This window comes from Chiloscyllium punctatum, chromosome 19 (assembly GCF_047496795.1).
Source record: "Chiloscyllium punctatum isolate Juve2018m chromosome 19, sChiPun1.3, whole genome shotgun sequence".
NCBI classification, from domain to species: Eukaryota; Metazoa; Chordata; class Chondrichthyes; order Orectolobiformes; family Hemiscylliidae; genus Chiloscyllium; species Chiloscyllium punctatum.
In genome coordinates this window covers 73,519,804-74,673,236 of record NC_092757.1, presented here as the reverse complement: position 1 = coordinate 74,673,236, position 1,153,433 = coordinate 73,519,804, and the positions used below count along the sequence as shown (strand labels likewise).

The 1,153,433-nt window shown below is 40.4% G+C and overlaps 7 protein-coding genes and 2 long non-coding RNA genes across 24 annotated transcripts in view; 6 read left to right on the top strand and 3 right to left on the bottom strand.

Moving 5' to 3' along the window:
* Positions 1 to 327,437, top strand: part of sez6b (seizure related 6 homolog b) — a 904,580-nt gene extending 577,143 nt beyond the window's left edge. For 3 of the 5 annotated variants that reach the window (XM_072589686.1, XM_072589690.1, XM_072589688.1), the window contains exons 5-16: positions 141,856 to 142,041; positions 158,464 to 158,632; positions 160,492 to 160,658; positions 179,534 to 179,728; positions 189,520 to 189,658; positions 244,466 to 244,662; positions 262,485 to 262,679; positions 271,728 to 271,919; positions 282,721 to 282,915; positions 283,610 to 283,648; positions 290,463 to 290,580; positions 293,980 to 297,786. In XM_072589686.1, coding sequence (XP_072445787.1) covers positions 141,856 to 142,041; positions 158,464 to 158,632; positions 160,492 to 160,658; positions 179,534 to 179,728; positions 189,520 to 189,658; positions 244,466 to 244,662; positions 262,485 to 262,679; positions 271,728 to 271,919; positions 282,721 to 282,915; positions 283,610 to 283,648; positions 290,463 to 290,580; positions 293,980 to 294,145 — 1,958 coding nt within the window. In that variant the 3' untranslated portion in view covers positions 294,146 to 297,786. Of the gene's footprint in view, positions 1 to 141,855; positions 142,042 to 158,463; positions 158,633 to 160,491; positions 160,659 to 179,533; positions 179,729 to 189,519; positions 189,659 to 244,465; positions 244,663 to 262,484; positions 262,680 to 271,727; positions 271,920 to 282,720; positions 282,916 to 283,609; positions 283,649 to 290,462; positions 290,581 to 293,979; positions 297,787 to 324,862 lie in introns of those variants that run through there. The other 2 variants (XM_072589687.1, XM_072589689.1) reach the window with 2 other exon arrangements.
* Positions 327,438 to 366,374: 38,937 nt separating this feature from the next.
* Positions 366,375 to 454,611, top strand: phf12b (PHD finger protein 12b). Of its 2 annotated transcripts, XM_072589678.1 has the most exons (15): positions 366,377 to 367,429; positions 367,763 to 367,944; positions 397,649 to 397,721; positions 400,300 to 400,717; positions 406,224 to 406,344; positions 425,649 to 425,781; positions 426,979 to 427,143; positions 429,554 to 429,712; positions 429,938 to 430,802; positions 432,108 to 432,242; positions 432,844 to 432,993; positions 433,494 to 433,592; positions 442,373 to 442,455; positions 447,332 to 447,470; positions 453,435 to 454,611. In XM_072589678.1, exons 1-15 carry the CDS (start codon positions 367,364 to 367,366, stop codon positions 453,761 to 453,763), a joined length of 3,117 nt encoding a protein of 1,038 aa, XP_072445779.1. In that variant the 5' UTR covers positions 366,377 to 367,363; the 3' UTR covers positions 453,764 to 454,611. The 2 variants fall into 2 exon arrangements, with proteins under 2 accessions (XP_072445780.1, XP_072445779.1); XM_072589679.1 differs by lacking the exon at positions 432,108 to 432,242 and having other exon boundaries at positions 366,375 to 367,429.
* A 3,651-nt stretch (positions 454,612 to 458,262) lies between these two features.
* On the top strand, positions 458,263 to 479,940 carry LOC140491478 (dehydrogenase/reductase SDR family member 13-like). Its single transcript, XM_072589685.1, has 5 exons — positions 458,263 to 458,544; positions 458,802 to 458,920; positions 463,982 to 464,105; positions 476,381 to 476,692; positions 478,324 to 479,940. Exons 1-5 carry the CDS (start codon positions 458,418 to 458,420, stop codon positions 478,587 to 478,589), a joined length of 948 nt encoding a protein of 315 aa, XP_072445786.1. The 5' UTR covers positions 458,263 to 458,417; the 3' UTR covers positions 478,590 to 479,940.
* On the bottom strand, positions 476,735 to 497,663 carry LOC140491479 (uncharacterized). Its single transcript, XR_011963321.1, has 3 exons — positions 497,569 to 497,663; positions 495,557 to 495,604; positions 476,735 to 477,093 (listed from the first exon to the last, which is right to left on the bottom strand). It is a non-coding gene; the product is annotated as an uncharacterized lncRNA (long non-coding RNA).
* Positions 497,653 to 539,802, top strand: LOC140491477 (zinc finger and BTB domain-containing protein 11-like). 5 transcript variants are annotated; one of them, XM_072589682.1, is made up of 10 exons: positions 497,653 to 498,052; positions 503,200 to 503,435; positions 503,944 to 504,175; positions 516,695 to 517,344; positions 518,484 to 518,660; positions 521,650 to 521,856; positions 527,115 to 527,259; positions 532,823 to 532,934; positions 536,181 to 536,295; positions 536,662 to 539,802. In XM_072589682.1, the coding sequence occupies exons 1-10, from the start codon at positions 497,743 to 497,745 to the stop codon at positions 536,704 to 536,706; spliced, it is 2,229 nt and encodes a 742-aa protein (XP_072445783.1). In that variant the 5' UTR covers positions 497,653 to 497,742; the 3' UTR covers positions 536,707 to 539,802. The 5 variants fall into 5 exon arrangements, 4 of the variants coding, with proteins under 4 accessions (XP_072445783.1, XP_072445782.1, XP_072445784.1 ...); XM_072589681.1 differs by having other exon boundaries at positions 536,181 to 536,344; XM_072589684.1 differs by lacking the exon at positions 497,653 to 498,052 and adding an exon at positions 502,053 to 502,241 and having other exon boundaries at positions 536,181 to 536,344.
* Positions 539,803 to 549,477: 9,675 nt separating this feature from the next.
* acaca (acetyl-CoA carboxylase alpha) lies at positions 549,478 to 821,285 on the top strand. Its single transcript, XM_072589677.1, has 55 exons — positions 549,478 to 549,655; positions 551,757 to 552,031; positions 574,267 to 574,399; positions 577,223 to 577,361; positions 578,985 to 579,094; positions 582,055 to 582,136; positions 583,423 to 583,521; positions 585,886 to 585,992; positions 592,966 to 593,076; positions 594,474 to 594,683; positions 597,300 to 597,470; positions 597,622 to 597,783; positions 598,621 to 598,784; positions 600,685 to 600,835; positions 602,251 to 602,354; positions 603,238 to 603,319; positions 608,494 to 608,639; positions 608,744 to 608,894; positions 609,347 to 609,481; positions 612,450 to 612,596; positions 614,275 to 614,463; positions 615,396 to 615,496; positions 617,902 to 617,990; positions 632,648 to 632,772; positions 635,996 to 636,109; positions 643,691 to 643,804; positions 646,040 to 646,129; positions 648,280 to 648,398; positions 652,572 to 652,595; positions 657,925 to 658,068; positions 659,078 to 659,180; positions 660,552 to 660,659; positions 664,979 to 665,035; positions 666,062 to 666,106; positions 670,690 to 670,731; positions 674,768 to 674,983; positions 682,916 to 683,071; positions 684,313 to 684,516; positions 688,593 to 688,748; positions 691,051 to 691,191; positions 716,553 to 716,822; positions 719,163 to 719,260; positions 721,468 to 721,588; positions 723,530 to 723,640; positions 750,236 to 750,379; positions 751,352 to 751,472; positions 755,697 to 755,793; positions 770,664 to 770,760; positions 772,233 to 772,368; positions 773,858 to 774,035; positions 780,863 to 780,975; positions 800,764 to 800,918; positions 803,370 to 803,540; positions 815,075 to 815,211; positions 816,754 to 821,285. Exons 2-55 carry the CDS (start codon positions 551,799 to 551,801, stop codon positions 816,878 to 816,880), a joined length of 7,050 nt encoding a protein of 2,349 aa, XP_072445778.1. The 5' UTR covers positions 549,478 to 549,655; positions 551,757 to 551,798; the 3' UTR covers positions 816,881 to 821,285.
* A 5,617-nt stretch (positions 821,286 to 826,902) lies between these two features.
* On the bottom strand, positions 826,903 to 942,493 carry aatf (apoptosis antagonizing transcription factor). Of its 4 annotated transcripts, none has more exons than XM_072589675.1 (12): positions 942,369 to 942,493; positions 930,428 to 930,610; positions 929,043 to 929,333; positions 920,590 to 920,727; positions 883,960 to 884,074; positions 882,935 to 883,124; positions 878,426 to 878,590; positions 876,824 to 876,907; positions 869,895 to 869,962; positions 859,631 to 859,711; positions 856,758 to 856,829; positions 826,903 to 827,656 (listed from the first exon to the last, which is right to left on the bottom strand). In XM_072589675.1, exons 1-12 carry the CDS (start codon positions 942,451 to 942,453, stop codon positions 827,572 to 827,574), a joined length of 1,557 nt encoding a protein of 518 aa, XP_072445776.1. In that variant the 5' UTR covers positions 942,454 to 942,493; the 3' UTR covers positions 826,903 to 827,571. The 4 variants fall into 4 exon arrangements, with proteins under 4 accessions (XP_072445776.1, XP_072445777.1, XP_072445774.1 ...); XM_072589676.1 differs by having other exon boundaries at positions 878,429 to 878,590; XM_072589673.1 differs by having other exon boundaries at positions 942,267 to 942,486.
* A 2,864-nt stretch (positions 942,494 to 945,357) lies between these two features.
* LOC140491472 (LIM/homeobox protein Lhx1-like) lies at positions 945,358 to 957,414 on the bottom strand. Of its 2 annotated transcripts, XM_072589670.1 has the most exons (7): positions 957,167 to 957,414; positions 956,395 to 956,524; positions 955,342 to 955,750; positions 953,043 to 953,266; positions 952,059 to 952,336; positions 950,129 to 950,294; positions 945,358 to 946,764 (listed from the first exon to the last, which is right to left on the bottom strand). In XM_072589670.1, exons 3-7 carry the CDS (start codon positions 955,509 to 955,511, stop codon positions 946,370 to 946,372), a joined length of 1,233 nt encoding a protein of 410 aa, XP_072445771.1. In that variant the 5' UTR covers positions 955,512 to 955,750; positions 956,395 to 956,524; positions 957,167 to 957,414; the 3' UTR covers positions 945,358 to 946,369. The 2 variants fall into 2 exon arrangements, with proteins under 2 accessions (XP_072445771.1, XP_072445772.1); XM_072589671.1 differs by having other exon boundaries at positions 955,342 to 955,681; positions 956,395 to 957,414.
* LOC140491473 (uncharacterized) lies at positions 956,290 to 972,778 on the top strand. 3 transcript variants are annotated; one of them, XR_011963318.1, is made up of 4 exons: positions 956,316 to 956,372; positions 960,763 to 960,908; positions 968,410 to 968,467; positions 970,131 to 972,778. It is a non-coding gene; the product is annotated as an uncharacterized lncRNA (long non-coding RNA). The 3 variants fall into 3 exon arrangements; XR_011963319.1 differs by lacking the exon at positions 960,763 to 960,908 and having other exon boundaries at positions 956,290 to 956,372; XR_011963317.1 differs by having other exon boundaries at positions 968,410 to 972,778.
* The last annotated feature ends 180,655 nt before the right edge of the window (positions 972,779 to 1,153,433 follow it).

Here is a 1,153,433-nt window from a genome sequence, read left to right as displayed (position 1 = left end):
ATAGTAATCTTAGTCTGATACTGCACATTGGTGTTGTTCAGGGAGAGTGTCTCAGAGTATTCTCAATCTGGTACTGCACTTGGGTGTAGTTCAGGGACAGTGTCTCAGGGTAATTTCAGTCTGATACCGCACCTGGGTGTAGTTCAGGGACAGTGCCTCAGGGTAATCCCAGTCTGATACTGCACCTTGATGTAGTTCAGGGACAATGTCTCAGAGTAATCTCAGTCTGATACTGCACCTTGATTTATTTCACTGACTGTGTCTCTAGGTAATCTCACTCTGATACTGTACCTTGATGTCATTTCGGGACTGTGTATCAGGGTAAACTCAGTCTGATACTGCACCTTGGTGTAGTTCAGGGACAGTGTCTCAGGGTAATCTCAATCTGGTGCATTGAGAGCTGTAGACTCCGGTCCTCCTGTTACTTCTACACATCTTGAGGAGTCTTTCAGCTGCAACCTGTTAGTGTGGAGGCCATTGTGTGGATGTTGTTACTGCTCTGGTCTTGCTGGGGCACTTGTTTTTTTCCCCACTTCTCTGTCCTTTCATTGCATCACAGCTGCAGCAATGATATCCCTAGCTGTGATAGGACCCATCAGTCACATTTCCAATAAAGCTGGGTGGGGAGTGTATGGCGCATAACAGGTCCTTATCATTGTCAGCAATCAGTATTCACATCACTCACAAATGACAGTTTAGTATACTCCTCCATTTTATGGGACATGGAGCACTCTGACAAGATGGGGCATGGTATAACACCTTCACAGTGGACTTCATTCCAATGAATACTTCACCAGTCATGTTGCAAAGAGACAGTAAGAGAGTGTAAGTGCTCTGTGCGTACTGAACTCTTCTCCTTTTAGCCCATATCATCCCGGAAGGGCATTATTGTTGAAAGGATCATGTTGTACTCTCACTTCAGGTTGAGAAGGAATCCGTTCCGTGCCTCTATGAATCCCCTGATGTCTTGTGTTAGCTTTGTGGATTGTGGCCCATACATTAGATTACTTACAGTGTGGAAACAGGCCCTTCTGCCCAACAAGTCCACACCGACCCGCCGAAGCACAACCCACCCATACCCCTACATTTACTCCTTCACCTAACACTACATGCAATTTAGCATGACCAATTCACCTGACCTGTGGGAGAAAACCGGAGCACCCGGAGGAAACCCACACAGACACGGGGAGAATGTGCAAACTCCACATAGACAGTTGCCTGAGGCGGGAATTGAACCGGGGTCTCTGGCACTGTGAGGCAGCAGTGCTAACCACTGTGCCACCATGTCGCCCATGTGTCTTTTAAGGTCACCTGAGGTTACTGTTGCATCACAGCGATAACTATCTTCACTCTACAAGCACTAGTGACATGATCAGGGTTAGCAGGGACTAACATTTTTACCCCACACGGTTGGACACTGTATGTGTTTCAGAAACACAAAGGATTTCAGCCTGTACTCTGCAAGTGCGTGGCTGATGCAATTGGCCATGAAGGGTCTCCTGTTGCTCAGGGGTGGAGGCTATGTATTGGGACAAAAGAGAAAACTGACTCCATTCACTCTGGGTGAAGTCATTGCCGTTATTAATTTCTACATTGTCTTTAGGAATTGCGAGATTGTGAAAGACAAAGCAGGTCACATTCTCACTGTGCCTTCCAGACATAGCCTAGTCATCAGCACCACACTCCCCCATCCCTGAATCTTCTCAGTCCCTTCCCACTTGGCACCCTACAACCATGCAGCCTTTCGCAACTTTTCCCCTACATGTTACACATTCACCACTTTAAATTATGACTCCCACTTGGCACTCCACTTGGTCAACAGGGACCTAGAGGATTGGTGAATGGGGTGATGCTGCGCATCTTCCTTCAGGACTGGCAGAAGAGATCCTGCCACCAGACCCTGCCCGTCTGGTCTATTGTCTTTTCCATAGGATGGGGAATTTCAAGACTAGGGGCACATTTTTAAGGTGAGAGGAGAGAGATATAAAAAAGACATGAAATAAATTTTTTGCACGGAGTGTGGTTCATGTGTGGAGTGAACTTCCTGAAGTAGTAGTGGATGTGAGTACAATTACAATATTTAGAAGACATTTGGATCGAAACATGAATAGGAAAGGTTTGGAGGGATATGGGCCAGGAGCAGGCAAATGGGACTAGTTTGGTTTGGGATTATGTTCAGCTTGGACTGGTTGGACCAAAGGATCTGTTTCCATGTTGTATGACTCCATCTCTCTATGTGCATAAGAAATATAAGCATTCTTATTCAACCTAACATGTAATATTATTTTTTAATATTTTTGGCCTATTTTTCTCTGATGTTAGAATGTCTGGTGGTTCAGAGGTTTTCTACACTGCAGAAGATGGTCGTGACTTTGTCATGTTTCTGTGTTGTATTTGGTGACGTAACTGTTACAGATGAGGCATGACGGGACTCCAGATTTATTTTCTTGTTTTTCAGTCTTGATTGTAAAATACTTTCTCTAGAATACAAAATTCACAATAGCAGTGTATAGTTAATAAAATTATTTTTTTTGATCAAAACCAACATTAGAACTGTAATGGAAATCCAGGTGCCTGAAATCTATTCTGATTTTAATAAATTGTGCTCCATATCATGATCTGGTGTGGTACAGTTCACTCAGGGAGTTGAGCTGCTAATGCAACATACACCTTTACTTGCCCTTTCTAGTCTGGAACAATGAATAGTGATAGTAGAGGATCTGTTTTTTTTTCATCACATGACTGACTTGGAATCTCTCCCACTCTTCCTCCCTGCCACTGACATGTTTCGGAAGGATTTACAGATGATAACCAGGCAGTTTGACCATGTTATGTCTTTAGCCATTAGGTTCAGGATGGGATTTGAATCTGGACCTTCCAACTCAGAGGCAGGGGCATTATCTACTATGCCTCAAGACCTCTTCTGAAGAAATGATCTACTTATTCAGAATGCTGACAACTGATGTTGGCTTAAGTAGGACAGGAGAAAAAAATAGGTGCCCAAGACATGCATTATGATAAATTTGTTCGGTGGCTGCATGTTTGCTCTTTACCCTTTGCTCTGCTGCAAATGATTGATTTTCTCCTGTCACTGAGCGGCATTTGTTTATGAGCTTAATACTTTTTTATGTCTGACTATACATTCTAAATATGATTGTGTTATTTGCTGAAGTTCAGTTCCTAGCTATGTGCTATTGACAGTTTCTGGTACCAGTTGTGTGGTTGAGGAAGATATTAATATTTATAAAGGGATTTCTGGTGTTTGTATTTTAAACTAGATGCTCGCATTGCTGCCTCCTACTTTCAGTGGTCCTTCAATATATTGATGGGTCAGGATCATCTAATACAAATTGTATTGATATTTTAAAGTTGACATTTTGTTCTGCTTACATTGAAGGGGTTATGCTTTGCTTGTATATTGAAAAATAATTTTGAACATGGATGAATAAATGTGTGTTGAGACAAACCAGTTGTTCAGTACCCCAGGAAATATATATTGTAATGGTTTAAAATGTTAGTGTACAGGCAGCAATCTATATTTCGGTGGGGTTCAGTCAAGGATGTAGGATGCATGCTCAGAACTTGTTTAGTTTTCCTGATTGTGGCAACTGCAGGGGTCCCTAAACAATCTCCCTCGGCCTACTCTTCCCAATAAACATTGATTTTCAAAACTGTCATTTGTGGATTTTTTAAACATGTTTTTCTTCATAATTTCTGGAGGTTGGTCATTTGTCACATTTGAGGGCTGAATTCAGATTCGCAAATTTTTCTGTATTAAATAATCTTTCAAGGGTAACTTATGTACTTAGAAAATCAGCTTTAGTAACTTTTGTTCCTTTGGGAGCCATGACAAACAATTGAAAGAGACAACCTGTCAGACAGCGGCAACAGCTTCCCAAAGTTGGTCCTGGAAAGGGGAGACAAAATCTAACGTTTCAGATGCAACAATTACATTTATGCCATTTCCGCTCTACCAGTCTAAGTGACACTTGCAACAGGAAGTATATTGTTGACAAATATTTCATTGGGCTGATTGAGAGACTCCTTCCATGATTCTTTTGTAAGTATATTATTGTCAAGCAGTCATACTGATAAAGAGGCTAGAATATTTGAAAAGGCTTATTGGTTCTTTGGGAAGTCCGTAACTGAGATCATTCACTTGAAGGAAACATTGCCACAGGCATATTCCAACATTCCAACTAGGCATCATTCCCAGAAGTGTAATACAGGTCATTCTGCTATGACATGCATTTGGTCAACACAAATTCACTGTAACGCAAACGACAAATTGGGGAACACTGTTTCTAAAGCGCGCACTTTTAAAATGTGTGATGGCTATAGTGCAATCACATCGTCAACACTTTTAAGTGTTATTTGTGTTGCATGATTCTTGTCCAACGCGGGGTTGCACAGGAACACGATGTTGCACTATGAGAAATGATTGTACAGTAAAAACAACTGCGCCTCCCTTAGGCCATTGTTGGCACATTGAAAAGTTACTTAAAGCACCACATCAATCCTTCTGAGCTAATAAAAAACCTTCAATATTTGTTTTTAGCAGAGTTATACTGTGTCTGTACATCAGTAGCAGTTGGACAATATTTCTGCTCCAAAAACAATTAGACACATGCTCAGCCTAAATGAAGAAGAGCCAAACACCTCAACTATGAAAATCTAAAAGGCACCAATATCTTTGATATCTATGTTCACAGTCACAAACACCAGCTCTTGGTTAGTTTGCTGATTTCATGAAAACACTGAAATTGGTAATATATTCACAGAAGGTGTTTTGAAGAAGGTGCAGGTCCACCAAATTCAAATCAATTGAGATTACATTGAGTTTTCATTTGTCCTTAATAACAGCAATGCTTCAGGCAATGTATATTTACTGTGACTGCTGTCAATGCATTTTGTAATCTGAGCATGAACTTCACAAAATGCCTCTTGCTCAAGGCTGGAACCCAAACTCTGACCCAGAAAGTGCGGAGAAATCTCTCAACCACAAAGCATGCCCTTTTTGAGCTAATGCCATGATCCTTTTACTTTGAATACAATGCAATCTGAAGAGGTTTCAAAGAACCCCTTTTAAATTCCTGAATTACAGTTGGTATGAGCAGAAGTTACCCTGCTAACCATTGTTCATCTATAATGGGCACTAAACCACTATAAATGAAATTGATTTGGAAGTCTGATGCTGAAGGCTTCCATTGATTTGAATTCTGATGGCAATGTACATTTGTTACAAATACCAACATGAAATAAAATCTGTCAGAATGAATGTTGTGTAATCCAAAATGGTCATCGTGATATTATACAGAAGCTTTAGTGAGGTAGAGAACTTTATGGGGCATCCCAGAACCATTATCAAACTGAATTTGGCACCAGGCCACATTAGAATCTCAGGTAACTGGTGACCTAAACCTGACCAAAGAGGTATCTTAAAAGAAGAGAGAAAAATCCAGAGGCAGAGGGTTTCAAGAAGAGAAATCTGAAGAGTTGAGCCTAGTTAGCTAAAGGTATAGCGATCAATGGTGAAGCAACTGAAGCCAAGAATGTGTTAAAGGTAGATTGAAGGAGCACAATGATCCGCGGCAAGGTGCTTGTGGTGGGTTAGTTTCGAGTCTGAAGGTACTCCAACCTAGTGGTGCCACTGCGGAGCAAGGGAAGTGGGAGCTGTCCTGCTGGATCTATCGATGAGCTCGGCAGTTGGGGTGGACATCATTTGGAGGTCACGGTAGGTTACATTGATCACAAACCGCACCTCCAATTAATCACTGAGCCTGTTTATATTCACTGTTGCAACTGCCCACCTCAAGCTTATCTTCCATCAGTGAGAGCAGCAACAAGTTAAAAGCACAATGAGATCATTTGGCCCTTGGAGTCCGCTTCACCTTTTCATTATGCCCAGATTTCCCTTCTCCAACGCCGTTCTCACCTGCCTATCAAATCCTACCCGCACAACTGGCAATAACTGGCAACTTATCTCACACCACACTCAAAACTGCTTGATCCTCATTGCCATTTTCACAAATCACCTCTGGTCTCAAAGGCCTGGCCATCACCTATGAGCTGTGACCTGGCTTTACCTATTTATTCCTGCAAGCTCCTTCAAACCTGGCCTGCAGCATGAGCTCTGTCCAGCTTCCCTTCCCTGTGTACCAGTACCAGTTCCATCTGCTGTCTTGGCCTGACTCTCTGAAACCTTTTCCCTGATCCTTTCCAGCTTGCCACCTACTTTTCTTCCATTCACAAGTCTGATGCAAACCTATTTATTCCTAAGCTTGCCATCATTCTTTTCTCACTCTCTTAACACTGTTTGACATCTGTTTCTCCTCTGTGAAATGCCTAGGGACATTTACTGCAATAAAGATGGGTTATTAATGCCAGTAGCAGGGCTTCAAACAGTAAAGAGAGGGCCTGCTGGATGATTTTGGATTTTAATAGGTTGTAATTTTTTTAATGAGATACAAATAGGAAACACATACTTCATTAATAAAGTTTGTGCAGTTGAATAATAATTTTGTACAAGCATCAAATAAACACAACCTAGGGTCAACAGCTACACTGTATTAATTCTCCCAGAGTCATAATAAATTGTAATCACATGCCATCTGGTATACAAGATGATTTATTCTATCATTCAGCAACTCCCCAAACATCATTGAACTGAAGGGTCTCACATTCTGTCAAGAAGATGCATTTGCAGTTTCAAGCCATGCAAATTATTCCATTTCCTTGTGGCCAGGTATTGCACTGCAGACTCTGTCACATTTTGATCTAAGTAACCTGCTGTAAGTAGGATTTATGCAATCACGAGCCAATTCCAAAAGGGGATGTTGGCACGTTTTAGAAATGCACAGCATGTGTGAAAAAGCTCCATGTAAGCCGGTATCCTGTCACCAAGTTACCCTTCATTTACATGTGTACAACACATGGACTCTGACCAGCTAGCTCGGAGCCAGTTCCTCGAATCTAGAGAATCCCAGAGATTCCTGTTTATATCTGTCAGCCAGGACTCCCTGATTAGGGCTGTAAACCTGGTCCAATCAGCGAACTCATTCAATGAGATCCATTTAGCTCTTGCTCCAATCACTACATGTGGAACATTCAAAATACTTGGGTGTGGGGCACAATGTTTAAGTGAATGGTGGGTGTCACCATCATTGTCCAAATTATTAATTGAATTACCCTACATAACCTTATCCAAAAGTGAATGTCTCACTGTTACTAAGGTAGATATGTGTCCAATGAACCCCATCAGCATTCTTTAGACATGAGTTTGAACCTTATAAAATTAATCTACTTGAAAAATAGAATGCACCTTTTTCTGCAGGTTTTTTGAACAAAAGTGTGTTGACAGGAATCTTATTTCAAAGTCTTATATTCCAGTATTTATTTTAATGGGATCTTTATTCGTGAGGAAAAGAACACTGTATGCAATACTTCTTTGTCCTCTATGGTGAATTGTTCATCTTCTCCACAATCCCCTTCTTTGCTTCTTGTGTCTAGTATCCAATAATAAACTGCTCCTTGGGACTTAGTAATAGTTAAGTTCAAGGCAGTAGCCTGGTATTCATATGTACGCCAAGTGAATGCTATTTATTTATTCTTACCAGTTGTGTTAGACAAGTGAAGCTATGTTATTTTAACAGTGTGGATGCAAAATGCTTTTTGCTTTGTGTAATAAAGCCATAAATATATGTTTTGGCTGCATTTGACATAGTGCTCAAAAATGTGTGACCAGAGTCTTCTGAATTCTTCCACCATTAAGGGGAAGGTTATTGTACCATATTCCAATCATTAACTCTGATCAGAATGAAACAATCGCTCTGGCTTAATGGATGTTGTATGTGTCTTAATAAATAAAACAACAGCACCGAACAGGGATATTCGGTCCATCTAGTCTGTCCCAATGCTAGTTCTCCAACTGGACCTATCTTTTCTATTTGTTTTCTCAAATTGATCTTTCTCAAATTCGAATCTACTTTCTTTTGAATTGCTATTCTTGTTTTTTTTCCTGAATAACTAATTGTAGTAATGTATCAATAATCCAATTCAGGAGAAAATAAATCATCTAAAGTCGTCATACTTCGTAGACAAATTGATTTGTTGGGAATTCAAATATATTATTTTTAAATAGTTTTGTTGTTAAGTTAATACGAGCCAAGGGCTGATATTTAAATCAACGGCATATTAATAAACGTCTTGTTCCTGTGGCTCTGTTAGCATTGATTCAGAGATCAGTCCTATTCGTTTTGCTGCTACCCAAATATCTTGTCTTTCCTCTCAGCACATTTCAGATTCTCGTGCTTATCTCTTTCTTCAGCTTATATTTAGATTAATGCAGTCTGGAAGGGAATTACAAGCTGTAACACAATTGAGGGATTTAGATGACCTCTTTAAGGAAGCGATTTCAGCTCAATAAGTTTATTAATGTCATCGGAACTGTAATTTGCTTTTTTTAATGCTGCACCTTTGGCCGTGCCAGTACCATTTTGAGATTTCTAGTGCATTGGTGCTGTAAACCTTGCGTGGGTATTGGTTAATTGCCGAGATTTTAAAAACAATTAGTCTAAAATCTTCTCAAAAAACATGTTTAAAATGGCAGCAGCTGGTTGTACTTTCCCTTCAGCTATTTTCAACCAAAAATGTCTCATTGTGATCAATAATCAACACTTCATGCATATACATTGAGATTTGTCATTCCCTGTTAAAATGATATGATTACATAGCATTGTCAATGCACTGTAATGAGAAGTAAAACTGTGTTTGGGTGAAACTGACTTCTGGCTATTATTAAATTGTTTTGAATGTCCTACACCTCTTATTTGGTGATTGTGTCTCCAGGTGGTGTTCCAGTAGGAATTGGTCTTTTTTTAAAAAAAAAGTGAATGTTCAAAGAATTCAGATCTGGCAGCATCTGTGAGGAGAGAAACAGGGTTAATGTTTCAGGTCCATTACGTTATTAAAACGACTGGTTAAATAGTCACATCTTCAAGCTGCACATTCCTGCCAATATTGGTGGCATTCCAGAAACTTTATACCTAGAAAATCAGCAATGCATTGAGGAAAATTTCCTGACTTGGCAGTACCATGCACAAGTCCACAAGTGTTGATTTTTCAGAGCAGATTTTAAATAGCGTGGTGCTGAAACCATAGATTGGAATGCTGTTCGTTAAATAGAATTTTTACTTTCTTTGTCATTTAAAATTTCCTGACAAAACCTGTTGGAAGTTGTTTCACTGTTACATATTCTGTTCAAGGGAAGATAATGACACATTGAGGTTGTTTGTGTGGTTAAGAGGAAGTAGGAAATCTTTTGGAAATCCGAGCTCCAAGGTAATTCAGTTTCCATCAGGCTCTTTGACCTTCATGTTGGAAACATACGCAGGAAAATTCTTGAAAGCATCTGACCATGTTTCAAATTAACCCATTCTTAAATGATAATTGTAGTTGTCTATTTTTCTGAAATTCTCCTTTCTTGTTCAATGGCAATGTCAATTTATTACTTTCGCACAACTTAATAACTCCACCAAATCAAACGACTGGCCATGATGATCTCAGTTGGCCTGGTTTGGATTGATTAGTCGAAAGTTCAAATTTGGACATTTCTCCTGTATTTCTTTTGTTAAGAAACACACAATGTGCTAATAGACAAAATAGGTTAGAAATCTTGCAACAATTTTGGGGAATTTGGAATCGGGGCAGTTAAGCAAATTGGTAGAGGAACTTAGAAATTTGACTGGTTTCATATCAAGTAGCTTTCTTAAGTTCAAAATGGCTTCTCAAACAGTGTTCGTGTTCACCCTGACTCTCAGTTGAAGAAACTACTTTGCTCAATCTACGAGCTAACCAGAATGTTCAGTCCGTTTATGCTGCTAAACTTATAAACTAGGCTGATGAGCCAAATGAGATGATGGATTTTTAAGCCATTAACAGATGTGTTTATATGGACGGAGAAAATCGGAAAAGAAATGTTACATTGGGTCTCCTTTTTTTCTGCAATCAGTGCGTTTCTAGAAAGTTGGCAGGGTTGGATGCAGGAAACTGAGAACGCTCATGCCAAAGCTTTATGGAGCAATTATATGGTCAGGAGGCAGGATGTGATTGCATTGGAAGGGGTGTAGAGAATATTCACCAGGATGATATTTTTACATTTGAGAAAAGTTTTGTTTTGCATGCAGTACGGGCAGATCATACCATGCAACGTGCATTAAGGTAATAGGACAGAGTAAGGAATACACTGTTGCAGCTGCAGAGAAGGCGCACAAAGAGCGAGGTGAACACTAAATTTAAGAGGTCCATTCAGAATTCTAATAACAGTAGGGAAGAAGATGTTCTTAAATCTGTTGGCATGTGTGTTTAAGCTTTTCTACCTTCTGTCTGATGAAAGAGGTCGGAAGAGATTTTAACTGGAGTAGGAAGGGTCTTTGATGATGTTGGCTGTCTTCCCAAGACAGCGAGAAGTGTACATGGAGTCAGAGAATGGAAAGGGTGATGACTGGGATGGAGCAGTTTGGCTTTGGAGATAGGTGGTTAGGTTTGGGTTGTTTTGTTTAGAGCAGAGAAGGTTGAGAGGGGACCTGACTGAGGTGTATAAGGAGTATGGACAGGGTCAATCGAAAGCAGCTCTACCCTTTAGTTGAATGGTCAATAACAAGGGACATAATTTTGAGGTGAAAGGAAAAAGGTTCAGATGAGATTTGATGCATAGGAGGTTGAGTGGTGACCTTATAGTGGTTTATAAAATCATGAGGGGTATAGATAAGGTGAATGACAGGTGTCTTTTCCCTGGGGTTGTGAATTTGAAGACTTGGGGGCCTATCTTTAAGATAAGAGGAGAAAGATTTCAAAAGAGAAGAGGTGCAACTTCTTTACAAATAGAGAGTTTGTGTGTGAAATGATCTTTCAGAGGAAGTGACGGATGCAGGTACAGTTACAATGGTTAAAGGACATTTGGGTAAGTTCATGAATAGGAAAGGTTTGGATGGATATGGGCCAAGCACAGGGATATGGGACTAGTTGCGTTTTGGGTTGGCATGGACCGGTTGAACCAAAGGGTTTGTTTCTGTGCTGTGTGAGTCTGTAAAAGAGTGAATTTATTAGTCCATAAATATAAGTAGATGTAACAACACAACACAACTACTCGCAGGTTAAAAAAGTGAAATGAGCCCAGGAGAAAAAGAGAAAAGTTAAATGATAAAACAGTTCGGCATCTGAGTTGTTTGTAGGCAGTAGATAGTGAATGTTGATAGTTGGGCAGTTGATTTCAGGATACTTGTTTTTACAGATTAGTTGAATTATTTTGTTTATTTTGGATGTCTCCTCTTTAAAGTGACTCTCTTTAAAGCTTTTTTTGACACTTTGTCAGGTGTAACATTCCAGGGACCCTCAGTCCTGACAGCCAGGGAGTTTGCATCATGTCTGTTCGGGGTGTAGCAGTCTTCTCTGAAAAAGATACATTTTGGAATTAAAATTTCAGTATGACCATAGGTGATCCAGATTTATAATCTGTGATCATCACTGATCATAACATGTTATTGCAAAGCTGTGCACAGCACAATCAAAAGTAAATGATAAATAAAGCAGGCAGTTGGCCACAGATGTGGTAAAATGAACAGAAATGGAAAAGTTCTTCTGGACCATACGAAACAGAAAATTCTGACAGCACCCAGCACATTTAACATTATCTGAGAAGAGATAAGAGCAAAAGTTTACATTTATAACCTAGCCAGAACCTACTTGATGAAGGGTCCACACTGCAAAGGCCAGTGATTTTCTCTTTTTGAACTCTGACAACCCTGCTGTGTGTTTTACTTCAGCTTTCCAGCATTTGGTGACATTTTCTTTCAATTTACGAATGACACAACTCTGAAATTGTACCATTGTTGTAGCAGGCTGCTCTTCAATCACTTCTCAACACTCAGGAAATCTTTGGAAAATCTGTCACAGACTTGTCTTCCTATAGCATAGCGGTACTGATGATCAGTCCTGTCCTGTTCAAGTCTGCCTCCTATCAATTAACCCCTAGGGTGGCACTGATGTTAGAAAGCTGCAACTGCCAATTCTTGCTCATTGTCTTCACTGTTTGATGATAGTGTAGAGCTAAGCAGTGAATATAACAGCAACAACTGAGTCATAGTAGGACATTTGTGAATCTGGCATTCAGGGATGTATCATGCTGAGAAGTTTGATGGGCCAAAGCTATAATCAATTTTACTTAAATTAATTGATGTTTCAACTATGTAGGGATTCTAATGCTTTATTCTTTATAGTGGAACTGTGAAGTGTGTTTTCAAATTTAGATTTTAATCACATTTATGACTTGTTGAGATGGCAAGAGCATTTTCTGCTCATACTTTATTAATCCTCCAGTTGTTATTCAGGGCAGTGAAACTTCCAGCAAAGAAAAGTCTTTTGCAGATTAAGTGGCAATTGTAATTTTTCCAGGTCTATCCCGTAAGTAATATGACATTGTTTGGCTTCACTGTAACAGGATTTACTGTGCATTTCATGAAATGATGGTATAATTTCCCAGAAGGACGGGAGGTAGTTCTCTGTTTAATATGTGAGTGATTTGAGACTCTGTCCCCACGATTTGTTCAAAATTGAGAGGAAAGCAGAAGGTGAGAATATTGAACCAAAAGATGTTTGTTGTTAAGGTGCTGATATTAAGAGAATGTTATCACTAGTGGGGAAATCTTGAAATAGTGGTTGTAGTTACAGAATAAGGAGACAGTGATTTTAAAACTGAAATGTGAAGGAATTTCTTCTCTGAGGATGGTGAATGGTTGGTATTCTGTGACCCAGAGAATGTATGAAAGCTAGATCACTGGTGGTATTTAAATAGGGGGTAGATCGTCTTTTGAAATATCAGGGCCTTGAGCATTTAAGGAGCTGGCATGAAAGAAGAGCTGAGGCCTAGGGCAGACCAGCCATGATCTTGTTGAATGGTGGAACAGGCTTGAAGGAACAGAATGGCCTACTCTGGTTCCTGCTCTGGTTAGGGGTGGCACAGTAGCTCAGTGGTTAGTACTGCTGCCTCACGTCGCCAGGGATATGGGTTCGATTCCACCCTGGGGTGACTGTGTGGAGTTTGCACATTCTCCCTGTGTCTGTATGGGTTTCCTCCAGGTGCTCCTGTTTCCTCCCACAGTCCAAAGATGCGCAGGTCAGGTAGATTGGCCATGCTAAATTCCCTGCAGTATCCAGGGATGTGTAGGTTAGATGGATTAGCTTTTGGAAATGCAAGGTTACAGGGATAGGGTAGGGGTGTGTTTCGTGGTACGCTCTTTGAAGGTCTGGTGTGGATTTGATGGGCCGAATGGCCTGTTTCCACATGGTAGCAATTAGATAAAAAAACATTCTACTTTTTATGTTGAAGCTAGCTAAATGGTGTAAAATGTAAAATATATTGAGAGATCGCTCATCCTTCTTACTGTTTTCAAGATTATTTCCACAATTTTATGATAAGATATGATGAACAAGCAGGGAACTTACCTGAAACAAACAGTGGGAATGCTGGAGAAACTCTTATCTGACTGCTAAAGAAGTTGTGTAAATTTAGAGCGTCCAACAGGGGACATATTGGCATGAAAATTCCTGGAATTTTCTGTAAGGAGTACACACGAGTTGAAGCTGTCTTTTTCTGAGAAAATCACCAATGCAACTTTCCTCAATGCTTTGCAGAACCAGGTTACATCTATCAAACTCCCATTTGGATCATGTCTTTATTCATTCACAGGATGAGGGCATTGCACAGAGGACAGTTAAGAGTCAACCACGTTGCTGTGGGTCTGGAGTCACATGTAGGCCTGACCAAGTAACGATAGTAGTTTCCTCCTCTAAAGGACATTAGTGAACCATGAACACAACTCCGCCCATGCAAAAGACATGAGAATGGGAGTTTCCTGCCCTTGCTTAAATGGGCATCAGATGCATCAGGATCTGATGTTTTATATGTTTTTTTGTTTCTACTGAGACCCCCTACTGTATGTTTGGTATCTATGAACGCTTTTTAATGGCATCAGAATATGTTCCATTCAGAAGAAAAAATTCTGCAATTGTATTTTCTTAGTCATGCTGTGCTTAATGTGTATAAATAATTGTTTGTTGGATTTCAATTCTTATTTTTCTTAATATCAATAAGATAGAGAGACTTTAAGAAGGAAGATGGCAAGTGTTGCTTTTCTCCGACCCTGAGCATTTTCACTGAGAGACATTCTTTAAAATAATGCTATTGGTGATTCTCAGGAAAGGGAGGGTCCAGCATAATTTCCAGAAAAATTCTGGGAACTTTCAGCAACCCAGGAAGTTGTGGAGTCTGTGTTGGCATGTTTTAGAAATGTTTAGGTAGATGCTACTTTCCATCTGATCTAACTTTAGCAGCCATCCAGTGAGTGAACCAAGCAGTTGCCTCCCAGTTGCTATGCTCAATGGGATACCTCATCCATTTTGAGGGCTGCACTTTTTGGAATTTGCCGAGTTGGTCTTGGGTAAGAAAGGAATCCCTAGGTTTTGGGAGAAGGGGCAGCCTGCAAGGTATCAGACAATCCGGGGAGGGAGGTGGTATCTCTTCTCACCTTTTGGAGGTCCCAAAGTGTCAGTGGCCTAAGCATGCATTGTGGGACCTGGAGGAGGTGGTGGAGTGGTGTGGGGGGTGGGGGGGGGGTGGTGTGGTGGGGGAGTTTGAAAGGAAATAGCGCCTTGTCTATCTGGAGCCCATTTGCCAACATAGGTCACTATGGAACTGTATATGTCATTGAAACCTACTATCAGACTCTAATAAGGGTTCCATAGGCTTTGAGGAAGATGACAGCAGCCACAAGAACTACATGGGTTAATAATTCATTCCCCACCACCTTCAAGGCAGTGAAGCCCCAGGATTGCAGCAATCTGCTCATGCAGCTCAGGAGGGAGTGTCCCGGATGCTTGTGTTCTTATTCAAGTGGGGGATCAGGGTGCTAACCCAAGGCATTCCCTCTGTCCCTGGAAACAGTGAGGGGAAAGCCACAGGGTCTGTTGGATGCGGAGGTGAGCTGCAGTGATTCTGGACTCATCAGTAAAAAAACAAAACATAATACAGTTCACTCTCCTGCGTCCTTCAAACTGTTTCAATGGCAGGAAGCCTCCAACTCTCTTCTGTATTTATTGGAACCTCTGACAGGTTGAGAATCGTGGTGGATACACTTTCATTACAAATTCAGCAAGTTTAATGCCAAATAATACTTAAAACCTGAAATGTATGAAGAGTGAATTAAAAATTATCCCCTATTTAGTCAGACTAAGTTGACTGCAGGCCAATTGTATCCAATGTGACTGGGGCCAACCTGCTTCCAGCAGGGCTTCTCCCAGTCAGGGTCTTGTTTCTGACCTTCCATGAGAGTTTTGAGCCTGATTTTAGACTTTGTCCTGACTCCTCTTGTTCCTAATCCCTCGCTTGGCATCTCCGGTTCTGAAGCGCATGTTAACGTATTCCAAGATTTGTCAAGTCATTGCCACAGCTAATGTCAGCAAACCTCAAACCCCATATACTTACGCCACACTTAGGCACATATCAGCAGTTTATTCCAAAGGCCAGTGACTCTGATGGAAGATACTTAGAGATATATAAAGTTAAAAATCACACAACACCAGGTTATAGTCCAAAAGGTTTAATTGGAAGCACACTAGCTTTCGGAGCGACGCTCCTTCATCAGGTGATGAAGGAGCGTCGCTCCGAAAGCTAGTGTGCTTCCAATTAAACCTGTTGGACTATAACCTGGTGTTGTGTGATTTTTAACTTTGTACACCCCAGTCCAACACCGGCATCTCCGAATCATTACTAGAGATATATAGGAATGTAGAATTGAGGTTAAAATCAGATCAGCCATGACCACCTTAAATGACAGAGTAGGCACAGAGGGTCGAGTGGTCTGCATGTGTTTCTTGTTTGTTTGACAAAACCTATGTGCTTCTTTGCCTCAAAAAAATGTCCCCATGTCCCCCCTTGACCCATCTGGCTCAAAGATCTTATCCACCAGGGCCGAGTCTAATGCAGTAACTGTTTTAAGACACTCCATCAAATCTTCTTAATATGTGTTTTTATTTCCAGAATGAAAAGTATTCGTAAGCTTACTAAGCCAAGTGTAATAACAAAGAGGCATTATACAAGGGAATTGTTCCGGTCTCCCGCTACTGAACCTTTTCCAGGACATTAATAATCCCCCATTTTACTAGGGGTTCCAATCTGGAATGCAGTATCAGTGCACAGCAGCGATACACGCATGCATTTTAAAAAACAAATTTTTGAGACTCAATCTGCAGCTCAATGTCGATGAGTAGATGACGAATAGCCGGTCAATCAATCAGCATTCATTTTCAGTACACAAGTTGAAAATGCTCAGTAGAGCAATTGCACTGTGCTTCCTCACATTAAAAGCTGTTGCGCAGCAGGACCCCAGTTATGAATTGAAAGAATGTTTCACAAAGAGTTTAAGCCTGATTGATTTGTTTTCAGGGAATTGAAGGGGATTCCAGTTCCCATGCCTGTTGTCCTGTAGGCTCTTATTGATGCTAAAGTGCCAGTGGAGTTCCAGTCCTTCACTTTAAGTTGCTGTCTATGTCAGGCAGTGAATACCAGGAGACTGTTCAACAGGGACGGACATCAGAGCTGGATCTTCCTCTGTGCATCCTCCTCACCCTCATCTGTTCACCATCCAGTGGAAAGCAAACAGAATAATTGACTTAGCATACCTTTCCTTAACTTAGTATAATGTACCCCCACTTTTCTTGTTGAGATCATTTAGATGGGCACATAAGTTATAAGTACGACCCAATAATATTTTTGCTTAATATTATGCTAAATATTAATGATTGTAGTATTTATGAGGAACTTATACTTTTATTAATGTGGGACTGTATCTATCTGGAATATATATAAAACCTGCTGTGTCACAGCCTTGTTAGTTATTTTCCACATGCTAAAATGCTTCGTTTTAAACTGTTATGGACCAGCCCAAACCCCCTTCAAATATATCAAGGAGATAGCCTCGATCCGAACTTTTATCTTTTTAAAGGCAAGTAAAAGGTGGTGTTCCAGATGGAATTTGATAAGTTACACCACTCGGCTTTAAGCAAAACACAATTTATTCTTACTCTACATTAAAATGTACACAAAATAAAGCAGAATTGGTCCAACTTTAACTCTATTGGAAAACTTAATAATAGATTATTTAACTATGAAACAATAACTGTTCCAGTGTAGTAACATCCTATAAACAGTTGGCAAAAGGCAAATTCAGTAAAATAGATTGTCTCACATGCAATGTTTCTCCAGTCCAGGAGGAAAGAACATCAAGAGAAAATTCTGGCAGAGAGAGAGAGAGATCTCAAGCATTTGGTGTAGCAGAGAGAGATATATGGCAGCTTCAAAACCCCAACAAATTACTGAAAGCTAAACTAAAACCCTGGTTCCACGAGGACCTAACTCCACTCATTTATGCTGCTTCTATTGTTCCAACTTCAAAAATACCTCAAGGCTTCACAAGCTATTTACTTTATTGGCCTGGAACAGACAGCTTCATACCTCTATATCAACCTCTCTTCATAAAAATACCAGGACCTCTTAAAGCTGTAGAATTGTGATAAAACGTCTGTGCTATTCATAAGTCATGTCCTATAGGCAACATTTTGTATGGACGGTACCTGGGGGATATTATTGGATCTCTGTTTGGGATGCCACTGGTCATCTTCCTCTGCAATTTGCAGGCTCGGGTGGTCCTGCCAGTATGCCAGGAGTAGTCTGCTCTATACTGGGAGCTACATGCTCTCGAAGGCTTCTGTATCACTTGTTCTGTGGGAAGTGCTGGCAAGTTACTGGCTGTAATGTAAGATATTATCTGCTGTTGAAACCCTGTTGATGCTCTTCTTTGAATTCCAATATCAGAGGACAGGTCTTGACAGTGATCACTGATTTCTGTGTGGACATGTCAATGCATATTTGGTGAAACTTAAGAGACCCTGTTTGGTGGCTGTTTCCTGTCATAGCATGTGGACCTCGCTGCCTTTCAACATTGTCAATGCCTTTAAAGTTAGAATTACTAACATGATTATAAAAATTGCCTCAATTCATAAAAGCAAATTTCGTGTGTGATTTTGTACCAATGAAGCTCATTCACCTTATAAATAGCCAAATCTCCCTGACTGGGTCCTGGTATCAATCCAGAAAAGATTCCATTATCTCACACTTAAGCAGATCACAAATTGTATTGCTTATCGCTATCACCACTCAGCAGTTTTGGGCCCCAAGAGTTTGTGCCTTCAGCTGTTTTCAATCCAACAATAACAACAACAAAAAATTGGATTTAGGCTAACAGAGTGTTATCTGTCACTGATTTCATCCTTGTTCTGATGTATTATATCAGATAGATTGTCAGTGGCAATAAAAAAATGAACTTTCTTGTTTTTTGACTGAATCTGATAAAATCAATTTTGTTATGTTCAAATTGAATCTTTAAATGAGTAAGGGCTTTTGGAGAAGCCTGAAGGAGTTACCCAAGGTGCATTGTACATACTTGATTATTGATGGTTTAGCCTGTCAATAAAATGAACCATTGTTATGAGGACAGTAAATGAGAAAAACTTAACCCTTGAAAGAAAAGATATAAATGTCTGTGAGTCATGTGTTTGATGAAGTGTCTAACTTGTTCCAAATAATTAAATAGTTTTGTGATACTGGACTGTTAAATAAATTCTTCTAATTGTTGTCATCACCATCTCTGTGTGTGTCTCTCTCTCACACACATACGCAGATTCTACTTGTCTCTCTCTCTGTGTCAGACATACACACACACACACACACACACACACACATTCCACTTGTCTCTCTCTCTCTGTCACACACACACACAGATTCCACTTGTCTCTCTCTCTCTCTGTCACACACACATACACACATGCATTGATTCCACTTGTCTCTCTCTCTCTCTCTCTGTCTTACACACGCACACAGATTCCACTTGTCTCTCTCTGTGTCATACACACACACACAGAGATTCAACTTGTCTCTCTGTGTCACACACGCACAGACAGATTCCACTTGTCTCTCTCTCTCTCTGTGTCACACACAGAGATTCCACTTGTCTCTCTCTTTCTCTCTCTCACTCACTCACACACACACAGATTGCACTTGTCTCTCTCTGTGTCATACACACACACACACACACACACACAGATTCAACTTGTCTCTTTGTGTCACACACGCACAGACAGATTCCACTTGTTTCTCTCTCTCTGTGTCATACATACACACACACTCACACACAGATTCCACTTGTCTCTCTCTCTGTCTCTCTCTCTCACACACACACAGATTCCACTTGTCTCTCTGTCTGTCTCTCTCTCTCTCTCTCTCTCTCTCTCTCTCTCTCTCTCACACACACACACACACACACAGATTCCACTTGTCTCTCTCTCTCTCACACACACAGATTCCACTTGTCTCTCTCTCTCTCTCTCACTCACACACACACTCACTCTCACACACAGATTCCACTTGTCTCTCTCTCTCTGTCTTACACACACACACACACATTCCACTTGTCTCTCTCTCTCTCTGTCTTACACACACACAGAGATTCCACTTGTCTCTCTCTCTCTCTGTCTTACGCACACACACAGATTCAACTTGTCTCTCTCTATGTCATACACACACACAGATTCCATTTGTCTCTCTCTCTGTCTGAGACACACACACACGTAGATTCCACGTGTCTCTCTGTCTCTCTCTCTCACACACACACAGATTCCACGTGTCTCTCTCTCTCTTTCTCTCTCTCACACACACACACACACACACACACACACACAGATTCAACTTGTCTCTCTCTCTCTCTCTCTCTGACACACAAACACACTACCATCTTTGATGGTGTATCTTTGACGCAATGCCTCTAATTCATTGAATTCCTAATTTTTCAATGGTTGCAATAAATTAAGGTTTACATCTAGCTAATATAGATTCAGATGTTGATGTGGCTCTGAGGTTTCTTTCTATTGGAATGATTGAATCTGAAGAAATATTAGTCCAAATCTGAAGCAGTACATTTAATTGTTTTCTTAAAAAGTTGCTTTGTAGAAGATCGGTCCAGTATTTTTGTTTAGTCAGTCCTGACTTGTAACTTGTTAACAATTCTGAATGATTCCTGGGGTGAATGATTTCATCTAACATGCAAAAGGGACTAGGCAATTTGTGGTAATTGTTTTCTACTAAAAGAAGCAAAATCTTTGAAGGGTTTTGGCTCATTTTGCAAAGCTCTTCGATGTACATCAGAGGTATCAGCAAAATAGAATAAATTGAGATGAGCTCAGCTCCTCTGAATTCTTCTTCCATGACCCTGTTATCTCTAAGCTGGACTATTCTAATGATTTCCTGGTTAGCTTCCCACCTGGTACCTCTGTCAGCTCTCCCATGACCTTGTTGCCCATAACAAACTCACACTAAATCTATTAACTAATTTGAACTGTGCTCCTCAGCACATATCTGGTAATGCGTCAGTTTGAAGCTGGTCTCCTTGATTTCCAATCTCTCCTGGGTCTTTTGAGTCGTTATCTTTGTAACTTCCTCCAGCCCTCCCCATTATTCTACCATCGAACAGTGGTGGTGCAGTGATTGTGTTCCTTGACTAGCAATCTAGAACCTCAGGCTACTGTTCAGTAATTCAGTATGCAGTAATAATGTAGGATTATAAGAATGATTGTGTAACCAATGTCGATTGTTATAAAGGCACATCTGGTTCACTACTGTCCTCAGGGAAAGGTAATTTGTCAATTTATAAATGATCTGGCCTACACAGTTGTGTGGTTGTCTTGTAACTGTCCTCTGGGCAGTTATGGATGAACAATCAATGCTGGCCTAGCCATTGATTCCTGTTAATAAATAAGAAGAAAATTGGCAGCCGTGCCTGCAGCTACCCAGAGCCTTCGCTCTGAATTCTGTCCCTAAAGCTTTCCACATCTTGAGCTCACTTCTCTTTTCAGGGGAAGGGGATATATTTCCCTCCCCACCCCTATCAGCGTTCCAGAAAGACCACTCCCTCCACGACTCCCTCATCAGATCCACACCCCCCCCCACCAACCTAACTTCCACTCCCGGCACCTTCCCCTGCAACTGCAAGAAATGCAAAACTTGCACCCACACCTCCCCCCCTCACTTCCCTCCAAGGCCCCAAGGGATCCTTCCATATTTGTCAGAAATTCACCTGCACCTCCACACACATCATTTACTGCATCCGCTGCACCCAATGTGGCCTCCTATACATTGGGGAGACAGGCCGCCTACTTGCGGAACATTTCAGAGAACACCTCTGGGACACCTGCACCAACCAACCCAACCATCCCATGGCTGAACACTTTAACTCCCCCTCCCACTCCGCCAAGGACATGCAGGTCCTTGGCCTCCTCCATCACCAGACCATAGCAACACGACGCCTGGAGGAAGAGCGCCTCATCTTCCGCCTAGGAACCCTCCTAGGGATGAATGCAGATTTCTCCAGCTTCTTCATTTCCCCTCCCCCCACCTTTTCTCAGTCCCAACCCTCAGACTCAGCACCGCCTTCTTGACCTGCAATCTTCTTCCCGACCTCTCCGCCCCCCCACCCCCTCTCCAGCCTATCACCCTCACCTCAACCTCCTTCCACCTATCGTGTTCCCAACACCCCTCCCCCAAGTCCCTCCTCCCTACCTTTTATCTTAGCCTGTTTGGCACACCCTCCTTATTCTTGAAGAAGGGCTTATGCCCGAAACGTCGATTCTCCTGCTCCTTTGATGCTGCCTGACCTGCTGTACTTTTCCAGCAACACATTTTTAAGCTCTGATCTCCAGCCTCTGTAGTCCTCACTTTCTCCAGGTTTATTTGGAAGCACTAGCTTTTAGAGCCCTGCTCCTTCATCAGGTGGTTGTGGAGTATAAGTTTTTTTGCAAAAGTTTGCAGTGTGATGTAACTGAAATTATATATTGAAAAAGATCTGGATTGTATGTTAAGTCTCTCATCTTTTAAAATAACCACGTTGGTTTCAGTTCTTCCATATGTAAATCGCAGAACTTTTTTAAAATTACATTCTCAAGTGAACTTTAACAATAGGTGTCATGTTGGCCCAGATAAAGCATTGAAGGTGTGGGATGCCCTGTGTGAGGCGTCTCTGCCCCAGTGTTCAGACTGATTCTGTTTATAAAAATTTCTATTTCTTAGAAATAGAATCAATCTGAACATTGGAGCACAGACAGCCTCCCACATGGTGATTTTAAACGATGAGAGACTTAACAAACAATCCAGGTCTTTTTCATTGTATAATTTCAGTTACATTCTGTGTCATATGGTCTTATTCTCCACAACCACCTGATGAATGAGCAGTGCTCCAAAAGCTAGTGTTTACAAATAAACCTGTTGGACTATAACCTGGTGTTGTGTGATTTTTAACTTTGTCCACCCCAGGCTAACACTGGCACCTCCAAATCACATCAATGTAAATGGCTATATTAGAGAAGGTCCACCCTGGCCACCAACAGCTGAATGGTTCCAGAACGGTGAAAGATCAAATGTTTGCTAACCTAAATGCCTCTCTATGGATTGAGTCTGTTATGTGATGGGTACTCACTTCGTGATACAAGAAAAATGCAAATTAGTAATTTACCATCACTATCTTTGCTTTTGCATTATTTCTGCCTCTGTAGACTTTCATAAGGCCGATCTGTTCATTTTTCAAGTCAATGGTTTCCTCAGCAGCGAGTTGTTTCGGCTCCCTACTGCCAGTGTTGGCATATTTAGGCCATCCGGATAGATTCCTCCTGCATTTGTGCAGTCAACATCTAATCCAAAAACTGGTTAACTCTTCTGAAACCAAGATCAGTTACTTTTAAAGTAAACGATAAATCTTAATCAATGTAACATTGCGTGTATTTTGTTATAATGAACAGAAGTAACGGATTCTGAATAAACTTCCCTGGAAATCTGTTCATGTTACCGGCTTGTTATCTAATCCTGACAGAGGTTCCTTTGTACTTTCAGCTCCAGTAAGAGCTACGTCTCTGGGCATCACAAATTTTGTAACATGGACATCTGGCTATGAATAGTGGATTCAGGAGGCAGGATGTGTGCTTCATGTTAGCGCTGGATAGTCGGCTATATAATTTTCCAGAACTTATGAAGAATTAATAATGCATGTAATGAAGTGTCAGTTGAGTAATAAATTTTCATCTTCCTCACCTATGCAAAATAATCCTTATTTACCCAACATTGTTACTGAGAGAGGGAAAATATAAACTTTCACTTTGCTTAATGCGTGTTATTTTCAATAATGCTAGAGCTAAAGTACACAGCAAAGGAAATCCCAAAGTCTGGGCAAATATCACTATTGAGTCTTTACAAGAGAAAAGACTTGGATCCCATTGTCTATCCCCAAATAGAAGGTACTGTGTATACTGAGGGTTCCTTAGGACATTGAATGTTTTTTGTTTATATTTGCAATGATTTATTGCATTTTTACTTTATCACTATGTAATTGTTTTGCTCTGACTCAGTTTATGACTTGGTTTTAAGAAACAGTTGGGTTGAGTTCCCCATATAAATGTCTCATTCTGAACATTGACTACCAGGATCTGATGAGATGCTGGTTTCCATCTGGGATCTGATTTTTATTGTGTATGCGGTGAATTACAAAAGAGCAACCTACTTTGTGTCAATTGAATTGTGACAAATTTGATCTGTTCTTATGATTTTAAAAGACATAATGTAGTTTGTTTGTTGAATTGCTCCCAAGTTCAGTTTGCATTTACTGTGCTGATTTATGATGGTTACCCCAAACAACTTCCTGAATTTCAATGGTCATGAAGATTGTTGACATTACATCTGAACTTTGAAATCCAAGCATATACGTGAAGGGTATTTAGTTACATTTCAAAACAATTGTTAACTCAAGGCAAATCACCAGTCTTTACTCCCCCCTCCCTTTCTGGCAAGCAAGTGTGCTCCTCTACTTTGTTCTTGGGAGGTGAAACACAGAAGACTGTATTCATACTGCACCTTGTGTGATTTATAATTTGGCTCTCACACCACCATTTTTATCAGTGGGGGGAGAGGTCCCACTTGTTCATAGGACATAGGCAAAACTGAGAATCCTGAAACCCCATGCTAATAGCACTGTATGTGACCCTACATTCAAAGGACTGCAGCTGTTTAAGAAGGCAGCTCACCACCACCAGCTCCAGGGCAGCTAGGGATGAGCAATAAATGTTGGCCTCACAATGGCCCAATCACCTGTGCTGATGCCTTTGCCTGCTCACCGTACAGCAGCCGTTTTCTCCCTGGTCCAGTCTGTGTGTCAGGTACCTGTTCCTGTGCTCCGATGGGTGTGCACTATGTTGCTACAAATCAGTACTGCAAAGGCCTGCAACCATTGTAGAAGTACTGCTGCCAGGACACTGCCTAGCAACAGGCACCTAACACATGGATTAGACCAGGGAACAAATAGAGCTGCTCAATTCCTTACCATGTATCTGGATGCTTGCAGCACCCCTTACCTTACCTTGTAACACTTTGCCCCCTCAGCCAGGCTTTAAAAGTTTACATTATTGTTGCATCGCTCTGTTTAACCCTGACACAAAGCCATTCTGCTGTCATGGTTGTTAGCAGTCAGCAGTCAAGGATGTGTCAAATGGCCTGTACTGTAATATTCTACAATTCTAAGGAGATGGACATGGTGTTGCACTCTACAACACCACAACAATCTCACACCTACACCATGTGATGCACAACACTGCACACATTTCAATTGAACAGCCATTTCTCAGCGTCTTGGGGAAGTAGTCCTCGCTGACGTCCCGGAGGCACCCATCAATCCGTGGGTCAGAGGCCACCTCTGATATCATTGGGCACAGTTAAAGGTGCAGTCAGGGTGCTATCAGCCAGGGGTCCTTACATGTTCAGTCAGCAGATATTCAACCCTGTTAGTAGTGAGACCAGTGTGGGGAGTTACAGGAATGCAGTTGGGGGGAGCTTTACAGATATCAGTCGGGGATCTGGCCATATTGTTTGGCGCTGTTTGACTAAGTTACTCAAGGAGTGAGCCATGGTCAATCCAGGGGTCCTATACAATAAACATCAAGGGAGCAGAGGATTATCAGGGTGCCAGTGCTATTGTTGGCTTCCATATTGCTGTATATCACAAGTACACAATGGAAATGAAAATGGCTGTTTGCAAAGCCAGAACACTGCCATTTGTGAGGGAGAAAGGTCTGCAAGTTATAGCTATGTTGGGCCCTTGCAAGGACAAACCCAGACAGTGAAGGTGAAATGCAATGCAAGCTTAGCATTCCTTCGGCATCAATCTACTGAGTGCAGTCCAACGTCTCAACCTATGCCCACCTGACTATGTCAGGTATGATTACAACTGAACTCCACTGATGTCTGTGATGCCAAAGCACTGACTGTGCCTGTGGAAACATGGTGCCAAGCTGACAATGGCCCAGTCACCTGTGCTTCTGCCATGGCCTGCTCACCCTGCAGCAACTGCTGACTCCACATCTTGGTCCGTGTAACATCACCCAGGGATAAGGATCAGTGCCCTCAATACCTTCAAAGTTGCATTTATGACTACTGAGAGACTCAGACAAAGTGATGATAGTCAGAAGTAAACTTTTATATTTACAGCCATGAGATCTCATTGACAATCAAAGGTCACCCATGCCACCAGTGTGCCCTCCAACAAAGAAAGGTGTCCTTTCTTTACCTTCAACAATGCCCAAGTGCTGTCCCTGCTGGACTGCTGGGAACCTGCCTTACAGTGGAGCCCTTGGCTCTGGAGGGTCCGGGTCAGGTGACCCAACTCATGTATGTGTTTAGAAGAGCCACGCATGGTGAGTGTGACCTTGCCAGATATCCAGGTGGAGGGCCTAGCCACCTCTGGAGAATCTTGAGAGGAGACTTTTGGGAAGGTGGAGAACTTGTCTAAGGTTCCTCCTCTGACTGGGTGCCCTTAGCACCTTCCAGTCTCCTTGTGATGAAGCGACAGCTGGAATGAGGCCTAGTTCCCCTGTCATCTTGCAATTGGTGTGCGATAGTGGCTGGGGCAGTGACGTGCAGGTCCATCTCCATGACCAGCAGACTCTGAGTGTGCTGGGCCTGTCACTCCACGGCACTCACCGGCCTGACCGTAGAGACAGTTAGGCAATTGCAGCCTGAAGCAGCAAGGTCCCTGTGGTGTTACTGCATTCCTGTGGCTGTATTGGCCTTTACGCTCCACAGACAGCTGTTCCCGTGCCTGCTTCTGAAGAGAGAATACAGAGGGTTAGGCAGAAATTTAAAAAGGAGATCCTCAAGAGTAGTAATATCTGGATTACTCCCAGTGCTACGAGCTAGTGATGGCAGGAATAGGAGGATAGAGCAGATGAATGCATGGCTGAGGAGCTGGTGTATGGGAGAAGGATTCACATTTTTGGATCATTGGAATCTCTTTTGGGGAAGAAGTGATCTGTACAAGAAGGATGGATGCACCTAACTTGGAAGGGGACTAATATACTGGCAGGGAAATTTGCGAGAGCTGCTCGGGAGGATTTAAACTAGTAAGGTGGCGGGGGGGGATCCCAGGGAAACAGTGAGGAAAGAGATCGATCTGGGACTGGTACAGTTGAGAACAGAAGTGAGTCAAACTGTCCGGGCAGGCAGGGACAAGGTAGGACTAATAAATTAAACTGCATTTATTTCAATGCAAGGGGCCTAGCAGGGAAGGCAGATGAACTCAGGGCATGGTTAGGAACATGGGACTGGGATACCATAGCAATTACAGAAACATGGCTCAGGGATGGGCAGGACTGGCAGCTTAATGTTCCAGGATACAAATGCTACAGGAAGGATAGAAAGGGAGGCCAGAGAGGAGGGGGAGAGGCATTTTTGATAAGGGATAGCATTTCAGCTGTACTGAGGGAGGATATTCCTGGAAATACATCCAGGCAAGTTATTTGGGAGGAACTGAGAAATAAGAAAGGGATGATCACCTTATTGGGATTGTATTATAGACCCCCCCCCCCCCCCTCTCCGCCAGTAGTCAGAGGGAAATTGAGAAACAAAGTTGTAAGGAGATCTCGGCTATCGGTAAGAATAATAGGGAATGGTATGGTAGGGGATTTTAACTTTCCAAACATAGATGGAGAGGAATTTGTTAAGTGCGTACAAGACAATTTTCTGATTCAGTATGTGGATGTACCTACTGGAGAAAGTGCAAAACTTGACCTACTCTTGGGAAATAAGGCTGGGCAGGTGACTGAGATGTCAGTGGGGGAGCACTTTGGGGCCAGTGACCATAATTCTATTAGTTTTAAAATAGTGATGGAAAAGGATAGACCAGATCTAAAGGTTGAAGTTCTAAATTGGAGAAAGGCCAATTTTGACGGTATTAGGCAAGAACTTTCGAAAGCTGATTAGAGGCAGATGTTCGCAGGTAAAGGGATGGCTGGAAAATGGGAAGCCTTCAGAAATGAGATAACGAGAATCCAGAGAAAGTATATTCCTGTCAGGGTGAAAGGAAAGGCTGGTAGGTATAGGGAATGCTGAATGACGAAAGAAATTGAGAGTTTGGTTAAGAAAAAGAAGGAAGCATATGTCAGGTCTAGACAGGATAGATCGAGTGAATCCTATGAAGAGTATAAAGGAAGTAGGAGTATATTTAAGAGGGAAATCAGGACGGCAAAAAGGGGACATGAGATAGCTTTGGCAAATAGAATTAAGGAGAATCCAAAGGGTATTTACAAATACATTAAGGACAAACGGGTAACTAGGGAGAGAATAGGGCCCCTCAAAGATCAGCAAGGCGGTCTTTGTGTGGAGCTGCAGAAGATGGGGAAGATACTAAATGCATCAGTATTTACTGTGGAAAAGGATATGGAAGATATAGACTGTAGGGAATTAGATGGTGACATCTTGCAAAATGTCCAGATTACAGAGGAAGAAGTGCTGGATGTTTTGAAATGGATAAAGGTGGATAATCCCCGGGATGTGATCAGGTGTACCCAAGAACTCTGTGGGAAGCTAGAGAAGTGATTGCTGGGCCTTTGCTGAGATATTTGTATCATTGATAGTCACAGTTGACGTGCCAGAAGACTGGGGGATGACAAACGTGGTGCCACTGTTTAAGAAGGATGGTAACGACAAGCCAGGGAACTATAGACCAGTGAGCCTGACCTTCGTGGTAGGCAAGTTGTTGGAGGGAATCCTGAGGGACAGGATGTACATATATTTGGAAAGGCAAGGACTGATTAGGGATAGTCAACATGGCTTTGTGCGTGGGAAATCATGTCTCACAAACTCGATTGAGGTTTTTGAAGAAATAACAAAGAGGATTGATGAGGGCAGAGCGGTAGATGTGATCTATATGGACTTCACTAAGGCATTCGACAAGGTTCCCCATGGGAGACTGATTAGCAAGGTTAGATCTCATGGAATACTGGGAGAACTAGCCATTTGGCTCAAAGGTAGAAGACAGAGGGTGGTGGTGGAGGGTTGTTTCTCAGACTAGAGGCCTGTGACCAGTGGAGTGCCACAAGGATCGGTGCTGGGCCCTCTACTTTTTGTCATTTACATAAATGATTGGGATGCGAGCATAAGAGGTACAGTTAGTAAGTTTGCAGATGACAACAAAATTGGAGATGCAGTGGACAACAAAGAGGGTTACTTCAGATTATAACAGAATCTTGACCAGATGAGCCAATGGGCTGAGAAGTGGCAGATGGAGTTTAATTTAGATAAATGCGGGGTGTTGCATTTTGAGAAAGTAAATCTTAGCAGGATTTACACACTTAATGGTAAGGTCCTAGGGAGTGTTGCTGAATAAAGAGACCTTGGAGTGCAGGTTCATAGCTCCTTGAAAGTGGAGTCTCAGGTAGATAGGATAGTGAAGAAGGCGTTTGGTATGCTTTCCTTTATTGGTCAGAGTATTGAGTACAGGAGTTGGGAGGTCATGTTGTAGCTGTACAGGACATTGGTTAGGCCACTGTTGGAATATTGCATGCAATTCTGGCCTCCTTCTTATCGGAAAGATGTTGTGAAACTTGAAAGGGTTCAGAAAAGATTTACAAGGATGTTGCCAGGATTGGAGGATCTGAGCTACAGGGAGAGGCTGAACAGGCTGGAGCTGTTTTCCCTGGAGGGCAGAGGCTGAAGGGAGACCTTATAGAGGTTTACAAAATTGAGGGGCATGGATAGGATAAATAGGCAAAGTCTTTTCCCTGGAGTTGGCGAGTTCAGAACTAGAGGGCATGGGTTTTAGGGTGAGAGGGGAAAGATATAAAAGAGACCTAAGGGGCAACCTTTTCACACAGAGGTTGGTACATGTATGGAATGAGATGCCAGAATATGTGGTGGAGGCTGGTACAATTGCAAAATTTAAAAGGCATTTGGATGGGTATACGAATATGATGGGTTTGGAGGGATATGGGCTGGGTGCTGGCAGGTGGGACTAGATTGGGTTGGGATATCTGGTTGGCATGGTGGGGTTGGACCGAAGGGTCTGTTTCCATGCTGTACATCTCTCTGACTCTATTTGTGGGGTATCCCAAATGGTCAAAACCATGAGGCCTCAGTGCCTACTGGGGCTGAGCTTGCACCTGGTATGTGGCAATCCTCCAAGTGCTAGTGAAGTGGGGCATCTCTTCCTCCACCAGCTGCTGAGACGTGGCAGTAAAGTGCTCACCAACTCTAAGGTGGCAAAAATATCCTGCTGTCTGGAGGTGCCAGTATATATGAGCTCGTTGGAAGCAATGCACGAGCAATAATGGGTACATCCTCTGAGGGGTCTGAGCCTCCCTCCTCAGAGGTGCTCGTAGAGATATCAGGGAGGGACCGTCTCTTACCCGCCAAGACCATGGGCATGCTGCTGGCACCTGCAAAATATAAACAAACGAAGGTGCCATGTTTACCAGCTGTGGCAATTGCAATCTACATTAACAGTGAGGTTCGGATGATGACGCAACGTGATGAGTGTGGCTTCTTACTTGGTTGGCAGACATGGACATTTAGGCATCTCTGTTAGAGCAGGCCCAGCATTCTACAGCCTGTGCCAGGATCTTCATTGCGGGGGGTGGAGGTTGAGGAGATGGATATCAGGCACCCCACCACCCATGCTGAGACTTTTCGGGCTTGTTTTCTCCTGGAATGCAAGGATGGAGTGCGATGAAAATGTCTGTCATCCATTAGTGCTGGTGTAGCTGGGGGGCAAGGTGTTCAGGTATCCCAAGATAGTGAGTGGGCAGCACCGAGAGCATACTGGGTTAGCAGTTAGGGGAATTGGCATGGGTGAAGGTCAAGGTGGAAAGATATTGCATGTGAAAGTGAGAGTTGTGGCCAAAGTGGGAGGTTTGTGAAGCATAGAGTGAGATTGAGTGTGAGCAGCAGAGGAAAGGATGGGACACTTACCCTGGCAGAGCGGAGAAGGTCATTGGCAGGCAAAACTGGAAGGTCGTTGCACTGGATGGTTGAGACCACTCTGAGCCGTGCGGTGACCTCAGTCCAGGTTAGTAGGTGCTAGTCTCATAGCTCTCTATAATGGTCCTTAGGGAAGAGGACATCCCTGTTCAATGCCAGCCTGTTCACCAGGACATTGCACTCCCTGTCAGCAAACTTATGGTGCCAGTTTCCACTTAACCAGCTCTTGTCCAGATGCACAGTGGTATTTGAAAAATGGCACTGTTGGCCAGGGTTGTTGGTGCATTCCAGAACATCGCGCTAATGGCAGGTTCCTCTGATTATGGTGAATCATGCCAGTATCAGACATGGGGGCGCCATAGAGGGTGAGATGGGTCATTAATGAAGAGATTTTGGGTCAGTAGAGTGAGCAAGCTCACTGAGCCTCACCTAGAGAAGCCACATATTAAGCTCAGTAAGAATAACACTTAGCCAAAAAATGTTAAGATTCAGCCTTTGATTCTGCCTCTGGCTTAGTGTGTATTTCCCACTCACTTTGTACCTCGCACAGTGATACCTTCAACCATCAACTTTCTAAGATTTCTCCCTAAATGTATTTTGTCTGCAGCAGTCTCTCCTCATTTAGGACCATCCTTAAAACCCACCTCTTTGGTTAATCTTTTAAAGACCATGCCTAATGCCTCCTTTTTGATGTTTTGCCACAATTTATTGTCCTGTGGCACTTCCACCCTTGAATCCCACCCCTCCTGATACAACACAGACAGAACCCCCGGTCCTCACCTTCCATGCCACCAAAGTCCGTATATATACTTTGCCTCTTCTGCCACCTACAAACAGACCACACGACTAGGGATTTTTTTTTCGATTCCCTACAGTGTGAAAATAGGCTCTTCGCCCAACTGGTCCATACCGACCCTCCAAAGAGCAAACCACCCAGACCCATTCCCCTACATTTACCCCTGACTAATGCACCTAACACCACGAGCTATTTAGCATGGCCAATTCACCTAACCTGCACATCTTTGGACTGTGGGAGGAAACCGGAGCACCCGGAGGAAACCCACGCAGACACAGGGAGAATGTGCAAACTCCCCACAGACAATTGCCCGACACAGGATTTGAACTCAGGTCCCCCAGCAGTGCTAACCACTGAGCCACCGTGCCACCCTCTCCACCCTAATCAGCATTTTGGAGATACCATCCCTCCACAGCTCCTTCACCAGGTCCTCAGCCCCCCATCAGCCCACTCCCCACACCTGGTGCCTTCCCCTGCCATTGCAAGGTACAAAATGTGTGCCCACACCTCCCTCACCCTCCCCTCCCCTCCATCCAAGGCCCCAAAGGATCCTTTCACATCCGACAGAAATTCACCTATACTTCCATACACATCATCTCCTGGATCCGTTGTACCCGATGTAGTTTCCTGTACACTGGGGAGACAGGATGCCAACTTGTGGATTGTTTCAGAGAACGTCTCTGGGATAGCCGCATTGACCAACCTCACCGCCCTGTGGCTATATATTTCAACTCTCCCTCCCACTCCACTAAGGACATGCAGGTCCTGGGCCTCCTGCATCGTCACACCCTAACCGCACGATGCCTCATCTTTTACCTTGGAACCCTGCAACCACATGGGATTAATGTGGATTTAATCAGTTTCCTCATTTTCCTCTCCACACCTTATCCCAGTCCCAAGCCTCCAACTCGGCACTGGCCTCTTGACCTGTCCATCGTCTTTCCCATCTATCTACTCCACCTTCCTTTCTGACCTGTCACCTTCTCTCCCATATTCATCTACCTATTGCATTCCCAGTTGCCTTCCACCCAGCACCACCACCCCCTTCCCATTTATCTCACAGTCTCCCAGCCCACAAGCCTCATTCCTGATGAAGGGCTTATGCCGAATTCTCCTGCTCCTCAGATGCTGCCTGACCTGCTGTGTTTTTCCAGCACCACAATCCTGACTCTGATCTCCAGCATCTGCAGTCCTCACTTTCTCCTCTGACACTTCTGCCTCATTTAATGCACAACACCATCTCGCAGTGTAGTATGGTGTTAGATACAGTTCTTCACCAGAATTATTTCCTATTGTGATAATCAGCACCCCTGGAATCCTTAAGAGGTGCAGTTTTGCTGCTTGGAAGTCCTGGCTGAAAATGGGTGTGATGACCTCTACCCTGCATAAATAAGATGCTAATGTTCTAGATTCTTTTTTGCAAAGATAGTGTCCCCATCTCTGATGCACGAAACCAGGATTCAAGACCCTCCTGCTCCAGAAGTGTGCACCATAATCTCTGAACAGATTTATTCAAAACTCTGTGGTGATGGTGACTTGTGAATGCAATCTGGCCATTTTCTGTGCTGGTTATGTTGATTGTGCAGACCTCTACATCTGTGGCACTGCTTTGAAAAGGGCAGTGCATGCACCTCCCTGTCTCCATCTTCAATATGACCCCAATGGCAATTTTGAGGTACAAATGTATAATGTCCATTTACAGATGTGTTGACCTGCTCAACCACTGGAAGAGACCGTTCAAAAAGAAACCTGGCTGGAGGATGTTTTGAACATTTTACTTATTAATGAGACCAGGAGAACATTGCTCCATCACACCCGACAGAAATATACTTGCCTACTGCCAACCTCTATGTGTTGCATTCACCATCCACCTTGCCTCACCTTATCAAGGCTTTCCCTCTGAACTGATCAGCCTCTCTCTCCTTCAAAATCGGTGATTGGCCTCTCACCACTGCCATGAGTGCCCAGGTGAACAAAGGCATACCTGAAAATGGCCACTCAGCAGTTACGATGAGCAAATGTTCCAAGTATCCTATCCCACAGCAAGTCCTGGTGCATCATCACTCCTTTCTATGTTCTCTCGCACTGCCCACTGACTGTCCACTGAGGCTGATTTTCAGTAAACTGCACAGTGAGACTTGATCATTGAATTGTAGTAATGCAGGAAAAAGATTCGGAGACATGACTTTTGGTGAAATCAAATTTCTCTTGAATTTAAATACATCGATGTCCAACTTGTTTTGACTGCGTCCAAATTCAAACCTGACATAACTAATGTTATGATAGTGCCCGAGCATTACTTGTAAGTAGAAATTGTTCCTGTTCATAACTTTGGTGGAAAAGTACATTGAAAGGCAAAATTGGATCCTATTTTGGCTTGTATTAAAGCCATAGCTATTGGTGAAGAGTTTCTTCACTTCACTCCTTACATTATACATATATAGGAAAAGACAATCCAGTTTTGTGCAAAGTTCTCTGCCTGCCTACACTCTGTGTTTGTCCAAGATCTGTTGCAAATGACAGAATCCCACAGTGCACCACAGATTTCAAATATCTAATTTAAAAGGAAATGTGTGTTTTTAATTTATCTCCAATTATGCTCAAATACAAAAGGAAGCCAATTTCCCTCTGAATCCCTCATGGAAATCATTCCAACTGGCAGAATGTTAATTAGTTGCTTGCCACCAAACAAAGTATATACACATGAAATGATGGTGCTTGGTTGAGAGTTCACTATCATGTTAGATGTTGCTGAAGGATCCACTAATTTCTCCAAACATACAAAAACATGTGATTGACCTGGAGGACAAATAGAAAAGTGTTAAAATAAAAGCAACAGAGATTTGTAACAAAGGGTTAAGAGGACAAATCATTCAAATTAGCTGGATACAGTACGTGGCTTCAGCATTTCACAATACAGAAAAGCATTTTCTCTCATCTATAATCTAAAGAGCACCAAATCAGAAGGGATTAGTTAACTAGTCTAAACTGGATTTACTCGAATTTATTCAGTCCTTGTTGAAATTGGGTCAGATTGTACCATGCAAACAACACGGTTGTGAACATTGTGCATGACATTTGATAATTTGACCATCCCTCGGGGCCAAAAGTAATTTGAATTAATTTGTTCATTTTATCCAGCTTCTGGAAATTTTTTCACACATATTTGTTGATGGACTGTGCTAGTTGTTTTTCTGGAATTCTTGTGTTCAATTTAGGGAAGTGGAAGGGTGATGGTGCTTCCATTAAAGGATGAATATTTGAACCCAGACCAAGGAAGGTCTCTGCCAGACTGATCCAGCTACAGTACTGAATTAAGATTCCAATCCATTTCCCCACAACAGAATTGAATGTTCAAATTAATGACATTGAAAATAACAGAGCCTTGTGATCAAATCTGTTATCTGTTCAAATAGATTTCAAATAGAGCCAGACAATGGCCTCAGTGTGTGTTCCAGAGATAGGCGCACTGAGGCAGGAGAATTCCCAGCCCCACCGAACCGATCTTTAAAAATGGCCACTTGCAATGAATATTTAAGGCCAACTGGATTGGACAACCCAGGAAGAGCTGAGGAAACTGAGAGCTCACATGGTTGACTGGATGGAAAGCCTGCCCTAGGGCTTCAGCATTGTTTCCAAAAATTAAAGAAGAAGAATGTAGTATAGCTTTAATGGTCAGAGTATTGAGTACAGGAGTTAGGGGGTCGTGTTGTGGCTGTACAGGACATGAGTTAGGCCACTTTTGGAATATTGCGTGTAATTCTAGTCTCCTTCCTATCAGAAGGATGTTGTGAAACTTGAAAGCATTCAGAAAAGATTTACAAAGATGTCGCCAGGGTTGGAGGATTTGAGCTATAGGGAGAGGCTGAATAGGCTGGGGCTGTTTTCCCTGGAGTGTCGGAGGCTGAGGGGTGACCTTATAGAGGTTTATAAAATCATGAGGGGCATGGATAGGATAAATAGACAAGGTCTTTTCCCTGGGGTGGGGGAGTCCAGAACTAGAGGGCATTGGTTTAGGGTGAAAGGGGAAAGATAGAAAAGAGACCTAAAGGGCAACTTTTTCACACAGAGGGTGGTACGTGAATGGAATGAACTGCTAGAGGAAGTGGTGGAGGCTGGTACAATTGCAACATTTAAAAGGCATATGGATGGGTATATGAATAGGAAGGGTTTGGAGGAATATGGGCCAAGTTTTGGCAAATGGGGCTAGATTAGGTTGGGATATCTGGTTGGCATGGACAGGTTGGACGGAAGGGTCTGTTTCCGTGCTGTACATCTCTATGACTCAAGTATTGCTGCAGAAAAAAGTATATACTTTGTTGAAGCTTTTCATCTTGAACTCATCAGGATATTTCACAAGAATACCAATTCAAGAGAAAACCAATGTTTATACTGCATGAGAGAAGAGTGCTGATTCGTTGACAAGTGGGCTGTAATTAGTCGAGGCATCCCAAATGTACCTGTTACTTTTGATTGACAATTAACAGACAGGTTTTGTTTAAGCTATTAAATCCAGAAAGTTGTCTCTGATTGATTAGGTCATTGCTATGAGAAATGAACCAGTCTCCTATTTTGTTGTGTTGAACTAGGCACAGTGTGTGTACATGGTTTTTCTGTGAACATGCCATATATTTTAATGTGCACAGCTTTCAACACTGACATGTATGCCATGCTGCAAGACCAACTGGCAACTCTAAATAAGTTGCTGTTGTAATTGACATGTCTGACACTTTCTGACAGGTCTTTTCAAGTCAATACTTCTTGAAAGGTCTTGACACTTTTTGCAGATGCTTCACTTCTTAAAATATAATGACAGGTGTACAAGTGATAAATTTGGCAGGTCATGACACCTCCTAATTTTTCTAGAGCTGAAAAATGTGTTGCTGGAAAAGTGCAGCAAGTCTGGCAGCATCCAAGGAGCAGGAGAATCGACGTTTCAGGCATAAGCCCTTCTTCAGGAATGGGGAAGGTATGCCAAGCAGGCTGAGATAAAAGGTAGAGAGGAGGGACTTGGGGGAAGGGGTGTTGGGAATGCAATAGGTGGAAGGAGGTTAAGGTGGGGGTGATAGGCCGGAGAGGGGGTGGGGGCAGAGAGGTCGGGAAGAAGATTGCAGGTCAAGAAGGCAGTGCTGAGTCCGAGGGTTGGGACTGAGATAAGGTGGAGGGAGGGGAAATGAGGAAGCTGAAGAAATCTGTATTCATCCCTTGTGGTTGGAGGGTTCCTAGGTGGAAGGTGAGGCGCTCTTCCTCCAGGCGTCATGTTGCCATGGTCTGGCGATGGAGGAGGCCAAGGACCTGCATGTCATTGGCCGAGTGGGAGGGGGAGTTAAAGTGTTCAGCCAAGGGGCGGTTGGGTTGGTTGGTGTGGGTGTCCCAGAGGTGTCTCTGAAACATTCCGCAAGTAGGCGGAATGTAGAGGAAGCCACATCAGGTGCAGCGGATGCAGTAAATGATGTGTGTGGAGGTGCAGGTGAGCTTGTGGCGGATATGGAAGGATCCCTTGGGGCCTTGGAGGGAAGTAAGGTGGGGGGGGGGGGGGGGTGGGGGGGAGGTGTGGGCGCAAGTTTTGCATTTCTTGAGGTTGCAGGGGAAGGTGCCGGGAGTGGAGGTTGGGTTGGTTGGGGGTATGGACCTGACGAGGGAGTCGCAGAGGGAGTGGTCTTTCTGGAACGCTGATAGGGGAGGGGAGGGAAATATATCCTTGATGGTGGGGTCTCTTTGGAGGTGGTGGAAATGACGAAGGATGGTACGATGTATCTGGAGGTTGGTGGGGTGGTAGGTGAGGACCAGTGGGGTTCTGTCCTGGTGGCGATTAGAGGAGCGGGGTTCAAGGGTGGAGGAGCGGGAAGTGGAGGAGATGCGGTGGAGAGTATCGTCAACCCCGTCTGAGGGGAAATTGCAGTCTTTGAAGAAGAAGGCCATCTGGGTTGTTCGGTATTGGAATTGGTCCTCCTGGGAGCAGATGCGGCGGAGGCGAAGGAATTGGGAATATGGGATGGCGTTTTTACAGGGGGCAGGTTGGAAGGAGGTATAATCTAGGTAGCTGTGGGAGTCGGTCGGTTGATTTTTCTAGACACTCACAACTCTTCTCAACAGTATTCAACATGTTTTAACATATCTTGGCACTTCTTGTCACCTCTTAATTGATCTTGAGAGGTCTTTACGGCTCTTGAGAGCTTTTCACAGATGGACATTTCTTATCATGTCTTGATGCTTCTGGACATCTTTTAACAGGCCTTAATGCTTCTTAAATGATCTTTACACTTATTGTCTGGTCTAGACAGATCTTGAAAACACTTATGGGTTTTGATTGTTTCTGGCAGAGGCCAATTCTTTGCTGGTAGACAGCCCTTGACAAGTCTGAATGCTTTGTGACGGGTGTGGACACTTTGTGACATGTCTTTCCATATCTTCACTGGTCTTGAACTTCTTCATATGTCTTTACAGGTCTTGATAGATCTTGATGGATTCTGACAGGTATTGAAAGGTCTGTCGATTGCTTGCTAGATGTTGACTCTATCTGACACATGTTGACAGGTATTGATATTTTTTGACAAGTCTTGACACTTTTTGATAGACCTCAGCGATTCTAATGGGGTTTTTTTGTCCATCACACATGATTTATCCATAACTAATCATAAATTCCTGACAGCAAGCTAATTGGCCCATTGAAGAGCATCCCACCCAGATCCACCCCATCCATCCCATCCCTGCAACCCTGCACTTCCCAAGGCTAATCTACCTATCATGCACATTCCTGGACACTATGGGCAATTTAGCACAGCTAATCCACCTTTGGACCTTTGGAGGAAGCAGGAGCACTCGGAGGAAGCCTATGCAGACACACGGATAATGTGCACACTCCACATAGACAGTCACCTGAGGCTGAAATTGAACCCAGGTCTCTGGCACTGGAAGGCAACAGTGCGAACCACTGAATCACCGTACCACCCATAAATAGTCAATCATCCCAAATCGTACCTCATTTACAACTCCCATTGTGGCCTGGGACCATTTTAATAGGAGCATCCAGTTCTCCAAAAGGAATACACCATGAACAACCTGTTTTTACATGGATTAATTTCTAGAAGGGCCTTTTCCCAAAATATCAATTTTACTGCTGCTCAGATGCTGCCTGACCTGCTGTGCTTTTCCAGTACCACTCTAATCATGACTCTAATCTCCAGCATCTGCAGTACCCACCTCCGTCTAATCTACAGATATCCAGAGTTGTAGACATCATGGACACCAAAGGTAGATTATCGTGTAATTGCGCCCAGTGCCCTAGTCCTGTCAGCTTCACCTCTTGTTCCTCTCAGTCTCCTTACCTCCAGCCTCAGTGCCTTCCCATCCATTTTTGTTCACTGCTGCCACACACATTCCTGCTGCTCCTCTGATGACAACCTCCCTCTCTTCTGTCTCTGGTGCTGATATAAGCCCATCAGCCACAAGTCCGAGAGACAAGTAGCCAACGATTGGAGAAGCAACCAATGTTATCCATTGTACTCTTGGGGGGTGAATTTCCTGTGGTCACCCCATTGTTAAAATTTTCAGGCATTTTAGACTGTTTCAGAAGTGAATTTGAATGCCAAACCCATGCATCTTAAGCTTTGTCTTTGAGATGAAGGGCATTGGGCAGGGTATAAAATCTCTCCATGCTTCAGGCTCACTGCCTTTATTCCTGATGAAGGGCTTTTGCCCGAAACGTTGATTTCGCTGCTCGTTGGATGCTGCCTGAACTGCTGTGCTCTTCCAGCACCACTAATCCAGTATTTGATTTTCAGCATCTGCAGTCATTGTTTTTACCCTATAAAATGTGCAGCTGATTCAAGCCTCTATTGCAATGAGAATTAATTTTAAATGATCTCAGTTGTATTTTGGAAGACTAGCAAAAAGCTACAGCTATTGCTGACTGTACCATCATTCTGTGTTTTATAATGAAGTTTGGACAGGACTGAGTGTGCTGCTGGTGGATCTATGAGCAGCCTAAATATACCTGCGCACTATAGGACTAAGTTCTATTGTGATTTCATATTTTCACCATGTTTTCCTTTGCCCCCTCTACCAAATATGGTCATTGGTGGAAACCCCTCCCAAAATATCTGTCAAATATCTGCAAGTAAAATTGGTCATATTAGAGATTGCAACGTGCACTGAACACTCAATGCCAATTAGCATAAGTACCATTTTATTTTCAAAATATTGCTATTTTAACAAATCTGTGGGGACACAAGACAGAATGAAATTTCTGTAAATACAGCACATCAGCCTACAACATTCAGATGCCATGGAGTTGTGACACTGATGTGTTAACTTTAAAAGAATCATTTTCATAAGATATAATTCACAAATCATTCAAATAGAGTGAAGTTGTTGCTGTTTTTGAGTAATGTATAATGGAACAGTTCAAACATTTTGGCTTTTTCCTCAGTGTAATTCTCGGCTGGGGATTGGGTCAATTGCTTTATTATTGGCCAAACAGCAGGAATGCAAAAATGCAACAGCTCATTTCCTCTTTCTGCATAAATTCAGTAATTTCAAACAGATCCATGATGATTTCCTACTGCCCCATTGGCTTCCTGCGGCTAGTGGAGTTCCTAATTCTCTGTGAGGAAACTATAAAAATGGCTTGTCAAAGTAGCTTGTGCATCTTTGGAATTTGTTCTTGTTCTACGCAGTAATGTTCTTGAAATTCTTCAAAGGAAATCCTGTTCCATAGGGGCCAATGACTGGGGATTGCTCATCTGGATCCACTGCCTTTAGATTGGTTGCCTTTTAAGGAATGGTCTGAGGCTCCATTTGACAAAGAAGCATCTGTTTTTCCATCTGACTCATACAAGGACAGTCAGTTCAAATCATTCAGTGTCCCATCTGTACAGCTGTAGAATAAATTGCAGCAGACTTCATTACAAGTAGATCTTCTATTGTATAGGTAAATAGAAATCATATAACAATGTAGGTAGAGCAAAAGGTACAGTATAGACATCACTGAAATTTACTGAAGCAAGACGTTCAATAGTGACTGAACACAGGTAAACTCATCAGTGAAATAATTAGGCTATTAGATACTACCCTGATTAAAAATAACTTTTCATGCAGCAAATTTTAAAAATATTCATTTTAAAATCTAATGCTGAGTTTATAATAGAGTATAGTTCAAGAAGTGCATAGAATGAATCACATTAAGACTCAATAGAACCTTTCCTGTTTTTATCTTGACAAATTCTATTGCATCTTCAGAGGACTAAAATGTGGCTTAAAAGGTCAACACACGATTCAGAAGGTTGGACTGTATACAATGTACCTTTGATAGGGAAAGAAAATCTGCTTTTGATGGAAGCACTTGCTTGCAGGCAAATGACACTCAGTTTTGCCTGCATTCACCTCATTCAAGTAATTGAACTTCAGTAAAAAGATTTGCCTTTGTTGGAAAATGGGTATTCTTATGTAAAAATTGTTAAGTAATCCCTTAAGATAATTGGATGTCAAGACATTGAATGGCTTGCCTAGGAATTAAGCATACAATGACAATTATTATGTTTAATTATACAAATAATATTCTACATATTAATTATAAACTGGCATAAGATCATATTTACTGTACACATACTGGAGATTTTGTACAATACAGCTTTTGAGCTTGGGAATAGCTGGCCAGTCCTTTCTTAGATTCTGATATATTTCTTTGTACATTTGCCTTTTTAAAGCATTGCTTTCCATCCCTGCTACATGTCACATGCCCCATAGCATTGTCTCATTCAATTAGCTGCAAGAGCTGGCGTTTTAACAAGAATCACTTTCCAAGCCCTGACGTTGGTGGAATTCTTAATCATGTCATCCAACTGGAGAAGTTACAGGGGCCTGTGACTCTCCTGCAGGCAGGTTATTTCTTGCCAGTTTTAATGACCCCAGTTTTAGTTTCCAAAGCGTTTACACTGACAGACCCAAACTACAAAAGACAATTGAGTGTGGCATTGTGGAGCTCATGTGGAGCCCTTTAAGGCAAATAAACTCATCCAGGTGTAAGTATCATTAACTGTGCAGGAAGTATAGCCAGTGAGGTTTTCACAATCCTGTGTCCTAACCCAGAGTGATATCAGGAGAGTGCAAAAATAGGCAAAAGAAACATATCCCCACTTCCTATAACTTTTCTGGGAGCCAATAAGGGGCAAAAACTGACTAGAAATGGATTAGGCTTCAGTTTCTTATCCTCAAGCAAAAATAAAAGGAAAATCTAGCTTGCACAGTTGGGAAATAAAACTTTTTTTAAAAAATGTTTTCTTGCCTATATTATTTCAAACACAAAGTTATTTTTATTACTGCAATCATTATTACACTGACAGTTAATTAATCTTGTGCAGTACTATTTTCACTTCACTCTGGATTGCAGAACGTGTTTTATATAGAAATAGAGAGTGATAGAATGGAAACAGACCCTTCAGTCCAACTTGTATGCGCCAACTCGACATCCCAATCCGTTCTCATCCCATTTGTCCCAAATCCCTCTAAATCATTCCCATTCATGTACTGTCTAAATACTTCTTAAATGTTGTAATTGTACCTGCCGCCACCATTATTTCTGGCAGCTCATTCCATACACGGAACACCCTCTACTTGAAAAAGTTACCCATTGGTCCTTTTTATATCTTTCTCCCTCACCTTAAACCTAGCAGCATTCAGTCTTTCTACCCTGCACCGCTATTCAATAAGATGGTCAAACTGGTTGTGGTGTCAACTCTGCTTTCCTGTCTGTCCCATAGTAAATCAAAAATCTGTTCAATTCAGCCTTGAATAAATTCAGTGATCCAATCTTTCAGGAGAAGACATTTCCATTTGTAAATCTCCCTCGAAGAGGAGAAAAATTCCTGCTTTTAGTCTCAAAAGGGAGACCTTTGTTGCTTAGTTCTCATCTTCACCACAAGTAATGTTCTTCTGGCATCCAGCCTATTAAGTCCCTTCAGGATCTTGTATAGAGTCATAGAGATGTACAGCATGGAAACAGACCCTTCGGTCCAACCCGTCCATGCCGACCAGATATCCCAACCCAATCTAGTTCCACCTGCCAGCACCCAGCCCATATCCCTCCAAACCCTTCCTATTCATATACCCATCCAAATGCCTCTTAAATGTTGCAATTGTACCAGCCTCCACCAGTTCCTCTGGCAACTCATTCCATACACGTACCACCCTCTGCGTGAAAAAGTTGCCCCTTAGGTCTCTGTTATATCTTTCCCCTCTCACCCCAAAACCTATGCCCTCCAGTTCTGGACTCCCAACCCCAGGGAAAAGACTTTGCCTATTTATCCTATCCACACCCCTCATAATTTTATAAACCTCTATAAGGTCACCCCTCAGCCTCCGACGGTCCAGGGAAAACAGCCCCTGCCTGTTCAGCCTCTCTCTGTAGCTCAGATCCTCCAACCCTGGTAACATCCTTGTAAATCTTTTCTGAACCCTTTCAAGCTTCACAACATCTTTCCAATAGGAAGGAGACCAGAATTGCATGCAATATTCCAACAGTGGCCTAACCAATGTCCCGTACAGTCGTAATATGACTTCCCAACTCCTGTGCTCAATACTCTTCTATTTTTAGCTTTCTATTTTTTTTTAAGTTCAGCCCCTTGAGCATTAAACTCGAAAGCCTGGTTCAATTTTAGAGGTAATTTCACACCAGCTTGCCATTCAATTATGTTCTATCAGGAACCATCCTCGAAAAGTTTTGGAGAAGTACAAAGCAGTGTCAGCACAAATCAATCCCTATTCAGCAATCTCAATGTATCATTGCTGGTTCATAAATACACCCTTGCTTCATACTGAAGGCTTAATGCTGGGTTACAATGATTATGTTCACTTAAGGCAGGGGTAAACAGTTCTCCTTAGCTGTAATTTTTGAAGGTCAGAGCATCATATAGCCCTTCGATCAAACCTGTCCATCCCAACCAAGCTTCCTAAACTAAATCAGTCCCACTTTCCTGCATTTGGCCCATACCATTCTAAACCTTTCATACACATGTACCTATCCAAATGTCTTTTAGATGTTGTAACCACATCTGCATCTACCATTTCTTCTGGCAGTTCATTCCACAAAATAATTGCCAAGTGTGTGAAAACGTTGTCCCTCTCATCTCTTTTAAATCTTTCTCCTCTCACCTTAAAAATGTGCCCTGTAGTTTTGAAGTCTCCAATGTTCGGAAAACAACCTTTGCTATTCACCTTATCTATGCCCCTCATGATTTTATAAACCTTTATAAGGTCACCCCTCAACCTTTCACACTCCAGTGAAAAAGTCTTGGTCCTTCCTGCCTCGCCTAAAAACTCAAAGCCGTCAGTCCCAGCAACATCCAAGTAAATCATTTCTGCACCCTCTCCAATTTAATAATATATAATAAAACATACAATCCTATAGCAGGGTGACCAGAACTGTACACTGAAAGTGGCCTCACCAATATCCTGTACAACCTCAACATGATGTCCCAACTCCTATACTCAATGGTTAGAGCAATGAAGGCAAGCTTGCTAAACACCTTCTTAACTACTCTGTCTACCTGCAACATCACTTTCGAAGACTATGTACCTGAACTTCTGGATCTCTCTGTTTGACAATCCCCAAAGCCCTACCATGCATGTGGGAGCATATTCTGAATGATTGTGCATTCATATCTTCAGTAATTGTTTGGTACCAATAGAGGCCCTGAACCTTTTCCAACATTTGCCATGTAAGTTTGCAATATGTTATTAGCATTTGAGAATATGGATTTCAAAACAGAGACAAATGGGTTATTTGTTTTAGTTCTGTGACAGTTTTTTAAAGTAGTCAGAAAGACATCATTCAATAGTGAGTTCAAACATCATTTCCAAGAAAGCGTGTGACTTAATTTTAATGGCTAGAAGTCTGACTGGGGAATTCATTGATGAACATTTATTTAGTGGCCTTTTACAAAACACGAGAAAACTAATATCTGGGGCTAATAGAAAGCTATGTTCAGAAGAAAAGATGGCAATAGAAGGTCAATTTTGTTTATGGTCATTCAGTTTATCAGAGTTGGAAAGAACTCTCAAAACTACTTTAGCAGTCCAAATTGATGGGACGTTTTGAAGATTCAGCAAGATAATTTTGGGAATTGGCCAGAAAGTATGTATCTCAGGGAAAGGTAATCAAATCTGATGAACATGCAGAAAGTCTGAAATGAAATGCTTGCAAATGTGTCATTTGAAGAAGAATTAAAGCATTATGATAGGAATGATACAGATGTTATGTTTCACAAAGAATATTCTTAGCAAAACAAAAGGACTTTTTGGGTTTAAGGCAAGACATACTTAATTGTCCTACACCTATATTTATATACCTTTGTTTTTCTCTGATGCAATACATTTACGTTCTTTATCTAAAAGTATATTGGCAGCCTCTTGTGAATATTTAGTGACTGAGCACTTCACTAAACGAACTGCACACTATAACTTTTGATCTATTAAGCCTGGTTTCAGTCTGGAATTGGACTTGTCTATTTTTACCATCAGCTGGAATCATGATTCATTGAATGAATGAACTGATCTGCAAAGTCAGAGTGGGGAGGTTTAATTATTCCTAATGTGTTCAGGAAAGCAGCTGTAGCATTAACAAAGCACATTCAAAGCCATTCCCTTGTTGTTAATTAGACCTGTACTTGTAAAAGAATACACAGCAGAGAATTATAAAGGAACACTCTTCAAAATCTGACACTAGAGATTATCCTTGATGAACTCCTATGGAGTATCATTTCTGATAAACCTGTAACTGCATGAAATATCTGATTGCAATTGTAATCAGCATTTCTTTAAGGATCAAGCAGAGACTGTAACTAGGAGACTGCAGCCTATATCAGGGGTAGGCTTAAGCTCATTTCAAATGGTGGTTATATCACAGAATATGTCGGTGCACCTCTACTTTTCCACACATTGTGATTACAGTATAAACTCATATTTTAATATTCCTTGATGACTGATTGCCCTTGTGCTGTTCTATTCTATTGGAATGTGCTTGAGCAGAGTGAAATGGTTTTATATTACAGTCTGCAAGAAGTTACCTTACTTCAAATTTTAAAATACAATGATGAAAAGCTCAAGTTCCATTGACCTCTTTTACTGCCATTACTTTTTAAAGTGCTTTCTTCAACAATGTTTTAATTAGCATGTTGAAATGATAGGTGCTGAGGTCGGCTCACTCGATTGACTTAAAGGCTAAAGTGTATTGCAGAATAATGACCACGCACAGGTTCAACTCCTGTACTGACTGATGTAATTCCTGCGGGATGCCTCCTCATCTTGCAACTTTGCAATATCAAGGCATAAGCCATAATTAGCCATGCTCAGACAACGAGGATGTCACCTGAAGAGAGTGAGAATTGATAAGGGCTTCCACATTCTTGTCAAAGCAGCCCTGTAATGGGCAAGAACCTCCTCTGTTGCATCAATTTCTAATGGTCCATGCTAGGCTGAGATTCCTGTGCTCTGGAAAAGTGTACACATTGAAAAATAGCACAGTACTTTAGCAGCAGCAGGTGGCTGTCGGTTCTCATCTAGCAGCTTCTTAAGCAGCTAATCAGGGTCATGCTGCTGTTAGCATTTTACCAATGGCAAGTACATGTTTGCCAGATGCAAAGATTTCCAGGCAAATGCTGGATCCCTGTAATGCTTGGCGGGAGAGAGTCCTCCTACTTGGCCAGACTGTAGTCCATGGAGGAGTCATTGGTAATGGGTGCCCCCTAACAAACTCACCATCCCTCTATCTCTGGGGCCTGTCTGACTGACACTGGTTCCCCATGACATCATTTCCTTGATAGGAGATGGTAACCTGCTCCAGCAGTGGGGCAGCTCTCCTGGCCTCTTCATCTCAGTCTTAAATGATTGGTCCCTGATCCTTGGACTATGCTTCTATATTTGTGATTACCCGATCAGTAGATACAATCATTTAAGTGTCTATCCCGTCAAGCTGCTGAAGAACCTTTGTGTCTCAATCCAGTCATCTCACAGTTTTCTAAACTCTAAAGAATTTAGACCCAGTTTTCTTGCCTGTCATCATTACTCTAATATCCCAAGAATCAATTTAGAAAACGTCTATTGCACTGCTTTCCGGAAGTGCATTGAAACACTTGGCACAAGTGTTATTTGTATCTTAATTAGAATTTACAGTTCAAAAAAGATCACTTGACACATTTGAAGGATGAACAAAGGTTGCACAGTTTGGGCCTGTACCCACTGAAGCTTAGAAGGATGAGAGGCGATCTATTTGAAACTATGGGATAGGGAAATCATGTCTCACAAAATTGATTGAGTTTTTGAAGAAGTAACAAAGGAGATTGATGAGGGCAGAGCAGTAGATGTGATCTATATGGACTTCACTAAGGCATTCGACAAGGTTCCCCATGGGAGACTGATTAGCAAGGTTAGATCTCATGGAATGCAGGGAGAACTAGCCATTTGGATACAGAACTGGCTCAAAGGTAGAAGACAGAGGGTGATGGTGGAGGGTTGTTTTTCAGACTAGAGGCCTGTGACCAGTGGAGTGCCACAAGGATCGGTACTGGGCCCTCTACTTTTTGTCATTTACATAAATGATTTGGATACGAGCATAAGAGGTACAGTTAGTAAGTTAGTAAGTTTGCAGATGACACCAAAATTGGAGGTGTAGTGGACAGCAAATAGGGTTACCTCAGATTAAAACAGGATCTTGACCAGATGGGCCAATGGGCTGAGAAGTGGCAGATGGAGTTTAATTCAGATAAATGCAAGGTGCTGCATTTTTGGGAAAGCAAATCTTAGCAGGACTTATACACTTAATGGTAACGTCCTAGGGAGTGTTGCTGAACAAAGAGACCTTGGAGTACAGGTTCATAGCTCCTTGAAAGTGGATTCACAGGTAGATAAGATAGTCGGAAAGATGTTGTGAAACTTGAAAGGGTTCCGAAATGATTTACAAGGATGTTGCCAGGGTTGGAGGATTTGAGCTACAGGGAGAGACTGAACAAGCTGGAGCGTCGGAGGCTGAGGTGTGACCTTATAGAGGTCTACAAAATTATGAGGGGCATAGATAGGGTAAATAGGCAATTTCCCTGGGGTCAGAGAGTCCAGAACTATAGGGCATAGGTTTAGGGTGAGAGGGGAAAGATATAAAAGCGACCTAAGGGGCAACGTTTTCAAGCAGAGGATGGTGCGTGTGTGGAATGGGCTGCCAGAGAAAGTGGTGGAGGCTGGTACAATGGCAACATTTAAAAGGCATTTGGATAAGTATATGAATAGAAAGGGTTTGGAGGGATATGGGCCGGGTGCTCGCAGATGGGACTAGATTCGTTTGGGGTATTTGGTCGGCATGGACGGGTTGGACCGAAGGGTCTGGTTCCGTGCTGTAGATCTCTATGACTCTATGCTAAACCTGTGTCAAGACTTTGTATGACCACATTTGGCATGCTGCAAGTTCTGTTTACAATATTATATAAGGGACAAAAGCTGTGGTGAGGGTAGAGAGGAGAAATATATGAGAAAAAAATATAAAGTAAGAATCAAAAGACTGGGTTTCTTTTCTCTTGGGGTTTCTTTTCTGTTGCAAGGAGAAGGCATGCTCAGACTGAATAGACTCTGTAAAATTGTGAAAGATGTTGATCGAGCATATAAATAATGTTCCTGTTTTTGGGGAAGAGCAGAAACAGAGGCCATTAGTGCAAGATAGTTGCCAACAAATCAAAAGGGGAATTCTGATCTTTGGTACTAACATATTCCTATTTGGCCCCTCAAGCCTTTAAATGACCAGAGCTGATCTAACTGTAAGTCAGCAACTATCCCAATAACCTTTGACTCCCTTGTTGGTCAAAAATCTAACTACATCTGTCTTAAAAATATCTAATGATCCTAACTCCACTGCTGTCTGTGGGAAGAGTTACAAAACACACAACCTCCTGAGAAAGCAGAATCTCATCTCTGTCTTAAATAGGAGACTCCCTCATGATTTTTATTCTGTGTCCCGATAGTTCTAGTGTTGACCACAATAGGAAACATCCCTTCAGAGTCTACCCTTTCAAGTCCCATCAGGATGTTTTCATAAGATCATCTGTCATTATCTTCTAAACTCCAATGAATACCGGCATAGTCTGTTTAACCTCATTCTAAGTATCAAACAAGTGAATTTCTCTGAATGAATTCTAATGAATTTTTCTTTCCTTAAGTAAGGAATGTTCCAGGTGTAGTCTCATCGAAACCTATACAACTCTAGCAAACATGTCTACTTTTATATTCCATTCCCCTCACAAAAATTCCAGTTATTTTCTGAACCATCTACTGTCCCTGCATTCTACCGTTTTATGATTCATGTACCAATACAGCTAGATCCCTCTATGTCTCAAAGTTCTTCAATCTCTCCCTATTTAAATAATATACTGTTTTTCTATTCTTTTTGCCAAAGTATATATCTTCCCATGTCATAGTTTATCTGCCACTTTCCCACTCACTTAATCTCGCTATATCTCTTTGCAGACGTCTTATGTCCCTGTTTACAATTTGTTTTCCTATTTATTTTTGTCTCATCAACTAGTATAGCTGTGCAGGGGTAAGGAGACTGGTGTTAAATCATGCTGATGATGTTCATTTGGAGTTCCACTACAAAGATGATAGGCTCATTCTACACCATAACACTTCCATGACCCTTCTGTTCCTTTCGTCAAAGCCTTTGATATAAAGTGTAAATAGTTGAGGCCCTGACATGATCCCAATGGCCACCACCACTTGCCAGCCTGAAAATAATCCAGTTATGCATATACTCTGTTTCCTTTTGGCTAACAAATCCTTTATTCATCTTAATAGGTTAACATTTACACAATAAGCTCTTATTTTATGTGATATCCTTTTATGTGGCACATTGTCAAATAAATTTAGGATTTGCTCCCATAGGGAGTGGTTGAAGTGAGCGGCACAGATGTATTTAAGGGGAATCCAGACCAGCTCATAAGGGAGAAATAAGTAGATGATTACAACAGTAGAGTTAGATGAGAAAAGATGGGAGAAACCTGGAATGGAGTATGGACTGGTTGAGCCAAATGGTCTGTATTCCTTGTATAGTATATGCAAGTTGTTGAGATACAGAATGATAAAGTGGAGGTATTATCTATGATTTCTTATTCGGTGAGATGGAGAGGGACTAGTCAGAGGACAAGCATCTCATTATAGGAGAAAATCAATCATGGGGAGTGTCATTTCCCAGTTTGATTACTCCTCCATGCTTACCTTAAATTTAGTCAAGACTAAAGATGTGGGGTTTTTCAGACCCTGCAGGAACTGGAAACAAAGTTCAAAGTGCTAAGACCAACCTTGCCAACCAAAATGCCACCTCTCCCAGAGTGGGTAGGGAGTTTGTGCAGTGCTACCTACCCACAGGCAGCAGATAGCCATTTAGAGTCATAGAGATGTACAGCATGGAAACAGACCCTTCGGTCCAACCCGTCCATGCCGACCAGATATCCCAACCCAATCTAGTCCCACCTGCCAGCACCGGCCCATATCCCTCCAAACCCTCCCTATTCATATACCCATCCAAATGCCTCTTAAATGTTGCAATTGTACCAGCCTCCACCAGTTCCTCTGGCAGCTCATTCCATACACATACCACCCACTGCCTGAAAATGTTGCCCCTTAGGTCTCTTTTCTATCTTTCCCCTCTCATCCTAAACCTATGCCCTCTAGTTCTGGGCTCCCCAACCCCAGGGAAAAGACTTTGCCCATTTATCTTATCCATGCCCTTCATAATTTTGTAAACCACTATAAGGTCACCCCTCAGCCTCTGACGCTCCAGGGAAAATAGCCTCAGCCTGTTCAGCCTCTCCCTGTAGCTCAGATCCTCCAACCCTGGTAACATCCTTGTAAATCTTTTCTGAACCCCTTCAACTTTCACAACATCTTTCCAAGAGGAAGGAGACCAGAATTGCACGCAATATTCCAACAGTGGCCTAACCAATGTCCTGTACAGCCGCAACATGACCTCCCAACTCCTGTACTCAATACTCTGACCAATAAAGGAAAGCATACCAAACGCCTTCTTCACTATCCTATCTACCTGAGACTCCACTTTCAACCTGCACTCCAAGGTCTCTTTGTTCAGCAACACTCCCTAGGACCTTACCATTAAGTGTATAAGTCCTGCTAAGATTTGCTTTCCCAAAATGCAGCACCTCGCATTTATCTGAATTAAACTCCATCTGCCACTTCTCAGCCCATTGACCCATCTGGTCAAGATCCTGTTGTAATCTGAGGTAACCCTCTTCGCTGTCCACTGCACCTCCAATTTTGGTGTCATCCGCAAACTTACTAACTGTACCTCTTATGCTCGCATCCAAATCATTTTTGTAAATGACAAAAAGTAGAGGGCCCAGCACCGATCCTTGTGGCACTCCACTGGTCACAGGCTTCCAGTCTGAAAAACAACCCTCTACCACCACCCTCTGTCTTCTACCTTTGAGTCAGTTCTGTATCCAATGGCTAGTTCTCCCTGCATTCCATGAGATCTAACCTTGCTGATCATTCTCCCATGGGGAACCTTGTCAAAAAGCCTGTTAAGACCACCAGTGACCTTCCTGGGTTCTGCAGCAGCTGTAAGCCATCCTGTGAGACTCCCTGCTTTGTGAGGACAGTTGCATTCCCTGACAAGGCCTTTCCCTCACTGACCTGCCCTAACATCCTGTTGTTGCCTTCAAGCTTTGAGAGACCTATTGGGATAGAGGGCCAACCTTTCCTGTCAATAATTTGCCAAATCAGGGGAAAATCACAGGTGAGTGAGTGCATCCCACGTAGGGCAAGTATCTGACCCCCTTTGAGCCTGAGGGTGGCATTTGAGATCTCACAAGGAAAATCCAAAGCTTCATCTCACCTTTTATCCATTCTGTTCCAGTGCCTCGCGAGTCTTAAGCTGTAAAATGTAGTCTATGCATTTTGTAAAATGTAACTACTGTCAATCGAAAGCGTTTCCAATAAATAGATCTGTAAGATATTGCACAGTACTTCCAGCAGCATTGTCATTGCCACGGAAACCACCTCGGTAACTGGAATAACAATATGATTACACTTCATTTGAAAGGTTAACATGAACTTTGATACTTATTAAGAATTCCATTTTGGTGCTGCAGTTATTTGTTTGCTGGTGGAAGGGAGCCAAGAGAATTAGAAAGGCAATATTGTCCATTTTAACTCATTTTGAATAGAACTTTTGTAATCCAGCTGAAGTCACGTCATGTCAGAGCTAACGTTCTGCGACATTATTATTAAAAGCGAAAATTTTGTCTCCTAGCTAACAGCAAAACTGCCCCTGTTCAAACAGGCAGCCATTGGTGAATATCAACACGAACTTCTCACACACCACAATTCAACAACGTTCACAATTTCCAGCAAATTATGCATCTTAGTTTTTGCTATTCATAAAATAACTCATTTGAAATAAATTATGCGCAATTACTGCCACTCCTGACTATGAAAGGTGACAAGTTCACATGTTGTAATGTGAATAGTTAAATTATTTTCTCACCTTTGCTTCATGTGAATTAAATCATATCATGGTATAGTACAGTCATACAATAATTTTTCCCCAGTTTTTTTTCCCAAAGTGATCTACTTTTGGGCAAAGAACGGAAACTAAAGTCTTGCCTTTTTATGGTCACCAATTTATCAAAGCACTTTCTGGTCAGTGTGGTACTGTACTGCTTTTTTGAAGGGTCTGTTGTCCTGTAAGAAATGTGACAGTCAAATTAAGCTTAGAAAATTCCAAAAAAGCAGCAATACCAAAAGGAGCCGATAATGTGTTTTTCTGATATTATTTGAAGGATAAATTTTGGCCAAGAGATCAGAAGTTAACTCCATAGTTAAGCTTCAAATTATTCTTGTCATAGTTTTTTACTGTGCACCTGATCAGTCAGACAAGTCTTCATTTTAACATAAGATAGCATCTCTGACAGTACAGCACTCTCTCTGTTCTGCAATGGAGTGTCAGTGTAGATTTCTGGACACAAGCCTTGAGTGAGACTTGAACTCTCAACCTTGTGATTCAGCCGAGAGTGCTATAGCCACAATTGAGATGAGAGAATTGAAAAGAAGTGTTGAATAGTCAAATATTGCAGGGTGATTCACCTCAAATCTCTCTCTCTCTTCACCCATATGTTCCACCCAAGATGTTGAGACTGGGAACTCAATATAGGGAATAGGATCAATGGCAAGACTACTGGAATGTCAATTCTGCAAAGAAAAATATGTAGAATAATACATTTGCTTTGAAGAAAAAGGAATATATGTATCCCAGAATCATATATTAATGTGTAAGTTAATGTGTTCAGTCTCCAACAACAAGCAGAGCTGGTCTGCTCCCCCATGGTATTGTACTCCTCGGTCAACAAGCTGCCTCAAGAATATTTACTTTTATTTCCCTAAATTCCTACCTTGTCTTTATCCTTCCTCACATTGAGAAATAGTCCTATGATACCAACAAAATCAGTCCAATATCCATTGCAAGAAAATTCTAATTGTTCTCACAACCCCAAGTGTAATGTAAAAGAGGCACAAAGTAACAAGTCCAACTGTTGAAAGGCGAATGTAAAAAAGTTATGTTTGATAGTCAAATTATTTCAACTAAGCCCTTCATTAAAAATTTATTTTGTAAGAACTAGAACCTAATAATCTGGAACCATGGATTTGAAATCTGATGTCCCATGTGCCATACAAAGTTGTTGAACTGTTTGAGCTCTCAGTCAGTGATATGTCTTGACAAATAACATTTAATCTAATGAGATTGACAATCAGCCCACTGCACACAAACGTCTGAAATAGATATGCATGGAATTGCAATCAGCTTACATCTGGGATAAATGTGAAAGGCAATTTGGACATTATTGTCAAGTAATAGAGTAGTTATGGACAAGGGACCATTGTTACCAGTGATGAATGCATGTTGCAAACGCTCACATCCTTTCATAAAATAAACTCAGTTATAATGCATCTCTAGGATGTAGCTAAACTTTGTTGAAGTAATATTTGATAATCAGTGTTTCACTTTTAGAGAGTTGCTTCCACCATTTTTAGATCACTATTTGTTGTTCAATTGTGACCAACTGAGATGAAGTTATTTATTCTGTTAGAATTTCAGAGCAAACGCCATTTGTTTCCTCTGGACTATTTCCCCATTTATCCCTCAGTGACCTTTCCACGGTTTAGCACAGAGGGATTCAACTTTCTATTGCCAAATGCTGCACCTGTGCTCTTATTCGGGCTGCTTTATATCTGCAGTTGACAAACTAATCAAACTTAGCTGTCATTAATAGGAGACATGGTTTTTTTGAGCCCAGTGAAGCTCTGGTCTGAAACACCAGAAATGGCACGGGCTGAAAAACCTCTTTTGGCCTCAGAAAATTTACATAATAAGCTGATGACTAATCATGACCAATTCTCTCTGGGCAACATGAAGAATTTATTCAGCTCATTACCTATGATGGTATCAGTTATTCTCTCTGGCAACCAATTCTTAGGCAAATTTAATGAAGTCTCATATAAGGTGTTTCGCCACAGAAGAGGGTTTTGTTTTGTCACAACATAAGATTGTGGGGTTGAAAGTAGCAAATTGCTGTTCAAAAGTAACTTGCTCCTTTCCGCCATTTTTTCTTTCCCTTTCTGGAATGCAATGATTCAGTCCGGCTGTGTTAGCCCTGTAATATCACCCTCTAATAAAACATTTCTCCTGCTGGAGTAGAGTGCATGAGTGAGATGACTGTGACATCATTACAATGGAATCTGTGTCTCTCCTCACCTGAGGACTTTATGCACGATCATATTTCTCCATAAAATTCCTGATTAAGGCCATTTTGTTTTGTGATGACACTATGCCTTTAAGCGGTATACTTTGTCCTGGTGTTTTTATGAAGAGAGGTTGAGATAGAGGTGCTGAGTCATCTGTACCAAGCCAATAAAGTAACCAGCTTGTGAGGTATTGGAATTTTTAAAAATGTTGGAACAATAAAAGCAACATGATGAGGCAGGCGCAAGCTCCCAAAGAACCAGGATTTTAGTTTAACTTTCAGCAGTTGCTGGGGTCTTGAAGCTGGATGTAGAAGCTATTATTCCCCTCTCTGTTACAGCTAAAAGCTGGGGTTCTCTCCCTGCAGCTAGTATTACATGTGAAACAATCTATTTTACTGAATTTGCCATTGCTAAAGGTGTGCTATTGGACATTACTATACTGGAACAATTAATTTTGTAATTAAATAATGTATTATTCTGTTAAGTTTTCCAGTAGAGATAAGTTATTCCAATTCTTCTTTATTTTGTTCATATTTTAACTATAGTTAAGAATAAAGTATGTTTTGCTTCAAGCCTGGTGGTTTGACTGAACAAATTGTATCCAGAATACAATGCTTTACACTTGCCTTTAAAAATAAGAAAACCTCGGGGTCTAGGTTATCATCTTGATGTATTTTGAGGGGGTTTGATTTGGTCCAAAACATTTTAAGCATTTCGACATTAATTATGAAGGGTTATTGGACCCGAAACATCAACTCTGTTTTCTCACAGGTGCTGCCAGACTTCCTAAGTTTCTCCAAACATTTCTGTTCAGGTTTAATTCAAATCTCCAGTGTCCCCACAATTCTTTATTTTATTTCAGCTTTAGTTACATTTCACACTGTGGCCCTTGGATTTTCAACATGGCTTTTCAATCCATTTTTAAAGAAAATATTCATGGTATGTAGGTGTCACGGGCAAAGCTACTCGTTATTTCCCATTCCTAATAGTCTTTGGGAAAATGTTAATGAGCCACCTTTTTGAAATGTTGCAGTCTAGGTGGCACACCCTCAATGCTGCTATGGGGAAATCTCCAGGATTTTCACCCAGCAATGATGAAGGCTGGGTGATGTATTTCCAGATCCAGCTGGTATGTGACAGGGAGAGAAACCAATAGGGAATGGTCTTCTCAGGCACTGGCCACTCCTAATTGCTTTGTTGCTGGAGATCAAGGGTTGGGAAGATAATGTCAAAGGAGCCTTGGTGAGTTATAGCAGTGCATTTTGCATGTAGTAGGCACTGTAGCTATGATGCGCTGGCGGTGGAGTCAGTGGAACTTTAAAAGTGACATAGGACAGAGCTCGGCGATAAAAGCTTTATCTGATTTACGTTTCCTGGAGAAACAGAGGCTAATTGTGTCCGTATCACAATCCTGGCTGAGGTCTGTTAACACCACATGATTGGGGGGCTGTAGAGAAAACAAAACAGTGGATCCTCATTTCTAGCCCATCCGCCTCACGGGCCCACAGACTCTGGCCATAACAATTCATGGCTAAATGCCTCAATTTTCACAGTGCATGGAACTCTACAACACAGGGGGCTAAAAATGAAAATTTTTCTTGTGAATGCATTGAAGAGCATACCTGTTGATTCAGACAAAAGGGATTGTTTAGCGACAATCTCACTGTAATGAAAATATCCTGCAGTTCACAAGTAATTTTTCCATTTTGGAAAGGTGGATTGGATAAGATTTGAAGGTCCAGCCATTCACAGCAGGAAATTCTATAAAAAAGCGATAACAATTAGTGTGCTTTGAAGCAGCCTTGGAGTTATTATGTACAGTTAAAGTGTCACGCGTCTTCTATATTGTGTCGTGCATTTGACTGAAAATTACTGCCTCAAGACAGTGGAGATGAGGTATTCTTGGAATTATTCCTGAATTAATAGGTGCAGCATAGCAGTACAATTAAGAAAGCCAGTTGAAAGAAAGAGGGAAGAAATGGTCATTTTCAAATCTATAAGTTTTCATGGTAAACCTGATGAGTGCAGTTTTCCCCTCCCTGGAATTGGCAAGTTAGAGAAATAATGGACAAATTCTCCTGGAGTGAAACTCATCCTCTTTGTGCAACTCCCGCATTTAAAGATCCACTGGGGCTGTCTTAATTCACCAGTAGTTAAGGCCAGCAATTCAGGTTCAGGCAATCATGTGAGATTCTGAAGGGGCTTGGCAAGGGTGAATGCTGAAATAAATGCTGAATGCCTGACAGAAAGACTTGATGTAGGAGACCCGATTTGAAAAGTGAGCAGTCTCTCATTTAAGGTGTAGATGAGTAGGAATTCACTCTCTGTCTTTGGGCTGAATGTCTTTGGAACCCTATTCACCAGACAGTAGTGGAGATGAGTCATTAAGTACTTCTTTGAGCTAGATTTTTGTCCAAAAGGAATTCAGTAATTTTTAGGGGCAGGCAAGAAAGTGCTGTTGAGACCAAAATCAAAGCAGCCATGATCTAACGCATGACAGACTGAGTGGTCTACTCTTGCTCCTAATTCATATGTTTGTAGTTGTCCCCTGGTTCTCGACCAGGTCTCAAAACATGTAGATGAATTTCACCCCAAAAGCCAACAAAATGCATGGGAAAACTTAATCATGGGGCATGTAACTAGAATTTTTAAAAAAATCTCTGAGGAGCTGCTTCCCCAATCACAGACTGGTTATTACAAGTGAACCAATCATCAGCAAACATGGGAGAGTAACTGCCAGTGATTGGAGGAACATTGGGGAAAGTATATGACAGCAATAGTGTATGTTTGGTTAGTCTAGCCAGAAGAGATTACCAAATTTTGGATGAATGACCAGTTTATGAAATGTTAAGGGTTGTATACAGTTTTACTGAAACATAAATAATTTTGGAGATACTATGATGCTTCTCTGTCAAGTGTCCTTCATATTATCACAGTGGGAGGTGTTACACCGTTTCAGAAATTAACATTTTCAAACCCTTCTGTTATACTTATTTAAGATAGAGATAGACAGTCTATTTATGACAGAGTTAGATAGGTTCTTGATTAGTTTCATAGAGTCATGGAGATATACAGCATGGAAACAGACCCTTTGGTCCAACTCATTCATGCATACCAGATATTCCAATTCAATCTAGCCCCACCTGCCAGCCTCAGGCCTATATCCCTCCAAACCCTTCCTATTCATATACCCATCCAAATGCCTATTAAATGTTGCAATCTTACTAGCCTCCACCACTTCCTCTGGCAGCTCATTCCATACCTGTACCACACCCTGTGTGAAAAATTTGCCCCTTTGGACACTTTTACATTTTTCCCCTCTCTCCCTAAATCTATGCCCTCTAGTTCTGGATTCCCCCACACCAGGGAAAAGACCTTGTCTATTTATCCTATCCATGCCTCTTATGGTTTTATAAACCTCAATAAGGTCACCCCTTAGCCTCTGATGCTCCAGGGAAAACAGCCCTCGCCTATTCAGCCTCTCCCTATAGCTCAAATCCTCCAACCCTGGCAACATCTTTGTAAATCTTTTCTGAGCCCTTTCAAGTTTCACAACATCCTTCCAATAGGAAGGAGACCAGAATTGCATGCAATATTCCAAAAGTGGCCTAACTAATGTCCTGTACAACCACAACATGACCTACCAACTCCTATACTCAATACTCTGACCAATAAAGGAAAGCATACCAAACACCGCCTTCACTATCCTATCTACCTGTGACTCCAGTTTCAAGGAGCTATGAACCTGCATTCCAAGGTCTCTTTGTTCAGCAACACTCCCTAGGACCTTACCATTAAGTGTATAAGTCCTGCTAAGATTTGCTTTCCCAAAATGCAGCACCTCGCATTTATCTAAATTAAACTCCACCTGCCACTGCTCAGCCCATTGGCCCATCTGACTAGTAACGAGATCAAGGGTTACAGAGAGAAGGCAGGAGAATGGCAAGAACCATACCAGCCATGGTCAAAAAGTGGAGCAGACTTGATTGTCCAAATGGCCTCTAAGACCTTGTGGTCTTTTGGAGTGGCGGGTGGTTCTCTGCTTCACCTGCAATAAGAATAATCAGAGTTACAGGTATGAGAGTTGGATTTAGGAGTATTGTTGACATTTATGGTGTGTGTGTGTGAGAGAAGCATGAATATAAGAGGGTAATAGAAGGGGGTGAGTGCCAATGTTGGCTGTTCAGATGATGAAAAGAGAGGAAGGAGAGGCACTGCAAACTATGTGGTTTGGAGAACTGTTGTGCAAGAAAATGCAGGGCATATTACCCTGCAGGTCAGCCCTAAATGTGTTATGCCAGTCAGCTTCCCTGCCTCCATGAAGTTAGCAAACCTCTTGGGCACTGTATCCAGGTTCCCAAAGGCATTGGTATACCCAGTCCTCCAACCACATCATTCCATACCTGCTCCATTTGAAAGGTGATCTTCTTCCTCCTAGTTTAGAAAATACTCCTATTTTCACCAGTTTGCCTTGCTCTTAAATGTCAATCTCACGAGTAAAGTCAACATGGAGTATTTCAGTTTACAGCTTTCATATATCACTTGAAAGAAATGAATTATAAATGGGATTTTCTTCCCTTTTTTATTTGTTTCATGGAATGAGGGCTTCACCAACAATACTAGCATTTGTTGCCCATCCCTTGAACCAAGCAACATGCCAGAATAGATAAGAGGGCAGGTCAGAGTCAAATGTAGGTCAGACCAGGTACAGATGGCAAATTTCTCCCCTATCAAACAGGAACAAGTCAGATGTGTTATAGTGACAATCAATAATGGTTTCACAGTCTCTATAAACTGAAACAGATTTCTAACTCCCAACTTGGTTCATCGAATTTAAATTTCACCACTAGCTGAGGTGGGCTTTGAATCCAATTCCCCAGAGCTTGCACCTGGGTCTCTGGAATACTAGTTCCGTGACTTCACTACTCTGTCACTGCCTTGTCTACATTAACCTTTGGTAACCTATTATAACCTTTCATTGAGCCTTTCAACTGTTTAATTATCCAGCTTTGCTGTTGAGGACAAAACCTGTCAGATTTCCATATTGCCCACAAGCTAACTGTCGTGTAACCAGAGCTTTGCTGATGCTACAGCCTTCAAGAAGAGTGTGAAATCTTACTCATACCTCTACCCTCATTTTGAATAATTCCCCTATCTTCAGGAATTTCAATGCACTCTTGGCCATCTACCACCTTCAATAAGCTTTAGTTCAGTCAGACCTTAGCTGCCCATATCCCAACTCACACCAAATCCCATTAGCCCATCCCTCCTGTTGCTTGCTGACATGCATTAACTCCTGGCTGAGGAACATGTCAATTTTAAAATTCTCATTACTGTTTTCAAATTTCTCCCCAGGTCTTGGCTTTTACTACTTCTGTAATTTCCAACCAAGATATCAATATTCACTCAATTCTCGGGGCTTGCATCGCTTTGATTTCAGCTTTTCCACTTTTGGCAGTCATGCCATAGCCTTCAGCTATGGAGGTACTGAGCGCAGATATAATCTTACTACCAGTTCTTTTACTCATGAACAGCATTGATAAATAGTTTCTCTTCAGTTTCTGGTATGCGTTCTGCAGCAGTGAAGGATTTTCTAAAGTGTAAATGTTTTGTGCTGTTATTACTTCTAACATGCTTTGCTTAAGTTTGATAGATTATAGCAATATAAATCCTAGGGCTTGATATGGTGAAGTTAACCATGTGAAATAGTGCTGTTAGCTTACATAAATTTGCAGCTTGGACAAAAGTATCTACTAAACGGAAATTTACAGCTAAAATTATCAGGTGACAGCAGTGAATATCCTGCACGCAAGAGACAGACTGCTTTGGAACTCTTAGTTTCAAGCCTTCTGAAAGACTATTAATTTTTTATTGATAAAACATGTGAGTTGAAATTGCAGCTTTAATGGAACATTTACAGTTTTATATCACAGAATTGTTACAGCACAGAAGGGGAGGCCACTTGGTCAATTGGGTCTGCACAGTTCCATTACCTATTACTGATCTCCTGCCTTTTCCCCATCTCCATCTCCCTGAACACCTTCTCTTTCCAAATAATTATCCAATATCCTCTTGAGTGAAAACTGGAAAAATCTGCAGATGCTATAAACCAGAAACAAAAACAAATATTCCTGGAAAAGCTCAGCAAGTCCGGCAGCATCTGCGGACAGGAAGCCAAGTTAACATTTCAGGTCGAGTGGCCCTTCCTCAGAACCCTCCTGTTCAGCTTTCTCTCCACAGATGTCACCAGGCCTGCTGAGCTTTACCAGCAGTTTCTGTTTTTGTACCTTCGTGAATGCCTCAATTGAACCTGCTGCTACCACTTTTCCAGACGCAGTGCTTTCTATACCTTAAATACTCACTGTGTGAAAGTGTTTTTTATTCCTCACATCACTCTTGCTTCATTTGCACATAACCTTAAATCTATGCCCTCTCATTTTTTGTCCTTAGAAATAAAAATAGAAATTGCTAGAAAAGCTAGGGAAAGAATGTTTTGAAGGGTCTCTGGACGCAAATCATTAACTCTGTCCAAGATGTTGCCAGACCTGCTGAGCTTTTCTAGCAATATCCATATTATAGAGGAGGAAGTGTTGGATGTCTTGAAACAGGCAAAAGGTGCATAAATCCCCAAGCCTTGATCAGGTGTACCCTAGAACTCTGTGGGAAGCTAGAGAAGTGATTGCTGGGCCTCTTGCTGAGATATTTGTATCATCGATAGTCGCAGGTAAGGTACCAGAAGACTGGAGATTGGCAAATGTGGTGCCACTATTTCAGAAGGGCGGTAAAGACAAGCCAGGGATCTATAAAGCAGTGAGCCTGACCTTGGTGGTGGGCAAGTTGTTGGAGGGAATCCTGAGGGACAGGATGTACATGTATTTGGAAAGGCAAGGACTGATTAGGGATAGTAAACATGGCTTTATACGTGAGAAACCATGTCTCACAAACTTGATTGAGTTTTTTGAAAATGTGGGCAGAGCAGTAGATGTGATCTATATGGACTTCACTAAGGTGTTTGACAAGGTTCCCCATGGGAGAATGATTAGCAAGGTTAGATCTCATGGAATAGAGGGAGAACTAGCCATTTGGATACAGAACTGGCTCAAAGGTAGAAGGCAGAGGGTGGTGGTGGAGGGTTGTTTTTCAGACTGGAGCCTGTGACCAGTGGAGTGCCACAAGGATCGGTGCTGGGTCCTCTACTATTTGTCATTTACATAAATGATTTGGATGCGAGCATAAGAGATACAGTTAGTAAGTTTGCAGTTGACACCAAAATTGGAGGTGTAGTGGACACCGAAAGGGTTACCTCAGATTACAACAGGATCTTGACCAGATGGGCCAATGGACTGAGAGGTGGCAGATGGAGTTTAATTCAGATAAATGCGAGATGCTGCATTTTGGGAAAGCAAATCTTAGCAGGACTTATACACTTAATGGTAAGGTCCTCGGGAGTGTTGCTCAACAAAGAGACCTTGGAGTGCATGTTCATAGCTCCTTGATATGGAGTCGCAGGTAGATAGGATAGTGAAGGTGGCGTTTGGTATGCTTTCCTTTATTTGTCAGAGTATTGAGAACAGGAGTTGGAATATTGCATGCAATTCTGGTCTCTTTCCTATCGGAAAGATGTTGTGAAACATGAAAGGGTTCAGAAAAGATTCACAAGGATGTTGCCAGGGTTGGAGGATCTGAGCTATAGGGAGAGGCTGAACAGGCTGGGGCTGTTTTCGCTGAATCGTCAGAGGCTGAGGGGTGACCTTATAGAAGTTTACAAAATTATGAGGGGCATGGATAGGGTAAATAGGCAAAGCCTTTTCCCTGGGGTTGGGAGTCCAGAACAAGAGGCATAGGTTTTGGGGTGAGAGGGGAAAGATATAGAAGAGACCTAAGGGGCAACTTTTTCACGCAGAGGGTGGTACGTGTTTGGAATGAGCTGCCAGAGAATGTAGTGGAGGCTGGTACAATTGCAACATTTAAGAGGCATTTGGATGGATATATGCATAGGAAGGGTTTGGAGGGATATGGGCCCGTTGCTGGCTGGTGGGACTAAATTGGGTTGGGATATCTAGTCGGCATGGATGGGTTGAACTGAAGGGTCTGTTTCCATGCTGTACATCTCTATGACTCTATGTCTGTTATTCTGATTTATGACATCCACAGGTCATTTGGTTTTTTTATTCAAGAGGATAATGGATGATTATTTGGATAGAGAAGGTGTTCAGGGATATGGGGAGAAGGCAGGAGATAGGTAGTAGGTAATGGAACTGTGGACACAATGGCCAAATAGTCTCCTTCTGTGTTGTAACAGTTCTGTGATATAAACCTATAAATGCAGATTAAAGTTTCAACTCCCATGTTTTATCAGTATGAAAATAACAGTCTTTCAGAAGGCCTGAAACTAACTGTCCAAAGCAGACACTCTCTTGCTTGTAGACTATCCACTGTGGTCACCTAATAGTCACTTTAAATCTATGCCTTCTCATTCTTTTCATTAGAAACAAAAATAGAAATTGCCAGAAAATCTCTGAGAACTAACGCTGTGATGAAAGCTCTCTGAATCCAAATGTTAACTCTGATTTCTCTCCACAGGTGCTGAATTTTTTCAGCATTGTCTGTTTTTGTTTCTCCTTATCTATTCTGGCCAGTCTGCTCCTGAGTTTGAAAACCTTTCTCAAACCTTCTCTCAGTTTTCTTCTGTCCAAAGAGAACAGTCCCAACTTCTTCAGCCTCTCCTCCTAACTGAAACTTATCATTAGAATAGAGTCCCTATAGTGCGGAAACAGGCCCTTCAGCCCAACAAGTCCACATCGACCCTCCGAAGAGTAACCCACCCAATCCATTCCTCTTCCCTATTACTCTACATTTACTCCTGAATAAAACACCTAACCTATCTATCCCTGAACACTTTGGGCAATTTAGCATGGCCAATTACCTGACCTGCACATCTTTGGACTTGAGAGGAAACCAGAGCACCCAGAGGAAACCCACACAGACACGGGGAAAATGTGCAAACTCCACATAGACAGTTGCCCGAGGCAGGAATCAAACTTGGGTCCCTGGTGCTATGCGGCAGCAGTGCTAACCACTGAGCCACCGTGCCATCCCACATTTCTGGAACCATTATAGTAAACAGTTGCTGTGCTTTCTGTGATGAATTTATATGTTTCCTATAATATGGTACCCATAACTGGACACAATACTTCAGCTGAGGTCTAACAAGTGCCTTATATAAGATCAACATCCACTTCCTTGCTCCTGTACACTTTTGCCCCTGTTAATAAAGCTGAGAACAATATCTGCTTTATTAACTGCTGCCACCTTTACTCAGCCATCTTCAGTGCCTATGCACCCACGTCCCTCCACTCCCTTTGGAATTGTACCCCCTATTTCATATTGTTTTTCAATGTTCTTCTGAAACAAAATATGAAATAAATTTCAGGCATACCTCCCCTCACTGATCATCAATGACTCACAGTTCCCCAACATATGAAAATATGTGAATTTCTCATCTTTCCGTGGACTTGTCCAACACTATCCCTGCAGCATCCTGTAAATTTATGTTTCCATACATACCTTTTGATTCTCTGATTCCAACCAATTGATCATCCGGACCTGTTTCCATCGGGAAGGAGGTACATGAGGTAGGTTGCTTTCACAACACTGTTAAGGTCAGCTCTGAATTAAGTTTGATTACTGACTGGCATTAATGAAGAATTTCCCAGATTTTCTTCACTCCCTGCATCCATCACAGGTTTGTTACATCTCTCAAAAGATCATATTGTTTGGGTGGATGCAGAGTCTACATATATTGATACATAACCCATTGCAACTGTGCAGGCTGTATTACATGGACCAGAAATTCTTTTCGTATCTACCTTTGACCATCAGCTGATATGTCCTTCTCCTTCACATCACCACTGTTGGCAGAGGCTTCTGCCACTTTAGTCTTAGCCTCAGGAGTTTCTCTCTTTAACTCTCACTGCTTCCTTTTCTCATTGCGCCAACAAAAAACAATTCAAGACTCCGGTTTTGAATGAGATTTTGTCCTTCTGAATCTATCGATCTATGGTTCAGTACCTGTTCCCTTGTTTTATTTCATTTGCTTTGTAAAAATACCTTGGGATGTTTTGACATTAAAAGCATTGCATAAGTGCACCTTGCATTAATAACTTACTGTTGCCATGCAGCATTGTTTCAAAGGCTTTTATTAGAACAATGGACAGGATAATTACATAACAAAACACTTACTCATATGTGACTAGTCACATAGTGTAATTTCAAACAATTAAAGAACTAATACTCCAAAGGTTAGACTCGTATGATACTGGGCCCATGCTGGATTAGGAATTGCCTTTATTTGAAAGTGAGGTCCTGTATCCTGAATTATATTTGAATTGTCAATTGTCCAATAGTAGTCTTTGCGGATAGTTATCGAATAATTAAAGGGATTAGTTCTGCCTGTATTATCAGTTACCATGGGAAGCTCATAGTAATTTGTTTGCAAAACCTGCAATGATTTCTACCACCTTAAAAGGAAGAGACAGTCAGTTAATCCATTGTGTTATCCTGAAGGATAAGATGTTGACAGTAACAGAGTTATTACATATCTTTTCATACTGTTCACCACCCTATTTCTTCACAAATCCATCAGTATTGAAGCTGAGTTCCTCCTTCATTTGTCAGTATTTATTGAAGAGATGGTTAGAGGTAAATTTAGCTATTCCTTAAGTACGTACATGCTGTTGGTGATGTCTTTGACGTCTGACGACCTACTTCAGAGTACATGAAGGCTGGTGAGATGTAGTATTCAGAGCATATTGCAAAAATTTCAGGATGGTATTACTGTGTGATCTCAAGGTACATATGGGAAGTAAACCTTACTTCTAATAAATTGTTTTGTATTCTCATTTGGAATGTTCCTCACAGATTTCCTATTTGCTGTTCTCTAAACCATAAGCTTCAGGTTTTATCAATTGAAATTATCACTCTGTTTTGAGTTCAAAAACTAACAAATTAACTTGCTAGGCTATCTCTATTACTGTTAAATTAGTTTGCTCTCAAATATCAGCCCGGCAGGTACAGTGACATGCTTCAGTTCTTCAGTTTACAGCTTATATAAATAAGTAGAAACAAATTAATTAAAGGGAATTAATTCTAACTTTTCAACCAGTTTTCTCACTGTATAATTAGTTACATTTTTTTCATTTCCGCTTGAGGACAAGAAACTGCTTGAAAAACTGGCTTTGGCGTACAGCCCAATTATCCAGCGCCCAATGTTTGTACCCTTCATTTTTCTCCAAGCCATCCTCACCTCACGGACATAATGTGTGCAAAGGTTAAATAAGATGGTAAGATAAAGGAGCAGAATTAGGGCTATTTGGCCCACTGAGTCTGCTCTGCCAACTGATCATGTCTAATGTTTCTCAAGCCCATTCTCCTACCATCTCCCTGTCACTCTTGATCCTCTTATTAATCAAGAACCTCTTTCTGTCTTAAATACACTCAGTGACTTGGCATCCACAGCCTTCTGCAGCAATAAGTTCCATAGATTCACTACCCTCTGGCTGAAGAAATTCTTCCTCATGTCAGTTCTAAACGGCTATCCCTTCACTCTGAGGCTGTGTCTTCAGATTCTAGTGGAAACATTTTCTCTACACTATCCAACCCTCTCAATATTCTGTAAGTTTCGATCAGATTCCCCCGTCAACCTTCTCAATTCCAACATGTACAGACTCGAAATCTCAGCTGCTCCTCATGTGACAAGACCGTCATACCCAGGATCATTCTTGTAAACATTCAGAACCCCTCACACTGATAGTTCTTTTTCCACAAGTAAAGTAAAGGATTCGATGTACATAGATTCTAGTCTACTCAGCAGCCAGATGCATTTCTGCAATGAATCGTCATAGAATTATTCGAGCAGAGGAGGATACCATGAGACTGTTGGTGTCTATGTCATCTCTATGCAGGAGCAACTCAGCTAGTCCTGCTTCCCCGTCCTTTCCCTGTGTTCCTGCAAATTGTGGGAATGTGCGAAAGAGAAGTGACTAGCTTCTCTATTATCAGGAATTCCAGTGCACTCCTTGCCGGTCTCCCATTTCTGTAAGCTTTAGTTCAGTTAAACCTTTGCTGCCCTATCCTAACTCACACCAAAGTCCCATCTCCCCCAACTGTCTAATGTCCATTGGCATCCATAAGTTCCTGATTGAAGAATATTTTGATTTTAAAGTTCCAGTCCTTCTTTTCAGATCTCTCCTGGCCTTGCTCAGCCATCGCTCTAATCTCCCCCAGGTTGGCACCCTCCGGGATATCTGTGCCATCTTAAAAAAGCAACCCACTCTGTTCCACCATTGGATGCGTGAGCATGCATGCAGATTCCCACTCAGCCACACACAGATACTGAACGTAGAAGATCCTCAACCATTTTATTGGTTTCCTCTTTCATCCCATGTGGCATTTCATGGTAAAATAAAAGCAAAGTACTGCAGATGCTGAAAATCTGAAGCAAACATAGAGAATGCTGGAAAAACTCAACAAGTCTGGCAGCATCTGTGCAGAGAGAAATGGAGTTAACAGTATGAGTCGTCTTCAGAGCTTGAAATCCATACTTGACCTCATTCATCAAATTCCTGCCGCAGGTGCATCTGTCCAAGTCAGCACTGATAAAAGTGACCGCTGCACAGTACTTGCTGACTCAAAAGCCCGTCTTCATAGCGAGAATACCTTCCATCATGATGTGTAGCACTGTCACCATACTGAGTAAAATAGATCTCTAACAGATCGAGCAACTCAAGACTTGGCATCCGTGAGCCACTGTAGTAGTCTATCAGCAGCAACCAAATTGTACTGTAATACAATCTGAAATGTTATGGCCCATTATGTCCCCTATTCCACCATTACCAACGCACCAGGGATCAACCCTAGTTCATGAAGATACCAGGAACAGTATAGGCTGAGCTAAAAATGAGGTATCAACCTGGTGCAGCTATAAAACCGGACAAATTGTATTCCACACAACATAAGCTGCATATGATATACAGGGCCAAATGATGACACAACCATGGGATAAGATCTGAGTACTGCAGTCCTCCCACATCCAGTCATGGATAGTGGTGGACATTGAGCACATGATTAGAGAAGAAGACTCCAGAAATATCCCTCTCCTCACAAGTGTTAGGCAATGACCATTTCTAACATGAAAGAATCTAACTATTGCCCTTTGATTTTCAATGGAATTACTATCACTGAGTCATGCATTGTCAATGTGTTGGAGGTTAGCCTTGATCTGGAACTGAACTGGACTTGTCATATAATCATAATGCTTACAAGAGCAGATCAGAGGCTAGGAATACTGTGGCAAGTAACCCACATCCTATCACATTCCTGATGAAGGGCTTATGCCCGAAATGTCAACTCTCTTGCTCCTCGAATGTTGCCTGACTTGCTGTGCTTTTCCAACACTATTCAACTCTGATCTGCAGCATCTGCAGTCCCCACTTTCTTCTTCTCTGCATCCTGCCCCCCCAAAACATGTCCACCATTTTTCAGGCACAACTCAGGAGTGTGATGGAATGCTCCCTACATGTCTGGGTGCGTGCAGCAATAACAACACTCAAGAAGCTTGACAACATCTCAGAGAAAGCAGGCAGTTTGATTGGCACCAGATCCACAAACATTCTCTCCCTCCTTCAGTGACACTCAGTAGCAGCTGTATGTACCATCTACAAAATGCGCTGGAGAAATTCACCAAGGCTTCCGAGACATTACTTTCCAAACCCATGACCACTTCCACCTTGAAGAAGAAAGGCAACAGATACACAGGAGCACTGCCACCAGCAAGTTCCCCTCCAAATGATTCAACACCTGACTTGGAAAAAATCAGCATCATTGGGTTAAGGTCCAGGAGCTCTATCCCTAACAGCACTTTTGGATTTACTACACCAAATGGATATCAGTGGTTCAATAAGACAGCTGTTTGGGATGAGCAATAAATGATGATGCCAGTGATGCCCACAATGCATCAATGAGGAAAGAAAAAGGCAATTCAGCTCTACGGGTCTATACCAGTGATTATATTTGCACCTTTCTTCATCTAAACATCCCATAACATCTGTTCATGAGTTTACCCAGCTTCCCATTAATTGCATCTATTCCTTTCACTTCAAACGTTCCATGTCCAGGAATTTTTGCAATTATATGTGCACTGGATTTGAGCCAGCCATCTTAATGTGTGCTTAAAGCAGCTGCATTTGTTCATTCCCCATTTTGTTCCATGTTTTGTGATGCTGGCCTATTTTCAATACTGTATCCTGTACCCTTCTAATTATCCTCAGTGGCTAGAGTTCCTCTGCAGTATATAATGGATATACAGCCATGATGAGTTTGACTATGACAGTCCACTACAGTACTGCTGCCCCAGGTTGAGCTCAGCTATCCGAGACCACAGTAGAGATTGAAACTGGAAACATTGCTATTTTTATAGCCCAGTGCCACAGAACCCAGTGAATGAAATTTCTCCTTATTTTGCAGTTTGGAGAATTTGGCTTGGCTTTTCTTTTATTTATCAGCTATGGACAAAACCAGCATTTATTGCACATCCCGAATCACCCAGAGGGTAGCCCATGAGAGTCAGCCACATTGCTATGGATCTGGAGACCTGGCAAGGTCAGCAGAATTCCTTCTCACGTCAGTGAATCAGAAGAATTTTTATTTTGGCAATCGACCTAGTCAATGTTAGACTCTTGATGCCAGATTTTTGTTGAATTCATATTCCACAATCTGCCATGGCAGGATTCGAACCTGGGTCCCCAGAACATTACCTGGCTCTCTGGATTAATAGTCAAGCGATAATACCCCTTGGCCATCACCTCCCCTGGTCACAGGGCCTGAGGTGTACAAAGAAAGAAGAGCGCCACCTGTAAAATAGCTGGGTTTTCAGACTTTGTCAGACTGAGGTAGATGTTGATTGGTTATCATATGTTCAGTGAAGTTCTTCCTCAAGTTAGCAAAATAAACGTTAGTATCACACCAAATGTTTAGAAAAAAAAATGTACTAAGTTGGCTTTATATACAGTTCAATATGCTTGAGTAAATCTTACATCAAAATCAATACATGTAATGTTCCTTTCTTTAAAAAAAAGCCTCTTTCTTCATAAATGTGCCATTTTGCTGAGCTTACTGTAATTCACTTTGCTATATGCAAAATCTATTAGCCTTTACTCAGAAGTTGGAAACTGTTTATAAGCAATTCATGTAGGCCAGGCAGTGTCAATGAAATCTAAATAGTTGCTTGATTGCTCTCGATTAAGACTCTTGTAAATGCGTTGTCACTTGTCTGCCTTTTTTATGCTGTTGAAAGTAGATGTGAAAGTTTTCTTTCATAAAATAGTCAATTATATTTCTGGCATGAAAACATCTAAATTACTTTGAGTTCTTATTTCATTTTCTCTTGACAAAAATGGCATGTAATTATTAATTCAATAAGTATTTAACACCAGTTTCTGCTTATCGTACATGCTTTTTTAAATTAATTATAAATTGTGAGAAAAAATTTTCTAACTACTTTCCTTGTGGCTTTGAATGCTGCATAATTTTGTTATAATTTTGCGAAAGAACTTCTAAAGAAATTAAACTGGTAGCTAATCTTAAGCAGGTTTTTTTATTAACGTTTAATCATTGAGCTGAAGTTTACCAGCCATTTGGAGATGGGCTGGGAAACCTCATAAAATGGCAGCAGAAGGCATAGAAAAGGAAACTACCTTCTCCCCATCATCATGGGATATTCTGATCAATGTAGTTGTCAACAGTGCATCTGTTGGCCAGATGAGCATGGGCAATGAAGCCAGATAATTAACGAATTAATGGCCATTTTACTGCCATGGTGATGGTTTCTCAACATGAGAGGAGACCTCCTGGTAAACCATGATAGCTTCCCAGGAGGTGGTGGTTCCCTCTAAGACCAATCCGTGGCCCAGGAGTGACCTAACTGCCAGTAGGAAAAGCCACCCAATGGCTCCAGTATTATAATTGGAGAGTTCAACCCCTCCGCTACCAGGGCCTGGCCACAAGTACTGCACAGGAAAAAGAACTGGTCTCAACATAGAGTTGTCCTCTTCCCTCCCCTGCAGTGGCCTTTTCTATCAGGCATGGCATAAAGCTGCCAGTCTCCTGATTAGGCCGAGGACCCTGCAAAGTGGTGGTGGGTTTTACACTGGCAACCAGTGGTAAAGTGCTATCTGGGCCCCAGCTATCTGTCCTTACAGGTCAGGGCTGCTTTGGTCTGATGGTGAGTTCACATGGCATTTGGAAAGACCCACTCCATTGTATATAGATTAGTCAGTGGCTACCTCAGTGAGTTCTTTGTCAAAGTTAGCTTATTGCATAAACTCCATTTCTGTACACAGCCAGTAAATCCTGTGTGAAATAGGTTTAGCAATCTTAACTCAGTTCTGAGTGGATTTTGGTCATAATCACAAAACTGTCCTTAATTCAGCCTGAAATCAATAGCAGAAAATGAATTGTGTACCTTTCTGATTCTGTTGGGAGTTTTGAATCTGACTGTGGAGTTGATGCACAGAAATGAAAGAAAGAAAGCAAACCATATTATTGTAGTGAATAGTGTTACACCTGACCTAACCTGGGATTGGTTTATAAAATTAACAAACCTTTAGCAATTTAGCAAGTTCAACATTTGCAAAAAATACTTAGGTTTCATATTTGGGCACTGCCCATACATGTGCAACAAACACAAAGCAGAAGTGCTGAGTGGGTGATCCATCTTAGACTCCTCCAGAAGACCCCAGTTCAGCAAATTTGGCTCATTCCCCATGATATCAAGAAACAGCTGGAGACAGGCGGCACTGAGCACTGCAAAGGCTATGGGCTTTGACAAGTTCTGGGCAACAGTATTGAAAAGGTGTGTTCCAGAACTTGCTGCAGATCTAAACAAATTGCTCCAGTAAAGTTAGAACACAAGCCGACAATGTGGAAAATTGCCCAGGTATATCCTGTACACAAAAAGCAGCACAAATCCAACCTGACCAATTACCGTCCCATCAATCTATTCTCGATCATCAGTAAAGCGATAGAAGGTGTCATCAACAGTGTTATCAAGCAGAACTTAGTTATAAATTACTCACTGCCGCCCAGTTTGGTCTCTGCCTGGGCCACTCAGTTCCTAGCCTCACTGTAGTTTTACTTCAAACGTGGATAAAAGAGGTGAGGTGAAAGTGACTGTTCTTGACACCAAGGAAGCATTTGACCGGGTGTGAAATCAATGGGCACTGGGGGAAAACTGTCCGATGATTTGAGTCTTACCCAACACAAAGGAAGATGTATTTAGAACAAAAGAACAAAAGAGAAGTACAACTCAGCAATAGGCCTGTCAGCCCTTCAAGCCTGTGCTGATCATCATGCCCCGACTAAAAACCTAAATACTTTTTGGAGGTCAGTCATTTCAGCTGTATAACATCTCTGCAGGAGTTCCTCAGGGTGGTGTCCTAGACCCAACCATCTTCAGTTATTTCATCATAAGGTCAGAAGTAGGGATGTTGACTGATTACACAATGTTCAAAACTATTTACGTTGCCTTAGATTCTGAAGATTTGGGCTGACAATTGGCAAGTAACATTCATGCCCATAAAAGTCAGGCAGTAGCCATCGCAAGTATTTGGGAAATTAACCAGCAATCCTTGATATTCAATGACAAGAGCAACAGAAATTTCTGGAAAAGCTGAGGAGGTCTGGCAGCATCTGTGGAAGCCTTATTTGGCCCGAAACATTAAGTCTGGTTTCTCTCCATAGATGCTGCCAGTTCTGCTGAGCTTTGCCAGCAATTCCTGTTTTTGTTTCTGATTTACAGCATCTGCAGTTCTTTGTTTTTTTTATTTGGTATTCAAAGAGATTACCATCACTGAATCCCTTGCTATCAAGATCCTGGGAGTTATCATTGATCAGAAACTGAACTGGACAAACCATGTTAATACTGCAGCTACAACAGCAAGTCATAGGGATATTTTGTAATGAGTAGTTCATCTCCTTTCTTCTCAAAACCTGTCCACCAACTACGAGGCATACGTCAAGAGTATGATGGAATACTCTGCAGATGTGTGCATTTTCAACAGTACTCAAAGAGCTCAACACCATCCACAGCAAAGCAGCCCTATTGATTGGCGCTACCTTAAGTATTCTCTTCATTTTCCAAAGAGACACAGTAGCAGCAGTGTGTACCATCTACAAAATGCACTGCAGTAACTCACCCAGGCTCCTTTGACAGCACTTGCCAAACCTGCATCCTGCACAAGAGTAGCATATTCTCTGTGACACCACTGTCAGTATGTTCCCCAGCAAAAAGCGTACTATGTTGACTTGGAATTATAACACACTTTCTTCATTGAACCTGTGTCAAAATCCTGGAATTCCCTCCTTAGCATTACTGAGAGTGTGTACCAAGATCCGATTGATGCCTTGAATGAGGGAAGTGTATGTACTAGAATCAAGTTTGCGAATGACACAAACATTGGAAGGAAGGTGAACGGTGAAGATGACTCAGAGACTACAGAGCGATATCAATGGGTTAAGTGAGTGGACAAAAACTTGTCAGATGGAACATAATGTGGGGATGTGTGAGGCATTTTTTGGGAAGAATAGAGGACCTGAAATATTTAAACAAACAAAGTAATATTATTTACATGGAGAAAGACTGCGTAATGCTTTAACAAAGAGGGATTTGGGTGTCCACATGCATAAATCAGGAAAAACGAGTGTATAAGTTCAAAAAGTAATAGGGAAGACAAATGGAATGTCGACTTTTATTTCAAATGGAATAGAATATGAATATAGGGAGGTTTTGTTGGAAAATTATGTAAGTAATTAGTCAGACCACAACTGGGATACTGTGAACAGTTTTATTCCCTTTATCTAAGAAAGGATATACTGGCATTGGAGGCAGCCCAGAGAAAGTTCACTGATTCTGGGAATTGAGGGACTGTATTATGAGGAGAGGTTGAGTAGGTTGGGCCTGTTCACATCAGCATTTAGAAAAATAAAAGGCGACCCTATTGAAACATAAACTCTTAGGGGACTTGACTAGGTAGATGCTGAAAGATTGTTTTTCCTTGTGGCATAATCTTAGGGTAAAGGGGTGCCTCTTAAGCCAAAGACAAGGAGGAATTTCTTCTCTCATAGGGTAATGAATTTATGGAATTCCTTACTGTAGAGGATACTTGCGGCGGGTCGTTTAATATATTCAAGGCTCAGATACAGATAATTATTCAAACAGGAATCGAGGGTTTTGTGGAAAAGGCATTGAAGTGGTGTTAAGGATTATTCAATCTCATTGAATCATGGAGAGCACTCAATGGGCTGAATGGCCTGCTATACTCCTACTTGTGACTGCAGCTGTTCAAGAAATTGGCTCATCTCCACCTTCTCAAGGGTAATTAGAGATGTGCAATAATTGTTGGAAGAGGAAGAAGCTAGATGTGGGATGAATAGCTGTACAAAAGAACTTGACTTTGGACATGAAGCCACTGAGTTTACTTTCAGATGTTAATCAAATTCAGCACCAGTGGAGGGAGGTCAGAGGAGACGGCTGGTGGTCGTGACTAGGAAAAGAAATTAATCCTGCTGCCAACATAAAGTTCTAAGTAGACTTGACTGTGGAATAAAAGTAGGAATATCCTTAATGTGGCCAAGCTAAATCCATTGTTGAGCAGCATGCTAGTTGATGTCACGTGTACTTAAATAACAATGGAAAATTGCTATTGCCCTTTTCACAGGCATCGACTATACGTGCATGCATATATAAGCCTCTTTATTCCCTGTTAGGTACACACTGTGTCATACTTCCATGAAATTGAAATACTGCCAGGGTATCTATTACCAGGATTTGATTACAATCATAATTTTGTAGCCGTTCAGGCACATTTTCATCAAGTCCCATTTTCATGTGTTTTTTTTGTCATTCCAATATCCATTAAATTCTGAGTGATTAAATTGGCAGCAAATACTTTAGAGAACACAGGGGTGATATCACACAAGATTATGTTCTTTGTAACTGGATTAATATTGGAAACTAGCAAGAAATAGCAGGCAAAAAGGGAATGATTATAAAAACTTCATCAGGCATCAAAAGCAAGCGTGTAACTGAAAAGACAGCTTCCCCTTGGGAAGGCAACATCAGTCAACTCTGTTTAAAAGGAAATCTGCATACCACGCACTTCATTAACTTCAGCACAATGGGGTAGAGTTTTCTATCAGTGAGTAATCAAGAAGTTGCACACAAAATTGTGGCCCTTTTGCTATTTTCTATTTTGGGTCAAATTCGTGCTAACTCATCAGCGTGCACTGGAATGTAAAAGCTGTGGAACACAGGGGCAAAATAGCATAAATAGCATGAATACAGATCACATATTCCTCCTTGACATACGAAAATCAAAAGTTTCGAGCCATCAAACACTCAATTCAAGCAGAATTAGCACAAAAAGCTGTTTAAAAACATGCAATCATGGAAACCTTTCCTTTGCTGGAGTGACATACTGGTGTCACAAATTGCATACAAATGAAAAATGATTACAGTGCTGGTCCCAACAAGGGTCAATTTTAAAACTAGCTCACAAAGCCAGAAAACTGAAAAGCAGATACAAAAGCTCAAAGAAATTCAAATATAGATTATTAACTTCTAAAATACTGTTACAAAATCTTTCTTCGATCTTTAAGTTGGGTATTAATTTAACATGGCTGAAAATGTGTTGCTGGAAAAGCGCAGCAGGTCAGGCAGATTCCAAGGAACAGGAGAATCGACGTTTCGGGCATTCCTGAAGAAGGGCTGATGCCCGAAACGTCGATTCTCCCGTTCCTTGGATGCTGCCTGACCTGTTGTGCTTTTCCAGCAACACATTTTCAGCTCTGATACTCCAGCATCTGCAGTCCTCACTTTCTCCTCCTCTTAATTTAACATGACATGCCTCACAAATGTACACTTCCTGCAATAACATTCCAGAAATGATTGGGAAGCAAGGGACAATTGAGAAGAAAAGATTGAACAAATTTAGTATAAGTTTAAAACTGTACAAAAATGTTCTTAAAAGATTCAATTTTTTGCTCAAGCACCAGGGCATTCAGGAGCAGCCTGTATTTTCCTGTTAGACACATTTGTTTTAGCAGGAGTTCGAGGGAAATTCAGTAGGGAGCAATTAGTTTGGAGATTTGAAAAAGACTTCCAAAAATCTTTCTGTCTTGTCAAAACCAGCCATTTGTGGCCATTTCCTTGATTTCTCTCTAAAGCTACAGAAACTTGCTGAGGTTGGGTCAAAGCACAAACCAGAGAAATGCACGGTGGGTTCCAGTGGGTTTTTTTTGTACCATCATGAAAGTTTGCAGTCTGATTGTATGTGTTCCACATTCAATTGAAGCTGTTTTAGTTCAGAAACTATTTCAATCTCCATGCTTATCTGTTTAATGTCACACAACACCAGGTTATAGTCCAACAGATTTATTTGGGAATTTTTTTCTGTTGGACTATAGCCTGGTGTCATGTGATTTTTAACTTTGTCCAACATCAGCTCCTTCACATGATGTCTATTTAATGTGAAAATGGTGTCTGTTCACGTGATTTTTTTGTCTCCTCACTTCTGATATATTTGTATTCCAAGAATGTTTTTTTAATTAACAAGTAGTTGAAGTTGAACTAAAATTTTGTCAGTGATTAAGTTCCTCTCACCAACTCTCCAACTGACAGCAGGAGTACTCGATTTCTGCACTCCAATTAATGGCTGCAAATTCACATTGGGGTGCTTTGTTTTGAAAGAAATACTTGCAAAAACAGAAGTCTCAATTTTGAATTAATTGTAATGCTTTCTGCCTGGTCCATTGTTCACCAAGTTTTCTCACTGTTGAAACATGAAAGGAATCCGTAGGAGGATCTCCGTTTTATCTAAGATGATATATAGGCTGTTTTGAAGAACAGTGTGAGGGTTTGATTTAAACAGCGTTCTAACAGGAGGAATCAAGACTAATATGCAGCAGAACCTACTTATTTGATCCTTCTAATTATGTATTGCCTTTTTAGTTTCCATGGTGATTGTTTGACCTATTCTGTAATTATTATTTAGTCAGCAGTAGTATTCAGCTTCATTTGACTTGTTGGGCGCATCTAAAGCTGACATAAAGTAACAGTTGGGCGCAAGGTCCTGGTGTCCATGATCTCTCTATGGTAAAGTCACACAATGAGAACCTTCGCTACCCTGCAGATATTGAATCCACTCCAAAGCTAGATTAGGAACCTGAACTCAATATGTGACACAAGATACCCACTGAGCCAAGTGGAGATTATCTAGATTCTCAATAATCATATTTATGAAGATGAATGAAAAGCAAAATTATAAGCTGCAAATGCTGGATATTTGAAATAAAAACAGAGAATTTTGGAACGAGTCAACATGTTAAGAGATGAATCACATTAGATAAAAGAGGACTTTGCTAAAAAAAAAAGGAAAAATTAAAAATAGCAAGCCTACGGACCGGGAGTAGTTTAGAATTCAGCAAAGAAGGACTGACAGTTTGAGGATGGGAGGAAAAATAGAGTTCAAGAGGAACCTTGCAAGGAACACAAAAGCACACTGCAAAATCTTCAATAGATTAGATTCCCTACAGTGTGGAGACAGGCCCTTCGGCCCTACCAGTCCACATTTACCCTCCAAAGAGTAAACCACCCAGCCCCATTTCCTTCTAACTAATGCACCTAACACTATGGGCAATTTAGCATGGCCAATTCACCTGACCTGCAAATTTTTGGACTGTAGGAGGAAACCGGAGCACCGGGAGGAAACCCACGCAGACACGAGAAGAATGTGCAAACTCCACACAGACAGTCGCCCAAGGCTAGAATCGAACCTGGAACTCTGGTGCTGTGAGGCAGCAGTGCGAACCACTGAGCCACCACACCACCCCAACAAGTCCACACCCCAACCCTCCAAAGAGCAACCCACCCAGACCCATTCCCCTACATTCACCCCTGACTAATGCACCTAACACTACAGGCAATTTAGCATGGCCAATTCACCTAACCTGCACATCTAACTGGAGGAAACCCATGCAGACACTGGAAGAATGTGCAAACTCCACACAGACAGTTGCCTGAGGCAGGAATTGAGCCTGGGTCCCTGGCACTGTGAGGCAGTAGTGCTAACCACTGAGCCACCATGCCACCCAAAGTATGCCGCAATAAGAATGTAAAAAAAATAGTGAAGGCAAATGTTGGTTCTTTTCAGACTGAAATGGAAAAATTGGTCATGGTGAACCAGGAAATGGTTGAGCCCAGAGAATTAAAGAACGACTTTAGTTCTGTCTTCACAGAAGGCACAAATAATTTTCCAGAAGTGATAGGGAGGTAAGGGTCGATTGAGAAAAAAGAATTGAACAAAATTAGTAATCTTTTGCAAAGATTAATGTGACTGAAAGCAAATAAAATCCCAGGGACTGATAAATAATCGAGTCTATTGTCAAAGGGTGTCATAACAGACTTAGAAAATATTAAGAGACCTAAACAAAGTCACCATGTATTTCTGAAAGGCAAATGATCTTTGACAAACCTACTGGCGGTTTTATTTCAGGATGCTGATAGATTAAGTAAGGGACAACAAGTGAATGTAGTGTATGTAAGATTTTTAGAATGCTTTTGATTCAATCTAACATAAGAGGTAAGTGTGCATGGGGATCCGTGCTTGGTCCCTGGCTATTTATAATATATCAATGATTTGGATGAAAAAGTTCAAATTCTTCCAGGTTTGCTGACAACCCAAAACTAGATGGAATTGTGAGTGGTGGGAAGGAAGTAAAGAGACTTCAAGGCAATTTAGACCAGTTGAATGAGTGAGCAAAAACATGGTCAATGAATAAGTGTAAAACATTCCACTTTGGTAGGCAAAACAGAATTGACAAGTTTTAGTTAAATGGAGATAGAGTCGGAAAAGTTGATGTATAAAGGGACCTGGATGTTTTTATATACCAGTCACTCAAAGCAGGTGCAGCAAGCAGTTAGGAGGGTAAATGATACACTGTCTTCATTGCAAAAAAATTGATCAAGGATGCCTAGCTGCAGTTGCACAGAGTTTGGTGACATTACATCTGGACTGTGTGTGCAGTTTTGGTTTCATACTTAAGAAGAGAATTACTTGCTGTAGAGTGAGTCCAGTGACTGTGCACTAGGCTCATTTCTGGGATGGCAGGCTTGTTGTGTGAGAAGACATTGGGTTGACAGGGCCTGTCTGTACTGAACGTTGGAAGAATAGGAGGAAATCTCATTGAAATTTCGAATAGGGATTGGATGGACAGGCTGGATATAAGGATGATGTTCCACCTGGCTCAGGGAAGGGGCGTAACCTAGAACAAAGGGTCATGGTCTCAGGATATGGGGTAGATCATTTGATTAAGAAATGGAGAGATTTCTTCAGTTAGAGGGCGAACCTGTGAAATTCTCTACCATATGAGGTAGTGGAGACCAGACCAGTCAACACGTAAGAAAGAGATAGATACTATAAGTTTTAAGGGGCATGATGGAGAGCGTGAGTAAGGCATTTAGATAGAGGATCAGCTCAGTAGCCCAAAATGGCCTATGTTTGCTCAGTGGTTAGCACTGCTGTCTCACAGCACCAGGGACATCGGTTTGATTCCAATCTTGGATGACTGTCAGTATGAAGTTTGCACATTCTCCCCATGTCTGCATGGGTTTCCTCCTGGTGCTGCAGTTTCTTCCCACAGTCCAAAGACATGCAGGTTGGGTGGATTGGCCATGCTAAATTGCCCATAGTATCTAGGGATGTACCAACTAGATGTGTTAGCCATGGGGAATCAAGGTAAAGGGATATGGTAAGGGTCTGAGTGGGATGCTCTTCAGAGGGTTAGTGTGGACTCGATGGGCTGAATGGACTGTTTCCCCACTGTACAGACTCCATGATACTCGATGCTTCTACATGTCTGGAGCAGGCAAAATAGAAATTATGGACAAATTCAAACTTTTTGACTTATTGCAAGTGAGTGAAGCTGGTAAAAAATAAGAAATCATTAGTGGCCTCAGGACAATGGGGAGATCAGAGGCTTCTATTGGAAATCACAATGACCGGGAGTATCCAATCCTTGAAGTTTGTGAAAGACAGGTGGATAGACACTTATCTCTTAGATTGCGGCTACTCTATTGTTGCCACTTGTCCTGAGATGTGGAGGATCAAACATTCCAGAGTTAGAGTATGTGGCTTTATTATGATATTTAAATTGCCAACCAGCTATAAAGGAATGAGTTGGTCACATAGCCCCAGTAAGCTTCTGTCAAAACTAGAAGTGGATGGGTTATGGATAGGATACAGGTATGTGATGCCCCAACTTCCCATGTTACTCAAACCCACCCAATCTTTAGGTGAACTTTTCATACCCAGTCTTTCAATTTTTTTCAGAAATGTTATGACAATGGGCAACCCTCCTGTTTAATCTAAAACTGGCAGCACAGAAAAGATTATCTGTAAAACTTCGAGTCGCCAAGTACTATTTAAAGTAAAAATTGATAACTTTATTTCTTAAAGTATAACAGAGAATAATTAACTAACAGCTATTTACAATTCCTTACTCAAACGTTTTTGATACCTTCCCTTTTATAATACTAATCTGATAAAACTCCCAATTAAGATTTACAAAACAGGACTTATTATCTCAAAACCAGGCAGCTTTTATTCTTCTATTTGGATCTTCCTGTGTCGTCATTTCTTCTTCTGAGGGATTCTGCTTCACAGGTTACTGATTTAAAAAGGTACTTTTAAGAGAGCAATTTTCAGGCATTCTTTTACCTGCTGGGCTTGGCAGTTTTCCTCCCAACTGTTCAATTTTCCCCAGTCTTACACCCCAGATCATCGGATTGTGTCATTGGCCTTTAAGATTGTCAATATACTTAATTCAGACTTGATTGGAATTTGGTGCTTTAGGGGTATAATTTAAACTGATTGGCCTAATTCAAATCTATTGTTCTGTTGTTGCCAGGCAACCAGCTATTCCAGTAGCTGGAGCACATGTTACATTGTGTCCTACTGAGAACACTTTTTGCTGTCACTGCTAGCTTTTAACTCTCTTAAAAGGCATAGTTCACTCCATCTTCATAAGAGAAGACATTTTTATCTTGAGGGGAGTGGGGGAGATTTTGTAAAACCTTACAGAGCCATTTCACCAGCATTCGGGAAGATGGTTTTTAAAACAGGGTTTTAATCATCCATGGCACATGTCATTGCAGGAATGGCACCCTGTTTAAGATATCTCGAATTCAACATTGTTGATGCAGCCTTTCTCCTCAAAAAAAATCGTTAAAACAGTGTTACTTTGTTCACCAATTTACTGCAGTTTGCCATGAGCAATGTGCAACAGAACTCTTCTGCGAACAGTAGACCATTGAACAGATGTGAAAATCAAATGCAATGGAGTGGGAACATTATAGAATGCAACATCTTTGGCAGAGAAACATCTGCTTAAACAATTTTGTAAATAACAAACCTGCCAGAGTACAGACCTCTGGGGCTAACAGTGTTGGAATCTACTCCTGTTTTTGGATAGCTGTCTTTCAAAAGGAGACAGGGGTGCAGTTGTAATATCACCAGTCTAGTAATGTAGATACATCATCAAAAGTTGAGGGTGCCTGGGTTCAACTCCCATCAAAGCAGCAGCGTCCCCTTTTGTGATTTATTTTGCCCAATTAAAAAGCCCCTTGCCACCTAAGTTGCCGCAGAGGAGGGCATAACATTGAGTTTAAAAACTAGCTCATGCTCATATTTGGAACTACTGCACATATTATTCACTGGTGGTTAACTGAAGCTGCCTAAACTGATCAACAAATAAATGAAACTAGAGATACTTGAATGACTTTAGGCATCTCAGTCAAAGTCCAATAGGTGTTACATTATTAATGCATTTGAAGAGTGTAATGCATTTCAAATGAGGAGAATTGGAATTTGTTAATTCTATTATTCGATTTATTCTTCAGCAGTGAAATGAAGTTATTTTCACCAAAGTCTACAGCTATACTACTTAGTAATTTCTTGTTTCAAAAATGCAGTTTGACAGAGAAATGCAATTAAATATGTATGTGCTAAATGGATTTCTACTCTTCCAAATGAGTGACAACAGACCGTGTGGTGACTGAAATTTTAATTGTATTTAAGCTCTACAAAGCCATCTTCAGATGAATTTATGTTTTGCTGCTACGGTTGTTATAGATTCAGAAAGGAATCGAGTATATTAATCCAGGACACTTGCAAGATTTCCACATGATGCTCCTACAGAAGGATTGAGAGGGCTGAGGAAGAAAGGTTTTGCAAGCATAAAGATTCAATGGCAGCTCCCGCAAAAGAAATTGTTATTGCAATGCGAAATAACAAACTGAATTAGTGTGGATTGTAATCAGGCCTTCAGTCTATTACTAAAACAATGCATTTGAATCTGAAAATGATGAATTGGTTCCAAAATGAAACTGTTAATTACTTCTACATGCTACCTAAACAGGATCAATAGCCGACTTGTTGTAAGTGAAAAGCAAATGCGATGTGCTAAGTGATGTATTAAAAAATACATGCAAGTCGATTATTATTTTCCTTATTTGCTTATGCATTACTATTAAGTGTTTTGAGTTACTATTAAGTGTTTTAGTTTTATCTTCTTCCAAGCTTGGCTTACTTATTTTGCTCCCCGTGGGCCCTATCACTCTGTACCATACATTTAATATCTGTGTCCAGGCCAGAACCTTTTCCACAAATTAAATCACCTTGCTAAGTGAGTTAATGGCTATTTTTTCCCCTTCCTTCCCTGTGGAGACCTGGTCAAGTGTTTATCAGTGTCTTACTCAACATGACATTAAAAACTCACAAAATGAGAACATGGTAGCACTAATGTGATGTCTAAGGGGGATGTAAGATGCCAATTGTACATGATAAGAACCCAAATAAAATTCTCCATACTATAAACATGGCTTTTGAGGGCAATCCATTTATAGATGCAATGTGCACTGTGATCTGCCAAAGGCCTGTGACTGTTCTCAGTTGGTTGAGGTTAGAAAGAAAAGCCATGAAAGTCAACATCTAAAACATAGTGTGAGGAGCTAAAATTGTGTACATTTTGAGAGCTGTAAGTGAGTAGACTGTACCAAGAAACAGCAAGGAACAGTTAGAACTGAAGCCTGCAACTCCATACCACTGGGTGAGTCAGGATGACTTTGAATTGATCAGACCCTGCTACTGTGGAGATGTAAGAAATGTGACACAGAATTAAAGTTTCTTCCTGTTGCAATGGCAAAAAATTGTCAGATAACCACAGGGTTAGAATACCTGAACAAATAAGAGTTGCAATTCTGTGAAAGTGCTGGAGCGCCAGTGCTCCAAGCTATACTGAACACTAGACCTCAGCAGAAAAATCCGATGGAGAAACATTGAAGATCCGGTTTGAACCCTCAACTAATGTTACTCGTTAATGAGAGGCATTCAGCATCAGAGCTCAGGAAAAAAAGGAGAAGCATGATCAGTATATGACTATGGTGAGACAGCTTGTGGGTTTGGACCACTGAAAGTAGGTCTCAACAGAGACAGGGTTCTCTTTTTAATAAGAGGTTCCACCATGAGATCACATCTCTTGAGCAAATAAAAACTTAATCTCAAGTCTGTCAAGTGCCAATAGAGTTTAAAAATGAGAGAGCTGACACGGCACTATACTGAGAGACAGCTTTGGACTGATGGGTGGCACGGTGGCTGAGTGGTTCGCCCTGCTGCCTCATAGCCCCAGGGGCCTGGGTTCAATTCCACCCTCAGCTGATTGTCTGTGTGGAGTTTGCACATTATCCCATGTCTGTGGAAGTTTCCTTCCATCATCCAGAGGTGTGTAAATTAGATGATTGGCCATGCTAAATTGGCTATAATGTCCAGGTAGGGATAGACTAGGTGGATTAGCTATAGCAAATGCAAGGTTACCGTGATAGGGAGGGTATGGTTTGGAATGGTTCTCAGAGGGTCTGTGTGGACTGTTTGAACTGAATGGCCTGCTTCCACACTGCAGGGATTCTATGATTCTAACAAGAGCTACATAATGGAAGAAATATTTCTAGAAGAGATAGCAAACAGATCAAGTGCAGATGTAAATGTTGTGGAAGATAAAATGTGAAAGGAAAAGAAACTTGTTCCGACTGTTTGAACTGCAAGAAGCTGAATCAAGGAGCACACAAGCATTTTACTGGAAAAGGGCATAGCAAAATATAAAGAAGCCTGCTGGAGAGATGTTGAACTATGATTCTGCCAAATCATTCTAAACCTTAGAATACAAAAGTACTATCAAGACTAAAGGTGTCTCTATTAGAATGATGATTGCAAAAGGATGAGCATCAAGCGAATGTGAAATGTCAGGTAGACACTGGTGCGATGTCAATATCATGAGTGTTGTTGATCTGTGTGGCTCATGGGTTGGCCCAAAACTGAAGTTAAAACTATATGCTGAACTGATGCTCATTCCCAAAGGACGAATTAAGCTCAATGCTAAAGGAAGAATGAAGATCTGGAATTCCAGGTAGAAAATGTTAAGCAAACCCCACTCAGCTCAGCTACAACAAATCCAAAGCTTGGACTCATAACCCTAGGTGTGCTCAAAGAGATTTATGTGTTATTTTTCAGCCACAAAACCACTGACTGCTGAACAGATCCTAACAAATTACAAAGATATTTTGACAATTGTTGAATGTCTTCCTGGTGGCTATCATTTCAAAGTAGATGAGAGTGTGAGATCAATTTAACATTTGCCAAGGAGACTTTGAGCTGCCCTCAAGTCCACCCTGAAAGATGAGTGCGGAGTTGGAAAGAAGGGAGTAATTAAGGAAGTGACACCTCCGACAGATTGGAATAACAGCATGGTGACAGTGAAAACCTGGAAAATGAAGAGTGTGCCAGTACTCCATGCCAACCATTGAATAAATTGTGCTACAACTCACAAAGCTAAGGCGTTTACTATCCTAGAAGCAAAGAATGCATACTGGCAAGTGAATTTGGTTGAAAGTGGTCTTCTGACTACATTCGGAATGCCATTTGGAAGGTACAGATGATTGCACATGATGTTGCAAGTTTCCATTGGTCTAGAAGAGTATCGACATAGATAGCATGAGATAGTCAGTTATCTTCTGAGAGTGTTAAAATTGAGAATGATCTGCTTGTCTATGGCCGTGCAGATACAATGGTAGAAGCCATCACACGCCATGATCAGAATCTAATGCAACTGTCAACCAGATGAAACTGACGCTGAGGAAAAAGAGATACAAGTGACAATGCCTGAAGTCAAATACACGAGTCATACATGGACAGCGACTTTCCCAGATTTTGAGAAAATGTGAAAGCAAGGTAACAGTTGTTCAATTAGTAAAGTATTTAGCAAAATTCTTGCAAATTCATGATCAGCGAGTGAACCTTGATGCAAATTCTGCAAAGAATGTGCAAAGGTTTTGGGGCATAGAACAAGAACAAAATTACAGTCAAATCGAACAACTGGTGTTGACAATGCTTATACTGGAATGCAATGATGTTAACAATGAAGTCACCTTACAGTATGATGCTGGGACATGGTGTTAACCTCCTGCAACAAGGGCAAGCAGGTGCATTTGTACCCAGGTGTAAATGCAAACTGAGTGATGCGATGCATAGTTTGAGGAACAGTGCCTGGCTATTCTTTTTTTTGTGAGTATTTTCATTAATATCTGCTTGGGAGAGACAAAGTGACAGTCGATTCTGAACACAAATCTTTTCAAAGCATCATTTTCATAACATTTCAATCTGCTCCGACAAATGTTACTTTATTTGCAATGATATTATTTGGAAGCGACTTCAAAGCAAAAAAAGCAGGCACTTATTGCTGTCAAGAGTTGCACTCGCTACGAAGAAGGTTGAGGATGCCAATACACAGCAGACATCTTGAAGATTCACTGAGAAGCAACAGCACAACATGGTTTGAAGTCATCAGCCGAGTCAAGGCATTGAATCTGGAAGCCAAGTGTTTTGGTCTGATCAAATGCTCACATTAAGTATAACACTCCCTGGAAAAGGAGCATCATCACGTGAATAAGCAGATTCTATTCAGGGAGCCAACAATAATGTATACAATTAGAAGATCTGAACACTTTAAACATTATCAATGCAATGTGTGTGCAAAGACTGGCAAAAGTGGGACAGACTGGAATGAGCAAGTTCTGGTCAATGCACGGTCTCAACTTGTAGCTTAAATGTGCAAACAGCAAAAGGTCTGGATGGGAAAATAGTTAAGGTTAGATATCCTCAAACAGAATAATTGTTTTCAATTTAAACCCAATTAGAAAGAAGAACGCCTCTTTTCATAAGACTTGCTATTTATTATTTTGATCTGTGCTTTGAACACATTCGAATGAGATGGGAGAGGGTAAACTGGTATTTTTATTATTTTCCTTATACAAACATGCAATAGATTGATGAGAACACCTGGTAGATTATTGACCTGTTCTGCTACCTTTGCAAACCATGCAGGATCTAGCTCTTAAAATCCAGTTCTCTGCCCTACCTTCATATAGTATGGAGAAAACAGCTCATCACAAAATATCTTCAATAAAAATATCCAAACAATGAAAAAGTTCTGAAGGAGAGATAAAAATGTGGTCTTGAAGACTAAAAAAATTTGATCAGTTGTCTTGTTTCACTGTTGGTAAGCTGTCAATCCTGTCTTTTAGCAGTTTACCCCAGGAGCTGGTTGTCATGACAAAACAGGATCAATGCCAATTTGCCAATTACTTTCAAAATACAGTATATATTCAACAATTTGAACTTTTGAGCATCACAAATTTAATAAAGGACCCTTCATTTGTCAGAGTTGGAAACAGGGGGTGGCATGCAGCTCCAATTTATGCTCTGTGGAATGTGGTTAGGACAGTACCAAATTGAAATAGTTGTTGCGCAGTCTATTTAATGTGATTGGGGTCAAATAGGTGATTGAAAAATGTAATAAAATTCTACTCCTGTGCAGCACATCCCGAATGCAATGAAGATGTTTGACCCAATGACAAAAGAGAATGTAATTGGAAGTCTGTGTCGTATCAAATAAAAAAAAACATACAATTACAGTTAATCATTGTGAACAGTGTCTCTACTTCCCAGTTGTTCTGTTTATTCAAGGTTTAATGAACAGCATCTTGGTGGCCATTGTACTGAATGGGCATTGTTTAAGAGTATGCTACATTAGGTAACTAAAGATGATAAAACTGTTATAATTCTTTGCTCTAATCAATGGAAAGTTTCTTTTTCATTTTGTATAGTATTTCTGCAGATTGATTAGCTCCTTTCCTGCTGCCTCAGAATGAGAGTACTGCTACACCCACATATTATCATATATTAGAAAGAGTAGATTTGATGGGGGGTTGATTAAAATCAATTATACTGTCATCTTTGTGATATCAGTTAATGGCTTTGAAAGCGTTAATGCTGACATTGCATTAAACTGCTCTGCCCAACCTGCTGACATCTCTCATCTTGGGGAGATGGAAGAGCTTTGCAAGAGGTTTTGATAGAGACAAACATGGCATGCCTGGCTCCTGTAACTTGTAATTCTACCTAATTAGTTAATATTAATTGTGTTCATTGTTATTGTTATTTAATAAATTAAACCTTGTTATGTCGGTTAAATGCTTCTTCTTGTTCATACTCTTTAACGGTCTATCCTTTACCAATAAGAATAGATGGATCAACAGACTTTCTACAGGAAAGTGGATTGAATTGAATTAGATTTATTGTCACATGTACTCACATGAGTGCAGTGAAAAGTTTACAAGTCACCTCTTAGATGCAAAGGTACATCTATGTACAGGTTCTTAGGAATAAATTAGAAAAATAACAAAGTGAAAAGTTCAGCATTACAGTCCTTAACTCAGACCACCCTGGGCCTCACCACCAGACCACCCTGGGCCTCACCACCAGACCACATTGGACCTCACCACCAGCCCACTCTGGGCCTCGCTACCAGCCCACTTTGGGCCTCACCACTAGACCACTCTGAGCCTCACCACCAGACCACTCTGGGGCTCACCACCAGCCCACATTGGGCCTCACCACTAGACCACTCTGAGCCTCACCACCAGCCCACTCTGGGCCTCGCTACCAGCCCACTTTGGGCCTCACCACTAGACCACTCTGAGCCTCACCACCAGACCACGCTGGGCCTCACCACCAGACCACTCTGGGGCTCACCACCAGACCTTGCTGGGCCTCACCACCAGACCATGCTGGGCCTCACCACTAGCCCACTCTGGGCCTCACCACCAGACCACTCTGAGCCTTACCACCAGACCACGCTGGGCCTCACCACCAGACCACGGTGGACCTCACCACCAGACCACTCTGGGCCTCACCACCAGACCACTCTGGGCCTCACCACCAGACCACGCTGGGCCTCACCACCAGACCATGCTGGGCCTCACCACCAGATTACGCTGGGATTCTTCTCCAGTCAATGCCAAAGACAACCTTACTCTGTATAAAAGCAGCTCCCACTCCCTGAGCACAAAACTTTACTACAGTCAGTGACTGATTGGTCCCCACTGTGGGCCTCCACATCCCCACTTCAGGCACCACATTCCAGTTCAGCCGATGGCTCACCAGGTCCCAGAGTCTAGCTTCTGGCTGACCAAATCCAGAAGACCTTGATCTGGGCACCACAGCTGCTGTTGACGATGACCCTCCAATACCACCCCAGTTTCCCGCCTCAGGCGACTGACTGTGTGGAGTTTGCACGTTCTCCCCGTGTCTGCATGGGTTTCCTCCGGGTGCTCCGGTTTCCTCCCACAGTCCAAAGATGTGCAGGTCAGGTGAATTGGCCGTGCTAAATTGCCCGTAGTGTTAGGTAAGGGGTAGATGTAGATGTAGGGGAATGGGTGGGTTGCGCTTCGGCGGGGCGGTGTGGACTTGTTGGGCCGAAGGGCCTGTTTCCACACTGTAAGTAATCTAATCTAATCTAATCTAATGTCAGAAGATGAAAGAAAATAATACAGAAAGAAAAAGACAGAAAAGGAGAGAGAGAGAAGGATGAGGTCAGCCTGGAGCTAAGGATTCAGGAGCCCTGAAACTCCCTACCATGCCAACACCACCATCTTGGATTGGTAGCAGCACACTACACCAGACGCAAGTCACCAGTTGTTGGTGACTGGAAGGTGCAATATGCTGGCAGTGCTGGCATCTGAGAATATGGCACAAGTCATTGTAGAATAGTACTGGACACTCCTCTCCTGTATATTCTCCCATGTACATGTTCCATCTATAGATTCTGGGATTCAAAACACTTCTGTTTGACAGTGCTTCGGTGTGTGCAAATGCAGAAGCTGTAACTCTCTAGTTCACTGTGACCACTGGGTTAGTGAAGAAGAATAGTGAGGGGTTAGGCTGTGTGTTCATGTTCCATTGTTTGAGTAGGTAAACAGTTTGAAGGATTGAATCCCCTCACACCAGGGAGGTTAATCTTATTTCAAATTTACCTCACAACAAACCACTTTATTCCTGAATCAGTTTTCTTCCAAAAAATTGATAGCGGTATCTGTCTGCCTCATCAAATTCCAGAGTTTCCAAAGAACAGATCGTATCATTGATCTACATCGATCACCTTCTACTTTTTAGTTAATGTTCTATTCTCATTTATCCAGCCCAGACCATGTCAGAAGCCCTACTGCCATGTTTGAGTTTTTTTAAGTAAACCACCTTTTCAAATCAGAATTTAATTGAGTCACTTACTTATTTTATTTTTGAATGTCAACACTTACTTGTAAAGGACAAGAAGGGACTTGCCATCAATTACTATTTCAATTAAATTAATCACCATATTTACCATCAACTTTGTTCATCTTTTTCTCATTCTTTAATTCTGTTATTTCTTTGAATATGTTTTGGAGGCCAGGAAACTGATTTAGAGTTGAAAGTGAATCTGTCAGCGTTAACCTCGGTATTCCTTTTAATTTATGCTCTATTCTTCGGTTCCCTAGTTTTATGCAGTAAGCTGTTTACCAGCAAACCTAGAGCTGATTAACACCTGCTTTGTTTAAAACTTTTCAAACGATGCCCAGTGCCTTTTCTCTAACTCATTGTGTGACGAGATGTGTCTTTAAGAGGGATTTCTCTTGTCATGGTTCTCTTGAAGAGGGGTGCTGTAAATGTAGTCCTCAGGTATCTGCTTCCATGGAAGGCAGAATAAACAGCTTTGGATTTTAAAAGAAAATTAGATAGAAGAAGCATAAGTGGGTGGAATCAGGCTCTCACAGACCAAGCATTTTAGTTTTGTTCTCAATTGTTGAAGTTGGAGTTTTAGAGTTTAAGCTGCTAGATACAGCTTTCTCTCCACTGCAAAAAAAAACTTGACTCCTTTCTCTGCTGCTAGTCTCATTCTGCCAGTATTCCTTCTCCTGGACTGGAGAAGACATAAAAGTGATTTGCTAAATTTGCTTTTGCCAAGAGTGTGTTTATTGGATGCTGTTATACTGTAACAGTTGATGAGTCATAGTTAAATAATATATTATTTTGTTCAGTATTTGGATCGAGTTAATGTAACGTCAATTTTTTTTTTGTTTGTACTTTAACTGTGGTGGTAGAATTAAGTGTGGTTTGCTTAAGGTCTACTAAAAAGACCAATCGAATCCCATCTGAAACACAGCACCTTACCTTGCTTCCAATTAAGATAAAAGTTATCATTTAGGCTACCTGCTTGATATGTTTTGAGGGTCTGGTTCATAACAATTGGTTGAGGAGTAAAATTCAAAAGAGTAGAATGATACTAGGTGAACATTAGTGCTGTTGTGGCTCTTCCATGCTGTACATGCCAACTGTCACATTTAAGGTTTCCCAGTGACAATCATATTTGAAGCAGTAGATCGGTCAGCATATCATTGCAATAAACATTCACTCAATATCATCAGAAATTTTAACTATTATGTTATAAGGTTTTGAAAGTGAAAATAATTGAAATCCACAGTGGATTGTTGTAGTGTTGGACTTAAGAAATGATACTCCAAAACCTGCATGGTAAGGGTTTATCATTAAAGGCTAACTGGGCATGACAATGGGTAGTTGAAGAAAGTAGAAAATTACATGAAAGGTAAGGCTCGTGCAAGACGAGCTTGCTTTGGCTGGGAGTTAATAGAACATTGTGCAGATAACATGGGGCCATCTGGAAATAATATTCAACTTGTTTTTGGCACATTGGAGAGGGCTGTTGTGGTGCGATGCAAGGGGAGTGTCCCCACCTTTGAACCAGGAAGCCCAGGTTTAAGCCCCACTTGCTCCAGGGATGTGTCATCACATCTCTCAACAGGTTGATTAGAAAATATCCGCACAATAGAATGCCTGGAAAAGGACTGAAAGAATTACAAAATTGTAGATTCAGAACAATATTAATGTCAGGGACTTTATTCCACTTGCATCGGGCTGGAGTTTGTGAGACACGGACCATGGAATGTGAGATAGTGCCAGTCTTTGTCAGTGAAGACATGGCATTGAGACTCATTAGTTTGCTTATGTTTGAAGTAGTTTAACCTAATCGATTAACTCATTAGTTTGTATATATATATATATTAAGTAGATTAAGCTAATAAGCTTGCAATGTATTGAAGCACACATGTCTTCTTGTAGTCATTTTGATCAGACATTAAAGATCCTGGTTAGGTAGTTTCAGCATAACAATACAATTATCCAATTAAAATTCTGTTTGAGGTGCTTCCCCCTGCTGAAATCAGCCAAAGTTCAGCTCCCATGTGTATGTTTACAACACCCAGATCTGCCTCTCCACTGTCTGTCTTGTCTAATTCAGTCTCTTGATTCTGTCTGACCATTTGTCCAATGTCCAATCAGTAGACCTTACCCTCCAACCCCAGTTAAACTTTAGAAAGGCCAAAATCATGTCCTTTCAATCTTTCAACTGATTCCAGCCTCTCTTTAATCCCAGGTTGAACTAGGCTGCTTGTAAGCTTGGCCTTGTTTTTGACCCAACATCCAGATTCCTTCACAACTCAATGACAGCATACCTCTGGAATATAATTTGTCTTGCACATCTGGGTTCTATTCCCAAAAGGAGAAAGTGAGGACTGCAGATGCTAGAGAGTCAGTCGAAAGGTGTGGCACTGGAAAAGCACAGCAGGTCAGGCAGCATCCGAGGAGCAGGAGAGTCAGCATTTTGGGCATAAGCCCTTCATCAGGAATAGATTCCTAGGATGCTGCCTGACCTGCTGTGCTTTTCCAGCGCCACACCTTTCAACCCGACATCGATTCCCAAAACCCTCTTTCATTGCTTTATTTCTTCTAGCTCAAATATTCAATAGTATCCTTAATAATGCAAGCATTTAATTCCTATTTCTAATTGCACTTGAAAATGTGGTGAACCACCATCTTGAACTAATGCAGTACTTGTAGATAAACATGCAATATTGGGAAGATAGACCCAGGAGTTTGACCTAGCAACTGTAAAGGAATGACAATATTATTCCAAGTCCAAATTGTATCTGATACTGTCCATCTTGTCAAGAGGGTTTGTGGATTTAGAAGGTGCTGCCAAAGAATGCTTGATGAGTTGCTGTTGTGAATCTTGTCGTTGGTGTGTACTGATGGTATAGAGTTAGCTATGGCCATTGAACCAACGTTGACCTGTGAATGTGAAACTTATTGCCAGTTAGGACTAGTGGAAGTGTATATTGTAGAATGTTTCAGTTCACTGATCAATCCAATAGATTCAGATGAGTTTCCCAGTCAAAGACATGGACCCTTGTAAAATATAATTGCATCATCAGAATAGTAGTGACCCTTTCAGGAGTCAAGGGCTCTAATCTTCATGTTCATACCTATTCTATATGAAAGTTGGAACTTTCATGCATGCATGTTTTGCTTCGGTATTGTGTTAACATTGGAGAGAAAGAAGAATTTTACCTCATCAGCCTCAACAAGGTTCGAAGCCAAATATTGTTAGTATTTTTGAACAATTGGAGATGATTTTCTGTTATAGTGGTATCATGTGTGTTGATACAGAACTGCAATTTGCTGAAGATAAACATCGCATGATGTGTCCAGTAAGACATTTATATAGTACATTGAAGGAATCAAATTGGGTATTTTAACATCTTCAGCAGCGATTCAAAATTGAAAGATTGAGACCTCATATGTTTACGAGAAGATGAGTGGTAGTTATTAGCAATTATTGTGTTGCTGAAAGGCTTCCTACACTACTGATTGTCAGACTTAACTTTCTGTGCAACATTAGGATCAATTCATGTGCAAATGCAGAAACTCCATGAAACTCACAGAGAGAGTAAAATGCAAGAACCTGTTTTGCAAAGCTGGCAGAGGAACAGTAGATCCTTGGGGTGCAATGATAGTGTCCCTGCCTCTGAGCCAGAAGGCCCAGGTCAAGTCCCACTTGCTCCAGAGATATGTCATAGCATATCTAAATAAGTTGATTAAAAATGTCTACAACACAACAGGACACATCATCCACCAATATAATGAAACAAAGAGTTGCAGATGCTGGTGATCTGAAACAAAAACAGAAGGTGCTGGAGAAACTCAACAGGTCTGGGGATGTCCATGAAGAGAGAGACAGAGTTAACATTTTGAGTCCGGTGACCCTTCACCAGAAATGTTAACTCTGTTTTTCTCTCCAGAAATGCTCCCAGATCTGCTATGTTTCTCTAGCACATTCTGTTTTTAACTTACATCATTGTCAACTTATGGTGAGTCAGAGAATATTTATTCTGCATCACAAATTGAGAGCCAATTTGCACTTTGAAAGCCATTCCTTTTTTTAAAAGCCACCTTCTTGCCCAATTTTTAAAAATGCACTTGCAGTACAGTTTGATGTCTCGGGATGCTCTGAGTCTGGAAAACTCTCAGTTTGTACTGAAATTGTGTAAAGTAAAAATAAAACTGAGAACATTTTTTGCAGGTGATGCATTTATAATATGAATTATTTGTGGATACTATAAATGAAAAACAAGTTTTCTGATTTTAACCTCTTTAAAAATTTAGAGAAAAGCTTCTTGAAATCAACTTGAACACATCAAAGTTGATTCTGGATTTTGCCAAACAGAGAGTAAAGTGTGCACGCAGCATATCCACAAGGAATTCCATATTTAAAAAATGATGTTAATGTTTGCATTTTTAAAATATATCTAAATATATTGAACCCCAACTGTAGAATTAAAGTAGGAAGCCAAAAAGAGAGAATGAGTAAACTTGCATTTATAAAAAGTACCTTGTCCCATTTCTCAGCAAGGTCTCAAACTGTCTCATTAATTTCTTTGAAATGCAGGATCTGTCAGTGGATGTGGTGGCCATTTTGTGCACAGTGAAGTCACCCACCCAAAAACAAACATAAGTAACCTTGGCAACACTTGTTGAAGTTGGTCAAGGGTGACTGTTGGGCAGGGTAAGAAATAATGCCATGGCATCCAAGCTGTGCACAGTCAGATTCCCATCTTAATTTACACACCAGTTGCACAGAATGACACCACTCACACACAATGACATGAGTGCATCAAGGGGTCTGAAGTGGCAATGAACCTATAGCAAGTAGAAAGCTGGTCAAGAAAAGTAATGATATATGACAGTTGTACTCAAAGTTTAAACTTATCCCTAATTAATATTGGGCTCTCAGTCTGACTTACACATGAAAATGTGCTGTATGTGAAAGTGGTATAAATTCACAGGACTGAACCAGTTGCAGCAATACAGTATTGGTCACTGGCACTTCCTTTTACATTTACGCATTTAGTTTCTTATCTGTACCTAACACACTCCTAGGTATTAAATTTGAAGCTGGATCACACAGCCATTTAAGGAAGCAATGCAATCAAAGCAGGAACAATTTGTTTTGCTGCAGTTATGTTTGGGTCTCTTTTCATCTTTCTTTCTTTCTCTCTCTCTCACTCTGTCTGTGTGTATGTATCCTGTTGGGATGCTCATTTGGTCTGTCCATCATTTTTGCACTCTGCTTTTCTTAATTGGTCTCAATGCTTCTGGTGTTATCTTTTCATTCTTGGCAGCCTCATTCTCTCTGATGGACACAAAGCAGTTTTTGGCAAGGATCCTGATTTTGCTTCAGTCAGTAGTAAAGCTCATACTTGTGAAATATTGCAGAGCTCCAGACCTATTTTTGGTTGCTGATGCAAACTTCTTAAATACTTGAAAAGGCTAAAAATGTGGCCAGGCTGTTTCAGAGCTTGTGGATAATCCTTATTCATCTGCAATACAACTTTTGTTAGATATCCAAATGCCTACCTTTATTTGGAATTTCGAAATCATCTCTCTAATTTTATAATACCGTATTGTAGGGAACTCATTCTGTCAACACATGGTCAACAGTTTATTTATGATATTAAATGCACTTTCTAAAACCATCTCTTTAGCAGTAGATATTCACTTAGAGCCTCCATTTTCATGTATGTTCTTTTACTGGTTTTCAATCTTATACAAACATATGCAAAATCATCCATGGTCATTGTGTATTGGAAGATGAAAGACATACACATGTTCATTAAATCTATACAAGATAATTTAGGATTAGGATAATTTAGTCTATGATGCATCTTTTGGCATATTCCCTGTCCCACAGTAGAATAGAAAATAAGCCCTTTAGCAAGAATTAAGCATTTGATTACACACTGCACCTTTAATGGCTTCTAGACATCACAAAGCATTTTGCAGACAATCAAGTTTTCTTTAAATGTGTCATTTTTTTATAACTTAAGGAATGCAGCAGTCTGGTAAGCTACCTCAAACAGCAATGTGATGATAAGCAGATAATCAGTTTTTATGTTATCTATTGAGGGATAAATGTTGACCAGGACAATGAGCAGAACTCTCCTGGTCAGCTTCAAGTCATTTGCTAAATCTTTTATGCCCATCTGGGACAGCGTATAGGGCCTTGGCTCAATGACAGAACCAAAATGATAACTCCATCTCTGCAATAATCTCTCATGACTGCACTGAACTGTCAGCGTACAGTATATAGTTGTACATTTGGAGTTGAGCTTGAATCTACCCCCTTTGGATCCAAAATAAGAAAACTATTATTGCATGAGAGCTGACGTCTTGATTGTAGTTAATGCATTTCAGTTACTTTTTGAGCTTCAAGTGGTTTTACTGTGCAGTTTGCAATGATCATTACTTGGCATTGCCTAGATGTTGTTCAGAAAGATTTTGCAGAGTCAATTGTATTGTAGTTGCCATGCCACACCCTAGATCGCAGGTACATCATAAGTTTTATATCATTTTTTTGTTGCTTTTTTGGGATTTTATACAATAGAGTGGGTTGCTTGCCCACGACTGAGGACCATGATGTGGAGGTGCCAGTGTTGGACTGAAGTGGACAAAGTTAAAAATCACACGACACCAGGTTATAGTTCAACAGGTTTATTTGGAAGTACAAGCCTTTTGAGAGCTGCTCTTTCATCAGGTAGCAAGCCGGTTTATTTGGAACTATAAACCTGTTGGACTATAACCCCGTGTTGTGTTACATTTCTGAGGGCAAAAAAGAGTCCTCTAGTTTGGTATTGGACCAGGATTAATTTAGGATAATTGGAATAAGGATATCAAAGTCTTCATAAGGGTACGTTTGTGACTCAATTGGGCTTTTACAGTAATTCCACAAATTCTTGACTTGGTGATTTGTCTGGTATCAACTCACTAATTTATCTTTTAGCCCCATGGACAGAGGTGGAGTTCCTTTCTATATTACCTTGAGCACTTGAATCATTTCCCCAGCTATTCCCCAATTACACCTACAAAAAAAGGTGACAAAATGAACGCAAAAATATTTTCAATGCCACGCACCACCCCCGCTCACGAAGTCCTCCAAATCATCTGTCTCATCGTGAATGTTCAATCCTTCCATGTCCTATTCAAAACCCTAGCTTATGTTCCCACTGCCTGCCTGCTCAGATAGTTTAGTGTTCTTTCCAGGAATACACCAACAAGAACTACCCCTGGCACATAGAGAAGACAAATGCCTCTGAAATCCTGCCTCATTTTGCATCAAGTTAATGCAGCAGAATTATCCCTTGCTTTTTGCAAACCTGAGATGCTCTAATGTGGTTTTGTTTTGGTTCCTCACCTGTTTCCATGACTTGAAGTTCTTTCAGCACCTCAAACCTTCTCATCTTTTACATTTCAGTGAAAACACCATGCATGCCTGAGGCAGGCTTTCCTCTTTGCTGCCTAATGCAGAAACACAAAATGCATGCGTCTCCCTAGCGATCCCATGTTCCAACATCTCTCTGTTCTCTCTGAGCACAAAGGGTGGATAAGTGAGTAGCGCAGCACCTTGTCCACACCTCTGGTAATGAGATACTCAATTCAACTGGCAGGAGGTACACTAGTTGCAAAATTCAAGCTGTCAGATATTTCTTTTCTTCTTACGGGAGATGTTTCACATCTGCCACAAATTGCAAGTGCTGCCCTGAAGAGAATTTTATGAAACAGCAAGGTTATCAGGCACAGCAGAAAAGGGCAGCCCCTTCAAAAGTTCAAGTCTTTAGTCCTGCAATGCCTGGAACATTGAAGGAAGCCTTGTATTAAAGCTAAGCTTCATTGTCCCTGACACTAGAGTGCTCAGCATGATATGAAGGGCACTGTGAAAAATCATTTCAGTCCTAATCTGTTCTCTCTGTCTCGATGGAAAGAGGGAATGTATTTATGAAATGAACTATATCTTTTCAGATAATATCCAAGGATTTTGTCCGGGATTTCAAAGTATTTGCCAAATGCACCACAGAAGTCATCTGCTCATTATAATTGTTGTTCCCAAGATTTTGGAACAGCAAGTCTTCCAGCAGCTTTAGTATTTCCCACTCGGGCTGTCCTGTCACAGTATCAAATAATATGACAGGCAACCAAGTGTCTGATTTCCGACAGAAGAAGTCACAAAGTCAGCTTCAGAACACAACAGTCCCAGCCAATTGATTTTGTGAATCCTTGAAGAAGGTCAGTTATTTCCAAGACCTTAAGAATATTCCCTCTGCTGACAAGGAAGCTTTGGCAAGGATTCCCTGCATATTATGTGATGCTTGATTTAATATTTGTATGACTGTTATTGTGTAATAATTCTACAACAAAGACATCTTTATAAGAAATGCATAATATCTGTTATACACTTCATAAGCAGGCTTGACATTGTGAACAATGTAAGGAACAATAACACAAAGAGGAACATATGGTATTTTTCTACTCTAGGTTTTGGTCACAGAAGTGGACATTTCAGTGTCAGGCCATCACAATTCTATGCAAAAGTATTTGTTTCAGCTCCTTTCATTCATAAATGTTTCAGAAGTTCAATGTTGCTGATCCTTTCAATATTAAATGACTGTCCTCCACGTGAGAGACTTGCTTCAGTTTAGTAGTGAGGTAGTGATTACAATTTAGAACTTATGAGGAACTCCTGTATACAACGCACACAGAAACTTCAGCTGATTTGCACCACGGCTCTTACAGTGCAGTGGTAGTGTCCCTACCCCTGATCCAGGAGGCCCACATTCAGGTCCTAACTGCCCCAGAGTTGTGAAAAAAACATGTTTGAACAGAACATTTAGAAAATACCAGCAGATTTGCACAACTGAACAGGTACCATAATCTCTAACTATACTTGGACATCTATGATTACGAGTAGGTATTGCAGCAAATTTTCAAAGGATGTGGCTTTTGCTTAGGTTTCACCAGGCAGCTTATCAAACCATAATCTGACTCAGGCTTGCTTGAACCCTCATTCACAAATTAAACAAGCTTTGTCATCCTGCTCAGAAAAAAAAAAGAAACAAAGCAATTGTCTACCGGTAAATTAAAATCATGCAGAAATGTAGGGAAAACTACAGCATTTGTAATGTACATTAGGAATGAACTGAACCAGAGGTGACTAGGTTTTTAGAAGGAGCCTTTATCTTGATGTGTGTACAATCAATGTACATGTCCAGTTATTGTGAACAATCTGCCAGTACGGTAATATAGAACGTTTGTTGACTTGCAACTGCGATCCTTCTTAAAGATTCGCTTTCTCATTCATGGAATGTGGGTGTCATTTATTGAAGACATCAGAGAAGGAGTTTCCACAGTGACCACATGTTATTGCTTGAAGGCCTAGTTTTTGGATGCAGTGAATCATACGTTTCTCCTCAGAGAGAACAGCCACAAATTATTGCAACTAAAAAATTCTTTGTTTTTAAATGGTCAAAACAAAAGTAGTGACTTTATGTTGTTCTTAACCTGAGTGTGCCTGAACTTTCTAAAAAGTAGAATACTAAAGTTAGAGCAAACAAACGTGGTGTAAATAGTCCAAAGACTGAAGCAACTGGGTTTGTATACCCTTGAGTTTAGAAGACTGAGAGGGGATCTGATTGAAACGTATAGGATTATGAAAGGACTGGACACTCTGGCAGGAGGGAACATATTTCCGTTGATGGGGGAATGCCGAACCAGAGGACACAACTTAAAAATACGGGGTAGACCATTTAGGACAGAGATGAGGAGAAACTACTTCACCCAGAGAGTGGTGGCTGTGTGGAATGCTCTGCCCCAGAGGGCAGTGGAGGCCCAGTCTCTGGATTCATTTAAGAAAGAATTGGATAGAGCTCTTAAAGATAGTGGAGTCAAGGGGTATGGAGATAAGGCTGGAACAGGATACTGATTAGGAATGATCAGCCATGATCATATTGAATGGCGGTGCAGGCTCGAAGGGCAGAATGGCCTACTCCTGCATCTATTGTCTATTGTCTATTGTCTAAAGAGTGGATAATTAATCATTTTAAACACTCTGCAGAAATTCTTGTTCCTTCAGATAAATGGTGTCTTATGATTCAGTGGTCTGCAGACGTACAGTCCAGAGAAGGACTGATCCCATCTTTCTGAAACTCAAAAGGCTAACATGGTTACAAATTGTGACCTTGAAGAGGGACTAATTGTGCAATTTTATTTTGGTCATAATTGAATAATGTAATTTCATAATTTGTGTCCCCTCACACCCCCCACCCCATGATGACACAATTACAATCACACCCTTATCTGTCACAGCAATGTAATGATGTGACAAAGTTGAATGCATAGTGAAACATTGCTGCCTGTCAGTGTTTATGGGATACAAACTGATTTTAGTAAATTTTGCAAATTACCTTGGTAAAGCCTTTTGCAGTGTACATTTTACTGGCTCAGTGCCAGCTAGGTCAGGAATTTTCAGAGAGTTTTCATCACAAAATACAAGAAGTTTTCTAACCCCTGGACTGCTGCAAAGGCTGCTCTTGACTCATTGTGTCAGGACATCCCAATTGTAGGCTATATTCCTTTTACCTGACTAAATGACTGCAGGCAACCATGACAAGCTTTCTGGCTTTGTGTCTACACTAAATAACAGAGCAGTACAGTGAACCTGGTGTCTCTGACTGAGGAAGCAAAGTGTAAAAACAAGGCATGGATGCTGTCGGCATCTGGGTAGACACCAAGAGAATGAATGCAATGAGAGCAAGCAACCTGGAGATGCAGATTTGACCAGCCCAGGACCTGGGTGCATGAACCTGAGTGCATAATATCCTTGCTGCAACTTTACAATTATAGCTAGTGGGAGTGCAGCACTGGAAGTGCAGAAGCGTCCTATAAATGGATGGGAGGGTTCTTCGATGCTGGCACATGTTGGATGCCAATGTTCATGGACTTGGAGTCCATATAGTTTGGGCCCATGGACCATGCCCTGGGATGTTGGTACTTGCTGTCCAAGACTGATGTCCTTTAAAGCAAGCAGTGAGCTGAAGTCGCCGGGTGCCCATTGTGACATTCACATTGAGACATCTAGCTTGTTCAGTGCATTTGATAAGATAGGAAGCTGAATACTAATGAGGTGAGTTGTGACATTAAGAAGACATTTTAAAGCCATAATCCCCCTTAATTGGCAACTCATTTTGAAGAACTGTGCCTCCCCAATCAGCAAATACATAAAAGATGTAGCGAGTCATTCCTAACTTCAAAATAGGCCTCTCCAGACTTCTGGTGTGATTATGCCACAAATGTCTCCATAGCCCACATCACTTAGGCCCCAAGGAGATTCTGCCCATAGTAACTGATGCTGTAGATTGGCATGAATACCAAGAAAAGTTGCTTCATTTTAATTATGCTTTTAGTAGCCGCTGCTGATTTTACCCAGTGATTACATTCCAGTGTATTGTTTGCTGCCTCATGTACTATCATTAAAAATAATCAATTTGACTTCCTCAAAGCAGAAATTAAGTCACGGATTCAATAATCACTCCAGAGCCTTTGTGATACAATTTTATTAATATAACTAGTTTAAATAATTCAAAAATCAATTAAAATGACAGCAGATTCAATAGCATCATTAGCAAAATGACTAGCAGTACCTTAATGTACTGTATATAAAATATTTTATCAGGTTAATGCAGCAAATACAGTAATAACCTACATGTCACTAAGTACTCTGTTGAATTATTTCCCTCCTTTGTCTTTCATTATCTTACATTTACATTAAAGATCATTATCATTTAAATTATTCATGCTTACAGACTGAAGTAGAAATTGATTTTAAAAGGCAAATTGTTACTCTCTTTTCTGAGAAACAAACAAAGCAAACATCAGCAAGTCTATATAGCTAAAGTTTTCATCTGTCAGGTGTCATCCAGATTTGTGCTGGATATTTTTCTATGAGGTTTCCCATTAAAGTCAACCTTTTTTTGAACCGTGGATTTAGACCAAAAATGGAAGCTCCTACTTTTGCCTTTGGCAGGAGATGAGGCAAACAGCAAATAAGTAATTTCTGACAGGAATTGCATTTAAGAGGAAAGGTTAAGGACTTTGAGTTTATTTTTCATGGTGTCGATGAGGCTTTAAGGTGACCCAACTGAGAGTTTCTGACACTTATAATACGTTTGTATTATAATTGCATTGTGTTATAGGAATCAAAAATTCTGTTGGGTCAACTTAAATCCTCATCTACACCATGCAAAATAAACCCAATATCCCTAACATTGCAGGAAGGTGATATACAAAACCGTACCGGACAATATTTTATACGCTGAACAGTTAAGTGAGGGAGGGTCGAAATTAAGTTGGAAGGAGCTTTTCACCTGAAGGGTGATGGAGTAAGTTGCCCTAGCACTATGGTCAAAAAGGAGATGAATTGCAGAAAATCAGCAGGTAATGATCCACAAAGTAAAAACTGAATTTTACAAGTTTGAGTATTGGAAGAGGGAGAAAAAGAGGCAAACAGTTTTAACTGCTCAGATCTCAGGAGTCAGGGACAGTTATTTTGATTTCTTAGTTTTCTTCTTTAAAGTATAAAGCTTTGCAAGCAGGAGCCTAATAATGTTCATTTAGCAGTTAAGCATGTCATTCCTGCCACAATTTGTGGTTTTTTTAATGTCGCTATGAGTGGCCATTCCAACTTTCTCTGTGCCCGGTATGCATGCAATAGCTCGGAGGCAAATTTCAAAAGTGCCTTCTTTCTTTCTGGCTTTAGCCCTGTTCTTCACAGGAGTTCACAGAAGTAATCAGCACAAGTGTTTTAAGGCAGCAACAGATCACTACCTGCAGTCACTGCTATTTCATGATGATTGATGCAAGGACCTGGTCCAGTTGTCACAGGAAAGACTGTGTTGCTAAGCTTCACACAATCTCCTTCAAATTGTTGTAAACTGAAAAAGCAAAGTGCTTAATGTACATCACCCCAGGTTTTGGTAAATGCTTTTCCACCACAGTATTAGCTGTGCAGTTTTCATTGCTTGAGGAATATGTGACTCCAAGTTGGACTTACATTTTGCATTCTCTTCCATTAAGAGCTGACTGAACAATTATTGTTGTATATTCTCATACAATGCACTTCATTGGGACATTAAGAGACTTAATGAGTTGTTTGTTGAAACTGCTCAAATTTGCAACTCTATGTGCGGCTTGGTAGGATTCATGCTTGACCCGCATAGATGATGTCTCACCCATTACCTCAGATTTCAGTCTGTATAATATTCTCTCTAATCGGTTAGTTAGTTTTTTTTGGTCCCCTCTTGATTGTGGTTGTCTTTATTAAAATTAGTCACTATTCATTTTAGTTTATTTTTCCCACTCATTTCACATGTATATTGAGCAATGAACAAGGGCTGCTATATCACTGCAGATAATGCGAAGATTTCTGTTATTTATTATAAATATTTTTGATTTATTTGACTAAAACAAATAACATAGTAGAATTAATTACATACCATTGTTTTAAGGTAATACAAGATATCTGCCATTCATTTAATCAAGAAATTAATTTTGATCATTCTACATCAATGCATTCTCCCATTTGTCATTCCCAATGCAGGCACAGTGTGGAAGTCTGCAGCATACTGACCATTCTGTGCTACAGATCTGTGTCAGAAATCTTCAGTAAAACGTAACTCCCTTGTTATTCGGTGGCGCTGCTTGTTTTATTTAGAACCTCAAATGTGTCAGCATTGGAAATGTAGTCACATTTTGCTTTTGTATAAGCACTTGAAATCATATGGGAGCATTAAATATAGCTTTTCACATGTTTGCATTTCCCACATGCCTCGTGAGATTCAACAAAGCTCTCAAATTTCAGGACTCATAAATGAATCACAACCATTTTTTTAAAGAGCTTAAATTGGGGTCTACAGGTCAGAAGTGCAATCTGAATGTAAAAGTCATGAATGTATATTGAACTTGCAGCATAGAAACAGGGTATTTGGCATATGCTGGTCATGCACCACAATGGAGTCTTTACTGAGACTATGGAATGAAAATGATGCCAAAATTTCAGTACACAAAATATAACCATTTGGAAATCCCTGGGCAGAGGAATAAGACACAGATAACGTACCAGTGCAACCCATTCAGTGGCAGATCTGAAAGCTACTCCATAATACTGATGTCTGCCTTCTAAAACATTAGAATACAGCATAGTTTAACTTAATTAGATCCACTCCTTATTAATTGGCCCAGTTGGTGTTTAAGTTCCACAGCAGTAATCATTGACTGCTCTGTATCTATTGTGTTGGATAATGTGGGCTGGAGTGCTATTCACGATGCTCAGTGTTCCCTCAGCACAGAGACTGACAGTCTGAATGTTTCATTACTAACCAACTCATCTGGAGATAGGCAAAAGTGAGGACTGCAGATGCTGGAGATTAGAGGCGAGAGTGTGGTGCTGGGAAAGCACAGCAGGTCAGGCAGCATCCGAGGAGCAAGAGGGCGATGTTCCATGATGAAGAGCTTTTGTCCAAAACGTTGACTGTCATGCTCCTTAGATGCTATCGGACCTACTGTGCTTTTCCAGCACCACACTCTTATCTCATATGGAGATGTTCTATTGCCCTTTCTTACCTGCTGAAGTGTACAGTCTTATAACATAGAGAACTGTTTTTTTATGTCAAGCCAAAACTTTCTGCTACAATCCCTTGCACATAATTTTCCATCTCTGCAACACAAAGAGTCATGGAGATGTACAGCATGGAAACAGACCCTTCAGTCCAACCCATCCATGCTGACCAGATATCCCAACCCAATCTAGTCCACTTGCCAGCACCCGACCCATATCCTTCTAAGCCCTTCCTATTCATATACCCATCCAGATGCTTTTTAAATGTTGCAGTTGTACCAGTCTCCGCCACTGGCAGCTCTGCATGAACAAGTTGCCGATTAAGTCTCTTTTATATCTTTCCCCTCTCACCCTAAAGTTATGCCCTCTAGTTCTGGACTCCTCCACCCCAGGAAAAGACTTTGTCTATTTATCCTATCCATACCTGTGGGCAGCTCTTGAGGTCTTCCCAATGGCTATTGTTTGTTTTTTAGAGTCTCCTTTTTCATTCTCACTCACTCATTTATTAGGTCAGCAGTTTCATAGTAATAATGCCTACTCTATTCGTGTTAACATATGTGGTATATAGATTCTCTAAGAAGCAGAATTAGAAGAATTCATCAATATCTTCAAGTTCATTAAACCTAAGGCCACAACACACAAGGAAACATTAATTTTCTGGATGTCCCAGAATTTGAATTTGCATCAGATTACAGGCACAAGTTAACAACAATTTTATTCTTTTTGGTATAATTGACACATGCTATTGCACAAAAAGACTTACCTCTAATCTCCAGCATCTGCAGTCCTCACTTTTGCCTATCTCCAGATGAGTTGGTTAGTAATGAAACATTCAGACTGTCAGTCTCTGTGCTGAGGGAACACTGATATCAACAAGCACATCGACCTGGACCCAATATACCGGCCACTGCAGCGGACAGCTGGAACTGACAACCGGAAGTGGCAGAGACAGGCCACTATAAATGCAGGAGGAAACATCACAGAAGCGCTTCACAGGAGGCTCCCAAGCACTGAGGACGTCACCTAGACAGGGGACAAAACATTTGCAAGACAAATTCCCAGCTCGGCGAACAGAACCACAACAACTTACCTTCCATAGACTGGTGAAATCATCGGTGACATGTTTCAATCATACTTGTACAAAGTTGAAATATTTAACCAGATCATTGCTGCTGTTCGTACTGCATCTCAGATCTCAAACTCTGATTTAAATTTAACAATTGATTCAATGCCTATTACAATGGCATCTACTATATAATCCCCTAAATAGTGATTCCTAAACTTATGCAGCCTTAAGCTAGAGTTTCCGAAGTTATTTTCAAGTATTCATTACTTCAATGACTTGAGGTTTTCCTGGCTTCCAGATAGCTGAACATTTCTTTGTTCGCAGGTTTACAAATGTTAAGTCCCCTTTGGAGCCTCCTTCTCCACCGGCCCCAAACACTTACAACTCATCTTCCGCCTGAGACCTCCTCAGTCCATTCCCCCTGTTGTTTGCTTTCTTCGCTGCCTTCCTCCTTCCTAGTTTACAGCCTCCACCTCTTTGCAACTTTGCAATTACCACTCTCCCCTGCAGCCTTCTCTTTTCCCCTCAAGCAGTCTGCAACAGCCTGCACCCTCCAGATGACCTGAACAGCTCCCCCCACTTCCCAACTCAGCTGACATCACTGCCCCAACACACCTCACAAAGGCCATTTTCCTTCCCATCTTATCTCCAACAGAGCTGGTTCTCACCCACATTTGCCATTGGTGATTGTGGGAGAAGTACCTCACAGATTCTGTTTTTCGATTGATCCTTGCCCTTTGTTTTTGGGGGGACTTTTGGGGATGGATTTGCTTGTAGCCCCCCAGGTACTTTGAGCTTAGCAACATGTATACATTTTCTATTCTGGCACTGAAATCCTAAGCCATGCTGCCATCACCTCAAGAGCTGTCTCCTGGGATGTTTTTCTCATTGACCTTCCCTTCACTGCTTTTCACTAACACCATTCAATGCAGAACCTTACAGTCCATACCTTTCTCACACATAATCCAAGGAATTCATTGCATTTGTGTCTGCCAACTCCTTAGAATGGGGATGGGGAGGGAAAGGGTTGAATGGCAAAGTGAGTCCCCACAATGAGGCCATTTGGCCCATTGAGTCCATACTGATCTTCCAAAGAGCATCCCACCCAATCCCAACCCCCTGTCCTATCCCTGTAACCCTGCATTTCCCAGGGCTAATCCACCTAGCCTACCCATCCCTGGACACTTTGGATAATTTAGCATGGCCAATCCACCTAATGTGTACATCTTTGGACTATGGGAGGAAACTGGAGCAGCTGGTCGAAACGCGCGCAGAAACAGGGAGAATGTGCAAACTCCACAGAGACGGTTGCCAGAGACTGGAATTGAACCCGGGTCACTGGCACTGTGAGGTAGCAGTGCTAACCACTGAGCCACCATGGTCCCCAACATTGCCTGAAGTTGCCTGCCTTGTTACCTGAGCATCTTGAGATTGCGTTGTGACTTTGTGACCCAGCAGCAATTGGGGTGTTAGGTGAAATTATATGTGTGTTTGAACCAAAGATTTTGACAACAAAACCATTCCTGAACCTATCCTGAGACCCAACTCTCTGTTTGCCATGATCATGTTGACAATGATGATCCTCTAATTTTGTTTAAGATTTGTTGCCAATTGGGACCAGAATGTGGCCCACAATCCTGACATCCCACCTACATTGTCTTTCCACCAGCCCATCACCACTAATTGGGGTGAAAATCAGAGATTCATTAAGGCACTAAACAATGTGAAAACACTGTGTTCTTCCTTGTGTCTGGTGTCAGGGTGAGTTTGCAACCCAGAAGCGGGTAGTCAAATTTGCTTCAATACATTCCTAGATGTTTAATCACATGACCTCTCATCACCATCTGCACTACACTTTAAAGCTGTTCCAACATTTCTAAATGTAAGTTTTATGAGTAACTGTAAAGAGAACTCGATCTGTGTAGTACTACTGTGATTTTTCCTCTGGGGTTTCATTCTCCATAGTGCCATGGAAATTAATCTGCAATTCCTGGAGATTTCAGGGCAATCCTGGAAGATTATCAACTCTCATTCCCATCTTGAATAGGAAAATCCAGCCCCTGGTCTTCTCCCATTCTCTTTGCAAAGTTAGGGCTCCTTTCAGTCCACTGGAAAATATTCGCTTTGAAATGAACTCAGATTTCTGGCAAGGAAATAATGTTTGATAAGCTTATTGGAATTCTTTGCAAGTGTTACTTGTGGCATAGACAGAAGGGAACCAATGGATATTTTGCATTTTGATTTTCAGAAAGCTCCTGCAATCGCCCCACACACAAGGTTGATAACTAAGATGAGAATAAAAGAAGATTTTTCTTTTTCTCTGAGAAGGTTGTGAATCTTTTGACCTTCCTTTCTCCAAAAGCACTACAATGCAGAATCTTAAAGTATTTTTAAGGTAGAAGTTTCTTGATTGCCAAGGGTATGAAAGGTATGTCAGAATGTAGGTTAAAATTAGATCAACCATGATCTTGTTGAATGGTGGAGCAGGCTTTAAGGACTGAGTAGCCTACTCTTGTTCATTGTTCATGTGAGATTGGAGGTAATATGAGAGTAAAAGTTAAGCGTTGATTAACAGACAGAAAATGGAGAGGAGGAATAAATGGGCTGTCCTTAGGATGGCAAGCTATTTCTGATGGGTGACCATGACGATGGATCAGAACCTCAAAGTGCTTCAGGACTTCTAATTCCAATGTCTGTGTGTTTTAAAATAATCCTGCTAAAGCAGAAGAGATGACTTTGGGTCTAAAGTGATTGCCTGGCAGAGTCCTTCGTCAACCCATAGAATGTCATACCTGCAGAGTGTCATGGAGACTTTAAACAGAAATATTAAAATGTCAGAAATAAGGGGATGATTACCTACCCACCTCTCTACACATGGAGCTTCCTCCTACAGACGTATTTGTGTTTTTTCTTTCCAGGGATGTATAAAATAGGGGTTAAAACCTGATTGCAATTGTCTGTGTGTTAGTGGTCTGAACTGCTAGTCTGTGGTATAGTGAAGGTCACAATGTGAGGATAGTCATTTAAATACCTCTGCACTGCAGGTAAATGAGGAGAATTTTTTACTTGCTTGGAATCAAAAACAGAAATTGCTGGCAAAAAAAAAACCCAGCAGGTTTCTCCGTATCTGTGCACAGAATGTACATTTCAGGTCTAGTGATCCTTTGTCAGAACTCACTCTAGATATTACTAGACAGTGACTGTCCAAAGGACCCAGGACAAAAGAATTTCAACATTGACCTCACCCCCAATTTCCAAATCTCCCCTCCCCACACCTCATGCCAAATCCAACCCTCCAACTCAGCACTGCCCTCTTGACCTGTCCTATTTGTCCATCTTCCTTCCCACCTATCTGCTCCACCCTCCCCACCAATCTATCACAATTACTTCCCATCTGCATCCATCTATCATCGTCCCAGCTGCCTTCCCCACAGTCCCACCCCAACACTCCTGTTTGTCTCTCAGTCCCCTTCCCACCGCAACATTCCTGATGAAGGGCTTATGCCAAAAACGTTGATTCTTTTGCTCCTCGGATGCTGCCTGACCTGCTGTGTTTCCAGTGCCATACTTTTCAACTCTGATGGGATCCCTTTTATATCTTTACCTGGTTGTGACCAACAAAAGGGGTTAGGTGAATAAAGAAAGGGAGGTAATTCATGCTTCCTTCACCTGGGAGCTTAACAATTTGAGGTATCCTGTTTGGAGTCATAACCTAATGCGGAACAATGCTCAGGGACTGTGATAACAATAGTGTATTGCAAGAGTCAGTGCTAGGTCCATGATGTTCCACAATCTCCATAAATGATTTGGATGAGGCAAATTCTTTCTGAATTTGGTGACAGCACCAAATTGGATGGGAACTTAAGTCACGAAGAGGAGGCAAGGAGACTTTGAGAGGATTTGGATAGGGCAAGTGAATGGGCTAAAAGATGGCAGATGGAATAAACTGTGAATTAGTGTGAGGATATTGAGAGATTGCTGGTCAATAGGTATTGCATGAGTGTACTCTTTTGAAGGAACTTCTGAGCCATGAATCATAAATAAATGCAAATAAATCTGCGTTTGTTTGGGCAAAGGCCAAAAGAGATCAAACTAAAATACACTTTCTCTCCAGACATCTAACAATTGAATCTGTTAAAAGAAGTTAAGTCTTGCTATTCCCAGATTTGTGACGAATGTGATAATCATTAGTTAAACAATACAATTTACATAAATAAAAACCGAAAGAACTGCGGATGCTGTAAATCAGAAACAAAAATAGAAGTTGCTAGAAACGATCAGCCGGTCTGGCAGCAACTGTAGACAGAACTCAAGAGTTAATGTTTTGGATCGTGAGAACCCTTCCACCATTGTATGGAAGGGTCACTCGTCCTGAAGCATTAACTCTGAGTTCTGTCCACAGATGCTGCCAGACTTGCTGAGCTTTTCCAGCAATTTCTGTTTTTGTTTCTGATTTACATACCTGAAAACCTCAGGTCAGAAGATATGCAACACCAGGTTTGTATACTTATTCAAAAGAAAACTATTTATTATAGATAAATAGTTTTTAACTGATGGTAACAAATAAATATGAATTGCCAACGTAAAACTCAATTACTTTGCCCTTCTTAAATACCCAGGTGTATGTATAGCCACACACACACACAAAGACTTGGATTTTAAGGGTAGAGAAAAAGGGGTAATGCAGTTCGATAGTGCCAATCTCGAGTATAGGGTGCAATGCATCGTTTTAGTTTGATATCTTCAAGTTTTCTTCAATATCTTTTCAGTGCTTTGCTGACAATAGGAAATCCAGTCTTTATGATTGAGAACTGTTCCTTTGAACTCCATCAAAGGATTTAGTGTGCTTTCCTTTGGCAGAGGTATGAAATAAATGGTTTACAGCAGAATGTAGGTGAGGGCAGCAGGGAGCTGAATGTTCTGGTACCTTTCACACACCGGAGGGAGAGTAGCTATATCTTGATGCTCTTCCTTCGGAAGTCACATTCCCTCTTCTGCTGTTGTGTATGCACAGAACTGCCTGTTCCTCAGAGTGAATCCCAGTGTTGTTGTTAAGTGGAGTTCTCTCACATTGACTCTTAGCCAACTAACCAGTGTCACTGGATGTCTGATTTGATCACAAAGAAGTGGAAACCATTCGTGTGGCTTTGATGTCCCTGTACAGTAACATTGTTTCTTATGCAATTGTTAGCTCAGCTTCCTTTACAATCAGCAATTAGCTCCGGTAAACATGATTTTTGAAGCTGCAACCATCTTTGATTCAGAGCAATATTTTTCCAGTTTAGTCGACAGTCAAAAATAAAGAATAAAAACAATATGGCTTTTACCAATGCCATTGATTAGACATACAATTTTAATTCTTTGCTGAGACTTCTACTGGCGCCAAACAGTTGGCAGAAGTGGGCATTCATTGTCCAGGTGACAAGAGTCTTGGTCGGTTTTGCATTTTCATGTAATGCATTCTTCAATCCCTGCAGCTCCTCTGTCTGATTTGCTATTCTGTTCATAGGCCTCTCTGTGTATGCTTCACTTAACACTTGCTATTCAATGGCAAGCAGTGCACTGCAGTTGTCCGGAAAGAGTACTGATATGGAAACAATGAAAAGACATCTCTGGGAATAGGAGGCAATGTCAGAGAATGTTTACACGGAAACAAGTTAGGTTTGTCTGGTTCCTCACAAGCTTTCTGTGAAAAGTGTCTAGACATTCTGTCACTGACGTGACAGTTTGTTTTCATCAATGTAGCATTTGTTTGGATAGTCTTCTAGTGCGATACCAGGGGCTTTCTTTATCATACCGACATAAATGTTTTGTTTGAGTCTCCTTGAACACTTGAGGATTTGTTAAGTGAGATGTGAACAAGGTGTAAAGAATCATTGCAGGGGTGCTGTTGTCTAAAATGGTTCTGATAATTCTCAATGATATTTCAGTGATCTGTGGATGCCTTTCTGTTAAAGAGTATCCAGGCGCATGTTTGTTTCCTAGACGTGCCAGTCAATATAATTTCAATGTTGTTTCAATCTCCAAGCCCAAGGAGAAAGTAACTCACATTTCAGTCAATGCATGGCCTGGACATCTGATGGCATCGTGCTCATTTTGTTGGTGTGAGGTATTCTTTTAAGTATCAAAATAGTGTATGCACTGTTTCTGCAACCATGTTAGTTGTGTAAGCATCACTAACTCATATCTGAGCTCTGCCAACATTTACAGCTAGCTAACCAAGCATTATCTGCTGAGATGGTCATCTGGATAATGCAAACTTTACACTGGAAGCTGGTTCTTGAAGGTTTCAAGTGATGGGGCTGTAACTATTTCCTTTGACAGCTTGTTCCATTGTGGATTGGCCTTGGAGAAAAAGTTGGCTAAGATTCTGTCTTGGAAACAAATAGCCTTTGTAGTTTGTATGGATGACAACCTTATGTTTTGTCATTGTGAGAGGTACTCGTTTTTATTAATTCCCACAAGTTCATTCCATCATGAAAATGGTCAGACTGTATTTTTCTATCCATCGCTGTAGTGATTCCCCTTGCAAACCTTTTTATTATGGAATAGAGACCTGGTTTATCTTCCTAACTAATTTGTGCAAAATTGTGTAGCCGATCTGAGCAACACTTCAATTTTATTCATTTCTAACACTGTATAAAGGTCCCACACACAACTGGCGCACACAATAATTGGACCAAATGTCTGCTAAGCCAGACCGTAGATATATATGTTATTGCAGTACCAAACATTGCTCCACAGAAATTTGTTTGCTTTGGATGTTATCTGCAGAATAGAGCTCTCCATTCAATGTTGGGAAACCCTCAGGATGTGGAGAATTTTCAAGAAGGATCAGGAGACTGAAGTGTTAAAGAACAGCAGGAGCTTCACTTGGGATGTGTTCTCTCTGCAGGCAGCAAGGTTCGAGAGAGTTGCTTCCGGCCCAAAATCAATGATGCTTCATCATAATGTCATGTGATCTGACTCTTAAAGTGACAGTCCACTATGTCCAACAAATGCACAACAATTGCAGAACATAAAGCCATCTGCTGGGAATCATTTTTGTTGGTGACACACACACATGGCATTTTTTGGGCATTGAATACCATCTTTCCTTGGTCCTGTCATTTCTGCAATTATCTGACAGTGAATTGATGTGACCTGGATATTTTGCTGATGTGCAAACTGTGCAGTCAGCTCCAATAGTTGCAGTAATATGGTGGATATGATACGCATCATCACAATCGAGAAGTGAGCCTCCCTCTGCATTGGTAATTTTCTGTAAGGCAGAATAAAGAGGCATCAAGGTCTGCGCTTGAATCGGGTATCTTTGTACGTGCACATCTGAAATCAAAAATGTGGCTGAAGCCAGAATTAGGCAGCCCATACCACATCCAGACACTGAGAACATGCTGGCTGCATTCTGGAAAAAGTGGTCTGCATGTGAATTGAGCAATAGTCTTTTTAGGAATTGCTGCAAGCTGACATCAACCAGTCATTCTTTTTTTAACCTGAGTTGGAGCAAACAACTACTGAAATGTTGTGCTCAGCATCATTGTGATGTTGAAGGCAGTCACCAATCTCTGGTTGTTAGTATAATGTTGGGAAGTTACAGATTACCCTAAACCGACAGTCAAAAACTCATTTGACTATAAGGTAGTTTATTAAGAAGCTATAGCTTAGAAATGATGCATAGCTAAATAGGTAGAAAAAGCATACAACTGTGAAAGGTCAGAGGAGTTTGCTTATTCTGGAGGATAAAAGGATGGATGGTATAGAGTGTTTATCTCTGTACCCTGTAGCAACAGCTGTCTGCTCTGAAGCCCAAGTATTGGGAAAGTCTGAATCCTATCTTCCTCTCTGTCTTTCCAGTTCCATTTTCCATCTGACTGTTTGTTTTTGTTGTTTATGTGAAGTGGGCATCATTGGCCAGACCTGATTGCACAGATGACAGGTAAGAGTCAGCCACATTGCAGAGGGTCTGGAGTCACAGGGACTCACATATGGGCCAGATTAGGTACAGACAGCAGTTTTCATTCTCTAAAGGGCATTAGTAAACTAGGTAGGTTTTTACAACAATTGACAAGGGTTTCATGGTCACCATTCGACACTTAATTCCAGTTCTTCTTTATTGTATTTGAATTCCACCATCTGCCATGGCAGGATTTGAACCTGGGTCCCAGAATATTGCCTGGATCTCTGGATTAATAGTCGCGTGATAATATCAGTAGGCCATCACCTCCGCAACTGTCTGATAAGGACTGGCCCCAGTCTCTGGGCACCCGCTAATGTGCTTTACTTCTAGGGGCTGGTAGCTTACCCTGTGTCAGTCATTGTCAGGGTTTCCAAGGTAGAGAAGGTCACCTTTTCCTTGTCCATCTTGAGGTCAGCTTTTATTTGGCCTCATGCTGAGAGACATTTGTGTTAGCCTTTACTAGATGTTTGGATAAGTAAGAGGATACACAAGGCTTCCGGTGACTCCCTGCTACCAAGTCAGAACTTTGTGATTATCTTTGTTTTGCCTCAGCCTCCCTGTCTGTTGAAAATGCAGTTTCTGAAGACAGAGATCAAAGGGAGTGTAAGACTGTGGGAGTTCACAATGCTATGTGCATAATTTATCATATTCTTGAAGATACCATTTCTTCTACAATTGCCACTACCTGTCAATACTTTGTGTCTCATCCTTCCTCCTCAGTTGTCAATGCTTGCTCCTTGATTACTTGACCCAAAGGCCAAAGTCAATAGCACAGTTAACTCCATATTGTGATTGTCTTTACTGGCACACTGCCTTCAGCCATTATCTACTGCTCAGTAGCTTGTTATGAATAAGGCATGGAGGGGCAATATACTGTGTACCTCAGACCTATCCATTCCAGCACATGAATTGCTCCAGCATGCCAATGTGAAGGTCCACTTTTTAGGCCCAAATCTTTATCCTCATGGTCATAAAATTCTATGAAGACTTTCAGTGTAGAGATGAAGGTTGGATTGTCTCTGGGAATTTCAGATTTACAAGCTGTAGATTCCTAACAGAAAATGCCAATATGCACCACAGTCTGAAAGCTTTGGCAAACATTTCAATTGAATTAAGAAAGCAAAGGCTTCCCATCAAATCCTCATGATAATCCAACACAACAGAAGTCAATTTGCACACAGCTTTATCCCACATACAGCACATTGATGACTTGCAGTCTTAACAATAGCAAAATTTGGAAATATCTTGGCATTCTCAGTGAAAAAATGTTCTCTCCAATTCATTTTGTCTGGGTGTTGTCTTCTAAGAGGCCAGGAGGAAACACAAGAAGAGACAAAGAGAGAGAGACCTCTAGTTCTGCATTTAGAAATCCATGCTCTGCCAAAATCTGTTGCTAAAATACAGTTCATCTGTGTATTCCCACATCTAGCCAGTCCAAATATACTTCTGTGCTGTTGATGGGCGGCACGGTGGCTCAGTGGTTAGCATTGCTACCTCACAGTACTAGGGATTTGGGTTTGATTCCAGCCTTGGGTGATTGACTATATGGAGTATTCAAGTGTTCCCAAGTCTTCTTGGGTTTCCACTGGATGGCCCAGTTTCCTCTCTCAATTGGCCATGCTAAATTGTTCTGTAGTGTCCAGGGATGTGCAGCTTAGGTGGAATAACCATTAGGTGTGTGGGAGCTGGGTCTGGGTGGGATACTATTTGGAAGGTCAGTGTGGACTCTTTAGGCCAAATGGCCTCTTTCCACGTAGTAGGGATTTTATGACTGTTATTTATGATGGTAATTCTATGGAGTCTATGGTAATAGGACAGTCAACCATAACTCTTGTATTTGTATTATGTTAGATGGTGATAAAAATGGACTGTCAATTTTCAACTTCCATCATCTGATTATTAATACCTGAGATCTTTTCTGAACTAAAATGGTTTTAAATAAAAGTAAAAACACTGACTTGAGGTAGCTGCCATGATCACCTGACCACAGCTTGAACCAAGCTTCACGAAACTATCAGCAAGCAAGGCCCAGTCTGAACTCAAATTAACGTGTCATCAAAATGACAAACCAGTCACTCTAATTTGTATCTCCTGTTTGATATACACCTATCCAGATAAAAACCTTTATTGGAGCCATCCAAGGAGGTTTGATTAGAGGGGAGCTGATTCACCTCTCCCTCTCTGTTGGTAACAATGAAGCCAGTATTTTTAGACTTCGATGTAGATTGCAATAAACTCAGTGGTCACACTGATCACTTCAATTATTCTGAATTGGCGCCGAAGAGGGCTGGGCCTTGCCATGTGGAAGCTTTGTCTTACAAGATCATGTAATCTCTCTCAGCTAATATTTAAGATCATTCAGTTTTGAAACGTTGCTGCAGAACTTCACTCTATATTCACATGGGATTATGACAACATTTAACAATATAGATCACTGTAAAGTGTGCAATAAGTGTGCAAACCCTGCGGGAACTTATGATAGCCTCTTAATGTAAAATTATGGATCTTTTGCCTGGTTATCACTGAAAGTTTCATTGATGCTTATTAACATAGATCTTTGTTGAATGTACTTAAGAACAGATCTAAATCCAATTCAGCATTGTTTGTGTAAGGCTGATTAACTGATGGAATCACATGGATATTTTATACGGCTGAAAGATGGCATCAGGCCTGGGAGTTACAACTAGCCTGTGTGGACCATGTCAACTGCAGTTCTGCTGTCCAGTTATAGGATGACTGTGGGCAGAATATTCCCACTAGAAGTATTTCCTGCAGTAAATAAAGATGAAGTGTGGTTATTTCCTTCATTGATTTTCCCCTGGTACTTACTGATGCAGTCATTCATGAAAAGTGAGTCAAGCATCAAGGGGATCTACAGCTTTGATTACAACGAGAATGTCACAGGGAAATTGAGAGAAATTTTTTTTCAAATGTTCCTTGACAAGCTTTTGTATATATGATCCAGACAATGGCCTGCAATTTATCTCCTGAGGGTAAGGTGAGAGGGGAAGTCTTAGTTCTAACTTTTCATGCAAAGACAGGTTCATCTGTCGACTTATTAATCGTTTCTTCAAAATTTGTTGTTGGGATGTAAGCATCACTGGAAAAATGGACATTTCCACCTCAAATTGCCTGAAAGGTGATGGTGGGATGTCTTTTTTGGTAAATGGAGTCTATCATGGAGAAGATGGCCACTCGGCCCAGTCCATGGATGTCACTAATTCTGCTCCATGTGAATCTTTTCCTGTGCTTTTTTATCTTATCCTCAATACCTTCCTCCCTCATTTGCATGTACAGCTCATCCTCAAGTGATTCAATGCTGTTTGCCGCAAACCAGGGTCTGAATGAGGCAGTTGCTTATGGTGCTAATTACCTGGGAACGTGCCTTCATGCAAGTTTGGGCTTGGGTACCAACGCCCTCTCTCACTGGTTTAATCTTCTCACAAACAAGTATATGCTGCACTGCAGGTCAAAGTTCCAGTGCTTGAGATCTGATCATCCTGGAGCTGGAGCATAACTCTATGTGGTCAGTGCTCCTGGCATTTGTGGGAATCCACTTCCCATCCTTGCCATGTGGACAAGCTAACATTGATCCCTGGGGCTGGACGTCCATCAAAGAGGCAAGAACTCGGAATTTTCCTGACATAATGATTCCTCTTCTGTCCCAGCAGTGCCTTTGGCAAGATTTTCATCCAGCAGAGGTAGGAAGCGAAATAACTCTGCAAAAGCCAGCATCCAATCACCTGTTAATTACAAATGCGTAGCCTTTGACAGGAGTACTGCCTTTCACTGAGTCAGGTATGAGGAGGACCCAATATCCCTGACATTCATCCTGTTACGTCAGCCAGCTCTTCCTGATTCGGGCTGTTAATCTGATCCAATCAGGGAACTCACACTCTATGAGGACCAGTTGGCTGACCTCATTACAGTCACTACAGGGAGGACCTAGATTCAGGCCTGGTATCCGAAATGGAGGCATACGCTAATGCCAAAGTAGCCAGCTTGACATGCCCATCTCCATTTACTCGATTCTATAGAACACTGTTAAGTACAACTCAACCTCATCCCTCATCCTCTTTCAGCCCCTCACTCCCATTCACTCTTTCTCACTCCTCCAGCCCGACTTTCACTCCTTCACCCTTTGCCATTCCTTCAGACTTTGCTCTCCCCATCACCCTTCCTTTCACTACCCACTTCACTTCTCCATGTCCCCCCCACTCAATTGTGTGTGTGTGTGTGTGTGTGTGTGTGAGAGAGAGAGAGTGAATAAACCTTGTTCGAAGACACTCTCAATAAACATGGAGTCTTGAGTTTCAAGTCCAAATCTCCCCCTGACTCTATTAGGATTACTTCGCTCTGCTTTATCAGCATCACTCTTCCAGTGTCCTTTGAAACAAAATCCACTTCACTCAATCCTTTGGACTTATTGCCCTCTGGTGATACTGTCACCTTTAACATTGCACATTGTGTCTCCTCACACAGGGGTTCTGTCCACACCAGCCCTTTGCTTCATGTTTACCTCGAAGTCAGCCCTTTTCGTCTTGCTGGTATTATCACATCTATTGTGGATTTTTTTCCTCAACACAGCTTGACTCTCTCTGAAAATCTGTAAGCCTGAGAGTCTGGCAGCAGTAAGACCAGCTGTCTCCTCCTTTGTGTCCAGGTTTTAATTCTTGCGCCTACTTTCGAACGGTTTGATCTGAGCCCTTGGCCTCATGGGACGATATGGGCTGCTCACCAGGCAGAGTTCATACCTCTTTACAAGAGCCCCCACACCAGGGCATTCTAAATTAAAATTAAAAGAGCACTTCTAAACAAAACCACCTTATAAAATCCAGCATTCCTATCATAAATATGATTATATTTATTCTAGTCTATACTTTTAATGTTATACCCACTAGATTTGTTCTTTATTAACATAGAAGAAAGTCAATTAGTTAATATTAATTAGTTAATTAGTTAATATTTCTGCTGCTTCTACACACTACTTGCGATTTTAACCTATCCATCATTTCCACACTGTAGGGAATCTAATCTAATCTAATCTTAGTGGGGTAATTCTTATTCTGTATTCCATTTTTATATGCCTGTAATAAATCACACTTTTGTTTATAGTACTATATAATTTAATTCCTAAGTTCTTCTTTGCTTTCGTAATTGAATTTTGATTTATCCCCCAATCACTTTGCATTCTTACTTGACATACTCTCACCTTCTGGCCACATATTAGTACATGCCTCCTTACACTCCTATCTTTCTCTCTATCTTTATTCATCCATAATTCAATTTGATCTATTTACTCAGTGGAATCTTTTTCAGGATTCTATTGACCTCTATTTTAAATATTTCCAATTGCTCATCTACTTCATTGTTTGCCAATATTGTTGTTCATTTTCTTTTCCAAATTCTGCTCTCAAGTCAGTCTTTTTTTTTCCCCAATCTATGTCCTGGTCTTTATCCATAGTAATATCCTCTCAGTTATAATCTTAAAGTATATGAAAATAATGTTACTTTTTAAAACTTTGTTCATGGGATGAGGGTGTAAGTGGCTAGGCCAGCATTTATTGCCCATCCCTAATTGCCCAGAGGGCAGTTAAGAGTCACCCAGTTTGCTGTGGGTCTGGAGTCACGTGTCAGCCAGACCAGGTAAGAATGGCAGTTTCACTCCCTAAATGGCATTAGTGAATCAGATGGGTTTTTCTGACAGTCAACAATGGATTAATAGTCATCATTAAACTCTTAATTCCAGATTACTGTCACCTAGATCTTACCCTACTTTACTTTATTTCCCTACCCATTTGGGACTGCAACAGTAAATTCTTCCTGTAGACCTTCCTTGGAACTGGGTAGAAAGTGCAAGTGCAAGTGCACACTACAAGAATTCTATTCCCCTTCTGAACAATATTTGGGTAGTTAGAATTGTCCATGATGATTACTCTAATTTCTTTCACTCTTTTCTCTTAATTTGTTTTATTTCTTATACTTGTATTCCACTTGCCTGTAGAGGATATTGGTTTAATTGATCTTTGTTCTCTTTATCACTTGGCTCTGTTCATCATTGAACGATTATAATCCATAGTTTGTTGCCTTGTTTTGACACGTGTGAGTAATTGCTTGAGTTCATTTAAAAGTCAACCATACTGTTGTGGTACTGGAACCACCTTATAGGATGTTGGGAATGATGACAAGTTCATTTCTCTAAAGAGCATTAACTAACCAGCTGGAATTTTACAACAATGTAACAAGTCACTTCTTTTTATTAATACTGACTTTTATTATCACTAAACTTAATTTTAAAGAAAAATTCAAGTTCTCAAATAGCTGTGATGGCATTTGAAACCTCATTCCCTGGATTATTTTCCTCGGCTTCTGAATTTTAATCCAGTTGCATGGCCAATACTACTTCATGCGTTGTACATTTAACAATCTAACTCTATACAATTTGAGTATTGCTAAATAAAATACACATTTGGAGGAAGCATTTCATTCTGCACTCATCAGGATAATTTGCAAGAATATCAATTTAAGAGGAAACCTAACAACTGGAAGATATTACCCTTGAAATAGAGAAAAACAATGAACTGAAGCTAATTTAATGCAAGAAGCAGCAATCTAATTTCCACTGCGCTGTAAGACAGAATGACAATCCATAAGCCTCCACCCATGGGTTGTCATACAGTGATTTCTCAATCTTGTGTGATATCATCAAAAGCCACTGTGGACAGAGGCCAGGAAGCTGCTCGCAGAGAGACAGAGAAGGAAAACTGCTCTCATCCATCTCTCAACAGACAACCGTGGTTACAGCAAGTAAGTTAGCAGTCTGTGACAAATGCTACGGATTCCTATGATCGCCAGACATAGTGTGATTGGCTGCCTGTGTACCACAGTTCTGTATAAGTATTCCCAGGGGCTGTGAAAACGCTTGTTACTGAGTGTACCTGAGCACTAGTAAATCACTTGTTATCACAGATCCCCTGACAAACTGAACCTCTAGCAGAGGCTAAGACCAGGTCTAGGGAGAGTATATCTACTATTTCATATGTACCCATGCAGTTCAAGGAACTGCAAGACATGGACCAACTCCAATTGGAAGCTAAAATGTCACTCCTACTGTTATAGTAGAGACAGAGAATCAAATCAAATCAGCCTGTGTTCACACCACAGAAACATTCAATCATTCAATAACCCTCAAAAATTCCCAATGGTTCTTAATCAGACTTTTTCAATAACCATTACCAGGCCCCAAGCTTAAGCAAAAGAATTAAGAATTTATTAATGATACAGTGACTTTAGCAGGGCAAAGTTAAACAACAGAGTATTCTAATTAATGTGTATGATTTAGACCTAATCTTCTTTGATGCTAGCCCCCATTCAACAAAGGCAGACTGACAAACAGACATAATTGAGATGTATATCAAAAGAAAAATAAAAGAGATGTAACCGGTCAGTTCATTTAAATAATTTCCACAATCCATAATATCTAAGGCCACATAGAATTGTGTCTTGCTTGGTTTTCAAAGGCATGGTCAATGCAAATAGCTTCAGGGAGATTCCAAGGAGCATTCACTTAATATTTATAACTGAGACAGCGGCATGATAGCTCAGTGATTAGTTCTGCTGCCTCACAGTACCAAGGACCAGCTTCAATTCCACTCTCGGGTGACTGTCTCTGTGGACTGTGTCTGCGCAAGTTTCCTCCGGGTGCTCCAGTTTTCGCCCATAGTCCAAAGATGTGCAAATTAGGTGAATTGGCCATGCTAAATTGTCCATTGTGTTCAGCGATATGTAGGTAGGTGCATTAGTCAGGGGTAAATGTAGAATAATAGTGTAGCTGTATGGGTCTGGGTGGGTTGCTCTTCGGAGGGTCGGTGTGGACTTGTTGAGCCTAATGGCCTGTTTCCACACTGTAGGGATTCTATGAGATTCTATTCTCTAAACTTTCAAGAAGTTGATAATGGGAAGATAACCTGTCAGTAATCAGATCTCCTCCCTATGGATTTGGCAGGCAGAACTATTCTGATTTTTAAAAAAATGTTCAAAACTAGTTCAGGCTTTGGTTTCTATTTCTGTTTTTTTATATATATATTATTCTGTTGGTTACACTGCTTGGCAATAGCCTTCCTGTAATGGCCCGAGTTAACATTCAAAAATCTGCCATCTGAGCAAAATATATCTCTGGAACCAAAATGTTTACAGCAATCTTTGAACAAGAATCAGCCTACAATTACTTCCAGGCCTAACTCATAAACAAATGTCAATTTGTTTGATTTCCTTTTTTTACAAAACAAGCTGCAACTCCAAAGGTCAGTACCAACTCTTAGCACACAGTTCATTGCTACAAATCAAAAATGATAAAACAAAGAAAAACAGCAAGGAGTCTGACACCTACAAATAGTTAAGACCAAAATATAAGCTTGTTTTATCTTCTAGTATTTGTTGACCATGAGAAATTTTATTATTTATGCAAATGCTAAATTAAACTGGAGCTGCACACATGCAAATAGCTTATCACACCAATTACCCTATAAATCCCACTGCCTAGAGACAGTACATTGAGTAAATCTACTTAACTACATGTAGACGCTTTGAAAATAATCCTAATTACTGTGCTGTTCCAAAGTATTTCTTTGCAGATAACCCATACATTCACTACAGCGATTAAAAACTACATATTACTGATTTTGCAGACTTGGTGTTTTTCTTTATTCTGTTACGTAGGGCTGCATGTGTTTTTTTTTTGCAATTCAGCTTCTCCAGTCAGGGAGACTTAATAGAAGTGTCTTATTTATATTTAATGCAATGGAGAGTACATACTGCCCAATATCTTCCAAGCCAATTCAATAATTCAAAAGCCTGGTGTAACAATTCAGCGAATGAGAGTTTAACTCCCATCTTGATGGTTGACAGGATTTCTGTTTGGTTTTAAAGAGATAACAAGTTCACATAAGTAAACAGCAATCGCCATGAATCACATTGATGTAAAATTCAGACTTCCACACTCATATCTTTGGGATACCCAAGAAAGGCCCCACACAAATGTTGTAGTGGAAGCCATGCCTGTGCAAATTGGACACACGTCGTTCCACTGTTAAATCAGTCTGCTTTGCATGTGTCCCAAAACTGGAAAAAGCCACAACGCATGAAATTCCTTTGGTCAGCACCCAGTTGTGGAGGTCTAGGAGCTTAGGAAAGTAAATGCATTACAATAGAAATGTGTGGTGGTATTGGCCAGAAAATTCGAATCTCAGTTGTCTATTAGGAAGGCAAGTCATTGCTGGAGACATCTGACTTTTGAACAAAAGAGGAATTTCACTGGAGAAAACCTATTCGTGACTTGTGACTAAGCCAACATTCCCTTTCATGTTTAACTAAAGAAAATTCAATTGGAACAAAATTTAGGCAATGGCTGGGAGATATTTGAGCTTTTCAATCATCCAAATCCAGATTGGACATAGTGACCTTATTCACCCCAATTATGGAAAGGCTTATGGCTTCTATTTCAACGTTCTCAGTAGGAGAGTATGCCTTAAGAGTGCACTGTGCACTTAATTTACCTTCATGGTTTTTAATGAAAGACCTAGCAAAACATTATATGGTGTATTTTCAGATGGTGAAGGCAACTATCTGCAAAAGCTGCTTAACCAACATGCTGTGTTTGGTCATTTACCATTGAGTCATTAATCATGATGAATGGTTTCAATGCCCATGGTTTGCAGCAAGTAAATGTAACCTTGCAACTTAACACGAACACATTGCAATCTAAGCAAAGGTATAGCTCGAAGACATATTATGCTAAACGGAGCAGAGACGTTTCTGATGCTGGTTGAATTAGTGCTTTTTATTTCCCCAGTATGGCCAAGTTAGCTTCTCTGGTATTGCATTTTTTTCCATCTACCTCTCACTGACTTATTTCTCAGATTCTGCCAAACGTCTTAATGAGCTGCAAATAATGATGTAAAAGTGTCCTAGAAATCTACATTTGCAAATTGGCTTTAAAGGAAGGGAAATAACTTCGAACTAGAGGCCAGGTGAAAGGGCACAAGCAAATGGAACTCATGTCTATGCACTAGGGCAGTGCAAATATTAGGTAATCTCAACTCTGAAAGTAAACAATTATATAGAGTCCAAGGATTTGCATACCGAATCTAGGTTGATAATTTGGAGCCTAAGAAGGATTGCTGTGTTGTGTTCACATTGCCATTTTCTAAATGACATATTAAGCTAAGGATTGTCTACCTGTCATATGGACACAAACAACAACTTGTCACTGTTGGAAGAAGGACAAAAAAAATTATTATCACTGGGATAACACCAACAAACTTATTGTCAGTTACTATGACATTTTGTGCTTGTGAGATCTTTTTATGTGTGTATTGACACGTGTCAATTTTATGTGTGTATTGAAAACAACAGTGACGGTATTTCAAAATTGTATCAAATGAATGTCCTGAAGATGTGAACGTTATCTTGCAAATGCTTTCTTCTAGTTTTTATTGTTCCAGAACACTGTGAAGATCTGTAGCATTTACTTTGTCTTACTGCTGCACACACATAGGCACGTTTGTTCACGAGTGTAGGTAGATTCACTTCCCTTTGATGTTTGCTCACTTCCTCAATTAAATACTCACTCGCTGTCATTCAATTGCTCATAGACACATACCCTTTCTGCAAGTACTGTAATTGATCGCAAAGGATATTTTATGCAACATTAGTTTTATGAAAGGTAGTCGTTTATGAATGAACTGTCAAAAAGAATTAGTTGCCAGAAATGTTGATGGTTATGGAATTCTCTTGGTTGATACTCATTTTGAATGCAGTGAACCAGAGCATTTGGACACACACTTAAAATGTTTCATATATCCATGGATGAGTGTTCCTTTAAGGTTTGTGAGCAGGGAAACTATTACTGATTAAATGATTTCTTTGCCTTGGGAATTTGCCATGATGCAATATATGTTCAACCACACTTCATTTTATTCTCTTTAGAATTATCTTTTTCCAGCCCTCACATTATCTAACAGATAATTACAACTGGACCTGAGAGATTATATCAGTCTTTCTTCTACAGTAATAAAACAACATTAGTTATGAACAATTCCATCAGCTGGGAGGTTGGGAAAAGCAGACATGTTAGCCTCAGACAGCTTTGAAATTTTCATGGTACTTTTGTTTCAAAGCTGTGCTTTTGGTTAAACTGTGTTGTTGTTTCTGTCCTTCATGATTGGGCCTCATTGCGTATCCATTGGCAAGCTGCTCATACATTTGGAGCAATTTGCCACTAAACAAGCGAGGCAAGAAAACCATGGTACCCACCTCAGGCATCAATCCTGAGGGAGGGCATTGCAAATGTTGATTAGTCCAGAGGCAGGAAGTCTCCTGGTGACCCAGTGATTAAACACAAACCCATCATATTGCCCAGTCTGTTCCATTTGCTGCACTGTACAACAGTTGAAAGTTTCTGAAGTTGCAAGCTCAAAAGTAATGGTCCAGGATCAGAACACCGCAACAACATACACATCTTCACTATAAACCAACGGGATTCTATGAATAAAGCCATGCAGTTTGAAAGAATAATTCATAATTTTGGTCTAAATCCCAGTCTGATAAGTTTCAACCCTCTGATATAATTGGAATCATCCTCAAGTAAGTGGGGAGAATGTCTCGATGCTGAGGGTGGATACAGATCTGGGTGGATACTGGTTTCATGACAGACGTAGAGTTCGATTCTCTAAGAAAGCATTCAAAATGGCAAATTCATGTCATCCTGGGCAGGTTTTGGTTAAATTTAAATGTCATATCCTATCAGTAAATAGACACAGCAAAAATAATTGCTTCAAAATTTACCACTTTCCTATCAGCTATGCTTAAGAATGGTTTTAGGAATAATATTCTGAAAAATACTGCATTATAATGATTATATTGGGCAGATAGATCCTAGTTGGAGTCTAGTAAATAGCAGCCCTCAAAGCACCCAAATGAAAAGAAGCTCTGCTGGTCAAAGATGATAAAGCAACATTATACCAACAATCTAAATTGCTTTGGGTTTTCATTATTTTGCATGTCACAATTGCAGCACACTGTTATGAATTTTCAATTTCTGCCAACTTTATTCAATTGAAAGCATGGGAATTTATTGTTTGGAATGACTGTTTCATATACTTTTGTGAATACAACACACACTGACATGGTTCTTTGGTGCCAGCAGCAGGTAGCTAGATACAGTACAGATTGACTGTATTATGTACGCTAACCAACTGAAGTTTGAACTTGAAGCCACAATTTGAATGATTCTTGCCTTCAAACCATCAAAGAAATAATGTTATTAATTCTGACAATGGGGATAAAAGTTGCAAAATATGTTTCTATTAAAAAGTTTTTGTCTGTTAACAACAATTATTATCAGTAAGAAGCAGAGATTGAAAATAATAAGCAGAACCTGCCTTTTACCATCCATTTACTGTACTTGATGGAACTGACACTGTGATCGCATCCTTGTTCAGTGGAGATTCAGAATAATGCAGTAGATTTGATAATCTAATACCAGGCAGTTCTGAGGTATTGTTAATGATTCACCAGGCAGAGTGGTTCATAACTGGAACCTCAAGGATCAGCTAGCAATGTGGAAATTTCTGCTTAACTCTGGATAACCATGAAGATCAGTGCCCCAAAAAAGGAGTTGGCCTAGTCGGATGAACAGCAGGGAGTTTCCAGTTAAACAGTACTCCTGTAGATCTTTTAGGATTTCACCAGACCTGAGTACTATACTGCCCTTAACTTGCCTGGACTTAAGTAAATCAATGTATCTTAAAGAAATAACTTGCATTTATACATTACTTTCATGTTAAAGAATATTTTACAGCACCTTTGATTTTGATTATTTAATTTTGAGATGTAGTCATATTTGTCATTACAAGCAGACAACAAATGTTACCCAATGCACAATCTCAGAAACTCCAGTGGATTGAATAATCATCAGTTTTTGGTGTTTCTGATCTGGAGATTGTAAGGTGAAAGCTGTGCTATTTGGGAACATTATTATCTTGCTTTATTCAGGTTTGGATTTTGATCAAGCATCATGTGGGTATTGGTGTGTTTCTATGCAGGAGATTGAAGCTTAACTAGGGCAATCTTTGCAAAAGCATGATTTTAAGCCAGTCTGTATCAGAGAGCAGGGGACTGCAAGGACCCCTGTAGTGTTAATGAAAGTTTGGTTGTATATATTGTGAGGGTTATGATAGAAGAGAGAGAAATTATTCAGCCATTACCTTTAGCAGAATATAGGATGAATAAGATCTTTTTAGATTTAATCTTTCTGTTTGAAGGAGAGCTGACTGGGGTCAGAAGTAAGCATGATTCTTCCTAGAAAAGGAAATTTCTCAGAGCACTTAAGAGAATATGTTAATTCAATACAAGGATTTCAGTTTGTGAAAACTTCAAGAGTATTTGGTTAGAAACCTCCATTGGTTATTCAAAGCTGAGAAAATTGAAGATACCAGTTGTGTAACCATTCAAGGAAAAGGCTTCACAGCTCACTGAGCAGGAACTGAGATAAAGCAATTCAGTTAAGGCTACAGATTGCACAGGGAGGGAAAATGTTTCTGGAGTTTGATTTCCTGTAAAGTGATAGTTTTGGGACAGTAGATGTGATCTTGTTCTGCCATGTGTCTTGAAATCTTTAAAGCTGCGTTATATGTTAATAGCTTTGTTTGTTTTTCTTTCCTCTATAATAAACTTCCATTGTCCTATTAAAACCTAATCCACAACCTCGCATGTTTATGTTTCAATGAAAGATCATCGCATTAATTTTTTTTCATGATCTCTCAAGTCAGATTTGATTTTGAGATTTGAATTCCCTAGTGGTAACATCAGCAAGGGATCATAACAATCAGGAACAATGTCAATGGGTCAGCAGCTGAACTCTTTGCTCTTTCATTAAAATTAAAAATAAACATCACACAACACCACGTTATAGTCAAACATATTTATTTGAAATTTCAAGCAGCGCTCCAAAAACATGTACTTTCAAATAAACCTGTTGGTTTATAACCTGGTGTTGTGTGATTTTTAATTTTGTCCACCCCAGTCCAACACTAGCACCTCCACGTCATGAATACAGGAAGTGTTTAACGTCACTTCAAAGGATGTCCAATAATTTTCATTCTTCAATCTTGGCGTTGGTCTTAATTTTACCTCAGGGCCTGTTGAAGCAGGGTGTTGAGTTTAGCTCACATGGCTTGCCATTTAGTTTATGGTTCAGAATGATAGCAGCAGTGTAGATTTGATTCCCACATCAGTGAGAATAGGCTTAGTGTCAAACCCCTCTGTGCCTCTGAGAGATAAAGGCAGTGTCAAGCTACCATTGACAAAAGCCATCAAGAAGATCAGGATGAAGCCCAACAGAAAATAAGCCAATGATCATCTGCCAGACAGATACTCTTGATGACAATGATGTTCAAGAGATTGGGAGCTCACTTACTTACCTCTTCCTTTTCTATACCTACGCCACACACTGACATTGTTCTCTTTTCACATATGATCACCCCACCTCATTTCCCACTCCTCCCAATTTTGTTTCACTTTAAATTAATCAACCCCGCCCCCCATTCCCTATGTTTCGTCTTCCCTTCTCAATATATCCATTGTATGTATACACTCCAAGTTTTATCCACTTACCTTGTCAATAGCTAGTCACTAACTCTCAGCTCTGCGGGTCAGAAGGCAGGAACAAAAATGGATAGGGAGGTTTCAGTCATCAACACACAAATTGCGACAGTGTGGGTAAAAACAAAAGGGAGAATTTGTATTTATATAGCAATGTTCACATCCTTAGGATGTTCCAGAGGAGGTTCACAGCCATGAAATACATTTGAACTTCAGTTGGTGTTGTTATGCATTGTGTATCTGGTTTCAAAAGCTACATGTGTTTAAAACTCTGAGTTGATAGGAAAATTATTCACTTTTCCGGGACCCCTGGAGAGTGTCATGCTGTGATGTTGCTGAGCCATTAAGGGGTAATCTGTTGTACTGATAATGAAATATAGCGTCTTTAAATAAATTCTGCAAAATAAAATCCTACAATTTGAGTTATTTTTTAATACCTCTCCAAAGGAAACCTAAGAGTTGATATACTCCTTTTAAACAGAGTAAACAGGACATTAATTCCTTTCATTCAGTATTGGTAATTGCTGCAGAAAATAAATCTGCAGTGGTCAAATGCTGGAGCCCACAATATGCCACAGTTTATGGAATAGAAAGGTCATTACCATTCATCAAATAGTCATTCAATTTAAAGAAGAGCTTTGCAAGCAGATGCACTTAGCTGCGGCATGTACTTGCTTCAATGCATTTCATTTAATTCCTTGAGGAAAGAAAAACATTACACACAGAAGCTGTTTGAAGAAAACGGGTCTGTTGAAACTGAAAACCTAAGAAGCTAAGAAACAATGTTTTAGCATACGATCATGAAGCCCAGAAAGAGGCCCTACATTCTCTTCTGCTTTTTCTGCTGGCTCTTCGAAAGAGTTATCTATTTCTATTTGCCACCTCTTTCCGTATAGGTCTGCAAATTTTCCTTTGCAGATTATTTTCCATTTCCCCTTTGAAAGTTAATGTTAAATCAACATCCCAATACCCTTTCAAACTGAGCATTGCAACTCCAAAACAGTCCGCTTTGTGAAAAAAGGTTCGCAACTCGTTTCTGCTTATTTTGTCAATTATCAGTTTCGCGAACGCTGTGCTGTGGTTACTGACTCCTCTGCCAGTGGAAGCAGTTTTCATTATTCGCTGTATTTATGCACTTCACAAGTTTTGATGCTTCTTTAAAACACCCCTTTATCTTCTCTGCTCAGAAGAGAATAATCGTAGCTTCTCCAATTTTCCACGTAGTTGCCATCCATCATCCTTAATGTTAAATCATGATAAGTCTCCCCTACACTGTCTGCCTTCACATCCCTCCTAAAGTGCATTTTCCAAAATTAGACCCAAGACCTGGCTGAGGTCTGACTTGCATTTTATAAATGTTCAACATGGCGCCTGTGTTTTTTTGTGTATTTGTAAAGCCAAATAACCCAAATGTTTCTTTAACAGCTTTCTTAATTTGTTCTACCACTTTTCAAGACTTATATATGTGAACCTCAAGACTCTGTTCCTGTATCCCCTTTGAACTTGGGTAATTTAGCTCAAATGGACTTGTTCCTCCTTCACTGAATACATAATCGAAAAGTATGGCACTAGAAAAAGCACAGCAGGTCAGGCAGCATCTGAGAGCAGGAGAATTAACGTTTCAGGCATAAGCCTTCCTGAAGCAGAATGCATAATGTCACACTTGGTTACATTAAATTTCATCTACCAGGCCTCTGCCTATCTCACCAATCCATGTTTTTCTGAATTGGAGACATATCCTCCTCACCAAATAAATACATTTTCAAAGTTATGTCATCTGAACATGTTGAAGTTGTTCTCCCTTTACACTGGCCCAGGTTATTAACATAAAAACAAAAAGCTGTGATCCTAATGCTTAAAGAGCATCTCTACATACTGTTTTCCAGTGCCACACTTTTTGACTTACATAAAACATTCCCTTTGTGATTTTACAAAGTATGCATATTGATCTTGGTAATTGGTAACTTGTCTGTAACTCTGAAAAGCTAGTGAATCCAGTAAAAGTGGTAGATTTGCCAAAGATGACAAAAAAAGGAATTAAACTTGCCCTCTGACTTCTGTACCACTGCACATTTCAGGAGATTTGATGCTGGAACGAATATGTCAGAATAATATAAAAACTGAAATTGCTGGAAAAGCTCAGCAAGTCTGGCAGCATCTGTGAAGAGAAATTGGAGTTAATGTTTCATTCCAGTGACGCTTCCTCAATTTTTAGTTGCCTATGTGACCTCAATTCTATGGAAATGTCACTTGAACTTGAACCAAAACATTAACTCTGATTTCTCTCCACAGATGCTGCCAGACCTGTTGAGCTTTTCCAGCAATTTGTGTTTATTTTTCTGATTCCCAGCATCCACAGTTGTTTCTGTTATGTTAGATTTTGCATTAGTAATCTTGTAAAACTGTCAGAGATCGACTTCACTACTCCTATTATTATGACCACTCTCTGAGCTAAGTCTCTAAACCTGTCACAGTTGCAGGCAGATACCCCAAGCTGTCAAGTGCTCAGGTAAAGAGGGATAAACAGTCTGCCCTTCTTTATTCACTTCATTCTTTACTGGCTGCAGCAAGGTTAATTAATAAGGATCTCCCTCCCTGGTGGAAATCTTATGTTTTAAGAGGAACCAATTTAACCAGGTTCTTTTGAATTAACAGAAGAGTGATTTTATTTCTAAAATTCAGAACAAATCATGACAACACACATCCATGCAGATTAAAAATTAGAAGGAGAGTTCAAAAAGAGAGAAAAGTTAAAAGATGTACAGAGCAGTCTGCAGGTCATATGTGATGATGCTATAACATTGAGTGTTTTGTCCTGTTTTATTTTAAAGAGCAGTTTTAAGACAGAGGAGTTGGAGTTGTCTACATGGAAAGCCAGCAAACAGCTTGTCAGGCAGGCCTTGTTTTATTTTAAAAGTTAGAACAATAGATGCAGACTGGCTGGGTGTGGCCAACTCTGACAGCCCAGGATTTCTAGGTTTTTTTTAAGTTTTAGGGTTGCTGTTGGAATCTCAAAGGGGCAGAAGCTGTTGGAGTTTTAAAGAAGCAGAAGCTATCTATTCTCTCTCAGTTCCAGCTAGAAGCTGGGGTGTCTTTCTGTTGCAGGGTTATTTGTGAGACAAATCTATTTTCTGAACTCTGTCAAGGGTATGTTTATGGGATGTTACTGTATCAGAAGAGTTAATTAGTCATAGTTACTGTATCTAATATTCTGTTAAGTTTACTAATAGAGTTAAATTATCCTAAATTCCTTTCTTTTGTTGTATTTTAACTATAGTGTTCAAATGAATTGTGTTTTTTCTTAACATCAAGTAGTTTAACCAGTTGCATTTCATCTGGAAAATGGCACTTTATATTTGCCTTTAAAATAAGAAAATGTTAGGATCTAGGCTACCTCCTTAAAACACCCCCTTTTGAGAGGGCATGCTCTGGTCTGTAACACATGCATACTCTTAAAAGCAGAGGCGACACAAACATGTCTGTTGCCCGAACTGCTCTCTTTTTTTGCCATCTTGTTCAAAGTTTGAAGTATTCACAGGAGACTACACTTCAGTTTGTACTGTATTTCTTCCAATTAATTCCTTGTCACTGTCAGGTGTGAATTCCAGAATTCATCTCCAGTCAGCCACTGGATTTACATTTGTTCTCTTTTAGGGAACAACACGTGTTGAAATGAGAAATTCAGTGTGTCCTCAGATGATCTGAGGTTATGATCCATAGTCATGATAATATGAAGCAGGCAGTAACTTCTAGAGTCTGCATTTGTATAATTAAATATTTAAATTTAGAAGTTGATGTCAATGATTCCATTCTTGCCCATGGGATGCACTGTTGAACACCCTGCAATCAAAATCACCGAATGATGAATATTTGTACATTTACTCTGTACCCTTACTGTAAAAACCTTGGCAAAAAATGCATCTTTTTGAATGAACTGTAATTTTTTTAAAGCTGCGTATGACATCCATAATTAGTGTTGGAAAACGTTTCTACATTTGAAAATACAATTTTATATTTGTGGTTCGTCAAATTTCTCCAATGCAATAAAATTCTTATTTTATCTTTTTCTTGAAAGAATTATTATGGCATTTTATTTCTCCCTAATCCTACATATATATCTAATACATATATATGCGAATATTAGGATTTTTTTTTAGATTAGTAGGAGCGTGGAACAGCCTGCCTGTAACAATAGTAGACTTGCCGATGTTAAGGGCATTTAAATGGGCATTGGACATACATATGGATAATAATGGAATGGTGAAGGTTAGATGAGCATCAGAATATTTTCACAGGTCAGCTCCACTTTGGGGGCCGAAGGGCCTGTACTGCGCTGTAACGTTCTATGTCTTGATTAGATTAGATTACTTACAGTGTGGAAACAGGCCCTTCGGCCCAACAAGTCCACACCGCCCCGCCGAAGCGTAACCCACCCATACCCCTACATCTACATCTACCCCTTACCTAACACTACGGGCAATTTAGCATGGCCAATTCACATCTTTGAACTGTGGGAGGAAACCGGAGCACCTGGAGGAAACCCACGCAGACACAGGGAGAATGTGCAAACTCCACACAGTCGCCTGAGGTGGGAATTGAACCCGGGTCTCTGGCGCTGTGAGGCAGCAGTGCTAACCACTGTGCCACCGTGCCGCCCACTAATAATTGGCTGTTTGCACTACTTGATCATATCACTGTTATTGGGTGCATGTAGATCTTGTAATCAGACTTAACCTGACTTCAGGAAAGGGTTAATCCATGCAAAAGCAATCATTACATCCATGTGAGCAACTTTCTTAGCAATCATCAGTGAGCATCATGTGGGCTCACATGTCAAATATAGATAACAAGAACAGATCAATGAATACAATGGGAATACTCGACCAAAGGGATCCAACAATGAAAGGCAATGGAAAAGAGAGCAATTAAAACAAAGCTGTTTGGATTACATGCCAGCATTTGAAATTGAGATCTCCGAACCTATTGAACTAACATTTGTTGCTATCAATGGGTTAACTCGCCCCGGTAATTTGCAATGCCTTCCATTGTCACTGCTCTGCATTTTGTTTAATAGGAAAGATGAGCTAAATTACTTCAATTGTAGCATGGTCGGGAGTTGGGTGCCCTTGAGGATGGTAGGCAATCAGATTGATTGTTTTTGCCTTTTGTTCCCTCTCGGTGTGTATGAGGTGGTTTACTCGGAGAAAGGAAGATAATTGCAGGCGTATTCAGCACGTTTTAGAATGAGTTCTTCGCTCTCAATCAGGTATTAGCCTTGTTGTCCTGTCATACCTATCATCACTGAAATAGTACAGTGCCCCGTCAATAGTCAGTTTACTTTTATTTCAAAGATCCAGCTTTTTCAGGAATTGCATTTAGACAAATTATTGATAATAGCTTTTGGGTTTTTTGTTTGACAGCCACCATTTGGCACATCACTGCACTCCCTGTTCTTTGAATCATTGTTTATTAGAGTAATTAAGTGGAAAGCAATGATTTCTGATTTTGTAAAAAACAGGCATTGACTCAGTCAGGGCAAACTTTTCACATTTCAACAGGCATTCCAGTTACCTATTGTATGAAGTGGTACAAAGGAAAAGTTGGATTGTTCAATTTCCTATTTAATTACAACACACATAAGCATTATGCCTGTCTTAACTCTTGAGATGACAATTGGTCTGCTTCAAGTCATTTCAATACAAAGAACAAAGAGAACAAAGAAAATTTACAGCCCAGGAACAGGCCCTTCGGCCCTCCAAGCCTGAGCCGATCCAAATGTACTGTCTAAACCTGTCGGTCAATTCCTAAGCATCTGTATCCCTCTGCTCCCCACCTACTCATGCATTTGTCCAGATGCATCTTAAATGAATCTACCATGCCTGCCTCTACCACCTCTGCTGGCAACGCGTTCCAAATGCCCACCACCCTCTGTGTGAAGTACTTGCCGCATGTATCCCCCTTAAACCTTCCACCTCTCACCTTGAAAGCATGACCTCTGGTTATTGAATCCTTCACCTTGGGAAAAAGCTTGCCTCTATCCACCCACTCTATACCCCTCATGATTTTGTAAACCTCGATCAGGTCCCCCCTCAATCTCCTTTTTTCTAGTGAAAATAAGCCTAACCTATTCAACCTCTCTTCATAGCTAGCATCTTCCATACCAGGCAACATCCTCGTAAACCTTCTCTGCACCCTCTCCAAAGCGTCTACATCCTTTTGGTAATGTGGCGACCAGAACTGTACACAGTATTCTAAAAGCGGCCGAACCAATATCTTGTACGATTTTAACATGACTTGCCAGCTATTATACTCAATGCTCCATCCAGTGAAGGCAAGTATACTATATGCCTTCTTGACCACTCTATCCACCTGTGCAGCAACCTTCAGGGTGCAATGGACCTGCACTCCCAGATCTCTCTGCCCATCAACATTTCCCAAGGCTCTTCCATTCATTGTATAAGTCACTCTAGAATTAGACTTGCCTAAATGCATCACCTCACATTTGTCTGGATTGAAAGCCATCTGCCACTTTTCCGCCCAACTCTCCAGTCTATCTATATCCTGTTGCTGTTATTTTTGTTATCTACATGGCAATTATGAGAATGCATTTCCTGCCCAATTCAAATCAAACTTTTCAATGGTAGTAGAACATTTGTCACGTTAGTTATAAGAACAGGGGTAGGATGAGGTGGGCATTTTGGCAAATACTGTCACTGTGCCCACTTGAGAGATCGTCCTGTGATGTAGAAGTCTTGGTGCAGGCATAGGAGCATTCATTGGATCTATTGGTAGTTTAACAGTGGGTGGAGGCAGGGAGGCATATGTTACTCAAGGAGATTGGGGAGAGTTTGTGGAAAGGATGGCTTTTATTGGAGATTTGAGATTTTGGGAATACCAGGGAGATGCTAACAATCAAAATCAGAGGGAGAGGGTGTTTGAGAGCATTGGGCATGGAGGAATGTGGTCTGGGTGTTATGGAGGTGAGTCAGTGATCAGTGGGCATATGTTCTGGGCAATTTTTTCAAGTCTTTCCAAGAAATAAAGTGGATTGAAACGTGGAAACAGGGCCATAGATCTAACACAAATGGCATGAGGTTTCACAGCCTGAGTGGTGGGCTGCAGTCTTAATGAATTGGACATTGGTTAGAACTTGGCAGTGTAGTTAGAAAGGATTGGGGTGGGGGCCTAGTGGAATGAACAGCCAGGAGATTGGAAACTGAACTGCCCTTACCTTCTTCTGAAACATCAATTCCCAAATCCCAAATGTGTGTCTGCCTGTCTGTTTGCTTCAGCCCACAACCTTACAGTCACTTACACCCTCAGATACCTTCTGTCCGATTGTTAGAAAGTTTGGGCCTTTATATTCCTACCTTAAATGTATTTAAGGATAAAATCTCTACTTCCAAAAATAAATAGTTCAAAACCCAAGGCTGAAGCTGTGCAGTCATTACATTCTCCCAGCATGGAGCAGAATTGCAGAAATGGAAAGCATGTCCTTCAGTGCACTGGAAGTTTGTCGATGTATGCAGTTTTTATGAAGTGTAATGTTTAATATTTTTATAACCAAGCCAAACATCCCTTAAAAACACTAAAAGAAAATCAATGTTGATGTAGTTTCCTCAAGAGAAATTTCTTCACAGACTTTTCAACAAAATGAAGAGAGGCAAGCAGTGAGACGAGAAAGCAGTTGCCAATAAATGTTTATGAAAGCAAACAGTCTGCAGATCTGGAGATCTGAAATAAAACCAGAAAGCACTGGAGAAACTCAGGAAGTTCGGCCATATTATCCAACATTAGTTGAGGCCTTGGGCAGGTCAGTCATGCTCTTGGAAAATGGTGGAGTAGGATTAATCTACTGAATGGCCAACTCCTGCTCCTATTCCTTTGTAACATTTGGCAGTTCTGAAGAAGAGGCATGCTAGTGTCAAAATGTTAAAATAAAACTGTTTACTTGACTATGCAAAGAAACCATAATCTAATCTGAGGTGTTCAATGTCTCTATTTGTATACAAAGGTTAGTCTGCATTCTGCCTTGTAGTTCTGAATTCTGAAATCTAGAAAACCTTCCAAATTTCACTGGCATGGTTTGGCTCAAATGAAAATTATTTGAACTTCCCAAGTGTGCCTACTATATGATTACACATTTGTACATTGTCACTGCTAGATTCCAATATCCAAAAAACCTAGTTTGAGTCATAGCCCAAGTGGGTGGCATGTTGGCTCAGTGCTGCTGGTTCACAGTGCCAAGAACCCGGGTTGACATCAGCCTTGGAAAACCGTCTGTGTAGAGTTTGCACATTCTCCCATGTCTACGTCTGCCTGAACCAGATGTCAGTGTATCCACATGCTGATCAGCATGGACAGACCCTCCAAATGCTGCATAGCTTAGAGCAAACTTTATTGCTGAGATGGCCTTTCATTAAAAAGGAATGTGCAATGCTGCAGAAACCAGTTTAACAACAAAACAGAAGTTTGATTTGCAAAAGTAATGAAGATATAATAAAATAAACTAAACAATTTACATATAACACACACTTAAAGATTTTGATACACAGAACACAATAAGTAGATAATTCTGTCAATCCCAAAATAACCCTTTTATAGCACACACACCAAACAATTTCCTTCTCTATCACCTCTATAGGGTTTAATTTAACTGGGGCTTCAACTCCTACTTCTGAGGATCTGGTCGCTTCTCCTTGAAACCTTTCTACAATTGAGCTTAAACTCTCTCAGATTCAAATAACCTCTTCAGGGTTTTAACCAAATATTTCTGGTTTGGAACTTTTACTAAACTTCTTTTCTGAAATAACCTTTCATAAAAATTCTAAACTATCTTCTCTGTTTTACAACAGCAACAGATTTGCACATCTATGTTCATCTAACAACCTTGACAGAACTTCCCAAACTGAAACTAATAAAATGATTTTTCCAAGTTGTATGTGTGTCCCCTGAAGAAAAGAAACCAATCCCTGACTTTCTAAACTAGCGCCTAATGCACAACTATTCACCTTGTTTGCTTGTAAAATTCTCCCAATGTAAAGGAAAAAAATTCTGTCCAGGAAATCTTTCTCTTAACACTGTTTTAAAATAAATCAGCACAACTACAGAATTGCTTAGAAGTTAATTATTAAACACCTTCAGAGTCACAGAAAAGCCCATATGCCACCAGTTCAAAATTCAACAAATCAAACTCAAAATAAATAATAATGAAATATCCATCAATCATACAATGAAATGTTCTAAGGTGCTTCACAGGAGCACTACAAAACTAAAAAGACACTGAGTCACATAAGGATAATGAGATCAAATAACAAAAAGCTTAGTCAAAGAGAACCATCATAAGTGTTAAAGGAGGAAAGTGAGGTAGAGAGGCATAAAGGTGAAGGAACAGTATATCAGAGCTTTGTCCTTACAAAATTGAAGGCATAGCCATCACTGATGGAGTAATTAAAATTGAGGATGCTAAGGAGAGCAGAGTTACAGTAGTTTCACTATCATGGAAGGTAATGGGGGTTGAGGAGATTTCAGAGATGATGCATTGGAGGGATCTGAAAATGTACATGAGAATTTTAAAAACAAGACTCTCCTGTCACTAATTTGCTCGGTTGTTTTTCTGACATTCAGTATTAGATGTACACAAATTTTCTCCAATTAAATGTTAGGAAGATTGAAGTCAATGTTTTTAGTCCCCACTGCAAATTCCATTCCAAGTTACCAACTCCCATCCCTCTCCCTGACATTAGTGTGAAAAGTCTATCTATTGGAAATGTTGCGGTCATATTTAATCCAAAAACAAGCTTCTGACCTCACACGTATGCCCTCATTAAAACTGTCTATTTCTATCTCTGTGGCATTGCCCGACTTCATTCCTCGTTCAGCCTCATCTGCTGCTAAAACCCTCATCCGTGTCTTGATGACTTTGAGACTTGATTACTCCTGGCTGATCTTGTACATTTTGCTGAGATTCTTATAATCTTCACTGTCTGTGTCTTAACTCAGGGCTAATCTACATTGGCTCCTGGCCAATCAATACCTTGATTTTAAAATTCTCATGTGCATTTTCAACTCCCTCCATGGCCTCGTCTCTTCAAAACATTCTAACTCTCTTTTCAATTGAGATTGATTCCTCTATTTTAAATCTCAGTCTAAAGCTTGGAGTTTGTTCGTTCATCTATTTTCCTCTTGTTTCCCTCTGCCAGCCTGCGATCCTCCCATTAATGAGTGCTTTGTAACATTCTCTACATAAATGCTACGATTGGGATAGTTTTATTGCACTTTCCTTTGGTGTCTTGAGGGTTGCCAACTCAGTCAATGTCAACCTGTATTTTCAAAATGAATTCAATCAGTAGCTTGTTGGAAATTAGACTGGATGGCACAGCAATAAATATAAGGTGAATAGCTCTTGTTTAGAATGTGATAATTCATGTGATCTTGTCTCTTTGCCTTATCATCACCAATCTTTGGACACCTGCTGTCACTGATTGGGCATGCTATTTAACTGATGTAGAGTACACTACTTAAAGTGTCCTCAAACAAAATGGTTTGAATGCTGAAGTCACTATCTTCTGTTTCCATCATAGGTTTGTTTTCTAAGCACCAATCCTTACCCTTTCTCTCCCTCTCTCTCTATCTCTATCTCTATGGTCACAGCAAAGTAGGACTCTGCAGCTGGACCTCATCCACTCCATCCATTCGTTTTTTTTCTTTTCTCTCCTTTCTCTCTCTTTTGTCTTTTATTGTCAACCTTTTCTCAGGCTTTCACCTCCCACCTCCCAGCCCTTGACCTCACAGTCTCCCAACCTCCCACATCCTGACCTCACAGTCTCCTAACCTCCCACATCCTGACCTCACAGTGTCAGATCTCCTGGCCTCAGGCCTTGCAGCCTTCAGCATCTGACTTAATGGCCTCAGACATCGTGGCCTCAGCACAGACCTGACTAGGCGTCCTTTCGGCCTTACTTGGTGGCCTCTTGGCCCAGTGTGGCAGTCTGCCAGCCCAGTGTGGAGTCTGCTCGGCTTGGCATTTTAATCTCCCAGCAGCCAGCACAATGGTCTTCAGGCAGTACTTGATGGTCTCTTGGCCTGGTGGTGCCAGAGCAATCTCCCGGCCTTGTGAACCCTGAGGTGAAGCCAGGTGTGGTCTGGAGTCAGGGTCTGGTGCAGAATGGAGATGAGGTGCCAGCAAGGACTAGGTCAGAAGACTGCTGATCTGAATTTTTTTTTGCCTTTTTATAATTTATTCTTAAAATCTGCAATGCTGGGCAGTCACCAGTTAGCCCCTCTAACTTTCATGTTGGGGATTGTGAATATCCAGTTTCCTTGCAATGAGTGGTAAAATAGGAAGCTGCATATTACTGAGATGAGATTTGCAGTTAATGAAGCTGTTAATAAGCAACCATCCCCATTAAAGGCATCTCGTCTCTCCCTAGCAAGGATTTAGCCTAGATGTCTGGAACTCTGTAGAAAAATGCAATTGATTTGTCCTTGACACTAAGAAAGGCTTGACCTGATACTCCCAGATTTCGCACCATGACCCATGTCATTCAGGCCCCTATAAGACTCTGCCTGAGGAAGTGGATAAATGGTTCAGTCAGTTTGAGAATTGAGAAGCATCATGACAGGAGGAGATAAGGGGTAAGATTGTACATGTGTGGGAGGCGTTTGCTTAATGGGATTTGCAAGCTATTTCCTTCTATGTATTTTTCCATTCCTATTTTGTTGATGGGATATTATGGCTGAAAGCAATAAATGAAGAGACACTTTCAATTGTGTAAATTGAACAGTAATGCGATTGCAGCATGGGATTTATGTAAAAGATGGTAATATTTATTTCACTACAAACTGTATCCTGAGGGAAACTTCTCATTTATATTGAGAACAACTTGTTTTACAGTATAAACTGATATGATGCCATAATTTTAATTGCACTGCTTTGTGTTTTGTATGGATCCAGTGTGCATGTAGTCTCTGATGGAGGAATTTAAGAGTTCAAAATCTGAAATATCTTTATCAATAGGAATGAATGCAACACAATCTAAATTTGGGAAAATATGCTCAGCTGCTGCTCAAGTCAACTCCTATTGATTGCTTTACAAAATATCTTCCTGTTTAATCAGGATTTCTATAAACATACAGATAAAAATAACCAGTTTTTATAACATACTTCAACTTATCATCATTCCCTGATGTTTTCATTGTTAGTAAAATTCCACAGAAAAGAGACTGGAAAAATTACGTTCATGTGGATTATATTTATGTGATTCAAAATCCGTTGTTATTTTTAGGTGAAATCGGCAATACATTTGTTATATTTAGTCTGATGACACAGGCAACGTCCTGTGCTTTGACTTTGAAAATTTATATTTAATATTATTATGAATCAGGAGTCATCAATGTCTCGGCAAGTTTATTGAGTCACAAATTTCAACACTCCAAAATCTTGTATTGATTCAATCTGGGCATCTACTAATTGACTTAATCTCAGTCAGGACAAACTCAGGTTAGGAAAGGAGGAAAAGGGTCAGGATTCCACTGCTTTTTGCTACCATATGACTTGTGTGGGCTATCAATATTGGACCAGACCCAAAATGGATAAATCAGCCTGATCAAATATCCCCTGCCGACCACCACCCCACCTTGTGCAAGGCTGATAATCACTTGACTGAGGTATCAAGAAGACAATGTCTTGTGAAGAGGCAAGATAGGGGAAAGGCCAAATTTAGCAAGAGATAGAAAGTGAATCAGCATGATTGATTTATGGGTCATACCGAGTTATTTTGAGTTGACACATGCAGTTACCCTTTGGGATGGTTATAAATATGCACAAAATAATTTCTGTCAAGAAACACAATACAAACTCTGAACAGTTTGAAAGCTGCTAAGAGGATTCTAAATGCTATTTACAGCTCCTCAAAGATTACATTGGATTTTAGAAAGAGAAGGAGCATTATTGAACTGATTTTATTTTTACAAGCTTGGCTCACTTTCAAGTTATGTTCTTCTTGCTAGTCTCCATCCACCTTCCTAACAAAACTTATTTGTAAATTGTAAACACTAAAAAAAATCCCATTGATTACTGGTACACTAGCATGCTGCATTGTGTACTGTTATTAAGCATCTTTTGATTGTGCTTATCTTATTTTAAGATCCCAAAGTTGATTTTGCAACTGTTATATTTTTGGGAATAAATTTAGAGTAATTTTTCTGATTGGGCCATTCTGATTTCACTGGAATGAGAAAATATTTTGGCTGCAGCACAGTCCCTCTTCTCATTATTGATTTTCAAGCCTCGATAATCTCCACAACATTACAGTTCACTCAGTTGGTACCTTTCTTGTCTCAGAGTCAGAAGGTTGAGCTTCAGACAAGGATTTATACTGTGCCCTGATTATTCCAATGTAGTCCTCAGGGATTACTATAGGAACATAACAATATATAAAGTAAGAGCTAAAGTAGGCTAGTTGGTTCTTCAGGACTGCACTGATGTTCAACAAGATCATGGGTGATTTTCTTGTTTAACTCCTGGGGATGTTTTCCGTGGAGCATCGGAGAATGAGGGGTGACCTGATAGAGGTTTATAAAATTATGAGGGGCATGGACAGGATAAATAAACAAAGTCTTTTCCCTGGGGTGGGGGAGACCAGAACTAGAGGGCATCGGTTTAGGGTGAGAGGGGTAAGATATAAAAGAGACCTAAGGGACTTTTTCACACAGAGGGTGGTACATGTATGGAATGAGCTGCCAGAGGAAGTGGTGGAGGCTGGTACAATTGCAACATTTAAAAGGCATTTGGTTAGGTATATGAATAGGAAGGGTTTGGAAGGATATTGGTCAAGTGCTGGCAGGTGGGACTAGATTGGGTTGGGATATCTGGTCAACATGGACGGGCTGGACCGAAGGGTCTGTTTCCATGCTGTACATCTCTATGACTCTATGACTCTCCACATCCCATAATTCCTTTGGCAGAGAGTTCCAAAGATTTGAGATCCTTTGAGTGAAAAACCTCTTCCTCATTTCAGCCTGATGTCATTGCAGAAACTCTGACCCCAGTGTCCTAACGATGCACTTTTCAGGTTGCACTTATCAAATATGATTATCAATTGCTTATTCTGTTTCGAGTTAGCTCAGTCAGGTAGATACCCAATGTGTGGATCTGACTAATGCCAATAGGTTCAATCCCCGCTGTGTCTGAGGTGGGCTGTAGGTTTGCTACCATGCTGTACCTACAGCAGAGGAAAATCACAACATTACGACATGTTTTCAAAAATAATCACCAAGACTCCACATTCAAGCAGAGAATGCGAGATGAAAGCAGTCCTTGAAGAGCCAAAAACATGAAAATCAGTTTCACTTGAATATTAACAAGAGTTGGAGATGGCTGTTGCCCACAGAATTTATTAGTGCAGAGTAGAAACTATTTCTGCACGTTAGCAATGACACAAAAGACTGTAAAATTCAGAAACAAGAAAACAGCATACTGGAAATACTCAACAGGGCACAGATGTCACCTGAATATTTGCAGTATTCTTTTGTTCTTATTTAATTCACTGTAGACTTTGATTTCATTTGAATTCACCTCTGTTTCTCCTTCAAAGGGAATGGCATCCAGATGCTGCCAGTGAGAGAAGGATGCCAGTGAGAGATGGAATGTTATTAAAGCACTGCCTGTAATTTTCTTTCCCAAATGGATTTTATTGGATTTTTTTATTTCGTTCTAAAATTGTCCTCTTGTCTTTCTGCAGCTTATTTGCTTAGCTGTGGATTTCCACAGAAGCCTTCCTCTGGCGATGTGTCTGTCACCAGCCTCCATCCCGGTGGAGTGGCGCATTTCTACTGCAACACAGGTTACCGTCTGCAAGGTTTCCCTTCCCTCACCTGCGTCAATGGCAGCAAACCTCGCTGGAGTGATAATGAGCCGGAATGCATTGGTAAGTACAGCAGGAGCATGCTGCTTCTTCGGCAAAAGAATATGTAAAAAGTACTTTTTAAAAGCAAGATAGATTGTCTGTGGACTTTGTGCCTTCGGAAGAAACGAGCTTTTACAGTGATGTTCCCTCCTTGACAACTGTTCTTCCAACCTCCCTTTTTAACCAGGTTTCCATCCAGATATCTCCTGAAGTAACTTTGTCAGCACAAAGTGATTCAGCATATTTCACCACATTAAAGATGCTATATAAGTACACGTTGTTTTTGCACATCTCACTTAGCTCAATTCTGGGGGAAAAAAACTAGGAAAATAACAAATCCCTTCATGTTAAGAGCATGTGGGTGCCTATAAAGTAACTGGTGAAATGTGAAGTTAATCACTGTGGACTTTTAAGTGCTTAATTTTTCAAATTAATAATGTATGAGTCTTTCCTTTGTAAACTTCATTGTTTAATTATCATGGAATCCCTACAGTGTGGAAACAGGCCATTTGGCCCAACAAGTCCATAGCCACCCTCCCAAGAGCAACCCACCCAGACCCATTCCCTTGCCCTATTGCTCTACATTTGCCCTAACTAATGCACCTACACATCTCTGAACACTATGGGTGATTTAGCATGGTCAATTCAGCTAACCTACACATCTTTGGACTGTGGGAAGAAACCGGAGCAAACCCACCCAGACATAGGGAGAATGTGCAAACTCCACACAGGCAGTCGCCCAAGGATGGAATTAAACCCAGATCCCTGGCACTGAGAGGCAGCAGCGCTAACCACCAAGCCACCAAGCCACCTATAAAGAAGACAGGAAGCAACCTCTCTGCCTATTTGATGACATTTCTTAACTGCAGTTGGCAGTTATGGCTGCTGTTCAGTATAGTGCTTTCTTCTAACCTAGTTTAAGTCAGTATAAAACTTTAGCACTCTCATATTTTATTTTAAGCTTGTCCGATCTACTTTCTACTACTTCATTTCCTCTTTAGTGTTCGCTCTATTTTGATTCCAGATTTTTACTAATTCTGGTAGAATGTGTTCATACAAAAAAAGTGGCAATGGAATTCAGCCTGGAGGGAAGTGAGCTGAGGCATTTGGGCAGGACAAGTAAAGCAAGAGGATACACAATAAATGGGAGGATATTGAGAGGGGTAGAGCAAGTGAGACACCTTGAATTTCATGTCCGCAGGTCCCTGAATGTGACAAGATGGGTAGATAAGGGAGCAAAGAGAGAAAATGAGATGATTTCCTTCATTGGGCAAGGTATTGTATACAACAGCAACTGCTAATGTTAACAGAACTTGTTCATGCTCCGTTGCAGACAAGATGGGGTGAAGGATCTTTTTCCATGCTGTAAAATCCCTCTGACTCTATTACTAACTCGCTATCTTTGCAATACATAAATGCATAGCGGAGCCATAGGCCTCCTTAGTATCTTTGCTTCATTTCTGCTGACTATGGGGAGGTGATGGCTTAGTGATATTGTCACTAGGCTATTAATCCAGAGACCCATGTAATGCCCTGGGGAATTGGGTTTGAATCCCACCATTGCAGATGGTGGAATTTGAATTCAATATAAATAATCTGGAATTAAGAGTCGAACAGTGACTATGTCTTTGCCAATTGTCAATCTGCTTCATGAAGGTCCTATAGGAAAGGAAACTGCAGTTCTTACCACATGGGGTCTACATGTGAGTCTAGCAATGTAGTTGACTCTTAAGTACCCTCTGGGCAATTAGGGATGGGCAATAAATCCCTAATTGCCCAGAGGGTAATTCCCAAGAAAAACTTTCCAAAGCAATTGCCTCAATTCTACCACCTCCTGCAATCTGTATTACAAAGTATTTCTGCAGTGAACACACAGCCAGTCCTGTCATCTCTGGCGTATGTGTCTGAATCCAGTTTGGACTAATCTGTCAGTTCTAAGAATACTCGACCCTGATCAATATAACTGCAGGCCCACAGCAATCCACAGCTTGACATAAATGAGCAATATGCCCAGGCAGCTATAATCATGTTGAAAGTGGAATCATTCACAACTGATGCAACAGAAGGTACTGCTCTGAAGTTCACGTTAAAATGAGTTTTTGAGCCAAAGTATGGTGAGTTTTACAGTCTCACCGACCATGCAGTTCCGAACCTAAGAGAATTTTATACTATCCCTGAGGTCAAAATGGGAAAAAAATCCATTTTTCATCAACAGAAATCAATTTTGTATAATTCATATTTATATAAAACATTTATACATATGTGTACACGGATTTCTAAACTAAAACTAATGTGATACAGATGGAACATTATCACTAACAGTAATAGAATGGACTAACTGGTAATGATTTCTGATGATTCTTTCAATATATTTTAAACGTACATTCTCAGATATTGGATGTGATGGCATCAGTATTCTATCAAATAGAATAAGCTGTGTTTGATACTTCTGGAGTCTCTGGGAATGGGTTCTACATCCTACTTTACTCAAAGCCAAAGTGAATAGGCACTTTGCTCTTGACAGGTTTTATACCACAGGGGACAGAAAAGTTTTATTATTGCTGACTTCATTTAATTATGTCTTGTCAATTCCCTTTCTCCTAGCCCATTTGAGCAGGACCACTGGGAGGTATGGTAGGATACTGTTTGATGAATTAAAATTAAAATTCAGCATTTCCTTTGGATGAATGATTCATTCCCAGCTTCATAAACTGTCATCTCAGTAACAGATAAAACTCATCCTTTCTGTAATATTTAAGTAAGCAATATTATCAGAATAACACTCTCTTGGTGTGTTTTATCTGGACATTTAAGAGGAATTACAATGAGAAATCTACCCAAAGATGATTGCAAGTGATAAAACTAGTTGAACCATAGAAGCATAGAAAAGTATGGCACAGAAATTATCCATTCAGCCCATTGTGTCTGCATTGGCTGAACAAACTAGCCATCCTTTCTAATCCCACTTTCCAATACCTTATGTGTAACCCTGTTGATTACAAGCCTTCAGGTGCTGACCCAGGTTCCTTTTAAATGAGATGAGGGTTTTCACCCCAGTCACCAAACGGAGCAACAAATTCCACACACCCACCACTCTTTGAGTGCTTTTCTCATGTTCCTTCTGATCTGTCTGACCTGGCAATTGACCTTTTCCTAGAAGAAACCAGGTCTTCCTTCTCTATTCAATCTAAGGCCTTTTTTATTTTATTGTTTTGAGGGATATGGGTGTCACTGGTTGGTCAGCATTATTGCCCATCTATAGTTATGTCTCAATTAAATCAACCCTCGGCCTCTTCTGTTCTAAGGAAAACAATGCTGACCTTTCCAACCTTGCCTCATAGGTGTAATTTTCAAGTCCTGCAGCATTCTTGTTAATCTCCTTTGTCTTTTCTCTCGAGCAGTTATGTCCTTCCTGTAGTTTGGTAACCAGAACTATTCACAAAACTCCAGCTGGCTAACCAATATCTTCCATAATTCCAAGATTACATGTTAGTGTTCAATACTTTGCCCAATAAGGAAAACATCCCATATGCTTTCTTTACCACCTGTCCTGCCACTTTCAGGTTCTTATGAACATGCACTCCAAGGTCTCTCACTTCCTCCACCTCTCTTAATATTCTCCTGTTTATTGGTTTCCTTTTGCTTTTTTTGACTTCCCTAAATGCATCACCTCCACTTCTTCTTTTGGATTCCATTTGCCACTTCTCTTTCCACTCAAAACAAAAGCATTGACATCTTCCTGCAGTCCACCAGCCATCCTCCTTACTAACACCTCTTGACCAATTTGTGAGTTGTCTGCAAAATTCCTGATAATGCCTCCCACATTTAAGTTTAAGTCCTCAATACATGCCACAGACATCAAGCAGCCCAAAACTGAGCCCTATGGTGATCACTGGAAAGTATTTTCCATTTTCAAAAACAGTACAACATGATGGTGGGTACCCTCAGTGTGAGTATGGAAGTTCATCTCCACAACGACTGTGTGGTGGTCTCCTCTACAGTGCTGTCATGGAGAATTTGTGAAAGGCAAATTGGTGAGAACAAGGTCAAGTAAGTATTTTCCTCCTGTCAGTTCCCTCACCACCTGGCCACAGACGGAGACTAGCAGCTATGTCCTATAGGACTCACCCAGCTCAATCAGTTGTGGTGCTGCTAAGCCATTGTTGGTGATGGACATTCAATTCCCCATACAGAATATATTCTGTGCCATTACCACCCTCAGTACTTCCTCTAATTGTGGTTCAAGGTGGAGGAGTACTGATTCATCAGCCAGGTGGGTATGGCGTTGCCTTGCCCATGTTTCACTTAATGAGGCTGAAGTTATTGCTGAGGACTCCATGTGCAATTCTCTTCCCGACCGCACATCGCTAACCTGACATCACCTCTTGTAGTGTGTCTTGCTGGTAGGACAGGACATAGGTATGGGACAGTAATGTCTAGTACACTGTCAGCAATGTATGATTCCCTGAGTCTGACTATGCCAGGTTGATAATTGATTAGTGTGTAGCACACCACTCCCAGTATTGACACAAGCTCCCAAATGTTAGTTGGGTGGATTGATAGAACTGAGATTCTCACTGGCAATGCTGGTTTGTCCATCCAATATTTTATCTTTCTTTAGGCTTTCAGTACAACAGAGTCAACCACAATGCCGTCTAGGTTACATATAGGTCAGACAAAGTAAGGATGACAGTTTTCTTTCTCTAAAAGACATTTAGTGAGCCAGATGGGGTTTTGCAATTATCAACAATATCACCATGGTTGATATCAGACTAGTTTTTAATTCCAGATTTCAATTCTAACACTAATATTAATTTGACCATCTGTCCTGTGGAGATTCCAGCTCATTTTCTCCCCGTGGGGCTCGGATTTACTAGTCAAGTGACCTTAGCACTACCCACCTTGCTCCATAACAGAGAATGTAGGGCAGGACACCCCCATCTGCAGCAACAAGATGCTCTCTATGGTAACCACAAAGACACTACAAATTCAGGTACCAGCCAGAAAAAGAAACTCTGCAACCGACAAGCTCTTGTTAACTTCCTGCGGTCAACAACCATTCTCTTCTCTATTAATTAACCTGGCCAATTTTTGCGTAATTTGCTCATTTTCGAATAATGCCTCCCATGTTTGATTCTAAATCATTAGTATGTGTTATAAAGGCATGAGACCCAAACTGAGCCCAGTGGAACATCTTTGGAATCCACTTTTCATTCACAAAAGCATTTGTTGACCTTTATTCTTTATTTTGCGACTCTGAGCCAGTTTTGGATCCAAGACACTGCATTCTTCATGGGCTTAAACCTTTCTGGCCATCCTTTCATGTAAACCTTGTCAAATGCCTTATTAAAGATGCAGACAGCATCTATTGCATTACCCTAAACAGATAGCACTTATTAGTTCTTCAGAAAGTCAATGCAGGTAGCAAGACGTGACCTTCCCTTAACAAAAACATGCTGACTATCCCCAATTAATTCATGATTTGGAGATGCTGGTGTCGGACTGGGGTGTACAAAGTTAAAAATCACACAACACCAGATTATAGTCCAACAGGTGCTTTCAATTAAACCTGTTGGACTATAACCTGATGTTGTGTGATTTTTAACCAATTAATCCATGTCTTCTTAAGTAAGAGTTTATTCCAACTCTCAGTATTGTTTCTAGTCATTAAAATCAGACTAACCAGTCTTATAAGTAATTGGCTATCCCTTGGGGTCGGGTACGTTTTGGCGCCGCCCTTTAGGCGCCGATCATTTGGCACCGCCATTTTGGCTCTAACTTGTTTTGGCGCTCTTTACTTTGGCGCCGAGTTGTTTTGGCGCCTTTGTCATATCTTGAATAAATTGATAAGATTGTAATGAATAGGTTAAAAATAATGAATAAAAAAGATTTATATTGATTTCTTGCAATGCAATAAAAACGAGTTTCTTACAAAGCTTCTAAAATAATTCAACAAATAAAATGATTATAAATAATTTCATGCATTTCGTAATTGTAGGCCAAACCACACAAATATTCCAGTGTTTCCCATGAATCAAACTGTTGTAAAATATTCAAAATGCATTCTAATGTATTTCAGACATTTTCGATTTGGAGTATTCCCGGCAATCTACTGTTCGTAATACGCATCACGCCCTTTTTGAATTCTCTTCATACCATCGATGAATTTCCATATAACAGGATGGTTAATTCCTAATTCTGCATATATTTTTCTATGTGCAGCTTCAGCGTGATTGTTTGTTCGGACCTCACCAGCTATGGTTCGACTGTACAGATTCCACATATCTGTAGGAAAAGGTGGCAAACATCGCCCTTTGCCTCATCTCATTGGCCTCCCAACATAATTATTAGGTAATAATGCATTTAATACAGAAAAAACTCCTCCATGCTTTCTTGCCATAATAACATAAACCTGAGAAAATAACGGAGGAGACATCTTAAATGTCCCATCCGCATACCAGACTTCCGAATCACATAAAATTACTACCCAGCTCTTTCTACCTAAAATTAAAATTCTCTCATCTTCTTGATCACTATCGCCAATTAAAAAGTCTTCATATTGACCATTGCTCGTCACATAAAATTTGTACTCATCACAGATCACTAACTCTTTTGAACTAACAGGATTTGGAGGAGCAGAATTGATTTGATTTTGTTTTCTTGGTATGATATTTTTCATAACGTCTGAAGTTGGGAGTGCTGCCTGAGCAGCTTGAGAACTATTTTCAATGCAAACATTTATAACTGATGACGGTACTTCAAAAGTTTCCTCAGCTTTACGTTTTACACTTGTTTTGATGGTAGCAGCTTCCACACTTACTGCTGAAGCACCATTCACTGCATTCGCCCGTTCACTTCTTTTACTACTTCATGGTTTTTAGTGTGAATACGACCTTTGCACCCGTTCTTTAATTCACATCTCCAAAACTTTAAAGATGGGTCACTTTTACTACATTTATCAAACACATATAGATAACCATCGTGTGGAAATTTTGATTTGTCTTTCTTGCTTAGAATGTTTTCAGCCATTTCTGGTATGGGCTCTGCAAGAAAATAGAAAGAAAATTGTATTAAAGCTTTCCAATGTGAAGACAGAAGAGCTTGAGTATCATCAAGGCAGTAGATGACTATTAACAATTGTTAAATGAGAAAATGATAACAAAATGAGTGGGTCGTTAGTCATCCTCTCTTCTTTAACCAAACAAGACTTTTTTTTTATTCTGAATTGGTGCCAAAACAGCTCAGCGCCAAAGTAATGAGCAGCAAAACAGTTTAGAGCCCAAAACGGTGTGGCCAAATGATCAGCGCCCAAAGGGCGGCGCCAGATAGTCCCATTCATATCCCTTGTGCCTTTTTTCAACAATGGTCCTACATTCAGAGACCTCCAATCTTCCAGGACCTGTATCCAGTAAGGACTGGAAAATTATCCTCAGCGCATCTTTTATGACCTTGTTGGCTCCTCTAACAACCTGATTTACAACTCATCTGGCCTTAGTGATTTGTCCACATCAAGTACACCAATCCCTGTAGCATTTTCCATCTGATTATGCTTATTGTACTTAATATTTTGCACGTCTCCTCTGTAACTAGAATGACTGCATCATCCTATTCCTTTGTGGAAATAGAGACAAAGTTCTCAGTCAGAACTCTGCCCTCATTATCTGTGTCTATGCACAAGATCCCATGTACATCTCTGATAGGCCCTACCCTTAACTTTGTCATCCTGTTGCTCTCAAAGTAGTGTTAAAACATCTTCGGATTTTCATTGATTTTCCAGCTAATATTTTTCACTTTTGCTCCTCATTTTCTGTTTTCCATTTTCCGTTCACCCTTGTACTTTTTACACTCCTCTGCATTTTCTGAAGTAAGAAATTTCCAAAGGCTAAATCTAAAATTGCACTCCATTGGGCTCGTTATGTGCTGTCTGCAAAAAGTTCTTTTGAATGTAGTTCAAGAATTTTGCGTCATGTCTGCCTTTCATTGTTTATATCCCAGTTGGGGCAGTATGGTGACTCAGGGGTGGCACAGTGGCACAGTGGTTACCACAATTGCCTCACAGGACCAGGGTCCCAGGTTTGATTTCAGTCTTGGGTGACTGTCTGTGTGGAGTTTGCACATTCTCCCTGTGTCTGTGTGGGTTTCCTCCCACAATCCGAAGATGTGCAGGTCAGGTGAATTGGCCATGCCAAATTGCCCATAGTGTTTGGTGCATTAGTCAGAGGAAAATGGGTGGGCGTGGACTTGTTGGGCCGAAGGGCCAGTTGCCACAGTGTGGGGAATCTAATCTTGATATTAGGGTGGTTGAAGTCCCCCAACTATTTATTGCTTTTGTACTCAGAAATTTGCCAACATATTTGCTCCTCTATCAGTCTCCCGCGACTTTGGGGTCAATATTACATAACTAACAGTGTGGCTAGATGTTTCATTCAGTATGTCATCCCTCCTCACAGCTGTACTTGATTATTTAGCTAATAATGCTGCAGCTTCACTTTTTGAAAATCCTCTTGCTTATTCGGCCTAAAATACCTATATTCAGGAATGTTGACCTGCCCAAAATATCGACTCGCCTGATCCTCAGATGTTGACTGACCTGCTGTGTTTTTTCCAGCGCCACACTATATCTACTTGTCCCTCTTTAAGCCAAATTCCTATTATCGCAATGATGAAGCTCAATGCTAGTATAATTTCCCTTAACTGAACTTCCCAAGCAATTTAAAGTTTGACATTTCTTTGGGATTTGGGAGTGCAACTGACTTTTGAAAATAAGAAGTGATGCTTCTTTGGAATTAAGGTGCCCCTGAAAGAAGAACCGGAGGAAGGAAGAGAGGCAAAGGAATCTATGGAGGGAATTACATAGCTTAGGGCCCAGGAAACTGAGGACACGGCCATGAAACAGTGGTGATTAAAGTCAGGAAGGCTCAGTATTGTAGGCCAGGAGGTTACAAAGATAGGCAATTGTGGAGTCATAGAATCATAGAGTTGTACAGCACAGAAACAGACCCTTTGGTCCAACTTGTCCATGCTGGTCAGATATGCTCATATAATCTAGTCCCCATTTGCCAGAACTTGGCCCATATCCCTCTAAACTTTCCTATTCATATACCCATCCAGATGCCTTTTAAATATTGTAATTGTACCAGCCTCCACCACCTCCTCCAGCAGCTCATTCTGTACATGCACCACCCTTTGTGAGAAAAAGTTGCCCTTAGGTCCCTTTTAAATCTATCCCCTCTCACTCTAAACCTATGCCCACTAGTTCTGGACTCCCCCACCCCAGGGAAAAGACCTTGTCTATTTACTCTATCCATGTCCCTCATGATTTTATAAACCTCTATAATGTCACCCCTCGCCTCCAATGTTCCAGGAAAAACAGCCCCAACCTATTTAACGTCTCCCTATAGCTCAAATCCTCCAATCCTGGCAACAATCTGAAAAACTTTTTCTGAACCCTTTCAAGTTTCACAACATCCTTCTGATAGGAGGGAGACCAGAATTGCATGCAATGTTCCAAAAGTGATCTAACCAATGTCCTGTACAGCTGCAACATGACTTCCTAAGTCCTATACGCAGTGCTCTGACCAATACCAAATGCCTCATGGAAGATTTTGAAAATAAAGATGAGAATTTTTAAAATCAAGTCTCCATTTGACCAGGAATCAGTACAGACCAGAGAATTCCCTCCGTAGTGGCATTATGGGTCTACAAAACAGTAAATGCAGCAATTCAATGAGGCAGCTCACCACTACCTTCTCAAGGGCAATAAGTGCTGGCCCAGCCAGCGACACCCATATCCCATGAATGGATTCTATAAAATACTGGAAAGGTGAGTGAAGTGAACTTAGTGAAAGTTAAGACATGGCTGCAGAGATTTGAAGTTCACAGGCAGAGGAAAGTTTGCCTGGACAGATGTGCACTGAAACAATCAAGTCTGAAGATAACAATGGCATAGATGAGGGTGCAACCCATGGTCAGCCATGACCAAGAGGGGCCTCAACTCAACAGATGAGGGTTTCTGCAACAGGTAAACAGAGGCAAGGTCAAAGTTAGGCAAAGGTGCAAACAGTTGGTTTCAATTATGGCTGCAGTAAGAGCGTGAGACAATATTCTTACCCATACGTAGCTCCATTCAATCCTAATTGGGACACTTCACTTCCTCGGAGATTCCTGAAGAAGGGCTCATGCCCGAAACATCGATTCTCCTGCTCCTTGGATGCTGCCTGACCTGCTGCGCTTTTCCACCAACACATTTTCAACACTTCACTTCCTCCCCAAGTTTTCCCTTTTCAGCTCGAGCTGCATTGACCTCTTCTGTCTGGGACCACAAAATTCACAGGCTGCAGGTCAGTAACTCTATGTAAAACCATGTAACGTAATCAATGAAATAGCTACACAGATTAAAATTTAATGAATCATTGCTCCATTCCTAGAGAAAAAGAAATCAATGTAATGTTTTTCAACTAAAACTGACCTCAGCAACACTGAAAAATCAACTTGAAGATTTTCCCTGTAGATACAGTCATGTCTGAAAGGTTTTCTCTAGCTTTTAAATCTAATTAGTATTCTGGTAAAAAATATCTTTGCGTTTTTTAAAGCATGTCCTTTGGCTCTAAAGAATTATTTGTGTCTATGTGTATGCAAGGTTAATACATGGACAGATTTCCTGTGCTGGGTTTGTCCTCCTGCAGTGACCTTTGAAGCCTCAAGTTTCCAACCCAGAAAGTCAGAGCTTTCAGCAAAGGCAGAGCTGGCATTTCAATCCGAGGCAGGCCTGATCACTGCAGTACAAAGCATTTGTCTGTCTAGACACATTTTTACATGACCTTTTTGCCCTTGAAAACAGGCTTTCTTAGGTTTAGAAAATGCACCAATTTGCTTCTAGGCACGAGTAACAAATTCCTACAATTAAGCCAGTGAGCACATGTAGTCAGCTTTCATTGATGAGTCTTAAATGTTCATCCCCTGTTCTTGCTCAGCAGCAACAGCTGGAATCAGACAGACAATTTGCCACTGGAGCAAGTTGCTTTGAGAGCTTGAATTGTAAACTGCTTGTAGATTGTGCAAGACTCGCATTAAGCTCCTCGATGAAATTCTCACAGTATTAACTGAAAATAGAAGACCCAGTAAAATGGGAATCAAGGCTAGCTTTTAGAAAACCTGCCAACTCTGCTTTTAGATTGTGACATCTCAGTCTTAAAAGCTGGTGGCCCGTGCACAGGTCCAACGTAGTGCAAAGCCAGCTTTATACTAGGGGAACATTCACCTTATATTCTGTTGTTAGATTCCAACTTGAGGGATGTAGCCTTCCCTTCAGTTGATGCATTGAAAGTACAGTACTGAAATATTTTCAATATTTGTACAAGTCTATAGGGTTACGATTTCTTCGTGTTTGAGAGAGCCAAGATCAATACTTGCCAGGGGCATGAACACTGACCTTTAGCAAGTGGTAATATAGCTCCATGTTTCAATTGAAAGATACATTTATTGCTTTCAGTGTATGCATTAGAGAATTGAATCCCTCTCCATGTGTATGAATGCTGAATGAAAACACAAGTGGCTTATTGCTGAGAAAATGAGACATGATGTTGTTGAAGCTTTTTATCTCATTATCATTGAGATCAGCCATAATCTATTCAAATGGGTGGTGTAAGCTTGAGGGGCCAAATGGTTTACTCCTGTTCCTATTTCCTACTGGTTTGTAATGTTATGGGGACACATAAGAATACCAAAGCTCAAACTAAGCAGCAACTTATACTGCATGATAAAAGGATGCTGACTGGCAGGTAGACCCTGATTAGTCAAGATTTGCCAATGAGAATGCGTCAGTGAACAGTTATTTCCCAGGCTGGTGTTGCATTGGAAAAATTGCAATGACTGGACATATTCTTTCAGTTTGTAGAAAGCAAGACCTAGCATATTAGTAAAGGTAGTTTTTAGCAAACATAATTGAGCCATGCTTTGTTTCCAATTGTGGATCTTAAGTTAGTTGTTAGTGTTTGTGTGATTGTCCCTTGGAACATGCCAATGCATGACAAGAATTTGTGTATGGTGTCTTTAACATGAGAGTAGGGGTACTGTTGCATTGCAACTACAACATGGTTCTTGCCGACCAGGAAACTGCTCTTGCCATAGGTAGTTTGGAAGGAATTGCAGATTAATAATCCACCAAAGTCTCTCACAGCTGCTACCCACCAATTCTGTCCATTCTACTCACAAGGCATCACCCAAAGTTGAATTCTTCTGAAACGCACAAGAACAGAAATTGCTGGAGAAACCCAGCAGATCTGGCACCATCTGAAGAGAAAACAGAGTCAGTGTTTTGAGTCTAGTGACTCTAGGGAAAGAATGACAAATCGAAGATGGTTTCCAAGTGGATCAGTTACTTTGTACTCCTTACAAACCAGTTAAAACATCCAGAGAAACACATCTGAACGTGTCGCTGAAGGAGGATTATTTAAACATTGGAACCAGAAAGCAAAAACCACTGAACTCACTTTCTTGTACCTCTGCCAATAATTTATTTTCTGTATATGTGTGTGAGTGTAAGAGGGAGTTAACAAGAGGATTAGAGTTTTAGTTAGTAATGTTATATACCAATGGTTTATATCTGTTTACCCTGTAATGAGTCTAATTCCATGTCATAAATAATAAATCTTGGTTCGTACAGAAACCTGGCTCATGCTTTCTACCTACCTTGATCTGGAAGTATGGTACACTGCACGTTTTAAGCAAAACTTTACTAATTGATATGACTCCAGGAAAAGCAGAACTTGATTTATGGCCCATTGCCTCCAGTGGGTCATCACAGGCTGAGAGAAACAGATTTCTGGAGTCTCAGGGAATCAAAAGGTATAGGGGAGGTAGGTGGGAAAGTCAGTTGCAGCCCAAGATCATACACGATCATATTGGAAGCAGAAGCGGAGCAGGCTTGATGGGCCTACCTGTCCTCCTTTTCCTTGTGTTCTTAGATAAGTCGAGGATCCTATGGCCAACCTGCTGCCCGGCTGGTGTGGTCTGTAAGTGGGCGGTGTGCAGTAAAAGAGTCTGTCATGACATCGTCCCTCGAGGAACTGCATTACCTTCATTCAATGACATGCCAGACTGAAATATGAAGCATACTCCTTGGGAAGACACCTGTTCCTGGATATTCTCCCAGGCAATAGGTTAATAAAATATCCCAGGGCAGCAAGTCACTAAATTTGTTGGCTGTGTTCATGATTAAGGCATTTCTCCTTCAATTAAATTTTCTTTATCATTTTAAACATTTTCTTTTCTCCCGATACCTCACCACAGAAGCCTCAGGTACCCAAGGCACATCTGTGTTTCCGGCTTGTGTCTTCTGCAATTGTCACATGCTTATTGAACCTCCAGGTGAGAACACTGGCTCACTTGCACTCATCAACTAAATTCACAGCAGCAAAGGTCGTGTTGAGCGGTTCTGATCTTTCATCAGCTGCAACCCAAGATGGAAAAACGTTCAACGCCCAAACCTCACTATTCAAAAGAGCTCATGCTTCATTTTGTAGATTCAGACCTCAGTCAAAGTTTCAACTTTGGCAGAGTCATACAAAATCCACTTGATCCTACACTGGCTAAGTTAGGCTTCAAATTTACATTGAAATTTACTTGCACAATCACAAGCTTAAAACCTGCTGTGAGCCAATACAGCCAGGCAGTATGATCATAACTAATTATGTCTTTCAGCATTACAATGTATTTGTTTGATGTATTTAAGCATACTATTAATACTGCTGGAAACAGGTTTAGCAACAAAAATAAGAACTTCTGTAAGGGCATTCAGACGTTCTTTGATTTCTTATGACATAAAATTAATGAAAATAGTTTTTAAAAATAAGATGCTGAGCCATTAAATGGTCTTTTGATGCTTATTGGTCAGCTTCATGGTAAATTACATATGTTTTGATGTGAAGAACTTTCAAGCAGCCAACAAAGAACTTGAATACAATTTGAAGATCCTTCCTGAACCGACAGAGTTTTACCATTTTACCCTAAGAGCTAGGAGGAGAAAAGGATGGCTGATGAAATTTATAGGCAAGGTTTCATTCAGGCAAATTGAATCCTGACCTGATCTCAGGCATAACTTCCTAAATGTTTAAAGATCCCTTGTCTTCTCCATCAGTTCAGCCAATTCTACCCAGAGATGGCACTGACTCGAACTAATATTAATGAACAGAAACTTGATCCTAAAACAATCATCCTGACAGGAGAACTGATGAGTTCTGAAAATCTTAATGGGGTGATCTTTTAATATTTATTCATTCCACAAGTATATCAACAAATGTTTTAACTTTTGCATCTTTCAAGTCTCTAATTTGTTTTTTTTAATTTGCAAATTTTGGAAAATATTTCTGCTCATGGGAGGATATTGCCTTAATGAATGTTCTGGAATAATCAGGAAAAATCATTCCTCCTTACAGCTCTTTCCATATCACCTCAAGTGTCAGTTCAGGCATGGATTTCAAAAGAGAAACATATTTTGACAGAAGATCTTTGAGAAAGTGGTAGATATCTTGGATGTAGAAAATGCAATAGAAGAAATGTACGCAGTATAGACTTTCAGAAATCCTTTTTCAATGTTTCAGTCAGTGACTGAAAGGGAAAGGATCAATGAGAGTTAACAATCTGAATGAGAAACCAGAATCGAGAGTATAGACTGCAGGAATTAGAAGCACATTTTGGTCTTGTGGGCTGACACTCACAGGAGGTGAAGCTAATTCAAACTTATCGTGCAGAAGAGCATCAGAAACATGGAATAGGGATGACCAATCAAGCCCGTCAAGCTTGGTTTTTCGAATGAAAGGTTAAGCAATTAATGCATAGTTATTGTCACGTAATAATCAGTGGTTGATTATATTAGGAAAACAAAATCCATTAATTGAAGCCCAGAAACCATGCAGTGTATTATTAGATAATGCATAACGTTATTAATGTGGTTTATTTTCTCCATTGTTGTAAATAATACATCAACAACAAATTACATTTAAACAACATCTTTGCAGAAACCATTTAAAAATGTTTTGCAAGGAAAAGCACTGCGTACAAATTGTAATTTACGGAAGGTTGAGGCAAACAGCCTGACCCCAGAAGACTATCACAGTTGTCTATCCCCAAGGGGACAAAGGCTGTGGATGAGGTTGTTTCCAATATTTAGTGGGTGGTGAATAAAACAGGCAATGAGGTGATGATGGAAGAAAGTAGTCATAAGAATGAGTACTGAGGATAAAGCTCAGCTCAACTTACGGGTGAGGAAATATATAAATGTATTCAGGAAAACGTAGAAATCATATTTAAGGTCATGTCACAGAGGATATAAAGCTAGGCACATCTGGTACTATTTACAATTTACTTTTAGGAGAGGAGTTGAGATAGGTGTTATCTCAAATGCTGTCAAACTCTGTAACCTTATTAAATAGCTTATGTCTGCTCTCTGTGATGGATTAAATTAGTAAAACATGTGAAATGCACTTGATGGGAGGGACAATTTGCTGTGTTTTATATTATTTATATTTGTTATTGCTGTACAGGTAGCCATTGTGCTTAAATTTTTTTTTATTTATTGTAATAATTCTCTTCATTGAATTTAATTTTAATCATTGTTTCAAACTTGAATCATGAATTTCAGAACAGATGCCACACAGTATGATAAAAAACAGTTTTCAAGGAGTATCAAAAAGCTTATTCTCCATCCTTATCTCCTCATTCGCTAAAATAAGGATTAAATTTGTTTAAATCTATCAATTTGGGTACAAATCTTAATTATTCTTTTTCAAGAAATGCAAAGAAACATCCGTTATTTCAATACGAATAGAGATCCAACGCAGTGCAGTGCTAGAACCACTGGAAGGCAGGACAATTAACTTGGTTGTGAAATAACCTATCCACCCCTGATGAAAAAGTAGCTGACTGCAGCAAGACTGTTTTATTGTATTAATGTGACCCCGGCATTTGCAATCTCACAAATGTTTCACGTATCATCAGGCACCCGTGTCACCAAGCCTGACTTCCAGTAACACATCCATTTCTGTGAGACAACTGTTAAATACGACAACAGCTCTAGCATTGCCCAATATCTGTAAAATATTTACATATAAATATAATATGTGTGCATGAGTGGTGTTCCAATTTACATCTACGTGTATGTATTTGACAATGCTAGCACTGTCACAGAATGTAACTTTATGTAAACAGTAACTAGACGAACATTGTGAAACCATAACAACACAATTGTCTGAGAAGAAACTCCAAAGATGCAACTTATGTTTTTGTGCAACTCAGCACTGTCTTACCACCAGCTTTCTTAAAGCTGTGTTAACATTCCATTGCAAATGGAGCAAAGAGCCAAGAAGTAATTGTTTTAGATGTTCTTCCTGTGATTCTTTCAGCTGAGGAATGGGCGCTGAATAAACTGCAATTTTTCTCCTACAGCTACCTGTGGGGGATTAATTCGAAATGCAACTGTAGGCCGCATCACGTCGCCCAACTTTCCGGGTAACTATAGCAACAACCTGACCTGTTACTGGTTGATTGAAGCTCCAGAAGGACAGAAGTTACATTTGCACTTTGAGAAAGTTGCATTGGCTGAAGACGATGACAGGTAAATGTAACTTCTTATTCTGTTCTGTACTGTAAGCTGCATTGTTCTGGCCGTATGAACTTGGGCTATTTGGGATTATCCTGTGAACTGAAGTTTAATCATGACTGGAATCTATCCTCGTGACTGCAGCACTTTTCAAGAAGTAAGTGGACAAATTAGGTGTTAAGCCATGCACAAAACTGTATTTTAAAGAACCTTATATGTTCCCGGGCTCTGAACTTCCAAATTGTCTTGTCAAAGATAACTTACAACTGAATTGGTCGGCTGGAAGAAAAGATTTGAGGCTTGGGGAAACATAGGCCTTCAGACTGTGCAACCAACAAGAATTCTCCAGATGTTCAGTTTCTGGGAAAGCATAATCAAAGCACTTGAATGAAATAATTTACGTTGTCCCTTACTTGCATTCAAGAAGAAAGTAGATACACAGTTGAAAGAAATGCTTAGTTCTTCAATAAGAACATAAGATGTAGGAACAGAGTAGACCATTCAGTCTATCAAGTCTGCTCCACTATTCAAGAAGATCATGGTGGGTCTGATAATACTCAACCCACTTTCCTGCCTCCCCATAACCTTCAATTCCCTTCCTGATTATAAATCTATCCACCTCAACTTTGGATTTACTCATTGACTCAGGCTTGACCGCCTTCTAAACTAAAGCATCCCTCAGTTGGAGTACCCACTGAGAGAAGAACTTCCTTCTCATCTTCATCTTAACTGCATGACCTGTTAATCTGAGAATATACCCTCTAGTCCTAGACTGTTCCACAAGGGGAAACAACCTGTCCGCAAACACTCTGTCAAGCTCTAAGAATCTTTTATGTTTCAAAAAGGCAAATATGTAAAGTAAATGCTTGCAGATTTTGGGTGATTATATAAACAAGGATCAAAAATTGGTTAACGATAAGGAAGGAAAGAATAGGGATATGTATTTTTGGTGTTTTTGTACAGGCTGTATGTAATGGAGCAGCATGAGAATCAATGCTGATAATGTCGCTGTTTATAATCTATTTTAATAATTTGGATGAAGAGCCTTTAGGTAATAACTCTAGGCTAATTCAGAATGTTAGACGGAGATGAGGACTGCATTTGCTGGAGATTTGAGTCAAGATTAGTGTGGTGCTGGAAAAGCACAGCAGGTCAGGCAGCATCCAAGGAGCTGGAAAATCGATGTTTTGGGCAAAAGCCCTTCAACAGGAAGGGTTTCATTCCTGATGAAGGGGTTTTGCACAAAACATTGATTTTCCTGCTCCTCGGATACTGCCTAACATGCAGTGCTTTTCCAGCGCCACTCTAATCTTGACTGGAATTCAGAATGTTAGTTAGGAGGAGGATTCAGAGAGGCTGCAAGGAGATATAGGCAGGTTAATTGAGTGGGAAACCCGGGAAAATAATCTGAAGAAGTATGAGTTTATTCACTGTGGTGGTAATAATAGGAATGCAGATTTTGTTGAAAAATAATGTAAAACTTGTAAATTTTGATATTCAGAGTACATTTGGAATGTACTCATACAAGGAACATTGAGAATTAACACTCAGGTGCATCAAACAATTGGGAAGGTAAATGGCATGTTGAGGTTTATTGCAAAAGGATTGGAAAACAAGAATAGAAATGTCTTGCTACAATTGACAGAGCTTTGAGGAGGCCACACCTGGAATAGTGTCCATAGGACTAGTATCTATATTCCAAGGATGGTTACCTCAGTATCTAAGGAGCAAGTGGGAAAGTGACTGAAGATCAAACATGATTGGATTGAATGGCAGAACAGATTTGAGGGCATGTATGCCTACTTGGCCAACTGTGTAAACTTTAACTTGACATAACTTTTCAAATAAGCACTCAAGTTTCTCTTCTTTGCCAGGCTCATAATTCGAAATGGGAACAGTATTGACGCTCCTTCAGTTTATGACTCCTATGAAGTGGAGTATCTGCCCATCGAAGGCATTGTCAGTGATTCACAGCATTTCTTCATTGAATTGACTACTGACAGTTCTGGTATATCTACTGGAGTAGCTTTAAGATATGAAGGTAATTATTCAAAACATGGACGATCATTTGTTTAGTTTTATTTGAAAAATGTAAGAAAAGCAATGAAAACTTGTGATTTTTGTTTCTGAGGAAGCTCAGGGCCCAAAGTTTGCTGTGACAAAGTATTGTTCATCTCTCAACGTGGTTGCCCACAGACATTTAGTATATCAATATTGGGTTTCCACTCTCCTGGCATCTATTTGAATTTAGCTCCCTCTACAGGTGAAACTGTGGCATCTATGAGTAGGGCAAGGGAGAAAGAAGCTCAGATTGAAGAATTCTCAAGCAGACAGCAAAGCAGGAAATAGATGTTATATTTAAATCATTTTATAGGAGGCAAAATAATTATTTGGATGTGCACATGGGAGGAAATTAAAGTTGTAAAGGAGCAAATTAGGAAAATGAAGGATAAATGTAAAAAAACTGTGACATTAATTTTTCTGAACGTATGAGAGTCCACAGTTGTCAAGTTAATCTTTCAGGGCCAGAGAGGTTGTTCAGCATTGATTTACTACTCAGTAAAATCAATTCAGATATTTCTGCATGAACTTATTTTAATTTTCAAAAATATATTTTATTCATATGTACAGTCACTAAAGCAATTCGGTTCTGTACAGGAGCAGTAGGAAGAAATAAACAAACATTGGAGTTTGACTCTACCCAACAAACAAACCAAAGGCTTTTCTTTCTTGTACAAGACTATATTTGCATATATTTGAGGCACTGGGAGGGTCTGATAACTGAATGGGTTTCCAGCATCTGCAATCCTTGTTTTTTCCTCGTTGATTTTAACCCTACTGCGAATCCTCTTGCGAGGATGCCTGCCTTGAAGAAGTTTTCCTCCTCTCTCTACAAGAATCTCAGTGAGTTTCTCTCTCACTGCAACCTCCAGGTCATCTCTACTTTCTCCCCACCCCCACCCCTCTCTCATTTATCTCTCCACTCTGCAGGCACCCTGCCTCTATTCCTGATGAAGGGCTTTTGCCCAAAACGTCGATTTTCCTGCTCCTCGGATGCTGCCTGACCTGCTGTGCTTTTCCAGCACCACTCTAATGTAGACCCCAATGTAACTTTGGTAGGAAGACACCAGACAGTGGTCTTTCCCAGGTTTTACTGCGTCCCTCAGCACATGGTCCTGGATCTTGGAATATGTCAGTTTGTAACACTGTGTCAAGATCAACTCCTTGCTCTGGAAGACCAGCAAATTTCAAGCAGACCAAAGAGCGTCTTTCACTGAGTTGATGGTACTCCAGGTGCAGTAGATGATTGTGTTTGTGTGCGTTCTGTGGAACAGACCGTGGAGCACTGGGTCATGTATCATGCAGCTGCACGGGATGAACCTCAACAAGAACCAAGACATCTCTCTCCAGACTTCCTTCATAAAGACACATTCCAGCAGGAGATGTGTGATAGTCTTAACCACCCACCTCTGCCCTCGCAGCTGCTTCAAGGGCAGCGTGCGGTGGCACGCAGAATTCGGGTATACATGAAGGATCTCACAGGTCACCGTGAGCCAAGGAATATCTTGGTGCTCATTGTAAAGTTCAGGTGATGAGGTATTCTGCCAAATGATACCGACAACCTGCTCAAAGAATGACCCAATAGGATCCATCCTCATCTATGCCTGCCAGGTCTTTATCAAGCATTTTTAGAATGAGAATAGTGAACAATTAGCCCACATTTCTGATCTGACATTGATCATTATGCACATGTGTGGACAGTAAGGAGCAGCCTCAACTTTATAAAGATGATAAAACCCAACCCATTGGAGGGAGATTTACTCAAAACTCTGCATTGGTACTTTCGGTACGATACTGATACTACAAACCCTATCAGTGACTTTTACTGCCAGCCAGTATTTGCAAAAGTCATGAACCCATAGTTCCATCATAATGAGCATTATGTGGTTTCAGAAGTCTGAGTGCCTTTGTACTTGTTTCCGGGATCTAGATGCCATCTTGAATAGCTTCCACAATAAGGTATTACCAGTTGTCCCACCACAACAGGCTCCAGAAGGACTCTAATTTCACACTGACCTTCAATTCCTTTGAATGCAAGGGATTCTATAGGTAAGGCTGATGAACTCAGGGCATGTATGGGTTCATGGGACTGGGATGCCATAGCTATTAAAACTTGGCTGAAGGAATGACAAGACTGCCAGCTCAATGTTCCTAGTTTTAGATGCATTAGGAAAGATGGAGAGAGAGGCAAGAGAGGAGGGAGTGTAGTGTTTTTGATTAAGGAAAACATTACTGCTGTAATTAGGGAGGATACTCCTGAGGGATCATCCATTGAAACAATATGGGTAGAAATATGGGTCCCTGCTGATTACACTTGCAGGAAGTGCACCCATCTCCAGCTCCTCCAAGACCGTGTTAGGGAACTGGAGCTGGAGTTGGATGAACTTCGGATCATTCGGGAGGCAGAGGGGGTCATAGATCGGAGCTATAGGGAAGTAGTAACTCCAAAGATGGCAGATAGATGGGTGACAGTGAGGGGGACTGGGAGGAAGCAGCCAGTGCAGGGACCCCCTGCGGTCGTTCCCCTCAAGAACAAGTATACCGTTTTGGATACTTGTGGGGGGGACAACTTACCAGGGGTAAGTGACGGGGCTCAGGCCTCTGGCACGGAGCCTGTCCCCGTTACTCAGAAGGGAAGGGTGGAGAAGAGCAGAGCAATAATAATTGGGGACTCGATAGTTCGGGGCACAGATAGGCGGTTTTGTGGGAACGAGAGAGACTCACGTTTGGTATGTTGCCTCCCAGGTGCAAGGGTACGTGATGTCTCTGATCGTGTTTTCCGGGTCCTTAAGGGGGAGGGGGAGCAGCCTGAAGTCGTGGTCCATATTGGCACCAATGACATAGGTAGGAGGAGTGCTGAGGATGTTAGACAGGCTTTTAGGGAGCTAGGTTGGAAGCTCAGAGTTAGAACGAACAGAGTTGTTGTCTCTGGTTTGTTACCCGTGCCACATGATAGAGAGTCGAGGAATAGGGAGAGAGAACAGTTAAATACGTGGCTACAGGGATGGTGCAGGAGGGAGGGATTTCGGTACTTGGATAACTGGGGTTCTTTCTGGGGAAGGTGGGACCTCTATAAACAGGATGGTCTGCACCTGAACCTGAGGGGCACCAGTATCCTTGGGGGGAGGTTTGCTAGTGCTCTTGGGGGGGGTTTAAACTAACTCTGCAGGGACATGGGAACCCAGACTGTAGCTTTAGGGTGCAGGACGTGGAGTGTAGGGAGGTCAGGAATATGGCATCAATCTTAAAGGAGGGTGCCTGTAAACAGAAGAGTGGCTTGAAGTGTGTATACTTTAATGCCAGAAGTATACGAAATAAGGTAGGTGAACTTGCAGCGTGGGTTGGTACCTGGGACTTCAATGTTGTGGCTATTACGGAGACATGGCTAGATCAGGGACAGGATTGGCTGTTGCAGGTTCCAGGGTTTAAATGTTTTAGTAGGGTCAGAGGTGGGGGTAAAAGAGGGGGGGGTGTGGCTTTGCTTGTCAAAGATAGTATTACAGCGGTGGAAAGGAAGATGGACGAAGATTTGCCATCTGAGGTAGTTTGGGTTGAGGTTAGGAATAGGAGAGGTGAGGTCACCCTGTTAGGAGTCTTTTACAGGCCTCCTAATAGTCCTAGAATCGTTGAAGAAAGGATTGCGAAGATGATTCAGGAGAAAAGTGACAGTAATAGGGTGATTGTTATGGGAGACTTTAACTTTCCTGATATTGATTGGGAAAGCTATAGCTCAAGTTCGTTAGATGGGTCAGTGTTTGTGCAATGTGTGCAGGAGAGTTTCCTGACACAATATGTAGATAAGCCAACAAGAGGTGAGGCCATACTGGATTTGGTTCTGGGTAACGAACCAGGCCAGGTATTAGAACTAGAGGTAGGTGAGCACTTTGGGGACAGTGACCACAATTCGGTGATTTTTACTCTAGTGATGGAGAGGGATAAGTGTGTACTACAGGGCAAGAGTTATAGCTGGGGGCAGGGAAATTATGATGCGTTGAGGCATGACTTAGGATGTGTGGATTGGAAAAGTAGATTCCAAGGCAAGAGCGTAATTGATATGTGGAACTTGTTCAAGGAGCAACTATTGAGTGTCCTTGATAAGTGTGTACCTATCAGGCAGGGAGGAAAGGGTCGTGTGAGGGAGCAGTGGTTTAATAAGGAGTTGGAATCCCTTGTTAAATGGAAGAGGGCGGCCTTTGTAAAGATGAGGCGTGAAGGTTCAATAGGGGCGATTGAGAGTTATAAGGTAGCCCGGAAGGACCTGAAGAGAGAGCTAAGAGCAGCAAGGAGGGGACATGAAAGGTCCTTAGTTGGTAGGATTAGGGAAAACCCTAAGGCTTTCTATAGGTATGTTAGGAATAAAAGAATGACTAGGGAAGGAATAGGTCCAATCAAGGATAGTAATGGGAAGTTGCGTGTGGAGGCTGAAGAGATTGGGGAGGCACTGAATGAATACTTTTCGTCAGTATTCACTCAGGAACAGGACATTGTTGTCGATATGAATACTGAGGCACGAATAAGTAGAATGGATGGCTTTGAGATATGTAGAGAAGAGGTGTTGGAAATTCTGGCAAGGGTGAAAATAGATAAGTCCCCTGGGCCTGATGGCATTTATCCTAGGATTCTCTGGGAAGCAAGGGAGGAGATTGCAGAGCCATTGGCCTTGATTTTTGTGTCCTCTTTGTCTACAGGAGTAGTGCCAGAGGACTGGAGGCTAGCAAACGTGGTTCCCTTGTTCAAGAAGGGGAGTAGGGATAATCCTAGTAACTATAGGCCAGTGAGTCTCACTTCTGTTGTGGGCAAAGTCTTAGAGAGAATTGTAAGGGATAGGATTTATGCACATCTGGATAAGAATAATGTGATCAAGGATAGTCAGCATGGTTTTGTGAAGGGCAGGTCGTGCCTCACAAACCTTATTGAATTCTTTGAGAAGGTGACTAAGGAGGTAGATGAGGGGAAAGCGGTAGATGTGGTATATATGGATTTTAGTAAGGCGTTTGATAAGGTCCCCCATGGTAGGCTACTGCAGAAAATACAGAGATATGGCGTTGAGGGGGAGTTGGAGGTTTGGATTAGGAATTGGCTGGCTGAAAGAAGACAGAGGGTAGTAGTTGATGGCAAAGGTTCATCTTGGAGTGCCGTCACTAGCGGTGTTCCACAAGGATATGTTTTGGGACCATTGCTGTTTGTCATTTTTATAAATGACCTGGAGGAAGGGTTAGAAGGTTGGGTGAGCAAGTTTGCGGATGATACGAAAGTCGGAGGAGTTGTAGACAGTGAGGAAGGATGTGGCAGGTTACAGCGGGATATAGAGAAGCTGCAGAGCTGGGCAGAAAGGTGGCAAATGGAGTTCAATGTAGCTAGTGTGAGGTGATTCACTTTGGTAAGAGTAATAAAAAGATGGGGTACTGGGCTAATGGTTGGATACTTGGTAGTGTGGAAGAGCAGAGGGATCTTGGTGTCCATGTACACAGATCTCTGAAAGTTGCCACCTAGGTAAATAGTGCGGTGAAGAAGGCATATGGCGTACTGGCTTTTATTGGTAGAGGAATTGAGTTCCGGAGTCCTGAGGTCATGCTGCAGTTGTATAAGACTCTGGTGCGGCCGCATCTGGAATATTGTGTGCAGTTTTGGTCGCCATACTATAGGAAGGATGTGGAGGCACTGGAACGGGTGCAGAGGAAGTTTACCAGGATGTTGCCTGGTATGGTAGGAAGATCGTATGAGGAAAGGCTGAGGCACTTGGGGTTGTTTTCATTGGAGAAAAGAAGGTTTAGGGATGACTTGATAGAGGTGTACAAGATGATTAGGGGGTTAGATAGGGTTGACAGTGAGAACCTTTTTCCACGTATGGAGTCAACTATTACAAGGGGGCATAGCTTTAAATTAAGGGGGGGTAGATATAGGACTGATGTTAGGGGTAGGTTCTTCACTCAGCGAGTCGTAAGCTCATGGAATGCCCTGCCAGTAGCAGTAGTGGACTCTCCCTCTTTATGGGTATTTAAGCGGGCATTGGATAGGTATATGGAGGATAGTGGGTTAGTGTAGGTTAGGTGGGCTTTGATCGGCGCAACATCGAGGACCGAAGGGCCTGTACTGCGCTGTATTCTTCTATGTTCTATGTTCTAAATAAGAAAGCGATGATCACCATAAGGGGATTGTACTATAAGACCCCTAATAACCAGAGGGTAATTGGGGAACAAATATGTGGAAATATATCAGGTATATGTAAGAATAATAGGGTTGGAATAGTAGGGGATTTTAATTTTCTAAACATTGACTGGGACTGCCATAGTGCTAAAGGCTTGGATGGTGAGGGAATTGTTAAATGTGTTCAAGAAAATTTTCATTATCAATATGTAAATTACCTATTAGACAAGGAGCAAAACTTGACCTTCTCTTGGGAAATAAGACAGGAGAAGTGATAATAAGGGAACACTTTGGGATTAGTGATCATAATTCTATTAGATTCAAAATAATTGTAGTAAAGGATAAGCCTTCCATAAAAGTTAAAGTTCTTAATCAGAGTAAGGCAAATTGTAATGGTATGAGAGAAAAACTTTCAAAAGTTGATTGGAGCAAACTGTTCGCAGGTAGAGGGACATTTGATAAATGGGAGGCTTTCAAACATGTGATTAAAAAGTTCAGACTCATTATGTTTTTGTTAGAGTGAAAAGTAAAGCTGTTAGGAACAACAGGTGAATAAAATTATTGAGGGTCTAGTCAAGGATAATAGAGAATCAGATATTAGATATAAACAAATGGGTTCAAATGAATCCCGTAAAGAGTATAGAGAATGTAGGGCACTGTAAAGAGGGAAATCAGGAGGGCTAAGATGGGATATGAGATGGCCTTGGCCAATAAGGTTAAGAATAATCCAAAAAGATTCCGCAAGTACTTTAAGAGCAAAAGAACAACTAGAGAGAAAGTAGGGCCTCTTAAAGATCAATGAGATCATCTATGTGTTGAACCTCAGGAGACGGGAGAGATACTAAATGAATATTTCAGGCCAGTTTTTGCTGTGGATAAAGGAATGGAGGCTAGAGAACTTGAGGAAAACAGTTCACATTACAGAAGAGGAAGTGCTGAAAACATGAAGGTGGATAAATCTCCAGGACCTGATCAAGTATATCCCAGGATGTTGTGGGAAATTAGGGAAGCAATTGTGGGCCCCTTGCAGAAATATTTGTATCATCTATAAACATGGGGGAGGTGCTAGAGGACTGGAGGGTAACTAACGTAGTGTTTTTATTCTATAAAGGTTGTAAAGAGAAGCCTGTGACCTGTAGAACTGAGAGTCTGACATTGGTGGTGGGTAGGTTGTTGGAGGTGATTCTGAAAGATAGGATTTCCATTCACTTGGAGAGGTAGGACATGATTAGGGATAGTCAGAATGATTTTGTGCGAGGGAAATCATGTCTCACAAACTTGATTGAGTTTTTTGAATAACCTAAAAGATTGATGAGGGCAGAGCAGTAGATGTTATTTACATGGACTTTACAAGGTTCTGCATGGTAGACTAATTAAAGTTAAATCACATGAGATTCAAGATGAGCTTGCCAGTTGGTTTGATGGTAGGAGACAGAGGGAGGTGATAGAGGGTTTTTTTTGGACTGGAGTTCTGTGACCAGTCGTTTTCCATATGGATCGATACTGTGTCTGCTTTTGTTTGTCATTTATATAAATAATTTTAATGAGAACTTAGGAGGTATGGTTAGTAAGTTTGTCGATGACCCAAAATTGTGGTAGAGTGGACAGTGAAGATTATCTATCATTACAAAAAAGATCTTGAGCAATTATGTCAATACACTGAGGATTGGCAGATAGAGTTTAAATTGAATAAATGACATATTGCATTTTGGTAAAACAAACAAAGGGAGGACTTGTACAATTAATGGTCACGCCCTGGATAGTGTTGTAGAACAGGGAGACATTGGGGTTCAGGTACATAATTTTTTGAAATTTGCATCACAGGTCGATAAGGTAGTTAAGAAGGTGCTTAACACACTTGCCTTCATTGCTCAGACCATTGAGTATAGGAGTTGGGGCATCATGTTGACTTTGTACAGGATGTTGATCAGGCCTCTTCTGGAGTACTGTGTAGAGTTCTGGTTGCCCTGCTGTAGGAAGGATGTTTTAAATTGGATGGAGTTCAGAGAAGAGTTACCAGGATTGTGCTAGAAATGGAGGGTTTGAGGTATAAAGGTCCGCTGGATGGACTGGGACTTAGGAGGCTGATGGATGATGTTATAGAAGTTTATAAAGTTATGAAAGGCATAGATAAAGTGAATAGGGAGGATATTTTTCTTAGGGTGGGGAGATTTAAAAACGTCATGAAGGGCAACATTTTTACTCAGAGAGTGGCTCGTATGTGGAATGAACTACCAGAGGAAGTAGTGGATGCAGGTACAGTTCCAATGGTTAAAAACCATTTGGAAAATTACACGAGTAGGAAAGGTTTGGAGGGATGTGGGTCAAATGCAAGCAAGTGGGAACTAGTTTAGTTTGGGAACACAGTCAACATGATCCAGTTGGAGAGAAGGGTCTGTTTCCATGCTGTAAGACTCCTCCCATCATCAAGGCTCCAGGTTTTCCCACATCTCCAAACCACACTTCCCCCCTCCCACCCCATAGCCATTGTACTCTGTTTGAGAACCAACCGTTGGTGGCTTATGACTGGGAATGTTCTCTGCCACCAATCCTCCTGTCTGTGCTCAGTCTAATTATCAATGGTAGAAGACAGAGGGTTTGTATGGGTCACAGAGTCATACAGCATGGAAACAGATCTTTCAGTCCTTAAAAAGAGAAGGCAGTTTTCTGATATAAGGATTAATTTACTGAACAATCATAGTGGGGGCCATCTACACTAGCTAGTTAGGCATGACTACCACTGTGATGAGCTGGTCATATCTCAGAAGTTTTCACTGCAGCGTTGTGCAATGCTATCTGTTTCTCCACCTAAGACTGTGTTATATGGTCAGATTGTATTCGGCGAATGCAATTTCTATACTGCACCTTTAAGAACGATTTGTCTGATACAAGGTCCTCAACAACAACAGTTCCAATTATCACCATCACTCATAATACTTTAGATGATGTGTTTTGTCCTGGGGTGTTGACCTAACATAGATGTTCTTCAAATCTACTCTTCCCTTATCGCAGTCTGGTTAGTGGTGGTGTATTTGTAGTGGATGATGCGTGAAATGCTAAAAATAAGTGCTGAACTGAACTCCAAACCCACCCAGCTTCTCCGGGTTTCACTCAACAGAGGCTTCTGAGCTTTTGACGGTTCAATTTGATTTGGGTCACTACAGTGGAAATGCATTTATTCACTCACTGTACTGAAGAAATTGGAATGTTTTAAAATGATTTCCAGCTGCTCGCTTAAAGTTCAGATCTTGAACTTTGTGTCAGTAACAAAATAATCCATTAAAAAGTTTCCACGGACTTCCCCAAGGGGAACCTATCACAGGTTTCTCTGGATTTAAAGTGGCAACACTGTCATTCTGTTTCACTGAAGTTGTCGTTTCAGGAATGGAAATGGGAACTTTTTAAATTACTGAATTCATGTTGTAAATCTAAATTTCAGACCAGGAGCTGAACAGAGTGTGACTTTTGTTCTTCCTTCTCATCAGCATTGCTTCTTTCATTGATCCCTTTTTATTCTCACGCTTGGTGACCTCGGTCTCATCTGAGTTCAAATGCATTGTGCACCAATTGAATCCAGTGTGATAAAGCACTCTACTATAATCTCTTTTTCCACTGTACTAACTGCCTTTTCTACATCTGTTCTTGCTGTTACTAAAAGGGATTTTGTGAATTTTCCACCTTGACTTCGATCCCATTCTCAACTCTTCAATATGACAGTAGTGTTAGAGAGGGCATGGATCAGGTATCTAAGGACCTCAGGGCCTGCTGAGTAGAAGTCAAGTTCAGTCAGACCAATGTAGAAATGTTGGCTGTGAAATTGAGGATAATGAAATCAAGCACAATATCTGTGTGGGATCGGGCTCTTACAGGATGTCCCTCAGCCCTTTATGTATGAAGTTATCACAGAATTATATCGCACAGTATAAAGGTGGCCACTGCTGGAGGTTACCAATACTGGACATTGTACCAATGCACAGAAGGTAATGTCATTGTAAATGCAGAGATTCAGTGCAGTTAGAAAGACAGCAAGACCTAAGGGAAAGAAATGAAAAGATCCTGTTTTCTTCTTGTCTGTCATATCAAGGCTTCTGCAGACAAACAAAGCAACAAGCACTATGCTTCTCTAAGCTAAGTGTTTAAAATACCTGTTATAAAATCCCTGTTACTGACAGTAGTCAGACCAGTGTTAACCGGGCTGTCCTGTGCAAAACTGGATGACTGGCTACTTTAACAGTTGTACCAGTCTGTGCCACCCAACTGTCCATACTGCTGTTTATTCTTCACACGAGCCTCCATCCCTCCCTCGAGTCCCATCAAAATGCCCTCCAGCATCCTCATAAATATCCTTTTGTTATTTATATCCTTCCATACAGTGGAGAGTTCCTGATTCTGACAGTCTTCTGGGGAGAGGTGTGGGTCCTGAATTTCCTGGTATGACTATCTAATGTTTATGGCCACCACTTTGGTCACCCACAGAAGTGATACATCGTTTTTCTGAGAACATCAGTTTTAGGAACCCAGTAAGACTGCAAGTTGGATCATTTTTCATAGATCAATGCAACCATTCTTACTATTTCCCTCAATCCTTTCTATTTCCAAAAATACATTAAATTCCCTCTTGCTCCCATTAATACATGCTGTTTCAATGACTTTGCTTGATTTATCCTGTGGCTATAATCATTTTGGATGAAGAAATTCAAGCTGATGCTCCTTTTTAAACTTGCCTCCTTATTTTTAACTCTTATCTCTAGCCAGGATCAGCTTTTATTCATTCGTTTCATAATTTTGAGGGTTGCAATTTGTGCATCTCTAGGTTCCTCATAAATTTATACCCCAATAACCAGGAGAATTATCTTGATGTCATGGCAGTCCTATTGAGTGACTACAACATTCATTGAGAACTTGTACACACTTCAGCTCAGTTGTTAATACTGTGGCTATGTCACTGTATAATCCAAAACCTATACAAGAAAAAAACCCACTGTGAATCACACCAGTACGGTAAACTACTACAATGGTTTCTGCATGAGAGATTGTTTGTGCACAAGCCATGCATGTAATAATGAATGACTAATCAATGCTGACAGAATGTGCTGCACTTTTTCATTAGCACAGTTTGCGTTCTCTGATGTGTGATCTTTTATTATATATAAAAAAAATTGCAGGTATGAAAAGAAGAAAGATTTACATTTATGTTAAGCTTTTTACAAAGTGACCATTTCCAATCACTCTGCAGTCAATGAAGATCTCTTGAAGTGCAGTCACTGTTGTAATGGAGCAACATGGCAACACTTGCACAAGCAAATGCCCCACAAACAACAAGGTGATAATGAGCAGAAAGTCTGTTTGTGTGGTGATGATCAGTGGATGAGTATTGGACTGGGAGAACAGGAATAACATGCCCCCCACCACCTCGTGTTTATTTAAAATAGTGCCACATGATCCTTTCCATCATGCAGGCAGGCAGGCAGGTCAGCCCTTGACTTGATGTCTCATCTGCAAGATGGTAGTTGCTCAGTTCCACTCTGGCACATTCAACTTTGTTATTGTGCTCTAACCCTGGAGTGGGAGTAATCAAACCTAGAGGTTTGTGACATAGAGATAATCATTTCATGTTTGTGGCTACACTTCAAAAAGTAGCTCATTAACTGTAAAGCGCTTGGAGATGACTGATGCAAATCTTTCCATTTTCTCACCCGAAAGACCAACTTCTGCCAATGCAGCACTTTGTGAGTACCGCACAGGAGATCCAGCCTTCTCTTTAATGAAAAAGCACTTTTTTTTTTAATAGAATCCCTACAGTGTAGCAACAGGCCCTTCTGCCCATCAAGTCCACACCAACCCTCTGAAGAGTATCCCACCCAAAGCCACTCCCCTACATTTACCCCTGACTAATGCACCTACACATCTCTGAACACAGTGGGCAATTTAGCATGGTCAACTCACCAAACCTGCACATCTTTGGACTGTAGGAGGAAACCAGAGCACCCAGAGGAAACCCACACAGACATGGGGAGAATGTGCAAACTCCACACAGACAGTTGCCGAGGCTAGGTTTGAACCCAGGTCCGGGTGCTTTGAGGCAGCAGTACTAACCACTGAGCCACTGTGTCACCCACCCTTGATGCCATAATATTTGCATTCTTCTCTTAACTTGCTCGTCAGTTAATGGCACATTCAGAAACTCATGACAAACACCGTAGATTCCTGTGATTTCATTGGTGAATTATTAAAGAAAAGCACTTACGTAAAAACATAGATCTAAGAACAGGGTAGGCCGTGGGCTCTTTGAGTCTGCCCCACCATACAGTAAAATCATGGCTGATTATAGATCTCATCTAAACTCCACTTTCCTGTCTGTTTCCTACCATGAACCTTGATTTCCTGTCTATCAAAACGTCTATCGAACCCAACCTTGAATAAAACCAGTGACCCAGCTTCTATTCCCCTCCTCTCCTCTGTCTTAAAAAGGTGACCTCTTATTCTTAAACTGTACCCCATTGTTCTGGTCTCCCCTGAGAGAGGATACATCCTCCAGGTATCTCCCTATCAAGTTCCTTCAAAATGTAATATATTCCAATAAGATCACATTGCATTATTCTAAATTCCAATAGGTTTAAGCCCAACATGATCAACCTTTCTTCATAAGGAGAGTCCTTCATTCCATGAATAAGTCAAGTGAAATTTCTCTGAATTGCTTTTCTACCTTTTTCAAATAAGAATACCAAGACTGTACTTTAGATCCAGTCTCAAAATCTCTGTACAGATGCAGTAAAACCTTTCTACCTTTATGTTCTATTTCCCTTGCAATAAATACCAACATTACATCTGCCATCCTAATTATTTGCGATACTGCATGCAAGTTGTGTGATGATTCTGTTCGCTGAGCTGGGAATTTGTGTTGTAGATGTTTCGTCTCCTGTCTGGGTGACATCCTCAGTGCTTGGGAGCCTCCTGTGAAGCACTTCTGTGATCTTTCCTCCAGCATTTGTAGTGGTTTGAATCTGCCGCTTCCGGTTGTCAGTTCCAGCTGTCTGTTGCAGTGGTCGGTATATTGGGTCCAGGTCGATGTGCTTATTGACTGAATCTGTGGATGAATGCCATGCCTCTAGGAATTCCCTGGAGAACAGCCAGGGAATTCCTACAGGCATGGCACCTAGACATGGGACGAAACGTCTGCCACACAAATTCCCAGCTCGGCGAACAGAACCACAACAACGAGCACCCGAGCTACAAATCCTCTCACAAGCTTTGTGTTGTGTGATGATTCATGTACCAGGACACCAAGATCGCTGTGCACTTCGTGTTCCGCAATCACACGAGCACTGATCTATACAGTAATCCTAGAAGCAGCAGTGCTAACCACTGAGCCACCTTGCTGTCCCATCTTCTGAAGTAACCTTTAATGTGGTACCATAACAAATGCCTTATGGAAATCCAATAAGGCCACAACAACAGGTTCCCCTTTATCCACTTTGTTTGATATTTCCTTAAAGTACACTAAATATTTAGTTAAACATCATTTCTCTTTCAGAAAATCATGTTATCTCTACATGCCACCATTTTGTCTTGCTAACTGTCCTTGTATAATCTCTATAATAATGGATTCTAACAATTTCTCGGTCACAGATATAAGGCTAATTAACCTGCTTCCAGCCAGGCTCCTTTCTTGAAAATGGTATTAGATTTGCAATTTCCAAATTCACTGGCACTATTCTAGAAAGTATTTTGGGGAATTCTCGCCAGGAAAATACATTGCTTTGAAGACATTGGCTTGCATTGTGGAGGATATAGAATTATAGCACATGCATTAAATAAAAGATGTCAAGCAAGCTTGTTTCATTCCAATAATTTAATTTCCAAATGTAATACACTCAAAGTAACTTGAACTAACAATGGGGAATTCTGGATCACTAATTGTCAGGAATTTATTTGAATTGAGTACTGAGTTGTGAGTTCACAGGTCACTGGACCCAAAATGTTAACTCTGATTTCTCTCCACAGATGCTGCCAGACCTGCTGAGCTTTTCCAGCAATTTGTTTTTGTTGTGTGTACTTGAACTGCTTTAGATTACAGAGGTGAAGCCAACATCTTTGAAAGTAGATTTTTCTCAAATTCATTATTTTTCTGCTATAATACATGCTGAAAATAATCCAATATAGCCATTGCAAAAGTATAAGAAAACTGTTACCAAATGAGGTACAAATGTTGTATTAATTTACCAGGCAGGGAATGGGTTTGGTGTGTGAGCAGAATTATTAATCGTTAAGGTTGTAACTATTTCCCAGGGAATCTCAAAAAGAAAAAGAGCTATTAGATGAGGTTTGAAATTAAAATTACTTGGCTCAAATTTAAGCTCCAAGCAGGAATATTAGTGAAAATGTTTTCTGACTGATGATGGCTTCTGGTTTTATCTTTAAATTTTTGTAGGTTGGCGTACTGGTGGAATCTTATCATGCCATTCTCTTTCACAAGAGAGTGGTTTGTACAAAATTCATAGTGCAGACCCTTTTCCACAACAGGTTCACAGATGGCAGCATGGATGAGCTGTCAGTATCTCTTCTTCCAAAGAATCTTAATTAAAGAGTTCAAGATTTATACTAGCACCTCCAGAACTAAATGTTCAAAGGATTTTCTTTGAGATGCACAAAGACTGATTCACAGACATGTAAATTAATCAAATAAAAGGAAATGGAGCAGTACATCTCTAGTTCTGAAGCACGTAAGAACAAGGACAACAGTTCCAAAAAGAGCAGGCAAGTGTGTGTGGAGAGCATAGAATCATAGAATCCTGACAGCGTGGAAGCAGGCCATTCGGTCCATCAAGACCATACCGACACTCTGAAAAGCAACCCACCCAGAACCATACCCTACCCACCCATGTAACCCTGCATTTCCCATGGCTAATTCACCTGACCTGCACTCCATTGAACAGTGGGAGGAAACTGGAGCACCTAGCGGAAACCCGCACAGACACGGGGAGAATGTGCAAACTCCACACAGACAGTTGCCCAAAGGTAGAATCGAACCCTGGTCCCTCATGCTGTGAGGCAGCAGTGTGGTAACTATTGAGCTGGCTTGAAAGGGTAGATATTGAGAAGGTCTTTCCACTGGTGGGAAAATCTCAAATGATGTGACTTAGTCACAGAATAAGAGAACACTCATTTAAAGCTGAGAGGCAAGGGTATTTCTTCATCCAGTGGGTATGGAATGTCGGGAGCTCTTTACCCCAGAGAGTTGTGGTGGCTAGTTCACTGGAAGTATTTAAAGTGGAGGTAGATGTATTTTTGAAATATTGAGTTGCTGAGAGCTATGATGAACTGACCTGAAAGAAGAGATGAGGCTTAGGGCAGGTCAGTCATGATCTTGTTGATTGGCAGGGGAGGCTTGAGAGGCCAAATAGTCTCTTCAGATTCCAAATCTTTCTGTTGTTATGAAGAGAAAATTATATGTTTCTGCACCCGAGTGAATGTGAGTAATGTGAATTTAGTTTCGAAGTGCTCTGGCTACATTTATTGATAAAGAATATCTGGGGTCATTTCCATTCTTCCCCACTATATACACACACACACACACACACCTATTTTGCCTTTTCATTAAATCTGATCTATATTCTTTACATTTCGCAACCCATATAATGTATACCTTCATCAACTGTAAAGTTGCGAGCATTGAGGCAAGTCTATAAGTAATAGTTTATTTATAATTATAAACAATGTAATTCAACAGTTCAATTTACACTGCATATAAATTAGCACACTGATGATACTAGAGAGTTTTGCCTGGCGATATTAGTCATTTCTCCTGTGAACTTGTAGCAATCGGTTTTTTAAACAATGGATCAAACACAATTGGAAGATATGAAGGTCCCCAAAAGTGTTGCAAATACACTAACCCATTTCCATCAAACTGAAGAAACATGCATCCACCACTCAGACAGAGCTGCAAACAATACCCCATACAAAAGATTGTGGTGCGTTGCTGAGTACAAGGGAGCTGCGTCATTCACTAAAACAATTATCTTGCATTGTGAATACCTTAGATTAATAGACATGTTTTACTTCAGTAAATTATCCACACAATATAATATGTGCATTGTTAATTAAGGTAATTTGGAGTCAATTACAATAGAAAATAAAATTGTAGAAAGCAAATAAATCTTTTATTTAATCCATGTGCTCTCATTCTGCAAGCTTTGTATTGTACACTATGACAATTGTAAATGTTTTTGTAAATAGTATATATTACAGGATAGGAAATCTTTTTTTTATACATACCTGCATGACTATTCACAATTTGGTAAGGAAAATCTTCTTCCGTGTGTGCTAGTTTGACTCTGTTTCTGTGACTCATGTTCCTGAATCAAAGGTTGTTGATTCAAGTCCCATTTCAGAACATTTGTATCTAACCTATTCCATTCCCCCCAGAGTGCAATATTGTTCAAGGAACAAGTTTTAAATGGTATCATAACCAATATGCATCCCTTAGCCAACAGCACTGAAACAGATTTGTTCACCTCATTGCAGCTAGTGCGATCCTGCTGAGCAAAAATTGGCTCTGTTTTTCCTCCACAACAATAATATTAGTCTTTCTTTAAAAGAAAAAAAAAGTAATTGTCTATGTATTACTTCTTATGTAAAGAATTGCCATATAAATGTAACTTTTTTCGTTATCTCTTATGGAATTGCTCAGGAGGTTGTGATTAAAGCCCATACATCTTTGGTTCTTCTTTTCCAAGGAATGAGAAATGGTTAACAAATGCTATGTCAGAAGGAAAAGGAATTAATAACTGTTTCAGTGTCATAAAGAGATGCACAAGTAATGAATTGTAGTATAAAATATGATTGCTGAAAAAAAGATACATGCTGTCAAATGTTTTTGTCTTGTACTCATCAGGATAGAATAGCAAAAATGCCAAATCCCAAAAGAAACAATAATTTATACTGCATGAGAAGAGGGTTCTAAATGGTAGCACGTCTTAGCATTCTGGCTATGTCATATCAAGGAAGGAAGCCAGCCTAGGGCATTGTAGGATGCAAGATTAGCTGGGTGTTATGGCTATGCCTATTTTTATAGACAGGAAGTATGTGCCAAAGTAAGCTTTTGAATTTATTATATCTGGTTTGTTGGAGTTCATTTTATATAAAAGACTCAAACCCATACATATGAGCCAGATCTATTTAATTGAGAGTCGGGGCATATAGAAGTGGAATGACATCTGTTCATCATGACCTATCAGGCGACCTTTTTAATGTTAAACAAAAGAATAACACAACCTTCCAAAGCACTAGAATTATCCAAGATTGCCATGCTACCATGTTGTGTAGAGAACCTTCAAACTAAACTACAGTGCACTTGTGCATATTGGTGATTTGTTTCCTACGATGCAAATTTCTTTGCAATGCAGTTATTTCAGCAAGCTAAAAGAGCTGAAATAATAGATTAAGGGTCAACTTTATGAATAAGCACAAATCCAAATCACTCAGCATGTCTTCCAAAAACCACACACAACCTGTTTTGAATGCAGCTAGATAGTGAGGCAACTTTTAACCAGCCTTTAAGTTGAATTGTTACACCGAGATTAGAACTCTGTGCCTGACCATAAATGGACAAATGCAGAATGCTGCGACCAGCAGATTAAATTTGACAGAGTTGGAGTGCCTCTGTAAATCTAAATGTGGGAATGTCACTGACCTAGTAATTTACTCTTTTCAAGGGGCTACATAAATGCAAATTGTTGTTAAACTTGTGAGTGAAAAAGTATTGCATTCTGATCAAAACTTCCCACCCACTGGAGGTGCTGAAACACCTTCATTTTGTGTCACCAGATCCTCCGTGTCTGTCACAGTTTGTTTAATTCAGGGAGTTAGTAGCTTCAGGCCACAGGGTCTTTCACCCTTCCATCACCTTTTCTTCGAGAGCTGAAGCCAACAGTGTTGAAGGAAAGTTCAGAGTTGCCAATTTACTCTGTTCACAAGTAAACCTTAAATACTACTTGTGTGCTTCCCAAATTTCCTTAGAAATGATATTGTACGATTGATTCAAATGCAAACCAAAAATGTCAGTGTATATGACAACTGAATTATATTGGAACAATTAGGTAAAGGTGAAGTTGCCATAGTCCCAGAGGACCATAAGGCTGCTCTCCCATTAGAGAGGGGTGGTTGATGATGTGGGCCACCAAGGTACAGGAAAGCAGAAAGCTTAAGAAAGTGGGATCTTCATTGTAATCTTATCCGCCATCTCTAACTCAGCTTTGCATTAGTTTTTATTTTCCATGTGCAATACTGTGGGAGATTGACTACAGAGTCATAGAGATGTACAGCACAGAAACAAACTCTTCGGTCCAACTCTTCCATGCCGACCAGATATCCTAACCTAGTCTAGTCCCATTTCCCAGCACTTGGCCCATATCCTTCTAAACCCTTCTTATTCATATAAATGACATTTTGTAGACTCTGTAATTTTGAATTGAATTTACTGTTGTAAATTAGGTGCAATAACTTATTAACAATTTTGTAGAGTGTGCACTTCCTATAGATGTTACCTCGTGTCACAATTTCTGATATATTTTTCTAAAGTCCTAATGCTATAAAACATCTCATCATGAGCAATGCCATGGAAGACCAACTGGTGTTTGAAAATATGAGGAATTATGTGCATAGTTTGTTTTTTTGTTCTGAATATATCTTTTGTTTCTGTTTCAGCCTTTGAACAGGGCCATTGCTATGAGCCATTCATTAAGTATGGAAATTTCACAACGGGTGATGCATCATATCAAGTGGGAACTGTGGCTGAGTTTTCATGTGATCCGGGGTACACCCTGGAACAAGGGTCCATGATTATAGAATGTGTGGACATCCGGGACCCCCAGTGGAATGAGACTGAGCCAGCCTGCAGAGGTAAGGGAACATAAATGTGGGAACACGTTTTCCATCAACCAGCAGAAAGCAAAGCAAAGAGCAAGCTAAGACTTTATCTATTTGAAGAATCTATGGTTTCTAGCAGATTGTTGACACCACATGATTTAACTCTATCATTTATTCAGAAGTGGTGATCAGGATATGTACAAGCATTATAAAATCTTCTGCCCACCATATTAGTTAAAGACAAGCAATTGGTGTGCAATGCCTGGAACTTAAAATTCATTTAAATTGGTCACTCTTGTTGCAACTTTCCCAGCCCCCATTGAAACTAAATACCTAAACAAGGGGGTCCCTTGGCAGGTGTTAAAGGGCCTGACAGAAGGTTAACAAGGCATGAGCACTGTGTTGGGTGAGTAGTTTTACCAATGCTCAGCATTCTCCATGTGAATTCATTGTGTTCAATAGCTATTCAATTTTTCTGTTAAGAAAAGTAGTCTTGTTGGTGAAAACCTAATAAAATAATATTGAATGACTGAAAGGCACGCTGACATATTGGCCGTAAGACATAGCACAACAACAGCCAATGTTATAAAAGAAGATTATAAATAAAATCTCTCAATGTTTTGACGGTCCTTGCACAATCTTCATTGCTACCTTTGGCAGTTGGTAGGATTTCCTGTGTGTGAACCCTTCATATTCATCAGTAAGAGACATGAGATTGATAGTTTCACTACATCATAGGATGTGACCTAAGGGTATAGAAATTTCATTCTCTATCTTAACTCAAATTACTAGAAATGTACTCCTTTGTTATAATATTAGCCCAGATATTTGTATGCCTGAGGAATATAATGTTTATACAGAATGGCTGGCTATGATAAATGTCTGTTAGTTTCTTCAATAGCACAATGTCCACACCCAGTTTCTTATGTTGCAGGAAATAACATCCAAACTCATGCCAGATGTATTTACTCCTGAAGGATCTTTTACATTGCCTCACCTCCATATCCAGTGTCATATTGTTAAGTTTTACTTATAATAGTAAATATGAGCCCAACTCATTAGCCAACTCTTCTAGCGCTTCAAGTAATCTAGCTATTCCTCTGGCTGGTGAAATGTTTCTGTCTGACCAGCAAAGTCTTATTGGCCATCCATAGCGTATCAGGATGATTAACAGGTTAACAATCAACTCATTAGTCATGCTATAAATACAGGGTACGCTATCTGTGATGGTCAAGTCCTGGAGGAGGACTTAAACTCCAAACTTTTGGGGAAGTGTATATGTTGTACTGGGAAGAGAATGTTCCTTCCATTGTTTTGTGACATCAGTAAATCACCCGTCAAACTGCAAAAAATTAATAATAATTCAGTTGGAGAGCTTTTAATCTGTTAAGCAGACAAGGAACAAATAGCCTGACTGTGTATTTCTAATATGCACTGAATATTGTAGAACTTTAGAGTCTGGGTGTGTATTATTAACTCTTGTAAGCAGATATGCTCAAGCATTTTTTGAACAGCCTCACGTCGTGATATATTTAATGCAAAGCAATGCATAGGTGGGAAGCTAAGATAGAGGCACTCGATCCATTAAATTGTGAGGTATGGTCAGCTAGCATTGATATTACACAAAGATAAACATCCAAATGATGAACAATACATCAACTTTCTTCTAACAGAGGCACTCAGTTGCTAATTTAAATTTTCAAATGGTCTAAATTCAAAGCTAGTGGTTTTCTCTACAATTTTCAAAGCTAAGTAAAAGGGGCTAATACTCAGTGCTATTGTAGTGCCACAGTGTATTGGAACTCCAATGGTCCTTGCCTTGGAATGACAAAAATATAGACTGATTAAACCTTCAGGAGATGAGCAATGATAGAATAAAATGTGAAGGGGGAATATCTAACACTTCCATCTAGTTAACAGTGAAGCTGAGAGCAAGATCAGAGTTAGAAGGTCATACTTGTTAACCTAGAAAGCACTGCTCTACTCAAAACTCCATCATGGCAGGAAGTTCACAGGAGGACATGAGAAATGCTTTAGGGATGACCTCAAGACGTCCAGGAATAGGTCAAATATCCTGACTGACTCATGGGCTGGTTTGTGACCAACCAGAATAGAGAAGGCTCATTTGGAAAGAGCTGATTGAGAAATGTTATCAGGATCACACAGGCAAAGTCACCGTGTCAGAGTGAGGTTACAACAACTCAAAACCCGACCCTTCAGGTGGCAAAGTCTGCTGGTTGTACATAGAATTTATTGACCATATCAGAACCTCTTGAACCAGAGGGGAAATAAATCATCCTCAATCCCCAGGGGCTGCCGAAGAAGAGAATAATCCAATTGTCTGGTAGTATGCAGCTAGACAAAGTGCAAAAGGGATTTGAAAGATTATATAGAAAAATTTGAAGGAAGAGGGAAATCAACATTTTGTTTTCATTTCATAGAAAAAATTGAAGTAATTTGTAGCTGCAACTGATAAAGTGTTCCCATAGCGACACAAAGACAATGTTCTTTCATCCTGCCCCTCCATTTAACAGATATATTTATCTTCTCTCCTTCTTCCCCCTACTCTTCACCACACCACCGAATGCCACCATCACCTCCCAGTGGAAATAATGTTTAGCAGTAGGTATGTGTTCAGACCAGTAGCATACACAGTAATGGAAACCCAGCTGAGACAGAGATCAGGGATCTGCAGCAACTGATTCTATTCAACGAATGTAATACACTTGCTGCCCAGGAGAATGAGAATAAAAACTGTTTAAGGAGATCCAGAATACTGCCAATAGCATGATGGAACATGACGGGGTATTCAAAGGAAAAACAGAAAGCGTCATGTTGTACTTGTAGGGGATTGAATAATTAGTTAGGATGGGGAGATGGCCAGATCATATTCTTTATAAACTGAGTGAGAGTCCCATATGTTTTGTTGCATATCTGGCACCATAGTGAAGGACAGAGACTGGGGAACAAGCTATTTTCGATGTTATATTATGCAATCAGAGGAAACTAATTAATAATCTCATTCTAAAAGAACTTTCAGGGAAGTGCAACCATAAAATGCTGGAATTTTTAATTAAGTTTGGAAGCTATGTCGTTCAAAATGAGGGTCTTAAATCTGAAGGAAGAAAACGATATAGGCCTGAGGACCAAGTTGGCCGGTGGTGGATTGAGAAATGAAAAGATGCAATAAAAGACAGACTATGGCTAGTACTTAAAGAATTAGTACACTGTTTAAAATAAGCATACGTTGCTTCAGAACACAAATGAAAGGAAAAGTGTTTTAACCCTGGTTAGAAAATGAAGAGATAAATTGTTTTCGATCAAAGAAGCAAGCTGAATAATTTACCAAAAAAGTAGCAAGCCTGAGGATTGAGAGCATTTAGAGGTTAACTCATGAGAACCATGAAACTGAAAAAAAAGGGAAAATAAAATGTGAATGTAAGCTAGCAAGAAACATTTAAAATTGGACTGTACAAGCTTCTACAGGATGTAACAGAAAGAAATTAACAAAGACAAATGTGGGTCCATTACAGGAGAATTTATAATGGTCACAGGGAAATGGTGGAAAATGTAAATAATTACTTTGTGCCTGTCTTTATGGAGGTAGGAACAAGAAATCTTTCAGAAATAATAGATATCCAAGGGACTAGTGAGAATGGGGAACTGAAATAAATTAGTATTCATATGAAATGTAGTATTAGATTAATTAATGGGACTGAACATTGAGAAATCCCCAGGATAGGTAATCTGCAGCCCGGAATATGTTGCTATAGAGATGGTGGATACATTGGTGGTCATCTTTCAAAATTCTATAGATGTTGAAGTGGTATGTGCAGGAGAAAGCTGGGAAGGAGAAACTCGGAAACTACAGTCTTGATTGATGGCAGTAGTAGGGTAATACTAGCATGGATTATGAAGGATGTGATAACTCAGAACATAGAAAGAAACAATCCAATTATGTGGAGCCAACATGGATTTATAAAGGGGAAATCATTTTTAACAGTTTCTGAGTACGTTACTAACAGAGTAGCTAAGGGGAACCAGAATACTGGATTTTCAGAAGGCTCTGAGCAAGGTCCCACACAGGAGGCTAGTAATCAAAATTGGAGTGCATTAGATTAGGAGTAACATAGAATAGGAACGAATGGGTTATTTTAAAGTTGTCAGGCTATAAGTAGGAGGGTCCTGCAAGGATCAGTGCTTGAGCCCTAAATATTCATAGGCAAAAGAGAGGTCTGCAGATGTTGGCAACCAGAGTTTAGATCAGAGTGGTGCTGGAAAAGCACAGCAGGTCAGGCAGCATCCGAGGAGCAGGAAAATCGATGTTTCGGGCAAAAGCCCTTCATCAGGAATAGAGGCAGGAAGCCTCCAGGCTGGAGAGAGACCTGCCAGACCTGCTGTGCTTTTCCAGCACCACTCTGATCTAAACCCTACATATTTCAATGATCAACAAATGTGATACTTCCAAATTTGTGGATGGCATAAAATGAGATGGAAGTATGTTTTATGAGGATGGTACAAGGAGGCTTCAAGGGGATTTAGAACATTACAACGCAGTGGAGGCCCTTCGGCCCTCAATGTTGCGCCGGGACTTGGCGCATGGGATTTGAACATGGCAGATGGAATAAAATGTGGATAGCTGTGAGATTGTGAGATTATCCACTTTGATAGGAAAAACAAAGGTGCAGAGTATTCCTTAAATTGTAAAAAGAAATTGGAAAGTGTAGATGTTCAAAGAGAGCAGGGTTTCCTTTTTTATAAGTACTTAAGTCTAGCGTGCAGATGCAATAAGCAATTAGGAAGGCAAATGATATGCTGGAAATTATTGCAAGAAGGTCTGCATGCAGGAGCAATGATTGATTGCATCAAGTCTGTAAGTCTTAGTGAGACTGGAATATTGTGTACAGTTTTAGTCTCCTTACATGAAGAAGGATAAAGTTTCCACAGGGGAAATGCATTGGAGGTTCATCAGACTAATTCTTGGCTTGGAAGGACTGTCCTGAGAGAAGAAATTGGGAAGACTGGGCCTGTAATCTCTAGATTTCAGCAGAACGAGAGATGATCTCACTGAAATTAACAAAATTCTTAAAGTGGTTGACGGCATAAATGCAGAAAGGATGTTTTCCCTGGCTAGGGGCAAGAACAATGGTTAGAACCAAGAAAAATAATTTCAGAATGAGGAACAAGTCATTTAGAAAGAGGAAGAGCAATATTGTCACTCAGAGAGTGGTGAATCTTTAGAATTCTATTCCCCAGAGGACGCTGGAAGCTCAGGCATTGAGTATGGTCAAGATAGTGATTGATTGATCTCTGGATACCGTTGGCATCAAAGGGATAAGGGGATGGCCTGGGAAAATGTTCTTGAGATCAATGATCAACCATGATTTGGAAGATGGAGCAGGATTGAAGGGTTGAATGGTGTAGTCTTGCCCCTATTTTCTTGCTCCTATCTCGAACTGGCTTGAAAGGATATTGGAGAGAAGATAAGTGTTCAGTCTGTATGGTCCACATTGGGAGCAACAGTGTAGACAAGAGATCCTGCCTGTCCTGTTTGAACTTGGAGCTAAGTTAAAAGCAGAAACTCAAGGGTTTTAATCTCTGGATTATCAGCCCTGTTCAAGTTGTCAAAGGGATAAGAACCTTATCGTTATGACTGTGTAGTTGAAGGATTGGTGTAAGAAAGGAGTTCCACTTCATGGGACACTGGCACCTGTAATGAACAGGAAGAAGCTTTACCATTGGAATGGTTTCTTCCTGGCCAGGCTTCTTTCTGAAAGGATAAATAGGACATTCTGACTTTAAACTGATATACAGAGGTTAGGGAGGAAAGATAACACAAATGAATAGTCTAAAACCAATGAGGAGTTATAGAAAAGGAGAGAATCAAGCTGGCGAGGGTTCAGAAGAGATTTACCAGGATGTTGCTGGGTATGGAAGATTTGAGTTATAAAGAAAGGATAGATAGACTGGAACTGTTTTTACTGGAGTGTAGGAGGTTGGGAGGCAATCTGATAGAAGTTCATAAAATAATCAGAAGTATCGATACTGTTAATGATAGTTGTCTTTTCCCCACAATGTTTAATCTCAAGTCTAGGGGATACATTTTTAAGGTGAGAGGAGACAGATTTTAAAAAGACATAAGAGACAAGTGTTTTACATTTGTTCCCAGGTGAAATGAACTTCCTGAGAAAGTAGTGGATGAGGGTATAATTACAACATTTAAAAGACATTTGGATAGATACATGAATTGGAAAGGTTTGGAGGGATATGGGCCAGGAGCAGGCAAGTGGGGCTAGTTTAGTTTGGGATTATGTTTGGCATAGACTGGTTAGACTGAAGAGTGTGTTTCCATGCTGTGTGGCTCTAAAACACACATTAGTTTGACAAAGACAGTTTTCAAACTTTGGTATCATATTCCCTAACTGATACAATTACAACACTTAAAAGGCACCTGGATGGATGTATGAATAGACTGGCAAATGGGACTAGATTTAGTTTGGATATCAGGTCGACAAGGACAAGTTGGACCGAAGGGTCTGTTTCTGTGCTGTACATCTGTACGACTCCAAGTGAGAATACATTAATATTCATAAGTTGTGCATTAGACACTACAACTAAAGGGAAAATGAAAAATATAAAATAAACTCAGAAGGATCGATTCAGATCGAGACGTGTGGTGCTGGAAAAGCACAGCCAGTCAGGCAGCAGCGAGGAGCAGGAGAGACGACGTTTTGAGCATGAAGAGCTTATACTCGAAACGTCGACTCTCCTGCTCCTCCCATGCTGCCTGACTGGCTGTGCTTTTCCAGCACCACACTGTTTGACTCTGATCTCCAGTATCTGCAGTCCTCACTTTCTCCCGGATAGATTCGGATGTGTGACCTAAGCAAGTGTTCTTTGCGTAAATACACAAAGTATGATGTAGAATTTGAAACAATCCTGATGACAAATTCAGTTTGGAACCTTCAAGTGTTCTCATTTCTAGATTCTGCTTCCTCTCCTCCTGCTGATTTTTAAGAGCTCTGTTGGGTAGGTGATTGCAGCAAAGTGAATGCCAGTATTTTCACAAGCCAAAACAATTTCTTCAATAATTTTCAAATGATAAACTGTTAACACTACTCTTCCTATTTCTCCACTGATAACAATTCTTTCTGTCTAAAAGTTGCAGAGACATCACAGAGGCTGGGATCCAGTCACCAAGTCACCTTTAGTAACATGTGCACAATACCTGACACTGACCCAGCTTCCTCAGAGTGAACAGAACCTCTGACACTCCTGTTTTTATCTATCAGCCAAGGCTCACTGAATGGACCAGGTTGACAGCCCCAATCAGTGAACTCATATTCTGTGAAGAGCACCTTGTTGTGTTTGTTGCAATCACTACATTTTTCTTATGACAACAGAAAATATACCCACCCCACCTCTGCAGCTCACAAGAATGTTATTTTCCTTGTTCTCCATTTAGTGCACTCTTTTCCACTCTCACCCTATTCAGAGAGTCTCATCACAGTTTACTCATTCACTATAGCTCCAGACATCCAGCCTTGTTTCACAATTAGAATGGTAACGCATCCCCAACATAGATCCAGGATGAAATGCTGATCTGCAACATACGCTCACCAACTGTAAAATCTCAAGATGGTTAGATGGAGTAGTTTCTTGCAGCTCAGGGAATTGTAGCCATCATTGTTGATTAACTTGTCAATCAACCTGCAGTTGGATTATGGGAATAGGAGTTGGAAATCATGTACTGAAACCTCCTGTAATACAGTTGTAGCCAAGTTGTGGGAAATTGTAGTTGTTTAAAATTGAGATCAATAATGCCCACAATGTCAAGAATGTTTGTTATAATCATCGAGGACAGAAAGCTGCATTCAAAGTTAATGGGATGTCATTTTTTTGTCATCACCTTTGTCTCCTTCAAGAGTTCTATCCCAAGTATCAAATAGAAGCCTGCAGAGAAGTGGTGACGTTAAAATAAGCAGAATGATCCCTAGGTAACCAAACAACAGCACAGGAAGTTTAAATCACTGCTGTGTTTTGCTTACAGGTATGGGGACTGGCTGTAAAATGGTGACGGCACAGACACTGTTTGAATGGTTGACTGATCAGCACAGGTGGATGCTGGAACATATAAGGTTTTAGGTATATGTATTAATTCAGAAGTGAGAAATTAGAAGGTGGTTTAAGTAGAAGGTTGCTTAGGAGCAGAGAGTGCTTTTTCATGGCTGGGTAGAAAGCACCCACAAGGCTAAAGTTGAGCTTGTGGATTTGTCATGGGCAGACCTGGAGAATAAATTCACATTTTACACTCACCATTGACTTTTCCTGGAAAATTATTGACAGAAGAGATGTTATTCACTTGGGATGGGAGGTAACAAAAAGGAAAGAGTGTGTGGCTTTTATCACCAATTGTCTTTTAACATATGGTTTCCCATAATATTTGACATTGGCTGTGCAGAAAAAAGACACAAATAAAGGTTAAGTTGTTCTTGTAACAGGGGAAACCTAAAAGTCAATGTGCAGGCCCCTCTTGTACAATTAAATAAAGGAGGAGGGAGATCAGAATTTGAAGAGTTGTATATTATGGTAAAGCAACAATGAACATAAATCAGACAAAACAACAAGAGTCTTTTTGCTAGATGTCTTCTTCCCCTCCTCTGTTTAATTGTAACAGCTATTTATTCTGTATGCTGTTCCTTGGACCTAGGTTTACAGTCAAATATATTGTAAACTTTGTTGCTGAATAGTCCTTTTATTGATTCAATGTTTTATTGAAATTCACGTGTCAAAAAGAATTAAGTCAGAATAAATGATTAGTGATCAGACTTCTACTTCATGCTAAAAATAAGACTTGAATAAGAAACAACTCTTTTGAGTTCCCTAGGTCACTTTATCGCTAGTAGATTGTGTGTGAGAGAGAATTTAAAAACACACTGTGCATGAACCCCAAAGCTTACAAAACAGTTTACTGTGTCCATACTGTTTTGAATCCTCTTTATCAAGTGTAACAGTCCTTCTCTCTCCATCCAGTGAATTCCCTGTGATTTTCTGCCTGACCTGACCTGGGCTGTCCCCACGTTAATGTTCCTGAGACACAAAAAACCAGGAAAATGAAGACTGGACCTAAGAATTAGCATTCAAATGGTGCAGCTATGCCATGTTCTTTCTATCCAATAAATCCCACTCTACCCCTAAATGTTTCCCTAAAGAAATGGACTAGGGAAGGTGCTCCAAGAGTTGTGTTGTTCTTTAACTGATTACCTACAGACGGTTGAGACTACCTTGTCCACCCTGAACAGTTTCAGTTTTGTTAGTGCATTCCACCAACAAAATCCCACATCAGAATCTCATGCTGCAGTTGTGCATTGACTTCCAACTATTCTCTATGAAGACCTGGATTGGCTTTGACTGAAGCGATCTGACTTACCATTCTGGTAACTGTCAAATTTAGCATAGGTAGTCAGTGTAAAACGTAATGCCTTTTGTTCACAAATGGTTGTTGCAACATTTTGAGCTAAGTGGTTAGCAAAGCATTTAGACTGTCACTTCCGTATCTGATTACAGACAAGAGAAACCAATTAAAAGAGGAATAAGAATATAGCCAAATAGATTTTTAAAATTATGGTTAAGAGTTTCTAAATTTCCATTCTGAAGATCATTTCAAATAATTGACAGTGAGGAGATGCAAGTCATTTTGGTAATGGTACCAAATAGTTAAGGAGTGGCTTCATGGTTTTACCTTGTTAAGAGAGTGTCTAATGTCAGGAATTTATTTTATAGTTGCTTAAAGATACTTGACAGTGTTTTGTTTCAACTCACAGCTGTCTGCAGTGGGGAGATTACAGACTCTGCCGGAGTTGTGCTGTCTCCCAATTGGCCTGAAGCCTATGACAAGGGTCAGGACTGCATTTGGGGAATACACGTGGAGGAAGACAAACGAATCATGCTGGACCTCCAGGTGTAAGTGCAAAATAGAGCAAAATTCAGTGTGCACTGAGCGTCCCATACTTATAATCTACATAATTTTCTATTAGATTTCTTTTTTTACTTCCTTGTTTCTGTTTTCCTGAAAGTATTGGCAGGATTTTCGCACATCACCTCAGTCAAATGAACCTTTTATTGTGAACCATGACATGACTGTGACTGAAACAAGTGGCTTGGGAATTGCAAATTCAGCTTCATCAGATCTAGATGGAGCCTACACAAGCTGAATGCTAATGGAAGCTGTTAACTATTGAGATTTGTGAGCACTTTGAATATAGACAAACTTGTTAACCTGTGCTATGCTGTGGACTTCAGAATTTTACAGCCCTGTCCACCTCCCCTTCCTGTTACAACAACAAGAAGTTGCACTTGTGCAGTGCCTTTAATGTAGTGAAATGCTCCACTGTGTTGAACAGGATCAAGCAAACAGATTTTGACACTGAGGTATTCAGGATGTACAATAATAGGCCATCTGACTGGAAGTTTTGGCAAAGAGGTATATTTCAAAAATGTGATATAAGAGGGAGGTGGAGAGCTGACCTCTGGCGTAGGCCCAAGGAGCAGTACCATGATGCAGTTAAGATGCCCAAATTCAGCTGCTTCTCGCATTATTGATTTATTTCTTCGGCAGCTTTCTTTTAGCAACCTTTCCACCAAATCTTCCTGTGATGTTCATTCATTGGATCAAAATGATCAGATCTTCTTGAATTTTCGAGTTAACAGAAGACTCTGCACAAATTTTACGCACTATCACACTTGTCAAATTGATGAGTCAGAAAATTGAACAAGTAATACAGACAGCGATGAAATCACTGTTAACCTGGGAATCCAGTAAAAAGCCAGTGGTCATAGAGAAAAGCTAGGTCTAAATTGGACAGAGCCAGCACATATTTGATGGGTTAAATGGCTATACTGTGCACTGTAAGATGCTGCAAGTCTCACCTTTTCTCAGTGTCCTGTGTATAAAGTACTCACCCTCATTACAGGAAGGTCATGAAGGTGTTTTTACTGGTGAGCAATACATCAGTGACTTGATTGAGGCAATGGTCCATTGTCAGTTTCCCAATCTTGCTGAAGTCCTTGTAAATTGAAATTAGCCTGAGACATAACACTCTAAGGTTAGAGTGAAAGCATGCATGTTCTGGCTGTTGCCCAAACAGCTATCTCTGTCATAGCAGCGACGTGGAACCTTTGAAGACTTTGACCTGAGACATGTCCCAGTCAATATGTCTACCTTTGTACAAATGGATGGATGAATCAGAGGAAGTATAGACTGTGTGCCTATGGTGGAGATCTCCTCCTGTTCCCTCAGAAAACATATATAGCAAAGTATACTTCAATAGATTTCCACTTTTGATTAGGAACAAAATGTCTGTTCAATAAAAAGATGTTGTAATCAGAAATAAAATCCAAAGGAAAATTACACAGTGTAAATTCCAGTCATTGAGCAATCTGAGATAACAAGGCTTGTTTTTATTGCATTTTTTGATGTGAACAGAATTAGCACACAGCACTTTTCACATTGTGAAATCCATGAAGTTGTACAACTTCCTTCAATATAATTCCCAATCATTTTAATACCTTTTTTGAAGGCTGGCAGTAAAATTAAGTTCTACCCAATGCAGGCAGGAAAAGCAAGATAGGCCTCGGCCCAATTTTCAAGCCTTTGTTTTGGTCATTCCTGAAACAATTCCACTGCTCTGAAAACAGATCTTTATTAAACACCTGTCAGGTCTGTATTGACTTGGAGTTGACTGCGAGAGAGCTTCCATCCTGTGGCAAGGTTACCAGAAACAGAACCTATAGTTTTATCTGACAGTTGAAATTAATGGGCTGGATTTCTATTATGCAACTATTAATAGCGATGCTGGGTCATTGAAAGATGTCCGATCAATTTACTGATTGCCAGCAGCATAGGAAAGTGGGAAGAAGAGGTTTGTGATTGCACACGTTACAGAAATGACACAAGAAATGTGCTACAAGGTGAAGTTATTAAGAGGTAAAGCAGGTCAGCTTTCCCTCCACTCAATTTCATGTTCCAATCTTTTAAACCCAGAATGTTTTAATTCTGCAGAGACTAAAAGTAAGACTTATTCATTTCAAGCAGAGGTGTGATTTTTTTCTTCTCTCTCTCTCAGGTTGTGAATCTTTGGAGCTCTCAACCTGAAAAGTCAGGGAGAGACGAGGTACCTTTGAATTTATTTTAAGGCAGAGTTGGATAGATTCCTGCTAGGCAAGGAGGAGAAAACTTACTGGCATAGGCAGGAGTGTGGATTTGAGGTTACAATCCGTTCAGTTACCACTCTACTGAATGGTAGACCACCTTAAAGGTCCAAATACCTTACTCCTCATCAGAATATCCTACCCTCCTCTGAATACCCTAAAGTTTAAAAACTCGCCTTTAGCATCAGGGTCTGCTGTTGTTCCAGCAGCAGGAAGTGCGGGAGTGCGAGCAGGAGGCTGTTGGACGGAACATGAGGTCACATATTTGGGGCGGTTGCTTTACCCGAAACACTACTCGGATAGTGTCTCCCACCCATCCTCCTCCTCCTCTAACAAAAAAAGTTCTGAGCGTCGGTTGGTAAAGTGGTAAGTGTTTTCTTTCGTGTTTCATTTTTTCAGTGGTCTCTTTGGGAATTTAGAATAGTGGGAATGGGGGCTAGGGGGTTGGCTGTTCCTCCTACAGTATGTGAGAGGTAAGGGTCACCTCTAGTGTCCCTGGTGACTTCATTTGTGGGAAGTGTACCCAACTTCAGCTCCTCGAGAACCGTGTTAGGTACTGGAGCTGGAGCTGGATGAACTTCGGATCATTCGGGAGGCAGAGGTGGTTAATGAGAGGAGTTACAGGGAGGTAGTTACTCCACAGCCATATGAAGAAGGTAGATGGGTTACAGTTAGGGGTAGGAAAGGGAACTGGCAGGCAGTACAGGGATCTCCTGTGGTGGTTCCTGTAAACAACAAGTATACCATTTTGGATACTGTTGGGGGGGGAGGGGAAACGACCTACCAAGGGTAAGCAATGGGGCACAGGTGTCTGGCACAGAGGCAGCCCCTGTTGCTCAGAGGGGAAGGGGAAGACAAGCAGAGCTTTAGTCAGTGGGGATTCCAGAGTTAGGGGGACACATAGGAGGTTTTGTGGGAACGAGAGAGACTCACGATTAGTGTGTTGCCTCACAGGTGCCAGAGTTCTTGATGTCTCTGATTGTGTTTTCAGGATCCTTGAGGAGAAGAGAGAGGGAGAGCAGCCCCCAAGTCGTGGTCCACATAGGCACCAACGACGTAGGTAGGAAGAAAGGTGGGGATCTAAGACAGAAATTCAGGGAGCTAGGGTGGAAGCTTAGAGCTAGAACAAACAGAGTTGTTATCTCTAGTTTGTTGCCCGTGCCATGTGCTGGTGAAGTGACAAACTGGGGGAGAGCAGAGCTGAACAAGTGGCTGCAGGGATGGTGCAGGAGGGAGAGTTTTGGATTCTTGGATAATTGGAGCTCCTTTTGGGGAAAGTGGGACCTCTACAAACAGGATGGTCTTCACCTGAACCAGAAGGGTACCAATTTCCTGGGGGGCAGACTTGCTAATTCACTTCGGGGGGTTTAAACTAATGCAGCAGGGGGATGGGAACCTGAATTATAGTTCCATGTACAGGAGGTTGAGGATAGTGAAGTCAGGGTTCGGTTTACAAGGTCATGAGAGGGCACCAGCGACCAGGATGCTTGTTTGAAATGTGCGTACTTCAATACTCCGATGCGGAATAAGGTGGGTGAACTTACAGTATGGGTTGGTGCCTAGTACCCTGAGAGGAACAGGAATGGTTGTTGCAGATTCTGGGATTTAGATGTTTCAGCAAGAACAGAGAAGATTGTAAAAGAAGGGGAGCATTATTAATCAAGGGTAGTATTACAGCAGCTGAGAGAATATTTGAGGACTCATCCACTGAGATAGTTTGGGCTGAGGTTAGAAACAGGAAAGGAGAGGTTACCCTGTTGGGAGTTCTCTATCAGCCTCCGAATTGTTTCAGGGATGTAGAGGAAAGGATAGTAAAGGTGATTATCGATAGGAGCAAGAGTAACAGGATAGTTATGGGGTCTTTAACTTCCCCAATATTGACTGGGAATACTATGGTTCAAGTAGTTTAGATGGGTCAGTTTTTATTCAATGTGTGCAGGAGGATTTTCTGACACAATAGGTAGACAGGCCAACAAGGGGTGATGCCATATTAGATTTGGTATTGGGGAATAAACCCAGCCAGGTGTTAAATTTGGAGGTAGGTGAGCATTTTGGCGATAGTGACCATAATTCGGTAACATTTACAATAGCAATGGACAGGGATAGGTATATAGCGCAAGGAAAGAGGTGTAACGGGGGAAGGGCAATTATGATGCGATTAGGCAAGATTTAGGATGCATAGGATGGAGAAGGAAACTGCAGGGGATGGACACACTTGAAATGTGGATCTCATTCAAGGAACAGCCAATGTGGGTCCTTGATAAGTATATACCTATCAGGCAGGGAGGTAGTTGTCAAGAGAAGGAGCCATGGTTTACTGAAGAAATTGAAGCTCTCATCAAGTGGAAGAAGGGGGCTTATGTGAGGATGAGGTGTGAAAGCTCAGTTAGGGGGCTTGAGTGTTAGCCAGAAAAAGATCTAAAGAGAGGGCTAAGAAGAGCCAGTAGGGGACATGAGAAGTTATTGGTGGATAGGATCAAGGAAAACCCTAAGGTTTTCTATCGGTATATCAGGGATAAAAGAATGACGAGAGTAAGATTAGGGCCAATTAAAGATAGTAGTGCAAAGTTTTGTGTGGCACCTCAGGACATAGGGGAAGCGCTTAATGAATACTTTTCGTCATTATTCACATTGGAATAAGGCAATGTTAGTGAGAATACAGAGATACAGGCTACAAGATTAGATGGGATTGAGGTTGACAAAGAGGAGATTTTAGCAATTTTGGAAGATCTGAAAACATATAAGACCCCTGGGCCGGATGGGATTTATCCTAGGACTTTCTGGAAAGCAGGGAGGAGATTGCAGATCCTTTGGCTTTGATCTTTATGTCATCATTGGTGACAGGAGTAGTGCCAGGAGATTGGAAGATAGCAAATGTTGTTCCCTTGTTTAAGAAGGGGATTCGGGACAACCCTGGTAATTATAAGCCAGTGGGTTTACTTTACTTCGGTTGTGGGTAAGGTGTTGGAAAAGGTTATAAGAGACAGGATTTGTAATAATCTGGAAAGGAATAATTTGATTAGGGATAGTCAACACGGTTTTGTGAGGGGTGGGTCGTGCCTCACTAACCTTATTGAGTTCTTCGAGAAGGTGACAAAACAGGTAGATGAAGGTAAAGCGGTTGATGTGGTGTATTTGGACTTCAGTACGGCATTTGGTAAGGTTCCACATGGGGTAAGCTATTGGACAGAATACAGAGTTTCGGGTTGAAGGTGATTTAGCAGTTTGAATCAGAAATTGGCTAACTGAAAGAAGACAGAGGGTGTTGGTTGATGGGAAATGTTCATCCTGGAGCTCAGTTACCAGTGGTGTGCTGCAAGGATCTGTTTTGGGGCCACTGTTTTGGATGTGGGCATAGAAGGATGGGTTAGTAAATTTGTGGATGACACTAAGGAAGGGAAAGTTGTGTATAGTGCTGAAGGATGTTGTGGGTTACAGTGGTACATAGCTAAGACGCAGAGCTGGGCTGAGAAGTGGCAAATGGAGTTTAATGTGGAAAAGTGTGAAGTTGTTCACTTCACAGAAGTAACAGGAATGCTGAGTATTGGGCTAATGGTAAAATTCTTGGCAGTGTAGATGAACAGAGAGATCTCGGTGTCCAGGTGCATAAATCCCTGAAAGTTGCCACCCAGGTTGATAGGGTTGTTAAGAAGGCATATGGTGTGTTGCCATTTATTGGGAGGGGGAATTAAGTTTTGGAGCCACGAGGTCATGCTTCAGCTGCACAAGACACTGGTAAGGACACACCTGGAGTATTGCGTGCAGTTCTGATGACCGCATTATAAGAAGGATGTGGAAGCTTTGGAAAGGGTTCAGAGGAGATTTACTAGGATGTTTCCTGCTATAGAAAGGAGGTCTTATGAGGAAAGGCTGAGGGAATTGAGGCTGTTTTCGTTGGAGAGAAGAAGGTTGAGAGGTGACTTAATCGAGACGTATAAGATAATCAGAGGGTTAGATAGGCTGTCCAATGAGAGCCTTTTTCCTCAGATGGTGAAGACTAGCACGAGGGGACATAGCTTTAAATTGAGGGGTGATAGATTTAGGACAGATATCAGGGATAGTTTCTTCACTCAGAGAGTAGTAGGAGCATGGAATAGCCTGCCTGCAACAATAGTAGACTTGCCGATGTTAAGGGCATTTAAATGGGCATTGGACATACATATGGATAATAATGGAATGGTGTAGGTTAGATGAGCATCAGAATATTTTCACAGGTCAGCTCAACTTTGGGGGCCAAAGGGCCTGTACTGCGCTGTAACATTCTATGTCTTATTCACCTTGTTTACATATTATGTTCCCTCGTGCCTCAGTCCATCTGCTGGGGTTTTCTCCGACTCGTACAGAGATTCTGTTTAGTGTTTTAAAATGTTTTAAAACTCCACAATCCCTGAAGACACTACAACTCTGCCTAGTGACTGTTTGAGGCATACAGAAGAAGGAGACTGAACTACCTTCACTGATCACACCACTGGCAGTCGTAATGATGACACTGCAGTTTGTTATACCACCCCCCCTGATTTCAGGAAGGAGAAAGTTGGACAAGGTTCCCACTCCCCACTGTAGTCCAGAGGGGCAGTAATGGAAAATTATGTATGTGAGATGAGAAAATGACCACGTTCATGTAATGTACCAGAGAGCTGAAAGAAAGATCAGCATCAAGACTAACATGTGAAGCGTTGTAGCCACAAAATAACTTTGAAAACTTAAGGGAAATTGCACCTTTGGGGGGAGATGCATCATAAAACAATCGAAAGATTGACCTCTTCAGGCTGATTGCCCATAAAGACCTAACTGGCTGTAGATACTTTCCGAATCCACCTGTTTAGAGGTGTTACTGACACCCCTGTCAAGCAGGTGGAACTTGAGTCTGTGTTGCTGGTCCAGAGCTATGAACACTACCACCATGTTACTAGAGCCCTCCTACTGGCTAAAGCATACTTGCAATGTTTCAGCCCATTCAAAACCAGCTTATTTTCATGTGGTGCCCACCTTTAAATCATGTGATTGGTTCCGTGAGATCAAAGGAATGGTTAAATGAGGAGCTTAAATTTTAATGACTGTAAAATATCAGGTCTAATGCAGATATAGATTTGAAGATAAAATAGTAAAAATAGAGGTATTTAAGAATGAGAAAAAGGATTTAAATTTGTGCACTGAATTCTTCATTCCAGATGTTCAGGCAAAATATGTAAAGCTTAACATGTGAGGAACGTTTGAGGACTCTGGGGCTATACTCAATGGAGTTTAGAAGGATGAGAGGGGATCTGACTGAAACGTATAGAGTACTGAAAAGCCTGGACAGAGTAGATGTTGGGAAGATGTTTCCATTGATAGAAGAGATGAGGACCCAAGGCACAGCCTTAAAGTAAAGGGAAGACCTTTTGGAACAGAGGTAAGGAGAAATACTTTCAGCCAGAAATTGGTGAACGTATGGAATTCAATGCCACAGAAGGTTGTGGAAGCCAGGCCAATGCGTATATTTAAGGTGGAGACAGATAGGTTCTTGATTATCAACGGGATTAAGAGTTATGGGATGGAAGTGGGAGAATGGGGTTGAGAAACTTATCAGCCATGATTGAATGGTGGATCAGACTGGATGGGCTGAATGGCCTAATTGCTTCTCCTGTGTCTTATGATCTTATGGTTAATAATGTTATTTCTGACATATGAACTGCTTCATCACTGTCATTAATTAAATTTGCTGAGCAAGCTGAAAGCCATGGGAATGTAAAGACCTTGTGAGGAATGGATAAAAGTTACAGAAGATCACATTGCTCAGAAAAGTGAGGTGTTTGATTGCAAGAGGTGAAGAATGGAGTCCAACAATGCTTACATTTGCGGTTCGGATTCTGAGACTAAATATATGAACAGTGCTGAGAGAGAGGAAACAAACACTATTATTGCACTTAGAAGTTTCCAGAGGAGTTTTGATCACTTCTGCAGACAGGCAAGCAACCGCAGCTAACAATTTCTGATTATGTGCCGGTGGTGAAGCTCCTGACTGACCAGGATTGATCCGTGAGGAAAGTAGTGACTGTACAGTGGCATTTTACTGCAATGTGAATCCACGAGGATCATCTCCACCATCCTGACAGGGGTTTACATCCATGCAGTAGTGAATTGTGCACTTGACAAAGTATACAATGCTACAAGCAGTCAGGAGATAGAATACCCTGAGGCCTTGTTCATTGTAGCCGGTGACGTCAGCAGGCCAACCTCAAGAATGTATTACCAGATATCGTCAACACATCTCCTGCCCCACTAGAGTCCCAAATGTCCTTGGCCATTGCTATACAAACATAAAAGATGCTTAACCGCTGCAATCCCATCCACATTTTGGAAAATCAGATAATGACACTGTGCTCCTCCTCCTAGCTCACAGAAATTGAACAATGAGGACACAGTACAGGATGTGTTTGTCTGAGACAGCGAAAGGGCTGTGGGACTGCTTAGAGCAGGTGAACTGTTCCATATTCGTGAACTCAGCAGCCAACCTAAACAAGTTTGTCACTACTGTTACAGACATTATTAGTAAGTGTGTGCCGAAGAAGTAAGTCCGAATGCTCCCCTAATGGAAACCAGGGATGAGGCAGGAATGAAGTCCAGATCTGAGGTGTACATGTCGGGTAACTCTGACCTTTACAAGAAATCAAGGTACGACCTTTGTAAGGCCATCAGAGACGCCAAGGGGCAATACCAAACTAAGCTGAAGACTCAGACCAAAAACACAGACACCTGTCGTTTGTGGAAAGGCTTATACAACGTGATGGGATACAAAGCCAAATCGAACAGAATTGCAGGCAAAAGTACATCCCTACAAAATGAGCTGAATGCAATCTACGCTTGCTTTGAACAGAAGGTCAGTGAAACGATGTTACCTATCCCATCAGCCTCGGCTGCACCTGTACCCACGGTCAACACCACAGACGTTAGATCAGCCTTCTTGTGGATGAGCTCAGTAAAAGTGACTGGCCCAAATGGAGACCCCAGATCCTGTGTATTCCAGCTGCTTGGAGTATTCGCAGAAATTTTTAATCTCTTCTTACTACGATCTGAAGTCCCCATCTACCATCATCCCAGTGCCAAAGTAAAATCATGCCTCAATGACTACTGCCTGATGGCTCAGACCTCCATAATTAGGAAATGCTGCGAGAGGTTAGTCATGGCTCACACCAACTCCACCCTACCAAATGGCCTTGATATTTTGCAAATCGCCTACTGGTGTAACAGATCATGGCAGATGCCATTTCCCTGGCTACACCCATCCCTGGAATGTCTGACTAACCTGCACCAAGCTCCGCCTAAATGACAGTACCATCAACACCATAATTCCAAACAAACCCACCTCTAAACTTTAAGACCTAGATCATCCCCCCCCCCTCAGTAACTGAATCCTTGACTTCCTGACCCATAAAATGCAATCAGTAGGAATGGGTCAGAAGTCGCACAACACCAGATTATAATCCACCAGGGTTTATTTGAAATCACAAGCTTTTGGAGCGCTGCTGCTTCGTCAGGTACAGTGAAGAGAAGCAGAAGGCACATAATTTATAGGCAGAGAGATAAAAAAAAACATCGTTCAAATGTTGTGAGTGGAGTATCAACAGGCTGAATAATACGTCTCTGCAAGTGATCAAAAGTGTCAGACGGTGTGAGTAAAGTGTCAACAGCTGAAAAGCAAGTGAAGGCATAACCTAGAATTAAGATGGTGCTGGAAACAAACCAAATGGCTGGAATAACATGATAGATACAAGAGTCACATGCTAAGGGTCTAACCAAAGTAACAAGTAATCCAAAGCCATACAAACTAATTAAGGTGGAGAGATCATAACAAGTAATAGATTGAATATAGAACATAGAACATAGAAAAATACAGCGCAGTACCGGCCCTTTGGCCCTCGATGTTGCGCCGATCAAAGCCCACCTAACCTACACTAGCCCACTATCCTCCATATGCCTATCCAATGCCCGTTTAAATGCCCATAAAGAGGGAGAGTTCACCACTGCTACTGGCAGGGCATTCCATGAACTCACGACTCGCTGAGTAAAGAATCTACCCCTAACATCTGTCCTATACCTACCACCCCTTAATTTAAAGCTATGCCCCCTCGTAATAGCTGACCCCATACGCGGAAAAAGGTTCTCATGGTCAACCCTATCTAAACCCCTAATCATCTTGTACACCTCTATCAAGTCACCCCTAAACCTTCTTTACTCCAATGAAAACAGCCCCAAGTGCTTCAGCCTTTCCTCATACGATCTTCCTACCATGCCAGGCAACATCCTGGTAAACCTCCTCTGCACCCGTTCCAGTGCCTCCACATCCTTCCTATAGTATGGCGACCAAAACTGCACACAATACTCCAGATGCGGCCGCACCAGAGTCTTATACAACTGCAACATGACCTCAGGACTCCGGAACTCAATTCCTCTACCAATAAAAGCCAGTACGCCATATGCCTTCTTCACCGCACTATTTACCTGGATGGCAACTTTCAGAGATCTGTGTACATGGACACCAAGATCCCTCTGCTCATTCACACTACCAAGTATCCAACCATTAGCCCAGTACCCATCTTTTTGTTACTCATACCAAAGTGAATCACCTCACACTTACCCACATTGAACTCCATTTGCCACCTTTCTGCCCAGCTCTGCAGCTTATCTATATCCAGCTGTAAACTGACACATCCTTCCTCACTGTCAACAACTCCACCGACTTTCGTATCATCCGCAAACTTGCTCACCCAACCTTCTCGCCCCTCCTCCAGGTCATTTATAAAAATGACAAACAGCAATGGTCCCAAAACAGATCCTTGCGGAACACCACTAGTAACTGCACTCCAAGATGAACCTTTACCATCAACTACCACCCTCTGTCTTCTTCCAGCCAGCCAATTCCTAATCCAAACCCCCAACTCACCCTCAATGCCACACCTCTGTATTCTTTGCAGTAGCCTACCATGGGGAACCTTATCAAATGCCTTACTAAAATCCATATACACCATATCGACCGCTTTACCCTCGTCCACCTCCTTAGTCACCTTCTCAAAGAATTCAATAAGGTTTGTGAGGCACGATCTGCCCTTCACAAAACCATTTCTGACTGTCCTTGATCACATTATTCCTATCCAGATGTTTGTAATTCCTATCCCTTACAATTCTCTTTAAGACTTTGCCCACAACAGAAGTGAGACTCACCCGCCTATAGTTACTAGGGTTATCCCTACTCCCCTTCTTAAACAAGGGAACCACATTTGCTATCCTCCAGTCTTCTGGCACTATTCCAGTAGACAACGAGGACTTAAAAATCAAGGCCAATGCCTCTGCAATCTCCTCCCTTGCTTCCCAGAGAATCCTATGATAAATGCCATCAGGCCCAGGGGACTTAGCTATTTTCACCCTTTCCAGAATTTCCAACACCTCTTCCCTACATACCTCAAAGCCGTCCGTTCTAATTAATTGTGAATCAGTATTCACATCGGCAACAATGTCCTGTTCCTGAGTGAATATTGACGAAAAGTATTCATTCAGTGTCTCTCCAATCTCTTCAGCCTCCACACGCAACTTCCCACTACTATCCTTGACTGGACCTATTCCTACCCTAGTCATTCTTTTATTCCTGACATACCTAAAGAAAGCCTTTGGGTTTTCCCTAATCCTACCAACTAAGGACTTTTCATGTCCCCTCCTTGCTGCTCTTAGCTCTCTCTTCAGATCCTTCCGGGCTACCTTATAACTCTAAATCGCCCCAATTGAACCTTCACGCCTCATCTTTACATAGGTTGCCCTCTTCCCTTTAACAAGGGATTCCAATTCCTTATTAAACCACGACTCCCTCACACGACCCTTTCCTCCCTGCCTGACAGGTACATACATATCAAGGTCACTCAATAGTTGCTCCTTGAATTGCACCCTTGCCTTGAAGCCTACTTTTCCAATCCACACATCCTAAGTCGTGCCTCACCACATCATAATTTCCCTGCCCCCAGTTATAACTCTTGCCCTGCAGTGCACACTTATCCCTCTCCATCACTAGAGTAAAAGTCACTGAATTGTGGTCACTGTCCCCAAAGTGCTCACCTACCTCCAATTCTAACATCTGGTTCGTTACCCAGAACCAAATCCAGTATGGCCTCACCTCTTGTTGGCCTGCCTACATATTGTGTCAGGAAACCCTCCTGCACACATTGGACAAACACCGACCCATCTAACGAACTCGAGCTATAGCTTTCCCAGTCAATATCAGGAAAGTTAAACTCCCCCATAACAACCAGCCTATTACTTTCACTCTTCTCCTGAATCATTCTCACAATCCTTTCTTCTACATTTCTCGGACTATTAGGAGGCCTGTAGAAAACTCCTAACAGGGTGACCTCACCTTTCCTATTCCTAACCTCAGCCCAAATTACCTCAGATGGTGAGTCTTCATCCATCGTCCTTTCCACCGTTGTAATACTATCTTTGACAAGCAATGCCACACCACCCCCTCTTTTACCCCCACCTCTGACCCTACTAAAACATTTAAACCCTGGAACCTGCAACAGCCAATCCTGTCCCTGTTCTACCCATGTCTCCATGTGATGATGTCAACACAGACAGTAAGGAAGATTTTACAAATTCAGAACAGTGTGGCGAGGTTACATGTAGCACAACATGAACCCAAGATCACGGTTGAGTCCATCTTCACCGGCAGCATATTACAACTTTTAGAGAGTCAGGGGGCAGAGGTGGGCATAGTGGCCATCACTAAGGAGACGATGCTGGGGAAGCCAAGAGGTCTAAAGGTGGATAAATCATACAGACCAAGTGAACTACCTCCAGGGATCTGAAGGAGGTAGCTGAGAAGACTGTAGAGGCATTTGTGGTGATCTTTCAAGAGGAATTAGAGTCTGGGAGGATCCCAAAAGATTGGAAAACGGCTAATGTTATGACCCTTATCAAGAAGGGAGGAAGGTAGAAGACAGGAAGCTGCAGGCTGGTTAGTCTGACCTCTGTCGTTGGTAAGATTTTGTAGTCCATTATTAAGGATGACATCGTGGAGTACTTATAAGTGCTTGGTAAAATAGAGCTGAGTCAGAACAGTTTTGTCAAGGAGAGGACATGCCTGACAAATCTGTTAGAATTCTTTGAGGAGGTAACAAGCAAATTAGACAAAGGAGAGCCAGTGGACATGATTCTATTTGAATTTCAGAAGGCCTTTGACAAGATGCTCCACAGGAGGCTGCTAAATAAGAGCTCATGGTATTAGGGGCAAGGTACTGGCAGGGATAGAGGATTGGCTGACTGGCAGAAGACAGAGAGTAGCGATAAAGGGGTCTTTCACAGCTGGTTACAATTGGAGTTGTGCAGGGGTCCATGTTGGGACCACAATTATTCACATTATATATTAACGATCTGGACAAACGAACTGAGGGCGTTGTTGCTAAGTTTGCAGTTGATGCAAAAACAAGTGGAGGGACAGGTAGTGTTGAGGAAGTGGGGAGGCTGCAGAATGACTTGGACAGGCTCAGAGAGTGGACAAGGAAGTAGCAGATGTGAGGTTATGCACTTTGGTAAGAACAATACAAGATTAGATTAGATTCCCTACAGTATGGAAACAGACCCTTTGGCCCAACAAGTCCACACCGATCCTCTGAAGAGTAACCCACCCAGAGCCTTTCCCCTATCCTATGTTTACCCCTGACTAACGCACCTATGGGCAATTTAGCATGGCCAATTCACCTGACTAGCACATCTTTGGATAAGTGTAGATTATTTTCCAAATGGGGAAAGGCTTTGGAAATCAAAAATACAAAAGGAGTTGGCACTTCTCATTCAGCATTCTCTTTAAGTTAGGATGTAGTTGGCAATTAGGAAAGCAAATGCAATGCTAGCATTCATTTCAAGAGGGCGAGCATACAAGAGCAAGGTTATATTGCTGAGGTTGTATAAGGCATTTAGAATATTGACAGTAGTTTTGTGCCCCATATCTAAGGGATGTGCTGGCATTGAATGAGGCTCAGAGGAGGTTCACAAGGAAGGTCCTAGTGATGAAGAGCTTGTCATATGAAGAGTGGCTGAGGTCTCTGCATCTACACTTGATGGAGTTTAAAAGGATGAGGGGGATCCGATTGTAACTTACAGAATACTGAAAAGTGGGCGTGAAGAAGATGTTTCCACTAGCAGGAGATACCAGTACCTCAGGGCACAGCATGAGAGCAAAGAGAGAACTCTTTACAACTAAGATGGGAGAAATTTCTTTGACCAGAGGGTGGTGAATCTGTGGAACTCATAGCTGCTGTTAGAGGGTCAAGGGTTACAGGCAGAAAGCAGAAGAATGGGGTTGAGGAACATATTAACCATGATTGATTGGTGGAGCACACTTAATGGACCAAATAGCTTAATTCTGCTCCAATATCTTATACTTTTATGAAGTAGAGTCAGACAATTCTTGTCAATATATTGTTGGCATTGGCTGGAGATTGTCGACATTAAAATGAGATAGAGCAATTGGAAAGTTAATAAAATCGTGAGATTCTTAGGCAGTGCTTATATAGAGTACTTCAACTGCAGCAATTCTAAGCTAATAAAATTACACTGTTCAGATCACACTTTTAAGTGCAGTTGTGCAAACACTAAAGAAGATGCAGAGACACTTTCAAGGGAAATGTGTAAGGTAAATCAAATGCTGACTTCAAAGCCTGGAAAGAAGATGATTAAATTATTTAACACAATAAATAGCTTGCGTGTGTTAAATCCTCAACATTACTTCAGATCAAAATGGGCTGTAGGTTCAGAGAAAATAAGAGTGAAACAGTGAATAATAAAGTTATAGCTGGACGTCAGAAAGAATTTCTTCTCATACTTAGACGATAAAATGTCTAAAATTACCTTCCAGACAGAATAGAAATGGGAGGTAGAATTAAAATATTCGTGGGAGAACATTTCTGCAGCTTACAAAGCCAGGGTTTGGTCTTAACCTTTGTTGTTTAATGGAGTGAAACATCCATTTTACGGACGTATGATGCAAAGTTCCCAGGTTTTGATGCTGTGTATTTGGTGCAAAAATATGTTGAGTGTGAATGAAAGCAATTACAAAGTTAATGTTTAAAAAAAAAGTGTAGCCTTGGAAATAATCTTAGAAACACATGGCCGGTGAGTCAGCCCTTACAGAAACAATTGATGTCTGAAGTATCGTCAGAATTGGAAAGAATATGTAACAGAAATATTAATATGTTCAGAAAAAGAAGACATAGACAGAAACAGCCATAAGCAGAGAGGTGCTGTTAGTAGAGGTACTGCTCCATGAGATAACAAATAATAGGAAGTGGTAATAAAGAAACAAAGAGCCTGCAGATAGCTAGGGTGGTGTCTGGCCAAAGGAAAATGGGAGAAACTAATAAAGAAAATGTGCAAAGAAGGTCACAGACTGAGGGAACATCTTAACTATTCTGCCAGAGAAGGTGACCCGAAGTTCCACTTGGCTTGCCACTTTTGTACCCTCTCCTATTCTCAGTCTGACTTCTGGATCTTTGCTCAGATTGTTCTATTAAAGCTTCAGTAATAGCACCTGCATTTTCTCCAAGACACCTATCTTTCTCTAATCTGAAAAACAGAATAAATATTCAATCTGTCATTTCCTTTACAAACAGAAGCTGTGGTGAGGTAAAGGTGCAGCTCTTAATGTCCTGGAGAGCAGGTGCATATGCAAGAAGAGACCATCCCTTTCCCATGACACTAACCTACTGCAGTGTGAGCACGTTACACTATATGTAAAACTTTTCCTTCAGCATCTACCATCAGAAAAGGGGTCCATTTTAGGGTCTGTTTTGAGTCTAAAGAGGCACACAGCTACCTCTTCATCTGTTTTATGAAATATTAAAGAAAATGTAACTCCTTTGTGCACAAATTATCTGCCAGATTTCCTACATTACAGTTATGTATATGCTCCAAGAGTATTTCATTGATTCTATAACACTGCACGTGATCCAGAAATGATGAAAAACTGTATAAAAATGTAAAACCGTCTTCATCTGCCTCTTCTCCGGTTAGGTATTGCTTTGGAACTGATGGTTCCCCTGTATGTTGGCAGAATCTTCTTTTTAAATGTCAAGTTTGAGACATAGTTTTTTTTTATATTTCCAATCTTTCTTACTTAGATTTCTTAGCCTTGTTCACCTAGATCACTCCCATTTCTCTTGGATCTTTTAACGTCTTTAATTTCTACATTATCCTTTGTATCACCTGACTGATACAACTAGTTTCACTTCAAAGCAAGAAATCTGAAATAAAAATAAATAACAGTGACGTACAAAAGGTCTGGCAGAAGAGAGAAACAGAGTTAACATTTCGATTTTGAAAGGATCCTTCTTCAGACTGTCTACTAATTGTTTAACTAATAACTCTTCTCTGTATTTGTTTCTTTTTTAGATTTTCCCTCCTCTCACCTTTTTTTTAATCATATCCTCCTGATGTCATATCCATCTTTGAAGAATTATAAAATCAAATTGTTGACTTCACCTCACAGACAATGACAAGCCTATTCTATGTGGAGCCAATTTGCTCTCTTCTTATTTGCAGCACTTGCAGTATTTTACTTTTCATTAACCTTTCTTGGGTTGTGAATGTGCTTGATATCGAACTGAAGGAGATTGTTGTCAATAGGCTGTGCAGAGAGTTGATAGGATTTTTTGCCTGCAGATAATTGAGTTCCCACCATTTTAGGATTTATTTTAGCAGCATTATCATTCAGCTGAATATGGTTAGCCATGTCTGACTACGGGTCCCGATTTTAACCCATGCTCTGTCAGGAATCCTGATTTCAATTTAATAGTTGATCAAATACCTTGACTTTATCCAATGGTTGACCAGGGATCTTGGTGCTCTAAGAATTCAGAATGAACAGAAATGAATCTATACTGTGAGCAGTGAAAGAATTGCTCCGTGTTATTAACCCTGTGTACGAAGGACAATTTCACCTCCAGCATTGTCAATGGTGACGTTGTGGCGAATAATCACCGATATATGATTCTAGGAGACTCCCAACAAAAATCCAGAATGGTTGGGTACCATAATTGAGTAATCAATTCACATATATTCATTCAAAAATCTAAACACTTGACTTCACAATTGGCCTGGCACACATATAAAGGAAGACTTGTGTGTCCAACTACCCGGACAGTAATTCTGCTGTCCCCTTCCCTGGTAAAAAGAAAGTTTGTGCTCATGTAAAATGCGTGATGTGCAAACTGCCTGATGCAAGAATTTAAATCTGTGTGGTATAAAACCTTCAAGATTGGATTCAGTTTGAGCGTTTCTGATTGACTGTAGTTTCTGGAGTTAGCATATACTGGTAAATGCAATTTTTAGTCTCTCTATTGAAGATTTAAACTAAATAACTATGAACTGCATTGATGAGTGTGGACAATATTGTATAAAGTAACAATTATGAAAGTTTTACTGCTGTAGACTGCTAGTGATACTATACAGTCTTGAGTGGAGAAAGAACAATGTCACTCTAGCTCCCAGTAGTGCTAGACCTATCATCTTTGAATCCAGATAGTCTTGCAAATTATCTTTAACTAGTCAATATAATTTGTTATCATACAGCAAACTAATATTTATTATGGTAAGTGTTTCTTTTTGTGTTAAGACTCACTAGTGGTTCATTCTCCACCAATGTTTAATGGTCCCTTACACTCAAAACAGGGAGGATATTGGTGTTCGCACTTAAGATAACTACAAGATGTGAGTTGTTGGTTCCACAAAGTTGTAGTGATTGTAATAAGGTCATCCAAATTTGAGTTCTCTGACTAGGGCTGTTAATCTGGTCCATTTAAGGAGCCCTGGATGACAGATAAGAACAGGAGTGTCAGACATCCCATTCACTCTGAGAGCTGGCTCTGAGGGTGCTGGATCAGTGACAAGGACTCTCCATGTGTAAATAAAGGGTGACTTAGCGAAGGGATACCAACCTTTATCGAGTTATTTTAAAGTTAGGTGAAATAATTGTTGAAATTGAATTATGTGTGAGCCTTGAGATGTCAGAAAGTATCTTGAGTAAGACTTGTGCATAGTTAGAGCCAGCTTGGCTACGGTACTGAATTATAGCCAGCATTAGTGAGTTTTGAGAAGATTTGTAGCTCAGGTTGGGGTTCTGGATGTAGGTTTCTTTGCTGAACTAGAAGGTTCATATTCAGATATTTTGTCACCATACTAGGTAACGTCATCAGTGAGCCTCCAGATGAAGCCCTGGTGTATGGCCTGCTTTCTATTTATGTACTTAGGTTTCTTTGGATTGGTGATGTCATTTCTGGTGGTGACATCATTTTCTGTGGTGATGTCAATTCCTGTCCTTTTTCTCAGGGGATGGTAAATGGGATCCAAGTCAATGTGTTTGTTGATAGAATTCCGGTTGGAATGCCATGCTTCTTGGAATTCTCATGCAAGTCTCTGTTTGGCTTGTCCTAGTATAGATGTGCTGTCCCAGTCGAAGTGGTATCCTTCCTCATCTGTACGTAAGGATACTAGTGAGTGGGCGTTGTGTCTTTTTGTGGCTAGTTGATTTTCATGTATCCTGGTGGCAAGTTTTCTCCCTGTTTGTCCAATGTCGTGATTGTTACAGGTCTTAAAAGATATTTTATAAATAACATTAGTTTTGCTTGATGTCTGTATGGGGTCTTTCAATTCATTAGCTGCTGTTTTAGTGTGTTGGTGGGTTTGTGGGCTACCATGATGTCAAGAGGTCTGAGTAGTCTGGCAGTCATTTCTGAGATGTCTTTGATGTAGGGGAGAGTGGCTAGGGTTTCTGGATGTGTTTTGTCTGCTTGTTTGGTTTTGTGCTGGGAAATCTGTGGGGGACTGTGTTCACTGGGTAGCTGTTCTTTTTGAATACGCTGTATAGTTGCTTTACCTCTGCTCTTCATAGTTTCTCTGTGCAGCAGGTGGCTCTTTGAAATAATCTTCTAATGCAGCTTAATTTATAGGTCTTGGGATGATTGCTTCTGTAGTTCAGTATTTGGTCCGTACGTGTTGTTTTCCTGTAGACACTGGTTTGAAGTTCCCCATTGGCTGTTTGCTCTACTGTGACATCTAGGTTTGGAAGTTTGTTGTTGTTTTCCTCCTCGTTAGTGAATTTTAGTGAAGTATTCCACAAACCCACCAACACACTAAAACAGCAGCTAATGAACTTGAAAGAACCTATTTAGACGACAAGCAAAACTATTGTCATTTACAAAACAGCTTGTAAGACCTGTAACAATCACTACATTGGACAAACAGGCAGAAAACTAGCCACCAGGATACATGAACACCAACTAGCCACAAAAAGGCATGATCCATTCTCACTAGTATCCTTACATACAGCTGAGGAAGGACACCACTTCGACTGGGACAACACATCCATCCTAGGACAAGTCAAACAGAGACACGCACGAGAATTCCAAGAGGCACGGTATTCCAACTGGAACTCTATCAACAAACATGGATCCCATTTACCATCCCCTTAGAAATAGAACAGGAAATGAAATCACGACAGGAAATGACATCACCAACCCAAGGTAATCTAAACACGTAAATAAAAAGTGGATCGTACCACCAGTGCTTCATTTGGAGGCTCAATAATGATGTTACCAAATATGGTAACGAAACATCTGAAAACAAACCTTCTAGCTCAGTGTGCAAACCTACATTCATAGCCAGTACTGCGTACTCTAAGACAAAGACAGGTGGTCCTAGAGAAATGCAGCTAGTCTGGCAGCATATGTAGAGAGAAAAACGGAGGTAATATTTTGAGTCCTGTGACCCTTTGTCAGAACTGTTCTGAAGAAGGGTCACTGGACTTGAAACATTAACTCTGTTTTTTCTGTCTATAGGTGCTGCTAAGGCTCTTCATCATTTTTTGCTTTGTTTTAGATTTCCAGCATCATTTCTTTGTTTTGCTAATATAATCTAAAATGGACATTAATGTTTTAGAATCAAGGAAATATACATCAGAGCGTTTTCTCAATTCATTGCTAAGTATAGATTTGGCAATAGATGAAGAAAATTGTCGGTTTGAATATAGCCAGTTATGCAAAGTAGTCAAAATGAATGGTCTATATAATTTTCAGCTCATGTGACAACTATAGATGCGTGACCTACAAAATCTAAACTGATAGATTATTCATGCCAACTAATTTGTTCAGTGTTTTAATTAGGACTTACTCATTTACATATTGCAGTGGAAAGTGTGTTCTAAAGCCTGCGTATAATAAATAGCATCTGAAGTGAGCCATCAACTTAATTAATATGCCATTGTTTTTAGAAGCAAACATCTCCATTAAGTGGAAGTGAACTGGCAATTTATGGCATGTTTTCAATCAAACTGACTCAAGCTATCTGTAAATTACATCACACATACGATCACATTGATGCAGTTTTACTAAAAGAATATCTTCTCCTCATAGCACAATGCCTCATCTGAGAAGGGCACATATTGTCGCCTTTGCCCACGACGCTCACTCAGCCATAGCCTACCGGACAGCCAAGAATACGAGTACCACTGCAGCAGTGCGCTGTAATAGGAAAACCCCATAGCACTCCGCAGAACCAGCCACTATCTCTGATCCTTGGTGCCAGTCCCAGTGGGAAATGGAAATAGCTGAATAACTGGGAACTGTGCAATGTGGGCTTAAATGGAGAGTGTAGCAATAACCAACTCATAGGAATGCATGAGGTATATCATGAATATTAAAAGAAATATGGGGCATAAACAAAATGAAATGCTGGAAACACTGCTCCCGCTTGGAGAGAGATAGCCTTAACAGGAAACATTTTGCCATGAAATACGGGCAAGTTTGGGAGCGCTCCAGTCTTAAAACCTAGGTTTTCAAATTTAGCTGATAACAACAATGAGCCAGGTAATTATCACTCTCCAAGGAGATGGATTTTTGCCACTGTAAAAATTCTCAGCTTTTAAACTTTCACACTGGTCGGAGTTCCTAAATGTTGGAGAAACCAGCAGTTGTGTTCAAGTAGGAACTTTGAGATTCCAGGGGATGAGTGTTGTTACCTCCAGCTTTCTGCCTGAGGCATCCCCATACCTGAAGACCAGGGTCCAGCACCATTCTCTAGGAACCCAGATGCTAGCAGCTTCTGGTGAGGCAGCTCTTTAACATCGAGACCTGTAATTCATTAGACAGCTCTTAACAAGTTGACTGGTGCTTGATCTGCCAAGCTTTCTCAGTGGAGAATGTAGACAGATGGTCATCACTGAACGTGCCGCACCCTCGGCACATAGAATCAAAAATAGAAAATCCCAGCTTTTGTTCTAAGCTCTGTCTCTCACCTGTTACTCCACTTTTGACCACTAGAAGGGATATTTTGGAAATTTGTTTTACCAGAAAATGAAATGAAATGAAGAGGCTAGTACTTACACACTGAATTTCAAAGCATTTTTTGTCATTCAGTGGATGTGGGCATTTCTATCAGGGCCAAAATTATTGACCATCCCTAGTTGTCCAGAAGGAGGCAGTGCTGAGCTGCCTTCTTGAACCGCTGCTGTCCATAAGGGCTGGTATACTTCTACTGCTGTTAGAAGGGGAGTTCCAGGGTTAGGACCCAGCAAAATTGATATAGTTCTAAATTGGGATGGTATGTGTTTTGGAGGAGAACTTCCAAGTGGTAGAGCTGGCACATACCTGGTTTCCATATACAGGTTTGGATGATACTGTTAAAGGAGCTTTTGCGAGTTACTGGTAAGAATCTTAAAAAATTGTGTCACTGTTCACTGGGGGGGTGAGGGAGTGGATGTTGCATCAGGTAAGGTGTATTAATATCACTTATTTAAGCCTTTGAAATTGGAACTGGTGTCATTTTGATCAATTGGTTTGAGGCGGTTTAATTATTAACTTGTCAGGTATTTCTAGAGCAATGCTTTTTAAAACCAGTATAAGAGTGGGAATCCCTGGGATAATACTCAGAATTTGTTTATATTCAGTGAGCTTTTGAGAAATTGAGAAGCATTAGCTTGCTTTCCGTTTAGAAAGACCAGGATTTTGGTTGGGGGCGCGGGGGAGGATGTGGGGGTGAGCATATCTCACGGCTCGATCAGTTTATTTTTCAGTTTGCAGATGCACTGGTTGAAGTTGAATGTATGAAACAGTTTGTCCTCGAGAATGGAGTTAGTTCAGAATAATTCAAAAATAGATTATTTCATGTTAGAAATTTAGTTTGTAAGTTTCAGACCAAAATTGTTTGGTTAGAACTGTCAAAGGGTTATTCAAAATTGAGAAAGCTCAACTCAGTTGTTTCTGTAATCAAGGAAGAATGTACCAAACCTTTAAGACCAGAAGTTGAAAAAAACAGTTAAGTGAAACTTATGGATGCGATAGCGAACCAAATTCTCTCTGATGTTTGAGTGCTATAACATGATGGTGTTGAGACAGATGGGATCGTATTTTGTACTGCCTGCTTCAAAGCCTTTCAAAATGTATTATATGTAAATAGCCAGGATTATTTTATTACATCTTTTCTTTCATGTAATAATATGTTGTTTTGTTTAAACCAAATCAGCAGCATTGAGTGCTTGTGCTTCACTGAAAGACCAGCTCATTAAATAAAGTAAATAAAAAATAAAATCTATCACAGCAGATATCAGTCTGTAATCTAACTTATCTCATAATAATATCAGTTAGGATCGTAATAGTTGAAGACGGTCGATAAAGTGCCAATCAAGTAGGCCACTTTGTCCATTCTTGTTAAAGTTGCACTCCTGCAGGAAAATGAACAGCATTTCATTGCATTCCTGATTTGTGCTTTGTAGGTAGTGGTCAAGTTTTCAGGAGTTAGATGATAAGTTACATATGGTGCAGTTCCTAACTTCTGACCTCCTCTTGTAACCACGGTACTTATTTGTCTGGTACAGTCAGTTTCTGGTCAATGGTAACCCTCAGAACGTTGATGCTCGGGGATTCAACAATGGTAATGCCACTGAATGTCAAGGGGTAATGGGTGGATTCTCTCTTTTTAGAGATTGTCGTTGGGATTATTGCTTTTTAATTACCTTATTAATGGCAACTCTCACCTCATCAATGTAAAGATTCCAATACAAGAAAACTTGACAAAGGTTGTGGATCCAAGGTTACAGGAAGAAAGTGGGAAATGAGGTTGAAAAACATTTCAGCCATGATTGAATGGTGGAGCAGATTTGATGGGTTGAATGGCCTAACTTCTGCTCCTATGTCTTATGGTTTTATGGACACCAATAACTCTCAACAAGGATATCAGAGCAAGTTCCTGGTGACTTTCGCTCACTACATTACACTTCTGCTCTTCGTACAATCCCTACTGTGTGGAGGGAGGTCATTCAGCCCATCAAATCTCACAGTACCTCTGAAGAGCATCCCACCCAGACCCAGCCCCCAGCCTATCCCATGGCTAATCCATCCAGATTACACATGCCTGGCACTGCAGACAATTTTAGCATGGCCAATCCAGCTAAACTACAAGTCTTTGGGCTGTTGGAGGAAACTGGAGCACATAGAATAAACCCATACAGATGTGGGGAGAACGTGCAAACTCCACACAGATAGTCGCAGAAGGCTGGAAATGAACCTGGAGCCCTAGCGCTGTGAGGCAGCAGTGCTAAGCACTGAGCCACCATGCCCCAATACTGTCTCAGGGCACAACAATGGCTATCATTGTAATGCTGCAGCAAAGTCTTTTTGTGCTGAGGAATATGGTCTAGACCAGGCTGTGTCTCTGGTCTTCTTTGCTTGCTGCCATTGTGTTCAGTCACTTTTAGTCTACCTGGATACTCACAGAAACCTACTCCATTATCCTTCATTGAATGGTGATCCCACAGCACACAATCAGCGGGCTCACTTCAAGAATATCAGCCAGGCTCTGTCCCAGCCAGTGGAGAAATCAAAGAGTCATAGACTCATCGAGGCGTACAGCATGGAAACAGACCTTTTGGTCCAACTCATCTGCGCTGGCCAGACATCCCAATGTGATCTTGTCTTACTTGCCAACATTTGGCCCATATCCTTCTAAACCCTTCCTTTTCATATACCCATTCAGATTCCTTTTAAATGGTGTAACTGTTCCCACCTCCAAGCAAGGTGTAATATTTTTGAAGGACATGTTTGAGAGGTTTTCTGGTTCTCGAAGAGGGAACAGCAACGGATTTGTAGAGTGTTCTTCACAAGAGCATGACACACAATTCATGCAATGATATGTTTCACCTTGAATTGCATCAGGATGTTCAATATTTCTGAATGCATGGAAAGCAAGGTTTGATCAAGCATGCATTACTGAGGACAATCTCTTCCCAAATGTCATCTGCAGCTCATCTTTTTTATTAAATGGGTCTCCTACCTGTCAGCCTTTGCAAACCTGGTAAGCTTACTTAGGATTTGGCACTGATTGTTCAAGACCTGCGTCAGGCACCACTTAAGTAGCATAACTATAATATAAAAGCAGTGTATATCTCTCATTAGCAGCAGAGAAAAATAACTTACTGAATCAGAACTTCATCATGTCATTAAGAAGGATAAGTTCACATTCAATTTGAGGAAAGTTTGATAACTTCATTGAAAAACATTATTCTTGGCTTTGAACTGGTCACTGCACTGTGGGAAGTCTTAAACAGACCGTTCTGTGCAAACAGAATGCTGTGCTGAAGGATATATATTTCTCTTGTAACTGAAGTTTGCAAAATGCGGAGAAAATTCAGGTTGTGCAGTAGAGCAGCATTTATGGAGTGTGCTTTTATCTAAAAAAGGAGGGAATCCTGCAGATAATGAATATGTCATCAGAAAGCATGTCAAATGATCATTGTTTATTGAGATGGGGAAGAGAATGTAAATACTTTGTTATTCTGACAATCATTGGGTTGTGATGCGCAATTAGAAGTTCGCACTCATACAGTTCCCACATGAGGGGTGGTGGTTGGGAGTGTTTGGCGGAGAAGAAGGAAGAGAGGTGTTCCCCAAAGTTGAACACAACAAGCAAAAACATCCATTACATTGAGTAGGACTATGTTAACATTGCACCATGTAAACATTACTCCTTAAAGAGCAGTTGTTAACTTAAAAGAGTTCTCAGAAGAGCTGATGGACCTTAACATTTGGGATAGCATACTCTGAATACGCAGGCATTTTCCAGTAGACTGCCCTACACCTTTCCCCCTTTGGCTTGAATGAGATCTTATAAAAGCACTGGAAAGAGGCAATCAGGATAAGGTTGCCTAGACTACATGTCCTAAGATGCCCTCCCTAAATATCTTGGCTTTTCTCCTCCTTTTAAAGAAATCCTTCAGGCCACATTATTTAAAATCTCCTCATGTGCCTTGAAGCACCGTGGGAGGATTAATTAAGTTGAAAGTGCTATGCAAAATGTAACTTATTTTTGGTGGCAAGAGTAAGTAAGGTAGTAGCAGTTGAGTGGAGCTCAGTACAACAGCAGGGGGTCATATCGTGCCTGTGAGTGTGAAAGAAACTCCAGTGTGAAGAAATGGAACAGACTATAAACACACCCAGGCTTTACTGACACCAGACAACAGGAACGTGTCAGCAGAGACACATGATCAAGCAGCAAACAAATGAATACCATAATATCCTTCAGCCTCATTATGTGTCCTGACCTAACGTCTGCCCACTTCAGCCATGGCAGTCTCCACCATTGGGATGAGGATTTAGGTTAATTGTGGCTTTCCTACAATCTGGCATCTTCCCTGGTGTTCTGCGTGCCAACTTGTATATCCAATAGAGAGGTAGAGTGTGGTCTGTTAGAATGTTGTGAAATGTGTCTATGTTAGTGTAGCATAGTTTACAAGTGTAGATGGTGTATTAAAGAGGGATTAGGTAGTTTTTATTCATTCATGAATTGCATGCATTAGCAATAAAATCAACATTATAATCTAATTGTCCACAAGAAGTGGCCTTCTTAAACACATACATGGATATTGGCTATAAGGGAGACAGTTCCACAATTTTGCTCCCAGTGACAGAGAAGGAACAGTGAATATATTTCCAAATAACAGTGATGTGATTTACAGATGATAGTATTCCCATGCATCTGCCATCCTTTGTTTACCTGGGCAGTAGTCGTTGCAGGTTTAGGAGATGCTGTTGAGAAAAAGCCTTGATGAGACAAACTGCAGCCAGTATTTGGGAACGGAGGTACTAACTATGGTGGCAGTAGCAATCAAGGAATGAAAGTTAACAGCTGAAGGCAGTTCATGCCAGGATTCCAGCTGAGGGATGGGAAATGGTTGGAAGTTGTGAGAATGCTGAGGTCATTTGGATCAAGCAAACAGCACATTTGGAAAGGTGGGGGTCTAAATGTTAATGAGGAGTTTAATAAGAAGTAATTCTCCCTTAGCTTGTCTCTGTCTAGTGAGAAACTTGCCTTCCTACTTAGCAAAAGCATAAAAAATGCAGCGGGATGCACTCAGTGTCCAGATGGGTCTCACTATGCTTCTCATTCAACTTCCGACAAATCTCACATTGCTCAGTCCCCTATGAGATTCAACCCAGTAGTTTAACACAAGGCGCGCGCACACACACACACATGCACGCATGCACGCACGCACATTCCTTGGTTTTTGTCATTTCAGGTTGAAGGGAGACACATGCACATTACCCATCAGGCATATTGGAAAGAATGGTTGGGGAAAGCGAGTTAGAAAAGGAAAACAAATCAGAAAACACAGGCTCAGATCATAGGGTAATCAGTTCCAGTTGAGACTCCCCTGCAGGTCTTGCGATAACTGCACTTGAAACTTATGGTACAATCTGCTTGTATAGCAGGCAAAACAGCACTTTTCACTATATTACGATACATATGGCCACAATAAATTAAACTCAAACTGATAAAACACTTCCAATTATTCCTCAGTTACATGGTTAAAAGTCACACACACCAAGTTACAGTCTCAGTTACATGGTTTGCAGTGGAAAACCTTGTCTAATGTTGACAGTGACTATAGATCATTTGGGCTTAAAATTGACTTGTGTTTTCCCTGCCCTTGTGATAGCTAAAAGAGAAAAGCTTGTTGTAAGGTGTGAATTAGGAATTCTGGAAACATAGGCTGTAAATTATTCTGAACAAAAGTAGTCAAACAGATGTTGACAACTTAATTGAGAAAGTCAGTATAATATGATTCATATGTACAATTGGCCTATGGTAATGGTGACAATTTGAAATTGCAATGGCATATTCAGCGAGCTTCATTAGATAAATGTAACTGTAGCTTCCTTAGGTTTTGCAGTTGTCACTCTGTATAATCATTTTTCAGCATTACCCACCATGGTGTGTTCAGTCCAAAGATGTGCACATTGGGTGGATTGGCCATGCCAAATTGGCCCTTAGTATCCAGGGATGTGTAGGCTCGTTGGATTACATATGGGAAATGTGGGGTTACAGGGATAGGGTAGGAGGGGCAGGTCTGGCTGGGATGCTGTTCGGAGTGTTGGTATGGACTTGATGGGCTGGATGGCCTGCTTCTACATTGCAGGGATTCTATGATTCTGTGAAGTTACTTTGACCAAAATGTTCAATGACAGTGATCGATTAGTACAGAGAAAACTCATTCCTCTAGTAGCTGGTACAGTGGCTTTCTGCCTGCAGTCAGGTGATGGGCCTGTGCATGTGGTGACACCTACCTCAGTGCTCACTAATCACTGTGATATTGTTTATTTATTCTGAATGGAGTTGCCGTTGAAACTTGACCCCAGGTCAAATTCTTTTATTTTATTGTCTTCCTCGAACTGTAATTCCTCTGTGACCTTCCCACCACCCCTGTCCCCAGCTACCTCCACAACCTCACCCTCCACTCCAGTCTGGAAATTCTAAATCCGTTCCCTCTGACCTCCCCACCTTACTTACACCATGTCATTGATAGCCCTGCCTTCTGCTCTTTAGGCTCCACAGTCTGGAATTCCATCTGCGAACCCCCCCCCCCCCACACCTCTCATCCCGAACTTCCACTTGAGGGGAGGCAATGGCTTTGTGGTATTATTGCCAGACTATTAATCCAGAGACCCAGAAAATGTTCCATGACCTGGGGTTCAAATCTGGAGTTAGAAGTCTTATGATAATCATTAAACTGTTGTCAATTGTCAAGAAAAAACTATCTGGTTCACTAATGCCCTTTAGCGAAGGAATCTCCTGTCCTTACCTGGTCTGGCCTCCATGTGACTCCAGATGTACAGTGATGTGATTAATTCTTAACTGCTCTCTGGGCAATTAGGGATGGACAATCAATGCTGACCTGGCCAGTGACAGCCACATCCCATGAATGAACAAAAAACATCATCAGTGTTGGTAAGGTTTTAGGGATTGAATAGACAGAGTCAAAAAGCAGTAGTTAGATGATGCAGAATACAAAGAGAGCAGTCTGTAGAAATTGCTCCACAAATTAGCAAAGCCATAAGATAAGCACAAATAAGCTTTATGTCTGGAAAGATAGAACTGAAAAGTGGTGACAAAAAGTGAAACAAAAATTGATCCTTGATAAGACTTATAATATGTGGCTGTTTTGGTTGTCACATTGGTTGTAAAGAATTTAAGATGTGGTGAAGGTTTACAAAGATGATACCAGAAATGTCCATAATGACATGCAAAACAACAGCCCCCTCATGTTATAAGATCCAATGTACAAGCATCATCCTCTTTCCAATGGACTACCCCACACACAATTAGCTGAGTCAAGCACAGATTTTGAGACCGAGGTATTATGCACTGTGACAGGGTAAACTGGATAGCTTCAGGGACAATACCAAGGGGGTTATTCAAGGCCTCACACCCCACCCAATCTACATGGTCAGAACAGTGCAGGGCATGTGTCAGAATTGAGAAAGGTTAGCTTTAATGTAGGTTTATTAGCAATCAGATGATTAACATGTTCTCAAGTGGTAAGTCAGTTCTTTAAATATGATCTTAAGAATGTATGTCTCAAATACTAGATTAGATTCCCTACACTGTGGAAGCAAGCCCTTCAGACCAACAAGTCCATATCAACCCTCCAAAAAGTAACCCACCCAGACCCATTTCACTCTGATTATTGCACCTAACACTACGGGCAATTTAGCATGGCCAATTCACCTGACCTGCACATCTTTGGACTGTGGGAGGAAACCAGAGCACCCAGAGGAAACCCACACAGACACAGGGAGAATGTCCAAACTCCACACAGCCAGTCACCTGAGGTAGGAATCAAACCCAGGTCCCTGGCACTGTGAGGTAACAGTGCTAACCACTGAGCCACCGTGCCACCCAAAAACTGACTGTTAGAATTGATATCCTGTAACATGGATAGGATCAGGGCCAGAATGCTGCTAAATAATATTCCAGCACTGTGTGTGGAACCAAAATGGACAAGAGGATGAGGAATGCTTTACCTAGGTCCCATGCAACAAACACTGTTCCTTCCTTCTCTTGGCCTGAAATTCCTGACAGGTTTTCAAAATACCACCTTATTATTCTCTGTCTCTGATCCAAAATTTCTAACAACCCACATACTCGCCTATTCCCAGATTGATGGTCATCCCTTTCCTCACTGATTTGAAATTTCAACAACAACTATTCTGCTCAACTGGTGATCTATTAAATATCCACCACACCCCCACCCAACAGGCAACCCAAACACTGATCTCTTCAAATCCCATATCACTGCGATCTCCAGTCACTCACCTTCAACCTCAACAACAGCATGCATTTGTGTAGCACCTCTAATGATGAAAACCGTACCTAGGCAGATGACCTCTTTGTCATTAGCAGACCCACCCCTAACAGCCCTTCTTTCATCCTCCTGTAAATTTCACCCCATTTATTACAGCAGAACCAATGAGCTGTCAGATCAGGAATGACCCAGGAATCAATTGGATCATTTCCTGTGTTCAAAACCAAGATCGGTTTATACAGTGAAATTATTCTTGAACAGCTTCCAAGATGCTGCCTGCAAAGGAGCCTTTCATTTCTTTATGTCTGTTGAAGTTTACATCATTGAAAATGCCTCAGAGTGTTTCTGTCAAGCACAAATGCAAATGATCTTGCTGTGCTGCTTATATTTCTGTGTACATTCGAAATGATCATGATTGACCTAACTTATGGCCTCAACTCCACTTTCATGCCTAACCCCAATAACCTTTGTTTCCTTTGTTAGCCGCAGATCTATCTACCTCTGCCTTAAAAATATTCATTGGCATTGCCCCCACTGACCTCTGGAAAAAGAAAGTGTTCCAAAACCTCGCAACCCTCAGAGAAAAACATATTCTCCTCATCTCAATCCTAAATGGGAGACTCCTTAATTTTACATTGTGGTTCCCAGTTCTAGTTGTTGCCACAAGGAGGAGCACTCTTTCAGCATCAATACTGTCAAGTCCCCTCCAGATCTTATATATTTTCACAAGATGACCTCTCATGGTTTTAAACTTCAATGCACACAGGTCCAGGCTTAGCCACATCTCTTTACAAGATAACCTTTCATCCCATGAATCAGGCAAGTGGCTCTCTCTAAACTATTTCTCATGCAATGCTGTTCCTTTCTTTAAAAGGTAGGCCAAAACTGTACTCTAGAGGTCATCTCACCAGTGCATCTGTATAAAAACAACCACTGCTTTTGTTTGTTGAAAAAAAACATTGTTTCTAAGATTTTCAGCTTTCACTCATCAGGACTGATCAGCAGTGCCAATTTTAAGGGGAAAATCAACTATTTCAACTCAACAAAATAGTTGACAATAACAGCCTTTTGCTTGTTAATTTCTCAGGGCAATGCCTTGATCAATCAGAATCAATCTGCTTGATTTAAATAAAAATAAAGTTTGGCAATTAGCTGTCAACCATTACTAACTGCTGCAATTTCTATGCCAACACTTTTACCAATCAATCAATCAATCTTACCAACCAATCTGCACTCACCTGTCAGGTGGAATAAATTGTTAGTTTTCCTCCTAAGTTGGCCTGATGAGTTCAAGATGAAAAGCTTTGTCAAAGATTGTCTCTTTTTTTTAACAGAAATACTTGCATTCTGTACTATCAAGTGGCTGTTCCTTCTTTTGTAACTTCAGGCAACAGAAAATCCCAGAGACAGGTCTGAATAGATGAGAACGACAAGTCCCAGATTGACAGCAACCCACAGTCATTTTGTAGAGCTTGTCTGGCATAAGCAGAAGATTTAATTTTCTCCTTAGGACCAATATTTGAGTGGACAGCTTCTGTTCCTTAAAAGACAACTGGTTAAGCAAATCAAAGGCCAGAATTGAATATTGCCAACTTTGGTAAAAACAATAACTGCAGATGCTGAAAACCAAATTCTGGATTAGTGGTGCTGGAAGAGCACAGCAGTTCAGGCAGCATCCAAGGAGCAGCGATATCGACATTTCGGGCAAAAGCCCTTCTTTGTCTGGTTTAAACTTGGCCAAGTGGAAAATGGACATTGGAGCTCATTTTAGGTTTGCCTAAAGGGAAAAACAATGTATTTTAGGAGTGTGATTCTCACACAGACCAGGCAAAGGGCAATGCATTGTGAACTGGTTATCACTGTTTCTCATCCATATCAATAAAACACTGCAGTAATGTTAAAACTAGGCAATTTGTTCCTCTGCACCTCCCCCATCCAATCAACCCCTGCATTAGAATTGACATCTTAATTCTGAGAAGACAGTTCAATACTGCTTCTACCCTGACCTGGATTCAAGGATAAATGAAGATGTCTGCATTTTGCTGCATTCAATAATGGAATGGTCATCCACTTTTGCAATTGGTTTGTTTCTCACCAGCCTCATGCACCTCTCCTTACCGTGTTTCAACCCACAGATTAACACATTCCACAACAGTGAGAGTCTTTCTATTTGGCTACCACACCAGCCGTCCTTGAGTTGTGGAGATTTGCATACTATGCACGCATGCACACCCACTGGCAGCTGAGCTGAAATTTATTCTGGGCAAGTTTCTGTCAACTGACAGATGTGAGGTGGCTTTGATTTGCAGAATACAAACTAGAGTCAAGATTTTGTCTCAGGAGCCTGAAGAGGCCATTCAAATTCCGCAATTCTCTTTCGCTGTGGTTCCCAATTCTCCAAAAATAACCTTTTCTCCAGATTTACTGCAAAACATAAGCCCTTAAACTTTGAAGTTCATTGGTAGGGCATCTATGCAATTGTACTACACTTAAGCAGCCCAGCAGCATGCACATATTAACGCAGATCCAGAAACTTTGGAAAGCTGAAAGAAAATAGAACAAGGACAAAGAAGCTTTTCACTTTTATAAGGGAATTTCCTTCAAGGTGAAGATTTGGAAAGTCAGGCTTTATTTGATTGCTGCACAAATCATATTTAGTAAATAATATCAAGCCAACCAGTTACATATCAAACAACTCCTTCTTGTTAAACAAACATATAATCATCAATTTAAGTCCTCTTTTTAATAAATAAACAAATTATTGAACAGTTTAAAGGTGATAATTAAAGCAGAAGGAGAGGTTTGGGGTGGTTAAACCAAATGCAAGTTCACAGTGAAGTATTTTCTCATTTCCCTATTTATAACAACACTAAAGTTTCCAACTTGTAGAAACTAATCCTATCTTCATTTCTAGTGATTTACATAAGTCTGAGACATCAATCAAGTTTGATGAAGGGAAAAGGGTTTGACAGATCTTTGAGTTATTTGGGACATCTTACTCCATGGGGGAGCATGAGAGGCAGCTTTGTAATAAATCAATTATTTTTGTGTTATCACATCCAAATGTCTGTTTCCCTGTTGTCTCTGTGGATAGCGGGTACATATACTGTGGAGTCATGTTTATATTAGGCTTTATAGCAATCGCAGGAAGGAGCTGAAATGGACTGCCTCATGTTGTGCCCAAGCAAAGTGCCAAGTGACTTGCTCATATTTTGCAGCCGGTGACAAGTGTATGTGATGTCAAAGTGAGTTGGAAAGATCCAGAATGAAGTTAGTGTCATCAGAATTAAAGCTGTTACCTATTTTGTCAACCTTGAAGCTCTATGATATTTCCTGAAACATTATTTTTGATACAGTATCCTCCTTCTTACCTTCTTCACCTTTTTTTTTCCATTTCTAAGTTCAGGATTTATCCTCATTGGGCTTTTCCAGACTTGTGCTAACTGCATTCACTGTCACCAGGGACCCTTGCCATGTGGTTTTGTATCAAGCACAGGAAAAATTTAAAATACTAAGACTCTTATGGCACCTTGCTAATCTTGAAAGAGTATACAAAGTTAAAAATCACACAACACCAGGTTATAGTCCAACAGGTTGGACTATAACCTGGTGTTGTGTGATTTTTACCTTTCTACACCCCAGTCCAACACCGGCATCTCCAAATCTTGAAAGTATGACTGTGAAGCCTCCTTAGTCAAACTGTCCCCCATTGACCAACTTGTTGACTTATAGTTAAGAATGCTGAAATATTTTTATTTCAAAAATATATTTTATTCATAAAATATGTCTAACATTGTTCAGTTCTGTACAGAAGCATGTGACAAAACAAGCAAACATTGAAGTTTGACTGAATCCAAGAATCAAACCAATTGCATCTCTTCCTTGTACAGGACCAGTAAAGAATAATGCAAGTATTTGAGAGTTGGTCTACCGAAGACTGTTGGCCTAATCATAGCCATAATCATTGTCTTCAATGGTGAAATTAGGAAGCACTTCACACAAAGAGAGGTAGAAATTTAGAACTCTCTTTCACTAACAGCAGCTGATACAAGATCAATTATTAATTTCAAACATGTTTTTTGACAGTCGAGGCCAGTACTCTGTGTGCTGTACTGGAAGTCCTGTCTTTTGCTTGGGACATTAAACTAAGGCCCATCTGCTCATTCCAGGGGCTGAGAAAGATCTTATAACACAATATGGAAGAAGAGGCGGTGAGATATCACCAGTGTGCTGGTCAATATTTATCCCTCAATCAACATCACAAAAACAGGTTAACTGGTCATTATTGTATACTTTTTCGGAGTTTTTTGTGCACAAGTTAGCTGCTGTGTTTTCTTCATTACAACAATGACTGCACTTGGAAAAAAAGAACTTCATTGTCTGTGAAGCACTTTGAGATGCTCATCAGTTGTGAAAGGTGCTTTCTAAATGCAAATCTTTCTTTGTTCTATTTTAAATCTGAAATTAAAAGACTTTTGTTAGCCATAGGAATTAGGGATATAAGGCAAACATGCATATGTGGAATTAGATTGCAGATTGGCCATGGTCTCACCAGGTGACAAAACAGACTCAGGGGGCAAAATGGCCACCTCCTATTCCTATGTACCTCAATAGGTTCCTTCTTATGCTAGTGCAACATTTAATACATTCTCATAATGTTGCTTTCTGCATTATTAAAACATGGTCTTCCAACTGAAAATAAGCTGTAACGCTACAAAATATATTTGTTAAAGCAATCTTGTTGAATTATGTCAGTATGTTAGATCATGAGCTACCACAACAAATTAAACCTACTGTGCATAGGGAATCAAGTTTTCAGAAATCTATAATCTATCTATAAATGAGTAAATCTATTTAGCACTGTACAATGTTACAAATGTTACTCGTTTTTGAGGGAGAAGACATAGTTACAGTGCAGCAAGGTGACTCAGTGGTTAGCACTGCTGCCTCACAGCACCAAGGACGTAAGTTTAATCTCCGCCTTGGGTCACTGTCTTTGAGGAGTTTGCACGTTCTCCCCATGTCTGCATGGGTTCACGTTGAGCGTTTCGGTTTCCTCGCACAATCTAAAGATGTGCAGGTTAGGTGGATTGGCCATGCTAAAGTGCCTCATAGCATCCAGGGGTGTGACAGGCTAGGTGGACTAACCAAGCTAAATGTGGGGTTATGGAGTTAATGTAGGGGCTAGGTCTGGGTTGGTTGTTCTTTGGAGGGTCACTGCAAACTCAATGGGGCCAAATGCACTGTAGGGTTTCTATGATTCAACAGTGAAATAAAGAACTGAACTTCATTGTATCATTCTCAATAGCCTGTTATGTAAACTTCCAGCATCATTTTGGTGATGATATAATTGTCAGGATACCACGTCATTTATAATTGGTTATCTCAGAACTGCACAAGCTCCTTATAACATGATCACATGGTCCAGCCATTCAAAGGAAAATGCTAACTATTAATGCAGGATTTTACCAAGGGAATGGGGAAACATTAAATTGCTGCCTTCCTTATGTATTGTGGTACGTGACTGAGTGGGCAAAGTTCCCAGTGAAACCGTCAAACTGTTCCATGTTTTCGTGATGTTTTTAGGATGATGAATCACTGCATTAAAAAGAAGTGTCTCTACTTACAGTTTAGCATCTAATAGTGACATTTGAAGATGTCAAAATGTTTCACAATTACCTATCAGAATGTATCTGACACTTCAGCAGGTTTTTCTGGTGGTGAGGAAATCTCCAAGAAGATGCGAATTCTATTTTAGAGGTGGGTGGGTTCCTAACTCTTCACCAGCGCACAAAAATTGTGGAAATACTGAACCTCTGTGATCCTCACAGTGGGAAGTTTGAGCTCAGAAAGAGGTAATGTGAGGTTTGCATGAAGGCCTTCCCAACCCAGTGAAGGTCTCGAGAGAGAGAGAGGCCAGGAAGGCACAGGAAAATTTATTATTGCTGCAAAATAGAAATTCTGTGTTTTATGAGCCAATGCTTGTCTCTGTGAGAAGATGAAAATCTGGTCCTTTATGTTGACTTGAGAGGGAGGTCAACACCTTGGTTTAAAGTTTCATCTTAGTTATGGGCTGGGTCTAAAATCTATTATCTTTCCAGATGAGATGCCTAAATTGTTAACCTCCAGAATCCGGAGAGATGAGCTGGCTCCCCTTCTTTATTCATTGTCCTCTCCTGTGCAGATGTATGAAATGCAATTGTGTTCCTGCTCACAAAGTGACCTGGCAGAAGCACACAAGTTATAAGTATGACTGGGCTCCAAACTAAAGATTTGAAGAGCTGAAGTGGTGCGAATGTTGGTCCAGGAGCAGACATGAGCATGTGCTAAGGATGCCAATGCCAATTTGTGTGGCTGAAGGGGCAAGGAAGATCCTGGGGTGGGCAGTGACGCTGTTGTCATGACGCAGTTGAGTGACAGTCGACTTAAGCATCGAACAAGCTTCAGCTGCCAGGCACCTGCTTTGATCTGCATGTTGGGAATTTGAGCTGTTTAGTTTCTCAGGGAAGGAGAGATTTGGGACTGGCACATAAATCGGATAAGTTAGAGCTTTAAAGAGATACAAATGCATGGATACAAAGGAATTGGCCCTCAATGACAAGATTCTGAGTTCAGGTTGAAGGAAAAATCAGGAACGCTTTTCTCAAAAGTCGAAAATCTGATGTTGTTTTGCATTTTGACCCTTTTTTTCCCAACTTGCTCACCATTACTCAAACCTCAAGGAGGAGAATAGTTCAACTGGAGTGTCAGTCTGATGATACACACAAGTATCTGGAATGGGACTCCAATTCACAATCATTAGTTTTGGGGACAAGAGCACTATCCATCAAGGCCAGGGCCTCACATGCAATATATTCTTCTGCTGCTGCACAAGAATAACCCACAGGAAAACTCTAGTCATTATCTGAAATGGGGAGAGATCCCATTTGAGAGTCTCAGTTGATCCATGTGGAACTTGGCAGTCACACAATGTCCTTGCAACTGTTAAGAAGTCCCTAATGAAGCAATAATAGTACAAGAAACTCTCTATGACAACGCCAGCCAAGAATTTGCTTTTCCAATGATTGTGGTTGGTCAAAACCCTGTCTGTTTTAAAAAAGAAACTTACGGTCTGCACATCTTTCCTGGGAAGATAGCCAATGATTAAACTAATCAAAGGAGAATGTCTAAAATTAATGGGTTTTTTTGCTGCGGGCAGTTTGCTGCTTTCCTAATGTATTCTGTAGTCAATGTCTAGTAAGTGGGCCTCCCACAAAAGCTGTCAAATTGTTTCCTGCTTTGGCAATATGTAAGTGAGACAGTGATGAAACTGTAATTGTATCAATTGCTCCCTTGTATCTTGAAGGAAAGCTGTGAACAAGCCTCCCTCCACAAGAATCAAGGAGCCATTTTACCAAAAGGCTGGGGAAAAAAGGTGTTATAAGAGATGCAGTGATATTTGGTGGTGATGTTTTTTTTTCCATCAGTCCCCACTGAACATGCAGGTATAAGCTTTTATTGCCAGCATTAATTTATTGATTTTCACCAGCATTCGCAAATGCTGTTTGTTTTACAGATTTTATCAGCTATTTATATGATTTGTAACACTGGAAATATGTAAGGCAACATTAAACGGGACTGTCAGGATTAATTTATCATTCAAAATAGCTTCTGCAACTAAACCACATAGAAGAAGCTATTATTTGAAAATCTGTTTATTATTTGATTTTGTTTTCAAATTTTCTCATTGTTCTGGTATCCAAAGTGTCATAGAACTTCCAAGGTTAAGGATTTGCATTTACCTCAACTTTTATGTTCACTGTTCAGCTTTCAGTTACCTGATAGACTATGCAAGATGCTTAAAAATCATTCCTTTGCTTTCCACCTGCTGGTATTATAGGGAGACGAGGTAATTTCCTAAGAATAGTTTGATTACAATGGCCTGTTGTTTGGCTACTGCATACACAGCTAACTGTGAGAAGAACAAAAACAGCAAAAGTTTCAATTTGTCGTGTCATTTTGGACTTTATTTGAGTGAAAGAATAAGTTGTTTGAAGAAAGTGGAAATAACAATAGCACTGAGCAATTTCCAGTGCATGGATCAACAGGACCACTAAAATTGCTGGCACAAAAGCCGCTTAAAGAGTCACGTCAAAAGCTGACCTTCTCTCTCTGTTCATCCCCAAAGTGGCTGCTTCCAAATGCACTCGAAAACTAACCAGTTTGACAAGAAATCGTTTGCAACCAACCAATAGTAAGATGAATGAAATTCTCTCTGTCTGTGAAGAAAGAGGTCTTTTCACAATCAAAGACAATCGAAACTACATTATTTAGCCTCTCCAGTGGACAAGAGGAAACAAAAATGGAGACAAAAGCTCAGTTGGGATTCCCACAGTCTCCAAGGGCAGTTTTTAAAACATACGCTCTGTTCTCCTGTAGATATTCACCCAGGATTCTGAATTTGGCCTATCTCAAGGTGATGGGGTGCTTGGGGCAGGTTGGGGTGGGTTGGGTGAGTGGGTCACGTCTGGAGGATATGGGTTCGTTGAAGGAGGGTGGGCTCCTGCATGGGGGTGTACTGCATCCAGAAGTGGGATGGTTGTTGGGACCAGGGTTTCAGGTTGCGGATTTTCATCAGAAAGTTCAGATTCTCACAGTGTGTGCTGCACAGGGATTCCAAATGGTCCCTATGCACATCTCCAGTTTACCCTGTTCCTAGAACTCTGACAATCAGAAAAACTTGGTGAAGAACTTAATCGACACTGGGAAGGTGAAGTGTCTAAATGCTTTTCTGTTGAAGGTTGTCAAAGGCAAAGCAGTTGTCTGCTATCAGGAAGACTCAGATATAAATTAGCCTGTGCTTCCACGGGCTGTGAAGACCTATTTCTCCATGGAACTTGTCAAAGCCACTGGCTACCCTTTGGGCACATTGAAAACTAGCCAGCTTTGTGGCCTTATTGGGATCTCACAGCAATAAAATCCCCTTAATTGGAATACTGAGATGGAAACTGAGATTACATTGCATCCACCACACCTTCTGATATCCTCTGGACTCACAGGAAGCAGCACCAGTATATTAGTATATAATTAGTATAATGGGTGCAAGTTCACAGCTGATGTCCTGTAATCTGACTTTAATTTCTAGCAAGGTTTTTTTTGATTTTTGATTTGAGGATAGGAACATCTTATGCTCTTTTAGGTATTAATTCTTCAGCTCAGCCCTATCCAATTTAGCCTTTGATCAATCCTTGGGTGATCTTTTACAACCTGGTTGCAGTCTATTTATGAAACTTGACAAGGTTCAAATGCCACCCAGATTGGGCATGAAGTTGTGCACAGACTCACTGCTCACCAAAGCCAGCATTAGGAGCACAGAATTATTTTCATATTCTGGCCCGACCAGCATAGCTTAGAATCCAAAAAGTGTGGAAGTAGGCCATTCGGCCCATTGAGTCACACTGACCCTCCAAAGAGCATACCCTATTCCTGTAACCCTACATTTCCCATGGCTAATCCATCTAGCCTGGACATCCCTCGACACTACGGGGCAATATAGCATGGCCAATCTACTTAACCTGCACGTCCTTAGACCGTGGGAGGAAACCAGAGCATCGGGAGGAAACCCACACAGACACTGGGAGAAGGTTCACACAGTCATCAGATGGTGGAATCAAACCTGGGTCCCTGGCACTGTGAGGTAGCAGTGCTAACCAATGAGCCACTGTACCAGGGAACAGGTCTGCATGCTTTCTATCCAGTGAATCCAGCTTGAAAGGATCCATATGGGAATCAGATGAAAATGGATTAGATCAGCTCGAGTGAGCACTGTGGTTGGTCTGCTCTGTATCGACTCTCACAACTGAGTGAGGTACCAGAAATAACTGTTCTAACTGTGTCCCAGAGAAACAGTGGAATAGGAGAGTGCTTGCAATCTATTCTGTAGCAGAGAAAGAAAATGTGAATGCATTATATCAATGCACATTAGTTTGTAAAATAGAAGACCATTGGCTGAAGCCTGAGAGCAAGTTATAACAGGAGTTAAGAAGCAATTCCTGCGATGGGAAGGGGAAGGATGAACCAAGGAGGACAAATACAATAAGAAGACTGAAATTTGAAAATAATAGTTCAGAAATTTTCATTCTGGAGCTGGAGGGAGGATGAAAAGCTAAAGTTCGTGCCCTCCAATAAGCAATAGCTCATTAAAGGAATTAATGAAATTTTGAAACTGGCTATGTATGACTGATTTTTGAGTGTGAGCCCACATCCTGTTTACTCAATGGTACACTGATAAAGGATTCCAGAGAGTGACTCAAACATAAAAGATGACCTGAGTTAGAGCTCTTGACAAAAATTAGTGACAATGCTGCTTTAGATCACGGCCATATTGATCTTGAAGTAACATTGATCCTGAGCTGCTACGACCTGTCTGCTAGTGGTACAGTTCCTTCAGCAATGCTTTGGAATATATATTAACAGAACCTGTCTAATATTTTAGCTACAATAGCTCAGAAGAATGCAAGCTTCTGAAACTCGCTTATGTGCCTCTGGCATCAAGCAGATATCTTTTCTTTGGTTGATAAGGTTTTATAGAAACGAAATGTCACCATTACAAAAACATGTACTTATTGCAGCCTACTGCCATACATTAGCCCCCTAATGAATTCTGTGAGACACATTTTCAATATCGAAGACATAGTGGTTTGTGATGCTGAATATCTCATTTGGTTTGTGGGCAGCCACAAGAATCCGAAAAGTAGACAGTGGTGTTTATGGAATGTGTGTTATGACATGCTGTCAGGGTAATTAATATCCTGGGGCTTTTTTATGATATAAGTGAAACAGTGGTAACAGGCCACAGAGTTGGCTGATATACGATGGTTTTTCATTAATTTTGAAGGGAGGGATTTTGACATTACATTCGGCATCTAATCAAAAGTATGCAGTGTTTCCTGACATCTTGTTCTTGGTAGGCATCAAGCCGAGGTAAATTATAGGAACAAAGCAGGCGTGCGTTGATAGCATAGGCAATTTTTCATCACAAAATGGAGCTGAAGATTATAGTATGAAAATTTATTTTTGTTCAAATTGGTGACACCCTCTGTTCTTGACAGGATTTGTTGCTGCTGATATTATAATGTTGTCAAGGTGACATTCAGTCGGTATGAGGCAGTTGTGCACAGAAGTGCCTTCCAGCGTCACTTTATATCAGAAATTTGTTCAACAAGGTCCAGGCTTGGCGGTCCCAGGATTGTAGGTAAAAACAATGACTGCAGATGCTGAAAACCAAATACTGGATTAGTGGTGCTGGAAGAGCACAGCAGTTCAGGCAGCATCCAACGAGCAGCGAAATCGACGTTTCGGGATTGTGTCTATGCTGAGCAAACTGAAGGTGCATTTAGCCTCTTGTGCAGCTGCCCCTATTGCACTAGGTGCTGATGCAAAATGCCATCTGCATGATGCAGTTACAGTTAGATACCTTGTACCAGCTTGCCATGCAGGAACCTGCTTAAGGTTAACTGTTCCGTAATAGCTAGCCGTGAGCATGTTCCAAAGTAGATGGACAGAGTAGACGATGAGAAACTTGTAACAGGATTGATTATCAAAACACACAGATTCAAAGGAAGCATGTGCAAGATAAGAAAGACAGCATTTTCATACAGTGAGCAGTCAGGGTCTGCAATGTACTGCCTAGAAGTGTGGTGGAGACAGTTTCATCGTTCAAGAGAGCATTGGATGATTATTTAACTAGAAATAATGTTACAGGAAAAAATAATGGGATTGGGAGTTGGGTCAGACACAATAGACCAAATGGCCTCCTTCTACACCATAACAACGGTGTGATTCTGGAATGATGTGAAGGTGCTGGTGCTGGTGTTGGACTGGGCGTGGACTATGTTAAAAATCACACAACACCAGGTTATAGTCCAACAGGTTTATTTGAAAGCACTAGCTTTCAGAGTGCTGCTCCTTCGTCAGGTAGCTGGTGGGGCAGGATCATCTGACACAGAATTTATTGTAAAAGGTCATACAACTGATGCAATGTACTGAACAAACCCAGATTGCTGTTAAGTCTTTAATCACCTCGTATGGGGATGCAGGTTTCAATTGACTAATATGTAAATCCCAGAACTTCTTTAAAGTCACATTCCTGAGATAACTTAAGGTTTTATAAAAAGTGACATCTCAGCTGAGACAATGCATTAAAGGAGTGAGGTTAGAGTCTGTCTGTATCCTAATCTTGAGTCAGACTGGTTCGATTTCCAAAGTAGGAATTCATAAAATGTTATATGGATCGACTGCCTGCAGATTGTGTGCTTTTTGAACAAAATAGAATGTATCTGCAAATACAAATCAGCAAATGCAAATTCACCTTATAAACGTATATGTGTGTGTGTGTGAGGGAGAGAGAGAGAGGGTGTGTCTATGTGTGTGTGCACAAATACAATGGAGTATAAGTCTGTGTGAGAGAGTGTGTGTGTGTGTGTGTGTATGAGAGGGAACATTTGTATGAGAGAGGGTCTGTGTGTGTGAGAGTGTAGAGTGTAGTGGAGTCACCTGTAGTCTGACATGAACTCAAGATCCTGATTAAGACCATCCTCATGTGTACTGAACTTGGCAATTTGCCTCTGCTCGGTGACTCTGCATTGTTGCATATCCCGAAGTCTGCCTTGGAGGACAGTCACCCAATGACCCGAGGCTGAGTGTGCTTGACCACTGAAGTGCTTCCTGATTGGGAGTGTATTTTGTAATTCTATCTTACCCTTTATTCAGCAACAGATCTCACTCTCAAAAAGGTTTCAAGCTCAGAAGAAACCAGAATCTAAAAAAGTATTTTGTAAGGTGAGCAATTTTAAGGGCTAGTCTCATATCTTTCATGATGTTATCAAATCCTAGCTCTTAGCTTTGTCGATGTGTATCTGCACCACATTGGACCTGCAGCATCTCAATGAAAAAAAAAGTTCTATTCAATGGTATTGGCACCTTGTTAAATCCAATAATTCTAAAAATGTCTGCTGATAAATAGCACTGAGTTTTGTGGTGTAGCTGATTATAGAGCCTGCTAATACTGTACAACTGCAGCACATATATTAATTCATGTGAATTTGCAGCTAGGTTTCAATATGTAAGCAATGAGAGGTTGTCCACGTTAACTAGTAAAGAGCTGAGATCTTAACAGATTTATATTTGGTTGGATATATATCTCCTACTATTTCAGTTAAAATGTGTCAGTGAGTGTGTATCAAGCTAGTAATTTGATTCCAATTATAAAACAAGAGGGATTTCATTAGGTTATGTTATCCTTATTTGAACAGTTGTAAGTGAAGTGTAATTTGACTTTAAGACAGTACCTATGATTATTCTCAGGAATCCAAGCTCATTTTGAACATTTTGTTCATTTATTATTAATGTATTTCATTTTAATTAAAACTCCTAGAGCAAGCACTGTAAAGCATGGAGATGGAGGATATTACAGTGATACATGGTATTCCACTTACATCGAGCAATAGGTCACAAGAATTCATCAACTAACTACTCAGCAGCATCAGTGAGAGAAAAATTGTCTTCGGCGAGTTGCTTTCAACAGTCAATTGGTGCTGCATGATGCTGAGCACCACTTCAAGAATGCTGGCTGAGAAATTGTGGATGGCATGACAATGTATCAAGACATGAGGCTTTACAAAAGTCGAAGTAATTTAAAAATGGAGCATACTTTACAAAAAAGTGTCTTATTCTCTCAAACAAAAGACACAAATCTTCCATTTGCTATTTCACTCCATTAATTTGCAAAATGATGAGGAGCCAGTAGGAAATGGGATAAGCAGAAACTTGTCAAACTGAAAATTTATGTTATATAAAGAAGACTTTGTTCCAGAGAGCTTTTATGAAGCTGTTTTCTCAGCACAGATGTTCCAAAGGAGGTCCGATAACCGAGATCTTATCAGCTTCTGTCTATCCATCACCAAATTGATTGGCACAGCTACTGTGTGCTAATAATAAACTGCTGTGCAGTTTGTTTTTATCTGATGTTCATTTTTGGAAGGAAGAAAAGGAGTTCCCTGGATTGTGCAAATATTTGCATCAGAATCTCCCACTCAGAAATATGTGTTGTGTCTATATTATGTTATGCCTCATTTGGGTAACCCACTGGAAATCAAGTCCTACTATTCCTGTCACAAAAGCTGAATGTTTTACAGAGGTATGCAAAATTCCTAATTTTCAGACCCGGGTTGACAGAAAACTTGGCCCAGGTTCCTGTACTTAACAACAATTATGATTTATTACAAGTAAATAGGTTCGAGCCACAGGTAAATAATATTAACCATCTCTTGTGGACTTGTTGGGCTGAAGGGCCTGTTTCCACACTATAAGTAATCTAATCTGCATGTTATACAATTGGTTAACACTCTAATCTCCTTATAAACTCCCCCTTACACACACACACAGACAGTGCAGCCAGGAATAAAAACATGGGTGTTATGGATGAAGGAAAAGACTAGGAAAGCAGTTCAGTGGTCTCTGTTCATAAGATATGCTGAGATAACTCTTGTATTGAACAGAACGCTGCTTCTCCAAATGCTTTCACTGGTTTGCAGGAGGTAAAGGCTGGCTGGTCCACCCTTATAACAGACCTTTAAATTATAAGTTTAAAGTCATATCTTAAAGCAACTGCTGAAAGAAAAATAAACTGGTTTCTTCAGGCTTATTGTGGTTTTTACTGTAGAGAGCTTCTGGAGATCAGATGGCTTCTCACTATTTGGTCCACACCTCCAAGCTATTCTGTTACCTGAGATTCAATCACAGGCAGGAGGCCTTTGTCATCAACAATTAGTCATTAGTCACAGAGCAGTTATTGGCTGAATCTCCATTTGTACACACCTGCTCATCTGCAAACTACACTTCAGCTACTGCTTCCACAACTTGCTGTGTAAATGGCACTTAAAATGAGTTTCAGGTTGCTTCCTTTTAAAAACTGCATTAATCCTTTGACAATATTTGATTTTTAGAACAGTTTATTTTTCCCCATTTCAGTCCACAATTTAGGACAGAATGATAAAAATACCCTGTCTTTACAATTCCCAATCCACCATTTACCTGATGACACTGCATCTCTGTAACTATCACCTGGATTTGAAGACCTAGCCATGAAAACACTCTTTTTTTTTGTCATTAGTTTTTTGATTGATCTTATGTACCTAATAAAGACAGGGCATATTTAGAAACACAGACTGGTCATAGCTCATCTCGTCTATGCTGGCTACAAAAGGAGCAATTCAGCTGATGCCATTTCCCTGCCATTTTTGCTGTATCATTGCAATGTTTTTTCTTCTAAGATTGTGATTCAGTTTCCTTTAGAATTCAATGATTAAACATGCTTCCACCACACTCTTCAAGTTTTTAATTCTGATAATGAAGGATGTTGGTCCTACTGTAATGTCTTGTATGCTTCCAGCAGTTGTTGTATAATGTTGCCAACATGCAGGATTAAAGATGGGGCTATAGTCCTTGGATTTCTATTGAAGTATGTATTATGATTGTTTCTTGGGGATTAACAGTGACGTGAGCACTATGCTATAGGTACTCACTGCCATATCTCTGCCTGCTGCATTACTCATAAGCCTAGATGACCAGCTTTCGTTGAATAAAGAGTGTAGGAGAGAATACAGAGACAACAGTAGGTATACTTGAAAATGAGGGGCTAACCTGGTGGACTTTTACACAGCAAGGCTAAATGTGTGGCAAACAGCAGAAGCACAGTGCCATACAGACAGAGCTAAGTGGTCTCTTAACCAACAACTCAAGCATTAAGTGCTCAATCCTGTCATGCACAGCAGTGGACTAATGGGAGGAGGAGAAGACTCTGAATATACCCACCTTCTACAATGGCAGAGCCCAACAAATATCTGCAAAAGCACAGGGTGAAGTGTTGGCAACCGTCTTCAGCCTGAAGTGCTGAGTACAAACTCCTTCACAGCCTCTTCAGGACCACTTCACCACTGCTCAAGGACACTTAGGACTGAAAAACAAAGGGTGGCCTTTCCAGTGACCAGCACAGCTTATGAATGAATAATAAAGAAAGCATTGATACGAGTCTATAGCCAAATCATTTCACTCCATATGACATCAGGAAAGGGATAAGCGTATTGGAGATGACAAAGGCTACATGTCTCAACCTCGATTATAAAACTGTTTTCCGTCCCCCAATTTAAATTGAACTAGTAAAGCTAAAAAGAACAGTCAATATAATTACATGAATTATTTGCTGTCTTCCCTCTACTTCCTATCAACTGTTCTGACTTAAGTTCTAATCAAGTATGAGAGAGTTTCTGATGTATTGAGAATAATTGTACCATTTAATTCACCTATAAGTGTTTTCTTAGCCTCAGAGTGTATGAGGTGATTATATAAGATTCTCACCACAACCATAAAAATGTTTTACACCAATTGTTAATGAAGTCATTTCGATGCTGTCAAGGAGATATGAAAAACTGTTTTCAGGCTGGGTCTGAGTAGTTAATGCTTAAGTCAGAAGGTTGCTGTGGAGACATGGTGTGTCCCACCAAAGATTTCATACTCCAGCCTACACTCAACTGACTGGTAGCATTTTCTGATAATATGGGCAAATACTGGTGTTTGATCAGAAAAGCCATACCAATTGTTTTATAAAAACCTTTCATTGTTTTGTTTCATTACTGAACATAAACATTTATTCTGTGATTCTACTGTGATAAAATTCAATTACATATTGTCATGCTCACCTTCATTGGCTGGGGCATTGAATATGAAAGTTGGCAAGTTCGATTACAAACATATAAAATTTCACTTGTACCATGTTTGGAATATTGCATGCAGTTCTGGTCACTACACTATCAGGAGGACATGGATGCTTTGGAGAGGGGCAGAGAAGGTTGACCAGGATGTTGCCTAGTCTGGATGGTTTTAGTTATGAGGAGAGTATGGATAAACTCAGATTGTTTTCACTGGAAAGACCAGCACTGAGGGGCAATCTGATAGAGGTCTATGAATAATGAGAGTGGTAGGTAAGGTGGATAGTCAGAAGCTTTTTCCCAGGATGGAAAGGTCAACTGTAAAGGGCACAGGTTCAGTGAGAGGGTTAAAGTTTAAGGGAGAAGTGGGGGGAAGATTTTTCACCCAGAGGGTGGTGGGTGCTTGGAATGCACTGCCAGTGAAGATAGTGGAAGCAGGACATTAGCAAAATTTGAGACATATCTTGATAGACACTTGAATGGGAGGCAAACAGAGGGATAGATATTGTGCATGGGCAATAAGGAGCAGGTCTAAATAAGGAGTAGGAATCAGCACAGGCTTGGTGGGCCAAAAGGCCTGATCCTGTGCTGTATTATATACTATAATGGAAAAGTACTTGGGCTTAATTTAGGTTTATATGTCTGCCATTTTGTTGGGTGTTTAACACGTGGTGCAGTGAAACCCTTGTATTGGACCAGACCAAACCCCCTCAAAATATATGTAAGGTGTTGAAATCCAGATGCAATTCAATTGGTCAAACTATCGATTTTAATCAAAACACACTTTATTTTTGCACTACAGTTAAAATACAGTCAAAGTAAAAAATAAAATAATTAGCTAAACTGTAACTTTATCAAAATGCTTAATAAGATAACAGATATATTAACTACTACTAATTAACTGTTCCAATACAGTAACATCCTGTAAATACACCCTGGGCAAATGTGAATTCAGTAGAACATCTCACATGCAATTCCAGCAGCAGGAATAGAAATCTACCTTTTAGCTGTAATAGAGAGAGAAATAAGAGCTTCCATTTCAAGTTTCATGATGCCAGCAACTGCTGAAAGTTAAAACTAAAAACCTGATTGTGTGAAAGTTTGACCCCACCCAGTCAGGCTGCTTTTATTGTTCCAACTTTAAAACAAACCCAGGCCTCACAAGCAGTTTACCTTATTGGCTTTGGAGGAGACTGCTCATCACCTCTGTCTCAATCTTTCTTCACAAGAAAAATGATATAATACACTTCTTTAAGCTGAGTATCATCACACCTTGGACTGCAAAAGGAAGCAATGGGCTATAAAATCTTGGAGTCATTGTGTTGTTTTATCAATTGAGTTCCCAGTTAAAGTGAATAGTTTTGTTATTACTGTGTCATTGATTATGTATATGGGTTAATGGTAATTCCTCACTAAATGTGTTAGCTTATTTAAAACAATGGAACACACTGCAAGTTATGAAGCAAGCATTATAGCAACTACGTGGGCAGTTTGCAAACTCACAGCCGATCAACTAGCATGCAGAGCCGCAACATTGTATACACACAATATGTGATATCTTTAAAGGTAAACTCTGTTGAAAGAAAGGTACACATTCCCTCTCCTTTCCAAGTGAAAGGTTGACAATGTAAAATAACAAGTGAACCTGTAAGTCTCTGTAATGTGCAGGTAATTTGCTGATACATCCAGATATGATGATGATGAATTTTTCCAGAGAAACTGTTAAGTTTTCTCACATGGACTCCAGTCACTGTTCCAGAATCTGCTCATCCTGTAGCATTATAGCCGAACTTTGTTCCAAATTAGCCATTGATCACTTTCATTTCAGGCTGTTTCAAGTGGTCAAATCTTAGCTTTATTGCTTTATTCTTTAAAAGTTTCTAGCTCTTTTTAAACTTATGGCTTTTCACCTTGGATTTTTAAAAAATCCACCTGAGTTTTAATTTGTGTTGTTCCAATATACTTTGGTGGCTGGCTCAACAAAACTATCCAGACCTTGAATTTTCTTTTCATTTTTACTGTCTTGGGATCCAAAACCTCTTCCATTTGTTGCTTTTGTGGTTGTTCAGTTTCCACTGGTCCTGCTTGGTATCTTCCCCTCGATTGCTCCTCTATCATTGCTGGCATTTATACCTGAAAGGACTGTCTTAAACACGATTAGCAGCTCTTTGTTGTGTGTGCTGCATATTTCCATCCGATTTTGCTGGTCTACCATTTTCTTCAGCTTTGCTTTGAACTCAAGCTGCTGTTTATTTTTGTAGCTGCTTCTGCTGAGCCTGAGCAGTATTACGTGCAAATTGTTATGGAGTTGCCTGTGAATGGGGAATCTTTCCATAGGTTTGATGATACAGAGTAGTTCATCTTGTGTCCTTTGTTTCCTTTTCAGCTCTTCATTGTACTTTGTGAGCTAAGTGGAGAAATCCTCGAAAAGGTTTATTATCTCGGAGATTATACTGTCAAGGTGGATTTATCCCAAGCTAATAGTTCATCCTTTGAGAGTCAAAGAGATGTACGGCATGGAAACAGACCTTTCAGTCCAGCTCATCATGCTGACAAGATATACCATATCCCTCTGAACCCTTCCTCATCCAGATGCCTTTCATAGAGTCGTACAATTGTACAACATGGAAACTGACTTCTTGAATTTCACCTCTTAATAACAGAGAGCTGAGGTTTTAGCCAAACTAATTCAGAAGAAAGTGCAATGTTGTATTCTTCTTTCATATTCAGTTCTGCAGGTATGAGGAACTTCAGTTATGCAGATAGCTTAGTACAGTTGACACTGATTTCTTTGGAAAAGGGAAGACTGAGTGACTTGATAACAGTGTTCAAAACCATGAGAAACCTAGACAGAATAAATGGAGTAAAACTGTTTCCACTGATGGAAGGATCAAGAACTAATGGGCACAGCTTTCGGGTAATTGGAAAAAGAACGAATGGAGATATGAAAGAAAGACTTTTCACACTTTGGTCTGCCTGAGAGTGTGGTAGAGAAATAGATTGTTATCTGAAAGGAAGAGTCCATAAATGCTAACATGGGGCTAGATAAAGATTGGAGCTGGAAAAAGCACAGCAGGTCAAACAGCATCAAAGGAGAAGGGGAATCTATGTTTCATGTCAGAAGTAATATGGAGAAGGGAAGGTATATTACTAAATAAATTGCTTATTAATTGAGTGTAGACATAATGAGCTGAATGGCCTACATCTGTGCTGCTCCCATTCTGTTTAAGCAGGAGAAAGACAACCCCAGTGGTTAGCTGTTTAAAAATCTTTTTGTTTCTGATTTAGACATTTAAAAATCTGTAACCAAGGAAGAAAATGAAAATGTTAGTACTTGCACTAACTGTTTCAGATTGAATCTAAAGGAAGATAAAAGGAAACACTAATTCCAGGGGCTAAAAAGCAATATGATCGTGAATTAACACTTCCTGGTATGTAGAAGCCAGCGGCACTATTCGAAGTCAGTAGCGTTGTTTTTGACAAGTTTAATCAAACTGGACGAAGTATAAAAATTGTCACACTTCTCTGAGGTGCACACTGGGAATCAAGACCTGGGCGGCACGGTGGCACAGTGGTTAGCACTGCTGCCTCACAGCGCCGGAGACCCGGGTTCAATTCCCGCCTCAGGCGACTGACTGTGTGGAGTTTGCACATTCTCCCCGTGTCTGCGTGGGTTTCCTCCGGGTGCTCCGGTTTCCTCCCACAGTCCAAAGATGTGCAGGTCAGGTGAATTGGCCATGCTAAATTGCCCGTAGTGTTAGGTAAGGGGTAGATGTAGATGTAGGGGTATGGGTGGGTTGCGCTTCGGCGGGGCGGTGTGGACTTGTTGGGCCGAAGGGCCTGTTTCCACACTGTAAGTAATCTAAAAAAAAAAAAAACCTGCTATTTCCGGAATCATCCCAGAAGTTAGAAATGTTATCAAAACTCAAAATTCCCCAAAGTGCCTGTCTTTTAGCCCCAGGTTAACAGAAAGCACAGACCAGGTTTCAGAAATGCATTCTAGCTTGAGGAAAGAACTCTGAACTATCAAAGTATGACATTACTTGTTAAAATTGTAACCTCCTTATATAGCTCTGCCAATGCGCACACACAGAAGGACATTAAAAAATTGGTTTTGTGGAGGGAAAACAGGGAACGCAGTTCCACGATCCCTGTCCACAGGGTTCACTGAGATGATCCTTTTGTTTGTCTGGACTTTCTATTCATCAGTCTCTCTCTCACTCACCCCCAAGTGTTTTCTAGTTCCTTGCAGGAGGCACAGGGTCACAAATTATAATGTCTCTGATTTATTAATTCAAAGCCACAGCTTACAGCAACTGGTGAGAGAAAATAAACTGGCTGTCCTCAGACTTTGGGTACTTTTTAATGCAGAAAAAAAGATATCACCTCCCCTTCCAAAAGTCCAAAAGCTTCTGGCCATATCATCCACATACACAAGATGTTCAGCTGCCTGCAAGACAATCACACAGTTAATGGCAGGTAGTAGACTTTTGTTATTAACCACATGGTCACTACTCCACAGAGCAATCAGGTACTTGCTGCCAAATGAATCTCACTTTGTTCAGACCCATTGGTGCCAGTTTGAATGCAATGAACTTCCACCACTGGTTGAACAAACAAAGTGTAAGCAACATTCACAATAAGTGCTCATGGTTTGCTTTTAAAGAGTCCAGCCATTCCATCCACAATCCTTGGTTTTTAAAACTGTCCTTTTTTCACTTCAGGCCACAATCAAAAACACAGAAAAATTTGACAAGGATGTGAACAATGTCAATCTTTAACATCATGGGCAAGAGGGTTTGCTATGAAGCATTTCAAAAAAGGAGGCTGCTAACAATGAGAAGCAATTGTCAATTCTCTGAAACTGAGCTGCTTCATGTATTTCACTTTGTTCAGAAAAAGCATTGTGATGCTGCCAAGATGTTTAATTTAAGATATGGCTGCACAGACAGTGGAATATCTTATTGCTCAACACTATCATGATGACTTTTCATTTTTTATGTTCATAAAATTGTTACGTTTTGGGACAGTGTCTTTAACTGAGAGTAAATTAAAGGGGATCATGAGTCCTGTTTTTCAGTTTGTCTGATTTTAAACCCAGATGGTTTGATTGTTGGATTTTAAAAAGGTCCAGGATTGTTTTATGAGTAGGAAAGCGCATTATGTTCACACTTGGAGACAATGGCAACAGCCTCTGTGCCAACGATGTGCTCTGAGCCTCCAAAGTCGCAGAAAAGTGTTCAGAATGTCAACTTGTAAATAGTTATGCTTTTAACTGTCCATTTGACTCTAAAAAGAAAGAAAATTGGGTTTGTATGGGTGACTAATCAGCAATTCTACATGGACAAAGAGCCCATGGGATTCACATTGCCATGGAAATGGGCTTTGAGATGGGAAGGATTTCCAAGATGCTGCCGAGATCTCTCAGACACTGTTAGTGGTGCTAGGATTCAGGACAGGAAAAAAGTAACTAGAAGCTAAAATTCTCAGTGGTTCGCCATTTTGGATACAGTTGGAAGCACAGGCTCGGATTGAGAAGACCAAATTTTTGGAGAATTAGAATGAGGCAAGAAGTTTTGTCTTGCTGTAGCTCAAGGAGGAATCTCCTGGAAAACTTTCGCAATAAAAGAACTTCTGGAATTAAAAATTTTCCAGGCTGGGAATGGAAAAGATCTCAAGTAAACCAGTGAGAGATAAGAAATGTCTTGGAGTGAATATCTACCTGAAGGACAATATAATAAATATCTGATACTGAGTAGGTTGTATCAAAAATTTGTTTTGTAGTTTGATGCATTAGTTACCTATGAATATAAAGTTTAATAAGTAGACCGTTGTTACAGTAAATGTCTTTAAACATAATGAATATTCTTTCTTAGACAAGAGTGTGATGCTGGTAAAGCACAGCAGGAACGTCCTCCCACCCAGCCTCCTGTAAAAATGCTATCCCTTATTCCCAATTCCTCTGCATCTGCTCCCAGGAAGTCCACTTCTACCAAAGAACACACCAGGTGGCTTTCTTCTTCAAATACTGCAATTTCCCCTCCCACATGGTCGATGATTCCCTCCAGCACATCTCATCCACTTCCTCCACCTCTGCCCTTGAACCCCACCCCTCCAACTGCAACAAGGACAGAACCCCCCCCCCCCCACCCCCATCCTCACCTTCCACCCCATCAACCTCCATATATATCGTATCATCCTCCGCCATTTCTGCCACCTACAAACGGGCCCCGCCACCAGAAATATATTTTCCTCCCCACCTCTATCTGCTTTCCATAAAGACCATTCCCTCCATGACTCTCTTGTCAGATCCATGCCCCCAACCAACCCACCCTTCCCTCCTGGCACCTTTTCCTGCCACCACAGAAATTGCAAAACCTGTGCCCACACCTCCCCCTCACCTCTGTCCAAATCCCAAAGGAGCCTTCCACATCCATCAGAGTTTTACCTGCACTTCCACACATGTCATTTACTATATCTGTTGCTCCCAATGCAGTCTCCTCTATACTGGGTAGACAGGGCACCTACTTGCAGAGTGCTTCAGAGAACATCTTTGGGACACCTGCACCAACCAACCCCACCACCTAATGGCCGAACACTTCAACTCCCCCTCCCACTCCGCCAAGGACATGCAAGTCCTGGGCCTCCTCCATCACCACACCCTAACCACCCAATGCCTGGAGGAAGAATGCCTCATCTTCCGCCTTGGGATCCTCAAACCACACATCAATGTGGATTTCACCGATTTCCTCATTTCCCTTCCCCCCCCCCACCTTATGTCAGTTCTGACCTTCCAACTCAGCACAGCCCTCATGACCTGTCCTACCTGTCCATCTTCCTTCCCACCTATCCACTCTTCCCTTCTCTCTGACCTATCACCATTACCCCCACCTCCATCTACCTAACGCACTGTCAGCTACCGTACCCCCAGCCCCACCCACCCCATTTATATCTCTACCCGCTCGGCTCACAAGCCTCATTCCTGATGAAGTACTCTTTTCTGAAAAGTCGATTCTCCTGTTCCTCAGATGCTGCCTGACCTACCGTCCTTTCCCAGCACCCCACTCTCTACTCTGATCTCCAGCATTTATAGCCCTCATTTTCTCCTAGTATTTTTTCTTAGGACCTGGTGCAGAGGAGTGAATTGGCTGTCCTCCTTTTAACCTCCCCGGTTGACTACAGCAAAGATTTAATGTTCTTTGTTAACACAGAGCTAAATCTCACTCCAACTGTTTCAACAGAAAAAGAGTAAGGAGCTAATTACAAGTCTCTCTTGAGTGAAAGAGAAGAGGAATTTTTTAAGACACAACGTAAGACTCAAACAGGCAGATGTTGATACTAGGTTAAAAGGGGTTGTGTCCAGTACAAAAGGGAAGAAAGAAGAATACTTAATTTGAAGTCCTTAGGGTTTGCTTAAGGTGTAATGTGTTAAACTGAGACCAGAATTTGACAGGCTATCCTGGATCATTCACCAGTGTGATATTGTAGATATCATTGAGTTCCTTATGTTTGCATACTTCACAAATTTATGTTGTCAGCAGTTGATTTATTTATCCTGAGCTAAAGATAGAGAACGCTTCTTCTGGTTCTCTGGTAAAAATGTATTTCTTGTGCTTTGCCAAAGTATAGGTTTGAAATAGGGGTTGTTTATGTCTTCCATGTGTGGGCCATCGCTTCCAAGCTGGATAATTATGGATTTTTTTCATTTCCACTACATGAAACTCATCCATAAATTGTAAATTAAACATTGGACATACAGGTCCCTTCATATCTACCTAGTTTTGGTCTCTTGTCTTGTTACTTTCCGTTCAGACAATTTTGCTTATTATTCCACATTGATTTCCTGGAGCTTATTGCAACAAGTGTTGACCATATTGTCAGTTTTTCCCCCCTTTTTAGTACCATTTCTAGTCATGAAAGTCTGAGGCATTAAAATCAGATAATGGAAGTCAAAGGTTGATTGTCCATAGTTCCTCATTATTATGATCATTATGTAATGCCCACAAAGCCATGGTCATAATCTATTGAATCTTCAACTCATAACTTCATTCCTGCCTCAGACCATTTGTTTTGGGATCACACTGAACAATGCCTGTATTTGGTATTCATTTGTCTCAGGAAGTAATGACTTCACATCTGACTAACAAACTGTGTATGCCTTTACAGGTTAAACATGGGACAGAATGACGTTCTTACCTTTTACGATGGTGATGATCTAACAGCAAGAATATTGGGCCAGTACACAGGCACTCATCATCCGTTCAAACTGTACACAACCATGGCTGATGTCACCATTCAGTTCCAATCTGATCCGGCAACCAATGTGTTTGGATATCAGCAGGGATTTGTCATTCATTTCTATGGTGAGCCAAAGATTTTGCTTGTCCAATTAAACTCAACAATTTATTTCGCTGACTGAAAACAAGCAGATCCTGCTTAGAAACTGCACTCAAGACTGGCTCAGGTTTCACTGTAGAATATATCTCTCACACTTGGGATATTCTTTATACTTGTTTCAGTGAGGTATGAGTCGATCCTTTTCCTCAGACCACCAAAGAAATGACAACCGATAATTAGACTGCGGTAAATGTTTGCCACAATAATTACTATTATTGTAGTATTCGTGGTTTGAGAGCCAATGTCATTCATTTCTATCAAGCTCCTACAGATTTTGTTCATGAACTTTATTCCCCACTGGTATGGGGTGAGGGAGAAACAGGATTACAGCTGAGCAGTTGTAATGAGTCAGGAGTGTTGTGCAGTCTGAGCTATGTATGTCCCCATAGGCATCATCAATCACAGCTGTCCCTGCAAGTTGGAGGCAACATGAGTTCTTGCAGAAAGCAAGCTCCCACAGACAAATCCTCTGAAATTCTCTGATTAAGAGAAACTTAAGCTCAAGTATTAATCTGCACTGCATTTCTTGTCAATCTTCCAAGAATCTGGCATCATGGTTACTAGGCAGCTTCCGAATGTAGTTGATGAAGCCTCCGATCCTCCCATTACTGTGGGAGGTTTTTGTTCCTTCAGTTTTCCCCCACCTGCTACACTCAGGCTTTATTTCTCATACAACTGGTAGAAAGTTTCCTTAATCGTTAAAGGTCAATCCTACGATTTATTACTGAGCCACTAATTGCCTTTGTTGTTTCATTAAGCTGAGTCAATTTAAGAACTGTTCTAGCAAACAGATTTGACATATAATTATAAAATTCTCAGCTGTGTACGCCAATCAAAATAATTAAAACTGCAGAAACCACGATCTAAAGAGACCTGCTTTAATCTTCTGAATGATTGATGGTACTGTTTTAGAACTGGAAAATAGCTTTGATTTCATCTTTCAAGATGATTTTGGCTGCAATTTTCCAAGAAAACTTAATCAGAGTACTCAGGATTTTAGCATCATTAGCAACAGTAGAATGTATCTTCTCTGATGTTTTGTGATAGGAATAGTGTGGAGCAATTTACAGAAATCAAAGCTGGTTGTATTCTTCCTGTTCACCCTTAAGTTGGACTCCTTCTGCATTTACATACATTGCTCCAACATTTCTAATTAATCGTTACTCCCATTTAAAACGGTTGTTGTAACATTTCACAGTGCATTCTAAGAAAGTGACATACTTTGTTTTGCTTGATGGTTATTGTGGTTCCAATAACCCATGGTCACTGGCAGCAGAACCTGGACAATGTTCAGGCTTGGACTGATGAGTGGGAAATGGCAAGTGTCAGATAATGATCAAGTCAAACAAGAAGAAATCTTACAGTCTCCCTTTGATGTTCAGTGATATTGTTATCACTGAATCCATCATCATCAAGAACAACCTGTGGGTTACTATTAAGCAGTGACTTAACTAGACCAGCCTTGAAATACCATGGCTGCAAGCGCAGGTCAAAGGCTGGAAAGTCTAAGATAAGTAATTCATCTCCTGACTTCCCAAAGCCTGTCCACCATGAACAATACACAACTCAGACATGCTCTCCACTTCTCTGGATGAAGTAATTTCAACAACGCAACAAGGCAGCTGCCATGTGGATACACCAACGTCTCTCGGTTTCTCTCTTTGTAACATAACATGAAGATCAAAAGGTAAATGGCTGCTCAGCCACCAGCAGTGGGGAACCTATTAAGGCAATTAAAGATTCAATTAAGGCCAATGTTCTGTGGTCAACTGGAAATTTCCTGTTGGCTGCAGGTCCATTTCCTTTGGCAGCTAAAGCCCAGGGACCAATGTGGGAGGACTGGGGGTGAGGAGGAACTGCTAGTACTCCAGCACTGCTTTAAAACACCCCACCACAGATTACATACCGAGGTGATCACCACTATGGCTCTAGACCGCTCTGAGAAGATCATCTTCCATTGCAGCAGCATCAGGATTGTGGCCAGTTGCCATCTAACCTTTTCCAAATATTTTCAAAGGGAGTCTTGTTGAGGTCCTTACTTTCTTCTACATATATTAGCAACTCCCACTTCTGTGATCAGTGAATGCTGGAGGATCCTCTGTGCATCCATCAACCTGGAAGTCTGCCTTCCATCGTAATCCTGATCCCTAATGGACCAGCTCATAATAACTAACGTCGAGTGTTGATATGATGCAAGATTGGAATCCATAAATGCACATATTTGGCCTCCTGACCCCAGAGCTAATGCTTGTTGCTCTGTATTTGGTGTACTTTCTAAATATTTAATGGTGTGTACATTACTTCACCAGATTTGGTCAGCATTCATAGTAAAGCATACACTGGGACCTTAAGTACCTTTGCTTTCCTTCACTACATCCTTGACATTCCACAATAATCTGTATGTTCATCAGGGCTATCTGCAGTGTTTTGAAGAGCTATTTTTAATCGTTGGTTCCAGGGCATCCAATATTGCTTTTATTGGTATAGATTAATGTTTTTGAGTACTCCATGCCATTTAGAACTCATACGTTTGTTTAACTGCTGAAAATGCTTTTTCTTTACATGTCTGGTTCACTGACATGTTTAAATCAGGCAGGTTTTCCATTCAATTTAAAATTGACAGCTCTGCTGAGATCAGTGATGCGTGAGCTGTTGTAGGGATTGATGGGTGTGCATTCATGCTGCCTTAAGAAAAGAAGGCACGATTTGCATTTATATAACACCTTTCATGACTGAGCAAGTCCCAAAGCACTTCACAGTCACTGAAGTACTTTTGAGCTGTCATCACTGTTGTAGTGGAGGCAAACACAGCAGTTAATTTGTGGACGTACAGCAGAGAAATTAATGACCAGGTAGTCTGTGTACGAGCTGTTGACTGTAGGAGAAATAGTACCAGGAAATGTCCCCCTCCTCCACTTTAAGCAAAGCCCTAGCATTTTTCACGTCCAATTGAGCTGGAAGATGAGGTCTTAGTTTATGGATTTAGCCAGAAACTGGCACCACTAATAATGCAGTAGCCCTCAGCACAGTACCGAAGTGTCAGCCTGCATATAATAGTCTACCGTTGGTGACAGAAAGCATGATCATTTGAGAAAGTTTCATCACCCATTTGCAAAGGAAATCACAATCACCTGAATTTCTTTTTCAGTAGCAAAATGAATCAAAAGGAAATAGCACAGTGATTGAAGTATTTTTGAACTGTTATTATCGTTCAGCTTTTATTGCTAAAATTGGGTCTTAATGTAAGTCTGCAATTAAGATCAGCAGTTGGCCTTAGCTTTAAAGGAATGATGGGGAAATCTTTCAATAACAAACCTGTCTTTGTGTCAAGGTGACCTTTAAATGAAGAACATTACAGTGTGCAAAAAAAATGTTGTGTTTTTGTCTCAAAAATCAATATCTTAAATTAAGGTATTCGAGGATGAAAATAAAATATTATTTTAGTCAAATCCCAATACAATATGTAATTAGACTCAGTATTGTGAAGCTGTACCAGTAACAGGTCTGGAGTTTATTGTTCCTCTCTGGAAATCTCACTGACAATGAACTGTGCACAACATAAGTGTTTAGAATGTAGCATAAACAAAACTTGAAACATTTAACGTGCTGTGCATTCTTATTCATTCTTTAAGCACTTAGCAGCTCTGAGTCTATTTGACAAAATGGCATTGAGTAAATAAAATGAATTGGATCAAACAATTTAACTGTTACTGTATATTCTCCCAAAAAGGGCAAGTGAAGCATAAGACAGATTCTACTTAGAGTCCATATTCTTGTGAAATCATACGATACGAGCCAGCACTGCAAGTGTACATGTGCAATTTAAAAGAAAAAGAGGCTGCTAATGTGGAATTATTTCAGACTTTGAACATCAACATTTTGTATGTAACAGCTGAGCTTCAGCAGAAAATTAAAATCCTTCATAATCAGATTGTACTATTATGACAATTGCTGCCAAATTATCTGATTTGGTGATATCGAAAAGATACTTGAAGGGATATGTAGTTCTCAGAAATACAGCATTTAATTGATTGTTTCCTTACTTTTCAACTCCCTCTCTTCTATTACTATTGTGGATTTTGGGGCTTTACGGTCACAGTTACCAAATGCAGACAGTTAATGATTTGTAGCAATTTTCAGATAGTTTATTGAGTTTAAAGAGCAGCAGTTTGTACATGGTACATTAGTCAATTAAAGAAAATGTACAACCATGACAATTGGGGATGGATGGTTCACTGATAGCAGAGAACAAATAAGCTGTTGGAGTGAAATGCGTTGCCCTTATTAAAGTTGTGGGGGCAGCATCTCTGGACGAAATGATAGGGAACTGTACCCTGGTTCTTATTCCACATCTGAGCTGAAAATGTGTTGCTAGAAAAGCGCAGCAGGTCAGGCAGCATCCAAGGAACAGGAGAATCGACGTTTTGGGCATCAGCCCTTCTTCAGGATGCCCGAAACGTCGATTCTCCTGTTCCTTGGATGCTGCCTGACCTGCTGCGCTTTTCCAGCAACACCTTTTCAGCTCTGATCTCCAGCATCTGCAGTCCTCACTTTCTCCTCTTATTCCACATCTTTTGGTTCATCTTCCATCCGGAGAAGACAGCTCTGTTGCCTACTAGGTCTGCTGGATGAGGACTGCTCCCTGAGGACAGCTCTCTAAGAACTCCCCAGTGAGTAGCCTCTCTGCTCCTGTGCACTAATTCAGGTATCACATTTCCAGGGGGAAAATATTTTCTCTGTCAATCAATTGTGCAAACCCTTTTGTCTAATGGGCATAGGACAATTACTCATGACGTTGGATTTTCTTCTTGTCCATCTCCACTTAAGGTTAGTTTTCATTCCATCCAAGAACAAAACCTTCTTTTCTGAACAGCACATGGGTAATAGGGTACAATTGGCACCAGATGAATTGTTGACACTATTCAACATGACCTCTGTGTTTCTTGTAATTCTCCCCTTTCATTTTGCCAGACTAGAATCTTGGAAACTTAATTATTTCTGTAATAGCTGTTAAATGAAATCTCATACTTTATGGTAAGTGCTAGGAAAATTTCAGTTGTAAGATACCCAAATATTCACCACCATTAAGAAGAGTAGCTGAATTCAAGTGATTCAAGTCTAGTAATGTCTAACCTTCCAGTCACTTGTCATTTTATAACACCATCTTGCTCTGATAAACACATTTCTGTCCTAGATTTGCTGTAGTGAAACCCAATGCAATCAACAGGAGCAGCGTCACATTTTTCCATAAGGCACTTTACAGCTTTCAGGAGTCAACATTGACTTCATCAACTTCAGATCGTAAACCCTGACCTCCATTTTGTTTCAATCATTTTGAGCCCACAACCTTCTGACTCTCAATGAAGAGTTTTAGCAACTGAACTCATGCCACCATGTGTGAATTGTGTACCATCATCAACTTGTCACTAATGTCATATTAGTCCATCTGTTCTCTCTGGTGTGTTCATACTGATTGTGCCAAATTAATGCTTGGTATTAACTGTCAATATTGTTGACTTCTAAAATGATCAGTTTATGCCATCTGCATTGCTTATCCATGTCAGTGTGAAATCACTGTTTTATATCCCAAAGCTTTTCCTGGTTAACTACAGAAACTCATACAAATAGCTACGTAGAGGATACAAATTTAGCAATTTCCTTTGGATTTATGCAGCACTTGACCTTCTCCTCATCTTGACTCTGCAACCATATTTCTTCATGGGTCTCCTGAGCCCAGCTTCTCTTAGAACTGCAGAGAGCTTCATTGCATGTCTGTAACATCAGAGGGCAGTCAGGACAATGCTCTATTTTACAGCAATATCTCCTGGTCTTGTTTTAGTGAAGGATAAGTGAATGAATGAGTGAATGAATGGGTGTGATAAAAGATTGGGTAAATTGGTGAGATGACAAGTGGGTAGAGTGACAAATAGGTGGAATAACAGATGGGAGATGTGGGTCAGAGATTAGTTGGCTCAGGCCATTATGAGTAGCCAGTTCAGAGGCATTATCAGATATTGAGGTATAGCCAGGTCTGGTTAGAAGGATGGCTTGGTGGTGAAAGGCTGAGTGGTAAGGTTTGGTTGGGTGTAGTCAGGGGATCATAGTGTGGTGGGGGAATTATTGTTTCGGATTATGTTGGAATGTGTAGTTGTAGGGTCAGAGGGTAAGTGGGTGAGTGAGTGAGTGTGGTCATGGGATATTTTAGGGGAGGTGAGTGGGAGACATGGGGGGAGTTACAGGAGAGGTCAGCATGAGTGATTATAGACCAATCTGTATTTATCCAGGACTAAAACTATGTTTTAATCTGACATTATCTGCGAATCTAATGAGGTGAGTACTAGAGAACAGTTCAACTTCAGCGTGGAGTTGGAGACTTTGGCAGAGTCATAGAAATTATGTTTATGCTTTTAACTAACTGAGTTTTGTTAATGAATAAAAGTAACTCTATACTTTTTTACAGAAGGTCAGGCTGGCTTGTTTCTTCCCAGGTTTACATCTGTTCAAGTGCTGTTAAACTGAAAATACCACACCTTTTTAAAAATTCAAACTCCATTATACCAGTCCCAGGAGTGAGAAAAGAAATTTATTTGCCCCTCCAGACTTGGTCAGAACATTTTGTCATTTCCAATGTGTTGGTGTTGGCACCCATTCTGTCTGACTGCATTTCCACGCACAATGAGGAACAGCATACCCAGGAAATAACCAGTCTCTCTCTCTCTCTCTCTGTCACAAAACTACAAAAATACACTGAGCTGACCTGACCTAATTATATGTATCACAACTTCTGGCCTTTTATAACCAGAGGTCACACATTTAAGATGTTTGGCAAAATAACCAAAGATTGCACAAAGGAAAGTTTCTTTACACAATAAATGATTTGGATTGGATATACTGTCTATGGCATGGCAGATATGGATGTTGCCTTCAGAAGGGGAAAGACTGTGTTAATGGGCAATGACACTGCTAGGTGAGGTATTGTTGTTCATGGGTGTGAGAGGTGAGAGAGTTACACCTAACAAATGGGCTGAATGCCCCCTTACTCCTGTACTGTAACAATTCAGTGATTCTGAATGTGACAAAGATGATCGCATCTGTTGCATTGAAACTTGTTCCAAGCAGGAATCAAGAAACCAGACCTCAGCAATTTCTCATGTTACATTTTAAACTAGTTGCAAGATCTGGGTAAACACAGTGACAGTCTGTAAGTTTCGTTGCTAACCTTGGTGTTTTTTTTTAAATTGCCTGATCTCCATATGGGTCCAGTGTAGCGCTGACAACTAATCTGCCTTCTTTTCATTGAAGCCAGGGATTCCCCTAGCAAAGAAATTTGCAAACTAATTATAGTTGTTGCTGTCTTTTCTCAGATCTTGCAATTATGTAAAATTTAAAGTTACAATGGCACCATATCTCTGGTGCAACTGGGCAGGTGGATCATGACAGGCATTTTTAAATTTTGATTTGTTTTGATTTATCCCTGGAGCATCAGAGGCTGACGGGTGAACTCATAAGAGGTTTATAAAATCATGAGGGGTATGGATAGAGTAAATAGACAAGGTCTTTTCCCTGGGATGGGGGTGTCCAAAACTGGAGTGCATAGGTTTAGGGTAAGAGGGGCAAGTTTTTATAAAAGAGACCTAAGGGGCAACGTTTTCATGCAGAAGTTGGTAAGTATATGGAATTAGCTGCCAGAGGAAGTGGTGGAGGCTGGTACAATTACAACAAATAAGAGGCATCTGGATGGGTACTTGAATAGGAAGAGTTTAGAGGGATATGGGCCAATTGCTGGCAAATGGGACAAGATTAATTGAGGATGTCTGGTCGGCTTGGACAAATTGGACTGAAAAGTCTGTTTCTGTTCTGTATAGCTCTATGACTCTATTGTCTTATGTACCGAGATACAGTGAAAAGTATTGTTTTGCATGCTAACCAGACATGCATACGACAGGATAATAGACCAGAATTCAGAATACAGTATTACAGCTACAGAGAAGGTGCAGAGAAAGGTCAAATCTAACATATGAGAAGTCTAATAATAAGTCTGATGATAACGGGTAAGAAACTGTTCTTAAATCTGTTGGTGCATGTTTTCAAACTCTGCGTATCTTCATGATGGAAGAGGGTGGAAGAGAATATAACAGCAATGGAAGGGGCCTTTGACTACATTGGCTGCTTTCTCATGGCAGCGAGAAGCACAGACGGAGTCAATGGAAGGAAGGCTGGCCTTTGTGATGGACTGGGTCTGTGTTCATGACTCTGTAATTTCTTGCAATCTTGGGCAGAGCAGTTGCCACACGAGGCTGTGTTGCATCTGGATAAGATGCTTTCTATGGTGCATGTATAAACATTGAGAAGAGTCTTGCCGAATATCCTTCACCTTCTGAGGAAGGTGCTTTCTTGACAGTAGTGTTGACGTGGATGGACCAGGATAGATTGTTGGTGATAATTACTCCTAGGAACTTGAAGATCTCGACAACGTCCGCCTCAGCACCATTGCTGCAGACAGGGCATTGAGAACATTTTTTTCAAACAGGGAATTGCATAACTACTTAAAGGAGATAAAATTGCAGGTATATGAAGGAACAGCATGAGATAAAACAACCTGGGTTGTTCTTTAAAAGAGCTATTGGTCACTTGAGGTGCTGAATGGCCTCCTGTATTTACTGTTTCGCTGTTTGGAAGATATTGTACCTCTTCCCAATGTAAGTGGCAATTTCCATCTTCTAAAACACCGAAAGTTTTCATCTGATTCCCTTTTTATGTTGACCTGCATTTGGTCATGGTGTTTAATGTTGACTTCTAAGCAGTAGTCTAAGTTCTGGTGACTCAGGCAGCTTTAATGAAGTGGAAGCTGTTTTTACACTGACGCCAGTAAAATGTTTGTACGTCCAGTTCATGAAGCACGCTTCTGGACGTAAAACGGCTGGATTCGCTGATGCTGACAGATAGGATATTCAGTTTATTTAAAAAAAGGCCTTTGTGACATTAGCCTTGCCATAGATGGCTGGCCTACACAAGACCTTTTTTAGATGTTTAGTATTATTAATAATTATGAGGGAATTATTATCAGGGTATTTGCCTGCTGAATGACATATACACTTTGGGAACAGATGATGCAAACACCACATCTAAAACCTAGATTATAGATCACATTAGCATAACAAACACGCCTTCATTTTTAAGGTTGCTGCTTTCATTATGAGACACACGCTATTCATTCTGTTCAAAGGATGCACAAAAATATACAGGTAGTCGGGGGGTTACGAACACCCGACTTAAAATGTCACCTATCTCCAGCTTCTCATTTTAAAAAATTATTTTTAAAAATCCAAGTTACATACAATGTTTCATCCTAACGAACCGGCGTACTAATTAGCCCGTATCTATTCCGACTTCCAGACAAATTCAGTTTACGAACAGCGGAAAAAACGGAACTTGTTCGTAACCTGGAGACTTCCTGTAGAAGGATTACGTATGCGCCAGACCTTGCAAAGACTCTAGCCCTTATAGTTACCCTGCATGTTTAACACTGTAACATTGTATCCTGCAGTCTGGTCTGTTACCCTGATGCACTTGAAAAGTACAATCTCCCTGTAAAGTACTTAAGACAACACTTTTCACTCTATCTCAGTATGCATGATAGTAGTAGATTAAATCAAATCAAATATATTCGAAAAGCCCAATTACTCATATCTTATATGCACACAGGTATTATCTTCTGATTTCAATTATTTTACTTACTTTGCTGTTGTCTCTTTCATACCATTCAGTGGAAATCAGATTTTTAATAAAAGCATCACTTGCATTCAGGAAATCCTGCAGGGGGTTTCACAAAATGGTCTTTTGAGCTGCTGTTTTGGAGCACCTGGCTTCAGAGGTTCCCTGAAGAGGGCTCCATTAACTTACACAAATTAATATTTTAGTTCTCCTGGGCTTCAAGCCACGCCAGTGAACAACACAATGAGAAACATTGCTCACTGTACAAAATAAAAGGGCAACAGTATTTTTTTTACTTTACTGTCCTTTGTCAATTCTTCTGACATATAGTCCGCTAAAAGTAATTTGCCTGCAATAGTGAAATAATAGTCATCTACATACATTACTGAAGTATATGATCCAGAAAAAGTCAACCACATAAATTGCACATTCATCTTTAGCTAATACTGTATCATTCATTCTGCTGGCCCTACATATCAATGGATTAATTATTACAATGTTAATTGAGCCAGATTGAATTGTAACCATTAGAGCGCCTTAAACAGCTAATTGAGCATAATTAGTCTGCAAGTTAAAATATCTCACAGCTTGTACAACGTGCGCATAAATTGCAGGATACATTTAGGAGCCAATTATACAGGAGAGGTACTTGAACAATAACAAATTGATGAGGTAGGAATTGCATCAAATATCACAGAACTGTCGCTTAAAATCTCTTCAGTGGTCAAGTCTGTTATGGTGTTAATACAGAAGGCTTATTGTGGTATAGGGAAAGTTAGGAACTGTGGTTTATGTAAAAGGGACGCATGGTTAACTGTGCAATGGGAATAGGAGCATATATAGATGCTAGATCTTTCGGTTAGTCATACCTCTGGTAAAAGGGAGGGTAGAACTCTGACCCACAGAAAAGAACAGCTCCAGATGTTGATGGAGCCATGTGCATATTTTTGTTTGAACTCCCTGCCATCCATGTAGGACTCACATTACAAATAAAATAGTTGCAACAAGCCTCAAGAAGTTGCTTCATCATCCTCATAATAAAGAAGATTCATAATAGACATGAAACATTAACTCTGTTTCTCTCTCCAGGGATGCTGCCAGACCAGCTGAGCTTCCCCAGCACTTTCAATTTGTATTCCTCGTCTGTGGGTCATGCGCCAAGTAGAAATTATTTTATATTTTATTTTCTGAAAAGGCATCTTAATCTCATGACTGGCTGTGCAGGCTTTAAAACCTTTTTCCTTTTTAAATAGCCCTGCCATATCTACAGCCAGCAGAACCCCAGAAGATAGAGCACGTAATCTAGGCTGACAGTCCAGCACAGGAGCTAGTTTGTACTGCATTGTCATCTTCAGTTTAACAATTAAACCAAGGCTCATCTACTCACTTAGATGGAGGTAGAAAAGAAACCTTGGATTCTATTTTAAAGAAGAAAGTAGGAATCCTGGACAATGACCAAATTCTGCCCCAACTTTTCCCCACAATGACCAAGTTCAGAGACATCTGATTCTGGCCTCTTTCAGAAGCAGACTGTGTCTAAAATCTGGGTCCTCCTTCATGGTGCTGCATCATCAGGGGAGGCTAAGCCACACTCACCTTTTATAGCACTAGAGGCATATCCTAGCTATTTATTCCCCTCACACATTGAAAGGTATTGGGATATTTAAACAATGTTTTAGTGTGTTACCAAATGAGGGTGGGAGGGCTAAGTGAGCATGGTGACAGTTGGGGTGGTGTGACAAGGTGATAGGGCGGATAGTTGGGTTGGTGAGGATTTTCCGGGTCAGGGGTTTGTCAGGTCAGATTGGGGAGAGATCTGAGGGGAGACAAAGGGTTGGGAGGCTTGGACAGTAGTGTGGATTCAGATGGGAGCAGGGGTGTGAGGGGACCAGCAGGTCAGGGGAAGTTGGTGGGTCAGGGGAGTTGGATGGTGGGGATCCACTTAGTTTCAGGGAAGGATTTCAGGTCTTTGCGGGGGTGGGATGGGGATGGGGGTCTAGGCCTAATCAGACCCGTGGAGGGTGGGCATCAGTAGAATGGTTATCAGATTAAATATTTATTTTAACATTTCCTGGATCACTGTGAAAGTACATAAGAAGAAGTCTTCGAGGCATTTTACTCCAATTCAGAATTGGAGACATTTTGATAGTCCAAGGGAACAGGGCAGTTGCCAATCAGAAATTCAAACTTTTCGGGCAATTCCCTCAGAATCATGGCATGGGAATTCCACGTTGTCTAAATTTGTTTCACTGGTCATTTATCTGATTTCCAATTACTTGGCAACCTGAAGATCTGGGCCAATATTTATCCTTGAATTAACATAATTGAAACAGAGAATAGCATTTTGCTGTGCACAGATTGACCACTACATTTCTGACATTACAACAGAGGTACTACCAAGTACTTAATTGATTGTAAAACATTTTCATAGTTCTTGAGTTGCAAAAGATGGCGTAAAATCCAGGTTTTTATTAGAACATCAGTGTTCCTACTGGTATCCAACAGAACTATTGGGAAATGCATTGTGTGATGGATTCCCATCATTTACATTTGAATATCACACACACGCACCCATATAATATCCCTACTTCAGTTCTGGTGTGATAGGGATGAGCAAGGAGGTACTAAAGAGTTTCTCAGTGCCCTTAGCTCCGATTAAATCAGAAGCAATGTAACTCAAACAAAATTTTTGCTTCTGGCACTAAGTGTTATGGCAGATCTGAAACCAAGGAGGGAATTCAGCGTGAGGGTAGGACAGGTTTTCCAGAATGGTAATGTCCATTTCAGCTCGTTTCATATTCCAGGCGTGGGTAAAATTCCAGATTTTGTGAGCAGGAAGTTCCAAGGCAGGTTGAGATCTTCCAGTTTCAAACATCAGATCACCATATTTAAAAGGCACCCAGACACCCTCACTCTCTGTAACCCAGGAGCATCTTTCAATCCCTATCCCCCTCACCCACTTTTAGAGAAGTCAATGACCAGGAAAAAAATGTTGCCATGCTTTAGCAATCCCTGCAGCTTCTCTTAAAGGCCATCCAAGAAAGAAGGGAAGATTTATTTTTCCCCTATTGATGACTATAAGACACCATCCTGACTGAAAACCTAGACAGTGATGGCTTCGGTGGGCAGCATCCGTGGGTCACTCAAAGGAATCTGGCTCCAGTGCCACAAGAGGATATTACATGCTTCTTGGCTGGATACCATTGTCTACTCAATGCTTCATGCCCCTAGGTGTGTGAGGTAACTTGTCCAGTTGCCATTGCAGAGAACTGCAACAGAGGTGCCAGGCATCTTCATCAGATGCCACATCTGCAATCAGTGTCTGTTACATCATTGCAACTACCAACATAGCACAACTGGCATCACAGTGGTTCTGCCAGCAACACAACAGAAGCAACAATATCTTGAGCAAGAGACCATACCTTGTATTGTGTGCTGTTGTGGGTCCCTTTATCTTCGAAAACATATACTTCCCACTGAGAGAGTTCAGCAAAATCACCAGGCTGATTCTGGGATGGCAGTTTTATGAGATTGGATAGACTTGGCCTTCATTACAAGATGAATTGAGTTCAGAAGGAGGGAAAAACCTACTGCAGTTATAGAGGGCCTTGGTGAAACAACACAGGAGTGTTATAAGCAGTTTTGTCTCCCTGTCTAAGAAAGGATCTACTTGCCATAGAGACAAGATTAGAGTAGTGCTGGAAAAGCACAGCAGATCAGGCAGCATCCGAGGAGCAGGAAAATTGACATTTTGGGCAAAGGCCCTTCAGCAGGAATGGCAGTTCAGTGAAGGTTCATTTCGCTGATGGCAGGACTTTCATATGAGGAGAGGTTGGTCCAATTGGTTCGGTTCTGATGTAGAGTCACCAGACTTGAAACATTAACTCTGCTTTCTTTCCACAGTTGCTGCCAGACTTGCTGAGTTTTTCCAGAAACTTCTGTTTTTGCTTCAGATCTCCAACATCTGCAGTTGTTTGCTTGATTTTGAACTTATACTCACCAGTGTTTAGAAGGACAAGAGGGCACCTACTTGAAACATCTAAAATGTTACCAGGACTAGACAGACTAGAAACAGGAGGGATGGTTCCCTGGTTGGGGGGTGTATAGAACATATTCAGAGGATGGTCTATCTGTGAGATTCACCACTGCAGAAGGCTGTGGAGGTTGAGTCACTGAGCGTATTTAAGATAGAATTTAACAGATTTTTAGATATTAAAGCTATAAAGAAGAATAGGGTGAAAACAGAAATATGGGAGTAAGATGGAGGATCAGCCAGGATCATATTGGATGGCAGAGCAAGTTGAAGGGAAATGGCCTACTCCTTTACCTGGTTTCTATGTTTCCATTTATCCATTGGTTTTTCAGAGAATGGGAGAGGATCTTATTAAAACATAAAATTCTGCCAGGGCTAGATAAACTGGATATAGGGATAATAATCCATGAGGTGGAGGTTTGGAATAAGGGTTCACTGTCTCAGGATACAAGGTAGACCATTTGGGTCACAAATAAGGAAAAATTTATTCACTCAAAGCTCAAGTGCTGACTCTGTGGAATTCTCTACCACATATGGGTGACACGTTGGCTCAGTGGTTAGCACTGCTGCCTCACAGCACCAAGGACCTGGGTTTGATTCCAGCCTCGGGCACCTGTCTGTGTGGAGTTTGCACATTGTCCCCATATCTGCGTGAGTTTCCTCCCCACAGTCCAAAGATGCAGGTGGTAAATTGTTCAGGGATGTGCAGACTGGGTGGACTTGCCATGATAAATGCAGGATTATAGGCTAGGAAGGGTTGGGTCTGTGTGGGATGCTTTTCAGAGGGTTAGTGTCCATTCAATGGGCCAAATGGCCTGCTTCCATACTTTAGGGATTTTATAACATGGCTGTAGAGGTCAGGTCACAGAATATGTTTAAGAAAGAAATAGATTTCTAGACACTAAAGCCATCAAAAAGTTTTAGAGAATGAGAATGTAGCATTGAGATAGAGGATGAGCCATAATCATATTGAATGGAAGAGTGCATTTGGTGGGCCAAATGATCTACTCCTTTTTCTATTTTTTATGTATCTATTTGTCAGGGGTCACAATTAAAATATACAAAGAGGTAAAAGACTTAGCAGTCCAGGTATCATTCAGTGTTTCTCATCCCAAGTGGAAGAATATACACAACTGGTAGTTTTTTTTTGGTCAAAGGCTCAATAAGGACAATGACACAAGCACAGAAGATAGCTTTTTGAGTTGAGCCCCCTGTTGATTTCAGTCCTACATGCCTGGCCCTGTCACATTTGCCCAGGTAAGCTGCATCCCTAACACTAACTGATTGCACAAAGTTAAAATCACACAATACCAGGTTATAGTCCAACAGGTTTATTTGGTAGCACTAGCTTTCAGAGCACTGCTCCTTCATCAGGTGGACAAAGAATCACCTAGATGCTGAAGGAGCTGAGTAAACAGAGAGTTACTTGTGTGAAACAGGTTAAGATCAGAAACCTTGACCCACCCGAAAAATTCTTAGAACTTAAGTGCAACGGTTTAATCCATCATTTGAAAACAGACCTATTGCCTCCTGCCCAATTACAGTCCCCACTCACCTTTCTCAAAGCTTTGAGCAAGATGGAAAATTACACCCAAAGTATCTAGTTCCACGAAACGGAAACTGAACTACAGTGGCGAATTCAAAATAGTAACAATGGCCTGAGAGTTGTTTCAAAAAAACGAAATTAATACATTGGTAAATCTTCCATTAGGTGTAAGAAAATTGTGGCATTACCCATCAAGGTTAAAAATCACACAACACCAGGTTAGAGTCCAACAGGTTTATCTAGAAGCACTAGGTTTTGGAGCGCTGCTCCTGTGGTTGTTGTGCAGCAGGATCACGAGACACAGAATTTATAGCAAAAGTTTACAGTGTCATGCAACTGAAATGATATATTGACCAAACCTAGATTGCTATTAAGTCTTTCATCTTTTAGAATGGGTTGCAGGTTTTGGTTCATTAATATGTAAATCAGAGAACTTATTTTAAGTCACATTTTAAAGATAACTTAAGGTTTTATAAAAGGAGCTCACATCTCAGCTCAGACAAAGGTGTGAGGTTAGAGAATGTCTGTATTCCAATCTTGAGTCAGACTAGTTCTGCTACCTGATGAAGGATTAGCACTCCGAAAGCTAGTGCTTACTAATAAACCTGATGGACTATAACCTGGTGTTGTGTGAGTTTTAAGTTTGTCCACCCCAGGCCAACACCGGCTCCTCCACTTCATCATTACCCATCAAGATTATGCATCAATATGACCCATCCATAGAAGCACAAATTTTCTGTTAATTAAATTAAAATTCCTCAAGATGTTATGGGTCTGTTAGGCACTTCAGTTAAGAGATTTCATTGAATCCATGGAAAAGCAAGGAGCATTGATTATTTTCCTCTCTCTGTCTGTTTTTTCATAGCATTTATAGACAGTAGATCAAAATCAAAATCAAAAGAACAAATGTGACTCACTGAGATAAGAACAAAGAAAGATGTTAGAATGTATAAAAATCAAGTTGAGTTTGTTTCAAGAAAGACCTTCCCTGTGATGTAGATATACTCTCCCCAGTGTTTTATTTCTAGTTTGTGATTTCCTTACCTTAATTATCTGTGATAAATATGGCAAAATGGGCCAGGCTTTACTGTGAAATTAACAAGGATTCTAGCACTCGCCGTTATTAATGTGCAAATCAAACAGGAACTTCAAGTGAATGCCAACGGATTGTTAGAAGCAAAAATCTGGACAGTGTTGTCTGAAAGGTCCTCCATGGCGCTGCACAAAACTGACAACTCACCATCACACTCCCCATTCAAAATTCTTAAACCTCGCAAAGTTCATATATAATATACACACAGACTAAACACTCTACAGATATTTGGTGTTTGTACATTCCAGTCTGAAGATTCAATCTTCTTAATAGCTTTAGAAATCTCATTTGCAGCCAAAGCCCCTCTCTGATGCTGAAAATTAACTATTGCAAATGTGAAATAAAAATCAAAAGAACTGCAGATGCTGGAAATCAGAAACAAGAACAGAAATTGCTTCCTGGGAAAGTCTCTGTGTGATTGCTGGAAATGGCTTAGCAGATCTAGAAGCATCCATGGCAAGAAATCAGAGTTAATGTTGCGGGTTCAGTGACCCTTTCTCAACTCTGAAGATCACTGAACTCAAAATGTTAATTCTGATTTCTCACCACCGATACTGCCAGACCTGCTCAGCCTTTCCAACAGTTTTCATTGCAAATTTGGGGTCTTCTGCATTCAAGTTTTAATGATTGTTGGAAATCTTTTTAAAACTGTAAATTATACCTTTACTTTATTTCCTTTCCTCATCTCTCTCTTCTAATTCAATCATTCTGTTTTATCTTAGTTTTCTGTACCTGATTTTATGTTCAAGAGGCAATAGTTGGATGCAGTCTGGGGGTAATTATAATAGTTTGATGGAGAGGGTGGAGTGGATAGGTGGGAAGGACGGTGGACGGGTAGGACAGTTCAAGAGAGTGGTGCCAAGTGGAGGGCTGGATCTGAGATGAGGTGGGGGGAGGGGAGAGTTGGAAACCAGTGAAGTCGACGTTGATGCTGCGTGGTTGAAGGGTCCCAAGGTGGAAGGTGAGGCATTATTCCTTCAGTTGGTGGGTGGCTTTGATTTGGCGGTGGAGGAGGCCCAAGATTTGCATGTCCTTGGGGGATTAGGCAGAGGAGTTGAAATGGTTGGCCATAGGGCAGTGGGGTTGTTTAGTGTGTGGGTCCTAGAGATGTTCCCTCAAATGTTCTGTGAGTTAGCATCCTGTCTCCCTGATGTAGAGGAGACCACATCGAGATCAACGGACACAGTGGATGAGGTAGGTGGATGCACAGGAAAATCTCTGCCGGATGTGAAAAGATCCACTGGGGCCTTGGATGGATGGAGGTGAGGGGAGAGGTGTGGGAGCAGGACACAGTTAGATAAACATTTAATCTGACATCATTTTGGACTCTATTCATCTTGAAACTCCCTCTGGGTTAGTAGATTCGCATTTCCTCAGTGACCACAGTGATTTTCTTCTACAGAGGTTTTGAGAAACGATACTTGCCCGGAAGTGCCAGAAATTCCGAATGGTTGGAAGACAACTTCCCACCCTGAACTAGTCCACGGAACTGTGGTGACGTACCAGTGCTATCCAGGATTTGAGCTGATTGGGACAGATATCCTCATGTGTCAGTGGGATTTGTCATGGAGTGGAGATCCCCCAATGTGTGAGAAGAGTGAGTTATTTATTGAACTTCTTCCTTAATGTCCTACAATAACACGGTAACTTACCTGGTACAATAGGTAGTCAGGAAAATGCCAGTTGTGCTCCAGGATGACTCATTCCTTCTCAGCTGTGAATTGCAGAGCTGAAAGTATGTTTAAAAGAATGCCATATTTATCTTTTCGCCACAGGAAAGTGAATGATTTGTAAATGCCATGGTACTTTGCTGGCTGCTTTATTTTCAGCAGTTACCTCCTGATTCGAGAAAGACTTGATCCTTAAGTGAAATCCCACCTGGAATGCAATCACATCCATTCAGCACTTTGGTTCATTTTAGTTTAGGTCAGAAAGACAACTGAGACAGAGACCTCAGCTGGAGACAGAGTGAGTCTGCCAGAGTTGTACAAGGCACCAGTCAGACTCAAACATAAATCCAGATTGGCACAAACTAATGGTTATAGCAATCCCCTGTGGTGATTATTTATAAAATAATAACTAAGGACAAAATAACTTGAAACATATGATATATCATAAAGGAATGATTCAGTTTGTGAAACATGCATAAATGTTCTTTGCTGGTTCGGTTATTTTTAAGACAGTCATATTTAACAATAGGCTAGATTTTATTGACGGACAGATCACAACCCCCCCCCCCCCACTCCTGATCCTAAACTAAATAGTCAGTTAACACTTTGTCAATGGTGGGGTGGGGTGCCTGGATTAATCCAGAGTCAGACCTCACTCCCTCAAAGGCAAGGAGGCCCATTTTGTCATCCTAGATGCAGCAGAAGGCATAGAGGTTACTGCAGTGAGTACGACCAGTGCCCATGAAGACATGAGGGTGTCTTTGGGACCTCAGACCAGGAATATTGGGCTCGAATAGCTGGGAGACACCAGTGAAATAGGGGAAGGGGCATGGGGAATCAGGTTAGAGAGACCAGGGTCAGAAGAGGAAAAGGGGAGGTTACCACCTTGGGGTTGGGATTGAGCAACACCACCACCACCACCCACCGCCAATCGGCACAACCTGCAAAGCAGGCACCTTCCTACTTGACTATCAAAGCAGTATCATTCCAAGAAACGCATCAACAGTCATTCTGTGTGCACAACGTCTTCACTTGTCCTGCGATGTCATTCTGCTGTTTTACAATCAGGCCAGCTTCCACATGCAGCTTCTTTGTCAATAGCCAAAAGTCGATGACATCTTTAATCACCAACCACAGTTATTTATATGGAAAGCGTCTAAGCTCTCGTTGCTAAATCTTGACTGAAAACTATCATTACTGCAAAAGGAATTTTTAATGTTGGATGAACTGCAGCACCATCTATACTCAGCATGATGCAGTGCAAGAGTCAATTGTGTGAACTGGAAATGAGAGTTGCAATGATAGCTATTAAAGCTGGTCACCAGGATTCAATGACTGAATCATTTATATAAACACACAGATTTATGACATTGTCAACAGCACTTTTTGTCTCACACAAAGAATTTGCGATACATTTGAAGATGACATTATGTGCTGCTTACTGCATATATTAAACTTAAAAAAAGATGAACTTGTTCAAAGATGATGCAGAGAAAAGCACCTTTGTTTTCCTCGGAAGTGACATCTGATTAACTGGGAATAAATTAGACTAAGTACGTTAACAAAAACTGGATGAGTGCAGCCCCATGATCTACTGCTCAGATCCCACGGTCACTGAAGTGCTGTTGTAACTGAGTGAGCTTTGTACTACTTTGACTGTCTCTGTTAAAGCAGGAATCGATGTGATGTAACTCAGGAATGCATTGGAGCCCACAGCATAGAATTCCCGACACCATCTTATCCCAGGGAGTAAAGTAGCCTCAGCAATTCATTCCTCCTTCCTCACAGTCACTTCAAGTGAAGTAGGTTTGGGGAGAGATGACTTGGCCATTGTTTCCAGTAGAATGTGGACTACCCAAATTGCAATGAAACTGTCTGTCCTTTGCTCATCAGGAATCGTGTTGGAAGATACCTAACCTCCTAAAAGAGCACTGTATGGCAAATGAGAGGCTGGCTTCTTGGAGACGAGGCTGTCCCCTGCATGCTTGGCTGATGACAACTCTGAGCAGGTGTTACGGACTAGGCCAGACCACTCAAAACATTCTTAAGCAGACAGCCCAGACTATAACTTTGCAATTTGTTTCACTAAATGCACGGTGAAAATTACGCAGAGTAAGTTAGCAAGGTTGACTGCCTGATTAAAAACAGACAAAAAATTATTCACAAAATTACACCATGAAACACAAAGAACAGATTAAAGAACCCCTACAGAACTCAGTCTATCCAAGCTAGACTTAGTTATGCTGTTCCAAATACAAACAGTCCCAATAAGCAAACCCACTTAGAAACCAGTATAAATGAATGGAACAGATCCTTATAGGTTGAAGTTAGACAGGCAGAGAGAGCGTTTGTCTCCACACAGCTCACTGTTGAAGTCATGACTAGTTCTGGACTGGACTGAACTGAACTGCTGAGCTAGAGAGCTGACCACTCCCCTTTCATTGTACAGGTCACTTCTAAAACATGACTGCTTTGGCCTGAAGTCTCACCTGTTTACATATAAACAAAAAGGCCTCTCAATACCCTTTAATCCCTGTACCAAACCAGACTAATTGGCACCGAGAATGGTTTACGACCCATCTGAAAAAAAAACAAGGGCATAGTATCCTTGAGAAAAGGAACAGTTTTTAGAAAAAAGAACCCAGCTTTGTGACAGAGGCTAGGCTTGATACCACCTTGCTCTGCAATCAATTCCAGGCCCCAACCAAGAGCTCTCTCATCAATCAGATCATTGAAGTCCTTGAGTACTGGTTCTGCTGCCTGGACAGATCTAATTGCATAGCACAGGGAAGCTCACATAACATGCGTCCCACATAATGGTGGCTTACTGTTTTCTGCCCAATTTTGGTTCCACATGAGGACACACAAGTAGGACTTTGAGGTTGAAGCAGGAAGATTATAACATCTTTCGGCAGGCAGAACACTTGAGCAGCACACAGAAATTCAGCTCAGTAACCCCAGCTCTCCATATTTAACAATCAGGTCAAACATCTTCCCCAGCCCTTTCACACAACAAATTGCATCCAGCCAAAGACTGTTATTATTTGTGCAAACTAATGTTGCAGGGTCACCAGTTACTTTTCCAGTGCTCCATACACAAAGCTTTCAAGGAGGTTTTGTAATTGGAATAACTGATCATTACTAATGTTAATTATTACCTTGATGATAGCCACAAGTGGCTATCTAATGTGGTCATGTACAAGTCTAGTGTTTTCACAAGGTTAGCTTCAAGTCGTTGCAGCGTGGGAGGTGCAAGGTAACTGCACTTAGTAACCTCTGGGTCTTTAGCACTGAGGGGTCCCATTCCAGGTTCAGTAGTTTAGATTAGATTACTTACAGTGTGGAAACAGGCCCTTCAGCCCAACAAGTCCACACCGCCCCGCCGAAGCGCAACCCACCCATACCCCTACATTTACCCCTTACCTAACACTACGGGCAATTTAGCATGGCCAATTCACCTGACCTGCACATCTTTGGAGTGTGGGAGGAAACCAGAGCACCCGGAGGAAACCCACGCATACACGGGGAGAACGTGCAAACTCCACACAGTTAGTTGCTTGAGGCGGGAATTGAACCCGTATCTCTGGCGCTGTGAGGCAGCAGTGCTAACCACTGTGCCACCGTGCCGCCCATTATTGGAGCACTTCATGTTTCTGGCACCAGTGTAAAGCAGTGCTTTAAGGAAAAAGGGAAATACAGGCTGCAGCCATAATCTTATCAAATGCAGATTATGCTCAGTGAATTGGATAGCCCACTCATCCCTCTCACTCGAAGTTCCTCTCCAGCTTTGAGGAGATAGCCTGGCACCAGGAAAGCAGACATAGACAATATTTGGGCTTCACACTCATTGCTGTGGAGAACATTATCTGTGCCCCCTACCACAGCTAAGTTCCTATTGCTGTGGAGAGCATTATCTGTGCCCCCCATACCACAGCTATGTTCCTGTTGCTGTGGGGAATATTATCTGTGCCCCATACCACAGCTATGTTCCTAGTGCTGTGGAGAACATTATCTGTGCCCCCCCCCACCACAGCTATGTTCCTATTGCTGTGGGGAACATTATCTGTGCCCCCTACCACAGCTATGTTCCTATTGCAGTGGAGAACATTATCTGTGCCCCCTACCACAGCTATGTTCCTATTGCAGTGGAGAACATTATCTGTGCCCCCTACCATAGCAATGTTCCTATTGCTGTGGGGAACATTATCTGTGCCCCCCCCCACCACAGCTATGTTCCTATTGCTGTGGGGAACATTATCTGTGCCCCCTACCATAGCAATGTTCCTATTGTTGTGGGGAACATTATCTGTGCCCCCAAACCCACCACAGCTATGTTCCTATTGCTGTGGGGAACATTATCTGTGCCCCCCCCCCCACCAACACCACAGCTATGTTCCTATTTCTTCCTCACATTTGGATAACTTCCCCCTAGTGTCCATTCTTTCCCACACAGTTTGCAAGAACCCAGTAATTGTTGGACAGTTGTAGGGTCCAGGCTGCATGAATGCAGCCAGCTGGCCCCTCACACTTGCGTCACTTGCAGTCGCTCCCTCCTATCCCTGCTCATGACCTAAATCTGAGGGGTGAGATTGCCTCCTGGAACAAATTAGACAAGCAGGAGGCTGGAAGAACACAGTAAGCCAAGCAACTTACACCTGCAATGTCGACTTCTCTATCTCCTGATGCTGCCTGGCTTGCTGTGTTCTTCTGGCTTCCTGCTTATCTATCTTGGATGCCAGTATCTGCAGTTTTCTTGTCTCCTGGAACAAATTATCTAGGTAACTTTCCGCTTCCTTGATGTAATCTCTATTTTCCTGTCCACTCCCTGCCCTTTGACTCATCAATCAAATATATCTCTACATCTGCTTTGAAAATATCCAATGACACACCTCCATCAGTCCCTAAAGAAGGGGGTTCCACAGACCAATGACCCTCTAAGTGAAAGAAATATGACCCTCATCTCTCTCTTAAATGGGAGAGTGCTGCATCCCTCCAGTTCTCAACTTCCCAAAATGATGAAACTTCTTCCAGCATCTATCCTATCAAGTCCAGTCAGGACCTTATATGTTTCAATAAGATCATCTTTTAATCATTAACCTAAATTGTGGTGGATACAGGCCTGATCCATCTAACCTTTCCTCATAAGACCTCCCCTTCATCTCAGGAATAAGCTGTATCATTCTACCTACCTCTATCCACGCTCCCCTACACAACAGGCAACACCAAGTCCCAACGTGTGTGACACACCGAGAAAAAGAGGATCAAGGGTAAGCATGTCGTGACAAGGTAGAAGCTTCTGGACCATAGACTCCCATCGTAAGCATGAATAAAAGGATAATAAGGCAAGACCCTAAACATTCTGCACTGTGTGGTCTACGGCTTCACCATCCGTGTTCATGAGACTGGCAGCTCCAACTGAGTGATGATCAGTTGTAGTTGTCACTGTCTCTTTACTAGAGCAGATTTTAGGGACTGAATGACAGAGCCTCTTCTGCTTTGTTTGTATCACTGCCACAGATTAACATCAGAATCTTGCCAACATATTTTATGTGGTTCACAGAAGGTTAGATATTGGCTAGTGCTTTGTAGATAACTCCCCAGCCTCCTTTGAAATAGTACCATGGGATCTTTTACATTCACCTCAAAAGGGTGGGCTTTGGATTTAACCTCTCATTGAAAAGGCAGCAGCTCTGACAGTGGATTTCTCCCTCACTATTGCACGAGACAGTCTTGGTTTTCTTCTGAAGAGCATCCCATCCAGACCCACATCGCTGTCCCTGTACCCCTGCATTTCCCATGGCTGACCCACCTAAACTGCAGGCTATGGGGCAATTTCAGCATGGCCTATCCACCTAACCTGCACATCTTTGGACTGTGGGAGGAAACTGGAACACCAGGTGGAAACCCATGCAAAATGTGCAAACTCTGCATGGACCATCACCCAAAAGTGGTTTTGAACCCAGGTCCCTGGTGCTGTGAGGCAGCACTGCTATCTACTGAGCCACCATGCCACCCCTCAGGGACTGTGGAACTATCACACACAGAGTGAATATCGTGAACTCCATCAGCACCAGCCGAAAAGCATCAGTTAGTTCAGCTGCCTGACTCAGTGCCTCATTGAAGTTTGGGTTCTTAAAACTGAATCCCTTTCATTTTCTTTCTTATGTCTCATGTAGAAGAGTAAACAACAAAATCATCACTAAGTGATTTACATCTAAAGAATTTTTAATCACACTCCATTTAACACACGGAAGGTAAAATGTCAAATTCTTCAGCTTATCACTGAATTCTGTGTGTCACGGTCAATTTGACAAAATTACATTTAACAGTTTGAGTAAAAGAATATTGTGAAGTTAGCGCCACCTGCTGGAGTTTAATATCATTACACCCAGAATTAATACCGTCCCTGAGGTCTGACAGGCTTAACCTGACTGTCCCATCTACTTCTGTTGGCTGCAGCACATCACTATTCTCCTCCTTCTCCATAACTTAAAACTGTTCTTCATTCAAGCCCATGATGGGGCCTCAGTCTGATGGAATGCTGCTCCAAATTTCAGGGCACTTTGTGTGGTCACCCTTGACTGACCCAACTGAGTTATTGTGGGATGCCCATGACTGAGAAGACAGGCAAGTGGGTCTTTAAATTAGGGCACCATTCCATCAGTAGTGTGCTCACCAAATACCACACAAGTAACCACCACTCACAAAGCCATTGGTGCCTTTAAAGGTGAATTCTCTTAAAGGCAGATGTATCTACAACAGGTGTCACCTCCTCAATAATCCAATTTTCTTCCAAATAGCTACACATTATAATTGGCTGTAATTAAATATGGTACACTGTTTGTAATTTGGGTACACTTATTTTATGAACACCCACCTGACTAGACATACTCTATGTGAGTATGTCACAGATTAAAAACGAGTTACTGCATCTAACACTACAAATCCAAACAAAATCAAAATTTTAATAAAAATTTCCAACGGACTTCAGGCCAATTCACATCCAGCAATCTGCTCTGAAAACTCTTCACATATTTCCACAGCTGTGACAAATTCCACTACTACAGCAATAACAATTACAATTTGAAAACAGTCAAGAGCAATGAAAATACAACCCACAACATAGTTTTTTTTAAAAAAAAGCTAATTCGCTTTATCTCCCAACGATAATGAATCCACTAAAAAAAAGATCCAGACCAGATCATCACCTTTCCCATTACCTAGTCATTCCTTCAGAGAGCCGCAGTCCATCCATGTCCGTCTTGTTGAAATTTGACCAATAGTTTTTGAGATTTATTGTTTACAGGCAAACAGACTAACACAGGGCTAAAACATTCCCTCCTCGTACCTTCAGTGGGGGAGATGATTGTCTTCTAAGATGCGGAAATTAATGCGGGGAAATTGCCCATATTCACAGACCTCTGCTGAGCCCTGCCTGCACAGTATACAAACAGCTTGCAGGTAAAATTTATTTCTGACAAAAGCAATTTTGACAGTATATATAGTAGATGATGTTCGTTCAGTCACTCAAGTTTCCCAAAAAGATTAAGAATATCCCACAATTGTTTCCTCTAGACTTTCCCTTCAATGGAATAAAACTGAGACAGTACTGTGGAAAAATACCTCACTGCACCGTAGCTATTATTTTTTGATTTAGGAAGATATGGAGATACGTAAAACCTACAGAATTTTTAAAGACAGTTGAACAAACTAGCAATATAATTTTATGATTTGGAGATGCCGGTGTTGGACTGGGATGTGCAAAGTTAAAAATCACACAACACCAGGTTATAGTCCAACAGGCTTTTATTGGATGCACACTAGCTTTCGGAGTGATGCCTGATGAAGGAGCAGTGCTCCAAAAGCTAGTGTGCTTCTAGTTAAACCAGTTGGACTATAACCTGGTGTTGTGTGATTTTTAACTTAATAAAATTTTAATTCACTTTTAAGAAAAAACACATCACCAATATATTTTTTTATTTAAACTTTAAAGCAATTTCTTTAATATTAAATGCAACTTTTTTGCCATATTTGAGATGTTAGAGATGATTGTTGGTGTTCTCGCAGACAAATTTCTCCCTCCTCATCCTCACCCCACAATGAGTATTGACTTATCATGGAATATAGCTCTGTGGATGAAAGTGCCCCTGCTCAGTGAGTCTTCAAGAATTATTTAATAAATGGAGCTTTTATCCAAACTAGCTTCAAGTTGACTTGAAGCTAGTTTCAAGCTGACTGCCAACTGAAGCCATTAATTAATGACCAGAAAATGAGGCCTTGTCAGTTTTTGCTTAGCTAACTCAGTTTTCACTGAGACCAATTAGAGAATTCCTCACCCTGTCTTGGCTGTTGCAGGGTAACTCATAATCAAGGAAGGGGCTTTTCCTGGTCAAGTTAATTTGATAATTCTTCTATGAAGTGTCCTACTGTGGAAATGCAAGTTATTGCTTTTATTGCACAACTCCGCCATTGGAAAATGTCTACATTTTGAGAATTGAGAGCAGCAGCAATAGAGGACACAGTAGTGAGCAGCAGGGTTTGGTCAGGGAACTTAACATTGGGGGCAGTACGCTGGCTCAGTGGTTAGCACTGCTGCCTCACAGCACCAGGGACCTGGGTTTGCTTCCTGCCTGGGGTGACTATCTGTGTGGAATTTGCACATTCTCCCTGTGTCTGCGTGGGTTTCCTCCGGGTGCTCCGGTTTCCTCCCACAATCCAAAGATGTGCAGGTCAGGTGAACTGGCCATGCTAAATTTCCCATAGTATTAGGTGCATTAGTCAGAAGTAAGTATAGGGTAGGGGAAATGTGTCTGGTTGGTTTACTCTTTGGAAGGTTGGTGTGGACTTATTGGGCCAAAAGGCCTGCTTCCACACTGTAGGGACTCTAATCTCTAATCTAAAAATCCAATTGATGGCAATACAGCACAGTTCAATTCAGATCATCTTAATGTTTTTTTTCTGTTTTCTCAACCCAGTCATATTCTGCACCGATCCCGGTAACGTCGATCACAGCCGCAGGATTATCACTGATCCCAAGTTTTCAATTGGCTGCACAGTGCAGTACATTTGTAACAAAGGCTACACTCTGGCCGGGAGCAATATACTGACTTGTTACAACAGGCAGTCTGGGAATCCTAAGTGGAGTGACAGGGTTCCTAAGTGTATCCGTGAGTACAGAACCTCTGCTAGTTATCTTTGGTGTTCTAAACGTCGTATTAGATTTGTTGTGCATGTAAACCTTTTACCTGGGAAGCTTCTCTCTTTGTGTTGGCTTGTGCAGAATAGAAATGAGCTATTCCCATCTCTCTTGCACCATAGCCTTCGGCATCAACTCTCACCCTTTCAGTCAATAAATTGGCTCACTTTGCAAATTCACTTCAGAAGAGATAGTAATTGAGGGGAGGAAAGGTTCTATGAGAGAAGTATTTATTTATTCGGCATTTCCAAAGTAACGTAATCCTTTATTTCTGCCATTATTGTAGGAAATCTGTACCCTCACGAAAGCTTTTAGCTCATTTCTAAAGGACAGTGCCCAAAATTGGACACACAACTCCACCCAAGACAGAGTTAGTGTTAGCTATAGGTTTAGTATCTGCTTTTTGTTATACCTTGTCCCTCTATTTGTAAAGCTGGAGATCAGAGCTAATGATGAAGAAGGGCTCATGCCCGAAACGTCGATTTTCCTGCTCCTTGGATGCTGCCTGACCTGCTGCGCTTTTCCAGCAACACATTTTCAGCTCTGATCTCCAGCATCTGCAGTCTTCACTTTCTCCCTCTATTTTGTAAAGCTTAGGATCTCATTTGCTTCATTAATTGCTCTGTTAACCTGTTCGGACACCTTTGCATCTCCCTCTACTTGCACCACCTTTACGTTTTTTTATTCATTCATGTGGGCATCATTGTCTAGGCCAGCATTAATTGCCCGGAGGGCAGTTAAGAGTCAACCACATTGCTGTGGGTTGGGAGTCACGTTTAGTCCAGACCAGGTAAGGACAGCAGTTTCCTTCCCTAAATGGCAGTAGCGAACCAGGTGAGTTTTTCCCTACAATTAACAATGGATTCATGGTCATCAGTTGACTCTTAATTTCATATTCCACCATCTGCCATGGCAGGATTTGAACCCGGATCCTCAGAACATTACGCGGGTCTGTGGATTAACAGTCCAGTGATAATGCCATGAGGCCATCACCTCGTGATGACATTGAGGGCGTTTCTGTCTCTGTTCATTCTCTCTTTCAAAATCACCATCGACTTTTCAGTTTTGAACCTGGTCCACTCATTGCACCGGGCCGTTACTGATATTTCATCATCACCGGAATAAGTTACTGTCAGAAGGGGTTGAGAGTGAATATAGTGCATGGGAAGGGAGGAAAGAGCGAAAGAAGTCTGTTACTAGATGGAAGGCAGGAACCTTGAGCTTTAACCAGTGGCTTTTGTATTTAAACATTGGATGTCACCTTTGCCTCCTAGTTGCTAGAACTAGGGGGCATAGCCTCAAAATAAGGGGGAGCAGATTCAGGACTGAGTTGAGAAGGAACTTCTTCACCCAAAGGGTTGTGAATCTGTGGAATTCCCCGCCCAATCAAGCAGTTGAGGCTTCCTCATTGAACGTTTTTAAAGCAAAGGTACATATATTTTTGAACAGTAAAGGAATTGAGGGTTATAGGAGCGGGCGGGTAAGTGGACCTGAGTCGATGAAAAGATCAGCCATGAACTCGATGGGCTAAATGGCCTACTCCTGTTCCTATTTCTTATATCCTTATGTTATCACTTTCGTCTCTTAAGTCAGAAGGGGATTAATTCATGGGTCAAGTCAGAAACTGGAAAACATAATCTAAACTACCAGTTTAATGCAACGCTAAGGAGGAGCAGCACTGAGAGAGAAAGAAAAATGAATACCTCAGAACTGGCAACTGAGTTGTAACAGCTTGCTAATACAGTAAAAAGAGTCAGTTTATCCCTCCCATGAGGGAGAAAGGTCCGGTCATTTTATTAATTGATTGTCATTTATAATCAGCTTCCTGTATGATATGATAATGAAGGGAAAATTGAAAAATTACTTGAGGTTAAGGTTATTTTGCAACATGCTGAGGGAATTGATGAAGTGGCAAGCTTTTCTTAAATTTTGTGCTATTTGAGGCTAATGAATTCGGATGTCACCTGCTCACATAACTGCCACTTCCTACAGGGAGTGCATAAATTGAAAAGATCAACCTTGCATTTAAATTATTGTTACTTTTTTCAGATGTTATGCTCAGTGATGCCAATGAGTGGCATTGGAATTTCAACCTCTATTATTTAACTTGTTTTCTTGGACCATTAGTGGGAAATGTTTCTCCATCGGCTCTGGAAAACTAATGTAAACAAGATTAAAGTCATGCAAATTGGAAGGATAATGACAGGAAAGCAGAGCTCAAAATAAATTGTCAATGTCTGGAGCAGGTTACACAATAAGTACCTAGAAAATATCTTATCACAAGATGCGCAGAGATCGTTATGATTAATCATTCAGAAATTACAGCAAGAGTAGCAATAGCCAAAGAGTGCGTTCTCTAAAAATAGAGAATTGCTCAGTTTAGGAATGAAGTTTAAGAAAGGATTCTCAAGACTGATATTCAGAGTGTCTCGTTGCGTGGGGCTGAAAAGTGGATTTTGAGAATGCAGCAGAAGGCAGCAATTATCACAACACTAACCAAAGTCACCACAGTTGTGTGTATCAAAAGAATTATTCCATGGTAGTCCTGCACGAATCACCCCTGCTCTGTGTATAAAATGCACAGTTTAGTTAACAGTCCTGGTTACCAAGACTTGCTCCATTGTCATCTCTAAGCACACTTAACAACATTCCCAAGACCAGAAAGTTGTGAAGTGCGGTACTCAAAAAGAATGGGGTGGCTCAGTTTGGAAGAATGCAAGATCAATGAAGGTGTTGTCAGGACATTGGAAGACATTAATGCAGTTCAACAAGTGAAAGCATCAGGGTTGGACTTGCAATGTTCTAAGCCACGAGAACTTGCTGAAGGAGACCACTGAAGAAAGACTAGAGGGATGTTGACTGAGGGGGCAACAGAATGAGAGGAGTCAACAACTGGAAATTGAAATCGCAAGGTTCTCATGAGGAAAGTGCAAAAATGCAAGGTGTAGAGAAATGAATAATTAACTTTTCTTGCAGATCACTCCTGAGTACCAATGCTTTGTCTGACAACCCTGCCTCAAGAAATGAAAGATTTTGGTCACACGTTTAAAGTAGGATGTTAGATACGACATCTTAGTAATCTTAGGACCATTCTGAGTGTTAGACGTGTTCTGCCTGTGATCATGCAGGGATGAAATTGAGACTGAATTTAAAACCCAAATCAGTTCAGAATTGTGGCTCTGGCCTACATTATTAGGAAGTGCTTCGAGAGGTTAGTCATGGTTCACATCAACTCCATTTGACCAAATTGCCTTGATCCTTTGCATTTCGCCTACCAGCACAACAGGCCCACAGCAGACACCATCTCCCAGGCCCCACACTCATCCCTGGAACATCTAGATAACAAGGATATCTACATCAGGCTCCTATTGATGACTACTGTTCCACCTTCAACATCATAATTCCAAACAAACTCATCTCTAAACTCTGAGGCCTGGATCTCGGCTTCCCCCTCTGTAACTGGATCCTCAGTTTCCTGACTCATAGACTACAAACAGTAAGGATAGGCAACAACAACACCTCCTCCACCATAATTCTCAACACAGGTACCCTGTAAGACTGTATACTCAGCCTCCTACTGTACTCCTCATACTCTCACGACTGTATGGCCAATTCCACCCCAACTCCATTTTCAAGTTTGTTAACAATGCCACCATTGTAGATCAGATCTCAAACAACGACAAGATGGAATACAGGAAAGAGATTGAGTGCCTAGTGGCATAGTTAAAAACAACAGTCTCTGCATCAACATTAGCAAAGTAAAGGAACTAGTCATTGACTTCAGAAAGATGAGTGGAGGGCACACCCCTGTTTAATCCCTGCAGTGTGGAAACAGGCCCTTTGGTCCAACAAATTCACACCGACCTCCAAAGAGTAACTCACCCAGACCCATTCCCTAAATCTATTACATTTACCCCTAACCTACGCATCCATGAACACTATGGGCAATTTTAGCATGGCCAATTCATCTAACCTGCACATCTTTTGGATTGTGGGAGGAAACCGGAGGACCCTAAGGGAACCCACACAGACACTGGGTGAATGTGCAAACTCCACACAGTCACCCGAAACTGGAATCGAACCCGGGTCTCTGGCACTGTGAGGCAGCAGTGCTAACCACTGAGCCACCATGCCACATTAATGGTGCTGGGGTGAAGATGGTTGAACATGTCAAGTCCCTGGGAGTGATGATCACCAACCATCTGTCCTGGTCCACCCACATCAACAAGAGTGTCAAGAAAGCACAACAACATCTCTACTTCCTCAGGAGAATAAGGAAATTCAGCATGTCCATGAGGACTCTTACCAATTTTTATAGATGCACCATAGAAAGCATCCTATTTGGATGCATCACAGTGTGGCATGGCAACCGCTGCTCTCAAGACTGCAAGAAACTACAGAGACTTATGAACACAGCCCAGCCAATCAGACAAACCAGCCTCCCACCCATTGGCTCCATCTGTACTTCCCGCTGCCTTGGGAAAACAATGCCAGTTATACTCTCTTTCACCAGAAGATATAAAATTTGAAAATACGTAAAAATAGATTCAAGAATGGCTTCTTCCCCAGTTATCAGACTTTTGAACGTACATCTCAAATGTTAATTCAGATCTCTCTGTCTCTGTCTCTGTCTCTGTCTCTCTCTCTCTCTCTCTCTCTGTCTACCTGTCTCTCTCTCTCTCTATCTCTGTGCACCTTTTCTGCAGTTGTAACACTGTACTCTTCACTCTGTTCTGCTACCCAGATGCACTTTCTACAATCTGCCTCTATATCATGCAAAACAACACTTTTCACTGTGTCACAGTACATGACAACAATAAATTAATCAATTATTCAATGAGTAAAAATCACATGATTTGAAGGGAGGGTTTGTTATTGGTTGGTTCAGGCAAGATAACTATAATGTGCTGCAGATTAAAGGAAACAATGTAGGTTCAGTCCCCGTACTGGTTGTGGTAGTTTGTGGAGACCCTGCCTCCTCACCATATCCCATGCTTGTGGAATGGTTTCCTTCAAGTTAGACATAACCAGTTTTCTCTCTCTAATAGAGACAGATGCCTTTATGGATTATAGCTCCACACTGTATCACACTATTCGTTTAAGCTAACTCTGACCAATGCTTTTGATGTGCCATAGAAAGCATCCTATCTGGATGCATCACAGCCTGGCGTGGCAACTGCTCTGCTCAAGGTCGCAGGAATGTGCAGAGAGTTGTGAACATAGCCCAGTCCATCACACAAACCAGCCTTCCTTCCATTGACACGGTCTGCACTTCCCACTGCCACGGGAAAGCAACCGATATAATCAAAGACCCCTTCCACCCGTGTTATACTCTCTTCCACCCTCTTCCATTGGGCAAAAGATACAAAAGATTGAAAACATGCACCAACAGATTCAAGAACAGCTTCTTCCCCGCTGTTATCAGACTTATGAACGGACCTTAATATATTAGAGTTGATACAAAGAACAAAGAAAATTTACAGCCCAGGAACCGGTCCTTTGGCCCTCCAAGCCTGAGCCAATCAAAATCTACTGTCTAAACCTGTCGGTCAATTCCTAAGTATCTGTATCCCTCTGCTCCCCACCTACTCATGCATTTGTCCAGACACATCTTAAATGAATCTACCGTGCCTGCCTCTACCACCTCTGCTGGCAACGCATTCCAAACACCCACCACCCTCTGTGTAAAGTATTTGCTGCGAATATCCCCCTTAAACTTTTCACCTCTCATCTTGAAAGCGTGACCTCTCGTTATTGAATCCTTCACCCCGGGAAAAAACTTGTCTCTATCCACCCTGTCTATACCCTTCATGATTTTGTAAACCTCAATCAAGTCCCCCCTCAACCTCTTTTTTTCTAATGAAAACAAACCTAACCTACTCAACCTCTCTTCATAGCTAGCACCTTCCATACCATGCAACATCCTCGTAAAACTTCTCTGCACTCTCTCCAAAGCGTCCATATCTTTTTGGTAATGTGGCACCCAGAACTGTACACAGTATTCTAAATGTGGCCGATCCAATGTCTTGTACAATCTTAACATGACTTGCCAGCTCTTATACTCTTGATCTTTCTCTGTACCTTCACTATAGTTGTAACACTATGTCTGCATTCTGTTCTATTACCCTTATTTATGTATGTAAGATATGATTTGTCTGGATAGCACACAAAACAATACTTTTCACCATATCTCGGTACATGTGACTAAATCAAATCAGTTCAAATCAAAAAGTCTCTACATGTGTTCCAGTGGCATTTTTGCTGCCAAACTAATCACATCAGCTTAAGTTCCCCCCTACTCGTATTGAAACTCATCTCTAGCAGATAGGGACTTCTCACTGTAGTCATATCCTCCTGATTCCAGCCTCCAGGGTAATCTGCTTATGGATGGCTAGCTTGCCAGCCTCTACAAAGCAAGTTGTCAGTCTGGGAGCAGAGATTTGTGAAGAGTCTCAAAAGGGTGACAGGCTGCTCCAGTGGAAGGATCAGGCAACTGACCGGCCGATTTCAAGAAAATATTTTATTTTAGCTAAGAACCTGTGCTCAGCCACAATCTGTGAATATTTGTGCACCCCAATCATCTCTGCCTGTCTCACTTCTCTCACTTACCTCTGAATGCTGGGTACCAATATCTAACAAGAGTCTGTGCAGCTTACAGAGGGTATAAATGGCACAAGGGTAGGTAATGGCTAAGTGGTATTATCACAGACTCTTTACCCAGAGACCTAGGTAATATTCTGGGGGCCTGGGTTCAAATTGTGACAGATGATAGAATTTGAATACAGTACAAATCTGGAGTTAAGAGTTTAATGACAACCAGCTCCTCCAAGACTTCCGTTCACCCGGCCCCCAACGCCTCATCCTCACCATGGATATCCAATCCCTCTACACCTCCATCCACCATGACCAGGGCCTCCAAGCCCTCCGTTTTTTCCTCTCTCGACGGCCCCAGCAGTACCCTTCCACCGACACTCTAATTCGTTTGGCTGAACTGGTCCTCACCCTTAACAATTTCTCCTTCGAGTCCTCCCACTTCCTCCAGACCAAAGGGGTAGCCATGGACACACGTATGGGTCCCAGCTATGCCTGTCTCTTTGTTGGCTACGTAGAGCAGTTGATCTTCCGTAATTACACCAGCACCACTCCCCACCTCTTCCTCCGCTACATTGATGACTGCATTGGCACCACCTCGTGCTCCCATGAGGAGGTTGAGCAATTCATCAACTTCACCAACACATTCCACCCTGACCTTAAACTTACCTGGACCATCTCTGACACCTCCCTCCCCTTCCTGGACCTCTCCATCTCCATTAATGATGACAGACTTGACACTGACATTTTTTACAAACCCACCGACTTCCACAGCTACCTGGATTACACCTCTTCCCACCCTTCCTCTTGCAAAAATGCCATCCCATATTCCCAATTCCTCCGCCTCCGCCATATCTGCTCCCAGGAGGACCAGTTCCACCACAGAACATACCAGATGGCCTCCTTCTTTAGAGACCACAATTTCCCTTCCCACGTGGTTAAAGATGCCCTCCAACGCATCTCGTCCACATCCCGCACGTCCGCCCTCAGACCCACCTCTCCAACCGTAACAAGGACAGAACGCCCCTGGTGCTCACCTTCCACCCTACCACCCTTCGCATAAACCAAATCATCTGCCGACATTTCCGCCACCTCCAAACAGACCCCACCACCAGGGATATATTTCCCTCCCCACCCCTTTCCACCTTCCTCTAGGATCGTTCCCTCCATGAATACCTAGTCAGGTCCACACCCCCCTACAACCCACCCTCCCATCCTGGCACCTTCCCCTGCCACCGCAGGAATTGCAAAACCTGCGCCCACACTTCCTCCCTCATCTCCATCCAAGGCCCTAAAGGAGCCTTCCACATCCATCAAAGTTTTACCTGCACATCCACTAATATCATTTATTGTATCCGTTGCTCCCGATGCGGTCTCCTCTACATTGGGGAGACTGGACGCCTCCGAGCAAAGCGCTTTAGGGAACATCTCCGGGACACCCGCACCAATCAACCACACCACCCTGTGGCCCAACATTTCAACTCCCCCTCCCACTCTGCCGAGAACATGGAGGTCCTGGGCCTCCTTCACCGCCGCTCCCTCACCACCAGACGCCTGGAGGAAGAACACCCCATCTTCCGCCTCGGAACACTTCAACCCAGCATCAGTGTGGACTTCAACAGTTTCCTCATTTCCCCTTCCCCCACCTCACCCTAGTTCCAAACTTCCAGCTCAGCACTGTCCCCATGACTTGTCCTACCTGCCTATCTTCTTTTCCACCTATCCACTCCACCCTCCTCCCTGACCTATGACCTCCATCCCCTCCCCCGCTCACCTATTGTACTTTGTACTCTATGCTACTCTCTCCCCACCCCCACCCTCCTCTAGCTTATCTCTCCACCCTTTAGGCTCTCTGCCTTTATTCCTGATGAAGGGCTTTTGCCCGAAACGTCGATTTTACTGCTCCTTGGATACTGCCTGACCTGCTGTGCTCTTCCAGCACCACTAATCCAGAACCATGAATCATTGTCAATTATTGGAAAAAAGACATTGAGTTCATGAATGCCCTTCAAGGAATAAAACTGCCATCCTTACCCTTATCTGGCCTACATGTGACTCCAGATCCACAGCAATGTGGTTGGCTCTTAACTGTCCCCGGGCAATTAGGGATGGGCAATAAATGCTAGTCCAGCCAATGACTGCCTCATCCCATGAATGAATTTTAAAAACACAGTGGAGCAATGTTTCCTTTATTAGTAAATGATTAAGAAATGGTGCATCCTTTCACCCTGATAGTTATTTTTACTGAAACTGTTCAGATATGTTATAACACACCTGTGGCAGATAAAGGACTTGAAACCAGGCCTTCTGGCCCAGTGTAGAGACAATACCACTGTTCCACATAACCCTTCCTTCTGCCGTTATATCGCAAAATCCTGGACACATTTAAAGTCAAGTGCCACCCTGTGTAGTTTTCCACCTCTTCAAGCCTCAGAGGTATCTGCTGAATCTTTGAAGGGAAGCAGAATTCCTGGGCCTGCACATTGTTGTCTTACCGTTAAGCAAGTTAACAGGTCTCAGACCGTACACTGAATTTCTCACATGAATACCTAGAGCAGAGTAACAATGCTTTATTTCAGCAGGAAACTGCAATCAGCATGGTGAAACCTCTTCCAGACACTGTAATTTAAACGAGTTACTTTTATGCAGTGTGAAAACTGAAATTCACTTGATTGGTACATTATCATAGCACAGAAATAAATGTCTAATACTAAGCTACATCCATATCTAATGGTGCTGATTGGTAAAGCCATAGTTTCTGAAAAGAGTCAATGGATACAGCCTTTACTCATTTAAATACATAGTTTGGGTTGAGAACCTTCTTTGGCCTTACAGTTTTCAGTTGCTTTTGGTTTCTGCATCATACCTGGTTTTTTTCAATCATAGAACACAAAAAATCGAATAGTGTAGCACAGGAACAGCCCCTTCAGCCCACCAATGTCTGTGCCAACAGTGATGCCATTCTAAACTAATCCCATCAGCCAAAACCATTTCTGTCGCCCTCTGTTCCCTGCCTGTTCATGTCTCTATCTAAATGCCTCCTAAAATGTTGCTATCATATCTGCTTCTACCACTTTTCCTGGCTGCACGTTCCAGGCACCTAGTATCCTTTCTCTGAAAGATTTGCCTTGCACATCTCCTTCAAACGTCCCCCCCCCCCCCTCACTTGTAAATCAACACCCCGTGTAATTTGTCATTTCTGCCATGGGGAAAGGACTCCAACTATCCATCGTATCCATGCATCTCGTAATTTTATAAACTTCTATCAGATTGCCCCTCAGCCTCCGATGCTCCAGCAAAAACAATCCATGTTTGTCCAATGTCTCCTTGTAGCTAAACAGGCAACATTCCGGTAAACCTCTTTTGCTCCCTTTGCTAAGCTTCCTTCCTTCCTATAGTATGGGGGCTAGAATTGCATGCAATACTCCAAATATGGCCTGATTAAAGTTTTATACAACTGCAATATGAATTGTCAGCTTTAATACTCAATGTCCCGACTAGTGAAGGCTAACGCATCCTATGCCTTCTTTACCACCTTTTCGACTTGTGTAGCCATTTTCAGGGAGCTATGGACCTGCATCCCAACATCCCTCTGTATATCAATGCTCCAAAGGGTCCAGCCATTTACTGCATACTTTCCTCGTTCATTTGACCTCCTTTGCATCTTGTGTCCAATTTTGATTTTAGACTTTTCGTCTTGTTTAGTGTTTCATTCACCCCACTGTAAACTTTGCCTGCTATCTCCAGAGATACAGTTTGTTCATTTTTTTCAAGCAGCTTCTCTAACAGAGGAAGGGGAAGAGTGAAATAGTTTTGTAATTTTCTCAGCTTTAAGTCCTAGAGCAGTTTATTTTTCCATCATTATGCCAAGCAGTGTTCTTTCAATTGGAAATATGTAAATAACATAGAGAAAAGCCTCTAACTTAGCTTGTTAATAGACCATTCTAACAAATGCTCGGAGAATGGTCGAGGTAACTATTTCACTACAAATGGGAATTCCATTATCAAAATAGTCAAGAGGATAATCTATACGCCTTTCTCTTTATTACAAACTGTTAGATTGGTTCTTAAATAATATATTATGACAACTTTTATGGGATTATATTAAGTGAAAGGCACTGAGATCTGTTTTCTTTTATTTTTGCTACAACTGAAAATGTCTTTGATGTTGATCTTTGTAGTGGAGGTGTTTGAGCCTTGTCACAACCCTGGGGTGCCTGACAATGGTTACCAAACCACAAAGAAGAGGCTGTATCAAGCAGGGGAAACCTTGCGGTTTGCCTGTTATGACGGTTATGAGCTCAAAGGGGAAGCCAACATCAAATGCATTCCAGGACACCCCTCAGAGTGGAGCAACCCACCACCATTCTGCAAAGGTAAATTTTGCAGTCACTGACAAAGAGAAATCTTACCTTCAGGTGAAATTATTTTTGATGGGGTGTTTTGGTGGGATCTATTTTGTCAAAACTGTTAATGTTTTAGTCATTTTGGATGGGTATTCTGTTCTTATTCTCAGGCTTTGGGTGTCATGGGAGTACTCTTAACTAATACTTTAATTCTGCCCTCATTTGTAGAAGTGTTGGCCGTAATGATTTCTGATCATTCAGAGTCCAGTTTGCTGCATTTTACTGAACTTGCCAATGGTCCTCAATTTAATGGCCCAAGTGTAACAGGCAGCTTTCAGCCCAGACAGAGAATAGGCAGGACACTGTGTTCCACCACTTGAGAAATGCTTCCTGTTTACTATACCACTGGACCACAAACAAAGCAATTGAGAGTCAAAACCATTGCTGAGAATTTTACTTTTTACAGAAAAATGTAAAATATGCTTAAATAAACTTTAAAAATTGTAATCTATGTTAATAAAAAAACAGCTTTGAACTTAGTTATTTCCAATATACCAAATAATCTAGTTACAAGCGTGCAAAATTGGAGGTTACAATGCTTAAAATACTTGTAAACATCCCACAGTCTGATGTAGCAGGAATAGAACTTGACTTATTCAATCATTGTAAAACTTTGGTTCTGCTAACACAGCTTAAAATGACATTCATCTGATTTTCATTTCAGTTACTTATGATAAATACTTCAATGAACGTAGATTAGAAGGTAAGAGAATATGACTGACCTTTAACTGCCTCCCTACAAGAATGTGCAGAAAGTACTGTTTTGATAGTGTCACCCACTTTCCAAGGATAACTTAACTTCTCTGAAGAAGTCATAACGGACTCGAAAAGTTTACTGGGTTTTTTTCTCTCCACAGATCCTCCAGACCTGCTGAGTTTCTCCAATATTCTCAGTTTATTTTGTGTTATATTAAATTCATTGGATACTGCTTTTAAACAAATATGCCTGAAAAAGGCTTTGGATTCTTTTTTCATAAATACCTTTTCCATCAACCAATGTTTTATTTTCGCACCAATATTTGCAAACTTGGATTTCAGATCTTGAGGTTTAGTAGGAGCACATTGTGGTGATATTTCTTCTGCTCCTGGAATAGGCAAACTTCTGTGCAGAAAGTTGAGCTAAATCAAATTTACAGTCTGACATTAGGAGTAACACACTCTGCGAATAAATTAATTTTTCATTAACACTTTTGAATTTTAAATCTTCAAATTATGCCAGTCTTTCCCCTACATGAATCGTACAGGTAACTTGAATGATCAGCCATAATTTAAAAGTGGAATTAGAAAACAACACAGGCCCACTGAACATTCCTGAACTTACACTTTTGCAAAAATAAACTGAATGCAAATCTCGAATGATTTTATATTTTGATCTGCGATTTCTAGTCCAGTCTTCACAGTATTGTTTCTGTCCATACGTATCCCTCATTCCATAACTACAGATTTTGAAAGAGACAAAGTGCACCTGACCAGAGAGAAAAAAAGAGAAATAGTAAGAAGAAGTGGGTCATAGTTGGAAATGAACGTCCTGGTCATAGTGGATCTTTAGGAAATTTGTGAAGCCTCAGAATATCAACTGTGCATTAACGATGTAAATAGAGTCATACAGATGTACAGCATAGAAACAGAACCTTCGGTCCAACTCGTCCATGCCGACCAGATTTCCCAACCCAATCTAGTCCCACCTGCCAGCACCAAGCTCATATCCCTCCAAACCCTTCCTATTCATATACCCATCCAGATGCCTTTTAAATGTTGCAATTGTACCAGCCTCCACCACTTCCTCTGGCAGCTCATTCCACACACGTACCACCCTCTGCTTGAAAATGTTGCCCCTTAGGTCCCTTTTATATCTTTCCCCTCTCACCCTAAACCTATGCCCTCTAGTTCTGGACTCCCCCACCCCAGGGAAAAGACTTTGTCTATTTATCCTATCCATGCCCCTCATAATTTTGTAAACCTCTAGAAGGTCACCCCTCAGCCTCTGACGCTCCAGGGAAAACAGCCCTAGCCTGTTCAGCCGCTCCCTGTAGCTCAGATCCTCCAACCCTGGCAACATCCTTGTAAATCTTTTCTAAACCCTTTCAAGTTTCACAACATCTTTCCGATAGGAAGGAGACCAGAATTGCACGCAATATTCCAACAATGGCGTAACCAATATCCTGTACAGCCGCAACATGACCTCTCAACTCCTGTACTCAATACTCTGACCAATAAAGGAAAGCATACCAAATGCCTTCCTCACTGTCCTGTCTACCTGCGACTCCACTTTCAAGGAGCTATGAACCTGCACTCCAAGGTCTCTTTGTTCAGCAACATTCCCGAGGACCTTAGCAGTAAGTGTATAAGTCCTGCTAAGATTTGCTTTCCCAAAATGCAGCAACTCACATTTACCTAAATCAAACTCCGTCTGCCACTTCTCAGTCCATTGGCTCACCTGATCAAGATCCTGTTGTAATCTGAGGTAACCTTCTTCGCTGTCCAATACACCTCCAATTTTGGTGTCATCTGCAAACTTACTAACTATACCTCTTATGCTCACATCAAAATCATTTATGTAAACGATGAAAAGTAGTGGACCCAGCGCTGATCCTTGTGGCACTCCACTGGTCACAGGCTTCCAGTCTGAAAAACAACGCTCCACTACCACCCTCTGTCTTTTACCTTTGAGACAGTTCTGTATCCTTGGCTACCATAAACTGATTGTGATAAACTTTTGACTGATAATGTTAAGAAAGGTTTCCCCAGAGAAAGGGAGTCTGAAACTAGAGCGCATAGTTTAAGGTGAGAAGGGAAAGATTTACAAGGGATCTAAGGGGCAACTATTTCTTTCAGAGGGTGGTGCATGTATGGAATGAACTGCCAGAGGAAGTGGTGGGGGCAGGTACAATTACAATTTTAATAGGCATCTGAATGGGTATATGAAGAGGAAGGGTTTATAGGGATATGGACCAAATGTTGACAAATAGCACCAGATTAATTCAGGATATCTGGTCGGTGTGGAAGAGTTGGACCAAAGGATCTATTTCTGTGCTGTACACCTCAATGACTCTAATTCATAACTCCAACACAAAACTTCGTCCATTGGGAGTTTGTTGGAATCTGACCCCACAAGCATTCACCACTAAAAGTAAACATAGGAAGCACAGGCCTACATATTTCATGCAGATGAAGGTAGCCGTTGGAAAATAGGTTCATTAAATGACTCCTTACTTAATGCCCCAGTTAAGAAGATGGTACACCAGATTTAGGAGAGCCGTTTCTAATAGTATTTCAATCACAGTGCAGTAGATTAATTATGCTACCATCAGCAAACAAGCACATTAAATCAAAATGGGCTATAGATTATCTAACCCGGCATGCTCCTTTTATTGCAGTAGGAGCTCTAGGGAATATCTGATTGCCAGTAATACACTGTAGTGTCGGCATTTTATGGTTTATATAAACTACAGCTGATTTTCTAATGGATCTGTGCCAAAAGTGTTTTTTTGTAGCAAGTATTGCTGCATGTAGTTCATAAGATCAACAAATTATTGAATCTATTCACAAAGTGTCAAGTGTTGGAGGCACTGACTTGACTTTCTTGAGTGATGAGATGTGCTTTAAGGTCTTAATGGAGATAAATGGAAGGTGCTCCATCTTGGAATAGGAAATCGAAAACCAGCACAGAATGAAAAATCTAATTTAGGTAAGCCTAAGGATTGTGGAACTGAGGGAAGCCAGGTCTGAGGAGAATACATCACCAGGAGCCTTCCATTATAAGCACACAAATTACAATTCAAGGAGAAAACGACTCTCCCAAACTAAACAAAATAAAAGAACATAAACTTTCATCAGGTCTTATTCTTTTGGACAGACAGCTTTTCCGTGCTTTAATTCAATTAATTATGATGGAGCGAAATGGAATATGGAGCTCAAACCTAACAAACCCCACCGTCCGATAGTATCATTCTCACCAAAGTAAAGGTTCAAAATCAGGCCTTCATGTATTGGAGGGGATTCCAGTTAAAGCAGTGATTATGATAACAGTATTTGGAGCTCCCAGTTATGAGGAAAGCATATCATTTGTTTTCTTCAGGAAAAGGGAATACAGATGAGGAGTTGTGACATTTAAATGCTGAGAATTATTGATGATACAGATTATAAGAGAGACACTTCTGAAGACAATACAGAGAAGAGCCATTAATCCGAGAAGGAGGAACTTGCATTTTCACAGCAACTTTGTCATCCTCCGAATGTTCCAAAAGCAAAATACAGCCCATGAATTACCTTTTCTGATTTGAAATGCAGTTATGGTTATACAGAAATGCAACAGCCATTGTCTGTACAGCGAGGTACTAAAAAAAGTAATAAGATAAATGACCAGTAAATTTACTTGGTGGGTTTGACTGAAAGATTAATGTTACAGTTTAGGGGAGCTCTCCTGTTTTTCTGTGAATAATGCCATACAAATCTTACATCCATCTGAGCAACTCCCTAGGTATGTCCCCAGCAACATAGTACCCCTTGTTATGTTATGGGTAAATATGGACTACAAATTTTCAACTTTCATCATATGCGTTTAATATCTGTGACATTCATAGATTAAAAATTGTTTTTAAAAAGAAAACCAATCCCTGGTTGAAAATAACAGCAGCAGTCAACTGAACACAGACAGAACCAGCCTAGGAAACCACCAAACAAGAAGCAGTATGAGCTGAAATTATCAAAGATTATTGAAACTCAGGACTGTTGTTCACATTTGATTTACGTCTTTATGGATAAGTTTCACATATTGGGGTGGAAAGACTTAGGAGCAAATTATCAAGCTTGGTAAAACAAAGAAGCCAAACATGGTAATATACCAATGAATTGTATTTCCAGTAGCTTCTTTGAAAGAATGAAATGCATTTATCACCATAGACCTGAAAACTCTCTCCCTCCCTGTTTTTTTTCAGCTTCACAAAAGACAATACTCAGTGATAAAAGGAAATGGGAATAACTATTCCAATAATCCATTCACCAAGAACTCAAACGTATCCGTAGAGCCTACCACAGCTGAGCATCAATTAAAAAGCCATAGTTTAACCTAAACTTGAAGAACTCTGTGGACTTTTTAAACTGCATATTCTTTTACCTTGCTATCTATACCAGGCGCTCATTCCTTTTCAAACTTTACACATATATTAGTGTGTATTTAATGTCACATTTTATTACCTTTTCACGATTATTATGTAATAAAATTCCACTTCCTTTCATTCAAGAAAGTCTTATCATTAGCTCTTTAATTTTAAACTTGTGGACTACGTTATAATTGTAGTGTGACGTGGCCGTGTGCTAAAAAGAAACAAAATCTTTGCAGCAGCCAAACAAGGTGGCAAAAAGGTGGCATCTGGTTCTCCTCTCCTAGTCACCTGTTGGTAGCATTCCCTCAGGATAAGTGTTCATGTTCTGGAGAATAATCACCTCAACTTCTGACTGAAAAGCAAGATTTTGACCAAGCGCAGGGTTGGACACCAGAGTCAAAAGTCTGAATTATGAGAAAAGTCAGGAGAATGTTATGTCTTTCAACCTGGTGAGGTGATCTCAGAGACATAGAAGACGGTGAAGGGAATGAAAAATGTAAACACAGAATGCTATAGGCAATTACAAAAGTAGGCCAGAATGTACGCTGGGGAAGAAGAGGGCACATTCTTCTGGAAGGGTTAGTGTTGAAAATCGGAGGTATGGATTGGATCAATTGCCATGGTGTACAGTGCAGAATGAGGTGCCCTTTTGCAGAACTGTCCTGTAGGTTGGATTACTGATGTAATTTAAACATTGCGTTCCAATGCCACAAATGTCCAGACTCAGGAGCTGAATTTTTCATTTTAAAGCTTTTTCAAAAAATTAAACGTTAGCATTTTAAGCAATTTTATGCACTCCTCAAATGCTCCTCAAAGAGGGGAAAGAGATGGTGCTTTTAAAAAATAGTGAGGATAAAAGGAAGATGCATAATCAGTAATGTGAAACATCTTCAACCCTAATCTGAAGGCAAGTTACCAGTTGCTAATCGCTGAAAACTTGGATACATGCATTCAGCAGTGAGACCCCTCCTTGCGGCTTCTGAACCCTGCTATTGGGATCAAACAGTGAGAAACAGAAACTCATTGTGATTTTCCCTGGGGTTGGCCATTTCAAGAGCTACAAGCTATAATGGTGAATGGATAAGGGAGATGGCACATCAAAATGGAGGCATCCTCTCTCTCTAACTATTAAAGTTCAAATTGAAATGAGCATTCATAGTCAAGCTACCACTTGGGGAGGGGGTATTGGTGGGGAGAGTATGGTGGATTCCAGGGTATTGAATAAACTTAAGGAGGATATAGACAGATTTTTAATTAATAACAGTTTGAAGGGTTATGTGGAGTGAACAGGAAAGCTGAGTTAAGGCTGAGTATTAAATGGCAGAGCAGGCTGAATTGACAACTCTTGCTCTAATTCTTATGTTCTGAGGAATTGGTGCATAGGTCACCAACACCATTTGTAGCTCATGTTTGTCTCTGATCACAGCTCCAATGGGGCCTAAAAATCCAACCTCATGTTTTGGATACCCTGCTTATGGAAGAGTATGAAGGCAATGGAGAGGAGACAGAAGACATTCACTGAAATGGTACTTGGCTTTACTTGTAAGGGGATATTTGAAAAATTGAGGTTATTTTCTCAGAACAGAGGTTACCAGGCGAATTAATGGAGGTGTTCAGATTGATGAGGTCATCATCAAAATAAATCAGAGCAAGTATTTCCGCGGATAGGTGAATGAGTAAGTGAACAACAAGAATTTAAGTTCATCACCAAATGAGCTAAATTGAGACATTTAGAGAATTCATTTCCCGCAGATGACAGTTAAGATCTGTCGCATCTCGGCAAGAACAGTCCAAACAGTAAAATCCATGATAGCTATTACAAAGGCAGTGGATGCATGAAGTGTCTGCCATTGGTACCACTCTTGCCTATGAGACACAAAGTTCCAGTTTGAGTTCTATGCAATGGCTTCAACATGGGAATTCAAGCTGCTCCTATGTGCAGTACTAAAAACGTGCTGCACTGTCAGAGATGCCTTCTTTTGGATGAGATATTAAACCAAAGCTTGAGTCTGCCTGTGTAGGTGGATGTAAAGGATTCCATTACACTATTTTGAAGACCAGGAGACTTACTCCTGGTGTCCTTGCCAACATTTCTCACTCAATCAATTTTAGAGAAAAAAAATTATCTGGTCATTACCCCACTGCTGTATATGAGAGTTTATTATGCCAATTATCATCAATGTTTCCCACTTCACATCTGTGATTACATATTGAAAATCATTTCATTTGCTACACTGTGTTTTGGGATATCCAGTGATCATAAGTTCAAGATTTTCTTTGCTGTTTGAAAAGAAAATCAAATGAAGAAATGTACTTGGAGAAGAGCTGTACTTTACAATGTGTAAATGGTATGGATGTAAAATAGAAGACACCTACTATTTCATGTGTATAAGATGCCTGCTTCTCTTGCAGTGGCCAAACCTGCAAACTCTCTGAGCCAGATGCAAGGAAGTCACATTGCCATTGCAGTGTTCATCCCAGTGATCATTGTAGCTCTCCTCATCGCTGCGATCTATTTCTACTTTACAAAGTGAGTAGTTGCACAAAATGTAAAATTAACAGCAACGGCTGAACTTAATAATGCACCTTATTTAACATCCAGAGCAGACCGATAATGTTTTTTATGAAAGCAAGGATAGAAAATGAAGGATATTAACAAGTAGCCTTACTGAAAGAATGTTTAAAGCATCATTGAAGGTGATTTCTGATGTTGCATTTTTCTTATTGCAAAATTAATTAATTATTTTCATGTTGTGACAATATATGTTATGAATAGACAGGCAAATTGTATTATTTAGAAATTAGATACATATCTCTTAATTTCATCAAGGATTTAATGAGTTACATTCTTCTCATTATTAATACTGGGCTGTCTTCATCTAACATATGATGAATTGTCTGTTAGGTCTTATTTCAATTGAATAACTACCTGTCCTTAGTGAAAAACACTTTCTTCTTGATTGTGACACCAGTAGTTCAATAAACAACATTCATGTGTCATTCAGTAAGGAGTGAACGTCATGGACTGGGGTTTAAACGTCAGGCATGATTACTAATCTGGATACAAAGTCCATTTAAAATTAGAGGCCATTTCCAAGAAGCACATGCAGCAAAACTTTTGTTCACAATCAGCTGCGTTTTTGAATTTGCTTGTGTTTGAAAATTTGAACAACGAGGGGAGAAAAATAGATATAGGAACACACAAAAATAGGAGCAGTTCTAAGCCACCTGAGCCCCTTGAGCCTGCTCTGCCAATCAATATGATCATGACTGAATTGTTTGTGTTTAAAATTCCACAATCCCGTCTACCTCCAAAAATGTTAAATTCCTCTGCCTAACAAGAGCCTACCTCCACATTAAAAACGTTCAATGACTGCTTTCTCCACCTTCTGGGACAGAGAGTATCAAAGTCACATAATCCTCTGAGAGGAGCATTTCTTTTCATCTCAAACCTTAAAGAGTGACCCCTCATTTTAAAACAGTGACCCCTAGTTCTGGTTTCACCCACAAGAGGACCTAATATTTCCTTTATACTTCGACCAAGTCACCCCTCCCTCTTCTAGATTCAGTGGTAACAAGTCCAGCCTGTCCATCCTTTCCTCAGAAGATAACCCACTTATTCAACATATCAATCTAGTAAACCACATCTGAACACCTCCAGTGCATTTACCTCCTTCCTTAAATAAGAAGGCCAAAACTGTTAACAGCTTTCAAGATGTGATCTCACCATGCTGGATATAATTTTTTTCTATTTATTAATGGGATGTGTGATCTCACCATGCTGGATATAATTTTTTTCTATTTATTAATGGGACGTGACCATCACTGGTTGGACCAGTGTTTATTACCTATTCCTCATTGCCCTTGAGATGGTGAAGTTGAGTTAAGCCATAAAATCCCAATTTTGTATTTAATTCCACTCAGAATAAAGAAAAGCATCCCATTAACCTTCTTCGTTATGTGTTGTACTTGCGTTCTAACTTTTTGTGACTCATGCACTGGAAAATATAGATCCTTCTTCATCTCAGAATTCTTCAGTCATTTGCCATTCTTCCCACCAAAATGAACAACAAAGCGTTTTCCCATATTATACTCCCTCTGCCAGATTTTTGCTCGCTCACTCAATCTATCTATATCTGTCCACACGTGTCTTATGTCTTCTTCATGTTGTGCATTCCTACCTATCTTTGGTTCATAATTATCATGTCTCCATTTTCCTCTCCGAATTCATGTACAGCTCACTTCCTGCTGAGAACAAAGGCGTAAATAGACAGGAGGACTGTCTAGAGTGATTCTCTCTTGTGAACAAGCCCTGAGCTTTTGTGCCAATCCACCTGGATATCAGAAACTCATGGCAGAGAACTGTAGATGGGAGCTCCCATTCTGTTACCACCATTCAACCTTAGGTAGCTAGGCTTGAAAATGATCAAATGTTATCAGAACAATTGGAAATCACTTTGTGAACAGAAACATCATTAGTCGTTTTGATTTGAATAGTTTTAGGTTACACTTATTCAAATAAGTTTCTCAGTTTTTCAAGAACACATTGGGGAAACTTCATTACTAAAGTACTTTTACACTTAAAATTGAACGTTGCCATTTTAATCAATCAGGTCTTTGCTTTCTGATTCTCACTGTGCCACGGTATATTAGATTGCTTAAGTATAGTGAATGCAAGAAAGTTGAGTGGGAAAGGTAAGGTTAAAGTGCATGCTCAGTTGGGATTTTCTGTTCAATGAATTATCTAGCTGGAATCTCAGTTAGAAAGTCTATCTCTATAAAATATCAATATTTGATATAGTTGTCATTTGGTCAGAACATTGTCAAACTCTTGCTCAGTCTCCTAATTAATTTGCAACAACTTCTTATCAGCCGGTTTTTGACATCTAAGTATTTAATTTTAAAAATATACCTCCCATCTTAACTTTATTTGGAACCCTCATTCAAATTCTCCCAAGCACAACTCTAGCAGCAATTAACAATCGGAAAGGGGAAATATAGCTTATTTTCTCCAAATGAATGAAGAAGTATTAAAGCTTCACTTCTGATCAATAAATTCAACACAAACTGGAACATTTTCTGCTTTGTATGGCTCAGATTTGTGTTTTATCTACAGCATAGTTTACGAGCTAAATTTAATAAAGTGGCAAATTCAGGTAGCACTGAATGCTCCATAAGTGCTTATTGTTTCTGACTAACCTCGTCTCATCTACTGTTAAAACACTCATTTGTGCTTTTGGTCCCTGCAGATATGACTAATGCAATGGTCTCTTGGCCCACCTACCAGTCTGTGTAAATGTTTACTCATCCAAAACTCTGCTGCCTATGTCTTGAGCTGCACCGTGTCCTATTTATTAATCTCTTCTGTGCTCACTGTCCTACATTGTCTCTGTCTAACAATGTCTCACTCTTGAAATTCTCATTACTTTTTAAATCCTTCCATGTCCTTGCTCCTTTCTCTCTTTGTAATCCACTCGAATCCTAACCCAGTCCAGAGAAAGGGACAGTACAATGCTGTCACAATTTCCTCTAGATGCTTGCTTGGTTTTAATTGTTCCACCATTGGTGACCATGCTTTCAGCTGCCTCAGATCTGGAATACCCTGTCTAAATCCCTCCACGTTTCTTTCTCTCTCTCCTCCTTTACAACACTCCTTATAACCTACCTCTTCAAACAAACATGTGGCCACCTGTCCTAACCAATCCTTTTCTGGCTCAGTGTCAAATGGTGTTTGACATTCCTGTGAAGAGCCTGGCGTGCTTTACAACATTAAAGGTAATATATTAATGGAAGTTGTTGTTGTAGTGAGCCGGTCCATTGACGCTCAGCTTCTGTGAGATGTGAGTGTCTGCAGCCACTGCCTAGTGCACAGTGTTCTATCTCCATGAAGAGTTTTGACAAAGCTCTTTTACTTTACTTCTCTTCCCAGGTTCCAGGGAAAGTCCACATTAAGGCTGCCACTGGCTGGCCCTCATCCCTACAACCACATCACCGTGGAATCAGCATTCGACAATCCCATATATGAGACAGGAGTAAGTAATGAGCCCCTCCAGCTGAGGGATTTGGATCCTGAAAATGCGCCTGTCCTTACCTGAACAGCTTCCATCACATCACAGTTGTCCTCTTACAAGCTGCTTGCCATAGGCATGAAACCTGTTGAAGCCATCCGTCAGTCATCTCACAAAGTCCTTGCATTATATATTTAAAAACCATTACCATTCGTATTTATTTTCAATATAGCTTTTGTTCCAGATTCATTGTGACCTTTTGGTGTGTCAGTTATATTTTGGTTTTTGTTTCTGTTTGAAAACTGCAAAACTTCTGATAAAATTTCGCATGGTTATGTTTCTATTCTTGGTGATCTATGCTTTAGAATCTATTACATTTTATGTAAACATGACTTTGGTGCAGTCTCTCTGGGTATCAGGATACCCATTGTATTACTGTATGTGCAGTAAGGGAGGTCAGGTGATTCAAAATCAAATTGCTGTCAATGAAAATCGACAGTGAACTAGAAATCTGATATTTATTGAGTGACCTTAGCAGCATTCTGAGATAGTTCTCCCTGTAATTTCCAGCTTTCTTAATCTCCTGTTAATGTTGCTGCCTCACAGACACAGTTGATGTTTTTCTGGCCAGCGAACCTGTATTATGAGTAAATAGTGAATAGAATGCATTCAGAATTACTGGAATTTGTTTTGCCCTTTTCAAGAAGAATGCAGATGAAGTTTCCGACACGTTCAAATTTCTGGAGCATCAGCAATTTACCTGAGAGTTGATGAATAGTTTACAGGTTCTTAAAAATAACTTGCTCTTCAGACAGAGCTAACCTGACTAATTTCAGTTTTACAGCAGACCTTAATGAGGTCATCAAACACTGATATCCCAGTAGAAAGGTTTTGAAAACACCAGTCCTTGATTACCTATACAATGCTTTAGACTTACCTCATCATCTTCCTTGGTCTTTCTTACCTTGGTCCTTTACTGTATGTCCCCTTGACCTCAATTTAAAAGCCATTTGATGCTGAATCTCAATTTTCAAACGCATTAAAACATTTATACAATAACAACCTGTGAATCAGGGTTGAAACATGATGTAAATTATTTAGTGCAATGGGTGATTGACTTTAGAAGTGTTCATGCTTGGGCTCTATTTACTTCTGTTCACTAATAAAGCAAGCAGCACCTTCTCATGCTTGTGCCTACTCTTTGTTACACAGTCAAATGTATCAGTCTGAGGGGGAACTCTACTGAGCTTACCGATTAAACAGAGAGCGGATGGTTTTCATTCTTAATATGAAAAGCCCAACACTGAGATATTAAATTGAAACTTTCCCACTGAAAAGGCTAACACAACCATTTGCTGTTATTTCTTGATGTGGAATTTTTTGAGTTACCAGCCTTCTCATGCATCCATGTGATGGGTGGGCTTTTCTTCCTCTCACAGATTGTTGTCTAACACTGAAAAAAATAATAAGCTGGGAATGACAATATTTCTCCCATCCCCACTCCATGTCAGAAACCTTTAAAAGTCAAGCAAAAGGGCATGTAGATGGGTGCAACTTAATCAAAACTAAACCAACCCCAGTCTCCGAGTCCTGGCATTTTTACATAAAAGTCAGCTGCACAAACATCAGATGCTTTTGTTTCACTTCTGTTCTCCATTTCAACTTTAACAGAGCCCAGCAAGATCAAAACAGACAAATGAAGCCTCTCTGCCAGCTTGTTGCCTAAGTCCCACCTGATGTAGTTTTCAATTTAGCCACCAGTTTTATGACTCAGAACAGGGTGGAACCTGATAAATCTGAGGCAGACAGTGGCTTGGTGGTAATCTTGATAGAAAATCTAGACTCCAAGCTAATGCTCCAGAGGGCAAGGGTTCAAATCCCACCCAATCTAAGTTTAAACTCAATTAGTTAAGTCTAGAATTGAAAGATAATCTCATTGATGGTGACCGTGAAACTGTTAAACTGTTGTTGCAAAAACCCATCTGGTTCACTCATACTCTTGAATGAAAGGAAATCTAATACATTACCACCAATCTGGCCTTCATGTGACTCCAGACCCAGAGCAATGCCATTGACTCTTCATTACTCCTTGAATTGGCCTAGCAAGCCACTTAGTTCAAAGGCAGAATGGGATGGGCAGCAAGTGCAGACCTTGTCAGCAATTCCTCTGCCCATGAAAGAATTCTAAAAAAGTGAGGTCCTATGAAATTTGAGCACTAGGCAGCCTAATCAGCAGTCCCTCAAGGAACAGATGGAAGTCATTTGAAAATTGCTTTCCAGGAACTCATTGAATGCATCCCCTCGTCCCATAAAAATCATCTAAGATCATCCATAACATGCCTCCCCCTACCCTATCATTCCTCCTCTTTATGAACAGCTGCTTCCCGCCCTTATTTGAATGCTGTTGGTAATGTTCAACTTGAAGTTAGCGGATTTCCTGTGCACCTACAATTGGTCAGCTGCCCATTAGAATTGACCGCATGCCCCATCACTATCACTGAGCAGGGAAAAGAAGACACCCTGGCAACTCCCTATCTGATCTGCAACCCAATAGAAATGCAGCCTCCACATCTCTAATGTATTTTAAAAGCACTCTCTGCGTAGAGATGTTTTACTGCTTCAGACGTAATGGAAATTCTAGCATATTCAAATTGAACAGATCAAAATTACAATACCATAAAATGTTGTTAAACACTTGTTTGCCACCATTGTCCAGAATGATTTCATTCCATTGATCTTCACCTGTTTAAACCCTGACCAAAACAAAGAGAAAAGTATATCAACAGATCCAAGGTCAACATTATCTTATCACGTCCAGTGAAGAGAAGTGACACAAAAAATTGAGCAGGGAGCATTGGTCTACAGTCAGAGAGTACACATTCATTTTTTAGCCTATTCACAGATGCTGTTGCATTCTTAGTGCAGAGAAGAAAGTTAAATGCCAGGGGCAAATTTTTCCAAGATGCCCCTTCACTGAATTTAGTTGACAACCAGCGAAGTATTCCTGATTTTACAATAAGCCAGCGTATGACATCCATGTTAATTTCACGGAAAGTTATGACCACATTCTTTCTGTGGAGTCAGTAAACGAAGTGACGATTTATCTAGAAACCCATCATCAGCCCTGATTCAAAATATTAAAGTAATGACAAACATTCAGATTCCAGTCAAAAATGAAATTAAAATTATTTGAAATTTTAGATTTGTACAAATAGATCTAGTATGGTATTTTTATTCTGAAAATAGAATTGCACGTGATCAAACTGTATGGAACAGAATGGTATTTTTGCTGTATTTGGAATTTATTTTCTCGTTGTGAAAGTGATTATTATTGCAAGGTGGTAATTTATTTTCAAATCAGGTTAACTGACAAATTAAGCTTTAAGACAGAAACAATAATGATCAAAACATATGCAAAGCATTGCCATATAGTGAATTAGCTCTAGTTATGGATTTGGCATTATTTTGTTTGTGAACTGAATCTGTATATTTAGTTCTATAGCTTTATTTGCAATTACAGTTGGAATACTAAAAATTGACCCTCCCCCCCCCCCACAAAAAAACTTAACGCTAGTCAAATTGAATGCACAAAGATTTACTCCCAATTTACTTGTTATTTATTATAAGAAAAGTGCTCCAAACTGAATTATGCAATTGCTAAATCAATATGGTCTCTAGTAACTGTGAATGAAAACTAATTCATTATTAAAGTGTGTGGCATCTGTTAATTTTGTTTGCTGTTGTTTCTTATTCTTCAATCATTTTGCAACTTCCTTTACGGAATACCTGGGGCTGGATTGTTGAAATATTACTGACACCAAATCCTGTGGCAGAGAACAAGCAGTCCAGTAGGAGATACAGTTAACAGCTCCCTGTTCCCCATAATCAACTAATAGAGTGAGTTTTGAGCCAATTACATTATTGTGTTTGGCTTCTCATGAGCTTCCCTTTTACATTGACTGATGACCATTTAAAGATAGTGAACATCTCTATGACCTGAAATATAATCAGTTGTTCAGGTCTTCATCTCACTTGGCCCAAAGTTTTAGCTTATCAGCGGAGCAAGAGGTGTCAAAAGGATTGGCGTGAACCCCACTGCTACAGTGGGTTTGAATCCTATTTGGAAAAGAATTTGGCTTCAGAGGCCATTTGTTGCTCGAGCCAAGACAAATTGTATTGGCTTCAGACAAAAGAAAAGGCTCCGATCTTGACCAGCTCAGATATTTGTTAAAGCTAACATTTCAGCCTTTAGATTTGGCTGTCCCTTTACCAATCTAACCCTGGCACAGTCATAGCCCTTGATGTATGTCACTTCTGTTTAATTGTAATGCTGATCAGGCCTGACTGAAGATTGCAAAAAATGTCTCTATTTAGTCTGAAAAAGAAAACCAACTTGTCAGCGCCAGAAAATGTTAGCAGGCATGGAATCTTAACCCATTACGGTGCTTTCATTGTACAACAATCATGACGCTTTGCTGTCATAGCAAATGGACAGTTTTCCTGGGACTCTTGAGGAGTTCAACAACAGAAAGAGATCCAGCCTTTCTAAACTATGCAAAGAAATTTATCAATTGTTTAACTGATAAATCAAATGGCCTGTTCCCTGTATTGTGAGCAATTAGTTTTGGAGTGCTTCAGTAAGGAACCAGGCCAAACCAATAGCCTTTTTCTGTGTTGCTAACCTTCTGTGGTTCTAACCAACTTGAATACAGCATTATAAACAACATTATATAAACTGCATTTTACAGTATTATAAACTTGATAGTTTGAAGATCTAATGTGGTATTATTTATATCACCTTCTCTGCGCCAGAAGGGGGGAAAGACACTAATCGTTGGAAATGACTAGTACTAGACCAACTGGTTTTGTATACCATAAAGTGGTACTCCAGTTTGGACTAGAGGCAACCATTACTAAGTCATAGAGTAATAGAGTTGTACAGCACAGAAACAGATCCTCTGGTCTAATTCATTCATGCCGGCCAGATATTTTAAATTAATCTAGTCCCATTTGCCAGCATTTGGTCCATATCCCTCTGAACCCTTTCTAGTCATATTCCCATCCAGATCCCTTTTAAATGTTGTTATTATACCAGCCTCCACCACTTCCTCTGGCGGCTTATTCCATACATGCGCCATTCACTGTGTGAAAATTTGCCCCAAAGGTCCCTTTTAAATCTTTCCCCTCTCACCTGAACCCTACACCCTCTAGTTTTGGACTCACCTATCCTGGGAAAAAGACCATGGCTATTCACCCTATCTATGCCCCTCATGATTTTATACATTCGATAAGGTCACCCCGCAGTCTCCAACACTCCAGGGAAAATAGCCTCAGCCTAACCAACCTCTCTCTATAGTTGTTCTGGTTTTCCTTCCTGGAGAAACGTCAAAGAATTTTATCACTCGGCCTCTATCACTCTGTGTTCCACAGGGAAAGATGTGAGAGAGTCTTGGGCTGGAACATTCCAGGAGGATCAAGTCCTCAAGGACAGGACCATATCTACATTCTGATCTCCTGCTTGCTAGCTGCCTGTCTGTGGCTTGCCATTACAGCACATGACCAATTATTTAACTTGTTGGAAATGTTCATCATCTAATTAGAGGAACTGATGGCTGACTGGAACAAGATTTGAGTTATCGGGAGAGGCTGAATAGGCTGTGTCTGTTTTCCCTTGAGCATCAGAGGCTGAGGGATAACCTTATAGAGGTTTATAAAATCATGAGGGGCACGAATAGGATAAATAGACCAGGTATTTTCCCTGGGGTGGAGGAGTCCAGACTAGAGGGCATAGGTTGAGTGTGAGAGGGGAAAGATTTAAAGGGACCTAAGGGGGAACATTTTCACACAGAGGGTGGTGCGTGTATGGAATGAGCTGCCAAAGGACGTGGTGGAGGGTGGTACAATTACAGCATTTAAAAAGCATCTGGATGGGTATATGAACAGGAAGGGTTTAGAGAGATATGGGCCAAATGCTGGCAATTGGGACTAGATTAGGTTAGGATATCTGGTTGGCATGGACGAGTTGGACCAAAGGGTCCGTTTCCGTGCTGCACATCTCTATGACTATGACTCTAACTGGGGGCTGCTCAGGCAGAAATACAAGAATGAAGTTGCCTCCAAATGAAAGGATTCTCAGATGTCTTCTGCAAATTTGAGAATAAGGAGGATAATTCTATGGGAAGGTCACCTTTCCACAGGACTGGAATTGGCTCCTTCATTGGAGTATGGTGTGTGGCTGAGGAGTTTTCTGGCCTACCTCCAGGAGGCTGCCAGCTAAGGAGCTGCCAGGTTTCACAACCATGAAGAGACCATTCTGACAGTGGGGAGCTGTTCTCCTTTGGAGTGTGGCATCCTTTGGAGTCTTCATTGGCTTCCTGCCTCCGTGGCATCAGTTGCTGCCTTTGTTCCCATATCCCAGAAAACTTGTGTCAGATTCAGAGCAAATTCTGTGAACGTTCCCAGTGTTCAACTGTCTGAACGTCCTCTGCAATCCAGAGGGATTAAATAGTAAAACAAAGTTGGAAATGAATATACTGGTCATTCTGGACCCCTATTTGGAGGTATGCAAGTCCAGTCAGAAGGGGTCTTGGAACAGAGTAGTAGTGTCCATACCTCTGGGCCAGGAGATCCAGGTTCAAGTTCCACCAGAGTTATACCATAAAAGTCCAAACAGATTGATTGAAAATAACTGCAAGACCAGTTGAGCCACTTGAGCCTATTTGCCAGGTTTATTGTTTTTACATTCTAGGAGAGCTGAGAAAGTTGACTCTCACAATGCAGGGATACATACCCGCTCAATGCTGCAACATAAGAAGGCAGGCAATTGTAAATGATGCAATCAATCTCAGATTAATAAAATACCATCCACTGAACAATGGACTCAATTACTCAGTGAGAACAATGCTAGTAGTTCAGTTGCCATGTGCCTGAAAATGAGAGATAAATTCATTTGCATTTTTGGCTTGTGCACTCAAACAACCTTTCTTGTCACATGGAAGTAGCATGGTTCGGGAAGGGAGTGGAGTGGCTACTCCAGTTTCAGGAAAAAGCAATCAATGAGAATCTAGTTACTGTGGAACATTTGCATTACCCTCATTCTGGGAAATAAAGTGGAGATGAAAAGGTCGCATGGAGAACAATTTAAACGTTTACCCAAGACTTCTCTTTCAACACCCATGTGCTGTTTGATATGCTGCTCAGACACTGAATTCATAGTTGGACCAACATGGCACATAATTCCCATCTTAAGCAAGATCACCTTCCCTGGCGCTTTAATGGTGCCATCATTTCCTGGGTCCAACATCAACATGTAGTTTTGGATCAGACTTCATTGAGAAGAACATTAACTGGTGTAACCCTATCAAGATCATTGCAATATGAGCAAGTTTAAAAGTGAATATTCTCCAAAAATTGGTTCACAAGGTGACCTCTCAAAAGTCCCTCTAGCGTTGATCAATCTCAAATCAGCAACATGATGGCACTTGCCACATGTAGGTCATTAGGAATCCTGATGTAACTAACTGGGAATCCTGATGTAGCTAACTACATTGCTCCTTAGTAAGTCAATAATTAACACCAGCATTGAGGCATATGATCTAAACACACATACTCACACCAGAAATTAAATGCACTTTAGTCTATTTGTGTATTTGCTGGTAAAATGATAAGATCAAAAAGAGTGCCTTGATGTTTTTGATTGTCAAGTACTTTGTTTTCTTTGTTCCCGGATGCTGAAAGATGTGCATTAAGTAGATATGTTCCATTGCTTAGATTACATTGACCTATATCGCTTGAGTATAATGCATTTTCTAAAAATTGCTGCATTAACTCAAACAGTATCATTGTCGACACACCTATAAATAGTCAGCATTCCATTGAACAACATGATCTGCATACAAATGCTCACTTCCATTCCAATGACCTCCACCAGCAAGATGGAATGAAGCAGAAATGTCTCATGAATACCATCCATCTCCAAGTTCCCCCCCAAGTCGCCCAATATTCTGATGGACATATATTGCTGTTTCTTTATCGACAGTGGGTCAATATCATATAATTGTAACCATACCATTGTGGGCGCATCATTACTATGGAGAGAAAGGGTCATTCAATAAGAATGTTGATCTCCACTTTAACAGGTTGATAAGATATGGCCAATAAATATGACTGTGCCACAATTGTCCAAGTTCTGAGCACAATATTTTTCATTGTCATGCTAATACTTATTTAGTTGCATATGTGATACTGTTCAGTAGATTTCATTTCCAATCGTTTTCAAATTCCTCCATGGCCTGGCCCTTCCCTATCTCTAATTTCCTTTAGCCCTACAAGTTCTGAAATATCTTTACTCATCTAATTCCAACCCCTACAGCATCCCTGAATTGAATTACACCCGCACTGCTACCTTCACCCTAAGATCTAGAATTCCTGCTAAAACACTCCATTTAAAACATGAGGCTTTAATCAATATTTTGGTCATCTGCCCTAATATCTCCTTGTGTAGCTCAATGTCATATTTCATTTTCTAATGCCCCTGTGAAGGGCTTTGGGATGTTCTATTCCAGTAAAAATCCTAAAGCTTCTTTATAAATGCAAATTGTTGTTTGTGTTTTGTAAGTCAAGTTTGTGCCTACTTTTATTCTGGGTTTAATGATCAAGGCCCACAGTTTGCACTGACTGAATACACCAAGTGCCATCTTTATGTTTTTTAATTTTAGCCTTTTTTTTCTAATCAGTCTGTTCATGGGTAGTATTACAAGCATCTGGAACTGTTGGGATTTGAACCTGGGCCTCTTGGTGCAGGGATAGGGTCATTACCACTGTGCCACAAGAGGGCCCCTCATGCCATTTTGATTAGTTTGAATTCAGGATTTCTAATTGTACGTTGTGGATCCCATTCCCCATTTTTCCCATGCATATAACAGGCCTTTGGTTTGCCTATTTTCACCAACCAGAGCCTGGAGTAATTCCTGACTGTTAAATTCTGTGCTACTTACACCAGATTCTTGAATATTTATCAACATTTTGTGGATTCCCATTTTATGACTTTTTTTTATTTCAAAAATATACTTTATTCATAAAATGATTTGATGGTCTGTACATTTGATCATGCCATACATATGTCCACATTTACAAACACAGATTCGAATTTATCCTTGTCATATACAGGTCTGTGCATTTCTCAATCTTATGCATATATTTGGCTGAGGCATCAGCAGAGCCCAAAAAACGTCCGCATGGGCCCCCTGTTCTTCTTTAGGCAGGCCGATCTTACACGGTGGTCTTTCCCCACCGCGCCTTGGCGGCAACTGCCCCAAGCTTCAGCGCGTCCCTCAACACGTAGTCTTGGAATGTGCCAGTCTGCAACACTCGGTCGGGGTCAACTCCTTCAGCTGGAAGATCAACAGGTTTCGGACCACCCAGAGAGCGTCCTTCACTGAGTTGATGATCCTCCAGGCGCAGTGAATGTTTGTCTCAGTGTGAGTCCCAGGGAACAGGCCGTAGAGCACGGAGTCCCGCGTCACGGCGCTGCTCGGGACGAACCTCGACAAGCACCACTGCATTCCTCTCCAGACTTCCTCTGCATAGGCACATTCCAGAAGGAGGTGTGTGACAGACTCGTCCCCCCCGCAGCCACTTCGAGGGCAGCGTGCGGTGCGGCAGAGAGTCCGGGCGTGCATGAAGGATCTCACAGGCAGAGCCCTTCTCACCACCAGCCAAGCCATGTCTTGGTGCTTGTTGGAAAGTTCTGGCGATGAGGCATTCTGCCAAATGGCTTTGACAGTCTGCTCAGGGAACCGCTCGACAGGATCCGCCCTCTCCTTTTCCCGAAGGGTCTCAAGGATGCTACGTGCTGACCACTTCCTGATGGACTTGTGGTCAAAGGTGTTTTTCCTCATAAATTTCTCCACGAAGGACAGGTGATACGGAACGGTCCAACTACTCGGAGCGTTCCGCGGCAGCGAGGCCAGGCCCATCCTTCGCAACACCGGGGACAGGTAGAACCTCAGTACGTAGTGACACTTGGTGTTTGCGTACCGGGGATCCACGCACAGCTTGATGCAGCCACACACAAAGGTGGCCATCAGGGTGAGGGTGGCATTGGGCGTGTTTTTTCCCCCATTGCACCGGTCTTTGTACATAGAGTCTCTTCGGACCCGGTCCATCTTTGATCTCCAAATGAATTGGAAGATGGCCCGGGTGACTGTGGCGGCACAGGTCCTGGGGATAGGCCAGACCTGTGCCATATATAGCAATACTGAGAGTACCTCACACCTGATGACCAGGTTTTTTCCCGCGATGGAGAGCGACCGTTGCCCCCATCTGCCTAGTTTCTGTCTCATCTTCCTGATCCGCTCCTCCCAGGTCTTGGCGCATGCCCCAGCCCCTCCAAACCAAATACCCAGCACCTTCAGGTGGTCAGTCCTGACGATGAAGGGGATAGAGGATTGGTCGGCCCAGTTCCCGAAGAGCATGACCTCGCTCTTGCCTCGGTTTACCTTGGCCCCCAAGGCCCGTTCGAACTGGTCACAGATGCACATGAGTCTGTGCACGGACAGTGGATCCGAGCAGAAAACAGCGACGTCATCCATGTACAGGGAGGCCTTAACCTGCAGGCCCCCGCTGCCAGGAATAGTCACCCCTCTCAGGCTCGCATCCTTCCTGATGGATTCGGCAAATGGCTCTATGCAACACACAAACAAGGCGGGTGAGAGGGGGCATCCCTGCCTGACTCCAGATCTTACAGGGAAGCTATCTGATTCCCACCCATTGATTGAGACTGCACTGACAATGTTGGTGTAGAGCAGTCTGATCCAATTTCCGATTCCCTCCCCAAAGCCCATTTTGGAGAGGACATCCCTCATATATGTATGCGATATCCAGGCTGATGAGGCAGGTGTCCACCCCCCTGTCCTGCACGTAGGCGATCGTATCCCTGAGGAGTGCGGGACTCTCAGAGATCTTCCTGCCCGGTACAGCACAGGTTTGGTCCGGGTGGATCACCGATCCCAGAGCAGACCTGACCCGGTTGGCGATGACCTTTGACAAGATTTTGTAGTCTGCATTTAACAGTGAGATCGGTCTCCAATTTCTAATTTCCTCCCTCTCCCCCTTCCGCCTGTAGACGAGGGTGATGATGCCTTTCCTCATGGATTCACTCATGGTACCTGCCCGAAGCATACTGACATACACCTCCAGCAGGTCCTGGCCGATCAAGTCCCAAAGAGCGGAATAAACCTCGACCGGTAAGCCGTCGCTTCTGGGAGTTTTATTCTTTTCGAAGGACTCGAGGGCCTTGGTCAGTTCATCCAGAGATAGCGGCTGGTCCAGCCTCTCTCGTGTTCCGTCATCTAGGACCTCCGTGATAGAGGACAGGAACGACTGGGAGGCCGCGCTGTCGGTTGGCTTCGAGTCATACAGGCTGGCGTAGAAGGATTTGCTGATCCTCATGACGTCAGCCTGAGATGACGTTACCGAGCCATCTTCTTTCTTCAGGCTGCTGAGCACGGAGCTCTCTTTGTGCACCTTCTGGAAGAAGAAACGTGAGCACGTCTCGTCCTGCTCCACCGAGCGAACCCTGGACCAGAAGATTATCGTGGAGGCCTCCGAGGCAAAGAGCGAGGCTTGCTGACCCTTCACCTCCTTGAGGTCCTCCGTGACATCGACCCCCATCGTCTGCAGCAGGAGCAGGTTCTGCATACTTTCCTGGAGCTGGGACAGTTTTCCCCGCCTCTCTCTCGCCTCCTGGACACCTTTGAGGATAAAGAACCTCTTGATGTTCCCTTTTACCGTTTCCCACCAGTCCGCTGGAGACTCAAAGAGGGGCTTCACGGTTCTCCAACCTGCGTAATCCCTCTTGAGCTCTTCGATGTTTCCCGGGGTCAACAGCTTAGTGTTCAGTTTCCACGTTCCCTTGCCTGCCCACTATTCGTCTTGTAGGTGACAGTCGGCCAGCAGGAGGCAGTGGTCAGAGAAGAACACCGGCTTGATTTTTTTTATTTCAAAAATATACTTTATTCATAAATTGATTTGATGGTCTGTACATTTGATCATGCCATACATATGTCCACATTTACAAACAGATTCGAATTTATCCTTGTCATTTACAATCCTGTGCATTTTTCAATCTTGTACATATACATATATTTGGCTGAGGCATCAGCAGAGCCCAAAAAAACATCCGCATGGGCCCCCTGTTCTTCTTTAGGCAGGCCGATCTTACACGGTGGTCTTTCCCCACCGCGCCTTGGCGGCAGCTGCCCCAAGCTTCAGCGCGTCCCTCAACACATAGTCTTGGACCTTGGAATGTGCCAGTCTGCAACACTCGGTCGGGGTCAACTCCTTCAGCTGGAAGATCAACAGGTTTCGGACCGCCCAGAGAGCGTCCTTCACCGAGATGATGATCCTCCAGGCGCAGTTAATGTTTGTCTCGGTGTGAGTCCCGGGGAACAGGCCGTAGAGCACGGAGTCCCGCGTCACGGCGCTGCTCGGGACGAACCTCGACAAGCACCACTGCATTCCTCTCCAGACTTCCTCTGCATAGGCACATTCCAGAAGGAGGTGTGTAACAGTCTCGTCCCCCCCGCAGCCACTTCGAGGGCAGCGTGCGGTGCGGCAGAGAGTCCGGGCGTGCATAAAGGATCTCACAGGCAGTGCCCTTCTCACCACCAGCCAAGCCACGTCTTGGTGCTTGTTGGAAAGTTCTGGCGATGAGGCATTCTGCCAAATGGCTTTGACAGTCTGCTCAGGGAACCATAAGAACAGAAACTTTTTTTTTTAATTTCAAAAATATACTTTATTCATAAAATGATTTGATGGTCTGTACATTTGATCATGCCATACATATGTCCATATTTACAAACACAGATTCGAATTTATCCTTGGCCTTTACAATCCTGTGCATTTTTCAATCTTGTACATATACATCTATTTGGCTGAGGCATCAGCAGAGCCCAAAAAAACGTCCGCATGGGCCCCCTGTTCTTCTTTAGGCAGGCCGATCTTACACGGTGGTCTTTCCCCACCGCGCCTTGGCGGCAGCTGCCCCAAGCTTCAGCGCGTCCCTCAGCACGTAGTCTTGGACCTTGGAATGTGCCAGTCTGCAACACTCGGTCGGGGTCAACTCCTTCAGCTGGAAGATCAACAGGTTTCGGACCGCCCAGAGAGCGTCCTTCACCGAGTTGATGATCCTCCAGGCGCAGTTAATGTTCGTCTCGGTGTGAGTCCCGGGGAACAGGCCGTAGAGCACGGAGTCCCGCGTCACGGCGCTGCTCGGGACGAACCTCGACAAGCACCACTGCATTCCTCTCCAGACTTCCTCTGCATAGGCACATTCCAGAAGGAGGTGTGTGACAGTCTCGTCCCCCCCGCAGCCACTTCGAGGGCAGCGTGCGGTGCGGCAGAGAGTCCGGGTGTGCATAAAGGATCTCACAGGCAGAGCCCTTCTCACCACCAGCCAAGCCACGTCTTGGTGCTTGTTGGAAAGTTCTGGCGATGAGGCATTCTGCCAAATGGCTTTGACAGTCTGCTCAGGGAACCGCTCGACAGGATCCGCCCTCTCCTTTTCCCGAAGGTCCTCAAGGACGCTACGTGCTGACCACTTCCTGATGGACTTGTGGTCAAAGGTGTTTTTCCTCATAAATTTCTCCACGAAGGACAGGTGATACGGAACGGTCCAACTACTCGGAGCGTTCCGCGGCAGCGAGGCCAGGCCCATCCTTCGCAACACCGGGGACAGGTAGAACCTCAGTACATAGTGACACTTGGTGTTTGCGTACCGGGGATCCACGCACAGCTTGATGCAGCCACACACAAAGGTGGCCATCAGGGTGAGGGTGGCATTGGGCGTGTTTTTTCCCCCATTGCACCGGTCTTTGTACATAGAGTCTCTTCGGACCCGGTCCATCTTTGATCTCCAAATGAATTGGAAGATGGCCCGGGTGACTGCGGCGGCACAGGTCCTGGGGATAGGCCGGACCTGTGCCACATATAGCAATACTGAGAGTACCTCACACCTGATGACCAGGTTTTTTCCCGCGATGGAGAGCGACCGTTGCCCCCATCTGCCTAGTTTCTGTCTCATCTTCCTGATCCGCTCCTCCCAGGTCTTGGCGCACGCCCCAGCCCCCCCGAACCAAATACCCAGCACCTTCAGGTGGTCAGTCCTGACGGTGAAGGGGATAGAGGATTGGTCGGCCCAGTTCCCGAAGAGCATGGCCTCGCTCTTGCCTCGGTTTACCTTGGCCCCCGAGGCCCGTTCGAACTGGTCGCAGATGCACACGAGTCTGTGCACGGACAGCAGATCCGAGCAGAAAACAGCGACGTCATCCATGTACAGGGAGGCCTTAACCTGCAGGCCCCCGCTGCCAGGAATAGTCACCCCTCTCAGGCTCGCATCCTTCCTGATGGATTCGGCAAATGGCTCTATGCAACACACAAACAAGGCGGGTGAGAGGGGGCATCCCTGCCTGACTCCAGATCTTACAGGGAAGCTATCTGATTCCCACCCATTGATTGAGACTGCACTGACAATGTTGGTGTAGAGCAGTCTGATCCAATTTCCGATTCCCTCCCCAAAGCCCATTTTGGAGAGGACATCCCTCATATATGTATGCGATATCCTGTCAAAGGCTTTCTCCTGGTCCAGGCTGATGAGGCAGGTGTCCACCCCCCTGTCCTGCACGTAGGCGATCGTATCCCTGAGGAGTGCGAGACTCTCAGAGATCTTCCTGCCCGGTACAGCACAGGTTTGGTCCGGGTGGATCACCGATCCCAGAGCAGACCTGACCCGGTTGGCGATGACCTTTGACAAGATTTTGTAGTCTGCATTTAACAGTGAGATCGGTCTCCAATTTCTAATTTCCTCCCTCTCCCCCTTCCGCCTGTAGACGAGGGTGATGATGCCTTTCCTCATGGATTCACTCATGGTATCTGCCCGAAGCATACTGACATACACCTCCAGCAGGTCCTGGCCGATCAAGTCCCAAAGAGCGGAATAAACCTCGACCGGTAAGCCGTCGCTTCTGGGAGTTTTATTCTTTTCGAAGGACTCGAGGGCCTTGGTCAGTTCATCCAGAGATAGCGGCTGGTCCAGCCTCTCTCGTGTTCCGTCATCTAGGACCTCCGTGATAGAGGACAGGAACGACTGGGAGGCCGCGCTGTCGGTTGGCTTCGAGTCATACAGGCTGGCGTAGAAGGATTTGCTGATCCTCATGACGTCAGCCTGAGATGACGTTACCGAGCCATCTTCTTTCTTCAGGCTGCTGAGCACGGAGCTCTCTTTGTGCACCTTCTGGAAGAAGAAACGTGAGCACGTCTCGTCCTGCTCCACCGAGCGAACCCTGGACCAGAAGATTATCGTGGAGGCCTCCGAGGCAAAGAGCGAGGCTTGCTGACCCTTCACCTCCTTGAGGTCCTCCGTGACATCGACCCCCATCGTCTGCAGCAGGAGCAGGTTCTGCATACTTTCCTGGAGCTGGGACAGTTTTCCCCGCCTCTCTCTCGCCTCCTGGACACCTTTGAGGATAAAGAACCTCTTGATGTTCCCTTTTACCGTTTCCCACCAGTCCGCTGGAGACTCAAAGAGGGGCTTCACGGTTCTCCAACCTGCGTAATCCCTCTTGAGCTCTTCGATGTTTCCCGGGGTCAACAGCTTAGTGTTCAGTTTCCACGTTCCCTTGCCTGCCCACTATTCGTCATGTAGGTGACAGTCGGCCAGCAGGAGGCAGTGGTCAGAGAAGAACACCGGCTTGATGTCGATGGATCTGACAGAAAGCCTGACTGGAAAGGAATATCATTTAAAACAGAGCCACTACTCATGGTGGACATGGGCTAGTCACAGCCTGGTACAGATGGTTCATCCCTGGGTCTGCTTTATTTCAATTTCTTTTATATCCAGAAGTGTTCTTACACACAACTGAATGGCTTTCCCATCACCAAATCACCATGAGTTTTCTTTTGTCCTTGACTATTAATCACCACCAGTAAATCACCCATGTAGCCAATTAGAAATTTACATGCAAATCCCATTATAGGCAATGCAAACCATCCAAGTGATGGAGGGGGAAGGAATTAAATTCCGGGTCTGCTTTTTTGATGTATTTCTAATCATATTGTTCAGAGATTTTATTATACACCTCCAAATTTGAGGTGGGATTTGAGCCCAGGCCTCCATAACCCAGAGGTGGGGATACTACCACTGTGCCACAGTGGCTCTCCTGGGACTGTTTTTAGACATTTTGAAGCAGCCTCTTCAGAGCTGTTATTACACACCTCTGGAACAGGTAGAACTTGAACTTGGGTCACCTAGTCCAGATGTACGGATGACTATGCCACAAAAGCCATCTGACTTGCTTTATACTTTTTAAACACTAACCACCATCAATAAAGCATCCATATAGCCAAATAAATATTTACATGCAAAGCCCACTTTGGGCAATGTAAACCACCAAAAGTGAGGAGAAGGTAGGGAGGGAAAGAAGGGACAAAATCAAAATGCAGTTGGAAGGAGAAATAAAGAACTGTATCCTCTTCAGTGTCCACCTCTCTTTAAAGGCATTGAGTGCATTCCTGGACACTGCACACTTCTTCTCCAGGGACACCCGGGCACAAACATCACTGCTGAAAAGGGGCAGACAGTCAGCAGATATGATCCCTTTCACAGCCCACTGTCAGGACCTCTCTTTTTTTATCTTTTCTTCCCAGAATTGCTCCATGCACAACTGAGTGACTTTCCCACCATCAATATCACCATGACATTCTTTGCATTTCTTTTCCTTTTGACTACCATCACCCATGCAGCTGGTTTGAGGTGCACAAGCAAAGCGCATTATGGGTGATGCTAATGATCAAAAGTGAAGGGGGTGGCAGGGAGAATGGGAAGGGACTAAATCAAAATGGAGTTGGAAAAACACCCCACCTCACACTAAAGGCATCAATGGACACCACATGCTCCTCACCAACAGCACCTGGGCATAAACGTATCCCAGGAAAAAGGGCAGGCATGACCCCAAGGTCTGCTTTGTTTTTAACCTATTTTCTGAGCAACCTGCTCAGGGATGTTATTGTGTACCTCTGGAGAAGGTGGGACTTGAACCAAGGATACCCAACTCAAAGTTAGGAAGCTATCACTGCGACATAAGAACACATGAATGGGTTTTTTTTTTAACCTATTTTCAATAAATCAAATTGATGTAATAATCTAATAAAAAGGGCTTAGGCAATGAGTTCCAGCTGGGCATGCCATTGTCTGTTACTGAGGGAACCCAGTGAGTCCCATGAGGAGATTCATTAGTGACTCCGCATGGGTCTCACAGGAGTTGTCACAGACTGTGTCCATTATTTCCTGAAAACCCAAACTAGTGAGTCTTCCCTCCTTTACTTTCTGACCTACTTAGAATTCCCAAACTGATTCTACTGAGACTGTCTCGCATATCTTGCTTTACATAGATCATTGGCCTAGAATCCTTCAACTTTATCATGCGACGCAAGTCAATTCAGCTCACACCTGTTCACTGAAAGAAGTAATCTCTTAATTCCATTCACCTGCTTTTTGCTATACCATCAGGTTTTCTTTTCTTTTACCCCATTGATGTTTTAAAATTATAATGGTCCTTAAATAACTCCACAGAGGCCAGTATCCCATCATCAAGTCACCCTTTATTTACACATGGAGAGCCCTTGACACTGATCCAACTCCCTCAGAGCCAGCTCTCAGAGTGAACAGAATGTCTGATACATCAGCTTTGACAAAGGGTCAGTTAGACTTGAAATTTCAGCTCTTTTCTCTCCTTACAGATGCTGCCAGACCTGCTGAGATTTTCCAGCATTTTCTCTTTTGGTCTGATACATCTATTAGATTAGATTAAATTAGATTACAGTGTGGAAACAGGCCCTTCGGCCCAACAAGTCCACACCGACCCGCCAAAGCGCAACCCACCCATACCCTTACATTTACCCCTTACCTAACACTACGGGAAATTTAGCATGGCCAATTCACCTGCCCTGCACATCTTTGGACTGTGGGAGGAAACCGGAACACCCGGAGGAAACCCACGCAGACACGGGGAGAACGTGCAAACTCCACACAGTCAGTCGCCCGAGATGGGAATTGAACCCGCGTCTCTGGCGCTGTGAGGCAGCAGTGCGCAAGAACTTTATTCAACATTTACACACGTGAAAAAACACCCATGTGACCATTGAACCATTACCAAGTAAAGCCTGATAAGGGCAATGCTTACAACACTCCTGATCTTATCTGTCAGCTGAGGCTAACAGCTCCATCAGGGGGAACTCATATTCTATGAGATCCACATGGCTGACCTCGTTACAATCACTACAGATCCCACCTCAATTGTTTCTGAAAGGATATTGCTTGAAATAACAGCCCATTGTGTTAAAGCAAAAACATTAAATCTCTCCTTTTTTGTAGTTATTTTCAACTTATGACCCCAACTAACAGATTCAGTGACTAGTAGAAATATCATGCCTCCAAACACAGCAATAAAAGTCTTTCTCCACAAAGCCTTCCTGTAAAGCTAGTCAATAAAGTCTTAGAATTGAAGATTTATACAGTAAGACAATTTCAAATTCAATGGTTTGATAAAATATTGGGGAAAAAGTTCTGCAAATTGTTTGAACGTTTATATTGAACCATTATGGAGATAATCATCAGGAACTACTAATGGAATCTCACTGAAGAACTCTGCTATCTATAAAGGAAAGGAAAAGATCAAATTCAAAGACAACATGCTGTGGACAAGGTGTAGAAATTGCATTTCTACTTCCATTTCTCTCAGAGAAATCTCAAACTACATTCTCTGTTTTACCACTTATGAAGAAAGGTTCCCTGTGGAGTTAGGTTAATTGGAAAACTGATTTACTTCAAACCTTGAATTTCTGCTCCTGGATTATACCTACTTTAAAAACTCACAACAGCACATGGAGAAGATGGGGAAAAAAATGGATTCTTAAATTTGTGTGCCCTGCAATCAGGTGACCAAATTTGGCATTTGAAAGCAATTTTTCTCCTCACCTGTTTGCCTTAAAAACCACAATCAAAATTTAACTCCAGACAACCATTTAGGAAAGAACTGTAACATTCCGAAGACTTATGTTCACTGAATATTTATGTCCATTTGGTCTGGCAAATCTCCCTAACATAGTTCTTTCTGGTCAACATTTTGGAAAAATTTCTCTCCAGGATATTCAGTCCACCCCTCAGCTTTAAGTTGCTCAATGTCTGAATGTTTTCGATTGCTGAAGCAAAAAAAGTAAAAGATGTGCAGCCATATTTAGAAATCAAAATGACAAAACTAAACAAAGCTCTAAGATGTACGTTACATTATTGACAATCCAGCCACATTTAGAAATCAATGTCAATGCTTAGTTAAGGGTAAAACAATATAACTGGAGGTCCTAATGTTAACAACCAAGCAATAGCGCTTGTTAGCTCCCTGTATGAAAATGTCCAATATAAGACATATCCTGATTCGTATGCCTCTGTCCTAATAACTTGCAGTTCTGAGGACCACATTTATAAATGGCATCAAACACTGTGAATTCCAAACATTTTGTTGCCTGTGGCAGTGTACATGCTGATTTTAAGTTAACTATTAATCATGGTGTGTGAAATATTATCTACACCTTTGATCTGCAGTCCTTTTGCTCCACTATGGATGATTGCTTCGTCAATCATTATGCCCACGATTGTGGCTTACCACCTCTTTCCATTGCATTTGTAACTTGCACTTTCAAAAATATCTTTCTCAAATAAAAGCAAACAGCTGCAGATTTTAGAAAACTGAAATGAAAGCAGAAAAGACTGGTGATGTTCTGCATGTTGGGCAGTACTTTGGATGAGAAAAGCTAAAAGCAAATCAAGTTGAAATACTAACTATTTTTCTCTCAGGTGTTGCCAGGCCTGATGTGAGCATTCAGGATTTACTGTTTTATTTCAAAACTTTTTTTGGTTGATTACATTATTGGATCTTTTGCTGTTCCTCTTTCTCACCTCAGCAAATATTATTTATGCCCACTTAGCATTAGTTACTTTGAAATATCTTTTTGTACATGAGGAACACTGCAGAAATGTGATGTCTTGTACAAGTGAGCACTGTGATCACTGAGATTTACAAATAGAGAATTTGACTCTTCACCCAGAGAGTGGATACAGGTACAGGGGAATCTCGAACATTTGAACGAGATGGGCGGGCACTATTTCGTTCAGATAATCGATTATTCGGTTAATGCCCTTCCTCTGGGGCTCGGAGTTTTTAAATTCTGCTGCCCATTCAGGAGACTAGAAACAGCACACAGCACGTGAGCCCCAGCCTCCCCCCAGCACAAAGCGTGCAAGCCCCCGCCCCCAACACTGCACCCTGCCCATCCCAGAACATTGTCCAACCCCGCCCACTGCCTGCCCCTACCATCCAACCCTGTCCCCCCCAACTCCAAGCACAAAGCGCGCGAGCCCCCACCCCCAACACCACACCCCACCTGGCCCAGAACCCTGTGCAACCCCACTCCCTTCCTGCCCCTGCCCCCAACCCCGTCCAATCCCGCCCCCGCCCCCAACACTGCACTCCCACCTACCCCCACCCCAGAACCCCATCCAATACTGCCCCCAACCCTGTCCCCTGCACCCCAACCCTGTCCAACACCACCCAACACTGCTCCCTGCCTACCCTCCCCTGTGGGTCCCTATCACCCCCACCCCCTCTCCAGGGCAGCCAGACTGTACACCAACAACATGACTGCTGCTGCTGTTGCAGCTGCCTTTGTGGGGTAAGTCTCCAAACATCGCGCGTGTACACACACACACACACACACACACACACACACACACACACACACACACACACACACACACACACAGCCACACAAAACTTTTAACCGCAACTTTTTGACAGGTTCCATTTCTGCCCTGTACATGACAATGTTCAAGACATTATCTGGGGAAGAGGGGGGAGGGGGTTAGGGTACACCCCTCCGTAGAACTTCAGGGAAAGTGTGGGGAGAGAGAGCAGGAGGTCAGTCATTTGGAGACGGTGCCTGTTTAATCATCATAAACAAAAGACGCGATCACTGCTGGAAACACGTTTTGATGTAATGTTTCTATCGGGACCTCGAGATCTCCTTCGGATAATCTGATTTTCAGATAATTGGTATTCAGATAATTGAGGTTCCTCTGTATATGGAATGCTTTGCCCCAGAAGGCAGTGGAGACCAAGATTCTAGATACTTTCAAGAAAGAGATGGATATAGCTCTTAAAAGTAGTGGAATCAAGGGTTATGGGGATAAAGCACGAACAGGATACTGTTTGTGGATGATTAGCCATGATCATAATGAATGGTAGTGCTAGCTCGAAGGGCCGAATGGCCTACTCTTGCTCATATTGTCTATTGTCTATTAACACAGTTCTTTGCACAATCAATTTTGTGACCTGGACATTTTTGCATCCATTCTTTTCAATGGATAAAAAATCGCACAAGTTACAATTTGGATGAATAGACCTCATTCAAATTCCAAATGTGCATTCTTGTCACACAATACACTGAAAGCACTAAATTATGATATGCACTTTGATTCTGTGACACATTCAGATACACTCCTTCTGGTGATAGATCATCCAGCTATTGTATCATTTTTAGATCCAGCAACTGACATGAACAATCTTGTGGCTGTCCTTGAGTACAGGGAAGAATGTAGATGTTTTTGACACATATTGTCTACTTCAGATTGAAATTTAAAAATGGTCACAACTCAGAATAAGATCAAATAAAAGCAAAGTACAGTCACAGATGGGCATCTGAAGGAAAAACAGAGAGTGTTGGAGAAACTCAGCAGGTCTGGTAGGACCTGTGGGGATAGATACAGAATTAACATTTCAACTCTGATATAATTCTTCTTCGGAACATGCAGTTAGAATCATTGAATCGTAGAATCTCTACGGTATGGAAGCAGTCATTTGGCCCATCGAATCCACACTGACCCTCTGAAAAGTATCCCACCCAGACACACCCTATCCCTGCATTTCCTATGGTTAATCCACCTTGCTGCAGATTAAATCTACCTCAGCTACCGATTTACAAAGAAGGGTCATATCAGACTCAAAACCTTGACTTTGTTTCTCTCTCCACAAAAACTGCCAGACTGCTGAGTTTTTCCAGTACTTTCTGTTTTCATTACAGAAGGAGACCATTTGGCTGTTTGTAACTATGCTGGCTTTGTGTAGGAACAATGCAGTTCGTCCTGCTGCCCTGCCATTTTCCTGTCAGTGTGCAAATATTTTCTCTTCAGATTCCCTCTTGATTGAATCTGTCTCTACCACTCTCAAAAGTAAATAACAAATCTGAAGTGCACATTACATAAAAATGTTTTGTCTCCTATAGCCTTTGGGTTTTTTTGCCAGTCACCTTAAATCGGTGTTGTCTCTTTCTCAACCCTTCCACCAATGAGGACAACTTCTCCCTAGCTGCTTCACTTAGATTTCTCATGATTATAAACATTTTTACTAAATTTCCTTTCGACCTTCAGTCCTTCAGAAGAACAGTCCCAGCTTCGCCAATTTATCCATAAAACTGAAATCCCTCAGTCTTGGATGTTTCCCATAAACCTTCTCTGCAACCATCCCAGTGTCTTTGCAACCAATTTCTTTGAATTCTTTGAAGTGGTAACATTCACAGTGGGTAAAACAGTGCTGTACTTGGATCTCCGGTTGGCATTTGACAAGGTGCCATGTGAACTGTTGTTTGCAACCCTGGAGTTCCTGATACAGGGGTTACATATTAGCATGGATAGAGAATTGTCTGGCTGGCAGAAAGCAGAGTTTGCACAAATGGATCTTTTCCTGATTGACAGAATGTAACAACTGGGATCCTGGAGGTGTCTGTGTTGGGAGTTCAACTTTTACAATGTATGGCTTAGATACTTCGATAATGGGAACAAGGTTATGGTAACCACAATGGCGGTGATTGCCAATATCATCCCCTTCCTCAGTCCCACTGTCCTCCCATGCACTCTAATCTCCCCTATCTTATATGTTGTATTGCCCCTTTCACCATCCTTGTCCACTCTGTATCCCAGTCTGCTTCCCAGTCCCTAATACTGAATGATGATTAACCATAACTTTGATTGATCTCTGTGCAGCTTGTTGACTGGTGATCCTTGAATCCTTTAACTGTTTGCAGTGGACCCACTGACCGACTGTGGCCCACTCCCTGGACTGCAGTGAAATGGACTATTAGACCAGACTGCCTCAAACTGACAACTCACCTACCCTAAGCTCCTGACATGACAGTGGACAATGTCCCTGATTGGGCACAAGTGAGGACTGCAGATGCTGGAAACCAGAGTTTAGATCAGAGTGGTGCTGGAAAAACACAGCAGGTCAGGCAGCATCCGAGGAGCAGGAAAATCAACACTACGGGCAAAAGCCCTTCATCAGGAATCTGATGAAGGGCTTTTGCCCGAAACGTCAATTTTCCTGCTCCTCGGATGCTGCCTGACCTGCTGTGCGTTTCCAGCACCACTCTGATCTAATGTCCCTGATTGACTGTGCCAGGACCCACTGACTGATGGCAGCCACACTTGACTTGGCTTTTGTTTTTATACATGGCTATTTGGTTATCATACATCCCATGCCTTTGGAATGGAACATGCTGGTATATGCAGTAGCTGTGAGATTGACAACACACGGTGCTGTACAGGAACATGTCCATCCAGTGACTAATAACTGCTGGGAAACATGACAACTGTCTGGCTTTGTGTCTACATCAAGCAGCATGCAAGACAGAAAAGCTGTTTGTCTTAAGGGACAGATGATAGGGCAAAGACTTAAAGAAAAGACAGAGATGCTGTGAATATTAGTGTAGACACAAAGTGACTGAGTGCTAAAAGAGAGAGAGCGAGCACCCCTAAGATACAGCCTGATTGACACCACAAAACAGATGCCGGTCCCAGGGCTTATGCTCAAAACAGTGACTCTCCTGCTCCTCAGATAGAGCCTGACCTGCTGTGCTTTTCCAGTGTCATACTTTCTGACTCTGACTCTCCTGCATCTGCAGACCTTACTTTCTCCCAGCTTGCAAAGATACCAGTGTGATCTAAAGTGCAACTTTGAAATTCAGAGGCATCCAATAAGTGGATCAGAGATGTGCTCTGATGATGTGGTGAGACCGGTTTGTGTTGGATGGTGAGGTCCGTGGATGTGTCAAGTGTACAGTCACTGCCCACAGATATGTCCTGAGATGTTGATGCTGGGTGATCAAGAATGGAACTTCTATCCGGCATTCTCAGCATTCTCAGCATGGCACTCATCCACAGATTCAATCAATAAGCACATCGACCTGGAGCCAATGTACCGACCACTGCAACGGACAGCTGGAACTGACAACCGGAAGCGGCAGATTCAAATCACTACAAATGCCGGAGGAAAGATCACAGAAGTGCTTCACAGGAGGCTCCCAAGCACTGAGGATGTCACCTAGACAGGGGACGAAATGTCTGCAACACAAATTCCCAGCTCGGCGAACAGAACCACAACAATGGTTTTTGATGGTGTTTGGAAGAATGGGAAACTACATCTCACTGAGGCACGGTTACATAATAATGCAAGCAAATAGGCTTCTCTCCATTCATAGCAGGAATTTAACGTTTAATTTCAAAATGTGGTTTTTGTGGTAGTGGCATTGAGAAGCTCCTCACTGGATGTCTCACCTGATTGTCTGAACTTTGACACCATGGTCCACATGTGGTCTCTCAGCCATCGATGACCTCCACCTCCATTCGTAAATCCCATTTCGGTCCTTAATCAGCCCCATCCTTCTCTTTGCTACCATTTTACTATTTGTCAAGACATTTTGAGATCTATTTTATGTAAGCTGCCAATCTCATTTATCATTGGGTTTCTCTTTGGGTATTGCTGAAAAGATACACATTTTGTTGGAGTTCTATATCACTAACCTTATGAAAAGTGTCAAGGCCCTGCAAAGTGCCTGCTCCACTGCATGTTACTCCAGGAGGTAAAGACTGAGCATCAGGTGAGGGTAGCTCTTTCATGTTACTGCTAAGCAGTAGTAATGCACCTGGTTGCACTGACAGGATGCTGTCAAGCCAGAAAGGAATTCTGACTATCACTGCTACCTCACAGCGCCAGAGACCTCAGTTTAATTCCAGCCTCTGGCAACCGTCTGTGTGGAGTTTCCACATTCTCTCCGTGTCTGTGTGGGTTTCCTCCAGGTGCTGTGGTTCCTCCCACAGTCCAGAGATGTGCAGGTTAGGTGGAATTACCATGCTAAATTGCCCTGTAGTGCCCAAGTGGATTAGCCATGGGAAATGCAAATTACAGGGATCGGCTAGGGCGATGGATCTGGGTGGGTTGCTCTTTGGAGTGTCAATGTGGACTCAATGGCCCAAATGACCTGCTTCCACACTGTAAGAATTCTATGATGCAATGTGTAATGTGAATTTCAGATTTTGGTGTAATGGCAAGCATGGAGACTGACCATACCAAAGACTGGTGTTTCATATCAAACAGCATGTCCCTTTTGCTGTTCACAACAAGTAAGGTACTGACCATAGACAACCAGCCTCCGATTCATCTATTGGACAGCATTTGGATGTGAGATGAATTTTGTTGACAATTTAGGATTGTCAGCCTAGTTTGGTGTGTGGTGCATTTGTATATACTGGGAAGTACATATATTAACACACAGGACCCTGTCTACTTTGCAGACAGAAAGTAGACTTACATGATCTGCATCTATTTCAACTCAATAAAATAGGTGACAGCCATTCTCTTTTCATTTTTCAGGGCAATTCCCTGACTCCTGTGTCTGTTTTAAAGTTGTGACAAAGTCTGTCTATTAACTGTTCATCAGTACCATTTGATGCATTCTCTATAGCACTGGCTCTACCAATCAGAGTGTATTTGACAACCAATCAGCACTATCATGCTTTAAATGTTGGTTTCCTCTTGAATCAGTATTCCTGCAAAATATTCCTGATTAGTACAAAACAAAAAGTTTCAACAAAATGTATCTAATTTGACTTCTTTTTGACCAAATGGCCTTCTCTTTCCTTATGTTTCGTTCTAATTTCCCTCTGAACTTCCTATATTCAAACTGATTCTCAGCTGCATTATCAACCTGATAATTCTCATAAGTGCCTTTTTTCTATTTCATCCTACTCTCTTTCATTAGGCATGGAGCTCCAGTCTCATCTCTGGCCTTTCCCACTTTTGGGAGCGTACTACCTCTTACGCACATCATGTCATGGTCGAGCGGATTAAAACAAACAGGAATGTCTGGCTGAATTCTGCCCGAACACAAACAGTCCCTTTGCTTTTTTGACTGTGCCTTTCAAGTCTTTCAAGCTAACTATCTTAAGCTATTCCATTTTTCCAAACTTAGTTTTAGTTACAACGCTGGATGAAAAACAAGTGATTTTTAAAATTGTGGTCCTGAAACTTTGCCAGTTGGTCTTTAGAGCAACAACAAACTTAAAACACACTGAATGACTGTTTTATTTTGCTGCTCTCTGAACGTTTTGCAAGCACAACTTTACTGAAGATGTTTTATAAGCTATGCACCATACTTTACAAGTGTAATTTTTAGAGTCCTTATTAGGTACTTTATGACACAAATAAATAGTGAGATTTGTGAATACAGTAAATCATTCAATAAACATGCAACATTCTAACATGCATTTGATTAGTGGCTGTCCTGGAATCATCTTCGGAATGTAAAAGCCTCAGAAGCTAAGATTTGTCTGCTATGTTGTTTGAACCTGTGTCTGAAAATGGTACCCACAAATCTGTTATAATGTATCTGAACAGCATTAGTTTACATTATTTATCGAACGATGGTAGCAGTCTGTTCAGTCAAAATTATTTCCATCAGAAACTCAGTAAGATTCACAGAGAGTAACAGAATCCTTCTGAGGTGTTTAATGAGCATGGTCATGTAGCCATCAGGGCTGCTGAGTGTCTGGGAAGTATCTTGTTTGCTTACAGACTTATGCCCGAAACGTCGATTCTCCTGTTCCTTGGATGCTGCCTGACCTGCTGCGCTTTTCCAGCAACACATTTTCAGCTGTTTACAGACAGTCTCTATCAAACTTGAGCTGATAAGTGACAAGTAACATTCATGCCACACAAGTGCCAGGCAATATCCATCTCAACACGAGAGAATCAACAGTTCAAGAAAGCAAATCACCACTAATGTCTCAAGGTCATTTTGGGATGGGCAATAAAATGCTTGCCAAGCTAACAACACCCTATTCCATGATGAATAAAGAAACAAGCATAGAATGAAGAGTAAAAGAAAGACTTGCATTTCTATTGTGCCTTTCACAGCCACAAGGTGTCCCAAGACACTTTACAGTCAATTAAGGACTTTGGAAGTCTGACAATACAATAGCTTTAAGAGGTATATTTTCTCCTAGTTTTATTTATGAAGAAAGTTTGCGATAAAGGTACCAAAGAGTCTGCTCAAAGCCAATGAAGTAAACAGCTTGAGAGGCTGTGAGGTTTTTTAAAAGTTGAAACAATACAAGCAGCCTGAATGGGTGGGGCCAAGCTCCGACAGTACCAGGATTTTTAGTTTTAGCTTTCTGCAGTTGGTGTGGTCTTTAAACTTGATATGGAAGCTTTTATTCCTCTGTTACAACTAAAATTGGGGTTCTCTTCCTGTTGCTAGAATTGCATGTGACACAATTGATTTTATTGAATTAGCCTTTGCCAACGGTGTATTTATGGGATATTACTATGTTGGAACAGTTAAATGGTAGTAGTTAATATAACTATTATTTTGGTTCGCATTTTGCTAGTGTTACAGTTAAGCCAATTCTTTTATTTTTATTGTCAGTATTTTAAATGCAGAGTAAAGATTAAGTCTGTCTTGCTTAAAGTTGAGTAGTTTGACCAATCCAGTTGCATCTGAAATGCAACACCTTACACTTGGGGTCTAGACTATCTTCATTATATATTTTTGAGGGGCTTTATTCTGGTTCATAACAGAAGGATAGCCACCGAGATAAGGAAGGAGAAACAGCAGCAGTGTGTATGCAGCAAATTCCCACAAACAACAACATAACAACCAGATAGTGTGTTTTACCAAAGGTAATAATGTAATAAATATTAGGCAGGTCATCTGCAATAAATTTCCTGTTTTTCCTTTGAAATGCTCTAACTGAATATTGTACATATAGCTAAGAGGGCAATTTGGGTCCTGGTTTAACAACTTATGTAAAAGACAGCATGTTTGAGGGTGCAGCACTCCCTCAGCAGTGCATTATCAGTGCACAATGTATGCTGAAGTCTCTGGGAGTTGAAACTGGAATCCTTTGACCCAGAAACAAGATGACTACAAACATGGGCATAGCTAGTAAGAAATGTATACAAGTTAACTATGGTCCTTAAGGTTTCATGTGTATCAAAAAAACACATGCAAACACAACGTTTCCCTACTTTGTTGCATAAGGTAATGCTTCTGAATGAGCTAATGTCAAATTTACATTAGTTCCATTCCATCATCAATTACCAATGTCAACCACATACGGTTAGAGACAATGAGTTATACAAAAATCTGAACTGGGAGCAAATATATTCTCTACAGATCCAAAGACTCCAAGTAATTATGACTGGATTGTAATGTTGTTATATTTATTGTCTTTATGCAAAAACTACCTTGTTAATTGGGACAACAGCCACTTCTGTGAAAATCCTACAGCAGTATATCCTGTCCCACTGAGAGAAACATAAAAACAGGAGACAAGTATCAGCCTGCTGTCAAGCCTTCTCATGCATTCAATATGATCATGACTGAGTGAACGCTCCATATGCATCACATGGTATGCCATTGGTAATCAGAAATCTATCAACCTCCACCTTAAACATACTCAAAGACTAAGCTTCTACAGCTCTCTGTGGCAGAGAATTTCAATATTTCACCAGAGTAAAAATAATTTCTCCTCATCTCAGACCTAAGTGGCATCCTTTTTAAATTGTGCATAATTAAACTGTGCTCCTTGTCTCTGGACCTCCCAACCAGGGGAAACATCCTACCTTGTCTGTAACCTTAAGTATTTTGTAAAATTTGAAAGAGTTCATCTCTCACTCTTCAAACTTCGAGAGAATATCGTCCCAATCTGCCCAATCTCTCTTCACAGGACAGATCTGCCACCTTGGGAACAAGTTTAATGATGGAGAAAGTGAGGACTACAGATGCTGGAGATCAGAGCTGAAAAATGTGTTGCTGGAAAAGTGCAGCAGGTCTCCCCTTAACCTCCTTCCACCTATCGCATTCCCAACGCCCCTCCCCCAAGTCCCTCCTCCCTACCTTTTATCTTAGCCTGCTTGGCACACCTTCCTCATTCCTGAAGAAGGGCTTATGCCCAAAACGTCGATTCTCTTGCTCCTTGGATGCTGCCTGACCTGCTGCGCTTTTCCAGCAACACATTTTTCAATAAGTTTAATGATCCTTAGTTGCATTCCCTCTATGGTAATATCTTTCCTGAGGTAAGGACCAAATGTCTGTGCAGTATCTCAAATGCAGTCTATCTTGGATAAGTCCCCACATTGTAGAGAGAAAGAAGAATTGTTGGCAGCAAACTACCTCGAGCAACCTCTCATCTGTGCCACATCAATGTAGCTGGCAGATACCATGAAGTGCCAGCAGTGGCAATCAGGGCAAACACCATACACACCATGTGTTTTGCCTGTTTTGTTTTAACAATATGATGATGTAACAATTGTACTTCCATCACAAACAATGGATGTTTGGCGCTGAAATGTCATTTGCAATATAAATGTGGTTAAGGAGTACACACACTGACCGATACGTTCATTGATGTTGCATCCTATTTTCCAGAATTGAACAGGTACCTAAACCTTCAATATAGGAGTCAGGGCACACAAGTCATTATCAGTGTGGTGCCTGTTATATTGAAAGCATCAAATAGTTGAAGCCCAAGGTTTAAGCCTGAAACAGTCTTTAGCCCTACATGTAAATAAAGAGCTAAATACTGAAGAATCCTGGAAGTAGGGTGACTCTAAAGCTAGTTAAGCTCAGAAAAACAAAATCTGAACACAGTCTAACAGGTGACTTTATCAGTGTGGCTGTAGGCTGCCACAAACAAAGTAACTTTTAAAGTATTCATCTAAATGTGCAGCTAGGTTGTGCAATAAGTTTTTTTTTCCTGAGTCTACTGTAGATCCAAGAGCTATTGCCTGTTTAACTATCACTCCCCTGCCTCACACTCACACCCTCCACTTCCTGGTTGAGTAATGCAGATTTTCGAATTGGCACTATAGTGGACATGCAGGGTATGCAAATGTGTTGTTTTGGATGTTTGAAAGCTATAAACTTCTGAAATCTGGAGGTTTTCCAATGGTTTGGAAGCCAAAATAGCTGCATATGAAGCTTCCTTGTGAGAGTGTGCGTGTGAACATCATATAATTTTACAGTTCAGTCCTTTTTAGCAGTCCATTGAACCTTTTCTGTGTTAAATTATTTGTTCCATCCAAGGATCTGTCAATCTAGTAATGAGATGAATATTTTTTAAATGCACAATCTTTATTCACAGGTGTACAATTATGTTCGCAACGCATTGTTGATTGTTGCCATGGAGATCTCTGCAGGAGAATGGTCTGGCAATCAGAGATAGTGGGGAGAGGAGATGGCATGCTTGTGCTAATCAATACAGCATTCAATGCTTTCATTAATAAAACCTATCATTACTGTTGAGAGTACATTTGTCATGAAAACACCACTATGATCTACTGTATGTTGTTTCATTTTCAGGAGGCACGTGAATATGAGGTTACAATTTAAAGGTGGATGCTCTTCTCAACAGAAATGCCCTCTTGCCTTCTAGACAATTTCTCAGCACCTCTTGCCCTTCTGTTCCTAACGACCTTTTGAAATCTGCTTTCCTTTCTGAAGTCAATTCCACAAATGACTCTGCTGCAATCTGTTCTTCAAGACAACTTTTCTCTCCAAACAAAATAGGAATAAAGACTTAACCGCACTTAAGTGTGTCAATGAAATGTCAATTGCTTGTTGAGTGAATTCAAGTTAAGTAATAAGTGTACCTGTACATTTCTGTGTGTATTGTAGATACAGTCACATAGTAATTATTCTTCAATGTTAAAGAATGCCATTCCAGTAGATAAAAATAATCCAAACTATTGAGCCTTTTACCTTGTATTTATTCACTTGTTTTAAATTGTAAAATGTTTTAAAATGTAAAGTTGTGGTAATAAAACATTTTTATCGATCTCCCTGGTGCATTACACGATTTTTTTGGGATCGGTAGAATTGGCTTTGTTCAGAAGGGTCCCTTTTGCACTTGCTGAATTGCAATCCAGAATTTAGGATCTAAGGCAGACACCGTAATAATTACCATGGAAAATAAAATTATTTATCTATTGTCAGTAGAAATTATGCTAGTACAAAAAGAAATGATGCAATAAAGAGTCATGAAAACGATTATGTTTACTTGACTTCATCCGATAGCCCACTGTCCGTGTAATGCTCCACTTGCTTTGACACCACAGAACTGAAGACGTGATACCAGTTTATATTAATTATTGAAATGACTTTACAGTACCTTGCTATTCTCATATTGAGCCTGAGTTAAGGACTGTGATGTTGTTTTATCCAGAAAAAGTTTATCTGTGATTATTTTGTAAATACTGTCATAACATGAAAAAGAACCTGAAAAGTATAATATATTTCAATTATTATAAAATTGTAGAAACTGATAGCACAGAAGAAGATTACTTAGCCCACCATGGCTCTTTGAAGAATAGTCATAGCGAGGTCCACATTCCTGCTTTTTGTCTAAGTACTTTTAAGTACCTGCCCAACACCCAACCCATTTTTCAAACTGGAGGTGCGTTCAATTTCCACTGCCATTGAGGCCCAGCTTGATTCTTGATTCCAACAACTCTCCAAGACAATAAATTTCTCCTCAACTCCCCTGTCAACTTGTTTTAATGTTCTTGAATGTTTTCCCTCTTGTACTCACCCACTCACCAGTGAGGGATTGAACTTTTCCAATTTATTTGATCAAATCTCTTATGTCTATGACACCTTCTCTCTTCCAAGGAAAACAGTCCTAACTGTTCAACATCTTCTTAAACTGAGTTATTTAATCCCTGGTTGTCCCTTTAGGCCTTTCCTAAAAGGTTATGTCCAGATTTGTCCACAATACTCCAACTGAAGCCTAACCAGTGACTAAAGAAGTTTTAGCAATGCTATTAAATTCTATTCCTCTATTTATAAATTGAAATACCTCATACGACTTTTAACTTTGACAATTTGCCGCGCCTCCTTTAAAATTCTGTGTATATGAGCAACAAGGTTTTGCTACTCATCTCTGCTTCTCACATTGTAACAATTATAATTTACAGTCTTTCCAATTAAGTCAGACAAAATGCATTACTTCATATGTCAGTGATGATTTTCCTCATTTAATCATCATATCTATTGTCATCCTGTGGCTTAAATCCATCATCTTTTTAATCTATTTCTTGACAAAGATTTGTACCATCTGCAAGCTTTAAAATGCTGCTCCCTGTATCAAGTGTCATTAACATTGCAAATAGCAGTGGACTCAAATGGACCAACAATGGATCAGTGATGTTCCCAGGCCAATGAACATCTACCCATCCGAAAAGCATCCATCCACCATCATCATCCTTTGCTTCTTGCTATTGAACCAATTATATTTCTCTTAATTTTCTGAGGGTTTGATCATTTTATAAAGATTCCTGAGAAGCACTTCATCAAATAGTTTTTAAAAGTCCGCACTTAGAGTATCTCCTGCATTAACTTACATCAACCGTCTCTGTTATCTCATCAAAGAAAGAATTTACCTTTAATAAACCTATGCTGCCGTCCTTGATTATCCCATGGCTTTGAAAATTAGAGTTTATTTCGTTTATAGAATAATTTCTGATAACATCCCTACAAATCAATGTTCAGATGATGACTTGAGGTCTGACTCCTAACCTCTTTCTCTTCTTCAAATTTATTGAAATGAGAATCCATTACCCCAGACATGTGAGCAGTCGGGAATGTGTCAATCTGGTATTGAATTGACCATGGTGTCAATGTAATTCTTTGCCAGGTAGAACAGTTTACACAATTCACATTGATAAGAGGAGGATCAATGATTGCCACCAAGCATTACTAGAGACATAATTATATATTTCTTGGACGTAAACAGAACAAAAATGCAACTAGCTCACTCTCCCTCATAAATAAATTGTATGTGTTAGCCCACTTTGACACACATCTGATAAAAAAACACAAACACTGCAAACATTTCTTCTTTTTATAAAAGAGTATCCCATCTGCAATAAACATTTTTTCTGAAAATGCGGCAAAGTACCTTTTTGATCAACTCTGGTTATGATTTGATTGACAAGGGGCTGAATTCTTTCTGCTCTCTAGGAATGGGCTGAGAGGCATGAGGCCTCAATAACATGGAAGATTCAGGGAGAGTAGCCCTAAGGTTCACTATCATCTCAAAGTATTTCAAGTGGTGAAACGTCAATGGTGCTGCCATCTGCTGGTTGGAGTTGGACTAAAAACTGAAAGAATTACGAATGTTGTAAATCAGAAACAAAAACAAAAACAGAAATTGCTGAAAAAGCTCAGCAGGTCTGGCAGCATCTGTGGAGAGAAATCAGAGTTAAGCCAATTAATTGTTCTACTAATGACCAGTTCATACCCCCACCCTGAATTGTGATGGGTTCTGCCACATGAGGAGTCTGCCAGAAACATGGTATTTTCCAGTAGACTCCTGGGGAGGCCAAGGTGTGAGATATTCAGAGAGAACCAGGGCCCAACTTTCCTGAAAGGTTCACCCCATCAATCTGCAAGGTCTGCCTAACACCCCCCCCCCCCCCCCCCGCCCCCCGCCACGCTGAAAAAAACATCCTTACTTTGAAGGTGCTTTCCTGAGCAGCCCCAGTAATGGCCATTACTCTCTGTGGTATTGCCGAAGGCTGACAAATCACAGGTAGTTCATAGACATGGGCTATTGTCATCAATTAAATGGTGGTCCTGGAGGATCTCTCTTAATTGGACGTTACTGGCCAAATCCCCTTGCCCTCTGTCGCAGGACTTCCTAGGTTGTGATAGGATTCCAGCCAATCTTGCACTTTTATTAAAATAAAACAAAGAATTGCAGATGCTACAGATCTGAAAACAACCAAAAGCAGAAATCACTAGAGAAACTCAACAGGTCTGGCAGCATCTGTAGAGAGAAAAACAATTAAAGTTACGAGTCCAGCGACCCTTTGTCAGAATGTAGGGTCTGATGAAGGGTCACAGGACTCAAAATGTTAATTCTGTTTTCTCTCCACAAATGCCAAACCAGTCTATTTATGTTTATTCCATTTCTACTAGGTGTTTGTTGATTTGCCAAATGAACTTTTTTTCTGTTGCACTAACCCTACTTGGCTGCATGTCTGAGGAAATGAATTGAGTAGAGGTACAGGCAATAGAGAACTACATTTAGTGGTGTTATTTGAACAATGTGTGATGTAAACAGCTGACTCAGTTTACAAGTCGGCCAGAAAGAGTGGGTAAGTGGCAAAATGACATGCAGATTCATGATAGTTGACATTGTCCTCTTCATGGAAGTGGCCTTGTCATTGCTCTAGTAATCCAAAGTCCCAGGCTGTTGTTCAGGGGACGAGGGTTCAAATCACACCTCAGCTGATAGTGAAACTTCAAATCAATTAATAAATCTGGAATTTAAAAAAAAACCGAATCTAATGGGGACTATATAACCACTGTCAGTTGCAGTAAAAATCCATCTTGTTCATTTTGGGAAAGTAGACTATCGTCCTCAACCGGCTTGACATACATGTGACTCCAGACCTGCAGCAATATGGTTGTCTCTTAAATACCTTTAAGCAAAGCCACTTGATTGTGTCTAATGCTACAACATCTGAGTAGAGCAATTAATCAGGACAAATCACCCGACATTGACCCAGACACTGGAAGTGACAATTTGTCCACTTCTGGTGGTGTGACCTTCTCTGCCAACCCTCCAGGAAGAAGACTCCCCTCCTCCATCCACAAGCACCTCCAGGTTTCTCTTAGGGAAGCATAGTGCCAGCCTCCCCATTTCCACCATCTCTCCATTCTTTCCACAGCCAAACATCATAGCCTCCATGTGGCAGCACTCCTGGGACACAACAGACTTGGGAGGATAGCACAGACACAAAGGATGCTGGTCTTATGGAGGGCTTCTGCTCAGGGGAAAGTTGCACTAAAAATGGCGTGTGGTAATATGAGGTGGAAATCGAATGCACTACTCGCCATGAGGGCATAAATGGCTATTAATATGATGACTCAACTCGGCAAAAGTGAGGACTGCAGATGCTGGAGATCAGAGTCAAGATTAGAGTGGTGCTAGAAAAGCACAGCAGGTCAGGCAGCATCCGAGGACAGGAAAATCTACATTTAGGGCAGGAGCCCTTCATCAGGAATGAGATGTGTTTGGTAAGATGAAGAAAGCTCGTTGATCCTTGCAACCAAAATAAACCCACAGACCTCGACAGGACTTGCACTTTGCCCCAAAAAGAGATGAATGCATCACCTCATAAAGGTGATAGTGAAAATTAAAATACAGTCCTGGAAAATGAAAATATAATACACAAAGATCAAAAGTAGCCCTCAAAATGACCACTTTAAAAGTAAAATCTTTCATGGCTTGTTTGGCAGCCCCGCTGGGCGAAGCAAGTGTTTTTAAGGCACTTCAGAGACAATGAGGATACCTCAACATAACAAAAACAGAAGAACTGCACTGAAGACTTTCAAAGATGCAGAGACATGGGGACAGCAAGGAGGGTAAGGGGCATGGTGTGGGAATCATCTTCACAGGGTCAGACACAGCCATGAGTGCAGATTATTATTTGTGTGACTCAATTGATCTGACTGATTCTTGGGCTGAGGGGGTTACCTTAAGAAGAAAGTTAGGCCTGCATCTACTGCAGGCAGTTTCTAAGAAATCCTATGAAAACAACTAAAGGAAATCAACAAGATGAAAGCTGAAAGGATGTTCCCTCTTATGAGAGGGATTAGGCTGAAGGGATGCAGTTTGAAGACGGTCTGTGTAGGTGACACTAGCGTGTACACGTTATGCACCATTTTAAATTCCACATGCACACTTACACAGATTCTGGGGATGGGACCAGGACCCAGAAGGAGGCTGGGGTTGGGTGGTGGGGTTAGGGAGTCAGAACCTTGGAGAGGTGGAGAGGGGTCAGCAGACAGGAGAGCCCAGAGATGGCAGGAGGGGGTCAGAAGCCGGATTATAGGATACTTTCAGAAGAGGGGGAGATCAGGAGAGGGGGTGCCCCCCCCCCTCCTCACTCTACCCCTCTGATTCCCTTCCTTGCCTCCACCCCCACACACCCTCCCCATGTTTCTCGTTCCTCCACATCTCTCTACTCCCTTTGTCAGGAAACACTGCCTTGAAAACAAGGTTTATTACATTAAAATGGAGATAAGGAGTTCTTTTTCCTCTCAGAGGGTCCATGGAATTCCCATCTGCAAAACTAGACACATTTTTTATAAGTAATAGGGAGTTGATGATTGTTGGGAGATTAGGCAGGTAATTGGAGTTGAGACCACACTCAGATCAGATCACTCACGATTTTATCAAATGTCAAGGCAGGGTGAAGGGGCTGAATGGATTACTTACACTGGATGTGAAACTTCGGAGTTCAATGGAAATCTGGTTTGTGACAGAGAACAACTGTGACAGAAAATGAGTTTGCAGATTTTTACACAGATCCCAGAATGGGGAGCCATTTGCCAATGGAAAATTCCAACAATTGTGTTCTAATCCATTTTACTCGACTAATCCTGGTCCCAGCCTGAGTTTGAGAAAGATTCCCATTGTTGGAACAAAGATGTGACTTGCCCCTTTTTTCCCACCTCCCCACCCCCACAAATTCCAAGCCCAGGGCACAATCATGCCCTCACTGCACACACATTACATTAAGGACAACATTTCATTCATCCAGGACTTATCCTCTCCCCTTTCTGCCTCTATTTCAAAATACATCTCTCACCCATAATGCTCTGGTCCCTGCTATGACAGTGCCTCACAAAGAGTCAGTACCTCTGAAGAAACACTATCTGCAAAAGGAGCAGGCTGCTCAAATTATAACCAGGAAGAGAGAAAGATCCAATTTTGTCTCATGAGTGTAAAAAACACTGAAATTCAAGTAATTAAGATGACCCTATTTAAATCATAGATAAGTATAGCACAGGAACAGGCCTGTTGGCCCACTATGTCTGTGCCGACCATGATGCTTTTATAAACTAATCTCATCTGCCTGCACATGGTCTGCATGCTTCTCTTCCCTGTATGTTCATTGGTCTGTCTAAATGCTTCTTAAATTTGCCTATTCATTTCATGTTGTCAGCTTCATCTGATCTTGTACAAGGTATGGTTTGGAGCTATCTAATGCTGCCACCATGCAACAGTGAGGTCTGAGCAACCCCTCCGCCCCCCCCGCCCCCCCGCCTTTCCAATCTTTAGAGGTCTAGCACTTCTCTATTGAATCTTGTTCTTCTGATGTCAACTGAACACGGTGTGATGTCCATTTCTTGTCCTCCATCTTCTTGCAAGCCAATAGATCTATGAGGATCTCTAACTCCATGCATATGTCTGATGGATGCAATGCATCCAGTTGGATTATGTGCAACAACAGATGACACGGTTTTTCATTTGAGAGTCAGATGACCTCACTAAGGGGTGGTGAGTGAGTGGCAGTGGTGGATGGAGAAAGGGGTAAGTGAGGAAGTACATTGAAACAAGATTTTGAACTAAAGTTGGTGTAAGGAGTGCTGTGATGGACTACATTCAACAAGAAAGAGTTGGGGGGATGGTAAATACAGATTGTCAGTGCATATGCTCACATTTCCTAATTTGGCCAAGATAATTAAATTGCTTCCAGCCACAGGGCACAACAATCTTGTTGGTGTCCTCTTCCGGCCACACCTAAGCTGCTTTCTTCCTCACAGCATTAGGTTTGCTTCTTGCCCTTTCTACAAAATGGAGCCACGTTCCTAGTCTTTACTGCACATACATCAAGGGCATCTCGTAAAACCAGGACTTATCCTTTGCCTTTTCTGCTTCCATTTCAAAATATGTCTGTCACCCACAATGCTCACAAAGTCATCCAGATTCCATCTATACAATATCTGTTGTCAAATTGATATCATGCCACATAGGTGCACAGCACACCCATCATTCACATGTGAAACAGAAAAACCCAGCAATGAAATAACAATGACGCATAATCTTGCAAGAGGATATTCCCACATGTTTCCCCAGTCTCCCACATTTCCTGTCCATTAGCGTGGCACACCACACTCTGCTCAGGTCCCAACTCAGTGTTAACATTGGGTTAAATTGCGTGGTCATTATCAGGCTGTCTGATAGTTAAAATAATAATTATCATAATCTTTATTATGCTGGAGATCCAAAATCAATAGTAAAACCCCGAAACAATGCAGGTCAAAATTATTCAAATTTTTTCCTTCAAAATATGATTATTATTGGTAAAAATCATACAACACCAGATTATAGTCCAACAGATTTATTTGGAAGTACTAGCATTTGGAGTACTGTTCCTTCATCAGGTGGCTGTGGAGCAGGACCATAAGACACAGAATTTATAGCAAAAAATTACAGCGTCAAGCAATTCAAATGATATATTGAACAAACCTAGATTGCTATTAAGTCTTTCATCTTTTAGAATGGGTTGCAGGTTTTGGTTCATTAATATGTAAATCCCAGAACTTCTTTTAAGTCATATTCTTGAGATAACTTAAGGTTTTATTTTTAAAAAAGGTTAAAAATCACACAACACCAGGTTGTAGTCCAAAAGGTGTATTTGAAAGTACTAACTTTTACAGCACTGCTCCTTCATCCTAACAAATGGGGCAGGATCATAAGATACAGAATTTATAGCAAAAGACCACAGTGCCATGCAATTAAAAAGGTATGTTGAACAAACCTGGATTGCTGTTAAGTCTTTCATCTTTTAGAATGGGTTGCAGGGTTTAGTTCATTAATATGTAAATCCCAGAACTTCTTTTAAGTCATATTCTTGAGATAACTTAAGGTTTTATTTTTAAAAAAGGTTAAAAATCACACAACACCAGGTTGTAGTCCAAAAGGTGTATTTGAAAGTACTAACTTTTACAGCACTGCTCCTTCATCCTAACAAATGGGGCAGGATCATAAGATACAGAATTTATAGCAAAAGACCACAGTGCCATGCAATTAAAAAGGTATGTTGAACAAACCTGGATTGCTGTTAAGTCTTTCATCTTTTAGAATGGGTTGCAGGGTTTAGTTCATTAATATGTAAATCCCAGAACTTCTTTTAAGTCACATTCTTGAGATAACTTAAGGTTTTATTAGAAAAAAGTGACATCTCAGCTCAGACAATGTATTAAAGGTGTGAATTCTGGAAATGAAGTTAAGGGATCTATACATTAATGAAGTGAAACCTGCAACCTGATGCTGTGTGATTTTTAACTTTTTTAGATTAGATTAGATTAGATTAGATTACTTACAGTGTGGAAACAGGCCCTTCGGCCCAACAAGTCCACACCGCCCCGCCGAAGCGCAACCCACCCATACCCCTACATCTACCCCTTACCTAACGCTACGGACAATTTAGCATGGCCAATTCACCTGCCCTTTATTCACCCCAGTCCAACACCGGCATCTCCACATCATGATGATTATAAGCATTGTTTCGAGAACGGATCCATTTGGTTTTACAATACCATCAGATAGATATAGGTGAGAAAGAAAGCAATTCCAGTCCCAACACAGTACGTAACTCTCGAATTGTTCCAGAATTTTCTGCATTACTCTCATTTACTTCGAGTCATAGAGATATACAGCATGGAAACAGACCCTTCGGTCCAACCCGTCCATGCCGACCAGATATCCCAACACAATCTAGTCCCACCTGCCAGCACCCAGCCCATGTCCCTCCAAATCCTTCCTATTCATACTTGCTAATCAATCATTTTGTGAAGAATGTTCAAACCACAATTTTAAGTTTGTCGGGATTTACTCAACTAAAATCAAATAAGTGTAATTGCTGGAATTTGGAAACAAAGACAAAAGGTACTGGAAAGATTCAGCAGGTCTGGCATATCTGTGGAGAGAGATGTAAAGTTCACAAAGGGTTACTGGACTCAAAATGTTAACTCTACTTTTCTCTCTCCAATTTACTGTTATAAAATCATAACAGCAATTTCACCTGTCTATTTTGAACTGCAAAGAAAGTTTGCATCAATAACTGGTCAAAATATGCACAAAGTCTCGGGTGGAAGGTGTTTGGAATGTAGAGAAGTCTATTGCACTACATGGGAGTATATTGCCACCATTACAGCTTTGCTGCATATCCAACCCATCACCAATCTTTTCCTTTCAATGTTCCCCACATCCTGAAGAAGATGAACACCTGCTGACACCTTTTTGTGTCTTAGTCACAGAGTTGTAAAGTAAGGAAACAGACTCTTTGGTCCAACTCGTCCATGCCGACCAGATATCCTTGTGGCATTTGCCAGCATTTCCTCTTATCTTTAACCATAAATGATGGCAGAAGTACACACATATACTCTCTAAAAGTGAAGCAGACTAAGTAAAATTTAATGTATACTAGAGAGTAATGAGTGGTATAAATTCTCATTGAGTTCTTTCCTCCCTGGTCAGGAGGCTCTGGGGTTAATTCTCAGCTCCTGCTTATACTCAGGCTGATATCAGTTAACTTGGCACAGGAACAATTCTTCTGTGCTGATTTAGAAAGAATGTCAATAAACCCTCCTCCTCAGCCCTGCAGGTGGTGCTGTGTGTTTCCCAACTTTCATTTGCCATTTAACACTTCTTGTTGAGATGTTGCATCTTTCAACATCACAACTATTGACCTAATGGGCTTTAACAATTCCAATTCACAGGATGAGAGTGTTATTGATTATCTTGTCATGAAGCCAGTCATAACAATCCCAGCTCTTATGGTGAATAGACATTAAATGGTACAGATTTATACAGCAGCATGGGTATAATTTATACTAAGTGTGAAGGAAGAGTAAGGAATTCAGATATTGTGTCTATCTTTATACACACAGTAGGTATTATCAAAACTGTTAAACATGGATTCCAGACTCCACTCTTAAAGAATCACAGAATCTTACAGTACAAGAGGCAATTCGAACCATCGTGTCTGTAAACCTTGTGCATCTTTTTCCTTGCATTCATAATTTTTCAATTTGGATTGTTTCCAGGTAAAGTCACAATTCTCCCAGAGGACCACAGGTCTGCTCTCTCATTAGAAAGAGAGGTTAGATTAGATTACTTACAGTGTGGAAACAGGCCCTTCGGCCCAACAAGTCCACACCGACCCGCCACCCACCCATTCCCCTACATTTACCCCTTTTACCTAACACTATGGGCAATTTAGCATGGCCAATTCACCTGCCCTGCACATCTTTGGACTGTGGGAGGAAACCGGAGCACCCGGAGGAAACCCACACAGACACGGGGAGAATGTGCAAACTCCACACAGTCAGTCGCCTGAGTCGGGAATTGACCCCGGGTCTCTGGCGCTGTGAGGCAGCAGTGCTAACCACTGTGCCACCGTGCCGCCCAGATGACTAGTGGAAAGTTTAACCTAAGGTCACCATAACACAGACAAGGGCAGGATTGATCATAAAGGTAGGACCTTCATGATAAATTAAGCTTGTGTGGGAACTGAACCCAAACTGTTGGTATACCCTCAATATTGCAAATCAGCCAACCAACCAACCAAGCTAACGAACTACTTTCTTCCAATCTGAAAGGATGGGCACATAAGCTGTTCCAAGATCTGTTTGTTATTTGTTCTTCAGACTGATGTTTGGTGATGCACCAGAGTGCCCCAATGGGGGAAGGAGAGGGTGGGGAAGGGAGATTTGATCCACTATTTTTTCTTCTTATCCTCAGTCAAAGTTTTTCACTTCCATTCATAACTTTAACTTTTTGAGGACAAGGAATCACAAGACAACCTACTTTCCAAACAATAGAAAGCTGGGTTTGTTTTTAAAAGCAAATACCCAGATCAAGCTTGAAATAAACCTAGACAATTAAGCAAGTCTAGTTTAATCATCCACCACCTTCAAAAATTGACAATATCAATTACTAAAAGTAAACCACTTCTGTGCTTGAAGAAAAACTCTCTAACTTTGAGAGTGAAGTTACCAACGATTGCACCACTCAGAAAAATTAGTGTTCCTATTCACAGATTACAGAATTCAACTTCATAGCATATACTTAAAACAGGTAATAATAAGAATTGTGGTGCTAAATGGCTGGTTGGTGTTGTTTAGTGCCTTTAAATGGGATGTCATGACCACAGCCTCCTACTGCACTCAATTCTTCATATCAGCCATGAAGAGCAAATGGAGTGAACATTGTACAGTTTCATCTCACTGTGGTGTGCGTGCTTCTTTGTGAAAAGATGAATGGACCATTAGTAAGAGTCAGTATGTGGACTGTCCATCTGCCTTCACACAAATAGTGGTGTGGGTCTAAGTGGGTAATTTGTTAAAAAGGAACAAGCAGAAAAAGCAGATGCTATACAGAGCTATGGTTGTGGAATGATAAAGTATCTCTAAAGATCTGTTATCTAACTACATTTATCAAAAGAAACTTGATATAGGATTGTAATGTGTACGGAAGGAGAAATCATTGCAATATCATACAACTTAAAAAGATTCAACACTGACAAAAAGTGCATTATTTTTAAACTGCTTAATTATAGAAAATTCTAAATTACATTTGCATATTTTGACTATGTTGATTGGGTTGTCCTTCTTTCATGGATAAAGTACTTATTCTGACATTTTTGTGACAGTATCATCTTTAAGACTGTGTACAGTTGTACTACAGTTATTTACTGCTGATCTCCCTGAGATGTTGAAAAATCTTGTATTCATGTTGCTATGCTAATATTCTCCACATGAATTCTTGCAAAGAATCAATTTTGTTACATGATTATTGTTAATCATTGCAACCTGACAGCTTGTCATTGATTTAATACAAAAATGTTATGATAACAGATTTGAAGTGAACTTAACTATACATTCAATAAATCATGAATTACCTGACTAGTCATTATAATAAGTTCAATTTTATTCTCTCATTTCTACTTTTAGAACATAGAACATAGAACATAGAACAATAAAGCACAGAACAGGCCCTTCGGCCCACGATGTTGTGCCGAACTTCTAACCTAGATTAAGCACCCATGTACCCATCCAAATGCCGCTTAAAGGTCGCCAATGATTCTGACTCTACCACTCCCACGGGCAGCGCATTCCATGCCCCCACCACTCTCTGGGTAAAGAACCCACCCCTGACATCTCCCCTATACCTTCCACCCTTCACCTTAAATTTATGTCCCCTTGTAACACTCTGTTGTACCCGGGGAAAAAGTTTCTGACTGTCTACTCTATCTATTCCTCTGATCATCTTATAAACTTTTTTTTGTGCTTTAATTTTCATAAGTACCCTCAGCATGAAAATGTATGGAATTGTTTTCAATTTAATTTATAGCCTGCATGTACTCTTGCTACAATTTACTTATAGGTAGTTAAGTACACATTAAATCATTTAAAAATCCAACAAAATTGCTTGCGATCATATTGCACTTAAATAATATCTAATGGCAATATCAGTCCACTACCATTATACAGTGCAGTCCATAGAATCTGTATGTTATAATGTGGTGAGTGGATGTAATCAAGCATGGAATGAAATTTAAATAAAGTCCCAAATCTATTACAACTGAAAAAGGCTTATAATACAGATCTTCTCAATGAAAAAGTATTTTCAAAAGCTACACATCACTATTAACTGTGCAAAAATATGCTTGAATTATGCTAGAACTAGACAGCGTCCTCTTCTGGTCCAATGTAGTTTTTTTCTTCTGTTGCCAAGTTAAGAAGTTATTGGAAATGCATGATATGATCTTCACAAAATCAGACATCATTTTTACGATGTTAATTAGTGCATCTTAAAGTTCTGCAATTTTAGACCAACGGGACACTATAAAATTGTTAAATATGTGCACTGAAATTATTTGGAAGAAAATGAAGTGTCATTATCAATTATATTAATTATTCTGAAGTTGTACTGCTTGTAGATTAATGGGAAATAAGTTTGCCATTAAGCAGTTTATGTTTAGAAATATTTGTTTTCCATGGTGTATTGAAATCATTATTCATTATACTCTTTTTTTGATATATATCTCTGAACATAATTATCAAAAATAATTGTGAATATTACTACAGCACAGGATAATATTCCATCCGTCAAGTTTCTTCTCAGACAGACGCTTGGAATTGTGCATGATTTTCTCCCCACTCTGGTGTTGTGGTCCTGAGATGACTAAACAGTCTACTACTTGAACCATCCACCCAGCCACAGGTGGGATAGGTGGTGTGTTGCTGAAATGGGATGCTCGAGCTTTTGCACACACTGGCTGCTTTGCTTGTTCTTCATCTTTGCAACTTTGCAGATGCTTCCTGCTCAATCTGAGTTTTCCTTGGGCTAGAACTTTGCATGAGTCAGTGGAAATATTGCGTTTTTTTTTCTCAGGGACACTTTGAGGACTTCCTTGAGGGTTTCCTCGACCCTGCTGGTAATGACTGATGTGATGAAATTCAGAGAAGAGAAGCAGTTTTTAAAGTTTTGTGGATGATGTGGATAGTCCAAAGCAGCTGATTGATTGTGATCAGCATCTTAATATGGGGGTATTGACCTGAGTGATATTGGAGCCCCTATCCTGTGGATGGATGGGAAGGATTTTGTTGGGGCATCACTGGTCACATTACTCAAGGGATTTGAGGTTTCTGCAGTATATTATCCATGGAGTAAATGTTCCAAAAAAAAGAAAAATATTGACTGTATCTATTTCAGGGAGTTTCATGGAGAGATTCTGACTGTGAGCTCTACTTTTCACATACAATTTTATGCTGCTCACCTCATCAAGTATGCAAAATACCTCCACAGCATTGTGTTCACACTATCTTGCATTCAGCAACAACAAAATGCTTATAGGTGTCAGGATCTTACAGCATTCGTGCTGCAGATCCCAGAGTTCACCCCCAGCTATGCACCAAGTCAAAGGCTATCAGCCTGGTCTGAAATAGCCATCTTGGTCAGTGTGATGTCCATGGTCTGGAGGAATGTGCAGCAATGAACTTCAGCACTCTTCAAGGATAAATACCATCATCGTCTCTTAAGCTCACTCTAACTCTGCCGTTTCATCCTTTGCTACCAAGGCTCATGGTCTATCGCTCTTAGTACATCATGTTGCATCTTTCCTCAATGGCTCTTACCACCCCATTCCCACAAACTGCCAACCCTTCCTCCCCATGCTAATGCTTCCCATTCACTCAGCACAACTCATCACATTTCCTGACTGACACCAGACCAGCCCACTGACTGACCACAGTCCACCCATCAATGTTCATTGCTGCCAAACATGATAAACTGCCTGGCCATCTGTCTTACTAAAGGGTAAGACCAATATAACATGAACATCCCGGTAGGTGCATGTAACAGTAAAATCGCCTTTGTATTAAGAGATCATACGGTTGCTCTCTCAATAGAGAGACATGTCTGATAGTGAGTTTAACCTGAGGGTCATGACGCCTCAGGCGATGGGAGAGGTTCAGAAGGAGAATCCTTCATGGTGACTTCAGTTGGTGAAGGAACTGACCCCACCCTGTTGGCATCACTCTGCATTGAACACCAGCCATCCACCAAAGTGAGTCCTAAGAAAGCAAGTTAAGAACCCAGAGATGCAATCCGCTCCAATGTATGAGATGTGTCATGATGTTGTGATAGGTCTAGTGCTCTTCTGATGCTAACATACCCCTGTGGGAGGAAGTTGGAAGTGTCCATGAAGCATGCACTAAGATGTTGGGGAACGCTAGCCAGGATGGAGGCCTGGAGAGGATGCCAAGTCACCAAGTTCCTGCTTAGATTTCCACATCATGAATTACAAGCCCTTCTGTTTGATGGATTTGAAGGTCAGATGTATGAAGATTACTACTGCCATCTGCACTTATCTTGATTTAACCTTATGGTGATGATTATGTCCATTGTGCCCCTTGATGGATGGAATTTGCTTTGTGACTCTGGGAGGAACACTTCAGCCACAGAGAGAGAGAGAGAGAGAGAGAGAGAGAGAGAGAGAGAGAGATTGGAAAATACTTTGGAATGGCCTCCCCTGTGATGGACAACAGGGATATCCCTCTGTAGTCACCAGAATTGGTGTATTGGTGTTAACCTTTTTCTTGAAGATGGTCACAATTAAAGCATTTTGAGATCCGCTGTCATGCTCTCCTCCTACATGAGGGAGATGAGGTTGTGAATATGAGTCAAGAGTGCTTCTCTGATGTAGTTTAATATTCAGCAGAGATTTGTCTGCACTGGCAGCTTTGTTGGCTCTCAGCTGTCAGATAGCCTTTATAACCCTTTTTGAGTTAGGGTTGTGCTGAGATATTGATAAGTAGCATGCTGTGGGATGTGATCAAACGTATTCACATCAAGGAGTGAGTCTTGGTTGAGGGAACACCCTGCTTGTTGCAAATAGCTAAAGGAAGATGCTAAAACAAAATCCTGAAAGAACTGCAGATGCTGGAAATCAGAAACGAAAACAGAAATTGCTGGGGAGATTCAGCAGGTCTGGCAGCAACTGCAGAGAGAAATCAGTTAACCTTTTGGGTCAAGTGACCTTTCTTCAGAAGGAATATGCTGCTTGTTCAGCCAGTTTTTGGAACCAATCACCTACATCTCCATCATATCACACTGGAAGTGACATTTACAACAAGAGAATGTTGACAGTGTCCAATCAGCATGTCAAACTCAAAACAGTGTTGCTATATCTCACTGGTGTAGCACACTGTAAATCTAGCTGGCTGTTCCCAGGGTCATCACAAAAATTAAAGATTTTAAAAAGGACACAGAAATCCCTAATTTACCCACCTTTTAGACCCAGGTTGACAGAAAGCATAGACCAGGTTTCTGTGCTTAATAAGAATTTCACTTATGACAAATATATAGATTCTAACTAAAGATAAACAATTATGAACTATCATATAATATTGAACTCTAATAGTTAATATTGTAACCTCCTTATAAACTTTGTCCTATATACATGATCAGACAAAACATAGGCAAGAGAACAAAACAGGGTGTTACGGGCAAGGGGGAAGACTGGACAGACTGTTCAATGGACTCTGTTCTCAAGGTTTGCCTGTTAACAAGGTTCATTGAGATGATCTTTATGGATGATTTTATGAGATGATCAAGACATGCTGTTCCTTACGTCCCCTTCTCCAGGTAAGTTAATTTGCTTGAAGAAGGTACAGAGTTCACACTTATGAAGGCTCTGGTTGACTGGTTATTGCTAGGGTAATATTAACTGGCTATCTTCAGGCTTTAGATGTCTTCTTCCCTTCCAGAGGTGTGATATTTCTGCTCAAACGTTCACACCCTCAAGCTGCTCAGCTACCTGGGCAATCAATAGTTGTTGGTTGGTTGGAGGACTTTGTCATCAATAATTGGTCACTAGTCCACAGACCAATCAGCTAAATGTTTCCAGCCAAAGCTCCATTTGTATACAATCCTTGGTTCAAGTTCATCTGAAAGCCTTCTCCCCACTACTTGAAAACAGAGCAAGGTAATCAACACTTAGAAGGAACGTCAAATAACTTTCTTTTAGTGCAGTAATCCTTCAACAATCCTTGACTTTTAAAACACTTTTTTCTCTTTCAGTTTACAATTAAAAATACAGAAAAATAAAATGATAAAGTTTTTACATTTTCCAATATTAGATGTAATTTTGCGATTAGACAATATTTGGCCCCGTTCTTGCATTAAGAAATAATGTGCAAACACTGTGACTACTTCAACTCACCAAACGCTATTCTCAGGGGAATGCCTTGACCAGTCAGAGTCAACATGTGCCTAGTTTAAAATGGAAACAAGGTTTGGCAAGTAACTGATCGTCATCAACTAACTGGTGTATTCTCTACCAATACTTCTACCAGAGTACATGTGCTAATCAATTAGCACTCTTGTCTCATCCAGTATAAATTTAGTCTTTTACTTTGGTAATTTTGTCCATTGTCCTAAACAGTGCATAATAAAAAGTTTTGACAAAACATATCATTTTTCAATAATACTCAAGTTCTAAATTAGCAAATGAACTATTTATGTAGAATTACACAAGTTGCATTTTAAGTTGAATTCACAGTTATTTGTATTCACACAGATTGGATTTTGCAATGTTGTATTTAATTAGAATGACCTGTTACTGTTGGCCAATTAAAAAAAACATAAGATCCACATATGACTATCTTAATTCAAACTAATTTGTTCCAAATTTTAAGGAGCAGTTATTTAATTCTATTTTAAATATTAACAGCTGGCCTTTCCCTAGACTTTGATTCCATTTGTGATTCCATTAATACTGCATAAGGTTATTTTATGTAAGAGGTATCTTGTTAATTCTAAATAGATTTTTAAAAATTACCACAATCTAATGGTATTTGTAAATTCTTCTGTAATGTGATAAGATTGAAATCAGAACCGCTTCTCCTTTTCCAACTGTTTTATTTGGAAATTTCTGGTTGACAGTGCTAATTTTAGTTTTGTTGAGGAATTGTATTGAATTAACCTTTATTACTTATGAAAAGATTTCATTGTTAATTTGCCAATATAAAATATTTGTATACAGTCTAAAATTAAAATATTAATTTGCTCTTTATGGTTTGTGCTGTGGTAGAATATTGGAGAATGAACATACGTGACTAGAGATCTACCTACCTCAGTCAGGCAGCTCTGTAGAGATGACAGCACCTGTCAAAATCACTAAAGGAACAGTGTTACAGACAGGATGATGTATGGGATAATTTCCTGGCTTTTCTCACATCTCAGCTGATCATTTTCTTTTGATGAGGAATGATTTAACCCTGAGAATTTCTAGCTGTTTGGTTAAAACCCAATGACTAATTGCTATAACAAGTGTTAGAAGAGACAAAAATGTATTTTTTAGAATTTAAAACAAGAAAAAATGGTTAAACATTTATTTTCACATCAGTCAAAATGTGAACGCAACAAACCTCAAAGACACTGGCACTACATTCACATGAAATGATTTTTTATAGAGACATAACATGCATTTAGACTAATAAAGAGTAACTAGAAACAGGTCACTTGTTCACAGTCCTTAAGCTGGTAGTTGAATACATTACAGGCCTGAAGGATATTCTCCTGATTCCTTGAAAACAAATGGAGTTTGGAAGTTACTGGCCTCTTTAGTGACAATTGAGGCCAACTTGCTGTAATGAAGAAATATAATCTTGCAGTTCAAATAAATATGGCCTTTTTCATTGCTTGAAATGTACCACTTTTTAAGGAAGGGCACTTTCTACCTGCTGGTCAATCTCTCCCTTTGACATGCTTCTCCCAGACTACCTTACTAGGCTTCATTGTATTATTGAGATGTTGGCGCCCTCTCCAGCCAGTTTCAGTCATGTGACAACAGCATCAATGTATTCCACTGCCAACATAATGCATGGAAAACAATGTAATTGACAAAGAATGGCAGCACATCAACATTCCAGCCATGCTCATCTCATCTCCATGAAATCCCATCTACATGAAGCCAGCAAATCGAGCAACCATTGTCATTTTGAAGCCCTTCTATTGAAATGGTTAGGGGTAGTCAATTAGCATCTGGGAATCTATTTGCATTTTAAATGATTCTTAATGCTTAATTAGTAAGAAAGCAAATTAAGTAATTGATGCTAAAATTAATTAACTTAGGCAGGATTTTACACCCACCCTGCGGGGTGCATGTGAGCAAAGCAGGACTGCACATAATTATGACAGGTGGTGAATACACCTTCCCACTGCCTTTCTCAATCTGAGGGTGTTGGGGGTAGTGGTGCAGTAGTATTGTCACTGATCAACTAATCTGGAATCCCTGGTTAATGTTCTGTGGACATGGCAGATGGTGAAACTTGAGCTCAAATTTTTAAAAACAAAATAAAAAGCTAACCTAATAGCAACTTCATTTAAAAACAAACCCATCTGGTTCATGAATGCACTTTGTGGAAAATCTGCCATTCCAACCTAGACTGGCCTACTTGTGATTCCAGACCCAAGTAATGTGCTTGATACTTAACTGTCCTCTGGACAATTATGAATGGGCAATGAATGCTGGCCATGTCAGAAATGCCTACATCTCGTGAACAAACTAAATAAAAAGGGTAGGTGAGGTGGCTGCAATGCTGCCTGCCCTCATACTATCCCCATTGCCATAACGCAATTGGAGCAGTGGAAAGCAGACAAGGATGACTTTACTTCAACTGAACAGAATCTGATTTCTAAATAATTTTCTCTTTGTTCTCCCTTAATCAAAAGCTTCTCCTCTGAGGGTGCTTCTTCAGAGCATTCTTCCTGAAACTTTGCACAAATGCAGTCAACGTTTTGATCGCTGGACATCGGAATGCATCTGGGAAAATTCACAACTAATCTTGGAGGAACTGTTGGGCGAAGTTCACAGCACAGAATCAGATAAGTTAATTGTTGTTTTAAGTCTGTCCAAGAGAAAGGCTGCAGTAGTGAGTATAGTGGATTCTTTCTTGATTATATGTTTTTGGAGATAAGTCTCTTGATTAAACTTAAAATATAAGCCATAACTATTAATTTAACCTGGGGTAGTGTTTGTAGAGGAATAAGACGGTGTTATTTTCTGGGTCTGTAGATTGTGAAGGAGCAAAAATGGCCTTTGCACAGTGATATGTACTTCTTGTCAGATGTGGGAGTTTAAAGAGAGTTTAAGGGTTACTGCGGATTATATCTGCCATAAATCTGTTGGATGTGAATCTTATCAGATCGAGTGGATCGGTTGGAGAGACAGATAGAAGCAATGAGGAATTTGCAACAGCAACAGTATGTGATGGATGGCAGTTATAGGAAGGGGGAAAAGTCTCAGATACAGTCACATAGATGGGTTAACTCCAGGAAGGGTAAGAGAGGTAGCTGGCTGGTGCAGGAGTCTTTTGTGGATATACCCATTTCAAACAGATATGTTGTTTTGGAAAATGTAGGGGGTGATGGATTCTCAGGGGAACATAGCATGAACAGTCAAGTTTCTTGTATTGATACTGGCTCACATGCAATGAGGAGTATGTTGGCTTCCAAGAGATCAATTGTGTTAAGGGATTCTCTAGTCCGAGGTACAGACAGACATTGCTGTGGCCAGCAGTGAAAAAGCAGAATGGTGTGTTACTTCCCTGGTGCCAGGATCAAGGATGTCTCAGAGAGAGTGCAGAATGATCTCACAGGGGAGAGAGGCCAGCAGGAGGTCATTGTCCACATTGGAACCAACAAGTTTGGAAGGGAAAAGGTTGAGATTCTAAAGAGGGATTACAGAGAGTTAGGCAGAACTTTAAAAACGAGGTCCTCAAGGGTCGTAATATATGGATTACTCCCAGTGCTACGAGCTAGTGAGGGCAGGAATAGGAGGATATAGCAGATGAATGCATGGCTGAGGAGCTGGTATATGAGAGAAGGATTCACATTTTTGGATCATTGGAATCTCTTTTGGGGTAGAAGTGACCTGTAAAAGAAGGACGGATTGCACCTAAATTGGAAGGGGACTAATATACTGGCAGGGAAATTTGCTGGAACTACTTGGGAGGATTTAAACTAGTAAGGTGGGGGAGGGGGGGTGGGACCCAGGGAGATAGTGAGGATAGAGATCGATCTGAGACAGGTACAGCTGTGAACAGAAGTGAGTCAAAGAGTCAGGGCAGGCAGGGACAAGGTAGGACTAATAAATTAAACTGCATTTATTTCAATGCAAGGTGCCTAACAGGGAAGGTATATGAACTCAGGGCATGGTTCGGAACATGGGACTGGGATATCATAGCAATTACAGAAACATGGCTCAGGGATGGGCAGGACTGGCAGCTTAATATTCCAGGATACAAATGCTACAGGAAGGATAGAAAGGGAGGCAAGAGAGGAGGGGGAATGGCATTTTTGATAAGGGATAGCATTACAGCTGTGCTGAGGGAGGATATTCCCAGAAATACATCCAGGGAGGTTATTTGGATGGAACTGAGAAATAAGAAAGGGATGATCACCTTATTGGGATTGTATTATATACCCCCCAATAGTCAGAAGGAAATTGAGAAACAAACTCGTAAGGAGATCTCAGCTATCTGTAAGAATAATAGGGTAGTTATGGTAGGGGATTTTAACTTTCCAAACATCGACTGGGACTGCCATGGTGTTAAAGGTGTAGATGGAGAGGAATTTTTTAAGTTTGTACAAGACAATTTTCTGATTCAGTATGTGGATGTACCTACTAGAGAAGGTGCAAAACTTGACCTACTCTTGGGAAATAAGGCAGGGCAGGTGACTGAGGTGTCAGTGGGGAAGCACTTTGGGGCCAGCGACCATAATTCTATTTGTTTTAAAATTGTGATGGAAAAGGATAGACCAGATCTAAAAGTTGAAGTTCTAAATTGGAGAAAGGCCAATTTTGACGGTATTAGGCAAGAACTTTCAAAAGCTGATTGGAGGCAGATGTTCGCAGGTAAAGGGACGGCTGGAAAATGGGAAGCCTTCAGAAATGAGATAACAATAATCCAGAGAAAGTATAATCCTGTCAGGGTGAAAGGGAAGGCAGGTAGGTATAGGGAATGCTGGATGACTAAAGAAATTGAGGGTTTGGTTAAGAAAAGAAGGAAACATATGTCAGGTCTAGACAGGATAGATCGAATGAAGAGTATAAAGAATGAAGAGTATACTTAAGAGGGAAATCAGGAGGGCAAAACACGACATGAGATAGCTTTGGCAAATAGAATTAAGGAGAATCCAAAGGGGTTTTACAAATATATTAAGGACAAAAGGGTAACTAGGGAGAGAATAGGGCCCCTCAAAGATCCTTTGTGTGGAGCCGCAGAAAATGGGAAAGATACGAAATGCAGCAGTATTTACTGTGGAAAAGGATATGGAAGATATAGACTGTAGGGAAACAGATGGTGACATCTTGCAAAATGTCCAGATTACAGAGGAGGAAGTGCTGGATATCTTGAAACGGTTAAAGGCAGATAAATCCCCAGGACCTGATCAGGTGTACTCGAGAACACTGTGGGAAGCTAGAAAAGTGATTGCTGGGCCTCTTGCTGAGATATGTGTATGATCGATAGTCACAGGTGAGGTGCCGGAAGACTGGAGGTTGGCAAACATGGTGCCACTGTTTAAGAAGGGCGGTAAAGACAAGCCAGGGAACTATAGACTAGTGAGCCTGACCTTGGGGGTGGGCAAGTTGTTGGAGGAATCCTGAGGGACAGAACGTACATGTATTTGGAAAGGCAAGGACCAATTCGGGATAGTCAACATGGCTTTGTGCGTGGGAAATCATGTCTCATAAACTTGATTGAGTTTTTTGAAGAAGTAACAAAGAAGATTGATGAGGGCAGAGCAGTAGATGTGATCTATATGGACTTCAGTAAGGTGTTCGACAAGGTTCCCCATGGGAGACTGATTAGCAAGGTTAGATCTCGTGGAATACATGGAGAACTCGCCATTTGGATACAGAACTGGCTCAAAGGTAGAAGACAGGGCTTGGTGGAGGAGGGTTGTTTTTCAGACTGGAGGCCTGTGACAGTGGAGTGTAACAAGGATCGGTGCTGGGCCCTGTAATTTTTGTCATTTACATAAATGATTTGGATGCGAGCATAAGAGGTACAGTTTGTAAGTTTGCAGATGACACCAAAATTGGAGGTGTAGTGGACAGCGAAGAGGGTTACCTCAGATTACAAGAGGATCTGGACCAGATGGGCCAATGGGCTAAGAAGTGGCAGATGGAGTTTAATTCAGATAAATGCGAGGTGCTGCATTTTGGGAAAGCAAATCTTAGCAGGACTTATACCCTTAATGGTAAGGTCCTAGGGAGTGTTGCTGAACAAAGAGAGAACTTGGAGTGCAGGTTCATAGCTCCTTGAAAGTGGAGTCGCAGGTAGATGGGATAGTGAAGAACGTATTTGGTATGCTTTCCTTTATTGGTCAGAGTATTGAGTACAGGAGTTGGGAGGTCATGTTGTGGCTGTACAGGACATTGGTTACACAACTGTTGGAATATTACGTGCAATTCTGGTCTCCTTCCTATCGGAAAGATGTTGTGAAACTTGAAAGGGTTCAGAAAAGATTTACAAGGATGTTGCCAAGGTTGGAGGATCTGAGCTACAGGGAGCGGCTGAACAGGCTGGGGCTGTTTTCCCTGGAGCATCAGAGGCTGAGGGATGACCTTATAGAGGTTTACAAAATTATGAGGGGCATGGATAGGATAAATAGACAGTCTTTTCCCTGGGGTCGGGGAGTCCAGAACTAGAGGGCATAGGTTTAGGGTGAGAAGGGAAAGATATAAAAGAGACCTAAGGGGCAACTTTTTCACGCAGAGAGTGGTACGTGTATGGAATGAGCTGCCAGAGGATGTGGTGGAGGCTGGTACATTTGCAACATTTAAGAGGCATTTGGATAGATATATGAATAGGAAGGGTTTGGAGAGATATGGGCCGGGTACTGGCAGGTGAGACTAGTTTGGGTTGGGATATCTGTTCGGCATGGACAGGTTGGACTGAAGGGTCTGTTTGCATGCTGTACATCTCTATGACTCTATGACTCTATGACTCTAATTGCAGCTTGTAGAAGTGTCTGGCCCAACCTGTTCAGTCACCATCCCAACTAGGACGTAAGGCTCAGTCAGAGTCTGGAACGAGACTCATCCATTGACTTTCTGTTGAGTCAACCATTTTTTTTACTAATGCCTTAGCCAATATCTTGAATGACTCTCACTTTTTTTTTTGGATAAAACTAAAGGCTTACTATCTGAATGCATGTAGCATTCGAAATACAATCGATGAACTGAGAATGCAAATAGAAATAATTAAGTATGATTTGGTAACCATTACAGAGACAGGGCTACAAGATAATATGGATTGGTACTTGAATTTTGAAGGGTACAAGGACACATAGGGAGGACAGGAAACTAGGAAATTGTGGAGGGGTGGCTTTCCAAGTAAATGATGATATTACCAAAATGAAGAAGGCTGACCTAAGTTCAGGAAACCAGGATTTAGAAATAAATTGGCTAGAGATGAGAAACAGTCAAACATAACCATACAAGATAGGAGCAGTAGATAATTCAGAACCTTAAGCCTGCTCCGCCATTTAATAAGATCATGGCTGATCTATTGTAATCGCAAATCTGTGTTCCCACATATCCCTGATTACCTTTCATACCCTTACTTAACAAGAACCGATCTGCAATCTGCCCCAAATATATTCAAGAATTCTGCTTCCACCACCTTTTCAGGAAGGTCCAAAGACTCATAATTTCAAGAGGAATATTTCACCTAATATATTTTAAATGGGCAACCCATTAGCTTTAGACAGTGACCCCTAGTTCTAGATTCTCCCATAACAGGAAACTTGGAGCAGGATCTACCCAGCCCCAAACAAAGTAGGCATTGATGAGTCCATTGAGAAAATGGAATGAGATCAGCAGGGATGAGATTCTTGATGTCAAGACAGAAAAAAAAGCCACTTCGTCAAACAAGTTTTGAACAGCAAGATGAGAATCACATGAGAGAATGTTAAGAGGATTATTTTGCCTCTACTTATGCATCATTAGTACCTAATTTCACCTCATGTATCTGCAGTTTCCTCTTCTTTCACCTGCTGTATAGAAACTAAACAGGAAAAATTCACAATCTGAAAGACAGAGTGAGTACCTGGTGACTCCAGGTCATCTCTTGCTCCTCTAGGACTCCATCTTGGGCAACAGTCACCATTGATTCAGGGCATGCTCTCCATGGACAGCAACCACTGTAACTCTCCAACTATGGATGTTGGCATCGCACACATACCAGCATTGTTGCATCATTATGCCATATCTTAAATCAATTAAAAAAACAGTTCTGTACTTCAATGCTGCAGTTTAAAGCATGTTGTCATTTTTCATTGGAATGTTGCTGCCAGGACACTTTGCACACAGGGAAACGCTCCTAATTCATGGATTTGGCCAGTGTGCATCTCAAGGCGTTTTGCTTCTTCTGTTAGTCCTGTGCAAGCCAAATCACAACACGACTGACTGCATGATTAGAGGATTGTATTCCATTAATACATAAATCATCTGTGGATTATCAATACCACATCTTGGAAGTTTGCAACATGGACTCTGGGAACTCCCATAATGCTTCTATCCTTGAGTCCTCTGATGCTCCTGCAATATCCCAAGGTTTGGGTGCATTGTACAGCTGGTTACTGGGAGACAAGGGCTACTCTCTGTAATCATGGTGATGGCTAAGTGTAGTTGTAATGAAGCCCATTCTTTTATTAGGTGGAGCAAGTGATAGACCTGCTGAAGATGATGTTCCAATGGTTGGACTAGTTTGGGGAGGTCTTGCAGTACACTCCAGACAGAGTACGCCACATAATGCAAGCATGCTCAGCACACCTGAAGCAGGCAATGAGGGGATGTGGCAGACTCTGAAGATTGAAGTGCAGCTCAAGGGAACTGCAGTAGTCGGCATTTAAGGTTTATTTCAGAATACCCAGAATAGATACAGTTTAATAAGTAACAAAAATTCAAAGGCTTGGACCTAACATCCATGGTTAACTAGAAATGTTAAAGATAGTATCAATATAAAGAAAAGCAAAGAAAGGGCAAATCAAACGATTGAACAAAATATTGGAAATGGGAGGGAAAAATTCAGGAAAAATTACAATCACAAGGGAATTGGAATTGAGTAAATTGTTGGAGCTGTGGGCTGCCTGTATCCTGAGTGATTTCATCCTATTATCTTAAAGGAGATGAGACTGTGCTCAGCAGTAATCCCAAATAACCTGCTGAACATTTTATTTCAAGGTTTATTTTTGGTTCTATATCCAGTGGTATTTGGTGTAAAAAACTTTAGCAAGGAAGCAATATCTAAAGAACAGTAAGGGATAACATATGAGTAAAAGGATTCAGGTAGTTAGAAATCAATTTCAAAAATGGATACCAAAGATTTGAGATTGATTTTCAGAGCAGTACAGTGCAGCTCAGAGTCTAGAACAACCATAATGCTGAATTTTATGTGTGTACTAATGAAGTACAGCACACATTCTGTTTTTTTTTGCAAAAAGTACACACTATATTTTATTGGCCATTAATTTTGACAGTTTGGAATGATCTGGCCACATAAGTATTAGTAGACCCTGATTCTTCAAAATTCAAATTTTAATGATTATAAAATAAATGTTTTATATCATTCACTGTCTCACCATTTATTGTGCAATTTATTCTTGGTTAAACAAATAAAGAAATTTACTCCATCATACTACTACCAATTATAATGTTAAACAGACTCTGCTATGTTGCTTCCATCATGATTGAAATAAAAAACACACTTAATAATTTCTATTCAGACGTCACCACTATCACCATTGAGTAAAATTTTGCATAGTGTAAAATTATTAAGCAATTAATTGTGAATTTTATGTTTTATGTTGATTTGTTTGTTACACTCTGGTGTATATTGATAGTAGATACTAATCTCTGATGAAACAGTCCAAGAGGTAATTTGTTATGGGTCGCTAGTAAATTTCATTAGAATTGTCAACTTTTCTCAATGGTAGCCCTTTCCTTCAGAGTTAGATTCTGGGTTCAAGCTCCACTCCAGGAGACAACTCAGTAGTACTGATGGTATGCTGCATTGTCAAAGATGCCTTTTTTCACAGGAGTCAAAAAAATCTGAAGACTGGGAAGCATTAAAAAAAAATTGTTTGAAAAAGAGCAGGGGACTTTTCCGGTGTCCAATTAATATTTATTCCTCAACCAAACTTAATCAGCAGAACAGATTGATTGGTCACTTATCTCATTCCTATTTGTAACACTTCGTAGAGTGTAAAATGGTTGTCATGTTGGCCTGCATAGCTTTAGTAACAATGCTTCAAAATGATCAACTGGTCATGAAACACTCTGGAACTTCCTCAGGGTAAAAGATATTCCATTCAGGCATTATTTTCCTTTTAATGCTCTCTACAATTAAAGAGCATGGGGTTGTGATGGTGTTCAATGCCTTTGCCTACAGTTTGGTTGAAATGCTTGAAATGAATTCTGGGGAATGATCCAGGAGAGGACAAGGTTGAACTTAAACATTTACATCATTGGCTTTTCAATCTCACCCCAATTTATTATTCAGATAAGTCTTGCTTGACTTTCATACTTTTTTCTCCTAAACTATGTTGTACCATTGCATTATTCATTGTGTAAGCATTTTCCCTTTGGCATACTCAAAATCTTCTTGATCGTTCTAATCATGGTTTGATTGCTGTTAGTGGTTTCAGTGCTGCACCACTTTCCCTGCAAGCTGTTTTTTTCACAATCACTATATTAATTGCCTGGACTAGCTACTACTTTACTAAGTTATTATTATTTATAATTTCTCTATCCCCAGTTGGTTCAAATATATTTTTCTAACTTCAGCCATTAAATGTAATGTTAATTTCTTTATTATACTTACCACTTTATTAGCAGTTTCCTCTAGGATAAATGATCATTTGTTCCATTATCAAATTATCAATTTCAGCATTAAATAGCATAAGTTCTTTTTTTTAATGATTCAAATTCAATACATGTTTACTGAATTCATTTCACAGGTTGTCAATGTTATTATAAAACAAGCACTGTCCATTATGTGAGGCTATTCTCTAATAATCTGCTTACTTTTACCCCATACTCAACTCCTGTAAATTCAAATTTATTCTCTGTTAAAAATTTGTATCCTGTGAAATAAATGAATACATTTTGTTAAAACAGCACACAAGGTTTTGTTTGCAAGATTGCAACTTGAATTAACAAATAATTTGAATTGACAACTTCCAATTAGATTTGCAGGGGTCGACAGATATTTAGATTGTAATGATTAACAGGCAATATTACTTTGGCAACCTCTTATACAGCTCACATAACATTCAGTCAAAGAGCATAGAACATAGAACATTACAGCGCAGTACAGGCCCTTCGGCCCTCGATGTTGCGCCGACCTGTCATACCAATCTGAAGCCCATCTAACCTACGCTATTCCAAGTACAACCATATGCTTGTCCAATGACGACTTAAATGTACTTAAAGTTGGCGAATCTACTACCATTGCAGGCAAAACATTCCATATCCTTACTACTCTCTGAGTAAAGAAACTACTTCTGACATCTGTCCTATATCTATCACCCCTCAATTTAAAGCTATGCCCCCTCATGCTCGCTGTCACCATTCTTGGAAAAAGGGTGGACAGGGAGAGCCTATCTAACCCTCTGATTATCGAAGGCAATGAAGGAAGAGCAGATTGGGTGGCTGATATTTAAAATGCTCATTTATGACGTGGAGATGCCAGTGTTGGACTGAAGTGCACAAAGTTAAAAATCGCACAACACCAATTTATAGTCCAACAGGTTTATTTGGAAGCAATAGCTTTTATAAGTCAACCACCTGATCAAGGAGCTGTGCTTGTGCTTCCAAATAAACCTGTTGGACTATAACCTGGTGTTGTATGATTTTTAACAATGCTCGTTTAGTATGACTATTCAAGACAAATCTCAAACTCAAAAAAATTATGTTCTTGAGGACAGTTTGCAATATCCGGGAGGCTCCATGCATTTTTGCTGTAGATCTTTCATAATTACAAATGATTCTGTTCTGCCAGTCTTATTGGCTTTATAAAGGGCTGAACATATCTTGAGAGTCTCAGCTCCAACAGCACAGCATTATCTTCATGAAACTCTCAGTACAGAAGGCTGTTGTTTTATTGATGATTGGATTCAAACCCTGTAAAGGCCTACTCTGTTTTTAAAATTAAGTTTTATCGAGATGTACTCGATGCATGTATGTCACCTGTTTTCATGCTTTATTTTAAAGGTCATACAAGTGAAGCATTTATTGCCCATCATTAATTGCCTTTGTTTTCAGAACAGTCTCCTGTCCCAGAGGTTTCAAGGGTCAAAGCAGTCTAAATGCAAGGGGCAGTGCACCTGATTTTGAATTAAATGGTCACAAGTTAAAAGGGTCAACAATGCCAAGCACTCCTAATCATCTATCACTTATTTTGGCTGCCTCTTTGTGACACACATTTAGATTCAAGCAGCTTGCTTTGACAAATGGTGCCAGGAAGGATTTCAAAATTTAAAAGATCTTGAGCTCAAAATGATTTCAAAATATCTTGTTGCGTCCACAAATGCCTTTGAGTTGGTAATTGTGTGCTGCCTTCTTAGGTTGCTACAGTCCATATGGCGAAGCTATCCAAATAAAAAAAAATGTCCAAATTAGCAATTCCATACATCATTGTGTATAAATAACCTCAGACCAGCTGCTGTTCATTCCCACCAGCAGTTTCAGGCTGTGGGTGATACTATTTGGTTGCCACAAATATTGGAAGTGACGGTGATGTTTGGATCAACATAAGCTTAATCAAGAAGACTGCCTGCAAAAAGAACCAGTACAATGAAGAACAACTCTCTGTTAAGACACTGTGCTTTACAGTTTTCTCTTTAGTTATCTGAACTGTGAATATTCTATTGCTGATAAGCCAATAAAACTTTCATTAATTTTTGTTATTTTAATGACAGGGGTTCTATTTTTACTGAAAGTGAGCTATCATTTCAACAGTGACTGAGTTAAGCTGGCCTCATAATTAGGTGATGACCACTGGCGTTAGCACAATGGGAGCCTAAGTGCTGAAAATGGCAGCTTACTCCCACCTACTTCCGATATGGTCTGCATGGTGAGTCCCGTGGGAATGGTGTGAACGTTGTAAAATATATGTGTACCAGAAGGACACACATTGGGAAAATCTTCACTATCCAATTAATGTTCTCTATCTGCATGTTCTCACTCATGCAACACAAGACCTGGGAGACAAGGATAAGCTGACTAATTGTAGCTGAAAGCATGCATCAAATTCACTGCTCATCTCCCAACTGTACATGAATATCAAAATGTCCTAGAGTGCCTTTACTGCCATTTCGGACTTCACAGGATTAATGTCCTTACTTAAATTCAGCTGAAAGTGCCCCTCACTAGCATTATTTAAAGGCATCAGCAATGGACTTCTAGATGAGTTGTTTTTGAACTTTCTATGCATTGCAGAGCACATGGAAATACGATGCACTGTCTTATTGAAGGATTGCTCAAAGATTGTTGCAATGAAATATGAGGGGTACTTTTCCTACCAGCTTGAAGGTCTTTGAACAGAAAGCCCACTATAATTCTGAAAGCTACAGGCAATTCATTTTGGGATGTATTACACATGAAAATGGGACAAAAACAGCAAAGACAGAAGCTACACATAGAAGAAAGAGGAGAGCTTTTAATACACAGCTTTACTCCCACTTAGAGGTTTCAGTGAGCACTTTTCCTACCTCCACCTCAGCCAGGAACAGTGTCTAACTGTATCAATCACCAAATAGGTTGTCACTGTTATGAACTAGATCAGACCTTCTCAAAATATATTAAGAAGGTAGCCTAGACCTTACTTTTTCTTATTTTAAAAGTAAATGTGAGGAACTGTGATCCAGATGCAATTACATTGGTCAAACTATTCAACATTAAGCAAAACACAATTTATTCAAACACTACAGTTAAAATACAAGAAAAGAAAGAGTAACTTGGAATAACTTAAATCTATTGGAAAACTTAACAAAATAATTTTACTATAAACATTAACTGTTCCAATATAGTAACACACTTGGTAAAAGGCAAATTCAAATAACAGATTGTCTCATATGCAACTCCCATAGCAGGCAGACAACCCCAGCTTTTGGCTGTAACCAAGAGAGGGAAAATGTAGCTTTCACTTGTTCAAGACTCCAACAGCAACTGCTCAAAAAACAAACTAAAGATCCTTGTTCTGTGGGAGTTTGACAACAACCATTCAGTCTGCTTCTATTGTTCCAACTTTTTAAAAAGAAACACCAAGGCCTCTCAAGCTGTTTACTCTAGTAGTTCTGGTACACTGCTCGTCACATCAAAATAACCTCTTACAACCATAGTATCACCACATCACCTCTAACTGTACCTGAAGTCTCAGAGCAAAGTGAGGATGCATTCAAAGCGGGGTGGGGATGGCATTTCTAGTAGTTTAGCATATCACAATCATAGTGATGGACAGGCTTGAGTGCTATCACCGTAACATTGATCAGGTATGGGATAATCATGCATTGCCATCCTGGGCTGAAATCTTCATTACCCAGTTATTGGTTCTCTGTCTGCATGTTCTCAGTTGTGCAACACAAGACCTGGGAGCTCAAGGCAACAACCTTACCTGTAAGCCAAAGATAAACTGACTAATTGCAGCTGAAAGCATGTATCAAATTCACCGCACATCACCCAGCCACTGTATACAAGTAATTATGGATTTGTAATTAATCTTTATACATTTTACACAATTTTTAAGCTAACTGCATCATGTCTTTCAGTTATAATTTTTTTGTATTGCTTTTAAAACTGCTTGTGCAATTTTGGACTAAGGTAATCTTGCAGGAGAGATGTCAGACTGAAAGTTTTAAGCATTTAGTCAAAATTGTGGATTTGAAAATGGCTTTATTTTAACTTGGCACTTGACTGCAGGAATGTTGCAGGCAGTTTACCAATTATCATCTTTCCTTTGTCGGAACAGTCAGATTAATTATTCACGTACAATTCAATTTAACTTTCTCCCTGCTCGAGAGTGCTTAGCATTCATTTAATATCTGAACCTCATGACATTAACAAGACTGGTCCATGTGTGGAATGAACTGTCAGAGAAAGTGGTGGATGCAGGTACAGCTAAATGCTTAAAAGACTTCTGGATGGGTTCATGAATAGGAAAAGTTTGGAGGGATATGGGCCAAGTGCAGGCAGGTGGGACTAGTTTAATCTGGGAACATGGTCGGCACGGACTGGTTGGTCCGAAGAATCATACAGCACAAAGACAGATGCTATGAGTAGAAATAACAGGCTTGTACTCACGTCCAACTGCTCTCTGACTTTATAGTTTGAAGCACCAAAGTAACAAGTCCTTTTTTTCTTGCATAAGAAATGCTTTTACTAACATAATAAATTAATTAGCAACTTATTTGCCTTTCACACGTTGTGATAAATGATAAAGCACTGTAGCTTGTGTGCTATGGATGCTGCTAAGGAATAAAAATGGCTTTTGCTGTGCTTCTGTTATGAATTATACTAATGTCACAAAGGTAAAGATATTGGCGCACTAACAGCTAATATTTGCCAGAAGTACACAGAGCAGTCAAATCATGATGTTAATCAGAGGGCAACACTCATTTGAAACCAGTGCTGCCATGGGAGACCAAAGCTCCAGCTCATGCCTTGTTATAGGTTTGCACAGTTGAACATTGTGAAGGAAATCCCTTCCCACCCACCAGCAGCACTCTGCACATGGATCATCAATCACTGACAGGTACGTCATGATTGAATTCTTCTGTGACGAAAATGTCTGATGTTTCTCAAAGATGTTGGAAATGTCTATGGGGTATGGTATGACTGATCCCGAAAGACTTCTGTCGCTGATTTCAATTTACTACCAGATATGAATGCACTATTAGAAATAAATAATGATCATGACAATGAGTAGATGCGATGCAGAGCGGGACAGGTTCCTGGGAAAGGGAAGACGTGGAATGGGAAAACCACTCTCAGGAAGAAGCCATATCCTTCCAGAGTATTCGGGAAAACAAGTTTTCTATCTAAAATAATATACAAAATTCACTAAGGATGTTTTCAATGAAATCTCCTAACTGTGGCAATCACAATTGTGACTTTTGATGGTTTGATTCATATGGGGAGCTGAATCGGCTACAGCTTTTTTTTCCCTGAAGCGTCAGAGGGTCGAGGATGACTTTACGGAAGTTTATAATACCATGAGGGGTATGGGTAGGGTGACTAGCCAAGGTCTTTTTCCTAGAGTGAGGGAATCCAAAACCAGAGGGTATAGGTTTAACAAACAACAGCAGAGATTGTCTGAAAAGCTCAGCAGGTCTGGCACCACGTGTGGAGAGAATTCAGAATGAATATTTTGGGTCAATTGACCCTTCCTCAGAACTGATGGGAGCTATGAAAATGTTGGTTTATTTGCAGACGACAGGGGTAAGATGTAAACGATAGGTGGAGATAGACCCCAAAGACAGAGAAGTACAGCTGGATAGATGAAGGAGTGGATAACGTGTCAGCTAGAAAGGTGAATAGGTAATGGGGACTGTTAGTGGCTAATAATGTGTTGTGTTTAATAGCAGACCGTGTGATAACAAGGCCTATTGTGTGAGGTCTGGGGTAAGGACATGGGAGAACTCAAGTCCTAAAGTAGTTAAACTCGATATTGAATCCTGAAGGCTGTTGTGTTCCCATGCAGAAAAGGAGGTGCTGTTCTTCCAGTTTGTGCTGATCTTCGCTGGAGCACTTCAGCAAGCCTGAGGCAGAGGTGTCGAGCAGGGAACAGGGTAGTGTGTTGATGTGGCAGGCATCTGGAAACTCAGGGTCATTTTTGTGGACAGACATAGCTGTTCCACAAAGACACATAGGTTTAAAGTAAGAGGGGAAAGATTTAAAAAGGACTTGAGCGGTAACTTTTTTATACAGAGGATGGTGAGTGTATGGAACAAACTGTCAGAGGAAGTGGTAGAGGTGAGTACAATTTCAACATTTAAAAGACATCTGGATGGGTAAATGAATAGGAAGAGTTTAGATAGATATGGGCCAAATGCTGGCAAATGGGATGTGTCCAGGCTGGAATGTCTGGTCAGCGTGGACCGAAGGGTCTATTTCCATGCCTATTTCTATGACTCTATGAGTTGGATGAGGATCATATCACCAGTGGATATGAAACTGAACATGACGATTAACTTTAATGCACTCCTTACTGTTTGGAGCTATTTGTAAAATTCCAGTTTCCTATCCATTGTTGTAGAAATGAGGTTGCTATTCAAAGAGAGCTAACTACATTTTGGTCTCTCTTGCCAGATACATGCAGGCAAAAGTAGCACAAATGTTTGCCTGGTTTACAGACTATTCCATTGTTCCGGGTTCAGTTGACTGCATACACATCGCTTTGCAGAAACTGCTGTCAACTCTGTCATCTATTGCAAATGAAAAGGATTCTACTCCTTCAACATTCAGTTGATGTGTATCACAGGCAACTGTGTATAACCAACCGAGGAGGAGTGAATTGATTCTTCCCTTTACAACCACCTCCATTGGTTAAAAGGATTTTAAAGTTTTCTTTATCCCATTTGAATTGAAGTACAGCTCGCCCAAATGAAGGAATAAATTACAAGATTTTTCTGGAGTAATAATAACATTTCTGTATTCTTCAAATAATAAAATAAACAAAATATGATGTCAAACACAGACAAACATTAATATCAAGTTTAGAAAAGAGCAAATGTTTGGTATGTTAGGAAGAAAATGCAGTTTGACAAGTTTTTACAATTCTTAGGTTATAAGTTACACAACACCAGGTTATAGTCCAACAGGTTTATTTAGAAGTACAAGCTTTTGGAGCACTGCTCCTGTGTCTCTCTCTCTCTCATACACACACAGACACACACTCTCTCTCTCCCTCGCATGCATGCACACACTGTAGGTCTGTAGAGTGTACTTGCATTTGCAAAATTGTATTTGCAGATACATTCTATTTTGTTCAAAAAGCACACAATTTGGAGGCAATCAATCCATGATACATTTAATAAGTTCCTACTTTGGAAATAGAACCACTCTGACTCAAGATTGGAATACAGACAGACTCTAACTTCACACCTTTAATGCATTGTCTGAGCTGTACAAAGTTAAAAATCACACAACACCAGGTTATATTAGGAAGCACTAGCTTTTGGAGCGCTGCTCCTTCATCAGGTGGTTGTGGAGAATAAGATTGTAAGAATAAAATTTATAGCAAAAGTTTACAGTGTGATGCAACTGAAATTATATATTGAGAAAGATCCGGATGGCTTATTAAGTCTCTCATCATTTAGAATGACCATGTTGGTTTCAGTTCTTTCATATGTAAATCGCAAAACATATTTTAAAAGTTACATTCTCAAGAGCACTTTAACAATTGGTGTCATGTCGGCCCAGATAAGGTATTAACTCCCTGTGAGGCCACAATGGTCATACTGATTCTAATCTAAAAAACAGATTTACAGAATCTTACATGGATTCATACAGTTTTTGAGCAAAGTGAAATGTGTGGGGTGAATTTGTACTAGCTACCTGACGAAGGAGCAGTGTTCTGAAAAATTGTACTTCCAAATAAACCTGTGGGACTATAGCCTGGTGTTGTATGATTTTTAACTTTGTCCACCCCAGTCTAACACCGACACCTCCACATCCATCCTTAGTTTGCTAATAGTTGAACCTGAGGCCTGTTTAACTTGTGTCTTATATCCTCAGCAGTGAAATTTGTAGAATCCTTGACTTCTTGGTCAATGGATACTTCTCTTTCCTTTACCACCATTGCTGGTTTTCAAATGAAAAGAAAATGGGGAAGAGAGAGACTCTCCCAGGTCTCATCATTACCAGTCTTTTCTTTTTTTTCTTGCTCAATATTTATTGCTCCGCCAATCAATGACTGCAGTTTGGTCCATTTATGTATTCCTGCATCTGGCTCTATTGTCTTTCCAAAATAGATAGTTGCTGGCAACCCTTTCATATCCAACATGTGCAACTTCTCAAAAACGCTTAATTTAAAAAGGAGATGCAAGTTTCTTGACAGCAGGCTCAGTTGACTGGTTTCAATGTCGTTCGATAAAATTCAAATAAAATCTTTAGATAGGATTTTGGTTATTCCTCATTGATTTCCTGACCTTACCTCAACCTGTGATCAAATAATTGTTACAGCCATTTTAGATCCATGTTCCTTTCTTTCAGATGATGGAAGGTGTAAATTGATGCTTCATATTTTGTCATAGCAGCTCAATGCCTGGAGTCCTGGTATCAGCCATATTACCTTGATTCAATGATGATTAGCTTTACACACTGAACTCTAGCCATCACCGCAAGCCAAAGTTGAGTTAATGGATCATAGAGGCATCTACTGACAATATAGCAGACATTTTGATTAGTTGTGGAGTTGGAACTGAAGTGGAATGTTCAGCAACTTCCTGCTATCACCTGACATGCTGGTTTATCAGCATGATCTTGACCTGGCACCACGTTTAAGAATGGAGGGATGGGGTTTTGGCTGCCTTCCAGCAGGTGCCCCAGAGCCAACTTAGCCTATTTTCATACTGAATTTTCATGTTGGTCATCCTTCCTAATGGGATGATGCCAGACTACATTTAAGATTTTTAATGTTCCCTCAGCCCTGGGCAATGATTGCAAGATGGTCACTGCTGTTGCCAGAGAGTGCCCTTTATAGGGATTATCTTTGCATGATGATGATCTGGCAGTTGTGGGCACTTCTTATTTTTAAATTTAAAAAAAATCTTCAGAGAGTGCCCTCATCTTGGGGTGTTCTTTCTCTCACATATCAACATTAGCAGCTCCCATCTCTGATAGTGGGGCTACTACTGTGTCAGTGCTATAAACCCTCCTATTATTCTCTATCCTCAGGAGCCAGTCCTTCGTCATAATTTGGACCTTCTTGAAAAATGGCTTTCTTGATCTTGATGCTGACACAGATAGGTTCCTGAGATAGATTTCTTTTTTAGATTGGGATTGGGATCCATAGATGAAATTTCAACCTCATGTCTCATGACCTTTGGAATGTGACCCATGCATGCAATGAGAGCCAAGACTTCACAAGGAATGTGATAGACCATTGGCAAGCTGAAACAATGACTCCACTGCCTAGAACACAGTGTAGACTTGGACTTTCTCCCTAGAGTGTCCATGAAGAATTCAAATTAGAATGCAATACAATAAAATGGTATAAGGCATCCTCACTTAAAGTCGGGGTTGCATTCCTGAATATCGTGATTTTAAGTGAAACAACTATAAGAGGTGTGGATTCCCATAGGAATCAATATTGCAGCCAAAGCTAGGTTTCTGAGGGTGGCACTTTTGCTCAGTGGTTAGCAATGCTGCCTCATAGTGTCAGGGGCCCAGGTTTGATTCCAATCTCAAGGTACTCTGTGGAGTTTGCACATGCTCCCTGCGTGGGTTTCCTCCAGGTGGTCTGGTTTCCTCCCACAGTCACAAAGATGTATAGATCAGGTGAATTGGCCATGCTAAATTGTACGTAGTGTTAGTCAGAGGGAAATGGGTCTGGGTGAGTTACTCTTCGGAGGGTCGGTGTGGACTGGTTCGGCAAAATAGCCTGTTTCCAAACTGTAGGGAATCTGATCTAACTCTTGCCCAGAAAAGCCAATGTAAAAGTTGAAATACTGTAGCACACATGTGCAGCACAATGCATTCAGAGCTAAAATAACTTACAAAGCAAAACAGTTAACGCTTCAGTGAAGAAAACAGCATTTATGCTTGCAGAGAAGCATTTATAGAAATGTACATTATAATACAGGTACAGGACAAGTTTCTCAACTATAGAAATAAAAACTGGAAACATGAAATAAAAACAGCAAGTTTTGTCAAAACTTAGCAGGTCTGGCAACATTTATGGAGAGAGAAACAGAGGGCTGAATTTTACCAGAAATTGGCTAGGTGTGAATGGTAGTTAGTTTCATGGAATATCTCACCAAAATTTTCCAAAACTCACTTTACTATATACGCATTATGCCTCAATGGCACCTTACTTATCATGTCTTGTCACAGGTGGACCTCCCGGAATTGGCTTCACCAGCACCATATTTAAAGCATAGCTGTGAACCAGGTCAAGCAATATCAGTCTGGACGGTTCTGTTATCTCAAACATCACCCCCAGACATTGGCTCACTGCTTAGCCGACAGGTACCTGGAGGTCATGGTAGACAGTCTGATGCAGAAGAGGGTTGTCCTCTTTCTTCAGCACTGCAGAGGAGACTACACTATTGAACCCTGTCAACATGATCCTAAGGTTACCACCCAGATCAGTGCTGTTTTGAGGGTCTGGATAACACACAGCAATGCCTCAAGAAGGCCTCAGTAAGAAGCAAAGAGCCAAAAGTTTTGGTGGGGGGTCCGACATTTGACTCCTAACCCCATAATAGAAGAGAATCCTTGCCCTAGCCGGTGAGGTTTGAGACCATTCCTGTAGAGATGTCAAAAACCCCTTGCCGTCCCGTTTTGTTGTCACTGTCTCTGTGAATGTACTTTTAACATGTGAAAACATCAACTCATTTCTCGCCATGCAATCTTTTGTCTCCTGTCAGCACCATTGGAACATACATGGTCTCCACCGTCAAGAGGGTGGTCCCACAAGGCATCTCCTACTTGACCTCCAAGAACCCTCAGAGGATGCACGAGCAAGGCTGCTTCCTGCATTCTCTCCCGACTCAGATTTCAACAGCTCAGTGGGTATTTTAGTTGGATTAGAGTCAGGAGTACATGTTGGTAAGGACAATACCACCACGTCTTCACAGGTGACCACAGAAGAAGTGCTCCAAGTTGCTGGCACTTTGACGACTACCAGAAAACAGTCACCTGCTCAGCCTCTGGCAGGAGAGGACCCATCAGGGGTCAACAATTCACAACTTCATAGAATAGGTAGACATAGGAGCAGCCAGCAGGTTTGCCGGAGGCAAACTGACTCAAAGGTCGGAGGACTACATCAAAGCTGTTTGCACTGTGCTTTCTCTGGCACGCAAGTGTCTGTCTACCTCTATGGATTGCTGTCATGGAAACCCAAGTCCAGCATACACAATACCTCTAACACAGCACCTGCTAGATTTATGCACAGACCTACACTCCGTCACTCTTGCCAATATCAACAGCAAGGCAACAGGAGAACAATGGACCTTGTGGTAAGCCCAGGTGCCTGTTCCACACAATTGAGAGGGCCTGGCTAGTACACACCCAGCCAGAGGGGGCACCACATAGAGGCTTCCCCCATGTCTCCTCTGAAATGACTCAAGGGCTGGATGGGTCTTCCACATCCATACTGACTACCATCCTTATCCCTAAGGGTGTTCAAACCAAGGAAGGTGCACCTACCTCTGAGCAGGACTCACTTAGCATGTCTGAGCCCTCTAGCCACAAATGTCACCGAGCTTATCTAACCAGAGCTCCCACTATGTTTGCTGCCATAAAGACGAACAAATGGCGATCTATGATTTGCAAGGCAACTGCCCTGACTTTCATGTCAGGAATTGTCACTATCTAGTTTCTGTCTGTTTGGTGGGAAACTGCACATCAGCAAAGTGAGATTAGGAAAGAATAACATTTTAATACATACAAATGGTCCTTCAGGTTTAGAGTCTGATATGCTAGCAAATGTTAAGAGCACTTATATTGCATATACAATTAAACTAATCACCCTGTGTATTCCCAAAGTCTCCATGTCTTCTTTCTTATCCTGATGCTTCTATGAAATGATACTCCACTGGCTACAGCATGGCTGGTGCAAGATGCTGCATTTCAGTGCAGGAGACTGCAGATGGCCTTGGAGGAAGGCCAAAGGCCCAGAAAGACACAGTTTCAGAATTCACAACTCCCTATCTATTCCCAAAATAAAGGCCTCCAATCTTATTACAAACCCAGAAATAACTTAACTGTTACTGAAACTTTATCCCTGCTTTTGTCACCTCCAGAGTTAACCGTTTCGATGCTGTCTGGCAATCTTCACATTTTTGACCTTCAACAGCTTAAGCTTGTTTAAAACTCTGCAGGACAGGAAGAGGCCTTATTTCCTGGAAGAAGAACGCTTCATCTTTCGCCTTGAAATCCTCCAAACACGTTGGATCAGTGTGGATTTCACCAGTTTCCACATTTCCCCTCTCTCCACCTTATCTCAGATCCAACCTTCCAACTCGGCACTGCCCTCTTGAACTATCCTACCTATCCATCTTCCCTCCCACCTAGCTGCTCAATCGTCCTCTCCTACCTAGCAACCTCACCCCCCACCTTCACATTCCCAGCTACCTTCACTCCAGCCCCAGACCCCTCCCATTTATCTCTCAGCCCCCTTAGGCCACAAGCCTCATTATTGATTAAGGGATTATGCTCAAAATGTCGATTCCCCTGCTCCTCAGATGCTGCCTGACTGGCTGTGCTTTTCCAGCACCACATATTTTGATGTAATTTTAAAAATCTGAAAATGCCATCAAGGTTCAGTCTACTGCCCATTCATATCTGCTTCCAAATTACCAAATCTCCAATTTTGGTCTCCTACAAATCTCGAAATCTTCAGCCAGGCATCTCTACCCAAAATAATGAAATCCTTTCCCTAACCTCGCCAATGATTTTTCATGCAGACTCTCCATAATACATGCAAGTTCTTTAACCGAGGTTTTCTCACTGTTCCAGTATTTTTGAGTTTTTTTCGTTCTAGTGCAATATAACACTTCGGGACATTTTTCTACTCGAGTCTGTAAACAAATACTATACACGTTATCTTGATGAATGAGGTTAGTTTTCACTCAGAATTGGCTGGAAAACGCAGGGGGTCATGATCTTGTCTAATTTCAAATTACTGCTGCTTTATTGCTTGATTAATTTAGTGAAAGTTCGCATGAAACTGAAAACAAAACTACTGACACTTTTCATTACAGTCGCAGACTATCGCATGATTAAATACGAAATGAATGTATATGTAAACTTTCTTTGCCCATGCCTACCAAATCAAATAACTTGAGGGCAAAGGTCCAAGTTAAAATCAAATGTGAACACGACAAATAAATGCAGATTGCAATTCTCAAGTTTGCAGGATTTGGAAACCGCTGAAGGTCCAAGCCATCCTTGTAACTTTTACTACAACTCCCAGGAAGCAAAGCCCTTACGTCATTCCCTACTGCACACTTGACACAAGACATGCGCAGTAAATGGGGGTCCTTCTGAGGAGAGCGAGGCTACAAAGTACAGCGCGCATGCGGAGCTACCTTCCCATCTCCAACCAGAGGCGGTAGCTAAGGAGATGCTGGAATGAATGGAGGGTTCGGGGGGAGGGGGAAGATGTTGTTCTGGCTGGGGGGTGGGGGCTGGGGGGGGCGAAAGGGAGAGATAAAGCGAGTGGAAGCGGATTGGCCGAGCTCCACCCGGCTCGAGATCACGCGACGGGGAGTCGGGGCTGACGTCAAAGGATGACCGCGCAGCCTCTGCCGCTTCCTCCACCCCTCGCCAAAGTCCGAGCACGCGTGCGCAGTCGGCGCCTTTGGCGGAACCGAGAGCAGGCGCAGAGCGAGGGAGAGCGGAAAAAAAACCGTCGGCCGGCTGCGCAGGCGGCATGGACCGGCGCGTGCGCAGTAGTCCCGTCCATTCTTCCCTTTTACACCACCACCCCCCCCTAAAAACACCTGGAGGCGCCTGCGCACTACGTGTGGTGTGTGGAAAGTTTGCGCCAACTTGGAGGCAGCGAGAGAGAGGAAAAAAAAATGTAAAGCGAGCAGCCTGGCCTCCGAGTGTTTGTGTATGTGCTGGCGGCCTCCAGGCAGCACTGAGAACCCGGGTGACAGAGCGCCTCCGCCACAGCAGCCCCCCCCCCCCCGCGGCCTCCTTCGCGACAGTCCGTCCAGCCTCAGGATTTATCCGCTTCATGGTGGTGCCTCTGGGGGGGTCTTTTCGCACGGATGGAAAGCGAGTGGTTCGACGTGAATATTACTGTCGCCCAGGGAAGGCTTCGTGTCGGTTAGGCCCCGGACCAGGCCTGGCTGCGCTGTCGCCGGAGCTCGTTGAATCTCGAGCCGGGATTTCTTGTGGATTTATAAATATTATTGTCATTATTCTGATTATTTTCCTCGGACGCTGATTTTTTTTTCCCCCCTGGTTCCCCCCCCCCGTCCCCGAGCTGTGCCTTCACTGTGGCCGAGATAGTGGGAAGCTAAGCCAGGGGTTCGAGGAAGGGGGGGGGGGTTATCACCCCCTCCAAACCCCCCTTTTTTTTGTCTATTTCCCCCCCCCCCCGACGGATTTTTTTTTGTGGGTGTTGGTGACGGCTGAAGGGGGGGGAAAAGACTTTGCTCCATCACAGGGCCGCCGCTGCTGCCTCTCCACGTTCATATTATTTTTTTTTGGGAAAAAAAAGGGAAAAGAAAAGCCGCCGTGTTGAATGTGGGATAAAATGGAGACCAAGACGATTGTCTACGACTTGGATACCTCCGGAGGGCTGATGGAGGTGAGCCGTTCTTCTTTGCTCCTCGGCTGCTGATCGCGCCCAAACAAATCGGATTCGGACTGAAAGCAGCAAAATTCATCATTTTATTTAAAAAAAACAAAACTCTGTGCAAATGGCATCTTTCCTAGCCGTCCTCTCGATTTTAATGTTTTCTCGTTAAATAAACAAACATTTTGGGTCCAGTCTTGGGGCCCGCTCTCTTGCTGATTCTCCCTTCTCTCTCTCTCTCAGCCTGCACGCTGAAAGTGGTTTAATCTTTTCACCCCCCTTCCCCACCCCCCCCCCCCGTCCTTGCCTTACCTTCCCTTTTTTTTTAAACTCTCCTCGCTGCAGAAAATCCAAGCGTTGCTTGCCCCTCCGAAGAGCGAGGAGAGCGACAAGAAGGCCAAGAAGCTGGAGAAGGAGCCGAGGCGGAGCGGCCGGGCTACCAACCACGACACTTGCGATAGCTGCAAGGAGGGGGGAGACCTACTCTGCTGCGATCATTGCCCGGCCGCCTTCCACCTCCAGTGCTGGTCAGTGCAAGCGTCGGGCTTTCCTGCAGCCCCTCTCCCAGAGAGGGGGGTACCTGACTCGGGATGTATTATACTGAGGGAGGGGGAAGGGGAGATATGTTGATTCAGTGCGGCCTGGTTCAAACCCTCTTGGGTTTTTGTGGGTGTTTCTTCCCCCCCACGTTTCCTTGCTTTCTTTCCCAGGCTGGTGTCTGGTTTTTAGGTTTGATTTCCTAGGTTTGGCCCTGTGTTTTAGTGGTTGCTTTCTGTACTGCAGTTGCTGCGGCTAAATGATTTTCTTGTCCTGCTCTCCTTTCTCTTCTCTCTTTCTTTCTCTTCCCCCCACCCCCAGGGTCTGAGTGAAGCCTGAATCTGAACTTTAGAAAGGTGAAGGAAGCTATAAACGCTTAAACCTGTGGGGACCCCGTTAATTAGGGGAGGTTCTGCTGTCACCAGATTGAGATCCTAATTGCTACGAGCCATACCCTTTCCTACTGCACCCCTCTTCTCCCTTGACTTTGCACTTAGGGCCTCATAAGATAAGGGTATGTAGTGGGAGCATGGGGGCACATTGACTAAAACACACTTAACTGTTTCTGATCATCATGTCCTTGTTTGATAGTTTCCTACTCACAGGCCTGGTCCCTGAGCACCCATCTAGGCACCGAGCTGGATGGCCTTCCTTTCCTTCACTTTGTGTGTTTGCAAATACGCAACATGGCGACCTCCGTTTAAATTATATTTTCGACTCGGAGCGCCATTTTAGTTGACTTCTCGGTACGGGAGGTTAGTGTCAGATTTAAACTGAGTTCGCAAGGCTCTAGGAGGTTTTGGAAAGAAGTGTTGGAGTTCTGATGAAGCTCTGGGACGCTTTTTTGTTTATTGTCTTATCATTTTCAAAATTCCTATTTTAAAAGATCTCACGGAAGTCATGTTATCCTTTTAGTATATGGTTATACATTGGCTTTTCATGAAAGTTATTCCATTGAATCTTGGTATGTCAGTCTTTCATTTTTCTGCCACTAATCGTGGTTTTAAAACTCCTTTTTACTTTAAATATGAGATGCTTGGGTGGTCAGTGTAAATATCTCTCTAACTTATTTTAAATGGAACACATTAGATTTGACATTTTAGCTATATTAAGCAGGACAAGTACTACTTTGCAAGGCATACTAGCATTTGACAACAAAGTTGGGTCAAAGAGTATATCTTTTTCCAACTTGGATCAGTTTGATGTCTGAATAATCCATGAAGTTTCTACTGACATCTTTTTGTATTTTAAACTGGTTTGGTAGATTTCCAGAGTTGCTGTGATACAAAAATCAGTTAATGGTTTTATGCCGTCTGTAAATTAACTCCATTGTTGTCATCAGTACTTTGTATCATTGTCAAGTTTTATCCAATTCCTCATTATGTTTGGAGCAGTTGGCTGTGTTGAATTTTAGAATTTTTGAATTGCATTAAAACTGGATAGTTTATTACATGGTTGAGGTCATTGAGTATGGTTCTATGTCTAATTGTCTAGTGTATTCAGAGTTCAAAGTTTTGGGAGTTCAGATTTATTTTGATATTTTAGACATGTAAAGTTAACCTAATGTTTTGTTTAATTATTTCTATTAATTGTTGCGACAATATCAATTGAATGCCAGAAACTTTATAGTAAATGCGGTGGACTTGCATTTTATTTATTGCCTTTCATGACCTGATGACAACTTAGCTTTACGGCCAATAAAGCAGTGGTAGTGTAAGAAATGCAGTAGTAATTGTAACAAATTAAGCTTCACAAACAAATCTGAGAATAATCAGGGAATGTTTCTGTGATGTCAATTCAGAGCTAAGTATTGCCAAGACACTGGGGTAATTTCCCTGCTCCTCAAAATTCCATGAGATTGTTTACATCCCCCAGGAATACAACTTTAATGTTATACCTGAAAAGTGATATTTCTAATGATTCAGAACTCCTTCAGTATTGGACTGTAGCGTAAACCTTAATTTTGTGCTCAGGTCTCTTGGGAAATGAGCTTTTATCTATTTTGTGATTTTAGTATGGCTGGTAAGCAAGTAGAGCAGTGTTCTTGCATTGAATGGTATGGTCCTGGAAGATGATTTTATTTAAACTTCCCACTTTTGTGAGGTTCTAAAGATTGATAAAATTTCAGTTTCAACCAATTTCTGATTCCTCTCTCCATCAGCTTTGATTATTAGTAGCTCTGATATTTGCTTTCTTGCTTCCTCTCTCTGGTTACGTTTATTAACCAGGGTAAATGAACTTTGGAGTGTATTGGCAAACTTAGTTTATATAGAATAGTGGTATTTGTTTAGAGGATGAAAATTCAAGCACTTTGTATTTTGTCCAGTGTGCCAGATTTTGAAAGCAGCATTCTTCCAAGGAGTAAATGGTCTGTAACTATTTTAGATTGATAGATAGAGATGTACAGTGGGGTAACAGACGCTTCGGTCCAACTCGTTCATGCCAACCAGATATTCTAACCTAATCTACTCCCACTTGCCAGCACCCAGCCCATTTCCCTCCAAACCCTTCCTATTCATATACCTATCCAGATCCTTGTAGTGATTTGGTGCTTTTAATCAGCCATAAATCTGTTGTGTTTTACGAGACGAGATTAGTTTTTGCATTTAACATGTATGACAGTTTTTTTGAAGTTTTGTCTTAATTGGGCATAAAACCTGTTTTTCTTTTGAGTGCAGAAAGTTGCACAAATTATCTTCCTACACGGGGGTTGCTGCTCGTAAACAATGTCAAGTTTACTTTGACATTCCAGTTAAAAAGGTCTTTAAGGAAACTTGTCAACTGGTGTGTGTTGAAGAAAAGTCTAATTGTGATTTTAATTATGAATTCCTATAAGATTGGGATGGCAGTTGTATTAGATTGGGGTGTGAAAAACAGTCATTTGATTGTGTACATATGATTGTGGCCTCATTGACATGTTGCAAGGTTTTGTGGTGGTAAGGCCCCAAGCAACGTTGGGTTGTTCAGTATTATTAATATTGTGCTACAGTCAATTTAAAGTTGATATGTTTGCTGAGGGACTTTTCCCAAGTTCTGCTTTTCCCTTTTATCAGATCATATTCCCTAATAGTGAATTTTTGGTTCTTGTTTAAAATAGATGCAACTGGCTAAACCCACAAAATGGACTGCACTACATACCATTTATTGTTTTGTTTCTCAATCTTGCAGGATGTGGTTAGTGGGTATCTGACTCATCGGTTTTGTTTGATAACTGTACCTGTAACTTAATACCAAGTAACTTTATACAAAAGTAAAATAACGCAGCTGCTGGAAATCTGAAACAAAACAGAAAATATTTGAAATACTCAGCTGTATAGACAGCACTTTTTTTGGAGACTAGCAGAGTTGACATATAAATACAAAATACTGAAATCAGCACAGAGAATGCTGGAGAAACTCAGTAGGTCTGGAAACATTTGTGGAGATAGAAAAGAGTTGACACTCTGCGTCCAGTAAGACACTCTCTTTTGTGTCTTCTGAAGAAGAGTCATACATTAACTCTGTTACTCTCTCCAGAGGTTCTGCCAGACCTGTTGAATTTCTTCCACTGTCTTTGTGTTTATCACAAAGTTGACATATAAGATATTTCTTAGAAACTGCCAAAGTGGTCATTGCACATGCTATATGGTTTCTCTGTTGGTTACAACACTAGATTGATTTGAGTTTCAATGAACCAAGTAGCTATACTTACCCTTGATCTTTTCTAGTTTTTAGTTTTTACCAAATTTGGATTTTAAATAGTGACATGATTGGGCAGCGTCAACGTGAATTAATGAAAAGGATATCGCATTTGACAAATCTCCTGGAATTCTTTGAGGATGTATCTTATGGAGTTGATAAGGAGCACGAGTGGATGTGGTTTACTCAAATTTCCAGTACACTTTCAATAAAAGATTAGCATCTAAAATTAAGTGCAAGGAATAGGGAGTAGTGCACGATCATGGATAGAGAATTGGTTGGTAGAAAGGAATCTGAGAAGGAATAAACAGGTCACTTTCGCAGTGGCAGGCAGTGAATAATGAGGTACTGCAGACATCAGTGTTTGGACCCAGATATTAACAATATGTATAAATTTAGATGAGGGCACTAAATGCAGATGACACAAAGCTGGATGGGAAAGTGAACTGTGAGGAGGTTGCAGTTACTTTAGTGTGATTTCGGCAAGCTAACTGGGCAAATGTACGACAGATGTAGAAGAATATGCATTAAATGTGAGGTTATCCATTTTTGGAAGCAAAAGGAGGAAGGGGGAAGGTGCAATGAGATCTGGATGTCCGTGTATACCAATTGTTGAAATAAGCATACAGTTGCATGCAATGAAGAAAGCATAGTGAGAGGATTTGAGTACAGGAGTGGGGATGGCTTGCTGTATAGGTAATTGGTGTGAAGCCTGGAACATTGTGTGCAGTTTTGATCTCCTTATCTGAGGAAGGGATCCTCTCGTCTAGAGGGAGTGAAACACCGGTTCGCTAGACTGATTCCTGTCATGGCAGATCTGACCTGTATGATCAGAAATGATTTAATTTAAACAATTTTTGCACGAGTTTAGAATAACTGATTTGGTTTATGATTTGATTTATTACTGTTATGGTGCCAAGGTACAGTGAAAAGCACTATCTCACACGCTTTACAGGCAGATCATACTGTTGAGTGCATCAGGATAACATTGGGTGCGGACATGAGATATTTCTTAGAAATTGCCAAATTCTAACAGCATTAGGCAGGTTCAATGTGGACAGGATGTTTGAATAGTGGAGAGTGCAGAACTGGAGTCACAATCTAAGGATATGGAGTAGGTCATTTAGGAGAAGTGAGGAGCAACTTCCTCACCGAGAGAGTGGTGTGCTTGTGGGAGTCCTTTCCAAGGAAATGATTTGAGTCTAAAATATTGTATATCTTCAAGAAGGAGTTGGATATCGTTCTGAGGGCTAAAGGGTGCAAAGAAATTAGAGATCCTGTGGAAACTGAATACTGAGTTGGGCGATCAGCCGTGATCATACTGAATAGTGGAGCAAGCTTGAAGAGCTAAATAATCCACTTCTTGTACTTTCTGTTTCTGTTGCCTTATGCTGAAACTTAGAGGCAACTATTTCATGTTGCATTTATGCTAGTTCGGTGGAATATTAATTAAAAATTTTCGACTGTGTAGGTCCCTCATCTTAGAGATGTAGACTTAACTGTGCATTTGAAAATGCAACAGTAGCATGGATCTGCGTGATATAGATGCTATAATTTTGAAATGGCACAAATTTTGCAATAGCAAATTTTCTTGAATGGATTCAGTCAATAGAATTAGCATACCTTTTATGCTGTCGTAAAGTTTGCAGGTTCAAACAGGAAGATATAATTTGCTGTGCCAAATATAGAAGGAAGTGCGCAGTCATTTTAAGATGCTGTTTATGATTAACTGATATAACATTTATATCACACAATACTTTTAGTAATATGGATGAAAGAAGGCCAAAACATATGATGGCATTAAAAACATTTTCATCTAAAGATTGTTTAGATTTTGGAATGCAGTGCCTAAGAGTTTGATAGAAACAGATTTAATTGGGCTCTCAAAAGAGAATTCGATTATTATTTCCAGTAAAAACTTTCAGGGCTGAGAGTGAATGGATTGAGTGCGATTTTGCTATTGGAGCAAACAAGCATGGAAATGACAAGCTGACTGAATTCCCTTCTGAGGTGTAACCATTCTGTGAATCTATTCTAAATTGCTTAGAATTATAAAGATTTAAAATTTCAAATTCTGCCTCTTTACTGAAAGTGAGCATTTTTTAATGGCACAGGCTCTCCACTCTTTAGGGCACAAAGTAAATTTGAGTGGAGTGATTTCATGTTTGGCCTACTGCATTTCTCGGTCTTTACTGTTATAATTTTAGAAGCTGGAGATTAATTTTGATAATCCTAGAGTAGTGTGGCACCCTTTAACTTTAACTTTAAAACGGCAAGTGTTTTAGGATCTGCCTCTGCAATTAGCACTTTCTTTAATTTTCACGCTGTGTTTTGTTTGAGTGGTGTAGAGTACTTAAAATTATATGGATAGGGACAGTGCTTGAAGTTGTTTGTTTAACTCAAATCCTTTAGAGGATAGGAGTTGTAATATTTCAGGCTGGTTTTGTGCAACTGACGGCACAGTTGATTTTGTTCAGTAATAGTAGATCCTAATTAGATGACTTCTGAATAAACATTCTCTACACAGAGGAGCAGTAGTTTTCTTAAACCTGTGTATTCTGATTGCTGAGGTCTGTAACATTGGTTCTCCTTTTTTTCCTATCAAAATTAGGTAACCAAATGTTTGGCTTTACACCCTTGGAAGAAACTTTGTCTTTGGAAACACATTTTGTTGTGCAAAAGTTGTGAAGGTGAATCCCTACGTTTCTGACCCACGTCATTGCAAACAAAATTTTGACATGATTCTCACTGTAAAGGATTGCCACTGAAGAAATTGAAGTATGAGTCAACTAGTAAGAGGAAATGTTTAACTTTGTGGTTATGTTATGTCCTCCTCGAGGAGCCCATCTGAAGGTCTTTTTTTCACAGGACACTGATACCATGTTTTATTCATTTGGCTTCACTGACTTGGCTAGTATTGCTCATTCCTTAATTGCCCTTGATGAGGTAGTGGTGAACTGCTGCCTTGAGCAACTACTTCTGAACTATTTCGTTTGGGGTGAGTGGGGCTAGATATTGCTATTGGGAAAGGAGTTCAGGATTTTGACTCGGTGACATTGAAAGAATAATAAAATTTCAGGATGGTGTGTGGCTTGGTGAACCTGCATGTGGTAGTGGTTCCACATCTCTAATGGCCTTGCCCTTCTAGGTGGTAGCACTCCTGGGTGTGAGCGGTGCTATCTAAACAGCCTTGGAAAATTTCTGCAGTGCATCTTGTAGATGGTGCACATTGCTACTACTATACATAGTGGTGGAGAGAGTGAATGTTTGTGGATTAGTCAGGCTGCTTTGTACCAGATTGTAATGAGCTTTGGTGTTGGAGCAGTAGAAAGCCAGGTATGTAAGGAATATTCCATTGCAGTCGAGAGTGTGGTGCTAGAAAAGCACAGTAGGTCAGGCAGCATCTGAGGAGCAGGAGAGCCAACGTTTCGGGCAAAAGCCCTTCATCATGAACATGCCTGAAACGTTGACCCTCCTGCTCTTCGGATGCTGCCTGACCTGCTGTGTTTTTTAGCACCGCACTCTCAACTCTGATCTCCAGCGTCTGTATTCCTCACTTTCGCCTAATATTCCATTGCAGTCTTGACTTGAACCTTACAGCTGGTGGATTGACTTGGGAGTCAGGAAGTGAAGTGCACACTGCAGGAATCTGAGCCTCTGATTACTTTTTATAGATGTGGTATTTAGGTGAATAGTTCCCTTCAGTTTCAACCTTTGTTTTAAAAAGAAACAGCCTTTTAACAAAACTGGGTAATTATGTAATTTGAATAATAAAATGTTTTTAAGAACTTTGGGTACCTATAACAGACTCCATATATTCTGTTATTTTGTAAAATTGATGCATTGCAGCTATCACCGTGGAGGTGTCCTGCTATATTGAAATGATCAAGCAAAATCCAGAAACATCATAGAGTGCTAACATAAATGATCAGACTTTCTAAAACCCAAAAAGATTTTTTAAGGATGAGGCTTGTATAAATACGGTAGCCTAAATGTTTGAACAGTTGACAGTCATCCCTTGGCCACTGTTCATTTGCATCATGACAGTCATGAAGCTGGTGACAACTAATTGTGTTGTGAAGTTACTTTGTATTTTGCCCCTTCTGTTATGAATGATATGCTAAGCTAAAAAGACTCAAATGGATAATAATGGTTTTGTCAACTTACAACAATTATATGCCATACTGGTTGAGGCTTTGTAAAAGTATTATGTGGCTAAAGTAGTTAATATTTGAAGATGTATTGGATCAGACAACATTATGTTTTACTGAATTTTTATTTTGGGTAGAGAGTTGGTAAACCTATATTGATGCTCTTAAAAGTTTGTGATCTCATCAAGCCATTTGACAGTGTGCAATAATATAAAGAAATCGGAATATGTGATTTGCATTTATGTAGCACTTTTCATGTACACCAGCTTTCATTGAATAGACTTTGAAGTGCAGATGCCAGTCAGTTTGCACCAGCAACCCCTCTAGTTGTGATGTGATGGTTGCGGAACTATAGAACAATAATTCTGTATTGAACTAAACAAGAATATTGCATTATAAAGAATTAATTTGCTGGTTACACGAGTGCCTCAATTTGTCTTTTAATATAAATTAGTCTTTTTTTATTGGAGTTGGTGAGATTGGTCTTTTGTTCATTTTGCCTTATGAGTTTAAGAAAGCGAGCACTATATCAGTGACTTCAGAACATTTTCCGATCTAATTTTATAGAAAATGCAGCGGTCTTTCAGTATTCTAGCTGTTGCTCTACTTTTTGAGCTTAATTCAGACTGTTAGAACTAGCAGGACGATGATCTCCATTCGTTTGAGTATGCTACATTGACGTCAATGATTGACTTCATGATATCATGGCCAAAAATTATAATGTCACCAGACTGTTGTATGACCCTAAATATTATCTTTTAGCTAGCTTTTTTTTAGTGTAGCAAAGAGTAATTGTGACAGATTGGTTGCTGTTAACTAGTATATACCAATTAGGAAAGTGCTTGTTTTGAAATGTTTAGTTTGACACTAAATTTTAAGCGCATTTAATAAATCAGTTGGATTAGTGAAAGCATTAGGCTAATTTTACATTTTAACACTTCGTGAATCATATCTTGAGCAGATAAGAACAAGTTTGTCAAAAGTTTTGTTTTTAGCTAATAAGCTTTTAAGTAGGATCCTGGCGCAGTTCATCAAATTGGTTTTAAAACCTGGCGTGCATTAGGCACGGTACTGGTGAGAACAAATCATTTGAAAATAGGTTTTACATTATTGTTGAGCAAGTTTTACATCTTTTAATTTAGGTCGAGTTTTTTTAAAATTGTTGAACACAACTGCATTTCTGGCCCTTTATATAGTGCAGATACGCAGAAAGTGTCATGCTGCAACATGCAAATCTGAAGCCTATGAGGGCGCTAAGAGTATTGGAACTTGCCTGTTTTCCATATCTTTTGAGCTGGTCGAGAGTTTTGTCAAAACCCATTTTTCCAAATGTTGATATCTTTCAATATCTCATTTGTTTGCTGTCCACGTCCTCCTCTTTGTATTACAGCCTGTTTGCAAGTAGCTGTTCTGTTTTTATATTATTAAGTATCTTGGTTCCCAAGTTTGCTGAGCGTATTAGTGTCACAAAGACAGTTGTGAAACCTGTTTCTGGACCATGGCTTCCACCTTGTTGTCTTGGGATCTGTTCTATGGTATATTGGAGAACATATATCAAGCTTTAGGTCCATGCACCTATAATGTGCATACTTCTCAACTTGTTAAACCTGATGAAGTTTGCTTATCTGAGTTTATTTTGATGTTATTAACTTGGAGACTTAAGACGTAAAACAACTTGGTTAAAACTGCTCTGTAAATTCCCCTCAAGTATTATAAAACACGAAATGCATAAAATAATAAGACGTATAACGAAATGATAAAGTCAAAGAGACGTTTTAAGCAGTGCCTTGAAGGAAGTTTATGGAGGGAATAGCAGAGCTGTGGCATTGAAAAGTTAATGCATGGTCATCAGTGATGAGGCTATTTAATTTGGGTAAACTGCTAGAATTTGAGATGCATCTGAGGGTTGTAGGACTAATGATCGCAGAGATATGAAAGAGTAGAATGTTGAACAAATTTTAAATTAAGTAGTGCTTAATTTGACGCCAGTGTACGTCTTCATGAGAATTTAATGATAGTTAGGTTACAAGCTTCAGAGGATAAAATGTAGGAGGCTAGCCTGGAATGTGATCACATAGTCAGGCCTAGAGGCAACAAAGGCTGTCATGAGAGTTGTGGCAGTAAAAGAGGTGAGACAGAAATAGAATTGCATGATATTTTTGAGTTTTATGGAGGTGTAGATATGATGTTGAAAACTCCATCTTGGGGTCAAATACAATAGTGAGGTGCAACGGTCTTGTTAAATCTTGAACAGTTGTCAAGCAGAAGGATGGATTTGATGGCAGGGTGCGTGATATTGTATGAGTGCATTGAAGAAAATGTCTTCAGTCGTCTTGATGTTTATTTGGAGGTGGTCTCTGCTCATCCAGTGCTACATGTTGGGCAAGCGGGCTTGCAATTTAAAGGCAGTGGAAAGATTTGAAGAGGTGTTGGCAAGGTAATGGTGTGTATCAACAGCATATGTGTTCCTGTTACTGTATTTTTGGATGGTATTAGCAAAATATCATTTGGCTGAGAGGGTACCAAGGGTACACTTGTGATAGTGTGGAAGGAGAAACCATTAGAGCTGATGGTTTGGCTATGTTTTGATAAGATTTGAACCAGGTAGATTTCAGTCCTACCCAGGTGGCTTATGATTGAGAGGAGTCCTGTCAAAGGATGCAATGGTACAGTTTACTTTTGTCGTTGTTGCATCAGATGTCATCAGTGGTTTGGATAAAGAGCCTTATCATTTAATATGATGGGGCAGAAACCCACCTGAGGAAATCAAACATTCCAGACAATGAAGTTTCATTCTAGAAAAGATGGGGATAGATTTGGGAGGTAACAGCATATTCAGAGACTTGAGAGGGAAGGGATGTTGGAGATGTGATGGTGGTTTTCAGAAACGTCAAATAAACCCAGTTAGTAATGTGTTGATCACAGTAAGTTTCAAGGACAGAGCAGAAGAACAAACAGCTACCAGTGTCAACTAACATAAGAACCAGACAAGGAAATGTGGTTTTGAATAATTTAGTGGGAGCAGAATTGAGAGAATATGAGCTTGCTCCTTCTCAAAATAAGCTTAGAGAGCAAATACAAAAAGGTATACATTCAGAGATGGGGGGGAGGTGGTGAGGGAAGGCCTCAAAGGAAATTTGGGCTGGTAGGCTGGAGAAAGGCAAAGCAATGGCAGAGGCTACTGTTCAGATGAGCTTTGTAAGTAACAAAGCCATGAATTCCTTGAACTTATTGGAGTCACAGGCATGAAAATGGACTTGAGAAGACTGTTTGTTTGCATTGAAGGAAAGAAGCTAAGTTGTGTTTGTATTCCAAGAAACCATCAAATCCGATATCCTCTACTAAAGTAACAATGAAGTTCATTTTTTCAAGGTGTAATATTTGTAAAGGTTATACTGTATAAGGCTTGTATTTTAGTCTTAAGATTTCATTAACCTTAATGTGTTGAAAAGTAATGATAAAGATATTTTAAGGAGAATACAGGAATATATTTTTTCTGCAATCTTGATATCTTAAAATACTAAACTGTCATGTGCCTTTTCAACAGTGAAGTTTAACCAACCTAACTTAGATTGAGTACAAATTTTATGAGAAAGAAATGAGTCATTACAACAAACAATTTAAGTTTCTGTTTTTCATCTCTCAAAGATTAACTGTCATTGTAATCTCATATTTTCAGTGTCACAAAGACCACCTACTTCCATTTCCAGAACGTCACTTGTCTCCAATACTTCCTCAGCCTATTTCCTGCCAAAACCCAGGTCCATGCCTGTATCACTTCTAGAATTTACTATTTCAGTGTTTTCCTGCCAACCTTCACACTCCATAAGTTTAGCATTCAGTTGTCACTGTTCAACTGAGCATTCCACAAAAAATTTACTTGTCATCATTACACTAGACTGTTACCCAAAGGTAATCTAAACCTGTGTTGTTTTGTTTCTAAATGATTGAAAGTTTTTTATAGTCTACAGATCAAAGATTAATGATTTGAACAAATTTATGCTTTATCATTTTGTATTCTTATTTTAGATGACAAGTTGATTAGTTTTTAAAATTAGCCATGTTGTGTTCTGTTGCAAGGTTGTGAAATTGTGAGTACCAATCCTTTGTCTGTGAACATCGTAGAGACAGAAATCCTCAACATTTAAGTATTTAAATGCCAAGGCATGCAAGACTGAGCCAAATACTGGAAAACGGTAGTAGAGTTGTGAGATTGTTGGTTTTGACTGACGCAGATTCAGTGAGCCAAAGGGACTTTTGTCTGCACTGTCGACCTTCCCTCCTTATCCCTCTCCACCCTGCGTTATCCCTCCCCTACCCTGCTCATCACCGACTATATTTATCTCCTATCCATACAAGGCTGAATAAAACACCTGCAGATTGCACAGAATTAATGTTGCATTCTTGTTAGAACCTTACTGTTTTTACATAGTTTTAAAATTATGTGCCACTTTCTATATTCAAAATGTAATACTGGTGCTGTGTGAATGTGCCTAAGACACATACTACCTGAATCTTACCATCCCTCAGTTCTTCAAGATAAATGGAAGTCTTCTGTGATTTATGGTTTTAACATGGTTTTTGTGATTACTGTATCAGAAATTGCATGTTGCTGAATTGCATCTAGGAGCAATAAAAGCACGTAGGAATTTATTCACATTATCCTCGTCCTTTTTTTTTAAAAATGGTGTCACGTATGAAAACTGGTGCCAGGTTAGAAACGATACCTGTGCTGTCCTGACCCATTATTGTAAAGATTGCTAGACTGTTCACTGTTCTGGCTTAGTACTTATTTTTGCCAAGGGATGTTACCTACTTTGATTAGAGACCTCTCAGGAGAAGGTATTTTTCAGTTATCTGTTTGAAATGTTTGGCATATTGTTTGTCCATCTTAGTCAGTATACCATCCAGGGGGATATAGAGAAGAAGAAAAGCATGACAGGAATTTTTTCAACAGGCAGTTGGGCACTGCCTTTACACTTTTTAATTTTTGACACTCATAAGACCACAAGATATAGGAGCAGAATTAGGCCTTCAGCCCTTCAGGTCTGCTCTGCCATTCAATCATGGCTTTTTTTCTTCAACCCTATTTTCCTGCCTTGTTCCTGTAACCTTTGATCCCCATACTAATCAAGAACCTACCTACCTGTCTCTGTCTTAAACATACTCCATTTCATGTCCTCTACGCATTCAGTGGCAATGAGCTTCACAGATTCACTGCCCTCTGGCTGAAGAAAGTCCTCCTGTCTGTTCTGAAGGGATATCCCTTCGCTTTGAGGCTGTGTCCTTGTATCCTAGCCTCTAGTATTGATATTGGGTGTTCCCTTCCTGTCTACAAACTGTACTTCCTGGTATGTTTTTTATTTAAATTTCAATTTTCTGTTAACAGTTCATGTCTAATTTTAATAGGTCAATTGGTGCAGGTGCCAATTTAAGGACGCTGGGTGATTTTAGTGAGTCTTTTGGATATATGAAATACATTACATAGACAACTTTGGGATTTCCTGTGATATTATGTTTTTATAAGAAAAACATGAATAAAATGAATATCTGAAGTCTGAGAGAAACCTAACTTAAACCTGTCTTAATTCCTCTCGGTCCTATTAAAATGTTTTAGTGGTGTAAATCTAGACTCTGGATTTGTCATTTGGCAACCTTCATTTTCTTCCATGCACAGTTCACTCCAGTATCTGGAGTAAAGATATTGCACAGGTTACTGTCTAGGTTTGTTGAAATAAATCATTATCATATCTCAATTTCATTTGAGTTTATTGCTTTATTCAGTTGAAATCTTTAAGCTATTATTTGAAGATGTGCATTTCATATTAAAATATATTAACAGTATTGACGCAGCTAGTTCCAGTAGCTGCGTAAAATTATTCACGTTATATACTTTTCAATGTTGCATTAAATTTGGTTTATTTGTGTAGCTTTAATTTCTGTTAAACAGTTTAATTGCGAATGAATTGACTGTATATGCCAGAACGCAATATTCTGCATCTCAGCCCAACTATGTCAATTTTCAGAAACCATTTGATTCAAAGAATCTTTTAAATATAGAGATGCATCTCCAAGATTACAATCATGGACAATTGTAGGACTAGATATTTTGCAACAAAACTTGCCAGAGTGTTCTAAATGACTAATGTAATGTGAAAATGTGTTATCACAGCTTGGATTTAATGGGTTGGCTAAACTTCAAACTAAGGATTGATTCCAGTGTATGCTCAGCTTGTTTTAAACTAGCATGGTTTATTCTTTTTAACTAGAATCTAGGCAATGTAAATTTGGGCAGCTCAAATTGAGCCTTGGTACAAATTTTTGATTTTACTGATCAATAAATTGGGGGAAATTCTGCCTCGTTCAGAGATATCATTGCGTGGCCTCAGAACAGATGCTCTTATTTATTCTTCTGCCCTGCACCCAAGGTTGCCTTTTTATCAGAGGCTTTTGTTTTTTTCTTCCACTATCCTAAGTTCTTGCTATAATTTTTTTTTTCAAACGCTGCTATGTTTGTCAAAGCTTTAAATGCTGATTATCTAATAAAATGGTATCTAAAAGCCATTACTTTAAAAATAAGCTACGAACATTGTTTACAATGTATTTTAACTTCTGGAAAGGTAGTTAAGGGAATTTGCAGCAGAATCTCCATCAATGTAACTTTATGAATCAAGGCTTCTGGTGGCTGAGAGGTTAGGGCTGCTTGCCTCCGAGCCGTGAACCTGGGTTCAATTTCACCCTCTGGTGACTATCTGGAGTTCGCACATTCTGTTCATGTGTGGGTTTCCTCCAGGTACTCCGGTTTCCCCTCAGTCCATAGATGAGCACATTAGGTGGATTGGCAATTCTGAATTACTGTAGTGTCCAGGGATGTGCAGGCTAGGTGGATTCGCCATGGGAAATGCAGGGTTACAGAGTGCGGGGTAGGTCTGGGTGGGATGCTCTTCAGAGGGTCGGTGTAAATTCGATGGGCCAAAAGACCTGCTTTCTCAGTATAATTATTCTATGACTTCTATGGCTTGTCATAGTCAGATGATTGTGACAGGGATACAGGGTCTGGGTAGGATGCTCTATGGAGGGTCAGTATGGACATATTTTCTTGCTGTAAGAATTCTACGATTCTATGCTTTAGGAAAAAGCAAAGTTGCAATGAATTAACTTGCTTATGATTTGAAGACTACTAAAAGTCACATTACAGTTGTGTTCAGAGGTAAATGTGAATTAATCCAAGAGTGTGTGTTTATGGTCCATTCATTGAAGTTGAGCCTGACTGTATCTCTGCAAGTAACAACAACTTCCATTTAGGCAGTACCTTTGCATAACAAAATTGCCTTAAGGCATTTCACAAGAACATTATCAAATAAAATCTGTCACCAACCAAATGGTTGGTTGAAATGCTGATTTTTACGGAGAGAGACTGAGATTGAAAAGGAGAATTTGTGAGCTAATGGACATGGCACTGCTCTCAATGGCAGAGTAACAAAAGTCAGGGATGAGAAAGTGAAATGAATTCAGGGAGGCTTCTTTTGAAGGAATTGCTCCCATCAGGACTCTTAACCAGAGACTGTGACCCCATATTCAGGGAAAAGTTCTCAGCCTCTACCTTGTCAAGACCATTAATGATGTATGTTTCTGTTACGTTTCATTCTTCCTAAGCTTTGAAAAGACTACTGGCCATATAGTGCAAGTACTTGCAAATGTTGTCAGCTATAAATGTTGCACATGTAACGATGCATCTGAACTGGACAAAATAGAAAAAAAATGGTGTAAATCACGTGAGGAGAGGTGCAGGATTTTGACCAGAGAAGATGATGATTAATGAAGTGTAATATGGAAAAGTATAACATCCACTTTGGTAAGAATGTAGAAGCAGGACTTTTTTTCTAAGAAGCCAGAACCAGAACATATTGATATTTAGGAGGATTTGGGTATTTACATGTATGCAGGAAGTTATTTTGCAAGTGTAGCAAGAAATTATGGAGGCAAGTAGGATAAGGTCCAAAATAGTACAATGTGTCCCCTATGGACACTTTTTAGTCTCCTTATGAAAGGAAGTGTTTACCTTCCTTTAACAGGGGTGCAATGAGAGCTCTCAAATTCTTGTGTGTGAATAAATGTGCCGAGTTCACTGGTTTGAAGAATGAGAAATGATTTCTGTGAAACACAAAATTCTTACAGTACTTAGAGTCATAACTGTACAGCATGGATTCAGACGCTTTGGTCCTACTCATCCATGCCGACCATATATCTTAAGTAAATCTAGTCCCATTTGGCCCATATCCCTCTAAGCCCTACATATTCATCTACCCATCAATGTGCCTTTTAAATGTTGTAACTCTCCTAGTTGTCTCCACTTTCTGGCAGCTTATTCCATACATGGGCCACTCTGTGCATTTAAAAAAAAATCTTCCCTTCACCTTAAACCTATGTCGTCTCATTTTGGACTCCCAGAGTGAAGTTGGAGTTGTAGGTAGACAAGAAGGCATTTTGCATGCTTGCCTTTATTGGTAAGCGCATTGAGTATAGGGAGTTGGGAGGTCATGTTGCGGCTTAACAGGACATTGGATAGGTCGCTTTTGGAATACTGCATGCAATTCTGGTCTCCCTGCTACAGGAAAGATATTGTGAAACTTGATAAGGTACAGACAAGATTTACAAAGACCTTGCTAGGGTTGGAGAGTTTGAGCTATAGAAATAGACTGGGGCTATTTTTCCCTGGATGTTGAGGGAAACTTAGAGGTGACCTTAGAGGTTTTAAAAAAATGGATAGGGTGAATAGGCAAGCCTTTTCCAGGGTAACATACTGAGAGGATGTTACACTCTGGCTTTACAGTTACTGGGACAAATACTCTGGGGATGAGGCAAAGTTTGGCTATTTAGGACTGAATCATTTCTTCACTTGGATAGTTCTGCAACTTTGGAATTCTCTGCTCCAGGGAGTTGTGCACACTCAGTCACTGTGAAGAACATGTGAGAAGCTGGAGATAATGTCAGTTTAACCATAATCTTATTGAATTGGATCTTCTCCAATTCCTGGTTCTTATAATAAACGGGAGAGTTGTGTTTGGACATGACGTTTGTTAAGCTAAAACACTAAGTAAATACTGGGTTTTGATCTGTAGATCAGTTGAGCCGAAATAAATCTATCTTGTTGAAGCAAAATATTCTTGTATCTTTCAAGCTTTTTTTTTGCTTTATAGTTAATATTTCCCCTCTTCATTTTTTAAAAAGTCCTTGCTTTTGCTCATGTAAGTAACAGAGCTGATACTCAGTTTGCTTGCAGCGATGTGATCCTCCTAGAACTATTAGCCATTTTAAAAATGAATTTTATTCAAGTATTTAACTTGGTTTCTTGCATGTTCAATAATAGTGTTGTGATATGTTGGTTATGCCTTACTTGTCTTTTTCATAAGTAAATATACTTTAATGGTAGTGAAACCAGCAACCTTTGGTGCTCACTTCATCTCGACAGTCTAGCTTGTACTTCGCATTTTTGTTAACCTTTTTTGTACAGGCGCTTGCATTTCTAGGAATTTCAACCCACAGACCCAAATGTATGGTATTTTATTTAAAATGGTACCATTTGAAATATTGAGCTCTTTTATGATATATCTTTGAATCACCAGAAATTACAAGTGTAATATATCAAAGCATCAGTTGTTTAATTGTTCACTGCTGCAAGCCAAGAAGATTCATTTGCCAGAATTGAATAGATGAATAAGTTAGGAGTTAAAAGTTTGTACTATCTACAAGATGCACTGCGGAAATTCACCAAAGATACTCAGACAGCACCTTTCAAACCCATGGCCACTTCCACCTAGAAGGTCAAAGGCAGCAGATACAGGGGGAACACCATCACCTGCAAGTTCTCCTCCAAGCCACACTCAGTCCTGACTTGGAAATATATTGCTGTTCCTTCACTGTCACTGGTTCAAAATGGACTTTGGGGATTCAGAAAGACAGCTCACCACGACCTTCTTAAGGGTAACTTGGGGTGGGCAATAAATGCTGGTGAACCAGCAACACCCACGTCCCACAAATGAATTTTTAAAAAAAGTTCAAAAGAGCCCCAGCGATTAGCACTTCCTCACAGTGCCAGGGGCCCAGGTTCGATTCCAGTCCCCAGTGACTGTGTAGCATTTGTACTTTCTCCCTATGTCCGCGTGGGTTTCCTCCCACAGTTTGTAGATATAGGTTAAGTGGATTGGCCATGGCAAATTGTTCGTAGTATGGAGAGGTGTGCAAGCAAGGTGAATTAGCCATGGTAAACGTGAGGTTATGGAGGTATGGTCGGGGAGGGAGCTGGGTCTGGATATGTGTGGGATGCTTTTCAGAGTGTTGGTGCAGATTCAATGGGCCAATTGGCCTCTTCTTGCATTTCAGGGATTCTATAATTCAAGCCGTTTGTTGTGTTGTCCATTATCTTGTCATAACTAAAATGAGTGTGGATATATAGAGAAAAATGAAAATTCAGTGAGCGTTTTCTCCTCCACGCACTCGTACAGCTACATGTGCCATGGATAATAAAAGCAAATACAGGGTGGAAATTAAATTGTTGTCTAGCGTAATTTATGCAAAGTACTTTTGTAAAACTAGTTTTAAAATAGGTTACGATTTGTACTTCCCTGGTGACTTCTGAATTCATCAAGTTGAGATTCTGTAAACCTGAATTTACTTAAGTTGAATGGAATTTAGAAGGTACAATATGATGAAATGGTGAAATGCTCTGCTTTTAAGATTGGAAAGGCTCTTCTGCCAAGTTTAGGATTTTACTTGTTAAAATTTGAGAACAAATATTTGTGTACTTTTGTTTGCTTCTCTCCTATGAAAACAGTATTGTCTGCTTGAATGGCACTACTAAGCTCACTAACGACACATAAACATTACTTATTGCTTGCCTTATTAAGTTTGCTGTTAGCAAAGTGACTTGAGAAACCAATCTATAGAAGTGGATCTCTAATCTTAGTTGCATTAGTCTTTGTTATGACACTTCAAAGCAAAATAACTTTTTTGCTAATTGGAAGCCGTGTCATGATAAATCTACTAACTTACAATTGTTGATACCATCAAGATTTGTTGATAGCTCGCCTGTCTCCCAGTGGTTGACAGTATATTTCTTGATGTTCTATTGCATCCTTACCAGTTTGCATGTGTAGATTAGCCTTTTCTATGCCACCTAGTTGTGAAAGAATTAACAATTCTGCGTATCTATAAACTGTACAAAAGTGCTAGTCAAGCATTGTGGGAAAATTTAGTACGTTGAAATGCGAGTTTAAAATATAGGATTAATTTGTTTTAACCTTGATCAAGAATTTGTAAACTTCTCGTGACCAATAGGTTTTGTAGAGGACTGAGCTCAAAACATTGCAACCAAGATTGAAAGCATTTCAGTGTATCTTGTGAATAGAAGGGAAATCTTTTGTTACCACTGAGTCATTTGAAGCTGTTCTTGTCAAAATCAAAATAAGTATTAAAAGACAAAGAAAATTTAGAACTTTTTTTGCTTTCACAGTACTCTTCATCTCAAAAACAACAAATAATCAGACGTCATTTGACATGGAGTTTACCTTGACTTAGCCTTACTTCTGAAGCAGATCAGTAGTAAAACCATTAGGAAGATTCTTGGAGAGACATTTACACAGTATGCACTTTCCTGACATAGATAAGCATGTTTACAACTTTACAAAAACTTTTGTCAAAATCCATATTTATTTGATCAGAAAATTGAGTTTATTTAGTAAAATCAATTTTGATCATGTCCTTACACAATGGAATGGTACTTTTTAAAATAAATGATACTTTCTACCATTACAAGTACCTTAAAAAATGGAGTCACAAACTTGTGATATTGGAAAATGTAGCAGTCAGTCTGTGACAAGATGTTTCAAGCGTAATAAGATAATTGAGGCGGTAAACTATTTTAGCGATGTTCATTAAACTTCTGAAGTTAGCGCAGACTGGGTTTCAGTTATCTCCTACATGTAACAGTCTTTAGTACTGCACTGAAGCATTTTCCTAAATTGTGTACTGGTGTTTGTCAAATGGACCTTTTTTTTTGATTGACAAGCTTTTGAAGTGATATGAATGCTACTGCCAAGTTAACTAATGTCCATATGAAACCAACCAACATTTTCTGCCTGTGTGCCAAAAGTGTAAAGAACCCCATACAGCAATAGTAGTTTAGTTTCTTTGGGTTAGAAATTAATTGTTTTTTATATGAATGCCATGGTTAACAATCTTCAGTTTGAGCTTGACGTTTACGGAGCTAAAAAAATGAATTATATTAATTTGCTCTAATAAACACTTGTACCTCAGGTGATGTCAGGGCATCTCCCGTTACATTGCCAATCAATCCCAAAATGCCACAAAGTTGCTTTGAGAAGCAGTGGAAGTAAACAATCAACTGTCTTTGGAGTTTAATACCGAAAGAGCTTGATAGCATTGGTTATCTCCGTCTTCAATGCTGCTTTTCCAATGCATATCACTTAGCCATCTCCCTCCAGCACAGGTTGCTATTGGTGCCAGTAGTGCCTATTGACTTGAGAATTTGAAACTCATTTTGATCAGCATACAAAACTGCCTTGCTTATGTGACACCGGAGCTATTGTTAGTGATGTGTTTATCTGGAGATTAATTATCTGGCTTAACCTTAAAATCCGCAGGCTTACATCAATATAAGTCAGTTTTTGTTTTCTAAAAGGCAAAGCATTAATGTTAAGTGCTTTGATAGTTGTGTTTGTGTTCATAATTGCAGAAGATGAGACTGATTTGCAGGTAGCATCATGATTGATCAGTTTGTGTGATAAGTTACTGACTGCCTTCAATTTTTTCTGGTTTAAGTATGTCTAACTAAGAATGCAAATAGCCTGAAGGCTGTCCAAATCTCTCCATGTGATAGTAGTTTGATGTCTAAATGTTTTGCGCTGTGTCAGAGACCTTGTCTAGTATAGTGGACCATTCCTCCCATCTTGGTTCATCACTGGTGAGTTCATCTGTAGGATATCATGTTCTTCCTTCCTTCATTTGGGAATTTTGTTTTTTTTTAAATATGACTTTGAATTCACAGTAAATCTCATTGTCCAGGAAGTGCTTCAGGTTAGTTTTGAAGAACACCTTTCCTTTTTTTTTGACACTGTGCAAGTAAAACTGGAGGAAACTGGAATGAGAATAAGAAAGACCCAATACCCATTACTCGATTGTTTTCTCTTACTGTCAAATGGTTCTAAGATACATGTCACTAATTCTCTGTTTTGGAAATCCATTCTAAGTGTTGACCACTCTTTGAGCAATAACAAACTGATATCAAGTCAAAATTTGCTGTTTGCTAATTTGACTTTTCAAAATGTCTGATATCTGCCATTTCCAGTTCCTTAACTATGTTTTATATCTATAAGATGACCTTAGATTACATCTATATAGAGTGGGGGACAAAAATCCCACATTTCAACAGTCTATCTTAATTCTTATCTTTTTGTCTTTTCTGCATTTTTTTTCAACCCTTGGACAGCTTCGTTGATCTTCAGGGACTGAATTGTGATTTTGGCTAATCTGTTGGATTTCTTAATTGCATTTCCTGTCACTGTTGGTTCCACTTCTGCAATTGGTTTGAGTATATTTGTATTGGTTATAATGCAAATATTAATTTTTGTAAGCATTAGATGGTTGATAAAAGACTTCAAGGTAGGCAGATTGGTAGCAGGTACTATTTGTCAGTCTAGCTGCTGCAATTGAATTTAACATGGAATGTAATGGAATTAAATTGGTACCACTATACCACTTTGAGAAGAATGAGAGAATATACTTGAGTTGAAGGCATATGTTTTTGATGCACAAGCTTGAAGGTTTAAACATCATTTCTGTGATCTGCCAAAGGGGGACATAAATGGTCCTTCTGTTTCTCTTCTGTGCATTTATTAGCATTCCGGAGTGAAATATCTAATTTGAGGCTTTGTTCCCTTGTCTGTATGTCAAACAGATTTTTAAAAATGTCTGTTAATTATCTGGTTGCATGTTGTTTAGAAAAGAAACTAAAAGCTTGGTAACATTTCTAGCAAGAACATGCATTCACACTGTTGGGATTGCTCTCTTTATAATTTTCTTGCTCAGATCAAGATATCTGGTGGTTTGTTTATTTTTTTTGCTTTTTATGGTTTTGAATGAATTTCGATAACTGATTCTGGTCTGAGGCATCTTAGTTTTGTATAGTACTCCCAACAAATTGGATGTTTTTTGGTTCTAGCCAGAGGAATTTCAACTACAATCTCCTAGTTTGACTGGGTTCACTGTGCCTATGTTTTCTTGGAACAAGGTCAGGAAAGTTTGGCTAATGTCTCATTGAACCAGGTGTCCTGTATTTCTTCTAAAGATGTGATATTTGGTAGATTTTTTTTATCTGAACCTTTTCTCCTTTGAACGTGACTACCTCTGGTTTTAATCAAAGGCCAATTTTTGCAGTCCACAGAACTAACTTTAAAAAAAAAAATCATACATGAGATGTCAAGTGTTGCTGGCAAAGCTAAAATTTATTGTCTATTTCTCATTGCCCTTGAAGTGGCAGTGAGCTGCTGCCTTGATCTGCTGCATCCTGTAATGTGTAGGTGCACTCAGACATGGTGGACATGCTTTGGGGAATTTAGAGGTGAGTTACTTGCTGCAAAATTGTGATCCTTTTATACATTGTTCCTTCATCTCGTGTTCACAGCAGGCCAAGAATGGGAATGTAACAATATAATGAGTTTGGATCTTTAAGCAGGGAGGGGTTGTACATCAGACCTAAGTTAAAGGGCTGCCGTTTGACTAACTGGAATCCTATCTTTGTATTTCAAAGGCTTTCTATACAAACATCACCAACCCACTTGCAACTTGTCTCGGAAGCAGTGATTTATCAGTGGAATGTTTTTGTTCCATCTGAACCTCAGATGTCAGACTTTGAGACACCCCAAACTTGTTAATTTCAAATCTGAGGTATTTTTGTTGAGCAAAGGTATTAAGCATTATGATGCAAAGGCAGGCAGGTAGGTGTATGGAGTTAGGTATACTTGCCTCAGATCAGCAATGACCTCATGGAATGGTGAATGGGCTTGAGGCTAAATGACTTCTGTTTCGATATTTCTGAATGATAAAGCCATTTCAAGACTTCATAAAGACTTACCTGAATTATTAAAGAACTGTTTTCCATTTGTTTGATTTCAGTTACAAACAATGTTGCATTCTGAAGGCAGCTTGGAAAGGTTTGTTTTATTTGACCATACAATAGATTTTTGTGGTCCAACTAGAATTTGCCTTTCATAATTAAGGCTAAGAAAACATCTACCTTTTCTGAATTGTGTTCACTGCATTTTAGCATAATAACCAGCAGGAGGAGTTACTTTTGTAATCGTGAATGTCCAGATATATGCTTGCCAGAAAGTCTGAAAAGAAGGCAGCTTGAACACAATGAGATATTTGTGACATTTGTATTTTACTGCATTTGGTGCTTTGACATACAACTTGCATGTATCGTCTAAATATATAATTTACTCTTAGTTTCCATGCACACTGCGGCAACTAATATGTCACGCTTTATTTAAATAAACAGCTGATTATGAAATCTACCAGATGTGGATAAAACCAATGTGGCTGCACCCATATTAGAGTAAAGCACTGAATCTGCAGAGACAAACTGGTTAGATTGCTACTTTTTAGGTTTCTCTGATTTTTGCATAAAAAATTAACCAAGCTTGCTGATAATTAAAATGGAAATAGTTCATGATTCACTATTATAGGTGTTGGGGACTAAGTGTGTGCTATTACATTACTGTCTTCTGGCATTTACAAACTAACTGACTAATGAAAATGTTATGTTACACATTGCTGAGTTTTATGCATTGTATGCTTAAAGTTGTATCTACATTTGAGTTAACAGCTCAGGTACATAACACTTCATCTGATCTCAAGCAGGTGTCATAACTTTTGGTTGAGAAAAATGCAGTGGACTGAATGGCCTAATTTCTGCTCCTATATCTTATGATCTCCTATATTGTGGTAACCAGAACTTTGCAGAGGACATAGGTATCCCCTGTGTGCCTTCTTAGTCACCCTATCCATCTATCCTGTTGACTTCAATAATCGCTGGACACGTGGACCGAAGTCCTGTTGATCATTTATACTGCCATTTATCATATACTTTTTTGCTTTGTTAATCCTCCTGAAATGCATCACTTTATGCTTCTTTTGGATTAAACTCCATCTACTACTGTTCTGCTCATCTCTTGACCAGCCTGTCTAAATCTTCTTACAGTCTTGAGGCTTGGAAAGCTTTCCAGTTCTCAGCCTTAGTGGTACTCTTCATTTTTGGTAGGGAGAGATGTAGCTGTTTCTGTGCGCATAGTCAGATATTTTCCCTATGTCTTATAGCCTTATTAAGAGAGTCACATATTAGACGGATGAGATAGAAAGTAGAGTTGAGAATTACCATATTAGCCAAACTCTCATTGGAAAAATGGAGTGGATTCAATGGGCTGAAAGGCCTTTTCTGTTTTCGTGAGTAATGGTCATAGTGTAGTGGGAGATTCGTGTCATCTTTGGTTATGATAACCAGTTCTTTTTATATTTATTGCAAATCTTGGAGATTTTTCTGCTGTCATGTTGGGTTTTTGTACTTTTGGTGTTCAATTATCCAGCAGCATGTATAACGGGCGGCATGGTGGCACAGTGGTTAGCACTGCTGCCTCACAACGCCAGAGACCTGGATTCAATTTCCGCCTCAGGCAACTGTCTGTGTGGAGTTTGCACATTCTCCCCGTGTCTGCGTGGGTTTTCTCCAGGTGTTCCGGTTTCCTCCCATACACCAAAAATGTGCAGATTAGGTGAATTGGCCATGCTAAATTGCCTGTAGTGTTAGGTGTAGGGGAATGGGTCTGGATGGGTTGCTCTTCAGAGGGTCGGTGTGGACTTGTTGGGCTGAAGGGCCTGTTTCCACACTAAGAAATAAGTCTAATTTATGTGCTGAGAGTGTTTCTTTGTCCCATTTGATATCAGCGGCAACATTAGATTGACACACTGTTCTTAAACAGACATGTTTAAAGACTTTTTTAATGTTTAATTGTTCAGATGTTTGCATTTATTCTGGATGGTATTTTCTTCCATTTAAAAGTATCTATTGTGTTTTTGATGTTTGCTGTGTCTCATCTGTGTGGAGAGGACCAAAAATTGTTTCCTGCCAGAATAAAACTAAAGGCACACTCTGTGCTTAGTGGTGGTGGGATGTTTCTGTAATATTTTTTAGCTGGATGTAAACATGCAAAAAAATGGTGCACATGTTTGGCCACTTCACAGAATGAGGGAATCCCACGAGTTGACTTTGAGGTAGCTTGTTTGCTTTGTGTTATGCTGGCCATTTCAGAAAGTCTCCACTAAAAGCCAGGTTCTAAACAAAAAGGCTAAACTTGTGGAATCTGGGCAACGCAAGTTCTTTTGGTATAGTTCTGTTCTTCATAGTTCAGCATTTATATGAATCTTTTCTAGCTCTTCATTCTCTGGCTGACAGGAATTGCCTGATTTGCATCACTTTGGAGTTTATCATTTTTGTTGTGTCCATATCATTTCATCATTTACCTGGTTGTTTCTACAGATATCATGCCTATAAAAGATGACGTACAGATCCAAATGGCGGCCTTGTACCAACCATGGCTGGGCAAGACTGCTTGACTATCATCCATGTAGCCTTTTTTTTAGATCGTGTAATTTTTTTCATGTGAGGAGGAGGGGTAGCTGATGAATCTAAAATCTGTATTATGTTTCCTGAGTAGTTGTGAGAAACAATGAGCTGAACTTGCACAATGCTATTCAGTTGTGCTAATATGATTGTTTGTCCAGCTTATTTAGCTTATCAAGAGTAAAGTGACTTGCTGCAATGAAAAAGACACACTGTTGAGTAAGTTGGATCTAAATTGCTTGCCTATCAAAATTAAATGGAAGTTTGCTATTTACCTACAACCAAATGACGATTGAACAGTTTGATGGCTTAATTTGCTGATATCACTTAGCTGTTGCAGTTTCACTATTGAAAAATCATTTTAGGGTAAAAGATGCTATTTTTCTCCCTACAGTTTTTTTTTGTAGTGCAAATTAAACTCTCTTATTAATTATCTGCTTTTGTTTAGTATACAGTTACACATTTTAAAAGCTACTTTCTAAATTTCCAATGGGCATTTGCCATAATAGAGCATTTGTAATCTCTGGTCAAACCCAGGTGATGAAAATTTGAAATCTGAATGGGAAAATTAATCTCTCCCATTTTTTTTTCTCCCAATCCAGTCACATTTCATGAAATCATGAGGAAGCTAAAGTACAGAAAATGCCTGGGAGAATATGGGGATATTAAACTTTAAGAATATTTATTCCATGAACCCCTTTGACAGTCAAAGCCAGTCTAGGAGATTTCGTGAACCAAATTTTATCAGAAAAGACACTTGATTGGTATTATCATAACTAAGTTGATTGATTAAGTCTCGTCCTCTTGATTTTAAAATACATTTAGCACCCACGACATCAGCTGGTGGGCAGTGTAATATTTTAAGCTCTGTTTGCCTGTTGATAGGGGGCTTCCCAGTCATTTAATCATTTTACAAACCTCTACCGGGTCACTTACACTCTCTGCTTTCCTAGAATAGAATCCATGGATTACCTGTGCAACTAAGGTTTATGCAAGTTAGTTAGGATTCTTGCAGCATTCTCCTGGATCTTTGCCAAGGTCATTAAAGCTTTCACAATGCAAAAGGACCAAAACAGGTGCAGTGCACAAAAAGGATTCTAACTCTGTTTATATCCTTTGATTTATAAGTAATTCTGTTAGTACAATCAGTATTGTGTCCTGTTAGTTTTTTAGGTCTTTTCCCTCTCTGATTCTTTCAGTATTCTTTGTGAGTGGTGAATATTTGTTGTCAGCTTGAATAACGCTCATGATGTTTCTAACTCGCAACTACTTTTCTTTTTTTTTGGAAGTATAAGAGAATGTCCTCATTAATAACAGAGGTATTAGAATTCTTGATAACCCAAATAGTACAGTGGGCGCACCTAACCACAGGGTTCAAGAAGGTAACCCACCACTGCTGCCTTGGGGCACACGTTGGGTATGCAATACATATTGAATTTTGTGATGATATCTTGTATCCTGTGAAGAAAAATAATGAAGAAGTCTCTTTACATTCTTGAGTAGCTCAGATGCTGTTATATAGAGTCATAGACATGAACACCATAGAAACTGACTTGTCCATGTCGACCAGATATCCGAAATTAATCTAGTCCCATTTGTCAGCATTTGGCCCATATCCCTCGCAATCCTTCATGTACCCATCCAGATGTTTTTTAAATGTTGTAATTGTATCTGCCACCACCACTTCCTCTGGCAACTCATTCCATACGTGCACTGGTCTGCATGAAAAATTGTCCCTTATGGTCCTTTTAAATCTTTCCCCTCGTGCCTTAAACCTATGCCCTCTAGTTTTGGACTACCCTATCTTAGGAAAAAAGACCTTGTCTATTTATCCTATCCATGCCCTTTATAATTTTATAAATCTCTAAGATCACACCTCAGCCTCTGATGCTCCAGGGAAAATAGCCCCAGTCTATTCACCTTCTCCCTATAACTCAAACCCTCCAATCCTAACAACATCCTTGTAAATCTTTTCTGAACCCTTTCAAGTTTCACAACATGTCTCTGGAAGGAGAGCAAAATTGCATGTATTCCAAGATGGCCTAATCAATGACCTGTACAGCTGTCCCATGATCTCCCACCTCCTATAATCAATGCACAGGCTAATAAAGGCAAGTAAAGCAAAAGCTGCCTTCACTATACTGTTTTTCATGGAACTATGAACTTGCACTCAGAGATTTCTTTGTTCAGCAACACTCCCCAGGACCTTACCATTGTGTGTAAGTCCTGCCCTGATTTGCCTTTCCAAACGGCAGCATCTCTCATTTATCTAAATTAAACTCCATGTTACACTCCTTAGCCCATCTGATCAAGATCCTGTTGTACTCTGAGGTTACCTTCTTGACTGTCTACTGCAACTTCAATTTTGGTGTCATCTACAGAAATACTAATCACACTGCTATGTTCACAACCTACCTTCAAGTTATTGAAAGAGTTTCTGCTTGCTTACTAGAACTGATGAGACATGTTCAGCTTTGCTCACCTGAAATTGAAGGTGAAGATATGCCACATCGTCTTCAGAGAATTGCTGTGTGCTGACAATGCCACATGAGGAACACTTTCATAACTGAATGGTCAGGTGTCCTTTCATCTCCTCAAGTTTGGTTTGACCATCGTGAAGCCAACTGTCACTGTCTGGAATATTGCCATGCCAGTATCTCTCAGCATTGAAGTAACACTTTGAGGTTCTTGATTGCTTTGTATATCTAGGCTTCACAATTACCAGAAGTCTACTAGTTAATGATGGAATCTTTGTAAAAGCTGAAACTGTTGTGTCCAAGCTGAGTAAGAGTGTGTGAAACAACAGCAACTTGACTGAAAACAAGCAACTGAGTCTACCAAGAGTGCTTCCTGAGTATACCCCACTACAGGAATGAGACCTGGACAATGCGATAAGCAGTGAAAAGACTGAACAATTTCCAACTAAGCTGTTTCAGATTTTTTTTTTTCTTGACATGTCAAGATAAGTAATTTAAATGTCTAGGAGTGTTATTAACTCTGTCTTTGTGGACTCATTGCTAAGCCAGCCATGTTTATGCTGGCTTGGCCACAGTCATCGGGTGGATAACTGGTGTATACCCAAAAACATTCTGTATGGCAAACTGATAACTGGACCAGGATCCCCTGGGTGTTCCTGCTTTCACTACAAGGACACCTGCAAGCAAAAGGGAAAAATGGCAGACATTGGCAAAGGTCATGATTTTTGGAACCTAAATGTTTGTTTGGAAGTGTATGGATGAGGCAAGCAGAAGTTTAAAGCTCAGCTGGCTGAGAGGAAGGCCTAGAGAATGCTGTGACCCTCATATCTTGCACCTCAGCCCACTGCCTTCCTTCACAGGAAAAGTGGCAGTGATTGTTTTCCCACAGCATCAGGTGATGCTTAGCACACTTGACCACCAGGCTGTAAACCATTGTCATATGATGGTAGACTGCCGCCACCAACTGAACTTGACACTGGAGCAGATCCAAGCATCATTACTGACCTCTGTGAAGGCTTTGAAGCTTCAGTACTTTTCATTAGAGGTGGAAAAAAAATATCCATTGTGTCTCATTAAATTTACAGCTCCTGCTGGCGGTATTAATGTATGAATGTCGAGTAAAGTTGTGATCTTGTAGTTGAACTGCTTGCTGATGTTAACTGTCGTAACGCGGAGCAACAATTGGCGTAATTTCAATATGATCTCTGCTTATTGAGTGAATTTGCTCAATTTTTGACAGTGCCTCAATATGGTCAGGCTGTGTAGTTGGAGTGCTTCACACAGAAAATTATTTGATGTTATGTTTTAACATGTTGTAGCGTCTTATTCACAATGACTAATTCCTTGTGTAGGGCCTTATCTGAAAGACAGAGGCTTGCCTTTGATCCAAGACAATCATTATTGCAGTGGAATGTCAAGACTGGTGTTATGTGCTCAGTTATAGGATAGAATGTAAGCCAATGATATTGTGTCTCAGAGTTTTAAGTGCTGTCACTTGGATCAATGGAATGTACTCTTCTTATAATGCCAGCTCTTCTTGAAATGTTTGCTGAGTTTGTGGTTCATTAATATGGACATTTCTACAGTTGTTTTCAAGAAATGCAGTAATGAGTTTGAATTTAGTTTATTCATTTTGAAATTTAAATTGTGCCAAGTTCTGAATTTAACTAACTGAATTGTTTTCTATATTCAGTAATCCCCCACTCAGTGAAGAGATGCTTCCACCTGGGGATTGGATGTGTCACAGATGCACAGTTCGCAGAAAAGTAAGTAGGTTTGTTTTAAAAAGAATCCTATGATTTTACTGGTAGTGGAGAGAATACAAGTCTTTCCCTTACCATTCCTCTCTGATAGGCACTTTCGGAGGGATTTGTCACTTTCTTTTAATTTGTGAGAGAACCATTTGAATATGTCAGTTTGAGCAGTTTCAGCAGACTGCTTTTTTTCATTACATGAGGCATCTTTGCCAGAACCTTCTGATTTCTACACATTATAAGATCTTAGTGTGTAAACAGACCCTTCAGCCCAACTCATCCATGCTAACTAGGTTTCCTCAACTGAACTGGTCCCACTTGTGTGCATTTGGGCCATGTCCCACTAAGACTTTCCTATCCAAATGGTTTTTAAATGATGTAATTGTGCCCACCTCTTCTGCTTCCTCTGGCAGCTCATTCCATACATGCACCACCTTCTGTGAAAAGGTTGCTCCTCAGATCCTCTTTATATCTTGCCCTCCTCTCACCTCTAAATCCATGCTGTCTAGTTTTGGATTCCACTACCCTGGGGAAAAGACTTTGGCTATTTACTTTACCTTACCTGTGCTCCCTCATGATTTTATAAGATTCTGTAAGGTCACTCCTCAGCCTCCTATGCTCCTGGGGGAAATAATCCTCTATTCAGCCTCTCCTTCAACCTCTCACTGTCCTTAATAACGTACTTGTAAGTCTTTCTTTTTGTGCCATTTCCAGTTTGCAGGGAAACCAGAATTATACAAATGTGGTCTTACCAATGTCTTGCACAACTGTAACATAATGTCCCAGCTCCTGTACTCCATGCTCTGACCGATGAAGACAAACATGCCAAACACTGCCTTGTCTACCTGTGATACCATTGCCAAGGAACTATGTATCTGCACTCCTAGGTCTTCCTGCTTGACAATACTTCCACAGGGCTGTAACATTTAAAAGTGTAAATCCCGCCCTGGTTTGCCTTACCAAAATGCAACACCTCAGATTTACGTGTATTAAACTCCATCTGCCATTCCTCACCCCACCCGCCCTGTTAATCAAGATCCTGTTGTATTTTGACATGATCTTCTGCACAGTCCACTATACTACCAATTTTGGTATCATCTACAAACTTTGTAACTGCCTCCAAATTCTCATCAAAATCATTTATACAAATGACAAACAACAGTAGATCCTTGCGGCACATGCTGATCACTGGCTTCCAATTAGAGTAACAGCCCTATACCATCGTGCTCTGTCTCCTACTGTCAAGCCAATTTTGTATCCAGTTGGCTAGCTCTCCCTAGATTCCATGTGATCTAATCTTAGTAACCATTCTACCAAGCAGTCTACCTTACTAAAGGCCTTGTTAAATCTCTGCTTTCATCTATCTTCTTGGTCACCTCTTCAAAAGAAAAACTCAAATTGGTGAGACACCATTTCCCACGCTCAAAGCCACTAATCTTTCCTAGCTTCCCACAATGTCCTAGGATAGACTTCAAGTTCTGTAGATTTATCTATCTTTAAGCATTTTAAGACCTCCAGCACCCCTTCCTCTGTAATGTGGACTCTTTTTCAAGACATCGCTATTTTTCCCCCCAAGTTCCCTAGCTTTCATGTCTTTCTCCACAGTAAATACACACGTGAAACACTTGTTTAGCATCTCACCAATCTCCTGTGGGTCCACACTTAAATGACCTTGTTGACCTTTTTAAAGGACCCTATTCTCTCCCCAGTCACACTTTTTCCCTTAACATACTTGTAGAAACATTTTGGATTTACCTTTACGCTACCTGCCAGAACTAATTCATGACCTGTTTTTGGCCTCCTGATTGCCCCCTTAAGTGTACTCCTATGTCCCTTTTTACTCAAGGGATTTGTTTGATCCCAACCATCTATATCATACACATGCCACCTTTTTGTTTTCTTGACCTGAGTCTTGAAGTCTCTGCTCATCCCTTCACACTAACAGGAATGTGCTGTCCCTGAATGCTCTCAATCCTGCTTTTGAAAGCTCCCACCTGCCAGGCTTTTCTTTACCTGTGAACAACCCCGCTCCCCAGCCTGATCATTGTTTGAAAGTTCTTGTCTAATACCATCAAAATTAGTCCTGTCCCAATTTAGAGGTTGAGCTTGTGGACCAGGCCTATCCTTTTCCATAACTGTTTTAAAACTGAGAGAATTATGGTCACTGTTAGAGCCCTATTATCTTTAGAGCTGTCTGCGATCTCCTCCCATACTTGCAACTCAATTTCCGGCTGTTTTTTGGGGGACCTATTGTGCAATCTCATCAAAGTGATCACCTCCTCCTTATTTTTCAGTTCCACCCATAAATCTTCACAGGGCGATCCTCAGAAATATCATCTGACTACTGTAGTGATGTTTTCCTAACCAAAAACTATCCTTCTGTCTTGCCTCCCCTTTCTGTAATAGCTATGATATCCAGTCCCTTGTTCCCATCATGCACTAAGTCACCTGCACCACCAATCAGGCCTCTTGCATATATATTTTTTAAACACGTCAGTTTTCCTTTTAACTGCCTTGGTCATAAATTGCTACTGAAGTTGTAATTTATAATTATATGGTATTGTTTGACAAATATTTTTCCTTTTCTTAGAAACAAGAGAAAAAAGAGAGATTTGGTCAAGTAAATGGTGTTATGGACAAACAGACGGTTAAAAGAACAGCATCCCCTACTGTTGACATGGACTTTTCTGATAAAACTTCCAGCAAAGCATTGGATTCCAGGGTTGACAGTAACTGTAGATCATTTGCACAAGCAAAAAGTTTGGAAAGACGTGTCAGCCGACCGGGCACACCAACATCAAATGCAAGCACTGACACACCCACTTCTGAGCAGAATGAGGTGGACGATGATATGATTGATGTGGACGATGAAAATGCTGCCATCGAAGTGGACTGCTCCCAACTGCAAATAAGAAATCCATTTGAAATACTTATAGCAGCAGCAATGGAACGAAATCCAACTCAATTTCAACTTCCAAATGAACTGACGTGTACCACAGCACTTCCAGGTGAGGGAGTCAGTGTAACTGCACTTGATTTACTTGCAAGGTTTGTGAAGGTTTATAGCTCAGGTTGAGGTTTAGGGTGTAGGATTGCTCGCTGAGCTGTAGGTTTGATTTCCAGATGTTTCATTACCTGGCGAGGTAACATCATCGGTGGCGACCTTCAAGTGAAGCGAAGCTGTTGTCTCCTTTCTATTTATATCTTCCTCCTGGATGGGGTTCCTGGGGTTTGTGGTGATGTCATTTCCTGTTTGTTTTCTGAGGGGTTGATAGATGGCATCTCGATCTATGTGCTTGTTTATGGCGTTGTGGTTGGAGTGCCAGGCCTCTAGGAATTCTCTGGCATGTCTTTGCTCAGCATGTCCCAGGATAGATGTGTTGTCCCAGTTGAAATGGTGGTTTTTTTCATCCGTGTGTTACTTATTTTCTTGGTGAGGTTCATCATCCCGTAAGTTCGACATCATTATTGCAACCTGTTAAGAAATATAGTGCAAGCATATTAAAAATTATATATTGTGTACATTGCACAAACTATAACGGTCATTGGATAATTATCCGAGATATCAATTTTGCTTTGTCACATTGAAGATTCCAGGTTTTGGAATAACTTTGCACCAGTAGGAGTGATGTTTAATGACATCTTATTTGGATTTTATTTGGGAAGTTGGACTCTGGCAATGATGCATTTGGTTTGCCAAGGTGTTATGTTTAGCTTAAGTATGCATTTATCCAACCAGTTCTTGAAATCGTTAACACATCGCAACATAAAAGTGCGATAGCAGTAGTACTGTCCTTGAAACATTTGCAGCATATAAACATGCAATATAGTATAACAAATACATATGAAAAGTAGGAACAAAAACAGAAGTAGCTGGAAAAGCTCAGCAGGTCTGATAGCATCTGTGAAGAGAAATGAGAATTAACTGGTAGTGGAGCGCAGCAGTAAGCATGGATAGTGTGTTTGATAAAATTACTGATCTCGTGGTGTATATGTATTTACATGAGCTATGCTTTTAAAATCGATAACCCATGTAACCCAGACTGATCCCATCAAATTCTTTTACTAGCAATCTGAACATGGAACTAATATGGAATGGAACTGATACTTGTATTTACAACAATTTTATTGTATTTGATTGAGCTGATTTGAAAGTCTTCCATTCCCAAACCTTTGGTGGCTATTACCTTTTCAGTAAAACAATTAGCAATGCTGAAGAATGCTGTTTTTATATTAAAAATGTAGATTGATACCAAAGCAAAAAAAATTTGTAATACTAACTGCAATAGAGTTTATTTTTTAAAATAGTATCTGGAATACTGCTTTATATTGGAGTTACAGAAATGGATGTTTAACTAGTTTCCATATTATATCTCAAGATTTTTAAAGTATTTAGAAATGGAATGATTTATTGCAAGGGATTGTGTGAATTTCTTGGATATGCTACAAAATGCTTGTTGAGTATTGAAAGGGTTAGCAATCCAAATGAGTCAAATACTCATTGATAGGAGAATTTCACCATATCTAAATGGAGTTACTGTATTTGCATCAAGATTTTATTAAGAAAATAACTTCTAAATGTGTTTGAATGCCACATATGGTATCAATTAATTTGGGTACAAGTTTAAAGGATGCTGTGAGCTGAAACTGACAAATTACAGTGATGTGGATTAATTGCTTTGCACAGATTCTGTCTGTGCAGTGTATGAATTCTCTCTTTCTTTCTCCAGTGTTCCTCTAGTTTTTAATCTCAACCTCAATTCAGGCTATTCAGATTTACATTCAGGCTGTAAAGCAGTTTTTTTTTGGTTGCTGGGAAAAGCAACAAAGTATTGGCTGACTTCTTTTCCTCTGATTATTTTCCTTTCTCACTGCTGCCGCTGTCTGGCACTTGCATTAAACCTGCGTTTTCATCAACAAAGGAATGGCTGAGAAAACCAGGAATAGTGCATCGATATTTGAATTGTATTTTTAAACAAATGCTCCAGTAATTTGAGCACTGTTTCATGTGGTTTTTCCCATCCTGTTTTTACTGCCTGTTTAGCAATGTGAACTGGCACTACACTATGATTTGTATCATATCTATATTTGGTGAGATCTGTTTGCAAAGATAGAGTTTGGCCCTGTTTATCCTGCCAGCAGTGATTGGCTCAGATGCTACACTGCTGAAGGCCTGCTGTGTTGCAAACAGACTGACTGACTGGTTTGCTGAAAATACAAGAATCTTTTCTTGGTGTAGCAGGAGTTGCTGACCATTAACAAAAAAGATGGTTTGGAGACTAGAGAAATAATTCTACCATAGCTTTTATTAACCAACTAACTAGGTGAATGGGCTTTTTACTATATAGATTTTTACCACTTTAGCTTCTGTCAGTTTTAGAATGCTTCGGACTGATTTCAACAGATTACTGTTTCAAAACAGTGATTTCTTTCTGAAGCATTTTGCTTTATCTGAGCCATTGAGGTTCCCTGTACAAAAGGTATTACGTAGCCTATTATATCTGCACTGACTGTTAATGTAAATCCAATACTAGTCCCTCAGTTCCACATTTTTCCAAAGTTTTCAATATTCCTCTTCTTGAAACATCAATCCAAGTTTCCAAAAAGGTTTGGGGTTTTCTGCCACTCAGTTGCAACATGATCCATGATCCAAAGACATCCTCAACTGTTTCCTCATTTTGTTTAAATTAATAAGACTTCTTCACTGACTTTTGATCAGAGGGGATTAATAACTCCTCACTTATAGCTACGTTCCTAAACGGTTCAACATTAAGTAAAAAACCTAAAGCCAATGTAAAAGCATAGTTAAGTTCTGTAGGACCTTTCTCATTGTCAAAAAAAGATTAAAACATTATTTCCTATCATTTGAAATACTTTACTGAATTCCTGTATTGTTAAATGAAAGACTTCTTAAAAAATATACAACTTGAAAAATATGAAAGAAACATTTATCCTTTTCTTTACCACCTGCAAACTGCTTCTCCTGTTGCACTCGCCAGACATCGTACTTCCTGATACTCCACATCACTGCAGACATTCCCACTTTTCTGTCTGAACCTCTGCTGTGAGCAAAGGTTTTGGGAATGAGTGTTGAGAGGCAGGAAGAGGGTGCAGCAAGACAACAAATTGGAAGGTTGACAGCCATGGGGTGGGTCCGGAAGCACTTGAGGCTGCACCAGTGTTGCACTGATCAGGTCTCCTGGCCTTGCAGAAGACCCAGCACAAAGTAACTTTAAAACAACTTAAACCTAAATGTAAATGAGAGCCCCATTGAGTGACCAGCCATTAAAGGGTAATGACTCAAAGTAGGAACTTAGTGTAATCTTGCCCTCTTATTTAAATTCCAAAATTTTATATCCTCAGTTAAAAATTCCTCTTGCATTCTCTGCTACAACAAAATAATGTAAACTTCATACATTTTTCCTTTTAAAAATAGTTTCTCTTTGCAGTTTTAATTCTGTTGAATGTTATGTAGAACTTTGACACTCGTGCTTTATCAGGCTGCTCAAAATGGCATATTGTATTCTAACTACTTTGAATAATTCACATCTCTGTTGTTATTCTGCTGTATAGCTTTATTTACTTGAACTTTAGGAATTTGCGTAATTGTGTTGCTAACACACTTTCCATTCCCAATTGATTGCAGATTAAATTTTGATTTCCTGTACAAAATGTGGCAAAACTCTTATGTGAAAACCATCCTATTACTATCCCAATTGCAGAATATTTTAAACCAAAAAAATTTGCTTGCCCATAATTTTATTTAATTAGATCTCAATCATGGCATTGAATGACCCAAAGATTAACAGGGGAGTTGCCATTGTAACTGATCCTGTTTTGTGATCAGCAGTTGAAAATATGCTTGTCTTTTTTTTTCAAATTCGTTCATAGGATGTGGGTGTCACTAGTTAGACCATCACTTGCTGCTCATCCCTAATGGCCAGAGGGCAGTTAAGAGCCAACCACACTGCTATAGATCTGGAATCTTACGTAGGCCAGACCAGGCAAGTAAGGACGTCAGTGTTCTTCCCCCAAAGGATATTGGTGAACTAAATGGATTTTACAAGCAATCAATAGCAGTTTCTTAATCATCATTAAACTGTAATTTCAGATTTTTATTGATTTTCAAATTCCAGTATCTGCCATGGTAGGTTTTTCTGGACCAGAGTTCAAATCCTATGTCTCTGTATTAATAGTATAGCGACAACACCACCAAGCCATCGCCTCCCTTACTGCAATATATTTAAATGCCATATTGGATGAATTCAGGATACATCGGTCCACTTTCTCCGCTTACCAACACATGATAAATTTGTATGGTGGTGACTTGGATAATATACCAAACAATGTTAATATGCTATCCCAGCAAAGGAGTCAGTGATGAGTAAAAGGGGAAATGGGGAGGTAATGAGCAAGAAATAGATGACATTTTAGAGAAGTTAACATTAAACTTTACCAATCATAGTGACTTTTTCTTTTAACTGTAACAAGGGCTAATGTGCTTTTAATTGTTCTAGTACATTATCTTTGATACGTCCAGTATTTTTAAAATCTTTTCTTTTTTGCATTGAAAGAATCTGCACATAATCTTGAAACTGGCTTGTGCTTTGAAAGATGGAATGGCATTTAGTGATGTGCTGTTTTATAGACGCAGTTCAGTAAACTTGAGGAAATTAACAGAATACAAGAAAAGAAGTTGGGTTGATTTAGCATCTTTAAAATATTAAAGCAGTCCAAAGATCTTTACAGCAGCACGCGAAACAAATTTGACACTGGCAGATAACCTATTATGGGCGGCACGGTGGCACAGTGGTTAGCACTGCTGCCTCGCAGCGCCGGAGACCTGGGTTCAATTCCCGCCTCAGGCGACTGACTGTGTGGAGTTTGCACGTTCTCCCCGTGTCTGCGTGGGTTTCCTCCGGGTGCTCCGGTTTCCTCCCACAGTCCAAAGATGTGCAGGTTAGGTGAATTGGCCATGCTAAATTGCCCGTAGTGTTAGGTAAGGGGTAGATGTAGATGTAGGGGTATGGGTGGGTTACGCTTCGGCGGGGCGGTGTGGACTTGTTGGGCCGGAGGGCCTGTTTCCACACTGTAAGTAATCTAATCTAATCTAATGTCATAAGGCACTACTGCAAATCTGCCTTTAAAGAAGGAAAGAGAGACTAGGAAGATTTAAGAAGGGAATTCCAGAGATTTTAGCAGATGAAATTTCAACTGCCACTGGGGATCCGATTTAATATCTGGGATGATCAAGAAGCCAGAAATGCAAGGGTATAGATTGAGTTGTGGGGCTTGTGGAGATAAGAAAGAGCAAAGTCCATTGAATGATTTGAAAATACACAACTAGAATACTTAAGAATTTTTGACTTCCATCTGGTGGCATTTCCCAACACTGAGTTTGTGGTGTTGAAGGAAGAACAAGTTTCAAAGGCAGTCTAACCTTGGGGTTAGAAATAGGCTCTTAAACCAAACCCAATCTTTGCTGCAGATAATGACGCAAACTGTATTATACAGGTACCAGTAAAAGAAGAAGAAAAGAGGAAACAACAGGGAAGAATGTGAAGAAGGCACAGCATGAACTAGACCACAATGGCCTAGTCCCATTGCCTGTCAAAGTTTGCTTCATTTGTAACAGGTGGGGATTTAATTTGTTTTCTTCTTGCATATAAACGGAATTCCAAGATATGAAAATGAACATGTGAATAAAGTGGCTGCAAAATTCTTTCTGCGTTGTTGAATGCTCAGACTTGTTTAGGTTTCATGTCAGTGATAAGCTAGACAACTTGAAATTTGTGTGCAGTTTTGCTCATTTTTGTCAGTTATAAATTTAGTTTTTATCTGCATGATGACAGGCCATCTGTGCCTACTCAGGAATGCTCAGGAAATTATAAATTGTTAACTGATCTGTTACGATGCTGAACAGATGTGTTTTTCTTTTCAATGTTGCACTTCACCTTTTTACATTGGTTGTGACCACACTGTCTTCAGAATTGTAGGTATCAACCTTGCAGCCTCAACCTTGCATTCCAAATAAGCAAACATTGTATATCACATTTGAGCTACATAACTATTCTAATTTAGTGTCTGTTAGGGGTTAAATTTACATTTAAAATTGGATGTTCAAAAATTACTGGATGTCCCAGTTTTGTTATTTATTGAATTGCACTGAGCAAAAGTAACACATTTTAACTGTCTTTTGAAATAATCTTAAATGCTCTATTTTAACAAACAATTAAGTGGAAGAATTCTAGTTTTTATTTTACTGGGCAATGTTGTTCCTCTCTACCTTCTAAAAGTTTTCTCCAAGGTAAAAACAAAAACTTGGTTAGATGATTATAAGTATGATCCTTGAATGGCTGAAGAACTTGTCTTGGGCGGTGAAGGTCACTCACTTTTTTTTTGAAGGAATCCGACTCCAAAATGAAAGTAGATGCTCTGGGAATGTTTAAAGAAACTTTATATTCAGGATCATAACATTCCTTATAAAGAAGGAACAAATAAGATTGGCCAAAGAGAATTTTGTAAAGGGTTTTTAATTTTTTTAGGTTGGCTGTTGCACGGTGGCACAGTGGTTAGCACTGCTGCCTCACAGCGCCAGAGACCCGGGTTCAATTCCCGCCTCGGGCGACTCTCTGTGTGGAGTTTGCACATTCTCCCCGTGTCTGTGTGGGTTTCCTCCGGGTGCTCCGGTTTCCTCCCACACTCCAAAGATGTGCAGGTCAGGTGAATTGGCCATGCTAAATTGCCCGTAGTGTTAGGTACGGGGTAGATGTAGGGGTATAGAACATAGAACATAGAACAATACAGCACAGAACAGGCCCTTCGGCCCACGATGTTGTGCCGAACTTCTAACCTAGATTAAGCACCCATCCATGTACCTATCCAAATGCCGCTTAAAGGTCGCCAATGATTCTGACTCTACCACTCCCACGGGCAGCGCATTCCATGCCCCCACCACTCTCTGGGTAAAGAACCCACCCCTGACATCTCCCCTATACCTTCCACCCTTCACCTTAAATTTATGTCCCCTTGTAACACTCTGTTGTACCCGGGGAAAAAGTTTCTGACTGTCTACTCTATCTATTCCTCTGATCATCTTATAAACCTCTATCAAGTCACCCCTCATCCTTCGCCGTTCCAACGAGAAAAGGCTGAGAACTCTCAACCTATCCTCGTACGACCTACTCTCCATTCCAGGCAACATCCTGGTAAATCTTCTCTGCACCCTCTCCAAAGCTTCCACATCTTTCCTAAAGTGAGGTGACCAGAACTGCACACAGTACTCCAACTGTGGCCTAACCAAAGTCCTGTACAGCTGCAACATCACTTCACGACTCTTGAATTCAATCCCTCTGCTAATGAACGATAATACTCCATAGGCCTTCTTACAAACTCTATCCACCTGAGTGGCAACCTTCAAAGATCTATGTACATAGACCCCAAGATCCCTCTGTTCCTCCACCTGACTAAGAACCCTACCATTAACCCTGTATTCCGCATTCTTATTTGTTCTTCCAAAATGGACAACCTCACACTTGGCAGGGTTGAACTCCATCTGCCACTCCTCAGCCCAGCTCTGCATCATATCTATGTCCCTCTGCAGCCGACAACAGCCCTCCTCACTGTCCACAACTCCACCTATCTTTGTATCATCTGCAAATTTACTGACCCACCCTTCGACTCCCTCATCTAAGTCATTAATAAAAATTACAAACAGCAGAGGACCCAGAACTGAACCCTGCGGAACTCCACTTGTAACTGGGCTCCAGGCTGAATATTTACCATCTACCACCACTCTCTGACTTTGACCGGTTAGCCAGTTTTCTATCCAATTGGCCAAATTTCCCTCTATCCCATGCCTCCTGACTTTCCGCATAAGCCTACCATGGGGAACCTTATCAAATGCCTTACTAAAATCCATGTACACTACATCCACTGCTCTACCCTCATCCACATGCTTGGTCACCTCTTCGAAGAATTCAATAAGACTTGTAAGGCAAGACCTACCCTTCACAAATCCGTGCTGGCTGTCCCTAATCAACTAGTGTCTTTCCAGATACTCGTAAATCCTATCCCTCAGTACCCTTTCCATTACTTTGCCTACCACAGAAGTAAGACTAACTGGCCTGTAATTCCTGGGGTTATCCCTATTCCCTTTTTTGAACAGGGGCACAACATTCGCTACTCTCCAGTCCCCTGGTACCACCCCCGTTGCCAGTGAAGACGAGATCATTGCCAACGGTACTGCAATTTCCTCTCTTGCTTCCCACATAATCCGAGGATATATCCCGTCAGGCCCGGGGGACTTGTCTATCATCAAGTTGTTCAAAATGTCCGACACATCTTCCTTCCTAACAGGTATCTCTTCTAGCTTTATCAGTCCGTTTCACACTCTCCTCTTCAACAATACGGTTCCTCTCGTTCGTAAATACTGAAGAGAAGTACTTGTTCAAGACCTCTCCTATCTCTTCCGACTCAATACACAGTCTCCCACTACTGTCCTTGATCGGGTATGGGTGGGTTGCACTTCGGCGGAGCGGTGTGGACTTGTTGGGCCGAAGGGCCTGTTTCCACACTGTAAGTAATCTAATCTAATCTAATATGGTTAATTCAATTGCCTTTCATAGTGGGTTAACATTACAGGAAAAGCTATTTTGGTTATCTGGAATGAATTTGGTATCACTGATATTAACTTCGAGGAGAAAGTGAGGATTTCTCCAGTTTCCTCATTTCCCCTCCCCCTCCCCCACCTTGTCTCAGTCCCAACCCTTGAATTCAGCACCACCTTCCTAACCTGCAATCTTCTTCCTGACCTCTCCGCCCCCACCCCCACTCCGGCCTATCACAATCACCTTGACCTCCTTCCCACCTATCGCATTTCCAGCGCCCCTCCCGCAAATCCCTCCTCCCTACCTTTTATCTCAGCCTGCTGGACACACTTTCCTCACTCCTGAAGAAGGGCTCATGCCCGAAACGTTGATTCTCCTGCTCCTTGGATGCTGCCTGACCTGCTGCGCTTTTCCAGCAACACTTTTTCATCACTAATATTAAATGAAGAATCCCCTAGAGTTTCTGTCACAAAACTTGATTTTCAAAAAAAGAAATTGCTAACTTTTAATTATGAAGTTAACTTGATAATTTTTCTCTAATTGAGCACCATCTAAAATGTCTGTTCATTTGGTCTGAACTCTGAATCCCTATTCTGTTGTTACTTGACTCCATTCTTAAATTTAAATTCCTGTGTGCTCTTCACCCTAATTGTTTACTGCTTTTTTGACTGACTGGTGGCCCCTGCTTATTTGACATGGTTTGGGTCCCCACTTTCTAAAACACCAAACTTAATGCTTATGTCCAACTCTATTGTTTCTAATAGTCATCTTGCTTCATTAAATATTTCACTCCTCTGACTCCAGCCATGAATCTGACCACCTTCATCGCACCATTGTTTCTTCAACTCCTGGACCTCACTTTCTAGAATTATTTGTCAGACTACACAACATTCTATATTCTTGCTACACCACTTAAATAATTGCAACTAATCATTTGTCTGCTAGATTGATGACATGTTTTCGTCATTGGTTGTTGAACTGTCTTTGAATAATTTTGTGTTAATAAATTAATTGTAGAAATTCATATTTGTTTTCTTTTACCTTAATTATATAACTAGAAATTGTTAGATGAAGCAATCCAGCTTGTTCTGTTTGAATGATTAACCAATAAGAAGAGAAATCACAAATGTGTGTTAGATGAATGGAATGAGAAGTAACTGAAAACTAAAAATACAGCTCAGGCTAAACACTAAACAGAGCAAAGAAAAGAAACCCATTCATTTGTGCTCCGTTATATCTCTTTTAAGATCTCTTTTAATGCACCTGCTGCTTATTTTCTTCTTGTAGTACTGCTAACATGAAAGAACCCTTAACTACTATGAGTGCATCTTGAAAAAATTTAAAAAATGGAAAATGTGAGCAATTGCAGTTTGATTAACTTTTGTAAAATCAAAAGTTATGTAATTTCAATGTGCATTCTTCTGTTTTTTATTTTCCGCAATTTGTATATGGGCTTAGAAAGTGCTACTCCATCTACAAAATATCACAACTTTAGTGATCTGAACGTGCTGTTTATATCTTTATAGATTGTAATTACACCATTGTTACTATTTTCAACCCTTCATTTTGAGCTCTTTATCAATACTACACTTTTAGTACCTTTTTCAAATTCTACCAAACCTCCTCCTAACCCTTGACCATTTCAATTTGTATGTAGTCTCTTAGAAATATTTTTAATACTAGCATTTCAGTGCATTTTTTTGGGATATTGATAAATTTTGTTTAAGCAGTATTTTGGGTTTTTAAATTGTAAAGCAAAATAATTTAATACAGCAGTCTTGTGTAAGAATCCTATATTTGACAATATGGGGAATAATATTGTGATTAAGATTCACAGCATATTAACTTGACCAAGTGTGTCCAGGGCATCTTAGATTCCTCTTTGGAAAATTTGTTTGACTGTGAGGCACCTGTAGCTGTTGTGTTTGATAATTTGCTCAATGTTTTTTCAATTGATCAGAGTTAATAAAGATGATTTTTGGAACCTGGATAATTGTTTTTAATTGAAGATCTGAATAGATATTACAGTTGCAATATGATTCATGTTTCCTGTCCATGTGATTATGATATGATCATACTTCAATTCTGGACAAAAAAAACTGAAGACCTTTCTTGTTTCACCAAGCAAGCCAGCACTCTTTTAGTTGACTCTGGGTATTCGAAACTTGACTGACAGTTCCCCTGGCAGATGTTGGCTGTGTGGTACTTAATGAAATTGAAAACAACTTTTCAAATCCATATTGCTCTGGAGGTAAAGGAACTAAAAATAACCAGAAACACAAAGGAGTCTATGCAGGCTATTTATTCTAATTTTTTTAAAATCTTGCGTTTATGTTTGTATTGGATTTGATGCATAGAATTTTACAGCTGTGTAATGTTGAAGAAATGAGCACGCACATTAAAAGAAAGAACATTCCAATAACCACTAATTCCAAGCATGTTGCCGTTTTCTTCCCTGTAAATAAACCAGCAGAGTTTAATTTTACTTACAAGTAATAAACTTAATATCTGTAAAAGCAGAACAATTTGAGATTTTAAAGGATTTTGTGAACAAAAACTTGTACCAGTTTATAATTAACTGCATGCTGGTCTGGAATATTATCAGGTAGGAAACTAATGAAAATGTGCTAATAAAACGCAACTGTTTGGCTGGATCATTCATTGTGTAGTCGTCCCCCACCTGCTTTGCTTTTTAAAAAAAAATAGAATTAATCAGTAAAACCGCACTGAGACATTTCTACTTGATTTCAATTCTAATGGGTAGATATGGAAAGGTGGTGGCATAGTTGTAATGTCTCTGGACTAGCAGCAGATACTCTGAGGGCACTATTTAAAATCCCATCATGGCAGTTGGTGGAATTTATATACAGTGAGCCTGGATTTGCAAGTTAAGCTTAATAATGGTGATCTTGCAGCTATTGCAGATTTGTCATTTTAAAAAACTATTTAAAAATCCATGGCTTGTTCATGTCTGTTATGGAAGGAAATCTACCATTAGTACTTTGGTCTGGCCAAAATGTGATTTCACACCCACAGCAATGTGGAAATGTTTAGGCAAAATGTCATGTGTAAACTTGTATTTGATTGGATGATTTTGCTCAAAGTATTTGAGCAGGTATTGCTACTTGGAGAAATTGTCTATCGTTATCACTCATCATCCAGAGTGGATTGAGGGGACCAAGTAGATGTGTTATATTTTTACTTTCAGAACACACTCGACAAAGTACACCTCAAAAGGTTAAAGAAAATCAGAATCCATGGTGTTGGACGTAATATTTGGTGTGAATAGAAAATTGGCTAATGGGCAGGAAATAGTGGGAATAAAAGTCCTTTCTCAAGTTGTGACTTGTAACCAGTTGAGTTGCATCGGGATAAGTGCTGGTATTGCACCTGTTTACAGTGCAATATAATTTAAGTTTATCATTTGTTAATGACTTGGAGGAAGGAAGTGAATGAACTGTAATCAGAGTTGCAGATGATAGTGGAAAGTAAGTGGAAAGGCAAATTGAAAAAGAGAGAAATTGATTCTAGGGGGATATAGATAGGTTAATTATGTGGGCAAAAGTTGGTAAATGGAGTATAATGTGGGAAAGTATGAAGTTCATTTTGAAAAGGAGAGCAAAAGTATTATTAAAATGGAGAAAAACTGCAGAAAGCTACAAAAAATGGACTCTGGGTACTTGTGCATGAAACAGAACTAACTAGTGGGATGGCTAATATAATGTCGGCTTTATTTCAAGTGGCTTAGACTGTAAGAGAAGAGAAGTCTTCCTGCAATTGTACAAGGTGCTGATGAGACCACATTTGGAGTCTTGAGAGCCGTTTTGGTGGCATATTTAAGGAAAGGTATCATTTTGTTGGAGGTAGCTCAAAATTTACTTCAATGATCCCTGGTAAGGAGGGTTTGTATTGTAAACAAAAGTTGAACAGATTGGGATTTTACTCAGTTTAGAAGAATGAGAGGTGATCTCACTGAAATCTATAGTATTCTTGAGGGGCATGATAGGGTAACTGCTGAGAAAAGAGTCTAGACCCAGAGGGTATGGTCTTAGAGTAAAAATGTGCCAATTTAAAAATGAGATGAGGAAGAATTTATTCTGTGGGTTGTGTTTGGAGCTCATTGCCAGAGTTGTGAGGGCAGAGTCCTTATACATTTAAGACTGAGATTCTCGATCAGTAGGGGAATCAAACGTTACAGGAAAATGCAGGAAAGTGAATGTTGGTTCACCATTAATCCAAGTGAATGGTAAAGCAGGCTTGAGGGGTCAAATAGCCTACTTCTGTTCGTATTTCTTCTGGTTTTATCAAAATTTGCCTGGTTGAGCCTCCTGTGATTGGAAAAAGTTTGGCCAGGTAGATCTTGAGTATGAGATCCCTGATTGGCTTAGGTTAACAGCCTCAATCAGGGAGCCCTGGCTGGCAAATATAAGCAGGAGTCTCAATCTCACTGTAGAGGATGGAATATTATTATGGAAAGTAAGAGTAATTGCCCCGAGTAAAGGTTCCTGCCAGATACTGACTGAATTCTAGGATCATCTGGGGCTTTCCAAAATGAAAATATTGGCAAGACGTTAGGTCTGGTGGCTAGGATTGGATGCCACCATAACTGCATTAGTGGAGCATTGCCAAGAAGGATAAAAGTTACCACCAGCAATTTCCCCAACATGCATGGGAATAGCCAGTTAAAAGTCAACGATGCTGGCCTTTCATGGGCTCAATGTTCTTGGTCATTGTAGATGTCCATTCAAATTGGTTGGACAAGGAGTTCATTTATCAAACTCTAGCTGCAAGCATTAGTGGCAATACATAGACGCTTGGAAATATTTATCTCAGGCGACGGGATGTCTTTTACCTGTAGGGATTTCATGTGTTTCCTAGAGTCGAACTGCATTCGACATGTTTGGACAGGTCCATACCATCCAGCAGAAAAAGCAGTCTAAACGTTGAAGGTAGACTTTAAAGAAAAACAACCTACAGCATCGCTTGATACCAAACTGTCCAGGTTCGTGTTTGATTATCTGGCCACCCCTCTCTCGGATAGCTGCAGCAGAGTTGCTGATGGGGAAACAACTCTGCATCAGATTAAACCTTATATTCCTGGACCTGGGGGTTGAAACTGCATCAGGAATGAAACTGCTGAAAATATGCCTCCTCTTAAGCGAGAGAGAGTTTGCTTCAGGTGACCAAGTTTGGTGTTGAAACCATGGATATGGGCCTGCATGGGTAAAAGGTGTGGTTGAGTTGAGGTCAGGTCTTGTGACAGACAAGATTCAGGTAGGTGATGTGGCCCTGAACAAATGTGGATCACATGAAAGCTGCTACCCCTCAAACGGCAGGAGCAAAACATAATTGGCTTCTCAGAACAGCCAGACATGCTTCAGAAACACTGGGTTCTTCCCTTGTCCTCTTGCGTTGAAGAAAATTCAGAGTCCAAGGTGGAATCAGCCAATATTGCAGCCTTCGTACAGTTACTGCCTTAAAAAGAGGAATTTCTTCTGAGACACTGGGTGCAAGAGGTGGCCTATGGTCTGGTACATGCTGCACTTGTCAGAGTTGGAGGAACTGGACCTGGGATGAAAATCTCCCAGGAGATGCTACAGAAAAAGAACTGGCTTACATCCTCAGACTTGGGTAGAGATGTACTAATTGAGATCAGGTTGATCAGGTGAAATGTATTGAGTGAGATCCTTGATTGAAACGGTTAGCCTTGGCCAATCAGGGAGACCTGGCTGGTGAATGTAAACAGGAGTCTGAGTCTCCTCACTCAAGGGACTGGCTCTGCGTTAGCTGGTCAGAGTCCATGTACTATGCATGTTTAAATAAAAGGGGAGTCTTGGTGATGAGATAACTGCAGAGAGGCTGGTATCAGAGTTCCAATTTATTTCTGATCTCCAGAAATATTCTGTACAGTTGGAGAATAGTTTAGACTGTTAAAATGAACTGCAGTTCATTCTTTGTTATCCTATAAACTGTACAGAAAAGATATGAGAGTGATAAGCAAGGGCCTAGGTTAAGTTTGATATCACAGTTGAGTAATCCATCTGCCTATGGTCACATCCAAAACACTGATGCCTTAGGGAGGCAATGAAGAACCTACTCTAACATGAGTCGACATTTCTGAGAGGAAGCAAGGTGAAAACTAAATGCAGAGCAAATATATTGTGTGAGCACTTCTGATAATTTAATTCAGTCAAATGACATTGGAGTTGCTGGCTGGTTACTTACTGACTGTCTTGAGTTACCCTTGAACTACCTCCTTGAGCAGCTACAGTCCATGCGCTTAATGCACAATGTCATTCAGGAGGAAATTCTAGGATTTTTGACCCAGCAACCATGAAGAAGCAGTGATAGATTTCCATGCCAGTATGGTGAATGGCTTTGAGGAGAATGTGCAAGTAATAGTGCTATTAGGCAAGAACTTTCAAAAGCTGATTGGGGGAAGATGTTCGCAGGTAAAGGGGCAGCTGGAAAATGGGAAGCCTTCAGGAATGAGATAATGAGAATCCAGAGAAAGTATATTCCTGTTAGAGTGAAAGGAAAGGCTGGTAGATATAGGGAATGCTGGATGACTAAAGAGATTGAGGGTTCGGTTAAGAAAGAGAAGGAAGCATATGTGAGGTATAGACACGATAGATTGAGTGAATTCTTAGGGTATTAAGGCAGTAGGAGTGTACTGAAGAGGAAATCAAGTGGGCAAAAAGCGGACATAGCTTTGGCAAATAGAATTAAGGAGAATCCAAAGGGTTTTTACAAATACATTAAGGACGAAAGGATAACTAGGGAGAGAATAGGGCCCCTCAAAGATCAGCAAGGCGGTTTTTCTGTGGAGTCACAGAAAATAGGGGAGATACAAAAAACTCGTTTATTATCAGTATTTACTGTGAAAATGATATGGAAGATATAGAATGTAGGAAAATAGGTGGTGACACCTTGCAAAATGTCCATATTACAGAGGAGGAAGTGCTGGATGTCTTGAAATGCATAAAGGTGGATAAATCCCAAGGACCTGATCAGGTGTACCCTAGAACTCTGGGAAGCTAGAGAAGTGATTGCTGGGCCACTTGCTGAGATATTTGTATTATCGGTCACAGGTGAGGTGCCAGAAGACTGGAGGTTGGCTAACGTGGTGCCACTGTATAAGAAGGATGGTAAGGACAAGCCAGGGAACTACAGACCAGTGAGCCTATCGTCGGTGGGCAAGTTGTTGGAGGGAATCCTGAGGGACAGGATGTATATGTATTTGGAAAGGCAAGGACAGATTAGGGATAGTCAACATGGCTTTGTGCGTGGGAAATCATGTCTCTCAAACTTGATTGAGTTTTTTGAAGAAGTAACAAAGAAGATTGAGGGCAGAGCAGGAGATGTGATCTATGTGGACTTCGGTAAGGCGTTTGAGAAGGTTCCCCATGGGAGACTGGTGAGCAAGGTTAGATCTCCTGGAATACAGGGAGAACTAGCCATTTGGATACAGAACTGGCTCAAAGGTAGAAGACAGAGGGTGGTGGTGGAGGGTTGTTTTTCAGACTGGAGACCTGTGACCAGTGGAGTGCCACAAGGATCAGTGCATCGTCCACTCTTTTTTGTCATTTTACATAAATGATTTGAATGTGAGCATAAGAGGTATAGTTAGTAAGTTTGCAGATGTCACTAAAATTGGAGGTGTAGTGGACAGCGAAGAGGGTTACCTCCAATTGCAACAGGATCTTGACCAGATGAGCCAATGGGCTGAGAAGTGGCAGATAGAGTATAATTCAGATAAATGAGAGGTGCTGCATTTTGGAAAAGCAAATCTTAGCAGGAATTATACACTTAATAGTAAGGTCAGAGGTAGTGTTGCTGAACAAAGACCTTGGAGTTCAGGGTCATAGCTCGTTGAAAGTTGGGTCGCAGGTAGATAGGATAGTGAAGAAGGCATTTGGTATGCTTTCTTTTATTGGTCAGAGTATTGAGTACAGGAGTTGGGAAGTCATGTTGCGGCTGTACAGGACATTGGTTAGGCCACTGTTGGAATATTGCGTGCAAGTCTGGTCTCCTTACTATCGGAGAGATGTTGTGAAACTTGAAAGGGTTCAGAAAAGATTTACAAGGATGTTGACAGGGTTGGAGGATTTGAGCTATAGAGAGAGGCTGAATAGGCTGTGGCTGTTTTCCCTGGAGAATCGGAGGCTGAGGGTGACCATAGAGGTTTACAAAGTTATGAGGGACATGGATAGGGTAAATAGACAAGGCTTTTCCCTGGGGTCGGGGAGTCCAGAACTAGAGGGCATAGGTTTAGGGTGAGCGGGGAAAGATATAAAAGAGACCTAAAGGGCAACTTTTCCATGCAGAGGGTGGTATGTGTATGGAATGAGCTGCCAGAAGTGGGAGAGGCTGGTTCAGTTGCAACACTTAAAATGCATTTGGGTGGGTATATGAATAGGAAGGGTTTGGAGGGATATGGGCTGGGTGCTGGCAGGTGGGTCTAGATTAGGTTGGGTTATCTGATTGGCATGGAATGGTTGGACCAAAGGGTCTGTTTCCATGCTGTATGACTCTGACTCTGACTCTGTCTGCTGCCCTCTACCTTCTGGGCGGAAGTTGTTCAGACGCTGCTATCTAAGGATCTTTTGAATTTCTACAATGCATCTTGGAATGATACACTGCTGATATGGAGCATCGGCAGTGAAGGGAATGGATGCCTGTGGATGTGATGCTAATCGAGTGGGCTGTTTTGTCCTAGATGGTGTCAAGCATCTTCAGTGTGGTTGGAGCTGCATTCATTCAGGCCAGCAGGGAGAATTTCATCACCCTCTTAACTTGTGCTTTGTAGGTTGTCGGCAGACTTTGAGGATTCAGGAGATGAGTTACTCGCCCAGTATCCTAGCCTGTGGTTTGCGCTAATAGCAGCTACATTTATATGGCAAGTCCAATTGAGTTTCTGGGTTGTTTCTAACCCCAAGGATGTTGATAGTTGGTGTTTGTGGTGATAACATCATTGAATGTCAAGGGACAGTCATTAGATTGACTCTTAATAGAGATGATTTATGGAGAAGTTGGAAGTCCGTGGTGAAACAGGGCTAAGTCAGCACAGCTTTAAGGGGAGGTTGTACCTGATGTTGGTTAGAATTCTTTGAAGAGTTTTTTTGGCATTTGGCTTTAGGTATTGGCATGAGAATTGGCAGGTTGCCAGAAGCCATAGATGGCAGATTGTGATTAGTGGAGTTCCAAAGGGAGCTGAGTTGTGAGCTCAACTGTTCACGTTATGTGTTTACGATCTGGATGAAGGTACTGAAGGTATTGTTGCTACGTATGCAGATGTGAAGATAGGTGGAGGGGCAGATAGTGTTGAGGAAGTGGGAAGCTGCAGAAGGACTTGGACAGGTTAGGAGAGTGCAAGAAGTAGTGGTAGTTGGAATTCAATATGAGGAAGTGAGCTTATGCACTTTGGTAGGAAGAATAGAAGCATTGACTTCGTAATGGGGAAAGACTTTGGAAATCTTAGGCGCAAAGAAACTTGGGAGTCCTAGTTCACGATTCTCAACATTAATATGTAGGTTCATTGGTAATGCAACATTTGCATTCGTTTCGAGAGGGCTAGAATGAAAGAGCAGAAATGTACAGCTGAAACAGTCGACTCTGATCAGACTGTATCTGAAATATTGAGAGCAGTTTAAGACTCTACATTTAAGGAAGACATTGGAGGGGGTACGGCAGAGGTTTATAAGAATGATCCTGGGGATTAAAGGCTTGACATGTGAGGAGTGGCTGAGGACTCTGGGTCTGTACTTGATGAAGGTTAGAAGGATGAGGGGAGAGTGTGATTGAAACATACAGATTATTGAGAGGCCTGGATAGAGTGAATGTAGAAGAGATGTTTCCATTAGTTGGGGGGAGAGAGTGAGTGTGACAGGGCAATCCTTTAGAACTGAGATAAGAAGGAATTTCTTCAGCCAGAGAGTGGTGAATCTGAGGAGCTTGTTGTCACAACACTGGAGGCCAAGAGAAAGTATTTAAGACTGAGAGGTTCTTGAATAGTAAGGGAATCAGGGGTTATGTGGAGAAAGGAGAATGGGATTGCGGAACACATTACCCGTGATCGAATGGTGGAACAGCTCAGTGTTGAATAGCCTGATTCTGCTCTTGTGCCTTATGATCATTGCCTGGAATTTAGAGAGAAGCACAAATGTTAAATGGCACTCGCCAGCCCAAGCCTGGATATTGTCAGATCTTGTGAATGGAGGTCATTGATGAAGCAACCAAAGATGATTGGTCATGGGCCTACATGAAGGACTCGTGTAATGGTGTCCTGAGTTGAGACAACTGGCCTTCAACATTTGTCACCATCTTTCTATGTGTTAGGTATGACTCCAACCAGCAGAGAGATTGCCCCCTGGTTTTCATTGATTCCAGTTTTGCTAATGCTCCTTGATGCCACATTCTGGCAAATATGGCCTCGATTCCAAAGGCTGTCGCTCTCCCCTCACTTCTGAAATTCACCTCTTCTGTTCATGTTTGAACCGTAGCTGTAAATAAGAGCAGGAGCTGAGTGGCCCTGGCTGAACCCAAACTGGGCATTGCTGAGGAGATGCTGTTTGACAGCATTGATGACACCTTCCATCACTTTACTGATGATCAAGAGTAGACCGGGGCTGTAATTGGCTGGGATGGATTTATCCTGCTTTTGGTGTACATGACATCTAGGCAGTTTTCCACGTCGGTAACTGGAACAGCTGTTGTTGTTTCTGGTGCCTTAGTTGATGCCAGGTGGTTTGTTTGGTTTAATTTCTTTGTTGAGACTGTGGCGATTGTTTCAACTGAGTGGTAATAGAGTCCACTGCATTACTGTGATTCTGGATTCACATATGGGCTAAATCAGGTGAGCACGACAAATTTCCTTTGCTGAAGAACATTTTAGTGAACCAGATGGGTTTTCCAGCAATCTACAATGGTTTCATGGTTATTACTTGATTCTTAATTAGCTTTTTTTGGGAATTCAAATTGCATCCTTTTATTTTAGAATCCCTACAATGTGGAAGCAGGCCTTTTGGCCCAACAAGTTTACACTAGCCCTCCGAAGAGTAACCCACCCAGACCCGTTCCCCTACCCTATTTCCCTTGACTAACGCACCTAACCTACACATCCCTGGACGCTATGGGCAATTGAGCATGGCCAGTTCACCTAAACTGCACATCTTTGGATTGTGGGAGGAAACCAATGCAGACATGGGGGAGAATGTGCAAACTCCACACTGACAGTTGCCTAAGGCTGGGATCAAACCTGGGTCCCTGGCACTGAGAGGCAGCAGTGCCAACCATTGAGCCACTGTGCTAGTTGATTTTAAACTTGGATCTCCAGCATTAGCTGAGTTTCTGGCTTAATTGTCTAGCAATCCCATTAGGCTATCACTTCCCTGTCCAGTTAAGATGTGTAGCCTTGTATGCAAGGAATGTATAATGGGTAGTTTAGGTGCATAAATGAAGTTTCCTGATAGACTGCGCACCTGTATGCAGCTGTGGAGGTGAGCCATTTCAGTATTTTTCAGCATCGTGGAAGAGGTGCCCAGATAGTTCCGTTGCTAATTTTTATACATGATACAAACTTGTAATCAAGACACGATACGCATGTTTTGTGTAGTACAGGTTGTTCCGCTATAATGTGCATTTCATTAACGTGAATTCGCTGTGAAGTGATTGGCGATTGGGGGACAGTGTTACTAAAGTACAAACTTTTAAAATGTTTTAGCTGTAAAGAGATTACATTGCCAACACTTAAAGCGCTGTCTCTAAAGCGTGATTTTTCTATAAGCTGGGGTTCCACAAGAGCACTACTATTGTGTTTGTAGAAGTACCTGTATGTTGTTCTGAAGTGTGCACATAAACATTCAGACTTCAAAAAAAAGTGTTGCAAAAGTTTGCATTTTAGGCTCTGTTGTATATTAGAGACTAATGCAGAGCTTCTGGTAATGCTTTTTGAATAAGTCTTCCCTCCCTACAGTGTTTCACAGCAAGTCTTTTTTGTGTATTGCACCAGTTTGCCTTATTAATACCTTACTGATTTTATTAGTAATGAACAGCTTTTAGAATTCGTAGTCCGTTTGGGTTATTGCCTTGAGACTATAATCTTCCTGAGATTTCAGTGTAGTTTATGACATAACTTTCTATTTTAAATAGTAGAGCAAATGTTGTCTTGTCTAAAAAGGCTAACCCAGGACACTGGATATATTGTTGTGTTTTAAATTGATGTACACCTTTACTGAAGTTTTTGGTCATTTAGCAAATGTTATTTGTGCCTCAGTAATTTACAGAAAATGCTCTGACATTGAAGCAATCTGGAAATGAAACCAGTCTAAGTTTTGCTTAAGTACCAAGATAATGTCACAATGTTTGCTCTCCACACCATTCGCATGGGATGAATATGATGAGCTGATTTGGTGACACACACTTCTAGATCAGAAGATTGTTGGTAAGAGCCAAGAGTTGAGATTTGGGCCCATAAACCTGCATTACTTCAGCATAGACAGATCTTAAAACGATACTATACATATGATCAAGTAGGCACAATCTTCAGTGAACCTGTTCCAAGGAAAGTGTCGAAGGCAGCAACAGCTTTTATACATGGCTGTCTTGGTGTCACGAATGTCTTGAAGTCTGTCAATTGAGTGGACTTGCAAAGAATCCTCCTCCAAATTAGATTTCCTGCAGGAACTTGTCACTGTTTTCTACCTGCTGCATTATGGCATTCAACCCATGATCCTCAGTGAGGGATCCACCGTGCAGACCTTGTGTATAAACTGTCTGTCTAGTAAAGCTCTGTCATTGCACCAACATTCTTCTCCTCAATAGTCCACCTTGTGTCCATGAAACCCCCTCCTGCAATAGAGCTTCTCTACAGGACTAGTGGAAAACAGTTCACCTCCATTCCTGAATAAGGGCTGTCTCAACCTTCAAGTTGCAGGATGCAGATGTTTCTTGTGTATGCGCATATTCTGAAACAAGAGTCCCAAGCCATTGATCCATTCACAAAGGCATTTATGAGAGAATGGATCTCAGGCTAAAGATTTATTATGCAGAGGTTCTCTACCAACATGCTCTCACTGTGCAGGACTATTTCCTATCAATCGCGATTCATGCAAGCCACTGAGCAGCATAGATAAGTTTTCAAATAATGGGGTCCTCCTTTTAGCAAGGGCAGGCATCGACTCTGAAGTTTAACATCGATTTCAGCGTGCCAGTATAGCTTCTGACTACAAGGAACAGTGTTGGATGATGTAAACCTCAAACCTGGCACTTAGCTCCTGGTCTGTTGCATCAGAGACAGAACATAGCAGACATCTCAAACCTGTAAAGCAATTTCACCAGCAGTTTCTCTGCAAAGTCCTGAAAGTCCAGTGGCAGGATAGGCTTGAAATATCAGTATCCCTCCTTAGGCCAACTTCGCACATGTTGTTGGGTGGGCCATATTGTCTGCATGTCTGAAATGAGAGTTCCAAAACAAACACTCAGCTCTGTCACAGCAAGCAGTTATCAGGACAGCAGAGAAAGCACTTTAATTATTTCCTGAAAGCCTCCCTAAGAGAAAAACAGTGTACCCATTGTTTTGCGGTTATCTCTTGCTGAAGCCGAATCAAACAAGAGAAGAAGCATTGCGAAACTCTTAACCATTTCAAACGTCTTTTCATTGAAATAGTGGCAAGGAATCATTTCTATCCACCTGAGGGAACAGGCTTCAGAAATTGCTTATGCAGGCAAAAGCCTTTTTTTCCCACCAAATCCCAATGCAGCGGTTAAGTCCCTTGAGTCAGGTGATGACTTACTTTCACTCTGGATTTATGGCCTCTGAGGTGTCTACAAGTCATGGGTCCAGGTGGAGATCAAGACCAAACAGAAGGAGAAGCATGCAATAAACCTGAGCATCCCAACCAACCTCCTCTTCCAACACCGCCTTCCCACTTATGGTAGGATGTCTGAAACCCACATTGGATTGTTTAGACATTTAGGCCACAAATCCAGATTGGAAGCTCGTCCTCCTTTGTCTCAAGTGTCTGCTTGAGATAAATATATACTTAATAATATTTGTGATTTACGAGACCTTGTTAATAACCCCCTATTTCTTATGAGTGTCTCTTTCAAAAGTAAAAACATTAAATAGCAATCTTATTTGCCAATTAGTTTGGATGTTCACATTTTCACAGGATTATTTGAAGAAGAATGGGAAGTTCTAATGCCCTGAACAATGGTCCATGTTGGCCTGCACTATTAAGAAACAACTTAAGTTATCATTCGTCTTTTTGCTATTAATGGGTCTTTGTGGAAAAGAAAATTGACATGTTTGCCTGCGTAATAGTGATTTTTGAAGCCTGTTCCCTCAGGTGGATAGAAATTACTTTGTGGCACTGCTTCGAGGAGAAAGGAGGTTCTTCCCAGTGTCCTGGCCAGTATTTATCATTTTGCTGTATTTATTCAAATAGTTCATTGGATTGTTATCCACCTCGATAAAATGATTCCATGCATATTGGCTGTCTACTTTACAATTGTGACTATACCTAACGTTTTGAAGGTGGCCTAAGATTATTAAAGATCATGTACGAATGCAAGTCAGCCTTTCGTGCATTTGACCTGACCAATGCTTTTGGATTACAAGTCAGGTCTATTGATCCTTTTTATATCTAGTCATTGGACCAACCTGCCAAATAGGTATTTCAGTTATACTACCAAATACAAAAAGCACAAATCTTTCTATTTCCATGTGCCATCGCTGCAACATGCAGGGACAGCAAAAAGGCAAACGTCTCCTTGGCTCAGTATTTGGACCAGTGTGGTGAGAAATTGAATTCATCACCATGATTAGTGTATGTTTTCTGTGGTCAGCCTGTACGTGCATCGAAGGGATGTAGTTGCCTTTTTGTAGAATCTTGAAATGTTAAACGTGTGTTGGATGAAAAAGTGAAATGTCATACATAATGTTAATCTTGTGTTTATGAAACACAAGCCCCAAGTTCAATTTTGAATAATGTTGGGAGATTTGCTTGTAAATCTTGCTATTTTATGTCAATAGCTCCAATTCCATGCATTCATGTTGAATATAAAATTATGCAGACTTTTACAAGTTCAGATACATCGGATTAGCTCTGCTGAACTTTGTCTTAAAATAAGAGATCCACTGCTATTTATTTGGGGAACTGAAAAGTAGAGGTATTGGCAACCCTTATTTACTTATAAGCTCGTGATCTCAAACTCCAGTGACTAGACAACCTGTCACATTCCTCAGAATACAGAGCGTCAATTATACAGATGTTTAGGGATAGAAGTACAATAATGGCAATATCTGGAGTTCTACCTTTAGAGGCTATGCATCTTAGAGAGAAGAAAGCACATGGTACTTGGAATTAGACAAGATACTCAATAGAGAATGTAAATCCGGACCAGATGTATCAATGCAGCAGGACAAGAGGGAGCGTTAATTGGATTTTGAAGGGCATTTTTAGATTGAACCGGAAATGTTTGAAAGATGATCTTTAAAAAAGTTTGAGACTGGGATTCTTGAAGAAAATGTTTAATGGTATTGCCAGTAGACAGCAGAATCAATATCCTAGAAAAATGAAATCAAACGGACTAAAGAGGCTTCATTCAAAGCTCATGATCTATTCTGCCTGTTTAAAAGAACTACATTTAGAGGCATTTTGTCATAACATACTTGGAGACAGCCCCATAAATCTAAATAACATAGAGGGCAAAGACAAAAGTACTCATTGGTTAGATCCCCTAGAGACCCGATATTGCAACAGTGTTGAGTGCTGATGATGATAAGTAAAATTAGGTGTTGTATTTCCTGAACATGTGCATATGCTAAGAGTTACCTCTCGTGAGATACTTAAGATTTTGATCATAATGCGATAACAATTTACGGTTTTTGTTAGAATAAGTCTATCTGTGACATCTAGGTAAATGGCTTTGTTTTAATAGAGGACCACGTGACATATGAGGAGAAATGTTCATTGTCTTTCATACGCATCAACTGGGTGAAACAAAAGAAAATTGATGCTTGTTTAATTTTCTGTACTTTTAAATTATGGGAAATACTTCCATTACAAATGTGTATCTCTAGCCATCTTATTGTCCTTTGTGCACTCTATCAATGTGACCTTCTGACTTAGTGCAAGAAAAGTAAAAAAATCCCCATTTTCATTTTTAGCCTATTCTCATTTTACCCTTGTTTATCTATGAATTGCAGTAAATTGCATTCAAATTGAAAGAACTGCCATTGATTGGTAAAGTCTTGTTTGCTTCTTTGCTGTTTTGTTTCTGCTTACACTGAAGAGATGTTTGTAACAATGTGATATTTACTTTCTAGGAGTTGTAGAGTGGCTCCTCTTGTCCAGTGTGATTACTGCCCTTTATTATTCCACATGGACTGCTTGGACCCACCGCTTACTGCAATGCCAACAGGGAGATGGATGTGCCCCAATCATATCGAGCATGTGGTGGTAAGCAATTTTGCACTCCTATCAAGTACCTATATCAAAATTGGTTTTTTTTCCTTAAAGTTTTAAATTTTATGATAAAACTGAGTGATAAAATTTGTGCCAAATGTCCTATGTATGTAATACCCAAATTTGTTGACACTTTACAAATTGGTTAAGATGTTGAGTAAAGCATAATGTTGTAATTGGTGGAAATTTGTCTTATCCTCCTGCATTAAAAACATTACATTTTGACTGATTTGTTACATGAGAATGAGGAGCACTTTCACAGAAATCTGAAAGTTGTGACTACCCTGTTGCTGCATGAATCCATGTAAGATTCTGTAAATCCGTTTTTTTTCCATTAGAATCAGTGTGAATGTTTTGGCACAGACAGTCTCCTATATGGTACCTCACATCTTCAATGCATTATCTGGGCTGACATGACACCAATTGTTAAAGTTCACTTGAGAATGTAACTTTTAAAAAAAGTTCTGCAATTTGCATATGAAATAACTGAAACCAACACATTCATTCTAACAAACAATCCAGGTCTTTATCAGTATAGAATTTAAGTTTCATTACACTGTAAACTTTTGCTATAAATTGTCTTGTGATCTTATACTCCACAGCCACCTGATGAAGGAGCAGTGCTCCAAAAGCTAGTGCTTCCAAATAAACCTGTTGGACTATAACCTAATGTTGTGATTTTTAACTTAATAAAGAAATACAGCAGTGTTAGTCAGAAGTGACACTCATTCTGACTTACTCTCTTTCCACTTGGCAGCATGGCACTATTGTTAAAAGCAATAGTTCAGTAGGGCTTAAAAATTTGTCCAAGGTTGGTGCAGTGTATTGTTAACAGAAACCTTGGAGTTTTACATTCAGCGAGAATTGTATATGAATGTAATCACCATAAATGCACTGCATTAAGTATCAGTTGATAATCTTGACTTCTGTACATTTTTTGGAGCGATGAGTTAATAAAAGTGAAGGAGCAAAGAATTTATAATATACCCTCGGTGTGTTAAATAGTGAGTTAAAATTTTTTTTAACCTGCTGAAAATTTTAAATTGTGAGCTATGTGGTGGTGAAACTGTTCTTTGTTCACGAATCCATTTAACACTTTTTTTAAAATTAGAAATTAAAGATGTTAATTCACATAATGTTATTTGTCAGTCAAATATCTAAAGAATCTAATTAAACTTAATTTCCATTCAGCTTAATCAAAAGAACATGACGTTGAGCAATAGGTGCAGGATATTTGACAAGTTTCAAGACCGAATATCTCAGCACGCAATCAAGATAGACTTTCTAAACAAGATCCACAGGAAACATCCACCCAACCGCCGACATATAAAGCCAGTGAAGAGAAAAAATATGAAAGTAAGTCATGTTTTGATATGAATTTCTTATGCTATATATTGCATTTTGGCGTGAAAGAATTAAACTACTTGAAATATTACGTAGTTAGGTTGGAATTGCCTTGTATTTTAGATAGATAGACAAATGTTACTTCCCTAACCATGTTTGGATATGTTACGAAAATGTCAGTTGATGCCATTGGAAAATGTCAGTTATTAGTTCCATGATATCCAAAATACTTGAAGAATGATTTTGCAGTACATGTTATTGAAGTGCAGTGGTTGCAAATTAATATATGAATGCACTGAGATCTTAGTAATGAATATTTAATATTCCTTTCAGTTATGTAAACTCATCCTTGCTGGGCTGTGCTGACTCAGCACTGCGCACCAGTTGAACCTCTAACATGTTAGAACCATTCTCTCCCATTTGATGTATAAAAGCTCAATCAGTAGATTAATGGTACAATTTAACTGCATTTTTTTCAAACTGAAAGCAAACTACTGTTAAAACTTAATAAGTAAGCTCTGTACGTTTGAATAGAAACAACTTTACAATATTCTTGATGGTGACTGTGGATATAGTCTGTCTGTCTTAATTAGCTGATCTCCATTCACGATTTTCACATTTCCCTAACTGTGTCTAGCATAGGGTATAACGGGAGCTGGCTTATTTACTTGGTCTAAAACATGGGATAGGTAGATAATGCAGATTTAATGTTCATCACTTGTGCCCCTTGGAGTTAATTTTATTTCTGTTAAAGTTCTGTAACATTATTTACAATCTATGTTTTACACCTCCTGAATGTTAGCATTTAAAAGATAATCCAAAACTTTATTTTTTAGAAAATGGGTCTGGCAATTAACTGTCAGAAATCATACTTTAGTTCATTTCAAACAGGATAATGCAGATGGGTTTTCATTTAATATAAATGGAAATACATAGGTACTTGTTTCTGGGTATTACTTTACCTTAAAGTTCTTAACTTTTGCAGAGGAACTAAACACCTGAGTGGAATTCCTTTTGTTGCAGTTAATATTGTCTCCATTCAGTTACTGTGAATGTTTAATTATTGTTCCTCTGATCTAAGCACTCTATGATCATTTATTTAGGCTACCTGGGTTGCCATGACATTTTTCCTGCTAAGAATTTTGGGTAAGTGATCAAGGACACACAGTCCTGTGCAAGACCCTTCCCTTCTCTTCCTCCCCCTTCAAATGATAAGTAATTTACTTAGGTTAGAATGGCAGTCAAAAGAGGAAGAATTTACACATTTAATTGTGAGTTGGCTGTAATGTGTCTAGCAATGACTCCTAGTAAGGGTACACATTCCAAGTCAGGTTGCCTAACCAAGTGAGTGCTTTTACCAGAGGAATTAAAAATGGCTCAAAAGAACGGAGGAAATTTCTGAGAAGTAGTACAAATCTGACTTTCTAGTTCATTGGTACTGTTTTAACGTGTGACTGCACAATTTGACTTGCATTGGAATGTATGAATATATCAACTTCTGTTTTATATACAATGGTTAAATCCCTTCTGAAATTAAAATATTTTTAGTCTAAACCTATTTGTTAGCCCGTTTTTAATGGCAGATGTTATGAAATATGTAAGAAATAATTTTATCTCTACCTGCTTAGATGTAGTGCAAAGATAATTGCATGCCACGAGCTAATTGAGATCCAATTTCTGCTGCAGGGTACTTCTCCTTCACTCCTGATCAGTGAAATCCTGTTAAGTATCATGATCTTGAAGAGAGGTTGTCGGTCTTCAAATACACAAAAGTGGAAACTGACTGTGGGATTTTACTTCAGGATATAACTTTTTAAATTTAAGTGCTTGTGATATCAGCTTGCCTCAGGAGGCTCACTAGATGGAAGTCGTACCATTGGCTAAACTGAAAATTCAAGTCAAAATTTTGTTTGGGTGAATAAACCAAGTTGCTATTAGAAACTACCTTTACCCTTTTCGACTTTCAATGAGATTTGTGATATCTTTGTTAATTTTAGTTTAAAAATGGCAGGAAAGTGTATGATATTCCTGAAATGGCAGCTATGTACAAGTCTTCAGTGTGACATCTGTTGTTCTTGTTGAATAAATATAAATATCTTGGAAGAAGATTGCATGTGGACTGGAGTTTGGGCAGTGCAAGGGTTTGCAAGGACAATTTATGAGGAAAACTGGTCTTTACAGTAGAAAGTGCTTGACCTGGATACCTCCTGACTTGGGGTTTGTAGCTTCATGTGAGGACAGAAAAATTTAAAATAACTATTAATATCTGGTTAGCTTGCAAATATCAGCAACTGTTCTTAACTAAAACAAAATTTATCAGTTCCAGCAAATGACATTTTTGAGTCTAAGTTTTACAACCTCAATTTGATGACCCCCTGAACTTAATTTGACATGAACCAATTTCACTTGTTTTCCTTTTAAGGTTCCTGAAGCAATTAAGGCCCAGTACCAGTATCCACCACCGCTCCTTCCGCCGGCAGGAATCCGTGATGGAGAGCTGATATGTAATGAGACTACTTCTGAGTCACAAAAGCACCTTTCCAACTATGAGCACTTTGCTACTGAAGAAGAACAACAGGAGGTAATAAGTTCGATTGTATCAAATGTCCGCCATGCTCTGTTTTGTGAAACCCTAAAGTTTTCAGTGAACTGTTGTGCTCAACTAAACATGTCCTCTATAAATAAAACATTATATAGTAGAATACAAAGTTATGGCTCTGCTGTATGGCACTCATTGTGTGGTGTCCACCTGTAGTTCAAAGTACCATGTCTCTTTTGAACCATTTCTTCTTAACTTTTTTTCTAGTGGCTTCGTAGTGTTGTTGCACTTCAATGCAGCATATTCAAACATTTATCTGCTAAGCAGATGCCATTATTTTGGGACACTGAACAGACTGAAAAGGCTGATATTAAGCCTTGTGTCACAGCCCAGTGTTCAGCGGACAACTCATTAAACAGTGCGCATCAGACAGCTGGAAAGAAACAATCACCCTCTCCTTCTCCGACAACATGCAATGTTACGTGCACCTCAGGGACCAATAGTCAGAATTCTTCAGGTTCCTCTGTATCTCAGCAGCCTGGAGCTGCCGCAGCACAGGAAGAAAATGCTCATAGTTTATATTCAGAGACTTCGTGCAAGACATTAAGTAGTGGAACTTCTAACGGACCTTTGTCAGCAGAGGTAAAAGTAAATGGACCTTTCCCATGCACAATTTCATCAGAACCGTCCAGACAGCTGGCAGACACACAGAGACCAAAGGGACCATTAACACAGGTGCCAAGCCAGATATCTGGACAAGCATGGCTGCATTCTCAGCTGAGACCAGCTACGCCACCAGCAGCCAGTAACCTCCAAAATCATTTTGTGGGAGCGCTTGTCAAGTCAGAAAATGCAGGAGGACCTGTTTCTTGCTTGCAACGAGTTCCTGTCAGTGTGACGAGTGTGCCTGCATCTTTATCCACTTCATGTGCCAGTTCGGAGATCACCAGCAGCTCTCAGCTTAAGAATACTGCCTCAGTTCAGATTGCTGGACGGTCTACCACGTTTATGGCGAAGGTTGTTACAACTTCCTCTGCTATAGCCAGAGCTATTACTCCTCCAAGAGCAGCAGTAGATAGTGTTTCAACAGTGTTGGCACCTTCAAGGACCCTGATTTCACCAGCAGCTACAGGTGAGTACCTTGTTCCTTTGTGAAACCAGCAAAATGTGAATATTTGTGAACAGAATGCTTCTACATTTTGACCACAAAGGTAAAAGTCAATTAACATTTGCACTGTTCAAGAAAGACAGGATATGAGTCAAGGTAAAGTTTGGAATATCTGGAATAAATACAGTCCATAATATGCCACCTTACCTTTTGAGTAATATATCAAATATAGCTACATGATTTATTCTTTCTATGTAGATGATCCTCCTCCGACTGTGGTCATTGGCTACAGTGGTTGGCTATTTCCATCATGAAGCAACTCTATTCTGGTGGGATGTAGAAGCTAATCTGGAGTTGTCCAATCCAAGAGAAATGTGCTACCATTAGAGCGAACAAAAGGAATTGTAGCTGTCCTATTAATTGATATGTACCATGTTTCAAAGTTTAGATTTGGTAGCAGAAAGATGCTGCTTGCCTTCCATGTGTTCCCTATGGGACTATATTTTTAATATTATGCAGCTAAATGCCTATTAAGTAGGGAGGATTTCTGTTCAGAATAAGTAGTGTCAGGCAGGTTCGGAATTCTTTTGATTCAGGCTTTCAATTTATTTATGAAGAAAACTAACGTTTTGACTTTTGCAAATCTTCATAAAGACACTATTATGATTCGAGATTCAGCCATCTTTTATCAAGATAACAACATTATAGTTGGGAGTTGGCATCAAAACAAGAACGCTTGAAATACTTAGCGGATCTGGCAGCTTCCATGGAGAGAGAAACATAAATAATGTTTCGATCACTGATCTTTCCCTCTAATTCATTTGTTAAATTTCAGACTTTTAGCATCTGCTGAATGTTGCTTTTGGCTTAGTTGTTGAACTGGGTTTAGAGGATTGCTGAACCAAGGTGTAGTTTTCCAGAGGGAAAGATTTGGCAATCTGAATAGTTGCATTGCTATTCTTTGTGTTCTTCAATTCCTAACCGGCCTTGTAATTATGAAAAAAACCATAAGATTTTTTACTCCTTTTTGTTGAGTGCAATTCAGTAGCATTTTACAGTTGTGTTAGAATAATATTTTTGAATTGTATAGGATGACCGATTTAGACACTAGTTGAGATGCACTTAGACTTCAGGTTAGAATAATTAAAATATTAGCTACGTTTGGATGGTCTAAAGGACTTTCTTAATTCCTCAACTCTTACATGTAGAAATCTAGTGCAAATTTTACTGTGAAAGATGCTGTCTGCTGCCCTTTTCCTGACGTGTTGAAATTTGACATGACTTCAAAACTGGTTATGACTAATATGTGATTGTTTTTCATAATAATAGGTAAAGTAAGTCCAACCGTGTTGTCCACAGGCATGTCTATAGGAAACAAACCAGTTCCTTTAACTGCTCCATCAAACAGTGCAATTATGTTTGACCTTGCCAACTCCCTGCAGGCAGCTATGGAGGGAAGTGGAGGTAAATGCTTTATAAATTCCCCTCCCTAATTTTTTTCCAGTTGACATAGTATTTAGTAAATGGAAAGATTTTGTGTTTTGGATTGCATATCCATTGTCAACCATAGTTCAAAACTTACAGAAATGTATATGGCTTTTTCATTTGCACGATTTCTCCTTGAAAGCCGTCAATTAAGGAAGCAACTTCTCTAAAGGCTCTGCTTTGATGTATTCTATAAAGTAATTTCCTTTTGTCTCCGGATACTTACTTTTGAGCTTGATACAGTTTACATGGTTTTTGGCAGAGTGGGGTGTTGCAACATGCTGGGAAGTTTTGCCTTGTAATTGATCCACTTTTACTTCTCTTTGTATTCAAAATAGATAATTGTTGGTCAAAATTAAATTGACAGACTCATTTTATTGTTGCATCGTAGTTTGGACGGGAAAGGGAGAACTGCAGTCTCTATCAGAGATATTTTCTATTAAGCCAGTTTTGGATTCGTTCAATATCTAACATAACTTAAACACTTGCAGATATATTTTAGTTGGAATGTTATGCAAAAAATGTGTTGGAGACTGTTAGAGAAACTTTTAAATTAGTTTGCTCTGTCTTCTTTTAATAGAGATTGAACTGAGTAAGCTTGATGAAAAGTTGATCCAGGTACTGGCATGGCAGAGAATTCAGCAACTGTTTCCTCCCAAAGCAACCTCTTTACCATCTGTCCTCAGCACCTCAAAAGTCCAGACAACTACTGCTACAACACAGACAGAAGGTATATGTTTATTTTTACTTATCCATGACATCAGCCGCTTTTGCTGCTACTACAACGTATCTAAAATAAAACACTTAGCCATACTTCTGTTGGCTCGAAAGTCAATGATGCTCTTTGGGCCAGCATATCATTCTCCACCATCTCTAACTTGAACTAACTGGTCTGCGAGTCCTTTATTGAGCTGTGATAAATCATGGTTCCCTCTGGGATGTCTAACTTAAAATGCTCATCCTTGTTTAAATCTTTGTGGGAGCTACAATTCCTTCTATCTCCAATCTCTAACCTTCCTGTCCAACTCTGTAATCGCACTCACCTTGCTGCTCCACTAATGTTCTTGAGTCTAATCACATGCATCCCTGTCTACTAATTCCTCCATCATAGGCTGAAATGCTTTCAATTATTGCACTCTACACACTGAAATTTCTCCTGATTGCCCTTGCATCTTGACGGTCGTTCAAAACTGTTTGAATAATTTTCTTTGTTTTTTCTTTACTGTCTAGTCCCTGGAAAAGAAGTTCAGGCACGAGCGGTATTTTATCCCCTGACGGGTAAAGGCCAAGCTGTCAGTATGTGCTACAGAACACTTTACATAGGAACAGGTAAAGAATATTTTTGTGTATGCTTGGGTGAAAATGATATGGTTTACTAATACTTGATTATCACAATTTAAAGTGACCTGTGCTAACCTGACTTGTACAGATGCACTTTTTAATATTATCCTTTAACGTTCTTGAAACGTAAAGAGTAAGTATGCTGGAAGATCCAAGATGGCAGCGATCTGAGAGGATCGCGTTGCAGAGCTCTGCACCGCAGCACAAGCGGGATGAACTTTTAACTCTCCCATCCCAGACCATCGCAATATCCTGGGACTCTAGAAAGATCATGGAATCCCAGGAAACTGAAAAATTAACTGCGTTTTTTGCCGTCCAGAGTTGCCAAAGAAAGGGGAAGGAACATCCGAGGCTGGGCCCACAGCTCAGCCTGCAGGATCTACGGACTGGATTACCCATCAGGTCCTGATAAAAGAGCTCGTGAAATCTCGCACGATGCTGACTAAACAGAGGAGAAGCTGACCCTGATCTCTCTCATGCTGCAAGGGCATGAACAGCAGCTGGGAGACCTGGCAAAAAGGATGGATGAGGTTCACAGAGGCATAGTGGTGGAAGGTAATGCCAGTTCCTCTCAGGATAGGATCTAAGCCCTCGAGATGCAGGTTCATAGCGACCAAGTGGATGACCTTGAAAACGGGGAGAAGAAAGAATATTCAGATCATCGGTCTGCCTGACCGAAAGAAAGGTGAGCGACCTGTGGAATTTATTGAGGACTGACTGCTAAAATTCCTTAACTTGGAGGCTGGCATGAGAGACTTGAGGATCGAGAGGGCTCACTGGGTCATGGTGCGGAGATCAGGTTTGGATCAGCATCCTCATCCTCTCCTGGAGTGGTTTCATCACTATAAGAGATATGGAGAGAATTGTTGAAGCTTCCAGAATCCAATGAAAGAATCCGAAGGCCCTAATTTATGAGGACTCTAAGATCATGTTCTTCCAGGACTTCTCAGCGGCGGTGATCCAGAAAATAAAATCTTATGACGGTGTCAAGAAGACTGAGGGAGCTAGGGATTCTATACTCTGAGATATCCGATGGTGCCTCGGTTCACCTTGGATGGATCCGTACATCTCTTTGACACGTCAGAGAAGGCAAAAGACTTTGTTGTCCAATTAATCTGATGAACAAAAGTATGTACAAATAGTAGTGTTGTTTGGGTATGTGTTTTTAAAAAGAAGTCTGGTTGGAGCTTGCTGCTTTTTTCTTTTGGTAATAATTTGATTTAAACTATGTTTGGCAGCGGTTGCGATGTGTACTTTCAATTTCTAAGTTATACCAAAGGATGGGTGGAGTATTTAACCCCCGCCTTTTCATTTAAAAAAAAATTCTCTTTACTCATATTGCCATTTTATGGTGCATTTACTTTCTTTTCTGCTTGTGTTTGTGGTGTGGCTTTAGCTAGGAGGAGGGAAAATGGTTGGGGTGGCTAGATACATACTTATGGACAGTTTGGGATGGATAGTTGCCACTTTTGCGCAGAGGATAAGTTCCCCTATTCAGCACCATTGGTGCTTTATATGTTGGTTTGTGTTTGTTTTTTGTTTTTTGTTTTTATTCTTTGATAGCTTAGTAGGTTTGTTAAATGTAGTGGTTTTAGTTTGTAGTTTTTATGTTTAGGTCATGTGACACTAAGGCTCAACAATTTGTGGTTCGAGTTCCTCATCTCTGGCATTTGAGTGTTACTGCAGAAGGTTATGGCTAATGATTTGATTAAATGGTGTACCTAGAATATCAAGGGAAGTCACTCACTAGTTAAGAGGAAGACGGTACCTTTGAGTCTTAGAAAGGAGCAAGTGGATATTGCTTTGTTACAGGCGACAGACTTGGATGAGAGGAAGCATTTGAAACTACAGCAGAATGGCTTTGATCTGGTTTACTTTTCATCGTTTAATACCAGAAGTAGAGGAGTGGCTATATTGGTTCGAAGGAATCTCCCATTTGAGTTACTAGTGTCTTAAAGGCACACATGGGAGGTTTGTAATGCTTAAAGCCTTGATAAATGGGGAAGAATATGCTGTTTTAAATATTTATTGCTCTCTAGCTCATGCTGTTGTATGTTTGGTTGATGCATTTTCTAAACTGATCGGTATTGAGTGCCAGCCTATCTGTTATAGGGGTGATTTCGACTGTCTCACAGATCCCACAGTAGACCGGTTGCCCAAAGGCCCCTTGATACCCTCTGTACAAACAAAACAACTAGTGGTTCTATGTGTGGAGTTAGGTTTGGTGAACGTCTGGAGGCACCTCTACCCCACATGCAGGGATTTTACTTTTTTTTTCTAGTCTGCACAGATGTCACACCAGGATTGATTTGTTTTTTCTTCTCACCCCTGTGGCAACCTTGACTTGGTGGCATATTGTGCGATTGGTAATATTACCATCTCTGATCATGCTCCAGTGTACCTGTTAAGATTAAGGATGTTACAGGAGGTTTGAGGCACTGGCGAATGGATCCCTTTGTCCTCGAGGATGATAAGTTTGTGGAGTACTTCTCTAGGGAATTTTGGGCATTCCTAGACATGAATTCAGACTCGGTTAATAGTCCATCTGTCCTTTGGGAAACTGCCAAAGCCTATGCTGGGGGTTAATTATTTCCTGCTTTGCCAGTAGGAAGCAGCAGAAGGGTGAGCAGCAATGTCTCAAAGCATGGTTGAACGCAGTTGAGAAGGCTTACTTTGACAGGCCCTTATTGGTCAAACTACAGAGGATCATGCCACAACAGACTGTATTGAATTCCATGTTCAGGCAGATGGCAAAGAAGGAGCTTACCTTTGCAAAGCAAAGGTTATATGAGCATGGTGACAGGCCAGACAAATAATTAGCATAGCTGGACAGGAAACTGCATGCCCTACAAGCCATAATGGCGATATAGGGAAGGGTCTGGGAACTTCATATGTGACTCCAAAAAGATTAATGTGGCATTCCTGAGATCTTACTTTAAGTTGTATCAATCTGAGGGTTGTGAGGAGGGATGGGCCAAAATGAAATCCTTTTAAGGATCTGGAGCTTCCAGGCATGATCCCCAAACAACAGTCCTTTCTCAATGCACCGTTATCAGAGCAAGAGATGCAGGAAGCTGTGAGGCAGCTTCAGAGTGGAAAGGTTCCCAGTCCTGACAGACTTCCCAGCGAAATCTATAAGGAATTTATAAGCATACTGTCAGGCTAAGTGCTCATTGAGTTTAATAACTCATATAGATAGGATTGTCTCCCACCATCTCTGAGAAAGGCCGATAGTTCTTTTAAGAAAAAAGGGAAGGTCCTGGAGGACTCTGCTTCGTACAAGCCCATTTCATTCGTAAATGTGGACTTGAAAATTCTCTCTAAGACTATCGCGTTAAGGCTGGAGACTGTGTTGTTAAAGAGAATCAGACGGGCTTCGTAAAGGGCTGCAGATCCTCCAATAATGTTAGGAGGCTGCTTAATGTAATTCAAGCATGTCAACAACAGTCAATAGAGGGATTGGTGACTTCTTGAGATACAGAGAAGGCATTTGACAGAGTTGAGTGGCTATACCTTTTCTGTACTCTGGAGCAGTTTGGTTTGGGTGAAAATCTTTGTAAGGTGGGGTGAAGGTTCTCTACAGTGGTCCTCTTGCTGCGGTCATCACTAATGAGGTGCATCAAGTAATTTTAATATTTTTAGGAGCAGCCGGCAGGGCTGTCCCCTTTTTTGCCTCTGCTTTTTCCATTGGCTTCCGCCAATGTTCAATCACCATTTGTAGGGATCCTAATACATCAGCTCCAGAAGTGGGGTCAAAATAACAAAAGATTTTGTATGCAGACGATTTTTAAAATCAAATCCAGCAGTTTGTGTTTCACCTGATACAATGCATCTGCGTGTTTTGCACCTTTACAGGATGCAAGATTAATTTTGCAAAATTGGATGCTATGCCTATGGTCTTACGAAATGTCTCGAGGGCAAATATCAATTCCTGTTTAAGTGGTCACTGCCAGGTTGTGTGTATTTGGACATATTCATTACTCCAGTTCTGGATCAGCTGTTCAAAGCCAATTTTGTTTAATTATTTGACAAAATCAAACAAGCTCTTCAAAGATGGGTCCGATAGCACTTATTAAGATGAATATTCTCCCTGTTTACTATACCCTATACGGATGCTCCGTCAATTTTCAACAAGCAAATATTCAGGAGACTGGTTGGTTCAGCTCCTTTATTTGGCATCTGAAGCAGCCCCTCATTAAATTAGCTAAACTGCAACTGCCTCTCAGATTTGGGGTGGGGGGGGGGCGGTGTTGGGGAGTGGATTTCCTGGACATTAAAAGCTACCAACTAGGTTCGCTTTTATCCTACCTGAGTGATTGAGCTTGTGGAGATGGTCTTTCAATATGATTAGTTATTGAGGCCTCCCTGGCAGGATGCCCCCAAACTAGATGGAGGGGGTGTGGGGATGGCCTCAGATGAGTTTGAGAGACACTGCAGGGTGTAGGGGAGAGAGCCAGGTGTTGAAGTCTCCTCCGAGGCATGGGAAGATATTTGGGAAAATGCTTGAAAGATATCAATTTGAAATAGGACCCATGCTTTACAGTTTCTCCACAGAAACCATTTGGTACCAGACTGTTTGTCAAAATTTAAACCAGGGGCATCTTCAACATGTTCCCAAGTGCAAGATCTGTACAGACACTCTTACCCATTGTTTCTGGTCTTGTGGTAGGCTTCAAACATACTGGAGTGTTGTGGCGGGTGCAATGGAGAGGATTTTGGGTGTAAGGGTGGAGAAGGACCTGATTTCTCCTCTGCTGGGTCTGCCCAGTGTGTTCCCTGCAGACGTGCAAAAGAGAAAAGCTTTTCAATATCCTCACTTTTTGTGCAAGAAAGAATGATTTGCAAGTTTGGGTGTCCGACAATACCCTGGGCCTGTCGGGTTGGCAGAAGATTGTTATGGAGTATATTCCCTTGGATTTTCTCACCAGTATAGTACACTACAAAACTGAATTTTTATTAGACATGGCAGCCCTTTTTGGAATACCTGGACACAGATTTATCTGCCACATTAACAAGTGCTTTTATATAGCTGTAATGATTGTGTTTTGAGTCCAGTATCCAGGGAGGAGGAACTGTGAACGTATGAGTGTCTTGTTTGACTGAGTTGAGTTATTACTATTTATTAGTTTGTTGGTTATTATTTATTTAGTTTAATACTTGGGTTTTTATTCTATATCTTTCTCTATATATTTGTACATGACGACTGGTTGGGTTTTAACTTTTTTGTACAGTTTTGAATTGTTTTGTATTTGTAATATTAAAAAAAATCTTTTCTTTCAATAAAAGTATATTTTTTAAAAATGCTATTGTTACCTCCCCATTGCCAACTAATCTTCCTCCAAATATTTTAAATTAGGATATTGATTAAATTAGGATATGAACATTTATTGTGTTTTAATACAATCACTTACCAAGCCAAAATCCTATTATTTTGGATGTTTAAAATAAAGTCCTAGAATCAATGAATATCAAATTTCCTACAGTGCTTGAACGCACTGTTCAGCTTGTTAGCGTTTGGCACCGCGAAGTGAAACAAGTAGTGCTGTCAGGAGCATTATTGAAACTAACTGAGCCATGATCTAATTGGTGAGAGGTCAAGATTAAAAAGGTAAATCTGTCACTCAAAGATTGGTGTGGGAGAAATGGGTTCAAATTCATGTGACATTGACACCAGTAACTGAGAGGAAGGAAGCTATTCCAATGGGAGGGGCTCCACCTGAATCATGCTGGGACATGTATATGAAGCAAGGTAAATGAGCTACTACCGCAGGTGGAAGTTGGTAGGTATGATGTTGTGGATGTCACAGACAAGGCTACAAGGGATCAGGGCTGGAAACTAAATACTCAAGGTAATGCATCCTATAAAAAGGACAAAGAGGAGGCAGGTGTGCTTTTCTAATAAGAAATGAAATTAAATCGCAAGAAGTGAAGAAGATTTGGAAGACTTAGGATTATGTTGAGGAACTGCAGAGGAGAAAATACTTTGAGTTATGTACAGGTTCTCTAACAGTCAGAATATGGGAGATAGAAAAGGGGGGGGAGATCAATATGCAGGAAAACGTGGACAATCAGATTGGTGGTGGATCCCAAGAAAATGAATTCATGAAATGTCTGAGATGTTTTTTTTTTTGGAGCATCTTGTCCTAGAGCCCATTAGGGAACAGACAGTTCTGGGTTTGGTAATGTGTAATGGGGCAAACTTGATTAGAGTTTCAGGTGAGGGACCTCCTCAGGGGCTTTGACTGTAATGTGATAGAAATCACTCTGCAGTGTGAGAGGAAGAAGCTGGAATCAGATGTAACAGTATTAGAATTGAGTAAAGGTAGCTCCAAAAACATGAGGGAGGAGCTGGCTGGAGTTGATTGGAAGGAGAGCCTTATCGGGAAGATGGTGGAGCCATCATGCAGGAGCTTTTGTGGGTAATTCAGAAGGCACAGCAGAAATTCTTACCAAGGAAGAGGAAACGTACACTAAGGGGAGTACGAGGCAACTATGACTAACAAGGGAAAGCAAGGACAGCAGAAAAGAAAAAGCATACACTGTGGTGGTGATTAGTGGAGGGCCAGTGGCTTGTGAAGACTTTAAAAGCCAGTAGAGGGCACTTAAAGAAAAAGTAATTGGGGAGAAGAAGCTGAACTATGCTAGTAAGCTAGCTAGTAATAAAACAATTACAAGAGTTTGTTTTAGATCTGTAAAAGGTAAGAGAAAGGAAGATGTGGACATTGGACTGCCAGACAATAACACTGGAGAAATAGTAATGGGAGCAAAGAAATGGCCAAGGAACTGAATAGGTACTTTGCATCAGTAGCATACCAGAATTTGATATTCGGGGAGCAGAAGTGAGTATAGAGACCATCACTAAGGAGAAAATACTGGGGAAACTGAAAGGTCTGAAGGTGGATAAACCATCCAGACCAGAAGGTCTATATAAAAACCAAAAGATCTGCAGATGCTAGAAATGAAAAACAAATTGTTGGAAAAGCTCAGCAGGTCTGACAGCATTTGTGAAGAGAAATCAGAGTTAACCCTTGGGTAACCAGACCTAAAACATTAACTCTGATTTCTCTTCACAGATCTGCTGTGCTTTTCCTGTTTTTGTTTCAGATGGACTACATCCCAAAGTTCTGAAGATAATAGCTAAGGAAATTATGGAGGCATTGGTGGTGATCTTTCAGGAATTGCTGGAGTTGGGGAGAATCCCAGAGGCTTGCAAGTTGGCTAATGTAACATCCCTGTTTAAGAAGGGAGGGAGAGAGGCAGAAGTCAGGAAATTATAAGCCAGTTAGCCTAACCTCAATCCTTACAAGAGATTAGATTGCAGAATACTTGGAAGACCATGGAAAAGTAAGGCTGAGTCAGCATGGCTTCAACGGGAGGTCATTCCTAAAAAATCCATTAGAATCTTTTGAGGAGGAAATGAGCAAGTTAGACAAAGAGCTGGTGAACATGATATGTTTGGATTTCCAAAAGATCTTTGACAAGTGATGCACTGGAGGCACCTTAAACAGGATAAGAGGCCATGCTGTCAGGGGCAAGAAACTGGAATGCAGAGTGTGAGAGTAAGGAAGGCAACTTGATTAATTCAGTTCTGCAGTTATTGCTGAGTTTGCAGATGATACTGGTGCAGGGATAGTGTTGAGGTGGGAAGGCTGCAGTAGAGTTTGCGCAGGCTAGGCAAATGAGCAAAGAAATATAAGATGAGAAAGTGTGTGGCTATGTGCTTTGGTTGAAAGAGTACAGGCAAAGGTTATTTTCTATGTAGGAAAAGGCTTTGGAAATCTGAAGCATAAAGGGACTTGGGCATCCTAGTTCAGGATTCTCTTATGATTAGCATGCTCATTCAGTTGGCGTATAGGAAGGCAAATGCAATGCGAGCAATCATTTCAAGAGGGTGAGAATACAAAAGTAGGCACGTACTGCTGAGGCTGTATAAAGCTCTGGTTATATTAGAATGTTGTGAGTAGTTTTGGGGCCCATATCTAAAGAAAGATGAGCTAATCTTGGAGGTCTTAAGGAGGTTTATGCGAATGACCATGGAGATAGATGGCTTCTCATATGAGTAATGGTTGAGTCCTCTGGGTCTGTACTCTATGGAGTTTAGAAAGATGATGGGAGATTTCATTGAGACTTCGAGAATACTGGGATGCCTGGATACAGTGCATGTGGAGAAGGTGTTTCCACTAGTAGGAGAAACTAGGACCAGAGGACACAACAATGACCCTTTAGAACTGAAATGAGGAGGGTGAGGGGTGGCATGATGGGGACAGTGGCTTGAAAGTGTAGTGTTTCTTCATTTTAGAAGGGGGAGGCAAAGTTGAACTGCAGGGAATGGTCCAGGAACACTGTTGTGGGTGCTATTGTTTGAGATGTTTGTATCTGGAAAGAGCAGACAGGCTGAGCCAAGTCAGGAGCTGGCCATTTGAGAGAAGTAAGAGTTCAGGAGTTAATAGGAAAGTCTGAATGGAAATGAGAAGTGGTGAGTTATAGTGAGAAGAATGGTTAGAGTTTTAAAAGAAAAGCACAACATGTGAATTAATGAGATGTCATTTGTCTGTAATCGTGCAATGATTGCTTTCCTCCTTTAACAGACTCCTAAAACCTACCTTTTTGACTAAGCATTTGGTTATTTGACCTTTGTTCCATGTTATGTTTTTTATTTAAATCCCATTGAATCTGTGCAGTTTGTTTATGGTTCTAATTGTCAAATATTCCAAGTAAAAGGTACACTAGTTGTAACGGATTTATTTTTCTTGTGTTTTTCTTTTCAGGTGCCGATATGGATGTGTGCCTTATAAATTATGGACATTGTAATTATGTTTCTGGCAAACATGCGTGCATATTCTATGATGAGGTAAGGCTCATGAGTCTGAGTTCTGTCTTCTCTCTCCGAAAAAGGAAACAAAATAAGTTAAATGTACAGTGCACTTGGGACAGCATCTCAAATTAGTCAGAAGTTGTGTATGATTGTAATGCTTAACTGGTTTAGCAGCAAGCTGTATGAGCTGATGTCATTCTTACTAATCCATTTGATACAACAAAGGTGTGAAAGATCCAATTATAAGAACACAATAAGTGATAAGAAATAGAAGCAGAAGTAGCCCCTCAAACCTGCTCTGCCATTCAGTCAGATCATGGCTGATTTTCTCTTTCAGCTCCACTTTGTCAACTCCATTCCTCTTTACCTTGATTCTCTCATATCTAATTAATGTCTTACTCTGCAGTTCTTTTGTATTATTAAGGTGAAATCAGATTGTAATTGCAAATTTAAGAAGTTAGAGCCTTTGACTGAGAATGCTCTTCCATTTGCCCTAATGACTGATGCTGATTACTAATTTTTGCTCATTTGCATGCTCAGGTACTGTTTTAACTGTATTTGAACCAGCCATTTGACTTAGAAGAACAATTCACCTCTGTGCACCTGTGATCTTTGAAGTATCATGCGAAAAAAAAGTTTAAGTAGAATTCAGTTTCACATTTGCACTTACAGGAAAGCTTGAGAAAGCATCATTAAATTAAGTACGATATTTACATGCCAAAGGAACTGATTAGAATTGTCTGTGCTTGACATTGATGTCTTGGGTGAAACTGGCTTAATTAGCAGTAAACTGAGAGTGATAAAAGGCCAAAACAATTGGACAGATACTCTGGTAAAAAGTAAAAGATGATCCTCGTGGTAAAGACTCATTTACAGAATGGAATTAGAACTACAGAAGCACAGCCAGCCCATCATGTCCTTGCCAGCTGAATGAACTACCCACCTACTCTAAACCACTTCTCAGCACTTGCTCTGTACCCTGCATATTTACAGGTGTTCAGGTGTAAATCCACATTTCTTAAATAAGTTGAATGCTACTGCCTCATCTCCTAAACTGGCAGCAAATTCCAAGCGCACCCTCTGCATAAGAGTTTTCTGTGCTATGTCGTATCTAATCCTTCTTCCCACCATCTTAAATTGGTACCCCTGATGATTGACCTCTCCACTAGGGGAAACAGGTCTTTTGTATCTACTGTATCCAAACTCCTCATCTAATGCCAAAGCAAGAGTGCACCACTCAGTCCATTGAGTATGTCATTTGGTGAGATCATGGCTGATTTTATAATCCTCAACTCCACTTTCCAGCCTTATTTTCCATAATCGATGCTTTTACTGATTAAGTACATTCAAGTCTGAGAGAGAGATTTTTAGCGTACAGCCTTGTGCAAAAACAAATTGCACAGATTTGTTACTCTATTGAAGAAATTCCTCCTTACCTCTATTCAACCCTTAGTCTACTCTCTGGTCCAACATGGGAAAATAGCCTTTCTGCGTCTACATTGTCAAGTCGTCTACGAATCTTCTGTTTTAATAAGGTCACCTTTCTTTCAACTAAACTCCAGTGAATACAGGCCTGACCGACTCAAACTCCTCATTAAACAGTCCAACCATACCCTGGATCAACCTAGTTAACCTTCTCTGAATTGCTTCCAGTGCTAATCTGCCTTTCCTTAGATCAGGGTTCCAAAACTTTTCACGCTATTCAGGCAATGGTCTGAGTTTTAGTTTTACCTAAACCTCCTGTTTTTATACTTTTGTTACCTTTTGAAATAAAGGATAGGAGCTTATTTGCCTTTCTTATTATTGGCTGAAGTTGGATACTAGCATTTTGTGATTTGTACACAGTCTCCCAAATTCCTCTCTTGCAGTTTTGTAGTCTTTATCCATTTAATATTCAGCTCCTCATACTTTCTGCCAAAGTGCATAGCCTCGCATTTTCCCACATTATATTTTATTTGCTAAATTTTTGCCTACCTGCTTAATCTCATATATATCTCTGCAGACTGTTGTCCTTATCACTTGCCTTTCCACCTGTTTTTGTATCATCCCCTAACTTGGCAATTGTCCTTTCACTTCCCTCATCTTCACCATTAATATTTTATAAATAATTGTGGTCCCAACACTGATCCCTGTGGCACTCCACTAGTTATGCTGCACTCCTGGAAGTTTCCCTCTTATCCTAACTTGTGTCTTGTATTAGACAGCCACTCCTCTATCCATGCTAATAAAAGGTAAAGTCAAATTCTTGCACACTCATTAGAGAGACAACTGATGATTGTTTAACCTGAGGGTCACCATATCTCAGGCAAGGAAGAAGAGTCCTTCAGCTGGTGCTGGAATTGAACCCATGCTGTTGTAGTTACTCTGCCAACTGAGCGAACTAATAAACTACCTCCAACACCATGGGCACTTATCTTGTTAAGTAGTCAAACATATAACTTGCCAAATGTTTCTGAAAATCCAAATATATTACATCCCCTGCTTCCCCTTTGTGCTGCTTATTTCCTCAGAGTATTCTAGTAAATTTGTTAGGTATTTATTTTCCCCTTCATGTGGTCATGCTGACTGTGCTTATCATCTTCCTCTTTATTATTATTTTTTGGTCATCTTTTGGTTTATAAAATGTCCCCAATCATCTAGTTTACCTGTAATTTTTGCCACATTGTTGTTTTTTTTCAATTTGGTGCTATCCTTAATTTACCTGGTTAACCACAGTTGGCTTATTTCTTCTTAGATTCTCCCTTTTTCATTGGGATATTTGCTATGATCTATGAACTAGTTTCTTAAACATATGCTTTTGTTTCTTGCATGTCTTTGCTACTTAACCCCTTTCCCAGTCTTCTCCAGCTAGTTCTGCCCTCATTCCTTTGTAATTACCGTTACTTAAGTTTAGCTTTGTTGTTTCCAACTCCAGTTCCTCCTCCTCAAACTGAGTGCCAAATTCTACAATTTCAATTAATTCAACTCTCAAACTTTACTGTCCCCAGAAAGACCATCCTAGCCTCCGCAATCCTTTTTCATAGCTGCCGTTTTTCATGCCCTGGCAATATTGTTGTCAATCTGCTCTGTACTATCTGAAGAGCAATTCTGGAATGTGATGACAAAAACAATTCACAAAAACTCCAACTGTGACCTAAGCAGTGTCTTCCTTGGTTCAAGCACTACATTGCTGCTTTTGTATTCAGTACCTTGCCCAAAGAAGTAAAGTATCCTGTGCTGCCTTTATCATCGTTCATCAGCCAGTCTGTCCTGCTGCCTGCAGGAAACTGTGGATATGGACTCCTAGGGCTGTCTCTTCCACTACCTTGTTCCATGTCCTCCCATTTGTTGCATGCTTCTTTGCTTTGTTTCCCCTCTCCACTTACTGATTCAACCAAAACATCCTGAAATTCACAGCGATCATCTGGAATAAAACTACCTGATCAGTTTTTGTAGTATCTGCAAATTTCTCAGTCATGCTACCATGTTTCAGTCTAAATTATTATTTTAAAAAACCATAAATAATGATCATGTGCCCTGTGGAACACAGCCAGAAGCTGCTTTCAATTTAAATTAATAGCTAAAATTACCATAGTCTTACTAGACCATAGGGCTATGCTGTCATGAGAGAGATGACTGGTGGGGATTTCACCTGAGGGTCACAACACCTCAGCTCAGAGGGGAGGTTGAGAAATAGGTTCCTTTTGTGGTAACCTTTATCTGGTGCAGGAATTGGTATACTCTGCATTGCAACAAGCTGTCCTGTCAAATGAGCTAACCAACTCTCTAAGTAATGAAAGTTAATCTTCAAGTGATTTGTGAATCAGTAACAAAGTTAATATTTGTTACTGAAAAATAAATGGAGATAATAGATTTGTTAGGTGGCATGTTATCAGAATACAGAATATATTTTCATTGGGTAACTAATGAAGCTATACTTAGTGTAATATTTTTACTGAACTGTTAATAAGGCAGAGAAAGAGGAAATGGGTTAATTATCCCCCTGGGAGACCAATGTAGATTGGTCAATGATGCAAAAATGAATTTTTGATGTTAAATTGCCAGTTGCCGTTTTCTTTGAGTTGGGCTATATGATTATTGCACTGTGAATGTCCAATTCATAAACACCTTACCAAAGTTTGAGGAAGATAAATATTAGCTGATGAACTAATGTAGCTTGCTCCTGAAAAACGTAGCTTGTAACATCCTGTTACTGTAGTAGCTTGACTTTCTCTTAGAAGGACAAGAGACCAGGCTGGTGAAAACCAGAGCTTTGGGTGATGATCTAAATCATTATAGCATTATAGTTACCCTGTGTCTGCCAGTAATCTTTGTTTTGAATTTTTTCAGGATATTTAGTCCTAAAGATGCTATCCAGTTGACTAGCTGTTGGCAAGGCAAATGTCTGATTTTAATGAGAATGTTATCTTTTATGCAGAAAAAAAATGCAAGTAAGCAGAAAGACTGGGTATGCACAGGAACAAATCTCAATTAAGCTTTTAGTAGGGAAAATGTAAATATTTAGTGTGTCAGTGTTGAAATGTCTTTGTGCTTTTAGCTATTAAATGAAATTGTAAATGAAAGAATAATTACAATCAAATCATATATCTGATTTGACAGTGAGTCACCTTGTAGCCTGTAGTTTAGAAATATCTGTTTTGTTTGAGCAGAGATAATTAAAATTCATACCATTTATAGTGGAAACTAGATAAGTAAAATAGCTTTGTTTGTTGAGGGTTTACCTGTTATCTATCTATCTATTTACTTTTCCTACGCTCAGTCAGGTAATGGTTTACACGACTTATTAATTTGTCTCCATTTAACTTGAACTGTGCAATACTTAATTGCCAATAAAAGGAATGACTTAGTATAAAAAGTAATTAAGCATTTGTTGCTGTTAAACATTTTGGTAAATTCTTGTCTTTGTTTTTAGAACACAAAACACTATGAATTGTTAAACTACAGTGAGCATGGAACAACAGTTGACAATGTTCTGTATTCGTGTGACTTCTCAGAAAAGACTTCTCCTACTCCACCAAGCAGTATTGTTGCCAAAGTTCAAAGTGTAATAAGTAAGTGTGTTTTCACAATTTTTCTGTTTGTTCACGGGTAATGGATTTTGCTAACTTAGCCAGCATTAATTGTCCATTATTGATTGACCTTAAAAGTAGTGAGGTGCCTTCTTGAACTGCTGCAGTCCTCTGGGTGAAGTGGGTAGATGTGCTAACAGTGCTGCTAGGTGGGTATTCCAGGATTTGACCCAGTGATGGTGAAGGAATGGCAGTGTAGTTCTAAATTAGGAAGGTGTGTGGCTTTGAGGGAAATTTGAAGGTGGTGGTACTCCCATTTGTCTGCTGCCTTTGTTCGAGATGATAGAAGTTATGGGATTGGAAGATCCTGTCAAAAAACAATGGTGAGTTGCTGCAGTGTATCTCAGTGATGATATGCAGTACTGCCACTTGCATTAGTGGTAGCTGGAGAGAATATTAAAGTTTGGTGGCCAGTGAAGCACACTGCTGAGCATCCAGGCAAGTGAAGAATACTCCTTCACTCTGTAGACTTGTGTCTATAATAGTTGGTTGGATGGCTTTGGAAGTCATTAGGTAAATTTAATGCAGAATTCCTAGCCTCTGACCTGATATTGTAGCCACTTTATATGCCTGGTCTGCATTTACATTTCTGGTCAATGATAATTTGTTGTTTGTTGGGGTTTCAACAATGATTATACCATTGAAAATCCAGAGGCGATGGTTAATTTCTCTCTTGTTCAAAATGGTCATTGTCTGGCACTTGTGTGATGAAATTGCCTCTAATCAGCCCAGTCCTGGATGCTGTATAGTATATTTGCTGCAAATAAATACAGGTGACTTCAGTATCTGAGGAGTTGTGAATGATTCTGAACATTGTGCAATCATCGATGATCTTAAGATGGAAAAAAGTATCGAGGAATCAACTGAAGATGGTTCAACCTCTGTCATTGCCCTGAGGAATTCCTGCAGCAATACCCTGAGACTGAGCTGATTGACCTCCATACAACCACCTTCCTTTGTGCTAGGCGTGACTGTCTAACCAGTGGAGTGATCTCTGTCTGATTTCCATTTTAATTGCTGATTTGCTTGAGTTCCTTGATGCTGTAATCTATCAAATGCCTGCCTTCATGTCAAGAGCAATGATACTCATTGCGCCCCCCGCCCCCCCCCCCACCCAACCCTTGGAATTCAGCTCCTTTGTCCATCTTGGACCAAGCCTTATGTGGTCAGGAGCTGAGCAGCTGCTCATCATCTTGGATGTTGGTGGGGTAGTGGGATAGGTGGTAGTCAACAGGAGGTTTCCTGCCCATTGATAACAAAAAGCTTCATGGTCTCCAGCATCTGTGTTGAAGATGCCCAGGGAAACTTTCTCCCATTGTGTAGCACTGTGCTGCTATCTCTGGAGAGTCTGTTCTGGTGGAGCAGGACACTGCAATCTGATGGTAGCATCTGGGACTTTGTAAGATATGATTTTGAGATTGTGACTGTGTAAGCTGTTGCTTGACTATGTTGAACAAATTTGGCCCAAGACCCCAGAAGTTTTTAAGGAGGACTTTGTGAGGTCAACAGTACTTGGTTTGCTATTGTCACTTCTGATGCTAAGTTTGTCAAGCGGTCTGTTTGGTTCAATTCTTTTTCCTAAGCTTTGTAGCAGTTTGGTACAGTGAATGGCTTGCATGGCTATTTCAGGGGGACACTTAAAAAATCTCCACATTTGCTTTGCATCTGGAGTCACATGCAGGTTTTTAAAAAAAATTCATTTGTGAGATGTGGGCGTCTCTAGCTAGCCAGCATTAATTGCCTGTCCTTAGTTGCCCTGAGCTGCTGCCTTGAATCACTGCAGTCCACCTGCTGTGGTTTAATTCACAGTGCCATTAGGAAGGGAGATACAGGATGTTGACCCAGTGACCGTGAAGGAAACATGATATATTTCCAAGTCAAGGTGATTAGTGGCTTGGAGGGGAACTTGAAGGTGTTGGTGTTCCCATGTGTATGCTGCCCTTTCCTTCTAGAAGAAAGTAGTCATGCATTTGGAAGGTGAGATCTGAGAATGTTTGAATTTCTGTAGTGCATCTCATAGTATGCATTGCTGCTACTGAGTGTCGGTGGTGGAGGGAGTGGTTGCTTGTGGACATAGTGCCAATCAAGTGGGCTGCTTTGTCCCGGATGGTGTCCAGTTTCTTGAGTCTTGTTGGGGCTGTACTCATCCAGGCAAGTGGGAGTATTCCATCACAGTCCTGATCTCTGCCTTATAGATGGTTGACTGGTTTTGGGGAGGCAGGAGGTTAATTACTCGCTGCAGTATTTCTAGCCTCTGACCTGCTCTTATAACCACTGTTTGTGGTGAGTCCAGTTGAGTTTCTGGTCAATGACAATGCTCCAGATTTTGATAGTGGGGGATTCAGTGATGGTACACTATTGAATGTCAAGGGGCAGTGGTTAGGTTGTCTCCTACGGTGATAGCCATTGCCTGGTATTTTTGAGGGGGCGAGTGTTGCTTGCCACTTGTCACCCCAAGGCTGGATATTGTCCAGATCCTTTTTGCATTTTAACATGAACTGCTTCAGTATCATAGGAGTTACAAATGGTGCTGAACATTGTTCAGTCATCAGGGAGCATCTCCACTTTTGACCCTGGAGGGAAGGTCATTGATGAAGCAGCTGAAGATGGTTGGGCCTAGGACGCTATCCTCAGGAACTCCTGCAGAGATGTTCTGGAGCTGAAATGACAGACCTCCAACAACCACAACCGTCTTCCTGTGTGTCATGACTACTCCAAACACCAGACCGTTTGCTCCGTGAAGCCCATTGATTCCAGTTTTGCTAGGGCTCCTTGATTCCACATTCTGTCAAATGCAACCTTGATGTCAAGGGCTGTCATTTATACCTCCTCTCTAGAATTTAGCTCTTGTTCATGTTTGAACCAAGGCTGTAATGAGATCAGGAGCTAAGTGGTCCTGGCAGAACCCAATTGGTGTCACTGAGCAAATTATTGCTGAGCAGGTGCTGTCTCATGGCATTGTTAATCCATCATCTTACTGATGATAATTGGTTGGATTGCATTTGTTCTGCTTTTTATGTGCAGGCCATATCTGGGTAATATATTACATTGTCAGGTAGGTGCCAGTTTTGTAACTGTATTGGAACAGCTTGACTGGGGAGTGGCAAGTTCTGGAACACAAGTCTGTAGTACTGTTGCTGGAATGTTGTCAGGGCCTCAATAGCTAGTCATCCAGGGTTCCCTACTCCTGCCAGCCTTGCCCTTCACTCTTAACAGGAACATGCTGGCCCTTTACTTTCTTTAACTCAGTTTTGAAACCTTCCACTTACCAGATGTCCCTTTACCTGCAAACAGCCTTGCCCATCAACTTTTGAAAGTTTCTAAGACTATCAAAATTGGCCTTGCCTAAATTTAGAATTTTACCTTATGGACCAGGTCTGTCCTTTTCCTCTGGTATTTTAAAACTAATGGAAATATGGTTACTGGTCCTAAAGTGCTCCCCCACTAATGCTTATGTCACTTGCCCTGCCTTATTTCCTAAGAGGAGGTCAAGCTTTGCCACTTCTCCTAGCAGGGCCATTCACATACTGCGTGAGAGAGTCTTCCTGAACACCCTTAACAAATTACTTTTCATCCAAGCCCTTGACACTATGGCAGTCCCAGTCGATGTTACAAAAGTTAAAGTCCCCTACTATGCAAGAATAAGCAGCTTATAAACTATCTGGGATCTCCTTACATATTTGCTCCTCATTCTCCTGATGCCTTCTGCCTAAATATTTCTATGAAAACTTCAGCCTTATCTTTTGTATTCTTATGCTGGGCTCTTCTGTTATTGAGGATGGGCATATTTGTGGAGCCATCTCCTCCAGTGAGTTGTTTAATTGTCCACCCCCATCCATAACTGGATGGTGGCAGGATTGCAGAGCATAGGTCTGATCTGTTGGTTATGGGATTTTTTAAAAAACTCTGTCTATCGCTCACTACTTTTGTTTAACATGCAAATAGTCCGGTTTGGTGACTTCACTAGGTTGACACCTCGTCTTCAGGTATTCCTAGTGCTGCTCCTGGCATGCCCTCCTGCACTCTCCATTGAACTAGGGTTGATCCCCTGGCTTGATTGTAATGGTTGAATGTGGGATATGTCAGCTATTTGAATACATTTCTGCTGTTGATAGCCCACAATGCCTCATGGATACCCAGTCTTGAGTTGCTAGGTCTGTTTGAAGTCTATCCCATTTAGCACTGTGATAGTGCCTCACAACGTGGAGGTTATTCTCAATCTGAAGACAGGACTTTGTGTCCACAAGAACTGTGTATTGGTTGCTCTTACCAATATTGTCATGGACAAATGCATCTTCAGCTGACAGATTGGAAAGGACGAGGTCAAGTTTGTTTTCCCCTCTTGTTGGTTCCCTCACCGTTTGCTGCAGACCCAGTCAAGCAGCAATGTCCTTTAGGACCAGATCAGCTCAATAAGTAATACCTGTGTCAAGCCACTTTTGATGGTGCACATTAAAATCCTCCTCCCCACCCCAGAGTACATTTTGTGCCCATGCCATCCTCCGTTCTTCCTGTATTTTTTCAAAATGAGGGCGTACCAATTCATCAGCTGAGGAAGGATGGTATGTGGTAATCGGCAGGAGATTTCCTTGCCCATATTTAACCTGAAGCCACAAGACTGCATGGGGCTCAGAGTTAATGTTGACGACTCCCAGGGCAACTCCCTCTTGACTGTGCTGTCATCTCTGCTGGGTTTGTCCTGCCAGTGGTACAGGACACAGAGGAATGGTGGTGTCAGTAAGGTTTGATTCTTTGAGTATGACCATGTCAGGCTGTTTAATTAGTCTGTAAGACAGCACTTCCAATTTTGGCACTAGTCCCCAGATGTTAGTACAGAGGACTTTGCAGGGTCCACAAGGCTGTCTCTGCCATTGTCTTTTCCAGTGCCTAGGTTGATGCCAAGTGATCCGTCCAGTTTCATTTCTTTGAGACCTTGTAGCAATTGGTACAACTGGCTTGCCAGGTCATTTCATGAAAGCAATTGAGAGTCAACCACATTGCTGTGTATCTGGAGTCCTATGTATACCAAACCAGGTCAGGATGGCAGATTTTCCTGAAGAATATTAATGAACTAGCTGGGTTTTCTGACAATCGACAGTGATTTCATGGTCATCAGTAGATTCTTAATTCCAGGTTTTACTTTTTATTGAATTCAGATTCCACCATCTTCCATGGTGATATTCAAATTCAGGTCCCCAAAACATTAGCCGAGTTTCTGGATTAGTAGTCCAGTGATAATACCTGGTAGGTGAGGCCAGACAAGGAAAGTACAGTAGATTACTTTCCCGAAAGGACATTTAGTTTCTGAAATAAAAATGAATGAATAAGAAACAACTTAGGACAGTGTACAACAATATAAATCAGTTATTAATCCCATCAGCAGTGTTTCAAACAGGAAGCACTTTGAGTAGTGAAAATAATTGTGAAAAACCAAATATGTGGCACAAGAAAACTGATCTGGACAACAGGAACATCATAATGTTGATATAAAATCCTCACTTTCTGGAAAAAAAAGGATTCTTTGAAATCAAACTGTTTGGATGGAGAAGAGTTCATTCTTGATCGGTGGAACCCCATGTTTGTGGAAACAGCTACAACAAAGACATAAGATTTTTCCCAAAGAATGATTGGCATCTCCCACTGAGGTTCTTCAGTAAAATTTAATAAGCTGAGAGATTATGCAATATTCATGGCACAAACATTCAATTGACCGTGGTGTTTAGACATGTGCAGATATTTTTAGTGAATAATTCAAGTTCATATAATTTGAAATTCACTTGAATATCTTGTACTATAAAATGAATGAATTAAATCTGATCTTAAGCAGGATTTTCTTGTGGACCCATTAGAGGGCCCAACACAATTTTGAAATGCTAGGCAACATTTCAATTATTGTGTAATTTAGGGTAAACATTTTTTGATTTTCTTTTTCTCTTTGATTTGCAGAATATTGTAAGAGCAGAAAGGAAGAAGTGGTACAAGAAGAGACTGTCATGAGTTCCCAAGGCCAGGGACTGCATGGTAAAAGCTGTAACTGCAAAGCTAGCAGCTCCAGTCTAATAGGCGGCAGTGGAGCAGGCTGGGAAGGGACCGCATTGTTGCATCATGGGAGTTACATCAAGCTTGGTTGCCTGCAGTTTGTGTTTAGCATCACAGAATTTGCAATGAAGCAGCCGAAGGAGGAAGAAACGCTAGCACATGATACTGACTTAGAACAGAAGCATTTGATGAAACTTCATCAAGTGCCAGTATTGCGATCCAACTCTGTTCCATGAGGTTTCTGAAATGTACATAGGACTGAATGGGGAACCATGAACCGAAGAAGCTGTCTTTATATTGCATGAAATGAAGTATCTTCAGCATCTTTTTGTTTTTTTTTGTTTTGCTCAGATTTTGTGGGCAGTTGCACATAGAATTTGTATAATGACTTCTCTTTTAAATATGTAACTTGTCATAGTTGTAAATGTTGACTGAATGAGAAAAAGAAGCAAGGTCCTATTTGAAGGTCATGGTAAAAACCTTTTGCAGAACGAACTGGAAAAGCAGAGGATACATTCAGACTGCATCCCTAAACATGTACAAATAATCAAAGACTTGTTATATTTTGTGCCAGTGACAATAGTTTTTATAAATATGTGCAAAGTTTTCATAAAAGGATATGTTTATCTACTCTGATCATTGTTTTATTTAATGTATCTGGAATCCTATGACCCAGATGTTTTCTGCTACTTTTGCACTACAAGTAGCTGCTGTGTACTGATTAAAGAGGAAAAAAAACCTTTCAAAATATCAATGGTATTTTATTTGACTGAGAAAGGAGAAGTGTTAAAGTAGAGTCTGTGTTGATGCACCTTTAATGGTGTCAGTGGTTTTTAAATGTGTAACATGCTAAAAACTTGTGGTATGGCACCAGCTGCCGTTGTGTTGTATTGTAGTGTAAAAGTTTGTCGTAAGCTTGTTAAGGTCCTTTTTCACACAGTAGTTCAAATGTAAATAGTTAATGTATTGTTTCAGATTTTACAACAGACACTTTCATGTATTCTGTATATAAAAAATTGACTCCAAGTTCTTGTCTCTGCCTGTCTATTATGACTGTAAATACATCAGATTTTTTAAAGAAAAACTTCTTGTTGCATTTGAATATTTTAATACAGTCCTATCATTCTTAACCCGACTTACAACAATACAAAACAGCAGTTCTGAAAAAGGGTTACTGGGCCTGAAACATTTAACTCTGCTTTCTCTCCACAGCTGCTGCCAGACAGCTGAGTTTTCCCAACAATTTTGTTTTTGTTTCTGACTTCCAGCATCAGCAGTTCTTTGGGTATTTTCTTGTTTGATATAAAACTTTTATGTCAGAGGAGTTACATTTCTAATGCTGTACAACTGCACATAAGCTGATCACGTGACTTGAACTCTGAGTCTCCGTATGTCATATCCATATATTGTCTTCAGTGTTTCTCTCTGCTGTTATTTGTTCTTCCTTTCATTTTGTTGGCAGGCAGATGGTGCAACAAAAATAATGACGGCTGACCTCTGTCTGCTGTCTTTTGAGATGATTATTCCACATTTCAGGGAAGTTAAAAAGCAAAGCTTGTTATAAGTTTGGAGGTAATTGTAAAATCTGAGCCACAATAGTGATGTCTGATGAATCTATGTATATAATGTACTAAGTTTATTCAACTGCTCTTCTTTCCAGATGAGAATTAGGATTTCTAAAGCCATCATGTTGAGTAAAAAAATAATATTCCAGAGGAAAGAGAAATTGGACTGAAGCATTTTTAAAATGATTTCAATTGGTCGTGCAGACTGACAACACCATACCAGTCAGTTGACTGGTTCTAAGCCAGGACTCATGGAACGTGTTGACTATACGAAAAATGCCTTCATCTATTATCTCTAACAAATAGGCAACAACAGCTTGAAATAAAATAATCAATAGTTAACACCTGATAATGCTGCTCAACATTAATTTGTTCTTCAAAAGCAAAAGGATTTGAAAGCAGGATGACCAGAAGTGATACTGGCACACCTCTGGACATGTTCTTAGGCCAACTTGATATGAAACCCCTCTGATTGCTGGCAGGATCAGTATGTCTGAGATCGACTGTAAGCCTGAACAATAGAAAGAGCCTAATCTGTTCACTTCTGCTTTATTTTTGGCTACAGTGGAATACTACCAAATTGCTAGGCAGTCTGGTGAAGAAGAAAGTGAGTTTCAGGAAGAAAGGATAAATCCAATGCCAATTTCAACTGAATTGTATATAAAGGAATGTACATTAAGTACATTGTTGCCTGCCTGTCAGAGTGAAGAATTAGTTGATCATTAAATCCTTTTGCAGTCCTTAGAGATGAACAAACCCAAATGTTTTAATGAAATGAAATTTAAAGCTTTCATTTGGTGTAATGACTTTGAATTATTCCTGAAAACAGTCCTGATTGAAATTCCACACGTTAGCTATCTGAAAGGGCATCAAAACTATCGGGCAGAAATGTTTTTCTTTTAAATAGCATACAATAAAAGTAATGCAAATAAGCCAATGAAGATAGGTAGTATAGAATTGTTCAATGTTTGCCATGTCTAGCCCTGAACAGATCAAAATCTTAGACCTTATTAACTTGCAAACTTTACAAAAAATAATGTATACTGCCCCAGTTGTCTGAAAAATTGTGCTAAGAGAGTGACTCACTATGCTCCCATGTTGAGAAGCTTGGCAGTTACACCATTTCTGAACAGGAATAACTATTTGTTCCTGTTATTCTTGTTATATGATGGAGTAAAATCCTGAAGACTAAGTTCCCACATCAAAAAGTTAAAGTTATGCATGGAGATTATGGTGTGATGTGCATCATGCATTCTTTTTAGCCACAGTCTCAAATGTTTTGAGGTTTTGGTTGATGATTGTAATGTTTTTACATCATGTGAATTACCACTTGTAAACATTCTTTGTTAATGATTCTTATTCAGTTAGATATCCTCCAACATCCTGTGCCTGAGATTAAATAATGAGAGTTTTGATTCAATTTTGTTTTCCCTGTCTGCTGCTCCAAATGGATCAGGGAATTAGAAATCTGTTAGGGGTTACATTGAGGATGTCAACTATTCCCACTGCTACACTCAGAATTAAAAAGCAGATTGACTTTGACTTTGGTGATGACACTCAAGAAGGTCCTTATTGACTGGATGCTTCACTCCTCTGAACACTTATGATTATAAAACTCAATGTTTTTTACTTTAAATTCTGTTTTGCAGCTTAACCTTTGATATTTCAGTTTTGACACCAATGAGTTTATTGGTTATTGATAGTTAAAATGATCAAATACACTGTGTTTAAAAAGAAATGCTATATCTTGGTTCTTGCCCAGTTAATGCTTACTGGTCCTATGTACTGTACTGCTTTGGTGTCTTAAATATTTAAACTGCTTTTGTTGAATTGAACACTTTGGTATTGAAATAGAGGGTCTAATCTAGTGACTGTTTTTGTCAGCATAGTTGAAATTTTACTTTTTCCCTATCTCTGAAAGAAATCCTTTGAACTGAGGTTGACAAATGTGTTGTAATTTAATGTTTACCTGAAGTTTCTTGTGGGCGGTGGGACTGTTATGGAGCGATGGTAATATCCCCATCTCTGGGCAAGAAGGCCCTGGATCAAGTCTCATCTGCTCTAGAGATGTATCATCATGTGCCTGAACAGTTGGTCAAATAACCTTTGCATATTTTGGAGACCAAGAAACCTAGTAATCATAGAAACCAATAAAGGCTACATTGTTCAGAAACACAGGATTTATGTCTTGACCATGACTGCCTTTCCCAAAGTATTTTTTTGTAATAAAATGTACGATCATTAGTGGACACTACCAACCGAACAACTTGTGTTTTTAATACCCTGGCCCACAATTTATCTAGCCATTAACTTTAAAATTGCTATTAATATTTGAATGTTCAGTCACACTTCGTTCTTCAAAGTATTTTGTTGCAATTCCCAAATTGTTGTTCAGCCTACTGCTCACTGTGAAATGATGGTACTGCTCTTAATGAAGTATTCTGTGGTGGAGGGAGAATGTTCTGGACAGAAAACTAGGAGTAAAGGTTTCCTGGTTCTGTAGCAGATATTAAAACAAAACGTGTTTATATTTTGTTACAAGTTTTCTCTTCCAGGAAACGACTGTAAAGTCAGTCAAGCACCAGACGCATAAAGCTTACCAATGGAAGGACCTGAAGTGTTGAGAGACTGTAGTTTGGGGCGAAGTAGATGCATTGCTCATATACCGAATGCAGTTCTGCTTTTTCTGGCTCTCATTCACAATAAGTCCTAGTAATGCATGAATGCAGCCTTTATTCTCGTCTCTTTTTACCGGTTGGTTTTTACAAAGCAAAAGGCTATGCATGTAACAAAAAAACCTGGTGGGGGGAGAAAGAAATACAGAATACAGCGTGAGTAATCTCTCACCTGTGTAAACTCACCTGTTGGAAACTTGTCCCCCGCACCTTGGTAATGTACTCCGCATAGAAAGGAAGCAAATTGAACAGGGTGAAATTCTGGAAAAATGGAAACTGAGCCATAGGAGACGGATTAAAAATGGAGCAAAATGAAAAGAAAATTGAATAAAACTTTGTTCCGTGTATGTCGTCAAAAAGAAATCGGGGAAACGTACATAAATGTTTGTTCAATTATTTTGCAGATCATATAAAGGAAACGTCTTTAATAGCAACCTGCAGGGGGCAGCCATCCCTAACATTCGGCCGGCCAAGTTATTGTATTCAGAAGGCGAGGGAATTGTGACTGCCCTTTGTGGGAAGTGTCGAAATATTAGATTGCTCTCTGTCTGTTTGCCAGTATATTTAACTGGCGTTTGCCTGTAATCTGGGCAGTACGGCTTCACTGCACAGAATCTACAGCCGGTTTATCTTCTGTCTCAGGGGCAGCCATGGTTTCCTACATCGTGGCTGCTGCAATACTAGTTGCTATTTATGTAGTTACTTACTACAATTTCCTGAAAGGGATTCCATGTAGGAGCGACACTTCGCTGCGAGGGAAGACGGTGATTGTCACAGGTACATCCTGGAGTGGCTCGGAATAATGCCCATGTCTTTGAGTAAATGAATGTGAGGCTTCTCGGCCCGGGGGGGATGCATGTAAAATTTATACTTGCAATAATTTTCAACACCTAAAGTTGAAGTTGTTGAAAGTTCAAATGTAATACGACTATAAATAGCGCACACTAGTCGAATGGAGAGCGTTGTATGTTTTTTATTGTTTTTTTTTAGACTTTTTCTAATTGGTGTTCATGTTGCATTAATTTGTGTGTCAGGTGCAAACACGGGGATCGGCAAGGAGACGGCGTTGGATATGGCTCGGAGGGGAGCCCGAGTGATCCTGGCCTGTAGGAACAAGGAGCGTGCTGAAGCAGCGGTTTTCGACATCAGAAGGGTAATTAATCTGTGTCTCCAACAGTAAGACCGGTAACTCTGCATGCAGTCTAACAATGCACCCTTTTTAGCCAGGGCTTCCCAAACCGGACCCCAAAAGTCAGACTGTAAGACGACAATAGCCATTGTCTCTTTCCCTCTCTGCTGTAAATGGTCTTTTACTCCCCACAATTCTTCCAGTCTTCCTGGGTTGAAATGACTTTGCGTGCAGCGACTTGTAGGAAAAACAGCAGCCAGTTTCGCCTGGCAAAGTTTCCATGTGCAGCAAATGGCGTTTTGGTGTTGATGAAGAAATATCTACCAGGGGACAGTACGCAGGATCTTTTATATTCACCTAAGAGGGCAAATGCGGTCACAATTTAACATAGGATTGAAAGTTGACAAATTTGGCAATGTAGCACACCATTGGTACTGCACTGGAGTGTCAGCTTTAGAAGATTGACTCAAGACCCTGGAATGGGACTTGATTACCCAAAAGTATTCTTGGGTAATCCCAGACTCTCCCAATGAAGAGCTTTTGCCCGAAATGTTGATTTTTCTGCTCCTGGTCTGCTGTCTGACCTGCTGTGCTTTTCCAGCACCACTCTAATCCAAGATGGAGGAAAGGGAAAAAAAAATATGGCTCTAAGAGCTGCCCTTTTTTTGTGAGGCATTCTCAGAGTTGAACAGTAATTACTGTGTTTTATAAGCTGTTACATGGTTTTGGAACTTTGGAGAACAAAGATCAAAACAGCAGCATTTTAAAAAGGAGGAAGAAAGACAAAGGCAGTGACCATGTTAAAAGTGAAACAAACAGATGTGAGTCTGCACATCTGTGTGAACCAGCAGTGAACCTGCACAGCAGCAGCCTATACTATTTAATTCCAAGTATCTCTGAACATTGGACTTTGTCCAAGAAAAATTAACAAACTGCAAAATTCACAACTGACATTGGAGAAACCTGTGTAGGGGTGATCACAGCAGGGGAGCAATAAGTGGCTAGTTTTAAAGCATAACCTTGCTGTTTGTTTTGTAAATCCACAATAGTGAGTAGAGTGAGTTCTTTTTTGAACATGTGCTTTTAGTGAGGTTTTTCTTGTGATTAAACTTTAAAAATATGAAACGTAGGTACTAAGTTAGCTTGGAGTAGTGCTTTTAGAGCAGTAAGACTGGATTATTTTCTGGGTCTGTAAATTGTTAAGGGGCAAAGATGACCTTTAGTAGAGTGATATGATCTTTCTGTTGGATGTAGGAGATTTAGGGAGAGTTTTCAATCGACTAATGATTATGTCTGCAGGAAGTGTGTTTGGTTGTGAATCTTATCAAATCATATGGATCGGTTGGAGCATCAGTTAAAGGCAATAAGGAATTTACAGGAGCTGGGGGGTGTTTTAGGAAGGGAGAAAAACCACAGGTACAATCAGGTAGATGGTTCACCTCCAGGAAAGGTAAGAGAGGGAGCCAGGTAGTGCAGGAGTCTCTTGTGGATAACCCATCTCAAACACGTAAGTTGTTTTGGAAAATGTCGGGGGTGAAAGATCCTCAGGGGACTGTAGCACGAACAGCCAGGTTTCTGGTACAGATACTGGCTCTAATGTTACGAGGGGCACATCAGGTTCCAAGCAATCCATTGTGATAGAGGACCATCTAGTCAGAGGCATGGACAGATATTTCTGCAGCTGATAGCAAGACATCAGAATGGTGTGTTGCCTCCCTGGTGTCAGGGTCAGGATATCTTGGAGAGGGTGCAAAATATTCTCAAAGGGAAGAGGGACTAGCAGGAGCTTATTGCACACATTGGAACTAATGACATAGGAAGAGAAAAGGACAAGTTTCTGAGGACAGAATATGGGAAGTTAGGCAGGAACTTTAAAAGGAGGTCCTTGAGTATAGTGATATCGGATTACTCCCGGTGCCACAAGCTACTGAGGGTAGGAATAGGAGGATAGAGCAGATGAATGTGTGGCTGAGGAGCTGATGCAAGGGAGAAGGTTTCACATTTTTGGATCATCAGGATCTCTTTTGGGTAGAAGTGATCTGTGTAAGAAGGATGGATTGCACCTGAATTGGAAGGGGTCTAAGATACTGGCAAGGAGATTTGCTAGGGCTGCTCAGGAGGATTTAAACTAGTGGGGGTGTGCGGTGATAGTGAGGAAGATGATCAGTCTGAGATTGGTACACTTAGGAAAAGGGGCAAGTCAAACAGTCAGGGCAGGCAGGAACAAAGCAGAGAAGGAATTAGGACTGACAATTAGGGCGGCACGGTGGCACAGTGGTTAGCACTGCTGCCTCACAGCGCCAGAGACCCGGGTTCAATTCCCGCCTCAGGCGACTAACTGTGTGGAGTTTGCACGTTCTCCCCGTGTCTGCGTGGGTTTCCTCCGGGTGCTCCGGTTTCCTCCCACAGTCACAAAGATGTGCAGGTCAGGTGAATTGGCCATGCTAAAATTGCCCGTAGTGTTAGGTAAGGGGTAGATGTAGGGGTATGGGTGGGTTACGCTTCGGCGGGGCGGTGTGGACTTGTTGGGCCGAAGGGCCTGTTTCCACACTGTAAGTAATCTAATCTAAAAAAAATCTAAAAAATTAAACTGCATTTATTTCAAAGCAAGAAGCCAACAGGTAAGGCAGATGAGCTCCGAGCATGGTTGAGAATCATAGTGATTATGGAGATGTGGCTCAGGGAAGGGCAGGTGTCGCAGCTTAATTATATAGGGTGTAGATGCTATAAGGATGAATAGAAAGTGGGGGGGAGGCAAGAGAGATGGGGGAGTGGTGTTTTTGGTTAGGGATAGCATTATGTTTTCTACTTATGAAGGATATACTTGGGAATATTTCCAAGGAAGTTATTTGGGTGGAAGTGAGAAAGAGGAAAGCGATGATCACCTTATTGGGATCGTACTATAGCCCCCACAATAGTCATCGGTAAAATCGGAAACAAATTTCTAAGGAGATCTGTATATCTGTATATTACAGTAGAGGATTTTAACTTTCCAAACAAAGACTGGGACTGACATATTGTTAAGGGTTTGAATGAGAGGAACTTGTTAAGTGTGCATAAGAAAACTTTCTATTCAATATGTGGATGTACCTACTAGAGAAGTTGCAAATCTTGACCTACCCTTGGCTAATAGACAGGGCAGATGACTGAGGTGTCACTATGGGAGCACTTTGGGGCCAGTGACCAAATTTCTATTAGTTTTAAAATGCTGATGGAAAAGGATAGACTAAATATAAAAGTTGAAGTTCTAAATTGGAGGAAAGCCAATTTTGACGGTATTAGGCAAGAACTTTCAAAGGTTGATTGGGGACATATTTTCGCAGATAAAGGGACGACTGGAAAGTGGAAAGTTTTCAGAAATGAGATAACGGGAATCCAGACATAGTATGTTCCTGTTAGGGTGAAGGGCACGGCTGGTAGATATAGGGAATGCTGGATGAATAGAGAAATTGAGGTTTTAGTCAAGATAAAGAAGGAAGCATGTGTCAGATATAGACAACAGAGATGAGTAAATTCCTAGAAGAGTATAAAGGCAGTATACTCAAGATGGAAATCAGGAGGGCAAAAAGGGGACAAGAGATAGCTTTAGCAAATAGGTTTAAGGGGAATCCAAAGGGATTCTACAAATGCATTAAGGACTAAAGAGTAACTAGGGACAGAATAGGGTCTCTTAAAAATTAGCAAGGTAGCCTATGTGTGGAACCATAGGAGATAGGGGAGATACAAAACAAGTATTTTGCATCAGTGTTTACTGAGGAGAAACATATGGAAGATAAAAAACGTGGGGAAATAACTGGCAATATCTTGAAAAATGTCCATATTACAGAGGAGGATGTGCTGGACATCTTAAAATGCATAAAGGTGGATAAATCCCCAGGACCTGATCAGGTGTACCCTAGAACTTTGTGGGAAGGTGGGGGAGTGATTGTTGGACCCCTTGCTGAGATATTTGTCATTGATAGCCCCAGATCCTTGTAATGTTGCTGGAAGACTGGAGGTTGGCGAGGGTGGTGCCACTATTTAAGAAAGTGGTAAGGAAAAACCAGGGAATTATCGACTAGCAAGCATGACATCAATCGTGAGCAAGTTGTTGGATGGAATCCTGAGGGACAGGATTTACATGTATTTGGAAAGGCAAGGACTGATTCTGGATAGTCAACATGGCTTTGAGTGGGGGAAATCATGTCTCACGAACTTGATTGAGTTCTTGAGGTAATGAAGTGGATTGATGAGGGCAGAGCAACGGAATGTGTTCTACATGAAAATCAGTAAGACGTTCAACAAGGTGGAATTCGGAACTGGCTCAAAGGTAGAAGGCATAGGACTTGAGACCTGTGAACAATGGTGTGCCAAAAGGATTGGTGCTGGGTCCACTGCTTTATGTCATTTACATTAATGATTTGGATAAGAATGTAGGAGGTAAGTTTGCAGATCGCATCAAAATTGGAGGTGTAGTGGACAGCAAAGCAGGTTACCTCCGATTACAACTGGATCTTGATCCGGTGGGCCTAGGATTGGCAGTTGGAATTTAATTTAGATAAATGTGAGGTGCTGCATTTTGGAAAGGCAAGTCAGGGCAGGACTTACACACTTAGCGATAGGGTCCGGAATGCCAGTTCATAATTCATTGAAAGTGGAGTTGCAGTTAGATAGGGCAGCGAAGAAGGTAGGCAAAAGTGAGTACTGCAGATGTTGGAGATTAGAGTCAAGATTAGGGTGGTGTTGGAAAAGCACAGCAAGTCAGGCAGCATCTGAGGAACAGGAAAATTTGATATTTTGGCAAAACCTTCCATCAGGAATGAGGCTAGAAGCCTCGGGGTTGGAGAAATAAATGGGACGGAGGTGGGGCTGTAGGGAAGGTATTTGAGCGTGGTATATGCTTTGCTTAAAAAGTATTCCATTTGCTCCTTAATCATGTTTTAAGTCCATTGTTTGTAATATTAAGTCTTATAAATACGTCTTACACAGCATGTGGTATCTTGTTTGCTGTAATTAATATTCAAAGGTTTGAAAAGAGTTTTTCATTCGTACTGTACACGTGATGATTTGTAAGGTGCTTTTAATGCAGATTTCTGTCATCTACAGAAGAGCGGCAACAACCAAGTGATCTTTATGCAGCTGGATCTTGCGAGTCTTAAATCAGTGAGGGCTTTTGCAGAGACTTTCCTAAAGTCAGAGCCCCAGCTGCATGTGCTCATCAATAATGCAGGCAAGAGTTTAAACTTTCTGTTCGAACTAATGTTTAACTTTGAGAATACTCGGATTGTTGAAACTGTGACGGTATTAAAACAAAAACCACTCATAGAGCGTGTATTTCATCCTCTGCACAAATAAATATAACTAAAAACCTTTTTGTAAACTTTTCATAAGATGCATTTGAATGGTTTGTAAATCGGTGCACTGTTCTGTAATAGTGGCTGTGGAACAATTCAGATTTCTGCTTAAACCTTTTTAACTCAGTTGGTGTAAAAGAAAACTCATGAGGGGACAATACTTAATTTTATGTATGAAGCATGTAAGATACTGAACAGGTTACTCTTACACCATTAGGTTACAACTGTAAATTACTGTAGGATGTAGCATTCCTGCCTGGCACCTCTGAAAGAGTGAAAATCCATCACTGGCAGATCACGCAGTTGGGGATGAAAGTACAAATTCAAATTTACTGTAAAGCAGCATGTTTTACAAAAAGAAATTAACAAAAAATTTATAATGCTTAAACTTCTGAAACATTTTGAACTTTTTGAGAGAGACTAAGAAACTATTTCAAGATCCTTAAAGTCCTTTGATCATTTTGCATGTGACACACCAGCTTCCATGAAATTCCACCTCTTCTTGATGACTTCAACAGGTGTCCTAACCCAGCAATTTATAAGAAATTGTCACAATTGCCTTGAATCACAAACTTGATTAAATACTCGTTCAAACCATGTTTATATCTTCTGTTCAGTTAATTCCTTGACAAACCATAATTGTAGTAAACTTGAAGATAGCTAGCTAGCTTGTAATTCGGAGCATTCTGTAGCTCAGCAAATCTCATACCACATTGTAAATAATAAGTCAAAGAGATTTTTCATTGAGGTGGAGAAAGTGAGGACTGCAGATGCTGGAGATCAGAGCTGAAAAATGTGTTGCTGGAAAAGCGCAGCAGGTCAGGCAGCATCCAAGGAGCAGGAGAATCGACGTTTCGGGCATAAGCCCTTCTTCAGGACCATTTTTCATTGACCACTGTTCATAGTCTGATGTTCTCTGATGTGAGTAGTTATCAGAGAAACCAATTAACAGTTCCAGAAATAAAAAAAAATTCCCATTCTTCAAAGTTTTACTGGAGTCCCAGACCAACCAATTGGCATATTGGCTCAACAATTTCACTATTTGAAGAAAAACAAAGATAGTGGTGATCTCTTTGACACAGTAATGAGGAGAACTGTTTACCATCAGTCCAATAGCATAAGAAGCTGATTGCGAGTTCTTGGCTCATTACTAAGGCAAACTCTGTGTGAGGGCTGTGTTATTTCCTGTTGTGCTCAGTCAGCATGTGTTGGCTCAACTTTGATAAGGTTTTGCATTTTACATTTGTTTCTGCTCAACATATTTTGAATTTATGTCTGTTTCTTCGTTACAAGAGGCAAACAGGAAAATGTAATTAACTGAAAGGGAGCTTGATGAAGCCTGAAGTGAGAGATGCAGTCTTACTCGGTGTTTGGTGGTAAGAGGACACGGTATGTGTTCAGCAAATGCTGTGCGTTCACGAGTGCATGATTGAGAAAGGATATGAATGGCCAGACAGAAAGGTTGTTAGGAGGTTTGCTAAAGCACAGACCTATAGGGAGGATTGTTTCAGTCATATTACCTTTATGTAATCTCTGTAAGAGGTCTATCAAAACCTGAAGAGTCACAAATAGCTTAAGATCCAACACATGGTTTTCAGTCTTCGCAACAAAAAAGTAAACAGTATGTACTACACATATGTAACTTCAAATGGGGAGAACCCAGCACCAGATCCAAACTGATCGGTTATAATTATCAGGAAAGTTTGATCAGGCTGGGGAAAGGTTTTTCTCTTCATTCTAGGAAAGGATAAGGGGGTAATTTGGCAAGATCTCCAAATTATGAAGGTGTTTGATGGGGTAGATGCAGAGAAGATGTTTTCATTTGTATGGGGTGGCTTCAAAGCTCGGCTTCATGGGTATAATATCTCCTTAAGATTTCTGCCTGAAGGATGTCAGGTCATTGGCATCTACTGTTTCAACTACGGTAATGGTTTTTTTTCACCGTGAGTAGGCTCCAAGTCTACCTCAGCTGGAACATAAATGGACTCTTATGCTGTTGTCATCAGTCTGATCCACATGCTAGCTGAATATCCAAACAAACCAGCCAGTCTTACAACAATATCCTATAGCCAATGCAAGTCCAAATTATGATTTTAGCAGACTGTCTCATTGACCAGAGAGTGTTTAGAATGGAACGGTTACTACCATGTGGAGTTGTCAAACTAAATAGCACAAATACACTTGAAGGAAACACTAGGTAAACGTATGAGTGTCCAAGAAATAGAAATATACATCGATGAAATTCACTGAAGAGGGGTAGGAGGAGACTTCTGTTTATCTTAAGAGCGCCATGTAGACCAGTAGGATCAAATGGTCTGCTTATGTGCTGTACACTGTGTCATTCTATGAAAGACAGCTGCAACTCAAATTATAACATAGCATACAATATTTCTTATGACTTGTAAAGGAATAACTTAATCACCATTTTTAGAGCATTTATTTGTACCATAATGGCTGATTATTTTTAAAATGTTATCATTTTAAAAACTATTAACAGCTTAAGGACAGTAAGTATCAATTTCTGTCCTTTCTAAAAGAAAATTAAACCACCAGTATCAGACAATATGCCCTTTGTACGTTCTTTGTACATAAGGGCAATAAACATGACTTTAGAGCTATTAATAACTTTTTGAATCATTGGCAAATGCAGCAAGTCATTTTCTTCCATAGATAACCATAAACCAACCCAGTAATGAGTAAAAGAACGATCTGTTTTTATTGATTGAGGGAATAATGTTCATTCTGGGCTCAGTGTTGCCAAATAATTTATGTTCGTTGGAACAGGCAGCAGGACCTTGGATTAATCTCTAGTGTAAAGTACTGTGGATGCTGGATTAGAATCAGAAGTGCTGGAGAAATTCAGCAAGTTTAGCAGCTTCTGTGGAGAGAGAAAAACGAAGTCAATATTTAAAGTCTGAAATGACTTCGGAACTGAAAGGCACTGGTAAATTGTGGGTTTTTTACTGTTGACAAAGAGGTAAGGAGGAGTGAGTGAAACAGGTGGTGAGGGTGCACACAGCTAAAGGCAGAATCAACCTAATGGTAATGCTTAGGCAATCCTTGATTAACCTGCAGTTCAAAAGACAGCATCTCTTCAATGCAACATTCCTTCAAGTAAGAGTTGTGATGCCACGTCATATTTATTCTGGAATAGCCTGTTTGGACATCTGAAGTAAATGAAATTTTTTTAAAAAAAAATGCATTGAGGCAATTTCTAAAATGTAAGTGCCAGTAAGTGTACAGTTGGCTTCACATGGACTTGATGACAAAAATCTCGGCTGACACTACAGTGCATTTGTATTAGAGTGCTACACTGTCAACAGTGTCATCTTTTGAATAAGATGTTAAACCAGTGCCTTGACTGATTTCTGAGAAGGCTATGAAGATTGCAGTGCATTATTTCAAAAAAAGATCAGTGGTATTATCCCAGTGTTCTGTGTCATAATTATCCCCCATTCAACACCATTAAAACAGATTACTTCACATTATTACATTACTGTTTGCAGGAGGCTGCAGTTAAGAAATTAACTGTTGTTTTTCCTGCATTACAAGAGCAACGACAGTTCAAAAGTATTTTATTGGCTGTAGAGTACTTTCTGATGTCTGGTGCTCTTGAAAAACTATATAAGTTCATAGCAAATGGTTTGAAAGTAGTGTCTCAAATAATGAAAGTTGAGTGATTTTACTGTGACTGCCATTCCTTTGAATTCTCAAGAGTTCCATCAAAATATCTCAACAAACCACAAAATCAGAACTATTGATGGGATAATTTTGGGATGGCACACGGCTCAGTGGTTATCACTGCTGCCTCACAGCACCAGGGCCGGGGTTTGATTCTAGCCTCAGCAACTATCTCTGTGGAGTTCGCGCATTCTCCCCATATCTGCGTGGGTTTCCTCCGGTTTCCTCCCACAGCCCAAAGATGTGCATGCTGGGTGGATCCACAATGTTAAATTGCCCAGAGTGTGCAGGCCTGGCATAACCCCTGCACTGCAATTCACATTTGCACAGTACTCATTTGTGTAGTGGGCTGATTGTCTTTTTGGTTTGATGGGAGTATCCTGTTGCTGGAGAATATCCTTTGTGTTGCTGCTGTATTGCATCAGAGTGAAATCACTAGTTTCAGCTGTAGCTGAAATGTTTTGAGGCACCTTATCCTACTCTGATAATCTGAGGGACACTAGGCACTTTTCAGAGTAGGATTCATGAGTTTCTCCAATGTACAGTGAACAATGACCTGATCAAGATAGCCATTAACTTGTAAGATGGAGCATTTTAAAGTTATTTCAGTGTTAAGCTTGCATGGTGTATAATTCGCTTGGGCTCTGTTTATGGGGTTGCCAATAAGAACAGTCTTTTAATGTGTGGATATAGGAATCCCAACTTGCAAAAAGAGCAGTGTAGATACCTTGCAGTAGACAGTTGTAGAAAACTTTTGTGAATTTCTCAATTAGTAAATCAAGGAAAATGAGCTCATTAGGTGCTCAGTTTCACAAGTGAATTTGACTATGGAAGAAGACTATTATGAGCAGCTGCATATTTCATTATAGCAACAGGATTATCTACATATTGGATCTGTTACTTGCTGTATTCACATGACAACGCCTTAACCAGCAGTTAACCTTTTTTTGATTTCAAATAAAACCTTCAAGGATACAGCAAAGGCTCCAGCCCTGACCATATTCCAGCAATAGTAATCCCAGGACATGCTGCATCTTAAACAAGCTATTCAAGTACAGCTACAACGGTCATATCTACCTGGTCATGTTGAAATTTGCCCAGTTATGTACAAGCAAAGCAAGACACATACAACCTGGCCAATTACCGTCCCATCAGTCTACTTTGTCATCAGTAAAATAATGGAAGAGATCCTTAACAATGTTATCAAGCAGTATTTGTTTTCCAATAATCTGATTACTAATGCTCAGTTTGATTTCCACTCGGGTTTCTGACCTCATTACTGCCTTAGTCAAAACATGTACAGAAGAACTAAACTCCAGAAGTGAAGTAAGAATGACTGCATCAGGAACCCCTAGCAAATCTATAGTCAGTGAGAATCAGAAGGAAAACTCTGCTGTTTGGAATTATATCAAGAACTAAGTCTGTGGTCATTGGAGGTCAGTCATCTCAACTTCAGCACCTCACTGCAATAGTTCCTTAAGGCAATGTCCTAAGTCAAACCATCTTCATCTGCTTCATCAATGATCTTTCTCCAACATAAGGTCAGAAGTGGGGATGTTTGCTGATGGTTGCACAGTGTTCAGCACCATTTACAACACCTCATACTGAAGCAGTCGTTGTCCAAATACAATAAGACTTGGACAAGTAGTAAGTAATGTTGTTGCCACACAAGAGCCAACCAATGACCATTTCCAATTAGAATCTAATCATTACCTTGAAATTCAAAGGCATTACCCTCATTGAATACCCCATTATCAATATCCTGACCGTTGCCATTGACCAGAAAATGAACTGGATGAGCCTTATAAATATGATGGCTAGAACAGCAGTTCAAAGCCTAGGAATCTGCATTCGATAACTTCCCTCTTGTTCCCACAAAATCTATTGACCATCTATAAGCACTGGTCAGGAATGTAATGGAATGCTTCACACATGCCTGGATGAGTGCTGCTTCCACAATAGTCAAATACTTGACAGTATTGAGAAAAAAGCAGCCCATGTGATTAGCACCACAAACATTCATTCCTTCCACCACACAGCCACAGCAGTGTGTACATCTACAAGATTCACTTTCACCAAGGAATTAACCAAGGCTCCTTTAACAGTACCTTTTGAAACAACCATGACCATCTGGAAGTACATGGAGGGACAGCAGATATTTGGGAACACCACCTATAACTTCCCATTCCAGCCACTCACCATCCTGAATTAGAAATACATTGCTGTTCTTGCTGTACCATTGAGGCAATATCCAGGAATTCCCTCTCTAACAGCACTGTGATCTGCAGTGGTTCAAGAAGACAGTTCATTACCACCTTCTGTAGGACAGTTAGGGGATGGCAATAAATGTTGGCCCAGCCAGCAAAGCTGAATGAAGATTTTTTAAAAACTGTTAATTGGGTGCGTGCTCCATGGTCTCTGCCAATCAATCAGCATCCTTTCCTCATGCAGTTTAAGTTGCTTTTTGAGCTTCAGTATTCTTGAATCTGCCCTGATGAGTAGAAGACTGAAAGCTTTAACAATGCGTCCTTTTCTCCAGCAAGTTCTGTAACACTAAAGGACTATTTAACCAAAGCCCTTTATAATTTATTATGTTTATCACTGTATGGGAGATTACCTTACTTTTCTTGCAGCAAATGACTCAACGTAATTTCATAGAATAGTGTTTTACTTAGGTCGATTAATATGATAAAACAAACTCTGATCTTTCTTTTCATTATAAATTCCTGTTACCACAATTATATTGAAAACTGTCCCTGTAAGTATGATTAAGACCTCACCCAAGTGAGGACACTGCAGTGTCACCACTGTTACCTGATATCATAGGACAAATTGCATACGTACTTCTCACTATACATCTGGATGTGGGAATTTATAATGCTAATGTAAACATAAAAGCACAGAATGGCTTTAAAATAGTAACTAAGTCATGTCTGCCTGCCCTTTTTAAATAATTCCTACCTTTTACTTGAGTACTGTCTTCATTCCCAATCCCTTGAGAAATTGAGAAATACATATTTGAAAGTAATGCTTCAAAACTATATACCTGCTATTTTCAAATATTAGAACATCTTTTAAATATGCAGACAAATAGTGTTGCACATAAGAATCACACTTTTAACCTTCGTTCAGAATTCAAAGAGTTGATGTCCAGTAATGACTTATGGTTCCTATCTTCTCCCAAGATAATCTCATTCAAAACAAACAATTATAAGTACAAGCCTGATCTTTATCTGGCATGTTCATGATTACATCTTATAAAAACACAACTTTTCATTGAAATTCCTGCTCTGTAAATATAATGTCACTGTTCATCCACGGAATGTTACACAATTGGAAACAGATGATTGAAATCTTGCTTAATGGAGGAGAGTTACATGTTTGCCCTAGTTGCTTAGAAGCTACCAACAGCTGTGCTGTGTATAAAAAGGAATCTCTTCATCATGTGTATACTGTATTCAAATGATGGCTGAGTTATGCGATATTGCTTGCCCAAGAGAATATCAGATCTGTGATGTCTTCACAGCATAGGTAGAGAAATTGTTTTCCAGAAGAGCAACTAAAACATTAATGACAAACATGTTCTCCAGTTTTGACATATAAAGAAATTAGGAGCTGGAGTAAATCATTCAGCACCTCGGACCTGCTCTGCCATTCAATAGTATCATTGTTGATCTGACTGTGGCTTCAAGACTACATTTCTACCAACCTTTGATAACCTTTGATTCTCTTGTTAGTCAAGGATCTATCTCCTTCTATCTTAAAAATACTCAGTGACCCTACCTCCTCCAGTCATGGGGGAAGTCAGTCCCACAGACCTGTGATCCTCTGAGAGAAGACAATTTCTACTTCTGATTCAAATGGTAGACCCATTATTTTTGAATTGTGTTCTACTGTTCTAATTTCTCTTGGAAGACCACATATCCATTTAACACTCTGTGTCATGTCCCTTCATGAACTCGTGTCTTGCAGTAAGATCACTTTTTATTTTTTTCAATTCCAATGGACACAGACCTGCCCAATATTTCCTGGTAAGGTAATCACATCATTACAGGAATTGGTAAAGTAAACCTTCTCTGAAATGCTTCTAATTTTATATCCTTTCTTAAAGAAGGAGACCAGAATTGAACACTAATGTTGTCTCAGTACTCTTCCATTCTCTTTGTAATAAACATCAATGTTCCATTTGCTTTCCGAATAACTTGCTTGTACCTGCGCATTTTTTTTACCTCACGTCCCATATTCCTCTGTACCTCGAGTTCTGCAGTCTTTCAATTTAAGTAAGGTGCTGTGTTTCTATTCTTTTGGCAAACTATACAAGTTCAAACTCTAACGATGTTTGAGAAGATTTATAGCTCAGGTTGATGATAAGTATGTAAGTTAGCTCGCTGAGCTTGAAGGTTTGTTTTCAGATATTTCATCACCATACTAGGTAATGTCATCAGCAAGAGTCTCCAGTGAAGCACTGGTGATATGTCCCGCCTCTCGATTTATAGGTCTTGGTTTCTTAAGTTGGGTGATTTCATTTCCGGTTCTCTTTTCAAGGGAAGGTGGACAGGATCTAAATCAGTGTTTATTGATGGAATTCTGGTTAGAATGCCATGCCCCTAAAAATTCTCGTATGTGTCTTTGTTTCACCTGTCCTAGGATGTGTGTGTTGTCCCAGTCAAAGTGGTGTCCTTCTTTGTGTGTATAGAAACTACTGATGGTGCGTCGTGTCCTTTGGTGGCCAGTTGGTGATCATGTATCCTGGTGGCAAGTTAACTGCTAGATTGTCCGATGTAGTGATTTTATTGTTCTTGCATGCTATCTTGTACGTGATGTTAGTTTTGCTGGTAGTATCTAATGGATCCTTTAGGTTCATTAGTTGCTGTTTGTGTTTTGGTAGATTTGTGAGCTACCATGACACCAAGGGGTCTGAGTACTTCATCTGCCAAAATTTTAGTTGCAATATTCCCTCCGCAAAATTACGTAATGAAAAGGAATATCCTGTAACATATTGTAGATCAAAATGTGTATAAAAGACTATCGTGAAAACCGAAGTTAATGAGAATTCAGAGTAGAATTGGGGATTGGATAAGAAATGGGATTTAACCAAATCTAAAATAGATGGCGCTTTGTGCAAGATGTCATGGAATGTGGTGGATGGGGTGTTGTGTGCTGATCTTTATAGTAGAGCCTGATGGGGTTTTTTATCTAGATAAATTATCTGAATGTAGAAACATAATAATCTTGTCAAACTTACAGCTGACAATGGGTGTAGAATGAGCAGAAGACAGTCTCAAGAGCACTTTGGGATGGGTAATAAATGCAATCCTAGGCAGTGATGTCCACGTCCCATAAATGAATAAAGAAATGTGGCAAAAGGATTCTGGCCTGTTATTCTCTTGGGCAAGTGTACAGCAAATTAAACTTAATATTGACACATTGGAAGTAAAAATGAGCAACTTTGATATGCTACAAGGGGATTAGGATTACCCTGGGAGACTTTGAAATGGACCTGAAATGATAGTAGGCATTCCAAGAGCAAGATGATATGGAGTAGTGATTAGATTGCAGTTGTACATAGAAGAATGATATAATTGTTATGTAAATGGTTATGCAATACATTTCAAAAGAGACATAAATGTATTGGAAAGCAAACACAAACATAGAAGCTTGATCTAGTAAGTGTAGAGGAGATAAGTTATGAAAAGAGAGTATAACCCCTACAGCATAGGAGATTGTAGAACATAGAACATTACAGCGCAGTACAGGCCCTTCAACCCTTGATGTTGTGTCGATCTGTGAAACCAATCTGAAGCCCATCTAACCTATACTATTCCATTCTTGTCCATATACCTATCCAATAACCATTTAACTACCCTTAAAGTTGGCGAGTCTACTATTGTTGTAGGCAGTGCATTCCACATCCCTACTACTCTGAGTAAAGAAACTACCTCTGACATCTGTCCTATATCTATCACTCAATTTAGAACTGTGCTCCTCGTGCTAGCCATCATGATCCAAGGAAAAAGGCTCTCACTGATTATCTTTTGTCTCAATTAAGTCACCTCTCATCCTCCCTCTCTAACGAAAACAGCCTCAAGTCCCTCAGCCTTTCCTCATAAGACTTTCCCTCCATACTAGGCAACAACCTAGTAAATCTCCTCTGAACCCTTTCCAAAGTTTCCACATCCTTCCTAAAATGCGGTGACCAGAACTGTACACAGTACTGCAAATGTGGCCACACCCAGAGTTTTGTACAGCTGCAGCATGATCTCATGGTTCTGAAACTCAGTCCTTCTACCGATCTTATTGAAACTAAGTCCTTCTACCGATTTATCGATCTTTGCCTTGAAGACATTTAACGTCCTGGCCTCCACTGCACACCATGACAATGAATTCCACAGGCCACTTTCTGGCTGAAGAAATATCTCCTCATCTCTATTCTAAATTGACCCGCTCTAATTCTAAGGCTGTGCCCACGAGTCCTAGTATCCCTGCCTGACAGAAACAATTTCCCAGGATCCACCCTTTCTAAGCCATGCATTATCCTGTAAGTTTCTATTAGATCTGCCCTCAACCTTCTAAACTCTAAAGATTACAATCCTAGGATCCTTAGCCGTTCATCGTATGTTAGGCCTACCATTCCAGGGATCATCCATGTGAATCTCCGCTGGACATGCTCTAGTGCCAATATGTCCTTCCTGAGGTGTGGAGCCCAACCTGGCTCTTCTTAGCTCTCTTTTTAGGTCTTCCTGGCTAGCTTGTAACTCTCAAGTGCCCTAACTGAGCCATCATATCTCATCCTAACATAAGCCTCTTTCCTCCTCTTGATAAGAGATTCAACTTCTTCAGTAAACCACAGCTCCCACTCTCAACAACCTCCTCCCTGCCTGACTGGTACATACATATCAAGGGCAGATTAATGGGCAGTTTCAGTGGGAAATTTCACTTATTAAATTTAAATGAATGTAGCCTCAGTCAGTTGGGTCTGTAGAACAGAAAGATACAAATTTAAATTGGTGGAAAATTTAATCTGCATCTTAGAAAATATTTCTTTGAAATGGAGGTGGCAGGGTGGCTCAGTGGTTAGCACTGCTGCCTCAAAGCACCAGGGACCCGGGTTCGAATCCAGCCTCCGGTGACTGTCTGTGTGGGTTTCCTCCACGTGCTCTGGTTTCCTCCCACAACCATGCTAAATTGCCTACAGTGTCAGGGGTGAATATAGGGTAGTGGAATGGTTCTGGGTGGGTTACTCTTCGGAGGGTCGGGTGTGGACTTGTTGGGCCGAAGGACCTGTTTCCATACTGTAGGGAATCTAATCGTATACAGAATGCTAACCAAGAAAAATTCAGGAAAAATGATGCAGCAAATTTTAGATGAGGTTAAGCAGTTGATTTGAAATACCACAGAATGTTTTCATTTCTTAATCTTTACCTTTTTCTTTACTCCTGCATTACTTGCAAATTTTTCACCCTCCTGAGTGAATTATTTCTGGGGCATAGTTCCAGGGGACTGAGGTCTCTATAGTGCCACAGTTAAGTAGTTCCTGTGTAACCATAAGAAAAAGGAATCTTGTGACACAATAATAGTGTTCCTATGTCTGGGTCGCAGCGATCTACAGCACAGAAAATGGCCCTTTGGCCCATTGAGTTCTGTGCTGGTCAAACACAACCAACTAACTATTCTAATCCCATTGTTTAGGGTCAGAAGGTTTGGGTTCATGTCACCCCTGTCTCAGAGTTATGTCATAAAATATCCAAATAGGCTGATTGTGAATAGTTTTAAAGGGAGATTGGGGCATGATAGTCAACCATTGTAAGCATGGAGTCCAATCATGTATCCACACACACATCCCGCCAGGAACTGAGATTTATATCTTCCCGTTTTCAGAATTCAAGATGCTCAGGCCTGATGTACCATATCTGCCTTCTTTCTTGAATGAGATTAGCTGATGTTAGAGGCTAAGAATCATACCTGGGACACTACCCCATCGCTGAATCCAAACCAGTTATTGCATATTTCAACGGAGTAGTTGAGGAACACTGCTGACAAATACATATAATTACACTGTTTAATCTAAACAGTAATTTCAACTGAACTCTGAATTTATAAAGAAATAAAATTCTGTAAATTTATTTGTTTTTACATTTATAAGTCTCTCAGATACATTTGAGCATTTCACATGCAATGACTTCTCTGAAGAGAGAGCAATGTCATGTGGGCAAAAAAAGGCAGTCATGTTTCACACAATGTAGTGCATTAAGTTAATCGTGTATTTATTTTAGGCAGGTTAAGGGATGAAGGTTTGCAAGAAAAATCAGGGAAGCCCCTGTTCATCTTTGAGTTCCATGAGATTTTTGGAATTGACTGAACCAACATAAATCAGTGTTATTCTGTTGATTTAAAATCTCTCGAAAGGATGACACCTCTGACATTTGCACTAAAGCTGATTAAGGAGTAATATAATATCTTTATCCTGTAGGTGTTGGTTCAGGTAACAAGACAGTTGATGGATACAACACAGTTTTGGGAGTAAACCACTTGGGTCACTTCCTACTCACTCATCTTCTTTTGGATCGGCTGAAGCAGTGTGCACCGAGCCGGATTGTTACTGTTACTTCTATGATGTACCGTTTTGGCAAAGTCGACTTCAGTAACCTGAATCCTCCTGGTAAAGGCTCCATTCAGCAGATGCGGAACTACAGCTGCAGCAAACTGTGCAATATACTTTTTGTCAGAGAACTTGCCAATAATCTGGAGGGAACTAAAGTTACCTGCTATTCTGTTCATCCAGGTGAGCAGAGAATTATTTTAACAAATACTTTACACACACCAGTTTTTGATCAGTCAATCAAATAGTTTATTGAAACTAGAAAGAAGACAAATATTGTTCAATTGGGTGGGAAGAATTTCTTTTTCCAGTTTAACAGTTTTGAAACATCTAAATGAAGAGTGTAATTGTAAATATTAGATTTCTACCATTTTGTTTTCAAACTGGTGTCCAATGTATTTCTGTACATAGAACAGGTCACAACAGTTCTTCATTTTAAAGGATAACTTTTTTGTAAGAAAGAATGAACATGGGCAAAATCTCAAAACCCCACACATAACTCGTGAACAGCATGCAGCAGTTTGTCTTGGGAACAGGTAATCTCCAGTCATCCATTCAGTTAGAGAGCGCATTTGGCAGGCAAACTAGAAACAAAAGTGCAAAAAAAATTCTTATGAGCTGGTAACTAGTACTGGCTCTTTTCATGTTGGTCACATGTGCTTCAACTGGATTGTTATTGTGGAGGTGGGAACCCCAAGTTTGAGCCTCTATGCAAGTAATTTTAATAACTGTCAAAATTCCTGATGTCTACTTATCTGATTCTCTACCCCCCCCCCCCCCCCCCATTTATCTTTGTATACATATCTAATTGCTTTTTACAAGTTCCTATGCAATCTAATTGTATGATCCTTATTATGAGGTACATGCAAACATAAGAATAGAAGTAGTTCTGCTGCTCAAGTCTGGTTTGCCATTCAATAAGATCATTGGCTGTTCTGTTTTGAATTCCACATTCCCTTCTTCTCCTGATAACCTTAAATTCCTGTTAGATAAGGAAGTCAACCTAACTCTGCGTGAAAAATATTGATGGCCTCCCCTCCGCTGCATTCAGAGGCAAAGAGTTCCAAAGGCACACAACCTCAGAGAAATAGAATCTCTCATCTCTATTCTTAAAGGGAGAGTCCTAATTTTCAAACACTGCCCTCAACTCACCAACAAATGTAATCATCCTTTCCACTTCACTTTATCAAGACAGTCCAGGATCTTGTATCCTCCAATCAAGTCATTCCAAATCTTCTAAACTACAGTGGAAACCAAACAAACCTGTCCATTTTTTTCCTCAAAAGACCATGTAAAGTAATCTAGTAAATCTCATCTGAACCACCTCCAAAATATTTACATCTTTCCTTAAATAAGAAGACCAAAACAAATAGATCATCTTAAAATGCAAGTAGAATGGCTTTAAAAATGTTGTTTTTCCAAGGGCAGATCAGCAGTTATGTTATCAGGTGAAAGGTGATTTGGAAGAACCTATTTCAAAAATGAGGAACTTGTACAAACTCAACTTTTTTCATTGATGTTTTTAATTTCCAAGTTAACTATAAAACTGGGAAATCAAATAAAACAGACAAAACTTTTTTTTTGCTAAAGAAGACCAAGTAGGAATAATTTTCCAATCAAGTTGCAGTGAATGACTATAGATTAAGTGAGAGGTGGAGATTGAGTCAGGCAACCTGAGAAACTTACTGCACAATGTATAGAAAGCTTGACAGTTTGACATTTTTTAACTTTTTCTTACATTCTCATTGATTTTTAAGTAAATTAATTTATGATAAAGTCTGTTTTCAATAAACAATGCTTTGTCTTTCTTACAGGTGTGGTGAACACTGAAGTATTCCGTTACATGAAATTCTGGCAGAAAATGCTTTTTTTTCCTTTTGCTGCCCTTTTCTTTCGAACCCCAACTGATGGGGCTCAGACGTCCATTTACTGTGCTGTACAAGAAGGTATTGAGAAGTTCAGCGGCAGGTACTTCACAAACTGCAAGGTTCAGGAAGTCCTCCCTCACGCACGTGATGATGCAGTGGCCAGAAAGCTCTGGGAAGTCAGTGAAAGGATGGTTGGACTCCGGAGCTATTAACCGGTGAAGAAAGTTGTCTTCAGAATAACAGCATATCTGTAAAGGGCTCTGACTGTTATCACTAACTTAAATGTGGGAAACCATTTGTGCAAATATACAGTGCAGAAGCTTTTTTGCCCCCACTTCCTATGGAATCTTCCAAATTTCTGTCACAAACTAAAAAGACCAGTTCAAAGGGAAAATAACTCTCAACTCTAACTTCTGTTTAAAGGAAACTCTTATAGACCTCCCCTTCTCTTTTAGATTAAAATGTACAATTTGCAACAAAAGACATTCCAACAAACCAAATAGAAAATATATTTTTGATTAACTGTTCAGTAAGGTAATTCCAAAACCTATTAAAAATGAATTCGGTTCCTTCAGTTCTTAATTCAATATAGGAAGTTAGTGTTATTTTGCTTTCTCACTTCTCACTAGTGTTTTACAGATGGAGATCAGTAAAATTATTGCAACAAATACATGGATGAAATGTATTTTCTGTTCCTGCTGAGGATCCATCTACATCAAAAGTTGTCATTTTAAGAAATTACTTGTTCCAGAAAATATGCAGTTGAAAAAAATCTGGACCGTTTATTTCTTCCTTTTTTTTTGAATGTACTGCAGTGATTCAGCAGGAAACAGTGGTTTTCAGTACCTTATTGTGACCATTGTCCTCTGTAAGCATCTTAATCAGCACCAGCTGAGAGCTGTTCAGTCCACACTCTCTAACACAATCATGCAGCAAGGCCACTACAAAGTAATTTTAAAAATTACCATCACTATTGTTTAATCTCTTTGGTCTCTCCTATCCAGACACATTGTGGCCAAAGTAGTCTTGGAACGTATAAAATTTCCCTCAGACATTTTCTTTTTTGTAGTCTTTCCTTTTCTTTCTGTATATTTTGACTTCTTAAGATTCAAAATCCTTGCTTTTTCATTGAAATGTATTTATTTCATTTTGACTGCTTTGTAGCTGCACAGTAACATCGCTGTTCCTGCAGCTGGATACTATTATGCAACAAATTCAAAGTTGAAATTTCTTACAGTGCCATTGGCTGACCAGTCTTTAGTACTGCAGTCATCTAAAGAAAATTATGTTTGGAGCATATAGCACAGTGGTAGAGTCCCAAGATGTGACAAAACAGGTTGATTAAAACTTTGATTTGACCAGTAAAAGTTATCAGAAAACAAACATCCCTGATAATTCTCTTCAAAGATGATGAAATAAAGTTTAAAATGCTAAATTTTTAAAAAAATAGAATCATGGGCATGTACAGCTCACATATTTTCCTTCATACTCTAGTATTTCAGTACAGTTGTTGTATGTACATTTTACACTACGATAGAGCTGTCTAATGTAATTGATTAGTGCTCCAATAAAAAAATTAATCCTTTCCTAGTTGTTTCAGAGAAACAAATGTTTTGTGAATTCTGTCTTCCAGTTAATATAATTTTAAGCAAAGTAACAATTCACAGCTGATTTAATAGTATGTTGGGTGAATGGTGGTTGAGGTGAAGCAAAAAATAGGATTAAATAAATAATTTTTAGGTTGGCCGGTTGCTGCTAGTGAAGTAATGCAACAGTGAGAAACAAGTCCACAACCGGTCACAACATTTTTTGATTAGATTACTTACAGTGTGGAAACAGGCCCTTCGGCCCAACAAGTCCACACCGACCCGCCGCCACCCATTCCCCTACATTTACCCCTTACCTAACGCTACGGGCAATTTAGCATGGCCAATTCACCTGACCTGCACATCTTTGAACTGTGGGAGGAAACCGGAGCACCCGGAGGAAACCCACACAGACACGGGGAGAACGTGCAAACTTCACACAGTCACCTGAGGTGGGAATCGAACCCGGGTCTCTGGTGCTGTGAGGCAGCAGTGTTAACCACTGTGCCACCCATACGAAGGCTTTGGAAATATGGCAATTGGCCTCCAAATTTGGTAATTGCACTAAACTGGGTGGGAATGTTCCTTGTAAGGAGGATGCAAAAGGCTCCAGGGTGACCTTGAACCAGCTAGGTTAACGGGCTAGGATGTGGTAGATGGTATATGATGTGAAGACGTGTGAAGCTATTCACTTCAGTAGGGAAAAAAAACAAAAAGGCAGAATATTTATTAAATGGTGAGAGCCTGTGAAAGCGCATAATTCCAAAGGTGGTGTCCGTGAGTCACTAAGAGCTAACCTGCATGTGCAGCAAGCAATTACGAAGGCAAACAATATAATGGCATTCATTTCAAGAGGACTTGAGTATAGAAATAAAGATTGTCCTGCCTCAGTCAAATACAGCCATAGTGAGACCATACCTCGTGAAAGTATGTAGACGTGCTATTAAAGGAATTCAGAAGTTCGTCAGATTAATCCATGGGATGCTTTGTGAGGAGGGATTGAGGAAACTGGGTCCATGTTCCCTAGAATTTCAAAATTGAGGGGGGTAGTTTCATTTAAACCTACACAGTTCTTATAGGGCATTTAATGATTAATATTAGTTACAATATTTCCCTGGATGGGTGACTTTCAAACCATGAGACATAATTCCAGGATAAGGCATAGGCCATTTAAGACTGAGATAAGGATAGTGAATCTTCAGAATTGTCAACCACCGAGCCCTGCAAAAACTCAACAATAATGCATGTTCAAGATGGAAATCTTAGTTTTCTATAGACAATTGACATGAAAGGATCTGGAGATATACCCCAGTGCCATTGGCCTGGACTATCAGCCGTGATTTAACTGAATGGTGGTGCAGGCTCAATGGCCCTGTGTTCAGGATGGAAAACAGTTTTGTGACATCTGTGAGATTCTCAATATTTCAATTGTAATGAGGTCAGCCAGCTGGACTTAGAATATGAATTCCTGATTAGGGCTGTCAATCTGGTCCAATTAGGGAGCCCTAGCTGACAGAGTATTGCCTTTAGGGAGAAGTGGGCACCGTGGAAGGTGGAGTGCTTTATTCCCCCCTCCAAGTCTATTTTGTTTTAATCCCTACTCTTCCCCTTCACTTCATATAAGCATTGCCTTTATTTGGCTTTGCTTTTATTGGTTCACTGGCCACATGGGTGTGTTCCTGATGGTGGAAATATTGAATAAAGTTTTTGCACAGGGTATTTTCACTGAATCACTGCACTTACACACACATACACACACACGCGCGCACACACAAAACACGGGTGTAGTGGGGTAAAAAATAAGCTCTACTGCAGTGCATGGTGGTGTAGGGAGAAAAATCAAAAGGAGATTCAAAATCTCTCTTCAAAAACAAAAAAAGGAGAATGTCAGTGATACACTTTAAAAGGTGACTGAACGAGGCAGAACGAAAGTCTAGGACTATTTGTGTCATGTGTAAATGAAGGGTGACTTGGTGACACATACTAGCCTCTGTGGAGCTATTTCAGTAGCGACGAGAGTAAAGTATGATCCTGAAGAAACTTGTTTGCAACAGTCATCTTTGACTTGGGATGCACATTTCTCATATCATGCTTTCGTTTGAGAAGCTTAACTCATTCGATTCTGCCTTCAAGGACTGAGCCCAGTATGTGGAAAGAATGCATTATTTTTTCCGGGCAAACAAAAAGTAATCAGTAAGTCCCGTGACAGCCTGTGGAGCTACAGGTTTGTGTGTTATTAGAAACCTAATTTTCCCCGAGGCACCAGATACTTAATCCTTTCATGAACTGACAGACATATTTAAAAGAATATTACAACTCCAAGCTGTCTCTAATTCTAAGATACTATTATTTTTGCTTAGCAATTTGAGAATTAAGGGAATCCATAATTGGAAATTTTGACTAGGTTAAGATGACCAGCAGAAGCCTGTGACTTTGGTTTAACCCTGAGTGAAATGCTTTGAGACTACTTGGTATGTGGAATTAATGATGCAACTATGTAAAAACGCCTATTAGCCAAGGTCCAACTGGACTTCAAACAGGCTTTATCATTGCAAAATACGCATATGAGTTGCAGGGTATTTCGAAGAAAGTGAACATCCTCACCAGTCCAACTGAGCTTGGGGAATATCACTTCAGTGCAGGCAATGCTTAGCCTGAACATATCCTGATCAGAGGAACTAGCTCAACATCTTTCAATCAGAAAATGGCTGCCTGAATGAAGTCCTAAGTAAATGCCCATGGTCTTCCAGAAAGGTTCTAAGACCATTAGAGGAGCAAAGGTCAGCTTGCATCTTGACCAGGAAGCAATTCTACAATTCTGCAAGGCCTACCCAGTGCCATTTTTCTTAAAGGCAAAAGTAGAGTCAGAAATCAGAAAGCTGGAAAGGGGCATCCAGGCATCTCCAGAATGAAGATATTGGTGAGAAGTCATGTCTGCTGGCCAGGATTGAATACAGACATAGTCGTGTTGGTGGGGCAGTACCCAGAGTGCCAACAAAGACAAAAAGTTACCACCAACAGCTCTGCCACTGTGGGAATGGCTGGATAATCCTTGGACTTGGTTGCATGTCAACTATGTAGGTGCTTTCAGGGGTTCAATGTTCTTAGTCATTGTAGACACCTATTAACGTGATTGGACGTGCATAGTGTCCATTCATTAAACACAGGGATGACAGTAGAGAAACTATGTACATCTTTTTAAATGTATGGAGTCCCAAAAGCATTAGCCATAGATAATGGGCTATTGTTTACCAATAAAGAATTTGGGCATTTCTTAAAGTTGATTGGGACTGACATGTAAGGACAGCTCTTACTACCTATCATCCAATGATTTGGCAGAAAGAGCAGTCCAAACTTTGAAGGCTGGGTTGAAAAGAAAACAACCCACAGCCTTTCTAGATACCAAGCTGTCACGGTTCTTATTTGATTAGAGAACAACCCACATGCAACTATAGGGATAGCACTAGCAGAGTTGCTAATGAGAAGAAGATTGCACAGCAGGTGAGGTCTGATCTTCCCGACCTGGGAAAGACGGTGAAACAGCATCAGGAACACCAACGCCGGACAAAATGTTCCACCAATGGTTTGATACAGGGAATAAAGTTTGGTGTAAGAATCACAGAAATGGCCCTGCATGGGTAAGAGGTATGGTCGACACAAGGTTGGAAGCAGTGACATGTAGAGTTCAGGTAGGTGCAATGGTCCTTATGAAAGCCGTGAATTCACCAACGGTGTGGGAATGAAATGTGCCCTGCCTCTTGAAAGAGTTGGGAAGACTGCCGGAACCCTTGGATTCACTCTGTCCATCAAAGCATTGATGAGATGGACATGACGGACGTAGCCATCTTGACGCTTTTGCTGCTGGAAGAGAGTGAAATTCTATTGAGGCACTCCTGGCGCAAGAGGCAGTCTCCCATGTGTTAGACACTGCCCAGATCAGATGCCAAGATGGAGGAATCTGGCTCAGTGCTAAAATGCCCATGAGGCTTTCCAAGAAAAAGAACCAGCCTATGTCCTCAGACTCAGAGAGGGAGAGATGTATTGATTGTAATGAGGTCAGCCAGGTGGACCTCATTGAAAAGTGTTCCCTGATTGGGGCATTTATCGGTCCAATCAGGGTGCTCCGGCTGACAGATGAAAAGGGGAGTATCAGAGATACTGACAGTCTGATGATTAACTCTAAAGATGCAGCTGTGGTCAAGGACCATTTATGTTAAACAAAGGGTGACTTGATGACAGATACTACCCTCTATGGAGTTATTTCACAAAACATTCTTCACTTTAATACATTTTATTTGCATGATATTCAGCACAGCCCCCTTAGAAATGTTACTTTCAAAAATAAATGCCTCATTTCTCTCAAAATTGGCCTCTGATCTCTGGTTCAAATCTTAGATCAATGTGTACATGGTGCCAGGTTGGGGAAAGTTGCCTGGTGTTTTGCCAGAAGGGAAAAAAAAACATAGTGCATTTTGCTGACATTATTCAACTTTAACTCGAGACTAAAAAGGAATTCATTTCACAAGAACAGTGCCTGGATTGAGTTGGACCTAACCCGAAAGGTTGTTCTATGCCCTGGCGGAGGAGGGAGAGTGTCAGCTCGGACGAGCTGAAGCTGGAGATGGACATGGCTGAGCTGAAGCCCCGCTCTTCGAGAGACATTAATGTCCCTTCAATGTCAGCAGCGGCTGCAGGCTGGAGAGGTGACTGGGATGAAGGAGGAAGGAAGCAACAAGGAGGACAGGGCAGGGTGGGGGTTGGTGGGAGAAGAGGATTAGAATAACATGGGGGAGGATGGGTGCAATCGGAGGTGCTAAGAAGAGGATGGAGATAAATAGGGGCTTGAAGGTTGGCGGATTCATCAATGAGAGAACTGATGTAATATTGGCTGACGGGAGCAGGAGTTAAATGTACTCATTCAACCGAACCTGTCCAGTGTGGAAGAAACCCCTTTAATTAGAAAGAAAAACAGAAGTTGCTGGAAAATCCCAGCAGGTCTGGTAGCATCTGTAAAGAGAAAGCTAACATTTCGGGTCTTCCCTCAGAACCCTTTGAATTAGGAAGCAGGTGTACCCAGCAAGATAAATACTACGGTAACTATGTAACTAACGTTACTTACTAGAATTTTAATCCCCTTCACGTTTCCAACCCTTTCTCCACTTTTACTATTAAAGCCTCTTATTTGTTTCTCCCCCTCCCATTTCGGAAACTGTGTGTGACTTTTCTGATGGCCAAGTGAGCATTCCACAACGTTACAATAAAAAGAAGCTTTATAACCAAAACTTTCTTCCAAACATGTTGGATCACTAAATATATGCCAGTGACTACCAAAGTGGGAAGAATACTATTAATGATTGTGAGTAGTGAGGAGTCATGAAGTGTGAATTATTCGGTTTTATATTCTAAAGCATGTATTCCCAGCACTGTATTGTGATCGCGTCATTGCTGCTTCTTGCAGTGGTCAGGTGCCGGTTTATTCCCTTGTCCTAACATATGCTGAAAAATAATTCAGCTCCTTCAGACAGAACTAGAGAGAATATTGGGTAGAATCCCTTTGGTCTTGTGTGACTCACCTACATTAATAGAAATCTGATTATTAACTACTCTTCTAGTCACAGTTAGTATGGAAGGGAAGAATGAAGAAAACTGTCTTGGCTGCAAATAAAATAATACAACTACTTGCTTCAGTTTTGCATATTGAAAAAAACTGTAATGCAGTCTGGCCACTATCAAGTCATAGAGAAGTAGAGATGCACAGCACAAAAAAAGAGCCTTTGGTCCTACTCGTCCATGCCGACTAGATATCCCAACCCAATCTGGTCCAATCTATCAGCACCTGATTCATATCCCTCCAAACTCTTCCTATTCATATTCATATACCCATCCAGATGCCTTTTAAATGTTGCAATTGTACCAGCCTCCACTACTTCCTCTGGCAACTCATTCCATAAATATACTACTCTCTGTGTGAAAAAGTTTTATATCTTTTATATCTTTCCCCTCTTGCCATGAACCTATGCCCTCTAGTTCTGGACTCCCCCACCCAAGGGAAAAGACTTTGTCTATTTATCCTATCCCTGCCCCTCATGATTAATAAATGTCTGTAAGGTCACCCCTCAGCCTCCAATGCTCCAGGGAAAATAGCCCCAGCCTGTTCAACCTTGCCTTATAGCTCAAATCCTCCAACCCTGGCAACATCCTTGGAAATAGTTTCTGAACCCTTTCAAGTTTCACAACATCCTTCCGATAGGAAGGAGATCAGAATTGCACGCAATATTCCAAAAGTGGCCTAACCACTGTCTTGTCCAGCTGCAACATGACCTTCCAACTCCTGTTCTCAATACTCTGATCAGTAAACAAAAGCATACCAAACCTCTTCTTCACTATCCTATCTAACTGCAACTCTACTTTCAAAGACCTACAAACCTGCACTCCAAGGCCTCTTTGTTCAGCAACACTCCCTCAGACCTTACCATTAAGGGTATAAGTTATACTAAGATTTGCTTTCCTAAAATGCAACACCTAAGATATTTCTAAATTAAACTCCATCTGTCACTCCTCTGCCCATTGGCCCATCTGATCAAGATCCCATTGTAATCTGAGGTAACCTTCTTTGCTATCCACTACACCTCCAATCTTGGTGTCATCTGCAAATTTACTGACTATACCTCTCATGCTCACATCCAAATCATTTATATAAATGATGAAAGGTAGTGGACCCAGCACCGATCCTGTGGCACTCCACTGGTCACAGGCCTCCAGTCTGAAAAACAACCCTCCATCTTCTACCTTTGAGCCAGTTCTGTATCCAAGTGGCTAGTTCTCCCTGTTTTCCATGAGATCTAACCTTGCTAACCAGTCTCCCATGGGGAACCTAGTCGAATGCCTTACTGAAGTCCATATAGATCACGTCTACTGCTCTGCCCTCATCAATCCTCTTTGTTACTAAAAAAAACTCAATCAAGTTTGTGAGACATGATTTCCCACACACAAAGCCATGTTGACTATCCCTGATCAGTCCTTGCCTTTCCAAATACATATACATCCTGTCCCTCAGGATTCCCTCCAACAACTTGCCCACCGCTGATGTCAGGCTTACCGGTCTATGGTTCCCTGGCTTGACCTTACCACATTTTTTAAACTGCGCAGAATGTATTTTAAACATTAAGTATAGGCTACTATTTACAATTGGGTAATGTATTTCTGATTTTTAATATAACATGGGGAAAATACATATTAAAACTAATTAGCACCTGCAAACAAATTCTCATTTATATCAACTGTACTCTTTTAAATCTGCTTCCCATGCCATCCCTCTCATTACATTCCCTTCAGTTTGTTAGGGAACACTGCCATTAAACCCCTTCTTCCTTTGCCATTCCACCCCTCATTTCATCCTGACCTTCAACTCCTTTACACAGTTTTTTTATATTTGATGAAGTTGTTCTGCATGTGTGGGATGACAAAATAAAAGTACTTGGGTACTGCATTTATTAACAAATAGACTCCTTAAGCTGATCAATGAAATCAATCCAGACAGACAAGATTTGCAGTATTTTTGTAGTTATTTGAACGTTTGCACTGGTGAAAATATTGTGCTGCTTTTTAATTTCTTCAGCCACCTTTTCTTCACTTGAAAAGTCTCAAATTTCATTTAAACTTACATACGGTAAGGAAGTCCAAATGTGTGGGATTGCTTTCTTGACTATGCATGTTGTTCAAAATCACAAATGTCTACTCAATTAGTGACCATGGGATCTATTTGTGTGTATGTCTTGTGTATACTATTTAAAATACCTAGTTCAGATGTTTTAAAGTATAACTTTCGGTTTTGGGAATTCAACTTTGAATCTGTAGAAAATGGGATGAATGCAATTGAAGTAAGCATGGGATCTATTACAATTAAAAGTTTAGGGCTAGGTTGACTTAAAAAGTTAACAGCCAGAAAATAAGCAAAACAAGGGACAATCAAAAGATGGTAGATGGTAGTTTTATCTCTAAAAATAGCCGAAGCTGAGGAAAGGTCTCTAGAGACATTGCATACGTACGTTCAGTCCAAATGGAGTTAATGACTTTAAGGTAGATTAGTCATGTGAAAGGACTTTTGAGGTGTAAGAAGTAAACGTGAGTATGTAACACAGATGTACGCAATGCGTAGTTATAAACCATATTTTTGTTATTTATTTTACTTTAATATTTGTTTTATTTAATTCTTTTAGACATGTTTTTAAAAATATCATTAAATCTTTTGGCATTATTCTCTAGGTTAAAATTAGGTATTTGGATTTCACATCATTATAAGCAGTCCCCCACTGGAATGTGTAAATTTGTATTAAATGTCCCATTTGACTTTAAATGCAGGTAAATGTTTGTTTCTTTCCAATTAAAAACAAATATGCACAATTAACTTTCTGAGATCTGATCATTTCAAAAACAAAACTTTACATGAAAATAATTAGTTTACAAGTAGTCCTAAATATAGATTTACTTAAACTAAATTCTTAATCTAAATCCCTGTAGGGAATCTAAGATAAATTGTTAAATGCTAATCTTTTATCTAGGTTTTATTTCAAGGCACAATATTTGGAATATCTGCTCTTTAATATCTGCCAAGTTTGAAGTGTGGTAAAAGTACCTTAAGATTCTGTCTTGGTAATGAGTGAAATATTTGAGATGTGTAAGATTCTATCTTTAATATTTTGCTGATGCTTTCTGAATTGCACAGCTGATCCAATGCACCCATGTTCTATTTGTAGAGAGGGTCTGTGTTCCACCTCAGGATTCCAGAATATATGGAAAGTCATTACATACCTACATCATTCCTCAGACACCTGAGAAATATAAATATATTGAGTAAGTGCTTCTATGTTAGACCAGGTCTGTATTTGTTTTTTGCATAGACTTGTCTGATTTTGCATGGAGTTGGCTTTTAGCAGAAGTAATTGGGTGGTGCAGGTTACGGTTATGTAATCACAGTCCAAACTAGAGGTTTGTGAGAAGTGAGATCAGAGTGGTGCTGGAAAGGCACAGCAGGTCAGGCAGCATTCAAGGAGCAGGAAAATACTGGAGACATTTTGAGCAAAAGCCCTTCATCAGGGATGGCCCCCACAGACACAACTCACCTGCACAGGCATGTGTAGAGGAGTGGCATCAGTGGGGGTATTCCTGATGAAGGGCTTTTGCCCAAAAAGTCAATTTTCCTGCTCATCCTGCAGCCCTGACCTGCTGTGCTTTTCCAGCACCACTTTAATCTTGATTCTAATCTCCAGCATCTGCAGTACCCACCTCCGCCTTTGTGAGAAGCCTAAATGACTACAATACATTTCCTAGCCCAGATACCGCACATCATGGAACTCTCAACTCCCTATCATGGAAAATAATTGGCAAGTTGTGAAGTGGTACCAATTTGTAAAACAAATATTTTCACAAGATATTTCAGATAAAGGCCACACATTTGATACTACCTTTTCAGCAACCCCAACCTTTTCTCAGTGTAATGTTTGACCATTTTATAAATTAATCCCATCACAGAGTCTCAAGCTGTCTAGCCAGCTGTTAAATGTTATGACATCTCAAACACATTGAGTGTTCTGAATAGGATCTCTTCCCATTTTATCCTGCTGCTGATGATAGGCAATAGGAATGCTACATCATCCTTCAGTTTTCTAAAGCAGTATGTGGCTGTGTGTTCAAAGGCTATTCAACTATGGAAGATATCGCAAGAACTGAATTGTGAATGTATTGTAAATTGTACAGTAAATCTTGTACAGTAAAATTTTGTTTCTTCAAAAACATGTAATATTTTGCTTTATTTTCTTAGTATATACCTTACTTTTTCTCTACCTTTAAAAATAAAGTTTAAGGTTACTGATTTTTGAGAAGATTTGTAGCTCAGGTTGATTCACAAAGGCCAGGAGAGATAATTACAGCAGTGGCTCAGCATTTAAACGTGCTGGAGAAACCATCAGAATCTATAGAGATGGCAAAGATTCAAATGCAAATGAAGCAGCTCGAGTTAGAGGTGAGAGATAAGGAAAGGGCAGCTGAAATGAAACAGTTTGAGTTACGATTAAAGGCAGAGAGGGGGAAGAAGAGAGAGCAGAGAAAGAAAAAGAGAGTGTTTGAACTTCAAAAACTTACACTTCAAAAGGAAAGTTAGCTTAAAAGGCTGGAGATGAAGGCTGAGGGTAGGCTTAGTGAGGAAGAGCGTGAGGATGAGCAAGCCCCTGGTAGTCAGAAGCTGAGTGAGAAACTGTTTAAGTATGTTCAAGCATTGCCTAAATTTAATTAGAAGGATGTGGAAGCCTTTTTCAGCTCATTTGAAAAGGTGGCTAAACAAATGCATTGGCCAGTGGCAATGTGGGTTTTCTCAATCCAAACAAAACTTGTAGGTAGGGCTAGTGAGGTATTTGCAGCACCATCAGAGGAGGTATTTGGGGAGTATGAGGAGGTGAAAAAAGCCATTTTAAGTGCATATGAGCTTGTACCAGAAGCTTATAGGCAATGTTTCAGGAACCTAGGGAGTCGTCCAGGTCAAACTAATATTGAGTTTGAAAGGATCAAACAGAGTAATTTCGATAGATGGATTAGAATTTTAAAGATCGAGCAAACCTATGATGCTCTCAGAGAGGTAATTATTATGGAGCAATTCAAAACTTCATTTCCTGAATTAATGTGAACTCATGTGGAAGAGCAGAGAGTTAAAACAGCAAGGTTAGCAGCTGAAGGGGCTGATGATTATGAGTTGGTCCATAAAACTTGGTTTGGCTTCCAGACTCAATTTCAATCCATGAGGGATAGAAACTGGGGCAAAGTGGAATCCTCACGTGGAAAGGAAAGATAGATCTCAGTGGAGATCATAAAGAGAACTTACCACAGGGTAAAAAAGAAACCCTTGATGGGGACAAAGAAATTAAAAGGCTCCAGTGTTTTCATTGTAATAAAGTGGGCCACATAAAATCACAGTGCTGGTGGGCTAGGAGAAAGCCAGATGTAGGAAAACCAGACAAGTCTGGAAGTTTTGGATTAGTACCAAAAAGCACAAAGGAAGTTTAGAAACTGCCTCAGAGTGTACAAGATGATCAGAAGTTGATTGAGGAGGAAGTGCCAGATCTGCTTTAAAAAATGCATGCAAGGATAAAGTTTATTCACAAAGGCCAGGAGTAGTAGGTAAGGAGGTTACACTATTAAGGGACACAGAATCCTCTCAGTCTGTAATGCTGAGGAATGAGGAGAAATGTACTCCTGAGGGACTATTGCCAGAAAAGGTACTGGTAACAGGAATTTATGGTTAGACAAAAAGTGCTCAATTATGTAAAGTTAAGTTAGAGAATCCAGAGAAGAGTGGGGAATTTGTGGTAGAGGTACTGGACAAACTCTCAGCTCCAGGAATAGAATTTGTCCTAGCAAAGTTTGAGAAGATTTGTAGCTCAGGTTGAGGTTCTGTATGTAGGTTTGCTCGCTGAGCTGGAAGGTTCATTTCCAGATGTTTCATCACCCTACTAGGTAACATCTTCAGTGGGCCTCCAGGCAAAGCACTGTTGATAATTCCTGCTTTCTATTTATATGTTTGGGTTTCTTTGGATTGGTGATGTAATTTTCTGTGGTGACATCATTCCTGTGGTGATATCATTTCCTGTTCTTTTTCTCAGGGGGTGGTAGATGGGGTCTAACTCAATGTATTTGTTGGTAGAGTTCCGGTTGGAATGCCATGCTTCTACGAATTCTCGTGTCTCTGTTTGGTTTCTCCTCGAATGGATGTGTTGTCCCAGTTGAAGTGGTGTGCTTCCTCATCTGTATGTCGTGTTGTGGCTAGTTGATGATCATGTATCCTGGTGTCTAGTTTTCTGCCTGTTCGTCCAATGTAGTATTTGTTACAATCCTTGCATGGTATTTTGTGGAAAATATTAGTTTTGCTTGTTGTCTGTATAGGGTCTTTTATGTTCATTAGCTACTGTTTTAGTGTGTTGGTGGGTTTGTGGGCTACCATGATGTCAAGTGGTCTGAGTAGTCTGGCAGTCATTTCCGAGATGTCTTTGATGTAGGGGAGAGTGGCTAGGGTTTCTGGACGTGTTTTGTCTGCTTGTTTGGGTTTGTTCCTGAGAAATCGGTGGACTGTGTTCATTGGGTACCTGTTCTTTTTGAATACACTGGAAAGGTGATTTTTCTCTGCTCTGAGTAGTTCCTCTGAGCTGCAGTGTGTGGTGGCTCAATGGAATAATGTTCTGATGCAGCTTTGTTTGTGGATGTTGGGGTGATTGCTTCTGTAGTTCAATATTTGGTCCGTATATGTTGTTTTCCTGAGCACGCTGGTTTGAAGTTCCCCATTGGCTGTTCGCTCTACTGTGACATCTAGGAATTGCAATTTGTTGTTGTTTTCCTCCTCTTCAGTGAATTTTATGCCAGTGAGGGTATTATTGATGGTCTTGAAGGTTTCCTCTAATTTGTTTCATTTAGTGATGACAAATGTGTCATCAACATAGCGCACCCAAAGTTTGGGTTGGATGGTTGGCAGATCACAACCCATTGACATTTGTGAAAAAGACTAAGGACAAATATGTCAGACTGTTTAGATGGAACTTGTTATTGCAGCCATTCAATTTGACAATTGTGCATGTAGCAGGTTGCGAAAATGTGATTGCCGATGCATTACTGAGACTCGAATGAGATACGGAGGTGTTTGGAGGCGGGTGTACTGAGGCCTGAATTTGCATGTAGTTGTGCATGTTTGCATGTTTATAGTTAGTAAAGTGTTTATGTGTGTTTAGACTACTAACTGGGTTTTGAAGGATTAAAAATGAAGCCATCGTTTGGTATTGATGGTTCTTTTTTTAGAGGTGTCACAAAGCTAGTCCCTTTTTCCCTAAAAGCTGTTCCTTGGCTCAAGGAGACTCTGTCCTTGATTTTCTTTTCATAGGGGCAAAAAAATCTGGGCCAGATTCTGATCAGTCTAGTTTGGTACAGAGATGAAAAGGATTTTGAGAGGTCCTTTGTTTATATGTAAACAGATGAGACTTCAGGCCAAAGCGGTCATGTTTTAGAAGTGACCTGTATAATGAAAGGGGCGTGGTCAGCTCCCTACTGAGCTGAACAGTTTGAGTTGAGTTTTGAACTGGTTGGAAGTTCAAAGGGAGCTGTGTGGAAACTCTTTCTGCCCTTCAACTTCAGCCTGTAAGCATATGTTCCATTTTTACTGGTTTTTAAAGAGAGTTTGCTTATTGGGACTGTTGTGTATATTTGGAACAGAATAAATAAGTCTAGTTGGATAGGCTCAGTTCTGTAAGGGTTCTTTATTCTGTTCTTTGTGTTTCATTGTGTAATTTTGTGCATAAATTTTTGTCTGTTTTAAAATCTAGTAGTCAACCTTGCTAACTTAATGCAGGTAATTTTCACTGTACACTTTCCGAAACAAATTGCAAAGTCATGGTCTGAGCTGCCTGCCTAAGAATGTTTTGAGTGGTCTGGTTTAGTCCATGACACTAGTCTGACTTTGCTAATCTTCTTTGGGATCATAACATAATTTGATGGTCTGGGATCATATTATTTTATTTCTGTTTTCATTACTTAAAGTTTCATGCTTATTATCTACTTTCTGCTGTGGCCCCTGCAGAACCACGTTATTTCCCAACATTTCCAGAAAATGGCAGGGGACAAAATCTGCTGCTTCTAGCTTTTTTTTGATGAATGCGGGGACAGAGAGGGCCTAAAATAGAGCTCAGCAGATCCTTCTATCCAATAGAGGACGCCTTCACCATTAGAATTGATGGCTGCAGACTGACATAAAGTCAAGGCAGAGTGAAGGTTGAATAATCTATTGCACAATTGCCAACACTAAATTCCAAAAGTGACTTATCTGTATATTAATCCATTACTAATAGATATTTAAATCTGCGATGCTGTTACATGAATCATTAAGATTTAGCATGCAGGTACAGGAAATAATTAGGAAGGCAAATAGATGTTGCAAATGTAATGAATCATAAGAGTGGTGTTGTAATTCAGTAGTACTGGTGATGAAGTGGTAATCTCTGTGGCATATTGAGTTTGGGAGTGTGGTATGTGGGGAGTTGCAGATATGACTGCCACCTGATTAACTGCAGTCCCACTGATGCCCTGCCATTCTACACTGTATTCTTCAACCATTTTAAATTTTCTTTGACTTTGGCAGGCTTGCAAAATAATTGGCTATGAGAAATAATAGGTATGGTTGTGGATAAGATATATCTGTAACTAACATACCTTTCAAGTAAGAACATGGCAGTGGTTATTTAGTGTAAATAATAATATGCAACTTACATCTACTTTGGATATGTTGCTATCTATTGCCATTTCTTCTTTTACACTTCAATAAGAAGAGGTGGTGGCATAGTGATAATGCCTAATGATCTGCAAGAGTAGAAAATGCTCCCAGGACTTAGGTTCAAAGCCTACCCCAGAAACTGATAGAGTTTGAGTTCAGGTCAATAAATCTAGAAAATAAAGCTGGTCTCAATTTCATTGGAAATACTGTATTTTTGATTGTGAGCTGAAATGGGAAAAGGACTGTTTTAAAAAAAAACAAGGATTGTGGAAGGGATTGCTACACTTTTTAAAAGCTGGCTACGAACACCATTTAAAGTGCTGTTTGTACGACTACTTATTCAAAGGTGAGCTGGGTGTGGACAACTGAAATACAGCTGGCAACAAGTAGCTGATTGGTTTGTGGAGTCAATGACAAAGGCTTTCCGCCTGCCAACAACTATATGATTGGCTCTGAGGTAGCTGAACAGCTTGTAGATGTGAAGAATATGGCCAGACTACTTGAGACCTGTAAATGGGCAGGTAGTGTTTCTGTCTCTCGCTCTCTGCAATAAAATAAATACGTGCTTTCCCTCACCAGGTGTTGTAAACTGGTTTTAGTAGCTAGGAGACTTTACAAAGCAACTAGTTCACAAATTGTATCTTCTATAAGGTACTTGAAAAGTACCTGGAGGTGAGAAATGAACAAAGTCCTTACAAGGAAAACTATTAATAAACAAATAATTTTGGCAAGGATTGTTGAACTGTCTTTCCAATTTTCTCATCACTTATAACAATGTCTCCATGTACGTGTAAGGAGAGTTTTATATAGGTAAGTGGGATTTATAATTTTAACCAGTACAAGTATATGTCACCCGTTTTTAGTTGTTTAGCTGTAGCTAGAATCTACTTATTTGTAATAAGTAGTAATGCTTGTTCACTATAAGATCTTAGTTTGTGATTTCTGTTAGTCTGGTTGTAAAAAGACAGGCTGATTTGTGGAATATTGCATACTTTGTTAAAATCTTTAACTGTGCCTGCTCCTCTTCCGTGGTTACATTAGAGTCTGGGTGTCTCTGGAGAAGGAGCACGTGGTGTCCACCAACACTCTGGAGTTGTTCAGGGAGAGGTGGGCGCTGCAGGGAATGGAGCGCATTATTTTCCCCCTCCAACTCTATTTTGATTTAATCCCTGCCCTCCCCTTCACTGTTTGATCACACAGCATTGCCCTTTGATGTGAAGTGCGCTGCTAGTCACTGGCCACTAGGGTGTTTCTTTTCTTCCTGGTGGTGGGAATTGAATAAAGATTCATGTACCTTGTGTCTTTCACTGTGTCTCACACCTGCACACACACAACATGGGTGCTGGGGAAATAAAATAAGCATTACCAAACAAGAAGAAAAAAATTTTTTTTAAAAATCTTTAACTACTAACCTTGTTTTGTCTGTCCAACTTGGTGACTCCAGATGAACAGTTGAATCTGAAGTGACCTAACAAGTCACTCAATTGAAGGGAAACAAAATGCTGGGTTTGCCAGTGAGTGCCACATCCCATGAAAGAAGCATTAATTCACAAATTTTCAAACTATTTTTAAAAAATCAATGTTTAGTGTTAAACACAACTTAAGACACTCTACACTCACATACACACACATATGCACACTTTCTCTCACACACTCACAACCCCCCAACCCAGAACACACACATGCACACATATACATATATGTTTGTAAGGTGAATTTGTACTTGCACAGTTACATTGTACTTTGGTCAAAAGCTGCATGAATTCATGTAAAACTCTGTTATCTCACTTTTTAGATTGGAATCAATCTAAACATCATAGCACAACAGAGAACACCGGGGGCCAACACCTTCAACATATTAGGTAAAAACAATGACTGCAGATGCTGAAAATCAAATACTGGATTAGTGGTGCTGGAAGAGCACAGCAGTTCAGGCAGCATCCAACGAGCAGCGAAATCAACGTTTCGGGCAAAAGCCCTTCATCAGGAATAAAGGCAGTGAGCCTGAAGCATGGAGAGATAAGCTAGAGGAGGGTGGGGGTGGGGAGAGAGTAGCACAGAGTACAATGGATGCACAACATGGTTGAAGAGCTTCAGAGCAGAGGAAATGACCTGGGAGTTGCAGTGGGATAGGGACTCCCTGAGATTCTTGTAGAGAGAGGAGGAAAACTTCTTCAAGGCAGGCATCCTTGCAAGAGGATTCGCAGTAGGGTTAAAATCAACAAGGTAAAAACAATGACTGCAGATGCTGAAAATCAAATACTGGATTAGTGGTGCTGGAAGAGCACAGCAGTTCAGGCAGCATCCAACGAGCAGCGAAATCAACGTTTCGGGCAAAAGCCCTTCATCAGGAATAAAGGCAGTGAGCCTGAAGCATGGAGAGATAAGCTAGAGGAGGGTGGGGGTGGGGAGAGAGTAGCACAGAGTACAATGGGTGCACAACATGGTTGAAGAGCTTCAGAGCAGAGGAAATGCACAACATGGTTCCTCCTCTCTCTACAAGAATCTCAGGGAGTCCCTCTCCCACTGCAACTCCCAGGTCATTTCCTCTGCTCTGAAGCTCTTCAACCATGTTGTGCATCCATTGTACTCTGTGCTACTCTCTCCCCACCCCCACCCTCCTCTAGCTTATCTCTCCATGCTTCAGGCTCACTGCCTTTATTCCTGATGAAGGGCTTTTGCCCGAAACGTTGATTTCGCTGCTCGTTGGATGCTGCCTGAACTGCTGTGCTCTTCCAGCACCACTAATCCAGTACCTTCAACATATTGTCTAGCTAACACCAATTGTTAGTTAACCTGAAAATGCAACTTAAAAAAAAAGTTTTGTGATTTACACATGAAAGAAGTGAAACTATCATGGTATTCAAACAGATGAAAGACTCAACAGACAATCAAGGTATTTTTCAATGTATAATTTCAGTTACATCACACTGTAAACTTTTGCTATAAATTCTGTGCTTTACAACTGTGTCCTCCACAATCACCGCTCCGAAAGCTAGTGTGCTTCCAATTAAACCTGTTGGACTATAACCTGGTTCTGGATCAGTGGTGCTGGAAGAGCACAGCAGTTCAGGCAGCATCCAAGTAGTTTGAAAAACCAAGGTTTCGGTCAAAAGCCCTTCATCAGGAACCTGGTGTTCTGTGATTTTTAAACTTTGTACACTCCAGTCCAGCACCGGCATCTCTCCCAATCATGGAGAGCACAAGTAATGTTGTGGCTGTTACTGGTGAAGTCGAATCCAATTCAACTGAAACATCATGTCTCGGATCAAGGTCAATTTTTGTTTTTTTTTTAAAAACACTCACCTCTTAGTTACAACCAAGATCAGTGCACACTCTTCAAATCAACATGTTGCGGGTCATAGATCCGGGTCCCGGTTGACCCCGGAATGAAATGCCGCGCAGTCAGGCGGTGGTCGCCGTGGAAACCCCCCTCCCCCCTCACTCCTCCCGGTAACTGGGCTATTGTTGCTGAGGGCAATGACGAGCGCCGAGAATTACTGGGCCATCGTGCGCTACCTGACCGACAAGAAGCGGCCGTACGCGCCGGGTACCACCGAGCACAGCAAGCGGGCCATCCGCAAGGCGGCGGCCTGCTATGTGTTCCGGGACGGGCTGCTGTTCTACCAGCGGCGGCGGAGGGACAGCGGGTGCCTGGACGAGCTGGAGGTGGTGGTGGACGAGCTCAGGCGGCGGGACATCTTCTGGCGCTGCCACATCAGCCGCAGCGGCCGCCATTACTCGAGGGAGATCACCGGCTTCAAAGTCAGCAGCGGCTACTGGTGGAGAGGTGGGTGTGGGGGAGGGGATAGCTGATCAGTAATAGACCCCCCACCCCCCCGGGGAGCTGATCAGTAATAGACCCCCCACCCCCCGGGGAGCTGATCAGTAATAGACCCCCACCCCCCGGGGAGCTGATCAGTAATAGACCCCCCCCCACCCCCCGGGGAGCGGATCAGTAATAGACCCCCCCCCACCCCCCGGGGAGCGGATCAGTAATAGACCCCCCCCCACCCCCCGGGGAGCTGATCAGTAATAGACCCCCCCCACCCCCCGGGGAGCTGATCAGTAATAGACCCCCCCCACCCCCCGGGGAGCTGATCAGTAATAGACCCCCCCCACCCCCCGGGGAGCTGATCAGTAATAGACCCCCCCCCACCCCCCCCGGGGAGCTGATCAGTAATAGACCCCCCCCACCCCCCCCGGGGAGCGGATCAGTAATAGACCGCCCCACCCCCCTCCCCCGGGGAGCTGATCAGTAATAGACCCCCACCCCCCGGGGAGCTGATCAGTAATACACCCCCCCACCCCCCCGGGCAGCGGATCAGTAAGAGAACCCCCCACCCTCCGGGGAGCTGATCAATAATAGACCCCCCCCCCCCCCCCCCGGGAGCTGATCAGTAATAGACCCCCCCCCGGGGAGCGGATCAGTAATAAACTCCCCCACCCCCCGGGGGGCTGATCAGTAATAGACCCCTCCCCGGGAGCTGATCAGTAATAGACCCCCCCACCCCCCGGGGAGCTGTTCAGTAATAGACCCCCACCCCCCGGGGAGCTGATCAGTAATAGACCCCCTCACCCCCCCCGGGGAGCTGATCAGTAATAGACCCCCTCACCCCCCCCCGGGGAGCTGATCAGTAATAGACCCCCACCCCCCCGGGGAGCTGATCAGTAATAGACCCCCTCACCCCCCCCCCCGGGGAGCTGATCAGTAATAGACCCCCCCACCCCCCCGGGGAGCGGATCAGTAATAGACCCCCTCACCCCCCCCGGGGAGCTGATCAGTAATAGACCCCCCCACCCCCCCGGGGAGCTGTTCAGTAATAGACCCCCACCCCCCGGGGAGCTGATCAGTAATAGACCCCCTCACCCCCCCTGGGAACTGATCAGTAATAGACCCCCCCCCCAGGGAGCTGATCAGTAATAGACCCCCTCATCCCCCCCGGGGAGCTGATCAGTAATAGACCCCCTCACCCCCCCCCGGGGAGCTGATCAGTAATAGACCCCCACCCCCCCGGGGAGCTGATCAGTAATAGACCCCCTCACCCCCCCCCCGGGGAGCTGATCAGTAATAGACCCCCCCCACCCCCCCGGGGAGCGGATCAGTAATAGACCCCCTCACCCCCCCCGGGGAGCTGATCAGTAATAGACCCCCCCACCCCCCCGGGGAGCTGTTCAGTAATAGACCCCCACCCCCCGGGGAGCTGATCAGTAATAGACCCCCTCACCCCCCCTGGGAACTGATCAGTAATAGACCCCCCCCCAGGGAGCTGATCAGTAATAGACCCCCAACCCCGAGGAGCTGGTCAGTAATAGACCCCACCCCCCGGGGAGCTGATCAGTAATAGACCCCCACCCCCCGGGGAGCGGATCAGTAATAAACTCCCCCACCCCCCGGGGAGCTGATCAGTAATAGACCCCTCCCCGAGAGCTGATCAGTAATAGACCCCCCCACCCCCCGGGGAGCTGTTCAGTAATAGACCCCCACCCCCCGGGGAGCTGATCAGTAATAGACCCCCTCACCCCCCCCGGGGAGCTGATCAGTAATAGACCCCCTCACCCCCCCCCGGGGAGCTGATCAGTAATAGACCCCCCCACCCCCCGGGGAGCTGTTCAGTAATAGACCCCCCCCCGGGGAGCGGATCAGTAATAGACCCCCCCACCCCCCCGGGGAGCGGATCAGTAATAGACCCCCCCACCCCCCCGGGGAGCTGATCAGTAATAGACCCCCCCACCCCCCCGGGGAGCTGTTCAGTAATAGACCCCCACCCCCCGGGGAGCTGATCAGTAATAGACCCCCCCACCCCCCCCAGGGAGCTGATCAATAATAGACTCCCCCCCCCCCCCCCCGGGAGCAGATCAGTAATAGACTCCCCTCCCCGGGAGCTGATCAGTAATAGACCACCCCACCCCCCCCGGGGAGCTGTTCAGTAATAGACCCCCACCCCCCGGGGAGCTGATCAGTAATAGACCCCCTCACCCCCCCTGGGAACTGATCAGTAATAGACCCCCCCCCAGGGAGCTGATCAGTAATAGACCCCCAACCCCGAGGAGCTGGTCAGTAATAGACCCCACCCCCCGGGGAGCTGATCAGTAATAGACCCCCACCCCCCGGGGAGCTGATCAGTAATAGACCCCCCCACCCCCCCGGGGAGCTGATCAGTAATAGACCCCCACCCCCCGGGGAGCGGATCAGTAATAGACCCCCCCACCCCCCCCCGGGGAGCGGATCAGTAATAGACCCCCCCACCCCCCCCCCGGTGAGCGGATCAGTAATAAACCCCCCCACCCCCCCGGGGGGCTGATCAGTAATAGACCCCCCCACCCCCCGGGGAGCTGTTCAGTAATAGACACCCCTCCCCGGGAGCTGATCAGTAATAGACCCCCCTCCCCGGGGAGCTGATCAGTAATAGACCACACCCCTCGGGGAGCTGATCAGTAATAGAACCCCACCCCCCGGGGAGCTGATCAGTAATAGACCCCCTCACCCCCTCCGGGGAGCTGATCAGTAATAGACCCCCACCCCCCGGGGAGCTGATCAGTAATAGACCCCCCGGGGAGCGGATCAGTAATAGACCCCCCCACCCCCCCGGGGAGCGGATCAGTAATAGACCCCCCCACCCTCCCCGGGGAGCGGATCAGTAATAAACCCCCCCACCCCCCCGGGGGGCTGATCAGTAATAGACCCCCCCACCCCCCGGGGAGCTGTTCAGTAATAGACACCCCTCCCCGGGAGCTGATCAGTAATAGACCCCCCTCCCCGGGGAGCTGATCAGTAATAGGCCCCACCCCTCGGGGACCTCATCAGTAATAGAACCCCACCCCCCGGGGAGCTGATCAGTGATAGACCCCCTCACCCCCCCCCGGGAACTGATCAATAATATACCCCCCCCCCCCCAGGGAGCTGATCAGTAATAGACCCCCAACCCCGGGGAGCTGATCAGTAATAGACCCCCCATCCCCGGGAGCTGATCAGTAATAGACCTCCAACCCAGCCGATCAGTAATAGACCCCCACCCGGGAGCTGATCTTTAATAGACCCCCACCCGGGAGCTGATCTTTAATAGACCCCCACCCGGGAGGTGATCATTAATAGACCCACCTGGGGAGCTGATCAGTAATACACCCAGCCAGGGAGCTGATTGGTTACAGACGCATCCGGGGAAATGATCAATAAGAGACACCCCGGGGTGCGGCTCAGTAATAGACCCCCATGCCCGCAGGGAGCTGATCAGTAATAGACTCCCCCTGCCCCCCCCCGGGGAGCTGATCAGTAATAGACCCCCACCCCCGCGGGGAGCTGGTAAGTAATAACCCCCCCCTCCCCCGGGGAGCTGATCAGTAATAGATCCCCTCTTAACCTCTTTTACCGCTCTGACTGCTCCCGTACCTGGGTTCAAATCACACCTGCTTCAGAGCTGTGTAATAACATCAGGTTGACTAGAACATATCCCCTGAAGTCCAGCCAGCGAACCCACCTCCCGCGAATAAAGATTTAGGTTTCCCCAAAAAGGGCATTGATAAGCACAAATGTAGAAGGGAGTGTTAAGTCACAAGTTCAGGGATGGAGAATGTACACAGTCGAGTGTGCAGAAAGTTGACAACAAAGGGATTGACATTGAAGCTTAGAACAAATATACATGACCTGTCCAGATGGTAATGATCACATTGGATGTAGGTTTGTTCGCTGAGCTAGAAGGTTCATTTCCAGACGTTTTGTCACCCTACTAGGTACCATTTGCCTGAGGTCCACTGATGATGTTACTTAGTAGGGTGACAAAATGTCTGGAAATGAACCTTCCAGTTCAGTGAGCAAACCTACATCCAAAACCTCAACCTGAGCTACAAATCTTCTCAAAACTCGCTAGTACAGCTCCTGTGTACAGGAGCCTCCTTATGAAGGAAATGCGCTCACACCATTGTGACCTATCTCTTTTAGAAGTGCTAACATATGGACTGTACAGTTCTAGCATTTACAGGTATAGTTTTGTATTTTACAGAAAGATATTATTGTTTCCAAAATTTACGAAATGTGTGCCTAATGAATTGTTTCCAAAAACTGCTGTTTACTTTCTGCTATCTAAACAACCCCATCCACTATTAAACTAATATTGAATTCCATTTTCACTTGGATGTTAATTCTGGATGACCATAATTAAAATAGCGTTTTACAAAGAAAAGCTTTGTACTGTAATATTGTGTTCAAATACATAATTGCCTAGCATGTAAGGCTATATGCCAAGTTCTGGAAAATGGGATCAGAAGAGATTGGTGCTTAATCACTAATGTGGATGCTATAGGCTGAAGGGCCTCTTTTCGTTCTATAAAACTCTATTGCTGTAATCTGCAAAAATGCAGTTAATAAGTTGTGCTTATTTAATTCACATGCTTACTTGAAATTGCAGCAAATGTTAAGTTCAGGCTCAGCATACAGCATTTATTCAACCATTGCCCTTTTGAGACTTGTGGAGCATTTATGCTACAAGTTTAGCATTGGTTGTGCTTTGCATTAATGTTAAGGTATGGGGTAATATTGCGATGTGAAACTTCATACAAGCTGCAAAGCAAAATCAGACCCCTCCTCACCTCATGGGAGTCTCAAGCCTCCTCTTCCAACGTCAGGTATGGCTTTGAAGCTAGATTCAGGCTTCTGTTACACTGTGACTGAAACAGCACAAAAGCTCTAGTCAGAATAAATGCACCCTGAGATAATATAGATGCATTTAGATGTCTGCATTTTCTATTGCTTCCAAGCATTTGTCACTTAAAGAAACCACTTGCCTAACCCCATTAAATTCTTCTGCATATTCTAAAACAGATGAAGTCAATGTTAACTTTTAACATTTCTAATAGTTTGGCATTAGTTTTTCTTTTTCCTTGATTTGCAAATGATCTTGGGATAAAATTGCATTCATTTAAAATATTTTGTTTAAATAGGAATTTTAAGCCAGATATCTGAGTTTGTCAAACAGTGCGAAGTGTGCAGGTCAGGTGCTGACAAAATCCACCATTTGTCAGAAGACCAGCTAGTGGATTCAGAAATTGGCCTAGAGGCTGCCAGAGGGGGAGAAATGACAGCAGCAGCTCCCTACCAGAATAACCTGGAAGACTATATGAGAGTACAACACGTTTGGGGAAATGAAAAACATTTTACAGACATACACTCGAACCAGGTGAGTACAGTTCGTGTAGGTGATTTAAGACACTTTCTGAAAGAAGCTTGCTATCTTTTTGGAAGGGAAATGTTTCATTGCAGTAAAATGTTCTGGATTGAAATCAGCTCAGCCAGTTTCTCAACAGTGAAACTTTCCAGTTCAAATGAGAAAGCTATTGCAGTCTTTGTCTTGTCTGCAACTCAGAATGGCAGAAGAGACAGGGGCACATAGCTTTTGGTAAAAAAAAATCAATAATTTTCACATCTCTATGAAGCTAGCCAAACAAACATATTAATAATCCCGATGGGCACAGTGGGAGAGACAACCTCGTAAATATGACAAAAAATAAAACTCAAAATGTTCCTCAGGTAGCCAACTATTCCAGGACTAACTTTTGTTTAGTCTGATAGTCTTTTTCATTGTTTGGTTGATGCTCGTAAACTATTCAAGATACTGTGATATCTTTATTTATTGGAGTTTGATGACACTGTTGTTTTGTTCAAAATGTACACTTGGAAAATCTTAGGCTGAACTTCAGAGAATTGTAAAACATACGTCCACCGGACACAGTCAAGTTGTGCTAGATCAGCTGAATGAGCAGCGGAATCTAAATAAGTTTTGTGATATTGCTCTGCTTATCGAGGGAGAGGAGTACCGGGCACACAAGTCTGTGCTGGCTGCCAACAGCAAGTACTTTCAGGACCTCTTCACTGAGAAAGGAGCCACCTCCAGTCAGGAAGCAGTAGTGGAGCTGGCAGGTAAAGAAAAATCTATTCTTCTGTCAAAACTTTATCAAGTTTACTTTTCTTATGATTATAAAAATTGTTTATTTCCTGCTCAGCAGTGACTTCTGGTACAATGTAACTTAAAACAAAATGACAATGCATAATCAATTTTGGTAGGTTTGGAACTGTTTGGTGAAGAGTCATTTTCACAAGCATTTGCAGCATATGTTGAGAGAGAGGGCAGTGTTTTCTGTGTATATTTCCACTTTTGTACAAAAAGCCATGCATTACTTCTGAAATGCATAGGACAGAATTATGAACGAAACCCATGGAAATTTGAGTTCTTTGGTCTTGAAAGGCTTTCACTGAGAGCTAAATAACACAGCATAGTGTTGAATAGTACAGAAATGATAAACCAAGCTTCAATTTAAACTATTAGCACTAGGACACAAGGAGGTATAAATTCAAAAAAGAAAAGATCAATTGTGGGCTGATATCAATAAGTTGTGACAAGAAAGTACAAAAGAAACTCAACAGGACTGGCAGCAATAGTAGACAGAAAAACAGATTTAACATTTTGAGTCCAATGACCCTTTGAAGGCAGACAGGAAATGGAGGTGTTTATGCTAGGAATGTGAGAGCCGGGCGAAAGTGAAAAGTAAGCAGGCAAAGAGATTTCTTTTAGTAAGCCTCAAAACATTTTCTCTATAAATGCTGCCAGATCTGCTGAATTTCTCCAGCAATTTCTGATTTTTGGTTCAGCATTCTCAGTTTTTTGTATTTTATCAATTAATAATTTGGATTAAAAAATGATCAACAGGGGTACGTATTGTTTTTCAGGAATCCTTGATGTTGAATTAAAAACTAAAATAGAGTGTAGGTTTAAGAAAATTGCATGACTCACAGCAAATGTACATCCCAGTGAGGGAGAAGGATTCTAAGAAGGGGATAAATCTGCCATGATTTTCTAAGGAAGTTAGGGATAATATCAGCTTGTTAGAAAGATCATACAATATGGCCCAAATTAGTGGCAGACCAGAGGATTGTTAATGTTTTAACAGGCAGCAAAGGATGGCAAAAAATATAATAGAGGGAGAAAATAAACTGTGAAGGTAAACTAGCAAGTAATTTAACAAAAAAAACGCCAAGGCATCCATTAAATATATAAAAAGGAAAAAAGAGGCAAAAGTAAACATGAATGAGGCTGGGGAATTAATAATGGGGAACCAGGAAATGGCAGAGGAGTCGAATAAATATTTTGTATTCATCTTCATGGTAACATTCCAAAAGATACAAAATATCCAAGAGGCTAAACAGTACAATAACCATCATTAGATAAAAATACTCTGGAAACAAATGGGTTTAAGGGCCTGAACCTAAAGTTTTGTATCCGAGGAATGTAAAGAAAGTAATTACAGTGGATACTCCGGTAGTAATCTTCCAAGAATCCTTAGTTTCTGGAAAAATGGTACAAGATTGGAAAACTGCCAATATAACAAAGGGTGGGAGCTAAAGTGCAGATCAGTTAACTTGATATCTGTCATTGGGAAATTAATGTAATAGCTGAACTTTTAGAAATACATAATATAGCCAAGTAGAGTCAGCATGGCTTTATGAAGGGGAAATCATGCCTGACAAATCTAATAGATTTAATTTTCGGTGGTAACCAACAGGACAAATAAAGGGAAAAACAATAACTTATTGGATATGTATTTGTATTTACATTTATATATATTTGGATTTCCAAAAGGTGTTCAATAGGACACCACACATAAAGCAACTTCATGAGATAAGAGTCCATGGTGTTGGGTGGAGCATATTAGTGTGTATGGAGGATTGGCTAACTAATAAAAGATGGAGAGTTAGGATAAGAGAGAGGGAGCATTTCCTAGGAAGGCAGCCTGCAACTATTGGAATACCAAGAGGATCAGTGCTAGGGTCACAATTACTTACGATATATATTAATGACTTAGATGAGGAAGTGAATATGCTAAAATAATTGGAGAAGCAAGGAGTGAGAATGACAAACAGTTAATAGAGAGATATAGGAGAAAGTGAGGACTGCAGATGCTGGAGATCAGAGCTGAAAATGTGTTGCTGGAAAAGCGCAGCAGGTCAGGCAGCATCCGAGGAACAGGAGAATCAACGTTTTGAGCATGAGCCTGAAGGATTCCTGAAGAAGGGCTCATGCCCGAAACGTCGATTCTCCTGCTCTTTGGATGCTGCCTGACCTGCTGCGCTTTTCCAGCAACACATTTTCAGCAATAGCGAGATATAGACAGGCAGAAACTTGGTAAATAGAATATAATCTAAGAAAATGTGAGGTTATGCAGTTTGCACTGATAATCAAAAAGTATTTACCACAGCTTTTAATGTACTCAAAAGACTGAGCTTCCATAGCACTGTGGGATAGAGAATTGCAAAGATTCGCAAACCTCTCAGTAAAATAATTTCTCTTCAGCTCGATCCGAAATGACATCCACCTTATTTTTAAATTGTGCCCCTGGTTCTAGATTCCTCATCTACACTGTCTATCCCTTTATGTATATTGTGGGTTTCAAAATGATTGCCTCAGTCTTTGAAAATCCTGATGAAGGGCTTTTGCCCGAAACGTCGATTTCGCTGCTCCTTGGATGCTGCCTGAACTGCTGTGCTCTTCCAGCACCACTAATCCAGAATCTAGTGAATACAGCCCAGTTTGCCCAATCTTTCTTGATAAGGTGGTTCTGCCATTCTGGGAACAAATCTAGTGGACCTTTGTTGCACTCCTGCCTTTCAAATAATGTATTTCCTGAAATATGGGCACCAAAACTGCACACAGTGCTCCAGGTGCAGTATAACTAAGGTCTTACACAGGTGAAGCAAGACTCCACCACTCTGTGCTTGAATCCTCTTGTGACAAAAGCTAACATTTCCTTAGCCTTCCAGAGGCTTGCTGTACCTGCATGCTGTTTTTCAGTGACTTAATGACAAGGACATCCAAATCCCCTTGCACTGCTATACTTTTCAACCTCAAACTATTTGAGAAATACTCTGCACACAAACTTACTAACTGTACCTCCTATGTTCACATCTAAATCATTTATATAAGTGATGAAAAGCAGTGGACTCAGCACCGATCCTTGTGGTACACCACTGGTCAAAGGCCTCCAGTCTGAAAAGCAATCCTCCACCACCTCTGTCTCGTACCTTCAAGCCAGTTCTGTATCTAAATGGCTAGTTCTCCCTGTATTCAATGAGATTTAATCTTGCTCACAAGTCTACCATGAGGAACCTTGCCACAAACCAATGTCCTTTTGTCATTTACAGAGGAATCTCGATTATCTGAACGAGGTGAGCAGGCACTATTTCGTTCGGATAATTGATTATTCAGTTAATCGATTCAATACCTTTCCTCTGGGGTGCAGGAGTTTTCTATTAAGTCTGCTCCCTGTTCAGGAGACTGCAGCACACCGCGCGCAAGGCCTCGCCCCCAAAACCCTGTCCAACACTGCCCCTTGCCTGCCCCTCAACACTATCCCCCTCAACACTGTCCCCAACACCCCGCCCTGCCCACACCCCAACCCTGACCAGCACAGCCTCCGCCCCCATCCGTCCCACCCGCCGTCCAACCCCTGTCCCTGCCCCCGGCCGCCTCCCTCTCCCTCTGGGGCAGCCAGACTGGACATCAACAGTAAGACTGCTGCTGCCTTTCTGGGGAAAGTCTTCAAAAACATCCCCCCCCCCCCCCCCCCCCCCCCCATTTGTAACTGCAATTTTTTGATAAATTCTACCTCTGCCCTGTACGGGGCAATGTTAGAGACAATATCTGGGGAAAGGGGGTTTAGGGTACACCCGTGTGTAGAACACCAGGGAAAGCGTGGGTGGAGAGAGAGAGAAGGGGGGAGGTCACTCATTTGGAAATGGTGCCCAGGTTCTCATCTATGTCCAGGACTGTTCTTAGCAGAGATTGCTTTTAATCGGTGTAAACAAAAGATGCGATCAGGGTTGAAACAGTTCTTTCATTTAATGTTTCTATCGGGACCTCAAGCTCTCCTTCGGGTAATCCGATATTCGGATAATTAGTATTCGGATAAGTGAGGTACCTCTGATTATAAATGATTTAGATGTGAACATAGGAGCAATAGTTAGTGGGTTTGCAGATGACACCAAAATTGGAGGTGTAATGGACAGCGAAGAAGGTTACCTCACAGTACAATGGGATCTTGATCAGATGGGCCAATTGGCTGAGGAGTGACAGATGGAGTTTAATTTAGATAAACATGAAGTTGCATTTTGGAAAGGCAAATCAGAGCACACCTTATACACTTAATGGTAAGGGCCTGGGGAGTGTTGCTGAACAAAGAGACCTTTGAATGCAGGTTCATAGTTCCTTGAAAGTGGAGTCACAGGTAGAAAGGATAGTGAAGAAGACATTTGGTAGGCTTTCCTTTATTGGTCAGAGCATTGACTATAGTAGTTGGGAGGTCATGTTGCAGCTGTACAGGACATTGGTTAGGCCACTGTTGGAATTTTCTGTGCAATTCTGGTCTCCATCCCATTGGAAGGATGTTGTGAAACGTGAATGGGTTCAGAAAAGATTTACAAGGATGTTGCCAAGGTTGGAGGATTTGAGCTACAGGGAGGGGCTGGCTAGACTGGGGCTATTTTCCCTGGACCATTGGAGGCTGACAGGTGACCTTATAGAGGTTTATAAAATCGTGAGAGGAATGAATAGGGTAAATAGACAAGGTCTTTTCCCTGAGGTGGGGAGTCCAGAACGAGAGGACATAGGTTTAGGTTAAGAGGGGAAGACATAAAAGGATCCTAAGGGGCAAATCTTTCACACAGAGAGTGGTACGTTTATGGAATAAGCTGCCAGGGGAAGTGGTGGAGGCTGGTACAATTTCGACATTTGAAAGGCATCTGATTGGATATATGAATAGGCTGGATTAGGTTAGGATAACTGGTTGGCATGGACGAGTTGGACAAAAGGGTCTGTTTCTGTGCTGTACGTCTCTATGACTACATGACTATGGCCTGTTCTTCTAACCAACAGGAACAACTTTTATCTATGTTATATTCCAGCTCCTGAGTATACAACATACAATGTACATTCCTGCTTAGCTGTGTATCTCCTGCAAATATAGAAATATTACATATGGTCCCCACTAAAAATTATTGACAAATATTGTGAACAGCTGGGGCCCAAGTACTGATTCTTGAGGTATCCCATTAGTCAGCTAATGAGAGAATGACCCATTTATTCCTACTGACTGTTTTCTGCCCATGAGCCAGTTCCTAATGCATGCCAGAATATTACTTTCTCTACTTTAATTTTGCTAACCAACTTCCTGTAGGGGACCTTGTAAAAAACATTCTGAAAATCCAAATATTCCACATCCATTGACTCTTTTTGATTAATTTTGATACTTAAGTTTTCAAAAAGCTCCAAGTTTGTTTAATAAACATGACTTTCCATTCAAAGATCTACGCTGACTATCGCAAGTCAGATCATTTTTGTCCAAGTATCCATTTATCATGCATCTTATGATTGATTCTGGCAATTTCCTTATTATTGAGGTAAAGCTGACTGGTTTATAGCTCCCAGTACAGTATTGTTTTGCCCCTTTCTTAAATAGGTAAAAACAAGGACTGCAGATGCTGGAAACCAGAGTCTCGATTAGAGTAGTGCTGGAAAAGCACAGCAGTTCAGGCAGCATCCAAGGAGCAGTAAAATCGACGTTTCGGGCAAAAGCCCTTCATCAGGAATACTGGCAGAGAGCCTGAAGGGTGGAGAGATAGTGGAGTGACGTGCAAACTTCCAACCTGCAGGGGTCATTTAAGAATCTATAAAATTTTGCCAGATGATAACCAATGTATTGAGTAAATATAGCTATCTCATTCACCGATCTGGAAGAGAGACCATCAGGTCAAGGAAGTTGCCCACTTTTAGCCCTGTTAATTTCTCCAGTACAACCTTCTTCGAAATATTGATGTCTTTCAACTTCTCATTTGCCCTAGTCACTTGTTTCTATAATTCTGGGAGATTTCTTGTATTTTCCTCAGTGAATACAGACAAGATTAATTGATTAGCTTCTGTCATTTCTGTATTCCCCATTGTAAATTCTTCTGACTGTGTTTTTAATGGACCTACATTCTTCGTAGCTAAACTTTTCCTTTTTATGTAATTATCTCTAGAAGGTTTTGCAGTTCATTTTGTGTTTTTGTTTGCTAAATTGCATTCATATTCTTTTTTTTAATTCCTCATCAGTTTCTTGGTCCTCCTTTAATAAACAAGTGGTCAGACGTGTTTTTCTATACAAACCTTTCTACAAGGGACAAGTTGTATGGTACGGTCCAACTACTTGGCAGCGTTTTGCAGCAACTTGGCAGACCCATCCTTTGCAGCACTGGGAAATATCAGAATCTCAGCACATAGTGAGACATGGTGTTTCGGCATTGAGGGCCGTCATACAGCTTGATGCAGCTACACCCAAGGGTGGCCACTAGGAAGAGGTTATGCTATTTCCACCACTATCAGGGGATTTGTATGTGGTGTCCCTCGGACACGATTCATCTTTTGACCTCCAGATGAAGTCGAAGAGTAAATATTGTGACAAAGCTGCTCCTTTAACAAGGTTATGCTGTCCTTGTTTTATTTTTAATCAGAGAGGTCGTAAATAACACAGACTCTGAAAAGTCTGGAGGTGAAGGGTTTTAGGGCCAATTTAATAATAGCTAACAGAAACTTGTATCAGGCAGAAGTCTTTCAAGTTTAAAAAAAATACTTGTACAATGAAAGGGGAGTGGCCCGTTCTCCCAGCTAGGCTTTTCTCTGGTTTGGTTTGTTTTTAGCAGTAGTGTGGAAAAAAGGCTGCTGCAGTCACAAAAGCATGTCTTGGATGGTACTGTCTCTCTCACTTCTATCCTGTAAGAACTTGTGTTTGATTTTACCTTTTGTGCAGGGCTGTTTATGGGGATTGTTGCAAATATTTGGAATCGCATCATTAAGTTGGGATGATTTGTTGGGTTTTCGGAAAGGTTAAGTTATTCGGTATTCTGTTTTCTGTTATTTTTTGTCTCATTCAGTAATCTTATAAATAAATTCTGTTTTGTTTTAAACAAAGTGGTTTGACCAGCAGATTCTCTCTTGGAATATCGACTTTACACTTGCTTAAAACAACGAGCAAAGTGAATGTCTGGGTTACCTTCTTGAAATGTTTTGAGTGGTTTGGCCTGGTACATAACAGATTGGGGGCTCCTAGCGGGATTTGATCTGTAACTCCAAATTGGAATTAGAGTTGTTAGACTCAATGGCAGTGAGTGGTAGGTGTTAGTGTCTTTCGTGCTGGGTGTTGAATTTGAATAGTTTCAACAGATAGCAATGGATAGCAATGGCTGTTTCAGTCACCAATAGTTTTCTGGGGGTGGAAGAAGTGACGTTGGGGGTTTAACAAAAGATGATTAAGGCCAAGCTGCTGGAAGTGGCAGACAGGCTGGAAATGAAGCTGTTCCCTGCTGTGAGGAAAGGAGAGATAATTGCAGCAGTAGCACAGCATTTAAATATACCGGAAACGTCATCAGAACTTTTAGAGATGGCTAAAATTCAATTGAAAATGAAGCAGCTTGAGTTAGAAGGAAAAGACAAAGAATTACATTTAAAAGCAGATGAGAGAGAAAAAGAAAGAGAGAGAGAAGAGAGAGAAAAAGAGAGAGAGGAACGGAAGAAAGAGAGGGAGTTTGAACTTCAGAAATTAGCACTTAGACAGGAGTTCGAAAAATTACATTCTGAAGTAGGGAGATCTCATGTGGAAGAGCACAGAGTTTAAATGGCAAGATGAGCAGCTGAAATGGCTGATGATTATTAGTTGGTCCATAAAGCAAAGTTTGGCTTCCAGAATTAATTTCAATCCATGAGGGGTAGAAATTAGGGAAGAGAGAAATCCTCACATGGAAAGGAAAAGGTAGATCTCGGTGAAAATCATAAGGATAACTTACCAGAGGGTAAAAAGGACAACCTTGAAGGGGATGGAGAAGTTAAAGAGCTCTGGTATTTTCGTTGCAATAAAGTAGGCCACATGAAATCACAGTGTTGGTGGGTTAGGAGAAGCACTGGGAAGCCAGGTGTAGGAAGACAGGAGAAGCCAGTAAACTTTGTAGGAGTGGTAACAGAAAGCATCAGAATGTGCAAGCTGCATCAGAATGTGCAAGCTACATCAGAATGTACAAGCTCGTCAGAATTTGGTTAAGGAGGAAGTGGCAGATCATCTTAAACCATATACTTGCGAAGGTAAAGTTTACTCGCAAAGTCCAGGAGCAGCAGGTTAAGAGGTTGCAATATTAAGAGACACAGGATTCTTTCAATCAGTGATGCTGAAAGATGGCAAGATGTGTCCTTCTGAAGGACTATTGCCAGAAAAGGTACTAGTAATGGGAATTCACGGTGAGACAAGAAGTGCTCAATTATGTAAAGTGAGATTAGAATGTCCAGTGAAGAGTGGTAGGAGTACTGGACAAACTCTCAGCTCCAGGAATACAATTTTTCTTTGCTGATGATATTGTTGATTCACCAGTAGGTGTGCTGCCTACTGTGGTTGAAAAGCCAGTGGAAACTCAGGCAACTGAGCTATTGCAAGACACCTGACTGGTAATGAGGTCACAAAGTCACCAGTTGAAACAGGAGAGACCAAAGAGTCCAGATAAGAAAGTTGAAATGAAATTAGCAGAGATCCTGTTTGATCAGATGGTTGGCACAAACCAGGTGCAGATAGATGACAATGAAGACATCTTTAACTCAGATAAATTAATTAAAATAATGCAGAAAGATGAAAACTTAAAACAACTGTATCAAAAGGCATACACAGAAAATGAATCTGAATGTATCTCTGAATGTTATTACCTTAAAAATAATGTCTTAATGAGGAAATGGAGACCATCACATATTCAGGCTGATGAGAAGTGTGCAGAAGTTCATCAAATTGTATTGCCAGTGGGATATAGAAAGGAGGTGTTGTGAGTGGTGCACAAGCCACCACTTTGGGGGGTCATTTAAAGTGCGAAAAACTCAAGCTAAAATACAAAAGCATTTTTACTGGCCTGGACTGCACAAGGATGTAGTTGAATTTTGCCAGATGTAGCATAATTGGAAAACCACAGGTAGAAAACCACAAATAAAACCTGCACCTTTAATACCTATTCCTGCATTTCAGAAACGTTTTGCAAGAGTTCTTACATTAATGGATATGTTGACTAGATTTCCAGAGGCCGTTCCAATACGCAGTATCACTGCTAAAAGGATTCTGGAGGAATTACTCAAACTTTTCATTCAATATGGACTACTGACAAAGATACAATCAGATCAAGGGTCAAACTTCACATCAAAATTTTTCAAAGAAGTTATGGACAGCTGAGGAATAAAACATTCAAATCTACAGAGTTCCATCCAGAAATGCAGGGAGCTAGAAAGGTGGCATAAGACATTAAAGACGATGTTTAGATTTAGATTACTTACAGTGTGGAAACAGGCCCTTCGGCCCAACAAGTCCACACTGACCCACCGAAGCATAACCCACCCAGACCCATTCCCCTACACCTAACACTACGGGGAATTTAGCATGGCCAATTGTGGGAGGAAACCAGAGCACCCAGAGGAAACCCACGCAGGCACGGGAAGAATGTGCAAACTCCACACAGCGAGTCGCCTGAGGCGGGAATTGAACCCGGGTCTCTGGCGCTGTGAGGCAGCAGTGCTAACCACTGTGCCATCGTGCTGCCCAGCTGTGCCACTGTGCCGCCGTGTTGAAGTCAAGACTATACAGATGATTGGGATAAGGAAATTCCATATGTGCTTTTTGCGATCAGAGATGCACCAAATAAATCAACCAAATCCATTTGAATTTGTTTTTGGGCATGAAGTGAGAGGACCGTTAAATGGATTAAGGAGAAAATGGTAAGTCAGAATTCAGTGTCAAATTTTAGGGAATGATTAAATAGAGCTGGGAAGTTGGCTAGAGAGCATTTAAAAGTATCAGAGCATACAATGAAAAAGGACAAGAAATCTAAAGTTCACAATTTTGCTATAGGGGTTAAGGTATTAGTGTCACTTCCAGTTATAAGTTAACCTTGAAAAACAAGGTTAAGTGGACCATATCAAGTCAAAAGGAAATTGAGTGAGGTGAACTACTTGATAGGGACTCCAGACAAAAAGAAATCTCACAGTGTGTCATGTGAGTATGCTCCCAAGGTATTTTGACAGGGAAGAAAAGCAATATGAGAATGTGTTATTGATTACAATACGGAGGGAAAAACCAAGTTCAGAGGATTCTGAATTGGACATTCTTAAAATTGGATAATGAGGAAGTTGTCAAAAATTGGGATTATTATTGAGTTACCTTTCAGAGGAAAAGCAAAATGACCTGAAATAATCATTACTATCACAAATGCAGATAAGTGGAAATAAGCTAGGAAGTACTAATCTAATTATGCATGATGTAGATATAGGAGATGATGTTCCAATTAAGCAACTTCCTTACAGGCATAACCCTCTAAGGTTGGCACAAGTTCAAAAGGAGATTGAATACATGCTCCAAAACGACATAATCGAAGTGAGTTACAGTGACTGGAGCTCACCCGTAGTAATGGTGCCAAAACCGGATAGTCCACTCATAACTCTTGGGTACCATCGCAAAGTCAATGTAGTTCCAAAGACTGAAATGTAGCCAATTCAGTGTTTGGAAGACTGTGTTGAAAAGGTGGTACAAGTAATGTATATTTCTAACTTGGACTTATTCAGAGGATATTGACGGGTACCTTTGTCAGAAAGAGCAAAGGCAATTTCAGCTTTCTTAACACCAAATGGACTGTATCAGTTTAAAGTCATGCCATTTGGTCTGAAAAATGAACCAGCCACATTTCAGAGACTAAGCAATAAGGTCATTGCTGGGTTACCCAACTGTGTTGTATATATCGATGACCTGGTGATTTTTAGTCACGTATGGAAGGAATATTTATCAGACTTATTTGATTGACTTCGGAAGGCAGACTTGGTGATAAACCTGGCTAAAAACGAATTTGCCAAAGCCCAAGTCACCCTCTTAGACCATGTAATTGGACAGGGATAAATGGCCCCGTGGGATGCAAAAATAAGGGTAACTGGGGAGTTTCCCCATACCATTGACAAAAATGCAGTACTATGGTTCCTGGGATTGAGTGGATTTTATCGAAAATTTGTATCAAATTTTAACAGTTTGGCTGCTCTGTCACTGTATTGCTAAAGAAAGGCAAGAAGTTTCAGTGGACAGCGGACTGTCAGAAGGCACTTGACAGCCTCAAGGCTGTGTAACCACTGCCCCAATATTAGCCACACCTAGTTACGCAAAGCCATTCAAATCGTCTATCAATGCAAAAGATGTGGGCGTTGGTGGTGTGTTCCTGGAATATCCACTTTACAAACAACGAGCAAAGTTAGTGTTTGAGCTACCATCTTGAAATGATTTGAGGGGTCTGGCCTGGTCCATAACAATATAAACCTACTATTAAAGCAGACTCTCACCTCACTCTGTCCTCTTGTTGATGCTCCCTGCCTGTCATGGGGTCCTCACCTCGTCCCTTCTCTTGGTGATGTCTGCTTGCCACAGAGTACTCACCCTGTCTTTTCCTCCAGTGATGCTGTTTGTCATGGGGTTGTCACACAACCTGCTCTTTTTATAACAGTTACTGTTGCAGTGTTGTAAACATTCACTTTATTTTGTTAGTACAATGGGAATTTCAGTTGCTAGTTGCCTGGTTGAAAGTCACAATTCTAGTTGTCAGTTTCTTTTCTTTGTTTAGCTTTGAATTAGTAGGATCAATATTTTGGTTTCCACAAATAGCTTCAGTTCTGTGTTAGAGAGGGGAAATAAAACAGGTTTCCCTTATACAGGGACAGCACGGTGGCTCAGTGGTTAGCACTGCTGCCTCACAGCTCCAGGGATCCAGGTTCAATTCTGGCTTCGGGCGACTGTCTGTGTGGAGTTTGCACATTCTCCCCATGTCTGCGTGGGTTTCCTCCCACAATCTAAAGATGTATAAGTTAGGTGAATTGGCCATGCTAAAGTTTTCATAGTGTTCAGGCATGTGTAGGTTAGATGCATTAGTCAGGTGTAAATAACAGGTAGGGGAATGGGTCTGAGTGGATTATTCTTTGGCGGGTTGATGTGGACTTGTTGGGCAAAAGTGCCTGTTTCTCCACGCTGTAGGGATTCGAATTCTAATTCTAATATGCGTGTTGAGTGGGGAAAAAATGGACTTGTTTTTGATCCTCAAAACAAACTTGGCAAGTTTGTCAAACATGATTTTTCACTTGTAAATCCATGCTGACGATGCCCAGTCACATCATGTTTATCCAAATGTCAATTTGGTTATTATCTGGGGCTTGAAATGAGAACAGTTTCTATTAACTGAATTATCAAAATTCAGAAACAAAAGTCTACAGTATTGAGACAATTACAATTTGGCTAATATTTCAAATGTGCAATTATATCATCAAACTATTTTCATCCATGAATGCATTTTTTAAAATTGATGTTGCAGGCTTTTCGAAAACAAGTTTTTTACCTTTGTTGGATTTCTGTTACACATCCTGCTTGATAATTGAAATGCTTCACCTGGATGACATCATTAGTGTTGCTGAGCACCTCAAGATGGAGGAAGTTGTCAATCTGTGTAAACAGATTCAGCTGGAAATGGAAATTAATAAAGAGAGCTATGATGGCAGATCATGTAATTCAGCCAGCAAAGCCCCTGCCTGTACATCGAAGCAAATAAACTTGTTGACCTGCAATGCTGCAAATAAAGTGACCTGTTCTAAAAGAGAATCTGCTCTAATGTCTCAACTCTTTGAATCTCCTATCAAAGAAGGTGATAAATGCAACAAAGTTGGAGGTAATCAATCTCACAGAGTTGATGAAAGAGGAAACATTGTCAACAAAGATCAGGAAAGATATATCTGGAGAGGTTCAGACAATGGAAATGCTTTGCAAGCATTTGACAGAGAAGTAGATTGTGTGGCAATGAGTGATGAGGAAAATGTAAATTCAAATGTTGAAAACCAGTGTGACCACAAAGCTTCAAATCCTGAAGTTGAAGTAACACTTGGAGTGGACTGTATCACAGCCAACGAGAGCAGCTTCATTACCGACAGCCTAAAAAGATCAGGAATGTTCAAATGTGTAAAGCAAAAGGTGAGTGTCCTAACTCTAAATCAAAAGTAATTGATTCTGAGTCATTTAAAACACATGGATTACAGGGCCAAGTGAAATCATAACAAGCGTTAACATCAAAATTGATTGGAATTGAATCAGGTTTTATTGTCACTTGTACTCAAGTACAACAATACACGAGTACAGTGAAAAGTGTGCGATGTCGCCACACTGTTCCATCTTAGGTACAAAGTGCCTAGTTACAAATTTTAGGTACTAAACTAGATTAGGTACAAAAATAGAGGGGAAAAAAAGCTCAAATTTCTACATTACAGTTCTTCACAGTATAAATGAGGAAAACAAAGAAATCAAGTTAAAAGATAAACATTACATCCCTTCTATAGCCTGCAGTCGTTTCAAGCTGGGGCTTTCCCAATGTGGTCTCGCTCAACTTGTAAGTGACTGAAGAATAGGCTCAAAAAATCTTTGAACAGCATAGCTTTGCTTTCCTGCTGCATAAGGATCTGCATTATAGTGTTATAGAATGGGGAGAAAAAGTAATGTGATAATGGAATTTTAAATCATAATTGGAACGTCAAAACCTAGTTTTCATAAGGATACCCCGTACATGTTTAGGTTATATGTGTACACAAAAATATTGATCTGTCAAAAATAGAATGTAGTTATTTCTCCTATGGCATTGGGTTGTTCTATGATAAGAGATCTAATAAATTCTTCTATAATTGTAAATGAACACGCTACTGTTGGGTGGTGGCCTTTTCCTTATTGTTTTATTCATTCTATCCTTAGTGTGATCACTTTAATTTTTTAAAGTATTATTTTATTCACAATGAGCGGAGCTTCTCAATGTCATTCTTTGTGCTTTTTTTCTCTCTCTGATGGAGGTTGGTTAACTCTTGTCAGTTTACAATGCAGAGTGATGACAACAGCGTTAAGTTGAATTCCTGCACTGGCTGAGGTTACCATGAAGGGCTGTCCTTCTCAACCTCTCCCCATGCCTGAAGTGTAGCATCTGACAGGCTAAACTGTCAACAGTTATCTCTTTCTAATGAAAGAGCAGTGCTATGGGCCAGTAGGACTATGACAACCTCACCTTAAATTCTCTGATAAGACAGAGAGAAATAATCATAAATTAATATCTGCCTTGGTAATTTTATTAGGTTCATCAAAGGCGGTTGAAGCGATGGAAGCAATTAGCATTCAAGTCACTCACCAAAATGAAGGATGAAAGCATTGCCAGTTTTGCCTGTACTGAGTGTGGTGAATCATTCCATTCAGCATGGAATCTACAGAAGCATGTGGAAATGCATGGCAAAACAAAGGAATTCAAATGTGCAGTAAGTCCACCCCGAGACTACTTGCCTTAAAGCCTCTTCTTAGTACAAAACTATTGTGCACAGCTGTAGAGCAATGATTACTAGAGCAAGTAATCTGGCATGACCCAATGTCCTGTAAATTTGTATGTTAGCTTCATATTCTATGTTTTGCTATTATGGGAACTGCAATGCTGTATAAAAAGCCAAAAAAGCATTGCCTCTGTCAGGTATGACGAACAAACAAGTGAAGAGGGCACTCAGAATTGTACATAACATTGTCACACGATGTTAACACATTAGTACAGTTCACAGTTCTTCCTTGAGATTTCTCCCTACCTAGTTGGTGCTTTGTAACTAAAAAGCTGAAAACGAATTAAGAGCTGCCATCTCACTGAGATGGTCCAGGCCAATACACATCTAGCAAGCTGCTGTGAGTACTCTGTTCTAAAATTCCAGTGTCCAGTTTCAGGTTCAATATTAACACACAAAACCGCTACACTCTCAATGTGGAAGTTGCATCAGCAGAAAATTTGGCCAGGTGGAAACCTTAACTATTTTCAGGGAAACAAACCCGATTCCAGCCCCAGGGTTACTGCTATAATAAAGGATCCTTTTTGATGTATTTGACACTTCCGTAGCTATTAGTGGCTATTGGATAACTCAGTCTGACCACATTGTTGAAGACACTTGAATCCTGCAGAAGTATTTTATTTTTGAGTGACAGTCTTTGAGAAGCTGTTCTCAGATAACAAAAATTTGGAGAAATTTGGGGCGGTGACCAGGAGTGTTGAAAAAGCTATTGATTGATAGCACATCACCTACGTCCTTATGTTTTGCCTTCAGTAGACCCTCAGGACCTGCTGATGCACGATTCTAGCCCAGACTCCTATAACATCCTGGCAGAGACTGGGAACTCTCCTTTATTATTACAGTGACCTTGGAGTCGGAGTCAAGTTTGTTTCCCCGGTAATAACAGAAATTTTCAGCTGGCCAAATTTCCTGCTGATGCAACTTCAAGTAGAAAATGTAACCCACTTGTGCGTTAATGTTGAACCTGAAATTATCTTGCCCTATTGTAGTGTGAAGAATATACTTCTAAGTGGTTCTTAATAAGATTACTGCTCATACATCAACATTTTCACAATTTTTCATTTACTAGTAATATTACCTAAAGATTGAAAATATATCATTATCAATTCAAAGTTTGTGAGAAGATTTGTAGCTCAGGTGCTTGTTGTTGTGGTTCTGTTCGCCGAGCTGGGAATTTGTGTTGCAGACGTTTCGTCCCCTGTCTAGGTGACATCCTCAGTCCAAACTACTGGACCTGTGCCTCACAACATACTTCACATTCAACAACCAAATATATGAACAAATCAATGGCACACCCATGGGCTCATCCATCTCTGGACTCATAGCAGAAGCTGTAATGCAAAGATTAGAACAAACAGTCTTACCGCAAATTCAACCCAAACTCTGGGTCAGATATGTGGATGACACCTTCGTAATCATTAAAAACACAGAAATAGAGAACACACACCGGATCATCAATGCCACACTCACAGGAATCAGATTCACTAGAGAGGAAGAAAAGGACAACCAACTCCCATTCCTAGATGTGATGGTACAGAGAACACCGAACGGAGAATTCACCACAAAGATATACAAGAAAGCCACACACACAGACCAAGTCCTGAACTATGAAAGCAACCACCCCAACACACACAAACGAAATTGCATCGAGACCCTGTTCAAAAGGGCCACAACACACTGCAGCACACCAGAACTGCAAAAAGAGGAAGAAGAACACCTCTACAGTGTATTCGCCAAAAACGGATACCCCCGCAATTTCATCAACAGATGCCTAAGGGAAAGACAACAGAATGAGGACATGCCACAACCCAAAGGACTAGCCATGTTACCATACATCAACAACATTTCTGAACTGACAGCCAGACTACTACGACTACTAGGACTCCTAACAGCACATAAACCAACAGCCACTCTCAGACAACAACTCACCAGGATGAAGGACCCGATACCCAGCATGAGCAAAACCAACGTAGTGTACAAAATCCCATGCAAGGACTGCACAAAACACTACATAGGACAAACAGGAAGACAGCTAACGATCCGTATCCATGAACACCAAATATCCTTAATAGCCACACACGCTTATACATCTTCATGACAAGCAACATGAGTTCGACTGGGACAACACTACTATTATAGGCCAAGCCAAACAGAGAACAGCCAGGGAATTCCTAGAGGCATGGCACTCATCCACAGATTCTATCAACAACCACATCGACCTGAACCCAATATACTGGCATCTGCAGCGGACAGCTGGAACTGACAACCGGAAGTGGCAGAGGCAAACTACTATAAATGCTGGAGGAAACAACACAGAAGCGCTTCACAGGAGGCTCCCAAGCACTGAGGATGTCACCTAGACAGGGGATGAAACGTCTGCAACACAAATTCCCAGCTTGGTGAACAGAACCACAACATCATTATCAATGTGCCTCTTTGTCAAACTGATGATTTACTCTGAATGTTTTGCTAAATTGTTTGACTAGAGACTTCCACATCCCATGTGAAGTAATGTGTCACTTATAATCATGTTATCTCTTGGCTAACACTGCAGTGCATGGGAGTTATATGTTTTGTTCAATAGATTGTTAAATGTTAGCAGATAATAGGTTCACAAGTTGAAAAAGCATTTATGTTTTAAAGTCAAATTAAACATTTGAATTAAGCTGATTGTAAAGTAGTGTCTTCACAATATAGGCTATGTATCTTCTGCGATAGTTAGTTCTGTTATTTATTAACTTATTTTAGAGCAAGTTTATCCTAGCTTTCATTCTCTTTTGTTTGATGCCTGCCCCCTTTAGCACAGCAGAGATAAGAAATTGTATTTTCCTGTTGTATCTAGCAAAATAGACCATGAACAGGATTTAATGTTTTAAAGAAAACAGTTTGAAACTATATTTTCACAAAATTCTGTTTTTAGGTCTGTGGTAAGGAGTTTTCTTATACATCTTCATTGAAGACTCATTTGAAGAGACATGTCCCTGATCGACGTAGGTCCAGTTCTGGTACAGTGAAGCATAAGCAACGGAAACTTATATGTACCACGTGTGGAAAACTGAGTCACAGCCTTTATGAACTGGAGATGCATGAGTTGAAGCATGCTGGGGCCAAACCACACAAATGCATGGTATGGTTATGTCTTTTAAAATTATATTTTTGGATGAAGCTATGTCATGATCTCTGTTGCCTGAAGAGAGATTTTTATCAGTCACTGCCAAGCAAGTGATGGATAATGTCACATGATTAGATTCAAACAAGCAAAATCAGGAGATTAGATTCAAACTGGATTGATTCAAAGGGCTTTGTTAATGAGATTAGAGTTGTTTGTTTACAGTAGGCAGGCAGAAAGCAAATGAATATTTCGTGATTGGTGTGGCATTTCAAATTATTCTGCAGTTTTATTGTTGATACACTGGGAGCATGACATTCTTCACTGAAGTAATTTAATCTTCATTTGTTAATATTCTGGCCAAGAATAGTGTCAGGTAATGATGTGTGATGGGGTGATGTTCCAATGCTATTATCTGTATGTTGTCTTCTTTATAGTTCATAAACATTGTTACTTTTCATTATTTAAAAATTAAAGTTGGGTTTTGAGTGATTTTATCCTGGTACTCTTTTGCTGCTTATAGCAGAAAGCAACAGATTACTGGTTCTGAGTATGATTGAAAATATATGATGTTGGAGTTTTTTTATTCTGTATTAATAGGGAGCAGTATATCCTATACTGTTTTATAGTGTTCACCAGATGAGGCATGACAGTGTTGTATGTACTGCCAACTTCTAAATGTTTGGATTCTTTCGAGACTTAGATAGCCTAATGCGTGTGAGGGTCGGTACTTTCTGGTCTAATAAGAAGAATCTTAGACAGTAAACAAAATGTAGTTCGTTGTTCCTCTGCAATTGTTCACAGCTCATGTGAACAGTCTGTTCAATACTACAAAGACTATTGGGATGACAGTTTTTAATGCGGAAGCAGGGAGATTATATTGGAGCTGCATAAGATGTTAGTTAGGCCACAGTTGGAATTCTGTGTGCAGTTCTGGTCACCATATATGGGAAGGATGTGATTGCACCAGAGAGGCTGCAGAGAAGATTCACCAGGATATTGCCTGAGTTGGGGTGATTCAGCAATGAAGAGAGTCAGAAGTCACACAACGCCAGGTTATAGTCCTACAGGTCTGTTTGAAACCAGCTGCTCCAAAGGCTTGTGTTTTCAAATAAACCTGTCAGACCTGGTTAAAAGCAAATTACTGCGGATGCTGGAATCTGAAACCAAAAGAGAAAATGCTGGAAAATCTCAGTAGGTCTGGCAGCATCTGTAAGGAGAGAAAAGAGCTGATGTTTCGAGTCTAACTGACCCCTTGTCAAAATGCATGTTAATGAAACACATGTTTTAGCAGAACGACCTGTAGGCTGGGGTTATTTCCTTATAGCAGAGAAAGTTGAGTGGGGCCTGAGATTGAGGGGCACAGGTAGTGTAGATAGGAAGAAAGTTTGCCCCTTCATAGAGGGCTCAGTAACTAATGGGTATAGACTTAAGGTAATGGTCAGGAGGTTTAGAGGAGATTTGGAGCCTAGAGGTGTACAACATAGAAATAGACCCTTCGGTCCAACTCGTCCATGCCGATCAGATGTCCTAAATTAATCTAGTCCCATTTGCCACCATTTGGCCCATATCCTTCTAAACTCTTCCTATTCATGTACCCAACCAGATGCCTTTTAAGTGTTGTAATTGTACCAGCCTCCACTACTTCCTCTGGCAGCTCATTCCATACACGCGCTACCCTTTGCTTGAAAAGGTTGCCCCTTAGGTCCCTTTTAAACCTTTTTCCACTCGCCCTAAATCTTTGCCCTCATATTCTGGACTCCCCCAACCCAGGGAAAAGACCTTGTCTATTTACCCTACCCATGCACCTCATGATTTTCTAAACCTCTACAAGGTAACCCCTCAGCCTTCAATGCTCCAGAGAAAACAACCACAGCCTATTCAGAATTTTATTTCATCCGAAGTGTGGGGTGAGTTTGGAACTCACTGTCTGAAAGGGTCATTGAAACACAAAACATCGCAGCATTGAAGAAGTATTTAGCTGATCACTTGAAGTACCATAGCCTAAAAGGCTGTGAGCCAAGTGCTAGAAAATGGGATGAGACTAGATAGATGCTTGATGACTGACATGGACACAATAGACTAGAGAGCCTTTCTCTGTGCTGTAAAAATCAATAACTCTTTGGCCTAACCTTCAATCTTGTCTCCTGCAGGTTCCTAATTTACTCTCCCACTGGGTCCTCATGACACAGTGGCTGCTGCTTAATACACTCCAATCTAGCATTAACTCTTTCAGATCTTTCCAGACACACACACACAACAGGCTGTGTTGTGCAATGGAACAATTTCCCATTTTGGGCATGCCTTATTTACACTGAACACGCCTAAATCATCTGCAGAATAGCTAGATGCATAGTGAGCCCCCTTTTGTTCTTTAACAATATAGTTTAGCTGTAACATCAACACTTCTGGCACCTGGCTGGATTTATCTAATTTCATACTACTCAATCTTCTATTGGAATAGGGGTCAAAATTCTGCTGTGGGCATCTAGTGCTGGTACTATTGATCCACCTGTTTGAATTCATTAGAGGTCCTGTAGAGCAGGTGGAAAGAGAGGAAGTTTTCACTTCATCTCATTGAAGTCAGCCCAAAACAAAATTATATTTGAAAAATAACAAGCAGTGGTTTCCTGTCACTGCACAACCTGGTCCCCAGCATGCACTTAACATTATAAGCTGGTGTCTGAAACTGCTGAAATGATTCAGCAAGGAACAGAGAGAGCAGTGGAAGTAATGCTACATGCCATCGTCACTCTTGAATTAATGAAATGAAATTACATTTTGGGTTAAAATTTGAAAATTTGGAAAAATCTTGCTTGACTGGGACATAAATTGCAATAAAGAAATTCAATTTTATTTAGGACAGTTATATTAATCTGAAAATTGCAAGTTCACTTTGAAAGGTAAGGGAGAATAAAATGTTTGGAAGAATCGTATGGTTTTGGCAGGCCATTCAGCTCATCGAGTCCACGGAAGTGGTTTTCTGCAGTGTTAATTGACTGATGCTGTGACTTTGCCATTATAAGTTTAAGAACCTGCCTTGCTGTTTCAGATCAATAACGTATATTTTGTTTCAAAGGTATTAAAATTTATCTGTCGCATTATTAGTTATTAAGTTTTACTAGTCATGTAGAAAAATAAATCCAGATAGTGAGATAAGCTTCTAAACGTATGTGAAGATCTCGGTCCACAGGAAGGGTCCCTCGTTTCTGCGATCAGTCAAATAAACAGTAGCAGTTTGGTCTAATTCTGCAAGATTTCACACTTTATTATCACGGCCAGGCTCAGGTTGTCTAGCAGCACGGAGGTTAAACACTTCTGTGTTCCTGAGAGAAACTGCGCAAATGGCTTAAAACAAAGACAATTTTTATATGGTTCTTAAAGAATCGTACAGCCTTAATTACAGAGCAAATCCAATAAAATGACATTTATAGACATAAAGTGAAGCTAATGATATTTCCTGGGAACTAACTTTGTTTTGCACATTTTATCTCTCGACATCTGTGTCTCCAAGGTTAGCTAGGATGGTTAGTAATGTTCTATCTAGCTTGGTTAATTCCATACTGTGAAGGTAGCATTGTCTGCTAATCTTTGGTTCAGGAATGCAGCTTTTAGCAGGGTTAAAAGCCATTTTAAACAGAACTGTCAATTTGCAGCCTAGAAGCCATTTTGTTGTGTTACTTTGTTACTCACATTAAGAAGCCATTTTGTTGTTAGTAAGGGCATGTATTAAATGGTTACTCCTGACAACAGCCTAAATCCAGATTTTAGATCCTCATAGGATGATGAGGCCAAGCAGTCTGTTGCAAAGTGACACTTGCTATGTGCATGTTCTGCCCTATAAGACCCTTTATACGTTGAAAATCCTGGAGACACAATTATGATTCACCCAGATGATGAATAATCCTAACCATTCTATAGGGAGTTTGCCCATTTGGATAAATACTTTGACCATTTGTACTCAAATAAAGGCAAAATGCAGCAGCTGAATCTGAACTTGAAAATCTGAATTAAAAGCATAAAGTGCTGGAAATGTGCCGCAAGTCTAGATGTATTTGTAGAGAGACAGAGAAAAACAAAGTTAACATTTTAAGTGAAACAGAACCAAGGAAAGACAATAATGTGATGGATTTTATATTGTTGAAAGAGTTAGGACATGGAAGACTAAAACTGAAGGAGTGCAGTAAGGTAGACTGCAGGAGATCAAAAAATACATATGAAACGAAAGTCAAATGAGTGGTCATGATTGAAGTAAAGAAACAAAGCATTTTTCCAGAGTGAATGTGAGTGGCAAAATAATGAACAGCTATGGATCTGGAGTCACATGTCGGCCAGACCAGGTAAAAATAACAATTTCCTTCCCTAAAGGACCTTAATGAACCAGATGGGTTCTTCCAGCAATTAACAATAGTTTCACCATCTGTCATGGCTGAATTTGAACTCAGGTCCCCAGCTCATTAACAATTGTTCCGGTAGTCTGAAAATAATATTCCAAAAATAATCTTCAGAGTAGTAACCTCATTGATTGATTGAAATACGTTCAATGAATATTTGTACCAGAGACACTTGTTATTGTGTCATAGGAATCTTTCCTATATATAATATATACACCAACTGTCAGTGTGGGATCTGAACCCAGATCCTCTTGCTCTTCAATGCGGTGCAGTGTGAACAGAGTGTTTTAGAAGAGTGGCAGTCTGCTTTGTGGTAGTATCTGTGAGAGATGTTGATCAGATCGCGTGAAGCTCATAATTCTTCAGAAAGGTGCCATAAGACCTTCCTAAATTGTTAACATGGAAACAGGTCATCATTATCACAACTTATAGACAGCATATAACTTTGCTGTTGAGCAAATTTTAACATCTTCATTCAATAAAACAAGTGCCTGTGTTTTAAATAAATAGAGACATGTTTCAATTAATCAGAATTCCATATATGCTCCCACTGCTAATCCAGTAGGCCCCAATTTAATATTGTTCTTGAGAGTTTTGATTGCTGGTTCTTGCATCCAGAGTATAATTATGAAACACTCTAGTTAGAGTTAATTGCAACACAGTTTCGCATATGGCATCAAGTTTCAGTGAGTTTCCCACCCAATTCAGATTTATCAAGCTGACCAAGCCCTTGGTTTGTATTTTTTTCATTTGGATATCGATATTGTCCCACACCCTCTGATTTTGGCAGTAACTCTGTGGACAAAAGCAACTAACTGAACCTCTTTATGCCTTCTTTTAAGAAGTTCAAAATGAAATTAACATTCTTCATTGCTTTGGCAGATCTGTGAGAAGTCTTTTGCTTATATCCACATCTTGAAGCTCCACATGAAATATCATCAAGATGCAGAGGACTACCATTGTGAATTTTGTGGGAAAGAATATTTCAATGCCAGTTCATTGTGGTACCACAAACTTGCTCACTCAGGTATGTTTCCAGAACATTAATTCTCTTTTTTGTAGAGTGGGTTTCTCATTCACAGACCAGATAAGGATGGCACTTTCCTTCCCGAAAGGATCTTCGTGAACCAGTTGAGTTTTTCCAGCATTTGACAGACAGTGTTTTCATGGTCAGCATTAGACTCAAAATTCCAGATCCTCTTGATCTTTGTGGTGCAATGTGAACATAGTGTTTTAGAAGAGTGGCAATCTGCTTTGTGTGAGAGATGTTGATCAGGTCGCGTGGAGCTCATAATTCTTGAGAAAGGTGCCATAAGACCTTCCTAAATTGTTAACATGGAAACATGGAATATTCTAGCAGGAGTAGATTATTTGGCCCTTCAAGCCTACTTTGTCATTCGACATGATTATGGATGAAGTTAGTGGGAAGACTTTAAAAACCAGCAGAGAACAACAAAAAAAGAAATCAGTAAGGGGGAGAAAATGAAATATGAGGGTAAGCTGACTAATCATTTAAAAGAAGGTTGCAAGAGTTTTTCTTCTGGATATATAAAAGGTAAGAGGGAGAGAGGCAAGACTGGTCATTGGACTACTGGAAAATGAGACTGGAGTCATAATAATGGGAACAAAGAAATGGTGCAGGAACTGAATAGCTACTTTGCATCTCTCTTCTCGGTGGAAGACACTAGTAGAGTATGAGAAATTCAGGAGAGATAAGTGTAGTGATCATCACTAAGGAGAAAGTGCTGGAGAAGCTGAAAGGTCTGAAAGTGGATATATTACTCAGACTGGATGGAGTACAGTCCAGTGTTCTGAAGGAGACAGCTGAGGAGATTGTAAAGGCATTGGTTGTGATCTTTCAGGAATCATTGGACTCAGGGAGAGTGTCGGAGGACTGGAAAATGTTTAATGCAGCACCTTGCTTAAGCAGGGAGAAAGGCAGAAAACAGGAAATTATAGGCTAGTTAGCCTGGCCTCATTTGTTGGTAAGATTTTAGAGTCCATTATTATGGATGAGATTGCAGAGTAATTAGGAGTGCGTGGTTTTAAGAAAAAGGCTGAGTCAGTATGGCATCATCAAGGGGAGGTTAAACTTGATAAATTTGTTAAGAATTCTTAGAGGAGGCAATAAGTAAGTTAGATAAAGGAGAGTCTATGAATGTGATCTATTTAGATTTACAGATGGCCTTTCTGTACATATATATATCGATATACATACTTATTATGTATATAGAACATTACAGCGCAGTACAGGCCCTCAGCCCTCTATGTTGCGCTGACTTGTGAAACCAATCTGAAGCCCATCTAACCTACATTATTCCATTATCACCGATATAGGAGAAATGAGGACTGCAGATGCTGGAGATTTCAGAGCCAAGAGTGTGGTGCTGGAGAAGCTCAACATGTCAGGCAGCATCCGAGGACCAGGGAGAATCGACGTTTCGGGCAAAAGCCCTTCATCAGGATTATAAACACTGGTCGTTTAACCAGTGACCATTTAAATGCCCTTAAAGTTGGCAAGTCTACTGCTGTTGCAGGCAGGATGTTCTGCATCCTAACTACTCTCTGAGTAAAGAACCTACCTCTGACATCTGTCCTATATGTATCACCCCTCAATTTAAAGCTATGTCCCCTCGTGCTAGCCATCACCATCCAGGTGCCATACTGAATGCTGCAAATAAGAATGACCCATGGTCTTAGGGGAAAAGTATTGGCATGGATAGAGGATTGGCAGACTGTTAAAAGGCAAAGAGTGGAGACAAAGGGGTCTTTTTCAGGATGGCAGCTGGTGAATAGTGGAGTTCCACAGGGTCAGTGTTGGAACCATAACTATTCATGTTATACATTAACAATCTGGAAGGACCTGAGGGCATTGTTGCTAAGTTTGCAGACGATACAAAGATAGGTGCAGAGACAGTTAGTATTGAGGGAGTGAGGAGGCTGCATAAGGACTTGGACAGTGTACAAAGAAGTGGCAGATAGAATACAATGTGGGGAAGTGTGAGGTTATGCAAATTGGAAGAAAGAGTAGAGGCGTAGATTATTTTCTAAATGGGGAAAGACTTTGAAAATCTGAAGCACAACGGGATTTAGGAGTCCAAGTTCAGGATTCTCTTAAGGATAACATGCAGATTCATTTGGCAGTTAGGAACACAAATGCGACATTAGCATTCATTTTGAGAAAGCTAGAATACAAGATGTAGGGTTCTGGTTTGCAATTAGTTATTTATGATCTTATAGTGGTTCGAATCACCCCAGATTCCTCATTCTAGACACTGGATTTATTTAAAGAATGTGAAATGAGGGTGGCAGTAGACTAGTATTTCAGGGCAAAAGAATATCTGTGTTTATTTTCATGCAATAGTTAAGTATAATACAAAAAATAAAGGTAAATGCAATAGACGGTGAAATTGACATAATCAACTATACAGAGGACAGTAGTACTATTAAATGTACTATTAAATTAAACACTATGAGAACGTAAACAGCAATTTTAACCACAGAAACTTGAATCAGGCTTTCTACTTCTGGGTTCCCATGCACTGTCCCCTCTTTGTTCGCTAAGTTGGAAACTTTGGGGTCTCTGGAGTTTAAGCTCACCCCTGAGGAAAACACAGTTTTAAAGTGTTGCTGAGGTTCTTGCTGTCAGTTTCTTGGTTTGGAACAGGCCTGTGTCTGGAAGCTCTTGTTCACATAGCACTTGGTTGATTTCCCCATGTCTCTGATGTCTTTTGTTCTGATGATGCTCTTGGTTTGGGTTCCCGGTTTCAACTTTTCTGTTCAGCCTCTGAGGTTCTTGGTTCCGAAGCTGCTTGGTGGGGCTAGAAGCCTGTGGGGAAGCTCTTTCTGCAGAAGCTTGTTGTTGAAAAGGCTTCCCACAGGTGAACAAGGGCTGACAGTCATACACATTGTGTGCCTCTTTTTCTCCCCTCAAATCTGTGTTGTCCATTGTGTTTCTGGTGTTCCTTTTGAAGTTAATTGGCTTCCTAATAGTTACCGGGGCGGGGGCAGGGGCTGGTTGTGAAGAATCTCATTGAAATATACAGAATACTGAGAAGCCTGGATAGACTGGATGTGGACAAGATGTTTCTAATAGTGGGAGGGATGAGGATCTGAGGGCACAGCCTCAGAGGGAAGGGATGACCCTTTAGAACTAAGATGAGGAGGAATTTCTTCAGCCAGAGTGTGGTCGATTTGTGGAACTCATTGTTGCAGAAGACTGTAGAGGCGAGTTCATTTAGTATATTTAAGACAGATATAGACAGTTTCTTGATTTAGTTAGGGGATCAAGGGTTACAGAGAGGAGGCACAAAAACAGACTGAGAAATATATCAGCCATGATCAAATAGCAGAGCAGACTGGATGGGCCACATGGCCTAATTCTACTCCTTTATCTTATGGTTTTATGTTCTTATGATAATGTAACTCTAACCTGTCCTTGTTTTCTCACCATATCCGTTGATCTATTTAGTACTAAGAGTTATGTCTACATTTTTCTTGGAAAGATTTCAATGTTTTAACCTGAACCTGAACAGTTTTTTGTGGCAGAGAATTCTCACCAATTCCTGGGCTATGAAGTTTCTCCTTGTCTGTATCCTAAAAGGCCTACTCTGTATCTCCTTCTGTACCCACTGTGACTCCTGGTTATTGATAACACCATTCCTGCATCTATCCTATATAATCCTGTGAGAATTTTATAGGTTCCTATGAGATACCTCCTCATTTTTCCAAACTCCTATGAATATAATCATATCCGATTCAGTCTTTCCCCGTACATCACTGTCGCTATCCCAGGAATCAGTCTGGTAAAACTTCATTGCACTCCCTCAGTAGTCAGAACATCCTCCTTCAGATAAGGAGACCAAAACTGCACACAATAATCCATGTGTGGTCTTACCAATACTCTGTACAGTTGCAGTAAGATATCACTGCTCCTATACTTGAATACTCTTGCTGTGAAGGACAACGTACCATTTGTTTTCCTCAATGTCTCTTGCACCTACATGCTTACTTTCAGTGACTGTTGTACAAGGACACTCAGAATGGATTGCACTTCACCCTTTCCTGATCTACCATAATTCAGATTGTGTTATGAAGATGTGCGTGTCGTGTACCTTTAAGAGAGTTAAAAGCTAGCAGCACCAAGTGTTCTGAATAAGATACAATGTAACATGTGGTGCAGTTACTAGGGTGGCTGGAATAGTTGATTGCCTGGAGACAAAAACAGATTTGAATTGGGCCAGTCAGTTTAAATCATACCCCCAATAAAAACCAAACTCCAATCAAGTTTGAATTTAGCATATTGGCAATCTTAAAAGCCAATGACACAATCTGATGCTTTGGGGGTATAAGACCGGGAAAAAATAGGAAGAGAACTGCCACGTCACCAGCATGTAGAGACTACCCGAAAAATTAAGTGGGAGGGCTTACCTGGTATCGTAACAATAGTAACCTGGCTGCCTGTTTTGCTATCAAAGTGGATAACTCGCATTTATGCACATGATACTATATCTGCTATGCATTTGCCCACTCGCTCAACTTTCATGAATTGCAGTGAAGTTTTTCTGCATCCACCTTTACAGTATACCCTTCCTCCCAGCTTTGTTGTCATGTGCAAACCTGGAGGTGTGACACACCGTTTCCTCATCTATATCATTAATATATATTGTGAATAGCTGAGGTCCAAGCACTGATCCCTGCGGTATCCCACCATTCACTGTCTGCCACTCAGCTTTGACCCTTTTAATCCTATTGTTTCCTGTCTGCCAGTTCTCTATTCATTTCAGTTCACCACCTCTAATCCCATGCACTTTAATTTTGCACACAAAGGTCTTATGTGGAATCTTGTTGAAAGCCTTCTGAAAATCAAAGTAAACCACATCCACTGGTCCCCCTTATTCACTCTACTATTTTCTTCCTTAAAACATTGCAGCCGATTTGTCATTCATAAATCCATGCGAACTCTGTCTGATCCTGTCACTAAATTCCTCTAATATTTTTCACTCTATCGATATCATGTGGTCAAACTTATAATTACACTCAATGATATGCCAGTTTTAATCTGAGGTTACCTTTATAATCATGATAATAATTATTTCATATTGAATGAATTTGCACTTATGTAGTGTTGTTAATAATCTGAATAACCCAAAGCATGCCATAATTAAAGTATCTGATTAACAAGTACAGGGAGGGTTGAGTAATTAAATGCTGCAGCCAATTGGTGTGTAACAGTCACTCAGGTAACAAAAGGAATACATTTCCAGTCGAGAAGTCTTGTGGTAGAATTAGTTGTTGATTGGGTCACAGGGAAAAAATATCATAGATCTTAAATGAAAATGCTGTGAGACTTTTCTAAGTTCACTTGAGTGGTCAGTTGAGACTTTTGTTTGATGTCTGGTTGGAAGAATGTAGCACATTCTCAGTACTTTACAGGAGTGTTAGTTTAAAGTATGTGTTCGAGTTCAGTACTGGGCTTGAATCTTCTCGCTTTAGAGACAAAAGTACTTCCAATGGATCTAAACTGCAGCTGTGTTTGTTGTCCATTTATATTTTAAAGTGTACATTTGCAGTCTGCTTTCTTTGAATAGGTGAACTGCAGTATTTCTGTGTTCTGTGTGGAAAGAGATTTAAAACCCGTTCAAGTTGTAATCGCCATAAGAAAAAGCATAATCTCTCAGAAGAGAAGATCCTTTATAATCAGTTGAGTATTGTTATTTTCAATATTGTGTGAAAATACATTTCACTTAAAATGCTTGCATTCCAAACCGTTTAAAAGGACTCTTTGTTCTCTGTTATTCTTTATAAGCATTTTTAAAAATAAAATGTTTTTAATTTCTTACCCAAAGGCTGTCACTGTACATTCCTTAAGCCTTTTGCTTTGTTGTGAAATGGCAAAGTTGAAAACATTATGGAAATTGTTGTGTGAATATAGATATACATATATAATGTGTGTTTGTATGTTTCTGGGCATCACATGCAGTCTGCAAATTCAGTGAGTGGAAGCCTTTCCTGATAATTGCAATTTTGGCCTACCTGGCAGTCATGATTAGATTAGATTACATTTGATTAGATTACTTACAGTGTGGAAACAGGCCCTTCGGCCCAATAAGTCCACACCGACCCTCCGAAGAGCAACCCACCCAGACCCATTCCTCCACATTTACCCCTTAACCTAACACTACGGGCAATTTAGCATGGCCAGTTCACCTGACCTGCACGTTTTTGGACTGTGGGGGGGAAACTGGAGCACCCGGAGGAAACCCACGCAAACACGGGGAGAGTGTGCAAACTCCACGCAGACAATTGCCTGAGGTGGTAATTGAACCCAGGTCTCTGGCACTGTGAGGCAGCAGTGCTAACCACTGTGCCACCATTGTCACCATGCTGTCCATCATACAGATGAATATGCCAGTACAGTAGCTTAAATGCCAGATAAGCATTGAAGATTTATCAATGGTGTAATCCTGGCTTGTTGCCAGCTATTGTTGTTGTGATTTTGGATAGTGGACATGATGAAATATTTTTGTGAGAAAAGCAGAGGTGACTTTGGATGCAACATAACATATTCAGCAAAAGAAATTATGTAATCCTGGATTCAGAGCTGGGGAATGGACCATTCTTTACTTGTAGTATGTATTAGTTGCGTGAGGAAATTCTTCAGTTGGGTTTGGACAAATAAAGTGAGCCTTCTACCTTTTCCTGCTGATAATTTCTTATTGTCACTGAAGTGAGATTTTCCATTTCTCTGCCAGTCACTATTCAAAGTTCCTTGGAAAATTAGCAATTTTAGCAAGTTAGGCTGGTTTTTCTAGCTGTGTTGTTGCATCCACTGGGAAGTGAATTGTGACAGGTCTAACTTCATTTGGGCTGCTTAAAGCTGGCAGATAGAGAGACCTTCAGGCTATCTCTGTCTGGACTGAATCCTGGTAAGCAAGATGAAATTACAAGATATTAACCCACTGCCACCCATTCCCCAGAGTAAATAATTAATTCCCTGCATTTATCCTCACTGTCACAGCAATGTCTTTCTTCAAAACATAATTGAAAATAAAAGACCATCTTACATGCCTGCTTATTCTATAAATAGTTCTGATGGCAATGTAGGATGTGAATAGCGATTTTGTTGAGATAATTTCCAATTTACTACTATTATTTTAAATTCAAACAAATTCAAGGAAACAGCTTTCCAGCCCAATTCCTTTCTTTCTCACTACTCGTCCATTGGTGTTGTTCCTACACATTGTTGTCGGGTGTGATTTGTACCATTTTGTGTCTCACACTGATGGCTACCTCCTAGTGAACCTGTTATCTTTGCCAATTGAGCTTAATTTTGGCTTTGGGATTCAAAGTGGGAAAAGTTTATTCAGGGACAAAAATGGATGTTCTCAAATGTAGAAGCTGCTTTCTCCCTTGCCTCCCATTACTGGTGTTTCACTTAACTTCCTTCAAAAGACACATGGCTGCTGATTCTGTGAATTTGAGCAACCCATTCTCTCCTCCCTTCACCCTCTCTATCTCATCTATTTCTCATTACATTCTTTTTCTGCTGCCTTTTCCTTCGAGACTTGTCACTCAGCACTTTGCTGCACTTTAAATGGGGTACCGCAAATGGAGTGAAGGCCACTTTCAGTTCCATAATGGAGCTTTTTGGTATGCAATCCCACTCTACCATTTGTCAAAACAGACTTGAGCACACTAGAAACTGTTCAGTATGCTTCGCAGTGGGCAATGAATTAGCAGACCAGTGCTGGGCTGCTTGTTGCAGTACTCTGTAAGCAGAATACATATAATGCACAGATGCACTTTAGGGGAAGCTTGCTAAACATTTAAGCGTTCTAAAAGAATATGCTGGTGGGAGGAGCCTAAGTGGTAGCATAGGCCATTTGGACCAAAAGACCTGTTTCTGTGCTGTAAAACTATTTGGAGTCTGTGTAAACACTAACCTCAGTTTTCTGAGTTAGAGAGGCTCAGGGGTGTGAGGTTGGAGAAATTAACACTGTTTTGCTCCAGACCATATTGCACCATCATCTGGCAAGTGTACATTTATGGACATTGAATGAAGTTCCAAGAGATGGAATAACTCAATGGCTTCTCAGTATTCAAGGTTGCAGTTTTTGGGTAAAGAGCTGCATGGAACCACAACCAAGTAAGTGATGGTGTCATCAGGTTCAAGGGGATCAAATTGGTGGAAGAATTGTACAGGTCTAAATGTAATCTTCAAGTAAATGAAAGTTAGACACCAGGTGTAATTGGAACAGATATAATTCAGTCTACACTGTAAAATCCCATAATCTTCCCTAATTTGAGTAGTTGATTTTATATTGTCATATAGTTAAATAGCAAAACTTTCAACATTTTGTGAGGCAGAAATTTAGAGTTGTTGCAGCATTAAAATTTCTTTGCAGGGAAAGCTGAAGATCCGAGCAATGCTAAATACTACAATTTCCCTCGTGTGACAGTGTTTAAATGCAACATGACCAATTCACACAGGCAGTTTTCATTATAAATATAGATGTATTTATAATGGAAAACTTACCAAGATTTGACAGCAGGAAATGTAAACAGATGCAAGCATTTTTAATATAATGAAAATATATAGGTAACCAGCATACAAAGTGCATTTAAAATTTTCAATTGAAGTTTCGTTGATTTATACTCCTTTACATTAAGTGCATTTTTAAAAAACTGGTAACTTTGTGACACAGTAAGGTAGTACCTGAATGTATTACTATGGGGATTTTAATGGGAGCTAGATTCATGCCAGAAATTCTTAATTTTGGCTTTGCTGATAAGGCAAATCAGTGAGCGAATTCAAGGTCATATCATCTTGTTTGGTATTATAGGTAGACAGGCAAAGTTTAAAATGGATTTTTCAAATGGAGCAACATAGTTAGATTCTTGATCTTGTACAGTTACATCTGTTATTGACCTTTACATTTTACTTAGGTGTGATGCATGTGGCAAAGTGTTTTGTGACTGCAAGCAAACAAGAAGCGCATTTTATGAAGCCATACCACAGATCAGCCGAACTGTGCAGCATGTTTGTGAGCATTGTAACAAGGTATTCAACCAGATTGAGGACTACTGTAAACACATGACTCAACACACAGGTACCATCTGAGTTCAGCAAATGACCAGCTGATTCTATGTATAACTAATATTTCCATCTCTTGATGTTCACATGTGTTACCAACCAGAATGACAGGTCTTTTTGTGTTGTTACGAGCTGTAAGACCATGTAATGCTAAATAGTGCTGATTTTCTGAGTTAAATTGTAAACTGCTGGGAGTCTGACTTTGATGTAGCCATACTGCACTAGTATTATAACATTTGCCACAAAGTACACTGGTTTCCACACACATTTCATTCCTAATATTTGACTGTTTTGAAAACAAGTGTTGTCTTTTCTGTATTTATTTTGATGTAGGCAAAAACCTTTCCAGTGCTTGACCTGTGGCTAATCTTGGGCTGACCCTCACTCACTACAACATCACATTTGTGAGCACACTGGGGAAAAGCCTTACGTCTGTTCCATCTGTCTGGATCCTCACATTGATGCTCAGAGTTTATGGCTACACATGAAAAAGCTCCATGGAAATAAGCGTGTTACACTTAAAAGAGAACTGCTGCCTCTACACAAATACTCAAACACACTTGACCCATGCCATGTTTGTCTCACCAAGGATGGATAGGAAACACAAGGACAATGATCCCATGAATGAGATAAAGCGACATGTTGGGAGGTACTTCAGGAGAATGGCAATTATTTCCAACTATTTCTAGTGAACACTCCAGAAATGTTCCCAACCTATCTGATTGAATTTTCTAACATTTGTGAATGACCAAGTTCTGCCTGTTTTCAATGCCTGGACCTTTCCATTCTAATCGTCTACATGATCATTTGATGATGTTTTAACATCTTTTGAATGGGCCCCATGGAAAACAAACTTTTTCTGTGAAATAGATTTTTTTTTAACATGATCTATGTGTAAAAATTTGATTAAGTATTATGAAACAGAACATGTTAAGACAGTATAAAAATAGTTGGAAACCTCAGAAATGTAATTGCCACACTCTTCCTCTAAATATCAAAAGTAGAGCTCCAATATTAATTTAGACAATGTCAAAGCAAAGGATGCGCGGTTGTCAAGTGAGTTGCAACTTTTGAAGTATGATAGAGAAGGAAAGTTGTAAATATTTATTTATATTTTTTATCCTCGTTCGCATTTGTTAACCTCTTAATTTATGATTGACTCTCGAGTATTTCAAATAGTACTCAGTCTGTTCATGCATTTGTTAAATAGGAAACAAATGCTTCGACTTGACATTGAGGTGGACACAGCTTGCTCGGTGATTTATATCAGCAGGCTTTGTTTTGCTGCCATGAGCAGGTGGAACCAGTTTGTTTTTGGTGAACAAATTGGGCTATTTTAATGCACTAATTGAAGTGGATACTGCAAAGCCTAGTAAAACATAACCTGGAGCAAACAGAAGCTGTGTCTTGATAATATCATTGTTTGGGCTAATGGCTACAGTTATAAAGGAATACAGGTCTGGTACACTGCCAGAGATTCTGCAGGCACTCCAAAGGAAATATATATCTCGTCAATTTGATTGAGGTTTGTTGTTATTTTGTTTAATGTGAAGAGGCTTTTTTAAACTATATTTTTTCTGATTGTACTCTCCTCTGTACTTGTCAGACATTTGGCGTGTAAGTTTTCATGGTTATTTCTGAAAGGTTGTATCGTTGTATATGCATTTTTAATTGCTGTTGTATTTTTTAGATTGCAATTGTGAAAACATTGAATTAAAGTGCAGCTAAAATGATAATGTATCTGTTATAGACAATTTTTAAAAAGTGTTCAGGCATGTTATGACATATGTCTGCTGGAGCAGATGACACTTGAACGCAAGCCTTTTGGTACAGAGGTAGGGGCACTACCACTGCACCATTATTTGTTACATTTTATAATACTTTTCAGGAACTTATCATTTATATCTAAAGTAGTTGTAAGCTCTGGTCTTTGTGTTTACCATATGAACTGCTACTGAATTATGTTGGCAAATCTAGAAACAGACATCAACAGACCTAATCAGTCTGACTAAATTTATCCTGTAGAACCTAGTACTGTGTCCGACAGATAGTAGAACTGCACTCGTGTGATGAGCACTTGGCACTACCAAGGTGTGCTGTGTTCTCGTTCGCTGCTTTATGAAATCTGTACCACTTCATTGATTTCTGTAAAATCGAGTATTGGTAAATGAGACCATCTCTGATCAAGCACATCATACACTAAAAATGAGAACAGCAGGAATGTGTACAGTATGCAGGGGTACAGAAGCAAGTGCTTCTGTCAACTGTCAACAAGTTGTGTTGAAATTCTGCCCTTCATGCCTAAGTGAAATGTTATTCTTTTGCCTTTGTCTTTCCAAATTTTTATTGTTCTGTTCTTCTTTGTCCCCTTTGACTGCACAGAACATTAAGCATGTCTTGTACCAACTTAAATCCATTAATTATTTTCAATTAGTGGTTACACTTATGTGATTTTTAACTTTACTCCAGTTATTAAAAGATTTAAGCGCATTTTCTAATCATTTATTAGCACTGCAATATAAAGTGACTTAACATAATTAACTTATTTATGTAAGCTTTAAGCTAGTCTCTTTCTAGTTAGTTACATGGTTAATTTAGGGTAGGTGGTCAAATTTTATCTGGACTGGAAGATTTCTGCCCGAATTGTTGACTTTTCCACCTCCTGATGCAGCCTGGCTTGCTGTGTTCTTCCAACCTCCCTTTTGTCTAATTTGGATTCCAGCATTTTCAGTCTTTTTTTGTCTTTTGTTAAATTGCGATGCAACTTTTAATGTTTTGAGATTGGACTTCTCAACCTCTTTGCTTCCATTTAGTCTCCTATTTTACAAGGAACATGTGACCATCCTATTCCTACTACTAAAGTGGCCCACCTCTCACTTTCCTACAAGTTCATCTGCCATTTAATCACTTGTTCTGCAAACTTATTGTCACATCTTCTATGTTTTTGTTTGTCAATCTTCCTCAGTATTGCACTGTCAAATTTGGCATCATCCACAGCTTTTGAAACTGTCCAAATTAGGTATGCAATTGGTGAACAGCACAGAATCCAGCATGCATCTCATGGAATATACTTCCCACCAACCTTCGTATCTGTCTCAATAACTTCAACTTGGTTTTCTGTACTCACCTGGTTATCTGTTCTACTCCTAGCCCTCTGACTCCACATGTTCAAATCTTAGATTACCTTGTCAAAGAAGTGGTGACCCCATGTAACTTTGAAACAGCATAATCTTACAAATGAGCCAAGAGCCCAATTTTTTGGGGGCTGTAAGTGGACTCATGAATAATTAATAGTTTGTGTGAATCCCTTTTTATTGGTAATAGAGGCCAGGACAGTCATAAACATAAATTTTCTTATTCTTGTACTGATGTTTTTACAATGATATGTATTTTGAAATATTTTATTCCAACCTAAACTGTATGATGATGCAAAATCTTTAAAATTGCAAAATAAAAATGTGACACTAAAACTGATTGTTTGTTTGTTAATTTTCTCCATACCTATTTGTTGAGATTAATCAAAAGCACTTGGCACTCTTGTGGGTAGGTTGACTTTTCACAATCAAATGTTTGGCCATACTCTCTAGTCCCAGTTGTGCGATGGTGTGATCTGGGTTGGAGGTTGTAACAATGAGATTGCCTTGTTTTAATGAATTAGATATTCATTCCTGATTCAAGACTTTCGCCTGAAATGTTGACTCACCTGCCCCTCAGATGTTGCCTGACCTGCTATGCTTTTCAGTGCTATATTTTTCTATGGTCCATAAATGTATAGGTTAGGTGGATTTGCCATGCTAAATTGTCCATACTGTTGAGGGATGTGCAGGGTAGATGGGCTAGTTATGGGAAATGCACGATTATAGGGATTGGGTAAGGAGTGGGTCTGGATGGGATGCTCTTCAGAGGGTCAGCATGGATTAGATGGGCCAAATGGCCTGCTTCCATTTGAGGATTCAATGACTAAAGCTCTCTTGAGTTAAAGTAAAGGTAAATTTGTTAGCTACTTTTAATATATTAATTCAAAATGTGGGTGTCACTGGCTAGACTGCATTTATTGCTCCTCCCCAGTTGCTCTGAGGGTAGTTAACAACAGTCAACTACATGGCTGCGAATCTGAAGTCACATGTAGGCCAAACAAGGTAAGGATGGCAGTTTCTATCCCTAAAGGATATTAGTGAACCTCATGGGTTTTTCCTGACCATCGACAATTGTTTCATAGTCATCAAATCCTTATTTCCAGACTTTTATTGAATTTAAATTCCACCGTTTGCCATGGTTTGAATCTGGGTCCACACAACATTGCCTGGGACACTGGATTAATAGTCTAGCACTAGTATCACTAGGCCATCCCTCTGTACTAAAGGCATGAAAAGATTATTTAAAAAGTGACATATCACACAGACATTAGAAATATGAATGAAGTATTAAGGTAACAGAAGAGTCAGAGCTGTACAGCACAGAAACAGACCCTTGGATCCAACTCATCCATGCCGACTAGATATTGTAATTAATCTAATCCCATTTGCCAGCATTTGGCCCATATCCCTCTAAACTCTTCCTATTCATATACCCATCCAGATGCCTTTTAAATGTTATAATTATACCAGTCGTCACCTCCTTCTGGCAGTTCATTCCATACACGCAACATCCTCTACATGAAAAGGTTTCCTCCTAGGTCCCTTCTAAATATTTCCTGTCTCACCTTAAACCTATGCCCTCTAACTTTGGACTCTGCTACTCAGGGTGAATAGCTAGGTCTTTTCCTCAATCTATACCCCTCATAATTTTATAAATCTGTTTAAGGTCACCCCTTAGTCTCCAATGCTCCAAGGAAAATAGCCCCAGTCTATTCAGCCTCTCCCTTTAGCTCAAATCCTCCAACGCTGGCAACATCCTTGTACATCTTTCCTGAACCCTTTCACGTTTCATCATATCCTTCCTATCTTAGGGAGACCAATAAAATGCAGTCAAAAATGGCCTAACCAATGTCCTGTACAGCCACAACATGACGTCTCAACTCTTATACTCAATAACCAATAAAGGCAAGCAGAACAAATGCCTTCTTTCCTATTCTGTCCACTTTGAAGGAACTATGAATCTGCAATCCACGATCTCTTTGTTCAGCAACAGTCCCCAGATCCTTACCATTAAGTGTATATGTCCTGCTCTGATTTGCCTTTTTCCAAAATGTAGTACCTTCCATTTATCTAAATTAAACTCAATCTGCCACTCCTTGGCTCACCTGCCCATATGATCAAGATCCCGTTGTACTCGAGTAACCTTCTTGGCTATTCGCTACACCACCAATTTGCAAATGTACTAACCATACTTCCTATGTTCACATCCAACTCATTTATATCAATGTCAAAAAGCAGTGGACTGATATAATTATGTCTCAGGGTTCTGTGAATACTAAATGGTGGAAAGTTTTTGTCATTAGTTGGATGGTAGCAGTAATGCCATTGGTAATGAGGCAGTTGAGTTCAAGATTCATTACTACAGTTAGCCAATAAGAGTTTTATCCTATTTCCTTTTTGACAGTCACTTCAGAGGTTTGCCTGGCTTCTAGCACTATTGATCTAATTTTCTTCTGTATAAAATCCATCTACTAAAAATACTCTGCATTTGTATGTTCCCAAGTCTCGCTCCATTGTCTTTTTCAAGCTAAATATTATGCAGGCAAACGATCAAACCCTATTATGAACTTATTGTGTAACTGTGAATTAAATAGGAGATGTGAATTTCTTGCAACTGAATTTATTGTCTAGTTTCACTGTTTTTGGATGAAGTGGTAATTTTAGTGCAGCTGGTTTAGTGATTCTATATGGGTTCCCTAACTTGCCTCAATTTGTAGTCCAATGATTGAGACAGCTTTCATATGTCAGGATTTGTCCTTGTTAAAAATCAGTGGGATTAGAATTGGATGCTTTATGACCAGAGCAGACAAGATGGCCCAAAGGGCCTCTTTTCATGCTGTAAAATCTCCATGACTCAGACACTTTAACTCTTGAAGATTTTGGGTAATAAAATTCGATGATGGTAGTTATATATTGATCATGTGTATTTGCATTATTACGACAAGACATTAAACAGTGCAAGGAGGAATACTCTTTAATTTTCAGATTTGTTAGTAAAATAAGTAATTGTTTTGTTGAATGGGATCTGTTGATTATATACTCTCTCATTTCATACAAAGCTCTCAATCCATGAATTGTAACAAAAGTTGTCATAAACTTTAATCATATAATTAAATGAGTAGTGATCTAGACTTGTGACATTAGATCTGAAAGAGTTGCATATTAGTAATATTAATTTAGAACCGTTTTCTGGCCATCCGTTTCACCTAGACTTTCTCAACACAGCCAACCAGCTCCTCCTCCCCCTTATTTCTGAGGTGTTTCAAGCTCCTTTGGATCGTGAATGATTTAACCAAAGTCCACCTGTCAATTAGTCAACATTCCCCTATCATGCAACATAAAAGTGTATTTTCCCTTTGAATTGGTATTCTTGCAGAATTGTCTTGCAAGATGAAAAGCTTTGACAAAATGTGCCTTTATTCAACAATACTAAAAATGTGTTCATGGAATATTGGTGATACTGGCAAAGTCACATTTATTGTGGATCCCTATTGTTATTGACACTGGTGCTGTGTCCTTTAGTTCTCTCCCACATTCCCATCTTTGGTATTGGTGCTTCCGTCTATTATGATGTTAGATGGAGAATTGTTGGGTCTTGATTCAGTAATAATGAACTATCACCAGTATAAATCCCAAACCGGTGATGTGTGATTTGGAGGTAAGAATGTTCTCATGATTTGGGAAGGACAGAGGGTGGTAGTAATAGGAAAAAAAAAATTTTAAAGTTCACAAAATTAAAAAATAACATCAACTTATTTACTCCTAATGATGATAAAATGTGGATGTCGTATTAACATGTTACATTTATACTGCTTGTGTGTACTCAGTTTCTCTTTAATTCAACATGAATACTTTTACAATTATTTTATTGTGTATGGACCCTATGAGAGTTCTACTTTGAAGTTCAGAGGTTTACCAGTGTTTCAGTGGCCTTCATTAGGTTTCCCCTGTTTGGTTAGCATATGTTTGGAAGGAAGCCACCTAACATAAATGGGGTCCAGAATCACTGCACAATAAGTGAAGTAGATGGGTTAAAGTCCTGCATTTCTGTGTGTTGGTCTTTATTTCAAGTGTAAGCGCCACTTATTACTGGCAATATCACACAGAAGCAACTGCTGAAAGAAATATAAGTGTTGGAACATTCTTGATAAAATTCCTTTTATACCTTAATTCTGCTGAATCTCTGTATCCTTGTGTTTGCCCATTCATTGCTGTACACAGGACAGGCCACAAGAGGGTGTGAACTGTTTCATGTGGTAAGCGAGGATGTATTTGCTGTCATTGAACTGCAGAGGGCGTAGCTGCGGTGCCTGTGTTTTACTTTGAAAAAGCTGATTTGATATCACACATCACTTGTAATCTGTCCCACAAACCTATCACTGACTCCTTCCTTTTTAATTAAAATTGTTGCATATTTCTACTCACGCCTTTGATGTGAGATATTGACCTGTTCAGATTGTAAGTTTGTTCGCTGAGCTGGGAGGTTTGTTCTCCGATGTTTCGTCACCATGCTAGGTAACATCGTCAGTGAGCCTCCGGTGAAGCGCTGGTCTTCTGTTTCTGTGCCTTGGTCTGTTAAGGTGGGTGATATCATTTCTGGTACTTTTTCTCAGCGGTTCAAATGGATACCATGTTGCTTAGCATGGTGACAAAATATCTGAGAACCAACCAACCAGCTCAGTGAGCAAATTTACAACCTGAACCTCAACCTGAGCTACAAACCTTATCAAAAATCGCATATTGACCTGTTTATAGTTGCCCTACACCCAGCCCTTCACTTGTTGCATTGCTCACCACCCTACTCACCTTCTGTTTGCTGCACTCCTTGTCAATCTTTGCTGCCCTGCTCTCAACCAGATCACTGTCTTACCTGCATTGGTTCCTAATTAAAGTGCAAAGCCAGGCAGCAAGGAGGAGTGGCAATTGAGGGAAGGCAGCAAGTGAAAGGGAACATTGAGTGAAGCAAAGAACCAAGTAATGTAGCCCGCAACAGTAGAATGCACTACCATGATTGTGGCATGACCTTTCTGTCCTAATGCAGTGTCTGTGTATAATGATCATGTCAGCAACACTGATGACTTCTTCCAATGCTGTGCAAAAGTGAGGACTACAGATGCTGGAAATCAGAGTCTAGATTAGAGTGGTGCTGAAAAAGCACAGCAGGTCAGGCAGCATCCAAGGAGCAGGAAAATCGACATTTCAGGCAAAAGCCCTTCATTAGGACTAAGCGCTTTTGCCTGAAACGTCGATTTTCTTATTCCTCAGATACTGCCTGACCTGCTGTGCTTTTCCAGCAGCACTCTAATCTAAACTCTTCCAATGCCGTAGCAGGAGACTCAATACTAAAAGCACATCACATAAAATAGGAAGGTGGTATTGGCTCATGAAACCCTTCCTTAAACGTCAGGTTCAATTTGCATTATTATTTTACCATCTCACCTACTTATTCAAACTCTCAAGGAAGGTCAAACTAAAGAAAACAAACCCAGAAGTACATTTGCATCATACCTCCTAAAGCTTTAAATAATTTGATTTATTTATCCTCGGGTCAATCCAAGTGCTTCACAGCCAATAATGTACTTCTGTAGAACAAAGGACAATACAGCACAGGAACAAGACCTTTGGCCCTCCAAGCCTTTGTCGCTACATTTTGCCCTTCCATACTAAAACTGTATTCACTTACAGGATCCATATCCCTCTATTTCCTACCTACTCAAATCCCGGTACTCCTCAAATGCTGCTATTGTGTATGCTTCCACCACCACCTCTAGCAGTGCATTCCAAGCATTCCTATGTGTGAAAAACTTGCCTTACGCATCTTTTTTTAAGCAACCCCCCCTCCCCCCGGCACCTTGAACCTGTCTCCCCTACTAATTGACCCCTTCCCCGGGACAAAGCCTCATACCTTTCACTCTCTCCATACCATTCATAATCTTACAATCTTCCATTAGGTTGCAGGTGGGACTAGATTGGGGGGTTTGGATATCTGGTCGACATGGATAAGTTGGACCGAAGGGTCTGTTTCTGTGCTGTACATCTCTAGGACTCTATTACTCAACAACTTTCTGCGTTCCAGTGAAAACAAATCCAGTCTATTCAACCTTTCTTCATAGCTAAAATCCCCCATAACAGGCAACATTCTGGTAAACCTTTTCTGTACCGTCTCCATAGTATCTACATCTTGGTGACCAGAACTATTTGCAGTATTCCAAGTGGGGCTTAACTAAAGTTTTATAAAGCTGCAACATAACTTGATCAATCCTTATATGCAATTCCTCTTTCAATGAAGGCAAGTATGCCATAGGCTTTTTTTACTACCATATCTACCTGAGCTGCCATCTATGAGCCTGTACAACCAGATCCTTCTGCATATCAATACTCTTAAGGGTTCAGCCATTCACTTTATAATTTCCACCTTTACTTGACCTTCTAAATGCATCACCTTACATTTGTCTGGATCAAACTCCATCAGTCATTTTCTTGCCCATGCCTCCAACTAATCTGTATCCTCTGACAATTCTCCTCACTATCTGCAACTCCACCAATTTTTGTATCGTCTACAAACTTAGCTAATTAGCTATGTTTTTCTCTAAATCATTTATGTAGATCACAAACAGCTGAGGTCTCAGTACTGATCCCTGTGGAACACCACTAACCACATCCTTCTATTCCAAAAAGCATCCTTCTACCACTATCTGTTGTCTCCTATGACTTAGCCAGTTGTGTATGCATCTTGCCAGCTCACCCCTAATACATTGTGACTTCACCTTCTGTACCAGTCTGCCATGAAGGACCTTGTCAAAGGCTTTACTGAAGTCTGTGTATACAACATCATCTGCATTTTCCTCATCAATCATCTTTATCACCTCCTCAAAAAACTCAATCAAGATAGTGAGGCATGACCACCCCCACATAAAACCATGCTACTTATCAATAAAAATCCATTTGCTTCTAAATGCGTATCGATCTTATCCTAGAGAATGTTTTCCAATAAGTTCACTACCACCGATATGAGACTCACAGGCCTGTAATTTCTTTGATGTAGCACAGTCACTGTTGTGATGGACAAGATGCTTCAACCAGTTTGTGCACAGCAAATTTCCACAACACAATATGATAATGTCAACATAATCAATTTTAGTGATATTGGATAATAGCTGGTATATCAGGGAGCACTGTCTTCAAAATAATCACATGGGATTTTTACATCTGTCTGAGAGACCGTGATAATCTCTGTTTAACATTTCGCCTCGAGGACAGCAGATCTGACAGTGTAACACTCCCTCGGTATTATATTAGAGGGTCAACCTAAAGTAGGTGCTCAAGTCTCTGGAGTGAGCCTGGAAATCACAATCTTCTAACAGATGAAAATGGTACCAAATAATTCATAGAGCTATACAGCATAGAAACAAACCCTTCAGTCTTGTCCATGCCTACCAATTTTCCCAAACTAAATTAGTCCCATTTACCTGTATTTGACCCATATCTCTCTAAACCTTTTCTATTCGTGTATTTGTCTAAATGCCTTTTAAGTGTTGTAGCTGTATTTACATTACCACTTTCTCTGGCAGTTCACTCCACATACAAATTACCCTCTGAGTGAAAAAGCTCTCTCTTGGGTCTCTTTTAAATCTTTCCTCTCTCACCTTAAAGTTGTGCCCTCTAGTTTTGAACTCCACTACCCTAAGGAAAAGACCTTTGCTATTTCCCTTATCCATGCCCCTCATTATTTTATAAACCTCAATAAGGTCACCCCTTAACCTGCTATGTTCCAGTGGAAAAAGGTCCTCTGCTGTCGAGCCTCTCATAACTCAAATGCTCCATGAAGATTGATGCAATAGCTGACTTTTTCCAAAAGCTGTCAAAGTTTCACAAAATAAATATAGGTGAAGAACATCATTTGAATACCACCATTCAGCAATCAGACTGAAAGCAATGGAATGAAAGTTCATAAAGATGACTGGGCAATCTGCATCATCAGTTCCTGTTCAGAATATGAAGTCAAAAATCAACTTTTGTTTTTAACTTCCTTTCCCATTTACAATATTGAATCAGCCTTTAAATAATTTGGTTGGTCTTGTTATAAAGGACTAGTCTACTTCTGTCTTATTCTATTACTCAACTTATGAACAGTGGCACTGTCACTTATGTAATTGAGGGAAGATTGGCACTCGAGAACTTACTGAATCAATTGTGAATAAGAAATTCATGAACCTCCTGAGATTTCTGGTTGTAAGTTTTAATTGCATTTTCTTTAAAGGTAGGAATCGTTGCAGAAATGCAGCTTTCTGAAGTTGAAGATATTTCAATCCGTTTTGGATATTGTTGGGGGGATGGCTTACCAGGGGAAAGCAGTGGGGCACCTGTTGCTCAGAAGGGAAGAGGGAAGAGGAGCAGAGCAGTAGTCATTGGGGACTCGATAGTTAGGGGGACAGATAGGAGGTTCTGTGGGGACGAGAGAGACTCATGGTTGGGATGTTGCCTCCCGGGTGCCAGGGTCCGTGATGTCTCTGATCGTGTTTTTGGGATCCTTCGGGGTGAGGGAGAGCAGGCCCAAGTTGTGGTCCACATTGGCACCAACGACATAGGTCAGATGAGAGATGGGGACTTGAAGCAGAAATTCAGGGAACTAGGATGGAAGCTTAGAGCTAGGACAAACAGTTATTTTCTCTGGTTTGCTGCCCGTGCCATGTGCTAGTGAGGTGAGGAATAGGGAGAGAAAGGAGTTGAACACGTGGCTACAGGGATGGTGCAGGAGGGAGGGTTTTGGGTATTTGGATAATTGGAGCTCTTTCTGGGGTAGGTGGGACCTCTACAAGCAGGATGGTCTTCATCTAAACCAGAGGGGTACCAATATCCTGGGTGGGAAATTCACTAAAGCTATTAAGGTTGATTTAAACTAATACAGCAGGGGGATGGGAACCAAAATTGTAGGACAGGTACAGAAGAGAATGAGAGTAGGGCGTTCCCAAATCAAGTATCTGACACTGGCAAGCGAGAACCTGGTTTGAAGTGTGTGTACTTCAACGCGAGGAGCATCCGAAAAAAAGTGGGTGAACTGGCAGCATGGGCTGCTACCTGGGACTTTGATGTTGTGGCTATTACGGAGACATGGATAGAGCAGGGGCAGGAATGGTTGTTGCAGGTTCCGGGATTCAGATGTTTCAGAAAGAACAGAGAAGATGGTAAAAGAGAGGGAGGTGTGGCATTGTTGATCAGGAACAATATTACAGTTGTAGAAAGGATGTTTGGGGACCCGTTAACTGAGGTAGTATGGGCTGAAGTTAGAAACAGGAAAAGAGAAGTCACCATGCTGGGAGTTTTCTATAGACCTCCGAATAGTCCCAGAAATGTAGAGGAAAGGATATCAAAGATGATTCTCAATAGGAGTGAGAGGCGCAGGGTAGTTGTCATGGGGGACTTCAACTATCCAAATATTGACTGGGATCACTACAGTACGAGTTCTATAGATGGGTCAGTTTTTGTCCATACTACCTCAGTTAACGAGTCCCCAAACATCCTTTCTACAACTGTAATATTATCTCTGATCAACAATGCCACACCTGCCCCTCTTTTACCATCTTCTCTGTTCTTCTCACCTGTCCCATTCCCACACTCCCGAGGCTTCTCCCCCAGTCCCACTCCCACACTCCCGAGGCTTCTCCCGCAGTCCCATTCCCACACTCCCGAGGCTTCTCCCCCAGTCCCATTCCCACACTCCCGACCCTTCTCCCCCAGTCCCATTCCCACACTCCCGAGACTTCTCCCCCAGTCCCATTCCCACACTCTCGACCCTTCTCCCCCAGTCCCATTCCCACACTCCCGAGACTTCTTTCTGAACCAGTTCTGCTCTGACCCCTATGGTTCGATTGTGACGTAACGCCGTCTCCGTCGGCTCGGCTCGCCATTGGTCACGCCCCACCGCGCGGCCCGGAGGCTGGGCCGGCTGCGAGCCAATGGGACGGCGCAGACGGTGAAAGGGCGGGCCGGGCCGGGCCGTGGCGGGGAGGGTCGGGGGTGAATGACCGGTAGTAACCCCAGAATCACGCCACCGGCTGATGCCACTGTCACCGGAGGAACGGCCATCCCCCTCCCTTCGGCATCTGGAGGAGCCGCGCGGCCCGGCGCCTGGTTCGGGACGGCGCTTTCTGTGTCGAAATTGGAATTCTTCGGCGCATCCTTGAAGCCGGGTGAGTAGCGGCGGGACGGCCCCTGCTGCTCCTGGGGCCGCCTGTAGCATCCTTCAACTTGAGGAGTCAGGAGGTTATCAAGTTGAGGCGGTTTGAGAGGACAAGGGGCTTCAGTTTGTCCACGTCCTCGCTTCAGCGCCTGGGGATGCAGGTGTGCGATGGCGTTGGATGCCCCTTCCTTGTTCCTCCACCCCTCTTCAGGGCTGGATCACTTTAGAGGGATGAGACGGAGGGGGAACCCTCTGTACCCTCGGGCACAGGCTGAGGGGAGTGGGTGAGGCCCGGGCAATGCTGGTCCTCGGGACAGAGCAGCTGGATCTTCCCTCATACCTTGGTTTATATCCCCACCCCAGGATCTAATCGGATGCCTCAGTAATTTCAGGAACCATGTTGCATGCAAATTCGTTCTGGCAAGACACGTGGTACCTCATCTTCTTGATTTTTCAACCGGCCTCTGGTCCAGACACTTTATTACCGTGGTGTGACTGCAACTCACCCGGGTCGCTGTCGCCTTAATTTCCACCGGATATTTGTTTACTTTCTCACCAAGTGAAACTGGACATGTGTACTTCCTATACCTACTCTGAATTGAATTATTCCCAGGAACGATGGATTTAGCATTTGCACAGAGCACATTTGTGGGAATAGAAAGCTAAACATTAATTAACCTACCTGGAATTCATTCTGATTTACAGCATCCGCAGTTCTTTCGGATTTTGTTTAGAATTCATTGGTTCCTGGATCTAATTTGCCTGTTTTTAAGTGCTCTTAGTGCAATGATTCAGGATTACTGTGGGTTGTATACTGTCAGGAATTGAACATTTGATTCCAAGCTGTGTCATTGTCTACTACAACACCAACTCAAAATTAGTGGAAGGGACTTTGTTTTTTGTTGTTGTTGCTACGTTCAATTTTATTTTGGTGAATTGCAGCCAAATTAGAAAAGCAGATGGGCCTTCTGCCACTTTGCTCAATAGCAACAAATGCAAGAATGTGGAATGGATTAGACTTCTTAAATTCCTCATCACTAACCAATCGATACTCATCTCTCATCTTTTAGAAATGTCATTTTTTCTTTGAATTTTATTCTTGCAAGATGTCCTGATAAGTGCAAGACAAAAGCTTTGATGAAATATCTCTTATTCCAACAATTTTCAATAATTCTGTCCTACCTAGTGACTGTGTACCTGAGACAGAGATAAAACAAAAAAAAATTAACCGTTGGATCTCTCCCTATCTTACCAACATTTTCACCATTATGTTTTGAAGATATGCCTCCCTACTGAGGTTTGTTCACTTCGCTACACTTCTACTTCTGCAGCATATTGCTTCTATCCCTGCGTCGACCTTATTGAAATCCTCTTCTCTGCCTGTGCCATCTTCAGATTTGACTCTTTTCTCCTGATTGCCTCTCATCTTCCATTTCAATTAACTTCAGCTCATTCAAGCTCTGCCTCCATCCTAGACTGGACCATCCCATTCACCTCTTGCTAATCTGCTTTGGTTCCCAGTTCCCTGAAGTCTTAAATTTATTATTATTGTCCTTGTACTTCCTCCTTCCCCTATCTGGATAATCTCCCTAAATCCCGCATCTTCCTTACCCTTCTTTATCCAGATGGGTTGTCTTACAGTGGCTTTGCTTCTGTTATCTTTCCCTTCACTTCACCTCTACTAAATCTGTCTTTTGCTGTCTGTTCCTGATCCCTGAGACATTCTCTCCAAACCCATTCTATGTCTCCATTTCCTTTCTTTATTTAAAACTTACTTTAGGTACCCACCTCTTTTGGACATCATTTAGTTCATCCTTTCTATTTCATCCTTTAGCTTGTTGCCTTTTATTTTTGTTTTTTGGAAGTACCTTGTGATATTTCTGTACATTGTAGCAGAGACTTGGATTTTTAATGTAAAGGTCCATGACGGAGTAGTTGAAGTTACTGAATTGCATACTCTGTTCAGCCAATCTAATTCTCAGACTGGCAGAGTGACAGAAAGATCCTAGCTTAAGCCTTGTTTTGCAATAAGCAGACTGCCACTGTCATTCTCTTGGTCGTTCCAAGTTTTAACTTTCTTTGTGATTTGTAGTTTTTCTGTTCTGTTTCAGCCCTGGTTACTGTCTCTTCAGTGTTCATTGTTCGCAGCAACAATGTCAGATCAGGATCCAGCAACCAAGCTTCCAGACCTGCAGCCAAGCTGCCAGCACTCCAAGTTCATCATTGGTTCTGTGTCCGAGGACAACTCTGAGGATGAGATTGGAGCAGGCAGCATCAAATCAGATATTTTGGAAGACAAGGAGCGATCGTTATCACCCTCCTCTGTAAACTCTGACAGTTTGTCTGATCTGTGTCTGGGCAATGATGGTATTGCAGTACAAATGAGGTAATGTCAGAATGAATGTTTTCCTTTCTGTTTGTGTGAAATGCTGTGTACCAATTTTGATTTTTGAGGCAGGGTATTGTCACTGTTTCTTGCTTACTGAGCCAGGTACTCTAATCAAGATTTCAGGCATTACGTGCTTGCTTCCTCTGTATCTTGTGTTCAGCAAGGAGCTAACAGTGCTGTTACCCTTTGCAGTACTGGGATAACTACTGAACATTGCTTTTTCTTTTGAGAATAAAGATTCTAGTAAAATAGAGTATCTCTTTCATTTTAATCTTTTAGGGGATCTGTTTAGGTGTACAGAACATAATGTGAAAGTTTGCAGATGTCTACAAAGCTAGAAACTAGTAAACAATGTTGAAGTTAGATACACACATCAAGAGAACATTGGCAGACTGGTACATTGGTTAAGTGCATGACAGATAAAATTAATCACAGAAGTGAGAAGTGATTCATTTTGATTGTCAGAAAGAAAGGCAATGTGGGCTAAATGGAGCAGTTTTAAAGGGGATTTGGGAACAGAGATATTTTGTTTCCATCATGTCGTTTCAGCAATTTTCACCCAGTGGCTCTTTTGAAGTGTTGATTCCTTGTCATGGGCTCGTCATTGTCCCTTCTGTGTCGTGATATTTGGTGGCAGAAGTTTGAAAGAGCTATTTGTCTGTGTCCACCTAATTTCAGGAATTGCCCTTGATATTCCAGTCTACCTTATTTTGGTTGCTGGACAGTCACAGCTGCCAACTCTGGCCTTTTGCTGAGTTTGCTGATTTCAGTAAGGGCAGTGGTGCCAAATTAGTAGTTGATCTGAGAGACCCAGTTTAGGAAAAAGGAATTAGCTCAGTTTAATTCTTGAAATATTTATGGGTGCATGTGTGCATTACGATACACAGTATGAATGTGAAATGATTCTTGGATAGCACTCAACTTGACTTCTCTGAATAGACTGCTGGCATTAATTTTCTATGCTGCATCATGACTTGAGTGAAACATCAGAGCGTGTATCCATCCAGGGAACTGAGCTGGGCAATTCACTGTGTTAAGGTTTTTAGGGGAGAAATTGGTAGGGCAATAGGGAGGTGCGGTGAAGTGGTGGGAGTGTGGTTTGTGACAGGGAGTAAGAATACTGGAGACAATTGGATTGGAATTAATAGCATTGCTGTGCTCCTAAAGCAGTAAAATACCACAGTGTAATTACAGTGTTTCCTGGGATAAACCAAGGAGATATTTGCATAAATTATGCTACATTCCTTTACTGAGTGAAATGGTTAATAGCAGAGTAGCTGATTGCCTACAATGAAGTATATGAGGTAAAAACAATGACTGCAGATGCTGGAAACCAGATTCTGGATTAGTGGTGCTGGAAGAGCACAGCAGTTTAGGCAGCTACTTGGATGCTGCCTGAACTGCTGTGCTCTTCCAGCACCACTAATCCAGAATACAATGAAGTATATGCCAGATCCTACATACAGGATGGGAAGAAATATTCAAAAACCAATTTATTTCCTAAATATATCTGGCTATCACAGATTATAACATGAAAGGAGACCTGGATTGTTTCTAGTAGAGCTGTTCAACTGATGCAAGTTCTCTGTTCTTTTTGATGGCCTAGTATTGTTTTTCCTTCGCATATATTGTGAGCAGAGGTAGTGCCCCTGCCCTGGACCAGGAGACCAGAGTTCAAGGCCCAACTGTTCCAGTAGGATGTGACAGCACCTCTCAACAGATTGATAAACATACTTTCTCCATCTATTTGTTTTGGAAATATTAATTTTGGATCTGATTCCACCAACCTTTTAGATTGTGAATTTCAAATTATAATAACTTACTATTTGCTTTAAAAGGTTTTGTTGTTTTGCTTCTGGTTCTTTTGTCAATTATTTTAAATCTGTCACTTCTCATTCTCAGCTCTTCTGCTTATGGAAACAGTTTTTCCTTATCACCTTTATCAATCTCCTCTATGGTGAGCATTCCAAGCTTTTCCAGTCCCTCCATGTAACAGGAGTCCCTCATCCCTGCTACCATTGTAGTAAATCCCTTCTACACACTATGTTGAAGCTAAAGTGTGTCATCCTGAAATGAACATATAGTCCAACTGAGGGCTCACCACTATAAGGCTTCGCATAATGTCCTTAGTGTTGAAATCTAATCCTCTATTAATAAAACTAAGGATCATACATGCTTCTTAATAGCCTTTTGTCCCCTGTTCCCTTTAAGGTATACACAGTCCCAAAGGTCTCTGCCTGCAAATGCTTTAAACCTACGCTATTTAGTTCACATTACCTCTCTGTCCTACTGATAAAATGTACCATTTGACACTTCTTTGTCAGATTTCATCTGTCATGTACTTAACCAATTTACTAGTCTACCTATCTGCTTCTGAAATCTGTTTCTCTTCGATTGTTTTCTGCATTTCCAAGCTTTGTATCATCTACAATCTTTGACATTATGTTGAGCGTACCCAAGTCCAGTTAATGTATTCATATATGTCAAAAAGAACAGTGATCCTGATATGCCACCCTTCACTCTAATAAGCAACCATTCACTATGACTCTGCTTTCTGTTCCTTAGTCAGTTTTGTGTCCATGCTTCACTGTTGCTTTTGTCCTTAATTACGGTGAGTAACGTGCCACCTGACTCCGTAGAGTCTGGCCTTCGTCTACACGCCACAGGTCAGGAGTGTGATTGAGTACTCTCCACTTGCCTGGATGAGTGCAGCTTCAACAACCCTTCAAGAAGCTAGCCATCCCTAAAGGGCAAAGCAGCCTGCTTGATTGGCACTGCATTCACAAACATCCACTACTGACACTCCGGTAGCAGCAGTCTATTATCTACAAGATGCGCTGGAGAAATTTACCACAGAGCCTTACGCAGTACCTTCCAAACCCACAATCACTTCTATCTCGAAGAAGAAGAACAGCAGATACGTGAGAACTCCACCATTTGCAAATTCTCTTCCAAGTCACTCACCATCCTGACTTGGAAATATGTTGTCATTCCTTTACTGTCTCTGAATCAAACCTGGGATGCCATCCCTAATGGCATCGTGTGTCAACCCACAGCAAGAGAATGGCAGCAATTCAAGAATGTCAAGCGGTTTACTTGCTCAAGGGCAACTCGGAGATAAATGCTGACTAGCCAGCGATGCCATGTCCCACGAGTTAATAAAAACAAATAACTTGATCAAGTTACGGTTAGAGGTATAGGAGAGAAAATAGGATAGTTTCCCTTTTGCCACTTCTTGAATGAACAAAGACGGTTGTGTTTTAAAAGGGGGATTTTAAAATGTTTTAACTCTGTGATTGTTACTATTAAGAAGGCTGAAAAGATTTCTGAAACATTTATCCTTATATAAACTTAATATTCAATTCCCAAGGTGCATTCAGAAAACTGCCCGCTCTGTCATACAGGCATACAGTTAAGAAAAGATGATTATCAAAATGGCAGCATGCACTTGGGTCTTAAGTCTAAAACAATCACGGTCACAATTGCTTCTCTTGAGATGAAGTCTTGAAATGTTGTCCTACATTTCTTTGTTTGATTCACTGAAGAAATAGAAGTCAGGAGGTTGAGGATGGATAGTTTGCAGTAGCAGGTATTTTTGGCTTTCCTCTTGTTGAGGGCCATTGATTCACTGCAGTGGTCACCTGGTTTGGTTGTTCAAATAGGTAGATAGTAGGCCAGCCCTGATTCTGTATCTCCTGAAGAATTTTAGCAGTCTTGTTTCTGTGCTGGTTTGGATCCATTGCTCTTTTTGCTGCTGCTTCCAAAAATGTCTATTATCAGAAACCTGGTTTTTGTTATGTGACTGTATTATTTGTTTCCAGTGTTCTCAGAAGTAGTCCCTGATGAATTAGCTATTGCCACACAAAAATGACATGCCAATTGCATATCCTTGTGATAAAGTGAGTTTTCTCTGCATCTATTCTCTGAAGCTGGGAAGTCTACAAGTCCAATATGAACTTCTTTGCAATTATTTTTAAAAATGGAAGCCATTAATGCAAAGGAAAGCTTTGTCACATTTTAATGTCTAGATATTCAGGCTAGCTTCTTGGGTCTTGCATATAGGTAGAGAAAGGAAACGATTTCCTGACCTTTCAACCTCATTTTGTTTTCAAAACTAAAATGTCTGTTCTCCCTGTTGCTTTGAGGTGAAATGTTCTTGTCAAAAAAAAGTGGTCAGGCCAAATGACACGAGCATGTCATTAATCAAGCACAACTTGTGTTACCCACCCCACCCTCCTATTTATCTTTCAGCACCTTTTCACACCCCCGCATTCCAGATGAAGGACTTATGTTCAAAACATCGATTCTCCTGCTCTTTGACTGCTGCCTGACTTGCTGTGCTTTTCCAGCGTCACACTTTTTGACTTTAATGAATTCATGCTGATTTGAATGTATTAGCTGATACTTTATCTCATGTTGATTTGTTTAGGGTGGGATTATTATCTTTACAAGTTCCCTTCACTCTTGACCTTTGGGTTGCCTCATCTGTTTTGAGTGTATCACTTTTTTCAAACAGAAATGCCACGTTTTTAGATTCTCCCGGTTCCCTGAAACTACCCACATATTCAAGGGGCATTGGAAGAGTATGAATGAAGCCTCTAGTTTTATCTTCACTCCCTAGATACAATAACTGAGAGTGCAACCCAAGTGGACTGAGTGATGCCTACCACCTTACATTCATTACATTTAATTTTAAGCAATAAGATATAGGACCCCAAGTAGACCATTCAGTCCATCGAGTCCACTCTGGCCCTCTGAGACCATTTGATAATCCTTGATTTCACTTACCTGCCTTATCCCGGTAACCCTTAATGCTTAGAAATCTGTCCATCTCAGCCTTGAATATAATTAATGACCCAACATCGACAGCCCATTGCAGTAAATAGTTCCACAGGAAAAAAGTCTTCCTCATTTCTGTCTTAAATGTCTTTACTAACATTATGCTCTCTGGTCCTAGACCCTCCCAGAAGGGAAAGTAATGGTTCCACATCTATGCTGACAAGCCCTGTAAGAATTTTACATTTTCAATAAAGTCTCCTCTCATTTTTCTGAACTGCAATGAGTACAAGCTCAACCTACTCGACTACTTCTCATAAGAAAATCCAAGATCAACTTGGTGAACCTTCTCTGGACTGCATTAAATGCCTGTACGTGTTTCCTTAGGTAAGGGTATGAAAACTGTTTACAGTACTCCAGCTATGATCTGACTAGTTCATTGTATGGTTTTGGCAAGACTTTCTCTTTTTATTGTTTCTTCCCTTTGAAATAAATGTCAACATTCCACTTACCTTCACTAATACCTGGTGAACTTGGATGCTAGCTTTTTTTGTGACAATCTCTCTTTGCTGCGGCCTTCTGCAGTTTGTCCCCATTTAATAATGTTCAGCTCTTCAGTTCTTCCTTCTAAAGTGTATAACCTCATATGTTCCTACATAATGTTCCATCTGCCAGATTTTTACCCACTCACTTAATCTGTCTCTATCTCTCTACAGACACCTTGTGTCATCCTAATTTACCTTGTCACCAACTTTCGTGTCATCTGCAAAGTTGGCTACACATTCACACAGTGCATTGGTTGTCATTATTGTCGTTGTCACTGCAACTGCAGGGGACAAACTCACTGGCTCTGGCTCGCAGTGGCTGAGACATTACTTCAAACAATTCCGTAGTGATTTGCCTGTATTAATGAGCAGGAGCAATAAATTTTCAATTATTTTAAGTTGGTTAACATCCTAGGATTGCAATTTTCTTTCTTCCCAATTCCTAACACTCATCCGTGCTCTTTCCAATCCCTCGCTGCCCCTTTCCCTCTCACTGCCATGCTACCTCACTGTGTGTTGTCACTGAGAATGGTGGATTAATTGGCAAATGTTAGGGAGGCCAGGAACAGGGCAATCAATGAGGTAACTAGTGGGGTGCAGATGTTTCCTTCAGCACCAGCAGGATTGTGCGTGCTTATATGGGTGGAATTAGCACTGACTTTCTGCCTGTACAATGATACAAGTAGTGCTGACTTCCTCTGGCGGGGTGGGGGAGGTGGTGGGAGTGGTGGGATCCATTATTTTTATCCTATTTAATATCTCCACTGCTTCCTGTCATTTGAACTACGTCGCTAACATCTTCAGTTATCATGAAGATGGGTGGGTGTGTGTGTGTGTGTGTCTCATTTTGTATCACGGTCGTGATCTCTGCCTTGACAACAAGATGTTCTGTTTGGTCCATAGTACTTCTGGGTCCCCTTTTATGATAGCTCCTAATTTTGTTCTTATACTCCCTCTTTGTCTTTTATTTATTTATTTTGATCATATCTCTGTGTTTATATTTGGCATGGCCAAGTTAAGTACTTTGCACCAGGCTTTGCTAGAGATGAGGAACCTTGTTCTCTATTATTATATGGTTGTCCAATTATATTAATTAAGGCTCCTTTTTTTTTCTGTTTCACCTTAATCTCGCTACCATTAGTTATCCAAAGTACTCTTGCTTTAAATTACATTCCTCTACCCTTTCTGGAAATGTTCCTGTTCATAGCCATCCGTCTCTTCTTTGAAGATTTCCCATTGGTAACTTACTGTTTTGTCGATTATTTTTGATCCATCCACGTGACCAAAGTCGATTTCCTACTTGAAGTTAGTTCTCCTCCAGTTAAGTATGTTTGTATTTGAATAAGCCATGTTCGTTTTTGTAATCTATTCTAAATATGATGATAACATGATCACTATTCTCTAAATGTTCTGAATGGTACCCCACTTCCTCCATTTCATTCCCAGAATTCAGCCTATTGCTGCTTCCACACTGCGCTGGAAGCATATTGACAAAATGTACTTGTATATAGTTTGAACTCCTTCCTCTGTTTGTCCTGTACAGATATTATGTTAGTTTATATTATAATAGGGAAGTCCTCTGTTATCACATTTTGTAGTTCTTGCATCTCTGTATTTTGCCTGTAAAGCTACTACTCAATCTCTGTCAGCAATAATTTTCCTCATTCAAATCAAACTTGAATATGCTGCAATTATGGCTTGACTCTGGCTTGTTGGTTGTATAACAGACAATCTTTGATCCTGACATAAGTCTATTTTTAGTAGTAGTCAGCAGGGTTTACTTAAGGCCAAGTCTAATAGTTTCTGCAGACCGTCTGTTTTGAATTGTGATGCAACATCTGATCATCCGATCTGTCTTGCAAAGCTCAAAAAAGCTGTGGATGTTTGCTGAACTGGGTCATGAACCTGAACAGAATCCCCTGCTATAACCTCTGAGCTGCTTTATCAAACAGCAGACATACTTGAAAATTATGAAACTCTATGAGCTATCTTTGGAAGTTTACAATGCTTCAGCCTGATTTAAGTGCAAGCCACATTTTTTTTGGTCAACTTCTTATGCTAACTTTCTCCCTGGTGTTTGAAATCCATTTGGAGGTTCTGGCTCTCTGCTCCAGGATTTTACCCAAGATGTAATTATTTCTACATAAGTCTTAACCATGAATGTTGACATGCGGTGCAAGAGTATAAAGCTGAGCCCAATTATGTGAACAGTTCCTACTGAAATTTCTGCACACCAGTTGTGAGAGAGAACCCTGTTAGGAATTCTTTTTTTTTAGTCTCCATTCTAATCCAGGGAATGTGCTCCTAGCTCCTGTTGAAGTACTAAAATAGCTGTTATCAAAATCACCAGTTGTATCATATCTGAGATTATGACAAATGTAAATGTTCCTTCATTGTTTTTCTCAGTTTTTTTTGAAGCCTTTGAAACAGTTGGTTATGCCACTGTTGCAGTTTATTGTCTGTTTTGTATTGTATTTAGATGGCTGGTCCAGCTCATTTTTCTGGTCTGTTGGAAAGCCCAGGATGTTGAGCAGGGGATTCGGCAATAGTACTGCTATTGAACTCAAGTAAGAATCTCTCTTTCTCACTTTTTTTTCTTTTTTCTCTCTTTTTTTCCCTTTTTTTTTCTCTTTTCCCTCTTTTTTTCTTTTACCCTCTTTTTCTCATTTTTTTTTCTTTCTTTCTTTTTCTCTTTTTTTCCCTCTTTTTTTTTCTTTTTTCTTTTTTTTTTCCTCTTCTCTCTCGTCTCTTTTGTCCCTTTTTTTTCTCGTCGCTCTCTCTTTTGTTTCTCTCTCTTCTCGCGCTCTCTTTTTTTTTCTCTCGCTCTCTCTCTTGCTCTTTTTCTTCCTCCCCCACCCTTCCCCCCCCCCACTTCCCCACCCCGCTCCCCCTCCCCCTCCCCCCTTCCCCTCTCCCCTCTCCCCTCTCCCTCCCCCTTTCCCCCTCCGTTTCTCCCTCCCGTTTTCTCCCTCCCGTTTTCTCCCTCCCGTTTCCCCCCTCCCGTTTCCCCCCTCCCGTTTCCCCCCTCCCGTTTCCCCCCTCCCGTTTCCCCCTCCCGTTTCCCCCCGTTCCCCTTCCCCCCCTTCCCCCCTTCTCCCCCCCCTTCCCTCCCCCCCTCCCCCCCTTCCCTTCCCCCCCTCCCTTCCCCCCCCTCCCCCCCCCCTCCCTTCCCCCCCCTCCCCCCCCTTCCCTTCCCCCCCCCCTCCCCCCTCCTTCCCTGCCCCCCCCTCCCTTCCCTTCCCCCCCTCCCTTCCCTTCCCCCCCCTCCCCCCCTTCCCCTCCCCCCCTTCCCCTCCCCCCCTTCCCTTCCCCCCCCTTCCCTTCCCCCCCCCTTCCCTTCCCCCCCTTCCCTTCCCCCCCTTCCCTTCCCCCCCCCTTCCCTTCCCCCCTCCCCCCTTCTCCCCCCTTCCCTTCCCTTTCCCTTCTCCCCCTTTCCCCCCTCCCTCCCTCCCCCCCTCCTGCCCCCCCCCTCCCTGCCCCCCCCTCCCTGCCCCCCCCTCCCTCCCCCCTGCCCCCCCCTCCCCCCCCGCCCCCCACTCCCCCCCGCCCCCCACTCCCCCCCGCCCCCCCCTCCTCCCTCCCCCCCGCCCCCCCCCTCCCCCCCGCCCCCCCCCCTCCTCCCTCCCCCCCCCTCCCTCCCTCCCCTCCTTCCCCCCCCCCCCTCCCTCCCTCCTTCCCCCCCCCCTTCCCCCCCCCCTCCTTCCCCCCCCTCCTTCCCCCCCCTCCTTCCCCCCCTCCTTCCCCCCCCCTCCTTCCCCCCCCCTCCTTCCCCCCCCCTCCTTCCCCCCCCCCCCTCCTTCCCCCCCCCCCCTCCTTCCCCCCCCCCCTCCTTCCCCCCCCCCCTCCTTCCCCCCCCCCCTCCTTCCCCCCCCCCCTCCTTTCCCCCCCCCCTCCTTCCCCCCCCCTCCTTCCCCCCCCCCTCCTTCTCCCCCCCCCCCTCCTTCCCCCCCCCTCCTTCCCCCCCCCCTCCTTCCCCCCCCCCTCCTTCCCCCCCCCTCCTTCCCCCCCCCTCCTTCCCCCCCCCCTCCTTCCCCCCCCCCCCTCCTTCCCCCCCCCCTCCTTCCCCCCCCCGTCCTTCCCCCCCCCCTCCTTCCCCCCCCCCTCCTTCCCCCCCCTCCTCCTCCCCCCTCCTTCCCCCCCCTCTCCTTCCCCCCCCCTCTCCTTCCCCCCCCCTCTCCTTCCCCCCCCTCTCCTTCCCCCCCCCCTCTCTTTCCCCCCCCCTCTCCTTCCCCCCCCCCCTCTCCTCCCCCCCCTCTCCTCCCCCCCCTCTCCTCCCCCCCCCTCTCCTCCCCCCCCCTCTCCTTCCCCCCCCTCCTTCCCCCCCCCCTCCTTCCCCCCCCCCTCCTTCCCCCCCCCCTCCTTCCCCCCCCTCTCCTTCCCCCCCCCCCTCTCCTTCCCCCCCCCTCGTCCTTCCCCCCCCCCTCTCCTTCCCCCCCCCCTCTCCTTCCCCCCCCCTCTCCTTCCCCCCCCCCTCTCCTTCCCCCCCCCCCTCTCCTTCCCCCCCCCTCTCCTTCCCCCCCCTCTCCTTCCCCCCCCCCCTCTCCTTCCCCCCCCCCCTCTCCTTCCCCCCCCCCTCTCCTTCCCCCCCCCTCTCCTTCCCCCCCCCCCTCCTTCCCCCCCCTCTCCTTCCCCCCCCCCCCTCTCCTTCCCCCCCCCCTCTCCTTCCCCCCCCCCTCTCCTTCCCCCCCCCTCTCCTTCCCCCCCCCTCTCCTTCCCCCCCCCCTCTCCTTCCCCCCCCCCTCTCCTTCCCCCCCCCCCTCTCCTTCCCCCCCCCCCCCTCCTTCCCCCCCCCCCTCTCCTTCCCCCCCCCCTCTCCTTCCCCCCCCCCTCTCCTTCCCCCCCCCTCTCCTTCCCCCCCCCCTCTCCTTCCCCCCCCCCTCTCCTTCCCCCCCCCCCTCTCCTTCCCCCCCCCCTCTCCTTCCCCCCCCCCTCTCCTTCCCCCCCCCCTCTCCTTCCCCCCCCCTCTCCTTCCCCCCCCCTCTCCTTCCCCCCCCCTCTCCTTCCCCCCCCCCTCTCCTTCCCCCCCCCTCTCCTTCCCCCCCCCCCTCTCCTTCCCCCCCCCCTCTCCTTCCCCCCCCCCTCTCCTTCCCCCCCCCCCTCTCCTTCCCCCCCCCCTCTCCTTCCCCCCCCTCTCCTTCCCCCCCCCTCTCCTTCCCCCCCCCTCTCCTTCCCCCCCCCCTCTCCTTCCCCCCCCCCTCTCCTTCCCCCCCCCCTCTCCTTCCCCCCCCCCCTCTCCTTCCCCCCCCCCCTCTCCTTCCCCCCCCCCCTCTCCTTCCCCCCCCCCTCTCCTTCCCCCCCCTCCCTCCTTCCCCCCCCCTTCCCCCTTCCCCCTTCCCCCTTCCCCCCCTTCCCCCTTCCCCCCTTCCCCCCCCCTTCCCCCCTTCCCCCCCCTTCCCCCTTCCCCCCCTTCCCCCTTCCCCCTTCCCCCCCCTTCCCCCTTCCCCCCCCTTCCCCCTTCCCCCCCTTCCCCCTTCCCCCCCTCCCCCCTCCCCCTCCCCCTCCCCCCCCCCTTTCCCCCCCTCCCCCCTTCCCCTCCCCCCCCCCCCTTCCCCCCCCCCCCCCCTTTTTCTCTCTCTCTATCTCTCTCTCTCTCTCCTTTTTCTCTCTCTCTCTCTCTCTCTCTCCCTTTTCTCTCTCTCTCTCTCCCTTTTCTCTCTCTCTCTCTCTCTCTTTTCTCTTCTCTCGTTAGACATTGTCTAACACTTGTCTAGCCTGAATGTATTTACACTTGTCAGCCCATATCTGAATATTGCCCAGTGCTTGCTGCATTTGGACACTGTTTCAATATTTGTGGAGGTGGGAATGTTGCCAAACATGCAACCATTAGCAAACACTCCCACGTCTGACTGTATGACAGGAGGAAGGTCATTGATGAAGCAGCTGAAGATGATTGACTCTGATTCTAGGACTCTACCCCGAGAAACTGAAGTGCTCTTCTGGCACATTGCTAGCGTTCTTACTTTTGGGCTAGAAAGACTGAATTCAATACTCCAGAAGTGTGTTATAAAATGTCTGAACAGGTTGATTAAAAATATCTACCTTGAGGCAATCCTATTGTGAAATCCTGGGGGTGAGGTGATTGATCTCCAAGAACTACAGCCATCTTTGTGTTGTTATTACTCTATTCAATGAACTGTTCCCATTTCATCCCCATGCCCCTGATTCCCATTTGCTTAGTTTTTCCTAGGGCTTCATGTAATTGAGGGCAGGAACTCTCACCTCATCATTGTAGTTCATCTTTTTTTTGTCCAAGTTAGGACCAAGACTTTAACATCTGTGGAAGTGCTTTTTGTTTATTTTTAAATTTCTTGCCAATTTCAGATTAGATTAGATTACTTACAGTGTGGAAACAGGCCCTTCGGCCCAACAAGTCCACACCAACCCGCCGAAGCGCACCCACCCAGACCCATTCCCCTATATTTACCCCTGCAACTAACACTACGGGCAATTTAGTGTGGCCAATTCACCTAACCTGCACATTTTTTGGACTGTGGGAGGAAACCGGAGCACCTGGAGGAAACCCACGCAGACACGGGGAGAATGTGCAAACTCCACACAGTCAGTAGCCTGAGGCGGGAAGTGAACCCAGGTCTCTGGCGCTGTGAGGCAGCAGTGCTAACCACTGTGCCACTGTGCCACCGTGCCGCTCTAAATGATGGTCCTGTGAGCAGGTTATTGTTTTGCAGATGTTGCTTGTTAGCACTGTTGAGGACCCATTGCATCACTTGAATCGAGGCAAGACTGGAGCATAATTGACTAAGTTAGATTTGTACTCCTTTTTTGTACACAGGATGTACCTGGGCAATTTTCCACATTGTTGGCAAAATGCTGTATCGTAAATGTATGGGAGCAGCTTGTTTGGGGCATGGCCCGTTCTGAAGTGCACTTCTTCAATAATGTTATCAGGACCCATAGTCTTTTCAGTCTTCCATTTTCTTGATATCAGGGAGACTGAATCAAATTGCTTGAAGACTGGCATCTGGGATGAGGGGACCTCACGAGTAGGGTGAGATGGTTAGGAAGTTTCCTTTCCCATGCATCACTTTAATTTCTTGAGACTTCTTGCAGTCCGGACTACAATATTGACTACTCCCAGGACCCCTCTTTCCCAAATGTGTGCCACTGTGCCTCAACTTTTTGTGCATCTGTCCTTGCAGTGGAACAAGACATATTCAGGGATGATGGTGCTGGCTGGGACATAGTGTATCTCACAGAGTCATACATCACAAACAATGTTGTTTAGTTACTTGATTAGTTTGTGGAACAACTCTCTCAACTTTGGCACAATCCCCAGATAAAGACGACTTTGCACGATTGACAGGGTTGTTTTTTATCTTTGTCATTTCTGGTGCTCGGCCAATGCTGGGATTTTTTTCTGGTTTCTGTCCTTCCTTCAGCTTTCTAGTGGCTTGAATTCAACTGAATGGCTCATGAAGACTTCTCAGGAAGACTTTGCATTGCTGTGTGTCTGGAGTCACATGTAGGCCAGCACATGGAAGGATTGCAGAAATGTTTCCTTTCAAGGAGTACTATCAACTGGGCCTCTGCCATTTGGAGAGAGACAAGAAAGCAATGCCCTCTCATAGTAGACTGTTGGTGAACCAGATGTGTTTTATGATAATCACCAATGGTTACACAGTCAGCATTAGTCTTCTCTTTGATTCCAGATTTTTTTTATGGAGTTCAAATTTCACTGTCCGTGACCCCAGAACATTAGCCTGGATTTTTGGATTACCAGTCCAGTAACATGGCTACCAATTCCACTTGGCTATCCAGCTATAGGACCTTCTGTTCTGTTAAGCCATTAAACAGTAACTGTTATTGGTTAATTTTATGAAGACCCCAAAATTTCTCCTTATTCTCATTGAATTAGGATAAGGGTTTTCCTTAAAACTTTGGTCAAACATTTAATCTTTGTTACATGAAGTTTTTCACAGTAAATCATACTTCCAGAGTAGTTGTGTTTGTGATATTGCCAAACTCTGGGAGGTTCAGCATCCCAGACCCTAATTAAAAGTATTGTACCTGTGAATCAGTTTTGATTTCTTTTTTGATGGAAGTGTATGTGCTTGTTCCGTTTGGTGTGTTAATCAAAAATAATGTGGTCAACTGGCCCAATTGAGCAAATTGATCTTTTCTTCCATCCAGACTAGCTTGTCAGTGAGATCAGAGAATGTTAATGTTCTTAGCTGCCAAAGGGAAACGATCACTTCAATGCATTTCTCATGTGTAATATTCTTTTGGTTGATAATTTTACTAAAATAATCAAAGTTGATACAAAGGGCTAACATTATTGGCACTTCCCTTAGAGTCCAATTTAAATTAAGTTAACCCTCAGCCAACACCAAATTGGGAACAACACTGGTGTTAATTGGCTGCAGTCTGTAGCACTGTAATGTGGTGTTTGCCCAACAGTAAAGCAAGGTGAGGTAAGCAGCTGAACTATATATATATTTGACTTGAAATACAGCATGCATTTTGAGAAATTGAGTGGAGTCAATTGAGGCAGCACCATTATTATTGAAGGTGTTTTTTTGAGTGGTAGACAGGGTAGGGAAAAACTTATTGCAATTTTCCAAGTTCGGGTTCAGTTCGATTTAATCTGTGGTTGTATAATTGACAGTGTATTTTTAATATAACATCAATTATTCAGGACAACAAATTCACATTTATTCAGGACCACATTTAAATAAACAACACAATAGCAGTTTTAAACAAGAATTCAAATTAGGAATTAAAATTGAGCAACTAAATTATGAGGAAAATATATTGCAGTTGAAGCTAATTTTTGATTTTACAGATATACTTTATATCCAATAAATCTAGTCTTCCTACTTTCCTCTTCTCACTGAAGAACTATTTTTTACATTAATTGGTCTGTTCATCATAAACACATTCTTAAGTAGTGTATCTTGTGTGGGCAAATGGGCTGTCAGTTAGTTATCAGGCATCTGTTGCAAAAGTGTTCTTCTATCCTGTTCACTTGGTTCACCAATAGTGGTCAATCTATTATGAATGTATTTTGTAGACAGTTAAAGCTGTTGCTGGAAAGGTGTTTCATTTTTTGGTTTTCAGTCACATGATTGTAGATATTCAGTTTATTGATTGTGGATACTTTTTTATTCAATTCCTCTCCTATGCATAAAATGGTTCCTTCTATTGCCACCAGTTTGTGGTGGTACGCACTGTTGAGAAGTAGAAATAGTTACATAGCAAATGAGACACTGAGATTTCTGTTCATTTTTTGGTATATGATATTATTTTTTCTAATAAAAATGATTTGCTAAAAAGTACCAACGTTTGAGACCATACTCTGCAATGTTAAAAACAAATGTGTTAATTGGATTTTACAGCAGATCTGCTGAAAGAGAATATGTAGTGTCAATAAGGTTAGGACCTTGTGGGATATTATGCTATACAAGAGCATGGTGACATTACTGTCTGAGCTGTCACTAGAATAAAGACCACTGATGTACTATTAAGACATCAAACACTTAGGGATGTTGTGAAAATAGCAGATTGGAATTTTAGGTTTATTTCTAATATTGCACAGCAAAAATTGAAAACAAGAAATTTTGAACTTCAAAAATATTTTGTTGTCACTTATTTTGCTTTTATTTCTATATCCTTTTCCTCTGACAAAGTTCTCTTGGTAAGTAGTGAGGCAGTTACTCCATGATGTAATATTCTTTGAACGGAGGCAAATTAGCAGCTGAGGAGCACTGCTATAGCTGCAGAGACTTAGTATGTGAAGCATCCAATCAGCAGTGTTTTTGTTTTCTTAATCAAAGGTAAATAACAAGCCAGTTCTTTATGCATATTTAGTGAAATAATAGGCTGGTCATCCTGAGTGATGTGTCAATTATGTTTCCACTGATTTATATGGTTTTTATTTAGTATCTGATGTTCTCACTTGTCAAGGTAAGCAAGGTAACTTCAAACCTCTAGCCACTGCTTTCGTTAGAAAGTGTTTGAACAAGTTTTCACACAGTTGAAATATCGATTGTACATCGATGGATAATTTAGAGCTTTGCTATCATATGAAACAGCTGTTGTACCTGAGATGAACCAATGGCTTGTTAGGATGATTGTGTTGAAATGCAAATATTTTTGTATGATTTGACATGTATAGGTCTGCTCTTATTTTGTCCATACACATGCATGCTTTTTTCTTTTTCTCTCGCTCTCTCTCGCTCTCTCTTTTGTATATTGTGTTTGTGTGTGGATGTGTGTTTCTGTTTACCATTTCAGGTTGTTTCAGAGCTGTGCTTATATCCACAGGCCAAGCATGTGATGGCTGCCCTGTCTTTTTCTACATCTCTTTTCTTTCTTTCAGTTTTTCTTCCTTATTCTCACCTCTCTCTCAAAGTAGTGCTATCCTTCTTTTAATGGCAGTGCAGAGTCAGGACCTCTGCTGGATGAGGAATGAGGAATAGGAAAGTAGATTTGCTATTTTGACCATTTTTTACTTATTTTCCCCATCCAGTCTGAAGAGCTCAGTTGCTGGGGTGTGAATTTATTGACTTGATTGTTCTCCAATATTTCACCCAAATGGCTCAGTGGCATTTGAGCTTATCATTGAATGAGTTTGCCAACTGTACCGCAACCAAGCTGTTTGCTGATGTATAAGGAAATACAGAACTGACTGACTTTTTCCAGGATTGCAGAGAAGTATTGTTGCCCTAGCTAAGGTCAGATAAAGTTGTTCAAATCTGGGACTTTTTTGGACTCTGTCACAATTAGATTCTGCAAGAGCAGAGGTTGCACACTGAAGCCTGACACTGGTTTTAGTGACCATTAATAATTCAGCTATGGGCATGTTTAAAGTTCTACTCCATTGTGGTGAATTTGAGGTACAGCAAAACCATTTGCAGACCAGTTTATCTTGATGTTATGATTTTGCCTGAAGTATTGGATTCAATATAAATTTAAAGTATGAAAAATATTGTTAAAAATACAAATGCTTTTTAGACAAAAACAGCTGCACTGTTAATGTTGCACTACAACAAAAGTGGCCATTGATACTAGACTTGGGAATGGTTGTAATTGGTAGCATGCTTGAGTTCAAATTTAGTGGTGATGTGTTTTGTGTTGGTCCTGCAGCTCCTGTTCGATCTTGCAGATTAATGTGCAACTGCGTGATTATTATTATGAGTCTCCATGGATTACTCTGAAAATAGGTACCAATGATTCTAAAACTGTGTGTCTGTAATGCAGTTTGAGCATCAGTTTTAGGACACAAGCATGCAAGCTGCACATATCCTGTCCTGCAATCAGCCATGCTCATATCTGACTCTTTCCTCCTTGATATTCACCAATTTCCAAATCTATTCCTCCTTGACGCAGCCTGCAACAACATGCCAGGTTATTTCTGTAGGCTTCTCTTGCTCTGTGTCCTCTGGTCATGTGACTTGGACCTCTTGTACAATCCTGCCCCTCACCTTAGGATGGATTCTTCAGGTAGGACCGCCTGATCCTTTGAAAGCCTCTCCTAAGCCTCACAGCTCATCTGCCTACTCTTCACTTTTCAAAGGCTTCTCAAAATCTATTTATTCCGTTAAGTTTTTAATCATTTCTCTCTACTCCCCCCACAAAGGTTCTGCATCCATTGTCAACTCTTCTGATGCATTTCAAAGTGTTTTCTCACGTTAAAGCAGTTTACAAAAAACAAATTCAAGTCAAGACAGTGTTACCACCTCAAAAGTGTGGCGAGCACTGCCTGCTTTGACTAACCACTATTCCTGCTAAATTTGAGTGCACTCCACCCACAGAAGTAACCAGTTTGTCCACTGTCTGGTTTCTACTGCAGTTACATCAATTTTAAACTGAGATGAGTCCAGAGATTCTGGGTGAAGGTGGGAAATTTTGTGAGGGAGCTTATGGGTAGGAGTTGAGTTGTTAAATGTCAGAACATTGACTCTTTCTGACAGTGCTGTATACAGTGTCAGCAGCCTCATTCAGCTCTGACAAGACTGCAATAGACTGCGTCATTGTGCTCAGTGGTAGCTAATTCCTGAGAGTGTGAGCATGAATGAGAGGCAGAGAATATGTATTTGCTTCTCAAAACACAGCTGCTTGTGCAGGCATGCAGGAATAAATTCTGTGGAAGGGGGCTCTCTTGTCAAAATATATTCTCTTCGGGATGTCTAATTGCAGCCAGTTAAACCTGTACAGCTTTTCTACCGTGTAGCAGCCTGTGATTCTCCTCACTGATCATGGAGGATTTTGGAGATGTGAGCCAAAGAATGATATACTACTTACTGCGGAGGTTAGTAGGCGATGTTGTTATAGAATAAAAATATGAAGTGTTAGTCTGCCTATTGCCTAAAGAGTGAAGTTCTGATCCTTGCAGATGATTATGTATCTATTACTGTCTGTTTTTTAAATTTACCAGAAAGTAGGGCTGAGGCCTCAGTATGTTGGATCACTGCAGTACTCTGTACCAAGGGTGCAGTGCCTCCGTATCAATCACTAATCAGTAATTTAAAACAAAATTCTGTGGACGGGGGCTTTCTTGTCAAAAATATATTCTCTTTGGGATGTCTAACTGCAGCCAGTAAAATCTGTCTTTCTCCACTCTCCTCCCAAAGGCTTGAATCTCCTGTTGGAGAGCGGTTCATGGGATCTTGTTTAAGTGGCTGTACTTCATGTAAGAGTCCAGACAGGAAGTATTAGCAGGCTGTTTGACTGCAGAAGGCATCTCCATTCAGTCCAATATTCTTCTCAATGTGATTCTTGTCGTGCAAGCACTTTCTAACCAAAATCAAGAAATAGCAATTGGGAGTGGATGCCTTCACTGATTTAGCTTTCCTAATTTAGTTATACACCTTTTGCTGTAATCTCGATTTGAGACCATATAACTTACCACACAGCAGTTATTGTGGCTGGTCCTTTTCTATTTTGCAGTACCAGACTAGTTGAGTAAGTTAGCTACATTGCCTAAAGGCACAAATCAGTGTGTTGCTTACATGATGCAGTTTTTGTTTACTTGATCCCTTTAGTATTGTCTCTCCAAGGAGCCCAGTCACCTCTCAGCAAAGGCACTTCAGTATAATACTGAAAGATGTGGAAAACAGTCCCGTGGGAGCTCGTGTGTGGGCTCAGTAATGTTGCACTGCCAATTATAGAGTCCTAGAGATGTACATCATGGAAACAGACCCTTCGGTCCAACCCGTCCATGCCGACCAGATATCCCAACCCAATCTAGTCCCACCTGCCAGCACCCGGCCCATATCCCTCCAAACACTTCCTATTCATACACCCATCCAAATGCCTCTTCAGTGTTGCAGTTGTACCAGCCTCCACCACATCCTCTGGCAGCTCATTCCATACCACCCTCTGCGTGAAATTTTTACCCCTTAGGTCTCTTTTATATCTTTCCCCTCTCACTCTAAACCTATGCCCTCTAGTTCTGGACTCCCTGACCCCAGGGAAAAGACTTTGTCTATTTATCCCATCCATGCCCCTCATAATTTTGTAAACCTCTATTAGGTCACCCCTCAGCCTCAGCTCAGCGCCAGCCTGTTCAGTCTCTCCCTATAGCTCAAATCCTCCAACCCTGGCAACATCCTTGTAAATCTTTTCTGAACCCTTTCAAGTTTCACAACATCTTTCCGATAGGAAGGAGACCAGAATTGCACGCAATATTCCAACAGTGACCTAACCAATGTCCTGTACAGCTGCAACATGACCTCCCAACCCCTGTACTCAATACTCTGACTAATAAAGGAAAGCATACCAAACGCCTTCTTCACTATCCTATCTACCTGCGACTCCACTTTCAAGGAGCTATGAACCTGCACTCCAAGGTCTCTTTGTTCAACAACATTCCCTAAGACAGCGGACAGCTGGAACTGACAACCGGAAGCGGCAGATACAAATCACTATAAATGCTAGAGGAAACATCAAGAAGCATTTCACATGAGGCTCCAAAGCACTGAGGATGTAACCTCGTCAGGGCGCGAAATGTCTGCAACACAAATTCCCAGCTCGGCGAACAGAACCACAACACGAGCACCCAAGCTACAAATCTTCTCCCAAACTTTAAACTCCCTAGGACCTTACCATTAAGTGTATAAGTTCTACTAAGATTTGCTTTCCCAAAATGCAGCACCTCTTATTTATCTGAATTAAACTCCATCTGCCACTTTGCAGCCCATTGGCCCATCTGGTCCAGATCCTGTTGTAATCTGAGGTAACCCTCTTCACTGTCCACTACACCTCCAATTTTGGTGTCATCTGCAAACTTGCTAACTGTACCTCTTATGCTCGCATCCAAATAATTTATGTAAATGATAAAAATTAGAGGGCCCAACACCGATCCTTGTGGCACTCCACTGCTCACAGGCCTCCAGTCTGAAAAACAACCCTCCACCACCACCCTCTGTCTTCTACCTTTGAGCCAGTTCTGTTTCCAAATGGCGAGTTCTCCCTGTATTCCATGAGATCTAACCTTGTTAATCAGTCTCCCATGGGGGACCTTGTCAAACGCCTTACTGAAGTCTGTATAGATCACATCTACTGCTCTGCCCTCATCAATCTTCTTTGTTACTTCAAAAAACTCAATCAAGTTTGTGAGACATGATTTCCCACACACAAAGCCATGTTGACTATCCCGAATCAGTCCTTGCCTTTCCAAATACATGTACACCCTGTCCCTCAGGATTCCTTCCAACAACCTGCCCACCACCGAGGTCAGGCTCACCGGTCTGTAGTTTCCTGGCTTGTCTTTACCGCCCTCCTTAAACAGTGGCACCACGTTTCCCAACCTCTAGTCTTCCGGCACCTGACCTGTGACTATCGATGAGACAAATATCTCAGCGACAAGGCCCAGCAATCACTTCTCTAGCTTCCCAGAGTTCTCGGGTACACCTGATCAGGTCCTGGGGATTTCTCCACCTTTAACCGTTTCAAGATATCCAGCACTTCCTCCTCTGTAATCTGGACATTTTTGCAAGATGTCACCATCTATTTCCCTGCAGTCTATATCTTCCATATCCTTTTCCACAGTAAATACTGATGCAAAATATTCATTTAGTGTCTCCCCCATTTTCTGTGGCTCCACACAAAGGCTGCCTTGCTGATCTTTGAGGGGCCCTATTCTTTCTCTAGTTACACTTTTGTCCTTAATATATTTGTAAAACCCCTTTGGATTCTCCTTAATTGTATTTGCCTATCTCATGTCCCCGTTTTGCCCTCCTGATTTCCCTCTTTCTTTATACTCTTCTAAGGATTCAGTCGATCTATCCTGTCTGTACCTGACATATGCTTCCTTTTTCTTAACCAAACCTTCAATTTCTTTAGTCATCCAGCATTCCCTATACCTACCAGCCTTCCCTTTCACCCTGACAGGATTATACTTTCTCTGGATTCTTGTTATCTCATTTCTGAAGTCTTCCCATTTTCCAGCTGTCCCTTTACCTCCGAACATCTGCCTCCAATCAGCTTTCAAAAGTTCTTGCTTAAAACCGTCAAAATTGGCCTTTCTCCAATTTAGAACTTCAACTTTTAGATCTGGTCTATCCTTTTCCATCATGAGTTTAAAATGAATAAAATTATGATCGCTGGCCCCAAAGTGCTCTGCCACTGACACCTCCGTCACCTGCCCCGCCTTATTTCCCAGGAGTAGGTCTAGTTTTGCACCTTCTCTAGTAGTACATCCACATACTGAATCAGAAAACTGTCTTGTACACACTTAAGAAATTCCTCACCATCTAAACCTTTAACACTTGAATAACATTGTTGAGTCAATACCTCATCAATTGCATTAAGAGTGGTAGTGGTGATCTTGCAGAAGCACACCTCAGCATGAACCTGTACTGCATCTTCAGAAAACAGTCACTCCAGTTTTAACATTCACACAAATACATTAACTCAAGAAAATCCTGTCAGAACTAACCATTTCTTTTTAGATTAGATTAGATTACTTTACAGTGTGGAAACAGGCCCTTCGGCCCAACAGGTCCACACCGACCCGCCGAAGCACAACTCACCCATACCCCTACATTTACCCCTTACCTAACACTACGGACAATTTAGCATGGCCAATTCACCTAACCTGCACATCTTTGGAGTGTGGGAGGAAACTGGAGCTCCTGGAGACACGGGGAGAAGGTGCAAACTCCACACAGTCAGTCGCCTGAGGCAGGAGTTGAACCCGGGTCTCTGGTGCTGTGAGGCAGCAGTGCTAACCAGTGTGCCACCGTCCTGCACACACACACACCCCTCAAACACACACACCCTCACACACTCACAATGTTAACTTTTAAAATTTCCTTTTGCTGCAGTTTGTTTAGATATTTTGCACAACAGCTGTTTGCAAAAAAAATATACTTTTGCATTGAAGAAAATGATTCCAAATTAATCACAGTAATGGGAGATCCAGCCAATCCAGTTATATTTATGTGGGCAAGATATAGTTTAGTTCCATTGTCTCTTAATTAAGGAGTATCCTGAAACCCCTGTTTTGTTTTTGTGGATTACTTCATTATTGACTTATTATTTTGACAGAATGCCATGGATCTGGTAATGTTCCATCATTATCTTGAATACTTAAGTTGCTAGCATAGAACTGCCCTTTAGGAACTATTCAAAGTAACCACTATTCAGTTGCTCGCCTTGATCATGAGCAATAACAAACTGCTTCTTCTGGAGTCAAATTACAGTCCAGAATTTCTAACTCAATGTCCACATGCACTTCCAGCATCCAGCAGTTGCTTTACCTCCCAGACGGCTTGTAGAAATACACTTCAAACCTTCTCCTGTGGTGGCAGTTCAATCTTTTATGTTCTGTATTTTCAAATGACCCATTTCCTTTCAATTTATATTGCAGTTTCAGCCACAGTTGCCAAACCATGTCAACAAGCCACCAACAAACTATTCTTACCAACAAATTGCTGCTTACCTCCACAGGCCAAGCATGTCAGGATTGCACTTGATGAGGCAAGGAAGGGACAGGAAGAAGTTGGAGTTACAGAGGGATTTCACCGTTGCCTCGCCAGCTGAGTTTGTAACTCGATTTGGAGGCAATAAAGTTATTGAAAAGGTAAGCAAAAAGTTTTCATTTTAGTAGGTTGGCCTGGCTTTTAGCCTTTGGAACACTATGGTTGCCTGACCAATAACAGAAACAGCTCAGAGCATTCCTCTTGCTCTTCAAAATTGACTGAGTTATAGGAAACACAGCAGTTGTGAATGGTTGTTTCATGTGCCAGAGAATGGTAATTGAGCCACTGCAGCTCTTTTATCTGTGTTAAAGACCTAGCCTTGGGTGTGCGAAACAACATTTCAAAAGTTACAGATGCTGCAGAATATTGTGAACAATGAGGAAGATTGTGGTAGACTTCAGGGGACATTGACAGGGTGATGAAATGTGGTAGATAAAATTGAATTAAAAAAGGTGAACTGGGTTGTATAAATCAGGAGAGTTGATGCAAACTAAAGAATAAAATTCTAAAGGAAGAGGTGCAGGAATAGACAGATCCAAGGATCGTTATAATCCAGTCTGAGGGCAAGTTGCAAAAGTGGTTACTTTATGATTCTGAACTTTCTAAGTGGAGGCATTACGTATAATCATAAGATAGTTAGGTTGAGCCTTCACAAAACTGACTCTGCCTCCACTGGATAATTGTGTCCTATTCTGGACACCATGCTTCAGGAAAGATGAGAGGGGTATAGAGACTGTGTAGAAAATGTATATAGGAATGATTGAGTGGATAGACCGTCGAGTCCACAGTTATTCTAAATCCCCAAGAGAAGAGAGACTTTTGGGGAAATTTGATAAAGGTGTTCAAAAGTTGAAGGCGGTCTACACAGAGTAGGAAGAGAGTTGACAGAAGAGTTGAGAACCAGAGGACATGTATATAAAGTGATAGAGTTAAAGGCAGCATTCTTTGGATGGTTATGATCTAGAATACATTGCCTCGATGTGGAAAAGATCAAGTTCTAGCTATCAAAAGGGAATTGGATAATTGTCTTAAGAGAAACCATTTGCCAGGCTACAGAAAAGGGCTGGATTGGGACGAGCTAAATTGTCAAACAGCATCTTGTGCTGTAACCATCCTGTGATACTATGCTGTGGTCAGAAGTCACACAACACCAGGTTATAGTCCAGTAGGTTTATTTGAAATCACAAGCTTTTGAAATGCTTTCCCTTCGTCACCTGGCAAAGGGGCTGCACTCCAAAACCTTGTGATTTCAAATAAATTTGTTGGACTATAATCTGGCGTTCTGTGACTTCTGACCTTGTCCACTCTAGTCCAACACTGGCACCTCCACATCATTCTTTGCTGTAGTTATAGAATCATAGAGATGTACAGCATGGAAACAGACCTTTCGGTCCAACCTGTCCATGCCGACCAGATATCCCAACCCAATCTAGTCCCACCTGCCAACATCCGGCCCATATCCCTCCAAACCCTTCCTGTTCATATACCCATCCAAATACCTCTTAAATGTTGCAATTGTACCAGCCTCCACCAATCATCTGGCAGCTCATTCCATACATGTACCACCCTCTGCGTGAAAAGGTTACCCCTTAGGTCTCTTTTATATCTTTCCCCTCTCACTCTAAACCCATGCCCTCTAGTTCTGGACTCCCTGACCCCAGGGAAAAGACTTTGTCTATTTATCCCATCCATGCCCCTCATAATTTTGTAAACCTCTATAAGGTCACCCCTCAGCCTCCGACGCTCCAGGAAAACAGCCACAGCTTGTTCAGCCTCTCCCTGTAGCTCAAGTCCGCCAATCCTGGCAACATCCTAATAGATCTTTTCTGAACCCTTTCAAGTTTCACAACATCTTTCCGATAGGAAGGAGACCAGAATTGCATGCAATATTCCAACAGTTGTGTAACCAATGTCCTGTACAGCCACAACATGACTTCCCAACTCCTGTACTCAATACTCTGACCAGTAAAGGAAAGCATACCAAATACGTTCTTCACTATCCCATCTACCTGCGACTCCACTTTCAAGGAGCTATGAACCTGCACTCCAAGTTCTCTCTTTGTTCAGCAACACTCCCTAGGACCTTACCATTAAGGGTATAAGTCCTGCTAAGATTTGCTTTCCCAAAATGCAGCGCCTCGCATTTATCTGAATTAAACTCCATCTGCCACTTCTCAGCCCATTGGCCCATCTCGTCCAGATCCTGTTGTAATCTAAGGTAACCCTCTTCGCTGTCCACTACACCTCCAATTTTGGTGTCATCTGCAAATTTACTAACTGTACCTCTTATGCTCGCATCCAAATCATTTGTGTAGCCCAGCACCGATCCTTGTGGCACTCCACTGCTCACATGCCTCCAGTCTGAAAAACAACCCTCTACCACCACCCTCTGTCTTCTACCTTTGAGCCAGTTCTGCATCCAAATGGCTAGTTCTCCCTGTATTCCATGAGATCTAACCTTGCTAATCAGTCTCCCATGGGGAACCTTGTCAAACGCCTTACTGAAGTCCATATAGATCACATCTACTGCTTTGCCCTCATCAATCTTCTTTGTTGCTTCTTCAAAAAACTCAATCCATTATGTTAAATAGTTCAGTGGGAAAGAATGAATGTTCATTTTGAACAAGCAGTATTTTAAGGATGAGTATTTTAGATATGGTGAAATAAAAATGTTTGGATGATGCCCTTACAATGACCAAGGTTTTGTGGAATGCAAAAGTCTATTTGACCCATCAAATCCATTCTTTTTCACATACCATGTAAAAGTTATTTCTTCCATTCCCAGGGAAAAATAGTTATTCACAATAAAATCTCAAACATTCAGAATTATTGTAGATGATAATTTAACCTGCAGTTTTATATCTTTTGTAGTATTCATTTAGTTCATATTTTAACCAAATAACCTGCTGCCCTTTATCCAAAAGGTACTGATTGGCAATAATGGGATTGCAGCAGTGAAGTGCATGAGGTCTATACGGCGCTGGTCTTATGAAATGTTTAGGAATGAGCGTGCGATACGATTTGTCGTTATGGTAACTCCGGAAGACTTGAAAGCTAATGCAGGTCTGTTATCAACAGCAACAACATGAATTTCTACGATATCTTTAACGTTGTTTCTGTGAAGTGTTATAACAACTGTCTTAAAGGAGGAGAGGGTTTTTAGAAAGGAATTCTAGACTCTAATGCCTGAATAGTTGGATGAGAAGAAATTTCTTCTCAGAGTTGTGTATCTGTGGAATTCTTTACCATAGAGAGCTGTGAGGGCTGGGCCATTAAAACTGTTCATTGCTGTGATAGAGCTACTCTTAATCTGTAAAGAATTTGAGGGTTATTGGGAAAAAGCTGAAAAGATGGAGTTGAGGATTATCAGATCAGCCATGATCTCTTTGAATGGAGGAGCAAACTCCATGAGCTAAGTGGTCTACTTCCGCTCCTACGTCTTTGGTCTTACAGAAAAAGGCATGGCCTCTGTTTGTGGAGTGCAGAGAATCAGAAATGGCGAAGCAAAATTGTCTCTAAGGATTGGACAGTTGGAGGAGTTGACAAAGATGGAAATAGATCCAGGAAAAATTTGAAAACCTGGATAATAATTTTAAAATGGAGTTGTTGCTCCACCTGGAGCCAATGTAGGTCAGGAAACAAAGACAAGGATGGTAGGCAAGCAGAGCTTAATGCAGGTTCAGGTACTCTCAGCAGAACTTTGCATAAGGTTAGCTTTATGGAAGATGTGAAGCTAGGCAGGAGAGCATTGGAAGAGTCTAAGCAGTTACTTTTGCTCAATAATTATTTATCTTGCAAGGCTTTGTCTACTTTGGACTGTAAAGATTTGTCACAAATTATCAAAAAGAATAGCGGTTATGACAAAAGCAAGAGTATCTTCAGCAGCTGTAACAAAGGATATATTTGGATGTTGGGGCCTGCAACCTCCGGTTTAGGGTACAGTAAAGCCTTTTAGTCCAAAGCTCGAGTCACTGTTTCATGTGTGCTACTTTTGTAGTTGCTGTTTGTTTGTAAGATCAAGATCAAGATCAAGCAGTGACATGTTTTTGAGTATATTAGTAGTTAAATGTGTTGATCCAGATAGATGAGACACATTCCAAGTTTAATTCCTGGTATGTGCTGATTTTACCAATGTCCTAGGTAAAATAGTTGCTGGAAATTACAGAGAAGAAAGAAAACACATTATTTAGAATATACAGCACATGTTCCACACATGCCTCCTTCCATTTTATTTTCATCATCTCGCATTATCTACATATCAGCCAGTGATTCTGCTCCTGGCTGCTATTCAATTAACCTCTGTTGAAGAAATGTCCGCGTAGAAGTTTGTAAGCTTCACTGCCTTGGCTCTTATGCAAAGAATAACTAGTTGGAAAACTGCTAGGGGAATGGTGCATACAGAATTATGTACTGGCAGGAGTCGGAGTAAGAGAGCTTAATTGCAGACTGGGTGGGGAGAGAGGAGTGGTCATCCAGTTCATTGAGCATTTGTGTTAAACTTGATTGTTCACATTATCTATCTCCCAGTCATTTTCCTGATCCAAAGCTCTTTTTTTTTTTAGCAGCTATAGCATGTTATGGTGAATTCAGGTAGTAACTGTGCACCTCTGATCTTTGTATGTTCCTTGAAGATTATTACCAGTGTCCACAAGTGTTCTGAAATACTATGTTGCTTTTGTTTTGCAGAGTATATTAAAATGGCAGATCACTATGTTCCTGTACCTGGAGGACCAAATAACAACAACTATGCAAATGTTGAGCTGATACTAGACATTGCAAAGCGCATTCCAGTCCAGGTATTGCTAGAAAAGCAACTACTAACTGGCCTGTTTACTGTAATTTTAAATAAAGACTTTGTAATTTTCTATAGTGCAAATATATTTCCTTTTTAAAATGGTTCAAACTCTTAAATCCTCAGGCTGTGCCTTTGATAATATAATCAACTGAGAGATGTTTCTTTTAGAATAGTTTTCAATGCATTTATAATTCTAATTCTTTCCATCCATTCTCACCCCCTCACTTTGTCCTTAAACTGGAGAATTAGGTGGGTAAGGCCAAGTAAGCACTCTGTGCAAGTTCTTCTAAATGCTTCTGAGATGATGGGTCCATCACATTAGTGATCCCACTAAATAATGGCGAACTTGTAGTTAATAAGGCTGGCCATTAGCTGGTGCTGGAGCCTACCAGAGAGAAGACAATTCTGGATCTGGTATTGTGCAACGAACCAGAATTGATCAGGGACCTCGAAGTGAACGAGCCATTGGGACGTAGTGACCATAATACAATAAGCTTCAATCTGCAATTTGAGAGAGAGAGGGTACAATCAGAAGTGACAATATTTCAGTTGAATAAAGGGAACTATGGAGCTATGAGGGAGGAGCTGGCCAAAGTTCAATGGTGCAATACCTTAGCAGGGATGACAGTGGAGGAACAATGGCAGATATTTCTGTGTATAATGCAGAAGTTGCAGGATCAGTTCATTCCAAAAAGGAAGAAAGATCCTAGGAGGAGGCATGGGTGGCCGTGGCTGATGAGGAAAGTTAAGAAACATATAAAGTTAAAAGAGAAGTATAACATAGCAAAGATAAATGGGAAAACGGAGGACTGGGAAGCTTTTAAAGAACAACAGAGGCTTACTAAGAAGGAAATACGCAGAGAAAAAATGAGGTATGAAGGTAAACTGGCCAAAAATATAAAGGAGGATAGTAAAAGCTTTTTTAGGTCTGTGAAAGGCAAAAAAATGGTTAAGACTAAAATTGGACCCTTGAAGACAGAAGCAGGGGAATATATTACGGGGAACAAAGAAATAGCAGAAGAATTGAATTGGTACTTCAGATCTGTGTTCACTAGGGAAGACACAAGCAATCTCCCTGAGGTAACAGTGGCTGAAGGACCTGAACTGAAGGGAATTAATATTAGGCAGGAAATGGTGTTGGAGAGACTGTTAGGTCTGAAGGTTGATAAGTCCCTGGGGCCTGATGGTCTACATCCCGGGGTACTGAAGGAGGTGGCTCGAGAAATCGTGGATGCGTTGGTGATTATTTTCCAGAGTTCGATAGATTCAGGATTAGTTCCTACAGATTGGAGGGTGGCTAATGTTGTTCCACTTTTTAAGAAAGGTTGGAGAGAGAAAGCAGGAAATTATAGACCAGTTAGTCTGACCTCAGTAGTGGGAAAGATGCTGGAGTCTATTAGAAAGGATGAAATTACGACACATCTGGATAGTAATAACAGGATAGGTCAGAGTCAGCATGGATTTATGAAGGGGAAATCATGCTTGACTAATCTTCTGGAATTTTTTGAGGATGTAACTCTGAAGATGGACGAGGGAGATCCAGTAGGTGTAGTGTACCTGGACTTTCAGAAAGCTTTTGATAAATCCCACATAGGAGGTTAGTGAGCAAAATTAGGGCGCATGGTATTGGGGACAAAGTACTAACTTGGATTGAAAGTTGGTTGGCTGACAGGAAACAGTAGTGATAAACGGCTCCATTTCGGAATGGCAGGCAGTGACCAGTGGGGTACCGCAGGGATCCGTGCTGGGACTGCAGCTTTTTACAATATATGTTAATGATATAGAAGATGGTATTAGTAGTAACATTAACAAATTTGCTGATGATACAAAGCTGGGTGGCAGAGTGAAATGTTAGGAGATTACAGGGTGACCTGGACAGGTTATGTGAGTGGTCAGATGCATGGCAGATGCAGTTTAATGTGGATAAATGTATGGTTATCCACTTTGGTGGCAAGAACAGGAAGGCAGATTACTACCTCAATGGAATCAATTTAGGTAAAGGGGCAGTACAAAGAGATCTGGGTGTTCTTGTACACCAGTCAATGAAGGTAAGCATGCAGGTACAGCATGTAGTGAAGAAGGCTAATAGCAAGAGGGATTGAGTATAGAAGCAAAGAGGTTCTTCTGCGGCTGTACAGGGCCCTGGTAAGACCACACCTGGAGTATTGTGTGTAGTTCTGGTCTCCAAATTTGAGGAAAGCCATTCTGGCTATTGAGGGAGTGCAGCGTAGGTTCACGTGGTCAATTCCTGGAATGGTGGGACTACTTTACGCTGAAAGACTGGAGTGACTGGGCTTATATACCCTTGAGTTTAGAAGACTGAGAGGGGATCTGATTGAGACATATAAGATTATGAAAGGATTGGACACTCTGGCAGCAGGAAACATGTTTCCGCTGATGGGTGAGTGCCGAACCATAGGACACAGCATAAAAATACAGGGTAGACCATTTAGGACAGAGATGAGGAGAAACATCTTCACCAAGAGAGTGGTGGCTGTGTGGAATGCTCTGCCCCAGAGGGCAGTGGAGGCCCAGTCTCTGGATTCATTTAAGAAAGAGTTGGATAGAGCTGAAAATGTGTTGCTGCAAAAGTGCAGCAGGTCAGGCAGCATCCAAGGAGCAGGAGAATCTATGTTTCGGGCATGAACCCTTCTTCAGGAATGAGGTCTCAAGGATAGTGGAATCGAGGGTTATGGAGATAAGGCAGGAGCAGGATACTGATTAAGGATGACCAGCCATGATCATATTGAATGGTGGTGCAGGCTCGAAGGGCAGAATGGCCTACTCCTGCACCTATTGTATATTGTTTTCAAATCTGTGTGTGTGGGTCTGTCATTCTAAGGCCAGTGGTTTATTCCAGCAGCTGTTTGTTACTTTCTTGCTACCTTGACTAAATTTTGTTTACACAGTGATGATGTGTAAAGAATGTATGCAGATTTGTGATATCTTTTCCATTTCCAGGCAGTATGGGCAGGCTGGGGCCATGCATCTGAAAACCCCAAACTACCGGAACTTCTCCATAAACATGGCATTGCTTTCATGGGTAAGAGATAACTTTGCCAGATTCTGCTTAAATCATCAGTTACGGGGAATTTAGAGAAAGAAGGTACTTCCACTTGTACTGCTTCTTTTATGTAATCAAGGTGTTGCAAGTGCTTTACAGCTAATTTTATTTGCAGGTAAATCTGACTGCTAATTGCACAGAAGGATCTCATTATTGTAAAATGGCTGGTTAACTTGTTTTATTAAGGGCTGAAAGTTAGCAGGTCAACAAAACTTTGTTCTTTTAGTGTCTTTAACTGTCCTTTCAAACATGCATTTGAATTAATATTTAATGTGCAAAATGGTCCCTCCCAACAGTGGAGCAACCTATGTTCCATGCTAAAGTCCTAGAGTGGGGCATGAGAAAGCAAATTTCTGATTTGGAGGCAAAAGCATTATAACAGTCAACTGTGGTTCAGTTGATTTCAGTCTCCCCTATGAATTACCAGGTTTGGGGTTTGTGTTCCATTCCAGAGTTTGAGCACAAAAGTAACGCTTGGTACTCCAGTGCAGTATTGAAAAACTGCTGCAATTTGTTTTTTGTCTTTGTTTTTAATTTGCCCATGTTGACCAAATTTCCTGGTATGTTTTAATTCCCCTTGTCTGTGGGGCAGGGGTGTTGTGTCATTCGTGTCTCTGTCAACAGCAGCACGCCATTGATGTCTTAGTAAAAAGGTAAAGTTGCCATAGTCTTACCAGACCATAGGGCTACTCGCTAATTAGAGTGAAGAGACCAGTAGTTGTTTAACCTAAGGGTCACCATGCCTCAGGCAAGGGGAGAGGTTTAGAAGAAGAACCTCATGGTAACCTCAGCTGGCGTGGGAATTGAAGCCATGCTGTTGAACTTACTCTGCAGTACAAACCAGCTGTCAAACTAACTGAGCCAATCCCCTGTCTTAGTACTTCATAACAATTAATGAATTGTAACTAAGTGTTTTCTGTAGCTGTCACCATCTTAGTATGATCCATTTTCATTGCCAGTTGCTCCAAAACTAGATAACCATGTTGGGTATAAAATGCTCCTTGCTTTAATACAGTATGGTATTCTCTGCATTATCCTTGGCCCCTATTGTACTTCGTACAGAATCTAAAATAGTTTGCTTTGGAAGCATATTGTTTTGGTTTGATTTTTGAGGACTTGCTCTATCATTAGGCTCTAATATCGTTCGCCACTATGAAGCTTTCATTTGAGTACCATTGCTGTTTAGAGATATCATTACATTTTCTTCTGGTGCTGTACATGTTGAACTGAGATTTTTTATTCAAAGTATTTTTTATTCTCTTTAGGTCCTCCAAGTCTAGCTATGTGGGCACTGGGTGATAAAATTGCCTCTTCTATAGTTGCGCAGACTGCAGGAATCCCCACACTCCCTTGGAGTGGCAGTGGTAAGTCTATGATCTCATGGTTTTAACTTGGACAATTAGATGGGGAGACTTTCTTATTACTGGAAGATGGGGTAAAGCAGGATGTGTGGTAAGTCCACTTACAACAGGTTTTTGATTGTCAAACTGTTTTATGACTAGAGGCAGCAGGCTCAATTTAGGAATTATCTTTTGGTAGATGAGTAGCAGTTAGATGTCTAGATTAACCTCAATGTTTCCAGGCAAAGTAGTGTGTGTGTGGGATCCCTCCTCTTTGCAGCGGAGTAATGTTCTCCGTACTGAAGTGATCTATCATGTTATTTGCCCTAACTTTGTTGAGGTACCTGATGGGTATGGGCACAGAGGCATTTCTCCCCTCGTAATATGAATCCCTTTATGAGAAAAGGGAGTGAAAATTGTATTGACTTGAAGTAAAACATAAAGTGCAAATGCCTTTTTTAAATTGTAAAGGCTATAACTTATTGTTCTGTGTTTTTGTTTGTGGACTGAAATGGGAAAGGAATTGTGTTAAAAGTCAAGGATTATGCAAAGTATTACTGCAATTTTTAAAAGCAGGTTACTGGCACACTGTAAGAATTGTTTCCACTGCTGTTTGTTCAAGTAGCAGGGGTGTTTTACTACAGGTGAGCTGGAGCCAGGGCTGAGTGTGAAGAGAAGTTCAATTGGCAACAGGTAGCTGATTGACAACTGGTCACTGTGCCACAAACCAATGTGGTAGGCCTTCTCCCTGCCAACAGCAATATGATAAGTTCCCAGGTAATTGAATATCATATGTCTGCAAGTGTCTAGTCAGAAGTCATCGGACCTTTAGAAAGGAAAGCATTGTCCTCTCTGCAAGAAAAAAAAACATTTCATGCCTCGAGAGTGAGTTTATTTTCCCTCGCGAGTTGCTGTAAGTTGTGGTTTTTAACCATTTAATCAGAAACTTTGTGAACCTGTCCCTCCTACAAGTAAAAGTATCTTGAGAAGGAAGATCACGGTGCAGCTGGTCCTGGCAAGCCAAAAAGATCATCTCAGTGAACCCTGTGAACATTTGAGCTGACTTCCCAGTCTTTCTCTACTCTCTTAAATACCCTTTTTGTTTTGTGTCTGTTTGCATGAGGGTTAGAGTTTTAACTAGTAGAGCTATATGTCAATGGTTCATAATTGTTTACTTGTAGTTAGGGTCTATTTATTTGTAATAAATAGTAATCCTTGTTAAGTACAAAAATCTGGCCCTTGCTTTCTACCATCCTGAGTTTCAAAGGCAGATAAAGTAGATAATTTTGCGTACTTTTGTAAAATCTTTAACTCTTTGACTCTGGCAATAGAGGGACTTGATTTTCCGGATGCTACCCTAGTGAGGTGTAACAAAGTGCACTAGTGTTGCTTTAATGAACTTCTGTTGTTGTAGTCATGCAAGGTTGCTGGGAGTCAAGTTTGAAGCAACATTCACTTCTTGATATTAAGTTACTCTGATAAAGAACATTAACAAATAGATCCTTTGAAACAATGCTGCATCTTTTTTTTATTTGTACAGTGCTAGCATCAGAAATCTTTAAAAAAAGTAAACAAAAGCACAGCAATTGGTGGAGTGGAAACGAACAAATATATCTGTTGTCCCACCATCTCATCTGTCAGTGTATAATATCTATAAACACTCTCTCATTTGGTCAGAAATGAGTAGACTCTAATTCATATGTGGTTATTGAATAAAATTAGTTGTTAAGTGGGAAATATTGCTATGGTAGCTCACTGAATATATTTCTAAGTCTGCATATTTTTTAGTTGATAGACTGGTCTGAATAAAGAACTGACTTTTAGAAAAAAATATTTTGATAAATGAGTGAGTTATTGGGAAAAGGAAATTTTAATACAGTACTATTCGGGACAAACCTCTTAGAAACGACTTCTTTACTCTGAAGTCGGAATGTATGTAAAATCTGCTGGTCTACCATTGAATCCACTTAAGTTTTGAATTGATCGGTTGCCTTCTATCTCCAACTGCAGCATCCCTTATTTTCTTCTTCATCCTGGGTTCCCTCAGCTCAATAGGCTAGACATTTTTGATGAGTTGAAGGGATCAGGCTGTTCCTAATGGCTAACTACCAGAAGGGGTGTGCATATTGCCGGTTGGGCATTCCCTCTCGGCGTAGTCCGTCATACTTTTGCTTTCACCTATTAGCCCAACATGTGACTTCACTGTACTGTCATATTAGGAAAAAATACGTCATGCAAAATGAAAGTTGTTAATGTGAGCTTGAATTAGAAGATTATTTATTTCTGTTGTATTCCCCACACTCTTCACCATCCTGTCAACCCATTACCAGATCCAGATTATTTCTTTGCTGTATGAAAGCATAATTTGCTTTAAACTTCTTGTCTTAGGGCTGACCATTGAGTGGACTGAAACGGAACCACTGAAACTAATCGTGAGCGTTCCTTCTGAGCTGTATGAAAAAGGTTGTATTGCAGATGTGGAGAGTGGTATGAAGGTAAGAGGAACAGACCCTTAATTGTTCATCCACGTTCCAAAAAATAACGAGGCTGGTGCAAAGGGTCACACAGAAGCAGCCAAGAATGTCAGGTAATTCTATATCATGCTTAGGGAGTGTGCCACAGCAATTTCCAACGCGTGAAACATTGTTGAAATGCAATTGCTGTTACAAGGTAAACAGCACAGCATTTTGTGAACAAAACAGTTACTCAAACAGCATAATTTCTGTAAAATCTTTTATTTCCCACCTGAGACCACTGGTGAGAATTGGTGGCAACAATAAACTCAGTCCTTGATACTGTCAGAAGGTTGGTTGTAAAGGTTGGTTTCATAACTAAATTGTTCACTGGTTTCTACCCTGCTTTCATGTCATTAGAGCAGCAGAAATTTCACAGCTCCAGCAGTGAGATTTGAAATGCGTATTCCCTGTGTGGATGAGAGTGGGAGCTATAGAGAGAATGAGCATACTGACCATAGCACTGTGGTACTTGGGGAGAAAAGATAAATGTAGTTTTATTTGGGCACAATTCAGTCACTGGAATAGACACAGAATTTTTCACCAGAGTTGAGGATCCCAAAGTCTGTGTTGCCTTGCCTGGTGCCTGGGTTTAGGATATCTGGGCTGCAGAGGAACCTGGAATGGGAGGGGAAAGATCCGATTGCCTTGTTCCACGAAGGTATCAATGATGTGGATAGAAAGAGAAAAGAGATTATGGTAGGAGAATATGAGCATCTCTGGACTAAATTACAAAGCATAATAAAAAAAGTAGTTACTAACTGAGCCATGAGCAAATTGGCACAGGTTCATCATGACGAAAGAGGTAAATGTGTGGCTCAGATTGGTGTGGGAGAAATGGGTTTGAATTCATGGGACATTGGTACCAGTACTGGGGATTAGAGGGAATTGTTCAGAAGGGATGGGCTCCACCAGAGTCCATGCTGGGACCAGAGTCTTGGTGAATCGCATAACTCGTACTGTGAATAGGGCTTTAAACTAAATGGTGGGTTCAGTTGAATGGAAAAGTATGGCAAACATAAAGGTGGGGAGGGTTCAGCAGAGGCTGTTAAAGTTTCTAGAACAAGTAGTGTAACAGAGAGTATGGAAAGGATCAGAATATCTAACTTCAAGCACAGCAGATAAGGGGCCAACTATGAGAAGAGGGCAGTCAACACTGGACTAAGTATGTTATACTTAAATTCACGTGGTTTAGAAAACAAGGTAAATGAGCTTGTACAATTTGAAATGGTGAGTATCAGAGATATGGCTGTAAGGGGATCAGGACTGGGTTCTCCGCCTCCTCCAAGACTTCTGTTTCCTGGCCCCCAATGCCTCATTTTCACCATGGACATCCAATCCCTCTAAACCTCCTTCCGCCATGACCAGGGCCTCCAAGCCCTCCGTTTCTTCCTCTCCCGACGTCCCCAACAGTACCCTTCCACTGACACTTTCTTTCGTTTGGCTGAACTGGTCCTCACTCTTAACAATTTCTCCTTCGAATCCTCTCACTTCCTCCAGACCAAAGGGGTAGCCATTGGCACCCGTATGGGCCCCAGCTATGCCTGTCTCTTTATTGGCTACGTAGAACAGTCGATCTTCCATAGTTACACAGGCACCACTCCCCACCTCTTCCTCCGCTACATTGATGACTGCATTGGTGCCACCTCGTGCTCCCGCGAGGAGGTTGAGCAATTCATCAACTTCACTAACACATTCCACCCTGACCTTAAATTTACCTGGACCATCTCTGACACCTCCCTCCTCTTCCTGGACCTCTCCATCTCCATTAATGACGACTGACTTGACACCGACATATTTTTTACAAACCCACCGACTCCCACAGCTCCCTGGGTTGCACCTCTTCCCACCCCACCTCCTGCAAAAATGCCATCCTGTATTTCCAATTCCTCCGCCTTTGCCGGATCTGCTCCCAGGAGGACCAGTTCCACCACAGAACACACCAGATGGCCTCCTCTAGAGACCGCAATTTCCCTTCCCACGTGGTTAAAGATGCCCTCCAACGCATCTCGACTACATCCCGCCCCTCTGCCCTCAGACCCCACCCCTCCAACCGTAACAAGGACAGAACGCCCCTGGTGCTCACCTTCCACCCTACCAACCTTCGCATAAACCAAATCATCTGACGACGTTTCTGCCACCTCCAAACGGACCCCACCGCCAGGGATATATTTCCCTCCCCACCCCTTTCTGTCTTCCGCAAAGACCATTCCCTCCATGACTACCTGGTCAGGTCCACGCCCCCCAGCAACCCACCCTCTTGTCCTGGCACCTTCCCCTGCCACCGCAGGAATCGCAAAACCTGCGCTCACATCTCTTCCCTCACCTCCATTCAAGGCCCTAAAGGAGCCTTCCACATCCATCATAGTTTCACCTGCACATCCACAAATGTCATTTATTGTATCCGTCGCTCCAGATGCAGTCTCCTCTACATTGGGGAGACTGGACGCCTCCTAGCAGAGCGCTTTAGGGAACATCTCTGGGATACCCGCACCAATCAACCACACCGCCCTGTGGCCCAACATTTCAACTCCCACTCCCACTCAGCCGAGGACATGGAGGTCCTGGGCTTCCTTCACCACTGCTCCCTCACCACCCAACGGCTGGAAAAAGAATGCCTCATATTCCGCCTCGGAACATTTCAACCCCAGGGCACCAATGTGGATTTCACCAGTTTCCTCATTTCCCCTTCCCCTACCTCACCCCAATTCCAAACTTCCAGCTCAGCACTGTCCCCATGACTTGTCCTACCTGCTTATCTTCCTTTCCATCTATCCATTCCACCCTCCTCCCTGACCTATCACCTCCATCCCCACCCCCAATCACCTATTGTACTATGCTATTTTCTCCCCACCCCCACCCTCCTCTCATTTATCTCTCCGCCCTGCAGGCACTCTGCCTCTATTCCTGATGAAGGGCTTTTGCCCGAAATGTCGATTTTCCTGCTCCTCGGATGCTGCCTGAACTGCTGTGCTTTTCCAGCACCACTCTAATCTAGAATCTGATTTCCAGCATCTGCAGTCATTGTTTTTCCCTAGGAACTAAATATAGAAGGATACATATCCTGTTGAAAGGAAAGGCAGAGGGGCGGTTGCCTTTTAGTAAGAAATGAAATCAAATCAATATCAAAAAGTGATAGAATTGGAAGGCATATAATCTGTGTAGGTAGTGTTGAGGAACTGCAAAGGAATGTGGGACAGAAAATAAGTCAGGAGACAGATGCACATAAGAAAATCATTACAATACGCTGGTGGACTGGGAAAATCGGGTTGGTAGCAAATTTCAAGAAAAAGAATTTATGGAATTTGTCTGAGATCTTTTTGTAGCAGGTTATGGTAGATCCCACTAAGAAACAGGTAATTCAGGATTTAGTAACATGTGATGAGGTAGACTTGATTAAGGAGCTTAAAATGAAGGAACCTGAAGGGGCAGTGACCATAATGTGATAAAGCCCCCCTGTAGTTTGAAAAAGGGAAGATTGAATTAGAGGGTAACGGTATTACAACTGAACAAAGGTAACTACAGAGAGGGAGGAGCTGGCCAGAATTGATTGTAAGGGGAGCCTAACAGGGAAGACTGTGGAGCAGTAATGGCTGGAGTTTCAAGGGACTACAGAAATTCATTCCAAGGAAGAAGAAATGTGCAATGGGGAGGACAAGGCAGCCATGGCTGGCGAGGGATGTCAGGGACAACATAAAAGCAAAAGACCTTAATCAGGGGGTGGAGGAGAGTTTAATGGTTATCACAAAGGAAAAGGTCTTGGGAAGCTGGATAAATCATCGAGACCAGATGGACTACGCCCAAGAGTTCTGAAGGATATATCTGAGGAGGTTGTAAAGACATTGTTGTGAAGATTAGTGGGAATTCAGGGGACTGTGAAGCCTTTGAAAACCAGCAGAGGGTAACTAAAAAAAGCAATAAGCAAGGAGAAGGTGAAATAAGAGAGTAAGCTAGTTAGTAATATAAGATTGCAAGAGATTTTTAAATTTGTAAAAGTAAGATAGAGGAAAAAGTGGACATTGGTGGACTGGAAAATGAGGGTGGAGAAGTAGGATTGAGGAAGAAATGGCGACATATATTGCAATAGCTATTACAGTGGAAGACAGTAGCAGCAAACTAGAACTTCAACAGTCGGTGGCGGGAGAGAGTTTAGTGGCTATCACTAAGGAAAAGGTCCTGGGGAAGCTGCATAAAACATCCAGACCCAGCTGGACTACACCCAAGAGTTCTGAAGGGTATAGCTGAGGAGGTTGTAGAGGCGTTGGTGGTGATCTTTCTGCAGTCACTGGAGTCAGGGAGGGTTCCAAAAGTCTGTAAAATTGTTAACTTACCACTCCTGTTTAGGAAGGGAGGGAAGAAAAAGTCAGGAAATTATACGCTGACCTCAGTTGTTGGTAAGATTTTGAGAGTCCATTATTAAGGATGTGTTTGTGGAGTACTTGGAAGTGCATGGTAAAAGTCGGCACTAATTCATCAAGGTGAGTCAAGTCTACAAGGAGGTAACAAGCAAGTTAGACAAGGGAGAGCCAGCAGACATGATCTATTTGGATTTCTGCAGGAGGCTGTTAAATAAGATAAGAACTTATGGTGTTCGGGGCAAGAAACTGGCATGGTTAAAGGATTGGCTGTCTGACAGAAAGCAGAGAGTGGGGATAAAGGGGTCTTTTTCAGAAAGGTGGCCTGTGACTGCAGGGGTCTGTGTTGGGACCACAGCTATACATGCTATACATTAATGATCAGGACAAAGATCCTTAAGGAATTGTTGCAAAATTTGCAGATGACACAAAGCTACGTGGAGGGACAGGTGGTGTTGAGGAAGTGGGGAGGCCGCATAAGGACTTGGACAGGCTCAGAGAGTGGACAAATAAGTGACAGGTGGAATACAATGTGGGAAAGTGTACAGTTTATACACTTTGTTAGGAAGAATTGTGTATTTAATAGTGTAGACTGCTTTCTAACTGGGGAAAGGCTTTGGAAATCTAAAGCACAAAAGGACTTGGGAATCCTACTTCAGGATTCTCTTAACATGCAAGTTCAATTGGCAATGAGGAAAGTAAATACAATGTTAGCATTCATTTCAAGAGGGCTAGAATATAAGAGTAGAAATGTACTGCTGAGGCTGTATAAGGATGTGGGCAGAATGCATTTGTAATATTGTGAGCCAATTTGACCCCTGTATCCAACAAAGAATATGCTGGTATTGGAGGGCTCCAGAGAAGGTTTGCAAGAATAATCCCAGGGGTATGACAGGCTTGTTAACTGAGGAGCGATTGAGGACTCTGGTTGTGTAACTCTGAGTTCACAAGGATGGTGGGAGTGGATCTGATCGAAGCTAACAGAATACCAAGAGGCCTGGATAGAGTGGACATAGAATTTAATTTGGATAAATGTGAGGTATTGCATTTTGATGAAATAAACAAGGATGGGACTGGTACAATTAATGGTAGAGCCCTGGATTGTGTTGTAGAACAGAGAGACCTAGGGGATCAGGTACATAATTCTTTAAAATTTGTGTCACAAGTAGGCAGGGTGGTTAAGAAGTTGTTTAGCACACTTGCCTTCATTGCTCCTAACTTTGTGTTTAGGAGTTGGGACATCATGGGCACCAAATAGCCACCACAAGACTTGACCAACTATCATTAGTATCCATAAACACAGACGAAGAGGGACACCAGTTTGACTGGGACAATGTATCAATCCTGGGACAGATTAAACAAAGACACGCACAGGAATTTGTAGAGGCCTGGCATTTAAACCAGAACTCCATTAACAAACCTATCGATTTGGACCCCTTTTAACAATCTCTCAGAAAAAGAACCAGAAGTGATATCACCCACCACAACACACCAAGACACATAAATAGCAAGTGGGACAGAATACCAGTGTTTCAACGGAGGCTGTCTAATGATGTTACCTAGCATGGTGACAAAATATCTAAGAACAAATCTACCAGCTCAGCAAACAAACTGACAACCAGTTGTGACATCGGGTTGAGGTTATAGAGGACATTGAGGCCTCTTCTGGAGTACTGTGTACAGTTCTGGTCGCCTTGCCATTGGAAGGATATCATTAAATTGGAGAGGGTTCAGAAAAGATTTACTTGGATTTTGCTGGAAATGGAGTTATAAAAAATAAGCTGGGACTTTTCACTGGGACATAGGAGTTTTAAGGACGAGCATCGATAAGGTGAATAGCAACGGTCTTTTCCCTAGGGTGGAGGATTTTAAAACTAGGCGGCATATTTTTAAGGTGAGAGGACACTTTGTTTGTTTGTTTTTAAAAGGGGCGTGAGGGGCAGGTTTTTTAACAGAGGGTGGTTCATGTGTGGAGTGAACTGCCAGAGGAAGTGGTGGATGCAAGTACAAGTTTAAAAAGTTTAAAAGCCATTTGGATAAGTACATGAGTAGGAAAGGTTTGGAGGGATATTGGCAAAATGCAGGCAAGTGGGACTAGTTTAGTTTTGGAACTTGATCAGTGTGGACTAGTTGGGCCCAAGGGTCTGATTCTGTAAAATGTTTCTGCTTGTAGGAGAGACTAGGACCTGAGAGCACAGCTGCAGAGTGAAGGGATGACATTTTAGTACTGAAAAGACGAGATTCAGCCAGAGGTGTGGTGAATCTGTGGAACTTTTTGCTACAGAGGGCTGTAGAGGCCAAGTCATAGAGTGCATTTAAGATGGAGATGATAGATTCTTGATTGGTAAGTGGGCAAGGGTTACGCGGAGAAGGCAGGAAAATGGTATTGAGAAGCAAATCAGCCATAATTCAAAGAGCAGACTTGATAGGTGAATGGCCTAATTCTGTTCGTATATCTTATGGTCTTACCACACCTCTTCCTAGTTAAACGAACAATTATTTCACTAAGCCTTGAGTTCTGCAAAACGTTTGATAGTTCTATATGGGTATGTTTTGTAGAATTTTATCTTCAGACCTTTTCTGTTTTATTGCATTGCCAGGCTGCAGAGGATATTGGCTACCCAGTGATGATCAAGGCTTCTGAAGGAGGAGGTGGCAAAGGGATAAGAAAAGTGAATGCAGCTGAGGATTTTCCGAACCTTTTCAGGCAGGTGGGTGATACACAGAAAAGATGAATTCTGCTGCCTCTTGAATAATGCCATGAATTTCATGTGTCCTGGCTTCTGTTAAATGTAGTTTTGGAAAATGCTGATGCAGTGCAAGCTTATAATGCTATAATTTCTGTGATGCTAGTGAAAACATAGATACCAGAAAATGGCAACAAATGAGTCTCCTTAAAGTTTACACTGGATTCTTTTCTATGTAATAGAGAAAGTTGATCTATAATAGTGTAAATTCTTCTGTTTAACTAGTTATAGAAGTTTGATTCTCTTGGGTGTTTTGAGATTTATCTTGTTCTCGTATAGTTATCAATTCGCTCAAATAGTGGTCTTTTGTGCACAGTTGTAACCTGATCGTGATTGCCATTTTTTAACTGCTCCAAAAACAATGCATTGGAAATAATGTACATTAATTAACACATGGCGAGAAGCAGTTGAGCCTGTTTGTCTTCAGGTGGTTTGTCTTTGTGGGTTGGCCAGCAGGATGAACTAATTTCAATGAAAATTTGGAAAGTATCTTGAGATTGCTTTTGATGCATGTTGGTTTTGTTCTTGAACAATAAATTTGATCAGGTCTGTTTGAACATGGAAACAGCATAATTCTTTGTGTGTACATCAAACTGTTTATTTTGTGCAGTCGATTTTTTTCATTTAATTTCACTAAAATAATTTGAAGCTGCACATTAATGAAAAGTTACTTCCTTGAGAGTAAATCCGCGTATTATTGTTCAGCTGCACAAAAATGTTTGTAGATGAGGTAGGCCCATCATGTTAATCCTCCCATCGAAACTGATTAATTACCCTTTCCTCCCTACAGTATTTATTGTTCTGTTGAACAATATCCTGTGCAATACACCAATTTGGCCAAGAATAGAAGAACAATTTATAAACCAGTCTTATAATACCAAATCTAATCCAGTTACCTAAAGGAACCTGAGGCTTACTCAGGTCTGAATCTTTCCCACATCTCCATAGCTGTGCACAAGTATCAAAAATGTGCCTGAGCACAACTGAACCAGCGACAATCCTCCACACTCCGACATGTCACCTCCCTTCAATAATTTTATTTTGGTAAAACTCCCATTCTTTTTCCACTCTTCCACCACTATCCAAGACAGTTATTTTTCTTTTCTCCAAGATTGTTGTTGGGACTTCAGACATGTTTCATTCTTGGTATTTTGCATGATTGTAGATGCAAATCTATCATTGCATTCATCCCTTTGGATGCACTTCTTGTACAGTTTGCCTGAAGGTTTAGCTTGAAATGAAAAGGACCACCCCAATTTTCCATTTAATTAGAAAAACAGATTCATCCAGTGATTCCAGTTCCTGTCCATTTGGTGTAATGTTTTCAGGAGAAGAAATTGGCATTTTTCTCTTTCTTTCAGGTACAAACAGAGGTCCCTGGTTCTCCAATTTTTGTAATGAGGCTTGCTAAACATGCACGCCATCTTGAAGTCCAAATTCTTGCTGATCACTATGGCAATGCAATTTCCCTATTTGGCCGTGATTGCTCAGTTCAACGTCGACACCAAAAGATTATTGAGGAAGCTCCTGCGACAATTGCTACCTCCTCAGTGTTTGACAACATGGAGAAGGTGAGTACAGGAGATCTTGCTTGTACCACTGAGAAACCTATTTGAATAAATTATCTTTCAAAAGGGATAAGCAACAGAGTTGTATTAACTGAAGTAGTTTTAAATATGTGGTCCCTGGATTTCCTTGGATGTTAATGTTTTCAAAGAGCCTTGCACTTGTAAATGATGGGCTAGGGTGGCAGTATCCTGAGATGCGGTCCCAGCATAGTAATAATAGAGGCTAGTTCATTGAGGGAGTTGAGGCAGACAGGCCTCAACATGGATGTATGAAACCTGCTGGTGGAGTCGAGATCAGGCAAGTGATGTGAAATGAGAACAGAAACCTTTGGCTTGCTTACTTGGCTCCCTGCTTGGGTCTAATTGTAGCAGTGCTTAGGATAAGGAGAACCCATACAGATGGATAGTTGAGTTTGCAGGCCCATGGAACAGGCAAACGTCAAGTATCTATTTGTGCCCAGCAGTTTCATCCAGCCGGGGTGCTCTTCTGCTAATCCTGCAAACTACAACAATCTCTACACTGGATGGCGCTGGTGGGTGTAATGTTGAGAAAAGCTGCTGGTTTGCCCTGTATGGTGTTCAAAGTGTTGTGCCATTCTGGCTGAATATAAGATTAATGTAGTACCCACTTCTAAACTTGCTGTTTTGAGGTGTATATCCATGTGGACATTGATTCTTGAGACAGCAGGATGTGTTCGAGGCAAGTTTAATCAATTAGAATTGTGTTCACTGGAGTTCAGAAGAATGAGGGGGATCACATAGAAATCTATACAATTCTAACATGACTAGATAGGATATTTCAGGGGTCACAATCGAAGATAACGATAGAAGTCTGTTCACCCAGAGAGTGAGCCTGTGGAATTTGCAACCATGGAAAATATTGTATGATTTAAAGAAGTCGTTGGATATAATGCTTGGGGCTGATTGGGTAAAGGATATGAGGGAAAAGCAGCAAGAGGCTATTGATTTGGATGATCAGACGTGATCATAATGAATGATGGAGCAGGTTTAAAGGGTCAGTTGGCCCACTTCTCCTGTTTTTTATGTCTAATGCCTTGCAAATACGTACTCCAAAAAGTATTTACTGTTCTTAATAGAAATACTTGAAGAGTCCCCTTAATATCAACTGGTTTTTTCAAAAAAGATGTTTAAATTGGTGATCTGTAATTTGTTAAGTTCATTGAATTATTTAAAATGATCACTGCAGGTGTGACTTCCCTTCGAAATGCTTTCAGTGTAGGGTTTTTACATGCAATGAATTCTGTTATTTCTAATACTGTGAGATGGGGAGAAATGTTGCAGAGTAAATCAAAGAAAGGTTTGCATTTGTGTAGCTACTTCCATGATTTTTGTATGTCCCTTGATTTACAATTAATCAAGTATATTTGATTGAAATCACTGCTGTGAAGTAAGAATTTTTTCTAAACAATGCAATGGAAACTTTAATGATCCACCTGAGAGGGTAGACAGGGTCTTGGTTTAAGATCCCATCTGAAACGTGGACTGTCGAACAATGCAGTAATTCCTCAGTGCTGCGCTTCAGTGTCAGTCTGGACTTTATGTTGAAATCTCTGGAATGGGACTTGCACCCAGTATTGCTGCCAATACTGGCTTGTGGGAAATAAAATTAGGATTAGGTAACCATCTGCTTCTGTCAGTACTTTATCAGTATTATGCTTGCCTTTAAATCACTTCATTAAAAATCAGGAAGTACTTCCCTTAAGTTCACATGGTATATGTGCGTATGGTATCAAAATGAAGGAAAAAGTTTAATTTATTCATACCATATTTGACGAATTAGTAAGCATGTTTCAGATGACAACTTTACAATATTAAGTTGAAGGGCATAAAGTGAAGAGACAATGTAATCTAATAATCGAATCCAGATTGTTCACATTTGGTGCTAGTTTTGCTGTTTTGGTTTCTCCTGAAAGAATAATCATGGGGTTCGTAAAAAGGAAGTTTAAGCATTGCATCGTTGACATCACTGATGCTTGTGTATTACAAATAAACATTGTCCATTTTAACTAGTATGTTATCTGGGCTCGAACCTGAGAGACTCATGTTACTTCTGTTTTGTTGTTCCCTCTCTATTATAATCAATATATTTGTATAAACTCAAGTTTAATTCATTAGAATTACTACGGTGTGGAAACAGGCCCTTCAGCCCAACATGTCCGCACCAACCCTCTGAAGAGTAATCACTCGGACCCATTCCCCTACCTAATACTTATCCCTGACTAATGCACCCACCCTGCACACTATGGGCAATTTAGCACGGCCAACTCACCTAACATGCACGTCTTTGGAAACCCAGCAGACACAGGGAGAATATGCAAACTCCATGCAGACATCGGTCCGAGGCTGGAATTGAACCAGAGGTCCTGGTGCAGTAGGACAGCAGTGCTAACCACTGAGCCACCATGCCCACTCTCTCCTTTCAATGTATTATCATGCACTATAGATCTTGGGCTATTAGCTAGGGGAATAAATCTCATCGCAGATTTTTCATGTAGTATGAAGTTAGTTTAAACCAACTCCCTGTGTGCATTCTCACTTACTGGGAAATCACTTTTCTCCTTACTGTTCACCGACTAATTGCTGAAATTTATTTTCCAGTGTGCAGTGAAGCTAGCAAAAATGGTGGGCTATGCAAGTGCAGGCACAGTGGAATATCTGTACAGTCAAGATGGAAGTTTTTACTTTCTGGAACTAAACCCGAGGCTTCAAGTGGAACATCCCTGTACTGAAATGGTGGCAGATGTAAACTTGCCTTCTGCACAGTTGCAGGTGAGTTGTGTATTAGTTAGATTACTTTAGGAATTCTCTTACACACTATTGTTATTATACATTATTTTTATCTCTATCCTTGAGTTTCTCAAACAAACTGCTAAATTTGCTTGACTGATACATATTTTCCTGCTCTTGCACTTTTCCTCAGATTGCAATGGGAATTCCTTTGCACAGAATCAAGGATATTCGGATGCTGTATGGAGTTGCCCCATGGGGGGATTCACCGATTGATTTTGAGAATTCAGCAAACACCCCTTGTCCACGTGGTCATGTGATAGCTGCTCGTATCACCAGTGAGAATCCAGATGAGGTCAAATTAAATATTTAATCTTTGAATTTTTTATTATGAACAAAATTACCAATTCTGTTATTTAACTTCAGCTTTTTTCATGGCTTCCCACAAAGTGTCTACGTTGCACAAAAAAATGTTAGAACTATATACATTTACAGAATTTTTCAATATTGCACATCATTTATTGTTCACCTGACAAATGTAGATTATGTATTAAAATGTGCCAGGATAAAATTTGCAGCCTGTTACAGTTCTGCCCTTTCTTCCATTCCTCTGGAGAGGTGCTGTAACACTGATCTGGCTGAGATTTGAAACTCCTGGTTGGCTTGAAGTAATTTAATTTGGCTGGTGTGTGCTTATATAACAGACTAGCACTGTAATTGCTATCACACCAGGCAGTCAGTCATTTGGGTTGTAGACCATTATGACAGCTGGTCAATATTACATTGTGTCTTTAGCTTGCTTTTTCCACTTCAGTGCTGTAACCAGGCTCAAAATGGAACCATGTTCCCTCTGTTCTGTAACGTTTCCCTTTTTTAAAATCAGGCTAAGATAGACAGTAGTGTACAAATGTCCATCTTCTATTTGTTACTGTGCAGATCATTGAACACTCTGTTTTGAGACACTATATAATATTTTGGTGAATTCTAGTATACCTTTCACAACCTCAAATCAAGAGTGCCTGTTATTAAAATCAGGCCTACACATGTTCAAAGAATACAAATGACTTCAAAATCTACTGAATCAACTTGAGTGAGAAGTAACAAATCTGTGGTAACAACTACTTGGATCAGATGTGGTAATTGAGAGTTTTGATACTCACAGTTTCAGATGTTCTTTTATTCTGTCTGACAGGGTTTCAAGCCAAGTTCCGGCACTGTGCAGGAGTTGAATTTCCGCAGCAGTAAGAACGTCTGGGGTTACTTCAGTGTGGCGGCAGCAGGAGGCCTCCATGAGTTTGCAGACTCTCAATTTGGACATTGCTTCTCGTGGGGCGAAAACAGAGAAGAAGCCATCTCGTTAGTACTTTGCCTGCCCATTCTTTCATTGAAACCTTATACATTTTCTATATTGAGAAAGAGTTGCCATTGCTCAAATCTTGTTCAATCTTTTAAGAAGTTTGCCTTTTTCTTCATAATTTCCACTCTTTGGCAATTTGGATTTTCCCTTAGTAGGTGGGTGGCTTATCTGTTTCTTAACCTGATTGATTGATTGACAATGAGGAGTAAATGGCGCTCATCATTCAACTACTTACTATTTCTGATTTTCTTTTGCCCCCCCCTCATTTCTCTGCACACAATCGCTCTTCCCAGGACCTCCCATTTGGGAGATGTACAATTTAGGAACCAAGCATAATGGGAACAAAAACTGCTCTTGCTTTCAAAGTCTATTGCTCCATTGCTTAACTTGGGAACATAGGAAAGAGGAGCAGGAGTAGACCACTCGTTCGATTGACCTTGTACTGGTTGACTATCCAACTCAACACCATTTTACTGCACTATCCCCATATCCTTTGATATTGTTAATGTAGAAAAATCAATTGATCTTTCTCTTGAACATAATCAATTGAGCTTTCACAGTGTTCTGTGTTCCAATGATTCACCACTTCACGTGATTAGTTTTGGGTCTCATTTTATTTTTGGCGTAAACATCAGAAAGACCAACAAAGACAGTAGGGAAATAGTGTTTGGATTTAACCTTAATATGTGTGCATGTTGTCAAGGTTGCTTCACATGCAACACTTCTGTTTTGAAGTTTCTGTTATTCTGCAGAATGGCAGAATGAGTTGGCAGCACGGTGGCACAGTGGTGAGCAATGCTGCCTGTCAGTGCTGAGGACCTGAATTCAATTCCAGACTTGGGTGAATGTGTGTGGAGTTTGCATGATCTCCCCGTGTTTGTGGCTTCCTCTGGATGCTCCTTTTTCTTCCCACAGTCCAAAGATGTGCAAGTTAGATGGATTGATCATGCTAAATTGTCCTGTAGTGTCCAGGAATACACAGGCTAGGTTGATTAGCCATTGGTAAATGCTAACTTATGGGGAGAGGGTGAGTGAATCGGTCTGGGTAGGATGCTAATTGGAGGATTGGTGCACACTCAATGGGCTGAATGACCTCTATCTGCACTGTAAGGATTCTGTGATTCAATGATTTTGTTTACAGAAAATTTCTATAATCAAAACCTGGGATCTATATTAAGAAAATATGTTTGATATTAGTTGAGGGACCAGTGCTGGGCAGGATATTTACCAGCCTTTTTGCTTCAGGATCACTTTTTTTCACTCAGGTGTATGTCTTATAGGTTTAACATTTGAGTAACTGATGAAATCTCAGACAGTGCAATATTTCCAAGGTACAGCAAAGGTTTGGAGCCAAAACTCCTGGATTGTAATTGAAACCATGGCTGTGACATCTGAGTTTATCCAGTTGACAAACTGAGAGGAAGTGGTTAGTCCATTGCCTCCCAGGCTAACATCATAGGATTTGGAATATCTGCACCTGAATCTCTCTTACCTGGCAGAATAGTCAAGACAATTTTCACCCTCTGCATGAAGAGATTTACTGCCAGCACCAACTCTTAATTTTGCTTGGCATCAGTTACTGTATGTGTAAAAAATATATGTAGCTGAATACTGAACCTCAGCGTTCATTTCCCATGCTTCGCTAATCCATCAATGCTTGATGTCTGGGGCTCGTGAAAAATGACCATTAGTTTTTATTTTGTCCCAAAATATTTTCTGTGCCTGTCTGAATTGAACTTCAATTGTTCAAGCTGAACAGTGATGTTACATTCTCTTCTCTTCTTTCTGGATTTGGAACTACTATCAAACTGGATAACAACCAAAGCTTTATTTTGGCACATGGTGCTGTTTTCTTCTCGAGTGGGAACTTTTCATGATTTGTTACTTCTCACACCATAGGAACATGGTGGTGGCACTGAAGGAACTGTCCATTCGTGGTGATTTCAGAACAACTGTGGAATACCTCATCAGATTATTGGAAACAGAAAGCTTCCAACAGAACAGCATTGATACTGGCTGGCTAGATCGGCTCATTGCAGAGAAAGTCCAGGTATTGCAACTTGGCAAATGGGAAGACCTGTACAATTTTTCAACTTAAGCGCACAAATGGGTAATGGAGGACCGGGTTGCAATTATTTAGTCGCTGTTTTAACTTGCCTGATTTTTTTCATTGCATGAAAGTAAATGGGGGGGGGCGGGAAGGTGTGGTGGTATGTCAACTGTTACTCTTTTGTTTCATTGTGGAAATAGTTCACCACAAACATTAGGATTTGATGTCAAAAATGGAACATCGTGGGAAGTTTCTGATAGAGGCCAGATGTGTACCTCATTTAATGAGGTAGGCCCTGTTTATTGTTAAATTAAATGAGCCATTGGGAAGAGCTGTCACAAGTGCCTGGGATCTATTTCCAGTCTCCTCTACGTTTTTATTTTGCCCTGAGACCCAACTGGTTGAGATGAAAAAGCTCTAGCACTTTGATTCTCATTTTGTCATTCTGCTCTATCCCGTCCTGTGCAAGTTCATGGTTACCGGTAGCCAACTGATGAGTAAGTGGGTAATACAGTGCCAGCAAACAATGTTAATGAGCGCTATTTAAAGCGGAAATGAGGGATATTCTTTTTGAGGTTTGTGAGTCTGTGAAATTATTACTGAAGAGGGCTGTATTCAAAGCTGAGATGAACAGATTTTTAATTAGGAAGGAAATCCAGGATTATGGAGAAAAAGCAGGCAAGTAGAGTGGCAGATCATCAGATCAGCTATGAAGTCAATGAATGGTGGAGCATACTCTGGCCTACTGCTCCTGCATCTTATGGTCTTATCTGTATTGTTTTAAATTACATTAAGTGAAGCTTCCCTTCCTCTTAACTGCACATTTAGGACAATTAGATTTTGATGACTGTGTTGACATCATTGAGAAATCAACTTTGCTTAGTACAAAGTCATAGATACTGCAGCAGTGAAATTGTTATCCATCAGCAGGTAAACAATCCAGTGTTCTGTAATTTTTAGTCATTACTACTTCCAAAAGTTTGCAAACATACTAATTGCAGTTGTGTGACCCAGGCTGTGGCCAGTTGGCTTTCAGTACTCTGCACAAAAATCAATCTTCACTGCCAAGTTTGATCTTGATCCCCAACCACTGACCAAACACATGCGCTTTCTGACTGGAGTCCCTGAGCAGCAAAGACCCTTAAATGAAGTTTACCGTTAACCTGAAGTACTGAGGCTGACAGTATTATCCTGTTTAGTTGGAGGCAACTAACTCAGCTCAATTGAGCAGATGGGAGATCCAAGTTACTGGCCTCAATGGTTCACTTACACACCAGGAAGCAGATTTGACCTGTTTATTCACAGATACATCACCTTAAAGTGATAATAATTTAATGGTTCTAATTTGGATTGGACAGCTTTTTTTTTAGTAATCTGCTTCTGTAGTTTCTGAAGTGTAATTTTGCTTCCTTTAGGCTGAGAGGCCAGATACTATGTTGGGAATTGTGTGTGGAGCTCTGCATGTTGCAGATAAATCCTTCAGAAACAGTGTCTCTAATTTCCTTCACTCACTGGAAAGGTAAGTTGTGTCGGCCTTGAACTTTTAAAGTTTTATCCAAACATCTTTAACAGCTATATTTTGGAATTTTATGATGTGTATAAGATTGACATCTCACAATTGTCCATTGTTACTAAGTCACCTCAGTGCTGACGCTTATTCCTACTCTTATGAGCTATGGCTCCTGTTATTTACACAAGAATCCAAATAATTGTGATGAGAAACATCATAATAGTTGTGTCTTGCAGCTTTTGGAAAGATGCCTAAAAATGTTCTGTTCTAAGGATTGTCATAACTTGCACCTTCTAGCACTATTTACTACTGGGATGTATTTCACAGATATCGGTAGCCCTCCAATACCACAACCAGCTTCTACACTTGCTGTTAGTCCAGACTGTGAATCAGCAAACTGCTTGACCAGAGAACTCCATAGCCAAGAGTGATCATGTCTTCAGTGACCACCCCTAGGCTTTTTTCCACCACCAAACGTTAGGGAAGTAAAAGGAATAACTATAAAGGACTACAGATTAGAAGGTGAAAGCAAAATGGCAAATTAATTTATATTTCAGTTCTCACAAAGCTGTGCTGTAACTGAAATTCTAGAAATACTCACATCATGGATTCTGAGGGAAACCGAGATTATATTTAGAGTTTAAACCTTTTAAAAAGTTATGATCCAGGGTTCACGCATGAAATCTTCTGTTCTGTCCATCCCTGCTGCCTCATCTACTGATTGTTATAGATATCCAGTATTTGCATTTGTTTTATGTATTGCCTAGGCTAAACAGTTCTGGTGAATTGAGTCTCTATCCAGATCTTTGAATGGGCTGGTGCTTGGAGATTTGACCTCATGCCGCATCTTTCCCAACCAGTATTAATTATCTGACTGCTAATCTTCCCTTAGGGGTCAAGTCTTACCAGCTCATACTCTTCTGAACACAGTGGATGGGGAACTCATCTATGAAGGGGTGAAATATGTGCTAAAGGTAAAGTCCTAAATGCAAAAATGCACCTGTCAAACCCTTCGATGACATCATTTTTGATTTTTTTTGTTTTGTTTTGACTTGAAATGGTTTCCTCCGGTCAGTGTATGCCTATGCAATTTATTTTAAACATTTTTTTGTATAATTTTGCTGAGAATTGTACATCTATAGAGTCTTGCAATTGTATTTGTGTTAGATATGTTGGATATGCAGTGAGTTAGATGCCGGTCTTTCACATTGGCTTTTAGAGTCTTTTCTATCTGTGAGCTGAGATTACTGCACAGTTGTAATGCAGTCCCAAGTGAGCACTATGCAGCATGGTGTTTTCAGGTTGAACCTTTTGTAATGGAGAACAACCTGAATTTATATAGCACCACGTAGCCACTGTTAATGTAAGAAATGTGGTGACCAATGTGGCTGTTTTAATGATGCTCATTGTAGAATAAATATTGGCTTGAGGGAAGAATTCCCAAGTTTTTCTTCAAAATAATGGGGCCTTTTGAATCTACTTTACAGAACAGACAAGTTCTCAGTTAATATATCGTCTGTAAATAAGTTGATTTCACAATTATGCTTTAAATACTCTCTATCTTAGAACTTTTGAAGCTTACAATGAGAGCAAAATTGATTTGACCTTAAGACATAGGAGCAGAAATTAGGCCATTCATCCCATCCAGTCTGCTCTGCCATTCAATCTTGCCTGATACGTTTCTCAACCCCATTCTCCTGCGTTCTCCCTGTAACGCTTGATCCCCTTGACAATCAAGAACCTACGTATCTCGGTCTTAAATATACTCAATGACCTGGCCTCCTCTGTGGCAGTGAATTCCGTAGATTTACCACTCTCTGGCTGAAAAAGTTTCTCCTTATCTCCATTCTAAAAGGTCTTCCCTTGAACCTAAGGCTGTGCCCTCAGGTCCTAATCTCTCCTAACAATGGAAACATCTTCCCAACATCTGCTGTGTCCAGGCCATTCACTATTCTGTAAGTTTCAAATAGATTCCCCCTCATCCTTCTAAACTCCATTGAGTATAGATCTAGAGTCCTCAAACATTCATCATGTTAAGCTTTTCATTCCTGGGACCATTCTTGTGAACCTCCTCTGAACATGCTTCAAGGCCTATGCCTTCTTCCTGAGATGTGGGGCCCAAAACTGCGCACAATAGTCCAAATGTAGCCTGATCAGAGCCTTATGGAGCCTCAAAAGTACATCCCTGCTTTTATAATCAAGTCCTTTCAAAATAAATGCCTCCCTGCAGACTCAAACTGCAAGTTTACCTTGAGAGAATTCTGGACTAGAACTTTTTGTACTTCAGACTTCTGAATTTTCTCCCCATTTTAGAAAATAATCTATGCATCTATTCTTTCACATTTTCCAACTTTGCTCTCCATCTGCAATTTCTTTGCCTACTCTCCTAACCTGTCCAAATCCTTCTGCAGCTTCCCAGCCACTTCAATGCTATCTGTCCCTTTACCTACCTTTGTATCAAATGCAAACGTAGCCGGAAAGACCTCAGTTCCTTCATCTAGGTCATTAATGTATAAAGTGAAAAGTTGTGGTCCTAACACTGAGCCTTGCAGAACACCACTTGTCACTGGCTGCCATTGTGAGAAGGACCCTTTTATCCCCACTCTCTGCTTCCTGCCAGACAGCCAGGCTTCTATCCATGCTAGTACATTGCTTCTAACACCATGGGCCCTTATCTTAGTAGCCTCCTGTGTGGCACCTTGTCAAAGGCTTTCTTGAAGTTTAGGTAGATAACATCCTTTGGCTCTCCTTGGTCTAACATGCTCATTACTTCCTCCAAGAATTCTAACAGATTTGTCAGGCGTGACCTCCCCTTGACAAAACCATGCTGACTTTGCCCTATTTTACTGTACGCTTCCAAGTATTCAGAACTCTGATCCTTTGCAGTGGATTCCAGGATCTTACCCACAATCGAGGTTAGGCTAATCAGTCTGTAATTTTTATGTCTTTTGTCTCACTCCCTTTTTAAACAAGGGTGTCACATTAAGAATTTTGTAGTCCTCTGGGACCCTCCCTGATTCCTGTGATTCCTGTAAGATCACCACTAATGCCTCCACTATCTCTTCAGCTATCTCCCTTAGAACTCTGGGGTGTTTTCCATCTGGTCCAGATGATTTATCCACCTTTAGGCCATTCAGTTTTTTTCTAGCACCTTCTCCTTGGTGATGGCCACCATACTTAGCTCTGCCCCCTCATTCTCTTGAATTTTTGAAAAATTACTTGTCTTCTACCATGAAGACTGATGTGAACTAAGTATTCAGTTCCTCAGCCATTTTCTTGTTATCTAGTACAATCCCTCCAGCATCATTTTCCAGCAACTCAATGTCCACTTTTATCTCTCTTTTGTCCTTTGTATATCTAAAGAAACCCTTACAGTCTTCCTTTATACTACTGGCTAGCTTATCCTCATATTTAATCATCTCCCTTTTTTTTTGTTGCCCACTGGTCTTTGTAAGCTTCCGAATCCTCTGATTTCCCATTGCCCTTCGCCACATTAGATGCTTTCTGTTTTGCTTTTATGCTATCCCTGGCTTCTGTAGTCAGCCATGGTTTCCTCATCATCCCTGTACTATGCTGCTTTTTGCTTGGGATGAATCTCTGTGGTGTCTCCTGAATTACTCCCAGAAACCCCTGCCATTGTTGTTCCACTGTCTTTCCTGCTCGCCTCCTGCCCCAGTCAGCTCCTCCCTTGTGCCTCTGTGGTTGCCTTTATTCAGCTGTAATACCGTTACCTCTGATTCTACCTTCTCCCTCTCAAATTGCAGAGTAAATTGTTATGATCACTGCCTCTGAAGGGTTCCTTCACCTTAAGCTCCCTTACCAAGTCTGCCTCATTGCACAACACTAAATCCAGTATTGAGTGTTCTCTCATGGGCTCAACCACAAACTGCTCCAAAACGTCATCTTGTACACTTTCCACAAATTCCTTTTCTTGATTTGAGTGCAAGACCAGATGTAACAGCTTGGGGATCCAGCCATTTTGAGAGTAGTTAGGAAATAATGAGAGCACAAAGATGGTGGGCGTCTGGAGATCTCTTATAGATAGCAAATGGTACTAATTCAGTAGTTTACAACCGACCAGTGACCAACTTACTTTGCTAAAGGTATTAAAGGGTCTGGAGTAAAGGCAATAATAATGTCATTAAATGATGTAATAAGGTTGATGGACTAAATGCTGCCCTTGTTCTTACATTCCTACAAATTAGTCAATGTCTTTCCATGGCCTAGACCTTCCCTATCTCTGAAATATTCTCCAGTCCTATAATCCTCTCAGAATTCTGCATACCTCCAACTTTGACCTTTTGTGTGTCCTATAATGCCTTTGGTGGCTGTATATCCATACATTTCATACTGAATCTTGGAAATTCCCTTGTTAAAATCAATTTCTGGCAATGCTTTTATTTACTCAACTTGATTAATCCTCCTTTGGCCTTTGTACTAACCTTTGCCTGATTATGCTCTGCAAGTTTATCTATATAAAACAAGCTATATAAATGCATGCTGCTTGCTGTGCAGAGATTTGCAGATGCAAATATTTCTGTGTACCCATATAGATAATAACTGCTGAAAATTGGTAAAATTGTCTGTCACGTCTAAAGTAGCCCAAGTAAAATACACATGAATGTTGTTGTTAAATTGATAGTTTTGCTTCTACGTGTCACCTTGGTTCACTGCAAGTTGGAGGATTAGGGAACTTGTGATCCAGTCAGTCTCAGAACACTGCTGTTCAAGTTTACATTCGAGAACTTACAATCAGTTATCGACAACAATAGCATGAATTTGTATGACATCTTTGTCATAGTGAAATGTCCTATGGCATATCACAGGAGGAATATTAAACAGGAGTATTTGATGCTGAGTCCACTGAAAGAATCACTGGGATGGATTAATCAGAAGTTTGAATGATCCTCTAAAAGGAAGAGAGTATTTTAAGGAAAGAATTCTGGAACCTACTGTCTAAACAGATAAATGATGAGGAATTTCCTCTCTGACTGTTGTGAATCTGTGGAATTCTTTACCACAGGGAGTTGTTGAGGCGGAGTTGCTAAATACATTCAAGGCAGAGAGAGAGAGAGAGAGAGAGAGAGAGAGAGTTTTAATCTTTATAGAAATTAGGCATTAAGGGGAAAAGGCAAATAGTGGAGTTGAGGGTCATCAGATCAGCAGTGATCTCATTAAACAGACTCAGTGAACTGAAGTGCCTAATTCTGCTCCATGTCTTAGAGCTTACTGAAGTGAAAAGGTCACTTTAGTAATATGGTGGTATCAGTAGTCTTAAATTGGCATGATGTCAGCCTCACTATTAGGACTGATTCCAGGTTGGCTGGCTGGAATACTCATAGTAGATTGGCCTGGCGAGTTGAATGCATGTCTTAGTTTGAAAATGCCCTGTGTGTTTAAGGGTTAAAGCACCTTTCTCCACTTCCTCACCATGGTTTACCATCAACATGTTAAAACTGATGCAGAACTAAAGGTGATGAACAATTTGAGTTTGATTTCAGATGAGACTATAATTGAAATGCCTTGATTAAATAATTGACATTATGTGCAAGTGTGTGGGTACAACTGTGATGACTCTCCTACCCTGTGGTTCTTAGTTGTCAACTCTCATCATCTAAAGTCACTCATGAAGCCTAGCACATTAAACAAGGTGCTGGAGGACTGCTTGCACCAGAAGAATTAATTTTGTCTAATGTGATGCTTTGAAAGGGATGTGAACTTACCTGAGGAAGCATGCAAAAGCCTTTCCATTTTTCTTTATTTCATTGTGCTTTTGTTTTGTGATTTGTTACTTCTCTGCCCATGTTGCTCTGCCACCGTGAATTCTCTTGCAACTGTCTAAGCTAGAGTCTGGAAGACATGTCTGCTGTTCTTACTGTTTTGCTGTTATTGCAAAGCAAACATTCTTCAAGTGAATGAGGCAGCTTCCTCCTTTACTTCTGATGTAGTGTTTATCCTGAGTGAAAGGGTGAAACATTTATTCAAATCTTTGTTTGAGGTCTGCCAGGCAGTGACAAATTAATGGTAGGCATCTATTTGAAGGTGCTGGACATCTTTTTAAACTGATTGACAAAGAATTTAAATTGCAGCCTCATTTGTGCTGAGCATTTCCAGAAGTTATCAATCTTGCTGTTCACCCCTTTCACAGGTTACACGGCAGTCGCCTAATTGCTATGTAGTTATAATGAATAACTCGTTTGTGGAGGTGGATGTTCATCGGCTGAGTGATGGTGGCTTGCTGTTGTCCTACCATGGCAGCAGCTACACTTCGTACATGAAAGAGGAAGTGGACAGGTGGGAAACAGGATTTTCTTTTCTCTTGACTGCCACTTCAAGGAAGTGTTCTTTTTAGACCTTTTTGTCAATGGCGGGTCTTAATCTCAGGATACTTATTGCAGGTATCGTGTTACAATTGGCAACAAGACTTGTGTATTTGAAAAGGAGAATGACCCCTCACTGTTACGCTCGCCCTCAGCAGGAAAGTTGATCCAATACACTGTAGAAGATGGTGGCCATGTTTTTGCAGATCACTGCTTTGCTGAAATTGAGGTAAATAAGCCAAACCCTGACAAATGAAGAATCTGAAGAAAGCTTTCATCGTAGAGCAGTGGACACACAGGTTCATTGTCGATACTCTTATTTGGTACACTAGTGTCAAGAGAAGCACAACTTAGGCATCATAGCTTGGTGCAGTTTTTTAAGATTTGTCACCAATGTTATTTTAATTTCTGATGTCTGTTTATACTCCTGCATTGCTCTATAATGTTATTTTCTTGAAACTATTTATTCAAAGGAGCACTGAATAGTTCTTAGCCCCAATACTGCATGAAGTATGAGTCAATATTATTTGTTCAAGTCCTGTAGCAGGATTTGACCACACAGCTTTGCAACTCTGAACCACAGTGCTACCAAGTTAATTAAAGCTGATTCCACAGTGGAACTTAGTGTGAAAATAGGTAATGAGCAGTTCATGAATGTGAAATTCATTTTCTTTTATGAAGGTGATGAAGATGGTGATGACACTGGTTGCTCAGGCTTCAGGCTGTATTCACTATGTGAAAAGACCAGGAGCTGTTCTTGAACCAGGTTGTGTGATTGCCAAACTGCAACTGGATGATCCAAGCAGGGTGCAGCAGGTAGGAGACTGTTCAATTGTTAGCTATATTCAGTTTGCCACATGTCTTTTCATTAACCTATCAGTGAAGGAAGACTAATAGTTTTCATTGTGAATAACCTGGTAAAAAAAAAATTCTGTGAAAAAACACAAGTGTGAAAAACTGCTTTATTGTGTGATACAGTTGCAAATTATATCATCTAAGGTTTTCTTATTAAAGCGTACCTATGCACTCTTAACAATGGCTGGTTCCAAGCAAAATTTTAAAAAACTGACGTGTTAAATTGCCTTTATTTCCTCATGACCATTTTAATGACGTGGTAGCTGTAAAATAATAAAGTCACATAAATTGGTGTATTTTTAAAATTGAAAACACTCATTTTAAAAAAAAAAGTCACATCATCTTGTACCAACACACTGACCAGGATTGGTGTGACTCTGTTGAACCAGGATTATTTGGCAGCATGCTTTCACCGCGATTAGAGCAATGGTGGCCTTTCACCAGATTTAATTGGATGTGGGTTTGTCTGGATTATTTCTTTACGTAGAAATTTTTGTTTTCCCTGAAGCCAGAAGAGTTTATATGAATCAGAGACACTTCACCACAGGAAAGAACAGCAAATGATCAAGTACCTCACCCAGGGTCAATCTTGTACTGAACTAATCAAAACAGAAGAGTAATAATGTTTCAGATAATCTTCTAGCATGACAAATCTAAACAAGGGCATTGGGAATGTTTATATCTCAGTTGAACTTTAAGCAGGTGTTAACATTCGTGAACAAATGGATGCTTCTTTGCCCATATGAACCAACCTGAATGTAATGGCAATTAAGCACAAGCTGAGGAAACTTGTTTTTTGCTGTCCATTAACAACATACTCATATCTAATCATGTGCTTATCAAGTAATTCACTTTAATGTGTAAAGATGGTAGAGGTTATAAAAGAGACATATAGCACATCAGAAGTTTAATAGAACTTACAAAAAGATAATTTGTTTTGAGATAGTTTTGAATTCAAGTACTTAGAGTATATAAAAACATGTCAGGACATGCGATAGAATACATTCCTCATGAAGAATGCATTCTGAATATATTCATGCACTTGTTTTGGCAAAATCGCGTCCATCAGGCTGTGATACTGAAGTTTTTGTGTAAATCTAGATTGAGACCAGTGATGTCTGTGAGGTCAAGTGGCCCAGGAGCTATAATAAAGGAGTGCTGGGGAGAATGGAATTATGCATGTACTGTTGATTCATTGCTGAAATAAAGATGTGGCCTTTGCATGTTTGAGTTTGGAAGGGGGGGACCTGGCTAACATTCTTTAGATGGATAGATAAAAATGGACTTTTAAGAACATTTTTTCTTAATCATGTGAAACATGCATGTGTCACAACAACAATATGAAACCACTGTTTTTTGAAATCCAGTAGCAAAAGGCACGTCTCAAGAAGCCAGAATAAATTGGAGCAAGATATGACTTGCTGCAGTGAAATGTCCCAATAGTAGATGTGCCAGATGCCTGAAACAGTAGTAAGAAAATCTCTGGCTCTTGAGACTGAGAAATATTTTCAGCAGGTAGCTTTATGATGCCACCAAGTGGTTGGATACAGATTTGAACATGAAGATGCCTTTTCAGAACGTGCCGTGTTCCACTTGATTGCATCCTGAGTATAACTCGTGATGTAGGTTATCATTCATATCGGTTTGTAATGTTATTTATTTCAAGTCTGGATATTTGACTTTTGAATTAGTGACACATGGGTTTTCTGCCTGAAGAGTTTAATTGATTAAGTTGTAGGAATTTCTGAGTCCCGATGTTTCTATTTTTAAAAAAGCTGGAGCAAATAGTTTTCAGAATTATGATGTTAGGAAGGTATACAATTCTGTAATAATTCCAGTTTTTTTAAGCTTAAGGAAATTTTAAACTTAGGTAACTTTTTTTGTTTTTTTTGTGGGCAGTTTTGCAGATGAAGGTTGAAGATGGATATACAAAGCAATATTCCTAAGAAGGGGAGAAGACCGTTTTAGTGTAAAGAGTTTAGTGATAGTCTTAAACCAGAAATGTTTAAATGTAACCCTGAAGTGGCTGTTTGAAGCTGAAAATGTTTTTACTCGGCCTTTTCCTGGAGCTTTCATGCACCTGTAAGATCTTCGAGATTAGGAGACAAAGTCAAAGTTTATGTAAGCCTTTTGAAGTGTTTAAAAAAAAAGAGCCATTTCTCAGTGTGAGTATTGCACAAGAGGTGTTTTTGGGATCTGAGAAGAGTTTTTTGAATTAATGTGTTACTGCGTTCAAAAACCTTAAGTTTGCATTATAAGTAAATAGAATAAACTAGACAATTTTATCTTCATTTCTATTGCTTAATAAGCTTGAGTTTTATTGTTAAAAGCTAATCTGCAACATTGCGTGCGTGTGTTTCAGTGAGATCTTTCACCTTGTTAAAATTACTACACAACAAAATATGATTTACCCAGATTTCAGTCTTTGATTGACCAGTAATACCATCAACTGGGATCATAATACTGAGGCATAGGAAAGTCAGCTTGGACCATTTCATCCCTGGTTCAGAATTACAAAGGGACTTTGGCACAGGGCTAGGAATAAGCTGCTTGCTCTCTCAAGGATATCAAGCAAAACAGACATGAAGGACATTAAAGGGGAGAATATCATAAAATAAATTTGTAGAAGTTTCATCTGTGACAAATGTTTTACTTGCTGCTGTCTCCTGAAGGCTGTTTCTGCACTAAGTAACTAAAGCATGTATATCGGCACAGGCAAAGTCATCAGTACTTTCAGCTTAGAAAGACTGATATTAGCTACAATGTCATTATGGTTTCTTGTTACTCAATTACACAAAGGAACACAGTTGAAATTCTTATTGTAAATTAGCACTTCATCAGATTTTCTGCATTTCAAACAGTCCTCTAACATGTGCCATTTAGAATTTTCTTGAAATACATAATTATTTTGTTTTCTGCTCAATTCCAGGCTGAATTATTCACAGGACCACTGGTTAGGAACCAGAGCTCCGCCCTCCAAGGAGAGAAGCCCCACCGCATCTTCCATTACGTTCTAGATAACCTGGGAAACATCATGAATGGGTTCTGCCTGCCAGAGGCCTATTTTGATATAAAGGTGCTTTTACAGAATGATGCTATACATGTAGAGTGGTGAGCTTCCTGTTTGTTCAGGAGATGATTGAATGAAGTTAAACCAGAACAATGAGGCAATGAATGAAAGACAAATTTGGGACTGGTTTCTGGGAACTCTTCCTATAAAGGTCATTAACATATAAAATGGATAGGGTAATAGAAGGAAAGCCCAGTATATTTTGGTAGATTGTTAGATGCTTGTGGGCAGATTGAAGGTGTATTTCTAAATTAATGAAAATAAGATCTGTTTAATTGAAAGGGAGAAAAGTATATTTAATGGAAAGGATTGCAAAATAAAATGAATCGACTCCCATACTATTCTGTGATGCTGTTCCTTGTTTGTCCAGAACATGTGAAGGTGATGAATTGGAAGAAACCAGGTGGTTTACCAAACCTGCTGTACCCAGACATGATGTCTTGAATCAACATTCCTCCACTCACCCACCAGCAAACATATGTTTTTTTTTCCACATTTTCTTTACCATTTTTCCACCTGGTGTTGGCATATTTATGTTGTCTTTACTTATATTGCCCAGGTTTATATCATTAGCAAACTTTAATAGAATACTATACATTTTAAATAACTGAGGTCCACACACTGATATCTACAGCACTCCAGTAGTCACAGCCTATCGAAAGAATGCCCCATTCTCTACTGCCTACTGTTTGCTCCTTGTTTATTAACCGATTCTCTGTCTATGCTAATATATTGGCCCCACCTTGGTACCACAGCCAAACCTGAACTGCCTTCCCCCAACATCTGCTTACACTACTTTTCCAGAAAAGGTCAGTCAGTTGCCTCAGCAACAGTCATCCTCAACCTCTGCCGTTGCCGGAGGTGTGGTGACCCTCAAACCACCACCAGTCACCTCTCTCTAATATGAGAGCAGCCTGAGGATGGCAAGCAGTGACAAGAGGTGTTCCACATGGCTAAGTGTGGACCCCAGCTTTTCACATTATACACTGCTGATCTAGATGAAGGAATTGAGGGCTTTCTGGTGAAATTTGCAGACGATACAAAGAGGAACAGCTAGTGGGTGGGGTGGGGGTGGGGGGATCTAATTGAAACTGACAGAATGCTGAATGGCCTGGACAGAGCAGATGTTGGGAAAATGTTTCCATTGTTAGGAGAGACTAGAATCCGAGGGCATGGCCTTAGAGTAGAGGGAAAACCTTTTAGAATATAGATAAGGAAATACTACTTCAGCCAGTGAATAGTAGATTCATTGCCACAAAAGGCAGTGGAGGCCAGGTCATGGAGTATATTTAGTAGATAGATCCTTGAGTATCAAGGGTTATGGGAAGAAAGCAGAAGAATGGGGGTTGAGAAATTTATCAGCTGTGATTGAATGGCGAAGCCAACTCAATGGGCTGAATGGTCTAATTTCTGCTCCTGTGTCTTATGGTCTGGTAAGGTTATGGCAAGTTGGAGTTTTATGTGATTTTAACCTTATTCTTGTAGATTAGATCTTGTGCTTGTACCATTTGATCCTCTAAGATCAGCAATGGAATTGAACCTGAGAAAATCTGGCCTGTTTGAGGAAACATCACATTACCTGATATATTTAGCAACTTAATGCAAAGGCTAAATTTAAAATTTAATGGAGATTGAAAGCACAGTGAGGCTATCTCTTGACTTCTGTTTTATTCTTCTGTTCAAGGTAAAGGACTGGGTAGAAAGATTAATGCAGACCCTGCGGGATCCGTCCCTCCCACTCCTGGAGCTGCAAGATATCATGACCAGTGTTTCTGGAAGAATCCCCCCAGCAGTGGAGAAGGCGATCAAAAAGGAGATGGCACAGTATGCAAGCAACATCACCTCAGTGCTCTGCCAATTTCCCAGCCAACAGGTATGGCATTAGAATGGAGAAAACAAAAATAGCCTGACCTTCAGGCTGATCTGACCCATGCATGCATACAGAATAAAAGCAGCAATAGGCCACCCGCTTCACCATTCAATAAGATCATTGTTCATTTTATTTTGTTTCAATTTTCACATTTTCATCCACCCTGCATTGAGTCCAGGGTTGACAGAAGGCACACTGTACGCAGCAGGGAAAGTAAATTTTCCTTTAATTTATATTAGATGACAAAGGGAGTTATAAAGGTCCTAAATGGTTAGTGATGATACCACAAATTGGATGGTGTAAGATCCTAGACCTTGTTATTTCCAGGCAATCTGTTTCAAGAAGAGGCCTAATAGAGGGCTATTTTCAGGAATGTCATTCTGCCGAGCAACATCTCACTGCAGAGTGAAAGTTGAGGTTTGCAGCCACGACTCCTTGTGTGCAGTTGTTGATATGTCGCTTGACTTGTGTTTTGGGGATAGAGAGTCCCACTTCCCAAATTTCACTTCTCTTAGAGTGTAACATGTGAAAAAAGTACATAAGTATATTTTTGTAATAGCATATAGTGAAATGGGTTTAAGGCTGAGAAACAAATGACGCATATTCTAATTGTATTATTGAGGAGCTGTGTGCCTATGAAGTTTCACAATGTTAAAGGATTTCTAATGCATTGTGCCATAAGGTTAACATTAAGTTTTCACAAATTCAATACTGTGATAATTCATTTGTGAGTTACATTATATAGTTGGTGGAAGATACGAAGCAACTAACAAAGTTAAGAATGGGTACCTGAGATCTTCTTATTTTCCTACGCTTTCAGTTGGCTCCCTCCAAAATCATAATGTTTACACATTTCTTGTTCATATTAGTAGATGCATTCATTTCAAATCTTTTGAAAATTGCCAATAAAGTAGGTATCTTTTCTTGGTTTTCAGATTGCTAATATATTGGACAGCCATGCTGCAACATTAAACAGGAAGTCTGAGCGGGAGGTTTTCTTCATGAATACACAAAGCATAGTTCAGCTGGTACAGAGGTTAGTAATATGGTTGGCAAAGGTGGGAGTGTGAATACCTAACACTCCCCTTCATTGTCATAAAGTTCTTGAGGCTGGCTCAGGCTTTTCAATGAGCCCATTGTGATGGAATGGTCAATGCAATGGGTCCTCAATCAAAATTGCACATTAAAAGGCAGTTTTGACTTTGTGACATTTACTTACACTGCTTCACGTTGGGGAGTCTGCAAGGGAAGGGACTAATTATTGATCTGAGTATGAGAGAAAGGGAAGTTGGGCACTGTTCCATCTGCTGACTTATGCTGGAAATGACTGAATGTACATTTCTTGAATTTGATCACTGGGCTCCTCCATGACTAAGATACATTCTAACATTTGTATCTCAAACTCTGCAGGAATAACTAGTAAGTGTCAAACAGCAGCACAACTTCACTGTATAGTTTTTTCCCCCCACTTTTTTCCCTTCTTTTGTGGCTGACAAAAGTAAACTGACTTTGGCTGTATTTTCCAGCAGCCAATTCTAGATGTCTATAGGTTAAAGTCTAGAGCCAGGTTACTTGCTTTTTCAGCGTGATGTTGTCGCCACCAGAGAGATGTTTGAAGAGGAGAGAGAAAATGGGGATGATGACACTATTTTTAAAAACTATATAGCCATAGTCCTGAAGAAGAGTATTTGATGTGAAATGTTCACTTCTTTCTCTTCTCTTAATTTCTGTCAGATCTGCTGAGTTTTCCCAGAATCTTCTGCTTTTATTTCAGATATACAGCATTTGCAGTATTTTGGTTTTATCGGTTTTCAACTTCCTGCGATCTTAACTCTCCAATTGTTTAGTGGTATGACAGTCTGCTAATGCAAAGAGGTTATCCCCATTTATGCCTGATCTGTTCTTCAGAGATTTGACTTTAGATACTTCTAAGTTTGAAGGAAGAGACAAATCTGAACCATTCCCATGCTGTTCTTACTGAGCGAGAGAGAGACTGAGAGACTTGGCAAAATTCAGTAGCACCACATTCAACCAGTACAATGTGTTCTCCAGAATCTGATATACTCATTAACCATTTTAACCTGTCTTTAGGAATCATTAATAATTGAAAAAGTCCACCTAGTACTTCTAAGTTCAAGGCTGCACAGAATTTTGAGCGTGAGTTTCATAGTTTTCCTTGGCTCATGTATATGCATGGTGAATGTCACCTTACATGTCTATTCTTGAATGTTGGTGACTTTCAAATGTGCCTGATAATACAATAATTTGCATTTTTTTATGAAGACATTTGAATATTAAATGAATGCAAAATGCTTAACCTTTTGGTTCTAATACAGAATTTCTGTGTTTAGTATTTATGTATTCATTTGCTTTATATGAAAAAAGTGATTCAGCCCTACATGTTAATGGCTTGATTACTGCAGGAATGTTGCTGAATAGAAACTGTTGTCCAAGCACTTTTGAAAATAGCTTAAAATTATTTGCTGTCATTGAAATGACCGTCAAATGTATTGTAGAACAGATAAAGAATTATGAAGATCATTAAATTTGATACAGCTTCCTCTGACCTAACCAAGAAACATTCCACATTATTCCTTGATGTGAGTTGACATTTTTATTTTGTGTCTGAAATATTACTTGTCAGGTTTACGCAATTATTGTTTATCATTTATCAAAACATTTTGATGTCTTTTCCTGCATTTTTTGCATTCTGAGGATTGGCCAAGTGTCCTACTTATGTTCAGATCCTTGTTTGGTGCTGCCCTGTTCATATTGCTGCATGACATTGTCTGAAAACTGTTTGTTTGCGTAATGAGGTAACTGCTCACTAGGCAAAATGTCTCAAGATTTTGTGCCCCAAATGTTGTAGTTCTTGGAGCTTTTTATCTTGAGGTTATAAAGACCACAGATAATTAGAGCTTATTTTGCGGACAATTTTCTGCTGAGAAAAGTAATTCTGTTTAAGATCCAGTCATGATGAGCTCAGACCTGCTGATTGCATGAACTGGCTTGTATTAAAGCAAAATTTTGCAGATGCTGGAGAAACTCAGCAGTCCTGGTAAAATCTATGGAAAGAGAAACTGAGTTAACATTTCAAGTCCAATATGGCTCTTTGGAATGTTGGTTTGAATTTAACCAGTTTAAGTCATTGTCTTTCACAGAATAGAAACTCTGCTGTTGAAATTCATTGGGTAAATTGTTTGAGTGTGCAGGAATTCAATTCAGAAACGTTATGTCATAATAGTTGAGACTATTTGCAAAGTTGAGACAAGTTGGTGAAGAAACTAGAGGAAAAGGCATGAAGAACAAAATCATTTTTTTTTAATGTACACACATCCCATGAAATTCAACAATGCAGACACATTTCTTGAAAATATTGCATCTTTCATTCTAGTCTCATTTTGGTGTTAAGATAAACTGAATGATGTAAATTTTTTTTAGGTATCGCAGTGGAATCCGGGGTCACATGAAGGCTGTTGTCATGGACCTTCTCAGGCAGTATCTGAAGGTGGAGATAGAATTCCAGCAAGGTTTGTCCTGCCTTATTGAATTAGCTTGCAGCCTTCAAATGCAGATGCCACAATGCCTTTTCATTTTAATGGAGTGCTTCTTAAAAGTATGCAGTTGTTTGCCACCGGCTGGCTTAATTGTGTGTCATCTCCATCAATTCATGTTTATCAAATCTTTTGATAAACATGAATTGATAACTTTTGACTTTCCTCCTGCCAGTTGTCCTACTCATGATTTACAATTTGTTTTGGTCAGTTTTTGTTTGCTTGCCAAGTTTGGGATATATAGACTGAGGGGTTTAACATGTTAGTTTCTTAACCTTTGTCTGTATTGAAGTGTGGCAGAGCTATATATACACTAAAGTTTCATCTCATGTTAATTCTCATGCCATTGTTCCAACTTTAAGGTTTTCCCGATCTGTAGGAAACTCCCATATCTCAAAACGCCCATCCTTATAGTCTCTATCAGTGACGTTTTTCACTTTTTTTTTTGTGTACAAAGAATGAGTTGAAACTCCTCAGCTTCTTTCAGGCATATATTTTAGAACCAATAGTTTGGTTTCTGCCAGGGCCACTCAGTTCCTGATCTCATTACAGTCCTGAATCAAACATGGACAAAACAGCTGAATTACAGAGGTGAGGTGAGATGAGAGTCACAGCTCTTGACATCAGTGCCGCATTTGACTGAGTTCTGGTATCAAGATGCCCCATCAAAACTGGAATCGGTGGGTATCAGGGGACATCTTCGCTGCTAGTTGGAGTCTTACCTGGCACATTGGAAGATGGTTGCGGTTGTTGGAGGTCAGTCATCTCAGGATCAGCAATCTTCAGCTGCTTCATCAGTGACCTTCCCTCCATTATAAAGTCAGAAGTTTGAATGTTTTGTCTATGATTGCATGGTAGTCAGCATCATTTCATGACTGCTTAGTCGCTGAAGCAATCCATGTTCAATAGCAACAAGGTCTGGACATTATCCAGGCTTTGGCTGACAATTGGCAAGTATCATTTGTACCAAACAAATGCCAGGCAAAGATTATCTCTGATAAGAGACAAAATAAGCAGTGCCCCTTGACATCTTTTAATTCCCTCACTATCAGCATCTCTGGGTGGGAAGTTGCCATTGACCAGAAACTCAACTGGACTCGCCACATAAGCACAGTGACTACAAGAGCTGGTCAGAGGCTTAAAATACTGCAGTGAGTAACTCACCACCTGCCTGCCCAGAGCTTGTCCACAATCTACAGTCACAAGTCAGGAGTGTGATTGAATACTCCTCACTTACCTGGATGGGTGCAATTTCAACAACACTTGAGAAACTTGACACCATCCAGGATAGAACAGCCTGCTCATTTGGCACCACATCCACAAACATCCACTCCCTCAACCACTGACGCTTAGTAGCAGCAATGGGCATTATCTACAAGATGGACTGCAGAACTTCACTAAAGATCCTTAGACCGCATCCTGAATGACCAGTTCCATCTAGTGGACAAGGTCAGCAGTTACATGGGAACACCACTACCTGCAAGTTCCCCTTCAAGCCACTCACTATCATGACTTGGAAATATATTGCCATTCCTTCACTGTCACTGAGTCAGAATCATAGAATTCCCTAAGGGAATTGTGAAAGTGAGGACTGCAGATGTTGGTGATCAGAGTCAAGATTAGAGTGGTGCTGGAAAAGCACAGCAGGTCAGGCAGCATCCGAGGAGCAGGAAAATCGACGTTTCGGGCAAAAAGGCCCTTCATCAGGAATGAATTTCTGATGAAGGGCTTTTGCCTGAAATATCGATTTTCCTGCTCCTCAGATGCTGCCTGACCTGCTGTGCTTTTCCAGCAACAACTCTAATCTTGACTAGGGGCATTGTGAATCAATCTACAGCAATTGAACTCCAGGGGTTCAAGAAGGCAGCTCGTCACTACCACTTCAAGGACAAATAGGGAAGGGCTATAAATGCTGGCCAGCCAGTGACTCCCACATTTTATAAGTGAATTAAAAAGAAAGAGGAACAGGCAACTTTTAGTCTATCTTTGCTGTAAGGAGAGCATGTGAATTGGCCAACTATGTGTTTCCATTTCTTATGTAACCCAGCTCATGTTTGGAACTGGATAAGAATGGCCAGAATATTGTGGAAGCAATACCAAATTACTTTTTCTTGCAGTGTTTAGAGTATTAGTGATTTTTAAAATATATTTAGATAAAGGGAGTAATGCCAGTGAGCAGATTTGGAGGGAGACTTTTTTTTTTGTGCTGAGCAGTTAACTCCATATCATTGTAGCAGCAAAAAGGGCTTGTAGTTTACTTATAGATGTTTATAGCTCAGAAGGAGGCCATCTGGTTTATCGTGCCTACACTAATCCAAGAACATCTGAGTGCACTTAATCCCATTTTCCAGCTTTTGGTCCAAAACCTTGGAGGTTATGGTAAGCAAGAGAATATCTAAATCCTGCTTTAAATTTTTACAAGAGTCTCTGCGTCTACACCTCTTCAGGCAGTTAATTCCAGACTTCTGTCACCCTGAGTGGAAAAAAACAATTCCTCATCTTACTTCTTAACATTCTACCTCTTAAACCTATACTTTGGTATCGGTCCATCTGCAAATGGGAAAAAGGGCCTTCTTATCTACCCTCCCTATACCCTATATTCACATTTATCTCAACCTTTGGTGCTTCAAGGAATAAAGGAGTAAAAGTCCAACTTTTACTCACAGCTCAAACCCTCCAGCCCAGGCAGCATCGTAAATCTCCTCTGCACCATCTCTTGTGCAATTACATCCTTCATGTGGTGACCAGAACTCTGTGCAGTATTCCAGTTGAGGCTTAACCAGCATTTTATTCGGTTCCAGCATAATCTCTTTGTTCTTGTATTCTATGCCTCAGGCAATAAAACAATAATCTCATATGTGCCAACTTCACCACTTTACGTACCCCACTATTTTCAGGGATCTGTGGACATGCGCACCAAGATCCATCTGATCTTCATGACTTTTCAAAGTCCAACACTTATAGCACAATCTCTTGCCATGTTCTCTCTGCCCAAATGCTTTGTTCGCCTGACCAGCCTCCTGCATTTTACGGCTATGCTCCTCACTATTTCCCACCCTACTAATTTTAGTGTAATCCTTCTTGATCACACCCCCTACATTTTAAGTCCAAATACAATGCGGTTGAGGAGAATACTGAGACTAGATGAGATTGAGGTGCATGAGGAGGTGTTAGTAAATCTGGAAAGTGAAAAACATAGATAAGTCCCCTGGGCTGGATAGGATTTATCCTAGGATTCTCTGGGAAGCCAGGGAGGAAATTGCTGAGCCTTTGGCTTTGACCATTATGTCGTCGTTGTCTACAGGAATCGTGCCAGAAGACTGGAATGTAGCAAATGTTTCCTTGTTCAAGAAGGGAAGTAGACACAACCCTGGAAATTATAGACCAGTGAACCTTTCTTCGGTTGTGGGTAAAGTGTTGGAAAGGGTTATAAGAGAGAGGATTTATAATTATAGAGAGACAAGTAAGTTAATTAGGGATAGTCAACACGGTTTTGTGAAGGGTAGGTTGTGCCTCACAAACCTTATTGAGTTCTTTGAGAAGGTGACCAAACAGGTGGATGAGGGTAAAACATTTGATGTGGTATACGTGGATTTCAGGAAGGTGTTTGATAAGGTTCCCCATGGTGGGCTATTGCATAAAACACAAAGGCATGAGATTGAGGGTGATTTAGTAGTTTGGATCAGAAATTGGCTAGCTGACAGAAGACAGAGGTGGTGCTTGATGGGAAGTATTCATCCTGGAGTTCAATTACTAATGGGATACTGCAAGGATTTGTTTTGGATCCACTGTAGTTTGTCATTTATATAAATGACCAGGATGAGGGCAAAGAAGGGTGGGTTAGTAAATTTGTGGATGGCACGAAGGTCGGTAGTGTTGTGGATAGTGATGGAAGAATGTTGTAGGTTATAGAGGGGCATAGATAAGCTGCAGAGCTGGCCTGAGAGGTGGCAAATGGAGTTTAATGCGGAAAAGTGCGAGGTGACTCACTTTGGAAGGAGTAACAGGAATGCAGAGTACTGGTCTAATGGTAAGATTCTTGGTAGTATAGATGAGCAGAGAGAGCTCTCAGTCCAGGTACATAGATCCTTGAAAGCTGTCACCCAGCTAGATAGGGTTATTAAGAAGGCATACGGTGTGTTAGCTTTTATTGGATTGAGTTTCGGAACCATAAGGTCATGCTGCAGCTGTACAAATGTGGTGCGGCCACATTTAAAGTATTGTGTGCAGTTCTGGTCACCGCATTATAGGAAGGATGTGGAAGCTTTGGAAAGGGTTCAGAGAAGATTTACTAGGATATTGCCTGGTATGGAGGGAAGGTCTTGCGAGGAAAGGCTGATTGACTTGAGGCTGTTTTTGTTAGAGAGAAGATTGAGATGCGACTTAATTGAGACAGAGGGTTAATCAGAGGATTAGACAGGTTGGACTGTGAGAGCCCTTTTCCTCGGATGGTGATGGTTAGCATGAGGGTACATAGCTTTAAATTGAGAGGTGATAGAGGACAGATGTCAGAAGTAGTTTCTTTAGTTAGAGTAGTAGGGGCGTGGAACGCACTGCCTGCAACAATAGTAGACTCTCAAAATGGTCATTGAATAGGCATATGGAAGAGAATAGAATAGTGTAGGTTAGATGGTCTTCGGATTGGTTCCACAGGTCGACACAACATCAAGGGCTGAAGGGCCTGTACTGCGCTGTTATGTTCTGTGAAAGGGTGTTGTGATGGAGACTTGCAGTACTTTTAATTTGACACAAGATGGCAGCAGTGTATTGTTTGGTCAGGCGAGACAGCTGTCCATTGTGTTATTAGAGAGCTCCTGGACTTGTGTATGATATTGTGTTAAGGCTTAATATACACCTGCTGGACTATTATAGTAATTTAGTACAGAATTAAGGAAGAGCTTAGACCTTGATTCTCCTCTGTACTAAATTAGTTCACCACAACTAGAATGAGTTATAATTGATTGTAGCATTACTTGCTAAGGATAGAATCTCTACCCTGGGTTGTTTTGAATGACCGTGACTAGTGCATCTACGAACATCTGATTTTATACTTTAAAATCTATTATCAATAAAGTGCCTTTCATTATCTCAATGTCCTGAAGTACTTCTGAAGTGTAGTCACTTTTACAACGCAGGAAACATGACAGTTGATTGGCAGACAGCAAGCAATGTACTAACTACCAGATGATCTGGTTTTGATGTTGGTTAATGTATAAATATTGGCCAGGACAACAGGGATAATTCCTCTGCCCTTTGGAATTGAACTGTGAAATCTTTGTTCACCTGAGAGTCAGACAGGGCCTCAATTTAACTCTTCCTCTGAAAGGCAGCACCTCTGACAGCACTGTCTCAACATTACACTGCACCGTTGGCCTTGAAATAGGACTTGAATCCAATCTGTTTGACTCAGAGACTAGAATGCTGCTGACTGAGTTACAACTAATAGCGGATTGTTGTGGAAAATATTGCAACAGTCAAATAAAGTAAGAAAGTCTGATTTTCTTCCAGTTACTTTGGTTTGACACACATGAAAGTGTATGGTTTGTCACTAGTGTTGCCGACTGCAGACCTCCACCTGGACTGGAGCTTCAGTTTTAGGTCTTGCATCTCCAGGAGGGTATAATGATCTTGGAGAGAGTCCAGTGCAGACATGCATTAAACTGAGGTGAAAGAATTAAATGATGAGGGCCTTCATCATAAACCTGATTTATATTCCCTTAAATTTGAAAGATTATTGTGTGACTTGATGGCGATATTTGAAAAGATTTGCTACGGTCTGTCAGAACAAGTGCCTTTCTGCTGGAGAAATATCCATTGCGAGGCATCGCTTTAATCTTAGAGATGATTCAGGAGCAAATGGGGAAACATTTTATTACACAGAGGGCAGTGGAATTCTGAAAAGGATACCAAGTGATGCGGATCAAAGATAGGTAAATGAAATTGAGGTCCACATCAGTCGTGATCTAATTGAAAGTTGGTACAGACGTGAGGGGCTGAACAACCTACACTTGTTCCCTTTGTACATTTACAGCATAATAATGAGAAAAGTGGAATATATTGCTAAGGAATACTTGTAATACTTTAAAATGCTTCTAATTGATATGTTGTTTTCTATTTTATAATTGCCAGCCTTATTCAGATTGGCACATGAGAATTCTGTTGTTTGGTGCTATAGCTTTGCATGCTGAGAATAGAATTGAGAGTTTTGTCTGAGGCCAGTAGAGTGATAAGATCTCCTTGCCTTAGAAGATAGGGAAAAGTCACTAGACACAGTTTCTGTCAGTTTACTATTCAATTAAATAAAATCCTATCTGTGGAAGATAGATTGGTGTGTAGTCTCACTTTGTGCCATTTTCACATTAGCAAACAGACTTTTGATTTATTGTGAAATTAATCAAATGCTTTCTTCTATTTGTCACTATGAATAAACTTGTGCATAGGTGTGGGTGTGTTTCTGTGTAAAAAGAGATCTCATTCCAATGTTGATTTGGATGCTTGATGATATTAACAGTCACCGGGCTCATTACGATCCAAGTTGAGAGTGTGGTGCTGGTAAAGCACAGCAGGTCAAGCAGCATCCGAGGAGCAGGAAAATCGACGTTTTGGTCCGGAGCCCTTCAAGAATCATCATTACGATCTTAAATCCTCTTGCTTCCTGCTCCCTTACCTCAAAGTAGATGGAATCAGTGAATTCATTCTTTGTCTCTTTATATCCCTTGCTCCTACTTTGAGTGAATTTCTTCAATTCTGCGTAAAAGCAGAAGACCCTTTCTATGAAGTTGAGGGTCCAAACCTAGAATAATGGAAGCACGGGAAGAGGCCAGGAGTCAGTGTAGTTTTCTCAATGGCAATCCTTTTTGAAACAGTTGTCACAGATTATCTGGGCCAAATTGCCTCTTGCTATAGTCAGAAAGAAGCAAAGCACCTGATCGGAAGGGATTGGGTGTCTAGACCACCTCCATGCAGTACAGACCACATACATCATCCATGTGTCCATATGTCTGTTTCTTCACAATAATTCCCTAGTTTCAGAGGAGGTTGGTTGGGGTTTCTTCCATTAAGAAAAAATCAGCATAAGATATAGGAGCAAAATTGAGCCATTTGGCCCATTGAGTCTGCTTCACAGTTTGCTAGGCCTGATTTGTTTCTCAGCCCAATTCTCCTGCCTTTTCCCTGTAACCCTTGATCCCATTGCTAATAAAGAACATATCTATCTTTGTCTTAAATGTACTCAATGACTTTGCCTCCAGAACAGTCAGTAATAGTGAGTTTCACAGATTCACTGCCCTCAAGCTTAAGAAATTCCTTCTCATCTCAGCTCTAAAGGGTCATCCCTTCACTGAGGCTGTGCCCTCAGGTCCTAGTCTCTCCTGGTGGGAACATAATCTTCACATGCATTCTATCCAGGCATCTTAGTATTTTCTAAGTGTAAACATGGCAATCTACCCTCCCCCATCCTTCTAAACTGTGAGTACACACAGGGCCCTCGATCATTCCTCATGTTTCAAGCCTTTCATTCCCAGGATCATTCTTGTAAACCTTTGGAACCCTCCTTTGTCGGCATATTCTTACTTAAATATAGTACCTAAAACTGCCCACAACATTCCAAACTTGAAAGGGTTCTGAAAGGATTTACAAAAATGATGCCAGGGTTGGAGGATTTGAGCTACAGGGAGAGGCTGAATAGGCTGGGGCTGTTTTCCCTAGAGCATTGGAGGCGGAGGTTATAGAGCTCTATAGAGGTTTTATAGACGTTTATAAAATCATGAGGGACATGGATAGAGTAAATAGACAAGGTCTCTTCCCAGAACTAGAGGGGTATAAGTTCAAGGTGAGATGGTGAGATTTAAAAGGGAGCTAAGGGGCAACTTTTTCACACAGGGTGGTGCTTGTATGGAATGAGCTGCCAGAGGAAGTGGTGGAAGCTGAGACAATTACAGCATTTAAAAGGCATCAGGATGTGTATATGAACAAGTGCTGGCAAAGGGACTAGATCAGATTAGGTTATCTAGTCGGCATGGATGAGTTGGACCAAAGGGTCTGTTTCCTTGCTGTCGATTTCTGAATTGAATGTTGTCTGAACAGAGCCTTATACACAGTGTCAGCAGTACATCTTTGTTCTTATTTTCTAGCCCTCTTGAAATGATTGCTAACGTTGCATTGGTCTTCCTAACTGCCAACTGAACTGCATGTTATCCTTAAGAGAATCCTGAGCTAGGATTCCTAAGTCACTTGGTGCTTCAAATTTCTGAAGCCTTTCCCCATTTAGAAAATAATCTGCACCTCTATTCTTCCTTTCATTGTACATAGCCATACTCTTTTCCACATTGTATTCCATGTGCCACTTCTTAGCCCACTCTCCTAGCCTGACAAAGTCCTTCTGCAGCCTCCCCACTTCCTCTTCACTCGACAACATGTCATTATATAGGCGTGCATATGAATTTCTTAAACACATTGTTAAAAATGATAACAATGCAGCTTTGTTGTACTTTTAATTATTGGACTTGTTAATTAGAGCAGTGAAGTCTGATGAGGCAGCAGAAAGACTGTGTATAAAAATCCTAGCAAATGTTTCTAAGCGGGCCAAAATTTGGTAGGTACATCAATATGGATACAGGGCAAGTATTGCATCTAGGAAGAAAGATTGTTAAAGGATCTATTACTGTCTATAGTATTTATTATCGAATGGTGTATGGGGAAGGCCACTGGGGGTTTCTTATCAGGCTTAATGACCATACTTTTATGACAGATTGACCATGAACAGTTTTGATGCGAGTAAATGAATATGGTCCTATAAGTGGAGGATGCTCAGTGACTGAGACAGTAAACTGAATAAGGAGTCAACACAGTTAGGAGAGGAGGGAAAATTGGTAGAGAAAACAAACAAGAATATGAAGGTAACAAAAATAAATTAAAGCCTTTAATCACAATTTCAAGGTTATCCTTTTGAGTCTTCAACCTATCCATTTTGATGAAAATAGGTGTCAGGATGATGCAGGACAGTAGATTGCTTTCAGCATTAGTATTATAGAGTGTCAAGAGTGCACTGCTTGTTCTTTGTTTTTCATTATAAATTCTTGGCTATGTCCCTTGAGTAGAGAGTGTTTAGAAGGTGGGGTGGGGAGGTGGCAATGCAAGCAATGAATCTTTTTTGTTTGAGTGCAAAAATCCTAACATCACTTATCCAGATGCTTTTGTCAAGTTGTTGCACAACAATAATGCTTAAACAACAGTTGTTTTCATTCATTGTTTACCAAATCTTTACACTTTTCTTATGCTGTCCTACAGCAATTTTACAGCCTTGCAATTCCATGTGATACATTGAAAGAAACTCAGTTCATGAGGGCCTGTTTAGAATGTGGGCATGCAGAATGACCTGCCTTCCCGATGAGTTATAAAGCAAAGTAACAAATATACAATAGTCCTACTTTAATTCTAAATCCTCCATAGTATGTATTCAAAGTCATCAAAAGTGGTCTGGTCCACATCACTACCACACACTCACTAGTGGCTGGTTGGAAAGTTTATTGATGGAACAGAATATTTGTTGTTTACCTACCTCTGACCGTGGACTGATACCAGAGAAAAATAGTGAGCAAGAGAAAATAAATTTTGTATGGTACCCTGGAGTAACACGAGAAATGTGTTTGTATTGAAATGCTGGGAATATGTTGCTCGTACAGTCTCGCACTGTGAACAACATTGTGTCCCTCTCTACAAGAGCACTGGAAGGATGGATACAATGCAGTGAAATTGGCACTCAGCATTTGTTCCCACTTTTTCCTGAACAGCAGCACTGTCAAACTTTCTAGTATTTCCATCTGAAGTGGACACCACAAGCAAACTTCATTAAATGAATATTTGAGATCTCCACACTCCGTTTTTGTTTTATAGCATCTGGTACAGCTTGGGGGCAAACTACTCCCAGTAATATTTAATGCTGATTCCAGAGCTACTATCTTTCTACTTATTGTCTCAGAAAGCAGACAGTATTGTTAATTGAAGTCATTATTTTTGGATTTATGAATGCAAAATAGTTTTACGACTTCTGCTTGTTACAGAATGCTGTTAGCCCTTGACATTTAGGGATGGATGTCATATCGTGCAATAACTCTGCTTTTTTTTTGCATAATGGCTTATTTGGAAGCAAATAATAATCCAAAAACCAATATCTGGATAAAATTATCTGGGGGTTCTTGCCTGTTGTTCCCTTACTATAGCAGGAATCTTCAAAACAAAGAGAATTGATGAGGGCAGAGCAGTAATGTGATCTGTATGGACTTCAGTAAGGCGTTCGACAAGGTTCCCCATGGGAGACTGGTTAGCAAGATTAGATCTCACGGAATGCAGGGAGAACTAGCCATTTGGATACATAACTGCCCCGAAGGTAGTAGACAGAGGGTGGTGGTGGAGGGTTGTTTTTCAGACTCGAGGCCTGTGACCAGTGGAGTATATGCAATAAATGCAAAAGATTGTGTGCATTTTTAACAATGATATGCACCAATATTTGTTCCGTATAATTTGATGACATTCTATGCAATTGGCCAAAAGATGGCAGGCTAACTGATTAAGCTTATTTCTCACCAAATAGCCATTTGTAATCCATCCTTGCCACATCCACTGTAAGCCCAAGGTCTGTGAACCAATCCACAATAAAATTCTCAATGATATGTGGAAAATTCTCCAATGATGTATTTTAAGGGAGTAGTGTGGTGACTCATAGGATATTTGTTATCAAAGCAAGGAGAGACATCACTATTTAATGCCCCAACAAGGTGTTCTTGTTGCATTTTACTATTATAGAGTCATAGAGATGTACAGCATGGAACGGACCCTTCGGTCCAACCCGTCCATGCCAACCAGATAACCAAATCTATTTTATTGTACAACAATATTTTAATGTCATTTTGACTAAGCCTTCAGCTGCCTGAAAAATATTGCACAAAAGTCACATCATAATTAGCAAGCTCTGAAAATATCCTCTATCTCGCCCCAAATTTTAGATAGTTGGAATAGCAAATAGCTGTATCTCAAGAGTGTGCAGTGTAAAACTCCATTGACTAGTTGTGTTATCCAAATTTTGTTTTGTTAGATTGTAATAATTGCTTTGCCAGCCCCAGCAGTAGGGCAGATTACCATCATTCATGTAATTCAGGTATGCAAAATGTATAAAGCCATGATGCTGCATACATATATTGACTGAACAACTTATTGAAACCAAATAATGTAACATTTAGCCTTCTGTAAAGATACTGCTGTTTTGATGAAAGGTTAAGGAGGCAATCTTGATATAAACAGTTATTATTGCTGCTCCACAGTTCCATGTTTGCCAAAAGTCCAATGGAAAATCACTCGAATGATCTTCACATTTGTGTATTGTTAATTGGGTTAATCAATTGCAGAGGGCAGCACACCTGAGCCTGACCTTGTATTTGCCTGATGTTTACACACAATTTTTTAAAAATTGCAATGAGTTATCCTCTCATCCTGAAACCAGTTGTTTTTCACAAGTGCCATGGCTGACCTTAGTTGGCTCCATTTGGACAGTTGATTATGAATCTTCTTGGCCTCTGTCATGGAGCAGAAAATGCAAAAGTACCAAGTGGTTTGAAAACATCCCTCAAAAAAGCAAAAGAAACCATTGACCTGAGAGACTTGCAGAAATTAAATACAGTAGCCTTCAGAGAGCATGCCATTTGAACTCAGTCCCACATAGTCTTAGAATAATATGTGATTCGCTACAGGCTATTATTTTCCTGTAATTATGAATCCTGTTGCAACTCTTTTGACCCAGAAGAAGCCATTGGTATGCAAAGGATGGACACGGTAATTGCTGTAGGCTATTTAATAGTTCAGATAGGTAAATTTGTATTATTTCAAGGAGTTCTAAAGATTAGAAGGTAGAGTCATGCAGCATGGAATTAGACCCTTTGGTCCAACCAGTCCACTCCGACCATGTTCCCAAACTAGACTAGCCCCATTTGCCTGCACTTGGCCCATATCCCTCCAAGCCTTTCCTAATCATTAGCTTGTCCAAATGTTTCTTAAACGTTGCAAGTGTACCTGCATCCATCCCTTTCTCTGGTGGTTCATTCCACACTTGAACCACTGTTTAAAAGAAAGATGTCCCTCATGTGCATTTTAAATGTTTCTCCTCTCACCTTAAAAATGTGCACCTAGTTTTGAACTCCCCCACCCAGGGGAAAGACCCTCATGATTTTATAAACCTCAGTAAGGTCACCCCTCAACCTCTTATGCTCTCGTGAAAAAGTCCCAATCTTTCCAGTCTATTTTTAATCTCAAACCTTCCATTCCTGGCAACATCCTGGACAATCTTTTCTGAACACTGTCCAGTTTAATGGTATCCTTCCTTATAACAGGGCGACCAGAATGGCAAATAGTACTCCAGAAGAGGCCTAACCAACGACCTATATAACCTCAACATGACTTCCCAAATCCTAAACACAAATGTCTGAGCAATGAAGGCAAGTATGCTAAACACTTTCCTAATCACCCTGCCTACCTTTTTGGCACCAGTTCAAAAAGCAACCCTCCACCACCCTCTGTCTCCTACCATAAAGCCACTTTTGTATCCAATTGAGAAGCTAATCTTGAATCTCATGTGATCTAACTTGACTAATCAGTCTATCATGCAGAACCTTGTAAAACGTTTACTAAAGTCCAAGTTAACGACATCTACTTCTCTGCCCTCATTAGTCTTTTTGGTTACTTCATTTAAAAAGTCAATCAAGTTTGTGAGACACTAGTTTCCCGCACAAAACCATGCTGACTATCCCTAATCTATCCTTGCCTCTCCAAATGCATGTAAATCCTATCTTTCAGAATCACCTCCAACAACTTAGACACCACTGATGTCAGACTCAGGTCTATAGTTTCCAGGCTTCTCCTTACAGCCTTACAGGTAAGGATAGCATGCATCTCTAGCATGGAGCACAGATCTGTGTGAATGTCTGAACATGTGGAAGTGAAGTTGGATTCTGATGGTGAGAAGACTTGAATCAAAAGCATCCAGTCTAGCAGCCATGACGTCCTGTAGTACAGGCCACCTTGTTAAATAAGTAAAGTAAATCAGAAAGTTTTGTAGGACACTGAGCCACAATCTCAACATGAGGGGGAACAGGCCGGGTTAGTCTGAGTAGTAACGACAGACCAATTCGTATGAACGCTTAACATTATGGTAACAAATGGAATGTATCAGAGCAAAGAAGAGCTTGGAGGTCAAAATGAAATAATGTGACAGTCTAAGTACCTAATCGGTTAATGCTCCCTGTTTTATCATAGCACAGCAAATTACATTTTATAGGCTTTTAGGTACCTATTGTTTACACGCATTGGTCTTGAAATTTTATTCTGTTCTTTAAAATGTCATGATTCTATATGGTGTGCAAAACTGCTTTTTAAAAAGAGTTATCACACTACATGTGATATTTATTCTGAACCAGTTGACGTTGTAGAATTTTGAAAACTCCAACTTGCACTTACTTTGCCATTCTAAAGAATATGCATTCAGGAAAATGATTTACCATTGCAACTCTCCCCAGGTATTGCTATAAAAATGATATAACATGAGTAATGTAATTAAATATAATGTGATATAATTTTATGGAACATTAAAGAAGTCCATATCCTTGATCTATCAATACATTTTATATTAAATAAATTGTATTTCTTCATTATTCTAGTTTTCAGTGCCAAATTGGAATATCCTAGAAAGAATATCTACACAGTAATGAAGGCTGAAATTTCACAGAAACTTGTTATTTCAGTCTCAATTAGCAATGGTCATTTTAATTGCAAACTTGGGCATATAATCTATACTGTCATTCTGGAGCAGCATTGAAAGGGTGCTTTATTATTAAAGATGTTGAACTGTGTGTCTTCCAGTGAGCAACTAACAACCCATGGCCTGTTTGAAGATCAGTGAGCTGGCTGATCTTTCTCTGTCAATCATTGCAACCAAAAGCAGATTATCTTGTCATTCATCATTGCAGCTTATTGGCTCTTGCTTAATGCAAATGGCTGTCATGTTTTGGCCTACATAGCAACAGTTGCTACACTTCAAAAAGTAATTATTTGTATGTGAAGTAGTTTTAAACATAAGATGTTATATAAATGCAAGTCTGCTTCATCCTCATTGACCCAAAATCTACTTTCACGTTATGCATTTATATTTTTAGGGCATGCATTTAAATTGGATTTTTAAACATACATTGAATGTTTTGGATTTTTGTTTTGCAGAAGTTGATTGGAAATTCTGGGCATTGATTTGAATAGTCCAATCGGAATTTGCAAATTGTGCAACAAACTCATATTTTGATGGAGGAAAATAACCTGCATGAAGCAAACTGAAATGTATATTTAGTTTTATCTGAAGTTATATAGTTGTATATCTAAATATATTAAGTCGTCTTTTGTGGTCTGATAAATTGAGTTCATATTGACGGGGGTTTCATAGAATAAAAATTCATCTTGGAGGTTTGACTGTAAGTGAAATAAGAGCAGAAAAAAGTTCAAAAGGTTTCTCTCAGAAAAGATTTAGAGACTGAAAAGATAGCCTTCATGCCAGTTCTGGTAGAGTGATATTTATCTGTAATATCTTTTTCTAACTGCAGGCCATTATGAGAAATGCGTCTTTACCCTTCGAGAGGACCATAAAGGAGACATGACTACAGTCCTGAACTACATCTTCTCCCACGCCCAAGTCACCAAGAAGAACCTTCTTGTTACAATGCTTATTGTAAGTTAAGCTCTGTTATGTCCAGAAATTCCAGCTTCCAATCTGCTAATCTCGAGCAATAGGTCTATACAGTATTTCATGTGATTTTAAGTAATGCTTGGCCATAAGAATCTCATTATTCTAACACAAAGCAGTATTTCCTTTGAGATTTCCGAAGTAGCTTTGAGCCGAGCTGTTCATTTCTCATGTAATCATGCTGTGGTGATGGAGAGTGAAACGGCAGCTGTTCTCTTTGCAGGTCTTCAATTTTCTTCAGAGTCCAGTCATTGAAGTGTGTAATTACATGGGGGTGTCATGGAGGTGCTAGTCCTTTTCAAAGAGTGGGAGACGGCTTTGTTCACTGACATTGTGCGAGGGCAGACTGCACCCGATACCACTGCTGGCATTTTCAGAGGACAAAAAAAAGGAAACTTACACAAAGATAATGAAAGCTCACTTTGCTAAGCTCCTGGAAAATGATTGAATTTTGGTTTATTCAAAAAATGTTTGTCAGAAACAGCAAGGCAATTTTGGTCACCAAGTCTCCCAATTTTACCAGGCCCTATAAGATCTGTATATATGCCTAACATATATATATATTAATAATTTAAGCTATACTCATAATAATAAAATGCACATATAAATATTTGAGTTTTAGAAACAGGAAAACATTTGCTGGTAAGTTCATGGATCCCCCACTGGAGCAATGCTCTGACAGAGAGAAGGCATAGAAGAATTAGTGCAATGTTGTTGCGGCCCTCTTTCTACCTTTTGACACTGCTGAGCGAAGCTTCCTGACAGAGGCTCAGCATCCGCCTATTTATCCATATGTTTCAATTTACTTGGCCTGTGTCATTTTTGTTTCTCCATGCTATCTGTTCTCAGTTACAACATTATTGCTGAATGTTTCATGTGATGTGCATATATTGGCTATTTGAAGAAACTGGTTCATTAACATTTTTTGACATTCCCTTAATGAGTTTTTGATCTTCACTCACACAGGTGAAGTGTGCTCACTTTAGTCATCATACAATTGTATATTATGGATCTTTGAATTTAATCATTGACATCTTTTTAAAGATAGGAGCACAATCACTTTACTGCTATCTTCATTCCTCAGAGTTTCAAATTTTGGCAACATTTATAATTAGGTGCGCTGCAAATACAACTATTTTTCCTATCAGCTCATGGATAGAGTCATACACTCTGGTCTTATTTACACATTGGCATGCTTTAGAATCCACCCATGCCACAGTTCAATAAGAAAGCTATTGGGGGTTAAAACAAATACATTGTCCCCTCCATTTTCGAATGAAATATGTTTGCGTTTGATTTCTTTTCGGTCATCCACCAGGCAAAGTGAAGTGGTGAGCTAATTGGTGCTTGTGCTGTTAATGTGTGGCAAGGCTGGCTTATTAATGTAATAGACCAGTCTAATTATTTGCATGACACTTGGAGGTATGCAGTTAAATAACCGCCACTGTTTATTTCTATATTACTACAACATAATGGTTGTTAAACCTTTTTTTTTAACGAAGTTTCTATTTTCACCAAACCTCCAAGTATCTCATGTATCTCATTTTGGCAAAATAATCGCTACAAATTGTTTTGTCGTTACAGCTGACATCTGCTAACTCTGTACAGCCTGGACATGGGACTGGGCCTTCATGGTCTGTTTGCCTTAATCAGCTACTCCCTGCCTTAGTCAGCTGAATCACTGGAGGGATCTTAGGTTAATGTTTCCAATATTAAAGGGTGGTATAGTGGTTGAGGGAGTTGACACTTGGCTTATGAGCTGTATTCTATACGTTTTTTTGGAATTACTGATTTATTCCACACAGTCTTAAGCTGTTGGTTGGAGAGAGATGTTCTCAGAGGGCTGGGAACAGACCATTGCTGGTCCTATTGGATTGGAACCAGAACTGGGAGGTTTAAAGCAGTTTAAAAAGGCAGAGAAAGCAAGTTTTGAAAATAACGGAGATTAACTAAGAAGTAGAATTAATGCAATAAATGTGTAGAAATGCAGAATCTCATTCTAATAAATATTATAAAAAGACTTTTTTTTTTAAAAGTAATGATTTCAGTATAGGATTGCTACAGAACTACTTAAATTGTTGAATGGGTGCATGAATCCTCAAATGTTAAAATATCAAGTTGAGATTGCTGTGTTCCCTTTCTGAAATACATTCCATTGCGCTGTTTTCTGAGTGCCAATTTTTCAGACAATTCAAACTAATTGCTTCAGTGGGGATAACATTGCCAGACATCGAGCCACACATTTGCCCTCCCGACCATCACCCTGTACTTTACTGTTCCTGATTATTGTGCACAATCAAATACTTTTAAGTAAGAGTGCTGGATTTAGAGTTAGATTACATTACAGTGTGGAAACAGGCCCTTCGGCCCAACAAGTCCACACCGACCCGCCGAAGCGTAACCCACCCATACCCCTACATTCACCCCTTACCTAACACTATGGGCAATTTAGCATGGCCAATTCACCTGACCTGCACATCTTTGGACTGTGGAAGGAAACCGGAGGAAACCCATGCAGACACTGGGAGAACGTGCAAACTCCACACAGTCAGTCGCCTGAGGCGGGAATTGAACCCGGGTCTCTGGCGCTGTGAGGCAGCCGTGCTAACCACTGTGCTGCCCAAATAATGCCACTCAATAATTCTTTTTTTTTTTTTTGACATCTGAATGGAAGTTTTTATTTTAAGGGCAGGATGTAATACCTTGCACAAGATAATGATTTACACAACTGAATTGCAGATTAAATTGTTTTAATGTTTTTGTTACAATGTCTGTTTCACCATTAATCATTTGCTTATCCTTTTGGATTGGAAATGGGTAAGGGGCTGTGATGAACTTAAAACAGAGAAAACAAGTTTTGAATGGAATTGGGATTTAGTGAAAAGTAGAGTTAATTCAATAAATATATTGATGTGTGGGATTTTATGTGATGATATTCTCTCGAGAATTTTTATCTTTAGAAGGTGTTTATGATTTTAGTGCACAATTCCTTCATTAATACTAAAATGGCTAAAGTTCTGCAATTTGGAGCCAGAAATTATGACATAGTATTGTTGTTAATGGGTTACCTCTCTGGATTCTTCCATTACTACAGCTAGTTCTCTCTTGATCTTTTCATTGCAAAAAGAAATTTAAAAAGTTGAAATTTTAAATTTTTTATTGAAAAAGCTGTATGCGTTGTTATTTTTTTTTGTATGTCTTTCTTCAGGACCAGTTGTGTGGACGGGATCCAACTTTGACTGATGAGCTAATTACCATTCTAACTGAGTTAACACAGCTCAGTAAAACCACCAATGCTAAGGTGGCTCTCCGAGCTCGGCAGGTAAAACACTGGTTTTGTAATTAACTTGAAATATAGTATACCAGTCTCTTGTGTGCGCATGTTTGTCCATCCTTCTCCAAGGAGAAAGTGAGAACTGCAGATGCTGGAGATCAGAGCTGAAAATGTGTTGCTGGAAAAACGCAGCAGGTCAGGCAGCATCCAAGGAGCAGGAGAATCGACGTTTCGGGCATGAGCCCTTCTTCAGGAATGAGGAAAGCGTGTCCTGTAGGCTAAGATAAAAGGTAGGGAGGAGGGACTTGGGGGAGGGGCGTTTGAAATGCGATAGGTGGAGGGAGGTCAAGGTGAGGGTGATAGGCTGGAGTGGGGTGGGGGCAGAGAGGTCAGGAAGCAGATTGCAGGTCAGGAAGGTGGTGCTGAGTTCGAGGGTTGGGACTGAGACAAGGTGGGGGGGGAGGGCAAATGAGGAAACTGGAGAATTCGGAGTTCATCCCTCGTGGTTGGAGGGTTCAAAGGCGAAAGATGAGGCGCTCTTCCTCGAGCCATCGTGTTGCTATGGTCTAGCGATGGAGGAGTCCAAGGACCTGCATGTCCTTGGTGGAATGGGAGGGGGAGTTGAAGTGTTGAGCCACGGGGTGGTTGGGTTGGTTGGTTTGGGTGTCCCAGAGGTGTTTTCTGAAATGTTCCGCAAGTAGGCAGCCTCTCTCCCCACTATAGAGGAGGCCACATCGGGTGCAGCGGATGCAATAAATGATTTGTGTGGAGGTGCAGGTGAATTTGCGGTGGATTTGGAAGGATCCCTCGGGGCCTTGGAGGGAAGTAAGGGGGGGGGAGGTGTGGGCGCAAGTTTTGCATTTCTTGCGGTTGTAGGGGAAGGTGCTGGGAGTGGAGGTTGAGTTGGTGGGGGATGTGGTCTTTTCGGAACGCTGATAGGGGAGGGGAGGGAAATATATCCCTGGTGGTGGGGTCCGTTTGGAGGTGGCGGAACTGACGACGGATGATATGATGTGTATGGAGGTTGGCGGGGTGTGGCGATTGGAGGGGTGGGGCTCAAGGGCAAAGGAATGGGAAGTAGAGGAGATGCGGTGGAGAGCATCGTCGATCACGTCTGGGTGGAAATTGCGGTCTTTGAAGAAGGAGGCCATCAGGGTTGTACGGTATTGGAACTCGTCCTCCTGGGAGCAGATGCGGCAGAGATGAAGGAATTGGGAATATGGGATGGTGTTTTTACGGGGGACAGGGTGGGAGGAGGTGTAGTCTAGGTAGCTGTGGGAGTTGGTCAGTTTATAGTAAATATCCGTGTTGATTTGGTCGACCGAGATAGAAATGGAGAGGTTTAGGAAGGGGAGGGAGGAATCTGAGACGGTCCAGGTAAATTTGAGGTCGGGGTGGAAGGTGTTAGTAAAGTGGATGAACTGTTCAACCTCCTTGTGGGAGCACGAGGTAGCGTCGATACAGTCATCGATGTAGCGGAGGAAAAGGTGGGTGGTGGTGCCAGTGTAGCTGTAGATGGACTGTTCCACGTATCCTACGAAGAGGCAGGCAGACTCTGAACAACTTCCCTTTCCAATCCTCCCACTTCCTCCAAACCAAAGGAGTAGCCATGGGTACCCGCATGGGCCCCAGCTATGCCTGCCTCTTCGTAGGATACGTGGAACACTCCATCTTCCGCAGCTACACTGGCATCACCACCCACCTTTTCCTCCACTACATCGATGACTGTATCGGCGCTGCCTCGTGCTCCCACGAGGAGGTTGAACAGTTCATCCACTTTACCAACACCTTCCACCCCGAGCTCAAATTTACCTGGACCGTCTCAGACTCCTCCCTCCCCTTCCTAGACCTCTCCATTTCTATCTCGGACGACCAAATCAACACAGACATTTACTATAAACCGACCGACTCCCACAGCTACCTAGACTACACCTCCTCCCACCCTGTACCCTGTAAAAATACCATCCCATATTCCCAATTCCTTCGTCTCCGCCGCATCTGCTCCCAGGAGGACGAGTTCCAATACCGTACAACCCAGATGGCCTCCTTCTTCAAAGACCGCAATTTCCCCCCCAGACATGATCGGCGATGCCCTCCACCGCATCTCCTCCACTTCCCACTCCTTTGCCTTTGAACCCCGCCCCTCCAATCGCCACCAGGACAGAACCCCACTGGTCCTCACCAACCTCCATATATCTGTCGTCATTTCCGCCACGTCCAAACAGACCCCACCACCAGGGATATATTTCCCTCCCCTCCCCTATCAGCGTTCCGAAAAGAACCCCCCCCCCCCCCCCCCCCCGTGATTCCCTCGTCAGGTCCACACCCCCCACCAACTCAACCTCCACTCCCAGCACCTTCCCCTGCAACCGCAAGAAATGCAAAACTTGCGCCCACACCTCCCCGCCCCCCCCCCCCCACTTCCCTCCAAGGCCCCGAGGGATCCTTCCAAATCCACCGCAAATTCACCTGCACCTCCACACAAATCATTTATTGCATCCGCTGCACCCGATGTGGCCTCCTCTATCGTGGGGAGAGAGGCTGCCTACTTGCGGAACATTTCAGAAAACACCTCTGGGACACCCAAACCAACCAACCCAACCACCCCGTGGCTAAACACTTCAACTCCCCCTCCCATTCCACCATGGACATGCAGGTCCTTGGACTCCTCCATCGCTAGACCATAGCAACACGATGGCTCGAGGAAGAGCGCCTCATCTTTCGCCTTTGAACCCTCCAACCACGAGGGATGAACTCAGAATTCTCCAGTTTCCTCATTTGCCCTTCCCCCCCACTCCACCTTGTCTCAGTCCCAACCCTTGAACTCAGCACCACCTTCCTAACCTGCAATCTTCTTCCTGACCTCTCTGCCCCCGCCCCCACCCCCACTCTGGCCTATCACCCTCACCTTAAACTCCTTCCATCTATCTCATTTCCAATGCCCCTCCCCCAAGTCCCTCCTCCCTACCTTTTATCTTAGCTTACTGGACACACTTTCCTCATTCCTGAAGAAGGGCTCGTGCCCAAAACGTTGATTCTCCTGCTCTTTGGATGCTGCCTAACCTGCTGCGCTTTTCCAGCAACACATTTTCAGCCCATCCTTCTCCAACAAGTGTGTTCCATCCAACTGACCGAAACTATAGTTGCGCTCTTAGCTCTCTTGTCATAGCCAAGCAATCTCATGCAATGGCTTTTATTCCCATCTGCACCATGATACCTCTGCAGCTCCCCAGAGATTTATCTTTGGTACCATTTGTATTTATCAAATACAGCTGCATCTTGCTGATAACACCTAAAAATGGGTTCCACATGTATATCACTTAGACTGATCTCTCTTTCTTGCCTCCTTGAACCCTTCAAGTGCCTCTGATAAAGAACATTGCTTATCTAAAGCCCAGAGTCTCTGTACTCTTCAAATACTTGCTGGTTTCCTTGATTTTAACAATTCCACCATATTTGACCAGGTTTTCAGTTATCTTGGGTCTTAAGCTCAGGAATTCACTCCTTAATTCTCTTTTTATCTTTTTATTTGCTCACTCCCACTCTTCTCTTAGTCTTTCTTTCACGTGTTTGCTCTCTCTTTTGTGCTCTTTTCTTCATGTAGGTGCTGTTTCTCTCATGGTATCTTATGCCACTTTTTGTTCTCATGCCCTATTGTATACCTGTTGCAAGATATTCCTTTAAACTTCCTCCTTTGATCAAACCTTTGGTGATCTGTACTGACTTGTTCTGTAGCTCATGTCAAAAGGTTTTATTGGTACCACTCCTGTTGAGTACCTTGGGATGTTTTATGAAGCTTAATGTGTAATAGGAGTGCAGGTTGCCATAGGAAATGAATTTTTTTTTGTCAATGCATCACGACTTTGTGCCAGTTGATGAAATATTGCGACTTGTGTTTAGTGTAATAAGACTTCCTTTTTTTTCCCTGGGCAGTCCTGGCAAAGTTGCATTTTGTCCAAGTCAGAAAGAAGAGAAGTACTTTGTATTAATATAGGTACCTTTCATGATCATATGGTGTCCCTAGGTGCCTTCCAGCCAATTCAGTACTTTTGAAATACTATTACTGTTGAACCGAAGAGAAATGTGACTGCTAACTGCACACAATAAGACCAGATAATCTGTTTTACTGATGTTGACTGAGGATTAAATATTGGCCACAATTCAAACCTCCCTGACGAAACAACATTCACTCAACTTGAACTAAGATAGTCCTTGTGCTGGTGGTACTAACAATGGTGTATGGTAAGGAATTCTTTAAGAATTTGACCCAGTGGTGTTGAAGATTAGAAATGCATTTTCTTGTGTTGATGCTGGTTAGGTATTACGGGCTGGCAGGTGTTGTCAAAATATGTTTGTTATCTTTAGTATCTGCTAGTTATTACTGGATTTCTAAGTCAAAATAGAATCTTAGTTGTAAACAGCTTGCTTGATTTTCTAAATTTTTCATGTAAACTTTGGGGAGTGTATTGTTCACAAGTCATCCTAATAGTATATTATTTTAAACACATTTGGCTATCTCTGTTACATATCAAGTACAGTGGTTGACTTGCCTTTCAATAACCCAGTTGTAATGGGGATCAATGGTCATGCACATACTGCTATCTGAAATATTCAGACGCTAACCTCTGGGAAGTTGGAAGAAGAATCGTTTTTCATCTCTGAAGCAATTAAAATTGGGTTTTTATTTGCTGAATATGATTAAGATTCAACAAATGTAAATACAAGGCCCAAAGCTTTTAACTACATCTTAAATGAAAGCTGCTGCAGCAGAAATTGACCATTGGATTCAACAACTGAACACATAATAATGCATTTTTTAAAGAGTTTTTCTCTGTTCCCTTTGCTTTCATTCCCAACTTGAGGAAGTATTTGGATTGAGAGGGAAAATGATCCTCTCCTTTCTTGCTTCCATTTTAAATCAAAGTTATGCTCCCAGCAAGTGGTATTACATTACACCTGATGAAGGAGCAGTGATCCAAAAGCTTGTGATTTCAAATAAATCTGTTGGATTTTAATCTGGTGTCGTGTGACTTCTGACTTTGTTCACCCCAGTCCAGCACCGGCACCATAACACTGGCTTGTCCAGTATTACTGAACAAGCCAGATTCCAGACTGAAATCTGACTTGATAGAACATGTTTTGTTTGTTTTTTTTAATCAAGGTGGTCTTTCACTGAAATACAAACAGACAATGCTACATTCAGGTTTTACACTATGACAGAAGTTTTTTTACTCAATGTAATGCAGTTAAAATAGAAAGAAAATAAACATTACATATGGCATAAATTTAAAGATTTTGAAACACAACACAAATACAAGCCTATTGACTCCATAGCACTCAGTTAGTCAGTCAATCTGATTGCCAAAGCAAATGATTTTTGTCCAGTTCAAGGAAAGCATTCAAACAAGAGAAAAACCAAGGAAGTGCTTCCAAGACTGCCTGAAGGTATTACCTCAAGAAATGCAACATTAGCATCCACACCTAACAGACCCTTGTTCAGGAGGAGCCCCCTTGTATAAAGGTGCAGAGTTCTTCCAGAGGAAGTATGGAAAAAGAATCTGAAAAAGGAATAACAGTGATCTCGAGGCCAAGGATAAACTCCACTTCCGAGAAACACTTACTAGATGTGCAGTTGAAGGTGTGACTCTAGGATCAGGCTCATCTGCCACAGAAAGATGCGCAGAACTCCTGACCAGTGCTGCAGAATTTCTTAGGTGGACAACCATACTACTTGTCCATGTTGCCCAGATATCCCACCTTAGTCTAGTCTCACCTGCCAGCACCTGGCCCATATCCCTCCAAACCCTTCCTATTCATATACCCATCCAAGTGCCTTTTAGATGTTGCAATTGTACTAGCCTCCACCACTTCCCCTCTGACAGCTCAATCCATACATGTACCACCCTCAACCTGAAAAAAGTTGCCTCTTAGGTCTCTTTTAAATCTTTCCCCTCTCACTCTAGACCTATGTCGTCTAGTTCTGGACTCCCCAACCCCAGGGAAAAGACTTTGTCTCTTTATCCTATCCACATCCCTTGTGATTTTGTAAACCTCTATAAGGTCACCCCTCAGCCTCTGACGCTCCAGGGAAAACAGCCTGTTCAGCCTCTTCCTATAGCTCAAATCCTCCCACCCTGGCAACATTCTTGTAAATCTTTTCTGAATGGGTCCATGTTTCAAGTTTCGCAACATCTTTCTGATAGGAGGAGACCAGAATTGCACGCGATATTCCGACAGTGGCCTAACCAATGTCCTGTACAGGTGCAACATGACCTCCTAACTCCTGTACTCAATACTCTGACCAATAAAGGAAAGCTTACCAAAGCCGCCTTCACTATCCTATGAACCTGCACTCCAAGGTCTCTTTGTTCAGCAACACTCCCTAGGACCTTACCATTAAGTGTATAAGTCCTGCTAAGGTTTGCTTTCCCAAAATGCAGCACCTCTCATTTATCTAAATTAAATTCAATTTGTTTTATTATTTGGTTATGCGACGTGAGCATTGACCAACATCTGTTGCCCATCCAGAATTGCCCTTGAAGAAGGTTGTGAGCTAACCACTTGAAGCACTAGTATAATAGACCAAATGCTTTTGGGGGGGCAGTTCCAGGATATTGACACAGTGACACCAAAGAGACATCAATGTTCCCAATCAGAATGTTGACTAGCTTTGGAGGGGAACTTTCAGGTGGTTGTGTCTCATGTCTCTGCTCCCCTTGGCCTTCTAGCTGGTAGCGGTCGTGCTATATAAGATGCTTTGGTGAATTTCTCCAATACATCTTGTAGGTGGTCCACACTGCTGCTACTGAATGTCAGTGATGTGTTTGTGGATGTGATGCAAATTTAAGTGAGCTGCTTTGTCCTAGATGGTGCCAGTCTTTGAGGGTTGCTGGAGCTGGACTCCAGGCAGTTGGGAAGTAGTCTATCATATTCTTGACTTGTGTCTTGTACATGGTAGCCTGGTACTGGGGAGATGGGAAGTAGAGTTACTTGTTTCAGGATTCCTAACCTCTGACCTGATGTGGAGCCAACGTGTTTTTGTAGCACGTCAAACTCAGTTTCTGGTCAATGGTATCCCTCAGGATGTTGATACTGGGGGATTCAGCAGTGTTCATTCATTGACAGTGCAAGGATGATGGTTAAATTTTCTCTTGATCTAGTCATTATTTGGCACTTTTGTGGCATGAAATTATTTGGCACTTTGTGGCATGGGCGAAGATATTGTCCAGGTCTTGCTTCATTTGGACATGCTTCAGAATTTGGGGAGTTTCAAATTGTGCTTAACATTGTGCAATGACATCAAGTATCCAACTTCTGACCTTGGGGAAGGTCATTGTTGAAGCAGCTGAAGATGGTTTGCCCTAGGACATTGCTGCAGGAGTTCCTCAAGGTAATGTCCTGGAACTGAGATGATGGGCCTGCAAAAACTACACCTGTCTTCCTCTGTGTTAGGTGTGACTCCAATGAAATATTTATTGCTTAATGCAGCGTTACTGTAGAGGATTAGTGAATCTTCTCAGATGCTTTTTAAAATTGTCATTGACCTTCATTGGATGTTCTGTCAGTTGTATCTGTCAGGTGTACAGTTTTAATCAAATTAGTCTCTTCCCTGTGGACCCCTCTCTCCAGGTTCTGATTGCGTCACACTTGCCATCTTATGAGCTCCGTCACAACCAGGTGGAATCCATTTTTCTATCAGCCATTGATATGTATGGACATCAGTTCTGCATTGAAAACCTTCAGGTAATTGCATCAGATATGAGTATTTATCATTTTTTGTTTAAAAAAAATCAACCTGCTTGCAACTTTTTATCATTACGTCCTTTGTCTACCTTTGTCATAGAACTGTGTAATGTGTTCTGTAGTTATATTTCTGGCTAGTGATAGTGCTGCAAGTTACCAGGAGTACAGTGTGTAATGATGGAGTGACAAGCTTACAAAGACCAGTTCCATCATAAATGTAGGCATAGAGGTTTAAAAATATCTTTCAATAAAAGTATGTTAAAATTTTTGTAACTCTAAAATGAGATCTGAATTATATTTGCATAATTGGACTAATAATACTCCATTTCACCTGATTGTTACTACTACTTCCCTGATATTCAATGCTGTGGGTGTTTGACTGGTTTATTTGATAAGTGCATAATGAGCATTTCATTGAAGCGTGGCTGTCAAATCAAGCAAAGTTTATAGTTTTGTGGGTATTTTTAAAAAGACCCAGAACTATTCGTTATCATACCCCTTGTACATTCTGTTAACTCCTTAATTTTAAAATTGAACAGGTTAGTTCTTTTGAATTGAGTATATAGATACACCTGCACTATATTGTTTAAATTGTTTAATTAACTACATTATTTTGGTCTTTTGACCACACTGTGGAGTTAAATTTGGGCTTTTAACACAATATGACAATGTCAGTTTTTTTCTTCAGAAGTAATGATAATACAGTTATGGAAGTGTGTGACTTTGAATATGAGAATACAATTTTGTTAGGTAGCTAGTTATGGAGAAAAGTTATTTACTCTTTTTTTTAATATCAAGAAATTAACTCCCTACTTGTTAAGTGACAAGCAGCATTATCATGCTAGGAACTCTCCCATGTGATAGAATGTAAAAATGAAAATAAAGTGCAAAACCTATCCTTAAGGAATGTTATGAATTGGAATAAACTGTAAATCATTCCAAATGATGTTAGGGTGAAGAGATTCCTCTATTTAACAGCTGCACTGGAGACTTTTATCTGGCTCCTTTGGTAAATGCATCAACCAGCAAGGAATAAACCTACATAAGTATACATGTTCCAAAGTTCCCATTAAGTTATATTTTAAAAGTATTTTCACTGGGAAATGCAGCAGCCACCTTATAATCAGAAATATTATGGTTGGCATATTGGTTCAGCAGTTAGCACTGTTACCTCATACGGACAAATAACGTTTTTATAATGTTGTTTGATATGGCTGGGGCAAGGCCCTTGGAGTTTTTTGGTAAGTTCAATCACATCCTCTACATTCACCTTAAAGGCCAGATTGAGCCCCGGATTAAAAAGAAACTCTGACAGTGCAACACTCTTGCACCGCTGTCTAATATAAGTGCCACAGTCTCTGGGGTGAAACTTGAGCTTACTATTATCTTGGAATAAGACTGTTGTACTACCATTGAGCCACAGTTGATGCCTGTGTTCTGTTGTCAGCGAGAAAGATGCAAAGATTCTTCAATTCATTTTGCTTTTCTCTTGGAAATAGGCTTAGGCTAAGGTTTCCAGTCATGACTTTGCAGTCAGGGTGCTACGTATGAAAGTCACTTAGATATTGGAGGAGGCAGAATTGTGATTTTTCCCTTCACGTGGTAAAATTATTTGAGCCTTCTCTGCCTAAACTGTAATCTGAAGACTGTCCAACGCATAAAGTTTGTGAGGTTGATGTGTCCTATTTGAAATCTGTTGCAGTGTAAGTCTGTAATTTTTAAGAAGAAAAAATATAACTGCAAGAAGGGACCATTGATTTTAAGGGCAAGTTATTACTCGAACATTGATCATCTCTCAGTAGGTAATTGAACAACATTACCAAGAAGTGGATAAATCCATGGACTCTTCCAGCCAGAAAGATAGCTTTGTGACCTGATCTTAGGCTTTTATCAAACACACTCTGCTTCTTCAGCTGGGGATTTGGCTGACTTTTGCTCAGTGTGTTGCTGTTTTCTGCAGCATAAAATGATTTAAATAAAGAACTGTTCCTGTGGTTTTCAATCTCCCCATGATGCAAGACAGTTTTAACATAATTTCCTATCCTGTCCGCTTTACCAGATATGTCTATTAATGTTGTGCATTAACTTTATTGTAAAAAGATGATTGATATCTATTCTATTTTACCTAATTTTATCATACAGATATATTAAACATGTGAATAGTGATGTGCGTAGCCCAACTCACTTGAAATAAGATATATTGAAACACTTTCATATGTGCTTTCTTATTCACAGAAGCTCATCCTCTCCGAGACCTCCATCTTTGATGTTCTTCCCAATTTTTTCTATCATAGTAACCAAGTGGTGAGAATGGCAGCATTGGAGGTTAGTTTTACACAGTTCCACAGTAGATGGTGTATTCCTGTTTCCTCTGTGTTATGTTGCTTTATTTATTGTTAGATAAATGAGAATGTTGTTGAGGGAGGTTAAATTATATTTGCAAGCATGTCATTTCATTTGGTGCAGCCTGTACTGCATAGCATCTGAAGGTATATGTAGCATTTCCCTTGCAACTATCTCCCCTATTTACTCCAGGCTTTGACTCATGCTGGGAAAATATTGCAAAAGTTCCAGCAGTTCTCCAAATGATCATTGTTCATATGTGAGCTTAGGTGTTGAGTGTCGATGTTTAATTTGATCTGTGGCTATCAAGAGCACCACCATGTCATTATCTGCTATTTTCAGCTGACATCTATATCTGCATGGCTTCCCAAATAAGACCGGATTGGGGGCATTGCTGGATTTTTTTTTAATGTGCAGAATCACCTGAGGCCAATTGTAATGCTAAAAGTGCCCCTGAAGCAGGCTGGAATGATTTGCATCTGATTTTTCTTGAGTTCATTTTCCTCCTCTCCTTCTACAGTCTACTTTCCCAAGTGCCGTATTAAAGATTGTGATTCAGTGTTCCATATTTTTGACTCTGCACCGTGTTGGTATTCCAATCATAAATATATTTAACTTCAAGGCAGAAGACACTTCAAGAAACATCAAATGTTTCTTGGAAAAATTGTGATACTTGTTTTATGATACTTAATAACTTGTTCCTAAAATAGGTGAGCAGATGATTTTTGACTTCTTACATCTATGCCAAGATGTTTGGGTAAAGACGCGTTTCCTACAGAGAGTGGGAAAGAGAACCGGAAGAAATTTGTATCTTAATATTGTTGAAGTTCAGGACCTTTTGAATTTAGACCCTTAATTCATGATTGCTGTTTACCTCGAGTCAAATGTACTATCTTTGACAAAATATGACAGTGATTAGGATGTCTTTAGGTGTTGGAATGCTTGAATGTCAATAAAGTGAATTGGATGTTGGAGAAAATTGATAAATATCAAACATACATTCATTTGTCTTAAAGTGGAACTGTTGTCTCTTCTGTGCTGTAGCTAGTAGTTTGGAATTTTGATGGCATGTTCAGATAGGGTGACTTGGGCTTGTATCCATTTAAGTTTAGAAGTTTAGAGAGGTAATCTTATTTAAATAGTTCAGATCCTGAGGGGATTTGGCAGGATGTATGCTGACATTATGCTTCCCATTGTTTGAGAAACTAGAACCAAGGAGACAGCGTGTTTTAAGATGGTGTTATGGACCTGACTAAACCACCTCAAAAAAGGTGAAGGTAGCTAAGATCCTAACGTTTTCTTATTTTAAAAGTCAGCGTAAGGCTTTGCGTTCCAGATGCAATTCGATTGGGCAAACTACATGACATAAAGCAAAACATACTTTGTATTTGACTGTAGTGTAAAAATAGACGAAATAAAAATAAAAGAAAATTGGCTTAACTGTAATTCTATCAAAATGCAGAACAAAATAATATGTTAACTACGACTAATTAACTGTTCCAATTTGGTAGTATCCTATAAACACCATTGGCAAAGGCAAATTCAATAAAATAAGTTTTCTCATATGTAATTCTATCACAAGAAGAGAACCCCAGCTTTTAGCTGTAACAAAGAAAGGAATACGCTTCCACATCGAGCTTCAAGATCCATGCAACTGCTGAAAGTTGAAAACAAAAATCCTGCTTCTGTAGGAGCTTGACTCCATTCAGTCAGGCTGTTTCAGTTCCAACGTTTTTTTTTAAAAAGCCCCAAGGTTTTACAAAATGTTTACTTTATTGGCTTTGAGCAGACTGCTGGACACCTCTGTTTCAACCTTACTTCATTTAAAAAGGACGAAATACAACACTTAAAGCCATATTATCATCACAATGGAGATTAGCAGAAATGTTCTTTGCAGGTGACAGTCTATTGAATTCACTTGCCAAGAGTGGCTACAGGCAGGGTCATAGAATTTTGTTTAAAGACTGACTGAGGTCCTTGACTACTGAGGGAATCAAAGGATATAAGGTATAGGAAGAAAAGTAGAAACCAAAATCTGATCTCCCAAAGTTTTATCAAGTGATGTTGAATGGCCTAGTCAGTTCCTAATTTCTATGCCTCCATGACCGTATGATCCCACTGTTTTTATGCAGGTATATGTTAGAAGGGCCTACATCGCATATGAGTTGAACAGTGTTCAGCATCGTCAGCTGCAGGATGGAACCTGCATTGTAGAGTTTCAGTTCATGTTGCCAACATCCCATCCCAACAGGTAATTAACTTATTTTAAATCTGTATACTGGGAGGAGAAGTCTGGATCAGAACAGCTGTATTTATCAATATGTGGAGTTTCAAAAATCATGGATGTAGCTTTGAAAGAAAATTGCAAGCAATTTTCCAATATGCAAAGCAATGAGCAAAGCTCCCAAATAGAGTACAGTACCAGAATATTGCTCTTAACTTCTATATAGTTTGCCTTCCATGTTGGAAATGTAATTCTCCACAGTTTATATCTAGTTTGGTGAATAACAAGGAGGCAATCTAATCTGGTGAGAGATTTATGCACTTGAAATATTTGTTAAACTTTTCTGTAAATGTCTAATTTATCAACTTGGCGACTCCATTTAAATTTTTGGGCCTTGACAGTAGTTCAGGGCAAATGGAAACTGGCACCACCCAACAGTTCACCAAATGTATTCCATTTGTGTCTGCTTTCCCCAAAGTGGTTGGAATGCAAGACAACATGACAGGAAAATGAAGTAGCTTACCTTGTCATAAAGTGCTTGTTTCTGCTTAACCAACCATGGTTTTTGTGGTTGGTAGTTTGAACAGAGTGGAGGATTTGTCAGCAAAGTAATTGCAGGTATTGACTGGCTGGAATTTGCTGTCTTTACTTCCTGGTTTGTTTAGATGCACTGAAGCTGTGTTCCACTTTTTTTTTCTCTTTTTATATATAAAAGGCAGCTGATTACTGTTTTTAATGGGATCTAACACTTTGTCTTTCGTTCAATGCCAACATGACTTTATTCTGTCAAAATAAACTTCTCATATTTGCCGTGTTGAGGCATGAATTTAAATGTGTTTGTTTCAATAGAAAATGTTAGGTTTCTGAGGGTGATTAAATCTGCTTTCATTTTTCCTGTAATAAAACATTATTCAACTGTCACAATGGCTCAGTACGCAATTTATGTACTGGCATAATGACAGCAATCCAAATGATAATGGGAAGGAGAATGTAACCTGTACCTTTCAGAATTCTGTTCTAGTGCAACTTTGAAATTATCAGCATTTTAGTTTTCTATTCTTGCCATCAGCCTTTTTCATTTGTCCCATTTCTCTAAATGATAATAGAAGTTGAAACAATGAGGTATCCAAACAGGGGTGATACAGGGAAACTGCTGCATGGATTGGAATTGGGAAAGTGTTTCTATTTCTGGTAGATCACAGTAGAATTGTGTCTATTATTGCTTTTGCTCACTTAATATGCTTTTGTCACAGGAATGCCATTAATATGTTGTATAAAAGTACTCAATCTGTGTGTCTCCGCTTTTCTCTTTTGCTTTCCTCGCTTCCTTCCATTTTGTCCTCCTATTGAAGTTAATTTTCAGTTTGGTATCTGTTTTCAATTCTTGTCTCTATTTCCGCTCAATCTCTCCTGAAAAAACTTTGCTTTCGTGTTATTTCATTCAATTGGTCTTTTTTTTTAATGTATGAATATACAATCAGTGTCAGCAGGTCATTTGACTGGCTGGATGGGTGTGAAAAGCACCATGACCAGCCCAACCCTTTGCTCACCTGGTCCTCTCTTTGTCAAATGTCCACAAGTGTGCAGTTAGACAGTTTATCAAGCTGCATCAGCTACCATAGCTATTTTTCTCCCCTCTCAATTCATGGGTGCTCCAAATAAGGGTAATTTGCATAGTCCCACCCCTAGTTGATGTTGTTATAGACCAGGAATCGAAGACTGGGATCCTCTTGGTTTGTGTACATCATTTCTACAATATGAAGTGTGTTTTTCCTCTAGTTCAGTGACATCCTTTTTCTCACTTATATAGGAGCTGCATGAACTGCTAAGAACGGTTCAGTAGCAACATCCTTCACCAATGAGAAATTGTTACTTAAATCTTGCAGACCTGATTTAAAAGTTCAGTGGAACTTAAGAATAAATTGTACAGAACTTAACCTTTTAATAAAGGAAATCGCATAGCACTTTGAATAAGATTTGACTTACAGCCTATCAGGCTTATTGATCTTCACAATATTTCATCAGCATGGAATGCATTAGTATGATTATATAATTGTGACAAAACAATCTTCAGGGCAATTCTACAGGATAAAAAAAGGGGGGAATACATACCTTTTAACAATAAGTACTAACTGTGGAAATCTATTATATGCTGAAGTCTAGAGAAAGCTGTGTGGTGTAATTTGTTTTGCTGAAGCATGCCCAATGCAACAATATCACTTTAAATGTTAATGGCAATAAGGTTTACATAAGCGAAATGCATCAATTCTCACCTTATTATGCTTCGCCTCCTCATTTATAAAACTGTGGCCTGCACTGGCACCAAATCATGACTTGATTTAAATGCCACTATTAGCATGCTTCTTGCTTGTGTTCTTTTTTTTTCCCCTTACATGGAAATTTTGAAGAAGTGAAAGCCACTTCTGTCAGATGAAATGTTTCAGATGCAAAGGCTTGAATGCTGTGAAAATAAAAATGAAATGAAATTCTCTGAGCTGATGGTAAAGGCCAAGAGAAATTTTGATTGCATGTGTATGAAGATCAATCATAACTGTGAGGGAATGTGCAGGCTGCTGTTGTGTGTGTTCCCTTCACCCGAGAAGACTCCGATATTAGTTACAGGTGTTTTTTTTAATACTGAATTTTAATAATGCCTGCATTCCAAAACAGTTAAAAATTGCATGATTTTAAATGATCTAATCATCATTTAATTCAGAATTGAAAGAATCAAAGATAGACTTGGTTTAAAAAATAATATTGAAAACTAAAATACTGCAACAATTTATGATGCTTGCTCTAAGAATGAAACCCATTTTGCCATGCAAACTGTATGGGTGTGTGCATGTATGCGTGTCAACATGTTTTCTCGTGCTATCTTTTGTATCTGAAAATATTCAGGAATTACATCCAGTGTTTCATTCCTTTGAACCCCATCTCAAAAGCTTTTTTTTCATTTTGATGGAACTGAGCTTATTTTGTTTTTAAATAGTTCATACTTCCAGTGGCAGAGATCACCCTGCTTTTTTCTGTTACCTGTAGTGACTACACCCTTAAATCCAAACCTGACAGTGTTGAATGATGGGAAGCCTTGGGAATTTGAGCCCTGGCTAATTGCATACGAGGTCACTGTTAAATTTATTGAAATAAGATGACACGGCTCCTGGACTTTCAAAGCTATTGTGCCATATCAGCAGATTGTTACCCATAATGGAACCCCCAGGGCAATTTTCTGCCTCTTCACCTTGGTCGGTGCGGTTGCTCAGTGGTTAGCATTGCTGCCTCACAGCGCCGGGAACACAGCTTCGATTCCAGTTTCCGAAAACTGTCTGTGTGGTGTTTGCACATTCTCCCTGTGTCTGTGTGGGTTTCCTCCGGGTGCTCCGCTTTCCTCTCCCAATCCAAAAAATGCGCAAGTTAGGTGAATTGGCCATGTTAAATTGTCCGTAGTGTTAGGTGTGTTAGTCAGGGGTAAATGTAGGGAAATGATTCTGGGTGGGTAACTCTTCGGGCGGTCAGTGTGGACTTGTTGGGCCGAAGGGCCTATTTCCACACTGTAGGGAATCTAATCTAATCTGGACTTTCAGGATCATTCACAGGATTACAGTCACAGCTAACTAGTTCAACCAAAGTTGTTGTGTCTTGGAATAAAGGTCCAATTAAAGGTGTGGAATAACATTTCCTCCTTTTTCTTACGTGACAGTGTATTGAGTCACCCATTCTAATAATTAAACTAAACAATAAGAAAGTACTTTTAATAGACTATGATCATGACTCACTGCCACCTCCTTGAGGTCAGTAAGGAATTGGTAATAAGTGATGGTATTGCAAGCAATGCTCACATTGCATGAACAAACTTTTAAAATCCTTTATGTTTAAGCCTTCAATGATTACGATAACGATACAATGCGTTTGCACTGGAGATGTTGAATATGTACATTGTAAAGCAGAGCTGTACTAGTTGCTGCAGTTGCAAGTCCTGGATATTTTGAGATACAGAATTAATGTGTGTATGCACGCGTCCATATGTGTTTATAATATTGCTTGGCCTGTCTGGTTAATGTACAGCATTTAGAAAAAATGAATTTTCAATCCTACCTCCCAATATGCTGATTTTTAATGTGAACTTGTAATCCATTTTGATCAATAATTATAATTCTTTCTTTATCCTTCACTAACCTGTCAGTGATTGTTTAATTTCAGAGGGAACATCCCCACCCTAAACAGGTACTGTACAATAATTTACTTTCTAATTTTGCAAATTGTTTAAAAAATACAATTGAATTCATTGAAGTTGGAATGACATGGAATTTCAGCACAAAGCAACAGGCAATTTAGCTCAAAATGTCCATGCTGGTGTTCCTTTTACACTTAATCCTTCTCCTGAACTTTTTATCTAATAGTATCAGCATATAACTGTCTACACCCTCTTCTTCATTAGCCAAAGCTTCCCAATAAGTCTATGTTGTTCTCTTTAGCCATCCCAGTGGTAGTAAATTATACATTCTCTCCACAGTCTGTCGTTAATTTCTTCTGAATACTTTTATTGGATTTCTTGGCGACTCCACGTTGGTGATGCCTGCTCTTGTTGTTTACATATAGAAATACACTTTCCCAACCTGTTTCCATTCTAAAAAAAATCTTTAATTTAAAAGCCTCAAACGAGGTAATGTCCTTCAACATTTCCTGATGAAGATAACTTTGCTGATGTAGATAGAGATATAGAAAATAGGGACAGGAATGGGTCATTTGGCCCTTCGAGTCTACTCTGCCTTTCAAGTTGAATATGGCCGATCAGCCAACTCAGTGCCCTGTTTCACTTTCTCCCCATATCATTTGATCCCTAAGAAATATATCAAACTCCTTCTTGAAAATATTTAACGTTTTGGCCTCAACCACTTTCTGTGGCTTAGAATTCCACAGGTTAATCGCATTCTGGGTAAAAAGATTTCTCCTAATCTCAAGCGTAAATGGCCGACCCTGAATCATTAGACTGTGATCCCTGGTTCTGGACTCCCCAGTCATTGGCAACATCCTTCTTAAATATACCCTGTCTCATCCTGATAAAATGCATAGGTTTCCGTGAGATTCTCCCTTATTTTTCGAAACTCCAGTGTAAGTGGTCCTTGACTGAGTCGCGCTCTCTTGTTGTAACAGTCCTATTTCCCAGGAATCAGTCTGGTAAAACCCTATTGCACTCCCTTCATACAGAATGTCCTTCCTCAGATGAGACCAAAACTGTACACACTACTCCAGATGTGTTGTCACGAAGGCCCTTTACAATTTGTGTTGTCACGAAGGCCCTTTACAATTTGTGTTGTCACGAAGGCCCTTTACAATTGTAGCAAAGTATCCCTACTCGTACACTTGAATCCTTTTGCTGTGAAGGCCAAAATACCATTTGTACCTATGTGCTTACTTTCAGTCACTGGTGTACGAGGGCACTCAGGTTTCATTGCACCTCCCGCTTTTCTCAATCTATTGCCATTTGGATGATCCACCTTCCTGCTTTTGTTACCAAAGTATATTGCCTCACATTTATTCACATTATACTTCATTTCCCATGCATTTACCCACTGACTCAACTTGTCCAAATCATACTGAAGCATCTCTGCACCATCCTCATAGTTCACCTTCCTCCCAGCTTTCCAGATGATACAAACTAGGAGATATTAAAATCGAGTTCCCTCATCTAAATCATTAGTGCGTATTGTCCATGCATCAATACCTGTGCCAACCCAATAGTCACTAGCCACCACTTGGAAAAAGACCTATTTATTTCTATTCTTTGTTTCCCTTCTGTCAACCAGGTAAGTTCTTTAAGTGCACTATTGCAACTACTTTAATTTTACATGCTTAAAATGAATATCCATGTGAATATTTTTGCATCCCCTCCAGTGCCTTTACTGTCATGATCAGGATTGCTGATAATACTCAGTGTTGCCTAATAAAGATTTAATACTTTGTACTTGTTGTAAAATCTATTTTAATAAAAAAATTAAAGGAAGATTCAATACAAGTTAACTTTAAAGCTTCTCTATTTTTTAATAACATCCCTGTATAACTAAATTTTAGTTCTTGATTTGCTTTTGTTATGGCCATGTTTGACTGCATCAATAATCTTTTAGTTTACATACCTCGGTTCCAATTTTCCACTGTCCCATTCAGATTTTATTTTCTAAGTAAAATGCAACCTCCTTATTTTTCTTACCAATATATAATATCTCAGCACTTTATAAGTAGCAAATGAATTTCAATATAGATATGATCATTTTTTCACAGTTATTAATGCTGTCTTATAACATGTACTCATCCCCCATGTTGACCACCCTTCCCAATTTGGATGTTGCGTGTAAATTTTAGAAATATACTTTTAGTTCCAAATTCTAGGTCATTAAAATAAATTGCAAGCACCTTGGTCCCAGCACTCATTCTTCTTGGACATCCATTCCCTCCTTTAGCCCCTCTGTAAAGTTACACTTGGTACTTCTACTCTCTGTCTTCTGTCTTTCAGTCAATTGGGTATCCATGCTGCTGCTTGCCCCAACACTGCATTCTCTAACCTTACTCATTACTCATTACTGTTTTATGTAATAGCTTTATTGAAGGACTTTTGGAAATGTAAATGTAGTCCATCTACTACATTATCCTTTATTTTTCTCTCTCGTTTTCTAAGTAATGGCATAATATTAGCCATCTGTGGTGCACTGGTGTTGCATCTTTCTCTTGTGTATTATTAAGTATAATAATACTTCTCCAACACTCCCTAGATTTTTCCAAATGCATAAATGCAATCTCTGTTTTTCTCATCTTTGAATTTGGTTAGTATAATTAATATTTCTTGGTTTTATTTTAAATTTGGTTATATAATTTCTAGACTAATTTTCTGATGCCATGTCCATTTATGGTAAATTCAAAATAATTATTCAGTATTTCTGCGGTTTTGTAATAGAATATGATTTTATTTTGACAACCCTTAGTGGCCCTGTTCCTATCCTAACTTGTCTTATTTATATGTATGTGGAGTACTTCACTATTTTTGTTTTTGTTTTAATTGTTTTAAATTCACGGTTCCTTTTTACCTTGCTAGTTGTTTATAAACATGTCTTTCCCAATTTTCTTGGCATTCTTCCTTGTTTTGCTTCTGCTGCCATGTATTCTATGTATGTTCCTTTCCTTAGCATTTTTCTTTATTCCTTTCCTCATCCATGATGTCTCATTAATGTTTACTTGTTCATGATTTTTAGCAGGTTACATTTTTTCTGGGCTCTGTTGACTGTTTGAAATGTTTTAGATTGTAGTTCTATATGGTTGTTTGCCAATATTGTTGTCCACTTGATTTTCAAAAGCACTTTTCTCAATCCCTCAAAATCAGCTCTTCTCCGATTTATCATCTGATATTTGTTGTGTTAAAGTTCTTCTCAATTACTATCCAAAATTATAATGTAACATGGTCACCATTGTCTAGCTATTCTTGTACTTTTTTGTTAAAGTATGGTTCATTTTTCAAACAAAGAAGTGTATTTATACAATACCTCATTAAAGCTATCCAAGGACCAGCACAGGAGTGTCATAAAGTGAAATTTGACACTGAGCCATATAAGGTGATAGAAGTGCAATTGATCACAGAGACAGGTTTTAAGCAACATCTTCAAGGTGGAAAGGAAGGTAACAAGGCAACAGGGGTGTATTCCTGAGCTTTAAGGCCTAGACAGCTGAAGACATGATAAACAAAAAAAGGATAAAGTGAATTCAGAGACAAGAATTAGATGCACAAAGATGTCTCCCTGTCATGCATTTGAAGCAGCAGCGCATTTTGTGCAGCAGATTTTGAGGTTTTATTTGGACTCTGTTCTCTGACTGATAAGTTAAACAGAGGGATCCATCTGTCACTTGGTGTTTCAGGTGAATGTTAGAGGCCTTCTGCCTTCAGTTCATCTTTTGTCCTATGAGTCCCAAGATGCATATTGGAAACGGGTGGAATGGAAAAGTTTTATAAATTTCCAACTGCTACTGAACCTATGGGGCAACTTTCCACCATTGGACCCATCTTTTTTGTATGCCTGTAATCCATTAACTGAGCAGTTAAGCCAAACATGTGTCCATACAGCCATTTATTGTGGAAAATTAGGGCAATGATCGTGAAACATATCAAGATAATACAGCCAAATCTATACTATCATTGCAGTGGTGCTGAAGGATAATAAATGTATTTTCCTCTCTGTATTTAAAAGCAAAGTACTTTGGTTTATTTGAAAATAGGTGTTTCTTCTGCTTTACGGTTTACAGTAAAAGAAATTCTACAATATAATTTTATCAATCATCCATTTAACTTTTGCTTTACTATAAATAGTGAGGTAGATCTCTGCCTGAGTTAAGAGACTCTGCTCACCTGATCAAAGCATGGAATGGTATATTATTGGAAGCTGGAGCAGTGCTATGGAATATCGCATGTAATTAAAATTTATAATATGTTGTTATTATTTGGAAACTTGATCTTCCAAAGTGTAAGTTAATGAGTTCTTGGATTTCAGTTCCGTAAAAGTGATTTATTTTAAGAGTCAGAAATGTTTTTATTTAGCAGTGGTCAAACAGCATTTCCACAAAATCAAATGACTTAAGCTAAGTGGCTAGATAAACTACTTGGTGAGATTACTGCTGAAGTGTTTACTGGATTGAGTTTTTATGACAAAAGGAAAGAGGCCAGAAGCAGGCAGCTTATAATTCAGTGAGAATAGTCAATGAATCCGCGTGTGTCTTCATGTTGGCAGGAGGGATTGGGAGTTGGGAGAATCATGTGGTGAATCTGTTGAAAGTTAGCAAAACTTAATAATTATAGCCTTATCAGTTAGATAAGAAATTGAAGAGTTGAAGATAGGAGTGATACTTCACTGGCAAAGGGTATTCCTGGGAAAAATGGTTGAATTTATATTTTTTCTGTTTATGGTATTTATATGTTCTTTTATTAAAAGTACACTGGTAGCTTCTTGTGAATATGTTCAATGATTGACCACCGTGATAACCAAATTTAAAAACTAAAAGTTATGATCTGCTAAGCCAGGTTTCACTCTGGGATGTGATTTGTCAAGTACGACCATCATCTGGGTAACGCAAGTTATCCATTGAAAATCCAGTACTCGTGTACTGGAAATAGTGCAGTGTAGGAAAGATGCCAATTAAAAGTTAGTATGGAAAAAACAAAGCATTAAACTGGAGGGCCTGTGAGGAACCTTTTATTAAACAAATATTTTTTGTGGTTTGGAATTCCCACTTGTTTATCATTTAATTATCACTATTGAAGGCTCCTGGAGAGATGGAAGGATTGATACTCTGTAATTATGAATAAGAAATGTGCTGATGAATCAAATGAAATGACCCATGTCAGTTTGGGATTGAATAGTGAACTTGGAACTGCATATGGATACATTTACATACTTGTTACTAATTTTGCACAATGTGCTTCAGCTTAAACATGGGACTGTAGGCTTTTTTTCTACAATACTGCACTGAATTGCTCCTCCCAATCCTAATTGCTCATCCTTGTGCTCCAATTCAGGATGTCTTTCTCATCCAACTTGAACCATTACGGGATGTTTCATGTTGCTAGTGTAAGTGATGTGCTGCTCGATGCTGCTTTTACTCCACCATGCCAGCGTATGGGGGCAATGGTCGCATTCCGCACCTTTGAGGACTTTGTGAGGTAAGATTCCCTGTACGTTTTATTTTTAAACTTTAAGCCTCTCGACTTTTCTATCTCTGGAAACAGAACATGATTTAAATTATTATCAACATAAACAAAAATAGAAATTGCTGGAAAAACTCAATACGTCTGACAGGATCTGTGGAGAGAAAGCAAAAGTTAACGTTTCGAGTATAGCATATATACCAATCTTTTCATAGCTACAATCAGTTATGAAGAAGGGTCATTATACCCAAAATGTTAACTTTGCTTTCTCTCTACAGATGCTGCCATACCTGAGTTTTCTAGCCAGTTCTGTTTCTGTTTCTAATTTCCAGCATCCGGAGTTCCTTGGTCTTTTGGTTTAGGATTCTAATTAACATATTGGGAAATGAAACGATAAAGTTAATTTAAACAATTGATACAGGAATCAATCAATTGCTTACTATCGAGAATTTTTTCATTATCTTTTTTTTCTGTGAATCTCAGCTACAATCTCTTATTCTTTCAATCTGTATATGGTGTAGATTAATACAGTGCTGTCTAGGAACTAAGTTCACATCTAAGTTTGTAAGACACTTGCACCAACAGAGCGAATAGCATTTCCACCTCATTAGTTTGGTCATGTTTGAGACCAAATCTGAGATCAAAGACAAGTAATTAATTTGCTGCATTATCTGTTTTCTCACCAATTTTAGCTAAGTATAGACTATAGCAGAGAATATTTTTGATCATGGGCGTTAACTGTCCATGACCCCACAAAAAGAATGACTATGAAGCATTTAAAGACCAAGAAAGGTTGATAGATTTCAATGAACTTGTTCGGGCCTTGTATTCATAGTTTGTGATGTAATTTAAACTGCTTAGTGTAAGCTTCATTTATAATGTACACAGGTGAATAAGCAGAAGAGGGACAGCAGCTTGTGAACTGACCATTCCTATATTTAATCACTTGCAAGTACCAGCTCGTCTTTGGTAGAATTTTAAATTCTGGAATATGTGAACAGTTCTATCTACTTTTTATTTACAGAAACTTTCAAGATGTGACAAGTTGCTTTTCTGACTCGCCTCCTCCAAGCCCCACCTTTCCTGAGTCAGGACATGCCTCACTGTATGATGAAGATGACAACAAAGTAAGTAGTATAAGCAAGAGAATAAAGGCAGCTGGAGTATCAGATATTTAGGTACTAAGCTCTGAATCCTCTTTGTCATAGCTCAAGCTTACAACTGTTAAAAGATGATGGTGCAGTGATCAGGGTAAACTCAGATAACTGAATACAACATGAGTTCAGACTCCAATCTAGTATAACTTCATTTTATACAAATGAAAACACTTCTTGCAGTGTGCAGGATCAAACCTGAAATACAGAACTTTGTACAGAAACTGTATCCAAAAGAACTCACCTTGATGAATGGTATATTTTTGCAGCTGTCGAAAGCCTGCTGTATGCTTGACCTGATCGTTCTTGCAGCTGATGCTAAGTCCAGAGGGCAATCGTTTCCCATTCCTATCACCATAATGATGTTTCCCTCCTTCCCCTTTGCCCAGTTTTTATTTAGAGGGAGGAACTCTTTACACTGGAGCTTTTCAGTTTCAACTGATGACAAGTTTCTAGTTTAGAAGGGTGGTAAACTGGAGTTTGGGGTTGGAGAGTTGGGAAAACACAAGCAAATGTGCAATCTTGGAGACTGTGTTCCAATTGTGTGAGGGGGCAATAAAAATCAGTCTCAAGAGGAAAATTATTTTTATGGCAGTGGAAATGGGACCGCTTGAAAATCCTCGTTCACAAAGCAGACTCCTTTGTCATCAGCAGTAACACTTAAAGCCTGATTACTTGCAGTTGAAATAAATTGAAAGCTTTTCCTGGCTGCACTAGGTATGTGGAAGATCTTCAAGCAGATAAAATCCCATCGCTGTTCATGTGACTAGTGTCAAGAATCTGGCATTTTTTTTTCTACATTTTATCAAGTGTCTTGTTACTTCGGGCCATTTTATAAATCTAATGGACTAAATGCTACGTAAACTGTATATTTTTAACAGTTTTGTTTCCATGCTTCACTCCAGACAAGCCTCTTGTTTTCCTGACTTTTGTAACATTTTGGGATATTACACTGGGATATATATGTCTGTTTTGAGAATTCATTCTTTCAGATTTTTACATGAGTTTTGCTGAATTAGGCTCAGGATTTTAGATGCCTGAAATAAGTCTGGAAAATAATCTCTTGACTAGAAGGCAACTCAGATCTCTGAATAGAGAATGGTACCTGCACTGAAGGTGACAGTAATGGATTCAGGACTAGGAGATTTAATTCTGAATGTAACACCTTTCGACTATTTACGTGACTGTATCTTAGAAAACAAATAGACCTACCATATATATGAAAATTCCTGACCTGTATATTTCCATATTTAATCATAAAATTGTTTAAACCTAGAGTACATGTAATCCCTTCCTCTTTCATCCTGCCCTTATACCCCATTGTTGTTTTGTTTTAACTTGCAGAATACAAGAGATGAGCCTATTCATATTCTCAATGTGGCTATTAAGATTGATAATGACACTGATGATGATGCCCTGGTGATGATGTTTGGAGAATTCATGCACTCCATGGTGAGTATGTATAAACGTTTTATGATTATGCTGTGCAATAAGTACTTGCCCATGACTCAACAATTGCCTGTAGAGAAAGTAAGTGATTAGTTTTGACCAGCATCTATTTGATAGTAGCTTTAAAATGTACTGACCAGTCCCTCATAGTTTAGTTTGTAATACTTGGTCCAGTGTAAAACTTGAAATGAAGTGCGGAAATCCTAAACTTGACCGCTTCTCTCTGCATTCGGTTGATCTTTGCTTCAACAGTTCACTGGTCTATAAATAGAAAGAAAACAGGCTTGCACCCATTACTACCTCCTTGCTGCTCGAGACTGCATGCAGGCTTAGGCAGATATCTTGTAATCACCCATTTAGAGGTGCAATGCCAAATGTCTGTAGCAGGTGGGAAATGAACCTAAGCCTCCTGATCTAGAGGTAGGGGCATTGCCACTGTGCCACAAGAACTCTCTGCAAATGTAGGCATCACTGAGAAGATTGAGAGTATATGCTTGAACAGATTGCCAATACTCACTATCTTGACACGCATGATAACGAATAGCCATTTTATGGCAGAGGATAGGCAAGGCCCATTAAACCTTACTCATCCACCTTCCAAGGGGAAAGAATAAATTTGTTATGTAAGAGTATTGGAAGATTATGTTGTTGTAATGCATTGTGAGGGTAAATGATAAAAATTTAGATTTAAGCTTCCATGATGTTGTCCAAGCACAATAAGGCATGGAGGTGCAAGCATGGCAGATGAGAATTTGAGACCTTGTCTACTTATTTATATTTTCAATAGTTTCTGAGCTCAAGGTGTTGCAGGAGGTTGTATCAAATCACCTGCCCTCTGTTAGTCAAAGGGTATTAAAGAGCGTGGAAAAGCAGCAGATTTCAAATATTAGAACTTAAGGTCAAGATTTAAAATTATATCTGAAGAGCTGACTGCAAATTAAAGGAAGGGGCTTGTTTAGCTGCTTTCCCTTCTCCATAAAATAAACATTCTTTTGTAACCAGAATTGCTGTGATTATCATGCAATATTTTGAAAAAGATGTATTTAGGCAAGACATTTGTGAGTTTTAAGATGAGCATTTCCACCTGGTCATTGTCCTACATAGAGTCTCTAGTCTGATATAGTCAAGAATATTTTCTTTTGACAAACTGAATTTCAGTGTTTCAATGACATTTTGCATGATTAGGTCATTTATGTTACATGAACAGTAAACTTCCTTCAGGATTTATGACCTGTCAGGGTCCAAGAAATAAATATTTTAAAAAAGCCTAGTTGAAAAATAGAGCCAATGTTCTAAAGCAAAACCCCAATTAATCACTTTATTATTAATAGAAAGTTTACTTTATGTTACAAAAGGTTTCAATATATTGGTTACATGTAGTGCTGTGGTCATGTTGCTCATCTGATAATGCAAAGGCTGGGACTTGTGGTCCATGGAGTTCAGATTCAAATAATTTGGCTTGAGAATTCAAATTAATTTAGTTTAAACAAAACCTGAAGATGACAAACTATTTTCAGCAGTGACGAGGAGATGTCAGACAGTTATGGCAAGCTAATTGTTTCATTGACGCTGTTTAGCAAGAGAAACTGGTACCCTTGTGATGTTTGACCTGCATGACCCCAAATCTCATGCCAAAGTTGGCTGCTCTTAACTGTCTTCTGATGTACCCTAGCAAGCCCATTTAACAGTATCAATCCTGTGGCAGTTCAGAATTGTCATTCATCCAATCATCTCAACTGGGATAGGTAATAAATGTCATGCTTGCCAATATACATATGTCCCAAGAATAAATTAAAAATATTTGTCTTTAAATTTATATTTATATGGTGCCTTTGGAATGAAACCTTGAATCCAAGTTGGGAGAAGAGTTGGAGAGATGAGCAAGGGTGTGATTTTTATTCATTCATGGGAAGAGGACATCACTACTTTAATGCCCATTTAATGCCCATTTAATGCCCATCCCTAATTGTCCAGCAAGCAGTTAAGAGTCAGCTACTTTGCTGAGAGTCTGGAGTCACATTTAGACCAGAACAAGTAAGGATGGCAGATTTCTGGTTCGATTCCCGCCTCTAGCAACTGTCTGTGTGGAGTTTGCACATTCTCCCCGTGTCTGCGTGGGTTTCCTCTGGATGCTACGGTTTCCTCCCATGGTCCAAAGATGTGCAGGTCAGGTGAATTGGCCATGCTAAATTCCCAAGTAAGGGGTAAATATAGGATAGGGGAATGAGTCTGAGTGGGTTACTCTTCAGAGGGTCAGTGTGGATTTGTTGGGCCAAAGGGCCTGTTTCCATACTGTAGAGAATCAAATCTAATCTAATTAAGTTTTCATTCAAGGACAATAGTGAACCAGATTGGGTTTTTCCAACAATAGACAATAGATTCATGACCATCATTCAACTCTTCATTCCAGTCTTTTTGTTTTCTTGATTTCAACATCTACTAACTGCCATGGCAGGATTCAAACCTGCGTCTGCAGAACATTACCTGGATCTCTGAATTAACAGTCCAGTGATAGTACCACTAGGTCATCACCGCCTCCAAAAGTGGGAAACATTGAGATGGTATTTAAAGACAGGGAGAAGTGCAGAAAAATTAGAAGATTAAGAAGGCACATGTATAAAAGGCCAAATGCTGAAATGTGGTAGATGACAGCTGAGACATAGAACAAATTGGGGGAGACTGCAAAAATGGAATGCAAAGAGGTAGATTGGAAAGATAAGCTAGCAGTGGAAGTCAGCAAGACTGAAGTCAGGAGTGGAATGCAAACGTTAATGGTGAAGTTACAGGGTATTCTGCAGCACAGTCCCAGAATTGGCTATTTTGCCAGTGAAACCCTGGTAATAATTTGTGTATCAATACCAGCTGTCCATTTGGACATTGAACCAATGTATTCTATCTTGAAAGAATAATCCTTGCTGTCATACACTTTCAGGGGATTGGTAGCCCTCCTGTTCAGCTGTCCAGTTTTCAGGTGTGAATTGAGAGAGCAGGTGAAGCTAAACTATTCAACTAGGGAGAATATCCTAGCTAAGTCTGAGCTTGTCCTTCACTAGAGCCGATATTTTTTTAAAAATTAGTCATCCAATATAATTTCCACTTTGGTGACTCTGTTTTACTTTGATTTATAATGTTCCTGTGAAATCTTGATTGTTTTAAAGTTGCTATCACTGTTCATTTCAAATAAAAACATTTCTCGTGGAAGTCATGCAGTTGTGGTAACCATGCCCACATATGCCCAACATAAATATATTAAAACAGCATTGATTAGACATGTAGATTATTGGTCTGTATTCCTACCACCCCACCAACCTCCAGATACATAGTGTCATCCTTTGTCATTTCCGCCACCTCCAAACAGATCCCACCACCAAGGATATATTTCCCTCCCCTCCTCTATCAGCGTTCCGGCAAGACCACTCCCTCCGCGATTCCCTCGTCAGGTCCACACCCCCCCACCAACCCAACCTCCACTCCCGGCACCTTCCCCTGCAACTGCAAGAAATGCAAAACTTGCGCCCACACCTCCCCCCTCACTTCCCTCCAAGGCTCCAAGGGATCCTTCCATATCCATCACAAATTCACCTGCACCTCCACACACATCATTTACTGCATCTGCTGCACCTGATGTGGCTACCTCTACATTGGGGAGACAGGCCGCCTACTTGCAGAACGTTTCAGAGAACACCTCTGGGACACCCGCACCAACCAACCCAACCGCCCCGTGGCTGAACACTTTAACTCCCCCTCCCATTCCACCAACGACATGCAGGTCCTTGGTCTCCTCTATTGCCAGACCATGGCAACAAGACGCCTGGAGGAAGAGCACCTCATCTTCTGCCTAGGAACCCTCCAACCACAAGGGATGAATACAGATTTCTCCAGCTTCCTCATTTCCCCTCCCCCCACCTTACCTCAGTCCCAACCCTCAGACTCAGCACCGCCTTTTTGAACTGCAATATTCTTCCTGACCTCTCTGCCCCCACCCCCTCTCCGGCCTATCACCCTCACCCTCACCTCTGTCCACCTATTGCATTCCCAACGCCCCTCTCCCAAGTCCCTCCTCCCTACCTTTTTATCTTAGCCTGCTTGTCACACCCTCCTCATTCCTGAAGAAGGGCTTATGCTCGAAACGTCGATTCTCCTGCTCCTTGGATGCTGCCTGACCTGCTGCGCTTTTCCAGCAACACATTTTTCAGCTATGATTTAGAATGACATCAAGTGCTGTCTTTTCCTACCTGCCAGAAATGTGAATATCTTGTGTATGATGCATATTCTTTATGGTTGATTTCAGCAATGTCATGATTTGGTATTTTTCTCTTCAGAGGTCAATTCTGTTCGACCATGGTATCCGTCGTCTGACCTTCCTTGTAGCACAGAAGGTAATGTTTCTTCACTGTAATCAAACTATTCCCATCTTTTTCCCAAAAATACACAAATCACTTAGAAAATGACCAAAGTTGAGTCTTCTCTGTCTTTTCAAGGTGATCATGGCTGATCTGCCTCAGCTTCGCTCTTCCACCCGCTCACCATCTCCGCTGATTTGTTGGAAGGCCAAAACTTTATTATCTTAACCATAAATATACTCAACAATGCTGCATTCTATAACTGTCTGGGATAGACAATTCACAGCCATCTTCTTGAAGGAATTTCTCCTTTCAGACCAAAATGATCAACTCCTTATCTGTGTCTCATTTTCTTGCCCAGTCCAGTTGCAAAGCACATCAATCAGTCAGAACTTCCTAAATGATGATCCTATCTTGGGACTGTTACCACCCTTCCTTCACGAAGGCAAGATCAAAGTCCTGAAACTCCCTTTCCAGCAGCATTGTGGATTTATCCACATTGTTTCAAGAAATACTTTATGGTCACTTTTTCCAAAGGAAATTGGGGATATCAACATGTGGTCTACCCAACAGCATCCACATTTCATGAAAGGATTAAAAATTAATGCTGCTTGTTATCACTGATCTAACACACACAATCCTTACCTGCTAGTCACCTATAAACCATATGATTTGTTGTAATGTGGCACCTTGACCATTTTTCACAGGTCCTGTGTTGTGTGATTTGACTCTCAAATGTCACAGCTTTGCATATAAAGTTCTTGCAGTAAAGAATTGCTAAGCTGAATGGTAAGAAGTAATTTGATGCAACAAACAAACCTGTCCAGGTCTCCTGACCTCATGGGTTTTTCAATAAAACAACAGTCTATGAAAATGAGTGAAAAGGCTGTCCTTGATCTGAATGATGATGTTTAAGAAGCGCTGTGAAAATGTAAGTCTCTTTAAAATGTGAAAATTATGAGGCAGGGCAGATCTAATGTTTAATTGTTTGATAATTGCGTTTTAATCCTCCTATTAACAGCCAGATCTTGTCTACTTTCTTCTTTTCACTTTACCCTAAAGGATTTCCGGAAACAGTGCAATTATGAGGTGGATCGGCGATTCCATGTAAGTAGTCAAGAATTATGAAATGTTTCCTTAGGTATATTCTCTTTTGTTAACAAAGGAAACCGGCCTGAGTTTGAGTGGCAACTGCTTTATACTATTCCAAGAAACTATTCCTTGGCAACATTAACCAATGGATGAAAATATATCTAGCTTTCGATTATGCTTTTGTGTCCTGTCCCTCTGCTCATCAGCTGTTACGACTGTGAGGTGTTGGACTTTAGGGCCGAATAATCTCAAATTTAACAAAAGTTGTCCAATTATACCTGCGCCTTCTCAGAAACTGGTCTAAATGCCTAATGGCTTGGAGTCCTGGAGGAGTAAATTTTCAGAGTATTGTATTTGTAAATAGCTGATCCTTGAATTTTACTGTAATTTGATAAATTAATTATGTTGTCCTGGCTTCATTCATTGTTCAGTCCATTACTCAATTGCAGTTCAACTTGCTCGATAAATTGAGCAAATGTCCTGATAGGCTTATCTCTCTCTGAATGGGTGCCAGAACTTGCCCTCTGATTTTTGTTTGGAATCTCTTATTTGACAGTATGAACTCAATCTACCATTCTGTGAACAGGGTGTTGTGGGAATGAAGCAACTATCTTTATGTTCCTTTGTATGGTATCTAATAAGAAAGTACAAAAGATGTTGGCATTTTAGTAGTGTCCCAAAGCATTTTACAGTGAGTGAAGAACTTTTGATGTTTAGTCACTACTGTTATTGCGTAAACATAGCGCATAGTTTGTGCATGCCATGTTGCCACAAACAATAATTTGATCATGATGTTGATTTTGAAGGATAAATATTGCTCAAGACACTTACCAGAATGTCAGTGCCTTTCTTGAAATAGTGTCAAGAGGTCTTTGACATCCACAATAGGGCAGTCAAGGCTTCTGTTTAACCTGAAAGGCAGCAGATCTGATCATGCAGCACACTTTCACAATTGAAATGCAATATCTATCTAGATCAACTTGTAATTTGGACCTTAACCCATAAACTTCTCTTTCAGAAACAAGAGTACACCTGCTGATAGGTAGATATCAGCACACAAATGGATAGATTTCACATTTACACTTTGCAATCTTTTAGTTAAAATATTTACTTCACACTATATATGTACTGTGTGAATAGATATTTCTATAGGTACCAGTTTGCTGAAATATTTGCAAGAGTAGAATTGAGTCACATTGCATATGTATACAGCATGGCTATTGTTAGTGGATTCTAATCATGTGAAACATATGAATCGCCTATTTAGCTTAAAGTATTGGTAAGCTCTGCAACTCATTCATTTTCTCCAAACCTTAAGTTGGCACGTAGGTACATTGTCCAACTAAGGACAGAAAACATTCCTGCACTGTAGATCGCTGTCCAAATTATAGAAATAACTATCCGCTAAAGATAAGAACTACCAGATATACATTTACCTGGGTGTCTTGGAAAGATTATTAAAATTTCTGACTTGTTTGAACTATTGCATATGCTCATAGAGGTATTTTTGTTTTGGAAGTTGATCCACATTACTCTGTGGCTTGCCCTGGATCTTGATTGGCTGAATTGTGTTGTAGTAGTATGCCTAAAGCAGATGTTATCTTCTGGATGTTTGGTCTGAGGGCTATTTTTTCATATCCCCCATGAATGCATTGATTAGAGTTTACATGCATGCAGTACCATCTGAATATGCATCTGAACGACAGATTGTTGCGCTATGTTCTGGAGGCAGAGAATGTCAAACAGTTTCCTGCTCATCCAGGGGATTATCTCCACTCCAGCGGGGAGCTTCTTCGATATGGGGTGGAATTTTACAGCAAGGAAATTGAAAAAGAACACTGGTGCAATGATACAACCTCACTGGACTCCACTTTAAACACACATTGCATCTGTGGGTACCCATTGGTGAGGGCCCTTGTTCACATGCTGTGCATCATGATGAATTTCTATGGGCAAACTGCATTTTTTTCTAATTGTTCACAGGATGTGGGCCTTGCTTGCTGGGCCAGAATCTATTGCCCAACCCTAATGGCCCAGAGAGTAGTTGAAAGAGTCAGATACTTTGTTGTGGGTCTGAAGTCTCATTTAGGACATTAGTGATGCAGATGGGTTTTTGGCATTGGTTGCATGGTCACAATTAGCCTAGCTTTTTGTTTCACATATTTTATTGAATTCATATTCCACCATCTGGGCATGGACTGTAGTGGTTCAAAGAGGCAGCTCAACACTACCTTCTGAAGGGCAACTAAGACAGGCAATAAGTGCTGGCCAGCCAACGATGCCCATGTCCCACAAGTCAATAAAGAATGTGTCATCTTGGGAGGCAAGCCCATGTCCCTAGCACATTAACTTCTTGTCCTCAATTAGGAGGAGATGAGTCCATATCCCCCTTAGTTGACTGAGGCGAGGCCTTTGTGAGGTGGAGGCCTCTTTCAGTAAGCGCAGACATCAACACCTAAATTCAGCATTGCCTCAAATGTGTCAGCGTCATATATGGACTTGTGAGGAACAGTGTTGGATGACAAAGACCTCCAATCTCAGTGAAAGTTCATGGTCTATAGGGCAATAGTGTTACTGTCCCATGTGTGTATTGGAGATGTGGATATGTATGGCAGACACCTCAATTGATTTCTGAAATTTCACCAGCAATGTCTCTGGCAGAGTTTTCACTCCATTGTTAATGTCCTTCTCTCAGGCCAATGTCCCTAGTGTTGAGGTACTGGTTAGGATCTACTGTGTTGGGTGGGCAACATTGTCCCTATGTCAGTTACGAGATGTCCAAAGCAAGCTCCCTACTTTTGAGCCTTGCCATGGTTATCAGGAGGATAAAGAAAACGGTTCAGAAACGTCCATAAAGCTTCTGTGAGAAAATGCAATATCCCCACAGACTCATACCCAATACCACCAAACTGGAGAAGAAACATCTGCAAAGATACTACCTGCTTTGAACATTTGCAACAGGCTCAGATGGAGGTCAAGTTCAGATAATAGAAGAAGCATGCCAAAACCCAAGTATCTCCTGCATCTTCAAACCCCACCTGCGACAGAGGATGTTGATTCAGCTTTGGATTATTTAACTACTTCAGGAGCCACGCCACTGGAGTGAAAGGAAGTCATCCTTAATATCGAGGGATTACCTACGAAGAAAGATTTTTTGTTCCAACTTTGAATTGAATTATTTTCCTATAATTAATCAATCCTGAGAATTGGGGTCTCTTGGCTTCTTTTAATGCCCCACATAAAACTTAAATCATTGAATTGGCAAAGAAATTTTCTGACCCTTTTTGGATGTTGGCTGGTTGATTTACAAACATAAAAACAGCAGCAAGTTTGTACATCCAAAGCCTATTGGCCCAATTTGCACTGTGTAATGTCTTCTCGTGAAATTTCTCTCTATACTACTTTAATTATGGAATTCAATTTGATTCCAAGTTGTGATGCAAGAGTTTCACTTGAACATTACGTGTGTTCATTCCTAGTATGGTTTTGTGCATTTTCAATTATTTTCTGTGCTATGTTTCACTTTAATTGCATGGAGGAGGGACCTAACCAGAATGGATGATCCAGTAAGGGCAAGGTACAAATGGCGCAATGGGTAGAATGCAAGTATTCCTAAGGTTGACGTGTCATGAAGTTCATTTCAGCTTGAGAATCTCTCTTCTGTCCATTAGAGTAATTTTGAGTGCGGTCTCTGCAAGAATGTAAAATTCAAATGCAGTTTCTTTCTCTTTTAATCCACATGTTTCATTATCAAATAAAGCAATCCACAGATTCCACACTGCCATGCTTACTAATTTTATTTACTGTCTCTGTAATAAGCACCACAGGGAAGTGGACAGGGGGTGCAGAGTTGGTCCAATAATTATGTAATCTCTCTTCTTATCGGCCATTTAACCTGATTATCAATGTAATAGCAAGTTAAAATTATTTATTTTTTTGCTCGTTTTCAAATTTCTCGACTTCCAGGGTGTCTTGAGCAGTTAAATTAAGCACATTATTATGATTGTCTATGTAATGGCTGACTGCTTTGCCACAGCAGGGGCTAATGACCTCCATAGGCACTGCTGGATATTCAGGTTCAATTCGATCTAACTGGTATCGACTTGGGGGTAGGGAGGGGAGGTGGGTAAATAGAAAAAGCATTTCCCCTAAGCAGACATTAGGTAGCATTTGATTTCAGCTTTTACTGAGTAGTTCCTTTATATGATATTTTCCTGGAAATTGGCAGTACAGTCATTAAATATCTCACAACCATTATCCCAACAATTGCGTCAGGCAGGTTGCATTTGCAAAGCAATAATGCTAGGTCTGAAGGGAGAAATAAACCTTTAAAAGCTGCTTTTTTTATTGTTCTGGAAGAAGCAAAACTATGTTAATGAATTTCTTTTTATGGCTCCAGGAGCAATTTTTCTTTTCCCAGAAATACTATCAGTGGCTTGATCACTGGCATTTTATGCATGCTAAATCTGATTTATTGTGGTTTTCTTGGGCATTTAATGTCTCTTTTCTTTCCTGAACTTTTGTATGTCTATATGTTGGTCACAGACACTTAACTTGGTATTTTAAATGTGCATTTTTTTCTTCTTTCTTTTACACAGAGAGAGTTTCCAAAGTTCTTCACTTTCCGCTCAAGAGACAAGGTAAGGTATACAGCAAAATTGAGCTATGTATCGTAAAAAGACTCTTAAAAATACAAAGGGAGGCCACTTGCTCCATTGTCCCTGTACTGGATCCTCAAAAGAACTATCCAATTAATCCATTAGTCCTATAATATTTCATTTTCAAGTATTTATCCAATTCTCACTGAAAGTTATCGTTACATCTGCTTCCACTATGTTTCTAGACTATCATAAAACACAATTTATTTGACGTCCGTTTTGTTTGCAAGTCTCTATTGTGAACAATATCCTCTTAACAACAGGAAATTTCATGTTAGATGAGGTTAGAATTAGTTAAAAATACAGGAGTGGCCGATTATAAAAAGTATCAACTGAATTAGTTTGGAAGTTTTTTGAAAAAAGATATGGCATGGTGGCTCAGTGGTTATCACTGCTACCTCACATCACCAGTGACCCAGGTTCAATTCCTGACTCTGGCAACTGTGGAGTTTGCACATTCTCTCTGTGTCTACGTGGGTTTCCTCCGGGTGATCCGGTTTCCTCCCACAGTCCAAAGATGTGCACGTTAGGTGAATTGGCCATGCTAAATTCCCTGTAATGTTAGGTGCATTAGTCAGGGGTAAGTGTAGGAGAATGGGTCTGGGTGGGTTGCTCTTTGGAGGGTCGGTGTGGACTCCCTCCATCTTTCTTGGCTATCTCTCTTGACAGGCCGAAGGGCCTATTTCCACACTGTAGGGAATCTAATCTAATGTTATCTCACTATGAGCATTGCTAGACTCCTGTTGATGACCAGTTTAAATGATTTGAATTTATCCTGCAAAAAAAATGGAAGGAGTAAGACCTCATATTAACACAGCACCTTTTATTAGTGTTGGAAATACCAAAGAACTCCACACCCAGCTAAGTACTTTTAATACCATTATAGTATTAGATGGAAAATGGGAAATTCCTGAGAGAGAAATAGGTAACATTTCAGGTCATTGACTTGTCATCAGTCAGTCCTTTCTGGCAAAAAGTAATTGATCTGAAATGTGTAAGCCCATCCTTTCTCCTCTTTCTTCTGTCTCTAGTGGGAGTTCCCGCATGTATAGGAAAGCAGCTTTAGCGTACCTTAACCAGAAATTTAACTTGTGGAATGTTAATGTTCTTTAACCCTCACCTTCACAGTTCCTGAAGATGTGGCTGAAATTTGCAATTTTCCATTTGTAAAGTGTAAATCAACAAGGGCATTAATCTGAAATCAAGTGGTCAGCAACCTTTAGCCTCTCCTGGGTTCATCAAACCACATAATGTTTTCAAAACCTATCACTAAGTGTCTTCCCTACCCCTCAAAACCTGAAGAGAACCAATTCTAATACTGATAAAGCTGGCCTGTTTTTATTTCCAGGTAACTCTGGTAGTTTTAAATTTTATAATCTAACTTGTGTTGAAATGACACATACAGTGAGGTAATTCAAAAAGTTGCTAAAATGTGGCAGTGGAGTGAGATGGAATGAACAACAGATTTCTCTTAGAGAAACCGAAGGACCAGGTGAGATCAGTGACTGGAATCTTATTCTGAAACCAGCAAGAATATTGGATGTTGCGGTTTGGATTATAGGTTGTGTTGTGATGTTGAGATTGTAATAGTTTTGTGACATTAATACCATGGTGTAGAGAAAAGGATATGGGGTAACATCCATTGTTTGAGAAGAGGTCATTCGTAACATATTTATGAATTGAATACTAACATGAGTTTGATAATTAGGTTAGAAAGTATAGTGTAAGAATAATGTACTCTTCCGAGCACTGTCTTGAGTCCAGATTTGAGTTGATGAGACGTAAAGTCCTAGCATAAAACGAGATCCATCAAGTGGCACAGTGGGGTGTATAAGGGCAATTGAGTCTTTGTGAAATAGATTTTTCTGTATTAAAGCTTCTGAGTTTAACCCTACATTGTAAATAAATTACAGGGCGTAAACTTATCCACCCAGTTCATGATGTTAGTTTTAATGTAGTATTAAAGACAAATGTTTTTGGTATCAGAATGAGAAGATTTTCTTTAAAGCAGATTATCCTGAGGATGCAGTATATTAATTTAGGTCTGTTGCAGCTTTGGAAGCTGACTTACATATGGCTGGCAGATTATTTTTTGATCAAATTGGTTGAGGTTTTGGAAAATTCTATATTGGATGGAAATTGAAAAGATTTAATGGATAATATGCCAACTCATTCAGTTTAAAATGTTTGAGAGTTTTTGGAATGATGCATTGTTTGCAGCAATGTTTAGTGGGACTTTGAGGTACATTTTTATCTTTGCAGCCTGGGAGTGAATAATCATTGAGGCCATTTTTGGGGAAGAAACCAGGGAGTCTGAAGGGAAATCCGTTACAGTTGTCTGATGTTTCATTCTTTCATTTAAACAGAGGAAATATTGGGCAGAGTTTGTTATTGATGTGATTTTTTTCCATATTCAATATTTTTGTTTTTGATGCACATGACCATGTTAAGTGATGGAGTGGGCTCAAAGGGCTGAATTGCCTACTCCCACTCCTAATTCCTATATTCCAATGTATTGAGCAACAAGTGAATTTGGAGCAAGAGTAGGCCACCCAGCCCTTGAGCCAACTCCACCATTCAATAAGGTTATGACTAATCTGATTATTTCATATTCCTACTGAGCCTTGATCACATTTCAGCCTCTTGCTTATCAAAAATCTGCCCAGGAAGTATGATATGTCTCAATGATATAGATAAAAATCTACTGAAATTTCTTAATTTACCTATAGTTGGTGTAATTGCTTTGGTTTAACACCTTTTGTCAAATCCAAAATCCAAATTGTAATTCAAGAGGCAGGAGAATAAAGACAAAACAGAGCTGGTGACACACTGGTGAAGATGAGGGCTTGTGCACTGTCATTTGATTTTAATTCAAAATTCATTAAAACCTTCAATCATTAAGAAACAGAAGTGAAGGACTCAAAATTTGTAACAAATTATTTTAAAATTAATGGGAAGTGGAGAGCAGATTGTTCAAGGAACTTGAATGAAAAGGGGTCTTATCTAATCTGTCATTATTCTAGAATTGAAAACGTGGCTGTCTTGAGCAAAATCTGCATTTGCTTCTTGTGCAATTTGATTTCAGAAGAGTGGTATCCATGTGCCTGTCCTCGAGTTCACATTGATGAGAGGACAGTCTACCTTCTGATTGAAGGCACTGCTTTCTTTAATGCAAATTCAATGATCGAGTTCATCGACACTGCTATCTTGAAATCCAAGTTACAAAACAACCTGTAAATATGTTCAGTATTGTGGCCTCCACCAGTCTTTTCGAACATAATTCCAGCAGCAATCTAAATAGTTCTGTTTTTTGCTTTATCCTGTCTCAACAATATGATTCGTATAAATTGACATCACATACTTAAATCTTAAAGCACCAATCGTAATTTAGTAACTGGACGCGAATGTCTGTGCATGCACCCTTTTTCACCCCGTCTTGCTTTCATCTCCCAATCTCTCTTTCTTTCACTCTCGGTCTGTCTCAATCTTTTTCATCCTCCACCTCTCTCATTCTTCCTTTACCTCTCTCTTTTCATCTTATTCTTTTTGCCCTCCATCTCTGTTTCAGCTTCCTCCTCCACTCCCATCTTCTTCAGCAGTCCCCACCTTTTCCTCACTTTCTTATCCTTCCACTCTCCCTGTCTCTTTTGCCCTCCCATCCTCATGCATTCCTCCTCCTCATTCTCTCTCTCTCCATCTCTCTTGTCCTCATCCTCCTCTTTTCCAACTTCTCTTTCCCTCACCCTTGCTCGCTTTCCTTCGATCTCATCCTCTCCCTCTCTCTCTCCCTCTCTCTCTCCCTCTCTCTCTCCCTCTCCCCCCCCCCCCCCCCGTCCCGTCCCACTGTCTCTCATTTAGCCACTTATCCCTCTTCCCCTGAATTCTTCCTTCACACTTGACTGTCCTGTGCCTACTTCCCTCTCTTGCTTTCCCTTCCTTTCAATGTACTTATATTAACATATTTTATTAGTTCAGTCTTACTGATTCTGTTAGTTGCACATATATTTTTCTTTTGCAGTTTCAGGAAGACCGGATTTACCGACATCTGGAACCCGCGCTGGCTTTCCAGCTGGAGCTAAATCGGATGCGTAATTTTGATCTTACCGCAATGCCATGTGCCAATCACAAAATGCACTTGTATTTGGGTGCCGCCAAGGTGGAGGCTGGTATTGAGGTGACTGACTATCGATTCTTTGTACGAGCGATTATTCGGCACTCAGACTTGGTCACGAAGGTGGGTGAACTTATGAAAACATTCATTTAGCACTGTTAAAAATGCCCTCAAAACTTTTTATGCCAATGTTAGAATTACAATTAATGCCTAACCTAGCAGTAAGATATTGGTAATGGTGATAATATGTTTGGCCAAAAGAAAAAGGTGATAAAGCAAGTGAGGTAGGAGGAGTGGAGGATTGACAGACTGAATTCAAATGTGTGATCCTGGGACTTTGTGGGGAATGTTTCAGTGGAGGTCAGAGTCAGAGAAACTGCAAAATCTAAGCAACACTGGTCACAGGCCATGATGCGATTTTAAAGAGAAGTTAAACATCAGTTGAATTGGGAGCAGTCAGCAAGAGAAGGGGTGATGAATAAGCACGTTTTGAAATAGGGCAGGATACAGCTGAGTTTCTGCTGAGCTGATGTTTACACTTGGAGGAGGGTGGTTGTAGGGGGAACAGCAGGAGAGCATTAGAGTGTTGAGCTAGGGGTGATGAGAGACAGATGAGGGTTTCAGCAGCAGATGGGCTGAGGCAATATTCAGTTTTATGTTATGGAATTGGAAGTAGAAGTTCATTATGTTGGCGAGGATATGAGGATGGAAACTCCGTGCAGGATCAACTTGGATCCTGAGATTACAAACATTGTGGTTTAACCTTGGACAGAGAACAAGGAGGAGGATGGAACCAATAGTAAAGTGCAGTTATTGGTGTTTAATTGGAGAAAGTTTTCATTTGCACATGTCAGGATACCAAGCAAACAGTATATTAGTATAGAAATAGTGGAGAAGTCAAGTATGGTGGGTGGAGATGCAGGATGTTGGCTGCATTCATGTGAAAGATAGACAATAGACAATAGGTGCAGGAGTAGACCATTCAGCCCTTTGAGCCTGCACCGCCATTCAGTATGAGCATGGCTGATCATTCCTAATCAGTATCCTCTTCCTGCCTTATCTCCATAACCCTTGATTCCACTATCTTTGAGAGCTCCATCCAACTCTTTCTTAAATGAATCCAGAGACTGGGCCTCCACTACCCTCTGGGGCAGAGCATTCCACACAGCCACCACTCTCTGGGTGAAGAAGTTTCTCCTCATCTCTGTCCTAGATGGTCTACCCCGTATTTTTATGCTGTGTCCTCTGGTTTGGCACTTACCCATCAGCGGAAACTTGTTTACTGCTGCCAGAGTGTCCAATCCTTTAATAATCTTATATGTCTCAATCAGATCCCCTCTCAGTCTTCTAAACTCAAGGGTATACAAGCCCAGTCGCTTCAGTCTTTCAGTGCAAGGTAATACCACCATTCCAGGAATTGACCTCGTGAACCTACACCGCACTCCCTCAATAGCCAGGATGTCTTTCCTCAAATTTGGAGACCAGAACTGCACACAGTACTCCAGGTGTGGTCTCACCAGGGCCCTGTACAGCCACAGAAGCACCTCTTTGCTTCTATACTGAATTCCTCGTGTTATGAAGGCCAGCATGCTATTAGCCTTCTTCACTACCTGCTGTACCTGCATGCTTGCCTTCATTGACTGGTGTGCAAGAACACCCAGATCTCTCTGTACTGCCCCTTTACCTAAATTGATTCCATTGAGGTAGTAATCTGCCTTCTTGTTCTTGCCACCAAAGTGGATAACCATACATTTATCCACATTAAACTGCATCTGCCATGCATCTGCCCACTCACCTAACTTGTCCAGGTCACCCTGTAATCTCCTAACATCCTCATCACATTTCACCCTGCCTCCCAGCTTTGTATCATCAGCAAATTTGCTAATGTTATTGCTGATACCATCTTCTATATCATTAACATATATTGTAAAAAGCTGCGGTCCCAGCACGGATCCCTGCGGTACCCCACTGGTCACTGCCTGCCATTCCGAAATGGAGCCGTTTATCACTACCCTTTGTTTCCTATCAGCCAACCAATTTTCAATCCAATCTCGTACTTTGTCCCCAGTACCATGCGCCCTAATTTTACTCACTAACCTGTGTGGGACTTTATCAAAAGCTTTCTGAAAGTCCAGGTACACTACATCTACTGGATCTCCCTCATCCATCTTCAGAGTTACATCCTCAAAAGATTTCAGAAGATTAGTCAAGCATGATTTCCCCTTCATAAATCCACGCTGACTCTGTCCTATCCTGTTACTACTATCCAGATGTGTCGTAATTTCATCCTTTATAATAGACTCCAGCATCTTTCCCACCACTGAGGTCAGACTAACTGGTCTATAATTTTCTGCTTTCTCTCTCCCACCTTTCTTAAAAAGTGGCATAACATTAGCCACCCTCCAATCCTCAGGAACCGACCCCGAATCTATCGAACACTGGAAAATAATCACCAACGCATCCACGATTTCCCGAGCCACCTCCTTCAGTACCCTGGGATGTAGACCATCAGGCCCCAGAGACTTATCAACCTTCAGACCTAACAGTCTCTCCAACACCAAATCCTGGCAAATATCAATTCCCTTCAGTTCAGGTCCTTCAGCCACTGTTACCTCAGGGAGATTGCTTGTGTCTTCCCCATTGAACATAGATCTGAAGTACCCATTTAATTCTTCTGCCATTTCTTTGTTCCCCGTAATATATTCCCCTGATTCTGTCTTCAAGGGCCCAATTTTAGTCCTAACCATTTTTTTGCCTTGCACATACCTAAAAAAGCATTTACTATCCTCCTTTATATTTTTGGCCAGTTTACCTTCGTACCTCATTTTTTCCTTTGCGTATTTCCTTCTTAGTAATCCTCTGTTGTTCTTTAAAAGCTTCCTAGTCCTCGGTTTTCCCATTTATCTTTGATATGTTATACTTTTCTCTTTTAACTTTATATGATTCTTAACTTCCCTCGTCAGCCACGGCCACCCATGCCTCCTCCTGGAATCTTTCTTCCTTTTAGGAATGAACTGATCCTGCAACTTCTGCATTATACAAAGAAATATCTGCCATTGTTCATCCACGGTCATCCCTGCTAAGGTATTGCACCATTGAACTTTGGCCAGCTCCTCCCTCATAGCTCCATAGTTCCCTTTATTCAACAGAAGTACTGTCACTTCCGACTGTACCCTCTCCCTCTCAAATTGAAGCTTAATGTATTATGGTCACTACTTCCCAATGGCTCCTTCACTTCGAGGTCTCTGACCAATTCTGGTTCATTATACAATACCAGATCCAGAATTGCCTTCTCCCTGGTTGGCTCCAGCACCAGCTGCTCTAAGAATCCATCTCTGAGGCACTCCACAAAGTCTCTTTCTTGAGGTCCAATACCATCCTGATTCTCCAAGTCTACCTGCATATTAAAATCCCCCATAACAACTGTAGTAACATCTTTGCGACAGGCCAATTTCAGCTCCTGTTTCAACTTACATCCGACATCCAGACTACTGTTTGGGGGCCTGTAGATAACTCCCAAGAAGGTCTTTTTACCCTTAGTATTTCGCAGCTCTATGCACATTGATTCTACATCCCCTGACTCAAGGTCCCCCCGCGCAAGGGACTGAATATCCTCCCTTACCAACAAGGCCACCCCACCCCCTCTGCCGGTCAGTCTGTCCTTACGATAGCACGTGTAGCCTTGAATATTCATTTCCCAGGTCCTGTCCATTTGAAGCCACGTCTCAGTTATCCCCACAATATCGTATTTGCCAATTTCCAAAAGAGCCTCAAGTTCATCCATCTTATGTCTAATGCTTCGTGCATTCATGTATAGTATTTTTAATTTGTTACTGCCCTGACCCTTCCCATCAACCCCTATTTCACTCAACCTTGCAGCATGATCCCTTTCCAAGTTTTCTGCCTCATTGATACAGTTGTCTTTCTTGACTTCTCTTATTCTGACTTTCCCTTCAATTGTGTCTGATTTGTGTCTGAATTCCTAACCAAGTAAAAGCATGTCGATGAGGAAAGCGAAGGGCTAGGGCTCACTCTTTGGGGTACTGAGAGCATGGACCGTTCATGAGATGGAAGAGATGCCTTTGCTGGAGGTACTTGGGTTGAAATCTCATTAAGAGTAGAACAAAAGTACTCCTTCTGAACTGGACAATGAAGAAATGTTCAAGGAGTGAAACTCAGCAGGTCGAGCAACATTTATGAAGCAAGAAACAAAATTAACGGTTTGAGTCTAACATGACCGTGCTTTTCTAAGCATAGGAGAATAGGAAAATACTGCTTTTAAGCTGTATCTGACCACATCTCCTCCTTGTTATCACGACTTGCTGTCTTGACCCCATTCCCACCTAATAACCATGCTCATTGGTATTAACAATTGCAACTTACATATCAAAACAATGTTATACAGAGGACAAAGAGGAATAGTGCACCAAAGTTACAGTTTCAGAAAATTTAATTTCTGCCTTCAGTTCACGCCATTTCAATGCTGTAGAAATTGGCAGGAGAAATTCAGACTGCGAGTTTCAGGGAAGATGGGTGCAGATTTGGAAATGAACGGCTCTTTCAATGACTTTGGATGACAAAGAAAATTTAAAGATGGGGCAGTATTTGCTAAGACGAAAGACACAAAATGATTTTTCAGGGAGTTGTAGGATTGACGGTTTTGATGCATAGGAGCCTAATGCTAATATCAGCAAGCATGGCGAGTAGGTGGGTCAGAAGGATGAGATGTGGTCAGATACAATTTAAACAGACATGGCAGGAAAAAACTGTCACAAGATGAGGATCAGAGAGTGGATGTATGTAGGTTAACTGGGGAAAAGTAGCAGTGACAACGTTGGTGACAAAGAACTCCACGTTGAGCACGAAGGTTAAGGAGATGCAGATTTAAGGAGACAGTTAGTAAAGAGTGTTCCAGGATGATCCTTGAGTAGTGGACAATTTTAGCACAGGCAAATGAGGCCGAAACACTGAGATGTAATTCAGTGTGATCTGCTGGTGGATTGTTAAGCCACTTGTTTGAGAGATACATTCAGATCTGCACCCCTTAAACATGAAGGAGTAAATCTGATGCCCATATCAAAGGGAATAGCTGAGTTGTGGGAAAATTAAGGTTTTGCAGCAGATGAGGATTTTGCAGATGGCGGTTAAGAGATTAGTTGATCAAGTCAACAAATGCAATGAATATTATGAGGAATTGTTAGCCAGAAGTTTAGAGGGTTGGGATTATGGAAATGAATTTATAACTGATTTACAGCAAAGGTTTTTTTCCAAGGCACTGATGAACAAAGAGTATGCTCTGGATCTGTGAGATATTAAGTCAGGGATGGTAAGTGAAAGTAGAATCCCTATGTATAGAAGCAGGCCATTTGGCCTGATGAGTCCACACTGATCCTCCAAAGAGCATCCCATCCAGACCCAACCCACTATCCTGTCCCTGTAACCCTGCATTTCCCATGGCTAATGTACCGAGCTTGCCTATTCCTGAATACTTGGGAACACTGGACAATTTAGCTTGGCCAATCCATGTAACCTGCACATCCTTGGACTGTGGGACGAAAAAGGAGCTCCCAGAGGAAAAGCATGCAGACACTGGGAGAATGTGCAAATGCCACATGGTCATGTGAGGCTGGAGTTGAACCTGGGTCTCTGGTGCTGTGAGGCAAATCAGTTTAGAAAAGTCTTAAATCCTTAGTATATTTTAGTTCATTTAAATTTTGAAAAGTGTGTTTCTCAAATAGGTATCAAATCATGAGTTATTTTGTATGCTATAATTCTGAGCAACACTCTACTATGTTAATGTACATTCAAAGTCATTTTTCTATTTTACTGCATTTTAATGTAATTTTTGATGGTCTATTTCACTTAATATGATCTTTCTCCTAATTTGAAAAATCTCCTGACGAAGTTGAACAAGCATAAAACTGGGAGAGCAGGTAGCACATTAATTAAAGTCTTGTGATGCTTTCAGCAATACGATTCCAAAGGCACGGCCTTGAATTTAAGGGTTGCTACTTCTTGATTTGAATTTGTTTTTTAACCAATGATTAAAAGTGACCTTAACTTTGAATTTCAGAATTCATTTGGTTTGCTTATTTTCACAGTTAATTGAAGAAAATATTGTTATGTGCTGATTTTGTTCTCTATGTTTTCCTTATGTTGTTTAACTGTGGTTAACATATGGGACTCTAATTGAATTTTTAAAAATTTTCGGTTTTCCATGGAGACTACGTCCTTTCTTCCTTTCCAGTTTTCTCTGCTGCTTTTCAGAAGGTTTTGATTTCTTGATGGGATATAGTGAGATACATGCCAGTTGTGTTCTCACATTGAAATGAATGGACTTTATTGTGAGTGTGGGCTTCAAAACCAAATAGTCAAATGATCATAGTTAAATGTGAGGTCCTCATATGAGGTCCAGTTTGCCCATGTGTACTTCTGTTAGAATTATTGAATGGTAGTTCGGAGAGGGATTCTTGATTTTATCTGAACCATTGCTGTGCTGTCTTCAAACTAAGATTTGCTTATTTAGTACGTGCTAGAGTACTCAGCTACTCATTGCATAAATTTGTTGTATGCCTTGGATGAAATTGCTTGCTTTTTCTCATTATTCTCAGTCTTATCCAGTTTGGGCGGCAAATGTGTATGGGCGGCACGGTGGCACAGTGGTTAGCACTGCTGCCTCACAGCGCCGGAGACCCGGGTTCAATTCCCGCCTCAGGCGACTGACTGTGTGGAGTTTGCACGTTCTCCCCGTGTCTGCGTGGGTTTCCTCCGGGTGCTCCGGTTTCCTCCCACAGTCCAAAAGATGTGCAGGTTAGGTGAATTGGCCATGCTAAATTACCCGTAGTGTTAGGTAAGGGGTAGATGTAGATGTAGGGGTATGGGTGGGTACGCTTCGGCGGGGCGGTGTGGACTTGTTGGGCCGAAGGGCCTGTTTCCACACTGTAAGTAATCTAATCTATATCGCTATTCAGACACACCAAACAGATGCACCTTCAGTCTGCTTGACAAGAAATTGTCAATGCTAGTTGTATAAAACCACCATGGCATCCCTTCTGATGTCGTCTGTTCACTTCCCTTCACCCCCCCCACTCCCTGCCTATGGCTTCTTTCCACCACCACTATGCAAGTGTAGTCTTCACTCAGTGTTATTGACCTCAGCAAATCTCATACTGGGAGTAGATTTGAGCAGAACTTTAATGAGCTCCATTCATTTGCTGAGTCTTGCATCAAGTTACCACCACTCCATTGTAACTATCAGACGTGGACAAAGTATCAAGTCTTTAGAGGGGAGGGCGTCATGTTTCCTGTGCTGCTTGTGATTTAAAAGTGCATTGTGCAGTTCAATTTCTTTATAATGTCTGACCTTGTTGAAGGACCACAGCTTTACAGAATAAAATTCTTTAAACAAAATTGCACAGCGACTAGAACTTAGCATTGTTGGAAAGATCTGTGCCAACTTGCCAATGGGAAGTATTGTGTTATAGTGCTGGAGTATTTTAACATCTGTAAACATTGAAAACATGATCTTTAACAATCTGTATTTGTAACTTGTATCAATCTGGAATTAAAGTAGCAGAACTAACATGCATGCCAGAAACTGGAACAATTCACTTTAACCATTAGCAATGCATTCCTACCAGAAGGAACCCAAGGACGACTTAGAGTCATAGAGATGTATGGCATGGAAACAGACACTTCGGTCCAACTCGTCATATCAACCAGATATCCCAATCCATTTTAGTCCCACCTGCCAGCACCTGGCCCATATCCCTTCAAGCCCTTCCTGTTCATACTTGCTGCCAATAAAATGATTGATGCAATTCTCTTTTTATGATCAAAATGAAATCGGCACAAATTTCATGTTTGATCAATCAGGTGGAGGAAGAATAGATTACTAGTGAATTGTTAATTGCTATAGTTTGAACTTTCTCATGAGGTGCTTGGTCTATTTTATGCATTATGTGGCTTATGATGCTGCTTTGGAATTTTTTTAAATGAATGAAATTTGGTACGGTTGACAAATAACTTTTATATTGATATTACTTGTGTCTGTAGGAAGCTTCATTTGAATATCTGCAGAATGAAGGAGAGCGTTTGTTGTTGGAAGCTATGGATGAACTGGAAGTAGCATTTAACAACACTAATGTTCGAACAGACTGCAACCATATCTTCCTCAACTTTGTTCCCACTGTTATCATGGACCCTTCAAAGGTAGCTACTGTCTTTGAAATTTTATTGAGAAAATAAATAAGTCAGTTCTAGTATGATGCACTAGTATACTGATCATTCTGTGTCATAATCCAGTAAGTCAGGAGCATCCAATCTGCTATTAAAACCATAGGAATGAGTGACTGATCATCTCTGAGAACACTTTTGTGTTTGTGGGCTCATTAAATTTGGAGAAAATTAGTATTATCCAGCTTCTCAGCAATTTCAACCTCTTAGTGAAGAGATGGCCATCTGATGGCCAACCATTGTCAACTTGAGAGACACTTGGACTTTTGTGAAATGGCACAGGTGACAGTGTACACTGTCAGCATATCAATAATGCCTTGTATTGTCAAGAATGTGTGTCACATGGGAAGATGTTCATTTTTTTTTGTTTTCAACATGGTAGTTGAAGCTGTTGCAACAGATTAGAGAGCTTCCTGTAGATACGTCTGTTCCTAGATTTTAAAAAATTGGTAACTTTGAGCTGGTTGTACGCGGTCACCCTGAAATTGAATAATCCTTAGTTTATTATGCCATCATCATATTGCTTGTGGTGCCTCCCTGGCTTGTCACATTGTGATGTGCCATCATACCTATCAAGAGCAAAATGTGTCTGATTTGATTCTTGCATTCGGCTGATGACTGCATTTAAAAGTTAGGTTAAGTAAACATACATGGGATAGATGAAAGGTTCTTCGTGCTCACCATCAACGCTGCTTATGCTGCAGAAAGATTCCAGGTTTTGGTGAGGATAGGATTCGGCCCTTCAGTCAAATAGCCAGTCAACACTAAAATAAAATAAAGAACTGTGGATGATGGAAATGTGAAACAAAACTAGGAATTGCTGGAAAAACTCAACCGGGCTGGCGCACATGTGGAGAGGAAGTAAAATTAATGTTTCTGGTCCAGTGACCCTTCAAAACTTGAGGAACTCAGATATGCAGGAGGGTCACTGGACCTGAAACATTAACTCTGCCTTCTCTCCACAGATGTTGCCTCTCCAGGGTCACAATTACAAAATAGCGTTTGATCCAATAGGTAAAGAAAATGCTAGAAACATTCAGTAGGTCTGACAGCATTTATGGAGAGAGGAACCGAGTTAACATTTCACATTGATTTTTCATCAAAACTGGAGCTAATATGTTTCAAAAGTACGCTGTAGGCAGCCTCTGTTTTGGCATAGTGACCTCCTTCAGTAAACCTGCAATGGATGAGCACTACATTTCTGCCTCTTCCTCCAGATAGAAGAGTCTGTACGTAGCATGGTGATGCGATATGGCAGTCGTCTCTGGAAACTGCGTGTGCTTCAGGCGGAGTTGAAAATAAATATTCGTTTGACACCTACTGGAAAGGCCATTCCCATCAGGCTGTTCCTGACCAATGAGTCAGGTTATTATTTGGATATCAGTCTGTACAAGGAGGTGACAAATTCCAGGACTGGACAGGTAAGAGAAGTTGAGGAGTAACTTACTCACATAATGGAATTTCAAGTATTGTTTTCGGACGCTTGTTGAGTAAGTATTGTATAGCAAAGTAGATGTATAACTTGTACAATGCATTTCTGATATTCTGGTAGGATTCCTGTTCACCAAATCTGGTCAGTTTTCTGATCGTGGAGTAACTTAACTAATTTTGGTGGGGAGATCAGCTGGAATGAGGTTGGAGACTGGCTATGGAGGAACTTTGTCTACTGTTTGTGATTAAAGTTAAGGTGAGAGACAAGGTGCTGTTACTTTGTTGTTTAAAGGTAGGAATGGAAGTGGTAAAGTGGATGGAAGGAGGCAGGAAGTTCCATGAATAACAGCATGGTGGCTGAACCACACCGCCATTGAAGCTCACGTAGATGGATCGAAGACTATGTCCAATGTTAAGTGAGATGTTGATCCATGCAAGAACATTAAATAGCCGATGATCATGAAGATAAAGTGAGACCAGGCCAATAAGTGACCAGAAAAAAAGAATTTTGAAGTCTGCACTTAGAGATACAGAGCTTGAATAGAATAAGGTTGGTGGGTGTGTAGGAGGTAGTATGGGTAGGTAAGGTCCACTGTCGAGTAATGAATCCACTGAAGTGTGGAAAATTTGAGGTGATATGGTGCAAGCCAAACCTCTGAATGGTATTACAGGGATCTAAGGTGATGGAGACAGGGAGAAAGACTGCTATGGAGTTGGAAGGAAACATTTGTTGTATGTGATGCAAGATGTGCGATTTAGACATATTTTATGTCATTTGCCTTGAATGTTTGTTTTCAGAAGCAAGGTAATATCTGCTTTCTGATAGGCATAAATTGAATTGTGAGAGACCAATACCATGGTGTTGTACTGCAAAAGAAAGACATGAGACAGTGGAATAACCAGTAGTGTTGGAAACAAAGAACTTTGAGGGATACAGAAAGATGCGAAGCTGTGACTTTGACCACTACAGTTTGTGACTGACCAGGGCAAAAGCAGATTGGGATTAGAAGAGATGTAAACATAATTTCATTTAGAATCATTTTGAATAGAACGTTGTGCAAATTTTGATTGTACACCGAAAGTGCTCTAAAGTTTGAGGTTATTCACTTAGCTCTAGAAATTAATAGCTTGTTCAAATGGCAAATGCTTTTGAGCTTGTGACCTCAGGATGAGAGACTGTTGGCATGGCTATTATATCTTGCAAAGTGATGAAGCAGAGAATGCCAGAGGTCTGATGGGATAAAGTTTTCAAGGTGAAAGCAAGATATGGAGAAGGTCAGCAGATACATCAGTTGCAAGACAAAAGACGGAGTTGAAAAATGTTTGGGAGCATGGGTATAGTTGCCCTTTCAAGGGGTAGAGGTTAGTGGCAGGTTGATTGAAAGATTGCCATGTTAATCCTGAACCTTTCTGTTCCGTGGTCCAAATGTCAAAATGTCAGTTCATGATATCTCACATGCACATGTTGCAAATGTGTTCCTAAAGTGTCTGAACCACTCAGACTCTTTGGTACCCTTCCGTATAAAAATGTACATTTTACATTATTCCCTAAATCAACTTGGTATTCATCATTTTAATTTATGATGTTTGAGAAATTGAAAGATTCTCTTGCAAGAACAATGATTGAGCTCTGCTTTTTAGTAATTTGCAACCTGACCTTTTATTTGATATTCTTCTGATTGAGTTTATGATAATGAAATTACTGAGTATATGTCTGAAAGCCACAGCAGGAGGGAGATGAGGGCAAAAGGAGTGATTTAATCTTCTGTGTTCTCTTAGTGCCAGTGCTATTCTTAACCACAGTTGTTGTGGCTCTTTGTACAGCTTGATTACATTAGCTCATATCACAATGGCTTCAAGGCAAGCCTTTACTTGTCAGTAAATAATGCCATGACTTTTTTTTCCACTTGTAATTGTGTGGAATAAGACTTTTTTTCTTCTGGTGAAAACTTTCATTTTCATTATATATTGTAAATGACAAAAGAGGTCAGAGAAATGGCTACTATGTAATACAGTGGAAGAGGAGATTAGAATGTTTGTGTAGGTAACCTCTGGTAGCCTTTGGAAAGATTCCTCTGAGACCACTCATAAGCATGATTGATTGTTTTCGTAGCCAGCAGCTGATGAAAGATACAGCAGCAATGGATTATGGCAGGGATACCAATAGTGGCTCCGTTAGAGACGCACCACTAATCCTAAACCCGCAACATGCGGCAACTGATCAGAGTGTGCTTTGATGCAGGTTCAAGAAAAGTCCATGGTCCGACTCTGGTGCAAAGTAAGTGGTGAAATCTGAACAAAAGGAACAGAACCATTTGGAAAGATGCAGCCCGTTGAGGAACATACAGTTGCATTCAGTTCTGTTGAGTGAATTGTGAAGGAAAGGCCTTTCTCTTCAGAAATTGTTTCAATAAAGTAGCTATTAAAGGTGGCAGGATGTTTGACAGCTGTTAATACGGACAGCATTTAACGTTCCATTAACAGGGGCATGGAGTTCAAGAGCATTGATGTTATGCTGCACCTGTATAATCCACTAGTTAGATGTCAGCTGGAGTATAGTGTACAGGTCTGGTGCTACACTAGAAACGATGTAAATGCTTTGGAAAGGATGCAAAAGAGATTTACAAGTGTTGTTCCAGGGATGAAATAAATCATAAATGAGGATAGATTGGAGAAGTTGAAACTATTTTCTTTGGAAAGGCAAAGACTGGAGGGAGTTTTGATAGACGTTTTCAAAATCCTGTGAAGTCTGGGTTGAGTAGATAGAGTTTGTAAAAAGATTTAGAACCTGAAAGTACAGTTTTTAAAGTATTTTGCAAATGCAAGATCAGGAAAATCTTTACGCTGAAAGTGGTCTGGGTTTGGAATGCACTACCTGGAGGTTTGGTGAAGGCAGGTTCAATTGAGACATTGAAGAGCTTATTGGATAATTATTTAACCACAAACAATGTGGACAATTAGGGGAAAAATGCAGGAGCTTGACATTTAGTCCAAATGCTCAGCCAATGTTGACATGATGGGCGACATGGCCTCCTTCTGTACTGTAACAATTTTGTGATTTATTCAGAATAGCAGAAAGTGGGAAATGGGTCCCTTGGGGATCAGCACAATTTCTAAATTTCACTGCAACAAATTATAAGAAGGCATTAACAAACTTGAAGATGGGCATGTGGTCAGCAAATTAATTTCAGCATTCATAAGTATGAGGTTTTAAGTAATAAAAATAGAAGTATACATTTCTTCTTGAAAAATAAAAATCCAAATGTAGTTGAGGATCATGTGAATCTGGAAGTATAATAATGCAAATTAACATAAGTTGTGATGTAGATCAACAAGTCCATAAGGAGAGCAAACCCGCACAAAGATTTATCTGGTAATATTATTCCAAACTTGAGTTACAATAAGGCCACACTAGGAGAACTGTAAGGTTTTTGGTTATTATATTTTAGGACAAAATCAGAAGTATTAAAGAGGATATTAAAAAGCTTTACAAAGATAACACTGGAAGTATGAGGTTATATCTATTGGAAAAGGATAAACCAGTTGAGTGATATCTCTATTTTAAAATGATTCTGATGTGTTACTTAACAGAAATCATTGAAATTATGAAATGTTATGATGTACAAGACACAAAATGTGTTTCTACTTATGGGCAAGAGCATAACTAGACACCTTCAATACAAAATTGTCAAGAAATACAATTGGAAACTGAGAAGAAACATCTTTTGCCAAACCATGTGCTAATGTGGAAGAAGCTATCTCACAGAGGCAGTGGCGTAGGTACATTTAAGGAGATGCTTGATAAACATATCAGGGAATAGGAAATCGTTAGGTGAAGATGGATGTGAGGCAACATGAGTATTGCTAATTCTTAGTGTAGCCACATAATAAAACTTGATAACTTCTGAATCTCAAAGTATTCCGACTATAGGTATAGCAAATAATTATTTTGTTAATAGTTGTATTACTCCAATTAATTTCTTTACATTCTGGCATATAAATTTGCTGAAAAGTAACTTTGAATTTGCCTTAACTGTACTTAACTGTTTCTGTCTTTCAATAACAGATTATGTTTCAGGCCTATGGAGATAAACAGGGACCATTACATGGAATGCTGATTAACACACCCTATGTTACCAAAGACCTTCTGCAATCCAAAAGGTTTCAAGCCCAGTCTCTTGGAACAACATATGTATACGACTTGCCTGAAATGTTCCGGCAGGTAAATATGACACTTTGGAATACTGCTGTTTTCATGATGGTGGTTTGAACGGAATCAGCTGTGTATGTTTGTCAAGTTAGATAAACCAAGCAGGACAGTAGGAAATATGTTGCAACTTTTTAGGGTACCCTGCATTAGGGTGAAGAATAGTCTCCGGAGATCCCTGTTTCTGATGACTTCCCACCCCATTATTGAACATGTTCAGTTGTGGACAAAGAGGACAGAACCAAGGAAGATTATGAACCCAGAGGAAGTGAGGACTGCAAATGCTGGAAATCAGAGTCAAAATGTGTGGTGCTGGAGAAGCACAGCCGGTTAGGCAGCATCCGAGGAGCATGAGAGTCGACGCTTTGAGCATAAGCTCTTCAATCCTGCTGAAGAGCTTTTGCTCAAAACGTCGACTCCCCTGCTCTTCAAATACTACCTGACTGGCCAAGATTATGAACCCTTCTCCTTTTCCCCTACCTGAAATAGGAATTGCCAGTCGGACTGTCAAGGCACGCATAGGATTTGTGACCATTTTGGGGAATTACTGCATAGTATATCTATCATGGAACAGTGCAGAATGTCAGGTTTGGAGGCAATGAAATGGTGGGAGTGATGTTTTTAATGTTATACGATACTTTTGCACTTGGAAGTTTCTCAGTTTGGTATTGGTTTATCAATGCGTACAGTGTTTAAGAAAGCTATGTGGTTCATTGTGTCTGCACTAGCCCCATGAGCAATGAAAAGTTAATTCCAAAACTCTTATCTATTAAGAACTCCTCTGTTTTGTCCATAATTTTCCTTAAGGTATTCAATGGTCTGTCCTTGAACCGTACCACATACCAAAACATTCCAGCAACACAGTGTGCAGGAATGTTTGTTAATCTCTGTCCTCACTCCCTCCTAAAATTGATGATCGCCAACAACCAAACAGAGGAAATGCTCTTTCACTGCTTCCTCTGTCAAGACCCTTCATAATTTTGAAACCTGTGTTGTAGACAGAAATATCAAAGAGGAGTCTTGAGTTCTGTGTTCAGTAGTACAAGTGGCCTCAACTCACATCTCTTTAACCACATATGGGAGAGGCCAGAGACAGCTCCAAATCTGGCTTTCATGTGGGCCCAGTTTCCCTTTTAAATACAGCTCAGATCGGAGAGAGGTCAATGACACTAACTTTCTACCATCCCGACCTCTCTTTTTACAACCTTCCTTTGCCGACTTCCTGTGCTGGTACTTTCAGAAGTAATGTTTACACCATTTATTCCTTCATCTTCCCTAATGATGTAGTGAGCTGCTTTTACTGCCTACAAACATTTGTTGAAGGAATTCAACTAACACTTTCACACTAATTTGTTGTCTTCATTCCTAAGTTATAATTACCAACAAGTTGACAATTCTATAGGATCAGACTTTTCCATCTACATTTTTACTGAATAACAGACTTCAAACTGTGGCTTAAATAAGCCTTTCAAAAATACCCCTTATTTAAATGCTTGTGTTTAGAATGGCCTGTTTACAGAAACCCAAGTAAATTCCCAAATGTTTTTTCTCACCTGGACCATTTTATGAGCCTATGGGACTTCTCATTATCTTATTTAGTAACTCTGTATGGGGGCTACAAATCTGGCTGTGAACATCTGCTACATGAAGCTACAACTTCTTTCAGCCATCTTGTGTTAGCCAAAAAGTCCCAGGTGGCCATCTTGTCAACTTGAGACATGAACTGCTACAACAACCTCTGTGGAAATTTTTTCTTGGTTTTCTCTATGGAAACACTCCTGATACCTTGGATTTTCTCGTAACTGTTGATTCCCATTTCTGGCATCACACCTATAAAATTAATTCATATTCTTTCAGTGGCCACATATAAAAATTCACAAACTCTTTAGACGTAGTTGTTCTCCTTCAAGTGTGTGTTATGCATATTCCAAGTCACTTATTGCGAAAGGTTCAAGGCTGATTCCAGTCCTTTGCTCAGCTGCCCACCATGTGCACTTCCATTAGGCATCATCAGCTATTTATGTGTAACTGAGACCTTAGTTAATTTTCCCTCTCCTTTCATTGGGAGTTACGTGTAGCACCCTGACGTATTTCTACAACATACCCCTCTTGAGGAGTTGTAACAAAGCATGCACTTCAAGTCTGTCTCTACTTTCCATTTATGAATTAAGTAACAGGATAAATGAGGAACATCACATAAATAGTTCATAAATATTTTTGATATATAGTATCATACAACATGTCTTTAGAATGCATTTAAATATTTATGCACAATATTTCAGCTTAACCATTTTAAAGCTTACTTTTCATTTTGAAGTCTTTAATCAAACTATGGACCTCTATGGAAGTGCAGGCCTATTTACCCTCCCCACCTGAAGAGCTGCTGACATTCACTGAGCTGGTGCTGGACAGTCAAGGTCAGCTCGTACAGCTGAACAGACTACCTGGAGGCAATGAGGTAAGTGCAGAGAATTTGGAAAATATGCTGCATTGCAGCCATTTTTCTAATTTTTACCAAACACAAATTAATTGGCATTGTTGACGAACAACAAATGATTGAACTTCATCTCTTCTTTGGAAGTATTAGCTTGAAAATTGCTGATAATGACAAATCAGGACAATTCACAACGTCAATATAAAGGGAGACAACATTTTAAAGCTGTATGAGAAGTGTGTCCAGTATGATGGCTCTGTTGACAATGGACTCTGACTGGTAGAGGTGTTGCCATGGAAAAAATACTAGTTAGAGGTTGACTGACAGTTAATTGTCAAACTTTAAATTTAAACCAAGCAAATCAACTCTGACTCTGACTCTGACTCCAATCCAGCAGGCTTTGGGATAGAATAAAATGAATACAAATTCAAAAGCTTTAATATCCTCTTTGCACTGTTTTAACTTTCGGTCTTTTAGTTGTCCTTGTATGCCTGTTTATATAATTTATACCTATTGTTACCAATTTTGCTTTAAATGGCTTTGTTGAAATGTTACAAACATTGGAATCTGGAATATGTTATCTCGCACCTTAAAAGTAGCATAGAGATAATGTCAATTTTCTTTGTTCTCTACTAAAACAAGAGTATTAACGTAGCTGTGCTGAAGCTGCTGATTCTTTGCTGAAGCCTGATTTTGAAGATGCTGGGAGCTGTCCAGCACCTCATCCATTGATTGTCAGAAAGCTTTTTGATTAGGGATAAAGGAATGAATGAGAGCTTGGCTTTTTGAGTTTGATTTATTGTTATCACATGTACCGTGATACCATGAACAGTGTTGTTTTGCATGCTATACAGGCAGATCGTACTATACCAAGTGCATCAGGGTAGCAGAACAGAGTACAAAATACAGTGTTACAGTCACCGAGGAGGTGTTGAGGGAAAGATCAACATTTACACTTGAGAGGTCCATTCAAATGTTTGATAACTGCAGGGAGGAGCTGTTCTTGAATCTGTTCGTATGTGTATTCAAATTTTAATATCTTCTGTTCATTGCAAGAGGGTGGAAGAGAGTATAATCGGGATGGGAGGGCTCTTTGATTATGATGCTTGCTTTTGCGAGGTAATGGGAAGTACAGAGTCAATGGATGGAAGACTCATTTGCAGAACAGGAGTAAACCATAGGCTCCCTTACCCTTATTTTGGCACTGAATGCAATCATGGCTAAACTTGCGCTTCAACTCCATTTTTCCACCCACTTAATGCATTTCCTGATTCTCTGAAAGACCATGGCCTTAAGTAGATTCAAAGGTAGACCATTCCAATGATTCTCAATCCTCTGAGTAAAGAAATATCTTCTCATCTCAGTCCTAAATGCTAAATTCCTTATCCTGAGACTATGACGCCTCCTGTTCTAAATTTCCCAGCTGGAGAAAGCCATCTTAGCGAGTTCTGAGAAGATTTGCAGCTCAGGTTGAGGTTCTGGATGTAGGTTTGCTCGCTGAGCTGGAAGGTTCTTTCCAGACGTTTCATCACCCTAATTGGTAACATCCTCAGTGGGCCTCAGGTGCAATACTATTTATGATTCCTGCTTTCTATTATAGTACATTATAGTATACCTGTTATTTTGTTGCCCGCTCACTTAATCTGTTTGTATTTGTTTACAAACTCTTTGCATCCTCCTGTCAGCTTAACTGCCCAGAGGGCAGCTGAGAGTCAACCACATTGCTGTTGGTCTTGAGTCACATGTAGTCCAGACCATGTAAGGTGGCAGTTTCCTTCCCTAAAGGACATGAGCGAACCAGATGGGTTTTTCTGACAATCGGCAATAGATTGATGGTTACCATTAGACTCTTAATTCCAGATATTTATTGAATTCAGATTTCACCATCTACTATGTCGGCTTTTGAACCTGGGTCTTTGGATTAACAATCCAGTGATAACACTAGGCCATCGACTCCCCGGTAAATTAACAAACTTGCATATTTTCCTCCTGGTCTTGAAATCCCTAAACTGGGCGGTGGAATTATACTCATTGCAACTTGAAAGTTAACCCCATTTATTTATATTCCCTAACTGCTGTCCATGAACTAATCCTCCATGTGTGGATTTATATTACCACATCTCCTCTGAGCCTTTTCTTGGATATTAGCCTTTTGTGTGGCACCTTATTGAATGTCTTGTGGAAATATACCTTTGTCTTCTATTTATCTACCAGTTTATTTAATTGGTAAAGAAACTTACAAATTTACCAAACAGAATTTCCTTTTCATAAAATCATGCTGACTCTGGTTATTGAACTTCTAAGTCCTGACGCTTCCTTAATAATAGATTCTATGATTTTCTTGATCACTATGCCAAGCTAACTGGTCTGTAGTTCTTTGTTTTCTGTCTCCTTTCTTGATTAGCAGCATTACCTTCAATAATTTAAAATTTGTTAGGACTGTTCGAGAATGGAATTTTGAAAGTCATGCCCTATACAACAACTATATCTATGACTGCTTCCTGTAGAACCTTTGGATGTTGGCCATCAGGTTCTGGGGATTTATCAGCTGATAAGTCTAATCTGGTTCTTCTGTGCCATTTGTAAATATTCACAGTCAGGAGAGTTTCTTCTTGCAAGCCCAGGACGCTCAGGCTGAGACCAGTTAACTCAGTACAGACCACAGGACTCCTGCTGTGCATTGATAATGACCATACCTTAGTGAAAGCAGAGTTTTGTATTTACTGTCACAAAAGTGAGGAAAGATTTTCATTTATATACGTTTCCCAGCTTCACTATGTCCCAAAGTATTTTCCTGCAAATTAAGTACTTTTGGAAGGAGTAGGGAAAAGTAGGATAGATGAGCAGACTAGTACTTGGGTGTTACTGATCACTGAAAATATCAGTTATTGGGGGTACAAGAAATTTTGCGTCCTGAAAGATGGGATTAAAGGCGCCAATTTAACTTCTGAAAGATTGTCATCCATGAAGCTTTTGGAACTGAAGTTACAGCCCCATTGGCGATAGATTTATAGATATCCCTCCCTACTTCCACCCTCCTGCTTATCATGATCTCAAACCTGTTTTGTCCTGGGACAAAATTATAGTTTCTAAATGCCAAGTTGATATACAATGGTTCCTAAAAGGATTTGCTTCACTGCTTTTTGGCTGAGGTACATTTTGGCAAAATTGCAAAAATTTAGGCTTAGTTTTTATCTGCTTATCTTGTAAGATTTTTTTAAAAACACACTAAATTAGTTTGAGCTTTTTTAATCTTATCTGTACTGCATACACCATTTTCATGTGGATCACCAGAACCATTTCTTTAACAATAATCATGTTGCCAAATGCACAAAGCTTTGCAAAGAATTGAACCCAGCCACACAATTTCCATTCTGTACTGCAGTTGATGAAAGCTGGGAAAATGGATAATTCCCAAAGGAACAGAGCTTGCTCCTGCTTGAAATTACCAGCAGCTCTGTGCTGCCTGGACTTGACCATGTAACGTTTGCTCTGTCTGGAGCTGTACAAACGGTTTGTAATGCCACACTGTAACATTTCAACAACTCCAAAATAAGATTTGGTGTTCTAATTAAAAAGAGAGGCTTCGGGTGGAAAGAACTCATTTATAAAATAGAGTTTAGCTTATGCCGCCAGTGAAATAATTAATGAGCAGGGTAGTATTTTTTGATAGAAAGATCAGAAGGAAAAGAAATGCAAGTTTAACCCTTCAAAGGCTGCAAGACTTCAACATTTCTGAGTTGTCTTCTGATCAACTATATACATAAAGCACGTTTGTTTTGAACTTATTCTTGATGTTAATTACAAAGCGTTCATCTGAAATTCTTTTGCTCTTTAATAATGTATTAACCTGCTTATTTCAAATGGGTTCTATTGAAATCAAATGTGTAAATTCATTCATTATTTGTGACAATGATACAATTTCAACATATATGAGAATTGTCAGGTAAATCACTATTTACGGGGCAAGTGGAATGAGGAGTCCCTTTAGTCAATATTTCAAATGAGCATGTTTCCTTAAGTAAGGGCTTCACATTGAATTAAATACAATCATGTACTGCCATTGTTTGTATCCATGATTGTCAGTGTAACACTGATAAGAGATTTTGTTTTTAAAAGAGGGAAATGTTGGTCAAGACGTGAGCAGAACTCCCTTTTCTTTCTCAAATAATGCTGTGCAATCTTTTCCATTCTCATCCGTATGACACTATCCGTTGCAGTACAGTACTCACTCTGTACTGCAGTAAAATGTTGGCATAGGTCATAGGCTTAAATCCTGAAGTGGGGCTAAAATCTATGATCATCTGAGGATGCTACTTCTGGGTCAAGCTGATCTGATCTACCAGTTAACATTTGGTTGGTGTGCATGGAATTGAACCACCAAAATTAGAAAGGCTTCAGGATCAAACAAAGTCAATATCACATTAGTTAAACCCGATTAATAGGAAGAAATTGAAATTAGTTTAATTGTCCAGTTTAGGAAAGGGCTATCAGTAAGATTTCCATTTCTGCCTTTCGAAATGTTTGATGCAGGCTAAAATTGAGATTGTGCTTGACTATGTTGCCTTCCATAATCATACATCCTGCATATTTGTCCAATCCTAATTATGCCTGCCACAATTAATTTGCTCACTTAGCCTCTGAATGCCTGATCACAGGAAGGTCAAAGAGAACTGTGCTGTTTGGATTGATTTATTAATATTTGAATTATTAATTCATTTACTTTCCCCTTTTTCTCAATGACAACCCTCTTGAGATCAAGACCTTGTCCTGAGAGAATCTCAAATTCATTTTTGAACTCCCTGTGGCGCTGTACTTTGAAAACAACAATAGGTTAGATTTGCTCTTCGTGGCCAGTCATTCATAACATTTACTCTTGCAGTTGTCCATAGATTTACTATGGGTTTTTGAATTGGAACTTGCTGTTAATTAGGACCGAAACAAGACAGCACCCAGTGGAGGGATTTGGGACCTATATGAGCAAGGCAAGCCACTGTATACCTCTTTAATTAATCAGATTAGAGAATCATTAAAGAACTGAATGAAGAATTGTTAGTTTGTATACTTAATTCATTGTATTCAGGCACATAAGGTGAGAAAAGAAGAAAGAAAAGCATTGAGAGATAAAGCAGAATGAAAATATAGAGGATCATACTTTTAAATTTTTTTAAACCCTTCATTAAATCAAAAGTAATGCCAACAAGTTCTTTGTCAGTACAATAATTAAAAATTTACTTCCACTAGAATGAACAAGCCCTAACTTTTTCCTCATGTTTCAGTGGGCAACTATCCCGTAAGTGAAGTCTGATTTAAGAGGAACACGGATAGCTTCATTGTTATTTCCATTGTACCATCCAGCCTTTTAATTAATATGTTGCAGAGCTAGATCACCTGGATAAAATAACTTCTTGCAATTTGTATTTGTTCAGTGAATGAGTAACATTAGAATTAGATCTTTACGTAAAATTGGGTCTGATTTAAAAATATAGTTTATTTGCTACAAAATGCATTCTTGGAGCAAAAGAACCAAAAACAAAGACAATGAACTGCGGATGCTAGAAATCTGAAACAAAAACAAAGATTGCTGGAGAAACTCGGCAAGTCTGGCAGCATCTGTGGAGTGAAAGCAGAGTTAATGTTTAGGTCAAGTGACCCTTCCGAACTTAAGAAGAACTCAGAACTGAAGAAAGGTCACTGGATCCCGAGATGTTAACTCTGCTTTCATTCCAGAGATGCTGCTAGCCCTGCCGAGTTTCTCCAGCAATTTTTGTTTTGGAGTTCTAACACCTGGGGTTCTTTTTTAAAATCTATTTCAATACAGATATTAAAATATCTAAGTTTTTCAATGAAAATGATCATTACAAAACTTATTGGGAGCACTTTGATCAATTTGATAAGCATACTGTTGAGTTTAGAACTTAATAAGGCAGGCTGACATACCTCTTTGTACCAGATTTGGTGGCCTTTAGTGGAGATCAGTTGGTAGAAAGGGAATGCTGCTGAAAGTATACCATATAATTGACCTTTGTTATGATATGTATACTCATGTAAAGAGGACCCACTTGGGAAAGGAAAGTCAGTGTCCAGAGAACTGCATCCTGACATGATCCAAAATCTTCAGAAAGAGGGAGAAAATAGTTAGTTTTCTCTGCTTGACCATTTTAGCAGCAATGTTATGAAAGGAGCTTCCTCATCAGTTAAGCGATCACACCATGCATTTAGTAGCATGGTAACTTACGTTTTATAGAGTCAGAGTAATAGTCATACAGCACCGAAATGGGCCCTTCAGTCCAGCTCTTGTGTGTAGATCAAGTTTCCCAAAATACACTAGTCCCATTTTCCTGTGTTTCGGCCCATATCCCTCTAAACCTTTCATATTCATGTACTGTCCAAATGCCTTTTAAATTTTGTAACTGTTCCTGCATCTTCCACTTCCTCTGGTAGTTCATTCCACATACATTTTCACCTGAGGGGTGTTTTGTTTACCCTTTGGTCTCTTTTAAATCTTTCTCCCCTCATCTTAAAAATCAGCCCCCTAGTTTTGAACTCCCCTACCCTAGGAAAAGAATTTTGCTATTGACCTTATCTATGCCCCTCATGATTTTATAAACCTCTTTAAGGTCACCTTTCAACCTCCGGTGAAAGAAGTCCCAGCCTCTCCTTATAACTCAAACCCTCCAGTTCTGGTAACACCCTTGTAAATCTTTTCTGCACCTGCTACAATTCAGTAATATCCTTTCTATAGCAAGGTAACCTTTTATCTTGTGATGGATCATGAAGCTGCTGACACAGTAGTTTTAGATTTGATAAGATTTTATTTTGTCACAACAAGTGAGATAACTTGGGAGATTCTTTATCTTGGCAATAGATAAAGCTAACTTGTTGCTTAACAATAATTTAGAATAATTATTGCTGTTTTCTTTTTGACTCAAAAAAAACTACAAAGTTAATTTCAGTCACTAAAACAATTTTTTCAGAGGTTGAACTTAATAATTCTGGCATACTGGCAGGTTAAGAAGAGATGCACACCTTTCATGTTCTTCTGCAGAAATTCTTTTGTAAGATACAAAACAAACTAATTCCTGTATGATTTGAAAAGATTCCATTGTAACTTGTTAAGCCTTTACTGGCTATCCGATATAGTGTTTTCTAATCCTTGATGATTTACACTTACAGGATACAGAAGGATTCTTATACACTTGATTTTCCATCCTTATATAGACTCAAAACTGCCAACTGAACTAAGATTCCAGTAGAAACACATTTGTTCAACGTAAAAGGCTTTATTTGGGAAATTCTGTTTGCCATCAAATGGTAATGGTCGATCACTGCTTGCTTGCTACCTCTTTTTTAAAATGTTAGTCTGGATTTCATAGTCAGTGGTGAATCGGTGTGGTTGCCAATGACCACTAAGAAAATTGTCTGCAATGACCTCTATGACATTGATTTCCCTTTCCCAACTTGCTTTGAATCTGGCACCAAGGGATTCCAGGTGTCTAATGGTGTCCAGGTGTAAAAGTGGCTAATGTTGTGCCACTTTTTAAGAAGGGTGGGCGGGAGAAAGCAGGAAATTATAGACCAGTTAGTCTGACCTCAGTGGTGGGAAAGATGCTGGAGTCTATTATAAAGGATGAAATTACGGCACATCTGGATAATAGTAACAGGATAGGACAGAGTCAGCATGGATTTATGAAGGGGAAATCATGCTTGACTAATCTTCTTGAATTTTTTGAGGATGTAACATGGACGAGGGAGATCCAATGGATGTAGTGTACCTGGACTTTCAGAAAGCTTTTGATAAAGTCCCACACAAGAGGTTAGTGAGTAAAATTAGGGCGCACGGTATTGGGGGCAAAGTACTAGATTGGATAGAGAATTGGTTGGCTAATAGGAAACAAAGGGTAGTGATTAACGACTCCATTTCGGAATGCCAGGCAGTGACCAGTGGGATACCGCAGGGATCCGTGCTGGGACCGCAGCTTTTTACAATATATGTAAATGATATAGAAGATGGTATCAGCAATAACATTAGCAAATTTGCTGATGATACAAAGCTGGGTGGTAGGGTGAAATGTGATGAGGATGTTAGGAGATTACAGGGTGACCTGGACAAGTTAGGTGAGTGGGCAGATGCATGGCAGATGCAGTTTAATGTGGATAAATGTCTGGTTATCCACTTTGGTGGCAAGAACAGGAAGGCAGATTACTACCTCAATGGTATCAAATTAGGTAAAGGGGCTGTTCAGAGAGATCTGGGTGTTCTTGTCCACCAGTCAATGAAGGTAAACATGCAGGCACAGCAGGTCATGAAGAAGGCTAATAGCATGCTGGCCTTCATAACAAGAGGAATTGAGTATAGAAGCAAAGAGGTGCTTCTGCAGCTGTACAGGGCCCTGGTGAGACCACACCTGGAGTACTGTGAACAGTTCTGGTCTCCAAATTTGAGGAAAGACATTCTGGCTATTGAGGGAGTGCAGCGTAGGTTCACGAGGTCAATTCCTGGAATGGCAGGATTGCCTTACACGGAAAGACTGAAGCGACTGGGCTTGTATACCCTTGAGTTTAGAAGACTGAGAGGGGATCTGATTGAAACGTATAGGATTATGAAAGGATTGGACACTCTGGCAGGAGGAAACATATTTCCGCTGATGGGGGAGTGCCGAACCAGAGGACACAACTTAAAAATACGGGGTAGACCATTTAGGACAGAGATGAGGAGAAACTACTTCACCCAGAGAGTGGTGGCTGTGTGGAATGCTCTGCCCCAGAGGGCAGTGGAGGCCCAGTCTCTGGATTCATTTAAGAAAGAATTGGATAGAGCTCTTAAAGATAGTGGAGTCAAGGGTTATGGAGATAAAGCTGGAACAGGATACTGATTGGGAATGATCAGCCATGCTCATATTGAATGGCGGTGCAGGCTTGAAGGGCTGAATGGCCTACTCCTGCATCTATTGTCTATTGTCTAGTGAAATCAACAAATAAGATTAGTTATATCAAGTAGCCTGTCAGACAACAAAAAACAGGAAATAAAATGTGTTGAATTTATGACTTCCAACTGAAATTTTAAGAGTGTGAAATAAATAATTGACACACTCATGTACAATCAAAGTTGAAGCTGAGCTCCCACAAAAGTTTCTAAAATTATTTTTTAAATGGAGAAATTAGACATTCCATAAAAATTGAAATTCACTTTATTGCGCCAGTGAGAATATCCCAGCAGATAATTGATGAACCTAGAGTTCCACTGAAAATGCAGTTAAACTTTTTTCAAAGTTTTTATGGGGATCGCCGTCAGCAGCCACTCACTGACCTGTATGGTTGTCCTTGTCACTCATCTTGGGTTCTGTGGGTCCTTGTCTTGCTAATGAAACTAATCCTGGTGCTACATCTCTGACCACACATTTAACAGGTGTTTCCAGGAAGTGGATTTGATCCTAGGCCTTGACATCTCTGGCATTCCTTTCTCCGGTTTCTTTTCTGTACTTCCCTTTGTCAACAGCTCTATTCTCAAAGAATTGTGTCCCTTCGTATAGGAGCTTCCTACAAAATGGTTTCTTCTGAAGGCAGGTCTCCCGTGCATTGACATCTATGTTACATTTCTTGGGGGTAGCCTTCAATGAGTCTTTGAAACACTTCCATTGTACTCCTTGTATAAATGCCTTCCTTGAGCTGGGCGAAGATGATTTGCTGTCGCAGTTAGAATTCAGGCATTCTAAGCAGGTAGCTGGCCCAGCAGAGTTGATTTTGGATGGCCATAGACCTTGCTGGTATTATTGGCTGCTTCAAGAATGCTGATGTCAGTCTGCCTGTTCTTCCAGCTAAGGCAGTGAATCCTTTTCAAACAGCATTGATTGAACCTTGAGGTGATGTTTATGTGAGATCCAGATTTCGGAGCCAAAAATAAGAGTTCAAAGGATGACTGCCTTATACGCAAGGATCTTGGTTTCAGCAAGGATGTCACGGTCATCCTTAGGCCTAAAGATGGTGCTCACAAATAGGATATGGAGTTGGGTCTCTGTATCAATATCACCTTTTAGATAAGAAGTAGTAGCCCAAGTAGAGGAAAAGTTCCACGTTTGGGAGGGCTTCTCAGTTGATTTTAATGGAAGGATGGATTGATTAATCTTGAGCTTGAGGCTGAGACTAGTTCTTCAGTATGCCTCTGCAAAGGTATAAAGCAAGGCTTGACGATTCTGATCCTGTCATCTGCATACGGAAATTCCATGAGAAGTTGGTGTCACTTTATCCTTGGATTTCGACCAGTTGAAGTTGCAAAAGTTTCTATCTGTTCTGTAGATTAAGTCCACACAACAAGGAAGCCTGATCTTGACGAGAAGAAGAATGGTGGCAATAAAGATAGAGGAAAAGGTGGGCACAAAGATGCATCCCAGCTTGACCTTGAAGAACTTAGTCGTATTACTGTCAGTCAGGACCTTTACCAACATCTTGTCATGGACGAAATGGAGAATGTTGATGAATTTCACTGGACAAGTGGCCTTTGACAGGGTCTTTTGTAGTGCTTCCTGATTGACTGAGTCAGAGGTCTTGGTCAGGTTAATGAAAACTTTGTAGGCTGCTGTTCTGGCATTTTTCTTGGCGTTGCCAAGCAGAGAAAATCATATCTATAGTTCCACAATTTGGTCAGAATCCACACTGGCTTTAGAAACATAGGATTTCCTCAGAGACTGGGTGATTGACCGTAGGGAGATGTTGTGCGCAGAGTTTCAGCTCCTTGGCCTTCAGTCCATCATTAGTTCGTGATTTCCCTCGTCCTACTTTGTAACTCCACCGTTGCTGTTTGATCAGATCTCCTCTTTGACTCATTAATATCATTTTTCCAAGAGAGCTTTCTTCTTGTTGATGATGATATTCTTGTCAAAATAGTCTTGATGTTTCCTGGGCTCGCATATGATGGTTTCTTCACAGCATGAAATGATTGCTATCTTCAGTTGTTTTCAGATTTTCTCTACTCCATTAAAATGATTTTAGTGAAGACATTGTTGGAAGGTCACTAATCTGCTGGGCTCTTGAAGCTGCTCAGCTTTGAGCATTTTCCTGAATTATTTCTTCATCTTCTGGTGTCTTTTGATTCATTATAAAGGAACGGATGAGCTGGTGATTTGTCCAGGAGTTGTCTGCACTGACCATTGCTGTTTTCATGAAGACATCTGTTTGATGTCAGTATCAAATGATGATGTTGTCGATCTTGTGCTTAATGCTTTGCTCATGGGTGCATCGAAGAATCTTGAACTTGTCTTTAAGGTGGTGACCAGCTGTGGTATACATATTGGGTGAGCAGGAGAATTGCATTGGAGTTGCAGTTTCACATTTCTTCCTTTCCATTGACTCCTTTTCAGAGGTGGGAGATATTTCCAACCCTAGCTTTGAAGTCTCCAAGAAGGATGATTTTAATTTCTTTGGGACTTTGGTGAGTATGGTGTCCAAAGTGTTGTAGAAGCCTTCTTTGGCATCAAGTATCGGAGAATAGGCATTCATGGCTATTACTTGCAGGATCTTGGCAGGTTGTATAGTGATTGTTGCTGCCAACAGGGAGCTTCAAGAGTCAGTTCACAAGTTTGTTCTTGGCAAATATAATTCCATGCATCTTGTGTTGATCCTTGAGTGTTCCTCTCCAGAAGAAGGTATAACCACCATCTTCTTTCCTCAGCTACTCTTCACCTCTGTTCGGGCTCCTGCAGGGAAGCAATGTGAGTGTTGCAGTCAGCGAGATTTGAGAAGATTTGTAGTTCAGGTTGATGTCCTGGATGTACGTTTGCATGCTGAGCTGGAAGGTGCGTTTTCAGATGTTTTGTCAGCAGACTAGGTAACATTGTCAGTGAGCCTCAGATGAAGCACTTGGTGGTATGGCACGCTTTTTATTTATAAGTTTGAGTTTCTTTGGGGTGGTGATGTCATTTCCTGTGCTGATGTTATTTCATGGTTTTTTTCTCCAGGGGCAGTAGATGGAATCCAAGTCAATGTGTTTGTTGATAGAGTTCCGTTTGGAGTGCCATTCTTCTAGGAATTTTGGAAGGTCATTTACAGAATGCCTGGCAAGAACTGTAACAAACACTACATTGGACAAACTGGCAGAAAACTAGCCACCGGGATACATGAATATCTTTACATACAGACGAGGAAGGACACCACTTCGACTGGGGCAACATGTCCATCCCAGGACAAGACAAACAGAGACATGCCCGCGAATTCCTAGAAGCATGGCACTCCAACCGGAACTCTATCAACAAACACATTGACTTGGATCCCATCTACCACCTCCTGAGAAAAAGAACAGGAAATTACATCACTACATGAAATGTCCTAACCAACGCAAGGAAACCTAAACACACAAATAAAAAGCGGGCCATACCACCAGTGCTTCACTGGAGGCTAACTGATGATGTTACTTAGTATGGTGACGAAATGTCTGAAAGCAAACCTTCCAGCTCAGCGAGCAAACTTATATCCAGTATTTGAAGTGTCTGAGTTCCTGGACAACAAGGGCAGTTTTTTTCGTTCCACATGATGATTTTGCTCTTAGCCATGAGGGTTCATGCATTCCAGCCTCTGAGATTGAGTTTGACTTTGGTTTTCAGACTGCAGGTAGATCAGTCTGCTGGATGCGGTTTTCCAGCCAGGTTGATGACCGAGCAGACCAATTTTTAGGCACCTTTTGTAGTTTCTTGCCTGTGCAGGGTGAGCACAATGCATCCTGAAGATCAGGCCTGCTCAGTTGTGAAGAAAGCTGCTGAAATCTGTTATTCCTTTTCCAAGAGTGAAATGACTGAGTCAGACTCCACCACCTACATGCTGGTCCAAAGCTTCCTGATCTCTCACTTCTGTCACTGTCACTTCTTGCCACAAGGCTTATGCTGTGTGTGTCAACATTGGGGTTGAATTCTTTTAGCTAGACACCTTTTTAATATGGGAATGCTGTTGCACAACAGGCACACAGTCCTCGACAGAAAGTAGATCCAGTTCCAGTAGGAAGGAAACCTCGGTTACTAGGGATCTCTTTATTTTGCAGCCTTCATCTGCTATTTCAGCCATTGATATCACACAAATAACTTCTGCCTGGATTGACACTGAGGACTAGTTTTGGATTGTACTTTTTCTGAATCCTTCCCTCGACCTTACTATCATGGATGATCCTGCCAGGAGTTGAGAACTGCTGACTGCATTGTTCTCACGATCAATGGAGCACTTACTCCTCTCCACTGCATCAAAGTAGCATTCCACACAATGGGTTTATGTAATATAATAAAGCAAAGGAGCACATCTTTGACAAAGATTCATAATTGACTGTAGTCTGGGGGACTTTAGAAATGCATTCAATGGTGAAAAAGGTGGAATCACTGACTCAAAAACCATGTTTTACTTCTCATTAGAAATTATTGACCATGTCAGAGGTGTAATATCAGCAAGCACTGGCTATTTCAAAGGAACATTAAATTTAGGAATGAGAAAAAGCCATTGACCTTTTGAGACTGCTCCTCCACTCAGTAAGGTCATGGCTCATCCAGTTGTGGTCTCATCTCCACTTTCATATCTGTACTCCAAGACCCTGACTCCCTTGTCTATCAAACATTTGACTCGGCCTTGAGTTAATTTAAAGACCCAACTTCCATAGCATTTTGAGTAAGATAATTCCACATTCTAATGACCCTCTGAGGAAAAGATCCTCCTCAACAATTCAAAAATAAGAGGTCTCCCATTTTAAGACAATGTCCCCTTTGCTTGAGCCTCCCCTCACAAGAGAAAATATTCTTTAAGTATCCACCTCATCCTTATGTTTCAGTAAGGTCTTATGTTTCATTCTTTGAAATTACAGAGGATGCGTTCAAACTTTCTTTATAAGATCACCCTTTGATCCAGGAATGAGCCAAGTAAGCCTTTTCTGAATTGCTCGGAATGGAATTAGAGCTTTTATTCAAATAAGATGATGAAAACTGTACACCATGCTCCAGATATAATGTCATCAAAACTGTACTGCTGCAGTAAAACTTCTCTACTTCTGTGCTACAATGCCCTTGCAATAAACGACAATATTCCATTTGCTTTCCTAATCTTGTGCTGTACCTGCATGCCAACTTTCTATGATTCATCTACCAGGAACTGGGTTCTGTAATCTCTCATTTCAATAGTGTACTGGTCATCTGTATTTACTCCCAAAGTGAACAATTTCATATCAACTCCTGTTGGAGGACTACACTGGCAGTTCACAGTGCCTTATTATTATGGCTTTCTTCATCTTTGAGGCTGAGTGTCTGATGGTCGTTTTTCCATAGGAGGCATCGCACTTTTTAAAATTCCCTTGTGGGATGTGGACATTGCTGTCTGAGCCAGTGCTTGCTGTCCATCCATGGTTGCCCTTAAAAAGTTGGTGGTAAGCTGCTTTCTTTAACAGCTGTGGTCCAGGTAATGTAGGTAGTGTCATAACGCTGCTAGGGAGAGAATTCCCATATTTTGACCTGGTGACACCTGAAAACATGGCGATATATTTCAAAATCTGAGAAAGTTGATCTCAATCCCATGTTCACCAAATGTCCAGAACATGGGCTATTTCCAGCCGTGGCTACAAGAAGATAGTCAAAAGAAGCAGTCTCATCCAGGATCAGTCTTTCTCCCTGAACCTGCAATCAGCAAAGATCAGGATTTGAAATGAAACATTTCTGGTCAGTGCAACGAATCTGCTAAGTGATCCATGGGGAAGGTTGTTTTAAGACTGCTTTCTTAAATATGTTTGGATGTAATTTTTTTTCCTAATTGGAGTTTATTAAGTAAATGAATGGTATGTCACTAGGAGTGCCAACATAGAAGACAACAACAAACAATGGCATTTGTTAGCCATTTCAGGTATAGAACTTGTGACAGAAGCTGCCTGTCTTTGAATTTAAAAATCATACAACACCAGGTTATAGTCCAACAGGTTTAATTGGAAGCACACTAGCTTTCGGAGCGACGCTCTTCATCAATCACCTGATGAAGGAGCGTCGCTCCGAAAGCTAGTGTGCTTCCAGTTAAACCTGTTGGACTATAACCTGGTGTTGTGTGATTTTTAACTTTGTACACCCCAGTCCAACACCGGCATCTCCGAATCATGTCTTTGAATTGGGCTTTTAAGCCATCAGCAAAAGTTCAACATGTGAAACTACTTCATTTCCAACAGATTTGCTTCATGTCTGTTGTGTGGCTTAATTGGAAGGATCCTAACAGAATATGCAGTTGCCAAACTTTCAGTCAATTCTGTAGATTATGTCCACACCTCTGGAAAGCTTGTTCTTGACAAGATGAATAATGGTGGTGAATGTGAAGGAAAGGGTAATGGCATATCCCTGCTTGACCTCAAAAGATTCTGTCATATTACCCATCAGTGAACACCTTCACCAATTTCTTGTCGTGGAAGAGATAGAGGACGTTGAGAATTTCACATGGACAGCTGGCCTTTGACATGGTCTTCGGTAGCACTTCCTGATTGAGCTAAAAGCCTTGATCAGATTCATGAAGGCCAAGTAGAATGGTTGGTGTTCTTCCTGCATTTTTCTTGGAGCAGAGAAAATAGTGTCCATAGATCCATAATTTCATCAAAAGCTGCAGTGGTTTTCAGGAAGGATTTCCTCCGAGACTGGGTGAAGGTGCCTAGTGAGGATTCAGGCAATGATCCTCCCAGTGATGGAAAGTGGGGACATAACTTGGTAGCTCCCATAATCCATTTTGTCTCCTTTTTTGAAGGTGGCAATGGCAGGATTCCTGAGATTTGCAGAATTTTTTTCTTTGTTCCAGATTTTCAAATACAGTTGATGGAGCTAACATGTAAGGTCTGGAAGCTTTGCGTGTCTGTCATCTAGCACAAATGGAAGGAATCCAACGTAACATGCAATGGTGGAAATAAAACTTGTCTAATCCAATGTTGCTATACTGCATAAGCTCCTGAGAGCACAAGTGAAATTCAACAAGGTTTTGCTCTGCCTGCAGAGACTGTAAAGTGTCAGTACAGAATTGAGCCATTATGGATGGGAGCAGAGTAGATCAAGCCAATTCAAGATTATGGCTCAATGTTTATATCAACTCTAGTCACCGTATTTGAATGCTTTATGTTCACAAAATGTACTGATTTCAGTCTTGATAGTACTTATTGGACTGAGCATTTATGGATTTCTGAAGTAGAGAATTTCAAGGATTCAGAAAACTTCATGAATGATGGAATTTCTCCTTACATCAGTCCTAAGTAGCAATTCTTTACTCTGAGAATATTCTCCCTCGTTCTGTACTCTACATCGAAGGGAAAAAGCCCTTCCTGCATTTTAGCTGTCAAGCCCTCTAAAATTTTTATATGTTTCAATGAGATTACCTCTAAATCTTTTAAACTCTGTAGAACGTGGACCCTTTCACTCAAATCGGTCCTCATAGAGGAAACCCCCTTGCTGAACAAAAAAAGTCTGTCTAATTCGGTCTTGAATATGCTCAGTGACCCAGCCTCCACTGCTCTGTTTTTATTCCTGTCAGTAAATCTATTATAATAGATTGTCCTCTTTGTTCTTGTTTGCTGACAACATTTAGGAGACAGCTTAACTATCTAGGCGACTTTTCACAGATTGGAAAACTAACTTGGGTAGTTTTTTTCTCTTTTCCTCGCCCCCACTGTAAAAAAAAAAATTTTTCATTTGGTTGTGCATAATTTGTGTATTGCTGAAAAAACACATTTTGAGAAAGCCTGTTGCCTTGCACTCATCAGGACAATTTGCAAGAATACTAATTAAAAATTAAATTGACATAAATTGCATGAGAGGAGCATGCTCTTTAGTTGACAAGTAGACTCTGGTTGGGTAGAGGTTGGCTCATTATAGGGCAGTGTCCTAACCAATCAGTTCACGTGTCTGATTCAAAATTTAAACAAAACCTGTCAATCATTATTAATAGGTGCATTTTCAAGGCAAAACTTTAAAGGTCACCAGTGATTACTTCTGCTTTGCAAAGATGATTAACAACAATTTGTAATGAACAATGCCATGGTCAATTTTACTTTGGCCTGGGTTTGTATTTGACACAGTTAGTCACTGCATATAAAAACTTGATAGATGGAAGGAAACAAAAACAAAATTAGAGACATCTTGAAAATGGGTTGCTTTGCCCCTTAATAAAATTTTCTGGATCTCCTTCTGTTAACTGTGTGCAACATTATATAGTGATTTGTATATAGAACTAGAAATGAATCCAAATATATAGACAACGGTAAAATTGGAGGGATAGTAAAATAATATCAAATGAAGTTGAAACTTGTAAGTTGTAATTCAAATTCAGTAACTGAGGTGGATTATGTTGATTTTCAAAGAGCAAAGCTGTGAGAAAGCTAGTAACTGCAGTGGTGAATTCGGAATGTGATTATAATTGGACTTCTGTGCTCATCTTTGACATTGTACTCTTATTTGTGCTGAAAATCACTCGAAGATTGATCTGATAATGGTACAGCAATGTCCATGTCACTGTTGGGACTTCGTGGGCATGTTGTGTCCTCTCCAAGGACCTTAACATCTGATGGTTGGGCCTCCAAGGATCCGTTACACACCTCTGCCTACTTCATCATAAAGATTTACAGACGGGCTTCACTGCCACAATTTCTCTGTGGCAATTAAAGTGCAGGCAATCTCACTTTGTTTTAATAGCTCCTTGTCCATTTGGGCTGTCACTGCGATCTGTGCAACTTTAACTGTCAGATTGTGCATCTGGTAGGTAACAGACCCCAATTTCATAGACCACTCAAATTAAGTCACTTTGACATCAGCCCCTGGCAGCAGATTTCTCTGGGATTACTGGATTCCCCAGGATGTAGCCTGCTATAATGGCACGCATGTGACAACAAAGACGTTACTGACATTTATGAAAAGAAGACATACTATTGAGAATCTCCTTTTCATGTCTATGCTCGTTGTTGCAAGGGACATCAGAGGACAGTTTCTGCAGAATTATTGATCCAATTCATTGGCAGCATTTCAGTCTCTTAGGATCCTGGCAACACCTTGTCTGAATCCTCAACTTTCTGCAGAAAGCTGAACCTCTTGAATAGTTTATTCCTGACTCATAATATTCATACATAACAAACCATGAGACAAATATTCAGCATATTTCACAGCAAATATTGCTTTATTTAATTGTACACCTAGAGAGGTAGAAGTTTGCTTCAAAATATTATTGCCAATTGTGGTAGAAAAGGTAGAATGAGAGTTGTGTGTGGGGTGTTCTAGGATGTTAAGAGTGAAGGTAGCTGTTTGACAGTGCTGTCTTAAGAGAGTGAAGTATGTGTTGGTGATTAGGCAAGAATGGGAAAGTGTGGTGACATCCTACGCTTGCCTGCCTTTGTGAAGTGTTCTCATGTCTTGCTGCACTCTTGATCAATGTTGCATGATAATGACCTGGGAGCCAATGTCAACTGACACAATTGATATGTCTGGCTTACTGAAAGAAAGGACCAGAACTACGAGCTGCCTATCTTTGTAGCTCTTGAAGATGGACCTGGATGTCTGCATTTAAAACAAAAAGCTGATTGTGCTGGTTCTCCTAGTGTCCTATTGCGGTAACCAAAGGGCACAGCTGGTGTTTAAGTGGCCTTGAAGGTGTCACTCTGGACTGATGCGGGGAGAGAGAAACTGTATCAAGTATTTTCATGTAAATTCTTTGTAAAGCCATTTGCCAGCTGTTTATCTTGCCATAGGGCAGTGGTTTTGTTGTTGCTCGAAGTGTGTAAAGTACTTTTGAAAGTATATATTGCCATATACATGTTTCGAGGTGTGGAGGTCCCACAAATTTAAGCAGTTTCTATGTTTTAAGTCACAACATGGCTTCACCAAGAAAATGTCAGTTATTCCAAGGAAATTTGTATATCACTTCGTGTTAATGAATGACTTAACTGATGTTGAAGAAAGTCTGGGCCAAAATTAAACATGTTTGGAAAGTTGCACATAGAACACAGTAGGCACATGGAATTACTGTTTGCACAGAGGATAAACCTTATTGGTTGGACCAAAGCAATGTGTTGTAAATTATATGTAATTCTATTTATAGAAAGTAGAATACAATTCTAAGTTATATTCCGTATACTTTGGTTATTTATACCAATTGCCTAATGTTGATTTTCATCAACCCAGCTATCTGCTGGTAGAACCTGATGGAGTTGAGGTCAATGGAAAGTAAAACAAAATGAGGTGCAAAATGGACAGGTTATCTGATTCCAATTTTCTCAGCTGTAGAAAAAAGTTTAAATGACTGGTTTTGCATCGGTATGAAATACAGTTGTTTTCGGTTCCGCATCAACACTAACTTAAGTAACTGTGAAAATTGGCCAATTCGCAGTTAAGCAATTGAGAGAAGGACTCCATCAACAATGGTTCAGTGGTCAGTAGCATAAACATTCCCATTGAATTAACAAACAACGCTGAAAATCCTGAAATCCAACTTGTAGCGGAGAAAACAATCTGATATGTTGTTCTCTTTAATCAATGATCCACTAACAAAATTGGTTTCTGACAAATTGAGTATGCTAAAGCTGTGCATTTTCAGTGAGCCTTTAATTACAGAAAAAGATGGGTATTCCTATTTCTCATCACAAAAGAAGTTTTTGACTCTTGAAGTTTTAATACTTGGCTTGGTTTATGCCTGATGTTAAAACTGGAGTAGATTGCATTGTGCAATCTGTGTTAAGTTGCATAGTTTGTGTGTGGGTACTTGGAAAACCCTTTACAATTATGCTATATGTTAGCATGCAAGGAGGTATGGTTTCACAGTGAAATAAAAACAGAAAATACCTAATTTACTCATTAGGTCTGGTAGCATCCCTGGGGTGAGGGAAACGAGGGACACACTTTTAAGAAGTGAAGAGATGCACGGTTGTCACCCTGGGTGGGGGGGGTAGAGAAGTAATTCTCTTTCTCCATAAATGCTTCCAGACCTGAATGTTTCCAGCATTTTTTTATTTCAAATTTTGGTCTTGTCTATTCGTTTTTATTATTGGTCTTTGTGGGTGGGTGAGGTGGGAACTTTGGAAAGCATAGCCTCTACTACTTGTAATTACTGTTTTGATTGTAGAATGATGAAACACTGCAGAACTGATTTCTCTCTGCTTTCTCAGGAAATGCTCAGCTGGTGCATACAAAGTGGGGAGAGGCCCTTTGATTTTAAACTGCTTGTATTATATTGGATATTTTGACCTCATGCAAATACAGGCTGGAATTATTTCAGCCTGTTTCTAATAGAATTCTGGTAGAGTGAGTCAGAAAGATTGAGATTCACAATAGAATTCCATAGAATCCCTACAGTGTGGAAACAGGCCATTTGGCCCAACCAGTCTACACAAAACGTATCCCAGCCAGACCCATTTCCCTACCCTACAACCCTACATTCCAATGACTGCTGCACCTAACCTACACATCCCTGGACACTATGAGCAATTTAGCATGGCCAATTCACCTAACCTGCACATCTTTTTGCACTGTGGGAGGAAACTGGAGCACCTGGAGGAAACCCACGCAGACACTGGGAAAATGTGCAAACTCCACACAGACCGTCCCCGAGGCTGGAATGGGGCTGGTAGCATCAATTGGTTCTGAATCACATCCAGTTTCTTTCAAGGAGATTTGCTTTTTGAATGTATTAAATAACATGTGGTACCTCAAGGTGACTGAAGATATAACGGCCATTTATGGGATGAATGTGAAACGTTAAAGGGTTAATTTGTCTGCTGACGTGTAAGAAATTGGTTTGCCTGGGGTGGTGCATTTTTCTGTCTTGCAGGCAGGATGTGAGAATCTAATCATACTCTGTAAAAGCTGTTGTTTTAAGAAATGATCCAGTCGCGCACTGTTTTAAGGAATAACCTAATCGCTTTATATTGTTTTTGGGTGGCATGTGACTGAGGGGGAGTGGCAGGAGGTTGTGTCTTACGTGCATGACTGACTGATGTAAAACCCTGTTTGAAGGGACGACGGTTCCCTTGTTTGGGAGCCTCGCTTGACACACTTCGCAAGCATCGCAAAGAGTGTTAAGTGACCCTCCAAAAGCTTATACTTGCTGAAATAAATTGTGGCTGTTCACAGAAGTTGGCATGTTGTAGTTGCATCAACGTGTAAGAATCTCAAGAAGGGAACCAAACAAAGGTTGATGCATCAGGAATAGATGATTGGGGGAATTGGCTACGGAGACAGAGGGATAATGTCAAGACTGTGGTGATTTTGGGACTCTACAACTGCATGGGCCCCCATGAAGGTTGGGAATCCCCGAGTGGATACAGTCTATGCAATAGTAACAGTTGATACTTGATCGTTTTGTCAATTTGTTTTCCATTACCTCCGATAAAATTGCCTTTTGAAGGTTTGACACTAGATAACATTCATGAGTTCCTAAAATGAAGAAGCCTCAAAGCAAACAAGGCTGCTGATTTACACTTTACCATATTACGTCTGGACCTTAAAGACTTTTGTTAGATTTACTAGAGAGTAATTATTGCTGAAAAGCTACCTATAAGCAAGGATAAGTCCCATTGAATTAAATTAGGAAACAGTTTAAATATTTGGCCCTCTTTCAGACCCTGATTGGATTAAAAATTACCCACTTGCGTTAGAGGTCTTCTGCAGGGAAGGTTCCTGAACAGGGGCCTCCTGTTGTGAACTTGCAAAGGAACCCATACATCCAGTAGGTAAGACTATCTTCATAGAAATCATGTCTCTCATGTGCTGTGTTCTGAGATTCAAACGTTCCACAGCGCAATCAGCTACTTTGTCAGCTGTTGTGAAGGAACAGGCATGTCAGGTAAATGGATGGTTCTTCAGGTAGGTGAGAGGTGTGGTGGGTGTGATGGGTATTGCACTAGCTTAGTGATGTGGATAGTTTGCCAGGTGGATAAGGTCAATAAGGCACCAAGTTGATAGGATGCCAGATGGAATGTCTGGTGCATCAGGTGATTAGGGTGTCCAATAATTGAGTGCTTGGGATTGTTGGTTCCGTGGCATGAGTAGGAATTTGTAAAGTTGGATGACTAGGGTGGCAGGATACCAGGTAAATGAGTGAGTGCTTAGGGAAGGTCAGGTACTAACAGATTCAACAGATGGGAGGAAGGTGAGGCAGATGGTTAGGTTGGTGAGATGTAGGGGTCATACCGGCACTCTGGGGGATGTTAGGTCTGGGGGGCTCAGAATGATGGTGGGATTGGATATCTGGTCCAGCATGTTTGGTGGGGAAAGGGTGTTTTAAGGGTCCGGAGGCTGTAGTTAACGGGTGTCCGTGGTGAGTGCGACTTCAATTTAATAGTTCTCTGGGAGAAGTTAGAGGATTAAAAATCTGCTCATAACTGTTAATCTTCACTGAGTTGGAAGCCTCCAAATTCGGTTTCTTAAAGCATTCCTATGAAGTCAACTGTGCTTGGGATTCTGCATTGTCCCATCATGCGAATACAATCTTAACTGCTTCACAGACACTAAATATCTGGCTGGGCCTTTAAATGTCCATATATTTTCAATTGCTATTTCTTATTGTTCCTCTAGGTGGCACATCATCCCACTTAAGGTTGAATTGCCTGCAGTTTTATTTTTTCAGTATAGAGTTGCAAACTGCAAAGGAACTACTGCAACAATCTTGAAAAACAAGCACTATCCACACATCTTGTTAGCTGTCCTTCCTTCTCAATTATTTCTAATTTCTATTTCTGTAGGCCTCTACGTTATAAAGTTGCTCCTTTTGGATCAAACTGTCTTATTGATTGTATATGAGGTATTTTGTTTTGAACTGTCAGCTTTAGCATTTCCAAGTCTTCAGAGCAAAGGTCAAAAGTATGCTCAAATTGGCAGGCTTCAAGGTGCATCGCAAAGGGAAAGGGGGATATTGAAAGAACAAAGAAAATTACAGCACACGAACAGGCCCTTTGGCCCTCCAAGTCTACGCTGATCTAGATCCTCTATCTAAACCTCTCGCCTATCCTCTAATGGTCTGTATCCCTTTGCTCCCTACCCATTCTTGTATCTGTCCAGATGCATCTTAAGTGATGCTATTGTGCCTGCTTCCAACCTCTCCACTGGCAATGCATTCCAGGCACCCACCACCCTCTGCGTAAAGAACCTTCCATGCATATCTCCCTTGAACGTTTCTCCTCTGACTTTGAACTCATGACCCCAAGTAATTGAGTCTCCCACTCTGGGGGAAAGCTTCTTGCTCTTCACCCTGTCTGTAGCTCTCATCATTTTTGTAGACTTCAGTCATGTCCCCCCTCAACCTCCGTCTTTCAAATGAAAATAATCCTAATCTATTCAACCTCTCTTCATAGCTAGTGCCCTCCATACTAGACAATGTCCTGATGAACCTCCTCTGCACCCTGTCTAAAGCATCTACATCCTTTTGGTAATGTGGTGATCAGAACTGTACACAGTAAGTAAGATAGTTCCAGACTTAGATCAAGGTAGATTAAAGCAAAATTGCCAAATCAAGAATGCAGTGGAATACTCCTCAATTGCTTCAATGAATTCCACTTATTTTCAAGAAGCTCCACACTGCAAAGCAGTCGGCTTGATTGACATGCTATCTACTACCTTGCACATTCGCCATCACTGGTGCACAGTAGTTACAATGTGTGTGTGCCATCAATAAGAAGCATTGCAGCAACTTGGCAATTTCCCATGTGCAATTAGATATAGATAATGAATGGCCTTCCCACCAATGCTACATCCTAACAATTAATAAGAAGGATGGAGTGACTACAATAACAGAACACACAAACCGTCAAAATTTGAGGAGCCTAAAGAACCTAAAGCCTTATAGGTCTGGAGGATGTTATAGAAATAGCAGGGCTGAAGGCCATGGCGGGATTTGAAAATTGTGATGATGGTTTTTAACATAGAATTGTTGTGGGAGCCAAAATAAGGAGTTGATATGTGAACAAGACTTTGGGATAAAGAGTCAGAAGTAAGCTACCCTTGATGCGGTTCAGTGCAATTGTGGCTGATCTATGATCAAATTCTCTCGCTATATTTCTCTAAATACCTTTGGTTAACAAAGATCTATCAACCTCAATTGGGGAACCCAAGACATAGAGTCTGAGGAGAAAACATTGCAGATGATTTTCTAGCTAAGACTTGCTAGGTAAGAACAGAACCAGGCCAGTTCCACCAAGTTAGATAACAAAGGATGTAGAAGAGGATAACCTGGTCGACAGTGTTAAACTAGGCAGGATGGTTGACTCCAGTTCAATTCCATGAAACAACTAGGAAACGAGTGGTGAACAACTCCTCTGTCGTCAACCTCTTCAGTTGACTGGAACAAAAATTTACTTTCTTTTTAACATGAGCCTCTACTTCCCTCTAAAATGAAGTTTCCTGATGTAAGTGGCCTTTTGCTGATACATTAGGCATTGTTTATTTGAGTGAAAGAATCATTTTATTTCTTGCACCCCATCAAAGTGGTCTGTGTGGAGTTTGCACGTTGTCCCCATGTCTACGTGGGTTTCCTCCGGGTGCTCCGGTTTCTTCCCACAGTCCAAGGATGTGCAGGTTAGGCGAATTGGCCATGCTAAATTGCCCATAGTGCTAGGTGCATTAGTCAGAAGGAAATGGGTCTGGGTGGGTTACTCTTCGGAGGGTCGGTGTGGACTTGTTGGGCTGAAGGGCCTGTTTCCACACTGTAGGGAATCTATTCTAATCTAATCTAAAGTGATTCTTGTGCTTAGAGTTTTTCTTCTGATTCTCACAGATCTCCCTCAGGAGCATGCTATTTCCTCTATTTGACACATAGATCATCTCAAAAGTCTTTATTTTTAAAAAAGATACTTGACTTGATACTTGTAATATCATATTTTTGCAAGTGTTTTATTTTAGTTTCAATATCAAAATGTAATTGTAATTCGTAGCTTTAATTTTAGGGATCTTTTTGAAAGCGTGCTGGGACAACAAAAAAAATCCAAATCTGCTCAAATGGTTGCAGTTATGTATTAGAGTCAGGAGATTGTATGTTTAGACATCCTTCAGAAATCCAGCACCAGAAGGACACTTCAGTGCAAAAGTGATGGAAGTTTGCCAATTATTAGATGAGATGCAAATTGACATTCCATTCGTCTAATAAGATATATGTACAAGATTGTATGCCACTGCTTAAATAGCTGAGAATTTTCCTTGCATATCAGTTACCATTTCTCTCTCAATGTCGACAACTAACCCTACCAGAAAGTTAGTAACTGGTCATTTATCAACTTTACTCTTTGGGGAATCTTCCTGCCATGATTTGCTCACCTAACCACACAAAACAATTTATTCTGTAAATGTGGTGATGCATTAAGTACAAATGTTATTTGTTTTCATAATATTCAGTATTCCCTCCTGCCAGCCTCACTTCTTCGGGTGGTTGTGTTTTTGCAGATTGGTATGGTGGCCTGGAAGATGCACCTCAAGTCACCAGATTGTCTGGATGGCCGTGACATCATTGTCATAAGCAATGACATCACTCACAAGATTGGGTCGTTTGGACCCCAGGAGGATCTGTTGTTCCTGAGAGCCTCAGAACTTGCCAGATCTAAAGGCATCCCACGAATTTACATAGCAGCAAACAGTGGAGCAAGGATTGGATTGGCAGAAGAAATTCGACACATGTTCCATGTAGCCTGGGAAGATCCTGCTGATCCATATAAGGTAAACATTGGCTCAGAATGGATAATTATGGGGAAATTACTGTTTTCAGTTATCTCACCTTAATCACGGTCTCCAAATCACTTAATTTCCTATGAGCCTGAATAAATTGAATCCTTGTAAATTAAATCCACAATACTGACAGTGATTTATTTGTAGTTTTATGCGTTGCCCTGCTCTGTGTTTACTGCTGCTGTCTTTTTTAAAAGAGTCTCTGAATATCTGACTAATTTTCTTAAAAAAAACCCCTGTGGAACTCAGTGAAGTTGCTTTAAAGATTCAATCAGGTCTAAAATCAAAATTAAAAACTGAAAGAACTGCAGATGCTGGAAATCGGAAACAGAAACTGTTGCTGGAAAGGCTCAGCAGGTCTGGCAGAATCTGTGAAGAGAAATCAGTTAATGTTTCAGGTTCAGTGACCCTTTCACAAACTGAAAATCAAAATTGTTCCCCATCATCTATGTCAAACTGTTTATCTTGCCTTTGCATTAATGTGACCTTTCCATTCACGTGGCTGCTTAAGTAGAACCTGTGGAACTGACCAAATGTTTCTATGTCATTCAAAACCCAAGTGTTAAATTACTGACCCTGCAAAGACTAGGATGAAAACAATGATGAGTGACTTACTGTGATTAATATTTGCTGAATTTAAAAATTTCCTGGTAATAATGGGTCAACGGCAGTTAAATTTCATAAGGTTTTAATTTTGGTTCTAGTTTTTATATCAATGTTACCTGGGTTTGAATATGGCCTGGACTGAAAGTCATCGTTCTGTTCATTGTAAAGGCCTCATGTGAAATCAGCTTGAACAGTTGCTTCCTACTACATTCTGAATAGACGTCTAGAGCAAATAGTTTTCTATGATTTTATATTATGGAAGCCGTATACGTGGCTGACATGAGAATGAGAAATGGCTCTAACTTTAAAGAAAGTAATGGGCCAAACCCTGGCATTTTAGTGCTATACAGAATCAATACTATAACAGAATTGGGAATAATTAATGAAGCATGGGGAGGCAATGGCCTAGTGGTATCCAGGTAATGTTTTGGGGACCCAGGTTGAATTTGAATTAAATTTAAAAAAACAAAGTCTAAATGATGACCATTAATCAATTGTCAGGAGAAGCCCATCGGGTTTGCTTAATCCCCTTTAGGGAAGGAATCTGCCATCCCTACCTGGTCTGGTCTACATGTGACTCCAAACCCACAGCAATCGGGTTGATGGGCAATGCATGCCTACCTGGCCAGCGATGCCCTCATCCCTTGAATGAATTTTTTTTAAAAAGGATGCCAAGATGAATTCCAGTATTGTAACACAAGTTTTCAGTTTCAAACATAAAGATATGTTAAAGATTTTTTAAAAAGTAACTGCATCCGAGCATCCAATAAATAAATCTTGTCCTCTCTCTTATAAGGCAATTCAAGTTTCAGGCAAGTTACTCCATCCCCTTCAACAGATGCCAGAAGAATCAGTCCATGGTCATTTAATAAGACCATGAGATGTAGGAGCAGAGGTAGACCATTTGGCCAATGTCTGCTCCACCATTCACTGAGATCATGGCTAACTTCATTAGCTGAATTCCAATTTCCTGCTTTTTCCCCATAACGCATGATTCCCTCACTGATTAAAAATCTGTCTATCTCAGCATTGGATATACTTAATGACCCAGCCTCTACTGGAAAGAATTCCACAAACTCATCCTCTGATGAATAAATTCCTCTTCGTCTATGTCTTAAATGGGCGACGCTTTACTCTGGGATTATTCTGTCTGATCTTAGACTCTACCTCAAGGGGAAACAAGTATCTATCTTGTCAAACCTCTAAGAATCTTACACATCTCACCATAGTCTTCTTTTCTAACGTCCATGAATGCAGACTGAATCTACTCAATCTCTCCTCATAAAAAGAACTCTCCATGCCAAGGATAATGACGACATTATCTTTCCTTAGATAAAGGAACCAAATCTGTACACCATCTATGTGTTATCTAATTAGTGTCTTGTATAGTTTTACCAAGATTTACCTCTTTTTATACTCCATTCCCTTGGAAAAACAAGCCTACAGTCAGCATGCTTTCCCTATTGCCTGCTGTCTGTTTGAAAGCTTTTTATAATTTATGAACAATGTTATTGAAATAAAAAACCTCACTGAATTGCAAGCAGATTCAGTGGGCAGAATGGCCTACTTCTGCACCTACATCTTCTAGTCTGTCAGTTTTCTGAAGGAGCAGCTTTGCAACTTGAGGCTACTCTGCCTTAAATTGTCCAGGTTGGAAATGTTTTTGCTGAATTAGAACGTTTTGTTGGCTTGTTCAGTTGCACTCATGGTCCTGTACATTTGCAGGGTTACAAGTACCTCTACCTCACACCTCAGGACTATAAAAAAGTCAGTGCACTAAATTCAGTGCACTGTGAACACGTTGAAGATGAAGGGGAGTCAAGGTATGTAGTATACATCATATGTAGTCTTCAGATACAGTTTGTGGGTTTGTGATTTTTTTTTCCCTCAAGTTAAATAATTGAAATCCATTCAGTACAATTTAGAAGTTGCCTCCCTAAATGTAGACCCTGTCTGGTGAGAGAATCTGGAGTTGTGTAACTCTGAATTGAAGGTGTGTGTGAGTGAACACGTGTTAGTTGTGTTGTGCTGCTTCCCAGAATTCCTTTGTACAATTGGGCTAAACATAACTAGTGCACGTTGCAGTATAGCAATAAAAACTCTTGTTTAATCCTGAGGACTGCCTGACCAAGGCAGGAATACTGATTGCATGGGTCATCTCACTTATCGGGAAGAACCGTTGCCATTCCTTTGAAATAAGTACAGCTTATGGAGGTGAATTTAGTTATAACGCAGATTAAATGCCAGAAGTTTTTATTCATTCACGGGAAGTGGGTGACCCTGGTCATTTATTGCCCATCCCTAATTGCCCATTGGGCAGTTAAGAGTCAACCACATTTCTGTGGGTCTGGAGTCACATGTAGGCTGAACCAGGTAAGGACAGCAGTTTTCTCCTCGAAAGGACATCAACAAACCAGATGGGCTTTTCTGACAATCAGTGGATTCATGCTTATTGTCAGGCTCTTAATTTCAGATTTTTATTGAATTCAGATTCTACTATCTGCCATAGCAGTATTCAAACCCATGTCCCCAGAACATTAACTGGGTCCCTGGATTAACAATCCACTATGTCATCACCTTCCCCAACACTAGAATAACAGATATGTTTTCACCTCCATCCAGAAAGCCACACTTTGCCAATAAACATCTGGAATTCTTATGCAATACTTGAGCTGGTATTAAAAAATAAATTTGCAAGGTTTGCCGCTGCATTTTGTGTCTGTATCCCTCAAAATGACTCGCTGAAATAAATATATTTGTGTCAAAGTATATGGCTGCATAACTCATATTTTTCAAGTTACTTGTACAGTTCTGGTCTCTGTTACAAAAAGGTACTGGTGCAGGTGCCAAGCAAATTTAAATGGATGATACCACCACAGCAAGATTCTAAGGATTGGGAAACCTCTGTATTTCTGGGGCTGTTTTTAAAGGAGAGAGGAGACTGAGTACTGACTTAATTAGAGACCTTCAAACTATGATTGTGTGTATATATGTCATTTTAAAAAGGTAGATCTGACAAAAAGCTTCTATTTTTGAGATATCTAAAATTAGAGATGAAAAACGTCAGACATTCACTAGTGAATTGAGCAGAAACTTATTTTAACTAAAGATTAGTTAAAATGTGGAGCTAATTAGCATATGGCGAAATTAAGATGAATGGCATACATAGTTTTAAGGAAAGCTTCAAAATTCCATGAGGAGAAAGGAAAATTAGAGTATGATGTTGGGATGAAGTTGAGTAGAGTGGGAGGATGTGAAGCAACTTGTGAAAAGCATAATCTCTACTACAGATATCTTTGGCCAAGTGGCCTGTCTCTTGGCTGTAGCTCCTATGTAAACTGTTTATGTGGACTTACTTTTATTTCTTTGAGACTATGTAAATATTATGTGCAGTAGTGACATTTCAGCCATGATTCTCAGTTGACTGTTTGCTTTATCTCGAGAAGGATTCTGCATAGTCTCTGCTGTGTAGTACGTGGGGCCAGAAATTGTATTTGGGACGGTTACCTTTTCTGGCAATGATGAAACTTGTTGCCCGGTATGTTCGATGAAAGATACCATAGGAAACTTCATTGGTAGATATTTGATTGGGAGGGAAATATTGTACCAATTTTACTTTTCAACAACAAAGTATATGTGTTACCAATTGAACAAAGGCTGAAGAAAGATTTTAATATGGAACTTTGTCCTTTCTGGCTTTCTTAAGTATCTGTAATAGAAATCTATTTAGCTATGGCAACATCTGTGAATAAATAGCCTGCATTGTTCACTGTCTTATATAAGGCACGATCACTTGGATGTTTTACTAGAAAATGCTGATGTCAATGAAACTGTTACTGAGTCTTCAGCAGAGTAAGGATAAATATTGAGGCCAGCAGAAAGTAGAGCCTTTTATGATACACACAGGGCTGTTTCATTATTTGAGTTAAATAAATGGGTCCTCTTTCCAAAAAAAAGGTGTGCTGGTCCACATTTAGATTTGACTTGCTTCAGGTTGGATTGGTTTCCTTATTCCTTTCATTTTTCACAGGTACAAAATAACAGATATCATCGGCAAAGAAGAGGGACTGGGAGTTGAAAATCTCCGAGGATCAGGAATGATAGCAGGAGAATCGTCCTTAGCTTATGATGAAATTATCACAATGAATTTGGTATGTCATGCAAATTACTTTGAAGAAAGCTTAAAAATAAGGTAGTTTGCTTTTGGCATCAGCTTTCTCATCCGAATCAGAAGGTTGATCGTTCATGTCCTACTCTGGTTTGAACAGGAAAAGGGAATCTTGCACTATTTGAAATGCTGACTTTTGGATGAAACATTAAAGTGGCAAAGCTGGTATTTATTGCCTATTCCTAGTTGTCCTTGAGAAAGGTGGTGGTGAATCACTGCAGTGCCTTTGCTGCATGTAGATCTACAATGCTTTTAGGGAGGGAGTTCCAGCAACACTGAAGGAAGAATGATATGTTTACAAGTCAAGGTTCTGAGTGGTCTGTTGGGGAGCATGCAGTTGGTAGTGTCTGCATGTAACTGCTGCCCTTGTCCTTCTAGGTAAATGTGGTCATGGGTATGGGAAATGCTGTGTAAGGAATTAGTGAATTTCTACAATGCACCTTGTACATGGTAAACTCTGTTGTAGGAATAACTAGTCGCACATGCACAAGCAGTCAAGTGGGCTGGTTTGTCCTGGATGATGTCAAATTTCTTGTGTTGTTAGAGCTGCACTCATCAAAACCAGTGGAGTGTATGCCATCGCACTCTTGATTTGTACTTTTTGAGTGGTAGGCAGGATTTTGGAGTCAGGATTTGAGGTACTCTCCGCAGGACTCTTAGCTGCCTCATCCCTGTTTGTATGATGAGTCCAGTTCAGTTTCTGCTCTATGGTAAACCCTGGGATGTTGATTGCGAGGAATTCAGTAATGATAATGCCAATGAATGTTAAGGCATGAAGATTAGAGTCTTATTTAATGGATATGGTCATTGCCTGACACTTGTTTGGCCCGAATATTACTTACCACCTGTCACTACAAACCTGGAAATTGTCTTGGGTCTTACTGCATTGGATGTAGATCAGTTCATTATCTGAGGAGTCGCAAATGGCACTGAACATCCTGCAAATTATCAGGAAACATCCCCACCTCTCTCATTATGATGGAGGTGAAGTCATTTGAAGTTGTTTTGGCCTAAGACATGTCCAAGAGGAACTTGTGTAGAGATATCCTGGAGCTGATCTGTGTTGAACTTACTGACCTTCAACAACCATTTTACTTTGTGACAGCTATACTCAACTATGATTCCCATGGGCTCTAAGATGCCACATGGCCTTCATGTCAAGGTCAGTCACTCTCCCCTTACCTATGGAATTCAACTCCTTTGTCCAAGTTTAAACTGAAGCCATAATGTGGTCAAGAGCTAAGTGACCCTGCCAGAACTCAAACTCTGTTTCTGAGGGCAGGGTATTGCAAAGCAAGTGCTACTTGATAGTATTGTTGATGACCACTTGATCACTTTACTGAATGATGGAGTGGTAATTGGCCAGGTTTATTGGTCCTGCTGTTTGTTTATAGAACAATTTGCCAACTTGTCAGGTAGATGACCTGTTTTAGGTGTACTTAAATAGATTGGCTGGGGGTATGCTAGACTCTGAGCACATGCCTTCCTTACTGTTGCCAGGACATTGTCAAGGCCCATAGCATTTGCAGTATTAGGTACCTCCCAACCGTTTCTTGATATCACGTGAAATGATTTGGTTTGGCATCTATGATGCTGCAGATTTGAAAATCATCTACTTGACACTTCTGGCTGAAGATTGTTGCAAATGCTTCTGCCTTATCTTTTGCACCGATGAGCTGGGCTCCCCTATTGTTGATGATGGGAATATTTGTGAAGCCACCACCTCAAAATCCACTGCTGCCCTTATTCCTGCAATCTACATAATTAATCCTAAGATTTGTACTTAAAAACGTGATGCACTGAGTATGTCTCAATTTTTTTTATTCTTAATAGGTTGATTTTCTTGTGAACTGTGGACACTATTTAATAAGGAAATTTTTTGCCTGTATAAGGAACTGTTATCTGAAATAGTGTCTGATTGCAGGTCACGTGCCGTGCGATTGGTATTGGTGCATACCTTGTACGACTGGGACAGAGGACTATCCAAGTGGAAAACTCGCATATCATTTTGACTGGAGCTGGAGCCTTGAATAAGGTAAAAGCAAGCTGTTTCATTGGTAAACCTCTGTAGTTCTCAGTCCTTGCCAAGATCTGACTTTCTCCAGATGTCATCATGTAGCATACTGTAGTCATCAGTTAAAGTCCGATACCGTATTGACTTAAAATAAAAAGCATTTTATGTAGACATCCAGGACGTTTGAATTATTTATGAAGCATCAGTATTTTTGAGTGACAGTGGATTTTAGTGCCATTCTTAATGAAATTGTCCCCTAATAATCTCTAAGGAAGGGTTGTGCAGCATTACAATAAAAGTAGCATAATGGGATTGTGTAAACTGATCTAATGTTGCCAAAAGCAGAATTCATCAAATTATAGGAAAATGGGATAGGAATTGTATTGCCAGACGCCATCCATGTGTTGGAAAATGCTAAAACAAATCTGTGCTCAAAGAGTGACTGTTGTATTAGAATGGATTTTTGAAATTTGATTCCATTGAAAATAAGTCCATGTTTTAAATCCAGTTAAAAATTGAACTGTTTATTCTCGAGGTGCCACTCTTCATTTTTGTATTATGTTTTCTGCCTGTCTTTGCATTATGAATTATTTCTTGATTGTGATGCCAAAAGCCTGCTGTCAAGTCAACTTACAGGGTAAAAGGAGATACAACCAGAAATGTTAAAATCTCGCAGGCCTCAAATTGTCAGATTTGGGGAAGTCTGTTGGTCTTGGGACCAATAGCCTGAAGTCAAATGAGGCTGATAGTAAGTGCTCCCACAGTACTCTTTCTTGACATCAATATTAAACAAAATGATGCTAGTGCCAATAGATTTTTTGTGCAATTTGTTTTCACACGCCTGTATGATGGAAGAACACTTCATGAAGAAAATATCCATCTACGCTAAAGAAACTCTTACTTATAGGGAACAACATTTGATTTATTGCTATATTTAATTTCATCTCACTACTGCTATTATAGATCTATTAGAGTTGGAGTCAAGTGTGAAACAATTTTTTTAATAAGGTGAAAGACTCCAGGATCTATTTGAAATTGGCCATCAGGCTTTGGAGCAAGCTTTGAATGTGTGGTAGGAGAGGGTGGCTGGGTAGGATGTTTGGAACCTGCTTTAAGGGAAAAGGATCTCAAGCACACTTGCTTGTCTGGATCCATAGAAGTATCAACCAGCCAAACAAAAAACCTCCTTGCACTGGTGGCTGCAGAGAACAGGAAGCATGCCTGGTGGGATAAACATTACTCTTACTCTACTCGTGGCTGCTGAATGTTTGAATTGATTTCTCCAACAGTTGTTAGGCTTCTTGTAATGTGATTTAGGTCTGACCCACCCAAGGTACCTAACAGAGGCTCCATAGTGGCTTGGACTCTCACTTGCAATTCTACACTTAATTCTGCATGGTTTTTATTTATTTGTTTATTTTCTACCCCATAATTTTGATGATGAAAGCTGTTTTTAATTCATTTGAGAACAACGTAGTGGGGGTTCCCAAGGCTGAAGCTACTTGAATACGATGTGCTCAGCGAGATATGCATTCTATTCCAGGCTTTCAGTCCATATCAGATGGAGGTTTCTATAGTCTTGACCTACTCTGCTTTGCAGTCTGGCTGGGAACTGTTGATCCTTACTCAGTGAGTAAGGTCCCAGGCCATCCTAATTGCACCAGGATTTGTGTTAAAGTCTTCAATGTTAATTGTGTTAAAGTCTTCAATGCATTGCAATATAGAGTTGACAGACTGGATGTCCTGTCACATCTGGCTGTCTTTTGAGTACTAAGCCATGCAGTTAACTGTTATTTCTTGGCAAGACCTTCAACCATTCCTGTTCACTCTGAAACAACAAGTTCCAGCTGAGCCCTGGAAATTAAAAGTAGCCCACCTACTAAGCCACCAATGATCAGTGAAGTGTAAAAAAAAACCGAGTGAAGTGTTTGAAAAAAAACTAGTAAAGTAAAAGCAGAACAGTAAATTGTCCCTCCAGTGTCACAACACCTGAACTTTCTGACAAATATCCATTTCATTTGGTTTGTAGTTGATGTAGCTGATGATGGAAAGAAGAGTGTGCAACCTAGCCTGTAAGAACCCCATTTTGTTTTTGATGCAGAACTCATGTTTGTGTATATACCAGTGAATAAATTGATTCCCTCCCTACCTGCACCCCCCCACCACCCCAAGACATGATGTGCTATCCTCACATTAGTGGTCAGCCTCAAATTTTCATTCCACAAATAGTTGTTTTACTCATTTGCATTTATCACTGGGTGCAGAGAATCAAGCTGGTGATGCAAGCTATCTAAGTTGCTAAAATGTGTATGTGTTTAAAACAGATCGACACAGACTAAACCCCACATGGCAAAAGATGGCAACCACCCACAGCAATACTTCTGTATCAGTTTTATACTCTATTTAAGCCAACCCTAGCTTATGGTGAGACACTTTGAGGTTTTAAAGGTAAATCTGCGCAGTAAAATCCATAATATAAACTTCCAGTTCAGTCTTCTCTGGAGTTTCTGCGTATTTTACAGGTGGACAACTTATCTTTGTTTTCCCTACTGCCTGCAAGCTAACCCAATGATCCTGAGAGGGAGGGTTCAATAGTTGCAAACTCTTGTACAGAGAGAAGGTATGCAGCCCCAATAAGCATTTCATACTTTAAAATACATTTTGTAATTCTGCAGTTTAAATAAAAAAACACAAAAAATGCTGGCCTAACGTTTATTGTCCATCCCAGAGTGCAGTTAAGAGTCAGCTATATTGCTGTGGGTGTGGACTTGCATTTAGCCCAGACGAGGGAAGGATAGCAAATTTTTCTTTCTAAATTACAATAATGAACTAGATAGGCTTTTACAGCAATTGACAATGCTTACACGGTTGCCATTGGATTAGCTTTTTTGAATCAATATTTTTATTGAATCAAATTTCAACATCTGCCATGGTGGGTTTTGAATGCTCATCCTCAGAACATTAGCCTGTGGCTCTGGATTGCTAGGCTAATGACATTACCTCTACATCACTGTGTTCCCTGGTAGATTATTTAGTTAGGATACAAGCTATCCAAGAAGTCATTCAAAATTGTTCCTCTCTTAGTTGCAGCTAAGACTAAGCAATTCAGTATTGTGATAGTTTAATATACTTGTGACAATTCCTGTAGCAGTGATTTCAGTAACCATTGCTATTATCATGTAACTATCAAAGAAATGGCTATATTGCCACTAGTACACAGAATCAAACGCTAGGAGCTTTCAGATAGAAAGTGATTAAGAAGCAATGAATAATAAGGATAGACAAAATTGAATAAGTTTCCTAGTTTACTGTTTAGAAGAATCCTTGGACAGGTAAGTGATGAAGAGGAGTAGGGAACCCAATGAAATTGTTGTCATCTCAGCAACACAGAGCAAAGATCCAAAAACTTCATTTTCTTATTTTTTATCTAAAATTGAAAGCTTTCTTATTCTGTGTTAGAAAACCATAATGCACATGGTGGGTAGATATTTCTGTGAATGTGATTTGATTGGATGTAGGGTTCTTTCAGAAGCAAACAGTACAGTTCATGTAACCCAGTGGGAAAAACTCCGCTAAACTGTGTGCTGTTTTGTTTCTTTCCCCTAATGTGGAATAGGGCCGGTCAAGGGTGCTGCTTTCTGCTTGGCTGAGCCTGTGTCACTGCTCAGTTTGGTGGTGATTCACAGACAGCTAATGTGTGATAGAGGCAGCCTTCTGCTGGCCATTATCATTTGCAGCCGAGATTATTTTATCGTGGGGGGGAGGGGGGTGGCGTGTGATCAGTGCTGCAAGTTGCCTAATCACGTTATGTCTGCATTACCTTCTATGTGTCAGTGGTCTGTAAGCACAGAACCAAATTGCCGTAAGACACCTAGATTCATTTAGGTGCCCTGTGAACCCTTGCCTATGAAGTACAGGCAAGAGAGGGAGAGGAGAAAAAAAAATTGGCTTTTACTCACATTGAATCAGCTTTAATTTGCTGTTGAAATTCTTGCATGCATAATGAACAGGGATGGCAAGGTGTCATGGACATCCTTCTGTCCCACCTTACAATAAACAGCTGTACATGAAACATCAACATTTCGATCTCTCTGACCTGTCGGCTCGTGTGAAAATTGAAATAATGATAATGTACGCCTCAGACTGCATCAAAGTATCAGCACATCAAAGCCAGGAGGCATGAAATGCAAATGATAACATAAAGCAGATGGATTGAGCATGATCGCCGACACAGAATGAATTTCAATACAGCTCGAGATAAATACGTTATCCCAGCATTTTTTTTGTTCTTGGTTCTGACTCCTGACGATATTTTTTTTCACACTCCAGCAATCACTCGCTCCATCTCTTGCGTTTCAGGTCATGTCGGCACAGCTCCGGTGGAAATAATAGGATATAAACTCTGAGGTTGTTATTTGCATAGAAATAGCATGGAGCCTCAGGCAGTGGAGAGAAGGACAAGGAGATCATTTGTCTAAAATTTTAATGAAAAGTTTTGCTGAGGCAGAGGTTTTTCTTCTCACCACCGCCACCCCCCCCCCACCCCCCAACCAATAAATTAACGTGGCTCGACTATCGAATTAGATGATACAGGGTAAATTGTGGTAAAGGAATGGAACAACATGTAAATTTCAATTTGGCTGCAATAATAAAAGCTGTACTGGGTTAGGGGTGTAGTTGGTACTGGACTGAATAGAATGCAACCCAATTCTTGTGACTAAATTAGTATAAAACAACATTTTATTTTTGAAGGAAAAGTCTAGATTTGCACAAGCTCTTAAAAACAGCAGCAATGCATTGGTTTTGCTTTTAGACCATTAAAAGATCCCAATTTTTGCAACCTTGTTCCACCTTGGGTATGTTTAACCCCATTACTTCTGAACTGGCATTGCTCTTTTTTTTATAAATGACATAGGTTTGTAAAATGTTGTTTCTGGATTAGTGGTGCTGGAAGAGCACAGCAGTTCAGGCAGCATCCAAGTAGCTTCGAAATCGACATTTCGGGCAAAAGCCCTATGATGAAGGGCTTTTGCCCGAAACATCGATTTCGAAGCTACTTGGATGCTGCCTGAACTGCTGTGCTCTTCCAGCACCACTAATCCAGAATCTGGTTTCCAGCATCTGCAGTCATTGTTTTTACCTTGTAAAATGTTGGCTTGAAGTGCAGAATTTGAAGATTGAAGCTGAAAAAAATTACATGAGTGATTATTTTTTTGATTTTATACATATACTTTAACTTGTCCTAGAAATAGCTCCTTACATTTTGCATTATTCCCAGACACAAAAATCTTAAGGAGTGTTTTTCTCAAAGATTTTTAACTTAGGCTTGGTAGTTTTTAGGAAATCCATAAATATGTCTAGTTTCTGACTTGCATTTAGAAGTATTATGCATATCATATCTGTATTTGATATGTTGTCAATATTTGTTACTTTGTTAGCCCATTATTTTTATTATAAACAAATAAGAAATGTATTTTGAAGCTGGGCCACTATTTCCTTTATTGATGCTGTGTTGCATTTGTTAAGATATAGACTTCACAAGCGCGTGTGCTTTTTTTCCACTTCTGGGACATCCTGAAGTATACTAGTGTTTTTACGTGATTCCACGAGATTTGTTGATATTTCTCTGAGGTCCCCTATTGTGTGTCAGCGCATAAATCCTTAGATCTGTGGGGGGAAGTGAAACCAAGTAACCATATTCACCAACTGATCTCCAAAGAAGAAACTTATCAACAAGATTCCACATTTGATAACTTAAAAACGAAATGGAATCAATGAAAATTAAACACAAATTATCAGGTACATGATACTTCAAATAAAAAGGTCAATTTAACTTTGTCAATGATTTAACAAAGACATTAAGAACTAAGGCAATAGGTATCTGGATTGTAGTGTTTATAAACATGTCAGTATTGTAGCTTCACAGTTCCACAATATTCTATTTTTTTTATTCATACATGGTAGCCCAGAGTCTGATCCTTCAAGATCTTTCTTATTTTGAGGTTCACTTGGAATGTCATTAGTGAAGCACATTTCTGTGAACCCTCTTTTCTCAGGTCAGGACTGTTCTGAAGATGTAGTTTTCAGGAGTTTTTATTCAACCAACCTATCAATAATACACCTCTGTTCATGTTTTGACTACTTCTGGGAAAATACTGAGCTCTTTAGCATCTCCAGGCTATAACTTAGCTTTCCAGAATTTAGATCTCTCAGCCAATTTGTCTAATAAGTCAGGAGCTCCTGTCCTTAAATGCCAAAAAGAAAAATTGGCCTCTTCCTGGACTCTGCTTCTTTACAAGAATTCATTTTGTTCCACCTGTCTGTGTTGCATTTGCTTTGTATTTGTACTTATGTACTGAATTCCTTCAACCTCTCGCCCTCCTGCTTGTAATTTTCCTTTGGTCTACCAACCACATTGCATTCTTTTCTTAGCACTGCTAATAAAAAAGATGTTTCGAGGTTAGAGATCATCAGAGCACATAGCCATAGCCATAGTCATAGTCATAGAGTCATTGAGATGTACAGTATAGAAACAGACCCTTCGGTCCATTTTGTCCATGCCGACCAGATATTCCAACCTAATCTAGTCCCAGTTGCCAGCACTTGGCCCATATCTCTGTAAACCCTTCCTATTCATATGCCCATCCAGATGCCTTATTCAAGAAAATTACATCTGATGCCTTTTTTTTGATGCAAGCTGTTCAAATGTCACTTTCTTCCAGCAATAAAACAATATCCTAGATGTTTTTAGACATTACAAATTTTCCTTACTGCACTGCTTCCAGGCCAAAGGTTGTCACAGTCAGAAATGTTTTCACATCATTTCTCAAAGAATGTCAATATTTGCAGGCAGATCCAACATTTAAAAACCAATGCCAAGTGAAATATTTTATACTTAATCAATATCAGCCAGTCAATCACTTGGAGTTATTCCTTAAGCTGCTAATTTATGTAGTTTGACATTTCACAACAAATCAATTGGCTTTTACAATTTACTATGACCACTGAAACCTGGGAGGTGATGGCCTAGTGGTATTATCAGTGGACTGTTAATCCAGAAACCTAGATAATGTTCTGTGAGCATGGGTTCAAATCCTGCCATCACAGATGGTGGAATTTGAATTCAATAAAACATATGGAATTAAGAGTCTAATGATAATGATGAATCCATTGTTGATTTCAGAAAAACCCATCTCGTTCACAAATGTCCTTTTAGGGAAGGAAATTGTTACCCTTACCTGATCAAGCCTGTATGTGTCTTCGGACACACAGCAATGTGGTTGACTCTTAACTGTTCTCTGGGTACTTGGGGACTGGCAATTAATGCTGGCCAACAGAACCCTCATCCCATAAATGGTTTAAACAAAACAGTATTTTTACTGGTCTTGTTTCTATCATAGACTATCAAGATGACACAGTACTTCATGCCAATTTAAAACATAGTTGGCTTCAACCTTCATACAATGAGTCAATAATCTACTAGATCACTGAAGTTGACAGTAAATGACCTAAGAAACAAATAAACAGTGCTCTCAAGTGGTCAAGTATGATGGTGCATTAGCTTAGTCATTGTCTTTTTTTCTTTGTTATCCCAGGATTCAATGTAAGGATTTGGTATGTGAGGTTTAATTATAAAATTGTAGAAAATTCAGACAGTTTAGAAGGCATTAAGTTTGCCCTTTGGCTTAAGTCCTAAATCCCCTGCCAGAACAATCTAGAAAGCATTGCTTCTAAAAGCATAAAACACCCAAAACCAGTTACTGGTGTTCTGTGGAAAGCAGGAACTGAAATGAAAGGGAACTTAAAACTACTCACCGAAAATTTGGCCATATAGAAGAAAACGAGGTGCAAAAACCAGGTGAGTTGGGGAATGGTGAGGGATTGCAGCCAGCGCAACATAGGTAGATGCAGGTAAGTGTGCGACTGATGCAATAAAGGTCAGAAATACACATGATGATAGAGTCTGAATAATGGAATATTTGTGCAGTTCCAGGGTGTTACATAGGTAGAAAGAAGGGACAGTGTAGAAAGATTCTGGATTAGTGGTGCTGGAAGAGCACAGCAGATTAGGCAGCATCCGAGGAGCAGTAAAATCGACCGAAACGTCGATTTTACTGCTCCTCGGATGCTGCCTGAACTGCTGTGCTATTCCAGTACCACTAATCCAGAATCTGGTTTCCAGCATCTGCAGTTTTACCCAGTGTAGAAAGATTGAATACTTGAATGAGAAACATTTATAAATTGAGCTATAATTAAAGAGCTATGTTTGTTGCCTTTAATGCAAGTGGGAAGCATAGTTCTCTTTTTATTTCTCCCCACCATTTCAAAGATAATTGTGAATAGGGCAGATTTGAGTACTGAACTTTGCTATCCATTTAATGAAGAAAAGGAGTTTCCTAAATCTGTTGATATCATTCCCTAAATTACTTCTGTAACTGTAAAGTGCTTTACAGCCTTGTAATTTCCAACATGTTGTGTCGTGGAAAATCAACAGCCCTTGTAATTTTGAGAACTCCACTACAGTTGAATGTTGAGCTTGACTTGTGTAGGAACATTCGCTATCTTATGACCCATTGGCTAACTCTTGTGCCTGCCCTTGGTGCTCCAACTAGTGCTGCAGTTGAGACCATTCTGGGAGAGGTTGGCAAATGCTGATTCTCTTGGCTTGCCGTCAACATCGGGTAACTTGTAACCATTGCTTTCTTTATATACAAATACTTATGATTTCTTCCTGATCTATTGAACTGACACCTTTTTGAGCAGATGAGTTTTGAGATTCCTACTGGAACAACTGGAATCAATACTGTATGGCAACCTCAATTCCTTGATGTTAATTGAAATATAGTAAATTATTTGTGAATCTTACCAGTTTGGAAATCATTCCAGTTAAGGTACACAGAAGCAAACTTGCCTGTTTTTAACAAATGATAAAAAAAACTCCTTCATAACTGTGTTCTTTCCATTGATTAAATTTTATTCTTCTTCAATTGCACTCCTGTCTTAGCTTCCCTATTGCCCTGGAACTCTCTTCTGCCTTTACAACCTCTAGACTCGCTATCTCTATGGCCTTCTGTTGCTTATGCCCTCCTCTGCTCCTTGGAGCTGTTTCACTGGTCATCCTTGTATTGCCCTAGCGGTGACAGCGCATTTTACTGTTTTATCCCAGACTCTGGACCTCCTTTTAAACCTTTTTAGCCACTGTAACTCACTCTCTTTTCATCTTTAAAAGCATATTGACCAAGTTTGTAGTTACCTTTGACTCCCACAAAAGCTCAGCAACTGACCCTTGATTCCTCTTGTGAAGCCCATTCTATTTTGCAGGTGCTCAATTTTTATTACATTTTAATAACCGCCACTCATACTGTCAGGTGTGAGCAATTTTGCTCTGGCAGATTTTGTGCGATATGATTTTGTTATTGCAAGGAAAAGAAAGCCAGCCAATCATGACACACGCGGTACAATAATCTTCTAACGCTTAAGCAGCTAACAAAGCAGTTAACCATTATAAATGACATAAATTTTGTTGATTCAGCTTTGCAGCACACAGAGGTTTTCAATAATACTGCAGGGTATGATAAGAAAAGTCTCTTTCGACAAGGGTTCTAATTACTTTTAGTTCTTTGTGATTTTGGGATGCGACTAATGTTGTTAAGACTGATTTTATTGTCTATCCCAAGTATCACTGAGAAGATGATGCCTTCTTGAATTGCTACAATCTTTGTGATAATTATGGTAGAGTCATAGAGATGTACAGCATGGAAACAGACCCTTCGGTCCAACACGTGCATGCCGACCAGATATCCAAACCCAATCTAGTCCCACCTGCCAGCACCCTGCCCATATCCCTCCAAACCCTTCCTATTCAAATGCCTTAAAATGTTGCAATTGTATCAGCCTCCACCACATTCTCTGGCAGCTCATTCCATACACGTACCACCCTCTACGTGGAAAAAGTTGTCCCTGAGGCCTCTTTTATATCTTTCCCCTCTCACCCTAAACCTATTGCCTCTAGTTCTGGACTCCCCAAACCCAGGGAAAAGACTTAGGCTATTTATCCTATCCATGCCCCTCATAATTTTGTAAACCTCTATAAGGTCACCCCTCAGCCTCCGGTCCAGGGAAAACAGCCCCAGCCTGTTCAGTCTCTCCCTGTAGCTCAGATCCACCAACCCTGGCAACATCCTTGTAAATCTTTCCTGAACCATTTCAAGTTTCACAACATCTTTCCGATAGGAAGGAGACCAGAATTGCATGCAATATTCCAACAGTGGCCTAACCAATGTCCTGTACAGCCGCAACATGACCTCCCAACTCCTGTATTCAATACTCTCACCAATAAAGGAAAGCATACCAAACGCCTTCTTCACTATCCTATCTACCTGCGACTCCACTTTCAAGGAGCTATGAACCTGCACTCCAAGGTCTCTTTGTTCAGCAACACTCCCTAGGACCTTACCATTAAGTGTATAAGTCCTGCTAAGATTTGCTTTCCCAAAATGCAGCACCTCACAGTTATCTTAATTAAACTCCATCTGCCACTTCTCAGCCCATTGGCCCATCTGGTCCAGAACCTGTTGTAATTTGAGGTAACCCTCTTCGCTGTCCACTACACCTCCAATTGTGGTGTCATCTGCAAACTTACTAACTGTATCTCTTATGCTCGCAACCAAATCATTTATGTAAATGACAAAAAGTAGAGGGCCCAGCACCGATCCTTGTGGCACTCCACTGGTCACAACGTGAGAGATGGATTGGCAGAGAAATGATAAGAAAATTAAAATATGTCTAAAACATGGTTACTTGTGCAGGACTCTAAATTTTGTGACAAGGTAGTCATGGGCGATCCCTTATGTGCTTAGAGATGGCTATGGATAAACATGAGGGAGGAATTTGAGGGACTAGTAACTGTTGACAGTTCTGGTTTCAGGAAAGAGTCAACCTCCTGAGGAGATGGCCTTCAATAATAACAAGACACAGGGGCTGGAATGGGCAGTTGCAACTCCTGTTCGCAGCAGTTCTGTGTCACGCGGTACTGCCTCTAAAAGCAATGAACCCACAACAACTGTAGCAAGGAGGTCGTCTTATTCTGATCAAGGTACATACAGAGAAATTTGCAAGTAGAAGGCTCTGATCTCCTATAACCCATGCAGCCTTTCAGTTGGCTGAACATATATCCTGTCAAAGGGAGTACTTAGGAGTGTGAACTGCCCCAGTCGTATGTGGAAATCCCTGCACCAAAGTTTACTAAACACTGCATCACACATAATGAAATGCAAGCAAAGGTCTGAGGAAGGGTCAGCGGATCTGAAACATTAACTCCGATTTCTCTTCACAGATGCTGCCAGACCTCCTGAGCTTTTCCACCAACTTCCATTTTTGTTTCTGATGAACAGGATCTGCAGTTCTTTTCGTTGTGATTAAATAGATTTGCATCAAAATATTTTATTTTGTGGTCTGCATTCTTTTTTCGTGCAGATAAGAGGTCATCAATTATCCAACAGCAAAGCAAACTAACATATCGATTTCTTGCAAAAAAAGTGAGCTGGCAGCACAATTGGTAGTTCTGTTTGTAAACGTATCTAGGTCTTCAGTAACATCAATTCATTTACTCAAGTGCATGGTGTGAGCAACTGCAGTATTGTTATAGCACCTCAACTGACTCTTGAAGTAGTTCACCCATGTACTTTGCTACATTGTCTCTGTTGGGATTTGGAAGCTGTTTGGTGGCATCGTCATCACTGGGCCTACAAGTCTGTATCTGAGTAAACCTGGGACCATCCATTTTCTTCAGAGAACTGGAATACATTTGAATCCATTAAGAGTAAATAAAATGTTACCCATATAAACCAAGGTTGTTGTTGGATGCACAAATGGTTACATATATGCAGTCTCTGATGCGTTTTAGAGACGATTTCTGCAGAGCAACAAAACTGCAGTTGTCTCTGCTGCATTATTTGACTGCAAGATGAATCTAAAGTTCAGGTTGTATCTTTAACTAAGTACTGTGATTCACTTGTGATAGTCTGGAAGGACCTCATTGCTGAAATACTGCTTGAATTGATCAACATTGTCAGTGTTCGTGCATTGTGAGTGGCTGATCATTCGAGCCCCAAAGAAATCTCATTCAGTGCCTCCCTATTTTTTCTATTATTCCAAATTTCTGAATCTAATATGTTATATTAGCTCGTGTTAAAGCAGTCTTGCTGCTGAACTAATTGGTCACGGGTTTGTGGCACAGCGGTAATGTCCCTGCCCCAGGACTGGGAATCCCAAGTTCAAGTTGCACCTGCTCCAGAGGCATGTAATCGCATCTCTGAACAGGTTGATTAGAAAAATGGAGTTAAATTTTTGAAAAAAATTGGTCATGAATTCAAGTTCCAAACCAGAACATCAGCATAAAAGCTAGGCTGATGCTTCAGTACAGTTTTATAAAGGTGTTGCATTTTTAAGTGATGCCATCACACAAATGAATGTCAAACCAAAGCTCTACTTAGGTAATACTACATGTAAAAATTCCATGGAACTCTTATTACTAACATTTTTCCCTGAACTATTCATCTTCATTGCCAGCTTTGAGATGTGCAGTCTCCTCCACAAATCACAGTATTTCTAAGTCATTCTCGTGCACGAAGGGTTTTGAGATGTTTTTAACAGATGAGTTGTAACATAAATGCATGTTTTCTTTCGTGATGCATGGTAGTTTGCTGTGAAGTTTGTTTTTGTATGCCCTCTGCTGCCAGGCTGTCCTCTCCTCTCTGCTGAAACCATGCTGAGGGATTGAAATCTCCATTGTATCCACCCTGTCAGTGTTTTAGTGACATTGCAAAACTCTTGACCTTCATTTAGTTGCTTAATGTTAGGTCTCAGTTTTATTTGAGTACTTATTTTCATGTTCTCTTTGCTCAATTCTATGGGATGGACTTAACAGGTAAATTTATTTTTCCATTAATTTCTGTTGATATACGTTAGAATAAGAGCAAGATTTGGAATGGCAAACCAAATCATTCTGTGTTAACGTTTGTTTAACTGACAAATTTACGCAGAATGATCAAGCAAGGTAGCCTTGGTGAATCTCTCAACAACTTTGCAGTATTTTGCAATTATGTGGGTGCCAGAATATTTGACAGCAAAACAGCAGTTCACCAGGGATAGTCCTGTCACAAATTGGTCATCTTTAAGAGGCTTGTTGAAAAACATTTATGTGTATATGTTTTGCATTTAAATTAATTTTTTACAAGAGCAACTGCAACCTTTTATGAAAAGCTTCAGGCAGTTTAAAACTTTGACATGTGAATTCTCGTCAGTGTTTAAAATGCATGTTCAGTGACACTTGCCTCAAAGGCCGTCTGCCTGTGGTGTCGCCACCTGTACACAGAGAGCACCCCATGTAATTTCCCAGCACGAAATGAATGATCTTCTGTACTAGCAGACGACCAACCCTGAAAATGTGGGCATAAATGACCCTTCTCTCTCGAATTTCAGCTCACTTGTTTCAGTCTGCAATGTAAATATTGCTGTGCCCAATGTTCCTGTCTGTGTGCTGTTTCTCAGTCAGAATTTCATTTAAAGCCTGAGCCCACTGAAGATAAATGGGTCACCACCTCACTTTAAGTGGGGAGGGCAGGGACAGAGGGGTGTCAAGCAATCATGTTGAACATTTGTATGCTAATATTGTAACATGAATTTTGCATCTTAAGTGACACCAATGGAAGGTTAATGTAATGGGACAAGAAAATTGTATAGGATGATCTTAGTTCTGCCATAGTATTAATCAAAAATGTTTGAAAAATTTTTAGATTTTGCTGTAATAGAAACTTTAATTGAAAAAATTTTAGTGTGATCTAAACCAATGAAGAAGAATTTGAACAGTAATAGTCAGTAGTGAATTTGGCTTTTAATGGCAGTGTCTCTCTCACAGGGTGAAGAAAATGCTGTTCACAGAGCTGGAGCACTTGAGTTTGATATCACTGAATGTTCTGAGAAAGCAGTACTATATTCTGGCATTGTAAGGAGCTGTAGATGCTAGAGATCTGAAACAAAGACAGAAATTGCCAACAACACTCAGCATCGATGGAGAGAAAGCAGAGTTAATGTTTCATATCCAGTTCTGATGCAGAGTCACTGGATTCAAAACGTTAACTCTACTTTCTCCCTGTGGCTGCTGTCAAATCTGCTGCTCTTTGCTAGCAATTTCTGTTTTTTGTACTACATTCTGACAAACTGCTATATTTATTAGATGCTTCCATTCCAAATTGTGTGCACCATTTCCCAAAATAAGTATCAATGATTGTAGACATCCAATAATGGCACATGTATTGATAAGTAGCTAGAGGTTCATTTGTATCCACTGAACAACAATTTCCACCTTTCTGTTGGAGAGGGGGAATGCTAGGATTTAAAGGACAGATGAGTCTAAAGACGAATGAGTTACAACTGGCTGCTGACCTCTGAATGGACAGCTCCAGAATGACATAGATAGAAGGCTACACAGCTGCCCTGTGTAAAATTATTTCTCCACAGGTAGGAGGCTTGTCACTGGTTTTACTGTGAAATATACAGATGCATTTTGTCTGTCTAACCTCTATTTCAAAATTAGACTTGATATATTTAAAATAGTGAATCCAACGGAGCTTTGACTCTACTCAACAAACTAATTGATGTAACTGTGTACCAACCTGGATGATCCCAGATTCTGTCCTCGCTCTGCTTAGTTTGGTCATTTCAATCAAAATCCGTATGTATGCACGCTAACTGGCATTCCTTGTTGGGGAGAGAATAATTGAGATTCTCATTCCTATGTATTCTACTTCAATGTCGTCTTGAAAATGGGTGCCTCTGTAACAAGTGTCCCTCGGAATCAGAATAGGGGCCAGTTGTAATGCCTCCCATAGTAGCATAACGTCTAGTCAATCAATTGTGCTGCCTGACTCAAGTTCTGTTGCTTGGATTAGGCACCAAATGGCTCCTAATGCCTAGAATATCTTGAGGTGAGGAATGGCATGTGATAATGGAGATAATAAACTCGAAAAGCCTTTATTAAATAAACCTTTTTCTTTCTTACACACATGCTTGCTATACCAGGGATGCATCTTGCTTTATTTTTGTTCTGGAAATACTTTTTGTGGCCATTGTGCTAACCATTATTACAATTTGAAATGCTAATTAGAGGTGAGATTAGTTAACAATATAGAAAGGACAAATCACAGACCTATTGATATTAAACAGCCACAGCATGCACATACTGACAGGGACACACTTTGCTATCTTGGAAGGTTTTATAGGACAGCAGTTAGTCACTGTAGCAATGCTGAGATGTATGCAATAACCTTCAGGCAGCATAATTTCTATTAATCACTCTGGGGTCATTGGCAGAACACAGCAATCCGTAGTATGGGAGGAGGAGGGATGCATCAGGAAAGGCAACCACTGAAACCAGGTTCTTACTTAATTCTTTCAAACTCACTGGTCTTGTAACAGTTTGTAACCTCATAAATGGTTCACTTTGACTGCCTTAAATAGTATGAAATGGAAAGAACAGAGCAAGCTATAGTTACCACATGCAAAGAAGCCGTGAGCTACAAAACATTGGCATTTTGGGACCAAAATTTCTTTGGTTAATTTAGCAAAAAGAAGGCATGACTACTAAGTAGGATTTCTTGTTTTGTGCTTGCAACTCATATTTCAATTCATTTTCTCTTTAAACAAGATTCCAGAACTAAGTGAAAGATGTTTATTTTGGTGTGGTCATAAGAATGAGAACTTTTTTCCTCCTCAAGACAGAGGCCAATTAGCCCAACCAGTCCATGCCCATATTTATATTCCATTGGACCCAGCTCCTATCTTCTTCATATGAATCTATCATCGTAGCTCTCTCGTCCCTTCTCCATCAGATACTTACCTTGCTTCATCTTAAATGCTTCAATGACTCTCTTAGCAAATTTCCCATTCTTTCCACTTTCTCAAAAAAGAAGAATCTTCCAAATTATCTATTGTATTTTTAACTTTTCCTCTTTTGACCTTGATTATGTAATATTTTTGGAATGCTGTTAATGTGTTCTACCATGAAGGCGACTGCAAAATAATTAATGCAAAAAAGAATGTTTCCTTTGTGACAAAGAAATGATGATGTTCTTTACTACCACCGGTCCTTTCCCACAAAAGGGAACTTTTTTTAATTAACTCAAACCACACATTTCATAAGTTGAAAGACAACTATTAGATCACCCCTGCAAAAATTATTAGAGAGAGAATATAAACTTTTGAGGGTAAACTAACAACTAATTTCGGAATGGCCAATAAGCCCTTAGTGAACATAGACCCCCCCCGCTAAAGAATGAGGCTGTGGAAATAACGAACGATGGGAAACAGCAGAGAAGTGAAATAATTACTTTGCATTAGTCTTCACGGTAGAATACCTTAGCTGAATTCCAAAAATATTGAATAATCAAAGGGGTAAAAGAGGGAGCAGAAATAAATACAATGACAATCACTAGAGAAAAAGTACTAGGGAAGCTAATGGGACTAAAGGCTGGTAAATCCTCTGGTTCTCATAGGTTGCATCTTAGAATATTAAAGGAAGTGGCTACAGAGGTAAGCGGATGCACTGGTAGTCATCTTAAAGAATCCTTAGGTTCCTGAGAAGTGCTAGAGGAACGGAAAACTGCCTATGTAATATGCTTTTTCAAAAAGGGATACACAAAACAGATTACAACAGGCCAGATAACGACATGTCATTAGGAAATTGTTAGTCTAACATAAAGGATGCATTTGAAGAATATTTGGAAATACCTAGTATAATCACACAGCCAGCACGGTTTCATAAAGGGGAAATCGTGCTTGACAAATATATTAGAAATCTTTGAGGTAACAAGCTAGATAGATAAATGAGGAACCAGTAGATGTAAAATATTTGGATTTCCAAAAAATGTTCGATAAGGTAGCATACAGATGGGTACTTGGTAAGATGCTTGACCATCTAAGCTAGAACTGAGGTGGAATTCCTTCTCTCAAAGGATGGTGAATCTGTGGAATTCTTTTCTGCAGAAGACTCTGAAGGCTATATTTTTAAATATATTCAACGCTGAAATGTGCCTATTTTTAAGTAAGGGAATTGCGGTTATGGGAAAGGGCAGGAAAATGATATTGAAAATGTCAGGTGAACCATGATCTCATTGAATAGCAAAGCAGACTCCATTGCCAAATGGCAGCCTACTTCTCCTATATCTTTGGGTTTCTTCAAGAGAGTAGAGACCCAAGCTATTAATTATTTCCTGATATGTATACTCTGCATTTCTGTTATCATCCTTGTTGGTCCTCCTTGTACTCAGTATTTTGGGGACAGGGAAGTACAATGTTCCATTTCTGACCGACAGCTATGCATGTTAATTGTCTTATATGATGCATCAGTGCAATTTTTTGATCTAATATTAATCTGATTTAACCCAAAAATTCCTATGTTTTGCTTTGAAAAAGGACAATCCAGAATAAACTGCTCCAAAATGAATGGGTCAAGGTTGTTGCAACTGGAGGAATAAATCTTGTGTAAATGTGATTTCAGTTCGTAAGTTTTAAGTAGCTTATATAATACCTTGATGACATGGACATACTGTGTACACTAAATGTGGCAGTGCACTTCAAAAAGTGCAGGCTTCTTTTCTCATACCCTTTCAGATCAATCGATATGATGTTATTAAATTGTGACCGATCTGATGCTGCCTGCAATTTTGTCTGGAGATGATCATATTTTCTGATGCAGTAATATGTTGTTTACACAACTCTCCATCACTGCAACTTTAGTTGAGATACATTGTTTTCATTGTTAGAGATGTTGATTGGACTTCTCACCAAAGTAAATATCTAAATCTTTTTGTGACTATTTGACTATTGCAACTGGCATTGAACATCATCTCAGTCTTCAGATGCTGCTTTGTTTTCTACTTACTGATTGCCAATGGCAGACACAGTGATCAAAAATTTACATCTGCTAATGAAGGTGAGAGGAGTTAATATTTTTACCCCATTTGTTAGTCTCATAATAAATAAAATATCTCGAACCTTGGATAGATTTCAATGAAATTTAGTACATGAGATGTGTTTAATGATTAGATGTATTTAAGAAAGGATATTTGTTTTCAAATTAGTAGTGCGATGATTCACCAGACTGATTCTTGGGTTGAGAGGCTTGTCCCATGATGAAAGGCATAATAAATTAGGCCTATAGTTTATAGAGTTCAAAAGAATGACAGGTAATCTAATTGAAACCTACAAGATTCTGAAAGGGCTTGATAGAGTTGACACCAGGAGGTTGTTAGTCATGTCTGGAAAATCTCTAGAACATAGGAGTGGAGTCATAGGATAAATGATCAGTCTCTATTGAGTTGGGCGATTAGCCATGATCGTGATGAATGACGGAGCAGGCTCGAAGGGCCAAATGGCCGGTTCCTCCTATCTTCTATGTTTCTATTTAGGTCTGAGATGAGGAGAAAATTCTTTAGTTGAAGCATTATGAATCTTTGGAATTGTATGCATCAGAGTTCTGAATGCTTTATCATTGAATATATTTAATACTGGATAGATAGGTATTTTTTTATTTCTCAGGTAATTGAGGAATATGGGAGGAGTTGAAACTAATGACCAACCAAATTGTATTGTATGGTGGAGTAGGCTTGAGGGGCCTTATGACATACTCCTCCTATTTCTTAAGTTCTTCATGATTCACGTAGGCATCAGATATTGAGATGTGTCAGTATCAGTCACAAAGCTGTTAGTTTACTTACCAATAGATTTTATGTAATTGGGATTGGACTGTTTAGTTGTCTCAATTCTTGCAAACCAATTTGTGGCTGATTCAATTAATAGATGATAGATAAATTGATAGATAAAGCAAAATCCCTTTATCTGCACGGCATAGACAAGATAAAGGAGAAAAGAAAATTTGCTTTCAAATTAATAAAGTCACTGAGCAAGATAAAGCATCCCATCACAATTTTTAAAAAAAATCTTGTGCAATTCTTTAATTGCCGGGCATCTCACTCGCTGAAAACAAAACTATCACGCAGCAGTTAAAAATAAGAGTCACGCCTTGGCCCCCTCAGTTTTGAGACGCACTTTAAAAGCGCACGTTCGAGCCTTGCCTCCTTTTACATATCCTGCTCCAAACATTTAACTTAATTTTCAGTCTTCACGTACAAGTGGGCAATTACATCTTTGTATTTTTGTTTGAGGACTGAAATGATAGAATGACTGTTTTAAAATCAAGGATAGTGGAAAGAATTGCTGCACTTTTAAAAAGAAAGGTGCTAACGTTTATTCTAAGTGCTATTTACACTGCTGTTTGTTCAAACAGTGGAGAATGTTTAGTTGCAGAAGAACTAACACCAGGGATTGTGTACTAAAAAGAAAATTTAGCAACAAGTAGCTGATTGCTCTGTGGACTGATGACCGGTTATTGATGGCAAAGGCCTTCTTCCTGCCAAACACTGTTAGCTCCTAGGTAGCTGAACAAAATGCAGGTATGAACAAGATGATCAGAAACTTTCAGACCTCTGGGGGGATAAAGATGCTATCGTACTTCTGTAGTAAAAGAAAAGCCTAAAAACAGAAGAAAGCCAATTTATTTTACCTCGCCAGTTTTGCTTTTAACCAATACATCAGAGACTTTATGTATAGCAAATCAGTCACTTTATGCCTTTTATAGGCAAGTAAAAGTGTTTGGAGAAGAGTAAGATTGCCAAATACCAAGTCCTGGTAAGACAAAGAATCACTTCAGTGGACTCTGTCCACCTATAACACCAATGTTTTTGCGTCTATCTGTATCTGTGTACTGGGTGATAGGTAAATTGGGGTATTTTGCAAATTTGGATAGAATCTTCAACTTTTTTTTGACAACTACAGATATAGCAGGGCTTGAATTTCAGTGCACTATCCCAGTGAGGCTTGGTTGTATGTTTCTGGTTCCATGACAACACTGCAGACTGCAGCCAGCTTCCAGCTACCCCCCACACCACCACTTTGAGTTTTTTTAACCTTTCGAGATTTAGGATTCCCACGCAATGAACACTTGCCGGGTGACTGGATCCCTGCTGATGAAGCACAAACCCAGGAATAGTGTACCTTCCCAAGCACTGGCTTCAGGCTGTCTCACAGCCACTCTGCTACCTTCATGTCTGTTCTGAAAGACTACCTTCCCGTATGCATGTTTCTGTATTCTGTGCCCCTTCAATAGGGCACTTGGTTTTCTTGGCATTATGATATTGAAGGAGAGGCAGTGCCAAGTTTGTTCATGTGAAGATATGATGTCCCAGGATTTCTTAAACACTTAGAACTAATGAGAAATGTTAGATAAATACTGAGGATACTTAAGGGAAATGGGGCACTGTACAAAATAGAATTTTCAAAGTCTCTTGCTTTACATGGAAATAATGGTGGTAGAGAAATGCTACTTTCTCAAATGCTACTATCATTTTAAACTTCTAAGTACAACAGCAGATTTAGTTCCAGTAACACCATTAAATGAATGAATGAAAAAATCTTGTTTATTGTTCATCACAACAAAGAAATGAAATAGTCTACGTTGGTGTGGCAAGTCATTCTGAATTGTAACCGAATATCCCAGGCTTAGACTGGTGTCTGGTTGCATTTTTGATATTAGCAATGCTAATAAGGCAAATGATAGCTTTCTCTTCAGAGAATCTGCCATTTTAATCTGTTGTGTTTAATCTTCCTTTAATGGTTTTACAAACCCATTAAAATAGTAAATACTGGAGCTGCGTATTCAGAACGAAAGGCTGATAAAAAGGACACTACTAAATATCAAAGAGAAATTACGTCTCTGACAGTCCCGAGCATCCGTCTGTGTCACTGCAGAGTCCCCTCAAGGTTAGGCTGTTCTTGGTTCATGGTTCCTCTACTCTGACTTGTCATTTACATTAATAGGTTGCACCCTGTGTTTGGTGTCTAGTAGAAACAGAGGAACCAGACTGGTACCATGTGTATGATCATATTTTCACAACTGCTGACCCTGACCACTTAACGCATGAGCGATGAAAATCTGCGATCCATCTGCTTATATCATGAAAGTTCTGACAAGTGCAAACACTTCAGTGGCATTAATAGATATTTTCTTTGAAAAATAAAAAATTTCTGTATGAGTTCTGCACATTGAAACACCATGGTCTCAGCCAGTCTGCATATTCACTGTAGTTAGTGGCCTCTCAGGACAGTGTCGTGTTGGTGTGTGACATGAGACCTTGCACACAATGAAAGTGGGCTTGTAACCAATGTAATATCATGTCATTTAAGATCAAATTCCTCATGCATACAGCAATGGCACTCATTTCACTTCAGTTCTGGCCAAATGGCACCATTTCGAGTGGAGACCACAGTGGTACTTTGAGGATTAAAAAATATATATCTGTTGAGTGGAGACAATGCCCTTGAAATAATGGTGCTTCCTAAGGTTTGTTTGTTTCAACTGTTAATGTGTCTGTTTTTTTCCCTTTCTCTCACTCAATATACTAATTCTGAACCAATTTTTTGAGGCACAGCAATATGCATAAAACCAAAAAATGTTATTCCTTAATCTAGTACAAAGCTTGATTCTACTGAACAAGTTATTATACTAATGTAAAAATGACGAGGAGAACTTAATCTAATTTTGTACAATAGTAATGTACATTAACTTTGTTCTTTTAGCTGTGCTGTGTCTTCTCGCAGAATTCAGTGTGAGTCAAAGCTTATTCTGTGTAAAGGGTGTAAGTCTCTAGTGAAAGGAATCCTTAAGAAGTTTAAAAATTGTCTTAAGATACTGCAATATTAATTGGCTCTTGAAAAATAAATGTTTTTTCTCATTCAGTGCAGATGTACAGACAAGAAAGATAGCACAAAAAAACTTTTGCATTCAATACACTGTATATGGGAAAAATATTCAGATGTACTTTTTTGAAGAAGGTTAAGACATAGTACAAAAGTTCAGTTTAGTCTGTGTTGCATTGCTAAATAAATCTACGGTATAACTTTATAATTTCAGCCATACTACATTTTATGGAGAACCTATTCAAATTTAGGACTTTTTATTCAGAATCCCAAATTTAGAACAGTAGTATTGTCCTCCCAGAATTTGCCATGTATTAAGAGATGTTCAATCATTTTTGTATTTATTTTGCAATTTACTTCTTACATTGCAATGTAAATGTCAGTATTTATTACTCCGTTTAGTTAAGCCTCCTCCAGAATAGTCTACAAAAGACTTTTGAATGCTTTGGTTGACCTGGCATCTCTTTTGAATCAAAATATTCAATCAGCGGCAGCTAGGAGTAAAACCTATTTGAACTTAATGATTTGATAGGTTTCCCTCCTGTTACCTAATTATTGATTGATACTTTCTCTGCCTGTTCAATTTTGATACATTGCTGTTTGTTAATATGAGAATGGAGCCAGCCAGATGAAAGGTTGACACAGATTTATTTCAACTAAGCGCATGATGTCAAAGCACTTATAGTTTTATATATGTTGTTTGAAATCTTATAAAATTGCTTAAGATGCAAATGGTAGATTTATAATGGATGAAACTATAAATATAAATTCAGGTACAAATGTAATTATTAACATTGAGGAAGTAATTGATTTATAAAATGTATTTCATGTGTGGGGAAAAAATTAAATATAATGGTAAATTACTAATTAACTAATTTGTAAATTGATGAAATTTAGCGAAGTTAAATGTAGTGAGTAATTTAGTAATTTTGTGAATAAATTAGGCAATTACAAAATGGAGTGAACAGCTTACCAACTGGTGTTATGACTGTTAAAGGGCTTTTTGTCTGCTACATTTGCTGTCGGTCTAAGAGTGAGAATCTTGCATTTTTTCTGGATCTTTTGGAAGGAGTAGAACAGAAGCTCTATATTTTACAGTAGGTCTAAAGCCTACTTTGTAATATTTATATGTGGAGTCTACTGTCTGTTCCAGTCATTGCTGGAACTTGTTATAGAAGATGAACTTGTGGATGAATTTTGTGAGATCTTTATTGCAGTTAACCTGGGTGATAGTACACAGATTGTGGGCATACTGATGTCTCATTCATCAGTGTAACTGTCATCAGTGCAGTCTGCATTGTCAGTCTACTTTTGCATGACTGTTGCACACTCTGGATATCTATTCCAGTCTTGATCCTTAAAGATAAAGTTGAAAGTTTGGAACTTTTCTTTTATCTCTGTGTAACTGGTGAAAGGTTAGACATAAACAATACAGCTAGTGCTTCGGCCATTTCCTGCAAAAAGCCCGATACATTTTGTTCAGTCCACCTGACATACTAGCTTGTGTGTGCAATTATATTTCAGATTGTTATGGACTCAAAGCTGTACTTAGTTACAAGTATAGGTCTCTCAAGTGTTTGAGAGCTGCATGCTGGTGTACCTCACTTTGTGAATAAGAAAGAATAAGATTGTTGAGTTTCATTTCACTTGTGAGTTACTTGTAGTTGCCTGGAGAAGCTGTCATTTGAGAGGAATGTTAAGTGTGAATTATTAACAGCCCACTTTGGCAGTCAAGTCACCAAGCAAGGCACAACTCAACAAAGAGAGGGAAGTTCAATTTTCATTTCGAAATGCCTCCATCAACAGCACCAAATGATAAGTTAACTTGTAGCTTTTTGTGTGATAGCCATGGTTGCTTTCTATATCTACATAACAACCAACTGCTGAATCTTGCAAGATAGTTTATGGTGTGAAGAGGTTTTGATGTGAAAGTATTTATTTTTTACAATTTTATTTTAAGTCTAATGGTTGAATTGTATTACAGAAAATGTGCTTCAGGGAAAATGAATTCATAATTTCTCTGAACTTAGGAGTGGGCTGTAGCTTTTTTTAATATAAAAATCTCATTGTAACTCTCACTTACACATGCAGTGCTGCTGAGTTACGAGTCTTTCATACTAGTGGAAGAACTCTGTTAACTCACTGTCACAGGTGAGCTATCATCTTCTATGCTCAGAATTATAATCGCATAAATCATACAATGAGGAAATTGGGCTGAAGGGACTCTGTTCTGAAGAGGGGAAGTGGTGAGCTTGTTTACCGCATAAACTGCACTGCTGGTTTTTATTGTGTGGTATATCTCTCCTATGCAGTCGAAATCTCAGCCTGTGTTTTATTGCAGACAGTGTCAGAATGATGCGTTTGGCTTGCAATACTGTGCTTCTCTCCTAATAAAATAAACTGCCCGTGGCACAGAAGTGTTATTATAAATATCTACACGGCCAGGCAGAACGTTGAGAGGCTGAAGTGTTGATGCATGCTTTGGTGTCCACCCCAAGGGTAAATGGACCAACGAAAGGTGTAGCATTGCTTTGCAGTTAAGTGTTGTCTGTCAGTCTTTGCCGGTTAAGACCATGATGTTAAATGCCTTAGAATCTGATACCTGATTTAACATCTACAGACAAAACTTATAATGCACAGATGTGGTCTCAACCTAATAGCAGCTGAATGACATTGAAAATGGTGGAGTAATCATTACAACAAACTATACAATACATGAATTCCAGTGAGTCCATCAATCCAACACTGATTCTACAAGTGGATAGTATGGGATATTTGTTTTTTTTTAAAAGGTATCTGCAAATAGATCTGGTTTCTGTACATTTAAGTATTCTTTGTCATTGCACAAAGTCACCTGCAAAGTATTTCTTGTACACAGGAATGTGTTTAGTATCAAAATTGCTGGCGAAACTCAGCAGGTCTAGCAGCATATGTGGGAAGAAAGCAGAGTTACCATTTTAAGTCTGGTGACTTCATCAGAATGAGTTTCACAGCAATATCTGTTTTTGTTTCAGATCTCCAGCATCCGCAGTTCTTTGTTTTGTTTTAGCATATTTCACATGTTGACTGTGAAATGACTGCATTGGTGGTTATTGTTTTAGTAAAGTTGCATGCACCTGCCTTTATACCTGTTCCTTCCTTCTGAAGGTTTTGACAACTGCAAACTATAATTCCACTTGAATTCTAATATCTCAGCGTTCTACGAATATTGTCAAACTGTTATTGAACTATTCTACATTTTGATCCTATTTTTGCTTCAGATCTGCATTTGCATTTGAGGAAGATTTGCTGCATCATCAGAAACAACAGCAAATTCCAGCCAATATCTCGAGTTTGGGGCACCAATGTAAATTTGAATGTTGCCCCAGTTGCAATCTATTATCTGCACATGGACTGTTTAGATTTAGGAACACCCGCCCTGCCAGTTTTACCACTGGAAAGGCCTTGGCTTTTTTTTTCACAATTCCAATCCCCCTTGCCATCCAAAAGAATACATCATGTCTAATGTTCTCCTGTTACCTATGCTGAACAACATGGTGACAAAAGGCCTCAGGGCCCTGCTGGGCCCAAAACGCAGGAAACACTAGTGGGTCTGTTGGCATTGGAAAGATGATCAACAAGTTTTCAATTTGGCAGAGTCTTTCTTATTCCATAATGAGAAAAATCAACCGCTGTGTCATTCTAGAATTTTAAGGTTTGCTTAAGGATTAGTAGCTCGGGTGCCGGTTACCATAGTTGTGGATATGTCCTGAGCTGGGAAGTTGATTTGCAGAAATTTTGTCCCCTGTCTAGGTGACATTTTCAGTGCTTTGGAGCCTCCTGTGGAGCGCTGTTGTGCTGTGCTTCTGGAACTTATTTGGTCTGTTCCTGATGCTTCTGGTTCCGATTGTTCATTGTAGTGGTCTGTTTAGCTACAGAGAAGTTCTAGAGAATTACTAAAGGCACGGCACTCATCTAAAGACACCATCAATGAACACATTGACCTAGACCCAACATACTGACCACTGTAATGAGCAACTGGACGCAGCAGGAACAGAACCAAGTAAATTCCAGAAGAGACAGCACAACAGCGCTTCACAAGAAGCTCCAAAGTACTGAAGATGTCACCTCGGCAGGGTACGTACCGTCTGCAAATTAACTTCCCAACTCAGCAAACATACCCACAACTACGACATGTTTGAATTTTCCAAGGCTGTTTTATATTTCCAGCATTTTCAGATTTGTTTTGAAATTTGGGTCAGTGTAATGAAAGATCCTTTTTAACTCTGGTGTTTGTACATTTTCTTCATGTTTTCCTTTTCCTTTTTTTATTTTACACAAGGGTAAAGACTGACATGGATCAAGAGATCTTTGCACATGTTCATCTGCCATTTGAGCATATCATGATTTAATGTCTACCTGGTGTTGCCAGTAGTGTTCAGTAGTTTTTTTTTCCACTTTCAGTTTGAAAAGTCAGTTTAAAAAATTGGAAACTATCATTTGAAAATTGGCATTGCTAGCAGGGACAGATGCCAAGAATATTGCCAAGATTAATTTTAAGACCGGTTATGTTTGCTTTCAATTTTTTCACCTTCCCCCATGCCTCCTTTCCTTAAAAATTTGAATCCTTCAAATATTTGGAGGACCTTTACTACATCTTGCCGAACTATTCATGAATCATTTTGGTGATTGTTAACGGAGGATGCTTTGACCAATCATTATCAAGGAGACTCAGAAGACACATTTTACTCAAGCTATCATAGCAACAATGAAGTTGATTTAATATTTGTCTTAATATTCTAATTTTATTTTCTAATTTCGAAGGTACTTGGCCGTGAGGTGTACACATCCAACAACCAATTGGGAGGTGTCCAGATCATGCATAATAATGGTGTGACTCACACAACAGTATACGATGACTTTGAGGGGGTTGTTATCATCCTTCAGTGGTTGTCCTACATGCCAAAGGTTTGTATTCTAATTTGGAATTTGACGTATTAACAAAAATGCTTTAACCTTTCAATGTGTTAGTCCGTCACTATTTATGATAACCATTAACTATTAAATTATGATCAATAATCCAACTGTTATAGGCTCAACTGCAGTAACTTATCAACTAGTATTGCATACTTTTCAGACACTAACTCACAGTTAATAGTAAATACCCTATTTGAACACCCTGAATTTTTAAAATTTATAACATGCAATTTTTTTTGACAGACCAACAACACATTGGAGACTTTTTTTTAAGCATTTTATCACCTATTTTAATTTAACAGAGAATGAGTCATAGTTTTACTTGCAAGGTAGATAATGACGTGCATTTATATTTAAAGGCAATAGCTTGCACTGTTGTTGCTTAGCAAACAATGTCCCCTATTGCCATATGTTTAATAGACAATGGTTACTTAACAGACTACATTGTTATACAACTTGGGCTGTTGGTTATGTGGTAGACAATAGCATACAGTAATGCTAGGCTTACTAGGCAATGAGCTGTAATGTTGCACAGTTAAGAGGATAAGGCTGAGGTATGTCCCAGCACTATAGCACCAATACCAGAATTCACAAAGGAAATGCAAGTGGATTTTTAAAAACTTTTTGATTGAAAATAAAAATTTGAATTGTGTGACTTTGAGAGGATTTATTGGGGACAAATGGGAGGAAGATATTTATATCCTTGTTTGAGGTGTTATCTATTTGACCTCTCAGAAACTTACAATTTTTTTCATAGTGACTTAATCTCCTAGCTTCTAGTGGCGGGTCCAATGTGGATGTCCCTGCTTATGTTCAATGTACGTGTTGTAGTTAATTTCTTGATCAAATTTGCAATACGGTGTTACAAGAGCTTAATATTTTGGACAGGTTTGTAGGTTTAGAAATACATTATTTATTGGAAATTACACTGATTTTGTTTCTCAAATTCTGCTTTATATGTAGAATATATCCAGTTCAGTGCCCATCCTTAAGCCTAAGGACCCCATTGATCGAATAATTGAGTTTGTCCCCACCAAAACACCTTATGATCCTCGGTGGATGCTTGCTGGAAGACCTCACCCAAGTAAGAAAAAGAAATCTTGTGCTTTGGTTAAATCATATTACATGGCTGATTGAATTTATTTCTCCCAAGTAGTAAAGAAAATCTTAGTTAAGCAGCTGTGGTTGAGATATTAACCTGTACTTTCCCACTTGGTTATCAAGCATCCAATTGAGTGAGGAGCTGTGTTGTCTTTTTAGTTTAAAACTATACTTTCTGAGGACACAGTGCCGATTTTTTAGTCTTCCACTTTTCAGTTCTACCTTCCTATATTAATATGGTTCTTATCTTGTAGTGATAGTTGTCCACTTCAGTACAACTAAATGGTCAGTTTAGTCATGTTCGGATGGACTTGACAGTGACCATAGGCAAAAACAATGACTACAGATGCTGAAAATCAAATACTGGATTAGTGGTGCTGGAAGAGCACAGCAGTTCAGGCAGCATCCAACGAGCAGCAAAATCAACGTTTCGGGCAAAAGCCCTGATGAAGGGCTTTTGCCCGTGACCATAGGCAGCCTATTTTGACTGTGGAATGTGTTTTCTCACCAGTTTCTGCAGATGCCCTGCAGCATTGCATTGGAGTCTTTACAGGAGTGGAAGTGATTGTTGTTCTTTTTCAATTCTTAACCAAAGGGTAGAAGCCAATTGTAGCATTCCTACCATTAATCTGCCTGTGATCAACTCACATGAGATTAAAATCTGGAACTTCCTTGCACTTAACTGGAATGCAGACAGTTTCACATTCCATTCCATAGTTATCTGAAAAAGAAAGATGTAGAGTGCAAAACCACGACCCATCTAATTCTGTGTTATTGGAATTATATAATAATGGCTATACTTCAACTAATTTTTTTTAAAAGACGTCGATTAGATTAGATTCCCGATTAGATTGTGGAAACAGGCCCTTTGGCCCAACCAGTCCACACCGACCCTCCGAAGAGTAACCCACCCAGATCCATTTCCCCTCTGACTAATACACCTAATACTATGGGCAATTTAGCATGGTCAATTCACCTGACTTGCACATCTTTGGACTGTGAGAGGAAACCGGAGCACCTGGAGGAAACCCGCGCAGACACTGGGAGAATATGCAAACTCCACACAGACAGTTGCCTGAGGCTGGAATCGAACCTGGGACTCTGGTGTTGTGAAGCAACAGTGCTAACCACTGAGCCACCGTGCCGCCCTATGAAGTTACTTTTGTGGTAGTTTCCCAGTGAAAGTTGCTTTAGTTGTGAGATATAGTTTGAGTGAATTGTGAGATATAGTTCAAAGTCACTAATTGCTGCTAATCATCTTCAACTGTCTAACTGCAAAGGATTCAGTTGATGAATTAGTGACTACTGAGCAGTTCTGGCATAGCCACAACTTGACACTGAACCATTCAGATGTCAGTTTTGGGTCGGGACTAATAACTGGAAAAATAGAGCAGTAACATTCTGAGCAGTACACTGGGGAGGAAAGGCTGAAAAGCTATTTAGTCAGCTGTCCCATATGCCAACAAGTCCTGAGCAGCAAGTTTTCAATACTGCGTGTTATGGATCATGGAATCCGGAAAGACACCGGAGTTTGCAATTTTCTGATATACAAATGACAATCACTTATATTAGTTATTTGCTTATAGTAAACATTAGAGTTACTGGACAAGTTCATAATTGTAAATAAATTTTACTGTACAGAAGTCCAAAATAATCAATACCTTCTGCTATAGTATCTTTAAGGATTGTGAACTCATAAGATTCCTTACTACTACTACTTCCTTTAATGTATGGACCAACTTCCAAGTTTAGATTCACCAAATTGCAATTGGTCTTGCTTTTTTCTTCAATCTCTTTGACCCTCACCTAGATTTTCTGATTTTAGAATAATCAGAATAAAAAGCTCGAGACCTCCTTGGAAAGCAGCTGAGCTGAGTTGCTAATACACTTGAGGTGAAAGGTTTCATTGAGACTGCCACTTCAGTACAGTGCTGGGGAAGTGCTGCTGTTGTCAGATCAGATTTTGATCTGAGACCTACCTCAGTGGTTCAGTGAACATGGTCATTTTCAAGGATAACTTTGGAGTCCTCCTGGTGTCCAGGCAAACAAACTTCCTTCAATGAATGCCACACAAAATAGTTTCACTGGTCATTCATTTCTTGCTGTTTATGGGTTAGGTGTGTGCAAATACGTTCATCTACATTAGTGATAGCACTTCAAAATTGTTATATGCGAAGTGCTTGAAATGTGTCAGAAAAGCTTAGAGATGTTTTAAGCATGCATGTTTGTTCTTTTTTCGTCTATTTGGATTAGAGAGTTAAGTGCTGAGAGAAAGGAATGGTCCAGCTTTATGCTATAACCACTTGTTTGAGTATTCATTATGTTGTAGTGAGGTAATTGTTCCTGTCTCTAGAATGCTGTACCAGCAATGTTTCTAGTGACTACAGCTCCTAATTTAGTAAGAAGTTTAAAGACCAGATGATTCCTGGTGATAAGTTACTTCAGATTTCCCATAGGTTAAAAGTTAAAGTAATTTATTATAGGAGATAGCACTGCGATATTCTTCATATTGACAACAAACACAGGTTTGGAATGTAAAGGGCAGTCAGTGACACCTGACTTCAAGATAATTCCAGGATTGATGGTCACATTATACTATAGCCTTGAAATCACAAGAATTGAGAAGTAGACTAACAATATGGTCATTACAGTTTTGCTTTTGATTAAAACATTTGATGAAGTGATTAAGTTAACACGATTGCTTATCTAAACCTCTGGGTTTAAATTGCTTTTTTGTACTTTGTTATTTTTCTACTTAACTCTCCTTAATTAACTGAATTCTTTCTCTCTACCTCTTTCAAGTTATTTTTCCCCATATCCCAGTTAGGTAGGGAAGTGGGTGTTGACATTTAAACCGTGGTTTTTAATGTCAGTGAAGAAGTGTTCTTTATCAGTCAATAGTGGAAGAATGCACAATATTAAACCTAGTTCAAACATTACTGGTCAGATGCACAGAATAATGGTGAGTGGAATTCAATCTGGAGAAGACTCAGATAATGCCTTTGCCAGAGACGGGCAGGTTAAGGAAATGCACAATAAATGTTTGCATTCTCAAGGGTGTAGAGGAACAAGATCCATAGGGTGTATGTTTGTAGATTTTTGAAGAGAGAGCAACATATAAATTAGATAAATCGACGTTTCAGGCAAAAGCCCTTCATCAGGAATCATATTCGGGCTTTTTACCCGAAATGTCAATTTTCCTGCTCCTTGGATGCTGCCTGACCTACTGTGTTTTTCCAGCACCACTCTAATCTTGACTCTAATCTCTAGTACCTGCAGTACCCACTTCTGCCTAGATAAATGAGGTAGTCTAGAAGTTGCTCATCACCATCTTCTTGAGCAATTTTGAATGGCAACAAATGCTAACCTAGTCAGCTATACCCATTTCACTTGGAAAAAAGTAAATTAAAAAGAGAAGATAAATGGGATACTTTCCTTTATTGGTTGAGGACTGTAGTATATGAACAGAGAGTTGGTTCTGACAGTATACAAAATACTAGGTAGGTCCCAGCTGGAGCCCTGCAAACAGGCCTGATCATTACACGATGGGTTTGATCATGCTAGACAAAATACAAAAGAAAAATACAAGGTTGTTTCCAAGAATGAAGAATTTTACCAGTGAACATTGATTGAATAGAATGGGCCTTAATGATTGAGACAAAGTTTAATGGAGGTATGTAATTTCTGAGGATTTTCAATAGAATATATAGGAAGGATCTATTTCCATTCATAGAGAAGTCAATAATGAGGGACTGCTGATTTAAAGTAATTGGTGAAAGAATTAGGGGAAAGTTGATTAATTCAGGAACTCACCTGAAATAGTATAGAAACAGAAACCCTTATTTAGAAAATATTTGAACATGCACTTGAGGTGCTACAAGGTACATGATTACAGATGAAGAGGTGGAAGGTAGGGTAATGCTGGATAGTTCTATTTTGATCAGCACAGTAAATATGGGCAGAATAGCCTCCTCCTTTGCTGCAAATTTCTATTTTTATCGGAATATTCCATGTGTGGCTTCAGCTACAAACTCATAAACGCTATTCAGGGTAACTTGGTAAGGTCCCACATACTGGTCACCCTCAAGGCCAGAGAATGTTCCTAGCTGTCTTGCATCGATGATTAAAGTGGGTGAGGGAAGGGAACCTCTTCCACCTAAAAAGTACAGTTAAAGAAAAATGATACATATTATGAACTTCCTTGCAGCACAAAAAGGACAATGGCAGAGTGGTTTCTTTGACTATGGGTCCTTCATGGAGATCATGCAGCCGTGGGCACAGACAGTGGTGGTGGGAAGAGCCAGGTAAATAATACATTTCTTTCTTTGGTTCATTATTTTTCCTACCCTGCTTCAGGACGATCAAGGATGCTGGTAAGACCTATTGAGAAAATAATGCCCCTTACGTTCTTTGCACCTCAAAATCACAGCTCACTTAGAATGGACGTAGAGTCATGGATTTCAAAGTAATCAAAGTTTTAGAGAGCATTTGTAACCACATTTGCATCAAATAGTTGTTCTAAATGGATATTCAGGTAAGTGTGACAAGGTAATGTGAACTTATTCCCTGTCATTTCAAACAGTGTGAGAGGAACAATGGGAAAAAACCTGAGGATTTCTTACAGTAAAGTAAAATACTAGAAATTATCCTTTTACAGTTATTGGTATGATAGTGCTTTAACAATTCTCAATTTTTCAATATAAGCTGCTAGGTGCAATATAACCCCAGTTTGAACATAGCCACTTACCACTGACCTTCTACTACATTTTCTAAATGGCAGCCATGGACTTTGCAGTGAGATTCAAACAAATTAGGTAGGTTTTATGGTGTGTACTATTGTGACCCATAATAGTCCTGAAGAGATTAATGTTCATGTTACATTGACGCCACCCATTCAACTGATATTATGCAGCCTGTGGGTGGAGACAAGGAATAAACAGTGCCTCTTCTGTAGATGTTATAAAGTTGTGTATCCTGTACCATTAATCACTAAATTCAAGACAAAGGAGAATTGGTAGCAGTGCACAGTGCTTACTGATATCACATACCGTTGGCGGTGGCAAATTTCACATGGTGCCAGCGGTGGTTATCTGGGAAAATACCATATGCCCCATAAGAGCTAGCTGGACCTTCACAAACTCGTTTATGCAGAATATTTAAGGGTAAGCAAAATCACTTTGAACTTTAACCCAGAGGAATGAGAGTATGAAATAAAATCATAGTGCAGTAAAAGGGGAAAAAAAGGAACTGCAAACAGGCAGGGCTCTAAGCAAATAAAGAACAGTCCAAAAGGCAAAGTGAAATGCAAAAGAAGTAATTTCCAGTGACAGATTCCAGCCTTCCGAAAAATATATGGAAGTGGATGTCAAAGACGAATAAAGTGACAACTTTTAAAAAGTAGTTGCTAGAGATAGATGAACAAAAGATGTGGAAAAATAGATGTATAATCAAGCATGCAGTTGGAGTAAATATTACCTATTCACACACATTATGACACACCTCTGGAAACGATGGAACTTGACTCCAGGCCTTCTGGCCATCCGTTTGAAAGAGATATTTTCTCTATCAACTTACCACAAGATGTTATTACAAACATCTGGGCAGATGGATTTTGAACTCAAGCTTCTGGCCATCCATTTAGAGAGTCTTAGGCACATACAGCCTAGAAACAAATCCTTTGGTCCAACTCAACCATGCCGACCAGATATCCTGAATAAATAGAGTCCAATTTGCCAGCATTTGGCCCATATCCCTCTAAACCTTTCCCATCCAGATGCCTTTTAAATGTTGTAATTGAACCAGCCTCACCAGTTCCTCTGGCAGCTCATTCCATACACGCACCATCATCTGCATGAAAAAGTTGCCCTTTGGTCCCTTTCAAATCTTTCCCCTCTCACCTTAAACCAATGCCCTATATTATTGAACTCTCTTACCCTAAGGAAAAGACCTTGTCTATTTTCCCTATCTATGCCCCTCATGATTTTATAAACCTCCAGAAGGTCACCCCTCATCCTCCAATGCTCCTGGGAAAATAGCCCCAGGCCATTCAGCCTCTCTCTATAGCTCAAACCCTCCAACCCTAGCAACATCCTTAACTTTTTTTTCAAAACCTTTTCAAGTTTCACAACATCCTTCCTACAGCAAGGAGACCAGAATTGCACTCGTCTTTCAAGTAATGACCTAATCAATGTCTTCTACAGCTGCAACATGACCTCCCAGCTACTATATTCAATGCACTAACTAATAAAAGCAAGCATATCAAACATCGCCTTCACTATCCTATCTACCTATGATTCCATTTTCAGCGAACTAAGAACCTGCACTCCAAGGTCTCTTTGTTCAGCAACACTCCCAGGACCTTACCATTAAGTGTATAAATCCTGCCCTGATTTGCCTTTCCAAAATGCAGCACCTCACATTTATCTAAATTAAACTCCATCTGCCACTCCTTGGCGCATCGGCCCATTTGAACAAGATCCTGTTGTATTCTGAGGTAACCTTCTTCACTGTCCACTGCACTTCCAAATTCGGTGTCACCTGTAAACTTACCATACCTCCTATGTTCACATCCAAATCATTTATATAAATGATGAAAAGCAGTGGACGCAGCATCGATACTTATAGCACACCGCTGGTCACAGGCCTCCAGTCTGAGAAGCAACTCTCCACCATCAACTTCTGTCTTCTACTTTTGAGCCAAACCTGTATCCAAATAGCTAGTCCTCCCCCATTCCGTATGATCTAACCTTGCTCACAGTGTACTGTGACAAGCCTTGTCGTACACCTTACTGAAGTCCATGTAAGTTATATCTACGACTCTACCCTTATCAATTCTCCTCATTTCTCCTTCAAAAAACTCAATCAAGTTAACTGAGACACCATTTCCCATGCACAAAGCCATGTTGACTATCCCTAGTCAGTCCTTGCCTTTCCAAATACATGTAAATCCTGTCCCTCAGAATTCTCTCCAGCAGCTAGCCCGCTCTCTATGTCAGGCTCACCAGTCTATAGTTCCCTGGTCTTTCCTTGCCACCTTTCTTAAATAGTGGCACTACGTTAGCCAGCCTCAAGTCTTCTAGCACCTCACCTGTGGCTATTGACGATACAAATATCGTAGCAGGGGACCCAGCAATGACTTTCCTAGCTTCCCACAGAGTTCTAGGGTACACCTGATCAGGTCCAGGGAATTTATCCACCTTTATACATTTTAAGATGGTCAGCACCACCTTCTCTGTAATATGGACATTTTTCATGATGTCACTATTTATTTCCCATGTTCTCTATCTTCCATATCCTCCTCCAAAGTAAAGTCTGCAAAATACTTGTTTAGTATCTTTCTCCATCTCCTATGTTTCCTTACAAAGGTGGACTTGCTGATTCTCTTCTTAGTTGCCCATTTGCCCTTAATGTATTTGTTGAATCCCTTTGGATTCTCCTTAACCCTATTTGCTAAAACTATCTCTCATCCCCTTTTTACTTTCCTGGTTTCCTTATAGTGAAATCTTCTAGGGATTCACTTGATTTCTGTTGTCTATACATGCCATATGCTTCCTCATCATTCTAACCAAATTCTCAATTTCTCTAATCATCTCTCATTCCCTACACCTACCAGCCTTGTCCTTCACCCTAACAGGAACATACTGTCTCTGGACTCTCGTTATCTCATTATTGAAGGTTTCCCATTTATGTATGGCCATCCCTCCCCAATCAATGCCTATTATCAGCAAAATTGGCCTTCCTCCAAGTTAGAACTTCAACTTTTACATCAGTCTATCCTTTTCCATTACCATTTTAAAACTACTTGAATTATGATCACTGGCTGCAAATTGCTCCCCCATTGACACGTTGGTCACCTGCCCTTATTTCCGAAGAGTAGGTCAAGTTTTGTACCTTCTGTAGTAGGTACGTCCACATAGTGAATCAGAACATTTTCTTGTACACAGTTAATAAATTCCTCTCCATCCAAGCCCTTAACACTATGGCAGTATCAGTCTGTGTTTGGAATGTTAAAATCCCCTACCATAACTACCCTATTATTCATACGGATAACTGAGATCTCCTTACAGATTTGATTCTCAATTTCCCGCTGACTATTGGGGGAATCTATAGTACAATTCCAATAAGGTGATCACCCCTTTCTTATTTCTCAGTTCCACCCAAATAACTTCCCTGGATGTATTCCCAGGAATATCCTCCCTAAGTATAGCCATAATGTTATCCCTAATCAAAAATGCCACTCCCCCTCTTCTCTTGCCCCCCTTCTATCCTTCCGATAGCATCTCTACCCTGGAATATTAAGCTGTCAGCCCTGAGCCATGTCTCTGTAATTGTCATGATATCCCTGTCCCATGTTTCCAACTAATGCCCTGAGTTCATTTGCCTTGCCTATTAGGCTTTTTGATCAAAATAAATGCAGTCTAATTTATCAGTTCTACCTCATTTTCTGCTTTGTTCCTGCCTGCCCTGACTATTTGACTTCTTTTCCCAACTGTACTAGTCTCAGACTAATCTCGTTTCCTCTAGGTTCTTTCCCCCTCCACCCCCTTTTACTAGTTTAAATCTTCCTGAACACTTCTAGCTAATCCCCCCGCCAGTATATTAGTTCCCTTCCAATTCAGGTACAGTCTGTCCTCTCTATTACATTAGAATAGATTTTCCATGGTATGGAAACAGGCCCTTCGGCCCAACAAGTCCACACCGACCCTTTGAAGAGTTAACTCATCCAGACCCATTCCCCTACCCTATTTTTACCCCAGTTAATGCCCCTAACACAGTGGGCAGTGTACTACAGAAGAAGGCCAACTGCCCTTTAAGAACTACCAATTATTCCAACTCTCCTCATTCCTTTGTAAATAATCCCTTTTTTAACCTTTTTTACATGGAAATCCAGTTCTCTTTTGCAAGTTCTATCAAATAGAACTATTCTAGAAATCATAGCTAAAAATGGGAAACCTATGGAAACACACATCAGTGCAATCAGGAGTTTCAGTTAACAGCTTGTGTGTGACCCTGCATTCAAAACTGGCCATCTGCAGCCAGGAAAGTGGCAGTTAGTTTTCCTACCACTAGCTGCATGCTACAGACTGACCGCACCCGCTTGTTAAAATGGCCCTCACATTTCAGAGAAAGCAGCTTCACAGTGAGTATCAAGACTGTTGTCTGCAATAACATTATGATATAAAGAGACCAGAACAGAGTGCTTGTATTCCACCCTTCCCCTACTCCCTCAGATTAAATGAACTCTTTCCCACCTACGCCCTCTCAACCACCCAAACCATCTGCAATTCATTTCTTGCCTCTTTTGACTGACACTCTTCCAAAGACAGATAAATGACTGTTCTTTTGTTTGGCATGATGAAATGATAGCAATTACTGAGATGTTTTCAATGACACAGCACTCTGAAATACTTAAGTGGAAGTGTGTGTAAACGAGGCAACATTAGAACAGAGATGTGACGAGAAACAAAGCAGCTTTGAGCTTATACTTTCTTTCCTGTACAGATATTTGATGTAGGTGTGTTTGGGTCAGCAAATCTGATCTTAAATACTTTGTAAAATTTATGCAAACCCCAATACATATTTTTGCTTGTGTGTTAGATTCATCGAAAAAGGACCATGGTTAAGTGAAAAACATTGTTAAGTTGAATGAGTTCCCTGTCTTTGTTATCAGAAAAGGATCATCCTGATATCTGCTTTTAGCTTGTGTTTTTTTGTTGCAATAGTTTGCTCGTTACGGAACTCAATCCTGTTTTGCCCTTGCTTTTAAATGTTTTAGGTTTAAATGATTAGCTTTATCCTGGGATTCGTTTAGGCAATACTGTCCTGCCTAGGTCAAGCCCATGACCAACGTTTCACTCACCTATCGTCTACATGTGGACTTTTATACAAGAATTACTGAACAATAACAGACAACGAGCCCTGCATCTTACTTTCGCTTTGCCACCCAAATGTTTTGAGTCAGTTCTGTCACACTGTCATTATTCAGCTGAGTTATAGAAGTATACAACACGGAAACAGACTCTTTGGTCTAACTCGTCCATGCCACCCAGATATTCTCCCCTAATCTTGTCCCATTTACCAGCACTTGGACCATATCCCTCCAAACCCTTCCTAATCATTTTTCCATCCAGATGTCTTTTAAATGCTGTAATTGTATCAGACACCTTCCTCTAGCAGTTTATTTCATACATGCACCACCCTCTGTGTGAAAAAGTTGCCCCTTAGGTCCCTTTTATATCTTTCCCCTCTCACCCTGAACCTATGCCGTGTTGTTCTGGACTACCCCACCCCAGGGAAAAGACCTTGTCTGTTTATCCTGTCCTTTTATAAACTTCTATGAGGTCAGCCTTCATGCTCCAGGGAAAATAGCCCTAGCCTATTCAGCCTCTCCCTATAGCTCAAATCCTCCAAACCTGGCAACATCCTTGTAAATCTTTTCTGAACCCTTTCAAATTTCACAACATCCTTACTATAGCAGGGAGACAAGAATGGCACACAATATTCTAAAAGTGGTCTAACTAATGTCCTGTACAGCCACAACATGACATCCCAACTCTCGTACTCAAGGCTCTGACCATTAAAAGAAAGCATACCAAATGCCTCCTTCACTATCCTATCTACCTGCGACTTCACTTTCAAGGAACTATGAACCTGCACTCCAAGCTCTCTCTTTTCAGCAACACTCTGTAGGATCATACCATTAAGTGTATAAATCCTGCTCTGAATTGTTTTTCCAAAATGCAGCACCTCACATTTACCTAAATTAAACTCTATCCGCCACTCCTCAGCCCATTGGACCATCCGATCAAGATCCCATTGTAATATGGGATAACCTTATTCTCTGTCCACTACACCTCCAATTTTGGTGTCATCTGCAAACTTCTAACTGTACCTCCTATGTTCACATCCAAATAATTTATATAAATGACAAAAAGCAGTGGACCTAGCACTGATTTTTGTGGTATACCACTCCAGTCGAAAAAGCAACCCTCCACCACTACCCTCTGTCTTTTGTCTTCGAGCCAGTTCTGTATCAAAATGGCTAGTTCTTCCTGTATTCCATGGGTTCTAACCTTGCTGACCAGTCTCCCATGAGGAATCTTGTCGACTACCTTACTGAAGTCCATAAAAATCACATCGACTGCTCTGCCCCCATCAATCCTCTTTGTTACTTTTTCAAAACACTCAATCAAATTTGTGAGACATGATTTCCCACACATAAAGCTGACTATCCCTAATCAGCCTTTGCCTTTCCAAATACATGTAAATCCTGTCCCTCCAGATTCCCTCCAACATCTGGCCCACCACAGATGTCTTAAGTAGTTAACTTTCCCATTGTGAGCACTGAGCACTACAGATAGCATGCTTTTCCCAATAAGCTAGTGAACAAACTCCGTTGAATATACAAGATAGACTAGCAGCAAATTTTGTGTCCATCCTGGTCTATCTGCTTAAGATGGTGCTTTGGTAAATATTTATGACATGGTAGTTATTAAACATTTTTGTCTGCTTTAATAAGTCGTGAGTGTGTTTGACAAAGACTTGAATTGATTCCTTATTTTATTGTGACAAGGGATTTTGGCTCAGGTTTTAGTTTTGAACATTGTTTTGAATGATCACCAGAATCTTGTCAATGCTGTCTTTACATGATCATTTTGGCAATTTTATGTTTTGAGTATCCTGTTGCTGTTGAGTGGTTTCATATTTGTACAAGTGAAAGTGAATACATTACTCATGAGTGACCAAAGTCATGCGTACGCTGTATCCAGTCGGGATGTTGAGGTTTATCAATATCCTATCTTGGTGATGCCTGTGGAGAGTCTACCTTGCTTAGTAAATAACCTGGGAGTCAGAGGCTGTACTGGTCATACAGTGACAGGGATTTGAATAAAGGCTGCATTTTAAATGAGTAAGATTTTAGTTTGGAATTACTTATTTTTCAAGTTTTGGTGAGATTGACTGATCTTTTTGCGCAGCACCTAAATGTTTTATATGCTCCATAGTTGTGGGTAGTTATGGAGACTGATCGTGTTGCACTATAGAATCACATTTATTGCATTCATTTTTTTTACCTCTGTCCCTGTTCTTGCAGCCTGTCACCTGTGTATGCCTTCATTATTCTGCTCTATTAAACAGCTTTTTACCATCTGTATTACATAATGGTTTCAGTGCACATCTTGCAGTAATATAATAACACTGGTACTGTGAAATTTACCCTATTTTACGTTGTGGTAAATTCTACTGCTGCAACAAGAAATTTTTGCTTTGCTTTTCCACAAATTGCCTTTTGAATAATAAAGCTGCTACATGAATGCAAGTTTTACAACAGAGAAGTGTACAGTTTGGCTCAGTTGGATGATACCAGAGTTTATGCTTTGTACATGCCTACCCCCACTCCTTTTCATCTAATATTATGTCCATATCCTTCTGTTCCTTTCTTCTTTGTGTTCTAAATTCTACAGCCTAGAATCTGGAAGAAGAATCTAGATTTCCCCTTGAATGCTTTCTATCCCAACCAGTCCACGTGATAACAAGTTCCATATTTTAACCACTCACTTGAATTTATTTGTGACAATTGTGACTCTGACTTTTGGTCTCCCACAAATGAAAACATTTCTCGATGTCTACCCAATCATACTCTTACAGAATTTTAAAGTGATCTCCCAATCTTCTCTTTTCAGAAAAGGAACCCAGCCTGTTAAGCATTTTCTGAAAAGTATAACTCTCAGTTCTAATATTATCCATAGAAATCATTTTTACATTTGCTTATAGCCTTGATATACTTTTATAGCATGGAGACTAAAACTAGGCACAGTGCATCAATTGTGGACTAAAAAAGATTTGGTAGATTAATATGGTTTCCTTGTAATTGGAGGATAGTTCAATTACATAGGCATTTCTATTATAATGCAGACACACCATTTGTAACTGAAATGTAAAATTAAAGGACAATGCATGCAACCTTTTTTAAAATACCAGCTGAATTATTGACAGGACATTAGTTTTTGATAAGAAATAGCAAATTTAAAACGGAGGAGAAATTACTTCCATTAAAGGGTTAATGAATCTATGGAATTCACTAATCCAGAGTGGTGGATGCTGGGACATGAAATTTAAGGAGGAGCTGGACAGATTTTTAATTGGTAATGGGTTCAAGGCTGTGGAGAAATGAAAAGCACAGATAATCATTCTATTTTTAATGGCAATCAGAAAACAAAATAAAAATTGAGAGGGTGTATACATGAGATCACAGTAGAAGTTTAAGTATCGCAAACAAGCATTTTTTTAAAAATGTGAAAAATCTAATTTAAATAATCTGGAAATTATTCATCGAGAATTGTTAAATAAAAACATTTCGTCAAGCTTTTTGTCATACACTAATCAGGGCAACTCACAAGACTTTAGTGCCCAGGCCAATCAGTCAACCTCCTTGCTTTAAAATCTAAAGGTAGCTTGACAGTTAACTGTCAATCATCATAAACCGTATTCTCCATGGCAACACATTAATAGTTGCCAACAAATCAGCATTCTCCTGTCATACAAAGCAAGTGTTGATCTTCCCCTCAATTGGTATTCTAGCAAATCTTTGACAAAATGTCCTTTTTACCAGAAATAATAAACTTCATACTACCTAAACTATGTTTATTATAGCGAATTCAATGAATTTCCAACAGTTTTTCAAAAACTGATCTTTTTTTAGCTATCTTCTACACAGTTCATTGTTAAAAACCTAATTACGCTTCAGTGAATAAGGTTGAACTATTTATAAGGTTTCTCGCAAGGATCTTCATGAGGAAAATGGGAAGTTCCTGATAGATCAATTGTTTTCAAACAGAGGGTGGTACGGCTTTGAAATGAGCTGCCAGAGGAAGTGATAGAGGTTGGTTCAATTGCAACATTTAAGAGGCATTTGGATGGGTATATGAATAGGAAGAGTTTGGAGGGATATGGCCGGGTGCTGGCAGGTGGGACGAGATTGGGTTGGGATATCTGGTTGACATGGATGGGTCTGTTTCCATGCTGTACATCTCTATGACTCTATGATTTCACTCTTTGCTGTTTGGATGTCCACAGCATAACCAACTGTGGAGCAGTGAGTGACAGGCGGAGCCTTAGAGATTCCTATACTGATCTGTAAGGAGGGTGGTTCGTTCTGGCAACTGGACAGCTAGTTTGGGATGCAAATTGATGCCAACAGCATGGGTTCAATTCCCAGACTGGCTGACGTTACCATGAAGGACTCTCCTCAGCCTCTCCACTTGCCTCACCTGGTAACCCTCTGGTTAAACCACTACCAGTCATCTGTCTCCAATAAGGTGGGAGGCAATGGCCTAGTGGTATTATCGCTGGACTGTTAATCCAGAGTCCCTAGATAACGTTCTGGGGACCTGGGTTCAAATCGCGCCATGGCAGATGGTGGAATTTGAGTTCAATATGTATCTGAAATTGAGAATCTAATAATGATCATAAGTCTATTGTCGATTGTCAGAAAAACCCATCTGGTTCACTAATGTCCTTTAGGGAAGGAAACTGCAGTCCTTACCTGGTCTGGCTTATATGTGACTTCCGACCCATGGCAATGTGGTTGACTCTTCACTTTCCTTAGACAATTAGGGATGGGCAATAAATGCTGCCTAGCCAGCGACACCTTCATCCCGTGAAAGAATTTTTTAAAAATGAGATCACCTTATGGTCCGGTAGGGGACAATGGCAACTTCATCTTTTTTTCACTAATTTGTGCTTTTGCTAATTCCTGAAGTTGCAGTCAGATTTGCAAGGGTTAATGACAGCATATAGTGATGGGTCTTTTTTGTCTAAAGCCCTGCAAAAATTCCAGACTATTGTTTTAGTTTAAAGACTGATCCCAGACCGTTTAAAGCGCACAAATCAAGCAAAACAAAATGGACCTTGATATAAAGAACAATTTGTGCAAGCTCTTTCAGTCACTTGTGCAGATGCTGAATATTATGCTAAGGAATCACTGCCTCTGACCTGAAATGTTTCTTTTCTGTTGAAATCTTGAATATTAAGAAAGGAAGAGATTTAATTTTGTGACATCTTGATTATCTATATTGCAACAAAAGCAAATTCTGAACAAAAGCATATTTCAGTCAGAGGACAGTGTTGATTCTGAGAGTCTGGTTTTAGTAAAACTCATTTTATGATGGATGAATTTACTAGTGTGCAGTGACTAACTCAGCACTATAAGTGATACAGTTCAAAGTGAGCATCTTGATTAAGAATTTTATTCTCCTCAAAATTCTTGCATATTAAAAGTTACTTTCATCCTCACTGCAATTTTGAGTGGGGTCGGAAATGCAGGACGGTTCTTTTTGGTCATTCTGTCACTTTGCAGACTAGCTACTCATCCATTATACACTTTGATGGTAGATGACATTCATTCAAGGGCACCACCTGGTTGTAATGTCATTAAATAATTGTATTAAAATAATTAAGTAAGTAATTGTAGTGTCAGAGTATATATTATAAGGTCGAACTGGCCAACATTAGAATTGTCTTCCTTAAATAGAGCTAAATTAGATGAACCATACCATGATCCTCTCCACAAACAGCAGACCTTTTGCATGAAAGCTTTGAGCACTCTTGAACTTCATTGTATTTGCCACCTTTCTTCCCTGGTTCTATGTATTGCTATCTCACTACCCAAACACCAATCTGTATTCTAGTATTCTCAGACATCTTCAACTCCTCTTTTTACCACAACTTTTTATTTATCTTTGTGATATTCTTGAGTTATGTGGTTAAATACATTACAGAAGTGCAAGTTGTTGAGAGACGCTGAAGGCTGAATACTGATGCTGATAGTTCTCCAAATAATTGCTTATTCACGAACCTTGCTCCAGAATCTTGGCCTCTTTGCTCCAATTAAAATATTATTGGATTTTGAAAGACTTGATTAGTGTGGTTTAATGTAAGGTGAACATGCTTGCAAGTGTTATAGTTTCCACATCATGTAATGAAAATATGTTGTAGAATCATAGAACAAAAGAGTACAAGGTCATTTGCCCATCTCATCTGTACCACTATCTTCAAAATAGCAATCCAATTAGGTACATAATTGTACACTTTTTTTTTCCTTCAAGTATTTAACTAGTTTAGTTTTGAAAGTTAGTACCCTGTGTTGAATTTGCTTCAATCATTCTTTTGAGCCAATGCTTTCCAGAATGCAACATATTTTTTTTTTCTTTCAACTTCAGTTATTTTACCTGTCACTTTAAATTTTGAAGTTATGCCTAGGACTGATCATTATAAAAGGAAAAAGAGCACTAGTCTATTACTGATGCCTGTATGCTTCCCTCCTATATGAAAACAAAACTGTTCATAACTACTCTCCGAAGTTTTGCCTCTAAACCAATTTTGCATTCAAGCTGTCAGTATTTCCATTAATTTTGTTAGTGTACATTGTGGAACTTTGTCAAAAGTGTTTTTAAAACAATCATATATACATCAAGTACGCTGCACTTCTCACTCTTCAATCCCACCAAATAGCTCAGTCAGATTAATCAAACATAATTATTTTCATAACTCCATGCTTTCATCAATCAGCCCGAATGTTTCCAAGTGTTTGTTAATTTTTATTCTGCAGAATAGTCATACTGGATTTGAATGGTTAACTTGGTTTCTGTCTCCACAGATGCAGTCAAGTCCAGGTTTCTCCATCATTTTCTACACTTCCATATTGTAGTATTTCGCTTTTTTTATAGGACTGATCCACATTGGACTGGGTGACTTTTTAACTGCCAGTCCTTTAAACGTGTTCTCTTCATTTTTATCCTTGCTATAAATTTACTCTACTCTTCGTCAGGACAGATGCAAAGTATTCATTTTTTACCATCGTCATGCCCACTGCATGAAGATCTTTTTGTCCTTTAATTGGACCAATCCTTCCCTAGTCTAACTTGTTACTACCTAAATAATCATGAAAACTCCTAAGTCTGTTTTTAATTTAGTTTTTGCTGTTTTTTTTTTGCTGCTTTTTTTTTTGCTGCTCTATTTATTTTGGTTCTCTAATGTGTCTTACTGTTATATTTTGTTTCTGTTCAGTTTTAATCTTTTTATTGGTAGCGGTTGAGGGAGCTCCACCTTTTAAATGTACTACTTATTCCTCCTTCTGGGAATGTACCTGAGCTGCCTATTTGAAGGCTCCTAATACTCAGTTGCTGTTTGCCTACCAATTCCAATGTACCTGCATCAGATCCTATTTTAACTTACAGAAATTGTCCTCATCCAATTTATATGCTGATTGTTCTTAGCCCTTTTCTGTGTCCATTCCAAATCTGAAACTATTATGATCATTGTCGCCTAAATGATCCCTAACTAGAACATAGAACATAGAACAGTACAGCACAGAACAGGCCCTTCAGTCCACGATGTTGTGTCGACCATTGACCCTCATGTGAGGTAAACGTAATGTACGTACTCTCAAATTTCTGTGACCATATGCATGTCCAGCAACCTCTTAAGTATCCCCAATGACCTCACTTCCACAACTGCTGCTGGCAATGCATTCCATGCTCCCTCAACTCTCTGCGTAAAGAACCCACCTCTGACATCCCCTCTATACTTTCCGCCAAACCGCTTAAAACTATGACCCCTCGTGTTAACAATTTCTGCCCTGGGAAAAAGTTTCTGGCTATCAACTCTATCTATGCCTCTCATTATCTTGTATACCTCAATTAGGTCCCCTCTCTTTTTTCCAATGAAAAAAGTCCGAGCTCAGTCAACCTCTCTTCGTAAGATAAGCCCTCCATTCCAGGCAGCATCCTGGAACCCTCTCCAAAGCATCCACATCTTTCCTATAATAGGGCGACCAGAATTGGACACAGTACTCCAAGTGCGGTCTAACCAAAGTTTTATAGAGCTGCAACAAGATCTCACTGCTCTTAAACTCAATCCCCCTGTTCATGAAAACCAAAACACCGTATGCTTTCTTAACAACCCTGTCCACTTGGGTGGCAATTTTAAGGGATATGTGTACCTGCACACCAAGATCCCGCTGTTCCTCCACACTGCCAAGAATCCTGTCTTTAATCTGTACTCAACTTTCAAGTTCGACCTTCCAGACTTGCTCTATTTGTCCCACTTACCCGGAATTGATCCTCACTGGGTTGGCAATACACCAGAAAGTTGTCTGATACACATTTCAAGAATTCCTTCCCTTTTTCTTTCCAATATGTTGTTACTGTCCCAGTCAATTTTTAAGAGTTGAAATTCCGCATTGCCACTAGTGTATATTTGTGTATTGCATATTTCTGTAATTTTGTACAAATTTTCTCCTTTCTGTCTCTCCCACAATAGTTGATACATGGTAACAGAATGGATCATCTATTGTTTCTTAATTCAGATTCTGCCTTTGATTGCTCAAATACATCATCTCTTTCCTTTTCCATTTCTGTAATTGTTTATTTCTTTAGTATTACTACTACTCTGACTCTTTTCTTTCCTCCTCATTCCTGAACATTTTGTAGCTGGGAATATTATGTCCCAACCGTACTAGTTTGAGATAGATCTGTTGTTGTCATTTTATCTTAATGTCTCATGGCAACCTAAATTTTGTAACCCATCATTCATATTTACCCACTTGATTTATTTAAGCATCTTCACTCCAATCCCATCTTATACCTCTTCATACTTGCTTGCTGTTTGATCCATCTCTTTTCTGAAATGTTGTGTGCTTTTATGCTGTTACTATTCCTAGTACAATTGTTTTGTCTTATGAAATGTTTCATCCCAGTAACCATTCCCAGAGCCAGGAGCCGAGATCACAAACCCCTGTGCTGCTCTTGGCCTAGTCCCTGAAGTCTAACCTAATTGCAAGAGGCCCCTGAGATCTTGGGCTCTGACACTCGCACGGTTTAATTTAGTTTAAATGCTCCCCTCTGGCATTAGTTAATCTCCCCATGAGGACTTTGCTCTTGTGTTGAGGTACAATGCCTCCATTCTGGACTGGTGACTTCTGCACTAAAACGGATTCCAAATATTCCAGGAATTTGAAGCATTCTCTCCTACTTGTATAAACATTTAAAACAATTGTAAACCACACCTGTTCTTGGCAGCTATTTCACCACCTATCTCTGTACTATCAGTGTAGGTCTTCCTCATTTTCTTAAATAGAAAATTTGTGTCAGACTGATGCCATTTTTCTATTTTCCAGGTTGGGAGGAATACCCGTGGGAGTGGTTGCTGTGGAAACCAGGACCGTAGAGTTATCAATCCCGGCAGACCCTGCAAATCTGGATTCTGAAGCTAAGGTAGGCTGCATTGTGCATTCATGGAGAACTGTAGTGTTTTAACTTAGGAATTTCCTCAGGCCTCTGTTAAATTACAGCTTTTACGTTGATATGGTAATGCAAAAACAGTAGTATAATTGAAAAGGGAAGTTGCTAAAATTACTCATCATCTTACTTTAGTGGGCAGGGTTCAACCCACCTTGAGTAGCACTTCACAAACAGTCGAGAACAGAATTCAGTTAAAGCAGAGAGCTAGATGACCCTCTTCAGGTCTCTGCAAACATTAAAAACGTAACCAGCTTTGAATTGGCAGTCAGTACAAAGGTGACATTGTAACTCCAGTAAAGTGTGCTTCGCTCCTGGGAAATTCCTATCATAGATGATAACAGTGTGACACGTGTCACATTAACTAATAGAGAAAATGCATTTGTATTTTTTTTATGAATTTGTGATGTTCCAAAGGGTTTTCCAACTAGTAGAGAATTTTTTGATGCATGGTGGACCGAGGTAGTGTATTTTGCCAGGCCATCTTCCACTGCTGAGATTGATATAGACCCCACCTAATATGCTAATGTTCCATTTGGAGCCCGTTGCAACATTGTAGGTCCCCAGCAGATTTTCCATTTCCTGATCTATGGTTACAGCACCAGTTTGTAACTACTGTTTAGAATCATGTAGCTAATAATGATTTCATTTTTAAAATGGTCAACCTGAATTCTCCCAATATTTCATGAGCCATTTGATGCTTTTCAGTTAGTGGTACTGTTGTTTCATCACCAAGAGGGTGAGCAGTTTAAAACTTGCTACCCTGCTTCCTTTAGTCTTATTAGGTAAATCATCTGCCCAGCCCCACAGTGAGTTTCATGGTGATGGGGGCCATTGAATTAATTGGAAGAGTGATAGGAGATGACCATGCCTCCTTAAAGGGCTAATCTTTCCAACTGCTGAAATTAACCCAGTGGCGGGTGAGCGATCTCCTATGAGTGCACAGCAGTTGTATCCTGGCATTTGTGCTGGTCAGTTCCAGTGGTTCTTATTCAAAGGTGCAGTGCCTGACTGAGAGTCCCAGTATTGGGATGTGAGGCACTGCCTGCTGAGAGCCATATGACCGAACTTGCTGCCAACCCCCTTCTCTCCTCCTTCCCCTCCCTACCCTCCCCTAACCCATCCCCCGAGCCCCTTTTCACCATGATTAACTGGGAAACATGGGTTCTTGCCAGCTCTCCAGCCAGCAGTCAATGCCCCGACATCCCACAGCAAGCTGCCTATTGCAGCAAATGTTTTTCTTTTCACTGACCTTGTCAAGTTGTTCCAGATGTGGAGACTGGTTAACTGCTGCAACTGCTCTCCCAAATTTACTTTGAATTTACAAAATTTCATTCATTCCCTCAACTACCACCCCTCATAACCTATTCCCTCAATTTGTTTGAACTTTAAGTCTTCTTTAATAAATAGCTACTAATTGATAATACATTTGTGATCTGGGTGAACAGATAATCCAGCAAGCCGGTCAAGTATGGTTCCCCGACTCTGCCTTTAAAACCGCTCAAGCTATCAAGGACTTTAACCGAGAAGGGCTTCCACTGATGATCTTTGCCAATTGGCGAGGTTTCTCTGGTGGAATGAAAGGTAAAGAATTTTAAGTACATAAAAAAAATTCCGGGACTTGTTACATCAAAGAGAGTGACTAATTCAATATTGAATATGTCTTCAATACTATCCATACAATTCAGATGTCCCAAGGTTGGATGGTTTGCCACTGTGAAGCACTCCACCTAGTGGCTGGACAAACATCAGTCAAAATTAATCTGAACTGACTGACAAATTCAGAATTGCTTGAATGACAGGTCATGTGTAATGTTGCTGTAACCTGCCAGGCTGAGGGGCAACCTGGTCTCATATAAGATCTCCGACAGGATATTCTGCATCCTTTACAACAAAAAGCCATGGAATATTTCTGAATTGTGATTTGATGCTTTGTATTCATTTGTAGAATCAATGCTTTTTGATCAAGTCCACAATTGCTTAAGATGTGAAATTGTTGCCACTGATAAGGTCAGTTAGCTGCAGTATATTTGCAGTTCAAGCCTAAGCTGTTTCAGCAGCACACAGTGTCAGGCACACATTTTATCAAGATCACTTAGGCACAGTTTTAACTGACTTTATATTTGAGCTTTTGCTCGAAATAATTATGCTTAAGATTTTATCAGGTAAAGGCATGTAAGTTTATTTTTTTAAAAAGTGAAATGAAACAAAGAGTTTTCAGATTTGTTGCCTTTCAATCATGTTTAGACAAAAGTGACCTGCTACTGATTCCTGTCCTTGATCAGGAATCCTGTGGATGAGAGTCCTTCTTCAAACAATCAGTAAATTGTAGTGTTTATGATCCAGAAACAATATTGAGAAACCCTGTTTTGCATGCCAAGGCATGCAGCAGAAACTTTACTACAGGTGCATCGGGGTGCCCCTTTTAAGTCACCTTTGCAGCCTCAGTAAATAAAACATTGCAGCACAAGGATCTACTCTCAAATTGTTTGACCGGATAACTCCACTCATTTATAAGGAGAAACACGCACATGCCGTTTCTTCCTTGGCACCGCTTTGATTATTCATGGGGCTAAGGTGGGGGAGGGAAAGCGCAGAGAGAGAAAATAAACAATTACACCATTCTCCACTGCACACACACGGCAAGGAGCCAATTGGATGGTGGGTAAACCATCTCAGAAATCGTGTGTAATGAGTAGGAAAAGATTAGACGCAGTTCTTGCTATGCTGAAAATTGACATTAGTGAAAACTCTTTACTCGACGACCTAGGAGGTCCAATTCAAGTTGGATAAAAAGCACATCCAGATACGTTTGGATTGGTCTTCTGCACATTTTTACGTGGCTAAAAGATTATCAAGATAATGCAAAATTAAATTATGAAACTCGCTGAATATTTAGTTGGGGGGTATCCATATGCTAGGGTTTAGTTAGACAGGCCAGCAGTGACCCACGACAGTAAGAAATCAGCCGTGAAATTTACCAGAAATTAACACAAGGGTCGTTGTCTCAGCATGAGTGGCTTGATAGGATGCGAATTCCTGTGAAATTAACCATTCTCCTCTTCCCCTCCAGACATGTATGATCAAGTGCTAAAGTTTGGTGCATGCATCGTCGATGGATTGCGAGAGTACAGGCAGCCCATGCTTGTGTATATCCCTCCAAATGCAGAACTGAGAGGTGGCTCATGGGTAGTCATTGACCCCACTATCAACCCCAGGCACATGGAGATGTATGCAGACAAGGAGAGCAGGTATGGAAATCGAGTCAGCTATGATTACACTGCTGGTTAACCCTTTATATACTCAACAGCTCTTTGCATTTTTCACTTCACACAACTAGATTGTGTCATCCACCAGTTAGGATCACACAGGCATGAATATCGAAAAATAATTTCTAAGCCACATGTGGTAATTTCACTGTCTTCAAACATTGTTAGTAAATATGTATAATGAATGAAAATGAAAGAGTGTAAAATTGACAGAATCAATTTAAGCCAGGACCTCATAGGAGACTGCCGATTATTTATACTGGCCCATATTTATCCTGATTTTCCTAAAGAAGCATTGCTACTAAGTAGTTGAAATCCAGCAAATGAGCAGTTTTATTTGTATGGGTTAAAGAAGCATATTTCTTTAATGCAGGACTGGTTAAAATATGAACTGGATGTATTTTGTGGAAAAATACTAACATCTAAAGAGCCATTCCTCTGCAGCAGCGCTCACTACATGATGAGAGAAGTGGGCTAGGGTGGTGAATAGTTCTCATTTATTTCACCAAATTTATGAATGTTCTTTGTGTTGTATATATCCATTCCTCATTTAAAGTTTAGCTCTAAATCCATGTTTCTAGATGTTCTGTGAAAGGAAATCTAAATGTAATCTGACAACTCTGAGACTCCTGAGACTGCACTGATTCAGTTTGACTTTTCACACAATTCTCCATATGCAATGAGGTTGCTGGCCTTGTTCAGATTGTGTGACTGTCACAATATATAAATTTTATATACATGTGCATATATATATTAAATATAATCATTTGTCCTCACATGTGTCAGTATTATTTTCTCCTCTTCCATCTGGTAATCTATTTCCTGGTTCTCTAACAAAGGTTGTGGGTGACCTGTTCTTGGTTTGCCCACAACCCTTCCCATTTTGCATAATCAATCTGCTGGAAAGTGTCTAAGAGGAGTTTGCAACTTATTCTGTGACTGTGTTTTATTACGTTTCCATTCCTACCTGGCTTTTTATTTGGCGCTTCCTCGCCATGGCACGTTCTGGAGCTCAAAACCTGTCAGAGTGAGTGTACCCAAGTGACATAAAAGAAGACCGAGCTGATTTATCCTCTGGTTTGTGGATTTCTTCCCCTCTTTGTCTGTCTGTGAACATTCTTTTGCTCTGCTTCCTCACCCACCACACTGCCACCACCTCATATCCATCTCATGTCCTCCTTGTTTACGAACTGTGGTTACGGAACAGTGCTGCCAGTTGCCATGCAGTTGTGGTGTCTCTGTGGTGAAATTGATATTGTGCAATACAAGAAGAGGGATGTTTTTGGCATCTAGCCTCGATGGTGTAGATTTTCTCTTTGCCAGCTTAACGTAAACCTAGCTTTTCACCAATCATTTGTTTGCGCCAAATTCTCTCTCCACCTCGTCAGCGGTAGAGAATGTCGTGAGAACCACACTTGATGGCTTGGCATGAATGAGCTAACAGGAAAATTGTTACTTACCCATTGCTAAAATGAAACACCGCGACAAAACTTTGCATCTTGCACTCATCAGCAACGGGCGAGTCTTAATCCTGATGACTACAAGAAGACAAATTTTGTCTCTTTGTTTTTTATATAGATATTTTTATTGAAAAAAGAAAATTAAGATCTTTCACAAAATTACAAAAGTAATACAAGCAAGTATAAACATCAATATAAAATTAAATAAAAAGAAATAAATAATAACCAAAAAAAGGAGGAAAAAAAAACCCTTAGATACATGCTCAAAATAGATTTACATCAAGTGATAATAAAACCTCCTTCCAAGGGTCCCTGAACCAGCCAGAACCATTACTGCAGTCAGACAAAAGCCCTGGACATATGGCCGAAATATCTGTGTCAATCTAGTTCAAAACGGGCTGCCATGTTTTACAGTAAAATTCCATTTTTTGGTGCACCATATTTGTGAGGAAGTCAAGGGGGATATATTCCATGACTAACCTGTGCCAGTTCGAAAGGGCCTTCAGCTACCCAATTCACTAAAATATTTTTCCTTGCACAGAATGAAAGAATGGTAAATAATTTCCTCCCATACACATCCAGGGGGAGAAAATCTGAAGAGCCCAAAAGCAGGGACACTGGATCCAATCGAATCTCCGTACCCAAGATCTTTGTCAAGGCACTCGCTACTCTGTCCCAATATCTACGGATCTTATGGCATGTCCATAGACAATGCATGAGAGTACCAACTTCTATTTTACATTTAGGACACATTGGGGATGCTCCTGCCTTGAATTTTGCGAGTCGTTCAGGTGCCATATGAACCCCATGGAGTATCTTTCATTGAATAGCCTGAGTTCTATTACAAATAGAGACCTTTCTGGCATTTTCCTAGATGTCCTCCCACATTTCTAATGAGTCTTCCAACCCTAATTCTTGATTCCAGGTTTTAAGTAGTCGTTCCACGTCTTTGGATACTTTATTATGTAATGAGTGATAAAGAGTACTAACTGAGGGGGGGTTCCATCGGCCATAGCACATTCCTTTCCCTATCTGATTTGTAGGGATTAATTATCAGTGTGGTCGTCTTTTATATATAATCTCAGATTTGGAAATACTGGGTCCCTGTTAGGCAGTCCAAACTTCTGATGCAACTGCTCAAAGGACATCATAACCTCCCCATCGAACAGGTCTCCCAAGCAGGAGATACCTCTGGACTTCCAAGTTTTAAATGTAGCGTCTGTCACCCCTGGCTGGAATCCCGGTGCTCCCACTGTAGGAGTATAAGGGGAGGTTTTTTGCAGGTTACTCTCATCTTGTTGCATTATCTTCCAGGCTTTAATTGTATTTAATACAATAGGGTTTTTATAGTAGTCCATAATAGCTCTTATCCTGTCCATAAATAAAAGGGGACATTTTGCTTGGGAGGTCTCAAAATATCTGGCCAGATTGTGGGTCACAAGAGACCCAATCAGCTACATAAGATAATAAGGAGTTTCTTTGATACCTCCTAAAATCTGGAAAGTCCAGTCCTCCCCTTGCTTGTGGGAGCTGCAGCTTTTCTAATTTGATATGGGGCCGTTTATGATTCCAAATAGAGCTTACGCAATACCTATCTCGGCAGCATCAGGGGGAGCGTTCTCATAGGATATAGAAGATGAGTAGAATATTCATCTTAACTAAGGCTACTCTGCCTAACCAGGATATTGGGAGATCTCCCCAGCGTTGAAGGTCCTGTCTTCTTTTCTCTAATAAGTGCACAAAATTAGCTTTATACAGCTGACCAAATACTGGGGTGATAAAAATACCTAAGTACACAAAATCTTTTAGTGACCACCGAAAGGGAAAGCAAGATCCATCTGGCAGATTGGATATACTGGCATGACCTCCCAACAGAATGGCCTCAGATTTCACAAAATTGATTTTATAGCCTGAGAACATCCAAATAAATTGATCACTTGGATTAGACGGGGCACGGATATCAAAGGATCACTTAAGAAGAGGAGGGCATCAGCTGCATATTTTACGTTTGCCCAATCCAACCCTCAGAGCTGTTATGTTAGGGTCAGATTGTATAGCTTTCGCCAGTGGTTCAATCACTAGGGTGAATAATAATGGTGAAAGGGGACATCCCTGACGACAACCCCTGCCAACACTAAAGCTATCCGAACTTAAACCGCTGGTCCGGGTTGCAGAATATGAGATGACCAAGCCTCACGCATATGCCTTAGTGGCCTTCCACATCATCGACGGGTTACTGGCCGTACCTGAATTAATTTCCCAGAAGGTTTTGAATTCCTGCAAAAAATACGTTATAAATTTGCTATCCTTCAATAAGAAGGGGTCCATACGCCAATGTCGGGGCCTATTCCATCAGCGGTGATAATCGCTGCTTTGGGATCATTATATAATACTAAAACCCATTTAGTAAATACCTTTCCGACACCGAGCCATTCCCGTGCATATAAAAAGATATGGCCATTCTACCCGATCAAATGCCTTCTCTGCGTCCAAGGAGACAGCTAGACCTGGTATTGTTCCCTGTTGACAGGCTTGTATCATATTTAAGACTCTTCTGATATTATTAGTTGACCTGCGACCCTTTATAAATCCCATCTGGTCCTCTTTTATAATGTATGGTAAGACCCTCTCCAATCTTAATGCTAACATTTTAGAATTTTGAAATCCACATTTAGTAAGGATATGGGTCTATATGATCAATCTTCTGGGTCCTTTCCCTTTTTAAGAATAAGAGAGATGTTTGCTTCTCTCAATGAAGGCGGGAGGCAGCCCTGACTATGTGAGTAATTATACATATTTATGAGTGGCTTGGCCAGTTCCCCTATAAATTCTTTGTAGATCTCAACCTGGAATCCATCTGGTGCAGGTGCTTTGCCACTCTGAAGCTGCCTAACCGTGTTGAGTATTTCCTGGGTTGTCAGGGGGGCATTCAAGATCAATACCTGCTCAGAGGTTAAGCCTGGAAGGGCCAAATTTTTGAAGAAGGTTTCCATCTTCTCTGTTCTATCCTCACAGCCCTGCAATTTATACAGTTCAAAATAGAACTTTCTAAAGGCTGTATTGATCTTTTTTTACAATCACAAGTCAGGGTACCAGCACTTTCTCTAATGGACGTAATGGCTTGAGGACCCTTCTTCTTTCTAGTAAGGTATGGTAGGTATCTGCCAGGCTTGTTGCCAAATTCAAATAATCTCTGCTTTGCGAATAGTATTTCCCTCTTTGCTGTTTGGGTAAATGCGGTATTCAAGGTTGCCCTCAGGGCTGTGATCCTTTGTAGCTTAGTAATGGAAGGCCTGTTAAGATACGCTGTCTCAGCTGCCTTCAAGCGAGCCTCGAGCAGGTACTGTTGCTCTCCCTTTTGTCATTTCCGGGTTGCAGAATATGAGATGACCAAGCCTCACGCATATGCCTTAGTGGTCTCCCACATCATCGACGGGTTACTGGCCGTACCTGAATTAATTTCCCAGAAGGTTTTGAATTCCTGCGAAAAATACTTTATAAATTTGCTATCCTTCAATAAGAAGGGATCCATACGCCAATGTCGGGGCCTATTCCATCATCCCTAATCTTGACTTCCATATATACTGCAGCATGATCAGAAATAGCTATAATACCTATTTTCCAAGACCGTATGGAATTCAAAAGGATCGAGGAGACAAAAAGCATTTCAATTCTGGTATGGCACTTGTGTGGGTTAGAGTAGAAAGTAAAGTCTCTACCCTTGGGGTGAAGGCACCTCCATATATCTACTAGCCCTAGCTCCTTATTCAGATCTGCCAGTTGTCTAGATCTCAGACATATACCCGTAGTGCTCTTAGGTATCCTATCTGTCTCTGAGTCCATAATACAGTTAAAATCGCCTCCTACAATTATATGGCGGACTCCAAAAGCCATCAGCTTAGAGAACGCTTCCATTACAAATTTAAAGGGATGCGCTGGGGGGCAATAAAGATTCAAAATTCCATATTCCTCTCCAAATATTAGGGCTTTGATCAATATATACCGTCCAGACTCATCTTTTATCTGGCTTAACATTTGGAAAGGAAGATTCTTCTGAATAAGAATGGCTTCCCCTACTTTTTGAACTGAAAGATGAGAAAAAAGCCTGATCAAATCCACCCTGTTGCAGCTTTAAATGTTCTTCGTCAAGTAGATGTGTCTCCTGTAAGAGAGCTACATCAACCCTTTCTTTTTTGAGACTTAATAATATCTTTTGCCTTTTGATTGGTGAATTACTGCCCATGACATTCCAGGTGCACTATCTAAGCGAAAGGCTAGCCATGATCGTCCAGACAAGCCCGAGACCGCCCCCCCAGGAGGAAGAATCCCACTCAGAAAACCTTGATTAAAGACCGGAGGAAATTCACAAATACAAAAATTATTTAAAACGTTTAAACCAAAACAATTAAAAGCTATTCCTAAGTTTAAAAAAAATGCAAAACATATTTGAAAGGAGACTTTCCCTCTTGCTCCCAGGAGCATTTGTTTTTCTTTGTAGCATTGGAGTCTGATTAGAACCGGGCAGGGGCGCTGGTCCGACCCGGGCCCGACTCCAACTTCAATAATTGTGGGAGCCATCGCTCCAAAAAGTCTACAAGTTGGCCTTCCTCTTCCCGTTTGGGAAGGCCCAGCAACCGAATATTTTTCCGAAGGCTCCAATTATCGAGGTCGTCGATGCGCTCCTCCAGGGTCCGGATTTGCTGCTCGAGAGCCCGGACCTGACCTATGGACGACTTGGCAGCCGCCTCCGAGGCCGCAGCCCGTTGCTCCGCCCCTCCGACGCGTTGCTCAAGTTTTTCGATTTCTCGGTCATGCTTCTGGGAGCTGCGGGAGTTTTTGCCCTTAGTCATTTTAGAAACAACGGCAAACTATCCAAGTTTGATGTAAAATGACTGACTGTGCTGGGCAAAAGCTATCTTAAATGATTTAAAGAGTGAGGTGAAGGCAAGTGCCCCACTTTGCTGGAGTCTTAGGCAGAGCACTACAGACTCTGACTTATTGGGTCGCCGCCATCTTGAATCTCCATTTTGTCTCGTTTTAACAGTGACCATATACCACCATGCAAAGGTTCAACAAAGACAAACTTGTTACTAATAGTCATGCTTTAAATCTTAATATCAGAAAATAACATATCTGACTAGTTCTCAATAGGTAGAGAAAGATTCTTAGAAAAGTAAATCCAGACAAGTTATCCTTGTTAAATCGATGGCCCACTAACATGCACCGAGTTCTTATTTATTCAAAGGTCCATGCTATATTTGTATTATTTTTTAACATGCTGTGACTTTAATTTATGCCTTGAATAATTGCATGGTTAATTAGCCTGTAAATGGATTTTGCTCATTACAGAGGTGGTGTACTGGAGCCAGAGGGGACAGTGGAGATCAAGTTCCGGAAGAAAGATCTGGTGAAAACAATGCGGCGAGTGGACCCCGTGTACATGAGTTTGGCTGAGCGTTTGGGTATGTGCACTTTAGTTTCTATCTGCGCTCCCTGAAGTTTCATATAAATTACTGCTTGATCCTGTGGAGAGCCTTAGTATGGATGGCTGGTCTCGTATTTAAATGCATTCTTTTGATTCATTAATACACTAGCTTTTATTTATTTATTTTTAAAATCCGTTTTCTTGCTGTTTAATTTGATTACAGCCTGAAGGTGACAGGCCTTAGGCTCAACTTGAGGAGCTCATTTGCGAGATTGTGATCTGTATGATCTACCGTCATGGTTACTAAATCTAAATTAACGAGCAATTAATTATTTTTACTCCCCGATTAATTTACTTTGCTTCACCTCTTTAGAGCCTTCTGTGCCTTGAGAGCACTGTTGCCCGAGCCAAATGGTTAGAAGGGCGATGCTCCCAAGTGCCTGCCAACACATCTGTTGACTTCTTGTAGATATATGAGTGAGTCACAAAGCATTACTTTCTGAGTCTTCTCTCTGAGACCAAAAACTTCCATATGAAAACAATGTGGTCAAGATTAGAAACTCCCCTGAAAACTCAGCCAGTAAGTCATTTGAGTTACGCATATTGAGGATGTGGGATGCAGGTTTGAGTCCTCAAGTTTCTACTTAGTTGGCTCATCTTTGGTAGCACAGTATTGAGTTAGCCTCAGCATCCTAAGGCAATGGAATGTAAAATTGATCAGGGTTCTCAGGATCATTAACCTATCCATATAGCATGAAAAGAAGCCCTTCAACATACCTGTATACCCATATGTTTATACTGGGTGCTGCTGCTTCTCACGGTAGGTTGGCTCGTAGATTGGTACTGTCAAGGTTCTCAGAAAAATGATGATTTATTCGGTGAAGATGGGCAACCATAGCCAACAAATTGCATTCCAGTGAGGAGTAATTTCTTTGGGGAGGAGTTAGTAAGAATGAGAAAATTAGGAGCTCTCCGTCTAAGACTCATTACTACCATTTTGTGGCTAATATGAATGAAACTGTGATGATTGTTAGCCTACCCATTCTCTCCTACTCACAGCTCTTATTGTCACTTATTAAGTTTTGCTTCTGTCCTGGCCAGCTGTTCTCTTCCTGTCATCCATCGCTGCCACCACCATCCTTGGCTGCAGCATTAATGCAACTTTTCCTTGCAGCTATCTGGACCACTGGACTTGAAAGTGGAGTTGCAGGTAGACAGTGTGGTGAAGAAAGTGTTTAGCATGCTTGCCTTCATTTGTCAGTGCACTGAGTATAGGAGTTAGGGATGTCATGATGTGGCTGTACAGGTGAGGCCTGTTTTAGAGTACTGCATTTGATTCTGGTCTCCTTGCTATAGGAAAGATGTTGTAAAACTTGGAAGTGTTCAGAAAAGATTTCCAAGGATGTTGCCAGGGTTTGGAGGGTTTGACCTATAAGGAGAGGCTAAATAGTCTGGGGCATTTTTCCCCTGGAGTGTGGGAAGCTGAGGTGTGACCTTTTAGAGGTTTATAAAATTATGAAAGGGCATGGATAGGATGAATAGCCAAAGTCTTTTTTTTTCCCCAGGGAAGGGGAATCCTAAACTAGAAGGCATAGGTTTAACCTGAGAAGGGAAAGGTTTGAAAGGGACGTAAGGGCCAACTTTTTTTACACAGAGTAGTGCGTGTATGGAATGAACTGCCAGGGGAAGTGGTGGATGCTGGTACAATTACAACATTTAAAAGGTATCTGGATGGACACATGAATAGGAAGGGTTTAGAAGGATATGGGCCAAATGCTGCCAAATGAGACTGGATTAATTTAGTATATCTGGTTGGCGTGGACGAGTTGGATTGAAGGGTCTGTCTTCTGTGCTGTACATCTCTATGACCAGGAGAGATCCAAGATATTGAAGAAATGCTGTATGACATTAAACTTGAGCCATCTCATTGGACCCATATTAACATTTAATTTGAAAGAAAGCAGTTCTGACAGTGCAGTGTTCCTTGGGTTGAATTTAATGGCTGCAATGGTTGCCCTGTCTACTGGCCAGAAAGCTAGCCTGGCAACCCTATCTCCGTCATTTTGGACGGCATGGTGACTCAGTCGCCAGCACTACTGCTTCATAGTGCCACGGACCAGGGTTCGATTCCAGCCTTGGGTGACAGATAATCCACCATTATCTGTGTGGGTTTCCTCCCACAGTCCAAAGATGTGCAAGTTAGGTGGATTGGCCATGCTCATGTCTCCTTCATCTCATTCCTGATGAAGGGCTTTTGCCCGAAACGTCGACTCTCCTGCTCCTCAGATGCTACCTGACCTGCTATGCTTTTCTAGCACCACACTCTCAATTGCCCATGCTCAATGCCGATAGTGTTCAGGGATGTGCAACCTGGGTGGATTAATCATGGGAAATACAGGGTTACAGGAATAGGGTAGGGGGGTGGGTCTGGTTGAGATGTTCTTCAGAGGGATGGTATGGACTTGATGGGCCAAATGGCCTGCTTCCACGCCATCAGGATTCTATGATTCACTGATTTCCGTGAGGGGATTAAATTTCAACCAGGTAGTTAACTGCAGGCCGTCAGATTCCTGTGACTTTAAAGGCAGAAATCTCACTTCAGGTATCTGGCAGGTACTCAGATGGTAACTTCAGTCTCAGCAGTGCCTCCGGGAGCATTGACTGCTGGAGCTGTAGCAGGCCCCTCAGCAGCGGCCATAGTGGTGACACAGAAGTCAGTTGGAGTGACGCCCACTCACTGAGATCAGGAAGGTCACGCTTTGTGATGCGGAGAATCATTGTGAAGGGAAGGTTGCTCTTTCAGTGGAGTAAGCCCACTGTGCCCATTGGGGCAAGGGGTACCTGATCAGGAGGGCTCCCACTCAGCCATGATAGTACATCTTGCAGCCTCTCCACTTGGCATGAAGACCCCAAAGCTGCAAAGGGTAGCGGTATAAGAATCTCAATTGGCGTCCTTTCTGCTTCTAATTTGGGTATGAGGGTAGTTGTGCACCTGAACATACGTGCCCACCTCCCAGGCCACTTCAAATTGCTAATGGATTCTTTTGTGTGTATGTCCCTTAGTGACATACTCGAACATGGCGCTTAAAGCAATGTTTCCATGAGTGCAGCCCTTTGGAAAATTATAAGCGAAGCTTCGGGAAGAGGATAAAAACTGGGTAATCATAATTTTTAAAATAAAATGCAATTCTAACAGTTCAGGCTTTGCAGTCACCCAATTATAGATCATTGTTAAATGCAAAGTTCCGTAATCAAGTACTTTTATGAAATCTTATTCTGTAAGAAATCCAACATGTGATTACATTTTAAAAGGACATGATAACAGTGCAGGATTGATGATGTGTTTTTCTGTATTTATTTTGAACACATACATGCGAAAGAAAACTGCTTCAATGATAGCTGTCCTTTCAAGCCACAGTTTGAGCTTTAAGTAAGTGAAAGAGCTTGTCACTTTGAACAACTTGCATCTGCAGAACCATAAAAACATTAACTGTTGATAAAGACCTCAGTTGGATGAGTCATAATTGCACTCAACAAAGAATTTGATTGTTAAAAACCTGGTGTAATGGAAGGAGAGCAACTACAGCAGACCCGCAGAAGCTTTCTCACACAAAGAATTGCATAATTTTGCTTTTATGGCTAATTTAAGATTTTTTTCCAAACTCCCGGTTATTCTGGATCACTGACCTTTGATGTTTACCTCACTCCATTTACTGCAAACAAGCAGTTAGACCAAGGTTCCTGCTGACTCCAGCAGAGGCTATGTCGGTTCCATTTGTCTTTCACTACACACTTCAGGCTTGGTTTATTAAAGAGAATTTCAAAGCAATTTAACCCCTTGAAAGACTGAGTGAAACAGATGTCTGTTGCAGAACATCTTACAGCACACTCCATTAATAACTTGGTGCCAGCATAGAGCTGACCAGGGATACACTATATGAAGAGTCAAAAGGACAAGGAAGTTTAATCTCACTCGGTGCCAAAGTAATGATAATTTACAAGCACAAGATTTCATAACCCACTGCTCTGGCAAAGTTCAGTTTGAAATTTATTTAGTTTTCTCTCATTTCACTGAAGCAGATGAAAAGGAGATTAATTGGATGTTTGTCCCATTTAGTGTGGGTGACTTCTTGTGTTCAAATGTTTGCCTACGTTGCAACAGTGAATACACTTCATTGGATGTGAAATATGAAAAGGTACACATTCTTTCTTCTAGTTTGCAACAATCTATATTTCATAGAGTCATAATGGAGGCAATTCAGCACGTGAAGTTCATGCCAGCTCTCTGTTGAGCAGTCCAAGCAATCCCATTCTCCACAAGCCTATAAGCTTATTGCCATTAAGTACCCATTCAATTTCCTTTTGAAATCATTGATCATTTCTACATCCACCATCTGAGATCTGTGCACTGCAACAACGTTCAGAACTGGAAGTCAATGCCTTGATCAGCATGCATGCAACTTTGAAATGGCTGTGTGTGATCATAGCCTTGCAGCTTGGAGGAAACATTTCTCACTACATTAAAACCTTACTATATTCCTCTCATGACCCCCAGCATCTCTTACCTGAAAACTTAAATCTATGTTCCTCCTATTCCTTTTATCAGCATCTCATAGGAACAGCTTTGTCTCCCCTGTCTAAACCTGTTACAATCTCATACTTCTTTATCACAGCCTTCCTAAGTTCATTTATTGCAATAATAATAGCCTTAATTTGTTTGAACTAACTTGCAGCTAAATTCCCTCATTCTGTGAACTATTCTAGTAGACATCCATCCTAAAGTGTGATCACCAGACTGGATGCAGAAATCTATTTGTACCAAACCAGAGCTTTAGACAGGTTGAGCATAACTTCCCCACTTTGTGATAAAATTTGAAGTTAATACACTATTTAGACATGCTGTTTCCACTCATTCCCTTCTGGGAATTCTGTTTTCTCTTTCAGTAATTCTCATTTATATTAGTGAGAATCCAGTAGCTCCATGTCGGTTGTCCTCTGGCAACCCTATCAGCTACAGCTACTACAGGGGCCTAGAGCCAGAGAGGTCTTTTTGTTGACTGCGAATAAGTTTAATGAAGATATTTAATTAAAATAGTGTGTTCCAATTGGCTGGCTAGCAGGCATCAATTCTCATGAGTGTCCAAATTCTTTGAAACCAATTTGAATATTTGAACAGTACTCCAAACATTCTTCAGGGAGCTCTTTAGTTTGAACCAAGTGCTAATGACTTTAGTATGGGAATAATGGAATGTGGAATCTCAGCTGGGTGATAAAAGGATTTGTCTCTTCAGCTTTTTGTCCTGTGTGGTTCAAGTCCAGAGGCCCCGACAACGGCAGTCAAAGTAAAAGCACAGTTTCTGGAAGACCAGTAGTTTAAGTGTGAGCATGATCTTGGGGTCAACTTAGAACAGAAACCCCTGTACATTCTTTCTCCATTTGGTTTACTGCTTGGTGTTACACCTCATGGGGTGCCGCAAGTCAAGCCCTGGTGTTGTCACAAAGGTTAAAGATTTTTAAATGTATGCAGAATTTCCCAATTCATCTGTCTTTTAGACCCAGGTTGACAGAAAACACAGATCAGGTTTCCAAACATCATAAGAATTGCTATTTTTTTTAGATTAGATTACTTACAGTGTGGAAACAGGCCCTCCGGCCCAACAAGTCCACACCGCCCCGCCGAAGCGTAACCCACCCATACCCCTACATCTACATCTACCCCTTACCTAACACTACGGGCAATTTAGCATGGCCAATTCACCTGGCCTGCACGTCTTTGGACTGTGGGAGGAAACCGGAGCACCCGGAGGAAACCCATGCAGACACGGGGAGAATGTGCAAACTCCACACAGTCAGTCGCCTGAGGTGGGAATTGAACCCGGATCTCTGGCGCTGTTAGGCAGCAGTGCTAACCACTGTGCCACCATGCCGCCCACAAGTTTATTGCAAGTAACTAGATTCTTGCTACAGATAAACAATTATGAGTCAATGACATATAATGTACTAGTTTAGACCTTAACCCACTTATAAAACATCCCACTATACACAAACACAGAGAAATAAAGAGATATAAAACAACATGGGTATTTTAGGTAGGAAGGGAAAGACTGGGAAGGCAGTTCAATGGCTACTCATAGGGTTTACTGAGATGATTCTTGTGCTGGTCAAAATGATGCTTCTAGATCTACTTTTTCCAAATACTTGTTTGCTGGAGATACAGGATGACTTTCACACTTATAAAAATCTCTGTAAATTAAAAGTCACGGCTTACATCAACTGCTGAGCAGAAATAAACTGGCTATTTTCAGGTTTGAGATGCCTCTTACTGCAGAACCATCAAAGCTTTCTTTTCCAAGGGTCCAGTGGCTTCTGACCTGAACATTCAGTTTCTCCAAGCTATTCACCTATCTGGGAGCCAATCATGTAATTGTTGGTAAGCAGGAGGCCTTTATCATAAATAACTGGTCAGCTATGTGTTGCCAATCAAATCTCCATTCCACAATCCCTGGATCCAGCCCATCTGTAACTAGGTTTTTCCCATTGCTTGAACCAATAGCTGTGTAAACAGCATTTACAATGAGTGTCAAGTAACTTGTTAAGCATAGTATTCCTTCAATGCTCCTCAGCTTTTAAAACATCCTTTTCCCCCATTTCAGTCCTGAATCAAAGATGCTGAAATATTAAATGGCCTTTACATTAGGCTAAAAATGAATCAACATTTCTATCAGATATTCACCATGTTCCTGCCTGTTAAATTAACATTGGTCTTGACAGCTGGTTTTATGCAAGACTTGGTTGAGTCACATATGCCATATTTCTCAGTTGAAATCAGCTGGTGGTACTTTTGAAGTGTTTTATTTGCCCACATTTTCCCATGGTCCATTGAGCCAGTCAGCCAATGCTGCTTTTGCTGATCACTATCTTGTAATGTCTGTGTTTGAATATGCTCCTCGCACACAAATGTCCACATTAGTTCTTTGCCAAAAGGCAATTGGCTTTAGTTGGACAGAAATTGACAGGACCATGAAGAATTTTTTTTAAAAATGCAGTTGAAATCTAAACTTCATTATAGATATAAAGTATTCTTCTGAGGGCCCTTGAAGTTTGGTTGCATTAGGGAACTGTCTTAAAGGGACATCACCTCCAAGGGAAAGTGTGTGGGAGCATTTTTGTAGCATCAGGAATAGGAATCAAAATGTTACTTTCAGTATTGTGGTATGAAATGTGTTGGATGGTTGTGCGTTTCAACATAATTTGCATCATTATGTACATCATCCAAACATAGAATTTGGTGAGCACTCTATGTGACTAGGTCCCTTTAAAATTTACTAGGAGAAAGTGAGGACTGGAGATGCTGCGCTTTTCCAGCAACACATTTTCACCTTTAAAATTTATATCAATGACAGATTGAAAGGCCATTCAATGCTCAGGTTGTAAGTTTGCTCGCTGAGCTGCAAGATTTGTTCTCAGACGTTTCGTCACTATTCTAGGTAACATCAGTGATCCTCTGATGAAGCTTCAGTGGAGGCTCTTGGATGATGTTACCTAGCATGGTGACGAAACATCTGAGAACAAATCTTTCAGCTCAGCGAGCAAACTTACAACCTGAACCGTAACCTGAGCTAAAAATCTTCACAAAACTCACAAGCTATTCAATGCTTTTTGATTGTTTTGTTCTCATCTTGGTAGAGCAACCTTTGTGTACCCTTTCCTTTCAGTTAAATGCCTCCTGAGCTCCCCGATGTGACATTGATGTCAGATAGTAGAAAGCTGCAGCAATGTGAAACTACTGTCTACATCTTTCCCCTTACAATAGGAGGCATATAATATGATAGGAGATTTGAGGATCCATATTTTAGTTAACCTGTTTTAAATTTTGGATTCAATCTGAGATAAGATCATATGTATTCAGTCAGCTATCCTATTGTAATGTAAAAGTACATTTCCATCTCCGTTCAAGCTTCCCCTTACTTCAGTTGAGAAGACTTTGGACAGTCACAAATACCCCATGGCTTGATATTTGTCTTTTACTGTGGTTTTGAAATATTTCTGCAGTCTTCTTTATCCCTGTTTTTAAAATACATTTGCTTGCTCTTCTTTTCATTTGGTTCTATTTTATGATTTGTTTTTATTACTAGTGTTTTAACCCATAAGGTCTAATCAGAATGATACAAGTTATTATCAGTTTTATAATCCTATTTAATTGGCTAACATGTTGGAAGATGTGAAAATGTGCAGTTTCAGTCAGCTATCGCTTGTTTAATTATTAGAATTACTTCAGTATTTATTTAGAGTTTTAGCAAAGCTCTATATGTTTGAAAATAAATGTAAAACCACTTTTGCAGAAACATAGAAAGTATTGTCAGCTTGGCCTTTAACCCTTTGGAAAGCATTCACAAGGGAAATTTAACAGTCTCTGAAGGAGCTAGGATCAATCAATGACTGATTATGTTCTCATTCTGTGCTGGATTGATCTTTTACTGAACTGATGATAACAGGCCTTTGACTGCTTCAAGAGGCAACCTGAGATGGGCTTTGACAGGATTGGTTGTGACAGGGATCAATCTGAATCCTGCTAAGTGGTGTGAAAGGCAGGCACCCCAAAGATCTGAGAAAGCTACTGAGATTCATTGGGATGCACTTGTGATGGTGAATTTGCTCTTTCCAAAGAAACCTTTTTGTTTTTTTACAAACTGTAACAGAGAACCAATATCAGAATTCAGCGGGAGAACTGAGAAATCAGCAGTTGCAGTCCTTGATCATTTGCAGTTGGTTGGAAAAAAGAGAATGATTTCTTTATGCAGTAATGAAGGTGGCAAAAAAGACAGTGGCAGGGCAGATCAATACAGGAATGACAGATTAGATCAGACACCTCATTTAAGGCAAAAAATACAGAAAACCACTCCTGTTTAATATAGTGCCTTATCAGAATTTGCATCATCATTTTCTGCTTTTTGAAATTGCACTTGTTAAATATTGTATGTGCCATAAAAGAGAAAATATTGATTGAAAATATACACTTGCCACATGAAAGACAGCCATGCACCAGACAATTTTAAAATCTCAGCCATCGTAATGGGTGTCACGATTACCGTTGTACCTGCTTCTCATTGAAACCAGTATAAATGTCACAACAATATTTAGATCATTTGGAAACTTTTTCCTTTTTTTAATACATCTTGCTAGTCCAGAATCAAACTGGGCTCGAAAGTATCTGATGTGTCTCAGAGAATACCAGTGTAACACTGGATGCTTATTTGTGGGTTAGGTAAACGTAAGCCTCTGGTCAAAATAAGCAAAAAAAAATCAGTCAAATATTATTTTTTTAAAGTCTGAAGCAAAATATTTTACGGCCCCACTGTGCCAATGCAGCCTGCTATTTCAAGAATGGTGGAAAATTGACCAGTTCCAAAACGAAACTGGTCATTGTACCTGAGAGAGAGGAGGAGGTGCTATTGAGGGAGAGCCAGTGGGCCTTGGATGATTAAACATTGGGTTGGTTATTTCTGGGCTATTTCCATCAGAGCATGGAAACAGACCCTTCGGTCCAACTTGTCCATGCCGACCAGATATTCTAAACTAATCTCATCCCATTTGCCAACAGTTGGCCTCTGAAAATTGCAGTTGGTCAGACAACTGGTGTCAGACTCAAATTTGCATATTTATTCACTTATTGTTTCATGGCATGTGAGCGCTGCTGGAAAGGCTGGCATTTATCTCCTAACCTTCATTGCCCTTGAATTCAGAGGGCAGTTAAGAGTCAGTCACATTTCTGTGGGTGAGCCACCTGTGTGCAAGATCAGTTAAGGATGAGTTTTTGTAATAACCAGCAAGGGGTTTGTGGCAATCAGTAGTGAATGGGATTTGAACCCTAAGCCTCCGAATTTCTGGTTGTGTCATTGCCACTATGTCACTGTCTCCTCATACATAAGACAGACAGACACACACACACACACACACACACACACACACACACGCATACACACCAACACACACACACAACACACACACTCATTTAGGCAACTCACTCATTTACTGACCTGTCATAAAATTACCTCCGACATACCTTGGCCAGCAATGGCATTCTGATGTGCCTAATTTCGTTTCCTATTCCTCTCCCATTTCAATTGCCAGCCACTTTTTTTGAGACAAATCACGCCATTGAGTTTGTTAGAGAGTTCAATATTTACTCCAACAAACACGAAATAAGTAGTACCTAATAAAAGAGTTCATCTTCATGATGCCAGGCTGCTAACTAATGCAAGTAAACACTGGGAAGCATTCTGATCATACAATTTGAGCCTCTTCCACCTTGTTACATTTTACAAGTATACCCTTACTCTCCTATGTTCATTCATGTACTCCACATCTTCACCAATTTTTCAGCCTGCATGGAGTGCACCATTCATCATCGAACTTGTAAAACATTTTGTGATCTTTTTCCTGGCTGAGCACCAATTTACTGTGGAACAAACAAAAACAGAAATTGCTGGAGAAACTCGGCAGCAACTGTGGAGAGAATACAAAGAATTGTTGTTTCTCTCCACAGATGCTGCTGATTTGCTATTGACTCTTCCATACTATCTCAAAAGACCAGATTCACCTCTGTTACATTTCATTGCACAGATTCTCCTGTTATTTCTGTTTCATTCCTTTACCTCATGAATATAGCTAAATAATATACTGATCTTGCTATTATATTTTATATTATTTTAAGATATTACTGTACTACTTGGGCATTATTTTTGTCTTATTTTCCCTTGTAGTGTAAATCATCTTCAGTATGTATTTGACAAATTGGTGGAACCTGCCACCCCATTTTGCAGAACATGTTTTTTTCTCACTCTGTAATAATTGTAAAAAATCATAATGTATCTGGAAAAGGAGCACCAAATCTTTTGCAGATTAACTAACTGTTTTTTGTAGTGCTTTGTTAGATACTCATTATTTTTGGAAGACAAAGGCTTACCAGTAGACAAGATGCTAACTGCAATAATAACAACTTGTGTTGATAAAACACCCTAATGTAATAATACATTCCAAGGCATTTGGCAGGAGTGTTATAGCAGAGTTTGACAATGAGCTATATAACAGGTATTGAGGCAGATGAGTCGAAGTTCATTCAAAAAGTTGGGGTTTAAGAACCCTATTAAAGGAGGAAAAACAGAAGAAGTTTAGTCAGGGAATTCTTGAAGCTGATTGTGGCAGGCGAAGGTATGGTTATTAATGAGTAAGGCGTTGAAATCTGGTTGCTCAAGAGGTCTGGAATGGAGTAACACAACTTTCCTAGAGGGCTGGAAGATATTACAAAGACAAAAAGTGACCGAACCTTGATATTGCATAAACTAGAAGCTACCACTGGTCAGCAAGCACAGGGGTGATAGCTGAGTAGGACTTGGTTGTGAGTAAGAGAAAATGAACAGAAGACACTATGGGGTGACTTCAAGGTTATAGGTTTGTGGGAAACAAAGCTATTGAAAAGTATCAGGGCTACTGATCATTTTAAAAAAGTCAAAACGCACAGGAGATCAGGTAGCATCCGAGGAGGAGAGTCAACATTTCTGGCATAAACCCTTCATCAGGAATGTGTAATAGTAGTCCTTTAGTATTGTTGTCATCTCCTGCAGTAAAAAAGAATACACCAGAATTACTGTCTTAAAGAATTTCTTTACACAGATTTACCACACCATTTTCAGAAGCTATTTAACTTGTTGATCTTTCTAATCGCCACGTATATGTGCAGATTTTCTTTGAAGATTCCAGATAACTTTTCAAAATTAGAAACAAACAGACTAATGATATACTTCGATTGCCAACCAAATAGAATTTAAGTAACTCTGAAAAAATCAGTAAGTACTATCAATCAAGCCTATTTAAATAATTATTAACAGTGGCTGTACTTAAACTGCAATATCATTTCATACTCTGATTAGGTTCTTGCCCATATAAACATCTCTAGATAACTATTCAAATGGTGATGTCATCCATGCCTGCCGTAGCAGGGTCTGAACAGCATTCATTCTTTAGCTGATAAGTGGCAACTAACATTGCCTGGCACTTGAATGTTCAAACGACCATCTCCAAAAGGAGATAATTAGTAATGGAAAATTTTTTAAAAAGGCAGATCTGAATAGGACAGATATTTTGCATCCGTCTTTGCTGAAAAGGATACAAATAATATCCCAGAAATAATTGTAGATCAGGAGGTGAAAGGGAGGGAAAAACCTATAACTGTTGTAATTACCAGCACGATTAATTGCTGATTAATAGCTGACAATCCCCAGGTCCTGTTGGACTTCATCCTAGGATTTTAAAAGTAGTGGCTGCTGAGATTGTATATGCGTTGGTTTGTAGAAGTAGTGATGTTTGGTGATGCCACTTCTCTTACAGTTTTAATCTTCTTGTTTAAGAAAGGATACAAATATGTTAGGGCTACCTAAGAGAATGTTTACCTGACCAATACTTGGGAAGGGGTAATACAGGAGTGAATTTCTTAAGAAAGTTTTGACCGGTATCTGTTGGGAGTTTTTGAAGAACAAGAGATGGTTTTGTTGAAACATAAAGAATTCTGAGGGGACTTTGACAGGATGGATGCTGAATGATGTTAACCTTTTTGCGAGAAGCTTGAAGTAGGGCCCCTGTTTGGAAATAAGGATTCATCCATTTAAGTTGGAGATAAGATTTTTTTTCTGAGTTCTGAATGTATGGAACTATGTTTTCCCAGAGATCAGTGAAGCCAGGGTTTTTGAATATTTTTAAGGCAGAGATGGATAGATTCTTCACGAGCAAAGGTGTCAAAAATCGATAGAAAAATGGAAGTGAGGCCACAAATAGCTAAATTATTTAATAGCAGAGCCAGCTTGAAGGGGGTGAATGGCCTACTCTTAATTTTTATATCCATATGGGGTAGGTATATTTTTCTAAGATTGATGCTGAGACAATTGAGGAAGGGTAAGGGAAATTTTACACTCCACCTTAACTATGTTTTCCCATTAAGATGAATACATGGTGTTAACAGAAGTTACTTCCAATGAGGAAATGTCAATCTTTTGATCTACTGTCACCTATTGAGAGCAAACACCTTAAGGTGAAAAACGATGATTTGAAGATACATGATAAATTAGCATAGACTGGAACATACAAATTTGTCATCTAAAACTTGGATTATGTAGAACTGTCCAGATAAAGCGAATATCATTTTAAAATTAAAATTGATGAAACCCAGTCAGTATTGATCCTGACTTTACAAACCATACCCAAGCTGAACCTTTGTACAAGAGCCTTTAATATTTTGAAATTATAAAAGTAATCGGAGATTCAAATTTATCCAAATCTGAACTTCATTAATATAACTTGAATATATGTAAACAAATTTGCTTCAAGTGCATTTCATACAGATGCTTATTGACATCCACTCAGTCATAATTCCTGTATAATTGACAGACTTCTTTCATGCCTCTGATGTTTAAGGCGACCAGCTGCACTCATTTTAAAGTCTAACTTTAATGGCTTAGCCAAGATTGGGAAACTCAGCAAAGGAAACAAAAGCATAGGTTTGTACTTTGAAATTTCATATTTTGGATTAGTGGTGCTGGAAGAGCACAGCAGTTCAGGCAGCATCCGAGGAGCAGCAAAATCGACGTTTCGGGCAAAAACCCTTCATCAGGAGTCTTTCATAGTATAGCATCACCTTAAGAATCCTCAACAGCACAGTTTCTTTAAAACAAAACCCTACCACTTTATATTTTCAAGGCTCGTTTAATTTAATTTGCTGAGTTCTATCTGCGTAGAGAGTTTCATTCATGTTGTGATCCTTGTTATAGATATAGCGTGGCTGTGTGGGCTAATTCCACTTGCTGCATGTGGCAATAAATTACTAAGACGTGCACTGAGGCTCTTACAGAATGGAAACGTAGGAAGGTATCAACCATTCAGACCAAACTGACTCAAATCAACTCTCCAGTATTGTTCATCACTCAAAGAAGGAGATTAGGTTTTTAAATGGATACAGAGCCATGGCTGACAATGAAACATTGACAGACATGGGTAAATACCTGTGTTTTCCACACATGGTTGATTCAGCTGTTTTGTTCCAAAAAACCATTTTCTTATTTTCAATGATGTCAGTCTATGAAGACTATTGAGGTGCATTTGACAAGTTGTTACTTTTAGACCCTCTAGCGTGAAGCAGGGAAGATATGAAACCTCTTTACTGACTTAGTTGTAAATGCATTCTGTGAATGATCAAGAGCGATTGTGATATTTACAGTAGTGATTGTGAGCAGCAAATAGTCTCAAAGGGGATCAATCTTTACATAATCGTTCTCTGCCTTTATTTTTGAAGAGAACAGGATGGAAGCAGCAAAATCTTTAAAGTAACCCAGTTTTAAATTGAGCAGAAAATAGTCATCGACATATTTGTTAATATTATTTAAACCATTAGTCTGGATGGTTGGGCTGCTTCTTCAACAAGAGAAGTATCATTAGGAGATCAAATACATTCAATCTAGCTAGCCTTGTTGTAAATTTACAATTCCTGGTGCATGTTAAAGAACCTTCAGCTCAGGTTTTTTTTGTATGTGTATTCACATTCTTCAGTGCTACACTTCACTGGACAGTGTTAGGGTAGGTTCTGGTCAATCTTTCTCACAGCCACATTTCCCATAGCACAGTCATGAGTTTCAGTAGAATTGAAAGTCTTATGACAAGAAACTCTTTATCTCCTTTTGTTTTCCAGTTATATTGTATCCACAATGTCAGAGTGCATTGTTTTGAAACAACCATGTGAAGAAGGGTTTATTGGCTTCCCTCTTTTCACTCCTTGGTTGGCTACATTAAACATCTGTGTTCCTTTTAACATGAGACTGTACACATCAAGTGGTTTATGCCCAAGACTTCGACTCTCCTGCACATTGGATACTACCTGACCACCTGTGGTTTTCCAGTGCTGCACTTTGCGACTCTGCAAAGGGATCATGTCCAGTATGAAAGGACTGTATACTAAAGTCCTAAGGGTACTCTTGAAGCATAAATACTTTAACCTGAGACCATTGTTATTTTTATTGATGACCTACAGCGGGAACCAGACCCTTCACCCCACTAAGTCCACACCAACCCTCTGAAGAGTAACCCTCCAAGAAGCATTCCCCTACTGCGCTACATTTATCCTTGACTAATGCACTTGATTTACATATCCCTGAACACTATAGGCAATCTAGTATGGTCAATTCACCTAACCTGCACATCTTTGGACTGTGGGAGGAAACTGGAGCACCCGGAGGAAACCCGCACACACTGGGAGAATGTGCAAACCCCATACAGACAGTTACCCGAGGCTGGAATCGAGCCCGGGTAAGGTAGCCGTTCTCTTCATGTTCTCAGTGATAAGATGTTATTCTCCAGCTTGTGTTGTCGTTGGGTCCTTCAAATAGCTGAGAAAGAATTTTCTCCTGTTCTGCAGTCACAAATCCATCAATTCTGACATGGCAAAGGCGGTTTTCTGAATTACAAGATGGTTTGTATATTTTGATGTCTGAGTTCATAGTTTCCACACTTGATAATTCCTGGTGATTCTTAAATTTACAATATGCAAACCTTATCAGATGTGTAAGTTAAAGTGGACGAGGATTTTGTTACCCCTGACTGAGTGAACTAGTTTCACTGTCTTGAGATGTTCTGAATTTCAATTCAGATGATTTCATTTTTTCCACACCGGTTACATGAAACTTGGATGACCTATGTAGTCAGCTCATTGTGGCCATTTTAAGTTCATACTTTTCCTTTCTGAAACCATTTCAGTTTGTTAAAGTTCCAGGCAGTAAAATCAGATGATGGAACTCAAAAATAGTCTATATTCTCTCATTATTGTGATATCTTTAAAATTTGAAGTTGCTCATTAAAATTAGTTTTCTGTTATGTACTTTGAATCTGGCACTATCTTAGAATTGTTGTGGGACCCAGTGTAAGTTCATTGTTGGAGAACTAATGGCCTAGAATGATTTTTGTTATTGGTTTTGTTTTCATCTTATCATCACATGGTCCAGTGCTGTCAAACAAAATCTAACCACTTTTAAAGTGGATATTTTCCACTTCTTTGGTCACAGCCATCAACTAGTGATCATTAGCGATCTTTTGTCTTTGGGTGATTGTTGCAGTTTTGGGAACTGCTGGCTGAAATCTAGTATGCTGGGAATTAAGTAATACCTGTGCAGGAGAATGCTTTATAAGTAAAATGAAAAAAAATATTTGTGGCAATGCTCAGGCATGAACAGAATTTTCCCTTCTGTGTTAATGGTTATTCTACTATCCATACAAAAAATGAGCTAAGGTCATTTGAAACTACAATATAGATAGATTTTCCATATGTTTCAAAATGCTTTTTACACTGTGGAGATGGAGGGAAACCTAAAGGTTAATTTTCAGTATAGCTGCCTGGGTGATAACCATATGTAAATTGGTGCTGTAAAGGGTGGGGGGCATCACTTTAGTCAGGTTGCAGTCCAGAGATAGAGTTGAAAATTATCTCCCCCTTCTGGCAACGTTCCATAAAGTCATTTCAATCTGTGCACCATTAATCTAATGGTATCATAGACTATGGAACTAAGTAAATTGCCACTTAAGTTAAAGCCAAGAATTGCAAATGCTGGAAATCTGAAAGAAAGACAGAAATTGCTTGAGAAACTTGGCAGATCTGGCAGCATCCATGGGGAGAAAACAGGGTCAATGTTTCTGGGCCAGTAACTCATTATCAGACCTCTGATGAAGGGTCACTGGACCCAAAACATTGACTGCTTTCTCTCCACAAAACTGACACTTAATATTTGCTCTGTGACCTTTAATTAATTTACATTCCAGCTAAAGGCCCTTTGAGCCTGAATAAGGCCATCGGACTTAGCTGTGTAAACACAGTAGCAGCTCCCCGAGAATACGAAGACCATTCGATCAGCTTATGGACTTCAGTAGAAGGAGAGGTCAAGATGTGGAAGGACCAGCTCTGCAATCTAAATGTAAATAAGAGAGGTCTTTGCTGTCTTTTAAACTGTATGAAGTTTTCATGTATAAATGTGTAATCAATTTCAGTAAGATGTAAGAGTGCAAAAACTCCTGGGAACAACACGTAGTTTTTATTAATGTGAACAACTTGCAAACACAGTCAGAGATGAGCAGAGTAGAACAGAAAATGACGAAGTCTGCATGTGATGAAGGTAGAGCACTGTTTCAAGGCATTATAAACCTTGCTTATAATGGAAGTAAGAGTAATGAAAACACATACAGTTGGGATCATTCATTTGCTCTCTGCAGCTCCATACAAAAATTAAGCCTGTGCTTGTTACTGAATCTAAAAATGGGAGAATGAGCTAGGTACTCCCAAACTTGAGTGTCTAATACTATTGGAGATTGTGGGAAGAAAGGAAGTTTGAGAAAAATATTTGGATATCGCGAAAAAGATTTACTTAGAGTAGCATTGAATCTGACACATCTTGATCTCAACATGTTTGGTTCTGGGAAAAATTCAAGTGAGATCCCAGTGGACCATAAAGGAATAGGATAGAGTTGAGAGAGCAAGTGATTATAAAAATGAAGTTGGATGTCAAGTATGAATTCATAGAACATTTTGTTTCTGTCTACTTTGCAAATGGTGTTTTTCTCCCCCCACTGTTCCTCAATTAAATGCAACAGAATTATTTTTAAAAGGGGAGTGGAATATTTAAGTGCTAATTTTGGTTAATAGCCTCTAAGCACTTGGTAGTCATTGTGATGTCATGCAGCTTTAAATGAAGCTGATCACTCTGTTTGCAAACACTGCACAGCTGTGAGGTGAAAGAAATGACATCTCGGTTGCTCTGTTATTAAAGGGAAGCATGGTGGCAAAACTGAGAATGTCAACTGTATCACACAGAGAAAATAATTGCCAAACTTTTCATCAACTGAATAGGATTCTGTATCGTGGTAATATTTGTTTTGACTCTCTTGGCAGTTCAAAATGACATCAATTATAGACATGTCATCAGTTTAAATCCATTCTAATCTCTTGATGCAGGACTTCACTGAATAGTGATCAGAAGGTGGTATAGTTGAATAACAGATGTACTGAAGGACACCTGCTATTTTGATGTTGAATATTGAAGTGGCCATATTACTGTGTCAGAGTGCTGATTGCAACATTGTTCACTGTGAAACATTTACAAATGAGACCCAGTGGGTATTAGTCCTGCCGAAACCTGTAACCAGGCTGTCCAAGCTACCAGGTCAGTGCCTTGTGTAACAGCCCATGATCCATATGTAGTACAGTCAGGCAAGGTAGTAATTTATTTTAAAAATTTGTGAAGTATGGAAAGAATGTTTGACTTACAATAGTTTGCATAATTTACTAGGGATGCTATGTTGCTGGCAGCCACTAGGAGCGCTGCAGACACAAAGGAGAGTTACAAAGTAAATAACTGGAGGATGAAGGCAAATTTTTTTATTTATTTGTGGGATATTGGCATCGTGGCCAGCATTTATTGCTTATCCCTGCGTTGCCCTTTAGAAGGTGGTGGTAAGCTGCCTTCTTGAACTACTGCAGTCCACCTGCCATGGGTTGACCCACAATGCCATTAGGGAGGGCATTCCAGGGATTTTGACCTTGCAACAGTGACGGAATGGCTGTGTATTTCCAAGTCAGAATGGCGAGTAGCTTGGAGGGGAACTTGAAGGTGCTGGTGTTCCCAAGTATCTGCTACCCTTGTCCTTCAAGATGGAAGTGGTTGTGGTTTTGGAAGGTGCTGTCTGAGGATATTTGGTGAATTTCTGCAGTGCATCTTGTAGATAATACACACTGCTGCTACTGAATGTTGATAGTGGGGAAGTGGATGTAGATGCAAATGTAGAGAGAATACAAGCAATGACCGAAAGTCACTCTTAGAAAGAGGTCAGCCTTTTCTGCCTAACTGTTTGTACTGTACTGTACAAGCTTGCTAAAAAGGGCCAAATCCTGAAAACTGTGTGAAATAGCTCAGAACCATTAAAGAGCTGGTGTGTTTCCACAAGTGGCTAAGGTGGGAACTAGAGTGTTATTGTTTGGACAGTTAAGTAGAAACTCTGAAAAACTGCAGTATCAAGACTATTGTAACCTGTGTGAAATAGAGTTGATAGAGGTGTATCATGCTGATGATGATGAAACCTGTGGAACTCATAAGTGAGCTCTGTGTTGAATCAAGAACTGTGGGGCTACATAATGCCACGTTTGTGAGACATGTAATCTGAATGCTTGTGATTATGGAAGATGTATCTTTGAATTAACTATTTAAGGTGCAGTTTACCTTTTTAGTTGAAGTAGCATTCATTTATTTCCTGTATCATTTGTATGAATTCTGATTCATTTTAAAATTAGAAAGTAATGAATATTTTTGAGATGTCTTAATTTGGGTGTCATTTAGTAAAGTTGGTTATGTTGGTTTACAGTTTTCCAGACTGTAAAACTTGAAACAAAATTGTTCTGTGCACTGTGAGGTAAAGCCAGCAGGCATCTGCAGGGAGAGGCTTCTGTTTATAAGCCAGTGACATTTAGCAAGAACAGCATTTCAGCTTTGATGACCCTATCACTCCAACTTCCCTGAGCAAGATAATGAGCCTGCCACACCCTCAGTCTGGACTCTGATGTGAATGTTTATCCATGCGAGATACTGATGGCTCCAAAACACCATACAGAGAAATACCCAGCAAGAGTCAATGCCTTTGGTGGAGGAATGCGAATGCTATGGGATCAGTATCTCTAATGATTGTGTGCTCAGAATATGTACACACTTCAGGTACTGTGTTTTAAGTCAAAATATGTCTTTTGTTGCAGGCACCCCAGAACTGAGCCCAGGTGAACGCAAGGAGCTGGAAACAAAATTGAAAGAGAGGGAAGAATTTTTATTACCCATATATCACCAGGTTGCTGTGAGGTTTGCTGACCTTCATGACACACCAGGCCGCATGCAAGAGAAAGGGGTCATCACCGTAAGTGAGCTAATCTAATCCATTTACTCTATATCAGTTGTTAGTAATGAGGATGAAGTTCCTTTTGATTGCACAGCACCCCATCCGGTCCCAGTAGGAGCAGGCCAGGGTTTGCAAGGTTGTTATCATTGTCTTAAAACTTGCTACAGTAGTGAATGTCAGAATGTTATCTTAGGGTATGGTTCTCTCTCTCTCTCTCTCTCTCTCTCTCTCTCTCTCTGCCCTCTCTCACTCATTTTGTCTGCAGCTGCACAGACCTCAGAGATCCATGTGCCGCTGCAGCTTCCAGAACTGGCAGTCAATGTATCTTTATTCCAGTCAGCATGCACAAACCCTCTGAGTGGCCGAATAGTTTAAAGGGGACATTGTTTCTTAATTCGTACTTTGCAGGATCATCAAAACTGTGTACTATTGTTGGTGCCTTGGTCGATGCCAAGCAGTTTATCTATTATCATTTCTTTTGAGACTTTGCAATGGTAAAATGAGTAGCTTCCTTGGCCACTTCAGAGTCAATCAGGTTGTTCTAGACCTAGAACCTAGTATAAGCCAGATTGGGGGGGTTGCAGATTTTCTTTCCTTTAAGGGCATTGGTGAAAACATGGGTCTTTTTAATGACAGTTGATCATTGTTACCATTAGACTGGCTTTTAATTCTTGATTTATTAATAAAATTAAATTTTACCATTTGCCATGTCCAGACTTGAATCCATGCCCAGGTTTTTTTTATTATTAGTCAACTCACAATACCATTCTGACACCACCTCCTTAAGTAATCAAGTAGGTTTTTCCTTTGTCTGTCCCCTCACCTGCTGCAGTCCCAGTCTGGCAGATGTAGTGGCCTAGCCAGCTCTCTCCATAATTGTGATAGTGAATAGTGCTTGAATTCTGCCATCCAGAGCATATTATACCCTTAGTTCTTCATCCAGGTGTTATTCAGCAGAAAGGGGCATTGATTCATTCCTCTGGGAGGGTGTCAGTGGTCATTAGTTTGGATAATGGCTCCTTACTTGTGTTTGACTGAATACCATGAGACTTCAGGTGGTTCAGGTTGTACATCACCATGCTACCAGTGGTGGCTCATTCAGGAATGATATTGGAAGATTCTATGACATTGGCAGTGAAGTGTAATTCTGTGAACATGACATGTTGCTTGACAAGCCTGTGGGACATCTATCGTAATTTTGACTCAAGTGAGAAGGACATTCAGAAAGATCTATTTGCTTTATTAAGATGCAGTAGTTTCATGGTTACCACTACTGAGCAGAGATTTTTTTTAATCCTAGATTTATTTAATGAATTAAATTCAAAATCCCCTGTTGCTGTGGTAGGTTTTGAATTCCCTATCTCTGGAGCATTAGTCCAGGTCTCTGAATTACTAGTCCAGTAACATTACCTCTGTTACTGTTCCCTTAAGAGACCAATGCACGTCAGCATGCAGCTTAAAAATAGGCATCCTGCTGAATAGGTATGGTGTGCCTTGCTTCAATTAGGCATTATAATTAAATTGGTCAGGTTTCAGGCATGACGAGAGGAACTACTTGAAAGGAACAGTAAACTGTCTTGAACGCTCAGCTACATTCATTTTAGTTGCAAATATTCAATGACCAGAGAATCAATATGTGGAAATCTACAGTTTAGCTAATTAAAACAAAGGGACAGAATGGCAGATATTCTGCTCAGTGCACCCCCTCCCCACCAAATCTCTATTGACACAGCTTATTACAACATGGCATGAGTTAATGATATTAATTTATTCTAAAATCACAATTATGTTTAGTTTTTGAATAAAATCAGTAGAAATGCTGATCTATAGGACCTTAATATGCGAATTGTAAAACTGAGGACAAAACCAACAATAAAGAAGGTAGCCAGCTGAATTGCAGTTTTAAGAATATTCAGTGTTAGCAAGCCCCTACCTGAACTGCATTCATATTATTTTTGAATGTCTTTTCCAGTAAGCTATAAGACTGGTTCATTTTGTTGAATAACTTTCACTTGAAATTTATCAATAAATATGTACCATGGGGCATTAAAAGTGCAACAAGCATCAATTTAAGGAATGTCAGTGTTCCAAGTTGCCTGTAATCTGTAGTAACACAAATAAACTTCTCAAAAAAGTTAACATGAATAATGAACATTTGTGTCTCAAATCATTCAATCGTTCTAAAAGTGACCTGAACTCTGAACAATGGTGTTTCCCCAAGTTTAAGAACCTCAAGGGAATAGTCATAAAGCATTGCTGAGAAAATAATTAGATCTCCAATACCATGTTATCAGATTACATTGAGAAGCAAGCTGAGCATCAAAAATGAGCTGCTTAGACCAGGATCATGAGTCCTAATGAAGAGAGTGAGGTTTTTAAGATTTGCTGCAGGAGTCAGAAATGTTCTAGATTAATGAGAATTCAGATTGTTAGAAGTAGCATATTGATTGATCTCTCTTTTAATGACAGGATGTTTTGGATTGGCCGACATCACGTACATTCTTCTACTGGCGTCTCCGCAGACTGCTCCTAGAGGATACAGTAAAGAAGAAGATCCTAGCTGCAAACCCGGAGCTGACGGATGGACAAATTCAGGCAATGCTGAGGCGCTGGTTTGTGGAGGCTGAAGGAGCTGTGAAGGTAGGATGTCAAAGAGCTGTGATTCATTACCTATGACTTGACACTTGGACTATCTATTGCAATCTGGTAATGAGTAGCTTTGCACAGTAAGGATAGCCAGCCATGGATGCACAACAGAGATGCTGAGTGCTAGTTGTCATTGCCTACCCTAATCTAAAGTGAGGGAATAGTTTTACTGCATTTTGACCACTTGCACAGTCTTGCATCCCTTCATGTTATCAGTGTAACCATACAATATTCAAAGTAACACAATACATACAAGTGCTTGCCTAAAAAAGCTAAAGCTAATTCAGAACTCCATGAGCGTTAGTAAAATGCGATGTGATAATATCGCATGAAGGAAAACAACTTGCATTTTCATAGTGTTTACCTCCTCAGAGATCTTGGTGTTTCACAAAATGGTTGATGATGAAGGTAAGTGTCTAAAGTGGACAAAAACGAAGGCAGCAGAAACTTTATTTGTGCATGTAATACAGGGTTTCTGCTATTTTTATAATGAACATCTGGTGGAGTGGGAACTGATTCATCAGGTTCCAGGCAAAGGTCTCTGGGCAGAGTATAAGGAGGTTTTTGAAGGCTGTGGAATGGGGAAGTTGGTAAAATACTGGAGGAAGGTTGGGGCACAATGGTACCTGAAATGGGAGAGGGAATGAGAGACATGTAAACCAATGGAGTAAGTAAACGGGAGTTATTTATAAAGCATTATCTGCATACAGTCCGATATATGTCAACAGGAAGGGCAGATACGTTTTATATGTGAAAAATTGGCTAAGTAATGCCAAAAGCAAAACATTGAGATACAGAGGTTAACAGAAAATGCTGGGACAGACTCTACAAGTCCAGCAACAACTGTGGAGAGTGAAACTTCAGGTTTCTTTGCATAGTTTTTCATCATAACTGAAACAGAATATAATACTTAAAGTGAGGGAGGAGAAAGGAATCCACATGTGAAACGAAACTGTCATCTACTGAACAGGTTAGTGGGAGGGGATCTGAAGTTTTGCTTTATCTGTCAAGGGATAGGACAGTAGTAGTTCCCTGGACCCACAATCTCTGCTGATACAAAGTTAGGTGGACAGGCAGGTAGTACTGAGCAGGTGGGGAGGTTGCAGAAAGAGTGGTCCAGGAAATGGCTGATGAAATTCAACATGAGCAAATACAAGGTCTTGCACTTTGGAATAAAGAATACAGGCATGGACTATTTTCTAAATGGTGAGAAAATTCATAAAACCAAAGTACAAAGGGATCTGGGAATGCTAGTCCAGGATTGTCTTAAGGTTAACTTGCAGGTTGAGTCCATGATTAAGAAAGCGAATGTAGTGTTGTTATTTATCTCAAGAGGGTTGGAATATAAAAGCAGCGATGTGCTTCTGAGACATTATAAGGCCGCATTTAGAATACTGTGTCCAATTTTGGGCCCCACACCTCCAGGAAGGGCATGCTGGCACTTCCAGCGGAGATTCACATGGATGATCCCTGGAATGGTTGGCCTAACATACAATGAATGGCTGAGTATCCTGGGATTGTATTCATTAGAATTTAAAACGTTGAGGGGAGATCTAATAGAAACTTACAAGATAATGCATGGCTTAGAAAGGGTGGGCGCTGGGAAGTTGTTCCCATTAGGTGGGGAGACTAGGACCCCTGGGCATAGCCTTAGAAATAGACGGGGTCAATTTAGAACGGAAGTTAGGAGACATTTCTTCAGCCAGAGAGTGGTGGGCCTGTGGAATTCATTACCACAGAGCGCAGTGGAGGCTGGGACGTTACATGTCTTCAAGGCAGAAATTGATAAATTCTTGATCTCGCAAGGAATTAAGGGCTACGGGGAGAATGCAGGTAAGTGGAGTTGAAATGCCCATCAGCCATGATTGAATGGTAGAGTGGACCCGATGAGCCAAATGGCCTTCCTTCCACTCCTATGTCTTATGGTCTTATTATACGAGGACTTCTCGAGGACAAAAATATAATTATGACAAAACAGAATTGATTTTATGAATGTTTATACTTATCAAAATAATTAATGCTAATTCTTGGGAATAAAATGTTTGTCTCATTTTGTTCATGTGCCTTTGTGTGGCTAAGCTTTGAGTGCTAATTTCTGTTTTCCATTTTGTGCACCAACCGTTCTTGTAGAAAATGTGTTACGTTTTCCAGCAAACGCATTCTTCTCAAAAAGTAATCAAAACAATATGATTTTTGTTGTACAAAACTGCCAGAATCCAGTGATGTATGAGTACCAAGACATTTGGGGTTGAAGGTGCTGACTTATGCAGCAAGACTATTATCATTCTGCAGCTAAACAGACAAGTAAAAGCGCTATATAGAACCTGTTTCTCTTAATTTAAAGCTGATTGTGTTAAGATTAGATTGGATTACTTAGTGTGGAAACAGGCCCTTCAGCCCAACAAGTCCACACCAACCCGCCGAAGCGCAACCCACCTAGACCTATTCCCCTACATTTACCCATGTCCCTAACACTACGGGCAATTTAACATGGCCAATTCACCTAACCTGCACGTTTTTGGACTGTGGGAGGAAACCGGAGCACTGTTAAGCTATGTGATTATACAGTTTTTTAGCTCTAAATTCCTATAGTGGTGTTAACTTACATTGTTCATTCAATAATTTGAAATTTTTGGGTTTTTTTTTAAACACTTAAAATTGTTAGCATTACACTATATCTGTAAGTTGTAACTGTTTTTTAAATGGATGGTAAAAGCTCAAAAATGATTAACTGTTAGTAATGATTTGCATTTTTCAGTGGTCTAACCAGAAAATCAAGACCAGATCCATTCTTCAAAGTTGATGGTCTCTATTGTGTATGTTTCTTAGGTGTTCTTTAAATGATAGCTAGGTTCACTCTGTGTTCTTTCTAAAACAATCAGAAATTATTCAGAATAGTGAAACTTCATATCAATGGACCACTCAAGGTCCATTACAAGCCAGTATGTTGTGTTGTTTACTTGCAAGCACAAAATTAACATGTACTGTAAACACCGGAGCTTTAACTTGACATTGAAGTCATGACAAGCTTCCCTAAAAGTCAAAAATCTTAAATTGGAATAATTTCAGTAAAAATAGAACAGTTCCAATTAAAATTAATAGAAAAGATCAAAAGAACAAGTCAAATCCAGTAGGCTTCCTTATCCTCACTACTCCAGTAGCTTCTCAAGGGACTAATAACTGACAAGGTATTTGACATAAGCAAAATAAGAAAATAAAGTTCTAAACTTCGTCAGAACAAAAGAAATGACTTCTCCAACCTTGGTCAGAATATGGCGTCAAACTCTATTGATGTACAAAACAAAGATATTCTGGAACCATGCCAACCTCCCCAGGTAGAAGATGCTTTTCGATGCAGGCATTTTGTTAACTAATACTTACAATAATCAACTTTGACTATATTAAGCTACAATTAATCTGCACCCTGGAATGTGTTGATAGGAACTAGCGTGCTGTTACTTAATTAAAACCAAAAGGATTAAAAATATTAATGGTATTAAATATTCTCCTAAACCACAAGTGCTGGAATTCTTGGATAGATCTGCTCCTCTTATGTGAGCTTAAAATGAACAGTCATTTACATCCTTTGAATCGTCCATCTCACATGCCAAGTATTACTTTGTTTAAGCTTATGATGAGAGCACACCATGAATATGCATTTTGGTGTTAGGCACGGTCAAAAAGGCTTCGGGAAATTTTTTTTGTGTGAAAAATGCATGGTTTGTGTCACCAAATCCTTTTAAAACAGATACCAAAGAAACTGATCTGCAAAGCAGCCTGCAGGCTTTAAGCTGCTTACTTGGAGAGGTGATCGCGACATCAAGCTGACCCATCACCAAAAGGAACTCTGAGCTGAATCACAGCAGATCTTGAGGATTAAAATCTTGTATTTGGAAATAATCTTTAGATGAGGTTGGTGATGTGATTTGGAAACAAAAAAAATAGTGTTACTGGGGAGAATTATTTTCTAATTCTAATACTTTACCCTTTTGTTCCTTTCAATCCTGATTGTCAATCTAGTGAGATGTCATGGATGGTAGCAATCCCTTTCAACCTGGTTCAAGGGGTATGAACTAAGACACATTAGAAAAGCATATTAAAACCCTATTCTCCACTAATATCCACATATCCAGCCTTCCGGTATGAATGTTGAATGGTAATCAGAAAATCCGAACTGGATTTAGTTCAATCCCAGCTCCCAAATCTTGGGCCACCTACAGTACTCCAACTCTGAACTGCAGCGGGGGAAGCTAGCTAGCAAAAACCAGAAATTGAAATGGAAATTCTTGGAAAGTTACTGCCTGGCCAAAGGCTGCCATTATCCACTAATCCTATTGAAAGCTAAAAAAATAATTTCTTGCCAGTTATATTTTTAAGTCTAGATTAGTGTGGTGCTGGAAAAGCACAGCAGGTCAGGCAGCATCCGAGGAGCAGGAAAATCAACGTTTCGGGCAAAAGCCCCTCATCAGGAATGAGGCTGGGAGCCTCGGAGGTGGCGAGATAAATGAGCGGGAGGGTAGGGCTGGGGAGAAGGTAGTCAAGAGTACAATAGGTGGATGGAGGTGGGGATGAAGGTGATAGGTTGGAAAGGAGGGTGGAGTGGATAGGTGGTTTGGAAGATGGATAGGTGGGACAGGTCATGAGCATGGTGCTGAGCTGGCAGGTTAGAACTAGGGTAAGATGGGGGAGGGGAAATGAGGAAACTGGTGAAGTCCATATTGATGCCATGGGGTTGAAGGGTTCCAAGGCAGAAGATGAGGCGTTCTTTCTCCAGGCATCAGGTGGTGAGAGAGTGGTGATGGAGGAGGCCCAGGACCTGCATGTCCTTGGCAGAGTGGGAGGGGGAGTTGAAATGTTCAGCCACGGGGCGGTGGGGTTGATTTGGTGCAGGTGTCCTGGAGATGTTCCCTAAAGCGCTCTGCGCGAGGCGTCCAGTCTCCCCAGTGTAAAGGAGAACGCATCGCGAGCAACAGATACAATAAACGACGTTGGTGGATGTGCAGGTAAAACTTTGATGGATGTGGAAGGCTCCTTTTGGGGCCCTAGATGGAGGGGAGGGTGCATTGTTGGGGGGGCATGGACCTGACCAGGTAGTCACGGAGGAAACAGTCTTTGCGGAAAGGGGTGGGGAGGGAAATGTATCCCTGATGGTGGGGTCCGTTTGGAGGTGATGGAAATGTCGGCAGATGATGTGGTTTATGTGGAGGTTGGTAGGGTGGATGGTGAGGACCAGAGGGGGTTCTGTCCTTGTTGCGGTTAGAGGGGTGGGGTTCGAGGGCAGAGGTGCGGGATGTGGATGAGATGCGTTGGAGGGCATCTTCAACCACGTGGGAAGATAAATTACGGTCTTTAAAGAAGGAGGCCATCTGATGTGTTTTGTGGTGGAACTGGTCCTCCTGGGAGCAGATAAGGCGGAGGCAGAGGAATTGGGAATACAGAATAGCATTTTTGCAGGAGGTAGGCTGGGAAGAGGTGTATGCTTTCAGCAGTCACATTTTTTAAGGAGTAAATGTAGGAGCAACGTCCGGTGATCAACCACATTACTAAGGGAAAGGGTTGCCATTTAAAAACATGGAATTCTGTGACGTGACTGTAGTTCTGTCACTTGCTAAATGCCTGCTAATCACACCCAAAAAAATTGGAACGTGCCCATTTTAGGTATAATTGAATTTTTAATGGTGTGATGAATCTTAATTACTTCCAAACAACATCTTTAGCTCTGAAAAGTAACTTTTATCAGTGTGATGTCATTTCTTAAAATTCTAATTGATGGAAGTTTTGGAAATGCAAAGGTAGTCCTTTTTTTTTTCTTCTTTTGAGTCTTTGTTGTTGCTGACAGCAACTTCTGAATGTGAAATAAAGAGGACTGAAGGAAGGGATGAGAGAGAGATTGAGGGTAAAGAGACAATTTACACTTACCCATTCAGATGCTCAGTAAGGAATTCCATCTGGCTGAGGAACTGTTGGTAAACTGTTGTTTGCCCTGTTCTCTCAAGTCTCCGATCCTCTGCTGAGGGCCCTGCACCAAAATGGATTTCTAATGGTTGAAACCACCAGTGGAAAATCCCATGGATTGCCTGTGGCGAGTTAGGCATAGTGAGTACATGTCACCATTTGTTTGCTATTAACCACAAAATCTGAATCAGTGTGTTGTAAACATTGCATTAATTTGTCAAATACCTACGTAGCATTTGTGCAATCAGTCCATCTTGGACATTTGCTAATTAGGTCCATCAGTCTGTCACATTACAATAATATAACTGTGTCTTTGTGAGTGACACTAGGACACAAGACGATTGAGAATGTATGCACAGAGCAATGCTTTGTGGACAACTAACTAATAAACCCAAGATAATATGACTCAGCAATGAAATCTCACCATTGTGGTATGGCCTACACACGCACCGTCTCTAATGTTTAACAGTAAACTCCGATGTGAGCACCAACCTTCTTGAAAGTCCTTGAAAGTCTAGTCCTTGAAACCATTCAAAACCCTAGTGTACTGGCTGAGCAAATCTAAATTGCAGCATTGCACCAGGTGGGAGTTCGATCTCAACTGCTGTTGAGAAAGCAAACAAAAAAAATCCTGGAAATCTGAAATGATAACAGAAAATGCAAGTCCCCACAGTGTTGAGAGAGAGGACAGGCAAACTGCCACACACTGCAGGATGTATCCCCTTCATAACAACAGATATTTTATTTCCAGCATTCATTATACAGTTAGCCTAAATGCTAGAGAGAATCTAATACATCTAGATTCTAGTACATCTGGAAAGGTGCAGAAGCCACAGGGTAGTAGTCATGGGCGATTTCAACTTCCCAAATATTGATTGGAAGCTCTTTCGATCAAGTAGATTGGATGGGGCGGTGTTTGTGCAGTGTGTCCAGGAAGCTTTTCTAACTCAGTATGTAGATTGTCCAACCAGAGGGGAGGCCATATTGGATTTGGTACTTGGTAACGAACCGGGACAAATGATGGGCTTGTTAGTGGGTGAGCATTTTGGTGATGGTGACCACAATTCTGTGACTTTCACCTTGGTTATGGAAAGAGACAGGTGCATGCACCAGGGCAGGTTTTACAATTGGGGGAAGGGTAAATATGATGCTGTAAGACAGGATCTGAGGAGCATAAATTGGGAGCACAGGCTGTCAGGGAAGGATGTCGTTGAAATGTGGAACTTTTTCAAGGAACAGATACGACGTGTCCTTGATATGTATGTACCCGTCAGGCAGGAAAGAGATGGTCGTGTGAGGGAACCTGGGTTGACGAGGGAGGTTGAATGTCTTGCAAGGAGGAAGAAGGAGGCTTACATAAGGTTGAGGAAACAAGGTTCAGACAGAGCATTGGAGGGATTCAGGATAGCCAGGAGGGAGCTGAAGAAAGGGATTAGGAGAGCTAAGAGAGGGCATGAAAAATCTTTGGTGGGTAGGATAAAGGATAACCCCAAGGCCTTTTATGCGTATGTGAGAAACATGAGAATGACAAGAACGAGGGTAGGTCCGATCAAGGACAGTAGTGGGAGACTGTGTATTGAGTCAGAAGAGATAGGAGAGGTCTAGAATGAGTAATTTTCTTCAGTATTTTCAAATGAGAGAGACTGTATTGTTGAAGAGGAGAGTGTGAAACGGATTGGTAAGCTAGAGGAGATACTTGTTAGGAAGGAAGATGTGTTGGGCATTTTGAACAACTTGAGGATAGACAAGTCCCCCGGGCCTGACGGGATATATCCTAGGATTATGTGGGAAGCAAGAGAGGAAATTGCAGAACCGTTGGCAATGATCTTTTCATCTTCACTGTCAATGGGGGTGGTGCCAGGGGACTGGAGAGTGGCGAATGTTGTGCCCCTGTTCAAAAAAAGGGAATAGGGATAACCCCGGGAATTACAGGCCAGTTGGTCTTACTTCGGTGGTAGGCAAAGTCATGGAAAGGGTACTGAGGGATAGGATTTATGAGTATCTGGAAAGACACTGCTTGATTAGGGACAGTTAGCACAGATTTGTGAGGGGTAGGTCTTGCCTTACAAGTCTTATTGAATTCTTTGAGGAGGTGACCAAGCATGTGGATGAGGGTAGAGCAGTGGATGTATTGTACATGGATTTTAGTAAGGCATTTGATAAGGTTCCTCATGGTAGGCTTATGCGGAAAGTCAGGAGGCATGGGATAGAGGGAAATTTGGCCAGTTGGATAGAGAACTGGCTAACTGGTCAAAGTCAGAGAGTGGTGGTAGATGGTAAATATTCAGCCTGGAGCCCAGTTACAAGTGGAGTTCCACAGGGATCATTTCTGGGTCCTCTGCTGTTTGTAATTTTTATTAATGACTTGGAAGAGGGAGTCGAGGGGTGGGTCAGTAAATTTGCAGACAATACGAAGATTGGTGGAGTTGTGGATAGTGAGGAGGGCTGTTGTCGGCTGCAAAGGGACATAGATATGATGCAGAGCTGGGCTGAGGAGTGGCAGATGGACTTCAACCCTGTCAAGTGTGAGGTTGTCCATTTTGGAAGGACAAATAAAAATGTGGAATACAGGGTTAACAGTAGGGTTCTTAGTAAGGTGGAGGAGCAGAGGGATCTTGGGGTCTATGTTTGAAAGTTGCCACTCAGGTGGATAGAGCTTGTAAGAAGGCCTATGGTGTATTAGCATTCATTAGCGGAGGGATTGAATTCAAGAGTCGTGAAGTGATGTTGCAGCTGTATAGGACCTTGGTAAGGCCATATTTGGAGTACTGTGTGCAGTTCTGCTCGCCTCATTTCAGGAAAGATGTGGAAGCTTTGGAGAGGGAGCAGAGGAGATTTACCAAGATATTGCCTGGAATGGAAAATAGGTTGTTTGAGGATAGGTTGAGAGTGTTAGGCCTTTTCTCATTGGAACGGCGAAGGATGAGGGGTGACTTGATAGAGGTTTATAAGATGATCAGGGGAATAGATAGAACAGTGTGTTACAAGGGGACATAAATTTAAGGTGAAGGGTGGAAGGTATAGGGGGGATGTCAAGTGTAGGTTCTTTACCCAGAGAGTGGTGGGGGCATGGAATGCGCTGCCCGTGGGAGTGGCAGAGTCAGAATCATTGGTGACCTTTAAGCAGCAATTAGATAGGTACATGGATAGGTGCTTAAGTTAGGACAAATGTTCGGCACAACATCGTGGGCCGAAGGGCCTGTTCTGTGCTGTATTGTTCTATGTTCTATCTTTGAATTTTAAAAATCAGTTTTGAAGAAAGGACCCAAAGCATTAACTTTGCTTTGTCTCCACAGATGCTATCAGACGTGCTAAGTTTTTCCAAGAATTTCTGATTTCCAGCATTTACAGTTCTTTGCTTTTTTTGTCTGGTATAACTTTTGTTTGCTCAGACTGCTGTTTCATCGCCTGTGAATTTAACGGATCCTGAAACCACCTTGAATTGAAATGGCAAAATCAGTGACTGTCTCAAAGATGACTTTAGCCAACTACATGCATACGTGAGCTGAATCAGGTCATGTGGCTGCCCCCACTACTGAAGTACTGACTTTGCATATTAGCCATCCTCTAATGAAATGAACTAACCTGCAATGTTCCCCAAGAAAGCAACCTTGACACTTTCACTAGGGGCTCTGAGGAGTTCATTTCAAAATGGGTCCACTTAGAGTATTTAAGCAAAATTGGAAGAAAATGAAAGAATCAACCATATCAGCACCAAAGAAAACGCAAAGTCCTATGAAATGCAAGGTTCTGTCCTGAGGTTGGAAAAGGCTCAGTGGTTTTAGTTTGCAGTGTCTGTATGATAGATGAGGGCCAAATCAAAAAAAGGTGTGCTTTTTACTTGAAACGAGTTTATGTGCTTCTGCAGTTTTCCAGTTGCTATCGGGAAGAACATCCTCATAAAACAAAGAGAACAGGAGGTTATTTGGTACACTGTCAAACACCTTGTACCTGTTCAACTCCAGGGCTACATATAGTTCATCTCCTGTAGCTGGCGGCTTGTGGTGGTTGAGGACCAAGGCAATGAGAGGAGAGAATGCATCCATCAATTGACTATTTATTGTAAGGGCTCAAAAGCTTTTGAACCACAACACAGCTGATTGTCCATTGTCTTTGAATGTCTGTGAAATGTTAAAATACAGTTTAAACTATGTAGATTGTTGTTGACTTCGTTGTATCAATACCACTCTGACCGATACGGATGTAAGAAAATATCAAACAAAACTGCAGACAATCTATCTGTTAGATGCTGTAAGCTTGTGCAAAGACACATTGTTAAACATACTTAAATAACTTGGGAGCTTATCTTTTGTAAATTCCTTCTCAACACGAAAACTTGTGCAAAAAAATTTTTTTAATCCCTATTTCTCCATGCCTGTCCTGGAAATGTTGACTCTTGCTTGCATTCAGTTTTGGGGATGCAGACTGCTGTCACAACCTTGTCTGAGTGGCTAAGTGTCGTGTGAGGCTAATAAGTCATTGTCAACAGGCTATTTAACCATGAGGGCACAACAACCACGATAAGCACTATGATCAGCCACTGTCCACTTGTGTACTTTCCTAGTAGTTGTCATTGTAGTTCCTAATGAGCTGGAGCTGCAAAATACGGCAATGATGCATTGATCTCTATGAAACAAAACGGATTCCAAAATGAGGGAAAGCTTCTCTCTTGATACCTTACATAGATGCATATGGCGCTGAATTATCTAACCACTGTACCAATCTTGGTGTCTATTTGTTAATTTGCTTAACAGTCCTCCCACATTTTCATCTATATCATTTCTGTCTGCAACAAATAATAAGGGTCCCAGTACTGATCCTTGTGATACACTGCTGGACACCAGCCTACACTCAAACAGCCTTCTACCACTACCCTTTGGGTCTTATTTGGCTCTGTCTAGTTGACAGTCTTTATAGGGTTGTAAAAACAGATATTTTAAAGTAAATTTTTGGGTTCATGTTTTTTGCTCTGAGCCGTTGTTGTTTTTGGATCAATGGTTTTTTACAGAGTGCATACTGAGTGAGGGGGTTACGGAAGGGTCATAGTGAGCATGAATGGCGCACAAGATCGGTGAAGGATTTTAAAAGATCATAAAGGGCTTGGAGCGACCATGAGGTGATAGGAGCTGACAGAAAAGGGCTAGTGGGCTCAACATCTTTTAAACTAATTGTGGAGAGGTCCCAGAGAACTGAGGTGGGCCATTAAACCTGCCCACTCCAATGGCCACCTGTATTCTGCTTCTGCAGTTGTTGAGCTCAACTCAATCCCACCCTTGTTTCTCCATAAAGAAAATTGCATGAAATGGTGCCCTTTATATCAATATAATGTATAAAGGCCGGTCTGCTGAGTCAGGCAATTTCCAAGGCCATCTGCCTCCATTGTAAAAATCCCACCTGTCGGTTTCCAGAGTAAATTCTTTATCAGACCAACCAACGGAATGGGACAGAACCCAATGGCAACAGGAATTCATCATCATTGTTCTTAACGTGTATTGTAACATCATTAGGATCACATCTGAAGGTTCTCATTCACATTTACAAAATAGAGTACTGACAATTGTCTCCCTTTTCAGGCTTACCTGTGGGATGACAATAAGGATGTAGTTGAATGGTTGGAGAAACAACTATTGGAGGAGGAAGGAGCTCGCTCAGTCATTGATGAGAACATCAAGTACATCTGCAGAGATTATATTCTCAAACAGATCCGAAGGTGAGACATGCTCTGATTTTTCTCTTATGGTATTGTCCAAATACTATTCCTCTTTAAAATTTCTGGTATTGTAATTTATAAGCCTCCTTCAAAGGCCTTTATATAATGTTACATCATGCTTTTTAAAAAGAAGTAGTACAAATCTAATTAATGAAATGTATAAAATATTTCCCATACTTTTCATAATTCTCAAATTTTCAAGAAACTAATCAAAAATGCTTCAGTACTATCCACTGCCTTTTCATCTCTTTCAAACATTTATTATATTATCAAACTCGAAGTGAGCTTTCTAATAGGAGATCTGCCAATTTGGAGTCAGGTAGGTGATGGTTGTTGGAATTGGGTAATGGGTGCAGAGCTGCTTGTAGTTTGCTACACTGTGTTTCTCAAGCAGCAGTGATAGAGGCCTAGAAATTGGCTGCCATTCCTTTTTCTCCAGAGGGAACCATGTGTTCCAACAAAGGCAATGAGGAATAGTGAGGAAAATAGTCAAAGTCTTAACACTGAGGCCATAAAATCTTAGAGTAGGAGGGTTTGCTATTGCACAGATGAATATAGAATACAAATTGATGCATTTGTGAGGTGTATTTAATAGCTGACACCAATCATGGTGATAATTGCTGGGCTAACAGGGATAAGATCAATGTCTTCCCTTCATTGTTCGACACCCCATAATTGCAAATCCCAGAATATCTAGGGCCTTCTTGACACAAACAAGTAGAACACAGTTTTTATGGAGTTCCTGAATTTTCCTCCTGTGAACTGTAACTTTTTCAGTATTTTGTGTGCATCAGTGCGAATGTGTTTGCATTTAGCAGGAGCCCTGTGTAGCCAGAGCAGAAATAAACAAAACATCTAACAACTGATTCTTCAGTGATTCTCAGAAGACCCAGTCATTTGCACACTGTTTCTTTCCCTGGGGCTTTGCAGAACACAGTATTAATTTTCAGTTAGATTATGCATGTATATGTTAACCAAATTGGGCAATGGAAAAGCAGAAAGGCAGAGAGAGAGAAATTCAATCTAGAGGAATCACTGTAGCATAAGTTGAACCATGTTTACCTATTCTAGTCCTTGTAAGCTTTGCTGCCACTCTCATTTCCCCCCCACCCCCACCCTGTCGAAATCTCAGCCCAAACTGGGGGGGGGGAGCCAGCATTAACATAAAAATAGCTGGAGAGATGGTGATGACTGTATCATGAACTGTCCTCAGTCGTAAAATACAGCAGCTGTGGCACTGAACCAGATAATCCTGGCTGTACTAGCACTTGAATATGATGGTAGTAACTTTTCAAGGGAAAACATCTATTTACTGCATAATTTACCAACAGATGCTTCAATTAAGTTGACCACATTTGCTCTGTGGCATTTTTGGTTTCCAAATGTATTCAGATTTAAATTGCATCACTTTAAAACTAAAATATAATTTTAATCTCACATAAATAATTTTGTGTTCCTTGTCTAATTTTATAATGTTGTCAGTCAGAAAACTAATGCTCAGATTATAGAAAGCAGTGGGTTGATTGTACCTTGTCTTTACAGTCTGGTGCAGGCCAATCCTGAAGTTGCCATGGATTCTATTGTTCACATGACCCAACACATCTCACCCACTCAGAGAGCTGAAATTGTCCGCATTCTCTCATCAATGGATGCCCCTGCTTCAACATAAAGGACACGTGGACGGGATTCTGCAGGGAGCTGACAGTACAAGCAGAGCTAGTGCACATTTCTTAACAGCTGCACTGACGAGGGTATTAGAAATTATGGAGCGTGGATCCTCATGCACAGAAATACAGATGCAAGACACTGGCCCACAGTTGGAATTGTAACAATTTACAACCTGTATTTGAAATGTAAGAAATGGATGAACTTAATTTAACCAGATGTAGATTGTGATGTTAAATACGTAATATTCTGGCACTGAATTGCCCCCTGAACTCTCATGTCAACATGACTGGCAGTGAAGATGCCTTAAAGGTCAGTACTTGTGGGCTCATACTTGATGGCCCATAAAATTTCTATTCATTTGCCAGCAATCAAATCTATACACTACAGTTCTCAGTTCCTTTACAGGCATAAATTGACAGCACATCTCATGAAGGGCATGTAGTACATTGTGGTTTGCAGTGCCAGTTAATTGAACAATCGATGTAGAGTTGTTTGTGGAAATATTTTAACATTTCTTTTTGTAATCAACTACCTTTCCCATCCTGAATTGTTGCTGTTAAGGGGGAGACAAACAGGAACGGACTGAAAAGAATAATTAAACAACCAAGTGAAAATTATACCCCGCACCCCACTTCATTCCAGCACTCCCCTCCCCCCCCCCCCCCAAACCAATTTGCTATTGACTTAAAAATCTCTGGTGGTTTAAGATGGTGCACACAGAGGTGTCTGTTACATTAAACCTTATAACTTAATTAATGAACCAGCGTTTCTGCCAGAAAAGAAAGTGAGTATTTGAGATTTTTCATTGGCATACCCAGTTAATTGACTTGCAGATCCTACTGATGCATTTGCAGATGGACCAGTTTTCGGGGAGAGGATTTTTTGAAGGAGAAGGAACAAGTGGCCATTTTCTGTTTTAACTATTTTTAATCTGACTTGTTGGTTAAAAGTTACAAGTTCTATATTTTACTATAAGCTTATAATAATTGCCAAATCTGACAGAAAACCGAATAACAAAAGTAATGAAATGTCAGGGATAAGAAAGAAAGTGGTTAGCATTTTCTCCTCAGCTCAGTCACTGAAAGTGTCTGCAGTTTGAATGTATGAGGATGAAGATACGAGGTGGAATATTTGAACAGGCAGAGAAAATGTTATTTACTTAAGCATTAATAAACTGAAGCGGCAACTTGGACCTTAACCCTTTCCTCCACATTATTCTAAAGGACTTAAAGGAAGAAGCAATGCAATAATAAACAGTCCAAAATAGTTTATCGCTTTAACCCGATTCTGACCAATAGTAGTATGTCAAGAAAAAGGACCTTGCCATCACAGTAAGTTTTTGAGTTGCCTGGCTATAGGGAAGCAAGAATGTACATTTCAATAAAGGTCTAAACATTTAGTTTGCACATGTCCAAATAACCAGATCTAGAAGTCATGTCAAGATCTGATGTATAGCTATAACAAAGTCTTTGAGTAGTAGTGCTTAGAAAAACATTGGATGGGGTGGTTAGTTGCTCAAATGATATGTTGCTCAAAGTTAACTAATAATTTTGATTGTTTGGTCTCCTTTCCACTGGCTGCAGTTTTACTTGGCTACCTTGTTAAAACTGTTTCCAGCTGCTGAAGGCCAGCAGAATGTTTATCAAAGTCAGCAATGCAGCAACAGATGGAGTCAGTGCTCCCCACTTCCTGAGCTCACCTAACTCATTCAGTCTACACAAGGGAGGAACAAATGTAGGAGACTCATGGATGACCCAGAGAGGGTGGAGGGAATAAAAGTGAACGACTTGTCTTTCCATACAGTTCCTTTTCTCTCAGTTCTGAATGCTATTGAAGAGTGGGTTAACTGTAGCATTTGTGGGGCCAAGAGATCAGAGACTCGAGACAGAGATGTGTGTCTTCACTAAATAAATGAAGGTTCGGATTTGTGAAGCCTCTAAATATTTTGAGCCTTAGCACAAAATAAGATGGCAGGTCAGACTGAAATGGACAGTCTCTGTCTTTTGCATATCTATTTCAGAGTAAAATTCCAACTTGTGCAGCTGAAAGCGGCTGTTCTGTCCTTCAGTTAAAAGACTGCCTGTTGGTATCTTATTTTGATGCTTTGACATCGAGGGGTGGATCATCTCTGAACAATAATTGGAGCAAAATCAGAAATTTATTTGTAGAAAATGAGTTTATAATTTTAAAGGATCTGGTGTTCACAAAGATCTTCACAAGTATTATAAAAAGGTCAAATGAGTGCAAACCCTGCTAACTGTAATTAACACAGGGATCATATCTTTTGACACCTGTGGAATACAGTCTCATCATTTTAAGTGCAAATAGCAACTCTGGACAGCTTTGGAATGAATTAATTATGTTTGGGAACTTGTTTCTCTTTGTGTTACTGTAACATCCCAGGATCTTTTGCTTGGACTTTGTAACTAATTTATATTTTTTAAGTGAGTCCAAATGCATATACAAAGTTCTATATGCATTGAATGTCCTCATTATTAACCTTTGATTAGATTTATATAGTATTTTCAATGCTACATGTATGCAGTTTGTAGAATTTGTTTGGAACTTCTTAGTGTCAACAATTTCTAAAGTCCATCACTTCTCCCGTCCAGCAGGGCTGGCTTGCATGGCTGTCTGAATTCATGTAGGAGAGGTAGAATCCATTGGTCTTAATACAGGTGACGTTGTGGAGAAAAAGACAGGCACTGCAATCATTTTAGTCATCAAATTATTTTGACGTGTTGTTTGTGATATAACTGGAGTTACTGTGTCTGAGCAGAAAGCACCATTAAAATGTTCTCTCTTTGTCTGTCTTGATAATCCACAATGATTGCCTATGGTAAAACAGTGTCTAATCAGTTAGTGTGTCGGAAAACTCTGGTATGTAGAATTTCATTTCTAATTGAGCTATGATAAACCTATAGATGTGATGATGTGACAAAGGGAAACAACCTGTGGTTACAGGGAAATGATACACTATCCAAACAGTTAAGAAACTCTTCAGCTATTGCAGTGGTCAGCCCCAACTGGAGTGAGCAAATAACTCTGCCATGTCAACACCTGACTTTTACTGTATCATTAAGTTCAGAACACACCCTTGAAAGTTTGGGTACATGATCACATTCAGCATCTCTGTGTAAATTCTAAATGCCACAGCCCTGTTATTCTTTTTATGCTTCTTTCTTTTCAAGGGATAATGACCATTTTTTCAACCAAGTATCCAAGCTCATTCATGAGCATTCAGACTTCCTAGAATTTCAGATGTGTGATAATGAAAGATTAAAGTGAGTGATTTGGAGTGAAATTCCTTTGAACAAAAATGGGAACGTGAGGTGCTGCTTCTGCAATTAAGGCCTTGCGAACTGGTATTATCAGAAATTGCACATTTCATACTGATGTTGCTGCTGAAATTTTACTAAGCACAAAGAAAAATATTCATTCTCTCATTTATTCCTTAAAAGGAAATTTTACCCACTCCATATAAACAAAGGGGAGGAGTCACATTGAACAAGTAGTGGAATACATTTGCAACAATGCAAGTGGTTTGTTGTGTTGAAACAATGGGTGAACATTTTTCAGCCAAAGTATCCTGAGATGCTGCAAGTCTGGTGGTGGAACAATAAAATTGACAGTTTATTTATTTCATTTTATTTTAATCAAGTTTTTTTTTAACATGAAAGCCATGAGCCTAACTTTGTTAGACATGTGTTTATAAAACAAAATCCATGAATTAAAAACACTCAAATTTTCACCCTGACTTTTGAGGAGCCAAGTACAGACTGGATGGGCTGAAGGGATCTCTCTTTGTTATGTAATTCAGTGTCTTCTCTTGCCCTCAGTCCTGTTGCAATTGTAAAAGGAAACAGCATTTGTCATGTGGGATATCCACAATTCTGCTTACTAAGCGGCTAAAGGAAAGAATCCACTACCTATCCCCACCCCTTCTCTTTCCCCCCCCTCCCCCAACCCTCATTGCCCCAAGCTCCATTTATTTGGTTTGGTGATTTCAGCCAGGTTAACACGATTACTGGCTTTCTTCAAAGTGATTGGGAAATTAGCTAGACTTCTCATTATTGCTTACAATCCAATGATCCTTGGTGGACATTCAGTGTTTGTTGTGAATAGCCACTGGGGTGAGGAGCCAGTGACCGCAGATTATGTACCCTTCCAGAAAAGAGAGAATAAATTTGGGTTTGAAAGCAACTCTACATTTTGACACACAAATCATAAAGGTACCAAACACTGGGAGAAAGCAGGAAATTGGTCACATTACAGTGTAAAAACATTTTGTGCTCTCTCAAAGCTGAGGATCAAAGTAGCAACGTTTTCTAATTTAAGGCTTTTGTAACTTCTTCAATCTCGAGAGTATCGAAAAGATTAAAAATAAAAAAAATTGAGTCTTTGCAGTTTGTGTTGTCTGATTCTTCATCTAAGCCACAAGGATAGGTTGGATTCATTTCCAATCAGACAGTCCCACAAATATTTAAAACAAATTGAATTGCACACCAATACCCATCACAATTACACTTGGTGCAATAACTGAATTAGCAATTCAACAAAATAATTGGAAATGCGACATTCTCTATCCAGAAGCCTCCCTCGAGGTTTTTTCGATCTATGGGGGTACTCAGCTTCACTAATTCTGCAGCTAATTAGTGCTGCACTTGGAAATGAAGTTGTTTAAATGTAGAATTCCTCTTTGGTGAAAAATACATCACAACGTAAAACAAATGTGCCCTAACTTGAAACCCAATTGTAACCCTTTACGTACCAAGCTTTACTGGTTATAGCACTTTTATTGATTGCAATATGATTTTTTTTCTTTTCCATTGCAAGTGTTGCTTTCTTTCTCTATCAACTTCTAAGCACAGGCACAAGTCCCCACCTTAGTTTATAAGTGATGCAATTTCCATTGCTCCAGTAATCACTTTGATGTTACATTTGGGAGTCTGCTGTATAGTCGAGTTTGATGTGGCGAGAAGCATCCTTGTGAGCAGCAGGACTGATCTGGGTAAGAAGTCCTTTTTTCTCTGCAACCTAGATTCATCTCTGGACTAATCAGATTTGTTGGAAGACTTCTACAATACAGATCTCATGTGATTTTGGAATCTCAAACTTTTTACCTGCAGACATGACCCCTTATGCATCTCAGGCAGCACAATTTTAGTTTTGTCTACCATTAAATTAAACATGTCAAATATCTTTCTGCAGCCCTTGTATACAAGGTTGATCTGAGTAGTTGGAATTAAGTACAATATCAACCTTGAATCAATAAAACTTAGTAGGTTAAAATTTAAAATACTCCTCTACTCAAATGATACTTGTGTTTGAATATTCACAATGTGAAATTTAGAACTGGCAAATATTTTAAACTTTAGTTACACTTCAATTGATATTGCATTAAACATTTACAGAGACGAACCATTACAACTGTGCACAAAATATAAATTCATCAACATATCCTTTATATTTTGTTGGTAATGTAAATGCAGGGAGGAAATCCTTTTGCAATCAAGTGCTGGCAAAAGCTGCAGAGAAAGTTTTTCCAGCGGGCAGGATGGTCCTGTTCAAGGGAGAATTGGCCGGGATTCTCTATCCATTGAGTGCAGCATCTTCTTTGCCCACATGTGCAAGTATTCGTTTTAATGTTGGACCTAAGTTCAATATATGGAAGCAAGATTTGTAATAATAATTGTAAGCTGTAAAGAGGATCCCACTGTTTTTTTTTAGATTAGATTAGATTACTTACAGTGTGGAAACAGGTCCTTCGGCCCAACAAGTCCACAAGTGGCTATCTAATGTGGTCATGTACAAGTCTAGTGTTTTCACAAGGTTAGCTTCAAGTGGTTGCAGCGTGGGAGGTGCAAGGTAACTGCACTTAGTAACCTCTGGGTCTTTAGCACTGAGGGGTCCCATTCCAGGTTCAGTAGTTTAGATTAGATTACTTACAGTGTGGAAACAGGCCCTTCAAGCCCAACACGTCCACACCGCCCCGCCGAAGCGCAACCCACCCATACCCCTACATCTACCCCTTACCTAACACTACGGGCAATTTAGCATAGCCAGTTCACCTGACCTGCACATCTTTGGACTGTGGGAGGAAACCGGAGCACCCGGAGGAAACCCACGCAGACACTGGGAGAACGTGCAAACTCCACACAGTCGCCTGAGGCGGGAATTGAACCCAGGTCTCTGGCGCTGTGAGGCAGCAGTGCTAGCCACCGTGCCGCCCACATTGTATTGCATGAAATTCATTTTCTGAATGCAAGTTTAGCCATGTATTGTTTTTAATTAGTAAATTCTTTCTGTGAAAATACACAAACTGGTTTTATCCAGACATACTAAGTAGCACGCTGAACCTTTGGAATCAGGCATGCAACATTGTTAGGGTTGGAATCCTTTGACATGTTCTTAGTGCCTGTATGGGTGTACTCTTGTCAATAATGATCAAGAAAGGAGAGGGTTCATTGAGGTCAGTTATTCCTGATTTGTGCAAATAGGAAGTTTGCCAATGCTCTGGTCCTGCTAATTCAGAACTGCAATTGGACAATCTTCCTTGTTCTTCACTTTGTAGTGGTAGGCTTATTTAATCATCAAAAAATTTAGACTGGCATCTTCATTGAGAGCCCACCTGTTTTGTTCCCGAAGGTAGCTCATATCACTGTATGCCCTATAGACATACAGTTAATTACAACTACAAACCTAGTCGTTGCAAATGAACAGGGCCCTGTCAGGCTGACAGAAAAAGATTACATTTAAAAGAAACATTTTTCCCTTGGTGGCATTAGTTAATTTATTGTTTTAGTACATTGCTTTTCCAAAACAACACTCAGACTTTGTTCCAAACAGATTAATCCTAAAGTCTGGAAGTTTTCCAGTCTGGCTTGTTTTCTGTGGATTTAATTAAATTAATTACCGCATTTATGTTGGATACTGGGCACAGCTGTAAAGCTGCTTTATTGTTCCTGTTAGTCAGCCTTCATAGTCAGTTTGATAGCATCAAAAAACAAATTACAAACCGTTTTGTACTGAGGTTGTCTAGCAGGCTTTATTTTAAATAATACTCTGATATGGCTGTAGCTCACATGGTAAAAATAATAGCTGAGAAAATGTGAGTTTGATCTATTACTCCAGTTACTATATTATCTCTCCATTTTGATCATTTCTCCTTGTTAACTCCAGCCAAAAGTGCTAATTTGAAGGAAAATACGTTTTTCATGAATGGGCCTCAGGTAATGGTACATGGTGGGAATTAACAGACCCAACTGTGTAATAAAGTAAAAGATAGTACAGAATGCCAGCAGTTCTGAAGAACTTCAGAGGATCATCTTCAGAAAAAAAAATGAAACCAATGGGTAATTAAAAGCTTGGTCAAAGATAGGAGTTCAGGCATGTTTTAGAGGAGAGAGCACTGAAGAGTTGTAGGAGAGCAACTGCAGAGATTCAGGCTTCCACAGATTTGGTCTCACCATAGCCTCACAAAGATTGGAGTTTTATACTAACCTGTCCTCAGAGAGCTGTGTTGGGACTGTTATTTATCTTGCCTCCTTTCAGGCAGGTGAAATGATGTTTATCCCATTGGTTTTGATTGCGTTCTAAACCAAGTCTAATTCTAATCGAGCTTCATTGCAGCATTCAATCTCATTTACAGAATATGGCAAGCCACAAGTTGGATCTATACACTTTCACACCTCCTTCTTTCTAAACCATTGTATTATCCATCAGGTTTAAAGCTTTACAATTTCCCTCCAAGTAATCTTTCTATTTGATTTCCAGTTGTCTCCTCTCCAAACTTGAAACTAAGAGGATTCGAACATCAGGAGGAACAGTGAAGAATGCAGAGAGTGATAAATATCAGGTTTAAGACAATACCTTAATTACACTTTTACGAGATTACCCAGTTGCTCTTGTTACTGCTTATTCTGTTTTGCAACTTTCTCCTTTTTACCGTTGACTTTCTATTGTTCTTTTCAGCAGCATTTATGGGAGAGTGACAGAATTAACATCTCTTATCTGATGTTTTCTAAACGGAAGATAGTGAGTTTTGTACTGAAAAAAAGGGTGAGAAGGAACAAGTGGGTCAGAAGGAGAGTTCAGTGGAAGATTTTAGGGCAAGGAAGATCACAAGTGTCACGGAACAAAAGACAAAGGGGTAGGTTTTAGTTGGAGAGAGGAGAGATTGATCAGGGTTAAGGTGGCAACAGCTCTGTAGTACTATTCTCTTTGTTGGAAAGTGATAGTGCAATTCATTGCACTATCACATTTCCGTTGCATGATTTAACTCCCTTGAAAATAGTTACATTTGTGCACTTAAAGTTGGAGAGTTGTGAAGGGGGAGTTTTTCACCTTCAAACATTTACAGGATAAGTACATGAGGTCTTCATGTATGCAAAATCCACCAGCTTTGAAGACCACAGCTGAAAGTACATTTGTGCCTGGTCCAGGTGAATTTCTGTTCAATTGTAACCCCAAGTATGCCACTGAATGCCCAATGTAAATGATTTCATTCTCCAGAAGATGTTTCTTGCCACTTAACAGCACAAGTCTGAATGTTGCCTAGGTCTTTCACCATGTGGGCCTGGGACCGCTGTTAGCTGAAGAGTTGTGAATGCTAAAGACGACTGCAATCATTAGTACACACTCTTCCTTCTAACCTTGTGATTGAAGGAGTATCACTGCTGCAACAGCTGGAAATGGTTGGATCTTGGCTGTTGCACAGAGGGACACTTGCAGCAATGTCTGGAGATGATATACCTCTGTTATCTTTTGTGCTACATAGATTGCTAGCTAGTGGAGAACTTTGCCCTCGGTCTTCTGTATTTCAAATTTACTTAGGCTTCTTGAAATCATACTCTGTCAAGAGTCTCATCTCTGGAATTCAACTGAGTTTGGACCAAGGCTTTCATGAGGTCTAGCACAAGTGAGGATGTAAATGACAAGTAAGCACCATTTGAGAGTATTGTCACAGTCAACTTCCCCCAGATTGCTGGTTGAGAGTACGCTGATTGATTTCATATTTGGATATTTTTACAGCTCTGGTGCTGATAATTCTTGCTACATCACAAGCTAAGTCATTTGCTTAAATTGCCTAATTGTCACCTATTTCTCTTACCCAGAATTAAAGACCTTTACTAAAGAAACTTGGTCAAGAAAACCTATTCTTTAACTAGTTTCACCACTAGTTTAATGAAGCTATATTCAAGAAATAAATTATATCCTCTTAATACTAAACACACACACAGGACAATATGGTTCTAGAGAAATTATAGGCTTTAATAATAAAGGTAAAAGGGAAAAACACCAAGGTTTCAGCCAAGGATCCAAACTCAGGCTAAAATGGATGACTTTTTCAGGTTCTTCTAATATTCAGGTGTGCTGGAAAAACACAGCAACAATCCTTCAATAATGGCTCTCATCTCTTTCTCCATGAACCAGACAAAATTGGTTGCAAATTAGAATTCCTAGAATGTGGAAACAGGCCCTTCAGCCTAGCAAGTTCACACCAACCCTCTGAAAAGTAACCCAACTAAACCCATTCTCCTACATTTCCGCCTGACCAATTCACCTAACCTGCACATCTTTGGACTGGAGTAAACTGGAGCACCCGGAGGAAAGCCATGCAGACACTGGGAGAACGAGCAAACTGAGGCTGAAATCAAACCCGGGTTCCTGGTGCTGTGAGGCAGCAGCGCTACACACAGAGTCACTCCCACTGAAATAGTTCAGCTTTCTCTTTTTCATTGAAAATGGCAGCCCTGACGACATCAAAGTTAAGGATTTTAACATCTTGATTGATTGTCCTTTTGTTGACTACCATTATTCACAAATAGTACAGCACGACTGCAGCTGCAACTGCAGGCTGGTCGGCATATTTGTGGGCCTGCATTGTAGCTTCTGGCATTTCATTCCGAGGTGTGCTTGATGAGGAGAAGTTTGCTTCTTGTAAAGGTTTATTTTTAAAATTAATATTTGTAGAAAAGTATTTTGCCAATGAAACAAACTGCAGACTGTTATAAAAAAGACAACCTGGTGAAATGAAGCCTTTATTACAAACAAATCCAATTAATGGCAGATTCAACAATGCACTAAAATGAACTTGTGCAAAACTTACTTTATTTCCAGCTTCTTTTAGCATCAATACACCTTATTCAATCATTTCCATCATGAGATAGTGGTACTTTAAATGCAAGACATAAATTTTGCTTTTCTATAAACTTTGTTCTGATCTTTTAAAGATCAGCTTTCCTGTATATGAAAAATTTTATGATTAAGATCAAATTTTATTTTTAAAAAGTCACTCCAGCTAGCCTTAAATTTTTTTTTAAATAAATGAATATTCAGAACAGCAATAACTGCCACAAGGAAAAAGGCAAAAATGATGAGAATTTTGGGAAGCGCACTATTCTCTTACAGAAGAGAACACAGGTGACTAGATAAGTGTTTCAAACTGCCATAACCTCTATCCCAATTATCCTTCTCCAGTCATCCACTGCAAAAAACACACCATTCAACATGGTAAAAATTGCCAATATACAGATTGTAGGTTGGGCACATAAACTGGTAATAAACCTTGTGACTTCTATATGTAAAACAAAACTTTCTAGCCAGAATGGAATTTAAAAGGGAAGGTGGTATAGTCCTGTCTTGTAGAAAAATGGACAAGTCAAAGGCCCACTTTCTTTTCTGCTATAATCAATGTCCAAAGACCAGTGGTGATGAGTACTGCATATCTTCAGCTTGCTTGATTTTTCCAAACAGAGATCTGTACAGTTCTGACCTGCATTGGAGGAAAATAAAACTATAAGAATATTTGGTTTCTTTTGGATTAGTTTTTGAATTATGTCTGACATTTAATTATTCTAAGAGAACAGCCAGGAGATCTTGCTGAGGACAATGAGACAAGATTACCATACTTGTGTTGTCAGTGTGGAGATAAAGTCCTTAAAGTATTAACAGCTAGATCTCAGGAGATCCCACAATATTGTAATTCCAACCACAACTTTTAGTTTTGCTCTGACTGCTAAGAATTGGTCACCAAAAAAACATGTCAATTTTCTAATGCGTGTGTGTTGGTCTATTAAATAAGGTCTGTATGCAGAGCATGCCAAGATAAGCTGCTCAATTCTCCAACTGTAACATGAATGTTGTTCACGGAAACATTGCAGAGTTCGCTCCTAAGATTCTAAGCATAGATTTTAAATTTGGTCAGAATGATCCACTTTGAGGGCAAGCTCTCATTACCTTTCCATAACCAAAGCTTTTGAAACAAGAACGACAGTGTACCTCAACAGCTCTGAATTATAGCAATATTGCCTGGAGAGTCTAGGCTTTCAAAGAACCTGGTTTATTTTTGTTAACGATTGACAAGTTTTAATAAATCAACCAGTGATCACCCATTTAACACATGATCTGAATTTCAGCTACAATGCAACGTTTTGATTTTCATTCTGCATCACCAGTTCTTAACAGTTAATGAAAGTATGATGATATACTGCGAAAACCACTTATATCATTGATCTATTAGAGGTAGTGAAGAAATTCCAATTCTAAAATTCCAATTCCCATTTACAGCTTGCCAATCTTAAGCATGTCTAGATAGATTTCTGTTACCACCTGGGCTGAAGTATCAACCGGACAGAACGTAGAAAGGAATTCTGGAAAATAGCATTTCACACAGGTAACAGAACCCTCAGTCAAAATGGCTGGAAGGAAATGATAGGTTAGCAACTTACAGGCCTGTGGATTGACCCTTTCAGATTTCCGTTTTTGCACACTAGGGTGATAAATCTAGAGCCAACCAGAAGGGCAGACACATAGAGGGAGAGACCAATTGGAAAAGGGCAAGAAAAGCAAGGTAAACCTATTATAAGATAGGTAAAAACAATGACTGCAGATGCTGGAAACCAGATTTTGGATTAATTGTGCTGGAAGAGCACAGCAGTTCAGGCAGCATCCTACTTCCAATTCACTTGTGGGAGATTGGTGTTGCTTTCCAGCAGATCGGTGTTGCTTTCTGGCCAACACCTATTGCCCATTCATAGTTGCCATTGGTGATGGTGGTGGTGGTGGTGAGCTGCCTTCTCAAACTACTGGAGTCCACGTGCTGTAGATAGACTCTCTGATATCAGGGAGTGAATTTCAGGGTTTGACTGAGGTACAGTGAAGGAACAGTGATATATTTCCACGTCAGAATGGTGAATGGCTTGGAAGGGAACTTGCAGCTGGTGATTTTTCCATGCATCTCGTACCCTTATTCTAGAGGGGAGATGAAGTTCTATAGCCCATCTTTGCTACTGAGCGTCAGTGATGAATGGAGTGGATGCTTGTGGATTTGGTGTCGATCAAATGGGTTGCTTTGTCTGTCAAGCTTCTTAAAGTCATACAGCACAGAAACAGACCCTTCAGTCCAATCAGTCCATGCTGACCATAATCCCTATCTCAACTAGTCTTACCTGCCTGCACTTGGCCCATATTCCTGTAAACGTTTCTTATTCATGTACTTACCCAAACAACTTTTAAATGGTGGAACTGTACCCTCGTGCACCACTTCCACGGGAAGTTCATTCCACACATGAACCACTGTGTAAAAAACATGCCCCTTTTTATTCAAAAACCTTTCTCATTTTAAAAATATGCCCCCTAGTCTTGAAATCCTCACACCTGGGAAAACAACATCTGGCACTCACCTGATCTAAAGCCCTTTGTAAACCTCCATAAGGTCACCCCTCAAGCTCCTACACTCCAGTGAAAATAATCCCAGCCTCTCCAGATTTTTTTATCCAATTGACAAGCTCATCCTGAATCCCATGTGATTTAACTTTACTAATTACCATACGGCTTTACTAAAACCTCCAAATAAACAATGTCTACTGCTCTTCCAACATCAATTTTCACGATTATTTCCTCAAAAATATCTCAGTCAAGTTCGAGAGACAATTCCCCTCACACAAAATCATGCTGACTACCCCTAAATTATTCCTTGCCTCTCCAAATGCATATAAATCTTATCTTTCAGGATAACTTCCAACAACTTACCCACTACTGAAATCAGACTCACCGGTCTATAGTTCAGAGGCTTCACCTTACATCCCTCCTTAAACAAAGGCACACAGCATTAGTCACTGTCCAGTCATCTGGCACCTCACCCGTAGTTACAGATGATACAAATATTTGTGAAAGGAAAACTTTCTGCCTGGTTGGATTCTGAAGATTATCCCAGTCTTCAGCAGCTTCAACAGAATCACAGTACAGTCCGGTGAGCTCACAGCATGTTCTCACCCTCTTCTCTCACTCTCATACAGATATAAACACATCTACACATACTGTATATTCCCTCTCTATCTGCTTCTCCCTCACACCTCTGCCCACATTCTCTCCCCCAATCTTCCAACTCCCTTTTTCTCCCACCCACCCTCTTCACATATCCCACTACACCCATCCAGGCAAGTGAGGAGTATTCGATCACCCTCCTGATTTCTGCCTTGTAGATGGAGGACAGGCTTTCAGGAGTCTGCAAGTTTTTGCAAACTATCCATTATGCAGGTACTAATTCCCTTGTTTTCATTAAAACTTATCAAAATATTAGAGGTAGTCAAAAGTGCAAACTTGCACTTGCAAAGCACCACCATGCTAGAAGCAGGTGTTAACACATACTTGCTCAAGTCTTGCGTGTAATTTTTGGCACCACCAGTGTAGCACAGCTGGACACAAACAAAAAAAACAACATAATCACTACGTGGGCTTCAAGCAGACACACAATTTTAATTAGGGTCAACTTCCCTTTGCAGAATTCAACAGAACAAACCAGATTACTCCTTATGGGGATGGTAATAAGGGAAAAACAATCTCCCGTCAGTAACTGACACTAATTGCCTTTGTTCTGGTATAGACCAAAGTAAAGACAAATTCCTCTCAAGAAATAAGAGGCCTTCATATTGTAGTTGTATCTACTGAGACCACGACTGAACTTGCTTTCTGTCCTCAGGTATTGTCCGCTTCCCATAAGTGAAGATGATATTTTCAGATAATTGCAGTTTGAAATGAACCATGGGGATTTTAAGTGGCCTTCTAAATATCTTAAGCATTTTTTGAATATAACTGCAGAGTATAATTACAATGGCTGCAGCTGTTCTTAGCAACTTTTTGCTATTCTAGATTGGAAAACCGTAGCTACTGCAGCATGTCAACAGCATGGAGTCTGAACACAATAAACAAGAAAAGCTTTTTGCTAAAAAAAAATGGAATCTCATTTTATGAAGCTATTCATTATTGATGCGACTTCTTTTCAATTCATCAAGTTCACCAAGAACCTTGTCAAATTAAATATCAAATATTCTAAAGGTGCACCGTGAGTGACTAACATGTTTGGAGGCAATCATGTATTTTCTAAAGGCATGTCCCTTTTAGCCAAGTCCTTCAAGTGGGGAAACTAGATGGTGTATTTTAATAGGACAGACAAAACCACACAGGCATTGGAAAGATTGGCAGAATTCAATCAGACAAATAATAAGATATCATTTCAGCTCAATAATAACAATATTTCAAAGACAAAGGAAGCAAGCCTGAAATGAGATTCCAGTTACTACTGGCCATTCAACAGTGTACTCTGTAGAGTTCTTTGTGATTTATTCTTGGATTGCTTGTCTTTATACAGCATAAAGAAATACAGCATATTGACATAAAGAAATGTAGGAGAGGTAATGTCACTGGACGAGCATGGACGAGTTGGACTGAAGGATCTGTTTCCGTGCTGTATGACTGTACAGTGCATCCCACCACAGCAGATGGTGGAGTTTGAATTTGACTGAAAGTCAAAAATTAAAAATTAAAATGTCCTGTCCCACAGGACAGATCCCCCAGAGGTGGCAGCACGGTGGTACATGTATTAGATAGCCCTGAGATTCTTCAGGTTGATTCAACAAAGTCTCAACAGGTCAAGCATGAGCAAGGAAAAGTCTCCAATTTCCACCTACAGTCTCACCTCAGCAGATGAATCAATACTCATCCAAGTTGAGCACTACGTGATGAAGAACTGTGATAGCACCAGTTGGCAAGGATGCAGAATGAAATCCCCCACCCAGAGTAAAATATCATCAACAGCACCAGGGAATAAAGGAATCAATAAGAAGGAAAAGTTGACGACCTCATTTTCAATCTACCTGCAATGGATGACAGTAGCATTGGAATGTCAACCACAGTCTTTGCAGAAATAAAATGCCATCTTCATATTGAGGATATCCTTCATTATGTTGTGTGGCTCTACATCAGGGTTAAACGGGATAAATTTTAAAACAAATTTAGTAACTTAAGACTGGGCATCCACTGGGGTCAACAGGACCCACAAGATCAGTAGCAACAGAAATTCAATCACAGGTTGCAACCTCATGGCCCAGCAGATCTCCCATTCCACTATTAGCATCAAATCGGGATCAACCGCTGTTCAATAAAGAGTACAGGATAGCATGTTAGGAACAGCACTAGGCACATCTAAAATTGAGGTCACAACCAGGTAAAATTACCAAAACAGGACAACTTGTCTGTCAAGCAGCATAAGCAGTAAGTGATAGACAGAGCTAAGTGATCCCATAACCCAAACAGAAGGGTTCTAAACCCTGTAGTTCTGCCACATTCACTTATGAATAGATGGGCAATTAAACAACTGACTTGACAATTTGGCTCCACAATTATCACTGTCCTCAATGACGGGGAAGCCCAGCACATAAGGCTGAAACATTTGCCAGAACTGCAAAGTGAACGATTTACCTCAGCTTTCTCCAAAGGTCCCAGCATCTCAGGTAGCAGCCTTCAGCCAATTCATCTACGTGATAGCAAGAAACAGTTGAAGATTCTGTATCATGTAAAAAACCATGGGTCCTGACTATATTCTGTCAATGGACTCAAGACCTCCGTTCCAGAACTTGCACCAGCTATAGCCAAACTGTTCCAGTACAGCTAGAACACTGGCAAGTGCACATTAATGTGAAAAAAATACCCAGGTATGTGCTGTAAACAAAAAGTAGGCCAAATCCAATTTGGCCAATTCATGTCCCATCAGTTTATTCTTCATTATCAGTAAAGTGATGGAAGGGGTCACCAACAGTGCTAACAAACAGTACTTGCTCAGAAATAAGCTACTTATTGCATTCAGTGTGGGCTTTGCCAGGACCACTCAGCTTCTGATCTTGGTCCAAACATGAATAATAGAGCTGATTCCCAGAGGTGAAGTGAAAGCAATTGTCCTTTCATATCAAATCCACTTTTCACTATGTGTGGCATCAAGAAGACCTAGCTAAAGTAGAATCAACAAGAACAGTGGGAAAACTTCCCATTAGTTGGAGCTCTACCAAGCAGAAAGGAAGATGATTGTTGGAGGTCAGGCATCTCAACTCCAGTACAGAGGAACCTCGATTACCTGAATGAGATGGGAGGGCTCTCCTCTGGGCTTCGGAGTTTTTGGAAGCTTCCTTTCTCCTCACTCTGCCTGCCTTGCTCCCTCTCTCTGTCTCAGGGTTTGTTTCTGAGCAGACACACACACACACACACACACGTGGGTAAGAGAAGTGCAGCTTTGCTGAAGCCTGTCACATCTTCTCCCCCCTCCAACACACACATCAGTTCAATGGCGTTGACACAGCGAGCACTTGCTAAGTCCACTCCCCGTTCAGAAGACTAGGCAGCAGCACACCTCGCAGGAGACCCTGCTTACCAAACCTCCCCCCATCCACACACACACACGCACAAACGTTTTACTGCAATTTTTGACAGGTTCTACCTCTGCCCTGTACAGGAAAATGTTGGAGAAATTATGTGGGGAAGGGTGGGGGGGGGGGGGGGGGAGAAAAAAGAAGGGTTTAGGGTACACTCCTTGTAAACTTCCAGGGAATGTTTGGGGGGGAAAGAGAGAGAAGGCGGGAGGTCAGTCATTTGGTGACAGTGCCTGGGCTCCCATCGATGTCCAGGACTGTTCTCGGCAGCATTTCAGTAAGCCAGGTTCATTTTTAACCATAGTAAACAAAAGGTGCGAGCAGTGTTGAAACAATTTTCCCAAATACTCATGCTGGTAAGATTCTATCTTGTTAGAGTTGGTAATTGTCGGGTATTTGCATTGCAAAGACAAGAGTGATTACATGTCAAAACAAAAATAGGAAGTGACTGGACATAAAGCATATTCAGGTATCCCAAGGAAATGAAAGTTGCAGTAAAAAATTAAACTTCTGTCAGCAAAATCAGCACAACAAATGGAAAACTTGGAAAAGGAGTTATGCAGGTAGTTTCTGTCCTAACAAAACCAGAAAATAGCAAATGTTCCAGACATACGTTCCCTGTAATGAAATGTCAAGCTCCAGGACAAAGTGGTACAGTGTACTCTGAAGACTTCGTATCACTTTCGGTAACTGTTGACGATGAGCATTCAAATACTTTAAATGGATAGAAAATGGCTTAATTACACAAGTAAATAACTTCAAAAAAAGTTCTCATGCTCAGAGTGCTACCACAGACCCAAATCGAAACATCCTTTTGACATGCTTGATCTAGTTTTTTTTTTAAATGGGACATTGGCATTGCTGGCTGGCCAGCATCTATTGCCTGTAATTGCCCTTGAGAAGGTGGTGGGGAGCTGCTTTCTTGAACGGTTTCCCAGTTAGCATAGGGAGTAATTTGTATGAGAACTTGCAGTTCCTATGGTGTCGGCTACCCTTTTACTTCTTGATGGAAGTGGTCATGGGTCAAGTGCTGTCTAAGGATCTTTGGTGAATTTCTGCAGTGCATCTTGTAGATCGTAGCTGCAGTATGTACTCAGCATCAGTGGAAGGGGGTGTGAACACTGTGAATGTGATGCCAATCAAGTGGGTGGCTTTGTCCTGAACAGTTTGAAGCTTCTTGAGTACTGATGGGGCTGCACCCATTCAGGCAAGAGACGAATACTCCATCACAGTCCTGACTTCTGCCTTGTAGATGGTAGATAGGCTCTGGGGAGTCAGGGGATGAGCTACTTGTCACAGTAATCCAAGCCTCTGACTTGCTTTTGTAGCCACTGTGTTTACGTGGCAAGTTCAGTTGAGTTTCTGGTCAATGGTAAACCCAAGGATGTTGGTAGTGGGCAACACCATTTAATGTCAAGGGACACTGGTTAGATTTTGTCTTATTGGAGATCATCACAAGGATTGCACAAATGTTTTTTGCCACTTTTCAGCCTAAGCCTAGATATTGTACAGATCATACTGCATTTGAACATGGACTGCTTCTGAAGAGTTGCAAATGGTGCTGAACATGTGCATTCATCAACCAACATCCCCATTTCTGACCTGATGGTGGAGGCAAGGTAGTTGGCCCGAGGACACCACCCCAAGGAACTCCTACAGAGATGTCCTGGAGCTGAAATGACTGACCTCCATAAATCACAACCATCTCCTGTTTTGTCAGAGCCCCACAAAATATTTTAAGAAGGTAGTCTATCTTATCTTAAAGGCAGATGTGAAGTTGATATTCCAGGTGTGACGCAGCTGGTCAAACCACTCTAAGCAAACAGAATTTATTTAAACGTTACAGTTGAAATACAAACAAAAGAAAACTGAATTTAGAATAACTTAACCGAACTGATACACCAATTTAACGAAGGAACTGTTCTAATCCTATACCATCCCTGTAAACACATCTCTTGGTAAAAAGGTAAATTGATACACAGATTCTTACAAGCAGGAGGGAACAAGATCCAAAGAGATTTCAGAGAGAAAGTCAGTCAGGAACCATTTGCTCAAGCTGCAACCTTTCCTGGACTCCAACATCTTTTGAATGCCACAGCTAAACGAAACTAGAAAAAATCTGAACTGGGAGAAAAGGCCATCTCCCCTGCCATTGTTAAACTAGCTTCTTTCTAGACCCTCTGCCTTTAGAATCTCTCTTTTAAAAAAAAACCCAAGGACAAAATAACCATGTTAAAGTGACAGCATCATCACACTTCATATGTGCCAGGTAAAGATTCATAGATTCATACAGTGCCGAAAAGGCCGTTCAGCCTCCAGACTGTACTGACCACTAAAAGTTCGCTAATCCCAATTTCCTGCGCTTGTCCCATATCCTTGAATGTTACGCTATTTGAAATACTCATCCAAATTTTTAAAAAAATAGGTTGTAAGCTTTTCAGCCTCTAGTACCTTCCCAGACTCCCACTGCCCACTGAGTGAAAAGATTTTTCCCCAAATTCCCTCTGAAATTTCTGCCCCTTACTCTAAAACTATGCCCTCTCGTGATTAACCCCTCAACCAAAGGGAATAGCTGCTCTCTTTTCACCCTTTCACCCTATCCATACCACTCAATCTTATACACCTCAACCATATCTCCCTTCGGTCTTCTCTGTTCTAAAGAAAACAATCCAAGTCTATCTAGTCTCTCCTTACAGCTCAATTTCTCAATCCCAGCCAACATCATGGTGAAGCTCCTCTGTACCCCCTGTAACGCTATCACACCCTCCCTGTAGTGGGGTGACCAGAACTTCAGTGTTCCTGGCGAAGCCTGACCAACACTCTGTACAACACCAACGTTACCTCCTTGCTCTGATACTCTATGCCACAACTGATGAAAGCAAGTGTTCCAGATGTCGCCTTAACTACCCTATTCAAGTGGTCTGCAAATTCTGGATCTGTGAATAATTACTCCAAGATCCCTCTGTTCCTCTAAGCTACCAAGATCCTGCCAGTCATGGCATACTCCCTCATTTTGTTTCTTCTTCCAAAGTATATCACCTCGTACTTACTGGGAGATTTAATACCATCTGCCACTGGTCTGCCCATCTGCCCAACCCATCTATATCTTCCTGTAACTTCCAACCATCTTTTTCACTATTAACCACTCTACCAATGTTAGTGTTGTCTGGAAATTTGCTTAACATTCCTCTCACATTTTCATCTCTATAATTTACGTATATAACAAACAATAAGGGTCACAGTACTGATCCTTGTGGTACACCAGTGGACACTGCCCTCCAGTCACTCAAAATGGCCTTCTACCCTTTGTGTCCTACTACTAAGGTATGGTTCCAACCAGTGGAGAGTTTGCCCATCCCACACCACCATCATCCTGATGAAGGGCTTATGCCCAAAATGTCAATTTCCCTACTCCTCAGATGCTGCCTGACCTGCTGTGCTTTTCCAGCAACACACACTCAACTCTGATCTCCAGCATCTGCAGCCCTCACTGTCACCTTTCGGGATTAATAATCTAGTGATAATACTCCTAGGCCATTGCCATCCCATTATCGCCTTATTCATCAAGTGTCAAGTCACTGTATTCTGAAATCCAAACTCCTTGCCATTAGTGATATATTGTCAATCAAAGCAACTTTCAGAACTGGTCATCCTACTATATAGGAAGTGCTGTACAGTAATGGGAGTTTGGGAAGTGAATACTGTAGACAATCTGTTTTGACCCTTCATGCAAGAGTACGGTGTTACTAAATAGGTGCTAAATTTTAAGTAAACTTCTGGCATAGAGTCATAGAGATGTACAACATGGAAACAGACCCTTTGGTCCATGCCGACCGGCTATCCCAACCCAATCTAGTCCCACCTGCCAGCACCCAGCTATGCCCTCTAGTGCTGGACTCCCCGACCCCAGGGAAAAGACTTTGTCTATTTATCCTGTCCATGCTCTTCATAATTTTGTAAACCTCTATAAGGTTCACCCCTCAGCCTCCGACGCTCCAGGGAAAACAGCCCCAGCCTGTTCAGCCTCTCCATGTAGCTCAGATCCTCCAAACCTGGCAACATCCTTGTAAATCTTTTCTGAACCCTTTCAAGTTTCGCAACATCTTTCTGATAGGAAGGAGACCAGAATTGCAAGCAATATTCCAACAGTGGCCTAAGCAATGTCTTGTACAGCCACAACATGACCTCCCAACTCCTGTACTCAATACTCTGACCAATAAAGGAAAGCATACCAAACACCTCCTTCACTATCCTATCTACCTGTGACTCCACTTTCAAGGAGCTATGAACCTGCACTCCAAGGTCTCTTGGTTCAGCAACACTCCCTAGGACCCTACCATTATTTTGCAAGGAGACAAGGTTCAAAGAAAACTTTATAAAGCAGCCCAGCAAGCAACTTCCAAATACTGGTCACGTTTTTGGTAGGAATCTCTTGAGTTCAAAGTGTTATAAACCTAATTTACGAAAATAGATTTAGTTTTAAGAAATTGCATTTTAAGCTTTATTTTCTCTCAGTCATCCATTTTGGTAGTCACCTCCACAGATATAGTCAATGGTACATTTGCCTGATAAAGCCAAGGGCAAAATAACACAATGCTGGGAGATAACTGCACGGTCAGTTTTCTCTCCCTCACTGGAATGACTTCACAGACCTGTCCCCTTGAGGAGGGCTGAATATTAATAATCAGCTGACATCAATTCTAGTTCAGGTCTCCACATTGATAGCTGAGACACTATCATACCGAACTATTAGATTTCTTAGCAATTCAGAGAACTTCTTCAGGATCCACGTTTAAAGAAAATCAATGTACTTTGCCCAAATGTAGTATTGAGAAATGATTTCAAGTTTATTATCAGTGTGATTTATCCACACTTGACATTTTTAACATTGGTGTCAGGACAAGGCTGAAGCCCATGCCACAGATACAAAACAACATTGTGCAACCCATCTTTTTAATCATTACGGGTTTGGGAAAAAAACAAACTAGATGATTTCTTCATAGCTAGAGTTTTAAGCTTAAAGTAATTACAGTAAGGAACAATTACAGCAGGCTAGGCAGGGCAGCCTAGGCGGATCAATGGTCTTCTGCCCTAAACATTACCAGGTCAGTATGTTCAATTCATATGTAATAGACAATTAATTGACAGAGACTTTATGGTATCCGGTAACATTGGGTTGGAATCTCAAATCTTGTTGTGCACGTTAAACAACTGGGGGAGGGGAAGAAGAATGAGGACAAATAATGTGTTTCCCCAGCAGCATGGTAACCCCCTTACTCCCAGGCAAATTTAAAGAACTTCCAGAGGTGGATTAATTTCTGGTGCACTAACAGTCTCGCTGTTAGCACTATTGTGTTTTCCAGCATCAATTGATTTGCGATTTACATATAAATTAGACAATTACTATACAAGACCATATTTAGCATATAAAATTAATTTACTATTCTTTCAATTCGTAAAGCTCCAACAGACTTTAAGATGACACTTGGTTAGATGGTGGAAGTGGCCTGCAGAACTGAAAACTTAAAAAGACATGAACAATCACATGGCAATTTCTATAATTAAGCCAGTTCAAATATGTTCATCTTTTTAAAATTTAATTAAATAACAACCAATGACCAATATAAAAATAAAATGTTAGCACAAGATTTTAGTCTAATATTACAAATTGTTTCACAAACAGTTCACACAAGGATAGATTACATACAGCATTCGAGGTTATTTCACTTCCTCCTTCTGTAACTGCACTGTTTCTTTTCGCCAAGTACACCATGCAGAAACAGAAACTCATCAATCCTGCAAGTTTAACCTTGTCACTGTTGAAATTCACTAGGGTAAGGGTACATTTTAATACTTTCAGCTCCCTTAAGGCTATGCAAAATGAACCATGATTCTTTGATTTTTCGTATTAAAAGTAGATTTGAGCCAGTGATTTGTAACAGGTTTCCTCCCCTTCAAAGCATTTTTTCAGAATATCATTAGTAGAGGTAAGTGAGGTAAGATACCTCATGGCTGATACAGATTCATATTAAGCAGCATATTACCACTACTTCATTGTTAGATTTGGTGCTATTAAGAGTTTTAAAACTTAATATGGGGCAGTGCAAGAGACTGGAATATATATAATAACATAAACCCATTACAAAGATTGCAGGTGAAATCATCACCTTATTTTAGGTTTTGATAGAGTACTGTTAGGTAGAGAAATATTGAATAGAAATTGGAGATGAGGGGGAGAAGACAGGGAAGGATTATCCTGCCTGCAGAGTACAATGGAACTGGCCATGTGGATCCCAAGGATTTCTTCCAGCTGTTACAATTTCCTTTACTTCTCACTGACTGGTCAAAAGGACATTTGGAAATGTTCTTGGAGCACAGTCCTGATACTCTTGCAGTAACAGCGTCAAGGGCTCTGATGGACCCAAGATAAAAAGACCATAATCCCTGGGAAAATGAGTCCGAGTTACGAACTACAAGAGAGATGAGAAGAGGAAAAAAAATTATAGAATTACACAATCATAAGTGAAAAAGAAAATCTGGCATGAAGATGGTCTCCAAACATTTTTTCACAATCTTATTTGACAACATGTATATATAGTTCCTCAGTTACTGATTGTATAATAAAAACATTTACTCGTTACATATCCACTTTTACAGATACACAATTTTCCACAATTCTAAAGAAAGATAATTTAACAGTGTTCGTACAACAGGTATAGTACCTCAAACCTGACTGTCCAAAAACTGAATCTGTAAAAATCAGACTTTATTTGAAATGGCATTCTAGTCTAGTCTAGAGCCTGTTTAATTTCAGGTACTGTATTATTAAACATCCGCCAACTCAGTTATTTTCCTGATCATCATCTTGCACTTCTACCCTTTGTCAAGGGGAGGCAGTAGTGTAGTGGTAATATCACTAGACTGATAATCCACAGCCTTAAACTAATATTCTGACTAGATGTGTTTGAATCCCACCATGGCACAACATAAAATTTGATTTCAATTAAATTAAACTGGAATAAAAGGATAGCTAACAGTGAGCATTTATCCACTGTTGATAGCTATAAAAATCCAACTGGTTCATTAACGTCCTTCAGGAAAGGAAACCTGCCATCTTCACTTGGTGTGGCCTACACACGACTCCAATCACAGCAATGTGGTCAATTCTTAACTGCTCTCTAGGCAAATAAAGATGGGCAATAAATGCCACTTCAGCCAACAATATCTAGATTCGGTTGTGGAGCAGAATCATTATTTTGGCCTTTTCCACCAGGCACATGCCAATCTCTGGATCACTGATGAAATTTATGGGACTGCCCTCAAAGGATCATCAGGCACTTGGCACTGCTCTTTCATGCCAGTGCAATATCTCTAACAAGGCAGTATTTTGAGCTTAAGGGAGCACTGACAGAAACATTTACTTTTGAATTAACATGGAACTGTATCCCTTCGCTATGTGCTCGAATGCCTTTACTATATTCAGGCACTGTTCAGGTTAAACACGGAAAACCCAAACTCTGGCGCAGCATCAGTCGAAAATTTGTTGGATATGCCATGATCAGATAGAGCAGTCAAACACTTTGAAGGATTTCTCTAAACTTTATTCCAATAATTTAGTGCACTTTTTCAACCAAAGTCTAAAACTAACTAGTCATATACCTAATTTGTTAGAATTACAGAAAAGAGCACATCACAACCACCAGATGGCAGTATTTAATGGCCTTGCCATTAACTCAGATGGATGCAACACTGCAAAGTACGTGACAAATCGAAGCATCAAATTTGCAGTCCTCCAACACTTAAAACCATGATAAAGAATATGTGAAATAAACTGTTACTTTGCGCGCTTTGTAGTGGGGATACTGAGCAGCAAGGTTTCAATTTTAAAATAATATATTTATGATTAATGGCCTGTTAGAAAATACATAGCAGGGTACCACAAGGCTCAATAACTGTTTTTGATACACATTAATGAATTGGATTAGGATGCACAGAATAAATATTAAAACCTGTAAATGACAAAAGGTAGAAATGTAGTGAACAGTGAGGAAAATTTATCAAAAACTTCAAAAGCAAATAGACAAGCTGGTGGAAAGAGCATGTACCAGATGAAATTCAGCAGAGAAATGAGAGGAGACCAATGGGTAGGAGGAATAAGGACAGCCAATGCAAGCTAAACATTTATATCTGAAGCTAAGTATTCATTGTTAGGCCCCCATCAAATTCTCACAAGCATCACAATAAAGCTTGATGCTGCTCCCGATGCATTTTCCTGTTAAGAAACACTGGCTAAACCTGAAATACCTTGGATTTTTTATCTCAAACTCAGACGGTACAAGTCTAATCTGACTATCATTGACTCTACAATGGGTGGGAACTACTAACTTAGCAGAGCAGTGAATTGAACCCAAAACTTTCCTGGTCAATAAATTATAATCTGCCTTTACCAGATAATGGACTGGGAGACTTGATTCGCAATTATTTGCAACACTGGAATGGAACTTCAATATTACAGTCAAGGAAACTCTGCATCACACATTTGTTAGACCATAACTAATCACCTACTTTAAGGTACCTATAACAGTGCCATTTTTGAGATCCAGGAAGTCACATACTTAAGGAATTTGCTATGGTAACAAGGTTCCTCATTTTTCTCTTTAGCTATGTTCTATTCCCACAGAAATTTTTAAAATTCTGACAGAAGGTGCAATTCACATACATACTTTGTGGACGAAACAAAAGAAGCACACACAAAATGACAGCTTCAAACCAAAACAATTAAGAATAATTGAGAATTATTGCCAACATAAGATAAATGAATCTAAATGTGATTTTGTTAAGATGATAAATAGACCATCGACTACACTAAATTAGATTAAAACAATAATCTAGGTAAATTAATGAAGAAAATCACTTTGCTCAAGCTAAACATAAACAATTATCTCAGAACGAGGTAAAAGCAATTATCTCAGACTACCAATATGGTTGCTGAATCTTGGTGACTAAGACAAGATATTTTTTAAATCCTAAACTCAACTTCAGTTGTAATTTCTCCCCCCAGATGCTGGAGTTAACCTATGAATAGGCACAACATATATTTAGGAAACTGCAGGTAATTGTTCTCTAACAAAGGTTGCGTTTTTGTGCAACCCTGCATTATAGAAAAGTCGTGCCTTAGAAACAGCACTTAAAGTGTTGGTGATGTAATCACGTTTTAAAAGCCAACACACGATTTTAAAATTTGCACTTTAGAAACAATGTCCTCAATTCAGCAATTGCAGCATAGCGAATTAGTGTTAACAAAACATGTGTTATAGCAGAACAACCTGTATGTCTCAAAGTTGATAGTTCATTCCTCCAGCATAGTGCACATACAGATGCTCAGACTTCTTCTGAAGATAGCCTGGTTAACAGCCAAACTCAGCACATGCTGATTGCCAGACTCATGCAATTGATGTGCCATGGTACACTGGTACATCAACCAGCAGACAAATGGACATCTTCAGAAGTTCCAGGGCTACACATAAAAAAACCTTAAAGGTAATTATAGAACAAGATTGGACATATCCATTAGTACTGCTTCACAATTTATCAATTATTATTAGAGGAATCATGTTATTCCTAAGCAATACTTTTTAAAAGTAAATCTATTTGTAACAAAAATGTAATGAAGGTGCAATTTCTGTAATAAAGAGAATGCACATCTAAAAATTCCAAAGAATCTACTATTATCCAGTTTCTGAATTGAAGGTTATAGCAATCAGAAAATAAAGGGTCAGGTAATTGGCTCTTTGATTAAAGCTGCAAAAGATGCAGAGATGTCTAGAGGGCATAATAGAAGGCAGGAGAAAGGGGGGGGGGTCAACTTTGGGTTAGTTCAATAATTGATGATGGATATTACAGAGGAGTTAGAATGGATGCTGATGATCGTTTAAGACAGGTGAGAACAGTATACCGTGACAACAGACCTGGCAGGAGTAGTTACAAGCTATGAGGGACAGCATATAGTGTCTTTCCATTGGTCACAAGCTCTCACAGCTCAGTTGTGGCAAGATAACCATGAGCAAAAGGGGAAAGTTTTTTCAAAGCAAGTCAGATTTCAGCTTCTTGGAAGGAGAGAATTTTGCAAAGCTATCTAAGCTGAAATCATATTCTGGTATTAAAATTGCATAAAGTTATCATTTTGACTTACATGGTGTTTTATTTATAGAAACCACAACTACTAATTTTTTCAGAAAGATAATAATGATATTTAAAAAATTAAGCTGAAGAGTTTGCAACAAAGCACTCAAAAAAATCAAATGGTAGCAATCTGTTCTGTTGAAAAGGAATGCTGGAATTTATATATTCCCTGGATCACTCTTGCACCTTTTAATAATCAGCTATAGAACACACACCACCTAAGACTGCAAAAATATGAACAGCAATTAGGTCTAGATGAGAGAAGCATTTAATGTCTTGTATGTGTAATGCTCAGAAATCAAACACTGCAAATCAATTATTCATTTTGGCAAACAACTTTACATAAACATATTTTGCAACATTTCTTTTCTTTTTGCCAATTTTCTCCTCTTCCTGATGATAGTCTGGCAGACATCAGGATCATCAGTTAACATATTTACTATATAGATCAGTGTAAGATGAACCAGCCATAAATGTACATGGTTTTCTAATTTTAGTTAGGGGTGAGGTTGAAATGCAGAGGTGGAAGTATCACTTTGTATCCAGATACAGGCCTGGATTATTTCACATTCTGTACAAACACTGACTGTGACCAACTACCTCAATATAGATCAGGACTGCACCCGGACCATTCTGGTCTGAGTGGCTCAGCTACATTACAACATCAAACCACTGGGTAATAAAAACAGAAAATGCTAGAAATACTCAGCAGGTCAAACATTTGTTAATGTTTGCAATCAATGCTGACCCATCATCAGAAATGATGGGTACCTGGTGTCGACCAAAAGATTTGAGATGATCCGTCTGACAGGTAAATATCACAAAATAAGAATTAAAAGAAAATCAGTAACATCCAACTGATGAGCAGCCACAAAAGTTTGCACAGAATTAATTCTGAGCTTGGAATCAGACCTATTGAGTATAAAATTACAAAAATGTGACAATATGTTCCACGCAGCTCATTTCAGCAGAATAATATACATGCTACACAATGTGGTGCCCCACTCCTCATAAAACAGCTAAAAACTTATAATTAGTACTACACAAGCCTAAAATTATATTGAGGTTGCTTGACTTTTAAACATGTTGTTAAAGCTATAATTATATCACACTATTCAAAGTACACACAGAACTGTCCAGTCTGGAATGCGAGGGACCAAATCAGGTCTGGATTATCGAATCACACAAGGAAGTCCAATATGTGAGAACCTAAAACACCATGGATATTTATATTTACCTCAACCAGTGATAAAACATTCTAAAGAGTATTCAAAATCTGCTTTAACTGTTCAAATACTGCATCTTACATATCAATACTCTCAAAAATATAAAGGATCATCAGCAAATATGTGGTCAGGTTAAGAATTCTGCACAATGGGTATTACCAAGTAACAGATTTCCAGATTAGCAAAGGTTACTGTATATAATCTAACCTATATATTATGAAATAACCTTCTAGACTGAATCAAAAACATTTTGCACACCTTATACAAGTCAATCTAAGTTTTCAACAGTAATTACTATTTAAGACTAATTGCTTGGGGCAGGTTCGATTAAATCCTTAATATGTAACCATTTCCTTCAGTTTTATTTGGAGTCAGTACATCTTAAATTCTGAACAATATCTCCTGTTGCATCAGTTTGATACTTCAGTTTTACAAACTGTCTACTGTTATGGTGTCCAAACAAAACAGCCAAATTAATGTCAATTATATTGAAATATAAAGCCTGTTTTGGGCTGCAGACTTATTACTTGCAATGGGAATTCAATCCAGGCTGTCCAGGAACATTTCACTCAGGATTCTTAATAACACAAACAGGGCTTTCATTACTTGGGAAAATATGAACTTTAAATTAAGCAAATGTTTATATACGATAGTAAGGATGTTTATATTGCTGATCAGAATTTCACCAAAGCATCGCATAGATCAGTGTACTGGTGCAAGACAACAACTGATCTCTGCTTGGTGTACTCCAAGATTCACCTATACATCAGTTTCAATGGATAACTATCATTTACATATCAAAACTGCTTCAGAGGGAAGACAGCATTTTTTACTTAACCGAAACAAGTTAACTGAAGCGAATATGGTAAACTAATCTGACAATTTAACTGAAAATTGTACTTGTGTGACACCAAGTTCCTCAAAAAACTAGGCCACAAACTGGATTCCTGGCTTGTAATGAGGTCAGCTGTAATGACAGAATGATTTTATCTCCAGTTGGATCATATTTCATTTATAAGGGAATTGGGGGATACTTATGTTCAAGAAAAAGACTGTCCAACCAAGTTGACAGAGTTCCTATTGTCAAGTAGAAAGACAAGAGCTGATGTTTGCTTGGTGTATCTGGAGACTCACCTCAGCTCCAAACGTTGTTATGGATGGATCTGTCATTTCAGAGTGAACCCCTCGAATTATATCTTAAAAGAAACTAGGATCCCCTTTTCCCCAGCCTCGTTACTGGAGGCAACCGGGGTTAAATTACCTCCTGCACACTTCCATGACCATCATGGGGTTCAAAGCCAGATCCAACCAATCCATGCAAACTGGGAAAGGGATATTACTTGATCGATTTTAGCATGTGTGGTTGCATAAAATTCTACTCACTTTATGAACTATAAAATACCATACTGTAATTATTTAACAACTTTTAATCAAGATCTTCCCTAAGTACTGAAATCTAATTTACCGAAATAAACTTGAACTGCCTTGTCTGAAATAATACACCCAAGAATGTTTTCATTATAGCTGAGACAGGAATGCCTCTGGACTGCAGAGAGCAACAGAACAGCTACGGTTTATCTGTGCTCAGCTACTAAAGTTCCATGTGTTAAGTAGTTTTGTATGCTATTTGTAATACCAAACAATTATATTGTTCTGCAGCATCAGAAAAAAAAAGTCAAAGAAATAGACAGTTGAGAGGATCTTTTTCTCAAGAGACACTCAAATTTAAATACCAGCCATTTCAAATGTCTACATTATAAAATTTTACAGCCCTATACACTTCTAACACATACTGAAGGGCATCATTGCAACAAGTTGATTGCTTTCATTTTCTAAAAAGAAATACCGACAGATTTACTAAAATTGCGAAATAATTCAAGTTCAACCTCGGAGTTCTTTCAGAACGTATATGAGGAAAATGCAATGGAAAGGTTGCACATGGGCTTCATAAGCCTTTGGAGATATCACAGAGGAGGCCACATGAAAAGCTAAATGTACGAAATTATACAGTAGGAAACAAATTGGAATCAAACTTTAAGAGGGAAGGAAGCAAAAAGGACAAGTTAAGGGCAGTTTCTTAAAGAAGTGGATAGGTGCGCCCTTGAGTATCTGACCCAAGATCACTACAGTTCACTGCAGCTAGTGACTTAAAGTATAATAAATTAAGCATATATTGAATATTTACAATGTTGTCTAAACTTTCAGATGATATTAAAATAACAACATAGAGTGTTAGGGGATATTGATATGGTGGTGAAATGGTCGAGAAGTGGGAAAGGAATTTCAACGTCAGTAAACTTGAGGCAATACATTTGGTGAAGAGAAATATACTTTGAATGTGGAAATGGTGAGTTGTGTTGACGATGGTTGTTGATCGTTTGGATTTTAGGAATCAGGTTCATAAGCCATTACAAGCAGTACTGGAAGTGGATAAATGCAAAAGTATAAAGTGATTTGGTATGAAGTTTGGAACATTGAAGACCAATAATTGAGAAACATATAAAATCTTTTGGAAGACTACAAAATAAGCCACTGAATGCAGTTTTCAGCACCAGTTTCAAATAAATTGAACTGAGTGACAGGAATAGATTATTTTCAGCAGTTGAATGTGTAAAACATGCTTGTCAAGTTGAACACATGGAACTGCAGGTAGAAGGCAGAGAAATATATTATAGTACACAACTGTGAGAATTTGGAATAGACAACCAACTGTGAATGAAAAAGATACCATCAACACTTAGAAATGCTTGGGTGGAGTGGCAACTATAAGGAATAGCAGTAAGCAGCTGGTCAATCTCAGAATTATGTTTTTGTAAATCATTTCACCAGCCTTTAACTTTGATATGGGCAAAGAACTATTTTTGGTCTATGAATTGGAGAAACCTGGTCTCTCCAAATTCACAACATATCTAACATTACAACTCAACACATCCAATCTTGAAGGCTTTCACTTTCAATGCCTGGTTTAAGTACGATGTACACTGCAGCAGTTCACCAAGGTTACTTCAACAGCAGCAGCTGCTACTCATACTTTACCAGAGAAAAGATGTGACAAGTAACATTATGGAATAATCAGCTCCGAGTCATATATGACTTTGACCTGTGCTATGACTAAGGCTGGAGGATTGCACTGTTACTCTAGTCCCAATATTCCACGGGTCAAAACAGAAAGTAAAAATACTGTTTTCAGTAACCAAGATGATCAATTAAATATCTATATCAGGCTTTAAACATAAAGATCTATCAACCAGGTCTCTTAAGAGGTACTATTATTGGTTTACTTAGAAAACAAAACTTATTGACTAATGATGTAATAACTGCACAATCCATAATATACAAGTACAAACACTTATGCATCCAAATCTCCCCAAAACATACATGCATTCTTCAGGAAAATAGAAAACAAATTTCATAAGAATACTCTTCTGAAAGAAAGGAACTTTGGCCAAGGATTATTGTTGAAGAAATTTCCAGAATATGTTGCTCTCGTGTTCTAGCAGGTGCGATCAAGTCACACCTCACATGGTTGTCACTGACATCTTGGAAATACAACAGCTTCCTTTGAAAATACAGTTTTGTGATGTTTCTTCATTATTCTTTGAAAAGAACAAATTAGTTTTACCCTGAACTAGAGGGTTTTCTTTTCAGGAATGCGAGGAGTCAGCCGGGCAGCTTAACCTTACACAGTTTGCACTCACTGTGGAACGAGGGCAAGGGCAAGGGCAACCAATGCCACATGAAGCCAGTTTTCAGTAAGTATTAAAAGTCCTCTCTATTGCACAGATCATTCTGACTTTCCATGTACTGCAAATGGCTTTGGAATTGCTGAAATGTTCATTAAATCAGAATGGTCATTTCCCTCTGGTTGTGACCACTGTGCATTGAATCAAAAACAAGATTCAGATTAGTACAACTGCAGTCTTAGGGAACATACTAAATTATTGATGATGATTTAGCCTTGAGCTAAACAGTTCGCAAAGTTTTTCCACTTAGTTGAGTGATCACATTGCAATTTTTCTATTTTAATATATATCAATAATATATAAATAATAGGAATACCGGAGTTCTGACTCGAATAAAGCTCCAGCACCAATGGACCCACTAACACTACCTGAACAGCACTCACCGATTGAAGCAGAATTCTTTCTGGTTTAAACAAATTTTGTTCTTTTTGAACAATCCTCAAGTGCAGCGGAATGTTCAAGGAAATATTAATCAAATTAGCTATAATTAATGATTATCCAATTGAAATGCAGGTCATTTTAAAGATTGGTCAACTTGATGCTGAAAACGACAGCTTTCAGCAGATGAAATCTCAACTATTTTTACAATTTACTTTAAAAACTCTGTGCCAGCTTTTCTTCAGTGTTCCTTGCCTTTAGCAGATTCTAATGCCAAATCTTCAGGTTGCTTTGTGACAAATCCTGAGAGTACAAATGAAGGATTCAAATTGTTAATGGATTTATCTTTCATTTATTGCAAAAACTATTTTTTGAACCACCACATTTATTTTGCATGGACACAGTTCATATGACCAACCACAAAATCTGACTGCAAATCTAATTCCATTTGTTACACTAAGGAACAATTTTAGTCAACATTTTTCCACAGTATTAACACTGAACATATCCTCTTTCTTAACTTTTACTAACATGAAACTGATGGCAGGTGAAAGACCAACTGATCCATTGAGCCCATCCATCTCTGAAGACAACATAAGAAATAGAAGGCATGGGTCATTTGGCCTCTTGAGCCTGCTCTGCCATTCAACAAGATTGGAGATAATCTGATGGTGCCCTCAACTTCATATTCTTCCCTGTCCCCCCTCATTACCTTCGTTGAAATCGGCCAGATCAGTCTTAAATATAATGAATGACCTCGTCTCTACTGCTTTACGGAGTAGAGAATTTAGAAGATTAGATGATTCTCAGAAAAAAGAAACATCATTTTTCTCAAATACGAGAACCTTTTTCAGAAACTGTCCCCCCAGTCGTAGACATTCTCACAAGGAAGGTGTTTGTCAGCAGGTACTTTTACCAAACCTCCCCAGAATTTTACATGCTTCAATACAATCACCATATTCTTCTAAACACTAATGAGCAGAAGTACCACTTTCAAAGCTCTGGTCATCAGGTCAAGGAGATTTACCAACTTTCAGTCACATTATTTTCTCTAATGCTACCTTTTGTTTTCTAATACTTATTTCTTTTAGTTCATCTTTCTTGCTAGTTCCTTGGATCCCTCCTAGTCCTGGAAGGAGTTTTTATGAATCTTTTTCCATAAAGACAGACAAAAAAAGTTTGTTTAATTTCTCTTCCGTTTCCCTCATTGTAATTTATCCTGTCTCTGCTCGACATTGGCAAACATTTGAATGTGCTAATCCTTTCCCTTTTTTTTAACATATCTATAGAAGCTTTTGCAGTTCATTTTTATGTTTCTTACTGTTTACTTTCATGTTTTATCTTCTCTTCCAGTTTTTAATATTCCTCGTTTGCCAAATTCTAAAATGTTTTCAACTCTCAGACTTACTGTTTCTTCCCAGAAACTTTATAAGTCTCAGCTGTTGACAGAAAGATTTGGCCATTATTTGAACCCTATTTGTTAAATGAAAATGTGAAAATAAGGAATGTCTAGTAATCGTAAAAAATGCATTTGAGTCAAAGAAATTCTGGTCCAGCATTAGAAAAATTGTTATTTAAGGACTTTTTCATGTGCAATGAAACTGAAATAAAAGCTCAATCTTCTGAAAGTGCAAACTTCTTTCAAATCAAAATGCCAGAGCATTAAAACTCGCTGAATAGTTTTGATGTAAGCAAAGTCCTAATTGTAAGATTCAAATGTTTCTACTGAATCCACCGACAATTTCCAATGCTGCCATAATGTTTAAGCATTCACGTTTAAACAAGACTTCAGTTTGCACTTGAAAGTGCCTTCTTTGTCCTTCATGACAATTACTACAGGAAGACCCTGTGGCTCTGATTCTTTAGCGGATGCCATCTTTAATGATGATGTATGGGTGTCCCTTTCCTCCATGCTGCTGCAGGTCAAATGCATGACATCGCTGCATGTGTATCAACAAGCAAATTATAAACCGTGTCAATCTAAGTTAATGCAAGGCTGTAATCCCTTTACAAGAGATCTAATATGTAGTATGAGTTATGTTCATTTCATAATCTGATAAGAATAGAGTGAGTTACAATGCTCTAATAAAAGAGTAATGAGGCTCCTTAATGACACTGTTAAAAGGTAAAATAACTTAAGATTTAATCAGTTTTTACAACAGCAATATGTGTTGCATACTTGCCCTGTCTACTGCGACTTGCCAGATTGATCATAGAGGTACAAGAAAGGCAGCTGACAGTTGAACTATTAAAATCAACAATTACAAAATGATCGTTTTTGCTATTTACCAACATGCACTTTTTGTAATAAGTGAAACATTCAATAATATATTTGTTCAAGAAATCATTATTCATTTGTTCTATGAATTTTTAAAAATTGGGGTTTAAGGCAGTTTCCACTACTCAAAAGTTATGGAAGAAATCAGAATGAAATTTCACTAATTACTAAATTAAAATTGCGGTTGGTCTTTTAGCCTCTGAAACTGACTTTAAATCTTAGCCCTCGCAACTTTAACTCTTTCAATTCAATTTGGATACATTCAAACCAGATCAAAATGTCAATCTCCTAACCCACTGCGCCATCTATTTTCCTTTATTATTCTAATAAGGTTTCATACTTGCATACAAAAGATGTGGAACAAATGATTTAAATCATACTGTTTTGCAATATTGAATTGAAAGAAATCATGGGACTGCCTACAGATTGCAGATATATAAAGACTGTATCTCCTTCTTTCAGCAAGTCTCATGTCAAGGAAGATAGCAGGTGCAATAGCCTATTTCATCAAATAGGTCACAGCTTAGGGATCTAAGTTGAATCATTAGAGGGAGAACTTGTGTAGTTCCCAGTTAAGCAGTTGGTTCCAGCAGTGGTATTCGGATGTATTTTTCTTAAAGTCTAAATTGTCAAAAGGTACCAAGATGTACCTAAAGCTATATGACATTGCATTCAAGCACAGCAGTCACCAAATCACATAGTCAATCCCTAGGTCAGCGATAAGCCAAGGCATACAAACAAGACCAGTCTATACTGATCTTTGTGCTCCATATCTTACAAACGTAATAGGTTAGAGAGATAAACCAACTGTACTGGTCATTCCAAAAATTAAACAGCATAAATGATTTGGATTAGAATAGTTAATAAGGAGGCATGATTAGTAAGTTTGCAGATGACAAGAGTGAAGAAGGTTGTCTAAGATTATAAAGGGATCTTGATCAAGTGAGCCAATGAGCTGAGGACTAGCAGATGAAGTTTAATTTGGATAAATAAAAGGTCTTGCATTTTGGTAAAACAAACAAAGACAGGATTTATATAGTTAATGTTTGGGTCCTGGGTAGTGTCGTCAAACAGAGACACCTGGGAGTTCAGGAACATAGTTCTTTGAAAGTTGCATCACAAGTGGACATGGTGATTAAGAAGGTGTCTTGCCTTAAGGCAGTCTTGACTTCATTGCTCAAACCACTGAGTACAGAAGTTGGGACATCATGCTGAGGTTGTACAGGACATTGGGGAGGACATTTTTAGAGTACTGTGTACATTTAATTGGAGAGAATTCAGAAGAGACTTACCAGAATACTGCCAGGACTGGAAAGTCTGAGTTTCAGGATAGGGTGGACCTTTTTTCGCTGCAGCGCAGGAGGCTGAGGGGGACCTTATAGTGATTTATAAAAACTATAGAGCATATTTTTAAACTGAGAGAAGAAAGATTTAGAAAGGACCTGAGGGGCAACTTTTTCACACAGAGGGTGGTTCATGTGTGGAATGAACTGCCAGAGGAAGTGGTAGATGCAGATATAATTACAATATTTAACAGACATTTGGATAGGTACATGAATAGGAAATGTTTAGAGGGATATGTGCCAAACACAGGCAAGTGGGACTAGTTTAGTTTGAGAAATTTGATTGGCATGGATGTGGTGGACTGAAGGGTCTGTTTCCCTGCTGTAAAACTCTATGACACATTAGATTATAAAGAATCACAGATATTATTCAGCTCATGTCTTGGACTTTAAAACTAAGAGGAGGGAAAGAGGCAACGAAAATAAAAGTAGACAAAGTGATCAGAAGGAAAATACAAAATAAAAGTCTTCTTTAATCCTTTTCAAAAGATCATCTCAAGACATGAACGCTTTGACACCAAGGATCAGGAATACCCTGCTCATTCAAGGGATCTGGAACAAATAGTTTCAAGCATAAGAAAATAGATGAACTAACAGCTAAAATGATTGAGCTTTTGTTTCCGAAACCAAAGATTGTGAGCTAAACTCGCTGGATTCCTGTCAATCAAGCTCATTTGCTTTACTCACATGTTAGAACACTTCAGCAATGTAAATTCTACTTTTGTCATGTTTTTGTCGGTAAGAAAGTGGGACAGAGAGAATTAAAAGGTCCTTCTTGAGTTGTGATTTGTTTATTCCTAGTCATAGAAGTATCAATTGTGGCTGTAATATCATAATTTTCCAGGTTGGTCTGGTTTGGCATTTGAATTATGATAACAGGAGAACAATCTCCTGGGAGGAAGACATATGTTTACATACAGAGAAGCTAATAGAATTAAAGAAACAAGTGATAAAACAAAATACTAAAATGGAGGTGGCAGCTTAGATTTACCTATAGCGGTTATAAATCAATCTGGTTTGATAACATTCCTTAAAAATTCCATCACATGATTATGCATCTTTCAATACATAACCTCTATGCTAATGTATACTACAGATACTATAGCAAATTAGTGCACTTATCACCAGCAGCACGTGTCATGGAAGTGATAACATAATGATAATGACGAGGAACCCATAAACCCAGGTTTGTGCTCTGTGTCATGGGCTCAGATCCCACTATTGCGGCAAATAGAATTCACATTCAATAAATAATGTCTGGAATTAAAAGCTAGTCTCAGTGACAGTGAAATGGTCATTATTTGCCTTTTAAAAAACACATGTAATTCCAGATCCACAGCATTGAGACTGGCTCTCTGCCATTCTCTGAAATGAGTGTGGTGCTGAAAAAGGACAGCAGGTCAGGCAGCATCCGAGAAGCAGGAGAATCAATGTTTTGAGCAAGGAGCCCTTTATCAGGGCTCTTGCCCAAAACGTCGACTCTCCTGCTCCTCAGATGCTGCCTGACCTGCTGTGCTTTTCCAGCAGCACACTCTCAACTGTGATCTCCAGCATCTAGAGTCCTCACTTTCTCCTATTCTGTGAAATGGCCTAGCAAGTTGCAAGGGCAGTTAGAGATGGGAACAAATGCTAATGACACCCTTGTCTCATTGAAAACTAAAGAAAAATTAGTGTGTTTGCAAAATGCTCCAGAAAAAGAAATAACTTATGCTCAAATTATTAGTAACAGCCTAGATGGGATCCATAAGTATCTAGAAAAATAGCCCTGATTAAAGGCATCCAGGAATTCAACAGGTCACGAAAGATGAATTCACTTTTTTGCCTAGCCTTTGCAGCCATATAAAACATATTTTTCAAGACTTGAGACAGCTGCTCACCTGTCATTTCAAAGAAAGAAATGAGTTGATATAGCACCTCTCATCACCTCAGGACACTCCAAAACACCTTACAGCTCATTTAAAAGTGTACATCCTACTGTAAAGTAGAACTGATAGATTAATGGGTACAGATGGAAAACTGTCTAAGTATATCATGTTTGCAAAAACAGCTTGCTGATTTAAAATAGCCCAAAAGTGGCTTCCATTACAATTCTTTGTTGCTACGCAATTGAAATAGATAACTCTACATCAGCATTTTAAAACAACACTCCCTGCTTTATGTCAACCATCATCCATAAATGCATGCATATCTTCCAGAACTTGGAAGATAAAAACATTTCAATCTACGGAAGAATTACTACTGCTCCACAATTATCCATCTAGTCACGGTTTAATTGAAAATATCACCTCAATCCCTTCCGTTCAAAGAAACTAAAGACAGACATTGCAATATTCAGATACACTCTGCCAGGTGCTGCTGGCAAAAGCTGATGCCACTCAACCAAATAAAGAACATTTCCATTAACACAGAGAATAAATTCATTAAAAATATGTTTTACCCCAAGCACGTTCCAAATCAAAAAAAAAGTTCTTACACTATATAGCTGTGAAAACTTCTGAATGATTTAATTGGCACCCAATTCCTTACTGTTGAAAGGAATGTAAATTGTTACCTCAGAATAGCCAATTCATAAGCCTGGCTGCCTCTTCAGTATTAGATTCCAAATGGTTTGCTACAACCTTTATAAGCTGCACAGGCTAATGGTTTCTCCAAATATTCGCAGTGTGCAGGGTCACTGGCTGTTAATTTTATATGCAAAACTTTGGCTTTAACATTTTCTCAGAGGACTAGAAGAATATGATAATTAATTGGAAAGAGTTGAGTAAGTAACAAGAAACTTGTCTCACCTTATGCTTTAGTGGAACCTACCCTTTACTTGTACTTGTCAGCATTAATCAAACCAAATTAAAATGAATGCCAAAAGCTATATTTTATGAATATATTACTGGCTGATTTATATGCCAGGGTTCCCATTTATTCTGAAACCACCTTGTTGAGAACAATGGATTTCTGAAGTAAGTGTACACAGCTATACCTGGTTATTAAAAACAAAATCGCAACATAAATACTTGCAAAATAGGCAACTAAAAATAAGACTAATTTCAAGAAAATAACTAAGTTTCACTATAGTTTTCAAACAAATGTTTCAGCTCTTTAGGAGTCCATTTCTTTCCATTTCCAATCTTTCCAGGGCTGTCCTTTATCTCTGGAGATATGTATCACAGGAAAGTAAAACTCTGTTCGCATTATTGGTCATTATTAGTGGACTACATTCAGCATTTATTTGCTGATGTCGCGTTCCTGGAGCTAAACAGGGCCAATAATGCAAAGAAATTGAAAACAAAATGCAGGCAGAAAGAAAAAAGGTAAAAAAATCAAGCTAAATAAACAGATCTAATACTTGTTCCCTCAAAAGAACGATCATTGCCCTTCTAGATGTGGGTTTCAAAGTGAAATTCTTTTACGTTTCATTATTTCTCACAGTAATGAGCAGAAAGGTTACTCACCTATTGAGACTGTTCCTCCAAAATTGGAGAAATAACAATGGAAGTGTGCCTATTAAACTACCTGCTTATGCCAAAAATTTGAACCCCACAGAATCTACAAATATTTCCCATAAAAGGTACGCACTTATACAGACAAACTTATGTAAAGCTAACTAGCTTTATAAAACCCTCCTCCCAAAAGGTTAAGCTACAATATAAAGCTATTAATCCAGCATTTTTACCCATTATAGAGAATAGCAGACTTTTTATAGCTTTCCAAATCCAACATACATTTTCTATGATATCTCAGTTTGCTCTGCAGGATAGCACAAAAGTGATTAAAACTCAGTGATGGCAGTCAATCTGTGAAGAGATGTACCTCAGGCCAACCATAAATTTGCAATGATTTCTCTTTAGTAGCATTATAATTAGAGAAGTGGAAGAAGCAAGATCACTTCAGTAGATTTGGCATGGATACACTTTGATGCCAGTGACAAATGGTGACCTGATAACAAGAAAAAGGGGCGGGTGATGGGTTGAAGAACAGGTCAATATCACTATGCCATGAGACGCGTTTGATGACCATAATTTATTGCTTACCTTGCATCATCGTTCATTGTACTATGGTCAATAGGTGCCATGAAACTCACTAATTTGCTGTGAACATGGTATCTGGCAGGAAAGAAATGAAAATGTTATTTGCTTCTTAATTTAATTTTATCTAATTTGCTTTACTGTCATAAAGTATTGGAATATTAGATAATTGAATTGTCATTTCTCCTCATTCAAAAATATATATAATGGTTAATCTTTCACAAAGACATTCCTTTATCCAACACACTCAGAGTACAGTTCAAAAAAAGGTGATAACATGAAACATGTTCTTATGTGTTATTCAAGATTTTAGACACAGGTGCATGTCTCGATAGTTTTGTTTTTTTAATTTTAATTCAATTCAGGCCATCTAAAGTTCATATTTGATAGGTCACAGAAAAACTTAAGTGTTAAGTACCTAATTTATTGTAATAAATCAGATTAAAATATCTGGGTTGCCTAATAGCAATATCATGCATTTTAAATCCAAGTTGACCGTAGAAAATATAATATTTGTTATTAAGCTTTAAACTAATTAAATTGCAGAGTTTTAGGATTCCAGTCTGCACCCAGAATTTTTACATTGATCTGGACATTACAGTGGTAATGACAATGAAACAGTCAGGCCTTATTGCTCTTTCTCCAGTGAAACTGCAAGAGTCCTCATGTGTGTAGAATAACCGAGAAACCCAGAAGTTGCTGTCAGTGACTCTATGCTTCTCCAGAGGTGCAGTGCTAAGGTACTTTACACAAAGTGCATCCCCCTAAGAAACCAGTGAACTGACTTTTACACCATGTCGCAATGTGAAAACTCTTGGGTAATTAAGTTTCTAACTCTACTCCCATTTCAAATATTGCTAAATAACCTCACCAGCTCTGAATAGTTAACTTCATATTTCAGTGATGTCAGATTTCTCCATTATGATGATACAGAGGAATCTCGATTATCCGAATACCAACTATCCAAAAACCGGATTATCCGAAAGAAATCTCGAGGTCCTGACAGAAACATTACATCAAAGACGTGTGTCCAACACCGATCACGTCTTTTGTTTCCAGTGATTAAGAGTGCTGCCGAGAACAGTCCTCAACTGGTGGGAGCACAGGCACCGTCTTTAAATTACTGACCCCCCACCCTCTCTCTCTTCCCACATTTTCCCTGGAGTTCTATACAAGAGTATACCCTAAACCCCATTCCCCAGATAATCTCTCTAACATTGTCCTGTAAAGGGCAAAAGTGGAACCTGTCAAAAGGTTGCAGTAAAACATTGTGTGTGTGTGGTGTGCGCACATGCGCTATTTTGAGACTCACCACCGCCCCCCAACCACAAAAGGCATCAGCAGTATCAGCAGTAATAGCCTTGATGATGTCCAACTGCTCCGGAGTTTGGGGGGGGGGGGCGCGTGGAAGTGGGGGTGGAGGCGGGCGGGGGGCAGTGTTGGACAGGGTCGGGGGCGGGGGATGGGCGGGGATGGACGATGTTGGGGGACTGTGGGAGGCAGCGTTGAATGGGGTTGGGGAATGTGCAGGGGTGCTTTGGACTGGGTTGGGGGGTGGGCGGGGGCAGTGTTGATCAGGGTTGGGGGCGAGCAGGGGGGAAATGTTGGATGGGGTTTGTGCAGGGGGCAGTGTTGATCAGGGTTGAGGGCGGGCAATGTTGGACGGAGTTTAGGCAGGGTGAGGCAGTGTTGGAGGCGAGCGGGGGGGGTGGTGCTGGACAGGGTTTAGGCAGGCGGGGCCGGTGTTGGACAGGGTTTCGGCAGGGGGCGGTGTTGGACAGCGTTGCAGGGGAGGACGGAGGGCTCGCGTGTACGTTATGCTGCTGCCTCGTCTGAACAGGGAGCAGACTTAATAGAAAACTCCGAGCCACAGAGGAAAGGCATTGAATCGATTCACCAAATAATCAATTATCCAAACAAAAGTGTGCCCACCCATCTCGTTCAGATAATCAAGGTTCCCCTGTAAAATAGATTTTTGATAACCTTTTAAAGTTTATTTCAACTTCTATCTCAATCCAATCATAATCATCTATTTTACGAGCTGAATATTAAAACTGAATATGAAGGGATTGTGTTTTTAACTTCCAGGTTCAATGCCTAGAGAATACTTCAATGTCACTGGTAGCTTATCCTGTTTGCTGAAATTGCTACTGCGGCATGCCTGGAGATCCTCTGAATGGGTGCCAGATTTAACTATTAGGAAACAGGATGTTTGTCCCACAGTGGCCATTAAATCTTTGTGAGCAGTTTTAAGAACAACACTGTGTGACATCACTTTGAACAGTAAAATCCATCCCCTTGAATTCTTGATGTCCACTGGGAATTCAAGGATAGGACACTAGTGCAGACCAAACGTGTTATCACTTGGAGAAGGTTAAATTGGCCTGAAACTTTCAATCAGTGTCTACTGACTTAACACAGAGGAATGTGGACAAGGTCTTGGTGACAGAAGTAATATATTATAAATTTAAGTCTAAAAAAGGAGAAAATATCGATAAACTAGGCTGGTGTTTTCATAATAATATCAATAATAAAACAAACTTGAATGAGATTGGAACAGTAATTGTAGCAAGTATATTATGATAAATTAGTAGATTTTTAAAAAAATTGCTCAACAGCCCAAAAAATAAACAGGAGTGACATCAAACTTTATTTTAAATGAAATATGTTGGAGAGGGTAGAAGAGACAGAGAAACAATGTTATGGAAAGAGAAAGAATCAACAGAACTGGGGGAAAGAAAGATGTGCATCCCAACAGAAGCTTCCAAATATAGTCAGTATTGTGATATTTTTGATTATTTGACCAGAATATATCTCTGGATATTGGTTTTGGACTTCAGTGTTCACCCCTTGTAGCAAAGTTACCAGAATAGACTCACCTTACTTTTCTGCCTTTGCTCGCTCTGGTATCTACTTTTCTCTTAATCTTACTTCGCAGTTTCTGAATTGCAAGCCATTGTCTATAGGAGTAAATAAAGCATCATTAGAATTGGATTGATTTAAAGAACACCACAAAACCCAGTTGCAAAAGTATTGTGTCAATTAATCTTTATTCTATACACTGCCTACTTTTGCACTGTCAGTAAATGTTGAAGTTGTGCTCCTAGGGCAAATCATCTCTGCATAGACACTGGAATAAAAGTGAACCAAGTATGCTCTAGTCCCACTCCAAGCTATCACCAATCTAAACACCATTTTAGCTTAACTGAGTCCAGTCGATGATCCAGCTATCTATACATGCTAAATCTCCGGGTGTCAGGAGAAATTCAGAAAAGAAACATGCATGCACAGTTCCTTGTCCCTAATAGCAACAGGAGAAATAAGGAGCTGTTTGGAAACAGATCATTTGCAATGAAGTGGAAAGGCTGGATAAGAAACCACAGTTTCTTTTTTAATTACATACCAAGTTTATAAAAAGTAGCTGCCTTCCAGACTTGCCGCCTTTTTTTTTTTTTGAGGACACTGGCTTTTGCTGGGAGAGGTTTCACAGACAGCAGCAATCTAAGTAATTATTTCATCACACCAAACCAAAATATGACAGATGCTGGACATCTGAAATAGGAGCAGAAAATGCTGGAAATTCTCAGCTAGTCAGGCAGCATATGGGGAGTGAAACAGAGGCCTGATTTTTAACTACAATAGATGGACTTTGAATGCTTAGGGAAAGAAAATGGGCCAAGAATAACCTTTCGGGCCGATGACCTTGCAAAAAAAAAATCAAAGAAAGACATTAATTCTGCTTCTCTGTTCACAATTGCTCACTAACATGCTGAGCATTTTCAGCACTTTCTGCAGCTATTCCTTGTGTCTCTACAGTAAATGTCAGCAGCAGATAGATTGGATACAAGAGTACAGCATAATCCTGATGTTAAACAATGCCCACTCTTTCCAAAATGGTGACACAATAATGGTCATAAATAGGTGTTTTGGCTAATTTTCCTTTGCTTAGCCCAGGGCCACTCATGCCAACCGCTGAACAACAACTAAATTTGTCCCCAACTGCGATCAGCCATTCAGTAGAGATGAAGAATCAAATCTGGACTTTGTTATTGTGGTTTTGCACTACACTGTATAGTATTTACTCAACTGGCAAAGCAATTGCCATCTTGAATATCTGGTATGTGTATTTTTACATATGTGAAATACAGAATCAATGACATGCACAGTTATTTCTTTGGAACATTGAAATATTAATAGTAGCGTTCGGTCCTTTCACCGTCATCTGCATATTAGCTTCATTTACCCAATATATGTTTCATATCGCTTGACAACCTAGCACAAATCTCAGTCGCAGGCATGAAGTTTTCGACTGAAGCAACTCGCACAGTGTGGTGTGGGAAATAAGAGTTCCAGGTGTTACTGGGTACGTCTGCATGCAATCTCTGTAAAATTTGACAACCAAGGGAAACAGACTCTTTGTATCTACATTACTGAATCTTATAATGTTAAAAATGTCAGTTAAATCATCCCTCAATTGGCTTTATTCAGAGTAATACAATTTAATTACATAATCAAAGTATTCATGGTTTTAAAGTGTCAGCTTTATCTTCAAATGATTGATACTGTGCAATAATATCTCTGTAGGATCACTTTTTTTTAAACCACTCAATATTAGCACCCTCCATAAATCGGATGTTGAGCTTCTATTTTGGCTGGCATTGGAACGGAGTAAAAGTTATGGGGAATGAGAGTTTGACAGTTATGCTAGTAGACCAGTAATCGAGGGGCTTGGATTAATGCTTATGAGTTTCAATCCTACAAAAACAAGTGGGGAATTTAATTCACTTAATTAATTAAATATGGAACACAGCAGTACTGGCGACCAAGGAACCGCTAGATTGTCATAAAACCAATTCTGGTTTATTACTGCCCTTCAGGGAAGGGAATCTGCTGCCCTATCCAGTCAGGCATACATATGACTCCAAAGCCATACCATGTGGTTGACTCTCAACTGTCGACTGAAGTGACTTAGCAACCCACTTGGTTATACCAAATTATTCAAAAAGGTCTAGTTAACAAGTGCTGGTGGTGTAGCAAACATATTGCAGCAGTTTAAGGCAGGGGCTCTATACCAATAAATATTTATCACAGATGTTAGGGGACTGTCTTATCCGAGGTACAGACACACGTTTCTGTGGCCATCAGCAAAAAATTAGAATGGTGTTTTGCCTCCCTGGTGCCAAGATCAAGGATGTCTCAGAGAAGGTGCAGAACGTTCTCAAAAGAGGAGAGCGACCAGCAGGAGGTCATTATACACATTGGAACAAACAACACAGGAAGGCAAAAGGATGAGATTTTGAAGAGAGAATATAGTCAGGTTAGGCAGGAATCCTCGAGAGTAGTAATATCTGGATGTATCCCAGTGCTACGAGCTAGTGAGGGTAGGAATAAAAGAATAGAGCAGATGAATGCATGGCTGAGGAGCTGGTGTATGGGAGAAGGATTCACATTTTTGGATCTTTGGAATCTCTTCTGGAGTAGAGGTGACCGTACAAGAAGGATGAATTGCACCTGAGTTGGAAGGGGACTAATATGCTGGCAGGGAAATTTGCTAGAGCTGCTCAGGAGGATTTAAAACTAGTAAGTGGCGGTGGGGGTGAGACCCGGGGAGATAGTGGGGCAAGAATTCAATCTAAGACTGGTACAGTTGAGGAAAGAAGCGAGTCAGTCAGGGCAGGCAGGTACAAAACAGAGAACAAACTAGGACTGATCAATTAAACTGCATTTATTTCAATGCAAGAGGCCTAACAGGGAAGGCAGATGAACTCAGGTCATGATTAGGAACATAGGACTGGATATCATAGCAATTACAGAAACATGGCTCAGGGATGGACAGGACTGGTAGCTTAAATGTTCCAGAATACAAATGCTACAGGAAGGACAAAAAGGGAGGCAAGAGAGGAAGGGGAGTGTCATCTTTGATAAGGGATAGTATTACAGCTGTACTGAGTGAGGATATTCCTGGAAATACATCCAGGGAAGTTATTTGGGTAGAACTAAAAAATAAGAAAGGGATGATACCTTATTGGGATTGTATTATAGATTAATAGTCAGTGAGAAATTGAGAAGCAAATTGGAGAGGAGATCTCAGTCATCTGTAAGACTAATAGGGTGATTATGGTAGGGGATTTTAACTTTCCAAACATAGGCTGGGACTGCCATAGTGTTAAGGGTTTAGAAGAGGAGGAATTTGTTAAGCATGTCCAAACAAAAAAACTCCTGATTCAGTCTGTGGATGGACCTACAAGAGAAGGTGCAAAACTTGGCCTACTCTTAGGAAATATGGAAGGGCAGGTGACTGAGGTATCAGTGGGAGAGCACTTTGGGGCCAGCGACCATAATTCTACTGGTTTTAAAATAGTGATGGAAAAGGATAAACCAGATCTAAAAGTTGAAATTCTAAACTGGTGGAAGGCCAATTTTGATGATATTAGGCAAGAACTTTCAAAAGCTGATTGGGGGAAGATGTTCACAGGTAAAGGGACAGCTGCAAAATGGGAAGCCTTCAGAAATGAGATAATGAGAGTACAGAGAAAGATTATTCCTGTTCGGAAATGCTGGTAGGTATAGGAAATGCTGGATGACTAAAGAAGTAGATCGAATGAATCCTTAGGTAAGTATAAAGGACAGTAGGAGTATACGTAAGAGGGAAATTAGCAGGGCAAAAAAGGGACATGGGATAGCTTTGGTAAATAGAGTTAAGGAGAATCCAAATGGTTTTTTACAAGGGACAAAAGGGTAACTAGGGAGAGAATAGCGCCCCTCCAACATCAGCAAGGTAGCTTTTGTGTGGAGCCTCAGGAGATGAGGAAGATACTAAATGAGTATTTTGCATCGGTGTTTACTGTGGAAAAGGACATGGAAGATACAGAATGTAGGGAAATAGATGGTGACATCTTGAAAAATGTCTATATTCTAGAGGAGGAAGTGCTGGATGCCTTGAAATGGATAAATCGCCAGGACCTTATCAGGTGTACCCTAGAACTTTGTGAGCAGCTAGGAGAGAATATTGCTGAGATATTTGTACCATCAATAGTCACAGATGAGGTGCCGGAAGACTGGAGGTTGTCTAACATGGTGCCATTGTTTAAGAAAGGTGCTAAGGATAAGGCAGGGAACAATAGACCAGTGAGCCTGACATCTGTTTGTCTTGTCCTATAATAGTACTGTTGTCCCAGTCGAACTCATGTTGCTTGTCATCAGTGTGTGGCTACTAAGGATAGCTGGTCATGTCGTTTCATGGCGAGTTGGCGTTCATGGATGCGGACCGTTAGCTGTCTTCCTATTTGTCCTATGTAGTGTTTTGTGCAGTCTTTGCATGGGATTTTGTACACTACATTGGTTTTCCTCATGCTGGGTAGCGGATCCTTCATCCTGCTGAGTTGTTGTCCGAGGGTGGCTGTTGGTTTGTGCGCTGTTATGAGTCCTAGTGGTCGCAGTAGTTTGGCTGTCAGTTCAGAAATGTTTTTGATGTATGGTAGTGTGGCTAGTCCTTTTGGTTGTGGCATGTCCTCATTCCATTGTCTTTCCCTTAGGCATCTGTTGATGAAATTGCGGGGGTATCCATTTTTGGTGAACAGAGAACAGCCAGGGAATTCCTAGAGGCAATTCACGGATTCAATCAATAAGCACATTGACCTGGACCCAATATACCGGCCACTGCAGCGGACAGCTGGAACTGACAACAGGAAGCGGCAGGTACAAATCACTATAAATGCCGGAGGAAACATCACAGAAGCACTTCACAGGAGGCTCCCAAGCACTGAGGATGTCACCTAGACAGGGGACGAAACGTCTGCAACACAAATTCCCAGCTCGGCGAACAGAACCACAACACTGGTTAGCAAGGTTAGATCTCATGGAATCTCAGTGGAAAACTAGCCATTTGGATACAGAACTGGCTCAAAGATAGAAGACAGAGAGTGGTGGTGCAGGATTGTTTTTCAGACTGGAGGCCTGTGACCAGTGGAGGCCTGTGCCACAAGGATCAGTGCTGTGTCCTCTACTTTTTGTCAGTTACATAAATGATTGGGTTGCGAGCATAAGAGGTACAGTTAAGAAGTTTGCAGATGACACCAAAATTGGAGGTGTAGTGGACAGCGAAGAAGGTTACCTCAGATTACAACAGGATCTGGACCAGTTGGGCCAATGAGCTGAGAAGTGGCAGATGGAGTTTAATTCAGATAAATGCGAGGTGCTGCATTTTAGGAAAGCAAATCTTAGTAGACCTTATACACTTAATGGTAAGGTCCGAGAGAGTGTTGCTGAACAAAGTAACCTTGGAGTGCAGGTTCATAGCTCCTTGAAAGTGGAGTCGCAGCAAGATAGGATAGTGAAAGCAGTGTTTGGTATGCTTTCTTTTATTGGTTAGAGTATGGAGTACAAGAGTTGGGAGGTCATGTTGCAGCTATACAGGACACTGGTTAGGCCACCGTTGGAATATTGTGTGCAATTCTGGTCTCCTTCCTATCGGAAAGATGTTGTGAAACTTGAAAGGGTTCAGAAAAGATTGACAAGGATTTTGCCAGGGTTGGAGGATTTGAGCTCTAGGGATAGGCTGAACAGGCTGGGGCTGTTTTTCCCTGGAGCATCGGAGACTGAGGGGTGACCTTATAGAGGTTTATAAAATTATGGAGGGGCATGGATAGGACAAATAGACAAAGTCTTTCCCCTGGGGTCGGGGAGTCCAGAACTAGAGGGCATAGGTTTTAGGGTGAGAGGGAAAAGATATAAAAGAGACCTAAGGGCAACCTTTTCAGACAGAGGGTGATACGTGTATGGAATGAGCTGCCAGAGGAAGTGGAGGAGGCTGGTACAATTGCAACATTTAAAAGGCACTTGGATGGGTATATGAATAGGAAGGGTTTGGAGGGATAGGAGTTTGGTGTTGGCAAGTGGGATTAGACTGGGTTAAGATATTTGGTCGGCATGGACAGGTTGGACCGAAGGGTCTGTTTCCATGTTGTACATCTCTATGACTCTGACTCTGAGAGGTTGAATAGGTTAGGGCTGTTTTCCCTAAAGCGTCAGAGGCTGAGGGGTGACCTTATAGAGGTTTATAAAATCATGAGGGGCATGGATAGGGTAAATAGACAAGGTTCTGGATTAGTGGTGCTGGAAGAGCACAGCAGTTCAGGCAGCATCCAACGAGCAGCGAAATCGAAGTTTCGGGCAAAAGCCCTTCATCAGGAATAAAGGCAGTGAGCCTGAAGCGTGGAGAGATAAGCTAGAGGAGGGTGGGGATGGGGAGAAAGTAGCATAGAGTACAATGGGTGAGTGGGGGAGGGGATGAAGGTGATAAGTCAGGGAGGAGAGGGTGGAGTGGATAGGTGGAAAAGGAGATAGGCAGATAGGACAAGTCCGGACAAGTCATGGGGACAGTGCTGAGCTGGAAGTTTAGAACTAGGGTGAGGTGGGGGAAGGGGAAATGAGGAAACTGTTGAAATTCACATTGATGCCCTGGGGTTGAAGTGTTCCGAGGCAGAAGATGAGGCATTCTTCCTCCAGGTGTCTGGTGGTGAGGGAGCGGCGGTGAAGGAGGCCCAGGACCTCCATGTCCTCGGCAGAGTGGGAGGGGGGAGTTGAAACGTTGGGCCACGGGGCAGTGTGGTTGATTGGTGCGGGTGTCCCGGAGATGTTCCCTAAAGGGCTCTGCTCGGAGGCGCCCAGTCTCCCCAATGTAGAGGAGACCACATCGGGAGCAACGGATACAATAAGTGATATTAGTGGATGTGCAAGTAAAACTTTGATGGATGTGGAAGGCTCCTTTAGGGCCTTGGATAGAGGTGAGGGAGGAGGTGTGGGCGCAAGTTTTACATTTCCTGCAGTGGCAGGAGAAGGTGCCAGGATGACAGGGTGGGTTGTAGGGGGGCGTGGACCTAACCAGGTAGTCACGGAGGGAACGGTCTTTGCGGAAGGCGGAAAGGGGTGGGGAGGGAAATATATCCCTGGTGGTGGGGTCTGTTTGGAGGTGGCGGAAATGTCGGCAGATGATTTGGTTTATGCGAAGGTTTGTAGGGTGGAAGGTGAGCACCAGGGGCGTTCTATCCTTGTTACGGTTGAAGGGGTGGGGTCTGAGGGCGGAGCGGCGGGATGTAGACGAGATGCGTTGGAGGGCGTCTTTAACCACGTGGGAAGGGAAATTGCGGTCTCTAAAGAAGGAGGCCATCTGGTGTGTTCTGTGGTGGAACTGGTTCTCCTGGGAGCAGATCCGGCAAAGGCGGAGGAATTGGGAATATGGGATGGCATTTTTGCAAGAGATAGCGTGGGAAGAGGTGTAATCCAGGTAGCTGTGGGAGTCGGTGGGTTTGTAAAAAAATGTCAGTGTCAAGTCAGTCGTCATTAATGGAGATGGAGAGGTCCAGGAAGGGGAGGGAGGTGTCAGAGATGGTCCAGGTAAATTTAAGGTCAGGGTGGAATGTGTTGGTGAAGCTGATGAATTGCTCAACCTCCTCGCGGGAGCACAATACAGTCATCAATGTAACGGAGGAAGAGGTGGGGAGTGGTGCTGGTGTAATTACGGAAGATCAACTGCTCTACGTAGCCAAACAGACAGGCATAACTGGGGCCCATACGTGTGCCCATGGCTACCCCTTTGGTCTGGAGGAAGTGGGAGGATTCAAAGGAGAAATTGTTAAGGCTGAGGACCAGTTCGGCCAAACGAATGAGTGTATCGGTGGAAGGGTACTGTTGGGGATGTCTGGAGAGGAAAAAACGGAGGGCTTGGAGGCCCTGGTCATGGCGGATGGAGGTGTAGAGGGATTGGATATCCATGGTGAAGATGAGGCATTGGGGGCCGGGGAAACGGAAGTCTTGGAGGAGGTGGAGGGCGTGGGTGGTGTCTCGAACGTATGTGGGGAGCTCCTGGACTAGGGGGATAGGACAGTGTCGCGGTAGGTAGAGATGAGTTCAGTGGGGCAGGAGCATGCTGAGACAATGGGTCGGCCAGGGTGGTCAGGCTTGTGGATCTTGGGAAGGAGGTAGAACCGGGCAGTGCGGGGTTCCCGGACGATGAGGTTGGAAGCTGTGGGTGGGAGATCTCCTGAGGTGATGAGGTTCTGTATGGTCTGGGAGATGATGGTTTGATGATGGGGGGTGGGGTCATGGTCAAGGGGGCAGTAGGAAGAGGTGTCCTCGAGTTGACGTTTGACTTCAGCGGTGTAGAGGTCAGTGCGCCAGACTACCACTATGCCCCCCTTATCCGCTGGCTTGATGGTGAGGTTGGGATTGGAGCAGAGGGATTGGAGGGCTGCGTGTTGTGAGGGTGAGAGATTGGAGTGGGGGAGGGAGGTAGACAGGTTGAGGTGGTTAATGTCCCGGTGGCAGTTGGAAATGAAGAGGTCAAAGGCAGGTAATAGGCCAGTGCAGGGTGTCCAGGTGGATGCAGTGTGTTGGAGGTGGGCGAAGGGGTCCTCGGAAGGTGGGCGTGAGTCCTGATTGTGAAAGTAAGCTCGGAGGCGGAGGCGACGGAAGAATTGTTTGACGTCACGGCGTGTATTAAATTCATTGATGCATGGACGGAGGGGAATGAAGGTGAGTCCTTTGCTGAGGACTGATCGTTCGTCCTCAGTGAGGGGGAGGTCTGGGGGGATGGTGAAAACTCGGCAAGGCTGGGAGCTGGGATCTGGTGTGGGTGTAGAGCCGGGAGTGGTGGCGGAACCTTTAACTGGAGTGGGTGTGATGGTGGGGGGAATGGGGGTGGAGTCATGAGCAGGGGTAGTGTTCCCCTCGGGGTTCTGGGGGGTGGGGATAGTGACAGTGGGGTCTGTGGGGGGCATGTCAGCAGAAGGCAGGTGAGTGGCACTGGTGGGGGTGGAAGTGGTGGTGACCACGGCTGTAGGGGTGGCGGCTTTTGCCCGAAACGTCGATTTCGCTGCTCCTTGGATGCTGCCTGAACTGCTGTGCTCTTCCAGCACCACTAATCCAGAATCTGGTTTCCAGCATCTGCAGTCATTGTTTTTACCTCCTACATAGACAAGGTTTTTTTTCCCTGGGGTGGGGGAGTCCAGAACTAGAGGGCATAGGTTTAGGGTGAGAGGGGAAAGATATGAAAGAGACTGAAGGGACAACATTTTCACGGAGAGGGTGGTATGTGTATGGAATGAGCTGCCAGAGGAAGTGGTGGAGTGGAGTACAATTGCAACATTTGGAAGGTATATGGATGGGTATATGAACAGGAAGGGTTTAGAGGGACATGGGCCAGGTGCAGGCAGGTGGGACTAGATTGGGTTGGGACATCTGGTTGGCATGGACAAATTGGGCCAAAAGATCTGTTTCCATGCTGTACATCTCTATGACTCTATGTCAGTATCTCAAATTGTTGACAAAAAAAACTTCTGAATGTATTTGCTTCCCACTGTAAATTTTACTCTGTTGATATTGTCAAGATTGGAGAGGTGGAAACAGAAAAAGTCCTGCTACAGCATTGATTAGTGTTAGGTTTCTAATTGGTAAATTGTGTGTTGGAATTCTAAGACTGATGCCCTTCCACCTACCCCCACCACAAATTGAGGAATACAGGTGCTTTAGAAGTGGAATGTCAGGTTTTGTAAATGCTTTGTCAGCTTCAGGAAAATTTACTACAAATTACATTGACAATAAGAATAAAGAGATCTGATCACATAACTGTAATTGAATCCATTTTGATCATATCAAATGTTGCAAAACCAAATAGATGGTTACATCTATGATCTATCCACATGCATGGGTGGAAGAACAGATTTTATCTGATTGAAATTTCACAAAAACAAATCAGCATTATGTTAATCATAGAACAAAGCCTTTGGTGTCTTGTGTTTGCAATAGTATTGATGTTGATGCTGAAATCTTTGCTGAATTTGAAGAATCTATTTATGCTCCAATTATCAAACAATCAATTTAGCAGAAACGCCATTTTATGGTGCCATTCATTTCAGATGAACAAACAGAATTTTAAGCAAGCAATTAATTTTGAACCAAAAAAGTTGCATAGGAGTAGACCAAATCTAATTAATGGGGAGTTTTGTAGATACTTTGCAGAAAATGTAAAATTTCGAATGTTCACACTTACCTTGATAATTAATTACAAAATGAGGTTGAAGTATTATTTTTTTCCTCAATCAACATAACCCAATTTATTAATTAGTGTTGTCTTTCAACACTTACCGGCCCATAGCAATCTGATCATTTGGATCTATAGCAGTCGTCTTCCGCTCAATTAGTTCTCGGAGGAGCTGCAAAAAAAAATTATAAATTAAAATAAATTAAGCAATTAGATTTTAGATTTTAAAATTTTAAATCAAATAAATTTTCTCTTTACCAGTCCCATTTAGTTTTCTTAATGGTTGTCATAAGTTAGTGTGAGGCAAAGAAAATGGAACACTGGTAAGCAAACTTAGCACAATTCTTTTATTCATAGCAAACACCCAAGATGGAAGCTAAAGCAGACTAACAACACAATTACAGCGGCAAGCCAGAGTTCAACCATACCCTAACACAAAACCTTTATTCCCATAAAAGGCTAGCTGCATCACAATGTGCACTGGACAATTTAAGTAGATATTAAAAACTGCATTGTTATCTTTTAATGTGATGGAAGGTGGGAAGGAATGTGGAGGAAATATGGATAAAACACAAATATAATTTTCCAATTGTTTCCTGGCAGTTTTGTAACTTACTACCAACTGTATATCTTGCATACCTTCAAAGTATTTTTAATTCTTTGTGTTCTTCCTAAATCAAGACTAAAACAAAATAAATAATTGCTGGACATATCTTTACCTGATACTGTAATACTGTCCATGATGTATTTCTAGTCTGATCAATGCAAAATGTTCAGTGAAGACTGAACCAGAAAAACAAAGATCACGATCACTCACTAGCTGGAGTTCAGCACAGGTACTGAGCAGATTTCACTTTGAATGATAGGTAAGTGCAAAGTTCCATAAGTTTCAGATCAAGCACTCTCAATTCTGGTTTTAAACACAAAAAAGCTGCTAACTTAGCTATCCCATGCAAATGGAATATTTAATCAACTGCAGCTAAACATGTACAATATCAGGGAGGAGTTTACACTTCCATGAAAATTGTTAAGTCTGCATGATACCACTCCTATAGCACAGAAAAATTAAATCCATGGTATACCTCAACAGGGCTTTTTTTAAACCAATGAACTACAATCAAATACAACAACTCACAGGAAGATCCCAAAAATATTTGGGAATGAGTTTCTTAATTCATTTTGGTGATTTAGGTTGAGAGAAGAATGTTAACTACTGCATATCACCAATAGAACTCACGGTTTTTCTTTGTAAATAACTTGGGATCCTTTATGTCCACCTGGGCAGACAGACAAAAATTTGGATCTACTTGAATCTATCAAAGACTTATTCTCACAAAGATCTGTAGAAACTCAATTTTACTCAAGATACATCAACTTAAACTCAGAAGTTATATTGATGATTATTACATTACAGCTATTAATGCACAAATCATAACTTTGAGAATATTGGTATTAATTAAAACACTGCACATTTGGTAACAAAGCACTACAGTGAAGCGTCAGCTTGAAATTATGCCATAATCTTAGTGCAAGACTGAAACAATAAACCTTTGGTGCACGGTAAGTTACCGCGCATCAGAACTACTAGTAGTACCATCCATTGCAACTTATTTCAACTCTACAAACAAATTCAAATGCAAAAGTCACATTATTTAACAAACATTACACAATAGAAATGATTACATAATTATAAACTTGAGGAAAATAATTAGAAAACAAATTTTCCCTTTCTCTTTCATAGCATTCGCATTTTGTTGGTTTCTGCAGGTCAACAAACATCAGTTCTCAGTAATTCAAACAGCACTGCTCAGATCAGGTTCAAGGAGAAGCTTCCATGGATGAAGACAGATTCAACTTTTCCAGTGCTACTAGAAAACAAGGTTGTGTTTGATAATTGAATTGAGGAGCATGGTGGGTTACTACAACATCCTGTCACTCGTTCTGGGTTTGAATAAGACTCAATGACAGGATAAATGTCTCCTGCTCTCTCTTTTCTATTTGTGGGATGGATTTGGGCAGGCTCAATTCACATTAAGGTCACATCACAGAAGGCTCATAATTCAGCACCAACCAGACAGGCTCAATCACTGGAACAAATGGGTATGTGGTAGAGAAGTAGAAAATATAAAACTGTATAAAATCCTCAGCTAAACGTGTAGTTAAAGTTTGTTGAGACAGAGATTTAGAAATTTACTCTGAATCTACTTGTGATATAGCTAATCCAGAAGTGTTCAATGCTGAATTATAATGACAAAGTTCAGTGTTCAGTTTCGCATAAACAGCATTCATCTTTACGATGAAAATGTTTACTGAATATTTTGTTTAGTAACAACTAATTTTTGGAGCATAACTAATCAAAATGCATTACATTACTACAGTTTTCCAGAAACTAATATATGTCAGTTAATATTAATTAACTATGACTATAACAATAGATATACACTCATTACCATTATCAGCAGGAACTTTCAGGATACCAGAAATTGGAGGTAAATTCTGAAAGTACAATCTTATTGATAAGTCACTTCACTCACGATATTACCAGAAGCACCCCTCCCATCTAAGTCTTTTTATCTGACCTACTTCCACCATCTCTCTGGCAAACAAACAATCCGTCAGTTTCTCTACTGTTGTTCCTCATAGTCACTTCTGGCAGCTAAATAAAAGATACAAATCCACCAATGCTCAGGCTTATGACACTGTAAACCCACATAGCACTGTGCTCAGTAAACGTGTGCCCTTAATCACTGCAGCAACTTCAGTGACTATCTCTGCCAAATCCCACTCAACAGAAGAAATTAACCAGGTCAGTGAAACAGGTGCAACAGTATGTCTGTCAACCACTCTCTTCCCACAATTACTTGTACACAATGAAGCAGTAATCTTTACAGATCATCTCTCTGAAGAAATGTATTGAAAACTGTAAAAGGAAAATGAATGTGCTACTGCCTGGCGGCTCAGCAGATGTCTGTGGGTGATGTACAAGGCAGGGATGAGCTGTCGTAGAAATCTGTCAAGGTTTGGCTAAGTGATTAAAGCCTCTACAGTCTAAGCACCATATTTAGAGTCTACAGGAGTCAAGACTTGCACCCATTCCTTGCTGCGATGCCAGATGTTGGCTAACGTTTTCATTTCTATTTATTTCACTTGGACAGAATGATTTGGCACAGCAGCCACACAATCTGGAACATTCTACAGTTGCTGTGTTAACAAGTGTCAACTATCATTCAACCAAAAGAATGTCAGAATGTCTCTTACTTATTGTTTCAGATGTGTCAGATTCTTAAGGAGCTGAAGTTTTTGCATCAGGGAGACATCTGGCTTACTCAGCAATTATCTAGTTATGTAAGTTAACCCTTCCACATTTACTAACCCTTTTAACGCAGGCTATTTTTTAATGGAGAACTTATAAAGAAAGAATGCCTAAATTATTAGTCCCAATTACTAATTGGAGTTAAGCTAACAGAAGTTTCATTAAATTAATCTTAACTTGCCCAAATTTTCAAGGCTGTTTTCACTTTTCTGTAGAAACACATATACATTATAGACCTCCAGTCAGGAAAGAACCATCAAATACTAAAATCTGGTACAAGTCTGGAGCAACATATTTAGAATAGCTTCTAATTATAATGCTGATTTGAACCCACTGATGGTTCAAATCAGTGAAGGCATCAAGTCACTGTGCTATACTGATCAGAGAAGTCTGTGCTTTTCAGTGCATAAGTATACAACTGCCCTTAACATTGTTCTGTTGAGGTACAGTTGAAATAATTCAAAATAATTGCTTGCATGAATCAGATTTTGCACAAGGACCCAGAGTTGGAAAGGACTGGGCTCAGCTGCAATAAACTGCTCATTCTCAGTGTCTGCCGATGCAAGTGAAAAGTGGTCAGCTGGATGGGATATCAGAAGAGCTGTCTGGGTAACAGTATCTCAGATGGGGGTAAATGCCTTTAGCATAGAAGTGATGTGGAAAATGGAGGAACAAAAAGGCATTCATAAAAAATTGCACTCCAGCATTAGTGTTAACCAGCCAATGGGTCTTAGTGCCAAAGAGCATTTATCATCAAAACAGAATAGAAAATAGCAGGATACATTTCATTTTCCATCTCGAAACGTGGAGAAATAAAACTGCATTGATATTTGTGAATCGCGTTCAAGAACTATAAAAGCTAAATTCGGACAATGTAAAAAAATAAATTTTCCAAGCACGTATGTCAATACGACTTGCAGCTAACAACACTGCCTCAACTACCTCAAGTTTTGTTTTATTGACTGAAGCATGTTACCTGCCATTACAAACACCCATCTTTCATCCCTCTAATATTTCTTCAATAAGTCGGTCGCTATTTCAAAAGTCTTTGCAAAATATTATAGGGTAATACAAATGGCTCTATTAAATGAAGCCTTTGTCAAGTGAAGAAATATTTTTAAACTCAAAAATATGCTGCATGTGTTATTTCAATGTATACTAAAAAAAAAGCTAAGAGCATGAATCTTTTCAAAGACGGGTGATAAAGAACATAGTTTGGTTCACATGATGTGAACTTGTTCCTTGCTTCCTCTCCATGAACAATATCTCATATTTATTAGTTAACATTTTTGGCTGACAAGTTTTTCTTACATGGAGTTTTAGTAATCACTAAATTGTGTCCTTTCCTGAAACAACCTCTATATTTTAAAAAAAAGGGAGACTAGTAAATATTCCAATACTATACCAGCTCCAGAAAGCAGGCACTAGCAATGGCCTGAGATTGAATCATTACCTTCTGAAACTCAGCAAGCAAAAGTGCTAAGAAAACGTGGGCAGTATCTCTACATATTAAGACACATAATGGAATAATGCAGCATTGCTGCCTAACCTTTGCAATTCCGATGTTTTTTTTTAAACCACTAAAGAATGTCACTTCCACAATTTGAAATGTACACTTATTTTCTCAAATTAAAGTAATCAAGCTCCATCACTCTCTTTTGCTACTATCCATGTAAAATAGGGTTATCCTCTAATTAGTCATGACAGAAGAACACAGTACTGGGACATTTATTTCTCTAAAATGTTAGAGCAAAGAAAATCCAATTTGGATGGAAAGATGGGTGAAGAATTTTGAAGATTTTTTAATTATATTGGGCCAGATTGTGCCAAGGCAGGAGGATGGTCAGGGCACGACTACCCCTCAGAAATAGTCTACAACTTCAGAATGTTAAGACTACGGCAACGGATGAATGGGTACCACACAACAATCAACAGACAGGAGTGTTCCCTCCCAGTTGGGGAACACTTGAGCAGTCCAGGACATTTGACCTCGGACCTTCGGGTGACCATCCTCCAAGGTGGACTTTGGGACAAGCAGCAGCGAAACGTGGCCGAGCAGAGGCTGATAGCTAAGTTCCATACCCATAGGGAAGGCCTCAACCGAGACTTTGGGTTCATCTCACACTACAGGTGACCACCATTGCACTACACACACTCCTATTCGCGCACACACACACAGACATGCACACACATTCCCACACTCTCACATGCGTCCTCTCTCAGAAAGTTAGACCGCTCTACACTCACATGCACACATATAGACTCTCTCAGAGACACTCACAACCCCCCACCCCAGACACCCACACTCACACATGCAACCCCCTCACAGACTTAGGACACTCTACACTCACATACACACACATATATACACTCTCTCTTACACATTCACAACCCCCCAACCCAGACAGACAGACACACACAAAGACCCACATGCACACATATACATATATTTTGTGGGGTGAATTTGTACTTGTAGAGTTACATTGTACTTTGCTCAAAAACTGCATGAATTCATGTAAAACTCTGTTATCTCACGTTTTAGATTAGAATCAATCTAAACATCATGGCATAGACAGAGAACACAGGGGGCTAAACACCTTCAACATATTGTCTAGCTAACATCAATTGTTACAGTTAACCTGAGAGAATGCAACTTTTAAAAAAATTTGTGTGATTTACACATGAAAGAAATGAAACTATCATGGTATTCGAACCATGAAAGAGTCAACAATCAAGATATTTTTCAATGTATGATTTCAGTTACATCACACTGTAAATTTCTGCTATAAATTCTGTGCCTTACAATGTGTTCTCCACAACCACCTGATGAAGGAGCGTCTCTCCGAAAGCTAGTGTGCTTCGAATTAAACCTGTTGGACTATAACCTGTGTTGTGTGATTTTTAACTCAATGTTATGCATGTGCAGACTGAATCAGATATCTTGAAGTTGGGGGTGGGATTCCAAAACAGGCCTACAAAGAACTGAAATCAGCAAGAATTTCACCTTCCTTACTTCCATTCTGCTATTTGAAATATCTAAAATCTGAAGCAATCAGACTTGTTAATCAGACTTGTTAATCAAAGCAGCATGCAATAATTAAGTTTATAATAAAATTGTGACTCTTATGCACTCCTCCCCAGAGTATTATAAAAGCAATGTGCTTGGATTGTTGACAGCATGAGAATTGGGTCAAGGTATACTGTAGCCTCCCATATAAGTGTTGGTATAAATCACATTCATAGTGAACACTAAGTACTTTTCTACGATGCTGCACTATCTCCTCAGCTGAACTATTCACACAACATCACTTAGTGTCACTTCACGTGACTTGGGAAGACCACATCCCCTGCATCCCCCAGAATAAAAAGTGCTTAGCCATGTGACATTACTTGAACTTGATCACAGTTACTCATTGCATTTGGCATTTTAATCCAGCTTTGAAAAAAAATAGGAGTTGATAACAATGCCTATTATCCAGGTCACTACACTATTCATCCAGAACAAGTGCCAGCTCCGTATCTTTTCTGAGATGATTTATTGCAAAATGTCTCTTAATACAAGACTTGCTGACTGAAATATTTCTCTGATTTGGAACAACCTGAACTGCAATAACCCTTGTCTTCTCTATTGTTAGGTTACTCACGTCAATTTAGATGCTTTATTGATAGTTAAACAGTAGCTGGGGAGGTGAGCTTCTCGTTCTATTAACAAACACTCACCTGATGGTAAAAATCGTCGTCATTAAAAATCTCTTCATCTATGTCTTTCAGATGTGCATTTGACTTTCCTTGTGGCACAACCTCCTGTGGAGGAAAATAATCGGTCTGTCCATTACAAAGATCGGGAAAAAAATGCCAAGTTCACTGAAAGCCTTGTCACATATTGCTTATTGACTAGATACAGAAAAAGATATCTTAGTATATATTAACAAATCCAAGGTGTTTTGTACCTTCCCTTCTTGATGTTTTGATCTCTACTGAAAACTGGGACACATTCTCGAGTACATTCACTACCACAAGGATCTTGCCTACGAAATCCTCCTTTCATGTTTTTCCACAGTTTTGGTAGGCTATTTATCCATAGGAGGCACAATACAAATCTACTGTTCACACGTACTCATCACAGGAGTAACAGGTGTCTAAATGAGGCAAATTATAGCAATGGACCCAAATTCAGCAACATGACACAGACCATTGATCTAGCTCACATATACTGATCTGACAGCTCACTGTTTTATCATACAAAGCATTAGCCCACTGAGTTCCAAGGTTACCGCCTTATTTTTTTAAATTAAACTTTGAGATCTCTCTGAACTTCTAGGACTTGTTTGCTTAAGAACATTCAAGGGTATATTAACAACAGTTGTTAAAATGTTTGATTCCATTATTTAAAATAATATGCCAAACTAAAAGTACAATGTTTTAGTTTATAAAGCAAACATGTCTGCTGAAAGCCAATACGTTCAATGATCAAAACAAAGAAATGTTATACCAGAGCAACACACAAGATCCAAATATTTTAAGCAAAATCTTTTGTGACATTTTCAATTTGTATCATCTCAAAGTCACAAATGCCACTGGATTCAGTTTTATCATTCAAAAGACTGAGGATATTTTTACCCTCTGAAGGTGTAAATGCCTCCTGGATTGGAGTTCTAGGGGCTCCCCTCTGACACTTTACCGAAATGGTCTTTCTTCATATGGTAACTAAACAGTTAGTGCTGGCAGGCTTTCTGACTGTGGGGGGTGGCAGGCATTACAGTCAAGTCCAAACCTGCTCACACCACAACATACACTTTCCAGCAGGTGTCACTGGATAATGATCAGTACGATGAATTCTGACTGGTTTTCTCTCCACCAACTGGGGCAGTGAGCCAAACCACAGTGCTCCTTCCATCACCCCAGCTGAGAACAGTAAACGTAAGGACAGGGTTGGACTGAACCTGGGATGTTCTCATATGAAAAACAAAACACAGCAAATCATAAATAGAAATGGCTGGAAACACAGAGGAAATCAATCTTCAGCAGAGTGAATAAGCAGTGGGTGCTTTGGGTTTGTAATCTTCTTCAAACCCAGCAGTTCATTCCTTCAGCTTAAATCTATGAATCTGAAGCATCAGCTGTCAGTTTCTCCACTAATGTTAGTAGACCTAGCCTGTTTTCAGCATTCACTGTTTTAGTTTCTCAGATCTTCTATTCAATGAAACACCATTACACTTTGCCTTTATCCAACCAGAGAAACTATCCTTTTAATGTTTACATATGAAAGACAAAATAATCTTCAGACTATAAATTTGGAGTTCTAATTCGTTAATGGCATACCACCTCCCCATGTACAGTCTCTGGAATCTGCTGAGAATCTTCTTCCACTTTTCCAAGAATTTTATACACGGATCGTTTGGTCTGAGTCCGTCTTATCAATCTTTCTTTATCCATCATAATCTGCTCAATCTGTGTCAAGATGGAACGCTCAAAAGCGCTGAACCCCTGGAATAAAATATTAGGACAGCAAGAATTCAGTTAACGTTCCATTTAACCAACATACTTCTTTTCAAAAAAAACTTAGAATGTCCCTGCATTAAAGGTAAATTTAATCTTAGTTTTAAATAATGAGATTTACACAAAGGCAATATTCTTTAAAAAAATAGAATCTATGAAACATCAAAACAAAACTGTTCCAATACAAGTGTTGCACATGACTTACTAGTCCAACCAAGTAAATATATAAACCAATACAGTGAAGCTTATTATCATGCTACTATCAGCTGTCAAAACTCTCAGAGTCAGGGATTAACTTTGCATGAAACAGATAAAATACGATTGTACATTTCCAGGTTTGTTTTTTTAAAAGAGAAACCAGGTTCTTGACCCAACAAAGTAAGTAGTTATCAATTTATCCATGTCCGGTAGAAAGAAACCAGTTCTGGTGTTTAGTTTCAGGACTGGAGACAAGGAGTTAGCTTGTCAAGAGTTGTCAGAAAGTTAAAAAAAAAGAGAAGCAAAATAGGTTGGTGTTTACAGTAAACAATCATAATAGACCAATCAAAGCTTAAACTGTATGTGATTAAATACCATAGATGCTGGTGTAAAATCAGTTTTCTGAAAGTTCGAAGTCAACTTTTACATGAGTAATATTTGAGGGGTGAAATCCACTGTCAAAGAGCAACTAGTTTGGAGACTATTCTTGCCAATTCTACCATAATAGTAGAATAAAAAGAGCTAAAGAGCATTTTCATAATGAATCTTCATAAACATCCAAAGAATGCAACATTAAATTTTCAACAACTATGTTGATTAAAGACAAAATCAAATACACAAATTTATACAAGTTTAAAAAAGTGAAAGCTTCAGAAAGTTGTTGTTTCAGGTCTGCAGTGTATTGCTTTTATGCATACAGTTTGAATATTTCCTCAGTGAAGAGGAGAATACTCAGCAAAGCATGCATACAATGTGCATTACATTTCCTTGTGTTCAGAACCAAATAACAAACCCCAATTTGTTATTTTAATTGCATCATCATATGGACAAACAGCCTCCCAGCCTGCCTCAATCCCCTTCAGTTTGTCTAACAATGCAAAAGGTCCACAGCAGACACCATTTCCCTCGCCCTGCACTCATCGCTGGAACATTTGGACAAGAAGGATACCTACATCAGAGTACTGCTCATAGAGTACAGCTCTGCCTTCAACACCTTTATCTCCAAACTGATCTCAAAACTGCAAGACTAGGTCTTGGCTCTGCCCTCTGCAACTGGCTCCTCAGCTTCGTGACCCATAGACTGCAATCAGTGAAGACAGACAACTGCATCTCCTCCACAATAACACTCAAGCACCCAAAGGATGCATACTCAGCCCTCTACTGTACTGCCTGTACACCCATGACTGGTAGCCAAATTCCAAATAACACCATCTACAAGTTTGCTGATAACACCACTGTGGTAGGATGAATATCAAACAATGGCGAGTCAGAACACAGAAAGGAGATAGAGGGCTTGGTGACAGGGTGCAATGATAACAACCTGCATCAGCAAAACAAAAGAACTGATCTCTAACTTCAGAAGAAAGAAGAACACACCGTCATTGACCTCAACGGAACGGAAGTTGAGAGGATTGACAGGGTCAAGTTCCTCAGTGACGATAACTGACAATCTGTGCTGGACTTCCCACATGGAAACAACGGTTACAAAGGCATAATGACACCTCTTCTTCCTCAGCTAATTTAGGAAATTCAGCATGTCCATAACAACCCTCACCAGCTTTTACAGGTGAGAATATTGTGCAGGTGCATAACGGATATGACAACTGCTCTGTTCAGGACCGTAAGAAATTATAGAAAGTTATGTGCACAGTCCATACCATCGTGGAGGCTAACCTTCATTCATGGACTCCATTTACACTTCTCGCTGTTGTAGAAAGGCTGCCAACATCATCAAAGACCCATCCCACCCTGGTAATGCTCTCCTACAATCTCTTGTCAGGCAGAAGACACAGAAGTTTGAACACATGCACCAACAAGTTCAGGAACAACTTCTTCCCTGCCGTTATAGACTGGTGAATGAACTCTCTAACTTTAAATAATGTTGATCTTGTTAATGTTGATCTTGCTTCATGCAAGTCCTGTGCAGTATAACCTGTAAGCCTCTGTCCAAAGTTTTTTTTCACCCTACGATCTGTATGGCTTTGATCACTACGATCTGCCTGTACTGCTCACAAACAGCTTTTCACTGTGACAATAAATCAAAATCAATCAATCATTTGTCTGCCTTATCAATCCACAAATAATCATCTATGCCAATTGCATTGGATACCCTTCACTTCTTGAATGATTTGATGACAATGTCTGTTCTGATTTTATCCAAGGTGTCTATAACTCATTCAGATAGGGTTGCTAATGTAAGAGTCTGTGTGCAGACTCTTTTGGGTAATTCCTCTGATCGCCCAGTTATTTCACTTTTTTCTGATGCTTTACTTGAACGGTTTGTTTAAATGAACAAGTTGAACAAGGTTCATTAGACCTCCAGAAACAGTGCAATATCAGTGTTTTATGATCCAATATCAGCAATGAATCCTTGACATGGTGCGTGTTTTTGTTTGTACTCATACTAGTTAGAATCACAAAACGTCCCTCAGCCAAATCTTCAAACCACCTTCATTCATCTATCCTTTCTTGTGAATGTGGATGAATTCTCTTTTTGAGAATTGCTGTCTTGGGAGGATTTTTTCTATTGAATATCATAATTGGCTTAGGTTTTGACCCATACACAACTCAATGGTTAATCTATTTCTTCTGTGAACAGTTGTTTTCATGAGCACTAATTTCTTTCCAACTTTGCTCACGGTTCGACTTCTGACATGTCAAAATTCAAGGAAGTATCATCCACATTCCCAATACAAACTAAACCTGTATGCAGTCTTTTGTCCACACAAGATTATAAATTGCTGAAATGAGAAAGCACTTTCATCATGCTCTGCTTGGAGATGCCATTGAACCCTAGGCTTCTGCCATAGTACAAATATCCTCTTCGTGAAGATGGTACACCATCTAGGTATAGCTTTGAAACCTGCAACACCAAATTTTCTTGCTTATTTCAGGCCAAATTTCAGACAGATCTACAAGAAACTGAGTCTTTCTGGCAATTTGCATTGTATTTTAACTGCAGCCACATTCCAGGCTTTCTGACATCACCACAATTTGTAATGGAAGATTTCTCCAACTCTAATGTTCTTCTGATATCTCAAATTCTCTAGCTGAAGCTCTGCAATCTTCATGATTGAGTTCGAATTGAGCTGAGTACCTGTTGCTTTTTCTTGAAACCATGTTGCCTTATGAGAAGGCAGCATCAGCAGGAATGGAGTACACACAGAGATTGCAACCAAATGCCATGCTAACATGGGCAGGCATAAGATGAAGAACAGTTACCTTCAATGATAACCTTCAACATTATCCTAGGATTATATGAATGAGTAGATTTGCACAAAGCAAGTTTAATTTCAGTGACAAGCATGTGACAGGTAGAAAGCATTTGGATTTTCTAGACAAAAGGTCAGGAATCAAGTTACATGAAGAATAACAGATTAGATTAGATTACTTAGTGTGGAAACAGGCCCTTCGACCCAACAAGTCCACACCGACCCGCCAAAGCACAACCCACCCAGACCCATTCCCCTACATTTACCCCTTCACCTAACACTATGAGCAATTTAGCATGGCCAATTCACCTAACCTGCACAGTTTTGGACTTCTTCTTGACCAAATGTTCAGAGTTGACTTTTACACAAGATCCACTATTACTTGAGTATATTTGAATGAGGGCTTTCAATTATTGACTGAACGTCTTACCTTCTTATAGATGTTCCACTGTATAAAGCTTTAATTCAGGGTTTCATTAAACACAACCACTACGTAATTGATCCAAAAGTATAGAGAGAAGAAAGAGCAATCACTATAAATTAAATTATTGCTAGCCTCACTTAAACCGTTTACTAAATGGCATGTCAACAAAGTTCAGTAACATTAATAATGTAAAATATTTAACTGATCAAAAATTTGCATCATAATTAAAAGATTAGCCTGGTTGAAGTGAGCATCCTTCCATTTATGATGCATGATGGAATACAGCCCCAAAACTCTGGTACGGTCAGATGAGCTCACCTGATGCACTTCTTTTGATGGCTGCATAAACCAATTATGAAATCATTTTTATAACAGCCAGATAGTATGCTTGCAAACAAAGTTTCATTTTGTCATAATTGCAAAACATCCTTTCAAACAATCTTCCTTCTTGCTTTGACAAAGTTACAAAATTAATGTAGAATCAAAAGATCAATTCACCTTGCCTATTTTGCCTGAAGCTAATCTTGTCTTATCATGCCATTTCTGTAATGTACTATTACGAAATGTTCTGAGGTCAGCAAACCGCTTAGCCATGAAGTCTGGGTACTCATCCACTTTAAGTTTCCTTTTCTGTGGCCTTTTCCTCTTCTGCGCATCCTCAATTTCATCATCACTGGGAATCTCTTCACTGGAAACAAAAAATATCGCATATATAGAAGTGGATTCTATTTTCTCTGCACTAGCATAATATGTACAACACTAACCACAATCATTGGTCATGCCTTAATATAACCAAATCTTTTCTCTTCCTGCTAATGTTCACTCCAGCAGTGTGCAACATTCTTGCATGTAACTAATTTACAGGAGTATTTCCTTGGGTTTTATTTTAAGTGCTTGGCATTTTTATTTCATATGTTTGTGTTCTACAAGATAGAAAGGAAATGCTCGTCCAGGGAATCAAAACAACCTGCTTCTTAGAAACAATAAATCACCTTTCTTGAAACAGTAATACCTACAGCTCTGACTAAATTTCCCTGGAAAATAAATCAAACAACTTTGATAACTGGCAACTGCTAAGCTTTTAACAGATATAGATCCAGTTTATTTATGAACTAAAAAAATTAGAATATTGACTAATATTTACACAGCCGTAAAATGTCAAAATGAAGAGACACAACTGAGAGTTACTGCTAAGATGTACTACAAGCAGGAAAATACTTAGAACAACAGACGAAAGATTTGGCACGTACAAAACTCACCGCAAGTGTCATATAAATCTTTTGAGTCTGAAATCACTAACATTCATTTTGACAGCGAAATAAAGGTTGAAAATCCACATCCACTGGGACTATATTTGGACTGCCAACACAATCTTGTCGGCTGAAACTCCCAGTAGCTTCATAAGCACCTGCTCAACATCCGCTGCAATTAGTCTGAATAAAGTATGCATTTTGGAGCAGAAATCAAATGACTGAAATATCCTATCAACAACTCACTCACTGCTGTTCTATCACTGCGCTTACCTGTCTGGTTCTGGCTTCTTGCCACTGACAAAGTGCTGTGTGCCTGGGTACTGGAAAAGGAGTTCATCCTGAAGTTCAACGAGTGACCTCAGAAGTGCCTTCAGTGCTTTGCAACCTATAGGGAAAAGCAAATAAACTTTATAAATTGGACTATAATTAATGAGCCTTTTCTGCCACTTCAGTGATAAACTTTCTACTTAAATGGGATTGTGCCCTGATTATGATTTATTTTATAAAAGAGCGAGGCCTTTAAAGACTTTACTTAAAACAGTTCGCATCAGTATGAAATGGAGATCAGCCCTCTAAGCAGTCCCGCAAGAATGAAATCTAGTTAAGTGAAATCTTATAAATATCTAAAAGATTACGACAGGATTTATTTCCTGGGTGACACAGATTGGCATCTGAATATTGAAGTATACATGACATTCAGTAAGTACTAGCTAGAAAAAGATAAGGGGATAACTTTCTTAATGATGGCACCAACACAATAGACAGATGACTTCGGTAAACCAACATTTTGGGTAGAGATGAGGAATAAAGGTAAGAAGTCACTTTCAAAGTAGTGTACAGATCCCTTAAACAGCAACAATACTGTAGAATGCACTATAAAAGGAAGAAATAATGGGAATTTGTCAGAAAGGTAATAACCATGGAGGATTTTAATCTACATATGAAAAAGCAAAATGAGCAAACGTAACTAAGGTGAGGAGTTCATAGAATATTTTCGGGCAGCTTCTTCTGCAAGCAGACAGCAGACGTGGTATTGTGCAATTTAAAAAAAGGAGTGGAGAGAAAAAGAAAGTTGGCCCAGTGGAAAATGAGTCTGGGAATAAATAATGGAAATGAGAGAGATAGCAGATGAACTGAACAGGAATTTTACATTCATCTTCATTGTAGAGGATACAAATAACATCCAAGAAATAGTTACAAATCAGGAATTTGAAGGGAAGAACAAATAAAAAATTAAAATCACCAAGATACCGAGCAATTTGTTGCAGCTCAGGCTGACAAGTGCCCAGTATCTGACGGACGTCCAGGGTCTTAAAAGAAAGAGCGAGTGAGATAGTTGAGGTGTTGGTTTTAATTTCCCAAAATTTCCTAGATTCAGGGAAGGGTCCACTAGATTGAATAATTGTAAGTCCTTTAATCAAAAAGGGTGACAGAAAGCAGGAAACTTAAGGAAGATGCTAGAAGCTATTATTAAGACATTATATCAGGGCATTTAAATTCAAACTAATCATGCAGACTCTACATGGTTTTGTGGAAGAGAAATCAGGTTGAACAGACTTATTGAAATTCTTAGAGGAAATGAAATGTGCTGTGGTCAAGAAGAACTGGTGGATGTACAGAACTTAGATTTCCATAAGGTATTTGATAAGGTGCCTTCTTAAGGGTTATAATGGAAAATAAAAGGTCATGGTATAGAGGGCAACATATTGGCATACGTAGAAGATTGGCTAGCTAACAGGAAGCAGAGAACAAGCATAAATTATTCATTTTCTGGTTGGCCACAGGGTGGTATACCACAGAGATCAGTGCTAGTGCTGCAACATTTTATTATTTGTGCAGATAAACTGGAAAAAAGGCCAAAGGGATGGTTGCCAAATTTGTCGATGACACAAAGATTGGTAGGAAAGTCCGCTGCAAAAAGAACATAGCGAAGTTACAAAGGGATAAAGATAAGTTTAATAACTAGGCAGAGATTTAGCAAATTAAATACAAGGTTAGAAATTATGAAATTATCCATTTTGGCATGAATTATAGAAAGGAAGCATTTTATCTGAATGATGGGAGTTTTCAGAACCCACAAATGCAGAGGAATCTGGGTATCCACAAATTAATTGCAAAAGGTTTACATGCAGGCATAGCAAGTAATTAGAAAAGCTAATAGAAAGTTTTGCTTATTATGAGAGGAATTGAACACACAAGTAGAGAGATTGTGTTTCACTTGTACAGGGTATTGCTAAGACCACATCTGAAGTACTACATGCAGTTCCTCTTATTTAAGGTAGGATGTAAACACATTGGAAGCCGTTCAGAGAAGGTTTACTTATAATGAGTGAGTTATCTTATAATGAACAGTCGGACAGACGAGGTTGGTTTCTGCTGGAGTTTAAAACAGTAGCAGAGAGTTTTATTGGAACATGCAAGATCTTGAGAGGTCTCCACTGAATGCGTATGAACAAGATGTTTCCTCTTATGAGAAAATCAAGAACTGTGGCCCACTGCCAAAAATAAAGCAGATATTAGGAGGATTTTTTTTCCTCTCACAGAGGTACTGGAATCATTGTTCTTCAAAAGGCATTGAAAACAATGTTCCAGAGTATTTGAATACTTCTATTGCAAAAGTACATCTTTCTTGATAAGCTACAGATGGAAAGGCTACTGGGACTAGTCATGAACCAGAGCAACCATGATCTTACGGAATAACACAGCAAATGAGGGACCAAATAATCTACTCTTGCTCATCTTTTGTATTTCGTTTCCTGTGATGTAGTCAAAGCTTAAAAACAAAAACTGTATTAACAATCCTATGAACTTAAAGAGTGAAGATACACCTGCAAGGTAGTCAAAAATATTTTGCCAGATTTTTAAAAATATGCACCATTGTCATATCATTCATGCTGCCAGAAAAGAAGAGACAGGGTTCTCATTTTCCTTTTTAAATAAAGAGGAGGGCAGCAATCTTTAAAGGTGAAATTATTAGGAGGGACAGACCTTAGGATTAATTAAGCAAGGAAGGAACATCATCCAAAGTCTTAAAAATTTATTGTAGGACTAAGAGAAAGTCAACAATTTTGTAAAGGATAGAGTATCCCAATATATTCCTATAACCATAGAAACAGGATCCCATTAGAACCACATTACCTAATATTGACAAAAGCTTGCTTTGCCCAAAATGGATACATTTCAGTTAATATCCATCTGTGGCTATATTTACAAGCTCAATGATTTCAAACTTGCTCAGTTTATACATACATGTGCGTATCTGCTCAAAATTTTTAAGTGTGTGTCTCTTGGGATGGTAATTTTAGTTGATTTAAATCCTAATTTAGAAACATCTGGAAATTCTACTAAACTTAGCAAAATTGGAGTACTGTACTTAAGCTCCATCCATCCTGAAATTTTACCTTTCTCATCAAATCATAGAATAAAAGCGAGCACAACACGATACAGCAACACTGATCCCAAACTACAATGCAATCAAAAAAACTTGTTCAAAAACCTACCTTTTTAAGTTGGCTTCTAGTAATATCGTCAAGCTGTTTCCCTAGGATCTTTTCAAGGAACTTTCAGAGACTCAACTACAATGATAATTTATAGTTGTTTATTCAACTTTTAAGTAAAACAGCCAAAACTCTGATTCAGCTGGAAAATTCTCTGAATTGTATTTACAATGAAATTTGGATTCAAAGTGCATCCCAACACACTGAGGTAATTTGGTGAGCAAAGTACATGTTGTTTCATTATAGATAAAGTCAGTCTCTCAAGTGTTTATGTATATCTCAGTTTTGGACTGAGATAGACATCAGTTAACATCCACAGGAGTCTTAACTATAGTTGTTGGTTACTTGAAAAGTGCAAAACGTAGTGTCTCCCTTTACTTTTAATCTACTGCAGTTACATCAGACATCATACTTACCAATCAGCTGGTCACATCGAATAACATTTCATGAGTTTGAAAGAACAAGAATCTATCTTTAATTTGAAACAATCATTAAAGCCAAGAACATAAAAATTCAATCCATTGTAAAAGAGTGTGGATTTTAACTGAATGGTAAAGTACCCCAGGGACAACAAATTCAATGCACGAGATGACACATATCAACCAAATACAATGTTCACAAAGATTAATTTAGAATTTTTAATAAATTACTTAAATAAAAGCTGAGGCTTTTAGTTGTTGGCAAATAAAAACTTTCAACACAGGCAAAGAATATATTAACAACCATTTAAAAAAGTGAAAATAAACAGCAGGTCAGTCAGCATCTGTGGAGAGAATGTTTCAGGTGTGAACCTGTTGTAAATTGGAGTACTGCTAAACTTTTCTGATCTTGCTTTAGATTTTCTGCAGCTGACTTATTTTTAATATGTTATAAATTTACTATCAATTCATCAGAACATAGAAAAATCTAATGCGGAGAAACTCTCATTGCAAAACCGGCCAGGACTAATCTATTAACTCCTGACAGGTATTTACATGATAAACACAAATTACATTCCTATCATCAGTCAAGTTCATTATTTGTGGTGAAAGTGTTGAATAGCTAATTGTATTAATTGACGTGCTAGTGCCCAACTTGCAGGTCAATGTGCAGAAATCAGGGGTTTGAGATTTTGGTCAATAAGATCAACATTTAAACATTCCCAATTACTTACATGTGTAAATGAAAACAAGGTATTAGATGCAGTGACAAAAAGATTGCATCACAGCACCACATTAAAAACTTATAAAAAGGAACCATTGCAAAAGCTTTCCGACATCTGCACATGAGGAAACCTTAACTGTGCTTGGTATTTATTTGTACAAATACATATCTATCCACCTGCAAATAGGCACACGGGGACAGGTGCAGGTCATTCAGCCCATCAAGCCTGTTCCACTATTCAGTGAGATCACAGCTGATCTGTGGCCTAACTCCTAACTCCATGGGGACCCTGCCTTTGGTCCCCATCCCTTAATACCTTTGCTTAACAAAAATTTATCTCAGATTTAAAACTAACAAAAAAAATGGAATTCAGTTCAAGATTTGGCAGAGAGTGACTTTTGTTTTAAGTAGAAGTAGTGAAGCAACTGAATTTGCTAGCCTGGGACAACTGTATATCGTTCTCATTATTCTTCCCAATGCTGAATTTGGGGACAGCTTGATTAGAGTGCTACAGTCATCAGGTATGATATACAGACAACTTTAAACAGGTACAGAAAGTAGAACTTGCCCTCTTGCTTTAAAGTTTTCCTTATAATAATTAAATGTGTTATGGAGACATTAATTTAAGTAACAAACATAGTAAATACTAAAAATTGGTAAAGAGAAAGGGTTAAAGGGTACAAGACAGACTGTGGAACTCAGTACCTGGAATTTGCACAGGAAACTAGAAACAGCTACATTTCTACTTTATCAATTTTTTTTGTATTCTGGATTCATATCAAAATTGATTGCCACTTACTGCACTGTAAATCTGCCTGCCTTGGGCAACTAGTTCACCTCGTATCACTGCATGATCTGTTTCTTAAGTTTACCAAATGTCAACTCTAATATTCTGAAAAATGTGCTATTTTAGTGGGTGTTAATGCATTTTTACATTTATTTTTCACACATCAAACCAAGTTCTATTTAGTTTTTTGGGGGAAGAGCATGGGAAGCAAGAAGCCCACAACCTTTAATTGTTGGAAGTCAGAACTGCTGATAAATGACAACAAAAGAACACACAGCCTAATAAATATTCAATGTATAACTACAAGTTTTTGGACATTTAAGGGCATCAGTGGATTTTCTCTCTCTTTAAATAAAATTTAAAAGCCCATTGCTCCAGGCACCAATATTGAACCCAATAATTTACAGTATAGAAATACAGAATAATTGAATTTACTTTATTCAACAACTTTGAAGTGCCATATATGTAAAAATGTAAGTATCTCTTGGATCATTTGTGTTAAGTATTTTGTTTATTCAGCAGAGCGATTGTCGATTTCCTACTTTGAATGGATGTCAGTAAGTATCTACCACTTTTGGTTAACCATTCGATCACATCTTTTACAAGCTTCAAAAATTTATTTTGCATCCACAAAATTTCACTAAAATATATTGCTATCAGAGAAAAACTTTGACAGGCACTAAAATACATATTTTCTTTTAATAGCATATAATTATCTGTAATTTTCAGAGAGCTAAAGAGAGATGAATATGGTTGAGAATTTATTCTGAAATGGTTAGGCAAAATCTGTGATGCACCACTGTCTTTTTGGATCATTCTCAGCTACTTCCTGAGACGGTTAAGAAAAGAATGACTGTTACTTATTAAGCAAAGGAGGAATGACTTTCAAAAAAAAAACTACTTCGTCCACCATCACTCTTAGGATAGCGAGTCTATCGCTCAATATGACAGGAAACCCACATCTGTGACCTGAGAACAATGGTTTTCATTCAAATCCACAAGCCTGGTGCTTTCTCTAGTCGTCCCCTGCAATTAATCCCAAGAATACATTTGATTAAATCTTTTCAAGCAAATCCTTTGCTTTGCTTTTGTTAGTTCATTTCTTGTCAACATCCATTAAAGTATGCCTTTAATTCTCCTACAATCTAAAAAACACCGATCCTGCCGTCTTCAACTTTAATCAACTGTACACCAGCATTTTTCATTTCATAATAATGTGCTGTTTGGAATTCAAAAGGCAGGCTCCACATCAATCATTCCTTGTGAATTTTTCCACTGCAATAAATATGCAAATGAGAAGCTAGTCACTCGTATTTCAGGCCAACTTGCTAGTGTTTTAAAAAGACACAAATTTATTAATTGCCAGTGGCCAGAGGAATCCTATTACTGTGGGCATTGATTACAAAGCTGCCTGAGTGATTATTGTGCAACTTGCAGACTATCCAGGCATGAGGAAAAATTATTAAACCAGTCGAAGATTATCAACTCGGAATGACAATAAGCTTCAACATTAAGGTTCTGCAAAGTTCCTTAACAAAGAATAACATATGAACTGCTCTGCTGCTGAATTAGCATTATTCCATAATCCTAAAGCGCACTAGTGCTACTTTTCAGTTTATCCTGTAATACCCTACAGAATTGTAATTCTGACAGAAAGAAGCTCTGATGAATTTAGACTGTTCAATTTGACTGACGGAAGAGAGTTGAAAGTATTAACTCAACCCAACCTTACTCATGTTTAATACCTTATCAAACTTAATTTGAATGCCAATATATAGTTAGCAAAAATCTTTTATTAGCAGGTAATCAGCCATTTAAATGAGCTGTTGTAAGCAGCAAAGCATGCCATCTGAGTTACAAAAATAGATTCTACATAATATGTACACACTCAAAATACAGGTTTATAGATTAAAATTTACATGTTTAAAATTCAGATTTTATAAAGATCATACACAATTAGTTTTTCAATCATTGGCATATCTGACAAAATATTTAGAACAATTAACGTTAACTTTTCATTTACTAGCTATTCATGTAATATATTTTCTGTTATTTCTGTATTCTTGTCTTTACACAAAGGGAGAGTTGCTGAACATTGATTACACCCAGGATATTGTATAATGCTAACACCATAAAGTGTTGAAAATGTTTACCTTGCTCTTCTAATTTGTCCTTAATAGGAGCTCAAAAAACAGTGTGGTAAAATTTTATTTTTTTTAGATACTATGATATTGAACATGGGGATCAAATTGAATTTTCAAGGCTACAGTGGTTTAAAAAAGTGCTTGCATTTATGTAGCACCTTATCAAATCCTAGAAATACCTAAGTAATTCAGAAGTAATTAATTCTTGGAATGCGTCAATATTGTATCAGAAACTGAATTGATAATCGGTATACACTAAGACTTTACAAACAGCTAATGAGATAAATGATCAAGTAATACCTAAAGGAGAAACACTGGTTCGAACACCAGGAGAATTACCTATTGTTAAATTTTTAAAAACACAGAAGTTAGATGATATGTCAGTTTAACATTCCATTCAAAGCAAGAACTGTAACAATATAATACTAAACTCAATATTGTTGAAGTTCATGCAAAGTATACATTCAAGTCCAATAAAACAAAAGAGCTGTGGATGCCAGAAATCTGAAACAGAAACTCATTGTTCAGGAAACTCAGCAGATTTGGCAGCATCTGTGGAGAGAAAATCAGAGTTAACTACTGGACTCAAAACATTAACATTTTTTATCTCCAAAGGTGCTGCCAAACATGCTGAGTTTCTCCAGTACAGTTTTCATTAAAGTCCAACAGTGGGTTTGAACTCTCAACATTCTTACTCAGAAGTCATTTGTCATCAACTGACTGTTTTTGCCACCAATTTACTCCCATTTTCTTCCCAATCCCTGAAACAGCCTTCACTAAATATATATGATGTCTACTTCATCCTCAATATGCTTCTAAATACTCAGTATCCCACTGTTAGACCCATGTCTGTCAATAAAAAAAATTCCTTCATTCTCAGGCACAATCTCTCCAGCTCTCAAAACTTAAACCTCAATTCTCTTCAGCTACTGCTTTCCATTCTCACTGGTCTGAAAATGTGTTGCCATCTCATAATAATGTATTTGCTGCGTAATTGAGATATTCCAAATGGCTTCCGAAACTGAGAACACAAAACCTAAATGAAACATTTTCAGATAAGTTTCTGCACAGGAGTTTTCTACAGAAACAAAAGTCTTTGCAATTTCGTGAAGTTCACAATTAACAATGTATTCTTTCTGTAAATACATACCTATAATGTTTTTCTATTTATACACATTAACTGACATCCACATACCTATGAAGTGCATACTGCTCAGCTTCTACTAATTTGTTCCTATGTTGACCTCCAGTGTGACAATGGCCACCCTTACAAGTACTTTATAAGATAGCTTGACAGGTACTGAGCTTCAGCATGGTTAGACCACACAATTGAATAATTCTATAACTCTGCAAAGTATAGTTAGAATGAATAGCATTTCTCTATGCAGCTCTCTTATTTTACAGACCTATAGGGACTGGTAGTCAGGGAAGGCAAAAAGAAGAACCATCATCATTATTTATGAAACTTTGGAAGTATTTTTTTGGGGATCTGTGTGGTGGGAGAGGGTTGCTTTTAGTTTTATCACATATTTTGCTGAAACTACTTGATTTAATAGCACCATTGCTCCACATCTGAATAATTAACTCTTATTTCTGAATGAATCTCTGATTACGGTTTTTATGTGGCCTCTGTGCAGACCAATGAGAAGAAAGCCAAAACTGATCAGTAAATGGCTTAATTATTAGCCACAATTTTTTTCCTATTATTCTCATAGATTTTGATGACATTTTCAAAATGGATTTATTACACAGTGCAGTACAAATTAAACCTAATACGTTATCTTCAAAATCGTAAAATCTCAGATAATTCAAAATATTATCTCTATTGCTCCCCGCAAATTTTGCCAGACCTGCTTTGTTTTCCAACATTCTCTGTCTTTGTTTCAGATTTCCAGCATTTAAAGTATTTTGTTTTCATTTTGGTCTTCAGCCAATTTAATCTGCGCGACACAATATCAAAAAATAGTTGGAGATACTGGGTAGTGCAAAGGCAACATTTAGTACTGAAGACTTGTGCTTCAAAACCTACTGAACCCTAGCCAAGCTATTCTACTACAGCTTCATCATTAGCATCTACCCAACGTGGAAAATTGTCCAGGTATACCTTGTACATAAAAGCAGGACAGACTCAAACCAGCCAATTTCTGCCCTATCAATATAATCTCAATCATCAGTAACTTAACCGAAGGGGTCATCAGCAGTGCTATCAAACAACACCTCCTCAGAAATCACCTGTTCACAGATGCCCACATTTATTTGCAATGAGATCAGGAGTTGAATGGCACTGATGGAAATCAAAGAGCTCAATTCCAGAGGTGAGTCTGAGCAAAACTGGTGTCAATGGGAATCAGGGGAAAACTCTCCATTGGTCATAGTCATATCTGGCACAAAGGAAGATGGCTGTAGGTGCTGGAGTTCAGTCATCTCAACTCCAAGATATTTCTGCAACAGTTACTCAGGGAACGCCTCAGGCTCAGATCATCTTCAGCTTCTTCAAAATAAGGTCAAAAGTGGAGATGTGCACGGATGATTGGACAATATTCATCATGATTCCATGAGTTCTGAAGCAATCTACATACAAATGCAGTATGATCTGGATAATATCCAGGCTTGGGTGGAAAAGTGACAAGTAACATTCACACTAGACAAATGCCAGGCAATGGGCATCACCAACAACAAACAATCTAACTTTCAGACCTTTACATTCAACAATGTTACCATCACTGAATTTAACGCTATAAATATCCTAGGGGTTATAACTGACCAGAAACTGAACCAGACTAGCTATGTAAACATAGGGACTACAACAGTAGACCAGAGGCTTGAAATACTGTAGCAAGTAACTTGGCTCCTGACTCCCAAAGCCTGTCCACCGTATACAAGGCACAAATCAGTCATGTGATGGAATATTCAACATTTGCTTGGGTGAGTGCTGCTCTGATAACAATTATGAAGTTTGACACTACTCAGGACAAAGCAGTCCGCTTGATGGGCACCATGTCCACAAAAATCTTTTCCCTCCAACACCAACAGGTGGTAGCAACAATGGGTACCATCTACAGGATGCACTGCAGAAATTCACTAAACCCATATCCACTTCCAGCTTGAAGGACAAGGATAGCTAGAAATACCAGCATCTTCTGGTTCCTTTATAAGCCATTCTCTATCTGATCATGGAAACATATTTCTGTTCCTTCTGTGTCACTGGATCAAAATCCTTGAATTCCCACTCCAAAAGCATTATGGTTTTACCTCCAGCACAGACACCACAGCAGTTCAAGAAAGTAACTCACCACCACCAAGGCCAACTATACCAAAATTCGACAGGAGCTGGGGAATGTAGATTGGGAGCAGCTGTTTGAAGGGAAATCCACATTCGACATGTGGGAGGTATTTAAAGAGAGGTTGATCAGAGTTCAGGAGAGCTATGTTCTTGTGAAAATGAGAGATAGAAATGACAAGATTAGGGAACCATGGATGACAGGTGAAATTCTGAGACTAGCTAAGAAGAAAAAGGATTAAGGTCAAAGCGACTGAAGTCAGACAAAGCTTTGGAAGAATATCGGGAATGGAGGACCAAACTGAAACAAGAAATTAACAGGGCTAAAAGAGATATCCTTAGCGAGCAGGGTTAAGGAAAACCCCAAAGCCTTTCATTCATATACATGGAGCAAGAGGGTAACAAGGGAAAGGGCTGGCCCACTCAAAAACAAAAGGAGGAATGATATGCATGGAGCCAGAGAAAATGGGAGAGATTCTTAATGAATACTTTGCATCAGTATTCACCGAGGAGAGGGACATAGCAGATGTTGAAGTTAGGGGCAGATCTTTGATTAGTCTAGGACAAGTCGGCATAAGGAGGGAGGACGTGTTGTGTATTCTAAAAGGCATTAAGGTGGACAAGTGCCTAGGACCAGATGAGATCTATCCCAGGTTACTGAGGGAAGTGAGAGAGGAAATATCTGGGTCTTTAAGAGATATCTTTGCAACATCCTTGAAAACGTGGGGAGGTCCCAGAGGACTGGAGAATTGCTAATGTTGTCCCCTGGTTTAAGGAGGGTGGCAGGGGTAATATAGGTAATTGCATCAGTGATAGGGAAGCTACTGGAGAAGATATGATGGATAGGATATACACCCATTTGGAAGAAAATGGGCTTATCAATGATAGGCAGCATGGTTTTGTGCAGGGAAGGTAATGTCTTACAAATCTAGTAGAGGTTTTTGAAGAGGTGACAAAGTTGATTGATGAGGGAAGGGATGTACGTGTCATATACATGGACTTTAGTAAGGCATTTGATAAGGTTCCCCCTGGTAGGCTGATGAAGAAGGTGAAGTCGCATGGAGTCCAGGGTGTTCTAGCTAGATGGATGGAGAACTGGTTGGGCAACAGGAGACAGAGAGCAATAGTGGAAGGGAGCTTCTCAAAATGGAGACCTGTGACCGGTGGTCTCCCACAGGGATCTATGATGGGACCACTGTTGTTTGTGATCTACAAAAATGATTTGGAGGATGGTGCAGGTTGTCTCATTAGCAAGTTTGCAAATGACACTAAGATTGGACACCAGTAGATAGTGAAGGGGACGGTCAGAGAATACAGCAGAATATAGATAGATTGGAGAGTTGGGCAGAAAAATGGCAGACGGAGTTCAATCTGGACAAATGTGAGGTGATACATTTTCAAAGACACAATTCCAGAGCAAACTATACAGTAAATGGAAAAGTCCTGGGGAAAATTGATGTACAGAGAGATCTGGGTGTTCAGGTCCACTGTTCCATGAAGGTGGCAACAGAGGTCAGTAGAGTGGTCAAGGAGGCATATGGCATGCTTTCCTTCATCGGACAGGGTATTGAGTACAAGAGTTGGCAGGTCACGTTACAATTGTATACGACTTTGGTTTGGCCACATTTGGTGTATGGTTCTGGTTGATACATTACCAAAAGGATGTGGATGCTTTGGAGAGGGTGCACCAGGATGTTGCCTGGTACGGAGGGCTATGAGGACTGGTTGAGTAGATTAGGCTTATTTTCATTGGAAAGGCGGCAGTTGGGGGGGTGGTGGGGACCTAATTGAGGCCTACAAAATCATGTGAGGTGTAGACTGGTTGGATAGCAAGAAACTTTTTCCTCCCCAGAGTGGAGGACTCAATTACTAGGAGTTACAAGTTCAAAATGAGAGGGGAAAAGTTTAGGGGAGCTACAAGTGAAAAGTTCTTCACACAGAGGGTGGTGGGTGCCTGGAATGCGTTGCCAGTGGAGGTGGTATGGGCAGGAACAATAGTGTCATTTAAGATGTATTAGGCAGATACATGAATGGGCAGGGAGTAAAGGGATACAAATCCTTAGAAAATAGAAGGCAGATTTAGAAAGAGGATACGGACAGGCGCAGGCTTGGAGGGCTAAAGGGCCTGTTTCTGCGCTGCAATGTTCTTTGTGTACCACCTTCTCAAGGGAAACTAGAGAAGGGCAATAAATGCTGACCTAGCCAGCAATGCCCACATCCCATCAGTGAATCAAAATAAATTCTATGGATATTGCGGCCATTACTTAGAAAGGACAGATTTCTACACAATCTAGCAAGGTATGAACCAGGTTGCCATGTCAGTGAATGTCAGCTTGAATGCCAGTGAAATCATGATATTGAAACTATTTTCCAAGTTAGTGAACAAAATTATTTGAAAATCCAACAACACTTATTCCAATTTTCATTATCAAAATCTCTGACAGCACATTTTGTGTTCACAAAATCCTGTGCTTTTTACTTACTGACACTACCTACTAGATCACTGTAATTCTAATGGCCACAGACCTATACCTGAACATGTGAACTTTGACCAAGATAAATCTTTCTCTCCACCATACATGAAGACATTGATTTACTACAGGATTCTAAGAATGGCACCATGATACTCGCAGGTGATTGCTGTCCTCTGATTCCAAAACTATAAAGTAATGGCAGTCAAAATACTTCATATGTATATTCTAGTATTTGCCAGAGAACTTCAAAATTCATGGTGAAACCATGACAGTATAGTTGAGAAAATCGATTACATCAATTAAGAGTAACAGAAGAAGAAGTAAAAATCAAGAAGTATTGAATTGTCATCAATTCTGATGAGAGGTCACCAACCTGAAACAGCAACTTTATCTTTCACTTCACAAATGCTGCCTCCGTACCAGGCAACATCCTGGTGCACCCTCTCCAAAGCATCCAAATGCTGCCTGACATCCAGCATTTTGTTTTTTTTAATTAATATTTCCACTGTGAGCATTTTTTTGTTTTCACTTCTAATGAATAATTGCCTGGCTTAAATTTTTAAAAAGTTTTAAAACAACCCAAAGTGGAGGACTGTGGTACAAAAATCCAGTTTTATTTCAGCCAAGGTAATAGAATACAATGGATCTCAATTACAGTATAGTAGAAATGGATGCAAAAACAATGAAAGATGCCATGTTATGAACTTAAAAGAAACAGAGCAAACTTGAGAACAGCAGTAAATTATAGAGAGGAAGAAATATTGTGAAATTGGAAGGTTAGACTGCTCAATATGCAAGTTTCTCTTCTGTCCAGAAATGTCAGTTTACAATAAGAGTTGCCAGGTAACACAGAAACTGCTGTTTTGGATAGGCATGGCCATCACTGAATCTTTCGTGTGGAGTCAAGAGCAATTGATGCAGAAAGCATTGTGCAACATGAAGCTTCTTGAAGGCTGCATTGGCAATTGAAGCAATTCGATATCTTTATTTAAAATCAAATGAGATATTGAAACCAAGAATGTTGATACATTAAAGGTGGGAGACCACAAAACTTTCCACAGAAATGATGAGCTGAATTTTAGCCAGGGAGAATCCAGAAGCACATGTTTCTTTACTGCCCAGCAGAATTAAATTGCAGGACACGAAGTGGATTCTACAGGTAGCCTGACTGACAGGCTGAAGGCCTTTTAGGCAGACAGATGGAGTTTAAGCATCCATGTTCCTTCTAGCCCAACTGCAGCACTGGAAAGACATGTATCTCAAATTCAGCCTTTCCTGCCTTTTTAAAGCTGCTATATTTCCCCAAGTCTGGGAAACCACATTGCCTGTAGTTAAAAATAGAATGACTGTGCAGCAGTCCCATTAAAATCTTCAAAACAACCAAACTGCTTCTTGCGAATAGATTCCTATCTATTAAAATGGTCAGATTCAGTGGACATTCCCAGTTTTGTTTTAATTTTAAGCACTGAAAAGTCCATTCATGGCATGGGTAGCATTTAATGTTTATATCTAATTGCCCTAAAGAAGGTGCTGGCAGGTTGGCATTCTTGAACTGCTGCAAGCCTTGGGTGTACAGATACCCACAGTGCTGAAAGGAAGGGAGTTCCAAGATGTTGATCTACTGACAGCACAGAAACAGTGATACAGTTCTAACTTAGGATGTCACAAGCCTTGAAGTGGAAATTGCAGGTGGTGGTTTACCTACGCATCTGCTGTCTTTGCTGTTCTAGATGGCAAAGCTCGAACATTTGCAAGCTGCTATTGAAAGGACCTTACTAATTTCCTGCAATACATCTTTTAGATGATAAACACTGCTACAAATGTGTCAGTGACAACAGGAATGAATGTTGAAAGTGGTGGATGGGATGCATTCGAACAGGCTGCTTTATTCTGGTTAGTGACAAGTTTCTTGACTGTTGTTGGAACTGCACCCATCATGGAAAGAGAAATATCTTCCATCACAATCCTGACCTGTGCCTTGTCAATGGTGGACAGACCATGAGGGGAACTCGCCACAGAATCCCTAGCCTCTGACCTGTTCTTGAAGTCACAGATTTTACACAGCTGGCCCAGTTCAGTTTCTGTTCCACGGTAACCCCTAGGAAGCTAATAGTAAGGAGTCAACTACAGGAAATGCCACTGAATGGCAAAGAGGTGATGGTTAGATTTTCTCTTGCTGGACATGACACATGATTGACCTATGTGTGGTGCTAATGTTACTTCCCACTTTTCAATTCAAGTCTGGATCTTGTCTAAGTTTTTCCACATCTAAGCTGGAGTCACGAATAACGCTGAACATTGTGCAATCATCAGTAAACAACCCAACTTCTGATCTTAAGAGGGAGGGAAGATTTCCTCCAGTAAATCAAAAGATCTGAAAAGTATGGCTTACATTCCTTCATCCAGGGCATGAATGAGGAGATATAAATGATTCAACTACGAATGCACTGGATGTTGAAAATGGTAATAGAAAACAAAAGTTGAAAAAAAAGAGCGATTTACTTCACTCATTGATTGACTGACTGGAAGAGAGCATAAAACCCTGAGGTTAGAGCAAGAATCAATAACCACTGCTCAGATAAAGAAAGAAAGAAACTAGATAACCATGAACATAGTTTTGGTAGAATATTCAGTTATTTCCTGGCTTACAATTACATGGTGGTAGACCCCAGTCAAAAGGTTTTGGAGTTATTCAAATCAATGACAGCTAGCTAACCAATACTAAAGAGCAGAGTTCCAGAATACAGAGGAACATGATGCATAGCACACACAAATGGGATGACAATGGTAAAAGCCATGCTGCTAATTACTGATTCAGTGAGAACTTCCAATTGTGTCAGGATAACAGTTTCCATAAGAAAATAATCAACGTAAGCAGTAATGGGCAGTAATCATAAGATGGGTAAACTTTCTTTGAGAAGACATGAGCACATTTCTAACAAAGAATCAAAGGTGGAGAGATTGAGAAGACAGTGTAATTCAAGGATAAAGAGCATCATCTCTGTTTCAGGATCATAGGTCTTTTTGAAATTTTATGACAAAAGGACCTTCACTTCATTGTGTTAATAAAGCTTGACTTTGATCATAATGCTCATTGGAAACAGAATAAAATTGAAATGATTGAAATTAGAATCAGAGATAGAAATAGAGATTCAACTAACTCTCTTTAAAATTTGGATACATTACCCTTGCAATTTCCCGGGTACTCTCTCCGTCTGAAAGAATTATGGTGCTTTGCAGAATGTGATGAATATTAGCCATATAGTGCTTTATGATCATACCACTGTAACTAATGACTTATTCAGGCATCTTCGTCCCAGAGTTCTGAAGTTTTCAAATGTTTCAATATACATAGGACAGGATCACTCGTCATTTTTCAAAGATATCGATAAGAGGATAAAGGAATACCCTGTAGCGAGGACTGCACAAGGCAAAAAGGAACGGTAGAAAGCGAACAAATGTAGATCTTTTTATATCAAAGCACCAGTTATTACTGATCCAATGAAATGTATCATTCTTTAAACATCTTTAAAGGCTTCAAATTGAAGGCAAAACATCCAAAAGAAATTTAAATCATATTTTATAGTTTGCAAGTATGTGGATTTCAAGATTTTCCACATAAAACATACATCTTTGAATAAATTTTGGGAAGAATTAGCCTGCAAAACTTAAGTTCTAGAACTATTCAAAAGAAAAAGGTCTTGGGGAGTGTTGCCGAACAAAGAAACCTTGGAATGCTGATCAATAGTTCCTTGAAAGTGGAGTCACAGTAGGGAAGATAGTGAAGGCGGCATTGGATAAATTTGCTTTTATTGGTCAGTGCACTGAATATAGAAGTAGGGAGGTCATGTTGCGGCTGTACGGAACACTGAGTAGGCCACTCTGGAATACTGTCTTCAATTCTGGTCTCCCTGCTATCGGAAAGATGTTGTGAAACTTGGAAGAATTCAGAAAAGACTTACAATGATGTTGCCAGGGTTGGAGGGTTTGAGTTATAGGGAGGGGCTGAAAAGGCTGAGCATTAGAGGCTGAGGGGTTACCTTATAGAGGTTTATAAAATCATGAGCAGCATGGATACTGTGCACAGCCCAGGTCTTTTCCCTAGGGTAGGGGAGTCCAAAAGTAGATGGCATAGGTTTAAGGTGAGAGGGGAAAGATTGAAAAGGGAGCTAAGGGGGAACATTTTCATACAGAGGGTGATGAGTGTATGGAATGAGCTGCCAAAGGAAGTGGTGGAGGCTAGTACAATTACAACATTCATAAGGCATCTCTTTGGGTATATGAATAGGAAGGGCTTAGAAAGATATGTGCCTAATCTAATGCTAGCAAATGGTACTAGATTAATGTAGGATATCTGGTCGACACAGATGAGTTGGACGGAAGGATCCTTTTCCGTGCTATACATCTCTATGGCTCTATAACCTATAATTAAATTAGGTTAAATAAACAGGAATAGGGGATAAAGGATTTACACTCCAATTAATTTTAATTTGGCCAAGAATCAAACCAAACTTCTCAATGTCAAAGGACAAATGATCTCATTGTGCCATCTAGGCTTCTTAATAATCCAAAACTGCACTGAAAAGAAAGTTCTTGCTTAAATCACAAAGAATGTGCTATTTAAGACCAATAAACTGCAATTTCAATGCACCTTTCCTGTTCTCAAGGCATCCTGAAGAAATAAAAGACATCTCCAGATTCCATCAACATAGTTCTAAAAAATTATATTAGTGGCATTGAAATGAAGGGCTATTTAATCTATTTGTGTGTGTTGGCTGAGTGTCAAATACTGGCCAGGCAATTGGGAAAATTTGCTGCTCCTCTTCAAAAAATATCTCCCTGAACAGGAAAATAGGACCCCAGTTTAACAAGAAATTTGAAAAATAGCCTGTACTGGAGTAACTGCCTAGATTTGAATGCTCCAACTGCTACAGCATGGCTTCAACCAACAATCTTTAGATTCAGATATGAGCGTTCAATCAAGGATCCATGCTGACGCTTCGATTTAGAATAGTAATATACAAAGTTTAAATTTTGGAATGGTTATGCAAAACTAAATAATAAAGCTTTAAATTTTGATTTGAAATGTGTCAAGGCAACCAAATTTGTAACTTAGTCCTGAATGCATATCTTCTCAGTGCCAAAAGTACATGCAATTTGTTATCTGAGCAATGTAAACCAAAATGAAATCATGGCAATATAATTGCTTTGTAGTGACAACTGGTAGATATTCCAGCAACATGAAGCCTTTGTACATACAGAAGGTCACACTGCTTTACACTATAGTCGACGTGATATGTTTCAGTATATTAAAATGAAAGGTTAGATTTACATGGAAAATTTAACATCGTTTTTTAATTAGAATTGTTGAAAAACTTACCAGTTTATAATTGATAAAACAAAAGATAAGAGCAGCTTACATAAATAATGACCCTAACTTCATCCAGCAGCACTACCTAATTAATTATTGCAGAGATGAAACAGATCTATTGGATGACAAATGAATGGAACATCCTAAAGACGCCACCTCTGCAACATTCTTTTCCCACTTGAAAGCAACATTACAGTCAGTCTAGGAACATGGTAAGCAAAAAGCAGTTTCCATAACCATTCAATTTTAACATAAATGCCTCTCATCCTCCATGTCTCCCCAATCTGTGGTCTGCACACAATTCTTGTTTGGCAAAAAGGAACTGGAAAAAATTCAGGTGTTGTCAAATCAACTTGAAAACCGGATACTCTACATTATGTATAACTATGTCTCCCCCAACAACCCCACTCCAAAGATTTAAAAAAACTACTTGTGACTGATTCATGCTGGGTTAACTTTCTACAAGTGATAATTCTTTCTGATATATGACTATTTTTCATGTGTCAGCTTACACAGTGCAGGCTGTCAAGCCTTTAGACTTTAAGAAGCATTTGACTTATCCATCATTTCATTTATATAATATACTCATATTTACTATCAGCAATCAGGAACTCCAGCTGACATCTTTCCTCCAAATAACAAGCCACAAGATTGCTACATAGTACAAATTCATAACATAAAAGGATTTATTTTTCCCCAACATTCTTTTAAGCGGTCATGTGTGCAACTATGCTAAAGTAATAAGCAAAACCAAGTCAGTACAAAATAACAAGAATGGGAAGCTCTGTAATTCTAATAATGTGATTTTTTTCAAAGGACCCTTTCCTTACTAGTTCATTTCCAAATCTCCCATCAGTTTTGTGACCATGATTTTCTATCCCCATTTTTCTTTTATAAAACTGCATTATATTCTATTCTATATGTCCTCTTGGCATTTTATAATCCAACCCTACTCTAAAAAGAATGTCCTATTAACCTATTTTCCTTTGACATCCGTAACTTTAAACGGGATAACTGATGCTCAAATACTAGGTTCAAAGCAAAGGATTTTATATTTTTCCTTTGCTATATATGAATATCAGCCCAACCATTAAATCCACAGGCACTCTGAACAAATGGTTTTCACTACAATTCTTCCTGCACATCTCCGGCCATGCATCAATTCAGCCTCATATTGCACTAGATATTCCACGAGCTTGTACCACATCAACCAGTTGTATGTGAGATAGTGTCAAAGTCTTCCCTAAATTCTCTGAATCACTACTGTGGATCAATGTCAAAAATGTTTTTATTGATAATAATTGCTAAGCGCTTTGGGACTTTTTGCTATGTGAAAGGCACGATATAGATAAAAATTGTTATCCTTGAGATCTGCAATTTTCCCCCCCAAAAAAAAATCAAATAAACCGACTTGACAAATCTGACCATTTTGAAGCCACCAGCTCCCTAATCAGATCATGTCCTTCCAGATGACCTATTATGGTATCCCTCACAAGTTTGTAATTATAAATTATTAAATGTCCAGAAACAAGTTTACACAAATTTTCTGTAGCAGTCTGGAACAAGCAAGAACAAAAGACCCGACTTTAAACAAGATATCCAAACTGTTCTATGCAAACATTTTTTGCCTTTTAAACACTTGCGCTTGTTTACAGATCAGTTTGTTATTTTTTAAGAGGACAATGTGTCAGCTAACCAAAAGAATACACTTATCAACACAGACTTTTTATTAATGTTTGTTAATACAGAAAACGTACAGGAAGGCAGCAAATACAAAAAAGCAAGTATTGAAAACAGAACATGTGACACTGTAGTTTCAGAATGCAATTTGCCTGAAAGCAATCAGGTGGTGGCCTAGTTGTAACATCATTAAATCAGAGATCCATATTGATGCTTGGGCATCATGGATTCAAATCCAACCATAGCAACAGTAGAATTTAAATTCAGGGAGCTCTTGTAGTACAGCTTTAGCTTCTCTATTTATGAGCCAACAGATTGGAGCTCAAATCCCACCCGCTCCAGAGGTGTGTAATAACATTGCTGAACTGGTTGATTAGAAAATATCTGCAGTTTGCCTGACCACAGACAGAAAGTGTTGATTGTCAAGTGGTTCTTGCTGATCCCAGCTTGAAAACCTATAAACAATTCCCATAAGATGTTTCCAGTCAGCTTTTACTCCATTGATCTGCACTGGATTGCATCTCAATTCCCAGAGATGGAATGACAACTTGTTAAGATCATTGTACCACCTGAATCAGTTAATTTCATTTGTTAAAACATCACACTTATATGTGCCAAAAAAGCACCATCAGTTCTGATGAAATACAGGACATTCTGAAATGTTAGAGAACAATAATTCATGCATATACGAAGGAGCTAGTGATTAATTAATGCCTTTCTCTAGAATAAAAGACCTACATAACACATTACTACTGGTGCAGGACTTGCTCCATGCTGTACAACTACAATTCAGAAAAAAACTATAATTAAGTATTTGCACAAATTTAACTTTTACGATTATATGAATACCTTGGACTGCTTTGGAATGGGGTCGAGAAATAATGTTTTTTTTAAAACCATACCCCTCATTCTTCGGTAACTGCAAATGTGAGATCGCAACCATCATATTTCAAGAGTAGGCATAATCTCTAGTTTAATTTTTACAAATCTGATGTCACCAAAAGATAATTAAAAAGAAAACATAATGTAAATACAACATAGAATAAGCTCAATGTACATAGCTGACTACAGACTATTCCTTCAAGATTTTAAAGACAGGTATTTCCAATTTCATTTGGGGGATGCTGGCTAGAACTAAGAACTGAGCTTATTAATGGCAACTCTTAATTAAAAATTTTGAAATACTATATTGACAATGAGAGTATCAGGTGACAAAATTATAAAAATTCTTCAAAAGCAACAATTTGAAGACAGACAGACAAGTATAAACAGAAACAGTGATACCAGAGAGCACAAAGTTAGGTTAACTGCACAGGCAGACATATAATCTTTATTTAAAGTGCAGATTGTAGAGCATGTCTGTGATACAGATTATGTAGCAGCAAAATCATACTACAGAAGCAATCTAGACTAGAATCAATACTCTAAGGAGTTTTCCCGATTAGTCACTGGGAAATACTGATTTTAATCATCTCCCTGTTCAGAAACTATGGTACCAGTTGAGATCCAAGTACTTCTCATTGCACTGAAAATTCCCTGCCTAATTTACTGCCTCTAAAAGCCTTAGCACATACAATGGTATGGTTTCACATGCAAACTGGATAGAAACTGGCATAAAATGGTCTGATTTGCATATTTTAACTAATCTTCTTAGTAACATTCAAAGTTGGGTTATCCAGATTTAGAACCCATTCTGCACCATCACTGAACACCATAATTGTATTTATAAAGTTTGCTGAAGGAACATAATCTATTACAGTTGACTCCAGATAAATGCAAACCTGTGTAAGCAAAATTCTGACCCAATCACAGAATTCCAATGTATCAAATCAACATCCGTTCGGGCAATATACAGAATTCCTGATCTAAGCATGTAGCATTCCCCAAACTACGTCAATTTTCATTGCTCAGCACACTGAATGTGGTCAGCCCAGCAGTTGCCAGTCTACTACTGAATAGCATTACACATACTAAGGTATTTTAATTTTAATTTTGATTCTGCTACAGCACAGGTCAAGGTAAATACTGTAATTTTCATAATTGCTCGCAGAACTGCTCACCAACTTACAACCTGGACCAAAGCAAACTACTTCATGAAGGTGTTATAGAATTCAGTCAGGAGCTTGTTTGAAAATAGGAAGATTTCTAATAAAGAAAAAGACATGATAAGTCACAACAGTAACTGGAAGACCGACCGCCTGCCTGTAAAATAGGGTTAATGTTCTTTAATGCTGTTTGTATTAATGTTCGAGTCATTTGGTCAGAAACAAGAGAAACTACTGACAATGAACAAAATTAGAAAATGGTATGCTGAAAAATTCTTCCGAGCTGTGAAGAGACAGGCATTACTTCAATCTAGTATGTCCAAGGCAAAGAAAGCCCTGATTCTCAATCTTAACAGGGAGTAGATGGATTCAGTACATTTAATTTAAACAAACCTGAAAATTCACTTTTTACAAATTACATTCTTCATTGTAATGTTAATTGCCTTGTCGATTTTAAATGTCCTAAACTGAATCATTTACAGGAATAAAACCAAATCTGTATCAAGACGAGACTACATGCATTTGGAGCTGAGCAAAAAATAAGCTAACACTGAGTGGAGATTGTACATGGAGCAAAAGCACATGTCAAACTTGATGGGCTAGTATGGGAATGGTGCATAAATACATAAATTTATAAATTTTGGATCATCTTATCCAATGGCTCCCTTTGCAGTTCAAAGCCAAATAAAATTATGCACACTAGCGTCATAGAGAATGACAGTATGGAAACAGACACTTCTGTCTAGCTTGTCCATGCTGACCAGATATCCCAACTCAATCTAGTCCCATCTGCCAGCACCCGGCCCATATCCCTCAAACCCTTTCTATTCATATACCCATCCAATGCCTTTTAAATGTTGCAATTGCACTAGCCTCCACCACTTCCTCTGGCAGCTCATTCCATGCGCGTACTACCTCTGCGTAAAAAAGTTGACCCTTAGGTCTCTTATATCTTTCCCCTCTCACCCTAAACCTATGCCCTCTAGTTCTTAACTCCCCCACCCCAGGGAAAAGACTTTGCCTATTTATCCTTATGATTTTATAAACCTCTTGGTTAAGATCACCCCTCAGCCTCTGACGTTCCAGGTAACCTTCTTCACCGTCCATTACACCTCCAATTTTGGTGTCATCTGCAAACTTACTAACTAAACCTCTTATGCTCACATCAAAATCATATAAATATGAATGATGAAAAGTAGTGGACCCAGCACCGATCCTTGTGGCACTCCACTGGTCACATGCCTCCAGTTTGAAAAACAACCCTCCACCACCACCCTCTGTCTATCTTTGAGCCAGTTCTGTATCCAACTGGCTGGTTCTCCCTGTATTCCATGAGATCTAATCTTGTTAACCAGTCTCCCGTGGGAAACCTCGTCGAATACCTTACTGAAGTCCATAGAGATCACATCTACCACTCTGCCCTCATCAATCCTCTCTGTTAATTCTTCAAAAAACTTAATCAAGTTTGTGAGACATGATTTCCCAAGCACAAAGCCATATTGACTATCCCTAATCAGTACTTGCCTTTCCAAATACATGTACATCCTGTCCCTCAGGATTCCCTCCAACAACATGCCCACCATCGATGTCATGCTCACTGGTCTATAGCTCCCTGGCTTGTCCGTACTACCTTTCTTAAACAGTGGCACCACGTTAACCAACCTCCAGTCTTCCAGCACCTGTGACTATCGATCATACAAATATCTCAGTAGCAGGCCCAGCAATCACTTCCCTCGATTCCCACAGAGTTATAAGGTACACCTGGTCAGGTCCTGCATATTTTAGACTACTTCAAAAGTCAAATGATAAATGTTTAATAAAAAAAGTATTTCATAAATCAACAGAACAAAATAGGTTAACAGAGGAAATGGGAAACTACATGGAGCTTATACATGTCTAATGAAAAACCAATTTGCACAAATATGGCACAAGAGTATCTTTGACAAAATGTGTGGGTTGCAATCACAAGTGAAGCATTCCTTTTTACTGTCTTGGAGATATATGTAAAGATCTGAAGATGTGCAAGTTAGGTGGATTGGCCATGCTAAATTGCTCAGTGTCCAGAGACATGCGGGCCAGATGGATTAGTCATGAGAAATGCAGGGTTACTGGAATAGGGTAAGTGGTGAGTCTGGGTGGGATACTCTTCAGAGGGCCGATGTGGACTTGATTGGCTGAATGGTCTGCTTCCGTGATTCTGTTCTATTGGATTTCACATTCTGTTGGAAACTCTCATAGAAGTGAATGGGAGTTTTGGGTTTAAATACATGATTTCTGTACAAAAAGTACAATCAAGCTTATTTAATTGAGGCTCAATCTGTGAGCATTGTTCTTACAGTTCTCTAATAGAAATGCACATAGTAAGATGATGGGTTCAGTAAGGAAATATTTTTGTTGCTTTTCTACAAACAGATTTTAACACTACAACAAAGAAAAGCATAGCTAAACCAACTTTAATTTCCACTGAAATTCAAAAACTAGACTTAAAAAGGACATTCTGGCCTAAGTGAGAAATCATACTAAACAACACTTTAGCACAAAGTTAATTTAATCAAAGGTACATTCTCAAATTATTTTTTCTTCAAGTTGTTTGACTTCTCTCTGCCCCTAAAGTGCAATGGGAATGTTTACACAACAGATTCAAATCTGCCTTGTTCCACTTCTGTCGGACAAATATTGAACAATGTTCAAGGCAACAAACTATTATTGTGAACTAAAACTGGCTGTCATTGGAATAGAAGAAATTAAAAGGAATAGGCCATTGGGTCCTTCAAGACTACTCTACCATTTAATAAGATCAAATCTTTTTTAAAAAAAAGAAATAGGAGCAGGAGTAAACCACTTGGCCTCTCAAGCCTGACCACCATTCAACAAGATCTTGGCTGATCTGCCCCAGGCCTCCATTGTGACAGCCTAATGTAAGCCTCAGTTCCAAATGTTTCAAAAATCGACCTTATTTTAAAATACTTTCAGTAATCCAGCCTTGATAGGGTTAGGCAATGAGCTAGCCTTCACAAGTCTGTCATAGAGGATTTCAGACATTCACTACCCTTTGGAAGAAGAAATCCCTTCACATTTTTTGAGCATTCCTTTATTCTGTAGCTATGTCTCTTACTTCAAAAGATGCCTTTACCATTGGTGGACTCATCTTAACATCTACTATCAAGCCCCTCAGAATCTTGTATGTTTCAATAAGATCATTCACATTTTTATAAACTCCAAATATAAAAGTTTAGCCAACTTAGTTGTGCTTGATAGATGAACTCCTTTATCCCAGAAGTTAGTCTAACAAATCTCTTTAGAAAAACGTCTGATGTCAATACATCCTTTTTTAAAGCATAGGGACCAAAACTCACGATGCAGCCTCTCCAACAGCCTGTCCAGTTGTAATAAGGATTCCGTTTTTAAACTCTAACCACCAAGCAATAAAAGCCAAAATTCCAAATTATTTGTTGCACCTACATATTAATATTTTGCGTTTCATGCACACAAACATGTGCTGCACTTTACTAGGAGTCCCTCTCCATTCAAGTAATAAATTGTCGACATTTTCATTCTTCCTACCAAAGTGAATGACCCCACACTTTACTGCAGTAAATTCCATCTGACATGTTTTTATCCTCTCAACCTATATTCTCTTGCAACTTCCTTATGTCCAAATCACAACATACCCTCTCACCCTGTTTTTATATCAGCACCAAATTATGACTTGTTGCACAGTGGTAGTGCCCTACTTCAGAACAAGGAGGCCTTGGTTCAAGGCTCACCTAGTTTAGAGATGTGCATCAACATCACTGAACACAGATATTTTCTAAACAATCAGCAGCAAATTTGGATACACTCTGCCTCCTTTTCCAGTTCATTAACCTAAATATCTGCTGTTCCCTTGTCATTAGTATTTCCTCAGTTGATCCTCCAAGATGCCCACACTTACATTCGATTAGATTAGATTAGATTAACTTACAGTGTGGAAACAGGCCCTTTGGCCCAACAAGTCCACACCGCCCCGCCGAAGCGTAACCCACCCATACCCCTACATCTACATCTACCCCTTACCTAACACTACGGGCAATTTAGCATGGCCAATTCACCCTAACCTGCACATCTTTGGAGTGTGGGAGGAAACCGGAGCACCCGGAGGAAACCCACGCAGACACGGGGAGAACGTGCAAACTCCACACAGTCAGTCGCCTGAGGCGGGAATTGAACCCGGGTCTCTGGCGCTGTGAGGCAGCAGTGCTAACCACTGTGCCACCGTGCCGCCCACTGTCTTTTATAAATGTATAGAGCTCTTCCTATTTGTTTTTGAATTTATTACAAATTTACTTTCATTATCAACTTTCTGCTTTGATTAGCTTTTTAGACATCTGCTGCTGTTTCCTAACATTCCCAGTTTTCTGGTCGATAGGTTTTAACAAAACTCTCCTTGACCACCTCTGCTAACCACAAGTGGTTTATCCTTTTTATCAAGTCTTCATTTTGACAGAATATATTTTTACTAAGCATTATGAAAATACCTGCTGAAATGTCCTGCCACCTCATGTCCACTGACCTTGGTCTATTGCCCCAGCCTGCTTTATGCACCCTTTTCTTCATATCTCTGTAATTACTCTTTTTTAGGTAGAGGACAATTACTTGAGACTCAAGCTGATCTCTTTCAAACCAAATTTGAAATACTACATGAGGATCCTTAACTCCGACATCTCTTGTTAATCCTACCACATCACACATAGAACATAGAACAATACACTGAAATAGCATGATCTTTGATAGCTTTTCTAACATGCTGCTCTAAGAAGACTAGGATTAATGAGTGGATAAAGATCTGGTAAATGGTATACAATGTGGATAAGTATGAAATTGTCAATTTTAGCAGAAGCAGTATAAAAACAATATGGTGAGAGATTACAGAGTACGCTTACAGTGCATAACCTTGAGATTCAGCCCATCAAGTCCACATTGACTGTCCGAACATCATCCCAGCCAGACACACCCCCTACCCTATCCCTGTAGCCCTGCATTTCTCATGAGTAATCCACCTAACCTGCACATTTTGAAGTGTAGGAGGATATCCATTCAGACAAAGGGAGAATGTGCAAACTCCACACAGTCGCCCAAGGCTGGAATCAAACCTGGGTCTCTGGCACTGTGAGGTAGCAGTGTTAGCCACTGAGCCACCATATGGCTCTACATGTTGAGTCCTAGTGCAGGTATTGCAGCAATCATTTATCCATACTAATATGATACATCCAACACCATGCGTTCTTATCTTGTGTATCACCTTTCATATGGCATCTTTGTCAAATGCCTTTTTTGAAATCCAAATACAGAACATCAACCAGTTCCCTTCTGTCTACAATGAATGCTGTTTTCACAAAATGTTGACTCTCTGTCTAATTACATTGTAATCGAAAATATTCTACTATAAGCACCTTATTAATAGGTTTTAGCACCTTTCCTACAATAGTTGCAAAAGTGATCTGGCCTATAATTTCCTGCGTTCTACCTCACTCCTTCCTTGAATAAAAGGAATTACCATAGCTATTTTTCAAACCTCTTGGACCCTTTTATACCAGGAATTTTTTAAAATTATAACTTATTCATCTGTCTGTATCACCACTTTCCTTTAGACCCTGGGATGCAGGCCATCCAGTCCTGGAGACTTGTCATCCTTTAGGTCCAATTGTTCTACTAGCTCACTTTCCCTGGTGTTAGTGATTGTTTTAAATTTCTCTCTCCTTATCACCTCTTTTCAACTATGTTTGTTAAGTTTTCTATGTGAAGACAGACAAAATGTCTGTGTAAAGCCTCCACCATTTCTTTGTTTTGCATTATTAATTCCCCAGTCACTTTCTCTACAGGATCAATACTAGCTTTAGTTACTCTTTTTCAAATACTTGTAGAAAACCTTACTATTTTTACATCATTTGCTAGCTTTCTCTCCAACTTGGCTTTTGCCTTTATTATCTTTTTAGTTATTCTTTGCTTGCTCCAAAGTCAGCTCAACTTTGACCTATCACTTGAACGACCTGAATCTTGCAGATTTGTATTGTTACTTTCAAGTTAATAGTATCCTTAAATTTCTTAGTACACCACTGATGACGCATCCTTTTCAAAAAGTATTTTTGCACTGGGATAAATCTTTACTAAGAGTTATTAAATATCTCCTTAAAAATCCGTCACTCACAAATCCACCTTTTAATCTAGTTTCAAAGATTAGAATCATCGAGTCATAGAGATATACAGCACAAAAACAGACCCTTCAGTCTAACTTGTCCATGCCGACCTGATATCCTAATATCTAGTCCCTTTTGCCAGCACTTGGCCATATCTCTCTAAACCCTTTGTATTCATATACCCATCCAGATGACTTAAATGTTGTAATTGTACTCGCCTCCACCACTTCCTCTGGCAGCTCAGTCCATACATGCACCACCCTTTGTGTGAAAAAGTTGCCTCTTAGGTCCCTATTATATCTTTCCCCTCTCACCCTAAACTTACACCCTTTGGTTCTGGACTACCCCATCCCAGAGAAAAGACCTTGTCTATTTACCCTATCTATGCCCCACATGATTTTATAAACCTCTGTAAGGACACCCGATGCTCCAGAGAAAATAGCCCCAGCCTATTCAGCCTCTCCCCATAGCTCTCATCCTCCAACACTGGCAACATCCTTGCAAATCTTCTCTGAACGCTTTCAAGTTTCACAACATCCTTCCGATAGGAAGGAGACTAGAATTATATGCAATATTCCAAAAGGGGCCTCGCCAATGTCCTGTACAGTCGCAACATGGCCTCCCAACTCCTATACTCAATGCTCGGACTAGTAAAGGAAAGCATACCAAATGCTTTCTTCACTATGCTATCTACCTGAGACCCCACTTTCAAGGAACTATGAACCTGCACTCCAAAGCCTCTTTGTTCAGCAATACTTCCCAGGACCTTACCATTAAGTGTACAAGTGCTGCTCTGAATTGCCTTTCCAAAATGCAGTACCTCACATTTATCCAAATTAAATTCCAACTGCCACTTCTCAGCCCATTGGCTCATCTGATCAAGATTCCATTGTATACGGAGATGTCCACTGTCCACTACACCTCCAATTTTGGCGTCACCTGCAAACTTACTAATATACCTATGTTCCCATCCAAATCATTTATATAAATGACAAAAAGCAGTGAGGACATCACCAATCCTTGTGACACACCACTGGTCACAGGCCTCCACCCTGAATGGCAACCCTCCACCACCACCCTCTATCTTCTACCTTTGAGCCAGTTCTGTATCCAAATGCCTAGTTCTCCCTGTATTTCCATGAGGTCTAACCTTGCTAACCAGTCTACCATGAGGAACTTTGTCGAACACCTTACTGAAGTCCATATAGATCACCTCCAATGCTCTTTCCTCATCAATCTACTTTGTTACTTCTTCAAAAAATTCAATCAAGTTCGTGAGACATGATTGCCCACGCACAAACCATGTTGACGATCCCTAATTAGTCTATGCCTTTCCAAATATATGTAAACCCTGTCCCTCAAGATTCCCTCCAACAACCTGCCCGCTACAGATGTCAGGCTCACCAGTCTATAGCTCCCCGGCGTTTCCTTTAATCTTTCTTAAATCAGTGGCACCACGTTAGTCAACCTCCATTCTTTCAGTATCTCACCTGTGACTACTGATGATACAAATATCTCAGCAATCACTTCCCTCGATTCCCAGAGTTCTAGGATACACCTGATCAGATCCTGGGGATTTATCCGCTTTTCTGCATTTCAAGGCTTCCAGTACCTCCTCTGTAGAACGGTCATTTTTCAAGATATCACCATCTATATCCCCACATTCTAGATCTTCCATGTTCTTCCCTACAGTAAACACTGATGCAAAATATACGTTTAGATCTCCTGTGGCTCCACACAGGCTGCCTTGCTGATCTTTGAGGAGCCCTATCCTCTCCTTAGTTACACTTGTGTCCTTAATGTACTTAAAGAATCCCTTTGGATTCTCCTTAACACTATTTGCCATAACTGTAATATGCACCCTTTTTGCCCTCCTGATTTCCCTCTTAAGTATACTCCTACTGCCTTTCCCCTCTAAGGATTCACTCAATCTCTGCTGCCGAGACCTAACATATGCTTACTTTAGCCAGCTGTTGTCACATCCACCCAGTTACCTTTATTTAAGTTTAAAACACCAGTCATGAACCCACCTTGCCCTTTCAAACTTAACATTGAATTCAATCAAGTCACCTAGATCAAAGTCACCTCGACATCACTTTATTAATTCTGTCTTATTGCACATTACCAGGTTTAGGTGAGCTTTTTCCTTGGTTGGCTCTAGAACCTACAGCTCTAAAGAAATTGTTCTGAAGATAGCCTAATGAGCTCATTTTCTAAGCTACCTTCACCATTCTGATTCTCTCACAATCTACATTTTAATTAAAGTAACCCACAATTATTGCAGTCTCTTTCTGACAGGCACAATTTTATTTTTTGTACAATTATGTTCTGTACTAACAAATGTTAGGTGCCCTATTACTACTTCCACACTGAACCTCTCACCTTTCCTATGTCTTGTCTCTACCCAAACTAATTCTATATATTGAACATTCAAATCAAGGTAATTTTTCAGTACAGAGCTAATGCCATCCTTAAATACAGAACAACCCTGTCACCTTTTCCTAGCTTCCAAACATGTTGGTAAATACCGTCCTAAATTAACGTTCCAGCCTTGGTAATCTTAAAGCCATTTCTCTATCACATCCATCTGGTCAAACATATTTATCTCTATTTATACTAATAATTCACTCATTTTGTTGCAAATTCTGCATACATTCACAAACAAGTCATATGCATTATTTAATTAAATTTTACAGTCTCTGGCCTTATCTGCTAATGAGGTCTTACATATTTCCTGTCCCCTCCTTTTACATTTTGGTAATCATTACCCGAAATGCTGCCCTGCTCTACTACTTTGTTTCCGTTTACTTTACCATATCTCCCCTTACTTGATCATTTTTCCCACTACTGGTTTGATTTTAAAGCTTTCTCTATTGCCCTAGCAGTATGCTTCACCAGAAAACTGGTCTCCATCATGGTTTAGGTGTCAGCCATTCCAATGACGCAGCAACCTTTTTCCACAGTACTGGCACTAGTGCCCTAGAAATCTAAACCAAAATCTCCTCACACCAATGTTTGAGCCATGCATTTTATCTCTCAAATCGTATTTATTCTGTCTATTTTCTTACAGCCAAGGAAATAATCCAGAGATTACCTTTGAGGTTTTGCTTTATGTTTAGCACTAGCTGCTCATACTCCAACAGCAGAATCTTTCCTAATTCTATTTAATGTACATCCACAATTGACTTTTGTACTCAGTGTACAAGTCAATCCTTTATTGGGCAGCATTTGGAGACATTAAACATCAACTCATTATTACCAACATTGACAATAACCAGAAATTCAGAATAGATAGAATCTTTGTTTGAATTTAATCAAATTTATTCCTTAAATAAAGGATTCTGAAAACATATGAACCATGACAGAAAAACCAAAATGTATAAAGCTGTACAAATTCAAAAGTCCCAAGTTCAATTCACAATCGGAGTAAATCTCGGCCAAGGTAATAGCGGAGAAGTCTTAAAATGTTTTGGTACCATGGACTGTGACAGAAAAGACGATTAATCTGGATCCCATGCTTCATAAGACTATTCTATGCTATAACTATGATTGTTTAAACATTAGATTAAGACAGAATCAGGCTCCACTAGAATGCCTCCATCTGTTGAAATATTTACCTTACAATGTTCACTATTTAGATTCATTCAAAGATGTCACTTGGCTGAGGTAGCACAGCATGACCATCATCCTTGGAGTCATACTCCAGAGAGTCAGCACTTGAAGACAGGAGCAGTGAAATTTGGAGGGGAAAACTGAATGGTGCATTTTTGGGGACTGAGCAAGAATGATACCATAAGAAGTTTTACAAAGAGAAACAATCAAACAAATGTGCCAAAGATAAAGATGTACTTTTTACCAGTATTAGGAAAAAAAACAGAAAAACATTATTTTTGTTGGAGTCCAAACCATTGACAGTTGAATGATAGACATTACATTGAGAGCACCATTTCTGAGTCAATACTGATGAGCTTCCATGCGTAGATACAAAATTTGTAGTATAACTTTGAGAAGGATCCTCCATGTAACTTGAGTATTAAAGCCAAGTAATACGAGAATCTATCAAGGAAACGGTCTCATTCCATTTGAATTTGCACCATATACAGCATAACTATAGTCCAAGCTGAAGCCATATTTTAAAAGTATCATGGAGATCTACACAAATACATTATTTTAATTACAGAGGAAAAGTTTAGGTCACATGGTGTCTACAACTCTCCATCTGGGATGTGTAGTTCTATATATTCAAGCAAGTGTATGCAAGACCTTTAAGACTAACCTCAGCACCATCCCATCCACCACCTTGACATAGTCACTGCCTCCAACAATGCCAGCCCCATGACATCAAATTTTACTATCTACAAGACAGACTGTTGTAACTTGCCAAGGCTTCTGTAGCAGCACTTTGCAAAGCCATGATTTTTACAGCCAACGAGAACAAGGGCAGCAGGCACATGGGAACACTACCTGCAAAATCCCCTTCACTGTACATTCCGTCCTGACTTGAAAATACTTGCGTCAACATTCGGAGACTTCCACCCTAATAGCACTATAACTATACTTAAATCAATTCAAGGTGGTATTTCATCAACACCTTCGCATGGGCAAATAAGGATGAATAATAAATGTTGCCCATACCAGTAACAATGCATCCCATGAAGAATATTTTAAAATCATGTTGCCATACTCACAGATACTATGATTAATATCATTACAGCCAGACAAGAAAATTGACAATTTCAGACACAACAAACATTGTTCGAGACCAGTCATAATATGATTCCATTGAACTCTAAAGCAGATAACATTCTGCATTTTGAGAGTTTAGAACTCTTCCCGAACACAATAATGTGGATGAGTTAACAGTACTTAGGAACAATCTCTGGCTTGGTCCCAGTGGTATAACTGAAAGCATGTATACAGCAACCTCAAGTTCATGATATTTTGTTGAGTGATTGTGTAAAGCCCATCTCAGGTGAAATAGTTACAATACTACGTAATTTACTCGTGTGTCTTCATAATTGTAAACCTTTAATCACAAAATCAAAACAATTTTGGATTTATCTAGACTGATTCTGAATATTGTACTGTGTACAAATACAAGGCCAGTTTAAACAGCAAAACACTATTTGAAAAATGAGTCATAAAGACATACAGAAAGGCATTAAAGGTGGCCCCAGGTGTAAAATAGGCTGGTTCATAGCATGTCAAATGATATTGTTACAGAAATGGCTTTTCATATCACCATTTGGCAATTTAGTCACTAAGCTGTCAATTATACAGCAACAGTTTACCTCACAATACACATCCAGTTGCAGTGCATGCTGTTTTTTATTATTGGACACAGTTGACTAATTTGACGAGTCAACGCACCAACTGCTTATTCCGCCATACCTCTAATGATATTGCATTCCTGACCGGTAATGAAACATGGCACTTTCCACAGCCTGTAATGTAACTCATTAAATAAGTTAACAACATGCATTTTACAAATAAGGTCAAATAATTATTGTGCAGTTTGACCCTTCCAATAACCTTTATTCAATATAATAAGTAAATAACTCAAAATGTCAAGCTTCTAAATTTCTACTTTTGCATTAGACAAATATATTGTAAAACTCAAACATGGAATCACTGCTCTGCTACATCATCGGGCTGCGCTGGAGTCACGTTATCTCAAAAAAAAGGGCACAAGTGAAAATATAAAGTATATTTACTGTGAAGGTAGTACAGCACAGTACATAATAAATGTGGTTTAAAAGAGTATTCAGAATCTTTCAAAGTTAATGTTTGTTTGGCTGCTTTGCTGTATACACAATCTGCTTAATGCTTTGAGTAATAATGACCTATGAAGTCCGTGTCGCTTCTCTGTAAATCATTTAAACCAGTCTTGGATTCCTCACTCTAACCCTGAAGTCCTGCAACTAAGTGCTCAGTACATTCTGTTTTGAACTAAATCAGTGTCTCTGTGATAACTGCCATCATAGGCAGCAGATTACATATTATGACCGCTTGCTGAGTGAAAAAGTTCTTCCTTGACCTCTCACATCTCTTACCCAAAACTTGTACCCCCTCTGTCCTTGTGTTTCTGTCAGCAGATTGTAATTTCTTTGTCTACATTACCTAAACCTGTATTAATCTTGTCCACCTCTCTCATATCTCCCTCAAATTCATTTGCTACAAGAAAAATAAACACCCCATCTTCTCCAACATAACCATCTATCTCAAATCTTTCATACCTAGAATCATTTTCATAAATGTCTTCTGCATCCTCGCATTCTTCCTGAAGTGTGGTATCAGAACTGGACATAATATTCTAGCGGTGACCCAAACAAAGTATTATATGGATTCAGCACAAACTCCCCAATTTTGTCCTATAAATAATATTGGAATGCTATTAATACCCTCTACTGTGAAGACAAATCAAAGTATTTATTCAACTACTCTATGATTTCCTGATTCTGTATTAATTTTATCAACCTCACTCTCTAAGGGATTTATTTTCATTTGGGTCTCCTCTATGTTTTTAAAGAAATTTCCTGTCAATTTTGATTTTACTTATTGGCTTACCTTCAGTTTATTTTGTCCCTCTATATTTTCTGGTCATCTTTTGTTGACTTTTTAAACTTTGTCAATTATCTAGTTGTAATCTTTGCCACATTGTTCTTTCAATTTGCTACTATCTTTAACTCCTTTGTTAACCATAGTTGGCTCATCACCTTCCTAGAATCCTGCTTCCTCATGGGATATATTGTTGCAGTGAGTTATGAGCTATTTTCTTAAATGTCTGCCATTGTTCTTCAACACACTTCTCTGCTAAACTGCTTTACCAATCCATTCCAACACTGGCTTCATCCCCATGTAATTACTCTCACTTAAGTTTAGCACAGTTGTTTCCAATTCAGGTTTTTCTCTCTGATACTGAATGGTAAATTTTACAATCACTATTCCCTAGGGGATCTTTTATTTTGCCATCACTTATTAACCAGCTTCATCACACATTACCAGATCCAAAACAGCCTGATCCCAGTTTGGATCCACAACATATTGTTTGAGGAAACTGTCCCAAATACACTGATTTCTTCCCAGTGGCTACCTCTGCCAATTTGATTTTCCTAAACTACATGAAGATTAATGTCACCCATAATGAATGTACTGCCTTTTTATCTTACATGCTCTCGCTATCTCTTGATTAATTCTCTATCCAACAGGACAGCTACTGCTGATAGGCTCCTCCCACCAATGTTTTCATCCCTCATAATTTCTTACTTCCAGCCATATGGATCCAACATCATCAAGTCAATATTCTGTCCCTTGTTGTCCGACTCTGGGTATCATCTAAATAGTTGAGTAACATTGCAACTATATCCTTTTGTTTTGTAAGCCTCAATACCTCTCTTCCCATGCCCTCCACTAGAACAAAAACTAGGCAGCAGGCCCCAAGAACAATTTCAACTGCTCCAGGGACTGAACCTGCAGCACTGGCAATGTGAAGCAATATGCTTCCACCAATTGAGTGTCCCCATTCCTGATGTTGAATTGACCAGCCTTAGTCACTAATAACATCTTTAAACCTTTTCTCAAGTAAGGGCATCACATTTGTTACTCTCCAATTCTCTGGCATGTCATCCACATCTGGGGACAACTGAAAGTGCTTACCGATATCTATCACTATCTCCACTTCCTCTTCTTCCCAGGTGCAAGCCATTTGGACCTTGATTTGCAAAATTAGTTATTTGTTTCAAATACCAATTAATCAAAATCACTATTACCTAGAATTATTGATGTTTAGATTTTTTTAAAAACTTTTACATGCTGTGTCCCTTCGTAAAAGGGCAAACAAGGTACTTTCACTTTGCTTCTCTCATGAACCTTTGGTGGCCCTGCATTAGATCTCCAATTTGTTTTCTTAGCTGTGGAAGAGGTGTAACACAGACAAGATATTATGAAATATCAACAAGTGTTCTTTAAAAAATATGCCTCAAACAAGACTTCAATTATAACATCAAAAATGATGAGTGAAAGATTTGGCATTCCATAAAAAGATGGACTGCTGCAACACTACAAAGATCACACTGATGGCAAAGGCAAGCAACAGCAGAAGAAAGGAATATGCAGTGCAAACAGTTAATTCCAGTCTGGTTGTAATTTTTGATTAGGGAACCTAGAAATGTCTCTGGTCATTTTCTTGCCAGCAAATCCCCAGTGAGTGTTGGAATCAATATCAACAAGAACTGAAATTTCTGCCTGTGAGTTATCAAACATGAAAATTATCAACATAAGATACACAAATGAACAGAACTTACTGTCATTCAAAGCAGTTGAAAATTCTGGTCCACCTTCTTTTTTGAAAGTAGGTAAGGAATCTGGCTGTGGAAGTTGATTGGCAGTCACAAGAGCTTTCTGCAGTCGGATTCGCCCTTCAAGTATTTGATCCCACAATGCTTCAAAACAGAAATCAGATTATTTGAGATCACCCTATTTTTGCCTGGTAAATATTTAAGCAACAAATAGGTGGGTGCAAAACTAATGAGTTATTATCCATGGGGGAAAAAAAAAAGAGATTAAAAGGTGGGACAATTAAAAAAATTCAAATTGCTGACTTCAACTGTATAACTCCAAAATGCCTGCCAGGTTATTGTAACCTAACTTATTTTATGTTTTAGGCAGTCAAGCAATAGAAGTAGCTATATTAACATAATGCACTAATATATAAGACCTCAAGACACATTCTTTATCCCAGCCTAAACTGTAACCTGAGTGAGCCATCCCATTGTTTAGCAAGGAACACATTGTTTCAATTCTGTGGCCCAAGAAGTGTCAGTAGAATCATCAGTTAGTCCTGCAATGTGGGATACCATCTAAAGAATTAATGTTACTTGGTGACTGGAAATCCATTTCTATGCTGCACCTTCAATAGAGAATTCAAAACCTATGTAAACACACCAAGCAATTGCACATCGCTCTAGCCTCTTAGATTAAAAAGAGCTTTTAATGGTAGCACAGGACCTAAACCAGGAAGATTCAGCTAGAACATTACATTCAAAGCAAGATCATATGCAGAAAACAATAAAAACAGAAAAAGAAAGGAAGATAGGATTAAGAGAAAAAGATAAAATCTGACTTCTTAGCATTAACAATATATGCATGCACAGACATATTGCTTTTAATTAATTAGCAGTATTGTGTGTGCTCAATTATTAGAGATACTGTTTTATAAGGACAGAAAAATTTGACCATTTTAAAGAATGGTTACTTTTCTGTTAACGTGTTAATTGGTCTATTTAAAAATGACAAAGTATAATTACTATCACATGAAAGTTTGCACAACACTAAAAATACACAAATATTTTGACTTGGGTATCTTGCATTCTTATAAAATTGCTCAACATTTTAAGTAAGGATTACACTGAAATTCAGCTAAATGTGATAGGAAGCATGCATGGATTTTATACACTGGCCAAATTTGAGCTACCTAGGTTGTCAACATGAATCGAGAATAGACCTACCCTGGCTTAAAAGGGCTCTGTAGGTCCAATCTTCACTGACAAGATTGAGTCAGGCCTCTTGAACTCGAGCAGATTTTTTTTATGGGGGGAATGCAAAGGAGCAATAAGTGCTTACACGAGTTAGTTAGAAGTCCTGCCGCAGTCCTGTGTTTACTAGATTGAGTTTCTACAACTGAAGGAAAGAGACCAGAAGCAGGCTGCTTATAATCCAGTGAGAATAGCTTGCGTCTGTATGTCAACGGGAGGGATTAAGAAAGTCACATGGTGAATGTGTTGAAAGTTAGCAAAAAACTTAATTTTTACAACTTTACCAATTAGGTAAGAAATTGAAGAGTGAAGGTAGGAGTGATACTTCACTGGCAAAGGATATTCCTAGGAAAAATGGTTGAATTTATCTTTGTGCTGCATATGAGGAGATCTTTCCTGTGTTTGGCTTTATGCTTCTCATGCTCTTTTATTAAAAGTACATTTGTAGCCTCGTGTGAATATGTTCAATGATTGATCACCATGTTAAACAAATTTCAAAAGCATAACTTATGGTGTGTTAAGCCAGGTTTCACTCCAGGATTTGATTTGTCCAGTATTACCATCAGCTGGATAACACAAGTTCCCACTGAAAATCCAGTACTCAAGTAGCTGATTAATCTGTTTACATCTGAGGCAAAATTATACTGATGATACAGTAAAATTATACAGTAAAATTATACTGATGATAAATATTAGATCTGGATTGTATTCTACACAGCTAACTATTCTTCTTGGCCTGTATCAAACAATAGACTCAATTATTTATATTGTAGATTGATATTCATTTACCTGGAACATTAATTTGAAATTAACACTTTATTACATAAATGCATAGGTAGTTTTGTAAAAGATTCTGTATTTTTAAGTCAATTGAAAGAAAATGTGTGTTTCTTATTCAAATGGGTGGTTTGAGTTTGGAAGTTGAAGAACAGGGAATCATTCTAGGTCTTTGAGCCACATTTCATCATCCTTGTTGTAAAATATGACATTTAAATTTAATTTAATAATATGTGTCAGCTTGATTTAGAAGAAGAACTGAAATACTGCATCCACTAGATTCCTTGATTCTTTAATAGGTAATGAGGTCATTCACCTGAAGTTCTAATTTTACATTAGTATTTTCAATGTACGATCTGCTGAATAATGTTTCCAATGGTAGGGGAGACTAGGACTCGAGGACACAGCCTTACAGTAAACGGAAGACCTAAGAGAACGGAGATAAGGAGAAACGTCTTCAGGCACAGAGTGGAGAATCTATGGAATTCATTGCCAAAGGAGACTGTGGAGGCCAGGTCATTCAGTATATTTAAGCCTGAGATAGATAGGTTCTTGAATATCTAGGGAATCAATGGTTATGGGGAGAAGGTGGGAGAATGGTATTGAGAAACTTATCAGCCATGATTGAATGGTGGAGCAGACTCAATAGGCTGAATGGGCTAATTTCTGCTCCTTTGTCTTCTGGTCTAATTGGATATATAGTGATTGTAAGGAGGTCAGCCAGGAGGACCTCATAGAATAAGTTTACTGATTGAACTAAGTTAACAGCTCCAATCATGGAGCTCTGGCTGACACTACAGGACTGTCAGAGCTTCTGCTCACTCTGATTGTGTTGGATCAGTATCAAGGACTTTCTACGTGTAAATAAAGGGTGACTTGGTAATGGGAAACTGGCCTGAGTGGAGTTATTTCAGGACAAAGTGCCTGCAAAACATCATTTCACCGTTCCTGGTTGATTTGAATGTGAAGCCACCAATTGGATGACTTGAAATTGAAAGATTTTTTAAAATTACTTAATTTTTAATTTCCTGAAAACCCTCAAGAAATACCAACTTTACTGCCTCCGAAGGCCCAGCTTACAGGACCTTTGTTGATATGAAATTGCACAACTCTGGTATAAGTTGGACTTTAAACTAGGCCTTCTGGCTTACAGGTAGGGACACTACCTGCTCTGCAAAAGACCCCTCACAAGGACGTTGTATTCAGTGGTACTGAACTGAAAGTTGGGTAAACATCCATCTCAGTAACTGAAATAATGCCAAGTGCTGTTTAGAATGGATGGTTGGACTGATACCACCTGTTTTGCATGACCACTGCATGCTATGTTCTAGCTCTTCATCTTCACTTGCTGAAACTACAATTAAACTGGTGGCAGGGATGCTATAGCTGGCTAAAGGAAGGAAAATGAACTAAACTTGTCCTGCTCTGTTCACGGTCTGCTGATGCTGACAAAGTCATGTGAAAACATTGGCTGTGATGTGGAAGTGAAGCCTTCCAGTATCAAATAATTTGCTCTATAGGAGCAAGTGAGGAGCAAGGAGAAAGTGAGGACTGCAGATGCTGGAGATCAGAGTCAAGAAAAGCACACAGAATGAGATCATTCCTAATAAAGGGCTTATGCCCAATATGCCGATTCTCCTGCTCCTTGGATACTGCCTGACCTGCTGTGCTTTTCCAGCATAACACTCGACCCATATCTAGATATGCACATCAAAACTACCATTAAAAAAATGGTGGACAATGACTGTGGAACTGTACTTCATTGATTTTGTGCTTTGAGTTTGGAAAGGAGGGAAAAGCAATCAAGTTAACTGTGAAAATGCGATGAGATTCTTCTGCTTAATTATATGTAGTTCAAAGTTAATGAGTAAAGGTGTCCCATGTTGTGTGATTAGGTGGAGTTTGCCAGTGGTACAATCCGACTTTTTATAGCTCTATGTTGAACTCTGAGGTGCCTGCTAAAAATTTAATCTATTTTATAGGCTAAGGCTGTTTTCCCTGGAGCGTCAGAGGCTGAGAGGTGACCTTATAGAGGTTTATAAAATCATGAGGTACATGGATAGGGCAAATATTCAAAATCTTTTCTCTAGTTCAGAACTAGAGGGCATAGGTTTATGTATGGAATGAACTACCAGAGGAAGTGACGAAGACAGGTCCAATTACAACATTGAAAAGACATGTGGATAGGTATATGAAGAGAGAGAGTTTAGAGACATATGTGTCAAATGCTGGCAAATGGGACTGGATTAATTTAGGATATCTGGTCGCCATGGACGATTTGGACCAAAGGGTCTGTTTGTGTGCTGTATACCTCTGACTCTATAGCCAAAAGACCTTTCATTCCTCTTGCCAACCCCAGTCTGCTACTCACCCCATGCCAATCTAAGACCCCAACATACCTCCCATGTTCCTTTTGACCCCTTCACAGCAACCCATCCATTATCTACCATACACACATCTCAGGAGCTTTGAGAACATGGGATTTTAAAAAAAAAACTAATCAACTGTCCAACACAACGCTTACATAAAAAAGTTCCCCCTTCATGAACCCAGCTACAATGGAGTCTGGTTGAACTCATGTGGGAATGTCGCTGGACTGGTAATTCAGAACCTTGGATTAATATTCTGGGCACATGTGTTTGAATACCACCGTGGAAGTTCGCGAGATTTGAATTCAGTAAAATAAAATTCTGGAATAAAATTGCTATCCTGACTGACAATCATTTAGCCACTGTCAATTGTAAAAACTAACATCCTTTCAGGAAGCATATCTGGTGTCCTGATCTACTCCAACCTACACAGGACTCCAGATCCACAGCAATATAGTTGACTCTTAAATGCGCTCTGGGCAATAAATATTGGCCTAGCTAGTGACACCATTTTCTGCAAATAAATAACAATAATTTGGAATATTGGAATACATGGGTGGACTACTGCGCATGGGCTCTGCCTGCCATTTCAGTTGTTTGTACAGTCTTCCTACCTCCTTGAAAATTCAGCCCACTTCTTAATTACTTATAACAAGGAACAAACTTATAAAATGTGAAATAATTATAGATGTAGTATGAGCTCCATTAAGGTTTCCAAAATCTATTTACCATTAAGTAAACATTAGAATAGTACAAGTCAATTAATCTTAACTAAATACTTGTAAGTTCATTAAGTGACAGACTTCAGATATCCCGACTGTAGAATCTTTTACATTTTTGTGAGTTCTTTATCCTCCTTTTAAATAAAAGGTTGAATGCTAAAGATAGGAAATGTGAAGTTATGTTACCAAGCGAGACAATTCTACTTCAAAATATGACTGTGGATAAGTCAAAATGGCAACAGGTGACTCAACAGGTGAGAAATAGTTAATAAAATCACTTTGCAATTGTACTTCAAGAGTAGAACTTATGAATCAAATTTTACAGAAGAGCAAAGAGCCAATTTTCAATATTTCTATTCTGTTGCTCATGGAAAAGCAAAACTGTCCAAAGTCTGCTAACATCAGACATACTTCAACAAGAGGCTCATCACAAAGACATCACAAGCAATTCCTACCAAAAGAAAACAAAGTTGGGTTTACCTGAATATAAGGAAAAATAATAACTAAATTTAATGTCGAAAAATAATTGCAATTTAGTTAATATTTACGCAGGCAATACAAGATAAAGAAATACTCAAGATAACTTTGTTTAAGAAAAAAATGACATTTTGCCAAAGTTTTTCACTTTACACTCATCAGGATAATTCAGAAGAATACTAAAAGGGGAAGTGAGACATATGCTGTATGAGAGGAGTGTACTGATTGGTGAGCTCAGACTAGTGGAGGCAAGCTACATAGAATGGACCAGTTAGAGGATGACTTACAGTAAGCTAAATTGAACTCAACTAGACTCAACTAAATTTTAAATCAAACAGTTGGCTCTGATCAGTCAAGTTATCGCTCTGAGGAATGAGCCAAAGAATAGCTGTCAGCTATTTTGTTCTGTTGAAACAGTCATATTGCATGTGCATTTTTTCAGTCTGCAAAGAATAGTTTCCACTAAATGTGTCTTTTTCAGCAATAATCAAGCTCTGTCCTATCAAATGACTATTTAAACTAATCTCCACTTAAGGGTGTGAACTATGCTATGACTATGAGTTTATTAGTTAATTATGTTTCAAACTGTCTGATTTAATACAACGTAAAGTGGAATGTGAGACTTACTGTTTCTGCTTGGTACTAAGTCAATGTAACTTGGTTGCCATGGAGACTGGAACCCAAGACAAGTCCTATTGAAAACTAAGGACCTGCTCTCACAAGCGGATATAAAGAAACAAAAGGCTGTTTTTGTTTTTTTGCATGCATTTCGATTCAGAAATCAGAGACACAGAAACAGTGAGAGTCTCAGAGGGAAAAACTGGGCAACAGCAGAGAAAGAAACTGTTCTCTGTTAACCACCAGGCAAAAGGTGGGTCAGAACACCTTCTCTCAGCAAAGAAACACCACCTATGGAAATTTATGCACACTGAAAGATTCAAATATTCTCAGAAGTCTAAAGGAAATGCCTTTTTTATGAACACTGAACATTACATCTTAGCAAAATGGGAAGAGAAAACAAGACTGCTGGAAGCAACTCCCTACTTGCACCTGTAAACCCACGGAAAATCGGTGGAGAGTCCACTGTAGAGTAAAAATGTGGTGCAGAGCATTCAGTCATTTTGGGAAGTTTACTGCATTAGGGTACCTTCCATTCATTATTTTTATTGTGTTTTAGTACAGTAAATGTTGTAGAACATGAAATTTTGGTGTGATCCTTTGAGTAGTGACTGGGAACTGAAATGTCTTTAAAAGTTAAGCTTCTATAGAAATTGTTAACAACCATTTTGAAAGTTTAGAACACAAAGTTTGTGTTCATGACCTGTGAGACATGTATCTTTGGTTCTGTTAAAAACAATCCCTGCTTACAAAGACTATCTCAACTAAAAGAAAGCTAAACTCTCACAACAGAACTATTGACAAACCTAATTTAAGTCCCGGGATTTCCTGTTAATTTCTGACATTGCACAGAATGCAGCAGAAATATATAGACCATAACACATGAGTGGAAGTAAGGCCATTCAACTCATCGAGTCCACTCCGCCATTCAATCATGGCTGCTGGGCACTTCAACTCCACTTACCCGCATTCTCCCCATAGCCCTTAATTCCCCGAGACAACAAGAATCTATCAATCTCTGCCTTGAAGACATTTAGCGTCCCGGCCTCCACTGCACTCTGCGGCAATGAATTCCACAGGCCCAACACTCTCTGGCTGAAGAAATGTCTCCGCATTTCTGTTCTGAATTTACCCCCTCTAATTCTAAGGCTGTGTCCACATGTCCTAGTCTCCTCAACTAACGGAAACAATTTCCTAGCATCCACCCTTTCCAAGCCATGTATTATCTTGTACGTCTCTATTAAGTCTCCCTTTAATCTTCTAAACTCCAATGAATACAATCCCAGGATCCTCAGCCATTCCTCATATGTTAGACCTACCATTCCAGGGATCATCCTTGTGAATCCCCGCTGGACACGTTCCAGTGCCAGTATGTCCTTCCTGAGGTGTGGGGACCAAAACTGGATACAGTACTCCAAATGGGGCCTAACCAGAGCTTTATAAAGTCTCAGTAGCACAATGGTGTTTTTATATTCCAACCCTCTTGAGATAAGTGACAACATTGCATTCGCTTTCTTAATCACAGACTCAACCTGCATGTTGACCTTTAGAGAATCCTCAACTAGCACTCCCAGATCCCTTTGTACTTTGGCTTTACGAATTTTCTCCCCGTTTAGAAAGTAGTCTGTGCTTTTATTCTTTTTGCCAAAGTGCAAGACCTCGCATTTGTTCAAATTGAATTCCATCAGCCATTTCCTGGACCACTCTCCCAAACTGTCTAGATCCTTCTGCAGCCTCCCCACTTCCTCAGTACTACCTGCCTGTCCACCTATCTTCGTATCATCGGCAAACTTCGCTAGAATGCCCCCAGTCCCTTCATCCAGATCATTAAATATATAATGCGAACAGCTGAGGCCCCAACAATGAACCCTGCGGGACACCGCTCGTCACCGGCTGCCATTCTGAAAAAGAACCTTTTATCCTAACTCTCTGCCTTCTATCAGACAGCCAATCTTCAATCTCAATATAGATGCAATTTGTTTTTGGTGCTGGTGGGTAAAAGAAAGTGAAGATGAGAAGATCAGTAAAGAACAACATCAATCTCACCCAAAGGCAAATGCTTCCAATCAATTGGCCATATAATAACAGATTACGAGAAACTGCGAACTGTGCTACCAAATGAATATGAATATGTAGCACATGGAAAAGAAAATATAACAAGAAACCAAAAAATAAATACTTTTAACATAGGAACAAACATGTATTTCCTAAAGACTACACTGACCACATTATCAGTAGCATGAGATTAAAATTAATGTACCTATTTGGTTTTTTACGGATTGCCCCTTCTCCACCTCTTCAGCTACTTTTTCCTTGTTGAACTTCATTACTGTAACATTGTCCTTCTCCACATCTTCATGACTCCTGTCATCATCTTGACCCTCTTCCTCCTCCATTTCTTCCAATTCACTTTCACTTTCTCCATCATCCATTCCTTCTATGGATTTCTTAAAACCCTTAACTGTATTACATAACGAGTCATTGTTGGTATCTTCTTCCTCATCATCTTCACTGCTTTCCAAGTCTTCAAACATTTCTTCTTCATCATCATCTAACAATGATGAACACAAATAATTAAAGCAGTTTTAAATTTTTATGATTTCATGCTTTTGTTTGCTTGCTTAGAAAATAGACATAAATCATAAACATCCCTTGTAGGTAAAATGTAGAGGTAAAATAATTCAGAATTCCCCAGCTAAATGCTTATAATGCATGACCTTCTTGGAATTTCCTTCATTTTTAAGTAAAATTGAAAATTACATCGCAACCATCTGCAGCTTGAGCTGTTAGCATTGATACAACTTAATTTTCGGCTATTCAAATCAAAACAATAAAAATTACCCAGCTGGCCCCATTTAAAAGGAATATTATTATCGGCATTTGTATATTTCAAAATGCAGTGCCCTTACGTGAAAAGATATCATGCTCACAAATGGCATCAAATGTTTAAAAATGCAGTACCAACACTGATAAATAGTTATAGGAGATGTGTGCAATGTGGAATTCAAGGAGATTCAATGCCTTCTCTTAAAATAGTTTTATTTCCATGAGCAAGATACACTGGACAACTTCCAAAAAGCAAAGGCATGAATTGTATAACCTTGTGACTGGCAACTGTTTAATAAAAATGTACAGAAGACAGACTGTAGTTACCTCAATTTGAAGTGAATTGATATGGACAATTTGAAGGTTTTTAGGAGGTACAAACATTACAACACTTCCTACTTAATTAAACGTCAACTACTTTGCAAATGAATACTACACTCATTACAGGTTATATGTAAATCACCTTTTAAAATTTTTGTATAATCCCAAAATGGTCAATTAAAATTTAAAAAGTATTTTGGAAATTAATCTGTGGTTAAAAATGAATGGATATGTACAAGAAAAATATTATTGCTATTTCATCTGAATCATGAACTGTGGGGGATTGCAGTTTTGATTTCTATTGCAAAGCTTTTGTTCTCTCAAGTTAGAAATTGGAGAAAGACATAAATGTGTGACAACAATAAATCATATACCCATAAGCCTGAAATCACATACAATATGAAAAACAGAGCTACTACATGGGATGTATTTAAATTCCAAGGGCACGTGGCATTAGTAGGGCCTGAAACTGAGAAAATGCAAAAATATACCACCCACCTGAGGAGCCATAAACAGAGTTCTGTCCAGTTTCTTCCTGCAGTGCCTTTCGAGAGGTTGCCTGCCCAGCATACCTCTTGTCTGTATCAGACAGCAAAACTGAAGCACACTTCCGCAGCTTACTATCAAAAGTCCACTCATCCTCCCCTTCATCGAATCTGTCAATGACTTTAGCAATAGTTGCTGCGAAGAAAGAGAAAACTTTAGTTGCAGAATGCAGTTTTAAGAGTAAGGTAGAATTCAAACAACTTAATTTATTTTAATTAAAGCTATAAGCCTTTTTCATTATAAAACAGTTCTAAACACAATATTCCTTAATTGGCACTTGTGACAATTATAATTTTTTTTAAATTGCTAACACCCTACTAGGGTTGACATTTACAGAGTGGCTGGGTTGAGTGGTATGCAGCTGTGTGTTGCTTTATCTGCAATCTTATTCTCTGCCCATGGGACAGACACACTTGTTTCAACACTATATCTAACAATCCAGCTAATTGAAGGGAACAGCTGGTTTAGCACATGCTCTAAAATAAGCTTTAACAGTACCCTAGACATAACAGTCAAATGATACAATATATCTTTTGTTTAAAAATGTTATTTCAGTTGTATGTATCTGTTTAACAAAAAAGATTTTCAATGAATTGTATATTGCAATTATTCTAGATGCTCACACTATACTATAGTCAAAAATTCACAAACAGTTCAGATTCTGAAACTAGGTCCCTGTTTCATGAATATTTCTTACTTGCTGGGCTGACCTATTAAAATGGGTAAAAACAATGACTGCAGATGCTGGAAACCAGATTCTGGATTAGTGGTGCTAGAAGAGCACAGCAGTTCAGGCAGCATCCGAGGAGCAATAAAATCGATGTTTCGGGCAAAAGCCCTTCATCAGGAATAAAACAGCTGCCCAAAAATTTGTAAAAGTTACTTTTTTGGCATTGTAGATTGCTAAATTCTAACAGAAACAACATGATTTGCAAGATAGGTTGAAGCACAGAATAAAAATTTCAATCAGAAGGTCTACAATGTGACATCACAATAGGAAGCAATAGCTCAACGGCATTATCGCTGGACTGCTAGTCTAGAATATTAACCTTGGTCTGGGGACCCGGTTTCAAACCCCACCACAGCAGATGGTGAACTTGAATTCAACAAACAAATCTGTAATTGCTTGTGTAATGAATCCATTGCTGATTAAAGGGCAATAGTGACAATTTCTGATAGAGAAGGAAACTGCCATCCTTACCTGGCCTAGTCAGGACTGGCCTATTTGTGACTCCAGACCCACAGTAATGTGGCTGACTCTTAACTACATTCTGAGCAGCCATGGGCAATAAATGCTGGCATAACCAGTGATATCCAAAATGTATTTTTAAAAAGGTATGCAATGTTGTTCCGTGGAGCTCCTGTGAACCGAGACCACCAATTAAGGAGCAGGGTGAATGAGAGACTCAAACCAGAATGCTGGAGAATCTCAGGTCTGACAGCATCAACAGAATTAACTCTCCTTTGGAATGAATCATTAGACTCAAAGTTAACTCTGCTTCTCTCGCCACAGATGCTACAAGACCTGCTCAGTTTTTCTATCACTTTTTTTTTGATTTTCAGCTTTGGTTTTATTTGAGCTAATAAATCATGTGGGAATAATTAACCAGCGTTCAATTTAGGAACGAGGGTACAACGTAGTGTATTTATATGAGGCAAGAGTAAGCAATGCATGCAAGACATATTAAAATAATCTCAATAAGTTAAAACATATCAAATTTTGCAACAGGACGTAGTTAACTGTCAAGAATTGGGTCACAAGTCTACTTTAGCCCAATTTCATATTACAGATGCATACAAGAGCAAAAACGCTTTTGGTAGTAGTCAAATTATTAACAAATCCCTTTCATTTACGATAACACCCTAGGATGTACAGCAGAAGTATTTAATATATGAAGTTACCAGTACTGCAGCAAATTGTATAAACAGACCATGGATGCGATAACTGGAAGCTAGTTTCATCACAAAATACACTAATAGATATGTGCAGCTTTACTTCAAATTTAGCAATAAAATCAGTCGACATTTTGTCTAGCACCTGATTACAGATCATCACCAAACTACATACAATATTCTACAATCAATTCTATTTGAAAATATTTAAGTGATTAAATTACAAATACTCAAAATACAGATGATAAAGAAATAGTTCCAATGCATTAAAAAACAAGCCTAGAATAAAATAAAGAGTGAAGAGTTCAATAACTCAAACAGCAAAAATAACATTGAATCAGAAAAGCTGTGAATTGAATGAGCAAGGTTCTCTTCCTCAGCTGAGCTATTTTCCTCAGACGGATACTTTGTTTTGTTACTCTAGGCACTAAAACAAAGTATTGGACAATACGAGACCATAAAGTATACCCTGGTTATCCCATCTTACCATCAGGAGAACTAAGCATACATATCACCAACAGGGGACAAATCAAGGTGAAATAACATGGAAAACACTTAATGCCAAGCTGTTTAATATGAAAGTGTGAAAAAATGACAAGCACAGGTGAAAATGAGTTGTGATTAGGATTAATTTAGTACTCAAAAGACTTGCAATTAAATATTGTGTTTATGGAAGAATAAAAATTCCATTTGTTACATTTTGTCAGCATTATTGTTAGCACAGGGGGCACTTTAGTGCCTCCCATCTCTTTATTGAAAGTACTTTCCAAATCCTCTAGAGAATTTGGTCTACCATCATGAAAATCACATTAGTGGAAATTACAGTTAGGAATTATGACCTGGCACAGACCCAACTGTCCTATATTTTCATAAGGAATTGAAGCTAGTTTAATGTTTAACTTTGTCTCACAGGAACTGTAAATATTATAAAATAAACACAAACACATGCCTTAATACACAGCAAAAATGAGCTTCTCACTAACTACTTCTCAGATCAAATTGGGAAAGGCATCATGATACTGAACAGTACCAGTGTTTCACAAAGCTCAGTATACTGTAAGCTAAGATATGAAATTATTTTTTAAATTTATTTTTCAGAACTTTAGTTGACACTCCAGTGCAATGCTCAAGGAGTGTCACACCTGGTGACATCATTCAAAGGGTCATTAAACATGTGCTCAACTATCCTCTTGACTGGAAATGAAAGATATTCTGACACTATGTGAAGAAAAGTCAGAAATTTGTGTCGGAGTTGGATAATTATTTATTCTCAATCGATACTACGAAGAATTTAGTCAGTCATTATTTTCATTGCTATTTGTGCCATCTTATTCAACATCCTTGTAAATCTTTTCTGAACCTTTCAAGTTTCACAACATCTTTCTGACAGGAAAGAGACCAGAAATGCACGCAATATTCCAATAGTTGCGTGCAATTCTGATCTCATTGCTATCAGAAAGATGTTGTGAAACTTGTAAGGGCTCAGAAAAGATTAAAAGGATGTTGCCAAGATTGGAAGATGTGAGCTATAGAGAGAGTTGAATAGGCTAGGGCTGTTTTCCCTGGAGCAACGGAGGCGGAGGGGGTGACCTTATAAAAGGTTTATAAAATCATGAGGTGCATGGATAGGATAAATAGACAAAGTCTTTTCCCTGGTGTGGGGGAGTCCAGAGCGAGAGGGCATAGGTTTAGGGTGAGAGGGGAAAGATACAAAAAAGACCTAAGAGGCAACTTTTTCACTTAGAGGGTGGTACGTGTATGGAATGAGTTGCCAGTGGAAGTGGTGGAGGCTAGCACAATTGCAACATTTAAGAGGCATCTGGATGGGTATAGGAACAGGAAGGGTTTGGATGGATATGGGCCAGGAGCTGGCAGGTGGGACTAGATTGGGTTGGGATATCTGGTTGGCATGGATGAGTTGGACCGAAGGGTCTGTTTCCATGCCATACATCTCTAGGACTCTATATTAGTTGAATGTTTCCCTACAATATAACAGAGATTACATTAGAAACACTAACAAAGTAGTCTTCTGAAACTCCATGTATATTCATAGATTCCTTTGTACACGTGCCCTACGAGATATGTTCTCTGTATGAAAACAAAGAGAGATCTGGGTGTCGGACATGAAGACATGAAATAAAGGCAAGTACTTACTTTCCTTTCTTTTAACAGGATATGGGAAAAAGCTCCAAGCTAAAGAATATTTTTGTTTCCAAATTAGAAGCCTGCACCTCCACATTTTACCAATACATAATTTGGAAAATAAACCTATCATTTCACATATTGAGTTCGGCTTTGGCTGCAAACAATCCATTTAAACACTATCACGATAGAGTTCCAACTCTTCTACAGAAGACCACACAAGTTTAATACAATTTTAGGTCAAACTGATGCTTCTTTAAAAATTCACTCGCAGGACATGAGCTTCAATAACTAGCCAGCATTTATTGCCCATACATATTGCCCCTGAGAAATTGGAGAGCTGTCTTCTTCAACTGCTGCAGTCCATGTGCTATAGGTAGACCCACAATGCCATTAGAAAGGGAATTCCAGGATTTTAACCGAGTAAGTGGTGGTAATATTCCCCATTTAGGATGGAGTGTGGTTTGGAGGGGAATCTTCAGGTGGTGGTGTTCTCATGTAACTGCTGTCCTTCAAGATGGAAGTGTTCATGAGTGTGGAAGGTGCTGTCCTAGGATTTTGGTGAAATTCTACAGTGCTTCTTACTAAAAGTACACACTGCTGCTTCCGATCTTCAGTGGTGGAGGGAATGGATGCTTTGAATTTAGTGCCAATCAAGTAGACTGCCTTGTCCTGGATGGTGTCAACATTCTTGAGTGTTGTTGGAGCTGCACTCGTCCAAGCTAGTGGCGTGTACTCCTTACTTGTGTCTTATAGAAGGTTATCAGGCTTCAGGGAGTCAGGAGGTGAGTTATTTCCTAGCCTCTGACCTGCTCTTGTAGCCATGGTGTTTATATGGCAAATGCAGTTGAGTTTATGGTCAATGGCAACCTCAAGGATTTACATAATGGGGGATTCAGTAAAGGTAACACAAGGTGATGGTTAGATTATCTGTTTCTGGAGTGGTCACTACTTAGCATTTGTCTAGCATGAATGTTAGTTCATGTCTGACTATTGTCCAGATTTTCAAGTATTTGTACACAGACTGGTGTTTGTAAATGGTTGAACATTGTACAGTCATCGACAAACATCCCTACTTCTGGCCTTATGATGTAGAAAGGTCATTGATGAAGCAGCCAAAGATCATTGGGCCTAGGAGAGTACCCTGAGGAATTCCTGCAAAGGTGTCCTGGAGCTGAAATGACTAAGCTCCAACAACCACAATCATCTTCGTATGTGCTAAATATGACTCAAACCAGTACAGAACTTGCCCCTGACCCACTGATTCCAATTTTGTTCTCTGGATCAAATGTGGCCTTGATGCCAACGGCTGTCACTCTCACCTCCCCTGGTGACAAGCTGCAAGACTATAATGAAGGAATAATTATTTAATTCTAATTGAAAGCAACGTAAACTATTTGATTTATATAGTACTGCTCATGGCCACCTGAAGTCCCAAGCCGTCAAATAAGTGCTTTTGAAACATAGTCACTGTTTTAACATAGGAATTGCAGCAGACAACATGCACACAGCAAACTTTCTCAAACGATAACGTGATTACAACTAAAATCATTTTTGTGATGACCCAGGATAACTCCCCTACTCTTCCAAACAGTGACATATGGATTTTTCCAGTCACACAAGCACACAGAGGGTTTTGGTTTAACGTGAACTCTAAGGAGGATACTGCAGAAATTCAAAAGAATGTAAAAAGGATGGTAGGATGGGCAGACAAGTAGCAGATCAGGTTTAATGCCAAGAAAAGTGATTAATTTTGGTAGGAAGACAACATAAAAGAAAAGGGCACAATATTATAGGATATGTGGATGCGTGTGCGCATATATCATTTAAAAATGGCAGGAACGGTTGAAAGAAAGGTCCATAAAGTGGACAGTACCCTGCACTTTATCAACAAAAATTTAAGAGTATCATGGAAATTATGTTAATCTTGTTTAAGATACTGATACAGCTACAATTAAGGATTGCATTCAGTTCTGCACACCACACATTAGAAAGGACCCGAAGTAGGGAGAGTTCAGAAATATGAATAAGAGCAATTCCAGAGATGATGAACACAGCTACATAGATAGATTGAAGACCAGAAAGTTGAAATGAGGACATTTGATAGAGGTATAGAAGAGTACCCCCTCGCACGCAGCCCTGACCACTCCAACCCTTTCCCCCACCACTCCCCTCCCAACCACTCTCCACACTTTAGCCTAACTAACCCCACAAACTTTTCTGCCATTGGTAATCAGAAAGCTATTAACATCCACATATCCGATAGTATTCTATATTGTTTGTGTTCTTCCTACCAAAACAAATACAAAAAACAGAACTTCCACAGCCCTCTGAGGTAGAGATTTCTAAAGTTTCACAAGCTTCTGAGTAAAAGAAAATTCTCATCTTGGTCCCAAAAAGCATCACACTTATTTGTAAACTTGTATCCTGGGTTCTAGACCCCTAACCAGGGGGAACATCTTACCTGCATCTAGCTAATACATACCTTGAATTATTTTGTAGGTTTCAATTAGATCACCCACATTCTTTGAAGCTCTAGAGAATACAGGTCCAGTTTGCCCAATTTCTCTCCAAAAGACAGTCCGTTCAGCCCACGAACAAGTCTGACAAACCATCACTGCATTCCCTCTATGGCAATAGTAGTATTTCTGAGGTCAAGAGAACAAAGCTGCACACAGTACCCAACATGCTGTCTAACCACGTTTACATACAACTAAAGCAAAATGTCACAACAGCTATAGTAAAGAGAACTAAAGATTATCTTGTAATAAAGAACAGCATTCCATTAGCCTTCCTAATAATGTTGCTACACCTGTACAGTAGTCTTCAGTGACTTATTGACAAGAACACCTAAATCTTTTTATATATCTACACTGTATATACTGTGCATATCTGTTCGTCCTACTAAAGTAGATAACAGTGAACATGGTAGACTGAACCATGAGCAGCACAAAATGTATAATCCCATTTTCTATTCCAGGAAGTAAGCTTTTCTTTAATTTTGTTTCTTCAAAACCACAGATAAGTGAGGATGGGACTAAAAGTTGGTGAAAAGATTGTCAGAATGCTTTGGGTGGGTAATCAAATGTGTGAAAGCCAGAAATGCAAATAACAGGACTTATCTATATTCAAAATCACAGACAAAATAGATTTAAGTTGCATCAAGAACAAAGCAGCACAGACTTAAGGCAATTGGCAAAAGAAACAAAGCGACATGAGGGAAAACTACGTGCAATACTTATTTGAGAACTCGGATGTACTGTCTGAAAATGTGGTGGAACAGGGTCAATTGATGCATTCAAGACAGAATTGGATTATGATCTGAAAAGGAAGAATATGCAGGGCTTCAAGGAGAAGGCAGCCGAATGACAATAGGTGAACTATTCCTTCAGGAAGTTAGTATAGACAAAACAAGCTGAGTGGTCCACTTCTGTGCTGCAATAATTCCATGACTTGTCATCCAAAAGACAATATCTCTGAAACCTCAGCACTGCACTGAAATGGCATGTTATAATTTAGTACTTGAGCACTGGAGCATGACTGAACCCAGTATTTTAGGCTCTGAGGAAAGTGTGCCACCCACTGAGCCATCACCACCATAAACTGCCATCATATAGCACCATTTAATAGAAAGAAGTGTCCCAAGGTACACCACTGAATTAAGTAGTAACATTTGACTGTAAGGCCCAGATGACAAAATGAGAGTAGCTTTCCAAATGATTGGTCAAGGAGGTAGGTTTTAAGGAGCATCTTAAATAAAGAACAGATTTACAGAGGTATTCCAGAGCCTGAAAGTATAGCCATTAATGGCAAACAATCAAAATTCGCAGGATGCAAAACAAGTCAGAATCAGAATGCAGATATCTGAGGCAAGCAGGATGGAGGAGATCAGGATGGGTGAAGAACCTGTAAACAAGGATGAGAATTTAAGACATTATTTGTGAACACTAGTTAGTGTAGGTTAGTGAATTCAGAGGTTGATGGACTTGGTATAAGTAAGGATATTCACAGCAAAATCTGAATGACATTGAGGAAAAATAATCTAACATTTACACTCAGAATATCCCAAAGTTTCCCACCAATATTTTTTGGATGATTGGTCACTGTTGCTATAAAGGTAGATATACAAGCCAGTTTGAGCACACTAAGCTCTACAAGAAGTAAAGTGAATAATGACTGATAAACCTGATTTGGTTACATAGCTTGAAGAGCAAATGCTGGAACCAAAAAGATTCCCAACTTTGCAAAATGCAATGAGATCTTTTATTTTGACACAAAGAAACAGATAATCTGTTTAAAATGTATTTCAAAGTACTAGAATCTCCCACAACGCAACACTCCTTCAATACTGCACTGAAATGTCAAACCTGGTTTATGTACTCAAATACATATTTGGGGTTCAAACTTCAGGGGTCAGAAAGGACCATCAGTAAATCTGTTGGGTAAGTAAGCTTCTGATTAGTATATCCAAGTTACTTAGAAAAGGATACTTAGCAATAAACCTACAAACTCTAATGCACATATTTGGAAGGTTCATAACCACCACTGTGACAATATAGCTAAAGCAAATAGAAATATTGAGAACAGTTGCCTTCATGATGAGGCATCCAATTTTGTCCTTATAACATTTTAACTTGACTTCTCTTAAATAGCTGGCTCAATTTTATTTTCCTCAAATTTAATAATAGAATTTCTAGCCTCTGACTTGCTCTTGTAGTGACTGTATTTATATGGCTAGCTCAGTTTAGCTTCCAGTCAACAGTAATCCCAAGATGTTGTTAGGAGGGGATCCTGTGAATATTGAACATTATTGAATGTTAAGGAACGGTGGTTAGATTCTCTCCTGTTAGAGATGGTCACAGATTGGCACTTGTGTACATGCCAATTTTCAGCCTGAGCTGAAAAAGTGTCCAGGTTCTTGCTGTATTTGGATATGGATTGCTTCAGTATCTGCATGGTCACACATGGTGCTGCCCATTGTGCAAACATCTTCTGACCTTATGATGGAGAGAGGTTATTGATGAAGCAGTTAGTCCAAGGAACTCCTGGGTCCTCTTGTGACAGTGGTAGTGCCCCTACCCTGGTCCAGGACGCCCAGGTTAGATTCCCACCTACTCCAGAGGTGTGTAATAACATCTCTGAACAAAATGATTAGAAAAGAAAACTCTGAGGAATTGAGTGCAGGTTCATTGTTCCTTGAAAGTGAAGTTGGAAGTAGACAAGGTAGTGAAGGTGCTTTTGGTACACTTGCTTTTATTGGTCACTGCACTGAGTACAGGAGTAGCGAGGTCACCTTGCAGCTGTATGGGATATTGGTCAGGCCATTTTTGGAACAATGCATTCAGTTCTGGTCTCCCAGCTATAGGAAAGATGTGTTAAACTTGAACGGTTCAGGAAAGATGTTCAAGGATGTTGCCAGAGTTGGAGGGCTTGAGCTCTCGGGAGAAACTGAATATGCTGGGGCTATTATCCCTGGACCATCGGACGCTCAGGGGTGACCTTATACAAGTTTACAAAAACATGAGGAGCATGAATAGGGTGAATAGTCAAGTATAGAAGAGTGTAAAACTAGAGGACTTAGGTTTAAGAGGGAAAAGATTTAAAATGGACATAAGGGGCACTTTTTCATGCAGAACGTGCTGCGTGTATGGAATGAACTGCCAGAGGAATTGGTGGAGGCAGATACAATTGCAACCTTTAAAAGACATCTGGATGAGTATATGACTAGGAAGGGTCTACAGGGATAATGAGCCAAATGCTGTCAAATGGGACTAGATTCGCTTAGGATGCCATGTCGGCATGGAAGGGTTGGACACAAGGGTCTGTTTTCATGCTGTACATCACTATGACTCTATGAGCCAAGAGATGCTGGGACTGTGAATGTGAGGTGGAGATGAGCGACATGATTAACACCCAGTTTAAAAATATCTTCGTTGTCAAATTGGTTCAAAAAGCAGGAGAGCAACACTTCAAAGAAACAAACACTTGGAGGCAATTTTATCTACATCTGAAAGATAATCAATCGAGTACATTGTATCTGTGCACATAATTTATTTTAATTAACGAGGCTAGGAAGGCCAGGATCACAACGTCGAGTAAAGCAAAGCATGAACTTGTTTCAGGAAAACAAAGTACTGGAGAAACTCAGCATGTCTGGCATTTTCTGGAGAGCGAGCGAGAGAGAGAAACAAAATTGGAAGGGCACTTAAACACCAGCACATAACAAATAGGCTGAAATGCCAGTTTGCATGACAGCAATGCTGCAGGAAATAAAATTGCACACACGACTGTGCCCTTATGGGTAAGAGCAAAAGTTAACATTTTAGGTCTAATATGATTCTACTTAAGAAGTTTCAAAATGTTAACTCTGCCTTTCTCTCCATAGGTATCGACATTCCTGCCATGTTTCTCCAGCATTTTCTGTTCTTTAATACACATTTCTAACATTTGCAGTATTTTGTTTTTTGTTATATGGACTAGTCTCTGGATGTTGAAAGAGTAATTTGCATATGTGTTACCCTAATGAGATTTGTTTTGTTGACCCCAAGAGATGACATGACTTTCAGGTGAAGTGGAAAGTGTACACCTTCACATGCACAAGGAATTGGGTGGAGCAGTGGGTCTTTCCTCTCCATCCTTGTTGTACATGCATACTGAGCCAAGACTAGCAAATAACAAGTATGTCAGCAGCACGTGAAAGGGAGCAATGTGTTGCAATTTTGCAGTAATGCTTGACTAACTCCAACTTGAACAAGAGCAAACTGAGATTGCCTGGAAGGTGTGTTGTCACACCACTTTTGTTTGACACTACAGAAAGTAAACTGATTTGGGGGCAGAGGTAGCATCTATATTTATGGACTTTAGACAAAGTGAAGATTTGAGCTGGATGGATCCAATGACTTCAACCTACAATAAAATCCATTTAAATTCAATGTAAACTGTTTTGAAAGACCACCTGCTTCAGGTTTTTATTCTTTGTCCATTTATGTGACTCAATGTCTAATTTAGTTTGAGAATGTTATGGTGCTTTGGGGCATTTTACACCAAACAAAGTTGTTGTTATAAACAATTAAATGAAACAGCTTGGAAGGGCACTTCGACAGCAATGCATAACACATGGGCTGAAATGCCAGTTTACACGAGAGCAATACGGAGGGAAAGAAGACTGTGTCGTTATGGGTAAGAGCAAGATACAATTCTAGCTGTTGTGCTTGGGCAAACCAAACAGCCGTATTACAAATAAAAAACAGAATTTGCTGGAAAAGCTCACCAAGTCTGGCAGCATCTGTGAAGAGAAATCAAAGTGAGAGTTTCAGGTCTGGTGTCCCTTCCTCAGAACGATGCTGAACTTTTCCAGCAATTTCTGTTACTGATTCTGATTTACAGCATTCGGAGTACTTTCGGTTTTTGAGCCGTTTTATACATGTTCCCCGAAGCAGGAGCAGTGACACTCTCTGACCCATGTGCACAGGGTCGCACTAAGCAATCTTAACAATTGCTTAGTGCGAGACCTGCAGGCTCATAAACTGCTTAAACGACCCAAATTCTTCAGCGAGATATAAACGATAATCTCATTTAAATTTAACAAAGCCACAGAACTCGGGACCGTACAGCCCACAATACGCAACTCGCGACGTAAACATCTCAAGTTCCAGTTGCTCAGTGAATTTTAAACTGCGCTGTTCACCCGGGGGGGCAGAAGGCCTAAAGTCAGACCCTAAGCTCACATCCATAGCAACCGTCACCAAAAGCTCACCCACATGCCGGCTCGCAGAGCGTTGATTTATTACAGTCGAGAACAAATTCCTCGTCCTCCAACCAGGAACCAAACACGCTTCATCGAGTAGGACCCAATTACCTTCATCGTGCTCGTCCTCTGGGTCTTTAAAGGTCGGCAAAGGGTTTAATAAGTCCTCCAACTGCCTGGATATAGTCGCCGCCATCTTGCCTCTAACCCGTCAGCGAGAATGGAGCATATTCAGTATGACGTACTACCGAATACAGGGAAGACTTCCGGTTCCGTTTGACGCACACACGTAGGATTGGTCATCTTCCAACTATTTACAGTGGAAAGTTTTTCACCATTCTCCACCCCACCCCACCTTACTATAGTAATATTTTTGAATTACGGAATTTTGTGTTGTTTTTCGTCAATAAGGCAATTTCAAACACAACGTTAAAGTTCGTAGGATATACAATTTTTCGAATTCTATTGTACTTGTCTTATCAGATTGAATCGCCACTTTGCCTACAAAATACAGCAACCTTAATAAGTTTAGGGTATGAATAAGGTTGACAGGCAATCATTTCAATCTTTTTTTTACCCTCATGGCTTTAGGTTTTCTTGATGTTAGGACCTTTAGCCTATTAACAACTAAGGAGACTTTATTAATATTTTATGACCGCGAAGATATAATTGAATTAGGTTAAAGAAAATATTAACGAAGATATCAATACATCCATGTGATGTTTGTGGTGAAAAGGAAATATAAGTATTTGTTTCGCATTTCCCGTCATCATAACCCCATATATATTGTTCGTTTAATATATTCAAATATTCATAAGCAATGACTAAGTTCTTCAAAACCAATTGCCATATTTTTGAGGTTACATTTATTTGTTTAAACACACTTTTTTGATTGATGAACCAATTGATTATTGTCAATTTGTGAAATACAATTTACTTTTTTTCAAATTAATTGATTTAAAAATAGCAGTCATAATGCACTCAAAAAGTCAGTTTTCTAAAATAGATCTAACGGTTAACGTTTGGATTGTTATTCAAGTTTATAGATTACATAGGATGCGCAGAGGCAAAAGTAGAATGTGTATTTTGTTCCATTCGTGTGAAACCACTCCTGAGAAGAACTTGATGACACTTTGCAATTCAGTCAACGAGTCATAGAGATGTACAACACGGAAACAGACCCTTTGGTCCAACTTGTCCATGCCGATCAGATATCCTAAATTAACTTAGTCCCATTTGCCAGCACTTGGCCCATGTCCTTGTAAACCCTTCCTATTCATATTCCCATTGTTTATATGTTGTAATTGAACCAGCCTCAGCACTTCCTCTGGCAGTTCATTCCATACAGGCACCACCTTCTGCGTGAAACCAAAAGAGAAAATGCTGGAAAATCTCAGCAAGTCTGGCAGCATCTGTAAGGAGAGAAAAGAACTGACGTTTCGAGTCTAACTGACCCTTTGTCAAAGCTGACAAATTTGGTTTCAGATTCCAGCATCCGCAATAATTTGCTTCTACCTTCTGCGTGAAAAGTTGCCCCTTAAGTCCCTTTAAATATTTCCCCTTTCACCCTAAACCTATGCCCTCTAGTTCTGTACTTGCCCCATCTGAGAGAAAGTCATTGTCTGTTTACCCTATCGATGCCCCTCATGATTTTATAAACCTCTATAAGGTCACCCCTCAGCCTCCGACGCTCCAGAGAAAACATCCCCTGCCTGTTTAGTCTCTCCCTAAACCAACTCTGGCAACATCCTTTTAACCTGTTCTGAACTCTTTCAAGTATCGCAACATCCTCCTATAGGAGGGAGACGAGAATGGCACACAATATACCAAAATTGGCCTAACCAATGTCCTGTACTGCCGCAACATGACCTCTCAACTCCTATACTCGATGCTCTAACCAAAAACGATTTCGGCTAAGCTATAACAATAAATTCTGACGTTCCTAAAAGTGAAATCGAATGAACCCCCATGGGGTTATTGGTGAAAACCTATTACAACTATTAGTGTTGGATTTATATTACTAATAGCTATATTTAAAACTAGCATTTCTTAATACATGTAAATCATATTTCAGTGATAAAATTAATAATGCAACGAATCAAATTTGGGACGCCAGTGAAATAGTAATATAATAAATTAAGCAGTATTCTGCGCATTTGTACTTTTCATTAATGTTTCCAACTGACTTACAAATCTAAATAGAAAATCGTGCTACCGATACTATATGAAATAAAAGCATTAACATATACTTCAAAGCTAAATATAAAATGCAGAAACTGAACAGTGAGGACTCTCTGGGGCAGGTTTGGGAATGTTACGTTTAAGTTCCATCCGAAATGTTGCATAAATGTAATTAACATCTCTCTTACATAGTGTTATTTCTTTCATAGAGTCTTTTAACCGATATATACAACCGATATGTAGACGTCCAGTCATAATGGGTTCCCTCTCCCAGAAACAAATACCTAAGATTTTTTTTTCCCTCGCTAAAATGGAACAGTTAGTCATTTTACTATTCATCTGAAATGACATATTGATAAATCACTAAAGTTGGTTTAAGCCAATTATTGATCTAATTAATTATTATTAACTTTAAAAGAATGTTTTAGATGATTAATTGCCCTTAATAACAAGAAAACGCTCTTTTAAAATGTTGTTATTCGTTGCTAAAACGTCTTTGTACACATTCGATGTGTTTGGATTAGTTTATGATTGCAACGGTTAATGTCACAATGAAATTATTCACAAAATAAGCTCTGATAAAGTTCAATTAGTATGAACTTTAATGAAAATCGAGCACCCAGATATTATATCCTAGTCAAAATTCTATGTTTTTTCATTAACGTTTTTAAAACAAAAAGCATTAACACAAATAAACTATTTTTTTAAAAAAACTACAGCTACCATTTTAATGCAAATAAATCAAAGTTTTAAAGTTGTTAAAATATCACTTGGAAGAGTTAATTTATAAAATGTTGGAAGTTTCAAATGGACCATGTTTCTGGAGCAATTTACAATGAACGGATAAATAATTACGACAAATATAAGCAAGAAACGTCCAATGAATTCTGCCACCATAAACAATACACGGACATTTCCAGACATTAAAACATCGCTTTTTTATTAAAAAGTCACAAATTTATTCAACATGTTTTCATTTATACAGTGAATGGTCTAATATGCAACGGAGGTCACAGAAGCTTAGGCCTATTATGACAAAAATGATATCATGAGGAATCCTATACTGTATAAAGCAAAACGTAGCAGCTATCGACTGCATATTTGACCATGTAGTAAAATTGTTTAAATATTTGACCTTTCGTTTCTGTAAGACACAAAAATAAAATCCTGTATGAATCTATATGGGCATTATTAACAATATGAATGAATTCTATGAGAGAGCTAAAAATTAGCTGAAAGTATATTTTTAACACTCTCTTTCCGAACACTTTCTCCAGTGGATGGTGCAGTGCACCTACAGTAATTGTGCTATGACTTATCTATTTGGCACCTTTCTAGTTTGTTTTCCACTTTTGTAAACATACGCAAAAAAAAACACTTTGTACAAAGTGGAGATGTGAACCACAACTCCAACAAACCTTTTTGTACATTTTTTTGGAAACAAAAAAAAAGTTTGGTTACTTGATGCCCGTTTCTTCAATTCAGATCAAGAGGTTCTAAAATGTTTTCTAAAACATTAACGTCCTGAATTAAATATAATACGTAAACAGTAGACTCTTTCAGTTTATTAATGAGCTTTTCATTTGTTGTTCAGCTTGGTGTAGGTAGAATAGTTTGCGTTGAAGTCTTGAGGCGAGGTCATTCTGAAATTTGTTCCTTTTGGGTTTTGGAATCCCAGCATTCGTCGCCCTTCTTAAGACGCTGTCATTGTGTAAGCTCGTTCAAATGTTCTCCTTGATTGAAGTTTTTTTTTAAAAATATGATTATTGTTTCGATATCTGTTGTAACGAGCTTTGAAAATCTCGCCTTGTTCTTGCTGTCCGGGCAACGCATTGTCTTTGGGGTTGGGATGGAGCAGAGGGAGATAGGGACAGAATTGTCAATATTGTCCCTTGACTTTAAATCAACAATTTTCGCGGAGTCGGAAGTCGTTACCAAACGGCAGTCTCGTTCATTTCCGGAGGTGGATGTGACAAGTGGCTGGTGTATCCCCCATTGGTGAGGGAGAAGGACGGACTGGGACCCGGCCCGAACACATCCGCCGCCATCGAGTGCATTGACGGTCCTGTTAGACCCGGTTCGGGGCTCGGAGAGTCACCGTGAGAGTGAGAGATCATGTCGGTGAACCTCTGACTGTCGCCTGGACCCGGCAGGTTGCTTGGGTGATGGCCGGGTAGTGGATGCTCGAGTCCGCCGAGTGGGGTCGCCCCAGGCCCAGAAGAGGGCACAAAACCCAGATCCACTGGAGTCTGAGCTTGAGACGAGGGGGGACCTTGAGGAAAGAAATCATAATTGCCTCCAGGACCATAATATTCAGTCTGATAATCTGAGGAGGGAAACAAAAACAACAACTAAATATAAATACAAACCATCCTCACGCAGCCTCAGACAATGGTATGTACACATTGGAGTTTCAATAAGTCCAATATAGATACGAGTAGGATAAATAAACTCTGCAATCTGACTGAATTGGTTTTGTTGGAGTTATCAGTAATGCGTTATTGAAAAAAAACGCGAGACACATGAAATCAAAGTAGAATCGCTATCGTTCTCACACATTAAATTTCTGCAAAATAATTTAAAACTCACAGTAAGGAGAGTTTGCAGGCTGGAATTTATAACGTGGCCAGTATTTTGAACGTTTTGCAACTTTACCTGATCTCCTTTGCGAAACAGGCGGGGGGCTGCTTAAAATATAGCTAGCTCCTTAACATGGAATAAGCTTTTAAAACACCAAACTCGAAATTTGTCATTCAACCGGCACACCTTTACATATATTCCCCTGGCAGCATAAAGTCATAAATATGCCTTTCCAAATTATTGCATTTATTGTTATACTTCATCAAGTTCACAGGAGTTTGTCTGCTCTCAATACCAGATTGTGATCAGAAACTACACTTTCTCTGGCCTTTGGGATGCCTACATGCTGTTATGGGAGCATTTTGAAATAAAATAGGGTTACTATGCAAAGGGCAACGATACTTTTAGATTTAAAGATAGGCCTTAAGATTGGATGGTGTCTCTGCTTCGACGTGTATAATATTGACAAAAATCTAGGAATTTGAATAAATATTTGCTTCATCTATTGAAAATTAAATTCTTTCAGAGCTATGTAACGGACAATAAAATCAGAACGTTTTTTTTGTAACACAGTGAATTATTTTCTCTTTTAGTTAATGACCCTTACATTTTACCATCCCCAAAGTCGGTTGATCAGAATTACTCTGAATGCACAGTGTGACGCGCACCATGCAAGGCAAACAGCAATCAAATGTTTTTTTTTGTTCTAATTCATGTCCCATTTATAAATCAGACTGATGTCTTGTTTATCCACCCTCTCAAGATTTCATCTCTTAAATGAAAAATGAAACAGATGTGATTGCAAACAAACGCTTGGGAAACTATTCTGTGTTATCAATCCCTATCACACAGAAGGTCTGGCGCAGCAGGGTCCCACTTTTTGAATAATGCTCACTCATTTTACACAAACGCAACCGCTCTCAGAAAACTACCGCTCAACTAGTCATTGCAAAACATTCAGCACATGACAACCTGCCGTCCAACCATTGGAGCTGGAAAGATTTTGAGAGACATGCGGAGCTGAGGTTTAAAGTCCCTTGCTTGCACTTTACTAGTCACTAAATTCAATAATATATTCTGAAACTAGATTGCTATCTAATACTCCACAGGTATTAATGCAAAAGATTCCCAATAGCATTATTCAAACATCCGAGCATCCAAAACAATGGGTTAGGAACCAACATATTCTACCCCGTAAATTTTTAATGATCGTCATTTAAAAAAAACAGCATCCAAAAAAAAAATTGGCAGTTGGTTCTTTTGAATGATTTTCTGAAATGTATCAGGGTCTGTTTGCTCCCTGTAAAATGCACTTTTAAATTGAAATGCTTGTTGCAGTGTCCTGCAAATGATTGGTTCCTTTTCAATTCAGCCTGAATATTTGCTAATTTACATAAGTAAATAAAACTGAGAGTTCGCTTACTTAAACTGGCCGCTAAATACGAATGAAAATTATGCTGCCATTTCAAAATCGCCAAATAATTAGATAGTAAACTTCAAAACAGACGATCACATCCGACCTCATTTTAACCGTGCCCCGTTTCAATACAAGGTCGAAGAAGGGGAAATCCCAAGCACTTGGCCCGCTTAAAGCTGCGTGTAAAACATTTTCTTTCAAATATTTTCTTTCAAAGGTACTTGGCTGACGCGGTAGTAGCAATGAACTGCCAGCACAACTCACTTGAAAGTTGAAAATAAACTTACAACTGTTATGATTCATATTTAAAAAGTAACAGCGTCAATGTGGTCATTTTCTTTCCCATCTATAGCACACCTTTCTTTCGGGACAAATGGGAAAATGTGCAAAGCAATGACTGAAATTCAAAAGTGGAGGGAAGTGGTTCTAGCAGTAAAGGGTTGATGAAACTTAAGATTCGCGCTCGGCCTTTGTTAAGAGCCTCCCACTTATATTGACGCCATATTACTTAACCCTCCTGTTTGTTTATTGTTCCCCTGTGTTCTCGTCATCATAGAAACAGTAAGTCTGTTGTTACCATCCATTAGAAGCCCCAACAGCCCATCATGAAACAAACGTGGAAACTTTGTCTCAGAAAAGTTCACAACTGTTATTGCAGATCACTATGTAGCGAAATTGTATCAAATGTGCTTTCTCAATATCTCGGTATTGATTGTATCCAAATACAATGTATAATACGCTACAATAAATTCATTACACTTTTAAGATCCAGACAATTATATAATTTGCTTCACAAAATTTAGCCAGAAACATACTAAACAATACCAGGTCCTACTCTAATTGCATACCATTCTAAATTGTAATTATAACGTGTGCAGTCGTATAAACAGGTTTTAATAACTTGTACACATGCTTTATTCACATTGCACAACCCAGACAACACAGAAAGTGAGATGTTTATATTAGGAAGTTAAACCAAGTAAACGTTGAAAACATCATATTCAGCAATATAATTCAGCAAAGCTTACCCTAAAGTTAAACAACGATCTTTAACTTTGTGACGTTCTTTATTTAGGCATGCTAGCTGATTTAACTTGCATTCTGTTAGACTCCCAGATCGGGATTTTTTTTGTAATCAATGTCAGGTTAGCTTGAATTGGAGAAAAAAAACTTTAAACAATTAGGCTACTGTTATCTGTTTAAATACCCAGTGCGGATATCAGGAGTAAACATAACCCTTGACAATGCATCAGTATGCCATTTTCTGAGTTTTATTTTATACTGACAGATTTTTCTATTATTTCAATTTTTAAAAAATATTTCTGTCAATTATTTTTGGTGGGCAATCTAGTTTAGATGCTATTTATTGGGGTTTCCTGATTTTCTGACTGTTCTTGAATGCGGGAAATATTGCTTGGCTGATTCCGCATATGAAACTGATCTGGCATTGACAAGTAAATCGTTGCGAGAAAATAGATACTTCAGGCTTAAAATAGCACGAACAGACTCTTCGTGCAATCAGTGATTGAACAAGTCAATAAAAAATCAATAAATGGCTAACTTCATGCAGTATTTCAATTGTCCATCAATACATGACTGTAAAACTGAATTTGCAGCGTCCTTCTCATTAAATAAGTAATCAGTTTTTAAGCACATCCTGGGGAGTGTTTAATAGAAATGAATTGGGACTTACCCCCGTAGTAATTGAAAGGGCCGTTTCCCATCATGTCAGCCCCGTCGAGGCGATCTCCCAGGGGTCTCATCCGTCTGGGGCTGCGGAAAAACGCATGTCTACGAGCCCCTAAAGCACTCAGCTGCTTCATCCGCCTCTCCTTAGACCTCCTGTTCTGGAACCAGACCTGGGGCACAAAACAGCCACGAGATTCCTTTTTTCCCTTTAATTTCTACAATCCAATATTAATATGAAATCACACTTGCAATACAAACAATGCACTTCCAGCCCTATAATTCAGAACTAAGGTAAACCTGCAACACCTAAAATGTTTCTTTTAACGCCAGACTGCAACGTACCAATATTTATATCTTCAAACAAATATTTGTATTTATTTCTATTTCAGGAAATCAGAAGACTTGCCCAGAGACAGGCCAAATCTACAACAATCACGAGGAACATTTCAACATTTACCTTTGATTCCAGACTTTTACGCTAATATGCAGCCCATGTAATTCCAATATTTTAAAATGCATTTGCCAGTTGAAATAAAACTCGACTTCTTTCTGTTCATGCGTTCAAAGGCATGAAAAGTGTGTTGGAATAATGCTTCAACTGACTTTTTTTGTGGTGGGGGGGGGGGGATGGAGAATTTACCATCTTCACCAAAATGACTCAAATGAAAATGAAGTAAGCTTTTTTGTCCAGTTTGCCGGTACAATGGCCGTCAACGAGATAATGGAGTAATTAAATAACAGTTGAATTCTACAGTTTGTTGTTGAGAAAAAGTCAGACATGCTATTAATAAAGTTCTATTGAATGGAGTAAAGTGGTGGTTATAAATCAGCGCAGAGCTGTGTCAAGTTGTGGCGGGGGGGGGGAGTATTTTCAAGAGTACATTTTATTTTGTAAACAGGGAAGGATTTGGCAAGCTCAGTTCAGATGTCCTGCAATATTATGTAATTGGTACCGGTGACCTGGGCTGGTGTGTGCTATATTTATCTTGGATCAACTGAAATGATGGCTTTGCCCTGTTCGTCAACCACTTCAGGATATGGGCCCTCATTTATTCCACGGTGTGAATAGTAGACCCATCACACCAGAAACCCCGTTTCTACCAAGGTTGCTTCAAAACCGGTTAGTAATTAATCGAAGATTTTGTGTGTGTGTGTGTGTGTGAATATGTGAGAGAGAGATGGGGGGGGGGGCGGTCATATAATACCTCTTAAACTCACGCAAATGGCAATTTAATTCTGGAGCTCAGTCCTCCCGCTCTCGCAGTCGGTTTTATCGCCTGTCCTCCCATTTAACTCAAGCATTTCAGTTCACCGCTGAGCCGTTTACATCTCTCTTGGGTTGGCTCCCTGAGCAGTTATAATTTAACCCTTCTCAGCTCCAGTCATTGGGATTCACCAGATTTCCTGTTCCTTTGCACACTTGTTTTGTTCCTGCCGCCCTGATGCCACACTTATCCCAGCTTTTTGTTTCAGTCTCGGGTGCAGCCTTTTCTGGGCTCTCTCAGTGCCCTGGGTCGAGTACCCGCGCACTTGACCTGATTGAAGCAGATTGCTTACCCGCCTTCCCACGTCGAGCTTCGTTTCCTGGTCGAGAGTTTTGACAGTTTCTCCCTGCTCAAAAACTTTAACCCGCTGAGGTTTGGCAGCCTCTCCAATCGCTTCTTTTTGAGTGTGCATAATATAGCGGATTTATCCTGAGTTCATGGTATACGTTACCTGCACGCTTTGTTGCTTAACCATTTTTATCTGAACACTCATGTTTAGTCTCTTTCCCCGGGTTACCTGTTCTTGCTAAACATCCCGATTATCTAACCTTTCGATTCCCTGAATCATTTGTCGCTGTTTATTCACGATTCAGCGTTTCCCTCCATGTTTTGTATTTTGCCTAAATCACAATGTGTGCTTTCTATGAACACTCCAAAGGACTCTCTTACCTGTATAACCCTCATATTGAGTCCGGTCTCCTGAGCTAGCTGCTCTCGGATGTGCCTGGTCGGTTTAGGGGTTGCTGCAAAAGCCGCTTTGAGAGTTTCTAGCTGCTTTGCTTTGATGGTCGTGCGCGGACCGCGGCGCTTCGCTCCCAGGTTCTGTTCCTCGTTCTCGTTAATGGCAGTCTCTTTATCTGAAATATTGGCGCTTTCTGAGTCTTTTGTGTCATCTTGTAAATGATCTTGAGAATCCGGTGATAAACTTTGATCGCTACATGCCGTTACTGTACAACACACAAAATGAAATGGAATGATGTATGAGCTCACATCACATAAATAACGCAGGAAAACGATGATAATTACAGACAGCGCGCACAGTAATTGATAGATCGCCCCTTTGGACTGCCGAGTCCCGGGATTCTTGCGTTCGATAACACCGAATTTAAACGATACGATAACGGACATTCTAAGTAGTTATCCGCTTTCCACCCACCCTCGCGCAAATAGATTTGTTTTCATTTTATAATCACGTTGAGATGAAAATATAAAAACGGAAAATAAAATTGACAAAGCGCCTAAACTGAAATCAAATAATACAATGGATACACAGGGGTAAGTGTGATGGAAAAGCTTCAGGATAACCGTTTGGATTGCTGCTCGCTCTGCGACGCAAAAACAGAGCATGGGATTTATGAGGAATTTAAAGAGATTAAGAGCCAATGTGTGTTAAATTGGGGCGGACTCGAAATGGGAACGCTGTCATCCTGAATTTTGCAATCGAATCCGTCCAATTCAGAACACTTTCCGGTCCTCTCCATTTTAGACTGGGCATGGGCACTGATTTGTGGTGACGGTATTTCACTTTGTAAAACACGAGATTCGAGTTCCGCTCCAGTTTCCCCGATTCTATAACGTTAAGGTAAAGCTAAACGGTTACTGAACTATTCTGTCACTTTAGATTTCAGCGCACACGTGCGGGCTTGATTTTACCTGAGAGCGCGCCGTTTTCTCTCGAATTATTGCTGTTTAGAAAATCGTCTTTGCAAACAAATTTGTTTTCGTCTATGATGTAGAGCTCTTCTCCGGTGGACAGTTGCTTGTTGCATATCATACAAGTAAAACAGTTCAGATGAAAGACTTTGCTCCTCGCTCTCCTCACCAGATCGCTCGGGGAGATACCCTGATAGCAGCCGGCACACTTGGTACCAAAACGACTGACATGCACCAGACAAGGAGGAAAGAAGTTGTCAAAGAAAATTGCACTTTAATTCAGTTTAACTACTTAATCCCGGCCGGTTAGAACCGCAAAGCGCAACGACTAAATTACATTCCTACCTTGGGCTGGGGGATATTGATGGTTCACTTACACTGTCCGGGTGTGTCCCACCAACACACAAACGGAAAATAAAGACAGCCTGTAGATGTACAGTTATCAGGCTATAGAAATCAACACAAGATAGAAGCTGATACACCTGCCATGATTAGATTGTTCATTGAGCTGTTCATTTTTTAAAAACTCAAATAAATCCTTGGAAGGCAGTACGAGTATTCATGGAAAATCTGTGTCCGGGTGTTTTAGGGAATGTTTTATATTCAACTAGACTAAACCCCTTCTGCCCCTCATACAGCCACGGACTGAAATTATTGTTCGCATCAACTGGATTGAGACTTAATGTTTTGGTCCCTTTTCAATGCAGAGCATAGGGGACAGCAAGTGAGGGGGGGTGGGGGGAGGGGGGGGGGTGGAAGCTCCTGAAATAAACAAGGGTTAATTATCAGTGAAAGTAAAAGCTGGTTGTAGTTACAGTGACAAAGTGTTATCAGAAGATAAAAGCGGTTTAGCCCACTTGGAAGAGTTGCCGTACGAGCATCCTATTTCATACTATTTCAACATTTAAAAGGTTTGATGGAAATTTTCAATATTAAGACATTTCGATACGTTTGTATTTCTTGACGGACGTGAGGCTTAACGAAATGTATAACAAGGTAAGCACCAAATACTTTCCTGAAGTTTCCCTGTAATTCTTTTTAAGCAAAAAAAAATCAACCCATGTAATCAAAAAAAGGGTTTGAAATACTACAAAAGTGACAATTCACTGATCAACGTTTAGATAAATATTGACGCGCTATGAAGCAAAGTTACATTATATCAAAAACTGCACTTTAAAAAGAATCTCATGTCCAAGTTGGATGTAAAAATCATTGGATTAATAAACGTTACGTCATTTACAGGTGACGGCAGATTGAAGTGATGACGGCGTATGATCCCGGAGGGGGTAGGAGATTTCAGGAGAGCCTGATTAGAAAGGTCTCCAAACTTGACATTAAACCATTCATTAATAATAACTGAGGAGGTGGCGAATTCAATCAATGGTTCCGGTTTATAAGCAATAGGCAAAGGATCACATTTACATCTGTAACTTGAAACCAACTATTACATCTTGAGGGAAGAGTTGTTATAAATCTAACATGTTAAAACCTTTTTGTAGAGACGGCAAATCAGGTCAGGCTTTTTGACTAAAGAAGAGCGGTAGGTTATTTGCGAATTAAAGTTGTGAACAATGAAAAGTTAGCTAAGAATAAGTTGCTTAAGAAGCAACAGGAACATTGCTGTCCTAGAGCATGCAATTCATTTCTTAAGTGTCACGGACTGTACATTTGGCAATGGCTTTTGTTCGGAGCGGGTAGAAATGCATTTGAGCAGGTATTTGTACAGTTCGTTTAGTTGATTGCTGACGAAGGTTTGCCCATACGCCCTTTGTCTGGGTTTCCTCTGTAAACACTTTGTTATTCAAAACTACTTATCACATCGTTACAATAAAATAAAAACAACAAGTAGGTAGACAGAGCCAACGGATTTCCTCTAGGACTCGTGGTTATTGATCTCGGCTGTAATTTGCCTCAGCAAGAAAACCGTACAATCTCCTGCTGAATACACACTTTCCGTATTTCACACCAGCAAAGTTGCTTGACAGGACTGAACGACAGTGGATGAATTTTACGTTTTACGCTCATGCAATTCAATTGTTTTATCGAATCGCGAAGTAATAAAGTTATTTGAGGGACTGAGGATTTTTTTTAGCAGTCCACAATTTATTCTGGTTGAGTCTTTGAGTAAAACTGAAAATTACTCAAAGGTTCTGTTTTTAAATTAGCAACAAATCATGTGGTATACTCACTAAATAATAAACCAATCATACTGAATGAAGACAGTAATTTATAGTTTACACAGTACGAATAGAAGAGAGCACCATCATTCTGACGATGGCTTAAAAACCATTGCACTCACCGAAAGAAGTCGTTTTTGCAGTAGAGCTTTCCTTCTCGTGAAAAACATTTCTCTGTTAAATTGCATTTACATTCGCAGCACTGTACACATTTCACATGCCAAGCTCTGTCCAGGACGTTTAATAGAAACCTATCAAGAATAGGCCTCTCGCACCCCGCACAGTGCACCATTGTCTTTGGATTGTTCCCAGAAAATGAGATAGCTGACGGTTAGATATTTGGCTGGTAATAATGAGGTCCTCGAACGTCCACCAGGCTGATCCTTAAAATGGCTCTTATTAAAGGGCGACGGTTCCAATCGATGATGTGGCCAGCGTTTTGTTTTTGTTCTTTTGAGGTAGCTGATGTGAGTGAAAGCAAACCGACGCAGGTGAGCTCCTAGAGCAACAGTCGCCCTCTTAAAGAAATGACTATAAAATAAAAACAAAAAAACACACACTATTCTAACCTATAAGCAACAGTGCTGTCACTCTGGAGTATTAAATTGTTTACTTCAACATGATGCACAAAGATGCCAACGTTTAACTTTGCCTCATAAGTTATTTGCTTGGCTTTCTTATAATAATACTGCAGTATGTATGTACCATTAGCAAAATAGTAATATCTATAGATATTAAATACTCCAGAAATAACATATGGGTGACAGGCCTGCGGCAAGCATTGATTTTGATTTCATGGTTCAACTTTCCTGGTCTTGGAAGAGAAATATCCCCAGTCGTGTTTACTGTACAGCTAGAGGAGTTGTGTGGATAAACATGCCAATCACCAGCTGCTGCTGCTCTGCTCGCCGCACGCCCTCACTCGACTGCATGTTTCCTGGAGCCGGCGCACACCTTATTCACATCGCCGTCACACGTCCCGCCGCGTCACCAGCGCCCCCGTCCAATCAGCCACCCGGCTACCATGGCAACTGCTAATTTATGACAGTTTTTTTGTATGAGAGTGTAGCCTTTTTTTTCCTGCCTTCCTGCGACTCGCAACATCTCGCCTTTACGAGAAATAACGGAAGCCGCGGCCGTTTCTGAGCCTTAGGTATAGTTCGCCTTGTTGTTACCTCTTTGTTTTCTTTTTCCATGTTACTTTCCACCGTCGCATCCCTCCTCCCCGTTTCCTTTCTCTGCTTTGTTCCATTTTCCAGTTGCAATTTGAACCTTGCACTTGTGTCTCGCGGGGACAGCGTCTGCCTGAGAGAGAGAGAGAGAAAGAGCAAAACAAACTACCAAAACAAACCGCAAAAAGAAAATGTTGTATGTTTCAGGCCCTCTTCGCCCTTTTGGTTTTGTTTTTGTGTTTGGGGGGGCGGGGGAGAGGGGGGAGACGCTGGTTTCTCTTTGGTAGATTTTTGAGGCAAGCAACGAAAAGAAAAATGAGAGATTGCACCTTGTCTCAAGTGAGCTTTTAATTGGGATAGGGAGTCTCATGATTCTGTCATTTGACAGATTGTTGCAGAATTGCATTGTTATTATTAAGTAACAAGCCATATTGATGATGGTAAAAAAAAAGATTAGAAGGCGATGCCTTAATCAGACTAATCAACGTGAAATAAGCATATTATTTAAGGGTGAGTACATGGAGATGGAGATTTGCCCATCATCAGGTGAAAATGGAAAAGGAGGCGTGTGTGACGTTAAATGCAAGCACAACAGTGGGGTGTGTCAATAAATAACTCGCATATGCATGAGCCCTTTTTTCCCTGTCTGCAAATACGTCTTAACCTTTGAAGTGGTATCCGTTCAAAACGTGACAGACGATAAGAAAGACCTAACAAGTCATTTTATCACCTCTGCACTTGTTGATGAATGGTCTACTCAAAGAGAAAGGCTTACTTGCGACGTTTAATGGGCGTTTTCTTTCCTCGCTTAATCTTGAGCTGGACGCCAAACAGTGCTTAAACATGTTTGCATATTTAGTGCTGGAATGAAAGTTTTGATTTTTATTTTGCTGCGTGTATTCCATCAGCGCGGATGGGAGCACAACATGAAAGGCTCAGCCTCCAGTCAGCCTGTTCAGCAGTTGATAGATCTCAGCTGCCAAACCCATGGGCGCCGTGAAAGTTGAATATTTGCATTCAGTTCAGACGCTTGTCGTTACTTTCCAAAACAAAAAAAAGTCTGCAGCACTGTTCTTGCAGCACCTATAGTAGTTGAAGAATGGGAAGATCCCTTCACTTTACTTCTCGAGGGGTGTAGGCAGAGGAGCAGGCAAAGGATGACCGAAGAGTCAATAACAACGGACTTCCGCAGACAGGATCTTAAGGCTGCGGGGAAGACAGCACTTTCAGCTTTATTCGAATGGCCCTTGATAGCCAGAACGACAGACTCAGACTGCTTAGAGAACACAAACATTGTTAATGAGCATTCATTTGGCAACTGTACGAAATATGTTAACTCGTCTTCTGAGTATCTTGACACCACAGTTACGGGATCAACTTGATCGCTAGAGAAACTTTGAACTTTTAATTGGCTCTGGACAAAACTTGTCATGTTCCCTACTTTAACAAAGTGGTCTACTACTTCCGGTCGGTTTTATCTTCTCATTGGCATCAAACCCCAGTGCGTTACAATTTGATCTATTCTCCATGTTGAACCTGGCCACAACCGCCTCTTATTCGGTCTTTTTGGAGAAAATATGACATGGGGAGTGAGGTGGAGGTGGGGGGATTACTGTATAATTATGTGTACTGACATCATCAATAAATTCAACACCTACAAGGTTACGGTCTCGCTACAAGTAGTAAACGGAGCATTTTATTTTCGTACAACCACGTTTGTTTTTACTATTCGCCTGAAATATATCCGTGCCCCTAAAATCATTTTTGTTTTGCAACCAGTGAACTAAGGAGTTGTACTGTTTCTGACAAATAGCCACAAGAAAGTGCAAATAAATCGCCCTTATTCCCTGCAGCCTCGATGCCGCCCGGGTGAAAAATTCTCGTAATTGTGGGGTAAGGCGAACTGATTCCGTTCCCAATGGATGGGCGACATGTAGTGGGCACCAACTTTTATCTCTGCAAGATTGGCGCCGTCTTTATTGCGCGGTTGCTTCCTTTGCCCCGTCCATGATTCCCTAAAACAGACGCTTCTCGCTTTATATCCCACGCACAATCCCTGCGAAAACGTTAGTGAAAAGAATCAATAAACCCCTTCTGCACATGGGGTTCCTCTCAGGCAGCAGGGAGAAACGCGGCCAGTGTGGACGTGGCCCTCCAGACTGCACAGTGACAGCTGCAGTCTTCTGTCTGGGGACCCTTTTCCTTTGACTCTCTCGCAGATGACATGTGTTGGTCAGGAATGAATAGAGATAAGGGATGAGCAACATCTTTGCGGTCACCGTGTCTATCTCTACTCCACTATTTTATTCAGCTGCAAAGCATCTGGTTACATTATTGGAGCGCAGACTTCTTTCCGATATCAAAAGAGTTTGCAGTTGGGTGAAAAAAATAATCAGCTCAGACAGCCCGCAGCATCGTGGAGTTAGCCACTCGCCTGTGATCTTTAAGGAGCTAACCTAAAATTGCCAGCCCCCTCCCCTACCCCATTCACCTACAGTTTGTGTTAAGTAACTGATCACAGTGGAAGCTCCACATCCTGTAACCCCATGCCGCCTACACAAAAGTGAAACTGACTAGAAAGAAGGCCATTTAAGTCACGTGATTGGATGCAAACCGCTGGAATTTATGGAAACAAGGTGTTTACAAAACTGTGATAAGGGCTATTGAGATTATTTTGCTTGGGGAGAAGGATAAGGTGGGGAGGAGGGGAATTACCGTGTCCGCCATTGGTCACCGGTTTTACATGAAGTACCCTCCATCAATGTGGCCAGGAGCGGCGATCGCTGACAGGCAACCTCCCTTCACTCTTCCTGCAAATAACTGGAGTGAAATGTAATCAACTGAGCATAACCGCACTGCAAATGGTGTTCACTTAGTGACCCCGCATTGTAAACGAACTTCCCGATGTTAAGTATCCACTTTCGGTTCGCAAAGTGGATTGCGTAAAGTGATTGTCAGACACGTTGCAAAATGGTTGTTGGGCCGACTTGAGCTCAGGCAGTTTGCATGATAGAATATGTATAAAGGCAAAGTAATCTGTCCCATTTTACTGCAGAATGTGTTCTTACTCGGGCACGTCTCATTACGTATTTTAAAATGATGCTATAAGAAACATCGCGGCGATCCACTGTCGAGAGGTGGAGCGTTGAAATGTTGACACAAATAATCATTCTTGACACTTAAACCTACAACCAGGGCGCGTGAATCCAGTCTTAACCCTTTCACTTCCAACCCTCCCCCCCCACCCCCTTCCCCCCGCTAAAACATCCATAGGGCAACAATCATTGAGGGCGCGATTTTACAGGCACTTCAGAAATGGCGATGATTCAGAGGAGAGGATTATCAGCAGAATGCTCACAGACTGGCGGTAAGAATAGGTCTAGGATCTCCTTACCTTCTTGGCAACAAGAACAAGCAGCCAGAGTCACAGCCAGTGGCTGTCAACGCGGAGAGGAGGAAGATATCGATTGAAAGTGAGCACCCAGTCAACGTGTATGAATGTTAATAGGTCCAAACGCAATTCACAAACTCAGCCCTTTCCTTCGCAGCTCAACAGACAGGGGTTTCTCGACCCTGTCCCCACAAATAAGTGCCGCCAGTCTCCGTCTACAACATTTTAATTATGTCCTCCCTTTATATTACAACTAACTTATCACTTACTAAGCCATGTCCTGGACTGTGCACTCACTTTTATATACAATATAATGTTAAAACATATACGTGACTGTTCAGCACTTTTATGTGCTTACATGTATCTCTGTGAACGTAAACATTATATAGCGACATAACGACCATGGCATAAGGCCAGTCCAATAATACCCAAGGACGTCCAGTGGTTGGAGAAAGAGAATTGGACCATCGTTAATCTATTTTCATCCATTATTAGAGATGTCATTCAAACTAACACGTTTCTTTTTGTAAGATTCGACATACATGGAATAGCACTTCATAGACGCGAGTAAGTTTGAACAATTTGCGACAGTTGGATATATTCTTAGGTAAGAAAGGTGATTTAGTAGCGACCAGACAGAAATAAAAAACACAATTTTGAGCTCGATACTATCAATTTGTAAATTAGCTCCTCTGTAATGATCTATGCAGAACACAGGCAAAGCAGAATTAATGTGAGAATAGGCCAATTTGCAGTTGGTATTTTATGATCATATTTTCATAGAATTACTACAAAAGGGGCAGTACAAATCAAGATTGCACAGACTATTGTTGAATTCAAATTTAATAATTTTCAACATTTCATAAAAATGCAACAGTTTCTAACCTTCTGCTGCCAGCCGTTACCACATGAGGGCTTTAAAGTAGGTGAGGGATAAATGCGCTCTATTTCCAAAGTTGATTTATACCATCTGCTTCCAGGGTCATTGTTGAAACAAAACTTGACAATTCTACATACATTTAAACTCCACCAGCCAAGAGGTTTCGCGTGATCTTGTTTCGACTTGGGGTTTCCAATAGCTGGATTGTCGGAACAAACGGGAAGTTGGCTTACCAAATGATTCAAGGTAAAACTGGTGGATGGGAGAGTGGCATTTCACTATTGATTAGTCAAAGGCCCAGTGGCCCACTACAACTCTCAACATGTTGAAAGTGTTGCAATTAAGTCGCAGGGAAATTTGTCAAGTTCAGGTCTGCAGACAGGTCGCTATTGTTCCTGCCTTTTAACCTTGGTCTCATTTCCCGTCCGCCCCACCCCAACACCGTTGCACATGTGACTTTATCCGATCAGACTGGTTCCTTCACTCATCAAAATCCGTAGACTCTCTTGTAGGAAGATGTGGTAAACCGAGAAATATATCGCGCTAGCTAAGGGACTGTGATCGGCCAAGTGCAACTGGATTACAAACAACTGTGAAAGAACTCCCTGGAACTTGAGTAGTCTAACACCAGCTTTGCATCAAATGGACCACGAGTTGATCCATTTCGCGCTGCTGTCAAGTTCGGCAGACCAGACAAGAGACATTTAAAAGACACAGAATGCGCTCCAAAACATTTCTCTCCAGATCTGTCGACCCAAACCTTCAATGAACATAATCCCCAATAGTACAGGAACGTTGTGTCCATGATATGAGTTAAACTCCAAAAGTGTACATTTACCGCGTTAATGGGCCACAATTAAAGTTTTATGTATATAACGCTTCAGTGTTAAGAGAACATGCAGTTTCCTAAATTGATCTTGCATAGATTCGAAGGGCCAAATAACCTTGCATTCTGTGCCTATTTCATACTTCGATATGATGGCAACATGTTTTCGCTAGATTGCAATTACACCTAAATCACTCTATCTGAGTAAATAAATATGATTTGCTGCAGCAGTCAGAAACACAGGTAATATTAGCGCGGGTGTTGCAAAACACATAAGACACGAGTCAGATTCTTATAATTGGAGTAAAATAGCACAGGACAACGTTTTTACTCCGAGGCATTTGACCACCATGTTCTATGACTCTATTTTGCATTTTCTAAGTTGTTTTTCTTCTGTGCCTTGACTTCAATAAGCGCGATTAGTCTAAAGCAGGGAGACGAGAGAAAGGCGCACAAATGTGTACCATTAATGGATTACACAAAAACACTGAAAAAATAACAAACCAATGTCCAGTCAAACTATTGACAAGAGAAAGCATTGTGGGAGTATGACTTATACATTTAGAGAGGATCAGAAAGTGAATATGGATTTGCTCCTCAGAAACGCTAATAGCTGGTCTAATATTCCTCTCTAGTTAACTAAACCTGTTTGTAACCGTAATAGCCAGTTGATAATATAATTATCAGAGTACATTATTGCATAATCTTCTGCATAAAATCAGGTCTGAGCAGCTTCGGGCGAGTTGTGAATAGGAATTTAGTCACTTTCGAAGCAAAGTTCAGCCAAATAATAATGAACATTTGCCTTATTTCTTTCCACTTATAGACCTGTCAACATTTTGGAAACATATTTTGTTTGATTAAGAAGTCAACTGTTGGTCGACACTGCCAATGATACGTCAATCATAGATGTTCCTAGGAACATATAAAGTCGAATTGTGTCCCACCACTCCTGACAATCTCACATTTGACTGTCACCTGAGCAATTCAAACAGCACAGAACAACACTGCATTATTAATGATCTTGCGCGCAAAATTGCAATATAGTTTGCGAAGGTCGATCAAATTATAGATTTAAATAGAATTATAGCCCTTCCAGGTGAATGCAGAAAATGAACGAACGAATCAATCAACTCTTCTCAAACTAGAGAAATTCTAAATATCAAATATTGAAATCAGAAATGACAGTAGGACGCCCCTGACTAATTCGGAATACTATCATCTTGCTTACGTTACCCGCCAACAGTGAATTTACAGAAGCTCAGTGCATGGTTCCTAAAACAAACAACAATCGGGGCCCGGGGATGAAAGCTTTGATTGATGCAAATTGCATATCTTTAGGGCTGGGCTGGGTGAGGAGTATGGGGTGAGGCGGGAGCTAGCCGACAGTACACTTTAACTAGACCAAATCAAATGGCGAATAATGGGGGCCGGATAGTACAGATGTAAACAAGCCGTGCATATAGTGCCGTTTCAGATTTGTAAGGAATCTTGAGTTAACTATTTCTGAAGACATTTAACCTTCACACAGGCGTCAGGCTGTGATGAGCAGTACTGCTGTGGGCGTGTTTGTAATTTCGAATATTAGAATAGATTAATAAAGAATTGCGGTTTCTTACTCAATTGCATTTTTAATATCATTTAAATATAGCATGACCCACGGTGGAAGCAGCATTATCTGAATTCCGTGTCCCCGCCCATTGTTTTGTTTCGCGTGCTCTTCAGAGTTGGGACTTGTCAGGATTTGAACTTTCTCCTGGCTCCATTGATTCAGCAGAGCTGTGCAATTGGGCTCCTCTCAGGACACGAGTGTTAGTCCTCCAAACATCTGCCAGTCGGGTCGAGATATTGACCAAAACAGCACAACGTTTGCCTTCCGATTACAAAACTCACTGACAGCCTGGCTTAGAAATTCGATGGAGCCTATAGATCTCCTTGTAGTCAAGTCATTGGGACAGCTGCTATTTCATTCTAAAACCCCGATCAGCTAAAGACGCAACAATGTCATTTTTAAAAAAATGTTGACTTCTTTTATTACTTTCGCATCCAGCAGCAAACTTTTACTGATATAAAACAAAACTTTGCTATCAGTTGTGATATCCATCAGCTTCATATCACCTCCAGGAACCTTGTGCTGCTGGCCCCAACGTTTAGCAAATGCTCTAATTAATCATCTCTGCCAACAGACCTAATTGAAAGACTAAAAATTCGGGTTTTCAGAAAACATGCGGGTGAAGTGGCAAATTGTCCGCCCAATATTGAGTTACCCAGAGTGATTCCGCAGCAGCAGACGATACTATCAGTGTAATGTCGAGGAAGGCAAGAACACATGCTACAAACTGATGCGAGCGGCTGATAAATTGCGATCAGGCTCGGCGCTACACTGCAGGCTTGGGAATAACGGCGGTCGCAGAAATACAAATGGCTTTGGCGCTTATCAATGGCTTTACACGGAGAGAGTGAGTGAAGAGAATGCACGAGAGAGAGAGGTGGGGGGTGGGTGGGAAGAGAGTATATTGGAGAGGAGAACGGCGTCCCCCCAGAGTCTGATCCCAATCCCAGCTCATCCATCTTCATTGTCTGAATGTGTGTGTGTGTGTGTGTGTGTGCAAACGCAACCCTAGCATGGGAAAACAGCCACTATCGAAGCCATGGCTTCTTTTTTTATTTTTATTTCTCTGGATCAGCGGGGAGATACAGATTTTCTTTCTTTCTCTCTCTCTCTCGCTGGGAACTGGTGCTGGGGGAGAGATATTTTATTTATATTTTACGGTTTTATGTTAGCGACGTGTCAGGGAGACAAAATAAATTGCTAATGCATAAGCAAAACCCGGCTGCTTTGGCTTGCTGCGTGTCAGGACTGTGTGGAAGGAGTGGTGATGTGGGATTTAGAACGGATGGGAGGCTCTGAGGGATTTAAGTTGGAAATTACTCTCTCCTCCTGTACGGAATCAGTGACTGATGATGGGCTTTCTGACTGAATTTGAAAGTGCTGGTCCTAGGGCAAAAAAAAAGATTCTGGTTTACTAAGGGAGGGGAAAGCACTGGGTAAGAATGAGCATCTTGACAGAAGAGTAGAGAACAAAGATATTTCTAATATCCCCCGGTTTTCAGTTTCTCCATGGATTGATTATATTATTAAGCGTGCTCCTTGTTTTTCGAAGCCATTATAGTTGTGTGAATTACAAATCAGGACCACGGCCTTTTCTTAAAAAACAAAAATATATGGAACTGCATCCATAAAATCAGGACGACACTTGGGGGGCTTCAGTCCAACACAATGTTTATCTAAGAACCTGTAATCGAGAGGTAGTCTGCCTATCAGCTGTTAACACAAAGTCACTGTCGCAGGGGATGGATGGATATCAGACTGTTGCGATCAATTAATAAATATTAACACAAATAAATTAGTTTGTAGAAGATTGTCCCCAGTAATGCATTAATTACTCCAGCATACCAATGTATTAAAATGGCGACGACACTGACTGGGCACCTTAAATCCATGTGAGCAGAACAGATAACGCTGTTCAAAACAAGTTCTGCTGTATAATTTGATTAGTGAAATCCCCGAACAACTTATATACACACGGGGTCCTTCTTTCAACTGAGCTGTTGTCGGGAAGCTTGCTTCGCGAGGCAACTTTAGGCGCCGGCATAATTTTATGTTTCTGTTGTCATTTGTGTTCCAAATGTTACAGGCATACAAATGCTTCTGGAACTGTTACAGCTTGGCTCTCATATTTCATATGCGTAAAATAGGAACTGTAGGGATAATTTGAATTTACTGCACACCTGAATGGTTGCATAGAAATAGGCATGACATTTGTAGTGGTTGTCCTGAAAGACTGTATTAAACCCTCTTGAAATCTAATCTGCAACCTCCTAAAATAGCGCATCTATCTAGCTTTTTTTTTCACTGTAATAAAATGAATTCTGCCATTACAGCCTATTTCCCAGGGTTAGCACAGTCTAGGAGATGTGATGGTAAAGTGGAATTTAAGTATTATAGCCTCACAACAGTATCTAACTTCACATGTTGCTAAAGACAACGCAGATTTAAACAAAATAACCAGATACATTATTCATCTGAAGTTAATTTTAAGAGGGACTGGCTGTCCTTCTACAAGAGACGCATTGAAACAGGCGAGATTTCCTTCAGGATATTTAAATGCACTGTTTCTGTTTATGTTGGTCTGAAACATACGTCGTTCGAGATTTTCTCCCCTTTAATTTGAAAAGTTAATTACCACGATCAAATTGGTGCGGTTAAAAACGGGTCACTCGTTCTCATCCCCCAGCAATAAACCGCGTTGTTTTTGACACCTCTTCAGCGAGGGTTGTAAATAAAGGCTGTTCAATGGCCTCTGGGTGGGTTATTATTCTCACCTTGACTGCAGAACCCCGTCCCAAATGTTAAGATGCCGGGGTAATAGGAGAACTGGAGAACCGATCTGGTCAGGTTTGGAGGAGTGTCAAGTTGAGGGGAAGAGTGTTGAGGTGGAACAGTGACATTCCAAACTTGAGGAGGTGCCAGGCGTCAGTTTGACCTTTCTCTGGCCTTTGCCTTGGGTAACAATCGGTTAAAAATACAATGTCTTTGATGTATTGAGCGATTTATAAGCAGCACTGTTGACTCACGAGACATACAGAGCTTTGTTTTTAAGGGGAAAAAAGCTTCCTAATTTATTCACCTTGCAGTCTCCTTTTACAAAAACGAATAATTCAGAAACGACAGGAGCAAATCAAAATGCCTGATGAAAAAAAATAAACACTGCATATGGAGGAGTATTAGTGGAACGTAAGCAAGCATGAGGTAAGTATGATGGAGAAGTGGAGAAATTAGAATGAGAAAAATAAACCAAGACTATTACTGTATAGAAACAGATAACCAACAACAAAGCAATACTCCCACGGTCATACTAAAGTCATACAATTACCCAAAAGATAAAACTGCAATTATTAATTTATATTTCGAATAACAATTATAAACTGATTTCGAAACATGCTACAATACTTGAGTGCACATACGTTTGTTTAGTATTTAATTACTGGGAATAAAGTATGGATCTTGTAAATGTATTAACATTTTCTCTAACAGAGGCATCTTTACATTTGACATCATTACAATGATTTAATTCTTTGAGCGTGTTATTATTCAGCCATGAGCTCCGGGCCTGTACTCTGCATTAGCACTGACAATCCCTGCAGACTGATACACATTTTCCCAGCACCGAGCCCCACAGGGCTAATGGCACCTCAGTCAGGGGCACGCTTTCTAAACACCGAGCCAGGGATCCGGTCATCCTACTGTCAACTTTTTGCGCGAACTGGCCTGGTGATTCTGGACGTTAGGCGGTAACAACAGCAAGTCTTTGCCAAATCTCATTGCAATTAAAGTTGCTTTCAAGTGCAGTCGCGGGTTAATTGCCACCGCTGAGGGAAAGTGAAGACTGAGGAAACACTGGTTCCCTGCCCACAAATGCTCCGTTATCTAACCTCTCCTGCTTTCTTGCGGGATTCCTGGCGACAGTACGTTGGACCAATGGAGTTGAAACCTCAGGTTTGCATTAATCACTCCATTCATACCGAGGGCCAATGTCCGCCTGAATGCTCGCCTAAGCAGCGCACAAACCAGGCCCGCCCGCTCCAATTCCCGCCTCAGGACACTCCGCCAGTGCTTTCAAGGGTATATCTCCTGCAGAAACACCAGGACACAGGCGTTGCTTCTGGAACGTACTAAGGGGCAGCCCCACAGAGCGTGACGGAGTTAAATCGCATCTCAAGATAATTTTGACAAATCTAAAAATACCTAATAGCCACAGGGTTAACCAGCACCAGAGGGTGACTCCGCAAACCACACAATTGGCCAGAGGGACACTCAGAAACCCAAAGACTCTAGAGTTAATCATAACTGCTTATAATATGTGGGGACGTGCACATTTAACTTTCTGGTGTCTTTATTATATACCTTATTTATTTTTGCAACAGCTTTCCTTATGATTGACTGTATAGTTCCAGTCTCCTTTCGAGTGGAATACTTAAGCATCTGTTTTTATTTCCCTGTGTAATTATTTATTTCCCATTTTGTCACGCACCTTTGTACAATACCCTTATCCTTTTGTTCAATTTTCCACCATATCGGCTCTCCGAGTCACCCACCCGGAAAAATATATCAACTCATTTTTAGCTAAAGAACAAAACTTGCTGACACACGGAACAGTTTGATGTACGCGTACGAATAAAATTCCTCAAGTTAACCCACTGGTTAAAAAAAAAGGCAGGTGGACCCACTTGCACAGCTCGCCCCAAACGAGCTGTCCACAAACATGCACCTCCTGCCCCCACCCAGAATAAAGTAGGGGACTAAAACTGCGTTCCCCTCCCTCACTTTGTAATCCTCACTCGGGTAGCTCCTTGGTTTTGCTGGCTTAATGCAAGAGGCCCGAAAGCCAACCAAAGTGCACATTGCATGTGGGCAGTTTCTGAGCTTTCAGATGGTAACACCTGGGAGCAGCCAGGTGCTCGCTGCGCCCATTGCTCAGCAACTCGATCATCAGTGTCCAATGGTCCCCTGACTGAGAGTATTATTGTTTGGCATGCTTCCTGGGGAGTAAAAACAACTAAGAGGGAGGGAAGGAAAAAAAAATGGCATCGAGAGGAAAGGGGAGAAAATGCATGGAAATGGGAGAGGATTAACAGGCAGAAGAAAACAACAGCGACTGAGAGTGAGTTAGAACTTTATTTGTTGATCAATCTGATCAAATATATGTTGTTCTAAGGGTGTGAGAAACTATGATATCTCTTTACTGGCGTTCATCTCCTCAAGTGCCAAAATGTTTAAGAACCATTGCTTTAAGACAACTCTAATATGCAGCATCTTGGAATCTATCTCTAATAAGCGCATTCTGAACTTTATTTCAGGATGAGGTTGGGAGGAAACAGAGAGACTGGAGCCGCTCATTGAAAATCCATGTTGCTGGTGAGGAAACATTAGCAGGGGATTCTGAGGAAAATCTTCTGCTGTTGTATTCAAATATCATTGGATTAGAGTGCTTGGGATCGTTGTGAGAGTCTGAGAGGGAGGAAGAAACTGAAGGGACCAGGAGAAAAGAAAATGGATGTAAAAGATGGCAGGATATAGAGAACAGCAGGGAAAGCAGAGAGTAAATTTGTAGGAATGAAAACAACTGTCTTGACAGAAAAGGAAGAAAGCGTCACAACTACAGAACATGAAAGCAGTGTGGAGATAAAATAGTAGAAAAACTATAGAAAAGAAAGCATTAGAGAAACATCAAGTAACGAGGGAACTCGGGAGTTAACAAAATATTTAGAAATTTCAGAGCAAGGGACACAGTTTGGGGAGCAATGAGATATTGCAAATATTGCAGATAGACAGCAAAACAGAGAGCAGGAAAAACAGCAAGAATGTAGCACAGAAGCCACATTGATAAAGGGTAACACATGACATCACAAATGGAATACATATTTCAAACAAAAGTATGCATTTATAATGTCTATCCTGTTTGGATTTCTAAACAAAAGAAATAGGAGTGAGATGAAAGAGAGATGAAAGCATATTTTTTACAGAATTAAGTCAGAAATCCTCCCAAGGAGCAAAGAACACCTGTTGAAAGGTGAAAGGAAGGAGAGAGAGAGAGAAGTTTTTGCAGAGAAAGTGACAGCTCTGACTCTGCAGTGAACAGGTGGGAGGTGTCTATTGAACTTAGTTTTTATAAGACAACACATTATTGACATACCACAAGCACAATGCTACAGGAGACTCATTCAAAAGAACACTTGGATCAATATAACACCTTATCAAAGTGACTGTTGTTCATAAGTGAATAAGTTTATACAGAATATCTATGATGAAATAATCTTGTGAAATAAAAGATATTACAAGGGTCTGTTTCCGTGCTGGGCATTTCTATGACTATGACTCTCTGACATGCATTTCTCCATCTTGCATTTATGACTAACAGAAACTAACTTTGCTCATACCCACTTGTGTGGCTTCAGGTGTTACATATTGTTTGATAATGTTCTTGTGAAATACCTAATAATTTTAAAAGGTACTCTATGACTGCAATTATTGCTGCTTGCTAATTCAGCAAACCAGAAAAATGGAGTTTACTAGTTTAAGATTCACTTGTTATTTGGGTTCAATCTTTTAATTTTTCCAAAATACGAAAGTGTGTTCAATTTTAAACAATTTTTAGAAAACACTCATGTTTTTGATGAGAAAGTCTACAAGATGGAACAATATATCGGGAATGATGTGTGAAACTGTACTTGCTTCTTTTGCTTTGCATTTTCTTGAAACTGTTTTCTTTTGCAATGTTTGCTGTGATCAACTTTTCACCAGTCAGTACAACACATTGAATTTCCTGCTAAACCAATACATTATGTTAGATCTTGGTGGATGGTGGAGGGAGGTATATGGCGGGAGAGTGTGTTGTTGTAGAAGTATTATATGAATTAGTTTGTGGAGGTGTAAAAAACCTTTGCAGCTGACCCTCAATTAATGGCTGCATCCATATTTCAATGATGTTCATGTGTGTGACCACTCTGTATTACAGTGACACAAATGAGATTCCATGTTTGAAGCAATGATATAATTCACACTATTTTCAACTTTGCAGGGAACTTTTCCTGAAGGCTGCGGTACACTGGTGAATTGGTGAATGACATATGTTTTGATATACATATTCAGCTAGTAAGATAACCCTGAGTCACATTGCATATTTCACACATCAAAGGAGATGGGTTTGACACATTCACTGGTTATTTTCTTTCTTTTGTGTTAATTTTTCACTTTTTTTCTGGTTACCCTCTCCTTCATGCTATTCAAGATTCCAGCTGAGAAAGGCAAGAACAAGCACCCTGCTCTGAGTCGTTGGCTAAAAGCTACTATTTAGCAATAGCTAGAAGATGCAAAGCACAGGCTGGGTTGAATCATGCTTTGAGTTTTCTTTTTCATTGAAACCACTTTTTTGGCACCTCTCCTTGATGTCCTGATGTGAAGAACCATGGTCATACACTCACATCATACAGTTTCATGGCACAGTACATCAGCATTTATTGAGACTAACATTTACACTACTACAACTTTAAAGCAAAGGAAAGTGTGAATTATCAGTGAGAATGCAGCCTACACAAGTACAGAGTTGTTATAGAATAAATATCCAGTGTTTGAATTCAAACTGTCCTCCTGGCTCAGATTCTGCCCACTTGTTCTGGTATGGTTTTAACATTAATTCCATATAGTATAAGAAAAGCACACTGCCAAAGACACATGGAAAATACAACAAGACTATGCCATTCCACCCTTGGAGCCTGCTCTGCCACTCAGTATGATCCTGGTTGATTATCCACTTCAGTAGCATGTTCTCACTCTCTCCTTATACCCTTTGAGAGGATGTTGTATAGATTGAATGTTGTGCAAATTAGACATTTCATATATTTTTATACATTTTATATATATACATATTTATATACACATAATTTTGCTTTTCTGCAATGTCAAAATACTTTTTAAAATATGGGGAAATACTAGATATTTTGGGATTGTTTTGGTCATTCTATTTGTTATCTTTAAAGAAAATACACTAACTAGTCCACCAGCTCTGCTTGTGTCTATCTATGATTTCCACTAATGTTGTCCAACTTTTTGTTCTTCTTCAGTGGAGTTTTCATTATGTCAACCTCCTGGTATGATGGTCATTTGTAACAGTCTTTATCAATACACTATAATTCAGCATGTTTCCTTGCAGGCCCACTGAGTTACCTTATTCCATCTGTGTTGTCTTGTTCAATACTTCAAACAAAAATGATATTCGGCCTCGCCCATTGACTTAGCTTGTCAATGGATGTTTTAGTGTGGAAATAAACCATACAGACCAGAATTATTCCAATTTATAATCTAGGTCTTGACATAGTAGCTGATTACAGCCAAACATGGGTAAAAAAGATAAATCTATCATTATATTCCACATCATGTACAAAACAAATCTCTCCACTGACCAATGTTTCACTGGGCAATGATTTGTGCTGAGTCAAATGGACAATATACTGAACAAAGCTATCTCTTTGCTAGATACAATAGCTCAGTAGTGAGTCCAATCCCTTTATTTAATATAACTTATCTGCAAAGTTCTCCAGACTATTAATTGCTCAACTAACATCACCAAAATAGACAATCTGGCCATTATCATAGTGCTGTTCATGCCTTGCAATGTGCAAATTGCCTCATGCATTTCCTGCAAAACAACAATGACCACACTTTGGGACACCCTCAAGCTGTGGTTATATGAATGTAACCTTTTTTTCTTATTTGTTGTCATTCATTTACACTGTGCAGTGAAATTAAGATCAATGGCCCTAAAATGAGACCTTTCTATTTAACACAAGCATTCTTTTGGTGATAGAAATTTATTTTAAAAGCATTTATAAGCTGAATCGACACTTTTTGGAGAATAGTATCACACCAACCAGATTGATTTCCTTACTTACATTTCCACCCAGTGATTTTGTTTAACTGGTGCCAGGTAGAAGTAAACCCAGTGGAAAAACATGAAAAAAGTGATTTGCCATTGGATAACTATGATGGTTTTTTATTATGGGTTATATTGTGAATAATTTTACACACTTGATTTTGCATGTAACAGTATCTGATGTTTATTTCTATCAAATAAATGGCGAATATCAGGTCCTGCCTTGAGACTGTTGTACTGTAATATATTATTGTGGTGCATTGTATTGTAATGAATCCTACAAATTTGCATATCTGTTAATTGCTTACTCAACCAATTATCATCTCTGGGATATGTTTCCTTCAATTTCAAATGTACATTAACATTTCCATTTTTTATTGTTTAATTAAAGACTCTGCATCCACAAGCAGTTTTATTTGCACATTCCAATTTGGCATGCTCTTTCTTGAATTTTTGTTGTCCACCATGTTATCAATGAAGTATAATTTACAGTAAAAGTTTGCTGCTGTGACATTGTCAACCAGAAAAGCTGTGGTTTGTTTAGGCAATGCTGAGCACAATTTGCCCTCTGCAGTTGTTAATGTGACCAGAATGCATAATATTTGTATATTTTTCAAACACTGTTTACATATTCTATGTGGAAAGACTTGCATTTATATAGTGCCTTTCATGGCCACCAGATGTCTCAAAGCACTTCAGAGCGAATGAAGAGCTTTTGAATTGTAATCATTATTATAATTTGCACACAGCAAACTTCCACAAGCAGTAATGTGATAATGACAAGATAATCTGTCTTACTTGCAATAAACAATTATTCAAAATAGAGCCGTGGAATCTTTCGCATCTACCTGAGGGAACAGACAGGGCCTTTGTTTGCTGGCTCATTCAAAAATTGCAGCTGCTGCAAGTGAGCTTCACTCAATGCTCCCTCAGTTCTTCAATGGTTACCTCAGACTTGCATTTTGTGCTCCCTAGAATCAAGCTCGAATCTGGGACTTTCTGATTCAGAGGTGAGAGTGCTACCAAACAAGAAGAGCTGACGCTGTTTTCGGTAAAGTCCCTCAATTAAAATTAAACCTAAGTTTGATCATCAACTGCCTAGCATTGGGTGATACATATAAGAATTAGACTATTGGAAAACTGGGCTTAGCATGACCTTTTTCTCCCCTGTGAAATACTTTACATGGCTGGGAACAATGATATAAAACTTTGATATCAGTATTGAACTTTATTACTATGTTACTGGAGAAGGACACAGTTTAAAGCTAAGCATAAATTGACTATAAGTAATAGGAACAGCTAATTTAGATATTTGGTGAATTAATTTAATCTCATTTCTTACATAATTTAATTTATATGTTTAGGTTTTCTTGGCAGGACTACAGGTTAAACTAATTGGATGTTGCCTGGCCTGCTGTGTTTTTCCAGCATCACATTTTTCAACTCTGGTCTCCAGCATCTGCAGTCCTCACTTTCTCCTACAGGTTAAACTAAGTAGGGATGAAATTATTGTGCATGGTCTCAATATTGATTAGATACTCTTGTGTGAAAAATAGCTTTCAGTTTGTCCATCTTTCCACATCAGCCAAACAATATCCTCCACAATTGCTTGAATGGTAACAGAGATCCTGCAATTGAACTTTCAGACACGTCAATAAAGTATACCTTTTACAAAATTCTCAGCCTTACATTACAGACTAAATGTTACAAAGGGCCTGTCCAAAACTGGAGTCCGAACAGCAAAAGGAATGGGAAAATGCATGTGATGAAATGAATTAAAGAAACAAAAACTTGCAATACATTGAGGAAGTTAAGAAAAAGAAGTGGAATGGAGATCAGGGAAATACATCCAATTTGGATGGGAAACCACTGCACTTGCCATCGGCTACATATAGCTCATGATAAACTAATATTAAGCCCATTAATTATATATCTTTGGTATCAATCGTTTTCACATTGGAAGACAGAACTGAAGAGTCATATTATACAATTCCATACATTATCATTTAAATATGACTGGCTGTGTGCACTGGATCAATTTATAACTAACAGAACTGTTGAAACATTCTGATCCTGCTGATATTTGACCTACCATTATCCTGGGGTAATTGCATTTTAATTATCCACAGGACAGACATTCAAATGGAATGGCTGAGCATCAGATATATTTACAGATTGTGAATCATCAAGATGACTTTCATACCTGATACAAGAATTTGACTTCAACCAGTATAACCACTTTTGCCCCAGCAACTGGAAGGGTAAACTGTTGGGGAACATTGCAGTGCTAAGTGCATAATTTATTCTGCCAGCTTCTTTAATGATGTTGCTGTGATTATATTTTGATCCTGAATGACGGGCATTGTATTTTATGAAATGGGTTAGTGAAGAAAAGCCTTGAAAGCAAACTGTTATACTGTAGCTATTTAGTAATACTGAGACAAAAATCAATGCAATGGCATGTATTAACCCAGGTCAGGTTAAAAGCTGAAAAGCTTGTTGCCATTATTGTTTTCTTTTGTGCCCTGTTGTATACTAGTGCTGATATGATCGAACAAAGTTTGGAAAAAGGAGCAAAAGAATATTGTGATTATTGTGTTTTCCATTGTCCATTGCATGCCAGCACAGAATTATTTGCATGAACAGCCACTTCTTTATATCAACAATGCTAAGTAGCCTTTTTAAAAAAGATATTATGAATGTGCAACAAGTTTTTATGATAATCTTAATTTCTTAAATTGAATTACATTTAAATTACATTTTCCATGTATATTAGTGAAAAAGTGTTCGTCATTAACAAAGGTTTTCCTACGTTGCTACATTGACTCTTCTTCAAAAGTGATTCATATTAAACTTTCTTGATGGTGATATATAATGTACACTATGAGGCATGAGATGTGATATAGTTCAATGAAAACATTGACTAAACAGGCTGAATGTTCAATTGCTGGTATAGTTGGGAATGGGTATTGGTGCAATTTAAAAATTGTGTTCTTGGAAGGTGTTATGACCCTGCAATCATCTGGGCATACTTTCCTGACTCCAATCTGAAATTCCAGCCCAAGAAATGGCTCCAGCACTTTTCTGGCGAATGCGTTCCCATAAAATCTTATACTTTATTTTAATAAGACTCATAAAGTCTATTGATTAGTTTGACAGTTACAATGTACAGAAATAAAACAATGCACCTTTCATACATGTTTGACATACAAGGAGAAAATCCTATTAGGAATTAGATAAATATGTGAGAAACACAACTGCCAAATGCAAGCACATGGTAAGGTTTCATCTCACATTTATATGTAAGGCAGCATGCAATTTTATAAACTGGTCAAAGTGGTGATGTTTACAGGTCACATAGATTCAACCCTTCATGATGCTCATGTAATTGACTTACCTACTTAATTAGGCAATCCCAATCTTACTGCTGTAAAATTCAGTGAATTGGATTGTATTGTTATTGGTGCACTGTCATTTGGTAGTTCAATATTTTTACAGGTCTCTTCTACCTTGTACTTAGCTTAAATTACCTGTGGGTTTTGTTGAACAAAGATCTTCTGTCAGGAATTTTGTGGCTGATATGCATGCAGAAGATTTACTGTGATTGGTGATAGTGAACATTAATATTTTCTTTATACAAATTGCTTTATCCCACAGAATTGATATAAAAGTTCCTTTGTTTAACAGTTCTGGAAAATTTATATTAAATACACACATTTATATAAATACACAACTATCATGCAACAAATGGCCCAATTTAATTAAACTTGTGTCACTTTAGCTGTTTTAATCATTTTTCCTTTTTGTTGCAAATGCCATCCGTAAATATCACTAATTAGTCTATAAAAGGCGTAAGATTTTAACTCAATGGTTTTTTTTTGTTCACAGAATCAACCAAATTAAAATCTTTATCTTTATTATTTGGATATTTGTATGTGGTGTTATAATGTCCCCAGAATATGATCTTAGAGAGTAAATTCTAGAAATATAAAATGTGAAATATAAATCAATGTTGATAATCCAGTGGAAATTCTCAAACATACCAGCTTGTTTATTTGTTACAGGCTTATCAATCTACAGTATGAGAAATTGTTAACCAAGAATTGCAACTGGAATATCCAGTTACACTGGAATGGGTTTTTATTTCTGCCATAGTTCCAGAAATGAATAACTTCTATGAAAATGTCTGCACTGACAGCAATTTGCATTAATTAAGGGTTTCAACTGCCTCTTCCTTCTACAAACATATACAATAAGTCAAATTGCATGTGAATGCAGCAGGCAACACTATGTTTATTTTAGGTTCAACAGTATCTCATTTACACGTGTTAATTAGAGCTAATTGGGACTAATTAAATGAACAGGAACCCCTCTGGGGATGTTCATACCTATAATTTTGGTAAATAGTCTTAATTAACATATGCAAGTTAGGGCTAATTAGCATTGATTAAGGGATTTTAGCTAAATTTTAAAGCATTGCTCTTCAAATACTTTAAGCAGTACAGAATGTGGCATAAACATGATGCATTAAACAGAAAAAATTCTTTTGTTCCATTTAACATCAAGCTTATTTACACTTTTTCAATTAAGTTATTACTTAACATCACTTGCTTGTATGCCAATGATTACAACATCCTCACTTGGAAAAATTTAATTTATCCTTTGTATTCCAGGGAATAATTTTAAATCTGGTTTGTATATTATGCAATGGGTTAGTCTAAGAGACTAACTTCTAATTTAGAGTCTGAATTAATGAATCTGTCACAATTATTTTCCTCTATCCAATTGTACGATTTGCACAATTTCCCGGTGACAAAAAAAAGTCACCAGAACAAAATAACAAAACAATTCAATAGCTTATGATTCTTAGTTAAATCTAGGATTGCAATCAAAACACTACTCTGATATATCCAGGTGGATGTTAGAAAAACTTTCTGGTTCTATCAACAGAAAACATCAAAATTGGTTTATGTTTCCCTTGATACAGAATATAAAATTTGGAGAAATTAAGAAATAAAAATTACAGATTTTATTTCTGCTGTTATTGCAATTTCAGTTTTTCTGACAATTTTAAGGATTGTGAGTAGTAGAAAAGAAATAAAAATGTCTGCTTGCATTTGCTAATAATCGTGAAGTACTTGGGAAAGCCTCATTGCAAGAAAGAAGTGCTGTTCTCTTTCTGGGCTGTGTTAAAGATGATTGTATTGTTTACTTCGTTTCAAAATGGATTGTTAAATACATGAGTTGTAGGTTTCATACAAGGCTGCCATGAACTGTAAAGAGAAATATTTATTTGCAGATACTGTGGAATAGCAATGCTAACTATTTTATGCTGTGCAAGGCTGGATCACTGGCAGAATAAGAAACACATGCACAGTATAAACTACACTGAACATAGCACATGTTATTAATTATATGAATGATGGAGAACCAATACATTATGTTTAACCTTATTTATTTCACTTAAAAAAACTTAATTCATAAAATAAACTCTTTACATATATACGTAGTCACAAATGCAGTTTGGTTCTGTACAGTAGCATATCAAGGAAACAAAAATGTTGGAGTTTGAATCTGTCCAGCAATCTAAAAACATCTCTTACACATATAAGACTATACTTACATGCATTTGAGGCACTGGGAGAGTCCAATGTTCAAGCTTATTGCTGAGGCTATGATGGATGTTGGCAGGAACAGTCAATCGCTTGGCTCAATGGCAGTTCAGGTTGCTCCTGCTATCACCTTTTTGTCACAGGGACATTTCAGGGACCTCCATGCTGTTCTTTGCTATATTATGCCTCTTTTTCCATATACTCACGTCCATGCACTTTGACCATTCAGTTCACCATTCTGGTGTTGGCATTACAGAAGAAACAGTCAAGTAAATGAATATGTCGATTCTGTTGGTTGATTTTTTATCCTTAATGGTGATACTGCAAGCCATTTTTTTTCTACTTTGCACTTGTTCGGAACTAGAATATACAACATTTCCACTCCTTTAGCAGGATTGACTATTTATTACCTAAGTGATAAAAAAAGATAGACTGTAATTTAAATTGGAGGAGTAGAGCGTTGTTATCTTTCAGTGCATGTGACATGGAATGCACACGATATAAGTCCTTGGGCTGGTGTGTGCGCATACTTCAGGAACTCAAAAGCTTTCTTTTCTTGGTGAATTTCTCATACCTGAAATGTTTGACCTTTCTCATCAGTGGCTAAATTCCATTTTTGAGAAAATGAATATTTTGGATGTCCACTCCTGTGGACATATATTTCAAATAATTTTTTTTGTCAATAAATATTGACTTTTGAAGCAGCTGCATTAATACTGATGTGTGTGGAGAGGGGTGTTTGTTGCAATTGCTGCAGAATACTGTCTGTCCATTTAGGTGCTTTCCCCTGTGAGCTTGCACATGTCTAGTGCTAACTCAGAACAGCAATTAACGTATATGACAATGGCCTGCACACACAAGGGATATGTGTTGTCATGAGGATCTGTTTCTCTCAGAGAATATAGCATTAGCAGTTGTGATGGACTCTCTAGAAAGTTAAGTTGTTCACAATTGTTTGGTGCAAGCTACTCATATCACATTCACTATTCTGGTATTGATTTTATGAAGACAAGTGTTTGCAGAATTGTGTGAATCTTATGGGTTAAAGCAATCCCAGAATGTACATGCCTGAGGCAACAAGAAAGGATCAGTCAACATGTGATGACTGTGCCCCATAGCTGCTTACCCATCACCATGCCCATAATTCTATCATTTCATTGTTGTTTCTCTCTGTTTCATCCTCTACTTCCTCAGCCATTGTTTAATGCCGTGAAATATATCTATTTGAGTGATACTTGTTGAAAATTTGTGTTTTGTGGATGGGTGATGTAATGATTACTCTACGGCTACTGAGCGGTGCAGAAAGTCTCATTTGTCTTTCTTTGTGAAGAATATAGAGGGATAATTCACCTCTCAATTCCCCAAAATCTGTCCATCATCTACAATGTACACAAGATGAATGTGATAGAATACTCTTCACTTGCCTGTAGTGCACTCCAATAACATGCAACATGTTTGCCACCATCAAGGATGAAGCAGTTGGTTTGATTAAATTCCCATCCAACAGCTTGATACCCAGAAACAAAAACAGAAATTGCTGGAAAAGCTCAGCGGGTCTCTAGAGAGAAATCAGAGTTAACATTTTGAGTCCAGTGATCCTTCCTCAGAACCCTCTGATTTAACTCCAATTTCTCTCCACAGATGCTGCCAGACTTGCTGAGCTTTTCCAGCAATTTAAGTTTTTGTTTCTGATTTTGATTTTTTGCCTTAATACTACCAGTTACTACCAGAGTGCAGTAACAGCAGTGCGTACCATCTACAGATGCATTGAATCAACTCATGAAGCTGTTTTGGCAGCATCTTCCTATTCCCCAACCTCTATCACTTAGAAGGACTATGTTTGCATTGGAATGCTATCCTAAACTTTTCCTCTAAGTATTCGTGATCCTGAATTGGAATTGGAATTTTATTTATTGTTGCTTGATCAAAATTCTGGAACTCTCTCCCTCCCAGCTACCATGTAGGTGTACCTGCATCACGTCGACTACAGCGGGCCAAGGAGGCAACTCAGAGCCATTAGAGATGGACAATTAATGCTGGCTTTGACAATGACACTCACATCTTATGAAGAGCTGAGAAATGTATCAAGTACATTTTTGCATGTATGCTACATATTGTAAGCTGAAATGTAAAGAAAAAAGATGCGTTTATAAAATATTTGTTGCAACCACTCAATGGTTCTATAACCAATGAAGTACTTTTGAAGTGATGTCATTCATGCCCCATCAGTCTTTATGGACACATTGATGTGGAAGACATTGTAGAATACGCAATCACTATAGTACAGTTTTTTGTCAGTGCTTCTTTCCAACCTCATTAGTACCATAATCTAATGTCTCATTTCTATTAAAGTCAGAAGTGTGTTGTCATGACCAATTAAGACATTTCCATTGACCCTTTACTACCTGTTGCAATCCTGGTATTCCAAAAACACTCATAAAACATTGGAAGAGAATGCTTTATGACATAGTGAATTGGCAACTTTAAATTTATTCATATTCATGTGTCAATAAAAATAGATTGTTTTACTTTCAAATATGCTGAATGTGTGACCTCATAGCAACATTTTTTTTTGATGTTGTGAATCCTTTTGATTGCCAATTTCTCTTACTTGTAGTCCTGTGTAAAGTTGGTTCCAGAGAGACATGGAGGTCTGTTGCCCTCATACCTATGCATTACAATAGTGGACCCAGGCATGGAAATTGATTTACTCTTGACTTCAGTCGCAAACCCAGAAATGGCAAAGGCTGTCACACTGAGGTAAACAGAAGGTGATGTACGTGGAAAAATACTATTTTGCTTCAAGAGGTAGCAAGCCAATGGATGAGAAAGAATATCAGCCCATGTGGATGATAATCTATACTACATCACGGTGGATGAATTCAAAGTGGGGAGAGTGATGGTTGATGACCAATGGCTGACAAAAAGTCACAGCTTCAATCAGAGGTCAGGATAAACACTCTGTTCCTCCTCGCTCAACATTCAGCTCCATAAGCATTGCTTAAAGATCACTGATTCGGCTGCTTTAGACCTGAGAAAACTAACCGCAACATCTATGGTGCATTCTATCAGCAAGGACACTCATACTGTGAATTGTGGTTTGCAAATTAAGTGGCCATGCATAATGGAAAGCTTGCTTATCCTCCATGCATCTCACACTTGACTGAACCAAAAGTTTGGAATTTCTAAGGATTAACTGACTATTTAGAGTCAAAGCGGCTTTATTTCAGGTATGCTATAACTGCCAGTTTTCAGGCACTATCACTATCAAGTTTGTATTCATGATTTTGTTAGCATGACAATAACCACAAATATCACTTTGATGGATAGTTTTTAGGATACTAAAGAAAAACCAAAGGAGGCTAGTCTTCACCAACTAGAAAATATATAGCATTCAAATTAAACCCAACCTTAAAATGAATTGAAAGCATTTTTAATTCAAATTGTAGTTATACTAATATTTTTAGTTATACACTAATTATGGCAAATGCATTAAAATATATTAAAGCATACAATTTTCTTGCGAGAAATTCAATTGTGAAATGATTTGCAAGACCAAAGTGTACCATGGATACAATAAACAGCTTTTAGAATTTCTTATGTAAGCTAAAATAGTTATTATATCAGGGAGCAAATGAGTTCAATTCTGCTGTCAACATGGTTCCATGTACTGTATAGGAGAAAGTGAGGACTGCAAATGCTGGAGAATCAGAGTCGAAAAGTTTGGCGCTGGAAAAAGACAGCAGGTCAGGCAGCATCTGAGGAGCAGGAAAGTTAATGTTTCGGGCATAAGCCCTGATGGAGGGTTATGGACGAGGTTGTTGATTTGCTGGCCCAGCTGGGCGGTGTTGCCGTTGCAAACGTTTTGTCACCATGCCAGGTAACATCATCAGTGTGACTTCTGTGAAGCATTGCCGTTCTGTTCCATTTGATACTTATACTACCTGGTCTATTAAGGTAGGAGTTGTCATTTCTGGGTTTTTCGCTGCAGTGGTTTGTATATGATGTCTATTTCTACATGCTTGTTGATGGCATTCCAGGTTGAAAACGTTTGCACGACAACCCACCAACTCAGCAAGCAAACCAACAACCGCAGCCTTTAATGATGCTGTATGTCCTCTATTTCCTTCTTATATAAGTGGAAATATTTGGAGAAGGACCCAACCAATACATTATAAAATACAAGCTCTCATTTTCAGTGTCCTCTTTCAAAGTTTTTTTTATTGATTTAAAGTTTTTTCAGTATCTTCTCTCCTCATTTAAAGTGTAATTTCTTGCTTCACCCTCCCTCACTTTTTGGCTGTGTTTGTTTTTATCGAACTTGTAATGTCATCACATCTCAATAAGACCCCTGATTGTGCTGCTGGAGTTGCTGCTATTGTATCTGCTCCCTGCATATGATGATCATTTTTGTTTCAAACAGTCTTTTGCTCAGGTATTGAAATAAACTTCTTAACTGATGTGTTTTTAAATTTCTTTGATGTTTGTACCTGTACAGGTGAAGTAACTGCTGTGGTTTGAAGTTTGCATCATATGTAGATAGTGTACTTAAAAAGGTACTTGGCATACTTGCCTTCATTGCTCAGTCCTTAGAAGAAAGCTAATTGCATGCTGGCCTTCATAACAAGAGGAATTGAGTATAGAAACAAAGAGGTCCTTCTGCAGCTGTACAGGGCCCTGGTGAGACCGCACCTAGAATATTGTGCGCAGTTTTGGTCTCCAAATTTGAGGAAAGACATTCTGGCTATTGAGGGAGTGCAGCGTAAGTTCACGAAGTCAATTCCCGGAATGGCGGGACTATCTTACGCTGAAAGATCGGAGCGACTGGGCTTGTATACGCTTGAATTTAGAAGGCTGAGAGGGGATCTGATTGAAATGTATAAGATTATTAAAGGATTGGACACTCTGGAGGCAAGAAGCATGTTTCCACTGATGGGTGAGTCCCGAACCAGAGGACACAGTTTAAAAATAATGGGTAGGCCACTTAGAACAGATATGAGCAGAAACTTCTTCACTCAGAGAGTGGTGGGTGTATGGAATGCTCTGCCCCAGAAGGCTGTGGAGGCCAAGTCTCTGGATACTTTAAAGAAAGAGTTGGATAGAGCTCTTAAGGATAGTGGAATCAAGGGTTATGGGGATAAGGCAGGAACAGGACACTGATTGAGGATGATCAGCCATGATCATAATGAATGGTGGAGCTGGCTCAAAGGGCAGATTGGCCTATTCCTGCACCTATTGTCTATTGTCTATTACTATAGGAGTTGGGAAGTCATGTTGAGGTTGTACAGGACATTGGTGAGGCCTCTTCTGTATTCAGTTTTGGTCACCCAGTTATAGGAAGGAGATCATCAAGCTCGAGAGGGTTCAGTAGAGATTTACCAAGATGTTGCAGGGTGTGGAGGATGCTGTCGGAAAGGTTTACTAGCTTAGTTTGGGATTATGTTCGGCATGGACTGAATGGACCGAAGGGTCTGTTTCCATGCTATATGACTCTATGACTGAGTTTTCAAAAAAATATTTCCTGCTTTACTGTACTCTAAAATAGTTTATCTTCAAAGGTAAAATAGTGAAGAACTTGTCTGTACCTGTACTGTAAACATTTTTAAAAGATTTCTCTGCAAGCAATAAGCTTGCTTCCTTCACAGAAGCTTTCCTTATTTTGTTTTGAAAGTTATTTCAGTGAGGAATACACATGTATGGCACAATATTTCAAATTTTACATTGACTCAACTGTGCAAAATTTGTTCTCAGGACCTAACCCTGGCTTTTACATTGATTTCTACAGGAAACCATGTTTTATTTAAAATCTTTTCACTTAAAGTTGCAACTTTTGGGAATGAAACTCAAACATTACATAAGGACATTATAACTGGATCCTGCAAAGCCTGTGAAACATTAGGTTATGTTTTGCCAATCACATGAAACATAAAACATAAAACAAATCATCACCTTTCTTAAGCTGGTGTGTTTATTTCCTTCTCCGCATTACCACTCAGTTGATAGAGTGGAGCGATGATCTGCTTAAAAGCACTTGCTAAAGCATTTATTGAGACAGTTGTTTAAAAACTCTATGAAATTGAACCAGGGATTTTGTTCATTGACTATCTCCCCACCCCTCCACATGAGATTACATGGCTTCTGATTTTCACCAACTCCAGTAATACTGTTGAAGTCATGAACTTATTGACATACATTTTGCAATATAGATGCATCTGTCAGATGCAAAACTCACTGGTCATTTCTCAATTTTGTTTTATAATAACATCTCTCAATGAAGTAGGATTTTGATGCAATTCAAATGATGAGATATAAACCATGTTACATATTAAATCACTTGGTTGGTCTCAACAAATATTTATGTTTTTTGTAGCATGCAGCTGTGATGCACTTTAATTAAAATCAAGGAGCCAACTGTATGATTTTCTTGACTGAAGGAATTGGAAATTTTATTGCTTATTAACTCCAATAAAAATTAACAAACACAACATTAAACACACACATGAATGCAGGTATAAAGTTTAAAAAAGGAGTGAGTGATTAGTATGAAAGGAAGGTTAAGAATATGCAGTTAAGTGCTTGAGGTTAGGTTTAAGCTGAGATAATGGATGTTGAACTGATTACTTGATTCCTCAGCTGTAAAGAAATCTGTAGATATCTTTGAGTTCCCAGTGAATGGATTTTCTCCAATTTGCTTTATCAATGGGTGCTGTTTTTCAACAGGCTAAGACAAAAAGAGATAGCAAGTCTTCCTGTTCAGTTGCTGAAAACTCATTTTTCCTCTTTCTATAGTTGCCTGAAACATAGCTCATTCGTGTACTCCCGTATCTGGCTTCATTTTTTAAAAATCAAGTTGGATAATCTGTGGGTAAGATTTTCATCCCAATATATGACACTTCCAGAAGAGTGTAAATCAAATAAAGGATAGAAATCTGAATGACTGGTTCCAGTCAATTTAATTACATTAGTCTTAGTTCAGACTGACTCTTGTTAGCTTGTAGTTTCATGATCTTGGCTCAACCTGATCAAGTGATCACTGTGGCCATTTTAAATCAGTGTTTTGCTTTTTATAAACTATGTTAGTCTGTGAAAGGTCAAATGTATTAAAAGCATATGATGGAAGTCAAAACTTGATAGTCCGTTTTTGGAAATATCATAAACTTGTGCATAGACCAGAGTTAGATTGCCATTTTGTTTCCATATGTCCATGACTGTGTTCAAACAATGGATGATGCATATATATTCTAATCAACATTGAAAGATAAGCATTATAAGAGAAAGTGAAAGGTTATGAAAGAAACATGTGGTGTTGATTGTACAAATATTCACCCCAACATTTCACTATGTGCAGGGGGCTGAATTCTGTGCACCCCAGGGAGATGTTGGCAATCAGGGTGTTGTAAAATTGGACCTAATTCTGTGGACATTGTTCCCGGTGCCTATTTGTCAATCTGTCCTCCATTGCAAATTTACATGTTGTTGGTGGGGTGGGGTGGGGTGCCTCTGAGATCCCATGTGCCCATTGGGCAATTAAGGACCTTAACTTGTTGCAATCTTGCCTGGCAGGGCAGAGGCCATGTCAAGTGCGAAATGAAACAGCTTAAACTATTCAGGCTTGTGGCCAGAAAAGTAGGCAGTTTGGGAGGGGGGGAGGTGTCAAGGGGTTAGTGTCTGTGGGAGGGGAGGATGCGGAATCTCTTTTACAGCCCCCATCCCTTGCAGCATGTTTCCCTCTACCAATTTCAATCAGGGGTCACCACTTCCCTTGCCCACCATGTTGTGTGGGGTGGGGTAGTGGTGGTGGGTGGAGAGACGGGAAAGATGGCAGTCTGGCCCTGCCTCTACCTACCTTGGTGACAATAGCTGTTGGGGACTGGATGTTATTCTAGCAATGGCTATTGTTCCCAGTAGCACCACTGGGACCAGAAAGCAGCCAGCCTTACTCTGGCTATTGAGGGACAAAGACCTCTCCTGAAACCACTGAGTGGTTCACCAATGGTTTAATTGCTGCAGGGCAATCCGGCAAACAAGGGGATGGGCTCTCCCCCAATGTTTAGAAAGGGAGCAAGGTGTATCTCTGCCCAATGTAAAATCCCAGCCATGGACTCTAAGAGAGTAGTGTTAGACTGTCCCCTAAGAACTGAAACATTGGCTTCAGATCACAAGTGTTAGAGCTGGTGCTGCATTTAATTCAAGGTCTTGCTGAAGTCAGATTGCTGGTGCAGAATTGCTGCATATCTAATGCCTAGGCGTGAGATGTTTTGTTAGTTCTCAGTTGAGACATTGTTGTAGTGTTCTTTTTAAACAGCTTTACAAATAAGACAATCTTTTGTCAGTTCACCTACTGATATTAGAAGATATAGGCACTCACAGTTCTTGCCCGTTCTTGCATCTGGAAGACAGCGGAGGGATGAGCAGGTACAAAACAAAAGGAGAAAATAATAGCAAATGAGGATAAATAAAGCTCAAATGTAGGTTTCTCCCCACTCCCCACATTATTTTTGATAATTGTTCTTGTTTTCAACAGAAATAATCATGCTGCTTGACAGAATCCCACAAGCCAATCTCTGAATAAGGAGCTTGGGGAGAAGGAAACACTATAAACAATGAACGAAATCAGTCAGCTTGAAAGTAACTGCTTTATCACAGAGTGCCAGACCAGCCTATTAAGTGAACCAGATGATTAAACAAGGCTTCTGGATTAATAAGGTATAGCATGCCCTGCAAATAACAAAATGTATGCTAAAAATTGATTGTCAAGGATGCTGGATTATAGAAGGTCAAAACAGCATGAGTGTACTAGGTATCAAATGTGGTGTAAGATGTCTGTTAGGCACAGCAGTACAACCTGACCGTTTCAATGGCTTATCTAGCATTTTCTTATGATGCACTGTGCCAAACCTTGGACTGTTCCTCATTGCCTTCTCCCGACCGACTGGGCTTTGATAGCAGGTCACTTTGGTCCTTAGTACGACCTGAGCAGCATTTGTATACAACGAGTGACAGCTTTATTTGTAATTATGCTGTCTTTAAAGGGACAAGATGGGCTTAATGAGTTAATAAAGTGGCTGCCTGTCATAGCAGTCAATTTGCATATTAGAACTCAGAATACTCAGATATGCAGATGATTCGGCAGAGTTTCAGCTCATGAATATTCCTAACTTGTCATGGGGTAAAGCATGCTTGCCATAGCAACCGTTCTGCAGGTAGCATTGGTCCAGCTGCCCCTGGGGTCCCAGAAGGCTTGTAAGAAGTGAAGACTTGTGAGAGCAAGCATTTTGTCTCGGTACACTTGACAAAACAAAGACAACTCACTCTTTGGTTTCATGCCACATTTTTTATTCATAAACAAGCTGTTGGCTGTAAAGACATGATAAAGCACAGACTGGGGCGAGACGTGCAAAGATTAAACATAAAGCCTCATCTGCTAAAAATCCGATCTATTATTCAGTATATTTTCCATTTTTTTCTAATGTAGTTAAACTAGGCAGAGCCTGACATACGATCTGTTGGAGTTGGAAGCTGATTGATGCAAAAGAAAAGCTATTAACATAAAAATAAATGAATGAAGGATAAGACAAAACAGTTTGACTGAAGTTGTCACTTCTAGTTTGCTCAGATAAGATTCTGTACTCGTGTCAGTGTAATACGTATTCAGAAGAATGTTTCAGTAAATATTGCACTTGCAGCAACACAAACATAAATTGGGACACAATGCTGCCTTATTCAAAATTTATATTAGCTCCCAGTTCCTAGGACTGGTTTTGCTCTTGAGTTGTACTTTGCTCATTTGGCTGAAGACATCATCTGTAGCTGTGCCAACACCTTACTCTGTGAAGGAGATGGCAAAGATCCAGCTCCCCATGCCATCTCCCATTCTCCCGCTGTCTGTTTTGGCTAAGTACAGGTTTCTGGCTTTGTGATTCAATCAATGGAAGTCCAAATGTGTACAAGGAGAGCATAATTTTAATCTGTATTGACTGTTCACCTCTCTGTCTGCCAATTTACATCATGGACTAGCTTCAGCCAAATAGGCAATGATCCCTTTCAGTTAAGTTCTCTCACATTAATCTATATATAATTAGGAATTTTTTTAGAAGTCCGACACTGATCTATATTATATATTAAAGAAGTAATATTCATTTTTACTATAATTGAATTGAATGCACGTAACTAGCTCCATGTACTAACCTACATCTTTAGCCATCATATATTTTATCTTCCAGGTTGGTTACAAATTCTGAATAAGACTACATCTGGAAAGATCATAATCACACAAAATGTTGTATATGATCATGCACTGGAAATGAACTCTTCACATAAATTAGTTTTAAGACATTATATTCAACATATCTTTTCTACCTTTATTAGATGGACCACAATATATTTGTTTTACCTAGATTTTCAGGATTATGTAGGTTCACAAAGTTTAAATGATAATGCAACATTACATGGCACATATTTATTAACTCTTCTGTATTATTTTTAACCAGTTATCAGTTACTTTGCCTCAGAAAAAAAATCTGTTCCAAATATTTCATCCCAATAGATCAAAAGAAAATGTGTACTTTAGCGCTAAAGCAAATTGATATCCTGAAAGATTATAGGTCCAGCTAAAGCACACTCTCATAATAGGTGGCATGTTTAACCATTTCATTTACTAGTGTAGCAAATTATTTGCAAAGATCAATATGGCATCAACTGAAATTCAGATTCAAATGCCATTGAGGTTTGACTGGTTCCAGTGTCAACTTGTGTCCATACCCAAAATCTCAGTGTGGTACTCTGTAAAGTTAACATGAAAAGCCTTAATGACTGCCATGGAACTATGTGTGGCTTAGTACCCTCTGAAGAGTGCTGGAAAGTATTCACAGGACCAAGTACAACAAAATAGACACCTTGATAACATAATGAAAATAAAACAAGTTGGTTGGAAACAACATTGAAAATTTGGAAGAATAAACTAAAATGTGTAAGTGGAAGCATCTGCCTGGTGGGCACTTCCAGCTGTTAACAACACAAAGCAGTGAAACACGAAGGAATAGAAGCCTTCTGGTGGAACATTCCCCCAGTAATATTGTGCAGGAACCAATGAAATTGGGCATGCAGGGCCATTTTCTTAAAGGGACAGAGGTAGCAAAGTCAGAATGCTTCACATTGGCTCAGAATTTCCTTGACCAGAAAAGGAAATTAAAAGACATTTGATTCTGATTGATTTAAAGATGGCAAATAATTAGTAAATTGATCATAGCCAATGTACATGACACTTGACAGGTTTCCCGTCCAGGATGCTGCAGAATGAAAGCCCAAACTAGGTAGTATTTTTTGGGTTAAATCATGGAAAGATATTGCTAATGTAAATTATATAGGAGGGTTATGACATGGTTGTCCTCCATCTTAGGTGTAGATCCAATAGACTGGATGATGGAGAATTATGAATCAAGAAAATGGAACTGAATTAAACAAAGTATACTGAGAACATCTCATAATGCTGTTTCTATTTGAATATTCAGTTTGTCATTCAAAAAATACAGCCCATTTGTTGTTGCCAGAATTATGTTAATTGAAGTATCTGATTTTGATGAAAAAATGTATTTAAGTTAAAGAAAAAGGCAAATCCTGCAGCTACGGCAGTAACTGTTCATGCTACTTAAAACAAGAAACACATCACATAGACTTAATCTTCTTCAGAATGTGTTATCATGGACGTACTTAGAAGTTATAACATGGAAACAATTCATTCAGTCCAATCCGTAAATGTCTGATTTACTGAAGGCTGACGAATTTCCTTTTATCAAATCTAGGAAGGATTCTTGTAACAAATGGCATTTTTGCAAAAGAAACATTGCAAAATATGGTAAGAACAACACACAGGAACAAAAAGAAGTCAGAAATGCCTTTTGCTTTTCATTGATTAACAAATATTTGGAATAAAGATTTGTTTTTGGATATGTTCAAATGTGTTGGGAGAGGGAAGAAAGCAGAGGATAGCTTGATTCTAATTTGCAAACAAATGCATTATCACTCTGTTACCTGATCCTTTTAAACCCATTTTCCTCATTTACCTGTCCAGGCTAATATTGAATGTTGACTGTTTCTGTCTCAACCACTAAAGCCAGAAATGAATTAAAAAGCTTCACAACTCTCAGGGTGGAGAAGTTTCCCTTATTCTTTGTTATAAATTTCTAATATTTAATCCTTTAAATATGATCCTTTGTTCAAAATCAATCAAATGCCGAAGCAGTTTGCTTCTAGTTGCTCTGTTCCATTTTTCATGATTCTAAAGACTTTCTTGATTTGCATTGCTGTGACCAAATAAGTTACAATTATTTGATTCTTACTTTGTGTTATATTTCCTCATACCAGGCAGCACCCTCATGAACCTGCATTGTGCCTTCTTTGAAGCTTTGATATGCTTTCTGTAGAGTGATTCCAATTGCAATATTTTACATCAGAGTCTTAAAAGTTTTTTAGCACCTCATTATTAACTCTTGGATTCTACTTCAAGTGATGAAACTAGAATTGTTTCTTTTTACAGCCTTATCAGCTGGATGTGCTACCATTAGTATTCTGTGAACATGCACCTCCAAATCCCTCTGCCCTTGTACAGCATTGAGGCATCTTCCATTCAAAGCATAATTGTTGTTGTTTTTATCAAAATGTGTCATATTTGAAATAAATCACCAGTAGCTGTAGCATAAAAATGCTATGTCAGGTAGTGCTTGTTCAATCCCTGCTTCCACTTTGAATAGATTTTCACTGGTATGTCACTGGGGAATAAAACCTATCAGAGAGAGGTACTTTTCAGTAACTTTCAGTAATCTTCTTCTTAACGAACTGATCAAAGTACAAGTACAATATTGTCCTTCCAAAAGTTCCTTTCTTTATATTCAGATTGTGCTTCCAGTCAAGGAGTGAAAGTTTGAATTCAGTAGAAATAAATGGTAGGTGAGCAGATCAAAATACCGAAGACAATACGACTAATATTTGTACCTGTCAATCTCCATGTTGTTGCACATAAGTTGAGGTGAGGTGCAGTATCAAGGTCATGGGTGGTAGCTATACTTCAGATGTGGCATTCCCACTCAAGGGACTTGGACACATGACCCAGTCTGATGCTTCAAGTGCAGTACTGAGAGAGAGCTGCACTGTTGGATGCAGTCTGTTTTGGGTGAAATGTTGACCTGAGGCTTTGTCTGCTTAGTCAAAGGGTATCAAAGATCTCCAGGTGCTATTTGCAAGAAGAGTGGGGGATTTCTTGCTGGTGTCATGGTCAAAATTTATCCTTCAACCACCATTATGAAAAAAACAATGTCTGATCAATGTCACATTGCTGTTCAGAAACTCTGGCTATGTGCAAATTGAGTGTTATGTTTTCTATATTTCAACAATGACTACACTTCAAAGATACTTTATTCACTATAAAGTGGGCTGTCCTGAGGTGGTGAAATGCTTTGGAATATGTCTTTTTATATATATATATATTCAACATATTGGGGAGGGAGGAAGGCAGAGGCAGTTTGATTCTAATTTGAAAGGAGAGGATGGAAAGGGAAAAGTGGCTTATAGAGAGTCCAGTCAACAAGGATAGTTCAGGGGAAAGGAACAGGAGGGATAGGTGTTTCAGAAGAAGTGGTGGGAACTAAAGGCAAGTAAATTGTCAATGGAGTGGCTGAGAAGGACATCCCACTTTATAGTGAATAAAGTATCTTTGAAGTGTAGTCATTGTTGAAATATAGAAAACATAACATTCAATTTGCACATAGCCAGAGTTTCTGAACAGCAATATGACATTCCTGATGAAGGGCTTTTGCCCGAAACGTCGATTTCGCTGCTCCTTGGATGCTGCCTGAACTGCTGTGCTCTTCCAGCACCACTAATCCAGAATCTGGTTTCCAGCATCTGCAGTCAATGTTTTTACCTGGCTGAGAAATAGCCTACCCTCCATCAGATTTGTATTTTTATCTGTGTGGGACTAATAGAAGTTGGGGAGTGGGATGGTGTTTTTGGAAAGGGATGAAGCAATGTTTGGATGAGAATGTTTCTTTCCGGGAATGGGGGTCTTGGACCAGTTTTGCTGTTCGTTGGAAATGGTGGCAAACTGGCTTGAAATAGTCTACATTATTCTGCATGTGTGTAGCTTCTATTTGCCACCAGAGCAACTTGTTCATCAATGAACAGCAAAAGGCATATTTGTTTTTGTTCCTGTGCTTTGTTCCCATCATGCTCTGTAATGTAACTTTTGCAAAAAATACCTTTTGTTCAAAGAATCCTTCCTGGATTTGATAAAAGGAAATTCTTCAGCCCTCGAATAGGTAATACAGATGTTTTGGCAATTATCAGTTTGAAAGATGATTCAATGTAAAACAAAAACAAACACAAAGATTTAAATCTGCATGTCTGCACCTGGCCACACTGTCAACGTGTGAGCTTCTGTCCCTATATGCAAAGCAGGATCCAAAACAGTGCCCATATTTTGCCTGGTAAACTTGATTTATTGTTAGCCTTTGGGGGTGGGTGTCAGACACCCTGGGTGTCAAACAGTGATCAACAGATGGGCCTTCTGCTGCCTAGGTGACGGGCTCATCTGCTGATTTGTGTGGCCGCTCATTTTTTCAAATTTATTTCTCTTTCCCCTTCTGTTTCTTATTTCTTATTTCTTCTGTTTATATCTTCATTCCACCCCCAGCCTTTCCCTGCAAACTACGGACGGCAGATCAAGACCTGTTTTTGCATTCGACGAGGGATCAGATAAATGGGAGCCAGCTTGCTCTGATAAGGCCTTGCTCTGGGCATTGCCTCTCTCTGAAAGCCGTTTACTATGCATAGAGTCAGGCTATCTGTGTTGCTGCACCTTGACATGAATTTATCTGCACCAGAGACGAGAGAATCCTGCAGAAATTATTGAAGTGGGATTTGATCTTGGGAGGCAAGCGTGTCAATTTTCCACCATTTTAAAATTTTTCATATGGGCTTCTGGGACTGCATACCGTTTGCATATTTCTATTAAAATCAAGAAGCATGCATATCGTTTTTTTCTATAGCTAGAAAAGATTTGAAATCTAAAATTGCATGCAGATATGTAAACTTAATTAATCTGATCACTTTAATTGCAGGTACACAGAAAAACTTTATTCGACAAATTTAACCAATATTTTAATACTTTTTGTTTGGAAGGAAAGTACAAGTATGTCTTTGAAATAATGTTTGCCTTGCAGTAATCCGAATGCAATAGTTAACCCTTTAAAGTGCTTCCGACCCATTAAAATGAAACTCCTGCTTCTGGACTAAGGTTGTTTTGAGGTCATCTTCCCAAGACTGTTCTTGCTGGTGATGGATTGACAGCTATATTTTGATATTTTTATGCAATTTTCCAAAAATTAAACTTATAGAGTCATAGAGATGTACAGCATGGAAACAGACCCTTCAGTCCACCCCATCCATGCCAACCAGATATCCCAAACCAATCTAGTCCCACCTGCTAGTACCCGGCCCATATCCCGTTAAGGTGGCTTTGGCATATGGCTTCTTGGTGCTCTCATGTATTTGCTGGGTTCCTCACAAATTGAGGAGTTAATTTTATCCATGTTAACTGCAGAGATGTGGAGTGCTGGTGAAATGCCTGATTTGGCCACTGATGTGAGCGAGGTAACTCTGCACCTGTGGTTAAGTTGTGGAATGCATGCTTCCCAGTTATCACAGCTGTGAGGAGTGTGGGAAAGGTGATCTGCTGAGTTGAATGCATGCTGCTGTCAATAATGCTCTGAATAGTGCACCTCAGTCGTTCTTTCTGTATGTTTTTGCACAGGTTGGGTAATGGGGGAGTATCACCCCTCAGATCATCCAGTCACAGAGCAACATGGTCAGAGACACGAATGGACTCCCACCCATGAGGAGACTCAAGGAAAAGGATGACACCAAGGATTTATTTTTGAAAATGAGTTACACACTCAGATGATGATACTTTATTGGTATAAATCAAAATGTGTTAAAATATAAATAAGTAAGAGCTTTATGTCTCGACTAGACCTGAACCTGAAACTTCGCAACTTCACCAGGACTCTGCATCTTTGCCAAAATGGCACTATAGCCTGACCCTGAAACTGGAATTGACTATTTTTACTGAAGATGGTGCAGTGTTGTGGGATGTGAAAGTGCATGGAATGTATTTCACTCATGTACAGTTCATGGAGACAGCTGCACATGTAATGGTGCAGCTTTCTTCAAACAGAAGTGATTTTCACCTTTCACTTTTCTAAATTAAGACTCACCAGCTTTAGATATTTAAGCGAAATAGAGTCATAGAGTCCTACAACACAGAGACAGCCCCTTTGGCCCAAACTGGTCCAAGCCGACCAAAAGTCTAGAAAGGTTCTTAGGGACAGTAAGGTGTTGTTTGGGACAGGTCAGTCAGCTCTTTGGGAGAGGTCAGGTACGCCTTTTGGGAATAGATATGAATGTGCACATAAAATGGATAAGGTCAAACCGTCAAGTCATTTCGTTACCCCGCCTTTTACATTTTGACAATAAAACAGCCAGTCGGCAGTTGAAAAAGAAAGTGCTTGCAATTTCAGTCATCGTTGGTTGACATAAGCCTGAGGGTTTTCATTCTAGTGTTAGTGCTGCATGACTCTTTGCGCAGCCTATTATTATCGCAGCAGGGGTCCTCTAAATTCACTGCTTGAAATGGTACTCACAGAGGTTAGAAGAGGATTAACTGTCTTTGAAGAAATGCAATGAATATAACTATTTGTTTTACTTTAAATAAGATATTAAGTATTTGAAAGGAATGTTTGTTTTTGGAAGAAATTAAATATTTGAAGGGATTTAGAAGTTTTGAATGGGTTTCTATCAATGACATTTGTTTTGATGAAATACAGTGAAGCCTGTAACAGGCACTTCGAACTTTATCTTATTTCATGTCAACCTTCCTGAGTCTATGCATGTTAGTAATGGATCATTTGTGAGGGAGGATATAAAGTCAAAGGGTAGAGGGCATTATAGCATAGGTTAAATTTGTTAGCATTGAGTTAGCATGGAAGATATGAGAGTCATATGGTGGGTAGATTGGCATAGGTTGGCATGGAGGTTGTAAAGGGGAGTGCAGATGAATAAGGCTATGAAGTGGTATGAGGTGGCACAGCTAGAGCATAGGCATTATGTGAAAGTTTGAGGGCTGTTTTGCTCTTAACAAACTGGGACAATGTTGGGGAACTTTCTACTGAACCAGGATTCTGGAGTTGTGAATTTTGCCAAATTTGCATTCCTGTCTCGGGCATGAAATTTCTCCGTGGCGGAACACTGCTTTGAATTTCCAAGAAAGTGTAGATGGTTGGTAAGAAGTTTAAGGAAAAGGAAGACAAATATTTGTAGCGAAATAAAAAAAATGAATTGACAAACGTTATTTACAACAGGCAAAGGCTTCCCAGCCTTTGAATGATATGGACCACAGTGAGAAATTTTGGAAAATTGGGTAAGATGTCCAGTGTTGATCTACCCAATGTCTAGATCAAAAAGTCCTATTGTTAACTAAGCAATGGACAATGAAATGAGATTCTTGCTAGTGAGGGTTGAAAGGCCAATTTGTATAGATTTTTGCTAAATATCACCTCATTGCACCTCCTCTCACCTCATTTATATGGATTCTCTATCTCTCCCATCCACTACATAGAGACAAGATGTTGAGAGTTCCTGAAATGAAAGGCAGAGCATATACCTGGTAACACCAGTTCATCACCTACTCCTCTGGCCTCCATCTTGGACAGCTGTTACAAACATCTCAGGTCACACTCTATGGACAGCAACTGCATAAAACCCCTCTTCACGGACATTGGCATCATCATGGCACCCATCTGCCCACTGTATGGTTCTGCATTTAATCAATGCTGCATGCGAGAGCACATTGGCAGCTTTCATTGCAGTTCGGCTACCAGTATACCCAGCTCATGTTTTGTCTCGCATACATCTCAGGAATTCCTTGTTTGGTCTCTTAGCACTCATTCAGTTTGTGCCTACCTTGACGATCATAGCATCTCTGTCTTGCCTCTTTTCTCTTTGACCCCTCAGCTCGAGCTTAAAGACTCACAACTTGCTAATCCCAATATGCCTTTTGATGCAGATGCAAAGCCAGGGAGCTTGTCGTGTTTGTTAGCAATCATTGTTCAAGGTGTAGACAAGTTCTGGTGGGACACCATGCTACATCAGTCTTATCATGTACCAGTCACGTATGGACTGAACACACTGCCTGTACTTCAAATAAATGGCCAAGTCTCAAAGTCCATAGGAAGTGGTCTTCATTCAAGTCAATGACCATTCTTCAAGCAGGGGATTCTGGCACAGAAAGTATATCAGTCCATGGGATTGGGCACAGTCATACAGCCCCTTGGGGTCATTGAGCTTAGGGAATCTACCTCAATGGTCCACGAAGTAGGAGACAGTTTGTCCTATGGGTCCAACATCCTGCTAAACCTTCTCTGCACCGTCTCCAGAGCATCCACGTCTTTCTGGTAGTGTGGCGAACAGATCTTTCAAAATGCATCACCTTGCATTTGTCCAGGTTAAAATCCATCTGCCATTTCTCTTCCCAAACCTGCATCCTTTGACAATCCTCCTCACTATCTCCAAATTCGCCAACTTTGGTGTCATCCGCAAATTTATTAAACAAGCCACCTTCGTCTTCCTCCGGATCATTTATATATACTACAAACAACAAAGGTTCCAGTCCTGATCCCTGTGGAACATCACTAGTCACTGATCTCTATTCCAAAAAAGCAACCTTCCACCATTACTGTCTGACTTTTATGACCAAGCCAGATTTGTGTCCATCTGGTCAGGTCACCCTGGATCCCATGAGACTCTACCTTCTGTACCAGCCTGCCATGAGGTACCTTATCAAATGGCTTGCTAAAGTCCATGTAGGTAACATCCACTATTCTTCCCTCCTCAATCATTCTGATCACATCCTCAAACAACTCAATCAAATTGGTGAGACATGACCTTCCGCACACAATCCCACACTGCCTTTCACCAACAAGTCCATTTGCTTCCAAATGTGAATAAATTGTGTCTTTCAGTATCTTCTCCAACAGCTTTCCCACCACTGACATCAGGCTCACAGGCCTGTAATGACCTGGATTATCTCTGTTTCCCTTCTTAAACAAAGGAACAATATTGGTCATTCTTCAGTCCTCTGGAACCTTGCCTGAGGCCAAAGAGGATGCAAAAATATTTGTTATGGCCACATCTTTTTCCTCTGTTGCCTCCCATAGTATTCTAGGATAGATCCCATCTGGCCATGGGGACCTGTCTACTTTAATGTATTTCAAGACACCCAACACTTCCTCCTTCGTATGTTGATCTGCCTGAGAGTATACATATACCTTTTTCGAACCTCAACGTCCCTCATGTCTCTCTCTTTAGTGAATACTGATGTAAAGCACTCATGAAGGATCTCACCGAGTTCCTCTGGCTCCACATATAACCTCCCTCCTTTATTTTTGGGGCTACTCTTTCCCTACCTACCCTCTTGATCCTAATATATGTATAAAATGCATTGGGATTCTTCTTAACCCTGCTGGCCTACAACATTACATCGCCCCCGTCGCCCTCCTAACTCACTGTTTGAGCTGCTTCATACTTTCTCTATATTCATCAAGGACTTCCTCTGTTTTCAGTTGTCTAGACCTGAGATATGCTTCCTTTTTTTTGACTAAGCTGATAATTTCCAGTCATCCAAGGTTTCCCAATCCTGCATTCCTGTACTTCGTTTTCACAGGAACACATCGGTCTTGCACTCTAATCAAATATAGGCTATTTTCTCCTACAATAAGAGAGATGGAGTGAAATGAAAGAGACTGTCACTGCTGTTTGTGCTGTTGCAGGTGAGGAAAAGGTGGTGAGGTGTCCCGAGTGAGTGAGAACGCAGTACAGAAGGCAGGCAGGGTTAGTAAGTTGGGGGAAGAGGCTGCATGCAATGGTGAGAACGTTAATGTATGAGTCTTGGTGGGAAACAGCCTCAAATGCATTGATGCATTGTATCAAATGGAGTATGGTCATCGGGTTCGATTAAAAACAGAAGGACATCATCTGCGTACAGTGTAATCTTGTGTGCCCTTGGTCCCACTTCCGGAGCGGTTATGTGGACGTTCTGACGCATGGCTTCTGCCAGCGGCTCTATCACCAACGTAAACAACAACGGTGAGAGGGGGCAGCCTTGCTGACTACCCCTACCAATCGTAAAATTCCCAGACTTCACCCCGTTGGTGGTGACCGTGGCCAGAGGGTGGCGATATAAAACCTTGACCCACCTAGCAAAGACTCCGCCCAACCCGAACTGTTCTAAGACATAAAAAAGATATGGCCATTCCACCCAATCAAATGCTTTCTCTGCATCGAAGGAAATCACCAATCCCTGAATCGATTGTTGCTGACAAACTTGGACCACATTCAGCAACCTTCTAATATTATTAGATGACCTATGGCCCCTTATAAAGCCTGTCTGGTCCTCTTTAATAATATGGGGCAACACCCTTTCTAATCTCAGCGCCAGAATCTTGGACAGAATCTTGAAATCTGAATTTAACACAGAGATGGTCCTGTATGAGGCACAATCCTCAGGAACCTTCCCCTTCTTAAGAATTAAGGAAATATTAGCTTCTCTCAAAGATGGTGGTAGGCATTCATGCATATAGGAGTGATTGTACATCTCCAACATCGGCCTTGACAGAATCCCTATAAAATCCTTATAAAACTCACCCGGAAGACCATCCGGGCCAGGCGCTTTCCCACTCTGAAGTTGCCTAGCTGCCTCCTGTATTTCCTGAATTGTCAAGGAGCATTAAGGAGAGACGCCTGTTCCAAGGTTACCCCTGGGAGGTCCAAGTTCTTAAAAAAAAGGTCTCCATTTTGGCCCTCCTGTCCTCGCAACCTTCAGACTGATACAATTCAGAGTAAAAGCTCCGAAAAGCCTCATTAATCCTTTTAGCATCGTATGCAAGGACCCTGGCGCTGTCTCTGATTGCAGTAATGGATTGGGGAGCACGCTTTTTCCTAGTCAGGTACGCTAAATACTTCCCTGGCCTATCCCCATATTCGAACAGCCTTTGTCTAGCAAAAATGGTTCTTTCATTACATTTTGTGTCAGTATTGAATTCAAGGCAGCCTGGAGGTCTGTGATCCGCTGTAGCTTAGTCACCAAAGGCTGCACAAAATGTGCCACCTCAGCAGCTTTCAACCGAGTCTCAAGTGGACACTGCTGTTCCTCCTTCTGTCGTTTCCAGCTAGCTGAATAGGAAATAGCTAATCCCCTAGCAAAGGTCTTAGAAGTCTCCCATAGCATGGACGGACTACTAGCCATGCCTGAGTTGATAGTCAAGAATTCCTGAAACTCCTTCAAAAAGTATTCCACAAATTAGGAATCCTTAAGGTGAAAAGAGTCCAAACATCAGTGCCACAAACCTAACCCTTCACTCTTGGCCTTAACCTGCAAATATACCACCGCGTGATCAGAGATAGCGATATTCCCAATCTTACAACCCATAATTAAATCCAGAAGGGCCGAGGGAGCCAGAAGGAGGTCAATCCTCGTGTGACGTTTATGTGGGTTTGAAAAAAAGGTGAAGTCCTTGCAGATAGGGAGAAGACATCTTCAAATATCCACCAGTCCCAACTCCTCGCATAAGTCAATCACCTGCTTGCCCTGCGAAGAAATAGTTGGGGGCCCACAAAGCATCCTGCCCACTGTCAGATCCAAAAGACAATTAAAATCCCCCCCTATAATAATGTGTCGTGTTCCAAAAGCACTCAACTTAAATAAAGCACTAATCAAATATTTGAGGGAATATGGCGGAGGACAGTAGACATTTAAAATGCCATATTCCTCCCCATGTATCAGTGCTTTAAGTATCACAAACCATCCCTGCTCATCTTTCACCTGCTCTAATAATAGGAACGGAAGATTCTTCTGGATAAGTACTACCACTTTTCTACTTTTAGTAGTAAAGGATGAAAAGAATACCCGGTCAACACCCCCCCTGTTGTAATTATAGGTGTTCCCTATCATCAACATGGGTTTCCTGCAACAAAGTGATATCAACCCTTTCCCTCTTAAGGCTAGAAAGCACCTTTTTCCTTTTAACAGGCGAATAACTTCCCTTAATGTTTCAGGTGCACCATTTAATAAGACACTTAGCCATATCCACTTTCAGAGACCCTTGAATCCCTCAGAGGGAGAACCCTGCTTACAAAGCATCGAGCATAAGTAAATAAAGAGTCGAAGAACAATATATACAAAAACTATTCTATTATAACTATAAACAACTATTACTACCAAAAAACTACAAAGAAAATCAACTATAAAACCTTGAATGGAAGACACTTCCCCCTGCCCATAGGGGGCACTCACTTTACCCATCCCCTCCTTCACAGCTCTTTCAAACCCAGACTGTGCCCCAGCCTTAGGCCAGAAAAAAAACAAGGAGATTATCCTTAAATGGAAAAAAGACAAAGTCAGGATGAGCATTCCACCTATCCCTAGCTTCATGTCACCCCTACTTGTGACTAAAAGAGAAACAGAACAAACAAAATAAAGGGGGAGAGACAACAAAGAACATCCACAAAATTTCCCATCAGAAAATCCAGTTATTAAAAAACATAAGAAAAAATTATTCCAAGGTCTTTTCTCCCCTTTCCAAAAAGAAAATTATTAGGGAGAAAGAAAGGAATAAAAAAAGGAAGGGAAAACATGGGGAAAGATAGAAAGGAGAACAAACATTAACCATATTCTGCAGGCCAATCTGTCTATTTTAAAGTGTCCACAAAGTTTTTAGCCTCATCCGCCAAGTCGAATGTATAAACTGAGTCTTCGTGGCTGAAACGAAGCACTGCGGGGGATCTCATGGAGTACTGGATACTCAGGTTCCTCACCCTCTTTGTAACTTCATCGAAGGACTTCCTCTTTCAGATTACAGCTGCACAGAAATCCTGGAAAAACATGATTTTTCACCCCTTGTACAGCAGTGCCTGTGGATCTTTTCCCAGGCATCTGGAAGCTTCTATGACTTTTTGCTTGTCATTATATGAGTGGAAGTGCACCAGGACCAGGCAGGGACGCTGCACCGGCCCTGACCTGTGCACTATAACCTGATACGCCCTTTCAATCTGAAGCCTGCTGGACTCAATGTGAAGGCCCAAAAACTTCGACAGGCAGTTTTCAAAGAAGCTGACTGGCTTCTCACCTTCCTCACCTTCAGGGAGCCCGACAATTCGGAGATTTAGCAAAGTTTGCCGATAATACAAAGTTAAGTGGACAGGCAGGTAGTACTGAGGAAGTGGGGAGGCTGCAGAAGGATCTAGACAGTTTGGGAGAGTGGTCCAGGCTGATGGAATTCAATGTGAGCAAATGCGAGGTCTTGCACTTTGGAAAAAAGAATACAAGCATGGGCTACTTTCTAAACGGTGAGAGAATTCATAAAGCCAAAGTATAGAGGGATCTGGGAGTGCTAGTTGAGGATTCTGTAAAGGTAAACATGCAGGTTGAGTCCGTGATTAAGAAAGCGAATGCAATGTTGTCAATTATCTCAAGAGGGTTGGAATATAAAAGCACCGTTGTGCTACTGAGACTTTATAAAGCTCTGGTTAGGCCCCATTTGGAGTACTGTGTCCAGTTTTGGTCCCCACACCTCAGGAAGGACATACTGGCACTGGAGTGTGTCCAGCGGAGATTCACACAGATGATCCCTGGAATGGTAGGCCTAACATATGAGGAATGGCTGAGGATCCTGGGTTTGTATTCACTGGAGTTTAAAAGATTAAGGGGATATCTAATAGAAACTTACAAGATAATACATGGCTTGGAGAGGGTGGACGCTAGGAAATGGTTTCCGTTAGGTGAGGAGACTAGAACCCGTGGACACAGCCTTAGAATTAGAGGGGGTAAATTCAGAACAAAAATGCGGAGACATTTCTTCAGCCAGAGAGTGTTGGGCCTGTGGAATTCATTGCTGCAGAGTGCAGTGGAGGCCGGGACGCTAAGTGTCTTCAAGGCAGAAATTGATAGATTCTTGATGTCACAAGGAATTAAGGGCTACGGGGAGAACGTGGGTAAGTGGAGTTGAAATGCCCATCAGTCATGATTGAATGGCGGAGTGGACTTGCTGGGCCGAATGGCCTTACTTCCGCTCCTATGTCTTATGGTCTTATGGTCTTATGACCTTGATTTTTGAGGTTGTTGATATGGTTTCGCAAGGCCCTCACCTCTTGCTCCAGCACCTGGATCTGACTGGATGATGACCCCATCGCAACTTCCGAGGCCTTAGTTCGACCCTCCACCTCCTCCAGACTCTCCCCGAGGCCCTGGATCTCCTACTCGTGGTTCTGCAGCATGGATGTGATAGGTTGGACCTGGGCATAAATCTCCCCACGGATTTCCTCAATCGCAGTGACAACTTTCAAGGCATGTCTCTCCATCGCCGCAGCCAATTCCTGTTAGTCTGTCAGTTCCCCGGGCGATTCAGGAGAGGCTGCTGCTGCTGCAGGGGAGTGTCCTCCCTGCTGTTGTTCACTCGCTCCTTTTCCCTTTGGCATCCTTCCCACTCCCAAATATTAACAAATATGTGTTCTGTAAAGTTTTAAACTAATAATTCCATCACATAAGTTGGCAAGGGATGGCAAAAAAAACACCGGTATGCCTTGGCTGTTAGGCAGCGCTGTCCACAGCAGTTCCACCGAATCGCTGCCATCTTGCCAAGTCCAGCTCTTTTAAAAAAAACTTTCTTCATACCTTAAACTTCAATCAGAATCTGATTTGAAGTTCTACCAACTTAAAAGATTGAAATGAAATCCTTGAAAGGAATAGGGCATACTACTTCTAAAAGCAAGTCATATGCAAAATTCCTCTGTCACTTAGAGAAACGCATGCTATATCTGAAGACAGGACTAAATATTTTCATGGATCTTGGATATTGGAGTTCTTCTGAGAGTGAACTACTATACAATCAGAAAAGATTTCCAAGGATGTTGCCAGGGTTGGAGGATTTGTGCCACAGGGAGAGGTTGAATAGGCTAGGGCTGTTTTCCCTGGAGTGGCAGAGGCTGAGCGGTGACATTATAGAGGTTTACAAAATCATGAGAGGCAAGGATAGAGTAAATGGACAAAGTCTTTTTCCTGGGGCGGGGAGAATCCAGAACTAGAGGGCATAGGTTTAGGGTGAGAGGGGAAAGATATAAAAGAGATCTAAGGGGCAACTTTTTCACACAGAGGTTATCTGATCATTTCACTTCTACAGGCATTACATATTTCAGGTATACAACTAGTGCTTAGCTATTTCTTAGCTTCTAGCCCTCTTTCATAATGGAGAATTGGAAATTTATTTGTGTTTCATGATTAGCGAAAGAAAAATATCTCACTCAGAAGTCAAGACCAAGATTGGAGCCAAATGTTTGAAAACTCTGGCAACTGTTAATTAATTAAATCAGTTAATTTTCACAACTCATATGGTTAATGAGGGCACAAGCTAGAACTAAATATGTAAACATGATTTGAAAACACTGGTGTTGGACTGAGATGTACCAAGTTAAAAATCACACAACACCAGGTTATAGCCCAATAGGTTTATTTGGAAGGACTAGCTTCCCTTACTATAAATTCTGTCTCTTACAATCTTATTCTCCACAACCACCTGACGAAGGAGCAGCACTCCGAAAGCAAGTGCTTCCAAATAAACTGTTGGATTTTTAACTAAATACGTAAATGTTCCCATCTTCCTGCAACACTCCCGCCATGCCACTCACTGAATATTTTAGAAGTTGTTTATATTGAGAGACTAACCAATAGCACACATCTAGCTTTGATCTAGCTTTGACAGCCCAGGAATGATAGACAGCGTATTGACTATAACTATAGTTGGTAAAATGTTTTTGGCAGTGTCAACGAAATTCCATGTGGTCATAGGCACTAGCTCATGATTTGTGTTGAAATGGCTTTTTCTGGTCCTTAAGGCTTTTAAAGAAGGCCATGGTAATGGGAAATCACACAGGATCAGTACAGAGGATTTCTCACAGATTAGGCACAAAATATTCTGCTGAACCTGAGCTTGCTGGTGGGTGATTAGAAACTGAACTTCATTGTTTTCATTTTAAGTGAATGAACTGATGCAATGATGACCAATTTCAATGACTAACGTCCAGTATCCAAAGCACACGTGGAAAATGCTCAATCAGAATTTGCCTGTGCCATTTTTCAGATATCCCCAGCACTTGTTTAAAACAACTGTAGTGCTGCTTAAGTGTCGAAATAAGGAGGTGAGGGCCTGATCTTGGCCCCTCTCAGAGTTTGACATTCCAGAGAAGGTAAGAATGTGCCCATGATTAATGAATTACCTTAAAGTAAAATAAAAATTCCTTTGGATACAGGAGGAGCTGTACGCACTAGACTCCAAAGTCTCTGATCAGCACCACTCCCCTGTCTTGCCTCCATCAACTGCTGGGGATTCTCTGATTCCCTGGATCTTACCTCTAGACTGCTGCTGGAAAGGCAAACCATCCAAAATTTTAAAACAGATGAGCTACTGGGGGAGGCATACCTCAGCAGATACAAGAGAGGGCAACAAGTGACAAATTTCCTTCTGAAAGCTTAATATAAAGGAAAATAAATATTTGCATTTATACAGTGACTTTCACAGCTACCTGCCATCACACAGGTCAAGGAAATGTGGTCACCACTGTAATATGACAAATAAGAAACTTGGCAACAACTTGCACACAGAAAACTCTCACAAATGGCATTGTGACAAGAGAATCCACTTTTGAGATGTTGGTTGAGGATTACTTACTTTCTGGGATTAATGGTTCTTTGAATATGATTCTTTCACATCCATCTCAGAGGAAATGTAACATCTTTACCAATGCAGCATTCTCTCAGTACCACACTGAAACGCCAGCCTTGATTTATTTGCTCAAGTGCTGGAATGGGGCATGAACCCAGAACCAGCAGACTCAGGGGCAATTGTCTTACCTCAAAATGGAAGGAGAAAGTGAGGACTACAGATGCTGGAGATCAGAGCTGAAAATGTGTTGCTGGAAAAGCGCAGCAGTCAGGCAACATCCAAGGAGCAGGAGAATCAATGTTTCGGGCATGAGCCCTTCTTCAGGAATGAGGAAAGTGTGTCCATCAGGCTAAGATAAAAGGTAGGGAGGAGGGACTTGGGGGAGGGGCGTTGGAAATGCGATAGGTGGAAGGAAGTTAAGGTGAGGGTGATAGGCCGGAGTGGGGGTGGGGCAGAGAGGTCAGGAAGAAGATTGCCGGTTCGGGAGGTGGTGCTGAGTTCGAGGGTTGGGACTGAGACAAGGTGGGGGGAGGGGAAATGAGAAAACTAGAGAAATCTGAGTTCATCCCTTGTGGTTGGAGGGTTCCTAGGCGGAAGATGAGGTACTCTTCCTCCAGCCGTTGTGTTGCTATGGTCTGGTGATGGAGGAGTCCAAGGACCTGCATGCCCTTGGTGGAGTGGGAGGGGAGTTGAAGTGTTGAGCCACGGGGTGGTTGGGTTGGTTGGTTCGGGTGTCCCAGAGGTGTTCTCTGAAATGTTTCGCAAGTAGGCGGCCTGTCTCTCCAATATACGTTTCAGAGAACACCTTTGGGACACCCGGACCAACCAACCCAACCACCCCGTGGCTCAACACTTCAACTCCCCCTCCCACTCCACCAAGGACATGCAGGTCCTTGGACTCCTCCATCGCCAGACCATAGCAACACGACGGCTAGAGGAAGAGCACCTCATCTTCCGCCTAGGAACCCTCCAACCACAAGGGATGAACTCAGATTTCTCCAGTTTCCTCATTTCCCCTCCCCCCACCTTGTCTCAGTCCCAACCCTTGAACTCAGCACCACCTTCCCAACCTGCAATCTTCTTCCTGACCTCTCCACCTCCACCCCCACTCCAGCCTATCACCCTCACCTTAACCTCCTACCACCTATCGCATTTCCAACGCCCCTCCCCCAAGTCCCTCCTCCCTACCTTTTATCTTAGCCTGATGGACACACTTTCCTCATTCCTGAAGAAGGGCTCATGCCCGAAACATTGATTCTCCTGCTCCTTGGATGTTGCCTGACTGCTGCGCTTTTCCAGCAACACATTTTCAGCTCTATTCTTTGGAAGCCCAAATCCTATAGCCATTCTTAGGACCTGATTTGGCAGCAGCGCAGGGTCTATGGTGAATTCCTGCTAAGTGCCTCCTTCCCCTTCTCTCTTGTTCAATTTTGTTGTGACCACTTCACCACTTGCTTTGAATCTTTCCAATATTACATAACATATATCCTGAGATTGAAATGACACAAATCAAAGTTTCTGAGCAGTGAACTGAAGATTTCTTTGTCTTGCTTGAAGAGTGATGTAAAGATAATAGGATGAAATGATGGGGACACTAGTTGATGCTGGTGACTTAGTAGATTTAAACATGTCAGTGATGTGGGGATATCAATACATCTTATATTTATTTTTGATATGTAAATAATTATACAATAATGGACACAGGTTGCTTTCGCTATTTTGTTACACAATAGTTGCCTACTTAGTTACACTTTTGGGAACATAAAGGGTTCAACCTATTTTCCCAGTGTCATAAATGCATAAAGTCATACAGTATATAAACAGACCCATTGGTCCAACTCGTCCATGCCAACCAAGTTTCCCAAACTAAACTAGTTCCATTTGCATTTGGAGAGTGAATGCTTTTTGTGCACCTCCTCAATACCAAATCAATATAGCTCTGTCAAAGACTTTGAAATATATTGCTTGATATATGGTATCAACAGTTTTGGTAAGTGGACCGAACCCCAACCTGAGCAACAAATGTTCTCAAAACTCACTATGACTATATACAGTTACAGAGCAAGGGAGAGATTTTAAAAGAATGCTAACTTCTTTTTTCCCTTTCCATTCTTCAGGTCACTTTGAAAAGATATGTAATTTCTGGACTGTTATTCCCATCAAAATAAATGAAGAAGTTGCTTTGTCGGTTCACAATTTGAACTGCTATTCACGACCTCACACTTCGAACAAGGCTTGACCTTTGAACAAATGCTGTTGCAATATCCTCATGATAGCTGCCAGTTGATACCATTAGAAGATTCATTCCTGAATATGGAACACTTTGCTGGGAATGAGAAATACATAGTAACAACCCTCCTCTATCTATTTTGCATTGGTCAATCAAGTAAGGTCTAAGTCAGAAGACACTCACCGCCAGGTTATAGTCCAACACACTCATTTGAAGTCACAAGCTTTCTGAGCTGACTTCACCTGCCGAAGCAGGACCACTGCGAAAGCTTGTGATTTCAAATAAACTTGTTGGACTATAACCTGGTGTTGTGTGACTTCTGACTTTGTCCAACACTGGGACCTCCATGTCAAGGCAGGGTCTAAATGAGCTGTTAATTGTAATCCTCCATTTGGTATTCCCAACATCAAGGAATTACACATCCCTATGAATTTACAAAGAATGCTCAGAATGGACCCTGGCAACATTACTGCAAGTGTGTAAATCTATGTAAATGGATTGACAAAATTTCTAAACCTTATTGCCTAAATATTTGTACAGTTGTTCAGTGAAATCCTGTAGCTTTAATTTGAAAAAAGTGCCTGTTCTATGCTGACATTTGTAGCTTGATAGTAAGAATCCAATTAGAGGAAAAACTTTGCAAGACAGAGACCAGGTTCTCTGCTACAGTTCTCTTTGTAACTGTTGGAAAACTAAAACTACAGAAGACTTAGATCAGTGACTTCAATACAGACGCTTTAGGATAATATTAGTGAGTTGTAAACTAAAATGTCACACTGCCTTATTTTCCCCATCATTTTCCTTTAATTTTCACACCATTTTGCTTCTTACACGGCTGACCTCTTCATTTGAGTAGTTTATCATGGGCAAGGTTTTCATTGCATTCTTGCTCTAAATATTGTTATTCAGATGCAAGTCTTTATAATGAATGACAGCAAACTATTCAACTGTGGAAGACATACAGTCCCAGGTGAAGCCCACATATGCTCAGTTCCTGTAAAGATAACTGGATTACTTAATCAGTAAAAGGCAAACCTTTCTGATTGTAAGGCTGCAAACCACTGAAGAGAAGGGTTAAGCCATTCAGCCCTTTCAGCCTGTCCCATAATTTAATCAAATCAAGGCTGACTTGGTAGCTCAATTCCATTTACCTGCCATTGGTCCATATCCCTTGACCCCCAACATATGGATATCAATATTAAAATTTTTAATTGACCTATTGTCTACAGCCTTGTGGGAGTTAAAGGTTGATGTTACCAAGCGTCTTTGAGTGAACAAGTGATTTCTGACTTTGCTAAGATCTCGGTATAATTTTGGATTGTGTTCTGAATTCTCCCACCAGGGAAAACAATTTCTCTGTATCTATTACAGATCTTTATGCCATCTTCCACTCCTTAGCCATTTAGATTCAAGGGAATTCAAATCAAGTGAGTGTATTCTGTCCTCACAATTTAATCATTCAGGCGAATCTGCACTATATCTCCTCTAGTGTCAGTATATACCCATCCCGAGGCTTGGTCCTAAAAACTAAAAGCAGTAGTCAAGATGGGGGTCAGAACATGACTTGGCACAACTGAGAAAAGACTTTCTCTCTTCTACATTCCAGTCCCCTTGAAATAAAAACCAATCGCCCATTAGGTCTTTTGTAATTTATTGTAATCACAGGCACCTACATTTTTAAAAATTCATTCATGGGATGAGGGCAACGCTGGCTGGCCAGCATTTATTGCCCATTCCTAATGCCCAGAGGTCAGTTAAGAGTCAACCACATTGCTTTGGGTCTGGAGTCACGTGTGGGCCAGACCCAGGTAAGGATGGCAGTTTCCTTCCCTAAAGGGCATTAGTGAACCAGATGGGTTTTCCTAACAATTGACAATGGATTCACAGTCATCATTATACTTTTAATTCCAGATTTTACTGAGTTCAAATTACATCATCTACCATTGTGGGATTCAAACCTGGGTCCCCAGAACATTACTTGGGTCTCTGGATTAATAGTTTAGAGATAATGCCACAAGGCCATTGCCTTCCCATGAAGTACAGGGAAAAACTTGTTTTGCAAGCGGTATATGCAGATCATAGCAAACAAGGACATACAGATCATAAGGTGCTTAGAAAGAGTGAGGCAGGTTACTTTTTGTGCTTTTTACCTGTGTACATGGGCACCCAAATCTTTCTTTCTCCATAGTCCTTAGTTTATCTTCATTAATGGTTTCAAATTACCACATTAATATAGCATTGTTTGTGTGCTTAATGATATTGTACAGGTTATAACCACTGAGTTTTCTAGAGAGCAATGACATATGTGTATGAAACAAGCTTTGATTTCCAGCATGTTATATATTGTAGAAATGAAACAAACTGTTATGAAGGTCGTCACACTTTATAATTGGGTTCCAGGCTTTGCCTGCCAATCTTTTCCTTTCTACTCCCTTGCCTCTCTCTCTTCCTCCCTTATTTTCTTAATTCACTGTCTGTTGTTCTGTCTTTTCTATAACTTATTTTTTGATTCTTGCCCCTCATCCCTGCTGATGGCTCTTCCACTTTATTCTGCTTACAGTGTTTGCAGTGGGCTACAGTACAGTTAGTCATGCAGACTCAATGCAATTCTTGCTGTGATTAATTCTCAAATATCATGTTGAATATGTTGTTAAACAAGTTTAAAGTACTCCAATTACTTCCATGTTTAATATATCGTACGAAATGGGCCTTAACTTAAATAATTAGTTAATCCATGTTCACATTTTGTCCTATAAATATTTCAGAATTAGAGCTTTCTGAGAATAAATCAAAGAGTAAATTCTGTCAGCATCTTATAAATGTTTAACAATAGGTCTACCATTATTTCAATGTAATATTGATTTTAAAATAATTATATTATCTTTATTTAAAAGCTTGTTTATGAATATGGTTAGATAATTTATTTTTCAGCAGAGTAACTTGTATTTGTTTAAGTAGAGAAACAATGTTTTCTGAAACAAGCTCGTTTATTATGGGGTTTAATATAGCAGTGGTGGCCAAACACCGAGCCCCTATTCATTTCCCTGGGTTTAATACTGTAAAATGTAAAACTTATAGTGAATTAGATTTAATGTGTTCCACCTCACTGCTGATATCTGAGAGGTGCATGGGATTTATTTCTGTCAGATAAGCATCATGCCGAAAGATACTATTGAACATACATTCATGCTGCCGTAAACAGCTGTGTCTATGCCATATAAAAATTATATTAGAATATGGAGTCTATTGTGAAGTAATAAAATGCACTACTTTGTCAGTGCTTTTTTTTATATTGGACCAATTGAAGTCATTGTGGATTGACTGTGATACTACTGTGACCTCGTCTTTACATTAGGAAGTCACTTTATAAGCACCAAACATCCTATCAACCATGCCCGAGGGCTCCCCTGCTCTCAGTGACAGAAACCCTTTGTCTATGGAATAGCTGCAAGATTTCCTTGTGTGACAACAGATCTGGTCACTAGCATCAGCTTTATTTTAGTTTAATCGATCGAAGAGTGTATTTACGAAATGCAGATTCTAGGTATCACCATGAAGACATATCGCAAACAACATTTGTTTATGCTAGGAGAAACAGAGTAAATGATAGTTGGTCTTGTCCTCATCGTTAAAATGCCTCTGCACCAGAAAACCGGTAAATATCTGAATTAAAATACAGCCCAGTATTAGTAGCATTCAATTTCTGATCTCCATTGCCTTGTATGATCTTGACAGATTAATTAGAAACTTGCTCAGAGATAACATGGAATTCTGTTAAATTAAATCATGACAAATATTCCATTTGTGTATCATTCCCTGCACTGCCACTATGTTGTTGGCATTAGTAGCAACCTCACTGTACAGATTTTGGAAGCATTTGCACTCAGCTTTTAAAAGAACTCTTTAGATGAGGATTGTTCATGAGAGCCATCAGTCCAGAATGACTGTTGGTATCATTAGGCACCACTACAGGTACCTATCAGGCAGGGAGGAAAGGGTCGTGTGAGGGAGCCATGGTTTAATAAGGAGTTGGAATCCCTTGTTAAATGGAAGAGGGCGGCCTTTGTAAAGATGAGGCGTGAAGGTTCAATAGGGGCAATTGAGAGTTATAAGGTAGCCCGGAAGGACCTGAAGAGAGAGCTAAGAGCAGCAAGGAGGGGACATGAAAGGTCCTTAGTTGGTAGGATTAGGGAAAACCCTAAGGCTTTCTATAGGTATGTTAGGAATAAAAGAATGACTAGGGAAGGAATAGGTCCAATCAAGGATAGTAATGGGAAGTTGCGTGTGGAGGCTGAAGAGATTGGGGAGGCGCTGAATGAATACTTTTCGTCAGTATTCACTCAGGAACAGGACATTGTTGTCGATATGAATACTGAGGCACGAATAAGTAGAATGGATGGCTTTGAGATATGTAGAGAAGAGGTGTTGGAAATTCTGGCAAGGGTGAAAATAGATAAGTCCCCTGGGCCTGATGGCATTTATCCTAGGATTCTCTGGGAAGCAAGGGAGGAGATTGCAGAGCCATTGGCCTTGATTTTTGTGTCCTCTTTGTCGACAGGAGTAGTGCCAGAGGACTGGAGGCTAGCAAACGTGGTTCCCTTGTTCAAGAAGGGGAGTAGGGATAATCCTAGTAACTATAGGCCAGTGAGTCTCACTTCTGTTGTGGGCAAAGTCTTAGAGAGAATTGTAAGGGATAGGATTTATGCACATCTGGATAAGAATGATGTGATCAAGGATAGTCAGCATGGTTTTGTGAAGGGCAGGTCGTGCCTCACAAACCTTATTGAATTCTTTGAGAAGGTGACGAAGGAGGTAGATGAGGGGAAAGCGGTAGATGTGGTATATATGGATTTTAGTAAGGCGTTTGATAAGGTCCCCCATGGTAGGCTACTGCAGAAAATACAGAGATATGGCATTGAGGGTGAGTTGGAGGTTTGGATTAGGAATTGGCTCTCTGGAAGAAGACAGAGGGTAGTAGTTGATGGCAAAGGTTCATCTTGGAGTGCCGTCACTAGCGGTGTTCCGCAAGGATCTGTTTTGGGACCATTGCTGTTTGTCATTTTTATAAATGACCTGGAGGAAGGGTTAGAAGGTTGGGTGAGCAAGTTTGCGGATGATACGAAAGTCGGAGGAGTTGTAGACAGTGAGGAAGGATATGGCAGTTTACAGCGGGATATAGAGAAGCTGCAGAGCTGGGCAGAAAGGTGGCAAATGGAGTTCAATGTAGCTAAGTGTGAAGTGATTCACTTTGGTAAGAGTAATAAAAAGATGGATTACTGGGCTAATGGTAGACTACTTGGTAGTGTGGAAGAGCAGCGGGATCTTGGTGTCCATGTACACAGATCTCTGAAAGTTGCCACCCAGGTAAATAGTGCAGTGAAGAAGGCATATGGCGTACTGGCTTTTATTGGTAGAGGAATTGAGTTCCGGAGTCCTGAGGTCATGCTGCAGTTGTATAAGACTCTGGTGCGGCCGCATCTGGAATATTGTGTGCAGTTTTGGTCGCCATACTATAGGAAGGATGTGGAGGCACTGGAACGGGTGCAGAGGAAGTTTACCAGGATGTTGCCTGGTATGGTAGGAAGATCCTATGAGGAAAGGCTGAGGCACTTGGGGTTGTTTTCTTTGGAGAAAAGAAGGTTTAGGGGTGATTTGATAGAGGTGTACAAGATGATTAGGGGGTTAGATAGGGTTGACAGTGAGAACCTTTTTCCACGTATGGAGTCAGCTATTACAAGGGGGCATACCTTTAAATTAAGGGGGGGTAGATATAGGACTGATGTTAGGGGTAGGTTCTTCACTCAGCGAGTCGTAAGTTCATGGAATGCCCTGCCAGTAGCAGTAGTGGACTCTCCCTCTTTATGGGTATTTAAGCGGGCATTGGATAGGTATATGGAGGATAGTGGGTTAGTGTCGGTTAGGTGGGCTTTGATCGGCGCAACATCGAGGGCCGAAGGGCCTGTACTGCGCTGTATTCTTCTATGTTCTATGTTCTATGTACAGGCCATTCAACCCATTGGGTCTAATCCAGCTGCCTTTGGAGCAAACCAGTCAGTCCCAGGACCTTCTCATTGATAATACATTCCTCCATTCCCTTTTAGAGATTATATCATTTCAAGTTGGTTAATGACTCTGTTAAAATAACGATAAAAAGAATGTCATTGACATATGTTAAATGTTTGTGTGTTAATATCTTGGCCTTAGTGTTAATAATGTATTCTTGAATAATTTAAAAATATTATTAAGATACTTTGCAGGCAAATTAAATAAAGCACATCAGACCAGTGAGAAGGTGGAGAAGAAATTTAGTACGATGATCCCAGACATGTGAGGATTTAGTTGCTAACAAAGATAAAAATAACTGGGGCTCCTCGCATTAGACCAGAAAAAGGCTAATTAAAATAATAATAAAAATAATATACAATAAAATTGGTTTAAATTATGGGAGTAACCCAATTATGAGTAACCCAAGAGAAGAAGATTAGGAGTTCCTTTATGCAGAGAGTTGAATACTGGAGTAAATGGAATGTTTAATAGTTTTTAAAAAAAGATGGATAAATATTTTTAAAATGAATTTCAATTATTATAGGATAAATGCAGGAGAATAGAGCTCCATAAATTTCTATCTTGGAACGATAGCACAGATTTGTTTGTGGAATGACCTCTTCCTGTAAAATATTATTATGCAACTTGACATTATCAGCTGAGTTTTTCTGGCCATAGGATGACAGGTCTGGAGCCAGAGGAGCTGGGGAAATGGTGTGTACCACTCTGAACAATTCCTTGACACATTCCCACAGCTGGAGAATTTCACCAGCTGTTGGCACATCAATTTTGTTTTTCATTAACGCCTCCAAGGGCACATCCAATGGTCTCACAGGATCAAGCTCACTGGCATTCCTTAGAAAGATGGTGAGCGCAGACAGCCGATTGAAAAGCCACATTGTCATCTGCCAGGTCTGTCTCAATGGCGCACCGTCTCAGCCCCTCATTTGATCTTGGCAACTGGGTCCTGCAGTGTAATCTAATCTGCAATGTAATCTAATCTGAATATAATATTTTTTGTATGACATTTGAACTTAAAAGGAACTCCTTTTAAAATGCAATATATCAGATTTGATGTCATAATAGAAATATTTCTCCAGAAAACAAAATCACCTTTTTTGTCAGCTGATAAGACACATAAAACTGATTGAAAAACATATTCAGTTGGATAGGGTTTAAGAGTGAGGAAAGTATTCATGAGAGGTGAAGGAAAAGGAAAGTGGTTCTGATCAGAAAGAGAGAGTCTGTCCATTAAGAAGGTCAGACCATCAGGAGATGCAATTAAACAGGGACTAGAAATCTTCTGTATAATGCTGTGGAACCAGGAAAAGTCTTCCTGTACCTTCACAGTCAGGTGAACATATTTAAAATAAACTTACCTTTTTAGTCGTAGCTTTTAAAAGTCACCTTAGGTGTAGCTAGGCAGCCACAGATGGACTAAAGATTCCTCCTTGATACACAAAGGCCATATTTCAGTCATAGAGCCTGGACACAGATGCTTCACCCTTTACTAATAGTTTGGGCTTGCGCCTCTGGTGAAGCATCCCCATGAGCATGCCTCACCCCCATATGGAGTTTAGGCAGACATTCCATACATATAAAATGAAACAAAGAGGAAACTAAATAAATAAAAAGTGAGCTGTTAACAAATTTCGAAACAGATTAGCTTTTCCAGACAATAGGGCCAATTTTTTAATGAGCTATAATGAAATGATATTGGGATCAGGGAAAGAATGATCTGCCATTGCAAAAGCCAGTTGTGTTGGGGCCATCTAGTCAGTTTCTAAACTAAGCAACCAACAACCTCAATGCTTGATGTTTGGCCTTCTAACCTTGAGGAAAAGAACCAAATGCTTTTATGCCATTGAATGTATGTTGTACATTCACCTCAGTTGGAGTATATTTCAAAAAGATCTTTCTCAGGATGTGGACATCACTGGCAAGGACTGCATCTATTGCGCTGGAGAACCTAGTGGTGATGCACCTTCTTGAATGCAATTAAATAGCTTGTTAGTTAATTTCAGACAGCAGCTGGGTGTCAACCACATTTTAATGGATCTGGAGACACATCTTAGTCAGAACAAAAAATATTCTTCCCTAATGGGAAGGGAAATTTGGGAACTTTGGAAATTAGGGAAATTTGGATGTCCAGATACAGTATTGGCAGGCCCACAGAAGAGCCACAGTAAATTATTCAGCCTGGAGCTCGTTCACCAGTGGTGTTCCACAGGGATCTGTTCTGCGACCTCTGCTCTTTGTGGTTTTTGTAAATGACTTGGATGAGGCAGTGGAAGAGTGGGTTAGTAGTAAGTTTGCTGATGACATGAGGTTGGTGGAGTTGTAGTTAGTGTGGAGGGCTGGGTAGGTTGCAACAGGACATTGACAGAATGCAGAGCTGGGCTGAGAAATGGCAGATGGAGTTCAACTTGGAAAAGTGTGAAGTGATTCATTTTGGATGCTCAAATTTGAATGCAGAATACAGGGTTAAAGGCAGGATTCTTGGCAGTATGGAGGAACAGAGGAATCTTGGGGTCCTCGTTCATAGATCCCTCAAAGTTGCTACCCAAGTTGATCGGGTTGTTAAGGAGATGTATGGTGTGTTGGCTTTCATTAGCAGGAGGATTGAGTTTAAGAGCAGCGAGGTTATGCTGCAGCTCCATAAAGCTCTAGTTAAACCACACTCGAAATATTGGGTTCAGTTTTGGTCACCTTATTATAGGAAGGATGTTGAAACTTTAAAGAGGGTGCAGAGGGGATTTACCGGGATGCTGCCTGGACTGGAGGGCATGTCTTATGAAGCAAGGTTGAGGTAACTTGGCCTTTTCTCATTGGAGCGAAGAAGGATGAGAGGTGACTTGATAGAGATGTACAAGATGATGAGAGGCATAGAAAGATTGGATAGCCAGAGACTTTTTCCCAGGGTGGAAATGGATTTCACAAGGGGGCATAATTTGAAGGTGGTTGGAGGAAGATTTAGGAGAGATATCAGAGGTATCTGCACTGTGTTGTACTGTTCTATATTCTAAAGGAACCAGATTGATTTTCAGACAATCCAGTAGTTTCATCATCACCATTACATATACCAGCATTTTATTACAGATTTAACAAATTTAATAATTACATTTAAAATTTTCAACTCCTGTGATGGGACTGAAACCCTTAGCCTCTCTGGATCATTTTGTCTTAGCTGCCAGTTCAGTTGTGCAGTAACATAACCTCCATGCTACACTGGTCTCAGAACAAGAATATAATCTAAATTTACTGTAAGTCATAGTTTGAACAGAGGACCTAAAACACCTTAAAATAGATACTCTGTTAATGAACAACGAGGGAAACGGAAGCCTACAAAGGTGCTTGATCCAACTTAGAACATTGATCTTAGCCTATGGCTCTGGAAAGCCAAGAAAAACCTGGCCTAATCTTAAAAAGGATGGGTAACTAATTGCCAGTCAATGCTTTTTTCCCATGGTTTATGCTGAAGAAATTGGATTAAGATTGGGACGGGCAGTCGAATAAGAGAAGGCTTCGCATTTCTAAGTATTCACATAAAGAAAAGCTGGAGGGAGGGGGTCACCTCCATCTGTGCACATCAGGGCATCTCCTAAAAAATGTCATGCCACCCTTCTTCCTCCACCATCTTGCTGCACCATTACCATCGCCGCTTCCCACCCCTGGAGGCAAATCTTTTTAAATCTACTTATAAAGTTTCCCTGAATTCATCTAGTTTTGGACAATTGTCACATGCACAGCAATAGACCTGCATTCTAATACAGGATGCAAAGGCAGAATACTAGCCTGGGCTTTGATGAAGAGTCATCTAACTTGAAACATTATCTTGCTTTCTTTCCACGGATGCTGCCTGTCCTACTGTGATTTCCAGCATTTTTTGTTTTCAGTCTGGGTTATCAATGATTGATATTGTTGGTTTAGCTTATTTAACACTGTATTTCAATCAGTTTGGAAATAGTATTTGCCACACAGCAAGTTGGTTAACAACTGGTGCACTGGTGAGTGCGTTAGCTCTTACATAGCTCTTACTGCCTGGTTAATAATTTTCATTCCTTTTTGTAGTTAAAAAGCACAGGTAAATGCAAATAGAAAGGCAAAAGAAACAAAGGAAATTATTCTACTTAGTGCTGAAGTAAAGATTAAGTAGCTGCAATATTAACACAAATAAGAAAACTACATGGGTAACACTGAATATCTGTGATACTTTTAAATTTCCAACACAATAGATATGAATATGATTGAAACATAGGATCCAAGAAGGATGAAGCACTCAGTGATGCCACTCAGTCCACTGTGTTGCTGCTGGTTCTTTGAAGCAACTATCCAATTGGAATGGTCCCATTCCAATGCCCTTACTTTACTGATTGGGTCTCCAGATATTTATTGCGGCTAGTACACCTTGGTGTCCTATATTGAACTGAAGAGATCAGGATGGCCTCAGGTCTGCATTCTGATTTGAACGGAGTGAGGCAATTTCAGTTTACACTGCTTCTGGGTTAGAAAGAAGAAGTTAGAACATGAACTGAGAGCTCCCTTCCTCGTCACTGTCCAGTTGATTTCAAAGGAAGTACTTGAGCATGGGGAAAGAGTAAGCTGTGGTGCCTTCCATTGTGAAATAGTGCACTGACACTCTCCCTTGAGCCTTTCACATGGGTAATGGTAATTTGTGAAGGTTGCTGAAACCTCAAATACTACATCCCAGAGGTGCCTTCAGGAGAAAGATGATACTGATTGTTTCACCAAATATTACATTGACAACTTTTGGAAAAATTGTGAGACGGGAAGAAAGCTGTGATGGCTCCAATGCTTTTTTTTTCCCTTTACAAAAATCTCATTAGTACAAACCTACTGTCCAAACACAGATATCTATTCATCTTTAGGATTTCTGTCCTGGTGTGTAGATCTGCAGTGACACTAGTTTTGTCACCATAAGAATAGATAGTCAGCAATTAGGCTGTGTGTGGCAATTCCATGAAACAGGAGAAGCCTGCAGTCAGGAGGAGAAAGGGGGTGCTTGAGGTGAAAGGACCCAGGAGACAGCAGACCTGAAATCTCATGATGATGATTGATGTAGGCTTTGTACTGACCCTGACACCTCCGCTGAAAATTAAAAGCCTATTTTGTATGGTAATAACAACACTTCACTTTAATATAGCCCCAGTATCTGATACTGGCTTCTAAGAGGCTGCTATTTAGTAACATTAACTCCTGAGGGAAGCACCCATTGAATGATAGAAAAATGATTACAAGCAGATTGTAAAAGCTCAAATGAAAAACACACATTGTACAGCAGTGTACATTATCATTTTTAGATTTGCGTGACTTGCTGTTTATTATACCAAAAAGCAAACATGTCTTCACACTGTAATGCTTACAGAAATTGTGGGATAAAAGTGACAGTAACGCAATTGCACACTTTACATGAAGTTCATTGACAAATTAACATATTGACTCGGTAAGCTCTAGATCACGGTGATAATCAACATTTTATTCTCTGGAATCACAATGTCAATAGAGATTTCACAATGGTACCAAGCAGTTTAATCAGTACGTCCTTTCCCATTATCTGTTTCTCCATTAGAAAAGCTAGGAGAAAATATACTTCCCAATACAAAGGAAAATACTGCGATGTGTTCGTGACCAGGCAGTTTGGAGCCTGTGCATTCTGTTCACTTCAATGGTGACGAAGAACTGATTTCAAATTGTGTTGGCAGGTGTTTGTGGTCACTGGTTATCAGTATATAGGCTTTGGGAATTCTATGCATAAATAATGAAGCAAAAACTTTAAAAAATCACCCAAGGCTACAAAAAGCCTCCACACATTCCACTTGCCATTCAATTGAGCAAATCTTTTTTCACAAGACTGGATACAATGGGTATCTCAGTGTTCAGTGCCTATTAACGTACCAGGTACTCACTTGCGGGAAATCAGCTGCATTGTATTGTAAACCAAAAGCCAACTACGCTGGTTAGTCCAACAAAGAGTGTAGGAGAATAATTAAAATAAGACACTTTTGTGCTTCCATGCAATTCTCTAAACCTCTTGCACGATATTCCTGGCTAGAAATGTATTAACAATTCTTTCAACTCTCTGGCAAAGTAGAAATATCTGTTTTATATCTAGATGCTGATAGTAAGTAGAGGTATTAAGAGTTAAATCAATTTATCAGTTAAATTTTCTTGTACGTAGTACTCGTTTGTATTATTACTGCGACAATAATTTCCATTGATGTTCAGATTTTGGCAAAAGAATTTTTCTAAGTCTAAATGCTGGAAAATGGGACGAGAGTAATTTAGGATATCTGGACAATCTGTTTCCATGCTGTACATGTCTATGACTCTAAGTCTGAATCATCGTCTGAAGTAAACTAAAATATTAAATATGAATTACATTGTAAGCAGATATAAATCAAAATGCATTTGAATTTGAATCTTTCTGAATCAGTATACGGGAGCATTTAGATGGGTGACATCGATAGAATTTCATGTTTTGTGAAGTAGTCTGCTAATGGGCAGGACTGAACCTTTAAATATTATCACGTATATATGACTTATGATTTAGACTCAAGTATCTGCTTGTATACTCACAGCAGGGATAGTATTTGCGTGATATGACACCCAACAGATGAAGAACTGCATTTGCAGGTTAAATGTTTGTACATTACTAAAGTGCAAATTCAGTCTGTATTTATAGCCATCAATATTCATGCCTTGAGCTGTTATAGGTGTAGGACTTGCAGTTGGTGGGGACAATCGAGACCTCACAGTGCAGGATATGGGTGATAGGCTAGTCCAAGGTCAGTTTGCTAGTTATTATATGGCAGATCCTTATTGAAATATATCCCTCTCCTTTTCTTATAATCATTGAGGCTAGTTACAGCACCCTTTCATAGTAACATGAGATTGGTGCAGACCTAGCCTGAGCGCATCTGGTCTGTACAGGTCAATCCTACAATGGGTGACTGTGGAATCTCTTAAAAATATTTAAGTTATAGACTTACAGACAGTTGACGACTTACCTTTTGCTTTGTGCCTGCTATTGAATAACCTGCTGGTAAACAGCTATAGTTGCCAGCAATGCGGAAAGCTCTCACTTTGGTACTGTCAAGTAAATTAAATCAATTAAAAATTGTGCTGGGGAGGGGGTCGGAGTCATTGATGGGGCTAAAACATATCACAGTTTCTGTCATCACTGGTTCACATTGGGGAAAATCCAACCCCTGTGAACCCTAATAACTGGAGCCAGGAATAAAAAGTCAGATGACACGAATGATAGTGAAAGCCTGAGGGGAAAATAAGGCTCAATTAAAATCAGCTTTCTGTACTGCGGTCTATCTCCAGTTAAACATACCGCACAGAAACACCATGGGCATAAAAGTATATATAGAGCAAAAATAGGCAAAGAATATTTTGGGTGATTGGATGATATGCTGCTAATCTGAAATAAAATGTATGGCTGTAATATGCAGTTTATTTATTATTTTTTATAGTATGCCTGAGCTTCCTCAATTTAATTCATGGCTGCATCTAGTCTCTTCACAGGCAACCTCTAAAGAAAATAATTTAAATGCATTGTACAGCAGTCTACAATTCATTTCCCGTGATGTCAGTTTTCTTCTGAAACACAGAGGGAAGGTCATTTTCATGTCAAGTAGGGTGTGGAAACCAGCTGAGGATCTCTACATTTGAATTGTGCCAATTTGTGTGGCAGACATCAGTTAAAAATTTTTGATAGGAAATCCAGAGTCAGCATATGGTGCCACACTTAAGAGGCCCTGATTCAGAGAATATGTCTGTACTGGTGTTGAGTCTTTCCTTTACTACTGATCTCAACAGACCTCCGTCTCCCCACCCCCATATGCACATGTCCACCCATCCTCAGCCTAGGGGGACACATCTCCTCCCTTTCCAACTCCATTTCAAGTCTGGTGTCAGGGGCAGATGGGCATCTCACAAAGGACCCCTCACCTCTCCAAGCTGGTCTTACAACATGCCTGATTAAATCTTAATACTGAGGTTAGAATTGATACAGTGGCTCTGTGGTGATTCAATTAGTGCAGAAGGCATGAAGGAAATAGCACAAAGAGATCTAGTAGTTAGAAAGTAATTTTCTTTTGATCATTATAGCATTTCACAAGTGGAAGCAGAAAATTATGGTCTCATGCATCTTCTGCTTAATATCCTCTGGGGCAGGATTTGCTGTAGACTGCAGTTAGCTGTCAAAATCAACTAAATCATGTGGATTTGATGCATTTGCATAACTGACTTTGCAGGGCTAAGGTAAAACATTGTACGTGAAAGTCAATTTAACAGAACAGGGTTGTGGGGTTTTGATATTTCCCAGAATAACAAAAAAAGTATTGCAAAGATTGCAATTAGCAACAAAAGCTGGTGGATAAATATTAGTGTGCCACATATATACATATATATAGCTTATATATGTGCGACAAGTTTTATTTTATTTACTTCAGTCTTTCTATCTGGAATATTAGAAGGCTATTGAGAAAACTGATGGATCCGATTACAGAAGTTGCGGATTCTGTTACCTGCTGTCCCTAACTGCACAATGTAAAAGTTATCAAAGATAGAAAAGAGGGAGAAAAAAGGGGTAGAGCTTTCACTTATTTCCAAGAATTATATCAACATAATCCGGATGAAATTAGGTGAAACTGCATAAATATTCAGTGGAATTTTATGATCAATTTGACTTATTCTGAATTTTTATGCTGGTTCAAGACTCCATTTTCCAGATCAGGCAATCCCCCCCAAACCCAACTCAAAATAATGAGACTCTAAAAACGATGTTTGCCCAGGAATGCTCTTCAAAATTGCATTTTTGATTTGATTTAATTTGCTTTATTATTGTCACATGTACTGTGAAATGCATTGTTTTGCATGTTATGCAGACAAATCATATCTTACATAAGTAACAGAACAGAATGCAGAATATAGTGTTACAGCTACTGAGAAGGTGCAGAGAAAGATTAACTCTAAGACATGTGAGGTCCATCCATAATTCTGATAACAGCGCGTAAGAAGCCATTCTTGAATCTGTTGGCACGTGTTTACAAACTTTTATAACTTTTGCCTGATGGAAGAGGCTGGAAGAGGGTATAAATGGGGTGGGAGGAATCTTTAATCATGTTGACTTCTTTGACATATCAGAAATGCTTTAATTCACTAAGCAATGGACACAGTATATACCAATGAAACTAAGTTGTTGGAGGGAATCTTGAGGGACAGGATGTACTTATATTTGGATAGGCAAGGACTAATTAAGGATAGTCAACATGGCTTTATGTGGGAAATCATGTCTCACAAATGTGATTGAGTTTTTTGAAGAAGGAACAAAGAGAATTGATGAGGGCAGAGCAGTGGACGTAATCTATGTGGACTTCAGCAAGACGTTTGACAAGGTTTCCCATAGGAGACTGATTAGCAAGGTTAGATCTCATGGAATCCAGGAAGAACCAGCCATTTGGATACAGAATTGGCTCAAAGGTAGAAGACAGGGGGTGATGCTGGAGGGTTGTTTTTCAGACTGGAGGCCTGTGACCAGTGGAGCGCCACAAGGATTGGTGATGGGTCCACTACTTTTCATCATTTATATAAATGATTTGGATGTGAGCATAAGAGGTAAAGTTAGTAAGTTTGAAGATGACACTGAAATTGGAGGTATAGTGGACAGCGAAGAAGGTTACCTCAGATTACAACAGGATCTTGATCAGATGGGCCAATGGGCCAAGAAGTGGCATGTGCTCTGGTGAGCTGAGTGATAGAATCGGGTCAGATCATCTTGCAGTGTGCTGTTTATTTTTCTCAAACGATGTGGTGAGATTCTCACTCAGCATTGGCAGGTTCCCAATTGATGATCATTATTGCTTGTTAAATGTCGTGCTAATAGCCCAGTTCTCCACAGGTTAATATCTTGCCAGATTTGCCCAAACAAACTAGCTATTGGCAAAACTTAACATAGAAACCAGAGCAGGTTTTTGATAGGTGAACCTCTCCGCTTGCTCCAAAAGATTAGTTTTGGCCACAGTCACACTAGAGAATAGGGCACAATCTACCAGCACCATTCGCATGTACCAGCAGATGTGGGCACTTTAAAGGAGGCTTCACCAACATCTGCCATTGCCCTGCAGGGGATGGCTGTTCTCGCTGATCAAACTGACAAGCAGTAGTGTATGACTGCATTGGGTTCAGGTTATGCACAGGGAAAGGAATCCATTACACTATTTTAAACATGCATTAACCTGATGCCTACTTGCATGCCTGCTTTGCCTTGCAGTGGCAATTAGCACAGTCAGACAACCAGGCAGGTGGCAAAGCAGTCCTCAGTCAAGGGTGTGTACATCTTGTGTCCTATCTGTGTGCCACGTCACTGTAGTAGCTGTACCATGTGGTGTCAGCACTCACATCAAACACATGGCATCTACAGTGAACAGTGCAACACTTCTGGGAGTTTGAAAGGAATGGTCCATAGTGAAGTCCATGGGGGCATCTGTCAGTCAGGGGCAAGAATGTCCTCCCATACCAGTCCCAGGCTTCGGCCATGGTCAGACATCTAGTTGGAGTGGCACTGCACAGGGCTTTGTGCCTTAGGGAATTGGTCATGCTGGGTCCTTTAGCTCCAGACCAGTATAGATGTCTGCTGCAGTCACGGACAGGTGCAGCCACCAGTCAGGGATCTGGGTAAGGCTTGGCTGGCACTGTCTCGTCAGATTGTCCATGGTCATCCCATTGGATCTGTTCACAGACATTAAGAAGGAGGGTGCTTAGTGAATAGGGGACTAGGGTAATGGTGTGACAGGTAGCCACATATGCATGGCTTGGATGGTGACATGGGGAAGTGCAAAACTTGCGGTCTGACCTGGGGGTGACACAGTGGCTCAATGGTTAGCACTGCAGCCTCACAGAGCCAGGGAACCTGGGTTCAATTCCAGCCTCGGCTGTCTATTTGTGTGGGGTTTGCACATTCTCCCTGTGTTTGCGTGGGTTTCCTCTGGTTTCGTCCCACAGTCCAAAGATGCGGGAGGAATTGGTGAATTGGCCACGCTAAATTGCCCATAGTGTTCAGGGATTTGTAGGTTGGGTGCATTAGTCAGGGGTAAATGTAGGATAATGAGGGGAGGGTTGATGGATCTGGATGTGTTACTCTTTGGAGGGTCACTGTGGATTTGTTGGGCCAAATGGCCTGTTTCCACAGGGATTCTATGACTTGAAAGGGAGGGTGCTGCATCACTGCATCTGCAACTGTTCACTTTGTACCACAGGAGAATGACATTGTCCTGCAACATAGGATATGTTGGCCACTCAAGAATACAGGACACCTACCCCTTGCCTTGCCTGAGGCATTGACCATCTTGGTTGTATCTCCCTTTGTCACTGTCAGTGCTGGGCAACTCCCTCAGATGTAAACTCCTACGTTCACTGGCAGCCAAAACTGATGAATTGGCCTCTAAAGTGTAGGAGTGAGCCAACGCCAAGCACATGTATTGCTAATCCTGCTAACACATGGTGTATTTTGCTCTCCTCATAAATGCCAGACAATATGCCTCATTAGTGGGCAAGGATTCATCCAGTGGGGTGCTACAAAATGTTTAATCCTAAAACAATGGCGGGAACAAGCTCAAAAATGGTGAAGCACAAAGCTTTGTAACTATTTACAGTATCTTGTGTGAAAACCAAACTTTCAACATGAAACAGTTTTCAAATGAAACTGTGAATATCACAAAATGCTGAACAACATTTTACATCTGATCATATGTTGAACAAATGGTGGACAAGGGTTATAATAATAAAACCAAGAACTGCGGATGTCAGAGAGCTGAAACCGAAACAGAATTTTCTGGAGAAACTCAGCAGGTCAGGCAACATCCGTGAAGAGAAAACAGTTAACATTTTGAATTCAGTGACCTTTCTTTAGAATAGTCAAAAGCTTTCCAGGAATTGCTCACGTGTGCCATTACTTCAACTTTCTTCTCCACTCCAGCTATTATGCAGATGGGTGGAAGTACCCAGCTCCACACTGGAGCTATTAGCCCTGGAGATTTTGTTAGGTGCCTCAGGGTGTTATGCGGTCTGGATGGGTCAGATCTGTCAAGGGTCTTCATGCCAGAGACAAGTCGATCCTCCTCAGCTGAAACTTTTAAGGATCAAAATGTGGACAGGCAGAGTATAGATAGAGTGCCTATCCACTCCTATGTCAAGACGGGGAAGGGCCTATGTCCTGAGGACCAACGTGTTGGGAGCCAGGGTGTAGGTATTGTCAACTCTCCAGCAGACTCTGAATGTGCTAGGTCTGTCTTTCCATAGCAGCCACCAATCCCCTTGTAGGAAGGCAGATGGCTACAGGACTGGCTGCACTGCTGTAGAGTCTGGATGATAACAAGCAGTGCATCACTGGTCTGGCTGCACTATTGTAGGGTATAGGGTAATAATAGGTAGTGCATCGCTGGTGTGGCTGCATTGCTGCAAGGTTTGGGTGATAACAGGCAGTGCATCGCTGTCTGGCTGCACAGCTGCAGGGTTTGGGTGATAGCAGGCAGTGCATTGGTGGTCTGGCTGCACTGCTGCAGAGTTTGGGTGATAGCAGGCAGTGCATTGGTAGCCTTGCTGCACTGCTGCAGAGTTTGGGTGATAACAGGCAGTGCATTGGTAACCTTGCTGCACTGCTGCAGGGTTTGGGTGATAACAGGCAGTGCATTGGTGGTCTGGCTGCACTGCTGCAGGGTTTGGGTGATAACAGGCAGTGCATTGGTGGCCTGGCTGCACAGCTGCAGAGTTTGGGTGATAACAGGCAGTGCATTGGTGGTCTGGCTGCACTGCTGCAGGGTTTGGGTGATAACAGGCAGTGCATTGGTAGCCTGGCTGCACTGCTGCAGGGTTTGGGTGATAACAGGCAGTGGACGACTGTCTGGCTGCACTGCTGCAGAGTTTGAGTGATAACAGGCAGTGCATTGGTGGTCTGGCTGCACTGCTGCAGGGTTTGGGTGATAACAGGCAGTGCATTGGTAGCCTGGCTGCACTGCTGCAGAGTTTGGGTGATAACAGGCAGTGGACGACTGTCTGGCTGCACTGCTGCAGAGTTTGAGTGATAACAGGCAGTGCATCACTGATCTGCCTGCACTGCTGCAGGGTTTGGGTGATAACAGGCAGTGCATTGGTGGTCTGGCTGCACTGCTGCAGGGTTTGAGTGATAACAGGCAGTGCATTGGTAGCCTTGCTGCACTGCTACAGGCTTTGGGTGATAACAGGCAGTGCATCACTGATCTGGCTGCACTGCTGCAGGGTTTGGGTGATAACAGGCAGTGCATTGGTAGCCTGGCTGCACTGCTGCAGGGTTTGGATGATAACAGGCAGTGGACGACTGTCTGGCTGCACTGCTGCAGAGTTTGAGTGATAACAGGCAGTGCATCGCGAGTCTGGCTGCACTGCTGCAGGGTCTAAGTGATAATGGGCAGTGCATTGCTGGTCTGGCTGCACTGTTGCAGAATTTGGGTGATAACAGGCAGTGCACCACTGTCTGGCTGCACTGCTGCAGAGTTTGAGTGATAACAGGCAGTGCATCGCGAGTCTGGCTGCACTGCTGCAGGGTCTAAGTGATAACAGGCAGTGCATCGTGAGCCTGGCTTCCTGCTATGAGGGCCTGTGTCTGCCTGCTATTGCTATTTCTCCCTGTGCATCTGGACAAAATCCCTCATTGTCCAGACCATAGAGTCATCTCTTGCTGAGGGGATTAGCAAGTACCTGGTCTCTGACTGTCAATAGTCTAAGGTGTTTCTTCCTCATTCATCTATAGGGTTGGTGATGTCTGGAACTCATTGTGTGCCATTATAGAGACCAGTGACATGTCCTTATTTGTGCTGCAGGAGGCAGTGTAGACAATGGCTCCGCCAATGCTTTGCACCATCATCTATCTGGGGAGGTTAAGGAAATGGCCTCAGAGGGAGGTGATCTGGCCCTTGGGAGGGTAGGTTCACCTATAAAAGATATGAGGCAGAAAGCTTTGCAGCCACCAGTTAGTCATGGTGTTTGATCCCAGATTAATGCAGCTGTTGCAGTGGGATGGCAAGTGTTACTTACTTAAGTGTCGTGACATGGATATATCTCCATATCCCCACAGGTACAGTCTCTGTCTTCTGAAAGGGCAATGAACCTTTCCTTAGAGTGGGTGAGGACATGGATATCTGGCACCCAACCACCGGGCCTACCTCATTCTGCCTTGTAGTAGGCTGTCTTCACCTGAAAAGGAGGATGAGTGAGTAAGATTCAGGTGGGTGGTTTAGATGTTAGTGGTGGTTCATGTGAGGGGAAATGTATTGAGGTGTTCTGAAGGATTGAGGAGACAGTGCGGAGGGAAAGCAGGCCTAGAGGAATGGGAAGATGGTGGGTAACAAAAGTAAGTGAGGGGAGATGTTCCATGTTACGACACAAAATAAGTATGAGGCAGCAAAGAACAGAGTATTGCATTTACCCTGACAGAGCATAGAAGATCACTCACCTTCTTCCTGCATTGCTGTTAAGTCCTCCTCACCCTGGAGTTGGCATGGTCTGGTGGCAAGGCCTTTTCTGCCAGTCACCTAAGAAGAAGATGCCTCTCCTCTGCACAAACCCATTCATAAGGACCTCCAGGTGCCTCTCAGAGAAACATCGTGTCAGTCTCCCCTTCCCCACCATCTGTCTTCACTCCTTTCACAGTTGAGCAGCATAGCCTCCACATAGCAGCACTCTTGGGGCACAGAGGGTCAAAGAAGATGATGTGGCCACAAGAGATGCTGGTCTTATGGAGGACCTCCACTGAGTGGTGAGTTTTCTGAGAACATGCCTGGTGAGATAGTTCACAAATTGGACACAATTCTTGCTGCAAGGGCTAAAACAATGATTAATGCAGTGAGATAGTGAGAAAACCTACTTTACCTCATGGCATGAACCAATCCACCAAGCCTGTTTTGCACTGAGCCAAAAAAAAAGATTCAGCCCAATGATTTTAAATGTTTAATTCAAAGGTGCTGGTCAGGACACACTGATTGAAAGTGCTTATTTTTGATGATAAACCCAATTTTCTGCTGTATTAATAAAGCTACATTAAGTTATCATTCAAAATATCATTACTTACGAATGGCAAGAAATAAAGTTAAGCAATTACACTCTATGACGTTGTCCAATTGACTTGGAGGTGCCAATTGTGTAGGTTCAGACATTTTACTTTTGTGATTATGTAAATGCTTGCGCAATTTCCTGAATGTGTCCATACTAAAGATTCTACCCCACGGTGTTGACAAATAACACTAAATTATCTCTCTTGCTACTTATATTGCAAAAAAAAGGGGCTGTTCCTTGTCTTTTTTACTTTCAAGTATTGGTGAAAGCTTTCAATCAGCTACTTTTGCAGCTCTCAATTCCAATTTAGAAAATGCACAGAGTGCAGCTAATGGAATAACATTGTGTTTTGAAAGCCCTGCACAGAGGTGTATTTATGCACTGTGCTACATTAGGCCAGAATGTGAAGTTGTGTTGACAATTGCTTTCTTGGCAAGTGGTAACAGTATGTTTGTGGTGAGGTGTGGGTTCAGGGAGGTGAGGTTTTAGTTGTGTGGGAAAGCATTTTAGTTGAAAACAGGAGAGAAAATCATTTAAATGTTCACATTTTTCCCATTTAATTTTCTTTACTCATTTCTACCATTCAAATTAATACTAACATAGGAACAGGAATGTTAAAGTGGGTGATTTTAAGTCCCCCAATATTGAATGGGGTTCCCTTAATGCCAGGGGCTTAGATGGGGCAGAATTTGTTAGGAGGGTTTCTTGAAACGATATGTAGATAGTCCAAATATGAAAGGGACTGCATTTGACCTTGTACTGGGGAATGAGCCTGACTAGGTGATGCAAGTTTCATTGGGGGATCATTTTGGGAACGGTTATCCAAATTCTGTAAGTTGTAAGATAGTTATGGAGAAGGAATAGCCTGGTCCTCAGGTGAAAGTGCTAAACTGGGGAAAGGCTCATTACACCAGTGTTAGGCAGGAACTGGAGAAATTAGATTGCAGGCGACTGTTTGTGGATAAATGCACATCTGACATGAAGAAATCTTTGAAAGGCGGATTGAACAGCATTCAGGACCAGCATGTTCAAGTGAGGATGAAAGCTAAGGATGACAAGATTCAGGAATCCTGGATGACAAGAGCTACTGAATGTTTAGTCAAAAAGAATAGGGAAAATACATCATGTTTAGGAAACTGAAATCAAACAAAGCCCTTGAGACATGTAAAATAATCAGAAAAAAGCTTAAACAAGGAATCAGGAGGGTTAAAAGGTGACATAAAATGTCCTTGGCAAGTACAATTAAGTACATTTTACACGTATATAAGATGCAAGAGGGTCGCAAAGGAAAGGGTAGGATCATTCAATGACAAAAGAGGAAATTTATGTGTGGAGCTAGAGGAAGTGGGTGATGTCCTTAATGAATATTTCGCATTAGTATTCACCGAGGAGGAGGACATGGATGATGGTAAGATGAGGGATTGGTATGATGATATCCTAGGTCATGTTCATGTTTAGGAGGAGGTGTTGAGTATCTTGAAAAAGCATTAAGATAGATAAGTTCCCAGGGCCTGATGAGATCTATCCTAGGATATTGAAGGAGACAAGAGAAGAGACTGCATGGGCCTTAAAAGAGATCTTTGTATCTTCTTGAGTCAAAGGCAAGGTCCCAGAAGACTGGTGAGTAGCCGACATTGTTCTTTTGTTTAATAAGGTCAACAGGGATAATCCAAAAAATTATAGGCTGGTTAACCTTCTATCAGCAAAAGGGAAACTATTGGAGAAGATTATTAAGGACAAGATTTAGTTGCATTTGGAAAAGAATGGACTCATTCGGCATAGAAAGCATGGCTTTGGATGGAGGAGGTCTTGTCTCACAGATTTGGTAGGGTTTTTTGAGGATGTAGTGATGATGATGAATGAGGTAGGGCAGATGATGTTGTCTACATGATCTTTACTAAAGCATTTGGCAAGGTCCTTCAAGGTAGATTGTTCCAGATGATCAAGTTATATGGGATCCACAGTGAATTGGTAAGTTGGATATGGAATTGGCTTGGTCATGAAAGACAGAGTATTTGTGGAAGGGTGTTGTTCTAACTGGAGATCTGTCACTAGCAGCGTTTTGCAAGGATTAGTACTGAGATATCTGTTGTTTGTAGTATATATATATAAAGCGTGATGCAACATTCAAAGAGCTCATGATTGATCTCTAGCCTAATCAATTTCCCATATCTCTTTATATCTTTGCTTAACAAAAAATGATCTATCTCAGATGTAATATTAACAACTGATTCAGCAGCCACTGCTGTTTGTGGAAGAGAGTTCCAAATATCTACCACCCATATTACCTTTTTGATATGAGTGTTTGGGGAAAGTATCTAGTGTGGCACTGACCTCAGGACAAAACTATTCTTAACTCTCCTACAGGAGCCAATTAATCTGCCAGTATGTGTATATTAATTTGGTCATCTGAATGACTATCCAATCTGATAACACAAATCAGATCAAATATCTCTGTTGTTTAATTAGATATTATAAATCCAGAATGTAGCTGTGCTATTACTATGATGGCAATGTGATGATTTGGGCATGCATTGAGTTGGACGTGACAGCATAACTTGAGAGGTGCGCACATCATATCGACACCAGAATGTATCAACGTCAAAGAACATGAGCAGTCGATTGCTCTGGACATCACGTGGAGTACAATCCCAGAGTGGCACGTAATAATACTTCACCATATTGGGCACTTGCTAACCTTACAACAACATCTTCTTACTGTCATGAGCATGAAAAACCTTCTGCCTGGCTCTTCCAGCATGAAACAAACTCAAGGGAAAAGGGGGTTGGAATGCAAAGATGCATGAGCTGACCTCCTTTTCCTCGTAGGCAGAGTACATTTCAAAAGTTATAATATAACTCAGGTCTGTACTTCATAGTCCAAAGCTAGCAGTCTGCGCCTAGTAGGGTAGTATAGCTGCAGTCTCAAAGGAAGTTTCCAATCTTACTTAACGCTCTTATATTACATAAAGGTGGCTTGGAGCAAGTACCAGCTTTCTCCTACAAAGTGGTGTTCCACCCCAGTTTCTGCAATGTATTCCATCTGTGCTTTAGTTGTTAACTGGTATAAATCATACCCACATGGCAAAACAGTGACTAAAAGCTGCCATCGATAGCACAGTGCACAACTGTTACATTACAAATCCATCTACATTATTTGTTCTTTAATTCAAGATATTCTGTATCAACAGAGTGACAATTGCAAAGTGGAGACTGACAGAAATGTCTGAAAATGGTTGTGAAATACGCGTTATGGATTTAGACCACAATAAATCATGAAACAATTTTCACTTTGATTTTCCTTTTCCATCCTCACCGGGGGGGCGTCAGTTGGCTTGACAGCAATGCAGAGTGGTGCCAACAGTGTGGGTTCAATTTGTAGGACACTGGCTGAGGTCACTATGAAGGTCTCACTTTCTCAACCTCATCTCTCACTCCTCACCGGAGGTGTGCTGACCCTCAGGTTAAACTCACCCCACTAGTCGTCTTTCTCTTTAATGAGAGCGGAGCCCTCTGGGATTGGGGAGATTTTACTTTTACCTGACTTCACCAAAACCTGGAATATTGGAGGGTCCACAGGATTTTCTGTCCACCTGTCAGACTAATACTTCTTTTTGTTTTCTCTTCATGCAGAAAATAAAGATGATGATTCCTGGTATCAAGTTCCACAAAGAGGGCTGAGTTTTTTTTCTTCTGTCCCCTTGTGCTTTTTTCCTTTCTTGCCTGCTAGGGAGATTATTTTGTGGACTCCTTGGAAATTCAAAACTCAAGTTTGAATACTGCTTAGTGTGCTCCTCCCTATTAAAGAAGAAGTGACAAGTCATTTAGGACTGAGGAATGTCTTCACCCTGAGGTTTGAGAATCCTTTGTATTTCCCAGCCCAGAGGGGTATGGAGGCACAGTCTTTAAGCATATTCAAGATGGAGATCAATGGATTATGAGGTATTAAAGGTGTCAAAGGGCGTGGGACTTTGCTGGAAAATGGTTCTGGCGTAAAAGATCAGCCATTGGTCTTTTGCAGGGCAGAGCTGGCACTATAGGTATACTCCTATTTCCTGTTTTTGCTTTTATTCGTATTTTATATACTCTAGTTGAAACATTTAACCTTTTTTTCAAAGAACTTTTCCTTAAGAAAGAATTTAAGGGCAGAATTTGCCCATATTTTATTTAATTTTTTCAACATTATTTTATTATTTTATATTTTACTTAATTATGAGGGCGGGTGACGGTGAGGTGGAAACACATATGATAGCCCTCCCTCCAATCACCTGACGATCAGCTTATTAAGAGTTGGCAGGCAGGTATGGCTTGGAATTTTGCAAATCCACAGGGCATGACTAGTGACCTGGAACACCAGGGCTGCTGGTTAATCAGAAACTGGCAGTTTCTGCATCATAAAGTCCATCAGTCCAAGCTTACTCCTTGGGTTTCCATTGGCGAATAAGGTTAAATTCATCTCACAAGGTAGGGGTTTCAAGGGGTGAGGGGAAGGTGTTCAGGGGTGCCCAAGGCAAGGGCAGGAGGTGGCTGTTATTGGCCCCCCTCTTACCCCTGCCCTGGGTCTGATTGGCCACAGTTAGGGGCTATTAGAGGCTCCTGTAATCCAGTAAGCAGGTTGACATGGTTTCTCTTTCTCTAACCCAACAGGGAGGCATCTTATTTGGGAGATGGTGAAATGATGCGCTTAGGTGGCAATTCATTGACCATATAAAGGGCCTTAATTGGTAGCAGGTCAAGAAGGTCATCCACAGAATGGAGATATGGTCAGAAGAGGGTGAGTTCTGAAGAAGGTCACTGGACTCGAAACATTAACTCTGTTTTCTCTCCATAGATGATGCCAGACCTGCTGCATTTCTGCAGGGATTTCTGTTTCTGTCTTAGATCTTCAGCAGCCACAGTTCTTTGTTTTATTTTAACATTACAATGATCATTTGCAGTGTGCTCTCAGGTGCAACTTTGAAGTGTAGAACTGTATTGTAAGTGTGTCAGGGATGTGCCGTTATGCAGTGAGGTTGGTACGTGTCCGATGCCAATGTTTGTGGACTAGGGTCTGTATGTAGTCACTTTCCAGGGCCCATACCCTAAGACGTTGGTGACTAGTATCCAAGATGGGAGGTCAGAGGGCCTAGCATTGAACTTAAACTGCCTGGTAACTGCTCTGGCTTTCATGTTTGAGAATTATCACAGTCTGGTTTCTATCTGGTGGGTGGGAGAAGGGAAAACTGCATAGAATTGAGGTGTGGCTGACTAATAATGAGATGTTAAGGAATCCAAATGTTGTAAACGGGACTTACTAGCCAGATTCTCACCTTAGTTGGAAAATAGGACTTTCTGCCCTTGATGTTGAGAATCTCATTACTGCAGATCTCATCCAATTTTCTCAATGTTCTTGTGTCATTCAATGGCTGGGCAAATTGCGCCCCATATCTTTCAGAGTTTATGCTTGTGTGCCAGCCAGCAGTAATTACAGGCTGGCATCAGCAAACAGCTGGCAGTAGGTTGACTACCCAGCCTCTTGGCATGAGAATGGATTATGCTGAGTGGGTGGGTGAATGAAAATGGTTGAGAGACAGATGCATCCCAAGGCACTTGGTATAATTGCTGCTGTTAACACAAAGAAGGAATTTTTACAATGTCCTTACAATATCAGCTGGTTCTCCTTTCTCCTTTGTCCACTGATTTCCATACACTGTGATTTGATTTACACACTCTCGTGCTGCAATGCATTTCATGTTTAATATGTGACAGGAGATAGATCAACAGCTCCACCTGTCAATAGGGGGAACAATTCACATACAGCCACAGGAACACTCTAGTAAATAGGATTTTTGGAAGATCCCCTCCCAGTTCAACAATCTGAATATGGATAGAGTTGATGTGGATCTAAGATGATGCAAAGACTTGTCCTGAAGAAATAAATTTCCATTGTTGACAGGAAAGATATTCATTATGTGGTAATTGACTGACTACCAAACTCTACCAATGTTGCCGTGGCCTGTGACATGTGAGATGCACTCTCTTTGATTTGTTTCTGATATTCCTTCCTTCTTGTGAGGTGGAAGGTGCTATCTACCAGGAAGCCATAAGCTACTTCTACATCCTGCACACTGTGGCCCGATTGAATCCTATAATATCACTGCAGAGCTATTCATCAGACCACTTGATTTAACCATTCCCAATGATCACTCTCAATTAAACATTCTCCACAAATCTACTTTCATGATTGAGACATTCTTGCAAAGTCATTAAAGTTATTATAGTCATTATAGTGTTGAATACGTCCAAACTTTGGTGACCTCTGATTACAATCTGCATAACTTCTGGAATCAATGAATCAAGATCAAACTTGACTTGGTTTCAAACCAATATCAATTTTGATGATAGTATAGTATAAGTGAATAACTGAATTGCATATGTATGAACTATATTCCACATTATCCATGTTCCAAGTATTCTGTGTACTGCAACTTTTCTTGGTCCCAGCTACTGTGTCCCTCCATTCAGCTTTGTGTCCTCGGTACTGTTTTGATTTAAACCCATGGTTTCCCCAAACATTAAGGTTAAATTTAACTTTATTAATTAAGCTTATTTTAATCAAATATTAAGTTTAAATGGATGTAGGCAACATGTGAATGTGCACAAATATTTTTCATGGAACTGAGAACATGCAACATTATATTACCTATAGTCAGTCTATCATGTGGCTATTTGAGATACTAACCAGACTTAATAACATTGAGTCAACAGCTGGTTAAGTGTCTAAGTCAGCCAACGCAGTTCTTCACAATGAATGATATATGATTTTTATTTAAAGGCGTGTTTCAAATATCTTCAGAACAAACTTCCTTCATTTTTCTACGCATAATTCCATATGTAACACAATAGTGTTTGAATATACTCAAAAGAAAAAGCTAACGATGCAAAGATGAGCGAAGGAGTCTAGAGCATTGGAGGAATATTTAATTTTCCATGAAAATTTGTTCTTGAAAAATGATTAAGCAAAACTACTGTTTCTGTGTTTTTATTAAAGCTACACATTTTCACATTTCCATCTGCATTAAATCTTTGTTTTTCTTTCTTCCCATCTTTAGATCCTGAGCGTTTGAGCCCCTCACTCATCCTTGACTGAAGGTAATACTAATCAATGTTCAACTATATCTTTTCAAATAATCATTGGTATATTAAACTTTACTCATGACTGTATAATTTCCTCATATGCATAATCATATTTGGCTTTCTTATGACTGCAAGAAAAACGATCTTACCCAGGGCAAGTTAATCCTCATTTATTGAATGTCAAACATATTTAAATATATAAAAGATGTCTATCTTGAGAGGTGTGTGAAGCATCTGTAGAATGATTAAAGCAAGTCAGAGTGTACAGAAATGAAAGACAGGTATGTGCAATTGAACAAGATATTCCTGTTGCATTTTAAGCGGTAAATGTATTTTTGTTTCCTTCATTAATGTGATGAAATTGGCACTATGAAGATTTATAAGTGATGATTCATCCCTCCAAAAATATCTAAGTAGGCAGTTAGGAAGGAACATTAAATAAGTATATCTAAGATAATAAATGGTTTAGAAATGTGGTAAATCTGGTATATTCTTTCAAATTATAGTAAATGGCCATTCCGTTTTTGTTGTCTGCTCTGTTATTCAATTAGAACATGGTTAATACGAATCTCAACTCCAGCTGCCCACCTTGGTTTTGCAATCTTAATCTCTTTGTCTAACAAAAATGTATTTAATCTCAGATTTGACATTTTCAATTGACTGCTATCCTCAGTTTTATTTTGATGTGAAGTAGCGGGGGGGGAAGAGTTTCAGACTTGTGCTATCCTCTATATTAGCAAGTGCTCCCTGCCATTATCCCTATTATCTCCTTTAATTATTTTAAGCATCTCGCTTAGATCATCCAGTAATCTCCTATACTCAAGGGAACATAATATAGTCAATCTGACCTCAAAATTTAACCCTTTTTAGGCCCATTTGTATCAAGATATTGCAAACAGACATAGGATCAAATTGGTGAAAGGTAACAGGAACAGAAGTCATGATTTTTTTCCCCTACACAAACAGCCCACATTTCAAGTGGATTATTGTTTGGGGTATTGGAAGCAAGAACCAAAGGATTATTTAATGTGCTGGCATCACTGATTCCTGACACACAGGTTTTACACAGCTAGCTCCAAAGGAAATCCTGTTGAGATTCAACTGAGCTGTGGGTGGTGAACCAGGCTTTCCTGATGGCTGGTGCTGGAGAAGCCAACAGGTTTACGCATGGATTACAGATAGCAGTGGAAGGCCTGTTCAGTAGAAACTGATGGTAACAGTGCAGATCCCACAAAGTAAGCAAGTCGCTTGGATTGAATGTTTCTTCTTTCTGGCAATACAAGCTGCTCAGGGAAAATCGCTACCTTGATTCATGTCTGCATTATGATCCTTTGCAAAATCACTCTTAAAAACTTTAATTTGACCTGTGGTCATATTGAGATGACAAAGGAAGATATTGTTTTTGCATTTCAGTTTTGCGACCACTTAAGATCTGGTTTGGAGGAGCAAACTCTACGACTTCGGTACAAACATCTGTAAGTCATGGCAGAGGTTGTTTTTCACTTTCTTTGTCCATCCTTGGAACTCTTAAGCCAACATTCAGTAGAAATGAAATTATGAATAAATAATTCAAGATCTACTCATAAAATACCAGGAATAAAATCTTGCAGTTTCAAATACCCAATTTCTGAAAAGACAGTTCTTTTTTAGTGGATCAATGAAGATGGAGAATATGAGGTATTCCCCCATGTTTTATCCTGTGAGGAGTAGGCTGCATTTTAGAGTCCCTCACTGGAGGATTTGCAAGTGGGTAGGAATTAGTGGTGAGGGGGAGGCACAGGTGGAGCAAAAACATTTTCCTGACTGGTCTACCCGCTGCCTACACATTCACCTTTGATTTACCTGTAATTGTATCAGCAGCTCATCCACCTTTGCCCCACATGAACTCCTTTAAGGGCCGTTTCTTCCTGGCCACAGCTTTGAGACTGGCAGGAGGAGTTCAGGAGCGAAAGAGAAGTCTAGCACATTACCTTGCTCGGGCCTTGGGAGAGAAAGGTGGGTGAGACGGCATTCATCATTGGTTCCTCTTTCCAGATTAATCTCTGCTGTACCCGAACCCCAACACTATGCTAACTCAAGTCCTATCACTGTCCATTGTCATAGAGTCATAGAGATGTACAGCATGGAAACAGACCCTTTGGTCCAACCCGTCCATGCCGACCAGATATCCCAACCCAATCTAGTCCCACCTGCCAGTACCCGGCCCATATCCCTCCAAACCCTTCCTATTCATATGCCCATCGAGCCTTAATGTCCTTCATGCCAATTCTCCCAGCACTCTTTTTCTTACGCTCTCCATGCCAACTCACCAAGTTAGATCTCAGGAGCTGGTTTGGAATGATGTAAAGGTTGAACTATCTAATACAGCTTTCACTATTGTAAAAAAGTCTCACATTCATGAACACTAATGCAAACCACACAAATATCTTCTTGTATGTAATCCTCCATGAAAAGAAACACACTTGTGTTTGTAACTCCATATCAAAATAATCCTTTAATAACCTTTTTGAACTGTCAATTAAACAATGTAGTCTGGACCCCTGCTTAGAATTTGAGAGACCAGACAAACATGAATAATGATATCGCTTTTTTTAAATCAACCAGTTCAAATATATCATAACACACTTCTGGGGCAGGTGGGATTTGTACACAGACCCAGAAGTAGGGATACTACACTGTGCCACAAGTCCCTCATAATAATAATACTGAAAGCCCTTCTGGTAATATCAATAACCTAGAACAGATTTTTTTCAACTCATTGACACAAGCAGCTTATTTTTAATATTTAAAAACAGTTTGGGGGTTTCAATAACCTCACGATAGGTGTTTTATTTAACCTTTAATTCTTGAAAGCTGTGAGGATTTAAATAAATGCATTGATCAGCTGTTTCACATACCTCCTTCAAAAGCATTTGTGACCATTCTAAAACATTGTGCCTCCAACACTGCAGGTGAAGGCTTCTGCTGTGGTACAAATGAAGTCTATTTGAACTTAGCACTATGTCAAAATGGCCTTGCTGAGCTTGGGTTTCCCTGACTCATGTGTGAGTCATGTTGCACCCCCTTTTCCTTCCTGCCGATAATGGGGCATTTGTTGGAAATGGGGGCAGGACTCACTATTTGGAGTCTCTGTGGAGTCTCCATGACTCCCTGGAAATCTAGGTCTGAGCAGATGACTGCAGGGACAGAAGAGGATGCAGGTATTTGGGAATAGTCAACAATACCTGATGCAAAGTGATGGAGATGGGGAGAAAGTGAAATACCTTCAAGAAAGGAATAGCAATTGTCTTTCCACACCTCAGCTTGTAAGTGGGGTAAAATTGAGATATAAAAACCAGTGAGGTCTCAAAATGAATTCCTAGTTATCTCTGCACTATTGAATATAAGGAAGCAGCTGAGATGTTACAAATGGCCTTTGAATCCTTACGCTACGCTGGTTAAACACCATCTGGACCTCCTGTTTTTGTGTGTTGTTCAGCGATCACCTGCTGGAAAGTGTCCATGTGTGAAAGATGGGTTTGGCTGTGATATCCTCCACAGTTGAATAGCTAGCTGACAGATGCTACTTAGGCTCACATTTGAAGAACGGTCCCTTGAACTCAGTGCTGGAGATCTGCCGGTGTGTGTGGAACTGGGCTCCAGCAAGACTCAAAACTGTCAACCGGTTAAATGGCTCTCCTCTGTTCACTGCCACCTGCTGGGATTAGGCACTTACTGTGGGCCTGCTTATATTTCTGACCTCCCTCATCACATGCACATTGCAAGCCTGAGCAAATTATCAACTTTGTTTTCTCACAAATGAAGCATACTCAAATGTTTTCTTTGTGAGACTCTCCCACCAATGAACCATTTCAAATGTATTTGAAAAAATGAGATGGCAAAGAATGTTTTATAAAAGATGATCAGCATTTGCAAGTGCCATGAAGATTCTATTAACACTGCTGTTGTCACATCAATGGGTATTTTCATAAGTTTTTTTTCACATTTGTGCAATGCAGATGGTGGAGAAAGGGATGTGAGAATTGATATTTCTCAGTGCTGCATAATTCCCAAAGGTCTCAGGAATTAATTAACATATGAATATCACTGATTATTGAACTACTCTTGTAATCCTGTTACACCTGTTTGCAAACACCTTAATAACCCTCTTTTACTTTGTGTAGCTACATAAAAAGATAATTTAATCTGCAATGTTGATAAACTTGATCCATTTTTGCAACTTAACCTGGACTGGTTCCAAACCCCAAGTTGGCTGAGACTAAAGACCAACTTTAGTCTTCCGTCTGAGAGCCAAACCAGTCTGAACCCCTGAAGAGAGAACAGATGTGCAGATTTGATGACTGAATCCTACGTGACTAAGCAAATGTCTTTTGCTGCCCCTCACCACCTCTGTATCCCAGGGGCAACTTAGCCTTTCACACTGCTATTTTCCTCCTCCATGCCTGTTGTGTGAGGACTAGCAGAAGAAATCAGAAGGTTTTAAAAGCCCTCCAGAGACGGCTAGGGACAGATACAGACATGTTGTGGGAATAATTCAGACATACAGAAAAAGACCGAGAGAGGGAAAAAAAAGGATAGTGCAAAGGAACATGCATCAAATATTCTAAATGGGACAACAATTCAGAGATAGTGAGAAAGAGCTAGATAAGTAGAAAAAAGATTGATATGTACATAAAGTTGATGCAGAAGCACAGGTGCAGAACAGAGAATGCATCAATTGAATGAGTTGTCAAACTTGTGAATTGTTCTCCTTTCAAATTCGACTCTTCCTCAATTGCTTTCGTAACCACTTTAATTAACATCAAAGTAGCTGACAAGATATGTTTGTAACAAGACGAAAGTGTGTAAAGATTGCAGTCACTATTTTATTTTTGTATACAAGGAAACTAATGGGAGCATTAGAGTATAATAAAACTCTTTTCTGTTACCCAGGGATAAATGGCTTAGTCCAAAAGTGCAGTCTATATTCATTATACCCTTGGGTAACTATTACTTACCAATACATTTCCAAAGGTTACCGCTAGCCAGACCAGTCAGCACCTCTGAGGATATTAGTCCTTTTGAATGATGGTGGTAGGCACCAGTTTCTTTATTCTCCCTATTACCTTTTAAGCATCACTTACTGAAGATGCTGGCCTGCTGGATGTGACAGAATGAACAATATTGGGAGTTATTATAGCCTAGAACCAAAAGCTCAAATGGGATTTGTTAAAATGCAACTTTACAATTAGATTTTAAGGTAAGTTTCAAGCTGATTGAAGTGGGAATCTTACCATTTGGGCATGTTAAAAGTCATATGGCAAGGAAGAATTCAGAACTAGTTTAATATTAGAATAAGAGCTGAAAATGTGTTGCTGGAAAAGCACAGCAGGTCAGGCAGCATCCAAGGAGCAGGAGAATCGACGTTTCGGCCATGAGCCCTTCATTCCTGAAGAAGGGCTCATACCCGAAACATCGATTCTCCTGCTCCTTGGATGCTGCCTGACCTGCTGTGCTTTTCCAGCAACACATTTTCAGCTCTGATCTTCAGCATCTGCAGTCCACACTTTCTCCTAATATTAGAATAATGCAACAGTCATTTTTTTATCAGTCATTATTTTCCAGGGAAAAGGTAGTATTTTTGCTTTCACTGCAAGAAACTGGTTTGCTGGAGTTTCTGAAATCTAAACTAGCATGCACAATGAGATGACAAGGTAATTAACGGTTCTGAATTATGACTGATGTTTGCTGATTTTCCCTCACACACAGGGGCTCAGTAACTCCTCCTAGCTAGTTTCACGAATAATGCCATCAACATTCATCATTATTCAATTATTCAGAAGAATCGACAGAAAATATTCAGGCTCTGTTGTGACTAATGATGCCAAAGCTTTCTCAAGAATTTGATCAGAACCTCATAAAGACGAAGGATCTCAGGCATGCAGTGAGTTAAACATTAGCCAATTTCAGGATAGTGGAATGGGTGTTACAAGGAATTTCAGAGTAGCTAGTCTCAGCAAAAAAACTATGATTTTTGCTTCTAAATTACAGCATGTGTGTGTGTGTGTGTGTCTCCATATATATTATATATGGCTGCATGTGTACATATAGTCTATGCTTTTGTATGCGTGAATGAAAATGTGCATATTTGAGTGTGTTTGCATGTTCATCTGCATGTAAAAATATATATGCGGTCAGGCCAGCACTGGAAGTGGATTTGAGGTTTTCTCAAATAGCTTGCTGTCTTGGCTAATGTATGAAGAAGAGCAATTTGGTCCTGGGATCATAATGGTGCCCATGGAAACTTAACTTACTGAAGCAATGGAAATTGAGATGTTGAAAGCAAGCCAATGCTTCAATAGAACAATTAATATTGAGTTACATAGAAAAATCAGTCTGATGCTCCAAAGCCACATCACACAGATGAAGGTATATACCCAATAACTTCTTTGTTTTCTCTGCACACATTTATGAATGCTGACAGCTGACTAATTGATAACGTGTTGAATCATGCTTTTCCATCAGTATCCATCCATACTGTCAGCTAAGGGGGATAGAAACTAGTGCTCAAATGTTCTCTTCCTGTGGAGAGAAGCATTTTGGAGCAGGTAGAGGCAATAATATGATTTTGATCGGATTGTGTGCAATTGTATTTTACAATGATGTATTCAGTGGAATGCATTTGAACTTATATATGTATGGCAGAGAGTTTTCACTTGTGCTACTTAGGTTCAAATCCAGTAGTCATCTTTTCTGACTGTCATGGACCTAACTAAGTGAGATGTGCTTGGAGGGATTTCCATGCAGTCCCTTGAAGAAATGGCTCCACATTATAAAACTATGTTTCATTACATTGGGGTTGAATCAATCCACAATTTGGCAATATTACACAGGATTCCAATGCAGGAAATCAAATCGGCTACTTTTGTGATCATCTGCCAAAGGTGCATTAATAGAGATTGTTTCTGGACACTGATCCATATTCTGTCTCTGACTGTTATTATACCTGACCTAGGACTGATTAACCTCGGAATGTTCAGTGAATATTAATCTCATGCATGTAACTTTTCCTATACCTGCATTGGGAGTGCTTACTGTGGAAGGTGGAATTTAAGAACAGGAAGAATTCCATATACTAATATTTTTCATATTGACAGGGACAAAAAAAATTATTGAAGAAACAAAAAATGAAAATAAAGAGTCCATAATTTTCCATTAGCTGTGTCTGTCATTTATTGTCAGCTAAATTATTGGGAAGTCAGTGCTCCTTTTACTCATTGGGAACTATTGTACAGTAAATTGCAGTGCCCAGTCACCTTATTATAACTCGCATCATTTGGGGACAGAAGGTATAAAATGTGGGGCTTGGTGCATCTCAGCTGGTGTTAGTTACTAAAGAGACTTGATTTACTTTTGCTTTCAGGTAGTGTACTAACAGAAAAAGAAATGGGGAAGGGAATAGTGTGGCTTGTGGTTGACTTCACAGCCCCCATTATGTTGCAAGACATTTTCCTTCCTCTCTCTTCCACCACCAGGGATCTGAGCTGTCCAACTTGATGCATTTGATTACCTTGTTGCATTTAAATATTGGAAGTGAGACCTAGAAAAATGACTGGTTTACCTGCTTCTGGCCTCCAAGAGTTGGCATTAATCACACTAATCTCCACATCTCCACACTCCTTCTAATTATTTTGTATAGGCCTTGATGTATCTGAGATATTGAGGAAAACACTCAACTTGGCGTGTGTGTTTGTGTGTGTGTTTGAGAGTGAGAGAGATAGAGAGTCTGTCCATCTGCCCCCGGGTTGGAGGTGATGTGGTGGGTTGCAGAGATGCAGTTAGGCCCAGTAGAAGCACAATACAGGAGCCATAGAGTGAATGAATGGTGAAGGGCACTGGTTAGAAATCCCAGGACTCTATCCCATTTGAAGGATTTATGTTCCCTAGCTCCCACCTTCACATTCTCTCATTCCTTAACCAAAAGTCCCATCCACCCATGCCAATTCCACAGCTACTCAACCAATATTTGGTTTGGGCCAACATCTTAAGTCATGTTATCATAAAATGAAATAAGCTTTTAAAAACCTAATGCTGCTCTCACAGATCTCACAATCTCTAATGAATACTCTTTTTTATCCTAAATCCTTTACTATTCTCTTTAAGCTGCCAATTATAGCATTTGAAACTCAGCCAAGCATTCATATTTTTCAGGGAAATATCAACAAAGAACATGACTGAAACTGCTCAAATATGTGCTATACTTGTTGCTCTGTCAACTAAAGCACTCTTGTGAAAGTTTATTTTAACAATCATTGACAGTTGCTGTTAGGTTTTCTTTGTATTTTAAAGAGCATGGGATTTAAAACCCTTCAGATCATCATGATTAAACCTATTGTGATTAAACTTAAGGCCCTTCAAGGATGTTTAAACCTACCCCAGTAAATTGTGGCTCCTCCAATGTAGATTGAGGCCATTGCAACAACCAGATTGGGTTTGTTGACTAACACAGAATTCAAATGGCTGGATTTGAACTTCTCTCCCATGTAAACCTTGCCCCATTCCATGGGATGGTGTGGGGAATCCAGGAAATAAGTCAGACAATTGGTAGGATATGGTACTTCATGATATGTTAACCATTTGTATGAGGCCATTAAATAGCTCATAGCACTTCACCTAACATCTTGCTGTTAGACTATTGGCTTTGACTTCCTATTTGTTCTCACTGCTTTTTCATCATGTGTCTGTAGGGTCTCTTAATTCCTTGAGGTCACAGGCCCTTCTTCCTCCTTTCTACTCCCCCACCAAGATATCCAAAAATCATGGGTTCCTGCTGTCTTCCATGCTCAGAAATCCTTAGGTCCCAAGTCATATTCAATTTGAACAAGGCTCCCTGTTCCTTCTCCAGTCACACTACACCTCCAATTTAAGCAATGACAACTTTCATGTCATTATAGAATCCCTACAGTATGGAAACAAGTCATTTAGCCCATTGAAACCACAGTGAACCTCCACAGTGAACCCACCCAGACCCACCCATCCCTGTAACCCGCATTCCCCATGGCAAGTCTCCCTAACCTGCACATCTTTGGACTGTAGAGGGTAACCAGAGCACCCGGAGGAAACCCACGTAGACCATAGGGAGAATGTGCAAACTCCACACAGACAGTTGCCTGAGGCTGGAATTGAACCCAACTCCCTTGTGCTCTGAGGCAGCAGTGGTAATCGCTCAGCAACCATGCTGCCCTTTCCTTCAGTGGTTCTAGTGATTACTGAATTTGCACCCCTTGTTGATGCGTGTAGCTAATCAAAAGCACAATTAATCTTGACGGCATGTAGAATCAAAATACAGATGTTGTTCTCCCTGCATCATCCAATTGGCCCAGGTTAATTTGGCATCACAATCCTTGAACCAGTTTCAGAGGTATCCAATTAAACATCCACTCTTTGCCCACTAATCCTCAGGCTTCCCTCTCAGTACTCACTGAAAGAACAAAAATCTCTACCATCAATATATATTAAAGGGAATCTAACTGTGTGGGTTTATCCTCATGAGACCTGTGAAATGTAGTTTTCAGGCAGTCAGATACATTGTGGAATGTCAGTAATAGCTGCAGTTATCAGTCTCAGTGTGAAGGAGCATAAACACAATTGGATGTATAATCTGTAACACAATGTACAGGGATTGTAAACGCATTTAATTTCAACAGCATGCTATAATGAACGACCAAATAAAGCATTTACATTTTACGGGGAGAATAATGGAAACCTGGGAGTGATTACAAGGCAGTAATATAATCAAGAGCATGGGTTGATATTCTAAGTTAGGACAGTAAAGCTTGAATAGTGATATGAACTGTAATTGCTTATAATGGGTAATGTTTGAATTATGAGGGGATTTTATTCAGTTTCTCAACTGCCAACAATTGCATAGAATTTGACAGCACTGAAACAGCCGGCCTGGTCCAACAGGTCTATGTTAGTGTTTATGCTCCAAACAACTCTCACACTATCAATATCCTTCTATTCCTTTCTCCCAACTATGTTTATCGAGATTCCCCTCTAATACAGTTCACTAGGACAACAAATGACATTTGTAATATTCTCTGTAGTTAATTAGTATTCATTCACATAATTTTATATTTCTTCACATCCGTTAAAGTGGAGATCCCAGTCAGGCAATTTCTCTTTATTAGGCACTAATCATTAAAACCCATAAGCTGAATTCACAATTGGTATCTTTTATGTTTCCAAAGTGTTATAAATATCATGGTATTTTTCTAACACAATATGCCTTGCAATAAAAGCTGGCTGCAAATGGCTGACCTTCATGCTGTCCCCTGGAACAGTTACAGCTTCAGTGCCCTTTTTATATACATGTCTACTTGTCAATTTCATAGTCAACTACACCTGAGTACACAGCAGGGTTCTGACTGGATGATCGTCGCACTTTAGCAGGACTCTGGCTGATTGCTATACTTTAAACGCGTGTGTGAAGACCCTCATGTGACACACTGTGGAGCACACTACATGTTAAGTAGCTACTGAGGACACAGAACAAATCAGCGGAAGCGGGTTGGGACAGTTGCCATACAACTCTACCATTTAGTCGACACCGAGCCTGTGGCGCATTGGTTCTGCATCATAGCATGGAAGGACGCAGGCCTGAGTCTGAGATTTTGCATGTGGCATTTTTCTGACCCCAGTCAGAACCAAATGGAGCAAAATCAAGTTATTTCCCCAAGGGGCAGCAGGAAAAGTTAGGATTAAAGGTGACTTGTTTTATCCTTCTGCTTTATCGTTGCCATATTGCTTTGGCAATACCTGGGAATAATTTGCATCTTGCGGTTCCAAAAAGGGCACAAAAAGAAAACATTTAATTAGTGGATGAGATAGGACTGAATAGTGATAACAGCATTCTCTAAGTACTGTACAATGGACAGGCAATGTGATTAACGGACTCAACCTAATGGGTTCCTTGTTCAATCAACCTGCACACCTCCAATTCCCTGATGTAGTAGCTTTGGAAATCCTTTATTGCAAACTTACATGCAGTATCACCCAATATTCAGACTCCAAGCAAATTGTGAAGTAATGTTCGGAAATGACTATACAATATATTTATGGATTAAAGCCTAATGTCTTCATATGGCTGCCCTCTTGCTATTTTAACAGTGATGTTAACCAAGAGTCTCCACTGCAGTGGAAAGGCCTTGCACAGAATAAGTTGAAGGGAGACTTTTAATTAATTTGAGGTGGCTATCAATGAAATGAGCAAGAATAGGAAGGTATCTGCTTTAGGAGAGTGACAGAAAGATCATAGGACATTATATTGCCCTAAAGATAGATCTGTCTTTCTGTACATTTGTAGTGAGGTCAAATATTTCTTGTTTTCCTAGGGTAGAGGGGGTTGGGGCGCGGGTGGGGATGTCAGAGTTGGGTGTCCCTGAGAACTAGTGGCCAGAGCAGTTGGACAAAGACTAGCCCAACGATGCATGTCATCTATCAGGCCTGGACAGAGACATTCAATGGGGAATTAATGATGATAAGTAATGGGCCCCTTCCTGCTTTTACGCCACCCTTGGGAAGGGGCTGCCTTTCATGAACTGTTTGCACTCTCTCTGACCTTTGCACCCAGGTGCTAGGACTTTCACTAAAAGTGACATCATTCCCACAAGCCTGTGATCTGAAAAATTACTGTGAATGAAAGCCCAAAATTAGTTTTCATTTATCTTGTAATGATGCACGACACTACATTGAAGACAAATGGCATCTCCTGACTTTGCTTTTATCACTGTCAGTGCAATTAATAGGCTGTGCACCTCACTACCATGTTCTCGTAAAGCAATGCTAATGAAGGGCAGTTAACCCACAGGGATTATGACTGATTTAAAAATCTATGTTCTGTAGCTGGTTTGTCTTTTGGATGAGATGTTAAACCAAGGCTTTCTCTGTTCTCTCAGATGGATGTAAAATCACCCCTTGGTACTTGAAGAAGAACAGGGAAGTTATCCCCGGTGTCCTGATCAACATTTATTCCTCAACTAACATCACTAAAATACAGATTATCTGGTCATTATCACCATTCTGATTGTGAGATAGAGCTAGGCACCAATTAGCTCCAACATTTCTGATACTACAACAATGTTGTAGGCTTTAAAATTAATTGGCTGTAAAGTGGTTAGGAATGCCCTGCGAGGCACTATAGAAATGCAACCTTTCTTTCTTTATGAAAATACGCATCACCTATCTTTAATTATAGTTTGATTCTGTAATTTATTTTCCCTGAAACCACACCCTTGAAACAGTACCATTTTATAAAATTATAATAAAATATTAAACAATAGCAATGCACAAGAGTTGCACTTTAGGCTAGAGTGAGAATATGCAATCAAAAGTGACTGAATGACTGAATTTGCAAATGCTTTTTCATTCTGCTGTGATATGTGTTATAAGTTACAGACTGGCTGAATTTACAAGCTGTTCCGGAAAAAGCTAAGGTCTAATTATCTATTTGACATCAAATTTATCGAAGCTATCAGCTTTTGGGGAAAGCCACAGATTTCTGAAGTTGTTTCATAAGTAGAAATGGAAAGGATTTTTTCCCATAGGAGCTTTCAGTGGGTGGAAAAAGCAGGGCTGTAATATTGTCATTCTTCTTCTGAACCAGGCTTCCATTGTGCCCAGCTTGAATGCAAAATCATAACATCATTCCACCACCAAGAACTTCAAGAGTGTAATGGAGGCTCAGTGGTTAGCACTTCTGCTTTACAACACCAGGGACTTGAGTTTGAGCCCACCCTTGGGTGACAGTGTGGAGTTTACACATTCTGCCTGGGTTTCCTCCCACAGATATGCATGTTCGGTGGATTGGCCATGCTAAATTGCACATAATGTCCAGGGATGTGTAGGCTGGGTGGATTAGCCATGGAAAACATGGGCTGTGACTGGGTGTGATGCTCTTTGGAGGTTCAGTTTGGGCTTGATGGGTCGAATGACCTGCTCCCATACTGTAGGGATTTTATGATTCATCCTGAAGGTAAACAGAACACTTAAAAGCAGTCTTTTCATTATTGCTAATACAGTGTGTGATGGATGATACTGGACCAATTGTCTGTTTTATATATATATATTTCCCAGTTCAAGTAAGTGTAAATCTGGGACTAGTGCTAAAATTGGAGAAGCTACCTCACAAACTGGTCAAGTAACAGTCTGACATAGTCATAATCACAAAATCATACCTTACAGACAATTCCCCAACATTATCATCATCATTCCTAGATATGTCTGGACCCATTGGTAAAACAGGTGGCAGCACAGTGGTAGACTGTTGAGAGGGAGTTGTCCTGGATTCCTTAACATTGACTTTGGACTCCATGAATTCTCATGGCAACAGGTCAAACATGAGCAAGGATCCCTCTTGCTGATTACCACATACTGCTCCTCTCTTGTCTGATGAAGCAGTGACGGTGGCAAGGGCACAGAATGTACTCTGGGTGGGAGACTTCAATGTTCACTATTGAGAATGGTTCACTGCACCACTATTGACTGAATTGGTCAGGCCATAAAGGACAAACTGCTAGGCTGAGTCACCTGCAGATGGTGAGGAAACCAACAAGAGGGAATACCATTCTTGACCTCATCCTCACTTATCTGCCTAATGCAGGTGCTTCTGTCCATGACAATATTGGTAGGAATGACTACTTTACAGGCCTTGTAGAGATGAAATCTGTTTTAACATTGAGGGCATCATTCATTTTGTTGTGCGGCACTACAACTGTACTAAATGGGATAGACTTCAAATAGATCTAGCAATTTCAGACTAGGCATCTACATGGCACTGTAAGCCATCAGCAGCACAGAACTGTACTCAAACACAATCTGAAACTTGATGGATCTGCATTTCTCCCAACCTATCCTTACTATCAAAGCAGCGGATCAACACTAGTTCACTGAAGGACGCAGGAGAGCATGCCAGGAGCAGACCCAGGCATACCTAAAAATGAGGTTTCAACTTGGTGAAGCTACAAAACAGGACTTGTAGTCCCACAGCCAACAGATCAGTCTAAGCTCTACAATCCTGCTACATCCAGTTGTGAATGATGGTGGACAATTAAACAACACACTGGAGGAGGAGACTCCATGAATTTCTCCATCCTCAGTGATGGGTAGCCAAGTACATCAACGCAAAGGGTAAGGCTGAAGCATTTGCAAGGATCTTGTGCCAGAAGTGCTGAGTGGATGATCCAAATCAGCTTCCTTCAGAGGTTCTCAGCATTTCAGAAGCCAGCCTTCAGCCAATTTGATTCACTCCATGTGACACCAAGAATTGATTGAAGACACTGGATGTTGCAAAGGCTACGGGCCATGACCACATTCCATGATAATACTGAAGACATGCTCCAAAACTGGCCATTCCCCTAGTTTAGCTGTTCTCGTACAGCACCAGCACCTGCCTGTGGAAAGTTTTGAAGGTATGTCCTGTACAGAAGAAGCAGGATAAATCCAACCCAGCCCATCATTCAGCCCTTGATCATCAGTAACTGATATCAGTTATCTCTCTGCCTTCAATACCCAAAGGGTGACTGAATTTATATGCCAGTATAAAACAGTAACTTCCATTGAGGTTGTTGTATATCCTTCACACAAGTCATTGTGCAAGTTCTAATTCTTCTTGGCTAGGCATGACAAATTACTTTTCTCTGATATTGTTGGAGTTAGTGGCCATTTACTGAAATAGCCTTGCAAAGTGACTGGGCTGTGCTGCTGATACTATCATGCAGCTAAAGGGCATTCTTTCTTACTTATTTGAATAGGTCGGGAATTAATGAACACATAGCTATTCGGTCATGAGCAGTTGGATGTGAGGAGCGGGCTTGTATTGATGTGTAACAGAAATAGTTATACTGGTTCCTGTCTGAGCCAACAAGCAAGCAAAGACAGAACAATTGTTGCAACATTGCATTGCAATGCAGGAAAAAACAGCAGCAAATTTGCAGACAGCAAGCTCCCACAAACAGCAATGAAATAAATGGCTAGATCATCTGCTTTAGGCTAGGGGATAAATATTTACCAGAGCCACCTGTGAGAACTCCTCCCATCATTTTTCAATGAGTTCTGTGGCTGTTTTATATCCATCGGAGAGATGTGAAAGACACTGGCACGTCTGACAGCGCAGTGTTATCCCAGTGCGGCTCTGAAGGGCCAGCCAAGATTACATGTTCCAGTCTGTGAACGTAGTTGCTCGTTATCGTTCAAAATCAGAGATTGTCTGCATAATGTTTTGAGCAGAATAATGAAACAATTCCATTGATAGGGCCAAGTAAGGCCACAAGATAGCTCAGATCCCAGAATATCTGGGTCTTCTCCCCACTTCCCAGGCTGAGGAGAATTCAATTGAGAGTAAGGGGTACTCTGACTTGGCTGCTTTGGAGGATACCCTCCAGTGCTGGTTTACAAGTGTGTCTGTGGATGTTCCTGAGCTCTGTTGCGATCTTGAAATGCTTACATTAGCAGAGCAATTCATGTATTCACTGAGAGCTGGGGTTCGGTGCAGATATCGATTTATAGTGAGGCCTACCATGGTAAAGTTGGGGATAATAATTGATTCAGTCAGAGTGTGTGGTGGTGGTGGTGACTGCCAATCTAGACTGGGGCAGTTGACCCCTTGAAAAGGTAAATAAAAATTGGTTCATCTTCATTTTCGGCTTTCCAACAGAAAACAGCACACATTCGTAGCTAATTAATATCATTCAATGAGATCTGGTTTGGAAATGTCGACCAGACAGCAAGAATAAGCTGTGTGGACTTGGTCCACAATCTATCCTTAGGCATCATTGCTCACTTATCTGGTGTAGTTTGTTAGGAGTAAATCTGCTGCAATGCTCTAATGTTTAAGATGGAATGTGAGGGTGACAATATAACACAGATGAGACTGCATTAGAAAATCATCAGGAACTTGCTTGCACATAAGTGGATTTCCTTGAATTTCAAATTGAGCTCTTGATGCCTCCAGAATGATTTAACTTAGTTTCTGCTGAATGGGCTTTTCACTTAAAGCAGAGAATAGAAAGTACTGAAAATATTGGAAGGTGTCATTCTAAAATTAAATAAATGGGGAACGGGCTGTGGTCAGGCATAAATGGGCAATGATGATATTACTGCCATGTCAGAGTCATTTATGTACTATTGTTATTTTATAAGACATTAATTAGTGATTAATCCAAGATTGTGAATGCAAGAGTTTGATATTTTGCACTAATTTGGGTTTATACCAAACGTAGAAAGTTATTAGGTTTGTTGCAGGACGTAGCGTTGCACCTAATCACTTGGCCTGATGGTGACCTTTGATAGATCACACATTGCTTTTCATGGACTCAGAAATAGAGATCCTCATTGAGGAAATAACGAAAAAAAACTAGCATTTACATAGCGCCAGTTATGCCCATGGGAATTCCCAAAGTGTTTACAGCCTATTAATGTTTTGAAAGGATAATGTTATACCTCACTGGGCTAGCCTGCTGCATCTTAAGCTCCTCTATTACTAGTATCATCGCAAAAGTTTAAAAAAATCATAAAAGTACACAAAATACCCCAATTTGCCTGTCTTTTAGATGCAAGTACAGGACATTGGTGAGGCTACTTTTGGAATACTGCATTCCGTTCTGGTCACCCTGCTGTAGGATATATTTTGTGAAACTTGAAAGGGTTCAGAAAAGATTTACGAGGATGTTGCCGAGGTTAGAGGATTTGACATATAGGGAGAGGCTGAATAAGTTGGGGATACTTTCCCTGGAGCATCAGAGGCTGAGGAGTGACCTTATAGAGGTTTATAAAATCATGAGGGGCATGGATAGGGTGAATAGACAAGTTCTTTTCCACAGGTTAGGGGAGTCTAAAACTAGGGCATATAGGTTTAAGGTGAGAGGGGAAAGATTTAAAAGGAACTTAAGGGCCAACTTTTTCATGCAGAGGGTGGTGCTTGTATGGAAAGAGCTGCCAGAGGAAGTGATGGAGGCAAGTACAATTACAACATTTAAAAGGATCTGCACGGGCAAGGGTTTAGAGGGATATTGGCCAAATGCTGACAAATGGGGCTAGATTAATTTAGGATATCAGGTTGGCATGGACTAGTTGGACTGAAAGATCTGTTTCTGTGTTGTACATCTTCATGACTCTATGACCCTAAGTGAAAGAAAGCATGCAGCAGGTTTCTGTACCTAACAAGAATTAGTATTTATTGCAACTAAATATATTATAGTGCGGCAGGTAAATAATGATGAACCAACAATATGTACCTCTACTAGTTAAAACCCTAACGACCTTATGAAGCTCCCTCTATACATAATACAGATAGACGTGCATAAATGGGATTTACAGGTAGAGGGAAAGGTGGTTCAATGATCCCTGTCCACAGGATTCATTGAGATGATTCTTTTGGCTTGTCAGGTCCAGTTGCTCCTCAATCCTCCTTCGTCAGTCACTTTCATTTGCTTGCAAACATACTGATTCACACTAATAAAACCTCTGGTTTATTGGTTAAAAGCCATAACAACAACGAAAGGAACTGAACCGACTTTCTTCAGGCTCGAGGTACTTTTTACTGCAGAGGAAAAGGCAGCATCTTCCTTTCTGGAGATCAGATGGTTTTTGAGCCAAACATCCACATGCTGTCAAACTACCTGGGAGCCAATCACATGATTGTCGGCAGGCAGAGGATCTTTGCCATAGACAATTGGTCACTACTCCACAGACCAAACAACTACTTGTTGCCAGCCGAGTGTCCTTCTGACTCCAGCTCATCTGCAGGCCTTCCCCCACTGCTTGAACAAGCAGCAGCATAAATAGCACTTAAAATGGGTGTTAGGTAACTTGTTTCTAAAAGTTTTTTGTTTTTAAAACAGTCCCTTTATCATTTCAGTCCACAATCAAAAGGTAGCAAAATGAAAAAGCATGATCTTTGTAGTAATCTTTACACAGTGTAATAAAAAGCATTTTCTGTACACAGAGTCGATCTTTAAAAATACCTTTTGCACTGCTCCTACAATCTGTCACAGGGTATAATGTTAACTTTCATCTGATGGATACTGTCAGGCTTGAGATCAGGTGTTGATTTTGCATTCTACCAATCATTTTACTTTTCAGTGAAGTAAATTCAATCATGTATTTGCCATATTTTAAGGCAAAATCATGCAGATTGGCTGCACGTTGTGATTATAAGAACAGAAAGCAATATGACCAAAGTAAAAGAACATTCTGGGCTAGAAGCTCACTTCTTTCTGATTGACTCATTATAGTTGATTATTGTGAGAAACTCTTTAAGGCCCATCAGAGATTACTTTTTAATCTCTTCATGGAGCTCAATGAATATGACTTCTCTTGGTAACAGGCAACGGCTTGCCCAGCAAGAACTCATCCCATGAGCCCATTTATAAAGCACACCCATTGTTTGTGACTGAGTGTCCTTGGGAGCACGTGGCATCCATCAGTACTTTTAGAGAGAGGTGGGCACTGCAAGGGATACAGTACTTCATTTTCCCCTCCAACTCCATTTTGATATATCCCCTTCCATCTCTCCCTCCCTCCCCCTCATCTTTGATGGTTTGCATTGTCCAAAATGGGTTTTGCTTGTAAATATTTAATTGGTTGCAGGGGTGATTACTGATGATGAGTGTTAGTTTACAAGAGAGCAAATACAAAATCATGGCAATTTTAGTGGTGGGAAAGTCACTCATTTGTGAAAAGAAAAAGATAGCAGACCAATGAGTCCCTTGCTGAGTTCCCTATTCTCTTCCCCTCACTTTTGATGGTTTGCGTTGCTTGTAATGGGCTTTGCATTTAAATGCTCAATGGCGTTTTACAGGAAGTGGTTAATAGTGGGAAAAAAAGTCATGGTGATTTGATGGAGGAAGAAAGAAAATGTTTGGTTGTGTGCAAGAGCACTTCTGGATATGAAAAAAAACAAACCCAGGGATGAATCTGCAGAATTGTCTGTCCTGGTCTGGGACTGGCCTATGCACTATTTTTAGTAGTAGCTGTACTTTGATGTTCAACAATAAATAATGTTTCTTTCCAACTGGGTTTCCTGAGTTATAATAGTTATAAATTTGCTCACAGGAGATGAGTAACTGCTTGTGAAATTTCTATAAATATTTGCGACGTTTGTCCTGTTCCAAAATATATTGGAATTTAATCAGAATTCAGGATATCGATGAATTCCATAAGTGACATTCTGTTGGCCCATTAGGATTAGAATCAAAGGCACTGAATTTCCTTAGAAATGATTCCTTTAACATTGGATTAAAAAGTGTTGTGAAAGAAATGGGCCTCATCAGCAAAATTAGCCTGAATGAGACAATAATTATGGCAAGTTGTGCCTGTTTACATTCATTTAATCAAGGGCAAAATTACACTGGATGCAGTGGAGGGTAGGTTCAGACATCTGGTTCCAGGGATGAGGAGGTGAGGGAAGGTTGGACAGGTGTCCATTGGAGTTTAGAAGAATGAGAGGTCACCCTCTTGAAACCTATAATATCCAGATGGGACTTAACAAGGTGGAGCCTGAGAGGACATTTCCCCTTTTTGGAAAGACAAGAATTGGAGGACACTGTATAAAAATAAGAGATGGGATGACCCTGTGGGCACTTGTGTATGATAGGTCACACATGGTGAAAGTCAACTTGCTAGAGGCAACTGACACTCTCCCTTCCCCCAGTTTCAACCTCCCAGAGCCAGAAGGAGCAGGCAAGCTGGAGGGGAAAGGCCCAGTCACCTCTTGAGTCTCCTGAGTGGAAAGTGCAGAGGTGCCTGCTGGGTGCTTTCTAGCACTGCCATGTCTCCTGGTGAGGAAGAGGGTCCTGGAATCTGCAGCAGCTCTCCAGTCCCTCTGTCACCATGCCTTTGGTCCTGAGCTCCAATTGGTGGAGTGATGTTGTATGGGTATGGGTGCCTGTCCAGCAGCCCCTGACACCCTGGACCTGGTTCAGCAGGGCAGCTGCCAACCTGACTGTGGAGGCCGGCAGACGGTGACATGAACCGCTGCACTGCTGCAGATTCCAGGCAATGAGGGTCGTGCCTCTCACATCCCTGTCTGCTGCTCCTTCCTGCGCATGAGGAGGAGGTCGCTGATTGCTGACAGCACAAGGACCTCTCCTGCTCAGGGGCTGAGAGGGGGGTTCTAGTCTCTGGCAGCCCTTGAAGTGGCAGTGACCTTGGACACATTACTCAAAGTGGAAGGGTTGCTGCGTGGTGTTCACCAGCTTGTGCTCCCTCACTCTCTCTGTCTAGTGTTCCCCCCACCACCCCCCCCTCCCCACCACACACACACCGTGTTCACCCCTCTGCAAGGTATCTGTATCTAAGCCGGTGAAGGTGTTGTCAAAGCAGACCTCCTGGTGCCTCTTCTTTTGGGACTCTTGGCCTCACAGGATCAGGAGGACATTTCAGGGGAGCCAGGTGTTTCTCTGCAGAGCTCATAGAGAGGTTAGTGGAATTGCAGGGCACAAGAAAGATAGGGCATCCCTGCCAATGATTTGAAGTGGTGTTGAATGATAGTCACTGCGAGTGTGGTTAATGGGAGAGAACAAGTGGAATGAAGAAAGGGACTTACTCTATTGACAGGACATCGTTGCTTTGGCTTTGCTGGAAAAGTGGTCTTGATCTTCTACAGCGAGGGTGAGGTTTCTCTCCTCATAGGGTCAAGGACCCAAATGTCAGGCACCCCCACCACCCATCCAGGCTCTCTTTACCCTGATACAGGCTGTCTTCTCTTGTGTTGACAGAATGGGGAAGAATGAGTAAGTGTTTAGTGAGTGGCATGCTTATTAGTAATGGCACATATGGAGGAGGGGTGGTAACATGAGAGGACTGAGGAAGGAGTGTGGAGAACATATAGATTTTGTAGTGTCGGAGGTTGGAGGGCTGAGGGCAAGTGAGGGAAACAACTGTGCATGGCAGGCATGAGCCTTGTTGGGAGATGGGCATGTTACCAGATGTAAATTAGCAGAGAGATAAACATGCCATTTACTCAAGTGAAGAGGTGTAGATCTTTGTGTTTTGCTGCAGACAATGCATGTGCCACCCTGGAGATGACACTGTGTGTGGTGACCTGTGACCAGGCGGGCAATGTCTGGTATTCTTCCAGTTCTTGGAAAGAGGACACCTCTCCTCTGAACCAACTGGGATCTCAAGGTCCCTGTACGAGAAGCAAGGCACCATCTTCCTTTTCTCTGCCATGTTCTATCACTATTCTTTGCTGAGCAGATCAATTTTTGAAATGCCAGTGTTAGTCCAGATGGAAAGAGGCATTTTAAAAATGGCATGAGCACAAGGGACACCAGTCTTTTGCTGGATATCTGCAGTGTGATAAGTTGTTATGGGAATGGTGTATGTAAGATGGGACATGAAATCGGATGTCAGAAGAGCAGAGTATAGTCGTTAGTGAGGTGAGATTGATAAGATAGGGTACAAATCTTGTTGGGGCTCGTGACAAAAAGCTCCCTTAAAATACTTGCAGTAACTTGCATTTAGCCAAAGAAAACTTAAGATTCAGTCCATCAACTTCCAGTCTTAACACCAAACATTGGATTATGTCAGAATTGCGGCACAATTCCGGTGCAGTTTCTGCTAGAAATGTCTAAAAAAGGTAGTAACAATTTTGATCTAACAGCCTGATTAGTATTGCAGTGACAAGCTACACCTTTTACTTATGACCCACATGAACATTTAACCTGAAGATTTTTTTTGCTTATAATACAACGTAAAAGGAAAGAAGAAACTTGCTTCATTTTAACATTTTTCTCAGCCTCAGGGTGTGCCAAGGCTCTTTATAGTCAATTGACTGTTTTTTGGGAACATAATTGCTTGTTGTAATGTAGGAAGCGCACAGCTAATTTGTGCTCAACAACATGCTACACACAGGGACGTAAAAATGACTTGATAATCGGTTTCACTGAAGTTGATTGAGGAAGAAATATTGTTCAGGACATGGAGGTGACCTCTCTTGCTCTCCTTCAAGATACAATGTCATGAGGACATTCACACCAGCAGAGTTTAATTTCTCATTTGACAACGCAGCACTCCCTCAGCACTGCGTTCGGTTATCAGCCTAGCTTGCAATAAGAGGATATAATTGAATTTTAGGGGTTCATATTAAACATTTAATAAACTTCAGCTTTGTTATTTCATTGTCCAAACAACTTGATAAAATTATCTCTCAACTATCTGTAGTTTTACACATAATGCAAATAACCAGGATAAATGTAATTGGCTCTGCTTCCCACTTAAATGAAGTCAGGAAAAAGACCATTCAAAAGTGAATGTATCAGCACAGTTATAATTAAATAAGAACCAGAATACTTGTAATTTTGGGCTTGGAAGTCATGAAGAAAAACATGTTATAACATGTAATGTACAGATTGTTACTGAGGGAGGAATGCATGGTGTGATTAAGCAGCACACGGTATGTTTTATCCATGAGCAGACTTCGCCACTGTCTTCCTCCCCTAGGTCTGTCATGGTGTTGTGACCATCTGCTATTATGCACAGACTCATTCACCTCCATTTACCCTGATCCAGGTCAGGGACTAACCCTGTGGGGAAATTGTATAACAAGAAACCCTCTCAAACCACCATTTGTGTAGAGCATCATTATCCTGTACACTACAACACAAGGATCACTTTATTAGAAAGAGTAAATGATTCAAAAGACTTTAAGAAGCCTGAAAGTCATAAAACTCTATCGGGAAAGAGACCAAGGGGGTAGGTTCAGTGGCAAGATATCTAACTGTGCAATGATTGTAGCATAATTTATTGGAGATTCTCAGTGCTGAATCGTAAGTATGTCAACAAGTTGTCCAAGCAGCCAAACACATGAAAACATTCTCCCAGATAGCAAACCAGGAAGCGAAAAGCACTTTTAATGACCAAATGACTCTTCAAACATTTTACAGAGAACAAAATAAAGATTGAGACAGTCACAAGGGGTTAAGATATAACTGAAATATCATGAACAAATATTAATTTTAATTATTAAAACAGAATCTAGTTAAAAGAATCCAATAATTAATCATAATGGAGACAAACAACAATATTGAACAATTACAACACTACTTTTCAGGGCTAGATCAGTTGTTCAACAGTAGTTATTACTCAGATGACTTCAAAATTTACTTGCATCTCTTTGAACTTGTAACTTTAATGGTGTTTCAAACAGTAATCCTAGGGGGAAACAGTGACAGTCTTGTCTGATCAAATGATTTCACTGATTGCCAACTCTGGCAATTCACCATCACAAACATTGCAAATCCCAGTTCAATATTTTGAGGGATGCCTGACAAACTTCAAAATCAGAAACAGATTTGTTAAGATAAGTGACTTTTGAACTTGTCTGCCTGTAGTTTTTATCAAGGATTATATGCAACATGAGGTGAACTAATAAGCACTTCCCCAAAATAATTTAATACATACTAGGGGCCTTTCATTTACACAGTTTGTTTCTATTCTTCAACAGTCCACAGTCCTGCTTTATGCCATGTTTAAAATGGGCTTGCTCAGGTCTCTAGTTACCGTGACAGCAACATAATTTACAACTGATTGCACAGCTTGAAAGACTGCAAGCTTTTTTTCTGCTAATATTATGGAAATCCATTAAAAATCCACACTACATCAGAAAATAGAAAGCAACCCTTGAAAGGGGGTCTTAAGCTTTTTAAAAAGAAATGTTCTTGAAGCTCGTTCTCTTGTAACAAGCCCAGCAGAAGAGTTTGCACATTAGTGTGTTACTATTCTGCATGTAGTATTGTACACCATTTATTTAGCATTTTATATGGCAATATTCAAAGGGGGCAGAGTGTAAATTTGGAAGTGCAACACTTTGTAAAATATAACAAATTCTACTACTAGAAATCATTTGGCAATAGAGACATGTTTCAAGCTGTCAAAATATTTCTATTTTAACAAGAAAGCAATGGAAAGGTGTTAATTCTGTTTGGGAAATTAGCCAGCTACTCACCCTTGCTGTTCCCCTGTGTACCTCTATCAACATGATAACATTATTACACACCAAACATGTTGACCCTATCAACTTCAGGATTGCCTAATGATAAGATGATAAATAGTTCTGTGATGTTACTAATCAGCTACTATTGGGTGTTAACCTCCACAAGCAGACAGAAAGAAAGCTTAAGTGGTTAAAAGTAAAGGTTTGTTTTGCCTCAAAGCTGGCTTGAGAGGTTTTTGTGAATTCTTGGTTTATCTAACTTCCCATTATTTAGTGGTACAAATCTCATCATAAATAAATATTAAACTTGGTGTTTATCTTCATTATAAGTCAACAGCAATTACAAATCTCGCTGTTTTTTTATTATAAAGGAAATATAATTTGTACAGCCCTATGTGAATGTGTCTGAATATAAACGTTCTGACTTCAGGAGCATATAGTTCATTTAAAGGAATTACTTTCAATGTCTTTCGGACCGTGATATCCCACCCGCAAGGAAGAGGAACTTAGGAGTTGTCTTCAGTCTAGGCCGTTGTGATACGGAATCTTAGAAGTAGCTTAAACAGTGACAGAAACCAAAACCAAAGAGTGTGGATGCTGGAAATCTGAAACCAAGAAAAAGAAATGCTGGAGAAACTCAGCAGGTCAGGCAACATCTGTGGAGAGAAAACGTATTTCAATTCTGATATGATTCTTCTTCAGAATTTTGACCCTAGTTGGTGCTTTCCCTCTAACCTCTATTTGAACCAAAGGATCAAAATTCAGAAGGAATAAAATTGTGCTTCGCTGCTCATCTTCCTAATTTTGTCTTTTGTATTATTCATAAAAGGTGAGGGATATTATTGCTTTTAGTTTTGGAATTAAAGAACTTCTGTTTGAGCTACCAGATTGTTCGCTGCATAGCAAAGCTTCTTTTACCCTGCCCCAACTTTTGATGCAGCAGTGTAAAATGATTTCATTCCCTATGGCACCTCTGCCAGTTTCATGCCATATCAGCGACACTTACTTTGTTGTAGATCCTTGCCCTGAACAAACTCATTTGAAATGTTTACATTTCACATTGCACCCTCAGAGTCAGGGGAGATACTGCTCTATTGCCGGATCTGGATTTATGCTTCACATCATCAGTTTTTCCCTTCTACTCTCAGTAGAATGCATGATTCCCCAATAAACTTTCCTAACACAAAATGGAGCTCACGGGGAATAGTGGTTGGGAAACTGTGGGCTGGGAGCCTCCTATTTACCATCCATTTTAATAAATAAATGGAAGATCAGTGTTTGTCAGCCAAGCTTTCTGAGCAGCAATCATTGCACGTGTTGCTTACTTACTCTTAGTTGCTCTGGAGATCAATCAATCAATTTTCACGCCCTGAATCTTAAAGGATAAACAACTTTTAGCTCATCTGTGGGAACTCAAATATTCCCTTTTGCTCTCATCATGTTGATTGTTTGTGTGATTCTGGTTGCTATCCTTGCAATTCAGCTTGCACTGGCACCAGATGCTTTCAGCTTCTTGTCTGAGTTCAGACAGTGATGAAGCAGGTGAAATTTACAGGAATATGCTGGAAGTACAGTAGAGTGGGCCTAATTGTGTTGTTCATTCAAAGAGCCAGCACAAATGTGATAGGCTGAATGGTCTCTATCTGCTCTGTAGGATTCTATAATAATGCCAGTAGGTATTACGCAGTTGGTGCAATCATGGCAGAGTCCTATCCTGTCTCAAGCCCAATAACCATGTGTACCCATTTCCTGCGGAGGTGCCTGATTAATAACGTTGAAAAGCTGATTTCACTTCCCTATCTTAGAGGTGCTAGAGTTTAGTATGGTTTACTTTCTACTGGTTCTTCCTTCAGCTGTTGTCATTAGAAAAAACAGCAACTTAAAAGAAACACCAAGATTAAGCAGTATTCTTGTGATATGACATTTCTGGCTAAGAGTCTTGGCCACCAGAACTGCATCTTGGAAACTGCGATTTTCTGACTATTTTGATGACAGCTCAGAAAACGTATCACCCGGGAGCTGACTTTCAGCTATTGGTGAAGTTCTCTGTTGGCATGGCAGAGTCAAAACGTTATACCTTCAATACCATATTGGCTAGCAAGTATTTGTTCTAGAAAGTCACCTCATACTTTGAGGTAAATATTCATTTTTAGTATTTGCCAGCAACATGGCAAGGATCACTTACTCATTTTAGAGTGTATTGATCATGAAATGTACATTGGGCAGGTTGCATAATGACCTACGCTGGTTTAACAGTGAAGAGGAAATTTAGCTCCTTGTTTCTATACCACAGTTAGTTGTTTCTCCTGAAGGCAGTGTAGGCCCCCTACTAATGACACCTCCATCATTCAAAAGATGAATACTGCAAAAAATACCCCGAATGTAGTTGTTATCTCTGTTTATCTTTACAAAGAAACAGTCTGTTATATGTCGACTTTCCATTAACAGGACATGGCATGCATGTAAGGATCTCATCTTTGACTGCATCTAGTACTTCAATGTTTCTTCAGATCAATGTCTCTCCTTTATTTATTTATTTCTGCAGTGACCACCATCTGTTATGGTTCACTGGAGTAATGTTAAGACTATGAATCAGAACAAAGTTCACACGAAATGAGAGCTGACCACTTGGCCAGGACCCCAGGTGTGCGATATAGAGGCTTTTAATTACCTTCTTTCTGCTATTTCTTTTAATAGTTCTTTTACTGTGAACATTAAGGTGTTGATGTGGCTCCAGCTGCTGAGGGAACAACACTTGTCAATGTGCTGTAAAATGATCAGAAAGCACTGGCTGGAGCTCAGATAAACCTTATGATGAATGGGTTTTGTGTGCGCATCCATTGAGTTGAAGGCTTCCCAGGAAAGCCTGGAGTTGTTGCCAAAAAGATGATGAGTTGTATTAAAGCCTTAAACAATATGATACAATGAGACTCAATGAAATGCCACGTAAAAATAATCCAACCATTCACTATATTTCAGTTCCATATAAAACCAGGATTAAAATGGCAGTCAATAATTGACAATACAACTGCCTTGACATTGTGGTAACAACCGTGGGACTACACCCTCCTCTGTTACCACAGTCCAGATTAGCATAAATTGGATAGATGTGATTTTTGCTTCATCATCACTGGCTGAGCTACAAAGAAAGGAACCTTTTTCCATCTTTGATTTAATATTTCAGATAATCAGAAACTGATGTGACTTGTACTTCAGAATTATCACATTGTGCAATCTTACATTATCCCGAATGGCTGTCATGGAAAATCCAAATGTTATTGCCTCTGCTAGTGTTGGTGCTTGAAGATAATTTTTTTTACTCTTGTTTGTTAATCGGTTACTTTGTTTATCATAGACAATATACTCGTATGAAGGTGTGCTCTACAGAATAATGGTGTCATAGAGTAATTTTGCACGGATAATTTGTAAATTTGTCAGTTGGATATATATTTAAGGTTTTTCTTCAAGTAAGACACTTCTGCTGATGAAAGGGTGCTGACCTGAAGTAGTTCCTAATTTGTACCTGTGAAGCCATGTTCTATTCCCTGGAGATGTAGAGTCCGCCGAGTATCCAACAGATTTAATGGCGCTCCTGTGCACATGCCGTTATTATCATCAAGGTCATCCAGGAGTTAATAACTGTAACGGTAATAAAATCAGCCAGCATAGCAGCAAAAAAATGGTTGAAAGGAAATTACGTGAGAAATTGTATTCTTTGAAAAAACAATTGACATTGGCAGAGACCATAAGAACATACGGGTCAGAAGCAGTAGAGTAGGCCATTTGGACGCCTGTGTCTTGGTCTGCCATTTAATAAGATTATGACCATTCTGATTGTACCCTCTAAAGCCACATTTCTATGACAACCTTTCACATGCTTACTTACATAGAGTCTATCTACTTTAATAATATTCAAATTTCTGTTTTCATTGCAGATATACTTAGCAAGTATATCCAAATATACTTGGCATTTCTGGAGAAATAATTTTAACTCATCTCTGTCATATAGGGTGGTCACTTATTCATAAATGATAACCTCTTACTTTAGATAATTCCACATGAGGAAACATTGTCTCGACATCCACCTGTGAAAACCCTTCAGGATCTTACATGTTTCAATCAAGTCACGTTTTATTGTTTTTTTTAACTCCAGTAGATATAAGCTTAGCCTGGTCAACTTGTTGTATCTTTTTCTCATAAGACAATCTGCCAACTTTGAATGCTAGTCAAGCAAACTTTATCAGAACTGCCTGCAATCCATTGACATCATTTCCTAAATAAGGATATCAGTACTGTGCACAGTCAGCCTCCCTACTTTGTAATCAGTTTCCCTCACAATAAATAATAACACTCTATTAACTTTCCTAATTACTTGCTATATCTACATATCATATCTTTTGTGACTGATACACTCAGACATGCAGATCCCTTTGTATCCGAGCTTTTCAACCTCTAACCATTTAGAAAGTACGTTTCTTGTTATTCTTATCAAAATTTCACATTTTCCCAATTACTATCCATTTGTCAGATCTTTGGCCACTTTCTTAATTTATCAATCTCCCTCTGTAGTCCTCTGTCTCCTCTTCATCAATAAATTTAGCAAGCATATCATAAATTGGAAAAGGTCCTGTGGCACACCACTCATTCCATCTTACCAACCATAGAAAGACCCATTTATTCTCACCCTCTGTTCCCTTAAATCTAGCCATGATCTATATGTATGTTACTTCCTGCAACATGAACCTTTATTTTCTTCAATGATCTTTGGTGCAGCACCCAGGTTCAATTCCAGTCTCAGGTGACTGTCTGCGTGGAGTTTGCACATTCTCCCCGTCTCTGTGTGGGTTTCCTCCGTGTGCTCCGATTTTCTCCCACAGTCCAAAGATATGCAGTTCAGGTGAATTGGCCATGTTAAATTTCCCATAGCGTTAGGTGCACTAGTCAGAGGGAAACGGGTCTGGGTGGGTTACTCTTCGAGCGTCGGTGTAGACTTATTGGGTCGAAGGGTCTGTTTCCACACTGTAGGGAATCTAATCTTATCAAGTGCTTTCTGGAAATCTAAGTACAGTACATTGTTCAGTTCTCTTTTATCCACAGCATATGTCACTTCTTCAGAGCATTCCATTAAATTGGTTCAACATAATTTCTCTTTTACGAAACCATGTTGACTCTGCCTAATTACTTTGAATTTTTCAAAGAGCGCTCTGGAATTGCACATTTCAAAGTGTGCATGCTGGAATTGGGAACTAGTTTCTCTCAATATAGCATAACATATCATTGAAGTCTGCATCCTATTCGTTGAAAAAAAAGTCTATAACTCTTTGAAAAATAGAGACTGCATTAAAAAGCTGTGAGATTTTCCTCAATAGTGATTCCCAGAGAAAAGGGTTTTACTGGTCACAAGTGTAAAGAAAATGCTTCAGTGAAGGTCCAGAGCCCAGACTCAATTAGTGAAGCTTTGTTGGCTTTACCTTTTTTAACTGCATCATATTTATGTTTAATATCTAATACTTTATAAAGTTGCAATGCTTTATTGTATGCTTGGGGCATGTGTGCTTGGATGCATTAATGGGAAGTAGGATGTATTTATAATTTTTAACATTTTGTTGTTTTTACCTGATGGGCTTTAGCCATAAAACTAATTCCTTAACATGCTTAATATAAGAATACCTGTTTAGTTTAATTCTGACAAATTGCACATGGTTGAATACATACTGAATTGACAAATATATTAAAAATTCAATAATGTTGCAGTCAAATGAGTAAGAAAAGAGGAAAATCAATCTAGTCCTTTCATCTGAACATAGAAATATTTCAAAAATTAATAGATACATTTCAGTGAAACTTGGAACACAGACAGGATATGGTTCAAGGAAGAACTGATTAACATTTGGTGAAGATACAAATCTGAGTCCAAAAATTACAGTTATTGTAAAGGATCCATGAACTTTGGGAAGTAAAGGCAAATTACTCATTTTTAAAGTTGTATGTAATTTTATTTAGAATGACATTAGATTATACTATAATATTGTGGATCATCTCAGCTGTTGTGATGGAATTTATCACAGCTGTCAAAATGTATACAGAGTTTTTGGAACAGGTTATTGGATGTATTTTGCCCTGAATCTTCTTCAGTGATAGGAGCTCGTAATAAAAAGATTCAGTTTTTCAGCTTTGGAGTTAAAGAGCATCAATCAGGCAGGGAAAAGCCTCAAGAAAGAGCCCTATAATTATTTTGATATTAAGTTAACTCAGCATGGTGGAAGTATATACTCTGTCGGGTGCCCTCTTCACTTGTACTATTTAATGTATATACTGCACTATGAAAGTGAATTCAAAATACTGGATTTCTTGATACAAACTTGCTGATAATCAGATTGCATAGAATTTGATTGAAATTGATTTATTTTGTATAAGGGTTGCTGATGCTTTGCTGTTTTCAATATATACTAATTTTACTCTTTATGTATTATAATAATTCATTCCCATTCACCCTGCAGAGCATCTTTGGAGAATCCCTTTCACACAGTAGCTTTTATTATCTTTCTGATTAGAAATTAGCAACAAACAGTCATGCTCATGTCTGTATCAGTCCCCACTGATATTTTCCCGGTACAGATATTGTAAACTCATTAGAGATATCTAGTTGCTTAGGTAAAAGTGAGGAACTGACATATGAGTAAGCATGGTGACTGGTGGAGGGAGCCTACTTCCATTACGTTACATGTCTCATGTGAAGGTTAATATTTGTGATCTGGAATTATGAGATGTAGGTGTTTATACATACATGGTAAATCATGCATGGCATGAAGACTTCAACATTGTGCATTATGTGTGGTTTCGCACACACCACACTCCTATCTTTCACACAGTTTTCTCTATTTGTTCTTAGGAACCCAGGCATTGCCAGTAAGCCTAGCATTTATTGTGCACCCCTAATTAAGCCTGGATAAATAACAGCAAGGCGCCCTCCCCAGTGCATATAGTGTACGTACAGCCACAACCCTGTTCAAAAAAGAGTTATTATATCCCCAAGGTAGGGGAGTCCAAAACTAGGGGGCATAGGTTCAGGCTGAGAGATGAAAGATTTAAAAGGGACATAAGGGGCAAATTTTCCATGCAGAGGCTCATAAAATGAACTGCAGAGAAAATGGTGGAGGTGGGTACAACTATAACATATAAAAGATATCTAGATGGGTACTTGAATAGGAAGGGTTTAGAAATATATGGGCCAAATGCTGGCAAATGGGACTAGATTAATTTAGGATATCTGGTCGGCATGGATGAGTTGGACTAAAGGGTGTGTTTCTGTGCTGTTTGGCTCTATGACATTTTGACTCTAGGAACAGGATTTTGATCCAATGACATTGAAGGAATGGCATTGTGGTTCCAAGACAGAATAGTGCATGACTTGGAGCTGACAGTTTGGGATGATTGTATCTCATGCATTTGTTGTCCCTGTTAACTGATTTCAGACGTGGCACTATTATAAGACAGTAGGCAGTTCCCCAAAGGAAAGGGAATAAAACTGTGGTATGTTGGATGCAAAAGCAGTGGAAAGAATGAGCTATCTCACAAAGTTGTTGTTTACAAAGTGAGGCTTCTACTTTGTTATGCTGTGTCATATCAGATATCCGATATACCTTTAAGGGACATGTTCGCAATCTCATTGCATGTGACCTAACGGTATAAAGCTCCCAATATTCATCCACTGAGCTCTGTTCTCTTCCAGCATGACATGCTGAGGGAAATGTTCTACAGTACACCCAACTTGCTTACCTTGAGCCCAGAGATGCAAGTGCCTGTGATTGTAGTGTATTTTGGTAGACACCAGAGAAAAGTTCATTGAATTATTCCATACTATATGACCCACAACACTTATCGAAGTGGAGCGAATATGAGTATCACAAACAGAAGAGTTGCTGATCATCAATCCATCTTGTCACATCATGTCAGTACCTGACCGGATTCTAACTGAACCAATTTAAAGTCTTGCACGTTTATTGTAATTATTCACATTAAAGGGTAGGATACACTTTTAAAAGCAAAGGAAAAATCCTCTAAGTTGGACATGCAGCATAAAATATTACATTAATAATGCTTTAATTATGGGACATGAAGAGTTTGGTGCTGGAAGAGCACAGCTGGTCAGGCAACATCCGAGGAGCAGGAGAATTGACATTCCAAGCATAAGCTCTTCATCAGAAAATTACAGACTACATAGTCTGCAAATCCTGATGAAGAACTTATACTCGAAATATCGACTCTCCTGCTCCTCAGATGTTGCCTGACCAGCTGTGCTTTTCCAGCACTACACTCTTCGATTCTGACCTCCAGCATCTGCAGTCCTCACTTTCTCCTAGTTTAATTATGGGAGAGTGGAGCTCAAATTAGGAGGTTCAAGGCTTTTTATGGGTGTCAGCACAGTACTGAAAATTTCGGTTGCTTTACTGTCTACATTTCATGGAACAACAAAGGTTAATGTAAAGCAATTTCTCAAGCATAGATTTGATGCATTACTGAAAGGTTAGACTGACTTGAGAGTGTGGGTTATTTGCTGGCGTGGCTGACAGATAATAATATTGCCTTTGACTGATTCGCCTACACTGTGCAGAAACTTGTGCTTCTTTTCTCGGTGCTGTGTCAGGCAGCTTTTGCTTTAAGATACACTCAGGCCAAGAAACTGCCACCCACTCAGTGCTTTGCTATTCGAGTGCTTTCTCTCTAATGTCCACAGCTGTCATGGTTTTATTCAATTTGGCAGTGCTGCAAAGTGTCTTTTAATTAACTGTTAATTTTTGTCGCATGAGCCAGTCTGACTGAACCCTATTATAACACATTGTGCCATCAGGCATTGAGCATTGAGCCATAGTCTTGTAGAATCGTTTATCATTGGCAACATGTTACAGCCATTAAACGTGGTAGGTAATGTTAAACGGTTCTAATATAACTTTTTTTTGCCAAGTCTTTCTGTTTCTAGGTGCTTATTTCCAAATGTTTGATTTCCAGTTGGCAACACATATGAACAGACTGCAGACTCACCTATGGCTTCAAATGTTGCTTCATTTGTTGGCACTCTCAGTGCATGCTTTGTAATACTTGTTCCCACTTTATGCAAGAAGCAGGTCTTTCCCATTTGTATATACTACAGGTCTTCATAATGGAAGATACCAGTTGCATACTTGAATGTCAAGAGGGTCATAGGGCAGTGGTGAGTGTAGTGGCCTCCACTAAGGTGCTGGGGAATTAGAAAGGTCTGAATGTGGATAAATCACCTGGACCAGATAGATTATACCCAGGGTTTTGAAAAGATAACTGAGGAGTTTGTGGAGATATTGATGATGATCTTTCAGGAATCATTGAACTCAAAGTGTTTTTTAAAATTTGCTATTCATTCACAGGATGTGGGTGTTACTGGCTAAGCCTGCCTTTATTACCCATCCCAAATTGCCCAGAGAGTGTTTAGAGTCAACCACACTGCTGTGGATCTGGAGTCACATGTAGATCCCACCAGGTAAGATGGCAGTTGCATTTGTGAACTAGATGGGTTATTCTCAACAAGCATCAGTGAATTTATGGTTATCTTTTACACTCTTAATTCCAGATTTTTATTGAATTCAAATTCCACCATCTGCCATAGCAGGATTCGAACCCAGGTCTCCTGAACATTACCTGGGTCTCCGTGTTAATAGTCCAGTAAAAATAGTCCACTAGGCCATGGTCTCTCAAAGGATTAGAAAATGGCTCAAGTTTAAGAAATAAGAGTGGCAGACGATGGGAAATTACAGGTCAGTTAACCTGACCTCCATTGTTGGTAAGATTTTACAGTCCATTGTTAAAGATGAGAGTACTTGGAAATGCAAGTTAAAATAGGGCTGAGTTAGCATGGCTTTGTCAAGGAGAAGTCATATCTAACAAATCTATTAGAATTCTTTGAGGAAGCAATGAAAAAGTTAGACAAAGGAGAGCCAGTGGATTAATCTATTTGGATTTCCAGGAGGCCTTTGACAAGATGGCACATGGCAGCTGCTAAATCAGATAAGAGCCTATGGAGTTAGGGATAAGGCATTAACATAGATAGAAGATTGGCTGACTGGTAGATGGCAGAGAATAGGGATAAAGGAGTCTTTTTTAGGATGGTAGCCAGTGACTAATGGAGTTCTGTTGGGATCAGTGTTGATACTATAATTATTCAGATGTACTCAGGGCATTATTGCTATATTTGCAGATGATGCAAAGATAGATGGAGATAGTGTTGAGGAAATGGGAAGGCTGCAGAAAGACACAGACAGACTTGGAGAGATGGTAAACAAGTGGCAGATGGATTACAATGTGGGAAGATGTGAGGCTATGTACTTTGGTTGGAAGAATAATAGTCTCAACTATTTTCTAAGTGGGGAAAAGCTTTGGAAATGTAAAGCACAAAGGAACTTAGGAATCCTACTTCAAGATTCTCATAAGATTAACATGCAGGTTGAGTTGGCAGTTAGGAAGGCAAGTGCAATGTTGGCATTCATTTTAACATGATTGAATGGTGGAGCAGCCTTAAATAGCCAAATTTTTGCTCCTATATCTTATGGTATTATACATCATTGGCTCTGCTTCAGATCAGGAAAACCACAAACACTGAAGCAGATCAGTGTCAGAATCTAGAGGGTATCAACTTTGGAAGCCATGTTGTTAAGTTAAGCCTTGTCTGCTGTTCTCCCAGGTAATGGGAAAGTCAGATGGAAAACGACATTTGAATTACAGCAATTTTGTCCCCATCCATCCTGCTGACTCAAGTTGGGACACTTCCCAGAATGTTTAATGGATTATAATTGAGAATGTGAGAAGTAGAGAGCAGGCCATATCACCATCAAGCGTTCAGCCAGCAATTAGGATGATAACCTTAGTGGATCTTTTCTCTCTGTGGCACAAATATACTAGCACCAATTGCAAGGCAGGCAGGTAAGCCAGTTAGTCAGAGAGTAGACTCAGCACCTTGGAGTCCATACAGCTCAGCTACCAGATAGAATGTCTTTACAAATGAGGTATTGAAGAAACTGGTTCATGGTTTTATGGATTGGTCTGAGCATCTATAGTGAATATTCTCACAGTATGAAACGGTGGAGAAGACATGGTTATTTAAGGCTGCTCCACCATTCAATCATGTTAAAATGAATGCCAACATTGCATTTGCCTTCCTAACTGCCAACTCAACCTGCATGTTAATCTTATGAGAATCTTGAAGTAGGATTCCTAAGTTCCTTTGTGCTTTACATTTCCAAAGCTTTTCCCCACTTAGAAAATAGTTGAGACTATTATTCTTCCAATCAAAGTTTTATATGGACTATATTGAATTCCATGACTGACTGAGTATACAATTGAGTGAAGTAAAATGCATTTAGTCCTGTGCTTCTTATCCTTGCATAAAATTACAATAGACATTCCTGATCAAACAGCCTTTCCATTTCTCATTTCCCCTCCTAAAACATTGGGGTGAATTTTATAGAGACAGGGGCTGTGTTACTTGATGTCCTGGTAGAAGTGTCAGTCCTGAGCCAAACATCAGTTTCCCTGCAGAGGTAGCAGGTGAGGGGCAGGTGAGGGGAACAGCCTGTGGGACATCTGCACCTACTCTTCAGGGAAAGGATAGACATCCATGAGAGCAGCCAGCCAATCAGATTCACTGGCAGCTGAGTCACTTCCCGCCCAGCAGCCAAAGCACTCAGTAGTCACTGCTCCCTATTCTACAAGTAATCTCTTGTAGAAGGATGATTGTCATGATTCGGAGATGCCGGTGTTGGACTGGGGTGTACAAAGTTAGAAATCACACAACACCAGGTTATAGTCCAACAGGTTTAATTGGAAGCACACTAGCTTTCGGAGCGACGCTCCTTCATCAGGTGATTGTGGGGCACCACAATCACCTGATGAAGGAGCGTCGCTCTGAAAGCTAGTGTGCTTCCAATTAAACCTGTTGGACTATAACCTGGTGTTGTGTGATTTTTAAGGATGATTGTGGATGCCAAACTGAAAGGAAAGTCTGGGATTTTTGGTTAAACAGAGATTAGGAAGCCTAAATGGGGTCTAAGTAAAGAGGATGTGGGGTTTGGTTTCTGGCGATCAAGTGAAAAGGCCCAAAGTGGGGCCACATTAAGGGGGAGGTTTCTTTCCCCCCGGAATGTTGACAGCAGGGGATTTACCAATGAATATCAAAGGGAGACAATTTCTTGTTTCAGCTGAACATTGCCTGACACTTGTGGTAGTGTCTGTTGCTATCTATCAGTCAGTTATCAATCTGGGAAATGACAGTGTGATGGTAATGTCACTGGGTTTGTAAATTGGCTGCCTTCTTCCCTACATTACAACAGTAACTACACTTCAAAAGTATCTAATTAGCTGTAAATTGCTTTGGGATGCACTGGAGTTTTGAAAGGGGCAATATAAATGTAAGTCTTTCTTGAGTCACCTGAGAAACATTCTTGTAGAAAATCTTAATTTGTTGGAAAATGTTACATTCAACACAACTTTGTTATAGAATTATAATTAATATTACTTTACTGAATTTGGTTAGTGAGTATGTATTGGTCAAGAGAAAAAGTGGATCTGATTTATATTACAATAGGTTTGGAGGCACACTGATAGACAGATACAGAGATAGACAGCTACCAATTAATTGCAACTGCAGTTAATGCTGCGAGTGTTTGCAAGTGAACACATCCAGCTTTTTACAAGATGGAGGCAGCAAATGAGACACGAGACAGATTTTCTGGAATCAGGCTGTTGTATATACAACAGCCCAGAGGCTATCCCGTCGTGCATCTACTAGCCATTCACAAGTTAATGTGACTATTTGTCTTAGAGCAAGCCTGAAGGAAATTTATTGCAGTGTGAGATAGCTACAGGCAAATACTAATAAAATGCATTTTGCTGCAATTTGTTTAATTGGCCACAGAAGAAAAGCTCACATGTTAACTTCACTTCCTATCATCCCCTGCCCACTTCACAGCTGTTCACAACATGCAGCCCTCAATCCTCACAGTATTAACAGCATTAGTTAAATGCTGCAAATGCTTATTTTTAGTGAATTTCTTTGAAGCCGGCAGAGGTATTTACCAGGTAAGGCACAAATAAAAACAAATTTACTTTTTATAAATTATGACTGACCAAAAGAATGCCAAGCATTGAGGGTTTTTTTTGGAATGCAAACAGGTGATCTCTGTGGTGCAGCACTATTCTATCTTGATGTGGAACTCTATTGCCATTCTTTCACTGTCACAGGCAATTCACCACCACCATTTCAGGACAAATTAGGAAATATGCATTAAGTGCTGACCTTGGTGCTGCTCACTTCCAGAAGGCAAATTAAAGTAATGCTCCTCAAGACACCACAATACACAATGCAACACAGCTCAATAAATGACAATACACCACAAGACATCATAACACAGCAAAATCCAGTGGTAAGGAGCTTTGAGAGTTTGAGTGCTCTCTGTTTTCATCAAATTGGGCAGAAGCGGGGTGAAATGATGTCAGTGCACAGAGGTTAAGACTCATTGCAAGCTACTCACGCACTTTCCAACTACCAGTTATATGGTGTGATAGTGACAGGAATATAGGGGCATGTTTTCACAGATTCAGATTTATACAGTGCAGAAAAGGGCCAGTTGCCCATTGAGTCTGCACCAACATCTCAATTTCCTGCACTTGTCTCATATCCCTGAATCTTACAATATTTGAAGTACTCATCCAAATATTTTTTAAAGTTTGTAAGGTTTCCAGCCTCCATTACCTTCATAGGCAGTGCATTCCAGATTCCTACTAAATGTTTTTCCCAAATCCCCTCTCAATCTCCTTTCCCTTACCCTAAAGCTATGCCTCCTCTTGATTGAAAGGGAAACAGCTGTTCTCTGTTCACCCTGTCCATACCCCTCATAATCTTATACACCCCAATCATGGACCACCCCCCCACCACCATCTTATCTGCTCTAAAGAAATCAATCCAAGCCTATCTCCTTATAGCTAAATTTCTCCATCGCAGGCAACATTCTGGTAAAAATCCTTCTGTAGACCCTCTCGTGCTATCACATCATTCCTGTAGTGAGGTGACCACAATTACACACAGCACTCCAGTTGTGGCCTGACCAACACTGAAACAACTTCAACAAATTGCCTTATAAACACTAAAAGAATTGTGGGTGCTGTAAATCAAAAACAAAAACAGAAGTTGCTGGAAAAGCTCAGCAGGTCTGGCAGCATCTGTGAAGAGAAATCAGAGTTGACGATTGGGTTCTGAGTTCTGAGGAAGGTTCACTGGACCTGAAATGTTAACTCTGATTTCGCTTCGCTGCCAGACCTGCTGAGACTTTCCAGCAACTTCTGATTTTGTTTCCAATGTTACCTCCTTGTTCTTATACTCTATGCTGTGACTGATGAAGTTGTCGAGTACTTGTTTAGAGGAAAGAAAGTCCATATTGTTGGAAGTCAGGAAAGGGCTTGAGATGAAATATAGGAGGACTGCTGAGAAACAGGAAAAGGAATGAAAACAGTAAATCATTAATTACAAATGAAGCCCGCTCTTTCATATATTCATTAGGTTTGTTTTCATTATAGGATCAGACCCATGTAAATCACTTCTTGCAGATGTTAACACTGGTGTTTACTTCCAATGCTACATGGGTCAGTGGGTTACAGCAGACTCTGTAAAATGAACAATTCAGACAGCCTGAATCTGATTAATCTAACACAATCGTAATCAGGAGTATGTTCTGAGCAGAGGGCTGAGTGGCCACATAGATATGTTTTGACTTCTGGACAAACGAAATGGGTACAGGAAAAGAAAATGTGAGTGAAATTTGCCTTTGGAGGTCAATCAAAACCCCATACAGATGATTTTTTTTCGTTATTGCATGGAATAAGAAATTGGGTTGTATTACATTGGCTTACAGTGCCCTATTGCCCATTTTGCACTGCCCCTAAGTTGATTTTCCCTTCCCAATGACTTTCTGATTGGAATTACAGTAAATAAGATGAAGTTTATTCTATGCAGATTCAAATCGTTGTGGATTGTCAGCTCAGTGCTCGCTGCAATATAAAACTCAGCAATAGATCAGGCCTAAAGTACCAAGAATGAACATACAGGCAGCAGTGCGCTAATCAAGTGCCTCCTCACTTGTGTTATACATAGGCACACAGATTGTCTGTCTGTGTTTACATATCAGTGTTTACAGGTGAGATCTCAAGCCACTGAATGCCATTCACAGAGAAACAGATGGCTAGAAGATTGACCGAGTAGTTCTGTTGTATTGCAGTTAGGAATAGCTCTGGCCCTTTGGGTACTGTACATCGTCATTATATAAGTGAGGTCACATCAGGTCAAACACATAGCTCCTGGTACATTACAGCAATAAGTCACAAGTATACAGCAACATTAACACCTTCACAACTGATGGTTTGGGTTGAGAGCTGGTAGAAAACACAAAAGGATACATTTGAATAAGTCTGTGTGCCATACTCAGAGGAATCATATATTGCATTGGACATATCTCGAACTTGAAGTGAAAACAGGGCAAAACCATTATATAGTGGAATGATGTACATTACTCACACCAACCCTTTCAGTTCTATGTTTCCCTGATAATCCTCAAAGCAGTTTAACCATGTGAATGGTTAATATAGTCTGATATTTATGCAACATATAGATTAACTACATGCGGGGTTTCATTGCTTTTAACAAATGTTATCTATCAATAAATTGTTGTTCAAGTATGTGTATTTGATGTTTACGCTTTTTTGTTTTACAACTATGTTAACATTTCAATAAAAAGTATGTTTTAGTTCAATTATTCACTCTCATAAGGAGGTTCAACTCAATCTTTGATATCATGTGGCTGGGATTCATTGAGGTTCTGCGAAACTTGACTGTGGAGGTGAAACCTTGACTTAAATATTGTTTGTAAAACTGGTGGATTTTACCTATTGAAGGAGATAAGGTAGGACTTGGTTGAAGCCCAATGTACATTGGGGGAATACTTCCATATTTACATTGCCTTTGGAGAGGAAAAGTAATGTTTGTTTCTGAAATGCTACATTGCTCCGAATGTCTTTCAAGTGTACTGAGAGTGTGCACTCTGTTTTGTGCAGATATAGGATAGCGGCAAATCCTAGTGACTTGTGCTGATTGGATAAAGGCAGAAGTGGATCTGCAACTATTAAGAAGTTACATTTCCATCCTTTTCCACATGTCGACATTTTGTTGCAATCAGGGACACCTCTGCTGTCTAACTGTTCCAGTGTGTCAGCCTCAATAAGCTAGTTTGTTCAGAGACAGCCACAGGGACATTTATTTTGGGTTGACCTAACATAGACTGGTTCGGTGGTTCTGGCTACTGCATGAGTAATCCATTAACAGAGGCATTAATAATCCCTGAAGTACATAAAACAGGGCTGGGTAGTGGGAGTGGAGTTGGGGGGGTGGCTGCAGGGAAGGTTGTTATGGTTACGATGATTTTTACAACCTGCTTCAGAACAGCAATAATCTTGTTTTTTGGGGATAGGGAGGGGAAAAGGCTTCCACCAGAAGTAAACAAGATTAATATTTCCAGTATACTTTCTCCCTTTTTCTTGGTTGCATTAGCTTTCTAACACAATATTTATTATTTAGGTTTTGTTTATAACCTTTCCTTTGGAATCTGCATTATCTGCAGGGTTCAAGGTGATCTGTAACCTCGTCCAGTTTGCACACAAATGGATAAAGGGTCCCAGAGCAACACCTAATGCTATCAAATGGTTCCTCTTTCATTCGGTTGTGAAGAATTGCCTTGCTCTCACCTCCAAATGTCTTCACACTGGGTCGTGGCTGAAATAATTCATTTATCAGGCAAAATCTGATATAACCATCAGATGTCCACATAGCCATATGGTCATGAGATTATAGGCAGGCTCTACTACACTGACCCACCATGATATGATGCAACCTAACATCAAAGTGTCGGGTCAATTCATTCATCTGTCACTCCCAGAAAGACGCCTTGCAGAGTTTCTCTGTTTGAATACAATTCTCTGCTGTGGGTGGGGAGTGTGGCTCTGGTGCATTATCCCTCACTATTTCTGTTTGATCGTCATGGGGGATGTTTTGGGCAGTACCTGACAGGTAATTTACTCTCTGGTTTATGAAAGCATACCATCTTGTAAAATGCCTGCTGCTACTTGGCCTCTCTGTCAGTCTCCATGCAGTACCAAGTAATTGCAGTACCAAGGGGCAGCACGGTGGCCCCGGGTGGCACGGTGGCTCAGTGGTTAGCACTGCTGCCTCACAGCACCAGGGTCCCAGGTCCGATTCCAGCCTCGGGCGACTATCTGTGTGGAGTTTGCACATTCTCCCCTTGTCTGCGTGGGTTTCCTCCGGGTGCTCTAGTTTCCTCCCACAGTCCAAAGATGTGCAGGTCAGGTGAATTGGCCATGTTAAATTGCCCATAGTGTTAGGTGCATTAGCCAGAGGGAAATGGGTCTGGGTGGGTTACTCTTCAGAGGGTCGGTGTGGACTGGTTGGGCCGAAGGGCCTGTTTCCACACTGTAGGGAATCTAATCTAATTGTACAAAAAAAAAGGGACGGGTGAAATTAGTCTCCAATGGTGACGAAAAAAAAGATGATCACAAGACCTGGCTTCAGTTTCAATGGAAAAGGTGGACAATTTTACCTCCCGAATTTCTCAAATCTCTTAACACCATGAATGCATTATCGAAATTGTTGTTAATTAAAATCAATTGAGCTTCTTAATGGTTCAGAAGGCAATGTGCTACATGATGGGAAAGATCCCAGGTCTAATGCCTGGCTTGACTGAACTGATCTGAGCCAGGAAAAGTAGGAATGCTGCAGTTGGCCTCAGTAGGTGAAGGAAAGTTAAAAATAAATGAGATAGATTTCATAGCCATGGTTGCCATTGTGTGACCCTTTTAAAAGTTGTGTTTGTAAGAAACGTAGCAACAGGCGAAGGTCATTTAGTTTTTAAGGTTAGTTTCATCATTTAATTAGATCATGGCTAATCTGCATCTTAAATCCATTTACCTGCCTTGGTTCCATACCCTTACCTAATAAAATCTATTAATTTATTTTTTGCAGTTTTCAATCGAGCTAACCTCAATGGCTTCTTGGGGATAGGAATTTCAGATTTACACAGACCTTTGTGAAACAAAGAGCTACATGGCATCACCCCTGAACATATTGCACTAATTTTAAGATTATTCCTTCAGAGGAAATAGTTACACTCCATCTACCATGGCAATTCCTTGTGGAAGTAGATCTCAGGTGAGGCTGGATTAACTCCTCGGGTTGAATAGTTCTCTGACTCACAGTTGCTGAAGCTCTGGAGAAGTATGGCCAGATTTTGTTCTGACTGGTCAAATGGGGATGTGAAGGTGGGAGAGGTCATTAAACTAGGGGAAAACCACATTGGGACATTTGCCTAATGTTTCTGACACAGACAAATTTCCCAAAGGTGTGTTATGAATATGATCAACTACCACGTCATTAGGAGTCAGGCAGACAATTAAGACAGTTAGGCCTCAGTTAACGAACAGCTTTAATTGGAATGGCCACAGTGTTCCATGGGCCACACTGTTAGAAGTCTGGTAAGGCAGCTTCACAGTGAAACTTCCAGCCAATGAAACAATGAGGTTTTTGTTTTGATTCTTTCTCAATGTATCCCCAAGCAGAAGGCATGCCATTACTGATGTCTGTGTTAATGTTTTATTTGCTGCAGAGGCAGGCTCTCTCCTCTTCCCACACCTGCTGCTGGCTCCTCAGCAGTGCCACATAACAAAGGTGGCTGACAGCCATCTTCCTGGGCTGTGAACCTCCTGGACTGGAAAAGAGCTGCCATTCCCTAACTAGATCTCCAATGTCCCACTGTAGCCACTTTCAGGCTCCCAGTCCAGGACTGCAATTTGCTCAGGAACATTCTGGTTAATGTCACTTTGGCAATTTTTTGGCAGCTGTGGGTTCAGCTATGATGGGAATGAAAGTATGATGGGAAACCAATATAAAACAGAAAAATTCAGGCTATTGCCCATAGGAAAGAAAAGGTGGGCTCCTCCCCTGTTAAACAATAAACCAAAGTCAAGTTAAATTGGCAATCAGAACAAGTCCAATGATGTTTGCCTATATATGTGCAATGCCTCAGCAGGACTGGAGGAGATTATCTGGACCCCTTCAACAGAACAGATGATATAGAATGAACTTAAGTTTAGAGTAAGGAGGGCTTCTTAACTGCCAGCAGGTTATACCTGATTGCCTATCTCTGAGCTACACTGCTCATGATCATTGAGATACTGAGGTTACAGTCTGTGTGTCATGGTCAGGTACTGCTTAATGCGAATTTGAGGGAAATTAAGGATGGAAATCACTAAATGTCAAAAAAAAAGAGATATTAGGCCAAATAAAAGTAGATCAGACCTATGGCAAACTGTAACTAATGACCCGTACGTATATTACAAAATGAAAAATTCATTTAGAGTTATAAGGACTCAGGATGTACAGCACATGTCAGCTCAAATTAACCATCACTATGTACAAATTTACATACATATCAGGCACACTTATTTATGTGTGGAATAAACCCCTTTTCTTTCTTTGCCAATGTAAGATTCCTTATTCAAGGCTCATTTTGTTTGCAGGCACACAATGAAAAGTATAAGCTTCAGTGCAGATTTTAAAAAAAGATGAAAATGTGTCTTCTGCTGTTAATGCTTTGGCTTGATTATTCACTTGAGAATGTCAGGAAAGTTTCAATATTTGTTAAATCTGTTTGCAAAACATCTGTTTGAAATGGTCCATTGTTCAACTGTCAAATGCTTAGCAAATAAACTGTCAGCGCTTACAGCAAATGAAATACTGAATCACATTGTGTATTCCTTTAACATTTCCAAATATTCAATGAAATTTCAGCAGTGATGTGTGGCACTTTTAATATCACATTGCATGGATATAGATGACAACAGAAATGCTGAGGCTACATGGTCCCTTTCAGGTTTATTAGGTTTTTAAAATCTTATACAAAGGTGGTTACTTGGTTGTTAAAAATGTACCAAACACTTGCATTTACAGAGCCCCTTCCACAGCCACATGAAATTGCAAGCTATTCCACATCTAATGGAGTGCTTCTTAACTGAAGTCACCCTTGGCACAAATGTTCTGGTCAGGATTGAAAACCTGATTTCCGATCTTGATTGAATAAAAATGTTGCACATTTGTCTTGGGAGGAGTTCTCTGGTGAACTTCTGGGCCAGGAGCTTTGCCAGTTCTTGCAACCTACTCCATGCGGCCAGTGGCCAAGTGTTCTGTATTGTAACCCTGCTCTTTATTTCACAGATGTCATATCACAAGATGCAAATGTCCTAAAGGCACTTTGACAGATACTGTTAGACTGCAAGTGTGTAAGGGAGGTGGGAGAGTGAGTAGTGGAGGAGATGGTTGGGAGTGTGGTGCCAGGTTTGGTAAGGGAATACAGGTGCCGGGTAGGTGGGGATTAGGGTCAAAGGTAAGTGGCTGAGTGCCTGGTTTAGGTCAGATGGAGGTGTCTGGTCAAGGGAGAGTTGAAGGCTGTTGGGATGATTTGAGCGAGGGGGTGAGAGGAGATTTTGGGAATGTGATGGATGATTTGTTGGGTCAGGTTGTGTCTGGAGTGGTCAGCTGGGAGCAGAAGCTGGGTTGGGTCCAAAGACAGCTAGGGGAGGGAGTGCGGGAGATGGGGGGTTGGGGGGGATGTTGAAGCAGGTGCGGAATGTGGGCATGATACAGTGTTAGGTCCAGGTCTAGTCCACTTTCCAACAGGAATGGGGTGGGTTTGGTTGGTCATGTCTGAAGAGGATTGTGGCATGATGTCATGATGAATTTGGTCTGGTGTAGGGTGGCTGGTATTGAGTCTCCATGTCTGGGGTAAGTTTTTGAGGAAAGCCAGCTTAATACCTAACCAACGATTAGATTTTTCTAACTTTCCCTGGTTAACTATTCAGTGAATTAAGTTGGATTCCTCCAAAGTCTCTGATTCTGACTCAGATTTCGGGACCTCTTCGAAGGGTTCCGGTCACCGCTGGATAGTTTTGACTTCCTGGGAAATTCCTACATAGTCAGGCCATCAGGAACTTCATAAGGTGCATCTTTCAGGGAACATCCAAAGTGCAGAAGATGCTGCAAAATTATGTTTCACAGGTTGACCACTCTTTGAGTAAAGAAATGTTGTTTCATCTCAGTCCTATGTGGCCTACCCCATATCCTGTACTGTAACTGTTAGTTCGGGACTCCCCAGTTGAGGGAAAGATCCTCCTTACATTTAGTTTGTCTCACCCTATTAGAGTTTTATTTGTTTCTTTTCATACAATCCGTTTTCCTTCTTCCAAACTCCAATGAATGCAAACCTGGTTGAACCAACTTCTCTTCATATGGCAATCCTACTCCTTGGGGAGATAATTTCAGATTTGTATCACCCTTTTCCTCATATTACTTTAAACAGATTTCACTCTAATTTTAAGCTATATCCTTTGCTTATTCCTGATAGAATCATGGTGACGTTGTTCCCTAATTTTTATGAGGCGGTGAGGACAGTCAATTTTTGGTCACTGCACGACTGCCTTGAAGTATTGTCAGCAATCAGCTAAGACATAAATCAGACCATTGTTCCACAGAGTCAGAGAGGTATACAACATGGAAACAGATCATTCGGTCCAACTTGTCCATGCCAGTCAGATATCCTGAACTGATCTTGTCTCATTTGTCAACATTTTGCTTGAATCTCTCTAAACCCTTCCTATTTCATGTTACCACCCAGATACCTTTTAAATGTTGTAATTGTACCAGCCTCCACCACTTCCTCTGGCACCTTATTTCATACACACATCATCCTCTGCATGAAAAAGTTGCCTCTGAAGTCCCAGTTTAAATCTTTCCCCTCTCACCTTAAACCTATGCCCTCTAATTTTGGACTCTTACTCTGGGAAAAAGAGCTTGGCCATTCACGCTATTCAACTGTATCAAGATAAAAATTGATTAGATTAATTTGTATTGAGTTGATGTATATTTATCTGATTTTGCAGTGTTAGCACAGCTTTAGGTTTATCCCAAATATAAGCAATCAGCATCAGCAGGACAGTTACCAAAGTTACAGACGAAGGGATTAGCAGGTGAGAAGATTTGTGAACAAAAGCAAAAATCACACTAAAACAGTTCACTGAATTAGCCCAGCTAGTGTATACTTAGTGTTAGACAAGATCACATAGTTGTTTGTTTGCTGAGCATGAGGGAAATGTCGCACACTGTAGGTGCACAACTTTGCCAAGTGTGGGTTAGAAGGTTGCTAAAAACAAATACTGAGAGGTCTTGTTGTGAGCGCTCGTTTGAGTAAGCTCTGCAGTTCATTTCTCTGGAGTTGGGAAGATGTTTGTCCCTTTGTGGTAACCAGGGAAGCGGTGGGATCAGTGAGGAGGCGCTTCACTGCTCTACCCTGCAGCGTCCTGGGTCAGTGCTCACCGAGGCCATTAGTCACATCCTGGGTTCGGAAACTTGGAGCTTTCCCAGGCTACTGGATCTGAGGGAAAAGGCGTGGCTCAGGATGAGAAACTAGTCCGTTTTCAGGAAGAGAGGCATTCAGCTGGGTAGCAATGAAATGTGATTTATTTCTCTTTGATTGCTACTAGCTCCAGAATGTTCCATCAGTAAAAATCTCTCTTACATGGTGCAGCAGTTCAGATTCTTATCACTATTCATTTCAATATACTCAACAGCAACGTTACTCCATTAACAATGAAAATTAAACCTCAAAATGTAAATATATACTTCTCAAGACCACCTTGAATAACTTTGGAAATTCAAATTTGTTTCATGTTTCCCCTAATTCACTTTATAAAAAATAAATACATGTATTTACATACAGAGGAACTTCAATTATCCAGCATTTGATTATCTGAATATCGGATTATCTGGTAAAATTGCAAGGTTCCAGTGCTTAGCTAAACTATGTTATCCGGCACTCGATTATCTGGAATTCGATTAACTGAATGAAATACTCCCCGCCCATGTTCTTTAGATAATCAAGGTTCCTCTAGTGCCTTTTATAATCTGAGGATGTTTCAAAATACTTTGCAGATGGGTTATTGCTTAAAGAATGTAGTCACTGTTGTAATATAGGAGAGGTGGCAGTCAAATTGTACACTATAAGGTGCCACAAACGAAAATGTGATAATGATCAGATAATCTGTTTTTCTTGGTGTTGATTGAGGGATAAGTATTAGCCAGGAGATTGGAGAGAACGAAATAGTGCTATAGGAACAGAAAGAATGCCGGATGCTGTAAATCAGAAACAAAAATGGAAATTATTGGAAAAGCTCAGCAGGTCTGGGAACTCAGTTCTGAAGATGGGTCGCTCGACCCGAAATGTTAACTGTGATTTCTCTCCACAGATAATGCCAGACCTACTGAACTTTTCCAGCAATTTCTGTTGCTGGTTCTAATAGTGATACAGGCTCTGTTCCTCTGCTCACATTTTTTTGTCCCAGACCTGCTGCATGTTCCAGTGAAGTCCAATGGAGGAGCAACACCTCATTTCCTGCATGACCCACTTTACAGTCTTCTGCGCTCAACACAAAATGCCGGGGAGGGATGGGTGAAGTGTATTTAAGAAAGCAATTGGGTGAGCAAAGAGGGGCATGATTAACCCTGGTGGGAAGTTTAGGGAGAATCCTGAGATATTCTATAAGAATATTAAGGGGAAGAGGATAACCAGGGCAAGAGTCGGGCCTATTAGGGACCAAGGAAGCAATCTAGGCATGGAACGAGAGGATATTAAACCAGTGCTTCACATCTATCTTCACTCAGGAGAAGTTGGAAGTAAGTATAGAATTCAGGAAGACACATTGTGAGGTTCTTGAGCAGATTGACATTGAGGCTGAGGAAGTGTTGAAGGTTTTGGTGGGCTTGAAAATGGACAAATTCCCAGGTGCAGATCCAAAATTTTAATTTCTACCTGGTCAAAGGGGAGGTGCCAGAGGACTGGAGGACTGCTAATGCGATTCCATTTTATGGATGGTTTGGTTAGATGGGTACATAAATAGCAGATAAAAATTGTGAGGTGATGCATTTTGGAAGAAGTGACAAAATAAGGGAGTATTCAATGAATGGCAGGATATGAGGAAGCTCAGAGGAAGAGAGGAATTTTGGGGGTGTTTGTCCACACATCCCTGAAGATTGCAGGACACATTATTTAGGGTAGTTAAGAAGGCATACAGAATACTTTATCAATTGTGGCATAGTTTATAAATATCATAACATTCAAGGCTATGGCCATGTACTAAAAATGAGATTAGAGAAAGTAGATTGTTGCAGACTCAATGGGCCAAAAGGCCTCCTCAATAATGCATGACTGTGTGACCCTATAACATTGCATTCAATCACAAACACTGTCCTTTGTTTTGATATTTGTATTTCCTCCACAGTCTGCACTTTGCTTTTATGTTTCTGCTTTCATTCAGAGCTGACTTTTATCAACATTTACTTTGGATTTTTGCTTTGTCACCTCTCTATCACCTTTTGCATTTTCTTCTCTGACACTTTTGGTCTCTAATTTCCTTTGCCTCCTACCTTTCCTTGGATTTCCCTTTTGTTCCACTTGCTTTCCCCTCTCTTTTCAACATATAAAACCCATGACATTTTCACTTCTTTACATTTCTTTGGGCTCAAAATGTTCATTCTAATTCTGTCTACTCTGATGCTATGAGGTCTGCTGAAATTTTCCAGCGTTTTCTATTTTATTTCAGATCTTCTGCATCTGCACTATTTTGCTTTCATTTCAGTGCTATGGGACCATTTACGTCCATGTGAGGGGCAAATAGTCCCCTAGTTTAATACATCTTCTGAAAGGGAGCACCTCCAACAATGCAGTGCTCCCTCAGGATTAGACGTGAGTACCAGTCTCTGTTTAGTGCCCAGGTCCTGGGTAAGCGTCTTAAACCCACAACTTTCTAACTTGAAGCTGCTACCAACTAAAATTCAGTTGACACATATTATCACAAATCTTTCCATCCAGATAATGTTGGCCAACCACTTAGTTGCTGCATGGGTGTTCAAAGGTGGTGATGGACTACAATTTGAATGTGACCTTTACATTTACATTTAGCATTGCATGATTTGAGCAGAGCAACTGCAAACACTTTATAAGGTGAGAAGGGTAAACTCTTCACAGTCCTACTGGACCATAGGGCTGCTGACTCATTACAGAGAGACGACTGGTGGTCTTTTAACCTGAGGGTGCCTGTCTCAGTCGAGGCGTGAGATTAAGAAGGACAGTCCTCATGGTAACCTCAGCTGGTGTGGGAACTGAACACACTCTGCATTACAAACCCTGTAAGCTGACAGCAGGCATAAGATGACCAGGGTATATTCACTTCTTTAACAACTGCCAGGTGGCTGTTTGGATTGCGTTGAGAACATGGATTCTATTTAAACACGGGATAGACACCAGCTTGCAACCCCTGGGTAAAACTGGACTTACAGATCAACCTTTAGGGATGTCTGGGCACTTGATCCATCATGTCAGTTTTAGACCTAAGCTGTCAGTTGAAAATGTCGGATAACGTCTTCAAATTCTTTTAATACGTAACAAACACAGAGGCTGCTGGAAAAACTGAGCAGGTCTGGCAGCAACTGCAGAGGTAAAGAGAGTTCATGTTTCAAGTCCAGTATGACTTTTTTTCAGAAGGCAAAATGTTAGCTCTGTTTCTCTCTCCACAGATACTGCCAAACCCGCTGAGTTCCTCCAGCATTTTCTGTTTTGTTTCAGATTTCCAGCATCCACAGTATTTTGCTTTTATTTGTGACTTCACTCCATGTTAACCTAGACCACAAGAAATAGGAACAGGAGTCGGCTGTTTGGCCCCTTGAGCCTGTTCTACCATTCAATGACTGATCTGACACTCCTCACATCCACTTTCCTGCCCTTTTTGTGTAAACCTTGATCCTATACTGTTCAAGAATCTATCTATCTATCTCAACCTTAAATATACAAAACAATTGTCTAATGCAGAATATTTCTCCGGGATGTATTGTCTCAGTCACTTCTGAAATATTATTCATTAGATTATTTTAACATACATTTCCTCACTCATGCATTTTTATTTTCTAATTTTTAAATTTTTTCTGCCTGCCTCACACCTTTCCAACTCCAATTTCCTGTTTGCCAGTAAATGCAATGAGTGGTCTTTCCCTTTCGGGTACCTCTCCACCCCTGTCCATTGTTTTCACCCCTGTCCTTCTCCTCAGCTTCTCTCTGATGGCAACTTATCATTTAACAGAATCACAGGCAACGACCCCTGCTCAATCGCTCCAGGGCCCCAGTAATCCAGTGCACTTTTGCGATTTGGTGGATTACTCTTGCAGAGTCTGTAGAATGTGATAAAACCAAGGGGGAAAATGTGGCATAATGTGATAAGCATCACTGAAAACGCAGAACACAAACGGTAATTGCTGGAAACACTGAGAAATTGAAGAAAGGCTGCAGTGTAGCCCTGAAGTACTAACTTGTCTGTTCTTACCCAGACTGCTGTGTTTCTGCAGTATTTCTGTATTTATCTTATAGTTCCAGCATTTTCAGTTTTATGCTTTTTACCAAAACATAGGTCGTCGACCTAACTTTAAACTCCACTAAATACGATCAACTGATGCAAAAAAGAGCCTCAGGATAAAGTTGCCAAATGACAGGATATACGTCATGTGAATCAGACCCATACAGAGACTAAATACAGTAACTAACTGGACAATCATGTCTTGCCCACCGAGCAACATTATTCATTACCTGCCAGAAAAGTGCCTGCCTCAAAGCTGAATAATTGGACACAGCAAATGCAAGAACAATGTAAAGTAATTCAACAATATCTGATATTTTATTGGACAACATGTGCAATCAAGATTGTTCAGGCTTCTACAGAGAATGAGCAACAACGAAGGATTCTGCCTGATGGAGAATGGTTCCACAGATCTGTTTGCACATTACCAAATCAAACAAAAGGCTGGCGAGGAAAACATTATACTGCTTTAGTTTTTACAAAGAAGCTTTTTCAAAAACATGCTTTCCTTTGTTCATGACTCCAGTCCTTAATGTGTCATTAACTGCAGATTGGATAGTCTTCTCAATCAAACAATAATCTGTAAAAGCTCAGAACTGAATTCTTCACACGGCTGCTCGAGTAGATTGTGCAAGATTTTATTTACATCATTTTCTTTCAACTAACGAATTACAAAGCCAGAAGCAAAGGTACGTGCCACGATCTGCTCAATAAATTTAATTACTGTTTCACAAGGCACTTCTGCAGACTCATTCGACATATTGAAAGGAGAAGAAAAAGCTAAATCTTCATATTTTATTCCACTGAGTTTTGCTAGAGAAACAGAGGATAGGGGATTTCAATCGTATTTTGGAATAAATTTACTGATAAAATGGGAGAGCTAGTGTGCTAAAGGATGGTGTACTGTGATACAACAAACAACCTGATGTTGTCCTGAAGTTTTGTAAAATCCTTTGTTACATTTAGGTTTGAAATGGTCTGAAAACATTAATACTAAGGAGTGCCATAATGTCATATGGACTTGGAAGCAGAACAACTTAGGATCCCAGAGGAGTGAGATCAAACATCATGTCCTCTTCAAAGTCTCTGTAATCATGTCTATCATCAACATAACCTGTAACCAGTTGCTAGCATGCAGTTAAAGTCCCATTGACCATGACAGACTCATCTAGTTAGACTAGGACATGGTTTTCCTCTACTCTACTAGACCTTGTCGGCCATGTAGTTTCCTAGACTTAAAAAGGATGGTGGCAGCAAACTACATCATGAACAGCAGGTCATATTGTGCAGTGAGTAGGCATGCCTATACAACATGGTGAGCAGTAGTGTGGATTTGCTCACGCAACACTTGAAGTCATAGAGTCACACATCATTGGAACAGATTCTTCAGTCCACCCAGTCCATGTCGACCATAATCTCAAACCACATCAATCCCCCCTGCCTGCACTTGGCTCATATCCCTCCAATCATTTCTTATTCATGAAATGATCTAAATGTCTCTTAAATGTTGTAACTATATTCACATCCTCTGCAAGTTCATTCCACACTTGAATCATTCTCTGCATAAATAAAATTACCCCTCGTGTCTTTTTAAAGTCTTCTTCCTCTTACCTTAAAATTATGTCCCAAGGTCTTGAAATCCCCCTCCCTGGGGGAAGGACACCTGCCCTTCATCTTACCTATACCCCTCATGATTTTATAAACCTTTATAAGATCACCCCTCAACTTCCTACCCTCCAGTGAAAAACGTTCCAGCCTATCCATTCTCTCCTTATAAATCAAACTTTCCATTTCCAGTAACATTCTGGTTAGTATCTTCTGAACCCTCTCCAGCTTAATAATATCCTTCCTGTAACAAGGCAACTAAAACTGGAAACAGTACTCCCGAAGAGGCCTCACCAATGTCGCGTACGACCTCAACATAATGCCCCAACTCCTCTACTCAAATGTCTGAGCAATGAAGGCAAACATGCTGAACACCTTCCTGATCACCATCTATATGTGATGCAAACTTCAAAGGATTATATTCCTGAATCCCTAGGTCTCTTTGTTCTCCAACAGCGACCCAAGATTCTACTTTTAATTGTACAAGTCCTGCCATTGTTTCTGTTATCAAAATGCAATACCTTGTGAGGTAATATTTGACAGCAGCAATATGAGATCATTAGACTCAGTAAGTTATCTGCTTGTACAGCACAGTTGGCAGCAGGAAAGAACCGATGTTTTACGCACTCTTCAGAAGAAACCCTTATGGCAAACCCCAACAAGGAAGGATCCTCCAGTGAATGCAAGATGCATTTCAGACCTGGTAAGAGATGCACTGCAACTAGAGGATTAGCAACTCCCTGGAGAAGGAGAATTAACAACTTCAAAGTAGCTACAAGCTGTTTTGTGAGTTGGTAATCTGTGAGAGCTGTCCTGAGTCAGAAATCAGCGATCATGAGCAGATACTAGAAGCTCTGTGAGTAAAGATTAAATACCCAGTGGGCTGGGAGATCTTTCAAAGTAGCACTATAATTCAGGTAGCAAAAGCGAGAAATTGAAAAATTACATACAACACAAATTGAGAGCTGCTGGCATAGTGAGTAGATACCAGGAGGCACAGTTTCAGAAACCAAAGTAAAGGATTATGCAATATTTGTTAACCCAAGGTTAGAGTCACAGGGATATCATAAAGTTATTAATTAAGATGATAATGTTGTGCATGTCAAAAGCCTAAGCAGATCTGGCATAACAGGGACAGAACATTTGAGAGACTTAATTCAATACACAGAAAAGGTAGGACAACCTTTATAAGAGCTGTAATAAAGGCAGGAGTCATTTCCTAAGCCACAAGGAGTGGCAATCAATCAGTAAAACTGTGATTGAACTGGGAATAACTTATTAAAGCTTGTGAACAGGATGATGCATTTAATGAATTTGAAAAAAAAGGCAGGAATCTACCACTTACCTATGGAGGGTGGAAATTCTCCTTTTGCTGCAAAAGGTGGAATTCCACCATTTTACTTTTAAAAAAAGCAGGAAAACCTCTGATATGGCAGCAAAGAGCAGCAAAATTCCTATTCCTATAACTATGCAAAATGTATAATCATATTAGAAAGAAATTACATCAGAAATAATGTTGCCACAAAGACTTAATTTTAGTAACAGACCAAATAGAACATAGAATTGGGCATCTTGGAGATAACAATTTCTGAAAGATAAAATTGCTCCTAAATTAGATGCAAAATCAGAAGCTGAACAAGTAAATATTCTTCTTTATGCAATTTTTAGTGCAGTCAATGATGTTATAAGTTGCCAAGGCATACAAGAAGCAACAGATACTTTTTAAGAGGTACTGAAAGCTTTAGACGATTACTTCAATGTGAGAACTAATAAAATGAATGAAAGAGCCAAACTTAATAGAAGAAATCAGCACCCAGGTGAATCCATATGCGATTTCATTAATGATCTCTGTGAATTAGTGGGGAAATATAAGTATGGTGGCTTCAATTCAGAATTTAAATGACTCTGAATTGCTGAAGCAGTTTCTGATGAGTGTTTGTCAGATTTATTACAGTCCAAAGAAGACTTGACTCCAGAGTAAGTCATTCAGATGGCGAGTGAAGCAGAAATCTGGATGCAAATTAAATCATTCATTGAAAAATAATGAACTCAGTAGTGTGCATTCAATTCACAAACTGCAAAATCCCAAATGACACATGTAAGAAACCAATGCAGTGAGAAGGATAGGTATTAAACACTAAAAATCTTTGAAAGCACTTGGAAGTAAAGAATCCTCATAGGCACAGATGTGCCCAGCTATTTAAAATGATGTAATACAATATGACATCGCATGAACTTGTAACATTCTATTTCACTTTCAAAATGAAATTGAGTGAAAATTATAAATCTAAGAAAGGACCTACATTTATGCAGTATATTCCATGATTGCAAAAGTTCATAAGAACTTTGCTGCTAATGAAGCGCTATTTGAATTGTAATTGCCATTGTGATATGGAATGCACTAAAGCAACTCTTCAACGCTTCTTTAGCACCTCAAATGCATGAAGGACAGCAGATGCATGGGAACACCATCATTTCCAAATTTCATCAAGTCACACTCATCCTGATTTGGATACGTTTCCTTCATTATTACTGGGCCAAAATCCTGGAACGCATCGCCAAACAATACTCAAACACGTTTACCACTTGGAATTAAATATTTTCAAGGCAACTAAGGATAGGCAATAAATATTAGCCTCGTCTGCACATGCCACATCATGACAGTGAATTTATAAGAAATCTAGGTTGTGATGGTACTGCTGCAATGTGATATTTTACAATAGTATTACTCATTTTGCACCAATGGCTACTTATGTAATGTCAACCATGCCTCATTGATCTTAAGTGATCCAAATCTGACCAGGAAATACAAGGAACAGTGCACATTAACCACACATTTTGCAAGAGCATTATGATGCTCCAAGTCCAATTTCTTGTTGTGATATAATGCAGCTCCTTGTGCACACAAGAAAGAATTTTGGCACTTTTCATGTGCTCAGTATGCCCGACAGCACTTGACAGCCCACAATTCACTTTTGAAGTGTAATCATGCAGGCAAATGGGGCAGCTGTTTTGCATACAGCATTGGTCCTAAAACTGCAATGAGATGAATGACCAGCTGATCTGTTTTCATGGAGCTTTGCAGATTGAATAAACTGCAGCCAAATATACCTATCTGCTGCCTTCAACTTATGACATTGGGTCATTTAGACACAGCCGAAAGAATTGACTTACTCCAGCATCTCATCTGAAAGACAGAACTTTCAGCAGAACAGCACTCCCTCAGTACTGGACCAAATGGTTAACCCAGATTAGGGAATCAGCTTTATTCTGTGGGGGTCTGAACAATGCTACTGTAGACCTAATGTTGTAGGAGGTTATATATGTATACATTGTAACATACAATTGATTATCACAAAATACTACATGCATCTCTGTAATTCAAGAAAATTAATTCCACAATCATACACATAAAAAAAACTGTACAGTTTTACTGCCTGCATTTGAAAGGAAAAGAATACACAGCATATCAGTAAATTATGTAGTCAGGCAAGGCGGCAGTTCAAAGCTCCTGACCAGAAATCATAAAGACATGAGATGGTTTAACATATGCTAGACATGACAAGAAAGTTTCCAGTTTTATGTCATTTCTTCAAAGACGTGTTAGTCTGCCACTAAGTAATTTTTACAGACCAGTAAATAATAGTAGTGGATTATTTCTGCAGCATTACTGTCACTTTCTTTGACTCAATTTATTTAAAGTACCAGGAGCTAGAATCATGACATTAGTCATAAATAAATTACAGATAGCATAAAGGCAATACCTTCTGTTGGAGAAACATTTTTATGGGACGTATGAGCTTTCAGCACCTCAGATAACCACTTTGTCACATGATGAAGAGATCTCTGAGTTTTGGAATGCTCTGGTGTGCTATTAAATGCTGGGGTGACAAAAGGTATCACCTTTAACTACTTGGATTGTAAAATGTCTTAACCTTTGGCCTTTCTAGGGAGACTTTTACGCTAGAAAAAAACATGAACTTCAAAGAAGACTATACTGGCAAAAGCAGGGGTCTAATTTATTTGAACCTAACCAGTAGTGCAAGCCTCACAGGTTTGTCTCAGAGAATTTTGGAATTGTCCAGGTTGATGCACTGAAACTTACAGAATATTAATATATTTATTCATCTGTAGAAGTCAATAACACATTTAAATCTCTCCAGCTCTTTTCTTTCCGTCTTTAAGCTTCTCCTTAACATGTAAGTATTTGACCAAGCATTTGGTCACTATTTTTCATCTTCATATGCAGCTCCTTGTGATATTTTGCTTTGGTGAAGGTGCTATATAAATGGAAATTGCTGTCATTGTCAGAACTGTGATGGGATCTTCTTGAAAGAGATGTCACAGGCTTATCTATTTCTTGGTCTCCTCTCTTATCTATTTATTTATATTATTTACTTATATGTCTCCTTCATCTTTAAGTCTCTTGGTTTTACACACAATTCTCTGGACTGTTCGGCCAGAAAGATAGCTTGCAGCTAGCTTTGTGCTTCTATTACAGAGCAGATTTCCTTGTGAGTGGTTTCATGAGACTGTATTTCTTTTTTATTCTCAGAAGGATATCAAAATGCTTTTATTGTATATTATAGCAGAATAGTTTGCCTGCATATGAAATGAAGATAGTCAGTAGGAAAGAGGCGAAAGCAAAAAATGATGGAATCCCTACAGTGTGGAAGCAAGCTATTCGGCCCATCGAGTCTACATTGACCATCTGAAGAGCTTCCCACCCCCCTACTCTATCCCTGTAACCTTGCATTTCCCACAGCTAATGCACCTAGCCTGCACACTATGGTCAATTTAGCATGGCCCTTCCACCTAACTTGCACGCCTTTAGACAGTGGGAGGAAATCGGAGCACCGAGAGAAAATCCACCCACACAGACTGTTGTCCAAGGTTGTAATTGAACCCAGGTCCCTGGTGCTGTGAGGCAGCAATGTTAGCCACTGTGTCACCCGTGATGGTCTTCATTGTACTTGAAATCTCCAATGGGTGTGTCCCAGATCGTCCTACTCATTACTGAGAACCAAGGAGATGCTACACTGAAAGTATCCTTGCTTTCTCCTCACAGCTTAAGACATGGATATGTGTTGACAGCATTGGGTGAACCCTGGACCTCAGCTTTCTTACCACATAATCAAAGCCTTATCTAATTAACAATCTAAGCTTTCAGTAAAGCTTAGGCTAGTTTGAAATAATCAGTCATTAGATAAGAAACAAACTTTATACAGATTAAAACTTCCAAAGAGAATTGAGGTAATTTCAGTTGAAAACCAGCTTCAATCCTGCATAAGCACTCTTGGCAACCATTTGCATAGTTTCTCTGGGGCTCACATTAATCTTTCAGTGAAGTTTAGGACATTCCAGCATTGTATTGTACTTTTGAATCACTGTTCTTCTTGATCATTGCTTAAATTTTTCTTAGATTCTGCTTCTTCTGCTGCATCGTGCGCTGAATAGTTCAATGTCTCTGGACAACACGCCTAAACCTGAAACAAGTAACAGTCCTTTACAAGATGCACTAGCATGCTATCAGATTTTGAGGGCCTCAGAGCTGACCTTGATTCTCCTCTCACCCACCATACCTACTATCCAAAAACGAATGAGGATATGTGGTCAGAGTTATGGTTGAATTTCTCCATGCCTATGTGAGAAGTGCATTGGCCAACTTTGGTAACCATTAATCCTTACTTCCACAACTGAGATTGGCTGACACTACAAAACAAAGGAGACAGCGATGTCTGCAGATGCTGGAGATCAGAGTTGAGAGTGTGTGGCTGGAAAAGCACAGCAGGTCAGGCAGCATCCGAGGAGCAGGAAAATCGATGTTTCGGGCCAGAGCCTGATGATTTTCCTGCTCCTCGGATGCTGCCTGGCCTGCTGTGCTTTTCCAGCAACACACTCTCAACTACAAAACAAAGACTGAACATTCAAACCCTGAGCTCAGATTTTCATGCCTCCACCTGTTTTGGATCAAAGTGGTGCGGGATATTTAAAAAAAGTCATCTTCATTCCCATCATTTTTGGCAATTTTTAATATCCCTGGAATAATGTTGCAGGTAGCAATCCTGATTCAGCAACCCTGCCCTTGCCTAATCCATCATGAGTGTGCATTGCTGATTCTCCTACTATTGTCATTCAGCCATACCAGTTTTCGTAGATGTGGATCATGTCTTTTCAGAGCAGAAGGGATTCCCATTCTTAAGTGGGGAACCCAAATAAACTTCTCGAATTCTTCCATTTGAAATGCAAAAATGAAAAGTTCTTTTTGTTTGAAGGATTAGGTTAGATTCCCTACAGTGTGGAAACAGGCCCTTCGGCCCAACAAGTCCACACTGACCCTCCGAAGAGCAACCCACCTAGACCCATCACCCTCTGACTAATACACCTAACATTACAGGCAATTTAGCATGGCCAATTCACCTAATCTGCACATCTTTGGACTGTGGGAGGAAACCAGAGCAAACCCATGCAGACGCGGGGAGAATGTGCAAACTCCAAACAGACAGTTGCCTGAGGTGGGAATTGAACCTAGGTCCCTGGTGCTGGGAGGCAGCAGTGCTAACCACTGAGCCACTGTTGTACCCCAATGGCTTTAATGGTTAGATGCTTTATTATAGTTTAGGTATGTTTTTACTCCAGCAATTGATTATAGATTTTTGTCCTTTAAAGGTAGTTAGTCATCATTTTGTGAGGTTCAAAATACATCACAGTGTGGTTTCTCTAACTGAGAAAATGCCATCATGTGTTTGGAACTGTAAAACATTGTCATGTCTTGGACTAAGATTCAAACATCAAACAATGTTTAGATTTGAAAATGTCGGCACTCATATAGGCATTCTGCTTTGAAGTGGAAATTAAATAGCAGCAACAGCTTTAAGAAATTCATTTTTTTTTCCAGTTTCAATTGTTAACATTTCCCACAATCAATTTTGATAGCAAGGGTTATTATGAATGCTTGGCTGAACTGAAAAATGACCACAACTACTTAGGACAGAAGGAGTATTGTGCTCATATTTTGATTGACATTTTTAAAGACTTTATTAAAGGATTATCTGTTTTGAATTCTGCAAATAGATAAGGGGTTGCTTTTATAACAGATTGACCACGAGAGGGGAGTTACATTTTGTCTGAATGGGTTTTGTTTTGGATAAAAGTTTGTCTCAGTATAAATTATAAAGTAAAATATATCTCTATTAGATTGTTCAAAGTTTTTGTCTTAATGTCCAACTCAAATGTATCTAAGGTCTGCTGATTGTGGGTGCTGAATGAGTACCTATTCAAGATACATAGAAGGGCAGCGATGTGGCATGGTCTGAGAATCAGGACATTCACCTGGAATGGGGGACGGAGTGGGGTGTATAGAAGATTGCATGGAGCTAGCGCAGGGCCATGGATGTGTCATGGCACTATCAGGGATTTGCTGGGGAATGGAAATGAGTATGTGTGCTGGCTGTGAGATGAGGGGCGAGGGTTTGAAAATTTGAGATTCATCTTTTAATTGTCCTAGTAAACAGATGTGGGCATTCCAGTCTGCCAGTCCATTTCTGTTGGTCATGTTGGAGACCTATCAGCATGGTTCCAGGCCTGGTTTTGTCCTGCTCCTGCCTCCCTGGAACCAAGATACGACGCACGTAGCCCTTTTAATAAGACAGATCTGCTGAGTTTAAAGCCGCCCGGTCTTGCCCATCGTCTAGGAGAATCCAGCTCCTGGTTTAACGTGACTCATTTTTATTCTTGAGAGTGCCTTCACTCGCTGGGGAGCTAATGTCCAAAAAAAAAGTCTTCAAAGAGTTTGAATGACAGTATCTCAGATTAACTGTCATTGTTTTCTTTCACTGGCACTCCTGATTAGATAGAATGGCAGAATTTAGAGTCAACTTTTTGCATTTTCTCACTACATCAAACAATATCTACAAACAGGAGCTATGTTGCAGTTTATAATCAACATTATTGGTTATGCATAATGATTGATAATATAAATGTCTCTGCACTTTGAATGTCAAGCTTACTTTGTGATTAATCTATATGGAATCACACAGAATATACAGCATAGAAGCAATTGGTCTATCGCTGTTATGCTACCCATGAATCTCCTTCTACTTTATATTACCTCGTGCTATTAGCTAATCCTCAAGTGCTTTCTTCTACAGGTACTTATTTAGCTTCCCCCTAAATTCTTTAACACTATTTGCTTCACCTACTTCATGCAGTATCAAGACCCACATCTAACAACAGATGAAGAATTTTGTCCTGAATTCTCCATTATATTTATTAAGGCTTTTTAATAGTTATGATCACTGGTTTCTTTAGCAACGTGTAGAGGAGAACAAATCAGAATATAAGAAATGTTACTTTCAAAGTATCACTTGAAAGCAAATATCACAGTTTCATAGGTCCACACGAAACAAGCATAATGATATAATGCATTGGTACTCTGCCATTTTATGCTCAGGGGTGGGAGTATGCCATTAACTCAAACATCAATCTCTTGATGTTATGAAAAATTGTGAGATATGGGCAACACAAGCAAGGTCCATCATTTACAGCCCACTAAAAAATGTTCCTGAAACGGTGACAATAATGGTGGGCTGCCTTCTTAAGCTTCTGCAGTTGGTGCGATGAAGGTACACTGACCAGTGCTGTGAGGTAAGGGGAACTAGTGACAGTAATGGAAAAGTGATACCTGTCCAAAAAGGTGATAAACATCAAAACTAGTGTGTTGTGTGAGTTGGTGAGGAACTTTGAGATGATGGTTTTCCTGTTCACTTATTGTCATTGCCCTTCCCATGGAAAACATTGAAACAGAGAAGGTAGGAGCAGGAATAGCCCCTCTGACCCCTTGAGTCTAGTCCATCATTCAACATGGTCGTGACTGATCATCTCGCTCAATTCCTTAATCTGGGTGATGGCAAATCAATAGGTGGGAGTCTAGGGTATGGTGCTGAAGGTATCCTTAAAGGAATGGAGGAATGAAGTGGAGAACATTGACCTTCAGCTTTCTAAAATGGATTTACAGAGTGGCATGGCACAGGACTGGAAGATAAGTTGCTTAGTCTTTCATTCATCAAACACTTGGCAAGCAGATACAAATCTAAATTAGTGCAACCACCAACACTTTTAGAAACCTGACAAATCATTCCTTACGCTGAATTCAAAAGGTGACTCTAAGCTTCCGTAATATTTGAGAGTTTGACCCAATATTGACAGTTAACTGCCAAGGGAGTAAATGTGATTTTAAAAAATTGACTATTCCAACAGGGTGCACTGCCAACACTGCTCCTTCATCAGGTGGTTGAGGAGCAGCACTTAGAAAGCTAGTGCTTCCAAATAAACCTGCTGGACTATAACCTGGTGTTGTGTGATTTTTAACTTTGTACACCCCAGTCCAACATGGGCACCTCCAAATTAAGGCTGAAGTGTTAGTTTCACTGTTAAGAATTTTAACCTTTGCATGTGGGAATGGGGCCTTGTTTCAAATTGAATTTATTTGGAAGTAAGTGACTTTAAAACCTTCATTGTCAATATCAATCTTTTGCCATAGTCTTAAAGCTTGAAGCAATGGTAAGTAGATAATAGGTTGAAAATATAAATACGTTATGAACAACAAAACAGTAAGAATAAATAATTTAATCTGATTCAAAGACAGAGCTGATTCCCGTTTATTCATTTTCCAACATGGCTTTAAATAACTTGAAGAAAAATAAATACTTGACCATTCAGATTTCATTGTGCCTTTAGTGAGGTTAGCCAAAACTATTGTTGTATATCAAGCAAAGAATCAGGCTACAAAATAAAAGATGCATCCTTTATATTTTTTTAATGTCTATCCATCATGTGCATGCATAAAAATAAGCAAAGTTAGAAAGTGTTGTGTAAGCTGGATCACATTTCTTACTAACTGTGTGCGCAGAGTGTGGAATAGAGTTAGAATGAACGCTTCACAAGCCCTGACAGTCCGTCAAACAAGGTGTCTAACATCCCATTTCCTCTGGACTTCCTCTCCTGTTAATCCTTTTATGCGAGACTTGCTCAGAAGTAAGCACGTGTGAAATTGAGGACTTTCCAATACACATTGCATGACACGACTTCACTAAAACACACCACTTCTCAGGCTCACTCCACAAAGCACTGGCAAGCAAAATTATATTTTGATCAATAGCAGTCACTGCTCATACATGGCTTCACATGCTCTCTCAGCCAATGAGTGGCTGCTCTATACCAATTTATCTCCGTCGTTTTGGGTGGATGTTGCGTGCTGTGTGTCTTTGTCTGGAGAGAGCTGTATGCAGCAAACCTTTTCTCCTGAAAATTCATTATTCAGAATGCAATAATTCAAACAATGACAAGGGCTTAGTGCATGTTAAGCTGCTGGCAACCCAAAAATCAAAGATAAATGAATGCCTGCCTCTGTGTGCATTATTTCATAATTCTTTAAAAGGACAGCATGCATAAAGGGGGTGATATTTGTTGGAATAAGTTTTTAAAAAGACCAGAACTAAAAGATTTGAAATGACTTTTTAATAATTAGGATATGACATAATAGAATTGAGAGTAATCTTTTTGTCTGCCCACCTCACAGTAAGTCCTTCATTTACCCTCCTTGTTCAGCCTCAAATCTATACTTCAAACTTCCCGCTTAATCAGTGTTGCATCCTGTTCTATTTTAAATTAATGAACCAAGTTGTCCACAATCAATAGTGATCTATTCTTCACATGACAGGTGTTTGGTTTTAAGTATTTTGTTTTACAAAACACTGTGGTTAACACAGCTTTTAATTGCTGTGCACCACTGAGTATAGAAACATGGTAAATGATTATACAGAAATACAAACATACACATTAGAAGCAGGGGTAGGCCGCTTAGTCCTCTGAGTCTCCTCTGCCATTCATTAAGATCAGGGCTGGTCAGACTTTAACCTCAACACTGCATTCCTGCCTACCCCTGATAACCTTTCACCCCATTGCTTATCAAGCGTCTATCACATCTGCCTTAAAAATATTCAAGGACTTAGCTTCCTCTTTTCAGTAAAAGAGTTCCAAGGACTCGCAGCCCTCTGAGAAAAACATTCCCCTCAGCTAAGTGGGCAACCTTTCATTTTCAAACGATGACGCTGAGTTCTAGATTTTCCGAGCAGAGGAAACATCCTCTCCACATCAACTCTGTCAAGTCTCCTCAGGATTGTCCATCTTTCAATCAGATTACATCTCACTCCTTTAAATTCCAATCGGTACAAGCCTAGCCTGACCAACCTTCCTGCATAAAACAGCCAGTCCATTCTTCACATGTGTCTTGTGAACATTCTCTGAGCTGTTTCAACACATTTACACACTTCCTTAAATAAGGCGATAAATACTGTACACATCCCTCCTGAGGAGATCTCACAAAAACAAAAACATGCAAATAAAGTTTTAAATATTTAGGAATGTCTGAAACTGCCTCTTTTTCCTGTACTTTCCTGATGATGATGAAGTGCATGCAGGTGCAGTAAACCTCCAATATCTAACACAGATTTTGATTTGGGAGCTTTGACAGGTAGGATACTTAGCTATGGGGGAGAACTAAACTCCCTGCACCCAAATTAGTTAACTTATCAGTTAAGGCTGGTAATCAATCAGTTATCAATAAGCAGTGATATACTCTTCATTCTTAGGGGAAACTGCACTCAGTGTGGTAAGGGAGAGCTTTACAATGGCATTTAAGGTGGACAATCATAAAATCTATCAACAATTCTCCGGATTCTCCCTGTGCTGATAACAGATTCAGGGAGAAAGGAGGAACTTGACAATCCACATATGATACAATCTTGGGAAGTTCATTTGCCATATGACGTGTTTCTTGTAATCCTAACAACATAGGTTTATAAACTGATAAAACATCAACAGGATTTTTAGAAGAATAAGATGGGAAAATAAATGTGACAGCAGTATCGAACACAATTTCCCTCAGTTTAAAGCACTCTTAAATATACTGTAACACAGTGCAAGCTTGAGCCTAATAGTGGCTGTGTATGAAGCAAGTAAGTTAAATACATGAAGAATTGTCACACATATCGAATAGGAAGGCCACGTAGGTTATTCAGGGTACTATTATAGACAACTGTTGAGCAATAAAAAAAGTTAGAGAAGTTAAATGCAGTAATCATTAACGAGAGGCTAGTTGGTTTTTTTACAACATTACTTTTTCCTTCTCAGCTTTTCCTTAAATGAATCATTTTCTGACAGCATTTGTATAAATTATCAAAATGCCAAGCTTCCTCATTTTCCTCCTCTGAACCAATCTAAAGCTGTGGCAGCAAGGATTGTTCTTTCAGTATTGAACCATTCCTACACAAAGGAGCCCTGGATATACCTGCAGTTCAGCCGGTATTGGGAATGTGTGAAATCTTAGCGGTGACATTGAATGTTTCAGTAATCATTCATCTCTTAAAAGTTCATTAAAACAGCTGCATGGATATTCCTTCACTCTCTGTGCAAATTAATGTTGTTTAGAAGAAGTGAATGAAATGGACCAAGCCCAGGACATAACTACTGGACAAAATAGGGGGAATTTTATGCAGGTGACACAGGATGCAGGCTAGAGATCCAGTGAGAGACTAACATTCTCTCCTTTGCGGAAGGCCCACCAAATTCTGAGGAGAAAGTGAGGACTGCAGATGCTGGAAATCAGAGCTGAAAATGTGTTGCTGGAAAAGCGCAGCAGGTCAGGCAGCATCCAAGGAACAGGAGAATCGACGTTTCGGGCATAAGCCCTTCTTCAGGAATCATCATTAGAATCTTAATTCCAGACATTTACTGAATTCAAAGTCTCCTCTAAGATTCCTGAAGAAGGGCTTATGCCCGAAACGTCGATTCTCCAGTTCCTTGGATGCTGCCTGACCTGCTGCGCTTTTCCACCAAGTTCTGAGCCAATCAAGCAATTAGTAGGCCTTCCATCAAATCAGGACCCTAAGGCCAGGATGTCCTGCCTGCAGAGAGGTGCTAATTAATCAGAGGCCAGTCAAAGGAGGGGATGTCGTGGAAGTTGTGGAAGTCAGCAGTAAAGGAGATGACCTCGTGGTATTGTTGCTATACTGTTAATCCAAAGACCCAGATAATGTTCTGGGGACTCGGGTTTGAATCCCGTCAAGGCAGATGGTGGACTTTGAATTCAGTAAATGTCTGGAATTAAGATTCTAATGATAATCACAAGTCAATTGTTGGGGGAAAAACCCATCTGGTTCACTAATGTCCTTTGGAGAAAGAGCCTGCTACCCTTACCTGATCTGGCCTACATATGACTCCAGACCCACAGCAATGTGGTTGACTTTTAATTGCCCCTCTCCCACACCGGGCAATTAGGAATGAGCAATAAATGCTAGCCTAGCTATCCAGCAGTGCTCTCATCATTTGAATGAATAAAAAAAGACAGGGGTTGCTTTCAGGTTTGTTTGCTGCATTTCTTATGCGGTGTTAGGTCTGAGGCTGGTCTAAGACTATTGGCAGCAGGGCAATGTCTTTAATTGGCATTAATTGCCTACTGAAGGGCCTCGATTGGTAGTCGGACTGGTAGGCCATTTGTGAGCCTTCCTGACAGGATGTGAGAAAATTGAGATCTACACCTGCCACCCTTTTGCCCAAGGAAATGCCCTTGGCACCTTCAAACAGGAACTGAGGAAAGTATACCTGCCAATGCTTTAACAAGTTAATGGAAATCTTTGCTCCTACCATCGGAGAGAAGATACAGAAGCCTGAACACATGCACCAGCCGTTTTCAAAACAGTTTCAAACCTACTGTTAGAATGCTAAATGGACTCACAAACTCCTAACTTTCGCCTGTACTTGTGTTTTTGATTTTGGCGCTGTTTTCCTATTATTTACTTATCTATGCTACTTAACTCTGTGATCTGCCTGTATTGCTTGCAAGACAAAGCTTTTCACTGTACCTTGGTACACGTGACAATAAATTCAATTCGATTGCTTCTTCCACCATAAACTAAAGATTAGTAACTACAGGGAGTGTAAAAACATGGATTTACCTGGTAAGCATCACAAAGAAGGAACTCCTAATTAATGATACTCTGCAAAAAATAATGTTATTGAAATAATTAAATAATTTGTGCAAAAGAAATATTAAGAGATTATGCTATTCTGCAAGATAAAAATTTTTCTTCTATATAAAACTCAAGAAATATTTGTATTTCCAATATTGCAATATCCTAAATGTCACAGTTAAAAAACATTGTGATCAGTTTAGTGCAGCCACGTTAAAAAAAACTTGAAAAATGTCCGAACAATTCATTTATTCTGATAACACCAGACAAAATGCCATCATAGTATATTATGGTAGCACCAGTGTGATTTCAGCCATGAGTTCGATGAATTCTGTGTAATTAAATTCCTTTGATAAATATTGAAAAACAAAGTATGGTTTCTCATTTGCACATAAGTTAAACAACATCAGGGAGCCCAACCTCATTACTGGCATGGTTGCTGCTTGTCTAAATGACCTTGACTGCTCTCCTTGGCAGTTCATTCAATTCAGCATCTATTTAATGAGACAGATTCATCACAACTTTACATGGTTCTCAAGTTCATTAATGCAGGAGGTTCTAGACTTTGAGAGTCTCTTGTGCATGTGTGTATTTACATCAAGTGGAAACTCTGAGCAAAAGCCTTCACTCAAACACGCAGTGATCATTCTTGTACAGTGCCTGAAGCTGTTGGAGATTATGTCAATGTCTGAATCCCAGCCTTGACCAAAGTGTCGAAGCCATTCTCGATCAGGTCAACAAATTGAAGACCCCTTGATGAAGGGAAAATGGTAAATCACAGAAGTGACAAAACAAAAAGCAATAAGAGAATGAGAAACAAATGAGGAAACTGTATAGCTGCACAAATTATACTTTCAAATCAATTTTTGTGGAGAAAAGAAAGAGACAATGTTTAAAGGAGAAAATAATAGTAAGGCTAAGTTAAAAGAATTTCTGGCAAATGGAAATTAAGATTGTACATTTGATTTTGACTATTATTTTACTATAAACTCTACAGCAAAGATGATAATGAAATGAAATACCAACACATTTCACTGACTAGTCCCATTTTACTTTAGAACAATTCATGCATCACTAACATGCCCAAAATCAATGTTATTTCTCCTTTCTTGGAATCTGATGATTTAATTCACAGGAGCAATTACAATCAGGAAGGTTGCTGGTTTGATCTTTGGTCAGTGCTCAACACCCTGGTCACAGTGAGTGCTGAAGTGGGGGGATAATGAAATTGCCCTCGTGTTATTTCGGGATAGGATAGGTCTCAGCTGTGCTGTTATGTAGTCTACCGAACATTTCTACACTGGGCTCATCCTTGACAAATGACAGATTGGGTAAGCATGAGGTGCTTGTTACTATTTTCTGGATGCACGACTAGGCGAGTCTCTAATCAGGAGAAAAACCGCTCCAATATTAACATGACTGGGATTTCCAAATGGTGGCAGGGAGCATTGGTCTTGGAACTGTCTGTGTTTCCTGGCCAGTGAGGAATTTTAACTCAACAGTGTTTCTTTTTAACAGAGCTCCCCCATTGGAGGTTAGCCTGATTGACAGGAGCAGTACAATATTAGGGGCTGCTTCAACAGCTACTGTTGACAGCATGCGGATAGGTTTGCTGCTTCCAAAGTACAGATTCCATCGGTAAGGTAGAATGTTGCTGCAGGGTTGGGGGTTGGTCATAAGAGAACAGGGGCTGAGCTGGGGAGACCATTATTGTAAAAGAGGTCCAATTGTGGAAGGGTTGGTCCAATTGTGGGCTGGGAGATGCCAATCGCACAGAATTGGGCACATGTTTTCTCATGGCCTGAGAGTGGGGGGAAGGGACTCCTGATCTGATTGGCCCACATGCAGTGCTGGAAAAGTGCTGCACAGTATTTGTCTTCTCACAAACCTTGAATATTTGTCATCTCCGTTTAAATACCAACTTTCCTGAGGGCTGGAAAATCCAGGCTCTGCTAAAGCTGGAAAAGAGTAAAATGTGAGGTTCCCAAGTCCTTTGTCAGTCTGTTCAATGCCTGGCTACCTAAACTTGAGACTAAGGACAAGTGCCAAACCTAAATATGTCTACAGTGTACTGTATCTTATTACCACTGGTGAAAAGATGCTGAGATAAATTTGTACAGGCATGTATAAAATAAATTTGTTGTCTTATATGCATGCTTAATCATCTCCTGTATTTTAATAGAAATACTGCATTTTCTGCATTCTACAGACCTGACCTTTCAGGCATCTATCGGCCTTGCATTGCTACCAACTAGATAGGAATTCTCAAGCTTTAGCATCCTTGATAAATGAAATGAAAAAGCAAACTAAACTTAAGAATATTTGTGATGACAATCAGAAACATTTCTCCTGGAGAACTCACTGTTACTTTTGATCAGTTTCGTAGAAATTAGGAAATCTTGAGATTACTGTGTTACAATCAGGACAATCTGGATTGAATCATTCTGCATTGACTGTGTATTTCATGATCCTCATCAAATGTCTTAGCTAAGACAATACATCAGAAAAGCAGAAAGGATCATCAAAACCTGGAGCACCAAAAAGGACACCCTCAGCCTTGTTTGGAAAGTGTTCAGATTGCTGCATTCAATAGAGTAAAACCTGAAAGGTTTTAAGACACTCTTTTCCTTCTGCTTCTTGACTGGTTGACTAGGTTAAAATTGCTGTAAAAGTCTGCATAGTTTATTGCTAATGTTTTGAATACACTCATTGCTATATATCATTTTCTGTTATTGAATTCTCCATTTCTCAGTCTATCCTCTCTGGAAGCATCTGCTCTGGTAAAATCCCATGCCTGCTGCTTTGATACCTTGACCAAGTAGATATTCCCCAAGAAAGATCGGAAAAGAGAAAGAAAGTGGGAAATAGGTCTACAAGAAAGGCTCAATGACCAGGGTATGCTTTAAAATGAAGTAGACTTCATGCTTGAGCCTAAACAGCAATTGTCAGTATCCTTTTCAACCAGGGAAAGCATAATATTTGAGCCCATGTGGTCCAGAGCTCACCAACATCAGCACAATTTCTAGCAGGAGTCATTGGACACATGACTTGAAATGTTACCGGAGTTCTCCCTTGCTTATAGCCCAATATCACCAATGCCAATTGCAGTACTTCCCCAGAAAGAGGCCTTCACTACAATGCTAGAATTGAACCTAGCACTTTCTGGTCTGTGTTGCTTAAAGAGTGGGTGGCCCCATTGGCAAGCGTTTTTAAAGTGGTCTGTATAACTACAGCCATCCATGTTCATTTCTGGGTACTACAATTCCAGCTTTGATTTTCAAAACTGCATTTGTTCACTAGCTATTTCATAAATGTCAGAAGTTTGCCATGAGGTATCAAATCATTTCCTGATGCACGGAACAGGATGCGATTACAATTTCTAAAAGGTGGCTTACTCTCCTTTGATGTTTCATGAATACCTTTGGCTTGACAAATACATTGGAACATAATTCAGGAAGTAAAATTAACACTGGCTCAATCTCATTAACTAGTGCAACAGGCAAAAAAAAAAAGCCCCTTTCCAAATGACCTTCACCAATTATGTCCATTCCTCACCTTTCTAAAAGCTTTGGGCACAAAATATGTTCTGGTTGGTGTCAGAAAGCAGTGATAGAGAATCTCACCCCTACTGATTCCTTTACAGTTGAAGATTGCTGTCTGCCTTTCAACCCTTGCCCAAGGGGGTAGTATTGGTGTGTCTGCTGTAACAGTGCTTTTTTTAAATGGATTAGCTGTTTACAGCCAATCCTTTCTTCACCCAAAGCTCACATGAAGCTTCAGTTGGTGACTAATCAGGAGCAGGAAAGTTGATTGGTTGCCTCAATCCAGTAGGTAAAAACAATGACTGCAGATGCTGAAAACCAGAAGAGCACAGCAGTTCAGGCAGCATCCGATGAGCAGTAAAATCGACGTTTCGGGCAAAAGCCCTTCATCAGGAATAAAGGCAGAGAGCCTGAATCGTGGCATTAAGGCATCATCCACAGAGATCTGCTAGGGAGTCAAATTAACGTGTTTTGTACAACTCTGCTACTCAGTGTCTTAATTGCGCCACAAGTTGGGAGTAGATTTTTAAGACATACAAAACTCTTCACCTATAACCTTTCTGAGTTTGACTCCATGTTATCAAGAAGGCTCGATGGAAAGAAAACACTGAACAAAAATATTTATTTAGGAAAAGGTATGGGAGAACTTGTGCCCAAATCTTAGTAAGGAACGTGTAGAAATAAATCAAATCACTAAAGTATGCACATATGCCCATTTGGAAACAAAATGTAAATTGTTACTCTGCACAAGAGACCTGATTTGAAGTTATAACGGTGTGTTTACACAGCACCTTAAAGACAGAACTGCAAAGCTTAGCCGAAACGTTCTGCGTGTCACAGCAGAATGTGCAATCTCTGATGCTGCAGGTACGGTAATGGGATACAATCTGTGTGCACCTCTGAGGGAGTGAAGGGGAAGAACAGAAAGCGAAGGGCAGCTCCATGATTTGTAGCGCCTTGTCATCCTTGCGGTGCTGTTTGATGTTTTCACATGACCAGCTTCAGCGAGAGAAGCATTCGTCAAGATTCCACATGCAGGCACTACAGGAGCAGCACAACATCAATTTAACTGCTTACACGTTTCATGCCAGCTCGGGCCGGGAATTTCAGGTGTCGGGGGTCTTCCTAATGGATAGCGGAGTATCTTGGTACACAAACACATGGAGTTTGTTGACAGAATCTAATCCTTAAAATCCTGTTTTGAGCAATCCCCAAGCTGTTGCCATTTTTGACTGAATATCTTTTCCCAGGAACACAGAGGATTGGCTCACTTAGATAGGCTGTGAGAGTTAAAGAAGAAGCAAGTCTGACATATAAAATGATGTTGGAAATCCACCTCCTCTGGCCCGAGAGAAACGACAGATGAGGAGGCAGAGGTGGCTCCTTTGTAAATGTTACTGCTGCGAGCAGTATTAAACATTATGGCCTTTAATATTGTGGAGAGGTTTGCCAGCACTGATATAGGAAATACATGGGGTGTGGGGAGTCTAAAACCATAAGACACAAGTACAAGATAATCTACAAATCTGATAAGGATTTGCCCAGAAAGTGGTGACAGTGGAGCTTCTACTGTAAGATATGTATTTTCGAGATGACTGACATGGGTACTTTTAACAGGAAACTAGATAAGCACATCAGACAGAAAAGAATTTAAGAACACATTGATAGAACTTGATAAACTAGGGTGGATGGACGCTAATGTGGAATATAAATGGAAATATAGACTGGATGGTCTGATTTGACAATAGGCTTTATGTAATTCTGTACGAAGTTGTCAAAGCTGATCTTGCAATGCCAACGTTTCCATTAGTTTTGTTCTAATTTTAGACGGAATATACCTTTCATGAAATAAAAAGAAATACTGACTGCAAAATATTTCATCAGTAATAAGGCTGTAAATTCACTAATATTCATGGTAATAAATGTACACTTTGTGACAAATGCTTCTCTGCTTCTTGAAGATACAACGCTCTATTGTGATAAAGCTGAATTGAAATGTATTGAGGGGTGGGCTGTATTGTTACTCAGATCTACCTGAATCGGAGCATAATCAATCCTTTTTTGGTCTTTTTGCTTTATTAATATTTTCTTGACGCTATTGTTTCTTCTTCTGTTCTCGATCTCTGGCCTCATTTTTGTCAGTTTCCATGAAAGCACTGCACTTGCTAAGAACAGTGGGGTTAGTGCCAATATAGCTGTTGAAAGATGTTGATCAGATCTGAGAACTGGAAATTGGGACAAAATGGAAAATTTGGAAAATCCGCTGCAGAAGCTGTCAGGATCTGAAAAAGAAGAGATGGGCAAAGAATCATAGGTTGGGTGACATGAGATGAAGACCCCCTTGCCAATCATTTATCTTGTTTATTTTTTTTATTCACTATGCATTTTCAGCACATTGTATTTGATTTCAGATTTGCAGGTTTTCATGTATATTTTCAAATGGTGAGAGAGATTGTGGAGAGATTGTGGAGAGACTGGAAGACTCAATCTTTTGAAGGCAAAAGATAGGATCTGGGAGTCAACCACCCTGTGATTGCATAGACATCCCTTGGATTCCCATAAAATGAAGGATAATCAGATCAAAGTGTTAAAATGGTAAAACAATTTGAAAGGACAAATAAAGGAAACTATTTCCTTGAGTAGTGGAATTAAAAATGAAAGCAGAATTATTCACAAAATTAGAGCCAAGCCATTCAGGATTGATGTTCACAAATGGTCACAGAAAGCTGAATCTTATGGTTTTTTGGATAAGTCTGAATGACATTGTGTGTTGTTTTTATACAGAGGGTTTTCTGATGTAAGGCCCATCAGGTTGCCTTGCTGCATCATAGAAATATAGAAAATATATTTTAAAACATGCCCACATTTATTGCCCACCATGCACCAATGGGGTCATTTATGTCTAAATCTGGTCCCATCTTACCACATGCCTTTCTCAGAACAATTCACCACTCAGTGGACATCCTGGAATTCACAGAACCTTTGCACCTTGCCATCTTTAAAAAGTTGTTGTGCATATGAATACATGAGAGTCCAGACCTGCTCTGCATGGACCCTGACATTTGCTTCAGACTGGGAGACTTAGCCACCCACCATGCAGGCAGGGTCTTGGAGGTCCTGCTGGACCAGGTGGTGTTGGTGTGGAACTTTCTCTTCCCCCAGGACCAGCATTGGAGGCCATGATGCCAGACCATGTCAGCCTTGTCTGACGTAACCGGGGGTTATAACAGTCACATCTGACTGGAGGAATGCACAGTGCTATAGGATGACAATCAGTGTCCTTCTCCACTCTGCCAGGGTAAGTGCTATCACCTCTTTGATACCTGTGGGCGGCACGGTGGCACAGCGGTTAGCACTGTTACCACACAGCGCCAGAGACTTGGGTTCAATTCCCGCCTCAGGCAACTGATTGCGTGGAGTTTGCACATTCTCCTCGTGTCTGCGTGGGTTTCCTCTGGGTCCTCCGGTTTCCTCCCACAGTCCAAAAATGTGCAGGTTATGTGAATTGGCCATGTTAAATTGCTTGTAGTGTTAGGTGTAGGGTGGATTGCTCAGAATGGGTCTGGGTGGGTTGCTCTTCGGAGGGTCAGTGTGGACTTGTTGGGCCGAATGGCCTGTAAATAATCTAATCTAATCTAACCTCACATTCACTCTTTCTCTGCTTCTACACTCACCTCCCACAAAGTTTAATACTCTATCACTCTCACTATTGACTGCAGCGTCTTCCTGTCTTGCTGTAACCCATCCTAACCCTTGACACCACTAACCCTGCATGATGCTCTCTGTGCACTCAGGGTACCTTCCCACCTAAACTAGAAGGAACAGCTGTACCAACCACTTTCATGTCGTGTAATACCTGTTTCTCTCTCATTGCATGAGGAAAACAACATTAAGTAGAGCAGAAAGAGTCAAGACACAGTGGGTGGCCTAACATTCAGCTCCTCACTCCTTACGTAGTGAGCATCTTGACTCTGACTGCACCAGGCAGACCTTAGATTCTTATTGGAGGCTGCCCTTGATGTACTGACCCTGAAGGAAGTCTGTCCCCTTGACTTGAGTGAGTCCTGCTGACAATCATGACAAGCTGAGTTTGTTTGTACCTGTACTAAAGGGCATGGGAAGATCACAGTAACAGGGGGCTGGAATCTTGGGCTTTGGGGTGAAAGCACTAAAAGGCGAGGCAAAGTGAGGCAGGGGAGGAACACTGTGAGCATCCAGAGTGAGTGAGCACTAAGAGAACAAGTGGAATGCCTGGACATAAGTCTGTTTCAGTCCATGAACTGGATGGGGATCCTGGAGCACACAGTGTCCTTGCAGCAACATTGCAGTGATAGCTGCTAATGCAGTTGGAGGTGCAGTATAGAAGAACAGAGGCATTCTGTCAGTGGATCAGAGGTGTGCAATGAAGGTTCTGAGAAGCTGGTACATGTCAGATGCCAATGTCTGTGGATGTGAGGTGTGCATGGCTAGTGCCCATGGACCATGCCCTGAGATGTCGTTGCCCAGTGTTCAACATGGTGGCCCTTTGGAGCAGATGGTGAGCTGAACTTGTGCTGATGTCCATGATGAATTTTCTCGAAACCAATCCTGTTTTGTGAGTTTGGTAAGATAAAAAGCTGTATCTTAATGAGGTGAGTTGGGCTTCATTGAGGTGTTTAGCATGTTTTAATCACTGTCAATAGGCAACTCACTGCTGCATAGCAAGCATCTCACCACGCAGCTTGTCATAGTGTCATAGAGATGTACAGTAAGGAAACAGACTCTCAGCCCAACTCATCCATGCTGACCAGATATCCTAAATTAATCTAGTCCCATTTGCCAGCACTTGGTCCATATCCCTCTAAACCCTTTTTATTCATATACCCATCCAGATGCCTTTTAAATGCTGTAATTGGACCAGCCTACACTACTTCCTCTGGCAGCTCATTCCATACATGCACCATCCTTTGATTGACAAAGTTGCCACTTAGGTCCCTTTTAAATCTTCCCCTGATGCTGTCAAAAGCACAAAAGATAGAAGTGAGGTGCTCTTGATGTCAAGACGAGCTTTGATGCAATTGTCGCTTGTTTCTGCCACACATATCACTATGGTTCATGTTGTTCAGACTCTTAAAAGATTCCACCAAGAGAAAGCAGTGGAACTCTGGCATACCCTCACCTCAATGGCTACAGATTGTGGATCAATGAACATTTTTGAAGCTGAGAATGATGGACTTTGGTGAGGTGAGGGTATCAAGTGGAGTGGTTCACTGGGCTTGTTACATCAGATTCACCAACTAAAAGGCAGTACTGGATCCAGGGGATGATGATCTTCTTCTGAATTTTGTCACTGCCAGAGATGAAAGTGGGATGGGACTTGGATTCAGTGAATGACAGGACCCAGGCTATCCCATTGCCATTGATGAGTTAAGATACTGCTGCTGGAGTTGCTGGGCAATTAAGGATGTTGGATTAGTGGTGCTGGAAGAACACAGCAGTTCAGGCAGCATCCAACGAGCAGCGAAATCGACGTTTCGGGCAAAAGCCCTTCATCAGGAATAAAGGCAGTGAGCCTGAAGCGTGGAGAGATAAGCTAGAGGAGGGTGGGGGTGGGGAGAGAGTAGCATAGAGTACAATGGGTGAGTGGGGGAGGAGATGAAGGTGATAGGTCAAGGAGGAGAGGGTGGAGTGGATAGGTGGAAAAGAAGATAGGCAGGTCGAACAAGTCCGGACAAGTCAAGGAGACAGTGCTGAGCTGGAAGTTTGAAACTAGGATGAGGTGGGGGAAGGGGAAATGAGGAAGCTGTTGAAGTCCACATTGATGCCCTGGGGTTGAAGTGTTAATTAAGGATGTTGGTCACTCTGCAGTAACTGTCAGCCTACTCAGCAGTGCCCTCTGCTGGGAGTCACCTCAATGGCAAGGTGCCTTTGAAGATGAAAGTGTCACTGGGGAAGCCAAGTAGGTAGCCCCTGGTAATTGGTGGGGAGGAATGGGGGTTGGGAATGAATATGGTTTGATGGTTTACTGGCTGTTTTTGTGCCATTACCACGAAGGGCTCTTTCCTCAGTAAATGAGTGCCTTTGAATAAGATTCCACCTGTGGAACCCACTGGAAGGCTGCCAGGTTTCACAGAGGATATATGGACCAGATGACCATTGCTGGCATCTTGTATTGACCAGTATGTGGTACTGGGTTAAGACTGAGGTAGTTCATTGGCATCAATTCTCCTTGGTCTTTGCTTCCCTTACAGCCTATCTAATGATTATGTTAGATGATCTACCATCATAAAGCATCAACAAGAGAGGCACAGTTCCTGTATTACAGGAAGCTTTATTGAATGACACCAATAATTAAACAAAATTTGGTCATACATAACTATTATGACCAAAATAGAAAGTGCTGGATAAGATCAGCAGGTCTGATATCGCATGTCGAGAGAAAAACAGAGTTAACGTTTTGAGTCTGGTGACTGTCAGAACACTGGATTCAGGCATTAACTCTGCTTTTCTCCGTACAGATTCTGTCAAACCTGCTGGGTTTCTCCAGCATTTTCTGTTTCTCTTTCAGCATTTGCAATGTTTTGTTCTTGTGATTTATTCGGACCTTACAATTAACTTCCTCTGAAAGCTAGAGGAAATGTCCTCATCTCCATCACTGTCTGGCACCAGCAGAACTGGTGAAGCCAATGTAATGTGAACATTAACCCTTTTAATCCTCTTTTACAACATCCCCGAGCATCAACAGGTGTTCCTAACACAAGAAAAATGCTTGTGGTGATGTAAAGGACCCACTGAGTGACTCAAAGACTCAATTGGTTGCCTGGCAAGCAGCCAAGATGCTAATTTTCTCCTGGCTTACAATATAATACCCTGCCAATATTTTCCTGTCCCACTTTGCCAGCTCCCTCCCGACTCCCAATATTGTTGCCAATAGGTTGGGAAAACTGTCTTCAATCTTCCTATTTCTCACTTCATTTCTAATACAATTAACCATCTTCGTACTTTTCCAACACTGGAACAGTAGTGGTTTGCACCCGGATTCGATTCCATCCTCGGGCGACTATCTGTGTGGAGTTTGCACATTCTCCCTGTGTCTGCATGGGTTTCCTCTGGGTGCTCTGTTTTCCTCCCATATCCAGGGATGTACAGGTTAGGTGAATTGGCCAATGCTAAATTGCCCATAGTGTTCAGGGCTGTGTAGATTAGGTACATTAGTCAGGGGTAAATATAGGGTAGGGGAATGGGTCTGGGTGGGTTACTCTTTAGAAGATCAGTGTGGAATTGTTGGGCTGAAGGGCCTATTTCCACACTGTAGGAATTCTAATCTAACGAGACAGAATGCTCAGAACTGACACCAAGAGTCCGGCATGAGTGTATTTCCCCTTATTCTCTGACATTGGGTGACATAGGGAAGTGAACAAATGTCATGTTAGAGGCTACAATGTAAATACTGTTTAAATCTTAGCAAAGGTCACAGCAGTTATAGGACGGATATTATTAAATTGGAGAGGGTTCAGAAAAGATTTACCACAATGTTGCCTAGTCTGGAGGGTTTGTGTTATAAGGATAGGCTAGGTCTTTTTTCACTACAGAGTAGCAGGTTGAGGGGTAACCTGAAAGAGGTTTATAAAATCATTAGGGGCATAGATAAGGTGAATAGCAAAGGTCCTTTCCCTAGGCTAAGGGAGTTCAAAACTAGGGGCCATATTTTTTAGGTGAGAGGAGAAAAATTTAAAAGGGACCTGAGGGGCAACCTTTTCACTCCAAGGATGGGTTGTGTGTGGAATGAACTGCCAGAGGAAGTGGTAGATGCAGGTGCAGTTACAACATTTAGAAGACATTTGGATAGGTGCATCAATAGGAAAGGTTGTGAAGGATAAGGGCCAAATACAGGCAAGTGAAACTAGTTTATTTTGGGAAATGTGCTTCACATGGACAAGTTGTGTGACTCTATGACACAACCTGACTTACCTGATTTTGACCACCACATCCATGCATTTGCTAGTCGGAGTTGCAAACAGGGACTTCAGCTGATTTTTCTCCCCTCCTGGCTCCAGTGCAATTGAAGCCAACTGTAACTCTTCCATTGTCATCCCACTGAAGGTATACCCCTGAGTGACCTTTCTGACCTATGTAGCTCAGGTAGCACACTTACCCACAGGTTCATTTGGGGACCACGGAACTCACTGCTTCACTAAAACATACCTTAAGTTATTTTGGCATGTATTTAGTTTTAGTGTAAACCTTCTGTAAGATTGTGAAATATAATTCTGCATGTTATGCAACACATTTAGCATAAATCAAGGAAACAAGTTAAAATGTCCTGCACCCTGCTAAGGTTCTCTATCCCAACAGAAACTGCCTTGAAGGCTGCATCCAAGCTCACTACTATAGCCCTAGCTCCCTTATCAACTACTTCTCCTGGTTCCTCCCTCGTTTCGCACCTTGTTTGTGAAGCTCTATTTTTATTTTAAAGGTGCCAGAAAGTGTAAGTTGTGTGAGGAACTGAAACTGTAACACACAACACATTCTATATTTTCTTTTCCCCCAGTAAGTATATTTTTAAAAAGTGCATTTAAAAAACGTGCAGACGAATTGCTGCATTCTGCTTTATCCCTCGTATCAGATCTAAAAGCAGAACTTAGTGAGACAGGCATTGCACACACGTACAAAAGAAAAGATAATATATTTTAAAATCTCTGACCTAAATTCCATGCTAATAGCATTTCATGACCTCAAGGCCTACACTGCACCCTATCACTGAGAGAACACTGCTCTCATTTCCATTCATTATCACTATCTCCGTTGTGTTTGTTTCTTATGTCAACCTCTGATGTTAGGGATGTTTGTAATTGGTGAACGAATGAAAAGGATGAAAGAATTTCCTACTGATCGACTTGCAGTTTTCATTTTTTCTCCTTTTGGTTTGTTTATTTTGACATCAAACTCTCCTCCCCTCCCACCACCAAACCCCCACCCCCACTCCACACCCCGTGATTCTTTCCCTGTGGCTGACCTGTTAATTTCATGGCTCTCTTAAGACCTGCTCATCAGTGTGAATCTCACTGTTGCTCTGCCCATTACAATTATTTCTCCTCCCTTTGTAGTCAGAGAGTTCAGGAAGTTTTTAAATGTTTTGGTGCTCTGACATAATGCCCTAAGCCTTAATAAAGGAAATGAGGGCAGCTACTGTATCAAGGCACTGAAAGCGAAGGGGAAATGAGGCCACAACCGGTCTTTAACCTTCTAGTACAGTATATGGAAATTATCGCTCACTTCTAATGGAGTTCTCCATTGTAAAAGACATGACTTCCTCTTGTAAAATAGCAGACAATCAGGCTGATTGCTTAGATTTATAAGCACATATGATAAAAACAAAAGCAATAACTTGCATTTTGTAGGCTAAGGTTTTCCCTTTATGAGTTGCCATGACGATGTGGAGGTGCCACTGGGGTGGACAAAATTAAAAATCACACATCACCAAGTCATAGTCCAACAGGTTTATTTGGAAGCACCAGCTTCTGGAGTGCTGCTCCTTCATCAGGTGGTTGTGGAGGTTAAGATCATGCGCCACAACCACCTGGTGAAGGAGCAGCACTCCAAAAGCTGGCACTTCCAAATAAACCTGTTGGACTATATAATCTGGTGTTGTGTGATGTTTAGCTTTGCCCTTTATGAGAGTAAGTGCGTGGACAGGCATACTAAGTGTCAAATAATTCATTGCCCCATTGCTGAGAAAGATCAGCGTATCACAAGCCAACCGACTTGTTAAGAGCTAACCAGCAAGTTTCTCAGCTGATTTTTTTTTTCTCTCAATTTCTTACGGTGGTATCCCACTTTGCCAGAAGCTGCAAACTAATCTGAGCTTCTGGATCTCCAAGACCATTGTTCAAGATCTACTCTTCAGGGGATCAAAAGTGAGAAGGCAGGTCTTTTTTGCTTGCTTCTCAGGCTGGCAGTCATAGGGAGGCAGGTATTGGAGACAAGAGAAGTGGGTGGCTTTCAGGACCATGCACGTGCCCCTTGTCCTTGTGTCCAGTCACCCTCACATTGGGGGAAATGTAGGTTACTCTCAATCTGGCAGGCAGGTCACTCTGGCTATCCAATCAGGAACCCAGCTACATTCCTTGCCTGTTGGGAGGGGGGGTAGTCAGGTAAGTTGTGGGTTGAGGCCTTTCAGAAGCTGCTAATTGATATTAAAAGACCTTAAATACTGGAAAGTTCAGAAAAGTCCAAATAGACCTTCTTGCATAGCATTTGGTTGGTGGGGTGGGAGGAAGAGGGCTCCCCAGGACTAACTAGCCCAATTATTTTGACACCACAATGTCTTTAGTATTGCAAAATATCCCAAGGCACTTCACAGAAGAGCAAACAGTCAAAATTTGACACTGAGTCACACAGTTAGGGCAACAGATGACCAAAATCTTGGTCAAAGAAGTAGGTTTTCAGTTATATATTCAAGGGACAAACAATGTAGAAAGACAGGTTTAGAGAGAGCATTCGAAAGCTTAAAATGCAGGGAACTAAGGCACAGCAGCCAATGGTGAAATGAAGGAATTTATGGATTTGCAAGAGGCCAGAACTGAAAGATCAGAGAGTTCATGAGACTTGCAGAGGTGAAGGATGCTTGAAGATAGGAAAGGGTGAAACCATAGCGGGATATAAAAATATGGATGAAAATGTTAACTTTGAACCATTGTAAGCATTCGGGGTATTCAGTGAATGGGACTTGATATGAGTTAGATTTTTGACCAACCTAAAGTTCTTAGAGGCTGATGATAGGAGGTTGGCCTGGAAAATATTGAACAATGGGGACTGGATTAATTATATCCTTGTGTTGGTGGTGAATTACCAATTCTTCTTTCTGTATATTTTTGTATTTATTTCACCACCTTATAAGACATAATACACACTCTGCTTGGCTTCCATCACACAACTGAAAGGGCTGATTTCACCACCTTCTCTGTCCCTTATCTTCCAACCCTATAACTGAGGAAGTTGGACAAGCAGAGCATGATCTCAAGGATGTGCAGAGGGAGATCGAAGGTTTCAATAGTTCTCACTCCTCACCCTGTGGAATCCTGACAAGTGCCTCTCACCCAGAAGTGGTGCTGTGTTTATCATTAGTAGCAAGCCTGGCAGTTGAGCATGGCAACAATCCAGTCAAAGTTGATTCTGTCATTTGGGAGAATTTAAAATATGAAATTACATATTTGAATTAATTTTGTTTCCACACATTCATTTTCTGCACAAAGGCAGCATGGAAATGGCAGGCTGAATGGTCTCCTTCCGTGTTGTAACTATTTTATGATTCTATAACAAGGAATAAACATAAAGATTATTATGGCAGTGCTGATTTGCCAAGGAGACTTTAAAGTGTGTTTAGCAATGTCACCCAAACCCAGTCATAATCTGAGTAAGGAGCTGGGATACATTGAGAGCCATGATGAAAACTAATGCAAGTCTTTAATAGTTCATCATATGTTAACACATGTCCATGTGTAGGGTTCAATTCACTTCCATCCATTTCCATCAAGCTACAGTGTTATTGAAGCAAGGCACAGTCCAATCTAGTCCTATCTTCGCCCAACATCCATGCATCTTCACTTCCAACAGCATTTTCTCGGAAGCAGTTAGAAATGGGAAGGTTGTCTGATCTGCCCCACCTTAACAAGATCACCAAGTTCCAGTTTCAATTTGAGAGCTTGAGCAACCGGAAGTCTTACTTGTTTTACTCTACTCCATTGTAAAACAAGTAGATGCTAGACATATTACACTTGGCTTCCATCACACAACTGAAAGAGCTGATTCAAATTTTTTTTTTCTTTAAGGAAACGATACAGCATGCCCAACCTGGGAAAGAGTGCAGTCACAAAGAAATTGTGCAATTTGGGACAATTCCAATGAAATGCGAGCACAGCTCAGAAACGATGAGGCTGCTATCAATGCCCAGTGAGACTGGATATTGCCTTTCGATGTAAGTAGGAGGCAATTGCATTTGTGTAAATGCTGATTGTCAGTGACTGCAGAGGTTTCCTTGGGCTTTGTGCTGCTGTGATCACCCACGGTCTCCTATTGATTTACTCTGCTCGTTATTCCTTTCCAGTTTCTCCCTCCTTTTCTCTCTCAGCACTGCACAGAATCTAATGATTGTGTATGAGCCGTCACTAAAGAGAACAGCAGGCTCTGGTCTGGCCTAGTTTGGCCTTGTCTAACAGAAGGCAGCTCTATCCCAGTAGGATTCAACTAACTCCACTGCATTGAACTGGTGAATGACTAAATGTAGATTACATCTCTTGTGCCCTGGTGTCCTGTTTGAAGAGTTCAGTCAAACTGTGTGATCCCCTGCCATACACTGATGCCATTTCCCCTCTGAGATACTGAGATAAGCACTCAGTCATGGAGGTTGCTTCTAGCATGTCACTGGAGAGAGAAAGCTAGGATAGAATAATACACCAGGGAGAGAGAATCAAGGCAGAAGAACCTGAATTGCACATTTGTAATATTTGTAGCAATTTATATGGTCCCAAACGTCACAACCTAAAATTAACTCCTTCAGTACTGAATCCACTTTACAATTTTAAAAAAAAATTGATCTCTGTATAACATTGAAGCTTCAACAATGTTAATTGCAGAATTTCAAAATAAAGTAAGGTACTGCAATATTATTGATTAACCACATTGCTACTTGGATAATCAACTTATTTTATAATTCTGTTAAATTGTATGCTTCAGACTGAATAACTGCTTTATTCCTAAGACTTCAACAAACAGGAACCATCTGCTTTGAGCCCAGTTCTGAGAAAAAGGGCTGAAATATCACAGAACTGTAATCTTTAAAAAGTAAAAAATTTATGTCATATAAAAAAATCATTAAAATGATTAATCCTTGATGTAGATAAATGCAGGTGTGTTTGTACAGACTGCAGCCTTGTTCTGAATTGGCTTAGGTGTTAGGTTAGTTCCCAAGAAAATGCTTGCTGACAGGAACCATCACTTCTGAGGTTTCAGTTTTTAAAAATCTGAGATCGTCAGCAAACATTTTCCTGCAATTCATTCCCCTGCTGCTGCTGCTGCTGCTGCTTGTAGTTACTCTTGCCAGGCGATCTGCTGTCATGGTATCCCACACTCATTTGTCATGTACCTATCATTAACATCCAGTATACCTGTCTGTAACCGTTCTGTAGCATCCGATCCATCATTGAACTATACTGAGGTCAACCCTTCTTCCTGTTACCCTCCAGTTTACCCTCTAGTGGGGATTTCTGTAGCTTTATAGTTCTATAGCTTTATAGGTCAACTTGACAAAATACTAACATTTCTTTTTGTGATGTCATTTTGTTTTGATCACACAAATTCAAGTACCTCTTAACTTATCTTCTGATTTGTGCATAGAATTTTTAACATACATCTTAGCACCCATATTTCAAGGGTCTCTAAATTCTTCCACTGATCCTGATGTATTACCCAGCTTTATGAGGCTGACTGGGAAGCAGAGAGAATGTAGCATCTTATCAGATTTTTACTTGTTACAAGCTTAAGATTTTTTTGTTAATACATTCCTGATCTTTACAAAATTACCATTTCTATAGGCTATCTAACTTCTGCATCACATCTGCAGTGCTCTGCTGTCATTTATCCTGAATAGATAAACTTTGTCCATTGTGATACCATCAACTTCATTCTCATCCCTCTAACTGTTATTCCTTGTTTCTTGCATTAATTTTCATTCATAATCCATATTCTACATTTCTCCTCAAAGAATGACAGCGCCTTGGCAGGGCTGCCACTGGGTGTGTGTCCAAAGTTGAGATCAGATTGAGGGCCTTGTTCAGGCTTTCTTCTCTTTCAAAACTTTATTCTTCTGTGCTGAGGTAATTAACACAGGCTCACTACCTTCACTACTCCAAAGTTAGTGACACATCTTAAATATGCACCAATAAACGTATCCAAAATATTTTAAACTAAGGCATCAAGCATGTAAAAAGAGAATACAGTGTGGTACATATTGGTGGCTCAAATGGTGCTGCACCAGATTACTATCAGAGAGTCCAGGAACAAATCCCTGTTAAGCTTTCAAATTTGCAGAAAAAGGCACAATGACTACCTCCTTTGCTGTATTGGTTTACAATTCCCCAAAACATGTTGACTTCATGAATACAGCAAGAAGATGGAGCCCATTGGATATACTTGCATATGTCTGTGCATATAGAGGAATATCTATCTAAGAATGGGTCTGCATATATAAGCAAATATTTCTGCACGTGTGTTATATGAGTATACACTTGGGTGCCTGTATGTAGGGTAAATCACAGAGTCATAGAGTTTTACAGCACAGAAAGAGACCCTTCAGCCCAATGTGTCCATGCCAGTCATCAAGCATTTACTCGAGTCTCACGTTCTAGTATATGGCCTGTTGTTTTGTGTAGCCTTGTACACTGTCTGTTTATCAGTGCATATTGGAGCAAGGGGCAATTGCAGTTGGTAGACTATTGTATGACAGTATTTTCGTATGTTGCCTGTAGGTGCAAGTGGAATATGTATGAGAGAATGCATATGACAAATGTGATCTGTGTGTATAGGTCTCACTTGAATGACGTGCAAGTAGAGTCATTTAGCATGGAAACAGACAATTCAGCTCAATTAGACCATGCTGATGTAATAATTTAAAATATTTTAGAGATGTTTATTGGCGAGTATTTAAGATGTTGCACTAATTTTGGAATGATTGCAGTGAGTCCACATTAATTTCCCTGCATTTTGCCCATATCCTTCTAAATCTTTCCTATTCATGTACCCATCCAAATGTCTTTTAAATGTTTTAATTGTACTCGCTTCTACCATTTCCTCTGGCAGTTGATTCTATGTACGCACCATCCTATGTGAGAAAAAGCTGTCCTTCAGGTTCCTTTTAAATTTTTCCCCTCTTGCCTTAAACCTATGCCCTCTAGTTTTGGACTCCCCCATCCTGGGGAAAAGACCTTTGCTATTCACCTTATCATTGCCCCTCATGATTTTATAAATGTCTATTAGGTCACCCTCAGCCTCCTACACTCCAGGCAAAAAGGGTCTCAGCCTATCCAGCCTCTCCTTACAACTCAACCACTCTACCTTGTAAATCTTCTTTGTACCATTTCCAGTTTAATAACATCTTTTTAATAGTTGGGCGACCAGAATTGTGAGCAGTACTCCAAATGTGGCCTTACCAATGTAGCCATAACGTGATATTCCAACTCCTGCACTCAATGCACTGACACAAGAAGCCAAGCATGCCAAAGACCTTCTTCACCATCCCATCCACCTGTGATGTTTCAAGGAATTATGTACTTGCACCCCAAGGTCTTTTTATTTGACAACACTCCCTAGGGCTCTCCCATTAACTATACAAGCCCTGCCCTGTTTGTCGTACCAAACTGCAACACCTTGCATTTATCTAAATTAAACTCCATCTACTATTCCTCAGCCACTGGCCCAGTTGATCAAAATCCCATTACAATCTTAGATAACCTTCTTCACTGTCCACGATACCACCAATTTTGGTGTCATCCACAAATTCTCTAACCATGCTTCCTGTATTCTCATCCAAATTTTTAATATAAATTACAAACAACAATGTACCCAGTAGCACATTGCCGGTCACAGACCTCCAATCTGAACAACAACCTTCTGTCACCACCCTTGTCTCCTACCGTCAAGCCAAATTTGTATCCAATTGGCTAGCTCTTCCGCGATCCCATGTGATCTAACCTTACTGTCATGAAATATATAATATACAATTGATGATATTGATGAATTTGGCTTGATGAATTGATGATATGGAGAAGCTTCTTAATGAGTACTTTGTCCCTGTTTTCACAAGGAGTGGGAAGATGCAGACATTCTAGTTGAGGAGGAGGAGTGTGAAATATTAGATGAAAGTAAGTGTAATGAGAGAGGATGTATTGGAGGGACTGATATATTTGAATGTGGTTAAATAAATAACCAGGACTTTATGGAAAATTACTGAGAGCAGTGTAGTAGATATTATCTACATGACGTTTAGTGGGGCATTTGATAATGTCTTACATTGCAGCCTGATCGCAAAAATTAAATCCCACTACAGAAATATGAGTTGGATCAACAATTGGCTCAGAGACAAGAAACAAAGAGTAATAGTCATTGAATGACCTCGCAAGTGGAAAATGGTTTTCTAGTGATGTTCCACAGTGCTCAGTATTGAACTCCTTACTGTTTGTTGAATAGATGATGATTTGGACTTAAATGTGGGAGGCATATTGGGAAATGTACAAATTACACAAAATTAGCCAGGTAGTTGACCATGAAGAGGATAGCTATTGACTCTAGAATGATATCAATGGTTTGGTTGAATGGGCAGAAAAGTGACAAATGGAATTCAAACCATCAAGAAGTATCAGGTAATATTTTTGGAGGAGGGCATACACAGTCTAAGGGAGAATATTGAGAGGGGCAGGGGAAGTGAGAGACATTGGAGTGCATGTCCACAGGTCCCTGAAGGTAGCAGGACAGGTAAGTAAGCTGAGAAAGAAAGCATTTGGACTGCTTTCCTCACTTGACTGAGGTACAGAATACAAAAACATGTCAAAGACGTAACTAACACAAGAATGCTGCCAGGTTTTGGACATTGCAGCTCGGAGGAAAGTTTACACTAGGGTCATTTCCCTTAGAACAGAAGATATTGAGGGATAACTTAACTTAGGTGGAAAACATTAAGATACACCTACATAGCCTAGGCAGGAAAGACCTGTTTAACCGCATAAAGAGGTCAGCTATCAAGCGACACAGATTTGAAAAGATTGTTGGAAGATATGGATAAAACGTGAGAATTTCTTTTTTCACTCAGCAGTGTCAGGTGTTTTGAATTCTCGGCCTGGTTTGGTTGGGGAGGCACATTTAAAGAGAATCTGAATCTGCACATGATGCTTTGTAATTACGGGCTACAGACCGGTGTTGGAGGGTGGGATAAGGATGAGTGTCTAGTTTATTCAGATGGTTCAGACACGACTAGCTAAATAGCCTCCTGCCATGCTATAATTTTTCTCTCGCCCAGCTGGAGGTACCTGACTGGTTCCTTACCTGTTATTCACGTTGTTGCTTTGCTTTACCTAATCCTGTCACACTTAGCTCTCCCTTCTTCAGCAGGCCTCTTAACCAGGGCATATCTTTGAGTAGAGCAGGGGAAGGTCAGGTCAACGAATCCTAGTCTCCTTTGAGATTGAAGAATGCTCTGAACTGAGCTTCAGAACAATTGAAATCATCTTATTAAAAACATGAGATTATTAGTTTGAACCTCAAACATAAAATTCGGCAGCCTGCCCAAGTAAAACATAAATAATATTACAGGAGTAAATGCAATTGAGTTAAAGGCAGCCCTAAGAAGAAAGCACTTTGGATTGTGCTGACAGCAGAATTTCTGTTTACATTAACAACACTAACAGAAAAATAATTTAGCGATATGTCTTTGCACTTAATATATCCAAATAGAATTAAAGTACCTTTAGTTCTCAAGCAGCGTTCATTAGCAAAGGTAAAACCTGAAATAATTATCATTGCAGTGGTTTTAGCAGAAGACATATGCTGTATAGCACATGGATTTTAATGGATGTAGTGCTTTGGAGCTCGTGGTGTTAATTTCTTTTTTTTTTGCCAAATTTTGTTTACAGCAATTTTCTCCTGGTTGGTTCTTGAGCATTCAGTATCCAGCCAGGTTTCTGAGTAGAGTGGATGAATTCTGATGGACTAGTGGTGGTCATTTCCCAATGTGATAGGGTAGCCTTGCCCTATAATTGTGCATGTAACACATGTGCTTTCTTGTGATGATCATAAGATGCCATCTGAACTTGTGCATATTTTTGCAAGCAAGAATCCCTGCAGTCAGAAAATGAATGATACTTTGAACCCCTCATCAGTATCACTGGTGAGGGTGAGTCTGGCTAAGATCTATGAATGTATACTTCCAACGGTGGTCACTCAGTAGTGATCAGGAGTGTGGAATGTGGTCACTTTGCCTCTCTATGGGTCAGTAAGGTCAATTATAATGGCTGTACTGGCAGCCTGACTGAGATAATCAGTTTCAATGTAGGCCCCCCAGTGAAACTTGTGACCTGACAGGTTTTTATGACCCAGTTAATTACTTTGTTTTTCTCATTGTTTAAGAATAGCTCATTCTTTCTTGGTGGATAATCATAACATTTTATTAAAGGAAGGAGTTTTTCAAGCTAAGGCAAGAATGTTATATTTCAGAATTAACCTTATGTCTTGAACTTGTTTTTCTGGACTTATCTTTTTTAAATAATATAACAACTTGGAAGATTGTTGGATTGGGAGAGGCTTTTTGGGGTCTTTGCCTGAATTGAATAATTACATTGTATTTACACTATAGAAATTGACCATTTGACAAAACTAGATGTTAGTGTCTATGCTCCACAATCTAACCACTTTCTTTGTAAAGAGATTTCTCCTGAAAGCTTTACTGGACTTATCAGTATCTGTCTTATATTTATGGTCTCTCATTTTGCACTTCCTACGAACAGAAATATCTTTTCCATACCCACCCTAACAAACCCCTTCATAATGTTAAAGGCCACTACTGGGTCACCTTTAAACTTGCTATTTTCTAAAGAAAAGAGTTCCTGCCCATTCACCTAATCTGTTGATATCAAAGCTGCCTGGTATTATTACTGTAAACTTTGTATTTTCTCCATACCTCTTCCTCCATTTTTAAGAAATATGGAATGGAACTATAAACGGTCATATCGCCAAAGTTCCAGACAAATTGACTACAAACTTTTGAAAATTTATTTCAATATCTCTATTCATGAACCCCAGTGCTTTGTTCATAGTCTTCTAGATTAGGATCAATGCAATGACCTAAGAAACACAACAAGTAACTGCACAACATTTTGGCTGTTAAGATGATGCTATATTTATCTGTGGGCAGATAAATGTTTACTTAGGAGTTGAAAAATGACTGCAAGAGGAATGAATTCCCTACCTGGAATGTGTTACAAATTAGAAAGTATTGACAGAACAGAAACAAACCATTCAGCCCAATGAGTCCATGTTGATTTTTATCCTTTGTATGAATCCCCAGTCCTGATCTTCATCGAACTCCAACAACATATTGTTCTAGTCCATTCTTCCTCAAGTGCTTACCTAACTTCTCTTTTAAAGCCTCGATTTTATTCACCTCAGATACTCCAAATATGATCAGATTTCACATTCTATCCATTTTTTGCTTTTCCTGAATTTCTTGGATTTTTATTTTCCATGGTGTAAAGGGGACGATCATTTATGGATTTGGGTGAAATAACTTTAATGCAAAGCTGTCAGCTTCATTTGTGAAGGATCCCCCCCCCTCCCCCCAATTGGTTAATAATGAATCACAAATTGAAATACCATCGTAGAAGCTGCTGCTGTTGTAATGAGCCTGTTTGAATTTCTAGTTTTGATGAGCAGCCAGCATACTGATCTATGACAAGACTTGCTTGTTGATGGAGCTGCCACATCTATCAGTGGAATGGCTGTCTTCCAGCTGTGAAGTCCTACATAGCCTGTCTCCAGCAGTCAACAGTAAGTGATCCAATGTGTGATTTCTGCTGACAGATAGGACAATAGATAAACATTGATTCTGAGTGCTCTGTGTTGGAAAGGGGAAGTGCTTTACATGGAAAATGTTTCTCACCCATATAGTTGTTACACAGGTTATGACACAGCTGTTCAAAAGGTGTTACTGTAAAAATTACAAAGAGTGGTCTAGGTATCAGGAGATTTCAACATTAGTGTTAAAAATATAATAATTGCTTTTGGGACATTTTTCCATCTAAAATAGTCCCTTTATGTTCTAAGTGCCAATTGATAGGAAAAAATAATTTGTTGTTGCTCAGAACACATGAGAAATGGACACTTTCACTGCCTATCCCATTATTTTAATTCAAGTCATTGTACTTGGGCAGCAAACTGCATTGCAAGCAGTAGAAAGAAGACATTCATAGAGTTCCGACTCAGAAAGCTGAAAGAAGCCACTTTTCTTATAGACTTCACAATCACTAAGGGTGCCAAATTTCCTGGGGGTGCACTTTACGCTGGTCACACTTAATGGCAAGACACATCACACCTTCACATCACCCGCACCCAGCCTGAATCAATCTGTTAGTTTGCTGCTGCTCTTTTAAGACCTCCTTTTCCAATGGGGCAAATGATCTCTTTTGGGAAGGTAATCAACTTTCTCCCAGTTGATACCTTTCAGGACTTAGGACCTGTTAAGGTCCTTTATATTTCTCACATGAACTTCCATCTAGTCTGAGTGCAGCTGAGATCCACAGAAGGTATATAGGATAGGATTTCTACCATAAAACCAAAAGCCTCCAGGCATACCTGTGATGAAGAAGATGATTAGAATACTCATTTGTCTCACCTAATTGAAGTTCAAGGAGCCACTGTTATTGTGGGAGTGTGGTATGGGGGTGTTTCAATTATGGAATAAGAGTTCTTCCTTAGACTTCCGGTTCATTCAGGAGTGACATGAATCTTTTTCAACTGAGATCTCATAAAATCCCTTTCTTTGGCTCATTTTCCAGTTTTTGTTTGTTCATACTTCTGTGGAGTGTCCTGGTATTTTGTTTGTACAATAACAAAAATTGTTTCTGTACAGCAAGTTCTTGTTGTTGGGCTTTCCTCTGCAGCCACAAGAAGTTTTGGACCAGGATATCGAACTGCAAGCATTAAGTTAGACAGCTTTGATGACCATGTAATTTCAAATGTTCAACAGTTTTGAGAAGATTTGTAGCTTAGGTTGAGCTTCTGGATGTGAGTTAGCTAGCTGAGCTGGAAGGTTCATTTTCAGATGTTTCATCACCATACTAGGTAACCTCATCAGTGAGGTTGCCTTGCATTAATGATGTCATTTCTGTAGTGATGTCATTTCCTGTTCTTTTTCTCAGGATTGGTGGTGTTTGGTGTATGTGTCTTTGGTTCTTCCAATAGTGTAGGCAGTGTTTCCTTGGCCAGGTTGATGTTGATGGTTGTGAACAAGGCTGTTACGTCAATGGAGACCATTATTTCATCCTCTTCTATCTTGGTGTCTTTGATGGTTTTTGGGAATTCTTGGATGGAGTGGTGTGAGTCTTCTATAAAGTGTTTTAGTCTGGTGTAATTTCTTGGCCAATCAGTAAGTTGGTGTTCCAGGTCACGAGATTATGGGTCAGAGGGGGCCTCCTGGTTTGTGAATTTTGCGTAATCCATAAAAGTGTGATGTGTTGGATCCATCTGGTTTCATTTTTTGGAAGTCGGTCTTATTTATTTCTCCAGATTTCTAAAGATTTTTGAGGAGGGCTGAGATTCAGTCCTCTAGCTGTGGGGACAGGTATATTGCCACTTGTTAGTAAGTGTTGGTATCTGCAAGTAATGCATTCACTTTCTCAATGTAGTTTCTTTGATTTAATATGACTGTCATGGCACAGTGGTACAGTGGTTAGCACTGCTACCTCACAGCGCCAGAGACCCGGGTTCAGTTCCCGCCTCAGGCGACTCTCTGTGTGGAGTTTGCACACTCTCCCTGTGTCTGCATGGGTTTTCTCCGGGTGCTCCGGTTTCCTCCCACACTCCAAAGATGTGCAGGTCAGGTGAATTGGCCATGCTAAATTGCCTGTAGTGTTAGGTCAGGGGTAGATGTAGGGGTATGGGTAGATTGCGCTTCGGCGGGGCGGTGTGGACTTGTTGGGCTGAAGGGCCTGTTTCCACACTGTAAGTAATCTAATCTAATCAAGCGTCCTTTGTCTGCAAGTAGGATAACAATTTTTAAAAATCTTTCTAGTGCATTCCTTTCTTATGTATTGAATGTGTTTCATTCCTTTTTCCTGCTTAATGTTGATGGGACTATCTGTCTGGTGGTTTGCTGGGTTTCTTCTGTGAGTTGGTTGCGTCTCAGTGTTGGTTCTAATACTGCTAAGAAATCTTTCTTGTCTGCATCCTGGAAGTTGTAATTTAATCCTTTTACGGCTTTTTCAGTGTCTATTAAGGATCAGTCAGATATGTTTTTTAACCAAGCTTCTGCGTTGTCTGTGTTGTTAGTTTGTGTAAGTTTGGCTAGTTTTGACTTTCAAAAACTGAAACCAGACAGATCCAACACATCACGCTTTCAGAGATTACCCAAAATTCACAAACCAGGAGCCCCCCTCAGACTCATAGTCTCGCTACCTGGAACACCAACTAACAGATTGGCCAAGGAGCGACACCAAAGACTAAAACACTTAGTAGAAGGCTCACACTACTCCATCCACTCCACCCAAGAATTCCTGAAGACCATCAAAGACACCAAGATAGAAGAGGATGAAATAATGTTCTCCTTTGATGTAACAGTTCTGTTCACATCTATCAACATCAACCTGGCCAAGGAAACGCTGACTACATTATTAGAAGAACAGAAGACACATACACCAGACATCACCAACTTCATCAGTAAGGCCAACATCGTCAAGCTAGTGGACATATGCCTTTCCGCCCACTTCACCTTCAACAACAAAACCTACAGACAAACCAACGGAACACCCATGGGATCTCTGATATCAAGGTTCTTAGCAGAGGCAGTAATGCAGAGACTCCAACAAACAGCTCTGCCAACCATCCAACCCAGATTTTGGGTCCACTACATGGATGACACTGTTGTCATCACTAAATGAAACAAATTAGACGAAACCTTAAAGACCATCAATAATATCCTTACAGACATAAAATTCACTAAAAAGGAGGAAAACAACAATAAAATGTCATTCCTAGATGTCGCAGAAGAGCAAACAGCTAATGAGGAACTTCAAACCAGCGTCTATAGGAAAACAACACATACTGACCATATACCGAATTACAGAAGCAATCACCCCAACACCCACAAACGAAGCTGCATTAAAGCATTATTTCAATGCACAACCACACACTGCAACAGAGAGGAACTTCTGAGAGCAGAGGAAAATCTCCTATACAGGAGTACCCAATGAACACAGTCTGCCAATTTCTCAGCAACAAACCCCAACAAGCAGACAAAACACATCCAGAAACCCTAGCCACTCTCCCCTACATCAAACACATCTCGGAAATGACTGCCAGACTACTCAGACGTCTTGTCATCATGGTAGTCTACAACCCCACCAACACACTAAGACAGCAGCTAATGAACTTGAAAGACCCCATACAGACAACAAATAAAACTGAAGTCATTTACAAAATATCTTGCAAGAACTGTATCAAACACTACAATGGACAAACAGGCAGAAAAATAGCCACTTGGATACATGAGCATCAACAGCCACAAAAAGACATGACCCACTTGCACTAGTATCCTTACATACAGATGAGGAAGGACACCACTTCGACTGGGACAACACATCCATCCTGGGACAAACCAAACAGAGACACACACAAGAATTCCTCGAAGCATGGCATTCCAACTGGAACTCTATCAACAAACACATTGACTTAGATCCCATTTACCACCCCCTGAGAAAAATAGGAAATTACATCACCACAGGAAATGATGTCACCACAGGAAATACCATCACCAACCCAAGGAAACCTAAACACACAAATAGAAAGAGGGCTATGTCACCAGCGCATCATCCAAAGGCTCACGGATGAGTTTACCTAGTATGGTGATGAAGCGTCTGAAAATGAACCTTCCAGTTCAGCGAGTAAACCTACATCCAAATGTTCAACAGCTTAACTCATTGAACTTTTAGGTAGTAATTCTTGCAGAATTAGCACCCAAATAATGTAATAAACAGAAAAGAAAATGTTTACTAATATTTAAACTGTGCCTGTACATCAGAATGTTGTGGGTTCAAATTTCATATTAAACTTGTACTAATACCCTTGGCGAATAATTCAGTGCAGTTGCGGCATCTCTCAGCTGATGTATTGTACAAGAGCTGTTTATTGTACAAGAGAAACAGTTTGAGAAAGAATAGAGTTTTCTTGGGTCCAGACCAGCATTCCTCCCACCAGAAATGTTACCCAAAATAGACGAACAGGGCACTATTGGAAAGCAGAAAATCCAGGAAATACTCAGCATTTTTGGTTTTTGCTTCAGATTTCCTGCATCTGCAGCATTTCGCTTTTGTTATCTGGTCATTTATTGATTAGCTGTTTGTTGTACTTGGCTGAATGCTAATTGGCTCCTGCATTTGCTTCTAGAACAAGATTACATTTCAAAAGTAATTTATTGGCTGTGATATCCCAATGGTAGAATATGATGCTAAACAAAAGAACATTCCTTGACAAAGTTTCCTCTTCAAGGAAAGAATTATAAAGAATAGTGTCACGAGTAGTGCAGGGAACCTACCATCCTTTTGAATCGACATATCAAACCTATGTAGTTACAATATTCTCAACAATAAGACATGTGTTTCTCATTCTAAGACAAATCTTAGAAAATAGGTTAAGGGCTGTGTCAACATTCAACAGAGATTTAACTCATGATGTTACAATTAGTGGAAACTTAACTTAAAGCGAGTGACATTGGTAAATGGTGATACCAAAAAAAAAGCTGAACTGAAATGTTTGTCAGCAATTTCCAAATAAATAAATCACTGTTTAAACACTTCAGTGGGATTCTATGATTTAATCTTGATCTGGAAGGCTGTATTATAAAGCTGAATGTAACAATTTATGGTGGAATATCTACCTAATAATGAGGGGAGTCTACCCCGGTGACTATCACAGTAGAATTATATGTACTCACTTCATACGAAGGTTCTGAGTCTCATAGAGTGCCTGATGTAAAGAAGTTGCAGGTACTCACTGAGGAGTTAAAAGGACACAGCGCTGTGTGTGGTACATGTTCTTTTGGGATCAGTAGAAAACAGTTAGTTCTGAATGAACCCATAAAGAAGTAAACAGTAGGCTGGTATGAAGATCTATTGGGCCCTGCAGTACCATTGTCTTAGAAAGGAATTAAAAACAAATTGCTAAGGACCGGGGCATAATTTAGAGACTCACAGCAATTTTATGACTTGCTAATGTTCCTAATTACATGCCCGTGAAAGGCTTAATTAATTGGGGATGTAGCAAAAGTAGAGTCTGTGTTTGTTATCATTGTTCCAGTGCATTGATTTTAGTGCCTATAGAGAATTTACCACCTCTCTATTTGCAGAAAGAAAATGCAAGTCTCTTAAAAGAAGCACATTATGACAAACCCCTCACAGCTACCTTAATATTGTTTCCCGTGCTCAGCCAAGGCAGTTGCAGTAATATTTTGTAAATGTTGGTGATGTTAATTGCATTGTGAGAAAATAGGTTCCGCGTGGATGGGTAGAGAGAAATTTATAAACTTCTTTTCCCCTGCACCCAATTTAAAGACTATATTAACTAATCACAAAGTTGATAAGTTTAGATGGTTGGATGCTTCCGTAGTCTGGAAATGTAACAGTTCCTTCATGGGCTCCCTGAATGTCGTGAGCTCTGTGGGGATGCAATCATGCGACCTACTGTAGTTATCCATCAGAGCAGAAGTAAACTAGTCTCACCAATCCTATCCAATCTGACTCTACAGTCTCTCATTTATTTGTGTAGCAGAGAACTCATAACCTGCAACGTTGCTTATTCTGGCATTTGATAACAGCAGAATAATATTCCCAACAACATCCATTTGGTTCCGAAATGAGCAGCTCCTGGTGTCACATTAGAGGGATATATTGTGAGCAATTTTAGTAAGAGGTGGTATATTGGGTAAGGCTGGGATGTGTGTAGCATTATATGTTAAGGCATTGTGTAAGGCATTTTGTTCAGCATGGGCAGAAACATCTTAATGGACAGCTATTGTCATTGTTGGTGATTCTCTGGTTGTTGCATTATATTAGGTTGCATTACTTCAAGGTTGCAAATCATAGTGAGGCATGGTTTGAGTTGGTACAACATTGCATGATTCCTGTGGGTGGTATAAAATGGCATGAATTGACATGAAAGCAGGTAGGGAGAGGTGGGATAATGGGAAATTATTTATTGTGGAGGATCATTCAGTTCTGTTATGTAATATAAGGGGTTACATTCTGACAGATTGGAAATCAAATATTGCCTGGATCTGTTTTGGAATTCCATCAGTGAACACCTCACAGAATTAGAGAGGTCTATCTTTTTCTGCTGTACTTTGGTGAGGGTGAGTATGAATTGATGTGATTCCAGTTGATGTTAATACTGAATAAGGCAGATCACAGAATGAAATCTGGCTTGATGGATCATATTCTGTTCCTGTTTAGTTCACTGCGGTGATCTTTTACTATAACATAAACATACGAGGCTGTAGGTTTGACTTTAACAATAAGACAGAGGAATTTTACACAAAAGAAATGAAAACAAAATAAAACAAACCATGCTATCTATGTATAATACCATTTGAAAGATTTCAAAAGTAATGGCAAAATAAAATCTCATCTACCCCTTGAAAGCATCATATGACAACTACTGAAAGTCATAAAAATTCCTTTCCTATCAAATCTGTAGGTTTGACTTAATTATTTCTTTTCAGTTCCAATCCCATGAGCTGTGAGGCCTTTTCCCTTCACCTCTCAACAATTGAGAGTTTAGACTTTCTTAGTCTTTTACTTTAGTACTCACCAAAAACTCCAAGACTGGAAAATCCATTCTTTCATTGAGCTAACTTATTTTCTTAAGCGATCCTCAACAAACCTCCTTTTCTTGGAATAAGACCATGAGACCATAAGACATAGGAGCGAAAGTAAGGAATGACTCTATTTGCTTCTGACTCCAGTCAAGTCTCCTTTGAACTACCTAAAAACTTTTGAATTAATTTTTTAAAAATTGCTCATCTTAAACTCTGCTAAGCTACTGATTTGGTGATTTCTCGTTCTTGTCGTAAACCCTCATAGGAAAAACAAACTTTCCTTAATACTCCAGGTGGCACATACTGGTTTAAAGTTGTAGTTTTAGAAAGACTGGTGCTATATTTGTAAGAGTACTATAAATGGTAGTGCAGGTAATTGTGAGAGTTACAAATTATTTTAAATACACAAATACTGGGGGCTCATGAAAGACTTATGGACATGTGGAATATAAGCAAAGCAAACTTTGTTTTTAAGAAATTCTTTCTGAATGACATATCTTTGCTTTTGGCTGCTCTGATAGAACTCCTAGTATTGCTGACATCAATTGTAGTAGCTGCAGTGCAGAACTATAAGATAAGGAAGGAGCCTAACTGCCTCTGGCAGTGCAAAGAACAACTTCAGTAGCAGGCACATACATCCAGCTCTTGTTTGATGTTGCTGGTGCAATATAAATGAACAAAACTCTACAGCATTAGCAGCAAAGAAAGGCTGAATCGCACAGGTATACAATATATCACACCAGCAGGCACAAGAATATTTCATTATAAAATGAAGTTAAAGGAACGTTATACAAATCTTGAACAATAGTCTGCACTTGGGATATCACAACATATTTCGCTAATGGCACTACTTCTTTGATAGCAATCCTCCTGCCCTTTAACTGGGAGTAGAAATACTGCTAGTTGTACTATTTTCAATCTTCATTTCTATAGCTGTTTCAAGCAGACATCTTTTGATTTACTTTTTACTATTTTGCAGGAAACTCTCCATTTACCACCCTGTGCATTAATTACATCAGTGTGCACACATGGGAATTACAGAATTACAATGCAGAGGAGGCCATTTAGCCATCATGTCTGCACCTGCATGACAAATGCACTGGAATTAATACAAAGATAAAAAATTCACTGAAGATGATCGATGGCTAAAATGACACTGGTGAAAATGTGTTGCTGGAAAAACGCAGCAGGTCAGGCAGCATCCAAGGAGCAGGAGAATCGACGATTCTCCAGCTCCTTGGATGCTGCCTGACCTGCTGCGCTTTTCCAGCAACACATTTTCAGCTCTGATCTCCAGCATCTGCAGTCCTCACTTTCGCCTCTAAAATGACACTGGGGAAATTAATGGGGTTAAAGGCTGATAAATCACCAGGGCCTGATAATCTACATCCCAGAGTACTAGAAAAAATGTCCCTGGAAATATTGGATGCATTAGTGGTCATCTTCCAAAATTCTACCTTTTTTGGAACAGTTCCAATAGATTGGAAACAAAAATAAAAATTGCTGGAAAAGCTTAGCAGGTCTGGTAGCATCTGTGGAGAGAAATCAGAGTCAATGTTTGGGGTTGAGTGACCCATCCTCAGCCATATAAATATTGTCATGTTTACATTTCCCCACTCCCATTCTCCATTTTTAATGGTTCCGACAGTTCCAATAGTTGTTTTGAGAACCATAATGGAATTTTTGCAGAATAATAACATACATAATAAAATTTGATATTGTGGCTACTTGACAATGGAGAACTGGTAACTCTCCTTAAAGGGGCATTGTAATTCACTGTGGATATTTATAGGTAACTTCAATTCCAGTGCAGTGACGAACTGTCTGCTTTGAGAACGTTCTTGCTCCAGCATCCTTGTGTGAAACCAAGACATGCACTAGTCACTGTCTCTAAAGTAAATCAAATGTTTCTGACATTTCTGTCAGATAACTTCTGGAGAAGTTATGCCTCACAACAGTTCCTTGGACACTGGAAGTACTTTGGTACCAAGGGATCATTTGTTGTGTTTGACCCTGCAATGATCAATGGCTATTTAACCATGAAGGGCATCAAGAACAGAATCTCAGCTTAACATCCAAACATTCAGGGTACATGTCCTTTGGCTGGAGCAAGTGTCCAGCTGTTCTATCATCTAGTTAATTCACAAGGGATTCTGATTCAAACCAGCAGCATGAGTAAGTTGGGTTATTGTGGCTAGGGGTTGAAAATTGGGACTTCCTTGGAGGTAGCCCTTACTGTGTGTGACCTAACTTTTCTTTTCTCTCTGTAGCCATAAAAGACTTTTCTTTTGCCAGGTTTTCTATACTTTCCTCTGTGCTATTCTGCTGTAGTCATTCACAAATCTGCTGAGTCTCCGAGAAGTTGTTTTATTTCTATGAATTCCCTCATTTATTGCCCTTTGTTTTTTTTAAACACCATTATTACTCCTGTCGTTAATCATTTCCTGTCCTCCACCTTGTTTCTCTCCATTCACTTTTCCCAGAGCCTGCTCCTTCTGAGAAGCTGCTCATCTGTAAAATCTCCTGATTCTGATGAAAGACCATTGACCTGAAACCTAAATGTTAACCTTCCCTTTATTTCTCTATGAATGTGGCCTCACCTACTGAGTGCCTCCAACATTTTCTGTATGATTTTTGGTTTTAAGTATGGCATATGCATTAATTCTACAGCAACTACTCTCCAATCACTTATGGTAATTGGATGGTCTTACACCAAGTGGAATTATGTTTAAACATGCACGAACCACAATTCAGTGCACACTTAACAGTTCTACCTTCCTTTTTTTCAAAATTGACTTTGTTGCAAGCCCATCCAAACAGTTAGCTGAAGAGTTCACTGTTCACTAATAACTAGATTAGGAAGTGCAACTGTTCTACATAAATCCTTAAACCCCCCATTACTGCTGGACACTCAATTAATTAGGGAATTATTTGCTCTGTAAACAAATTTGTGGAACGCACTGTGCAGGATCAATGACTTGTGAGAATTGAACCTGCACCTGAATTGTTAACTAGTCAATAAATGCTTACTTTTGCATGAGTAAATATTATGCAGTTGCTTACATTTTGCATAAATAGAGACATGTTGTCCAAGGTTAAAAAAATAGGTTTGCACGTTAAGGACAATTCAAGTCACTTGATTCTTCTTTGAGAATACTAACCTGACTCTTGCAACGTCCAACTGTTTCTTCAGTAAACCCAGGGTCCGGTGTATGAAGTAGTGTGTGGGGATATTGATACTTTAAATGAGGGATGTTAGAGTGCTGTACACCTTTCCTGATGTTTGTCAAATCAGTAGAACAATAAAAAGAGAGAAGTTTGTAAGAGATAACAGATCCAACAACATCCCCATTTTACAAAATTGAGCAAGCTTTCTATCATAGATCATGGTATGCAGGTCAGACTTAAAATCATGTCCATGTACTTGGCATCTGAGCTGATTTGAAAAGCTGGAAAAGCTTTTGGAGCTGGAAAAGCACAGCTGGTCCATCAACATCTGAGGAACAGGAGAGTTAATGTTTCGGGCATAAGTCCTTCACCATGAATGTGGATGGAGAAGAGGGCTGAGAGGTAAATTGGGGGTTGGGGAGGGGCTGGTGGAAGGCAGCTGAGAAGTTGTTAAAGTGGATGCAGGTGGGGTCCATTGTGATAGGTTGGTGGAGAGGGTGGAGTGGACAGGTGGGAAGGAAGATGTACAGGTAGGACAGGTCAAGAGGGCGGTGCTGTTGGAGAGTTGGATCTGGGATGAGGTGGGTGAGGGGAGATTTGGAAACTAGTAAAGTGAATATTGATGCCGTGTGGTTGAAGGGTCCCAAACTGAGCTGATTACCCCTTTTCAACCACAATCTCAGATCAACAATCAACTACAATTTACAGACCCTGCCTGTGTTTTACATTCCAGTATTCTATAACTGGGTTCAAGACGTCACGTAGGTACTGCGGCCATGTTCCACTTTGGGCACTTTGCATTGGTCATTCCAAAATGGCAATATGACTGACTCTAGCTATATTGAATACAACAGTGACCTCTTACACCAGCCACCAGCAGTTCATTTCTGTGTTTGGCATAAAAATTGAACCATACTAATGGAGAGACATTTTGAGGTTTCAAAGGTTAACTTATTTGCTAATGTCTGTGGTATTATCCCATACCAATTACAAATTGAAAAATTTGGGATGGGGCAAAGGGTTTTTCTTCAACAGCTGAAATTTGAGTATTTATGAAATCAATGCACAAATTCAATAATCTTAATCTAATGCTCAACTGCCTAGAATGTACTGATACACCCTCTCTCCTGATGGAATGCTAGACAATGTGGATGTGCTTCTAAGCTACCAAAGGGTGAAGGTGATCGACCCCTTCCTCAGTTGACTGCTGGGGAACATAAATTGGGTTGCATAAGTAGTTCCAGATGTGAGCTGAACTTGAATTAAGGTCAAAATGATATTACTTTGGGTTTTCTATACGGGTTGGCACTCAGCAAGTCTTCTAATTTGTCAGTGACATGCACCATTATATTCCCAATGAGTCAATTAAGCTTTTGGGTCCATTACAGTCTGAGGCATGCCAAGAACTATCTTCAAACTGTGAGCTCAGCGCACAAGCTAAAAAAGCAGCAGCTCTTCCAGAGATGGATCAGCATTCTTTTGCTTTCTCAGTTTCCCAGTTAGCTGAGGCCAGATGGCTGCCATAAAAACAGAAAATAGTGAAAATGCACAGCAGGTTAGGCCCACATCCGTGAAACACAAAGACAAGTTATGGCATTTCTGTGTGTGCTCACTGTCAAGAACTGAAGATTGAAAGATAACCAGACAACTGTGGAAGGTTGGAAATGAAAGAAAAGACATGGGAGGGAGAAGAGACAATAAATAGGTGCATCTATTGCTGGTTGTCAAATGTATCTCTCATAATGTAATTTGAAATATTGATTTCTGAATGCTGTGGGTGGTGTCAAAAAGGCTCAGGAGGAAATTACAACAGGTCTAGGGGGTTGTAATAGACTTGGTATTGAGAATGTAAGTCCACTGCAGAGTAGCAAGCAGTGAAGAGAATAGAATATTAAAGTTACAGGCAAAACAAAAAAGTACAAAACAAGGGAATCGTGCTCAAACTGCACAGTGCTCTGAAGCATTGACACACCTGAAGCATTGCCTTAAATTCTAGTCAGTGAGGCGCACAGGAGACATTCAATTAAAAACAACAGCTTGCATTTACCTACATTAGCACCTTAAACTTGATAAAATGTCCCAAAGCACCTCACAGGTGCATAATGAAGACATTTCAGCCTTGATTATCCTCTCAGCATCAAGACTAACAAGACTGACACACTTACAAGCCATTTTTCACCTCTGTCCTTAAAATGTTTCTACTTCTTTTCCTTTCAACTATGTGTTAGTGCCCTCACTGGAGCTAGGGTGGAGGGGGCCTGCTTGACTAGAGCCTGTTTCCCTGGAGGGGTGAGCAGACAGCCCCCAGGGACAGGCCAAACAGGCTGAGGCTTCCTGCCAGAGGCAAGTTGACCCTCCTCAGCTTGAACCTCCAAAGATTGGAGGACTCCTGCAGGTTGGAACTGGAAGGGCTGGCTTTGCTGAAACGTCCTGTGATACCTCCATACTCTTGTCCTCAGAGGTCAAGGAGGTGGCTTGGGAGGGAGCTAGCTGTTTCTTCATGGAGGTGGTGGGCTTGCTGGTGATACTTGCAAGACACAAGATAAAGAAGGCATTGGAAGCAGATATTGGAAGTGACGTACATTGAATGGGACAGATAGGAGGGTGACTGTAAACATTGCAATGGAATGGAGAAAGAAAGATAGTTACACTGCTGTGGGACATGGATACCTCTGCATCTCCATAGCAGTGGTCCCAGTCTTTTCTGTAAGAGCCAGGACTCTCTCTGCTTAGAGGGTGATGAGTTGAATGTCAGGCACCTCTTCAACTCTACAGTTTTGCTCTGTCATATTATAGGCTGTGCTCTGTAATGAGAGAAAGAGAGGGATAGAAAATGGGTGGCACTGTTTTTTGTGCTGGTGCAGGTGGTGGAAAGGAGATCTAAGGGAATGAGGGGGCAGTGCAGATACTATGCAGAGTTGGTGATGGAAGTTAGGGGGTTGGTGTGAGAGCGAGTGAGGGAAAATATCGCAGGTAATGACATCAGATGGATGCAGTAGCAGAGATACAGTGAATGTGAAATCGCAGAGAGGAGAGTGTGGTATTTAGCCTGGCAGAGTGGAGAAGGTCACTGATCTTCTTTCTGCATTGCTGGCTGTGGTCTCCGCAGCCTCAATATGGCATTGTTCCAGGAGGTGGCCTCGCACTAGGTTTAGGGGAACCGTCTCCTTTCCTCCTTTGCACCACCCTGTTCACCAGGACCTCCAGTTGAACGGCTGGAGAGTCACAGAACCATCATCTTCACCTCTCTCATTTTCAGATTCTGCTCATGAATGACCAGAGTAGTTTTGGTACTCCATTGCTCATCCTGGTGTACAGTGGCCTTATAAAGATGGCGTGGGTGCAAAGGATGCTGGTCTTTGGGCAGATATCCGCTGAGGTTATTTCAGGAATGGTGTGTAGTAAGATGGGGCTGGAATCATGTGTGAAAGATGCAATAGAGCTGGGTTAGGTAATTAATACACTGACTTTGGTAAGGCATGGCAAAATAACTTGCCAGGCCTCATGGTGAAAAAGCCTCCAAAACACTCAATGAAACTTGAACTCCGCCAAAAACATGTAAGATTCAGCCTCAAGTAAACACTGCTTGATGACAACCTATGAATTGGTTGAGCTCCAGTATGCTACAAGTCTGTAGATGCATGGCAACCAGAGAGTTCCAGAGCCTGTGAACTGAATGTACTTCTCTGTCTGCTTCTCTCTTCCAGTGGGTGAAAAAAGAGCCAATCCAAGAAAAGTTAAAATAAAATATTCTGATAAGAAATGGCCCATGTCCACTCAATCAACTAATAAAGTGAAGAATAACTATCACTTTACAGACAAAAGAATGTCAGGATTACTGACATCAAAAGAAACTGTGACAGGCAGTATAACCCATTCTTGTGATCTGGATTTTGATCTTCAAAATTTTGTTCCCTTTCTATATTTTTTCAACTCACCATATCTGAGTGAAATATTTGCTTTTTGTCTGCCCTAATCATACAAGTGAGTGTGCATTTGTGGTTTTAAAGGGGTAGAATTTAAATTGCATATTGTGGACAAATATCTAATTCCTTTCTCTATGATTTGTTAAAGTATGTTACAGTAAATAGTTTTCTTTTCTGTTACTGATGAAACCTGGTGTGAATTGCTTTAGTCCTAAATAGCAGTCAGCCAGGCACGCTAGTGGTCTCATTGGGATTGTATTCACTCTGCCACAGTGTGTCAAACAAGGAGGCATGATAATCAGCGTGCTCTTCCCAGTTAAATTGTGACAGAAGTTGTTTAATTTTGCATTCATAGTCACCAGCTCAGACAGTGACATTACATATCTTTACACAAAGGCAAGATCTATACATGTTGAGACAGTAGGCAAGACTGAAGAGGGAAAGGGGTGCATAGGTAACAGCTCTCTGCAGGACAGGGTCAGATGTGAGCTAGGCAAACATGAGGACTGCAGATGCTGGAAATCAGAGTCTAGATTAGCAGAAGCCACCCAATGTCTGTGAGTTGTTGTGGAAGCTCAGACTGCTGCTTTCACGGTTGTCAATACCAGCTTTCAAAAAAGCATGCAATGAATCACAGGAATCCAATGAACAGTCCTCTAATAAATTGCTAGAATTGTTGAGTTACCACCCCAGATGAGTAGCAGTGGTTTCATGGAGCACGAACCTGCTGTCTCATCTCAGGATGACAGCATCCATTCTCCCACCCCTGCAGCTCAGTAGTTCTCTTGCTGCTGTTTGTTGGCTGAGACTGCCGTGTCCAAGTTAATCAAGTATGGTCCAAAGCAGAGCCTTCCACAGCTCATCTTCCCCATGACAGGTCAGCAGCTTTTCACCATCCCATATAACAGCTACTGGGGCTGCAGTGTGTGGGAGCACTAGGAGAGGCAAAGGTACAGATCCCCATTCTCAACAATGGGCAAGTGCAGCATGTCCATGCAGAAGACAAGGGTCAATCACTTGCACACATTTTCAGCCAGAAGTGCTCAGTGAATGGTCCTCTGTCTCCTGAGGTCGCCACTATCATAGCCTTCAGACTTCAGATCAATAATTTCACTCTATGCGATATCAAGAAATGGCTTTTGGCCTATAAAACATTTGAACTGAAGACTTGTGCTTCAGATTTAGCTATACCTTTAGCCAAACCATTCCAGCCCAGCAGCACCATTGGCATCTCCCTGGAAATGTGGAAAATTGCTCAGGAATGGCATGTCTCAAAAAGCAGCACAAATCAAATTCACACGTGCAGACAATAAGTGAGCAGAAGTAGATCATTTGGCCCCTTGAGTCTGTTCTTCCATTCAGTAACTTCATAAGGGACCAGTTTGTGTTTCGAATTCCACTTTCCCACCCACCCCCCAAAAACTGCTGATACCCGTCCCTAACAAGAATCAATCCATTGCTGTCCTAAACATATTCAACAAACCAACTTGCAGTGTTTTCTGAGGCAAAGAGTTCCAAAGCCAGATGACCCTCTGAGAGAAAAACAATTCTCCTTATCTCTGCTCTGTAATGGTGACCCCTAACTTTAAAATGATGCCCCCTAGTTCTAGACTCACCCACATTCTTTCCATGTCCGCCCTGTCAAGACCTTTCAGGATTTTGTACATTTCAATTAAGTCACTTTTCACTCTTCTAAACTCCAGGAGAAACAAGTCCAGCCTGTCCAACCTGTCCTCATCAAACAAGGATACAATTGCAGATATCAATATCCACTTGTTCCTGATATCAATCTAATCAACCTTCTCTGAACTGCCCCCAATATATTTTCATCCCTCCTTAAATTCAGTCAATTCTTCTCCACCTGCAAAGTGACAGAAGATATCATTGACTGTGCTAACACAATGCTCAGTTCTGTGGGGGTTACTCAACATCTAACCTCATTACACTTGGAAGAATATGGACCAAAGACCTAAGACCTGAGAGTGATTAGTTGTTGTTTGATTGCACAATTGAATTGTTTCATTCATGAATTTAGTTTAGGGTGTGAAATTTGTGCTGGGCTTTTTAAAATTGAGAATGAGTGAGTTTTGTGAACGTCTAATGGCTGAGGGAAGATAAGGTGTTAGATTGTTGGTGAATGACCAGTTGAGGTTGCTGTAGTTGAATGAATTACTCGTGGACAATCCAGATGGAAAATGATTGCCACTTTCTCCCCTCCTTCTTCTCTTGCTCCTCAGCTGGTCAATATAAAGCTGATGGCGAAGGTTATTTCTTCAGGATGATCAGGCTATGGATGATGTAGCAGGCCACCAGGAATCAGGACACCTGTTCTGCTTGGTATTGCAGGGCCCCTCTAGCCACACCAGTGTTCCTCATTGAGGTTTGTGGAGAAAATTACTCCTTGTACACTTTGGGTGGATATAGCTTCTGATCAGATGCATTTTCATAGAAATCATAGAATCACCACAGTGTGGAAAGAGACCATTTGGCCCAAAACATCCACACCGACCCTCCGAAGAGTAACCTACCCCGACCTATACCCCTATCCTATTACTCTACATTTAGCCCTGTCTAATACATCTAACTTGCATATCCTTGGACACTATAGACAATTTAGCATGGCCAATTCACTTTACCCTTTTCTTTCCTCTTTCTCTCTCTTCTAGCAGCTTGCTTGCTCTATCTTGCTCCTGTTTATTCTCCTTGTGATGCTATAACACAAGGGGAATGCTTACAACCATATCTGTGTCTGGGAAGGAGTAGTTTGTACAGATTCCTTGAAGTCAGGACAGAGTCCTTCAGCACAAGCCGTACTACTCTCTGTAGAGTTTATGACATCAAAGAGCTCTAGAAACATTCAATCAGTCCAACAGTCCCAACCAGCAGAAATTAATCAGCAACTGACCTGTAAGTAGCAATGGTTGGGTGTCCTGCTGCTGAATGTGCGCACGTTGAAGGGGTGCTGTTATCTGAGGTACTGGGCTCTCAAATGGCTGTGTTGGTGTGATATCAGTTATGTGCTGACTGATAGTAGAAGCTGTCTACTCTGAAGACTTCTCGCTGATTCTGTCTGCATGCACATGAGCCAGGGCTAGTATCTTGGGATCCAAAGTGGCACTCAAAGCACTCAAAATGAGAACTGTCTAAAGAGAACCTCTTTGTTCTCTATGAGAAAAACAAGTTGTTATTCCACCTCCCATTGGAATAAAACTCAAACAATTATTTTCTCTTAAATGAATGTCCATTAGATCGTTTCATTTTTTCTAGTGGAACTGGATAGGGGACCACCCACTCAACTCGATCTACAGCATAATGTTTATACCTCTCTGTGGAATGTTAAAGTATTCTGGAAGCTTACACAGATAGAACAATTGTATTAAATTGGGATATTTCCCTTTAAATGAGACATAAGACATAACTAAAAATATCCCAGCACTTTCATTGAGAGCTCAGTGACTGAGCGAGCACAGGCACAATGGGCCAAATAGCCTCCCTGTGTGCCGTAACAATTCTGTGATTTATCTATGGGTTGTGCATTAATGCTATTGCTTGAGATAACTAAAGGAAGCTTGATGCCTAATACAATATTTGTGTGTGCAGATTAATCCATGATAGCAGCAAAACCATGAGGACAACCCGTGCGTAATCTCAGATGTCCTCAAGGTGTATTAGGTTACTGCTAATAACGTTATGTGCAAACTGGCCTGTGTCAGGGGGGTGCAAATCATTAATATCTTCAACAATACAGTGCATTTACCGCAAGAAAATATCACACAAGACTGTAGAGGAGAGAGGTGAACTGGACTGTAGACGATTTAAGAGATTTGGCTGGAGTCGTAGTCAAGGAAGATGGGTTTTGAGGAGGTTTGAAGCTGACAGCGAAGTAACAAGGTGAAGAGTTTTATGGAGGGCACTCTATAAAGCCATTTTGCTGTTTTATTTATATGCTTTAATTTTACTGTAGGTTGTGGGTCAGTGATGGTGAAACAGTACTCATCACAGAATTGTTATGGAGTCTAACATGCCATTGCATATTTCAAGGATTATTTATAGCTTTGAGCAGTGCACTGAAGGAGGGGCACTTTCATTATCTTAAGGCAAATGTATGCTGCATTTCATTTGTGGGAGACTGAAGCAAAATAGGTTGTGTGCATTTTATCGACATTGATATTTAATTTGTGGAATCATATGGTTGAGAAGAAGGCCATTTAGTCTAGCTGGATCTCTGTTATAGCTATCTAATTATTGTGTATCTCCTCGCATCTAGGCACGTTGCAGACCAGGTTGGAGAATGGAAACTATTAATCCATTCTTTGACTCAGTAAGCAAAAAGTCTTAGGGACATGGGGCTATGAATAAACATAGGCAGTCCTTTCTTAAATTTAAAAACAAAAATAGGATCCAGGCCTGAACTGGTCCAGTAGGCATTTTCCCTGATCTATGCAAGCTGAAGTCCTAAACTGTCTCTGTGCATTCAGCAGGTTCATGGGTGAAGTTCAAAATTCCAGTAACAAATTTACATGATTAACAGAAAAATAAAGTGTCTGCGTTATGCAATTGCTTTGTGGAGGCTGGTAGCTTACTGTGTAGGATCTGGGCACCAGGATTTCACGGCATCAGATGTTGAGACACACTGGAATAAGGTAAAAGCTCTTAAGAACCCGAGTGTTACTTTGATTCATGTAGAGTTTGCAGGATAGAAATAGGACATTCAGCTTCCATGAGCCTCTGCCCACTCTACCTTATTGAATCCTATCAGTATATTCATGAGGCAGTAAATTCCACATCCTAACCCCTCTCTGAGTTGTAATCCAAAAGGCTTTTGCTGCACTGAAATATTTGTGTCATACCAAGCTGCTGATGTTGAATTGAATATCCACCACACGCAGTCCTGCATTTCGGAAAGGCCCACGTTCCGCAATCCTGAGGGGCACAATAACCTACCTCTTTCATTGTGAGATTGGAAATCCTTATTACGTTCATCATGTACTTTATCAAAATGGATTGAATATTCCATATTATTGCTGGCAAATAAAGTTCTCTCTTTCTGCTAGCCTCCTTCTGACAAGAAACAACATCTACCTCTGAAACCTAATTTTAAAATAAAGGTTCAGATTTTTAAAAGAGTCAAATTTAAATTTGAATGAACAGCTCTGGGTTTGTAGTGTAAGACTGAATAAAGTGCTGTAGGTTTTTACAGACTATAGTTTTAAAATTAATTAACTTCTGCAGGACTTTACAATATTACTTTAAAGTTCATGATCTAAATGTTTGGCTTTGGCTATCCTGTTCTTCATTATCTCCTGAGTAATATCTGTGATGATTTTCTCCTAACATCTGGGAAAAACAATATATTTCTGTCAACTTTACTCCATTGATAGGTGGCAGAAGACCAGTCTACCATCATGGCAGAAGTAGGTACTGCAGATGTTGGAGATTAGAGTCAAAACTAGAGTTGTGCTGGAAAAGGGTTTTTGCCCGGAACATCAACTTTCCTGCTCCTCGGATACTGCCTGACCTGCTGTGCTTTTCCAGCACACTCTAATCTTGACCCCTGTGGATCTGATTGGAAGATTCTTTTTTCCAAATTATTTGATGCTTGCTTCATCAGCTGGATAGTAAGGCCCTCCAAAGGTCATATGTTGACTGGGAGTGAGGACTACCCATCCCAAGCTGTCCCTATAACATTAATTTTATTAATGTATAATAAAATATGAGGGCTACCCATCCCAAGCTGTCCCTATAATGTGGTAGGTGGGCCTACATGCATGTCAGCAGCCCACCCAGGCTACTTAACTGAATAATCAAAGGTCACTGAGCTTGTTACCAAGTTAGAGGAGAAAACCAATAAAAGAAGCGGTAATACTTGGAAATGAACACATTTGTTATATTTGATCTTTTGTACAAGCCAAGTTGGACTATTATTTCTTAGTATCCAGTTTTACTGGTTTTCCTCTCAGCCTTGACATACTGCTTTTACCACAACAGCGTTTGTGTGGGCAGGCAGGCAGGCAGGAGTGTCCAGTGTGATTTCTGAAGCCAGTCTGAAAACAGTGGGAAAAAAAAATGGGGGAGGGGCTCCTCATCACATGCAGGGCACGTGCATTGGGGCTCAGCCCCCCCCCCCCCATTCCCACCGCCAAGTTCTCACATCCCCCATTTCATTCTGTTCCTCATGGCCTGTCCTGTTTAAATGCTGTCCCAGTGGGTCAGTATACTCTCAGACATTGTATTATGGTAGATTCCAGACCAGATATGGCGCACTTTGAAGCCAACTACATGACATCATGGTATGTGGTGCTCCAGTATAAAGATACTTGTTTTGCTTTCAGTCAATCTTGCAGTGTGTGGAGCCTGTGTGGTGTCTTCAGTTAGTCACATGTACAAAGAACAAAGAAGATTTACAGCCCAGGAACAGGCCCTTTGGCCCTCCAAGCCTGAACCAATCCAAATTTACTGTCTAAAGCTGTTGGACAATTCCCTCTACTCCCCACCTACTCAGTGTCCAGATGCATCTTAAAGGAATCTACCGTGCCAGACTTTACCACCTCTGTTGGCAACGCGTTCCAGATGCCCACCACCCTCTGTGTAAAGTACTCACCACGTGTATCCCCCTTAAACTTTTCACCTCTCACCTTGAAAGCGTGACCTCTCATTATTGAATCCTTCACCCTGGGAAAAAGCTTGTCTCTATCTACCCTGTCTATACCCTTCATGATTTTGTAAACGTCAATCAAATCCCCCCTCAATCTCCTTTTTTCTAATGAAAATAAACCTAACTTACTCAACCTCTCTTCATAGCTAGCACCTTCCATGCCAGGCAACATCAGTAACTCAGAACCAAAATCATATGGGCAAGTCTGTGAAATTGTAGCTGCATAAATAGTGTTGCATACAAACTTCAAGACATCTGAATCAACAAGAACGAGACTCCCTTTGATTTATATTACATGGACTAACAGATAGAAAACTACTAAGTGCTGAGGCACATGGAGAAGAAAGATACCAATCCTCCCCTTAAATTAAGCTATGTTGGTCCACCTGATTCTTATAGTAGCAACAGGAGAAACAGCAAATGAACATAGGAGGTGAAAAATCAGCTAAGGCTCTTACTACTTAGCATTATCTGCTGATTCCTCCTGCAAAATATATTGTGTGCAAAGCAGATAAGTGTTGGATTGAGTTTGCCTTTGAAACTCATCAGAATCAAGGATATGTTGTCTCTTTAAGATCCTGCATGCAGAGCGACAGGGACTTGCTATCAACAGATTTGTTACAGCTTATTGAGTTGTTGACAATTTTTGCTAAATGATCCTGAAACAACTGATCTTTTTCTGAGGAAGGTTTACCTAACCCGAAACATTAACTATGATTTCTCTCCACGGATGCTGCCAGACCTGCTGAGCTTTTCCAGCAATTTCTGTTTTTGTCATCTTTTTCTCATTTGTAATTTTCCTTAAAATGTTTTTCACAGTGTCTATCTATCAAACCACCTCTTTCCAAACATGCCTCCAAAACGGTTATAATGGGAATAAGGGAGCACGCAGAGTGACAGAGACATTGTCTGAGTAAGGCGGTGGCTGAGTGATTATATTTGGGAATTTAATTCAAAGTGAGAATTTGCTATATTAACACTTTAAATAAGGTTTAATGTAAGAGGTAAAGTGTAAGAAGTGATTTGGATGTTAAGTGAAAGGCAGGAAATAGGAATATTTTCCATTACTTTACTCATCATTTGATTTTCAATTTCGTGCAGCAGAAGATAAGTCAGTACCTTGTATTAATAGAGTTGAAAAGTGTGGTGATGGAGAAAGCACAGTAGGTCAGGCAGCTGCTGAAGAGCAGGAGAATTGACGTTTCAGACATAAGCTCTTTCTAATGAAAGGTTTATTTCTGAAACGTCAACTCTCCTGCTCCTCAGATGCTGCCTGACCTGCTGTGCTTTCTCCAGCACCACACTCTCGACTCTGACTCTCCAGCATCTGCAGTCCTCACTTTCTCCAAGTTTTATTAGAACCTGTTGATATTATTGGTATTGTAAGTACAGTACTGTTTTTCTTACTTGGTTTTGTAAAGATTTTTGGCAGTGCTAAAGCATTTCAGTGAGGTGTAGGCTGTATTAATTATAAATAAATTAATTTGCAATCACTAATTAATTTGCAATTATTCATTAATTTGCAATTATTCATTAATTCATAAACATTAGGGATGCAGGGCAGGTCATGCGCTGCAATTGTGGAATGCGGGAGCTTATGGATGCTGCTGGGATCCAATCAAACACATCTGCAGTAAGTTGTTGCAGCAGTTGGAACTTTGGCCTGGAGTTGTTGAGCTGGAGTCCAAGTTGCAGACACTGCAGCACATCAGGGATGGGGAATATTCCCTGAATTCTTTAATCCAGGAGATGGTGCCACCCATGGTATAGGTTAGTGGACAGAAGAGTGTGACTGCAAGTGAGACAGGTAAAGGATCCAAACAGCAGTGCAGAAACCTTAGCATTAACAATTTTCAGACAGGTTTAAGGTTTTCTCAGCTTGTTTGGATGAGAGTGAGTTCTGCTGGTTTGATGAGTCAACTGGTCATGACATCATGGCACAGGAAGCTCCTTAAGACATTGGTATTAGAAGAAATGTAGTGGCGGTCAGGAAAGCCTAGTGAAAGGGATTGCCATTGTTCTCTGCAGGAAAGATTGTGAGTCCAGATGGCTGTGTTCAGTATATGTGCTCTTGGCTGGAGAACAACCTGCAACAGGAAGTGGAGGATCCAATGACTGTCATCCAGAATGGTACCAATGATGTAGGTAGAAATAGAAATGGGATTCTGTTGAAGGAACATTAGGTTCTAACTTAAAAAGCTGAACCTTAAAAGTAATAATCTGTGGATAACTACCTAGGCCATATGCAAATTGACATAGGATGAATAAGACTAGAGAAGTGATTACTTGATTCAAAGGCTAGTGAGGGAAAGCTGGTTCCAGTTTGTGGTGAACTGGCATTCGTATTGATGAAGTGAGATCTGTACTGTTTTGACATAAAAGAGCCAAATTGTGCTCAGACTGGGTGTTTTCACAAGCAACAGAAATAGAGAGAGCTTTAAGTTAATTTGGGGGAAGAGGTGGTAGGGGGTAATGGGGGGAAGGGATGGGTGAGTGAGGGATCACTTTTGGGTAACTGTAACAAATCAAGGATCGAGTTCAAGTTTGAGGGCAAAATGCTAATGTGGAATCTAAAGGTCAGAAAATGATGTGCCACTGTAGTCTTACCAGACCATAGGGATTGCTCTCTCATTAGAGAGAAGTGACTGGTGGTGATTTAACTTGAGGGCCACCAGACCTCTGGCAGGGGAAAAGTTTGAGAAGGAGAGTCATTCATGGTAACCTCAAACCGGGGATGGGAATTGAACCCATCACATTGCTCTGCAAACCAATCCAGCCAACTGAACTAAACTGATTCTCTTCAGAAAATAGCAAGAATGTACACGGTATTTATCACAAAGTTAATGAACTGGTAACGCACATCGAAGTGAATAAATATAATCTGACAGCCATTACAGGCTGTAGGATATCAAACTTTTGAGCCTTAAAATTGAAGGGCCTGTGACATTCAATGGGAATAGGAAGCTAGGGAAAGTTTGAGGGATGACACTCAAAAATTAAAGATGGCCTTGGAGCACTAGTTAGAGATGACATTGGTTCAGGAGATCAGGAGATCTGGATGTAGAACAGTTATATTAGAGATGAGGAATAGTGAGGGAAAGGGTCAATTATTGGGAGTGGTCTACAGGTCCCTGAAAGTAATCACAGTATAGGACAAAGTGTGCAGGAGGAATATTGGATGCTTATGTTAATGAGATAGCAATAATCATGAGAGATTTTCATGTACATGTCAACTGCAATCAACCTTGATGAAGAATTCATTGAATACTTTTGAGATAGTTTCCTAGATCCTACATTCTTGAACTGACCTGTGAGCAACCTAAATTAGACATGACATTGAGTAAAGTGACAGGATTAATTAATGACCTCACAGTGAATGCATCTGTAGCTCACAACAGTCATTTTATGCTTGAATTTTATATCCAGTTTGAAATGATGAACAATGGATCTAAGGCTTATATTTTAAGCTTAAAAAAGAACAACAATGTAGGCATGACATTTGCTGAAATGAAATTTTTAAAAAGCCAGAGGAGTTCAGCACATCTGGAGAGAGAAAGAGATAAAATTTGAGTCCAATTTGACTTTTCTTTTGCAACCTGGAATCTGAACATGTTGGAATTTGAATTCAATTAAAGATTTCTGGATAATGAAGGTAATAGTCTAATGATAACCCATATACTCTTGATTGTTGCAAAAACCCATCTGGTTCACTAATAGACTTCAGGGAAGGAAAGCTGCCATCCTTACTTGGTCTGGTCTACATGTGACTCCAGACCCACAGGAATATGGTTGACTCTTAACTGCTCTTTAGGCAATTAGGACTGAGCAATTAATGTTAAACTGACCAATGATGCTCACACCCAATGAACAAATAAAAAGATAATCACCTTTTTAGGATAGAGATGAGGGGAAACTTTTTCTCAGAAGGTTATGCAATTTTGCAATCCTACCTCAGAAGGTGGTGGAGTTGGGATAATTGAACTTTTAAAGTATTTTTAAGGTGAAAGTAGATAGATTCTGGTTAGACGGGTCAATCAAAGCTCATCAGGGAGAAATAAGAATATGAAATTTAGAACAGAAATAGATTGACCATGAACTTATTGAATAGTGGAGCAGAATTGAAAGGTCAAATGGCTTTCTTATGCTCTTGATTCAAATGTTGGTGTTTTAACATTTTTCTCTGGAGGCTTCAAAAATATTCCACTTGTTGTAATGAGCTTAAAATTAAAAATTCTCCAATAAATGTGTCGCGTCCTGTTTTTGTTGATTAGAAGGATATGAAAATGGGAATAGATGAAGACAGTTGTGAGGGGACTTGTCTGGAGTGTATATAGACCAGAACGGCCTATTTTGCTGACATAAATTATAACAAACCCAACTTCATTGACACTTCAAAGACAGCCTCTACCAAGTGTTGTAACTACAATTAATCCAAAGTCAAAAACTTATTCGTAAAAAAATGCTTTGTTTCTTAAAAAAATAGGTAGTTGAAACCTGAATAATACTCCAGTAAGAGTAGTCATTTTAAAGAATTGTTTTTTTTAAAATGTGTTTACATGACAAAACCCTTTTGAAACATCTTTATGGTGACATGTGGTTAATGTACTGCAGATAAGATAAAAAAGATAGGATATTTTATGAGACAAATGCAGTAGCAACACAAAATATTTGGCTGCTTTAAATGAACTTCACATCCATAAATCAAATTAATGTTCCTTATAATTGTCCCGAAAGACGCTTGTTTTATTTAGTGGACTATACCTACTGCTGATTTGATTATTAAAATACAACAGGCTTTATACAAAATCTCAGCCATCTTCCTTTACTAATTATCAAGATATGCTTGATTTAAATTAAATTTTGGATTAATTCTAGTAATAAAAGGGAGACGCTGCTGGAATAAATATTATTGGATACTCCTGTGCATGGATGTTGTTGTTCTTGCAATCGCATTGCCATGTTGACAAGGAATATACCAAGGTGAACATGCAAATAGTGAGCACTTTATATAAGTAAGAAATGCAGCAGTTAGTTTAATGAAGATACTTCATATTTAACATTGCTTGGAGACTTCAGTTTTGACTGTGAGGACAAAGGATTTAACTCAGGTTTTGAAAACAAAAATTGGAGGATTTATTGAAAAGATGTTACTGTGGACATTGGCGATTGTTTTGAAGCAAAGTTTTCTGTAAATCACATGACTGGTAATACCAGCTTACTTTTCAGTCAATCGATGCTGGAAGTATTTTGAATAGTGACTGGTTTGGAGAGATTCTTGTTTTATTTAGTTAAAGGAAAAGCCTGCTAATAATGATCTGCCCACTTGATTTCACCCATTTCTAAAAGAAAAGCCTATGGTTCAGGGTGAAATCTATTTGTTCTTTTGAAAGGCTGGTTGAAGAAACATCCCAGGATTGTACTTGGTGTCTGCATGATTACTGATTTCAGCATAACAGAACATAACAGAGCAACAAAGCAATGAACTCTGGAAAATTTCATGGTTTATGCTTTTGACTTCAAGAATAGCTTATTGATCACCACCATTTTTCCATAGAAAGCCGATCAATGTCGACATCTCTTTTCCTGAAGTGTGTGTGTATACATTTAGGTGTCTTTTGGATATTTGAGGTATAAGCATTTATCCTTCTATATTACTGACTGCCTATGTTAACCAATTATTACATTTTCATAGAATAAGTTTTGCTTTGATAATAAACCAATAATTGCATTTAATAAGTAACCTAGTTGAAAGATCTTGATGTTTAAAATCTGTTACTGAGGAGTGTTTTTATTTTATGTTGTGACACATGGAGTAGTGGAACTACAGCAACAGGGCATTCATCCAGCATTGATCATGATAATACATGATAATCTGGAGATTTCAGGTGTAAAATAGAATGTTGCAAATAATAAAATAGTTATAGATAATAGGATAATAAGATATAGAGATAAAATAGGGTGGAAGAATAAGAGAGAGAAGGAAAAGAAAAATAACAAGAGTGTGTGTCAGCGAGAGAGATAAAGAAGCAAAACTAGAATAACCTGTCAGGGGGTTGAAAGATGTTGTATCTAAATAGTACTTTATGACATATTTCATGAAAATTCCAAACAGCTTCATGTATTTACTTACAAGGCAGTACAACTGTGTAGAGTATCAGTGAGAGCTGGAGTTTGACCTTATCTAAGGAGGGACAAACTTGCAATGGAAATAATGTTCAGAAAAGGTTCATTAGGCTGATTCCTGGGATAAATGGACTGCCTTTTGTGGTGGAAAGGTTAAGCAGATTGGCAGAACAAACAGTTATCAAATGGATTAAGGTGAAACATACAAGTGATGGAACTACAAGGTAAGCAACAGTTAAGCAAATGTTTTGAACCCTTGAGCTCCAAATGATCAGATTCATCCAACTGAGTATGCAAATGAGTAACATGAATATGACGCCTTATACATCACTGTTCTCTATATTTTGTAATGAGCAAGAGCAAAAGCTGTTCAGAGAATATCATCTTCCATGCTATTCATTATGTTGGATAGTCAATTTTTTTGAGGCACATTCACTATAATCGGTGGATTTTGACTGGCAAAACGTTTACGTTTTGGTTTGGAAAGATATGTTTGTGCTGGGGAAGCTTTTGTTTGGCATAATACATGTTTTTGAGTTGATATTAGAGCCAGGCCACCGGGTCATGTAACTTTGATTCACCTACTACTGGCCTCCATCAACTCGCACCTCAGAATAATGTCCCTTTAAGAGATCAACATGTAAATGTGCAAACTCCCTTGGTATATCCAAGTGACTAGCAGCTGCAGGCTCTCTGAACAGTAGCACTCAAGGTACAATCTATGTCTGGAGTTTACTCTATACTACACACTCTGAGGAAACTCGATTACCTGAAGGACACAGGCAGGGAGTATTTCGTTTGGTTGATTGAATGCCAGATAATTGATGCTGGATAACATAGTTAGCCATGCATTGGGACCTTGCTATCTTGTTTGGATGAACTGAAGTTCGGTTAATCGAATGCCAGATAATCAAGGTTCCTATTTACTGTGGAAAAGGAGATGGAAGATATAGACTGGATGGAAATAGATGGTGACATCTTGCAAAATGTCCATATTACAGAGGAGGAAGTGCTGGATGTCTTGAAATGCATAAAAGTGGATAAATCCCCAGGATTTAGATTAGTGTGGAAACAGGCCCTTCGGCCCAACAAGTCCACACCAACCCTCTGAAGAGCAACCCACCCAGACCCATTCCCTTACATTTACCCCTTCACCTAACACTATGGGCAATTTAGCATGGCCAATTCACCTAACCTGCACATTTTTGGACTGTGGGAGGAAACCGGAGCACCCAGAGGAAGCCCATGCAGAGACTGGGAGAATGTGCAAACTCAACACAGACAGGTGTCTAAGATGGGAATTGAACCCAGGTCTCTGGCACTGTGAGGCAGCAATGCTAACCACTGTGACACCGTGCTGCCCATGGTACCCTAGAACTCTGTGGGAAGCTAGAGAAGTGATTGCTGGGCCTCTTGCCGAGATATTTGTGTCATTGATAGTCACAAGTGAGGTGCCAGAAGACTGGAGGTTGGCTAACGTGGTGCCACTGTATAAGAAGGGTGGTAAGGACAAACCAGGGAACTATAGACCAGTGAGTCTGATCTCGGTGGTGGGCAAGTTGTCGGAGGGAATCCTGAGGGACAGGATGTACATGTATTTGGAAAGGCAAGGACAGATTATGGATAGTCAACATGGTTTTGTGCGTGGGAAATCATGTCTCGCAAACTTGATTGAGTTTTTTGAGGAACTAACGAAGAGGACTGATGAGGGCAGAGCGGTAGATGTGATCTATATGGACTTCAGTAAGGTGTTCGACAAGGTTCCCCATGGGAGACTGATTAGCAAGGTTAAATCTCGTGAAATACAGGGAGAACTAGCCATTTGGATACAGAACTGGCTCAAAGGTAGTAGACAGAGGGTGGTGGTGGAAGGTTGTTTTTCAGACTGGAGGCCTGTGACCAGTGGAGTACCACAATAATCGGTGCTGGGTCCTCTACGTTTCATCATTTATATAAATGATTTGGATGTGAGCATAAGAGGTATAGTTAGTAAGTTTGCAGATGACACCAAAATTGGAGGTGTAGTGGACAGCAAAGAAGGTTAACTCAGATTACAACAGGATCTTGATCAGATTGGTTAATGGGCTGAGAAGTGGCAGATCGAGTTTAATTCAGATAAATGTGCGGTGCTGCATTTTGGTAAAGCAAATCTTAGCAGGACTTATACACTAAATGGTAAGGTCCCAGGGAGTGTTGCTGAACAAGGAGACCTTAGAGTGCAGGTTCACAGCTCCTTGAAAGTGGAATCACAGGTAGATAGGATAGTGAAAAAGGCATTTGGTTTGCTTTCCTTTAT

What these genes read in the sequence shown, in the direction of transcription:
- phf12b (XM_072589678.1), top strand. Translation starts at nt 367,364, where the DNA reads ATGTGGGATAAAATGGAGACCAAGACGATTGTCTACGACTTGGATACC. An exon ending in GTTTGCTTCATTTGTAACAG is followed by an intron (nt 406,345 to 425,648) that starts GTGGGGATTTAA and finishes TTTACTTTCTAG; the next exon opens with GAGTTGTAGAGTGGCTCCTC. An exon ending in ATCATATCGAGCATGTGGTG is followed by an intron (nt 425,782 to 426,978) that starts GTAAGCAATTTT and finishes ATTTCCATTCAG; the next exon opens with CTTAATCAAAAGAACATGAC.
- LOC140491478 (XM_072589685.1), top strand. Translation starts at nt 458,418, where the DNA reads ATGGTTTCCTACATCGTGGCTGCTGCAATACTAGTTGCTATTTATGTA. An exon ending in GAAGACGGTGATTGTCACAG is followed by an intron (nt 458,545 to 458,801) that starts GTACATCCTGGA and finishes TTTGTGTGTCAG; the next exon opens with GTGCAAACACGGGGATCGGC. An exon ending in CTGCTATTCTGTTCATCCAG is followed by an intron (nt 476,693 to 478,323) that starts GTGAGCAGAGAA and finishes TCTTTCTTACAG; the next exon opens with GTGTGGTGAACACTGAAGTA.
- LOC140491477 (XM_072589681.1), top strand. Translation starts at nt 497,743, where the DNA reads ATGACGAGCGCCGAGAATTACTGGGCCATCGTGCGCTACCTGACCGAC. An exon ending in GAGAAGATCCTTTATAATCA is followed by an intron (nt 532,935 to 536,180) that starts GTTGAGTATTGT and finishes CATTTTACTTAG; the next exon opens with GTGTGATGCATGTGGCAAAG. An exon ending in ACACATGACTCAACACACAG is followed by an intron (nt 536,345 to 536,661) that starts GTACCATCTGAG and finishes ATTTTGATGTAG; the next exon opens with GCAAAAACCTTTCCAGTGCT.
- acaca (XM_072589677.1), top strand. Translation starts at nt 551,799, where the DNA reads ATGTCAGATCAGGATCCAGCAACCAAGCTTCCAGACCTGCAGCCAAGC. An exon ending in GAGCTGGAGCCTTGAATAAG is followed by an intron (nt 723,641 to 750,235) that starts GTAAAAGCAAGC and finishes CTAATTTCGAAG; the next exon opens with GTACTTGGCCGTGAGGTGTA. An exon ending in AGGCTGAAGGAGCTGTGAAG is followed by an intron (nt 803,541 to 815,074) that starts GTAGGATGTCAA and finishes CTCCCTTTTCAG; the next exon opens with GCTTACCTGTGGGATGACAA.
- aatf (XM_072589673.1), bottom strand. Translation starts at nt 942,453, where the DNA reads ATGGCGGCGACTATATCCAGGCAGTTGGAGGACTTATTAAACCCTTTG. An exon ending in ATCCGTAAAAAACCAAATAG is followed by an intron (nt 920,728 to 929,042) that starts GTACATTAATTT and finishes TCTGTTTTGAAG; the next exon opens with CATTGTGGGATCAAATACTT. An exon ending in GATCAGATTGCTATGGGCCG is followed by an intron (nt 859,712 to 869,894) that starts GTAAGTGTTGAA and finishes TTACTCCTATAG; the next exon opens with ACAATGGCTTGCAATTCAGA.
- LOC140491472 (XM_072589671.1), bottom strand. Translation starts at nt 955,511, where the DNA reads ATGGTGCACTGTGCGGGGTGCGAGAGGCCTATTCTTGATAGGTTTCTA. An exon ending in TGCAAAAACGACTTCTTTCG is followed by an intron (nt 953,267 to 955,341) that starts GTGAGTGCAATG and finishes GGTGCATGTCAG; the next exon opens with TCGTTTTGGTACCAAGTGTG. An exon ending in CCCTTTCAATTACTACGGGG is followed by an intron (nt 946,765 to 950,128) that starts GTAAGTCCCAAT and finishes TTCCCTCCTCAG; the next exon opens with ATTATCAGACTGAATATTAT.